The 1153433-nt window shown below is 41.2% G+C and overlaps 4 protein-coding genes across 20 annotated transcripts in view; 2 read left to right on the top strand and 2 right to left on the bottom strand.

Annotated features, from left to right (window-relative positions):
• The window catches only part of LOC126298566 (uncharacterized), a 246239-nt gene extending 244364 nt beyond the window's left edge, over nt 1–1875 (bottom strand). The window contains exon 1 of the mRNA XM_049989929.1: nt 1647–1875. The gene's annotated coding sequence lies outside the window, so the exon portion shown is untranslated. The remainder of the gene's footprint in view (nt 1–1646) is intronic.
• Nucleotides 1876–208726: 206851 nt separating this feature from the next.
• LOC126299340 (catenin delta-2) lies at nt 208727–677093 on the bottom strand. Of its 17 annotated transcripts, XM_049991175.1 has the most exons (22): nt 676990–677060; nt 488463–488521; nt 359866–359978; nt 332680–332783; nt 317867–317932; nt 311088–311129; nt 310828–310996; nt 310540–310729; nt 300920–301144; nt 291826–291951; nt 283353–283412; nt 282348–282554; nt 274582–274801; nt 274213–274366; nt 258648–258787; nt 253048–253286; nt 242375–242517; nt 242044–242296; nt 241823–241961; nt 238722–239067; nt 229332–229424; nt 208727–212222 (listed from the first exon to the last, which is right to left on the bottom strand). In XM_049991175.1, exons 4-22 carry the CDS (start codon nt 332724–332726, stop codon nt 212022–212024), a joined length of 3060 nt encoding a protein of 1019 aa, XP_049847132.1. In that variant the 5' UTR covers nt 332727–332783; nt 359866–359978; nt 488463–488521; nt 676990–677060; the 3' UTR covers nt 208727–212021. The 17 variants fall into 17 exon arrangements, with proteins under 17 accessions (XP_049847132.1, XP_049847135.1, XP_049847131.1 ...); XM_049991178.1 differs by lacking the exon at nt 317867–317932 and having other exon boundaries at nt 676990–677093; XM_049991174.1 differs by lacking the exons at nt 488463–488521; nt 676990–677060 and adding an exon at nt 376486–377080.
• LOC126298202 (piggyBac transposable element-derived protein 3-like) lies at nt 394575–395439 on the top strand. The gene is made up of 2 exons (XM_049989508.1): nt 394575–394669; nt 394767–395439. The coding sequence occupies exons 1-2, from the start codon at nt 394575–394577 to the stop codon at nt 395437–395439; spliced, it is 768 nt and encodes a 255-aa protein (XP_049845465.1).
• LOC126299343 (protein tyrosine phosphatase domain-containing protein 1-like) lies at nt 545162–1129551 on the top strand. Its single transcript, XM_049991191.1, has 13 exons — nt 545162–545237; nt 556109–556333; nt 756797–756877; nt 813941–814056; nt 853527–853649; nt 886910–887093; nt 977486–977597; nt 977870–978071; nt 987181–987300; nt 1007260–1007378; nt 1046185–1046460; nt 1047253–1047400; nt 1129190–1129551. The coding sequence occupies exons 2-13, from the start codon at nt 556110–556112 to the stop codon at nt 1129276–1129278; spliced, it is 1794 nt and encodes a 597-aa protein (XP_049847148.1). The 5' UTR covers nt 545162–545237; nt 556109; the 3' UTR covers nt 1129279–1129551.
• The last annotated feature ends 23882 nt before the right edge of the window (nt 1129552–1153433 follow it).

The raw sequence follows: 1153433 nt of genomic DNA, 5'->3' as shown, positions 1-1153433 counted from the left end.
CTGGGAAGGAAGTTAGACATCAGATCCATTGGAAGAATCTGAAGAAAATTTTATTTTCCCCCGCGAACGAGACAGCTTACAGAATCATGCAGGGAGCGATGTTTCTTAGCAGCGCCGATTAGCATACGGAGGCATGCATGCTTTCTTCCCTCACACTACTACCGAACTGATTAGCAAATGACAGTAGTACCTAATCACCCTTTGACACAAATCTTATGCGATTTGCTAAATCAACAGTGACTGACATGTAACCCCTGCTCCTAGACTAACACAGAATATCAAAATTCTTGCTAAACTGAACCGCCTAAGACTAGCGAAAAGCTTATGATCTTCCTTGTATCCTCCTCAGCCTAATGAATGGAAAACTTGCTGTATAATCCACCACAGAGACGAGAGAGTGATCCGCCAAATCATTTAACTTGCGTAATTAGGCCATCAATTCTCGAAAGCCAAGTTAGATTTATTGCGTGTCCTACGCCCAACAGAATTTTTTTCCACAGTCACGTTGATCTATTCGTCTCCTTTCAGCCCAAGCATCTTACGCATGAGAGCATGAATACTACGATAAGGTATTAGAAGTCAGTTACTTTCAAGCTCTGTAAATTACTCAGAGCAACTTGCTACGAAAAGCATATGAACCTTTGCTTTCCGGACACAGGCCGTACGTGACAAAACTCTAATGACACACACACACACACACACACACACACACACACACACACACACTGGTACGGCTTTAAATATTTCTCCAGTGTTCACATCCGAAATACAGCTATTTCTTTCTGCTCTCAGAGCAGAGAGCGGGGTCTGCGGAAAGCAACAGGTGAGCTCTTTACAGTGCCATCTCTCCAGTAAAACATTCTTTTAGACAAGTACAGGTTTACAATCCGCTCACAGAATTATAACATGCAATCACATATCAGTTTACAAAAACGGTATGAAGAATTTTCTGTTGCTAATTAGGATTACATAGATACAAAATCTGCTCATGTATTCCACAATTTAACACGACAGCTTTCATTAAAATAATCTGACATCGTCTACACAATAGGACGTGGGTCTGAAATTTATAATTTCGAAAAGAAAAAAAAGAAAACACGTGGAAAAAATGGCTATTTGGGTCCGTTGAGAAGTCCAAAATATTGCATGAACTTGTTGCATTAACAAAATATCGATTCGTTTAGTAAGAAGGCACCAATATTTATTATGGGATAACTGTCTAGCAAGTCGTCATCAGTATCCCATAAGTAATTGGTTCTGTCAAGCAAACTAGTTCGACTAATTTTTTAAAACTGTCTTAATAATTATCACATTTTAAAGAGAGGGCAATTTTATCCTCTTATCCTACACTCGCGCGTATAGTTCTTTATTTAAATGAAAAGAGCGCTTGACTACGCACTTAACATACTCCATTTACGCTTATCGGACAACATACAAGCGTACAGAGATTAAAGATTAATGCAGTTTGCTGCGTTACTGTCAGGGGCTCTAACAACAAAAAGAGAGCCCGGCAGTGATGACACACGCGCTTGGTCTATGAACTTTGGAATGCCGGCAGATGTTTGTGTGCCATGCAACGAAAAAGCGAGTAGTCTCGAGAGCGACACCAACAGCTGTGCAAGAGAATGTTTGCAGGCGACGCTCACCTGGTACGTCGGACGGATACATGGACGCTGAAGCAGCTGCTCGACACGAAATGTGGTACTCTGGAGCGAGGATACTACAAGGATGTTGCAAACACAGCGATGCAGGCGGCGGCCATCTTGGATCGCGTACAGCTGCGGTGGAGTCCAGCGGAATACTGTTAGCATGGCCGCGCTGGAGCGCTGGTGTTATGGGCCCGGACCCCCACCACCAGCCGCCTTTCCCAAGGCGACAATGCGGCGGCAGCGGCGGCGGCGCCCCAACAGTAGCGGGAGGTACGCACAGCTCATACGGAAACAATTTTTACTGCTTCACTCATGCTTTATTGAACTGCAAGTAGGTTTGAAAAAGAAAAATTTTGACAGTAGGCTGTCATCGTTAGATGCCTACGATACTTGCTGTTTTAAGCTACTTACAACCTCCGCAAACCATTTTACAATGCATTGTGGAGCTTCGTGCAGATAATATTAAGAGGGGCAAGGGTGCGCACTTAAGGTTTTATATTATTTTATATTATATATTATTTATTATATTTTATGTATTATTATAATATTATTTATTATATATTATTTATACAAAAATCACTCCGTCTACAGGCCACAAGTGGCCCATCGGGACCAGCCGACCGCCGTGTCATCCTCAGTTGAGGTCTGCACACCACTCTCCTGGTCGTTATGATGGTATTCTTGACCGAAGCCGCTACTATTCGGTCGAGTAGCTCCTCAATTGGCATCACGAGGCTGAATGCACCCCGAAAAATGGCAACAGCGCATGGCGGCCTGGATGGTCACCCATCCAAGTGCCGACCAAGCCCGACAGCGCTTAACCTCGGTGATCTCACGGGAATCGGTGTAGCCACTGCAGCAAAGCCGTTACCATATATTATTTATATATTATTTAATATTATAGGGTTTAATATTTTACTGAACGAGACTTCACGAATTACAATTATATTTTAACTGGAATTTTAACTGACTTTATTTAAACCATAATTCGCACTAAGTAAAAAATAATACAAATGTGGCGTATTACCCGACCTTAGGGTAAGAGCGCATTTCTAGTGGGGTAAATTTGCTCATTGTTGTTAAATGAGGAAACATATGTGCCATTCAGTTCTTCTGCTTTATTTCATTTATAGAGTACATAAAAATAATTTACCTTGTCTCTCAGCATATAGTTACTTTTGATACTTTTATTTAATGATCAATTCTGTGGCCTGTGAACAAAAATCTGCAAGAATTTTCCAGCCGGAGGAAAACCTGTTTAACAGAGATCACAAATGAAGTATCCAGAACCTTCACACCAAGAGATAGATTCATGCCACCACTCCTCGCACTTACGATATTGAATCCAGCCTTGTGTTGGTGGACAGCTTGGACAGTGAAAAGTTTGTGGATTTTCCTTCGACGTATTGAAGTTTTGCTTTTCTTTCTTTTTTTTTTTGCTTTACTTGAATCAAACAATTTCCTCTTTAGTTTCTTTATTTCTTGTTTTGTTGATTGGGATTCCTGTTGGTTCTCGATTGCGTCACAGATACTGTTTCTGACTTCTCCTCTTTCTTCTGTCTTTTTTAGTAATCTTTTCTTCTTGGCAAAGGAATTATTTCTTTTAAGGAACTGAAGTACTTCGTGCTGCTTGTGGTTCATTTATAGATGTCTGTGAACTTTGGCTCAGGAGAGATCCAGCTTCAACTGTGGATGCATCATTAGATTTATCACTTTGTTCTATAACGGCCGAAGGCAGGAAATCATCTTCGAGGAATATGTGACGATCTATTGGGTAAATGCCGCATATCTTGAACGCCTTTGTTGCCTTCGTCTTAGTGGCCGTCTTTTGACAAGAGTTTCCAAACAGTTCAGCAATAAATTCTTTCGCAAATACATATCCAGCGTGATTATTAAGCCACTGGTCGGATTCTTGTGAATAAAAGTCCATCAGCGGCTTGAATAAGCAGCGATCTAATGACTACAGCAGTTTGTGGTTGCTGTGTCGAGAAATGGTCTGTGAATTAAAGAACGAACTTGAGACACAAACGTGACGAGTGATTGTCCGGAATTGACAAGACTGGATTTTCTTGCTTCGGCTGTGTATGTTTCTCAAAATGTTGTAGCCAAGTCAAATACAGATCTCAGTTAATGTATCCTCCTTGCGGGTCCGGGGGTTAGAATAGGCCAGAGGTACCCCTGCCTGTCGTAAGAGGCGACTAAAAAGTGTCTCACACTTTTCGGCCCCATGAGTTCATGTCCCACTTTATGGTCCGACCTGCCACTTTCCAAACTCTACAGAAGTGCGGGCCATATGGGGAAGGACTACTTACGTGGTGCATGAGCTATCCATACTGCCTTTAGATTCAATCTCCTGAACCTCTTGTCATGGCTTTGCATATCCACCTGCAATTCAACTGTTTGGGCAAGGACACTTTCCGGGGTATGTCATCTTTTTCCGTAGCCTCCTGTCCTCTCACCCTCATGACAATATTGGACTTCTCTGCACCCAATAAACAGCACTTTAGCCAATCTGTGGTGGGGCCATCATATACCTATTTGGTGGTAGTCCCCTGACAACACAGGGATCGCACTGCTGTTGCCGGAGCTGTAAAATCCCCATGTATGCCAATGAGTAGATGCCCGTCTTCCTGGGCATCAGGACTCCCGGCAATGGCCATCATGCCAGTCAGCCTTTGCTGTGGCTGCGTGGCGCTCGTGAGGAGAGCCCCTAATTAGAGTGGGTGGCATTAGGGCAGATGACACGCAATGAATCGGACTAAGTCATGTCTTGCTGGTCACTGTACGGCGCCAGCAGTCTCTAAAAATGGCAAGATCGAGTACATTGCTAACAGATATGACCCTAAATCGTTTTACTCTCTCGCTACACCATGGGAGGAATGTAGGGCTACAGAAAGAAGAGAGCCATATTTGTCTCGGTATTTAGTCTGTAGCAGAATGGACGGGGACTCCTTTCTACCTACGAAGCCTCAATTTTTTGTTGAACATCTTGAGGAAAAGTTTGGGGAAGTGGCAGCGCTGTCCAAGATGAGAAGCGGTGCAGTCTTGATTCAGACAGCATCCCCAGCCCAATCCAGGGCATTACTCGTTTGTGACCGGCTGAGTGATATTCCTGTTACTGTCACTCCCCAATAAAAGTCTTAACATGGTCCAGGGGACTATTTTCCATGGTGACCTCGTCTTGCAGTCTGACGACGAGCTCCGCGTCAATCTAGAACGGCGGAGTGTTCATTTCATCCGGCGTGTTTACTGGGGACCCAAAGACAATAAGGTTGTTACTGGTGTCTTCATCTTGGCCTTTGAGGGTGATTCATTGCCTGAAAAGGTCAAGGTGGTAGTTTACCGCTGTGACGTTAAACCATACGTCCCTTCTCCCATGCGGTGCTTTAAGTGATAGAAATTCGGGCACATGTCTTCCCGCTGCATTTCCAGCGCCACATGTCGAGACTGCAGACGACCACAGCATCCAGATACTCCATGTGTGCCTCCTCCCACTTGTATCAACTGTAGAGAGCGCCCGCATCTCGTGGTCGTGCGGTAGCGTTCTCGCTTCCCACGCCCGGGTTCCCGGGTTCGATTCCCGGCGGGGTCAGGGATTTTCTCTGCCTCGTGATGGCTGGGTGTTGTGTGATGTCCTTAGGTTAGTTAGGTTTAAGTAGTTCTAAGTTCTAGGGGACTGATGACCATCGATGTTAAGTCCCATAGTGCTCAGAGCCATTTGAACCATTTTGTAGAGAGCAGCATTCACCCTGCTTGTCAGACTGCACAGTATCCAAAAGGAGCGGAAAATCATGCAGTACATGAGCCTGGAGCAGTTGACTTACCAAGAGGCTAAACGTAAATTTGATCGATTGCACCCCATTTGGTTGACGTCCACATATGCTGCAGCTCTATTACCATTGCCGTCACAAGTAACAGCCGTACCACACTCCATGCCACGAACGGTGTGATCTCTGGGCCTCCAGAACACATCCACCTCCTTGGTAGTAGGGGAAAATCTCCTTCCGTTACTCCCAAAGTACCTACTTCAGGACCAAGCGACTCTCCCCCCCCCCCCCCCCCCCCCCCCCCAATTGCAGGGGACATCGGTCCCCTCGCCCCAGCCAGAGAAGCAACAGCCTCCTCTGGCGCCTCTCGTGCTGAAGGGGTCCCTTGGGACCTTCTCTCCCAAGGACTTCACTTATGCCACAGCGGACACTTGCCAGTGGCTAAAGGAGCCAAAAGCTGCTGGACGAAGAGCTTCACGATCTTCCTCTGCGCCTGAAACTACTTTGGAGAAGTCCTCCCAGCAAGCCCCTGAAGAGAAGCGAGAGGGCAAGCAAACAAAGAAGTCTGCTAAGAAAAAGGACACTCCAGTGGCCCTAACACAACCCTACCAATTCTGCACCTGCGGATGAGGTGAAGATCTCATCGTCCCCTGAGGACCTGGAACTCACTGATGCCTCATCCACAATAGGAATGGATACAAATACTCAGTCGGTGGCAGCAGGTGACCCTGAGGCATAACCAGCCTCATTGCATGCTTCATGCCTTCCGATAACGTCATCATCCAGTAGAATTGCTGTGGTTTTTTCCACCACCTGGCTGAGCTATGGCAACTGTTAAGCTTTACACCTGCTTTCTGCATTGCTCTCCTGGCAATGCGGACACATGCCCTCTGCATCTATAGGGGATATTACAAGAACCGTAGCGACTATAAGAGAGTGTCGGAGTTTGTGTCTATGTCCTGAACTCAGTATGCAGGGAACCTGTGCCCCTTCAAGCGCCTCTTGAAGCGGTGGCTGTCGGGATAAGGACGATGCTGGAAATAACTGTCTGCAAAGTATATCTTCCTCCAGATAATGCAATACCCCTGAACGCATTGGCTGCACTGATTCATCAACTCCATAAACCTTTCCTACTTTTGGGAGATTTTAACGCCCATAACACCTTTTGGGGTGGCACTGTGCTTACTGGCCGATGTAGAGATGTCGAACTTTCCTGTCTCAACTCGACTTCTGCCTCTTAAATACTAGGGCCCCCACGCATTTCATTGTGGGTCATGGCACTTAGTCGGCCGTTGATTTATCTCTCTGCAGCCCAGGACTTCTCCTATCTGTCCACTGGAAAGCCCACGATGACTTGTGTGGTAGTGGCCACTTTCCCATCTTCCCGTCACTCTCCCAGCACCATTACCCCGGACGTCTACCAAGATGCGCTTTAAACAAGGCAGACTGGGAAACTTTCACTTATGCTGTTACTGTTGAATCTCTCCCACATGGTTCCATCGACGTGGTAGTTGAGCATGTCACTAGAACGATCGTTTCTGCGGCGGAAAACACGATCCCCTCTTCTTTAGGGTGCCCCGGTTAAAGTCTACCTTGGTGGGTCGCCGGAAATCGCGGAGGCCATTAAAGAGCGTCGGCGAGCTCTACAGCGACATAAGCGGCACCCTTCCTAAGAGCAACTAATAGCTTTTAAATGGCTCCGTGCCCACGTTCGCCAGCTTATAAAAAGACGGAAACAGGAGTGTTGGGAGAGGTACCTTTCGACCATTGGGTGCCATACGTCATCTTCCCAAGTCTGGTCGAAGATCAGACGTGTTTGTGGGTACCAGACCCCGACAGGTGTTCCTGGCATTAACATGAACGCGTGTTATCTACCGACGCAAACGCAATTACCGAGCACTTCGCTGAGCACTATGCTCGAGCCTCTGTGTTGGAGAATGATCCCCCAGTATTTTGCACCCTCAAACGGCGCATGGAAAGGAAAGCCCTCTTGTTCACTAAACGTCACAGTGAACCCTATAATGCTCCATTTACAGAGTGGAAGTTCCTCAGCGTGCTTGCACATTGCCCCGATGCAGCCCCTGGGCCAGATCGGATCCAAAATCAGATGATCAAACATCTCTCCTCCGAGTACAAGCGACATCTCCTCGTCATCTTAAACCGGATTTGGTACGATGACGTCTTTCCATCGCCATGGAGGGAGAGTACCATCATCCCAGTGCTCAAACCCGGTAAAAAGCCACTTGGTGTGTATAGCTATCGGCCCATCAGTCTCACCAACTTTCTTTGTAAGCTGTTAGAACTTATGGTAAGTTCGGCAGTTGTATTGGGTCCTGGAGTCACGTGGCCTGCTGGCTCCATGCCAGGGCGGTTTTCGTCAGGGTCGCTCTACCACTGATAATCTAGTTTCCCTCGAGTCTGCCATCCGAATAGCCTTTTTCAGACGTTAACACCTGGTTGCCGTCTTTTTTGATTTACGAAAAGCTTATGACACGACCTGCCGACATCACATCCTTGTCACATTATACACTCCTGGAAATGGAAAAAAGAACACATTGATACCGGTGTGTCAGACCCATCATACTTGCTCCGGACACTGCGAGAGGGCTATACAAGCAATGATCACACGCACGGCACAGTGGACACACCAGGAACCGCGGTGTTGGCCGTCGAATGGCGCTTGCTGCGCAGTATTTGTGCACCACCGCCGTCAGTGTCAGCCAGTTTGCCGTGGCATACGGAGCTCCATCGCAGTCTTTAACACTGGTAGCATGCCGCGACGTGATCGTCGAGGGGACACTGAATAGTGCACGGTACATCCAAACCGTCATCGAACCCATCGTTCTACCATTCCTAGACCGGCAAGGGAACTTGCTGTTCCAACAGGACAATGCACGTCCGCATGTATCCCGTGCCACCCAACGTGCTCTAGAAGGTATAAGTCAACTACCCTGGCCAGCAAGATCTCTGGATCTGTCCCCCATTGAGCATGTTTGGGACTGGATGAAGCGTCGTCTCACGCGGTCTGCACGTCCAGCACGAACGCTGGTCCAACTGAGGCGCCAGGTGGAAATGGCATGGCAAGCCGTTCCACAGGACTACATCCAGCACCTCTACGATCGTCTCCATGGGAGAATAGCAGCCTGCATTGCTGCGAAAGGTGGATATACACTGTACTAGTGCCGACATTGTGCATGCTCTGTTGCCTGTGTCTATGTGCCTGTGGTTCTGTCAGTGTGATCATGTGACGTATCTGACCCCAGGAATGTGTCAATAAAGTTTCTCCTTCCTGGGACAATGAATTCACGGTGTTCTTATTTCAATTTCCAGGAGTGTATAAGTGGGGTCTCCAGGGCTCACTCCTGATTTTTATTAAAAATTTCCTGTCTCTCCGTACTTTCCATGTCCAACTTGGTGCTTCCCATAGTCCCCCCCTCCCCCCCATGTCCAGAAGAATGGGGTCCCACAGGGCTCTGTATTGAGTGTATCTCTATTTTTAGTGGCCATTAACAGTCTAGCAGCACCTCACCTCTATATGCAGACGACTTCTGTATTTCATACTTCTCCTCTAGTACTGGTGTTGCTGAGCGGTGCCTACAGGGAGCCATCCACAAGGCGCAGTCATGGACTCTAGCCCATGGCTTCCAGTTTTCAGCCGCAAAGTCGTGTGTCATGCACTTCTGTCGGCGTCGTACCGTTCATCTAGAACCAGATCTTTACCCTAATGACGATCGACTCACTGTAGTGGGGACATATCTATTCTTAGGACTGGTTTTCTGCCCCCGATTGACGTGGCTTCCTCATCTTAGTCAGCTGAAGTGGATGTGCTGGCAGCACCTCAATGCCCGCCGAGTCTGCTGACCAGCGTCCTGATGGAGGCCAGAGTCCCACCATTGAAGGTTAGTCGGGCACAACTGCTCGCCAGTTACGTTGCACACATTCGTAGTTCTCCGAATAACCGTCTCCTTTTCCCATCCTCGGCGGTTCATCTCCAGCATCGGAGCCCTAGGTCAGGGCTTACGATTGCGGCTGGCGTCCAATCTGTTCTGTGTGAAGCGGAGTCCTTGCCTTTACCACCTATACTCTAAGTCCATTCATGTACAGCTCCATGGTGTACACCTAGGCCGAAGCTTTGCCTAGACCTTTCACATGGTCCTAAGGACTCAGTTAAACCCGCAGCTCTCCGCTGTCACTTCCCCTCGATTCTCGACATGTACCGGGACCATGGAGTGGTTTACACCGACGGCTCGATAGCTGATGGTCACGTTGGCTTCGCGTATGTTCATGGAGGACATATTGAACAGCACTCCTTGACAGATGGCTGCAGTGTTTTCACTGCAGAGCTGGTGGCCATTTCTCGTGCTCTTGAACGCAGCCGCTCATGCCGTGGCGACTCGTTTCTTCTCTGCACGGACTCCTTGAGCAGCCTACAAGCTATCAACCAGTGCTACCCCCGCCATCCTTTGGTAGTGACCACCCAGGAGTCCATCTATGTCCTGGAATGGTTCAGTTGTTCTGTGGTGTTTGTGTGGACCCCAGGCCTCGCCAGAATCTCACGAAATGAACTTTCTGACAGGCTGGCCAAACAGGCTACACGGAAACCGCTTCTGGAGATCGTCATCCCTGTAACTGACTTGCGATCATTATTATGCCGCAAGGTTTTTCAGCTTTGGAAGACGGAATGGCATAATCTCTGTGTGCACAACAAACTGCGTGCCATTAAAGAGACTACGAGTTTGTGGAAGACATCCATGCGGGCCTCTTGCATGAACTCTGTGGTTCTCTGCCGGCTCCACGTTGGCCATACGTGGCTAACACGTGGCTACCTCCACCGTCGCGAGGACCCACCTCGCTGTCACTTTGGCTCACATATGACTGTCGTCCACATCTTGCTGGACTGCGCACATTTAGCCGCTCTGCGGACTTTTAACCTTTCTAGCACCCTACCTTCGGTGTTGGGCGACAATGCTTCAACAGTAGATTTAGTTTTATGTTTTATTCTTGAGGTTTTTTTTTATCGAACTATCTAAGTGTAGGCATCTAGCATTCTCTCAGAGGCCGCCACCTTCCCTCCATTTCAACACTTTCTTTGCATTTGTTTGTCTTGGTAGTCGTCTTTTCCCTACATGTGTTCATCTCGCCTTGTCTTTTTGGGGTGGACATTTTAATGTGGTGCAGAGTGACTAGCTCATCCTCTTTTATTATTGTGATTAGCCAGTCCAGACCATCCGCTCTATGGTTTTAATACCCTCTTCTACTTTTCCTTGTGGTGTATGTTTTCCCCGTTTTTTGTTCATTCCATTCGTTTTGTTTTTAGTTGTGGTTCCCTATTTCTTTTCCCCCTTTTACTTTCTCAAACGTACTTTGGGCGTTTTTGTATCTTGAGTCTTGTTTGCTTCAGGAAAAAGGGACTGATAACCCTGTAGTTTGGTCCCTTTATACCCCAAACCAACCAACCAACCACTCAGTTGATGTACCTACATATACCTAACATATAATTAGCGACCCAGAAGGGGCACCATCCTTGAAACGCTTCTTCATCCTTTTCTAACGAAATATTATTCCTAGAGGGACTAACTCTACCCAGCTCCCATACAACACACAACCGTTATGGCGCGTTAATGTGGTGCTGGGGAGGGCACTGATGGCGGAGGGCATGGATCACATCTCAGTGGTGCCAGTTGGGTCTATCAGTAGATGGGGTTTCACTAGGCATGGCCTGCACCTCAATAGGTATGGGAAGGGGAGGCTGGCTAAGCTTATAGGTGGCAGTGTAGTGGGTGGTGGTGGTAGTGGTATCACTCATGGAAAAATTCCTATAGTAGTTGGTGTTAGAGCTGCACCTTTTTTAGACTGAATTCAGCTGACAGGTATACCTGCTTAAAGGAAGTGCCTCTAACTAAGGGCTCACCTCCAGAGGATGTAATGTTTCTAAGTAGAGAAGGAATTAGCATATTTCATCAAAATATAAGAGGTATTAGAGATAAAGTTAGTGAACTGCTATTAAATGCTAACTCTGAAATTATTGGTATATCCGAGCACCACTTAAATAATTTGATAATTCAGAGGCTTCCTTTACCAGGCTACAGATTAGCTGGCTGTTTCTCAAGGAGTTCCTTGCGGGGGGGGGGAGTGGCTCTGTACATAAAAAACAGTATTTCATTTGAGACCATAGACGTATCACGACACTGAACTGAACAGATATTTGAAAGTTGTGCAGCATTAGTTGAATTTTGTGAAACTAAACTTCTAATTGCTGTTGTTTATAAGTCCCCTAACTCCGACTTCAGAGCATTTTTGCTTAAGCTAGAGAGGGTTCTTGATTCACTTTGTAGGAAGTACCAGAAAGTAGTTCTATGTGGTGACTTCAATATTAATTTTGTACATGTTTGTGCAAGAAAAACGATGTTGGTAGATCTCCTAAATTCATATGATCTGATGCAAACTGTGTTTTTTTCAACTAGGGTGCAGGCGAACAGTAGCACAGTCATAGACAATATTTTTATTCATTCTTCATTACTAGACGGGCATTCTGTTAGTAAAAGGGTGAATGGCCTTTCAGACCATGATGCACAAATTTTAACACTAAAAGGTTTTTGTACTCTAACCAATGTCGTATTTAACTACAAACTACGCAGGAAAGTTAATCCAACAGCAATAGAGAGTTTTTCAAAACTTGTCAAGGAACAAGAGTGGCAAGAGGTTTATAGTGCCGATAATATAGATGATAAATACAATGCTTTCCATAACACATTTATCTTGCTCTTCGAGAGTTGCTTTCCATTAGAACATTCTAAACGGGATACTAGCAGTAATGGACAGCCCGGTTGGCTGACTAGTGGGATAAGGATATCATGTAGAACAAAGTGGAAATTATATCATAATGTTAGAAGTAGCCACAATCTAGCTACAGTAGCCCATTACAAACAGTACTGTAAGGTGCTTAAAATGTTATTACGAAAGCAAAAAGTATGTGGTATGCAAATAGAATAGCTAATTCACAGGATAAAATTGAAGCCATATGGTCAGTTGTTAAGGAAGTGTCTGGTCAGCAGCACAAGGTTGACGATATAAAGTCAGTTTGCAGTAATAATATTTCTGTTACTGATAAATGAGATATATGTACTGTATTTAATAAACATTTTCTGAGCATTGCTGGTGAATTAAATAAAAATTTAGTATCTACAGGAAATCATATAAATTTCTTAGCAAATGCCTTTCCGAGATTGACGTCTGAAATACTCCTCTGTGATACAGACAAGAGGGAGATTGAGACAATAATCAAATCACTGAAGACTAAGGACTCTCATGGTTATGATGGCGTGTCTAGTAGAATATTAAAGTACTGTGCTGCACATGTTAGACCTGTATTTAGCCATATTTGTAATTTTTCCTTTAGGAATGGTCAGTTTCCTGAGCGATTAAAGTACTCAGTAGTAAAGCCGCTTTATAAAAAGGAGAAAGGAATAATGTAGATAATTTTAGACCTATTTCTATGCCATCAGTGTTTGCAAAAGTTATCTAAAAGGCTGTGTATGTAAGATTAATTGATCATTTTATATCACACGATTTGCTATCAAATGTACAGTTTCGCTTTAGAAGTCGTTTGACAACTGAAAATGTTATATTCTCTTTTCTCTGTGAGGTATTGAATGGGCTAAACAAAAAGTTTCGAACGCTTTGCGTATTTTTTGATTTAACAAAGGCATTTGACTGTGTTGATCACACAATATTGCTCCAGAAGTTGTACCATTACGGAATAAGGGGAGTAGCTCACAATTGGTACACCTCTTACTTTAGCAACAGGCAGCAAAAGGTCATTATTCACAATGTTGATAACGGCTGTGATGTGGGATCTGAGTGGGGTACCGTCAAGTGGGGGGTGCCCCAGGGATCAGTGTTGGGGCCGCTCCTGTTCCTTATTTATATAAATGATATGCCCTCTAGTATTATGGGTAACTCTAAAATATTTCTGTTTGCTGATGACACTAGCTTGGTAGTAAAGGATGTTGTGTGCAACATTGACTCTGTTTCAAGTAGAGCAGTACATGACCTCAGTTCATGGCTTGTAGAAAATAAACTAACGTTAAGTCACAGTAAGACTCAATTTTTACAGTTCCTAACACACAATTCAACAAAACCTAACGTTTTAATCTCACAGAACGGGCATATAATTAGTGAAACTGAGCAGTTCAAATTCCTAGGTGTTCAGATAGATAGTAAGCTGTCGTGGGAAGCCCACGTTCAGGATCTTGTTCAAAGACTTAATACTGCCATTTTCACTATTCGATTACTTTTTATATTGTAAGTTCATGTACTGACACGTTCCATGACCTTGGAGATTTGCTGCTCAATTTGGTCCTACGGAACTTGACATTTAAATAAATAAATAAATCAACTGACCTGTTTCTCCAGATGCAATTTTGCGTATGTACTTCTTGCCACATGTTGCAATCACTTCCGGAATTTTGTTAGGAACAGTTGTAATCTCCGAGTTATCCGTGTCAAATACGCGAGGAGGTTCAAATTTATATCATTCCATTTGCGTCGAAAAATTATCAAAGATCATGCTCGTTTCCTGTTTGTTGAACGCCATCTCACGTCCGAGACTAGGATTCTGTATGATGCGAAGTCTAAGGTTTAGTCTCTGCATGAAATCATAAGTCCAGTCCTTTCCGGCCATTCTAATATTTTTGTCAAAATTTGTTTTTATGCTATTCCCCTCAGAGTAGTCATGAACTAATCTTCTGAAGTCTTTCAGTGTCATACATAATGTCTATCCAAAGATCTGCAATGTTCGGCGAATTCCAGTTCCTGCTCATTCTTAAAAGTTCTTCCGAACCTTCCCAGGTTGTTTACTCCAAAGCCATGAAAAAAGTAGGGGCAGGAGTATTAATTTTACCTTTACGTAGTCGATAGTCCCCTAAATAAAAATAAAAACAGTATAGATATAAAAGTACATTTGGAATGGCCTCGTACCTCTTTAAGGCAATTCCTGAGGGCAGCATAACCTATTCGAAGCCCCCTCGCTACTTGTAGTTCATATGTCCTATTTTCCAAGTCCTATTTTGCAGCTCCTAGCGTTTCTGGAGTGCGTGGCTTCCGTTTGATTTTCCTTTTGAAAACTCTAAATAGAAAAAAAATGAGTCTTTGAAGGCTACTATCGGTGCATACCTTCCACCTGTAACGTTCATAATCATATCAACGTTATAACGGGTGGGGTAAGAACGCACTGCGCAGTTTTACTCCACTTGTGACGAGTAAACTTGCCCCGTACTACGAGACTGCAGCTTTCGTCTGCACATGGACACTGCTTGATAGAAATGTCGGTGTGTTAATATGTCACAAGACTGAAAATACATCGCAGTACGCAATGGAATAAAATTAAAATTCGTAGCACATTATTGCCTGAGTTGTAGCTTATTTCCGCAACATAAAACGCAGCCGCTAACACGAGGACAGCCATCAAACTATAGCAACAAATGGTCAATCACAGAAGCTATTTCGTGTCCTGCAGAGTAGCCAACTGATGGCTTATGGAAACTGAGATATTAGCGTTGCGCATTCGTACCCGCCGCGCAGACTTACCCTACTCAAGTCTATTATCGATTATCTGTCGTGATCCATTTGTTTTGTAGGGAGACGGAAAAATACCTCTGTACGCCCACGTCTGTATCCTTTTTCTGTTGTCCTGCATTTTGGCCTTTCGTTTCACGATAGAGCCATCCATAATTCTCACATTTTAGTAATAATCAGTTTTGGATGTTATATACGTACTATGTACATACATTATCTACGTATCACATACATACATACATACATACATACAGACAGACAGGCACTAATAACAGTGCAACTGCAGTTACAAAGGAAAAAAGCAATTCATTTAGAAATTCAGAAATTTGTACTAAAAAACGCTTAATTTATGCACTACAATGTTTATGTTCATTTGCCCTTCTGTCGTTCAAGGTAGGTGGGGTCACCCATATAGGTGATACGTTTGTTTGTCTCCGTTGTGCTCCATTATGTTGTTGCTCTTTTTTCCCAATCTATTGGCTTTTGGTTTGTGTCCATGCATCCATTTCAGTAGTCGAAAGACGTTGCGAAAGTGGGTGTGAGGCGACTTTCATGTCAGTAGTGACGATACGAATGTAAGGACAACACAGCACTCAGTCCCTAAGCTGAAAAAATCTCCGATCCATTTTTTTTAACGAATACTGATTGTAATGATGTAACAGATTCCAAATCTTCCTTTTACTTTACAAAGTCAATTAAGACGTTTCTCATGTCTAGAGAACCAGTAAACATCTCTTCCACAAGTCTTTCATCATCTAGATGCAGACAACACACACCACAATCGATGTTCTCTCAACCAAATAAAGACAGGAAATGTGCAGAAGCTGTCAACCAGACATTTTAAATGGGAGGGAATAACTGTCCAATGCTAACGCTATCCATATTGAATCTTCTCAAGTTTCTATGGAGAACACACGGGATCACGAAGGCTGCTCTACACATACTGAGTATTAGTTCTGTATTCAGCCACCAGAGGGCGACACGGTTAGGTCGGCTGCATTCTTGTACTCCAGGCTGGCCAGTTCAAACGGCTCCTGCCATATGCCGAATGTCAATTGTTCCTGCTACGGGCGACAGCCGCTACGTGCTCCACGTAAGTTAAGCAGAATCATCCTATGAAACCAGCCACATTTTATCACTGTACTTACAATAAAATATTACGATTGCAGTCTCAATCCGAAGACATTCGACACTGAGTGAAGTACCGGAAATACCCCTCCTGATGGTTGTGGCTCTGAAAATATGAAAATCTGTATTATTTTTATGACTGGACATAATTTTCCTTATAAAAAAAATCTTTCATCCCCCTTACGGCTATTCTCTACTGACAACAAAATACTCCTTGCCTCCTTTTATATTGGCCGATCTGCCTATTGTGACATCTAGTGAACAATGCCGCTTTACATAGGAATGACTTGATACTTTTGATAGGGTAGAATTTAATTACCTTTATGTTAGTTTCCAGTTTTATGTGATTGGCCAGTAAGAACATGATGGACTGTATCATGATTACATTAATATACCATAATAATAAAACAGTATTATCGAAGGTGTAATGACATTAAAGGTATAACAACAGTGTTGATAGTAGTATCGTAAGGGCGAGGAAACGCCAAGTTACACCTTGGCTCCGATTCAACATTGCATTCTATGTACCCCTGTAGCTGTAATGATACGAATGTTAAAATGGTGTAGGAAGGCATCGAGTAGGATCATGACGATGAAGCACTGTGCTTTCAGTTCAGGACAGGTAAACTTTAAGACTTTAGAAACCCGAAAATTCTGTGGTTGTTGTCAACGTAATAGCTCTCTCAGGCTGCGACGAGGTCTTAAAAGGAAATATATCGTAAGCGTTGCACGACAGCTATAAAAGTACATCACTTAATCCTCAGAAAGATGAGGATAATTGCTTAGCTAAAACGAGATTACTCACTGTGTAAAAAACATTCAAATTCCAGACCACGTTAACTCAAATCGTTTGTCAAAGTCAGTCTCGACAGTAACATACTTGTGTGAGAAACAGTTGCAGTAATCAACACCACCTACTGAGGCAAAGCATATACTGTATCTTATTGACTTCCCTGTTGCAGTATTTTAGGGTCTGAAGATTAGTTTAAGACAGCGCTCCACGCTTTTCTATGATGTGCAAATAAATGTCTTCATGTCTGCCCAACCACTTCAACCTACATCCATTTATAGCTTCTTAATGTATTCAAATCTTGGTCTCCCTCTGTAGTTTTTACCTCATCCAGTTCTCCACATCGCTATATTAATATTATTTGATGCCGCAGGATGTGTCTTATCACCGTATCTCTAATTTTAGTCAAGTTGTGTCATAAAGCTCATTCCTGCCTGATTCGCTTCAGTACTTCTTAATTAGTTATCCAATCTACCCATCTAATATTCGGCGTCTTTCTGTATCAGTACAGATCAAAATAATCTATTCTCGTTCTGCCTGTGCTATTTACTAAACACATTTCACTTCCATACAGGGCGAACATGAAACAAACCGACAAACTGCAGGAACGGATTCCTGACTGGAAATGGAGAAAAAAAAAAGGGCCTGTGAACGTGTGTCCGGAAATGCATCGTTGCCACCGTAGATAGCGCTGACGAATGAGAGTTCCTCTGACGACGTGCCGTGTGTTCCTTGTGTGTAGCAGGCTGTGTGATTGACGCAGTGTACTGTAAGCAGCAGAATGATCTGGTATTAATGTCGAGAGCAAGCCGAGACGGTCTGTGTGATTGTGTGTGTGTGTATGGCGAAGCAGATGGAAGCTGGGAACACCACGACTATACCAAAACAAATACCCTCAGAGACACTAACGACACAACACAACAGTTCAAGCCTTTTTTTGGGCGTCTGTGTGATTATAGGTCCTTTGAGACAGACGACCGTGCAGAGAGGCAGCGGACTGTGTGTACACCAGATCTGGAGGACCGGGTTCTACAGGATATTGAGGCACAGCCTCGTACAAGCTCCAAGCAAGTGGGCTGGCAACATGCTGTGAGCCAAAGTATGATTATGTGTGTCCTGTATGGCAACCGCTACTACACTTATCACCTGAAACGAGTGCACGGATCATCAGCAGAGCATTTCCCTCTACGGGAAGGATTTTGTCCATGGTTTTAGCACCAGACCATCGCAGTTATAGGACTTCTGTCATCAGAGTGCGGCAGTACATGATGCTACGTGTATTGCATCCCACCGAGGCCACTTTAAAAAACTTCTGTGAAGTGGATGCGACGCTGTACTGTACTGTGTTCCGGGACGAGTTGTCGTTGCACGCCCATCGTCCATTTTCGGATACATGTTCATAGGACTTTTTTCCTCCACTTCCAGTCAGGAATCCATCCCTGCAGTTTGTCGGTTTTATTAATGTTCACCCTGTGTAAGGCTATATCAAAACAATAACTTTCAGAAAAGACTTCCTAAGACTTGGAAATATTTCTTCGTTTCGTGGTCGGAGAGAACGCAATTTCGCGCCATTCCTCATTGTTGCAAGCGGTCGGTATCCTGGCTACAAATTATTCGATGCATAGCACTACTGATGAACTAGGAAAAGGTTATTGGCGAACCTGGTTTTATTATCGGCACTGTTACAGTAACAAAAATGTCTTAATACTCGCAGGGTTCGGTTAAAATTGTCTTATTTCGACATCAGTGATAAATCCCCTGTAGAAGTTTAACTGCATCCTAAAAGATTCCGAGCCGCTCGGGATTAGCCTAGAGGTTTAGGGCGCTGCAGTCATGGACTGTGCGGCTGGTCCCGGCGGAGGTTCGAGTCCTCCCTCGGGCATGGGTGTGTGTGTTTGTCCTTAGGATAATTTAGGTTAAGTAGTGTGTAAGCTTAGGGACTGATGACCTTAGCAGTTAAGTCCCATAAGATTTCACACTAAAAGATTGCGATGTACGGCCACTGGACTGGAGAACGTACAACGTTAACAATAAATATAACGCTACCATCTGCTTCTCTGCATCTTCCGCAGAAATCTCCATAAAGGCAAAATCGGGGTAGCAGTTGAATGCACACATGAACATAAAAATAGATGAAGTTTCCAAGGAAACCAACACGGTGCACTAACGTTAATTAAACTTCGCCAAGCGCGCCTCTTTCCTGGAATACTATGTCCACGTTGGTAAAAGCTCAATGGTATAATACGAGGCCGCTGCCTTTCAATTACATGCTCACTCACTGAACCGCGACACGCGCCTATAAACACCGGAAAAAAATTGTTCAGAAATCCACGCTCGTAGAAGTGAAGCCACTTGAAAATTCTTAAAAGCTTTTCGTAGTGCACGAATAAGTTTCTCGACCACTATGAATTAGTCAAGTTCCGAATTCAGAACCCAATCACACTTTCAAAAAGCATTCCTACCCACGACTTGGACTTCTCCCCGATTCCTCGATTTCGTTAGCTCCAAGCCACCCCCGAATTTTTTTAAAAAATTGAGGCTTTTCAACCAGCCAGGCCCTCCATACAGAACGATTGGCTTTTTACTCGAATGCGTGAAATTTCATTGGTCATTCCATTCCCCCGGTACCAGCACTCCTTTGGAAAAAGTATACAGTACACAGTCTCCCTGAAAAGTATTGTGTCTTGCCAGAATTTCTCACTATATTTTGTTAATGATCTTGGAAGTCGGTGGGAAGTCAAGGGAAAGATCTCTAATCCCTAAACGTGCCTAGAAAGCTGCGATTTTGTCTGTATTTTGTATCTCCCGTACAACGCGCTTTGCGCAGATTAAAGAAACCCAACACATCAGCTTTGGGCCTAAAAGGGAGCACCTCTAACTGATGGGGTTCGGGTAACTCCGCTGGGCGCCAGTCCTCGCACCGCTAACAGCCAAGATCATGTTCCCAAGGCTAGTTAGTATCCGAGCGTGATTCGGATTTCCCGCCCGAGTATAGATAAGAGAGAACACGTCGGAGGCACTCGGGTCCAGACGACAGAAGCGGCTCGCGACGATTCCAACCTGTCTCTCATCAGTCACTCAAGTCTTAGTTACGTACCACTGAACAGCAAAGTTTAGACCTTGCGTGATTTACGTTTGCAATTGGGTGTTTCTCCCTACTAACATATACCTACAAGCGACAACGCCCCTGCATATCAGCAATATTAACTGTACACGCCAGATGTTATCACAGCCGACCAACAGGTAAATACAGGGAAGAACTAGCACAGTAACGCACAAACCGCCTACACCACCCTTCTACACTGTGCATCCAGTAAACGACACTAACCGCTGACGAACTCAACTGTTCCAGATACGCTGATGCTGACCGAGAAAACAACGCCGGCACCCAGCTGCAGCCGACGAATGACAACGCATCGCAACGTTAAAGGTGTCCGCCTGCATGTTACTCCACTACTAACTTACCTAACCCTTGCACGATCCGTTGCAGACAGCAAGCAATACGCTAGTGCTCTTACTACCCGACCAGATTATCGCAGAGGTTTTTTTTTCCACTTGTCTCTTGTCTTGGCACTTTTTCCAGCTTCTGTCCCTCAAACCGTTACACTTCGTACAATTTTCGACCCAATCTATCTCCAGATGAGCTCGTATTAATGGTTAAGCATAACAAGACGCACGGAAACATCACAGTACCCTCATCCTGCGAAGACCTCACTTAGTGAACACTAACCCCTATGCAGAGATGGCAATAGAACTTTCGTGTTGGCGATCATGCCGGTGTGGGCGTGGAGGGGCTCCACCTTATTGGAAACCTCGTGATCTCTCCTGTCATTCGCCTCCGGAACTGTCTGTTTCGTTTCGTCGATCTCTACGTTACCACCAGTACGAGTTACCAAAACTGTAGTTGTACTTAACAGAGAAGGATAGAAACGCGAGGCCGTCTACCAAGCAAGATTAAAGTCATAAATAAACAACAACCAAATACTTAAAATCCTTCCCACACTGAAATCAGACTGAGTAAATATTTTCTCCGAATCCTGACCCCTTTAGACCTAGAAATGATACATTAAAACTTAAAGTTATGTTCATTGGTGGCGTATCTATTTCAGAAATACTGTTCCTGCTGTTGTCGGTCTGTATTTTATATGCGCAGTAATTCTTCTGTCGTCAGTTATTTTGCTGGGTGTCCTGTAAACTGCACCCAGAAAAGGTCGAGGAAAGGTCCACTAACCCCACCGTCCCAACTCCACGACTTGCCTGGCAGGCAGAAGCGCCGAGGGCCCTCGCCGCTCTGCCCTTATGTGGTGCTCTGACGAAGAGGACAAGAAGTGTAAGGCCTAAATTTTTACAATCCGAATCGATTATAGTTTTTTTCTTTCCTGTCGCTCTCAATAATATTTTTTTTACTTACGAACAGATCATCAGAAAATACAGTGGAAAACTTAAACCCGAATTACAAAAACGGGTTTTGAAAATCGTATCTATTCTACTCGACAAAGCATACTGTAAAATAAAATATGACCTGTTATCGTGGATCAGCATACGGTACGTGTAATGTGCATGCTTTGTCATTCTAACGAAAAGGCTATTTTTCACGTATGCAAAGTTAACCAGAATTACACCGACAAAATTTCGCAGGTTGCCCTGTGATATTTTCCGACTATTTTGGTAGCCAGTGAATCGTTATAGAGTAATTACACTTCGCTACTTTTTTTACCCCTTGTACCGCTACTCAATTGAAAATATCTGCACAACAGTGACATTGTTGATGATATGGGCTGTTTGTCTTGTTTGGGGAGAAACTTACTCCATTCACTGACGGTACTTGCTATTGACAATAGTAAGGCCTACTTTACCCTTTGTTCCCAAGCTTGCATTCGATACTTCTCGGTTCAGTCTCGGGTTGGTTTTTCCAGCAGTGTTAGTAAGTTATCAGTGAATGTACAACGGTATGGACAGGTTTACTCATGAAGAATCTACACATACGAACCGCGTCTGTGGTTTCACTGAACACAATGGTAAAACGGCACCACGACGATATGCTCAGTTGTTCCCGCAGCGATGGCAGGCCCGTAACAGCAGTTTTGCATCTTTACATAGGCGCCCACGAATAACCTCATCTCATCGCGTTATTAGATTTTCGTGATTGCATATTACAGCCTTTTTCACTGTTGTGAAATCAGTTTCACAGAAACAAAGATAATTCTAGTAACAAAGCCTGTTATGTCATAGTTACACTGTTACTTCGTAACGCGCCACCGGAGACCACGCGTCTTTATACTAAAATACTCAGAAAATATCCCTGAGCAAACTCTGAAATTTTGTCGGTGGAGTTGTGATTTATCCTCTTTAGGTGACATCAGATGTGCACAACTTCTTCTCCCATTCCCACGCGCCTACGTCCTCTATTTGTGACGTAAAATGTGAAAACAATTTTCTCTATAAAAAAAGTCTGCATCTGCATCTGTACTATGCAAAATACTGTGAAGTGCATGGCTGAGGGTACTTCCCACTGTACCATTCTAACTGTTCCAGTCACATATGGTGCGGAAAAAGAATGATTGCTTAAATGGCTCAGTGGGAGATGTAATTAGTCTAAACTATCCTCGCTATCCCTAAGGGACCGATCCGTAGCAGGTTGTGGTATATTCGTAGTTTCATAATTTAAAGCTGGTTCTTGGCATTTACTAGACAGGCTTTCTCAGGATAGTTGGCCTCTATCTTTAAGCGTCTACCAGTTCAGTTTCATCAATGTCTCCGTCACAATCTCGCACTGCTATCTTTCTCTTTTCCGTTGAATATAAACTGTTAGTCCTATTTGGTACGGGTACCACACACTTGAGCAATATTCCAGGATGGGTAGCACGAGTACTTTCTATGCAGTCTCCTTCGTATACTGAATGCATTTCCTTAGTATCCTAAGAATGCGCCGAAGTGTTCCCTTGCACGGCCTTTTTGATTTCTCCATTTCGTATCCCGTCGAAGTTTTGCATCCAGGTATTCGTAGAAGTCGACCGATTTCAACTGTGCCGGCCGCTGTGGCCAAGCGTTTCTAGGTGCTTCAGTACGGAACCGCGCCGCTGCAATGGTCGCAGGTTCGAATCCTGCCTCGGGCATGGATGTGTGTAATGTCCTTAGGTTAGTTAGGTTTAAATAGTTCTAAGTCTAGGGGACTGATCTCCTCTGATGTTAAGTCCCATAGTGCTTAGAGTCATTTGAAGCATTTTTGATTTCAGTTGTGACTCGTTGATATTATAATCATAGGATACTACGTTATTTTCGTTTTATGAAGAACACCATTTTACATTTCCTAACATTTAAAGCACGTTTTTAGTCTTTTCGCCACTTTGAAATCTTATCAAGATCTAACCGAACATTTGTGCAGTTTCTTTCAGACGCTACCTCATTATACACTGAGGCGACAAAAGTCATGGTGTAGCGATATGTGCATATGCAGATGGCGGTAGTATCGCGTACACAAAGTATAAAAGTGCAGTGCATTGTCGGAGCTGTCGTTTGTACTCAGGTGATACATGTCAAAAGGTGTCCGACGTAATTACGTCTGCACGACTGGAATCGAAAGACTTTGAACGGGAAATTGTCGATGGAGCTATACGTATGGGACATTCCATTTCGGAAATCGTTAGGTAATTCAATATTCCGCGGCTACAGTGTCAAGAGTGTGCCGAGAATGCCAAACTGCAGGCATTACCTCTCACCAAGGGCAACGTAGTGGCCGACGGCCTTCACTTAACGACCGAGAGCAGCGGAGTTTGTGTAAAGTTGCCAGTGCCAATAAACAAGCACCACTGCGTGAAATAGCCCAGAAATCAATGTCGGCCATAAGACGAACGATCCGCTAGAACAGTGCTGCGAAATTTGGGGTTGATGGGCTATGGTAGCAGACGACCGACACGTGTCCTTCACTAACAGAACGACATCGCCTACAGCGCCTGTCCTGGGCTCGTGACCATACGGGTTGGACCCTAGACGACTGGAAGGCCTTGGTTTGGTCATATGGATCCCGATTTCAGCTGGTAAGAGCTGATGTTAGCGTTCGAGTGTGGCGCAGACCCCACGAAGACATGGACCAAGGTTTTCAACAAGACACTGTGCAAGCTGGAGGCGGTTCCTTGAGGGTATGGTCTGTGTTTACATGGAATGGACTGGGACCTCTGGTTCAACTGAATCGATCATTGACGGGCATTGTTTATGTTCGGCTACCTGGAGACCATTTGCAGCCCTTCATGTTCCCAAACAACGACGGAGTATTTATGGATGACAATGTGCCATGTTACCGAGCCACAGTTGTTCGCGATTGCTTTGAAGAACATTCTGGACAAGTGGAGCGAATGATTTGGCCACTCAGATCGCCCGACATGAATCCCATCGAACATTTCTGGAACATAATCGAAAGGTCAATTCGTGCACAAAATTCTGCACTGGCAAGACTTTCGCAGTTATGGACGGCAGCAGACACAGCATGGCTCAATATTTTTGCTGGGGACGTCCAACGTCTTGTTGAGTCCATGCTACGCCGAACTGTTGCACTACGCCAGGCAATAAGAGGTCTTACACGATACTAGTATGTATCCCATGACTTTCCTCACCTGATTCTAGATAACTACATCACCTGCGAAAAGTCTGGGCTTCCTAAAATATTGCCGTCCATGATGGCCGAGCGGTTCAGTCTGGAACCGCGCGACCGCTACGGTCGCAGGTTCAAATCCTGCCTCGGGCATTGGTGTATGTGATGTCCTTAGGTTAGTTAGATTTAAGTAGTTCTAAGTTCTAGGGGACTGATGACCTCAGAAGTTAAGTCCCATAGTGCTCAGAGCCTAAAATATTATCTACAAGGTCATTAATATACAACATTAACAACAGGGGCGCAACACTCTCCCTTGGGGCACACGTGAAGTTACTTCCACATCTGTTGTTGATTCTCCATCTGCGATAACCTGCTGCGTCCTCTCTATCAAGAAAGCATCAATCCAGCCACAATTTTCGTCTGATGCCCCATACGATCGCACTTTTGATAGTAAGCGTAGATGTGGTGCCGGCCGGAGTGGCCGAGCGGTTCTAGGCGCTACAGTCTGGAACAGCGCGACCGCTACGGTCGCAGGTTCGAATCCTGCCTTGGGCATGGATGTGTGTGATGTCCTTAGGTTAGTTAGGTTTAAGTAGTTCTAAGTTCTAGGGGACTGATGACCTCAGAAGTTAAGTCCCATAGTGCTCAGAGCCATTTGAAATTTATAGATGTGGTACGGAGTCAAACTCTTTTCGGATGTGGAGAAACACTGCGTCTACCTGACTGCCATGATTCACGACTTTCAGGAAGTCAGATGGAAAAACTGCTAGTTGGTTTCACACTGTCGATGTTTTCGGAATCCATGCTGTTTGTCATGGAGGAGATACCGCATCATGTTTGAGATCAGAATATGTTCTAAGATTCTACAACAAATGGATCTCAGGGATGTTGGACGTTAGTTTTATGCTTCACTTCTGATGCGGTTATTGTCTATGTGTGTGACCTGTGCTTTCTTCCAACCACTGAGCAGCGTTTTTTGTTCGACGAAACTATGATGGATTTTTGTTAAAAGGAGACTAATTCGGACTGAACTCTGCTGTAGAATCTGATAGGGATACCAGCGGGAGATGAAACTTTGTAATGGTGCGAGAATTACGTAGGAGAAATAGTCCTGGATAACTCTGCAGTTCATTGTCGTGATTACTAACTCGAAGATACGTAATCATTACAAAATTCTATACTACGGATGTCGCACTAAAAGAACAGAGTATTCATCACAACTTACTTAACATCATAACTTAAGTAACAAAAGAACGCCGGCCGAAGTTGCCATGCGGTTCTAGGCGCTGCAGTCAGGAACCGCGAGGCCGCTGCGGTCGCAGGTTCGAATCCTGCCTTGGGCATGGATGTGTGTGATGTCCTTAGGCTAGTTAGGTTTAACTAGTTCTAAGTTCTAGGGGACTAATGACCTCAGAAGTTGAGTCCCATAGTGCTCAGAGCCATTTGAACCATTTTTTGAACAAAAGAACAAAAATGTTTCTAGGTGACAAAGTACAACGATTTTTCATATTAGGACAGAGTACGCATGCTAATGTTATCGATGGCAGTACCACTAAAAGGGAATTACTAAATCCGGTTTTCCGAAATTCCTTCACCTAAGGACACGAATTAAGAGCCCAGGATTTGAACCAAGACCTGCTGTCAACATGAGTACCCGAGAAGTAGATATCCTGTGGCGAAGCAACTCAAATCACTTAATAAAGGAAAATCTTCCGGTCCAGATCCTAAACCACACAGGTTCCTTTCATAATATGCTGATGTAATAGCTCCGTATCTAACGATCGTCTACAACTGTTCGCTCAACGAAAGATCCGTACCGGTACCAAAAAACATTAAAGTGGCACAGGTTACACCAATGCTCAAGAAAGAAAATAGGAATAATCCACTGAATTACAGACCCATGCCACGGACTTCGATTTGCAGTAGGATTTTGGAACATAATTATACAATGTTCAAACATTATGAATTATCACCAAGGAAACGATCCATTGACACACACACACAGCAAGGGTTCGGTATAGTCGTTCTTGTAATATCTTTACTATCACTCAGTAGTGATTCTCCAGCAGAAGGAGGTTCATACTCATTGGTCTGAAGATGATGACAGTAGTGGTCGAAACCGGTTACCGTAATAAATAAATTGTGATCAAGACTGTTTTTGATAGTAAATATTTGTAACACATTGATCACTGTTCACTCCCATAATGTATTCAAAAGTAAGTTCTTGTGAAACCCAACTAGCTCTTCATTCTCATGAAGTAATGAATGCTATCGACAGGGGATCCCAAATTAATTTAATATTTCTAGATTTTCAGAAGACTTTTGATATTTTTCGTCACAAGGGATTTCTAATCGAATTGTGTGGCGACGGTGTATCGTCTCAGCTGTGCGAATGGATTCGTGATTTCCTGTCAGAAAGGTCAAATTTTGTACTAATTGACGAAGAGTCATCGAGCAAAATAGAAGTGATATGCCGCGCTCCCCCAGGAAGTGTTACAGGCACTCTGCTGTTCCTAATCCATATAAATGATTTCGGAGACAGTCTGAGCAGCCCTCTTAGGCTGTCTGCAATTGATACTATCATTTATCGTTTAGTAAAGTCATCAGAATATCAAAACCAATTGCGAGATGTTCTAGCGGAAATATCGATAACGTGCAAAAAGTGGTAACCGACTGTATATAATTAAAACTGTGAGGTCATCTACATGAGTACTAAAAGGGGTCACAATCATTAAAAGAAAGGCGTTCTTCGTTCATCAAGAAATTTTAATCTCCAGTTTTCTCCCCCTACTGCGAAAATGCTTCATTGAGAAATGATCATCTTAATAAAATGAGAGAAATCAGAGCTACCAGATAAGGAATGCAAGATAAGGAAGCAGTTCCTGGCATAATATTCATTTCAGAACTAGACTCTACAGCTCTAAGTATCCTAATATTTTGCTATGTGGTGACTTTAACATAGACTTTTTTAATTATTATTTGTACTCTGCAATACTGTTATGTAGCATTTCCAATAAGGTTTACATCCACACAGTACTGCAATACGCTAGTAAGAAGGAATACAAATTTCTTGCAAAAATAAAAAATTAAAATACAATTCCTTGTACACACTAGATCTTGGGACAATAACTTATTTCATGACTACTTCAAACCATATTAAACAAAAAGGTTATCTGTGAAGCCAAGAAGCTGCACAACATGCGGTTTATATTCTGCTTTAGGAATACATAAGAAGCCATGTGGGGAGTTACAACAACAAAACACGGTGTGCTGCTCGTCTATGATCTACCAATTTAAGATGTAAACAACACAAATTAAGAAATAACTTAAGCCTGGAGAAGGTACCACACAACTGTTGAAACGTGTCTTGTAATCGAAAAAGATCGTTTCTTTTCTTTCTTTTTTTTTTTTTTTTGAAAAGGAAGATTTTTAAAATTCTGTTAAAGCTGTCAATATATTCGGAACAAAATATTCTATTCAATACTGCTGACCAAATTTTTCTGCTTAGTCATCTTGAAGTGAACATTTACTTATATTCGTATGTGTACAGCATTAAGAGATCTTACATTACGCCGGCCCCGGTGGAAGAGAGGTTCTAAGCGCTTCAGTCTGGAACCGCGCGGCTGCTACTGTCGCAGGTTCGAATCCTGCCTCGGACATGGATGGGTGTGATGTCCTTAGGTTGGTTAGGTTTAAGTGGTTCTAAGTTCTAGGGGACTGATGACCTCGGATGTTAAGTCCCATAGTGCTCAGAGCCATTTGAACAATTTCTTACATTACGTCATAAAAAAGCAGATCAGAGGGTACTTCAAGGGCACGGGAATTTCATAAATCGTACTAAAATGAGTAATTCAGCTTAAGGTGCACCTTCCTATGAGCAGTGATGAAGTACTTGGCACTAAGCTTTCCAGTGTGGTTTTTGGATTGTCAATTTTCTTGGTGTATATCTTATGTTTGATTCTTCATTATGGCATAATGGCATACGTGCCAGAACACAAAAATGTGCATTTAAAATTGAGCGAACAGTTCAGACTGAGCGATAATGTGGAATGAAGCACTTCGTATCAAATAAGTTCACTGCCTGTGCGGAGAAGATTAATAAAAGCTAAATTTCTTTAGCGAACCGACAAAAATGACTTCAGCAAGAAGATTGATTCTTTATTGTTAATAGCATGGAAATAAAATCAGAAAACTGAAAATAAGAACGTATTCTAGTATTCCATGATTATGTCAATCTAGCTCCTGGGTAGCATCTGTATGCTTGCTGCTACTGCTCATACAGCCAGCAGCCACACTTCAAAGTACCCAGAAGAAGAAGACGGCGCTGCTGATACACGAGTTACGCTCTGCTCATGCACGTGAGCCCTCGGACAACAGCTCAAACGAACCTCAGGTAAAGTGGGTGCAAATCTCCCCCCCCCCCCCCCCCCCCGGAAATGCTCGAAAATCTTTTAACTCTTTTGAGAGTATATGCTTGGCTGCCTGGGGGCCCCAGTCTTTGCAATACTACTTCCCTTTCTGTGCTGCAAGACTATCCTTTTCTCCCTCTGCCTTTCCATTGGACGGTTTTCCTGGTGTAGAATCGCTTGGACGTGGTACATGATTTAGGGTCCTAGTTTCAATGTTCATTTCGAGCACTCTCTACATCTTTTCGTTGATGAATACATGGTCCCCATTGTTGGGTTTTACCTGTCATCACTTTTTCCAAATTCATCAGAAGTGCGGATCGTGCAGTTCTATCTTCGTCCCTTTCCACCTTAGCACCTTTCCTGTCGAATAAGGAACTACAGCCAAAAACCAACGTGATAGCCATCCCATTGTGAGGGGATTGTCAAACAGCTGCACAGCAGTAGGCCCCTGACCATGCAGAGATCGCACTGTTGGTGCCTGAGATGATACCTCCCCATGTATACCAAGGACTATATGCCTGTCATGACTGTCGTACAGCGACTCCGAGCAATGGATTACTGGTCAGTTAGCTGTTTCTGAGGTTGGGTGGCACTCATGGGGAGAGCTCCCATTCAGAGTGGGTGGCACCATGGAAGATGACTTGGATATAAAGCGGATGAAGCTCTATCCCACTGGTAGCCACTTGGCCCCAGCAATCTCTTCCAAAGGAAAGAACTTTTTCAGTGCGAAGAGAGATGACCCCAAAAACGTTTCCTTCCCAGGCAACGTCCTGGGAGGAACATCTGGTTACGCAACAAGCAGAGAATACTCCCCCCAATACCTGGTTTGTACAGGGACAGATGGGAATTTTTCTGGTCATAAAGCCTGTATTCTTTGTAGAGACTATAGAGGACAAGTTTGAGGAAGTTGCAACTGTCTCCAAAACGAAGAGTGGGTCAGTTTTGTTTAAAACAGCATCCCCTAGCCAGCTACTGGTGGTGCCTGCTTGTAACAAACTAGGTAACATTCTGGTGACTATCACTCCCCATAGCAGTCTAAACAGTGTTCAAGGCATCATTTTCGATTGTGACTCCTCTTGAAGTCTGTTCAAGGCATCATTTTCGATTGTGACTCCTCTTGAAATCTGATGATGAGCTATGTGCTAACCTGAAGCGATGAGGGTTGTACACTTTGTCTGTCGGGTTTACAGGGGGCCAAAGGACATTAGGGTTGGTACTGGGGCCTTCAACTTGGCCTTTGAGGGCCATTTGCTGTCTGAAAAGATCAAGGTGATGGTGTAATGATGTGACATGAAATTGTATATTCCCCAAACCAATGTGGAGCTTCAAACATACGAAATTCGGGCACATGTCTTCACATTTCGATGCCAGCCCTGTCTTTAGGGATTGTGGTCGACCATTACATGTAAAAGTTCCTTGTGCTTCTTGTCCACATCTGCAGCAGCAGTGCAGAGCACCATTCTCCCTGTTCACCAGACTGCACTGTCCACTGTCTTTCACAGAGAAAAGAAAACAAGAATATAAGATTCTGGACAGACTCAGATACCAAGAGGTGAAGAAAAAGTATGATCATCTACATCCTGCATGCATGACCAAGTTGTACACTGCAAATATCATGATGTCGCTCTCTCTGCCAAGAGTACTGTCCTCCACTACTCATTCTGCAGTAAGCCCTCAGGGCCACATGAGCATACCTGTCCCCTGATGGTTGTGGGCTGTCCTGCTGCTTCCTCTACTCTGGGGATAAAGGCTTCCCACCCACTGGGTATGTTGTTCCCCATCCCACAGATGGAGACACATCACCTTCAACTGGCTTCTCGCGCCAGGACTCTCCCCTCTGAGGTTTCTCCCCTCTGAGGTTTCTACTGGTCTGCAACCACATACCAGCAAGTGTTTGAAGGAGCCACACACTGCTGCTCATAGGGCTTCACAATCTTCTTCAGTTCCTGAAACTAATTCAGAGAAGCATACCCAGTCATCCAAACTCCTAAACAAAAGAAAGACCAAAAGAAGTCTTCCGACATGAAGGAAATTCTGGTGGCCCTTCACCACTGGATCACACATGTTCTGCTTCTGTGGCTGTGGCAGCGATCGTGGTGGCTCCTGAGGCTCCAGATCACACCACACTCAACATGTCTCAAAACCTATGTGTCATAATTCTGTACCCTCTCAAGTAGTGGCAGCAGGTGACCCTGGGACATAACCTGCCTCCTCGGTCCCTTCACACCCTCACAGTATACCGACAGTGCGATTCTCCAGTGGAATTGTAGTGGTTTTTTCCACTACCTGGAAGAGCTATGATTTATTTTAAGCTACTTCGCTGCTTTCTCCGTTGCCCTTCAGGAAACTTGATTTCCAGCAACAGAGACTCCTGTCCTTCATGGCTACCAGGGGTATTTTAAAACTTGTGCCAACTATGATAGGGAGTAAGGTGGAGTTTGCACATGTGTCTTGAACACTGTATACAGCAATCTTGTGCCTCTTGATACAGCTTTGGAGACTGTGGCTGTTCAGATCAGGGCATTTCAGGATTTTTTTAACTTCCTCATGATGGTGGATTACCTAAGAATGTATGGTCTGCATTGCCTTCTCAACTCTCCCCACCTATCCTACTCGTCTGTGACTTCAATGCCCATGACGGTTTGTGGAGTGGAAAAACGTTCGCTGGCAGTGGGAAAGACCTTGAAAACCTACTGGCAGATCTTTATTTCAGTCTCTCGAATACTGGTGCCTACACACACTTAAGTGTGACACATGAAACGCACTTGGGCATTGGTCTTTCTATCTGCAGCCCTGGTTTTCTCCCATTCATCCACTGGAGGGTTCACGATGACCTGTATGGTAGCGAAAACTTCGCAGACTTCCTGTCTCTTTCTCAGTGTCACTACTCTGGGCTCCCACCTAGATGGGTTCTCCACAACGTTGGATGTTTTCACTTACACTGTCGTTCTGAGCCCCCCACTAAATGCACTGATGAGGCTGTCCAGAATGCAACAGCAGCCATTCTGTCAACAGCCGACTTAGCGACGCCCTATTCTTTGGGATCCCCCATTGGAAGGTAGTGCTTTGGTGGGCCTCGGAAATCGCCGAGCCCATTAGAGATCGTTTGCTGGCTCTCTATAAGTGACATCCATCAGTTGAGTACCTTATTGCCTGTAACTGTTTCTGTGCCTGAGTCTACCACTCAATAAAACGATGGAGTAAGAATTCTGGGAATGGTACATTTCAACCACTGAACCATGTATGTGTCCTTCCCAGGTGTGGGTGGAGATCAGACGCCTCTATGCATACCAATCCTCTGCAGGTGTACTTGGTATTTCCTTGAATGCTGCTGTTTTCACTGACCCAGATGTTGTAGCCCAACATTTTGCTCTACATCTACATCTACATGACTACTGTGTAATTCACATTTAAATGCTTGACAGAGGGTTCATCGAACCACAATCATACTATCTCTCTACTATTCCACTCCCGAACAGCGAGCGGGAAAAACGAACACATAAACCTTTCTGTTCGAGCTCTGATTTCTCTTATTTTATTTTGATGATCATTCCTACCTATGTAGGTTGGGCTCAACAAAATATTTTTGCATTCGGAAGAGAAAGTTGGTGACTGAAATTTCGTAAAAAGATCTCGCCGCGACGAAAAACGTCTATGCTGTAATGACTTCCATCCCAACTCGTGTATCATATCTGCCACACTCTCTCCCCTATAACGTGATAATACAAAACGAGCTGCCCTTTTTTGCACCCTTTCGATGTCATCCGTCAATCCCACCTGGTAAGGATCCCACACAGCGCAGCAATATTCTAACAGAGGACGAACGAGTGTAGTGTAAGCTGTCTCTTTAGTGGACTTGTTGCATCTTCTAAGTGTCCTGCCAATGAAACGCAACCTTTGGCTCGCCTTCCCGACAATATTATCTATGTGGTCCTTCCAACTGAAGTTGTTCGTAATTTTAACACCCAGGTACTTAGTTGAATTGACAGCCTTGAGAATTGTACTATTTATCGAGTAATCGAATTCCAACGAATTTCTTTTGGAACTCATGTGGATCATCTCACACTTTTCGTTATTTAGCGTCAACTACCACCTGACACACCATACAGCAATCTTTTCTAAATCGCTTTGCAACTGATACTGGTCTTCGGATGACCTTACTAGACGGTAAATTACAGCATCATCTGCGAACAATCTAAGAGAACTGCTCGGATTGTCACCCAGGTCATTTATATAGATCAGGAACAGCAGAGGTCCCAGGACGCTTCCCTGGGGAACACCTGATATCACTTCAGTTTTACTCGATGATTTGCCGTCTATTACTACGAACTGCGACCTTCCTGACAGGAAATCACGAATCCAGTCGCACAACTGAGACGATACCCCATAGCTCCGCAGCTTGATTAGAAGTCGCTTGTGAGGAACGGTGTCAAAAGCTTTCCGGAAATCTAGAAATACGGAATCAACTTGAGATCCCCTGTCGATAGCGGCCATTACTTCGTGCGAATAAAGAGCTAGCTGCGTTGCACAAGAGCGATGTTTTCTGAAGCCATGCTGATTACGTGTCAATAGATCGTTCCCTTCGAGGTGATTCATAATGTTTGAATACAGTATATGCTCCAAAACCCTACTGCAAACCGACGTCAATGATATAGGTCTGTAGTTAAATGGATTACTCCTACTACCCTTCTTGAACACTGGTGCGACCTGCGCAATTTTCCAATCTGTAGGTACAGATCTATCGGTGAGCGAGCGGTTGTATATGAGTGCTAAGTAGGGAGATATAGTATCAGCGTAATCTGAAAGGAACCTAATCGGTATACAATCTGGACCTGAAGACTTGCCCGTATCAAGCGATTTGAGTTGCTTTGCAACCCCTAAGGTATCTACTTCTAAGAAACTCATGCTAGCAGATGTTCGTGTTTCAAATTCTGGAATATTCCATTCGTCTTCCCTGGTGAAGGAATTTCGGAAAACTGCGTTGAATAACTCCGCTTTAGCGGCACAGTCGTCGATAACAGTACCATCGGCACTGGGCAGCGAAGGTACTGACTGCGTCTTGCCGCTTGTGTACTTTACATACGACCAGAATTTCTTCGGATTTTCTACCAAATTTCGAGACAATGTTTCGTTGTGGAACCTATTAAAGGCATCTCGCATCGAAGTACGTGCCAAATTTCGCGCGTCTGTAAATTTTAGCCCATCTTCGGGATTTCGCGTTCTTCTGAACTTCGCATGCTTTTTCCGTTGCCTCTGCAACAGCGTTCGACCTTTTTTGTGTACCACGGGGGATCCGTTCCATCTCTTACCAATTTATGAGGTATGAATATCTCAATTGCTGTTGCTACTATATCTTTGAATTTGAGCCACATCTCGTCTACATTCGCATAGTCAGTTCGGAAGGAATGGAAATTGTCTTTTAGGAAGGCTTCTAGTGGCACTTTATCCGCTTTTTTAAATAAAATTATTTTGCGTTTGTTTCTGATGGATTTGGAAGAAATGATATTGAGCCTAGCTACAATGACCTTGTGATCACTAATCCCTGTATCAGTCCTGATGCTCTCTATCAGCTCTGGATTGTTTGTGGCTAAGAGGTCAAGTGTGTTTTCGCAACCATTTACAATTCGCGTGGGTTCGTGGACTAACTGCTCGAAATAATTTTCGGAGAATGCATTTAGGACAATCTCGGAAGACGTTTTCTGCCTACCACCGGTTTTGAACAAGTATTTTTGCCAACATACCAAGGGTAGGTTGAAGTCCCCACCAACTATAACCGTATGAGTGGGGTATTTATTTGTTACGAGACTCAAACTTTCTCTGAACTGTTCCGCAACTGTATCATCGGAGTGTGGGGGTCGGTAGAAGGAGCCAATTATTAACTTAATTCGGCTGTTAAGTATAACCTCCACCCATACCAATTCGCACGGAGTATCTACTTCGACTTCACTACAAGATAAACCACTACTGACAGACACAAACACTCCACCACCAATTCTGCCTAATCTATCTTTCCTGAACACCGTCTGAGACTTCGTAAAAATTTCTGCAGAACTTATTTCAGGCTTTAGCCAGCTTTCTGTACCTATAACGATATCAGCTTCTGTGCTTTCTATTAGCGCTTGAAGCTCAGGGACTTTTCCAGCGCAACTACAACAATTTACAACTATAATTCCGACTGTTCCTTGATCCAAGCACGTCCTGTAATTGCCAAGCACCCTTTGACATTGCAGCCCATCCCGCACTTTCCCGAGGCCTTCTAATCTAAAAAACCGCCCAGTCCACGCCACACAGCATCCGCTACCCGTGTAGCCGCCAGCTGAGTGTAGTGAACTCCTGACCTATTTAGCGGAACCCGAAACCCCACCACCCTATGGCGCAAGTCAAGGAATCTGCAGCCAATACGGTCGCAAAACCGTCTGAGCATCTGATTCAGACCCTCCACCCGGCTCTGCACCAAAGGTCCGCAGTCGGTTCTGTCAACGATGCTGCAGATGGTGAGCTCTGCCTTCATCTCGTAAGCAAGACGGGCAGCCTTCACCAAATCAGATAGCCGCTGGAATCCAGAGAGAATTTCCTCAGATCCAAAGCGACACACGTCATTAGTGCCGACAAGTGCCACCACCTGCAGTTGGTTGCACCCTGTGCTCTTCATGGCATCCGGAAGGACCCTTTCCACATCAGGAATGACTCCTCCCGGAATGCACACGGAGTGCACATTGGATTTCTTCCCCTCCTTAGCCGCCGTATCCCTAAGGGGCCCCATTACGCGGCTAACATTGGAGCTCCCAACTACCAGTAAGCCCACCCTCTGCGATTGCCCGGACCTTGAAGGCTGAGAATGATCCTCTGAAACAGGGCAGGCAGCTGCATCTGGCTCAGCCAGAGACAGTGCCTGAAACCGGTTTGTCAGATGCACCGGGGAGGCTTTCTGATCAGCCTCAGGGGACCCCTTTCGCTGCCTGCCACGCCTTGGAACGACCTCCCAATCAACCACAGGCGAGGGCTCAGCCCCACTGCGGGCAGCAACCGGGGCAACCACAGCGGCAGCCCGATCTGGGGACAGACGGGACGAGGTTGACATCCCCGTGATACCCAAGTCCGGCTCCCCACAGTGGTGCCCATTGGCAACAGCCTCAAGCTGCGCGACCGAAGGCAGCGCCGATTGCAGCAGTGAGCGAAGGGATGCCAAGTCAGCCCTCATCCGAACACAGCAATCGCAGTCCCTGTCCATTCTAATCGATGTTGAACAACAGTTACCGAAACACCAGTCCGTGCCTAGATAACGCAAGTGAAACACGCAAAGAATGTATTAACTAACCTGTACAAATGCCTAACGACTGCGCTACAATCTGCTGAATTTACGATTACAGTAACTAAAACTCGAAATTGAACCTCCTATACGAACCTCACACGCAATTTAAATAAGAATCTACGAAGTAAACACTAAAGCGCGATGCTACAACTGTCAAATACTATAATACGCCCGAAATATATGAATTAAACAATGCAAGTACCCAAAAACACGCAAAGAAATTAATTAAACTATCTAACAAGTAAGTAAGCTAGGGTTATACGACTTGCTGCTGCAGCTGCTTATCCAACGGCGGCAGGGAGCACAATGGCTGTGACCAACCGACACTCGCTGTTCAAAACAAAAACAGAAGACAGACGACTACGCGAATTTACACTATTCAGGTACTAAGGCACGATGCTACAACCCTCAAATACTATAATACGCCCGAAATATATGAATTAAACAATGCAAGTACCCAAAAACACGCAAAGAAATTAATTAAACTATCTAACAAACAAGTAAGCTAGGGTTATACGACTTGCTGCTGCAGCTGCTTATCCAACGGCGGCAGGGAGCACACTGACTGATCAACCGACACTGGCCGTTCACAACAAAAACAGAAGACAGACGACTACGCGAATTTACACTATTCAGGTACTAAGGCGCGATGCTACAACCCTCAAATACTATAATACGCCCGAAATATATGAATTAAACAATGCAAGTACCCAAAAACACGCAAAGAAATTAATTAAACTATCTAACAAACAAGTAAGCTAGGGTTATACGACTTGCTGCTGCAGCTGCTTATCCAACGGCGGCAGGGAGCACACTGCTACATTATGCTCTAGTCTCTGTGTCTGAGAACTATCAACCTGCCTTCCATGTCCTTAAACAGCAGATTGAGCGACTGCACTTATCTTTCTCTACACGCCACCTGGAGCCCTATAATGCTCCATTCAGAGAGTGGGAATTCTCAGTGCCCTAGCCCTTTGCCATGATACAGCCACAGGAACAGACCACATTCACAACGAAATGCTCAAACGCCTATCAGTGGATTGTCAGCATCATCTCCTTGCCATCTTCGACTGTGTCTGAGAGAGGGTGAGCAGCCACCTCAACGGTCGGAGAACAGCATTGTCCCAGTACTAAAGCAGGGTGAGTATCCCACAGAGATAGACAGCAATTGCCCTATCAGTCCCACCAATGTTCTCTGTTAGCTGCATGGACCCATGGTGATCAAGCAGCTGTGTTGGCTTCTTGAGTCTCATGGCTTTCTGGCTGCATCCCAGTGCGGTTTTCGCCAAGGCCGTTCCACTGCCGATAATTTGGTTTGCCTGGAGTCTGCCATCTGGACAACTTTTGACCAACATCAACACCTTGTTGCTGTCTTCTTCGACTTACAAAAGGCTTATGTCACCACATCCTCGCTACCTAACATGAGTGGGGTCTGTGGGACCCATTTCTGATTTTTGTTCAGGACTTCTCGTTACACGATACTTTCTGTGTTAGAGTTGGTGCCTCCCACAGTACCTCCCATATCCAAGAGAATGGGGTTCTTCAGAACTCTATTTTAAGTGTCCATCATTTTTAATGGCCATCAATGGTCTAGCAAAAAAATGGTTCAAATGGCTCTGAGCACTATGGGACTTAACATCTGAGGTCATCAGTCCCCTAGAACTTAGAACTACTTAAACCTAACTAACCTAAAGACGTCACACACATCCATGCCTGAGGCAGGATTCGAACCTGCAACCGTAGCAGTCACGCCGTTCCAGACTGAAGCGCCTAGAAGCGCTCGGCAACACCGGCTGGCAACGGTATAGCAGCAACTGTGAAGTCTTTAGTATCACCCTTCTTCTATGCTGATGATATTTGCTCTTACTATTACTCCTCTGGTTGCTGAACACTGACGGCAGGGCGCCATTGAAAAGCACAGTGATGCTTTCCGCTGCCAAGACTTGCTGTCATACTGTTCATCCACAACCAGGACTTTACCTCAACGATTAGTTACTCAATGTGGTGGAAACTTGACGGTTTTTGGGTTTGGCCGTTGATGCCTGGCTCACATAGCTTCCCCATCTTCGCCAACTTAAGCAGAGGTGCTGGCCTCAACTTACTACACTTCACTGCCTCAACAGTACTAGCTGGAGTGCAGATCACGCTACCATTCTGCAGCTTTATGAAGCTCTGATCCTGTCCTGTCTTGATTATGCGAGTCCAGCATGTGGTTCGGTATCACCCTCAGCATTACATTCACTGGACCAGATACATCACAGTGGGGTCTGACTTGCAACAATAGCCCGGTGAGCAGCCTACTCGCAGAGGCTGGGGTCCCTCCACTATGGATCAGGTGTCAACAACAGCTACTCAGCTATGCTACACATGTTCATAGCCCCCCCCCCCCCCAAGCCACCAAACTACCATGTCCTCTTCCCTAGTACAGAGGTCCACCTCCCACAACAGAGACCCAGAAGTGGGGTCACAACTGGAGTTCAACTACAGTGGCTCTCCTCTGAGCTCCAACTTCATCCACTGTTGCCTCTTGTTCAGGGAGCAGGGAGCAATTGTGTACATCTTCATGGCGTGTGACCTGACCTCATATCTGTCTAGATTTATCCTTTGGATCGAAAGATTCAATTGATCCCATGGTGTTTTGCCACCTGTTCCTGGCTGTTCTTTATGCATTTCCAGGTTCAGAAGTCATATGCACTGATGGTTCAACAGTCGATGAACAAACTGGTATTGCATACACACATGCAACATGCAGTGGACTACACTCCTTGCCGAATGGATGCAGTATCTACACTGTGGAATTAATGGCCACCAAACGAGCCCTTAGCAATGCTTGTTCTTGCATTGGCAAGATGCTTCTAATCTGCAGCGACTCCCCGAGCAGCCTTCGGGCTATTGGCTAGTGCTACCCTCGTCACTCATTGGTCCCCACCATCCAGGATCTTCTTTCTGACGTCCGTCAAACTGGACGGCCAGTCGTCTTTCTTTCGACCCCTGGACATGTTGGAAGCTCAGGGAATGAACATGCCGACCACTTGGCAAACTTTGCTACCAGGATGCCGATTTTGGATATGAGTGTCCCAGAACTGGACCTTTTGATGACTCTATGCTATCAGTTGTTGGATGTGTGAAAATAAGAATGCTTCACCCTGGACGCCCCAAACGAACTGAGGACAATAAAGCAGACCATGATCAAGTGGCAGTCTTCCCTTCATGTTTCTCTCAGGGAATCCACTGTCCTTTGTCAGCTATGCATTGGCCACACTTGGCTGTCCCACAGCCACATTCTCTGATGTGAGGACCTAACTTACTGCCGATGTGGTGCCTGTCTAATAGTGGACCACATCCTATTTGACTGCCCAAATTTGTTTGCTTTGTGGTGATATCTCAGACTTCTAGACACACTTCCTCTGGTGCTAGCGGGTGACGCCAAAGCTGTTACCTGGTTTTACATTTCACCTATGTAGGTGGTTTCTGCTCATCTCTGAGAAGGGGGCACTTTGGCGTCATTGACTGCCTGAGGGGTTGGAGGGGCACCCCTCACCTGCTTTCGCCAAGGGGTCCCATGGCGGCCCGTGCTCAGTGGTCTAGCCTGCCCCCAACCCTTCCCACCTTTTTAATGTTTTACCCTACCTAAACTTTTTTCATCACTTTTGTCTTGCTCGTTTCGTTGGGGTGACAGACGATGAGGTGGTACTGGTGGGATGCAGACGATGCGTCTCCCACTGCATACCGTGCTCCCAGGATCTCCTGTTACTTTGGTGGCAGAGCGGCTCGCCCACCTTACCCATTCTTACACCACTCCTACTTCTCCTTGATTTTGTCTCTGTCTTATTGTATCTTGCTTAGAAACGGGCTTCCCAGGATTTGCCTTTTGTATTCTTCCTCTGAGGGTTGTTCCTGATTCGATGAAGGGATTGATGACCTCGTAGTTTAGTTCCTCTAACTCCAACAACCAACCACTCAACCAACAATTTTGCTGCCATAATAGCAAAACCGGTCTATTACTTGTTGCTTTCCATTTTCTAATGTGGTTCCCTAACATCGCCTTACCTTATTAGACTACTGTGTATAACCATTATTATGCTTTTTCTTGTGTACCCATTATGATCTCTTTTTAAGTTATATCCATTCTATGTAATTAATTTTCCAGGTCATGTGTCGTCTCTGACAGAAGTACAATGTCAGAGACAAATCTTAAAGTTTTGTTTCTTCTTCCCTAGACTTTTCCAAATCTTTTCTCCATATCCTTTACTGCTTGCTTTATGTATAGATGGAATAAATTGGTGAATAGGCTACAATCTTCACTCCCATCTTTCTCAACTACTGTGCCCCTTTCGTGTTCTTCGACTCTCATATCTGCAGTCTGATTTCTGTACAAGCGACAGATAACCTTCCACTTCCTGTATTTCACCTCAGAGCTCCAAACAGTGTAATTCAGTCCAAATTATTTAATTTTCTAAACCTACAAATATTATTAATGTGGGTTTACCTTTTTTAAATCCATCTTGTAAAGTAAGTCGTATAGTCAGTATTGCTTAGAGTGATTCTGCCCGAACTGATCTTCCCCTAGGTCGGCTTCTACCAGTTACGCCAGTCTTCTGTAGATGATTAGTTTTAGCGTTTCACAACCATGACTTAGTAAACTGATAGTTTGGTAATAGTTACACCACCCATCACGTGCACGCTTTGCAACTGGGGTTATTACTTTCTTCTTAAAATCTACAGGTATTTCGCCTGTATTATATGCCTTGCATACCTGAAAGAACAGTTTTGTCATGTTTGGTTTCCACAAGGATCTAAAAAGTTCTGAGGTAGGGTTGTCTACTCAATGTGCCTTATTTAGACTTAGGTCTATTAAGTTCATCTCGCAATATCATATTAGCCATCTCATTTTCACCTACGTGCTCTCCCCTTTCCATAACTGTGTCTTTAAGTTTCTTTTCTTTATGTGGCACTTCTATACAGGCTGTTAGGGATGTAAGTGCAGATATTGTAGTCATTAGTACCTTAATATATACCCACTTCAGAGCGCTAGTTGTTTTTTCTTTGCATCTAACAGTCTTCCCACAAACACGTCACAATGTTTTCTGCACAGTCGTAACTACACCTTAAGTGGACTACAGCTGTCAGTATAGACTACCCGTTTTGCGTCCATCCGTTCACTCTTTAACACCTGACCTGCTTCCTAGGGGAAAACAAGTATTAATGGCTTGCTCTTGCCATATGTACTTGGAGGTAATAACCAACTTGGAGGTACTAACCAGATGAAGTAAATAATGACATAATGTTGTTCGGTACACTGTCCTCAGACACCAATAAAGATATTTGCATTTATACCGCTGACACCCTGTATATTCCTTTCGCCTCTTTGCCTTCCCTTCTATTAGGCTTGTTATCTAAGCTCTTGAGATTTATGAAACTGTCTCCCTTTTCTGCAAGTTTTTTTTTTTTTGTCATTCTTAGATAGCTCAGTAGGCAGAGCGCTCGCCCGCGAAAAGCAAAGATCCCAAAGACTTCTTATATTTCCATATTCAAAGCTTCTATCTACGCCATAGTAATACAAGCTTATACAACTTTAATTTTCACCTCCAGGCATACCTGACTTGCCACTGTGAACTGTCAGTGAATATCATTTTTAAGCCTTCTGTATTCCCTTTGTCTTACTTAATTCGTTGCATTTTTATATTTTCTCATCTCATCAGTTAAGTTTAATAGATCGTGTGCTACCCAATGAGTGGACTGAAATCCAGGAATTCATTGAATTATTGACACTAGTACGCGATTTTAGAATATTCATGTATCAAGATTAGGTGTGAGGATACTTCAAAAATTAAGTTACACGTTGCTACGGTAGGCTAAGTAACTTTTATTAAATCCTGCACTACACTCCAAACTGACACAACTAAGGTGACTGTATTATTCAACATTGTCACCAATTCTCTGTAAGCAACTGTCAGAACATTCTACCAATCATTCATTTTCTCGGCGATGGACATCCGCTCCTTTGTCACGGAACTATTCGATAACCGCTGCGTGAACGTCCTTATCTTTGGAAAATCTCTTTCCTCCAGTCGCTTTTACACCTCACCGAAAAGATGAGAACCGCATGATGCAAGATCTGGACTTCTAGGTACGTTTCCAGTTCCCGCGACATTTCAATTGCACACTGTGATGCAGCACAGCAGTACTGTATGTGCACGAAACCCGGAACATGTACATTTTTACTTTTTTCTGACGATTCACTATTCTTTCTGCGCAATGGTCTTAGCGTGGGACGACATATATAACTTACTTTCTGAAGAACGTACATAATACTTACTATAAAAGCGTTTTTTTTTTTATATACACCAGTTTTTAAATTTTTCAGCTAACCATCGGAGTCTAAAGTAGCGCGAAAACTAACAGTCTCTAAAATGGCAAGGAATTCTAAAATATTACGTGCTATGCTTAGCGCAGGATACATTGCAGTTACTTGCCCACTTGGATGGGCTTTCGTCCTTGCCTCCAGCGGAAAACACTGCGGCCAGGGAAGGCGCCCATTCGCTGACCATAAAAATGGAATATGAGCGTTTGGCGTCATTGGGCGGGAGGCCCCTTACGGGGCAGGTCCAGCCGCCTTGGTGCAGGTCTTATTACATTCGACGCCACATTGGGCGATCTGCGCGCTGGATGGGGATGAAATGATGATGAAGACAACACAACACCCAGTACCTGAGCGGGGAAAATCCCCGACCCAGCCGGGAATCGAACCCGGGCCCGTAGGACGGTAATCTGTCACGCTGACTACTTTTTTTTCTTCTTTTTCATTTTGCACTATATTGTTCATTGAATTTGTTCGGGGCGGATGTCCGAAGACACCCGTTTAGGTTCTTAGTTGATAAATTCACTCAGTTTTTGTTTTAATTACAGAGTGTAGCTAACCCTATGGCCTGCTGCCGACAGCAAATCCGACGAGGTTTGAGAGTTCTCAGGGAGGTCTGGCTGGAGTTGGAACACTTGTGGGAATTTCTGGCGAGAGACATTTCTGCAGAGCCTGGAGTTCTTGATGGGATAAACGGATTTTCACAGGTTGTCTGTTTGTGAGGTGGCGAAGCCAACGAACGTGAAAACAAGGAACCTGGTTGTGGTGACAGAGTGACCTGTAGCCTTAGCTCGAGGTTTAGTTTAGACTTGAATGTGACAGGTCGGCTGTGAGTTGGTGAAGCCATCGCACGTGGAAGCAAAAAATCAATCTGTAGTGTCATGGGATCCTCATAAATGTCAACACATTCCATCTCTGCAAAAGGGTCACTTTGCAGTACTGTCACAAATGCAAACGGGGTAACCACCCCTTACCTCTCACTAAAAATGGTAGTATTTCTCTCATTTACACATTCGTACAGCGATAATGGGCGGACTTGGGTACATAGTCGCAATACAAAGTGAAATTCTGATAATGGTGAAAGCACATTTCGACTTTACATCGTATAAATTTGTGTGAGGCTATTGCTATTATAGTTCTTAAATAAATTGAATTACACACTTAATTCTCCGATTTTTGAACGAATGCTTTTCAAATACCTATCTTCTCCGAAATGCAATTTCTTGGTTTTTACCAAAGAGATGTGCTGACGACTAATGCAATCAATTATTATTATTATTATTTTAAAACATTTTATACAATTTATTGTTGTTAATATTATTATTATCGTAAGCATCTGTGGCACATTAAAAGTGAGACTGACGGTAAGTAAAATTTCTCGGAAAGGTGGACGGAGAGATTGTAACAAACTGTGTCACCTTACCAGACCCTATTTTGGGCTGCAACGTCGCCGGATCCCTCCCCAATTGAGAATGTTTGGAGCATTATGGACAGGGTCCTCCAACCATCTCGGTATTTTGACGATCTAACGCGCCAGTTGGACAGAATCTGACGGTATGTTCCTTAGGTCGACAAGCAGTAACTCTGCCAATCAGTGCAAAGCCGAATAACTACTTACATAAAGGCCAGAGGTGGATCAACGCTTTATTGACTTGCTCAATTTGTGAAACGCTTTTTTTTGAGAAAATCGTCCAATTTTCCTGAAATTTTATAAGGTGTACAACTTTGCTTCCGCCATTTTCCCCAAACATTTGAGGCTTTAATGGAATAAATTGGCTACACATGTATCATTCAATGTATTTTCATTGCTAGCCACCACTTTCCCCCATATTTCGGGCAGTGTACGAATCCCGCGTCGAAAAAATTGTTCATCTTTTGAAGCGATCCACGAATCGATCCAATTTGTGACTTCGTCATGAGATCGGAAGTGTTGGTCAGCCAGGCCATGCGCCATTGATCTAAACGGGTGATAGTCAGAGGGAGCAATGTCTGGAGAATACAGCGGGTGGTGTAGGACTTCCAATTTAAAGGTTTCCGAGTACGTTTTGATCTCTTTTCGGAACGTGGGGTCGAGCGTTGTCGTGCTGCAAAATCACTTTATCGTGCCTCTCGCTGTATTGCGGCCGTTTGTCTATTAATACTCTGCTGCCACACATTTATTGCGTTCGATAACGAGCACCTGTGATTGTTACACTTGGTTTTAACACCTCATAGTACACGACGCCGAGCTGGTCCCACCAAATGCAGAGCATGATATTGGAGCCGTGAATATTTGGTTTGGCCGCCGACGCTGAAGCATGATTTTTTGCGTTTAGGGTTACCGTAATGAACCCATTTTTCGTCCCCGGTCACAATGCGATGCAGAAATCCCTTCCGTTTTTGCCTCTGAAGCAACTGTTCACAAACACACGAACGCCGTGCAACGTCTCTTGGTTTCAGCTCACACGGGGGACACGTTCCTTCTTTCTGAATCATGCCCATAGCCTTGAGACGTTTTGAAATAACTTGCTGTGTCACTCCCGCTAAAGGTGCCAATTCTTTTTGAGTTTGACGTGAGTCTTCACTCAGCAACGTCTCCAGTTCTGCATCTTCGAAAACATTCTCTCTTGCACCACTATGCCGGCCTACGACGTCAAAATCACCGTTCTTGAATCGTTGAAACCACTCACGACACGTTCTTTCACTAATAGCCTCCTTACCATACGTACTTGAGAGCATTCGATGAGACTCAACCGCTGTTTTCTTCATATTGAAACAAAACGGTAAAACCTCCAACAAATGACGAGAATTAGGCTCGTAAAGTGACATTTTCAATCAAGAACAACTTTTTGATGCAGACACAAATCGACTAATGTTTGAATGAGGTTATGTTGACCGAGGTCCAAGCTAACTGCCTGACGTCTGCGATCTGTTTCTTTCGACCGCTACTTACCGTTGTCGCCAGCTATCGGCAAACGGCGGAAGCAAAATTGTACACCTCGTAATCGTTTGTTTGTCTGTATTTGTATATCACATCTACCGATTTCCTCACCATTCGGATAATTCCTTCTTGCTGCGCCTTTCTTTCTTAGAGCTTAGTGTACCAAAACTAAAATGATCTGTTCGTGAATATTGTTCATGTCGATATGGGGGAAAAAGGCTGTAGCTTTTCGTTCCTGTTCGTTATTGCATGTTCTTGTACTGTAACTTCACGTATTCAAACGTGCAAACTATGTATACAATTCATTCTGCTACGATTTCAACAGAAGAATGTAGATGATACAAGTAATGAGAGAACATAAACGATTTACCAGATAGGTGGAACAGCACTCTCAATTTGTTCACTGACGCTGCAGTTATCCACAGAAAATGCAGATAACTTACATAGATGTTCGACTTAAGTACTGAATGCAGACCACTTTAAATGTGGCATAAGTACAGTATGTTCATAACAAAGAGAAACAGCCCGATAGTCTTCGATTACGATGTTAGTAGATTATCATATAGCTTAAATATCTACAGGAACACTATGAAACTATATGAAATTAAAAGAATGCATGAAATCGATAGCAGGTGTACTAATTTTACACATAACGAAGGTGACGTCATTGCGAAAGGTAATATATCTTAACCGTTCAGTACTTTGACCATTGATTGGTACGTGTATGCTACGTCTTTAGATATTTAATAGTTTTATACTTTCTCTCTTACAAGGTGGAATAAGACGAAAAAAGTTAGTAACTCTGGTTAAAATTACTGTCCGAAGTAGTAATTTAGTTGTTGGCTGTCTGCATTGATTGAACAACTAACGATAATACTTAATATGGCGCTCCGCTAAGTCAATGAATTTCTGGTTTGTGCACTATCACTCAAACATGAAACCAAATATTTTCCACATTAATGTAACTTGTTATTTTCAATCAATTGTAGTAAAATAACTTTGATTCGCATTGCGTTAATGGATCATCCGTCATTAAAAGCGCCAGTTAGGGGAGAGCCGGGCAAAGTGGCCAGGCTAATAAGGCATTCCTGTTTTTTAACCTGAGTAGCAATAGATGGAAATGCATGGAAGTCAGTGATTACAATCTCCAACTATTGAAGTATAATATAGAACAGTTTAATCTCCTTACGGTCAAATGAAGTACTTTAAAGAATTTAACTTCCACAAAGTTGCAAAGCGGCCACTTTGCCCGATATGAGCAGGCAAAGTGGCCACTTAGCTTGTTGTTGTTGTTGTTGTTGCGGTCTTCAGTCCTGAGACTGGTTTGATGCAGCTCTCCATGCTACTCTATCCTGTGCAACCTTCTTCATCTCCCAGTACCTACTGCAACCTACATCCTTCTGAATCTGCTTAGTGTATTCATCTCTTGGTCTCCCTCTACGATTTTTACCCTCCACGCTGCCCTCAAATACCAAATTGGTGATCCCTTGATGCCTCAGAACATGTCCTACCAACCGATCCCTTCTTCTGGTCAAGTTGTGCCACAAACATCTCATCTCCCCAATCCTATTCAATACTTCCTCATTAGTTATGTGATCTACCTTACTAATCTTCAGCATTCTTCTGTAGCACCACATTTCGAAAGCTTCTATTCTCTTCTTGTCCAAACTATTTATCGTCCATGTTTCACTTCCATACATGGCTACACTCCATACAAATACTTGCAGAAATGACTTCCTGATACTTAAATCTATACTCTATGTTAACAAATTTCTCTTCTTCAGAAACGCTTTCCTTGCCATTGCCAGTCTACATTTTATAACCTCTCTACTTCGACGGTCATCAGTTATTTTGCTCCCCAAATAGCAAAACTCCTTTACTACTTTAAGTGTCTCATTTCCTAATCTTATTCCCTCAGCATCACCCGACTTCATTCGGCTACATTCCATTATCCTCGTTTTGATTTTGTTGATGTTCATCTTATATCCTCCTTTCAAGACACTGCCCATTCCATTCAACTGCTCTTCCAAGTCCTTTGCTGTCTCTGACAGAATTACAATGTCATCGGCGAACCTCAAAGTTTTTATTTCTTCTCCGTGTATTTTAATACCTACTCCCAATTTTTCTTTTGTTTCCTTTACTGCTTGCTCAATATACAGATTGAATAACATCGGGGAGAGGCTACAACCCTGTCTTACTCCCTTCCCGACCACTGCTTCCCTTTCATGTCCCTCGACTCTTATAACTGCCATCTGGTTTCTGTACAATTGTAAATAGCCTTTCGCTCCCTGTATTTTCCCCTACCACCTTTAGAATTTGAAAGAGAGTATTCCAGTCAACATTGTCAAAAGCTTTCTCTAAGTCTACAAATGCTAGAAACGTAGGTTTGCCTTTCCTTAATCTTTCTTCTAAGATAAGTCATAAGGTCAGTATTGCCCCACGTGTTCCAACATTTCGACGGAATCCAAACTGATCCTCCCCGAGGTCCGCATCTACCAGTTTTTCCATTCGTCTGTAAAGAATTCGCATTAGTATTTTGCAGCTGTGACTTATTAAACTGATTGTTCGGTAATTTTCACATCTGTCAACACCTGCTTTCTTTGGGATTGGAATTATTATATTCTTCTAGAAATCTGAGGGTATTTCGCCTGTTTCAAACATCTTGCTCACCAGGTGGTAGAGTTTTGTCAGGGCTGGCTCTCCCAAGGCCGTCAGTAGTTCCAATGGAATGTTGTCTACTCCGGGGGCCTTGTTTCGACTCAGGTCTTTCAGTGCTCTGTCAAACTCTTCACGCAATATCATATCTCCCATTTCATCTTCATCTACATCTTCTTCCATTTCCATAATATTGTCCTCAAGTGCATCGCCCTTGTATAGACCCTCTATATACTCCTTCCACCTTTCTGCTTTCCCTTCTTTGCTTAGAACTGGGTTTCCATCTGAGCTCTTGATATTCATACAAGTGGTTCTCTTATCTCCAAAGGTCTCTTTAATTTTCCTGTAGGCAGTATCTACCTTACCCCTAGTGAGATAAGCCTCTACATCCTTACATTTGTCATCTAGCCATCCCTGCTTAGCCATTTTGCACTTCCTGTCAATCTCATTTTTGAGACGTTTGTATTCCTTTTTGCCTGCTTCATTTACTGCATTTTTATATTTTCTCCTTTCATCAATTAAATTCAATATTTCTTCTGTTTCCCAAGGATTTCTGCTAGCCCTCGTCTTTTTACCTACTTGATCCTCTGCTGCCTTCATTACTTCATCCCTCAAAGCTACCCATTCTTCTTCTACTGTATTTCTTTCCCCCATTCCTGTCAATTGTTCCCCCATGCTCTCCTTATAGCTAAAAAATTAGGGATAAATAATAGTATTAAAAATCAGTATGTTTTATTGTGAAACATGATTCGAATTATACTTTTCACAAAGAAATGTCAAATTGTGTACCTCAACTCCTGCACCGAGTTAGTGAACCCAGAGGGTGCACAGTCGGTATTTAATCCACTGCTCTTCTGGACTAGGATTTCAAAATTTTTCATTGCTCTACATGCACTCTGTGTCTTCATCGTTGTCGTTAAAAAGAGTTCTGGAGTTAGGTTTCCTGCTCTTCGCAGTTTCGTTTTTACTGCCTTTCTTCTCGTCGGCTGCTTTCCGTTTTTCCGTCTTTTTACTTTCTATTTCTTCAGTCTTTATTTGCCCTCCTAGGTCACTGTTATAAGAACTTCCTGTAAGTATTGCACGGAGTCCTTCTTTCGGCCGCTGCTTTCACGTTTTTCCCCTACAAAATGTGACCAAAAGCCACCGCAGAGTTTTCCACTTTGCACGCGTTGACGCCTTTACAAAAAAGACGCATACACTGTACTAACATCACCGAAATTTTATTAATTAAAGTAGGATTATGGAGTCAACATACGACACTTTAAATACAATTTCGCTAAAAAGGCACAAGTGACAGTCCCTCTCAGTAACAAACACACAAAGTGAACACTTATGTTACGTCAGTGCTACTAAAATCCATAAAAACTATAATAACTCTGAGGAGCGGGACAGCATACATGTTACGGTTAACAGCGTGACTAGGCCCTTCAGAGAGAACAAGTTGAGGAATTTCCCGCGTGATGCTGGCACCTCTTAGCTGCCGGGATTCCAATAGCCACTTTGCCTGCCTTGACCACTTTACCCGGCTCTGGCCCACTCTTTGGAAATAGCGAGTGTCCCAGAAGTCATTCTCTGATTACAAACATTCATAAGGCATAAAATATGACACACACACAAATAATTTTTATCGTGAATTGCATTTGTCATATTCAAGTTTTTGTATACCTACATACTTACTGTTACTTTGTTTGTTCAGGGCCCAATGGTGTAATAACAGTAGAAACGCACCCCATTTGGAGGCAGCGTGTACTCAAAATAGGAGAGCGCCCAACGTGTTCTCGTGCATCACGAGAGACAGTCACTAAAATCAGTCCAGAGAAAATTTCGGACGTGGTACCATAGAGAGCCACCAGATTTTAAAAGCATAAAGATGTGGTATGCGAAGTCTGAGTAAACAAGGAGAGTCTGTGATCTCCCTAGTACAGGCAGACATGAACCTAGAGTGCAGGCAATTCAGACGGCGACAGTTGCCTTCGTGAAGAACCCGAAGAAATCAGTTCGCAGAGCCTCACGTGAGTTGCAGATTCCGAAGACATCAGTGCACTGCATCCAACATAAACAACTTCTTTCCAGTGCGTACAAAGTCCCTATCGTGCAGTCCCTCCAGCCGACAGATTACAGTGCTCGTTATGACTTCGCTGTTGCCATGCTGGTTGAGACTGAGGAAGATGAAGACTATCTGAAACGTGTACTTTTCTCAGATGAGGCCACGTTTCATTTGAACAATGTCCTTGGACTGTTTTTGGTGACTGTGTCTGGTGATACCAGATGGCGCATTAGGCTTTCATCTGGTGTGAGTACGTGTTGTTTGCAAATGGCGTCTGATTCCGCTGTTGTCACATCACTGTGCCCTGTAACAAACAAAATAACAGAAAGTATTTATGTATACAAAAATTTGAATGTATCAAATATGTCAGATAAAAAGTATTAGTTTATGTGTCATATTTTATGCCATATGAATGTTTGTAATCAGGGAAAGACTTACGGGACACCTGATACATCTGTGTGGTATATTTCAAACCAAAGATATCGCTTCTTACTTTCCTCCCGCCTCTCATTTCAAATACTTCTTTAAATGTGAGTAATCAGTTGACTGAACCTCCACCAAGACGCAACTGAAAATAAATCTCCCCATATTTCAGGAATTATATACAGGGTGAAAATTAATGAACTGCTGGGACGGATTCTTGACTGGAAATGGAGGGAAAAAAGGTCTTATGAACATCTGTCTGGAAATGGACAATGTGCGTGCAACGACAACAAATCGGCCCGGGAGGCAGTACAGAGTTGCATGCATCCACGTCAGAACAGATGTTCAAAGTGGCCGCCATGGGATGCATTGTCATGCAGGATACACATAACCGCACTTTGACTTACATCGTGTTGCTGGACCACTTGCCTGGAGCTTGTACGAGGGTTCGTCTCAATATCCTGTAGGACCCGGTGCTCCATATCTGCTGTACGCACAGTCGGCCGCTTCCCTGCATGTTGGTCTGTCTGAAAGGATCAATGATCACACAAACGCCCAAAAAGGGCTTGAAATGTTGTGCGACGTGGTTGGTGTATGTGAGGGTAGTTGTTTTGATATAGCCATGCTGCCTCTCGACCGTTTCCGTCTGCTTGGACATACACAAGCACCATCTCGGCGTTCCCGACATGAATACCGGACCATTCTGCTGCTTACAGTACGCTTCGTCAACCACGCAGCCATCACACACAAGGAACGCACAGCGTCAGAGGAATTGTTATTCGTCAGCGCCATGTAGTTTGTCGGTTCCATTAATGTTCACCCTGTATAACTCAATGATTACTTTTTGTCTTCACACACACTTCAAATGGGTTAATCTGTACCACGAAATACAATCCAATGCCACGTATAAAAGACTTCAATTACGATGATGAATAATACATCTCCGCTTATTCCCGAGTGTCGTCATCAGATGTGGGTGGAGCCTCCTGGCGGGAGTAGTTGCTCTGGACGCAGCAGCAAATCGGCGTGCGCCTTATGCGAACTAATACTTCACCACATACTCTACATCAGAATCATCTGCCTGATTTTTCCACCTAATCGCTTGCATTCGTCTTCAGTCATCTATCGAAAGTTCCTTATCAGCAGTGATTGTTTGGCGTGCCCCTATAGATTATCCACATCCAAGTAAATGATGTAACACGAATAAAGGATGCTCCGAAACTGTCACCCATACGTGAGTTATTCGCCTTGGCGTGGCTATGGACACATTGGCAAAGTCCTCGACGGATTCACCGCCAAAGATAAGAGGAATGTCAGCATCGCTCAGTAACTCGATGCTGCACTTCGTTTTCTCGAGCATTGCATCCCAAGACAACCCAGGTGCCGTGTAGTAAAAAGCGAGGTCCAGAGAATACATGGTCCTACATAGACGCCGGAATTCCTCTCAAACGTCCACAAGCAATCGCACGTCAGTGTCCATGTAAGGCGTTGCGTACTCTCCTAAAGTAGAGATGTTGAATTCACACCAGACATGCACAGCATGCTCATACTCTGCATCCATTATGGCAGCGCCTCTAAGGTTACTACAGAATGTAGTTATGTCAGGTAGCCTGGTTTCGTTGAGTTTTGCCATACTATCCACATATTCCAATGCGAAAACCCCCTTTCTAGTCACAAGTTGAAAGTTTTTCTCATCAGGAAATGCAGCTTGAGTGATATGCATATCCTCCTGAGGTAGAGTTTCAACAAGTTTCTGGAGTTGTGCTTGCATATAATATAGCATCTCAAGGAAGCGAAGCGTAATTCTTGACGTCATTCGTTTGGAGAATGAAATGTATTTCGCGACGCTCTCAGGCAGGACACTCATGTGATTTTTCCCCCCACCCTAAATCAGCCAAGTGCTCAACAAGAACGTGAGTATAATACCCGCTTAAATTATGGAGGAGAAGGGGTAACTGCCTTGATAGCTGGTACTTCGAATTGCATTTATTGTGAGCTTCACCAGGGAAGTTCCCCGTAAGATGACAGTGGTCCCTATGAGGAGTTTCCTTGTCCAAGTCTAACGGCAACCCACGAATATGACAGTCATCCGCTTTATAGTACAAATCTTCATTCTCCATCGATCTGGTCATGATAAAATTGTCGCTGTAAAGCTTATCAACCTCCCATGAAAGTGCTTGAAGCTCAGTGAGCAGCCAAACCGCACGATTACCCCGACATAAAATTCATAGTGGTAAAGACTTGAATCATAGAACGATACAATATGGTGCATGCATGCATATGGTACATGTATTTCTGTAAAGGTAGTATGTGAGACTATAGGGTCACTTTCACAGTGGGTCACAGGAGCGAAGAGGCATTCAAAGTCGGCGTACACTACAAACGGGCATCGCTTATGGTTATGAAAATTTTCCCAACTTTGTGAATTTGTCTTCCTCAGTAGGTATAATAACACATACCGTGTCCTTGGAAGCGTAGTCTACTAGATGAACTGCTAATAACTTGTTTGAGATAAAATAATTCAGACACTTTATGCAAGTAATCTTTACATAATAATGGGTTGACAATTTGTGAGGAAAGGAGTAAGGACATTTGATCCAAACACAATGATAATTGCCGTTCTCCTTATTTTTCTCATCAGATAAGAGCAGGTTTACATGTATCTTATGTTCGCCGGCAAATTTTGAGAAATGGAGGTTCCGTCTGACTCGCTTTTCTTCTCCAGTCCTTAAACACTAACTGAAATTCGGATATTCTTTGGCTCAAATTTAGATATATCATGGTTCATGTCGGGGAACTCGATACCATCAAAGATGTAACATTCATGAATGTCAAGGTATCTACTGTACTGAGATGTACGCTGAGGATTTTTCTCGTAGTTTCTTTCTCAGTCCAGGATTGACCATGCAAAACAAGTCTGACCGGTTTTATTTTTGGCATTAATACATGCTTTCTTAACCGATATATCCTTACGGAATTCGATATAGCTGGACCCATTATTTACCATATTACAGACATGTGAACGGATGTCCGGGTGTAGTACTTGGCTGAGGGCTTTAGCTGACCCCTAACTTCCATCTCGGGAAACCAGGCCAGTATAGGTATCAAGGTGGATTCACAAACCCACTTGTTGATTGATGTGCTTCGCTTTATCACACCATTATTTCTGCAAAAGGTAATGAAGAATTGTCTCTTTAATAACGAGAGGCACCTTTGTGGGGGTGCTACATTTCGATATACGGCACTGCACCGTATTTAATGATGTGGTACAGCAGATCATTGACTACCTTCAGGAGCTCCGTTTCCTCGGCGGAAGGCAGGCTCTTAAAAACACAGCAGGGATATGGTACCCTCCTGTCGGATTCTTGATCCTTGTGACCGAGATTCGGTCCTCGAAGGCCTCTGCAATCACCGAGTATTCTAACTGTGGCACGGTGTCACTGACCTGATGCCCTTACTAAAAGTACAGGAGAGGGAACTGCCGCTAACCACAGCATTTTGCTATTACTAATACTATAACTAACTGGGGAGAAGAGGAGTTTGTGGCACAACTTGACTAGAAGAAGGGATCGGTTGGTAGGACGTGTTCTGAGGCATCAAGGGATCACCAATTTAGTACTGGAGGGCAGCGTGGAGGGTAAAAGTCGTAGAGGGAGACCAAGAAATGAATACACTAAGCAGATTCAGAAGGATGTAGGCTGCAGTAGGTACAGGGGAGATGAAGAAGCTTGCACATTATAGAATAGCATGGAGAGCTGCATCAAACCAGTCTCAGGACTGAAGACAACAACAACAACAATACTATAACTGCAGCTAGATGACGAAGCTGCTTGTGGTGATGTTTGGAGGGGTGTGTATCGTACCTTGCAAGATCGGCGAAAACGAGATGGTGGTGGAGGAGGAGTAGACACTGCAGTATCGGGCCAGTGCGAGCAGTCTTGTTGCTGCTGTGGCTGCGGCCCTGACCCTCCTGCCAGAGGGATGGTTGCCCATGGACGTCAGAGCAGAGCTGGTATGGGGGCGGGGCATGCCCCACTGGGCCGCCTTAGCCGATGCTGGTACCCACACCACAGCATACTGTATGGACGTTGGTGCTGTAGAGAAAGCATAACGAGCACAATTAAGCACAACGTTCCAGACATCGCCAGCTGCTACAGGGAAAGAAAGAATACTGGTTATTTGTAAGCAGAGTGTATATTTATTACCTGTTTTGGTCCGACTCCTTGGCATCTACCTCGGGTCATCCGGCCCGTGCTTGAAATGGGGAAGAGACGCCTGTTCAGCTCCTCTACATCACTGCAACACGAGGATCTAAAAGAAAACAAACCATATACACACGCAAAAAAAAGAGAAAAACTACAGGGAAGAAATATGCACTTACATGTGAACTGCGATGGCTCCCGCTTATCACAGACGCAAACCCATCCCTTTTCCCCTTCTTCTGTCACGATATGATCTACAAAAAGGAATATGTACCATCTTATGTATACAATGAAATTTTTAGAAAGAAATTACATCTACACAGTACTATGGAGATGAAAACTGGCTATATACTGAATTAATATGAAATTCTTAATGAAAAGAAAAGAAGTAACATTTATCGATTTTGTTCCGCGAAATCATTTACAACAAAATATTATACATAACTTGAAATTTATTAGATAGAAAGTACATATACATGACATATACTGAAACCATACGAAATTATTAGTGAAAAAACCCACATTTACAAATTTTGGTCTCTCGATATAATCTAGAACAACCTCAGACTCGTTGACTACGACATATTACATATATGATGAAATGTGTATATACTACTTGCGATGATATTGCTGCTGCTGCAGTTGCTGCCATTGCTCTTGCTGTTACTGCTGCTGTTGCACCTCAGCATTCGTTTCATCCACTGTTCGGTGGATATAAGCTGAAACAACAAGACGAGATGTATTTAATACGAAATTATTAGTGAAAAAGTAACATTTATCGATTTTTATCCTCGAAAGCTTCTAAAGCAGTACTACGAAGAAAAGAAAAAACGAACGACGAAATTGCTGCTGCTGCTGCTGTTGCCTCTCGGCCTATTCTATTATCTGCTGGATATATGCTGAAACAATAAGACACGTATTCAGTACGAAATTCTTAGTGCAAAAAAGTTACAGTTATCGATTTTGATCCCTCGAAATCTACAGACTCGCTGGTCACACCAGTACTACAGAGATGGAATATGCACTTACAATGCTTCCGATGCTGCTTCTACAGCTGCTGCCACTGCCTTTGCCTCTGCTGTTGCCGCCGCTGCTGCACCTCAGCATTCATTTCATACGCGATTTGGTGGATATGCACTGAAACAATACGAAGAAATGCATTTCATATCGCTACTGTAAAATTTTTAATGGAAGAAAACGTTGCAGTTACTGCTTTGAGTCTATACTTCCAGGTAATTCTCCATCCTGCTCTAACTGTCTCTACCATTTGCCGCCTCTGACACTAATGCTGCTGCTTGATGCCGCTGATCGTTACATGTTATATGAATCGAACTAACCTCACACAACGGTGGATGAAGACAGAATGAGGTTGGTAGTGGAGGGGATAGGCCTATTACATCTTCACTGATTCAGCGTCAGCCAATACGTATAAAGTATACTGGACCACATGCTCAGGATTAGCCAATAGGAATGCTGTACTCAGGTCTTGTCCGGGGATTGCGCGACATGGCGTGTCGCGAGAGGTGGCTGGGACTGAGGTGCTTGAAAGACGTCACGCTGCAGTGCTCGCTGAGAACGTCTCAACTGTACCAGTATCTTCTCTGTATGCAATATATTTAAATATGACTGTGTATGGTCATCATTATAGAAATCATGAAGTAAAGCAATTGGTCATTAAAAACAGCAGTAGCATCGTACTTGGCTACTGAACAGACATTATGATTTATTGTTATTGATCTGTTCAGCTATGTATACAATACAGTGCGTCTTAATTGATGGTCGTCTATCAATCTGGCATCGCGCGTTCGAGTCATGGTGCTAAAAGCAGTGTTCATACTTTGAAATAAGTCCATCCATTTTAAACACATCTGGTTGCAAATAGAACCTGTGAGATATGTCACACAGTAATCGTACAAGTTGTGTAGGGAACATTTAGTAATCTACAGCGTTCACGTGGCGACGACTCTTAATCATAAATTTTGACAACATAGCCCACGGAGAGCAGTGACCTGATTCTATATTTAAAAATGAACAGTCGATCGCAATAATATTTCTTTATTAACCCGTTTCGGCTTATCTACAAGCCATCTTCAGAATTTTTGGCCCTGCAAGGGTAGGAACATTAAAGTTACAAACTATACTATTACATATGGCCTTAAAATAGGATACAGAAAACTGTAGTAAAAATTACGGACAGTACTATTGTACACTACTGGAAATGGAAAAAAGAACACATTGACACCGGTGTGTCAGACACACCATACTTGCTCCGGACACTGCGAGAAGGCTGTACAAGCAATGATCACACGCACGGCACAGCGGACACACCAGGAACCGCGGTGTTGGCCGTCGAATGGCGCTAGCTGCGCAGCATTTGTGCACAGCCGCCGTCAGTGTCAGCCAGTTTGCCGTGGCATACGGAGCTCCATCGCAGTCTTTAACACTGGTAGCATGCCACGACAGCGTGGACGTGAACTGTATGTGCAGTTGACGGACTTTGAGCGAGGGCGTATAGTGGGCATGCGGGAGGCCGGGTGGACGTACCGCCGAATTGCTCAACACGTGGGGCGTGAGGTCTCCACAGTACATCGATGTTGTCGCCAGTGGTCGGCGGAAGGTGCACGTGCCCGTCGACCTGGGACCGGACCGCAGCGACGCACGGATGCACGCCAAGACCGTAGGATCCTATGCAGTGCCGTAGGGGACCGCACCGCCACTTCCCAGCAAATTAGGGACACTCTTGCTCCTGAGGTATCGGCGAGGACCATTCGCAACCGTCTCCATGAAGCTGGGCTACGGTCCCGCACACCGTAGGCCGTCTTCCGCTCACGCCCCAACATCGTGCAGCCCACCTCCAGTGGTGTCGCGAAGGCGTGAATGGAAGGACGAATGGAGACGTGTCGTCTTCAGCGATGAGAGTCGCTTCTGCCTTGGTGCCAATGATGGTCGTATGCGTGTTTGGCGCCGTGCAGGTGAGCGCCACAATCAGGACTGCATACGACCGAGGCACACATGGCCAACACCCGGCATCATGGTGTGGGGAGCGATCTCCTACACTGGCCGTACACCTCTGGTGATCGTCGAGGGTACACTGAATAGTGCACGGTACATCCAAACCGTCATCGAACCCATCGTTCTACCATTGCTAGACCGGCAAGGGAACTTGCTGTTCCAATAGGACAATGCACGTCCGCATGTATCCCGTGCTACCCAACGTGCTCTAGAAGGCGTAAGTCAACTACCCTGGCCAGCAAGATCTCCGTATCTGTCCCCCATTGAGCATGTTTGGGACTGGATGAAGCGTCGTCTCACGCGGTCTGCACGTCCAGCACGAACGCTGGTCCAACTGAGGCGCCAGGTGGAAATGGCATGGCAAGCCGTTCCACAGGACTACATCCAGCATCTCTACGATCGTCTCCATGGGAGAACAGCAGCCTGCATTGCTGCGAAAGGTGGATATACACTGTACTAGTGCCGACATTGTGCATGCTCTGTTGCCTGTGTCAATGTGCCTGTGGTTCTGTCAGTGTGATCATGTGATATATCTGAACCCAGGAATGTGTCAATAAAGTTTCCCCTTCCTGGGACAATGAATTCACGGTGTTCTTATTTCAATTTCCAGGAGTGTATGTAGCTTTTACCCCTATTACTGGTGCTGGCGACTTCTCGGATTTCTCGTGATACCACGATCGTACATTGACTGATGGCTGTGAAGCCACGGGTTAAGTAGTGTGCAATTCACGTGCTGACTATGACTTACGTCACCACCAGCCAATGGCAAACGCTTCACATGTGCTGTATGCAATTTGCACAGTAAGTTCACGTAGCCCACGTATGAGTACATAAGATGTTAAAAACATTATCAAGCATAAGGTGAGTAGTAATTGATGTTGAAATAAAATAAACAAACTTACAAAACCACAGAAGAAGTAGTGTAATCTATTGGTGTGATAGACAAACACATCGTTCTTACAATGTTTTGTTGATAAAACGAATAAACAAGAGAGTGGTAATTATATGCACATAGATATTACATAAATAGGCAATGAGAGGTAAAAGTATATTAAAGGATACAACGATTAAAATACATACACGCCGCGTGTATTTAATAGGCAGTGCCCTCTGGTAGGAATTTAAAACAGCGCCGTTGACTAGACGACGTGAAGGTTGAGATGTTCGCTATGATATCATAGAAGTGTGTATTGAAGAAGGGCGCCGTTGTCATGGTAACGTAACGGCCGACGTGGCAGTCGAGAAACCAAAGTACTCCTGGGGACGCCGACTATGATCAAGATATCGATTCAGGTCGATATCCTCAAAGACTTTTCTGCCGACGACTCATGAATAAACGCTGTTGAAAAGTTACTTAGTATTTTCCAGCGTCATTACTGAGGCATCAACCACGAGAGCAGCTGCTGTTGTCAAAGTGCTATAGTGACAGAGTGGCAGCTCTGCGTGGACGTTCCATGGCGTGGGCGTCTAACGTATATGGCATCATGTCGTTAGTAATATGATTATAAAAGGCTATACAGGTCTTAATAGCATTAGGATACATTAATGTTATTCTATTAATTTACAGGAATGCAAATACAAAACATTAAACAGATAGACACGTGACACTATAAAATGAATACTATGTAAAGTAAGAAGCTTGTTTATAACAAAGTGGCGTTGACATACATGTGAGACATGACTAAAAAGACATATAATGATTAATTTTCATAAAACCAAGGTGAGACGGGAGATATGGCATAAGTCGCAAATTAAAAGAGGGAAAGTAGCATCCTTGGGTTCAAATGATATTCCGAAAAAGTTCAAAATATGCTTTGTCCTGAAAATCTATGTGATCGTTAAGGAGAAGTGATGGATCATTTCTTTGGTGGGCAAAAATCTTACATTCTTTCAAGGTATCTAACAAAAAAAAAAAATGGCTCTGAGCACTATGGGACTTAACATCTGAGGTCATCAGTCCCCTAGACTTAGAACTACTTAAACCTACCTAACCTAAGGACATCACACACATCCATGCCCGAGCCAGGATTCGAACCTGCGACCGTAGCAGCAGCGTGGTTCCGGACTGAAGCGCCTAGAACCGCTCGGCTACAGCGAGGTATCTGACAGAAAGCCTTTTTGAACAGTATGTAGGATTTTCATGTCGTGTTCTATATCACATTATGAATGGTTAGTACTTCAGATGTTGTCCAAATGCAGATTTTCTGCCGGCTGTACCCTCCATATTCTGTTTGAAACCTGTTTGAAAACTCCTACCAGTCTGTTCAATATATATCTCATGGAAATCCTTGCATGTTAATAATATGCCCCAGATCTGGAGACACGATATTTTGAATTCCCGATAGTGTGTTTTAGTTTACCTGCAGGTACATTTGTTGTAGAGAACGCGTTATGTCAGTATTTTTAAATAACCTATTTATCCTATCAGACGCATTTCCCAAGTACACCATTTGCAAGAAATACTGTCTTGTAGGTGCTTGTGGTTGTTGCACAAATGTATCCTCTGGAAAAGAGTGTGAACCATTTTTGTGTCGTAACCATTAGCTGCTGCAATTTGTTTGAGAACAGAAAATTCTCTTTGTTTTTGATGTGGTGAGAGAGGTAGCTTATTCATTCTATTCAACATTGAACAAAAAAAAGTCCTTTTACGTTTGTTTGGACGACATGATTTAGCATATATAATGGCAACAGTCGTGGTAGGCTTTCTGTATATGGCAAAAGTATGTTGCCCTTCATTATTGGAAATTGTTAAATCCAGAAAATTAATGGTTTTTTGTTGTTCATGTTCAATAGTAAAACAGAAAGACTTTTTGTATCTTAAGATGTATAAATTACATCTCTCCTTAAGTAAATCTTTATCTCCCCTTGTGTTTATACTGTCCACACCTTAATAGAACAGAAAATACCGGGTGATCAAAAAGGCAGTATAAATTTGAAAAATCAATAAATCACGGAATAATGTAGATAGAGAGGTACAAATTGACACACATGCTTGGACTGACATGAGGTTTTATTAGAACCAAACAAATACAAAAGTTCAAACAACGTCCGACAGATGGTGCTTCATCTGATCAGAATAGCAATAATTAGCATAACAAAGTAAGACAAAGCAAAGATGATGTTCTTTACACGAAATGCTCAATATGCCCACCATCATTCCTCAACAATAGTTGTAGTCGAGGAATAATGTTGTGAACAGCACTGTAAAACATGTCCGGAGTTATGGCAAGGCATTGGCGTCGGATGTTGTCTTTCAGCATCCCTAGAGACGTCGATCGATCACGATACACTTGCGACTTCAGGCAACCCCAAAGCAAATAATCTCACGGACTGAGGTCTGGGGACCTGGGAGGCCAAGCATGAAGAAAGTGGCGGCTGAGCACACGATCATCACCAAACGACACGCGCAAGAGATCTTTCGCGTATGTAGCAATATGTTTTTTTTTTTTTTTTTTGTTCTAATAAAACCCCGTGTCACTCCAAGCATGTGTGTCAATTTTTACATTATTCCGTGGTTTATTAAGTTTTCAAATTTATACTGACTTTTTGATCACCCGGTAGATTACATTCGTAAATGCACTGATATTACTGATGAAAAGAAAATTAATGCTCTTATTAGTCAAAAGCTAGTTTCACCCATGAATCAGCTCAACAGCACCATAATTTTTTTCTACGGTGTATTAATTTAAGTAACATTCAATTCTCTACCTCTAAAATTTCCTTATTAACAAAGGTATGAGATATAATCTTCCCCCTGTATCAAGTGACACGAATGCTAGACGCAGTATTGCTGATATAAGAGTCGCGGCCAAAAGAGCTAAACATAGCAAACACGATACCTACAGGGTTTCTCTTAAAGCAAAGGAAATTTTAGGAATAAGAAAAAAATTGTAAATAATCAGGAGATAGTAATTGTTAAGGCATTCAGTGACAAGCTTCCTGTACATCAATCGATAATAACGAAAGCTGATAAAGGCAATACTCTCGTCGTAATCACTGAAGGTGGCTATATCTCGAAAGTCATAACATTTTTCCGAGAAAATGATATCAGTGAAGTAAATAAGGATTCACTTCCAAAATTCCAAGCAAAAATTGGGAAACTAATTGATGAAAATGAAAACATATTTTCGCCAAAAGAAAAGCAACAACTAAAAATAATGAATCCTCAGATGCCAAAACTTAGGGCCCAGATACAGCTTCATAAACAAGGTTGGCCCATTCGTCCAACAGTGAACAACATTGGTTATCGCTCATAAACTCTCAATAGAAAACTGAATGAAATTTTAAAAGAGTTCTATACTTTCGAACAGAATTTCTCCATTAAAAATCGTTAAGAACTGGCAACAAGTATATATTGTTCCAATCCCTCCAGATGCACGCTTTGCTTCGCTTGACATAAAAAATCTATATACTAATATTCCAGCGGTTGAGGGTGTGCGTTCCTGTTGTCATGTCCTAGTTCATGAACCATGGGCAACGTATGAGTGGTCAAGTAAGTGGTCCTGACAGTCGGGATACCAGTTACTTTGGAATAAGGTTGGGCATCTCGGACATATTCTGAGTCGTGGTCACCTTTGTGCTCAGACGGCAAAGACTACCAAATCCAACAGTTAGTCCCTCAACAGTTAGGGGTAAAACTCAATGGGACCCGGGGTAAGTAAGGCTAGCAACCTGCTTCCCTGGTACTTTAAATATGATGCTGGCAACAATCAGAGCAAAATGCCTCGGACCTTTGGAGGTGACGGAGTCTCACCTCTAATTGACAAACCAGGGACCCCTAAGATACGACTCGGCAAACGAATGGTAACGAGATGGGGAGCTATTAATATCAACGGGGCCTGCTCTGGGAAGAAGGTAGAGCTGGCAGAGGCTGCAAGTAAGATGGGGTTGGACGTTTTAGCTGTTAGTGACATTCGGGTAAGTGGTGAGAAAGAAGAGGAAGTGGGAGAATACAAGGTCTACCTGTCAGGAGTCAAAGCAAACCCAGCGCAGTTTCAATAAGGTATGTAATCGAACGACTGATGTGGATAGATTTGACAGTGTCTAGCAAGAAAATTAGTATTGTGTCAGTATATTCGCATTGTGAAGGGACAGATCTAGATAGGATAGATAGTTTTTATGACGCACTCAGTGATGTAGTTGTTAGAGTAAAGGACAAGGATAGTGTTCTGCTCGTGGGTGACTTTAATGCCAGGATTGGAAATTGAACAGTAGGGTATGAAAAGGTTATGGGTAAATTTGGAGAGGATATGGAGGCCAACAGGAACGGGAAGCAACTCTTGGATTTCTGTGCCAGTATGGGCTTAGTAATCACAAACTCGTTTTTTAAACATAAGAACATTCACCGGTATACTTGGGAAGGCAGGGGAACCAGATCTGTCATTGACTATATAATAACAGATCAGGAATTCAGGAAGGATGTAAGGGACACACGTGTATTCAGGGGATTCTTTGATCACACTGATCACTATTTAATCTGCAATGAAATTGGTATTGTGAGGCCGAGAGGTAGGAGGTCAGGTCCATATGTAGGAGGATAAGAATGGAGAAACTTCAGGATAAGGAAATCAGGCACAAGTACATAACAGTGATCTCAGAAAGGTACCAGTTAGTTGAATGTAGTCAATTACAGTCATTGGAAAAGCAATGGACAAGGTACAGGGACACAATACTAGAAGTGGCTAAAGAATGTCTTGGAATAGTGGCGTGTAACGGTAGGATGAAGCAAACAGCTTGGTGGAATGGCACAGTCAAGGCAGCCTGTAAAAGGAAAAAGAAGGCGTATCAAAAATGGCTACATACTAGAACTCAGGTAGACAGAGAAAGTTATGTTGAAGAAAGAAACAAAGCCAAGCAGATAATTGCAGCATCCAAGAAGAAATCTTGGGAAGACGTTGGAAACAGGTTGGAGACTTTGAGTCAAGCTGCTGGAAAACCATTCTGGAGTGTAATTAGCAGTCTTCGAAAGGGAGGTAAGAAGGAAATGACAAGTATTTTGGACATGTCAGGAAAACTGCTGGTGAATCCTGTTGGTGCCTTGGGCAGATGGGGGGAATATTTTGAAGAGTTGCTCAATGTAGGTGGAAATACGATCAGTAATGTTTCAGATTTCGATGTACAGTGGGATAGGAATGGTGATGGAAATAGGATCACATTTGAGGAAGTGGAGAAAATGGTCAATAGATTGCAGTGTAATAAAGCGGCTGGGGTGGATAAAATTAAGTCGGAACTCATCAAATACAGTGGTATGTCAGGTCTTAAATGGCTACACAGGATTATTGAAATGGCGTGAGAGTCGGGACAGGTTCCATCAGACTGGACAAAAGCAGTAATCACACCAATCTTTAAACATGGAAACAGAAAAGATTGTAACAACTACAGAGGTATCTCTTTAATCAACGTTGTGGGTAAAATCTTCTCAGGTATTGTTGAAAGGAAAGTGCGAGTATTAGTTGAGGACAAATTGGATGAAAATCAGTGTGGGTTTAGGCCTCTTAGAGGTTGTCAGGACCAGATCTTTAGCTTACGGCAAATAATGGAGAAGTGTTACGAGTGGAACAGGGAATTGTATCTATGCTTTATAGATCTAGAAAAGACATATGACCGGGTTCCTAGGAGGAAGTTATTGTCTGTTCTACGAGATTATGGAATAGGAGGCAAACCTTTGCAAGCAATTAAAGGTCTTTACATGGATAGTCAGGCAGCAGTTAGAGTTGACGGTAAATCGAGTTCATGGTTCAGAGTAGTTTCAGGGGTGAGACAAGGTTGCAACCTGTCTCCACTGTTGTTCATATTATTTGTGGATCATATGTTGAAAACAATAGACTGGCTGGGTGAGATTAAGATATGTGAACACAAAACAAGCAGTCTTGCATATGCAGATGACCTAGTTGTGATGGCAGATTCGATTGAAAGTCTGCAAAGTAATATTTCAGAGCTAGATCCGAAATGTAAGGACTATGGTATGAAGATTAGCATCTCCAAAACGAAAGTGATGTTAGTGGGAAAGAGATATGAGCGGATTGAGTGCCAAATAGGAGGAACAAAGTTAGAACAGATGGACGGTTTCAAGTACTTAGGATGCATATTCTCACAGGATGGCAACATAGTGAAAGAACTGGAAGCGACGTGTAGCAAAGCTAATGCAGTGAGTGCACAGCTACGATCTACTCTCTTCTGCAAGAAGAAGTCAGTACCAAGACTAAGTTATGTGTGCACCGTTCAATCTTTCGACCAACTTTGTTGTATGGGAGCGAAAGCTGGGTGGATTCAGGTTACCTTATCAGGTTGAGATTACGGATATGAAAGTAGCTAGGATGATTGCAGGTACTAGTAGATGGGAACAATGGCATTAGGGTGTCCGCAATGAGGAAATCAAAGTAAAGCTGGGAATGAACCCTATAGATGTAGCACTCAGGGCGAACAGGCTTAGATGGTGGGGTCATGCTACACGCATGGGAGAAATAAGGTTACCCAAGAGACTCATGGGTTCAGCAGTAGAGGGTAGGAGGAGTCGGGGTAGACCAAGGAGAAGGTACCTGGATTCGGTTAAGAATGATTTTTAAGTAATAGGCCTAACATCAAAAGAGACACCAATGTTAGCACTGAATAGGGGATCATGGAGGAATTTTATAAGGGGGGACTATGCTCCAGACTGAACGCTGAAAGGCATAATCAGTCTTAAATGATGATGATGATCATCATCATGATGATTAATATTCCAAAAGCTGAAACTATTAATATCACCAAAGAAAATGTTGTAAATCACAAGATGCTTAATCCTGATGAAATCTCTGAGATTATTGAGCTTCTGGAGGCACCCTTGGATTTTAATTACTTTTCTTTTCATAACTTAACATTTTTAGAAAAAGATGGCCTTGTGATGGAGAACTCCTTGGCTGGCACCATTGCCGATATCTTTGTCAATCACACTGAAATTTTACCTTTTAGAGACAAAATGTCCAGACACTCTGTGACCAAAATGGTACTGAAACAGAGGATGACAGACTAAAGGCCGAATTACTAAATGTCTTCTTCCAAAGCTGTTTCACAGAGGAAGACTGCACTGTGCTTCCTTCTCTAGATTGTTGCACAGTTGACAAAATGGTAGATATCGAAGTAGACGACAGAGGGATAGAGAAACAATTAAAATCGCTCAAAAGAGGAAAGGCCGCTGGTCCTGATGGGATACCAGTTCGATTTTACACAGAGTACGCGAAGGAACTTGCCCCCCTTCTTGCAGCGGTGTACCGTAGGTCTCTAGAAGAGCGAAGCGTTCCAAAGGATTGGAAAAGGGCACAGGTCATCCCCGTTCTCAAGAAGGGACGTCGAACAGATGTGCAGAACTATAGACCTATATCTCTAACGTCGATCAGTTGTAGAATTTTGGAACACGTATTATGTTCGAGTATAATGTCTTTTCTGGAGACTAGAAATCTACTCTGTAGGAATCAGCATGGGTTTCGAAAAAGACGATCGTGTGAAACCCAGCTCGCGCTATTCGTCCACGAGACTCAGAGGGCCTTAGACACGGGTTCACAGGTAGATGCCATGTTTCTTGACTTCCGCAAGGCGTTTGACACAGTTCCCCACAGTCGTTTAATGAACAAAGTAAGAGCATACGGACTATCAGATCAATTGTGTGATTGGATTGAGGAGTTCCTAGATAACAGAACGCAGCACGTCATTCTCAATGGAGAGAAGTCTTCCGAAGTAAGAGTGATTTCAGGTGTGCCGCAGGGGAGTGTCATAGGACCGTTGCTATTCACAATATACATAAATGACCTGGTGGATGACATCGGAAGTTCACTGAGGCTTTTTGCAGATGATGCTGTGGTGTATCGAGAGGTTGCAACAATGGAAAATTGTACTGAAATGCAGGAGGATCTGCAGCGAATTGACGCATGGTGCACGGAATGGCAATTGAATCTCAATGTAGCGAAGTGTAATGTGATGCGTATACATAGAAAGATAGGTCCCTTATCATTTAGCTACAAAATAGCAGGTCAGCAACTGGAAGCAGTTAATTCCATAAATTATATGGGAGTACGCATTAGGAGTGATTTAAAATGGAATGATCATATGAAGTTGATCGTCGGTAAAGCAGATGCCAGACTGAGATTCATTGGAAGAATCCTAAGGAAATGCAATCCGACAACAAAGGAAGTAGGTTACAGTACGCTTGTTCGCCCAATGCTTGAATACTGCTCAGCAGTGTGGGATCCGCACCAGGTAGGGTTGATAGAAGAGATAGAGAAGATCCAACGGAGAGCAGCGCGCTTCGTTACAGGATCATTTAGTAATTGCGAAAGCGTTACGGAGATGATAGATAAACTCCAGTGGAAGACTCTGCAGGAGAGACGCTCAGTAGCTCGGTACGGGCTTTTGTTAAAGTTTCGAGAACATACCTTCACCGAAGAGTCAAGCAGTATATTGCTCCCTCCTACGTATATCTCGCGAAGAGACCATGAGGATAAAATCAGAGAGATTAGAGCCCACACAGAAGCATACCGACAATCCTTCTTTCCACGTACAATACGAGACTGGAATAGAAGGGAGAACCGATAGAGGTACTCAGGGTACCCTCCGCCACACACCGTGAGGTGGCTTGCGGAGTACGGATGTAGATGTAGATGTAGATGTAGATCCACATATTTTTGAAATAGTCATCTATTATGAAACTTATGTGGATGATGCTATTCTTTTATATGAAGAACTTATGTTCTCACTGATACATTGAATAATATGCATCGAAGTCTTGTTTTTATGTGGACATTTGAGAAGATTCAATAGGGGAGTGTTTGCGCAGGACTATGATTTTCTCCCATACAAATTGACCGGTTGACTGCTGTATTGCCGTTCTACACATTTCCTGTCTTTATTTGGTTGAGAGAACATGGATTGTGCGTATGTTGTTTGCAACTAGGTAGTGAAAAACAGGTGGAAGATATGTTTGCTATTTCTCTAGACATGAAAAACATACATGCTTATAAGTATTAAATCCTTTGTTGATTTTCTAAAGTACAAGGATGATCTGGAATCTGTTATATTATTGACATAGATATTCGTTAAAAAATATGAGTTGAACTATCAGTTTCGTCTATTTTCGAGTTTTCACGCAGAGGTCTTCACAGATGAAATAAGTTTCTAGTCACTCAGTGGTTTGCAGCACGTCCCACATAACTACCTCGCTAAAGTTTCGGTTTCCTGAGATCTAATTTCCATTCTCTATCTTCAGAATTATACTGTGCAAGCGATGGGTAACATACTGCTGTGTGGTTGATAACGAGAACAACTGCGTAAATGGTACGATGTTTTGGCAAACGATGTGAAAATACATGAAATTTCGGAAACTTTCAAATTCTACTCGATGGTTTCAGAATAAAAGTATCATAAATAATTCTTGTTTTTGGTGTGTAAAATCAGATGTTGCAGCTGATATCGGTTTCTAGATCGGTAAATTAATTGGCAATTGAACATTTCTCATCGATAAAGCTCAGAAAGTAAATGTTCTTGTAATCCCACAGTCTGGAGATGATCGCAACTCATTGCAGAATCCCCAGTAGCGAGCAGTCTAGACCGGAAACTATCGTTATCGGACGCCCTTGTGCCGAGGGAAACAGCCCAGCCTTTGCACACCAGTTTCGAGAGTGGCTGCCGTCTGCAGAGGGCGCTCTGATCGCGCATCACGCTAGTGTATGCAGGGGCAGTTGCACGTGGCCATTGGCTGCAATGGATGACCGACCAATCTCGCAGGGGATATCTAGTGCTGCGACTATATACAGTGCATGTGCTTATGTTTTTTGGGATCTGTCAGTATAGGTATGAGTGTCTGGTGGTCGATAGCTATATGCAGGATTCAGAAGTGATGATTTTGTAGGATGTAGGTTACGAATTGTGTTTACTACAAAGATATGATGTGGTGGTACAATCGTTTGTGTTGATATAGCCTGGCTGGAGATGATTTCACGCTGAAAAATTCAAGCTCTCCTTGACAATAGCAGAGCAGTATAATTGAATAAGTGTCTTTGGCTATAGTTTCCGAATTTCATGATACGTCGACCACCTTTGAAGAGTTTAACTGTCAGTGCAATATGACTGATGTACGTTTTTCGATCTGTACAATATAGTTTGCTGCTGAAATTCTCGTAATTTGTTCCTCTGCAGAAGTTGACGGACAGTGCTCCATCACCAGCAGCAATTTGGTGGGTAAATTCAGTAAGAACCAATCAGAATGCTCCATTGACAGGAAGTTCCATGATGTGAGAGAGTCGCAGGACAGCCTTTGTGGGGGGATTAGGAGTCTTTACAGACTGGTCCAAACAGGACGGGGGCAGAGCAAGATATGTGCAAATAGTCCTGTGACGTCAGAGTCACGTGATACTTTCTTTGTTCCAGTGTTTAGAGACAAGTCAAGGCTAATCAGCCTCCTTTGGTTTGGATAATTGGGATGCTCTCCTCCACCCGCCACTGTGGCTTTAGAACATCTCCAGACCGGCATTTGTAGGACGTCGAAAATGCCACCCATTTTTCTCGTATATAGGGCAGTGCTTCGAAAACTAGGAGAATCTTTTAGCCATCAGTCTGGTGTGTGTCTGTGGTTTTTTTAATGTGTTGTGCGTTTCGAAATATGTCATGAACTTTTAGACATGTAATTGTTCTTATTTTTTGTCTGTGCTTAGACACCAGTGTGCTTCGAAAAGTGAGGAAAATAAAAATAAGTGCCTTAACATCCCTGACTCCAACAGCCAATAGAAACTAAGTCCAGTCAGCGTTTCCTTGTACGATCAGAATAAAAAGTACCGAAATTATTTCAATATTCCATACTGACTTGTTACCTACAAATTGTTTAAATAAACAGATTCCATACACTGCAATCGATTTCCTGAAAAATTCCTGAAGTAAAAAATAAACTATATTCCTCATACAGCACTGCAATTGATTTCCCATCAAATGGCCAATTGACCAGTCAACTGAGACTTTTTCTGCCAATTTCAGGTGGAGACTGGGAGGGGGAGGGCTGAGTCATTCCCCAGATGGGGAGAGGTTAATTAATTGATGAATTTAATTAATTAGTCAATCAAACTTAAAGAGCGAGAGAGGGCTATTCGAATAACTCACGCCTGGACGTGTTCTTGTGGGGTGTGGAGTTTCTCAGGACAGATTATTCCAAGGATGTCATAAATCTACCCCCATGGGATCGTAAACCACTTAGCAGAACAGTAGGAGGGAGAGGTGGTCATAAATAAATCAGCTGCCACAATTTAATTAATTTGCATATCAATTTGATATCAAAAGTGACCTTGTAGCCCTGTTATCCTACAAATTACAGTGTCTGTCATGAGCCATTTCTCAAACCCAACCTCAACGTATGTCCAGTTTAATATCTGTGATGTACACCTTTTTTCTTCCCTGAAGCCAGCTAGCTGTGACATAAGAAAAGATTCCTCTTTTGACATCAGCCTCTGAAAGAAGATCCTCTACAGGAATTTGAAGAGATGTCAGAGCGGGGAAACAGGCCTATAGCTTTTGGGCTCCGGGCGATCTTTGACTGGTTCAGGGATGGCAATGATTCTAGCCTTCCGCCAGGCTTTGGGGCTCTTGCAAGCATGGACACAGTATCTATGAATGAGTAAAGAGATAATCGGAAAATTAAATGGGAATTTTTGAAAGAAATTTGTTCTCGAGAGCTAAGAGAATCGTTAATTGAGAAAGACTGTGCAACATTTGTGTTGTCTCTATCGCATTTCAAATGTAGGGTCCATTAGAACTAAATAAGTGAGATATAGGGTGCGTACATGGCCATACAGACATTTTCCACTCACTCTATACTTGTGTAGAAGAGGGCAGGAGGTGGTTAACATTGGGCGTGGAAATTACACAAGGTACTTCAGAAATGAGAACAGAATGTTTGTGTGATTGTAGAATGAATATAGGCTGTTGCTTTCGAGTAGGCTACCGTAGGTACGCCGTCGAATAATTACAATGGTAGATGAACTTGCTAGCGATGATCCGTCTAGTCGCTAGATAACCGGTGATGCGGAATAGTACGTTTGGTGGTCTATTTTCGCTTCATTTCAGTGGTGCACATCCTATCGGAGAAAAGCTGTACTATTGCTGTTTAGCTCATGAGCCAAGCTTGAATCCTCTTCTTCATTTTTGTGTACCTGAGAGCAGCAGTAGTCTTCTGTTTTTATTCATGCGAACGTCAGTCTTAATCAAGTTTTGTACAGTGAAGGGTTTTTATGGGATGTAAGTTCCAGTGTAATAGGTAAGGTGATGCCTTATGTAAATGTTAAATGGTTATATGGTAATGAACGTGTAAACAAGACTGGTCACTACACTGTACGCTACTGTAACACAGACATGGAAAATTTCGTCTGGAAAGAACTTCCAGGCACGCATTTTATTGCTAGTGCTTCAGGTACAACGAATGGAGTACACCGTCCGTCCAAAATGTTGGACAATTATCTCTGGAAAAAATCATCACGAGTGACCAGGCTCGGTGTTATCAATACGAAACTACCACAAAACGAAAAACTTCAGAAATTCAGATGGAGGGTCAACGCTTTAACGGGATAACCAACATTCAAACATATCTGACGCTCAAGTTGAACAACAACCCTACGAAGGACTTATGTGACAGTTTGGCATGAACGTTCAAAATATTTAACTCAAGTCGGGGGAGACTATGTACAACATCTGAAGTATCAGAACTACCGCCTTAACTTCTCTCTCTCTCTCTCTCTCTCTCTCTCTCTCTCTCTCTCTCTCTCTGTGTGTCTCTCTCTCTATCTCTCTTTTTTTATATTAATCCAGTCGCAAAACTTTTTGAACTGTCAGAGAATGGCACCTGTACGAACAACGCTGCACAAACAGATGTATCCTAAACCAAAGTCATTTCCTGGTGTCGATCGCCTTTGCTTGAGAGGACTACATTTTAATCAGATTCCTATACTAATGGTCGACAACGGAGTGAACGAACATCTCGTTTAGGGAGACTAGTTCAAATGTTCGACAACAGAACTTCGCGCAACGGACACTAGATCGCGTACGTTCTTAAAGCTGCTTCCGTGGAGCTTGGAGAACTGTATATGGTGATAATCATGGTTCCTTCAAGTTGAGTAAGGTTCAGAAATATGGTCTAGATAATTTGTGTGGTTTCTGCAGCAAATAGTGTCAACACCTCAGATCTCACAAACTTTGTTCTGTGGACTGACAACGCGCAATTCATTTGAGAGAGAATTTTCCGTAATTGCTGCAAGTAAGTATGGACTCAGTAAAGTCCTCGAGCTATGGTTGGGTACAATTTTCACGCTTAGTCAGTATTTCTTCAAGGGTTTCTTATAAGTCTTTTTAAAAATGTCCCGCTTCAGACCTCAAGATGATTTGGATTTCAACACAATGGGACAGTTGCTCGTCTCAAACAGGAAGTGAAGAGTTCTTGAACACTATGTACCCTGGACGTTGGAATGGTCTCAATGGACCTATTCACTGGCCTTCAAGACTTAAAACCACTTGATTTTTATCACTGGGACACATGTAAGGAAACCATTAAGATTAAAGAAGAATCGTGTCTATAATTGCTGACACTCTCGGAGAAGAACAAAATCAGGCACGTGGAACATTTATCAACATTCACAGGACGATGGTTTGACTGCTTTAATTAGTAACAAGTCAGTGGCCCATACTTTGAGCATTTATTAAAAGATACACTATAACGGAATCAAAACTAGCAGTTCAAATAATTCATGAAAATAAAAGCACAGTTAATGTGGCCATATATGAAATGGTTTATAATCAACATTACGAGAACCGACTGCACTTCGGCGTCGCTCAACACCGTAACTGTGAGTTAAACACCCAGTTTTTCTTTACTTAAATGATAATTTAGTCCTAATATATCATCTACCCCAAATTCCGTACTTATTTCAAAAAAAATCTGTATCCATGTAGTTTTAGAATGAGGGTTTGGAATGCGGCTTGCTGCCGGAACGTACCATTACTTGATAGACGGAGGGACAAACAACAGAATACAAAAGATTGCAGAATTTTAGAGAATCCGTAGAAGAGGCGGGTGGCAGACGAGGAAGGTGAAAGTAGAAGTTGTATTCTCTCTCGAACTTCGATGACAGAGTGATCGCCGATAGTGAAGGTGAGTTGCGGAAATATGTACAAGTTTGACACATTCAAAAAACAGCTCACAATAATTATCAAAGGGGCAGACCCTACTGCCGTTTCTAATAGGTGCGACTGACGTATTTTCAACACTGAAATCGATGAATACACTGATTTATTCTCCACGGTCACAGTACAACAAGTGAAATAGTTCGTAACCTGTCCGTGCTGAGTCAGAGTCCATTAGATCCCAAAACTGAACAAGACATTTCAATCAGAATGTCAAAGAATATACTAGAGTCCTTCAACGTAGTAATCTGGTACGAATCTAAGTCCACAGGCAACTGTTGGTTCCCTCGACCGGTTCAGGCTATGTCAAAAACTGCTTTATGATACAAAGTGCTCTTGCATGGTTGTCGCTGGCTGCAATACAGTAAACGCTTAATTTCCGGTCTAAAAAGTAGTTTTAACACTTCGTGTTTTACCTTCAATCATCTTTCGTTGTTTTACGTCTGTTTCTTATGTATGGTTGTCACTACTTGTAGCAAATTTGGTAGAAGCTATTGCTCTCGCACGGCCGATACGGGCCCCTATATATTTTCACATAGCGAGGTGGCGCAGTGGTTAGCACACTGGACACGCATTCGGGAGGACGATGGTTCAAGCCCTTATCCGGCCATCCAGATTTAAGTTATCCGTGATTTCCCTAAATCGCTCCAGGTAAATTCCGGGATGGTTCCTTTGAAAGGGCACGGTCTATTTCCTACCCCATCCTCGACACAATCCGAGCTTGTGCTCCATCTCTAATAATCTCGATGTCGACAGAACGTTAAGCAGTAACCTTCCATCCTATGTAATTTCGAGGCGCCATAGTTGAGGGGACCACTTGACGTGATGCGAGCGCTTCTAGCCATGGAGGTATAATAAGGGGAGTTTTGATGATGGCACAAGCTTCAAGCCTACATCACCATGTTAGTTGCCGCAAACATTAGCATCAGGTGGAAGTGTTTCGAACAAAAAATCCGCCATTTATGGGTGTACTAATCATCCTGATTACAGTATAAAGTGTAAGGGTATCACATTTCGTGAAGCTATATTTTGCGTTATATACATGAATTTCGGTTGCTCTTTTTACTTTTACTATAGCGGTTTTATTTCCGACACTTGACTTCAGATTTCCTGTCAGTCCAACTCGGAAAGCTCTCTGCATAAACAATGTGAGAAGGACTACACGCAGCAAGATATGTTCTCAACATGTTCGAGAAGAAAACATAGACCGAACAACATTATCGTCAGTCCGTATTAAATAAAGTGCGCGCTTACCAAAACAGCCTTTTCATATCACATCCTTCTCTTCTTAGTTATTCAAAACGTTTAACACGAAGAAAGCTACATTAAAGGAGCGAAATGCCGCTATTACTGGATCAAATACGCATCTAAGAACAGAAAAACATCTGAAAATACCTTCCTGACGCTGTTTTATTCGCGGATGCACTATAACATTTTGTATTTAAAACAGCAGTTGTGTGCACACGACAGAAATTAAGAAGAAGAAGCATCTGTACACAATAGTCTGCTACTGTTTTGGGGGATGTAACATGGCGGCGCCAGCTTCGAAGCAACTTACAGTATAAGTATGTAGTGCCACCTCCCTCTATTATACGCATACACCCCTAGCGCGTGCAGTGGAGTATGACAGCTTTTATGCTATGCCGACACCAGTATCTGAGACGGAGACTAGGTTTGGATATAATAGTGACCTAACAGTAGCGGGGCTGTGAATCACCACATTAACCTACCCAAAACTGGAATCTTAAAAATTGCATGTTGTTGTATAATTAATACAGTATCCTGGCTCCTTTATCCACGTACATTCTAATGAGCAACCACCGACCAAGATACGAAGCAGCAGTAGTACAATCAGTTGCAACCGAGCTTCGTAGTATTAATACCATTTTTAAAGCTTGATACACGAGACAACAATGATTGGAAGGCCAACAGCAAGAATTGTGCCGATAACTATGGACTGACGACAAACGGAGAAGAAGGACGATAGCACTACATACGGTACGCAGTAGCAACGGACATAACGCCTACGAAAACGTAGCGGTCGTAGGCATCAGACGATGTCAGCATCAGCGATAGCAAATGCAGATAGTAGCTAGCGCTGGATACCCGACAGTAATAGCAAGTGCTGTTAATGTAAACTAGTACCACGGCACCATTGACTCCAACGACAGGAGCTACAGCGATAAAACGGAAGTGGCAGACCGATTTGCTACAAAAAAGTACAGGGGAGAGGGGGGGGGGGGGGGCAGGGAGGACGAGGAAGTGGGCAAAAATATGAAAACTTCAAGAAAGCAACACATTACCATGTTTAATATGGTGAAGGAAAACCGGTGAGATTCAAAACAACTTCCAGTCGTCTCAGAATGGATAAATGTATGGTTTTCCAGGCAATTGCATACCATTCTTCCTGTGAAATAGTGGCAAGTTCAGGTAAAGATGATGAAGGTGGAGAGCGTCACACACCCTTCTCTCAAAAGTAGACCACAAAGGCTCAATAATTTCCGGATCTGGTCGCTGTGGTGGCGAGGGCAGATGTGACAGTTCATTCTCGTGCCCACAAAACCATTCCTGGGCGATGCGAACTGTGTCGTCTTGGTACACAGTATCACCATTGGGGAACAAACATTGTACCACAGGACGGACCTGATCAGCCTAAATACACTCCTGGAAATGGAAAAAAGAACACGTTGACACCGGTGTGTCAGACCCACCATACTTGCTCTGGACACTGCGAGAGGGTTGTACAAGCAATGATCACACGCACGGCACAGCGGACACACCAGGAACCGCGGTGTTGGCCGTCGAATGGCGCTAGCTGCGCAGCATTTGTGCACCGCCGCCGTCAGTGTCAGCTAGTTTGCCGTGGCATACGGAGCTCCATCGCAGTCTTTAACACTGGTAGCATGCCGCGACAGCGTGGACGTGAACCGTATGTGCAGTTGACGGACTTTGAGCGAGGGCGTATAGTGGGCATGCGGGAGGCCGGGTGGACGTACCGCCGAATTGCTCAACACGTGGGGCGTGAGGTCTCCACAGTACATCGATGTTGTCGCCAGTGGTCGGCGGAAGGTGCACGTGCCCGTCGACCTGAGACCGGACCGCAGCGACGCACGGATGCACGCCAAGACCGTAGGATCCTACGCAGTGCCGTAGGGGACCGCACCGCCACTTCCCAGCAAATTATGGACACTGTTGATCCTGGGGTATCGGCGAGGACCATTCGCAACCGTCTCCATGAAGCTGGGCTACGGTCCCGCACACCGTTAGGCCGTCTTCCGCTCACGCCCCAACATCGTGCAGCCCGCCTCCTGTGGTGTCGCGACAGGCGTGAATGGAGGGACGAATGGAGACGTGTCGTCTTCAGCGATGAGAGTCGCTTCTGCCTTGGTGCCAATGAAGGTCGTATGCGTGTTTGGCGCCTTGCAGTGAGCGCCACAATCAGGACTGCATACGACCGAGGCACACAGGGCCAACACCCGGCATCATGGTGTGGGGAGCGATGTCCTACACTGGCCGTACACCTCTGGTGATCGTCGAGGGGACACTGAATAGTACACGGTACATCCAAACCGTCATCGAACCCATCGTTCTACCATTCCTAGACCGGCAAGGGAACTTGTTGTTCCAACAGGACAATGCACGTCCGCATGTATCCCGTGCCACCCAACGTGCTCTAGAAGGTGTAAGTCAACTACCCTGGCCAGCAAGATCTCCGTATCTGTCCCCCATTGAGCATGTTTGGGACTGGATGAAGCGTCGTCTCACGCGGTCTGCACGTCCAGCACGAACGCTGGTCCAACTGAGGCGCCAGGTGGAAATGGCATGGCAAGCCGTTCCACAGGACTACATCCAGCATCTCTACGATCGTCTCCATGGGAGAATAGCAGCCTGCATTGCTGCGAAAGGTGGATATACACTGTACTAGTGCCGACATTGTGCATGCTCTGTTGCCTGTGGCTATGTGCCTGTGGTTCTGTCAGTGTGATCATGTGATGTATCTGACCCCAGGAATGTGTCAATAAAGTTTCTCCTTCCTGGGACAATGAATTCACGGTGTTCTTATTTCAATTTCCAAGAGTGTAGTCACATCATCCTTGGCAGTAATGCAACGTTGCAGAGTGACCATGGGGCCCATGGAATGCCACGATATGGCTGCCCAAATCATCACCGAAACCCCGCCGTGTTTCACTCTTTGGACGTAAACTTGGCCAGGAGTTGGAAACAGTATTAAACAAGACTCATCGTGCCAAATTACTCTCTTCCATTGCTTTTATGGTCCGCCTGCTTAGCTGGGTGGTAACGTGCTCGCCTCCCATGCAAGCGGGCCCGGGTTCGATTTCCGGCTGGCTTGGAGATTTTCTCCGCTCGGGGACTGGGTTTTGTGTTGTGATCATGACCATTTCATCCTCATCACCGGCGCGCAAGTCGCCCAGTGTGGCGTCGACTGAAATAAGACTGGCACTCGGCAGCCGAACTTCTCCGGATGGGGCCTCCCGGCCAACGATGCCATACGCTCATTTCATTTACTGGTTTTATGGCTTCAGTACCACGTTTTCTTGTTATGGTCATCTGCATCACTAATGAGTGGTTTTCAAATTCCAGTTCGACCTTTAATTCCCAGCTTATGGAGCTCTCTTCGTGTTGTTTTGGTGCTGAGAGAGTTCGCAATTGTGACATTCAGTTCTGCAGTAACTTTTGCAGTTGTCGTCCTCTTACTTTTCCCCACAATGCTCTTCAATGACCGTCCGTCACCATCACTCACCACACACTTCCGACCGCGTTGTGATTTAGCGGACGATATTTTTTCGCTTTCGTTGTATACGGCATAAATCTTAGAAACGGTACCTCTTGAAGCACCAAAGACTGCAGCTACGTTCGCTACGGCAGCACCCAAGATACGAGCAGCAACAATTTGCCCACATAATGCACTAACAACTACACGGCTGGCACTTGCAACGTATTAAGGACATAGAACAGATTCCGTTAGTTGTCAGTAACAATACCTGCAAGTTTGGCTAGCATCTACATTTTTTTGTTTTTCGTTGTTTGTTTCAATTTATTGGCTTTCGGGGCATCCCTATTCAGCCATCTCTGTGGCAATGTCAGTTATGACGGGAATCGAACATGGACCCCTTCCCTTAGCAATCCGCAATCTGCCGCACTGACCGCACAGCTACCGAGGCGGACTGGCATCTTCATTTTATGCTCAAGCATGCGTTTTCGCGGTTTTTCCGTAGTTTTGTAAAGCTCCTGTAAGCTCTCCTCGCAGGTAAAAATTTTAATTATTAAATTACCCGAAAATTCCTTAATTTGGCATTTAAAGTCAGTTATTCATATACACTCTACTACCAAGAAAGCATTTATCTTTTGTATAGTAATCATCGTGATAAAGTCTTCCACTCGGAACTGATATGTGTGTGTGTGTGTGTGTGTGTGTGTGTGTGTGTGCGGCGCTATACTCTGTTTCTCCCTAGTTCAGAGAAGTGTTGAGTTTTGCTTTTTATTCCACCAAATACGATGTTTTTTTAAAAACAATGAACAGTGGCATAAAACGACGCATAATTTTCGACGTAACTAATACAAAACGAACTCAGTTCATATCTTACTCAGAAAGTTGTTTGTGGTATTAAATTTCATGGGCAGCTGAAATTAAAAGAAAGAAGTCATTTACATAACATGGTGTTTTACTATATGGCTCTACTACCCCAAAATACTTTCGTTCTGCGTAAGCTAAATGAATCTGTAAACGTGAACAGCTGTCTGATGATGAACCTATCGGTTGGAAACTGATAACGCCGTTTTTGTTTTTCACACGTAGCATTAACATTCGCTGGTTGCTGTTTTCATTTTTTGTCTTGGTTACACCATGTGAATTTTTGATAAAACGGCATAGAACATTAAGACGCTGTAAGTACCTACGTTGTACATTTAGAAGGCGCAGTTGCCTACAAAATGACGAAAAAGATAGAATAGTCGTGGCGAGTAATATATCAGAATGGGAAACAAAGTGTGTTACTAACTTTAACAAAAAATTGTCCGTATTACAAAGGATCAAGGGCGATAAATTGGGTGGTAGTACTACTAAAGTGAAAGTTTTTAGGGAAAGTGACGACGTGATTAGGACCGCAACAACTTCGAAGTCCTCTACCGATGGGAGTTTCCTTTGTATATGTAGATTCGACAAATTTGGAAATGCTGGCGAATTACACACAGTAGCCTTCATAAGGCAATTTGAATCGCTTCTCCTAGTGGATTAGGATAAACATCGAAATTGGATATGTGATAAACCATTTACATTTAGAGGACTTTTCATTTTCCTTGACCTTGGAAAGGTGTTCTATGCAGTCGACCTGTACCGAGTTCAGAAATGATATCCTCAAGCAACACTGGTCGAGTTTCACACAGACAATAACGGAAATAGTTTTTATTAGAGGGAGAAAATCGTACAAAAAGGTAAAATTATCTCAAAAAAGTTTTTTCAAAAATGCTTTCTGATGAACATGTATTTAATCAATACGTTCTAGTGGGAAACCCTATCTGTATGATTTCAAGTAAGTTGAGTCTATAAGTACAAGAGGAGCACGTGCGTGACTCTAAGAAGTACTACGTGGAGTAATAGCCTTCTTAGAACAGTCAGATGACCTAGGACTTACTACAAAGTTCTAATGCTATGCCCTTTGCGACACGAGCACACGCGCCAGTGCAGTCCCACAGTGAATTGATCGTAATGTTCTGTCTCGTCAGTGTAACAAAACTGATGTGCCAGAGCAAACGGCGCTTGGTGACATCAGATAGAAGCCGGCATGAGTCTTGTTTCTAGAAAAATAAAAGGGATCAGAACGGTCGGCCTGAAAACCGCAGAAAAACGTGTCTAAATAGACCGCACACAGTGAAACTACGCAAAATTCCAACTTAACCGAGAAAAAGTCTCATTTCAATAGCAATATCCGGGAGCAAAACGAACGATGGGAATGTCTTAGCCAGGTCATTAAGATTGCTGTCTGGAACGGCGGCGTGATAGTAGCAGACTAATTAACGAAGAGAAGCAGCCAGCAGTTTATCAGCACTGTATCCGATAATTGTTGTTCTCGCAAAAATTAAAATATGTTTATGTAGTTATTGTCAGACTTTGTGCAATTCTTAATTGTGCTCTTAGCCACATAGCCTTAAATTTCAGCATGTGTTGCCAGAAGTATACAATGTATTATTAATGCTATAACGTGTATCATTTATTCAATATCCTTGATCCTTCACATACCGGCAACCATTCTAGGTGAGTAGTTACCGAGTGACATCACAAGGCAACAGTAGCAGACTCAACGGCAACTGAGCTCCGCAGAAATATCACACAAACATTGTCCAAAGCGAACTAAAACGGAGTAATATAACAAACGTTGACTGCAGCCACATTCTAGAGATTTCCGTCGACGGAAATTGCGAAGTATGAGTCATAACATAAAATACAATGTAACTAAGATTTGCTGAAGCTGCAGAGCATGGTTTGAGTTAGTACTAATTGTCTGGCGTTCTTGTTTCTTCTTAATGGCGACAACCCCAAAAAATCTGTTTACTTGGGATACATTAAAGAGTAAACAGGTGGAGTACGCTAAAGCTATTACTGATTGCTATCTGCCTCCGCCTTACAGCTACTGAAGACTGTTGATTTCATGAGGCTCCGTTAAGTTCCTTTACGAATGGTTCAAATGGCTCTAAGCCCTATGGGACTTAACATTTGAGGTCATCAGTCTCCTAGAACTTAGAACTGCTTAATCCAAGCTAACCTAAGGACATCACATACATCCATGCCCGAGGCAGGATTCGAACCTGCGACCGTAGCGGTCGCGTAGTTCCAGACTGTAGCGCCTAGAACCGCTCGGCCACTCCGGCCGGCGCGAATTTGGTCGCCGAGACATCAACGTGAGTTCACTATAATTTATTTATTTATTGTTCCGTGGGACCACATTAAGGAGAAGTCTCCATAGTCATGGAATGAGTCAATACATGAAATCATAACACGATTGTAGAAGCAGATAAAATGAAATATAAGAAACATATTGTTGTAGATTGTAGAAACAGATAAAATGAAATATATGAAACATACCCAGGCGACAAGTCGTTAGTTTAAATAAAGAAAATCAAGAATGTAACACTGGAATTTGCTTAATTTCTTAGCGCTTCCAGGAGCTCCTCGACAGAATAGAATGAGTGTGTCATGTGGAAACTCTTCAGTTTAGACTTAAAAGTGTTTGGGCTATTGCTAAGCTTATTGAAAATGGATGCAGCAGAATACTGCACTCCTTTCTGCACACGAGTCAAGGAAGTGCATTCCACATGCATATTTGATTTCTGCCTAGTATTAACTGAGTGAAAGCTGCTAACTCTTGGGAATAAGCTAATATTGCTAACAACAAACGACATTAAAGAAAATATATACTGTGAGGGCAATGTCAAAATTCCCAGACTATTGAATAGGGGTCGACAAGAGGTTTTTGAACGTACACCACACATAGCTCGAACAGCCCGTTTCTGAGCAAAAAATACCCTTTTTGAATCAGAAGAATTACCCCAAAAAATAATACCATATGACATAAGCGTATGAAAATATGCGAAGTAGACTGCTTTTCGTGTTGAAATGTCACTTATTTCAGATACTGTTCTAATGATAAATAAAGCGGCATTTAGTTTCTGAACAAGATCCTGAACATGGGCTTTCCACAACAGCTTACTATCTATCCGAACGCCTAGGAACTTGAACTGTTCCGTCTCGCTTATAATATGCCCATTCTGTCTGATTAAAATATCAGTTCTTGTTGAATTGTGAGTTAGAAACTGTAAAAACTGAGTCTTACTGTGATTTAGCATCAAATTTTTTTCACAGGCCACGAACTTATTTCATGAACTACATTATTTGATACTGTTTCAATATTACACACAAGATCCTTCACCACCAAGCTGGTGTCATCAGCAAACAGAAATATTTTTGAATCACCTGTAATACTAGAAGGCATATCATGTATATAAATAAGAAACAGCAGTGACCCCAGGACCGACCCTTGGGGAACGCCCCATTTAACAGTGCCCCATTGGGTCTGAACATCACTACCACTCTCAATATTGTGGAGAATTACCTTCTGCTTTCTGTTCTTAAAGTAAGAGGCGAACCAATTGTAAGCTACTCCCCTTACTCCATAATGGTCAAACTTCTGCCGTAATATTTTGTGGTCAACACAGTCAAAAGCCATCGTTATATCGAAGAAAACACCAAACGTTCGCAACATTTTATTTAATCCGTCCAAAACCTCACAGAGAAAAGAGACTATAGCATTTTCAGTTGTTAAGCCATTTGTAAAACCAAACTGTACATTTGACAGCAAATTATGTGTACTTAAATGCTCCAGTAACCTTGTATATACAACCCTCTCGATAACTTTAGCAAACACCGATGGCATAGAAATAGGCCTATAATTGTCAACATTATCCCTGTCTCCCTTTATATAAAGTGGTTTCACTACCGAGTACTTTAATCGGTCAGGAAACCGACCACTCCTAAAGGAAAAGTTACAGATATGGCTAAGTACTGGGCTAACATACATGGAACAATACTTCAGTATTCTGCTAGATACCCCGTCATATCCATGAGAGTTCTTGGTCTTTAGTGATTTAATTATTAACTCAATCTCCGTCTTGTCAGTATCATGGAGGAGCATTTCAGGTAACAGTCTCGGAAAACTTTTTTCTACGAGCGCTATATTATTCCCTGTTGGGACTAGGTTTGTATTTAGTTCACCTGCTATATTCAGAAAGTGATTATTAAATACCGTACATATATGCGACTTATCAGTAACACGGACATTCCCACTACGCACTGATTCTATATCCTCGACCTGTCTCTGCAGACCATATGGTTTTAATTTTATCCTGAGACTTAGCTAGTCTATCTGCATACCACATACTTTTTGCCTTCCTTATAACTTTTCTAAGCACCTTACAATACTGTTTGTAATGGGCTAGTGCATTTAGATTGTGGCTGTTTCTAACGTTTTGATATAATTGCCACTTTGTTCTACAAAATATTCTTATCCCTTTAGTCAGCCACCCAGGCTGCCTGTTTGTGCTACTACCCTGCTTTGAACGTTCTAATGGAAAGCATTATATTTATCGTCTACTGTATCAGCACTATAAACATCTTGCCACTCTTGTTCCTTGATAAGGTTTACAAAAGTCTCTACAGCAACTGGATCAGCTTTCCTAAAAAGTTGGTAACTATATTTAACATGTGTTGCAGAACAAAAATCTTTTAGACTTAAAATTTGTGCATCATGATCTGAAAGGCCATTCACCTTTTTGCTAACAGAATGCTCTTCTAGTAACGAGGAATGAACAAAAATATTGTCTATGGTTGTTCTACTGTTCCTTTGCACTCTCGTTGGAAAGAATACGGTTTGCATAAGATTATATGAATTAAGGAGGTCTACCAGCATCCTTTTCCTTGCACAATCACATATACAATTAATACTGAAGTCACCACATATAACTAACTTTTTGTATTTCCTAAAAAGTGAACCAAGAACCTTCTCTAGCCTTAGCAAAAATGTTGTGAAATCGGAGTTTGGGGATCTATAAATAACAACAGTAAGAAGTTTAGCTCCACTAAATTTAACCACACCTGCAAAACATTCAAACACCTTTTCAGTGCAGTACTTTGAAACATCAACTGATTCAAACGGGATACCGTTGTTCACATACATGGCTACTCCCCCACACCGCAAAGAGCTCCTAGAAAAGCTGCCAGCCAACCTGTATCCTGGTAAAGGAAGCCTCTGAATTATTTCCTTATTTAAAAAGTGTTCAGACATACCAATAATTTCAGAGTCAACATCTATAAGCAGTTCACTAACCTTATCTCTAATACCTTGTATATGTTGATGAAATATACTAATTCCCTCATTAATCGGATACCTAAGCTTTGTCGAAAGTGGTTTCTTTGTTAGAAAGACTTCCCTTAAGCAGGAATGCCTATCAGCAGACTTCGATCTAAAAAAGGTACTGCTCTAACACCCACAACTACCGGAATTTTCCCATGAGTGATCCCACCACCCCCACCTATGCTGTCACCTATAAGCTTTGCCAACCTCCCCTTTCCATACCTGTTGAGGTGCAGGCCATGTCTAGTGAAACGCGTCCTGCTGATAGACTCCACCGACACCACTGAAATGTGACTCATGTCTTCCGTCATCAGCGCACCCCCAAGTCTCACGTTATTACGCCTGACGGCTGTATTAAGATGAGGCCGATCGTGACGCTGAAACAGTTCCACGAAATGCACATTCGTGTTGCCAGTCTGAGTGGCTATCTTTTCCAGGTCACCATCTATGTCATACTCCCCATCGATATCAATACTATTACCAGCCCCACCCACAATCACTACCTGATCCTCTTTAGTAAAATCCCTACATAACCCCCCTATGTTAACAGTCACCTGAGCCAATCCTGCATTAGGCTTCACAATGCTGGTGACCTGGTACTCACTCCCCAAAACGTCCTGCAACTGCTCGCCTACACCTCTACCATGAGAACTACCTAACAGCAGAACCTTCTTCTTTCTCTTAGACTTTGAAACTGTCCTAGCCACAGTAACTGCTGGGGTCTGCTGCATACTTCCTACATCTACAGCTATTAGAGATTCCTCTCCACTAGACTCTGACAGTTGGTCATATCTATTACAAACACCAATAGTAAAACTATCTGAAAATCTCCTAGCAGATCTCTTGCCAACAGCCAGCTCCCATTTCCCAACCCCCGTCTCCCTCCTCTTCCTGTGCGTTTTTCAACTGCACCTGAAGGGCACAGATCTTACGCTCCTGCTCCTCTATCAACTTACTCTTGCTACATAACCTACACTTCCAGGAGAGTATCTCACCAGAATGCCCACTGGCTTCCCCACTGCATTCCCCCCCCCCCCCCCCTCAGTGAAAATACTTCGAGAAAGTCTCACACCGCAATCCACTACTCACGAACCTACGGCAAAGCCCACACTTCTCACTCATGGTAAAATTTTACAGTTACTGAAACAAGAAAACAACTTTATCTAAGTACCGATACTACAATAAGAAGATGTTAAAAACTGACTACAATAATCACAAACTTGCTCTACGAGGGAAGTAACTACTATTATTGACAGTATTAATCAACAACAAATGAGAATATAACAAAATACTAACACAGAAAGAAAATCAAACGTCTAATGACACAGTAACGAAACTAAAAGCAGTTCGCAAAAATTTCTTCTGACGTTATTTCACCGGAAAACACCAATAACACCGGTTGAAGACTACTAAAGTTCCTAAATAAACTACTATACACAAACAATTAATTAGTACTTAGCTTTCGATGCGGCGCTACAGCTGCTCCTCAAACCACTGCAGCACGGTTCTGGCTCCGAGACACGGACAATTACACTGATGAACGATGACATCGCCGTCGGGAAAGACATCATGCATTAAGAGATGCAGATGGTTGGCAGCTGCCAGCGTGCCTTCGATTGCTACCACGGGCCCCATGCAGACGCAGAAGAATGTCTCCCATTGCATAATATTAGTCCCATCAGCCTGCGTCAGTGCCGCGCGGCAAGTTTCGAGCCGCCGTTCACCTCGATGACGACGTTTCTGGAGACGACCGTCATCCTAGTGTAGCAAAAATATGATTCACACGAAGAGCTGACACGTTTCCATTGATCTACTGTCTAATCCCGATGGTCCCGTGCCCACTGCAATCGTAATTGAATGTGTCGTTGGGTCAGCATGTTAAAACATAGGGTCTGTCTGCTGCAGAGCTCCAGGTTCAACAATGTGTGCTCCGAAACACTTGTGCGTGAACCAGCGTTGTGCTCCTTTGGGCAGAGATGGCACGGATCACCATCTATCCTACTTTAGAGAGTAGACAAGCCTCCGAAGCCACATTTTGTGAAGAGTCGTGGACGTCCTATCATTTAGCGCCAAGTGCTTGTTTCACTGGCCTGCTACCTCTTTCCGTAGATGCTCACAACAGTAGGACGTGAAAATTCAACCAGCCTTGCCGTTTTATAGATATTCGTTCGCAGACTCTGCTGAATAATAATCTACCCTTTGTAAAAGTAGCTTATCTCAATGGATTTTCCAGTTTGCAGCCCATATCTTCGCTATGGTGACCCCTGTCTTTGTGTGTTCCGCTTACATACTTTTGTTACTGCATCAGGCGGCACCCAATATCGAGGTGGGCAATGCTCATAATGTTTTGGCTGATCAGTGTATGCGATTCTCTCTCAACCAGTAGGGCTGTCAAGATATTCACACCTTCACTACCAAGATGATGTATTGACTTGTTTAAAATTCACTCGCATCTGTTCAAAATGGTTCAAACGGCACTACGGGACTTAACATCCGAGGTCATCAGTCCCCTAGAACTTAGAACTCCTTAAACCTTACTAACCTAAAGATATCACACACATCCATGCCCGAGGCAGGATTCGAACCTGCGACCGTAGCAGCACCGCGATTCCAGACTGAAGCGCCTAGAACCTTTCGGCCACAGAGACCGGCACTCGCATCTGTGATACCTGTGTCTCAGCAGTCTGTTGTTTGAGACAAGACAAACAACAAGCCAACACAAAAAATGGAGTTTATATAAGATCATATGCCGGGAGTGTCAATCTTAACATCTGAGGTCATCAGTCTCCTAGACTTAGAACTACTTAAACCTAACTAACCTAAGGACATCACACACATCCATGCCCGAGGCAGGATTCGAACCTGCGACCGTAGCAGTCACGCGGTTCCGGACTGAAGTGCCTAGAACCGCATGGCCACCGCGGCCGGCTAAAACTTTGAGCATTAATCAACGAGTAGATAAAATGTTCTATGCTGATGTTTACTTTAGTCCTAGATACGTTTAGCCACGTTTGTGTAATTGCTGACTTGTGTATTTCCATATGTAATTTGTCAAAGAAAATGTCATTGAAGTATTTTTACATTAAGAGAAGGATCGACGCATTAAGAATTTGAGATATTTATATTTCCCTTATCATCATGTTTATCTTCGCTTTATCCTCCCTGCAATCAGTAATGTAATTGAAAATGGACTCATAACCCGAAACCTAGGTTGTGCAGTAACCATAATAAAATTTGTGAAATAAGGCAAAAAACAGTGTTTGTTTAGTCATTTTACAATATTTCACCAAGAAACCACAGTTGAAGGTTGATTTCAGCACTGGTCGTGAGGCACGGTATTCGGTAGGCGCAAGATACGATTTACGTGTGGACAGTTCCAACTGTCGCCCGCTGGCTGGCGCCGAACGAAGCGTATCTCGTGTGGCCACGCTGGGCGGTTGCGTTCACACGGGGCGTCGCTACTTGGCAAACGACACCTGTTGAGCCACGATGCTGGTGGCGCCACACCGCACGCCTTGCTATGTCGCCCGCGTCCACACACGGCACGCCGCCTCAGCATTCTGTCGTACAGAACTACAGCTGTGTAAGTATAACGGATTGCCCTCAAGCACCCGGAGTGATGGAGGTTTCTCACCGCATGCGAAGCAGCATCATTTTTTCCAGCTCTGTGAGCTCGTGAGATTCATTACAGCTACGACTTCGGCACAAATTTGAAAGTAAAGTTTTTTATCTGTCTTGTTAACACATGCTGTGGGTTTTTGTGGCTTTCTATACTTTTCGTTATAGCTGTTTTTCTTTCATAGTTTGTCATCTGCAAGCATAGAGAACTTTATGTAGAAAGTTATTTACATTGAAAATTCACAACTGAGAATGTTAGACTGTTTTGGTTAACATTACTGTATTTTATTATGTGTGAAATATCGTGTGCTTGTGTGCGTGCGTTTGTGTCTCTGTATGTAATACGCGATAAGTTTCCACTTACTTGTTCAGGTTTCCTCACTATCTTCACTACTGAACTTCACTTTTAAACTTACACTGAGCCACTGCTTACAATCTAAGAAAACAAGATGGTGTACAGCTGAATCTTGTTTCCTTCTTAAGTTCCTTGAGGTCAGAGAACAGAGTTACGTTGCAGAGTGCTGTGTATTCGTTTATTATTTCTTGTACTTCAACTATATCTTCCTTTATTTGGTATTTTTCCCGAGTTATTAGTTTCTATGGCGGGATGTTGCTGCAACAACCACAAAATGTGTGTGAAATCTTATGGGACTTAACTGCTAAGGTCATCAGTCCCTAAGCTTACACACTACTTAACCTAAATTATCCTAAGGACAAACACACACACCCATGCCCGAGGGCGGACTCGAACCTCCGCCGGGACCAGCCGCACAGTCCATGACGAATGTTTAGTGTTGATGTCTGGTGGTATGTGGTCCACATCCACAAGGCGTTCTGAAAATTTGGAGTAGTGGCTGTTACTTTTTAATGCTCTTTTGTGGTCTGTGTAGCTGATACTGAAATTTCTGCTCGTTTGTCCAATGTTAACTGAATTACACTCTTGACATATCAGTTGATGAATGCCAGATGTGTTGTGTTTGTCTATATTGGTGTCCTTACTTTTCTCTGTATTGAGTTATGTTCTGTTCATTATTTTTAGCCCTTGTTTTATACGTTGACTTTCCTGTGCGCTGCTTTGTTTTTTGAGAGTGTACCTTTTGGTTCATGTTGTACGTTCTTTTCGTTGATGTGTGTGGTTGTGTTCTGTGTATTTCTGTACAGTGTATGCATTTGCCTGTTGGTGGTGATTGATTTGTTTTTGTGTGCAGAGTGTGCTCCTCATTTTTGTTTTAAATTTGATTCATTTTATCTATAATGTTTGTGTCATATCCATTCTCCATAGCTATTTGTCTGATTACCTATAGTAGTTGTTTTTTTTAGTTGCCTTCAATGAGTGGAGTTTCTACAGTTTGTCCAGGATGTATTGGAAACTGGCTTCTTTGTGTGTAACAGAATGATTTGAGTTTTTGTGTATGGCTGTGCTAGTGATGTTGAGTTTCCCGAATGAGGCAAATTGATTTTGGTCGTTGGATCTGTGTACTGTGAGCTCAAAGAAATTCTGCTTTTCGCCGTTTTTTATTTCTATGGTGAATTTTATTTTTGGATAGACTGTGTTTATGTCACTGTTGGATGCCTCTACATAGCGATACCAATATATTATCCTGCATCGTTAAGGTCTTACTATGGTTTCAAATATTTTGTCATTGTGATCCAGGAAGATGTTAGCTAAGCGTACAGAGGCTGATGACCGCATGGAAATCTGGGAAACTGGTTGTCAAACCTGCACTATCAACGTTTATAAGCTAAGAAAAAAGAAAAAGAAAGGCAAACAACTGAATATGTTCTGGGAAGAAGTTTTGAATCTTGTTTTGGTATTAGGTTTTGAGAGGTGTATCTGGCACTGACAGCCTGTGTGTGTGTGTGTGTGTGTGTGTGTGTGTGTGCGCGCGCGCGCGCGCGCTCAGTTATTAGTTTCTCTGGGAGGCTGTCGCTGCATTTGAGGATTTTTACGTCGGTGTTGATGTCTGTTCGTCTGTGGTCCATATCCGTAAGCTGTCACTTTTCGTGCCATTCTGTGTGCCTAATATTGAAATTTGTGGTAGCCTTTCCAAAATAAATTGATGCGCAGTCTTGAGATGTCAACCGACAAAGCTGTTGGTAAACCTGTATAGCTCAGAACGCAGAACGGCTGTCTGCGAAGGTCAAAGATTCCGGATTCAAGTCCATTCCGGTACACAGTATTAATCTTCTATAAAGTTTGTTTGCCAACTTCTCCGCATATTTTCGGAGAAAAAAGAGCCTCGGAAACGGCAAGCGATTACAGAAAATTACAAGCAGTATTTAAGACAGGACACTTTTCAGTTGCCTGCCCGTGTATGGGCTTTGCAGTTTGGCCGGTTGCAGAAAGTATTCCAGCCATGCATAGGGGCACATTCACAGCCTGACCATACTCGCTTCAACAATAAATCTGACAATGATCGTGGTTCCACATGTGGAATTGGCAAACACAGAAGCTGAAGAAGACAGGACAGAAAGAGAAATAAGTCTGCAAAGAAAAAATTACAGAAAGACTGATTTTTCCAAAGGTATGCAGAAAGAAAAGTCACTCTCCCTGCCCCCCTTCCCCCAAATTACACACTCATAATACCGTAGTCTGCAGACCTGTTTCCACAGTCATAGTAGTAAGGGAAATACTGATAATCGTGAATGCACATTTCAATTTTTTATCGAGTAAATTACAACGTTGTCATATTTGAGTTTGTTTCTGTTATAGTCCTTAAATAATTTGCAAAGCATACGTACTTCCTGAATTTTCTCACAAATGCTTTGCAAATGACGTATTTCTCTGAGGTGTACTTTCTTTTGTAAATTATTCGAAAACGACGTACAAAGGACTGTGATGTGTCATTGCTCACCCTACATACCACTACCCATTTTTGCTTCGACTGATTGAATACTGAATCAATTGTGGTTTTACGGTTTCATATTTCTCCTCGCTACCTGTCGTAACCAAAAATACATTGCAAAGTATCGACAAAAGTGATTGCCACCGTCTCTGTTCATTTTCTCTAACGTGAATTATTATAAATGAAATTTCTTACCTTTGTGAGCGTGTTAGACGTTCATTAATATACAGATGTCATGCGTGTATTCGTGTATGCTGAATGCAATTTCAAAACATCTGTAAAACAGTAACGTTACCTATAAATCTATGAGATTTTTGACGCGCAAAAGTAGTTTAGTTTTACACCTCCGCAAATAATCCTGCAAAGTGGTGAATGATCTTTTTTGGTATCTTGTATATCACGCTTCATGCAAGTAGTCCGTGAAAATGCCAGATTGAAGACCACACTTAGTGATAAATTGTATCAAAGTGCTATAAGGATGACGCTAACAACGCAGTAACCCATGGAGCTGACGGGGACAGGAGTACTGTGACGATCTGTTTACAGGGGACGTGCTCCAAATTTAGCATTCAGCCACGAAAGCCACCAAACGTAGAAAACAATAAAAAATGCTATAGTTAAATTCCAATTACAGTTGCGATAAGCTTAGACGAAAATAAGGCGTCAGTTAAAGTATGTAAGGCAGTCAAGGGAAGGCGAGACAGATGAAAAAAGTAAGTAAACTGTTCATTATTTGAAAATTACTCGCCATAACTGTTAATGTATTTACCCCATTGTGAGAAAAGACGGCCAATGCCTTCATGGACAAATGTTTGCGGTAGCCTACAGAGCCATGATTGTGTCCACACGCGGACCTCTTCGTCTGAAGCAGATAGACACAAATGTCTTTCTCTTGGGCCCCAAAAATATTCAAATTGCATGGGGAGAGATCGGGACTGTATGGAGGATAAGTACGGACTTCCCAGCGAAACTTCTGCAACGTAGTCGAAACAACCTTAGCGACACGTGAGCGAGAATTATCCCGCCACTGAATGAAGCTGTCCGCCAACCCTCTGCTCATTGACTTTATGGAACACGGCGCAACAATTAACGCACTGCAGTACATGGACAATTGGCAAAGAATGAAGCGCACCATCAAGTCCAAACGCCCAGGAATGTTGACGGATGGCATAATCTTGTTGCGATAATGCCCGTCCACATGTTGCCAAGGTTGTTTCGACTACTCCAGACACTCCGCTGGGAAGGCCTCACAGATCGTCTACACAGTTATGATCTCTCCCCATGTGATTTCCATATTTTTGGAGCCCTGAAGAAAGACATTCATGCCCGTTGATTTTCTTTCGACAAGGAAGTGCACGCGTGGGTACAATCACCGTTCCGTAGGCAATCGTAAACATTTTTCCATGAAGGCATTACCCATCTTGTCTTATAGAGGGATATATGTACTGGCAGTTACGGCGATTACTTTTGAAATAATAAAAAGTTACCTTTTTCCCATTTATATCGTTTTCATTTGACTGCCCCTTACATAATGAGGTGACAAAAAATATAGGATATTTTGCATGGCGTAGTGCAGCAACTCGACGTGGCATGCATTCAACAGGTCGTTGGAAGTCCCGTGCAGAAATACTGAGCAATGCTGCCTCTATAGCCATCCATAACTGCGAAGTATTGTCGATGCAGGAGGCTGTGCACGAACTGATGGTTCAAATGGCTCTAAGCACTCTGGGACTTAACGTCTGTCATCAGTCCCTAGAATTAGAACTACTTAAACCTAACTAACCTACGGACATCACACACGTCCATGCCCGAGGCAGGATTCAAACCTGCGACCGTAGCAGCAACGTGGTTCCGGAGTGAAGCGACTAGAACTGCTCGGTCACAGCGGCCGGCTAACATGGAGCCGAAATAAGCTCAGATCACATGAAAATAAGGTTACTAAAACGTTTTTCAATATAGCAGCGATTTGGCTTACTATATATGTAACTTTGGCAAACATTAACTTAGCTCATGTAACAGCCAACTTGTAGAACTAACGGTAAAAGGAAGAAGAAGAAGAAGAAGAAGAAGAAGAAGAAGAACTGTAGGCAATGTCTGTACCTGAACGCAAGCTACTTGCTTACCGAAATTTCACTTTTTATATGGTTAAGAACACGTCTTCGTAATGAAGAGCCCACTACAGCAGCCGGCGTGCACGGACTGACCTCTCGATTATGCCCATAAATATTCGATAGGATTCATGTCAGGCGATCTAGGTGGCCAATCCATTGGCTCGAATTGTCCAGAATGTTCTTCAAACCAGTCGCGAACAATTGTGGTCCGAACCATTTCCAGTCAATGATCGGTTCTGTTGATCAGAGGACACTGTCCATTCCATATAAACACAGCCCACATCATTATGGAGCTTCAGTCCGTGGTTTCGTGGAGTCTGCACCACACTCGAACCCTACCATCAGCTCTCACCAGCTGAAATCGGGTCTCATCCGACTAGGTCACGGTTTTCCAATCGTCTAGGGGCCCAGCGATATGGTCACGAACCTAGGAGAGCCGCTGCAGGCGATGTCGTGATGTTGGAAAGGTACTCTCGACTGTCGCCTGCCTGCAGTAGCCCGTTAATGCCATATTTCATCGCACAGTCCTAGCGGATATGTTATTGGTACGTCACACATTGCTTTCTGCCGTTATTTCACGCAGTGTTACTTGTCTGTCAGCAATGACAACTCTACACAAACGCCACTGCTCTAGGTCCTTAAGTGAAGGCCGTCGGCCACTACCTTGTATGTGGTGCGAGGTAATGCCTGAAATTTGGTATTCTCGGCACACCCTTGACACCGGGGATCTCGGAGTATTGAATTACCCAATGATTTCCAAAATGGAATGTCCCATGCGTCTAGTTCAAACTACCATTCCGCGTTCAAAATATGTTATTTCCCGTGATGCAACCATAATCAAATCGGAAAACTTTGCACGTGAATCACCTGAGTACAAACAACAGCTCCGCCAATGCACTGCCCTTTTATACCTTGTGTACCCGATATGACTGCCTTGTGTATATGTACATATCGCTATCCCATGACTTTGTCACCTCAGTGTATACGTGTATCCTGAAAATCGAAATTTTGTTACACACTGAAAACTGGTTTATAAATGCTAGTGCTTTCAATGCGGTGAAGATATAACATGTGGCTGAAAGTTTCCGAACACCCAGTGCCCACTGTTAAATGCCCCAAAGAAGCCAACCATCTAATTTAATTGTATACATGCGGGAGTACCCCAAGGAAGCATTCTAGGGCCCCTACTGTTTAACCTCTACATAAACGATCCCCCAACCACACACAACAGAACGATGGCAATCTACGCGGATGACACCGCCATCCTCGCAGAAGGTTGGAAACCATCAAACATTACGTCACGATTACAGACCGCATTCAGAGTGGCCGAGCCTTTGTTAGAGAAATGAGGTGTTAGAGTAAACGTCGACAAGTGCGATGCCGTTCTGTTTATTCGAAGACCGAAGAAACTGCGCAAACATCGAGACTGAAGACCAATAACACTACATGCACGCCCAATACGTTTCCTTGAGAAAGTCAAATACCTTGGTGTCTGACTGGACCGGATATTACTCAGAGGGGGGGGGGGGGGGGGGGGCACATACAACACATGACCAACAGAGCTAGCGCGAGGCTCAAACAGCCCTACCCTATGCTCAACAGGCTTAGTACACTGAACAGACGGGGGTCGAGGTCCATGTAAATGACACTTATTCGACTTCTGATGGCGTACGCAGCCCCTGTCTGGGGAAACGCTGTGCCCACACGCCTGCGCCGTCTGCAGGTCATACAAAACAAAGAACTCAAAATCATAAGAAATGCTCCACGATACACACGCATCGCGGATCTTCATCTGGAATACCGACTTGAGACATTCGCAGAACCCATTCATTCTGAATCTGGGGAACTACGACCACAACCATAGATGGAAACATAATAGACCAAAAAACATACTTGCAAGGACCTAACATCTATGGCCAAGTACATGCAAACACAACGGTACAGGTGAGCCCCTGTTTATCAGCCACCATTACTGGATACCCAGTTGGAATACACCTGACGAAAAACCGGCACCACGCAGGTAAGACATACCGTACACTACATGCAGACAAGCTATACCCCCAGCCCCCACACACACACACACAATGAGATGATCTATGGCCGATCTCTCACTAATATATAACGATCTTGACTGTTCCAGGAATGCAGCGGGTGCAGCAGACCGGGATGCATCGCCATCGCCTTCCACGGTAATGATGCATGATACCCACACTAACAAACCCAACCTTGCATGAACTATCGTAGCTAGTAAACCACTACTGCTCTTACTACTCATCACACTGTCGCGGAGGTTTTTTTCCCTCGGCATGAGCCTTGGCACTTTTTTCCCCTTTGCTCTTCAAATTGCTACCCTCATTCGCGTTTCGTCCACAATCTATCACCTGATGGACAGTGTTAATGCGTAATCTTACCCAAACGCACGGATAACATCACAGCCCAGCATCCTGTCATCCAATGACTAGACAACTAACATGTTGACGGAGGTGATAGTCGGCCGGGGTGACCGAGCGGTTCTAGGCGCTACACACTGGAACCACGCGACCGCTACGGTCGCAGGTTCGAACCCTGCCTCGGGCATGGATGTATGTGACGTCCTTACGTTAACTAGGTGTAAGTAGTTCTAAGTTCTACAGGACTGATGACCTCAGCAGTTAAGTCCCATAGTGCTCAGAGCCATTTGAACCATTTTGACGGAGGTGATAGTAGAACTTTTGCTTTGGTCACCACGTTGGTGTGGGCTTGGAGGAGCCCCATCTCTATTAAAAAAAAACTTAAAGTATTCTTTTTTTGTCGAGGTTACAACGTTCCATCTTTAGGTATAGCTTTTCATTAATTTATGAGAGAGTGAAGATGGAATTTATATTTATTGCTCAACAAGAACGACGAATAGCTATTGTGAAATTTTTATGTGATTTGTTCTGGAGCTTTAGGTCATCTCAGTAATTTCAGTGGGATTCATGTCGGGGCTTTCAATAGGCTTGTGGATAACAGCAGTGTAATATTCTTAAAAAGATCGAATTTCAAATTTGTCCCTAATTGTGGGAGGCATGCCGTTGTCTACGGAGTTTTCATAACTATATTAGTTCACTTTTTTTCGAGCCAAGTCGGGGAAACATTCCCAGATAATTACACTACGTTTGCCGAGTTCTAGTTCCACTGTCATTGCCTCGTACCTAAGTAAGTGTAATTTGTAAAGCGTCACCCTGTGCACACGCGCCAGTATTGGTGATCATGTGATAGGATCTACAGCCCAGTAAAACTTTCTTTCACTGCTCCACGGAACAATGAAGGCGTTATTTAAACCACCCTAAGCGACTACGCGCTATCGTTATTGTCTTTAAAAAAATCTCGGTCATGAGTACGTAGGAAGGAGCGATATAAGAGATGTGATTCTCGGTGGAGGAGCAGGGCTTGTTTGAGGAGGGTAGGGCTATGAGGCGTCATCAGCAGCTTCTGCGCACTAAAGCGATTAACACAACCGAACCTTACGATGTATCTCAACTGCAAACTCAAGTTTTCTCTGACTCTTAACAAGGGCCGGCCGCGGTGGTCTCGCGGTTCTAGGCGCGCAGTCCGGAACCGTGCGACTGCTACGGTCGCAGGTTCGAATCCTGCCTCGGGCATGGATGTGTGTGATGTCCTTAGGTTAGTTAGGTTTAAGTAGTTCTAAGTTCTAGGGGACTGATAACCACAGCAGTTGAGTCCCATAGTGCTCAGAGCCATTTGAACCATTTTCTTAACAAGGATGGCTATCCACTGGCTCGTACAGCACACTCTACAGTTCGGTGGACCATAACACAGACCTACGACAACTTTGTTTGAGTTGAGTGGATACCAGAAGTATCAAAAGCATAGATAACAGTGGACACGAGCCCATGTATATCCTGCCCAGTTTTTCTGAACTAAACCCCTAACATGTGGGATCCAATACCTAACCCTTTCAGGCGTCCTGTTCCGACGGAAGGCGCATCTGTGATGTTGACACTCTCAGAGCGCACTGCCCGTGATGTCCTACGGCCACATAGTGTATAAAAAGCCATAAACGATATTTATCAAAATAACTTGTGTTTCACATAACAGTTTCTTGTATAGTCAGGTAGACTCACAGGTCATTTCATTTCCCACTCAGGTGTTGGCTGTCGGCAGCCTACCAGCTCTGCCCAGCATACATGATTTATTCGAAAACTTCCATGATTATTTATAATAATAACAAAGGTTATAATAAGGCATTAATAATGTAAAATGCGTTAGCGTAGATTGCGATGCAGTTCGAAATGGGGTGGGGCTGCACAATGCTGATGAATGATTAACTGGTAATAGTAGATTGGATGATGGATAACTGCGTGCCGGCCGCTGTGACCGAGCGCTTCAGTGCGGAACCGCGCTGCTACTACGCTCGCAGGTTCGAATACTGCCTCGGCCATGGATGTGTGTGGTGTCCTTAGGTTAGTTAGGTTACAGTACTGGCCATTAAAATTTCTACACCACGAAGATGACGTGCTACAGACGCGAAATTTAACCGACAGACAGAAGATGCTGTGATATGCAAATGATTAGCTTTTCAGAGCATTCACACACGACTAGCGCCTGTGGCGACACCTACAACGTGCTGACACGAGGAAAGTCCCCAACCGATTTCCCGTACACAAACAGCAGTTGACCGGCGTTGCCTGGTGAAATGTTGTTGTGGTCCTCGTGTAACGAGGAGAAATGCGTACCTTCACGTTTCCGACTTATATAAAGGTCGCCTATCGCGATTGCGGTTTATCGTATCGCGACATTGCTGCTCGCGTTGGTCGAGATCCAATGACTGGCAGCAGAATATGGAATCGGTGGGTTCAGGAGGGTAAAACGGAACGCCGTGCTTGATCCCAACGGCCTCGTAGCACTAGCAGTCGAGATGACAGGCATCTTATCTGCATGGCTGTAACGGATCGTACAGCCACGTCTCGATCCCTGAGTCAACAGATGGGGACTTTTGCAAGACAAAAACCATCTGAACGAACAGTTCGACGACGTTTGCAGCAGCATGGACTATCAGCTCGGAGACCATGGCTGCGGTTACCCTTGACGCTGCGTCACAGACAGGAGCTCCTGTGATGGTGTACTCAACGACGAACCTGGGTGCACGAATGGCAAAACGTCATTTTTTTTCGGATGGGGCCAGGTTCTGTTTACAGCATCACGATGGTCGCAACCGTGTTTGGCGACATCGCAGTGAACGCACGTTGGAAGCGGGTATTCGTCATAGCCATACTGGCGTGTCACACGGCGTGATGGTATGGGATGCCATTGGTTACGCGTCTCGGTCACCTCTTGTTCGCATTGACGACACTTTGAACAGTGGACGTTACATTTCAGATGTGTAACGATCCGTGGCTCTACCCTTCATTCGATCCCTGCGAAGCCCTACATTTCAGCAGGATAATGCACGACCGCATGTTGCAGGTCCTGTACGGGCCTTTCTGGATACAGAAAATGTTCGACTGCTGCCCTGTCCAGCACATTCTCCAGATCTCTCACCAATTGAAAACGTCTGGTCAATGGTGGCCGAGCAACTGATTCATCACAATACGCCAGTCACTACTCTTGATGAACTGTGCTATCGTGTTGAAGCTGCATGGGCAGCTGTACCTGTACACGCCATCCAAGCTCTGTTTGACTCAATGCCCAGGCGTATCAAGGCCGTTATTAGTGCCAGAGGTGGTTGTTCTCGGTACTGATTTCTCAGGATCTATGCACCCAAATGTAATCACATGTCAGTTCTAGTATATTTGTCCAATAAATACACGTTTATCATCTGCGTTTCTTCTTGGTGAAGCAGTTTTAATGGCCAGTAGTGTAGTTCTAAGTCTAGGGGACTGATGACCTCAGACGTTAAGTCACATAGCGCTTATAGCCATTTGAATCATTTTTTGGCTGTCAGTAACTTGATAAAACCCTTTTGGGAGAATTTAGAGGTGTGTGTGTGGGAAACAGAGCCCTGATTTATCGAGGCAATAGCAAAGGGATAGAATCTGGGATTTGGCTATAGTTAGTTTCAGAGAAGACGTGGAGATGAAGAAGAAAGAGGGACATACGTGTTATTAAGGCGCGGCAGGGGGTCTGACTTAGTGCGGAGTGTTGAATCCTGCCTAGTCGTCAAATGTGGGGGGGTCTGGGAAACCTGCTTTCTCGGATCGCTAGACAACATAAAACAAATCGTACTAATGAGTTTTATTACGAAAAGGAAAAGTTACAATACTAACTTTCCATTAAGCAGGTGTTTCGCAAGCAAAGGGCGACAGACAAAATAAGAAATCTCTTCAGTATAACAATTCCAAGATTGAGCTACATAGAATGTACGAGGAAAGTAATGAGCTGCGAAACTTCTATTCAGGTAGCTGGTCTTGAAGCTTCTTGTAGAACTGGGCCGCTACCAGCCTGGAGCGGCGCTTATGTTCTCTTTGCATAGAGGTCGCTGCTGTCGTGTTGTCGTCTTGTAGAGGGGTCGGTCAGCGTGCAATTGGCTGACGTCTTCATCACAGCCCTCTCTGCTCTCTCGTTCCCGACTGGCATGCTGGCGCTTGACTTTACGCCGTAACACGCAACTTGGACATGAGAGTTTCCTGCTTAGTTTTGCGCGATATACACATTGTATGAATTTTAAAGGGGTGGAGTGACTGGAACACAACTGTAAATGATGCGTGGGACAGAAGGTAGGAGGAGGACATGAATTTCAAAAACTTGCACTTAGCGATAGAATTTGGGGGAAACAGAAATCCGAAAATAATTTATGAACCTAAGGAGATATCGGATAAATCTTTTAGTAGTTTTGATCAACTGTAGATTTTCGATTGGAAGTTAGTAAATTGGTACTCTGTCGTGGGACGAGCTTCGTTTAACAAGAGAAGGCAGAATGGAAATAGGTACAAGCTGGAATTGCCTCGGACACGTTTGGAAAAACACCACAAAGAGCAATAGAAATAAATGAGCACTGTCTATCAATCGCAGTTATAAATAAATCTATGGCCCGATTTCGCCGAAATGGCAAAAAGTATGATGATAAGGATTTGACTTGTCATCGATGACGAAGTCATTAGAGACGGAACACATATCCAGATTGGACAGGGAAGGGGTAGCAAATCGGCTACGTCGTTTTCAATGTAATCATCCAGACATTTGCTTTAATCGATTTTGGAAAAGTATCAGAAAACTAAAGTTTGATGGCTGGACAGGGATGTGAACAGCTGTCCTCCCGATTGCGAGTCCAGTGTGTTACTCACTGTGCCACCTCTCTCGGTCGAATACTCTCGGAGTGGGCATAAACCAATATACACACGCGCGCGCGAGTACACACACACACACACACACACACACACACACACACACACACACAAAGTAGCATGCCATTGAAGAGTTCAATGGAGCGAAACCAGGACCAGGTAGCCCTGCTGCCAGATTAGAGAGTGGAAAGCTGTTTCAACAGACTACTTTCATAGTTATCAAAGCCTTGAAAGAAGTTTCACTGAAAGACATGAGAATGTTAGCAGTCATATTTATTTCAAGCTTATTGGCTACCCTCATGCCTTCTTCCTCCGCAGACTATGGAAGAAATGCACAAATTTAACCCATCAGAACATCTCTGTGGTAGTGCTGTGATAGGGTGAAGATGCTGTGGATAAGAGGAAGGTTCCACACGTAGACCACTCGCTGGAGCAGGACACGGAGCTGTTATTGTCTGTCCCACTCATCGATTTGTGTGATGAGGATGTGCGGTCTGCTCCCAATGCCTTGACTGCTGCTGCTGGTGATCCTAAACAATAGCAAGATGCAAAACAGTACCGGTCACTGACATTTCACCCATCCCTGCAGAATACCCCTGTGCTAGTGCAGGGACAGATTGCAGATGCTATGGACTGGGGCTTGCATGTGAGGATACAAATTGAAAATGCATCAAAGGGTTGTCAAATTGACTATTTCTAAGTTCTACTGGGACGAAATAAGTCGTATAGAGCGCTACATCAATCAGAAGATGACCAGAGTATTATCCAACTCGTACCGCCCTCCACCTCCCCCCTCCCCCCCTCCCGACATTCGCCTTACTGGTTTGCTGGTGTGACACTATGTGTGAAATCGGGCGACAAGTCTGTTTATCTATGGCATGCCTCAGTTTTGAACTTATACGATGTGGATACTGCACCCGCCTTGCATTGGACAGACTGAGTCGTTGGCTGCCAAGCGTAGACTCCATATGCAGTGTTGTTGTAAACTTTGTGCATAGTGAACATGTTGATGATGTGGAGCAGTACCTTTGTTTGCATATGAACATAGAGCTGAAAGAGAAACAGGTTAAATGTTCATGTGGAAAACCAGAGTATTGTGAGGCCCTCATTAGTTTGAAGGACATATGCGCAGAATTTGTTGCATATAAAAAATCTTTATTTGGGAAATATCGTACAGGTGTGAAGAAGATAAGAGTCTGATGACTTTTTGAAATACTGCTTGCTGTATGATATTTCAATAAATGTATTTGTATGTAATCTCAAACAGTGTTTGTGTCTTGTTTCATTCCTCTCTCATTATAGTTAAAGTACTACGTTTATTAATATCATTAGATTCAAAGCTAAACCTACAGTCATGCAGCAGCAGACAATTGTCTCAAACACCTCCTCACCAGTCATTGTCAAAATGAATGATTTCTGTGGAGCCAATATAGGTCAGTTAGTTAAGTGGCGGAGCTATAGTGGCTACACATACTATTACCATCCTTACAAGTGTGTGTTTCTATATATGATCACTACTTGTCGGGCCGTCTTGTGTGGCCGTTCGGTTCTAGGCGCTTCAGTCTGGAACCGCGTGACCGCTACGGTCGCAGGTTCGAATCCTGCCTCGGGCATGGATGTGTGTGATGTCCTTAGATAAGTTAGGTTTAAGTAATTCTAAGCTCTAGGGGACTGATGACCACAGATGTTAAATCCTATAGTGCTCAGAGCCATTTGAACTACTTGTCGATATCTGACGAAGCCGGTATCATGGCAGAGTGGGTGAAACATCCTCGTCACAAGGACCTTGTTGTTGGTGACTGGTCCTGTGAAGATGCAAAAGAAGACCTGAAGAACAAGAAGAATGAAATACTGATAATATACGAGGAATTATTGTACCTCCATCCAATTCTGGCAAGACTAATGTTCTCTAAAACACGTAGATGGAGTTCGATTTGAACATATTTGTGTGTTTTCAAAAACGCTGTTTCAGCCCAAGTATCAGCTATTACCAGAGGTACTGCGCAGTGTAAAAGGCGTTACATAAACGACATTCAGCTGAAGCGGTGATATCCCCATTCCTGGAAAAGTAAAGCCAAACACTGTGTTCATATTTGAGGATGCTGCTGTGGAAAACCAAGACCAAATTCGAAAATATTTGTTTCGGTCGTATATGGGTGCTGATGTATTTTATGTAAGCCAAACAAATTCCAGAATCTGGAAACAGTTAGTCAGGGGAAATGCAAACTTCATTATAACCTTTAAACAAGACGATCTGAATTTAAAACACATTTGCCAAGCACATGTAGGAACTGACATGTCGTTCAATGATTTTGTAAAGATATACACCGATTGCTGGAATCATTCACAGCACGGGTTTCTCGTTAGTGATAAAACAAGAAAACTGAATGATGGTAGGTATATGCGAAACTTCCAAGAGTTTCTGTATATACAGCCTGGTAAGAGAGGTGAGTACATCAATATACGCTGTACAATGGACAAATTCGCGCGCATGTCTGGCTCTCAAGGTGAGAGAATCGGTGTACACAACAGAACATTTGCTTGTACATGGATGAGAAAATTCAGACTATCGTACGTAAAGTTCGAGGTATGCGCAGGGAGCTAGAGACGTATTACACGACTCTTCTAAGAATGATCCACGCATTAAATGAGTTAGTTCATGAAATCGGTAAGAAAATAACCGACATAACTGAAAAGGTTGAGGCTGTTGAGGGGAAAATAGATGTTGAGGCCCTTGTTATTGAGAACGGGGAGCAGGCACATATAAGAGGAAGAAGAGATGTACAGGGTGAGTCAGGAGGAAAGGTACATGCTTTGAGGGTCACGTGGTAGTATTAGTGACGCTGAACAAAAAATTTCGTATCGACGTATGCTCTATTCCGAATGTTTTCCGAGACTGAACAAATTTAATATCAATTTTGTTCGTTTTTCTTGAATAACTCGAAAACCGCAGCCTCCAGTGAAAACGTGTCGCAGTACAAAATTAAACTACATTAAATTTCATACAAAAAAGTTATATTAATTTTTTCTCTAGAACTAATGGTTTGTGCGAAGAGAGCGCGAGAATGTTGAAAACCACGCTCGACGAACATGCGCTGTAGCTCACGTAGTTTTTGTAGGCTAATTTGTGGTAGTTTCCCGGCTTGATAGGCCACAAGTGTTCCGTATCAAATTGTTCATCGCAACAGGCTACCTCAATATGCTACCTCAATTTGGCCTACAAAAAACTACGTTAAACTACAGCGCATGCGCGTCGAGCGTGTTTTTCAACATTCTCGCGCTCTCTTCGCACAAACCATTAATTCTAGAGAAAAAAAATGAATAGGACCTTTTTTGTAAGAAATTTAATGTAGTTTAATTTTGCATTGCGACACGTTTTCGCTGGAGGCTCCGATTTTCGAGTTATTCAAGAAAAACGAACAGACGAACAAAATTGATATGACATTTGTTCCATCTCGGAAATCATTCGGAATAAGACATACGTTCATATGAAGTTTTTTCTTCAGAATCACTAATACTATCACCTCTCAAAGCATGTAGATTTCCTCCTGACTCACCCTGCATAAAGCCGCATGCTGCGGAGAAATCTGACTAGTATACATCGAGATGTCAACGAAGCAGAAAGTCATTCAGGCGTGGAAAGCCGGTAGAGAGAAATTACGGTTGCTACGGTTAGGCCATATCCGGTTACTGAATCTCTCAGGCAGCTCTCAGCAAAAACAAAACCGCACGATATCGATCTTGTTGCCATTGACGATTTCATTATACGTCACGCCCCTGGCCATTAGAGCATTTGGCGTCAGCAGGGGAAGATCGTACATGCTAGGAACATACTCTGTAAATGTAACTAATGACACAATACAGCTTGTTGATAGGCAGTCTGTGAGAACACCTGCCTTAATGAATCTTATTTCCTTAAGACACACGAAAGAACCTATAAATTATTTGGTTAGTGATAGGGAAATGTACCGTGAAATACTGTATTTGACTGATATACATATGATCGCAAAAAGCCAGATCAAAAAGAAACATAAAATCATTATAAAACTAATATTTGATGGTGAAAACAACAGCAGCAGCAGCAGCAGCGATGATGGTTTTGTCATTGAGCATAAAGCAGTGAACAATCGAATCCCGCAGTATATATATTGTGACGACCCCAATGAGCTAATAGGTCGACTACGTTTGCTCATGGCATCAGTTGCTGCAAGTAATACAGCTCATTGGAATGAGGCTGTTTCAGTAATCTCTGAGTTTAGAGAGGGAGGTATCATCATATAATGTGGAGACAGCAGTTCGAGAAATGCACAAGCCAGCACGCCAGACATACCCTCGTAGGCATGCTATCACTAAAGGTTTGGATGGCTTATGGCGGGCTGATCTTGTAGATATGAGAGAATATTCACATGAGAATAATGGATTCAAATATATTTTAATGGTTATTGATACATAATCCAAATTTGCCTTGGCATTACATGTTAAAACAAAAACGGGTAAATGTGTTCGAGCTTTTGCTGTAGACAGGGACGAATCGATGCCCGGGCAACCTCCAAATCGACCACTGTGAAGAGTTTTACAATAGGTACACTCCTGGAAATTGAAATAAGAACACCGTGAATTCATTGTCCCAGGAAGGGGAAACTTTATTGACACATTCCTGGGGTCAGATACATCACATGATCACACTGATAGAACCACAGGCACATAGACACAGGCAACAGAGCATGCACAATGTCGGCACTAGTACAGTGTATATCCACCTTTCGCAGCAATGCAGGCTGCTATTCTCCCATGGAGACGATCGTAGAGATGCTGGATGTAGTCCTGTGGAACGGCTTGCCATGCCATTTCCACCTGGCGCCTCAGTTGGACCAGCGTTCGTGCTGGACGTGCAGACCGCGTGAGACGACGCTTCATCCAGTCCCACACATGCTCAATGGGGGACAGATCCGGAGATCTTGCTGGCCAGGGTAGTTGACTTACACCTTCTAGAGCACGTTGGGTGGCACGGGATACATGCGGACGTGCATTGTCCTGTTGGAACAGCAAGTTCCCTTGCCGGTCTAGGAATGGTAGAACGATGGGTTCGATGACGGTTTGGATGTACCGTGCACTATTCAGTGTCCCCTCGACGATCACCAGAGGTGTACGGCCAGTGTAGGAGATCGCTCCCCACACCATGATGCCGGGTGTTGGCCCTGTGTGCCTCGGTCGTATGCAGTCCTGATTGTGGCGCTCACCTGCACGGCGCCAAACACGCATACGACCATCATTGGCACCAAGGCAGAAGCGACTCTCATCGCTGAAGACGACACGTCTCCATTCGTCCCTCCATTCACGCCTGTCGCGACACCACTGGAGGCGGGCTGCACGATGTTGGGGCGTGAGCGGAAGACGACCTAACGGTGTGCGGGACCGTAGCCCAGCTTCATGGAGACGGTTGCGAATGGTCCTCGCCGATACCCCAGGAGCAACAGTGTCCCTAATTTGCTGGGAAGTGGCGGTGCGGTCCCCTACGGCACTGCGTAGGATCCTACGGTCTTGGCGCGCATCCGTGCTTCGCTGCGGTCCGGTCCCAGGTCGACGGGCACGCGCACCTTCCGCCGACCACTGGCGACAACATCGATGGCTGGAAAGCCCTGCTTCCGATCGCTGCTTCACTCTGTGGCAAGACGTAGCCGCTGACATGTGCAGCCACTTCGAGGGTCCTGGAACATTGTACCAGTTTTTGAATACCCTCCTCATAGAAGTCTGCCGCCTGACTTGTTAACCACTGCATCAGGTGTTTCTTCAAGTGCAGGAACAGATGGTAGTCACTGGGTGCAAGATCGGGGCTGTACGGAGGATGATCCAGAGTTTCCCATCGAAAAGATGTGATAAGAGCTTTGGTCTGATTCACCAGATGCGGATGGGCATTGTCTTGCTGCAAAACGATGCCCTTGCTCAACTTGTCACGTCTTTTGTTCTGAATTGAACGGCGCCGATTGTGCAATGTCTTACAGTAAGCTGCTGCATTGACTGTCTCATTACAATGCAGAAATTCGACAAGAAATACTTCTTTTCTGTCCCAAAAAACTATGCACATGATTTTCCGGGCAGAAATTGTTTGCTTAAACTTCACTTTTCTAGGTGAATCTGAATGCCGCTATTCCACGGACTGTTGCTTTGATTCTGATGTGACGTAGGACACCAATGTTTCATCGCCCGTAACAATCTGGCTTAAGAAATTATCACTAGACCACGGATTTTTAGGTCGTAAAAAAGTGTGTTTTAGGCAGCTAAAATATGCTCCTTCAGTAGTTCATTCAGGCTATATAAAACCTAAAGTAGGCTCTAATAAAAATGATGCAGTGAAAATAAAAATAAATTAAAATACACAGTGTTGACAGTATGAACATCTTATTAATGGCCGCCTGTTCTGAACAAGCGAATGGAATCGACCAGTGCTTCAGATGAAAACATCTCTCTACTGGCAAATTACTTTTCGACCCGGAAAATTCACGTATAATACCTTTCACGAAACAGAGTAGTTTGATACGAGTGCCTGTAGACAGCAGCGGGAAATTCGCGAAGGGCAGTAATTTAGCTATAGAGGGCGTCTACGATTAACATTGTGATTTTTTAATCCGTGCTCAGCTTAAGGCCTATGAACCGTTTCTTTGTGAAAATACACAGCTGGCCAGAATCCTACGAACGAAATATTTTCAAATATAACATTTAGTACTCCCGCGTTCGATTCTAATGTGTAACTCAGTTCTTTAACCGGTTCCCATTCGCTCACCGAAGTTAAGCACTGTCGCTCTCGGCGCGTACCTGGATGGATGACCATTCAACCGTGCCGAGTGCTGTTGGTGGTAAGGCAAGCAAAGGAACTGTAAACAGTCTCTAACGACCTTCGCCTTCGATGAGACGTAAAGCCCTAAGTTTACTTCCTTTTTCTAATCTTTGAAAACATAAGAACTCTATGTCAGATTAACGAAATTGGTACTTTTTATCATTTTGATGCCGAAATAGTCAAAATTAGGCGTCAACGTCGAAATACGCAATTTTATGTCCTATAGAACTAACGGTATTCAGTTTAGTTAGTCATGAAACGCATAAGTACCAACTTATATGAAAATTGGAGCTTAGGAAAAAAAAATAGGTTTTAACCTAACTATCCATGATCTATTTTTTACGTATGAATAATAAAACACCTATAAAGAGTATTTGGTATTAACAGGGATAGCGATATAAAAAAATAAAAAAAGACCGAAGTGTTAGGCAAATACGAAGCATGAGCGCATATCAACTAGCCACCTTGCTGCACGCTGGCCAGAAAATATTTTTTTCCATCTGGCGTATAGTGTGGAAAAACTTGGAATCACTGTCTTATATGATAAAAAAAGGGCAGTTTTAGGATATTAAAGCCGAAATAGGCAAAATAGGCACTAACGTCGAAATAGGTTTTTTTAGGTCCAATAGAATTAACGCTATTAAGTGTAAATAGTTATGAAACGCTTAAGTCCAAATTTTTATGCAAATAGGAACTCAGGAACAAAATAGGCTTTTACCTAAAATCCGCAGTCTAATTATCACCATCATTGTGGTACCGCTCAAGGGAAGTCAATGCACTGTCTAAACGTTTGGTTTTGTGCACATCCGTCAACATTTTTGGAACCCAACGTGCACACAATTTTCGGTAATTCAAGTGCTCGGTCACAATGCCATACAAAACACTACGATACTCCATATAACAACAAAGTCATCCCGCAAGGAGGAAATAGTAGCGCGCCTGTTTTCTCTCACCTTATTGTCCACTTCCTGCACCAAACTTTCATTAACGACCGAAGGACGCCCACTCAGTTGTTCATCATGCACATTTGTGCGGCCATCTTTAAATGCTCTCACCCACTTTCTTACCATTCCATCACTCACAACGTTTCCTCCGTAAACTGCACAGATCTCACGATGAATATCGATCGCTTTTAGGCCTTTAGCACTAAGAAATCATATAACAGCCCGTACTTCACAGTCGGCGGGACTCACGATTATCGGAGGCATCTTAAACACTCAGTACACAACGTAAACAAGGAAGAATCAGACTGTAATGGCGTCAGTGCGTAGACAGCAGATGTAGGTACCCAATGCGCATGCACAGAACGCCGACCGCAGCGCTGCGGCAGCGGTGTGGCAAAACGGTACTTACTTAAAAAAACACGCCTCATATTTTCAATTTGGAAACAGTATTCTCGCGCGATGTATTTTCGAGTGTATTTTCTATAATGTATTTCCTTTCCACGTGCCCCTGGAAAGACAGTGCAGTGTTTTGTATGCAAGTGTATATGAAACAACTGTTTAAAGCGACATTTGTAACTGTATTTAGGCGCTAAAAACTTTACCTAATTTGTTTATGCGCGCAAATATTCCAGAGCAGTTGAGGAAGACGGAAACGTTTCACAAGTATACCTCGATCTTCATTTAAAGTCCATGTTCAAGTGCAGTGGTGGTATTCCCTGGAACAAAACGTGTAATTACATTGCAAATCATTTAAATAGCCTTGCATCATCTGCAAAGCTCACTCTCTTTGTGACATCTTCAAGTTATGTATGTGACAGTATTCTGCACATTCTTAAACACCAGGCTTAATAACTCTTGAAGCAGTTTGTGTTCAACAACAAAGGGTATCCATGTGCCAGGGATGGGAAGGAGGAAGGCTGTGGGTATTTCCAACGCGACAGGAAGTACGTGGTGCACAGCTGCCCTGCAGTTCTGGGGCAGGGAGCACACGCACTGGAGTGGGTGAACGTCTTGCTTCCTGAGCTTCGGAAGACTGACTGGACTTTTATCGAATGATCTACAGTTATAGCTCATGCATTTATCAGCATGAACTGTGAAGTGTAACTTAGCCCCATCCTGCTGCAACTTCATTATTTGATGAAGCGTATTTGCTTTCTTGATACATTCACAAAATATCATTACTTCCCAGACATTGTGTAGGTGGCTACGGACACAGTGCTCAGCTGCATGATTATAGCTAATATACCCGTTAAACTTCTCCTTCTCCAGCACAGACATCTCATCCATTGAACACATATTACACGGTAAACAATTCGTCCATCTTCTTGGGAAGCTCAGTACAGACTGAGCGAATTTTCCCCGCCATTTTTTCCCGGACCGCCATCTTGGATTACGTCATAAGAAGAGGGGGGGGGAGCCAACACTGTCCTCTGATGGTGGTGTTGTGAACAAGGTCACTTGGACTCCGGATCTCAAAGTGAACACACTGGATGGAGCTACTGTCTGGGACAACTCAAATTGTTTAAATAAACAATGTACCGCAATGCACACAAAAGAAAGATTTATGAGTGTCCTATCCAGCTGTCCAGCACAGACTGAGTCCTTTAGCCACTGATTTCCTGATGGGGGAGGGGAGGGGAGGGGGAAATGGAGGGGAATGGGAGGGGAGGAGAAGAGGTGGAATTAGGTTGAACTTCCCACCATGATATTAGTGCAACATTACCACATATATGGCCACCTTCTTGGATCCGCCATCTTGAACAAATTTGGCAAAAATGCAGAGTGGGGTGACGCTGTCTTTATCCCACTACTTACATAATGGAATATTCGTTTCTCACATAACGACACCTTGGTCTGGGGAGAATCGTCTTCTCATTAAGATGCTTGTTAATGGAAAAAAATTGCCTCGTGAGACTATATGGTGTACTAAGACATGTATAGTACTGTCTGCAGTTATAAATGATGTCGGGCTGTGTGTTGACACACGATTCAGCTCTATTTCTATCCACACTATTCCATATACGCCAATCTCCATATCTCTCGTTGTTTCTCGCTCTTTTACTGTATACCAATATGACTGAAAGAAGGAGCGATTAAAACCCATGATTGTTAAGATGTTCTTACTTAATTTAATGCTCTTACTAGTCGGTTCTGGATTTCCTAAATTATGAGTCTCCCGTCAAGTAGTTGTTTCAATCTCGTGAACAGCTCGATATCGACTCCTAGGTGCGGCAACTCCTTCAGTTTCATAAATAATTCCAAGCGATGCCACCTTCAATCAGTCGATGACAATTACACTTTTCATTTAGGGCTACTGAAGCCTTCTGCTGTTGCATACCTAGGCGACAACATTGACGAGGATTGGTGCACTCCTGCAATTCTTATTCTGACGCAAGTCGACGAACAGCTCTCAGTTCTGATTATTAAGCTATCTTTGACCCTGAACAATAAGTCATCACTAACTTCGGCGAGCACGCAAAAATTCGTCAAAATTTATCGTTGACTGATACTTTGTTTCCTATCCAAGTGTCCCGACGTACAGTAATCTGCTGCAATGTTTACGCAGGGTAAACGAAAACAGTACAAGATTTACTGGGAGAAAAAAAGAATGGCGAAGTGCAAGCAGGACTCGCGCACTGAAGGTTCCGTATAAATTTAATTATGCATGTAGAAAGTTCATCCATCACCGGAATGCCTGTTACCGATATGACGAGAGGGAATTCCAATTCAAACTCTCTACAGTAGTTCCTGACACTACACCATCATCATCATCATCATCATCATCATCATTATTTAAGACTGATTATGCCTTTCAGCGTTCAGTCTGGAGCATAGCCCCCTTATAAAATTCCTCCATGATCCCCTATTCAGTGCTAACATTGGTGCCTCTACTGATGTTAAACCTATTACTTCAAAATCATTCTTAACCGAATCCAGGTACCTTCTCCTTGGTCTGCCCCGACTCCTCTTACCTTCTACTGCTGAACCCATGAGTCTCTTGGGTAACCTTTCTTCTCCCATGCGTGTGACATGACCCCACCATCTAAGCCTGTTCGCCCTGACTGCTACATCTATAGAGTTCATTCCCAGTTTTTCTTTGATTTCCTCATTGTGGACACCCCCTGCCATTGTTCCTATCTACTAGTACCTGCAATCATCCTAGCTACTTCCATATCCGTAACCTCAATCTTATTGATAAGGTAACCTGAATCTACCCAACTTTCGCTCCCATACAACAAAGTTGGTCGAAAGATTGCACGGTGCACAGATAACTTAGTCTTGGTACTGACTTCCTTCTTGAAGAAGAGAGTAGATCGTAGCTGAGCACTCACTGCATTAGCTTTGCTACACCTCGCTTCCAATTCTTTCACTATGTTGCCATCCTGTGAGGAAATGCATCCTAAGTACTTGAAACCGTCCACATGTTCTAACTTTGTTCCTCCTAGTTGGCACTCAATCCGTTTATATCTCTTTCCCACTTACATTACTTTCGTTTTGGAGATGCTAATCTTCATACCATAGTCCTTACATTTCGGATCTAGCTCTGAAATATTACTTTGCGAACTTTCAATCGAATCTGCCATCACAACTAAGTCATCTGCATATGCAAGACTGCTTATTTTGTGTTCACATATCTTAATCTCACCCAGCCAGTCTATTGTTTTCAACATATGATCCATAAATAATATGAACAACAGTGGAGACAGGTTGCAGCCTTGTCTTACCCCTGAAACTACTCTGAAACATGAACTCAATTTACCGTCAACTCTAACTGCTGCCTGACTATCCATGTAAAGACCTTTGATTGCTTGCAAAACTTTGCCTCCTATTCCATAATCTCGTAGAACAGACAATAACTTCCTCCTAGGAACCCGGTCATATGTCTTTTCTAGATCTATAAAGCATAGATACAATTCCCTGTTCCACTATAACACTTCTCCATTCTTTGCCGCAAGCTAAAGATCTGGTCCTGACAACCTCTAAGAGGCGTAAACCCACACTGATTTTCATCCAATTGGTCCTCAACTAATACTCGCACTTTCCTTTCAACAATACCTGAGAAGATTTTGCCCACAACGCTGATTAAAGAGATACCTCTGTAGTTGTTACAATCTTTCCTGTTTCCATGTTTAAAGATTGGTGTGATTACTGCTTTTGTCCAGTCTGATTGAACCTGTCCCGACTCCCAGGCCATTTCAATAATCCTGTGTAGCCATTTAAGACCCGACATTCCACTGTATTTGATGAGTTCCGACTTAATTTCATCCACCCCAGCTGCTTTATTGCGCTGCAATCTATTGACCGTTTTCTCCACTTCCTCAAATGTGATCCTATTTCCATCATCATTCCTATCCCATTCTACCTCGAAATCTGTAACATTACTGATCGTATTTGCACCTACATTGAGCAACTCTTCAAAATATTCCCTCCATCTGCCCAAGGCATCCACAGGATTCACCAGCAGTTTTCCTGACCTGTCCAAAGTACTTGACATTTCCTTCTTACCTCCCTTTCGAAGACTGCCAAGTACACTCCAGAATGGTTTTCCAGCAGCTTGGTCCATAGTCTCCAAACTGTTTCCAAAGTCTTCCCGAGATTTCTTCTTGGATGCTGCATTTATCTGTTTGGCTTTGTTTCTTTCCTCCACATAACACTACACCACATACAAAACAATAAAAACGATCACGCGACTTCAGTTTATATATAGAAGATATTTTTATTCACGTACTAAAACATGACCACAACTTACATTTAAGTTTTCATGCAGTAATGTTCTTCTGTTATGCTTTTGACGTACGATGAACACAATATAAGTACTGATGGCAAAAAATACTTTTATGCGATATAATTCGATTCAACAATTTGTGAATTTCTTCCTTTATTTGTACTGTGGAATCTAGCTTCTTGCCAAATTTCATGATTCTATGTCAGGAGGATATACCCCATAGCTTTTCATTAGAGAGTTTGAGAGTGTCAAAATATGTGACATAAAGGCCATACCTTTTGATTGCATTGACTTAGAAGCTTAAAGAACTTGATGGGCCTACCCGTGACGGAGAAAAAAGTGGTCTTAACAGACTGACAGGCAGGCAGACAAACAGACGGGTGGATTAAAAGATACAAAAGGAGTATTTTTCGTGTAATACAAGTATAACGTAAGTTTTCGGATTGTTTTTCCTTTCTTGTACCGTGAAACTTTGTTTCTTGCCAAATTTCATGATAATAGGCCAATGGGAAGCACCCTATTGCTTTTGATAAGTGTCTTTGCGAGTACCAACTACTGCGAAAGCAAAGAGAGCTTCACTGCAAATTTAAACGCAGCCAAAACCTCTCAGACAAACAGAAGCTAAACGATGTCAAAGTTAGCGTAAGGAGGGCTATACGTGAAGCGTTCAGTGAATTCGAAAGTAAAATTCTATGTACCGACTTGACAGAAAATCCTCGGAAGTTCTGGTCTTACGTTAAATCAGTAAGTGTATCGAAAGAGCATATCCAGACACTCTGGGATGATAATGGCATTGAAACAGAGGATGACACGCGTAAAGCTGAAATACTAAACACCTTTTTCCGAAGCTGTTTCACAGAGGAAGACCGTACTGCAGTTCCTTCTCTAAATCCTTACACGAACGAAAAAATGGCTGACATCGAAATAAGTGTCCAAGGAATAGAAAAGCAGCTGAAATCACTAAACAGAGGAAAGTCCACTGGATCTGACGGGATACCAATTCGATTCCACACAGAGTACGCGAAAGAACTTGCCCCCCTTCTAACAGCCATGTACCACAAGTCTCTAGCGGAAGGTTCCAAATGATTGGAAAAGAGCACAGGTAGTTCCAGTTTTCAAGAAGGGTCGTCGAGCAGATGCGCAAAACTATAGGCCTATATCTCTGACATCGATCTATTGTACAATTTTATAACATATTTTTTGCTCGCGTATCATGTCATTTCTGGAAACCCAGAATCTACTCTGTAGGAATCAACATGGATTCCGGAAACAGTGATCGTGTGGGACCCAACTCCCTTTGTTTGTATGAAGTGTAGCCGTGTATGAAAATGAAACATGGACGATATATAGTTTGGACAAGAAGAGAATATAAGCTTTCGAAATGTGGTGCTACAGAAGAATGCTGAAGATTAGATGGGTAGTTCACATAACTAATGAGGAAGTATTGAACAGGATTAGGGAGAAGAGAAGTTTGTGGCACAACTTGACCAGAAGAAGGGATCGGTTGGTAGGTAATGTTCTGAGGCATCAAGGGATCACCAATTTAGTATTGGAGGGCAGCGTGGAGGGTAAAAATCGTAGGGGGAGACCAAGAGATGACTACACTAAGCAGATTCAGAAGGATGTAGGTTGTAGTAGGTACTGTGAGATGAAGCAGCTTGCACAAGATAGAGTAGCATGGAGAGCTGCAGTTAGGTTTAATTGGTTCTAAGTTCTAGGGGACTGATGACCACAGATGTTAAGTCCCATAGTGCTCAGAGCCATTTTTTCATAAATGTTTCCCTTTATGGTCTATCTTAGGTCCGCCCTATTTAACACTGCTACGTCTCCTCGACCACCAACGGCTTCTACTGGATTTCCCTATGACGTAGGTTCTCGTCTGTCTCACTTTCACTCACACACTACAGCGCTTAGGCCTCCATAGACAATAGACGCCTGTGAATTTCCCCATCTCGTGGTGAATCTGCGCCCTTTGTGCCACTCGGTCCTGAACGACAGGGTTCGGTTCACAATTCCTGAAGGCTGATTCTTTCGGCCATATACTTAAATGAGACCGAAATGCTCGTTAAATCACACACCTCCACTTCATAACACATTGGCGTGCCCACAAATTCATAATAAAATAACATAAATATCCTAAGTGCCAGAACAGTAGTGTAATTATTTGTAATGGTGTTCATGCTGCATTCTTTAAATTTAAAGACACTTATATCTAACATAAATGATGAATTGCGGCATATTAACTAAATGCTACATAAATCTATACATTTATCACAATCGACTGTCTATTGAAATGGTGCAGAAATATCAGCGCCACTGCGCTCACTTTCACAGAACCTTTTTGTCGTAACGAAGTCTCCAGCCGCGCTCCACAGATTCGGAGCCGAGTGCCCCGCCGAAATTCTGTATGCCTCTGCATTCCATCGCCAACGTTTTTCGGAAACATATTTGTTGAAATTCTAATCGGATGTAGATCAGAGAAAACAAAAACTTTCCGAAACCACCCAGTATCTGTACTCTACGCTTCCGCAAGTGGAATCGATAGAAACAGATATAAAGTACACAGAAAACAATTGATTTACAGCGTTTGAAAGATGCTCGTAAATTCTTCAATGATTCTGACACGTTATTCACGTCCCAGTAGATACAAGCATCTCGTGACAGATTCCCAGTCGACTTCATCGGCAAATTAATATTTTCTTGTAATTTAAATAACTCCCTTGCACTCAAAACTAACAACAAATATGAACAAATCTGACCCCTCGTTTAATTCCGCGTAGTGGAGCTGCGTACACAAATCGATACTCCATATAACAATAAATTATTCCCCCAAAATATTCTCAGATAAGCAGATAAACAGACATTTGTCTTCCTAGGTAAGCATTATTAATTTTCATTTTCTAAATTTCTCCGACCTCCATGCACTTAAATTGGCGTGACCATATCTTATAATTTGGAAATTACAACAAACATAAAATCATCCAAAACTTAAGTCTAACACATACATACACATAAATAGATCCCTTATATAGCCCCAAAACCTATTATATGTAGCATTCAGGACGACGACGGTTCAATCCCGCGTCTGGCCATCCTGATTTAGGTTTTCCGTGATTTCCCTAAATCGCTCCAGGCAAATGCCGGGATGGTTCCTTTGAAAGGGCACGGCCAACTTCCTTCCTTCCCTAATCCGATGACCTCGCTGTTTGGTCTCTTCCCCCAAACAACCCCCCCCCCCCCCATTATATGCATACTGTGCACAGATTTTTGACTTTGTACCGTTCACCATATAATTGAGTTCTCCGACCTCCTCGCACCCAGATATGCGTCTAAACTATCTCTTTATAATTGCACAGACCTTGTGCCGAAAATATCCTTATGCGACGCGACAACAAACAACCTACAATAAATCCTGAAATAAAATGTTGCAAATTACCCCTCCAAATAATCTTATCATCTAAATACAGATACATTTATTTCTTAACCTACTTTCCCTTCTCAATGTACAATCTCAATTCTGTCACATTTATTAATCCTATAAGTTTTCCTGAAGCAAGGTATATGAGTCGGTAGGCATTAGGGTGCGGACATTCCGCCACTACAAATGGCCCATAATACAGCTCAAACTACTTTTTTATTTCTCCATCCACTTCGCTGGACTTTTCTTTCGTACGTACTAGGACTTTGTCTCCTATTTTGTATTTAATTGGTTTGTATCGCCCATCATGCCATTTCTTCCTTTCCGCTGCCAACTTCTCCATACGGGATTTTACGGCGTGCTCCATCTCAGTTGCCGACTCAGCCAGTCGCTGCGGGAACTCCGCAATTGCCGTTAATAGAAATTTCGGTTTGACTCTCGTCATCACCTCAAAGGGCGAATATCCAGTTGCGTTACTTTTCACGCTGTTTAGAACATCCTCAAATGAACGTACGTATTCCATCCACTTTGAGTGTCTATCACACGCGTAAGACCGAGACAGTCATCCAACTTCTCCCATTAACCGCTCGCAAAGGTTACTCGCCGGGTGGTATACGGACATTTTAATGTGTTTCATACCCTGGGCGTTCCAAAATTTGTTCCAAACGTTTGATGTAAACTGAGATCCGCTGGCAGATAACAGCCTTTCTGGTTTGATTACATTTTTAAAGAAATCCTTTTCGTACTTGGCTGACAGCGTCTTGCTGTTAGCTTTCCGTATCGGATAAAATTTAATAAATTTTGAAAAGAGGCGCACAGCATCAAATCTGTACTTCATACTGCCACGTCCTGTGGGCAGTGGGCCAAAATTGTCAACCGCCAGTAACTCTCCTACCTTGGACGGAATTATACTTTGCATTTCCCCTTGTTGGGCTGTATGGCCATATTTTATAGCTGACACCGATCACATGCAGGCGGCTGTGCGCGTACTTGTCTGGCGAGGTTATTTATGTGGATGTATTGCTCTATAAGTTCCGTGCCCTTCTGGGCCGCGTAATGATCGTTACTTACATGGAGGTAATCTATCAGCTGTTCCACATATTTGCTGGGAAGCACAGTCTCCAGTGATCCGTTTTCTCGTCTCTTCTGCGAAACAGCACACCATTGTGGATCTTGAAATAGCGGGGTATTTTTCGTAACCCTTGCTGCCAAAGTTGATTTTGATGTTCTTCAGTTCACGCTAATCATTTTGCGCTCTCCGCATATCCCTGCAGTCCGCACAATTTCCTCCCCCCCCCCCCCCCCCCCGATACTCTTTTCATGTACAGCAACTGAAATTCGTTCTTTGTCTCCTCCCTTTCACTGTCTCCCTCTCCTCGCCGGTCGGTGTGGACGAGCGGTTCTAGGCGCTTCAGTCTAGAACCGCGTGACCATGCCTCGGGCATGGATGTGTGTGATGTCCTTAGGTTAGTTAGGTTTAAGGAGTTCTAAGTCTAGGTGACTGATGACCTCAGATATTAAGTTCCATGGTGCTCAGAGCCATTTGAACCATTTTTGTCTTCTTCTCCAACGGGCAGCTGCGACTGAGCATCGGCAGTACAATTCTCGGTCCCTTTAATGTAGCGTATCTGGTAACCGAATTGCTGCAGGAACATCGTCCAGCGCATCAGACGGTCGTTTAGTATTCTACAGTATTGCAGAAAGCTAAGGGCCTTACGGTCGGATAGCACTGTTACCTCTCTACCTTCCAAATACATACGGAACTCTTTGAATCCATACACGACTGCAAGCAGCTCTTCTCTGATCTGCTGCATCCGCTTTCGTGTTTGTTGAGCATGCAGCTGGCGAAAGCCACACTACGATTTCGCAGCCTATCCCATAATCTGAACTGTCCGACAACAAAAAGAATGGAAGTGTCATGTCGGGATAACAGAGCGTACAGTTTATCCTTCATGTTCTGAAATTTCTTTTCTCATTCCTCGGTCCATCATCATGATGCTCTCTTCTTCAGAAACGCTTTCCTTGCCATCGCCACTCTACATTTCATATTCTCTCTACTTCGACCATCATTAGTTATTTTGCTGCTCAAATAGCAAAACTTATCTACTACTTTCAGTGTCTCATTTCCTAATCGAATTCCCTCAGTATCGGCGGATTTAATTAGACTAGATTTTGATGATGTTCATCTTATAGCCTCCTTTCAAGACACTGTCCATTCCGTTCAGCTGTTCTTCCAAGTCCTTTGCTGTCTCCGATAGAATTACAATGTCCTCGGCAAACCTCAAGGTTTTTATTTCTTCTCCCTGGATTTTAATTCCTACTCCAAATTTTTCTTTGGTTTCCTTTACTACATGTTCAATGTACAGATTGAATAACTCCGGGGATGGACTACAACCCTGTCTCTCTCCCTTCCCAACCATTGCTTCCCTTTCATGCCCCACGACTCTTATAACTGCCTGCTGGTTTCTGTACAAATTATAAATAGCCTTTCGCTCCCTGTATCTTACTCCTGCCACTTCCGGAATTTGAAAGAGATTATTCTAGTCAACATTGTCAAAAGCTTTCTCGAAGTCCACAAATGCTATAAATGTAGGTTTGCCTTTCCTTAACCTTGCTTCTTATATAAGTCGTAGGGTCAGTATTGCCTCGAGTGTCCCAATATTTCTACGGAATCCAAACTGATCTTCTCTGCGGCCGGCTTCTACGAGTTTTTCCATGCTTCTGTAAGGAATTCGTGTTAATGTTTTGCAGCTGTGGCTTATTAAACTGATAGTTCGGTAATTTTCACACGTGTCAGCGCCTGCTTTCTCAGGAGTAGGAATTATTACATTCTTCTTGAAGTCTGAGGTTATTTCGCCTGTCACATAACTCTTGTCCACCAGATGACAGAGTTTGATCATGGCTGGCTCTCCCAGGGCTATCAGTAGTTCTAAAGGAATGTCGTCTACTCCTGTGGCCTTGTTCCTACTTATGTAGGCCTTTCAGTCTTCTGTCAAACTCTTCACACAGTATCATATCTCCTACCTCTTCTTTATCCACGTTCTCTTCCATTTCCATAATATTGTCCTCAAATACATCGCCCTTGTATAGACCTTCTATATACTCCTTCCACCTTTAGGCTTTCCCTTCTTTGCTTAGGACTGGTTTATCATCTGAGCTCTTGATATTCATATATGTGGTTTTCTTTTCTCTAAAGGTCTCTTTAATTTTTTTGTAGGTGGCGTCTATCTTATTCCCAGTGAAATATGCTTCTACATCCTTACATTTGTTGGTTGGTTGGTTGGTTGGTTGGTTGGTTGGTTGGTTGGTCTGTGGGGGCTGAAGGGACTAGACTTTACATTTGTCCTGTAATCATTCCCGCTTAGCCGTTTTGCACTTCCTGGCGATCTCATTTTTGACACGTTTGTATTTCTTTTCGCCTGCTTCATTTACTGCAATTTTATATTTTCTCCTTTCATTAATTAAATTCAATATTTCTTGTGTTACCCAAGTATTTCTACTAGCCCTCGTCTTTTTACCTACTTGACACTCTGCTGCCTTCAATATTTCGTCTCTCAGAGCTACCCATTCTTCTTCCACTTAATTCCTTTGCGCTGCTGTTGTCAATTGTTCCCTGATGCTCCTTCTGAACATCTCTACAACCTCTAGTTCTTTCAATTTATCCAGGTTACATTCCCTTAAATTCCTAACTTGTTCCAGTTTCTCTGGTTTTAATCTACAATAAATTGTGGCCAGAGTCCACATCTGCCTCTGGAAATGTTTTACAATTTGAAACCTGGTTCCTAAATCTTTGTTTTACCATTGTATAATCAATCTGAAACCTTCCGAAGTCTCAAGGTCTCTTCCACGTATACAACCTTCTTTCACGATTCTTAAACCAAGTGCCAGCGATGCATAAGTTAGGCTCTGTGCAAAATTCTACCGGGTGGCTTCCTCTTTCATTCCTTATCCCCAATCCATATTCACCTACTACTTTTCCTTGTCTTCCTTTTCCACTATCGAATTCCAGTCCTCCATGACTATTAAATTTTCGACTCCCTTAACTATTTGAATAATTTCTTTTATCTCATCATATGTTTCTTCAATCTCTTCATCATCTACTGATCTACTTGACATATAAACTTGTTCCAGTCACCGGATGTAATTTTCCTCTTATGGGGTAAGCGGTCAACTAGTTGAGAGTAAAAATAATTGTACATATGACCTGACAGGTTTTCATTTGTGTTCGGTGTCTTGTTGAACCTGAATAGTTTGGAAATCACTTGGTGTGTCTTCGCAGAAGTACAACACAATACTGAGGCAGTATCTGTCCTTTGTGTTGGTGAAGAAGCGCACTGAAACAGAGTTTATCATTACGACATCGTTTTGATGTCGTCTGTCTCGGATACTGCATCACTAATAACTATCCATGCCTTTAACAACCATGTTGTATAACCAAGCTTCCTAACGTTCTACAAGAGATTTTTATGATGTGATTTTGGTCGTTGATGGCTTTGTGTGGAAACCTTCCTGTAATATTAAACATGGCCTTAATGAAAATTGTTATTGTTAGCAACCACGGTTCACGATGAAAAAAAATGGACTTTGGAAATTTTACTGCTATGTTATATTTAGTTCCCTGTGCTATTTCAGTAATAAGTGGATCACGTGTTGCTCGGCTCGTTTAGCAAGCGGACCCAAAACAAGTGCTCCCCTGTACCCTGATTAATCAGTTGCAAGCGAAGTCAGTCATGGCACACAAATATCTGAGAGTAAGGATGCACGTTGATATAACGTGGACTCTCACATAGGCTCAGTCGTAAGTAACACAAGTACTAGCTTTCTGTTCATCAGATGGATTCTGGATAATCAGTTTGTTTACCAGAGAGGTCACAAGTGGAATTCACTATATGATCTATTGCGTTCAGACACCCATTTACAGGATGGCCCACTTACACGTTTCAGCGCGAATATCTCTGGAACAACAATAGATATTGACAAACTACATTCACGGATATGGCAGGGTATCATAAAAGTAAATAATATGAGACATTCTAAAACGTAGGCAAATACTATTGTCAACACCAACTTATGTTGTTTTTTTAAAATAGACACCCTTATTATTTCTCACGCAATCACTAACATGAAAAATCACGAAAAGAATGCATTTGGTTGCATTGCAATACTTCGATTACATCTAGAGAAATTGCAAAGCGAAGTTGACGCTTGAAATAAACGAAACGACCCGCTGTGGTACCTCCCGAGATACATGTGTGAACCCCGCATTGTTCGTAATCGCGATGTGATTGGCGTGCTACAATGTAACAAACGCTGCTATTTCCACTGTTTTTAAGTGCCCACGAACAATACAGATGTCCAGTCACACACAATGAAAAATAAAAAAAAGGTTTAGTAGTTCGTGATTTATTGATATTTACTAAAGTACTATAATGGACATAACTGTAACGAACAATCGAATATTACCAGCCAGGGTAAATATAATTAATAGCTGACTAAGGATGCATCAGAGGGGTAAATGGTAGTTATATGTAGTTATGTGACTGGACACCTGTAATCCGTATTGTTGCCAGTTCATTTAACAGCAGTGTAAATAGCAATAAATACAGTGACTGTTGCATCGTAGTAAGTCAGTCACATCGTGATTACAAGAACCGTGAGGTTCACGCTTGCGTCTCAGGATGTGCAACAGCGGCGCGTTACGTTTATTTCAAGCGTCATGTACACTTTGCAATTTCTCTGGATGTAAATGACATATTGCGATGCAACCAACGCCATTATCTTTGTAATTTTTGATGTTATTGATTGCGTTTAGAAAATTACTGTGGTCAGAGCTGCCTGAGATGGCGGTCATTTGTGCGTAAGGTGTGCTTGCTTGTGTGAATGGATGTGTGTTTCTTTATCTTTTTCTGACGAAGGCTGGTGTCTTTTAATTGCACCTGTTTGCAGCTTAACGTTGTGGAACCTATTAAAGGCATCTCGCATTGAAGTCCGTGCCAAATTTCGAACGCCTGTAAATTTTAGCCAATCTTCGGGATTTCGTGTTCTTCTGAATTTCGCATGCTTTTTCCGTTGCCTCTGCAACAGCGTTCGGACCTGTTTTGTGTACCATGGGGGATCAGTTCCATCTCTTACCAATTTATGAGGTATGAAGCTCTCAATTGCTGTTGCTACTATATCTTCGAATTTGAGCCACATCTCGTCTACATTTGCATAGTCAGTTCGGAAGGAATGGAGACTCTCTTAGGAAGGCTTCTAGTGACACTTTATCCGCTTTTTTAAATAAAATTATTTTGCGTTTGTTTCTGGTGGATTTGGAAGAAACGGTATTGAGCCTAGCTACAACGACCTTGTGATCACTAAGCCCTGTATCAGTCATGATGCTCTCTATTAGCTCTGGATTGTTTGTGGCTAAGAGGTCAAGTGTGTTTTCGCAACCATTTACAATTCGCATGGGTTCGTGGACTAACTGCTCGAAATAATTTTCGGAGAAAGCATTTAGGACAATCTCGGAAGATGTTTTCTGCCTACCACCGGTTTTGAACAAGTATTTTTGCCAACATATCGAGGGAAGGTTGAAGTCCCCACCAACTATAACCGTATGAGTGGGGTATTTATTTGTTACGAGACTCAAATTTCCTCTGAACTGTTCAGCAACTATATCATCGAAGTTTGGGGGTCGGTAGAAGGAGCCAATTATCAACTTCGTTCGGCTGTTAAGTATAACCTCCACTCATACAAATTCGCACGGAGTATCTACTTCGACTTCACTACAAGATAAACCACTACTGACAGACACAAACACTCCACCACCCATTCTGCCTAATCTACCTTTCCTGAACGCCGTCTGAGACTTCGTAAAAATTTCTGCAGAACTTATTTCAGGCTTTAGCCAGCTTTCTGTACCTATAACGATATCAGCTTCTGTGCTTTCTATCACCGCTTGAAGTTCAGGGACTTTCCCAGCACAACTACAACAATTTACAACTACAATTCCGACTGTTTCTTGATCCAAGCACGTCCTGTATTTACCATGCACCCTTTGAGATTGCAGCCCACCCTGTACTTTCCCGAGGCCCTCTGACCTAAAAAACCGCCCAGTCCACGCCACACAGCCTCCGCTACCCGTGTAGCCGCCAGCTGAGTGTAGTGAACTCCTGACCTATTCAGCGGAACCCGAAACCCCACCACCCGATGGCGCAAGTCAAGGAATCTGCAGCCAACACGGTCGCAAAACCGTCTGAGCCTCTGATTCGGACCCTCCACCCGGCTCTGCACCAAAGCTCCGCAGTCGGTTCTGTCAACGATGCTGCAGATGGTGAGCTCTGCCTTTACCCGTAAGCAAGACCGGCAGACCGGCAGACCGGCAGCCTTCAGCAAATCAGATAGCCGTTGGAATCCAGAGAGAATTTCCTCAGATCCAAAGCGACACACGTCATTAGTGCCGACATGTGCCACCACATGCAGCTGGCTGCACCGTGTGCTCTTCATGGCATCCAGAAGGACCCTTTCCACATCAGGAATGACTCCACCCGGAATGCACACGGAGTGCACACTGGATTTCTTCCCCTCCTTATCCGTCATATCCCTAAGGGGCCCCATTACGCGCCTAACATTGGAGCTCCCAACTACCAGCGCTTCAGTCTGGAACCTCGCGACTGCTACGATCGCAGGTTCGAATCCTGCCTCGGGCATGGGTGTGTGTGATGTCCATAGGTTAGTTAGGTTTAAATAGTTCTAAGTTCTAGGGGACTGATGACCACAGATGTTAAGTCCCATAGTGCTCAGAGCCATTTGAACCATTTGCTGATGACCTCAATGGAAGTCCCATAGTGCTTAGAGCCATTTGAACCATTTTTTCAACCAACTTGGCGTGCCCTGGCCGTTGTCAGAAACACGCGGTTACAAAAATGGTTCAAATGGCTCTGAGCACTATGGGACTTAACTTCTGAGGTCATCAGTCCCCTAGAACTTAGAACTACTTAAACCTAACTAACCTACGGACATCACACACATCCATGCCCGAGGCAGGATTCGAAGCTGCGTCCGTAGCGGTCGCGCGGTTCTAAACTATAGCACCTAGAACCGCTCGGCCACCGCAGTCGGCCACGCGGTTACATTACAGTAAACAAGTACAGTGGTGACTGAGGAAAATGCACCGCACTGTAAATGATTTTAAGACACTTGTGCGAATGTTGTTAAGTGTTACAGCATTTCCACGTGAAATACCACGATAAAGGCTCTGAGCACTATGCGACTTAACTTCTGAGGTCATCAGTCCACGATAAAGCTCTCGTAGGTGCAATAACATAGTGGTTGCTAATACTGTCTAATACTGTCGTATACATTCTGTTTACAACTCCGCGTCTCGAAACTGTAAACAGAAACCACACCACAAACCGACATGCGGAGATCACGCAAAATCATGTCAGTAGCGGCTAGTAACGACCAAGTCGTAAAAATCTCGAAAACGCTTCGTTTGAGGAGCTATGTTTACTGAGTTTTTTTTTTTTTTTTTTTTTTTTTTTTTTTTTTTTTTTTTTTGCTACTAGTGTTCTTTCAACTGTGTGCTTTTACGCTATGAATTATGATACACACTGTATAACCAAACTAGTTGCAAATTACCGCTCGTGATTCAGCTCTCAGTGAAACTGAGAGAAGCGTAATACCGTATTTGCGAGACTATAAGCGGTAATTTTTCCCCAAAATTCGACAACGAAAAATTGAGAGACCCTAAAACCACCAGTTTATTTTCGCAGTTCTCCTTCTTTAATTTGAAATGTAGCAACAAATAGCTAATATTTGGAAATGAATCGTTGTATATAAGATAGATTTTCACTGTCTTCAGTTGTTAACATTTTATTACTCACTGCCGGCAGCGGTGGTCTCGCGGTTCTAGGCGCACAGTCCGGAACCGCGCGACTGCTACGGTCGCAGGTTCGAATCCTGCCTCGGGCATGGATGTGTGTGATGTCCTTAGGTTAGTTAGGTTTAAGTAGTTCTAAGTTCTAGGGGACTGATGACCACAGATGTTAAGTCACATAGTGCTCAGAGCCATTTATTACTCACTATTACAGTGTCCATAGTTACACTGGTTTAGATGCCAAGAAAGGCAGTGTTCTCCTCTAGATACAGAATAAAATTTAGTTTCCACCGATGAATAGTAACTACGAAAGAAAATTATCGACAAACTTCGGAATTCGATGCAGTTATGATGCAAAATTAAAACTCGCAGTTGTTCGTTATATGAAGAGTGTGTATAACAAAGAAAATTTCGAAAAGTATGGTTCAAGAAATGGTACGTGTCCAGTACTCTGGATGGTAACGATGCTTACGTGCTTTGGGAGGAGAGACGGAAATACCGACAGTGGTGAAACAAATACCGGTAATTATGTTAACAATGATATCGGCAAAGACTGTGAACACAGGTTTAGTAATTCTCTGTGATTTATGTACATTATAACGTAAGGGAATATAATGAACGCTGACAATTTTGTGAACAATTTTTGTACATGGGTAACTGACATACATTTTTATCTGCCGAGTTTCTCTCTTACTTTTGCAGCTCAAAAAACGAGGGTCTGGTTTATATTTGGATCAATACTTGGATTCTACAATAACAAGTACCCTCTAACGCGGACTTTCAATCTATAGATGTTCTGTCTCTCCACTTATCGGCCGGCCGCGGTGGTCTCGCGGTTCTAGGCGCGCAGTCCGGAACCGTGGGACTGCTACGGTCGCAGGTTCGAATCCTGCCTCGGGCATGGATGTGTGTGATGTCCTTAGGTTAGTTAGGTTTAAGTAGTTCTAAGTTCTAGGGGACTAATGACCACAGCAGTTGAGTCCCATAGTGCTCAGAGCCATTTCTCCACTTATCTAAGAACTAAACCCAGGTGTTTAGTTGATTAGTTCCGATAAGATAAGGCTATAACAACTTTAGAACATAGTTACTAGTATCTACCTGCACAAGAAATTCATCTAGAAATAACAGGAAGTCTAATCTCAATCTCTGCATACTTCCATTGGACACATTTTCAGCGGTCTTTGGAAAATCGGTAGGTGGAAGCGCTGGCGACCGCCAAATTTGTTTCTCGACGAGATGGATATCCCGTCTCCCTGGAATTATGGTCCGCGTTTTGCAGTCACGCTTCGGTGTCATCTGTTGGCTCGACGCCAGGCGTTTGAAGTGATGCCACTGGGGTCAACGTCAATTAAGCATCTAGGGACACAGAATGGGACACACACAATGAGTTTTAAGGGATTTCATAACCGTCTGAGCCTCCCGTAACTCTGGTAGAAAGTCGCTGGTTAGCAAAGGTTAACGTTACGTCATATGCCTCGAGGGCAGTCTTTCTCCGTGTACCGTATATTGTTGACGCATAATGCCAGAAGACTGTGCCTTCTCCGATATTTGTAGATTTTGTATAAACTTATTTCGCTAGCGGTCGTTTTATTTCTTTACCTGTAAGAAGAGAATTCTATTTAAGAATGAAAATCTCATTATTCGTTTTATTGCAGTGATGAAGATCCTAAAACTTGAGTAGTTATAGAGTTCAACACATTGACTGTAGTCTTCGCGCATCATTAGTCCAACACATTTATAAAGTCAATTTCGTATCTAAATTACCGTCGGTGGTTTAAACGCGAACGGTCTCCAACCACTCCCACTTCCAGGAATATGTCGTGTACGTATGCAGTTGTAAGTAATCTGTTGGGACGCCCATTAATTACGTGTGTTCAGAATGGGGGAGGGGAGGCGGAAAAATCTCACCAGATCTCATTTAAAGGAGGGGGGGGGGGCAATGATCATCTCACGTCAACTTTTTAATTCAGAGAATATATCATTATTGTAACGGACAGCATTTTGTTTTTTAAATTAATCCCAATCGTAGACTATAGTAAAGTGCCCATCAACTCTTGACGACTTCTCTGAACTGAACTGTATGCTCTACATGTGTGCATGCTCGAGATTTCCCGATTTCAAAAAAGTGCCGCACAAACGTCAGAATTCACACGGGGCTTCCCTCCCACCCTGGTCGAAATCATTGCGTTTCAGTCAGTAAGTCAGTTGCGATATTCAGTAACGCATACAAAGCCAATTTAATATGAATTTGCATCAAACATTTCCAACGTGTATGTTAAGCGGCATTCCAAGTTGAAAAACACGTGCGAGCAAGAAGCTGATCTTTTTGGAAGGAAGCTAAGCTGAAGTTCACCAACAAGCATTCTCTTAATGATCATATAAATCAAGAGATTGAAAATCTACGTAATCATAAGGTTTAAAGGAAGGTAAAACAAAGTTTTCTTTCATCTGTTAAGTAAGTAAAGGTTCAGTGGCATTTAATGTACATAATACATCAATAAAAGATCAGTTTTTAGATATACGTCAAACTGGTTCGTACTATTTTCGTGGAACATTTTTATCCGTGTATCTCTGTCTGTCCATCCGTTTGTCTGAATATTACTGAGGTCCGGCATTTTTGAAACAAAGTGGTTATAATGACATGTTAAAACACTATTTAATGCACTTTCTAAATAAAACATTTTTTATTAAAGCTTAAAACAAATTTTTAAAAATTTCAGTTTTATCAACTACGGGGTAAACCTCATTTGAGGGGGAGTGTGTGTCTAACTACGTATCACCATATGTCCCAGGGGAGGGGGGGGGGGGGCGGGGAGGGATCCAAACTTAAACAAAACACCTCACGGAATTAATGGACGTCCCATTTACTGACCGAGAAAGCTGCTTAACAAGTTCTGAAATTGAGGTTTCCTAAGGAAAACAGACAGACTTTCAAAATGGAGTAAAAAAAGGCTTAAATAAAATTATAAAAGTTTCATTCGGTCTCACAAGCTATTCAGACAACATTTCTAATGAAAATGATGCATTTTTCAAGCTTTTTGAAACTGATATGATAGGTATAATAGTATCCCGTGCTAACAAATATATTGGCTACCTTAGAACAAACTACAAAATATTGTGAAGTTATGGACAGATGTGAAATTACGGCACTATTCGGAGTAAGTATAAAGAAAGGTGAATATGTAAATATAAACGAACTTTGGAACTCAGATAGTACATGTGTGGATATTCCGAAGGCTACAGTGAGCTGTAAAAGATTTCTATTTGTAATGCTTTGTATAAATATAAATATTTAACTGATTCCTAAAGAAGTTATAATTTATCATAGAAGGTGGGCGCCTACTCATGCAATTAAAAAAAAAATGGCGCTCCTGATCGAAGGTTAAAAGGAAAGCATGATCCGTTTAGAATAGTTGCGCGTCTTTGAATTGCACTGTGCAAAGCTGTTTTTTATTTAGCTGGTTTGCTGGTGCGCTGTATTTTTATGTTCACCACTTTGAGCAGTACCTAATTTCCATTGCCACAGAAAAGCTACATAAATTTGTTAGGGATAGTTTAAAATTACACTCAGAACACAGCTAAATCACTCACACTCATGCATTGCATTTCAAAATTGATGTCAAGTCCAATTTAGATGAAGGTAAGTTTAAATTACATTTCTTGTCAAACAGTCTCATTCTTATAGAGCAGTGTTTACATTTGTGTGTGTATCTTTTAGTCTTGGGATTTCGGTTAGCGAGTTCGCATTTTTAAAACTACAGGGCATTTTCAGATAAACATATTTAGTTATTTAGTGTTTCAAAATTCGTTTTTTAATTTCCAGAAACACATGTATTCTGTTACTTTTGTGTGTTGAAACTGCAAGTCACGCACTGTGATGTCTCACATTGTACCACTGTTCATTGCATTGCACAATACATCATTTCACATTACAGTTTCTTCAGCGTACAGTTTTAGATTTTCTGATGACCTTGGTAAAGATTTATTCAAATACAGTTATACAATCTCAGCTAGCTTTTCCATAATTATACCACTTGTACTGTTCAGGACGACTACACAGACACATGAAGCTTAAGATACGAAACCAGTCCAGGTTTAGTCCACAATAAATAAACACTGTATACAGAAAAGCTATAGCCTTCCTAGTTACGTGTCCTGCACCCACTCTTCAAAGTCAGTGGTGTCTTCACATTGTACGAGATCGTTGGAACGCCCCGACAATAACTCTACACGTGTAGTCGGCGGACGTGTTGTCCTGGTCGCTTCCCCCTCACGCACCAAGGCCACCTGTAGAATCATCGCTGCTCATTTCGTTGCTTTGTGCATATGTATTATCCCTTGGGCATGGTCTTCGTAGTATTGGCTCCTCAGATCTTCTCTCAGGACGAGCCCATGTCGAGACACTGCTTGGCTTAATGCGTCTTGAATAATATGTTGATTACCATATTCCAACTCTTCACAATGCACTTAATTTGGTCGCCCATTGCGGGAGTTTTGCCTGATGCTGTGGCTACGCATAGGATGCACCTGCCTACTGCCACATTGCTGTGTCTGTACTTTCCCACTGCTTCCATCCCGTCTGCGCAGTCGTTCCACCTTTTCTAGTCTTCATGCGCCACTGTGGCTCCAAATATAGAATGCTCTATGCTGCCTCAATTTATTTTATCCTGTACTACCAATACTCGCACAAACCGTTCATAGTTCTGCAGTCTGGGTGGTAACTAATACCGCTCCAGAAATCTACCAGTAATTCTCTGGGGAAGCTCAGAGAGGTAATATTTGTGCAGGAATCTCTTACGAAACTCACTCCAAACATTACAGGCATTTGTTATGTCCTTAGCCCAGCGAACTGCGTTCTTTTTCAAATACCCTACTTCGAAAAGAAATTTGATCTTGTGTCAGCCAAGATAACGGCAACACGTCCATGAATTCCTGTATGAGTAACTTTGAATGTACACTACCTTGGGGATCGAAGAGATTTGCAACAACATATAAGGACCACTTCTACTGAGATAACGGGCGAATGCTGTCCACCAGTTTTTACAACTTTACAATCTTTTTGTCGGTCTTGGGCAATTTCTTATCAACAAGACTTTTATGCCCTTTTTGGGCCTTGTGAAGACTCGTGCCCTTCACACCCAGCATCCAGTGTGCGACTCGTTTCTGTTACATGACTGCTAAAATTAGCATGCTGATCGAGCACAATAGAATTGCTTACATGAGTTAATTCTCCGCCAGCTGCCTTCCTCATGTTCTGCGTGCTTCAATTCTAGGTTATGTGTAAAGCTGTGATATAGTCAAGTTCATTTGTTCCAGTCTTTTTGTGACTTGTAAATAAGACTCCTTCGCGTGTGTTTCACAGTTTTGGTTCATACCACTGATTTTATATTCTACCTTTGAAACAACAGTACTTAACTGCACATTAACATGTTCTTCCGATTGTACTTTATGCTGGCAAAACGGGTTTTCAATGTCTTTGCTTACTTTCGATATCAGTGTTAAGATTTTTCTTTTGACACATGGGTCTATACCTGTTTACTTTCAGTTTCTACTTTGAAATTTACGTTTTCAATCACTGTTCGTACACTGGAATATACCCAATCAATATTTGAACTGACTTTACTCATTTCTGACATTGCTATTTCGCAATTCACATTTGAGATTACTTGATGTCTCGATTAATGACAACAGTAAAACATTTTTCCATTAAGCTTGACATCTGGAGACACTGGCTCTTCTAATGAATCTGTCATTGTATGAGTAACGTCAGGAACAGTAGGTACTGAATCACTCAGATCGAGCACAATTGGTTCAACTTTTACTTCCTCAACTGACACAGTGCTAGGAGATAATACAACTGTTTGACCTCGATACTGCATCTGCATTGAGTACATACCAGGACTGAAAAATTTGAGTACTACTCAATTCCTGCTTCTTTCTATCCATACCTATAATTCTTTTGAATTCACCCTGTGAACTGGAATTTCCTGGGTTTGTGTCACTATCGGTCATTTTTTCTAAAGTGTTTAAAGCGTGCCTAATAGTTGGAAAATAATCTGAGATCTTAGGTTTTGACAACTGCTGCTCTGGACCACACGCTGCGCCATTCGCTGTCGTTGCGGTGGCGAGGGTATTGTCCCGCTGTGTGAAGCCCATCACCACCTGTCTCGTGCTGGCTACATCCGTACTTTCCTGCCGAAATATTTTAAGACCGAAAAGCTGATTTTATATCTGCTCGGGTAAAGTACTCGGGTCCATTTCCACTCCCCCATTTCTGTCATTAAAGAGGGACGTTCCAAAATTGGTCGTGTCGTAGCTTTCTAACTTCCCGCGCCCAGATTCCCGGGTTCGATTCCCGGCGGGGTCAGGGATTTTCTCTGCCTCGTGATGACTGGGTGTTGTGTGATGTCCTTAGGTTAGTTGGGTTTAAGTAGTTCTAAGTTCTAGGGGACTGATGACCACAGATGTTAAGTCCCATAGTGCTCAGAGCCATTTGAACCATTTGAACGTTCCAAAATTGCCGCCTGTGACTCCTCAGTGTTGTTACGTAAACCCAAAGCTACACTTGGAGAATTCACGTCAAACTTATTACTCTCTTACTCCTTTTACAGCAGTACTGCATACTGTTTCCCTGCAGCAAGCTGCACTAATTTGAAACATGGTTGACTTCCCCTTGGTTATGAATTTAATATGATTTGGAAGTTTGAAGCTAATTTGAATAAAACCTGCCATATGGAAATCGGAACATATAAATTATTCCATCGTTCTATATACATCTATTTACACTAGGAGAAAGAAACAGCCAAAAAATCACTTCTGTGGTGTAATACAAAATGACCTACCTGGCACGGTGAGCGGAGGAATAACAGGTGTGCGCAACTTAGTTACAACGCAGACCTACCGTCTGATGCTGCGTACTTGAATTCCAGCTATGCATACTCGACCTGTTAACTTACCTGCGCTTACCTGTGATGCTGTTGCTGTTACCTGATTGGACTTGCATGAATTCAGCAACAAGCTCTGGAAGGGGTTGGTACACAAACTAGTCTGGTAAAATCGAATATATTATCGAGGCCCTTTGTCCTCCATTTAAGTTGGTAAACATACGTTGCAACATTTATGCAGAGTTGACCGTAGTATTGCTGAGAATTCAGGCAGCTTCCACGACTACAACTAATTCTGACTGACAAGAAAACATTGCCACACGAAACGCTAGGATAGTTATGAATCTGCCGGAAATAAGTCATAGGATTTCTCTAAGACCGAAAATACGCTAGCCCCAAAGTCACGACCAGACGGCCATCAGCGACAGTGTATAGCAATGCTGAGTCAGTACACAAGTAAATAATTTATATCGATCAACTTGCCGACGGAAAGCATGGATTGTTACAAAAGAAATTATTTTTGAAAGCGGAACATTACGCGAAGTGACATCACCGCCCTGGACGCGCTGAATGCTACAGCCATGCAGCAGCGCTGCTCAGTCTCAGGTGGAGTTGGTCCAAATGGCTCTGAGCACTACGGGACTTAACATATGAGGTCATCAGTCCCCTAGAACTTAGAACTACTTAAACCTAACTAACCTTAAGACATCACACACATCCATGCAAAGGCAGGATTCGAACCTGTGACCGTAGCGATCGCGCGGTTCCAAACTGAAGCGCCTAGAACCGCTCGGTCACAACGGCCGGCGCAGCTGGAGTACTGGGTATTCTTCGTCTTTCACTGTCCCTGTTAATACGTATCAATAAAACTAATATCGCACTAGACGTATTCGGGACCGCTTTACCGAATGAGCACGTAATATTCCGATTTAAAAATAATTTTGTTTGTAACAGAAAACAAACTTACGCTTTCTGTCGACACTGGACGTCGCATGAAATACGTGTTTACGATGAGTACAACTACACAATGCGAAACGAAATTGTAATTATCTGCCGAAAAATAAGAAAAGGTAGCTGACGACTTTTAGGGAGGTCCATTCGGCATATAAAACAAGAATATATACCGCAAAAGATAGTTCAGAGTGGATTACAAATTCTAATGAACAGACTCACAACACATGGAGAAAGAATGAGATACGAAGCGTACCCCACCGACTGACAATCCTTGAAAAAGGACCTCAGTAACCGACTATCAAGTTATTACGAAGTCTGCCTAAAAACCTTCATACAGCATCATGAAACATATGTTCCAAATAAAAGAAAAGATTCTATGGTGGGAAACGAATTTAACAGTGTTAAAGAGTATCCATCAAATTAAGTCAATTACCCGTACATTTATTGTACACGTTGATAACCTCGCCGTTGAGATCCACAAGCACTAAGCATTTATTGTACACAGCGTAATCGCATAGGATGAAATAAAATTCAGTTCTTAATGTTACCGTAGTCGCAAATTCACTTTCCTATCTGTAAGTTTCGGCGAATGAAATCGGTATTCTTCAGGCATTTCTAGTAAAGGATACTCATCAAAAATATTTCGTCAAATGTAACCAGTACTGCTTTATTATACTACTGGTCATTAAAATTGCTACACCACGATTATGGCGTGCTACAAACTCGAAATTTCAGCGACAAGAAGAAGATGCTGTGATATGCAAATGATTAGCTTTTCAGAGCATTCACACAAGGTTGGCGTCGGTGGCGACACCTACAACGTGCTTACATGAGGAAAGTTTCCAACCGATTTCTCAGACACAAACAGCAGTTGACCGGCGTTGCCTGGTGAAACGTTGTTGTGATGCCTCGTGTATGGAGGAGAAATGTGTACCATCACTTTTCGGACTTTGATGAAGGTCGGATTGTAGCCTATCGCGATTGCGGTTTATCGTGTCGTGGCATTGCTGATCGCGTTGGTCGAGATCCAATGACTGTTAGCAGAATATGGAATCGGTGGGTTCAGGAGGGTAATACGGAACGCCGTGCTGGATCCCAACGACCTCATATCACTAGCAGTCGAGATGACAGGCATCTTGTCTGCATGGCTGTAACGGATCGTGCAGCCACGTCTCGATCCCTGAGTCAACAGATGGAGACGTTTGCAAGACAACAACCATCTGCACGAACAGTTCGACGGCGTTTTCAGCAACGTGGACTATCAGCTCGGAGACCATGGCTGCGGTTACGCTTGACGCTGCATCACAGACAGGAGCGCCTATGCCTATGATGGTGTACTGAACGACGAACCTGGGTGCACGAATGGCAAAACGTCATTTTTTCGAATGAATCCAGGTTCTGTTTACAGCATCATGATGGTCACATCCGTGTTTGACGACATCGCGATGAACGCACACTGGAAGCGTGTATTCGTCATCGCCATACTGGCGTATGAGCCGGCGTGATGGTATGGGGTGCCACTGGTTACACGTCTCGGTCACCTCTTGTTCGCATTGACGGCATTTTGAACAGTGGACGTTACATTTCAGATGTGTTACGTCCCGTGGCTCTACCCTTCATTCGATCCCTGTGAAACCCCACATTTCAGCAGGATAATGCACGACCGTATGTTGGTGGTCCTGTACGGGCCTTTCTGGATACAGAAAATGTTCGACTGCTGCCCTGGCCAGCACATTCTCCACATCTCTCACCAACTGAAAACGTCTGGTCAATAGTGGCCGAGCAACTGGTTCGCCACAATACGCCAGTCACTGCTCTTGATGAACTGTGGTATCGTGTTGAAGCTGCATGGGCAGCTGTACCTGTACATGCCATCCAAGCTCTGTTTGACTCAATGCCCAGGCGTATCAAGGCCGTTATTACGGCCAGAGGTGGTTGTTCTGGATACTGATTTCTCAGGCTATACATTGCGTGAAAACGTAATCACATGTCAGTTCTAGTGTAATATATTTGTCCAATGCATACCCGTTTATCATCTGCATTTCTTCTGGGTATAGCAATTTTAATGGCCAGTAGTGTAACTGAACTGGATACTTACAGTCGTGTTATGACAGTTAAAATCCAGCCGTATTTAACTTGCTACTACGAGGCAGAAATACAGAACTGATGTGAAAGAGTAAAAAAACAACTACACAATTAATTCGAACAACTGAAATACTGTACGAACAAAGGTCAACGATGTGACTATACACAATAATAATGGATAAGTAACAGTGCTTACAGCAATCTGCGTTGTCAAAAATTTGGAAATTTGTAGTAAGAACCTATGGGGCCAAACTGCTGAGGTCATCGGTCCCTCTGCTTACACACTAACTTACGCTAAGCACGAAACGCACACACACACACACACACACACACACACACACACACACACACACACATGCCCGAGGGAGGACTCGAACCTCCGACGGGGACCTGCATTGTCATTTGACACGTACAACAGTAAGTAAATAACGGTGGAAATCAATTACAAAATAAATATATAAAGTATATCAGCAAAGGTATTAATAGGGTATAGAAAAATTTCCGCTACCACTCATAATAAAAGATTATTTATTCGCCACACGACAGGTTTCGGGCTTGTGCCCATCCTCAGATGTTTATACATTCATGTACATGTTTATTTTCCTGATTATCACTGTATAAATACAAAGAAAATTGTTTGCTGGTGACTAAACAGATACAAGTGGAACAATTGTAAGTGGTAAGGCTGCATTTGTCGAAAATATATCTGTACTTACGTAAAGATGAAGCATCATTATTTACAGTGGAAATTTACACAAACCTGTTTAGTTGCTAGATTGGTAAAGCCATGCGACTTATTGTACAATCGATTGTGAAATAATTACGCACAGTATAACATAAACAGCAATTTTGATCATATAAACTGATGATGTGCGTATTGTGTACTGAATTGAGTCCTAGGAACGACGGAGAGGCTTCGTCCCACCGTAGCGCCCAGTGGTCCACCCACCCCACAGCCGCCCCACCCCGAACCTAGGGTTATTGTGCGGTTCGACCCCCAGTGGACCCCCCTCCCCCCTGCTCCCCCCGGGATCGTCTCAAACCAGGCGAGTGTAACCCCAAATGTTTGCGCGGTAGAGTAATTATGGTGTACACATACGTGTAGACAGTGTTTGCGCAGCAGTCGCCAACATAGTGTAACTGAGCCCGCATTCACCGACGCGGATGGAAAACCGCTTTAGAAACCATCCACAGGCTGGCTGGCACACCGGACCTCGTCGCTAATCGGCGGCGGATTCATCCCGGGGACCGGCACGCGTTCCCGACCGTCTCAGTTGTGCGACTGGATTCGTGATTTCCTGTCAGGAAGGTCGCAGTTCGTAGTAATAGACGGCAAATCATCGAGTAAAACTGAAGTGATATCAGGTGTTCCCCAGGGAAGCGTCCTGGGACCTCTACTGTTCCTGATCTATATAAATGACCTGGGTGACAATCTGAGCGGTTCCCTTAGGTTGTTCGTAGATGATGCTGTAATTTACCGTCTAGTAAGGTCATCCGAAGACCAGTATCAGTTGCAAAGCGATTTAGAAAAGATTGCTGTATGGTGTGTCAGGTGGCAGTTGACGCTAAATAACGAAAAGTGTGAGATGATCCACATGAGTTACAAAAGAAATCCGTTTGAATTCGATTACTCGATAAATAGTACAATTCTCAAGGCTGTCAATTCAACTAAGTACCTGGGTGTTAAAATTACGAACAACTTCAGTTGGAAGGACCACATAGATAATATTGTCGGGAAGGCGAGCCAAAGGTTGCGTTTCATTGGCAGGACACTTAGAAGATGCAACAAGTCCACTAAAGAGACAGCTTACACTACACTCGTTCGTCCTCTGTTAGACTATTGCTGCGCGGTGTGGGATCCTTGCCAGGTGGGATTGACGGAGGACATCGAAAGGGTGCAAAAAAGGGCAGCTCGTTTTGTATTATCGCGTTATAGGGGAGAGAGTATGGCAGATATGATACAGGAGTTGGTATGGAAGTCATTACAGCATAGACGTTTTTCGTCGCGGCGAGATCTTTTTACGAAATTTCAGTCACCAACTTTCTCTTCCGAATGTGAAAATATTTTGTTGAGCCCAACCTACATAGGTAGGAATGATCATCAAAATAAAATAAGAGAAATCAGAGCTCGAACAGAAAGGTTTAGGTGTTCGTTTTTCCCGCTCGCTGTTCGGGAGTGGAATAGTAGAGAGATAGTATGATTGTGGTTCGATGAACCCTCTGCCAAGCACTTAAATGTGAATTGCAGAGTAGTGATGTAGATGAAGCAGCGCGTTAGACCGCGCTGCTAGCCAGGTGGGCTAGAATTGATCTGGACTACAGAATAAAATTAATTACAACAAGATTATTCAAAAAGCAAGTCACTCGTGTCGTCTCGCGCTAAGACCAATGCCCAACGAGAGTGGCGCATTGTCAGAAGGGAGTTCATGTCTTTTTGCCTGCAGATACAGTTCTGGTGGGGTTCGGATACCAGGTACATCACAGAGTGGTAGTGAAATGGTACGAAATGTGGAAAGTGATTCCAAAGCTGAGATACGCCAGACAGTACGATTCTTGTGGGGAAAACGTCTAAATTGCATACAGATGTACCGTGAAATTTTGGTATTATAAGGACCAAATGGCGTGTCGCGTCCAGCCGTAATAAAAGAGCGCCAAAAAATTGATCGTGACTACACAGAGGTGGGTGTTGCTGCTTAGAAAGGAAAGTTCTCCACATCGACAATGTCCAGGCAATCGAGAAACTAATTCGTAGGTTTTCCGCAGATGAGGACGTTCATACATCAGTTCTCGAATGGTTCCGTGTCCAAGGATCGGATTTCTATGGACGAGGGATTGAAAAAAATGGTTGAACGTTCCGACCATTGTCTATATAGACTTTGTGACTGTTGAACAATAGTATCATGTATCTGTGTCACTTTGAAGTGTAGTCCAGCATTCAATGAAAGTTGCTTGCCCTCCTATAAGAATGTCTGACATACTTTCTGAAGGCCCTTCTTATGTACTTCTTCCCATGGCATTGGAAAGAGCCTTCGAAAAGTATTTCAGCAACATACCGCGTACAGAACTTGATCTACTGGTGACAAGATAACAGCCGTGCAAACCACTGACCCAGCGTGAGACGAAGTTCCACAAACGTCTGCCCTGCACGTAACACAGCTACGGTTTGTTTGCCCTTGAACCCCTTGGGTGTGTAGTCTGCTGTTGTAGCGATCAAAAACTTGCTCGTCGAAAAGTGGATACGATTTGCGTTTTTATAGAATGTCATCAAACTGTTAGAGTAGGGGTGGAATTGATTGCTAAAAGTTATCCTGATCGGGCAAAACCCTCATGATCTGTTTTTGCAAACATTATAAAAAATTCGAGAGTGGAAGCATGGAGAATAAAATGTGCCAACGAAAAATACTAGCAGCTGACGAATGCAACTAAACTTTTGGCAGTGGTAACCTACAATCCACATGTCCCTATGAGGCACCTTGACTGTGAGATTGGAATCAGCCAAAAAAGAGTCCTACGAATATTACATTCCAAAGAGTTTCATCCCTTCCACATTTCTTTCCAACAATAGATTTATGAAAATTACTTTCAAAATTGATTACAGTTGCCAGAATGGTGTCTACGAAAACTGCGAAGTAATGCGCCATTTCTATGTAAGATTTTGTTTATCGATGAGGCATAGTTTACAAACCGTGGGAAAATCCGTCTTAGCAATACCTACTACTAGTCAGTTGAAAATCCACGCTGCCTGGAGAAATTTATAAACAATGACATTGTTCTGCCAACGTGCGGTGCGGGCTTTTCAATATCCCCCTTTTATTGTTGGGACTCTAAATAGCCACAAGTATCAACAGTTCCTAGCACATATGCTGCCGCAGCTATTGACAGAAATCGATTGAACGTAAGGCAGTCCCTATGGTACCAATATGTCTTCCCACCCATTTCACACAGGCAATGGTCATTTAAAAAGTGTACGATCGGTCATTCGAAAAAACGCAAAATGACTTACTCGCTCACCAGACTTAACACGTCTAGGCTCTTATCTGAGTCGAAAGTCGAAAGAAGAGGCCTAAAAGGATTAACAGACGACACTCGATACGATAGAATCTGGTACAGTAAAGAGAACGTTTGTGGACCTCTTCTCCTGACGGTGGGACAGTGGTTTGCAGAGCTTATTCCTTCAAGTTTCACACGTTATGTCGGCGACGTTTCATCAAAAATTCTTTAAATGCCAGAGAAAAACATATACTGGAAAACTGAAAAAAGTGAAGCATCCAGAAGACATGATTGAATGTCAGTGTAACTGTATACGCCTACATACGATCGTCGGGAGTGTAAATGACTCGACTCATAATTTTCTGTTACAGGAAGAATGGCCTCCAGATTGTTTTAGGGTTCTCGGTGTTTGGTGTAGTTACCAGGCGTGGTACGGTATACAAGAGGTGTGAATCGTGTCGAATGTTGTGTGACCACTGTAAAGGACACAGAGATGTACTCGTGTCAGACAGTGTTGTCAGCACCTGAGAATTTGAAACGGGTCCGCTTGTAGGTATCCATTTGGCTGTCTTGTTGACTCGTGCAGTACCCACATTTGTGGGGCATTCTGGTGAGACAGTGGCCTGACGTGGAGGGCAGGCATACTCGCCATGAAGGTCCTGGTCGACAACGTCTGACCATCACAAGGGGGGATCGTCATTTTATGCACCAAGCACATTGTAATTCCTTCACACCTGCGCGTGCCATCCGAGAACAACTAATATACTCCTCGAAACATTATGTGTCATCTCGCAGCGTTGGTCGGAGGCTAGCACCATCCGGACTTTGGAATTACCGTTCCGTTCGTAGGCTGCCGTTAACACCACGACACAAATGGCTGCATTTGGGGTGGTGCCGTCAGGAAGCATGGAGAGCTGGTCAATAGTATCGCGTTGTACTCAGCAATGGATCGTGGTTCTGTACTACCCCGTATGACCACCACCAGCGATTGCACCGGCGACTTGGGGGCAGGTACCATACTTCAAAATGGCTCAAATGGCTCTGAGCACTATGCGACTTAACTGCTGAGGTCATCAGTCGCCTAGAACTTAGAACTAATTAAACCTAACTAACCTAAGGAAATCACACACATCCATGCCCGAGGCAGGATTCGAACCTGCGACCGTAGCGGTCGCTCGGTTCCAGACTGTAGCGCCTAGAACCTCACGGCCACTCCGGCCGGCAGGTACCATACTTCCAATGGTCTGGCGAGACAGTGGTTCGGCGAGACACAGCGGTGTTACTCCTGGTGTCACGGTGGTGGAAGCCATCGCTTGTGACTTCAGGTTACGGCTGGTAGTGCCTGAGGAAACTCTGATTGTGCAGCAGTAAGTCACTGACATCCTGTGTCTTCATGTGTTACCTCTCGTGTGACAGCACTGTGGTGTCAGTTTTCAGCAGGACAATGCGCGTCCGTATATGCACGTATCTCAGTGAATCGTGTGCGTGATGTTAAGGTATTCCCATACCCAGAACATACCGACCTCTGTCCCCGACAGTGTGCAGGACCAGATCGAACGTCGACTCTGTCCCAGTGCCACAATCCACGAAATCAAGTACCAGTAACGACGGTTGTGGGCCCGCTTGCCCACCGAATCAGTGTATGCATCCAAGTCAGAAGCGTATAACCTCATGCTCTAAGTGTGCTCAGGCTTCCAAGTTCTTTGTAATTTTGACTCGGTTTTGTAATCACAGAAGTATCAGCGCATATCTTCGCAACCCGTGAAGTTTGATTTCCTTTCCTCCTCCTCTTTTAGGTGCTTCATTTTTTTCAATCTGTAGATATGTTTCTATTAATAATACAAAGTCGGTATCATAATTCGGCAGCTATAAACGTTAAAAATTACTTGCGTACGTCAGAAAATTCGTCACATTGTGAGCCCATCTTAACGAAAACTGCAACTCTGTACGTTTCTCGTTCTGGATATATTTGGGATGATCTCTCTCACCGTACGTTGTTCATTCTAATTGTCGTCTTCACTGGTTTTAGTACTTCTGTTTGACGTTGCAACTAAACTATTAATGTAAATGTAAAAAAAGATAAATCAGCTATGCTACCACTGACGGCAGTTTCCTTTCGTGGATCAAATGGCTCTGAGCACTATGGGACTTAACATCTGAAGTCATCAGTCCCCTAGACTTAGAACTACTTAAACCTAACTAACCTAAGAACATCACACACATCCATGCCCAAGGCAGGATTCGAACCTGCGACCGTAGCAGTCGCGCGGCTCCGGACTGAAGCTCCTAGAATCGCTCGGCCACCGCTGCCGGCGAAATTTCGTGTACACATTTGTCATTGTAACAAATTTAAGTGATTAACATTGCAAGATCACAGGTTAATGTAATCGCGAGATGATCCATCGCAAATGTGAAATGCTAGTACATTAATAACCGGTGTAACCTCCAGAATGCTGCACGGATGTCAAGTTTGTAGGATGGAGTTCCATGCCCGTAGCACGTGGTCGGTCAATACAGGGCTGTTTATGGATGGCGCTGGAGTTGTCGTCCGATGATCCACATATGTTCGATTGGAGACGGATCTGGTGATTGGGCAGGCCAAGGCAACGTGTCGACACACTATCAAGTGTGTTGGGTTACAATAGCGGTATGTGAGCGAGCGTTATCGTTTTTGAAAACATTCCACCGATTGCTGTTTATGAATGACAGCTCAGCAGTTGGAACCCCGAGAATGCTCCTGCTATCGTATGAAATCGCACCCCAGACCATAACTCCAGGTGTAGGTCCGGTGTGCCTAGCACACCGATAGGTTTTGGTTGCAGGCTCTCAACTGTCCTCCTTCTAACCAACACACGACCATCACCAGCACCGAGGCAGAACCAGCTGTCATAAGAAAACACGGCAGACCTCCACCTACCCTCCAATGAACTCTTGCGTGACACCACTGAAGTGGCAAATGACGGTGGTTTGGGATCAGTGGAACGCACGCTACAGGTCGTCTGGCTCGGAGCTGTTCTTGAAGTAATCCTTGAAATAATAGATTTGTAACAGTTTGTTGTGTCACTGTGGTGCCAACTGTTGCTCAAATTGCTGCTGCAGATGCAGTACAATACGCCACAGTCATACGCCAAACTTCATTGTCTTTCCTCTCAGTACTGCCTTGTAGCTATCCGGACCCGGTCTCCTTGCAACTGTACATTCTCGAGACTACAACTGCCGGCAGTCATGTACAGTGGCTACATTCCTGCCAAGTCTTTCTGCAGTTTCGCAGAAGGAACCTCCAGCTTCTCGTAGCCCTATTACGCGACCTCGTTCAAACTCAGTGAGGTGTTGATAATGGCGTCTTTGTCACCTGACAGGCATTCTCTACTAACATCAGCTCACCACGTCCACTCTGAGTGGTATTGACCGCTCACGACCGTTACAGCGTGCAAATCTGATTTACATTCTGTTCCTAGTAATCCCTTAGGTGAATCTGACGCAGAATCAGCATTCAGAAGGTTCCAATGAGAATAGCTTGAGAATTCTTCATAGCACACCTAAGGGATTACGACTTAATACCCTTGAGTAGATGGCACTTTTTGCACATTTGTTGAAAGAACAGATTGATTTTGGGGAAAGATACTTCTTTGGACATTTTTACGATTTACTTTAATTTTACTTTTAATTTTTGTATATATTTTTAAATTTACTTTTCTTTTTAATTTCAATTATACCATTTAATTTAACATACTTTGCGTAATGCGGCCTCCTCTTTATATTTTGTAATAAAGAAATCAAGAGCTCCATTCATTATCACTTACCATTGAAATAAACAGTACTAGTGAAGAATATTACTGCTGTACGTATAATCGTACAGTAGTTATATCCACGGATGGCTACTTAAATTCTCCCTCTTTTTACCAAATATTTTAGGATTTTAGTAATTTTAATATAAGTACTATAAATACTACATCATTTGACAAACTGTTTTCTGTAACAGTCATTCATTCTTTTACTGATGTAACTAACGCATATTTCACATATATTAAATGTGCTTCCTTTATTTCGCGATTTTCTGTCGCCAGTAAACGTTGTGACGATTTTATATTTTTGGCGGACCTTACTTTCATGCTATCTCACACAGAATTTATTTATGAGGTCACTATACTACTATATTATAGGAAACGTTTCGTGTAATGCTAAATAGTACGAAGCAATTTGAAACTAGCACTGGTCAAAGCTCATATAACTAGGTTCTATGACAGTAGAGTATAGTCCCTGCGAGTGATAGCTTCAGTTGATTCCTCTGGCCACTGGAGGCCGAATTGTGGTAGTCAGTTTCTTCGCTACTATCGTCTGTCAAAGCTGTAACACGACGATTCCTCTGCCATGGTGTCTGTGGTCGGCCTCATTGGAGCGTAAATATACATACCGGCGAACCATTGCTTTGGTAGCCAATACAGGTATCTCTGCTACGACTGCTTCCAACAGGTTGATACAAATGCCCTAGAGAGTAGCCCACACACAAAAGTGATCAAATCATATCCATGATTGCGTTTCTTTATTTTAATTGATTATGATACGATTTGTTGTGAAACATTATGTATGTAATTTTTGTATATATTTTTAAATTTACTTTTCTTTTTAATTTCAATTATACCATTTAATTTAACATATTTTGCGTAATGAGTTCATGATTTATTGTCAATGATGTAATGGCTTATGCGATGAGCGGGGCTTACAGAATATATTAGGGGGTAATGCTGCCTTATTCAGCAGTTGATATCCATGTTCTTACGGATCTTGCCTGGTCTTCCGTCAACAGCCGCTATCATGGATATGATCTCTTATTTTGTTATTACTATTGCTTTTATTTTAGATGTCTTCAGCTATGTTACCATCTCTCTATATACGTAAAAATCCCTCTGAATATGAACTGCTATAGTCTTGCGGTGCTTACAAGCAGCAGAGGGGTTAAATTACCGACAGAAATCGGTTTCCAACTAAAATAAACATATATCTCTATGGTCTATTTCCCTAAATTTTAATGTTTAAAAAAGAAACAGCTAAATCACGCAGTATATGAGGGACAGACAGTGTTGCAGCCATTCGACGAAACATGCTTTAAATATTCAGAACTTTCCAAATGATACATCCTACGTAAGCGCTCTGACTGATTAGCATAAGGACAGTCGGAATATTCTGGAACTGAAGATACTGCGGGTATTTTTAAAAGCCCTACTCACTCAAATTTCCATCTTACCATAGTAACTAAAAATATATTTAACAAAAGCATATTCAAAACTGCAGGGAACTGTTTATGCCTTCTGTTGAAAATCATGGTTTTTATTAATACAATTACTTATCCTACTGACATTTCTTGGCGTTTACTTTGGCTTGCGGCAAACATCTGTAAGCCAAGAAAATATTTTTTTTGTCGTAGTATAATTTTTATCAGTGTAAACGCCCATGATTTATTCAGGTAATTTAACTTGTGGACATATCAAATAGTGTTCGGATGTGTATTCAAATGTCTCTTCATTTTTAGCGCTACAATAGAGATATGGTATTCGTTTTTGACACTTTCCGCCTAGATGAATGTTGAAAATCAGCTGTAAATCATATAGACTGGTTGGCCCATCGGTTTCGGGACGACATGGGATCGAACGTAGTCGACCCTCACCTTCCCAAATCAGCCGCTCAGCAAGCAGATACCCGCTGCTACACCAGTTAAGAGGATAAACGTAACTGGAAAGGGACATCAAGGTAAATGATGGTAAATTCTAATCCAGATATTTAAAAGTATTAAAAATATTTAGTTGCCAGAATCGATGCTAGACCTAGTTCGTTCATCCTAATGTTATTGTAAGGTGCCTCACATGCTTCTCGAGCAGTACGCATTCCACAAAGCATTGTAGGTGAAGCGTCAATATTTTTTATAAAACTTTTTCTCTCGAAATTGTTTCATAGAGCCCATATAATAATACAAGATTACCTAAGTCCTTCAGATATCCTAACCGTGTAGTGGAAATTGTTCCCTCTGACTATTGATATTTGCAGTCTGTGCTTATCATGACAACTAATTTATTGAGATTAAAGTTAAACTAGGGAATGGTAAATAGTCCTTCATGTCGTATCGAAACCTATTCTGATTTTTCTGTCTCTTATTGTTAACGTCAGATGAAATCTAAACAGTATACTTCAGCTACCAATACGCACCGGAAATTTCCTAAAATGAATCACAAGTGTTGTTTTTTTTGCTTCGCACACGTTATCTCAATTCTGCTGAAGTGTCACATGTGCATTAGTGCCAAGCGCGATTTGAGGTTACGACAAAGGATAGTTTCAAGTAAAGAAACCATGCAAAAACTTAAAAATTCCATTTCATATAGAATCTGGCACGTGTCCTGAGCTAATTTTTGGCATGTGGATGTTGTGTGATGTTAACTACCAGCAAACTAATAGTAAAATGCAAGCAGATTAAACCATGACAAGACGGACTATTCCCTTGTAAGCAGAATTAGAATTATAAGTTGCTTCGCTATATAATGACGCGGATACAGGTTTGCGATTTCTCGTTGCTGTCATAGAATCCCGTGTTACGTTCTTCACCAATCAGCTTTATGTCAGTAGTCGTGACTGAGTGACTGAGCGCTGGTCCAGTATGTTTCCTGCTAGCAGCGTATTCGCAGTATATCTTAAGAGCAAAAGAGGATTCAGGCAACGCTAGATGTCGCATGCGGCAGGCAAGGATTTTCAGACGGCTATATTGCCATCACTATGGGTCATCACAAATCGACGGTTGCCAGGTGAATTACACAAAAGAAAGACGATGATGACGTGGACAAACGGCCTCATTCTGGTGTTCGCCAAAAGACAGCAACAGCTCAGGATCGGCAGATATGCCGTTTAGTGGAAACCATCCATTCATCAACGCATGACAGTCAGCAAGTTTTGAGCATCATTGTTAACATAGGTTCGTCAGACATCTAAAGGAAGGTGGACTGAGAGCAAGAAACGCTGCTGTGAGAGGCATATTCTCTCTGTCCCACAGAGATGCCCGCCTCGATTTTGCTGCTGTAAATATCGACAGAACTCTGCAGTTTTGGAGGCGAGTGGCTTTTCACTGGCAGAAAAAGGTTTTTTATGGGATCTTCAGTTCATTGGCGAAAATATGCTAAGTATGAACCTAAATACACTAAAAAAAGAAAAAAAAAACGACGCACCACGAAGGAATTATCCGGATGGGACGGAAATGGGTAGATGCGCTGTACGTATACAGACAAACCAAACTATTACAATTTCTTAAAAAATTGGATGATTTATTCAAGAGAGAGAGAGAGAGAGAGAGAGAGAGAGAGAGAGAGAGAGAGAGAGAGAGAGAGAGAGAGAGAGCTTTACAAAATGAGCAAGTCAATAACGCGTTGGTCCATCTCCGTCCCTTATGTAAGCAGTTACTCAGCTTGGTATCAATCAGTGGAATTGTTGGATGTCCTCCTGAGGGACATCGGCCAAATTCTGTCCAATTGTCGCGTTAGTTCGTCAAAATTTCCAGCTATTGGAGGGCGTAATTCATAATGCTTCAAATGTTCTCAATTGGGGAGACATCCTGCAACCTTGCTGACCAAGAAAGGGGTTTGGCAAGCACGAAGACAAGCAGTAGAAGCTCTCGCCGTGTGTGGGCGGCCGTTTTCTTGCTGAAATGTAAGCCCACGACGGTTTGCCAAACGAGGTCATTAGTGGTGGAGCGCAAGCTCAGGTTAGGGAAAGACTGGGAAGGAAATCGGCCGTGCTCCTTCAAAGAGTCCATCCCGGCATATGCCTGAAGTGATTTTGGGATATCACGGAAAACCTGATTCCGGATGGTCGGACTCGGATTTGAACCGTTGTCCTCCCGAATGAGAGTCCGGCTCCCATGGCCCAGAGTAGACCCAAGTTAGCATTCGAGTGTGGATCTGCCGTGGATTGATTTTGGGATGTCGATCTACGTTGTGCCATGTCCGGAATAGAGTTTGAAGGTGGATCCTCCACGCGTAATATCTGAAGTGATGTTGGGATGCAGATCCACAGTATACCACAGTATAGGGTTTGAAGGTGGATCTGCCTTGCATTATATCCAGAGTGATGTTCAAAGGCGGATCCACGATACGTCACATTTGGGATACACTCGAAGGTGGACCAACCATGCGTTACGTTCGGAAACGTGTTCTATTTTCGAAGTTGGATCCACCAGCAGGAGAATTGGGTTATGGGAGCCATCCGTGACACAATCACAGACACATGCAACTGTAGAATATGTTTTTAGAAGTGACTGGTCGCATTTGAGTACAGTGGTATATTATGCCACCCTACCCAAAAAATAGTGCATTTGCGCTAGGTGTTGGCAACTGCACATTATTTACAGTCAATTTTAGAATATGGAACGAGAACTGAATGTCATGACCGCATGGGTAGAAGAGACATAAAATCGATAAAATTACGAGAAGTGACGGATAATACGTATAAATTGAGGGGAAATACGCCGAAATGTGGGGGAATTGAGGGAGTACCTGCATATCTTCTGCTTTCTGCAGAACAATTCTTGTACATGGGATCGAGTAAGTGACAACATGGGGAATGTGAGAAAACATTGACATGGAAGTACTGGGAACCAGGTAAACAGCCTTTTTTTTGTCGAGGCAACATTGTACTGTACATATTTTGAGGTACCAGTGATAAATGCGAGTTGACTGCTGCCTTTGATGCTTTCCTGGAAAAAAGAGAACCATCTGCCTCTAAACGTACTTGCATCTGTATTAAAGGATGACCAAGAGTGGGTGGGTGATCGGCTGAGATGGACTTGTAACGAGGCAGGATTTAATGGTAGACTGATGATACCTTCTAGAGAGAGAGATACATATATGTTGCTGCAGTCCATTTGACCATTTTTGACAGTTGTTCTGTCAGGATTCATCAGATTCGTGACATAACCTGTGGTCTGCTCGTATACAGTTGCCTGTCCTGTGTGTGACTTACAGCACTGTCTACTGGTGATCGTTAACAGCAAACCTCTCAGTCATCAGAGGACTTCTATCCCATGTGTGATGAAACGTGTCCATCCTGCTTCGACACATTCCTCTAGACGAAGAGAGACTTACGTGATGTACTTCACTCCCCCGCCCCAACTTGGGCATAAAATCGAGTCTTCAGTTTCATAACTTCGTTTCTTCTAAGTTATGTGTTTGTGAGGTACTGCAATCCCCGTGTATACATCTGCTTGACAGATGTCCTGTTTTCCGAGTTAGTGGTGGCATGACGTGTAATTTCACATGTCAAACACCCCCTGCTGTGCGTTTCTCTCTTTCTTTGTAAAAGGCATTATCCGTTACTAACGATCATTTTACAAAGGACTGATGCGAGCGTAGTAATGGCTGTTGTTGTGGTCTTCAGTCCTGAGACTGGTTTGATGCAGCTCTCCATGCTGCTCTATCCTGTGCAAGCTTCTTCATCTCCCAGTACCCACTGCAACCTACATCCTCTTGAATCTGCGTAGTGTAGTCATCTCTTGGTCTCCGTCTACGATTTTTACCCTCCACGCTGCCCTCAAATACTAAATTGGTGATCCCTTGATGCCTTAGAACATGTCCTACCAACCGACCCCTTCTTCTGGTCAAGTTGTGCCACAAACTTCTCTTCTCCCCAATCCTATTCAATACTTCCTCATTAGTTATGTGATCTACCCATCTAATCTTCAGCATTCTTCTGTAGCACCACATTTCGAAAGCTTCTATTCTCTTCTTGTCCAAACTATTTATCGTCCATGTTTCACTTCCATACATGGCTACTCTCCATACAAATACTTTCAGAAATGCCTTCCTGACACTTAAATCTATACTCGATGTTAACAAATTTCTCTTCTTCAGAAACGCTTTCCTTGCCATCGCCAGTCTATATTTTATATCCTCTCTACTTCGACCATCATCAGTTATTTTGCTCCCCAAATAGCAAAACTCCTTTACTACTTTAATTGTCTCATTTCCTAATCTAATTCCCTCAACATCACCCGACTTAATTCGACTACATTCCACTATCCTCGTTTTGCTTTTGTTGATGTTCATTTTATATCCTCCTTTCAAGACACTATCTATTCCGTTCAACTGCTCTTCCAAGTCCTTTGCTGTCTCTGACAGAATTACGATGTCATCGACGAACCTCAAAGTTTTTATTTCTTCTCCATGGATTTTAATACCTACTCCAAACTTTTCTTTTGTTTCTTTTACTGCTTGCTCAATATACAGATTGAATAACATCGGGGAGAGACTACAACCCTGTTTCACTCCCTTCCCAACCACTGCTTCCCTTTCATGCCCCTCGACTCTTATAACTGCCATCTGGTTTCTGTACAAATTGTAAATAGCCTTTCGCTCCCTGTATTTTACCCCTGCCACCTTCAGAATTTGAAGGAGAGTACTCCAGTCAACATTGTCAAAAGCTTTTTCTAAGTCTACAAATGCTAGAAACGTAGGTTTGCCTTTCCTTAATCTTTCTTCTAAGATAAGTCGTAAGGTCAGTATTGCCTCACGTGTTCCAACATTTCTACGGAAGCCAAACTGATCTTCCCCGAGGTCAGCTTCTACTAGTTTTTCCATTCGTCTGTAAAGAATTCGTGTTAGTATTTTGCAGCTGTGACTTATGAAACTGATAGTTCGGTAATTTTCACATCTGTCAACACCAGCTTTCTTTGGGATTGGAATTATTATATTCTTCTTGAAGTCTGAGGGTATTTCGCCTGTCTCATACATCTTGCTCACTAGATGGTAGAGTTTTGTTAGGCCTGGCTCTCCCAAGACTGTCATTAGTTCTTATGGGATGTTGTCTACTCCCGGGGCCTTGTTTTGACTTAGGTCTTTCAGTGCTCTGTCAAACTCTTCATGCAGTATCATATCTCCTATTTCATCTCCATCTACATTCTCTTCCATTTCTATAATTTAGTCCTCAAGAACATCGCCCTTGTATAGACCCTCTATATACTCCTTCCACCTTTCTGATTTCCCTTCTTTGCTTAGTACTGGGTTTCCACCTGAGCTCTTGATATTCATGCAAGTCGTTCTCTTATCTCCAAAGGTCTCTTTAATTTTCCTGTAGGCATTATCTATCTTACCCCTAGTGAGATAAGCCTCTACATCCTTACATTTGTCCTCTAGCCATCCCTGCTTAGCTATTTTGCACTTCCTGTTGATCTCATTTTTGAGACGTCTGTATTCCTTTTTGCCTGCTTCATTTACTGCATTTTTATATTTTCTCCTTTCATCAATTAAATTCAATATTTCTTCTGTTCCCCAAGGATTTCTACTAGCCCTCGTCTTTTTACCTACTTGATCCTCTGCTGCCTTCACTACTTCATCCCTCAAAGCTACCCATTCTTCTTCTACTGTATTTCTTTCCCCCATTCCAGTCAATTGCTCCCTTATGCTCTCCCTGAAACTCTGTACAACCTCCGGTTCTTTAAGTTTATCCATGTCCCATCTCCTTAAATTCCCACCTTTTTGCAGTTTCTTTAGTTTTAATCTACAGGTCATAACCAATAGATTGTGGTCAGAGTCCACATCTGCCCCTGGAAATGTCTTACAATTTAAAATCTGGTTCATAAATCTCTGTCTTACCATTATATAATCTATCTGAAACCTGTCAGTATCTCCAGGCTTCTTTCATGCATACAGCCTTCTTTTATTATTCTTGAATCAAGTGTTAGTTATGATTAAGTTGTGCTCTGTGCAAAATTCTACCAGGCGGCTTCCTCTTTCATTTTTTTGCCGCAGTCCATATTCACCTACTATGTTTTCTTCTCTCCCTTTTCCTACTACCGAATTCCAGTCACCCATGACTATTAAATTTTCGTCTCCCTTCACTATCTAAACAATTTCTTTGATTTGATCATACATTTCATCAATTACTTCATCATCTGCAGAGCTAGTTGGCATATAAACTTGTACTACTGTAGTAGGTGTGGGCTTCGTATCTATCTTGGCCACAATAATGCGTTCACTATGCTGTTTGTAGTAGCTTACCCGCATTCCTATTTTCCTATTCATTATTAAACCTACTCCTGCATTACCCCTATTTGATTTTGTGTTTATAATCCTGTAGTCACCTGACCAGAAGTCTTGTTCCTCCTGCCACCGAACTTCACTAATTCCCACTATATCTAACTTTAACCTAGCCATTTCCCTTTTTAAATTTTCTAACCTACCTGCCCGATTAAGGGATCTGTTATTCCACGCTCCGATCCGTAGAATGCCAGTTTTCCTTCTCCTGATAACGACATCCTCTTGAGTAGTCCCCGCCCGGAGATCCGAATGGGGGACTATTTTACCTCCGGAATATTTTACCCAAGAGGACGCTATCATCATTTAATCATACAGTAAAGCTGCATGCCCTCGGGAAAAATTACGGCCGTAGTTTCCCCTTGCTTTCAGCCGTTCGCAGTACCAGCACAGCAAGGCCGTTTTGGTTATTGTTACAAGGCCAGATCAGTCAATCATCCAGACTGTTGCCCCTGCAACTACTGAAAAGGCTGCTGCCCCTCTTCAGGAACCACACGTTTGTCTGGCCTCTCAACAGATACCCCTCCGTTGTGGTTGTACCTACGGTACGGCTATCTGTATCGCTGACGCACGCAAGCCTCCCCATCAACGGCAAGGTCTTTGGTTCATGGAGGGAGGAGTGCTATAATCATTAAAATACATCTCCACAGGATCCAACGCAGGTATGTGGTTGAATAGAAAGACTTGATTCCAAATCGCATACAGCACATCTACCAGAAAGTGTAACACTATCAGTGACTCTTGTGCGTACCTGTAGGAACAAGACCGCTTTTTATGCTGTGGAATGGTAACATTATACTTGTGATTGGGATTTTAATAGCGCTGTGCTTACGCGTAATGTATGTTGCCAGCGGTAGAATCCTTCTCTGGTCAGCTTCAAATATTAGTTCCCAATAGCGTGCCTTGAAGAGAACATCGTCTTACCTCCAGGGATTTGAACTACCCAGTGAGCGTAATCCGACTACTGAAAAAGAAAAATTGCTCATCATGTAAAGTGACTCTCGTGATCAGTTTAATTTATTAGCCTATCAGTTTGATATCACTGACATGCCGCCTGGTGGGTGGATGATGTGATGGCTAGGGTACCACGGATATGGTTCTTGACTTGGTGTTTTTTTGGTTGCAACGATATGTTAATGAAATCAGATATACACTCCTGGAAATGGAAAAAAGAACACATTGACACCGGTGTGTCAGACCCACCATACTTGCTCCGGACACTGCGAGAGGGCTGTACAAGCAATGATCACACGCACGGCACAGCGGACACACCAGGAACCGCGGTGTTGGCCGTCGAATGGCGCTAGCTGCGCAGCATTTGTGCACCGCCGCCGTCAGTGTCAGCCAGTTTGCCGTGGCATACGGAGCTCCATCGCAGTCTTTAACACTGGTAGCATGCCGCGACAGCGTGGACGTGAACCGTATGTGCAGTTGTCGGACTTTGAGCGAGGGCGTATAGTGGGCATGCGGGAGGCCGGGTGGACGTACCGCCGAATTGCTCAACACGTGGGGCGTGAGGTCTCCACAGTACAGCGACGCACGTATGCACGCCAAGGCCGTAGAATCCTACGCAGTGCCATAGGGGACCGCACCGCCACTGCCCAGCAAATTAGGAACACTGTTGCTCCTGGGGTATCGGCGAGGACCATTCGCAAGCGTCTCCATGAAGCTGGGCTACGGTCCCGCACACCGTTAGTCCGTCTTCCGCTCACGCCCCAACATCGTGCAGCCCGCCTCCAGTGGTGTCGCGACAGGCGTGAATGGAGGGACGAATGGAGATGTGTCGTCTTCAGCGATGAGAGTCGCTTCTGCCTTGGTGCCAATGATGGTCGTATGCGTGTTTGGCGCCTTGCAGGTGAGCGCCACAATCAGGACTGCATACGACCGAGGCACACAGGGCCAACACCCGGCATCATGGTGTGGGGAGCGATCTCCTACACTGGCCGTACACCTCTGGTGATCGTCTAGGGGACACTGAATAGTGCACGGTACATCCAAACCGTCATCGAACCCATCGTTCTACCATTCCTAGACCGGCAAGGGAAGTTGCTGTTCCAACAGGACAATGCACGTCCGCATGTATCCCGTGCCACCCAACGTGCTCTAGAAGGTGTAAGTCAACTACCCTGGCCAGCAAGATCTCCGGATCTGTCCCCCATTGAGCATGTTTGGGACTGGATGAAGCGTCGTCTCACGCGGTCTGCACGTCCAGCACGAACGCTGGTCCAACTGAGGCGCCAGGTGGAAATGGCATGGCAAGCCGTTCCACAGGACTACATCCAGCATCTCTACGATCGTCTCCATGGGAGAATAGCAGCCTGCATTGCTGCGAAAGGTGGGTATACACTGTACTAGTGCCGACATTGTGCATGCTCTGTTGCCTGTGTCTATGTGCCTGTGGTTCTGTCAGTGTGATCATGTGATGTATCTGACCCCAGGAATGAGTCAATAAAGTTTCCCCTTCCTGGGACAATGAATTCACGGTGTTCTTGTTTCAATTTCCAGGAGTGTATTACCGAATTTATAAAGTGATATATAGTATAAACTTTATATTTACTACTTCTATGTGCTGTTACCTTATGAGAGAATATGAAAGTGAGGAGGCATTCTGTACCATTTGTAGATCTTAACACTCCATCATGAGTCAAAAATGGATTTAATATTCTAGTCCTGTGATGCAGGACGTGGCAGATATGAAAAGATATTTTTCTACATGAGGATAGTAATACGCGCAGAAAGAGAGCGAATGAGGTACTGAAAGGTGCCGTCAGGGATGTGGATTCAAGACGACTCCAGTGCTGTGGCCAGGTGGGCTAGGTTTCTTGGCTGAGGATCCATGGCATGAACAGTGCGATCGAGGTGGTCCCACAGATTCTCGATTGGGTTTAAATCAGGGGAGTTTAGTGACAAGGGGAGTATATTAAACTCATCCTGGTGTTTCTAGAATGAAATTCTCACACTACAGCGGAGTGCGCGTTGATATGAAACTTCCTGGCAGATTAAAACTGTGTGCCGGACCGAGACTCGAACTCGGGACCTTTGGCACACAGTTTTAATCTGCCAGGAAGTTTCATATCAGCCCACACTCTGCTGTAGTGTGAGAATTTCAATCTAGAAACAACTCCTATGCTGTGGCTAAGCCATGTCTGTGCAATATCCTTTCTTCCAGGAGTGCTGGTTCTGCAAGGTTCGCAGGAGAGCTTCTGTGAAGTGTGGAAGGTAGGAGACGAGGTACTGGCGGAATTAAAGCTGTGAGGACGGGGCGTGAGTCGTGATTGGGTAGCTCAGTCAGTAGAGCACTTGCCCGCGAAAGGCAAAGGTCCCGAGTTCGAGTCTCGGTCCGGCACACAGTTTTAATCCGCCAGGAAGTTTCATCCTGGTGGTTTTCGAACCATGCACATATGCTGCAAGCTGTGTGACAGTGTTGTCCCAGTGGTAGATGTCATCGTGCTGAGGAAGCAACAGACTGCATGTAGGGGTGGACAGGGTCCCCAAGGATAGATGCATACTTGTGTTGATCCACTCTGCCTTCCAGAATGAGAAGACAACCAGCGAATGCCACGAAAACATTCCCCAGACGGTAAAGCTCCTTTTTCCAGCCTGGACCCGACGATCGTTATAGGACCGTACACGTCAACAGCCATCAGTCCAATGCAGCATAACACATGATTAATCTGCAAAAGCCACCTGGCACCACTCATTAGACGCCCAGGTGCGTTACTGCTGTGCAAATTTCAGCCTTCAACAGTAGTCATTATGATTGTGTGGACCATGCGCTTGCTGCCGGAGGCCCATACGCAGTGACGTTCGCTGAACGGTCGTTGAGAGAAACTGTTGGTAGCCCCTTGGTTCATATGGGCTATCAGCTGTTCAACAGTCGCACGTCTATTCGCCTGGCCGCGCGGGATTACCATGTAGTCTCAGGCAGCTTGCCACGGTTCGCGCGGCCTTTCAGGACAGCTAAACGATTGCAGTACCGGGCATTATTATGACTAGGAAATAATTTTCAGGGCTCCGGCTCAACATGCAAAAGCAGATTTCCAATCACAGATGTCCACAGGCCAGGTTAAAAATTTTGTTTCTCCTTCTGATGTATCTTTTGGGTAAGATGTAATCAGTCAAGACACTAGAAAACTTTCCACCAAATTAATTGCACTGATTGTGCCAAGGGTCCAGTATTATCTAAGATTAAATGATGTACATCTGCAAGTACATCTACATACAAGTACATACTCCGCAAACCAACGTACGGTGCGTGGAGAATCTTACCTTACAACTACTAGTCATAATATGGGTACATTCAATCACAGTGGTCTAAAGATAAAAAGTAGATTAATCAGAAGGAAGTTAAATCATACTGGCACATGAGATATGGTATCACTGTTTACAAAAGTGTCATTCTGGTACAGTCATAATAAGGGAAGACATTAGTGGTTGCTACTGAAGTGTTTAAACACAAAGTGGTTCAAACGCTACATCAATATCACTGGGGCATCGTCATACATACGAAACGCATTGATAGAGAGCAGTGCTACTGGAAGAATATACACAGAGGCATAGAAATAATGCTGGCTAAACATCAATTATACAAAAAATACCTTTCAGCTCCACCATGACAATATTTTACGTGGCCGCAGGCATCAGAACCATGGTCATATTTGCATGCCGAATTTGCTGGACCATTTTCAGGAAGCTACTGGCTCATCGTCATCGATGCATTTTCAAAACTTCCATATGGGATACAGATGTCATCGATTACTATTATGAAAACAAATAAAGTTTTGTTAAGAATTTTCTCCATTGAAGGATTGCCAAAATTAGTAGTTACGGATAACGGACTCAGTTTCCACCTCACGAGTTCAACCTTTTTTTGTGAAGGAAATGACATTTCACGCTTCAAAATCGTACCATTTCATCCTCAAGCCTACAGACTTGAAGAACGAATTATACAGATGCCAAAGCTCGCTCAGCAGTACTATAAGGATAATACTTTAATAATATTTGTTTTGCAGCACAGAGCCACTCCATATGACACAAAATCCCCAGCTGAAAAATTGCATGGGAGATCACACCATACTTTCATATCAATTTTAAAACCAGTCCTGCTTCCACAGACCAAACTACGACAACTGTTGGGATAAAGCTTTTTTAATGTAAATGGTCAGGTACTAATTACTATGTATAGAGGTGGAAAAAAAATCTTGAGTGCCAGACAAAGCAAACCAGCAGATCGACCATGTTATATATGGGGGAGAAACTTGTAATTACGTCACAACATGCCACAGAAAGCAACTGAGGCCACAATTCACTCACACACATACAAGCAGAACTCTTAGGCTGTGACCCTTTTTCAGGCTCACAAGACTTCCGGACAGACAGCCGACTTGCGGACATACCGACGCAGCCAGCCGTCGCTCCCGACTTCGCCTCCGACAGTGCAGGCCAGGTGCAGAATGCATGTATGTCTGAAGGACATTGCATTTTAATAAATGCAGTTACTGCATCAACATAGTCAGTGTCGCCATTAATGATATTATCACGCCTGGTGGGGCTAAAATGACGGTAAAAATAATGACAATGCTCTTCCTATGCTTAGATTCACGAATGTGCGGGCATTTGTATTGTGACGGCGTGACGTGTGGAGGTTTGTACCGGCAGTGCGGCGTGCTCGGATAGCCGAAGTGGTTAAGGTGATCGCTCATCACAAGCGGGAAATTCGGGTTCGAATCTCGGTCCGCCACAAATATTCATTTGACACAAGTAGCTAACGCTAATATGTACTCACAGTACATGAATCCATTTCATTTCCTGTACTATAAACTGTCTAACAGCAGTCAAGACTGAACTATTAGATTAGTCAGGCAGCACTGACATTAGAGTTCATATCTTTTACTATAGTGCCACATTTGTTCATCATCAAACTGAAAATGAGTATTAATCTTGTACATTATTTAATAAATGATTGTTATTTGTTAGTTATCAGATTACTAACGTTATCTGTGTTTAAGTTATGATAACCCTGTGACGAGGTTAGTTGAAAGCTTTTAAGCATGCCAGTTCAGCAGAGCAACTACTTTTTTGTGGTATGGGATTCATTTCCCGCCGCCTTTTATGTGGAACATCAAACTTGTTTACTGAACACTGCTTAAAAAAATTTGTATATTTTTTTCTGACTCATGAAGGTGCTCTTTTGTTCGTATTTCCCGAGTCCAAGTATGTTCTATTTTTAGCACTTTAGTTTGCTATTTAAATCTATTTGTTCCTGTCACCGCACATGATTGTCATTCACTGTGAATTTTTGTTTGTTTAATGGTTGAAGTCCAGAATTATGAATGCAGGAAAGTAAAATGGCATGCAACAATTGTTTGATGACAGTAGAAGAGCGGTTAGGAAGCATAGAAGCGGATTTTGACATGGGAACGTCCCGAAGCATGCGAGGAGGTAGCACAATAAACCGATTAGTATTGCATATAAATTGTTCCAAAAATGCTAAAATGAATCTGCCACTGTAGATTGTGTCTTGTCATGAAACAGCCCATCAGATTAAAGTTGTCGCGTGCTGGGGTTCAAATCCGGAACCTTGCCTTCCGTGGGCTATGCTTTTACTGACTGACTCACAACCTTCCATTCCTTTGTGATACCCTGTTCTCGAGGAATGCTAGTCCCTTTAGGCATGCAGGAGAACATCTGTAAGGTTTGAAATTTAGGTGAGAGGTAACGCCAGAAGCTGAGACGGTGAGCTATGACATGCTTGGATAACTCAGTCGAAAGACGAGGTTCCAGGATCGAGTCCGAATCTGGTCCACAGTTTCAATTACCAGGAGAGGTTCATTCCAGTTATGATTTGTACCAAGTGAAGGCCATGACTGCTCATAAGCTGTGATGATGTTAGATTCCAGCCTGTCAATTTGGACAATGACAGGAATGATTGTTTGAGAATGAGCCTGCAAGCCCGAAACTATCGCGCCCAATAAAAGATAAATAAATAAAAATAAAGTGTAGGGGTGGAATCTGTAATTCTTAGGCTATTGTGGCCATGCAAATTCTAACACAAAACAGTTTGCAACGTACATTTGCACAGAACACATTATTGTTCTCCCTCCGTCGGAGGTTCGAGTCTTCCCTCGGGCATGGGTGTGTCTGTTGTCCTTGGCGTAAGTTACACTACTGGTCATTAAAATTGCTACACCAGGAAGAAATGCCGATGATAAACGGGTATTCATTAGACAAATATATTATACTAGAACTGACATGTGATTACATTTTCACGCAATTTGGGTGCATAGATCCTGAGATATCAGTACCCAGAACAACCACCTCTGGCCGTAATAACGGCCTTGATACGCCTGGGCATTGAGTCAAACAGAGCTTGGATGGCGTGTACAGGTACAGCTGCCCATGTAGCTTCAACACGATACCACAGTTCATCAAGAGCAGTGACTGGCGTATTGTGACGAGCCAGTTGCTCGGCCATCATTGACCGGACGTTTTCAATTGCTGAGAGATCTGGAGAATGTGCTGGCCAGGGCAGCAGTTGAACATTTTCTGTATCCAGAAAGGCCCGTACAGGACCTACAACATGCGGTCGTACATTATCCTGCTGAAATGTAGGGTTTCGCAAGGATCGAATGAAGGGTTGAGCCATGGGTCGTAACGCATCTGAAATGTAACGTCCACTGTTCAAAGTGCCGTCAATGCGAACAAGAGGTGACCGAGACGTGTAACCAATGGCACCTCATACCATCACGCCGTGTGATACGCCAGTATGGCGATGATGAATACGGGCTTCCAATGTGCGTTCACTGCGATGTCGCCAAACACTGATGCGACCATCATGATGCTGTAAACAGATCCTGGATTCATCCGAAGAAATGACGTTTTGCCATAAGTGCACCCAGGTTCGTAATTGAGTACACCATGGCAGGCGCTCCTGTCTGTGATGCAGCGTCAAGGGTAACCGCAGCCATGGTCTTCGAGCTGATAGTTCATGCTGGTGCAAACGTCGTCGAACAGTTCGGGCAGATGGTTGTTGTCTTGCAAACGTCCCCATCTGTTGACTCAGGGATTGAGAAGTGGCTGCACGATCCGTTACAGCCATGCGGATAAGATGCCTGCCTTCTCGACTGCTAGTGATACGAGGCCGTTGGGATCCAGCCCGGCGTTCCGTATTACCCTCCTGAACTCACCGATTCCATATTCTGCTGTCAGTCATTGGATCTCGACCAACGCGAGCAGCAATGTCGTGATACGATAAACCGCAATCGCTACACGCTACAATCCGACCTTTATCAAAGTCGGAAACGTGATGGTACGCATTTCTCCTCCTTACACGAGACATCACAACAATGTTTCACCAGGCAACGCCGATCAACTGATGTTTGTGTATGAGAAATCGGTTGGAAACTTTCCTCATGTAAGCACGTTGTAGGTGTCGCCACCGTCGCCAACCTTGTGTGAATGCTCTTCATATCACAGCATCTTCTTCCTGTCGGTTAAATTTCGCGTCTGTAGCACGTCATCTTCGTGGCGTAGCAATTTTAATGGCCAGTAGTGTAGTTTAAGTTTGATTAAGGAGTGTGTAAGCCTAGCGACCGATGACTTCAGCAGTTTGGTCCCATAGGAACTTAACATCACCATTATTATACTGAAGGTGGGCAACAGTCTGGTTCTACGTAACATTCGCGTTATTTAACATTATTAATAATATATACACTGAGGTGAGAAAAATCATTGGATAGCGATATGCACATGTAGAGATGGCGGTAGTAACGCGTACTCAGGGTATAAAAGAGCAGTGCCTTGGCGGAGCTGTCATTCGTGCTCAGGTGATTCGCGTTAAAAGGTTTCCGACGTGATTATGGTCGCTCGACGGACATTAACAGGCTTTGAATGCGAAATAGTAGTTGGAGCTAGATGAAAGGGACGTTCCATTTCAGAAATCTTTAGGAAATTCGATGTTCCGATATCTACAGTCTCAAGAGTGTGCAGAGAATACCAAATTTCAGTCGTTACTTCCAACCACGGACAATGCTGTGGCCTACGGCCTTCACTTCACTGAGAGCAGTGGCGTTTGTGTAGAGTTGTCAGTGCTAACAGACAAGCAACTCAGCGTGAAATAACCGCAGAAATCAATGTGGGACGTACGACGAACGTGTCAGGATAGTGCGGCGAAATTTGACGTTAATGGACTACGGCAGCAGACGGCCGACGCAAGTGCCTTTGCTCACATTACGTCGTCTGCAGCCCCTCTCCAGGGCTCGTGGCCATGTCGGTTGGACCCTTGACTGGAGAACCGCGGCCTCGTCAGATGAGACCCGATTTCAGTTGGTAAGAGATGATGGTAGGGGTCGAGTGTGGCGCAGACCCCACGAAGCCAATCAACAAGGCAATGTGCAAGCTGGTGGTGGTTCCATAATGGCGCGGGCTATGTTTGTATGGAATGGACTGGGTCTTTTAGTCCAACGGAACTGATTAATGCCTGGAAAAGGTTATTTTCGGCTACTTAGAGACAATTTGCAGCCATACGTGGATTTCACGTTCGCAAAAGAAAACGATGGAATTTCTATGGATTACAATGTACAATGTCACTGGGCCACAATTGTCCGCGAGTCGTTTGAAGAACACCCTGGAGAGTGTGTGCCAATGATTTGGCCTCGGAGATCGCCCGACATGAATGACATGAAACATTTATGGGACACAATTTAAGAGATTAGTTCGTGCAGAAAATCCTGCATGTTGAACACTTTCGCAATTATGGACTTATGGACGGCTATAGAGGCAGCATGGCTCAATATTTCTACAGGGGACTTCCAACGACTTGTTGGTCCATACCACGTGAGATACGACACTACGTACGGCAAAAGGATGTCCGACAAGATGTTAGGAGGTATCTCATGACTTTTGTCACCTCAGTGAACATCAATTGGTTTTATATCCAGTCTCCCGTGGACCAATCTGGTATTGAAATTGAGGACACCAGGCATAAAGCCAAAATATTAAGTTTCTCATTTAATAATGTATTTACACACAAGGATAGTATCACACCAATGGTCGATGACTGAACACCTGCACAGATGACCGATATTGATATAAGCTCTTCACAGTACTGTACATTTAGTGAGTGTCTCTCAGGGAGTGAATAGCACTGAGTGACTTAAACAAGCGCTGGTCATACATGTTAAAACTAGGGGCAAACTAATGGATGCAAAAAATTACACTCTAATACCACTGACGTCCTTCTGCAAAATCCTACATCGTATCTTGAACTCAAACGTAACGTCATTCTTAAGGAATCAGAATGGGTTCAGGTTACAGCTTTTGTCAGAAATACAGTTTGTTTTCGTCACACACAACATCTTACAGATGTTAGATGCAGGTGAAAATGTAGATTCGATCTTCTTAGGTATTAGAAAGACATTGAACACTGTACGAAAATGTTGACTAATAACCAGAGTAAAATTGCACGAATTATATTCACAGATATGAGATTAGACCAATGACTTTTTGACTAGAGAACCCGCTAAATTACACTGGATAAAATGTTCAACAGAAATTGGAATTACATCCGGTATGGTCCGAGGAAGCGTAAAAAGGCCTACAGTGTTCTCAATATACACAAATGATTTGTCACAGAAGTTAGAGAAACCATCAGATTTATTGCTGACGATGCTGTTGTTTACATTAAAATATAGTCGCTGAATGAGCATAACCAATTACAGAAAATATGCACGAGATTTCCAGATGGTGTAATGAATGTCAGCTATTTTTAAATGAGGATGAATGCAGCAAGATAATGACTACAACAAAGAGAGAGGGCAACCATTAGTATCAGTTCACAATATCCAATGTGACATACATGTGGAATAATTAGTAGGGAAGCCAAATAGGAGACAAATTGTTGAAAGCGACCTGAAATAGTGCAGTACAGTCGGTGATCTGCATAGCTTTACTGTCTTCTCCATAGCAGAACATGGGAAGAGAATAAGTGATACCAACATATTTTCTACAGGTGTGAAGTCGAAAAACTACTTTAGCATTATCAGACTATTTTAGATAATGTGAGAGACTATACATCTGCTTATTAAATTCTCTGTTACATTTGTCTGTTGGTTTAATAAACTAACGAAATAACGATATTTAGTATGCATTGTACTAATAAATGAATAAAAATTAATGACACTTTATCATTATAGTAGTAGGGCAATGGCGGGGAAGGTGCACTTTTGATATCAAATCCATATCAAATTACTTACGCAAATTAATTAACTGATCAATTAATTATCCCACCCCCTCATGACATCATGCGTTTTCCCAGCCGGCAGATGGGTCCCTTCCCCCACCCCTCCCCCTCTCCACCACCCACATCACACCTCTGTAAATGGCAGGAATGGCAGGAAAGAGAAATTTGGTGAAAAGGTGAAATTTGGCGTGAAATTATAAAATGGCAGGAAATTCAAATTTATTGGCGGGAATATCCATTTTTGTGTGTTTACCTTAGGGTTTGGAGGCCAACTGACCTAGTTCACAACACCACCACCAGAGGGCTGTAGGCCCTCACTCATTCCCCACTTCCCATTCCTCATTCCTAACTACTCTCTCTCGACACCCTTCACCTCCCCATCTGTAAACTGTTGAGAAAAGGATTCAGTCTGTGCTGGGCTGCAGGATAGGCCAGACGTAAGCCTTTATTTTGTACACAATGAGGAATTTGTTATTTAAACAATTTGAGTTGGACAGAGGTACTTGCCATTGATCGATCTCTAGACAGTAGCTTTGTCCAGTTTCATCAATAACTGCAGGGTGTGAAGAGGGTATTTTCGCTATTAGTCTAACACTAGAGAGTTGCTCCAACCAGTCTTCCCTGTATGGGAAGAGCGGGTAATAAAGACAGGACAGCTATCACTGAACTACAGGGAAGTAGCCTACTTCCCATCTACAAGTTAATAGCGCCTGGGAGGAACATAAGGAAGGGTAATAATAATATTACAACAGTGACCCACTGCCCCACTGAGTCTGTAACACCCTGACCCTGTATACAGGACTCCTGCAGCAACACCGTTTGGGAATGAAACACACTTATACCTAGTTACGAATAGCAAGTCACATCCTGCTGAAAGAAACATGGGATATCTTTTTTTATGAATTATCTTACATGAACATAGTGTCTCAAGATGAAAAAGAAAATGACCAATCATCTCCATCGTAGTTGAGTGCCATCAAATGAGCGTGTGTGTTCCTGAAGAGGCAACCCGCCTGGGCAGCCATGCGCCACGATGGCCGTAATCTTCAACCTTCAACTTCTGATTGGCTGACATCCTTGTACTACTCTCGCCATCACAATGCCGCGCGACTTGGACTAACTGAAGATCTGCCCCTGACATAGACTGCCCAGTTTAAAAAATCTGAAACAAGGATGTTGTTTGTCAATAAACCCTGAATTTCTCACACGAAATGTAGATTCCTCTTTTTTTATACAAGCTTTTTTTGAAGATGGAAGAAATGATCATATGCACGTTTTCACATTGTTAAAGTATTGTTAATTCCTGTGAAAATCCTATACAACACTATGGCATCAGGTAGAAAAATATCATTTCTTATCAGCTTAATATATGCTACGACTTGCTTCACAGGACGAGAATATTAAACTCATTTTTGGCTCGTAACGGAGTGCTAAGAGCATACTCTACCTTTGTCACAAAACGCCTCCTCACTTTCGAATAATCTTAAAGTAAACAAGTACCTCATCACATATGAAGTTTCACAAAGGTAACAACAAAGAGACGTTGTAAATATCAGGTTTTATTACATTCACTTTGTAAATTCGGTAATATAGCTCATTTTATTACAATGGTCGTCTCTCTCGGTGTAGGTCGGAGACTGAATTTTCGTTAAAAGATCTCACTGCAACGAAAAAACACCTGATTAGCACTCGACCCTCTGTTTCATCCGCCCGACGACACAGCATTGATATCAAATTGATAGGCAAATTAATCAAATTAATTGAATTGATCATGAAAGTCCTTTGCATGATAAGTAATTTCTTCCTGCAGTCGAATTACACTCGCCAGGTAATCGTTACAGACGCTTTTGTGACATCTCTGGAGGCTTCCCACAGGTTAGGTAGTCATTTCCTCCAATATCAAAATGGATATTAACCATCGGCGCAGGCCGGGGTTGCCGAGCGGTTCTAGGCGCTACCGTCTGGAACTACGCGATCGTACGGTCGCAGGTTCGAATCCTGCCTCAGGCATAGATGTGTGTGATATCCTTAGGTTAGTTAGGTTTAAGTAGTTCTAAGTTCTAGGGGACTGATGACCTCAGAATTTAAGTCAAATAGTGCTCACAGCCATTTGAACCATTTAACCATCGGCAAATCATCATCTCTCACCCTAATTGCGTTCTCTCTCTCGGTTGCCTTGTCATGCAGGGGGAGTAAATCACTTAGAATTCTGGTATATCGCACTCGAACTAATCCTGCTGGGACCTGTTGGTCTGGGGGGGTGGTAGGATTTTTAATCTCTTGTACACCCCCGTGACATCTCCACCATTGAATTGCATATGAACAGCTGCCACCACCGCCACCAAATCACGAACCTCTACCCACGCATCAGGGCTGTACCGCTCCCAGCCGACAGTACACCATCTACCATCTCGGACAGCTGTTAATGATCCCAGAATCTCAAGAGTTGTCTTGTCCTTCACAGAATGTCGCTAGGATAAACACCAGGATGCTGAAGAATATGCTCCCCCTAGTCCTTCCTGCACACCTAAACGTTTTGAGATCTGTTTTCGAAATATCCCAGAAGAGCTGATGCAGTGAGCATTAACAAAATACCTATCGGCTGACTGCCACATCCCAAACGAGGATGAGGTTCCAACTTTAGCTTTCCCTCGGAATACAGCCTTACAGAAGCGTTCATATTGCCTCCCGTCAAAGTAATGGATGGATGCTTAGCGAAGTTAAATGGGAATCCCAGGAGGGAAGATGATGTTCATTTTGAGGAACGCTATTGAGAACTGAAATTTGAAGCTGACTGCAGAAGGATTCTACTGCTGCCAACAGACATTTCGCATAAGGACCATGGAGATACGAGAAATTAAATCTTATGGGGAGGCATGTAGGCAGTCGTTTTCCCCCGCTCTATTTGCGAGTGGTATAGAAAAAGGGAATGACTAGTATTGGTTACAGGGTATCCTCATCAAAGAAAAAGGGTCCTACTAGGCCCCTAGATGATAGCCACACCACGTATGAACCACTGGTAGATTGACCGTTTTATCCACATAAACGTGCGGATTTTCCGGTGCCCAGTACACACTGTTATACCGATTCAAGGTTCCATTAAGTTTAAATTGTGCCTGGTCACTCCACACTACCTTCGTCACAAATTGTTCGTCACCAGTTACCATTTGCTGATACCATTCGTAAAATCGCATTCGGCGATCAGGATAGTCATCATTAATCGCGTGCAGTAATCGTGGAACGTAAATTTTCCACATTGTAGCTTCCAGAAGTCTTCATACACTTGTACTGCTAACCCCCACTTCACGTGCACATTGTGTAGCAGACTTCTGTGGAGAGTTAACAAACGTTTCCAACATGAGAGCCAACGAAGCAGGACTTGTAGCCATATACCGTCTTCCTGATCTTCCTTCGTGAATATCACAAATCGCTCCATGCAATTCCAACCTGTCAATGCTGCGTTTAATTGTTAGGCAGATTGGCGGTTCTGTTTCAAACTCTTGCGTTCACTGACGTTGAACTTCAACGGCATTATCAAACTTCAAAAACCACTTCACAATACATTTTCGTTGCTCGAATGTCAAGCGTGCTCCAGCCATCTTGTTTTCTCAATACTGAGATGAAAGTACTAACATCTGTTGAGCCAAATATCATGCTACAACACATTCGTAACTCAAATAAAATGACAATATCGATAACTCGATCGAGTCTGACAGAGAGTGTATACATTTTTCTGGGGGACTCTGTATAAAAACTTTGCTTATTGTAGCCGGGTAGACAACTCAGTAAGATTTTACAGTGTCTGTGTCTTCCGAAATATCGGTAAACAAATACCATCTACATGTTGACATCGACCATATGTGGTGATCCCATTAGAAACACAGCTATTGGGCCACTGGAGCAGGTGAACAGTGATCTAAGTCGCTTCTACGGACCTGTGTAAAGTTTTGTCGCCTTTACTGTAGGAAGACTGTATCCCACTGATTGTCAATCACAAGGAAGGGGTTCTTGTGTTGTTGTTTCATAAGCACTTTGATATACTGTTTTTTTTTTTTTTTACTGTAACACAATGAAGTAGTCTACCACTACAGCTTTGTACACAGCCATACATTCTGTTTTTCTACCATGACTTCGGAACAGTGTCAAGTGGTAAACCGACATTAACACATTTCGGTCCATTGGCTTTCACAGAAAGCTGGACATCGCATGGTGTAAACTATGCTACTCCCAAAACACACAGCGTGGTTGAAATAAAAGACAGAGGCAGTGTTTCTTATTGACAAAAATGTGGAAGACATCATAACATATGGGAACTGGAAGAATCTGCGGCACTGTGGAGCGCTGTGTTCTGTTTCGAAGAGACCAAGAGCACATATTCCTCACATTGCAGTCATGTACGCAATCACTGTTTCAGCGCTGACCAACCCCAGAACGTGTTGCTCCCACCAAGACTCTCTCTAGCTCAAACAAGTGGTGTCAGTCACTCATTAAATGGTAATAAACAGCGTAACAGTGAACAGATGGGATGGAACAGACACTGTCAGTATGGGACAATGTACTGTAGTAAGCACCACAGTTCATAATACAATCCGTCTGAGATATTTTATGAGTTTGTAATTTCAGCACCAACCAATGACATGCCATCGTGCTGCCCAATGTCTGTATCATCGCTAAACCACCCCTCCACTACGTCGCGAATTCCATATACTAGATTGCCTTTGCAGATAGATGACTTTGCAGTAATTCCATCTTTATTAGTTCTGGAACATATACGCCAAAGTATACGAGACAACGTATATTTCTAGAACTTCTATCATAGTGTGAAACTTACGATTATGATTATCCATCTTTCCCTATGTGGGTGGGATTCAGAAGAGCCTCGCATTCATAGGATAAAGTTGGAGGTTGAAAGATCCTCCCACATTGTCTTTGAGTGAGCCTCTGGGCAACCCTGTCGCCAACTTAACTTGAAACGGACCAGGAGTAGGAGGGCACTACACCTGCTACATTCCACATCTCGTGAATGAACAGAGGGAGCTGAGTCGGTAACTGCTGTTCACCAAAGACTGTTGAGTACTAGTCTTTCTCTCGGCACCCATCCAAGAGCACATAATCTCTCCAAATGCATGCATGCCGAGGAGGTTAAGCATCCCTTATCGAGGTACTGTAGATATGAGAGTGTTGTGATATTACAGATGGCTAAAAAAGGTGTGATTTATGCACGGTGGAGCTACAGATAGGCAGAGTTTGAAGCTTTTTTAGTAAATCAACTGTGCTATCAATTCTGAAGTAGTATTCTGGTGCCTGGGGTCGATCAGTATCAAGAAAGTATTGCCAAGACAGAAATGACCGTAGGGTACACGGTTCTGCACTTAAGCACGCCATAATGTTAAAGCCATGTGCTTTCCGAAATATTGCTCATGCGGAGTGCAACAATGTTAATATTCCAATGTAAGGCATATACTTACAGCACATAACACACATTCTCTCTGCAAGGTTCTCATCGATAAACTATATGGTGACAGACTGTAAGGCGATAAAACAAATACCTTGCACATCAAAGAAAAAAAGATTCTTCGTATCACAAACACTACATAGGTTTCCAAAGATGTATTACGCTTGGTGTTTAAGAAACTCAAACCTGATTACGGTTCAGATATTATGATTTGATCACAACAGTCCTAGAAAATGATCATCGGCTGCTGAAAATGCATACGAAGGAACAGTAACATCTTACAAGGAAATAAACACCACGATCATTAGCCAGAGGAGAGTAACAGTCGTATTGCTGTTTACCATCGCCCATCATAGCTTTCCTCTTGTACACAGAAGTCATGGTCTGATGTTAGGTTCTATTTCTCATGTGTGGGATAATATGGCCGTATTGCCTGGACACCACATTTCCAGAACGCCTCCTCTTTCCACTATTAAGGTGTGTACATGTAGCAGCAGTCCACTCTCCTACAGAACACGAAATTTTATTGATTTTGGCCGGTGCTCATTTAATGGTATTTTTCTCTAATTTTTTTTTAATCTCAGTTTTCATAATTTTGTTAGGGTTTCGCAATTTTACATATCTCATCGTATTTCTCTCAATTTTGCGTATTTCACATCAATTTTCGTGATCATACCAGGTTTTCCTCGAATTCTACCGATTTATTTTTTTCGACAGTTTTCCGCATTCATATTGGCATAGTGCTGACATACCCGTGGGTTGCTTGATTTTCTACGAGAATATTTGTGTGTCTGATACACCAACCTACTAAAAAAACCGTAAGACTTCCCCTCTTCCTGATGAACGTCATTATGCATTTTGAGCAGGACAGTCATGAAAAGTATAGTAACAGTTGCTTCGTACGTGCATGAGACTCAACTAGTAATGCAGGTGATGAATACATTGGAGACTCGAAGTCTGGAAAACAATTTCGTGTACTGTGTCGACCCAGCAGAGAGCCTGTCTGCCCACTCACGTAGTGCTGCACTTCGTGGAGACTCAGAAGTCTGGAAACAATTTTACATGTTCATTTTACTTTCACTCCACTATATACGGATCACCAACAGGGACTTGACATTTGTACAAAATTGATTTCTGTTGCTGCTCAGATTTTTTGCCATAAGTGTATGCTCTTATTGCTTACCAGATGTGCTTCATTATTTCTATTTATACCTTCTAACTCTGATACATATTCACAGCCCTCTCAGGTCATCTACCAACTATAGCTTTTGGGTATGTATTGCCTCAGTAATAAGTTTTTCATTAGCTGTCAGTGTGTCGACTGCAGGTAGCATCTCGGGCCACAAGAGTTTCCCTTCTCTACCTACAGAGTTCGTCTCCCCAGCAGCACCATTTACAAACGAAGAGTTAACAAGTTAGTTATGCGTCCAAGCTGCAACCACCAACTGTGTGTGTCGCGGATGGCTCCTATAACCCAAAGTAGACCTGAGCAAGTGTTTGAGTGTTGATCTGTCATGCGTTATATCCGGAGCAATATTCAGAGGTAGGTCCACAGTATGCTATGCCCAGGATAGAGTTTGGAGATGGATCCACCTTTGGACATAAAACACGTCTCCGGACATAAGGAGAGTGGGGTATAAAACTTGCAGGGCGGATGTATGTCAGATGTTGGACATATATCTCCTACATTAGAGTATAAAGAGTGCTGTACTCAACATGACTAATATTTCAGAAACCACATGGCTTAAAATTATAGCGTGCTTAAGTGCAGAGCCTGTACCCTTAAAGTGCGTGTGTTTATGTTCTATGATAATTTCTCTTTCTCTCTTGCCAATACTTTCTTGGCTCTGAACCCATACACTAGAACAATACTTCTGAATCGATGGTGCAGTTGATTTATGTAAAATGCTTCAAACTACATTTGTCAGGAGGTCCATCATACATAAACCACACGTTTCTTCTTGACGATCTGTTATATCACCACAACACCCTCATATCTACAATACATCGATAAGGTGTGTTTAACCTCCTTGACATGCACACATCTGGTGAGATCTTGTACACTTGGATGAGTACCATGAGTAAGACTGGTGTGGAACAGTCTTCACTGAAGAGCATTTATAGACTCAGCTCAATCTGTTCCTTCACAAGACGTGGAATGCAGTGGCTATAGTACCCGTCTACTTCTGGTCAATCGCAGTGTTGCAGGGAGGGTTGATTGAAGACAATGTGTGGAGATCTTTCAATCTCTAACTTTCCTATGAATGGGAGACTACTCTGACTCCCATCCACATAGGGAAAGATGGCCAATCATAATCGTAAATTGACAGAAATATGTAGATAACCTAACTTCGATGAACCCTGTGCCAAGCACTTAAATGTGATTTGCAGAGTATCCATGTAGATGTAGATCAGAACAGTACGCTTGTGAATGGACATACTGCACAGTCATCTATCTACATTCACAGTCTGGTATATGGAACCCACAAAGTAGTGCAGGGGTCGTTTAGGAATGATACACAATTTGGAAGCATGCTGCCATGTCGTTGATTGGCGTTGGAACTACGTAAAGAATCGTAAAATTGCTACAATTAATCGCACCATCAACTGTAGTGCTTGTTGCAGTACATCGTCCCGTATCAACAGTGTCTTCTCCATCCCATCTGTTCACTAGTACGCTGTTGATTACCACAAAACGATTGACTTACTCCACTTGTTTGAGCTGGAGAGAGCTTTGGTGAGAGTAACACCTTCCGAAGATGGCCAGCACCGAAAAAGTGATTGCGTGCATGGCTGCAATATGAGGAACCCATGCTCTTGGTCTCTTCGAAACAGAACATTGAGACATCTGCTACTCTGTCGTTGTGGAAGATGAAATTAAGTGTAGAGGTCATCACCTATGTACAGCTGTTTGGAAACGCTCCACAATGCCGCAGAGTCTTCCAGTTTCCATATGTTATGAGGTCTTCCACATTTTTGTCAATAAGAAACACCACCTCTGTCTTTTATTTGAACCGTCTGTGTGTTGTGGGAGCAGCATAGCTTACACCATGCGATGTCCAGCTTTCTGTGAGAGCCAATGGACCGAAATGTGTTAATGTCGGTTTACCACTTGATACTGTCCCCGAAGTCATGGTAGAAAAACAGAATGTATGGCTGTGTACAAAGCTGTAGTGATTGACTACTTCATTGTGTTACATTAAAAAAACAATGCATCAAACTGCTTATGAAACAACAATACAACAACCATCTCCTTGTGCTTGACAATCAATGGGATACAGTCTTCCTACAGTAAAGGCGACAAAACTTTATACAGGTCCGCAGAAGCGACTTAGATCACTGTTCGCCTGCTCAAGTGGACCAATAGCTGTATTTTTAATGGGATCACCATATATGGTCGATGTCAACACGCAGAAAGTGTTTCTTTCCTGATATATCGGAAGTGAGAGACACAGTAAAATCTTATACAGTTATCTACCAGGTTACAGTAGCGAAGTTTTTATAGTTCATAGTTTTACTCCACTGAATGTTACAAAAATAATCAGGAGATAGAGAGAGAGAGAGACCATGCTGTCTAGAAGACTTGGATACCATTACACTGTCGTATTTCTAGCTTTATAATCAAAGGAGATGGTAAAGGAGAGTGTGAAATGACAGAGTGATATTTTATAGACCGCCATTCAATACTGATGAACTGTAGGTGTTATGTTTATGAATTTCTTTGTTCTGTCTGCATACACTCTGCATAGTTGTGAATTTCCTACTGCCCGTTAGTGTGATATGTTTCTCGAGTATGTTTCTCGTTGTGATAGCGCTCTGCATCTACATCTATATCTACATCCATACTCCGCAAGCCATCTGACGGAGTGTGTCAGCCTTCTAATTAACGGAACAGTGCTCTCAGAAACGTGATGGGATTTTGAGAGAATTAGCTGGGGTCTGTAACTTGGGTGGGGCGATATTACTTACTCTTCGAAATAAGGTGGATTCTAATGCTATATATCGAAACTGGAAGATCCATGAGAATAAGATGGGTAAGCAACACACTGACGGCTGGGGGAGTTGAGAGGAGCCGGCCGCGATGGCTGAGCTGTTCTAGGCACTCACTTCAGTCCGGAACCGTGCGACTGCTACGGTCGCAGGTTCGAATCCTGCCTCGGGCATGGATGTGTGTGATGTCCTTACGTTAGACAGTTCTAAGTTCTAGGGGACTGATGACCTCCGATGTTAAGTCCCATAGTGCTCAGAGCCATCTGCACTTTTTTTTTTTTTTTTTTTAGTTGAGAGGTGAGCTCTATAGCGTTTCTTCTAATTATTGTGGGCAGACATATTATAACCTATCACACACGTCTGACGAAGTGACTGCAATGAGAAACAACTGGCAGCACAAGTTCTCTCTCTTCTTTTCTCGAAAAATAAGAGACAGAATCGCTCCGTGAAGTTCATGTCCCTATAAATGGATGGACTGACATCTTAATATGTAAATTTTTACATTTATATCTATATGCTTACTTCACAAGCCATTGTATGGTGTGTGGCGGAGGATACCCTGTAACCAATACTAGTCATTCCCTTTCCAATTCCAACTGCAAATAGAGCGAGGGAAAAAACTGTCTATACAGCGTGTTACAGAAAGGTACGGCCAAACTTTCAGGAAACATTCCTCACACACAAAGAAAGAAAATATGTTATGTGGACATGTGTCTGGAAACTCTTACTTTCCATGTTAGAGCTCATTTTATTACTTCTCTTCAAATCACATTAATCATGGAATGGAAATACAGAAACAGAACATACCAGCGTGACTTCAAACACTTTCTTACAGGAAATGTTCAAAATGTCCTCCGTTAGCGAGGATACATGCATCCACCCTCCGTCGCATGGAATCCCTGATACGCTGATGCAGCCCTGGAGAATGGCGTATTGTATCACAGCCGTGCACAATACAAGCATGAAGAGTCTCTACATTTGGAACCGAGCTTTCAACTGCCCCCATAAATGAAAGTCAATAGGGTTGAGGTCAGGGGAGCGTGGAGGCCATGGAATTGGTCCACCTCTACCAATCCATCGGTCACCGAATCTGTTGTTGAGAAGTATACGAACACTTTGACTGAAATGTGCAGGAGCTCCATCTTGCATGAGCCTCATGTTGTGTCGTACTTGTAAAGGCACATGATCTAGCAGCACAGGTAGAGTATCCCGTATGAAATCATGGCGGTGAATCGAGGAAGTACAGTACATACTGACGAAACTAAAATGAGCACTAACATGGAAATTAAGCGTTTCCGGGCACATGTCCACATAACATCTTTTCTTTATTTGTGTGTGAGGAATGTTTCCTGGAAGTTTGGCCGTACCTTTTTGTAACACCCTGTATGCCTCCCTATGAGCTCTAATTTGTCGTATCTTATCTTCATAGTCCTTATGTAAAATGTACATTGGTGGCAGTAGAGTCATTCTGCAGTCAGCTTCTGGTTTTGGTTCTCAATGGCGTTCCTCAAAAAGAGCATCGTCTTCCCTCCTGGGATTTCCATTTGAGTTCTCAAAGCATATGCCCACTGATTTGATGGGAGCCAATGGCAATGCTTCTGTAGGGCTGTATTCCAAGGGGAACCTAGACTCATAAACGTTTGGGCTATGGCAGTTAGTAGACAGGTTTTTTGTTATTGCCCACTCGTCAGCCTTTCTGGTATAATCTGAAAACACATCTCAAAATGTTTCAGTTTTCAGGAAGGATGAGGAGAAGCATATTGTTCAACATCCTGGTATTTACCCTAGCGATATTTAATCGTGCAGTCCTTCTGAGAACGGTAGTACAACTTTTACAATTCTGGAATCATTAACAGATGTTCAGCATGGCGAGCGGTGTATTGTCAGTCGGGAGCAGTACAACCTTGATGCGTGGGTGGAGCTTTGTGACGGAGGCGTCACAGGGGTGGAGAAGAGAGTGAAACATCCTACTACCCCCGTAGATCGACAGGTCTCAGCAGGATTAGCTTGGAAGCAGTATACCAGAATTCTAAGTGACTTGCTTCCGTCAGCATGATAAGGCAACCAAGAGACAGAAAACTATTAGTGTTGTATGTCTTCAGCTGTTTGGTGACGGTTATCACCCATTTTGTATTGGAGGAAGTGACTACCTAGCCTGTGGGAAGTTTTCAGAGATGTCATGAAAGCATCTGTAAAGGCTACCTGGCAGGTGTAATTGGACTGCAGGAATGAATTACTTACCACGCAAAGAGACTGTCATTCACGTGCAAGGAAGTCAAGTTTGCACGTTCTGTCACGTGACTTGTATAAATTAACAAGCTGCAGGAGATCGGCACGAGTCTGGATTATACTATGCTTAATATTTTTATCTTTAAGCCTCGGAAAAATATCCGCTTTTCTGGTGTTTGTACTTGGTGCTTTCTCTGTAACAGTTGAATTATAACTGGCAATGACCGACTTCGAAGCAAGGTGTGACAAGAATTGTGAATCACCTCACGAAATTGACAGTGTTCACTTCCGAATGGGCGACAGGAAACCAACTTTTTCTACTGTTCCTACAACTCTCTTGCGGACGCCACATGGTTCTGGAGTCCGTTCTTGTGTTTTCAAATATCGACAGTAGGAGACCTGCTTTCAAATTCACGTTTGAAAAGTTATAAATGAGGTAAATAATCCCTGTCGCCACCTTGTGAAGCACTTCACATTTATTGCTGTCACCTAGCTTTCTTTTTAATCGCACTTAAGCATTAACAGGTACACATTCACGGCTATACTGCTGTAAGAATCCCGCGTCCGGCCATCCTGATTTCGGTTTTCCGTGATTTCCCTAAATCGCTCCAGGCAAATGCCGGGATGGTTCCTTTCAAAGGGCACGGCCGACTTCCTTCCCCATCCTTCCCTAATCCGATGACACCGATGACCACGCTGTCTGGTCTCCTTCCCCAAACCAACCAACCAATCAACTGCTGTAAGAAAGCAAAAGAAACAAAAAAACTGATAGCTGAATGAATAATTCGGTTGTCGCAAAGTACAGCAACAGTGCAACATGTAGGAGCGAGATTCTCGCTCTCTAGCTGTAACTCTCCGCTCGGCGCTCGGAAAGAGAATTAGTACACTACTGGCCATTAAAATTTTACACCACGACGGTGACGTGCTACAGACGCGAAATTTAACCGACAGGAAGAAGATGCTCTGATATGCAAATGATTAGCTTTTCAGAGCATTCACACAAGGTTGGCGCCGGTGACGACACCTACAACATGCTGACATGAGGAAAGTTTCCAACTGATTACTCATACACAAACAGCAGTTGACCGGCGTTGCCAGGTGTAACGATGTTGTGATGCCCCGTGTAAGGAGGAGAAATGCGTAACATGACGTTTTCGACTTTGATATAGATCGGATTGTAGCCTATCGCGATTGCGGTTTATCGTATCGCGACATTGCTGCTCGCGTTGGTTGAGATCCAATGACTGTTATCAGAATATGGAATCGTTTGGTTGAGGAGGCTAATACGGAACGCAACAGCATGGACTATCAGCTCGGAGACCATGACTGCGGTTACTCTTGACGCTGCATCACAAACAGGAGCGCCTGCGATGTGTGTACTCAACGATGAACCTGGGCGCAAAACGTCAGTTTTTCGGGTAAAAACACATTGGAAGCGTGTATTCGTCATCGCCATACTTGCGTATCACCCGGCGTGATGGTATGGGGTGCCATTGGTTACACGTCTCGGTCACCTCTTGTTCGCATTGACGACACTTTGAACAGTGGACGTTGCATTTCAGATGTGGTACGACCAGTGGGTCTACCCTTCATTCGATCCCTGCGAAACCCTACGTTTCAACAGGATAATGCACGACCACATGTTGCAGGTCCTGTACGGGCCTTTCTGGATACAGAAAACGTTCGGCTGCTGCTCTGGCCAGCACATTCTCCAGATCTCTCACCAACTGAAAACGTCTGGTCAGTGGTGGCTGAGCAACTGGCTCGTCACAATACGCGTCACTACTCTTGATGAACTGTGGTATCGTGTTGAAGCTGCATGGGCAGCTGTACCTGTACACGCCATCCAAGCTTTGTGTGACTCAGTGCCCAGGCGTATCAAGGCCGTTATTACGGCCAGAGGTGGTTGTTCTGGGTACTGATTTCTCAGGATCTATGCACCCAAATTGCGTGAAAATGTAATCACATGTCAGTTCTAGTATAATATATTTGTCCAATGAATACCCGTTTATCATCTGCATTTCTTCTTGGTGTAGCAATTCTATGGCCAGTAGTGTATTACTGGCTGACAGTGGGTAGTGGAGGGGGATGCGCAGAACTGCTGAAAATTGTGCCACCGTCTTACATGACGCGAATAATAGTATAGGCCAATGAGCTTTATTTCCATTTCAGTAACTATGAACTGGGTCGAAAGCGTAGTTACAAATAATATCTAGAGACAACGACCGGAATTCGAAAATCAAAAATAATGAACAGGGGAATTTATTTGCACGGATTTCCTCTTCAGTAGCTGTCGGACCTAATTTTTCCCCCATAAGCGAACTGCAACCTAAAAAAGTCACTCACCGGAAGCTATTCCCTTGTTAACATCCCCATACGATATTACTATAATGAATAGATTAAATTCATTTTAATATGATATAGGCTAAAACTTAGTAATTTCGTGAGGATTTATGTATTAAGTTAATTTAAAGTACATAAAAATATTTTGAAAGCCTGCTGAATTACATATGTAAGCTTGTCCTTAAATGCATGACTCAATATGCACAATGTTATGATTAGTTGATTCTACATTCTCCCCCTTATGATTTCATCAACTGAGAATTTTGTAGGTTATTTCGTGATACCCCTTGGTAAGTTCGTGACATTGCTTGGGTAATTTCGTGATAATGCATCAATTAAATAATGAAAGCATTGTATTTCTATAAAAGATTTTATTTTGAAATTTTAAGACATTGAGGCTTGCTTATGATAATAATGATAAAGTACTGACGATATAATGAGCAAAAACACTGAATTGAATTTACTGATGAAATGAAAGCCTCATTTTAGTCTCCATGGCCGGCCGTGGTGGCCGAGAGGTTCTTGGCCCTTCAGTTTGGAGCCTCGCGGCTGCTACGGTCGCAGGTTCAAATCCTGCCTCGGGCATGGATGTGTGTGATGCCCTTAGGTTAGTTAGGTTTAAGTAGTTCTAATTTCTAGGGGACTGATGGCTTCAGATCTTAAGTCCCATAGTGCTCAGAGCCATTTTAATTTAGTCTTCATCTGAAAGGTTTTGACACTCTCCTCTAAAGTATGTTGACACTTCGAATGGTACCACATTAAACAAAAACTACACTGAATCCATAGCGCCCCTGATTTTTTCCTCACGTCTTATAAATAACTGTGGCCACAGGATCCACATTTATTGTCATCCTTCGCCCTCTTATTTGTCACTCCAGAGATGCTGGGTGGTGGATTTAATGTATCTTCCTTTCGTGGCCTACCCATAAATCACTAAATTTCATTTAAATAAATAACCAACAACTCAAAGGAACAACTGTCAACTCTGTTAATGAAGCACGTGAGATAATATTTTAGAAAATTCGTAGGCCTACCTCTGGTTCTTTTGGGAGCTGCTTCTTGAATTGGAGTCAGACATTTTGCCTTTCTCCTCCGCTTGCAATTGTTCCCATCATCTGTTAAGACACGCAGAGCAAGAAGTTCATTCACCTCCGAATGACTTTCTTACTCATCTAATGCTGGTTCCATATTGTCTTCTGCAGGCTTGTCTGTCAGCTTTGATGTTGCTATTGCCCCATCAGTCACAGCGACAGGATTCAATGGATATATCCCGGTCTTCCTAAAAGCTGATATGATGGTCTCAGAACTGAAAGCACTGTAGGAAGCAGGTTTCAACAATTTGCGGAAATCAGATCTGTTGGGTCTGAGACCTGAATTCTTGTCCATGTAGCTATTTAAAGATTTTCCCCATGATCTTATAAGCTGCCTATATACCCCTAAATCCAATGGTTGCAGAATGTGAGTATTGTGAGAAGGAAATGTCAGAAGAAAGATGTCGTTGTTCTTAACCAGTTCAATGACCTCCTCTGAAATATGGGATCCATGGAAATCCATTACTAAAATTATAGGTCTTGCAGGAGGTATACATTATATGAAATGATTGAACCATTCCAGAAAAAGTTCTCCATTTATCCACCCTTTTGGTAATAGTTTCACAATGGTGCCAGGAATTACGTCTTTCAGAAGATCTTCTGACATCCGAACACCCTTAAATATCACCATAGGTGGTATCCAGTAACTACTAGCATTGACACAGGCAAGCAATGTGTGATTTTCCCCTCGATCAGCAAACGTTCTGCTATATACATACTTCTTGCCAATTGCTGTAACGATCTTGGATGCTTTTACCACATATGAGAGCCCTGTCTCATCACAATTCCATACTAAATCTGGACGATCTTGAACTCCTAAATCTGTGACTAATGCTTCAAATTTTTGATAAAAGTCAGTAATTATTGATCTATTTCCCATTGAAGACCTATAAGCAGCTATATTTTCAGGTACTCTTAAGATAAGCCCATAACGTGTTTTAAAATCTTTCTACCACTAGTCCCCTGCAGCTTGTTCTTCTTCATTGAAGGGATGTTTCCTCTCAGATGCTGTAGTTAGCTTATATGCCAGTTTTCGAATCTGAATTACAGTCAATCCGAATTGCATATTCTTTGTTCCATTTGTACAGGTAAAGCAAACGGTTTCCCTGATTTAGGTAGGCCTACACATTCACCTTCAGTCGTGCTAAGAAAGTCTTTCAGGATAGACCATGGCACTTCGCATTGCTTTGTAGTCTTGTAAATTTAGTAATTCTCCTCTTTTTACCAACCTTGCTGCTGTAATAATATTTTGGTTGGCATATTTGCGATATTTTGGAGGCATCTAAAATGTAGAAGAAAAAAAACTGGTTAAGTTCGTAATAGCTTGGTTAATTCGTGATATGTAAATTTAATATATTATCTTGTTTAAAATGAAGTGCTCTATCTATACCACGGACATGCTACTACAAATAATTAAATATCCGCTTTCAAATACGTTTATTAGCCAGTATTGGCGAAGACTCTCTAGGGTGGAGCAAGATGGCAGTTAAATGCTAATATTTTTACTAACGGAGGTAAGACTATTACATCTAAACCAACGAACGCAAAAACACAAACCATAATCAGAAAAAATTTTTATATCACGTAAACAACTGTGCAAAATCAAAAACTGTTACCTTGTTAATATGAGGAATAATCAGCACTATGGAAACACGTGGGATTCTGCAGCCCGAAAGCGAAAGACGACTACACCCAACGGAAGGAACAACTCACTGTGCTGCCAAGGACTGCTGGTAGCGCGGCGTTGCAGGTAGGGGACTATGCTGCTTACCTGTGGGTCAGCGACTGCACTTCTAGCGTGGTTGATAAATCCGTGAAGAGGAATTAACAAAGTATCACGAAATAAGCAATGCCACGAGCTTACCAAGGTTTATCCTACTTAAAGCAGTTCTCCTTATGAATACTTTCATTGACACCACCTCACATACATAACAACACAAATGGAAAGAAAATGTAAACATCTACAAAGAAATTTCATATAACATATCGTTTCACATCACAAAACCAAACCTTGTACGAAGATCTTTCACAATGACTGAAAAATAGGACTCAAAAGCCGTAAGGACAGTCAACCAGGTGAATAATTTCAGAGCAAAATCCATCCCACCATCTGATAACACGTGCAGCTGTAGTGAGAATGTGAAACAACGAACAAACAGTGCGAACAGTAGTCGTTCGAATCTGTTATTCTTAAACAAAACTGTCATTCATTCCAACAACAACAACAAAAATCTGAGGGGCGTAAATATTGTTACTTATAACAATGCTTCATCAATAAAAGCTAAAAGCGCCTGGTGATTGAACTGTTTTAATTTTCAGTCAGCTTGAGATAGGGAGGAACCAAAGTAGCATCCAGTGGTTACCCTTGGCGAACGTGGGACGAACTTTATATGCAGTACCTCACATTTGGCGCATTTTGTTCCAAGTTTATTTCCCGGTTGAAGAAGTCTAGTCTCTGAGTATAGAACTGCAGCATGTCTGCAGATTTATGCGCTTTTCATCGTCCTCCTTGTTATCGTTTGGCAAAAAGAAATTTCCATTGGTCTTTACGTGTCGACGACTTGCAGACTGATTTCTTATTTTTATCGTTACGTCAACATGTGATGTAATAGGGTGATGTGAGAGCGGAATCGAAAAGTATTTTATTTCGTGCTCTAGTGACATTTCCCAGCAGCCATGTTGTCATTTGGCAAGAAACGAAATACTAGCATCTATGGCTGGCATAATCAGTTAGTTGAAGTTCAACATCCAGATAGTATGAGATCACTGATATAAGGGGCGAGGAACAGGTGCTGAGCCGGCCGGTGTGGCCGAGTGGTTCCAGGCGCTTCAGTCTGGAACTGCGGGACCGCTACGGTCGCAGGTTCGAATCCTGCCTCGGGCATAGATGTGTGTGATGTCCTTAGGTTAGTTAGGTTTAAGTAGTTCTAAGTTCTAAGGGACTGATGACCTGAGATGTTAAGTCCCATTGTGCTCAAAGCCATTTGAACCATTTTTGAACAGGTGCTGTTCATGAACAGAGAATTCAGATATTAATTTATTTTACATCTAATATCAAATAGTAGAAATAATACATACCTTTGTCGCTGTAGTTGCAGCGTCAGTTGTCAACAGTACCTATGAATATTGAAACAAACAGATTCCGCAGATTTACAAATCAGTCGGCCTTCAATACAATAACTATTCAGTAGGTCACGAGCCCTGGCCATTATGTAAATGTTATTCAGCTGGAAAATAGACAAAATGGGATCAGTCTATGAATGTTCGTACTTAAGTACAGGCACCGCTGGAGCTCCGGTGAGGGGTTGCTTGCATCTCATCGGCAGCGGCGTTATCTTTCGTGGTAGCGCCATCGTGCCGCGGTGGCGGCTGTAGGAAACGCGACGATGTAACAGGCGGCGTGCGTAATTGAAAGTGCGGCTGATCGGATAGCGGCTGATACCGCAGTCTCTGTTCATCAGCCCTTGCGAACAAAGATGCGGAGTGTCACATAAATAGAGCAACACCAGAAGGACAAACAGACATGGAGATCGGAAACCATACTCTTCAAAACACCTTGGAATAATCTGAAAAGCCGGCCGGTGTGGCCATGCCGTTCTAGGCGTTTCAGTCTGGAACCGCGTGACCGCCACGGTCGCAGGTTCGAATCCTGTCTCGGGCATGGAGGTGTGTGGTGTCCTTAGGTTAGTTAGGTTTAAGTAGTTCTAAGTTCTAGGGGACTGATGACCACAGAAGTTAAGTCCCATAGTGCTCAGAGCCATTTGAACCATTTAATCTGAAAAAGTCAAATTCTTGTAAGTCAACTAATTCAGATGAAATGAGGTTGATGAAATAAAGTAAACATTTCGAGATGAAACCTACATCATTGCTACTGTAAGTAGTCCCGTTCTGAAATAGCCCTACACAGCTAACAAATGCCAAACACGTATCTTCGAAGATATCTTCAAGTCGTTTTAAATATTTCGGTAACTCGACGCCACAGTGAGGAGTGTCCGCCACCCAACACTATCGTCATACCAGTCCTGGTGCGATGCAACCACCATTGCATGGAAAAGCTGACCAATGACACAGTTTCAGGAATAGATTCAAAATAATAGAATAAAAAAGCTCACAAATCACAGGAAATGAGATGTCAGTCTCCAATATTTTTAGTCTTACTTTAACAAGCCTAACATCATCATACCAGTCCAAAGGGACACAATACGTGGTGATCAATTTCGATAATGTATTAGTTTCTCAAGGCGGAAAGTTGGGATCCATAGGGAATGGCCGAGATATATTTCTGGTGCAGAAATACTTCAAGAAATACGAGTTACATGCGCGAGCGTGGAGCTGCATCAGCACGGTCCAGTCCCATAAATGTGACCACTGCCTACATTCGTCGTCAGCATGCAATAACCATTCATAGATGGCAGGTAGCACCAGTCACCAGTAGCAGTGCAGGGTATATAAAGTACATTGGGGGGGGGGGGGGGGGATAAGGAAAAAGTTCAGTCATTGTCATAATGCAGAAATGTAGCAATTTACCTGACGTCCAAAAAGAGCATGATCATTGGGTTTCAGGCCAAGGGTGGAAGCATATCCGAAATGGCTAAGTTTGTAAACTATTTGCATGCCACCATTGTTAAAGTATACCATGCACGGCAAAATGGCGCTACCAAACCTGGCGCCGAGGCAGCTGTGGTACACCACGGTCGATAGAAGACAGGGGTGAACGATGACTGCAGATTTGTACTGGTGAATAGACGTACAATTGAGCAACTAGCCACCCAGTGAAAGTTGTTGCGTGTGAACCTCCGCAACAGGCACCTGGTTCACGCGTCCATACTGACTGTCGTTCATTGGCGACGAAGACTGGAATTTGCATGCCACCACCACAACTGAATGTCTATTGAATGGCGACAGGTGGCCTTTTCAGATAAGACTGGAATTTGCGTGCCACCACCACAACTGAATGTATATTGAATGGCGACAGGTGGCCTTTTCAGATAAGACAGCCATTGGCGTGTATGGCCCTGCTCAATCGTCGGCAAGGTCCAGGCCAAACAGTGAGTGTTATGGTCTGGACAATGTTTTCATGGTGTTCCCCGGATGGTTTCGTCATTCTGGGAGGTCAATGGATCAACAAAAGTGCGCATTTATCCTTTGGGACCATGTCCACCTCCACATACAGTTTGTTTTTCCTTCGGCCCAATGGCATCTGCCAGTAGGGAAATCTAACGTGTCACGCAACTCACAGAGTACAAGAGTGATTAGAAGAGCACCAGTCGAGAATCTCTGGGACCACCTCGATCGTGCTATGGATCCTTAGCCAAGAAACCTAGTGCAGCTGACCACGGCACTGGAGTCGTCATGGATCTATCTCCCTGTCGATACCTTCCAGATACTCATTGACACTCTTCCTGCACGTCACACAGCGGTCCGCGCTGCAGAGGTTGGTGATTCGGGCTTTTGAGAGGTGGTCACATTAATGAGACTGGACAGTGTATGTCTTACACCGGGAATCCGCCAGAGGTTGCTCGCTGACAGTTGAAATTTCGGTTGGTCAAAGAAGGGTGAACATGAAAAAAATAAAGGGACATCTATTTTGTCTTAGGTGCCAACTCAATTGCTACTTCATAAAATTTCGGGCGTGCAGCCGCATAAATTTCACTTCTTCTATGAGGTTCATTCAAATGAAACCTGGCCTGTGCCTCTGACTTTGCCTTACACGTAACGTGGCATCACGTAACTGCGGGTATGGTGGCGCCATCTATTGGTAGACAGACTAACACGTGCTCACTGTTTGATGTTGCAAAGCGCCAGGGTGGTTTCACGCCGAACATGCAGGCGAGTAAGCAGGAACAACGAGGAGTGATTCGGTTTTTGGCGGCGGAGGGACTTGGAGGCCGAGAAATGTGTCGATGGATGAAGGCTGTGTACGGTGAGTACAGTCTGAGTCGTTCAAGTTTTGTGGAATGGCGCAAACTATTCCTTGAGGGGCGTTAGTCACTGGAAGACGATGCTCGTCCTGGACTGACCCATTGTGTCGTCACACCGTAAATGATTGCAGAAGTGAATGCTTCAGTCTTGCACAATCGCAGAATCTCCATGGACGAGATCCATTCGTTACTGGGTATTAGCGAGGGCACCGCCCCCACCATAATGCATCAAACTTGAACTTTCGAAAAATCTGTGCACAGTCGATTCCCTGCCAACTAACCGCTCAACAGCGCAACACTCGAATGGCGCTGTCTTTGAGTCATCTGCAACGTTATAATGAGGAGGAATACGACTTTCTGTCGGTATTGTCACAGGTGATGAAACATGGTGTCACTATTTTGAACTGGAAAGGGGAAACATGCGACTTCACCATCTCCAAAGAAATCTAAGGGCGTACACACCATTTCTGGTAAGGTCATAGTCTCCTCCTTTTTTTACCACAAGGGCCCTCAGTTTGTCGAGTTCCTGGAACAGGGAACCACGAATCAATGCCCAGCGCTATCAAGCCATTTTACAGAAACTTAGACGAGCCAATGGCGTTACCCTCCTACATGGTAATGACCCCCACCCCCTCCACACACACACACACACACACATGGCCAATGCGGTGGAGACGACATTGCAGAAGTTTCGGTGGGAAACGCTGGAACATCCACCGTACAGTCCCGACCTTTCACTGTGTGACTTTCATGTATTTGGACCTCTAAAACATGCTATTCGAGGACATCGATTCGCAACGGACGAGGAAGTCTGTGACTGGGTCCAGGCCTGGATCCGACAGGAGCCTACTAGATTCTTCAACGATGGAATAGACCGGCCAGTGTCGCAATGGGATAAATATGCCAACAGTTTTGGCTACTATTCTTGAGTATGTATACCGTGTATAACTACATTTTTGAGTTAATAAAATGGTTACCGTTAATGTGCACTAGTGATCGGGTTTCATTTGAATGCTCCTTATAATATTTCGGCTATATACCGTCTAGCCATATTCAGAATGAGCCGGGGTTCAGTCACCTCGGCTCACGCTGAATATGGCTGGACGGTATACCGCCGAAATATGAGAATGGAATTTATGGCCGGCCGATGTGGCCGAACGGTTCTAGGCGGTTTAGTCTGGAACCGCGCGACCGCTACGGCCGCATGTTGGCATCCTGCCTCGGGCATGGATGTGTGTGATGTCCTTAGATAAGTTAGGTTTAAGTAGTTCTAAGTTATAGGGGACTGATGACCTCAGATGTTAAGTCCCATGGTGCTCAGAGCCATTTGAACCATTTTTTGAAATTTATGCGGCAGTACGCATGAAATTTTATGGAACAATCATTGCGGCGCGAAAATATGAAGATGCACAACTCAATAGTTTTTGAGAAAATGACAGTCAAAGTTTTGGTTCTACATCAGTTCGCGTGCATGGTGTTATACCAAACAAGTCGGTAGCGTAGTGACTAACAATACAGTCTCTGTGTTCAGCTCCAATTCTACTTTCTTCTTGTCGCGGAAGTATGTGACTTCAAAGAAATCAATATTTTTTTTGCTACATCAATAAATACAATGGAATCATTGCAGAAGACATAAGCACTTTAAATATTATTAAAATTAGAATTATTATCACAAATCTTATATAACCTTACGTAAATGACAGCAACTGAAAATAAAAACATGTAAATTCCAGTATTTCAGTTTTTGCTTCGATTTTTCCTTTTGTACTTCAAGATAGTCAGTATAGTCCCCAAGGTGATCATAAAAACGTGCAAAGCGTAAAAATTCGAAGCATCACCAGCAATCTGTGAATGAGCATATGCCACAGTCACGTTTTTAGTTTGAATATCGATATGAAAAGCAACCTCGTTAACGTTGCTAAATACATCGTGATCTGTCGTTAACTTCCCCCCAAACCAAGCAAATCACAGCATTTTGTCGAAAGCTGAAGCCTGTACTTGGGTATGGATCCAGGCGTGTATTTTGTTAATTGCATCGCTTCTACTTGTAATTTCCGTTTGCTGAGCGACGAGAATAGTGCATTTCTGCAATGGGCGAATGTAATTCTTCATCTGTCGGTAAAAGTATACTTCGTAGGACTGACAGAGTGGCAACCACGTAGGACGAATTTCTTTTAATGAACACGTCGATATTTCGATTTCATCAAAAACCAGGCCATTCTATAAGGACGAATAACTTTCCCCATCCCACGAGTCAGTGTTGTGCAGAATACGGCTCCATTTTTACGTAACGTCACAGTATTTTGTTCAAAACTGATGATAAATTTCTTGGTTTCAGTAAGCCCACAGCTATTTTAGTAACTTTTATCACCTCAAAACGATAACGTCCTCTGACTAGAGACGTGATACATTCTGTTCGATCCATGCTTATAAGGAATTGTTGTTGTGGTCTTCAGTCCTGAGACTGGTTTGATGCAGCTCTCCATGCTACTCTATCCTGTGCAAGCTTCTTCATCTCCCAGTACCTACTGCAGCCTACATCCTTCTGCATCTGCTTAGTGTATTCATCTCTTGGTCTCCCTCCACGCTGCCCTCCAGTACTAAATTGGTAACCCCTTGATGCCTCAGAACATGTCCTACCAACAGATCCCTTCTTCTAGTCAAGTTGTGCCACAAACTCCTCTTCTCCCCAATTCTATTCAATACGTCCTCATTAGCTATGTGATCTACCCATCTAATCTTCAGCATTCTTCTGTAGCACCACATTTCGAAAGCTTCTATTCTCTTCTTGTCTAAACTATTTATCGTCCACGTTTCACTTCCATACATGGCTACACTCCATACAAATACTTTCAGAAACGACTTCCTGACACTTAAATCAATACTCGATGTTAACAAATTTCTCTTCTTCAGAAACGTTTTTCCTTTCCATCCCAGTCTATATTTTATATCCTCTCTACTTCGACCATCATCAGTCATTTTGCTCCCCAAATAGCAAAACTCCTTTACTACGTTAAGTGTCTCATTTCCTAATCTAATTCCCTCAGCATCACCCGACTTAATACGACAACATTCCATTATCCTCGTTTTGCTTTTGTTGATGTTCATCTTATATCCTCCTTTCAAGACACTATCCATTCCGTTCAACTGCTCTTCCAAGTCCTTTGCTGTTTCTGACAGAATTACAATGTCATCGGCGAACCTCAAAGTTTTTACTTCTTCTCCATGGGTTTTAATACCTACTCCGAACTTTTCTTTTGTTTCCTTTACTGCTTGCTCAGTATACAGAATGAATAGCATCGGGGAGAGGCTACAACCCTGTCTCACTCCCTTCCCAACCGCTGCTTCCCTTTCAATCCCCTCGACTCTTATAACTGCCATCTGGTTATACCAAGGTTGAATTCAGGAACTATAGTTTTCTTTCGAGCAATTCATTAAAGGTGCGGTTGTCTTTGATGCTGGTGTATTTGGTGACATGACGATGCCGAATTCTGAATTTCCCACTGAAATAATAGTACCAGGTGTTTGAGGCTTTGAATTCAAAACTTTCCGACAGCAATGAGGCTGCTGCAACAATTGCACACACCGGAAATCTCATGTAGTAGTCACATCTCCATTGTTTCTGGCCTCTGTTAAACGATCGAACATCCACGAGTCGATCATTTTATATTTATCTCGCGTTGATCCTCTGCTTGTCACTTGGTCATCCATCATGATGTCTGTTTAGTACTTGTGAGCTTACGCATTTGTACACTGCCGAGTTAGGGTTAACACTTTCCACAAAACGATTACCAACAATTTTAATGTGTACGTAACAGCCACAAAACCTGGAAAGCTCACAAAAGATACCTATCATAACTTTCTGACAAAGTTTTGTGACCTTACGTAAAAATGAAGTCGTTTCTGTACAGTATTGATTCGTGGGGTGGGCAAAGCTATTCCTCCTTTATACGACAGCCTGGTTGTCAATGAATTCAGTATGTCGATGCATTCAATCATTAAAAGTATACTCTAAGGAAAAAAACGCATCGTCAATGAGTTATCTGAATGGAACAGAAATAAGTAGATCTGATGTACATGTACAAACAAATGATTAAAATTTCAGAAAAATTCGATGATTCGTTCAAGAAAACAAGCTTCAAACTTGGGCAAGTCAATAATGCATCAGTCCAGCTCTGGCCTTTATGCGAGCAGTAATTCAGCTTGGCATTGATTGACAGAGTTATTGGATGTCCTCCTGAGAGATATCATGCCAAATTCACACCAATTAGAGCGTTAGAATGTCAAAATCCCGACCTGGTTGGAGGCCTTGCCCATTGTACTCCAAAAGTTTTCAGTTGGGGAGGGATGCAGTGACCTCGCAGGCCAAAGTAGGATTTGGCAAGCATGGGGACAATCAGTATAAACTCTCGTTTTGTGTGGGCAGGCATTATCTTACTGAAATGTAAGCCCAGGATGGTTTACCATGAAGGGCAACAAAATGGGGCATAGAATATCATCAACGTATTGTCGTGCTGTAAAAGGGTGCTGAGGATGACAATCAAAGAAATGGCACCTAAGATCATCATTCCTAGCTGTCATGCAGTATGGCAGGTGACAATCAGGTTAGTATCCACTGCTGTCTGCAGTGTCACCAGACATGTATCCGCTGGTGATCAGGGCTCAATGCAAAGCGGGACTCATCACTGAAGACAGATCTACTCCAGTCACCGAGGTTTCAGGCTGAAGATGTGTTTGTAGATCCACTGGATAGTGATGGCATACCAACCTGATGGTCACCCATGATATGGCATGACAACCAGGAGTGATGGTCTGGAGAGCTATTTTTTTCATAACAGGATCCCTTTGGTTGTCACCTGCATTACCCTTATAGCACAGTAGTATGTTGTTGATATTCTATTCCACGTCTGGTTGCTCTTCGTGGCAAGTCATACTGCGACAACATTTCAGCAAGATAATGCCCATTCGCACACGATGAGAGTTTCTACTGCTTGTCTTTGTTCTTGTCAAATCCTACCTTGATGCTAACTCTGAAAAGTGTGACTCTGACATATGTGGCTTCAAACATTGCTAGTGGTGCTATGAGTTTTTAAGCTTTGTTTCTTGATATATATCATCTTGGGGAATGCATCAGTTTTCTTTAACTATCAAAGTAAAAATCAAAACAAAAATTGATATACTAGAATTTATACATTTTTCATTTTCAGTTACTGTTTATTACACAAGGTTATATGAGATTTGTGATAATCAAATCTTTTTATCAGTCATCTTCCACAAGTTCTACCCATATTGTACTGTGCAAACAATTATTTCTTGAGAATCTTAGTCAGCTCACTGTAGCTTGAATGACTTAGTTCCTGTAAGTTTCTGGTCATGGTGATAAATATGTACAAATTAGTATGACACCTATAGCAAAATTTTTCTCTGAAAATTTATTGGTTTTCTCATCACTACATGTATCAGCAAATTTCTGCAATCTATAATCAGCTTGTGTCAACAGCCTTGCTGCGGTGGTAACACTGGTTCCCATCAGATCATTGAAGTTAAGCACTGTCAGGCTGGGCAAGCACTTGAATGGGTCACCATCCAGTCTATTGAGCGCTGTTGGCAAGTGGGGTGAACTCAGCCCTTGTGAGGCAAACTGAGGAGCTACTTCATTGAGAAGTATCAGCTCCGATCTCGTAAACTGACATACAGCCAGGAGAGCATTGTGCTGTCCACATGCCCCTCCATCTCTGCATCCAGTGACACCTGTGGGTTGAGGATGACATGGCGGCCGGTCAGTACCATTGGGCCTTCATGGCCTGTTCGTGCGGAGTTGAGCTTAGTTTTATAATCAGCCTGTGACATACAGTAATGAACTATAAACAATGGTAAATTCCACAGTGAATCGTCACGGACAAGTTTGTATTGTTTTTCAAGGTAGGGCCATAACATTCATGTGGATAACAGTTGACTGTTATGAAGCTGAAGCCATTTACAAACATATGCTTCACATGCATTGCACATTCAAGAATTTATGGTGCTTAAAATATTCAGTGAGACATGTAACAATACCCTCTTCAGTCAAGTTCTCCTGGTATGGAAATGGACAAATAACCACCATGTATCAAATCAACAAGAATAATTCAACTAAAATGCAGAAAGAAATATCAACAGAAGCATCGCTGAAATTTCAAATGCTATAGGCTTTGTAGTTGAAATGGTTATGCATGGATTCAGAAACCTTCCATACATCAAGTTTTGACTTAAAACTAAAGTGCTGTACTTGGCTTTCTTCCCACATGTGTCTACACTTTCACCCCCTACTATGACTACATGTTTGCCATTCTGAAAATTGAAAGAATGCCTATTGCAAAATTCATTCCAATCAATCAGAGAATGTTTTAGCATAAATGAGTGTCCACATGAGTAGTTTTATTTTATAGCTGAAATGATCCATTATTGCAAACATATATATAAATTATTTTTGTCAAAAAATATATAATCTTGATTTTTAAGTACTGGTATTGTGATGTTAACAAAATGAATGTCTCATAGTGTGTGCACAAATCTTTATTCCGATGTCTTGTGTTATGTACTTTATTCATTTTCATTATTATAATGTAACATTAGATGATATGACTACTATAAAGAACTTGTCTGCAGCTCATGGTCTAGTGGCTAGCGTTGCTGCCTCTGGATCACGGGGTACCGTGTTTGATTCCTGACCAGGTTGAGGATTTTCTCTGCCCGGGACTGGGTGTTTGTGTTGTCGTCGTCATCATCATCATCATCATCATCATCATCATCATTTGTAGCAGAGGCTAGATTGGACTGTCTAAAGAATTGAGACTTTGCACAGGCGCTGATGACTGTGCTGTTGAGCGCCTCACAAACCAAACATCATCATCATCATCATCATCATCATCATCAAGAACTTACCACATTGTATCCTACTACATCCATTATTTTAAATTTTATAAGAAATTCATGATTGTAAATGTTGAAAAAACACTGACTCATTTCATATCCTGGCAACTCTAATGCTACTGGGATCAATGGACCTTGTAACAAAATAAAATAAGAAATAAATAACATTGAATTGTATGAACAATCTGTTTAACTGACTTTTGCATATATGTTCTAATTTATCAATAAGACAAGAATCTAATTGAGATGTGCACTTTTGTTTTATTTTCCATCCTAATCACCAAAATAATTAAATACATTTTACATACATCCTGCTCATGAGAAGGTTATTAGTCACCGAAACTAGTAATTGTAATTACTACTGCTTTCTCAAATGACCATGCCATCATTTGCACAAACAACAGATATGTAGATTGTAACAAGCTGTTTTATATCCTTTCTGAACAGTAAGTTGGAAACTTTCTTCCTGACGTACCCTTAAGACTTTCCTTAAAGGAGCTGCTGGCTGATGGTAATCTTGACTTGGTAAAGTAACTTACATGTTAGTTCTTCAAAAATAACTGTAGTAAAAAAAAATCATATTGGGATTACATTATACAATAAACTACCAAGTAATATGCAATGTATCATATATCTGTGATGTAAATAAGTTTGAGAGACAAACTAGAACATCTATGGTGTACTACTACTTCCACTGAATAAGTGAATATATGAATGACATATCCTGATACATATGAATGTTTTACTTCATAATCTATAAATTATAATTTGCAGGGTTAAACAAATACATTATAACTTTAAGTTTAGAGTACCTGATATCAAAAACCACACTGTAACATACACAATCTGATAAGCAGATAAATATATATTAAAAAAAAAAAACAGTCATTTCAGAAATCAAATCAGTGCATTAGTTCTGTCCAGACTTAGTTTGTCATTGGTTAGTGAATGGTGATGTTATTTGGAGTGGCAATATACCTAGTACAGAAAATGATGGAATGATAATATATTTTAAGAGTAAACACCTGAAGCCCCAACTTTGAAAAAGGTTTTTGCAGATGACCCTATTTTCGGTCTTTATGTTTTTGAACAGCACATGAACTAAGGTTATCCACTTGTTGCCAATATTACTTGTTGTGAAACTACTTGTACATTTCACATCATTATATACAATAGATTTCAACTAATTTGTTATGTAAAGTCTAAATAGTATTGTTGTCTGACAGATCCAGTTCAAATATTTCATGTTTTTTTAATGGAATTTATTCAGATAATCATTATATGTTCAACATATGAAACATAAAATATAGCAGAGACTGTTAACAGCACAATTGAAAAATAAATTATCAAAAAAATCCTGAGCTGAATTTCATATTGCACACATTCCAGGTGCTAATAAAGAACTGCTTAGCAGAATGAGAATGCATGGGATTTGACTGTAATCGTTCACATGTTCTTTGTCCTTAATGATGAGGCAATATGATGGTGCATCAAATGAAAACTGTAAATGTGGAACAAAAAAAGAAAAAAACAAATGGTGTAATTAGCCTGTAAGTTGGTAAGGGTGTTCTTACCAGGATGCCGCATGTTCATTACATAGCAGGGTTGTGCACACACAAATAATGGCACAGGTACAATCCAAAAATGACTACTCCAGTAGCAACTGGCACAAGAGGTAACACCATTCTGTTATTTGCTTTCTGCATAGTGAAGACTGGAAACCTACTGAGATTTATTGAAGAATGTATGTTTATCATAGTAGCAAGAATGCGAATGATGTCAGAAATTTGCAAATGATGCAGCATCTGTGCCTGGATCTAGGTTAGACATACCAAATTTCGCCTCCACAAAACAGTGCAACCATTGATGCAATCTTGATTCAGAACTTCCCAGTGGCACTAGATGATGATGCAGCAACAGTATATGGTTCTTTGTTCTTGCTCGTCGTACATGATGTGCTCCAATTTTACAAAGTGTCTGCAAGATGGGAGCCCCAGAAACTGACTCTTGAACTGTAACAGTAACATGGCAATAAGGGTGAATGACTTCTTTGTCACAATGAACTAGGTCATGCCTCCCTTGCAACAGCTGTAATTGAGAACTAATCCCAGTTGAATTCCTGTCAACAAGTAGGCTGTTACAACAGGGTTGTCTGCCACACACTGTACAGCAGCTTACACAATATATATGTATGTATAGAAAGATACGGTTATGTAGAACCAATACAACAGTTGTGACAATACAGAGCTTAAGTCTGAATGTCTTCAACTTTCATCATACTCAGCAGACATTTCTTCCTCAAATGACTTCCATGTGTTTGGACAACTCAGAGATGTATTGGGTGGCAAGATATTTCATTAAGATGAAGAGGCATGCTACACAGAGAAGAGGTGCAGAAGTGGTTGCACAGTGTTGCAAAGAAATTCTAGTATTTGTATGGTGACCTTGCAGTGAGTGTGGAGATCATTATTTCTAACATTTCGCCATATTTTTACAACAGTTAGTAAACTTACGACCAAAGGATGCTGCTGCAATGCTACTGTAGCTGAATAAATGTTACAATGAAAGAACCTTGAAAACTTGTCATAGAATCAGTAGCCACCAGCAAAAGTGGAGGGGCATCTCTAGGGCCTTAGCACTCCAGTTCGTTCTGCATGAACTTGTGGCTTGACAGTCCTACATGACAAGTAGCATATAATGCCTGCAAATAGCATCTGTATGCTGATAAAAAATTCTAACACAGTCAAGCTGGTCTGAACAGTATGTCTCAAACAGTAAAAGAGCAAATTTGTCCATTTCATATGCCTATTTGCTGAGGCACTTTAAGCATGTTCTATGCTTTGATTATGTTACTTTGAGAGCTTAGATGTGTGACATCTGAGTTTACTCCAAAAAATAGGCCCAATTCCCTAACAACATTTTAAAAATTAAGTATGGTGTTTCTTCATTTTAGTAGTGGTTAAGTCAAAACTCAATGTGAACTATTAAAATGAGTAAAAAGTGAATTTCATAAGAAACTTTAACAGTCATATATTAGATCTATTTCTCCTAGATGTAGATTGTCAGCTGCATCTGATGTATAACAGTAATAAGTTTACAGAAGTTAGTTAGTTCCATGTTCCATACATCATATTCATGATACGTGTAATGATGTGGAATGCATTACTTCAACAGGAGATTGTAGAGTGTAGAGGCAATTAGTGTGTGTCAACATTTTATTTAAGTGGACAGATTATCAGAATTGTATAGCTGAGATCACACTTCTTTCTGTGCCGGAGTTAGATACACTACAGGAAAAGCAGATCATTTTTTCTTTCTAATACCATATTGGTGAAAATCTCTATAATATATAATATGCAGAACATGTTAATTTAATAATTTCTGTGTCCCTAAAGCTGCCAATTATTCTTATGCCAAAAGGAGCTGAACATACACATTTTAGCAGGTTTGCTCTATGGTTTTTCCAATTCAAGTCTTCATCAATGTGCACACTAAACAATTTATAGCTTTCTTTTTGTGAAAACTTTATCCATAATAGGCGGGCTACTTCTGAAAGGACAAAACTGGATGAGATTTTTTGTGCACTAAAGTAGTTAAAAACTTTAACAAAAACATCATTTACTAATTTCTCTGTGAATGTTTCTTTGTTTAGCCTGACAATAATGATTGTATCATCTGCAAAAAGAACTAATTTTGCCTCCTGATTCAAATAAAATGATAGATCATTAACATAGAGAAAGAATATTACAAGGCTCATAATTGAGCTCTGCAAAAGGCACATTGCAGTTTCTCCTACTGAAGATAATATAGTGTCACTGCTTGTATTACTCAAACATCCTAGAGTATTAAATGGAAAAATCATCCACCAATAAAGAATATTTGTTGGGCTCCTTACTTTGGTATACTGTATGTGGCAACTGCAACTGAAGTGAACCTTGTACTCCAATGCGGAAGAGATTTCTTTTGGGAGGAAATAGCCCAGAAGTCAATCTCCAAGTCTACACTGGGACAAGTGTTAAGCAAGAAAGGATCACAACATGATACTTTTTTGTCTACAAAAGCCCTATACATGGAGTTGGCACAATAGAATGTATCTCTGGAGGTACTGAACAGATTTTCCAGATTAAATTATACACCAAGCAGATGTTGGTTGCGCAGTACTGCCACTGTATTGGCAGTATTAAATAAGGTCAAATCATCAATAGTAGAATGGTACTTTCTGAAGACACCATGAAAGCAAAGATCGATCACTGTTTCAACATTTTCTTCCACACAGCTTGTGATATGCTTGCTGGTTTATCCCAGCTACAGTATTTCTAATTTCAGGAGAAGGACCAACTTCGACCCATGAATCTGGATACAGCCATAAAGCCATACTTTATGCTAAGTTTACATAAAGATATCTTTCCCTCAAGAATTTGTTTGTCACTTGTTACAGTCAAGATTATTACAGGCTGGTTTTACGAGTAGAGCTCTTGCAAGAACGAAGTCCGTCTACCATATTGAAGTAGGATTGTTGCACACTTTGGTATTGTCATAAGTTAGTTTTACTGTGCACACTTTGGTATTGTCATAAGTTAGTTTTACTGTACCCCTCCTGACATACCTTCGGTAACATTAAAAAATAAGGTCATGGATTCAGTAGCAGGTTGTGGTATAAAAATGTTGGAACATAGTCTGTTCAAAGCCAACTGGTCTGGCTTGATGTATTCCATCATCTCACACAGCAGTTGTCAAAATTCATTTACCTTCCCTGTAATATGCTTCCTGTGGGTCATGGACACTGGAGAGCATCCATCAGCTCACTCAGGATAAGGTGCAGCCAGTATTGGCTACCCACCAGGTAGCCCTACTACATGGTTATGTTCTGCACATGCAGGTGAGACTCCAGGGCAGTATGCATGTGTACATAACAGCCCAACTGCCTTGACTACCCAGAGATCACCTGTTTGTCCACTAGCACACAATTCTGCCTACGCACTGCTGGCTGTCTGCAGATGGCACTCAGACTGGAAAAGCCTACTATAGCTGAGGAGTGATTAGTGGAGTGTTGGTTATCTTTCTGTAATTGCATTACCTCTTGCTGCAGTTAGTTACTCACCTCACTTTTATTCTCACAGTATGGAAAAAACCCAGGAATATGCTTAAAGTTTGATAGCAGTGCTCCGACTAATTGTGCAAATAAAATCTTGGTTTCACCATGGTAAAGATCATGAGTGGGCAACCAGCAGCCTGTGGGCAGGACCTGGCCCATGACTAGTTTCTACCTGGCCTGCAGGAGGAGTCTGTGAAAGAGAGCAAAGTGATACAGAATTTTGCACTTCAAGTTTATTATAAAATGTCATTAGGCACAGAACCAGTGTTCATGACACATAAATAAATGTCAACATCTGAAGATGGGGTCAACACAAAATGAATGTACTCTCAAAAATGACACATGGCATGGCATAATTTATTGGTGGGGTGTACTGGGAAGGTGGTGCTATTCATATCAGTGCATTACCCCATAAAAATTAATGTCATGGATGTTATAGCTTTGACTTCATGCACAATAGTTCTGTTGTCACATCACATGGTGAAGCGGGCTGCGAGCTAAAGTAAGTATTGTGAATCAGGCCCTCAGATCAGCAGATGTTGTCCATTCCTGGTATTGGTGGTCTTAATGGATAGATGAAAGACTTAAATGTAGCTGCTTCTGCAATTTAATGGGTTGTAGAGGTAACAAGATCCACCTCATGCTGGTCACTTTCTGGAAATTTGAATGCATCTAGTTGGCTTTATAGTGCCCAGTCATCTTTGCTAAGTAACCATTTGGATGTCTTCTTTCAACACTGCTTTGATTATTGGACTGGGAGTCTGCAGCCGTGACCTAGTGAACAGCTTCAGTGTGAATACAAAAGAAGATAAGAGGTAAATTGTAGAGAACAACCCAGTCACTGGGCTGAACTGTGCTCATTAAGCAAACACATATGCTCTGATACAACAAGACTCTCTCTGACTCAAATATAAGGCACGTATCAGAGAAACCCAACACACATTGAAGTATCCTACGGGGAGAAATGGGCGAGGGAGTTCAAGTGTGTGTCTTTGTCATGCCAGATACAATGAGCACACAATAATTCTACATGGTGCATAGATAGCAACATCTGCTTTGATTCAGCTCTTTTCTATCCCAAATAGCATAACTTTCTGAAGAATTAACATTAAGAAATCACCAACACATTGAGTCTCTCACTTGCTGCATCTGCACCACATTTTCTACTTGTTACAAGTCCTTTGCATTCCAGGATAGTGCGGGCAAATTTCTGAATTTGAAACATTGCACTGGAGTTGGGGTGTGATGTGACCTGAAGAGGGATGATTCCAGAATTATTATATTTCCATTCCAGTATAACAATATTGGCAAAAGATCTGTGGTTAACAGTTCACATACCAATCCTGATGTGTGGACTTAGGTACAACTGTTAAATTGAAGTGATGCTACAATGTTCACACTTTAAGATGCGTCAGTTACAATTATACAAGAACAATAATTGTTCAACAAAATTTGACCAGCACAGAGAGAATATACTTATAAAATTGTCATTGTTAATCAATCATTCCTGTGAATGAAAACACATCTCTGTCAAAGTACAGGTCATATATGAACTTACCAGACAAACAAATGCATAAAATATTTTACAACTAGGATGGAAAATCTTGAATATAAAAGTGGAATATAGAAAGAAAAACTATATACTAACTGCAAAAGTTAAACTTTTAATAAGCACAGCTCTAAAAGTGTTTTCTGCTCAAGAACAGAAAAAATAAAACTCTGAGGCAAAAAAACATTAAATGTATCAGATGACTAAATAACTGCTATTAGACACAGATACAATATTTTCTTGCTCTTCTGTCAACAGATTAGGAAAGGATTTGACTAATAAAGTACATAAAAGGTTTTTTCACCATACATTTGTGGCTTTAGATTCAAGAAGAGCAGGGCAAGAAACAATAATGACAAAAGCAGCCTATTTGATAGTGCATAGGTATGAGTGCGAAATCTGCTGTGGGGTAACATTCAGTAGTGTGTTACTCCACCCTGTGCATTGCAGAATGCTACTAAAGCCTGTCCCACTCTTTGACAGTGGCTCTCTCTAGGTCATCCACCGTATGAGGAGGATTCCTGCCATGATAAACTCCAAGTTTCAACCGATTCCAAGCATGTTCATCAGTTCATTACACTCCTTTTATTCCAGCCTCTTGAAGGAAGGTGTTCTCTAGGTAGGTGTGTACTCATGCACTATCATCATGAAAGAGGTACCCATTGCAGTAACATAGACTGAAGGACTGAATAATAGGTTGGTGGATCCTGTCTCAATAATGTATAACCCTTAAACCAATCTTGATACCGATGAGAGGATCTGACACCCACACATTACTGGCCCAAAACAAAACAGTCCCACCTCCCGCCGTATGTGTGGTACTCCATGTGCGAGATGTGTTCTATGACAATCATTGGGTGTCAGTCAAATCCTGAATGTTATGGCAGTGGGAAGAAAACAGACTCAGTTAATCCAGGTTCCGTTCAAAGTGTTCTCTTGCAAAGCTACTTTGTGCACCATTATGCTGGGCCATCTGCGCTGCTGTTTGTAATGGATGCCTACAGGCAAAACTAATCATGTGGAGATGGATGTGTGCTGTGTGGACTTGCACAACCCTCCCAGTTACCTCCTAAGAGACAGCATCAATTCTATTGCACTGTCCTTCAGGTACCTATGAGCTGTAATTTGTAGGTAGTGGTCATTTGCTAGAGTATGTTGCCTGTAGCTTATCATTATCATGCAGCTCTTCATGTTTTGTGCCTCACAATACTTGTTGAATGCTCTAATTATATGACTGTGGTGTATGCCAGTTTAAAAACAAACACACACGCACACACACAAAACTTAAAAGACAAAAGCGACTTTCGTGTGATGTGCAACTGGCAACTAACATAGCCTGATGAAACAGGGACAGTAAATAGAACGAACTGCTACAGTATAGTACAGAAGGTAACTGAAGAAACATGCAGTCAGATATGTAGAAATGATACTTTCGTTCAAAGACAATAATTACACTGAAGGCACAACGATTCATGATGCTCACCTGAAAATTACAAAGGGTGCGACACAATTCTTAATAGGGTGTGTGATTACCATGGATGGCAATCCAAGCTCTGCAATATGATCTCATGCTGGCCACAAGGATGGTAACAAGTTGTTGTCATTGGGCATTCCATTCCTCCCTCAGCACAGCTGACAACTGCTGTCTGGTAATCACTGCATATGGATGTGCTGGATTATGCGTCTCCAATGCATCCCACATGTGCTCAATGGGATTTAAGATGGGATGCAGGGGGAGGGAGGGGGGAGAAACAGGCAAGCCAGTCCAACTATCCTCTCGTTCCAAGAGATCCTCAACCTGTTTGATGCAGTAGCGCACTGTCAAGCATGAAAATTAAGTCTGAGATAAGTACATCCCAAAAAGACAAAGACAGGGAATGAGTAGTGTACCAATAAAACTGACCGGTGAGTGTACCATGTTAAATGATTTAGATGTCTCCACACCCATGCAACATTATACCTTCCCACATCATAACACCTGGACCACCAAAACAATCATGTTTGTCAATGCTCATATGGTGAGAACATGTAATGCACCCAGGAACATTGTCAAGTATGATCATTTCGGTGGTCCAGGTGTTATGGTGTGGTTAGGCTTAATACTGTATGGGTGTTCTGACCTACAAATCTTTGAACACGGGACACTAACCAGTCATTGTTATTGTGACACAGCATTTCTTCTCCATCTTTGTCATTTCAAGGGTGCATGTGGCAATGACTTAATTTTTATGGGTGACAATGCGCGACCATATCAAATGTTGCAGTGGACGAGCTCTTCTAATGAGAGGATATTTGGTGAATGGACTACCTTGCCTGTTTCCTGACTTCAGTCCCACTCATCACCCGTGGAATGTGTTGGGCAGGTAAACTGCAGCACACCCTCATGCACCAACAACTATCCAGCATTTGTCAGCCTCACTGGTAGAGGAATGGAACATCGTACGACAAGAGCTCCTTACCAACTTCATGACCAGCATAGCAAAATACTGCAGGGCATGTATTGCTATCCATGGTGATCACATACCCTATCAGGAACCATATCTTATAATTTTTAATGTCAAGAGAACAGTAAAGAATTGTAGTTACTTCAGTGTACACATTGTCTTTCAATAAAACCGACATTTCTGTTCGTCTCATTGCGTATTTTGTTCAGTTACATTCTGTATTATATTGCAGAAGTTCTTTATGCGCATGGTCCGAATTTCAACGAGTTTTATTACTTGGCAGTGACACATCATGCAAAACTTACTTTTGTCCTTAAGTTTTGCATATCAGTATACACTACTGGTCATTAAAATTGCTACAACAAGAAGAAATGCAGATGATAAACGGGTATTCATTGGACAAATATATTATACTAGAACTGACATGTGATTACGTTTTCACGCAATATAGGTGCATAGAGCCTGAGAAATCAGTACCCAAAACAACCACCTCTGGCCGTAATAACGGCCTTGGTACACCTGGGCATTAAGTCAAACACAGCTTGGATGGCGTGTACAGATACAGCTGCACATGCAGGTTCAACACGATACCAAAGTTCATCAAGAGTAGTGACTGGCGTATTGTGACGAGCCAGTTGCTCGGCCACCATTGACCAGACGTTTTCAGTTGGTGAGAGATCTGGGGAATGTGCTGGCCAGGGCAGCAGTCGAACATTTTCTGTATCCAGAAACGCGCATACAGGACCACCAACATACAGTCGTGCATTATCCTGTTGAAATGTGGGGTTTCACAGGGATCGAATGAAGGGTAGAGCCACGGGACGTAAGACATCTGAAATGTAGCGTCCACTGTTCAAAGTGCCGTCAACGCGAACAAGAGGTGACCGAGACGTGTAACCAATGGCACCCCATACCATCACGCCAGGTTATATGCCAGTATGGCGATGACGAATACACACTTCCATTGTGAGTTCACCGTGATGTCGCCAAACACTGATGTGAACATCATGATGCTGTAAGCAGAACCTGGATTCATCCGAAAAAAATGATGCTTTGCGATGCGTGCACCCAGGATCGTCGTTGAGTACACCATCGCAGGCGCTCCTGTTTGTGATGCAGCGTCAAGGGTAACCGCAGCCATGGTCTCTGAGCTGATAGTCCATGCTGCTGCAAACGTCTTACAAATGTCCCCATCTGTTGCCTCAGTGATTGAGACGTGGCTGCACGATCCGTTACAGCTATGCAGATAAGATGCCTGTCACAACTGCTAGTGATACGAAGCCATTGGGACCCAGCACGGTGTTTCGTATTAACTTCCTGAAACCACCGATTCCATATTCTGCTAACAGTCATTGGATCTCAACCAACGCGAGCAGCAATGTCGCGATATGATAAAACCGCAATCGCGATAGGCTACAATCCAACCTTTATCAAAGTCAGAAACGTGGTGGTACGCATTTCTTCTCCTTACAAGAGGCATCACAACAGCGTTTCACCAGGCAACACTGGTCAACTGCTGTTTGTGTATGAGAAACCAGTTGAAAACTTTCCTCATGTCAGCACGTAGTAGATGTCGCCACTGGCGCCAACCTTGTGTGAATGCTCTGAAAAGCTAATCATTTGCATATCACAGCATCTTCTTCCTGTCTGTTAAATTTCACGTCTGTGGCACATCATCTTCGTGGTGTAGCAATTTTAATGGCTAGTAGTTTACTATGGACACTACTTACAGATACAGGGCCTTAAATGTTATTTATGAGCTACATTATATTGCTGTCTTATTTATGACATAATCTTGCAACTGTCAGATTACTGATTTATTTTTATGTCTCAGTATATAAATGGATAAAGTGTTTTATGAGTGAGCTAAAAGGGGTGGCATGGGATGAGGCATATGTAGAAAGAGACCCTAAAGTCAAATTCGATTTATTTAGCAGCAATTTTCTGTCAGTATTTGAAAGCCACTTTCCTAAAAAAAAAACTGAAATTTACACTAAAAAAGAACAAGTAAGTCATAGTTAACTCTGGGAATTAAAATCTCATGAAAGGGGGAAAGGGAAATTTTTATAAACCCCAGGGTAAGTCAAGATCCAACATTACTTGTGTACAACAGAAAATACAATAATATTTTAAGGAAAATCATTAAAATGTCCAGAGGTATGCATGTCCTGACAGAAATAAATAATTCAGATAATAAGATTAAAACTATATGGGACATTTTCAAACAGGAGACAGGACAGCCAGTAAGTGTACAAGATTCTGTAACAATTAAAGTATATGACAATGTTGTGTCTGATTGTTCACAAATTTCAAGCACTTTTAACATTCACTTTCTAAACACAGCAGTAAACATAGGATTAAATGGTTCAGTTGAAGAAGTAAGAGAATATATAAAAAATGTCATTCCACACGACTCTGAAAAACTACAAGTACCACCAACATACTTCACTAAAATTAATACAACTATGAAAATTATGCAAAACAAAAGCTCTTGTGGGTTTAAAGGAATTTAAAACATAATTCTTAGAAGTTGTTCTAACTTAATAAGCAATGTCCTCAGTGACATATGCAATGTATCACTGGCACAGGGAACTTTTCCAGACAAGGTAATATATGCAATTATTAAGTCACTTCATAAGAAAGGTAAGATGGCAGACTTAAACAATTATCAGCCAATTTGCTTACTGATAGCTCTTTTTAGAATATTTGGTAAAGTAATGTACTCAAGAGTGGTCACATACTTAAGTGGAAACAATATACTTAGCATATCACAGTTTGGATTCACTCATCAAACAGCACAAGCCTCACATAATAATTATCACCAGTTTGTATTTTTTGTGACCTCTCCAAGGCCTTGTATTCTTGCTACTTTTGCTAACATTATTTCTTTAGTTTCATTCGTATAATTCACCTTAATCTTCTTTACGACTATTTCATCAACAATATTAGGACTCTAGCCATTACAGTCCAGCCAATGAAGTAGTAGTATGGTAGTACGTGAAAAAATCGTGTAGCCACAAATTTTTGCATGGAGTTAGGCAGGAGCATCATGAAGAAGATAGTAGAATTCCTGACCAGAGGGGTGTGCGCACTGGGGTGGGGTTGGGTTTAAAGATCACTTTCTAATGTCTTTCTCGAATGACTCAAAAAACACTGCTTCTTGCAAAAATAATTCCCATTACAAAATTTAACTACATTAAATTTCCTACAAAAAAAGGTTCTATAATTTTTTTTTCTGGGACTAATAGGTTCCGCATTGCACAGGATGGAAACATCACAGATTATTAAAAATATTATTCTAACAGTACAAGATTAATGTGTATCTTTAAATGAAGTGAGCTAAAAACAAATATTAAAAAGTTAAATTGTGTTGCAGGGATGTAACAGGGTGGAGGGGTGATGTGCAAAATAGAAATGTGAGGGAGGGTAGGTCGCTGGATAGTGTTCATGCAAACTGAAGGTCGTGCAGGTGATTCTCTACTCAATCTACTCCACCACACCGTAAGAAGCAACTACAGGGTGTTTCACAAAATTATATGAGCTCTCCACAGTGTGCCTTATGGATCAAAGGCAACACAGTGCACAGATGTGTCCGGGAGTGTCTGTTTTGTACAAAATACGTTATTGGTACACGGAATGCATATATGAGTTAATGACAATATCACTGTAGATAATGCATATGCATAGAATCCACGTAAATCTCCTCACACTGTTCTACACTGCTAGAGTGGAAATTGATTCTTAGTCATCATGAATGGCAGCTGTAGCCTTCATCCGGAAAGGCAATTCTCCCCCCCCCCCCCCCCCCCCCCCTCAATAAGTGGTGACCGCTTTTCCTTTTACAGACAAACGATACATCATCCCCTGAATTTCCTGTCCAGTTATTTTATGGGAGTAGACAAAACAACTTCATTGAGCACATGTTCATGTAGTGGAATTATTTTCAATTTATTTAGCACTCATTTGCCAGTGTTAAGTAAGCAGTTAGGTAAAGTAGCTCAACAGCTGGAACTCTCAACTGTCCACCAGAATGAAGAGACTTTTCCAAGTGTAATACGCTATCAATATTGAATCAACAATGCTGATTTCATTGTCTCGCCTGTCACTGTCTGGAACACTTTTCACAGAATGGGGGGTATCAAATGCATCCAAGCAAGCATCAGCTTTCCCAGAATCAGAAGGGTCCCTTAGGCTTAAACTGTCTCCCTCTGCAACAGAAGTACATCTAGGTGTTACAGAACTTAACATATTTCAACATAAGTCAAGCAAGGCATTAGAGCATATTACTGTTCGACACATGAACATGATCAGTCCCATTCCATGCAACATATTCACACCCATGTTGTAATATAAGAAGTGCCAGCATTTTCTGAGTGGAAAACTTTTATGCAGTCTACCAGTAAACACAACATAATTCATGGTGAGGGAAGTGCAGAAACTTCTTTGTCATTTGGTAATTCATCAGCACGGGACTACAACACAATTATGTGGCTTTACAATATGTTGTCAACGATATACAACAGCAAGGTGCCACATTTACCAATCCAATCCCTTTCTCACCACCACCACTACATAGGTTACTGACCATATCACACTTACAAATCAAATACATAGAAACATATTTTATGTATAAGATGCATATTTGACCATCAGCTGCTTTTATTTTAAACCCAAATATCGACTGGTTTCAGTCATGGACCATCTTCATGAATAAGGGTTAAAATGGTTTAAGCCACATTATATTTGTCATTACTTAAGTAATGTGTAGAGCATGCCATGAATATCAATATACAACACAAGAATTTTAGAAGCAAACATACTAAAACCACATGTACAAAGGGCTAGCTCCCACTTAATTAACTGAAAATAACTCCACTAAATCAACACAAGCCCCATGAAGTTATTTTGTCTGGTCACATAAGAGAACTGCACAGAAAATGCCAGGGAGGTATGTCTGTCTATAAACTGAAACATGAGCAGCACTCACGGTGGAGAAAGTTGCCTTTCCAGAAAAACATCACAACTGCTGTACAGCATGACTAAGAATCAGTTTTCCCTCTAAGAAGTGTATAACAGTGTGCACAGCTTTATGTAGATTCTGTCCACATGCATTACCTGAATTAATGATATTAGTAACTCATATCTGCGTTCCATGTAGCAATAAGGCACTTTATGCAAAACAAAACACTCCCTAGGTACATCTATGCACTGAGTCACCTGTGATTCATAAGGCGCACTGTGGAGGGCCCATAAAAAATTATGAAGCACCCTTGTTTCTTGTGACGTGGTGGAGTAGATAAAGTGGGGAATAATCTGCTTGATCTTCAGCTTGCTGCTCTATGAACAAGGGGAATGAGCGAACACAATCTGGTGACCTACCTCCCGCTGTGTTTCTACCCCACGCATCCACCCCTCCACCATGTTACTACCCCACAACACAATTTATCCCTTAATATGGCTCTGCTGCACTTAGAGGTGGTACAGACATTTAATCCTTGTTTTTAAACAAATTCACTTAAAGATAAACATTAATTTTATACTTTTAGAACAATATTTTTAATTATCTGAAATGCGGAAACTATTACTCCTAGAGAAAAAAAAATTAATAAGACCTTTTTTGTAAGAAATTTAACATAGTTTAATTTTGTACTGTGAAATATTTTTTCTAGAAGCAGAAGTTTTCCAGTTATTTGAGGAAAAACATAAAAAAGTTGCCTTTAAACCCAGGACACTCCCTCCTAGTATTGTGCAAAAAATTGCAACTATACACATTTTTTCTTCCTGTAATCGACTTTCTTTTTGGTCTTTGTTGACTGGACTATCACTGGCAGTTACAGTCTTAACTGTATCCAATTCTGTCTTCATATTTTCTTTAGAAAAGGGGACCCACGTTGTATAAATAATGCACAATGAATTTTTATAAGGTATGACTTCTACCAAAGATGATAAATTTTAATCACAGACAATATCTGACATAAAAGTAGAGCGATAATATGACAGTTGTGCAATTACATCATAAACGCAACAAAGCAAATTAATGTCATAGTTTAAAAACATTAGAGATGCATTACATTTAAGTAAAGAGTGCCCATATACTTATATATACACATATATCCAAATGGCTTGATGTATACAGGCACCACTTGAAAATGAGCCATGCTCTGAAATAATAGCAGAAAGTAAAAAAGAAATAACATAAAAAAAGAATAAACTGCGCTCCCGCAATTTTGCTAAACGTAAAGGTAACAAAGAGTTGTAACCAACAATCTTTCAGCTGCTATACACAATATACCACCTTGTATCTTCTGTGGCAGATAGCCAGAAATTTATGAAATTACATGACAGATAGCTGTAAAACATGAAGTATGCACAATGTAGATGGCCTCAACATATAGTTATGAACTTAAGAGCATCCTGAGCCCAGAAAGTGTAAAACTAACTGCGTACCATGGATAATATAAAAAAATGCAAAAATTCTGTTTATACATTATAGGCAATATTTCAAGCCATGCAGTAGTGGAAACCACACAGGTATGAAAGTTGCCATCCCAATATCCAAAACTAAGTGATGTAGTTAAAGCACAGGACTCATGTTTGAACAAACTATTACTCAAATACTTTTAGATTTCCAACCCTTCTATTTGAGCTTGTGCCTCACCTCTAATGATCTTGCTGATGACATTAAAACCTAGTAATCCTATCTTTAAAATCACAGAAAAAAATAAAAATGAAATTAACTGACAAAACTGATATGTGAAGGGCCAATGGATCACTCTGCAGAACAACATAGGAAACTCTACATTTTATGAATGATTCTGTTACAACAAAAACTCAAATAAATAGTGAAACAGATGAAATATCTAAAACATGGAGAGACTTGGCTTTTTCAGGGCCAGAAAAAGACTACATTTCTCCAACAGCAAGAATAGGGTGCCACACACATCTCCAAACCTCTCATACCGAATAACATGGAAATTGGCACAACCAGGCCAAAAACTACAATTGACAAGATCCCCAATGCCCCAAGTCAAGGGATGTGAACATTGGTCTACAACTGAGATATATCTACATAAATTAACAAACAGCAACAGAAGTGCATGCACTGCCAGAATATATAAAAAGACATATCTTCATGACTTTCAAAACAAGAAAACCACTTGACAGAACATACTAACAACTGATTTAGGTTGCCATTTAACAAAAACTATCTAGCCACCAAAAGTTTTTTTTTTTAAACAGGTAACAGCACAAATTATGCTCAGTAGAACAGACCATGTTTCCAAATGCAAAGGGTACAACAACTATCTCTGATTAACCTGTTGTACATGTCACAATGAGCACCAACATGTTTTCAAATGAGACATGGTAAACAACTGGGGGCACTGATTTTACTTATGCAATTGAAATTTAACTCACAAACACCAGTATTTCTGTTGAATTCAACACTGGAGAGAGAATAGTGTGTACATCACACTAACATGAGCAACTCCCAGTCACACATTTTCAATACAAACACTAGCTTGCACAAGAGGGAAATATCTATGTGGAGGGTGATAGCAGTTAACAAAAGTGTTACAGAACATAACACATTAATAATGCTGGACCAAGTTCTCGTTTTTCTACAAGAAACAAAGGCCAAATAAAGTTTCACAAACATTGCAAATTTTAGGCAACGGTATTATTTTGCATCATAAAAAAGGATACACTACTCAAATACAAATAACAACACTCCACTGCCTTTTGTGTTTCCATGAAAGTTTCAGCATTGTATAGGGTTTCTTAATTTCAACTACTACTTTACAATGAAATAAAAAATCAACACATCTCAAGATATGAGATAGGAATATAACATTCATAGCAGTACCTGATAAAGGGAAGAAGACAGTAATTTGAAGTATCATGCTTTAGATGGACTAAGAACCACAAACTGAGTGGTGTAACACTGAGCCCTTATAGTGAGGATGATAGAATTGTCATTTGTTGTGAGTACTGTATTGGATTAATATCATCACAGACACACCAGGATGGCATCGAAGAGCAAAATATATACAATTACCTGAATTTCAGTTAGGTTATACTAGGGCCTCCCAATGGTCTTGTCGCAGTGGTAACACCAGTTTCTGTCAGATCACCAAAGTTATCTGCTGTTGGGCTTGGCTAAAACTTGGATGGGTCACCATCTGGGCCTGCCGAGTGCTGCCAGCAAGCAGGGTGCACTCAGGGCTTGTGAAGAGCTACTTGATTGAGAAGTAGCTGCAACAGTCCTGAAAACTGACAATGGCCAGCAGAGTGGTGTGCTGACCGCATCCCCCTTTTGGTGCCTCCTCAATAGCTGAGGATGACACACCGGCCGTTGATACCATTGGGCCTTCAAGGCCAGTTTGGATAGTGTTTGTTTTGTTCTGAGGGCCTGGTGCCTGATGAATGATTCTTCCATAGTAACTACCCAAGGTCTTACTCATGAAACGTCACCTGCGTATTATTACTGGTGTTGATGGTAAGAAGGTGTACTTGCCTGTTGCATATTGATTGGACCACTATGTCAAATAAGCAGCCATACTTGGTCACAAGGGGACTACAGCACAAACTATGACCAATGTCACACCCAGTGTGACAGCTATGATTATCAATAAATTTGCTGGAAACTGAAAATAGTATACAGCCCACAATTGAACAATGCAATGACTGGAGTAATTCAAAGCATACTGGGCAGAAAGGTTTGTTTAGTGATGAGAGCAGATTCTGGTTTGGGATCAATAACCTTTTTTTCCGCTGGTGTGGCTTTTAACAGTATGGCAACACCCAGAAATGACTAAGGGCATCATGATGTGAAGAGGCAGAGACCACATTAAACTTTTTTTTCTGGGAGGGATATTAACCATTGCTGGATACACCCTATTCTGTTGCATTCCTACGACACAAAAATCACTTAACCACGTGCAACAAGAAGTTGAATAGTGTGGAACATTATCTCCCTAGGTGATGCTCCACACTAGTTATGACTACCTCTGCACAACTGCAGGACTGCATTCTAACTCAATGAAGCTGTACAAGATAGATGTTAAAATTGTTTAAGAGTATTTCCATGTATATGGAATTGGAACATGAGCCTGTATAACATGTGAATAAAATTTCAGTCACATGAAATTGTTTCTTCAAAGTGTTCATTTTAAATTTGTGTAATTTTCAACAGAAGGATCCAGTTTACATTGTAATCAGAAAATGTAATCGGTAATTACAAAATATTTTTACTTTTATTTACACTGTAAATTCTTTCTTCTAATCAAATATCACACTAGCAGAAAATGAATACACTGACAAAGTGACTGAAATTATAGTTACCTATTAGGCAGACTGAAACTGCAGAGTATAACACACAAACATGAACGGACTGTCTAATCACTAATTACCATTATAAACTGAAGGAGGGGGGAGGGGGGGAGAGAGGGGGGAGGGAGTGAGGGAGAGGGATAACAGGGAGGGAAGGGGGGATGACTGAAGGAGAATCAATGCTGTCTTCTGAGGAAACTTTAGTGCCTTTCTTTCCCTGACTCAAAGAATTTCCCTCGCCACATATACTAGACACTTTATAACTCAGAATCTATATGCTTTTCTTCTCCTGTTCCACAAGATATTTAAATGAATACTGACCACTGATCCATAAATGATACACAATCTCAAAATAGAAAGTAACTGGGTTAATTCAGCAACTCCCAAGATATTATTTTGTCTTTTCTCATATCATGAGTTTGTGTCAAGGTGCACTGATCTTCCTAAACAAAATTAACATTTTTAATTTATTACAAAATCGTATAATCCTTTTTTTTTTAAAGTTGAAGATATTTTACTAGTATTATCTGCCTTTCACAAACAAAACTGTATGAAGGTTTTAATAAAACAGAACATGAACAAGTTACTACAAATATATTTAGCATGTATAAAAAATACATTGGGCATTCAGCGCATGCTTCACTGAACTGAGGTGTAACAGCATGTTACAGTTACGAAGTGCATCGAGGTTATCTTCTGAAATGAGTACACAATCTTTTAAACCTTCTCTGAACCAGTCAATTTTTTTTAAAAAATAAATAAATAAATAAATAAACAAACAATTCAAAGTCTGACAGAAACTGTTTTACGTATAGTGCCATTGTAACTTTCATGTCGCAACATTTATATACTGAAGTCTGTAGTTTAAAAAGAAAAAGTTGTTGTGTATTCCTAGGTGGAAGTTCTTTACACTGTGCCTGACCATACTTTTAATTCTTACATGGTCCACACAATGCTTAGGGAATGAGGGTTTACAGAACTTTAAAGGGTATACATAGCAACAAGGGGTTCTGGATTCACCAGTTTTATCTCACTGTTACCTGATGCTGAAGGAAGGTTAATACAGAGGGATGAATGCCTACAGTTTCAGATTCAGTATACAGTTTTCTAGAGGAATCCTTATCAAAAGTTTAAACTTCTGTTTCAACTCAACAGTTGTCTGAACACACAAAGTGGATTAATCGACTTACTTGCTGTTCCTTGTGATAACTTATAATACAGACAGTCATTTTGCAAAAAAGTTAATATTTAATTGTGCCAATAAAATGCCATGTTGAATATACAAATGTGTATATAAAGTCCAGGAAAAATTAACCACCCAATGTCAAAAATCTACACACGTCTGATACAGTTAAATGAATAAAATGTGACGATACATGGCCATAGGAATCCTAAGTAAAGCTGTCTTCTAATTTATCTATGGATAACCGTATCAACTTTTCATAAAATTAAAAAGTTATCTTACATGAGTTAAAAAAGTTTTACATTCATACTTGGCACTAAAAGAATATAAAATTCTATTTAATGTATATTATTTCTATAGGTATACGATTTTATATAATAGCTGGAATGTTAGAATCTCATCTAATATATATATTTATTTGTATATATATATATATATATATATATATATATATATATATATATATATATATATATATATATATCACTCTAGGTTTATAATGGTATTTGTGGAAATATTCTGAAATCTGACAGGAGGTAAGTTTTGTAACTGTCCCGATTAAAAGTAGCAAGGCCAAAATGCTGTGAAAATTACTTACTGAAAACATGGTTTGAGCACTTCGAAGCTGCAAGAACTTTAACATTTTGTAATCTGGACAGATTTCGCCACAATAATAAAGTTTCTTTGTAACTCAACATCTGAAATCGAAATTTACTTCCTGATTTTGAGGCCTAAGAAGCAAAAGACACATATGGCTAGTTCACACAGAGGATCACCTCCCATCAGGGTCTCTCACACATTATGATATCAAATATAAGACACGTGATTATAATTGCTATATCTGCACAGTACTGTTTGAGTTATGTAGCAGGTGCACTCAGATGGACACACGCACGCACTCTCACCCACACCCATTGTCATGCACGCACACTGCCCCTCCCCACAGTGACACCCACACAAAATTATTGCAAGTGCTGATCTACTTAAACACTCATTACTCAGAGCCCCCCCCCCCCCCCTCTCTCTCTCTCTCTCTCTCTCTCTCTCTCTCTCTCTCTCTCTCTCTCTCTTTCGTGTGTGTGTGTGTGTGTGTGTGTGTGTGTGTGTGTGTCGCATGTACACAAATCTTTAATAAACACACAAATTCTTTTACCAATGTGTACATAATATGTGCCCGTATGCAAGCACATGCTTAGTTATTTTCTGTTGCAGCTTAACATTGGCACAGAAAACAAAAAGCATGTGAAATAAACGGAATGATACTTTATCAGTACTATTATAAATTTAATTTAAAAATAGATTAAAAATATAAATACTTGCTAACAAAGTTCAAATAAATAAGATTTTGTAACAATTATTTTTCTATAGATATCTGTGCTTGCCTATTATAAACTCCTTTATACCATTTCTCTGTTAAATTTATAACATAACATATTACTAAACATCTCTTAATATGTATTACATGTAGTATATCAGTCTGTTGTGTGCATAAATGAACATGTATACCTTTGAGTCTATCATATCTACACACATCCTTTACTACAAACAGCATTGGCTGAAAGCAGAATAATTCTGTGATTTACGGCAGTTGCACCTGGCTAATGACCGTATTAATTTTAAATTTGGAACAAAACCTGCAAGACTTGAAACTAAAGTCATATTACTGTGTAACACTATATTATTTAGGGGAACTTAATTCTGCATATATTTAGCTCTCATTGTCCATTCATGTACACAGTTAAACAAACCAAATTGCAAACTTAGAAAACATTACAGAATTGTGCTTAATCACTAAGTCAACATCTTGTCTTGACCTTTAGTACATGATGATCACTACTTGTTTTCATTTTCTACAAATAAACTCATTTTAATTTGCAACAACATGTCAACTTTTAGGCATTTTATAACACCTCATCTTACACTAAAAAGGAAACAACATTCACACATTTAATTCAGTTCTGTGTCATAGAAATGTAATCAAATTAAATTTAAACATAATAATGCAGAACAAAAGTTCACATAAAATTCCACATAAGTGAAATTCCAGCATTATGTAATTAAACAAATAAAACAGTAACAAACAAAACATACAAAATTTTCAACTGAACAGCATTTGTCAAACATTAACACTTAACTAGTGCACTGGAAACAGCACGTGACATACATCATGTAACTTTTCCACTGAGGGGGGGAGAGAAAAAAAAAAAAAAAAAAAGAGCAGCTAACTACTCAAAGAGTTATCCAGATGTTTTAAACACTCCCTGTAAACTTTTTAGCACAAGGTGGGACTTCTTTCAATCAACACGAACAATTATCCAAGTGGAATGCCTGTCAAAATTTGAATCTCTCTGTCCTCCAGTGTTCTTTGTTTTGAATAGATCAGGACCTGAGAACAATAGTCGAGCTGCAATATTCACACAGTAGACAAAAAATTGTCACACGTCTTATTCTCACAACAATTTTTTTCATTTTTTTTGGAGATTTGGAGTAATTTAAATATTACTGTTCACTATTGAGACAGTTATTTACACATATTTCAGCAATAGTGTGTGGATACACATCCACTTTCACATAATATATGTAGCTGTGATGACATATGCACACTACTGTACATACAAAAGGAGACCAGTGAGTGGTCACATGTACCATAAATCTAATGCACAACACCAATCAAAACACAACAACAACTTCACACCCATGAGTCACCACCAGTTGGATTCTCAGTATGGCTGTCCATAACAACACCTTTTCCAGGTTCTTCATATCCCCACATATCTCCAGGCCCAGGAGGACCATCATACTGTGGTTGTGAACCTCCAGATTCATACTGACGATTTTTCTTTTTCTCACGGTTGACTTGGGCATATAAGGGTTCACCTGGTTTGGCTAACTGCAAAAGAGAGAGAAGACATATGACTTATTTTTATACAAACAATAAACACACAGTGGTGATGAGAAAAGAAGGGAAGCAAAATTAGGATTTAACTGCCTGCCAGCAGTAAAGTCACTAATACCTAGATTATGCAAGGATGCAGAAGGGAACTGGTCACGTTCTTTACAAAGAAAGTATCGAGGCAGGGAAAAAACAAAACATGTGAAAACTTCTGAAGCAATGATCACAAAATGTGTTGAGGAAGATCGAAACATACTGCACATTACAATAACATGTAACACTGGTGCATGTAATACTGTAGCTTCTCAAGGCTTGTTGGATTCGTGTTAAGTGTCACTAAAGGGGTCTCTCTCTCTCTCTCTCTCTCTCTCTCTCTCTCTCTCTCTCTCTGCACCACAAGCTAAATCTAGATTTTTTTCCCTATAACCAAGAAGCCATGAAGACCTGAGCCACACAGTAAGTTTAAATACACATCATTATGGTTAATTATTATAATCTACCAAGACATTGGGAAATTCTTTAAGAAAAACCAATAACTAATTCATAGAAAATAACAACTTTAACAATAATAATAATAATAATAATAATAATAATAATAATAATAATAATAATGCAAAGATTTGAAATGGCTTAGGGGGAGGAGAAGGAACTGGGAAGGGGAATTTACTTCTGTCTTCAAGTACACAGGGTAATACGTAAGTACCTCTGGGGGTTTCACGAGATGACTGCACAAAAACTATAAAACATACAGAAAATACACACACATCAGTGGCGAGTGTCTCTCTCCAAGTTTTTAACTCACATTGCAGATGCTCACTATAGGCACCCTTTGAGAATGTGACAAAATGTCGTGTGTATGTGTGACAGAGAGTGCGCATACCGTAGCCTATCTACGAGTGTGACATATGGAACAAATGATTTGTCCACATGCTCCAAGATGCCTACCCTTAGTGGTGTGCTCTACAATTCCATAACAGTAGACATTAAGAAATGAAACTTAGAGATAATCCAAATTGTACCACATTTACTTGAAGTAACTCTTTCCTTACTTCTTCTATGACTTGTCAACCAGTATTTCAATATCTAGCAGCATAACTAAGTGATGACATCAGCTGTCTTAAAATATCAACTTTTCAAACTTATTTGAAAATATGACACAATAAAAGAAAATTAAAGGTTAGTTTGAATCCTGCAGTGCTTTATTTGGCCTGGTCCTATTGGAGGTAGCATGCTCTCATATTCCTCAAACTTCTGAAGTGACATATCCAGCCAGTTACAAGGGACAAATAGTTTAATGTGGATTCCATACTATGGTACAACTTACCATTTTTTCACATTAACAAATCCCCACCAGATGCGAAAGAAGCAGTAAGTGACAGACAAAAATATAACAATTGAACCCTAGACATTTGGACTTTTTATATCTGGTACTTAACCAGTGACATCAAAAAGCAGAGGTAAGCTGGCATATTCTCAAAGAATCACCACATTTTTAAACAACCAAGAAATACAACATGAATGTGTATTGGTCTTCAAATTTCAACTGTACATTTTTCATTGCTACAATATGTTCATAATATTTTCATAGATTTTACAAAAGCGTATGATTCAGTATTGCAATCAAAATTGTACAGAATTATTTTGGAACTTGGAATACCAAAGAAGTATGTTAAACTTATAGAAGCGAGTTTAAAAACACAAAAGGTAGAGTATGAGTGCGGAATTTGGAGTCAGAAGAATTTGTAATAAAGAATGGACTTAAGTAGGGGGATGCCCTGTCTCCGCTACTTTTTTACTTAGTCCTAGAATATATTGTACGAATGGCAGTAGATAATTCAAAGGGTGTGGAGTTAAATGGAAATATTGAGATATTAGGGTATACAGATGATCTAAACATCATTAGCGATAGGAAAGAATTTGTAACAGCAAACACGAATGCATTAATCAAGGCTAGTGAAAATGTAGGTCTAAGAATAAATGAAGACAAAACTAAATACTTGCTTACTACTAGAATGCCAACAGCAGAAGATCAGGAAATGTTAAGAGTTGGAGACATGCAGTTTGAAAAAGTGAACACATTTAAGTATCTAGGCATGGACATCACTTCGAGAAATGAGATTGAATCTGAACTGAAGAAGAGATTACAGGCGGGAAATGCGTGCTGCTTCTCACTGAATAGATTACTTTCATCACGGATATTGTCTAGGAATTTAAAGATTAGAATATACAAAACTATTATTCTACCAGTTATGCTGTATGGGTGTGAGACTTGGTCTCTCACCATGCAAAATGAAAAGCCATTTCGAGTATTGGAAAACAAAATTTTAAGGAAAATGTTCGGAGCAAAAAGGAATGACATTAGCGGAGGGTGGCAAAAACTGCAGAATGAAGAGGTTCAAGAACTCTTTTCAAGCCCTGACAAAATCAGTATTATTAAATCACGTAGGCTGCAATGGGCGGGTCACGTAGCTCGAATGGATGAGGGCAGGGCAGCGTGCAGAGTACAGGTAGGGCACCTAGAGGGAAAACGTCCTGTGGGGAGACCAAGGTGTAGATGGGAGGACAATGTGAAGGCTGATTTGAGGAGCCTAGGTATTGAAGGTAAACGGAAGGAAATAGCCCAAGACACTGACAGGTGACGAAAATACGTAGCTGGGGTAATGGACTCTCGAGTCCGGTATGACCAGTGAGTAAGAAAGTAAGTACAATATGTTCAGTATGTGTTTTCATATACAAGCAGTATGATATCATTAGAATTATCAAATAAGCTATACTTTCATCGATACTGAAACACTCTGAATCCTACACTGGACATAATAAAACAATGATTCCTGATTTATTTATGGTAATCTCAATTTACATCTCAAATGGTTTACTTACATTGTGTACTTTTGCTCATTAGTTATGCAGTATAGAACATTATTCTTACACAGCGCTACGCTTAGACATAAATTATTCTCTACACAAGAACATATACTGAGGATCGTGAAGGGGGGGGCACACATGTGCGCGCGCGCTCTCTGTGTACAAAACGGTATAAGTGAATACGTATACTAACGGAAATCTCAACATCTAATTATTTCCTTGAGAATTTTGCTAATAAAAAATGGTCATAATTAGAAATGATTGGCATCCATGAATACCAGGTATACACACGAACACCACTCATCTTCAGGAAGTAGCAAACAATAAAGCCAAAAAATATTCAACTACCACAACTTTGCATTAAACATGCAACAGCAGACAATGGAAAACAATCAGACTACCCAACTGAAATAACTGCAGACAGACAGTGATCAAGTAACTTCCACGTAAATCACACAATTTTTTCAGTAAATTAATTTCTTGCAAATTCAAGTAAGTTGTGAAATGTTCTCAAAAATGGAAGAATTTCACAAATACAGGATGGGACATACATAATGTGGAAAATGGCACAAAAATGAACTACAGTAACTGCTACTCACTGCCATTCTGTAATTTACTATGGAAAGGAAGAAGTTTAATACTCAAGTACTTTTACGTCCACTCCCTCTTCTTTTCTTTTTGTTAGTGTTTATTCCCTAACACAGGTTCTGTGGCAAATATTTTATTTATGTCCCTCCTGCCACCTCAGTAGTAAGTAATCTTACAGGGGCAAGTCAGTGTGCCACGTGAATGCACACTGTGTAAACTTTGTTCAGTGTGTGATTGTATTTTAACTAGCTGTGTATCATATTTTCTGAGATGGTAAGTGAAGAGCAGCCCAGCATTTGCCTAAACAAGTGTGCAAAAATGGCTGAAATCACACTCGAGCTTGTTGGTGCACCAGTCAAGGTCATTAACCTGCTGCACAGATTCAATCCAGATCCTGCCTCACAAACTATATGACAAGGTACCTGTACAACCACTTTTTTTTTTAAAAAAAAAAAAAAAAAAAAAAAACACCCTCCACATCAAGACCTGAAGATGATGCATTCTCGACTGGATACCGTGCCATGTGGTGTCATCCAGATGCGGTATGGAGCAGCATAGAGTCAGTACAGCACTCCCAGTCACTGTCGAATTTACAGACTTTGGAATAGTAGCTTCTCAATTGGCACCACGAGGCTGAGTGCACCCCATTCCAGTCCTCCCAGCAATAAAAAATCTCTGGCAGTACTGGAAATTGAACCCAGGTCCTTCGCATGACAGCCAGACAAGCTGACCATTTGGTCATGGGGAGGGGAGAACACACACACTTGTACATCCACTACAAGTGTCAAATGCATTAAAAATTAATACTCAATTTGTTTGATCACAATTCTGTAATCAGAAGTGTAGAAAGACTTTAACTACTGCAAAAGGTAATTAAAAATAGGAAGCAAATAAAGGTCCTCCTCTGTTAGCTTGGAATTAGAAGAAAATCCCTTCTGAGCAGACATGGTAATGTGTAGTCGTGTGTTAAAGGCCTATACTACATTACCACCTCTGTCCAAATGTGGGAAATATAGACAAAATAATTTGTGCCATGAAAAATATTGTTGAGTTTCAAACAAAAGATTCTGTATAAAACTAATAATGAGGAAATAAAGTAATGAGCATTCTGAATGTAAACAATAGTTTTGAATTGATACTAGACTATTACTGTCAATAGCAATGCATTTAAAATATACACATTTATTCTAGGCACAAGTGAAACTGGAATGCTGTTAACCTCCAATGGCAGCTTTATATCCATTTGATAGGTAAATACTTTGAAATGGAACAAAGTGACTATTTTGAAAATGGTGAAGGAGCCAGCTGTGGAATTTGTAAAAGAATCTGCATGACCCTCATTTGAGATTGTCATTGTGTCTACAAAAAACACTATCTAGAAGAGAATAATATGCGAGATAGAATGACAAGCACCAGTGTGGAATCCTAATTCACGCTGTATCTGACAATGATTTTTGTGTGTGGCAGAGTACCCTACGAGCATTTCAATTTATTAATTATTTAATCCAGGAACAGGGTGCCAATTATATTTTTGTTTGTAAAGAAGATAGGAATTTCTCATTGAGCTGGGAGCTCTAGAAATACAGAGTTTCTGGCAATACTATCAACAAATGGTGCCATTTGCTCCATTATTTCAACAGTTGTACTGGCAAGTGTTGGAGGTAGTTTGTTTTCAGAAACATGTGCACATCATTATGTGACTAAATGATTTGCATGTGATATGTAAAATACCAGCTACATTGATTACTAGTGCACGTACTTAAAAATAGGGAAGATATGAGTCACTGTGCATCTGCGCAATTTCTATGAAAATTTGATGACTGTAGAATTTCATGTCAGGGCCAATGTTTCTTTTTTTTCTTCTTCCTCCCAGTCACCTACACAGCGCGTCCAGTAAGTCTGTTTACTGTTTCCAAAATCTGTAAGAAAAGCAGCTACTGATTGATCATTAGATTTGTACTACAGATTCAATTGTTATTAAAAATTTTAATCACACTGCAATTTTATGTTTTATGAAATCTGTTGATGAATAAGTTGCTGTGAAATGAATGCGATACAAAATGGCTGCTCCTAAAGAAAACGCTCAGTGTCTATTATGGTCTACTGAAGCAAAATAGGACCTGCACACACTCAACAAAACTTCATAACTAAGTATAGAAGATATCCTCCATCATGTCCACCAATTCATGCATTGCAGAAAAAAATTATCAAGACAGGGATAGAGCCTGATAAAGGGAGGATTAGATGACCAAGAACACCAGACAAAAATGTAGATTGTGTAACATAAATCTTCAATACTTCTCACAAAGAGTCTACCCATGTCACTTCCTGACAGTTACAACTATTGCAATGTTAAGCTATTGGACTTAACAGTTCCCAAAGTCCTACATCAAAATTCACAATTTTACAATTACAAAATGGAATGTTTCAAATGGCTCTAAGCACTACGGGACTTTACATCTGAGGTCATCAGTCCTCTAGAACTTAGAACTACTTAAACCTAACTAACCTAAGGACATCACACATATCCATGCCCGAGGCAGGATTCAAACCTGTGACCGTAGCAGTTGCGCAGTTCCAGACTGGAGCGCCTAGAACCACTCAGCCACAGCGGCCGGAACATGGAATTGTTACAGACACTGGAACCAAATGATGTAACAGGATGAAGAGAGTTTACAGTTAACATGTTTCAGTTGTGAGACATTCTTTCATTCTTCAGAGAAAATGGACACACATAATGTGCAAATCTGGGAATCAGAAAACTCATGTGGCTAGGCAACTTAAGCGAGATAGTAAAAATATGAAAGAGTGGTGTGGGATAGTGTATAATTGCCTCAACCAGCACAAAAACTATACAACTTTCAACCAGTTATCATTTTCCTGCAAGATGGTGCAACGCCACACAGCGGACTGTATGTTCATGAGTTCCTAACATGAGACTTTACGGACTGGTGAATTGGCCATGTTATTCACCAACTATTCCTCCTCTCGATTTCTTTCTATGGGGATATGTTACCTTAACATAATATCATATACTGAACACAAATGAGATGCCACCAATTTCAAACCACAGATGAGCAAACATGGCAAGAAATCAATTAACATCATATGAGTTTTGTGCAACTAATGGTGCCCATTAAAGATGTATTAAGGGGGAAAAAAGCCTTTGCATATATTTTAATTTTCTGAGTAACACATTTTTCGATTGTGAAGGGATTTTAAGGACACCCCTTATGTAACTCATGGTGTATGTATGGAGCACATATGGATACAATTCATAAGCCTAGTTTGATATATCTTAGAATAGTATGTGCTGAAAAAGGTTCTGAGGGGTGAGAAAGACCTGTTGTGACTCAACAGCAGTGTCAGAAAGTTGCTATGAAAGCAAAGACAGCTTCATCATAAATTTAAGTAATGTCAAAGCCTAGTTGACAAACAAAAGCTGAATGAAGTAAAAATTAGCACAAGAGCAATTACCTTGAAAGAAAAATTTTGCCAACTGATCTGACTAAACCCCTAAGAAGTTTTGATCTTTCATAGAGCAAGTAATCAGATCAAAATCACCAAGTGACCACACTGGCACCAAAACAGAAGATAACTGAGACGAAGGCAAAATACTGTTTCACCATGGCAAAACGTTATTTTGGTAACCCTTCCAACCATCCCCCAAATGCCAAAATTGTAGATATTGACATAAGTGATCACAAAACAGAAAATCAACTAAAAGTGATCAATAGAGGAAAGGCATCTGGAGTGGATGAGATACCTGTGATATATTATGGTAATTATGCAAATGAGCTTTCTCCCCTTCTGCAGTAATTAATTGAAGGTCACCGGAGCAACAAAAGGTGCCTAGTGACTGGATAAAAAGCACAGGTCATTACGATTTTCAGTCTCTCTACCAAAATCAACATGGACTGAGCAAACACAAGATATTGAGAAACTCAGCTACCTCGGTTTGTCTGCGAGATCCATAGTGCCATAGGCAGTGATGCCCAGATTGATAATCCGTGTTCCTTTACCTCAGGAAGACATTTGAAACAGTTTCTTAATGTCAATGAGAGAATCACATTTGTGGCTGGATTCAGAACTTCCTTTCAAACAGAACTCAACATGTTGCTCTTAATGGAACAAATTCATCAGACGTAAAGGGGTATGATATTGCCATTACAGATTATAATATACACAAGTGATCCACTGGATAACATCTGAAGTTCCATGTCGTCGTTTGCAGACAACATTAGTAGTGACAAACTGCAGGAAGATCTGGAGAGGATCAATGATTGGTGCAGTGACTGATTGCTGACACTGAACGTAAATAAATGTTACATATTGCACATAAATAGATGGGTTAAGATGGCTCTGAGTACCATGGGACTTAAGATCTGAGGTCAACAGTCCCCTAGAACTTAGAACTACTGAAACCTAACTAGCCTAAGCACATCACACACATCCATGCCTGAGGCAGGATTCGAACCTGCAACCATAGCAGTTACGCGGTTCTGGACTGAAGCGCCTAGTACTGCTCAGCCACCGTGGCCAGCCATAAATAGATGAAAATACCCACCATTGTTAGATTACACGATTGGCAACAAGTCATTAGAAATAGTAACTATGTAAAATACACAGGACTAACCACCTGGAATGACCCAAAGTGGAATGATGAAAATATCATTGTAGGAAAAGCAGATGCTAGAATGAGATTTACTGGAAGAATCTTAAGGAAATGTAATTCATCCATGAAAGAAGTGACCCACAAAACATTTGACTAGTTCTTGAGTACTGTTCATTAGTTGGATTAGCGGAAAAGATAGTCAAAATCCTATGAAGAGTGATGTTTCTTCACAGGATTGTTTAGTCAGTGAAAGAGCATTACATAATTGTTTAGCAAACACAGATAGCACATGCTACAAGAAAGGCACCATGTATCACAGAGAGATTTACAATTGAAATTCTGAGTGGGGGGGGGGGGGGGGGGGGGGAGAGAGACTATTGAAATTCTGAGATTTTACTTTCCTAAAAGCATTGACTGACACACTAATTCTCCAACGTGTCATGAAATGACCCCAATGAGAAAATTAGAGAAATTACAATTATACAGAGGTTTACAGACAATCATTCTTTCCACTCACCATTTGTGAATGGAACAGGGAAGTGAAGAAAAGATAATGGTAACAGAAGCACCCGTCACCATGGAAGACGGCTTATGGAGTACAGATATAGATGCTGTGGTGTTGCGTTGTAGGTAGGTACATTAACAAGACAGAGAACTTGTTGGCATTCAGTCCTACAAGGCATGCAGAAGAACTTCAGTGAAGTTTGGGAAATAAAATACCAATACCAGCAGAATCAAAGCTGTATGGGTAGTAAAAGCATAGCCCATTAACTGCAAGGTTTAGTGTCTGAATCTTGGGCTTGCACGCAGTTTTAATATATCAGGAAATTCCAGATAATGATTTGCCCACTGAGACATATGAACATATATCAGAGGGATTTAAGAATATCATAGACAGTATTAACAAAGATGACTTGAAAATTATACGAAGCTGGCTATTTCTGAATGCGTCTTGTGTCAGTTATCACTTCATAAACTTTCCTATTAATTACATATTTGAAGCCTTTTCCTACTACTTTCTGTGTCTGATGAGGTTATATTATGGTTGCAACACAGAACTCACATCAATTTAAGATCCTGTACTTCTCCCATTTTGGTATTACATACCATTCCAGAGGAATGATTGTATTCCTACATATTCTTACTGACAAATGATACTTTCAAAGGAAACTATAAATTATCATAGAGGAGAACACAAATATTTTGCAGGTCTGTTATTTCATTTGCATGTGGCAAATCATGTCAAGGGACAATGCATGTCTTTAAGATGGGATGGCGATTGTTGTGAGAAGTACCACGTGGATGCAAATATAGAAGCTCCTAGAATTGATGGCCTAGTTTGGAGAAGAATGAAATCCTCAGTATATATATATATATATATATATATATATATATATATATATATATATATATATATATATATATATATATGACAATAGTTGTGATGTTTATTCAGACAATTGGCTACACTCCTATGTGAACAGTTGCTTCAGTCTGCTACGTATAAGTTTTGTGTTGGACATTATGATTTGACAGAAATTTGATGTTATCCAGTAGATGATGCATATGTTGTCTGAAATTTAAGGATTATATGTATGAAAGATGTTTTTATATTATTCAAGAGAAGTAGAGTAGCAGTCTTAAATTTCCTTACAGTGATAAGTATATAAGAAGGAGACAAAGTGTGTCATAGCTGCATATAAGGCAATAGATGAGTAACTAGAAGGTAAAGAAGAAAAATATTTAATCTACATTAATTACATCATGTGTCATGAGCAAGGAAAATAAGACACTACACCATTCAGTTTCTGATCAAAATCATTTTCAGAATAGGGCAGAACCTTTGTCACCAATTTTACTTTCAAACAGCTGATTATATTTCTTTTTTAACACATAGCATAATGAACAGACAAAACATTGTCACGAATTGATGAAAGATTTCAGCAGTACGACCATGTGTTTGAAGTTAAATATTCAGTTTTATACTAGTACAAGCGACGAAAGTTTCTGTTACATTGCACCACATAACCTGAAATCTATCATATGGCAGCTTAACTAGGCTGGTCCTACAGACATTGAAATATTCAACTGACAGTAATGAAAAGCTGTAACCAACAAACTTTTTGAGTAACAGGCAACTATGCCACATCAAGATAATTGCATAACTTCTTTAAAACTGCATATTCTTGGTAGATTTTGGTTATCTCTATTAATGACATGGTTTTAATTATTCAAACTTACTTTATTATAAGTAAACCACATTAATTTTTGACATCTATTCTGACTTTTATAATGAGATTATTGTGAAATATTTTGCCAGAAACATGTTTAATATGCTACAAGAACAGCTGCTGTTTTGGTCTACATTATTCATGGTCACAAAATGTATTGCCTTGTCTACCATTAACTCCATGTGTATTCACTATTTTAGTTGCCTGGAGTCAGAACTGAGTAGAAATTTCATAAGTTTTTTTTCTTATTTGTCTCTATGAAAGTGACAGGTCACAAATGCATCAAATAAATGAATGATCTGGACAATTATGTCTGGTGATGTGTGTCATAATATAAACCATATCACAAAATGCTTATGTGGTTTTCCCATAGTGCACATGCACCTTAATTTTTAAATTGTTATATTAACCATTCGTAGTTGTTTCAGTTGTCATTTTGCATTTTCACAAGTTGCAAGAAAAAGAGCTGTTACAATTATGGAAGCAAACAGCCTTTTCACATAGTTGATTACAGAAACTGTATACGTCAAACAAAATAATTTACAAAGATATGTAAGCATTGTGAAAAAAGCTGGGAAATTACAGCATTTGGTATACTTTATGTTATGTAAGGAATATAACCTCTTACATATTCTGCACAAGTTTGAAAGTTACCAAAAAATGTCAAGTCTGTAGCAACAAAGTTACATATTTATTCTACTCTTCTATCTGTATTTTTCTTATTTCAACAGACGCTTTGGCAAACTATATAAAATTATGGAACTAAACAGCTGAATGCTTAGATTGCCCCCCCCCCCCCCCCAAACATTACAAATACAGCAACTACTTTCCACTTCTGTAAAATAAAAAATTAACAGATGAAAAAGTATACAGATTAACTTCTTTTTGCCAAAATTATATGAATTACCATCAAGACAGCAGTGAGTTTAATACTTGAAGCATATCCATTATATTTCTGGACAAATTTAATGGGAATGACTACAGTAAGCTCTCCGACATATGCAATCAGATGAAAACTACATTAATCTGTTAATCTTTGTGATTGGTCAGTTAGGAAATAAGCCTGAACAAATAAGAACGGAATGGCATTCAACAAAGAACAAGCTGGTGCAACGATTTCTGTATCCCCCCCTCTCTCATATTAAAGATGGCTAGTGCTTGAGAAAATTCACAACTTTATTTCAAGACATGGGTCAACCAATGATATCTGAATCCTGTTTTACAACCCAGACCAGGCAAAAAGGTTCACACAGAAAACTTACATACAAAATTTCATTTTCATCTCCTTGAAATATAAAGTACACAGCAACACTGGATGAATACTATTCTATTTACATACCTATGAATCACTCATAGTTCAAACTCTTGATAGGCCAAGTCCCTAAGACATTGGAAAAGCAAAACACAAAGACTAGAGGTGGATTCTGGTACACATTTCCAGTCAAATCATTAAATATTATTAGCCATAACCACTAGCAGTGAGTAACGGCTTTAAGGTTGGTGATGGATTATGTCATTTTTCTGCAGGCAATATGTTGATGTCCCATTTTCTGGTACAATATACACTTATTTTACTTCCACTGCGCAGTATTTGTGCTGTAAGGCCTGCCTTGATTTCAACCTGACATGTTACTCATCTCTCTCTCTCTCTCTCTCTCTCTCTCTCTCTCTCTCTCACACACACACACACACACAGAAAATAAATAGAAACTTTAAAACATGTTTTGCATTTTACAAGGAATCATCATCACCAGTTTGATATCATATTTTAAAGAAGAAAAAATGTACTTTCAAGATATCAGCCCCAGCAACTGATTTCATGCAAAGTTTTTTGCCATAATTCTGATAGTACATAGTTATGACACTCTGAAAGTAGAGCTTTTAAACTTCTGTACGCACAATATGTGTGTCATTCACCCCACCCCACTGCAGCCGTCTAATGTCCTAGTGCCAAGTACTCTACAGTGGACTGAGTAAGAGGTTTGTGAAATACTGTTTTGACATTAGTAACATGCTTTTTCATTGTGCCAGTATGTGGTTTCTAACCTGTAGCTGGTGCTAGAGATCTCTCTCCTTTGAACATACTTATGTTGCATTTACAAATGCAGTGTAAAAGAACGAAATGAATGAGTGTGTCATTAAAGAAGTAGCTCAATGTTATTTCACTATTAATATCACTGTTGTGCATTATTTCCTTTGGATTTTAAAGCTGCAAATGTTAAAGCGAAGTTCATATGTACAAGTGCTATTACTCAACTCAGTTGGCATGATGAAATTGTACATTGAAGTAATTAACTTTATTTAATAGTAATTCTACAGTTGCTCAGGTTTACTCATTTTGCTTTTGAGGTGTGTATATATTGCTGTATTACATCAGTATGAGAATATTGTTAAATAATATTCAATATGTTCGTGAGGTTGACATTATGTACCACACTCACATCACTTACCTATTTTTCACGTAGAACAACATATGGCTTCTCTAACAATATTTTGTAATATGTTTAACAGATGTGGCCCCCTCCCCTTTATTCCCTCACCATCGAATTTTGCAAATAAGAGGGCTCTGGTTGTTATTCTGCTGTACAGTACTTCTTGCTCTGCCACTAGGCAGCTGCAGTGGCGGAGAGTGAGAGACAAGTAACCGGCACACATGAAGAGAAACTGTACATTTTAGAAGGTCATAACTGTGTACTATCAGAATTATGGCCCAAATTTTTACATGGGACCTATTTCTAGGGCTGGTATCTTGCAGGTGTTGTTATTTCGTCTTAAATTATTAGATCAAGATGGTGATGTTTCCTTGTTAGTTAAGGTGTATTCTCTGTAGCAGATGAGTAAATGCAACAAGCTGCAACATATGTGGACAATGAACAGCAAAAGTTACCACCTACGTTCCACAAAATATGGGGACTTAGCATCTCAGTTAAAAACTGAATTTTTATACTGCTTCTATTATGTAGGCCAATTAGGCACCTCTACAGACAGAAAACACCAAAAACAATTGAGTCAGTTGGTTGTATGAGCCCTTTGTCCTACAGAATCTGTGGTGGTCTATTCAAAGTTAAGAATATTTAAGTTATGTTTCACAACTTATTTCCATTTCTACATTAAGTGTGGTTTATCCTAAAGAGTCTTATAATCCTATGTGGGCACACACCTTGTTGTCATTTTCTTTTTCTTTCTTTCTTTCTTTCTTTGGCATTCGACTCGCTATCAGAAGAGTTCGTTTATAAGTATATTCATCTTAGGACAATGATATAACAACAAGATTGGAAAGAAAACTCAAATGGTTTGAATGAATAAATTGCATATTTGCAAACAAATAAAAGTACTTTTCTTTACTTTGATACATTCTATGCCATGCATACAACTAAGCAACATAACTTATCACTTGACATGCAAAGGAAACCAAAGATTACATTTCACTCTTTAGACATTAATAATTATCACAGAGAAAGGATATAAAATTATTAAGGAACACCATAGCAGTTTAAAAACACAATAAAAAATAACATGGTCACACTATTAACACATACATAAAATGATGTTAAATGAAAAGAGAAGACAAAAAGTATACTGCCAACACACAATTTTACACAAAGAAGCTAACAATCTTTATTAAACAAAAAAAAAGAACACAAATTCTACAACTTGGAAAGTGGAAAACACTCCATGTATTAAGAAATATAATTTCTACACTATTGTCATAAATCAATAACAGGAAGATATTAAATTATAGTATGGGTGAGTTATCAAGATATCTGCCTTTTGTTTTTATTATTGACAGAAACAAACATAGCAGCTATCGATTATACAATGTGCAGATTAAATAAATTACAGAAAAATTAAAAACAGTCTACTCTGACTACAAAATGCAGTAAAATATAGGATACAAGAAACAAAAATGAAACCAAAAGAAATTTCCTATGGAAGTACATAATATTTAATACATTTGGCAAAGACAGTTCACACATGACTGTGTTAAGACTGACTGAAGTTTGTACTAAGTACACTTTACAAATACTGCTCACACTGACAAATATTATCAATAATTAAATATGCCTAGGTTAGCACTAGACAGGTCATGCAATTAAGGGACATAATCCTACCATGAATGCAAAACGTCCAACTTAACTAAGTTATGGATACAATAAATTGTTTGCAGCAGTTCACAAAAACTATTTTTGGAATAAGTTACACATAAAAATTGTACAGTCGAGGACTCCATCCTTAATTTTCAGAAACAAAGATAATAACATAAGTGAGAGAATATAATTCTTTAATTGTTAGTAAAATGTATTTTAATAAATTGTAGCACAAACAATGTCCAAGCAATGAAATGCAAATTATAATTACACACTGGAAAAATTAACAAGTAAACTTCACAAAACTTGGCTGGCACCTTTGCAAGTTAACGTATCATAATTTCATGTCTGTTGACAGATATACATCTACTCCACACCTTGTCCTCATCTACCACCAACTACTCAAATTCCACCTTTCACAGATTCATGTTCTGCAGCGATTATTTAAAGTATACTGACATAGAATCAGCTACCAATCCTAAAAAGCACCACATAGTCCAAAAGCAACCCACATTTCTGCTCTAAATGAGCAAGAATTGTTGCATTAACTATGAGAATTATTGAGCAAAAAGACACTTTGGGCTTCCAATAGCCTGCAAGTCAATCCTCCTGGGTGGCACATGCAGGTTCAGTGGAAGTTACTACAGTTGATCTTGCTCAATTCCCCTTCCCTGTCTTTTTTATATAATTGTAGATTTTTCACTGTAAGAATAATGTGATGTCAAATTTTCTTGCAAATGAGGAAAGTTGTGTTCAGTTGTTTTAAGATAACTGAAATACAGCAATGTTAACATCATCATTTACAGATACAACATGCCTAGAGCAAATACGCTCCCTTTGCAAGAGGAACACAAGAAAAGAATTCATTTTGCATGACCTGCAAATGAATGTTATTGTAAAGAGTTTAGTCATAACCTAGAACTTATATAAAAGTGATTTTAAAATGGCAAAAATGAGTATTCACTAGATACCATAAAGACTTCACAACAGTGAATAAATTTGAGTAAAAGGTTCTGAAGAAATGCTTACAAGACATCACATGTACCAACTTTTGAAAAACAATGTTGTCACTGTGTATGATATTCAGTACAACCCTGAAACAAAATCTTAGTCGTAACAGTGGGAACATGACAACTCGTGAGCTCCAACAAGAATCTAATTTAATGCACCCACAAAAAGAAATCTTGGAACTTTGTTAAGAACAGAACTTAATTATGCTCTAACACTCAAAAAGGTGGGTGTACAGGACTGATAGGAAATTTCGTCTATCACCAAAATGGAACTTTGACACACTCATGTTGAACTTTTAACAAATTCTTGGTGTAAAAGGGTGCAAATACGTTCTGTTTAACTGACCTCTCTCTGATTAATATATAGTTGACTGACACCTGCCATGGAGGCAGTCTATAGAGTTTATATATATCTGAACACCTAAACAGACTATTACATAAGCTGAATGATTCTGAAAAGCAACTTGATGTCTGCTTAGATAAATAATTCTCATAAGGAAGCAGAAAATAATTCACGAAGCACATGAGAAGTTGTTTGTATCATACACAATATTTGGGTTATTGCCTGTAGCACAGTATTATATGCCTGTACACAATTGTAACACCACGGAGACTTTGTTATTACAGGTTAACTTACAATTAATAATGTAAAACCAGCACTGTGATATTAAAAATTTATTTTACAAAAATGTGATAAATAGTGACGAAAGTTACTTTCCAATGCTCACTCCAAAAGATATAATACTATCACTAGATAAATATTATAAATTACCAACATAGAAGATTTTGACCAACAGATATTTTGATATTACTTTTATTTTGATACAAAACATAACAGGATATATTCTACATAAAACTAAGGAGGGCAATATAAAACTAAGGAGGGCAATTTGCTTCTCTCTCAAATCAGCACTGGGGAACTGACTCAGCAGCTCTCAGAAAAAGCAACAGTGCAGACAACAAATAAGTCTACTTTCTTGCACCTAAAGCAATTAGCTATAAGAAGCACCACCACCTCCTTCCAACATACAGGAGAAATTGCCACGTTATGTTCACTGTTTGAGGACTTTCACATCAATGTAAGCTTGAAAATCCAATTACATTTGTCAGTTAGGAGTATATGAAAATTATTCCATGCACATGTGTGTTGAAGATGTAAAATACAAATATATAATTTTGTAGACATCATACTCAAAAACTGTATTTCATTTAATATTTCATTATTGTTCCCATTACACACACATAAATGCCTACATTGATAGACTCACAAATTCCTCTATGAAACAACAGCGACAAGTAGTACAGTAAGAGAAAACAACATCATAAAAAAATGGAATATGAAATAATGAGAGAGAACTGAAATTTGTATTAGTAGACACGCTTCCCTATTTTACGTGCGGTACAAGTCTACAAAAACGCTAAACAGCAACTGTATTAAACACTTAGGGCGTCACATGGTAATGTCATATTCAACATATACCACCCACCCCCCACCCCCGAACAAGCCGACTTCTTTAAACACAAAATAAAAGTTAAAATTAAAAAAGTATATATATAAGCAAAATAAATAATAAAAACAAAGTTATGTATTAAAAAGTTGTTTAAACATAATGTAAAAGGCACACATACACAATGGTATAGTGTGAAGTGAGGAAACAGTCTGAAATGAACTGAAAGTAAACAAAAGTAGTTCAGCGGGTAGAACTTACAGGAGCGGCAGGGTAAGGACGGACTCCTCCTGGGGGTGGGGCATGCGTCCCTCCTTCAGGGTATGACATATCTGCCATTGGAATCTCATCACCCTAAACATCAATACAATCAATTACTCATAGCGCAGGAAAATCTCAGAGTTCTAACCCGTCCTGCAACAGTTACACCCAGGATGATTAATGATGAGCAACTGACCATTTATGAGGCTTGATGGACTAAGAGGAATGAAAAAATTAGTGTTACGTGTCCTGCATCAGAATAGAAAAATGGTCAAGTTCTTATTCTTGCAATATAGATGTGCACAATGTAAATATACTTCATTAATCGGGTGAAATTTCTGAAAGCAGAGACCTAATGAAAATTCAAGGAAACATTTGAGAGATTTTTAAGTTTTAAAAAGAAACAAAAGCTACAAATATTTTAGCACTTTCCCTTGATTTGGAATGCTAATGTTAGCCAACTTTAATAAAATGGTTTGAACCTGTATCTGCATGTCATTTTTTTAATTATCTGACTACAGTACCCTACTGGAGATTCTTAAAATCAAATCTACAACACAAAGAGACTTATTTCTTAATACTGTGAGGTAAAAGAGATGAGAAGTTGCCACTGTGCACACTGGACACCTAAATCATTTATATAAAAAAATACATACATCAACAAAATGAAACAAGACTGTTCACATTACTAATGCACTATTTTCAATAATACACTAACGAGCAACTGTTTCTCGACCTTAAACTGTGAGAAGCCTCAACAAATTGAGCAGCTCAGTGGCAACAGACAAGCTGTACACTACAACTGTGCTCTTGCACTCCAATGGAAGACACAAATGGCAGAGGTCAGGTGGAGTTGCATGCAAAATAACATGCAAAAACGTTCCAAGTAATGGTAGGGAGCAAATGCAGATGTATGTGGACTCCATTAAATCTTTGTTTGAAGGTAACCTCCACTAGCACATATTTGATAAGTACACATATCTGAAAAGTCAGTCTCATTTCTTTTGCAACAGACCTTGCAAATGACAGCTTTCCAACAAAGTGTAAAACATAATTACTATGGGAAAGTGCTTGCCTTATGTTAATGAGGTTATATATTTTGATGAAACCTGTCACAGCATAAGCACACACTTCAAGGTTGAAAACCAACTGAAAGCTAAAATCCCATGATCAATAGTATTTTTTATTTTTTGTCATAATACATATCATGATGAGATCCCTAAAACTAAGAAGGTCAAAGATCTGATCTGCAAAAAATGCCGTGCATCACTTGATTTTGGAACAGTCACCACCTTCAGCAGTTTTAGATGCCAAAATTACCTAGACACTGATACAGATGGAGTAAAATTACTTATATTTGGACAGATGTAGAATTATTAAAACACATCAAAAAGGCCACATAAGATGTGAAAGTAAAATTTTGTAAACTTACAGCTCTATCAGAGTGATTACTGCATGCGGCAATATCAACAGCAGCAGACAAAACGTGAAGTGTAGAAATGAAACTTCTGAGCAGAATCAGGAGCTGCTTGTAATCACACAATGTTAGACACGAAAAAGTACAATAAATGCCACAAGCAGAAGATGGAGAACAGAACATCCTAATTTGCATGAATCTTTACAATGATGTGTAGAATATAGGAATACCTGAGAAGATTTGAGCAATAGTTTTTATTGACAGAATAGGTTTAAACTATATGCAAAAACAGCAGCAAGTAGCAGAAGGTAGTTTGAAGTGCAGAAGTCATTGCAATGTAGTTGGTGATTTGTTCTGAATAGATTTCTACAAGACATTAAAAGTGTTTTCTTCTGGGTGGCACCATAACTTCAATATATCTGATGAAAGACATCCTTCCACCTGTCTGTATTTTCACATTGTACTTTATTCAGCACTACTAATTTTTGGCGTGGCCCACTTTCAAGTGAATCTGTAATAGATGTGAATACACAATCCAATCAAAAAGTTCAGCGAGTGTTTTTATTCCTGGTATATAAGCGACATCAGAGCAGTAACCATGATGGCACAGTGAACTAACAAATGTAAATAACAGATGAGTATTCAGCCAATCAGACGAAAGTAGGCAGTGTGAATATTCAACATACAACCGTAGTGTGTAATCGTCATCATGTCATAAACTGCAATGAAGAAACATCTCTGAATCAACTGTCCAAGGGACTTTCCAGAACGTTTCAAAGAAGAGAAAAGCATGTGCAACATCTGTCTTACACAATTCGACTCCTGAATAAAAACAATGATTCGTGGATGACTTGATTGAAATTTAGAACATGGACAATTTTCTTCTTGAATCAATCATAACAGGTGACAAGAATTAGCATTATGAATATGAAACTACCACAAAATTACAAAGTGCATAAATTCACATGAACAATCAATGCTTTGATGATACAATCGACATTCAAGCCAATGTGAAGTGCACATTGAACTACACCTCTAAGGAATTTTCCAAATTTTTCACATGGCTGTATGAACATGCTATGTGTTATACTTAAGTGAGGTGAGACTGTAGAACACCTGAAGCATTAAAACCACTTTCTCCAATCCATCCTCAATCCTCCCAAAGTTCTACATGGTTAATTTTCAGTCCCCCCGTCCCTCTCTCTCTCTCTCTCTCTCTCTCTCTCTCTCTCTCTCTCTCTCTCTCTCACACACACACACACACACACACACACACACACAAAACCATTTACCTTATTACAATCTTTTCTCCACTGTTTTCCGCATCTATTTCCTAGCTTTTACAATACTTTCCTAACTTCCTCATTTTCTTTCATGTTACTGACAATTTTCTTCCTGCTATCTTCAGGATTATTGTATTTTTCCTTTTCTATACTTGTTTTTATATTGGACAATATATCCCACACCTTACATTACTACTTCTTTGCTATGTGCTGTGTTATTTGTTCAATGTTGTCTCTAATGTCACCTTCAAATAATATATATTTCTCACTATTCTTCTAATAATGTTGGACTCACTTGGGACCACAAACATCAATTGATTTTCCCTTCCCCAAAACTGTCTTTTTCAAAAGAAAGTATTTCATATTCCTGTTATAATCTCAATTTCTTATTATCTTTTAAACTGACTACCTTCAGAATATTATATCCAGGGACATAGGCAAATAAGTGCAGATAAAAGAAACAGGGAGAGAGAATAAAAGTAAATTTTAAAATAGGCTGAATGCTGGATACAATGGGCATTTATAGTACTACTGTCACTATAAATGTTGCTAAAACACAGAAACACCACCCACCGAGTATGAACGGCATTCATACAGTACAGTCATGCACATGTATACAATGTATTGTTTTTTGATATGTTCAACAAAACAAACTTCTGTTGAAAAACTATCAACTTTTTCCAACTACAAAATTTGACAAAGATCCGAAAGAAAGGTTGTTCCCTATTTATATAACAAGTCTACTAAAGCATAACATCCCATAGAACCATAGAAACAGGTTGGGAGGGGGGGGGGGGGGGGGGGGGAGGAGGACAGTACACGTACAATAAATTTCAAACAAGTGAACTTTGTTCATGTTTTGAAGCAAGTACCAAAAATGAGTGTGTGTGTTGCTGCAACCTGTTACTTGACTTTTTTATAAGCATTTTCCAACATCCAGCAAAGTACACGATGTTAATAACACTAAGTGGCCAGTGAGGTTCAAATTTTCCCTCATACTCCAAGCTGACTGCTAATAGTCTTCAGTTTTACAGACTGTTGCTTCAGCCCTTCATTGCTCGTCAGTTACACTCTGTCTTAAGATGCCCCAAGAACAAAAAATGGTAGTTTGTATGGGGATAGCACATTATGTTACAGTGTTAACAGATTGTTACATTAACTAGCTAACAAGTTTGTTTCCTTCTTTTTCTCTATGTTGGGCTTCTCACACGAACATTATTCCCTTTTGTTTGTCTTTATGAAACATGGAAGGGTACCCTGAATATCCTGAATGTTCTCAACATTTTTACTGTTGTATGTGCTTAGAAGACATTAGTATATTGAGGGAATCGACAAGATGAACTTCTCATCATGTCAATGTGTCATCTGCAACAGTGCCTCTTCGAAGATTGCAGTCACTGTCAAAAAAATATGAGCAATTTTGTTATAGATGTAAGGCATTAAGATACTGCGAGTAGTGAAGTGAGCCACTTTACACGAAAAGCTACTTAAAATGTGAAAATATTAGTACTGACAGAACTTTAGTGTCATTTAAGAATACAAGTGTCCTTTCTTTTAAGATCCTTAAGGTGAGACAGACATCTGTAGTTGTCATCAAATACTAGTTCTAAAACAACAAACTGTTGAAAATAGTTACTTCTCAGATTAATTTCACGTAGAAAAATTATTCTAACAACAGCAAAAACAGACATGTGATTTTCTCAGAGCAGAATTTTAAGTGCCAGTTAATTGCCCATTTTTGAATCCATGTAGACATTAACCTGTCGGTGTCAAACATGGTTTAGGAATAAAGTGAGTTAGAAAATTGATAAACTTTTCCAACAAACAATCAGTTTAGTCACTACTGGAACAACTGCCTCTAGGCAAGCTAAAATTCCATCTAAAAAGTTCTCTTCAGAAATGCTACTCTGCCAACTGGAGAGCATAATTATTATAAAATTTCAAAACTATAACTTGTTACTATGAAAGAATTATTTGCTTTGGTACTCAATACCTCATTTTCGATGGTAGGCATACCAAAAATTTTATGATTACATCATTAAAATTTACTGTGGTATGCAGTTTAGTACTGAATGCAGTGAATTTATTTTTTCTACGGACGAGGGAAAAGAGAAATTACGTATCAATAACCTGGTATAACCCATTTGGCCTAGAATGCGCTTAAACACTGTTGTACTGATTCAGAAATGTTTATAGACTGCTACGTAACACTAAAAATGAATTACACTTAAATCCACATATACATTTATCTTAATAGTGACTATATTAGCTAGGAATGGTGGATAATCATTCACTTCATCAGCTGATGACAATGCACAACCAATATTACACACAAATGATTAGCCATATCTCTACATCTACAAATATACCTCACAGGACACTGTAGTCATGCCAGAGGGTACTTTATTCCAATAATAATGAGTTGCTATCTTATTCCATGCATGTACTGCACACAGGAAGAATGACTTTATATACTCCTGCATATTCACAAATCTCTCTGTATCTTATTGTCATGGTCATTATGTGGCATATACAGTGGTGGCACTAGATTTGTTGCAGTCTTTCTCGAATACTGGTTATCCAACTTTATGGACAGGGTTTTGCTTGTAAGTTGCCATTTTTCTTCCAAAGGTTCCCATTAAATTTCCCAATCATCTATGTTACACCTCCACATTTCCTATACCAACCCATTACAATAGTAGCAGCCCATCCCTGAAATCATTCACTGTCTACTGTTCTGCAACCCTGACAAGAATGCCAATGATAGACCAGATCTCACACTAGTGACTTGCATATGATTTCTTTTAAATATGCACAGCAGTTGCCCAGAACTGCGATTGAGACACAATGATCTAAAAACTTGCTGACGTAGGAAGAACAACAATATGAGTATATAGGACATGGATACAACTTTTGGTCAAAAACCTAAAGGAACAAAAGCTAGGAGGCAACAACCACTACATAGATTGACCAACTACTCAACATCCCGACAGAATGCAATGTTACTGGGCATCAATACAATTAAAATCTCACTGAGAAGATAAGGTAGTTAAAAATCGGATTTGCAATGCTATCCATGGGTGTTAAAACTACTGTGAACAATAGCCAGTATGTGTAACAGAAAAACCAATGGGAAATTCTTTACATTTCTCTCTCACCACACTAAAATATAATGCGTCAAATGTAGACACATTACGCCAAAATGTCACATATGAAATAACTGTAATCACTGTGATATTCAGTTAACATTTTCTCAGATTTAAAATTTGTTCACTGTCACGGCAAAGTTTACAGGAGTATCTTCTAATTAATTAGCTGTTTTGGCATAGTAAAAAGGAAATACAACTGAAGCCTGTGTCCTACAGGTAACAGAAAGAAAATTTTTAATTTACAGTAATAATCCCAAATCTATGTGGTATACCAGAATAATGCTCCACACTGGCTGTTTGAAAGAAACAATTGTGACTGACAGTTTCAGCATTTATGCTATTTTCGAACACTTCGTGCTTGGTCTGTTATATGCACTCAAACTGGATTATGTGCGATGTTGTCATTATCTCTCTTCATAAGCAGAGTGGCATACTGCCTTCTACACAGATGATCTTGCACAAAATCAATAAAACATAATATAATTTTATGTCTTATCATTTGTGCCGTATCACATTCCACTTGTTATATGTTTTTGCTGTATGCCACTTTGCATAAGAGGAGAGTTAATGATGACATGCCACTTAATCTCATTTGAGTTTGATGCAAGATACATTTCAAAGCAGTGTAAACGCCGAAACTGACAGCCACAGTTAAGAGTAAACAATGTGTTTCAGAATAGCCAGTGCAGAATAACAACCATAAAGAAAAATTAAACAAGCTGAGGACCTGGCAGCAACAAAGTTGTATGAAGAACTTTGCTGTTTTGTAACAAACATAGGGACAGGTTATTTGAGAAACAAAATAGGTTTATATAATAAATGCACAGCTAGAGACCATTTCTGCGAATTGATAAAACTTCTCTATTATTCAGTCAGCACCTTTCACAAAGACCTCTCGGTGGCAGCACAAATTGAAGGGGCAACTACAAACCACAAATGGGGGCATTACGGCCTGTCCATTTTTCACTGGACATGCCATCACATACAGACAAAATTCAATGTAGAAAGTCAGAAAACCAATGTTGTACTTTACTAAAAAGAACTTTCAGCACTGGAGAATAATTAGAGAATTCTCCAACAATGTCATCCTCCAAATTAGATGTGTTCTCTGAGAACTGGCAACATGTAAAAAACACTATGCTACAAATAAAAATAGAGAATTAAACACCACCATTAGCATTCATTTTAAAATTATAATCTGCAAGGAAAGGGCTCTGAAAATGTGCTGATTAACCACAAAAATACTGTTATTTGATGTGCACTAATAATATATCTTAAGATTAAGTGACCTTCGACTTTTCAATAATTAGTACACATGCAGTGAATAAAGGTACATTTGTCTCATCGTCCAATGTACACCAATCAGTTACAGCAATATGACCCCCATAGTGGTGTGTTTGGACCAGCTTGTGTCATGTGGGAGGTACAAGGCACAGAACAAAACTCATGTAACAAGAGTTAGCAATACAAGACCATTTGGTTTATTTTGTGCAAAGTAACCGGACAGACAAAACACTGCTAAACATCCTGTTGATGGTGAGGTAATTTGTGATTAAGAACACAATTATTTCCATTATTTGACTTAACACAGTTTAAGGAACTCATAAAAAACCTATATCTGAATGGTCTGAAGGTGATTTGAAAGCCAATCTTCTCAAATGCTAATGCAGTGCCTAAACAATTAGAGTGCTTTGCATGATGAAAGAGAATCGTCGAAACTGTAGCCTTGTGTAAATCTGAAGGTTGTGATGACCTGTATATAGAAATGAGTACACAGAAAGAGCACAACCCACTTGAGGTTTACATGCTGCTGTTACTCATATTTATCAAACGTGGTGGAATGGTTGGTTGGTTGGTTTGGGGAAGGAGACCGCACAGCGAGGTCATCGGTCTCATCGGATTAGGGAAGGACGAGGAAGGAAGTCGGCAGTGCCCTTTGAAAGGAACCATTCCGGCATTTGCCTGGAGCGATTTAGGGAAATCACGGAAAACCTAAATCATGATGGCCGGCCGCAGGATTGAACCGTCGTCCTCCCGAATGCGAGTCCAGTGTTTAACCAGTGCTCCACCTTGCTCGGTGTGTGGTGGGATGACAAACTGTCAGTATACGCTGAAGCACTGGATGTTTACATCTGGCTAAACAATATGGATATCAGAGCCTTGTCCAATATGTAAAGTTGACTATGTGGCAGCCTGTCACCCAGCTGACAGTAAAGTACGACACTGCGGAAGGGAAACATATTTTGAAACGCATTATTAATCACCCAGTGATGTAATTAGAGCCAGAAGAGAATTTCTCAAAAGTGTTTCATTCTTGTCCAACAGTGTCAGTTATGATTGTAGCAGACATGGAAAGATTAGGGTTTGCTCATGGATCAACAGAAATGAGTTGCTTGTTAGATAAATCACACTATGTCATGATACGGCATCTTGTCGTACAACACCTATTCAACATATGCACCACTTGACAACAGAGGGGATCGTGAAAGTTGTAAACTGCATCAATATTAAGGCTCAACACTTGCAAACATACATGGTATTTTCATTCAGCACAATTGCCCATGTCACAGAAGGCCTGGAATCTAGTACACTGATTTCATGAGTTTCCTCATAAATGCTAGAGTATGTTCTGGCCCCCAAATTTAAGGATGTCAACCACATCAAATGTGAGTTGAGATGTCACTGAGCATTTGCTCACAGTCTATAAACCATTATACTGTAATACATAAGCATTGCCCACTCATGTTGCCTCTATTTATGATCACACACCATGGACTTTTACGATATATTCTGTGATAATTTATTGCTCATATGTGCCAAAGGTTGATCAACACACTTTTAGCTAGGTTGACATAACACACTGGATAATCAGTGGGCAGTGTCCTACTGTTCTACACCTATCATACGATTGTACCCCACTAAGTATCTACTTGAATTAAAATGTTGTCCCACTGAAAAGCAGTTCTTTGATAGAGGATGAGCAACATGTCTAGTCAAGTATATGGAATTTGACAAGCCTGAACAAAAATGTAACTACTGGACTTCATTTGACAGTCTAACTTAGGTTGAGTCACAAATTTTTGTTATGTCTCTTATACTTTTCATAGAAGACTAATTTGCAAATGCTCTCCGCTTATTAGTAACAGAACCTTACTCTTTGAGCATATAGTTGTTCAAATAATGAACCAAGAATATGAAGTACTGACAATACAACCGCATAAAAGAATTATAACAACATACACTGATATGAAAGTGTCATCGTAATAATGTAGTGCCCTGTGATGAACTGCAACCATCCACGGAGAAATTATGATATTATTGATCTACTGTTAAGGACTATAAGTATGACTAAATTACTTTTTTTTTTTTTAATGTCTTAGATACACGAAATATGTCTTAGCAGTAAGTGGTGTGTGTGTGTGTGTGTGTGTGTGTGTGTGTGTGTGTGTGTGTGTGTGTGTGTGTGTGTGTGTGAGAGAGAGAGAGAGAGAGAGAGAAGCACCTTTCTTTCTTTAAGCATGCAGTTAAGCTAGAAACACACCTGCTGGTACATGGGCGGGCCAGGACTGCGAGATGTACTGTTTACATTTGTTGGGCGCTGCATCGTCCTGTCTTCATATCGTGTTCCTCCCTGGCTAGCCATTGGTCGATTCAGTGTGCTGTTAGCATTATTTGGAGAATTAGGTCCAGCATTTCGAGCAGCTATTGTTTTGGTAACAAAATCCTGCTCTTTCCAACCATGTTTCTTGTAAACCTCTCTAAGTTCTTGATGTTGCCACATAGTGAAAAGAACTTGACCAGCAAACTTCAGGACCCTCGGCGTATACTTCTGACGTTGTCTTGTTATATTCATCAAGCGTTCCACACCGCCAGCTTCCAGCAATGACCTGTATAATCATACACCACACAATAAGCCTCATGAACGTAGCTTTAAAAGGATAAGAATGGATTCATCCTAACAGTTAACACAAAGGGTTTTTGGGAAACTGTAAATTAATTACACTAGAGCTAATGTGTAATCTGATGACATCAGTCCTTTTTGAAGTATTTTAGGTATTCCTTCAGCTCCCTATCAGTTTCCAAAATCTACTGGCATGAAATGAATTATGTTCTCACTGAAACTACACAATTATTTTTGTTGGTTTTGTCAGTCCAAAATTTGTTTCCTACCATGGGATCTTTTGGTATGTACCTACATGATAATTATGAAGATTAAGTCTTGACAGTGAATGGCATTAGGCAGTTTCCCTTGAAATTTTGAACAGAATTGCTTCCATTGGTTTAGCAATATGTCAGTAGGTACTGGCAAGCATAAGCAAAAGAATCACACTTGCATGTCTTTGAAGAACTTCTAACTACTGGCAGATAATTATACTCTACCACCTTGTCATAAAGAGGTTCTTTTCAGTTCTAATGCATTATTTGTCATAGGGTATTAGAGCATGGCTATTTTTTATGTTCAGTTGTGCTGCTACAATGTGACAAGTTCAATCAACTTTGTGACTGGTATCAAGCAGTATACTATAGATGTGCTCTTGCACAGCACTGAAAGACAAAAATGGGAGTAACTAATGTACAGAAAATGATACACGTATCTGTTCTGAGCAAGGTAAGGAACAATTGCAGGCATGGAGTTCAATAGGTACTTTTTTGAAGGTGACAACAGCTATCAAACAAATCTGACCAATATCCAAATTCGCAGTCACATTTCTTCTGTGGCAGACCCTACAGAAGGTATCTTTCAGTAGAGCTTAAGAAAACTAGTGTAGTAAACTACTCATACACTGGCAGTGAGTTGACAATTTTGATGAAAATTGCTACAGCATGAGTACGGACAGAAAATTTATGTGAAAAATTAGCAATTTTGAGTGAAATAATGCAAAATTGGTTATTTTTATGCAGTATAAAAAATTTGTAATTTTGCTGTATACAAACGTTAAAAATCTGAGGCCAGTAATTCACTTTTATTCATAACTGATAGTTATTAAACGTTAAATTTGCGTTTTAACTTCAAGTCTCCTCAAAGCCGAGGTCTGAGTATACTCTTAACCTGTCAGTTCATTTCCTGTGCAACGAACTTTGATATCATGACAAAAATAACACCAAAATTAGCAAATATAACATGGAATTTGTGAAAAAACATATAACATGGAATTTGTGAAGAAAACACAAACACCAAATCTGCCAAGAAAATCTAGAATTCGATTTAAAAATCAGCAAATTTTAAAACGTCATTGAATTTCACAAAAAACATTAAATTTGGCAAAAACAATAAAAATGAATTTGGTTAAAAAGCACTTAACACAGCAAAAATGAAACAAAATTTGGGAAAAACACTGAATTTAGCAAAAAATCCAAGACAAAATTGTGCAAAACATGAGATTGAATCTGGCAAGAAAAATAACACCAGATTTGGCAAAGAATAATTTGGAAAAAATAAGTTATAAAATAACATCAAGTTAGGAAAAAATAACACCAAATTTGGCAAAATATAACACTGAATTTGGCCATAAAATAAGAAGGCTTTTTCCCGTCCCTAAGTATAAGGACATTGTTTAATATCTAAAAACAGTCACATACCAAGACAAATAGTTCTATAGTAATGTGGGTAGCCTTACTTTTTTTCATTTTTGTGGAGGAAGTATTTGCAATTCTTATTACACCGACCCACAGCATTTATTCTGGCATATAAAAAGAAAATAATGGATTCACATTTCAACCCCAACAGCTGAGGACAAGATGTCATTAACTTTGGTTTAAAACTGATTATGAAGCACTACACAGACCATCTGAGAGTAAACTTTTGATCAAATATTAGCTGTTGGGCAATCTACTTCGTATGTATTGCAAAATCAGACAGTCACATGGATGATTTACTTCTACAGCTGATACACACTCATTGACCCAACAGTATCTTTCCCAGTCTACTGGCTATCATTTCTCAAAAGTGATTTCTCAACATGTATTACATCCAAAGTTATGGCAGCTGTTAGATGAACAATGCACACTGCCAAATTGTCCATTCATAGAAACTTAAGGATCAAACTATCCACGTGTCTTAATCTTTTCAAAATCACAGATGGATTAATGTTTCCAATATAAAAAGGGTTTTTGCCGTTTCAGAAATAAAAATGTGTCATCAGAAGGTAAAGAAATATGCAAATGCATAATCATCATCATCATCATCATCATGTTTCCCAAGTCATACGACATGATGTTTACATTACATCCTCTACATATTTCCTAATGGTGCTATTGTCCTTTAGTAAATAATGGTAAAAACAAATGCAAGCCTGCTGCAACTTTTCAGCATGTTGTGTGAACCAATGGATTCTGCTGAAACAGATTGAGCCCTTTTGTGTGTGTTGAGACACCCAAATTGATAGATCTTGATATAACAGATTTATATCTCCCACATCATGGGGGGGGGGGGGGGGGGGGGAACACATGATATTCAAAATTTAGAAACAACTGAACACTGAAATCTTGATATAACTATTGTTCAAAAAGAAAGGAAAAAGTATAAATATTATATATGGTAAATATTAATAGAGTATGTTATTCCTAGAGCAAACCTAGTTTGAACAACACTTATAAAAATCATATTTTAGGAACAATCACAGTATAGGCAAGCTCACAAACCTAGAGAATTCTGCATTCTTCTTTATTACTTCATTCAATGTTGCAAGTACAGCAGCAATGGTATCGTCTGATGTTCCCTGATCATGTTGTGGATTTCCGGACGGTAATTTCTGTACAAGATCTCGCATAGCATACTTCCCTGAAACAGATAAACATTAAAATTAAAAGCAAGTAGTTCTGTACAGAAACTTTTTAGACAATCCTGTGGCTCCTAATAATACCTATCAGTTCCTTGTTTCGCTGGTCAATTGCCAAATTTCTCAGAGCTGTTGCTACAGCACAGACAACCCGGTCAACTTCCATTCGCAGAAGCTCAACCAGAATTGGAAGACCCTTTTCTTTCCTCACTGCTGCTCTTATTTCAATACTTGGTTGCCAATAACACGCAGCAAGGTTTTGCAGTGCACCTGCAGCTGCCTCCAATGTTTCTGGATTCGAGCAGCTTTGCAAGAGAGAGAGGTAAGACTGAACAACCTAAGTAAAAGAAAATTATGATCAGGATCAAGAAACAACAACATAACAATGTAAAGAAGTACAAGTTTTCTTCCTTACTTCAGGCTGCCAGAGAAGTTCCATTCCTTTGACAGGTTCTAGTCGTTGATTTGTGCTTCGGCTGCTTGCAGCTGTTTCCTTCTGTTGAATGGGCTGTGCGTCTTTTTTCTTTTTGCTTGCACCAAAGCAGCCCAAATTGTCACCTATAAGAACAGGAAATAATGGACATGAGTTTCAAAACTACTGACAGCAATGAATCCAATTCTATTTGTGGCTACTACTAAAAATCATTACGGAAGCCCCATAGTTTCACTACAAAACTGACACCTACTTATCTGAAAAGTGTGTGTCCCCACAAAACACGATAAATGCATGTTACAGGCACTTTTTTTCACTAAGATTCACCTACATCATGCTTAAGCAAGTGTGGTTGTGGTAAATATGTGGCAAGCTACCAATAACCGAGATGTTTCCTTTGGGTCTGAAAGGAATGAAACTTTCATTTCTCTTTGCTAAAAACTGATGGCTATAATACTGTCAACAGGTAGAGTAATAGTTCTGATTGGGACGGATGAGGTGTGACATGTCATGTTGTGGCACGAGTTCACCACAGACAGCTCCGGAAAACTACATGCAAGTCAAATCAGAATACACATATCAGGATTTACGTCTATGCTTCTCTGACAGGAAATAGAGCACCAATTATTTGAAGATGAGAGATTATATTCTTTCAGAGGTAATATGGATACACTTTTAGCAAGTGACTATGTTGATTAGAAGATACAGACGTTTTCCTATTAGTTTAAAGTTTCACTACATTTCACCCCGATGTAATCAACTATTAACTTTTACTTCAAAAGAAATCTTGCAACAGGAAGAGAAAGTAATTTTTTAATGCACATCTAGAAGTGGTGCAATAAATTAATTTGAATCCTACCCTGTACTGTCCTTCCTTATGATCTACAATTACATAGAATATGCACCCTCCATCAACTTTCTTGAGTAGTCCTCTCAACTTAAAGAATTATCTCCAAGCTCACAAGGAATTGAAATGCATATGGACGGACACGGGCACGGACGTGCGCGCACGCTCTCTCTCTCTCTCTCTCTCTCTCTCTCTCTCTCTCACACACACACACACACACACACACACACACACACACACACACACACTGTATTCCATGGACCAATGAGCTACAGAACATTGAAAGGGTTAAAATACAAAAGCAAAATGAGGCACAGGGAACAACCGAATTAAATTTCACACATGCATTTATCTCTAATTACACAGCTGCAGTTACAAAAAAACAATAATTGTTCATGCAAAGATAGTTACTACTTCATATGGTAACCGAATGGCTCCAACTACACGCACACATACACGCAAGCCTAATCTGTACAAGACAATGTATTAACAGCACTTCACAAATAACAAGACAGAAGTTCATACTATAAAGTGATATAATGGAATAAAAAATTCAAATGACACAGCTCTGACAAAAAAGTAACAGCATTACACTTCTTGAAGCAAATGTCTGTAACTATGAACCTCACATATAGCACAATAACATACTGCATATTGCAATCATAAAGACAAAACTTCAGTTTCAATGAATCATTTCACTTATTAATTTTTTTCACCCTGCGCACTTTCAGAAAATCAAAGATTTGTACCTCAATTTTCAGAAGCCATTAATACCCACACACAAGATGTTGCAAAGCTGCACTGAAATATAAAGCAAACACTAAAAACCAATGAAAAGCACTAGCATGTGCAATTAACAATGTAATGTATTAAACAATAATGTATTTGATGCTACATGTATTCTAACATGTGAGGAAAAAAAAAACTTAGCGAAGTTCCTTGTGTTTCTGCATATCTTTGATCCATATTATGGAAGGAGAGGGAGGGAGAGATATATCACACCTGTTTGAGGGGTAAGGGGCGAGGGGTGAGGAGAGGAGAGATAACTGGGAGAGATGAACTTTCAGTAATGAAGCATTCTATTTAATTGCAAATGAGAACATTTGTTCATCAAATCGAACCCCACAAATCCAAATAAATTTCACAGATCTTATGGGAATATCAATGAAAGGTAATTCAACGCTGTAGAAAAAACACAGTTAATTATAAAGCTGCTAAAAGAAAATGTAAAATTACATGACAGTTTCAACAGCAGGCATGCACATCAGAACACCTATTATTGGTGTAAAATACCACACCCCTTATTATGCACATAAAAGAAAGTAACTTTTCCTTACATGCAGAAGACAAAAAATTGAAGCAAAGATATAAAAGAAGTAATTGCCAAACGAAAAGAGGAACCAGCCTGTGTAGGTGAATGTGTACACTCATAACCTCTCTCAGTGTGAGGAGGGGGGGAGGGCAGGAGAAGAGAGAGCGCCCACACACACACACACACACACACACACACACACACACACACACACACACAAAATGGTATTGAATACACCAAAATGTATTTCCTAAAGTGTACATAATTTTTCATTATCTATTACATTAGCAGAACCATGTCTTCATAGTCTTCGGGACCAACACTCATGATCCTAGGCATTATGTAACTTGACTATAAATTTGTGGAAATTGAGTTCAACAACCAACTTGTTTTTGAGCCCCTGTAACATTTTGATGTTTTACACTGCAAGAAAAAATGTAATTTTTTCAGCTTCTATCTGACATACAATAATAAATGAATACAGTCTCATTTAGACACACAGTGAATGAACATGGGTGTATGACAATATAAAATGTTTGTTTACATAAATTGCTCTTGCTAGAAAACTATTAAATAGGATGTCAAAGCCAATATCTTGCACTGCAGTCAGTTAAATATAGGTAGAATACTTTATGAACTAAGCAGATGCAACACACGACACTAAGATACATTTCTACATAATCATGTATGATTTATTAAGGAACACTAGTTACATATATTATCACAATAAATACTAAAAGAAATCACATTTACTGAAGTCAAAGAAGGAGAGAGAAAGAAGGAAGTGAGTGTTAAAATTTCTTAATTTCTACACAGTCCAGTAACATTAATGTGAGCACCTGTCAAAAGTCTCAAGAACCACCTATTGCAGCATGGATCACAGTGAGACATGCTGTAAGAGAGTCAATAAGGTTCTGGAAGGTAGCAACAGAGATGTGGAGATATGCAAACTCCAGTCACACTAGGTTTCTCAGTTGAGGATCCACGGAGCGAACAGCCTAATCAGGGTGGTCCCACAGATTCTCAACTGGGTCTAAATCTGGGGAGTCTGGCAGAAAGGGGAGTACATTAAACTCATTCTGGTGCTCTTCAATCCATGCATTTATACTGAGAGCAGTGTGACAAGTCACATTGCCCTGCTGGTAGATGCCATTATGCCGAAGAAAAAACCAGCTTCATATAGGGCTGGACATGGTCCCCAAGGATTGACACATACTTGTGTTGATCCACTATGCCTCCCAGAATGATCAGCTCACCCAGGGAATACCGTAAAAACATTCCCGAGACCGCAACGATACCTCCTCTAGCATGGACCCCTATGTTAATTGTTGCAGAGTGTTTGCCGTCTATCTGATGGAGCATAAAATGTGATTCATCTGATCGGGCCACCTATAACAACTCAGTGAATGTCCAGTTGTGATATTCCCATGTGAATTTCAGCCTTCATCATCGCTGACCAGCAGCCACCATGGATGCATGAACCAGATGCCTGCTGTGAAGACACATACACAGCAATGTTCACTGAATGGCCATTGAGGCGATACTGTTGATAAACCCTTGGTTCCTCTGGGTGGTCAGCTGCTCAACAGTGCACATCTATTCACCTGTAAATATCTATGCAGCCATTGTTCACCCTTGTCTTTTATGGCCTGTGGTGCACCACAGATCCACAGATGTCTTGGCACCACTTTTGGATAGCACCATTTTGCTATGTATGATATACTTTAACCACAGTGGCACATGAACAGTTTACAAACTTGACCATTTCAGAAATGCTTCCACCCTTGCTGCCAAAGCTCTTGATCATGTTGTTTTGACTGTCAGATAAATTGCTCCATTTTCACATTATGACAACAACAGCACTGTTTCCCGAAGCCCGAAACACGCTTTACATACCCTCTGCTGCTAGTGCTACCAACTGCCAACTGCATGATGACATTAAACATAGGCGGTAGTTACAGTAACGTGACTATACCATGTATAATGCAAAAGGGATAGCATTACTGCATTGTGTAGTGAGCTTTCAAAAAACTTGGGTGCAGAATCATTTTCCAGAGTCAAAGAAGGTGAAAATGTGGTTCTAACAGAACAATAAAGAATGTGTGAAAAGGTGAGAATCTCTGTGTCAGCAGGAAAGGTGATGACAACAGCCTTGTAAAACTTCAACTGTGTCTTGTTGGTCAGTTACCTACAATCACAGCACACACATCATTAAATCACTGTCCTACATATTTTTTCAGTTACACACACATTTCAGACATTACATTCGCTCTCCAATCTTTAGGAACCTGTCTATGTTGAGATAATGCTCACACATCTGTGTTACAGTGAACAGACCTCTCATTAGTTGAGTATCCCATGTTTGGCACCTCTACGGAGGTACTAGTTACACATTATTTAAGTTATACCTCAGAGTTCGAAGACAAGCACTTTTATGACTACAGTATATAAATAACATACAAAAAGAACACTCCCGTTTTCTGAGCAAAGTGAGTAGAAACTGGATGGAGAGTGGAGCTACATACAAATGTGAAAGAATTATTTACGTATGAAAAGATAATGCGAAGTTCAAAACTTTGCTGCACAACTTTTTAAGAAGTGCTAAGTCCTCAATTCTGTGAAATATTTGTCTTAACAAACTCCAAACTCCACTCATCAAAAACTCAACCAATTGTGCACAGCAGAAATATCACACACATGTGCCCAAATGACTGGGGTCTGTGGTTTTTTACTGCAGAAGAATAATACAGAGTAAGTCAAACAGAACTTCTCAACTTTGGAATGATATAGACATTTATTGAGATAACTTCAAGAATCAGTAGACACATCATTTTGTAGCAAACAACCTCAGGCATCACATAAAAGTGTCAAGTGTCATTTTGGTTTGATGTGACTACCATATGTAATATGGCAGACATCCCACTGGCAATTAATTTCTTCCCAAACTTGTACCTCGTGCAGCAGTAGTGTAGATTCAATTTTTGAGGTTGGCTAAATTGGTAGGTGAAGAACATACACATGGTCTTTAATTAAAGCCCAGAGAAAGAAATCCAGTGATGTCAAGTCTGGGGAGTGAGGTGGGCACACGTTTGGCCCTTTGCGGCCAATTCACTGACCTGGGAAGCGATTATCTAGGAAACCTTGAACTTCCGTGAGGAAATTAGGTGGTACACTGTCTTGCTGGTAGTAAACCAGACTATTTCAGTCATCTTCATTGATCTGTGGAATTAATAAGTTATCACACACATATCCAGGTACACAATACCAGTGACAGTTTTTTCCACGAGGAAGAAAGGGCCATATACTTTCAATTTCTTATGGGCACAAAACTCATTAACTTCGGGTCTGTCACAAATGTGTTCCAGGGTTGCGCATGGATTTTCACTGGCCTGTATTCTACAGTTGTGGGTGTTCACCAAGTCACTGGTGAAATTCTGACTCACTGCTGAAGATTATTGCATTAAGGAATGTTTCGTTGTGCTCTGCACCAGTGAAACCAGACGTTTTAAATGTGCACTGCGCTGGCACTCCTGGTGGCGGGAGGGAGTACAGGTGCACTTTGTGACTCAAACTTGAGGTTGCTTGCTATAAAATGACACATCTATCAATTCTGTAAGTTATTTCAATAAATTTCTAGATGATTCCACAGCTGTAAAGTCCTTTTTGACTCATATTGTACATACTGTTGTTCAAAGGCGTATAGAAATTACTTTACAAAAAACCCACTGAGATTGTACTGAAAAAGTAACAATTACTTGCAAAGTTTGGAAGTTTATGCAGTGTAAATCTGAGTGGTTATTCAAAGGGAAGTGAATTAGGAGGCAATAATAATTCTGAGTTTCTCCCTTATGCATTACAAGTTCTTTGAAATTCAAAAGCACTTATTAAACTGAAAATATAAACAATTTCAAAACAGGCCATTAGCTAAAAGAAAGTGGTATGTGGTTCCAGTTTTCTCTACATAACACACTTGTGAATTTAACTGTCAGCCTGTAAGTACACTGATCCAGCCTACAAGTGAACTGATCATAAACACACACGCACACACGCACGCACGCACACACACACACACACACACACACACACACACACACACACAAAGGGAAGTAGGAGATCAGCATAAAGAAGATAAAATGATGATATAGGCTTTTAAAATCTAACAAGACGTTATTGTCAGTGTAGCACACAAACCAGAACAAATGTTATCTGGCAAATTGATTGACCTGGATAATTTCACATAGTAAAGCTGACAAACACTGTAGCCCCATGAATGCAACATCAGTCAATAAAATGTAGTAACAGAGAGTGCATAAACACTATTGTAAATTATCAGTGCATTAATTTCTGTGGGAGAAGAGTACCTAATAATTCTGAGCTTTGAGGAAACAGGCTATTGAGCATGCGCACTGACAAAATTATTGTTAGCTGCACATGTAAGAGGTTTACAGAACTCAAAAGCAGTTTGTGTAATTATTACTTGTACAGTTGCTTACCTTGACAGAGGCTGTATGCTACAAAAAAAGTGGAATAAGAAAATATATAACTGACAGGAGAAGATAATGTAATAATTTGTTTTACAAATAATATGGGATAGTTATCTCTACAAGACAGAATTTTAAAGTTATATATAAAGAAGAAACCAAAAACCTCAACAACAATATATAAAAGGAAAAGACAGGTCAATTGAAATCCTATACCATAAATACACACAACATCTGCATTAAATGAAATTAACTATATACTGAAGCTACTCTGAATTGCTTTACTGCATGTGGTTTAGACAAATGTGAAAGTTCTAATGCATTCATAATCTCATGTACAACATGGAAATAATAGGAGGTTAATGTTATGGCAAATTTGTTACTCATGATTTATGTTATACCTCCTTTCACTACTCCAATTTATTATTGCTACCACACATACTTCTCGTTCATGTATCACATTAAAATATCAGTTAAAAGTAAATGCCACACCCTAAAATAAAATTTGAAGGCTTTTTATATACCACCAAAGATTAAACTAAAAATAAATTTTTCTCTCTATTTATCCACTTTCAGGCTTGAGTGTGAAATGTGAATGGCCCTATTCACAACAAAATCACCAGTATTAAGAAATGTACAGCCAGTCCTATACATTCTACGATTAACTGCATCTAATTCTGAATATACCTATGGAAAACCTATGTCTCCCTTTCATAACTAAATGGGAGAACAGTAAATTCACACACACTTAGTACGTACAATGTATTGTCTGCAAAAATGGAAACAGACCAAGTATTTTTATATGTAGATATGCTGAGCCATTAGATCACCTTAAAGCATGTGTGTTACAGGTGCAAAACAAAAGCCCACAAATAAAGTTAAAATAAATAAATAAAAAATAAAAATCTATTACCTTAAAAGATATGAATTCCACACACTAGCGACAAAAGTAAATGCTGCATCATGCAAAAACAGAATACTGCTTAATATTAAATAGGCCACTGAGAACTGAACTACAATGAGCAAATTTAATGTGCAATGGCATATTTTAAAACACATGTGCAATGACATGCTCTAAAACAACAATTTAAAAAAATCAAAGTTTGTCAACAACAGAAGTAATAAACAATGAACAAGCACAACATTCAAATCGACTACAGGATATGGGCAAAATATAAACTCTCTAGGTTTTGGTCTACATGCTATGTCAATGAAACACATGATACAGACAACTAACAAACTGTAAGGCCTGCATAACATCTCAAATCAGATAACATATGTACACCATATTCAACATAAAACATCCGTTCTAACATGACAACTGGTGTAATTTTACTGAAACTCATATAAAACTGCATAGTTCATAAAAATATATAATTAAGTAAGGGTCTGACATGTAACAGCTACAATGATTCATTACATTATTTCCACACATAGCAGGCTACTTCATACATCACTAAAATGATAGAGGTGCTGCAGCAAATGTCACAGCAACACATGACTGAGGAAAATTACAACTTCACCTCATCCTCACATATACCAACATTTCTGTGAAGCATTCTTGCAAAGATTCAAGAATAATTCCTTTTAGTGTCCTCAATTAAAGTTGTTGCAAGAGAGTGGAGATTTGAAGTTATGGGAAAGGCAGTTGATGCAGAACAGGAGATTGTTTCTGTCACTAAAATGAAGCTGCCCTCAACCCAAAGATTTGCTTGAACAACACAGAGATTTACTCAGCATGGTCCTACAAAGATGGTATGCTCTTGACCTCCCTCAATCTTTGCGTTAACCAGTAAGTTACAGGGGGACCTTCAATACAATATGGACTCCACACCATGGTGGTGCTAAATGGGTTTTTTTCACGATACAAATCACTTTCAGAAGTGAAAGAAGCAGTAAATGACAGAGAAATGTTCTAGGGTCACCTGAGGATCAAACCTCAAACCTTTGGATTTCTAGTTCGAAACTTATTCATACAACCACTGAGCCGCACACACTGCCATTACTGGACTCTAATCCCACTTCAAATTTAATGCAGAGTGCCAAAATCACTAAACCTTATCCTTCTTGAACTGATATTTATGGATCAGGAACCTTATCCTTCTTGAACTGATATTTATGGATCAGGAATGTTAACACTTAAGCTTCTATTGCCTGGCACTTAAGAAAACTGTAATTTTTCCATTCAACTGGTGCGTGATTAAACTCTAAATCTGTTTTGGGAAGAGTGGGGAATACATTTACCAGGAAGTATATTTTCTGTCACTTTGAAGAGTCTGACAGCTGGCAGAATAATGTAGCTAAAATTTTTATCTTGCTGAAAACAAGTTTTTTTGAACATATCCTGTGTTTGAACTCAATTTATACTATAGTTGACATAGATTTCTTATTTATTGCACTGTGTACTCTATCTTCTTTCCCAGTAATCTATCATTTTTATAACATCTAGATTGCAACAAAGACCCCAGCCTTGTTTAGCTAGTATTATGTAATCTCCATCATATTTCTTACGTATTTCTAAGTCAATGACATATACTTGCTGAACTCCCAGGTTCAGGCTATCAAGCCAGCTCTAACCCAAGGGGACTTGTCTGTGCTAAGGACAGAATTTCAAAAAAGGAAACTAGACAATCTGTATCACTTATTCTGAGAACAGTTTTGCTCTCCCTTCCAAACAACTTACACCAAAGTTCCTCCTAGTTTTTAAAAGTAATTTTTAAAAGTCTCTTTTGCACATGAAGAGCTTTTATAATGGTTTAATTCTCTTTACAAGAAATAGTTCATTTTCTATGGCTGATTCTCCTGTTCCCCCCTCCCACACCCTCTTCCTAAAATTCCGTATCGGTTTTATTTTACTGTCGAAGTACAACATATTTCAGGATTTCTTTTTTACAACTTTTCTTAATATGTTACAGTACTCATAATGTGAAACTACTTCCAAGTGCATTATTCATTCCGGTTATTTAGTAGATTTATCTTAACATTGCATTTGTTTTGAGTGTGGCAGGACAACTTCCCTTTTTTTAAAAAAAAAATAAAAAAAAAATATAGCATTTATTATTTGTGGACCCCAGGGAATTGTCATTTTAGAAAGGGCTTACTTAGGCAATAATTAAAAGGTCTCTCGGGAAGTTATGGAGTGAAGTGAAAGTAACTCATTATTTTACCTTCTGCTACTACACATATCAGTATATAGTTTCTACAAAAGTTGTTGCATTTATCCATAAAAACGGTGACTATTATTACAACTGTTCTTATTGACATTCCACTAGCAGTCAATAAATACTAATGTCATGTCAGATGTGAGGAGTGGGTATTTCAGGTATGTATTCAATGCTGTACAGTAAACAAATGTGACAAAAAGACCATAAATTGCAGGAGAAATAGTTATGAAGTACATTTGTATGAAATGATATGAAGATAATTCAGAGAAAAAGGCAAGATTTAATTTAATGCAAATCTCATTTCTCTGAGGCAAATTCTTATCACTCTGCATCCCCACTTATCATCAAATATACAATGAGGAAATTATCATCAATGTAACATGCTGTTGTGTCCTATGTGGCTCCATCAACAAACAACACACTCCAGTGCCAAAAGCTGGTTAGCTTACAATACCTGAATTTCCTGGTTATTATTACACTTCATAACTTGTTTTCTAGCAAAAGAGTTAATTATAAAAATGGGGGCTTACAAAGCTTACCTCTGACTTGCTCTATGAAATATTATACCTTTATATGATGTAATACCACACACAGAATTAAAATTTGAGAATACAAAAGCAGCACAGCAAATTATTAATCAAATTAAGAAGACTAGCTGGATGCCAATTGAGCTGACAAGGATACAACATAGCATATAGCAATTACACTCTGCAGAAATTACTGGCATCAACGTGCACGGTAACACCAATTCGCAGTAATCAGAATTCAACACACATTAAAAGACAAAGTTAAAATTTAAAACTTTTTTCCTTAGTTAGTGAAAGGAGAAAATACACCCAAGAGGACATTACCTTTCTGCTGTGCACCAACTCTGCTTTGCGTTGGAACAGGATGCTTATCATAATGAGGATCTTCCACTTCTTGGCATCTATAGGATAAGTTTCTCAACACACATACACAGTTTTCAACACTTTTGTTACCAATGTTTGATTTTTCAATCGCCGACCTCACAACATACAACAAGGAGTCAACTAAACCATCACATTCTCTCAGTTTTTTCCTCGCATACTCTCCTGCAGAACTAACATTCCTTTAAAAAGAGACAAAATAACATCCCATCAAAAATGTAAAGGAAACTTTTCAAATATTTACAGTTCAATTCATGAAAGATCTCTGATACATATGACTCATTATATTAGTAATTCTTTAGTTAGTAATAACCATGCTGTTTAGAGATGGTAGCCACCTATGATTATGGGTGATTTGCATTTGGAATTTTAAATTTACTTCCACCAATAAAAGAGCAGAAAAAGGCCACTACTACATGGGTTTCATCAGCAACATATAAAAATAATGTACAGTAGGTAGTCATAAAATTTTAATTAATCACCTTGAAAACATAACATTACAAAATTAATTTCTTTTCTCCTGTTTGCAGTACGTGACTGCAGTCCTGGAACACACAGCAAACCTCATACCACAACCCTGCTAGAGGGAGAGAGAGAGAGAGAGAGAGAGAGAGAGAGAGAGAGAGAGAGAGAGAGAAAAGGGCAAAACTTTTGGAAAAGTGGACTATTGCAGGATAGGTTGTTTCCTGCATTTGAAAGGGAGTTGGTGGTGCAACAAATGCACCATTATATGACACAATGATTAGGTGGTGCAAGCAGTGTGGTCAAACAATTCTGAATGATTAAGAACAAAGTGGCAGACTATCTCCATGTGAAGAACTTGTATTCGCGAGAGAAGTATAGGCTGTGTTGCTCGAAGACTGGCATATGCCCACAGAGGCAATAACGAAAATCAGTCATGATTCAGTTTTTAGCACCGTATATGACATTTAAAAAGCTCTCCAAACCGAGGCAGCAGCAGAAATGTTGCAGCTGTCAGGTCAATCCAGATAATATCTTTAACCACCTAATAGCCAAGGACGAGTGCTGTGTGTATTACTATGCTCCTGAGAGGAAAGGAGCAAAGTAAGTAATGCAAACATGTGGATTCACCACCATTGAAGCAGACGAAGATCCAACCACCATCAGTGTTTCTCTCTCCCTTCATCTGTCTTGGTGTAGAAATAACAGATTATGCTCATAAGGGGCAAACGACACAGGAGCATAGAAATAAAATCTGCTGAAGAGGTTATGGGCAGCCAGCAAAATGAAGCATCATGGAAAGCTGGTTACGAAGATGTTTTGTTCCACAACAATGTTCCTGCTCATTCTGCACAGGCCTCCATCATATATGCTGTTACTTTGGGCAATCAAAATTTGCCCCACCCACTGTACACCATCAGTCCAAAAAGTTTCAACACTGCATTAATTAAAAAAGAGAAAAATATTTATTATCACATCTTCTACTTAGTCTCCAACTGCTCAAGTAAAATTTACATATCATTCATGCGTCCATGCGAAACTGGCAGAAAAATCCTCCTCTGAGATGTAGTTTATCTCACACATGAAACTGGCTTGAATTTCAGTTGTTACCAAAGTGTTGGCCCTCCATGTAAATTTCTGCATGTTGTCATTTTGTGGTAGTTTCATAAAAATGCAGTAAATGAAGCAGGCAAAAGGAATACAAACATCTCAAAAATGAGATTGACAGGAAGTGCAAAATGGCTAAGCAGGGATGGCTAGAGGACAGATGTAAGGATGTGGAGGCGCATATCACTAGGGGTAAGATAGATACCGCCTACAGGAAAATTTAGACCTATGGAGAAAAGAGAACGACTTGCATGAATATCAAGAGCTCAGGTGGAAACCCAGTACTAAGCAAAGAAGGGAAATCAGAAAGGTGGAAGGAGTATATAGAGGGTCTATACAAGGGCGATGTTCTTGAGGACTAAATTATAGAAATGGAAGAGAATGTAGATGGAGATGAAATAGGAGATATGATACTGCATGAAGAGTTTGACAGAGCACTGAAAGACCTCAGTCGAAACAAGGCCCCGGGAGTAGACAACATCCCATAAGAACTAATGACAGCCTTGGGAGAGCCAGGCCTAACAAAACTCTACCATCTAGTGAGCAAGATGTATGAGACAGGTGAAATACCCTCAGACTTCAAGAAGAAAATAATAATTCCAATCCCAAAGAAAGCAGGTGTTGACAGATGTGAAAATTACCGAACTATCAGTTTAATAAGTCACGGCTGCTAAATACTAACACGAATTCTTTACAGACGAATGGAAAAACTGCTAGAAGCCGACCTTGGGGAAGACCAGTTTGGATTCCGTAGAAATGTTGGAACATGTGAGGCAATACTGACCTTACGACTTATCTTAGAAAATAGATTATGGAAAGGCAAACCTATGTTTCTAGCATTTGTAGACTTAGAGAAAGCTTTTGACAATGCTGACTGGAATGCTCTCTTTAAAATTCTGAAGGTGGCAGGGGTAAAATACAGGAGCGAAAGGATATTTACAATTTGTACAGAAACCAAATGGCAGTTATAAGAGTTGAGGGGCACAAAAAGGAAGCAGTGGTTGGAAAGGGAGTGAGACAGGGTTGTAGCCTATTCCCAATGTTATTCAATCTGTATATTAAGCAAGCAGTCAAGGAAATAAAAGAAAAATTCCGAGTAGGTATTAAAATCCACGGAGAAGATATAAAAACTTTTGAGGTTCGCCGATGACACTGTAATTCTGTCAGAGACAGCAAAGGACCTGGAAGAGCAGCTGAACGGAATGGACAGTGTCTTGAAAGGAGGATATAAGATGAACATCAACAAAAGCAAAACGAGGATAATGGAATGTAATCGAATTAAATCGGGCGATGCTGCCGGAATTAGATTAGGAACTGAGACACTTAAATTACTAAATGAATTTTGCTATTTGGGGAGAAAAATAACTGATGATGGTCGAAGTAGAGAGGATATAAAATGTAGACTGGCAAGGGAAGCGTTTCTGAGGAAGAGAAATTTGTTAACATCGAGTATAGATTTAAATGTCAGGAAGTCGTTTCTGAAAGTATTCGTATGGAGTGTAGTCATGTATGGAAGTGAAACATGGACGATAAATAGTTTGGACAAGAAGAAAATAGATGCTTTTGAAATGTGGTGCTACAGAAGAATGCTGAAGATTAGATGGGTAGATCACATAATTAATGAGGAGGTATTGAATAGAATTGGAGAGAAGAGAAATTTGTGGCACAACTTGACTACAAGAAGGGATTGGTTGGTAGGGCATATTCTGAGGCATCAAGGGATCACCAATATTGGAGGGCAGCAGGGAGGGTAAAAATCATAGAGGGAGACTAAGAGATGAATACACTAAACAGATTCAGTAAGATGTAGGTTGCAGTAGGTACTGGAAGATGAAGAAGCTTGCAACCACAAAGTTTTGTCATACATGACAATTTTTTTCCAGGAAAGAATTGTCATGTTTTGCATTTCAATCAAGTTGCAGCAGGCATCCACATGCCATTTTTGTTCACAAGTCAAGGTTTGTGGGACTGCGCACACACTTTTCTCTTCTTCAAAACGTTCTGGAGAATGTCTCAAACATTTGATTCTGAGACACTGTTCCACTGTGATGTGTAACACAACAATGTTGGCGTGCTATGTGCATGTCCACTATTTAACATTGCCTGCTAACAACTGACTGGTTGAATGCACATCTGTTGTTTACAATTGTCATTTCAAGCTGCCACCATAGTTACTGTGCTGATGCGGCTTATACACCACAAATAAAATAAGTTTTAGAACTTCTTAGATGCATGTTGTATTCTCCTGACGCAGTACCCACTGATTTCTTCCTCTTTCCTCAGATGAAAAACCACTCTGTGGTAGACATTCCCAGGGCGACGATGACACAATTATTAAGGTGTAACATTTCCTAAACACCCAAAAGGCAGAGTTCCTTACAACCCAGGTGCCCATCAAATCATCGATAATTGGGAAAAATGCATCACATGGAAGAGGGAACATGCAGAGAAGGCTTAACTCCATCACCAAGTTTCATGACAGTCTGATTTGTTTGAGATGATAATTAAAATTTTACAACTACCTATAGTACGAGGGTAATCCCAAAAGTAAGGTCTCCTATTTGTTTGTAAGTACATGGACCTGTTTATTTCTACAACGGTTTAAATCAGTTAACAGCTTGAACATTTAGCTATTTTTCGACATAACCACCATTTCTGTCCTTGCATTTTTGTAGACGCTGTGGCAGTTTTGGTGTGCCCGTGTCATATCAGCTCGCCTCCATGCTGTTCAGAAAGTTATGAACCTCTTCTTTCACCTCGTCGTCAGAGCTGAATCACTTTGTGGCCAAATGTTCTTTTAATTCAGGGAACAGGTGATACCCACTGGGTGAAAAGTCAGGACCATAGGGTGGGTGGGTGATCATGTTCCACTGAAACTGTTGTAGGAGAGCAACGGTTTACTGAGCGATGTGTGGGCAAGCGTTGTCATGGAGCATGTGAACGCCCTTGCTCAACATTCCTCTTCTCTGGTTCTGAACTGCCCGTTTGAGTTTTTTCATAGTCTCAGAGTACCTGTCAAGTGTTAACTGTGGTCCCAGTGGACATAAAGTCGACCAAAAATACACCTTTCCGATCCCAAAAAACGGTTGTGATGACTTTACTGGCAGACTGCGTTTGTTTGGATTTCCACAGCTTTGGGGAAGAAGGATGCCGTCATTGGCTTGATTGTTGCTTGGTCTCAGGTGTAAAGTGGTATGCCCAGGTTTCCTCACCTGTGACAATTGTGTCCAGAAAGTTGTCCTGTTTGGCTTTAAGGTGGTGAAGAAATGTGCGGGAAGCATCAGCTTGCTGCCGCATGTGATCCTCAATCAGCATTCGTGGCACCCATGTTGCACACTCCTTCTGGTAATTCAATGTTTCCATTAAAATTCTGTGAGCAGTGCTTCAGGAAACCTCAGCAACCAACATGCAGAGATCACCCAGGTTGATCCACCAATCTTCATGCATGCTTTGCTCAACCTTCAACACTGTCTCCTCAGAAATTGACAGTCTCCCGCCCCTTTGCTCGTCGTGAATTTCAGTCCGACCAGCTACAAACCCTCTACACCACTTACGAACATTTTTGACATCCACGCACGACTCACCATACACTTCCGTCAACTGGCGATGGATTTCAATCGGTGCATGCCCTTTCCATTCAAAAACCAAATAACTGCGCGCAATTTGCACTTGGCGGTAACATCCAACAGGAGCTCCATTCTCAACAGCTGCCAAGCCAAGACTGAGCACCTCAGCGCGGTGTACTCATGTTTACACACAGCGTGTGAAGAACTCTTCATAAAAGTGTGACCAACTGCCATAGAAGCAGAGTTCTGTACTTATAAAGACCTTACTTTTGGGATCACCCTTGTATTTGTGTCATATCAGACAGCACGTAACTGAGAAAAAGCAAAAGGCGTATGAATAAACCCTCACATTCAATTTGCTCAAATTTTTCATTAATTCTTTAACAAAATTGGAACTACAATCCTTACCGCAAAACTCCTGATGCATTCCTGAATATTGTTGACCAACATGTTTCACCAGATGATGTGGAATCCCAGCCAGAATGAGGGATAATAACATGGTTCACAATCACTGCAAGGCCATCATCTATTATTGATCTCTTTAGGTCCTGGAAGATAATAAATATTATACAGAACAGAGCAGAAGAATAAATGCAGATACATAAACATGCCATCCCCCCTTGCTCTCTCTCTCTCTCTCTCTCTCTCTCTCTCTCTCTCTCTCTCTCTCTCTCTCTCTCACACACACACACACACACACACACACACACAAAAACAACAACAACAACAACTTCTGTGTTACCATACTAAACTGCTTTACAATATTGTACATAATGACATTAGTAACTAAAATTATTTCCTTGTCTTACATCACAGTATTACTTGATGTCAATATCTCCTTCAGTTCTGGAAAGTTTACACTTGCTGCAGAACTGAGGTGATGCTAACTGACAGCTGCAGATTTTTCTGTTTTCATAATGAGGAAAATTTATAATAATGATTGGTTGAAGAAAGACAGGCCAGGAATTAATATATTAGGAGTTCTGCTCTTATGTGAAAATTAGAAAAATAACTACATAAGATGATAAAAAACACAGTTTGTTGATGACTTTGTCATGTTGTCAGTGATGAAATGGACAGTACAATTCTGCTGTCAGCTTTGAATGCTGGTTCTCTAAATTTTCCCTGTGGTGTTCCTCAAAAAGAATGTTGCCTTCCCTTCATGGATTCCCATTTGAGTTCCCGAAGCATCTCAAACATGCCTGCACGCTGAACCACCCTCCTGATAACAAATCTAGCAGCCCACCTCTGAACTGCTTCAACATCATCCTTTAATATGACCTGGTGCTAACACTTGAGCAATACTCGAGAATGGGTGGCACTAGTGTTCTACACCTGGTCGTCTTCACAGACGAACAACACATTCCTGAAGTTCTGCCTATACACCAAAGTTAATCATGTGTCTTCCCTACTACCGTCCTTAAATACTCGAGCTATTTCATATCACTTTGTAACATTAAACCCATGTATTTCATCAACATGACCATATCAAGTGGCACAATATTAATGCTCTATTCAAACATTATAGGACTTTTTCCCACTCATCTTCATTAAGCTACATTTTTCTACGTTTAAAAGTAGCTGCCATTCATCCCTCAAAATAAAAATTTTTCCAGCTCATCTCGTATCCTCCTACAGTCACTCAAGAATGACATCTTGCTGCATACCACACCATCATCAGCAAACAGCCACAGACTGCTGCTCACCCTGTCAGTTGGGTCATTTATGTATTTCGAGAATAATAACGGTCCAGTCACATTTCCATGTGACACTCCTGATGATAGCCTTGTCTCTTGCCACTGAGGACAGTGTATTGGGTTTTATTACTTAACAAGTCTTTGAGCCATTGACATATCTGGAAATCTATCCCGTATGCTCGTACCTTCGTTAACAGTCTGCCATGGGGAACCCTGTCAAACACTTTTTGGAGCTCTCATTTCAGAATCTAAGTGGAGAAATGGTGCTGTAGACACACAAAGTGGAAGAACACTACACTGCCATGATTGATACAATGTTGTGAGTTTTCACAGATATTTTCAACACCGGTGAATTTGACATCTTTTATAATTTACTTACTGCAAGAAACACTATGGAGATAAAAAAAATTAAGAAAGAATGATGTCTTGCAGAACATTACTTAATGGCTTAACTGAAAACTAAGTAGCACATATAGTCCAGAAGCTCACTTGTGATGGAAATATATTGGTATTCATGGCAATAAATAGCCCTAATCTCTTTAAGGTCCGCCTCCAGTAGCCGAGTGGTCAGCACAACAAAATGTCAATCCTAAGGGCCCGGGTTCGATTCCCGGCTGGGTTGGAGATTTTCTCCGCTTAGGGACTGGGTGTTGCGTTGTCCTAATCATCACCATTTCATCCCCATCGACGCGCAAGTCACTGGCGTGGCGTCAAATCGAAAGACTTGCACCAGACGAATGGTCTACCTGCTGGGAGGCCCTAGTCACACGACATTATCATTATCTCTTTAAGGATGCCCACATAGAAACTGGCATCACTGGTCACTAGGGAGATGTAGCAACAATGATTGCCAAGGTACAAAGAGGAGTAAAAAGACTTACAGGTTCAGCAGACCATATAAAGAGGCAGTAATGTGATAACTAAATAAGTTTTAGCTCTAGACACGTGCATACAGACTAACTGTGGCTGAAGTTGAAAGAATAATTCACCAGATACTGGATAAATATATGCTTAACAGAGCAGTCATGATGGGAGGGATGCTCCATGGTATACAGTCACTGTCAAGAAACTTATAAAGAAACAGAGATTACTGTGTAATACGTGTAAACAAAGCACAGGGTTAGAGATACTGAATGAAATGTGTTTGGCTAACAAGACAGCAGCAAGTGAAGCCTTCAGTGACTACCATAGTAGAATGTGATGGGAAGATCTTTCACAAAACATGAAGAAATTTTTGTCACAAGTAAAGGCTGTTAGTGGCAGCAAAGTTAGTGACCAAACAATCGTGGATGACACAGGAACTGAAATTGAGGATATCAGAGCTGAAGCAGAAATGATGAACTCAAGTTTTCAATGATGCAGAAGTACTGCCATGATTTAATTCTTACACCACTCAATAGATAAGTGAAATACTTGTTAGTGTTAGTGCTGTTGAGTGCTGAGTAACTGTTTAAGGAGATCAGACAGCTAAGGCAATCAGTCTCCTGTTCACCCACCAGGATAGAAGCAATGTACCCAATCCATATTCATACACAGTAAATTCTGTATGCAAGTGTGAGAAAGTGTTATAATTGTTTGCGTAGCATGTATTTGAGGCAGAACATGAGAACCAACCCGTATTCACCTGGTGGGATGTGGGAAACTGCCTAAACATTACACCCAGGCTGGGCAGCACACCAAACCCTCCTAGTTAATTTGCCAGGTGTGTTCAAACCTGGGGCTGGGATACGTACCTGTCCCAGATGCGGTCGTGTTAACATGCATGGATACCTGGATGGGTAGTGGTGTTGAGAAACAGCTGAAATCTCAAACTGAAAACAGCTCCAGCACCTAGCGGGATCTCTGTCAGATACTACAGCAAATTTGCAGCTGAATTCGCCCTTATTTCAACTGCAATATACCGTAAATAACTCAAACATAAAACTGTGCGCAGTGGTTGAAAGAAAGTGCAGATCAAAGCAATCTGCTACATCGTTAGCAGTAGTGATCCACAACATTATCATCCAAGTTCACTGTTGTCCATCAGTTGTAGAATATCTTATCATTTTATGAGCTCAAATAAAATAAGGTATCTCAAACATAGCAACCTCACCCAAACACTGACAGTATCAAACCAACAAATTTTTTTCTCACATGACATTCTGAAAGCCATGGGTTGAGGCAGTCATGTAGTCTTGGCCCCTGGGAAGTATTTGGCTCAGTACCACACCAATTTTACTAACAAAATTATTTTAATGTGATGTTAAAACACTTTGTTACTGGGCTGAGATTTCTTGGTAAGGAAGGTACCGTTTGTTATCTTAGATGGAGAGTCACTGATAGATTGTTTTTACCTAAGTAATTACTTATTCACATGATCTACGGTTGTTTCTAAGCAAGCAACAGCCTGGCCTGTTCTCACATCGTACAGCAACAGTTTTTTGGACCTACCCCTGTTACCTCAACAGTATGTCTATCCCTTTATACTATTTATAAGCATTATCCATGCCTCACCTCATCACCTCAGCCACTTCTTAGACAGATTGTATCATATAGTAACACCATTCCACACATCCCTACATCAGCACCCTTACAACTAGGATCTACTTATTGCTTACATATACATGCATGCTCTGCAAGCCACCATATGGTTGTATGGCGGAGAAAACCACATACGACTACCAGTCATCATCTTTCCTATCCCACCCTTGCAAATGGAGCAAGGGGAAAAATAACTGTCTATATGCTCCGGTATGAGACATAATTTCTCTGATCTTGTCTTCGCAGTCCTTATGCCAAATGTACATTGGAGGCAGTAAAATTGTTCTGAGGTCAGCTACGAATGTCCAGTCTTTAAATTTTCTTGATAATGTTTCATGAAAAGATCGGAATCTTCCCTCCACAGAGTCCCATTCAAGTCAACGCACCATCTCTGTAACATTTGAGTGTTGATAAAACCTAGTGATAACGAATCTAGGAGTATACTTCTGAACTGCTTTGATGTCTTCCTTTAATACAGTCCAGTGTGGAGCCCAAAACACTCAAGGAATTCTCAAGAATGTGTTGCACAAATTTTCTATATGTGGTCATCTTTGTAGATTAGCTACACTAAAACTCTCTCAATAAACCAAGCTAACCATTCATCTTCCCTATTACTACCTTAAATGCTCGTTCCTTTTCATGTCGCTTTGCGACGTTAAACCTGGATATTTAATTGACGTTACTGTGTCAAGCAGCAAACTACCAACACTGTGTTTGAACATTAGCAGATTTTTTTTCTACTCATCTGCATTAAACTAAATTTTTTGCCACTTATTGCAAGCTGCCATTCATCTCACCAAACAGAAACTCTGTCAAAGTCATCCTGTATCTTTCTACAATCACGACGACAGTACTAGCCCATATACCACAGCATAATCAACAAACAGGCACATACTACTGCTCACCCTGTTCATCAGATCATTTATGTACAATGAGAACAAAAGCAGTACTATAACACTTCCCTGGGGCACTTCCTAACGATACCCTTGTCTCCAATGTACTCTCACTGTTCACGTCAACATACTGGATTTTATTACTTATGATGTCTTCAAACCAGTCACATAGCTGGAAACCTATACTGTATGCTCAGACTTCCGTTAACAGTCTGAGTGGGGCACTGTGTCAAAAGCTTTCCAGAAATTTTGGAATACTGGATCTGCATGTTGCCCTCTATCCACAGTTCGCAAGGTATTGTGCGAAAAAATGGCAAGCTCAGTCTCACACAAGCAGTGTTTCTAAATCCATGTTGATTTGGAAGAGAAGCTTTTCTGCCTGAAGACAGTTTATTATATGTGAACTTAAAACTGTTCAAGAATTCTGCAGCACCCCAGCATTAAGGATATAGGTGTTACAGTGTAAAGTCAAGCACCGGCACAAGAGAGCAGAGAGGGCTGCGAAGATGACGTCAGCTAATTGCACACTGACTGACTCCTCTACAGGATGACAACATGATGGCAGAAGACATAAGTGCCGAGCCAACTGACTACGGCCTACTTCTAGAGCAACATCAAGATTAGGCACTTCAAGGCCAGCGACTTAGGAATTGTATACACTAAAGAGATTTCTTATTTTCATGTTGCCCTTTGCTTGCAACACTTCTGCGTTACTGTCAAAGTTAAACATTGTTATCAATTCATTTCGTAATAAAACTCTTCAATACTATTTGGTTGAATTGTTGTCCAGCGATCTGAGAACCAAGTTTCCTAGACATGCCAGCTTTGACAACTAGGCAGGGTTCAACATTGGCAACAAGTTATAAGAAGAACCCAGTGCCTGGCGGCCACGGATTTTCTTTTGTGTTTTTCTGGCACCTTGATTCTACATTGACTTTTCTTTGCAGGGGTGTTTTTACTTGCTTTAACAGTGTGTCTTACAGTGCTTTTGATAATCAGTGCTTTCAAGTGGGCATTTCGGAAATTTTCTTTGCTTTTGAACTTATTTTTATTGCTTGCCTTGTCTGTTTATTGCATTTGTCTTTTCCACTATGAGCAACCCACCCCCTGCTCAGGCACCTCAGCTGCAAGTGATAGATGCAACGCAGCTAACATGGATGTTTCAGTTTCAGACCCAACAAATAATCACAGTGCTAAACATGGTACAGCATCTCCTGGCGAATCAAACAAATACAGTGCAAAATACAACACCGGCTGAAGCTCTGAGTGCCATACCACCTTTTAACCAGTTTAGTGAAAAAGTGGCTGCAACAGTCTGAAGTTCATGTAATTGCTCACAATGTACCAGATAATGTGAAACTGCATTATTTATTGTCAACAGTAGGAAGTGCAGTGTTTCCCCTTATTCAGAAATTATTCCCTAGCTCTACTCCCAGGGAACTTTTCCATGACTAGGTTGCAGATTTGCAAACTAACTATTATGACCAACAAGTGAATGTGGTAGCAGAGGTACCAATTCTTTAATTGCAAGAAATGGTTAGAAAAATCTTATCGCGAGTGGGTAACAGATTTGCAGGATATGACCAGGAAATGCAAATTCAAATGTGCTTGTGGTGCTTTATACTTAGATGTGACGTTGGGTGATGTGATCGTGTACAATGTAACTGATGACAGACTTAAAGAACAGATTTTCCAACAGTCCAATCCATCATTTCAACATGTAGTGCAAATACTAGATCAGTTACACTGTCAGAAGCAGAGTTCATTTTGTTTGCAATAAATAGTATGTCGAGTGTAGTTCTAGAAAGATCTGCTAATGATATTTTCATGGATATTAATAAATGGTTTAAAGCCAACTCATTGACATTAAACTTTGAAAAGACTCACTACATGCAATTCAGAACTTGTAAAAGGTTTCCACCCAGCATATGCATAAAGTATGAAGAAGAGCAGATAGAAGAGGTTGACAGTCTTAAATTCCTGGGATTACAACTTGATAATAAATTCAGTTGGGAGGAGCACACCACAGAACTGCAGAAACGCCTTAACAAATCTGTATTTGCAATTCGGGTGTTAGCAGACAGTGGCGACATAAAAGTGAAAATGCTTGCATACTTTGCCTATTTTCATTCCATAATGTCATATGATATAATATTTTGGGGTAACTCTTCAAGTCAAACAAAAGTTTTCAGAGTCCAAAAGCGTGTAATACGTATTATTTGTGGAGTAAACTCACGGACGTCTTGTAGAAACCTGTTCAAAGAAATGGGTATACTAACTACTGGCTCTCAGTATATTTACTCCTTAATGAAATTTGTCCTAAATAATATATCTCTTTTTCCAACAAACAGTTCAGTTCATGCACACAATACCAGGAACAAAAATGGTCTGCACAAGGACTTAAAAGCACTTACTCTAGTTCAAAAAGGGGTCCACTACTCAGGAACACTCATCTTCAATAATTTGCCAGCAAACCTAAAAAATTTTGTTACAAATAACGATCAGTTTAAAAGGAGCCTGAAAGACTTACTAGTGGCCAACTCCTTCTACTCCATTGACGAATTTTTTAATAGAAACAAATGATGTGTTGTATATATTTATACTATTAGTATTGTTATTTCAGCTTTAAAAAGTGACATGTTCCACATCCACGAGGATCTCCTCAACACGGATCTATGGAACGAAAAACTAATCTAATCTCTAATCTAGTACGACTCAGGTGCTGTGTTGGCCAATACATTTGAGCAGCCACCAATTTGTCAGGTTGAGTCGTCTCTTGCTTGCGACCAGCCCATTAGGCAGCAACAGGATCTGCACGCCACGTCACGTAAACAGTTCTCCATGATGCAGCAACAGCTCTCTTAACATACGAACAGAATTAAGTTATGCCCTCGGTTCTATTCACAGCACCAACGCCAAGACTGCCCGTCCAGACAAGCACAGTGTTATGCTTGTGCCAAGAAAGGTCACATACAATCCATATCTTTGCAATGGAACAACCATAAGAATTCTGCCCACTCATAAAAATCTAGTCACAAGGCCCATGTCATAAATGCAGTGTAATTAACACCTGCTCCAGGCATTAGCAAAACTAGGAAGCAAACAGTTTCTCAAACTTTTCGTTAATTTGCATATTAGTGGAAAACGTGAAATTTTTATTGGACACGGGTGTCTGTGTTACACTGCGAGGTGGCGCAGTGGTTAGCACACTGGACTTGCATTCGGGAGGATGACGGTTCAATCCCGTCTCCAGCCATCCTGATTTAGGTTTTCCGTGATTTCCCTAAATCGTTTCTGGCAAATGCCAGGATGGTTCCTCTGAAAGGGCACGGCCGATTTCCTTCCCTAACCCGAGCTTGCGCTCCGTCTCTAATGACCTCGTTGTCGACGGGATGTTAAACACTAACCACCACCACCACCACCACTACACTGCTGAATCATAACACATATGAACTGTTAGGCTCCTCACAACTGTCTAAAACTAGCATGCACCTGACTGCTTATAATGGATAACACATTCCCGTTCTCAGAAAATGTACACTGTCAGCCATGTATTGCTCGCATACGCAATCTGTAACTTTCACTGTGTTACAATCACACAATTGTGAGAACACATTTGGCCTTGATTCGTTTGGCTTTAAAATGGTTCAAATGGCTCTGAACACTATGGGACTTAACATCTATGGTCATCAGTCCCCTAGAACTTAGAACTACTTAAACCTAACTAACCTAAGGACATCACACAACACCCAGCCATCACGAGGCAGAGAAAATCCCTGACCCCGCCGGGAATCGAACCCGGGCTTCGGAAGCGAGAACGCTACCGCACGACCACGAGATGCGGCCTTGGCTTTAAAATTCAGGACAATGTGTTGTCAGTGTCTGCATTCAATGCAAAAGACAGTGTAGCTAGCTTGCTGAAAGAATTCCTTGAACTCTTTTCTGAAGGTTTAGGCAAGGCTAATAATTTTGTTGCAGATATTGCTATGAAAGACAATGCTCAGCCGAAATTTTGCCAGGCCACAACAGTTCCCACTGAGTTACGGGACAAAGTGGCAGCTAAACTGAAAAAATTGGAAGATAGCGAAGCTATTACACCCATATAAGCTAGTCAGTGGTTTGGCTCCCCAAATAGTCAGGTCGCATTCGCCTGTGTGTTGACGAAGTCTACAGTCAACCCACAAACCGTGACTGATACTTATCCATTGCCACACCCTGAGGATCTCATGGTCAAATTAGGCACTGGTCACTACTTTTCAAAAACTGATTTGTGTGACGCATATCTTCAAATACCACTAGATGAAGAATCTCAAAACGTATGTGTTGTGAACACTCATTTGGACTTGTTTAAATATTTGCGTTTGCCTTTTGGAGTGCTTCCGCACCTGCCGTTTTCCAAAGGTATTTTGAACAGCTTACTGCACAAGTACTAAACTGTTCAAACTATTTTGACGATATTGTTGTAGCGGATTGCACACCTGAAGAACACAATGCAAAATTGCATGGTTTGTTTCATGTGTGATCTGGTGCAGGACTAAAGTGTAGACTGGACAAGTATGATTTTTTAACCCTGAGTTGCAGTATCTTGGCTATGTCATAAACACTCACAGTGTCCATCTGCTTCGGCCACAATCGTTAGCCATACATAATCTGCCAGTTCCTTGTAATGTCGCAGAATTGCAGTCAATCTTAGGGAAAATGAACTATTATATTTGATTCATACTGAATGCTGCACAAATCGCAGCTCCATTGCATCACTTGCGCCACATGAATGTCCAATTTGTTTGGACGGATGAGTGCCAAGACGCTTTTCACAAACTTATAGATGCATTTCTCAGTGATCAATGTTGGTTCATTTTTATCCTGAAAAACCAGTTGTGTTGCAAACTGACTCTTCCTCTTATGGAATCAGTGCAGTGCTTTTGCACATAATTGGTGACAAAGCCAGGCTTATTGCTTTTGCATCAAAAGTGTTGGCCAAAGCTCAGTGTAACTATCCACAAATAGAGAAAGAGGCACTGGCAATTGTGTATGGTGTCACCAAATTCCACCACTATTTGTATGGCAGAAAATTCTACTTAGTAATGGATCACAAGCCATTGCAGTCCTTGTTTCATCCGATGAAGCCGATTCCTGTACAAACTGCCAGAAAATTGCAATGATGAGCTTTGGCTGTTGTCTCAATATCAGTACGAGATTGTGTATCGTCCGACAGCTCAACATGGTAATGCGGATGCACTTTCGTATCTTTCGATTGGCCCTGATACAGACTTTGATGCTTCTGCTGCATCTTCTTGTCACATTGTCGCTCATCATTCTGTAGTACCCCAATACTTTGCATGTCAGAATAGACTCGCTGTACAGAAAGGTGGGATTCTTGTTCAAAATTACAGTGGACAGTCACATGTGTTGATTCCCAAAGCTTTGGAAAAAGAAGTGTTGCAGTTACTTCACCAAGGACACTGGGGGATTGTTCATATGAAACAGCACATCAACACTGTACTTGGCAGGTATGGACACCCAAATAGAACAGATGACATCACAGTGTCATGCATGTGTGGAAAATCACTCCACTCCACTACAAAAATTCTCTGCTTGGCATAAATTGCAATTAGCACTGCAGTGTGTGCACATAGACTTTGTGGGACATTTTTGGAACACTCGTTGGTTGATTGTGGTATACTCTTATAGAAAGTTTTCTTTTGCTGTGCCAATGAACTCGACAATGTCACGTAGCACAGTTCAGGTGTTGTCCTCTATATTTTGCCTCGAAGGCTTGCCTTAAGTCATAGTGTCAGGCAATGGCCCTGAGTTCACATCAAATGAATCTGAAACATCTGTGAATGCAATGGCATACAGCATCTAACTAGTGCACCATTACATCCACAGTCAAATGGCAAAGTGGAACGTTTTGTCAGAACTTTGAAGCAGCAGATGGCCAAACTTCACACACACACACACACATACACACACACACACACACACACACACACACACACACACACACACACACACACACACCAGGGGTCAAGCACTGCAACTGTTTTCGCCTCCTATCATCCACGTCCACGAGATGGACCATCGCCGGCGGAATTGCTTCACGGATGCCGCCATCTAACACTACCCCACCTGCTCCACCCTTCTCAGCACTTTTTTAAAAGGGTTTTTAGCAGAAGCAGATGGGGGGCATGAGGCGAGATCCTTTGTCGATTTGGCACATGCATGTATCTCACTTCAGGCCCAGATGGATTGCAGTGCCGACATCACAGTCAACTTTGCCACTGTCACGTGTATGAATATCCATCTGTATCTCTTCCCCCAGATTCACAGAGCCCTAGGACAGCATGGCCACAGCAGCCGCCAGAGGGTGTCATCACGACACCATGGAATGACCCCACCGAGTCGGAGCCTTTGCCGCCTCCACCTCCTCTTCTCATCCTACCGATGGAAGAGGACACTGCCCCCTCACAGGCCGCAGCAGCCGACGCCTTCTACGTCTTGCTATGAGCCTCAGGAGGTGGACATGCACCCTTCTGGTCATTTTCTGGGGGATGTTTGCATCGAGCGAAGGCCGGATGTCCCCTGCAGCCACAGCTTTCAGTCCCTCAGAGCATCCACACCCCTGCCTCCCCCGCTGTTGTCAATCTCCCTATGTGACAACGGTCTGTTGCTTTGGGGGGAGGAATGTTACGGTGTAAAGTCAAGTGCTGGCATGCCAGTTGGAAATGAGAGACAAGAGAAGGTTGTAAAGAAGACATCAGCCAATTGCACACTGACCAACCCCCCCCCCCCCCCCCAATACGACGACAATGCGATGGTAGCGGCCTTTATGCGAATAGGACATAAGCACTGCGCTGACTGGTCATGGCCCACTTCTGCAGCAGCATCAAGATTAGGCACTTCAGGACCAGTGACTTAGGAATTGTATACACTGAAGAGATTTCTTATTTGAATGTTGCCCTTTGCTGGCAACACTACTGCGTTATTGCACTTTTTTCCTGTCATTAGGGACTTTGTGCTGGGAAAGATATTCATGCTACATGAATGATATGTAAGGAGCCAATGCCATCCAGTACTACCTGTAAAACTGAACTGATATTTTGTCCGGACTTGTGACTTATTTGTTTCCAATGCCAAGTATATCCATTTCTATGTCCTCCATATGGGAGTGTTTGCAACAGTAAAATGATGGTATGTCCATATGATCCTCCTACATGAATGATTTTTTAAATGCAAAATTTAAAACTTGTTCATAGGCTTTGCTTCCTGAGCATTTTCAGAGTTTTGTTATTACATCATGGTGGGTCTTTTCCATCCCAAATCCACTTGTTTGGCACATACTTCTCCAGAGCACAATTTACAAACAGTTTAAACTTTGCTGATAATTCCTCTACATCCATCATATTAGAACTAAATGATGCCCATTCATTGTCTAAGTAGGGTGTTAACAACTGCATAACTGCTTTTTCCAGTGTAAACACTCCCCTGTGTTCTTGAGGGATTTACTGACCTTCATAAACATCATTGCTATGACGACACCATTATCACTGATCCCTGTCGCTATACTGACATTGTCAATAAGGTCAGGTCTTTATGTAGTTACAAAGTCTAAAATATTTCAACTGCATTTGTGTTTTCGAACTAGTTACTCAAGACAACTGGAGGACAAAGGTGTATACACCTATAAAAGCTGTGGCACCAGCCAAAAGCAGATTTAAAAAAATCACGATGATGATGATGATGATTATGTGGGAGACCATATGCTCAATAAGACAGGTCTGCCTGTCAAAACTGCGTTCACTCTCTCCTGGCCCCCCTCTCCCAGACAGACTCCTAACACCCCCCCCCCCCCCCCCCCCGGTCTCTCTCTCTCTCTCTCTCTCTCTCTCTCTCTCTCTCTCTCTCTCTCTCTCACACACACACACACACACACACACACACACACACACACACACACACACACAAATAAGTAAATTATATATACCTTGTAAATAGAGAAGGAAGTGAGATACTGCCTCCATTAAAGATGTGAAAATTTAATATTCCGATGTGTTTCAAAACCAATAAAACATTGCCTTGTACTTGTGAGTACAACAGCAATGCCTGGATGACATCAAATCTTCACATGATTTCTCTGAGGTTTATATGCTGAGATGGGTGCAGCAGAGAGGAAAGTAGTATTTATCATTGACTGGTGCTACGTACATTCCAAGAAAATATCATTTCTGATAAAAGTAAATAATGTTTTCATTTCTCCAAACAGCACGAGCCATCTAGAGGCATTGGATATTGACTTAATGCACTCTCTTAAAGCCAAATTTGGAATAACAATTGTGCAAAAGTCAATTTCATTTATAGAGAGGAAAAATGACAATGTTAAATTAAATGTAGATGGCACCTCTATAGACTGTGTAACAAATGCAAAATTTCTAGGAATGAATATTGACTCTCAGCTGAAGTGGTGCGAACACACAAAGGTACTTGCAAACAGAATGTCATCAGCATGTTATGCCCTTAGAATTCTATCATCTGTGTGTAACATGCAGTGTCTTTTAGTTACATATTATTCATATGTACACTCAATTCTTAGCTATGGCATTCTTTTTTGGGGAACAAATCCACAAAATATGAACACAATTTTCAAACTCCAGAAAAGAGCCATAAGAATAATAACCAGAAATAGTAGTCGAGCTCATTGTAAAGATCTGTTCAAAACACTGGGAATTTTAACTGCTCCATGTGAACACATTTACCAGTCAGTTGTACACATCAAAAGTAACATTGGCAATTACTGCACAAACAGCTCTGTCCATGACCATGCAACAAGAGATAGACTCAACTTACATTTACCAAGAAAAAATAAACATAAAACTCAAAACAGCATTTTCTACCAAGGAATAAAACTGTACAATAAATTACCAAAAGAGATTAAAGAAATTTCAAAAATACACTTATTTAAGAAGGCAGCTAAAAAGTACCTGTTATGCAATACATTTTATACATTGAAGGATTACTTAGATAAAGCAGAGTAGGGGTTTGATAAAAAAATGTTATACAAACAAATAATAATAATAATGATGATTATAAAACATCCAATATTCCACATAACACCTTCACTTTATTATTTTTCTTCTTTTTTCCTTTCTAGAGACACTCTCCCCTCAAGCTATGCATAGCACAATACTAACACCTCTTCCTCTTTCTGAGCTCAACATCTCACTTATTATGAAGGGATGCTGACTCAGTTTTTCAGGATAGCAAATGGGAACTTGCAGTACAGAAAATGGCCCAAGGATCACCTGTGTGTGTGTGTGTGTGTGTGTGTGTGTAGTGAGTGAAGTGTTATGAAACAATGTGTGTATAGTGTGTGCAGTGACTGATAGTGAAATATGAGTGAATAGTGTGGCATTACATTATTTAATGAGTTATTTGTAAATAAATTATTGTATACCAGGAGTAAAATCTAATGATTGTCTCTAACTAGAAGTCTGTAAATATATGTGTATACGAATTAGCTTATTGTAAATTGATCTAAGCTTGTAAATACTTTGACATGTCCTATATCCTTGTAAAAAGAGATCTACGGATGAATAAAACTACTACTACTACTACTACTACTACTAGGAAGTGATGAGACTCAACATATCTTTGTTGCTGTCTGGAATTGTATAACACAACACAACACACTGAGTTAAATTGTTTATTTGTGGTAAATTGTCCCGATGTCCCACCCAAGAGATACATCAAGTGCTTGTGAAGGACCACTGCAAGGTATGAGGAGGAGGTGGAGTTGGTGGCTTTGACAAATGATGATGATGATGGTGGTGGAGGAGGAGGTGGGGCTGTTGCAGCAAGTTTTGCAGTGGCTGTGCAGGGAATTGATATTGCCAGGAACTTCTTTTCCTCTTTCCATGCAGACAAATCAGTTCTAACTAACATCAACCAACTGGAGCAACAATTTCCATCACTACAATATGTTGGAAGGACAAAACAAAGAACTCTTCTCGAGTTAAAAAAAAAAAGTGTTCTGTTAAACCTGTGACGATATATACGTGTGTATTGCATTTAAATTGTACTTTTATCATTTGAACACATTTGAATTATGACTCTGGGTCACTTCTCTTGTGTTACAGAGCAAAATTCCCTATTAAGGAAAACCCATGTTCTAGAAAAAAAAAAAGGTTTGGGTCCCCAGAGATTCATTAAAAAAGGGTTTTACTGAACTAAGCACGTTCAATTGCATATAGGTTGCAATAGTTATGCAGAGATGGAGAGAGAGAGAGAGAGAGAGAGAGAGAGAGAGAGAGAGAGAGAGAGAGAGAGAGAGAGAGATATTCACAAAACCTAATCAGTGCATCCCAACCATCACAAAATTACTACTACACAGTTCCCTAAACAGGCAATAATTTTTCTTCCAGAAGAAAACATGGATTCACATGCAGTGAACGATCCTTTCTTAACTTTATTATCATCCATTTATTCATCCATTCATTCACTGTTGTTATCATATAAATCACAATGACCCATATCCCATTTAGCAGTCAAAAGAGCAGCATTAAATGAAAATTTAAAAGAAACCTCCACCCACCATTAAAAGTTCTAAAATACTAGACATATTGATTACTTGTATATTATGTGTATTAGTACTGTGATCACTTGGTAGTAAAGAAAGCAAAAAAGAAATGGGGAACGATGTATGGGACAAGTGGTGGTGGCGGCAGAGGGAGATGCACAGATTACCACTACTCAGGTATTTCTAACTCCACACTTTGTATTATAAAACATTGAAATTTATAAATGTTATGATTATGTTAGAAATATAAGTAAATGAACACCAGATTAAGAGAGTAAAATCAGTCTTACCTCGCATGAGGACAAATTCCACAGAACTCCAGTCACCAGTTCTTTTACTTCAGAATCTGATGACTTCTGTAACAAATTAATTAATGAAGGTATCCCTCCAGCATTTTTAATAGCTCTTTTGTTTTCATCATTCTGCCTTCCATATGAGAGATTCCTGGTCAAAAATATAGTTACACGTGTAAATTGTAAGACTACCATTAAACTGCTTATGCTTACTGATCAAGTATGAATGAAAAATATTGTCTAAAATGGCTGACACAATTTCTAAAATTATATATGTCCTTTTATGTGCACTTGCTTAAAAAAAACCACACAACATAAATACTGCAAAAGAAAGAAAGAAAATTTTCTCTGGTTGGGTATACTTACCGTAAGGCTCCGCATGCATTTCTGTACACATCTGGACTCTCATGTGAAAGCAGTGAAACTAAGGGTGGGATGCCACCTAATGATCTTGTCTTTTGCTTATTTGGGTCATCCATGTAGCATAAATGCTGAAGGTATGCAGCTGCATTAGCTTTTATTACATTATTTGGATTATTGAGGAATCCAATAACTTCAGTCAGATTAGGATCCCGCCATCGCATGCCTGAAACCAAAACAGTGCTATCACAAACACATGCACACACTGACAAAACAATGACAAGGTAGTGGACATCAAACTGTGAGCTGCCCTTCATTCTGAAGTAGTCATTCATGTAAAACTGAAGCAATGTTATTCTGAAACACTAAATTGTGACATTTTATTATTTAATGATGACAAAGAATAGTTATGGCAAATATGTAAGTAATACTACAGTTAAAGAATTACAAAATCAAACATACTCCTGGACATACTGAACTAATATCAGTCAGTCACACAGGAATAGGCAGTCTGCAGAGTTTTAGCACCTGTATGACAATTTTCACACTTCTTACAGGCAAGTACATATGACCACACTAATTGCTGAAATTATCACATACACTTCAATAAGTTTAAAGATATCCATTTATGAAAACTGGTCCATATGCACTATATTTCATTATTAAATAATGAAACACACCAGTCACTGAAGAACAAAAGTGCAACATACTACTTTTTTTTTTAATTAAGTTTCTATTGTATGATTACTGGCACTATAAGAAGCATGGTTGACAGAAAAACTTATTAACTTCAAAGAAAAGAATGACCTACTCTGAAACATGCAACATTTTTATAAAATAAATATCACAAAACTACGAAATTACGTATGTTAGACACAAACATTCACTAAGGATGGCAAAAATGTCACCTACTGGAGCTGTATGTTCCTTTAACTAGTAAAACATTAAGAAAGGTTAGAAGAAATGGGGACTTTTGAAAGGAAAAGTTACAACAGGCTTAGAATAGTGTAAGTCCAGACAAGGGGCAGTGATGTTGAAAGAAAAAAGTAAACCACAACAATTCAATATTTTCAATTAATTTGGTGTTTTAGGTGAAATTGCTTGGGATTCTGATTCCAAAAAAAGTAAACCACAAAAATTCAATATTTTCAATTAATTTGGCGTTTTAGGTGAAATTGCTTGGGATTCTGATTCCAAAATGTTTCCCTCTGTTTGGCTAACACTCAGCACAGACAAAAGAACACAACCTAACCCTGAAATGGGAAGTGGTTTACAACCATTCACACGATTTAAACAAAGTGGACAAGATAAGTAGTAGACACACAGCAGTAGCAGCAGCATCAGAAGCAGCTTGCCACTGCAAAATACAATGTTCTGCGGCATGCAAGGATATGGTACAACAGAGTAGTGATACTAGGTGCAGTTGGAAGGTATAAGAGGGGGGGGGGGAGAAGGGGGAGGGGGCAGGGAGCTGAAAGGAGAGAAGTAGAAAAGCCAGAGAGAGAGAGAGAGAGAGAGAGAGAGAGAGAGAGAGAGACTCGTGTGTGGTCAAGTGGAATAGAAGGCTGAGTAGTGCTAGAGTGGGAGCAGGAAAGGGGGACTAGCAATGTTTGAGGCCAGTGGGGTTATGAGAACATAGTATACACTACTGGCCATTAAAATTGCTACATCAAGAAGAAATGCAGATGATAAACAGATATTCATTGGACACATGTATTATACTAGGACTGACATGTAATTACATTTTCACACAATTTGGGTGCATAGATCCTGAGAAATCAGTACCCAGAACAACCACCTCTAACCGTAATAAGGGCCTTGATATGCCTGCGCATTGAGTCAGACGGAGCTTTGATGGCGTATACAGGTACAGCTGCCCATGCAGCTTCCACACGATAACACAGTTCATCAAGAGAAGTGACTGGTGTATTGTGAAGAGCCAGTTGCTCGGGCACCATTGATCAGACATTTTCAATTGGTGAGTGATCTGGAGAATGTGCTGACCAAGGCAGCAGTTGAACGTTTTCTGTATCCAGAAAGGCCTGTACAGGACATGCAACATGCGGTCGTGCATTATCCTGCTGAAATGTAGGGTTTCACAGGGATCGAATGAAGGATAGAGCCACGGGTTGTAACACATCTAAAATGTAACGTCCACTGTTCAAAGTGCCATCAATTAGAACAAGAGGTGACCGAGATGTAACCAATAGCACTCCATACCATCACACTGGGTGACACGCCGGTATGGTGATGACGAATACACGCTTCCAATGTGCGTTCACCACGATATCACCAAACATGGATGCAACCATCATGATGCTGTAAACAGAACCTAGATTCGTTCGAAAAAATGACGTTTTGCCATTCGTGGACCCACGTTCGTCGTTGAGTACACCATCGCAGGCGCTTCTGTCTGTGACGCAGCGTCAAGGGTAACCGCAGCCATGGTCTCTGAGCTGATAGTCGATGCTGCTGCAAACATCATCGAACTGTTCGTGCAGATGGTTGTTGTCTTGCAAATGTCCCCATCTGTTGACTCAGGGATCGAGACGTGGCTGCACGGTCCGTTACAACCATGCGGATAAGATGCCTGTCATCTTGACTGCTAGTGTTACGAGGCCGTTGGGATCCAGCACGGCATTCCGTATTACCCTCCTGAACCCACCAATTCCATATTTTGCTAACAGTCATTGGAACTCGACCAACACGAGCAGCAATGTTGCGATACGATAAACCGCAATCGCCATAGGCTACAATCTGACCTTTATCAAAGTCATAAATGTGATGGTACGCATATCTCCTCCTTACACGAGGCATCACAACAATGTTTCACCAGGCAATGCCGGTCAACTGCTGTTTGCGTATGAGAAATTGGTTGGAAACTTTCCTTATGTCAGCACGTTGTAGGTGTCGCCACCAGTGCCAACCTTGTGTGAATGCTCTGAAAAGCTAATCATTTGCATATCACAGCATCTTCTTCCTGTCGGTTAAATTTCACATCTGTAGTACGTCGTCTTCGTGGTGTAGCAACTTTAATGGCCAGTAGTGTATATTGCAGGGAGGGTTCCTCAAATCCTCAGGCCCATCCCAGAACATACCTACCCCCCGCCCCCCCCTCTCTCTCCCCCCCAATCTCTACCACTCCCTGCACTCCTACCTTCTACATGCTTCCTAAACCCATAACTTCAACCACCCATCACATGCCATTGTGGCCAGTTACTGTGCCCCCACTGAGAGGGGCTCTGCTCTCGTGGACCATCTATCAGAAGACACCAAACATTTCCTGCACTGACTTTCTGCAGTCCATGTCCCTTTACCACACAGCGCGCTACTCGTCACTATTGATTCCACCTGCCTCTACTTTAACATCCCTGATGCCCTTGGCCTTGGTGCTATTGTACACCGCCTTTCGTGATGCCCCATCTGATTCCCTACCTGCAAACTCCTTCCTTGTCACCATGCAAACTATATCCTAACCCACAATTACTTCACATTTCATCTCCTATTAACAAATCTGTGCCCCAGAATAGACACCTGCATGGCACCATCTTATGCCAACTTATTCGTGGGCCATCTGCAGGAATCCTTCCTTACCATCCAGAATCCCAAACCCCTCACCTGGCTCTGATTTAAAGATGATACCTTCATGACCTGGAACAAAGGTGAGGACACACTATCCACGTTCTTCCAGGACCTCAGCACCCTCTCCCCAATTTGCTTCACCTTGTCTTCTTCAACCCAACAAGGCACTTTTCTCGATACTGACCTCTACCTCCTCAAAGATGTCTACATCAGTATCTCTATCCATACCAACCCTACCAAGCAACAGCAATACCTCCTCTTTGACAGCTGCCACTCATTCCCTACCAAGAAGTCCTTTCCATACACCCTAGCCACCTGTGGCCAACACATCTGTAGTTACCAGGAGTCCTCCTCCAAATATAGCAAGGGTCTCACTGAGGCCTCCACAGACAAATTATCCTCCCAACCTTGTACAGAAATATATCTCCTGTGCCTTGTCTCTCCAGTCACCTAACACCTCCCACATTCGCACTGTCTAGTCACAAAGGACCACCCCCTTCATTACTCAGTGCTACCCAATATTGTAGCAACTAAATTACATTCTCTGCCAGGGTTTTGACTACCTCTTTTCGTGTCCTGAAATAGGAATATTCTGCCCTCTATCCTTCCCACCCCTCCCATAGTGGTACTCTGCGACCCTCCAAACCTATGCAATTTCTTTGTGCATCCCTATTCCATCCCTGCTTCCAACCCCTTGACTCATGGCTCATATCCCTGTAATGGACCTGGATGCAAGATCTGTCCCATACATTCTCCTCCCACCACCACCACCACCACCACCACCACCACCACCACCACCACCACCACCACCACCACCACCTACTCCAGTCTGAACACAAGCATCACCCATACCATCAAAGGCAGAACTACCTGTGAAAACAGTCAAGTGATCGACAAACTAAGCTGCAACCACGTGGGCATGACAACCAACATTCGGTCTGTCCACATGAATAGCCACCAACAGTGGTCAAGAGAGAGCTGGACCACCCAGCTGCTGAACATGCTGCCCAACACAACGTGCTTCACTTGAACGACTGCTTTACAGCCTGTGCCATCTGCATCCCTCCTACCAACAGCAGATTTTCTGAATTGTGCAGCTGGGAACTCTACCTGCAATATAGTCTACATTCCCATAACCCCCCTAGCCTTCAGTAGTCCCTGTCCTTCACCCACTTATCCCCTTCCCTTCTCCCACTTCAGCATTACACAGCCTTCTAGTCTACCAATGCACCCACTTCACCTGAACCCCCACCCCCTCCCTCTCTCTCTAACTCTTTTCTTTCAGCTCCTCTGCCCCTCCCCTTTAAACCTCATGACTGTCACTAACAGCCCTAACCTTTCCCCACAATGTCCCCTGCATGCTCCCACCAACAGCACGACACCCTCCCCCAACCCTACTCTGCTATGTCTACCCCTGATCACCCAACCATCCCCCTTACCACCACCACCCAGATTGCTTCTCCCATCAGGTGCAGTTGCTCGCAGCCCAGCCTCAGTGGCCAGAGAGAGAGAGAGAGAGAGAGAGAGAGAGAGAGAGAGAGAGAGAGAGAGAGAGAGAGAGAGAGAGAGAGGTCATGCGTGTGTGAATTGTGCTTCCATGAATATATATGTGTGTGTGTTTTCTATGTTAGAAGGGCTTTTGGCCAAAAGCTCACATGTGCAGAAGATCTAGTACCTTCCACCGTGGAAGTCCAACATGTGGCAGAACAAATGGACGTGGTCAGCCCATAGAGGGCTCTGCCTCCGCGGCGGCTATTCAATGCAGCGGCTCTCGCGCAGCGAGGGCGCCACGTGCAGACAGCGGCCAATAGCCACTCCCTCCTGTTTCGTATATAGGGACCCGCTCTGCCCGAGTCCAGCCAGTCTGGTACTCGCTCTGGATTTCGCTTCTATCTCGGCGGTATTGCGTTCTGGTCATTGCTCGTTGTTGACATTTGCCTGGCTCTGGTTCCAAGTGGATTTACGTTTGGTATTTGGTGTTGTGGTTTCCACAAGCCTCCGTTGTTTATCTCTTCCTTGTTGTGTCGCTCATAGTTGGTCATGGTCGGTTGTTGTCAGTTGTCGTTGGTCTGTCGTCCGACTCGTCCTGTGTTTACCTGGTGGTGCGTGCTCCACCGCCAGCGGCTTCCCTGCCTGGTGGCTCCAATCTGCAGCCCAAGGCGTTCCCGCTGTTGGTTGTGGTTACTACAGAAGTCTCTTTGTCGTACCTATCTGTGACTCTACATTTCTTCTATATGAAGAATAGCACTCTACCCTTTTTCATAATATTGTCATTATTCCATCTCTCATTTTACACTGCTTGTATTAACTAGTAAAATGTTACTATACAGTGTGTATGACATTACTGTGTTTTTGAATATGACAGGTATTACCTACATATGTTTTGTCAATATGTAACATGCAAAACTTTTGTAATTGTCACTTCTGTGCATAAGCTTGTGTTAAACACTGATGTGTCTGAAGTCATGGGATACATCCTAATGTCACCTCCTCAAAGATGGCCTCTTTTTGTATGGCATAGTGCAGCAGCTTGACATGGCACAGATTCAACGAGTCCCATGCATAAATACTGAGCCATGCTGCATCTACAGCCATCCATAATGGCAAAAGTGTTGCTGGTGTTGGGTTTTGTGCACAAACTGACCAAATGTTTGATAGGATTGACGTTCGGGAAGTCTGGGTGGCCAAATAATTCAGTTGATTTATCTCAAATGTTCTTCAAATCGAACGCGAACAGTTGTGGTCTGGTGACATGACATCACTGTTTGGAATATGAAGTTCATAAATGGCTGCAAATGGTCTACAAGTAGCTGAAAATAACCGTTTCCAGTCAATGATCAGTTCAGTTGGACCCAGTCCATTCCCTGTAAACACAGCCCACATCATTAAGAAGCCACTACCAACTTGCAAAGTGTCCTGTTGACAACTGTGTGTATGGCTTTGGGGGACCTGTACCACACTTTAATCCTACCATCAGCTCTTACCAACTGAAAACAGGACTCATCTGAGCAGGTCACGGTTTTCCAGTTGTCTAGGGTCCAACTGATATTGTCACAAGCCCAGGAGAGGTGCTGCAGACAATGTTGTGTTGTCAGCAAAGGCGTCAGTCATCTCCTGCCATAGCCCACTAATGCCAAATTTCACTGCACTATTCCAATGGATATGTTCGTCATATGCCCTATATTAATTTCTGTGGTTACTTCACACAGTGTTGCTTGTCTGTTAGCACTGACAACGTAACACAAACACTGCTGCTCTTGGTCATTAAGTGAAGGCCAACAGCCACGGCATTGTCTGTGGTGAGAGGTACTGCTCAAAATTTGGTATTCTTGGCATATTGTTGACACTGTGGATCTCGGAATGCTGAATTCCCTAACGATTGCTGAGACAGTATGTTTCATGCGCCCAACTATCATTCCACATTCAAAGTCTGTTAATTCCTGTTATGCGGTCATAATCCTACCGGAAACCTTTTCACATGAATCACCTGAGTAATAATGACTGCTCTGCCAACGCACTGCCCTTTTGTACATTGCGTACATGACACTACCACCATCTGTGTATGTGGATATCTCTAGTCTATGACTTGTCACCTCAGTGTATTGATGACAACACATCTGCATCCAATCTTGTGACTACACACTGAATTCATTTTATTAATTGATGTTAAGATGGCCAATTGCTCTGCTGAAACTAGTAATCACTGATTATTATAAAGGTTCTTATCTGTACTATTAATGTACTTTATATAAAAATCTTTAATATTTAACATTTCCACTTGGGTTTAAACTATTCTTTTTTAAATTTGTAAATGTTGTAAGAGCACAAGTTGATTAACACCAGTGTTGTAATTTTCTTGGACCTTAGCAACCATGCTCCATTACAGGTCTTTGACAAATGTTATTTCACTTACACACAGTATTTATATTCTTCAGCTTATACTGAAATTTGTAGACATCTTTGGCAGTTTAATTAGTCAGAACATTCCTCAGATTATTGTGGCTAAATTGTGAATGATTGTAAACAGATTTTGCATGAAGTATGAGATTGCATTACTTTTTGTAAAGGAACTGTGTCTGTTTCATGACAAGTTGTGGAAGAAGATGAGGGCTCTTGACTGATGTTTGATTACATACAATTTATAACCTATACTAAAGTCATAATATTATTAAATTCTATACTACAAATACCTCTCTGGTCATCATCAATTGAAGGTGAAGGGATTGCAGGATGCATTGACAAGTGTTTCCTCAATTCTTCTTCATCTTCAAAAATTGTTCTTGGAACAGCACCATTCTCTTCATACACTCTAGGGTCTGCACCATTAGTGCCATAAGCTGCTGGTACAGTGCCATATGGAGATGGTGGGTATCCATAAACCAGTTTTGGATCTTCTCCTATAACAAGAAAAGAGAGATTTGTCTTTCTTTGATTGTGACTGAAAATAACCATATACCGCATGCCATGATCCTCTGCTGTATCCCTTCCTGATACTCCCAAACTAGATTTTCATTCACATCTCATGAAATTCCATACACAAAACAAATTAGGTCTTATACAAATACAAGTAGTAGTTTAATTTGATCTGGCATTAATTTCTTAAATGTTTCTTTGTAGAATAAGATAAATTACAAATATGAATTATCGTAGCAAATTTTTTTGTTGTAAAAGGATGCTACAAATGTTTCACAATAAGCGGTCTGACAGTCACTAGCTCAGTACTTCAACAAAAGCAGTGATTAAGGTGTCATGCAAAACTGAATACCATTTGCTAAGGTTCAGCTTTTAACTGCAAAACATACACAGTAAATACATCTTTTAAATAAATGAATAAATTAAAAACAGTCATATGAATTGTTAAAAGAAACCAAATCTACCCTTTAATTTGTGCATTGACATTAATGTCTATGGTAATATACAAACATAAAATATGTAACTGTAATTAATCAGAACACTATATACATAACAATTAGTCAGGGGGAAAATGAACACTTCATATCTCACACCAATTAAAATTTTATGCACCTGCAAAAAAGTCTCCCTGTCATAAAAATGGATGGATAATAGGCAATTAACGATGATAGTGACTTCCACACAAAAAGGTTTCATAGCAATGGAATGACAATGTCCTACAGTGGCTATGTACAAATGGATGAAAACAGGAATGGGAAAAGGATTATGCAATATTCACTCACCATGTGTTAATTGTGATGGTTCACCTGATTCATCAATGTTCCAGGGATGAGAAATGTGATCTACCAAAATATCAAACACATTTAATTATCAGCCCACAGCAATAAACAACAATAAGAAAGTTCTAATTAATTATATATTCCAATTAGTTTTACTGCTATGCATACTGTATTTGTGGTAGGTGTTTTTATTTCTCTACAAACATTTGACTATTTCCACAGATTGTTAGATTTGTAAAGTCTTGAAGCTACAATATCTGATTTCCACATCAATCTTCTCAAGTCCTTTTTTTTCTTTTTTTTTTGTTCAATACAATTAGAGCTCAACTTTGCTAGACAGTATTGCATTACATGATGTATTCAGGGCAAAGATTAATACATTTGGAAAATTTAAAAGATTCAAAAAGTATGGTCTGATGAAAAGATAAAAGTCCTGATGTTTTATCATTTCAGTTGGTAATGAAAACAACTTTTATGAGTGCTGGCAAATAAATAGAGAATTATTTAATGATGTTCTGTTTCTCTATTTCAGTCTGTCAGTCACAATTATTTGGGCATGTCACAGACAGATCTCTACTATTTAAATTGTTAATTAACAACACTCAAATGCAGAGTAGAAGGTAAAGGTAACATAAAAAAAGCAGACAGAAAATTTCTCTCATGTTTTATAGAGGTTCCGTTGCTGCTTATAGTCAGTCGGTCTCTCTCTCTCTCTCTCTCTCTCTCTCTCTCTCTCTCTCTCTCTCTCTCCGTGTGTGTGTGTGTGTGTGTGTGTGTGTGTGTGTGTGTGTGTGTGCTGAATACAGAGACATGGAAAGTTAGAACTGGAGACTGCACTAAAGGCCAGATATTACATGAGAGGGAAGAGGGGTATTAAATGCCATACAAGATGACATTACTTGCTGGAGCTTGCTGGATAGTGTTCACACACACACACACACACACACACACACACACACACACACACACACACAGATATATATGCTAGCACACTCTTGAACAATACACTCAGTCTAACATTTGCAAATAGCTTGTATGCTGTCAGGTGCGTATAATTTTATTACCATCAAAAGAAGCCTATTAGCAGCAGTCACCAACATCTCCTAATTCGAATTTAAAATGATGAGAGATTTCATTGTTTAGTTCGACAAATCATTAAGGTCAGTAGATTAAATGAATCTCAAAATTTAGCTCTGGGATTACAGACCTACCACTGTTTTCATATGCTACAATGTGATTTCAAATGCAAACTACACTGTTGGTAGAAGGCTTTTTAAGGAAGACTATTTTCCACAAGGAGCACTGAACAGATATGGTCACTTGTTTACAGTCAATCATCCAACCAAATCACTACTACTGCAATTTGCATTATCACTCTTTGTACTTGGGCTGAAGACTTTAATTTCATCTATTAGTTTGGGTCCTGAAAATCAAACAAAATGTTGGTAACAGCCATGCAAAGCAAGATTAAGAAGAAACCTCAGCAACCAAGTTTGTCTTAAGGGATTGCTGCATATGGAATACTGGATTTCAGGGCAACGTATGACAGATGTTATCAAATTATGCAAATCAAGTCTCCATGTACTGAAAAGTAAATGTGATCTTACTTCATACTACTTATATACTGGATGTGATGTAGCAGTTTTATACTTTATCTATTATAATAGGTAGCATTCACACATATTAAGCATATTTCATACAATTTAGCGACATGTTTCAAGAGAGAATCTATCATTATTAGATTGTCAACATTGGGCACATATGCTTAAAACACTGAAAATATGTTATGAATGTTGACAACCTGATGATGTAAGCATTCTCACTTGAAAAGTGTTGTTGAATTGTGGGAAACATGATTAAGGTGGTCAAATGCTATGAATTATAATTGGGTACTTATTTCTGTTTGTGAGAAACAAATAACCAGTGTGAATCACATCAGCAAACACAACATGAATTCATATTAAAAACCTCAGAATTTTTCCTTATGTACTCAAATTTAGGTACAGGAAAGTACAGAGAAAGCCTAGACAAACAGAACATCCATACCTGACATTGTAAATGAAGAACTATCAATTTTGATATGACAACTTAATCCCACAAAATAAATTAGTTTGCAGGCATTAAAACCCATGAAAACCATAAACTGTTAGCATTAAGATGGTTTATTCTGTTCACAAAACCATCAGAAGCACTGGAGTGACACTAGGTGGCAGTCAAAGCTTCCCAACAGTTAGGTTTAATAAAAAAAAAATTACAAGACCTTGCTAATGAATTCATAATGAATCATGAAAGACTGTCCTTCTGTGCATCCTCAGGAAATAAACAATAATTTCTGCATAAAATAATGGCACGTGACAAAAATGACAATATATCGACTCTTACAACAGTTAAACATGCATAAACTGATCCTTCATCCACCTGTGAAACAAAACTCCTGACTTATGGAGTGGTTTTCCTGTATGCAAATATAGTCTCACACATCTTTCGTTTGTTGACTACCTTCTACAGTTATTTCTTGTAACAATAAGGTTTAAGAAAATTAACTTAAGTAACCCTCCTCTTTACTCACTTTGGGCAACATTTTTGTTACATGATGTCACCATGCTGCTCTGGTTCAACAAAGTGGTGCATATGGTGTTTGTCAAGAAAACACACAGGAGCCACTAGTGGGTGGTTTTCCCACAAAATCTTTATGAATAATAGAGTAGTATAGAAATCACCTTACGTCATTTGGATGAGTGTATTGAAAAGACAAACTACTGATACTAAACTAATGGAGCAATTACAAGTAATTCCTTTCTGCAAACTGAAAGAACTGTTAAAAAGAAAACGTTATTGCATTATGTGCCACAAGCACTGTAGCTAGAACTACTAAACACTGCTTGAGATAAAAAAGCAAAGCAATGGCAAAATTTTCTAAAGCTCTTCACACCTTCTTCTCTTCCCACATTAATTCCACTCCTAGGAATGTGAAAAATAATCAGAAAATGTAATTAATATAATTTGAGAAGTCTTGAATGGAATACAAATAATGGGACGAGTAAAGATAATCACTCATCAAATAGCTAGGGTGTTGACTGATTGATTAATTAATTGAGAGGGTATATGGGACCAAGCAGTCCTGCAAGTCAGTCACAGAAGAAAGAGGGTCCGTTAAAAGTGGATGGATCCAGTCAGGGGAGTCAAATTATAAAATAATGAAGTTAAAACACACACACAGTAAAAGGCATAGAAGGTGAGACCAAATCTAAAAACTGCAAAAAAGGGGCTGTCTTTCTAAGGGGGAGGGGGGTCCCTGACAGACAAGACATGCAGAGAGGTTCCAACCACAATCACCCTGCCCCTGCTGGATATAAAAGCCACTTTCACGGAGGAAACTAAGGACCAGTTCAACCAACAATGAATCATTTGCTAATATTAAAATTAAGGAATCAGGATGACTATACTTAGCACAAAGGGCAAAAAGAAGGGGACATTCCACAAATATGTGAGGTACCACCAGTCTGGCTCCACAACCACACTGAGTAGGTGGTTCGTTATGAAAGAGAAAACAATGGGTGAGCCTGGTATGGCCAATTCGTAGACAGCATAAAACAGTGGACTCACTCTGAGAGAAGTGGAAGAAAGAGTGCCAAACTGCAGTAGACTCCTTGATTGTGCAGAATTTATTACTATGAGCAGTGGCGCACCAGATGTCATTCCATTTTTGGGGAAAGAGAGATTGGACTTACCACAAATTTGCAACTGGGATCATGAAAGATAATGCTTCTCTAGCCAAACAGTCAGCCAGTTCATTCCCTGGATGCCCACATGACTTGGGACCCAGAGAAAGACAACTGAGCAGGCAGTACGGCCAAGGGCAGAGAGGAGGTCATGAATAGCAGAGACCTAATGGTGACGAGAGTAGCATTGGTCGATAGCCTACCAGCTGCTCATTGGGTTTGAGCAAATTAAAACACTTTGGTCTGAGGCCTGGGAAACAAACTGGAGGGCTATGTGAATGGCTAGAAACATTGCTGTGAACACAATACATGATCTCAGCAATAAATGGTGTTATAAGCCAGATGGGAAAATGAAAATGTATCCCATCTTATCAATTGTCTTAGAACCATTAGTGCAGAAGATAATGGCACCCTGGAACTCTGCAAGGATGGCATGTACAAGATGCTGTAAAACCGTAGGGGTGACAGAGATCTTAGGACCCTGGAACAGGTCTGCCCTAATCTGTGGTCTAGGCATCATGGGAGCAAATACACAGGGTTCTTTCCTGTAAGTGGAGATAGAGATCCCAACAAGAGTGAAGTAAGACGCATGCCAACCAGCTATCCCACCTGTGGGCAGGTGCCAAGAGGGAGACATCCCACGTTTGCAAAGGGGACAGGGTACACAGGATGGTCAGGGAATTGGCGAACAGCAATTGCGTAAAAAACCGAGAGTAGAGGGGGAATCCCCACTTCTGTGAGGAGACTGTCAACGGGATTAATGCAAAAGGCACTATCAGCTGGGTGCACCCCCACAATGGTGAACAGGTTCAAGTAGTTTCAAAGCAGAAGGAGCCGTTAAGCCATAAACGTGACTACCATAATCTAGTCTGGACAAGACCAGAGCATGGTAAAGGTGGAGAAGAGTGGTACAGTCTGCACCCCAAGATGTGTAGGCCAGGAGGCAGAGAGCATTAAGCTCGCGCATGCATGTAGTCTTTAGGTGGCGAATATGGGGCAGCCATGTCAGCTTTTTATCAAAAATAAGGCCAAAGAAATGGGACTATGCTATAACATCGAGGCGTTGGTCGCCTAAATAACTAGTGTGTTGAGTGCTCCAAAGACACTCAAAAAAGACTAAATTAGTTGCAAAGCTTTTGGATTATAGTTTTCCTCAGACTGAAGAATGTTGTCAGAAAGGTTAGTAACTATTTAAATCATGTTTACATGACTATCAACTGCTCAAAACACCAACTCTATTGTGAGAGGTTACCTTTTCTATCAATCACATTTTACTGTATGGATATTATGAGCACTTCCCCCTTTATTTTATTCTCTTAATTTTTTACTAAAAAATATTCTTTGTAAAGATAATACACAGAATTCAGTGCCAAACAAAACTAGTTTTTCCTTTAAGCAAGTTGGCCTTTCTTTTATTTACAAGGAAAATATTGTAACTAAATATATGTTTGGGAATATCTTTCTATCACCTGATGCACAGGCAGTTTGGAACAGCTGAGAATGAACAATCTACATATGAAGCTACTGGATGAAATCTCTGAGTTTATTATAGGAATGCCAGAAATTGAAGGACGTATTTCAAAACAATTATCCAGTCGCATCACGTAATGCCGTGACAGTTTAAAAACAGAGGGAGGAAAGTCCATAAAAAGTACAAAGAAAAACAAACATTTTAAGCAGTTATGCCTCCAAGAATAATGTGTGCATCAAAAATTTCACCATGCTATGTATTGTTCAGGCAAACGAGCAAATTGAGGGTAAGAAGAAAACTGCTCAGCCTGGCAATGAAAGATTTTTTTAAGGCAAAATGAACTTAATTTTTGACACAGTTATTCAGTCAATGTACTTCCTCCAGTGTATTTTCTGTGGGTAAATTATGTGCCTGAACTGCAATTCTGACAAAGGTCTGTGCAGTACCTATCTACAACTGCTCTCGTAAGTTCTTCCCTGTACCCAAAATGTTTGCAACCCACAAATTTCTTTGAATACAGGACTAGATGGAAGTCAAAGGGCATCAGATCTGGTGAATATCATGAATGTTCCAACAATTAATATTCCAAATCACTCATTTTCATTCTTTTACTGTGGAAAGTTTTTCTTCTACAAATCATGTTGTTTCTCATATACTTTTTGAATCTAGTTGGGCCACAAGAAGTGCACAGCATACGCTGGTTCTTGTTGTATTCTTTAGAGAGCACGAAAAAATGTTTTGCATTCTAGAAACCACTGACAAAAACTTTTACAGGAATATGAAACTAACTGCCTTTTCTGGTGCACAACCAGTGGCTTACACCCACTGTTTTGATTGGGTTTTTGTTTATTATGAAGTGGTTAATCCACATCTTGTTCAAAGTGACAAATCAATGAACCCAACTGATTGGATTGTTTTTAAAATTGTCAAAATACAGCTCAGAAAATTTGATTTTGGTCAGTGTACAACATAGAACCCATACTGCATAAAGCTTTTTCATAGATAATTCTTCATGAAAAATGTTCTTTACTCTCTTCCAGTATGCATATGCATCAGCTCTTTTTACACACACTTCTAATGTTTACTGTCAAATACAACAATCTGGCCTTTCTCGACTGCTTCATCTATGGTTGCTCTTTGGGATGTTCTTCAGCTGTATGTTTAAAAGACACGTGAACACCTTTCAGTTCAGTCAAACATTTCTTAGTTACTGAAAATGAGGAAGACTCCTTATCAATCATCAGCTTTAGACAATTTCCACTAGCAAAACTAAGATTTTAATGGCACCACAATATTTCAACTCTTTTCAAAATGTACCAATACACCAAAAAAACAAAATTTCATTAATGGTAATGCATGGTCTGCCTCAGACTTTACTGTGGTTTTTCATTTCTTGTATATTTTCAATGTTAAATCCACATATACATATGAAAAGAGCATGAGAAGGTTGGTTACATCAAAAATAGTTTATGACAATCTGAAACCACATATGCACAGAGTGTAGACATATGGAGTAAATAACCATCTCTGATGATTTTCACATTGAATCATACAACTGGTTGGTGTAATTTACAGAATATTTGTAGAAGAAGATAAGGACAATTCCAGTGACTGATCAGAAAATTGAAGCAGCATCCAGAGCCCTAAAATTTGTGTCTGTACAGCTGAGCTGTGCGAGGCAAATCGTGAAGACAACAAATGGTTCTGATGGTGAAAAAATTGAAGAAACAGAGATGGAGTCAACTTACAGGACATGGGGGAAAGAGTACCTTGTGTACTACTATCAACTCCCTTAACCCCTCCAATACTCCATCCACAAATGGTGTATGGAAAGATCTACTGTCCATAAACAACTGGAAAAGGTTTAATTTCTGTTATTTCACCAGCACAATCATTTCTAAAAATATATGTGGAATGAAGTAATACACTGTTTGACTCTTCTTGGGGCATTCATTCTTTTAACAAGTCTCCCTATGGTGTGAAATGTTCCTCTTTCAGTGTCTGACACTGGAGTACAACGAGTGTGTGTGATGTTTTCATTCTGAATAAAGGAACCTGTGATTAATATTTCAATCCTCCTTTGGACCTCCTCTATACCCTGTATGGATCCCATCTTGCATGGAGTACAAAATGGTGAGCAATACTCAAGAACAGATGGAAAAAGGGCTTTGTAATAAACCTCACTATAGATGAATTTATTTTTCCTTCAACTGAATGTTAGGCTAGCCATATCTCAGCCCACATCAGATTGTTCCAGATGCACCCCTAATTATTTTACAGTTTATATATACTCCTGGATATTTCACCACTGTGACTGTTTCCAATGACTTATCACCACTTCTGAAATTTAGAAAAAATAGGTCTTTTAGCCTTTTTATGTTAAATATGTTACATTTGTATTTTTGTGTTGAGGGTCAATGGCCAGTTCATATACTCAGTGCCAATTCTCTGCAGGTCATTCTGTATTTTGCTATATTTGTATGACCTTCCATCTAGCCTACATATGATAAAATTGCTGCAAATAGCCTCTTGCATCTCCCAAGACCACCCACAAAGTTATATAAGGGGTGTTCAAAAAGAAATGAGCCGGAGCCATAATTACAGAAACAGTACATGTATGTCAGAAGTACTGACCCTGGCTGTTGAGACACTTGTCCCACTGAGACACAAAGCGGTGAATGGCTGTCTCATAAGATTCCCGGGTGTGCAATGTTAACTAGTTCCGTATGCACAACTGGACGTTGTCATCCGAGGCGAATCGTTTGCCCCTCGGAGCCTTCCCTGTGAATAAATATCAATAATATTGCACAAGACTAATTTCGGACCTCTCTACCCAATGGACACATAAAATTCCATTTTAAAGCAGGGCATCATTCAGGCAGGCAGTGAAGGCAATGCAGGGTGTTTTCATGAGATCACATTCACCAATGTCTGTCTCTAGAGTACTAGAATATAGTGTCTCATTATGTGCATCTGTCTGCCTACAGCACACTCTCGGCGACCTACAATTTCAGCAAGACAATTCATCACTTAACTGCTTCCATATTTTGTTGAAGTTTTGTGAAATACACCACCAGTATAAAAGAATTTTGTGTAACCATTTTAGAAGTTTCATTATGCAAAGAACTTAAGATGTCAAGAAAAGTTGTGGAATGAATGACACCTTTTCCACTATCTACAAGACATTGATGTCTTCCACCCTCCTTCTTCCCGTCAAATGCAGTTTATCATTTTAAGATATAAAATGTGAGTTACATCCATGACATTAAAGAATGAAACATACCATATCTATCTACAGGTGCACCAGGCGAAGGCGTTATTCGGTAATGTTCCTGACGACCAGGCATTAATGCAGAGTCCAGTTCATCGTACCCCGCTTGGGAATAAGGAGCTCCTTTCCGCAAATAATCTGAAATTTGTAATGAAATATGTGGAAGTGTGAAAATTTTACAGACTTTAATAACTACTTATGTAAGTTAAAGGTACCTAAAAGACAAAGTGTCAATGCATATTGTATCAAATGATGTTCCAAGTGTGCCAGAAGAACTTCCATCACAAATAATTTGGTGTAATTTCAATATTTTTTTCCCTTCAGGGTGAAACTATTGCATTTTCAGTCAAAATCTTATTTTTTATAATGATACATTCAGTTCAGGTCTGATCAAATGCAGTCTCCATAAAGCTCTGAAGACTGACAGTTACAGTTTCAAGCTTAACAACAAAATTATGTTTTACACACTACAATGCATTCTTCAAAAAAAATTTTTTTTGCAGCACAAGAAGGTATATCTCCCACTGCTGATGATCTAGTACCATTCAGAGCTCTGTTGTAGAGCAGCAACAACTGTCACGATAATACATATTTTTTAATCTGGTCACTTGTTCATTAAAAAATTTCAAATAATGCAGGCAGAAAAGGATTTCCAAAATGAAACTACAATCATAAATAGGGAAAAACTTGCAAGTGCACACCAATGCCCAAGCCCAAGCCAACACATACTATGAAGGAGATCAGTAGTCTAGGAAACGAAAATTTTGACAGTTCAAGCACAAAAGTCCATATAAACAAATGATCTTTTCCAAACAGTTTTCAAACTAGAACATATTTCACGAACACCGGCTTTTTTCACAGGAATTTTTGAGTAACAAATGACAGGACACTGTTTCTTGCTTTTGCTCTGGGAAAGGTGTTATAAGAAGAACAGCTAGTGCCTTGTTGGTCACTCGGAACTTAAGGTGGTCCAGAACTGTAGAGATCATCCACACACTACTACAAGTATAAGGTAATATCTCATGCACACTTTCATTAATTGGTGAATTGGTTGGGGCCGAGGCCAATAGCACTATCTGGCCAAAATGAACTCAGAAGCCAAAACTGTTAAATTTTTGTTAACAATGTGATGACACACACACACACACACACACACACACACACACACACACACACACACACACACACACACCTCAGTATTTACCTTAAGTAATTTTGGGAAGACATAGAAAATCTACAGGTGGACGGCCAGATGGGAGTATGAACTCCATTCTTTCAGAATTCACACTGGACCTGAAGCACTGTGCCATGTTCGCTGGTGCTCTCTTACAGTAGCATAGAGATGCATTAAGGAATGCAGTGCAATAAACGAAGATATACTGAATCTGACAGTGACCGTTGGGAATACATATTGTGAATTGCTGCAAATTGTAAGCTGACAAATAGTAAACAACTGAAATATTCAAATAAACAATAAAATAAAACTATTTCATAACAATGCTAAACAATTATAGACATTTGTCTTGGACTTCCCAATGTAGAGCACATGTTCATAACAACATTATTGTTTCAAATAGCCATGTCTGTCACCTCCCAGAATACTGATCTTGGCTTCACACTGCCAGGTATGCTACATTTCATCCAGAGTTTCTGAAGAGCAACAGAACAGTGGCGTTTAAGTGGTGTATAGTTAATAATGAACAAATGAAGTGTTATAATAATACACAGGCACACTGATTGGTACTTGCATTTTTTTGTTTCCAAAACATTAACACAGGCACTAGTATTGCGACACCAGAAACAAAAACCTAATCAGACTGATGCCCTACATATGTTCTGAATTGAAGCACAAATGATGAAATCTACAGTGTACTTTATGACAACCTATACCAGTGTTATCCAAGAGAATTTCAGAATTCTGCCTCTTCCTTTTCTTTTTATAATTTTTTTACTAGTTCTGCATGGTCTAGAATCGCCCCCTGTTTCTTTCCACTGTCACTGGCATCACTACCAAATATACCACTTTCTTCTTTTCACATGACCATATTTACTAAATGAGTTGTTTCTGCATTCCATGAAAAAAATTAATAATCTCTGTCACTTCATAATTGATATTTTTCTACTGTGTCAATTAAGAAAAAGAATGCCTGTTCAAAAGTAATGCCTCCAAATTTTTAATGGGAAAATTATTCAAGCTTTTTACATAAAACAAACTTTATTAACATTCTATGTCTTTATTCTTCATGTCTTTGTATTTATTTCTCAACATAGTCATCCTGCTGACAAACATATTTCTTCCAACGAGAGAATAGTTTGTTGATGACGTCAGTGTAGAAGGTTTGAGTTTTTTGATGAAGCCACATCACCACCTTTGTGTGCACTGCTTCATCACTAACAATGGGAAGTCTTCAAAGGTGCTATTTCAGTTCTGGAAAATGACGAAAATCGGATAGGGCCAAGTCAGGACTGTATGAGCATGATCAATGACAGTGAACCCAAGGCATCAGATTGTCGCAGCACTCGTGTGTGGTCTGGCATTGCCGTAGTGAAAGAGAGGGTGCTTCATGTGTGGACAAACTCTTCAAATTTGAAACTCAATTACAACTGTTTCTCATGTGCCAACATTGTTATGTTACACATCGCCATGTTACCCACAACAATTTGGAAAAACAGAGGATTGCAAATTTGTACAAATGAAGAATTAAGATGCAGAATGTTAATAACATGCTTTATTTATAAGCTCTAAGAGTTTTCAAATAAAAAATTCAGAGGCATTACTTTTCAGCATACACTCTTATGTTAATACGGAGGCTCAGCATAGCATTATTAGTGCCATAAACAGTTTATATGAAAATTAAATGTAGGAAGATTATAGGTATTAGTCGATACAGGTTAATTCTGTAACGATTTTACACACATCTTCTTCTCTATCATATTTACTTTCTTCCCTACACAAAGGACAGGACCATCAACAAAATTAACTTATTGACTACACTTTATGGTTACTACAAAGTACTTTTAATTTTGTAAACATGTAAATAAAATAAGTTTTATTTGGCAATATAGACACATTTGATCATTTTTTTCTGTCTAATAGAAAATCGCCAGGTCACCATTCACCATAAATGAATAATATTTTTCCATTACAGACATTTTACATGTTTTATCAATATAAGCCTTTCCAGGTAGTTCTACAGAGTTCTGTTTAGCTAAACCTAGAATTAAATGTCACTGGGACTGGCACCAGTCAACCTATAGTCTGATTTAAAGTAGCTGTCACTCTATATTTAAGCTCCAAAGTTGCAATGTTGTTGCATTAAATACAGTCTACAGGCAGCTGCCACAGTGTATCACTCTCCACTGTGATAGAAAATCATTTTAAAGCCTCTATCTTTACCAAAAACCAAGTAAAAACATCTCAAATTCCGATATGATGTAGACCTCTTGGTGAGTCAAAAATCTGTACTTAATTTTAATTAGGGAAAGAGCTACATGAATTTTTTTGAAACAGATTAAATTTTCCCATTTGTAAACAGCTTCAAACTTCTCATGTCATATCTCAAAATCTAATGCTCTCACAGCCATACTTTTTCTTTGCTGATTACTAAAATATCTTGCTTGGATAAAAATCTTTTAAAATTTTCATATTGCACTGCGTTTCCTACATATCTGCTTTTGAAAGTGGCATTTTCATGCAATTGTGTCAGTATTTAGCTTGTAATAAGTATGAAGTTTAGTCTCTATACCCTATAAAAATGAAATAAAAATTCTGAAATTTACGTATAGTATCACTCTCAGTGTTATTTGTAAGCACGTCAATAATATTTTCTAAATTTTATTTAGGATTAGTGTTATGTTGGTGATTGAAACAGGAGAAATTTTCATGCCTGGAAAAGTTTCCTTCTTATCTCTGCATATCTTGGAAAATACTACACACATGAAATGACTTCTTGGTGTCTAAATAAGGAGATGAGGGGAGCTGGTTGCGGGTTGGGTTGGATTGTTTGGGGAAGGAGACCAAACAGCGAGGTCATCGGTCTCATCAGATTATGGAAGGAAGTCGGCTGTGTTCTTTCAAAGGAATCATCCTGGCATTTGCCTGGAACAATTTAGGGAATTCACGGAAAATCTAAATCAGGATGGCCGAAAGCAGGATTGAACCGTCATCCTTCCAAATGCGAGTCCAGTATGCTAGCCACTGCGCCACCTCGCTCGGTGGAGCTGGTTGAATAGTATTCCTTAGTTTCCCAGCAGGAAATAAAAATTCATCAAAATGAAGCCTCTCTCTCTCTCTCTCTCTCTCTCTCTCTCTCTCTCTCTCTCTCTCTCTCACACACACACACACACACACACACACACACACACACACACACACACACACACACACACAATTTAATGGAGATAAGACATTCATTAAAGTCCACTATATTCTACATACTAATCAGACAGTGGGAAGATGCCACTTCATTCAGAGTCATAGTCATAGTGGAGCTATCAGTGTCTCTGCTCAAAGTGACATATTATCAAGTCAAGGATGCATTGTTTAACAGACCTTCATTGTTCCATGCTTCCTGTATCACTCCTTTCACATGATCCACTACCTTCTGCCAGTTTTCTGGTGTCACTTTTTCAACAACCTTCTTCAAAAGCTGTTTCACTTCAGTCAAGAAAAGGTTTTTATTTTCTGCAGCAATTTGGTGTCTAACCTGAGCCCAAATCAGTTCTACTGCTTAGAAGTGGCAATGGTAGGGAGGCAAACTGAGCACTTTGTGTCCACATTTGTTTTGCTGTTTCATCCACAATGTAATCAGGGTTCTTCGACTTGTATTGCAACACAAGTTATAATAATTCTGCTGCTGTCAAGGTGCTGTCAAATCGTATCTTACGCTTCTCTAACCAGAAAATAATCTCTTTTTTTCCTTCGTTTGTGGATGCCTTGTCTTATAAAACCGAACGATATGGAGTGTTATCCATGACAATTATGGAGTTTTTCATTAAGTTTTGAAGCACAGTCTCTTCAAACCATTTTGTAAAAGTATTGTGGCTCTTCTCTTTGTGGTAGCCTGAGGTCTTGTTTGAAGTGAAGACCAGTAAAAAACCAGAAATGAAACCTTTTGAATTTTTGGCATGTGCTAAAATTATTCTTTTTACTCTGCCGATTGGAGCTACCATACTACTGCTGATGGTATTGTTTGTCCAGCTTTTTTTTTTTTTTTTTTTTTTTTTTTTTTTTTTTTTTTTTTTTTTTTTTTTTTTAAAAGTGGAGCCCTGCATTCACCCATGTTTCATCTAACCAAAAAATATCATCAATTTTGTCCATACTAATTCTCTATGAACGTGCCATCACCATGCTGCAATATCTTGGCATTCCACTGACAACTTGTGGCCAGAAATGGATTCACAGTGGAATCCTAACTTTTTTACTACTAGTTTACAAGTCTTATTTACTATCCTGAAATAGGTCCACTGCTACAAAGGTAGCACGTGGCTTTTTGGGTGTTGACTACTCCTTTCTCAAATATTATGCATATATCTGATGACAAATTGCACCTTTGAGAAAAGAGTTGAGATTCGTGACCCTATTTTCAAGGCGCCTCCAATTTTGATGACTAGCCTGAGCCTTCTTTTGTGAATTTCTCCTTGGAGCTTCTTATCACTGATCGTTTGCTGATTTGCAGAGCAGCTGCAGTTCACTCCACCACTTTATCCAAAGGAAAAAAAAAGAGGTCCTTGGCCTCTTCGTGAAACAGTGAAATGCGTGTGCTATCAAGGCATGTCTAAATGGTTACATGAAACAAAATCTGCAAAAAGAGATGAGAGTTGGGGCGAGACAACTCAAGGTTGTTGCACGTGATGTTGTGTCCATACACTAAGCTCTGTAAATACATCAGTTCTGTGCCAAAAATCAGACTGTCCTCCTGTAGCCTCCTTGCTCACCAGACCTGGTTCCTTGAGATTTCTTCTTATTTCCGAAATTAAAATCAGTGCCAAAATGATGCTGTTTTCAGAATACTGAAGACATAAAAGAAAATTCTCATTGACCTTAAAGGCCATCTCAAATGAAGGTATCCAGGGCTGCTTTGCGAAATGGAAACATCACTGGGAAAAAGTGTATGAATAGGGAGGGTAGTATTTTGAAGGGGAGAAAGACCAATAATCTGCACAATTAATAATGAAGTTTAAAAAATTAAGTTTGGTTATCTTCTGAACAGACCTCGTATTTATTGATCTTCTCTACGATAGTAAAATGAAAGTGGTTTCAAAAATAAGAAATGCAGCATCCATATGTTTTCATAAATTCATGAATTGCGGGATATAATATCATCCTTGATGGTGCCTATAACCTCCTGGGGGAGAATTCCTAGGTGGTGGATATGGATGCTAGGAGGGAAGTCAAGAATCTCCCATGCACAAACAATACAAACATAGAGATGATGAACATCTTCACTGTAGTGAAAGCAGCTCACCTAGTTGAAAGTGACTGCAAAATCTAAACCATGGTCCTCTGGATTAGGGGTTGTCATTCCATCGTATAAACCTTGGTAGTGGTAAACAAATGGCAAGGAAGCATGGGATTTACGCGACACTAAATATGGTGAATGTAGGGAAAATGTGTACAATTGTTAGCATAAAATGGCTACAGTTTTATACAAAGCTGGGAATGCATCTGACTGCTCAAGCAAATCAATATCCTTCGGAAGGACATTCACTGGGATTACACAGGCACCATGGAAATTGAGTACCTGACTATCCTTTACGCAAGCATTCATTCAGGTTTATGTGTGAGCAAGACTGTGATCACTAACATATCAACTGTTTATAGCTGTGATCCCTAGAATTTTGTTATTAATGACAGATACAAAAGAATGTATTGTGTATTGTCATGTGCCTATGGAAGAAACTCTTCCATTAGTTAAGGAAGAGTTCTGTCCAGAACTGGAACTGATAGTAGGTGCCATTCTGAATAACATCTGCAAACTCTACATTGGCAATATGAATACCAAGTCTGGAAGACCGCACTCAAGAGCTGAAAGAAACCATTGATGTGAGTGGAATAATGACCATGCCATCAGATTTATCAGCTTTGCAATCAAAAGAGATATTTAACGGCAGCGATAACTTCAAACATGAGAACATACACAAAGGGATAAAAGTTTCACTGGCTGGTATGACAGAATCAAACAACCGAGCAGCAATTGACACTGAAGCAAAGAACTGCTTTTAAATACAAAGAAAATTCACACAATTCATTCAAACAATGATACGAGACATCATCACTCAGCAAAATATGTTCTAGTTACAACACATTAACTGTGAAACTATATACACTCTGTCAGCTTTAATGTCCTTATAATCCTTGGCCATAATTCCACACTGGAAACTATAATATCAATAGGTCACCATGAAACTGTTGAAAAACATCACAGCAGAGCTATCTCCACATTTAATGGTAGGAGATAATCATTCCAACACACAAGCCCCTTTGGGTATCTCCCATACACTGGAAATAAAGGTGAAGAGTGACACATATTATTAATTTCTAACTACTGCCAGCTCATTATGGACAGTTCTGGTATAATTTGCACCATCCTTACATACACTTGGCAGTGACTAAGAGGTTTGGTAGTTGTCTTCTGAAAAGAAGTCCATTCTACACATCTCACATCCAACTGCGACTGAATTAACACGTCATTCGCTAGGGTTTTTTGTGCAATCCTCTTCAACATTCTGAGATTTTTTTGCATTTGTTTCTTGTTTATCATTGTGTTTGGTCATTGTAGACGTCACATGAGATCCATTCAAGTTCGTTTGTTGATCCTTCCACTCAGTTTTATTTAATTATTACAGAGGCCAACCGGCTCTCTGACCGAACACGCTGAGCTACCATGTCGGCAAACCTAAACTGCTGTGGACTGGTTTTTGCTCTCTATTAGTATGAAAGTGACCAGGTTTTGTCACAGATCTTCCATGCTGCACTGATACTGCACAGTAAATCTCAACATGTATAATGCACCAGTGTAATTTTAAACACTTTCTTTAACTGCACAATTTAAATTTGCCCTAGCTAAATGGAACAAGAGCCTTCCACACTGCTTCATGTGAGCCTGACCAAATGCACAAACGAATAAACAATTTCCGCTGCATAGCGGACCAGTACCTGTGTATGGGGTCGCTGACTGACGTCTGCTTACAGCATATTGAATCAATGTATATTATTACACTGCAGGAACCTAATATGCACAGTGTTTCTTTATTGAGACTACAACTTCATGAAACATCTAAACAGAATATTGCACCTTTGCCAGTACTACTTCAAATTAAAATATTTTCCAGTCAGGAATCCTTGATATACTCCGGATTCAGCTCCACCCTGTCTCTCATTGGCAACTGTTCATCAGTTACTTGTATTATATAAATGTGATGCCAGCAGAGTAACATCAAATTTATGTCCTCAAAATACACAAGGATCTCCAATGATTTGCTGATGCAAAGTGCTCCAGTATCAACACAGCTACTAATAGCAAGCGACTGCGGTGCCAAATCTGAAGTACTTATCAGGATGCAAAATCACAAGGACCATGTGCACTGCCCAAACAAAACTGGATGCAACATGTTCCAAATAGTGTAAGGCACCTCTGGAGGCAGGCGACCTGCCAGAGACTAGTACACATTACTTTTAGTAACTGATTGTTCTGGAAAATTGGAGTTCTCATTAATTAAGAAAAACTGTACATATTTGGTTACTGGCAACAGCAACCATAAAGTAAAGCACTCATTGTCTGTCATACTACACACTGATACTATTTATTATTTCAGATATATTAAGTACTAAATCCAGAGCCATTATATTGTCCAGGTGCTTCGGCACATCACAAAAAGAAGGACCCACAAGGACAACAGGCAACAGAAAATCTAAGGCAGAGGTTACATACATATAAGAAGGGGTGGTGGAAAGTGAAATTTGTGGTTTCATTTATAACAATGAACTTAACTTTAAAATTACAGATTTCACATTAAAACTTTTGTTTCAAAACTGAAAAATACATTCCTACACTATTCATTGCATGACTAAGGATGAAATTCTTAAAAACATATTACAAATTACCATGCTGAAGAGACTGCTGCAAAGGTGGCGATTCACTTCTTTCACTTGGACTGGGTGGTGTTGTTGGCCGTTCAACGTAACCTGGCTGTTCCACATAGTTGGAAGCATCACCATACGGTGCAAAGCCACCTGGATATGCTGGGTTTTGGTATGGGTATTCAGGCTGCGGAGGATACTGCTCATAATCCTGGTAACTCGGATGATAAGCATCTGGATACCTCCGTGCTGTGAAAAAAAAGGTTAGAACAAAAATGACTAAATTATATTACAATTGTTACATCATAAGAACTAAAAAATGTCTCCTCCTCCTCGTCGTCGTCGTCGTCATCATCATCATCTACATGGCACACTGAGTGGAAAGGAAGGAAGTGCAACAGAATGAAGAGTCCGCTAGACCATCAGTGAGGCAGGACCTTCCACTACTGCTGCTGCTGCTGCTGCAGACAAAGGCAAGTACCCCATTTATTTGCAAATTATATTTACAAGCTCCAAACAGGAGAAACTTATTTTCAGTTTCTGTGAGGATACTTGTTTAGCTTTTTTAATTTCTTGTGTGTTTGTGGGCTTACTAGGCACAGGTTAGCATTCTAATAACTATGTAGTGTACACTTTTGCCATCTTTGGTATGGATAGGGTTCGTGATTGCTGTGTTCAGATGCAAGCTGAGTTAATGACCCTTTGTGGACAGCTCCAGGCAGTGTTGGCTTTGCTCACAAAGCTTGAGGCTATTGCCAGCGGGCATCACTGTGGGGGGCTGGGTGCGAGGATCTGTGGGATGTACAGCATGTCCCAAATGTCCCTAATCGGTCCAGTAATTTGACCGCAATGGGTACTGCCCACACTGAAGTTGATCCCTCACTTGTGCTCGAGTGGGAGGTTGCTCCAAGGTGTGGTAGGCAGTGAAAGATTTTTGCAGGAGGCCAATCAAAGGGCCTTCCCCGGTCGTCTGACGAGCAGGTTTCGGGTGCTATCTGTGGCTGATGAAGTCCCTGAGCCAGATGCAGTCACTTGCCCAGTTCCAGAGGAAGTAATGCAGCCTGCAAGATCTGGGCATTCACAGAGGGTAGGATAACTGGTAGCTGGGAGCTCCAAATGTTAGACATGTAATGGAGACCATTAAGGGTATAGCTGCCATGGAGTAGAAGGAATCCAGTGGGCATGCTGTGTGGATACCGGGAGGAGTCATTCCAGATGTGGAAAGGCTGCTTCTGGATCCCATGAAGAACACAGGATGCAGTCAACTGCAGGTGGTGGCTCATCTCAGAACTAATTATGTGTGTTGCTTTGGATGGGAAGAGATTCTCTCTGGTTTCGTGCAGCTAGCTGAGATGGTAAAGACTGTTAGTCTTGCTCGAGATATGATGGCGTAGATCATCATCTGTAGCACTGTCGACAGAACAACATTTGTAGCCTCAATGACAGAACTGACTGTGGTCCTTTGGTACAGAGCCGAGTACAGGGTTCAAGCCAGAGGCTCATATGGTTCTGTGACAGTGTAGGATGCAGATTCCTCAACTTGCACCATAGGGTAGTGGGCCTCCAGGTTCTGCATAATAGGTTGGGTGCACACTACACAAAGGAATTGGCTCCAAGGGTAGCATGGGCTGTGTGGAGGGAGCAAGGTGATTTTTTAGGTTACAGGGTTTTGGGAAACTACAGAAAGGCTGTCAGTCTAAAAGGGGTGCAGGACAAACAAAGGAAGGTAGTCTTAGCAAAAATCAGTATTGCAGTTGCAAAGTGTCATAGCTGTGCTCGAAAACAACCAGAGCTTCAAGTGCTAACAGAAAGCACTGAAGCTCAAATCGCTATAGGTACAGAAAGCCGGTTCAAGCCAAAAATAAGTTCAGCTGTAATTTTCATGAAGGACCTGTGTTCATAAAGGACAGATTAAATACAGTTGGTGCTGGAGTGTTTACTGCTGTCAAAAGTAGTTATCTTGTTGTAAAACTGAAGTAGATAGTTCCTGTGAGTTAGTGTGGGTAGAGGTTATAGTTCACAACCAGAGTAAATTAATAATTAATTCCTTTTATCAACCTCTCCGCCCCCCCCCCCCCCAACTCAAATGACTTAATTGCTGAAGTGTTAAAGCAAAACATGAATCCCATTTTAAATGGGTACCACAATCATACAATTATATTTAGTGGTAACTTCAATCTACCCCCGATATGTCGGCAAAAATAGATGTTTAAAGCTGTTGATGGCCATAAAACATCATCCGAAACTGTTCTGAATGTGTTCTCAGAAAATTGTTTTGAACAGTTAATTCAGGAGTCCACTTGAAGTGTAAACGATTGTGAAAACATACTTGAACTGTTTGCAATAAATAATCCTGAGCAAATAGGGAGCATCATGACAGATATGGGGATTAGTGACCACAAGGTGCTTGTAGCAAGACTAAATACTGTAACATCAAAACCCATAAAAAATAAATGCAAAATACATCTATTTAAAAACAGCAGATAAAAAACTCACTTGACACCTTCCTAAGAGTCTCTCTCCACTCTTTGCAATCTGACATAGTAATTGTAGACCAGACATAGTTTAATTTCAAAGAAATAGTATTGATGGCAATTGAGAGATATAAACCAAATAAACTAATCAGAGATGGTACTAATCTCCCAAGTTACACAAAACATGGTCACAATGTTGTTGCAGAAGTAATGAAAAAAAGTATGCCAAATTTCAAAGAATGCAGAAATCCCAAGATTGGTACAGTTTTACAGAAGCTCAAAATTTAGGACGAACTTCAACGCGAGGTGCCTTTAACAGTTTCTACAATGAAACACTGTCACGAATCTGGCAAAATATCGAAAGATATTCTGGTTATATGAAAAGTACGCCAGCAAAAGACACAATCAATACCTTCACTCTCCAATAACAATGGTGACATTATGAATGGCAGTACCACTAAAGCAGAGTCATTAATACAGTTTTCCAAAATCCTTTCACCAAAGAAGATGAAGCAAATATTCTAGAATTTGAATCAAGAACAACTGCCAATATGAGAAACTTAGAAGTAGATATCCTTGGTGTAGTGAAGCAGCTTAAATAACTTAATGAAGGCAAGGCCTTTGGTCTAGATGTTCCAGTCACATTCCATATTTTTAGATTTCCAGAAAGCTTTTGACGCCATTCCTAACCAGCGATTTCTAATCAAATTGCGTGCCTATGGAGTATAGTCTCAGTTGTGGAACTGGATTCACAATTTCCTGTCAGAAAAGTCACAGTTAATAGTAATTGGCAGAAAGTCATAGAGTAAAACAGAGATAATATCTGGAGTTCCCCAAGTAATAAATGATTTAGGAGACAATCTGAAAAGCCCTCTATATTGTTTGCAGATAATACTGTCAATTGCTACTTTATAAACTCCATCAGAGGGTCAAAACAAATTGCAAAATGATGTAGACATGATCTATGTATGGTGCGAAGAATGGCAATTGACTCTAAATAGTGAAAAGTGTGAAGCGATCCACATAATTACAAAAAGGAATCCACTAAATTTCAGTCAGAGGATGAAAAACACAAATTTATGGCTGTAAATCCAACTAAATACTTAAATATTACAATTACCAATAGCTTAAATTGGAATAATCACAGAGATAACGTCGCGGGGAAAGCAAACCAAAGACTGCATATTATTGGCAAACACTTAGAAAATGCAACAGGTCTACCAAAGAGACTGTTTATACTACATTTGTCCGCCCTCTTCTGGAGTATTGTTTTGCAGTGTGGAATCAGCCTCAGACAGAATTGATGGAGGGCACAGAAAAAGTTTAAAGAAGGGCAGCTCATTTTGTATTATCGTTCAATAAGGGAGAGAGTGCAACAGGTGTGATATGCAAATTGGGGTGACAATCATTATAACAAAGATGTCTTTCATTGCGGCAGAATATTCTCAATGAATTTCAATCACCAACTTTCTCCTCAGAGTGTGAAAATACTTCATGATGACCCCTACATAGTAAGGAAACATCTTACAGAAAGATTTTAGTGTTCATTTTTCCTATGCACTGTTCGAGACTGGAGTGGTAGAGAAGTAGTTTGAAGGTGGTTTGATGAACCCTCTGCCAGAATTTAATTGTGAGCTGCAGAGTAATCATGTACATGAAGATGAAGGGACTATATGTAGCAGCACTGCTGTCATCTCAAGCACTTGGTCACATTATTGCATCCAACACTCAATAAAAAAGAGAGTGTTATATTCCAAATGCCATACTCATAAAATACATTGGCTGAGGCTGATGTAATTACAGAGATATTGATTCAACAGTACACTGTAACAGAACATAATATCATTGCATTTAAACCATCTAACAAAATTATGTCACATATGACAGTGATGCATTTAAATGAAATAATGATTTATATTTATGGAACGACTTTACTAGGAAATATACAACTGACTTTCCCAGCATCACAGACTGAAGTAATAGTGTCACTACATTGTGATCACAAATCACAGAAGCAACAATTATGTCCATGCTACTGTCTGTGGGGCAGCTTAAGCACAAGTTCACGATTTATAGGTTTGACTGTTGCAGAAAACATATATAACAGATGCCAAAACATACTAATGCTTATTCGGCGATGCGCCTCATAAACAAATACAATCTGAGAGAAACAGTATCATGTGTGCTCTAACACAGGCTTAGAGGCCTGTGTGATTTAACACACACACACACACACACACACACACACACACACACACACACACACACACACACACACACTTGCCTAAGTGAGCTGTCAAATACACCTTCAAATCGCACTAACAGCACAGGTTGCCGATTAAAGCTTAAAGCACTTTAAATGACAACACCATTTCTGGATTCCACATAATACAGCATCAACACTCGCTCTAAAAAGCAGCTATCCCCACAATATTAGTTAATGTGCATACAAGGGTGGCTTTTTATGTTTTTACAAACACAATGAAAGAAAATTTTTTTGTGGTACAAACCACTTTATTGTTACTCAAAGTCTTCACCTTTAAAATTTATGCACTTTAAGGATCTGAACAAATTCTAGTAAACAAATTTACCACTCTGATGTCTGTACCTTAAAAATATAGTTTTTAATGATTCTGCAGATTCTGATAAATGTCCATGCAGTTTTTGTTTTGATGTATGGGAAGAGAAATAAGATGTTGGGTGATGAATCAGTGAATGCAAGCAATGATACAGTCATTCTGTGTTTTTTCCCATCAAATAATCAACTGTTTGACATGGAGAGGAATTGTGTGAAATTTTCACTTGTTTCTCCCAATTTCATCAATCAATTGTGGCAAACAAAGTGTACACTATTCTGCATTAACTGTTCTTCAATCCTCTAAGGCAGCATCTCTAAAACTGTCCCACAGAATCCTGAGAAGCTGTGGATATCATACATTAAGGTTCAGAGACACTTACGTGAATTTTTTTTCATATTATTCGAGAAAGTGACTTAAATTTTTTATGTTATCATCTACCTCTCACTTCTAATTATGGATTTGAAGAGTCAGCACAAATGTGACGATGGCAGAGAGTAAGGCGGCACTTATTGGAGACCAGATGGCAACCTTGGATGGAAAAAATTCACAATGAGGGAAAGACTGCACAGGGCTCGACTGTAGTGGGCTGTGAAAAACGCAAGTGTCATCTACTCTCACAGCAGTCTCTATCACTTTATCGTCAATAATCAGAAAGGTGAACCATATTATGCTTTGTAACTTCAGTCTATATATTTGAAGAATAATATCTGCAGGTTTGTTTGTTACAGAAAAATACAGTTTACTTCTAACTTAATAAAATTTTGCACGCTTTACCAGAAGAAAAGAGGAGGAGGAGGAGGAGGAGGAGGAGGAGGAGGAGGAGGAGGAGGAGGAGAAGATGATGATGATGATGATGATGATGATGATGATCACTGTCTACGTAATACTTTGAACCCCCAGCCCCTCCCCTCCATCTTTCCACCTTTTTGCATTAATATTTTTTGAGGTTAATATTCTGCTGTTAATAATACTTTCAATGTAAGTAACCATTTAAACTTTATTCAGGCTAAAAATAGAAACTTATTTTTGGTCTTAAAACCATTTTTGGCATTTAGTTGCAGGATGGAAGGATGGAGACGTGGCTTTAAAAAACCAGTAACACATTCTACTATAGAACTTTACCCATCTGCTTCAGACTCAACAATCAGCTCTTTTCCTAAAGGCTATTATGGTAGTAATGAGAATGATTTCAATAAAATCATCTGAAAGAAGTAAGGTCAACTGATTTTTCTACAAGTATACCCAGAGCAGTTACTGAAAAACTTAGGAAGTATGATGAAAGTTACATATTTTTAGGATTAATTAAAAATAATGATAGTTCCAGAGGGAGCATTAAGCACCAGTTGACTTGAACGGGGGAAGGAATACAGTACAAGACGAATGGGTAACTTTAAGAGATGAAACAGCGAAGACAGCAGAGGATCAAATAGGTAAAAAGACAAGACCTAGCAAAAATGCTGGGATAACACAGGAGATATTTAATTTAACTGATGAAAGGTAAACATATAAAAATGCAGCAAATGAAGTGAGTGAAGGGGAATACAAATGCCTAAAAAATGAGACTGACAAGAAGTGCAAACTGGCTAAGCAGGGATGGCTAGAGGCCAAGTGTAAGGATTTAGAAGCACATTTCACAAAGGGGAAGATAGATACTGCCTACAGGAAAATTAAAGAAGCCTTTGGAGAAAAAAGAAGCAGCTGTATGAATAGTAAAAGCTCAGATGGAAAATCAGTCCTAAGCAAACAAGGGAAAGGTGGAAGGTGGAAAAAGTATACAGATGATTTATACTGGGGAGATAAATTTGAAGGCAATGTTAATAGAAATGGAAGAACACACAGACGAAGATGAGACAGGAGATGTGATACTGAGAGAACAATTTGACAGAGCACTGAAAGACCTAAGTGGAAACAAGCCCCAGGGGTAGACGGCATTCTGTCAGAACTACTGATAGCCTTGGGAGAGCCAGCCATGATAAAATTCTTCCATCTTAAGTGCAAGATGTATGAGACAGGTGAAATACTGTCAGACTTCAAGAAGACTGTGATAATTCCAATTCCAAAGAAAGCAGATGCCGGCAGGTGCAAATACTACCGAACTATCAGTTTAATAAATTATGGTTGCAAACCCAACATAAATTCTTTACTGAATGGTCAAAAATATATAGGATATAGAAAATAATCCACTTATGGATGCTGCGTTAAACACTCAATACTGAAACAAACCTGGGTTCCACAACAAAAGGGGACATTAAAAAGGGTTCTACTTATCAAAACGATTAAAAAACACTATTTTAAACCAATGACTGTGTGGTGTTTGGTATAACCAAAGTAACAAGCAACCATTTTCTCGGAAGTGGGTGACAAACGAACTGATTTTGTTGATTTTCGTTCATATCAGAACACCAAGATGACTAAATGCTGCTCAGTTTCCAGCTCATACAAATATATCCAAGTTTAATCTCCTGTTACAATGTTATACGCACATGGATTGTGTTTACATCATCAAATGTTTTAAACTTCAATCAAACTGTGTGGTATTCATTGGGGAGCAGATCCTTTTCACATCTAAGCATTCACACAAAACTGTATTGGTGTTTCTGATATGCTTAAGAAAGCCTGTATCTCATGGTACACCTGTGCCAATTCCCTTCAATCGTGTAGCACACAGCATCAATTTTATTTGCAACAATAACAGATTTCTGTCAACTTTCACGAAATTTACTGCTGAGTTGAAGGAAACATAATCGAGATGAAATTCTGCCTAGAAATTGTGAACAGTCTTTTCTGAAAGTAATTGGTTACTAAACGTTGAGTGAAGCAATTTGAAACACTTTTGTTGACTCAGGCCTTTATGAATGTGGTAAGAAAATTATCAAAAAAGTTCACATCAAACTTCTATTTTTTACGATGTTTCTTTTAACACTCATTGTAAACAAACTACTTATCCACATTCCGAACTTCCATTGTTTTAACAATAACAAATTTTAAAACAATTGTAATGTCACATCTCAATAGCATCATCTAATCCAGACCCGTTCAGGAGGCGGTTAAATGAGCACGAATTCTCACTCTCGCTCACTGCCTGGGTAGTGAGTGCTCGTGGTAAAATGTGACGATTGGTCGCCATTATGGAGAAGTGCAAACTGTGTTCTGTCTTCAGAGGAATGACCATGTGTTAAGCTCAATGCAGCCTTAAACTCATGCGTATATAATTAACAGTGCAGTGCTTAAAGTGGAGAGTAGCCCTTATTAAAACACATGATAAGCAGCATTATGACCAGTTCCAGAACTTCAAAGTGAAGGTCAGACACATCAAAATAAATTTACAACCAGTCAGTGCAGGATGCCAAACTATAGTTAGAACTTACAGACTTGCAGTGTGACAGGCAAAATGTGTGATAATTTTGCAATAAAATAAGGCTTGTAAGCTCACATAAACATTTCCCTCTATTATTTTGATGTTTGGACCTATATACTTGTGCAAGAACCTTTTGCCTTCAATGATGAAAAAATTTACCTACAGAAGCTCTTTCATATACTGTTCATATATGTTCAGTTTAGAAGTGCTGAAAAAGTGGTACCTGTACCATATTGGTGTTTTAGTGAAAAGTAAAGGAAGTACCATTCACTAATAGCCAGTGTTCTTATATTTAATGTGTAGATAAAATAATCATGAAATACAAGTTGATGTCACTTTAAACTTCACCCGAAAATGACTTTTATCATAAGGCCGCATCTGTTGTAAGAAATATCATATTTCGTACTTAGCTGTCCCATGTTCTTCACCTCATCAAGTAAAAGAAATTAAACTTTCATTTTACTGTCATTTCTCATCAGTTCAACAATTTTAGAACATAAATTTGCCATAAAAGGCATTAATTAGGCAGAAAGAAGTGATAAACAGTAGAACTAACTTTAGTGTCTGTTGAATAAATGGACTGACAACAATTTCTTTCTTTCTTTCTTTCTCTCTTTCATTTTTTAATATGTGGACTATTTTTTTTGTATCATTAGATACAGCAAACTGTTCTTTCTTCTTTATCTTATTGTTTTATTTTACATGAATGGTGACTCATCAAGGAAGTTGGTATTCTACAGTTGAGTCTCTTTTTCCATGTGTTTTGATGTTATATTCCATAAAAATGAGACTTAACCACATGTTTTATGGAATGTTCAAACTTCATTAGAGCACACTAGTGGTTTCTTCTTTAGTTCTGACTACATGAGAAAATAGCAAGAAAATACCACTGATTCGTATCAAAGCAGAATGGAAAAAAAAACCTCTGGAATATATTCCTCTCACTGAAATTCTGTTTCACAACTGTTACTGCAGTTCATTGGGGCTTGGAAAATATAAATGATTTTCTGCCATACATACAAATATTTTTATTACTGTTAATAACACACAATAAATCCATCACTTTTATGGTTCAGCTCCACTGTCAAAATGTTTCTTTAATGGTGTAATGTTGTCAATCACAAATGGCTAATTTCTAAAGAAATTAATGTTTACATACAAATAGATCACCTGCATTTTCATGCCTCTACTCACACACTCAAACATGTGAACTGCTTTCTGAACACTACTAACCTGGGTCCATGGGAGGATAGCCTTCCTGCCCTGTCAATAGCTCATAATTTGTGAAAGGAGGATAATTCGAAGGTGTAGCTGTAGGTGGTACAACTCCAGCTCCTGAATATGGAAGACCAACATAATCAACTTGCTGACCATCAGGTCCAACATGATGAACTTCTCTAACAACTTTCGTTAAAGTAGTAACCTGTAAAAGCATATTGTTATTGTTATTATTATTTTGGAGAGTTCAATAAAATTCACAGTGTATAATTTTGTGAACAATCATATCTACTAAAATCTAACCTGCTGTGTAGTTTGTTGCTTCTGAGTACGAGACACAAGAGTTGCTCCATCTCCACTCTGAACAGACAGGTGAGAAGAATTAGGTGAGTGATTATCCTGGTGGCCATTTGTTGGATGGTATGTCATATCAAGTGAATAAGAGTTTCCCTGATGTAATTCTGGTTGACCACTAAAAGTTTTAAACATAAAACAAATACATTTTCACAGAAACCAATTGTCTAAAAAACACCTAACTTCAGTTACAATCACAAGATACTCACGTATACTGTAGCATGTCTGGCGTTTTCTCCTGTAGAACTCTCCTGAAATGAAAATGGGAAGTATGAGAATTAAATTAGTTAAAACATGAATTTGTAACATAACAAATGCAAACACTGGGACACAAAAATGTTGCATTCATCTACTAAATAAATGACTGTGGTACGACCAATAAACATATTCAAAACATTAACCATTTGGAACTGGCGCTTACAATTACTTATTTACATAAATCTGGGGAGAAACAAAAAATGAAAAAGCAACCACAGAAAGGAAACAAAAAAGGGTAGTGCCAACAAATGTGTCGACAACTACTGAGTAACTCAGTTGGTAGAGCACTTTCCCACTAAAAGGGAAAGGTCTCACATTAAAGTTCTGGTCAAGTACACACTTTCAATCTATCTAGAAGTTTCAAATCAGCCCACATACTGCTGCAGAGTGAAACTTCATTTTGGAAACAAATCCATAGGTTGTGGCTTACCCAGTTCACTGCTACATCCTTTCTACCAGGAGTGTGTCTCGCAAGGCATGTAGGAGAAATTGCATGGTCTTTGGAACAAAGGAGAGAGATACTGGTGGTAGTGAAGGAGTGAGTGCAGGTCATGAGTCACGTGTGGATAAATTAAGTTGGTAGAGCACTTGTCCACAAAGGGCAAAGTCCCTAGGTTTGCGTCTCTGTCTAGCACAATGTTTCAATCTGCAAGGAAGTTTAAAAAAATTTACTATGTAACTTCATGTTTTGTGGCAATGATTAAAACTTTATTATTAGCCCTCATAAAGCTTATGACCCTCAGGACCATGCCTCAAATAGAAGAAGGAATTCTTGACTAAAGAGCAAAATATACAAACTTAAACAGAACTGTACCAACAGAAACAGTTAAGCAAGTCTGAAAAACACAAATTTTCAGTGTTTATTGGTACTGAGATAACAACATTTTAAAACAAATGTTTGCGTTGGTAGAATTAGAAGACCACTCATGAGATAACTATGAGGGAGAAGTGTGTAAGACAATGGGAGAAAATGTGGTATCACTTCCATTATGAATTCTGTTGCAGATTTTAAGGCTTTTGGGATAGAATTCCAACACTACTTCTATGGATTTTTTAAATTATGAGTGCTCCTGATGGAGATATCCTGAGAAAATGGTGTGTCAGTTTCCAGCTCTGTGCTACTGCACATCATGTGGAAAACAGGCACCTCAACCTTACAGCATATGGTAATTTGTGTAAGGAAACACAAATTAATTGTGCCACACTGAGAAAGTATGTTTCAGTTCTGGAGAGAATTACTGTACATGGCCAAAGTGATCCTGAGGTGTTTAACTATTACAGACAATTTAATCAAACTTCAATACTGCACATTTTTAAATGCAATTTAATTTTGCCCGCATTGTTATTGCATGTTTGGTACTTATGTTCTCATGTATGTGCATTCTTGCACCTTACTGCTAGTGTAACTAATTAGTTTCAGGTAAGAGGAAAGTTTAGAAAATTGGGTGAGCAGGGAGCAGTGAGGAGGGAGGGTGGGGATAACTAACATGTTAAGAGTACGTGCTTAATAGGCAGAAGAAATAACGGAAGTACAGAAGCAGTATCTTATTTATATGCTTATCAACTGCTGACGGTTGTTGTTTATTGTTGGGGTGTTCAGTCCAAAGACTGGTTTGATGTGGATTGCCACACTACTCTATCCTGTGCAAGCCTCTTCATCTTTGCATAGTGTGACTGATGACCTTGATGTCTAGTCCCCCGTCCAAAAAAAAATCATCCAACCTTTGCATAGTTACTGCATCCTACATAGGGTCTTCACAAAGTAAGTTACACATGTTGTCCCCCACTAAGATTGTCACACAATAAGAATGGGTCACTGTAATAAGAGCGTACACATTCCCGGTTTTCTGCAGAGACAGTTCTTGTTGCAATACAGGCAACAGGTGTATCACAGTGTGGAAGTGAAATCGCACACAAATGGAAACATAATCCGAAGTTGAAGTACAAAGGACAGTAAGATTTTGTAGGTGAAACATCTAACTTGCACAAATATTCAACATGAACTTCTGGTAATATATGAACCAAATGCAATGTTGTGCGCAGTCGTAGTGAAATAGTGGCAACAATTTGACAGAAGTTACATAGATGTGGATGATGCTGATTGGGAAGTGTAGATCTTGCACGATACGATTTCCATATTTTTGGTAAGCTGGAAGAAAATCTGGGAGGGGGGGGGGGGGAGTGGTTTTCAGACAAAGTGGACTTTCACACAGTGATTACTGAATGACTTTGTGACCATGGAGTGGATTTCTATTGTTGAGGAAATGAACAACTGGTAGAACGTTCTGACCATGGTTTACGGAGACTTGCTGAGTATGCTGAAAAATAGCATCATGTATCTGTGTCTTTTGAAGTGTAGTGCAGCATTCAATAAGTTACTTGACCTGCCATAATAATGTGTAAATTACTTTCTGAAGTCCCCCTGACCATATGTTTGACATAATTCCTTCCATTACCAAACAGACAATTCCTCCATGACTCAGGACATGTCCTATCAATCAATTCTCTTTTTAGTCCAATTAAGTTACAAATTTTTGTCCTGCCCCCTCCCACCCAAATTCAATTCAGTACTACCTCATTAGTTATTCAACCTACCCTTCTAATCTTCAGCATTCTTCTGCAGCACAACGTTTAAAAAATCTCTATTCTCTTCTTGTCTAAACCATTTACTGCCCTCATTTCACTTCTGTACAAGGCTACACTCCAGACAAAAGCCTCTAGAAAAAGACTCCCTAAAACTTAAATATACAATCACTACTAAGAAATTTCTCTTTCACATAAACACTTTTTTTGATATTGCCAGATGCAATTAATACTCCTCAATTTTAGCCATCATTACTTATTTTGCTGCCTAAGTAACAAAACTGCCTTATTTCCTTACGTAATTCCCCCAGCATAACCTGAGATAACGAGGCTATATAAGGAATGGTATGTATAAAAGGTAATTTGTTACTCACAGAAGGGTTTTTGGGCTCTTTCCCAACTTGTTTTACTTTTGTTTATAATCTATTTTCAAGACAGTATGCATTTTGCTCAAGTGCTCTTCCAAGTCCTTTGCCACCTATGACAGATTACACCACCACTGGCAAACCTCAAAGTTGTTATTTCTTTACCCCAAACATTGACTCCACTTCCAAATTTCTCTTTTGTTTTCCTTTACTGCTTGCTTATTATAGATTGAATAATATCGGGGATAGACTACAGCCTTGTCTTACTACCTTCTTAACTACTTTTCTCTTTCACATTCTTTGTCTCATAACTGGAGTTCGATTTCTGTAAAAGTTGTAGAAAACCTTCCATCTCAACACTTTCTCTCTGCTATCTTCAGAATTCAATGAGTGTATTCCAGTCAATGCCATCAAAAGCTTTTTCCAAATCTACAAATTCTATAAACGTAGGTGTAAGCATCTTCAATGTATCTTTTTAGATAAGCAGTAGTGTCAGTATTGACTCCTATATTCTTGTATTTCTCCAGAAACAAAACTGATCTTTTCTGACGTTAGGTTCTACCTGTCTTTCCATTCTTCTATAAATAATTTTATTTTGTACTTTACAGCTGTGATTGATTAGACTGATCACCTAAAACCACCTGCTTTCTTTGGAATTAGAATTATGACATTCTTCTCGAGGTCTGAGAGGATCATAGCAGCATGATGTTGAGCATAATAAGATTAGTTCACCAAAGTCCTAGAAGAGTGGCTGCAAATATGTACATGTTGCCATGTTCTGTGGTACTTTTACTGTGATAAGGAATGGACTATATAAAGGTCAACTGTCACTCACACGAGAGTTTTTGAGCACTTTCCCAACTTCCATTTATGTGAATGTCCAACACTGCAGTAGCATAAAAAGGCTTCTAAGGTCATCTACCTTCCCTTAAGTAAAGCTGTCTATAAACACTGCAGTGCTCTACTAAGCAAGGTCCTATTGGGTGTTGTATGCCCTTGCTTGCCTCCAGCCTTTTAAGCTGAGCCAACGTTCCAACTAGAGAGGGATCTACAGTTTAATGTGGACTCTGATCCATGTGCAACTCAGCATTTTCCATGGTAACAAATCATGGCCAAAGGTAGAATGAACAACAAGTGATGTACTGTGTTGCATTCATATTGCTTGATAGAAGGTTCTCATGGTGGCAGAACTCAAAGTATGTATTCCAGTATGTTAGGAGGAACTACTTGAATACAGTTGACAACTATAAAGCTCTTTTATTGAAAGAGGCTATTTAAATCTGTGAAAGTGATAACAACACTGACAGACAGCAAAAAAAGCACAGAATAAGCGAGATGTAGTTGCTGCCATTACAAATAACCCCTACAGATTAATATAAATGTATTAGATACTAACAATACACTGTGTTAATGAGGTCTCTACCAGAACAATACCAGTTTGCTAATGTGAGCTAGTGACCTATGAAGTTCACAGTCCTCTGGCAATGGCACCTAAATGTAAATAAATTTAGAACAACATTGCATCAAAAAGTTTTAAGATTTTACTATTGTTAAGATATCAAGCAACAGCAGCAAAATCTCTAATTATTCACTCTGTGTAGTAATGTCTAACAGTTCCATTTTATGTTACAGAAGACCTTTACAAACTGAGACATTAAGCTTTGTATATATGGACAATTTATTCATGATTGTCCAGTCTTCTGAAAATCTCAAATTTTAATGATAGATACGTATGTGAGATGATATGTGGTTTAGATGGTATCACATGCAGATGCTCTTTTAACACTGCTTATTTTGATTGTAATAGGTCTATAAAACTGGATACGAAGTAAATATGAAGGAATTAGTGGTAAAATATCAATTGAATTGTTAGGAAGAACAGATTAGGAAGAAACAATGCAGCAGTCCTAAGCTGATCAATATATTATGGATAGTGGGAAAGTAACTGCACAAAATTATGGATGTTTTAAACAAATTATGGAGAAGCTGAACCTCATTTTTAGATATGTCAATTTACAGACTTTACAGGGCCACAGCTCTATCTGTTTCAAGCCAGAAATAAACAAGCAAATATTTCTCTACTGTCCCCCTACTACCACAGACAATGAACACAATACACAGCTCTTATTATATAGTACCAAAACTTTTTACCTTCCTTTATACTACTCAACTGAAACATACAGCATAAATAAGTGAATCCATTCTATCATCATATTTTTCTTCAAAAATTTGTGAAACCACAGAATATTAACAACAATTGCCTTCTGCACTCAATAAATACTAAAGTTACACTGGTTATCATCACAAAGAAAACAATCATACCTAAAAATTTCATATTGTGGTTGTAGCTGAACATTCAACTCCGCCTTTATCAATAGGTCTTACAGGAATATGACACTTTCCTGATTATATTGCAAACTGACTGGTGCGTGCGTGCCCACACACCCACACACATATGCGCACACGCGCACAAGCACGCACGCACGCACGCACGCACATGCACACACACACGCACACGCACACACGATCTGCATTATGAAGTTACAGAAAAATTTGATTAGCTGACAAACACACTTTACCAAATATATACGGGCAGTTTATGCTGAATACTGTGCACTATTTTTTTCCAATATCTATTAATACACCACTGCATTTCTACAACAACGAACAGCTGAAAAGTAATGCAAATTTGAATATAAAATAACAAAAAATCTTACATAAACGAACATGCTGCCATATTTCAATTGAACATTATTTCGGTCATAGTACTGAGTCCAAATATTCTCATAGAAGCAATGAATTATAAATTAAAATCTAATGGTTTCATAGGCCCCATTAATGGTATACATGATTAAGATATCCAATTCTCCATTTGAAGCCTGTGGGTTCATCTGCATGAAGACTGTAAGATTACTCAGTAGTAAATCACAGCTATGTGGAGTAAATCACAGCTATGTGGAGGAGAAAGTTTCTGAACAATGAGATATAGTACCTTTAAAAATAAGAACATAAATATGAATTTACTGGGAAAAATTGAACACCTGTAAGACAAAAATATGACATGATTGATATTCAGTATTGGAATATAAAATGGATATCAAGTCACGTCTCTAAAGCAGATCAACCATGTAAATCACTTATTTTGCAGATCAGGAGTGTAGATAGAATACAGCAGTAAATTTAATCAGTGTTTCTTGAAATCTAAATCTGTTTTTATAACTTTAAATTTTTAGGACTGAAAGAACCAAAATCTAGCACAAAAGTACCAGGAAAGCTTCCCTAGACCTGCAGATCTACACATAATGTTGTGTGCAAAACAATTCTTTTTTTAAACACAGCAAAACACAAAACTGTAAAAGCAAGTAATTCCATAAAGAACAAAATATGTAAACAAAAAGTGTAGCATAGATTGAGAGTAAATTAGTCATACAAGCATAAGCATTATTAGACTCTTTACTCGCTCAAAAATTACCCCAACACTAAAGGCCACAACAATACATACTACAAAACAAACAATTACATGTCCCAAACAGGAAGATAGTACAAAGCACCTAAATTATAATTACTAGAGAACAAATATTCCAGTTGTTCATTTACCATTATCTGACATTCTTCAGCTGTTATCATCACCCACTTTCCAAAGTGCCACATAAGCAATACTGTTTGAAAAATTAAGGCAAAGATTTCTTCAAAATAGATAGCATGCAAAACTGCTGAAAACAAAACGCTGATTTCATGATACAACCAATGACATCTCAGTAACTATCATGCAATGCAAATACCTCTGGGTAATTTCCGTGTGAGTAATGCTGTGCTCTTGGCGCTGTTCTATCCGCCGATTCACCAGCCTGTGTAGCCAAATGCAAAGCAAGACCCATGAGATTTTGGGCTAGTAAAGCCATGCCTAAATAGTTACAGTTTAGTTTTAACAAAAAATCAACAATAGCAGTTAAACTGCTTCCCTACATGCAGACTGCTGATGCATCAAACTTCATGGTAATTTACAATCTTCGATAAAGTATTATAAGTGGAAAGAAAAACATTATACAACAATGCAAGCTTCCATTTATTATTTTCTACCTCATTCCACAACCCACTTTCTGCAGCAATAGACATACATCAATCTCCACCTTTCTTGAAACATTTAAAAATGTGGCTCAAGAAACCACAATACAATCAAAAGCTTACTCCGATACCACATTACACAAAAAAATTATTAGGGTCTCATAAACAGGAAAGTGCTGTCACACTAAGACGAATTTTGGAACCAAACTTTAAGTCAGGAAACAAATTTCAGTGACAGGGAATATTGTTACAATAGAAATATAATGCTATCAAGAAGCCTGTTTTACAATCAACTTCAACTTCAGACAGAAGATTTACTCCAGTAGTTGTAGTCATCATATGAAAATAGAACATCCTGAAGAAGGAAGAATAATGCTCATTAGTGTTACCTTTAGTTTGGAAATGAAATGTATTTAATATTAAGTAGCCATAAGATACCTCTGAACACAACAGACCCACATTTCTACTGTTTTTGGATGACAATGGGACTTTTGCAGTACAATTTTTGTTACCATCTGTTGTATGTAAGAAGATCGTAAACACGCAAAAAACAATGCAGTGACTGTACTGAGACAAGATATTTAATACTACACAATTACTAAAAGAAATAGTGGTGCTGTTCAAAGTAAAGATCTACAGCTACTGTTATAAAAAAAACTGCACCAGAAGAAGAACTGTGGGCTCACAAACCCATATTAGCAGATAAAATAGGCTCATAAAAATATGCAGGAAAACTGAAATACAATGAAGACCAAATTTATATACTCAAATTGAATCAAGTTATCCTCGCATAGAACGTAGGTCATATTGCATCACAATGTATACAATATTTATTTTCCTTTATCATTCTCTATGTAGATAGACAATGTTCAACCAGTAAATGATTTTAGTCTTCTTACTGAGTTTATATGAATGACACCTAAACGAGAAATGAAATTTTCCAAAATCTTTACACAAAACTTATATATATGATATTTGTGTGTATCAAAGAAAAACCAGCGAAATGTGAGCAGGACTTGTGCTCTGAGGATTCTGTACAAACTTAACTGTGTGTATAGACAGTTACTCTATAGGGTTTCCATGAGGGAATTTGCGATTATCATAGTATGTGGACATAAATAGCTGTATCTTAACTGCGCTAACTTGGGAGATTAAATTTTTTACACCACCAAGGAACTGTAGATATTAGTATTTGTAACTTTTAGCTTGATACCTCCACCCATTCCTGGGCAAAAGTGGCCTGAACAGACAGACAGACAGACAGACAGACAGACAGACAAAGTGACCTTACAAGAGCCCCATTTTACCTACTGAGGTACAGAACCCTAAAACAAAGTAAGATTACAGTGAAACAAAACCACAGTGAAATACAAACTGATGGGGATTATCCTTCCTACCATTTAATATCATAAAGGCCAATCACAAGAAAGCGTAAAATTCAAATATAGCCACAACAATTATAGCTTCTACATGTCATTTTATTTTATTTGCACAAAATGTGGTTTTGTCACATTACAATGGCTTAATGTAGAGTTGGTAGACTTCAGTTTCCTGGATAGTAAGTTTTGTTTTGTCATTGCCGTATAATTTAAGAGAAGCCCCATGTTTTTTACAGTAGTCATAAGAGTTTATAAAATGGGATACATCTAAAAATGACTGACAGATTGGAGCAGAACAGCTGAGACAAACACAAGAATTATGCCTCACCCAAGTATTAACAGCAAGAAACATTCTGCAGAAACAGATAATGACAAGGCTGGGAGTCCAGTGTCTTTCCTGACTCAGAGTAATAATAATGTCCTTTGAGGAGAAAAGGAACTAGAAGTCAAGAGAGAAAAAAATTACTATATTCAAGTAATTCTACAGGGGATAAATGACAATCACATGTATTAATCACAGCAATATAACATGCCTCTATGGCTCTTTATAAAATTTCACATCATCTAAGTTCCTATCACTGTTCAAAAGTTCTTGAAAGTTTTCCTTCCAGTGATCATTTATATAACAGCTCTCTCTCAAAAGCATGGTGCCATTCTTAGATCTTATGGGATTGAAACATTGAGTTGATGGGCCATATACTGTATTGGTAGCCCTGCAGTAGCAAAGCTCTCGGTTTCAGCCAGATGTTGCAATTTTGGGATATCCATGATTGATTCAGTAGTTCTTATATTCAAGCCTCACACAATGTCTTGGATGCACAAATAAGGTGATTCTGCCATTCAATACATGCTCTGCTCTTATTGTTCACGGGAACAAAAACGCTTTGGCCATTTAAAAAACAAATGAGGATGAGTTCTCTTGGTATTACCTATTAAATATTCAAAAGCTGAGAGAAACGCAGATTTTAAAGTTGACCAGTGCCCTTCAATGTTTCCCGGTTACTCATTAGGAATCTTTTTATTCAGGAGATAATGGAATTTTTCATTGACATCATCATCCTGGAGATGTTCAATGTATGCCTCATGCATTTTCCCTGCTTCCTTCACTGCCAGTGGATATGAAGTGTTACCATAGATTTTATCAATTGATGGTTTATTCAGGATTCCTGCAATTCCTAGAGCACCTATGATATGTACATCATGTTGATCTCGGCCACACATATTTACATAAACGATTGGGTGTCACTGTTTGGACTAACAATGTTGTTATGTGATTTTAATCTCATCCTTTTGCCGAGATAAGGTATTTGTGATAACTAGGTTCCACTCTAAGCATCTGGTAAATAAGGTCCCATGTCAATAGGACCTACTATCCCCAACAACATCATTATCAATCATGTCAGACCATAGTGTACTGTTCTAACTCAGGCAATGAGGTTTCTCATGAGAAAGTTTTTGGCTGATTCTGGTGTATCTGTTAGAAGCAGATGAACTTGGGAGGATACTTCTTTCTGTTCTTTACCACAATCAATGGTGAGCTTCTGTGGTGTGTAGAACTTGTGAAAACACTGATGCTGAAATTCAACATTGCCTCAGATGTACCACCATTGCAACCACCACCACTTCTGGTCTTCTACAGTATAGGGTTTCCGATAATTGTAACATCAGCACTAGGACTCAGCTGTAAGTGCAACTGTCTACTGCAATACTAAGTGTAACTTGGACCACGTACAAAAAGCAATGCTTCCTGTTCTGGCCCAGACGGGCCAATCGAGACCAACCAATTGCTATGTCATATCATTCTCTGTTAATGGTGTCATTTGGATGTGGTAAGAAGTGGCATGGGATCTGCACACTACTCTCCCAGCCATTGTCAGCTTTCTTGACAACGGAGCTGCTACTTCTCATTCAAGTTTAAGGGAGCAGTCAAATGAAAATGAGACATATGGAAAAAAGTAAGTAAGCTTTTTAGTGTTTCAAAAGCAACTGCTATAGCTCTTTGCACATTTCTCCCACTGTGAGACAACAAGGGCAATGTTTTCAGAAGGTACACCAGCAGCTATGAATGTCTTTCATAAGGGTTCCAAAAATATGGAAATTCCATGGTGAGAGATAAGGACGGTATGGAGGGTGTGCAAGAGCCATCCGGTGAACCTTCTTCAGTGTACTTGCAACAAGCACAAACCCATATGTTGCCACATTTGTTTCATGTACGCTGCAGATGTTTCTCTGGGAAGTCCTTACATATCCTTCACACAGTTCTGATCTCTCTCAAGGCGATTTCCATATTTTTAGAGCCCTAACGAAAGACATTTGTGACCATCAATTTGCCTCAGACGAAGAAGTGTAAGCCTGGGTACAATCATGGTACCAATGGCAAGTGCAAATGCAATTTTTTTTTCTACAAAGGTATTGTGCACCTTGTCTCACAATGGAAATAGTGCATTAACAGTTATGGTTATTAATTTTGAAGTAATAAACAGTTTACCTTATTCCCTTTGTCTCATTTTTATTTGAAGCCCCTTAAAGCTCCTCAATTGGCATCACGAGGCTGAGTGCACCCCTTTACAGTCCTCCCACCACAGAAAAATCCCAGGCAGTAACAGGAATCAAACCTGGGTCATCTGCATAGTAGTCAGCTATGTGGATCACTCAGCTACAGAGGTGGATGGGCCACACATAGGAGGCACGCAATTTCCTTGGAGAAATATCATAAGCACTATGAGAAAAATTATTTCAATAAAATGGCAAGACTGGGGTATCAACATCTGTGTCCTTGAAGCAATCAATGCTATTGGTAGTGAAGCAATTAAAATCAAACAACAGTTTTAGAGTAGTGTTCAAAAAGTCTTATATATTAAAAACTGTCAGAATACAGCATTTAATTGACAGGGATGGTGTGGACTTGTTTTTGAAGGTCCACGACAAAAAAAAAAAAAAAAAAAAAAAAAAAAAAAAAAAAAAAAAAAAAAAAAAAAAAAAAAAAAAAGATGTCTATTAGCAACAAGAAAAGAATGTGTGTGTGGCCACTCTAACAATCATTTGCAAATTGTTGTCGATGCTAACATCTGTCAACATTGTGGAAGGGTTTGCGGCACTGCAATAGGTCTATATTGCTACACAAACCCCACAACTAATGACCTACTGAGGTTCCATCGAAAACATAATACACATTAATGAGTGATAACCTAGAATGACTACTGACAATAGCAAAATAAACTGGATACTATCCAAATTTTATAAAGCTCAAACAGACAAGAACATCAAACTACCCTTAACTATTGTTGCTACATGCCACCTCATCACGCAGAACTTCCGAGATATTGCAATGAACATGGTGTAAGTGTCATAGATGGGAAGCTTGATGACTCAACACCAAAGTCCAGCCAGAAACTTCGTATTGGTAAATAAGACAATTTGTTGACAACACCGACAACAGTACTGCAGTAAGGAAAAATAATTTTGAAAACTATCTGAGATGTCACTGCATTCTGAAAATGATGTAAATAATAAGTGTTCCTCTACCACAATATCTAACAATTCTTTATAAGACAGACTACACCATAATATATTTCCATTATTCCATCAGGTCTTCAATCCTAAACAAATACTTGAAAATAATTGCGACTTAAGATGAAAAATAATAAGGGTTGATACAGAAATACACACTCGCCAAGCTCTGAGTGAATACATAGAAAGTTGACAGAAACATTTAAGACTACAAGAGAGTGAACAGGAGAAGAGGGGGGTATATAATATCACGAAAGAGAGGGAAGTCACTCGAACTCCAGGGTTAAAATGAAATGCCATCATTTCTTTTATATTTCTGTATTGTCAGACTTGGCAGTCTAGTGGTAAGGCACATGCCTGGAAACCTAAAGGTCGATGAAATCCTTGTCAGAAGGTGGAGAATTTCATTCTGCCTTTAACCCAGTCATCACCTCATAATGATGTGAAGATTATCTAAGAACAACACAGGGTTTGGCTTCCATGTTAAATTGCAGGCCCCCTTTCTCTGGTAGGATTATTGAGGTAGCCACATGGAATTACCTGGTATAATAATAATAATAATAATAATAATAATAATAATAATAATATTTATTATTATTATTATTATTATTATTATTTCAATGTTTACTCTCAGACTGCCACTACCACAGTTGCGAGTATCTAAGCTACTAGTGTGTGATATATATATATATATGAGACACATGGCAGCAAGTCTCTACGGAAAACAGAGTTTCATGCAGTGGTCATCTTTACTAATGTATTCACTGTTAGCTACTTACCTACATACCTCTTAACTATCACTGACACTTCCCCCCTTTCTCTCATTCTCATTTGCACCCAGTTAAGCTACTACATACCTCAATAACTGTCCTATACCTAACAATAACAATACCTTCTAACTCTGACATATACAAAAAAAAATGTAAAATTACAAGAAGGTCAAGTAAGTTCTGTGTCAACATACCATAATTCCTATTCTTCATTACATTTTCCAGGTGACTGGATACAAACATTTACATTTTTCCCAGTATTTTCAGAAAAAGAGAATCAAGTAAAGTAAAATAATGATGATTTTTGACCCTCAAAATGCACCTGAGAGCCTCTGGACTAGCAGGGTCTAATGTGATCACCTGTCAATACATCTCCCTAAAACATTAGCCAGAACATGCTGTTGTGACTTTACTGCATGTGCCAAATATAGTTTATCATCCACAGACTCCAAATCAAGTTCACATAAAAATTTCTTAATTGTATTTGCAGTCCTTCCATGGATACTTTCCCATTAACAAAAGCCGGAAGTAAACAAAACTTCATAATGATAGGAGAAGCCAAACATTAAGGTATCCCAAGTTCTCTTGTACAGCAAGAAAAATTTAAAGAAGAGGCATTTGAACCTGAAGAAAGTAAACCTTAAACATTTTCTAACCAGAGATATCTTTAGAAGAAACCAATCATTCTTAGATGTTCATGCAAAGGAAACAATTTGGGCTGATGCACCATATTATCTAAGTTTCTAAATTTCAAAATACAGGCAGCAGAACAAGAATGAACAGAATGTGTATTTTTTCCACCTAAATTTTTCCAATCACTGCTGTAATTTTTTTTTTTTTGCCATATTTGTGTATTTGAAAGTAACAGAATGTATGTAGCCACATAATTTTAAGAGCCACCACATTAGCAAACACTATACCACCACCTCAAAAGTGACCACTACAACTACTTGGGAAAGTAATTTTTGCCCAATGTTTTCCGATTAGCCAAGACCAAAAGCAAAGGGTAGCAGCATCAACCAGTAAAGCTCTCCCAGGTGCTGTAAAAAAGCAATGCTCAACACATTTGCCATTTTTTGTTTTCTCTTTCATTCGTTAGCTTACCTTTCCCCCATCACGTGGCCACAGGCTGCTTCAGTGTTACACTTTTCCTTCACGTACAGTAGTAATGGAAGCTTGCATTTTCAACCTGCAGAAATTCCATCGTGATAACAAAAACACTATAATACCAGAGAATGCCATTTTCATTAATGACACCTGAGTGACGTCTACAAGATCTGGGAATTTACTATTAGTTTCAGTTGTCTTATGGTATGCATTATGAGGGCTTTTTGTAAGACACATATGCCATACATCTACAAGTCCGATTCATTACATCAAAATATCAATATGTACGACATCAGACTATCACCACTTGTCAACTTGTTTTTTGAATTTTTCTGTGTTCTCAGCTCAACTATCATTATTTAAGATTTACTCTTAACAAAACCCAAAAATAAATAAATGAACTCAGTGATAAAATTTTCAAACTGCATTAGCAGAGTAATACAAAAGAAGCGACTCAAACGAAAACCATATACATGTAATAAAGAAGTAACATTGTAGTAAGTTGCTAAACATGTTTCAAGTAGTGCACTGTACGTTCACTAAGTAACTACATGGGGCAGATGGACAAGCACCAGCACAAAAAAAAAAAGGTTCAAATGGCTCTGAGCACTATGGGACTTAACATCTTAGGTCATCAGTCCCCCAGAACTTAGAACTACTTAAACCTAACTAACCTAAGGACATCGCACAACACCCAGCCATCACGAGGCAGAGAAAATCCCTGACCCCGCCGGACACCAGCACAGGAATAGTAATACAACGGGGAAAAGCACTCACTCTTTTTTTTCCTGAATAGTAAACAACTAATTTAAATTCATTACAGATAATGCACAGTAGGGTGCACCGTACTAATATACACAAGTGTGCGAAACTTAATGATGAAAGTAACTTTCACACAATATGTCACCCTCATACGGAGAGCACAGGGAACAAATAATACACCTAGGTACATTGTTGAATATGGTCGTTTTGGTGGTACAGGTTTTATGGTGAGGGAAGGCATAATGTTGCACGGAAATACTGGTCTCCACTTCTCAGAACTTAGTATACTAACCAGTCAATGTTATTCTGACACTGTATTGCTTCCCCATGTGTATCTTTTCAGGGCTGTATTCGGCCCAGATTTCATTTATATTGATTATAACACACAACACCATTGAACCGTCCAGATGGAGCAGCTCTTGGAATTAGAGGACATTTGGTGAATGGACTGGACTTCCCAATCCACAGATTTAAATCAAATCGAGTACATGCAGGATGCATTGGGAGACGTATGACACTATGTCCACATGCACCAACGACCATCCAGCAGCTGTCAACCACTTTGAATGAGGAATGGAATGTCCTACCAGTAAGAACTCTTTACCAACCTTATGGTGAGCATGGGAGCATGTTGCAGAGCATGCACTGCCACCTGTGGTCATCATACACTCTATTAAGAACCACATCCCACCATTTTTTAAGGTTTGCGGACACTTATAAATTGTGTAACTTCAATGTAATTATTGTCTTTGAATAAAATTGTCATTCCTATTTGTCTCATCACATTTTTTTCAGTTACCTTATGTACTATACTGTAACAGTTCTTTCTATGTATGGACCAAAGCTTCATCAAGCTAAGTTGCTTGGCAGTGACACATCATTTACTGCTGTCCTGAAGTTTTGCAAACCAGTGTTGTTCAAAGATCACAAATGGCAAAATCTGTAGCCAATGTCCCTCATAACGTCACGCAAATTTAATTGTGACTCGGGTAAATAATGCAGAAACTGAAGCCACTGTGATGGAACATATCACATGACAATGGAAGTCACTGCAGAAACTTCTTGTATCCACCTTATATTAGTGACTGAGTTATATTACTCACACATTATACTTCAAACACACTAAAATGTGTATGACGTGCATAAATTTCATAAAGAGCCTGCCTGCACGGTGATTTCCCAGGCAGTTTATCCCTGAATTGAAACAATGACCTGTTGATGCTTGTGAACAAAGTCTATGGTTTCCAGAATGAATTTTTCTATCTGCAGTGAAAAGTGCACTGATTTGAAACTGCTTAGCAGATTAAAACTGTATGGTGGTACAGGACTAACTCTGAACCTATGTACTTTGCAGGCATGTTCTTTACCCCTGGGTTATCCAGGGTACGTTGTTTCTTTACAATATCCTTTCTTCTAGGAGTGCTACTTCCACAAGGCAGGCAGGAAAACTTCTGTAAATTTTGGAAGGTAGGCGAGAGGCGCTAGAGGAAGTGAAATCATTAGAGAGTTCATTACCCGTGCATGGATATCCCCATGAGAGGCAAAGGTACTGGGTTAGAGTCCCAGAATGGTTGGTTAATTTGGGGAATGGGACCAAACAACCAGGTTATCAGTCCCATCGCATTAGTGAAGGATGGGGAAGGAAGTTGTCTGTGCCCTTTAAAAGAAAGCATCCCAGCATTTGCATGAAGCGATTTGGGGAAATCATGGAAAACCTACATCAGGATGGCTGGTCAGAGGTTTGAACCATTTTCCTCCCAAATGTGAGTCCAACATGCTAACCATTGCACCACCTCACTCAGTTCCCAGAATGGCACACAGTTAAAAATCTGCCAATAAGTTTCAACTTTTATGTGGTAACTTAATGTGGTGGTGATGACTTTTTTATATTAATTTTCACGCCAAACAAAACCCAGCTCCACTACCACCATTAAAAAAACAAAATAAATTATAAACACAGCCATCAGCAGTGAAGTTTTGGCATAATTTTAGAGGGCTGCAGAACATGAGGAACCACTATCACTAGTGCACTGGACAAAGATTTAAAACGAAAATTTTCATCCTGCAATCAAATTTATAGGGCACACATTTTTGTCAGCCAGTGTTATGACCAAACAGGGCCCCTGCAACAGCTGCAACACTCACAAACCCGAAGTTTGTACATAGCCTGTATCAATCATACTCACTAGTCATTTACTGAAATGACTTCCACATATTTGGGTGGAATATACTTTTTGTGGTGTACAAATGATTGTGCCAACAACTAAACAATTTTTTACATGAATTGTGGCACCTTTAAATCAGTGGCAAACTTTGCTTGACCAAGAGGGAGATTACATTACCTCGATAGGTGACATAGTTCTCAGCTGTATGTGCATAACAAACAATATTAATTTACTTTTACCTATTTCTGTCAGTGTTTTTTTTCTGTGACTGTATCACTTTAGTAAAATATAGAACCATCACCTTCTGTCACAATCATAATTTTATTTCAGTGCATTATGCAATTCGAGCATTGGGGCTCATCTTCAGGTGCTTTGACAGTTTACATCGATTATCTTTCAGATTTGGGTTAATTCTGGTACTGGCAAGATTACAATAGTATATTAATAGGCAGACACATTGTGATTATGTTTATAAAATGAAAACAAACTGAAAAATAATTGTTTCCAGTGGTGGATACATGGTTTTTGAAGCAAAGTTCGCGTACACAAGTTTATATACATACATACACTTTTCATTCTACAGCATATTTTGTAAACAGAAATCAAAACAAGACAAAGAATTTCAGATTTAAAGATGCTGCAGGTCTACAAATACACAAGTGGTGTTATTTCAAAGGACATATAAAGTAATTACATTATTAGTCATACAAGATATCATATCCAAAACAAATATTTATGTACATGTAAAACGTTGATTATGTTTTCAAATGGTTGCACTATTAACCAGTTTTTCATTAGGAAAAATGAACTTTTAAAATTACTGAAAAAACTGTGGCTGCTAAACACTGTTTGTTCACTCAACGCTTTGATAATATTTCCTGTAAATGTGAAAATTATGTTTTTGTTGTTCATTAACAATTGTGAGGTCTAAGAAATTTATGAAATGATTTGTTTGGTGTTCAGTTGTGAACTTTATTTTATTGTGGAGTGAAATGAATACTGTAACAAGCTCAAAGTTCATCTTTCGTGCCATCAGATAGGAGTAGGGTGTCATCCACATATCTTGTGTAATATAAAATTTTTCAAACAAGTTTATTTTTCCCTTCAAAAAATTTGTTTCCTAACAGGTAGGTGAATATGTCAGCCAGGAGCTTTACATATTGTTACTCATAGTTAAACCTTCTTTCTGTTGGTAGATTTTACCATTAAAAGAAAAGTAGTTATGGGATAGTACTAGTCCAATCAGATTGACCTCCTCTGAAATCTCTGGCAAGATTAGTTTTTTGTGTTTGACAAGGTTTTCTGTGAAATTTCAATTGTCTCTTTGACAGGCACATGTATGAATAAAATTAACAATGTCAGATGAGGCAAATTTAACTTCTCTGGGGATTTTTCACCTTTGATGAGTGTTGTCAACTCACGTGTATTTTTTGAGTATATGGTTCCAAGAGTGCAAAATTCCCTGAGGATATCGTTTAATAACTGGGAAAGTTTGTATGCTGGTGTGTTCTTGGAGTTCATAAATCATGGTAGAAACTTGATCAACTAGAATAATTAGAAATAATGTTACACAAAGTAAAATCTTAAGAAAACACGTTGAGTGAACAAACAGGGTTTAGCAGCTGCCAATTTTTCAGTAATTTTAAAAGTTTATTTTTCCTAATGAAAAAATTTAATAGTGCAATCATTTGAAAACATGATCCACATTTGACATGTTCATAAGTATTTGTTTTGGAAATGATATCCTGCATAACTGATGATTTTATATCTCCTTGAAATAATAATGTCTGTGTATCTGTAGAAATGCAGCATCTGTGACTTATTTTGACTTGTGTTTGCAAAATGAGCTGTAGAACAAAAAGTGTATATATTTATATAAACTGCACATCAGAAACCATGTATCCACCACTGGAAACAGTAAGCTACTTTTTGATTTGTATTAATTTTGTAAACTTGTATTCACAATGTGCTTGCTTTGTAATATACCACTGTAATCTTACCAGGACCATACTTAACCTAAATGTGGAAGCACAATCAATATAGACTGTCAAAGCACCTGAAGATGAGCCTCCAAAGTTCAAAATGCATTGTGCATGAATTAAAATCATTATAGTGACTGAAGGTGGTTGTCCTTATTTTTAACAATACAAATGGTTTTCATTTGATGCACCATTTAATTTCCAATCGTGTATCAAGTACACTCATAAAACTGGCTCATTTATTTCCAAGCATGTAGTAACTACACTCATAACACTGGCTCCCTTTGCACGCTTAAATTAACAATTTCATAATAAAACACTGTGTCACAGCTCCACATTGTGCAGAAAAGTACTAAAATTATATGACCCATGACTCAGGAACACTGAACATAAAAATTAAACAAACACGTCTTATGGTTCATCTCCAAACACAGTACCATAATAACAACAAACAATAATAATAACATATTTATAAATTTTCTGAGAAGCCTCAAATTTAAAATAATTTTACTCATGTCAGGAGCGAAAGACAGACCAGAGCATTACCTAATGCACAAGAGCAGCACAGGGATTTAAAATTTATGCAAAAAGTAACTCAAGATAGATACATCTAGTTATACATGACGATAGTATCTGTTCCCGAGAGAACAGTTACCATAGAGGACCATGCAGCTTTGCTAGAAATGAAATGATAATTAAATGGACACTATCTGCAAACAGGTGTTGATGTACTTCATTAGGGACATGTTGAAAATGTGTGCCCCGACCAGGACTCGAACCTGGGATCGCCTGCTTGCATGGCAGATGCTCTATCCATCGGAGCCACCGAGGGCACAGAGGATAGCGCGACTGCAGGGACTTATCCCTTGCACGCTTCCCGTGAGACCCACATTCCCAACATGTCCACACCACTACATTCGTAGTGCGCCTAAGAGATGTTTGCCCATCATACTCATTACTTGTGGCAGATTAATCTACCAAGTCCCGTACGAGTACATCTAGCATAGAAAATAAAATCAGAATGGCTGGATTTTGATTTAAGGCCTATGCCTCCCAAGTAAAATTACAGTGTTTTAATGCTGTGTTCTTAACTCTACAGCCAACCTGAGGGTTCCATTGCATGCACAGAATGGAAACAACAACTTGGCTTTACACCCAAAAGCACAAAATTTTGATTATGCTGAGAGATACAATGTCTTCATCACTACAAATTGGTTTAAAAGAGAATGGAAAGAAATGATGAAACTAGCTGAAACAACATTTACATCTCTGCCTCCAAAGGTTCTGGAAAAAATTATCTTGTTCAGAATAAAGAAGAGAAGTATTAACACAGTCGAAAAAAAGTGTCATCTCGTGCACCAAAATAGTTACAGAAATCTGAAGAAGCCATAATAGTAGAATTGGTCTTAGTAGAACATTTACTAGCCTAAGAAACTTTATCCAATAAAATTAATCTGAGGCTACTTATACTGACAATTTGGAGGGTGGGGGTTTCTAAAAGGCCATCTTTGAACAATGTTAATGGGCACCAGCAGCCATGGGTGACTTTGACTTTTATCTAGAGTAGAGAATAATGATTTGGTGGCAGAAAACACAAAGAAAGAAATTATGCCTGTGGCGCAGTTGTATTGAGCAATGGTGGCACAAGAAGTTAGGTAATAAGAATGAAGAACCAGTGTTCTGAATTCTAATGAAAGGGGGAAATATAATAATGAGCACCCTCGTTGCACTTTTGCAATCAGGCTGTAGCAAATTACACAGTACAATTTTACACATAGTAAACAATTACTTGCAAACTGGAGACACAGTGAGTGAAGGACAGGGGGAGGGGCGAGAAGGGTGGTGGAGTGAGGGGAGAGAAGAGTGGTGGGGAGAGAGGGAGGGGTGAGGGAGTCACGGATGGGGGAACGGGCGAGGGAGGCAGGAAAGGTGGGGAGGCAGGAAAGGTGGGAGGCAGGAAAGGGTGGGTGGGGGGGGCAGGAAAGGGTGGGTGGGTGGGGGGCAGGAAAGGGTGGGTGGGGGGGGGCAGGAAAGGGTGGGTGGGGGGGGGGGGCAGGAAAGGGTGGGTGGGGGGGGGCAGGAAAGGGTGGGTGGGGGGGGGGGGGCAGGAAAGGGTGGGTGGGGGGGGGCAGGAAAGGGTGGGTGGGGGCGCAGGAAAGGGTGGGTGGGGGCGCAGGAAAGGGTGGGTGGGGGCGCAGGAAAGGGTGGGTGGGGGCGCAGGAAAGGGTGGGTGGGGGCGCAGGAAAGGGTTGGTTTTGGGCGCAGGAAAGGGTTGGTTTTGGGCGCAGGAAAGGGTTGGTTTTGGGCGCAGGAAAGGGTTGGTTTTGGGCGCAGGAAAGGGTTGGTTTTGGGCGCAGGAAAGGGTTGGTTTTGGGCGCAGGAAAGGGTGGGGGGCAGGAAAGGGTGGGGGGGCAGGAAAGGGTGGGGAGGCAGGAAAGGGTGGGGAGGCAGGAAAGGGTGGGGAGGCAGGAAAGGGTGGGGAGGCAGGAAAGGGTGGGGAGGCAGGAAAGGGTGGGGAGGCAGGAAAGGGTGGGGAGGCAGGAAAGGGTGGGGAGGCAGGAAAGGGTGGGGAGGCAGGAAAGGGTGGGGAGGCAGGAAAGGGTGGGGAGGCAGGAAAGGGTGGGGAGGCAGGAAAGGGTGGGGAGGCAGGAAAGGGTGGGGAGGCAGGAAAGGGTGGGGAGGCAGGAAAGGGTGGGGAGGCAGGAAAGGGTGGGGAGGCAGGAAAGGGGGGAGGCAGGAAAGGGGGGAGGCAGGAAAGGGGGGAGGCAGGAAAGGGGGGAGGCAGGAAAGGGGGGAGGCATAGGAGGGAGAGGGAGGGGGAGAGCATATATAATCTGAGCAAAGAAGAGTATACTTACAAACAGGAGTCAATTAACTGATTACTGCTGGTCATGACGACCTTCATTTGCTACGTCCCACAAAAAGAAAAAAAAATCAGTTGGCCATTCAGGAGTCTTGTCAACTGCAATAAAATTACAGTTTGATTAGAAAATCCTGTTAGAAAATAGCTGTATTATGATTTTAAATATTTTATTTCTTACATTGTTTGCAACACAGAAAAAATTATATCAACTTTGTGGTCAATGACATCAATTTCACTGTTGAGTAAGGCACAGCACACATTGTAATTTATTAAAAAATGAGAACAGTTGACTTATCACTGTAAGAGCTTCACATTATTTTGTTAAATCAATGAAACAAATTAAACAGAACTGGAACACACATCAACATTGCCTAATTCATACACCCCCACCACTTCAATGTTTGCCCATTAAGGATGAGCTGTTCTGCTATAATACAAATAAAATAATTTTGCAAATGAAAGATTGTTGTGCATGGATCATCCATCTCCCATCTAAGTTTGGGTTCCATCTTCAATAGCCTTGTTGTCGATGTGACGTTAAAACTCACTCTTGCTTTCATCATTTCTCACTTTTCTAAGCCCTGGAGAGTGTTTGTGAATCTACCTATTTTACAAGCAAGTCTTATAGATGCATTCAGCCAAAACCAGTAAGCAGCCACAGGATAGCACCTTTTAGACTGATCAGTGTACAGTAACACACAACTGCCACACTTAAAATGTTTTTAAAATGTACATTTTTTTACATATTCTGAATTACAATTTCCTTCATAATCGAGTAGATTTAAAATGATCCTCAGACTCCTCAATATGGCCTTACACTTTGATAAGACTCTCCTCCTATTATCTACAAGCAGTTTGCCATTGCTGAACCATACACGGAGTATCCATATTCAAACTGAGATCAATGGAACGACCTGAAGATCTTAGACAGTTGTTTCGGCATGCTTCCAAAGACTACTGTTTAAGTCTCTCTACACTCTTTATAGTGTGTTTATATTTTTGAGGCCTATGTAATTTGGAAACTGTATGCACTGTAGTTGTGTGAGTTAATCATCAATGAGATAGAACACTTAAGCAGTTTGCACACATAAAAATATCTTGTATCCAAAACAAGCAGGTCTCTCTCTCTCTCTCTCTCTCTCTCTCTCTCTCTCTCTCTCTCTCTCTCTGTGTGTGTGTGTGTGTGTGTGTGTGTGTGTGTGTGTGTGTTCCTCCTATCTGACCCTCCAAATCTATGAGGAAGAGAGTAGTATGTCCACAAGCTAGAAACAGTTTCTTTCATATTTAAATTCTTCTATTCGCAGTACTGCACTTTCACCTCCTAAAAGTAAGTACTGGCCAGCTATTACATGTCTACGCAATTTTAGTTTTCCCTAGCGAATTTTCTTTTTGTCAGAGTTTGTATTTTCATTTTTAAGTTTATTCACAAGTTCATCAAATCATTCATGGAATATTTTATTCGGGATCACGATGTGACATTCAGAAACATATATGGTCATATTCACTACTGGAACTACTAGATTCAGTCTTCACCACACGCTATACTCACATATCTTCATATACTATAAAAAATATTATAATAAAGGAGAATTTACTACAACACCACACAAATATATTAATGATTTTTTAAAAAAATGTGTTACAAAGGAGGAATTTTTATGGCATTACATGTTCCATAATAATGATCTTTTCTACAACAAACTGTTAACTTCACAAAACAACACTGATATACAGCTTTGTGAGTATTAAATATGATTTAAGATAACAATAACATCAAAGCTGTAAACCATGGCCTCCACAAAACAGAGTATTTTTTTATATCCAAAGGACTTGGGTTGAACCAATGCGCAGGTATGGGAATAAAGGGTGAATTCTACCTCTGACACAGTTTCAGAAGAATATCTTCTGAAAATTGGATGTAAGGGACGCATGGTCTTCAGTAGCTTGTGACCTAGTAATAATGTAGTTATGATTTATTCAGTTTGTTACCCTAACTACCTTTGTTTCTGTGCAAATACTTTCACAACAATTAAAAAGCTTTTAATACAAACTGTTGTGCAATTATTTTCAGTTCAATACAGATACAACGATAAATGGGGGAGGGGAGTGGGAAGAAAATAAACAAAAATGCCATTACTCTGTAACAAGCCACTAGAGGCCATGGGAACATTATACCAAAATACTCTGAACAACCTCAGAAATTCTGTCGATGGAGTTCAGGATCACACTGTAGAAATCCTACCAGAAAGAGCCCCTTCTCTCTGAATATGTCTGGTACAAAACAAACTAATGTGAAATCCAGAAATTGCAGAATAAACAGAGCTACAATATAAAAGATGCACCTCCTTAGTACATTTCTGACATGTGGGTGTAGACTGGCTGGTTTGTTTGTTGCTGTTATTATTATTATTGGTAGATTTCCTGTTTAGTCTCCAGATAATGAAATGAAGTTGAGGGCAGCAAAGCAAAAGCAGAAATACTGAACTATGTTTTCAAATGTTCCTTTTCAAAGTTTGTTCCAGGTGTACTATTCCAGTTAAATTCTCACACTACTCCATAGATGAGTGATGTAGTAGTAGTAGTAGTAGTAGTAGTAGTAGTAGTAGTAGTAGGGGGTGGGGGTTTGGTTTTTGGTTTTGTTCTGCTTTAGGATGCAAAAAAACAACTGGGGTCATACGCGCCAAAATCAAAACTACAGGGAAAAAAAAAAAAAAAAAAAAAAAAAAAAAAAAAAAAAAAAAAAAAAAAAACCAACTATACGTCAGTCCCAATTGACATAATAGAAGACAGCTAAAACCAGGCACGTGGAAAAAGGGCTAAAAAAGGACACCATACAGAAACTGAGCTCCAAAACTAAAAATTAGATGGCTTTCATCATACTGCTTTGGTGGATAAAAAGTAAAAAACTGTCGACAGCCCACACATCATTTGCTAAAACAGCCGACTCCACCAAGAGTGAGCAAGTGACAGTTTTCCTGGCCCGCTGCACTAAGGGATTGGCAGTATACCGTGCACATAGACTTTGAAGTGCACTGAGTCTGAGCAGAGGACACAATTGAAAAGGCTATGTCACCAGATGTATTCCATGGCCTGATACAGGGCAAAGAGCTTGGCTGTAAATACTGAGCAGTGTGCCAGAAGTAGATACTGAAAGACACAGGTGCCAAGAAGGAGAAGGGGGGGGGGGGGGGGGATGGTGAGTGCGGTTTCTTTCATCCATGAATTACTCTTACAAGGATACTGCACATGTCATGGTATGAGACCTTAAGGAACACATATGCAGGCATTTACATACTTACACATCTGCTTCGGCAAAGTTGGAATAGACAGTCAGCTGTAGCTTTACAGTAGGAACTATTCTGGCATTTGCTTGAAGAAATTTTGGGAAACTATAGAAATCCTGAATCAGGATGGCCAGATGGAGCCTCCACCTTCCCGAATACAAAGCCAGCATGTTTAAAAAAGGTCAACCACATTCAGTTTATCGATAGTGTAGAATACTGTTTTATTTATACACTCTTGCAAAGAAGTTACTTCATAATATAGAAAACTAGTGTTATGTTGTTCATTAATTTATCTAAACGGATCACCATACACTCTACATACATGTTATTTTGTAATGTACCACTACATGCAATATCAGCTGATTACAGAATCATGAGGAAGATGTATGGTTTCCACTTTGTCTACTGCAGCTTCCCAGTTGCTTGTCTGAAAAACCACGTCCGCAACCCCTCTCCCACTCATGCCCCCCAACACTGAGCTCAGGAACAGGAAAAGATTTTAGTATATACACTGTAGAGCTTTCGTGTACTTTTAGTTTTTTCCCCCCAGGGAAAAAACCTGTGTATTAGTGAGAAAGTGTGCTGTGCAATGCCAGATGTTTTATTACTATTAACAACTTTTGTTACAGTTTTTACCAAACTCCCTACTTTGTGTTATCTAAAGTAATCCTCCACTGTAGATACGCTATTGTGCAAGAGGTACTTTTTAATTGCCTTTTAAATTAAGTTTCAGCAACCTCTTCAATCTGATTGGGATAGATAGTGTACAACTTTATTCCTTGAAAGAAAATACTGTTTTGTGTTTAATGTTCACTTTTCCTCAGAACATACAACTTCTGTCTAAATCTTGTTTCATAGTTGTGGACAGAGCTGTTTTTACTGTAATTATCAACATGATTTTTGATGAGCATACTCTATTTAGTATATATATTTTAGTGCCAGTGGCACTGAGGACAAACTATCCTAACACTGACTAATGCTCCAGGGCCCAATGGAATCCTTATTGCACTATACACAAAACTCACAATTGAGTTAACCCCTCTTTTAACCATAATATACCACAGACCCCTCAAATAAAAAAAAGTACACCCAGTGGTTGGAAGAAAGCATAGGTCACAACTATCTATAAGAAGAAAGGCAGAAATGATCAGGAAAACTACCATCCAACTTTACTGGCATTATCTGTTGTAAAATTTTTGAACTTATTCTGAGCTTAATGTAATGTTATATCATGAACAGAATGATCTCCATGCCAACCATCAAGGTTTCTGAAAACATTGGTCATACACAAAACAACTTGTGTTTTTCTAATATTATGTCCTGACAACCATGGTAACCGAGATACGACTGTTGTCCTTCAGGAAGGATTTCAGCAGAGGGGCTTAAAACTTCTTATATTATTAGTTTTTCTACTTTCCAACATACTAATATACACTTCATCCAACTGAGTCAGACCATAGTTTAAAACAACATTTAGCTTTCCTTTTTGAGTCAATATTATTGTGTGAGCATAAGAAAACTTTGTTTGGTGAAAATGGATTATCTGCCTGACCTTGTTGTTGATGGGTACATATAATTTCTGTATTAGAAGAATAACTATTTACATATTTTCACAGAATGTCCTATTAATATAATAAAGGATAATATGAGAACTTTCATGCCCGATGTAACCTCAGCAACTGTCTGTTTAAGCACATCCTTCAAGGAGGACATTAGCCCTTTGCATCCAAAATCAAATAAGTATTTTCTGCACTTTCTCTTCTGCTGTAACATAAGGACACACGTGTCTGTATTATATTTTAGCTACTAAAGCATACTATACTGCTATAAATTACTAAAATGTTTATAATATCCTACAAATTGTATTTATCATTATTCAGGGTGCATGGATTTTCATTGTGTGTTATATCAGAGCTGAGAATCCAAATTTATGTTACTGCCATTTCATAAATACCAAAATAAAAATCCTTTCTGCAAACATTTGCTTTATAAGCTATACTTCCTCAATTGGATTACTCGTATTTTGTAGAAAGAAGTAAATAACTGTGAAAAGTAATGCTGATATAAACAAAAATGTACACTTCCTGCACAGTTATCTGCAAAAAATGGGTGTCATTAGATGACCTTCTTGAAATGCCACAAAACTAATGATGGCATGGCTGAAAATGGTTTGGATGTTGCTTGATTACTATCTATCAATGCTACTGTGGTGTCACCGCCAGACACCACACTTGTTAGATGGTAGCCTTTAAATCAGCCGCAGTCCGGTAGTACACGTCTGACCCATGTGTCGCCACTAACAATGATTGCAGACCGAGCGCCGCCAAATGGCAGGTCTAGAGAGACTTTCTAGCACTCGCCCCAGTTGTACAGCCGACTTTGCTAGTGATGGTTCACTGACAAAATACGCTCTCATTTGCCGAGATGATAGTTAGCATAGCCTTCAGCTACGTTATTTGCTACGACCTAGCAAGGCACCATTATCAGTTATTATTGATATTGAATCATGTAATGTCCAGAGCGACGTTCACTATTAATGGATTAAAGTTAGGTATTCCACCAGCTACGTCCGTTGTTTCTAAATTCTAATTTCCTTGTCCTGTTCCAGACCTCACGCCAGCCTGCGTGCGCTAAATCGCGTGCCTTTCGACCTCCCCTAGTAATATGGTGTTGGCTCTCCTGGCAACCACAAAAGTTACAAATTATCTGACAGATGAATACTCTGGTAATGAGGAAGCTCCAATGTTCCAGCAAGTCAGTTGAAACCTCCAGCCACAATTTGCAATAAAGATCTCTCTAACAACATAAAATTTCCAAATCCATTACTTTTGACAAATTATGCAAGTAATGACAGTTGAAGTAGAGCTTTGCTTGCCTTTCACATCCGTTGCTACAGTATCCTTTGAAATACAAAGAAATTCTTCAGCACTAAAATGAAGAAAATTCACTAAACCATATCATAAGTATCACTATTTAAAACAGCCACTTCCAACTACAACTGCAGTCTTGCCACAAATGAGTGCTGTAAAACACTCACTGACGGTGCCATTAGAATATTTTGAACTATTTTTTGGCAGTGATGTTATAAGCATCACGCTGAAATACACAAATCAGTATGCTGCCAATAGGAAGATGCTTGGTGATTACTCTAAAGAGGAAAAGAAGTGTTTCCTAGCTATTTTGTTTCCCATCATCCAGTAATGTGACATTCATACCAGCAGAAAGGATAGATAGCAATTCAAAAACTTAGAATCATTTACCATTACAACAAGTTTATGGACAGAGCTGACCAAATTAGAGCATCTATCAGGATCAGAAATAGTACTTCCCCATTACTGCACATTTTGCCGATGCAGCCGAGCAAAACACATGGCAGCTCTACATAGAGGATGGTGCTAAACTGGACCACATGGCATTTTGTTGGAGAATCATCACTGCAATTCTGGAACGAAACTGCTATGTTTCTTTGCAAAGAGGAAGACGATCAAAAATTGATTCTAGATATAACAAGCAAGAGTATTATGTCACAGATTTGGCACTAGATCCTGTTTTGAGAAAGGAGAAACAACTTCTTCACTGTCATCAATGTCACAAAAAACAACAACACAGTGCATTAAATATAATGTACCACTTCATGTTTCTTGTTTCATACTATTCCTTACAAAATAATAAGACAGTATTGATTTGATGCTTAAAGAGAAACATTGTGTTAAGTGCATGTATATACAGATGAAGTCTTTTCAGAAAGCTGGTGTATTTTTCAAAAACCGTGCAAACAAAAAGTGTAAAACTGTTATGTGACATTTGTTATAATTAAATGATTAATTAATGTTATCATTAAAATGCAAACAAACAATAATTCAACCTTATTTTTGTTAAGGCAGTGAAGTAGACACAGTATTTCTCAATTTCCAGAAAGCATTTCATTCAGTATCACATTAATCCAATGAAAGTATGATAATATGGTGTATCAAATGAAATTTGTGAATGAAATGAAGATTTGTCCCTTAAGGAAGAGAACTGGGCCTTTGATGTTCATGTTATATGTTAATGACATATTAACATTAACTTCAGACATTTTTGCAGAAGATGCAGTTATCTATAGTGAAGCACTATCTGAAAAAAAAACTACACAAATATCTTGGCAGAATTTGATAAGATTCCAAAATGGTGCAAAATTTTGCAACTTGTGTCAAATGCTCATAAATATGAAACTGTGGACTCAAAAAATAGTAGTATCCATGTCTACATCAGAGAATTAAAGTAGGAATCAGTCAACTCATACAAGTACTATATGTAATAATTTATGGAGATATGAAATGGAATGATAATATGGGCTCAGTTGTTGGCTAGTTGATAAGAGGTTAAGGGACTAAAAAGCTGGGTCATAGGACCCTCAAAATGATGTCCACGAAGTACATGTTCTGATTATGAAAGTATGTAAGAGTGGCAAGACTGAGGCATTGAAGATAAAACTGATACCAGATCTTACACAGAATTTGTAGAGAAGTGTATGAATGAGGCCAGCACATATGCCAGAGCAGATGAGAGGTCTCCCAGGATTCAACCAATGGTAAGAAAAGCCCAACCCTGCGTCCAATACCTGCCAGAGCCCAGTGAAGAGCAAAGGCAACTAAAGAACAAAGAACGTCTTCATGTCGGTAGATTCAGAATAGTAAAAGTGAGAAGGTTGAAAATGTAATAGATCATCAATAATAAAAACAAGAGGAGAGAAACCGGTAATGCAACAGGTGGGCATTCCTGGGGCTCTGCATGTGCCAGAAGTCACCCCACCCACAGTCGGCTCACGCCTGCTCCAGTGTAGTCAAGGTGTTAAAATACACTCATTATTCATGAGATGCTGGGGAAGCAGAGTCTGTTGTACTCTCGGTTCAAAAGAGAATATGCAAGTGATAACAAGCAAAGGTTAGAAGAGATTCATGCATCTGTGAAAAGATCTACACGTGAAGCATACAACTACTACCACCATCACACCTTAGCAAAAGGTCTGGCAGTGAATCTGAGAAAATTCTGGTTCTACATAAAATTGCTAAGTGGGTCTAAGGCTTTTACCCAGTCACTTATTGACCAGTCTGGTGTGGCAGTTGAAGATACCAAAAGCAAAGCTGAAGTTTTAAATTTCACATTCAAGAAATTGTTCATGCAGGAGAATCATAAAAACATACCATTGAACTGACTCCCATTTGGACGACAGTAAAAAGCATCCCCAGTGTAGAGAAACAAAAGAAGGAGTTGAAAACAGATATGTAACCAGCTCTGGATGGAATCCCAATTAAGGTTTCCAAAGAATACTCGACTGCATTGGAACCTTACTTAGCTTGCATTTATCGTGAATCTCTCGGCCAGCACAGAGTCCCAAGTGACTGGGAAAAAGCACAGATGACTCCTGTGTATAAGAAGGGACAATTTTGGACCCATAAAATTACAGACAAAAATCCAGAATCCTTGAACATATTCTCAGTTCGAATATAATAAATTTTTTTGGGAGCAAGAAGGTTATCTCCATTAATCAGCGTGGTTTTAGAAAGCATCACTAATGTGAAACACAGCTTGCCCTTTTCTCACATGATATACTGCAAATTATGGATAAAGGGTAACAGGCTGATTCTACATTTCTAGACATGCTGAAAGCGTTTGACATGGTGCCCCATTGCAGCCTGTTAAACAAGGTACAAGCATGTGGAGCAGGTTCACAGATATGAGAGTGCCTCAAAAACTTATTATCTTATAAAACACATTATGTTGTTGTCAACAGCGAGTGTTCATCAGGGACAAGGGTGTCATCAGGAGTGCCACAGGGATGTGTGATAGAACTGCAGTTGTTCTCTATATATATAAATGATTTGGCAGACAGAGTGGGCAGCAATATGAGGCTGTTTGGTGATGTTGCTTTGGTGTACGATAAGATGTCAAAGTTGACTGACTGTAGGAGGATCAAGATGACTTAGAAAAAAATTTTAATTGGTGTGATGAATGGGCACCTACCTCTGTAGAAAAATGTAAGTTAATGTGGACGAATAGGGAAAATAAACCCATGATATTCTGATACCGCATTAGTAGTGTTCTGCTTGACACAGTCATATCATTCAAATATCTGAACATAACGTTCCAAAGTTAAATGAAATGGAATGAGCATGTGACAAATGTGTAAGTAAAGGCGAATGGTAGCCTTCAGATTATTGCAGGAATTCTAGGACAGTGTGGTTCATCTGTAAAGGAGACTGATACAGGACGGTAGTGCTACATATTCTTGAGTACTGCTTAAGTGGTTGGGATATGTACAGGTTGGATTAAAGGAAGACATCAAAGCAATTCAGAGACAGGTATGGAGATGATTTGGGAACCAAAATGTGAATCCTTGGAGGAAAAGTGATGTTCTTTTCAAGGAATAATATCGAGAAAATTTCGAGAACTGGCATTTGAAGCTGACTGCAGAACAATTCTATTGCCTCCAACATACACTGCACATAATGATCAATCACGAACATAAGATATGAGAAATCAGGGCTCACACAGAGGTATATACACAGTCATTTTTACCTTGTTCTGTTTGTGCATAGAACAGTAAAGGAAATGACTAGTAGTGGTATGGGGTACACACTGCCACACGCTGTAATGTGGACTGCAGAGTATCGATGTAGTTGTAGTTGTAGATGTAGAGTGCTATCTCTGAAATAGAAAACAGTGTGTGGCAGGAAAGGAGACAAACTGCATCTAAAAGCAATTAAAACAGAGTCAGAGGGTTGGGGACCCTCAGATGCAGCACACAGTGAGAGGCAACTCAATCCCTAGCTGCCTCCTGCCCTGATTGCTGCTTAAAACCTTATATCTGAAAATAAAAACTTTCACTGAGAAAATGGAGAACCAGTTCAACTGTCCATGAATATGCCAATATTTGAGGCAAGGAATTTGAAGGCCATGCTTTGCATGGACAGCCAGAAAAGAGGGGTGGTTCGTTACGTAAAATGCAATGAGTTAGTCTGGTATGAGCAATGCAGAGGTGATATAGGACTTGGATTCCTTCCAGGAGGAACAGAAGAAAGAGTAGTCTCTACGAAAGTGCGGAGTTTATTACAGGGGGCAGTAGCCAACCACATATCATTCCATCTCCAAGTGAGCAGAAGTCATATTTGCACCCACGTATCGTCAGCCAGTTCATTCCGTGGGATACCCACATGACTTGGGACCCAGACGAAGACATCTGAACGGTCAGTATGACTGAGTTCAGTGAGAAGGTAATGAACAGCAGAGACCACATAATGACAAGAGTAATAATGGTCAATGGCCCGAAGATGCTTATGAGTCACTACATATTAAATACAAACAAGGGAGGCCTGTTTAATAAAGTGGAGGGATCTTAATGGCTACCAGCCCTGCTGTAAAAACACTACACATTCCTGGCAATGAATAGTGTTCCAGATCAGCAGATTTTACAGCCATCAATATAAAAGACGGTAACAACCTGAAACGTCTGAAGAACTTAATGGGAACAGATGCTGAAAGTCGTGGGGGCTCACAAGGACCTTGAAATACCTCAGACCTAATCTGTGCCTTGGGCACCAATCAAGGGGGAGGGGGTGTGCGAGAAAACACTGGGAGAATATTCCAGGGAGGAAAGGTGGATATCCTGGCAGAGGGCTGTGAGGCACTTTCCAACTGGTAATCCTACTAGCGGGTGCATATCAGGAGGCTGAAAACCCTCAAATGCAAAAAGAAAGGGACACAATAGGTGATCAGGAAATTGTTGAAGGGTGATTACCAACAGACCAAGGGGGGCAGGGCTGGAACTGCTGGAACAGAACAGATCAGATTCTAGTTTTGAAAGGATACTATCTACAGGACTAGTCCGGAATGCGCCAATGGCCAGATGGACTCCATGACAACTGACTGGGTCTAACAATTACAAAGCCAAATGCGCCATCATACCATAAATCTGGCAACCATAATCCAGTCGGGATGAGACCAGGGCCCAGTAAATACAGAGAAGAGTAGCACGATCTGTACCCCAAGAGGTGTGGCCAAGAAAGCAGAGACAGTTAAGCTTCTCCAGGCAACTACATTTTGGTTTATGAATATGGAGCAGCCAAGTCAGATTTTTATCAAAACGAAGGCCCAAAATATGAGACTGCAACAAGTACCAAGTGCTTGGTAGTAAAGCAAGATTTCTGGGATGAGATGGACTGCAGTACGATAACAGAAAAGTATGACCCTCTTTTTTGTAGGAGATGTTTGGGAACCATGGGAAAGGGTCCACACAGAGGTTCATCAGATGGCACCCTGGAGCTGGCGTTCAACTGAGGCTGCAGAATGTGAGCTGTACTAAACATAAAAGTCTTCAACATACAGCAGCCTGACAAAGGCCACTAGCCCATGGAGAATGGTGAGGAAGAGTGACATTTAGTACATAGCCCTGTTGGGTGCCCTTCTCTTGCACCCATGGGTAGCTCAGTGAAATACCAACTCAAACCCAGAAAACTGACGGGATAACAACTGATGAATAAAAAATGGTAATGAACCTCAAAAGCCAGTCATAGAGGATAAGTAAAATGTGATGGTGCCACGCAGTATTCTATGCCTTACATAGGTTAAGAAAGACTGTAATGAGCTGTTGGAATTTCCAACAGGATGAGATGATCAGCTGTGGATTGCGCCTTGTGGAAACCATACTGATAGGAGGAAAAAAGGCGCCAAGACTCTATAACACACAATAATCTGCAGGCAACCATCCTTTTGAGTAGTTTGTAGGGCACGTTGGTTAGGGTGGGTGATCAGTTGGTAGCTTTCGAGAGCCATTGGTACTTTGCCTGGCTTAGGGATAGAGAGTATGATACTACTCATATATCACCACTGCGAAGGGAAGAAACCTCTGAGCCAAATACAGTTGAAGACCCTGACTAGATGTTATCTTTGGGTAACATTCAGCTGTTGGATCACTTGATTATGAATTTAATCAGGGCCTGGGACCATGTCTTGAGACAAAGCAAGAGCCTGGAGCAGTTCCCCACTCGGCTTTATGGCGGTGGGAGGGGAAGGGGGGGGGGGGGGGAGAGAACATAAGGCGACATCTTCAACTTGTTTCTACAGTAGAAAGGTAGCTGGATAAGAGAGACAAAACAGTTTTTGATTGCTGTCAGTCCACAGGACTACAGAGCTTTGCCCACACCTGGGATGAAGAGGCACATGTTCCCAGAGAGGAGACCCAGCATCCTAGAATTTCTCCTTACTGTGTTTACTCATATAGTGAGACCTAGCATCAAGTCACTTGAAAGTGTCGAGGTCGGTCTGTGAAGGTTGTCTTTCAAAACAGTGCAGGTCACTACAGTGATCCTGAACACTTACTGCAATGTTGTCCACAATGTACCTTGTCGGCAACGGATGAAGTTACAGGAAGGGGAAAGCATTTCTGGCTGTATGGGTGATCATATCAGAGACATGTGCCACAACCTTGTGGATGCAATATCACACAGAGAGGGTGAAGGTAACAACAGAAGCATACAGCTAACAGTTGGCTTTTTGAAGCACCCAGTGTGATAGTTGCTCCATGTGACAACAGCAAGGATGCGACAGGATCACCAGAAAGCGGTCACTGTTTCAAATGTTATCGTGTTATCACAAATGCAGGAAAAGACTGTTACATCGACAGCTGAAAATGGTCCACAGCCAGCACTGAAGTGGGTAGCAGTATTATATCTGAAGCGAGACAAAGCACAGTGAGTAAGAGGCTGGTCAAGCAGAAGGCCCCTACAAGACAAAGTAGTGCTCCCCCACAGGGGATGGTGCACACTGAAATTCCCAAGTAGGAGAGAAAGCGGGGCCAGGATGATGCAGTGGGGGGAGAGAGTCGCTAGAATAAGGTGGACAGTTCAAGGCAAGGAAGTGACCAGCTCAAAGATATCTAAATGTTGCAAATGGCGATCACTCAGCTTGTTTGCACTTGCACCACTATCGCTCTCAATGTGGCACAAAGGAGAATCCACTCACTGACCACATCTGTGTGAACTAATATACAGACCTCTCAAGATGCCATCTTGGAGATAGTATGGTTCTGACAGAATGCATGATAACCTCGAAGTGTTAGAGAATAGTCACTGATATTGTGTATTTCTTGTAGAGCAATGCAAATTGCAGAAGAGGAGGAACTAAGGTGCTGTAGTTTTGACAGGAGATGGTTCCACTGAATGATCATAATGCGCGTGTCCAGGTTAGGTATGAATGGGCCAAGAGTGGTCATGTACCAGGATCACTTCATGTCACCAAATGCTGTGGAATTAAAACAAAGAGCATTGGTTCAGAATCTCATGTGGCCTTCCCCTCAGACTTTGATCAGGATTCCTGTGAGGGCCTATCTGTGATGACTGTGGAGGCTGATGAAGAGCAGGCACCCCTTGGATGCCCAAGTTGCGGTTCCTTCAGCCACTGGCTGGCATCAGGCTGTGCATCTCTACAGACAAGGGTTCCAAGGGGGAGTCTTGTCACTGGTAGATGGAGGAGGAAGCTGCTCCTGCAGCCACGTGGCGGGACTGGTCCTCAAAGAAGGAGCTGCAAGAACCACAAGAGAGGAGGGCGGTGGGAGAACTGATTTTGCAAAACAGACGTAATGGACTTCTGCACAACTGGACATCATATCAATGGGGTGCAGGTGTTCATATTTTTTAAATGCCTCAGTATACGACTGGCTATCAACAGATTTACATTCATGAATTTTCTTTTCTTTCTTGAAGGCTAGGCAATCCAGTGAATGTGGAAAACAGTGTTCCATGCAACTGACACACAAAGGTGGTCATTCACAAGCACTACCATTGCAGAGTGATCATCCCAAATTAACAAATTTTCAGTCTGCTGTGCAGAGGGACGTAAGGTTTCACATCAGGTGTGTACACCAAGATTCACTTTTTCTGGGACAACATTCGCTTCAAAGGCTAAGATAAAGGCGCCTGTATCTATTCTATTATCTCCAAGACCTTTATGGAAACGTCAGACAAAATGTATGTCTCGGCATTCAAGATTAGCTCTTAACTCCTTGCCTGCCTGGAACATAAGGTTTCTGTGGATGGTTCCTTGGGCCACTCATAGTACTGTTGCTCCTAGACATCTGATTTGTCCCTCTTCCTACAGAGCAGTTAATGTAGGGAAAGCAGTAGGGCTGTAACTGTCTGCATTGAACTTTCGATTTCTACCTGAATAGAAAACTTAGTAAGAATGTTTATAGCTTTGATGTAATGTAATATGTTTCTCATGTGAAACATCTGCCCTGATGCCACCTACCGGATCAAGGCTCTCCCCAAAGGCATCACTCAGCTGCAGTGAAATCAGTCTGGCATGATAGTCGTTGCAGGGAGTCCTGATGCCCCAGGAGGATTGTGCGCAAATTATCTACAAGACTGCAGCAGGTGCTATGTAAGATGTTCTTTCCCAGTCAGTCCACACTACAGAAGAATTTGGAAAATAAAGGTCAAACCCAGGAGGGAAAAACAAATTACTTCAGTCATAAGGTGGAGGGAGGGAGGGAGGGGGACAGAGGGAGGGGGGGGGGAGGGAGGGGGAGGGAGGGAGGGAGGGAGGGAGGGAGGGAGGGAGGGAGGGAGGGAGGGAGGGAGGGAGAGGGAGAGAGAGAGAGAGAGAGAGAGAGAGAGAGAGAGAGAGAGAGAGCCATGTCAACATCAAAGGTTGCCACCATGAGAAAGAGAACAACAGAAGGAAGGAGATGAGAGACTGCATCACAGAAAAGGAGGTACATCCTTCAATAGCTTGGGGCCCCATGCTCGCCACACACATTCTCACGACAGAGTTGTGAGCCACTTGAGGTGACGGGCTCAGCTGTAGTTGAAGCAAGCAGCAATCTTCGGTCATTGGAAGGATACTGGGAAAATGCAATCAGCCTACAAACAGATTTGATGAAAATATTCCTGCAAACCACCCTGCAATATTGCTCAAGTGTGAGGACCTATATCAAATACACCCTACAGGTGACACTAAACGTATACGCAGAAGGGCAGCATGAAAGGTTACAGGTCTGTCCGACACATGGGAGGGCATCATGGAAACGCTGAAAAACCTTAAGTAGCAGCCTGTTGAAGACAAGTGCCAACTATTAAGTGAAAAATCTATAAATACACAACAGCCTCATACATATGACTCCTGTAGGGATCCAAAGATAAAATTATACTAAAGACAGTGTGCACAGAGGCATTTAAGCAGCCATAAGTTCCATATGTGAATGGAACAGGATAACCAATATGTGAATGGAACAGGATAACCAATGTGTTGTACAATGGAAAGTACTCCCTGGCATACACTTTCCAGCAGTTTGTAGAGTATGGCTGTATATTTAGAATGCCAAGATGAGATGTAGATAAATTGATAAGCCAAAACATTATGATCACCTGCTTAAAAGGTTTTTGTCACTCTTCGTAACTAAATACCGATTCTGCGTATCAGGTATCCGACGGTTTTTGTAGGTATGTGTCATTAGAAGTCTACACACAAGTCATGTAATTCGCATAAATAACACAGGCAAACATTTTTTTTTACTTTCATAGCTGATTTTTATAGATTTTTATGAGCAGAATCCAAATCTAGCCTTAGTTTTTTGTATCACCCATAGTTTTTGAGCAATATGCTTTTTATTATATAGTATAAAAATCCTATGCTATACAGTAAACAGGGAAATTAACGAAACGCTTTGTTACAACATAAGCGTGGTTTCTACTTACAGTAAGCTGCTTAAAACAATGATATGTGTTAATAGAGGTTTCACTTGTCAGCTGGAATTGGTTTGTATTTTCTCTATCTTTTTTTTTTTCTTTGAAGCTTCTTGTGTAGCTTTTTCTATAATGAGTCACTTGCTGAACTTCTCAATAAGTGACCAACAGCAGTTCCCCATCATGTTGGTGTTCCAGTGGCCTTGGTAGCATTTTTCCATCACTTTAATGTCCTGGTGAAAATGTTCTCCTTACTCCTCACTACCATCTCCCATATTGTCAGGGAAGTAATCAAGGCGACTGTTCACAAAGTGAATTTTCAGGCTCATTAACCATCCAAAAGTTTCAAATTTCTTTAGCATTGTGGCTATAATAGAAACATATACTGGGTGTTTTTCATGTCCTAAGAATTTTGTAATGACTTGCTTGAATGATACCCATGCTTCTTTCTCCTTTAAGGTCATTGTGGATTCAAAGTTAACATCAAAGATCAATTTTCTAATGTCAGGTCTGATAAAGACACCTTCTTTTAGTTTAGCTTCTGAAAGGTGGGGAAACTTTTAGCAGAGATACTTAAAACGTGGTCCATCTTTAGGCAAAGCCTTTACACACTGTTTCATTAGGTTCAACTTTATATGTAGAGGTGGTAGGAGTACATTTTTTGGATCTTCAAGGTTTTTGCATAGAAGGTTCTTCCCACCAGGTTTTAAGGACTCCATCACAGGCCAGTTCTTTCTGCACCAGTGAAGATCCCTAGTCTTACTGTCCCATTCACACAAGAAACATGGAAATTTGGTAAAGCCACCTTGCTGACCAAGGAGCATGCATGTTGCTTTTAGCTCACTACATATCATCCAACCATGAGCAGACTAGCCTATTTTATTTAGCACTATTTCCAGGACTAGTTTTGGATGAATCAATAAACAGCCTGCAGTCTTCCTTTTTGTATTCAATACCAAACACATTCATCAGACTGGGAATGTCTGAGCAGTGCTCTAAATCACCTTCTAGTTGAAAAAACTTGGAAAATTGCTGCTCTCTCTTTCTATACATGTGTATGCTGGTTCCAACTGCCAATAAGTTCTTTTCTTTTAATCTAGAGTCAAGCAATTCAGCTTTTTCTTTCATTAAGCCCAGATCCCTAACCAAATCATTAAGCTCGGCCTGAGTAAACAATTTGGGCTCTAAGACTATCTGTATTACCATGGAATTCATCATCATCTGGTTCATCTAAATCACATTGTACATTAGAAAATACTTCTGTTGGAATAGAATTTAAATCATCTGGTGGTTCAGGAACTGCCACATCTACACGATGTCCTACTGGTCGGATGGCAGACGGAAGGTTAGGGTAGCTTATTATCTTCTTGTTTTTCGAATTATGGCCCGTAATATCAACACTGCAAAAGTAGCAATCATCGGAATAATTTCTTAGCTCCCTCCATATCATGGAAACAGCAAATCTAAAGGATTTTTTTCTACTTTTTGGACCATTTTCTCAGATCATCAACACACAAATAACATACCTTATGCAGCGCCCAAGATTTATCTTGATCACCAAGTATGGATCCAAATCATAAACTTTTTCACAAAGTTTGTAATGTTTCTTTGGTATTTTTTAATCACAAATTCACCTCCAATATAACAAAAACTGTCAGCAGAGTTTTTACAACCACGATTAGACATTGTACTGGGCAAACGTACAGGACACAGGAAAGTGGGGTTAGGTTGACAGTAAACAAAACACCATCTGTTAACACAAAAATAGAATCGACCTTTTTTGCCAGCAAACCCCATATTCTGTGAAGAGTCAGGGATGGCCAATCACTTAGCGCCTCGTGGTAGTTCCACTGTCCTTCTACCTCTTTCTGTACATGCTCACGACAGTTGCACATAATAAGTTGACTGGCTTTACCATTTTCGAGATACTCGTTCACAGGCCCTGCATAATAATAATCTGCCGTTTGTCGAAGTTACTTAATTCAATGGATTTCCCCATTTGCAGCCCACATCTTTGTTAGGGTGATCTCCCACCCACATCTGCTCTGCTTACACACTTTTACTGCATCACATGCCCTTCATGCCAACATGCGGCATACAACGTCATGATGGGCAGTGGTCATAATGTTTTGTCTAACCAGTGTATCTCTGCAGCGATGTCCTACCAGGGCTTAATTACTCCACAGGATGGCACTAATTACTGTCATCATAGAGCACGAATAGCTTTAGAAACTCCGAAGACAGATTGTTTATTACTATGTCACCCACTACATTTTAAAATCAAAATTTCAGTAACAAAGCCCCAAAAAATGATTACAAATTTTAGTCACTTTTTTTTATTATGAATTTTGAGACTGAATAAATTTAAGAATATTTGAGTTTAACTTTTCACTCCCACCGAGGTAATTAACGCAGCAGTGTGTGGAGGAAAAAAATTTTGCATTAGCCAGCCAAAGGAGCCACTGCAGAGTTTGACAGCAGTGATTTAGGAAAACTACAGGAAACATAAAACAGGATGGCCATAACAAAACAGGATGGCCATACAGGGACTTGGATTCTCCTCTAATGCATGTGTGTCCCTCACTTGACTTCGTCAACCAACAAAGAAATACTGTTCTGACAGTTTTATACCATGTAGCCAAATATCATTAATTCTTCTGTTATGTAAACTGGAAACCTTCCAACCACTTTCAAGCTGATACAGAAATAAAAAGTCATGGATTTCTATTCACAAGTAGAGGCGCAATTCAAAGAGGACACAATGTCAAATTCTACTTGTGTCAGATGACATAGTTGACTCTGTTGCGCCATAGATACTGATAGCCTGGTGTGGCTTAGCAAGAAATACACTGAACATGAACCTGTGTGAGCACCGGGCTTAAACAGGCACAGTGGCACTCAGCAGAAGTTGCAATGTTTATGAGTCTGACTGATTACTGTTGAAGTTGATGGCAAGTGTTTTGAGTGTTAAGCAGCTATTACACAAGATCAAAATTTCAGAGAGATCCATCTTTGAAAACACAATGTCACTTTTGATCTTCTACTTATTCTCCATATGTATGTGACCATTGTGTTACATGTTTCACAAGCAATAACAATGCAGCTAAACAACAACTTCAATTTTCATTGCCTCACAATATGCTTGCAATATACACTACACTACCAAAAATACGCCCAAACAGCAAGTTTTCAACGCAAAACGAAAGTCACAAATTTGTTCTGGGGAAAAAGAAAAAAAAAATTACAATCTTCTTTCAGATCCCCATTCAAGATTTCTGAGCAGCTTCATTAAACTTTCATATAGGTTTTGACCTATTGCCAGGTTCATTCAGTAAGCAAGAAAGGATCATGGAGGTGATCAGTCAACTCCAGTGGCAGATTATGCAAAAGAGCCATTTTGCATCACAGTGTGGTTTACAGATCAAGTTACTGAGCCGACATTCCTTGAATAGTAAACCAATATAATACTGACTCCCACACGTCTTGCGAAAGACATGAAGATAAAATCAGAAAGATTCAAGTTCACATGGATGCTTACCAACAATTGTTCATCCTGTGAATCATTTGGAACTGGAACAGGAAAAGGGGGGGGGGGGGGGGGGGGAGAAACAGTGATATACAAATTACACTCTATCCAAACACCTTAAGGTGGCTTGCAGAATATGGATGCTGATGTAGATTACTATACTAGTGGTGTGCTTTGAATGTGTTCTTTGTCTACTGCCATGCCTACTTCTTATGGACTCCAAACACTAGAACAGTGCTCTAGAATCAGTTGCACTGTATTCTCATGACTTCCTTTACAGATACACTGCAGTCTCCCCACAACCCTTTCAACAAACGACAGTCTTCACTTCACTTTCCTTAGTACCGATTCACATATTTGTTCTATCTCATACATAAAATTTAAATGATACGACAGGCTCCAAATATTTATCAGTAATGTAACTGAAGACTAACAGATTACTTCTCTTTGGTATGTGCATTATGTTACTTTTGACCACATTCAAAGAGAGCTGTCATTTGATATATGTTGAAAGCATTGTCCAACTTGTTATGCAGTTCTGGTTGGCTGGTTGGTTGGTTGATTTGGGGAGGGGGCAAACAGTGAGGTCATCAGTCCCCTCGAATTAGGGAAAGATGGAGATCAACATTGCCCATGCCCTTTCAAAGGAACCATTCCAGCATTAGCCTGAAGCGATTTAAGGAAATCATGGAAAACCTAAAACAGGGTGGTCAGATGAGGGCTTGAACCGTTGTCCTTCCGAATGCGAGTCCAGTGTGATAACTGCACCACCTCGGCCGGTCTCTGCAGTTCTAGACTGCCATCCAGTGACATTAACCCTCAGTTGATAACATGTAAAAAAAGTTTACTAATGGTAGCATCTGCCTGGGAGACTAAGATTATCAAATTTTGCATTGTATACCCATCTTAGAGAAAAATCAGAAATAAATAACATTTTAAACGCATTATGAAATATTAATACCAATATTTTTTTGTATTTAAATCATAATTGGTGTTACAATACGCAAAAATTATATACCTTTTCTTCATGAAATAGTTTATAAACTTCATTATTATTTTGCAAAATTCAAAAAATTAAATATTAGTGTTTCCAATGTAACAGTTTGTAAAGGTGGCACATTTTTTCAGCTATACTATATATGGAAGTAAATAAAAAATTACAAACTTTCTGCACCTATTTTCATGGAGCACTGTAAGAAACTGGATTTATCACATTTCACGCACTTGTATGCCGCCATTCTGTTCAGTATTAACGGATGGTGATGACAGTTTTTTTCTCTTTCATAACTAGTCATTTCTTTCTCTTTCATAACTAGTCATTTCTCTCTCTTTTTTTTGGATTGCCACTTTGCTGCTCTTCACCCAAAATATTTGACATAGTTTTCTTAAGTCCATCCAGTAATTTTGGAATCTGCAGGCTTCTCTGTATACGTCTTCTGATTAAGCTCATTCCTATTCTTTTCATGAACTCAAATCTTGACATGTACCTTTATGTAACTACACAACATTGGCACTTCCACAGCTCACTGATATTAGTAAAATATTGCCAGCAGCCACTTCCTCATTTACCAGTTAGCTGAGTAGTTACTGAACTTCAAGTCTAAAGTGTCTACAACAGATTTCATGACATTATAGAAATTAATAATTTCTGGTTTGTTGCTTTTTTCCATCAGTATAAAAAAAGTGGTGCGTAGAAGAAAGCATTATAACTGCCTCAGATTTTTTTGGAACAAAAGACAATAGTGTAAGATCTAAAATATGATGAATGTGCATCTGTAAGACATTACCTTTATGCCATATTTCTTTGTGTGTGTGTGTGTGTGTGTGTGTGTGTGTGTGTAGTAAACCTCCTGCCACTTAAAAATAAAGATGTTGAAAATGTTCAACACAGCTGCTGCAGGATTCTCTCTTTCTTTGTTCATGAGTACATGAATCAGCAAATCTGAGAGCCACCAGCAAAACTTCACACCGTTTTAGAGAGATGGTTGCACAACAAATGAGATTTCGGTACAGTCATTTGCAAAAGGTGGTGCTAAGTTTTCACGCCCAGACTTTGAAAATGGAACTTAGAACCATCAAACCAATCAACACCTCAATTTCAGTTTTGTCTATCTTTATAACTGGGGGACAAAGGATTCTTTATAATTTATTCCGTATGATTTGCAGTTTTGAGTTGGTATGTGGTACAATCTCATCCAAAATCTCAGTGTTTAAAAATGAATACCATGTTTCTTCTGGGTCTGGATTGTTACCCTACTGATTGGGGGACCTAACCATGATGACAATCTAATTTGTATTATATTTCTGTGTGGTGTCTTAGTGCCACAAATGGGTGTTCTGGAACTCCAAGTGAAACAGTTGGTCTTGCCATGGTAAGCTATGTCAGTTTTGGTTTTGTTATTTCCCACAATTCTGAAAAGAGTTTATTCTCAGATGAGTTGAGAATGTCATTGACATGTATCTCAGAATCACTGTTGAGGTCTGAATCTGATAGGTGATCTTCAGCGATATAAGAATCATCTGAATGATAATCACCATCACTCTTCTCAAACTGCTCTAAATCCATCTGCACCTTTTTTCTTGCTTCCTTGTGACACATCAAACACCCCCCCCCCCCTCCCACTAGTAGCCATCTAGAAATAGAAATATATTTGGAAAGTAAAGAGTGTAACACAAAAAAGGACACTCTTAAAGTAACATCCGTCCATCAGATGGAAGAAAATTGTTAGCTTTACAGTAATATCTGCCTGTGAGATGATGTGGCTGACATATGTGCACAAGTAAAACAATACTATTGTGGAAATGAATCAATGTTGTCAGCGCAATAATAAGTTCAACTCACGACCGAAGCATAGTCGAAACATCATATCAAATTAACAATGCATGTGTGCCAACAAATAGTTGAGATATTTTATATCCATCCATGAAACGGATGTTACCAAGCAATAGCCCTATTAGCAAACAATCTGATAACAATGCTTATCCTATCTGCTGAACATTTTTCATCCAATTTAAGATATTGGGTTTTAATTGCCAAAAATTTTTCAAACCAATCTTTTGTGAAACTATTTGTTGCTTAGCAACAAATTCCTTGGAAAACATATGACTGAATATACCTGGTATTTTGTTTACAAGATATTGTTTATGAAGAGGTGAGCCTTGTTTTATATAACTGGTTTTACCTGAATTTATAATGACTGTTCAAAAGAATATCTTAGGGATATTATTGTGTGTGTCAGATTCTTCACCGTTTTTGTAAACAGAAGTGCATCTGCAATCTTTCCCACTCAAAGACGATTACTCACTTTGCATAAGGTCATCAATAAAAATGAGCAAAGAAAGAGGCTAAATCCATAGCATACTCAAACAAATATTAATACTGTCATGGACTAATAGTTATTTTTGTTTGAATAATTCCATTTTTGTCCTCCAGTCTTGGGAGTGGTAACTGCAACAGCACTTGTTTGGGAGTATGTGCACATGTAAAACAGCAACACAGTAATAGACTTCTCATGCTTAAATTACAAGTTCAATGTTTGCCTTTCTGCTGGTTACTTTTAGTGTCAACATCAGATTAATTCAGAAGAGACTGGATGGAAGGTTTGGTTTTTTTTAACAGACTTTACATGTGGCCAGATCGTCTTAGGGTTTTCTGAGTTTTATAAGGGATTTTATGGCAGAAATTTTGACAGTCCTCCTTATGGATGCATATGTTTGCACTGTAAGTTTCTGTACAACCTCTGTTTCTGCAAGAGTACAACAATGTTTTCACAATAAACAAAGGTGAAGTTTTGCCTTCTTCTTATTTTGTTGGTATAGTTATCTACAGTACAGTTTATCATATTTCTCAGCTTTAATCACAACTGTTATTGTTTGTTAGGCTTCAACTAAATTGTCTAAATCGCGGGTGAGCAACCAGCAGCCCATGCGCCAGATCTGTCCTGCAATTAGTTCTGGTCTGGCCCACAAAAGAAATTCCTGGGGGAGAGGGTAAGATGCTCATGTTGTATTTATTTAGTGCTACAGAAACAATAAATGCCCATGCAGTCAGTCATCACAAATAGTTTGGGACAAATATTTTAAAAATGCTTGCTAATAGTGTTTGTGGATATTAAAACACTAAATTTTAAATTTCAAACACTCAAATGAGCTAACTGTAGCCAAAAATCATGAAGTTACTCGCCATTGCATGTCAACTGGAACACTCTATCTCATTGCTGTATTTTGTTTTTCTATTCTTTCTTGATTTAACATTAAAACATAATTCTTGTCAGTTGCAGACATATTAGAAACTGTTGAAATTGAAGGTAATTTATAATGAATTAGCTGTAACCAGGTGCTTTTATAGGCGTTTATTTTTCCATGATGACATTCCAAGATGCTTGGCATCCCACCTTCAGATGTTTACATTTATTTACACTTTGTGAACATTATTTATTTACTAATGACACTGCAGAATTTTGTGGCTAAAGTTTTTAAGACAGCTATTGTACTCATAAAATGTCCTAAGTAAAGAAATGATCTTGGAAAGAATGAAAGAATCAGCTAAGCAGTTGCATAACACAGGTTTATTAGAACTCTTGACCAAGGTTTTGATAATTATAAAATTATCTTCATCAGAAGGAGATTCAAACACCTAGAAATTATACATTCAAAAGAAAATAATTTTATACTTATATCAACGGCTCTACTAAACCTGTGTTACGCAAATGGTTGGTTGATTCTTTTATCCTTTCTGAGACTACCACTCTACATTGCTGTTTACAGCCCTGTTCAAGAGTTTAAACAAATTGTGTTCATGATGTGTAAGTAAATGTAAATATCTGAAGATGGGGTTGAACATAAACAGAACACCGCCTGACAGAGAGCACCATGAGCTTATGAAAGTATATGAATCAGGCCCACGGGTCACTAAAGATAGCCTATGCCTGCTCTAAATTTTTCTTTTAAGTGGAATATTATTGACATTTTATCATCTGCACCACACAAAATCCTTGTTTCCTGGAGGGTTATTGCCTATGTGGCCTCTGATGCTATTACAGCACCATGATAGCTAATCCTTGCCACTTTGATAAACACTGAAAATCAAGTCCGTATGTAGCTAGAAGGTCTAAAACATTTCTCTTACCTGTGCACCATTGGAAAAGTTACTGGATGTAGCTATCTGATAAAGTGTTCAGCAACACTTCACAAGGAAACTTTTCCGTACTGTCACTAACTTACGAGTAATATTCCTAATAAATGTTGGGCAAATTAAAGTCATCCTCTAAAATGACCATGTGATCAAGGTATTTCTGTGCTATTGAGCTTAGGCAAACTTTGGATAACTATCACTACTGCATCTGAATCATGTCTTGTAGAAACATTTGATAATTAACTAGAGCCCATCTCCATAGATACTATGCAAGTCACCGTATGGTGCCTGGTGGAGGGTACCCTATACCATTCCTAGTCATTTCCTTTTCTGTTTCACTTGCAAATAGAGCAAGGGAAAAACGACTGTCTATATGCCTCTGAATGAGCCCTAATTTCTCATACTTTATCATCATAGTCCTTACGCGCAATGTATGTTGGCGGCATTAGACTCATATCGCAGTCAGCTTCAAATGCTCGTTCTTGAAATTTTCTCAATAGCATTTCGCAAAACGAACATCACCTTCCCAACAGAGACTCCCATTTGAATTCCCAAAGCATCTCCGTAACGCAGCCCGTCTCTGAACTGCTTAGATGCCTTCCTTCGATCCAACTTGGTACAAACACTGAAGCAGTACTTAAGAATAGGTTGCACCAGTGTTCCATATGTGGTCTCCTTTACTGGTGAATCACTCTCTCCTAAAATTCTTCCAATAATCCAAAGTCGACCATTCGCCTTCCCTACCACAGTTCTCACATGCTTGTTCCACCTCATATCGCTTTGCAATGTTATGCCCAGATATTTAAATGACATGACTGTGTCAAGCAGGACAATAGTAATACTGTGAACAGCACAGGTTTGTTCTTCCTACTCATCAGCATTAACTTACAGTTTCTACATTTAGAGCTAGTTGCCATTCAACACACCAATTAGAAATGTTGTCTAAGTCATCTCGTATCCGCCTACGGTCTCTTCATATTCAACACCTTACTGTACAACACAGTATCAGCAAACAACCACAGATTGCTGCTCACCCTGTCCGCCAAACCATTTATGTATATAGAGAACAACAGGCTCCCATCTAACTTTCCTGTGTCACTCCTGATGATATCCTTGTCTCCGATTCCTCTTGGCCATATTAGTTCACAATCTTACTCACTTGGGACATCACTCAGTTATAATAATAAAAGTTCCACTTCCTGGCAAGTCTAATGTATCTTAGAGACAAATCCCACATCTTGTTTAAATTTTGACTACTTTCTATTTTGTGTTTAAACCAGTTCTCAATTCATCTACATCTACATTTATACTCTGCAACCCACCCAACGGTGTGTGGCAGAGGGCACTTTACGTGCCACTGTCATTACCTCCCTTTCCTGTTCCAGTTGCGTATGGTTCGTGGGAAGAATGACTGACGGAAAGCCTCTGTTCGTGATTGAATCTCTCTAATTTTACATTCGTGATCTCCTCGGGAGGGGGAAGCAATATATTCGATACCTCATCCAGAAACACACCCTCTCAAAACCTGGACAGCAAGCTACACCACGATGCAGAGTGCCTCCCTTGCAGAGACTGCCACTTGAGTTTGCTAAACATATCCATAACGCTATCATGCTTACCAAATAACCCTGTGACGAAACGCGCCACTCTTCTTTGGATCTTCTCTGTCTCCTCTGTCAACCCGACCTGGTACGCATCCCACACTGATGAACAATACTAAAGCATAGGTCGAATGAGTGTTTTGTAAGCCACCTCCTTTGTTGATGGACTACATTACTAAGTGTTATGAGAGGATGACTGCTTTCACTGAGAGGGGCAACTTCTGAGACTTCCCCGCCCATGCATTGAGAGATGATGATGGTTTTTCATATACAGATTTCCAGGTTTTGTCTAACCTGCCACCCAAATTGACATTTCTGGTTTATAGTGTAAGCCTGAGCTTAACCAGGCTACTAGGCCAAACCTTTTGGTTCAGGTTAATAACTCAACAACCAAACTTGCCATATACCCAAGACAGTGTCTGGTTTAGACCATACATTCTGTTACACATCAGAAGACTACTACAGTGCTGCAAATAAACAGCTATGCTGAAACCCTCAACAACAATTATTTCCCATCCAATATGCTTTGTTTGTGGCAATGTAAATAACAATATTCAGTTGCCTGTGGTCCATGCTTTTCTAGTGCTCCTATGACGACTTGTTTTTCTTTTTGCAGTTGCTCACTTTGTTATCACACATTAGTAACTGACACATATTCACACTTGAGAACTGCAACACCTACATTCAAATGTTATATGAGCCTGTCCATTTATAAATTTAGGAAAGGTGGTCTCCACTTGAAATACCACACAATATTGCAAGTATTTGAAAAAATCATATACATGAGGCAATGAAACTGTAAGGACTTGTTATGGGTATATGACTTACAAATTAATGTAGAATGATGACAGGTCATAAGTTATCAAATTTAATTTTCATTCACGTATTTATGGTTGTCCTCTGAACATACTTACCGGTAACTGGTGCTACTCCAGAAATATTCTCCGCATACGTAAAATTACTGAAAGGTAACTTTCAATAAAGATTTTCAGGTGCCATATCTCTTTGAATGCTTTGGTTCTGCTTTCTGAAAGAAAAAAAAAATGAACACAAAAAGTCTGATTTAGAGCAAAGAAGAAGAAATCAACAAGAACCTGGAATGATAAAGAGTAACTATAGTCAAATTAAAGGATGAAATGTTAAAGACATAAACAGATGGCAGAGAATGCAGTACAACAATTATTTTTAATCTGAATCTGTTTTGGCCATGGTTCATCCAGGCACATGACATCAGATGTTTATCATATTCCTGAGCAATACAAGGACACAAAAATTGAGAGTACTGCGAAGTCACAAGTAGGTATAATGCTTTCATTGCATTTGACCAAACTGTAAACAAAATCGTAATTGTTGCAGTGACAACACATTGAAATAAAGCAAATTGTATCTTGTCAAATCAGAAAACCAAGACTACTGATTTCAATGGTTTTTATTTCCTTTCACATACAAATGCAGACACATAAACAGACACATTTCATTCTGAGCATCTGTTTGAGGTTGTGCAGAGAGGACAATGTCAAATAACTACAATAGACTCTGATTTAAGTTCTGTCCCTCCCATCTTTCTTCCTCTTCTTGAATCAGTCCACACAAGTACTAGACACACTGCTTCAGCAAAGTCACTGCTAATTCCTTCCCTCATCATTCCCCATTTAACCATAACATTAGGTTGGTGCATAAGCTCATAGCATTTTTCCATAAGCTTCACAAAAACAACAGATAAGCATAACAGACACTTCAGTCATCAATAATATATTCTCCTTCACTATTTACAACAGCCTGCAACATTGGGATAACTTTTTGATTCAGTGACTGTAGAAATGACCTGGTTTTGAGGCAAAGAACTCATCGAGCCATGTTCAGAGCAAATCTTCATCCACAAAAAAAATCCTTTAAATTTGTGTGTTAGAGAGAGGAAAAGTTGAAAACCTGAGGGTGGAAGATCAGGTGAATAAGATGGGTGCAGAATGACCTCCCAACCCAACTCCTGTATAGTATTTTTTGTCAGTCTAGCAGAATGCAGGCCAGTATCATCATGGAGTAGCATCACTCTGTGCAGTCTTCCTGGTGGCTGCTCTTGGACAGTGTCTGCAAGATGTCTCGGTTGTTGGCAGTAAACGTCAGCAGTGATGGTTACATCTCAGGGAAGCAATGCATAGTACAACACACCATCGTTGTTCCACCAGATGCTTAATATTATCTTTTGTGGATGCACACAGGTCTTTGTAGGGGGAGCTGCTGCTTTGTTTGGACTCAACCATTCCCCTCTTTTCCTTATGTTAGCACAAAGACACCATTTCTTGTCACCAGAACGGTTGGTGGTGTTCAAGAGCCAATTGACAACGAGCTACATATGGCCACCTGCTGATTTTTGTGATTTTGGCTTACAATTTCTCCACATGGCACTCCACTGTTTAGTGTTCACAGCTCCACACATTACCTCCAAATGATAAATTTGACAATATGTAAACTCAAACAGCAACAGTGAACTACAGATAAAAAATGGCAATTGATAAGCAACCCCGGCAGCAACTGAAATACCAATATGCAAATCAAAAACACCATCAACTTACACACCAACCTAATAAATAGTGGCAATCAATAGTGTAAACGGATCTGTGTTCTTTCACAAAGCTAGCACATCAAAATTGGTTGAATAATGTAAGCAAAATTGCAGCTTCTCTCACAATTATTTCCCTATGTACTGAGCATAATGCCCACTGACAATCAGTTTAAGAATGATAAGCATTGATAAAATACAATAAATCTTTCTTCATGTCAAATATGCTGAACTTTTAGTTGTGCTACTTTTAAAGTTGTCACTTACAGAAACTTTGTGTGGTAACTGGTTCAATCTACCAGTGTAATCATTAGCTGAAATCAATTCCCTGATGATTGTACTTCAAAATAGCAGCCACAGAAAAAAATGTGTGTGTGTGTGTCCAATTTCTCCAACTGCATGCAATGAGAAGTGCTCACCATGCATTGTCACCATACTTTTTTTTTAATCCACATCTCCTCCCTCTCACTCTTCACAGATCTCTCTACATATTCTGTTGCAACATTCAAGTTTTACATAATTTCTTCACAAATTAGTTTTTCTAAGACACTCCTGTCCATATTGTTTACAGCTACTCCAGCTACTCAACTCCCAATGTACTCATCTGGTGCCTTCTCAACACTTCTTACTTCTTGTTTCATAGTGTTTCCCTTCATCACTTGAACAGGAATATGGTTTCCAATGGAAAAAGCAGCAATACCTAATTTTGCAGATTTCTCGCAGATTAAAACTGTACGGCAGACCAAGACTGAAGCCTGGAACCTTTGCCTTTCACAAGCAAGTACTCCATCAAATGAGCTATGCTTGCACAACTCACAACCTGCCTTCACAACTTTACTTCAGCCAAAACCTAATCCTCTACCTTCTGTATACCCGGTGAGGCCAGCAGTCCTAGTAGAAAGGATACTGTGGAGACATGGCTTAGCCACAGACTGGGGGATTAGGTGTTGTAACTGTCAGATGGCTTGAAACTACAAACAGCAATACCTTTCACTAAAACACATATTTTGGTTTGGATGCAACTAACATTGGCAGTGGTTGTAAGGCCTTCATTAACTGTAAATAGTAATTTTGAAGCTTATGATTTCTATTGTACATATCTGAGTATTTTTTAAATTAAAAATTATTTTATGTTGTTTAAATCTACAAAAGTCATTACAATCAGTTAGGAATCCTTTGAACTATGTGGCTACTGTGAACAATACATGAAAAAATTCAACACTTTATTTATCAATGATAGAAGCAACTACAAAATGTATCTAACGACCTTTTTTTGATTCCTGTTTGATTATAAACCAGTCTTACTGCTATGAAATTATTCAGGAATTCTCTCTCACTTGCCAAAAATCTCACTTTGTGTGTCTCCTACTTTTAAGTTGCAGGACCAAACAGTAAAAAGTTTGAATTCTGAATTTACCTGATTTGTACTTCGATTTAATTTCCCTACTAAATACTTTATTGTGTTAGAAGCCAATTTTAAAGGTATACATTTTTAATTTTTTTGTTTTTGTATTGTAGCGCTAATTTTTATAAGTTATTCATGGGCAGACCATGGACATAAGGGTTCAGCTAGTGTACAAAACAAAATATTTTGGCTAGATTTGCAAACAAATTACTTTTTTTCCCCTACAGTCTTCTGAAGATTATGGTACAAGCATTTAACATTTGCTGGTGTTATTAAAAGCTGGCCTATTTTTTAATAAGTACAATTTTTTACTGGTACATAATATCAACTACAAATTTGTGGGAAGAAATGAAAAGGAAAGTGTGATGTGTGTATGGTGACAGTACTTCACCTAACTATCCGTTTTAGTGGAACACTGCCATTTTTTCTGCAAAATACCTCAAAGCCCAAGAAGCTAGTTATAAAATGAGTAAGTTTTGTTGGTGTATTCCTGTCTGCCTCAAAACTCTTCTACCTTTACACCAAACATTCCATTTTTTTCGCCTTACAATTTGAAACTACACATATTGCGTAAATAATGAATCAGAAAGAAAAGACTTTCCTTGTATGAAACAGAATTACAGACTCAATACTTTATGACTGGATTTCACAGAAACCTGGTGAAAACTACCACCCTTAATGAACAGTTGTACAAAATTTTACAAACCTACCATAAATTAATGTAAGTCTCTACACTAAGATACAATCTGCAGTAAAACACTGTAGGCCTATTATTTTAACAAATTACTTACAATAAATAGTCCTAATCAGCAAAGACTAGAAAAACAACTTGGGGGACTATTTCAACCTATGCTATTCCAGTGTAAAAAACAGCCACATTATAATATGATACTGTGTGAATCAATGTGTTTACGAAGTAACTAGATTCTACGGCACCTTTTAATAAATAAATAAATATATAAAAATTTCTTCCAAGCTTTCCACAAAACATAAACTCATATCTTACCTATCTAGTGCTTTCATGTCAAAAATAAAAAGGAAATTACTTTATTCTTCATATTTACATTCACTAATAACACACAGGTGTGAGAGTGGTGGTCTAGTAGTAGAATGCCAGACTTTGACTCTGGAAGATACCACATTCAGTCCCAGTATGAGTCAGAAATTTTCCTCATTCTAGTCCCTCCAGGATTGTCCCAGGTCTACTTCAGCCTACAATCAAACTGTGTACTCGAGCTGGGACTAGTCTTGAGGATAAAAGTGGTCGGGTTAATGGGCTTGTCACCTTCTCCCTCCTCGTGCTGTGGCGAACAAAAGGGTGCACTGTACTTTCTGCCAGGCCAAAAGCCAGCCCACGTTTTGTGTGCCTCTGACAGTATCTATTAATGAAACATACAATAATTTTTTTGGAAAATTTACTGTGACAACATTTTTAAAAGTAACTGTGTTATTAGAATTTTATCTGATGTTAGTTTTAGAACAATCTACAGACACCTCTGTGAAATTATTTTGTCAAAGTCTGAAGGTGCCACCCCTCCTAACCCCTTAACTTTTCGTTGTGGTGACTGACTGGTTGCAAATACAAAATAAAGAGTTTAGTTGTAACAAGTTGATCTGCAACTTAACTCAAAGTCTATGCTACTTTTATATTAGTTTCGTCCACAAGTTTGTAGCATTTTTGTTTTGCATGTTGGTCTTTCCATTTCTATGGGTTTGTATATCAATTGTCAGTTTTTATTTGCAGTTCATGGTCGCTATTTGAGTTCACATATTGTCAATTTTATCATCTGAGGATAATGTATGGAGCTATAGATGCTAGAATATGGAGCGCCAAGCAGATAAATCTGAACATTTCTGACATATTCTTCTGTTTGAGATGGATGGGGGGGGGGGGGGGGGGGGGGGAGGGAGGGTTGCAGCAGCAGAGGAAGCCAGAAACATTTGCGTCGTGTGGGGTTAATGCCATTGATAGGATGACATGAAAATAGTTTTGAGGAGAATCATTTTGACAGTAATGACTTTACACATTCAGGAAGACCTTTGAGGTTTGAAGATCATTTATACCCATTAATCCACAATTATCCATGTCAGTGTACTCAAGAACTCGCAAATTTGATGAACTGTGATCATTTCACCATTGTCTGACATTTGCTCGAATGAGGAATGTTCAAAAATCAAGTGTATTGATACTGCATGCTCCAAACCAAAATCACGAACATCAATGGGTGGACATATGTACACCTCTGCTTGCTCATCATCAATGAGCTCAAGACAACACCAACCATTTCTATCCTGTATCATTATTGGTGACAAGAAATGGTGTCTTTATGCTTGAGTCAGGAAAAGAAAGGAATGCTTTAGTTCAAACAAAGCAAAAATTCCCTTTACAAGGATCTGCATGCACCCACAAAAGATAACATTGTGCATGTGGTAATACAGCTACAGTGTGGTGTACTACGAATTGCTTCCCAGAGTTGTTCCCATCACTAATGACATTTATTATCAACAACTGAGACATCTTGCAGAAACAATCCAAAAACAATGACCAAGAGGACTGTATGAAGTGAGGCCACTCCACAATAATGCACGCCCGTGTTCTGCTAGGCAGACAAAAACACTATACACAAGCTAAGTTGGTCAGTCATTCTGCACCCATCTTATTCATCTGATCTTGCACCCTCATATTTTCATCTTTTCCACACACTATCGAACAACCTTTAAGGAACATCCTTTCCAGATGAAAATATGCTCCAATGCATTCTTTGCCTCAAAACCACACGATTTCTACAGATGTGGAATAAAAAGGTTCCCCAGCATTGACAGACTGTTGTTAACAGTGAAGGAGAATATATTATTGATGACTGAAGTACTTTTATGTGTATCTGTTGTGTTTATTGATCTTATGTAAAAAGGCTGCAAACTTATGCACCAACCAAATATTTAACTATCTTTTCATTATAATAATTTACAAACACTGTGTTACATTTAAAAGACCAATCTCCTGCAAGTTATTTTGTGTGTAATGTGTACATACATCATACATAAATTAATAAAATGCAAGAGGTTATCACATGTCAAAAACTTTTGAAACCCTTGTCACAATGCACTTATCCATTAATGTCTTTCATCAACGAAAAATTTATATTTTTCAAGAAATGATGCAATAAATGGTCATAATAATCATGCCAAAGCACCATCAACAAATCATACAAGACTGGAGTAGTACACATGTATCTCAAAAATGCACATGCATGTTAAATGTCTTGTTGTTGTGGTCTTCAGTCCTGAGATTGCTCTATCCTGTGCAAACTTCTTCATCTACCAGTACCTACTGCAACCTACATCCTTCTGAATCTGCTTAGTGTATTCATCTCTTGGTCTCCCTCTACGATTTTTACCCTCCACACTGCCATCCAATACTAAATTGGTGATCCCTTGATGCCTCAGAACATGTCCTACCAAACGATCCCTTCTTTTGGTCAAGTTGTGCCACAAACTTCTCTTCTCCCCAATCCTGTTCAATACTTCCTCATTAGTTATGTGATCTACCCATCTAATCTTCAGCATTCTTCTGTAGCACCACATTTCGAAAGCTTCTATTCTCTTCTTGTCCAAACTATTTATCGTCCATGTTTCACTCCCATACATGGCTACACTCCTTACAAATACTTTCAGAAATGCCTTCCTGACACTTAAATCTATACTCGATGTTAACAAATTTCTCTTCTTCAGAAACGCTTTCTTTGCCATTGCCAGTCTACATTTCATATCCTCTCTACTTCGACCATCATCAGTTATTTTTCTCCACAAATAGCAAAACTCCTTTACTGCTTTAAGTGTCTCATTTCCTAATCTAATTCCCTCAGCATCACGCGACTTAATTCGACTACATTCCATTACTCTCGTTTTGCTTTTGTTGATGTTCATCTTATATCTTCCTTTCAAGACAATGTCCATTGCGTTCTACTGCTCTTCCAAGTCCTTTGCTGTCTCTGACAGAATTACAATGTCCTCGGCGAACCTCAAAGATTTTATTTCTTCTCCATGGATTTTAATACCTTTTGTTTCCTTCACTGCTTGCTCAATATACAGATTGAATAACATCGGGGAGAGGCTACAACCCTGTCTCACTCCCTTCCCAACCACTGCTTCCCTTTCATGTCCCTCGACTCTTATAACTACCATCTGGTTTCCGTACAAACTGTAAATAGCCTTTCGCCCCCTGTATTTTACCCCTGCCACCTTTAGAATTTGAAGGAGAGTATTCCAGTCAACATTGTCAAAAGCTTTCTCTAAGTCTACAAATGCTAGAAACGTAGGTTTGTCCTTCCTTAATCTTTCTTCTAAGATAAGTCGTAAGGTCAGTATTGCCTCACGAGTTCCAACATTTCTACGGAGTCCAAACTGATCTTCCCCGAGGTCGGCTTCTACCAGTTTTTTCATTCGTCTGTAAAGAATTCGTGTTAGTATTTTGCAGCTGTGGCTTACTAAACTGATTGTTCGGTAATATTCACATCTGTCAACACCTGCTTGCTTTGGGATTGGGATTATTATATTCTTCTTGAAGTCTGAGGGTATTTCGCCTGTCTCGTGCATCTTGCTCACCAGATGGAAGAGTTTTGTCAGGACTGGCTCTCCCAAGGCCGTCAGTAGTTCTAATGGAATGTTGTCTACTCCGGGGGCCATATTTCGACTCAGGTCTTTCAGTGCTCTGTCAAACTTTTCACGCAGTATTGTATCTCCCATTTCATCTTCATCTACATCCTCTTCCATTTCCATAATGTTATCTTCAAGAACATTGCCCCTGTATAGACCCTCTATATACTCCTTCCACCTCTCTGCTTTCCCTTCTTTGGTTATAACTGGGTTTCCATCCGAGCTCTTGAAATTCATCCAAGTGGTTCTCTTTTCTCCAAAGGTCTCTCTAATTTTCCTGTAGGCACTATCTATCCTACCCCTAGTGAGATAAGCCTCTACGTCCTTACATTTGTCCTCTAGACATCCCTGCTTAGCCATTTTGCACTTCCTGTTGATCTCATTTCTGAGACGTTTGTATTCCATTTTACCTCCTTCAATGACTGCATTTTTATATTTTCTCCTTTCATGAATTAAATTCAATATTTTTTCTGTTACCCAAGGATGTCTACTAGCCCTCGTCTTTTTACCTACTTGATCTTCTGCTGCCTTCACTATTTCATCCCTCAGAGCTACCCATTCTTCTTCTACTGTATTTCTTTCCCCCATTCCTGTCAATTGTTCCCTTATGCTCTCCCTGAAACTCTGTACAACCACTGGTTCTTTCAGTTTATCCGGGTCCCATCTCCTTAAATTACCATCTTTTTGCAGTTTCTTCAGTTTTAATCTACAGGCCATAACCAATAGATTGTGGTCAGTGTCCACATCTGCCCCTGGAAATGTCTTACAATTTAAAACCTCGTTCCTAAATCTCTGTCTTACCATTATATAATCTCTCTGATACCTTTTAGTATCTCCAGGGTTCTTCCATGTATACTACCTTCTTTCCTGGTTCTTAAACCAAATGTTAGCTATGATTAAGTTGTGCTCTGTGCAAAATTCTGCCAGGTGGCTTCCTCTTTTATTTCTTAGCCCCAATCCATATTCACCTACTACGTTTCCTTCTCTCCCTTTTCCTACACTCGAATTCCAGTCTCCCTTCACTATCCGAATAATTTCTTTTATTTCATCATACATTTCTTCAATTACTTCATCATCTGCAGAGCTAGTTGGCATATAAACTTGTACTACTGTAGCAGGTGTGGGCTTCGTATCTATCTTGGCCACAATAATGCGTTCACTATGCTGTTTGTAGTAGCTTACCCGCATTCCTATTTTCGTATCGATTATTAAACTTACTCCTGCATTACCCCTATTTGATTTTGTGTTTATAACCCTGTAGTCACCTGACCAGAAGTCTTGTTCCTCCTGCCATCGAACTTCACTAATTCCCACTATATCTAACTTTAACCTAACCATTTCCATTTTTAAATTTTCTAACCTACCTGCCCGATTAAGGGATCTGACATTCCACGCTCCGATCCATAGAACGCCAGTTTTCTTTCTCCTGATAACGACATCCTCTTGAGTAGTCCCCGCCCAGAGATCTGAATGGGGGACTATTTTACCTCCGGAATATTTTACCCAAGAGGACGCCATCATCATTTAATCACACAGTAAAACTGCATGTCCTCGGGAAAAATTATGGCTGTAGTTTCCCCTTGCTTTCAGCCGTTCGCTAGTACCAACACAGCAAGGCTATTTTGGTTATTGTTACTAGGCCAGACCAGTCAATCATCCAGACTGTTGCCCTTGCAACTACTGAAAAGGCTGCTGCCCCTCTTCAGGAACCACACGTTTGTCTGGCCTCTCAACAGATACCCCTCCGTTGTGGTTGTACCTAAGGTACGGCTATCTGTATCGCTGAGGCACGCAAGCCTCCCCACCAACGGCAAGGTCCATGGTTCATGGGGGGGGGGGGGGGTTAAATGTCTTATGAGTAATATAGTGAAGTTTAAGGTTAAACTGTTGCATGACTCATTTGACTCTAGTGAAGAGTAACTTTAAACAGAATCCTCATTTGGGGATCAGAAATGTTTGGAAATAATTTTCAAAGCTTCTGTCACACCATGTGGTAACTACCTAAACAAATATATGTAACCATAAATTTGCAAGTGAAATTTTAACAACAGAGACAGCAGAAATTTTGCCTCGGCAGCAAAATATAGGAAAACGGTGAGAAAACTTGATTAAACAATATAATTGCAGTACAGCTGCAACACTGTGGAACGTGAAACCACACAGGAAATAGTTACCACAGAGAAAGAATATGTATGTATGAATGTAAGAAGTTGAAAACATAAAATGACAGAAACAGTGCTTCACTATTCATGGTATGGTACGGTATGATGCACTATTCTACTGAGTCGTCCTGATACATGTGAGCAGCAGCCCAAGTTAATCATGACATTAGAATAATGGAATACCGCTTTCACAAAGTTTCACATTGAATGGTAGAAAAAAAAAAATTCATCACAATGAATATTAAGGGCAACATTGTTTCTCAAGCAATCCTATAATGCAGATACTTATGAACATAGACAATATACAAGGTGTTCCACTTATCTTGACCACAGGAAATGACTTTTTATCCAATGCAAAATAAAAATATTACTAAGCAAATGAAGCAGAGGTAAAAACTTTAACAACCAATATCGCTAATTATAATGACTGGTTTCGACAAATCTAGTTGCCACCATTGGATCGGTAAGGTTGGTTGGTTGAGTGTTCCATTGATCAATCACATGGTACGGTAGCTGTTATGATGTGGAACGTGTCAAGTGCACAAGAAATGCACAGATGAAACAAATTTTTTTAATATACATAACAATACAGAGTTAAAGATTAATATTTAGATTATTTACCCCATTCCCTCAAATGCCACAAAATGCATATACTATATTTATAGATTTATTCATTCCTATTCAAGAATTCATCTATGGTATAGGAGTAGTCAAAGAGATACGATTTCAATTTATTTTTGAAGCTATTACTGCTATCTGTCAGACACGTTTTACCCCTTTCTGGCCAAAAATAGGTTGAGCAAAGGATAGTGGAAGTCTTTCTTTTTTCTGGTATTATAATCATGAATGTCACTGTTGTCTTTAGACTGGACCATGTTGTTGAGAAAATTTTTTATTAGTGAGTAGATGTTTTTGAGGCTGTTGTAAGAGTTCCCAATCTTTTAAAAACATGCCTACAGGATGTGTGACTATGAACCGCACACATTATTCTAACCACTTTCTTTTGAGCAGTGAATACTCTTTGTCTAAATGTTGAGTTACCCCAAAATATTAGTCCGTATGACATCAGAAAGTGAAAGTATGCAAAGTATGTTAGCTTATTAATTTCTATATCCTCAAAATTGCCAATTATTCTGATTGGAAAAGTTGCCGAACCTAGTCGCTTTAAGAGATCCAAAATATGAATTTTCTAATTAAGATTATCATCTATATGTACACCCAAACACTTGGTATGCTCTACCCTGTCTACTGACTTCTGTTGATATGTTATATTTATTGAAGGAACTGTACTTTTTGCAGCAGAAAATTGGATGTACTGTGTTTTTTCAAAGTTTAGAGCAAACCCATTAATGACTTTTCCAAAGAGCATATTTGTACCATTTTCAATTTGGCTTTCTTTTACAGGATTAATGATGATGATGCTTGTATCATCAGCAAACAGTGTCAGTTCAACTTCCTGTTTCAGACAGGAAGGGAGGTCATTCCCACATATCAGGAACAGAAGGGGACCCATGATTGAACCCTATGGAACACCTAATGTAATTTCACTCTAGTTATATGAAGTGGCAAAATTTATTTAAATCACTTGACCTATATAAGGAAAATTTTTGCTTACTGTTCTGTAGGTGTGGCTTAAACCACTCATATGCTATTCCATTTACACCATAGAATTGTAATTTCTGTAACATAATGTTACAGATCACAAATTACAAGCATAATCAGGTCTGATATATTTAGGTGGAGATCATACTTTCAAGAAATGGATGTATACAGCATAGTTTATGTATATGCAGATATCTCCACACAATATATTGTGTCAAGACACGACATTTCAGAAACACAAAGCAAGTAATACATCACCATGTCAGAAATAAAACAAGATTTGCATTAAACTTCATATGACATCATATGCAAATTGCACCAACTGCCCAAGGTCATAGTCACATAACAGACGAAAGCAGACAGAGAACAACAGGGCAAGGCAAAGATGTTACGAGCTACCGGCAGGTAGTACTGCTGGAGAAACACATTAGGTTACTCTGAGCTACCAGTAGCATGGCCAAGTCTTGCTCCTACTCCTCCCTCACCCTTCCTATTAGCTCATCCTGCCAGTGACAAAATCATTTTCCATTACCCACACCATTCAGATGAGAGCCAGCACCTACTGACCTCTACTTCCTCCACGCCCCATGATCTGTAAACTGCACTCAAAGTGACATGACCAAGCCATTTTCTTTTCCCCACTTCGTTCCTTGCCACGGCATAATTTGGAACCAACTTGTGCACACCCTAAGCGAACCCTGCTGTCTGTCACATTACCACTCGCACACCAGTCCACACTTCTACACAATATCTGGGGACAGCTGGCTTGGGCCTGTAGGCTGAATTTTCACCCACATTACTTAACACACCTTCCTGCAGGTCAATGCGAAATTTTGCAGGCAGCAAAGACGGGCATCTTTCATGTGGATTCTGTATTCTGAAACTGTGTGGTTGAAACTCTGATATTCTTACAGTGATTTTAAAATCAACAAAGCAGATTGATTGTTAAAAATACCCTTTAATTTATTGAGAGTGGAAGAGAAGCTGAAAATCAATCGGTCAGGTGCAAATCAACTATAAGTTTTCTTAATGTCTCAGTTTGATGGGAAGATGAACAAAACTTTCTGCAATACATGGTTCTGCAAAAAATCGGGGTTAACATTGAGTGAAGACAAACAAAACTTATTTTGCTCCAAATGTGTGTTATTTGGTGATGAAAAAATGTGGGCAACAGTCTACTGTAACCATCTAGATCATTTAAGAGACTGAATTACATTTAGAAATTGCTAGCAAATGCAAATTGTTTGACACCACTAATGTTGCTGCTGAGATTGATTTAGAATATAAAATGTCAATTAAAAACATAATTAGTTACAAAGAATATACACGTGTTAACCAGAATAATAGAGCGCTTAACATTTCGTGGACCTCATGAGTTTGCACTAAGGGGTCAGCTAACTGTTGCAATTTCTTAGACTTGTTAACTCTTCTATGAAATGACAGTAATCCAATTACCCTCCTCAATGCCACTACAAGAAGAATCAAATACCCTTGTAAACACAACATTTACCCTCCTCAATACCTCTACAAAAAACCGACCACTCAAACTTCCAAATGTATGTCACGCATTACACATAAGGAATTTTTAAACTATATTTATCAAGTTTACACTGAATAACTGATTGCACGCATTAAGGCTTCCACTTTTGTTTCTGTATAGGCAGATGAAACAACAGATATTACATGCATAAGTCATGTTTGTCATAATACCGTGGTAAATTAGCGGGAAGAAACCTGTTGAAAGATTCCTTTCCTTCACTATAAATAACAGAAATACAGGTTATATAACTACAATTCAGAACAAATTCATTATAAAGTTTACTGCCTTGTTATCTGAGCCCCACCAATGAAAATGAACACAAGTTGCTGCTAATAACCCACCTTATTATACCAGGCCCAATTCAGTTTGTAACTTGCGATTTATATGCTTCACAGCACTGATTGTGGCAACTTAGATTTGCCAAAACCGGACATCCCAAATAAAATTATAATTAGACAAGTTGGCCGTTGAAGCTTTTCTTCTACACCTGATATTACTCTAGACAGCCCTCAATATTTTAATGATATTAAGCATACATACGAAGCAAACAGCGTTGAGTTAAAAGAGGAATATAAGCCAACAGGATTACATTTTTTGTAACTTAGTTAATTATGAAAATATGATCATTAGTAGCACATCTTTTCTTTTAAAACAGCATCCTGTATTTTTTTTCATTCAGTAATCCATTTACCCTCCTCAATGACTACAAAAAGTATCAAATCTCCTTGTAAACAAACCATTCAATTTAATGAGCAACACAAATGAGCATTTTTATACCATTCTGTAATCCATTGTGGGTGCAAAAATGGGTGGAACATTTAAAAATGCTGAAACTGGTGATCACAGACAGTGGTACTGTGCAGTGCAGTGCCACCTGGTGAAATGGATTACACAGAAGCACAATATGTTTCTGCATGTTCTCTGGAGTGGTTGGAACATCCCAATAGATGATGTCTTTTATGCATCCGCAGCAGAAAAAGTCTAGAGGATTGAAGTCAGGAGACTGATCAGGCCTCCACAGCCAATCCACCTGGCTTGATGTCTTCAGGTCAGAACACTATGTGCACGCAAGGCATTATGCAGTGGACATCCATCATTTTCATACCACATAAGCATTTTGGCACTTAGCAGAATTTTATCCACAAGACGAGGATGAATTCATGGGAGAAGGTTGGAATATACCCTGCAATTTGGTTTACCACTGGTGAGATAATAGTCACTAATTGCAGTAAAAAACATCCTATACCAGGCACTAACTCTCCGTGGACACTGATGTTCAACCTGTGTAAGCCACTGGGGGCTTTTGCTAGACTAATAATACATGTCCTTTCTATTTACCTATTCTTTGTGTGGCAAAGAACATTCAACAAAGTTCTTGTTGGCAAATATTTGCTGCTGTGTCCACTGACTTGACTGTACACCATTCCCATGCTACTTTTGGTGAAAGTATGTACAATAAGGATAGAACTGGTGATGTGTTAGAATGTGACATAGACTTGGTTTAGGAATGCCAATCTCCTGTTTAACCTGTCATGCACTCTTGTATGGACTCATTGCAACTGAAGCAAGGTTAACAGCTACAGTGGCTTTGCCTGTGCGAGTTATACAATTATTGTGTTGCCCTGGGTTCAAATGTTCCATTTCCTAAACCATCACAAGACAAGTAAACACTTGTCAGGAAGGTGGGTTCTTGTCAGGAAGTTTCTCTGCCCGAATAGCATTATGCCTCTTCACAACAAAATAATAGTACTGATTATGCAGTTCTTAAATAAGTGATGTCTTCACTGTACACAACATACCATTTAAAAGTATCACAGTTGTGTACTACATGCAATCTTATTGTAAATAAGAAATCTTATTGTAAATAAGAAAACATTACAGTAATTACCGCTCTGGTCTTTGTATACGAGTAGCATTTCTACCATCTCATCTTGGTGTACATTGTGCACACACAAATCTTCAACAAGTGACAGTTGACTAAGTGACTGGACTGCATTTTATATGTATTAATATTTGTCAAATGGCAATTACAGCAAGTGAAGCGGTGTACCAGTACAGGAGAGTCAAAGTAAATTTTGTGATACTTTTTAATAATACGTTAATGTGAATGGCACACTGATATGTTTTCGAATACGTCTTGGGAAGAGGTAGTGGGTTACAGAATGAAAAATTTTTAAAAATGAAACATAATGCTGTTTGTACTTATATGTTTGTTACAAACATCATTGCAAGAAAGTCAATCATGTTGGTCGATGTCCTCCTGGTAGCTGAACATCATCTGCAGGATTTTTTTACATTTTTTAAATTTTGTTTCCATACAAAAAGTTATTGGGAATGGTTAAGATATATCAGACATCCTGTACATGTTGGGTACCTCGTGACACAAAGGTCTGTGCAGCAAACTATTTTTATTTTTATTTTGATTGAACAGTTATTGTCATTCACAACTATTTCTATTCATTTCCTTGTGAGTGGTTTGGAACAGTTGGAAGAACATAATTAAAAATGGAACCACAATAACACATGAGAATAGATTATTATTATTTTTTATTCTGGGATCATTACTTTTCAATCATTACGTGTGAAAAATACAGACTGCAGTTTTTTTAACTGTGCTGGGTAAATATTAGTTCCAAATGAAAATATTGTATTTCTTTTAGTTCAAGATTTATGCAGCAACAGCAGCCAGTCTTCTTTTGACATCAGCATTCAGTAGCCTGGGTTTGCTCCACATTACAAGTCTGACATTACCATAAGCATATCCACTCTTATTTTTATTAGAGGTGATATCGACCAATTAGGTCCACACAATAATCTATTTGTTACAATAATGCATTTCTGAATCTAGATTTTTGGCTTCCGAATGAGGAAACTAAAGTAAGCATACAAGTTCTAAAGACGTATTTCATACAAATAAGCTTTACTGGTTATGTTCTGTTGCCAAAGGACAGTAAAAATAATGTTCGTCAAACGTTGCTAACAACAAGAGTAACTAACGTGTACACATTTCTTGTTTTGTTTACAGTAGTGATTACACAGTAACAGAGATTCAGAAAAGAATTTTTACGAGACAGTCTGGAAAGACTTTTCAAATTCCAAACATGCAGTTCCTACAAAAATTCTCTGCACTGGAGAACTTGCACCAGTTATTTCGTTCACTCGAGAACTTCACTTACATTACGAAATCTACAGATTCCACATCATTAGTCGGTGTCCCCTTACATATACATTTACCAAAACAAATAATTAGGCCTATTGCACGTTTTACATAACATATAACAATACTTTACAACGTGCAGATACGACTTAATACTTCGATGTCTGTGGTGTAAAATGCATTCCACACAATAAATAACAATTTAATTACCAGTATACGAACCTCAATCAATTTAGAATGTTATTGTTTTTTGTTTTTTTTTCTTACCCCATTCCTAGCTCTTCTACACACAATTCCCGAAAACATAACCTCGTTATCAGGACATTTAAATTCATAAACAAACAAGAAAACACTCTTCGTTCCGTAGTGTAAAGCATATCCGAGGAGCAAAACATCACTTTTTCAACACTTAAATGACAACGGAAACGAACTGTCAAAATAATTAAGCTTACCATTTATCACGGTCATTCTTCTCCCAAATTCGAGCTCTTCATGTTAGCTTCATTACGTCACAGAAATTCACGAAATACACTTCTTCGAATAAAAACACAACAACATGGCATTTCTGTCATTAAATGCTACAAAAACAACAAATAACCTCACAATCATGAGCACAGTTACGAGATGCAATCTCACTGCACCTTCCCGTTGCGTGGTTTATTTATTTATAAGAGCTTCATTCGGTCGAGACTGTAGTCCCAGTATCCACAAATGAACGTCGCCATACATCAGAAAAATTAAGTCTTACTTTAACAATACTTCCACCAGAAAACCAGTAACCTTAAGTAGTAAAGAATATCCCCGCAATATCCATTACGTCAGCAGGCAGCTTCGCCCTTTCCTTCCCGTCCGTGCTACCACAGTATTGTAAAACACAGCAGGCGTAAAATCAAAGAGCAATGTTTGGTTTCTGTTATCGCGCAAGTTTTATGAGTCATAAAAATTTCCATAGTTTTTCTATGATGATTCCGCTGGAAGTGCTAGCTTTCTAAATCCGAATAATCGTTCCACACCCAATGTACAAACGATGATACACCTCTGCCTTGCAGAGAGTATCTTCCATTTGAAATACATGAGCAATTAGGTTACGTTTTTAAAAGTCCAAGGAAAATTACACTAATATGGAGTAGTTAAATGTATCCTGGTGGTCATAAGTAAATTCTAAATTAAACGGCAGAACTCAAAATAGCATGAAGATTATTTTAAATTTCGGTATTTGAACGCCAGGATTGGAATCCAAGACAAAGTTGCAATTATTGCAATCTTTAAACAGTAATATGTAGAGTCAATTATTTTCTTCCAGTACGACGGAAGATTATTTTCATATGATTATGTATTAAAGTGATGTATTGTAAAAACATGGCATTTTCTGTGATAAAGTCAAGCTCAAGTGAATTTTTGAGAACAGGTTACGCCGTGTACAACGTTCAGTAAAATCTAAGTTTGGTACCAATTGTAGCGAACGCAACGTTGTGAGATGTAATTTGATGGCATACTAATCATTTAATATAATGGACTAGTATACATGCAAAAGCACAGAATGAAACTGAGTTTCGTTCATTAATTTCCCATGATATCTAAAAGAACTTGGTTCCCAGTTCAGCAGAGAAGTATATGATGAACTTGGACTATAGAAAATAATGTTTGACATAATGACTCTTTGTTACATGAGCTAGAATTTAATGTATGTCGTTAACATCTCTTATTGCATCACATAAACAAATGCTAGTATCCACCGAACAAATACGGTCACGGGGTCACTGTAGAGAATAACTATTCACTGTAACAAAGTTTCTTTCCATTTTGTTGCGGCATATGTTAGTTTAGGATGGGATTGTCGGGTTCAGCGAATGCTGTCATGGCATATCTCACACCAATCATTAGAAATATCTTCAATACAGTAATATGAATATGCCCTTCTCTACATTACATCGGTAGAAGTAATGTTTACAGTAACATCTTTAAAACCAAGAAGTGTGCTTTAAGTTACATAGCACGTTAAGTAATTATATCTGTGTAACAACTCATTTATCACTGGAACATTTCCCGAATGGCTGAAATGTGCTGACATTAATCATGTTCTGAGAAAGGGTATAACGGAATACCGTTAAGTTTGCACCCAGTTTCATTTTTGGCAGCATTCTAAAAAATTTTGGAAAAGGTAATATACTTCTGAGTGCAGGTTTTCTCGGCGTACTCCAATTACAAAATATTTTCGGGTGATCAGCCGAGTGGTGGCGTCGCCACATCGTTTGAATGAGTTTCGTAACTATTATCTTCAGGCGAAGATGATGGGTACGAAACTCATTCAGACACTGCGACAAGGCGATGCCATCACTCGGCTGATAACCCGAGAAGATTGTATCAAGGTAATATACAACCATCTTACAGAAAATAACATATTGTCAGAGTCACAGTTCACATGTCTAAAGGGTTCTGATATTAAGAATGCTATTTATACAAAAAGCCAGAATGTGCTTAATTCATTAGACAGTAAACTACAGGCGACTGGTATATTCCATGAACTACCAGACTAATTTTAAATAAATTAGAACCTTACAGTGTACTAGGAAACGCTGCAGAATGGTTCAAATGCTAAATCTCTGACAGGCAACAAGGGTGTCTTATGGAAGGAGACATATATTACGTGAAGAGGCACAATCAGACTGGGAACTAATTACATGTGGTGTCCCATAAGGTTCCGTCTCAGGGCCTTATTTTTTCTTGTTTCTATGACTGACCTGCCATTTGAAACATCAGAGGCCAGGCTTGTTGTGGTAGCATGTGATACAAACACTGCAATAAATAAAAAAATCAACTATTTCTTGGAGAGGTCATTTAATAGAATTTGCATGGGCATTAATAAAATGTTTCTAGGCAATTCTTTGTCACCAAACTTTAAAAAAATACACTATATGCAGCTTAGAAGTTGTAAGAAGTTTCTTGCCAGTATATAGGTGAAATATGAGGCCAAACAGACAGAAGAAGTTGACAGTATTACAGTCTTTGGCTTTAAGCTCGATAATGAATTAAATTGGGAGGTGATCACTACAGAACTGCTGAAGCATCTAAAAAAATGTCTATTGCAGTGCAAATGATGTCAGACATAGGTGATATAAAAATAACAAAGATAGCATACTAGGTTTACTTCCATTCCATAATGTCATAAGGGATTATTGTTTGGGAAACTTGTCAAGCCGCATTAACGTTTATTGGGTCCAACAACGTGTAATAAGAATAATTTTTGTTGTGAACTAAAGGACATCTGGTAGAGGCCTGTTCAGAGAACTGAGTATACTAATTACTGCTGCCCAAACTGTTTTCTCATATTCCTTAATGAAATTCGTAGTTAAAATGGATATATCTTTCAAACCACCAGCTCAGTTCATGGAAGCAGTGCTGGGAATGAGTATATTCTTTCAAAGGATTTAAAATCACTTTCTTTGGTCCAGAAAGGTGTCCATTCTCCAGGAACACACATTTTCAATAACTTGCTAGCAGATATAAAAAGTTTAACTACAATTAGAGTTGATTTTAAACAAAACCTAAGGGATTTGTTGGTGGCCAACTTATTCTGCTCCACTGACAATTTCCTTAGTAGAAGCAAATGATATGATTACATTACTAATAATACAAAGTAACATTAGTATTACAGTCTGACATCTGTACAAATTTAGTGGAGTAATACAGAGATTGTAAATAAGTCTTGTAGAATACATTTTCTATTTGATTATGCATGGTTACAATAGTGTAAGAGTTATCATATACACCTCAGTGTATTGTACATTTATGTATTTTGTGACAAGTATGCTATTACTTTTTAAATGAAAATGTTCAGTACTTTATCAATCTTCAGCAACTGTAGTTGTATGTATTGAAATAATCAGCAACCAGTTGCACAAAGGAAATTTTATTTCCTTAACCAGTGTCAGGCATATACTGCCCTTCTTCAGAAGACTACACAGAAAAATATATCACAAAAAGTAGAAGGTAGATAAGAATTTAAAATTTTAGAATGAAAAGTTTAAAATTTTTTAAACTTTAATGTTTAAAAATCGTACATACTTATAACTACCACATTATTTCTGAATGTTAAAAATAAGATGCATGCAGCATATTGTGGTGGTCCTAAAATACAAAAACTGCATTTAATACAACAATGAAGCTATTAATTAAAAAGAGCTTGTAAAAGTTTAATTGTGGGCCAGAGTGCCTTTACAAAAATGGTTTAAGGAAGCCAGACAACAAGAACAGACATCATGATAGAACTGGAGCTAATCAGCTAATGAGAGGTTGTAAAGTTTTTTCACAAACTGTACCTGTGACACACACATATCACTTGTTGTTTTACTGTAATAAAATTGTGTAGCCACTTGCTTTCCTCTATAGTCACTTTCTGACACTTAATATTATCCAATTATCGAGAAATGTGTCTCCATTTACTGCAGTTACAGTTTCCAGTCCCATGATAAGCTTTGCACTTTGATTTTGGTGACAGGTTCCCTGATAGCAAGCTACTGCCCTTACTATGGCTATCTGGAGATTATTTTCCAAATTTCCCACCCATAGTGCCAGTTGCCATTTGTATTAACTTATTTTATTTGTCATTAGGTTTTTATTTTTCACTTATTATGATGCTTATGCACAATTACATTTTCGTTTATGCTTTGTAACAACTATAATTGTGTAATGTTTTGCTTCATTATTTTATTGCATTTTTACCCCCAGCCTGAGACCAATCTCAAGATATGCATGTCATTAGCTGATTAACTGCAGTTCTGGCATGGTGTTTGCACTTGCTGTTTTACTTCCTTATACTGTTTTTGTACAGGCACTACGAACTACATGTAAGCATTGCATTTATGGATTCATTATTGCATTATTTTAGGACCACAGCAATGCACTGCAAGTATCTTTTTTGACACTCGTAAATAATGCCATAGTTATAAATATGTTCCCTTTTTTATGCCTAAATTTTTAAAATTTTTAAACTTTTCAATCTGAAATTTTAATATTGCTATCTAAGTTTTACTTATTTGTGGTATACTTGTATGTACAGCCTTCTGAAGAAGTGTACTTGGTGACTGAAACCAGTGAAGGAAATAAAAATGCTTTTGTGGATCTAGTTACTGATTGTATTATTATGTTATTTCACATCCATGGGGACTATTTCACTTGGGGTCTCTGGAAAATAAACTAAAAAAGGACCACTGTAGACGAAATGGCAAAAAAATCGGACCGTTTGGCAATAGCAGCAGATAAATCGGACCAGGGCATGATATCAGAGAGAGGAAGAATGTAATTAATTCAGGAACTGCGAGATATCTGACGTTCAGTTTGTATTAACCTATACCCCATGTGTTAATGGTTGGTTGCAAGCCGGCTGGCAGACGATGTCCCAGATCGCTACGGCACAGATTATGGACCTGACTGAGTTTTCAGATCACAGTGGCAGTACCTGCATACCAATACATACGTGGCACAGAGGCTATAAAACTTTAAGCTTTTTTCTAAACTCGCTTATTTTTGTCTTTTGAAATTGTAAATTATAACTCTGAAAGTTTCTGAGTTAAGATTAAATCCACATAATTACTTTCCAGGAGCATGTGGTCTCATGTATTTAAGGGAAGTGCTACTATGTTTGTTTCTCATGGTATTATGGTTAAAAGTGTGTACTGGTGATCAGTAGGTGAAGAGTTCAAATCTTGGTTGATTTTTTGACGTTTTAATAAAAATCGATCTTACTAGAAACAAAAAATGGCGATAATCCTGACAATGTTGATCAAAATTAAGAAATCAAATGCGAGAGTAACGAAATAGCTGCCCTATTGTGTATCAGCGTCACTGTGATTCAAGTATTTTTCTTCACTTTGCTAAAGTTGTGAAAGATATGGCATCTTACGTCAGAGAAAATATCTAAACACAAAAGCAATTTATGGGAAGCTAGTCATAAAAGATAGAGCAGAACATGAAATTATTGGCAGTTTAGTGTAAGACATGTTATAAATTAGTATGCTTACACCTAATAATTATATTCCCTAAGTGTCTATAAGCAGTGATAACATTTCCTCTAGACATTAACGACAGAATACTTCGGCAGTAGAGGATGAGTAAGGATGTAATGTGCACTTGGGCACCTATTTACATCCATGAAAGGTATCTTTAATGAGCAGTATCAGGTTAGTAACACAATGTTAACAAAACACATACTTATCAGAAAATATTAACTGACTTATGAAAATAAATTAAACATACAATTCATAGCTTTACAGAGGCGTCTGACCAGAAGAAGGATGAAAACATGAAAACATATGATTCACTGTATTTTCGAGTCCCTGGTCGTCTTATGCAAAATGTTGCATCATATTGCACTATAAAATACCTACAAATCTCATCCATCACATGTGCCGATCTATTATTTCACTTTCCACTCCTATCAAAATGCACGTGTAAGTTCCAATGCAGCTTCACAAAGCATTCTATGCCAAAAAAAACCTCCAATTTCTTCATGGAGTTCATAATATTATTCAGGTTTTAATAATACACCATATATATCACAGAAGAATTCTTTGACACTGTGTATTGCCTGGATGTGCCTGCAGTTATTTACAAACAAATTAACAGCAGACTAACTGCGAATAAATGGAAAAACGAGAAGGGGAATATGAGGGAGAAGATGGTGATATGAGCTACGAACATGTGTTGAACCATCAAGGCAACAACAGCATGGGAAACAGAGCAGTGGATGAAGAGGAGTGTGGGCTTTGAACAATAGAAGAAACTAACTGCTAGTAGTAAAAACAACAAATAAACATAGACAAACAAAAGACTACACCAATGGATGTCATTTCTCATACCCAGGTTCAAATCAAACCACTGACCTCTAGTTAATACAATATGCTCATGGTGCTGATTGAGGATGGATGACTGTAAGTGAGGTACTGTCAAAGGGGTTTATGACTTATGTCAGATGTATCATATTGATCTGGTGTTGGTGGAACTCTCTTGTCATGCTCGTGATGTCGAAGGCATTTAAAGCAATTTTCTTTCATCACACCACCTGTCTTCCATTGTGAGACAAGCTGCAACTGCATGGGATTCAGAAAATCCCTGCAGTATGAAGATAAAGCGATTAGCTATTCACATGTGTCACATATCTCGCACATTTATGAGTGTTTGGTATCCTGTATCCACCCAACACTGATTAAGTGGCAGTAACACTTACTGTCAAAGCTATTCAAATTCACATCAAAGATGCCTATGGTTACTGAAGTTGCCTGAGTATTAGGAACTGTGGATTAACACTTACAGTGTTGGTCTTATACGTAGCTGCCATTACTGTGGACTGGCTAAAATATGCGGTTTCTTGGAAGTTATAAGTCGTGTGCACAAATATGTAGTTGAATATCAAAACTTTGTTTAGGGTTATTGAACTTTCTACTTTAAACATACAAATTTGGGTATTGCAGGTTTCAAATCTATATCCATAGATGAAATTTCAATTTAATAAAAATTATTGCAGAAAAAATGAAAAGGTGTTCTCATATTCAAATATATACCTTGGTAAGCAAACAAATGATCTTTCTTTTTAATTTTTTTACACATTGTTTAAATCTAAAAAAACAAGAACAAATTAAAATTTTGAGTTAATATTGGAGTACAGGGTGATTCAAATTAAACATGGAGAGATACATAGTCCATCATTACACTCACTGGAATCATATCCTGGGGCTGAATTCCTTATTTATCTACAGGGATGTCCCTTATAATGACAGAATCTCTGAAGGTAATAGGATATATATGTCATCTGAATTGTCGTGAAGTATTTCACAGTCATCAGCTGCAGACTCGTCACCGACTTCATAAATCATTGGCTCCTTCACTGATGATTTTGATCATAAAATCAACACACACCACACAAATAGAGATAACCTAAACGTCAGCTAACGCCTACAAGAGGAGACACTATAACAAAGGTTTCAAAAACGAATTTTTCCAGTGATACTGCTACTAACAGCTAGCAGAATCTATAAAGCCTTCATACATGACAGACGTTCGCAGGAGTCGTGTATTTACGTTCGACACTGCGTATGTAACTGGTGAGATGTAATATTATGTCCATAGAACATTACCATTTTCCGCAAGCGCTGTAACATTACATCAGCTGCACGCTAAGTCTTAAATATCATCTCATGTGATGGTTGGAATCTTAGAATCTCAAGTGATTACTCTTAAACTCGGGCTCTGGACCCAATGTGTATGTGGTATTCAGGATGAATCACCAAAGTTTGACATGAATCACATATATGCCAACTGTACCTCCCATTAACAGTACACGATTCTTTTTCTTTTTGTTTACAAATTTGGGGTTGGATATATACATGTTACAGTAGTTCATAGTCTGGAAACTAGCATTCAACAATTACATGAAACAGTTATTCATTGTGTTTCATTGTTATCATTGTTTCTCATAAAGTACACAAAAGACAACGCAAACACTGTAAGAAAATTACCATGCGTTGGACCAAATTGGAACTGAATACCTTTGACTTACAGCCTAAGTTCCAACTGCAACAGGTCAGTGAGACAGATTTTATGTGGAGTGCATCTGTATATGGAACTGAAACATGGATGATAAAGAGTGTAGGTAAAAACAGAATAACGGCTTTCGAAACGTGATGATACAGAAAAATGCTGAAGTTTAGATGGGCCTATCATGTAACTAATGAGGAAATATTAAACAGCACAGGGGAGACAAGAGATTTGTGGCGCAACTTGAACAAAAGAAGGGATTCGTTGATAGGACACCAATTTAGTATTTGAGGGAAGTATTGGGGGTAAAAATCGTAGAAGGAGACTATAAGATGAATACAGTAAGCAGATTCAAAAAGATGTAGATTACATTAGTTATTCAGAGATGAAGAGGCTTGCACAAGACAGAGATACATGGAGAGCTGCATCAAACCAATATTTGGACTGAAGTCCACAACAACATATGAGCTTTAAATAAAGTATCCTCATAAATTTTCAGACATTAAATAACAAAATAAATCTGGGATGTATTTTTTGTGACCTATATAAGGCAGTTGACTGTGTGAACTACAACGTCCTCCAAGATAAAACTGGACTCGCATTCGGGAGGACGGCGGTTCAATCCCTTGTCCGGCTATCCTGATTTAGGTTTTCCATGATTTCCCTAGATCACTTCAGGCAAATGCCAGGATGGTTCCTTTGAAAGGTCACGGCCGATTTCCTTTCCCATCCTTCCCTAATTTGAGCTTGTGCTCCATCTCTAATGACCTCGTTGTCGACGGGACGTTAAACACTAACTTCCTCCTCCTCCTCCTCCTCCTCTTCCAAGATAAATTATGATTTTGTGGACTTGATGGTTTAGCCAAGCCAAAGGTAAAGCCATACATAACCAAACAAATGCAGAAAAATGCACGTAGTAATTCAGTCAATGTAATCAGGGAAGATTCTTCTGATCAGAGAGAAATCACAAATGGAGTCCCCAAGGTTCAGTTTTAGGTCCACCATTGCTCCTCATATATGTAAATGAGCTTCCATCTAATATGCAACAGGCAGAATTAGTTCTTTTTACAGATGATGTTAATATTGTAGTCAATCCAAGCACACATACAGCAACAGAATACATGCTAAACAATGTTAGTAACAGTGTGCTTTACTGGTTTTCTGCGAATTGTATCACTCTCAATGTTTAAAAGACACAAAATATTCAGTTCTGCATATATAGAGGTACTACACCAATGATAACACATGGTGAGGAAATAATAAATAGGATGGAAACTTCAAAATTCTTTGGAGTCCATACTGATGAGAATTCAAACTGGAAAAAGTTCTTTACAGACTCTTAAAACAACTTAGTTCAGCCATACTTGCACTTAAGATCACTGCGAATCTTGCGGAGATAGAAATTAGTAAGCTGACAGATTTTGCATATTTGTATTCAATAATGTTGTATGGGATAATGTTCTGGGGTAAACCATCTTCAAGAAAGGAAGTCCTCATTGCTCAAAAACGTGCTACTAGAATAATATGTGGTGTTACATCCACGATCATGTTGTAGACATCCCTGTAAGAAATCAGGAACTCAGAATACTGCTTCAGAGTATGTTTATTCCCTCATGAAGTTCATTTAAAGTAAACCATTGCTGTTCAGAAGGAACAGTTATGTACATAATTATAACACCAGAAGAAAAAATGGCGTTCATTACTTCAAATGCACAAAAAGGGTGAACAATGCTGCAGCCAAACTTTTCGATCATTTGCCTAGTGATATAAAATGTCCATCAGTCACTAAAATAAAATTTGTAAGCAAACTGTAAAAGTTTCTCCTTGGCAAATTAATCTACTCCACCATAAGTATTTCTATTACAGTAATGTGTAAAAAGTGATGGGTAGGAATTACTAACTCACATTTGTGTACTTCAAACTAACAAAAAGAAACAAAAATTAATGACTGTTCAGTGTGTAGCCCTATTCACAAATTAATTTCTGATGTGAATGTAAAATAACTCATTCCACATCACCGCAATTTATCATGCAAATGATCCAGGGAGCATGAAACTAACTAACTAAATAACTACAGCATTTAGAAACTTCACAGTACACCTATCCATTGTTAGTTCAAATTGAAGCATGTCCCTTAAGATTTAGTTCATAAAGTTTATTCTGGAATACACAGAGACACACGGAGACGAACACAAACTCAAGACAAAATTTTTCATGTAATGGGCGGGATTTGAATCTACGGCCTTCAAAAAAGTCTCTTAGTGTTTTTGGCCTCACGGTCTCCTAAGGCTAGAGACGCATAGGCTTACAGACAGACTTAAAGCAGCAAGAAGTTTCAAATATGTATTCCTTCAGCCCATCGACACTGCCACACCTTTTGACGACGATAACTGTTTATTTCATCCCTAGGCATCATCATAAGAGCAGCAAGCAGAAATCACACCGTGGGGGCTTAGTTGCAGTGATTCACTGGAACTATTCAGTTGTCGCTCTGACTGAAGAATGCAAGCTTTCAGTTAGAGATGCTGGCAGCAGATACTGCCCAACACCTACTACTGAAAAAAGATGGGGGAAGAATTCTGTTCAAGGACATGGTAACAACAGATCAGGCAAAAGAAAAAAAAATCTAGCACACGACAGGAGAACACAGAGCTTGTGCATAAGTACCGAAGCTTTCCTTCCTAAGTGTGAAGCACTGTGGCGAGAGACTAGCTTCCCCCGTTCCAGTGACACAGTTTGCCATAGGATGAGAGAAGATGCACTCTACAGACGAAGATCCGCTGTGAAACAGGAACTTAGGGATGATAATGTGGTATACTGGCTGGCATTCTCCGAGTTCCATCAGAACGCAGCGTGGGGAAACGTAATTTTCTCTGATGAGAAGGTGTTTTCCACGAGCAACAATGGTCCAAGAGTGCTTCACAGACCACGAGAGACGAGATATCTTGGAGAGTACGTACGAAAGCAAGGAAAAGTTGGTGGCTATCGGTTTCCTGCTGGCGATGGATTTCTGCAAGAGGAATAGGAGTAGTTGGTTCAAATGGCTCTGAGCACTATGGGACTTAACATCTGAGGTCATCAGTCGCCTAGAACTTAGAACTACTTAAAACTAACTAACCTAAGGACATCACACACATCCATGCCCGAGGCAGGATTCGAACCTGCGACCGTATCAGTTGCGCTGTTCCTGACGGAAGCGCCTAGAACCGCTCGACCACCGCGGCTGGCATAGGAGTACTTCGTAGAATTGGGAGAACCCTTGATCATAGGTAACACACTAACCTAATGAGGAATGTGATGTTGCCTTGAGTGTGAATTTTTTACAGTGAACGAAAATTCGCTTTACAGAAGTATCATTCACCTCTGCATAAGTTGGCATTAGTTCAGCAGCAGCTATGCAATTTTCTCATCAGGGTCATGAACTGGCTGCCACACACTGCTGATATGAGTCCAATGGAGAACATGCGGGCTGAGGTACATAAAAACTTTCTAGTAGGTTCTCAGAGACCAGTGTGGCCTTAGCTCCCAGTTGGTGCACATCGACAGCGCAGAAAGATACGTATATAGCTTCTTTTCTGTTGTTTACTTCGTAGATTATTATTTAAATTGCGTGTGTCTTTCGTATAGGAGCTGTAATTTCGAGTTTTAGTTACTGTAATCGTAAATTCAGACAGATTGTAGCGCAGTCGTTAGGCATTTGTACAGACTTGTGTTTCAGTAACTGTTGTTCTACATCGATTAGAATGGACAGGGACTGTGATTGCTGTGTTCAGATGAGGGCTGAGTTGGCATCTCTTCGCTCACAGCTGCAGGCGGTGCTGACTTCGGTCGCGCAGCTTGAGGCTGTTGCCAATGGGCACCACCTGTGGGGAGCCAGACTTGGGTATCACGGGGATGTCAACCTTGTCCCGTCTGTCCCCAGATCGGTCTGCTGCTGTGGTTGCCCCGGTTGCTGCCCGCAGTGGGGCTGAGCCCTCGCCTGTGGTTGATTGGGAGGTCGTTCCAAGGCATGGCAGGCAGCGAAAGACGTTCCCGGAGGCTGATCAGAAAGCCTCCCCGGTGCAGGTTTCAGTACTGTCTCTGGCTGAGCCAGATGCAGCTGCCTGTCTATTTTAGAGGCTGATTCTCAGCCTTCAAGGTCTGGGCAATTGCAGAGGGTGGGCTTATTGGTAGTCGGGAGCTCCAATATTAGGCGCGTAATGGGGCGCGTAATGGGGCCCCGTAGGAATATGGCGGCTAAGGAGGAGGAGAAATCCAGTGTGCACTCCGTGTGCATTCCGGGTGGAGTCATTCCTGATGTGGAAAGGGTCCATCTGCATGCCATGAAGAGCAAAGGGTGCAGCCAACTGCAAGTGGTGGCACATGTTGGCACTAATGACGTGTGTCGCGTGGATCTGAGGAAATTCTCTCTGGATTCCAGCGGCTATCTGATTTGGTGAAGGCTGCCGGTCTTGCTTACGAGATGAAGGCATAGAATACCATCTGCAGCATCGCTGAAGAACCGACTGCGGACCTTTGGTGCAGAGCTGGGTGGAGGGTCTGAATCAGAGGCTGAGACGGTTTTGCGGCCGTGTTGGCTGCAATAAGTTAAGAAAAGCTTATTCATCAGAGGATTTTCGCTTCAATGAACAAAGCATCAGCCGGGTGTTTTGTAATCACTATGGGTAGAGGATTCTATTCGTTCTTGTGATTGCACTAGCCAACAGTGAAAATGTAACTGGGATGAAAGAGATATTTGTTAACTATACAGACCACACTGATAACGAAAACGACAAGAAAAACTCGAATTGTCTCAAGTTTTCGAGTTAAAAGCGGGGCATTTAATTATAATTACATTTTATTAGTAGTCATAGTCAGTCTCTTCCCATATAGCCCTAGAACAGAGTGATGAAGTTTCAGGCAACAATAGCTGTGTGAGTTTTGGCGCTATTTTTAGCACGGGCTCGTAGCAACAAGGGGAAAGGTAAGAGGAAGGGAAGATCGGAGTATGTTTCATTTAAGCGTAGTTTCAGTCTGTTGCAAACTGTATTCTGTTCGTGTGCTGGAAGAACGTGTTACTGAAATGTAGCAAGTGCGTGTGGTTATTGTAATTCCTGTGATTCAATACTTCTTGCAAATGCGTAAACAGTTTTGACATTTCTTGTTACATTTGTGGACAGGCTACATTGAAATCGTAAAGGAGACCAATAACACCATATATTAGGACTGTGCTTTGGCTGTGAACGCGGGGACCAGGACGAGCTGTGGGCTCCTCAAGTGTCTTGTGTATCTTGCCTCGTGTCTTCATTCGTGGCTGAATCGTAAAGGATTTTCATGGCCTTTGTATACCATAATCTGGCGAGAATCATCAAACCACGTGAATGATGGTTATTTTCATATGTCAACTTCATTAACACATGGTATTTCCAAGAAGAAAAAGTCCTCCTTGACGTATTCTAACATACCGTCAGCCATGCAACCAGTGCCCCACGGAGACTACCTGTTCCTATCCCATCTGATAGTGAAATTGACAACAGTGGTAGTGAGCCTAATGCTGCACCACCACCTTCAAAACCTAGTTCTTAGAAAGATCCAAAATAACACAGCGTGAACTTCATCACCCAGTGAGAGATCTAAAATTGCTGAAAGGTAACGTTGAACTGTTTGTGTCGACACTACAATAGTGGAATTGTCTTGATAAGACGGTAAATGTGACTGTGTTCCGTAACCACCATATGCTATTCCTCCCATTTTTCGAAAGTGAAAAAGACTTGGTATTTTGCAGTGATTTATAGGCATTAATGGCAGCTATAGGCATTGACTACAAACGTGATCAATGGAGATCTCTCATTGACTCCTCCAAAGCAGATTTCAAGTGTTTGCTACTGCATAATGGCAACATATTACCATCGATTCCGATTGGCTATGTTCCTTACATGAAAGAAGCATATGGTGGCATGAAACAATTGTTAGTGTGACTGAAATATGACAAGTTTAAATGGCAGATTTGCGGGGATCTGAAAGTGATAGGCATATTACTTGGACTACAACATGGCTGCGCCAAATTCTGTTGCTTCCTGTACCTCTTGGATAGCAATACCGAAGTACCCCGTTATAATATTAAAAAAAATTAAAAAAATTAAAAAAAGATGAACCAGAATCTCACAATGTTGTGCACAAAGCACTTGTGTAATCCAGGAGCATAATTCTCTCTGCTCTTCATATAAAATTGACCTTAATGAAAAACTTCGTTAAGGCCATGGATAAAACTAGGGAGGGATTTCTCTATTTGCGCGAGAAATTTTCCCATCTTAATGAGACGGAATTAAAAACGGGCATTTTCGTGACTCCCCAGATACGCACACTGTACAAAGATAAGCATTTCTACACCACCTTGAAAGGATATGAAGAGTTAGCTTGGGATGCCTTTGTTCAAGTGTCAATAAACTTTGCACAAAATAAGAGGGCAGAAAACTATAAGGATGTTATAGCAAATCTTCTGCATAGCTACAGTAGACTGGGTGCAACATGTTCTTAAAGTTACATTTCCTAGAATCCCACTTGGACTACTTTTATGCCAGTTACATAAATAAAGTAAAATTTTGTTAGCTAGTGTTATTATAGACTGGATGGTTGTTTTACTTTAGAATGACGTATTGAAGACTGTACTGTCAGAATATTGTGATCCTTTTCGCGTTTCCTGCTTTCATTTGTTTTCACATTTCAATCCCGCTATGTCGGTAATGTGTTGTTTATATGCACAGTTCGCGTGAATGACTTGAGGCTGTGCAGTGCGCTTGTAACTTACAGAATGATTCTTGTGCACGTTCGCATTTTCAGTTCAATGCTCTGTTGTTCTGTTCTCATTTGTGTTCCTCTGTTTTTGGGCTAGTGTCTATTACAGTGTTCTCAAGAAATTCAATTGTCTAGAATGATCAAATAATGGGTTAAGTATGTGTAGTGCATACACTACAAACACCATAGACATTCCAAAAAAAAAGTGAATCATGTCTGTCAAATGAGCTCAGATTGCAGTACACTTAAGAAAGTAAAACACTAATAATTGTGACAGTTACTGATCTATGATTTTCAGCTTACAGTCAGTGTATCTGAATATTGTTAGTATCTGTGCTGAAATAATAGCAGAAGCTAATGGCTTATACATTTGATATTTCGCCACTCGGTCGGATTGGCCGTGCATCTTTGAGACACGAGCTACATTTCTCACTCGCTTCCAGTCCCGCTCAGTGCAACCATTGGCCGTGTTCCTGAGGCTAGTACAAAGGGCAAGATGGCATGGTATGTTTGGAAGTTCTGTCATTGTCAAGTTACGTCCTGGAGTGGCATATACGGGTAATTATCCAGCTAAATTAGCTTCGTATCGTCTTTTATTTCCGTTAAATAATCTGAGTGACTTTCACACAGGCTGTGACATTAGGCTATCAGATTTGTGATTCTGTGTCCAGAGAAGTTGCTCCAAGTCGAAAATATCACTACTCTCATCTTTTACGTCGCTAATTATATATATTAGCCACCACTTTGACAATGGCGGAGCAGAAAAGACAGCAGTGGTCCGCTAGCTCAGTGGTAATGTAACCAGCGTCTGAGTGAAAAGTTCATTAGCGGTAGGTTCCAAGTTGGCTGGAGGAGTACTATAGTGTATCTCCGTTTTTTCCACTTCTTTCAACTGACAGACCGAAAATGGGCAAGGAAATCCCAAGAAAACATATGCATCTTATGACTTCTCACTACAGTGATTTAGTGGCTTTTGGACCTGTAGGTGAAAAAGATATGAAATTCCTGAATTACACACTTGTTAATACCAGCGTTTTTTTTACTTTCGCCAACAAAATTTAATTCTTTGTATACGTATAATTTGATTAAATAACAACTGGCGTGGAACAATTTGTTAAATAAGTAGACAATTTAATTTCGTCTGTAGCATACTGATAGCTCGTCATGGAAGTGATAAACAGTAGTCCCAGACAGTCATCCCACCTTGAATCCCAGCGTGTGGATGGAAGGTAAGTTATGTTCCTGGACGTAATCCATTGTTGTGTTATGTGAATATCGTTCCGTGTTTCAGATAAATCCTCTGATGCAGACATCCAACTAAAATACTTAACTCATATAGTGTTTGACATGTCCCAGACGAATCTAAAGGTCCTGGGAACATCAGCCTGTTTCCTCATACTGTTGCAAAATCAGCTCTTGCCTGACTGAAAAATTTTGGGCGCATAAATATAACATAAGGGAATCACATATATCGAGACTAGCAACCCCACAGTTGGAATCACCACGGAATTACTTGACAAAGTCATTAAGAGGTCGAAAAATGCCAAGGCAACTGTTTTAGATGATATGAGAGTGGAACAGATTAAAGATTTAGGCACCAAAGGAAGTCCATTGCGTCTGTTATTTTTTTCTGTGTTTATTTGTCCCTATGTCAGAACCAAACCATTGATAAGCAGCACAGACGTTTTATTACTTTTATGTTGGCGGTTGTGACGACAAACATCATCGCAGTCCTGGCGTGGTACTTTGTACAGTCACTGTACTAGACATTAAGTGAAAATTTTATCAGCAGACCTGAATAACTTCCAGGGCTTGTCTTGATCCATGAGTCGAGGGTAAAAATGTTACCACCTATGTACCACCGTCAGGTCTGTGGCAACCTGATTATATTACGTTAACTTCCGAATTCCCACCAGTGAACCGGAAATATACATTGTCACCAGTCTCCACTTAACTGTCTCCACTTAACACCCAACTGGAATATTACAATGTCATAAAAATCAGAGAAAAGAATAATTCACTAGACCAATGTTCAAAGCAAGAGAGATTCAACAGCCACAGGAAATGAACGCATCAGTTCTCACAGAAACAGCACAGTTCATTCTCCTTTTAAGAAATTTTTAAGTAATTTTCACGATGTGGTGCATTTGATTAACCCTTTCAGACCCTGTGGTTGTAATTGTGTACATTAATTTTCACGACTTCTTCACTGCAATAGAAATATTTTTCCTCAATTGGGAGCTGATGTACACATTTGTGAATGTTCATTCTTTTCACCGTGCACAAGTGCTGCCATCTGCCGGCCGGTGTGGAGGTGCGGTTCTGGGCGCTTAAGTCTGGAACCACGTGACCGCTACGGTCGCAGGTGCGAATCCTGCCTCGCACATGGATGTGTGTGATGTCCTTAGGTTAGTTAGGTTTAAGTAGTTCTATGTTCTAGGGGACTGATGACCACAGATGTTAAGTCCCATAGTGCTCAGAGCCATTTGAACCATTTTTTCTGCCATCTGCTGTGCAGCGCTATAAACACATCAACAGATTAATGTAACAGTGCAGAGCAGTTTGTGACCTTCAAAGTACCTGGTAGTCTTTGCTAAGCTATAACCTACAGTATTGTTGAGTACCAGTATTGTTGTTTTGCATGAACATTGTAGAATGTTTGATTTATTACAACAATCAATATTTCAAAATCATTTGTTTTAATCAACAAAAAGGAGCAATGTTTTACTGTGTGCACAACTGTAGCCATGAGGTCTCAAGAACAATGTTTTACATAACACTGAGTCTCTTGTGTTTCCTTCACATGAAGCACTTGTTGGAACAGTTTCTTTTTATCCTGACGATTGCATGAGTTTTGACTGGGATTTATTAAAAACATATGAAGTATGTGGTATTACTAGGTATTGTTATGAGCAACAATTAGGATAATAGACATAGCACTGAAGCTCCCGTTGATGACAATGTCGTTAGGTCTACTGTAAATTATTATTTTAGGGAAATACCACTACTGATATTATTATTTGTGAATATTTCAGTTCTGTTCATCATGTCGAAGAAACAGTATTTCAACATTGAGCGAGATGCAGATGCCATTTTAGAGATACTGCTGAATGGAGAGGTGTCAGATTTCGATTTATCATCAGATGAAGAATCAGTTCCTGAAGTAGAATCCTACTGTACTTCAAGAGAGAAGGAAACGAGAGTGGGGCTGACAAAATAAACAGGGGAGAAACCAATGAGTCAACTGCAAATAATGAATGCAGTGACAATGATAACAACAATAGTGATATTCAAGACAGTGATCCACTTACCAACAATGAGCTCAGTGATGTAAAATACTATTTATCAGAAAAAAAGGACATCAAGTGGCGTCATCGTCCTCTCTCTATACTGGATTCATATTACGAGTGGGAATAACGTGTTAAAGAACAGGAGATACTTTCTCCTTCAACTTATTTCATGATCTGTTCAGTAGTATGGCTGATATGACAAACCTATATGCCTTGCAGAGAGGAACAATTAGAAATTTCAAACAAATGACACCAGCGGAACTACAAATCTTGTTTGGGCTCCATATACTTATGAGAACTCTAACATTTCCTAGAGTCCGAATCTATTGGGACACAACATTGAAAATGCAGTTATTCTTGGACAGTATGCCCAGAAATAGATTCTTCCAACTCAGAACAAATTTACATCTTGTTGACAGCATGGCTATACCAGCAAACAATAAATACAAGTTCTATAAAGTTCGGCTTATATATACTGCCGTCTGTAACAGACATCTGAAGTTATCTGTGGAGGAAGAGCTCGCTGTTGATGAGACAATGATCCCACTCGCAAGGAAGCTGTCAGTAAAAAAGTATGTGAAGGGAAATCCTTCTCCGTGGGGTATCAAAATGTACATGTTATGTGGTAAGACTGGAGAAGCCTATGATTTTATCCTTTATCAGGGAACATCGACTGAATTTCAGATATATTTGTTGAAGGAATTTGGCCAAGATTCAACAGTAGTTTTACAATTAGCCCAGAGAATAAAAAACCAAATGGGGCACAATATATATTTTGACAATTTCTTTTTTTCATACAAGCTTTTCTAAGCGCTGAAAGAAGAAAAAAATTGTGCTGCTGGAACTGTCAGAGTTAATCGTTTTGCAAATCCTCCTCTAATACCAGATAAGGAGGCAATGAAAAAGGAAATAGGATTTTCAGAAGAAATTTGTAGCGCAGATGACATAACACTAGTAAAATGGATTGAGAACAAAACAGCTGTTCTAGGCTCTAATTTTATTGGAAAAGGAGAAATTGACGAAGTTGAACGCTGGGACAAAAAAGAAAGTAAATATGTTACTATCGGTCGACCAGAGATTGTAAAATGCTACTACCATGGCATGAGCGGAGTTGATCTTTTTGATCAATTGATGTCATACTACAGAAGTTTTATAAAGTCAAAGAAATGGACACTCAGAGCTATTTTCTGTGCTGTAGATTTTGCTGTGCAACAGAGCTGGCTCGAATACAGGAAAAATGCCAGTGCAATTGGTCTACCAACGAAGAAAATAATGGATCTCCTACACTTCTGTATGAAGCTCGCAGATGTTCTAGTATTAAGTGGAATGGATACCTCGAATTGAAAACGAAGCTGACCATCTGCCACACCTCCAGATACATCTGTTCAAAGACGACGAGGAGAAACTAGGCCTCCTGAAGAGGTTCAGTATGATGGAACAATACTTGCCTCTTCATGAAAGTGGTGCACTACCTACCAGGTGCAAATATTTCGGGATGCAAGGGACGTTCATGAATAAAATGTGAAAAATGTAGCGTACATCTTTGTCGGTCAAAGGAAACTGTTTCCGTTCATATCATGTCAATTAACACCACATAATGAACATAATTCCTGACTCATCTCATTTTTAATTAAAACTATGGCGTATTTTGCATGTATTTCGTGTGTAAATGATTTCAAATTTATGTGTAATGTTTAAATAAATTAGTTTTGTCTGCTATGATTTCAGTGTTGATTGAGACCCAGTGTACACAAATGTATACAATTTTTTTTTGAAAATGGTAACATATCTTTCTATAAATATTGCTTCTAAAATCATTAAAAAATCATCCAAGTCCATTACAGCATTTAAAAAAAAATTCCTTCCTCCAGAAAAAATTCGGGTCTGAAAGGGTTAACAACATAGCTTCTTCTACGTCTCCATTTTCCTCATCTCTACATCGTCCTACAAAACTGACCAGAGAGAGAGAAGAGAGAGAGAGAGAGAGAGAGAGAGAGAGAGAGAGAGAGGGGGGGGGATGGCGAGGGGGGGGGGGGGGAGCGTTGGATAGGGGAGAGAGTAGTAGTGCAAAGTAAGAGATTGGAAAGCAAGAAAAGTGGATCTTATAGGAAAATATGTCACAGTTCCTTTCATATTGGAGGAGTTAGAAAAGGGAAGAGGGGTAGCAGCCTTTTCAGTAGTAGCAGGGTCAACAGTGTGGGTGATTATCTGATCTGGCTTCGTAAAAAATGATCTTGGTACGCTGGTACTGCGAACAGCTGAAAGCAAGGGGAAACGAAAGCCTCAATTTTTACCAAGGGCCTGAGGCTCTGCTGTATGGTTAAATGATGACGCCATCCTCTTGGGCAAAATATTCCGGTGGTAAAATAGTCCCACATTCGTATCTCTGGGTGGGTCTACTCAAGAGGATGTCGTCATCAGGAGAAACAAGACTCGCATTCTATGTGTCAGATTTTGGAATGTTAGATCCCTTACTCGGGCATGTAGGTTAGAAAATTTAAAAAGGGAAATGGATAGGTGGATATAGTTGGAATTAGTGACGCTCGGTGGCAGGAGGAACAGGATTTCTGGTCAAGTGAATATGGGGTTACAAATACAAAACCAAGAAGGGGTAAAGAACAAGAAAATAGGAATGGAGGTTATGTACTATGAACACCATAGCGAACATTTTATCGTAGCCTAGATAGACACTAAGTGCACACCCACCACAGAGTAGTGTAACTTAATACGCCAACTAGCTCTGCAAATAATGAAGAGGTTGAAGAAATGTATAAGGAGACAAAAGAAATTATTCAGATAGTTAAGGGGTACGACAATTTAATTGTGATGGGGGATTGAAATTCTATGGCAGAAAAAGGAAGAGAAGGAAAAATAATTGGTGATATGGACTGGGGGAAAGGAATGAAAGAGGAAGCTGCCTAGTAGAATTTTGCTGAGAGCGTAATTTAATGGTCTCTAACATTTGAGTTAAGGTTTCATACGTGGAAGAGACATGGAAACAGCGGAAAATTTCAGATTGTTTATATAATGGTAAGATAAAATTTCGGAACCAGATTCTTAACTGTAAGTCATTTCCAGGGGCAGATGTGGACTCTGACCACAATTTATTGGTTATTAACTGTAGACTGAAACTGAAGAAATTAAAAAAGCTACGAAATTAAGGAAATGGGACTTGGATAAGTTGAAAGAATGAAATTATATAGATAGTTCCAGAGGGAGCATTAAATACCGATTGACTAGAACTGGGGAAAGGAATACAGGAGAAGACGAATAAGTCGCTTTGAGAAATGAAATAGTAAAGGCGCCAGAGGATCAAATAGGTAAAAAGACAAAGACTGGTAGAAATTCTTGGGTATCACGGGAGGTATTGAATTTAACTGATGGAAGGAGAAAATATAAAAATACATCTAATGAGGCTGGCAAAAGGTATTACAAACGTCTAAAAAATGCGACTGCCAGGCAGTGCAAATTGCTAAGCAGGGGATCACTATTGGACAACTGTAAGGATTTAAAAGCATTTTTCACCAGGGGGAAAGACAGATACCGCCTTCAGGAAAACTGAAGAGACCTTTGCCGTAAAGAGAAGCAGCTGTATATATATCAGGAGCACAGATGGGAAACGTGTACTAAGCAAAGAAAGGAAAACTGAAAGATGGAAATTAAGTATAGAGGGTCTATACGAAGGACATGCAGTTGAAGGCAGTATTATAGAAAGGTAAGAGGACGTAGATGAAGATGAGATGGGAGATATGATAGTGCGAGAAGAATTTTACAGAGACCTGATGGACCTATGTCGAAACAGGGCCCCTTGAGTAGATGAAATTCCGTCAGAACTACTTATAGCCTTGGGAGAGCCCATCATGACAAAACTATTCGATCTGGTATGCAAGATGTATGAGACAGGCGAAATACCCTCAGATTTCAAGAAGAATGTAATGCATCCAGTTACAAATAAAACAGGTGCTGACAGATGTGAATATTACCTAATTATCAGTTTAAGATGCCATGGTTGCAAAATACTGAAACAAATTCTCTACAGAAGAATAGAAAAACTGGTAGTAGACGACTCTGGGGTAGATCAGTTCAGATTCCGGGGAAGTGTAGGAACATGCGAGGCAATACTGACCATGAAACTTATCTTAGACGATAGATTAGGGAAAGGAAAACATACGTTTATAGCATTTGTAAACTTAGAGAAAGATTTTGACAATGTTGACTGCAATACTCTTTTGAGATTCTGAAGGTAGCAGGGATAAAATACAGGGATCGAAAGACTATTTATAACTTGCACAGAAACCAGACAGCAGGTCATGAGATGTTGGTTGGTTGTTTTGGGGAAGGGGGACCAGACAGCGAGGTCATCGGTCTCATCGGATTAGGGAAGGATGGGGAAGGAAGTCGGCCGTGCCCTTTGAAAGGAACCATCCCGGCATTTGCCTGGAGCGATTTAGGGAAATCACGGAAAACCTAAATCAGGATGGCCGGACGCGGGATTGAACCGTCGTCCTCCCGAATGCGAGTCCAGTGTCTAACCACTGCGCCACCTCGCTCGGTGGTCATGAGAGGGAGACAGGGGTCAAGGAAGGAGTGAGACAGGGTTGCAGCCTATCTCCGATATTATTCAGTCGGTACCTTGAGCAAGCAGAAAAAGGACACCAAAGAGAAATTTGGAGTAGGAATTAAAGTGCAGGGAGAAAAAAATAAAAAATCTGAGGTTCGTTGATGACATTAACAGTTGAACGGAATGGACAGTGTCTCCAAAGAGGACATAAGATAAACATCAACAAAATCAAAATAAGGACAATGGAATATAACCGAATTAAATAAGGTAATGTTGAGGCAATTAGAATAGGAAACGAGGCGCCTAAAATAGGAGATGACTTCTGATATTTGGGAAGCAAAATAGGTGTTGATGGCTGAGGTAGAGAGGATATAAAACGTAGACTTGCAATGGAAAGGTGAAGAAAAGAAATTTTTAACACCGAATGTAGACTTAAATGATAGTAGGTCTTTTTTGAAGGTATTTGCCTGGAATGTAACCATCTATGGGAGTTAAACATCGATGATAAATAGTTTGGACAAGAAGATAATAAAGACATTTGAAATGTGGTGCTATAGGAGAATGCAGAAGATTGGATGGGTAGATCGTGTAACTAATGAGGAGGTAAAGAACAGAACTGAGGAGGCAAGAAATTTTTGGCACAACTTGCCTAAAAGATAGTATACATTTTGAGACTTCAAGCAACCACTAACTTAGTATTGGAGAGACATGTGTGTATGTGGACAGCGTGGGGGTAAAAATCTTAGAGAGAGACCAAGGGATGAATACAGTAAGCAGATCCAGAAGGATGTATATTTCAGTAGTTCAGACACAACAAAAATAAATATTAGTAGAAATATTTTACAAAATCTTGGGAGGATGCAGGACATAGCAATAGAGGAGAAGAGAGAGATGAATGTGAAATAACAGAAAACAGTCTGAAAAAGTCCCTTTTAATTTATTACTTTTCATGTAAGGAAAACTTGTACTTTATTACCTCTGGTTCGAAATTTTTCCTTTGTCAATAGATTTTCCACTGGCTGTCATTGACATAAAAACTGAGGAAAAGTAAAAGTAAAGGAAATATATTGCTCTCCGTGCTCTCATATCTTGTCCAGAATCCCTCAATATTTTTAACTTTACTCATTCGTCTTGCCGTGGAATGTAGGAAGTGTCAGACGTATTTACCAGTAGAGGCAACTTTCTCCCAGAGTCAAGTATGCAGTCCTACAGGGCGAAGCATGTAGCCATTCGGTTTTGTAGCTAGTTATCTGACAGAGTTTGTGCAGCTCATATGTCCTCCGTTGGATTCACATCAGCAGCGCGTGGCAGCCAGTTCATTACGCTCATGAATAAATTGGATAGCTGCTGCTGAACTAGTGTGGACTTACGCGCAGGTGAATGATACTCCTGTAAAGTGAACTCTCCTTCACTGTATAACATTCGCACTCAAGGCAACATAACATTCTTCATTATGTGAGCGTATTGCCTGCTATCAAGAGTTCTCCCAGTTCTGTGTACTCCTGCCCCTCTCGCAGCAATCCATCCCCAGCAGGAAACCGATAGCCGCCCGCTTCTTCTTGCTGTCGCGCGTATTCTCCAAGATGTCTTTCTTTCGTGGTAGGTAAAGTTCTCTTGGACCATCGTTCCTCGAGAAAAACACCTTCTCATCAGAGAAAATTACATTTTCCCACGCTACGTTCTGATGGAGCTCCGAGAATGCCAGCCGGTATATGACATTATCATCAATATTTTCCCATTTCACAGCGGATCTTCGTACGTGGAGCCCATATTCCCTCATCATTCGGCAAAATGTGTCACTGGGACAGCGGAAGCTAGTCTCTCGCCACAACTGCTTCACATTTAGGAAGGAAAGCTGTCGACTCCTGCCGCACAGTCTTTGTGTTCTCTCGGGGTGTGCTCGGTTTATTCGTGTCTGAGCCAGGAACTCTGTTGTTACAGCTTATTTCAACATAATTCTTCTCATATCCATTTGCAGCGGTAGGTGGCCCGCAAAACGTCCTGCCAGTATCTCTAACTGAAAACTTGCCTTCTTCAGTCAGCGTGACAACTGGATTTTTCCAGTGAGTCATGGCACTGAGCGCCCACGATGTGATTTCTGCTTGCCTATGGATGAAGTTAACAGCTAATGCCATCAAAAAGTGTGGCAGTGGAGAAGGATTGAAGGAATTCGTATTCGAAACTTCTTGCCGCTTTAAGTCTGCCCATACCTATGTGGCTCCAGACTGTGAAGGCCATGTAGGCCAAGTCACTAAGACGCTTTGATGGAGATCGTGGATTCGAATCTCACCTGTGACGTGGACGATTTTGTCTTGAGTTTGTGCTCATCTCTGCCTGTTAGTTTGCGACAGTGAAAAAAAAATTAAACCCGTTTTTAAGAAACTTATTTGAATTTGAACAAATAACTGGTAGTTCTATTGTGAAGTAGATAAATAGTAGTAGTTAGCAGCTATAGCAGTCGTGTGTCAGGGCGGTTCTTGAAAAACACACATGTCTAAATAAAGAAAAAAAGTCAGTCTGTCTGGCCATCCTCCATCTACATCAACATGATTACTCTGCAATTCACATTTGAGTGCTTGGCAGAGGGTTCATCGAACCACAATCATACTATCTCTCTACCATTCCACTCCCGAACAGCGCGCGGGAAAAACGAACACCTAAACCTTTTTGTTCGAGCTCTGATTTCTCTTATTTTATTTTGATGATCATTCCTAGCTATATAGATTGGGCTCAACAAAATATTTTCGCATTCGGAAGAGAAAGTTGGTGACTGAAATTTCGTAAATAGGTCTCGCCGCGACGAAAAACGTCTTTGCTTTAATGACTTCCATCCCAACTCGCGTATCATATCTGCCACACTCTCTCCCCTATTACGTGATAATACAAAACGAGCTGCCCTTTTTTGCACCCTTTCGACGTCCTCCGTCAATCCAACCTGGTAAGGATCCCACACCGCGCAGCAATATTCTAACAGAGGACGAACGAGTGTAGTGTAGGCTGTCTCTTTAGTGGACTTGTTGCACCTTCTAAGTGTCCTGCCAATGAAACGCAACCTTTGGCTCGCCTTCCCCACAATATTATCTATGTGGTCTTTCCAACTGAAGTTATTCGTAATTTTTACACTCAGGAACTTAGTTGAATTGACAGCTTTGAGAATTGTACTATTTATCGAGTAATCGAATTCCAACGGATTTCTTTTGGAACTCATGTGAATCACCTCACACTTTCCGTTATTTAGCGTCAACTGCCACCTGCCACACCATACAGCAATCTTTTCTAAATCGCTTTGCAACTGATACTGGTCTTCGGATGACCTTACTAGACGGTAAATTACAGCATCATCTACGAACAACCTAAGGGAACTGCTCAGATTGTCACCCAGGTCATTTATATAGATCAGGAACAGCAGAGGTCCCAGGACGTTTCCCTGGGGAACACCTGATATCACTTCAGTTTTACTCGGTGATTTGCCGTCTATTGCTAAGAACTGCGACCTTCCTGACAGGAAATCACGAATCCAGTCGCACAACTGAGACGCTTCCCCATAGGCCCGCAGCTTCATTAGAAGTCGCTTGTGAGGAACGGTGTCGAAAGCTTTCCAGAAATCTAGAAATACTGAATCCAGCTGCAGATGGAACTAAGACTGTAAGACGAAGGTCGGCGGTTCGAATATGGAGCAAGGCACGCTACTTTTTGGTGTGCTGTAGCCATGCACGTACTCAGCCAGCGGCAACACAGACGGATTATCTAGGCAAGGACTTCGCAGGTGACAGCTGTACGGACAACAGACAAGGGATGGTAGCGCTCCGCCCGGCAACCAAACAAGAACCCAGGTGCCGCCAGAGGTCACTGGCTACACGGACCTTCTCTCACCATCGCGCCACTGACCGAAAGTAGTATCTGCAGGATCGTGGTGTCTTGGCAGTATTTAGGCCAGCACCCAGGCTACGCTGGACGAGTTCCCTCCGAGTGAGTTTCCTGGGCCAGGCTACGATTGCGACAGCGTTCCCACAATCAGGATCTCAACTCTGGAGTCACTGCTATTGGAACGACGACGTCCAAGTGGAACTTCGCGTCCAGGAGCTGCCTACATCGTTCGTGGCCTCTGCACTGAAGAGACGTAGCCTCCAGCGCCGTGACCGGTAATTGGACTGTGTAATATTTTTCTTCATTTTTCACCGGCAATACTTTATACTTCTAGACTTTGATTGTGGTAGGCTTCTGTGTACTTACTGAGTAATTACGATGACGAAAAAAACATATTGAATAGCTCTTTAGCATAACTGTTGAATTTCGAGAATATGAACTACTGTAAAATGTATATGTCCACCATCAAATTCGTAAACAGAAGAAAAAAGAATGATGTGTATTGGAAAATTCTACAGTAAACATATACATCGACGGACAAAAGTCGGATAGCGATTTGTACATATACAGATGGCGGTAGTATAGCGTACACAAGGTATAAAAGGGCTGTGGGTTTGCGGAGCTGTCATTTTTTCTTTGCTGATTCATGTGAAAACGTGTCCGACGTAATTATGGCCGCATTACGGAAGTTAACAGACTTTGAATACGGAATGGTGGTTGGAGCTAGACGGAAGACTGAACTGTAGTTCCTTCTCTAGATTGTCGCACAGATGACAGAATGGTAGATATTGAAATAGATGACAGAGGGGTAGAAAAATAATTAAAATAGCTCAAAAGAGGAAAGGTCACTGGACCTGATGGGATACCAGTTCGATTTTATACAGAGTACGCGAAGGAACTTGCCCCCCTTCTTGCAGCGGTGTACCGTAGGTCTCTAGAGGAGCGTAGCGTTCCAAAGGATTGGAAGAGGGCACAGGTCATCCACGTTTTCAAGAAGAGACGTCGAACAGATGTGCAGGATTATAGACCTATACCTCTAACGTCCGAGGCATTTTGCTCTGATTTTTAGTTTACGGCAAATAATGGAGAAGTGTTACGAGTGGACAGGGAACTGTATCTATGCTTTATAGATCTAGAAAAGGCATATGACCTGGTTCCTAGGAGGATGTTATTGTCTGTTCTACAAGATTATGGAATAGGAGGCAAACTTTTGCAAGCAATTAAAGGTCTTCACATGGATAGTCAGGCAGCAGTTAGAGTTGATGGTAAAGTGAGTTCATGGTTCAGAGTAGTTTCAGGGGTAAGACAAGGCTGCAACCTGTCTCCACTGTTGTTCATATCATTTATGGATCATATGTTGAAAACAATAGGCTGGCTGGGTGAGATTAAGATATGTGAACACAAAATAAGCAGTCTTGCATATGCGGATGACTTAGTTGTGATGGCAGATTCGATTGAAAGTTTGCAATGTAATATTTCAGAGCTAGATCAGAAATGTAAGGACTATGGTATGAAGATTAGCATATCCAAAACGAAAGTAATGTCAGTGGGAAAGAAATATAAACGGACTGAGTGCCAAATAGGAGGAACAAAGTTAGAACAGGTGGACAATTTCAAGTACTTAGGATGCATATTCTCACAGGATGGCAACATAGTGAAAGAACTGGAAGCGAGGTGTAGCAAAGCTAATGCAGTGAGTGCTCAGCTACGATCTACTCTCTTCTGCAAGAAGGAAGTCAGTACCAAGACTAAGTTATCTGTGCACCGTTCAATCTTTCGACCAACTTTGTTGTATGGCAGCGAAAGCTGGGTGGATTCAGGTTACCTTATCTACAAGGTTGAGGTTACGGATATGAAAGTAGCTAGGATGATTGCAGGTACTAGCAGATGGGAACAATGGCAGGAGGGGAATGAACTCTATAGATGTAGCAGTCAGGATGAACAGGCTTAGATGCTGGGGTCATGTTACACGCATGGGAGAAGCAAGGTTACCAAAGAGACTCATGGGTTCAGCAGTAGAGGGTAGGAGGAGTCGGGGCAGACCAAGGAGAAGGTACCTGGATTCGGTTAAGAATGATTTTGAAGTAATAGGTGTAACATCAGAAGAGGCACCAATGTTAGCACTGAATAGGGGATCATGGAGGAATTTTATAAGGCGGCTATGCTCCAGACTCAACGCTGAAAGGCATAATCAGTCTTAAATGATGATGATGATGATGATGACCTCTATCGTCGATCAGTTGTAGAATTTTGGAACACGTGTTATGTTCGAGTATAACGACTTTCCTGGAGACTAGAAATCTACCCTGTAGGAATCAGCTTGGGTTTCGAAAAAGACGATCGTGTGAAACCCAGCTCGAGATATTCGTCCAAGAGTCTCAGATGGCCATAGACACAGGTTCACAGGTAGATGCCGTGTTTCCTGACTTCCGCAAGGCGTTCGATATAGTTCCCCACAGTCGTTTAATGAACAAAGTAAGAGCATATGGACTATCAGACCAATTGTGTGATTGGACTGAAGAGTTCCTAGATAACAGAACGCAGCATGTCATTCTCAATGGAAAGAAGTCTTGCGAAGTAAGAGTGATTTCAGGAGTGTCGTAGGACCGTTGCTATTCACAATATATATAAATGACCTTGTGGATAACATCGGAAGTTCATTGAGGCTTTTTGCGGATGATGCTGTAGTATATCGAGAGGTTGTAACAATGGAAAATTGTACTGAAATGCACGAGGATCTGCAACGAATTGACGCATGGTGCAGGGAATGGCAATTGAATCTCAATGTAGACAAGTGTAACGTGCTGTGAATACATAGAAAGAAAGATCCTTTATCATTTAGCTACAATATAGCAGGTCAGCAACTGGGAGCAGTTAATTCCATAAATTATCTGGGGGTAGGCATTAGGAGTGATTTAAAATGGAGAGACCATATAAAATTAATCGTCGGTAAAGCTGATGCCAGACACAGATTCATTGCAAGAATCCTAAGGAAATGCAATCCGAAAACAAGGGAAGTAGGTTACAGTACACTTGTTCGCCCACTGCTTGAATACTGCTCACCGGTGTGGGATCCGTACCAGATAGGGTTGATAGAAGAGATAGAGAAGATACAACGGAGAGCAGCGCGCTTCGTTACAGGATCATTTAGTAATCGCGAAAGCGTTACGGAGATGATAGATAAACTCCAGTGGAAGACCCTGCAAGAGAGACGCTCAGTAGCTCGGTACGGGCTTTTGTTGAAGTTTCGAGAACATACCTTCACCGAGAAGTCAAGCAGCATATTGATCCCTCCTACATATATCTCGCGAAGAGGCCATGAGGATAAAATCAGAGAGATTAGAGCCCACACAGAGGCATACCGACAATCTTTCTGTCCACGAACAATATGAGACTGGAATAGAAGGGAGAACCGATATAGGTACTCAAGGTACTCTCCGCCACACACCGTCAGGTGGCTTGGGGCGTATGGATGTAGATAGGGCATTCCATTTCGGGAATTTTTAGGGAAAATATTCCGAGGCTCACAGTGTCAAGAGTGTGCCGAGAATACCAAATTTCAGCCATTGCCTCCCACCAAGGACAACGCAGTGGCCGACACCCTTCATTTAACAACTAAGAGCAGCGGCATATTGCCTCCCACCAAGGACAACACAGTGGTCGACAGCCTTCATTTAACGACCAAGAGCAACGACGTTTGTGCAGTCTTGTCAGTGCTGACATACAAGCAACACTGCGTCAGATAGCCGCAGAAATCAATGGGGGACGTTCGTGAAACGTATCCGTCAGGACAGTGCTGCAAAATTTTGAGTTAATCCAGTATGGCAATAGACGCCTGACCCAAGTGTCTTTGCTAGCAGCATTAACACTGCCTGCAGCATCTCTCCTGGACTCGCGACCATATCGGTTGGACCCTAGACAACTGTAAAACAGTGGCCTGGTCAGATGGACTCCGATTTCAGTTGGTTGAGCTGATGGTAGGGTTCTAGTGCGGCGCAGACCCCAGAAAGTTTTCAACAAGGCATTGGGCAAGCCGGTAATGGCTCCATAATGGTATTGGCTGTGTTTGCATGACATGGGCTGGGTCCTCTGGTGCAACTGAACCGATCATTGACTGGAAATGGTTATGTTCAGCGACTTGGAGACCATTTCCAACCATTCATAGTCCTTAAGTTCCAAGCAACGATGGAATTTTTATGAATGACAATACGCCATATCACTGGGCCACAATTGTCCGTGAGTGGTTTGAAGAATGTCCTGGACAGTTCGAACGAATGATTACCACATCCAGATCGCCCAACATGAATCTCATCGAACATTTATGGGACATAGTCAAGAAGTCGGGTCGTACGCAAAATCCTGCACTGGCAACTCTCTTGCAATTATGGTCGGCTGTAGAGGCAGCATGGCTTAATATTTCTGCATGGGACTTCCAACGACTTGATGGGTGCATGTCATGCTGAGCTGCTGCACTACGCCGGAAAAAAGGAGGTCTGACACGATTGTAGGAGGTATGCCATGACCTTCACGTCAGTGTGTGTAATGTCTGTCAGGTTGTTGCTTTATGCTGAGTACTACAGGGTGTTACAAAAAGGTACGGCCAAACTTTCAGGAAACATTCCTCACACACAAACAAACAAAGAAAAGATGTTATGTGGACATGTGTCCGGAAACGCTTAACTTCCATGTTAGAACTCATTTTAGTTTCGTCAGTATGTTCTTCCACCTACGCTCAATGGAGCAAGTTATCATACGGGATACTCTACCTGTGCTGCTAGAACATGTGCCTTTGAAAGTACGACACAACATGTGCTTCATGCACGATGGAGCTCCTGCACATTTCAGTCGAAGTGTTCGTACGCTTCTCAACAACAGATTCAGTGACCGATGGATGGGTAGAGGCGGGCCAATTCCATGGCCTCCACGCTCTCCTGACCTCAACCCTCTTGACTTTCATTTATGGGGCATTTGAACACTCTTGTCTACGCAACCCCGGTACCAAATGTAGAGACTCTTCGTGCTCGTATTGTGGACGGCTGTGATGCAATACGCCATTCTCTAGGGCTGCATCATTGCATCAGGGATTCCATGCGACGGAAAGTGGATGCTGGTACGTTCTGTTGCTGTGTGTTTCCATTCCATGATTAATGTGATTTGAAGAGAAGTAATAAAATGAGCTCTAACATGGAAAGTAAGCGTTTCCGGACAAATGTCCACATAACATATTTTCTTTCTGTGTGTGTGTGTGTGTGTGTGAGGAATGTTTCCTGAAACTTTGGCCGTACCTTTTTGTAACACCCTGTTTACACTTATTGGGTCCAGAGCTCAAGTCTTCTACGAGTAGGCCCTTTACATTTTGAGGTTCCAGCCATCACATGGAGTGATATTTAACCCGCAATTCTCAATACACAGGCAATTTCCATTTACATAGTCAACCTTGATGTGAATTTACATAACTTTGACAATAAATGTTACTGCTACTTAATCACTGTCATGTGGTTGCAGGATACTTAGAAACTCATAAATGCGACAGATATGTGACACGTGTCTATGGCAAGTCACTTGTTCCGCCTACTGCATGTATTTACTTAATCCCGAGCAGTTCCAGGTTGGCTCACATTGGAGGATAGGCCGTGAGGTGGTAGAAAATTGCTGTAGGCGCCTTCGACATCATCAGTATGACAGGAGAGATAAATCAAAATCAGATCTGTAGCTTAAGTCGGACGTAAGCCATAAATCCCTGTGACAACACCTCATTTACAATCATCTGTCCTCAATTAGCACCACGAGCATACTATACGGCATGTAACAGGTCAACAGTTCTAGTCGAAACCGTGGTATAAGTAATGACTTCCACTACTGTATTATTTTATCTATTTTTCGTTATTCGTTATGTTTATTAAGAGCAGTTAATGTTTCGCTATTGTTCAAACGCCTCTCCCGACTTTACCACTGCTGTATGTCCCATGCTATTGTTGCCATGACGGACCACACACACACACACACACACACACACACATATATATATATATATATATATATATATATATATATATATATATATATATATATGCGCAGGTTATCTCGCCGTATTCTTCCTCGTCTTCCCCTTCTCATTTTTTCTTTTAGGGGCAGTTAGTCTGTTTTTAGTTTGTATGTAACTACACTCCTCGAAATGGAAAAAAGAACACATTGACACCGGTGTGTCAGACCCACCATACTTGCTCTGGACACTGCGAGAGGGCTGTACAAGCAATGATCACACGCACGGCACAGCGGACACACCAGGAACCGCGGTGTTGGCCGTCGAATGGCGCTAGCTGCGCAGCATTTGTGCACCGCCGCCGTCAGTGTCAGCCAGTTTGCCGTGGCATACGGAGCTCCATCGCAGTCTTTAACACTGGTAGCATGCCGCGACAGCGTGGACGTGAACCGTATGTGCAGTTGACGAACTTTGAGCGAGGGCGTATAGTGGGCATGCGGGAGGCCGGGTGGACGTACCGCCGAATTGCTCAACACGTGGGGCGTGAGGTCTCCACAGTACATCGATGTTGTCGCCAGTGGTCGGCGGAAGGTGCACGTGCCCGTCGACCTGGGACCGGACCGCAGCGACGCACGGATGCACGCCAAGACCGTAGGATCCTACGCAGTGCCGTAGGTGACCGCACCGCCACTTCTCAGCAAATTAGGGACACTGTTGCTCCTGGGGTATCGGCGAGGACCATTCGCAACCGTCTCCATGAAGCTGGGCTACGGTCCCGCACACTGTTAGGCCGTCTTCCGCTCACGCCCCAACATCGAGCAGGCCGCCTCCAGTGGTGTCGCGACAGGCGTGAATGGAGGGACGAATGGAGACGTGTCGTCATCAGCGATGAGAGTCGCTTCTGCCTTGGTGCCAATGATGGTCGTATGCGTGTTTGGCGCCGTGCAGGTGAGCGCCACAATCAGGACTGCATGCGACTGAGGCACACAGGGCCAACACCCGGCATCATGGTGTGGGGAGCGACCTCCTACAGTGGCCGTACATCTCTGGTGATCGTCGAGGGGACACTGAATAGTGCACGGTACATCCAAACCGTCATCGAACCCATCGTTCTACCATTCCTAGACTGGCTAGGGAACTTGCTGTTCCAACAAGACAATGCACGTCCGCATGTATCCCGTGCCACCAAACGTGCTCTAGAAGGTGTAAGTCAACTACCCTGGCCAGCAAGATCTCCGGATCTGTCCTCCATTGAGCATGTTTGGGGCTGGATGAAGCGTCGTCTCACGCGGTCTGCACGCCCAGCACAAACACTAGTCCAACTGAGGCGCCAGGTGGAAATGGCATGGAGAGTCATTCCACAGGACTCATCCAGCATCTCTACGATCGTCTCCATGGGAGAATAGCAGCCTGCATTGCTGCGAAAGGTGGATATACACTGTACTAGTGCCGACATTGTGCATTCTCTGTTGCCTGTGTCTATGTACCTGTGGTTCTGTCAGTGTGATCATGTGATGTATCTGACCCCAGGAATGTGTCAATAAAGTTTCCCCTTCCTGTGACAATGAATTCACGGTGTTCTTATTTCAATTTCCAGGAGTGTAATTGCAGGTGCGTCCACAGAATATGCAGAGTTCGAGAATTCACGTGTAGGACATAAACCATCTATAACGAAAACGTGAATAATATTATACATCCCCATGAAGAAAACGGACTTTTTTTTATCATAGAATGGTTTGTGGAACTGATTTTCAGAGTGTCAACATTATACTGGATCCCACGCAAGCAGCTTAATAACGGGAATGGAAAGTGAAAAATAAAATCGGAACATGGGACAGATGAGATTTGTAGGTATATTTTAGTGCACTCTGATGCAACATTTCTCTTAAAGAAAAAAAACAGCGATAGGAAGATATAGTGAACCTCAAGTCTTACTGTTTTTATCCTTTTACCGTCGTGGCTGGTTTGTATTTAACGAACTACACCGAAATAGAAAGCCTGTTAACTGCACTAATCTGATTACTCGAGATGCAAATGTCTGAGTTCAAACACTTCCGTAAAGTTTTGAATTTCGGGCTTAATTTATTTCTGTAACTCAGTAAAGAGCTTCGTGTATTACAGTTATTTTCTGACAGGTAGATCAACCACCAACGTTATGTTACTAATCTGATAATACCGCCCATTCGTGAGCGCTTTAATGGCTATATGTGCTCGTTACATCCTTACTCGTTCGCTATAGGTCGAAGTATTCTGTCGTTAATGTATTGGGAATATGTTATTACTGCTTCTAAATTCATAGGTATACTAATTGCTACTTACGCTGAAATGATAATGGTTTCATGTTCTGTCCCATAAGAATAGTTTCCCATAAATTGCTTTTGTGGTTGGATATTTTCTCGGATGAAAGACAGTATCTTTCGCGACTTCAACTACACGTAGCCGACATGCAATAAGGCCAACTACTTCGTTACTCTCACCCTCGATTTCATAATTAGGGTAAACATTTTCCAAATTTTCGCCACCTTTTTCTTTCTAGTGAAATCGTTCGTTTAAATGACAAAAAAATTGAAGAATGTAGATTTGAACTCTACACCTTCCGATTACCACTCCTCACTTCCAACCATAACGTCACGCTAAACACACGTAATAGCACTCTCCTCGAAAACATGGGACAATACGCTCTTAGAAGGTAATTTTTTGGCTTTAATCTTCGTTCATAAACGCGTGAAGTTATGATTTCAAGTTTCAGAGACAAAGATAAGCGAGTTTAGGAGAAGAGCTTGCAGGTAAAATTGGTCTTTAATTCTTAGTTATCTGCCATTATTCAAGTCTGAATGGTGGATAGCGAGCCTTTGTAAGCGCTTTATTAAAAGTCTTGTAGCCTCTATGCTACATTTTGTTGGTATGCACTAGCTATCAGCGAGATTTGAACGCTTAGCACATGGTGCTTAGGTGAATAGATAGATAGATAGATAGATAGATAGATAGAGAGAGAGAGAGAGAGAGAGAGAGAGAGTGTTATCTCGCATTTCCTGAATCAACAACCTGCTTCCTCTGTCTGACGTCACGGCCTGTCCAGGTTTTTCTGCTCCCATTGTCAAATGGTCCGATTTTTATCCTGTTTTGTTTACAGTAGGATATTTTTTAGTTTAGTGTAAATTAGCATGTTTGAGTTTGTAAATATTTAACACGTGTTCTTATTTTTCTGCCATGTTCTAAATTCTGGATGATCTCATTATGGATCTATTGGACTTTAAAACAATCCCAGTGAGTTATGAGAAATAAATCAGAACTCTGTTTACTTCAAACGTGTAAAGAATAGAATAAATTCACTCTAGTCATAATGGGTTATTTCTGACCTTTTTTTACCAAAATACGTCATATGGTGGTAAAGATGAAGTATTTTATAATGTAAATGGATGAACCAGCCTACCTTTAAGGGATAACATTCCAGACCACAGTAACATGTGTACTTATCAGATGACTGGAAGAAATGAACTATAGCGTTATTCTGTTGTTTCAAAAGGTTTTGTACAGCATTTATAACAAAAATAAAAAGCTTTATTTTTGATGTAACTTCAACAGCTGAAGACATGGGCTATTTAAGGCAGTTTTGTTTGTTTTGGGATTACAGTCTCACTGAATCTTTTAAAAAAACATCATAGTCACGATCGACTGTATTAATTACTGCAATTTAAGCAGTTGCAGTTTCATCTTTTAAGTCTTTTCAGGTGGTTAAGCTGCAATCAGTTATAAAGACTAAAATTAGACATTCCATAGGGAAAAGTATACATGTTCCTCAGTAGTACAAAGAAGAAGGTTCAGACATTTGAACAAAAAGTAACTGAGCATTACCATATTTACTTTTGGTCTAGAATATTGTAAAAGAAGGATACTGGTATGCTTTGCACTCTACAATTTGCCAGAGATGCCAACTACATGTGAGTCAGCAACTGAATATCAATTTCCAGCTGGGATAACAAGTGTTGTAAGCAGCAGGCCAAGGAAGAAACATTTTATGCTGTGTTATGACAATGGATATTTGGAACATGATTTGACCCACAGTTGTCGTACTGAAATTTATTGCCAAGACTGTGTGGAAGGGGAAGTGTTAACTGGGCACTAAGACTATTTATTTATTAAAAATTTTGTGAACCCTTATTGTGATTAATCACAAGGATCTGGAAAAAGTCAGGTGTACAAGCATAGAGATATAATAAACATAAACATATGTACGAGGGCTGTTCAACAAAGAATGATCATAACTTTTTTATAACATTCTTTAAGTCATCTTCATAATTTTGATGGTCCTTCTCAAAATAGTCTCCCATGAATGTGATGCACTTGTCCCAGCGTTTCTGCCAGACTTCAAATACATGCTGGAAACCATTTTTGAGAGCTCCTTCAAAATCGCCCCCACAACCTTCACCACTGCTTCTGGTGGTTGACAATGCCTCCCACGAAGGTGTTTCTTCATGGTAGAGAATAGAAAGAAGTCACATGGGGCTAAATCCGGACTATAGAGAGGGTGAGGGATGCACTTCACGTTAATTTTGCATGCTATTCAGCAAGAACATTGGCAATATACGGCCGCGCATTATCGTTTTGCAGCATACAGCCTACTTCACGGAAATGTGGTCCTTTGCGCCGGATATCGACTTGCAATGTTTTCAGGACATCCTTGTAGTATTTTTCAGTTACTGATGTGTGTGCTGGTAGAACATGCTGATAAACCATTCCATGAATATCAAAGAATGAGGTGCCAAAACTTTCCCAGCATAAGCAACCACTTTTGCTTTTTTTGAGGGGTTGGTATGAAGGAGATTTCCACACTGAGCTTTGCTGTTTGTTCTCAGGATGAAAACGATGTAGCCAAGTTTCATCAGCAATGATTACATTTGAAATACATTCCGGATCTTCCTCTAACATCAACTTTAACTGCATGCAGACCTGCACGCGAATGTCCTTTTGTTCGGGAATCAACAGTCTTGGGACCCATCGCGCACAAACAAGTGTCATGTGTAACTTTTCTGTCACCAACGTGTGGGTGGCGCCCAATGAAATGTTCAGTATTTCAGAAAGTAGTCTTAAGGTAATTCCTCAATCCTCTCTCACAATGACAGCAGCAGTGTTGATGTTTTCTTCCGTAAGAGCAGTAACTGGAGCACCAGGTCCACCTTCCTTTGAAATTGATTGTCTCACCTCTTTAAACATTTTAAACCATCTTCGAGCTGTGCTGGAGGGAAGAACAGACTCTCCATAGGCCTCCTGTCACATTGTATAGGCCTCGGCTGAAGATTTGTTGAGACGAAAGCAGAATTTCAAAGCCGCAAAGCTCGCGAGTTACTTCCATTGCAGCGGTAGGCGATACTGAACATGTCTGAGCTTGCCTGCCTCTCACAGGTGGGAACCAGCATTCCCAACAATGCAATTACTACGTCGTGTTTGTTGCACATTACGCTAACAGAATATCATAAGACTAAATTTTAGCGCCAAATATTATGACCATAAAAATTATGATAATTCTTTATTGAACAGCCCTCGTACAATAACAAAAATTTAGCATTAAATACTGAGGAAGCTTAAAGATTACAAAAAAATTAATAACATATAGTTCAAGTAATTGACATAATCACTGAAAATGAATGAATGTACAGAAAAAATATTCATGCATTGTCTACCTTGAATAAGTGAGACAAATTACAACTAACACATTACAGATGGTAAATCTGAAAACATAAAATATAAATGAGAATACAAATTTGCAAATAGTATAACTGATTTATCTGTGGATACTCATCAAGAGAATTGGGCCGTTCCCTTAAAGTATTTTCTCAATTTAAATTTAAATGCAGGCAAGCCATTAATATGAACTTCGAAATTTGATCGAAATGGTACAATAAAGAACACATTTTCCTCCAAGATTTAAATATTTATAAGGTAATTATTATTGTTGAAATTACTTTAAATTTATAGTAGCTGTAACCACCAATCATAACCTACCATAATTCATCATTCTTGCGTTTTGCCTAACATAATTCTCGAAAAAAGACAACAAACCAAGATCCTTAACAGCTGACGCCTCAGACTGCAATGGGAATATGGTTAAAGTTAAAGGTGATCATGTTTCCTACATGGTACATTATCAGATAAGTTTTGTTTGTCTTAGATTACACACATCTCTTTACATTCACCGCAGTACCATATGAGATGAATTGCAAGTCTCATACTTTTCTATAGCTTGGTTGTCATCAAGAAATCTATTAGGAATCACAGATTTCCCATACAGCAATTCCTACAATTTTCTTTACAGTCAACTGTTAAACATATTGGATAATACAAAATGCTGATGAAGCATTAACAGCAAACTGATCATAATTTAAATTTTTCAGATGACATTCTTGATAAAACAAATGTCTAACTTAACACTTTAAGCTTAAGTGTACACAGAGTAGCAGTACAAGTTTAAGTCCTCCCTTCTGTTCTACTTGTGGATGGTATATGGATGAACACGTCTTTATACCCTCTTATAAGCGTGGATTTTTTAACTGTACTGTCATACATATTATGTGATGAGTATGTACAAGGAAGATATATATTTATAAACTCTATTTGGAACATAACCACTAAGAGGTTTAGAAGTAAGTCTTTACATGATAATATGATTTCTTTATTTGGTGCTGTTAATTATATGCACAAGGAAGGTTCTAACAACATAAGAGAACTCAGTTAATGGAAGACAATATTCCACAAACTTTTTTTCTAGATGAGAATTTTCTAAGTATAATTGGCTGTACATACACTCCTGGAAATTGAAATAAGAACACCGTGAATTCATTGTCCGAGGAAGGGGGAAACTTTATTGACACATTCCTGGGGTCAGATACATCACATGATCACACTGACAGAACCACAAGCACATAGACACAGGCAACAGAGCATGCACAATGTCGGCACTAGTACAGTGTATATCCACCTTTCGCAGTAATGCAGGCTGCTATTCTCCCATGGAGACGATCGTAGAGATGCTGGATGTAGTCCTGTGGAACGGCTTGCCATGCCATTTCCACCTGGCGCCTCAGTTGGACCAGCATTCGTGCTGGACGTGCAGACCGCGTGAGACGACGCTTCATCCAGTTCCAAACATGCTCAATGGGGGACAGATCCGGAGATCTTGCTGGCCAGGGTAGTTGACTTACACCTTCTAGAGCACGTTGGTTGGCACGGGATACATGCGGACGTGCATTGTCCTGTTGGAACAGCAAGTTCCCTTGCCGGTGTAGGAATGGTAGAACTATGGGTTCCATGACGGTTTGGATGTACTGTGCACTATTCAGTGTCCCCTCGACGATCACCAGAGGTGTACGGCCAGTGTAGGAGATCGCTCCCCACAGCATGATGCCGGGTGTTGGCCTTGTGTGCCTCGGTCGCATGCAGTCCTGATTGTGGCGCTCACGTGCACCTGCGCCAAACACGCATACGACCATCATTGGCATCCCTCCATTCACGCCTGTCGCGACACCACTGGAGGCGGGCTGCACGATGTTGGGGCGTGAGCGGAAGACGGCCTAATGGTGTGCGGGACCGTAGCCCAGCTTCATGGAGACGGTTGCGAATGGTCCTCGCCGATACCCCAGGAGCAACAGTGTCCCTAATTTGCTGGGAAGTGGCGGTGAGGTCCCCTACGGCACTGCGTAGGATCCTACGGTCTTGGCGTGCATCCGTGCGTCGCTGCGGTCCGGTCCCAGGTCGACGGGCACGTGCACCTTCCGCCGACCACTGGCGACAACATCGATGTACTGTGGAGACCTCACGCCCCACGTGTTGAGCAATTCGGCGGTACGTCCACCCGGCCTCCCGCATGCCCACTATACGCCCTCGCTCAAAGTTCGTCAAATGCACATACGGTTCACGTCCACGCTGTCGCGGCATGCTACCAGTGTTAAAGACTGCGATGGAGCTCCGTATGCCACGGCAAACTGGCTGACACTGACGGCGGCGGTGCACAAATGCTGCGCAGCTAGCGCCATTCGACGGCCAACACCGCGGTTCCTGGTGTGTCCGATGTGCCGTGCGTGTGATCATTGCTTGTACAGCCCTCTCGCAGTGTCCGGAGCAAGTATGGTGGGTCTGACACACCGGTGTCAATGTGTTCTTTTTCCATTTCCAGGAGTATATATTACACCCCACAATTTCCTGGTATAGATTTATGTGAATGCCTTAAAAATGGGGAATAAGTAAATGTGCACTTTTTATCTTAGAATACAAATAAATAACAGGACTTTTTCTTCACAAATTAAAGTAAACCATTTTTGTCTCTATCATCTAAGTAACAGAACCAAATTTTTATCTTTAAGACATTTCTACATTTGTATTTATGTTTCATTATTTGAGCTTTGTAGTACTAACCCAGCATATTTTTAAGCTAAGTATGTAGTTGATTTCCATTATTCATACACTAAGGAATACCTTTTAACTAATACAGTAAGAATGTGTTCTTTTTGTAAAAGTTTGATACATGAAGAATACGTTTAGTTTCCTATAGAACACCTGTATTTCGTTGATGTTGTTGTTGTCGTCTTCAGTGCTGAGACTGGTTTGATGCAGCTCTCCATGCTACTCTATCCTGTGCAAGCTTCTTCATCTCCCAGTACTTACTGCAACCTACATCCTTCTGAATCTGCTTAGTGTATTCATCTCTTGGTCTCCCTCTACGATTTTTACCCTCCACACTGCCCTCCAATACTAAATTGGTGATCCCTTGATGCCTCAGAACATGTCCTACCAAACGATCCCTTCTTCTGGTCAAGTTGTTCCACAAACTTCTCTTCTCCCCAATCCTGTTCAATACTTCCTCATTAGTTATGTGATCTACCCATCTAATCTTCAGCATTCTTCTGTAGCACCACATTTCGAAAGCTTCTATTCTGTTCTTGTCCAAGCTATTTATGGTCCATGTCTCACTTCCATACATGGCTACAATCCATACAAGTACTTTCAGAAACGACTTCCTGACACTTAAATCTATACTCGATATTAACAAATTTCTCTTCTTCAGAAACGTTTTCCTTGTCATTGCCAGTCTACATTTTATATCCTTTCTACTTCGACCATCAGCAGTTATTTTGCTCCCCAAATAGCAAAACTCCTTTACTACTTTTCCTATTCTAATTCCTTCAGCATCACCCGACTTAATTCGACTACATTCAGTTATCCGTATTTTGCTGTTGTTGATGTTCATCTTATATCTTCCTTTCAAGACAATGTCCATTCCGTTCAACTACTCTTCCAAGTCCTTTGCTGTCTCTGACAGAATTACAATGTCATCGGCGAACCTCAAAGATTTTATTTCTTCTCCATGGATTTTAATACCTACTCCGAATTTTTCTTTTGTTTCCTTTTCTGCTTGCTTAATATACAGATTGAATAACATCGGGGAGAGGCTACAACCGTGTCTCACTCCCTTCCCAACCACTGCTTCCTTTTCATGTCCCTCGACTCTTATAACTGCCATCTGGTTTCTGTACAAATTGTAAATAGCCTTTCGCTCCCTGTATTTTACCCCTGCCACCTTTAGAATTTGAAAGAGTATTCCAGTCAACATTGTCAAAAGCTTTCTCTAAGTCTATAAATGCTAGAAATGTAGGTTTGCCTTTCCTTAATCTGTTTTCTAAGATAACTCGTAGGGTCAGTATTGCCTCACGTGTTCCAACATTTCTGCGGAATCCAAACTGATTTTCGCCGAGGTCGGCTTCTACCAGTTTTTCCATTAGTCTGTAAAGAATTCGCGTTAGTATTTTGCAACTGTGGCTTATTAAACTGATAGTTCGGTAATTTTCACATCTGTCAACACCTGCTTTCTTTGGGATTGGAATAATTATATTCTTCTTGAAGGCTGAGGGTATTTCGCCTGTCTCATACATCTTGCTCACCGGATGGTAGAGTTTTGTCAGGACTGGCTCTCCCAAGGCCGTCAGTAGTTCCAATGGAATGTTGTCTGCTCCGGGGGCCTTGTTTCGACTCAGGTCTTTCAGTGCTCTGTCAGACTCTTCACGCAGTATCGTATCTCCCATTTCATCTTCATCTACATCCTCTTCCATTTCCATAATACTGTCCTCAAGTACATCGCCCTTGTGTAGCCCTCTATATACTCCTTCCACCTTTCTGCTTTCCCTTCTTTGCTTAGAACTGCGTTTCCATCTGAGCTCTTGATGTTCATACAAGTGGTTCTCTTATCTCCAAAGGTCTCTTTAATTTTCCTGTAGGCAGTATCTATCCTACCCCTAGTGAGATAAGCCTCTACATCCTTACATTTGTTATCTAGCCATCCCTGCTTAGCCATTTTGTACTTCCTGTCGATCTCATTTTTGAGCCGTTTGTATTCCTTTTTGTCTGCTTCATTTACTGCATATTTATATTTTTTCCTTTCATCAATTAAATTCAATATTTATTCTGTTTCCCAAGGATTTCTATCCCCCCCCCTCCCCCTCGTCTTTTTACCTACTATGTCCTCTGCTGCCTCCACTACTTCATCCCTCAGAGCTACCCAGTCTTCTTCTATTGTATTTATTTCCCCCATTCCTGTCAATTGTTCCCTCATGCTCTCCCTGAAACTCTGTACAACCACTGGTTCTTTCAGTTTATCCAGGTCCCACCTCCTTAAATTACCACCTTTTTGCAGTTTCTTCAGTTTTAATCTACAGGTCATAACCAATAGATTGTGGTCTGAGTCCACATCTGCCCCTGGAAATGTCTTACAATTTAAAACCTGGTTCCTAAATCTCTGTCTTACCATTATATAATCTATCTGATACCTTCTAGTATCTCCAGGATTCTTCCATGTATACAACCTTCTTTTATGATTCTTGAACCAAGTGTTAGCTGTGATTTAGTTATGCTCTGTGCAAAATTCTGCCAGACGGCTTCCTCTTTCATTTCTCTCCCCCAATCCATATACACCCACTATGTTTCCTTCTCTCTCTTTTCCTACTCTCCAACTCCAGTCACCCATGACTATTAAATTTTCGTCTCCCTTCACTATCTGAATAATTTCTTTTATTTCATCGTACATTTCTTCAATTTCTTCATCATCTGCAGAGCTAGTTGGCATATAAACTTGTACTACTGTAGTAGGCGTGCGCTTCGTGTCTATCTTCGCCACAATAATGCGTTCACTATGCTATTGTTAGTAGCTTACCCGCACTCCTCTTTTCTTATTCATTATTGAACCTACTGCTGCATTACCCTTATTTGATTTTGTATTTATAACCCTGTATTCACTTGACCAAAAATCTTGTTCCTCCTGCCATCGAACTTCACTAATTCCCACTATATCTAACTTTAACCTATCCATTTCCCTTTTTAAATTTTCTAACCTACCTGCCCGGTTAACGGATCTGACATTCCACGCTCCGATCCGTAGAACGCCAGTTTTCTTTCTCCTAATAACGACGTCCTCCTGAGTAGTCCCCGCCCGGAGATCCTAATGGGGGACTATTTTACCTCCGGAATATTTTACCCAAGAGGACGCCATCATCATTTAACCATACAGTAAAACTGCATGCCTCGGGAAAAATTACGGCTGTAGTTTCCCCTTGCTTTCCGCCGTACGCAGTACCAGCACAGCAAGGCCGTTTTGGCTAGTGTTGCAAGGCCAGATCAGTCAATCATCCAGATTGTTGCCCCTGCAACTACTGAAAAGGCTGCTGCCCCTCTTCAGGAACCACACGTTTGTCTGGCCTCTCAACAGATACCCCTCCGTTGTGGTTGCACCTACGGTACGGCCATCTGTATCGCTGAGGCACGCAAGCCTCCCCACCAACGGCAAGGTCCATGGTTCATGTGGGTAGGCTGTATTTCATAGGGTGTCCCATTTATCTTGCTCATCTGAAATAACTATTTTCTAATGATTTAAGTGAAAAGTAACTGGGTAGTTCTTTCTGACAATATACGTTTTATGTACCACCACAGATGTAGGAAGTGTGGGGTAGAGATTGATTTTTTGTGTGTGGAACCATGTACATCACTCACACTTTACAAGAGCTATTCAAAAATCTATCACAATGTACCATTTTATCCACAAAACTAGTAGCTATGGAAATCGTAAATAACACAAATTTTATAACTTAAATATCAATTCAGTGCAATTCATTAACTAAATCATTTAACCTCTTCAAGGCGCATTAGAGCATTTTACAAATTACCAATAAACATTGAATGCAACAATACTGCAATGTACAGTAATTGGATTTTGTTATTGTATTATTTATTATTGTACAATACCGTACTACAGTCCTTATGACAGTGCAGAAGTAACTTTTATTCTGATATTACCCCTACAATAAAAACAGAGCGTTTACATCACAGGCTCAAAATGGTGACATTGGCATTCATACAAAGGGTCACCGTTTGGGTGAAGGACGACCTGCATCGTGCTACTACTTCCTCTATGATGGCTGCACAAGAATCAATAATGCATTTCTGCATGCCGTCTGGCGTTGCTGGTACATTTTGGTAGACAGCCCGGTGTAAGGTCCGGAGATCGGGCAGGCCAACTAACTACCAATCCACCTACCAGGATTTTCGATCCAGAATTAGTCATGCTCGTAAGGCGTTACGTGCCGGGCATCCATCACGCTGATACCACATGATCATCATATGATTCAGAGGTACAGCGTCCAGGAGGAGAGAAAGATTATGTCTTAAAAATCGAGCATATTGTCTGCCATTTTGTTTGTCATATACGAAGAAAGGCCCGATAATCTTATCTCAAATAATTCCGCACCAAAGATTAACATTCAATGGACGTTGATGCTCTACCTGTCCGGAGCCATGGTGTATTGTTGATGGACAAATAGTGCTTGTTTCTCATACTGACTATGCTTTTGTTGGAGAATGACGCCTTTTCGGTAAAAAGAACATTTGGGAAAAAATAGGCTTAGTGAGAAATTGTTGCTGTGTCCACTGACGAAATTGAACGCTATTGTTGAAGTCATTTCCATGAAGTTCTTGGTGTAAATGAACACGGTAAGTGTGGAATTTACGATATCGCATAATGCGATGTGCACTTGTTTTCGAGATACCAACTTCTTGCTGAATTCGTCGTCTGCTGATTTGAGGATTCACGGTTACGGCAGCGAGCACAGAGACCTCAGCAGCTTCCTAGTTCGTGTTCTACGACGATTTCGACGTCTTACGTTTAAACTTCGCGTTTCACGTAGACTAGAACTCAGACGACCAAATATCCAGCGAGAAGGCGATGGCTTTAGAGGGAATCGTCTGCTGTACAGTAGGTGTCCCTGAACAGAATTTCGCTCGCTTACAGCAAACTACAGTACAGATACGTATAGTAGACCACAAGATAAACATAATAACCATTATGTCCTCTAACAGTACTTAACATAAAACCGCAAGTTACTAAATTAATTCCTGTCAACGTACTTTCTCCGTAGATCAAATGGTTCAAATGGCTCTAAGCACTATGGTACTTAACATCTGAGGTCATCAGTACCCTAGACTTAGAACTACCTAAACCTAACTAACATAAGGACATCACACACATCCATGCACGAGGCAGGATTCGAACCCGCTACCACTGCAACAGCGCGGTTCCGGACTGAAACGTCTCGGTAGATCAGCAGGATTTCTACCGTATGGCTATGTGTGTACATCATACACCTTCACACAACAAAAATGGTATTCACAACATGTACTATTCAGTTACTAAGTTATTCTTAATACACGAATACACAGATTGCAGTATACTTTACGCTAAAGCACCAAAAAACACCAACAAATGAGATGTGTGGTAAGGGGGGGGGGGGGGAGGGGAGGAGTACCTGTCTTTTCATGAGTCGGAAATCATAAACGAAGCTCACACCTCTACCACAGCACTACAATGAGTGCGTTGTGTGTACAATCAAGGCAGAAAACTACTTGGTTTCTTCACAACCTGTGTATTCTATTGTTTGACGTCTACGTTTTATTGAGAAAAAATGGTACAGTGTGATACGTTTTTGAATAGCTCTTTGAGGGGGTGAGTGTATTCTTTAATGAAACGTGCATGGTTCCATTTAAAAAATTTAACCTCTACCCCGTATCTTCTACATATTTGGGAATACATAAAACGTATATCCTCAGAAAGAACTACTACCCTAGGATGTTAAAAAAACACTGGTTGAAACAAATTTTCATTTAACGCATTAAAAAAAGTTATTTTGTGTGGGCAAGATAAATTGGACACCCTGTATATAGAGTAACAATCCTGAGAGACTCGAAGAGACCCGTGCAGAATGATTTATGGCAAAATGGCTACCTAGTGAAGTGCTTCCTGTCCACCCACTGCGAAAATTAATAATTTTGTGAGTAAAAAAGTGAACGTATGGAGCAAAGAATATCAAGAGTGAGCGCGTAAACGCCGACACTATTTCAATAGTTACAGAAATTACATCTTTTTCAGTCTTTCGCTGTAAAAACTGCAAATCAAATTTGCTAACGAAGTCATGGCGCCAGGTAAAAGTGTAGGAAATCTTAAAATCTGCTCAAAAAGTTATAAGAGGTATTGTATGTGCCGACTGCAATTACTGATACTACGACAAATGCGTCAAAATACTTTAACGGCAAAGACCATTGGGCATGCCACAATAAGTTGAACTCGCTACGGGATTCAAAGTAAACAGTATATTACAAACGCAGGAAGGCACAACTGCGTCTCCTAAACAAGAAATAGTAAACCCACGAACTTTGAACTCGTTGCCCGCGCTCCGAACTGAAATATCGGTAACAAAACGTGGTGCTCTCCAGTACAGCGCATTACGAGTAATAGTCACGCCATAAATTATGCTCAGAACCCAGTGTTGAACTCAAACGGTAATCTAGTTATGTCTAGCGTCACGTCTGATCTTAAGCTTGTACCTAAACAACCCGTATGAAAATAAGCTGCCACGTTACACAAAGCTAATGTGACAGCAGGCCAATATGAAACGGATACAAAAAGTGTTAAAAGACCCGAAACATCTTATAACCACTTGGTGCAGGATGCAATTAGGGACAACATACATTCCAACGATGTACAGCATATATCGCAAAAAATAATTCAAAGCGATCAAACCGCCTCACTGTGTATTAGCAATCCGCCATTGAGAGAAAGTGGACAAGTACCAGCTACTACGTTTGTGCAAAAGAAAAACGAAACGAGTAACAGACCGTCACCTAGGAAAAAAACCTTTGGAAACAAGTAATTTACTAATATTAGGCGACGGTCATGGAAGAAACTGTGCACAAATACTACAAGGCAAGCAAGGACCCTCATATCAGGTAGAAAGCATAGTAAAACCTGCTGTTCCTGTAAAGAAGCGGTAAATAATGCAAGAATCTTGACAAGAAGCTTCAGTGCACAGGATACTCTAAGTCTGATGGTAGGTTCTCATGACACAGACAAACCTCTTGAACTAACGGTGTAACAAGAGGTAGAGCCGCTGTAACCAGTACTCCCTCTGAAGTCACAAAATGAACATTATCCATTCTGTACCTAGGGGGTATGATGTATATTGTTTAAATAGAAAAATTAATAGTGCGAACCTGTATCGCATTCAGTCACTCGATGCTGCAAACCATGTGTACAAAAAAGAATTGCTGTGAACTTTGAAATAGAGAGAATAACCAGAAACCACATGACAACACAGGGGGTTCCACCTAAATAAACGTGGCAAGGTAATCAGTTGCAATAGATTGGACTTCCTGACAACTATAAGAGGCAACACGAAAGAGAAAGTCAGAAACCAAAAACAGCAACTTATAAGCAAATTTAGCATACCAGAATATAAAGAGGTCAGAGTGGTTATTCTGTGGAAGCAATGCTAGACAAATGGGTCAAAAAATCACAGAGACTCAATGGAAACCCTCTTACCCCCCTCCTCCCAGAAAAGCCAAGTATTCAACTGAAATGAAGCTCTCCCCGTCTAGTAATTTTAATGGTTTACTGCTCAAATTGGACTAATTTTAAGCAAAGGAGGCCAGTGGAAACGTAATGTCATATGACTTTATACTGACTTCATCACCCAAAGTGTAAACAGGGAGACATTGCTCAACATTTTAAAATCTTACAGCCTTCATGGCCTCGTAAATGGTTTCACTAGAATAACACCCACATCTAATACTGCCTTAGACAACATTCTTGCAAACGGAAATAAACTTATCCCAACACTGCAAGTATACAGTGCAGGATTCAGCGATCGCTAAACTGTCATACTAAATGTAGATGTAAAGAAATGCACCTCAAACCAAATCCTACCTCAAACTTTACACAGGTGTTACAATCTGTATAACTTAAACAAACTAAATGTCCTTCCAAGTAAAGAAAAATGAGCAGAGATGTACGGAGCTGATTATGTCAACGTAATATTTAACATGTTTCTTGACACAGTGATCCGCAATTTCGGAGAGCAATTTCCACAAAACTCAGTAAGGATAAATAATAATAAGGGAAACAGGAACAGGATTATAACAGCTATTGAAACCTCCTGCCAAAATAAGATAATTCTCTGTAAGTTATTAAACTACGTGATGATTCCTTCCAACTACTGAAATACTGTACAAGCTACAGATGTATTCTAAGAAGAATGATAAAGCAGGCACAATGAGAAATACATTGTCAAATCCAACAACAAAGTAAAAGGAATGCGGAACATTATAAAAGGGAAAGGAGATAAAGCAAATTTATACACACAAACAGAGAAACTGAACACAAAAATGAATTGATAACTTATCCTGAAGCTGTGGTGAACACATTCAATAAATTCTTTGCGAGTATAGCCGAAAAACTGATCAAAAATAACCCAAACAAAAAATATCAAACAGTAAACCGAAAAAATCGCAAATGTGCAGAGTCAATGCTCATTACTATAGTAGCTGTAGATGATGTAGAAAAAGTCCTCAGAGATTTAGAAGACTTCTTATTCAGCTGGCATTGACGGTATTCCAGCAACTGCCATGAAAAATATTATCGCTGAATCACTAACTTACCGCTGTTACCGTTCTTCCAGGCGGGCACTTCCCTAGAACCACTGAAACTATCTAAAGTAATTCCAGTTTTCAAAAAAGGTGATAATAATAAGAACAACTATAGGTCTAACACAATTTCATGCTATTTCTCTAAAGTATTTGAAAAAATTATGTACAAAAACTGATGGACTTCAAAATAAAAAAATTATGCTTAGTGAGTTTATCCGAAAGTGGGTAAGAAACAATAAATCTACAGAAATGACAATGTATGAGTGCATTAATACTAAACTAGATCTGTTAGCTACGAAAGAGCCCACTACAGGCATATCTGTAGATCTGTAATACGCTTTTGACAGTAGATCACAAACTATTGCTGGAATAAATTGAACAGTATGGTATCAGAGGAGTTGCAGATGAATAGATTGCATCGTTTCTAAGCAACTGCATACATAAAGTCAGCACGAAGTACACTAACAAACAACTCAGTCTAATAACCAAAATCCTATCTAGTGGTAAAATTGTTAAAAGTAGGTGCGTCACATGGCTCAGTATTGGGACCTCTACTATTCCTCCTGTATGTTAATGAGTTCAGCCTGAAAGTAGATGCACAAAAAACCATAATATTTGCATATAATGCAACTGCAGGCCTCATAGTGTAGAACACATGGGCATTTCAGCAAGTTGTGAACTTTGCTAGTAAACAACTTGGCAATTGGGCTACAATCAACAGATTAATAATCAACATTAAAAAGACAGTTTTCATGAACTTTCACACCACACAAAATGCAAAATCGTCTCCAGCACTTGTAATAGTGAGTAACAGAGCAATAGATACAAATGCTCTACTGAAATTCCTGAATCTGTCGGCACAAAATAACTTGAAACGGAATAAATATACTGAAAAGGTAAATGTCAGAATAGGAACTGGCTGCTACGCACCCAGTGAGCTCAAATCATCTGTCAGCCAGAAAGCAGTACTACAAATAACATACAGAGCCACCTAAAACAGCAACTGCTGTCACATCTTCGAATGAAGCAACTGTATTACGATTGAATTCACGATATCCAGTGATTTAAGCCGCTATACGATAAGTTTGTTTATTTGGATAAAAGTGTATGGGGCCTGAAGACGGCATAATGAAATGCCGGAAGTGGCTGCTTTCAGAATAAAATAAAATCATATCTTAAAGTATACAGCTGTTGGTGAATTTTATTGATGTTGACAAATGTGAGAATTATCGCACAATCGGCTTAACAGCTCATGCATCCAAGCTACTGACAAGAATAAGAAATTGAGGATGTGTTAGATGACGATCAGTTTGGCTTTAGGAAAGCACCAGAGAGGCAATTCTTACTTTGCAGTTGGTAATGGGAGCAAGACTAAAGAAAAATCAAGAGACCATAGGATTTGTCGACCTGGAAAAACTGTTCGCCAATGTAAAGTGGTGCAAGATGTTTGAAATTCTGAGAAAAATAGAAGTAAACTATAGGAAAAGGCGGGTAATATAGGAAAAGATGGGTTCAAGAGCCAAAAGAGAATAATAATAGTGGACAATGAAGAACGAAGTGCTCAGATTAAAAAGGGTGTATATATGGTACGACTCCAAATGAAAAGGCAGTTTGAAAGTGCCTACTGGTAGAGGTGGTTGTTTAATCATCGCCCACGCTGGTTCATTAACCACAGGCTTCATACCAGAGGCCAAATTTGTTTTCCTTGGTGGGAAAAGTTCTTGCCAATTCGACTACCGTTCAGAAATGAGTCGAGAGGTTTTTAAGAATTGGTTTATTCGACTGTTGACTGCCCTGGAAGAAGGCTCAATTATCGTGATGGATAACGCCAGCGCCGGTTGGTATGGCCGAGCGGTTCTAGGCACTACTGTCTGGAACGGCGCGACCGCTACGGTCGAAGGTTCGAATCCTGCCTCTGGCATGGATGTGTGTGATGTCCTTAGGTTAGTTAGGTATAAGTAGTTCTAAGTTCTAGGGGACTGATGACTCAGAAGTTAAGTCCCATAGTGCTCAAAGCCATTTGAACCATTTTTTTTTTTTTTTTGATAACGCCAGTTACCACTCCATTCAGATAGAAAATCTGCCACGTTCAAATTGGCGCAATGCAGATATTATGGAGTGGTTAAAGAGAAAGAATGTTTCATTTTCAGTTGATGAAACGAAGGCTAAATTCCTGTCCAAGGAAGAAATCGTAGGTGCCAAAAAGACTTACGAGCTAGATCAACTGGCAAATGAAATGGGACACCAAGTGATACGTCTACCACCGTATCACTGTCAGTATAATCCCACTGAATTGATATGGGCCCAAGCAAAGCGAGAAGTAGAGAAAATAAAACTACTTCCAAACTTGCTGATATCGAGAAGCTAACACGCGAAGCTTTTGGCAATGTTACTCAGCAAGACTGGGAGAGGTGCATAAGACATACAAAAGCATTGTAAGAAACTGATTTCTTGAACCACGGTTTAAGAGACACCATAGTCGAATCTGTGATGACACACCTGGCTGAAACAAGCGACAGTGAATCTGAAGACACGGAGCCAGAAGGTCCTTTAGTTTAGGTAAGTGCCCTCTATGTAAAAAGCTGACTTGATTTAAAAGTTTGTCTATTCATTTCAGTTATAGAGGACATACTGCGAATGATTTCCACTTACAGTAGACGTCTGATAAATTTATTACAAGTGGTGGAGATTAGTTTACTCGACAGTAACTGTCAATTAAAATAAGATTGTCAGTTCTGCATTAATTAACAACAGTTTTTCCTAAAGACCTGTATCGAATGTCTTTACATTCGGATATAATCTTACTGCATTCGGTTTACTTGTACATTCGAAATTTAACTCCTTTTTTTTAATAGAAGGATTTACTGGCTGCTTCGTTGTAAGGGCAATGCAGTTCATGAAATGACAAAACGTTGAGGTGCTTCTGTATCGACTGTATATACAAACACTGCAGCAACATCAGAACATTCCCAGTATCTATTATGATTATCTGAGAAGAGCATAAAAATCTGACATTTGATGACTTTTACAAAAAGCTAGAACGTAGAATATTATTGCTTTAGTGCGACAGAGGATAGTATCCGATGGCTGGAAAAATACAGGGTAATGTCCGCGATAAACCTGATTATTCTGGCCAGTCACTTCAATGCACTATCTTCTCCACCCACTTGATTTTTAATTCAGAAACTGCAATGATGGACGAAATTGCAACACAAGACACGGACATTGCAGTACTAAGAACGAGGTTTTTGTGTACCAAGCACGTATTGCGTGTTGAGAGTAATAGCCTTACAGCAAATTTACACTCCTGGAAATGGAAAAAAGAACACATTGACACCGGTGTGTCAGACCCACCATACTTGCTCCGGACACTGCGAGAGGGCTGTACAAGCAATGATCACACGCACGGCACAGCGGACACACCAGGAACCGCGGTGTTGGCCGTCGAATGGCGCTAGCTGCGCAGCATTTGTGCACCGCCGCCGTCAGTGTCAGCCAGTTTGCCGTGGCATACGGAGCTCCATCGCAGTCTTTAACACTGTTAGCATGCCGCGACAGCGTGGACGTGAACCGTATGTGCAGTTGACGAACTTTGAGCGAGGGCGTATAGTGGGCATGCGGGAGGCCGGGTGGACGTACCGCCGAATTGCTCAACACGTGGGGCGTGAGGTCTCCACAGTACATCGATGTTGTCGCCAGTGGTCGGCGGAAGGTGCACGTGCCCGTCGACCTGGGACTGGACCGCAGCGACGCACGGATGCACGTCAAGACCGTAGGATCCTACGCAGTGCCGTAGGGGACCGCACCGCCACTTCCCAGCAAATTAGGGACACTGTTGCTCCTGGGGTATCGGCGAGGACCATTCGCAACCGTCTCCATGAAGCTGGGCTGCGGTCCCGCACACCGTTAGGCCGTCTTCCGCTCACGCCCCAACATCGTGCAGCCCGCCTCCAGTGGTGTCGCGACAGGCGTGAATGGAGGGACGAATGGAGACGTGTCGTCTTCAGCGATGAGAGTCGCTTCTGCCTTGGTGCCAATGATGGTCGTATGCGTGTTGGGCGCCGTGCAGGTGAGCGCCACAATCAGGACTGCATACGACCGAGACACACAGGGCCAACACCCGGCATCATGCTGTGGGGAGCGATCTCCTACACTGGCCGTACATCTCTGGCGATCGTCGAGGGGACACTGAATAGTGCACGGTACATCCAAACCGTCATCGAACCCATCGTTCTACATTTCGTAGACCGGCAAGGGAACTTGCTGTTCCAACAGGACAATGCACGTCCGCATGTATCCAGCACGAACGCTGGTCCAACTGAGGCGCCAGGTGGAAATGGCATGGCAAGCCGTTCCACAGGACTACATCCAGCATCTCTACGATCGTCTCCATGGGAGAATAGCAGCCTGCATTGCTGCGAAAGGTGGATATACACTGTACTAGTGCCGACATTGTGCATGCTCTGTTGCCTGTGTCTATGTGCCTGTGGTTCTGTCAGTGTGATCATGTGATGTATCTGACCCCAGTAATGTGTCAATAAAGTTTCCCCTTCCTGGGACAATGAATTCACGGCGTTCTTATTTCAATTTCCAGGAGTGTAGATATAACTTGGGTTTCACAAAACCTTTTGAACAAATATTTAGTTTGACTTCAGTGAAAATAGTGGCTTCAAAATAGCTACAATTACTTTCGCGTAGCGTATATTGCCGTTTTGAACGATTTTTGCAATGACGAAGGATATGTATTAGGAGGCAATAAAATATTTTCGGGAAGCAGGGAATATTCTCGGTCATATTAAAGCGAGCCGTCCGAACAAAACACTTCGCGACAGCCTACAACTACTCGCGCGATGCTCGGCGGGGTGTATCGCGGAAGTAATTTGCCTCTGTACGTGATACGATACAATAATGATGTCTGAAATGTTACCAAAAATAATTTTTCTCAGTCCAACAGAACCAAAATTCATCAGCGACTACATTTTTCGCTACGCAGTTGACACAGTTTCGCACCTCTTTAATATTTTATTTCTTTGCTCAGCATATGGATATGTAAACTTTGAGAATGTTAATATTTATTATTTTTTTAATCCAATTACCTTAGTGATTCTGTTACTGCCACAGGGTGAAGTAAAAAAAATTATTTTCCTCCAAATTAACTTGTAACGCTAGTTTTCATTTTTTTCATAGCAGCTATTGAGAATTTTCTTTTGGAAAGTACTCCACCATATTCTACACTAAAAATAGAGTCCCCAATATTTTTTTTGAATTTTTACGAACATTTGAAATTATCACTATAAAAAAAACTGGCATGCTGTAACACGGCGCTACAATCTGGAACCGTGCGGCCGCTACGGTCGCAGGTTCAAATCCTGCCTCAGGCATGGATGTATGTGATGTTTTTAGGTTAGTTAGGTTTAAGTAGTTCTAAGTTCTAGGGGACTGATGACCTTAGAAGTTAAGTCCCATAGTGCTCAGAGCCATATTTTTGTAACACGGCGAGATGACCATGAAGCCCTATTTTTTGCGCCGGCCACTGCAGTATCAAACATAGGACTTAATTTTAGGAAGAAATTTCTGAGAATGTGTGTTTACTTGACATGTGGTGCAATAGAAGAATGTTGAAAATGTGGACGGATAAGGTAAGGGATGGGGAGGTTCTACGCAGAATCGGAGGTACCTATAAATTGTCATCCGAAGTTGTGCTAAACGCATTCTCTGAAAATTATTTCGAGCAGCTCGTTCATGAGCCCACGCGAATAGTAAAAGGTTGTGCAAACACACTTGACCTTTTAGCACCAAATAATCCTGAGCTAATAACGAGCATCAAAACGATTTACGTGAGTGAACAAAGGGCTGTCATAGCGAGACTGAATACTGTAACCCCCCAATCTTCCAAAAATAAAAGAAAAATACACCTATTCAAAAAGCAGATAAAAATTCACTTGATGCCTTCCTCAGAAACAATCTCCACTCCTTCCAAATTAACAATGAAAGTGTAGTCGAGATGTGGCTTGAATCCAAAGAAATAGTATCGACAGCAACTGAGAGGTTTATACCAAATAAATGAAGAACCGACGCAGTTGATAGAGGCCCAACTTAAACGAACGAAAAATCTTCAAGATTGGCGCTCTTTTACAGAAACTCAAAATTTAGCGCGGACTTCAATGCGAGATGCTTATAATAGTTTCCACAACGAAACTTTGTCTTCAAACCTGGAAGAAAATCCAAAGAGATTCTGGTCGTATGTGAAGTATGCTAGCGGTAAGACACAATCAGTGCCTTCTGTGAGCGACAGAATTGGAGATACTATCGAGGACAGTTCTGCCGAAGCACAGGTACTAAACACAGCCTTCCGAAATGCCTTCACAAAAGAAGACGAAGTAAATATTCCAGAATTCGAATCAGAAACAGCTGTCAACATGAGTAACGTAGAAGTACATATACTCGGAGTAGTGAATCAACTTAAATCACTTAATAAAACCAAGTTTTCTGGTCCAGACTGTACACCAATTAGGTTCCTTTCAGTGTATGCTGATGCCATAGCTCCATATTTAACAATCATATACAACCGTTCACTCGACGAAATATCCGTACCCAAAGACTGAAAATTTGCACAGGTCACACCAATATTCAAAAAAGGTAGGAGTAATCCACTAAATTTCAGGCCCATATCATTAACGTCGATATGCAGCAGGATTTTGGAACATATATTGTGTTCGAATATTGCGAATTACGTCGAAGAAAACGGTCTATTGACACACAGTTAACATGGATATAGAAAAGATAGTTCTTGTGGAACACAATTAGCTCTTTACTCGCATGAAGTGCTGAGTGCTACTGACAATGGATTTCAGATTGGGTCCGTATTTCTGGATTTCCGAGAGGCTTTTGAATGGTTCAAATGGCTCAGAGCACTATGGGACTTCCAACATCTGAGGTCATCAGTAGCCTAGAACTTAGAACTACTTAAACCTAACTAACCTAAGGACATTACACACATCCATGCCCGAGGCAGGATTCGAACCTGCTACCGTAGCGGTCACGCGGTTCCAGGCTGAAGCGCCTACAACCTCTCTGCCACACCGGCCGGCAGGAGGCTTTTGACACTGTACCTCACAAGCGTCTTGTAGTGAAATTGCGTGCTTAATGAATATCGTATCAGTTATGTGACTGGATTCGTGATTTTCTGTCAGACAGGTCACAGTTCGTAGTAACTGACGAAAAGTCATCGAGTAACACGGAAGCGATTTCTGGCGTTCCACAAGGTAGTGTTATAGGCTCTCTGCTGTTCCTTATCTATATAAACAATTTAGGAGCCAATCTGAACACCCGTCTTAGGTTGTTTGCAGATGATGCTGTCATTTATCGTCTAGTAAAGTCATCAGAAAATCAAAATAAATTGCAAAACGATTTAGAAAAGATATCTGTATGGCACGAAAATTGCCACTTGACCCTAAATAGGGAAAAATATGAGGACATCCATCTGAGTGTTAAAAAGAATCCGTTAAACTTCGATTACACGATAAATCAGTCACATCTAAAGGCCATAAATTCAAGTAAATACCTAGAATTACAATTACGAATAACTTAAATTGAAAGAACATACAGAAAATATTGTGGGGAAGCTTAACCAAAGACTTCGCCTTGTTGGCAGAACACTTAAAATATGTATCAGAGCTACTAACGGACTGTCTACACTACGATTTTCCGTTCTATTTTGGGGTATTACTGCGCGTTCTCAGATCCTTACCAAGTAGGATTAACGGAGTACGCAGAGAAAGTTCAAAAAAGAGCAGCACGTTTGGTATTATTGTGAAATAGCGAAGAGAGTGTCACTGACATCATACAGGATGTGGGGTGGACGTTATTAACACAAAGGCGGTTTTTGTACGGCGAAATCTTTTCATGAAATTTCAATCACTAACTTTCTCCCCCGAATGTGAGAATATTTTGTTGACGCCGACCGACACAGGGAGAAACGACCATCATAACAAAATAAGGGAAGTCAGAGCTCGCAGGTAAAGAGATGTTCGTTTTTTCAGCTCGCTGTTCGAGAGAGGAATTATAGAGGGCTATCGTGAAGGTGGTTCGATAAACCCTCTGCCAGGCACGTAAGTATGAACTACAATGTATCCATGTACAGGGTGACAATTATTGAGCCATATGAAAAAAACGTAATTTAGTTACAAATTGTGGCGTACACACACTTTATTCAACACGTAAACGTCAGTACAGATTTTCGGATTTAGGTTATGACATGTTCGATATGCCTGCCATCCTTTGGGTGATGTGACGCAGCCGAATAGCGAAATTCTGCATGATTCGCTGAAGTGTCGGAAAGTAGATGTTATCGATGACCTCCTGAATGGCTGTTTTCGGCTCAACAATGGTTTTGGGATTATTGTGTACACATTGTCTTTAATATAGCCTCACGAAAAGGCGCCGCATGTGTTCAGATCCGGAGAATACAGCGGCCAATCGAGGCCCATGCCAGTGTTCTCTGGGTACCCCAGAGCCAGAATGCGGTCCCCAAAGGGCTCCTCCAGGATATAAAACGATCTCTTGCTTCGATGGGGTCGAGCTTCGTCTTGCACGAACCACATCATGTCGAAATCAGGGTCACTTTGGATAATGGGGATAAAATAATCTTCCAAAACCTTCACGTACCGTTAGGTAGTCACCATGCCACCGAGGAATATCGCACCTATTATTCCGTGACTGGACATTGCACACCACACAATCACCCGTTGAGAATGAAGAGACTTCTCGATCGCGAAATGTGGATTCTCCGTCGCCAAATCCGCCAATTTTGCTTACTTACGAACCCGTCCTAATGAAAGTGCGCTTAGTCGCTAAAACAAACGATACAGCGCGTACTAATCCCCATCATGCGGCCAACCGTACAGTTTGAACGTCTGAACGGAAACCGTTCACAAATTATGATTATTTTATTTCATGTAGTTCAATAAGTGTTCTCCTGTAGATGTGGGTGTGGAGGTGAATGTAGAATGTGTGGGAACATTGATGAGGTGAAGGAACAGGATGATAGGAAATCTGTTATGACTTCAGGGAATGACTTCCATGGTAAGAGAGCGAGCTGTAGAGGGCAAAAAGTGAAGTGGAAGACCGAGATTGGAAGGCATCCAGCAAATAATTGATGATGTAGGTTGCAAGTGCTGCTCTCACATCAAGGGATTGGCACGGAGCCGGCCGGTGTGGCCGTGCTGTTCTAGGCGCTTCAGTCTGGAACCACGTGACCACTACGGTTGCAGGTTCGAATCCTGCCTCGGGAATGGATGTGTGTGATGTCAGTAGCTTAGTTAGGTTTAAGTAGATCTAAGTTCTAGGGGACTGATGACCACAGATGTTAAGTCCCATAGTGCTCAGAGCCATTTGAACCATTTGATTGGCACAGGAGAGGAATTCGTGGAGGGCCGCATCAAACCAGTCAGAAAACTGATGACTCGAAGAAAAGAGTCACGTTTCCTAGTCTAAACATACTTCCCCTTATGCTGGAGACATCCTGAAAGGCTATACACTGAGGTGACAAATCAAGGGATATCTCTTAATACCGTGTCGGACATCCTTTTGCGGGACCGATGGCATTTGCAGTCTGGTCCCTTCAACCCCCACAAACAAACCAACCAACCAACCATCCTTTTGCCCTATGTAGTGCAGCAACTCGACGTGACATGGACTCAGCAATTCGTTCAAAGTCCGCTGCATAAATATTGAGCCATGCTGCCTCTATGCCCATCATAATTGGGAAAGTTGCCGGTTGCAGGACGTTGTCCATTAACTGACTTCTCGATTATGTCCCATAAATGTTCGACGGGATTCATGTCGAGCGAATTGTCCACGGCATCGTGGGGTCTGCACCACACTGGAACGCTACCACGGTTTTCCAGTCTTCTAGGGTCCAACCGGTGTGCAAACCAGCCCAGAAGAGACGCTGCAGGTGATGTCGTGCACTCCCGTCAGTCGTCTGCTGCCATAGACTATTAACGTCAAATTTCGCCGCATTGTCGTGATGGATACGTTCGTTGTACGTCCCACATTGATTTCTGCGGTTATTTCACGCAGTGTTGCTTGTCTGTTAGTACTAATAAATCTACGGAAACGCCGCTCTCTCGGCCGGTAAGTGAACACTGTCTGCCACTGCATCGTGCCGACGTGTCTACTGCAGAACGTTGACGCTTTTTGTTTTGTTTAGCACGATGGCACACAACATTTGAACCGCTTACTGCGGAACGGCATCATGTGCACAAATCATACTTTTAGAAGCGACAGAAAATGGAATAAAACAAGTTTGATGCACTTTATATCCTGACGCTTATTTCCGGTTTCTTGATGTGGGTATACGTGCTTATTATATACATGTTGAAGTCAAGTGTGACGTAAAAAAAAGTATGGGGGAAGAAGGGAACTACTTTGTTGGTTTTTGACAAAAAATGGCTCTTAACTTCTAAGGTCATCAGTGCTCTAGAACTAGAACTACTGAAACCTAACTAACCTAAGGACATCACACACATCCATGCCCGAGGCAGGATTCGAACCTGCGACTGTAGCGGTCACGCGGCTCCAGACTATAGCGCCTAGAACCGATCGACCATTCCGGCCGGCGATTTTTGACATGTTCCCTTTTTGCAGTACACTGGATTTTCAAATAATTTTAAGCTTAAGGTACGTCTGTGTAAAAACAAAAGCCTTTTATTGTAACAAAGATTGTTTTTTGTGTATTTGAAAATAATTTCTTCGTTTTGAATGGTTTCATTACTCAGTTATCTTCATCTACATCACAAGATGTCGTCTTTGTCGGCCACGATGTGCCTGAATTACAAAATTGCAGATTTCTTGTTATCATCCACTTTGTTGTTATTTATAGGCAATACAAATATTAGGCTTTCTTTGTAGGGAGTTCCAAAGGTTCTGTAGGACATCTCAACCTAAAAGTGTCCATAGTAAAGCCAGCAATATTTTAAGTTGCACATAGCGATATGCGGATTTTCATTGAAATGATCATCTAGTGGTATTTTGAAATCTCGAGAAAGAAACCCTTTCATGTGTCTAGGAACGCCCTTATCGTATGAATTACCGCTCAGGCAGGTTCTTTTATGGAATGTAGGCCATCAGGAACAGTTAAAAGAATCCACCTTCATTTGAACAATGGAAAACTTGTTATGGTTTTTTGGGGAATGTTTTATGAGTTCAACAACATCATCCACAGTATAGCATCTGTCTTCTTCCTTCTTCAGCTTCCTGCTAAATCCGTATCATTCGGCATTAACGAGTGACCTATAATGGGAAAAATACGTAACTTGAATGCCATTGAATCTTTTGATCTCACACAGCGCCATCATCATCCCAACAAAGAGTATTGTTTTTGTTCTGGACCACATAATTGTCTCCTAACACGTGTAAAACTTTTTACGTCCTTGTCGATCTTATTTTAGATGTACCAGCTCAACACCGTACACACTTCATCTGAGTCCTTTCCCACCTCACCTTCGTGGTGGATGGGAATAACTACACATTTTATTCAGTAACTGTAACAGAACACAGTATACTGAGACCTTAACGTGCGACAAAAGACAACACAAACAGGTTGAGCACAAATCTGCAAAACAACAAAGCGTAGTTCGCAAATTGGGCACGAAGGTTCACCACCATGTCCCGGACTAGTTCCCTATCTGCAGTAAACGTAAAACTGATGTTGTCAGACATTGTTATCGTGCAAAAAGTTTTCCTTTTTGCGGTGAACGGCGCATCGATCCATCACAATCGTCGAAAGACCGAAATTTATAAACCTCGGAGTAGTTGTTTTTGTGCAGTAAGCGATTTATTTGTTCTTTCTATTCTGTTAAGCAGAAAAGCATTATCAGTCGTACATCTTTAATATCATACAACTTTAATAGTGTAAAAGTACTTTATATTATTTGTTAGAATAACAGCTTGATTCAGTAATTCGTACGTCCCACCACTGACATACTGAAACGCAGCTCAGCACATAAACAATAGAAATAAAGTAAACGGTATACATTTTAATGTTTCTTACAGACGACGACTATCATTCGTAGATTCAAGACACTTCTCTGTTAACAAGTGGGGAGTACAGCTAGGTGGTTCCGGTTTTGAGTAACCTTGCAGTCTTAATGAGGCACGGCGCCTGCTTCGTTTAGCCGGTTGGTGCATGCGGCGCTAGCCGGGCTTAAGAATGAAAAAGACCAGAACTGTGTGAGAGATCACCGGTGCTTCCCCTAAACTTGACACACTTGTCACAGAGCCTTGCCTGAATTTCGAGGTCAGCATCGACAGAGCGAACAAACCAAATTCCCTATTCTTGTTGCGTCACTGTTATTTCAGCAGACTGCTTGCCAGCAATTGGTCCTGATGTTTATTCTCGAGATCGATCTGCGTTCTTTACAACGGTACTGATACACGCGAACCACAACACGTATCTTATGCGTGTAACCATTCTCTTGCTTTGAGGGTTCTAACACAAGAAATGTACAAACGGCTTGATTTGTTAATCTGTAAAAATAATAATTACTACCGTATAAGACATTGTCAACGCGTATATGTCTAAAGTCGCTCTAATAATCTAACGAAATTGCTTGTACTGCTTAGTTAAATCATGTACACCTCTGCCGTTACTCAACAACCAAGGGACTTAATTACAATAACATTTACATCCTGAAATTATTTGTCTATTTACAAATTCATTAGCATTATAGGGTAACCCAAGTCTCTTCTCTTATTAAGCATTTCGTATATCAGAGGGTTTACATATTTTTGAAGCGTTTCAAGCGCAGTCTTTGAATAAATTTTTTAGACGTTTATTCCATCAAGAGTGTAAAATAGTTATTAAATTTCATTCAGACATGAATACGTAACGTATCTAACGTCACGCACGAAAAAGTTGTCTTTACCAAACACGAGTATTTTAAAAATCTCTAGACCGAAAATATTCAGTTTCCTATGTTCATCAAAATAGAGCTTACAGGAAGTGCAGATATTTAAGCGCGATGCACACGTTTTGGCGCTTCTTCCAAAGGCTAAAATTTCTAGTTTACAGTATGTTTGTACCGAAGCAGTGTAGCCTATTCTTCAATGTATCCATTCAAGTTATATAGGTGAAATACCTCTTCTGCGACTGTATTTAACCTATGTAGCTCGTATAACTGCGACTGCGGAAAAAGGCCCATAAACAAGGAAGACAATTGATGCATGTTTGTTCGCATTGGGATTCTCCTCCTTTCAAGATACTGGTCTACGTAAACATCTACATGACTACCCTGCAATTCACAGTTAAGTGCCTGACAGACTGTTCATCGAACGACCTTCAAGCTATTTTCCTACCGTTCCACTCCCGAACAGAGCGCGGGAGAAACGAACACCTAAATCATTCCCTGCGAGCTCTGAAATCGCTTATTTAATTACGACAATAATTTCTCACTATGTAGGTTGGCGCCAACAAAATACTTTCGCATCCAGGGGAGAAAGTTGGTGATTGAAATTTATTGAGAAGATCCTGCCACAACGAAAAACGCCTTTGTTTAATGATTGCCACATCAATCCGCCTATAATATCCCTGACACTCTCTCCCCTATTTCGCGATAATACAACACGATCTGCCCTTCTTTGAAATTTGTCGATGTCCGCCGCCAATCCTATTGCATCGCGTTCCCATACCGCGCACCTATACTCCATAACAAGACGGACAGGCGTAGTGTAGGCAGTCCTTTTCGTTTAACTCTTGCTTCTTCTACGTGTTGTGCCAATATATCTCAGTCTCTGGTTCGCTTTCCCAACAGCATTATGTATGTGATCGTTCCAATTTAAGTTATTCGTACTTTTAATCCCTAAGTAATTAGTTGAATTCACAGTCTTTTGATTTGTGTCAGTTATCGTGTAACCGAAATTTAGCGGGTTCGATTTGGCACTCATGGAGATCACTTGACACGTTACATTGTTTAGAGTCAATTACCACTTTTGTTTTGACCATCTGATGATTTTACAACACGGAAAATGACTGCATCATTTCCAAAAAAATTTAAGAGAGCTTCTCAGATTGTCTTTAAATCGACCGAGCGAGGTGGCAGAGTGGTTAGCACATTGGACTCGCTTTCGGGAGGACCATGTTTTAAATCCGCGTCCGATCATCCAGATTTAGGTTTTCTGTGATTTAAGGAAATCACTCCAGGCAAATACGGGGATGGTTCCTCAGAAACGGCACGACCGATTTCCTTCCCCCTTGTTCACAAAATCGGAGCTTGTGCTCCGTCTCTAACGGTTGTCTTAACCGCCTCAGCCATCCGGACATACTTTTCAGCTGGTCGAAATTCCCAATCGCCATAGCCCTATGCCTATGCGGCGTCCCTGTCCATCTACCTCTCGCTCGCAGAGCGACGAGTATTCCCGCGAGAGGAAGCGAAACATGGTGTGCATCCGCACTCAAGGTGTCATGTTGAGCTGTCAAACCGACAGAAGTATTACATATGCACAGTGTTTCAAAATTACACTGACGAACTTCGAGGGGCTGTAAAAGGTGTCTAGAAGTACAGAATGAGTATAGGAACCGATGTCCGGAAACGTCATCCAACGACGCTACAGAACGTCGAAGTTATAGGCTGCTTGTCTAATTTCGGGTAACCGAATATCTCCCTCGGTTGCTGCTGCACACTGTGGCTCGCTCATGCAACCAGTAGCGAAGGTCATTTTGATAGACCATTGTGAGTTTGGCGCCGTTGCTGGTAACGTTCCGTTCTCCACATATATTTTTGCGGTGTGATCAAGTAAACATTTTTTACAGAGTTCAGGTGGAAGTCCTTCCTCAAGGCAGGTAAGACGTACTTTTAAAATATTTCATATGAGAGAGTAGTTTGAAGAATGCTCTTTCTTATCTAATTGATAAGATGTGTAGCCCACAGTTCACTTAAGTGTTACATTATGCCTAAACAGAAGTAAGGGATGGCCCCTAGTAGTACATAGTAATGGTTTGCACAATTTTGGGTAGCCAAAATATGGCGTCGGTTTATACAAACAAATGTTTCGAATTTTATTCCACTTGCACCTTTCCAGTGTTTGAGAGAAAAACGTTGGGCCATTGATGGATTGTGTGTGCTGCAGAGCCGCAACAATGGAAGTGGCTGGAAATAGTTTAATAAAAAAAATAGGATCAATCCTGGCGATCCCTGGTTTCTTCATCTACGAATTTGCCTTCTCAGCAATCGGTAGCAAATGTGGGTAAGGCCTCAGAAGCCACAGCAGGGCCATTGTCGAAAGGAATTCATGGAATGCAGGAAACAATGTTTTCTACTTTTGAAAGTGGCCCACATTCTGTACTTCCACCATCAAACCCAACATGAAGAGTTGGTAAAGCAGTAGTGTCGATGTGCTCTCCTTTTAAAAAGGAGTCCCTGGCTAAAGGGAGAAAGAAAGCAAGTACCAAGACTACAGGGAAGACTCTACGTTCAACGAAAACTACAGCTTCATTTTATCCATCTGATAGACCTTCACCATCTGGGCTACCAAAACGAAGCTCTTCGTTAGAAAAAACCAGAGAGTCACGAAGTAACAGAATCATGGCGAGGAAGAGTCCGGTTCAAGTCTTAATGAGTCATGTTGACTCATCACCTCAATATGAAAAGGACGAGGAGTACAATTACTGCGACCAGTTGGATTAAGAGCATCGTTGGTGCTATGGGCTTCGTGCCGATGTCAACGATGATACTTGGAAATTTTGGAATATGACTTCTTTTTGTTATGGCTGAAAAGTCTGCAGAGTAACCGACAGTTATGCAGGACTCTTTACTTTTGAAACAAACATTAGGCGCGAATAAAGCCTATGTTACTAATTCATTAAACTTTAGTGTTTATTTATATTCCTTAATTAGGAAACCCGAAAACCCAAAATTAGGAACCATATTTTCCGTAGGTAAAAATGACACGTTTTAATTTTTCGTTCATATATTACAGAATGAGAAAATATTCGGAAGACTTTTTGCAAGGGTAGTATTTAACTATTCCCTAGTAATAGTATAGCACATATTCCACAATGTGCAGACTTCCAAATTACTGGTAATTTTAAATTTAAACACGGTACCCGATAGTAGGGCACTTTCACCTACGGGTTGATGCCGTGACGATGTTACAGACTTTAGTAGACATTTTTTTCTTGTTTCGGTCCATACTGCCGTATCTGAAAGTTGCCTACCATACAATCTTAGCAACAACCGTGCCGGTACATTTATTCCACTGTCAGAAGTATCTGAACGATTTTCGCTCATAACTTTCGACTCGTTCGGTTCCGCACCAGGGCCCCTTACCTCAAATTGATACATTTACCCTTCTTCATCATTCCTGAAAGTATTAACACCATCACGGAATCAACTTGTATGTATGTACACACACATATAAGCGCCTGCGCCTATAAGCGTCGTTGGATGACCGTTTTCAAACAGGGGTTCCTATCCTCATTTTGTTCCTCAAGACTCCTTCTGCATCCCCTCTAAGTTTGTTAGTGTAATTTTTGAAACATCATGTATATGTAAGATTTCTATAAGCTTGACAGCCGCACGTGAATCATTCAGTGTGGATGCTCACCATGTTCCGTTTCCTTTCGTAGGAATACAGGTCGCGCTGCGAGCGACAGGTACATGGATTGGGACGCCGCATTGGCGTATGGCTATGACGAGTTGTTAATTTGAGTCGGCTAGAGACCCTGTCCGGAAGGCCGAGGCGGTTAAGACAACCGTTCTAGAGAAGTGAGCCGGCCGAGGTGGCCGAGCGGTTCTAGGCGCTACAGTCTGGAACCGCGCGACCACTAGGGTTGCTCATGGATGTGTGTAATGTCCTTAGGTTAGTTAGGTTTAAGTAGTTCTAAGTTCTATGGGACTGATGCCCTCAGAAGTTATGTCCCATAGTGCTCAGAGCCATTTTCTAGAGAAGTGAAACATCCAGATTGGAGTCCTGGTTCATCACAAATTTTCAACTTGCTTCGTTGGTTAATTTCAATGCCTTGATCCGGCCGCCATCGGAAAAATTTCTTGGATAACGATATATTGGTCAAAAAATCGCTATCCTCGAGATAATTCACGATTTTCGAACACAGTATATGTTCCAAAATCGTACTACAAACCGACGTTAATGATATTGGTCTGTAATTCAGCGGATTTACTCCTGTTTCCTGTTTCTTTCGTCGAACGAGCGATTGTATATAATTGCTAAGTATGGAGCTATTGTATCAGCATACTCTGAAAGGAACCTAAATGATGTACTATTTGGACTAGAGGCCTAGCCTTTATTAAGTGACTTATTGATTCTACGACAGAGACAGACGAAATTCACTACAAAATTAAAGTTTCTCAGTGGACTCCGAGAAATGGGTTTCGCGTTTCCACAACATTTGAAGAGAACATCACCCAGTACATTCAGTAAGCACATGGAGTGAATCGATTACAATCTCTAAGATCTTAGATGAATATCTTCATGTCAGGAAGGTTTGCAGTGTGACTATCATCGTAACAGGAGCCTTAGCGTTTTTGACCAGAAATATGACAGATTTAATTCTGGCAGCATCTTGAGATGTTGCGCTAATTCCTATGGCTCGATTGAGAGTATTTTGACAACTTGTGATGGCATGTTAGGAATCAGCGGGAGATTTCATTACATTCTCATAAATTTCAGAATGAAAGTACTAAGCTCTCCGGAATTTTTTTTTTTTTTTGTGCCAGTTTGTTGTATGGAATCAGCGCAGTATGACGGGACGACGTGGAAACATGACAAAATGGGAGGACTGTGCTATCTTTGTAAGTAGGCTGTTTATGTTTTTATATTGCTAACGCCGCCGCCACGTAGCGCTCTGTATGAAAATCACTGGCTGTGCCGTGTGCAGTCTGTGTTTAGTTTGCATTGTTGTCTGCCATTGTAGTGTTGAGCACCGGCAGCTGGATGCTAACAGCGCGTAGCGTTGCGCAGTTGGAGGTGAGCCGCCAGCAGTGGTGGATGTGGGGAGAGAGATGGCGGAGTTTTGAAATTTGTAAGAATTGGTGTCATGAACTGATATATATATTATGACTATTAAGGTAAATACATTGTTTGTACTCTATTAAAATCTTTCATTCGCTAACTATGCCTATCAGTAGTTAGTGCCTTCAGTAGCTTGAATCTTTTATTTAGCTGGCAGTAGTGGTGCTCGCTGTATTGCAGTAGTTCGAGTAACGAAGATTTTTTGTGAGGTAAGTGATTTGTGAAAGGTATAGGTTAATGTTAGTCAGGGCCATTCTTTCGTAGGGATTTTTGGAAGTCAGATTGCGTTGCGCTAAAAATATTGTGAGTCAGTTTAAGCACAGTCGTGTACGTTTCATATATCGACCCTTAGCCAAGGATACCTCACTGGAATCTTCTGATTTTTTCTTGTAGTTTGTGTAATTAATGTAGATTTTGTTTATTGCTAGCGCGTAATTGTAGAGAGAATCTCCTTTGTAGTTGTAGTCTTTCATTGTTGTACAGTACAACAGTTGTAGCATGCATGTAGAGTTGCACCAAGTATTTCGCAGCTGCGCTTGCAAATTAACTAGCTATTATTTTTTATGTTAATGTATTCTCTTATTTTTGCTCTTCAAATTGTGTTTTTTTATGTGTTGTCGTGTGAAATATTGTGACAATAATGGCGTGTGAAAAACGTAATACTAGGCTCCAAAGTAAACTGAGAAATGACAGTGAAGACGAAAGCAGTGTGTTAGCGCCACCGAGTAATGAATTAACTAATGTTCAAAGTAGTAATTTGGTAATTGTACATAGGGAAATGGAGCGGGCTGCAAACAATGGTGTAGACAGTGAAATAAGTAGTGAACAGGGAACAATTATCGATCGATCAGTCGGCAACAGCTCGCCTCAGGATTCCGAAATGACAGGACACATTCTTGCAAATACTGTAGATTCAGGTTTTGCGTCCTCACCGCTTTCTCAAATAAGTCAAGACACATTTTCTGTTTTTCAAACTGCGAATATTGCCGGTTCTAATGCATTGCCGAATAGCACTAAGGAACATGTTTCAGATACCAGTGCATTGTTATTACAATTAATGCAACAAATGGGACAAAAGCTTCAAAAGTTAGACACAATGGAACAAAATCTTCAAAAGTTAGACACAATGGAACAAAATCAGAGACAAACACAGCAAAAGCTTAAAAAGTTAGACACAATGGAACAAAATCAGAGACAAACACAGCAAAAGTTAGACGCAATGGAGCAAAAGCTTCAAAAGTTAGACTCAGTGGAACATACGCTTGAACAAACACATGAAGATTTAACTACTGAATTACATTAAAATCGAATCGAAATGTCAAAAAGTCTGTAATGACGTAAAAACACAAATTTGTGAGCATTTCCAACCTATTTTTTCGCGGCATGAAAATGCATTACAGAATCACGAAGCAGCCATAAAAAACTGCAAACAATTGTTCATGAAAATCATGAGACATTGCAAGCTAAAATTGACTCAGTTGCATCTACCGATTCGGTTACGCAACTTGCAAAAACTCAAGAAAACTTAAAGGACACAGTAGATACTCTGATAATTGGTTCAGAAAGACACATGGAGGACATTAGTTCATTATCAGAGAAAGTAGTTGAACTTTCGGATCAGCTAAATAATTTATCTACGAAGGTAGATGATAATCTGAATGACACAAAACCGGTAGTCTTTAATGACACAGAAGAGTGCGAACAAATTAGGAAATTCAAACAAAGTCTGAATCAAATTAGTACGCAACACAAAAGAGAAATCCGGGAAGTACAAGATCAGCTGACACAGGTAATACAAGAATTACGTATTTCAGAGGACACTCGCACTCCAATACGGGAAGAGGGACATAAAAATACGGAACTGCCACAAAATAACAACACAGGGCACTTTGGAGATTATGAAAGAAATTGGCAAAGTACACCGAATTTTGAGATGGAACCGCCGAAACGACGTAACAATGACCGATATGCGACCCGCCGACACGATGATTTTGACTATAAGCTGTTCATTACTACACGTAAATTCAAAACATTTAAGAATTCTGGAAACAACATTCATCCACATGCGTGGCTCCATCAGTTCTCTCATTGTTTTCCTCCCAACTGGTCACTAGAGCACAGATTAGAATTTATGTGTGGCTACTTAGAGAATGAACCAGCTGTAAGAATGCGATCGGTCATTCACGATTGCCACAGTGAAGGAGAATTTTACCATGCCTTCCTCTCAGCATATTGGTCCCAAGCCACACAAGACAGAGTAAAACATGGCATCATGATGATGAAACATTTCGAACAATCTGAATTTTCCAGTCTTGTGAAATATTTTGAAGACATGTTGCACAAGAATCAGTACCTGTCAAACCCATACAGCCCGTCAGAACTCATCCGCATTTGCTTAATCAAATTGCCTGAACATTTACGGCATATTATTTTGGCAGGGTGTTGCAAAGACGACGTTGAAGCTTTTCAGGGACTCTTACAAGAATTAGAAATTGACACTGACAATCGCGGAACGCGAAAACAGGAACACAACAATTACAGGTCACATCCGTCACAATTCCGTGACGACAGAAACAATAACTGGACACGACAAGTCTATTCTTATAACGCAAATCGTGACCAAAACAGACACCACCCATATGACAACCACTGGCGGAGTAATAATAGTTACAGAGAAAGATCGCATTTCCGTAGTAATATATATCACAGACACAATCAGAGAAACAGACAATACGGGAACCAAAATAATTATTATCAAGGGAGACGGAATAACTTCAGACGCAACGGCCCAGCGCGCAGTTACGATTCAGGGAGAAATTCTCCACCACGTGACCGACAAGAAAGAAACTATGGAATCTACCGACATGACGACAGACGATATGATCGTAACGACAGACCTGAATTGCAGCAGAACTGGCGGGATTCAAACAGAGCAAGGCCCTCTCGGCAAGGTGAATTTGTAGAAGTTAGGTCTCCTAATCCCAGTAACGACGCGCGCCAACAAAGAGGTAACAGACAATGACTCGCACCGCAGGCAGCCACGTGCGCCGGCTAACATAAGACGCTAACCTTGAGAAAAATTTTAGCATTCCTTACCGACGTACACAACATGGTAATTGCTTTGAAGTTAAAACTCTGCGAACTAGAAAGGGTAAATGATGGCACCACATTTCACATGTAAAACCATTTATTGAAATATAATCTACTTTTTAACTTTGTCTTTGCCATAAAATTTTTCACTTCACGCTACTAGTACAATTTGTCAGACTTAGAATCTGTTAACATGCAACCATGTTTGAAGTTAAATATCCAGTCAAGAAGCAAGAGAACTTATTTCAACAGAAATTACGAATGCATTGTTATAGTGAACAGACGTCACAGTGTTATTGTGCATGTAAATTCTTGCTTGATAGTTGCACGATTACGTAACGACTATAAGGCTTACATACTTAGAACATATACTGGTACTGCTAATGAGATTTTAATGCAACATTTTGGTTTACTTGAAAATACATTCTGGATTTAAAGTACCTTCTGTGAGATACCAGATGACACAGTGGTTAGTTTATGTGACAGCTACACGATTTTATCACGACGCTACTAATGAGTGACAATTTACAATGTTGCTTTTGCAGTTTATCTGTTTTATATCTGCACAGTTTTTCTGAATTTTTCTGGAAAGTAAAACATGTTTTAGTAGTAACGTTTGTGGTATAGCTACAATGAGAAAGCCTTTTCTGTAGCACAACAATACGTACAGTATAGTACTTTCTTCATCACGGCAATAAGCGTAATAACTAAGATATTTATACGCAAAGCAATTCACTTCGTTTATTACGAGGTAAGTACATTGACTTCAGCAGAACTTTGCTTACAGAGGACGATAACTACGACAGTTCCACAGAATTATCTTACAGCAAAACGCACATTTAGCACTACAGGGCACGCATTTGAGTGATTAATTTGGTACTTCAACCATTTATTTATCAATATTGTTGAATTAAAAAGAAAGTTTTTTGTTATACATTTCATTCCATTGCTGTAATCTGCAATATCTGAGGATATAATTACACGCTTACTTTGTGTACCATGTGTTTGGCAAGCACAAGGAGCCCTAGCTAATATGGTATTTGTTTATACAACTTTACACATCGGTACCATATTTCTCTAACACATAATTACAAAGCTATCTGATCATTTAACTGAGAGACAAACATTTTTTTTATTACGTCAGTGACACATGTTTACGCAATCACACAGTTGGATAATTTCACACTTGTGAAATTCTATTTTGTCTGTACTTTGTGAAATGTTCATATTTTTTCGTAACCATTGATACTATGAGAGCTTTGAATGATGTATTTGGTATGGGATCATGATTTTTAAAGTACACTTTTGACATGAGCAGAGAATTTTTTTTAGGTTTTGAAATTATTGGAAGAAGCTACGACGATTTTGAGATTTGGCTGAGGTTTTATGATGTCATGATGACGATGTGTATTACGCTGTTGCGGTATGTTTATGATCAATAAGCTGATGGTATAAGAGTTATTTGATTATGCTACGTATCTGTTATGATGGAATATTGAAGAAGTGTCGACGAATAAGGTAAGAAATAATGAGTAGTGGTTAGGGACTCTGGTTTGTGAAAAAGGTTGTTGGAAACCAAGAATCGTACTTTAAGAGTTATGAAATGTATGTATATGCGTGAATGTATTACAATGCCGACGAAAATTTTTTGGACACTATTATTTTAAATGATTTTATTTCTACAGATTTGTAATGCAAATTCTTGACTTGTGAATTTTTTTATATGAGACTGCCACTGTAGCGGAAACTGGTGTCGTAAATATTTCGGTAAGAAAGTTAAGTGACCACCTGCACGTAATGCGTCGTGGGCGCCCAGCTGGGCGACAGCCACCAGAAAACAAGCCATTAGTGTGTGCCTTTCAGAGGCACAGGTAAAAAAAAAAGCCATTATCCTCGCTATTGACATTCCTTTGTAGAAAGCATCGCAAAAACGTCACGCTCATTACTTGGAAAGATACTTATTTACATCTGCACACCTGATAATTACGAGTGACTTTCTACGAGAGTTGAGAATTCTACTGACTTATGAAATGTCGCATGACTATTGAATGATATTTTTATGCTTTGTACATAGTTGCTTATTTCATTTGATATCTGTTTTCCAGCTGTGTTGCAGCATTGGTTTTATAAAATAAAATTAAATGCATTTGCTAATGTGAACACTTTCTGTCAACAGATCTGTTAAATAATTATTTTATGATCCACATTCTTCGAGAAAGGAGCTCTTGGAATGGAAAGAGCAATAAGAAGCGACTAATAACAGTAACTGTATATATAATTTTCTTTTCAAGTACTTGGTAATTTTTATGGTAGGATAACTTCGTGTGGTGCACCACTTTAATTGAATAGACATTAAGATGTGAATAGACATTGTCCTTATCTGCATTGTTGTCTTTAGTGTAACATTTTTTCTGATTGAGCTTTGTCATGTTTAGGTATAAGTTATACCATTTGCTGCGGCTGTTTGCCATTCATATGTCACTTTGTATTACTAGGTTAAGCCAATTTTATTACTGATTTATTTTTCTTGTTTGCTGCGCATTGCCTTATATTAGTTGTAATGTTGCTGCCTTTTTTTGCCAATTTCCATTTTTTTATCATTGCTGTTTGTGTTAATTGTTTTGTGCTGCTGCATTGCCTCGTCCCTTAGTTTAGTATCTGAGCTCAGTAGCTTTAAGTTAGCTTAAGAGGGGGTAGACTATATAAGAAACTAACTATGAGGAATTGGAAAAAAAGCATTGAGAAGCTATAAGGAAATGGTTTGGCCAAAAAAGTAGTGAACAGTGGAGAAAAACTATTTTTGAAAGAGGATGTGAGCATGACTTTTTGGAAATAATGAAGAATGAAGGGAGATCTCTGAGAAGTAAAGAAAGTTTTGTTTGCAAAATACTGCAGTAAAACAAACCCTGTCCTTTCTTTGTGTTATCCCACTATGTGTTTGTGTACCCTGGTGTATTTGTTTTCTTCCTGTCTCTGTGTACTGTTTCATAGAATTTTTTCTCTTATAATACAAAGCTACATTCACTATGATGAGGAATACTGTTATCCTAAAATATAATTTGCATTAATAACATGTTATTTACTTTGTAAAGATGTTTACACATTATTTATTCTGTTTTGTTCTAATGCTCATTCGTGAAGTTGATGTTTCGAAATTTATTTTGATTTTTTATGTATGTGCTCTTGTCATAATTCCTGTAACACTGATGTATATGTTATTTCGATTCTTTTGTAAAGCCTGTATTACTGCAAATTTTATCTGTACTATTATGTTCTTTAATGATATTTTTTGTACCTTTGTTATTGTATTCTTATGTTATAAAATTGTAATTGACACCAGTTCATCAAATTAAGTAACTTGTAAATTACATTTCACTGCACACGTTTCTGTTGGTCATAGTATATGGACAATATGTGAGAAGTAGGGACTGATAGTGTTTGCACGTGTGTTAATAATTCAGCAAGGGACTGGATAACAGTATTACTGGTTCTAAGGACATTTCAAACAAATTCTTTGTGATTGGACAAGTGGTGGTTTATGGACTTGTTATATTCTTCGCAAGACTCTTCGAGGGTGATTTTGCACCTGCACATTCGCAACAGATGGCTGCTGGCCATCTCTACAAGGACTACAGTGGGTCTACACCTTTGATGACCCACCAATACCATTATTTCTACAAGGACTGCAGTGGGTCTGCACCCCTGGTGGCCCACCAACAGTAATCTCTACCAGGACTACAGTGGGTCTGCTCTGTGATGACCTACCTACCGATAGTCTTCAACGTCGACTGACTCTGCTGTGGCCCATTACCTGTCTGCATGTCAAGAGTCAGCACTGTCTTTCGTTGGAAGGACAACACTACTTCTTCAAGACTGCTTAGAAATCCACTGCTTCCAAGTGCAATTTCTTTTATTGCTCAGACTTTGAAAAAAACACTGTAATTTTACTGTGATGAACGATCAGGACTGTCTTTATGGACTGTGAGAAAATTTTAGCTTTTGACCAATATTGTATGGATAAGTGTATGTATTTCATTTCTTTGTTATTGTAATTATGAAAAAATTTTTCAAATCTGTATTGGCCACTGTCCAAACCAACTTGTAAATTTTTTTGTGGGGAGCATGGGGGCTATGTAAGTAGGCTGTTTAGGATTTTTTATTGGTAACGCCGCCGCCACGTAGCGCTCTGTATGAAAATCACTGGCTGTGCCGTGTGCAGTCTGTGTTTAGTTTGCATTGTTGTCTGCCATTGTAGTGTTGAGTACCGGCAGCTGGATGCTAACAGCGCGTAGCGTTGCGCAGTTGGAGGTGAGCCGCCAGCAGTGGTGGATGTGGGGAGAGAGATGGCGGAGTTTTGAAATTGGTAAGAATTGGTGTCATGAACTGATATATATATTATGACTATTAAGGTAAATACATTGTTTGTACTCTATTAAAATCTTTCATTCGCTAACTATGCCTATCAGTAGTTAGTGCCTTCAGTAGTTTGAATCTTTTATTTAGCTGGCAGTAGTGGTGCTCGCTGTATTGCAGTAGTTTGAGTAACGAAGATTTTTTGTGAGGTAAGTGATTTGTGAAAGGTATAGGTTAATGTTAGTCAGGGCCATTCTTTCGTAGGGATTTTTGGAAGTCAGATTGCGTTGCGCTAAAAATATTGTGAGTCAGAAAAATTTATACAAGACTGTGCTTAAACTAAGGGGAAGTTTCATCTTGTTTGAATGTGTCAATGACCACACTGTGAATGAATTTATCCCGGTTTGCTGCTGTATCAGTGAGGGTGGACAGCACAACGCGTCTACAAGGGATGGTGTACCAACTTGCAAGCATGTAACACGTCGTAAGAATAGTGGTCGTATAAAGGTTCTGTGTCACTTCTTGTCAATGGCAGTAGGTTTCAGTAACTGCCGCTGTCAATGATTGTAGGCTTCCTTAGCCCGTGTCCGAGAGAACATGTCCGTGGACATTTAAAATCGGGTACTTCGCAAATGCCTATTGCTGAAAGCAACACATAAAGGTACAAGGCTTAAATGAGTCAATCACACATACTGCGCAGTAACTTCCAGCAGGCGTGTAGTGTTTATGAACGATACACGATTTAGTCTCTCTTGGAATTTTGCAAGGAGTCGAGGCCACCGAAGGATCAGCGATAAGTTTCGCGCCCAGTGTGCACGATCGTGTAATTCAGGCGGACGTTGTTCTCTGATGTTTTAGGCGTGTTTTTCGTATCACGACTTGGACCCAGACATTCAGGTTACAGCGAACTTGAACCAGGATGTTTATTCCAACGTTTCCGGTGGCTAAGTGTTACCCTCTCTTATTTAGCTTTATAACTGGTTTGCTATGGATATACCCCGTCTTCCAAGTTGACAACAAATGTGCTCACACAAGGCTTCACGCATACATTACTGGTTTGACGAAGACTCAGACATCATATCGAATCTGAATAGACAGCTAAATCACCCGATCTTAATTCCAGAGAACATGCCTGGTACTATTTGGAACAGCAGACGGAGTGATGCAGTAGTCGACATATATCCACTTCTTCCCCGAATATAGAGTCTCGACAATCACTGCCTAGTTAGTTAACTAAATACTTATAATAATTTTCCGTTCCAAGCATTAGTAAATTATCAAGAGAGATGAATGATCGTGAAATACAGAATGAAATTTTCATTCTGCAGGGGAGTGTGCGTTGATACGAAACTTCCTAGCAGATTAAAACTGGCAGATTAAAATTGTGTGCTGAACCGAGACACGAACTCGGGACCTTTGCCTTTCGCGCGGAAAGTACAACTGTGAGGATGGGCCGTGACTCGTGCCTGGGCAGCTCAGTCGACAGAGCTCTTGCCCTCGGAGGCAAAGGTCCAGAATTAGAGTCTCGATCGTGAAATACATGTAAAACTAACCGAATCTCTCCGATTCAGTGCCTTAAGCGTCCGCCTGCTTAGCTGGGTGGTAACGTGCTTGCCTCCCATGCACTGAGCTCGGGTTCGATTCGCTGCCGAGTTAGAGATTTTCTCCGTTCGTGGACTGGGTGTTGTGTTGTCATTATCATTTCATCCTCATCGGCCACAAGTCGCCCAATGGGACGCCGAATGAAATACGACGCGCACTTGGCGGTCGAACCCGAATGGGACATCCCGGCCACCAATGCCATACGGTCATTGCATTTCAGTGCCTTAAGCTACAACTTATTCATGAAGAAATACTTTCGAATGTGTGAATAACTGCAGTTTATTCCGCTGAAACCAAGAGAATGTAAACGACATATTTCAGCGTTTTGCGAATTATTGCACTTTACCCGACTTGCTATTACACGACTAATTTTGCAAGTGTAATTACCTTTGCTTCAAAAGTGAATGCGTTGAAGATTGTTGCTACTTGTAGCTCAGATGTAGCAAGACTCGTGGAATTAGTTTAATGTTTTTGACATTTCATTATCGCGTCTATGTGATTCCTCCTTCATCTTTAGTTTACTGGTATGTTGAATAAAGGAGGTATTGCATTCCATACAAGTTTACTACCTTCCACATTCACTGATATGACAAAGCGTAGCAAAGAAAACTTCACGTTGTTGAACAGGTATACGTGGTTCTCTAGAAGGTCAGATCTTCTGTTTACTACCCATTTTCTTCTTAAAAGAAAACGACATTATTCAGTAAATATCCGTAGTTTAAGAGAAAATTGTAAATAAGCTGTCCTGTAATGCAACATTTCGCACCCCCAAGATACTTAGGAAAGTAAAGAAAGACAAATTTGGTGCCTTTTTTAGTTATCATCGATTTTTATGCCACTACATAAGACCTCTATCGTAAAAAACGACGCTAGTTGCACTAATCCGTTATAGTGTTCAGAAGTGTAGCTTTCTGTACACTTTGAGCGCAACTGACTCAGTGTATAACAAAAATGAGCAGGAGTACCGTAACTGTATGTGGTGTTGTTGCTATTGTTGTTATCTCCTCTGAGCGCGCAGTCCGGAACCGTGCGACTGCTACGGTCGCAGGTTCGAATCCTGCCTCGGGCATGGATGTGTGTGATGTCCTTAGGTTAGTTAGGTTTAAGTAATTCTAAGTTCTAGGGGACTGATGACCACAGCAGTTGAGTCCCATAGTGCTCAGAGCCATTTGAATCATTTTGTTATCTCCATTCCGAATGGTTCAAATGGCTCAGAGCACTATGGGACTTAACATCTGAGGTCATCAGTAGCCTAGAACTTAGGACTACTTAAACCTAACTAACCTAAGGACATCACACACATCCATGCCCGAGGCAGGATTCGAAACTGCGACTGTAGCGGTCACGCGGTTCCAGACTGAAGCGCCTCGAACAGCACGGCCACACCGGCCGGCTCTCCAGTCCGAAGACTGGTTTAATGCAGGTACTCTATATTGTCCAAGTCTCATCTCCTAATAACTACTGCAATCTACATCCTTCTGAACCTGCTTACTGTATTCATCTCTTGGTCGGTCTCTCCGATTTTTATATTCCACACTTGTTTCAAATACCAAATTGGTGATCCCTTCATGACTAAGAGTATGTCCTATCAACCAATCCCTTCTTTTGATCAAGATGTGTCACGAATTCTTGTTTTCTCCAGTTTTCTTCAGTACCTCCTCGTTAGTTACGTGATCGACTGATCTAATTTCAGCATTCTTTTGTAGCATCACATTTCAAAATCTGCTTTTCTCTCCTTGTCTAAACTGTTTATCATTCATGCTTCATTTCCATGCGTGACTGGACTCCATACAAATAGTTTCAGAAAATACTTCCTAGCACTTAAATCTATATTAGATGTTAAAAAATGTCTTCTTCATGTCCACCCCCTTCGCTGACTGCTCACTGCGTCTGACTGCCATGCAGCGGCCCAGGTTCGATTCCAGGTCGAAGATTTTCTTCACTCAGGGACTGGATGTTGTGCTGTCATCATCGTTTCATCATGATCGACACGCAAGTCGCTCAATGTAGCGTCAACTGAAAAGGCTTGCAACTCGGTGGCCGAACTTCCCCAGGTGAGGACTTCTGGCCATCAATGGCAAACGATCATTTCACTTTCATTCTCTTCTTCAGAAACGCTTTTCTTACCATTGCCAGTCTACTTCGTCCATCATCAGTTATTCTGCTGCCCAAATAGCAAAACTTATCTACTACTTTAAGTGTTTGGTTTCCTAATCTAATTCCCCCAGCATCACCTGATTTAATTCAACTACATTACATTACCCTCATTTTGCTTTTGTTGATGTTCATTTTATGTCATCCTTCCAAGACACTGTCCATTCCATTCAATTGATCTCTCAAGGCCTTTGCTGTCTCTGACAGAAGTACAATGTTGTCGGCAAACCTCAAAGTTTTAATTTCATCTCGGTGGGCTTTAACTCATAATTGTAATTTTAATTAGTTTCCTTTATTGCTTGCTTATGTGCAGACTGAATAACATCGAGGATAGGCTACAGCTCTGTCTTACTCCCTTCTCAACCACTGCTTTCCTTCCATGCCCCTCGACTCATGTAACTGCTGTCTGGTTACTGTACAAGTTGTAAATAGCTTTTCGTTGGGTGTATTTTACCCCTACTACCTTCAGAGTTTCAAAGAAAGTACTCCAATCAACATTGTGAAAAACTTTCTCTAGATTTGCAAATGCTATAATCGCAGGTTTGCCTTTCCTAAACATATGTTCTAAGATAAGATGCAGGGCCAGTACTGCCTCGCATGTTCCTTCCTTACTCCGGAATCGAAACTGATCTTCCCGAGGTTGGCTTTACCAGTTTTCCCATTCTTCTGTGAAGAATTCGTGTTAGTGTTTCACAACTACGACTTGTTAAACTGATATTTCGATAATATTCGCACCTGCAAGCACGTGTTTTCTTTGGAATTTGAATTGTTATAATATTGTTGAAGTGTGAGGGTGTGCTAGACTGTGGCATTAGCTTTATGTCTTTTGCTGATGAATAATTTTTTTGTCCTTTGTGATTATGATGTGCAGTCAAGGACAGAAATTGCGAGACCTCTCGCTTTTCGTTATGTTGAACTGCAAAACTTCACCGTCTGTTTCACAACGTAATAGGCAGAGACACACAGTGATAGAAACATACAGCTTTGGAGGGGCTAACAACACAATAGAGCAGTTTGGTAGTCATTTTGTCAACAGAAGAAGTGAAATTAAAATTAGCTTTGTCAAATGAATTATATTCACCGACTAGTAGTGTACTGTATGGGTTTAAGTGTGACATACTGCGGCAGAGGAAACGACTATGCGAATGTCAGGAAGCAAAGCTGCCTCCTTCGCCAGGACGAGGGTTGAGAGTGGTGGTGGAGGTGGTGAAAAGCGGAGGGCTGCTGATAAGGCGTGCCTGATTAAAGTGGACTTTTATTCGCGTGAGAAACAGAAGTGTATTCGCCACTGGAGGAGAGGCCGTCGACCTGGGATGTAGTGAGTCGCAGAACTCAGCGAGCCGTGGCTGGTGTCGGCAGGACGGCCATTGCTGGCAAGACCGTGCACCGTTGCCGATATGTAACAGCTGCCTCCAGGGTGGTGGGCCACGGAATACAGAACAGGGAACGATGGTACTAAAACTGTATCTCACTGCATGGTCGACTTCGAAGGCGTCGACTGAAGCCTCCAGGAACCGTGACGGAGACCAGATCGCTCCCAGCCTGCGCTCGAACTGGCGTCCCATTAGAGAGGTGCCCGCCAACAGAAGATAGTCACCCATAGGGAGATTCGGCAGTGCTCAGGCCTCAAATCGTCTGCATTTGGTCTTTAGCGCAGGCAGCTGCCTACCCTACTGAACGAAGTCCTTGTTAGAAGACAGGATATTTCGTCTGGCTCTGCAGTCTCCATCTCTAAGTCAGCAGCTGATGGAGACAGCGGGAGTTGCCATGAGCCACAAACCTTGATACGTTCGTGTACGGAGAATTTCGGCGAGCATCTGGGAACAACTGAGTACATTTGAGAAATAGGGTCTGATTTGGGTGGGAGGGAGCGGCTATTTATGAAGCCCAGAATAAGGCATAGCGCAACAATACTATTTAACATAGCAGTCTATACTTTCATAACTCGCAATTGAATGTTTTGATTGTGTAGAGCAGTGGTTCCCAGCCTTTCAGAGACTGATAATTGTTATTTGGCTGAAGTCACATCATGGCAATTTTTTTTTAATGATGCTGCTGCCATTTGACTGCAATAATTTTTATTTTATTGTTATACGATCCATATTTCGGACTTAGGTTTTTGTACTTGAAAATGGCCTAAGTCCTAAATCTGAATCGTATAACAATGAAACAAAAGTTATTATAGTCAAATGGTGATAGCATCATTAAAAAAAAAACTTTGAGACTGTTACCCACACGTGAGCCACATATTGGCCGGTAACCCCTCCCCACTCGTGCCACCTTTATCAACATGAGCGCCAAGGAATTTTCTTTGAACACTTATTTTTGAAATGATGAAAGTTGAATGATTATTTAGCTTTTTAGGTATCTTACTAAACCCGAACTAATGAGTCAATAAATACTTATTTTTAACATCATTTTCTGATAGAATGATGAACCAATTCTCAGCGTATCTTGAGTGCTACTTACAACTCTTTCTCGGAAAAGAAAACTAGCTATCGACATCGAGGCTAGATCCTTGCTGCAAAACATGCTTCCTCTGGACTACTACCCTCCCTAGGGACACCTGCTTGACCAAGAACCTACACTCCCATTTAAAAGCAAACAAATTTAAATGTTCAGATGTGTGTGAATTCCTAAGGGACCAATCTGCCTAGATCATCGGTCCCTAGACTTACACACTACTTCAACTAACTTATGCTAAGAACAACACACACACACACACACACACACACACACACACACACACACACGCCCGAAGGAGGACTCGAACCTCCGGCGAGAGGGGCCGCGCAGTCCGTGACGTGACGCCTAAAACCGCGCGGCTGCTCCGCGCTGGCCAAACAAATTAAAATATGTACAGTACACCTACTGTTTGTACACTACTACTACTACTACTAATAATAATAATAATAATAAGACCTACATAAATATTGTAGCCATTACATAGTTATGTTGTATTGTGCTGTCAATTAGTTCGTTTGTTGCGAAGTAAATAACGAAGCAATTTAGGGTACGCAGAGGGACTACCTACAATTCTGAAAGGCCATTTCCATGAATTATTTACGCACGTGTAACGTATTTTTATCTGTTTTATTTTCACAGATGCGTCCTACAAAGTAGGTTCAAAAATGGTTCAAATGGCTCTGAGCACTATGCGACCTAACTTCTGAGGTCATCAGTCGCCTAGAACTTAGAACTAATTAAACCTAACTAACCTAAGGACATCACACACATCCATGCCCGAGGCAGGATTCGGAACTGCGACCGTAGCGGTCGCTTGGCTCCAGACTGTAGCCCCTAGAACCGCACGGCCACTCCGGCCGGCCTACAAAGTAGGCATCATGTGTGTAGTGGATGGACTATAGTAGGAAGATCATACATTCATTTCACAAGCTGTAACCTCCGTGATGTGGTATTACGTGTTAATGCTAATATTTTAAAAAAAATGTTATTACTGACGGCTTATGTAATCAGATTACTATATTAGTGATAACAGTAATCTTAAATATTTAGTCTCGTGATCAAAACACAGTTGAACACTTTTGTGTTTACTCCTTAGAACATTTCATTTTCCCGTCAGGGTTAATTACCCCCAATTAGGAACCATTGGCTTAGAAGCTTCGTCTCTACGAAACCAAGAGGAATTAAATTAGGAGTAAACTTCACCAAATGTGACACACTGAATAGAAACTTCACCCCACACTCTGCTTGGTTTACCGCAATGTTAGTTTGGTATATCTCTCTCATAAATATATTGCTGGTTGACAAGCCCATTCATCTCACGCCCATGTGAAGATTCTAAATAAAAACCTGTTTTTAAGTTTATAATGATTAAAAGTACAAGAAGAGTTATCTACTCATGTTTACTGTAAAACCACTGTTTGTACTAAAAAATAAAATAATAAAGCCAATTCCGTTGAACGAATGAGCTTTAAAGTTTACAGCACTCTTAAAATAAAAAAATTACAACTAATGAATTGGGGGGCGGCGCCAAATAATTTCTCCTGTTGTTACTTTATGGTGCTTGGATCGCGGGCGGCGGAACAAAATATTATTTGGAGCTACGCATTAGCTCCAACGCCTAATTACAGAAATGGTAACGAAACTTGTTGACCTATTCACCTGGTATTTCGGCCCTCCGCTTCCTGTGCTGTACCTTTGAAGCGCCAAGCTGTGCACTGCAAGAAAAAAGTTCGTCTGTGGAAACGTATTTTTCCTGCCGCTAGTTAACTGAGATGTGGAAACTTCGCAGAATATATCAACTCTGTGATCGTCGATTTACTTTCTAAGGTGGCTCACAATTATGCTGCTATATTCAACTGATATTTTCTTGACATTTAGATTAAATATTCTGAATTATTCTCATTTAAGATGTGAGTTTTACTTAGTAAATTTACTTATTTCACTCTAGGAAGGTTATTTCACGAAGGAACTATACTCTAATCTTTCACTTTGTGAATAATCTGGCTTTGCAATCGGTGGAGCAACTAAAGAAAAACGAATGCTGCACTTGTTTCATAGCTCACTGTTAACACGTTCGTGCATTGAAGTGTAGGCAGCATTAGCAGTCGGCTCTGATCTCGCTGGACGCAACAGTTTTACTTCTGTGATAGAGCTACAAGGAAACAGAACGAAAGTAAGTATAGAAAGCTTAAGAAAAGTTCTCCACCGTAAACTTATTCTCTATCTTTATTCCGTACCATGTACATCAAAAGCTGAAAACTAAAGAAATTGCAGAGTTGCTCACTTAATCCATGCATTTTTCTCCTCCTTCCAAGATTTTTTTGTGTAGACAATTTTATTGGTGGAAATGTGACAATTTATTAACCGAGCTGCGTTATGTATTTACTCCCATTGCCACATTTCCATACTTCCGTGGTAGATCTGTAGTGCTTTTTGTGTATGACACGGGACGGCAGTGGACACAAACCTTTAGAGATCAAAAGTGTGTAATATCGTATTAATTCGTGGTGGTGTGGGCACGCTCGTGTTAGGGATACTTTTATTAAAATATACTTTTAGTTTAAAATTAACGGAATGAATTGTAATTCGTTTGTGTTAGCACAGTGAATATTTTCTAGCACTTTTTGTTAGTTAAATGAATAAACACAAACATGAGAGAGAAGTTAACCATCATCAAGACATTCTCTATCATTATCTAACCCAGTCTGACAATGCTCAGATTTGTTCAATTCCATGTCTGTAGGAGCCATTAATTTATTTTTATTAAGTTAGCATAAACGCAACATTTCTCGTTATCAGCAGAGGTATTCTGTAGGTATGCTCGATGAGATAGCTGACGACGCTCAAGCAAAACTATACGTGGCCACCCGTTAAGTTTTGTTGCTTTTAATTAGCACGCAGTATTCCTATTCTCGGCTTTTTGTTCGGAAGTACTTTGATTAAAATCCTCGTCTGACCGTCCTAATTAAGGTTTTCGTGATTTCCCAAAATGGCCACACAAGAAGACCACAAGGTTAGCGGATTTTTGTAATTTTTTTTATATTTGTGGTATGTGATGTCCTGAACTCAAATATCACTCCACCCAAGCGATTCGACGCAACTCTTACAATTCTCGAGAAAATCGACTTAAGTTTTCCGAGCGTCTTTAATACCCTGCAGTAAGTTCCGTTTTTCGACGGAGGTAATGGTTTTGTGGTAGTAAACTGCCCTGCCATATTAGGGTTGGCGGGAGGGAGGGGGGGGGGGTCGGGTGGAGGAGGGCCTACTTTTTATTCCTGGTCCATAATCATTTTGTAAACATAGGCGCATTATCAACGAGTACTTATGTGAAGTGTAAAATGCATAAAGTCAAAAAGGTTCATTTATAATGCTTTTTTAAATTTACACAGTTTTTATTAAAATGGTATAAGAGAGGTTGGCAATTAAGGATTCACAATGAAGAGCCGAAGAAAGTGGTACACCTGCCTTATTAGGCAGGCAGGGCCTCGCGAGCACGCAGAAGTGCCGCAATACGACATGGCATGGACTCGATTAATGTTTGAAGTGGTGTTGGAGAGAACTGACACCATGAATCCTGGAGAGTTGTCCATAAATCCGTAAGAGTACGTCGGGGTGGAGATCTCTTCTGAACAGCACGTAGCAAGGCATCCCAGATATGCTCAATAATGTTTATGTCTAGGGAGTTTGGTGCCCATTGGAAGTGTTTAAACTCAGAAGAGTCTTCCTGGAGCCACTCCGTATCAATTCTATACGTGTGGGGTATCGCTTTGTCTTGCCGGAATTGCCCAAGTCCGTCGGAATGCACAATGGACATTGAACAGATGCAGGTGGTCAGACAGGATGCTTATGTACGTGACACCTGTCAGAATGGTATCTAGACGTATCAGGGGTCCCATATCACTCCAACTGAACACGCCCAACACAATTATAGAGCCTAAACCAGTTTGAACAGTCCTCTGCTGACATCAGGGTCCATGGATTCATGAGGTTGTCTCCATACCCGTACAAGTCCATCCCCTCGAATTTTTCGCACGCTGACACTTGTTGATGGCCCAGCATTGAAATCTGCAGCAATTTGCGGAAGGGTTCCACTTCTGTCACGCTGAATGATTCTCTTTAGTCATCGTTGGTCCCGTTCTTGCAGGATCTTATTCCTGCCGCAGCGATGTCGTAGATTTGATGTTTTACCGAATTCCTGATATTCACGGTACACTACTGAAATGGTCGTACGGAAAAATCCCCACTTCATCGCTACCTCGGAGATGCTGTGTGCCATCGCTCGTGTGTCGGATGCAACACCACGTTCAAACTCACTTAAATCTTGATAACCTGCCATTGTATCAGCAGTGACTGACCTAACAACTGCGCCAAACACTTGTCATATATGCGTTACCGACCGCAGCGCCGTATTCTGCCGGTTTACATCTCTCTGTACTTGAATACGCATGCCTATACCAGTTTCTTTCGCGCTTATGTGTATATTTGCATTGAAAACTGTATTCATTTGTGCGATATGTTATTTGAAATAAGAACACGTGCATTTTACACAAAAAAGACAGATGGGCGTTAATTAGAATATATTTAATCAATTTTATATGTGAATGATGTCGGTATTCGAACTAAAAAAAATAATAAAAAAAAACAACGAAAATATTATGACCGAAATGAGTCTCGAACCATAGATTCAGCTATTACCTATCACAAGAGCTACCGATATTTTCCCATCTTTATGTATTTTACGCGTTACGGAAGTGTTCGTAAAATGTACTCCTTTGCTTAAAAAAATGTTCGTTAGCCGGGAATCGAACGCTTGCGCACACATAGAAAATGGCCATTTTACCACCGAGCCACACTGCCTGTCGGGAAACTGACCCTACTTTAGGTTATTACAGATGCTGGGGAAACTACAGCGTGGTTTTTCTCTCGTTGGCTGAGTAACACAAACAACTGACAACTTCTTTTGTTTCCATCATATGCTACGGCAAGCTCTGACAACATTTCTGCACGAAACACTTAAGTTCCAATGGTTCAAATGGCTCTGAGCACTATGGGACTTAACATCTGAGGTCATCAGTCCCCTAGAACTTAGAACTACTTAAACCTAACTAACCTAAGGGCATCACACACACCCATGCCCGAGGCAGGATTCGAACCTGCGACCGTAGCAGTCGTGCGATACCGAACTGGAGCGCCTGGAACCGCTCGCCCACGGTGGCCGGCAAACACTTAAGTACGCCATTGGCCCTATTCTAGACTTTACCACAAATATATAAGTTCAATAATACTGAAGGGTCCTACACATTACAACGAAATTGATGACTCATTGTTGGTCTTATAGTGAAACCTTGAAGAACAGCTTTGTGGGTAGAAAAGAAACAGGTCCTAAGTCTAGATCAGGGCCAGTGATAGTCCCGGCGATGCTTATCTACTCTTCATAATTTGACAACGCGTCAGTTCGCCTAGCCAATGGCATGATTCTTTGACATAATCAATGAGAGACGAGAGAGGCAATGTATTTCTAGCACCGAAATTGAAACGTTTGTCTTGTTCCCGGTTTTTCGGTGTATTAATTTCAACAGACATATTTAGTGATTATGGCAGCGAGTACTATAAAGTGAACAGATGTAAGTGATTCAGTTCTGCACAGCGATGCCTTCCGTTGGTGCATGACTAATGGATTATTTGCAGAGACACGAAGATGTGTCAGCTGTGGTGGTGAAATGACAACGCAATCGATCTGCGCGGGCACACTGAGAAAGTGGATCAATATTTTAATTCATTATGGGAGAAGGTAGGTGGATAATTTTTTTTTTTTAATAATAGAGTCGCAAGTCCTATACAGGGTGTCCCACTCAAACCTCCCTGATTTCAAAGACTCAGGAGAGAAAAACCACAGTACATAGGACAGTGAAAAATGTACCACGTTGTAGAGTATCTCAAAGAATTTATATCCCCACGTCAGAAGTGCCATGTATCGTCGCCAGAGTGCAGCATGGTCGCAGGAAGCGAAAATGGCGACTCCACAGGAGCGCGCGCAAGCAGTAGTCTGGTTTGCAGAAACGAAAACGCCGATTAATGTGCAAAGAAATTATCGTCGTGTGTATGAATGTGATCCACCTGATGTGAAAACAATTAAGGAATGATATACGAAGTTGCCAGCAACAGGAAGTTTTCTGAAACATTCTGGCAGTGCACGTTACAGAGTTTCAAAAGAGACAGTGGAGGGCATCAGACAAATGTTTGTCAGAAGCTCACGTAAGTCAGTTCGTCAAACATCTAGGCAACTTGATGTACCTCGATCAACATTGCATCCTTCAGGTCACCAGCGTCTTCGTATGTGTACTTATAAAGTGTAAATTCTGCACCATCTGACGCCGAACGATAAACCACACTGACAACAATTTGCTGCGGATGTGCTGCAGTGTACTGATATGGATGCCAGTTTCCTGGAAAGATATTTATTCTCAGGTGAGGCAACCTTTCATCTATCAGGAAGGGTTAAGAGGCATAATGTTCGGATTTGGGGTTCTCAAAATTCGCACCTTGTCATTGAACATGTTCTTGATAGCCCTAAAATAAATATCCGGTATGGGCTAATTACCAACCGGATTATTGTATCGTTCTTCTTTGTGGAACAAACAGTGAATGGGTCATTGTGTCTGGACATGTCGGAGCAGTTTGTGGACCTTCAGGTACAAAACTTGCAACCCAACATCATTTTTCCAACAAGCTAGAGCTTCGCCGCATTGGTCAATGGCTGTTTGTATGTTCCTGGATAGGAAACTTACCAGTCGTTGGATGGGATGTGGAGGAACCATTGTCTGACCACCATGTTCACCCGACTTTACGCTGCTTGATTTCTTCATGTGGGGATTCGTGAAGACCGCGTGTATGCGACCAAAGTGGACGATATTCCTACGTTGCGACATTGTATCACTAGTGCGATTGCAACAATAACAGAGGAAATGTTACAAAGAACTGAGCAAGAAATTGAATGTAGACTTGATATTCTTAGTGCTACAAATGGTTCACATGTAGAGGTGTATTGGTGATGAATAAATAAATTCTTTGAGATGGTCTACAATGTGGTGCATTTTTCATTGTTGTATCTACCGTGGATTTTTGAAATCAGAGAGGTTTGAGTGGGACACCCTGTATATTAATAAACACTGATCAAGCTACCTTTTCCAGTGATTTAATTAAAAAAAATTGATCCACTCACCTTCCCTCATGATTTAATTAAAAAACATTGATCCACTTACTCAGTGTGCTCGCGCACATCGATTGTGTAACAACAAAGTGCAAAGAAATAATTCACTGCTTTTTATAATAACTTAGAGAAAGCTTTTGACAATGTTGACTGGAATACTATCTTTCAAATTCTGAAGGTGGCAAGGGTAAAATACAGGAAGCGAAAGGCTATTTACAATTTGTACAGAGACCAGATGGCAGTTATAAGAGTCGAGGGACATGAAAGGGAAGCAGTGGTTGGGAAGGGAGTGAGACAGGGTTGGAGTCTCTCCCTGATGTTACTCAATCTGTATATTGAGTAAGCAGTGAAGGAAACAAATGAAAAATTCGAAATAGGTATTAAAATCTGTTGGGAAGAAATAAAAACTTTGAGGTTCGCCAATGACACTGTAATTCTGTGAGAGACAGCAAAGGACTTGGAAGAGTAGTTGAACGGAATGGACAGTGTCTTGAAAGGAGGGTGTAAGATGAACATCAACAACAGCAAAACAAGGATAATTGAATGTAGCCGAATTAAGTCGGGTGATGCTGAAGGAATTAGAATAGGAAAAGTAGTAAAGGAGTTTTGCTATTTGGGGAGCAAAATAACTGATGATGGTTGAAGTAGAGAGGATATAAAATGTGGACTGGCAATGGCAAGGAAAGAGTTTCTGAAGAAGAGAAATTTGTTAACATGGAGTATAGATTTAAGTGCCAGGAAGTCATTTCTGAAAGTATTTGTATGGAGTGTAGCCATGTATGGAAGTGAAACATGGACGATAAATAGTTTGGACAAGAAGAGAATAGAAGCTTTCGAAATGTGGTGCTACAGAAGAATGCTGAAGCTTAGATGGGTAGATCACATAAGTAATGAGGAAGTATTGAATAGGACTGGGGAGAAGAGAAGTTTGTGGCACAACTTGACTAGAAGAAGGGATCGGTTGGTCGTACATGTGTTGAGGCACCAAGGGATCACCAATTTAGTATTGGGGGGGGGGCAGCATGGAGGGTAAAAACCGTAGAGGGAGACCAAGAGATGAATACACTAAGCAGATTCAGAAGGATGTAGGTTGCAGTAAGTACTGGGAGATGAAGAAGCTTGCACAGGATAGAGTAGCATGGAGAGCTGCATCAAACTGGGCTCAGGACTGACGACCACATCAACAACATATATTATATCATAGGTTGTGACGCTGCCCTTAGTTTGCAGATACTAGCACATTTTAAGTAGTTGAGCATCAAACAAGAAGCAGTTAAATTTATAATCCTCGTTTACAGCAATGTTTCACCCTTCCTTCCGAGTGTATTACTTCAAAACACGTCGTCTGTCTGCTGCTCTCTCGTTGGGCGAGTAATGCAAACAGCTGACACATCATCTTTTGTTCCCATTATACCTCACGGATAGTGTTACAACAGTCCTGCACGAAACACTTAAGTAGACTTTCACCCATATTTGTTTTTGTATCTAATGACAAAAAAAGTATGAAATGCACAGAAATGTGAGAAAAACGTGATAAGAGCAGGACACAAGCCACTGATGTTTGTTGGTCAGTGGTATAGCCGCTCGAGATTAGCCGAGCGGTCTCAGACGCTGCAGTCATGGACTGTGCGGCTGGTCCCGGCGGAGGTTCGAGTCCTCCCTCGGGCATTGGTGTGTGGGTTTGTGCTTAGGATAATTTTGGTTAAGTAGTGTGTAAGCTTAGGGACTGATGACCTTAGCAGTTAAGTCCCATAGGATTTTACACATATTTGAACATTTCAGTGGTATGACAGCTGTTCAGAATGAATATGTAAGTTTAGCATTTTAATGTCCCTGGTGCTCTGAGATTTAATTTCAGATTATTGAACATGTTTGTATTAAGCTGCAAATATACACTCCTGGAAATTGAAATAAGAACACCGTGAATTCATTGTCCCAGGAAGGGGAAACTTTATTGACACATTCCTGGGGTCAGATACATCACATGATCACACTGACAGAACCACAGGCACATAGACACAGGCAACAGAGCATGCACAATGTCGGCACTAGTACAGTGTATATCCACCTTTCGCAGCAATGCAGGCTGCTATTCTCCCATGGAGACGATCGTAGAGATGCTGGATGTAGTCCTGTGGAACGGCTTGCCATGCCATTTCCACCTGGCGCCTCAGTTGGACCAGCGTTCGTGCTGGACGTCCAGACCGCGTGAGACGACGCTTCATCCAGTCCCAAACATGCTCAATGGGGGACAGATCCGGAGATCTTGCTCGCCAGGGTAGTTGACTTACACCTTCTAGAGCACGTTGGGTTTCACGGGGTACATGCGGACGTGCATTGTCCTGTTGGAACAGCTAGTTCCCTTGCCGGTCTAGCAATGGTAGAACGATGGGTTCGATGACGGTTTGGATGTACCGTGCACTATTCAGTGTCCCCTCGACGATCACCAGAGGTGTACGGCCAGTGTAGGAGATCGCTCCCCACACCATGATGCCGGGTGTTGGCCCTGTGTGCCTCGGTCGTATGCAGTCCTGATTGTGGCGCTCACCTGCACGGCGCCCAACACGCATACGACCATCATTGGCACCAAGGCAGAAGCGACTCTCATCGCTGAAGACGACATGTCTCCATTCGTCCCTCCATTCACGCCTGTCGCGACACCACTGGAGGCGGGCTGCACGATGTTGGGGCGTGAGCGGAACACGGCCTAACGGTGTGCGGGACCGTAGCCCAGCTTCATGGAGACGGTTGCGAATGGTCCTCGCCGATACCCCAGGAGCAACAGTGTCCCTAATTTGCTGGGAAGTGGCGGTGCGGTCCCCTACGGCACTGTGTAGGATCCTACGGTCTTGGCGTGCATCCGTGCGTCGCTGCGGTCCGGTCCCAGGTCGACGGGCACGTGCACCTTCCGCCGACCACTGGCGACAACATCGATGTACTGTGGAGACCTCACGCCCCACGTGTTGAGCAATTCGGCGGTACGTCCACCCGGCCTCCCGCATGCCCACTATACGCCCTTGCTCAAAGTCTGTCAACTGCACATATGGTTCACGTCCACGCTGTCGCGGCATGCTACCAGTGTTAAAGACTGCGATGGAGCTCCGTATGCCACGGCAAACTGGCTGACACTGACGGCGGCGGTGCACAAATGCTGCGCAGCTAGCGCCATTCGACGGCCAACACCGCGGTTCCTGGTGAGTCCGCTGTGCCGTGCGTGTGATCATTGCTTGTACAGACCTCTCGCAGTGTCCGGAGCAAGTATGGTGGGTCTGACACACCGGTGTCAATGTGTTCTTTTTTCCATTTCCAGGAGTGTAATTGTTTTAATGTAATATTGATTTTGGATCAAATACTTGAAGCTACAAAGGTTCACAATCGATTGTCAACATTTGTAATTTTGGGTATTAATGTTTGAGAAGTATAAGCAAAAAGTCAAATTATAAATTATACACACATCAAAAAATGTTTTGCATCACCCCAGTTCCCAGAATTCCTGAAGACAGACGTTGACTGTGGATATTGTACCACAGACACAGTCCCTTTGACTGTCCAGAGATATCACTAAACTCACTCAAAGATGGAAACCACCATGCATGAGCAGCGCCTATTAGACGGAGAGTGTCTGACTGCCGATCAGTTCCAGTCATTCCACCAGGAAGGAGGTACACGGGTCGTGTTGTTTGTAGTTCAACTATGCCTAGACGGTCAATACCGCTGTTCGATCTGTGTGCATTGTTACTTGGTGCCAGTAAGGGCTCTCAACAAGGAAAGTATTCAGGCGTCTCGGCGCGAAACAAAGTGTTGTTTTTCGGATATGGAGGAGATACAGAGAGACAGGAACTGTCGATAACATGCCTCGCTTAGGCCGCCCAGTGGCTACTACTGCAGTGGATGACCACTACCTACGGATTATGTCTCGGAGGAACACTGACAGCAGCGCCACGATATTGAATAATGCTTTTCGTGCAGCCACAGGACGTCGTGTTACGACTCTAACTGTGCGCAATAGGCTGCATGATGCCGAAATTCATTCCCGACGTCCATGGCGAGGTCCATCTTTGCAACCACGACACCATGCAGCGCGTTAGAGATGGGCCCAACTACATGCCGAATGGACCGCTCAGGACTGGCATCACATTCTGTTCACGAATGAGTGTCGCATATGCTTTCAACCAGACAATCGTCAGAAGCAACCCTGTCAGGCTGAACGCCTTAGACACACCGTCTAGCTAGTGCAGCAAGGTGGAGGTTCATTGCTATTTAGGGGAGGAAATATGTGGGGCCGACGTACGCCGCTGGTGGTCATGGAGGGCGCCATAACGGCTGTACGATACGTGACTGACATCCTCCGACAGATAGTGCGACCATATCAGCAGCATATTGGCGAGGCATTCGTCTTCATGGACGACAATTCGCGCACACATCGTGCACATCTTAAGAATGGCTTCCTTCAGAATAACGATATCGCTCGACTAGAGTGGCCAGCGTGTTCTCCAGACATGAACCTTATTGAACATGTCTGGGATAGATTGAAAAGGGCTGTTTATGGACGACGTGGCCCACCAACCACCCTGAGTGATCTACGCCGAATCGCCGTTGAGAAGTGGGACAATCTGGACCAGCAGTGGCTTGATGAACTTGTGGATAATATGCCACGTCGAATACAGGCATGAATCACTGCAAGAGCACGTGCTACTGGGTATTAGAGGTAGCCAGTGTGTACAGCAATCTGGATCACCACCTCTGAAGGTCTCGCTGTATGGTGGTACAACATGCAATGTGTGGTTTTCATGAGCAATTTCTATTCCAATTTTCTGTACAGGTTTCGGAACTCTTGGAACAGGGGTGATGCAAAACGTTTTTGATGTGTGCAAATAAAACACAATAGCAAAAAATAAATATAAAGATAAATAAATTACAAACAAAAGGTTTTCCATTCTTATTTCAGAAATTACAGCGCTTGTTTCTCTTTTTTCCGGTTTCAACATTTTGTTGACAAGGAACCAGCAACTTCTTTAATATTTCACGAAGCGTTAATTAACAGATCTGTCAATAGTTGCGGTACGTACATTTGGCGACTACTTTCGTACCAACAGCGTCACTTTCAAGCCTAGGCTAAGGAGCCTGCACTAAAAGTGCCTGATCGTAATAATATACATCAAAATGGCAATATATCCTTTATAAAATGTTCACAGAATGATTGGCGCAGTCCACATGTATCCCTTACCAAGTGTATTGTATGCCCGCCCTAGACACGCTATTCGTAAAACTAATGACCACTACACCCTGCGGCTCAAAGGCTTATTTCTCTTTGGGTACAGTTGGAACAATAGTTTCGGCCCAGATCCACAACGCCTGGTAGGTTATCACGTTAATAATGTATTTATAGAGAATACTGAAATCAGTGACATTATAGCGTATTCTCCAGACATAGCTTGCATTTAAATTAATATTTTCATTACTACATCATCCGCAACGTTTCATCTAGTGGACACGACAGTTAGAATGTAACCTTCACTTTCCGTAAAAGCACCAGCGATCCGTCCCGCGAAATAGTTGCCTCCTGGAAGAGCCGGTGGACAGAAACTGCCTCGCGTCAGCCCGAATATTGCGGGGCTCTAGCGATTCGTAAGAGAGGGTGAAAGGCAATATCTTCTTGTTTGTTCACTCACCGAATAACAGCTGTTACTATCATTTCACCAAACGTGCCAATGCAGCACATACAGGATGACTGTAATTAAACTTTCGCTAGTTGAGAGGGAACCTGTAAAAACGCGTGATCGTAGAACAATGCAACATGTGGAAACTTTTTAAGTTCATGCAGAGGAGAAACATCGAATAAAGCACTGAAAGAAACACATTTTGATTTCCACATGAGAGGGTAACATTTGTTAATTGCAGACCTTATTCACGCTCGGTTTAACAAACGTTGCTCAATGTGAGAGACCATCTTCAACCACGCCTGGACTCGCGTGAGGGATGCCATTTTACAATTGCTGGCAGCACTTGCCGAGCGGTGGACCTTGGAATGTTCAGCTCTCGTGACAATTTGTGCATTGCTTCCAGATCGCACATTGCGCCCAGCATTCTTCGCCATGGCACAGTAACTTCCAAAGTTTGTGGTGCACTTGTTCGTAGGCCTCTCCCAGGAGCAATTCCGAAATCGCCAGTTAACTCGAACTTCCGAATTGTGTGCTTCAACCCTGGTGTGGAAAGAGGACCTCTCCGTATTGCTTTTGTAAGTAAGCTGTTTAGGTTTTTTTTTATTGGTAACGCCGCCGCCACGTAGCGCTCTGTATGAAAATCACTGGCTGTGCCGCGTGCAGTCTGTGGCTGGTTGGCATTGTTGTAATACTCGCCATTGTAGTGTTGGGCAGCGGCAGCTGGATGCTAACAGCGCGTAGCGTTGCGCAGTTGGAGGTGAGCCGCCAGCAGTGGTGGACGTCGGGAGAGAGATGGCGGAGTTTTGAAATTTGTAAGAATTGATGTCATGAACTGATATATATATATTATGATTATTAAGGTAAATACATTGTTTGTTCTCTATTAAAATCTTTCATTTGCTGACTCTGCTTACCAGTAGTTAATGCCTTCAGTAGTCTGAATCTTTTATTTAGCTGGCAGTAGTGGCGCTCGCTGTATTGCAGTAGCTTGAGTAACGAAGATTTTTGTGAGGTAAGTGATTTGTGAAACGTATAGGTTAATGTTAGTCAGGGCCATTCTTTCGTAGGGATTTTTGGAAGTCAAATTGCGTTGCGCCAAAAATATTGTGTTTCAGTTTAAGCACAATCTTGCACAATTTTTCTAAGGGGACGTTTCACTTTAAAGCGTCGACACTTGCGGAGAGCAACCGCACTACTGCTGTTGTTTCGATAAAACAACTTTACTAGTACTCCGCTCGCATGGTCCGGACGCATGTTGATTGTAAGTGTAATGCGCACTGATGCTTGATTCAACGGTGTGTCGCCGTACAAGTACTGGTGCACAAAGGTAAGTCATGAAACGAACACTACTAACAACTTGAATCTTGCAGCACAAAGTCAGAACATACTTTCTATAGGGCTCTACACAGGCACCAATCTTTCGAGCGACTAACAAATTGGACGTGTGTAGGCGTTTCGACCGAACGACCGGTCCTTGTCGGCAAGTCGGGCGGGTAGGACTACACGACAGCCGTTCTCCCGACCCCCCCCCCCCCCCCCCCCCAAGCCCCCACAGCACTTAAACAAATTGTGCAGTGTGTAGCGCTGTCGCTCCGACCGCCCAACAAAGGTTCGTATTTTGTCACTGTGCGCGGGATTCGATGCTGTTATACAGCGTGCGATGCGTACGAAACTTTGGCAGAGTTTCTGAAGAAATATGAAGACTGGAGATGTTTATGGGTCACGTCGAACGAGGAGTATAGCAACAGAGATGCAAGAAATGAAGCACTAGTTTAATTTCTTAACTAATTCATAATGGTTTACGTGGTACATAGCGTGAAAGATATACATTTTCCGTATTAAATTCCCTCATACTTCCGATTTCGGTTTTTACCTTTATTTTCCGATACTAATCGAAAATGAAATCTAAAAACCGAAATACAGACAGATTAGATCGCAGATCTAATTTCGGACATGTCACGGAAGTAAACCCGAAATATAGGCAGTCAATGGATGTTTATTCTTAAAATATACTTTCTTCTTTGTTATAAGTGTTAAATAAGACCAGTCTATGTCCAAGCCTTCTGCCATGAAGAGCAAACTGTGGGATTTACTTTATATTGGTTAAATGATTCATTTCCTATATCTGTTGTTTTTATTAGATGATGTGCGCCACCATCATTGTAGTCTTTCTTCTGCCCATTTGAAATGAGTTTCTTAAACTTACAGTGGTGTCTTATGCTGCATACATAGATAAGTCAATAAAGTTTATCTTCACTTAAAACTCCCGGGCTGATAGGCCGTGGTCGAAGTACAAAACTCTCTCCTGACGTTTCGTCTCCGACTGCGCAGTTCGCCGCTTTACCTCCGAGGATGTCTCCTGCAGTCGGAGACGAAACGTCAGGAGAGAGTTTTATACTTCGACCACGGCCTATCAGCCCGGAAGTTTTAAGTGAAGACAATACCTGCCGTGAAAGCTTACATTGTATGAATAAAGTTTATATTAACATATTTTGTTTCGTTTATTTTACCTTACCATGATGTGTTTTCTCAGGCAACTATAAATCATTTTGTAAGCTTCAAGATTTATTTAGGTAATAATTGTGGGGTTACAACATCACTGAATTTGAGATCTTCGCAGCTTACTCATAACTGTTATTGTTCCTTAAGAATGGTTTCATAATCTTTATCACCTCTGAAAGGCATGTTTCATCCATACTTAGACAATTACGAAAACCATCGGCTCCCATCTCGTTAAGTAACAGAATGTGAGCGAGTTTCTTTTTGTGCATTAGTCACTTCTTGCCCACAGCTTTCTCTTATCTTTTTTGGCCTTGTTACCTCTAAAACAGCCAAGATAAACCTAAAACAACATAAAATCAGAGAACTTGAAATAAAAAATCACAACAATAGGGCGTCGCTGTAGTCTCTCAGTTTAGTCGGTCGGGACGTGCGTAGACGCCACGAAATTGGTCAGTCCATTGGTAAAGTAGTGCGTATGTAGCGGCTTTGCAAAGTGGACACCAATACGGTAAATAGTTATTCGTCTACACTGACTCATGTAACGAAAGTTTGATTATAACAACCCTGTGTTAATTAATTGTTTTGGTACAAGTCGAATCAGGTATACAAAGGTCAGCAAGTGTCGCGATACTTCGAAAATCTGTGACCATGGATACGGAGCAGGGTTGGTGTTGCTGAATGGTTTTATGTGCCGGCCCATCGGACCGGACAGGCGAAAGCTGTCTCAGATAATACGTAGGTCATTTACTCCATTTAACCTAAGTGCGGATTTCAGGTGTGTCCTCATCCTCATTCAGACGAACTTTCGGCTGCTTAATGGCTTTAGTTTTAGTAAAATGCCTGACAGTCGGGAAAAATATCTGGATTTTAATACAACTACGAGACAACCTTTAGACACAACTTGGTTCGTACATAGACACAGAATCAAGCTAATACCGATAAATTAATTTGTATGTTGGATTTCGTCTCATGCTTTGTAAAGATATCTTTACTGGCAGTTTTCCCACAATGTCCGTCTCCTCTATCCAGTGTTACTAAGGTGACATAACGTTTATGGACTAGCTACTGTTGATAGTTTGCTTCCCGTTCATGGAATTCCATGTGATGAATGTACAGTTTCATTCTAATGTATCAGAAATGTCTGAATAATGTGCTAGAACACCAGTGTCTCAAGACTTACTGCTCTATCATTTACTGAAAAGAATGGGATATAGAAAAGAATGCATTAGTCACGAAGAGTTTAAAATGTTTCGAGAAAAATAAATGTGCTAAGCAGTTCGAAATTACATTAACGAGATGAGATGACTGTATTATTTCCTTTGCTGCACAAAAAAGGGTAATACGTTCCAGTTTTAAAAGAGTCTCAAAAGTGCGGTACCAGTTGCCTCATTCTACTTTCCTCAGCACCTTTAAAACTTTTAGCACGCAAACATATTCGGGCTTTTTGTGCTGAGACAGGAGACAGTGGGAAAGAGAAGTAATAAATACTGAATGATAGCAGCTAGCGGTTATGGTATAGAAAGAACGAAGGAGGCGAAGACAGTGTGCGAGAAAGAGAGGAACGAAGTGACAGTGGACCGTAGCTGACGGTGAGAGAACTCTGCTGTGAAGAGAGTGAAGGAGACAGTGACAGTGGGAGAGGAACAAAGAGAAGGATAAACTGGAAGTTGGTGCGAGCCAGTGATAATGAGAGACACAGTCTATTTCAATGCAAAGAGGAAGAGACAGATAGTGACAATCAGAAGACACGGCAGAAATGGGAATGAACGAATGAGACAGTACAAGCATGAGAGAATAAGAGGGAGATAGTAGGACAGAACAAAAAAGACTGTGGCTGTGAGACAGGAGGCAATGACAGAGACACAAAGAGATAATGACAATGAGCTGCACTGAATGAGTGACTGGGAATGGGCAATTGGGAGTGGATTGGTATGAGCGACTTAGAGCGATGTACTGGGGGTTGTGAGCGAGTTACAGTTAGGAGAGGTTGTGGGAGTGGGATGTGAGTTGCATATAAAAAAGAGCATGGATACGTTTACGTGCCAACACCTTTGAAAAACTTTTTAAAGTGCTGAGGAAGGTGAAATCAGACAGCTGGTACCTCACTATTCAGGCAGTCTCTTGAAACAGGAACATACAGGTATTTGTAGCCCGATAGGAGAATTTTTCCAGTTGAACAGTATATGTTTCAAAGTCTTACTGCGAATTGATGTCAGTGATATGGTCTATGGCACAGCGAATTAGTTCCATCTCTTGTGTATTGGCGTGACCAGTGCGATAAAGCTGACAAGTCCATTTTAGGTGGGATAACTCATTTCGTGACGGCCATGTGGCAGGGGCGGCTGTCACTGTACACTGATCGACAACGACGCTTTGTTGTCTGCCTGTATACCCGTTTACTCTCCGTGCCGCTCTTCCTGCACACCATAGATAATCGTTCACAAAGTGAGAGACTTCGCCAAATACCCTCTTTCACCAGCAATGAAGCTCATTTTTGGGGGTTCAGTCAGCAGGAACGGTACCCTTACAGAATCAATTTGTTGTCTGTCTGCCCGTCCTTCCGATTGTTGAAAACCCTTTTTCTCGTAACGGCTAAATGTACGAATTTGAAATTTATGTCACATACTAGGATCTACGATCCCTGACTGATGTAAAAAATTTAAGATTCTAAGTCAATGCATTCAAAGGATACGGTCATTTATGTCACATATTTTGAAACTCGCTACCCCATTCATTAGATACGATACTGGAATGCATGCATGTCCCAAGGAACATTGCATCGTACTTCTGAACTACACAGGCACCGCAGTACCGTATTTATCCACCGACACTGGAAGAGCGACTTTCGCCTAAAATGTCCTCCCTGTAGGGAAATACAGGGTGACTCACCTAAAACTTGGACCGATAATATCGCGGAAATGGAAAGTGCTATTGATGTGCAGTTTTCACAGAATGAATTCTTAGTCAGGGGTTCGTGTTGTTGGCCAATCGACAGATTGTAATAATACTTAGAAAATGTATTTTTATGTAAACGTACACTTTTTTAAATGGGACTATGCCTGCTGACATTAATATACGAAAAGTAGGGTAAATTAGAATGTCCGTGGAGTCTGTTGCAGGATTCTAGTGCATCTCGTTTACGATATATCATAATTTGAAAAGTTCACCAGTGGCTCTTGTTTGTGCTATTCAACCTACGTAGTTGCTAGGTACGATGTTGTTGCTCGCTTACAGTGCTCTTATGAGTTCCTTGAGTGCATTGCGACTTGTAGTCGGTTAGTGTGTGGCAGTCCAATCAGTAGGTCATGAGATTTACCGATATAGATGTCAACCATCTTGGCAATTATTCATCAACCTCTTCAGCCAGTTTCGTGACAGTTGTAGTGTAACACCTAGACAACGTAACAGAACGAAACAAGTGACAACAGGAGAGAGGGAAATTAATTATCTGCCTGCTGTCGCAGTTGATCCGCTCATTAGCTCCCGCGCAATTGCACGAAGTGGCATGAGCTAGGGCAGTGTCTTATGCATTCTTCATCGGCGTAGGTTCCATCTCAATCGCATCTCTTTCCATCAAGAGCTGCATGGAAACGATTGTGAGAATCGCGTTAATTTCTGTACATGGGCATTAAGAGAGAATGTTGCAGATGTATCATGTACCTTGTTTAGTGGTGAACCACATTTACCAATCATGACAGCTAACAGGCTCGTTTTCCATCCACGGAACACTGAACGCTTACAAGTATCGCAGTCTCCTACAGGCCATCTTCCACGGATGTTAGAATACGTTCCTCTTCAGGGTACCTGTGGTACCAACATGATGGCCGTCCAGCTCACAGCGCACGAAATGCTACAGCATATCTTCACGAATTGTTTCCACCGATTTGTCGCAGAGAACCTGTACCTCGGCCGGACCGTCCCCAGGCTTTGACACCTGCGGTTATTTTCCTGTGGGGAAAGCTGTAGGATACTGTCTGCAAGGACATGCCAACTACACCCGACCATGTGCAACGACGTATTACTGCAGCCTGCTCGGACATATCCACTGAAATGCTAGCACGTGTTCAGCAGTCGTTCCATACCAGACTGGAAGCGTATTGCCGCTGCTGGTGGTCATTTTGAACACAACCTGTGATTTTCAATTGTCTCGTTATTGGTAAGATTCCACATAAGTAGTGTACGCACTTGTGTTGTTCTTCAGTGTGTGTCACCACAGTTATTGTATAAGTGTCGTTGTGAGAACTCTTCAAAATACGATACCTCGTAAACGGCTCACACTAGGATCCTGCAACAAAACTCCACCGACATTCTAATTTAGCCTACTTTTAGTTTGTTAATGTCAACAGGCATTATTCCATTTAAAAAAATACGGTTTGTAAGTATTATTACACTCTGTTGACTGGCTAACAATACGAGCCCCCGACTACGAATCTATCGTGTGAAAACCTCACATCAATAGCACTTACTATTTCCGCAATATTTGCGGTGCAAGTTTTAGATGATTCACCCTGTATAAATAAGGGATGTATGAGTGGAGGGTGTAGACACCTGGTTGGAAACATGTGGAAGGTTTCTGCTGGCCGTGAAACGTGCTCAAATAACCTAATGGTGAGGCGACAGCTCGCGATAAGCGGGAAATTCGTATTCGAGTCCCGGTCCGACACATTTTCACTGTCGTCATTCCACTACACAGCTGATGATTTTCCATATTCACAACTGCGAAAACATTCATGTGGGTCATTAAAACCATTAGGGTACTTCTGGTTGACTTAGTATCATAAAATTTGGCAAGAAGCAAGGTTTCAAAGAACAAGTAAAGGAAAAAAATCAGAAAATAATTAATTTGTAATTTTATCATACGAAAGAAATAATTCTTTTGTCTTTTGTTAAAAAAAATGGCTCTGAGCACTATGGGACTTAACATCTGAGGTCATGAGTCCCCTAGAACTGAGTACTTAAACCTAACTAACCTAAGGACATCACACACATCCATGCCCGAGGCAGGATTCGAACCTGCGACCGTAGCAGTCTCGCGGTTCCGGACTGAAGTGCCTAGAACCGCACGGCCACCGCGGCCGGCTGTCATTTGTTGTCTGTCGACAAAATTGTAGTTAAAATATTGTAGAAATTCTTGGAACCCCGGTGCCTATATGTTGACAGTATCAATTTCGATAACAGGCAAACATCATTGCAATTCTCTATTCCCGAAATGAATGAACTGTCTATACACATAATTATGTTTGTAAGGAACCCTCAGAGCGCGTCGTCCTCACACCTGACCAATTTTTATTTGTTATCGACACAACTTGCGTTTATCATTCGTCACTTTCTGTCCTAAGTTCTTGCTGAAAATAAACGCCTCTAAGCAGCTAAGGCATCCAGCTCTATGCCAAGGCATAGAGCCAAGGGATGAGCATTTCAGCCATATCGTATATGCCACAAATAAGCGTCGATGACTATCATCAGATTTGCTTAATACACATATGCTTGCATTTGGAGGGCGTGCTGTACCTGACGATTCGTCAGTATTTAAAAATGGTCTTCGCTGGCCCGAGCTCTATGACGATGTTCGATAAATCACATTGTGTAGATTATGGGCATATGTTTGCCATAGAAATGAAGTTTGCTGTAATGGTCATTTGAATATGCATTTATGGGAAGAATATTTCCAACCCTCGATCTGAAATGCCCAGAGAGTATGGCCGGCATCGACGCTTTCGAGCTATTGAGTTTCCGACAGTTTTACAATTGGCTATGAAAGCAGGGAAAGTTCATCCCAGAATATTTAATTCATCATGTCTCAATATACTGTAACGAAGTCATAGCCGGCCGTGGTGGTCGAGCGGTTCTAGGCACTTCAGTCCGGAACCGCGCGACTGCTACGGTCGCAGGTTCGAATCCTGCCTCGGACATGGATGTGTGCGATGTCCTTAGGTTAGTTAGGTTTAAGTAGTTCTACGTTCTAGGGGAGTGATGACCTCATGTTAAGTTCCATAGTGCTCAGAGCCATTTGAACCATTTTTGAACAAAGTCAAATAATTATTTTTCTCAGGCAGCTTTTATTTGGAAAATAGTTGTTGTAATCAATAAAAATATGAATTTGCATCAATATTCTAGCAAACAGGCAGGTGATCTTACTTTGGGATCAGCGGGACACTGCTTTGGGAGACAACCCGGGAACAAATTTCTCACTTTCTTAAAGTGTAGCTTGGTATCACCTGCATGAACGCAATAATATCTTCTTTGTGATTCAGTCTTGGTGCTGTATTCTTCTCAGTGACGGAGGAACTCTCGGAAAGTTTTATATTTCACTTCGTTCGTACCAAATTCCTGTGAGACTTATTTTAAATTTCATTCTGTTCTTTGTATGAACAAAAATGACACTGTGTTCCCAGTGAACTTTAGTGCTGCTGCAATTCCAGTATCGCTTTTCTCTCATTACTTCTTTCTAGGAACAACTAAGTTTTCACAGCAAATATACTCAACAAATACCAAACAATTTCTGCAATAAGGTACTCACTTGATTAAAAAAAAAAAGCTCATTCTGGTCATAATATCACCAGAAACAAAACTGGTGCCTATCTTGACATCCAGAATATAGACAACTTTCTGTTCGATTGTACTTAAATGGTGATATTTGGAAGAAAGGAGACACTGTTCTCGCCAAGCAGTAATGGGTGAATTTAGAGGAGAGATATTCTAAGTAGATATGAAAAGAAATGTAGTACCTCTATGTTTTATCTCGTTTGTAGGCCATGAAAGCAAGATAAGATATATATTTTAGGGACCGTACAGAGGCACTTTTACATTATTTCTTCCTGGTATCTTACGAAAAAGAAATGCGACAGAGAGGGCTACTTCTGGTACGCATCGCGTTATATGCTTGCTTGAAGAGTGTCTTTGTAAATGTGTGTTAATGAAAAAGTTTTGAGGATTGATATAGGAAATAGACTGTATCTTAAAAAGCACAATGAATTTGGTATGCATATTTTGTAGATGTGACGATGTCATTCATGTTTGTGGTAATTTAAAAATTTAGTTTACGCAAGGCCCATGGTTTTCATTATCAAAAACTCCTAAAATAGGCAACTAAAAATTATCTTCTAGAGACTGACTGTCTTATTCAGTAAGTCAGATTTCGTATTTGGACTGCCACATACGACAATACGGTATTTTAGGAAAAACAAAGATGTTTGTCGTTTGATATTTCGTAATGTCAAGAACGAGGTCACTTTGCAGGAATGGGAAATGGAATGAGCTGTTGTCTTGGCATATACGTAGAGTGACTTGCAGAATATGGATGACCATCAGGACTAGAACAGAATACAAGTTTTTACCACTGGGCCACCTGCGTCGGTGCGAACTAATACGACGCGGCAACAGAAGCCAAAGCCATTTCAACATCTGCATAACATTATGCAAATCTGCCAGTTTAGCCAGATGTAGCGCATGAAAATGAGCGTGTGGTCAAAAGGTCAAATATATTCTGCAACGATAAGAAGGAACCGCGATATACCTCGTGCTGAGGACATGAATATTCTAACGTTGTTCCCTGATGTGAATTACAAGCAGTAACAGAATGCCATGAAGAGTTGCAAGTACCCCTGAAACCAGATGCACTGATTTATTCAACATGTGTTATGTACTCATCATGAAAATCAATCGATAAGGAACATCAAACAGCCGGCCAGAGTGCCCGAGCGGTTCTAGGCGCTTCAGTCAGGAACCGCGCGACCACTACGATCGCTAGATGTCGCGTTGTGCTGAAAATTATTTTGTGGCAGCATGTATTATTACTCCCGTATCTCCCCCTACAGCTCAAACACGCGAATACAGCAAAAGTGGATATATTCGGTTTTGTTCCAGCGCTCCTCAGATAATGAGGACTATTTTGTATCATACATTACACTGAAGAAACCAGATTACAGGAAAACAAAATTGGAGGCAATGCCATTGGTACATTTATGCGCACTACACTGCGTCACTTAGCTTAAAAAAAAAGACTCATGAATTGTTTACTTTCTAAAGACATAGATGACTGTACTAGGACCATCCGTTACAGACATCGACATAGATTCTCGTAGCATTTGTAAATTTCTCAATGTTAGCACGACCTCACCGTAAAGTAGTTCTAGCGATTGTCAGTATTTGATAAGCACCAGCTAATACCGTCATCTCCTGATAATGACGACGAAGGAATGCGTCGAAAGATCCAGTGCAGCAAGGAAATCAAGAGAATTTTAGTCAAATAAATTGCGGCAGAAGCTACCTTATCACAGTACGTGGTCCAGTCACAATGTGAACACTGCCTATGTTCTACATCAACGTGTAATAACCATTCACACACGGCAGGTGGCAACAGTAACGGCGGAGAGTACATAAGGCGTGTCGAAGGGGGAAGGGGGACGTGGAAAAATAGTGCAATCATTTATGTGAATGCGTTGCATCTGTTCCTTCAGAGGCGTGCGAAAGAACAGACAACACACATTCATAAAACTGATTAGTCTAGATAGGCTATGGAGAGGTGGCGCTAGATGGGAGTGTGGCCGGGCGTCAGGTGTGCCGAGATAGTTCGCGCAGTTGCGACCGTACTGAGCGCCCTGGCTGGTGCAGTGGTTAACGCAGCTGCCTAATAAAGAGGAAACCCCGGGTTCGAATTCCGGTCTGGTACACTTTTTCACTCGTTGCCGCTGATTCCTTGTGATGTTCCGATGTAGCTGACATCAGCAACACCTTACCTTCCCTTTCCTTTCTCCTCCTCCTCCCCCCCCCCTTCCACATTCAATGTACATATAGAGCAGTAATTGTCGTAATGCGGAACCAGCGATTTATCTGACATCTAAAAGGGTATGGTTATTGGCTTTCGGGCAAAGAGTGGAGGCAATTCCGAAATGGGTAAGTTGTAAACAACTCATGTGTCACCGTAGTTAAAAGTATACCGTGCATGGCAAAACGGCACTGTCCAAAACTGATTCCGAGGCGACTGCGGTGCACCACGGGCAAGGGTGAATAACGGCTACGGAGATGTGTATGGGCGAGTAGACATGCAACTGTCGAGCAACTAACCCCCCACATGAATCAACGGGCTACTGTGTCTCCTCCACGACCATTCAGCGAATGTTGCTGCGTATATGCATCTGAAGCTGGCGCCTGGTTTATGCACGCATAATGACTGCTGTTCGTCGGCGACGAAGACTGGAATTGGCACACCAATAACGCAGCTGAACGCCCACTGACTGGCGACAGGTGGCCTTTTCAGATGACTCGCGTTTCATGCTCCATATGGCAGAAAAGGTTGCACAGGTAATTCGGAACTGACAGTAAGGTCCGTAATTCTTGAAAATAGTCTTAAAAAGAATCTGTAGAGAGTACTGAGAGTAATGAGAAGCATGTGAATGAAACAGTTTCCAATTTTTAAAAAAATGAAGGCTAACATTACAACACCTCAGTGTCAGTTAAGCTGATACTGTTATCCTGCTGTGGCAAATTTTGATTAAAAAAAAAGGTTCAAATGGCTCCAAGCACTATGGGACTTAACATCCGAGGTCAACAGTCCCCAAGACTTAGAACCACTTAAACCTAACTAACCTAAGGACATGACATCACACACAGCCATGCCCGAGGCAGGATTCGAACCTGTGACCGTAACAGCAGTGCGGTTCCGGACTGAAGCGCCTAGAACCGCTCGGCCTCTGCGACCGGCTTTCGGTTTTCAAGAAATTTTTGAGAAGGTAGGCATTTCTGAAGATATGAAATAAAATTGTTTCACGTTTCAGTAACAGCTGCACACAAATAGCTCAAAAGACAGAATTTTCAGTGTAGGTGGGCGTGCATCCGTAGAGGAACGTGCCAATACTCGAAACACAAATTGGGAGTGACTGCGTGCGCTTCCCCATACTTACAATCCGACCTTTGTCATTCTTTTTTCCCGTCGTTAAATGCGAGGCATCCGTGTGGGCGCGACTTACCCCGGACCACCTGACATTTAGTTAAATATCACAGCGTAACCGGCTGTTTAACTCCAATCCCAATTAGAGTAATGTCATGTGTCAGCGAAACAGGTGACGTTATCCTTTTCGAAACTGATGGGACATTAATCGCGATAGGTGGAGAAGTAAAAGATATTAAGCAGGCCATGAAGAAAAATAACCGCAGCTGAGTGAACAGATGAGTATATGTGTGGGGTCCTGCCCACTCGTCTCGTATAGGGTGCCTAAGGAATGCTGCATTCTCGGAATTCTATACAATAGTTCAAGCAAAGTACGTTAATAGTGTTAAAACAAATAAGAAGACTGACAATACTTAACTTCGAATTTACAACGGTGTCGCAAGTGATGTGTGACATGTTAATAAGAAACGTTCTCCGCTATAGACAATGTCTATGTATCACACGTCACTGCTATCGTAGTGCTCTCCTAGTACTGTGATGGTCTGTGGTAACACTGTCCGCTCGAGGCTGGCAACAGCGGCGCTTCTATTCTCTTCGGCTAGGGGGCATCCCTGTCGTGGTGCGGTCCTTGTCAGCGGGGTATTGGCTGACATCGTCTCCCGCCTTCTTTGCTCTTGCGATCTTCTTCTTCGTGCCGGCGCTTGTCGATACGCCACAACAAAATGAGCCACAGCAAACTATTTATTCATGTATTTATTGCTGTACGTCTGACTCCTCCGTGTTGTGATTCTAAGGCAGGTCTTATACTCTATAGACCGGGTGATCAAGAAGTCAGCATAAATTTGAAAACTTAATAAACCACGGAATAATGTGGATAGAGAGGTAAAAATTGACACACATGTATGGAATGACATGGGGTTTTATTAGAACCACCCCATATTGCTAGACGCGTGAAAGATCTCTTGGGCGCGTCGTTTGGTGATGAACGTGTGTTCAGCCGCCACTTTCGCAATGCTTAGCCTCCCAGGTCCCCAGAGCTCAGCCCGTGCGATTATTGGCTTTGGGGTTACCTGAAGTCGCAAGTGTATCGTGATCGATCGACATCTCTAGGGGTGCTGAAAACAACATCCGACGCCAATGCCTCACCATAACTCCGGACATGTTTTACAGTGCTGTTCACAACATTATTCCTCGACTACAGCCATTGTTGAGGAATGATGGTGGACATATTGAGCATTTACTGTAAAGAACATCAGCTTTGCTTTGTCGTATTTTGTTATGCTAATTATTGCTATTTTGATCAGATGAAGCGCCATCTGTCGGAAATTTTTTGAACTTTTGAATTTTTTTTGGTTTTAGTAAAACCACATGTCATTCCAAGCATGTGTGTCAATTTGTACCTCTCTACCTACATTATTCCGTGATTGATTCAGTTTTCAAATTTATACTGAATTTTTGATCACCCGTTATTTCAGTTTGAAACTACATATGTAATATTAATGTCTACAACAAGTTCCACAGCTATATGAAGAGAAAAAATGTAGAAAAGAAAGAGAGCAAGAAGAGTAAAGGAAAAGTAAGAGAAATAAGAAAACACAAAACCACAACCACTTGACCCTACATCCTTAAACCGTTGCAACAGTGATCAGCAATCTTGGAATTGCTCAGGAGTACTGACTATACAATTATGCTAGGAGATTAAAGTCCGTCCCCGTATTAAACTACTCCCAAATGATATTGCGTGGCTAGGCGGCTCTCGGGCCTTAGAATTACTACTTAGGTTCCTATGAGTAACTTACTTTTTTATAGTTGTGTGCTCCAAATAAACACATTATTGGTACATGGTTAATGCCATTTAAAAATTCCTCTAAATGAACACATTACAGCATTCCTTGGTCTACTCATCATCATCCGATTCCGACTCATCATCGTAATCTCCTTTCGAGTTCAGGAAGCCCGAAGAGCTTTTCTCCTTATTGTTCCGTTGTTGAACTGATCCTCGAGGCTGTCCTGCTGCAGTAGTTGTTCTTGTGCGCACAAGCTCCAAACCTTGTTGCTCTTGACCTGTTGGGTTAACAGGTACATTAGACCATACTTCATCAGCATCCCTATGCTCCCTTCTGTAAAACTCGTACTACAATGCTCTTGGTATTCTACTGGCAGCAGATTTACGTAAGTTCCATCCTTAGATATTTCGACCTACCCTGTCCAAGTTCAGAACATCCACACCGTTTCCCCTTTCTGGTTGGTGTACACTACAAGGAAGTACTATAGCCGGCCGCGGTGGTCTAGCACTGCCGGCACGGTAGCTCAGCGTGTTGGGTCAGAGGGTTACGTGCCCTCTGTAATAAAAAAACTGAGTTAATCGATCAACAACGAACTTCAATGGATGTCTTACGACGTCCGCCCCGAGCAGATGCAACGAACAAAAGCGAACAAAATGAGATCCACGAAAAATTCAATCCCCGGCCGGCGCTGGAATTTTCAGACTTCCGAACACTAACCTCCACCTCTGCCCTGGCATGTGGCGCATGCCGGGCACCCCCGTGGGGTCCGTGCTTCGGATCCCACGTCGAGCTCACTCCCACACTACAAACTAAACCTGATTATGCTGCTGCAAACACTTATTTTTAAAATTTTTTGCCAGCACGGTAGCTCAGCATGCTCGGTCAGAGGGTTAGCTACCCTCTGTAATAAATAAACTGAGTGAACGGATCAACAAAGGACCTGAACCACGAACAGATTCGTCGACCAATATAGAGCAAAATGAGATTTAAAAAAATAATAAAAAAACTCCCTTGAACCCTTAAAAAAAAGCGGTTAAGGCGTTCAGTCCGGAACCGCGCGACTACTACGGTCGCAGGTTCGAATCCTGCCTCGGCATTGATGTGAGTGATGTCCTTAGGTTAGTTAGGTTTAAGTAGTTCCAAGTTCTAGGGGACTGATGACCACAGCAGTTAAGTCCCATAGTGCTCAGAGCCATTTGAACAATTTTTGAAGTGCTATATCATTTTCTTCAGGTGGGCATCACAGCGGTTCATTTGTTAAAGGACATTTTGAAGCTTTCCACCTCGGCTGTTTTTCGCAAGTATTCAATTTATTGACGGCCTTTCTCTGGGCTAAGAATATTCGTGGTGAACGCACGGAGTTTCCGCAGAATATGACACTGTCCGAGATAATAGTGTGAAAATAAACAAAGTAAAGGAGCCTACTTGTCTCAGTGGCAGAGACTATGTTTATCGTTATTATGATAGTGAAGACAGCAGCATTCGGTTAAGCACAGGATCTTGAACGTGATACTTCATCTACCTTCAGTCCTAAGAGCTTAAAAAGTTTGACTTCGCTGATTGTTTGATCACCTTGGGGCAACATAATATTGTTTTTACAAAAACTACACATCAGAAACTGCTTAAATTGCGTTTTATTGCAGTTGAGTGTTAATCTGCTCTGTTCTCTCAAAAGCCATGTGCTATTCGTCGACTGCCCTATTAGCTAATAGGGTCTTAGGACAGATGCACATCATTATATGTTGTAGAATTATGAAACACTTTTTATCCACATTTATTATGACGTTTCTACAGAACGAAAATCTTCTCTAAAAAAAACCATGGTTTCCGCAAACAGAGATCTTGCTAAACTCAACTCTCTCTATTCCCCGATGAGATTCATAGTGCTGTAGCTATGGGCGCTCAGGTTGAGGCCAAGTTCATCGACTTCAGGAAGGCATTTGACACTCTACCACATTGCCGCTTAGTGAGAAAAAAATATGAGCTTCCCGAGAATCGGGTCAGATTGGTGACTGCAATCATAATTTCTGTGCAGACAGAACTCATTACGTTGCTCTTGACGGAACAAAATCGACAGTAGTAAAGGTAATTTTGGGAGAACGCAAACGAAGTGTGTAGAGTCGTTGCGTTTTGGAATGTGGGCTACGTAAATGATCTAGTAGAATGCGTCAGAACCTCTTTAAGGCTTTTCGTAGACGATGCCGTTGTCTATAAGAAGGTAGCAATTCCAGACGACAGTAACGATCTGCAGAAGGGCTTACAGAAGATTGATGAGCGGTGCAGGGACTGTTACCCTGTAGGACCGATAGAAGAGGTAGAGATGATCCAATGAGGAGTGGCGTTTAATCGGCGCGAGAGCGTGACAAAGATGCTCAACAAACTCCAATGGCAGGTGCCACAAAAATGGCATTGTGCATCACAGGGAGGTTGACTGTCGAAATTTCGAGCGGGTATCTTTAGGGGAGAGTCGGACAAAGTATAACTTCTCCCTCACATGTATCGTGAAATGACCACAACGAGAAAATTGGAGAAATTATGTGTAATACAGAGGTTTAACGACAATCATTCTTCCCACGCGCCATTCGCGAACGGAACAGGAAAGGGGGGATCAGTTAGTGATAACAGAGGTAACCTCTGCCACACATCGTCAGGCGGTTTGCGGTGTACTGATCTAGATGCAGAGTAGATTATTTGTATTATACTACAGTAAAAAAAAAAGAATCAACATGATTGCTCGACATTTGAAATTCCTTTCCTCCGAATGAAGTTCCGTATAACAGTATAATAGCTGCAAGATGCATTAGAATTTCCTAGGAAAGAGTGAGTCAGGATGTGCTGTATCTTCTGCTTACTATACTTTATGAACGTTTCCCAAGTTCCATGAACAGCAGCATTCTTCTTATTCTTCCACCAAAAATGGTAACGGTAGAGGAATATTTCCTTGCGTAGTGCCTTCGAAATTACTGACGCCGTCATCGTTTGAACATTTTCAGACATTACATTGTTCCAAAGGCAGGTTACGTTGTTTTTCGTTGCAGTGCTGCGTCACTGAGTATCATGTTTGAAACCACTAAGAGAATCTGTTTCCCTACACTAACTACAGCACATTGACCAAAGCTAAGGTGTTTACGGAATGGTTTTTTCCGCGACTGGGGACCATTCTTTTTGAGAAAAAAATACCGATAATGATTCGTCAGATGTAGCCAGAGCATTTCGTTGCCTCTCTCTCAGCCTGTATCACAGTTTATGAGATTCTATAAAACTCACTGGCTCAGTGCTATACAAATGACAATTTTATACTAGGCGCGCAGTCCGGAACCGTGCGACTGCTACGGTCGCAGGTTCGAATCCTGCCACGGGCATGGATGTGTGTGATGTCCTTAGGTTAGTTAGGTTTAAGTGGTTCTAAGTTCTAGGGGACTGATGGCCACAGCAGTTGAGTCCCATAGTGCTCACAGCCATTTCAACCATTTTTTGACAATTTTATAAAGTTTCTGCTCTCCCTCTCCCCCCAATCCCCCCTCAACAAATTTCTGTGGATGCCCATGATGCTATTACTAACTAAACCCTTAAAATATTTTCTCAAATTGCTTTACAGAATATACGAAATGCAATGGTATAAATTACTTCCTAGACGTTGTCTGTGACAGGAAATGTGATCCTTACCTCAGTTGCCCTTATGTGTCCGACACTGGAAGGCAACAGCGAAGTCAAAAGGAAGCCCACTGTAAAAAGAAAATAAAGATAATGAAACCACCTAGAAGTCTGCAGCAGACTATAAAAAATTGGTGATAGTAACATATTTCATTACAGCTTTGCAGAAAAGCGTTAACTACTCACCGCACCAGGCATAAATAGCTGAAAGTAATCATTGCTGGCCGGCCGGGGTAGCCGAGAGGTTCTAGGCGCTACAGTCGCAGGTTCGAATCCTGCCTCGGGCATGGATGTGTGTGATGTCCTTAGGTTAGTTAGGTGTAAGTAGTTCTATGTTCTAGGGGACTGATGACCTCAGAAGTTACGTCCCGTAGTGCTCAGAGCCATTGGAACCATAATCACTGCTGTTCCAACACCTCTCTGCGGCACACATCTGTTCTCCCTATCATTAACCACCTTAGGGTAAAAACAGCAATATAAAGATTCCGATAATTTTATCGTAGGATGTTTCTAGGAACTCTGTCAAGAAAGACAATACTCTTCCCAAATTTTCCCCTTAAATCCAGCCAGAATTCAGCCTAACTTCTTCACTAGAGAGAAGGAAGAGGTGATTCCATTTTGCTTCCTTTTCAAAGTTATCCTGATGCTGTCTGGAGGACTTTTAAACCGCGGAATTATATTTTCAGACTGTGCTGACAAAAAAAAAATCAATTGTCCGCTTCAAAAATTGTTTAAATTGCTCTGAGCACTGTGGGACTTGACAGCTGTGGTTATCAGTCCCCTAGAACTACTTAAATCTAACTAACCTAAGGACATCGCACACATCCATGCCCGAGGCAGGATTCGAACCTGCGACCAAAGCAGTCGCGCGGTTCCGGACTGAAGCGCCTAGAACCGCTCGGCCACTTCAGCAACTACGTATTTTGCCAACAGAAACAGTTCATAAGATTTCCTGTTTTTTTGTGTTACAGCTAAGAAATTACCATAAATCAAGAACATTTTGTTTCTCGCCACCCATAGCATCGAATATCTCTTGTAAAATTAGAGCTTCTGAAAGTTTGCGGGACTATGATGAATGAGTAGGAATTTCGTACAAAAAGTGAGAAATACAAGAAAAGAAGATAGAAGGAATACTCTACGCCATAATAGGGAAGGATGTTCCACAACACGAAAAGTTACAGGAAGATGACGAGCGACAATACAGACCGTGATTAACACGATGGAACTTCAAATTTGCATCACAGACTTAGGAAGACAGGGGTGGAACCGAAAAATCAGGTGATATACCTTGTGAAGAAGCACGCATGTACAGCCTCCACTGAAATTTCCGCACTGTTCGCCGAGTATCACAACTCAGATACGTTGTCTATTACTGTTAGACAGATAGCCATAAGTTCTGCAGCTGAACAAGAGGCAGCGTGATAAATTACTTGCAATAGGCTTGGACGTTTGAAAGGAAATCAGTAACATCTTAAGGGTGCATCGCATGCGAAATTACGCAATAATACACACATAAGATAAAGTTTTGCATCACCCCCGTTCCCAGAACTCCTGAAGAGAGACGTTGACTGTGGATATTATATCACAGACACAGTCCCTTTGACTGTTCAGAGATGTCACTAAACCCGCCCAAAATGTAAACAACCATGCATGAGCAGCGCCTATTTAGATGGAGGGGATCAGCCGATCAGTTACAGTACTGATGAATAATTATTAGCTATTCATGGTAACGTGGATGGTTGCGTGGGAAAAGAGATTATGCAGGGATCAGGAATTTGCTGCAGGACTTGAGAAAGGTTTGTGAAGCGAATTGGATCCGTTTGCAACATGAGTTCAACGTGATGAAATCAGAGGTAATGGAGCTTGGATTTATGGAGGGAATAGGAAAATAAGAGGCTATACCTAGTAGTAAGGGTGTATTTCTGCGTGAACCAGGAAGCAGGCGTTAGTGAAAGTTAAATTGGAACAGGATATGAAGTGTGTGGAAGTGCAGAGGAGTAGGTATTTGTTGGTAGAGGCGCGACATCAGTCCTGCTACTCAAGTTTCCGAGTTGTATAGAATTTATGGATGTGTTCTGTAAATTTGAGTAGCAGTGCGCATGATAAATGGGCAGGTGTACAAGGAGAGGCAGATATAAAAGGAAAGGCAACGCTCATGGCACTATCGAACATGCCGGGACATCCAAGAAAATTTTAAAAGCGTAAGGAGATGTCGAATAAGAAATTTTTATATGTGAATAATGGGGGTTGACTTCATGCTGTTATTGGTTTTAACCTATTCTGAATTTTATGTTTTACTTCAAGTTGGGAAATAGAGTTTTCAAGCTAGTTTGCACTCGAATATTAAATCTAGGTATTTTAGTGTATAAGTAAGTAAAATGAGATGCATGTCTATCTGGAGAACGCATCGAACAATTCGGGACTTGTTACAATATTTTCATTATTACAGTTTGCACCAGATGATATAACTTTAAGTGTTCAGAACCCGGAAAGCCCGCATCTCGTGGTCGTGCGGTAGCGTTCTCGCTTCCCACGCCCGGGTTCCCGGATTCGATTCCCGGCGGGGTCAGGGATTTTCTCTGCCTCGTGATGGCTGGGTGTTGTGTGATGTCCTTAAGTTAGTTAGGTTTAAGTAGTTCTAAGTTTTAGGGAACTGATGACCTAATATATTAAGTCCCATAGTGCTCAGAGTCGTTTGAATCATTTTGAAACCGGAAAAAAAGAATGTTGATACAGTAACTATTGTATAGTTTCTTCATTTTACAAAATGGGCTTGTACAGTTGCATCAGCCCCATAGGAAGATCTCTTTAAGCAAAAGAAAGTCCGGTGGATGCGGATGAGGAAATCATATAGCTTGTGATGGACGAGACTGCTGCTAACGTTAGTACAAGTTTCAGCTACATTATGGAGGTAAGTGATAAGGATGAAGTTCTTAACAGAATGGTTGTATAAATGTAGGGGAGATGTCGTGAAGGAAGCCATTTTCCCGTATAAGCCGTGGAGTCGCACACACACAAAACAAGACTATTATTGTGGAGATACCGCGGAGTTAATCGGCTAGAACATAGCGTCGGGAATTAGAGGAGGAATAACGTTGCAGTGTAGGTGGAAGGCATGGGATTCCGTATTGTTTCGTTGAGGATAAACACGAGGAGCTCATTGAACAGTACAATATCGATTACAGTAGTTTATGTTCCTTTTGTAAAGGTTCAAGCTAACATCCTCGTTATTAAGCGACCCTCAAAGGACTGTAGCAGCATCATGCGAATTATTAGGGACTGAATATTAATGAACTTAAACAGCAAGCGAGTGTATCACACATAACATGAAAATCTCATGTCCTTCATAAACGGTTTATGATATCGGTACAAGTTTTTCGACAATGGTAGGACCCAAATAAGTGGTCCCGGATGGTTAATAATCTCTTTTTTAAATAGGCTGTGATACTGAACAGATGTGTGTTTCTTTAACGGAATGAAATACTTTTCCAACAGCATTCAATGGCCGTTGCAAGGAGGAGCATCGTGCTATAACTCTTGATAAAGTTAGCAGTGAAACATTTGTTAAAATTATTCGGGATATGTGCTAAATTTGTGGCAGAAATGTGTCAGAGTAGTACAGTTTTAGTGTATTAACCGATGTTTGGCCACCAATGGAGGTGAAACTGCGATGACCCAGCAGAGTTAGACTTCATGTTTAGCACATCGCAGCTACTTTAAATAACAATGATAATAACAAAATTTCTGAACTCATAACATGCTTTATATCACTGTATTTCTCTCCTGAAATACCAAATGAAATATTTACAGTGATCCACTAAAAACAGAAAACACAGTTATTTCAAAATATCGCTACCTAAAAAATATAAAGATAAAAAAGTACTCGCCGTCTTGTGCAATATGACGAGTAAAAAATCTATTTTCGACGCCTTGAACCATTTATGAAATATCTATGTTGATCGCGTTATGTAGTATATATATCGGAGGAAAAGGTCAGTGCGGAAATACGGCTACTTTGTAAAAATTTCAGCGTTGCTTGGCAAGAGCTGTTCTACACAAGCAAGCTGGCTGGAGCAACCGAGAGCCAGCACAGTGTTTATGGAGCGGGTGTAGAGCTGAGTGTGTGGACAGCGGGGAACGCCCTCTCCTCTGCACTCGAGGCCTCTTGTCGCGCGGCAACGGAGAACGTCAATATCAACAAACAGGCTGCCCGCTGCCCCGAGCCAGAGCTAAGAAATGAGGCGTGGCTCGAACTCACCACAGGTCTCTATCTAATCGCCCTACGAAAGGCGTTTATCCTGTCTGCTAGTAGGCACAGCGTCAAGCAGAAAGGCTGAAATACTAAACGCTGTCTTCCGAAATTGCTTCACATAAGAAGGTCGCATCGCTCCTGCTTTCGACTATCGCACAGATTCAAAACGACAGAGGTCTAAATAAGTGACAGCTGAACTGAAAATCAGCTCTAATCTCAGGGTAGAGGGAAGGTTACTGTACTGGACAGGGCGTCAGTTGGATTCCACGTCGAATATGTATAACTATCCCCCTTGTAGCTACAGTTTATCGTAGGTAGGAGGAGGAACGAAGGATACCACGTAAATGGAAAACAAAAATATTTTATGCTCGCTTATGATGACTTGTCTAGAGACTGAACAACTCCTCTGTAGGAAAACGTAAGGATGGGACATTAGATGGCTCTGAGCACTATGCGACTTAACTTCTGAGGTCATCAGTCGCCTAGAACTTAGAACTACTTAAACCTAACTAACCTAAGGACATCACACACATCCATGCCCGAGGCAGGATTGATGGGACATTAGAGTTTAATGTCACGTCGATGACGAGGACATTAAAGAAGGGCCACAAGCTCCTACTGGGGAAGGAAATCAGCTGTGTCCTTTTCAAGGGCACTATCCGAGCCTTTGCCTAAGTGACTGAGGGAAACCACAGAAGAACTAAGTCTGGATGATCGCAGAGGTATCGGAACCCCCCCCCCCCCCCCCGCTCCCCCCTCTCCCAAATGCTAGCGTTTTACAACTCAGCCACGTCTCGCGGTTACTCTGTGAGAACCATCATTCTTATAAACACAACTTGCTCTATTCGTTCATACGGTCCAAAGGCAATAGTTAGCTAATCTAAGGCCGATATCTTGTTTGTTGACGCCTGATGGAATTGTAGTCAGATTTTGCATTGAATACGCCGTGAAATCGGTTCTTTTCCCACTTCATATTTATCGAGAATCTCTTGTGACTGCCGGTCGGAGTGACCGTGCTGTTCTAGGCGCTACAGTCTGGAACCGAGCGACCGCTACGGTCACAGGTTCGAATCCTGCCTCGGGCATGGATGTGTGTGATGTCCTTAGGTTAGTTAGGTTTAATTAGTTCTAAGTTCTAGGCGACTGATGACCTCAGAAGTTAAGTCGCATAGTGCTCAGAGCCATTTGAACCATTTTCCCTTGTGACTGGAAAATAGTGCAGGCCACTCTTGTTTACTGAAGGGTAAGCCATCGGAAGCTCAGAATTACAGACCGTTATCGCTGTTGTCTGTCTGATGCAGAATCCTGGGGAATATTAAAAGCTCTGTTACAGTGACGGTCCTGAAAGGAACCAAGTTCCTCACAAAGCATCTGCACGGATTCAGGATAAAACCATCTGTGTGAATCACAGCATTCTTTATTCATACACAACATCTTGCTAACACTAGATGCAGGTGAATAGATACACTCTCCCTTACTAGATTTCCAGAAGGTGTTCCACATCGTTACCACCCATCGACTGCCAACCAAGAAACGATTACAAGGAGGATCTTCGCCAATATGTGATTTGCCGAGGAATATTAGACCAGTACAAGGCTTCACGAGCAGACCGTGGGCACAAGTCTGCGAACAGCAAGCACTCTACCTCCTCCATCGTCACATGGAAGAGGATGAAGATGTTTGTAAATAAGGAAATCGATTCTGAGCCAGATGCCTGGAGAAATGTAGAATGGCTTTATGTTGCCTGTCGCACTACATATAATCAAGCTGTAAATCAGCGCGAATTCGGTACTCGAAGACATTTATTTTCTCATACAACTACGCTAGGAATCTGGACCCCCCCTCCCCCTATATGACTGACTCTGCGTCTGTTGGAGGAGGAGGAGGAGATTAGTGTTTAACGTCCCGTCGACAACGAGGTCATTAGAGACGGAGCGCAAGCTCGGGTGAGGGCAGGATGGGGAAGGAAATCGGCCGTGCCCTTTTAAAGGAACCATCCCGGCATTTGCCTGAAGCGATTTAGGGAAATCACGGAAAACCTAAATCAGGATGGCCGGAGACGGGATTGAACCGTCATCCTCCCGAATGCGAGTCCAGTGTGCTAACCACTGCGCCACCTCGCTCGGTCTGCGCCTGTTGATTAGCTAATAAATTCTCCCCCTCCTCCTATATGACTGACTCTGCGCCTGTTGATTAGCTAATAAATTCCTTGACAAACATACATTTTTTACACTTTCTTTAACAGTGGTAAGAATTTCACATTCACCTATGTGCCCGTGATGTTTACACGTTCAAAGAGCGCTAGAGAATATGCAACAAAATATTCAGAAAGTGCTCAGAACGTCGTGTGTCATAACCTGTGTGGGACACATGATTGTGGTTCAAATGGCTCTGATCACTATGGGACTTAACGTCAGAGGTCATCAGTCCCCTAGAACTTAGAACTACTTAAACCTAACTAACCTAAGGACATCACACACATCCATGCCCGAGGCAGGATTCGAACCTGCGACCGTAGCAGTCGCGCGGTTCCGGACTGCGCGCCTAGAACCGCTAGACCACCGCGGCCGGCCTGTCTTATGACACACTAAACATTTTGGGAACCCATATTTTTGTGTAAACGACTAGATTCCTAGCACTGCAGATTGAAATATGAAAAAATTGCAGGTGTGGCACAGTGCTGCCTCGCTAGTGCTGCTATCAGGTGGCAACACTGTCAAAACTGATACTGTCCGACTTCATAGTTGGGGCGTCTCATGTGTTGTTGCGACCGTTTGATGGGCGCGCAACTGCTCTGCTCGCGAGCAAGAAGGGTGCTAACGCTCAAAATCAGCCAGTTGTTAAGACCTAGACTAATAGAAATAGTAGAACTGGACGCGGAGTATTCCACTGAAACGAAATTTCCGGATGTTCTCCAACGAAGCATAATGGGACAGAGTAACATTGCCTATGTACATAAACGATTTATGAGAAAAGATTAGCAACAGTAAAACGTTTTTAGCTCACAGTTCTGCTATGTAGATAGAAGTATTGCCTTGTATAATGGTCAGAAATTGTAGAAAGATTTTGACAAAATTGGCACACGGTGTAATGAATAGATCTCTCTTTAAATGTGGGTGAATGTAAGAAATGCCTGTAATAAAAAAAAAAAAAAAGAACTCGGTAGATTAGTGCTGACCATCTTTAGCATGTCAAGTGCTTTTCTTGTTCGTCGTTGCATTATTCCGATTCTATTCGAGGTCGGGATTGTTTTAGATGATGGCCTAATGCCATTCTTGACGCCACCACTCCCATTGATATACGCACACTGCCTGACAAAGAAAAGTGAGGTAGTTAAGTACCCTAAAGACGAGGAGAAAATGAAATAAAACTTCACGGATTGAGAGAGTCTGCTTGTAATTTTGCTCTGAGCACTATGGGACTTAACTTCTGAGGCCATCAGTCTCCTAGAACTTAGAACTACTTAAACCTAACTAACCTAAGGACATCACACATATCCATGCCCGAGGCAGGATTCGAACCTGCGACCGTAGCGGTCACGCGGTTCCAGACCGTAGCGCCTAGAACCGCTAGGCCACCCCGGCCGGCCATGTTATTTCAGTGATAGCTGATTCGAGTAAAATGTACAAAGAACTTGGCAGTATGAGATCATTCATCAGTATGACGTTCCATCCCCTCTGGCCTGGATGCACGCACTGATTCGGTTGGGTTCAAATGGTTCAAATGGCTCTGAGCACTATGGGATTCAACTGCTGTGGTCATTAGTCCCCTAGAACTTAGAACTACTTAAACCTAACTAGCCTAAGGCCGTCACACACATCAATGCCCGAGGCAGGATTCGAACCTGCGACCGTAGCAGTCGCACGGTTCCGGACTGCGCGCCTAGAACCGCGAGACCACCGCGGCCGGCGATTCGGTTGGGGAAAAAGTCGAAGTCTCTCCTGAGGCAAGCTGGTTCACAACTGTTGTAAGTGGTCCTCCATATCCTGGACAATGGTACTGAGACAGAGCTGACGCCTTCTTTGTTAGGAACAGATCTGAGGATATCACTGAACGGGATTACCAAAACATCGCGCAGACAGTCCATAGAGAAACGTGCAGTGTATGGGCGAGCATTGTCCACGATATTATCGCATCAGAGGTAATTCTTGAGAAAGCAGGATGTCCATGATGTACTTTTGTACCGTCAGAATTCCCTCAATCACTACCAGCCTTGGTCTGAATTCATAGCCCGATCGCTCTCCGCTCCATAACGCCAGGAACAACAACGTTGTGGTTCTCCAAAACACTGGAAGAATGGGACCTCTGCCCTGTTCCCTACCATACTTGCAGACGATGGACATCTGGGGTAGAGCAGAACCACAATTCATAGCTGAACGCAATGCGACGCTATTGGTCAGAAGTTCAGGCTTCGTGGTCGCGGCAATACTCCATAAGCGAACAGTTTTTGTTGTGACAGTAACGGTACCCTACGCATTAGACGAGACGACAACTCCGTAGTCCAGCTGGTCCAAGTCTCCGATCAATGATGCGGAATGACACAGATTGTTATAAAGAGTTCAATAATTGTACTCGGATGGCAGGAGCAGATTTGCAGGAGATGCGAGTGCTTGGTGTAGAATACAGCGATCCTCCCTTAGTGTAGTCAGATGTGGTCGACTGGAACCTTGACGATGAGTATGATTGCCCTCACGTTCCCATGCAGCCCAACATCAGGCTACTCTCGCATCCGAATGTCCTACAGATCTGGATCTTGCACGATTTGACAGCAGGCCAAATGGAGACCCACAAGCCGGCCGTGGTGGTCGAGCGGTTCTAGGCGCTTCAGTCCGGAACCGCGCGACTGTTACGGCCGCAGGTTCGAATCCTGCCTCGGGCATGGATGTGTGTGATGTTCTTAGGTTAGTTAGGTTTAAGTAGTTCTAAGTTCTAGGGGACTGATGACCTCATATGTTAAGTCCCATAGTGCTCAGAGCCATTTGAACCATTTCCGGAGACCCACAATGACGCCACCACTAAAATCCTGTAAGGTGCTGATAACGCTGTCTCATTCGAGTACGCGGCATCACCGTGTCCTTCACCGTGGTGACGCAACATCTCACTCAATTCATCCTACTTATATAGCCTAGCAGGCCTGTTAACAACACTAACTCGAACAATGCTAAACAAAAACAACAGTGAACACAAATAACACTAAACGTACACAACACTAAACACGAAAAACACCAAACAAGAAAAACACAAAACACGAAGAACACTAAACAAGAACAGCACTAACGCACTCTAGGAGCCATTCTACCTGTCACAGAGAATTGCAATTCAAAGCATTTACATACCCGCCAATGGTGTGTACGTGCAAGTAGTTACAGTGATATCTGATCATGTCTTCTGGGAGCTTCATTCTTTTTGTTATACAGTGTATTTAATGGTAATGCTAAAAAATTGTATAAAGTGGGACGATCACGTACATTCAGTATTAAAGAAGGAGAATGGAAGACCTGGATTTACTGGAAGCGTTTTGGGAAAATACAATGCATCTGTAAAGGAAATCGCATACGGGATCCTGCTGCCACCAATTTTAGAGTATTGTTCCAGTGTTCGGAGCCACTATCTAGGAGGCATGACAAAAGACATCGAACGAATTCAGAGAAGCTCTCCTAGAGCATATGAAAGTGTAACAGAAATGATCGGTGAACATGAATAGGAACCCTTGGTAGAAAGACGAAGTTTTTCTCACGAAACCCTGTTGGATAAATTTACATAAGTTTTTTTCAAAAAATGCTGTGCGATCATTATGCTGCCTCCATCATATATTTAGCATAGAGATCATGATAATAAGACAATAGAGATCAGGTTAGTCTAGTACAATATTCGTTTTACAGATAAGTATTAACAGGGACAGCATAACACGAAGAATAGTCTGTACTCCAGTAGCGCTGCTGCATACCGAGAGTAGTCAGTGCGGGCCAGGGCGGTGCTGTTGCTGCTGGAGTACGGTTTATTCTTCGTGTATTACCGTGCTTTCCAATACATATCGATAAAAGTAATACCAAATTAGGCTAATGTGGGGCCTCTCTATCGAATGGACACGCAATGTTCCGCTTTAAATATCATTTTGTCTGTAACGGGGAACAAACTGATGCTTTCCGTCGACACTGGGCGTCGCATGAAAGATAATGATGATCAGTATTTGTTTCGGTTTACTATAGACACACATTTAAAAATAAAATTGCAAATATATACCAAAACATAAGAGAAAACGCGCCTGACGACTCTTACGAGGCACGCGCGGTGCATGTAGATGTGGACATAGAATGTGTGAAGATATTTATGTAAGTTATAGGATCATACGTGTGAATGATGTGTGCAGTAAATGGCCTGTTTGTATTGACCACCATTGTTTCATCATTGATGCAGCGTTGACTCGTAGTTGCGAAGTGTTATAATAAATAAAATTGTATAAATAGTTCTGTTATATATTCTGAAGGTATAAGAAATCACGCCATAGTTGGGCCCTTGACCATGGTGGTTAATGTTTGAGTTATTAAAACGAGTCATACTAGCAGTGATAGTTATTTACGTTAAAAGTTGTGGCGCAATCCGGATATGGCTTCCAATGGCTCTGAGCACTGTGGGACTTAACTTCTGAGGTCATCAGTCCCCTAGAACTTAGAACTACTTAAACCCAACTAACCTAAGCACATCACACACATCCATGCCCGAGACAGGATTCGAATCTGTGACCGTTGCGGTCTAGCGGTTCCAGACTGTAGTGCCTAGAACCGCTCGGCCACCCCGGCCGGCAATCTGGATATGATGAATAACTTAGTTTCATTATGAAATTAACAATTAGCGATGCAGGATTTCTGAATCTGCCTCCAACTTCATCATTTTGAGTGTGCGGGTGATACTGTATTCGACATTTTCTGGAAAGGGAAGAGTATGTTACCCTCAATTGTGCAATACGTACGAAAATACCGTTATTCGAACTAACATTCGAGTTGAGAGAAGTTATAGTTTGTTTTCCAAAGACTCCAGCATCTGAAATTTCTAGTCTTGCTAGCACAGTTGTTCATTTCAGAGTAAAGTTTGGTAGCAAAAGTAATGGCTGTAAAAACTGCAAAGCCTACAAAGTATTACCAGTAACCAATTCAAACTGGAAATGTACCAGCAAGAAATATTTAAAATTGCAGATACATGGTCTACACGTCACCCCTGTGTGACGGCGAAGGTCAGTGCAAACCAGTCGATGAAACAGAAAAATGTCAACGACGCTGTTCCACTGCTCGTGATGCGCTGACAACCACATGGCCCGTATGACCGCGAAAGGCGTAGAGGTCTATCCACAGTGCTACATCGCTGTAGCAGAGCAACGATTGTGAACCGGTGTGCATCGAGAGATCGATGCCGTCTGTTGCACAGTGATTGTCCGCGCCGCGGCAGGCCTGCTATCGGTTCATGGTTGAGAAGGCATACACATATCGGACTGCGGTGGGCGGCGGCAGGTGAATGCGGTCACTGGTGTACTGTGTGTTAAAATGTACTGTTTTCTGACGAGCCTCGCTTCAACATGATCTGCAGTAAAGGTCGCATAAGTATTATACGCGAAAAATTGTGAGTGCAGTATGTCAGACTGTAATGTTCAGCAACATAGCGGACAAACTCAGAATCAGAGGTCATGCAGTGCTCTGCAAACCTAATCGTAACTTGACGTACCTAGTACGTGGATCATTTACAGTCACGTCTGTTATTTTAGTGCTGTAGCTTTTACGAATGCTAGTGCATATACGAGGGGCGTTCAATAAGTAATGCAACGCATTTTTTCTCGGCCAATTTCGGTTGAAAACATGCCCCTATAGTTTCATCAAGGTCCGATAGGTGGCGGAGCTATACGTGGCCTTCAAATGGCGTCTGAAACGGAGGTTCGTTCCAAGCAGAGAGCTGTCACTGAGCTTCCTTTGGCGGAAAACAGAGCATTGCAGATATTCGTAGGCGCTTGCAGAATGTCTGCAGAGGCCTGACAGTGAACAAAAAGCACGGTGAGTCGTTGGGTGAGACGTCTGTCATCATCGCAACAGGGTCGAGCAAACCTGCCCGATCTCCTGTGTGCCGATTGACTGCACACAGCTGTCATTCTTGCAACATTGGAACATACGGACATTCTCATTCGTGATGATCGACGGATCACAATCAAACAAGTCTGCGCATCAGGGAGGAGCTCACAAAACTTCATTGAATTGTTCTTCCTCATCCAGCGTACAGCACGGACCTCGCGCCTTCCGACTTCCATCTGTTTGGCGATATGAGAGATGCACTTCGCGAGAAGTAGCAGGTGGATGACGCGGAGGTTATTGGTACAGCAAGACGTTGGTTCCGTTGTCGACGAGTAAGGTGGTACCTTGCGGACATACACGCCCTCCCGGTAGGGTGGCGTAAGACCGTCGCATTGAAAGGAGCTTATGCTGAAAAATAGGGTCGTTAGCCAAAAGAGTGAGGAAAGTGTTCTAGAAGGTGGTACTGGTACTGGTACCAGCAGGTCAGGTGACAATCCAACGCTGATTTAAGTCGCTACAGAGCAGTGGTGTGTACGTGCCACTTGGTTGTATGAAATCAGCACAAACAATTGGGTCGACGTGGAGACGGGACATCACGGCAGATAGGAGCTGTCGTGTTTAGACCCATGATCACCAAATGAACGAAGTTGGTCGACTTATTGGTGTATTAACAAGGACAGTCAAACGTGTCTACAAGGGATTGTGTACCAATCGCAACACTGAAACTAGGCGTAACAACAGTGTTCGTAAAAAGATCTTAACCTACAGGGACCAGAGGCATGTACCACACTTTCTCAGTGACAATCAAGTTCAAACCGATATGAGTTGCTGTTGTCAATAATGGATGTCCAGATCAATCAGTTTTATTGGGATGGGAACGGCATGCATTGGCCAGCTGGAAACATATACCTCGCAAACGACCAAACAACACAGAAAGTGAGCGGTGGGTGAGTGGAGGCATATGTAGTGTGGTCCGACTAGTCGCAGTTTTGCCACTTTTGGAATGATGTAAGGCGTCGATTGCACCAACGACAGACTGAGGTGTACAACCAGCTGTGTGTGGGTTGGTTCAAATGGCTCTGAGCACTATGGGACTTAACACCTGAGGTCATCAGTCCCCTAGAACTTAGAACTAGATAAACCTAACTAACCTAAGGACATCACACACATCCATGCCCGAGGGAGGATTCGTACCTGCGACCGTAGCAGTTGCGCGGTTCCGGACTGAAGCGCCTAGAACCGCTCGGCCACCGCGGCCGTCAACTGTGTTTGGGAATTGTAGTTTAGACCGGAGATGTTTCTGTGATGTATTGCCATTGTCTTTCGTACCATAAGTTGGAATCACTCATTTGGTTAGTGCAAACACGAACCAGGATGTTTATTTGAACATTAACCAGTGGTCAAATGTTGTCCTTTCTTTTACATCTTCGTAATTCTTATACAGTGGACACTTCCGCCTTTCAGGTTGATAATAGCAGGTTTCATAGAGCAGCAGGCATACGTTTCTGGTTTCGATGAACAAAAAAAGGCTCTGAGCACTATGGGACGTAACATCTGAGGTCATCAGTCCTCTAGAACTTAGAACTACTTAAACTAACTAACCTAAGGACATCACACACATCCATGCCCGGGGCAGGATTCGAACCTGCGATCGTAGCGGTCGCGCGGTTCCAGACTGAAGCGCCTAGAACCGCTCGGCCACACCGGCAGGCTTCGACGAACACTCAGGCATCCTATCACACCTCAATGGATCGTTAAATCACGCGATCCTTATCCCACAAAAAATGTTTGGGACTATTTGGCACAGTGGGAGAGTTGTACAAATCTGTATCCCCGAAATCTGGAAGCTCTGCAGGATGTAAACATCCATGTATGGGCGTAGCTGCACAAACTCTCTTTGTCACCAAACTGAGACCATTATAAAGGCTAGAGGCGGTGTTAAACGGTATTAGCGTGATGTCGCCTGGGTGTGAGAAGATTTTTGTCCAGTGTGTTAATGTGGAAGATAATTTTCACTGGAATTAACGCAGGTTAGTACCCATAGGTTGCTTGGAATTCTAGTGGTGGAAGAAATTTTTGTCCAAAGTAGTTTGGCCAGCACGGGGAAGAGAGAGAGAGAGAGAGAGAGAGAGAGAGAGAGAGGCGTACGACACCTGATCACCAGTCTGTGTGCCGGTGACCTGAGTTATATTCGAAGTCTCTTACCAATTTTATTGTTCCACAGCCTTTCAAACTGGCATTTGTAACCTGCAACGAAAAGAGCAGAAAGCTGTCAGCGTATTTCTCGACCAGAAACTGAAAGGTGTTGAGCTGGCATGACGAAAGTCTCTGTCCTGGCACTGGGGCGAGTCTGATTGCAATATGTCTATCCCTGCTTCCGAGTCTGGGACATTGTTGACGCAGCCTAGTACTAGGGCCACATTGTCTCAGTGGTGACCGAAATTACACCACGTCCTATCCTAGCACTGCACCGCTTCCACGACCCACATGGTCAAAAATGGCTTTTGTGACAACAGGGCAGATCGAGCTCCATCTGCACAGTATCTGTCATCATCCACAGCCAGCTCTGAGAAGTACCTCAAACCAACCGTCGACCTGATGTGTGTCATTCTGCCCACCTACTACTAGGCGCTGTCTCCGCTAGCTGCGGGTCCATGGGCTGCACCTAGTCCTGATGCGCCTGGGAGCTGAAATGGCGCCTTAGAATTCAGGGCGCCTACTAGGGGATCCACGGTCCGCAGTCCGTGTTCAGTCACCACCTGTCCTGCTTGTAATCACTCAGCTACCGCAGGCTTGCGCCCACTGGCCACTGTTAGTGCATCCTACGTCGGGGTCCTCGGTTCACAGCCCCGGTCGAGTGCCTCCTGCACTGAGCCTACCACAGACTGTTATCTGATTGTGCATTTGCGCCAATTGGCGGGTCTGACATATTGCAGAGTTTGCTGGTGCGGTAAGCTTGTCGCCCATCAATCCTGACGTCGCTGTACGTGCACTTCGAGGAGCTTACATGGCTTCTCACCACGTAGTGCCTGTCCGGCCTGGAGACTGTGTGCATTGGCTGCCGCCCTCTGCCGCATGCTAAGAGAGCACCACCGTCGAGGACCAGAGCGCCCCGCTGTGCGCTGACCACATCAAGACAACGCCTTCGGCTTCTTTTTAAGTTCTGATCAATAAACCTGTTGCTTTTTCACGGCTTCTATGATTCCACGACTGCCGGCCACTCGATTCTACGTACCTGGTGCCCTTAAACCTATCCTGCATCGACTTCGCGACCTGGAACGAGGTCAATAAACGCTCGAGCCATCCTGATTCCTCTACAATTTGTTATAGAGTGACGGCATCTACCAATGTTGACAATTATCCGCCGATATTGCTGATAGCTACAAACGAATGGAAAAACTGGTAGAAGCCGACCTCGGCGTAGATCAGTTTGGATTCCGCAGAAATATTGGAACACGTGAGGCAATACTGACACTACGACTTATCTTAGAAGCTGATTAAGGAAAGGCAAACCTACGTTTCTAGCATTTGTAGACTTCGAGAAAGCTTTTGACAATGTTGTTTGGAATACTCTCTTTCAAATTCTGAAGGTGGCAGGGGTAAAATACAGGGAGCGAAGAGCTATTTACAATTTGTACAGAAACCAGATTGCAGTTATAAGTGTCGAGGGGTATGAAAGGGAAGCAGTGGTTGGGAAGGGACTGAGGCAGGTTTGTAGCCTCTCCCCAATGTTATTCAATTTGTATATTGAGCAAGCAGTGAAGGAAACAAATGAAAAATTCGGAGTAGCTATTAAAATCCATGGAGAAGAAATAAAAACTTTGAGGTTCGCCATTGACATTGTAATTCTGTCAGAGACAGCAAAGGACTTAGAAGAGCAGTTGGACGGAATGGATAGTGTCTTGAAAGGAGGATATAAGATGAACATCAACAAAAGCAAAACGAGGGTAATGAAATGTCGAATTAAGTCGGGTGATGCTGAGGGAATTAGATTAGGAAATGAGACACTTAAAGAAGCAAATGATTTTTGCTATTTGTGGAGAAAAATAACTGATGATGGTCGAAGTAGAGAGGATATAAAATGTAGACTGGCAATACTAAGGAAAGAGTTTCTGAAGAAGAGAACTTTGTTAACATCGAGTATAGATTTAAGTGTCAGGAATGAAAGTATTTGTATGGAGTGTAGCCATGTATGGAAGTGAAACATGGACGATAACTAGTTTGGACAAGAACAGAATAGAAGCTTTCGAAATGTGGTGCTACAGAAGAATGCTGAAGATTAGATGGGTAGATCACATAATTAATGAGGAGGTATTGAATAGAATTGGGGAGAAGAGGAGTTTGTGGCACAACTTGACTAGAAGAAGAGATCGCTTGGTAAGACATGTTCTGAGGCATCAAGGGATCACAAATTTAGCATTGGAGGGCAACGTGGAGGGTAAAAATCGTAGAGGGAGACAAAGAGATGAATATACCAAGCAGATTCAGAAGGATGTAGGTTGCAGTAAGTACTCAGAGATGAAGAAGCTTGCACAGGATAGAGTAGCATGGAGAGCTGCATCAAACCAGTCTCAGGACTGAAGACCACAACAACAACAACAACAACAACAACAACATTGCTGATAGTGATGTTAGTTTATGGGATAGGGGCATGCAGCTTCCTTGATTCTATTTGAGAGGAGTTGGCTATGTGCTGGCACTATGTTTCTTCACTTACTTTCTTTCTTGCGATTGTTATAATCAGCAGTAACACACAAACGCAATGTTACACTGCCCAAGCACTGTTAATGTTTGGATGAATGATTAAGCAAGTGGAAAGCTACACAACTCTCCAGCTATTCTGTTACAATCACAGAACCAGTATGATAACATGCATTGTTTTTCACTGGGAGACAAAATATGAAAAAGGAGAATATTGCGAAAGAAAATTTAGTGATTTCCTGAAGAACAAAACTGGCAGTCAGCTAAAATTATGTTGAAAGCACCTAAAACCGGCACTAATACCAACTGGCGTAACACGCCACAGGTTTTTAATCCGGTGATTAACCTGAGTTTGCAACTCTCTTTCAATTTTGAATAAATTTCAGAGAAATCATGGTAAACCTATAACACTATGGTTGAATTTGATTTTGAAACCGTACAGTAATGAAACAGAAATGAATGTTATATAACCACGAAATCTGGTCTGTGAGCTCGCGGAACGAATGATGAGTGGAACCGGTACAGGTACGAGACATGAACCATGTGTATGGATACTATGTGACAGGCTGAGATTATTTTCTTGTTTAAAGCAACAGTAATGAAAGCTCGTGAAGATGCCACCGGCAAGATTTGAAGAAAATTGCTGATATTACCAGTGATTTCTTGGAAGAGCACTTCTGTGTTCACACATCTTCCTCGATCTTAATGCATTTCAGACTACAAAAATTATGCATATCGTGGGAGCATTAGGTCGTATGATAATATTTCATCACGAACATAGGCCACATAAGAAACACTTACTGTTCGTAATGGTTTCTTAATACGGTCCTCTGTTGGTGGCAAGGATGGGAGTAGCTCCGCAACTCAAAGAAACCAAGGTAGATTAACGTCTTGTCGAAATTAGAAATGGAGCATTAACTTCGTGGGTTAAACATGAAGGACGAAGAAAGGAAATGTAAAGAACGAAGCAGGCAACATTTCTGTTGATTTTGAAAAACTACGGAATACACAAATTAGGATGGTCGCCTGGGATTTGTAGGTTACTCCTCTCGAATACCAGACAAGTATTTTAGGTACCGCACCATCTCGTGCGGTAACTCTAATCGAAAGAGAAAACACTTGAAACAATGTTTTCGGCTTTCCTGGACAGCGATAATCTCGACGTTGAGCGCCGATAAAATTAAAACACACAAAATACACAAACATACACACAGCTTTCCTTTCCTCAGAGCGCAGTGGTCGCCAGAACGAAAAGGTGGGGGGGATATGCAATCGGTGAAACAGCTGATGGCGTTCTTAAAAACAGCAGAAGCAATATAAAATTGTGCTGTCTCAGATTCATCGATATTTACTGCTGGTATTTGATTTGTTCACAGCGTAACAACATTGATAACTGGAATTACTTCGATGATTCATTTTGTGGCTCAAAGGTAACTGGTGTCGGAAAAAAATATATATCTCGTCACCAATTCCACCAATGAATCGACATATGTTTCGAAGTTGTCATCATAAGTATCTTTGTCGAATTCAGTTGCTTTTACGTAGCTCATAGCTTTGAACACTCAATTTTAGTACATCGGTTATTTTTGTGACACAAAAAAGTCAATGTAATTAGAATATATCAGTGGGTTTGTTTTCCGCCTCTTTAATCGAGGTGTGTCACGACAAACTCTTTCGAAAGGTACCATATAAGGAAATTTTCGAAACTTGGCTTTTGTGCAGAACTGTTACGCAACAAACTGCAGCCTTGTAAGGCTTCAGTACCTCGTACTACATTCCTCTGTTGATAACTTGTTTCAGGTGCATGTTCAGGATACAATTTACCTTTCTAATTGAAAAAGAAATGCAACAGTAAGCACTTGACACTTTGTCACTCTCCTGTTCTGCTTTAAGATCTTTCACTATGGCAACTAGGGGAAAATTTTTCTATTACCTCTACAAAATAGTAGTCGATTCCAACTACATCAACTTAATAAGACATAGAGTTTAAGACAAACTAGAGGAGAATCGCTTCTGGTGGAAAATGTACGAAAATCTCCATTTTTACCTTACATCCGGAAATGCATACTTTCCATGATGGCAACACTATTCTTCAATATAAAGTAAGTCCCATTTCTGACTGGATCTGAAGTGAACGCAGTGATGTGTATTTAAAAAATGATCAATTATTTATAACAGAAACAAGAAAATGGAAAAGGCTGGGTGTTCCAAGAGACCTACAGTATCGGTAGAATAAAGAGAGAGCTTCTTGCAAAAGGACCATTAGATGTAAAGTACTTTCTGGAAAAACAGTATTTTTCCATTATACACAACAATGTGTCCAGATAGCTCACTTGTTTATATCTGAAGTAAACAGTCAAATGCAATTTAGAGTCGGTAGTCAACACGTACACAGTGTTAGGATTTGACTCGACTTACAACTTCTTGGTAGAGGATATTGAGTTATAGTGTCTTCTCTTTAATTTTCAGTAATAGTGACTGCGTTCAATGGAACTGGGTATTATGTATGGTCTCTTAGGATAGGTCGTAATGTTGAGGATTATAATTCTACGATCTACGTGAGGTATCTCTCACGACTGCATGAAAAATATTACGTAAGATCCGTCTGCCGAGAGGGTCTGCGAAAAGGCTTCAGTTAAAGATGGAACCTGGTACTGGATTCATGAGTCAGCTTGAGAAATGCTTTTACGTTCTACTGGAAATAAGAGGTGGATCGAACAAGATAAGTTGCCTCCACAGTCAGACTCTTTGCTCGATATATCCAGCCATTTCAATGAAGGCCTGTAAACGGGAAAAGGCTCTCGCGTGTGCATAAAGAGATGCTCTTTTCTAATATGTGTGAGTTATTATGTCTCCAACAGTCAGAAGAGTTACACGGCCAGCCGAGAAGCCCACGTCACCTAAAGATACGTTCCTAAGTCATTCTGATATCGCATACATGCAAAAAAAATCAGAAAGTGGTTTACAGTGATGCATATGCAGTAAAATTCCTATTGCTGTGGGTCAAGGCGTGCCAAGTAATTTTTTGCGTTAGTGCAGTAGCTTGCAGTACCGCCTAAGTAATCGTCATTACAATTGCGTAACACGGCTTGTGGTCATATCAGACACTCAGAAGTGCTTCTCAACTATGTGGCGTGGTGTCAATGGGACTACTGAGTTGTTTCTGAAGGACATTTTGCCGCCGCACAAGAAAAGCTACCCGTAGCTCTGGAACACTATTTGGAGTTTTATATGTCGCTAAAACGTTTTCAAAGCTGATTCTAGACATGTTCAGGTACATGTAAGGATAGCGAACACTATAATAGGGCGTATAATTAATATCTCCGTCTTCTAGCAAGCAAAAAATATAATAGAGAGTACGATTAATGTCTTCGTCTTCTCGCAAGCAAAAAATCTGCAAACGTGGACTTTCATCTACAAAACAGAAAAAGATCGGCTGTGGCAGTTGTTTACGGTGGAACGAAGCATTGGAGGATTTGGCTCTTATAACAAATGAAATCAACGATAGGTCTTAGATGACTCGGCGTTTGCCCACAAATACTTACTTCTGGGTAAAGTACTGATCCACCATCAGCAGACTGAAATGTCTCACGTAAAAATCTAGGTCAGTCTCACGTTCCACGCTGTTTCCAAATGTAAATCATCTATATCAGGGTCGACAATAAATCGCGACTAGTCGGAGAACAAAGGCTGGCTTCATTTCGGGATATGCATAACGGCGTACAGAGTACTGTAGTGGAAGAAATATTTTGAAACATAATATTAAGACTTCTGACAAGTTATGTGAAGTTGTACAACAAATTTAGAATATAGTTTATTACCGGGTTCAAGTACTGATCCTTGAAAACTAGTTCAACAATTCGAGCCATACAGAGTAGAGCTTGGTTCTCATTAAGAAGAACCATGAACGTCATGATTATGTCTCATGGAATTCCCCATTATTTTAATACATCTTGCTACATTAATTCTTTGTTACACGCAGTATCCATGTTTGGCTATAAAGCGTTGCAGACAGAAGACTGAAACTGAAATCTATTAACAACTGCGTTTTAAATCAGAAACTTTCACAGAAATATTCTCAGAATAGAGAATAACGGAAGGAACGGGTCCAGTACTTTTAACCTCCCCGTTGGCTATGGGCTCCTATTACAGGAAAAGGCCTCCTAGTAGATACTGGACATCTTAACTAGCTGGAGACTGGTTTTTCATAGAAGAGATTGGCTGTTGTAGTTGTGGTCTTCAGGCAGAACTCTGGTTTGATGCAGCTCTCCATGCTAGCATACCCTGTGCAAACCTCATCTCTGCATAATTACCGCAGCCTACAGCCATTTGAATCTAATTACTGTGTTCAAGACTTTGTTTCCCGCTACAATTTTTACTCCCCAAACTTTATTCTGTTACCAAATCGTCAATTCCTTGATGCCTCAGGATGTCAACCAATCCCTTCTTTTAGTGAAGTTATACCTTAAATTATTTTCCTCAATTTGAATCATTACCTGCTCATTACTAACTCGATCTACCTATCTAAATCTTCAGCATTCATCTACAGTACCACATTTCGAAAGCTTCTATTCTCTTCTGCCTGGCCGGCCGGAGTGGGCTAGCGGTTCTAGGCGCTACAGTCTGGAACCGCGCGACCGCGACGGTCGCAGGTTCGAATCCTACCTCGGGCATGGATGTATGTGATGTATGTGATGTCCTTACGTTAGTTAGGTTTAAGTAGTTCTAAGTTCTAGGGGACTGATGACCTCAGAAGTTAAGTCCCATAGTGTTCAGAGCCATTTCTTCTGCCTGAACTGCTTATCGTCAACGTTTCGCTTCCACACAAAGTTACACTAGAGACAAATACCTTCAGAAATGTCTTCCTAGCACTTATACTGATATCAGATATCAACAAAATCACCTTCTTCAGAAATGATTTTCTTGCTATTGCCAGCCTGCATTTTTTCGTTGTTTTATATTTGTTGATGTTCATCTTGTAATTTATTTTCCCGACTCTATCCATTCAGTTCAACTGCTCTTCCGAAGCATTTGCTGACCCTGACAGAATTACAGTGTCATTGTCAAACTTCAAAATATTTACGTTTCTTTGAGTGGCCATCTTCCGCAGCAGCTGTTAACATCTGTTATTATAGGCTATCTGTCTTGAGCTGACTGCAATGTAATTGAAAAGAATTACACCTGACGCGTTTCTCTTTTATTTACAAAGCATCTTCTGTGGCATTCTGTAAATTGGATACGTACGTTTGTACATTTATTTTTTGTTCTTTTAGGTTAAAAACAGCGTTTTCTTTATGAAGTTAGTCTGTAAGCTACCTACGGTGTTTCATTTGTTTTCGTTCACATTGTGAGTGTAGCCAACGTATGAAACGATTGTCTGTGTGTGTGTGTGTGTGTGTGTGTGTGTGTGTATGTGTGTGTGGCTCAAATTGCTCTGAGCACTATGGGACTTAACATCTATGAACATCAGTCCCCTAGAACTTAGAAATACTTAAACCTAACTAACCTAAGGAAGGCACACAACACCCAGTCATCACGAGGCAGAGAAAATCCCTGACCCCGCCGGGAATCGAATCCGGGAACCCGGGCGCGGGAAGCGAGAACACTACCGCACGACCACGAGCTGCGGACTGTGTGTGTGTGTGTGTTTGTGTGTGTGTGTGTGTGTGTGTGAGTGAGAGAGAGAGAGAAAGAGAGAGAGAGAGTCAGTGAAATTGTCTTGTATGTAGACAGAGATGTGAGAGGGGTGGTGTTTTTTTTTAAGAGGTGGGGGGGGGGGGGGGGAAGAACGACAGGGATGTCCTGGACAGTGATTCTGAGATAGATCTGGGACAAAATGTTAGTGGTAAATGAAGCCTGTGGTTATATTTGTACTTTTAATATTATATTAAGTGGTCAATCAGTTTAAAGAGTGTGTGGTTTGCCAAGTTGATCTGACCATTTATGAGTTGTTTCTTTTCTGTTACGGTTTTTTGGATGTGGTAGTTTTCTTGTAAGATGAGGAGGTGGTTTTTGTTGTTGTTTATCCTTATGATCCCGTGTCTGTGTCTCTGGTTGTAATTTTATGTTGGTTTTGGTGTAAGTGTTCTGCAAAAGTTGAATGATTTGTCGTATACTTACATGCTCTTACATGTTCTTTGTATCTGGTGTCAAATGTCCTCTTGGTTTGACCTATGTGTCTTCCATCACATGTACTGCTTTTCATATGGTATATTCCTGATTTCTGATACGGATCGGTTTTTCCTATTGTTTTTGGACAGTATTTCTGAATTGAGTTGTTGATTTGGTGTGCTATTTTTATGCCTCGGTTTTTGAAAATATTGGATATTCTGTGTGTGTATTTGTGGTTGTATATCATTGTGTACCATCTTTTACTTTCTGTTTCTTTCACACTTTGTGTTGTTCCCATTCTTGTATTTTGTGTATTTCTTTTTGTATGATTTTGTCCTTCTGTTGGTGACAGTTGGGTGTTCGTTCTTTTCTGTTTCTTGATTTTATTGTTCAGCTTTGTTATTAAGTTGTCTTTGTACCCATTGTTTGTAGCTATTTGTATTACAGTATTCATTACTTTTTCTATAATTGTCTGTATCTAATGGTACTGTGTTTAGTCTGTGGAGCATGTATCTAAGTGCTGCCTGCTTTTGAGAATTGGGATGTTGTGATGTCTCATGTGTAATTGTGTCTGTTGTTGTCAGTTTTCGGTATATGGCAAATGTGTGTTGGTTGTTTTGAATGTTTATGGTGATGTCCAAGAAATTTAACTGTCTACTTTGCTCTTTCTTTATTGTAAAATGTGTCTTATCATGAACAGAATTTATGTCTGTGTGTAATTGGTCAAATTTTATTGTTTGGTTCGTCTATCAGGCACAAGATACCATCCATATATCTAATCCAGTATAGAATGTTGTACCTATTTGGCACTATTTTGTGAAATATAATCTGTTCTACATGGTTCATAAATATGTTTGCTATGGTACTGGACACTGGAAATCCCATTGGTAATCCTTCACTTTGTAAACAGAATTCATTACTGAGATGAAAATAATTCTCTTCTGTTATTAGCTCTAGAAGACTGACTGTTTCTTTGGTGTATTCATGTGTAAGTGTACTGTGTGTCTTATGATGTTGTTCTATAATGTTTATTGTTTCAGTTATTGGTATATTGGAATACATACTCTCTGCGTCAAATGATAGGAGGGTGGCTGTGTCTGGCACTTTTATGTCTTTTATGTACTGAATCAATTGTGTAGTGTTTCTTATAGTCCTGTCTTCCTGCAATTTGTGGTTTTCTAATAAGATTTTCAACATTATCTTGCAAGTGGGGAAGTGGAAGCATTTCTATAATTCACAATAGCTCTGACGGGGAGATATTTCTTGTGTAACTTTGGTTGGCATCAGAGGGAAGGTGCACTGGGATTTTTTTGTATCAGTATTCCTTTTTCATTGTTTTCTATTGTATGTTCAATGTCTTTTAGAGTGTTTCTCAGCTTCGATTGGAATCTGTTTGTTGGATCTGATTTTAATTTTATAATTTTATTTTTTGTTATGAACTCTTGTGTCTTGCTGATGTATTGCTCTTTATCCATGAGAACCACTGTGTTTCCTTTATCTGCCTTTGTGATGATGGTGTTGTGCTCCTGTAGTTTGTTTCTAAGTTTTGTCAGTGTTATAGAATCTGTATTGTTTCGGTTTCTTCTCTTTTCTTTCATCTGTGTTATTATGTTTTTGATTTCATTACTGACTAGCTCTCTCGTCAGACCAATGTTTACCTCACTTGTTTCATTTCTGTTTTCCTGTGTGAGAATGCTTTCTGGTTCAACTATAAGATTTTCTATGTATTTTTCGTCTATCTGTGTGCTGAAATTTTTCGAGTAGTTCTACTTCTTCTGTATGCAAAATAGTGTCAGTGCCGTTGACCAGTGTTGGATAGAACTGGTGTTTTTCGTTAGACTGTGTGTCATTTGTGGCTGTGTTGGATGTTTGTTTAGCTTTTAAATTTTCAATCTTTCTTTTGTGAGTTTTTTTTTCATTTTTTCTATCACTCCATATGTACGATTTTCAACCTTGCTTACAAGATGGGAGAAAACAGCTGTATTATTCAGAACACTCGTAAGATGTGCTTTATATAGTTCCCAATTTAGGGTTTTTTTGCATAAAGAGACTTGATTTCGTTGTTTAGACAAATTTTTTGAGCTATTTGTTTTGTTTTTAGTACACTGGCAGAACTGTTTTAACCTGTACATTAACTTATTTAGGTATAATATTACTTGATCTGCAAGTATTGTTAAACTTTACATGTTGGATAGTTTTATGCAGATTTAGATGTATCCTCCTAAACTTTATGTAGAGGTCCCTTGGAAATGCTTGACAAGGCATCCATAATACGTTTGTTTGTGTGGCATCTTCTGCAGCAGCTGTTAACATCTGTTATTATAGATTATCTGTCTTGAGCTGACTGCAATGTAATTAAAAAGAATTAAACCAGACGCGTTTCGCTCTTATTTACAAAGCATCTCCTGTGGCATTCTGTAAATTGGATACATACGTTTATACATTTTTTTAATTCTTTTAGGTTAAAAACAGCGTTTATAACCACAGGCTCCATTTACAACTACCATTTTCTCCCAGATCTATATCATAATCACTGTCGTTTTTCCTTCCCCCCTCCCCCATGGAACAAAAACCACCACCACCCCTCACACGTCTCTATCTACATACAAGACAATTTTACTAACTCTCTCTCTCTCTCTCTCTCTCTCTCTCACACACACACACACACACAAACACACACACACACACAAAATCGTTTCATAGGTTGGCAACACTCACAGTGTGAACGAAAACAAACGAATAGGCAGAGGCAGAAAACGCTGTTTTTAACCTAAAAGAATCAAAAAATAAACGTAAAAACGTATGTATCCAGTTTACAGAATGCCACAGAAGATGCTTTGTAAATAAAAGCGAAACGCGTCTGGTGTAATTCTTTTTAATTACATTGCAGTCAGCTCAAGACAGATAACATTTAATAACAGATTCAAAATTTGTATTTCTTCTCCATAAGCGTTAATTCCATTTTCAAATTTCGGCTTAGTCACCTCGACTGTCTGCTCGACATATCAGCTGAGTAATATCGGGGATAGATAGGCTGCAAACCTGTCCCACTCCCTTCTCAGCCATGCTTGCCCTTCATGTCCTTCGACTTTTATAACTGCTGTCTTGTTTCTGAACAAGTTGCAAATAACTTTTCGCTCCCCGTATCTTATCCCTGTTACCTTCAGAATTGTAAGAGTGTAGTGTAGTCTTCATTGTCAGGCTAGGTAATGGGTAATTAAAAATAATAATCTGTATTTGTTTCTTTGGTACGAAAAGTGTTTTGATTTTTAGTGTGACTCTCGACTTGCGTAGCTTGCATTGTTGTTATAATCGTTTTTCCTTCCCCCCTCCCCCCAGAAAAAAAAACAGGTCTCGCAGGTCAAAGTGAGGCTAACGACAACAATTAATAATATTTTACAAGGGCACACGTGCCTAGGACTGATCCGGACCCGCTGATGACATTTCCTCTTCTATGCGCCTCCGCGTAACAGAGGACAAGATCAGGGAATGTTCCCATGGAAAAGGAGTGAGGGCACATGCAGTGTCAGGAGTAGAGTAGAGGTCAATGTAAATGACTGGGGACGTCGCGGTTGTGTGTAAGCCTATGACTTATACATGTGTGGTCTTTTCTATCGGACATGTACGAAAGCGCAGAAACCTTATGCGATCGACCGGCTATACAGATACTTATTCAATGGTTTACAATGTCGTTAGCCGCAATTGGGCACTGAAATGAGTAAGTAGTACCAGGTGAATATTTGTGCCCGACCAGGACTCGAACCCGGCTCTCCTTCTTAGCGCAAGCGATTGCCTCAACCACCTCGGCCATCCAAGCACGCTTCCAGTCCAACCCAAAGCCCCAGCCTGTTACACGCTACTGACGTAGCAGCACCTGCTCATGAATCCCTTACTCATATACACTCCTGGAAATGGAAAAAAGAACACATTCACACCGGTGTGTCAGACCCACCATACTTGCTCCGGACACTGCGAGAGGGCTGTACAAGCAATGATCACAAGCACGGCACAGCGGACACTCCAGGAACCGCGGTGTTGGCCGTCGAATGGCGCTAACTGCGCAGCATTTGTGCACCGCCGCCGTCAGTGTCAGCCAGTTTGCCGTGGCATACGGAGCTCCATCGCAGTCTTTAACACTGGTAGCATGCCGCGACAGCGTGGACGTGAACCGTATGTGCAGTTGACGGACTTTGAGCGAGGGCGTATAGTGGGCATGCGGGAGGCCGGGTGGACGTACCGCCGAATTGCTCAACACGTGGGGCGTGAGGTCTCCACAGTACATCGATGTTGTCGCCAGTGGTCGGCGGAAGGTGCACGTGCCCGTCGACCTGGGACCGGACCGCAGCGACGCACGGATGCACGCCAAGACCGTAGGATCCTACGCAGTGCCGTAGGGGACCGCACCGCCACTTCCCAGCAAATTAGGAACACTGTTGCTCCTGGGGTATCGGCGAGGACCATTCGCAACCGTCTCCATGAAGCTGGGCTACCGTCCCGCACACCGTTAGGCCGTCTTCCGCTCACGCCCCAACATCGTGCAGCCCGCCTCCAGTGGTGTCGCGACAGGCGTGAATGGAGGGACGAATGGAGACGTGTCGTCTTCAGCGATGAGAGTCGCTTCTGCCTTGGTGTCAATGATGGTCGTATGCGTGTTTGGCGCCGTGCAGGTGAGCGCCAGAATCAGGACTGCATACGACCAAGGCACACAGGGCCAACACCCGGCATCATGGTGTGGGGAGCGATCTCCTACATTGGCCGTACACCTCTGGTGATCGTCGAGGGGACACTGAATAGTGCACGGTACATCCAAACCGTCATCGAACCCATCGTTCTACCATTCCTAGACCGACAAGGAAAGTTGCTGTTCCAACAGGACAATGCACGTCCGCATGTATCCCGTGCCACCCAACGTGCTCTAGAAGTTGTAAGTCAACTACCCTGGCCAGCAAGATCTCCGGATCTGTCCCCCATTGAGCATGTTTGGGACTGGATGAAGCGTCGTCTCACGCGGTCTGCAAGTCCAGCACGAACGCTGGTGCAACTGAGGCGCCAGGTGGAAATGGCATGGCAAGCTGTTCCACAGGACTACATCCAGCATCTCTACGATCGTCTCCATGGGAGAATAGCAGCCTGCATTGCTGCGAAAGGTGGATATACACTGTACTAGTGCCGACATTGTGCATGCTCTGTTGCCTGTGTCTATGTGCCTGTGGTTCTGTCAGTGTGATCATGTGATGTATCTGACCCCAGGAATGTGTCAATAAAGCTTTCCCTTCCTGAGACAATGAATTCACGGTGTTCTTATTTCAATTTCCAGGAGTGTATTTGTGAAGTTTTTTCTCTTGAATAAATCATCCAATGTTTCTGACATTATTGGAGCATTATAGGAAGGGCCTTCCAACCAGCTCGGGATTTTGACTGTCTAACGCCCCATTTGGACAGAATTTCGTACGATATCCTTCAGGAGGGCATCCACCGCTCTATCAATCAGTGCCAAGCCGAATGACTGGCTGTATAATAGACAGAGGTGGAACAATGCATTATTAATTTGCTCACTTTCTGAAGTTCCTTCTCTCGCATAAATTATCCAATGTTCATGACATTGTAATCATTTGTTTGTCTGTACATGTACATCATACCTACCGATTCCTGTCCTATTCGGATAATTCCTTCGCGATGTGTTTTTTTCTGTATTAGAGTGTATATACAGAGTGAAGAAAAAATACCGCACTTGGAGGCAGACATGCCGCTCCTCCCATCCATATTCAAAACAAAAGTTTATATAGAAAAATCATATCGGTTGCATTTTGTGAAAACAAATGTATGAAAACTAGGAGCTGGCAGCACCGCCATATCATGCAGCGCATCAGAATGTACAGAGAATATGTATCACCCCATAGTACCTTACCGACCGTTGTAGCTCACTGAACAGAGTGCGATGACCTCGAACCTATCTTCGCCATCGAGCTGTGGTTTGCAGCCTTGTGAGGTTCCTTTTTTTTATTTTTGAGACGTCCGTTACCTAGTTGTCGGCGTTTATAAGTGGGATATTGATTTTGTCACATGGCAACAACCTATCACATGACAGTGGGATCCTTTAAGGTGCATGCGGTCATGTGAAGTTCCCGATGAAGTACACAAACGATGAATACATCGACATGCTTTTGGTGCTGGGTGCATCCGATAACCAAACTGCTGTTGTTGCTGTTGCACGTGCGCATGATGCACGGTACCCTCAAAGGCGCTATGTCGATAAGAATGTTTTTCGTCGCCTGTAGCAACGCCTTCTGGAAACCAGTAATCTTCGTCCACAAGTAATGGACAGAGGTCGTCCATGGACTGGACGTACTCCAAACACAGAAGATGCGATTCTTGAAACCGTTTACCAATCACCTCGGTCAAGTACCCATGATATTGCAAGGCATTTCCAGATATCTCAAAGACTGGTTGTCGAAATGTTGCGCGATAAAGAACTGCATCCTTATCATTAAACGTTAACTCAACACCAGCATCCAGAACAGCGCATTCGACTAGCACAGTTTCGTGAATGGCTTTTGCAGCAAGTGGAAGATAACGAACGTTTCATAAATAATGTGATGTGGCCCGACGAATTTAGCTTCACTGGTGAACGTATTTGTACCTCAACAACAACCATTATTGGTCGGAACACAACCCACATGTCACCTGTGAATGCAGCTTTCTGACACGACTTGACACACACCTGTGGACTGTAATCGTGGGAGGAGTGCTTTTGGGCCCTTACCATTGCCGGACAAGTTGAATGCGCTCCTGCATCGTACATTTCTTTCCAATACATTGCCAAACGCATTAGGAAACGTTCCACTTGTTGTTCGGCGACAGCTACGGTTTCAGCATGATGGTGCACCACCACACTTTGGAATGAATGTGCGTAACTATTTGCATGAAGCGTTTCTAGGGAAATGGATTGGTCATGGAGGTCCAATGTTCTGGCACCCACCTTCCCCAGACCTTAACCCACTAGATTTTTATTTGTGAGGTCGCTTAAAAGAACAAGTTTATAGTACTCCACCCATGAATGTAAACGACCTAATAGTGGGCCTCTCCAGCAATGGCTGATGCACGTGTGATGCGTAGGGTCCAGCAAAGTATGATCCAGAGAGTGGCAAAGTGTTTCCAAATGCAAGGTGGTCGCTCTGACCATCTTCTCTAAAGTGATCATTGCTCTTACGTTAAGTACCAGCTCTATAGAGATAAGCGTGGATGTCAAACATACAGAATGGCAATATTGTGCGATCTTGTGTAACCTACCTATTGTGTTTTTTGTACTTCATCGAATACAGACGATGTTACTGTATCTACTATTATTTCCTATGCTTTATTTGTGTCTTGGACGAAACAAAGTGGTCTTTTACGTCTGTGAGTAGTTTATGTTATGAGTTAATGTTTAAGTAAACGTAATAGTAACAGAAAGAAATACAGATCGTACGCACTGTAGAAGTGTAAACTGGTTACAGTTAACTGAAAAAAAAAATGATTGGTGCAAACGCAACTCACACATTGTCGAGTCTGCATATCTGTTCGACATGGCATTGCCTCGTCTCACTGAGTTAATGGGACATCTCCAATTCAGGGCAGAGTTCATGCTACCTGTTCTTGGTCACGCTGCACGCAGTTACAGCGTTGTCAGAGCCTCGTTTTTTAAACGACATTTCTGTTAAACCAATTGGTGGGACGAGGTTCTGCTAGTTAGTCTGTTGTCTTGAATTGGGATGGGGAATCTCGTGCCAACCGCCAAGTGCAGCGTTTTTTCTTCATCCTGTATGTCAATACGGTGCGACGACGAAAGATCCATTCTTTCAGTGCAGTTGCACACCATGCTCGATCTCTTGTGGGAATCCGAAATAGTGAGTAAGGTGTATGTGGGTATGTGACGCTACGCTAGTAGTGTGTAACAGGATGGGGATTTGGATTGGCTGGGAATCGTGCTCGGATAGCCGAGGCGATTAAGGTAACTGCTCGAGTTAGGTCGGAGTCCGGGTTCGAGTACCGGTCTTGCACAAATTTTCACCTGTTACCATAGATTCAATACCCAAATGCGGGCAACTTCATTGAAAACCTTTGAATAAAGCGATGATTGATTATTTCAGCAAGCAGTGGTTAGATAACTGCAGCAAAGACAAAAATGACGATAATGATGATGATATATTGCGATAGGGGAGGAAAACCAAGTAAGGGCGATGGCAGGGAGGACGGTCCTGGCAATGGAACACCACGAGACGGAAGGCAGCGCAGATGAGACAGTACCGCCCCAGCTGACGCCGAAGAGACACAGGAGGCAAAAACAGGCCGTGACAATAACCATCACAGGATGATACTCCTAGCTATCATGGACGAAATGTGTATCAACGGCGAGAGATGAAACTTCATCTCGTCAATGAATAATAACGTGAAGAGTCGCTCTCGTTAGCTACTATATTAGTCAAAGAGGGGCTTACATTCTCGAATAATGTGTGTGAAGAGCAGGATTCGACATGCTGCAATAAAGCTTCATAATAAGAGGAAACAAACAAACGTCTTGAGTATGAGAGAAGAACACAGAACATACAACAATATACGTATAAGTTGGGTTGGGTTGTTTGGAGGAAGAGACCAAACAGCGAGGTCATCGGCCTCATCGGATTAGGGAAGGACGGAGAAGGAAGTCGGCCGTGCCCTTTCAAAGGAACCATCCCAGCATTTGCCTGGAGCGATTTAGGGAAATCACGGAAAACCTAAATCAGGATGGCCGGACGTGGGTTTGAACCGTCGTCCTCCCGAATGCGAGTCCAGTGTGCTAGGCCGGCCGCGGTGGTCTCGCGGTTCTAGGCGCGCAGTCCGGAACCGTGCGACTGCTACGGTCGCAGGTTCGAATCCTGCCTCGGGCATGGATGTGTGTGATGTCCTTAGGTTAGTTAGGTTTAACTAGTTCTAAGTTCTAGGGGACTAATGACCACAGCAGTTGAGTCCCATAGTGCTCAGAGCCATTTGAACCATTTGAACCAGTGTGCTAACCACTGCGCCACCTCTCTCGATAATATAAGAATGGGACAATATACGAGGGACATTTAACGAGTAATGCAACACACTTTTCTCTGGAAGTGGGTTGGTTTTATTCAGGATTTCTATATACCATATAATTTCCCTCTCATTGGCTACATAACCTTATTTTTCAACATAATCTCCGTTCAATGCGACGGCCTTACGTCACCTCACTGGGAGGGCCTGTCTGCCCGCAGGGTATCACTCTACTGGTCGATGAAGGAGACAACGTCTTGCTGCATCAATAACTTCCCATCACCCACGTACTGCTTCCTGTGAAGCGAATTCTTCACTGCACCAAAGAGATAGAAGTCGGAAGGTGCGAGATCCGGATGAGATGAGGAAGAACAGACCAGCGAAATTTTGTGAGCTCCTATTGAGGGCGCAGACTACTGCGCAGCTTTGCGTTGTCATGGAAAAGAAGACGTTCGTTTGCATTTCTGTGGCCGCGAACACGCTGAAGTCGTTTCTTCAATTTCCTGAGGGTAGCACAATACACTTCAGAGTTGATTGTTGCACCATGAGGAAGGGACATCTAACAGAATAATGTCTTCAGAGTCCCAGAAGACCTTCGCCATAACGTTACCGGCTGAGGGTGTGGCTTTGAACTTTTTCTTCGGACGAGTGGTGGTGTGGCGCTACTTTTTCGATTGGCGTTTTGTTTCTGTTCCGAGTGATAGCCTGGGAAGATGTACGGCAAGAAATGGTCACGATCAGCCTCGTAACGCGCAAACAGTTTCGCACAGATGGTCCTTCGTTGTTCTTTATGGTCTTCTGTTGGATAGCGACAATTCCAGCGGCCGCACACCCTTGAGTACTCCAATTGATGGACGAATGTGTCAGCAGTACCAACAGAGACATCTAATTGAGCAGCGAGGTGTTTGATTGTGATTCGTCGATGACCTCGAATGAAGGTGTCCGCACGTTCCAGCATTACAGGACTCACGAGTCACAGCTGTGTGCGGCAGGCCGGAATCTGGGAGATCGAACAGAGTTGCGCGACCTTGTTATGATGACAGACGCCTTGCCCAAAGAGTCTCCCTGCTTTTGTTCACTGCTCTCCGTAGACATTCTGCAAGCGCCTATGAGTATCTGCGATGCTCTGGTTTTCGGCCAAAAGAAACTCAAAGACAGCTCTCTGCTTGGAACGTATCTCCGTTACAGAAGTCATTTTGGAAGCTGCTATAGTGCCGGAGGCAAAGCCCTCGCCGCAGTGGATACACCACAGTTAAGCGCTGTCGGGCGTGGTCGGCACTTGGATGGGTGACCATCCAGACCGCCATGCGCTGTTGCCATTTTTCGGGGTGCACTCAGCCTCATGATGCCAATTGAGGAGCTACTCGACTGATTCGTAGCGACTTCGGTCAAGAATACCCTCATAACGACCGGGAGAACAGTGTGCTGACCCCACGCCCCTCCTATCCGCATCCTCCACTGAGGATGACACGGCGCGGCGGTCGGATGGTCCCGGTAGGCCACTCGTGGTCTGAAGACGGGGTGCTATAGTGCCGGAACCAGTCGGAACCTCATGAGACTATAAGGGCTGAAGCAGGAATATTACCACGCTCCATAGAAAACTCTGCATCTCTTCAACTGAAATTGGCCGAGAAAAAAATATGCTGCATTACTTATTCAACGTCCCTCGTAACACACGAGCGAACGAAAGTGCTTCTAGGCAAATTATGTTTGTGTTTGATCTTGTAATGTGTTTTTAACTACAATGAATCTTTCAAATCTCTACAGCTGAAAAGCAGTCATATTTTATTGATAACATCACCCCTTACACCTTGTCCCCGCTTCCCGCCCAATGAACAATGTCCTTTCAGGGCAATGAAATGGAAATAATGAGAAAAAGCTTGTATTACTCACATTTCCTATATTTTGCATTGTGTAGATGTTCCTCTTTCTCCTATTTCCTATTCGAAATGTGTCACGCCACAGGAACTAAATTTTATAGGTAACAAAGAAACTCATTATATCCCGGAGAGTTGGTGGTTATCTACTCAGTTTCAAAAGTGAATCCAATTAATGTATTGAATAAAAACTATGTACTTCATATTCCAGGAAAGTGGGGAGGGCGGGGTACCTGTGCGCACTTTCACTCTTGCTATCTTATTTCCTAGGGGTGAAAGGGATAAAAATGGTTCAAATGGGTCTGAGCACTATGGGACTTAACATCTATGGTCATCAGTCCCCTAGAACTTAGAGCTACTTAAACCTAACTAACCTAAGGACATCACACAACACCCAGCCATCACGAGGCAGAGAAAATCCCTGACCCCGCCGGGAATCGAACCCGGGAACGTGAAAGGGATACAACAGCTGTAGTGGAAGACGCTTTTCTGTCGAGAACACACGGAATTCAATTTAAAAGACCCCAATCTCGGCAGTTATGAGTTGATTCTATAATAGGCTTTACAGATTGGCAATAAAGATTTTAGTTTCAGTCGTTAACAGGAAAGCGTCTATTCTCAACAGAATCTGGCTTCTATACTGAAGAAGAGGTGCATCAGTCTTCCATATTGGTAAATGTAAACGTTGTGTGACTAGAGCCTCCCGTCGGGTAGACCATTCGCCGGGTGCAAGTCTTTCGATTTGACGCCACTTCGGCGACTTGTGTGTCTATGGGGATGAAATAATTCTGATTAAGACAACACAACACCCAGTCCCTGAGCGGAGAAAAATCTCCGTCCCAGCCGCGAATTGAACCTGGGGCCTTAGAATTTACATTCCGTCACCCTGGCCCCCTTTTTTTCTTTTTCTTTTTTTGTTCGCTACTGATCGCTGTGTTTGGTCGTTGCGGACGTCGCAAGACATCCTGTTCAAATTCGGTGGTTGATCCTTCCATTCAGTTTTTTTATTACAGAGGCCAACCGGCTCTCTGACCGAACACGCACAGCTACCGTGCCGGCATACAGTTACAGTAGTGTACAACGGTCAACGAGCACCTGTGCTGGAATTACAAAACGATGAAACGTCAAGCCCCTGCCTGTATTCACCTTATCGCAAAATTTCTCTTTAGTCAGCAGCCAGACACTGTGGGAACTAGTGAGTCGAAGCAACGGCGTCCCTGAAGGTATCTTCCCCTGCATGGGAAGAACCTGTGGGCTTACCGAGAGAATCCATTAGACCACAGCTTAATAGCCTGGAGACTGTTATACTTCCTATGTGAAAATGTATGATTAGTCCGTTTACCGTGCTGCTCTAGGTAAATAACGCTCTCGTTGCAAGCGTTATATCATTATTCTCTTGGCAAATACAGTATATAAAGTGAAGAATGTTTGCAAAATATTCATCCTATTTCACAAGACTATATCATCTGTATGAAGGAAGATAAAAACTTGGGGAGAACTTTAACTTACGCATCGAAACTAAAGATTTACCCTGGTGCCAGTTGCAAGTTGCCGGTTCATGTGATCGCTGGCAGGGGATTACCTGGCGCGTCTAGCGCGCTCTTGCAAAACCCAATGTGCGTCGAGTCGAGATAACATAGCAAAAAAAGACGTTTTGCCTTTTTCTGCAATTCAGTTACAACTGTGTGGCATAATTTTCATCGAGAGTACGGCACTGCACGTCCTACGGCTCAATGTATTCGCCGATGGCAGCAGCAGTTTCAGTACACATATTATGTATGTAAGGTAAAATCCACAGGTCACCCCCGTGTGCTCGTTCAAGACGTCGAACGCGTCCAACAGAGTTTTACACGTGGTCTATAGACTTCTACTAATGGTGCAAGTAGGGAGTTAGTATTTCTTATACGTGTGATGTATTTCGTGGCGACCATACAGGATTCAGTTGCTACAAGCAATGCGAAGGACCTAGGTTGCATTTGTGAACGTTCAAAGAAAAGTTTGATACTAAACACACCTTTATAAAGTATACAAACGCTCTATGAGCATACATGTAACAGTTATATCTGTGTAAAATCGGATGGTTATTTTGAAAATAAAACTTTGTAGTCTCGTGTGTAAGTTACGATTTACTCCAAGTTAATTCGTATGGAGGATGTAGTCTTGCGAAATCAGATTTTTTTTGTAACACCTTTTACTTTTTCGGGAAGTTTAGATGTCTGATTGACAAATAACCACTCTGTTGCTTCCTTGGCTTAAAGAAGGAGTACTGAAAATTAACTGTTTCAATTAGGCTGGAGAAAATATGTTATTAATCATATGCATTAGCGTTAACCGCACCTTTGAGTGTACAGCAGAATAATTTGTGGCCGCACGGGTAGCCGTGCCGTGTAGAGTGTTTTACCACGGTTCGCGCGACTACACCGTCGGAGGTTCGAGTCCTCCCTCGGGCATTGGTGTGTGTGTGTGTGTGTGTGTGTGTGTGTGTGTGTGTGTGTGTATGTGTGTGTGTGTGTGTTGTCCTTAGCCTAAGTTAGTTTAAGTTCGATTAAGTAGTGTGTAAGCCTAGGGATCGATGACCATAGCAGTTTGGTCCCACAGGAATTTACCACAAATTTCCAAAACTTTCCCAATAATTTGTAAAAGCAAAGGTCACAGCTTCGAGTCCGGGTCGAGCATACGGTGTTATTCTGCCAGGAAGCTTCAGATCAGAGCAAAATCCACTGTAGAGTGAAAACTCATTCTGGAGGACAGTACCCAACAGTACTCTTACATGAGTAAGAAGGATCCACAAAATTTCTGTTCGTCACACTCTGTTGAGCATTTTAGACTGTTTGAGAGAAGAACAACGTGGTGCTATAAAATTTTATTGTTAGTTCAGTTCGATGGCAGTGGCAGTAAAAGCATAAGATATTTCAGGCTCGAATCGCCCCAACATTTTTATTTGGGGCGCGTTTATTTCGAATCGACAGCTTCTCCGACACACAGAGAAAGAATCGACCGACTACGTCTCGTACGCCAAGGGAGACTGAGAATCGAAAACTCTGGGCGCTTTCTTGGAAGTTAAAAGAGGAAACAATCAAACTACGCAACTATGTTATACTACGAGAGGAAACATGAGTGAAAAAAAGTTTCATTCTAATCCTATGCAGCTGTTTGGAATGCGAGACGCTTTCCCATCCGCTGTATCGCTGGAAGATATACTTAGAGATATTTGACAGTATTCACAACGACGAGTGGTTCACAATGTAACAGAACGATACTGCAGATACCTTTCAGAACTATGAACAGTAACCTTGCTTTAGAGCTGTACCAGGGCAGAGTGCCACGGGGATGAACTGGCATTAATCGTTGTCGTATTGTTTTACAAGTCATACGTGATCGGAAACGATCTGTCTCGGCCAGTATATTCACCCAGAAAGGGCCCCACTGGAGTTGTGCGAAACAGGAGTATGCTTCAACAGCTTTATCAGACGCCACAAGCAGTCATCCTTACGATGTATCAGTCGCGCTGCAGCTGTGTGACTGCTGCTTTACGACGAACCTAATTTTACGTGTGCTGGGTATTCACTGCAGATAAATGTAGATATACCACCTCAAAGTGATTTAAATTGCGTCCTATTGTGAGAAATGTGTAGAGTAAATTTTGTTTCATTAACATCATAATTCGTACATGCCAAAGACGTCAGAAACAGTTGTAGGGCTTCATATAGTTGTAAAACTTCATATATGCCACAGTAATAGTAATGTTCATGATACGTAAAGTCAACCTGTAGATATTTCGTAAAATCGGAATGCCAACACGTTGCTATGGATATTCTGCACTGTAGAATTGAAAAAATTATCCATGAAAACCACAAGGCGATACAATTGTCCTTCCATGCTGCCAGCTGCTTGAAATCAAATTACAATAATTCAATTTATCCACAAAATTGTCTCCTAATTATCTCCTGGACTCAGAATTGCAGCTGACCTTAAAGTTGTTTCACCAAAAATACTGAGAAATGCGTTTTTCGATTGTTTTGAAACATAGAACAACATTGCTGGGCGTTAAACAACATGAGCAACGGAGGACCGAAAATTTTAATACACAGAATTTATTTTAGGGATTAGAAATACTTCAAATAAACAAAATTACCTCAGCGATATGGAAAAGCACAAGTGTCGTCATTACGTAACGTGATTAGCCTAGGCACTGGCTCGTTTTAGATGTGACCAAACTATTCCAATAAACCCTAATGTATTTTGATCTTAGATAAAATCAGTCAATGGAACAAAATCGTCTGTCAAAGTGCTCGTTAACCGCTAGGCACCTAAACGGAAGATGATAAAATGATTGCTGGAATACTACATTATGACTTCCGAAATCGTTTGGCCGAAGAAGAGCACGCAGTAAATGTCCTATGTCCGATCGTCACATGGAAGCGAAAGTGAAGAACAGATCCGATCTCTCGATAGAGGGAAGACAGTTAGAGAGCAGAATTCTACACTGATGATGATGATGAAGTCCCATACTCCTTGACAGATCGTAGGGGAACGATGCGGGAGACCCGCACCGCCGTACTAGGCAAGATCCTAGTGGAGGTGGTTTGCCATTGCCTTCCTCCGACCGCAATGGGGATGAATGATGATGATGAAGACGACACAACAACATCCGGTCATCTCGAGGCAGGTGAAAAATCCCTGGCCCCGTCGGAAATCGAACCCGGGACCCCCTGCTCGGGAAGCGAGAACGCTACCGCGAGACCACGATCGCGCAGGATAGTTCTACACTATAAGAAAAAATTATCCGAAAGGGACGGAAATCGGTAGATGTAATGTACGTATGCAAACAAACAAATGATGGAACGATTACAATGTCAGAAAAAATGGATGATTTATTGAGGAGAAAGAGCTTCACAAACTGAGCAAGTCAATAACGCGCTGATCCTCCTCTGGCCCTTATACAAACAGTTATTCAGCTTGAAATTAATTGATAAAGTTGTTGGACGTCCTCCTGAGGGTTATCGTGTCAAATTTTGTCCCATTGACGCGACAATATCCGGAGCTGGTTGGAGGACTCTACCCTCAATACTCCAAACGTACTCAATTGGGGAGACATCCGGGGACCATGCTGGCCAAGGTGGGGTTTGGTAAGCACGAAGACAAGCAGTAGAAACTCTCGCTGTGTGCGGGCATTATCTTGCTGAAATGTAAACTCAAGATGACTTGGTGTGAAGGGCAACAAAACGGCGCGTAGAGTAACGTCGACGTACCTCTGAGCTGTAAGGATAGCGCGGATGACAACCAAAGAGGTACGGTCATTGAAAGAAATGGCACCCTAGACCATCATTCCAGTTCGTCGGGCCGTATGTCGGGCGACAGTCAGGTTGGTATCCTACCGCTGTCTGGGGCGTCTCCAGACACGTCTTCGCGGGTCATCGGGACTCAACTCGAAGCAGAGTTCTTGTATGAAGACAGTGCTACTCCAGTCAATGAGGTGCCAGGCCGAAGAAGTGCATGCAGATGCCCCGGACAGCAGTGGAATCCCAACCTGACTGTCGCCCGTTTTGTTGTTCTCCATAGGAAGCCATCCTGGGCTTACATTTAAGACAATGCCCGCCCACATTAGCCGAGAGTTCCTACTACTTGCCTTCTTGGTTGCCAAGCGCTGCCTTGGCCAGAAATGTCGCCCGATCTCTTTCCATTTCAGAATGTCTGGAGCATTACAGGCGGGGCCTTCCAACCATCTCGCGATTATGACGCTCTGAAGCGCCAGTAGGGCGAGACTGGAATAGAAGGGAGAACCGATAGAGGTACTCAGGGTACCCTCCGCCACACACCGTCAGGTGGCTTGCGGAGTATGGATGTAGATGTAGATGTAGATGTAGATTTGGCATGATATCCATGAAGGACGTGCAACAACTCTGTCAATCATTGCCAAGCCGAGTAACAGCTTGCATAAGGGCCAGAAGAGAACGTTCGTGTTATTGATTTTCTCAGTTTCTGAAGCTCTCCATCTTGAACAGATCATCAAATATTTTTGAAACTGTACCCATTAGTTTGTCTGTTCATATACATGACATTTACGTATTTCCGTAGCAGTCGGATAATTCCTTCGTAGGCTGTCATATCTTTTTTGTCTTTGAATGTACACTCCTGGAAATTGAAATAAGAACACCGTGAATTCATTGTCCCAGGAAGGGGAAACTTTATTGACACATTCCTGGGGTCAGATACATCACATGATCACACTGACAGAACCACAGGCACATAGACACAGGCAACAGACCATGCAAAATGTCAGCGCTAGTACAGTGTATATCCACCTTTCGCAGCAATGCAGGCTGCTATTCTCCCATGAAGACGATCGTAGAGATGCTGAATGTAGTCCTGTGGAACGGCTTGCCATGCCATTTCCACCTAGCGCCTCAGTTGGACCAGCGTTCGTGCTGGACGTGCAGACCGCGTGAGACGATGCTTCATCCAGTCCCAAACATGCTCAATGGGGGACAGATCCGGAGATCTTGCTGGCCAGGGTAGTTGACTTACACCTTCTAGAGCACGTTGGGTGGCACGGGATACATGCGGACGTGCATTGTCCTGTTGGAACAGCAAGTTCCCTTGCCGGTCTAGGAATGGTACAACGATGGGTTCGATGACGGTTTGGATGTACCCTGCACTATTCAGTGTCCCCTCGACGATCACCAGAGGTGTACGGCCAGTGTAGGAGATCGCTCCCCACACCATGATGCCGGGTGTTGGCCCTGTGTGCCTCGGTCGTATGCAGCCCTGATTGTGGCGCTCACCTGCACGGCGCCAAACACGCATACGACCATCATTGGCACCAAGGCAGAAGCGACTCTCATCGCTGAAGACGACACGTCTCCATTCGTCCCTCCATTCACGCCTGTCGCGACACCACTGGAGGTGGGCTGCACGATGTTGGGGCGTGAGCGGAAGACGGCCTAACGGTGTGCAGGACCGTAGCCCAGCTTCATGGAGACGGTTGCGAATGGTCCACGCCGATACCCCAGGAGCAACAGTGTCCCTAATTTGCTGGGAAGTGGCGGTGCGGTCCCCTACGGCACTGCGTAGGATCCTACGGTCTTGGCGTGCATCCGTGCGTCGCTGCGGTCCGGTCCCAGGTCGACGGGCACGTGCACCTTCCGCCGACCACTGGCGACAACATCGATGTACTGTGGAGACCTCACGCCCCACGTGTTGAGCAATTCGGCGGTACGTCCACCCGGCCTCCCGCATGCCCACTATACGCCCTCGCTCAAAGTCCGTCAACTGCACATACGGTTCACGTCCACGCTGTCGCGGCATGCTACCAGTGTTAAAGACTGCGATGGAGCTCCGTATGCCACGGCAAACTGGCTGACACTGACGGCGGCGGTGCACAAATGCTGCGAAGCTAGCGCCATTCGACGGCCAACACCGCGGTTCCTGGTGTGTCCGCTGTGCCGTGCCTGTGATCGTTGCTTGTACAGCCCTCTCGCAGTGTCCGGAGCAAGTATGGTGGGTCTGACACACCGGTGTCAATGTGTTCTTTTTTCCATTTCTAGGAGTGTATATTCGGTATGCTTAGGAACTAGCCCTTAGTTGTGGGTTTAGCATTAGTTTTCCGTATGACGCTGTATCAACGGAGCGAGCGACGTAATTGGAAAAAGGCACAGGCAGGGTGTAACACAAAACTTTATCGAAACTGGAGAAAAGTTTCTTGTACAATTATAAAAGTACATTACTGGCCATTAAAATTGCTACACCACGAAGATGACGTGCTACAGACGCGAAGATGCTGTGATATGCAAATGATTAGCTTTTCAAAGCATTCACACAAGGTGCTGACATGAAGAAAGTTTACAACCGATTTCTCATACACAAACAGTAGTTGACCGGCGTTGCCTGGTGAAACGTTGTTGTGATGCCTCGTGTAAAGAGGAGAAATGCGTACCATCAAGTTTCCGACTTTGATAAAGGTTGGATTGTAGCCTATCGCGATTGCGGTTTATCGTATCGTGACAATGCTGCTCGCGTTGGTCGAGATCCAATGACTGTTAGCAGAATGTGGAATCGGTGGTTTCAGGAGGGTAATACGGAACGGCCTCGTATCACTAGCAGTCGAGGTGACAGGCATTTTATCTGCATGGCTGTAACGGATAGTGCAGCCACGTCTCGATCCCTGAGTCAACAGATGGGGACGTCTGCAAGACAACAACCATCTGCACGAACAGTTCGACGACGTTTGCAGCAGCATGGACTATCAGCTCGGAGACCATGGCTGCGGTTATCCTTGACCTGCATCACAGACAGGGGCGCCTGCCATGGTGTACTCAAATACGAACCTGGCTGCACGAATGGCAAAACGTCATTTTTTTCGGATGAATCCATGTTCTGTTTACAACATCATGATGGTCGCATCCTTGTTTGGCTACATCGCGGTGAACGGACATTGGAAGCGTGTATTCGTCATCGCCATACTGGCGTATCACCCGGCGTGATGGTATGGGGTGCCATTGCTTACACGTCTCGGTCACCTCTTGTTCGCATTGACGGCGCTTTGAACAGTGGACATTACATTTCAGACGTGTTACGGCCCGTGGCTCTACCCTTCATTTGATCCTTGCGAAACCCTACATTTCAGCAGGATAATGCATGACCGCAAGTTGCAGGTCCTGTACGGGCCTTTCTGGATACAGAAAATTTTCGACTGCTGACCTGGCTAGCACATTCTCCAGATCTCTCACCAATTGAAAACGTCTGGTCAATGGTGGCCGAGAAACTGGCTCGTCACAATACTCTTGATGAACTGTGGCATTGTGTAGAAGCTGCATGGGCAGCTGTACCTGTACACGCCATCCAAGTTCCGTTTGACTCAATGCCTAGGCGTATCAAGGCCGTTGTAGGGCCAGAGGTGGTTGTTCTGGGTACTGATTTATCAGGATCTATGTACGCAAATTGCGTGAAAATGTAACCACATGTCAGTTGTAGTATAATATAGTTGCCCAATGAATACCCGTTTATCATCTGCATTTCTTCTTGGTGTAGCAATTTTAATGGCCAGTAGTGTATATTGAGTCCACGTGTGATGACATTTCTGAAGCTCGAACAGCTGCTGTGTAAGAATCAACATGATTTCCGTCGTCACCGATTCTGTGAGCCCCAGTTTACTCTGTTCATTCATGAGATCCAGCAGGAAGAAGATAGCGGAGGTCTGATTAAAGTAATTTACTAGCCTTATGAGGCTTTTAGCATATGACGCAGTTATGTACGAAGATTTGACAAGCTTAGGAGGGTGTTATACAATGCAAAGATACTTGTAGATGAGCCGTGCCTGCTGCAAAAGGTTGCCAACTGACACTAGACATATATAAATGTTATGTTATGTAATGCTACTAAACAAACTAAATTATGCCATTTTTTGTGGCTACACGATCGGCTATCAAGCACTCGAATTAGTCACAACCTCCATGTATCTGGAAGCTCCTGTTCGAAGTGATTTAAAATGAGACGACCTGTTAAATGTAGGCGTGGGGACACCGCTTAACAACTCAACAGTACATTTATAGTGGTCACAAATGACTGAAAATACACTAAGTTAAATGAAGATGAATCAGACATATCATTATATATTAACACATAATACAAAATGATACAGTAATGATCGACGTATCAGCTTATGTAGCTAGGCGAAACACATCTGGGTAAACATATCTTCGTTACCAATTACATAATTCTTGCAGAAATGACGCTTATGTGCAAATTCAGTAAAAAACCGTGTAATGCAAAATATAAGATGATAGCAATGCGGTATGTACAGGCAAACCTTCCGACACGTCAAGCACGATATTTATAATAAATATTTTTATGGTTTTGTATATTAATTCCAGCTGATTAACATGACCACCATAAAAAAACCATAATTCAACGTGTTATAAAGCTGTGATAAAACTGACTGCAAAAGCGGAAAGAGCACCTAATTTAACATAAGTATAATATGCCGCTTTTATTATAAATTATGAATTTTGGGCACTAATAACTATTTAATGCAAGTGCGCAATCATAGTGATTAGCTCTCTGTTAATTGTGAGCGAACCATTCACCGTACAAATTTCTGCAACAGCTAATTTTAATCAAAGCGTACATATGCACACGATATTAGTGTTCTAACTATGAGCATATATAATTTGGAAAGTAGCTCGAGCCTAACGGCAGATCATTATGGGAAGTCCAGTACATAAGGCTGTCCAGAAGCTGTACTGGGACCACAAACGAGGCTGGACCTACATCGGTTTATGCGCGATTCAAGTTGAATGCAGCGTTTTACATGTACGTTCTCTCAGCATTTCTAATTTTTTAAAATTTGAGTTGTGGTTCGAAGTCTGACAATATTTCATTGGTTTTTAACATTTTTTTAACCTTTTTTCTCGAGTGTGATTACGAGAGCCGGCCAGTGTGGCCGAGCGGTTCTAGGCGCTTCAGTCTGGAACCGCACGACCGCTACGGTCGCAGGTTCGAATCCTGCCTCTGGCACGGATGTGAGTGATGTCCTTAGGTTAGTTAGGTTTAAGTAGTTCTAAGTTCTAGGGGACTGATGAACTCAGGTGTTAAGTCCCATAGTGCTCAGAGCCATTTGAACCATTTGAATTTGATTACGAGAACCTGTACTTCTTTTCGGTAGTGAATGCTCCTAAGACATTCAGGATTTTTCGAGAGTTAGCCACAATCGAGACTGAAATTTATTTGTTTCTTGATGAGTGTGCATACTAATTTTTTGTGGTTTAGACACACTTAGGACTTGAATTTTTTTGGTTGTTTAATGCACTTTGATTCACTCTCTGCTTCCTTACAAGCCATTACGCAGTATGGGAGTTCTCAAACCAGTTTAAGTTCTTTAACATTTACTTAACACACTGGGTGCTAGGCATTAATAATAGTCCCGAAGTAGCAACAGCCTAGTCTCACTTTATACACCACATCCATTTAGTACTTACTAGGTGCCGGACTTTAATAATAGTCCCGAAATTGTGACAGCTTAGTCTCACCTTATGCACTACGAACGTTTAGTACTTATGGACATTTTTCTATAAATAAAATTCAGTGGTACTGACACAAACAATTTGGCTCGGTACAATAATTTTCAGAAGTTTGTCTGTCACCAGCGTAACGTTACTTTTTCTTACATTGTGCCCTTTCAGACATTTAGACACGGCTTATATGCAACTTTGAATGACGCTAACGAATGCAGTCACCTTCCTAATAAATGAATAACCTGAAGTCTGACTGCGTTTAGAGTTAAATCTTTAACAGTAGATTAACTTTATTTATTTTAAATTTTCAATATTTTTCGACATAGCATTAGAGTATTACATTTCACTTTCTAGCCCACCTTACCTTAGCCAACAGAGCCTTCGTAAGAGTACGTAACGAATACATGCGATTTAGTGCTGAGTAGTGAATATTCCACGAGACTGGAAGTGCCGATTCAGTCCTCCATAAAAACACATCTTTACAAGCATTTCGCCTTCCCCACGCGGAATGAGGCGCCTCTTTTCGTATTCCGTCAGTTCGTCTCAACCCTGGCCGAGTCGGTAGCGACACGGATTACCAATTACGTATTACATTTCGTCATTCTTGATGCGTTTCTTTACTCCAGTGAATACGCTCTCATTATGCGCTTGCCTGATCACCAAACAGATGGCAAAATGTAAGTTAATGATTGCATTTTATAATAAAGAACTGTTCGAAACTTGAATCCCATTTTTTCTGCATCTTGTAAATAGCAACTGTGTTGACACAATAAAACAAATACATTCAACTGTTACTCTAATTCCTTAGTCATCTCTGACAAAATTATAATGTCATCGGTAAAGTTCAAAGATTTAATTTCTTCTGCTTAAATTTTAAATCCCTTTCTAGATTTCTCTTTTGTGTCCTTTACTGCTTACTCTGAGACGCCTTGTATGAATCTAATGGGTATAGGCGTTAGATTTATTGGCATGACTGATGTTTTTCCTCATTTGTGTCAATCTGCTAGCGGACCGTTGTTTCTGGAAAAAAGGCCACATAGTTTTAAACCAGCAGCAAGAGGACAATGAAGTACCCGTTTATCCACTGGATCAGTGATAGTACCAAACGTTAACGTATAAATAAATAATCATATGCAATAATTTGAAGGCAAGGCAAACAGTAATAAAACTTATTCTCATACTATAAAAATTAGCACACAATTTCCACTTGAAGAATTTTTCAGTAATTTAACTGTTTTTAAAACCTCATTTAAAATTGGACTGCCACATTGACAGTTTTTCTTGGCGGTATCATACACAGGTGTGAACGAACCTAATATCAGATAACCTCAAACCCATGTTTTTGTGGTCTTCCAGTCCCTTAATCGGGTACATAGCCTACATAATTGAAAAAGAGAAATAGAAAGGTTTAAATTAGATATAGTGGGAATTAGTGAAGTGCGGTGGCAGGAAGAACAGGACATCTGGACAGGGCTGTAAATACAAACTCAGGTTTGGGCCATGAAAAAGTAGGTCCAATAACGAATAAGAAAATAGTAACGCATGTAAGCTACTACGAACAGCGCAGTGAATCCATTATAGTAGCTAATATAGACACAAAGCTAATACAACTGTAGTGCAAGTGTATATAACTAATAGCTCCGCAGATGATGAAGAGATTGAATGAATGTATGATGAGATTCAAGAAATTATTCACATAGTTACAGGAGGTGAAAGTTAATTGTGATGGGAGACTGGTATTCAATAGTAGTAAAAGAATCAAAAAGAAAGGAACTGATGGAAAAGGAATGAAAGGGGAACGTGCCAGGTGAATTTTTCTACACAGCATAATTTAATCATTGCTAACACTTGATTTAAAAGTCATGAAAGAAAGTTATTCTTGTGGAAGAGATACAGAGACTCCGGAAATTTACAGATAGGTTGCATAATGATAAGGCAGATGCTTCGAAATCGAATTTTAAATGCAAAACATTTCCATAGGCAAATGTAGACTCTGATCCCAATTTATTGATTACGTGCTGCAGAAATTGCAGAGAGGTAGGAAATTAAGACCATGGGTAAATTAAAAGAACGATAAGTGGTTGAGAATTTCAGAAGGATAGGAAACGACTGACTGAAGCATGAGAACGGAATAAAATAGATGACGTATGGGTAGCTTTAAGAGACCAAATAGTGAAGACTGCAGACGATCAAACTGATAAAAGAGAAGGCCCAAGAAGACTCCTTTGATGACACACTGATTATCGTAACGGAAAAATATAAATATTCAGCAAATGAAACAGACAAAAGAGAATACGGAAGTCTAAAAATAAAGCTGACAGGAAGTGCAAAATGAGAAAGCAAGATTGGCTAGGGAGGAATGTGAAGCAGGAGAGGCATACATGCCTAAGGGTAAAATAGATGTCGCCTTTTGAAAAATTAAAGAGATCTTTTGAGAAAAGAGAAACACCTGTATGAATATTAGAATCTCAGATGAAAATTCAAATTGGTTCAAATGGCTCTGAGCACTATGGGACTCAACTTCTGAGGTCATCAGTCCCCTAGAACTTAGAACTACTTAAACCTAACTAACCTAAAGACATCACACACATCCATGCCCGAGGCAGCATTCGAACCTGCGACCGTAGCAGATCCGAGCTTGTACTCCGTTTCTAACGACATCTCTGCCGACGAGAGGTTAAACGCTATATTCCTTCCTTCTTCATAAATACATTCTAAGAAAAAAGGCCCACCACGAAGGAGTTATCCGAATGGGTTGGTTCAAATGGCTCTGAGCACTATGCAACTTAGCTTCTGAGGTCATCAGTCGCCTAGAACTTAGAACTAATTAAACTTAACTAACCTAAGGACATCACACACATCCATGCCCGAGACAGGATTCGAACCCGCGACTGTAGCGGTCGCTCGGCTCCAGACTGTAGCGCCTAGAACTGCACGGCCACTCTGGCCGGCTATCCGAATGGGAAGGAAATTAGTATATGAGATGTTCATGCACGGACAAGCAAATGATTACAATTTCAGAAAAATTGTATGATTTGTTCGAAAGAAACAGCTTCACAAATTCAGCAAGTCAGTGGCGGGTTGGTCCACATCTGGCCCTTATGGAAGCAGTTATTCGGCTTGGCATTGATTGAGAGAGTTGTTGGATGTCCTCTGGAGGGATATCGTGCTGAATTCTGTACAATTCGAGTTTTCCATTGCCAAAATCCCGTGCTGGTTGGAGGGTGCTGCCAATAATGATCCAGACGTTCTCAACTGGTGAGAGAACCGGCGACCTCGCTGGTCAAGGTAGCGTTTGTCAAGCACGGAGACAATTAGTAAAACTCTCGCCGAACGCGGACGAACATTATCTTGCCGAAACGTAAGTCCAGGATGGCTTCCCATGAAGGACAACAAAACGGACATAGAATATCGTCGACCTACCGCTTGTAAGGATGCCGCGGATGACAACCAAAGTAAAGTTTACTTACTTTTTCCATCTGTCACGTTTTCATTTGACTGCCCTTTATACTATGTCCTCCATACGGGAGTGTGTACGAAGGTTAGAAGACGGTATGTTTGCACGATCCTCGTGCGTGAATGATTTCTTAAACGAGAGATTTAAAACTTCGGCTTTTCTTTTGCTGTCGTCCATTGCTTCACTAGACCGGTCAGCGAGTAACTGAGGAGAAGCCTTCGACCCGTTGAGAAATTTTTAATTAGGACCAGAATTCTCTCTCGTTCTCGACAAAAACCTTTCCGATATATGAAGGCTGTAGTCTTGGATACTCCACTCATTGAGCTTTTTACAGACGCACGCTAACTTCACCTGTCGTCATTTGCGCTTTCCTTTTTGAATCGAGAGTGCAACAGTCTCTGCTTCCTTAGCAATTTCCGAATTTTGTTTTTAAGCCAGGGTGGGTTTTTTCCATCCTTAATCCACTTACTCAGCACGAACCTCTCTAGGATGCGATTTACAATTTGTTTAAACTTCGCCCATAATTTATCTACCTCCATTATACTGGAATTATGTGATGTCCATTCATTTTCTAAGAAAGATGCTAGCTCCTGTTCTTTTTAGCAGAGATACTGTCTGTAAGTAGGCTGTTTAGATTTTTATGTTGGTAACGTCACCTAGCGCTCTGTATGAAAGTCACTGACTATGCTGTGTGCAGTCTGTGGCTGGTTTGCGTAGTTTGAATATTTGCCATTGTAGTGTTGGTGTTGGGGAGTTTGCTGTTACCAGCGCGTAGCGTTGCGCAGATGGAGGTGAGCCGCCAGCAGTGGAGGATGTGGAGAGAGAGATGGCGGAGTTTTGAGAGCGGATGATATGGACGTGTGTCCATCAGAGACAGCCTGGAAATGGAAAAAAGAACACATTGACACCGGTGTGTCAGACCCACCATACTTGCTCCGGACACTGCGGGAGGGCTGTACAAGCAATGATCACACGCACGGCACAGCGGACACACCAGGAACCGCGGTGTTGGCCGTCGAATGGCGCTAGCTGCGCAGCATTTGTGCACCGCCGCCGTCAGTGTCAGCCAGTTTGCCGTGGCATACGGAGCTCCATCGCAGTCTTTAACACTGGTAGCATGCCGCGACAGCGTGGACGTGAAGCGTATGTGCAGTTGACGGACTTTGAGCGAGGGCGTATAGTGGGCATGCGGGAGGCCGGGTGGACGTACCGCCGAATTGCTCAACACGTGGGGCGTGAGGTCTCCACAGTACATCGATGTTGTCGCCAGTGGTCGGCGGAAGGTGCACGTGCCCGTCGACCTAGGACCGGACCGCAGCGACGCACGGATCCACGCCAAGACCGTAGGATCCTACGCAGTGCCGTAGGGGACCGCACCGCCACTTCCCAGCAAATTAGGGACACTGTTGCTCCTGGGGTATCGGCGAGGACCATTCGCAACCGTCTCCATGAAGCTGGGCTACGGTCCCGCACACCGTTAGGCCGTCTTCCGCTCACGCCCCAACATCGTGCAGCCCGCCTCCAGTGGTGTCGCGACAGGCGTGAATGGAGGGACGAATGGAGACGTGTCGTCTTCAGCGATGAGAGTCGCTTCTGCCTTGGTGCCAATGATGGTCGTATGCGTGTTTGGCGCCGTGCAGGTGAGCGCCACAATCAGGACTGCATACGACCGAGGCACACAGGGCCAACACCCGGCATTATGGTGTGGGGAGCGATCTCCTACACTGGCCGTACACCTCTGGTGATCGTCGAGGGGACACTGAATAGTGCAGGGTACATCCAAACCGTCATCGAACCCATCGTTCTACCATTCCTAGACCGGCATTCCTAGACCCCGTGCCACCCAACGTGCTCTAGAAGGTGTAAGTCAACTACCCTGGCCAGCAAGATCTCCGAATCTGTCCCCCATTGAGCATGTTTGGGACTGGATGAAGCGTCGTCTCACGCGGTCTGCACGTCCAGCCCGAAAGCTGGTCCAACTGAGGCGCCAGGTGGAAATGGCATGGCAAGCCGTTCCACGGGACTACATCCAGCATCTCTACGATCGTCTCCATGGGAGAATAGCAGCCTGCATTGCTGCGAAAGGTGGATATACACTGTACTAGTGCCGACATTGTGCATGCTCTGTTGCCTGTGTCTATGTGCCTGTGGTTCTGTCAGTGTGATCATGTGATGTATCTGACCCCAGGAATGTGTCAATAAAGTTTCCCCTTCCTGGGACAATGAATTCACGGTGTTCTTATTTCAATTTCCAGGAGCGTATATATATATATATACATTGTTTCTTATCTATATATATATATATACATTGTTTCTTATCTATCAAAATCTTTCATTTGCGAAGTATGCCTATCAGTAGTTAGTGCTTTCAGTAGTTAGAATCTTTTATTTAGCTGGCAGTACTGGCGCTCGCTGTATTGCAGTAGTTAGAGTTACGAAGATTTTTGTGAGGTAAGTGATTCATGAAATGTATAGGTTATAGTTAGTTAGGGCCATTCTTTTGTAGGGATTTTTGAAAGTGAGATTGCGTTGCGCTAAAAATATTGTGTGTCAGTTTAGTGTTGATCAGAATACGTAAAGATCGAAATGTCTGAGTACGTCCAGTTCTGCTCAGCTGTTTGAAAATCAAATAATGTAAGAGGTTTATCAGCAGAGTCATTCATAAATTTTTCTAAGGGGCGTTTCATATCCTAGCCTTCTTCATGGGTTTATTAACTTCAGTAACCAAACCGCTATGGCGACATCATGATCAGTAATCCCTGTCTCTGTACTGACATCGTCGATAAGCACGCGCTTGTTTGCAGCTAGAAGGTGTAGTGTACTTCCAGTCCCCCTCAGGAGCTGCGGGTTCAGCGCGGTAGATTGCTAACCGAACGGGCCCGGGTACGATTCCCGCCCAGAGGCTGAGTATTCTATTGTCCTCATCTTCATATCGTCGTAACTGATACGAAAGTCGCATGCATGGCGTCATATGACAACTCTAAGTTTGTGTAACTTCATACCAGGTTACAGCTTGACGCTAAAGAATATTCTGATTTCTCGAAGTGCACTGTCGTAACGTCTTTCCATTGTTGAGATGGCTATATTGCCTCCTAACGAAAGCCAATTAGTTATTATACAAATATGCAAAATATTTCCATTGTGTGTTGGCTGTCGAACCAGCTGCTCAAGGTATTCAGAAGTACTTCACTAGACTGCCTGTCGGTACCACCTGAAATGAATCTATAAACGTCTCAGTCCATGCTCTGTGGGTTAAATATGCCTTTAACTAATTCTGTATGATCTGGGAATTTCCTCGCTGCTGAGAGGAGACTTTCTTTGAATGGTTCTAAAACTGTCACTGCGGAATCGGACTGGCCGAATTAGTGGGATATAGATGCAGACTGGCAGTAGCTAGAAAAACATTTCTGGAAAAGAGGAACTTGTTAACATAGAATATAAATTATGAGGCTCAGGAAGTCTTTTCTTAGGATATTTTTCTTGAGTGTAGCCTTGTACGGTAGTGAAACGTAGACGATAAGCAGTTCAGACAAGAACAGAACACAAGATTTTGAAGTGTACTGTTGCATATGAAAGCTAAAGATTAGGTAGGCACATCGAATAACTAATGAGGACTTACTGAATCGCGTTGAAAAGAAAAAAAAAAATATTGCACAGCATAACTAAGACCGTGGCCTGAGTGGAGCGGGGCGGTCAGCGTTCGACGCTTTGTCCACTGTAGCGTGCAACACAAACCTATTTATATAGCAACGTATATGGTGTCTGTTCCTTGAGACATGTCCGAAAGGACAGACAGCATTTTGATCCAGCAGCCGCTATAAATTAAGACAAAAAGCAATTGCAGCCATTGGCTGCGAGTGAACATTGATTTAAATCAACGAGGAAAGATGAAAACTTGTGCTAGATCAGGATCCATAGCCGCGTCTTCTGTTAATTAGGCAGATGCTCTGACCACATCATAGCCTGGCTTCGGAATTCGACCCCTGCCCGCCTTACCTCCTCCAGCCTGCCGCGGCTCCGGCGCTCTGTGGAGTATCGACGCCGCATGACGCGAGTCCTAGAAGTGTTACTTTGTGTTGTGTATTCAACGAAAAAATGCTCAAAGCATGAAAAAAAATAAAAAAAATTGTTGGAATGCTCGCCTGCTAAGCGGACGGTCCGAATTCGATTTCCGGCCGATGCGTCTGTTTTTACTTTACTGTTCTGCTTCCGTATACAACAGGCAGAATAACTGTAATAGTAATTTTTGCCACCAAGCAAACAAAACTATTTTTTTAATTGCTCTTAGAATTACGTAGAGTTTACGAGTTTACGTTAGCTTTTCTCCGAAATGATTTCTTTTGGGAAAAGCAAAAGAGGAAAGAAAAGCCGGTAGAGCACTTGCCCAAAGAAAAGTGGTCGGATCATCTGCCTAGTAAGGAGGAGACCCGTGTTCGAATGCCGGTCCGGCACAAATTTTCAACTTTCCCGATAATAAATAAGTGCCCGTTCGCAGCCAATGTCTGTAATTCCTTTGCGGCTTTATTGCAAACCTACTTGACGATACGGAAGTGTCCTGGTGGCAAGCGTTTGGGGAGGCGCGTGCAGCTGGCAGCAACAGCGTTCTGCAGAGCGTGGAACGCAAACCAGTTAGTGTTTCTCGAGCGTGCAACGAGCGGCCACCCGTATATTATTGATAAAATCATCACAGCAATACAAGAAAGGCCAAAAATCTGGCAATCTAACCATTCTCAGTATAAAAATAGATCGATTGTAAGTGATGAGAGAGACGGCAGTGAAGCTTAATGCTGACAGTTAGTGAATATTTTTATTGTGTCATTCTGTTCTGACAAAAGTAATTCACAAATAAGTCTCGCACATTTCTTGTAGAGATGGGCAAACTCGTTCAAGTTCAAATTGGTTCAAATGGCTCTGAGCAGTATGGGACTCAACTTCTGAGGTCATCAGTCCCTTGAAATTAGAACTACTTAAGCCTAACTGACCTAAGGACATCACACACATCCATGCCCGAGGCAGGATTCGAACCTGCGACCGTAGCGGTCGCGCGTTTCCAGACTGTAGCGCCTAGAACCGCTCGGTCACCAATTCCGGCAAACTCGTTCATTCTTGGGAACTAGTTCACTGGTGATAGCTCTATTTTTGAACCGTTCATTTTTAATCGTTCACCGTTCATTGTGCTTGGTATATGGTTCTTATGAAAAATTGAAAATTAGTAGCAAAGGTGACTGAAGATGGAAGGCGCCAAGAGGGGGCACTTGCCTCCCCCCTGAAGTGCAGAGTTTCTATTCATAACAGAATTCTCACATACCTGTAATTTTCGTGATTTTGCAAAACATTTCGTTTAGCCAACTGCAGCGTTATGTGACCGATCGCAGTGAAATAATATAAGGTGGCGCACGAAAAACCGGGCCCGAGTACTGACTGCTCGCCAATTACGGAGGAGTCGTTGACCGCTAGGAGCAGAATAGACAAACATGTAATAATTAGGCAGTGAAGAAATAACAAATAAGCTAATGCAAACAAGTTTGAAACAACAGATGACGATTGGTAAGCGACAATGTGCAGTCTAGTACTCGGGGCCGATTTTTCGTGCGCCACCCTGTACCACTGAAATAATATTGTAGGAGTTATCATATTCTCTTTACAAAATGTGACAACATACACTCGATTACGAAGCACGGGCTTCATTCGGTTGTAAGTCGGTCTGCCTTCAATAATAATGGACATGTTCTTTTACCTTGGATCAAAGAAAGATGGAAAATGGCCATTCGTGTGTGCCGCGCCGACGTCCTTCGCATGTTGTAAGTAGGCTGTTTAGGTTTTTTTATATTGGTAACGCCACGTAGCGCTCTGTATGAAAATCACTGGCTGTGCTGTGTGCAGTCTGTGGCTGGTTGGCATTGTTGTAATACTCGCCATTGTAGCGTTGGGCAGATGGATGTGAACAGCGCGTAGGGTTGCGGCAGTTGAGGTGAGCCGCCAGCAGTGGTGGATGTGGGGAGAGAGATGGCGGAGTTTTGAAATTTGTAAGAATGGATCTCATGAACTGATATATATATATATATATATATATATATATTATGACTATTAAGGTAAATACATTGTTTGTTCTCTATTAAAATCTTTCATTCGCTAACTATGCCTATCTGTAGTTAGTGCCTTCCGTAGTTTGAATCTTTTATTTAGCTGGCAGTAGTGGCGCTCGCTGTATTGCAGTAGTTCGAATAACGAAGATTTTTGGTGAGGTAAGTGATTTGTGAAAGATATAGGTTAATGTTAGTCAGGGTCATTCTTTTGTAGGGAATTTTGAAAGTGAGATTGCGTTGCGCTAAAAATATTGTGTGTCAGTTTAAGCACAGTCATGTATAATTTTTCTAAGGGGACGTTTCAATGTGTAATAACAAAAAATCGTGCCTTTTTGCAAGTTTTTCTTCTGCTGTTTATCGAAATAGTGAAGTAAGCTGATACGCCGTTTTGTTACCTGAAAAGATATTTGTATTACATAATACTTAATTTTTATGTAATTTACGTAATTATAAAATACATTTTAATTACCGGTCGTGGACGCTGAATAGAATACGAAAAGAACCAGAAGATCAGAGTTAAAAAAAAGGTTTGAAACAGATGTAGAATGGACGTGCGAAACGAACAGCAACTCGATAATGAACTAACTATGAGCAGTCGGCAGTGGAACTGCGACGAGTGGCCACGCGGAGAAGGACGAGTCTGGCGGAACGGGACCGAGACCGAGACAGACGGGAACGGGACCGAGGCTGGAGCGAGACCGGCCGACGTGCCGTTCGGGAACGAGACCGACCGTTTCCCATTCCCGGGAACTATAAGTAGAGAGCCGCGACCGAATTGAACTATGAAAGACCGTTCCTTAGAACTCGTTGCTCACTCGTTCCGTTCATCTTGGTGAACCGTTCCTTAGCACCCGTTAGTACGCGAACGACCCATCTCTAATCTCTTGCCGCTAGTGATGTTTAATGCAATTGTATAAATTGTATAATGCTATTTTCGTTTAAAATATAATAAAAATGTATAATTCAGTTTTATCTACGTCAAGGTAACTAAAATTTTTTCTCTGTGGATACAGCTGAACGGAGATTGATGCAATGTATTCTCAAGAGTGCATCGATCTTTTTCAAAATGTAATCAAATGTAGAGAGAGACATTCTCTTGCATTCATGAATTTTACCAGAATCTCATCACAAACTTTCATACAATGTATTAAACTCTCCAAACAATTGTCTCTGTTTCACTAGAATACTTGGACCTTTCCTTGCACGAGTGCATGCAGCTGGCGTAGTTCCGTAGCTTAGGGCGAATAGTGCATGTTCCATACAAACTCCACAAAAGCGTTCACGGCAGTGTTATTATGAGCGTTGCGAGGAACTGATTTAAACAAAGCAGAATAAATGATTGTGACATTTGTGGCAGGGAAACGGTGCTCCCGTAGCTTGCGTTGAATGGCGGTAACTGGTGGCGTGCGTACACCGCAGGCCGACGGCCGCTCGCGCAGGCGCGTCGCCGTGGATCGGGGCCGGCAGTACCGGCTATTCCCCGTGCCGGCTAGTTGCCGTGCGGACTTCGCTGTCTCAACATGCGCCAACCCGTGAGTACCTCACTTGCCACATGACAGGTGAAACAGGATCCACGAGGCTCCTTAAGCTAGTGTGAAAAGCATCTGGACGTAGAGTATCCCAGGCAGTGAAATTACTTAGGTTTACGAAAAAGCTGCCGTAGTACTTATCACCTCCTCCACGGACATTTGTAATGACGACAGACCTCTTTTGTTCTCTTTTCTATTCCCTATTTCTTACTTTTTATTGTTATTAGTTTTTTCTGTAATATTAGCGGAGGGAAGTTTTAAGGAGTAGTTCTGGTAGCTAAATCAGTAATAATTCTTAGCTTATAGTCAGTTATTAGAAGGAACAGTGCAGGGGAACGCCAGAATGGTCGTCTGCCGCAAGGTAACGAAGTCACTACCATAAATCAGGTACTCTAAGAAAGAACAAATATGTGTTTTTTTTGTATATCTTGTTTCCAAACGTAATATTTAAAAAACGGTCCATATAGTTACCCAGGTGCTGGACCATCCATAAAGAAAAATAAATGTAAAAATATGATTAAGTACGCTCTGCTGTCGTCGCTACGCTTCACTTTGTCAGAGCCTTCATCGTCGAATGTTTTCATATTTGCAGTATACGCCGGTCCTTGTGGGAAATACTTCGATGGGAGCGCCTCTGATCAACATGACCCCAGTGAACACATAAGGGAAAAGGTAAGAACGCACACAAAAGCACCGTTTTAATACATGACACTCTAAATTTGCACAGTACGACGTTACTGCCACGTACCTGCACCAGAAACCTGTAACGAAGCCAGTCTGCTTGAACCCCATAAGCTCTTGACGACCTTAAGACCGTATGATCGAGTTACGATGCATGACGCATGAAAGATAGGTCTGAGGTATAACAGAAAGCTGACCTAAACAAGTAATAAATCACATGTGATACTTTCATTTGTGGTAAAATGCGTTGAAAATGAAGTACGCACTGGACGCTTCTTTAGTTCAATGACATTTAACCGGACCCGGTCGAATAGTAAGAAACCCTGCAAGCTGACTTGTCGAGCTGTTGATATCTGTTTTCATGCGCCAGGAGGTTTCAGTAGTAATAATGTGCCCACCTCGCTAGCCACGGGGCAACGTGGCTGACTGACAACTGAAGGGGCCCGGGTTCGATTCCTGGCAGGGTCAGAGATTGTCATCCTCGCGGAGTGGGTGTTGTGTTGTGTTCGTCATCAGCGAGACGCAAGTCGCCCAAATGGCGTCACGTAAAAAGTTTTGCAGCCGGCGGCGAGCCGCCATGAGACAGAGAGAGAGAGAGAGAAGTAATAATGTGGGTATCCACGATAGAGGATTAAAGACACAGAATCTGCGAAATGAAGGTTTTTGTACTAGTTGTCTGGAAGCTTCTAGTCATATTAATGGTATTTGTGGAATATACTGTAGGAATCTGGAAATTTGTGGTAAGGTCTTATGGGACCAAACTGCTGAGGTCATCGGTCCCTAAGCTTACGCAACACTTAACCTAATTTAAACTTACGCTAAGGACAACAAAAAAATGGTTCAAACGGCTCTGAGCACTATGGGACTTGACTTCTGAGGTCATCTGTCCCCTGGAACTACCTAAACCTAACGAAGCTAAGGACATCACACACATCCATGCCTGAGGCAGGATTCGAACCTGCAACCGTAGCGGTCGCGCGGTTCCAGACTGTAGCGCATAGAACAGCTCGGCTAAGGACAACACACACACCCATGCCCGAGTGAGAACTCGAACCCCTGAGGGGAGGGGGGGGGGGGGGTGCCACGCGGTCCGTGACAAGGCATCTCAGGCCGCGCGGCTACACTGTAGGTGATATATGTAACATTCGAGCCTGAAAGTTCTTACTGCGCTCAGACTACACAAGCTTCTTCCTACAACACAACACAATTATTTTGGAAAGAGTAGGCTTGAAACACGCGGTATAATGCTTGGAATGGGAAACTTGGTGTTGAAATTATTTCAGGCAGACGACGAGTGATGTACCAAATTTCTAGAGGGTTGTCCTATTGCTGTGCAATATTATAAAGTATTGTTCTCTAGACATTCTTGTCAATGGGGTGTTACGAAAACTAACCAAGACATAGCAGATGGTTCAAATGGCTCTGAGCACTACACGACTTAACTTTTGAGGTCATCAGTCGCCTAGAACTTAGAACTAATTAAACCTAACTAACCTAAGGACATCACATACATCCATGCCCGAGGCAGGATTCGAACCTGCGATCGGAGCGGTCGCTCGACTCCAGACTGTAGCGCCTAGAGCCGCACGGCCACTCAGGCCGGCAAGACATAGCACATTATATCTTTTATCATATACGAGGGCGTGCTGAATAGGAATGCATCCGAGTTTATGTGAAAACTCTTAAAAACTATTAAGTAAACAAACGTTATTAATATTGTAACTCTTCATCCTTCATGTCCACATATTTGCAACCCTCTGTCACTAGAGGGCTCAGAACCATAGCGTATAACATGGTGGCGTGGAATGTAACTACCCCAGGGATCAGTGTTGGGGCCGCTCCTATTCTTTATTTATATAAATGATATGCGCTTTAGTATTACAGGTAACTATAAAATATTTCTGTTTGCTGATGACACTAGCTTGGTAGTGAAGGATGTTGTGTGCAACATTGACTCGGTTTCAAATAGTGCAGTACATAACCTCAGTTCCTGGCTTGTTGAAAATAAACTAACGTTAAATCACAGTAAGACTCAGTTTTTACAGTTTCTAACACACAATTCAACAAAACATGACGTTTTAATTGCACAGAACGGACATACGATTAGTGAAACTGAACAGTTCAAATTTCTGGGTGTTCAGATAGATAGTAAGCTGTCGTGGAAAGCCCACGTTCAGGATCTTGTTCAAAGACTTAATACTGCCATTTTTACTATTCGAACAGTATCAAAAGTGAGTGATACTTCGAAACGAAAATTAGTCTACTGTGTTTATTTTCATTCGCTTACGTCGTATGGTATTATATTTTGGGGTAACTCTTCCCCGTCCACAGCTCGTTGTCGTGCGGTAACGTTCTCGTTTCCCGCGCCTGGGTTCCCGGGTTCGATTCCCGGCGAGGTCAGGGATTTTCTCTGCCTCGTGATGATTGGGTGTTGTGTGATGTCCTTAGGTTAGTTAGGTTTAAGTAGTTCTAAATTCTAGGGGACTGATGACCACAGCAGTTGAGTCCCATAGTGCTCAGAGCCATTTGAACCATTTTTGACTGACTTTCGTAAACAGATGAACCGTGGGTGAGGCAAGGGGGGGAGGGGGGTTAAAATATCCTATATCACAATGAAACACGCATATTTTGTTGCACAGTTTGTTCGCTCTCAAACAAAAATCTATTGAAAATTACAACTGGGATTAGCGATACATAAATAGGAACTCTTTAAAGGGCGTCGCACGTAGTTATCTGCACAAATTTAATCACGTTCCTTTTTAGGCTGGTTTTATTAGTCACAATAGAACAATACGGGAAGGAAGGGGAGGAGCAGTGTTAAGAATCTTTATCTACAACGAGGTAAGCTTTGGTTGTACTGACTAACTTACGTTTTTCCTTTTTCTAACAATGTTGAGAACCAAACATTCAGTTTAGTGATGCAATAAGCCTCCTTTTTTTGCAAGCAGATAATTGTTTTATTCCAAGTTCTCTGTTCAAAACAATTATTTATGGCAAACTGCCCCTGTGTGTTCTACGTGGAATGTTGTTGGGTCACCAGTGACAACAACCAATAAGTATTACTACGAACAGAAGGAAAAAATCTCTGCCAGTGGTATAAAACCTTAACTGTGCAGCTAAATCGTAACTGGAGCATTGTTAAAGAATTTTGGCCCCAGGAGTACCCGTCAATCGGCGCTAACGTCCACTACCGAACGAATGAAGTTAGTGGAATATCTCACAAAGAACCCTTGACTGGAAATTCGCAGGCCAATGATATTTATGGCATTTAACGCCCCACTTATTGTCTACCATGCAACCACAATATTGGCTGCTAATTACAGCATAGGCCTAGTTGATCTGCTTAGGAGACGAGTAACACACAACAGTGCTACACTTCTAGTGGGTTTGATACAAAGGAGAGAAATGGCAATGATACACAGAGCAAACATTGCATTAAATTTACAGTAACAATTGCCGAAATTGACATTTCGTCAGAAAGGAATCCAAGGAATTTCGCGAAGTGAGAAAGACGTGACACATGTAATATCAGCGTTTCTGCAACATGAGCCAGTTGAATGGGTGATAAACGCTCGACTGCGCGGACAATGTACATGATGACTACAATGATGACGATACGTGCTTAACCAGTGGAAGTGATTTTGAAACATGGGTCGAGCCAAGTGGTTCATCAGCCTTGTTGGACACGGAGCTACAAATCCCATCTCCAGCGAAAGGTAGTAAAGGGCAATCGTTGTCCAAGAAGCGGGTCCTAAACACAATTACATACACGGAAGATCATTCGCAGCATAGTATGAAAACAATTATGTAGAGATTTTGATATGTCCGCTTAAGGGAGGACAAGGTGTACTTGTTACAAAAACTGGTGTTTGTGTGTTTTAATGTAGCTCGATACAATTTAAAGGATGTGCGTAATAGTCACCTATTACGTCATGCACATCAAATTGGGGCAACATCAATTACAGTGATTTTAAGGGAAGCAGTGGGTGATTGCCTAACTTGAAACAGTGCTACAGAATTGAAAGGCACAAGACAACGAAGTTTAAAACAAAGCACTAACTTGACAACGCACAGCAAAATGCGGAATCGGCCCGAAAATGTGTAGACGAGAGAAACAAACTTATCCCTTCGTTCATTAAGGGATTTGTTTTCAACTCAGGATTGGAAGAGTAAATGCATACGAAAGCAACCCTGGAGATTAGAGATGCCAAGAGAGTTGTATAAAGATCAACTAACGTCAATGCCTTAACACGTTCGTATACAATTACGCCGACTGTTCATCTGGATGGTAAAATGGTTGGAAAGTTATTTATTGTGTTGCGAGAAGTTAGAGGTGCTCCGCTCCCTACGATCCTTTCTCGTGCGCTTAATCTTGCAAGGGAGTGGGGAATATTTACGTCACAACAAGCAAGAGTGGAAAAATTAGCGTAAGAAAACTACAGATCTGGTATGAGCCCTGCTTTTGTCCAATAGCTGGTCAAAATAACTTGCTTTTGAATGATTTCTGGTCTGCGTGTAAAAATCATACTCCTTTAGAGCAAAGTATCCCTCCTGAAAAGTGTGTGCATTGCAGTTCATACCATCTGGAACCTCTGGACAGATTCAGCTTTGGATTTTTTTTGCGTGCCTATAAAACACCATCTGCAGCTACGCCTTAAAGGATAGCCAGTTTCACGATAAGCTTCACGCCAGACTATTTCGCATTCGCTTTTATGCCATCGTATTCCATCAGTTACCATTACCTCGTTACACCAATATGGTTCTATATGTATTATTTAAGAGTGAATACCTAGCTTTACGTCTGGCACAGTTTTTAACTCCCAAGGGGTTCGTCTTCGATCTTGATGGTGCGAAACTTAGTGATTACTGTGGCGCTCCATTTTTCGTTCGGTTTCATGGTGCAAGTTAATGGTTTGTTTTGAACATTTCTTCAAGGTCGACGATGTCCATTTTGTGAAGTGTAAACATGCATCCCATAGATGGTTGATCTCTGCACTTCCTGGACACTCATTTTCTGTCGCCCTCTTGATGCACATGATGGGTCATTAGCGGCTAATATTTTTTCTGACGTAATTGTTAACACAACACTTTCAAATGAGCCTTACTAAAGATTGAACTTGCGACCTCGCACTCAAGGGGTTCCTTGTCAGCAACGTTATTTACCGCAATCTGTGAAAGGGCGGACGATTTGCAGGATATAAGTTGGTAGATTACAGCGAGTGGCATCAAGTGCCATTAGTACCCCAAAGTAAAAGGAAAAGTAAGGAAGAATAGGATTTACGTTCCTGTTGACGGTGAGGTCCGTCTCGGAGCACAATGTAGAACTAGTGAACGGTGGGGAAATAATCGACTGTGTTATTTTTTAGATTCACCAACACGACAAGGAAGTGATTTTAGGAAAACACGGCAAACCTAAATCTGAATGACTGGACGGGTATCTGACTTCGTTCTTCCGAGTGCAAGTCCAGCGTCTTCATCACCGCGCCACCTCGTTCGATTTGTTCCAGAATGAATGTTTAGACGTGTTGACTTGCTTAGTAGAAAGAAAAGCATTGGAGTGAAATCAGGGCAAGGTCGTCCACGACCAACTCCGGCCGGAGACGATCGTTACCTCTTCCTTACAGTCACTCAGCGCAGATTGAAGACTGCAACCCAATAGGAAACGTCCTAGTATCATAATGGCTGACAGATGGTATTGAAGGCAATCAGACCTACGGAATTCCGTGTCATTCATAATGTTTCTTTGGCTGTTCGACGATATCAAGATATGCTATCACATCTCCTTTTTCTGCCAATACCAACACAATTAACAATTTTTTCTTAATATGAATGACAAAATTCGCCAATAAAGGTTAATTAGTAGAGCAATTCTACAACCTAAGTGTTGCATTCGAAGTCATGACCAGAGTTTTTCCCCAATTTTAATCTTATTAAGGACACCCAGGATACAATTGGAATACGTAGTGCTGATTGGTAAGTTTCATTACTTTTTTAGATTTCTTCAAGTGGGAAACTGTGCTGGCTGTTGGGGACGGCGTTCCTCCGTATCAAGGGCTTGTAGTTTCATTTTTTTGTTTGCTTTTGCTCTGTTTCACTGATACACATATGCTGCTTACATGCCTGGACCACATATAGGCAAGACTAACGGAGATGTTTATCGATACACTGCAGGAAGCTATAATGTCTAGCAAAAATAAATGAGAATTTTAGAAAAAACGAATTTTTGTCAATGGAGTGAGTGACTGATTCTCATGTAAAATTTGTTTGTTTGTTTATAGATGCAATCACATTCTTATGACACAGTCATAACCAGTTTCGGCCGTACAATGGCCATCTTCAGATTCTATAACAATACAAAACAAAATTTATATTAAAACCTGAAAATAAGTGCAAAATTTAACCAGGATTATTAGTAATCTAACGGAATTTATGCGAAATACATATAGTCCATACCTAAAGGCGGCATACACTGAACACAGGTTCATGCGTTGTCATTCTACATTGCGTCATTTTATCCGAACATTGCGGGAAAATATCGTTTGAAGAAAGATTAAACAATGAATTGTAAGATGTTTAATTTGCTGCATTATGTAGCTCTTTTAACAATTTAATTTTGATTTAGGATGGTAAATGATTTAAATTGGGCTCAATCTAAAAATATAATATATCAATATAAACTATAGAAATGAAATATTAAGTACAGTGTTCAACAAGTTCAATCAAAACTTAATAAATTCGCTGCTTTCGTGAACATTCGTGTAAGGCGGAGAAATGCGTACCACCACGTTTCTGACTTTGATAAAGGTCGGATTGTAGTCTATCGCGATTGCGGTTTATCGTATCGCGACATTGCTGCTCGCGTTGGTCAAGATTCAATGACTGTTAGCAGAATATGGAATCGGTGAGTTCAGGAGGGTAATACGGAACGCCGCACTGGATCCCAACGTCCTCGTATCATTAGTAGTCGAGATGACAGCCATCTTATCCGCATGGCTGTAACGGATCGTGCAGCCAAGTCTCGATACCTGCGTCAACAGATGGGGACGTTTGCAAGACAACAACCATCTGCACGAACAGTTCGACGACGTTTGCAGCAGCATGGACTATCAGCTCGGAGACCATGGCTGCGGTTACCCTTGACATTGCATCACAGACAGGAGCACCTGCGATGGTGTACTCAACGACGAACCTGGGTGCACGAATGGCAAAACGTCATTTGCTTTTCGGGTGAATCCAGGTTCTGGTTACAGCATCATGATGGTCACATCCGTGTTTGGCGACATCGCGGTGAACGCACATTGGAAGCGTGTATTCGTCATCGCCATACTGGCGTATCACCCTGCGTGATGGTATGAGGTGCCATTGGTTACACGTCTCGGTCACCTCTTGTTCGCATTGACGGCAGTTTGAACAGTGGACGTTACATTTCAGATGTGTTACGACCCGTGGCTCTACCTTTCATTCGATCCCTGCGAAACCCTACATTTCAGCAGGTTAATGCACGACCGCATGTTGTAGGTCCTGTACGATCCTTTCTGGATACAGAAAATGTTCGCCTGCTGCCCTGGCCAGCACATTCTCCAGATCTCTCACCAACTGAAAACGTTTGGTCAGTGGTGGCCGAGCAACTGGCTCGTCATAATACGCCAACCACTACTCTTTATGAACTGTGGTATCGTGTTGAAGCTGCATAGGCACCCCTACCTGTACACGCCATCCAAGCTCTGTTTGACTCAATGCCCAGGCGTATCAAGACCATTATTAGGGCCAGAGGTGGTTGTTTTGGGTACTGATTTCTCAAGATCTATGCACCCAAACTGCGTGAAAATGTAATCACATGTCAGTTCTAGTGTAATATATTTGTCCAATGAATACCCGTTTATCATCTGCATTTCTTCTTGGTGTAGCAATTTTAATGGCCAGCAGTGTAGCTTTTCCGAAATCCCATAATTGTCTCCCATTGCGACGCAAAATTTTGTAATTTGGTTCTTATGTGCCTACAATCTTCCTATGTAATGGTACAAAGGTGTGGCACCGTGAGACGTCAACCGAGGGTTCGGCGACGCCTCAAACAGCAAGGTATCGACACATACGAAACATACGCCCCAGCTCAGAAGTTCATGTGAGGTGTCGAAAGATGTTGCCTGCCTTCAGGCACTAGAGCAGCTGCGAGACACAACCCAGTTCAATGGGTGTCCAAGTTTAACAGGTATTATTTAATGCGCTCAACAAAGCTGTGTGGATGTCACTGACGGTGTTGCCGAAATGGCGGTCTTAGAGGGACCCTTTCCTGTTTTATTCACGCACTTGTCAATGTTGCTGGGGGGGGGGGGGGGGGCTTATGGGCGCTCAACATCGAGGTCATCAGCGCGTCAATGTTGCACCCCTTCATTACCACACCACAAGAGGGCACGAAGCAATGTTGCACCCCTCCATTGCCACACCACAAGAAGGCACGAAGCAGGAGGGCTGAACAAGCATTTGCTGCTTCGGATCATGTTCAAATTTCGTCGAATGGTTTTGGACGGTCTCAGGTGGTTCCACTCTGTATTCCAGAGCGGAACCTGCGGTCACGCTACACTGACGTCGCAGGGCGCAACGATTTTGCACAATTACAGAATAAGGCTGTAGTTACCTTTGAGCCAACTTTCAAACTTACGCTTCGGAATGGGAGACAATTACGGGATTTCGAATAAAGATACTTTTATTGCGCCATATTACCCCGGCGTTCACTAGTTGACCAAATACGTCGAAGAAGTACACAGCAGATGCAATCTATAATACTCTTATCTTTGGATGTAAAAACATTTGAAAGTTATTCCTATTACACATGTATTCAGTAATAAATATGCAGTTGGTCTTATCTCTTAAAATTCAAAATAGAAAAATTATAACAAACGTTGACAAATTACCCATCATTTCAGCACACGAACTCAGCGGTGATTGATGGCTTTTTCATCCTGTCGAATGAATTGTGCCACCAACTACTAGAGTTCTGCATTCTTTAGGAGACTAAGAACGAAAATCTCTTCTACAAAAGTCAACATGGATTCCGCAAACAGAGATATTGCGAAACTCAGCTGTTCCTCCATGAGATCCACAGCGCTGTAGATATCGGCGTTCAGATTGATTCTGCGTTCGTCGACTTCAGCAAGGCAGTTGAAACGGTACCGCACTGCCGTTGGGTGGAAAAAAATAGGAGGTTACCGACTGAATACAAGACTTAATTGCGGGCCGCTGTGGGCCGAGCGGTTCTAGGCGCTTCAGTCTGGGACCGTGCTGCTGCTACGGTCGCAGATTCGAATCCTACCTCGGGCATCGATGTGTGTGATGTCCTTAGGTTAGTTAGGTTTAAGTAGTTCTAAGTCTAGGGGACTGATGACCTCAGACGTTAAGTCCCACAGTGCTTAGAGCCATTTGAACCAAGACTTAGTTGCAGATAGAAACCAACACGTCGCTCATAACGCAACAAAATCAACAGATGTAAGATAGTTTCGGGGGTACCTTTAGGAGGTGTAATGGGACCATTACTGTTTACAGTGTATATAAATGTCCTACTAGAATGCGTAGGAAGCTCTATAAGGCTGTTCGCAGATGATCTGGTCGTCCATAAGAAAGTAGCAATGCTAGATGACAATAACGATCGACACGAGGACAAACAGGGGCTTGATGATGGTGCAAGATATGGCAGTTGGCCCTGGACGTATATATAAGTAAAATATTGCGCATACATAGGAAAAGAAATCCACTCTTATACAACTACAGTACGGAAGCCAAATTTCTGGAAATAATAAATGACAGTAAAATATCAAGGAGTATCTACCCGGAGCGACGTTAAGCAGAATGACCACGCAAAACAAATAGTAACAAAATCAGATGTGGAACGGATTCACGGGAAGAATCTGAAGGGAATGTAATTCATACACTAAATAAATGGCTTAGAAGGCCCTTGTTCGACCGATTCTGGAGCATTGTTCATTAATCTGGGACCCTTACTAGGTAGAACTGATAGTAGAGGTAGAGAAGATCCAACGAAGAGCGGAGCGTTTCGTCACGGGATCGTTTAGTCAGCGCGACAGCGTTACAGAGATGCTCAACAAACTCCAGTGGCCGGCCGGTGTGCCCGAGCGGTTGTAGGCGCTTTAGTCTGGAACCGCGCGACCGCTACGGTCGCAGGTTCGAATCCTGCCTCGGGCGTGGATGTGTGTGATGTCCCTAGGTTAGTTAGGTTTAAGTAGTTCTAAGTTCTAGGGGACTGATGACCTCAGATGTTAAGTCCCATAGTGCTCAGAGCCATTTGAGCCAAAGTCCAGTGGCAGAGGCCACAAGAGCGGCGCTGTAGATCATTTTACAATTTCGAGGGAGTATTTTTTGGGTAGACTCTGACACCGTGTTACTTCCTCCCACATACGTCTCGTGAGATCACCACAACGAGATAATTAGAGAAATTAGAGCTAATATAAAGGCTTACCGACAATCGTTACTCATACACGCCATTAGCAAATGTAACAGGGAAGGAGGGGTGGGTCAGGTAGTGGTATCAAAAGTACACTCCGCTGTACACAGGTACGTGGCTTGCGGAGTTTGGTGTAGGTAAAGATGTTACTGGTTAAGAGAATTCAAGACACAGATGTGCACATATTCCCGGCCACGTCACCATTCCTCATTCTTCCCCCTTCCCCCCCTCCCCCCTCCCGCCCCCCGTACTTAAATTTCGCCCTATTTCTTTAATCTTTATCGGTATAGAAGATACAGTCTTATTAAATCGGATGACCCATTTTAAAACAGTGAGTATGCGTCTCGCCCTGTTGGTGTATGTGTGACTGCCAGTGAGGTGACAGGCTGTGCGCTGCTGCCGGCAGGATGGCAGAGCGCAAGGAGGCGCGGGGCCTGCGGCGGCAGCGGCGGCAGAGCGACGCGAGCGAGGCGCCGGCCGCCAACTACACGCGCCTCTCAGAGGGCCTGCGCCGCGTCACGCCCACCGCCATCCAGTGCTCCGTCTTCTGCGGCGGCCGGCACTGCAAGTACGAGAACCCCAACTCGCTCAACGCGCTCCACATGGCCGTCGATGGGCTCTACTCTCACTGGTAAGTGATGCCTGCGAAGCTCTGCTAACGTGTTCCCAGCAATCGGAAATCTCCTACTAACTCCTTCCCCCCCTACGTTACGAACGGGACTTGGGCTACAATTACTTGTGGGCTGGCTCCTTTCTAACCTCCTCAGAACTGAGACGGAGTAGAAGCCAGTTAGTGGATCGGAGACGATTGTTGTTATGAGAGGCGATTAAGTAGTTTCCGTGTGAGGATGTTCTATAGGATTCTGGTCGGGACTCTGTGCAGGCCGGTCCATTACAGGGATGTTATTGTCGTGTAACCACTCCGCCACAGGCCATGCATTATGAACAGTTGCTCGATCGTGTTGAAAGATGCAATCGCCAGCCCCTAATTGATCTTCAACAGTGGGAAGCAAGAAGGTGCTTAAAACGTCAATGTAGGCCTGTGCTGTGATAGTGTCATGAAAAACAAGGGGTGCAAGCCCCCTCCATAAAAAACATGAGCACACCATAACACACCTGTTGGCACTACACACGCTGGCAGATGACGTTCACCTGGCATTCGCCGTACCCACATACTGCCATCGGACTGCCACATTGTGTACCGTGATTCGTCATTCCACACAACGTTTTTCCACTGTTAAACCGTCCAATGTTTACGCTCCTTACACCAAGCGGGACGTCGTTTGAATTTATCAGCGTGATGTGTGGCTTATCAGCAGCCGCTCGACAATGAAATCCAAGTTTTCTCACCTCCCGCCTAACTGTCATAGTACATGTAGTGGATTCTGATGCAGTTTGGTTGGGGGGGTTGGGTTGTCTGGGGGAAGAGACCAAACAGCGAGGTCATCGGTTTCATCGGATTAGGGAAGGAATGGGAAGGAAGTCGGCCGAGCCCTTTCAAAGGAACCATCCCGGCATTTGCCTGGAGCGATTTAGGGAAATCACGGAAAACCTAAATCAGGATGGCCGGACGCGAGATTGAAACGTCGTCCTCCCGAATGCGAGTCCAGTGTGCAGTTTGGAATTCCTGTGTGATGGTGTGGATAGATGTCTGCCTATTACTCATTACGACCCTCTTCAACTGTCGGCGGTCTCTGTCCGTCAACAGACGTCGTCGGCCTGTACGCTTTTGTGCTGCACGTGTCCCTTCACGTTTCCACTTCATTATCACATCAGACACAGTGGACCTACGGGTGTTTAGGAGTGTGGAAATAACGAGTACAGACGTATGACGCAAGTGACACCCAATCACCTGACCACGTTGGAAGTCCGTGATTTCAGCAGAGCGCCTCATTCTGCTCTTTCACGACCAATGACTGCTGAAGTATTGAGTGCATGGCAGTAGGTGGTAGCTCAATGCACCTGATATGAAAAACATATGTTTTTGGGGATGTCCAGTTACTTTTGATCACATAGTGTATCTTGGTCTAAAAATTCAGTGTAAATCATGACCAATCCTCACCTGTACTTTTTACAGTAGGGGTGCTTTGCTAACAGTCATCCAAAGATCGGAGAGGGAAATTATGTGGATTACGTGGCTGTCGCCTGTCTGGATACCGTTCCTGATACAGAGGTAGTGTGGGTTGCATAAAACGAATCGGCAGGGGCAGCTGAATCCCTTGTATAAGCAACGACACGTAGGCAAGTGATTAGCGTGGGATTCGTGTCTTTCCGACGTGCGTGCGCTAAATGTGGAAACGTGAATTATGGCAACGTTATTCCCAAATGCGTCCAAATGGAACCGACGTACTGTTATTCTTTTCTTGGGCCTCGAAGGACAAACACCGGTAGACGTCCACTGGAGAATGAAGAATATGTATGGGGCAGTATGTCTGTCGAAAATCATCGTTGTGGAATGGTGCACCAATTTCTATACTGGTCGCAGTTCGGCACAGCACGCCGGTCGACCTGGGAGGCCAGCCTCATCCATCACGGGCAACAAGCACACTCAAGCATCCGCCATATAGAACTGATATCTCCCCATGTGATTATCGTGCCTTCGGTTTCTTAAAAAAGGGCATTGATAGCGCTCTTCGGCGTACCTCGTTCAAGAGACAGTTGGATTATAGCAAACTGTTCCGATTACTGTAATAATATAGATTCCCATAGACCAGGGAAAAGTACTGGTCCATGATTCGTTCTGCTTACTTGTAAAGAGTACATATGTAGGGACTTGAGAAAGAGAATTACACCTGTGAACCCACACGAAAATCATTCCTCAATAATTGCGGTGTTTTGTCAGAAAGAAGTACGTATTCTGGGTTTCCTAACGACACAGTTCCGTCTCGTATAGACTATTTTATGCCTTCAGAAATTAATTTGTTGAACGTTGTCATAATCTGCTTAACGGTTCAATGAAACCTTTGACGAGTACCAAAGAGTAGTATTTTTTACTTTGTATTTTCTTAAACTATACCTCATCATATCATTTGTTTTTAAGACAAATTTTTTTCATGCGTCTCTAAAGCTACTTCCCTGTAATACAGTCTGTAAGTGTTTGTAGATCTAAATCCATGCATGGAAAAACCGGATAGAATTTCCCTCTGTACCTCTGGTGCGTATCACACTGCGTACGAGAAAACCTTCCAAAGCAGACCTATTTATTTTGCTCCTTAGAAAAGTTTTCCACTGCGCTCACTTTATCTGTCCGTCGTCTGAAACGACACATCCGACGCTTCGACCAAGCCACGGAAATTACTGCGACCCCGTGACACACAGCTGCAGAGCAGGAATTTGAGGCGCCATACTGTGAGCCCAGAGAGCGGAACGCCTGTGAATAGTGGTGGACGTGTTCGTGGTATTGCGCCAGTGCTTGACGCACTCAAAGCTGCGAGTTGGGAGTGCTGCGCGTTTTTTGCCATCTAGTCGGTCGTCAGATGTGCCTCATGCTACGCAGCTATACTCATTAAGTTCTTAATAAAATACTTAAGCAATGAATTCACTTACGATGAGATGTTGAAAAAAATGAAACAAGCGAAACAAATGGGAATAGTATGGTACAATACAATAGGTAAACCACTCCCTTCACTTTTATTACACACGATGCATTTAAGGCTGAGGCATTTCCTGGTTCTTAAGCGTATTTAACTTTCTTCACAGAAGGATTAATTTCAGTAACAGATTTAATTATGTATAAACTGCAACATTTACATGAGTGTGTCAAGCAAGGAGCTACTATTGCTGTATCCGAACAGTGCGGGTTTGTTTTCACTCATCCACTTTAACTTACATTTTTCTACATTTAGAGCTAACTGCCATTAACCACACCAACTAGAAATTTTGTCTAAGTCATCTTGTATCCTCCTGATGTCACTCAACTTGGACACCTTACCGTACACCAAAGCATCATCAGTAAACAACCGTCGGTTATCATTTTTGCGGTAGTAACAATGACACATCAGAACTGCGCACATAACTTGGTATACTCCTACAGTCACTCAACTTCGGCAGCTTACTGTATGCGGTAGCATCATCAGCAGACAACCGTGGGTTAGTATCCACAGGTTGCTGTAATGTCAGTGACACATCACAGTTGCGTCCGTAACTTTATACCTTTGTTGCTTTCAACTCATTATTTTGAATTTTTTAACCTCCAGATAATTTCAGACGAAAAGAGATGCCCTTTTCTGAAATCATTCCAAAATAAGTTCGAGGATATAGTATGTTCCAGTTACAGTTTTGAAGGTGCACTGCTTCATCAAGAATTTTGCCACGACGAAATCTCGACCAAATTGCAATATAGAATCTATCGAATCAAGTAGTAGTGCAGAAATCTGTTTTAATATCAATGCACTTAGACACAGATGCAGATTTTTATAAAGTATTTTGTCTACTCGCATTAGGAAAATCTCGATACGCTCTGCTATAGTCGAGACGCGCGTGGACTGTCGCGCTACACAAGTTCATCATGTAAGAACGATCTGTGTCCCATGTCACACACGGATGCACTCCTAGTGCTTTGATGGCCCTTCCAGATTTGTCTGTTACACATTAATATGTTCTGTTGACGCCAGTTTCTAACCTACGTTAAGTCCAAAGCACACTACCTGACAAAAAGAATGAGAAGTGCCCAGAAGAAGAGGAAGTGAAATGAGACTTCAAGGGTTGAGAGGGTATGTGATGTTATTTCAGTGATTACAAAATCGAGTCAAATTTACAAAGAACTTCGCATTATGAGCCCAATAACTGTTGTAACTGGTTCTTGATAGCCTTGATGCTGGCTCTGAGACGGAGTTGACGTCCGGGATGGAATCGCACATCCTCTACCAGGAACAGATCTAGAGATCTTGTTTGTGACGCTGGCCGCGCTGGTCTAGCGGTTCAGGCGCTCAGTCCGGAACCGCGCGACTGCTACGGTCGCAGGTTCGAATCCTGCCTCTGGCATGGATGTGTGTGATGTCCTTAGGTTAGTTAGGTTTAAGTAATTCTAAGTTCTAGGGGACTGATGACCACAGCTGTTAAGTCCCATAGTGCTCAGAGACTTTTTTGTTTTTGTTTTTTTGTTTGTGACGGGAGCACTTCAACATGCCACAGACAGTTGATAGAGACATGTGCTGTATGGACGAGAATTGTCCTGTTGAAAAATTACGCCACGATACTGTCGCATGAGAGGTGGCACATGATGAAGCACTGTATGTGACGTACCATTGCGCCGTCAGAGTGCTCCCAATCACTGCCAGCCGTGACTCTGAAATCCCAAAAATGGCTCTGAACACTATGGGACTTAACAGCTGTGGTCATCAGTCCCCTAGAACTTAGAACTACTTAAACCTAACTAACCTAAGGACATCACACACATCCATGACCGAGGCAGGATTCGAACCTGCGACCGCTACAGTCGCACGGTTCCGGACTGCACGCCTAGAACCGCGAGACCACCGCGGCCGGCCGGAAATCACACACGATGGCTCAATACACCATGACGTGCCTCTCCAAAGCACTGGAGAATGGGGTCACTCCGTAGGTCGCTGCCATACTTGTCGACGAGGGTCATCTTGGGTTGTGCAGAATCGCAAATCATCGCTGAACGCAATGGGACGCCATTCGTCAGCAGTCTGTGCTTCCTGGTGACGGCATCATTAAAAAGGCAGTCATGTTTGAGTTGTGGTGTTAACAGCCGCCTATGCAATTTCCTAGTCCGGGTGCTGCTAGTCTCCTGCCAAGTGTGTGAGATGACACAGAATGCTGCATTGAGTCCATAACACGTTCCCGGACGGCAGGCATTAATGTAAAAGGGGTTATGACGTGTTTGGTGCACAATACGGCGATACTGCCTTGCGGTGGTCACACGTTGTGGACCGTAACTCTGACGACGAGTATGTCTGCTAAACACACATGCAGTCCAACATCAGGCTAATGTCACACCAGAATGCCCCACAAATCTAGCTAGTGCACGATTCGTTCAGTCGGCCAAATGGAGACCCATATTGAGTCCCATTTCTACTTCTTTTGGGTGCAGATAACAATGTCACACAGCCCTGGTAACAACATTAAACACAAACTACACTAATGAACACTGGTGTCCTTTGTATCTGTCACAGAGAACTGAAACTCTAATCGTTTACAAACCTATCGGTGATGTGTGTGTGTGTGTATACAAACCTACGACGACATCCGGCCACGTCTTCTGAGTGCTTAATTTTTTCTTCTTTTTTTTTTTTTCAAGCGATGGATGTGTTTTAGTTTTCTAACCATAAGCATATCCCTAACCTTGCTGTTCCGTAGGAGTCTATGGGGACAATATGTAGATACTTTTGTTTGGAACATGATAATTATAATTTTTTGTGGTCTACTTTGTGCGCAGTTTTTCCACGGCCTGGTCTAATAGCATGAATCATCTACGAATTGGAGAACGTAACAACTGTCGGACATTATTCCACATATGTCGCTTGTGTACCTGTTTACCATTAAAGACGAAAAGCCAGCTGTAACAGCCCTCGCACTTATGGCTTTCATGTCACTCTTAATCATAAATGTACGTCGGGCACCAAGATTTTTAGACTGCACGCGAATCGCTCGGGAAGTCGCTGTATAATTAATTTACGCAGTAACATGGGTATAGAAACAGGGTGACAATTATTGAACTATAGGAAATAGAATCGTCATAATTTCTGAAGGGTTTGCGTTAGGACGTTCAAACTGCATTCTTGGCAGCGGGGCATGATGACAATGAGTATGCGCATGCATTGTTTGGTTTGGCGACGAAGCTCACTTTCATTTGGATGCATTCGTCAACAAGCAAAACTGGCGCGTTTGGGGGGCTGATAATCCGCATTTCGCGATCGCGAAGTCTCTTCACCCTCAACGGCTGACTGCGTGATGTGAAATGCCCAGTCACGGAATAATCGGCGCGATATTCCTGTATGGCACGGTGACTACCGAACGGTACGTGAAAGTTTTGGAAGATGATTTTATCCCCATTATCCAAAGTGACCCTGATTCGACAAGATGTGTTTCATGCAAGACGGAGCTCTACCCCTTAGAAGCAGGAGAGTGTTTCATGTCCTGGAGGAGCACTTTGGGGACGGCATTCTGGCTCTGGGGTACCCAGAGAACACTGGCATGGGCCTCGATTGGCGGCCATATTCTCCAGATATGAGCACATGCGACTCTTTTACGTGGAGCTGTATTAAAGACAAGGTGTACAGCAAGAACCCCAAGACCATTGCTGAGCTGAAAAAAAGCCATTCTGCGGTCATAGACAGCATCTATGTTTCGACACTTCAGCGGGTCATGCAGAATTTCGCTATTCGTCCGCGCGACGCAGGCATATAGAACATGTCAAAGCCTAAATCCGAATATCTACATGCTGAATAAAGTCTGTGCACGCCGTAGTTTGTAATTAATTTACGTTTTTTCATGCAGTTAAATAATTATCATACTGTGCTCAGTCATAGGCATCAACGTAAACAGCGTTTACGTATATTCCTGCGAAAACCTTGGTTGATATAGGTTGTCAGTACAACTAAGATATCGCCTGCGTCCATACTCTGAAAGAATCCGTACTAGTTCCTCGGAAGGCAGTGTTCGATTCCAATCCAGCAGTCTAATCTTTTTTCTTCCTATTCTGTCAAGTATTTCGTGAGGCAGGAGAGCAGAATTTATGACTCCAATAGATAATTTGGTTTTTATGCTCACTAATAGGCAGTAACCTGACTGTCACTAACAGCAAGATGTTTATCGTCTGACTCCATATTTTAAGTATGGTGCACAGTCTTTGTCTTCCTGTTTCCGGTAGGTGCCATATCAATCGGTAATGCATCTTGTCTAGGTCAAGATCTGTTTCTCCTTCAAGCAGTGTCTTGCTCCGTCTCTGACGTAATCAGGGGATGCAACAGATTTGATAGATTTACCATGTTATCGCCATGGGTGTTACGTACCTCTGGGTCTACCGCTCTTCGAGCCTGTTCGTTTAATAACACCTCCAATACTCCTTTGCTTAACAATTCTGCTTCCTGTCCCTTTCTTCATATTTATTTAATAACGAGCCGAAATCCTCCTCGGTATTTTTTTTGGTTACTTTTGAATAGTCGTTCGAATTCTGCTATGAGGAATTTAAGGTGCTGGTAATTTTCCCCTTGTAACGTCTGCTCTGTAGCGCCTTAGGACTCCATTTCAATATGTATTCACTTTCCGACATCCAGCCACGCGCAGAGTGTTCTTCTTCGTGTCCTTGTTGCTGCAACAATCTCAGCAGCGATTCCTATGGCTTGAAGAGATTGTGATTGTCTCATTCTGTGTCACCGATTTTGCCTTACAACAATATATTTTGGTCTACGAATCTAGTGTAAGCTTCGTATTGTGTCTTCCTGGTATATTAACGACATCTGAGATGGATACTTGTTATGGTGGATACTGTAGTCTATAGAGTGCTGAAAACTGTTGACAGGTAAGACTCTAGGGTAACGTGTACTAGTTCTCAAGTGACCTTTAAGGTGAACCGTTACCATTATTTTTATTACGTTTACTGGGGAATGCAATTGATGGGATCGACCAATTGGCGTCATTCAAACGAACAAGGTGTACCTCGTCCATTGTTCCCAAACGTTTTTCACCCCATCCGGTGGGCTGCGATGAGCTCTGGATCTCATAATGGGAACTGCAATCACGCATTCGTACTCGTCGGGTTACACACACATAAAAAAACGTTTTGCATCACTCCGGTTCCGGAACCTGTACAGAAAATTGGAAGAGAGATCAATATAAACATCATTTCCGCCCTTTTTACTGCTCATGAAAACCACACATTGCACGTGGTACCACCATACAGCGAGACCTTCAGAGTTGGAGGACCAGGTTGCTGTACACACCAGTACCTCTAATACCCAGTAGTACGTCCTCTTGCATTGATGCATCCCTGTATGCGTCGTGGCATTCTATCCACAAGTTCATCAAGGCAGTTGGTTCACATTGTCCCACTCCTCAACGGCGATTCGGCGTAGATCCCTCAGAGTGGTTGGTGGGTCACGTCGTCCATAAACAAACCTTTTCAATCTATCTTAGGCATGTTCGATAGGGTTCATATCTGGAGAACATGCTGGCGCCTCTAGTCGAGAGATATCATTATCCTGAAGGAAGACATTCACAAGATGTGAATGATGGGAGTGCGAATTGTCGTCCATGAAGACGAATGCCTCGCCAATATGCTGCCGATATGGTTACTCTATGGATCGTAGGATGGCATTCACGTATCGTACAGCCGTTAACTCGCCTACCATGACCACCAGCGGCGTACGTCCGTCCCACATAATGCCACCCCAAAACTTCAGGGAACCACCACATTCCTGCACTCGCTGGACAGTGTCTAAGGCGTTCAGCCTGACCGGGTTGCCTTCATACACGTCTACGACGATTGTCTGGTAGAAGGCAGATGCGACACTCATCGGTGAAGAGAACGTGATGTCAATTCTGAGCGGTCCATGTGGCATGTTGTTGGGCCCATCTGTACCGCGCTGCTTGGTGTCGTGGATCCAAAGATGGACCTCGTCATGGACATCAGGAGTGAAGTTGCGCATCATGCAGCCTATTGCGCACAGTTTGAGTCGTAACAAGACGTCCTGTGGCTGCACGTAAAGTAGTATTCAACATGGTGGCGTTGCTGTCAGTGTTCCTCCGAGCCATAATCCGTAGGTAGCGGTCATCCACTGTAGCAGTAGCTCTTGGGCTGCCTGAGCTAAGCATGTCATCGGCAGTTCCTCTCTCTCTTTGTCTCCTCAATGTGCGAACAACATCGCTTTGGTTCACTCCGAGATGCCTGGACACTTCCCTTGTTGAGAGACCTTCCTGGCGCAATGTAACAATGCGGACGCGAACAAACCGCTGTATTGACCGTCTAGGCATGGTTGAATTAGAGACAACACTAGTTGTGTACCTCCTTCCTCGTAGAATGACTGGAACTGATCGGTTGTCGGACCCCCTCCGTATAATAGGCGCTGCTCATTCGTGGTTGTTTACATCTTTGGGAGGGTATAGTGACATCTCTGAATAGTCAAAGGGACTGTCAACGTCTATCTTCAGGAGTTCTGGGAACCGGGGTGATGCAAAACTGTTTTTGATGTGTGTATTTTGTACACTTTCCTCCAGTAACTGGATGTTAAGAAAGAAGGACGAGTTGTATTTAAAGTTCTCTGATCAATGAGATCATTAGTCGCAGCACAAGTTCCGACTGGGAAAAATGGTAGGACAGGGGTTCGGCTGTTCCCTCTCCAAAGAAACATTTTCGGATTTATTTTAACGATTTAGGGAAAATCTAAATCTGAATGGCCCTATAGAAATTTCAGTCTCGATTCTCCTGAATGAGAATCCAGTTTCTTAACCACTGCGTCACCTCATTCGGTGGAATGTTAATGGCTCTTTGGCTGGCAACAATAGCAAAGCATTAGATCTTCCAAGTCGTGCAACAAATGCTTCAAGACATCTTGGTGTGTCGATTATGGCTACCTGACTAAACAGAATGTCATTGCGAATGAGTAATGCCGTTTCGCTAAATCTCACTTCTCTCTACGCTCTAGAATATTCGTAGTTCCAGAAATTAGTCGCTACGCTGTGACATGTTTCTGTTATCCCACATCCGGATGTGTCTTCAGCTTTAAGTGTTGCTAGAAGGTGTGTTCTATTACAAGGGGTGATCAAAAATTTTCGGTTTGAGGGCGTTGCTGCAGAGTATATGCAACGTATGGCAACTGCGATGCTGGTATATAATCACTGACATTTAGGCAAGGCATTAGTGTGACATCCGTATCTTCCCGATGTGTCTGCAGTAAATACGGAAACGTGATCTATGGGGACGTTATTACCAAATGTCCAAACAGTATCAACATGCTATTATTGCTTTTTTGGCTGCCGAAGGACAAACACATTGCGTGGTTCGCCATATTTGGCTATAGAAGGGTTAGTGGAGAATGCTGTCTCCCTTAAACCTGTAGTGTCATTTAGACATCGAAGCACCATCGCATATGCATTGATGTTCATGTTTTATGCAGGGGGAAACCGAACTCCACAGACAAAATTTCGGAAGTTGTCAGGAATAATTTCTGTGTAAGGGTCCTGTGGTCGCCGGTGGGTCAATGCAGGATAATAATTTAATTGATTTATTCGGTTTGTTGTCTCAGTTACTTTTGTTTCTGTGATATTACCTTCACAACAGAGAAAAAGACTACAGAATGTAATTCCCAAATACGGAAGGATACGCTTTCACGTAGGTGCCTATTTACAGATGTAAATATACAATGATGTGATTTCCGTCCCTATGACAATAGCTGAGTCGTTTTGCCGCTCTTCAATCGCATTGTGTCTCTGAATTCCTAAGGGACCAAACTGCTGAGGTCATCGGTCCCTAGACGCACACACTACTTAAGCTGACTTATGCTAAGAGCAACACACACATCCATGCCCGAGAGAGGACTCGAACCTCCGGTCCATTGCATAATGTGAACCCATACTCGATGTACATATTGGTCAAGTCTTCGTGTGTAAACCTACCTGTAACGCTGTGTATCCCTGTCAAAGCACAACTAATACTGCTGGAAAAATCAAATCCGCGACAGACCCGAGCATTACTGAATGAAATCTCGATGGCGAAGAGTAAAACGGGCATGACTGTCGTGAACTGCACATGCCGCTGAGTTCATGGAACAAGTTTGTTTCCGAACACGACACACAGTGCACATCGTCGACATCTGCACAGTTGAGCAGATTTTTTCAGTGTAGTGTAGGTAGAAAGATAACTTCTGGTATGATGGCAATCAGAAATTAAATTGCTTTGTAATGAGACACCTTATCCCAATGGTCCCTTATACTAAAATCTCAGAAAAAGTCCCTGAACAACGTCCTGAATTTTGTCGGAGATCGGATTCACCCAGCATGTATGTATGTCTTCCGTCCAGTTTTAATATGCGTGATAAGTTCACATTTTTGTTTGTTTGGGCTCACTGCTGCTGGGCAGTAACTGTACTGACATTCGACGTGGTCTTACCACAAAGCCGGGGCTAAAAAAAATGGTTCCAATGGCTCTGAGCACTATGGGATTCAACTTCTGAGGTCATTAGTGCCCTAGAACTTAGAACTACTTAAACCTAACTAACCTAAGGACATCACACACATCCATGCCCGAGGCAGGATTCGAACCTGCGACCGTAGCAGTCGCGCGGTTCCGGACTGAGCGCCTAGAACCGCTAGACCACCGCAAGTCGGGGCTACTTGTAAGTGCTTGACTCATGGGAGTCTGTCTCGGAAGTCGTGCAGAGACTGGGCTTTCCACGTGCCACCATCTCGAGGTGTACCGGACAAATCGCCACCACCAGACTCAAATGCCTTGAACAACAACGTGTTGAGGACTGTGGCCACCGTCGACAGGGGAAAATCACTTGCCAATACAATGCTGGTCAATAAAAGCACATAGAAGCCACACTATCCCGAACCACCACCGTACTATGGCGATACAGACCCACCAAACTCGGTTCATAATCAAGAAAGCTGCTGTTGAGCTGTATGGGAAAGGTCACGTACAGTGCTGAGTACACGTTGCTACGCACCGATGGCAGAGCACAAATAGTCGAAAATCATTCATCCAGCTTTCTAACAGGGCACCGTTAAGGAAGATAGTGGGGGTATTCTGCTTAGGGGATGTTTAAAAGGGATAAAGTTGAGCCTTGATAAGTCTGCCAACAGCTCTCACTGGCCTATCATGTGTTCCGTTTATTCACTTATACATCCCGTAGATGATGCACCACCTCATCGCTTTCGAGTTACGTAGCAATTATTTGAAGAACACTCCGTGGCCATGAGCTTGCGTGTAGGGACGCTCGCTATATCTCCCTCAATTGGGCGCGTGTGTTACCTCAACTACAGAGAAGTACACAGCCTCAGAGAGAGCTTTGACCAGTCCTCACGACTGCTGGGTGTTGTTTTGAGCATTCGTGGATGAGCAGTCGCTAATGCTTTCAGCGTCTCGTAGATTCCAAGCCAATAACATGTCAGATGAGCAAGAAAAAGCAAGCTTCGTCCCTTTCCTTCTTATAAAAATTGTGATTTTTTATGTTCTAAATTATTTTTGTTATGATTTTTAAGAGCTAAATTAACTGAAAGATTTTCAAAACGTAGTGGATTACTTGTCATATTTTTGTTCGTCACTTTAGAAGTACTTGCTGAACGACGGTAAATTATAACTATCTATTCCTTAGTTTTGATATCTGCTCAGGGTATCATTTTGTTTGACCCTGTAGTTGATTTATGATGTGAACTATAAGTAACTGGGCATTGTTGCTAAGCTTATTATGGTCTATGTTTTGGCAGTCATTTGGGTCTCATGGATGGAATCCTACTGAAGTATGACAAACATCTTTCATTATTCGCTTTACTGTTTTTAAAGACAGTTCAGTACCCAGCAAGAAATAACATTTTGTGTACATCCTACGAAGGTTGTAAAATATTTATCATTTAGTGTTTTAGAAGGTACTAAAATGTATAAATTCACAAGAAGGCCTACTCCATACGTGTCTTGTCATCTATCACCGCAATGGTTACTGCGCGGGACTCTTATTATCGAGAACAGCAATCCAGTACCATCCCGCCACATGGCTTCAAGTTTTCCATGGTTCTCCTAAGTCTGTCGAGGCGAATGCTGGGACAGTTTCTCAAACAAGGCCCTGGCCAGTTTCGTGCCCTTCTTTATAATACGGAGCTCTTGCTCTTTCTTATTACTTCAGTATTGACGGAACGTTCAATTCTTCCCTCCTAAATTCCTCATTTCTTCCTTCTTTTCTGCCTATCCTTTAGTAGATAATACTCACAGCCAAAAGGGTTAGTTTGGTAGAAACATGTGAAGCAAGCAGGCAACCATGCTATGGAGACGCAATCGGCTTTCTAAAGCAAACTGAGCGAGTTTGAAAGGGGTCAAATTGTGGTGTTCCGAATAGTGGGACGGTCCTTTTTGGAGAATTACTAGACAAGCATCAACCATACAACGACCCTGGTATCGGTAGTCACGTGGACATTCTCACACCTGTAGATCAGGTTCTGGACGTCCACGCACCACAGACGCTCGCTAAGACCGTCGTATTGTAAGGGCAGCAGTGGCAGATCGTACAGCTACCACAGCACGGACAAAAGGGCTTGTGAACCCAGACGTGTCAACAAGAACTGTTGCGAACTGGTTATTAGCAGGGCAACTATGGACACGCCCACTTCTACCCCATCTTCCACTCACGCGACAGCATCGACGTGCATGGCTCGTCTGTTGCCGTCAGAGGCTCACTTGGAAGATGGAATGACGCGCCGTGGTCTTCAGCAAGTGATGGTCGTTTGCTCGTATGATGTCGACCTGGTGAGCGCTGTCTCGTAGAGTGCATTCGTGGAAGAGGCCTTATGGTCTGGCGTGCGACAAGCTATAACTCTCGTTCACCTTTGGTTTTTCTGGACGGGACGCCAACCAGAGGATGGTATGTGCAGAATGTTGTTAGACCCGTTCTTTTTCTGTTCTTGCGACAGGAAAGTGATGTGTTGTTTCAACAGGATGATGTTCTCCCACACACTGCCCGTAAAGACAAAGTGCTCTGCAAGACGTGCAGCAACCTCCTGGCCAGCACGAACTCTGGAATTGTCTCCAATTGAGCACATGTGAGATATGATGGGACGATAAATGACTTGTGCAACTACTCAACCAACAACTCTTACAGAACTACGTGAACAGGTCGAGCAGTCATGGAAGAACGTATCCTAGGGCAGTAGTCACCATATATACAATCGACTGGATGCAAGAGTCAGCGTCTGCATTGCCGCCTGTGTAGACTATACCACATACTAAGATGGGTGTTTCGGCATGGGTCGATACATGGAACCTCAGAACCTCTTGTGTTCTTTATCTGTAAACGTAATCGTTTCATGTACTTCACACGCACTGTTGGAACAACCAACCTTGAGAGAATTGAAAACCTCTAAAGGAGTATTGTGTGCCTTGAACTGAGGACCTAGAAACGACGGAGAGGCTTCGTCCCGCTGTAGCCTTCAGTGGTTCACAACCCCACAGCAGGCCACAGCAGTCTACCCACCCCATCGCCGCCCCACACCGAACCTAGGGTTTTTGTGCGGTTCGCCCCCAGTGGAGACCCCTCCGTCCCGGGAACGTCTCATAGCAGACGAGTGTACCCCAAATGTTTGCGTAGTAGAGTAATTATGGTGTACGCCGTACGTGGAGACAATGTTTGGGCAGCAATCGCCGACATAGTGTAACTGAGGCAGAATAGGGTAACCAGCTCGCATTCGCCGAGGCAGATGGAAAACCGCCTTTTTTTTTTTTTTAAAAAAAAAAAAACCATCCACAGGCTGGCCGGCACACCAGACCTCGACACTAATCCGCCAGGCGGATTCGTGCCGGGGACTGGCACACCTTCCCGCTCGGGAAGCAGCGCATTAGACCGCGCGTTCCAAGATGCATATACTGAAAGGCAAGGGCACAGTGACACAGATCTGTGCCATATATCGTTTCAGTTTACTGGAGACAGCTACCGACTGTGCAACAATAAGAATATTTTCTTTATTTTTCAAAATTTCTTATAACTTTTCTCAGGATATAAATTTAAAAGAAACTGCGTTGATGGGTATATGTGTAGCGTGTGGGCTGCTGGGACCATTTTCAATCCAACGGTCGCTTAGCTTTACAAAATGTACTGTGGAAGTAGCTAAATGTGTAAATCTCACTGTGAAGGCGCCAAATAATAGATCCTATGTAACAGAGGATAGCCTACCATCTTATAAAATGTGTTAAAATAGATAGCGTCCCGTATAGGCAATAAATTCAGTGAATTTAGAGAACCTCTGGACATCATCTCGGTACGAGTTTTACTTTGCGGAAACATTGTAAATTGGAATTAGCACAAGATGCTAAACAAATGAGCTCAGGTGCTTCGAAGTGCATGTCCACACTAAAGACGTCAATGAAGATAGGAAGGTAGGTATATTAGAGTTAAATGCCCTGTAGACATCGAGGTGACAACGAACATAGCCCTAGCTGTGATGAAGGACGATGCCCAACACGGGGTCGGTCATGATGTACTGAAGGAACCTTCCCAAACTCATGTAAAGGGATTTAAAGAAACCAGGGCACCCAACGTCCATGTCTCCTAACGAGGACTTGCAGCTTGCACCTCCAAAATATAACAACGCCTTAACGACTGTACCATCTCGCTTGGTTATCCATCTATCTTTCTTGACCTTTTACTTGCCATACACATAGCCAAAGAGATTATTACAGTATACATAATCACACGCTGAAGAGAAGCGCAAAACTATGTCAGAGAATGTTCCATTCTGGGTGTGAAGTAATAGTCATGTTCGATAGCAGCACAGTATAACAGAGTCTCAGCTGCGACACTGAATTTTGTGTGCACAGGGGCAGCCAGCAGAAGATTGGCGAGTCTCTGTCAGATAAACAGACACTGTCTGAGGAATAAACGACTAGTTGGTCGTTTGCTGTCGGTGGTCCGGTATCTGATTTAGTCGATTTCGCTGAAGATAATGTTACCTGTTGATTTACCAGGAGAACACGGTTAGTGCCATAACCCGATTTCCCAGCAACTTAGCTAAATGGAAGAGGAATCAAAATAAGCTAACACTCGTCTCGGCTTATCCGTAGATACCCAACTGTTTCCGAGAAAAGGACGATCAAAGATTTTGATATGATTTACATGCCTTTTAGCGCGATGTTGTCTCAGGTGAAATTGTGGCGCAGTTGACTAACGTCGCGATTTCTCACTACTGCGCCCCGTGTTCGAAACTCGATTATTGTTTTTATTTTTTTATTTACCGACCCACGTCGAGGTGGGAGATACAAGCGCGTTATAATAAGTGTAAAACTGCAACTGATTTCACTATGTGATATATGTTTGTTTGTTTGATGTTTCCAAGGTTTACGACCTTTTTAAATTCTCATATTCTTATGTTTCATTCCTGTATCAGTTCTTATATTAATCCTTATAATTTATTCTTATGTTTATTCTTCAGAAATATTTGGTGCATTCCCTTGGATCATACCAACCGTAGAAACATTCGAAACAAGGAAATTCCAAACACAACGAGCATCGCGTGCAGACAGATTTGCCACAGTGACATTTATTCCGATGAATCTCACTCGAGATAGAAAGGGTGTTAACATTGCTGAATATTTCACTCGTTGGCAATAATGTCGGGCAAACCACGCATAACGGATGACTTTACCAAAAACTGGTACCTGCCGTTGCTCATGGATCAAGATACACTACAGAAATTTCACCAATGAAATGAAATGATCGTGAGGCACTGTTGGACAGGAGGCCCCGTTCGGGGGAATTCGGCAGCAGGGTTACACGTCTTATTTCAGGTGTCACCACAATGGGTGACTTGCGTGTCGGTGATGATGAAAGGATGATGACAACACAACACCCAGTCCGTTGGCACTTGCCTTTCCGTAAGTAAACACCATGTCGGCAAACACTCGATTCGAAAACGGAACCATTGTGTACAACGCTGTATCACATCCACTACAAGATGAATCAGGAAGAGAAGTGACAAAGCTTACCAATTACCATGGCAGGAGAGGGCACTAGGCCATGACGAATGACGATGATATTTGGTTTGCGGGGCGCTCAACTGCGCGGTTATCAGCGCCCGTACAAATTCCCAATCTTTACACAGTTCAGACTCGTCACTTTCACGAATGATGATAAAATGATGCGGACAACACAAACGCCCAGTCCCCGAGCGGAGAAAAATGACGTTTGAGGAACAGTGGTGGTGGTGGTTAGTGTTTAACGTCCCGTCGACAACGAGGTCATTAGAGACGGAGCGCAAGCTCGGGGTAGGGAAGGATTGGGAAGGAAATCGGCCGTGCCCTTTCAAGGGAACCATCCCGGCATTTGCCTGAAACGATTTAGGGAAATCACGGAAAACCTAAATCAGGATGGCCGGAGACGGGATTGAACCGTCGTCCTCCCGAATGCGAGTCCAGTGTGCTAACCACTGCGCCACCTCGCTCGGTGAGGAACAGTATCACCCTCTAGGAGGAACCCATTCATACTGTAATTGTGGCTGCACGGTACAGCGTGTGTTGGATCACAGTCTCTGGAACAAACTCTGATTGAATAAATTGTCTCTAGCATGTATTTCCGGACATAAGGTAATTAGACCTTTCTGTTCCGCATCCCCTCATTGATCTATGTACACGGCGGAAAAAATTATCCTGTATACACAATGATTCCGTCATGATATTACAGACTTTCAGGTATGATGGGGAAGTATAAATGTATCAATTTGAGGTAAGGGACAACGGTCCGGAAACGAACGAGTCGCAAGTTATACTCGCAAATTGTTCTGGTACCTCTGACGGTGGAATACTCATACATGTACAGGTATAGCTGTTCCTAAGAATGTACGAGTACGGTAGGTAACTTTCATAGGTGTTGAATGGACCAAAACAAGAAAAAAGTGTGTAGTAAATATGGGCTGTAAAACCCATACCTGAGGAGCTACGAGCACTTGTTCATCTTCGATACTGTGAAATACATCTCCTATATTGAACGAGTACTCATAGCTCTTAACGTATGCATTTAGAACGCATGTTTACAAGATATTTTTTTCTTGTTTTGGTCCGTACTACCACCTCTGAAAGTTGTCTACCCTGAAATCTTAGTAACAACAGTACCAGAACACCACGGTCAGAGGTATCAAAACGATTTTCACTTAAAACTTTCGAGTCATTTGTTTCCGGACCAGGGATCCTTACCTCATAATTCTTCAGGAGCCCTGAAAACTTTTATCATCATCACCGACCTTCGTTTTCTCAGAAACGGTCGAGTATCTACGGATAAGCCGAGACATGTGTTCCCTTATTTTGACTCTTCTTCCACTGAGCAAAATTTTTAGGAAATCGAGTTATGGCACTTGCCGTGTTCTCCTCATTACTAGCGGAATTTGCGCCACCGCTTGAAGTGATCGAGTTTCCCCAGTTCCGAACGGTTGTCCACCCACATGTACCATTACAACACCAGACCTGATGTGCGTTCACAAATCAGTACAGAAATCAATATCGAGATCAGGTAGATCGTAAACTCGAATGATCACAGCAAAGACGAGTGCTCGCAAATAACTGTTTTAATTTATCTTTTGCTACTTTTTACCAATATAAATTACCATTAAAGATCCTTGGACGACTATCATGGTCCAAAAAGATACCACAAAATGAGAATCATACAGCAAAAAGTTGAGACACAAAGTAAATTCCACAGAGGCAGCTCGCTGATGTCTGTTGCTACGAAGGCTTTACGTCTTTATCCTTGTATTTCTGTGAAAAGCCTACGACCACCACTATTCCGTTAGGTAATTTACCGACAGATGTCGCTAGTTCCAAGTCTAATATTAGGCATATCAACCTCGAAAATGTCGTGCCGTTTGCTAACAGTTCATTCCGACACTAATAAGGCGGTATCTCAAATTGATCGGAAATCTGCAGCTCTAAATCACTGTGTTTATCTTTTTGATTAGTTTCAAACTATGTAATTGTCTGTTTCTATGTATATTCTGTTGTCTGATGGGGCGATCCATCAAAGCAGTTTCACTAAGTTCCCTCACATCACGCGAACCTTATATTTTGAACGGAGTGTTTTCTAGATCTTCTCTTTCAGCGCTTGCGCCGAGTCAAGCTGTCGATGGAATGGTGTTTTTGCGTGCATTTCCGCTGTATTCGGAGAATACGATAGACTGACGAGCAAGTTCTAGTTCGCCGTCGATACAAGAGCGTCCGCCCTCTGTGGCCGTGACAAGAAGTCACTGTCGAACAGCCACGCAGGAGCCTGCGGTTAGCTGACCCACAATACTATACTAGTCTCCTACAGAGTGCTTTAATCTGTGTACTGAAAAAAATGTATTTTTTCTCCTGTCGGAACGTCTGTTAATTCCCTCAAGATGTTTAATCAGTATTATCATAACGCAAATGGGTTCTCTGCAACGATCTCTTTTTAACATAGCAGCTCCAGACTGGGTATTTCTGGTGAGTGGAGAAATAGTTATCTTAACAATGTCACAATGTATACATTTCTACAGCATTGTACAAACGAGATGATGTACCCTTGGAAATGGGCCTGCTTGACGGAGCTACCTTGCCATTTCCTGAAGCCAATCACGGATACCACAGCAAAGGTAAATCAAGAAGACTGGACGGAGATTCAAATGTCGCTACACCGGTATGCGTGTTAGGGGTCTAAACCACTTCGGCATCTCGCTCGGTAAAGGAAATGGAGTAGAATGAGGCAGAATGGCTGCAGGAAGGACGGAAGATTAGAGTTTAACGTCCCGTCGATATCGAGGTCGTTAGACGCGGAGCACAAGCTCAGATTGTTTCAAGGATGAGGAAGGAGATCGGCTGTGCCCTTTCAGAGGAAACATGCCGGTATTTGCCTCAACGATTTATGAAGTCGCAGAAAACCTAAATCTGGATAGTCTGACGCGGATCGACCGTCACCCTCCCGAATGTGACTCCACTGTGCTAACAACTGCGCCATCTCGTTCGGTAGGATGAAAGACAAATAGCCGTTGATGAGCGTTACCTTGCCTTGATGAACTACATTTCTGGAAACTTTATTTCAAAAGTATTTCTTCTTCCACTTCTTAAGAATTTCGACGCAGTGTTTTTCATAATACACGCTCTGTTCTTAATCTAATTTATAGGAATATTTCCAAACAGAAAATAAGGATTAGGATATTGTTGATCGGTCACCGACACTTACGGGACGTACAAATCTGCTACACTTCCATAGTGGGTAGGAATCTCCAACACGTAAATAGCTAGAGACTTCAAAAGCTAAACACTACGCCTTAAATCTAACAGAAAATGTTAGGAAACCAATTACTTAACACTTAGTTTCATCGACATCAAAATCTTATTATATCTTTTCATATCCAAGATCTCCTGAAAATTAAAATTGTTGAGTTATTTCATTTGTGACTAATCCTGGCATTATATTACAAATACATTTTCCCGCAGAGGGGCTCATCATGCTCATTATTTCCTGCACGTCGCTGACACTCCACTTGATACGTCATATCGTGCACCACATCATTCTGATAGCAAAAGAGACCAGACTGATACTGTTCTATTGTACGAGTACATCTCAAATATCAGAAGTTCGTATTAGCTTAAATGTGAATCTCTTTCATAAGGAAGTACTAGTACAGCATTTACGAATACACTGCCATCGTTTCCAAAGCTTACCCACAGCTCCAGCCTTCTCGATTTAGAAATTTCGCGTAGGACCTGGCTCAACAAGTCTCTTCAGAAAAAAGTCATAATGAAGTGGATGCAGAGTTGTCTTAAGACTCATCTACAGCTACATCATACCCCGCAAGCCACCTAATGGTGTGTGACGGAGGCTGCTTTTTGTACCACTAACTGAGCCCTCCAACCTTGCTCCACTCGCGAGTAGCGCGCGGCAAGAACGATTGTCAGTAAACCTCTGTATTGGCTCTATTTTCTCAAATTTTCTCCTCGTAATCATTACCCGTGACGTATGCGGGGGGAAGTAATATGTTGTCCGACTCTTCCCGGAAAGAGCTCTCTCGAAATTTCAATAGCAAGTCTCTCAGTTAGACTCACTGAGCAACTCTCCGTCGTGCTCCACGTATTGTACTCCTTGAGAGTACCACAAGGGGAAGGCCTCAGACACGGCCAATTGATTCGGCTCATATTTGGCAGGTCGCTTGTGCCCAGGCTAAAATGAAAGCCTCTAAGATATTCTGGCTCAACCCCTCCTCGCGGTTTTTGAGAAAAATGGTTCAAATGGCTCTGAGCACTATGGGACTTAACATCTATGGTCATCAGTCCCCTAGCACTTAGAACTACTTAAAGCTAACTAACCTAAGGACATCACACAACACCCAGTCATCACGAGGCAGAGAATATCCCTGACCCCGCTGGGAATCGAACCCGGGAACACGGGCGCGGGAAGCGAGAACGCTACCGCATGGCCGCGAGCTGCGGACCTTTTGAGAAAAATACCCCAGAAGTTCATGATGCTCAATCAACTCAGAATTGACCTGATCGATAGATATTTGAAAACAGCATTTTTCATCAAGTTATATGGGGTCCACAAAATCATATTTTCCTAGAAATCGAGGAAAGGATTTCTCTGATTGCCCCTTAAGTATTCATAAGAAGTGCTGTTCAACGAAAGCTCCGCTGGTGTAGCGACTAAGGCATCTCGAACGGAAGCAGAGAACCTTTGTTCGAGTCCCAGTTGCATTCTACAGGTTTTCCCTTTTTACTTTTGTAAATTGTTCGACGTAGAACGTTTAATATGACAAGTAAATGAATCGGGAATACTAACAAGGTAGGTAAATAAATTTCTCAAACGACTTGGATAAGTAAAGAATTAAAAATTTAACCCTAGTTGATTTATAATGTCTCTTTCACTCACTGTTTACATTTCCTCAATTTACTTCGAACAACTAGATGGACGGTACTCGTCATATAATCATTTGGAGAAAAGTCATCTTGGTTTAAAGTATTTGTTTTTGAGGAAATAATTTTATGCATATCACGCACATCATAAAACTGTCTGAAAAATCGGCGCTCAAAGTTGATAATAATTTATGCTGTGAATCGTTATTGCTTCCTCACGTTTGTGCAATTCTCGCTGGCTTTCCAGAAGCAGACTGTAATTTTGAAGCCGCAAAATAAAATTCTTGATTTGGCAATAAAAAAACTTCACATGGCTGGCACAATGGTGTGTAGTTTGGCGGTATTACTTCTAGCGTACAAGTCGGTTTACTCGCTAAATCTATAAACGTGCTTCATACATGATGGTGTTAGTTTGTCCACCCCAGGAACTCAGTATCACCAAAACGTATCAGCGGCGTATGGTTTTAAAATGTTCTCAAGATATGTTTTGTATACTGAATTCTTCTATTTCCCTGATTTGGAGCAAGTGACGCAAACATTTTTTAACGAGTCGGTTAAACGATTGACCTCTTCTACACCCCGAGAGCCAAATTAGTCATTAGCTTTTATAAGCACTGAAAAACTTCAGTAACAATTTGCCAGGCGCTGTGATGGAATATTGCGCTGTGTACGAATGTATTATATATTGGTTAGTACTCAACCAACTGCGACAAGAGTTAGTTCTTCTCCCTTATACGATAACGTGCGTCTAATGCTCGTCTTGGCACCGATCTCACTCGGAACTGTTTTCATACAACGACGCTTAAAATTTTGTTCCTTTACTTCTTACTTCCAAGTCGTTTGAGAAATTTATTTGCCTAGTTTCTTATTATTCCTTAATCCTCGTATGACTACTGGTTTGGATGAGGAAAAAAATACAAATTTAGAAAAATAAACAGTGTTTCCCAGCCTGATGTCTTGGTCACTACGCCAGCGGCGATTTCTATAAGAGTGTATATGTAGATGAGTGCATAAGTGGCAGTCAAAAAGGTTTCGTTCCTCGATTTCTAGAAAAAATATGCGTTTACAGACCCAAAGATGTTGACGAAAAACCTTCAGTTTTCAGTCTATCGATTTCGTCAATTCTTAGCAGAGAGCGCTTCATTGAATTTGAGAGGTAGTTCTCTTTCTCTCAAACAAGGCCGGCCGAAGGGGCCGTGCGGTTCTAGGCGCTGCAGTCTGGAACCGCGAGACCGCTACCGTCGCAGGTTCGAATCCTGCCTCGGGCATGGATGTGTGTGATGTTCTTAGGTTAGTTAGGTTTAACTAGTTCTAAGTTCTAGGGGACTGATGACCTCAGAAGTTGAGTCTCATAGTGCTCAGAGCCATTTGAACCATTTTTTTTCTCAAATAAATGCAGGTGGGGAGGGGTGTGTTGAGCCACAATATCTTTGTCTTTCATTTAAGGTTGTAAACAAGCGGCTTGCCAAATATGCCACATCGGTTGGCTGTACCTGAGATCTTCCCCTAGTAGGTACTGTGCCGCAGAACGTTAACTGAATCAAATTTCAAATTAGTATCCAACTGCCTTGCTTAATTTTCGGAAATAAATTGCCCTATTCCGATGAGTTCACAAACGATGACACATTATACCTTTAAATGGAGGAAATAGTCATTTATGTGATAACATCCACGACACTGGTACCATTACTTCAGCTGCCTTTTCACATGTTCTTATTCTTCAACAGAGCACATACTTTTTTTTACTGAAGGTCACAGATCGCTCTTACCTAGTGGTGTTAGTGTCTCGTTAGCATAGGTTTATCTGCCTGAGTCCCTTATCCACATTTAGGTTTTCGATGGTCTCCCTAAATTGCTTAAAATAAATGTCCTCCGTAACGAAAGAAATATCCGACGTTTAGCTGAGTGCGGCATTGAGCGAACGCAATGGCGACAAATGAGAAATTTTGAGTCGAAAACGAATTTCCATCTTTCCGCGAGCGGTCGTGTTAACTGCGTCGGTTAACCGAGCACGTCCCTCGTCCGGTCCAAATTTCCATATGTGGCACATTATGGAGAAGCGCCCCTTATCTATTAACCCACTTGCTCGCAGCCTAACTGTATTCCTACAAGTGTTCGGATTCTGCTGTGCATCCACACTGAAACACGCTGTCTGGCATAGGCCTATAGGAATGTCTGGATGAACAGACACCATTTCTATATAAATGAACTCATCGTCGAACGGATGTTAAACCCTAAGTCTTCCTTCTCCTTTTTTATAGCCGAGTTCTTCTCGTACCCTTTCATAGTGCGACCTTGTGCTATCTTTAATGGCCTAATGGCCTCATAGATGAAGAAATGTTAAAACCTTATCTTCCTTCCTTTCTTTCTTTTGTTCCTTCTTATGAAGTTGTGGTTCTTCATAATTAGAATTGTTAAACTACCGTAGGCTATCACAAGTAAGTGGAGACCGCGGTAGTTTTCCAAGTAGCTTTGGTCGGCTAAAATCATAGCTGTGTTACCTGCACGTTAGGTGTTTTGCGTACCTATCGGGCGTTACCTCATTCCGATCGTTTATTGGCATATGCGGTCAGTGTCTTAGTAGATTCCCGTAGAAAGTGGGAGCGGTGAACCCTCTAGAAACTGAGTGAGAATATATACAGGGCCGCATAACCTACGGAACATTTTTGTTCCGCATAGTTATCCCCCTATATGTTACTTAAGAATAAATTATATTTATAGCGCCGGCCGCGGTGGTCTCGCGGTTCTAGGCGCTCAGTCCGGAGCCTCGCGAGTGCTACGGTCGCAGGTTCGAATCCTGTCTCGGGCATGGATGTGTGTGATGTCCTTAGGTTAGTTAGGTTTAAGTAGTTCTAAGTTCTAGGGGACTGATGACCACAGATGTTAAGTCCCATAGTGCTCAGAGCCATTTGAACCATTTGAGCCATATTTATAGCATAATTGAAATTGTCAATCTTTAATTCAAAAATTATTGTAAATTTGTCGATTTGTATCGTTATGTTGTAGCAAAAATAAAAAAAAGCGCCAGGATACTCAATTTCCTCAAGGAAAACGTAAAGTAAAAAATATCGCAAAAAATTGTACCAAACATCGCTTCAGTACTTTGTCGAGCTTATATAAAATATGTTTGTCATTAATAAACAACTATCGCACTTTTCAATAATAACAAGAAACTCTTGCTTTTGACCATGATGAAGAACGTTCCGTTCAGTACAAAACGATAACAATAATTATAAAGATTTTTTATGTTTCTCCATGTAAACTCTACCTACATAAAAAGCAATTGCTTTGGTTACACAAGAGAGCAGAAGTTACTCGATTAACTAATTTTTATTACTTATAAAATGCAATTTACATTTTATAAGGATATAAAATACACAATGGACTAACACTGAATGATGTTCGGTTCTAATTATGTTAAAATCACACAGACAAAAAAAAAAAAAAAAAAAAAAAAACAAATAGCAGTCGTCGGTCCTCAGCTTCTCTCACACACATTCATTTATGTTTCTTTCCCTACCAAAGCTATCTACACTATCGGTATTCCTACGTTTTACCACGTCGTTAATGTACTGAACCAAAATTCTCCGAACTGTGGTTTTGGTAGAGCGCCGCTCTGTCATAGCCCTTTCCTCTTCTCAGAAGTACGTAACGTCAGAGCTCTAACATGATAAGCTGCAGGTACGAGCTATAGATCGTATGCCTAACAAAGATTTATCATTTGTAAAATGGAACTTTAATATTATAACTCTAAAACCAATAACGTCAATAACGTGAAAACATAAGAATTTATTAATTATCCTGTTGTTCACTTAATGTTGACGCTGTGTTAATGAGCAGCAAAAATATTAAGGATATATCTCTTAAAATTATGCTATAGCTGTTGAATAGGGGGATGACGGAGTGTCGCCGTTTGTTACGCGTTGGCGGCTGTCATTTCTAGATGTTCTAGATGACTGTCGGCGTCCGAGACAAATTGTCGCTTCGCACGCAGCCGTGTGTCACTGCGTTGCAGGATGCCGTACCGCCACAAGTCGATACCGCACCACGGAAAAAAAAGGTAAAAGAAAGCGTTCTCGGCGGCGGATTGCTTTTTTAATGGTAGATATTTGTCGACAGTGAATTCATTGGAGCTAAATTTCAACATGGACGTATAGAAGAATGGGCAACTGCCTTATTGCACGGGCCACGTAGTCAGTTACCCAGATGGATTCACAGAAACAATAGACGATGTAAATTATGGTGACCGTGCCAATTTTGAACCAGATTCCTTCAAACGTCCCGAATTATCGCTGGGTATACCGTACAGTACGTAGCACTAAGTACTCGAGTTCAGTATTTCTTGACTTTTACATTATCTCTCCGTTCACTATCGCTTCGATGCTTGCTACAGTAACACATACATGAATCAGGACTGTTTCAGATGCAGAACGCAGCGCCTTATCTCCAGATATGACTACCAAGTAAGGCGGTGCACTGTTTAAGATATAGAATTCGCATTCGAGGGCACAGTTAGCCAAACCTCCGTCCAGTCAAGCAGATGTGGGGACGATATTGCGGTGCCTGTGTCGTTCAGAATTACGATGCAAAGTACACCCACGAGTGTCCGAAGGAACTTCGCATCCTCGTCTGAACAAGACAGTCAGTATAATATCGTATTTATCCGCTGAAACCGGGCACTTGACTTTCAATTAAAATGTCTGCCCTGTACGGGAATATACCGAACGGACGTGCGAGTGCCGTGAGTCGTGTTCAGATAGCCTAAAGATAAGGCTACCGCTCGTGTAAGCAGAAAATCCCGGTCTGGTACAAATTTTCATTGATGCCATGCCATTCCATTATACAGCTTGGGTTGTCCATATTCGCAAATGAGAATACATTTCATGCAAGCAGATTTAGGTTTTCCGTGCGATCCTAGATCGCTTATGCCACATGTCGGGATGGTTACTTCGGAATGGACATGGCTGATTTTTTCCCCTTCATTTCCCAGTAAAAACCCGTACTCTGTCTCTAAATACCCCGTCGTCGACACTAATCCACAATAAATTCGCAATTCTTCAGTTACGCCAATATATTAATTACTTGACAGTGCTAGCTCAAATACGAGAACTTTCGCAAACGACGCAGATATACACTCCTGGAAATGGAAAAAAGAACACATTGACACCGGTGTGTCAGACCCACCATACTTGCTCCGGACACTGCGAGAGGGCTGTACAAGCAATGATCACACGCATGGCACACCGGACACACCAGGAACCGCGGTGTTGGCCGTCGAATGGCGCTAGCTGCACAGCATTTGTGCACCGCCGCCGTCAGTGTCAGCCAGTTTGCCGTGGCATACGGAGCTCCATCGCAGTCTTTAACACTGGTAGCATGCCGCGACAGCGTGGACGTGAACCGTATGTGCAGTTGACGGACTTTGAGCGAGGGCGTATAGTGGGCATGCGGGAGGCCGGGTGGACGTACCGCCGAATTGCTCAACACGTGGGGCGTGAGGTCTCCACAGTACATCGATGTTGTCGCCAGTGGTCGACGGAAGGTGCACGTGCCCGTCGACCTGGGACCGGACCGCAGCGACGCACGGATGCACGCCAAGACCGTAGGATCCTACGCAGTGCCGTAGGCGACCGCACCGCCACTTCCCAGCAAATTAGGGACACTGTTGCTCCTGGGGTATCGGCGAGGACCATTCGCAACCGTCTCCATGAAGCTGGGCTACGGTCCCGCACACCGTTAGGCCGTCTTCCGCTCACGCCCCAACATCGTGCAGCCCGCCTCCAGTGGTGTCGCGACAGGCGTGAATGGAGGGACGAATGGAGACGTGTCGTCTTCAGCGGTGAGAGTCGCTTCTGCCTTGGTGCCAATGATGGTCGTATGCGTGTTTGGCGCCGTGCAGGTGAACGCCACAATCAGGACTGCATACGACCGAGGCACACAGGGCCAACACCCGGCATCATGGTGTGGGGAGCGATCTCCTACACTGGCCGTACACCTCTGGTGATCGTCGAGGGGACACTGAATAGTGCACGGTACATCCAAACCGTCATCGAACCCACCGTTCTACCATTCCTAGACCGGCAAGGGAACTTGCTGTTCCAACAGGACAATGCACGTCCGCATGTACCCCGTGCCACCCAACGTGCTCTAGAAGGTGTAAGTCAACTACCATGGCCAGCAAGATCTCCGGATCTGTCCCCCATTGAGCATGTTTGGGACTGGATGAAGCGTCGTTTCACGCGGTCTGCACGTCCAGCACGAACGCTGGTCCAACTGAGGCGCCAGGTGGAAATGGCATGGCAAGCCGTTCCACAGGACTACATCCAGCATCTCTACGATCGTCTCCATGGGAGAATAGCAGCCTGCATTGCAGCGAAAGGTGGATATACACTGTACTAGTGCCGACATTGTGCATGCTCTGTTGCCTGTGTCTATGTGCCTGTGGTTCTGTCAGTGTGATCATGTGATGTATCTGACCCCAGGAATGTGTCAATAAAGTTTCCCCTTCCTGGGACAATGAATTCACGGTGTTCTTATTTCAATTTCCAGGAGTGTAGAATGTGTAAAGGAATAATGTTTCAAAAATTTGGGACGTGGTACAGGCTGAAATTTTGAACTTTTTGATATAAGGAACCGACAGCCTGGAATGTAAAATAAAGTTTCTACGGCAGTGTGCACTGTCTACGTATTCCCTAGGCTAAATAAAACACTTGAATACCGTAGTTAGGAAAACGTTTATTGCCGCTAGAGTACAGTCAAATCCTGTAAACAAAATCTGTGGCTTCACTACTGTATAGTAAATGTTCAGTGTGACGACCATCAGCTTGGTTACATAACGTGCAACGAGAAACCATATTTTGTCTGATTCTCGCACTCCGCTCTGACGGTATCAAAAGCTGTTAAAATGAGCTCAGTGATCTCAGTCACTGTTCCTACTGACGCTGAGTACACAAAGAGCTTTACATAATACCAGAGGTAAAATTCAAGAGGGATGAGGTCAAGGGAGAGCACAGGCCAAGGGGCTGAGCATCGTCTTCCAATTACACTCTGTCTGAAGTTGTCTGTGAGATATGCTCTGGCCTGATGATCAAAGTGCGCTGGAGCACCGTCGTTCTGAAGTTACAAAGTAGTGCGCAATTTCAAGATAACTTCTTCCAGAAGCTCAGCTAGGAATTGTCCAAAAAATTCAAACACCATGCACTATTCAGACTACCTGGTAAGCTAAATTTCTGTTCGTGTACATCCACAAATGTCATGAACATTCTTCATAAATGAAACTTCCACTACAGTTGTGCAAAAGTTTCATTACTGAAGTCTTACACAACACGGTTTCAGGGTTTCAGCCCCATCTTCAGGTGCAGCTGTAAATTAAAAATGAAAATGTATGTCTGAACAGCAAGACCCATGAAAATGCTACCAGTAGTACAAAAACAAATAACGTTAAAAAATACATAAACAACATACCTAAAATCGGTACAAAGTGTGCAAGTCCAAGTCAAGGTAAAAGACTGCACATCTGCCGTACATATCTCATCAGAGGGAGTATGGAAAAGTGACCACGCTAAAACCACCTTTCAAATGTGCGTGACATAAGTCAACTATATGTTGAAACGGCCGGTGAGGGCCTAGAGTCTAAATAAACCCAAACAGAGCCCGGTTAGAGACTGTACGAAAGGGCAAGAGCTACAAGTAAAGTTATAACTAAGCCCTAAATAGCTACACTTGCGGCCAACTGATGCCATGTTTGCTCAGCGTTATCATACGGATACTTCAATAGTGTTTTCGTTTCTACAGTTATGTAAATTTTCATGTTGCCTGTCAATGTTAGCGCTGGGAAAACTTGGCGTTGGTTGGCGTTCCGTCAGTGTAGCTATTTCTTATTCAGTTTCAGCCTTACTTGGTACCTCCTGTCCTTTCGCGTAGTCTCTAATCCAGCATGTTTCGGTTTATTTAGACTCTAGGCCCTCGCCGGTGCTTGCAACGTACGGTTGGCTCACGTCATGCACAATGAAAGGTGGTTTTAGCGTGGTCACTTTTCCATACTCCCTCTGGTGATCTATTTGTAACTAATATTGCTGTGAATGGTCAGGTAATATTATCAACCGTAGGGGTAATATGATGTATTGGTCTCACTGGGCCAAATATAACGTCAAAAGATATTACTTAAGTTACGTTGAATATTTTGATTGTTGTTGGCAAGTGGGACTACTAAATGTAACGTTGAAGACGATAAACTATCAGCAATTATTATTACTTTGAGTATTATTGTACAAGATATTTTTAACAGTCTCTAGCGTTGTGAGAGCAATGCTGTGAGGAATAACGCTTCTTTTAATTCATCGCACAACCTTTTAACTTGGACATGTACACACTACACTGATTTTAGGTATGATAATTGTTTATATATTTTTGACGTTATTTGCTTTTGTACTATTGGTGACTTTTTCGATGGGTCTTGCTGCTGAAACATACGGTTTCATTTTTAATTTACGGTTGCACCTGAAGATGGGACTGCGATCCCGATACCACTTTGTTTAAGATTCAGTAATAAAAATTTTGTACAACGTTAGCGGAAGTATCAATTATGAATGATCTGGTAAGATGTAAGATGTGTGTTTATGGTTCAAGAAGATTATCTCCATGAATTCCAGCCGAAATGTTCACTAAGGATCTCACCTAGCAACTTCTCGTACAGGCAGTGCATGGATTTATAAGAGCCCAGTGGTGGGTGTAAAAACTTCCGTATTATCGGCTTTGGGTTCCTTATATCAAAACATTTAAAATTTCATCCTCTACACTCTCCCAGTTTTTTTAAAATGTCATTATGTTACACTCTGTATAAACATAGTGTTATCCACTAAAAACTGTAACGATTTTCAGATCCATCACAAAGATACTTTATGTCATACGGGTAGAAATATTGGCACTATCTTTTAATTTACAGAAATATAAAGTTGTACGATATACAAAACTAAAATTTAGTGAATTTTGGCTGAATGTTTAATGAGCCACGACTGTAACTAGTCACGTCAAACGAACATTTGAGAAGAACAGTGTGCGCATATGTTAAATGGAAACGCCATAAAGGTTCAGCTGCAGATAAAAATACAACAGCAGAACTAGATTCATTGCAAGGATATTGCGAAACAGCAGTTCATCTACGAAAGAGGCAGGTTATATACGAGTGTAGGGTACCAGAGAATAGACGGGCAGTACAGAATACCGTAAATTCTCATCCATCGAATCATGGGCCAGAGTAGGAGGTGCATGACCTACTTCAAAATGTTTCTCTGATGTTCTGTAGCGAGTCTAGTCCGCCTCCAGACATCATGTAAGTTATGGTACAGAAAAGTTTTTTCATAGCTTCACAAAATTTTTGCAGGTAAGTTTTAAACAATATCCGGTAGCTGTTGAAAACTTACACAAATGATTTAAACTATGCAATCTATAAAGTAAAACAGTAGTAGATCGTTATGTATGGATTGATTTTTGGCTATAAATATAGTCGGTTCTGATGTTAGCTGTGAAGTCCAAGGTGGCGTGTCGGGCAAAGTGTTATGCTTCGTATTCCATAAAACTCACCTTTACTGTGCAGATGCTGAGAATGATTAGGTTTGCCACTTATACAAACAAATGAATGGAAAACGTATCACCTCTGCACCTAAGCAAATAATTGTTTCAGAACTTTGTTTTAAATTCAGTAAATTTAACATATTTGTTATCGAATAAATTTCTTTCGTTACTGATAAGTAATTCTTCCAAGATTTGAAATCATGAGCAATATCAGAACTGTCTTTTGTTTACATAAAATGTTTTTCCCAGATTTACGCGATTATTTGCATTTTTACAAACATGTTCCATATTTTCCGACTATTCCATGTTAACCTCGAAGTACAGTTTTTTAAAACTTTCTTGGGTGGTAATTCTTTTTTTAAAATTTTACTTACGCAAATACAAATGGTTATTGCTAAATAGTTGAAGTTTATGATAAGTCTGTTTGAGAGCGAAGAATGAGTTCAGTTTGGAGGCCCAGCTACAAAAGTAGATGGTATTACTTAATGCTTGAACTTCATCTAAATTACGTGAGGTTACTTTTAACGGCGAGAAAGTGTGTAAGACGTGGAACAAAATCTGCTTTGGTAGACACTTAGAAAAAAGGAATATATATTGCGGAAAGGTACGGATCAAATTTCAGACTGGAATTTTCGAACATTCTCAGGTCCCTGTATACTGCAGCAGTAGATCGTAACGTAAACGATTCGCACTATGTTAAGCAATCCTCCCGTCCTCCGTCCGACTATTCAAATGAAAAAAAAAAAAAACGTAATACAATATAAATTTGCTTCTTCAAACAGTTTATAGTTGTTTCCAGAGTACATGTGTAACTAACACTTACAGTGAATGGTTAGGTAATGCTATCAGCCGTAGGGATACAATGATGTATTGGTCTCACTGGATCAAACACAAAACCAAACAAAAACATTACCTTAGGTATGTTAAATAATTTGACTGTTATCGGCAACTGGGACTACCAACTGTAGCGTTGAAGACTATAAATTGTCAGCAGTTATTATTACCTTTAATGAAATGAAATGATCGTATGGAATTGATGGGTGGGAGTCCCCACCTGACAATCATCGGCTGCCGAGTTGCAAGTCTTTCCAACTGACGCCACATTGGGCGACTTGAACGTCGATGACGATGAAATGTTGATGAGGACAACACAACACCCAGTCTCCCAGTCTCCCAGCGGAGGAAACTTCCGACTCGGCCGGGAATCGAACCCGGGCCCGCTACATGGCATTACCTTTAGTATCATTGTATAATATATTTGTAACAGACTGTAACGATGTGAGAGCAATGCTGCGAGTCCGCTCTTATTTGTTCCCCTACAAAAATAATATTTCTTGCTATTCCCGCCCCTCCCCCTCTCCTTCCCTCACCCAGGGGGCTCAAACTCTCGTGTGAGTTACCTGCGCAGCGAGCATGGGGCACCAAACTACTACAGTACTTCTACCTTTACAGCGCTGCAAAGTTTCTCTCTGACTACATCTTTTCTCAGACAGAGTTTCTAGAACGGTCAGCCTAGATTGCTCATAAGATATCGACTATGGCTTTCTCCATTTTGTTTCATTATTTTACACCACCTCTTTCGGATAACTTTTGTTCGGTCCTTACATCTGCCTTTGATCTCCACTTTTTATTTTTTTCAGAAGTGAAGGTCGTGAGGAGAACGTCACCCAGTATTCAACACGGTAGCCAGTCCACGTGCGGGGTCATCAGGTACTTGCAGGGTTATAGCCCCTGGCTACTATCCCTTCCGTCAAATGCTGTCGAATAGGTGCCGCCCCCCCCCCCCCCCCTTCCCGTTTGGGTGCACCAGGACTCAGGCCAATGGCCATCAAGCCGGATTCCTAGGGCTGTGGCTGCATGGCGACCATTGGGAGAGCCCTCGTTCGAAAAACGGCGGCATCATGGGGGAGTCTGGTACAGTGAAAAGACCCGAACTGCTAGTCGGTGGCCGTCAGTCTTCTGCAGTCTCTTCAGACAGACTGGATTTCTCCAGTGCAGATCGTTAGACCCTTCCTTGGCCACGCCATGGGAGGAAAGAAAAACCCAGCGACTTGAAGGAACTTAGTACCCTCCGTTCCTGGTTTGCACTCTGACAGATGGAGGGTCCTTTATCGCTGCTAACCTAACGTGGTTGTGAAAAATATGAAAACATATCTGCAGAAATCCCTTCTCTAAGTAGATTATGAACTGATTCCATTTTAATTAAAACAGCGAGTCCTACCTATTCTCAGACGTTGCGATCTTGTAAAGAACTTAGTGACGTACCAGTTACCGTAACATCTCACACCCTTCACAGCATGTTTTCTCAGAATACGACCAATCATGTTGGAAATGTACCTGCGTAAGGCAGAAATTACGTAGACTTACAGCTTAATTTCTGCTTGGAATCTTGCTCTCTCCCTTTCAAATACGAAAGATACCGAGTTAATGCTACTTGCTCACCTGTTGGTAACTGATATTCACTATCCAATATCTATAACTTTTTATGTTGATTACCTTCGGTTGTGAGGTGGCGCTATTTGTTTTCCGTGTGTGTACTAATTGTTTACTGTGTGTGTGTGTGTGTGTGTTTTGTCTTTCAGTAGATGCTGTATTATGGTTGTTGGTCGGCGTAGCGCCGCCTACTGAGTGTTTAAATCACGTGGCACAGCGCTCTCCCGTAGTATTTATACCTTAAAAATGATGGTTGTGCACCTGCCGAAACGTTGTTCGTTGTCGAAGACGTCACCTTCTGCATTCCCGTAACTTGATTGACAATTTTACACTCTGTGTAACACTCAAGTTTCACATTACTATTATATAATGACGGAAGAAATCGCAACAACAAAAAATAATTAATCTAGAGTAATGAAATTTCGAGAATACGTTTGTCTAGGTGACATATTGAAGTGATTAACATTTCAAGATCGCAGGTTAATGAAAGCGCGAGGTAAACCATTGAAAATGTGTAACCGCCAGAATGTAGAATGCAAGCATGCAAATGTGCATGCATTGTGTCGTACAGGTGCCGGCTGTCATTTTGTGGGATGCAGTTCCATGCCTGTGGCACGTGGCTGGCAACACAGGGACGGTTAATGGTGTTTGTGAATGACAGCACAAGTCGAATCACCAGACTGACATAGAAATTTGCAGTGAGGGTGTATAAGATAACAGCGAGAGCGCCCCTGCTGTCATACGAAATCCAAGTCCATAACTCCAGGTGTAGATACAGAGCGCCTATCACGCAGACAGGTGGGTTTCAGGTCTTCAACTGGCCTCCTTCTAACCAACACACCCATCACTGGCACGCAGCAGTACCAGGTTTCATCAAAAAACACAACAGACCTCCACCCTACACTCCAGGAGCTCTCGATTGACACAACTAAAGTCGCTAATGGCTGTCGTTCGGCGTTAGTGGAATGCACGCTACAGGGCGTCTAGCTCGGATCTGTCCTTGAGGTAACCGATCTGTAACAGTTCGTTGTGTTACTGCGGTGTTAAAAGGTGCTCAAATTGCTGCTGCAGATGCAGTACCCTGCGCCAGAGCCATATGCAGAGCACGATGGTTTTCTCTGTCGGCAGTTCCACGTAGCCGTCCGGAGTCCGGTCTTTTTGCAACTGTGCATTCTCGGGACCACCGCTGCCAGCAATCATGTACAGTGGCTACATTCCTGCCAAATCTTTCTGCAGTATCACAGAAGGAGCATCCAGCTGCTCGTAGCCCTATTACACGACCTCGTTCAAAGTCAGTGAGACACTGATGATACCTTAAAGGCTTTCTTGATTAATATCAACTCACCACGTCCAATCTCAACGGTAGGTAACAGCGTTTATTTAAAGCAAACCTGATTTGCATACTCATAGTGGCACTAGTAGCTCTACTCCTATGTAACTGGTGCTGTATTTGAATAGACATAATCTTTCAGATGTAGAAACACACCTACCAACTCTCGTTTATGTCACACAGCTACTTCCTGCTGTTGCGATTTTTTCCGTCTGTGTAGTTTCTTTGATCAAAGAAAGAAGACTGAAGTGGTATGGACACGTAAAGCGTCGAGAAGGCCAGATCATCAGGCAGGTAGTGGAGGAAGATATTAGAGGCAAAAGACTACGGGGAAGACCACGACTCCGATGGACTGATCAGGTCATAGAGGATACGAGTACGCTGGGGCTGCCTAAAGAAGAATACGTACATGGACCGAGGACGCTGGAAGAGTCTGACTGGTGAGGCCAAAGACCGACTGCGGTTTGTGTGGCCAACGCAGTAGTACTAGTAGTGGTGTAGTTTCTGTAAATATCTGCATCAATCAAATTGTTCACATATACAGCTCTGAGATAAGGTTGTAGCGAACCAGTTTATTTTATGTCGGGTAGTAAACTTACTACATCACGTGGCAGAGAGTGTTTCCTCGACTGTGCTGATACTAGTCTCGCAACATTACTCATTTCGCATTTCAGCGCTCAAAAAAAATCATTATATCAGTTTATTTTTCAATTTGAGTATTATACACCAATCAAAGGTAAACATGCACTACCTTATGCAAATAAATATATTCACTCTATGTATTTTAAAAAATACCCATGTCGTATTAGATGGTGATATCTATGTAACATCAATATCACAAATATTCAGTCACGGAGAATAAACTCGAGTAACGATTCGTTTTAATAGATTAAATGCAATTCGGGGAATACTGACAGTTAAAAGCCTTATGCATAGTAAGGAGTAGTTTGGAGTTTGACAATATAGTCTACTAGGTGTATATGAAACCTTGGCGGATCGGTGCTGGCCCATGTTTCTACATATTACTGCCGGATTCTGAAATGTTTCTCCTCCTAGAAAACTTCGACTTTCATTACGTCTATGAAAAACACAGAAATAAGGAAGAAATGTTGGGAATTAACTCCACGTGGACGACAGGGCCACTACAAGCGGAGTGTGAAAGGAAATAGGCACTTTTATAGAGAACTATTTAGGCACTCGCTTGAAGTGATTTTTAGAAGTTGTGGGAAATCATTGCGGCTGCACGGTGATTTCAATTGAGATCCGCGCCTCCCGATGCGATTGCATTGTTTCGACTGGCATGCTACCTCTATCCGTGAAAGCTATTAAATGAGTTAAACATGTGGTACGCACAGAAATTAATTCATAGCGCAGCCAGTCCGACGCATTCCTTGCTCACTTATCGCTATAGTCCGCAGCTCGTGGTCGTGCGGTAGCGTTCTCGCTTCCCGCACCCGGGTCCGATTCCCGACGGGGTTAGGGATTTTCTGTGCCTCGTGATGATTGGGCGTTGTGTGATATCCTTAGGTTAGTTAGGTTGAAGTACTTCTAAGTTCTAGGGGACTGATGACCATAACTGATAAGTTCCATAGTGCTCAGAGTAATTTGAACCAACTTATCGCTATGTAGTAAGTATTTGAACATAATTCTCGTTTTTTTAATTCATATAGTGTGCGCTTTACATAACAGATCTGCCCCACGATGCTCTCACTGGATCAATCTAAGCGAACAATAAAGTTCGTGTACTGTCATGACCGAATTTCAGAAAAACTCGCAGTTACATTCATCTCAGATTTGTCTTGGGGGTTTCAAATGCTCTCTTGTTAACTCAGCACTGAAACGCAAACTAGGGGAAAATACTCCACAAGATAAAACTAAACATGCGAGATAACATGTGTTCTACAATGAAGTAATTACTGCGGGAACCTTTCAAAATGAGCTTTGAGGCACCATCGGATTTTGATGTGCGTCAACACTTTAACTGTAATTCTCTCTCTCTCTCTCTCTCTCTCTCTCTCTCTCTTTCTGTCTTTCTTTCTATCTCTCTCTCTCTTTTTTCATTTTTACTGCCTTCCTACGTCTACCCCCACCCTTTCACCGAATTTTCAGCTGTTAACTTAGCCCAGAAATTATCCCACTTTACTCGACAATAAATTTCGTGCAATGTTTTTTAAGTCCCCGCACGCTGACTAAAAATATAGTTATTTTCTAAGCTGGTCGTATATCGTTCTCGTTAAAGAAAGGTGGTGGTGGTGGTGGAGGAGGAGGAGGAGGAGGAGGAGATATGACGGAGTCTTGCATACACATGAACTTACCTTCCTTGCATGCCTTTCCATGTTGAGGCCGTGATGCATGGAGATCGTCAGATTAAGCTTATTAAGGTGAGGTAGTCATAGCAACGAATAAACAAAGACAGTCGCGGCAGGGAGCGAGTCCAAGTTTCGCGTGAGGCGAGGTACTTGGCTGCTGGCGTAGCGGGGTACGAGAAACGGCCGAATGAGCACACCGCGCCACTGCCAGGCCATACCAATTACACCTACGCCCTGCCGCTACCGCCCTCCTCGTGACCGAATTACGTACAATACTTAGACGGAAACATCGAAAAAGATAGTTTTAAAATGGCATTTGTCACCAGAACATAAAATATTGTACAAGAATGTTCTGAGATAATGCTGTTGCAACGGAACAAAATAGTATCGCGGTATGTAGACTTACTAGTGCAGTTACAAGGGGGTGGGGGAGGGGCAAGGGATCCTTAGCCTACTAATGGACACCTGACAGTAATACGCCGTGGATATAGGGAAGCGCGGAAGTGAAGTTATTGAAGAGATTTTTTTACAAATCTTCATCAGATAAAAACGAACAATATTTGTGGAAAATTAATACCACCATCTCAGTTGCGAAACCGCTGCTGAACTGATTGGCACTGTAAGAAGTGCTACGCAAAGCTGATAAGTAAAATTATGTTTCAAACCCAGTCTCCTCGTTCGAAGAATCTTGTTTCATAAAAGATAAAATTGAGGACAGAATATTATTTTTACGGGCAATGCACTTTTCTTTTATTGGCAAGTTTTATTGGTACGATAATTTAACGTCTTCTCTGCTGTATACATTTCATTGTTTCCAGGTATATGACAACAGATTCAGCGGGAATAAAAAGAATTCGACTGAACGCCAGTCATCGCATTTAATAAAAATTAGCTCTCGAAACGGGTTTGGGACTACAAAAACTTAGCCACAAAAGAACTGGGTTTGTGAGTAACGGATAAATGATGAAGTTGTCTTATTATGATATAATGGTATCACATAGCATCTCACATGCATACTTCAATGTTCCATTGCATACGTCTATAGTGGTCATAAAAATGCTTCCTCCGTCAGTATACGAAACGGTAATTGCTTTTCAGTCATAGAGATAATGTGCCACAGTCGGCCGCACTCATCAAAATAATTCGGTTGTTGTTGTTGTTGTAGTTGTAGTGGTAGTGGTCTGAAGTCCGAAGACTGGTTTGATGCTCTCCATGCTACTCTATTTTGTGCAAGCCTCCTCATCTCCGAATACCTTTATTAACCTACATCTTTCGAATCTGCTTACTGTATTCATCTCTTGGTCTCCCTCTACGATTTTTACCACCCATACCGCCCTCCAGTATTAAATTTGCGGTTCCTTGATGTCTCAGACTGAGTCCTGTCAACCGGTTCCTTCTTTTGGTCAAGTTGTTCCACAAATTCCTTATCTCCTCAATTTTTCTTCAACACCTCCTCATTGGTTACGTGATCGACCGAGATAATCTTCAGCATTCTTCTGCAATACCACATTTCGAAACCTTCTGTTCTCTTTTTCTCTAAAGTGTTTATCGTCCATGTTTCACTTCCATTCATGGCTACACTCCAGACAAATACCTTCAGAAAAGATTTGCTAGCACTTAAATCTATATTCGATGTTAATAAGTGTCTCTGCTTCAGAAACGCTTTTCTTGTCATTGCCATGCTACATTTTATATCCTTTATACTTCGGCCAGCTTCAGTTGATTTGCTGCCCAAATAACAAAACTCATTTGCTACTTTAAATGTCTCGTTTCCTAATCTAATTCCCTTAGCATCATCTGGTATAATTCAACTACATACCATTATCCTTGTTTTGCTTTTCTTGATGTTCATCCTATATCCTCTTTTCAACACAATGTACATTCCGTCCAACCGCTATTCCAAGTCCTTTGCTGTCTCTAACAGAATTACAATGTCATCGGCAAATCTCGGAGTTTTTATTTCTTCTCCCTGAAGTTTAATTCCTACTCCAAATTTTTCTTTGGTGTCCTTTACTGCTTGTTCAATATACATATTGAATAACATCGAGGATAAGCCACAACGCTGTTCCACTCCCGTCTCAACCACTGCTTCCCTTTCATACCATTCGACTCTTATACACACACCAAAAAGGTTTTGCATCACCCCGGTTCCCAGAACTCCTGAAGATAGACGGTGAGTGTGGATATTGTATCACAGACACAGTCCCTTTGACTGTTTAGAGATGTCACTAAACTCTCCCAAAGACGTAAACAATCATGCATGAGCAGCTCCTATTAAACGGAGTGGATTCGACAGCCGATCAGTTCCAGTCTTTTCACCAGGAAGGAGCTACACGGCTAGCGTTGTCTGTAGTGCAACTATGCGTAGACGGTTAATACAGCAGTTCGACAGCGTCCGCATTGTTACTTTGTGCCAGGAAGGGCTCTCAAGAAGGGAAGTGTCCAGGCGTCTCGGAGTGAACCAAAGCGATGTTGTTCGGACATGGAGGAGATACAGGGAGACAGGAACTGTCGATGACATGCCTCTCTCACTCCGCCCAAGGGCTAATACTGCAGTGGATGACCGCTACCTACGGATTATGGCTCGGAGGAACCCTGACAGCAACGCCACCATGTTGAATAATGCTTTTCGTGCAGCCACATGACATCGTTTTATGACTCAAACTGTGCAAAATAGGCTGCATGTGCGCAACTTCATTCCCGACGTCCATGGCGAGGTCCATCTTTGCAACCACGACACCATGCAGCGCGGTACAGATGGACTCAACAACATGCCGAATGGACCGCTCAGGATTGGCATCACGTTCTCTTCACCGATGAGTGACGCATATTACTTCAACCAGACAATCGTCGGAGACGTGTTTGGAAGCAAACCGGTCAGGCTGAACGCCTTAGACACACTGTCCTGTGAGTGCAGCAAGGTGGAGGTTCCCTGCTGTTTTAGGGTGACAATATGTGGGGCTGACGTACGCCGCTGGTGGTCATGGGAGGCGCCGTAACAGCTGTACGATACGTGAATACCATCCTCCGATCGATGGTGTAACCATAGTCGAAGTGTTTGGCGTTTCAGAAAGCACCGTATCGAACTTTTATGCCGCATACAGCGAAAGCAGAAAAACTTCATCCGTTAAGTCACAACGCGCACAAAATTGTATGAGTAGTGAAAAATTAGATGATTAGGCCTCTACTTACGTCATTGAAAGTAGAGTGCACTGCAAAAGAGGTCACTGTTGACTGTTCATTCTACCAAGCCATATGGTGATAAATAAATTATATTACAAAATAACTTAAGATTTCAATTTCTCCGTAGGACTATGAAGAAATTTACCAAAAGAACGGATCGAAATGTCCGCTATTAGCTTCAAAGAAGCAGCAGAGAGATGTGTCGTGTAATCACTCTGCGGCCATCTTCATTTAGTATGACATTTGTTTCCTTAATTTATTCCACAGATATGTTCCTGAAATCTCGTCTGTTTTTAATAAACGTTCGAAAAGTAAGGAGTCCCTTTCTGCTTAGGAGTGAAATATTAACAAACAAAAAGCATCTTGCACAGCAACAGCGTCTGCATTTTGACTTGTGGAGACTGACCATTCACCTCATAAACCTGCCATTCCATCTTCTACTAACAACAGAGTATTTAAAAAATAATAGTTTCGACCGACTTAAAAAATCAGAAATACGAGAATAGCATACAAATTATTTACCTTCCGTTACTATAGGAGAAACTTCTACAGTAATATTGGCAATGAGCGGGATGCATCTATGATTACAGTTTTCAAAGAAAATTATCATAGATGTGTTGAACATTCGTCAGTGGGGAATATAACAATTCAGTTGACTTAGGATTCAAAAAGTCACACTTCAGAAACTAGGTTTGAGTATGGTTCAAGCTTGAAGCGTCGCTTGTGTGACTTAGAAACTAAATTATATTACACGAACGTTTAATTACAAAATTAGTCCGTAAAATAGAACTACGTCTGCTTAACAGTGTTTAGAACAGGAATTGTCCGTCTCCAGTCTTATTTGTTTAAGTATTTTACCTGGAAAATTATGTTTCTATCTCTCTCTCTCTCTCTCTCTCTCTCTCTCTCTCTCTCTCTCTCTCTCTCTCTCTCTCTCTCTGTGTGTGTAGCATCTAAGCTTGCTCACTTAAAATTTTTCTTTACAGTTAATACTCAGTTGTTCTTGTAAAATGAGATATAATAATAATAATGATTTCAGAAATTAGGATAATTATTGAAATGTCATTTCCCTTAACACTGTGAGCAAGTGTTGCTCTTTCTTCGATATCTTCAGGATGAGTATGCTTTAAACATGACATCAGCCGTGTTGAAAGGGGTGCACTAATACTGCTTGTTATCATAATGTAACGTTACTGTCAAATAGGAGTAAAGATATGGAGACCGAAAGGTGTCGGAGTATTTCCAAAAGAATAAAATGTGCAGAAAAAGTTATTTGGACAGAAGAAGATTGGAAAATAGAGATGAATGAAAAAAAGTGTGATGACAAAAGCTGGGAATATTTTGACAGTTGAGACACACATACCGGTTCGCAGTTGTACTGGAGGATGACAGCTGGAAGTTATCGGGAAAGATATGACCCCAATAATATCTTTAGTCAGCTCTTTCATGCAATGCGGTTTTGGATCAAGCTCAGATTACTGTATACTTCGTTTCTCAGACATCTGAGCAACATGAAGTATGCGATGGAGAACATTAGTAATGATAGGTGCAACTAAAACGCTAAACATGAAATATCCTATATTGCAGTTATGGAATTATGACCATGATTTCCGTAAACCGCTTAAGGCAAATGTCGGGATGGTTCATTTGTACGGGCACAATCGATTTCCTTCCACATCCTCCTCTAAACGGAGTTTGAGTTTCGTCTTAATGACCTCGTTGTCGATGTGACGTTAAATACTAACCTTACTTACTTTCGAATTATGGTAGGTGTTGATGTGTAAGGAAATTTATTGTGGAGTTCAGTTCCCAAGGAACCTGCGAAGACCACAGGGAGAGTGAAGATCGTGTCGCTTATACTATGACATCCGCCCTGACTGCGAACAAGAAGGACTAACATGGTGAACAACCGAGTGTTAGGCCCATACCTTGTGCAATCAATCGTGTTTGATCGAGTCGTCAGGAGTTTTCACTGTTTGAGCCATGCTGATCTACTTCCCAGTAGGAGGGATTCATCGCGACAAATGATTTGATTACTTCGTTTTATATTAGGTGCAACTTATTCAAAATTTCGAATGTCATGTCCTGTGTGCATGAACAGTCTATTCTGTTCCGTTTGTGCCCTCGTCCAAGTTTATGCCTTGACGTTTTACTACTTTTTAGTAGAGTAATTATCAATGAGTATGGAAGTAACTATTTCAATAAAATGTTAATTGATCAGCTTTCGTTGCGATTTAAAGATCACCTGCGACTTCCTAGTGTTCAGTTTGAGGCCTCGATTAGTTACCGCTCTAGATACGGAAAAAACATCTGCATCTATACCTTCCACGCAGAAGCGGTGTTCTTGAGACTGGATCTTGGATATAGCTGTATGTTGCCTGCATGTATAAAACAGATACGTGAATTTATCGGAGATAGGATACTATTTCGCGCATGTAGAAAAGCAGTGGGCCAACAGGAGAACTCCTGAAAACACATTTTTCCATAAGACTTTTCTGATCCACAAACGACTTGTAGATATCTGTTTCCCACGTAGAACGAGTTTACTATACTGTTTGCAAAGTTCCACTACATTTTCAAAAGTAAAATATCTAAATCAGGAGCATCAAATGCCTCGCTGTAATTAAGCAGTGGTAACATGGTCGTTTCTAGCCTTAGCTGAGATCATCTATTACTTTAATACAGTTTTTGTGCTGTGGTGGTCTTCATAATCTTCTCATGAAATCTGCTTCTCCATCGAAAAATATGAATAAATCTTCAGGCGTCTCTAAAGAGCCGGTTTATTTCTGTTTATTTCTGTTTATCTAAGCAGTTATTATATTTTTTATCCTCAATACTTCAGTTCGTGGTAGTCAGCATGCAACACAAGTAACTCACAGATAGAACTGAAAGAGCTGTTTAACCCAGGGGTTGGTCTGAAGAGCACAGTTCCTCACCGATCATGGTCCCACTGTCTTCCTCCACTTTACGAACACGTTCAACCAGTCAGTGATTGCGAAACTACAGTTTAACATGAAATACTAAGATGACGAAACTTGCTATCCTTCACACACAGTCGCCGGCCGCTGCGGTCGAGCGGTTCTAGGCGCTTCAGTCCGTAACTGCGCTGCTGCTACGGTCGCAGGTTCGAATCCTGCCTCGGGCATGGATGTGTGTGATGTCCTTAGGTTACTTAGGTTTAAGTAGTTCTAAGTCTAGGGGACTGATAACCTCAGATGTTAAGTCTCATAGTGCTCAGCGCCATTTGACCCACTTTGTCACACACAGTAAAGAATTTCCAAGATAAAAGACTGTGGCAGAAAATTTCCTACAATAACTGCAGGTCGAATACCAAACATTTAGAGTTTTAGCGCAACATATACTTACGAGACCACACAGCAGCTATTCTGGGTTCAACGTATTAGCTGTTAAAGTAAAACGTGACCTTGTATTTGCCGCTTAGAAAAATGAGGCCAACTCGCGCGATGACATTCACAATAATGCCACAGTAGTGTTTCGAGAGACAGTAAATGTGGTCCCCATTATAAAACGGCACCATAGCGTTCGTGTTTAATAGGTTCTGGCGAAGATCAGCCAGCACTGCAGAGCGGCCTGTTTGCAGAAAAGACACGCAGCTCTCCGTGGTGAGTAATACGCTTGCACATATTTCCGTGATGAGTCTACCAGCTGGCTGACAGCAGCCGTCACGCGTCTCCTTCAGTACGCGTCCTGTATACGATCACCAACATTTGTTCCAAGGCAGTGTAGCCAATGTATCCACTGGCAAGTGATACGTTTGCTGTATAGCGTCTACATGTTATGTAAACTTAAAGCCAAACTGCAATCACATACCCCTTAATGTCCAGTCCAGAGACTCTCCTGCACCGGCAGATCTCTTCAAGAATGAAGTTTTCACTCTGCAGCGGAGTATGAGCTGATATGAAACTTCCTGGCAGATTAAAACTGTGTGCCCGACCGAGACTCGAACTCGGGACCTTTGCCTTTCGCGGGCAAGTGCTCTACCATCTGAGCTACCGAAGCACGACTCATGCCCGGTACTCACAGCTTTACTTCTGCCAGTATCTCGTCTCCTGCCTTCCAAACTTTACAGACGCTCTCCTGCGAAAGGCAAAGGTCCCAAGTTCGAGTCTCGGTCGGGCACACAGTTTTAATCTGCCAGGAAGTTTCAGATCCCTTCAAGCTTACACCGTATTCTCCAAACCCTCTCACAAAGAAACTTCAACTGAGTCTCTCTGCCATTACATAAAATATATTATGAATTTTCAACAACCGTTCGAAATACAGCGGACATTTCCTTTTCCTACCCACAAGACGACGCGAGGAACTTTGTACTCTCATACATATTCCTAGACGAAAGGAACGAGTAGAGAACAATGAAACACACAAATAATACTAATAAAAATAAATCTGGATACCAACTGTTTCCCCTATGTGACTAAATTTGGCTTCTTTATTGGTCGTGTGTACCTCCGTTTGCTGCAATACAAGCTAATCGACTATGTAAATGTGGTTCCTTACGATGAAAGGATGCGTATGTCATACATATATCATGGTGACCACTTTCATTTGGCTGTTTGGGAATACGTAACACGAATCTCCGACAAGTGTACAGATCATGGCTAACCAATACTATGACCTCCTAGGTCCTTTGAAATGAATCTGTTGTTTGTTCTTTTTGTGTCGATATTTAAAAATTGTAATGTATTACAGTCCCATAGACAGCGTCAACGAACTCTGGGCACGCATTGTGGATGGTTGTCAGTGCGTCTGGAACACGTCTGTAATTTTTTAACGCAAACCAGCATCGATGAGGAGACGTGCTGAAGCCTGCCTTCACATGAACGATGACATATGGACGACTTGTTGTAATGCGTTTGTTCTTAAGTGCATACCTGCAGTTTGTGTCGTCGGGGACTGTGTCATACTGTGTTCACGCGCCCAGTGTTAAAATATTGTATCTGGGAAACCATTGGTTTCTGGACTTATGTTTATTAGGATTATTTGCTTGTTTCAATGCCCTCTGCTCTCTCCTTTCGGTTGAACCTATAATAATCAAATATCACGTATTTATCCCTATCAGTCATCCACTTCACTAATGACACTGCACAAGATGCTCCACATTACTTACCTTCGCCCTCTTCTTCAAAGATCTGCGTTCCCATAAATTCAACAAATCAGCATCTTGATCCTTAACTTGAATGACGAAAAAGTGTCACATAGTAATACTGTCTTATAAAGTGACCAGATGATAAAAACAAACTGCAAAACGATTTAGTCAAGATATCTGTAAGGTGCGGAAAGTGGCAACTGACTCGAAATGACAAAGAATGTGAAGTCATACACATGTGTATTAAAAGGAATCTGCTAACTTCCGGTTACAGGATAAAACACACAAATCTAAAGGCTGTAAACTCAACTAAACACTTGTGGATTACAGTTACGAATAACTTAAAGGTGGAACGACGACACAGATAATAAAGCAAACCAAATACCGACTTATTGGCAGAACAGAAAATCAATAGGTCTACTAAAGAGACTGCTTACACTATGCTTGTACGGCCTCCTTTGGAGTACTATTGTGTGGTGTGGGATCCGCGTGAGATAGGATTGACGGAGGACATCGAAAAAATTTAAAGAAAAGAACTTCGTTTTGTAATATCGCTATATAGGGAAAAGTGTGCCGCGGATATGATACACGAATTGGGGTGGCAATCATAAAAGTAAAGACGATTTCGTTGCTGCAGAACCTTCTCACGAAATTTCAGTCTCCAACTTTGTGTGTGATGTCCTTAGGTTAGTTAGGTTGAAGTAGTTTAAAGTTCTAGGGGATTGATGATCTCAGAAGTTTTAAGTCCCATAGTGCTCAGAGCCATTTGAACCATTTTTGAACCAACTTTGTCCTCAGAGCACGAAAATATTTTTTTGGCGCATACCTATGTAGGGAGTAATTATCATCATCATAAACAAGAGAGAGCAGAGCTCGGAGGGAAAGATTTAAGCAATCGTTTTTCCCGCTCGCTGTTCGAGAGGGGAACTGTAGAGAAATGGCTTGAAGGTGGTTCGATGGCACTTAAATATGAATTACAGAGTAATCACGTAGATGAGGATGTAAAACTTCAAACAAATCATCTCATTTAACATCCAAATCATAAACGCGCGTTATAAGAAGAAGAAAATGAAGATTTCGACACAAAACAATCTGATTCGCAAACTGGAGAAGTTCAAATGGAGCTCACATGTTGCAACAATTCGTGCATCAAGACATCACTGTTTTTTTACTGTTTTGTACAGGTCATTGTATACCAAAGGGATAGATGCCGAGCTCAGTGAAGTACCTAGGCTGATTACGGGTTACCTCAAGTCTGTTCCAACAGATAAACTTTATTACCTGTATGTAATGGCAATACTCTCTGTACGCAACAGAAGTGGGTGCTGATAAGGAGACGCTTGAAGTGGAGCAGCCGGCCGCTGTGACCAAGCGTTTCTAGGCTCTTCAGCCCGGAACCGCGCTGCTGCTACGGTCGCAGGTTCGAATCCTGCCTCGGGCATAGACGTGTGTGATGTCCTTAGGTTAGTTAGGTTCAAGTAGTTCTAAGTCTAGGGGCTGATAACCTCAGATATTAAGTCCCATAGTGCTTAGAGCCATTTGAAGTGGAGCAGAACACCGCCTATCCGTCGCATAATTATACGCTTCTTCCGTAACGGCTGAGGTCCAGGAAGAGCTTCCTATGATCGCCTAAGAAGCTGGCCGTGCCTTAGTGAATACCTCCACAGATTCATTACAGCAATCGAGCAATTACCCATAGACATAGTGAAAGCCGGTTGCTGCGTATGTCGCTAAACGGACTATGATCTGCAGTGGTAAGATCCACGGACAATATGACACGTACTGCGAAAGCGGGCAAAAGTACGAGAGGCGTTCAGTAAGTAGTGGAACACATTATTTCTCTCGGCCAATTTGTTATGGGACATCGTGGAATATTCCCGCGTTAGCCCCTATAGTTTCATAAAGTTCCGATAGATGGCGGCGCTATCGTGGGCTTCAAAGTGGCGTCTGTAACGGAGGCACGCTCCCAGCTGGGAGCCGTCCTTGAGTTTTGGTAGAAAACCAGAGCATCACAGATATTCATAGGCGCCCACAGAATGTCCACGGAGATCTAGCACTGAACAGAAAGAAGTACGGCGAGTAGCTGGGTGGGGCGTCTGTCCTCGTCGCAACAAGGTCGGCAAATCTGTCCGATCTCCTACGTGCCGAACGACCGCACACAGCAGTGACTCCTGCAACGTTAGAGCGTGCGAACACTCATTCGAGGTGATCGACGGATCAAAAAGACCTCGCTGCTCATCCAGACATCTCTGCTGCAAGCGCTGAGTCACTTGTTCACCAGTTGGGGTACCGGAAGATGTGTGCACTCTGGGTGCCTCGCCGCCTTACAGAAGACCATAAAGAGGAAAAAAGGTTCGTCTACTTGGCCCAATGAAGTACGTACTCCGCGCGAAGCAGTACGTGGATGATTGGGAGGTTACTGAAGCAGCAAGATGTTGGCTCCGACGTCGACCACTAGAGTGATACCATACAGGCCCTTCCAGTAAGATGGCGTAAGGCCGTCCCATTGAAAGGAGGTTGTGTTGAAACACAGGGTTTTGTAGCCAAAAGAGTCGGGAATAATACGGTATGTTGGAATCATGAATAAAAACACCCTGCTTTCAGAGAAAATTTATTGCATTACTTAATGAACGTCCCTCTCAAACCACAAGTCACACGCTTCAGTGACTTCTGCGCCCAACATCCTCCGCAGAGAATGATATACGAGGACGTGCTGAAAACTAATGCCGCCGATTATTTCGTTCTTTTCTCAATATCGGTTGAGGTATTACATGTCATATAAAGGTTGAGTCACTAACTATTGGCCTAGAACTTACAACTGATTAAACCTAACTAACTTAAGTACATCACACACATCCATGCCCAAGGTTGGATTCGAACCTGCGACCGTAGCGGTCGCTTGGTTCCACACTGTAGTGCCTAGAACCGCACGGCCACTCCGGCCGGCAGTTTGTAGGACAAATGTTGCATGGGACAACGGGGGCCACAATATGACCTAGGATTTTTGTTGCTAGATGGCGTCGTTTCAGAGATGTGAAAGTCAATCTTTTTTTTTTTTTTTTAATGGGATGCTATAGTTTGGTACTTGCGTTCTGACAGCGGCTAACAGGACGAATAAAATGATGTGTAACAGGTCAACGAAGGTCAAAAATGTGGCATGAACGTCCATTTACAGAAGGTGTTCGAAGTGATGACCATTGGTATCAATGTAGTACTGCAATCTCCTTATCATGGATTGAATGGAATTCCTTATCACTTCGGCACTTATCGAAGCACATGCTCTGACAATTCTCTCTCGTATCCCGTGCAAATATTAAACATTCTCCGAATACGGCATATCAGGAACCGTATGACTAGTATCATCGAATCAAGCGAATGTGAATGATGTATTCCTTCGAAGAATAAGTCGATATGCTTCTCATTTACGGAGAATGCCAACGAAATTCAGTGAGAGCTAGAGACTTAAACACTGAATAATATCCTCATCGTACTCACCCTACACGTCGTACAATTAAATATGTGTATGATAAATTCAGAACAACTGGATATTTAACGCATTGGAAACATATCCGGCAAAGGAAAGTTAGTAAAGAAGAAACGGAAATTGGTACACTTGCCTTTGTGGTTTGAGATCCTTGGGTTATTTCGTGTCAAATCGCAATAGAATCTGGCATTCGCCCTAGTAGTGTTGTTCGTGTTCTGCATCGTCATAAATATCATCCTTACCATACCAGTCTCCACCAACAATTAACTGGTACGGATTATACGCGTCGCACTGAATTCTGCCAATGGGCCCAACTTCAGATTCAGAGTAATGGCACATATTAATTTATTTTATTTACTGACGAGGCTACATTCACGAACCATGGAAATGTTAATTTGCATAACATTCATTATTGGGCAACTTGAAAATCCATATTTGCTGCGGCGAGTTACACACCAAAAACCGTGGTCGGTGAATATATGGTGTGGGATTCTGGAGGACAGAATTATAGGCCCCTATTTCATCGAAGGAAATCTTAATAGCAGGAAGTGCACCACATCCCTGCAGGAACCATTAGGTCTGTTATTGGAAGAAATACCTTTAGGAACAAGGAACAAAGTGGTATCAACACGATGGGTGTCCGGCACATTTTTCGCTGATGGCTAGAAATGAGTTGCAGAGAAAATTCCCAAATCGTTGGATTGGACGCGGAGATGTGGCGTACCCGGCTCGTTCGCCAGACTTGACGCCTCTGGATTTCTTCTTATGATGATTCGTAAAAGACATTGTTTATAAAGACGTTCCAAGTGCACATGAAGATATGCGAGACAGAGTTGTCAGATAATGTGCTTCGATCAGAGCCGATGTGATAAGGAGTACCACTGAATCCATAATAAGAGAATTGCTGCATTGCATTGATACCAGTGATCATGACTTCGAACACCTTCTGTAAATGGACGTTCTTGCCACCTTTGTGACCTTCGTTGACCTTCTAAGACCTTAGTGTCACACATCATTGTATTCGTTTCGATAGCAGCTATCAGAAAAAAGGACCAAACTATAGCAGCCCATTAAAAAAGAAAAAAAGTTGGCTTTCATATCTCTGAAACGAAGCCACCTAGCAGCAAAAAACCTACGTCATATTATAGCCCCCGTTGTCCCATGCAACTTTTGTCCCAGCTCCTATCATACTTTCGGGGTTATTCTTGGAGGCAACAGTTATTGACTCACTCTGTATATTACTCGGTTGACTTTCCCCTTCACTGAGGCAAGTTGCAATCTTCAACCGCTAGAGGGCTCCGAACTGTAACACATAACATGGTGCTGTCTAACGTAACTATGTGGGTGAGTGAGAAACAGCGTGCTGTAGTAGAGAGAAGAATAAAGATGTAGAATGTTAATAAAGTTTGTTTTACTTAAACAGTTTTAAGAGTTTTCACATAAAAAATTTCAGGGGCATTACTTTTCAGTACGCCCATGTAATTCTTGCTACCACGAATGCCTTGCACGCTGCGAATTTCTGGACACATATTACATGAAGGTACAAGTTCACCACATGTGTTATACATTCCAAGTCTAAGTTACCTACTTCTTGATTTGGTTGTCAGTCTCTATTTGTGTGCTTCGGACTCGATAATAAATGAATAAATAAACCCACAATCACAATTTTTTTCAACAGGAATCATTTTGGTTACGCCCACCATAACTGCGTAAGTGATCAGTACGAAAAATACCAGTACCAACCGACCAGTGAAACCTCTCAAGAAAGTAGATACATGAACCATCGGTATGACAGTTGTAAATTGTCGTATCTGTGTTGGGAAAGTACCAGAGCCCCAAGCGTTAATAGAAAGCACTGATGCTCAAATAGTTATAGGCACTGAAAGCTGTCAAAAGCCGAATATATGCTCAGCCAAAATTTTTGCGAAGAACCTAACGGTGTTCCAAAAGGATAGGCAAAACACAGTTGACGGTGGCGTGTTTGTTGCTTTAAGACGTAGTTTATCTTCTCGCGAAGTTGAAGTAGATAGTCCCTGTGAGTTAATATGAGCAGAGGTCCTTGTTGGAAACAGGAGTAAAATAATAATTGTATCCTGTTACCGACCTCCCAATTCAGATGATACGATTGCTGAAAGGTTCAAAGAAATCTTGAGTTTGATTTCAGGCATGTACCCGACTCATACGATTACAGTTGGTGGTGATTTTAATTTACCCCCTATATGTTGCCGAAAATACGTGTTTAATTCCGGAAGTACGCGTAAAATATCATACGAAATTGTGCTAAACACATTCTCTGAAAATTATTTCGAGCAGTTAGTTCTTGAGCCCGCGCGAACAGAAAACGGTTGTGAAAACACATCTGACCTCTTAGCAACAAAAATTTCCTGAGTTACTAACGAGCATCAAAACAGATACAGGGATTAGTGAACACAGGGTTGTCGTAGCGAGACTGAAATATTGTAACCCCCAAATCCTCCAAAAATATAAGAAAAATATTCCTATTCAAACAAGCAGATAAAAATTCACTTGACTCCTTCCTGAGAGACAATCTCCACTCCTTCCAAATTAACAATATAAGTGCAGACCAGATGTGGCTTGAATTCAAAGAAACGGTATCTGCGTTTGACACAGTCCCCCACAGTCGTTTAATGAACAAAGTAAGAGCATACGGACTATCAGATCAATTGTGTGATTGGATTGAGGAGTTCCTAGATAACAGACGCAACATGTCATTCTCAATAGAGAGAAGTCTTCCGAAGTAAGAGTGATTTCAGGTGTGTCGCAGGGGAGTGTCATAGGACCGTTGCTATTCACAATATACATAAATGACCTGGTGGATGACATCGGAAGTTCACTGAGGCTTTTTGCAGATGATGCTGTGCTGTATCGAGAGGTTGCAACAATGGAAAATTGTACTGAAATGCAGGAGGATCTGCAGCGAATTGACGCATGGTGCACGGAATGGCAATTGAATCTCAATGTACACAAGTGTAATGTGATGCGAATACATAGAAAGATAGGTCCCTTATCATTTAGCTACAAACTAGCAGGTCAGCAACTGGAAGCAGTTAATTCCATAAATTATCTGGGAGTACGCATTAGGAGTGATTTAAAATGGAATGATCATATAAAGTTGATCGTCGGTAAAGCAGATGCCAGACTGAGATTCATTGGAAGAATCCTAAGGAAATGCAATCCGACAACAAAGGAAGTAGGTGACAGTACGCTTGTTCGCCCACTGCTTGAATACTGCTCAGCAGTGTGGGATCCGCACCAGATAGGGTTGATAGAAGAGATAGAGAAGATCCAACGGAGAGCAGCGCGCTTCGTTACAGGATGATTTAGTAATCGCGAAAGGGTTACGGAGATGATAGATAAACTCCAGTGGAAGACTCTGCAGGAGAGACGCTCAGTAGCTCGGTACGGGCTTTTGTTAAAGTTCCGAGAACATACCTTCACCGAAGAGTCAAGCAGTATATTGCTCCCTCCTACGTATATCTCGCTAAGAGATCATGAGGATAAAATCAGAGAGATTAGAGCCCACACAGAAGCATACCGACAATCCTTCTTTCCACGTTCAATACGAGACTGGAATAGAAGGGAGAACCGATAGAGGTACTCAGAGTACCCTCCGCCACACACCGTCAGGTGGCTTGCGGAGTGTGGATGTAGATGTAGATGTAGATGCAGTAGTTGAGATATTTATACCGAATAAATTAACGAACGCCGGCATGGGTCGCCGAGCGGTTCTAGGCGCTACAGTCTGGAGCCGCGCGACCGCTACGGTCGCAGGTTCGAATCCTGCCTCGGGCATGGATGTGTGTGATGTCCTTAGGTTAGTTAGGTTTAAGTAGTTCTAAGTTGTAGGGGACTGATGACCTCAGAAGTTAAGTCCCACAGTGCTCAGAGCCATTTCTGAAATTAACGAACGACGGTGCTGATACGCCTTGGAACACAAAACGGGTCAGAACACTGTTGCAGAAACAACGGAACAAACATGCCAAATGTAAACAAACGCAAAATCCACAAGATGGGCGATCTTGTACAGAAACTCGAAAATTGGTGTAGACTACAGTGCGAGATGCTTGTAATAGTTGCCACAACGAAACTTTGTCTCGACACCTGGCAGAAAATACGAAGAGATTCTGGTCGTATGTGAAGTATGCTAGCGGCAGGACACAATCACTGCCTTCTCTGCGCGATAGCGATGGAGATACTATCGAAGTCAGTGCTGTCAAAGCAGAGTGACTAAACACAGCCTTCCGAAATGCTTTCGCAAAAGAAGACGAAGAAAATATTTCAGAATTTGAATGAAGAACAGCTGCCAACATGAGTAACGTAGAAGTAAATATCCTCGGAATAGCGAAGCAACTTAAATCACTTAATAGAAACAAGTCTTGTAGTCCAGACTGAATACCAGTTATGTTCCTTTCATTGTATGCTGATGCAATAGCTTCTACTTAACAACCGTATACAACAGTTCGCTCGACGAAAGATACATACCCAAAGACTGGAAATTGCGCAGGTCACACCAATATTCAAGAAAAGTTGTAGAGGTCATCCACTAAATTACAGGCCCATATCATTAACGTCGCTATGAAGCAGGATTTTGGAACACACAGTCAACATGGATTTAGAAGACATGGATCTTGTGAAACTAGCTCTTTACCCACATGAAGTGTTGAGTGCTATCGACAGATTGAATCCGTACTCCTGAATTTCCCGACGCTTTTTACACTGTACCACACAAGTGGCTTGTAGTGAAATTGCGTGCTTATGGAATATCGTCTCAGTTATGTGACTGGATTCGTGATTTCCTGTGAGAGAGTGACTGACGGAATGCCATCGAGTAAAACAAAAGTGATTTCTGGCGTTCCCCAAGGTATTGTTATAGGCCCTTTGCTGTTCCTTATCTATATAGACGATTTGGGAGACAATCTGAGCAGCCGTATTAGGTTGTTTGCAGAGGACGCTGTCGTTTATCGACTAATAAAGTCATCAGAAGATCAAAACAAATTTCAAAACGATTTGGAAAATATATCTCTAGGATGCAAAAATTGGCAATTGACCATAAATAATGAAGAGCGTGACGTCATCCACATGAGTGCTAAAAGGAATCCGTTAAACTTCGGTTACATGTTAAATCAGTCAAACCTAAATGCTGTAAATTCAACTAAATACCTAGAAATTACAATTGCCAACAACATAAATTGGAAGCAACACATAAATAATGTTGTGGGGAAGGCTAACCAAAGTCTGCGCTTTATTGGCAGGATACTTAGATCTACCAAGGAGACTGCCTACACTACGCTTGTCCGTCCTCTTTTAGAATGCTGCTGCCCGGTGTGGGATTCTTACCAGGTAGGATTGACGGAGTACATCGAAAAAGTTCAAAGAAGGGCAGCAAGTTTTGTATTACCGCGAAATAGGGGAGAGAGGGTCACTGAAATGATACAGGGTTTGGGATGGACATCATTAAAACAAAGGCGTTTTTCGTTGCGGCGGAATCTTCTCACGAAATTCCAATCACCAACTTTCTCCACCGAATGCGAAAATATTTCCTTGACACCGACCTAGATAGGGAGAAACGATCAACATGATAAAATAAGGGAAATCAGAGCTCGTGGGGAAAGATATAGGTGTTCGTTCTTTCCACGCGCTATACGAGATTGGAATAATAGAGGATTGTGAAAGTGGTTCGATGAACCATTTTCCGGGCACTTAAATGTGATTTGCAGAGTCTCCATGTAGATGTAGAAAAACACACGAGCTAGTAACAACAATAAGCTTTAAGCAAACTAAAACAAAAAACAAAGACGCCCGAACAGGCCTTGAAGCCCAAAGGAACCGATCGGCCGCCGTGTCATCCTCAGATTAAGGAGTAGCCAGAGATGGATACGGAGGGGCATGTGATCAGCAGAACGCTCTCCCAGGTGTTGTCAGTTTTCGTAACCGGTGCCGCTTTCCCCCAAAAAGCAGCTCCTCAATTGGCCTCACAAGGACTGAGTGCACCCCGATCGCCAACAGCACTTGGCAGGCCCCGATGGTGACCCTTCTAAGTGCTAGCCAAGCCTGACCACTAAACTTCGTGAAACGTATTGGTCTAAAATGGATATAGATCGTTTCAGTTGTAGATAATGAGGAATCAATAAAACGTAGTGAACTAAACGGGCATATAAGGACAAGACAGGCCAATAATACACGTAAGAGAACACACAAATGGTATGCAAATATTTCTCATCTGCTGTAGGTACGCCATAAGGAGCTTCCAACAATGACATCCTGAAAGTCACGGAAGAAGGCAATCACGTAGATACAGTACGTCTTGACTTGCGAAAAGCATTCGTCTCACTCCCCACACAAATGCTTATTAACGGAAGTATGGTCATATGGTTTCTCAAACGAAATTTGTTGCCAGATTTTTGATTTCTTGGTAGGGAGGACGCCGCATGCTATCGTGGATGGAAGTAAGTTGGGACCATTGCCGCGCTTGTTATACAGAACGGTCAGAAACAGTCTGAAAAGCTTATAATGGAATTGCAGGGCCGGTTTTGCTGAGAAATAATTGTTAAGAAAAAAATTCGATAAGTTACCCCATATCCGAATTAATTAGCATTGAATTTAGACAGTCAGGCGTCGTCGGACGTCTATTTGTTTGGTTTCCTAAAATCGACCAAGAGATCGATACAAAAATTCGACATTTGACGGTAGTAAGGATGTAACCCGAGCCGAAGACTGAACAGTCTCGTGCGTTTTCATCTACGGTATGAGAACAACTGACACTAATTGGATCTACCTGGCAGCTTGAATTTACGCGCACAGAGGTCTGGTTGCTAGTTTCAATGATAATAAAGTCGGAAACGACGAAATATATCCAATTTCTTTTTTAATAATTATTTCACAGCACAATCTACCCTGCAACGCCCTGACAGGCTTTTCGGACTGTTTCTGGCCATTCTGTACACTAATGAGGTGCGAGACAATATTAGTACTTACCTAAAACTGTTTGCAGATGATGAGTTTATCTATGATGAAGTACTGTCTGAAAAAAGCTGCACTGACACCAGTCATCTCTTCATAATAATTTAAAGCGGTGCAAGGATTGGCATCCAACTTTAAGTTTCACGAAACGAAATTAGTATCCAATGCCTACAATATCAAAAAGTCACAGCAGGAATTACTGAACTTACACGAACACCTGCGTGTATCAGTTTGTGGAAATATGAAAGAAAATGATCACATAGGCTCATAGGTAGATAATGCAGGTTCACCTCGTTGTTGCAAACAGACGTTACACTGCGACACAAACACAAATTTGAATACAGCGAACAAACACGTCAATGACCGGGCGGACAGTTCATAATTTTGTGAAAAAAATATGGTGCACGAGGGAGATTTGATCACGGCTCTCCCCCTTCGCAGGCCAACACCGTGACAATATAAATACGACGGCGTGATTCTTGCAAATCGCTCAGTGTTGTACATTTTGAGCTTGAACCGTTTAGTGTTTCGATTTCGCTACCTTTTTTACAGTTCAGTACACATTCTTCCTTGTTTAATGCTTGATTTGCGTTCAGTTTTTGACGGGTATCCACTTTGCCATCGTATTACTAATTCTGAAGAGTGTGTGATGGGTGTTTTCTTGGTGAGCAGTATAGGTACATATGTAAATCCACTACACGACAGAAACAAGGATAAAGAAACGGTAGAACGAAATCTTTTATGGTATGGAAACGGATGGGAAAGGTGAAGACACATACCAAATGAAACAGGCAGTGTCATATGGGGACTGTTAAACTCCCCTACGCTTTATGAGGTAGCCTCTAAGTACAGAGCAAAGCCTCGAGTTTAGCCTTCCGTCGATGTCGGTCTCATTAGAGACGGCGGAGAAATTTCAGCGAAAGGGGAGGGCATTAGCTGAGGCCAATTCAGAGGAACAACCCCGTCACTAGCCGGCGTGATTCAGTGCAAACACTTAAATCCTAAATGTGGATCGCTCATCTTTAGTCCAGAGTCTTAAACAATCTTCGGTTCGAAGTTCAACTCTGTAGGAAGGGGTCTTATTAGTAGAACAAATGTCGACAAAGTCAATCCATTCAAAAGAAGTTCCTTAAGTCGATAACAACCATAGTTAAGCACCTAGAATCTGTTTCCTAAGACAAATTATACATAGCTTACCAGCTATCAGTGTGCAAAACAGAAAACCACAACATCGTCACATACAATATTCGGAGTGTTGATGTAGTCCAACGTAAACTGTGGCATAAACAAAAAGTACGAAGAAACATTTTAAAATCGGAGTTAGATTAAAATATCTTGGCGAATGTGTAATGATGAGAGTTGAAAGATCTACCACAATACTGACACAAAACTTCAAATAATAACATTTGATTCAGAATTCCACACAATAGCAGAAGAATGAATGTCCCAGATATGAGAGAATTAAAATTTCATGAGGCTTTTCATAATCGTTCTCTCAAGGGCGTAGTTAAACAAGGTGATATGGGAACGAAACACAGTCCTAAATATGACAATGAGGCAGATGATCCATAATTCCAAAAAATAAAAATATGCTCGAAGGTATTAAAGAAGGAAAAAAAATTCTAAATGATTTTTTCACGTTACGCTTTGCTAGCGTATATTGAGCGACCACTTTTAGCCCGCTCAACCATTAAAGACTAATACATAAAAGACCCTGTCCATATCACCGTGAAGGAACACCATTTGATACTGCGGTGAGGACAGTTATTTCCGGACGAAAACGCCTCAGTTATGGGCTGGCCTACTCAGAATCTCGGTTTACATGGAGTATTTATGTGGGTTATTTCTCCACAGACCGCAAAGGCTCACATCAATACTGACACCGAACGAGATAGCGAATTGGTTGACAGGGTACTTATATTTGGAGGTAAGCGGACGTCAAAATTTCGATCAGCCTTTCTGATCTAGAGTTTCTCTAGTTTCCGTAAATCACTTCAGGCGAATTATAGAATGGTCCTTTAAAGAGCCTAGGCCACTTCCCTTCTCTATGTCTTTTCAAATGAGCTCGACGGGACGCTGAACTATAATCTTCCTTTCTGGAGATGACAGCTACGGCAAGTTGAAAACGAGAGGCAGTGAGACATATATACGTGTACGTATGATAAACCTCTTGCCTCAAAACCATTTCTCTCCTTCATACCTCCTCTGTGTTAGCACAGATGACGTGCCACTGATCTCATTTGTACTAAGACTGCAGTACTCGCGAGGTGCCCATTTGCTTCCACTGCCCAAAGTGGAATGCATGAGTTCCAACAAAAGTTCACCAACCTGCAGTATTCCACAGTTGTTGTTCCCCGCGCAGAAAACAGCACGGAGGTCGTGAATCCGTAATCTTGAGGCTGTTAGGAGCTCTTAGCGAGGAACTTATTTTAGAAGTAATTCAATTTCGAATCAGTTTACGGGTTGCCACTCGCTTTTTATTACCAGAACACGAGAAACTGCACAATTAATTACCACTTTAGAGTCACAAATGTTTTCTATTTCTCAACAAATGAATGAACTGCTTATTTCCGTAATTAGTATCACACAGTTTTCAACGATATGTCCAAATAACCCTACATTGCTAATAAAGACTTAACTAACACTAACCGCGGCAGACAACATGTCTGACCTCCGACATTGCCAAACCAGCTCTATTCACAAACTAGTCATTGCAAATTAAGTCTTAACTGACACCGCAGCGGACAACATGTCCGTCCTCCGAGACAGCCAAAGTAGCTCTGATTTTACAACCGAACCACTTCGTCCGCCATCCAAGTTAGGCTCGATCCGATGATCACCGAAGTGCTTCTTCGTCTGCCTTTTCGTTTTGCAGTTGTCCGTTATTCTGCTGGTTATTAATACTTGTGAAATAATGGAATGATTACACGCTATTTAGAGATGATTTAAATATGAAATGCAAGTAAATACGCTGTTTAGTTTGTGTAATAATAATAATAGAAGATCGTCCTTTCGGCGCGCAATTTCCGAATGCAACAGCCAATCGCGGAGAAGGACCACAATTTAGGCGGCCTTTCTCGCAATACCCGTATCGTACAAACCATCTGTCATCGGTACCTCACACCACATTACATAATCTTGCCACAGCTGCTTTCTCAGCTGCTCTAAAAAGAGCTTCTTGTAACCGAAAATGATGTCTGCAAAGCCAGAAATACATATTACGCTGCCTCAGCCACAGTTCTTGTTGCACTGGCTAGGGTACTGTGCCGTGCCGTTGGATAAGCGCGATTCGTGTCGAGGTCGCCGACAGTAGCACACGTACCGTACGAACATCGGAATTGCTCGGTTAGGTCCCGGAAGGGCAGCCGGGCTTGAGCTGGCGCGATGCAATCGCCGTGGCGTGCGGTGCCAGGCGGCGCGCCTTGTTTTATTGGCGGCTCGGCGCGCACGCCACACGCCACGCTCCTAATGGCGCCGCGTCGACACGGCCACGCCTCCTCACCATTACACTACCTCTACCATCCTGGAACAGTTCAGCGGGACGAGACGGACAGTCCTGCATTTCAGTGTCAATTCGAACCTCATGGGATCAATATCAAGCTACATAGCTACATGGCGGGCGTTCAGTAAGCAATGCAGTATTTTTTTTATCTCGGTCAATTTCGGTTGAAACACTGCAGAATGTTTTGAGACACATCCTTGAATATTTCCGCTTCAGCTCCTATAGTTCCTCGAGGTTACCTTAGGTGGTGGCGCAATGCGTAGCCTTCAAAATGACGTCGGTAACGAATGTGGGCTCCTAGCAGAGGAATACCAGAACATCACAGATATTTATAGGTGCTTGCAGAACGTCTAGGAGACTTGGCAGAGAACAAAGTAAGGTGAGTCGTTAGGCGAGGCGTCTGTCATCGTCGCAACAAGGTTGTGCAAACCAGTCCGATCTCCTGCGTGCCGGCCGTAGCTGTCACCCCTGGAACGTGCGGACACTCTCATTCGAGGTGATTGAAGGATCACAACCAAACACGTCGTCGCTCAGCTTCTCCTTTTCCATGAGGACGCAAGATCTCACAGAAGTCTGCACACCCAATAGGAGCTCAAAAAACCTCATTGCACTGTTCTTTCTCACACATGGCTCAGATCTCTCACCTTCCGAGTTGCATGTGTCTGACCCAATGCAGGATGTAACCCATGGGAAGCAGACGGAGATGATGCAGCAAGACGTTGGCTTCGACGTCGACCAGTCAAGTGGTACTATGCGAGCATACAGGATCTCCCAGTAACGTCGCGTAAGGCCGTCGCATTGAACAAGATTATATTGAAAAATAAGGATCTGTAGTCAAAAGAGTGGAGAATAATATAGTGTACTGCAATCCTGAATAAAGCCAACATGCTTTCAGGAAAAAAGTTTGTTACGGTACTTACTGAACGATCCTCGTACATCTACGTGTACGGCCTGACAGAGAGAAAGTAAAGCAACCGGGGGGGGGGGGGGGGGATGTAGGAGGGGGAAACTAAATGAAACTTCACGGTTTGAGAGGGTATGTTATGTTATATATCAATGATTATAAAATCGAATCAAATTTAGAAAGAACATGACAGTATGAGCACACCCATCACTATGACGTTGCAACTCTTTCGGCCTTGATGCATGCACTAATTCTGTTGTATCCTCTCCGGTAGCAGGGTGGCACACAACTGTTGTAAATCGTCCTGGATATCCTTCATAATGGCACTGGAAAGAAAAAAATGGCTCTGCGCACTATGGGACTTAACTTCTGAGGTCATCAGTTCCCTAGAACGTAGAACTACTTAAATCTAACTAACCTAAGGACATCACACACATCCATGCCCGAGACAGCACTGGAACCCGCGACCGTAGCAGTCGCGCGGTTCCAGACTGTAGCGCCTAGAACCGTTCGGCCACCCCGGCCGGCTACACTGGGATGAGTTGACGTTTAAGATGGTATTACACATCTTCTACTGGGGATTGATATGGGGGTATTGCTGGACACGGAAATACCTCAACATCATACAGACAGTTCATAGAGACATGTACCATTGGTGGACGAGCATTGCCCTATTGAAAAATGGCACCACGATACAGTCATACAATAGGTAACACACTATTACGTGGTATGTCCGTGATATGTACGTCGTATATACATGTGTGGTGTATGTTCTGCCGAACATGTCCGACAACTGCCCTAATCAATGTTTTCTATGCATCCTGCAATGCGTTCACATAAAATGTGCACGATCTTCACAGTCTCGCGCTTACTGCGTGCAAATTACACTGAAGCGCCAGAGAAACTGGTATAGGGATGCATATTCAAATACAGAAATATGTAAGCAGGCAGAATACGGCGCTGGGGTCGGCAACGCCTATATAACAAGTGTCTGGCGCAGTTGTTACATCGGTTACTGCTGCTACAATAGCAGGTTATCAAAACTTAAGTGAGTTTGAACGTTGTGTATTAGTCGATGCACGAGCGATGGGACACAGCGTCTCCGAGGTAGCGGTAAAGTGGGGGATTTTCCCGTACGACCATATCACGAGTATACCGTGAATATCAGGAATCCGGTAAAATATGAAATCTTCGATATCGCTGCAGCCGGTAAAAGATCCTGCAAGAACGTGACCAACGATGGCTGAAGAGAACCGTTCAACATGACAGAAGTGCAACCCTTCCTCAAATTGCTGCGGGTTTCAATGCTGAACCATCAGCGAGTGTGAGCGTGCGAACCATTCAACGAAACATAATCGACATGGGCTTTCGGAGCCGAAGGCCCACACGTATACCCCTGATGACGGCACGACACAAAGCTTTACGCCTCGCCTGGGCCCGCCAGCACCGACATTGGACTGTTGATGACTAGAAACATGTTGCCTGGTCGGATAAGTCTCGTTTCAAATTGTATCGAGCGGATGGACATGTACTGATATGGAGACAACTTCATGAATCTATGGACTCTGGATGTCAACAGGGGACTGTTCAAGCTGGTGGAAGTTTTGTAATGGTGTGGGGCTTGTGCAGTTGTAGTGATATGGGACCCCTGATACATCTAGACACGACTCTGACAGGTGAAACGTACGTAAGCATCCTGTCTGATCACCGGCTGCATCCATTCATGTCCATTGTGCATTCAGACTGACTTGCGCAATTCCAGCAGGACAATGCGACACCTCACACGTCCAGAATTTCTACAGAGTGGTACCACACTTCCGCTGGCCACCAAACTCTCCAGACATGAACATTATTGAGCATATCTGGGATGTCTTGCAAAGTGCTGTTCAGAAGAGATCTCCACCCCCTTGTACTTTTACGAATGTATGGACAGCTATGCAGGATTCATGGTGTCAGTTCCCTCCAGCAACACTTCAGACATTAGTCGAGTCCATACCATGTCCTGTTGCGGCACTTCTGCGTGCTTGCGAGCGTCCTACACGATATTAGGTAGATGTAACAGTTTCTTTAGCTACCCTTTGGCTCAGTGTATTATTCCTACAGAAAAAAATGAATATGACCGTTTCGCAGGAAATTTAATTTAGTTTAATTTTTTACGAGTATTCTTTTTCGCTGTGGGCCTTAGTTTTCGAATTATTCAAGAAAAACGTGCAAAAGTGACCTTCGAAGGCGTTTTTCTTGAATAACTCGAAAACCGCAGCCCCCAGAAAAAACGTATCCCAGTACAAAATTTAATTAAACTAAATTTACTGCAAAGAGGTCCTGTTCATTTTTGTCTGTAGGACTATCAGTCTGCACGTAGTTAGAGAGAGAATATGAAAATCTCGCAATTTTTGAAGGCGTTGCAGGTTGCAGAAAACCTATAGGTAGGGGTAGTTGAATCACTTTTTATATAGTAATGTCTGTAAGCATAGGCGCCTCACTATAGTTTCAGTGTGGATGCACGCTGCGTCCAAACTCTTTCAAATTCAGCCAAAAGGTGTGAGCAAGGGGTTAATCGGCAGTCGACATTACTAACGTGTGACAGTTTGAGAATTTGGGTTGAACGGGAAGCTTGTCACGATAGCCGAGGGAGTTAAGGCGACTGCTCACATTAGCGCCAAATCTGGGTTCAAGCCCTGGTCCGACAGTAATTTTCACTTGTCACCATTGAATTTATTTCAGTGCCCAATTTTGATCGACGTCTTCGTTTCTCTTAAAAAAAAACCTTGAAAACTTTTCGATTAAGTCCCCCATCTAAATGGGTTGTATTTCACCAATTGTCTATATTAACAAGAAATACATTGTCGTTTCAGCACGTTACACGTTAGAATTTACTGTACACTCATGCCTATTAGTGATTTTTTACTGATAGTACTAATAGTAAGTTGTGAATTTATCAAACACTCCCGGATCATCTTATAAATTTTGACAAATCTGTACAATCTGCTAATTCATCACTTCATTCGTATCAACGGGAGTGCAGTACACCTAAGTTTTGAGATGATCCTAAACACAAGAATCCAAAGGATTGAAGTCAAGCGACCTTGGAGGCCGAAGTACAGGCCCTGCTCGTCCTGTCAACTCGGATCATACTGGCGAAGTAGATGTCAATATCAGAATGCAGCATCGAAATGTGACGATGCACCGTCAAGTATCCTGAGGATATGTAGTCCACCCACAAAAGAGGCAGCTTACAAAACCCTCTTTCGGCCAATAATTGATTACTGCTCGTTAGTATTGGATCCGTACCAGGTAGGACTGACAGAGGAAATAGAGAAGATCTAAAGAAGAGCAGCGCGTTTCGTTACAGACTCATTTAGTAAGCGCAGGACGTTTCGTTACAGACTCATTTAGTAAGCGTAGGACTGACAGAGGAAATAGAGAAGATCTAAAGAAGAGCAGCGCGTTTCGTTACAGACTCATTTAGTAAGCGCAAGAGCGTCTATGAGGTGCTCAGCCAACTCTAGTGGCAGTCGCTGCAAGAGACGGTGTGGTTTACTATTAAACTTCTGATAGTGTAAGTTTCTAGAAGAGTCAATCAGCATATCTCGCGAAAAGCCCATGAAGGTAATATTAGAGAGATTCGAGATCACACGTAGGCTTACTAACTAGCGTTCTTTTCTCTAACTATTCACTACTGGAACAGAACAGGGTGAAAATGACTATAGTATACAAAGTGCCCTCCTCCGCACACTTTAATATAGATTGCGGAATACAGATGTGGATGTACCACATCCAGAAACTATGGACCTAGGTGAAATCTGAGCCCAATTAATCAAAAAGTTTATGTTTCAAATACTGTCACATTAACTAGGACAATATTTCGTATCGTAGTCAGTGACCCCTCGTACCCACACAGTAGCAATTTTCTCGCAAACTGCTGGTTTGCGGGTTCATGTATATTGGGAAGTTTTCCCTTCTATTACCTTGTACTTTCACTCTTGTCAGTTTTCACCATTAATCAGGGTACACCCTGTATACTCCTCGGCGCTGCACAGCACATGACAGGAGGTACTTAGTACAACTGTCCTGTTTTCGTATAGAGCGAGGGAAAGATAATTACCTGGCTCTGTACGTGCTGTAATCTCTTATCTTACTATTTACAAACAGCTTCTAACAGTTTTCGTTTATGTGTTTTATTGCTATATCTGTCTAACGTTATTATGTGCGTGGTCAGGAAATGCGGCACACAATAAACGCAACTAGTTAAAAGGTAAAGTAAAATGGTAATCGAGTAAATTGAACAAGAGACAGTGACATGGTCAAGCAACATGATTCTTACTGTTGCTCATCTTGCCCCAGCGACCTACCGCATCGTTTATTATAGTGGCAAATTCTCTCAGTTACTGAATATTCATGAAGCAGATGTCACTGTCCCGCCACCGCAAGCTGGCAAACTGGCTGCGTGTGTCAAACTGCCACTTAACACCCACGCCACTCCAAAGCTGACACTAAATCTGTCTCGAGTTCACCGACATCCGTTACACTTAACAGCAACTGCAGACACTTTATTGCTGTTTAACCTTAGAATCAAAGTGTGCTTTGTGGCAGTGGGTCTCGGAATGATGGTCTTGTTATTTTATTAATCAATATAGTTTAGAAATTATTATTCGTAGAATTTCCTTTTTACCGTGATTTTCCCAGTTTTAACACAGGGCCTTGGTAGCTATGTCTACAAGAAAAGTATATTTACAGATCTGTCACTTAAAATACGCTTTCTTGCTATGTCCTCCAGTCACATCAATCCAGAAACAAACTTACCTATGGTTAATATGGTTAATACTCTTAGAGCAGAAAACATCAAACTCACCAAAGTGAAAAATATTCCGTAACCAGTAGAGCAACGAATAAAAACTAGTAACCATTAGACGGCATATTTCTTGCTGAATGTGAAACGAACATAGTGTTATGTGCCATTTTTTCCCCCTCTTCCTTTATACTGTCAGCTGTAGTGGGTTTATTCGAAGAAACAGCCGGCCGCGGTTGTCTCGCGGTTAAGACGCTCAGTCCGGAACAGCGTTACTGCTACGGTCGCAGGTTCGAATCCAGCCTCGGGCATGGATGTGTGTGATGTCCTTAGGTTAGTTAGGTTTAAGTAGTTCTAAGTTCTAGGGGACTGATGACCACAGATGTTAAGTCCCATAGTGCTCCGAGCCATTTGAACCATTTTATTCGAAGAAACAATTATTAAAATGTGATACGTGTATGACACAGGATTGTATATGGTCTATGATGTATTAACTGTCTGCATTGACACTGAAAAAAATAGTAAGCTAGTGCCATAAATATCGCTCTCTACGTAGCGAAATTTTATTTCGTCGGTACCTTACATTATTACTGCTGTTATCGAAAACTGGTCATAACCAAAAAAACCTACGATGTAGCGCTATCCGTCAACCGGTCGGGCCTAACAACTATAGGGGACCTCACTGCCTCCAAATTCTGACTGAAGTCTCTGTGACAGTCGGAGATGCAAAAGTACCTACCCAACAGAGAAAGTATTTACTACACTCATCACAGGCCTGTTTATATCCAGTTGCAGCAATAATGAATGCTAATCGAAAGTAAGCAATCGACAAGTTTCTATACTAGTGAGGAAGGTACACAATGTCTTCTTATTCTGAAAATCGTAGATGGAGAACGACTGTGTAGCTATTCAGTCTTGAAAAGTGTTATATATCAGGTTTCCGCTTCGTCTTCTCTACAGGTGGCAGGAGTGTTAGGTCCTAAACATCCCAAACATTCTACGTAGCATACAAATACGGTAACCACATTGGCAGCCAGTTCTGAATACCTTCAACTGTGAGAAATTTATCCACTACAGAAGCTCGGTACAGAAGGTCACTGTCATACATGATAAGTATGGACCAACTGCATCCCACCAAGGTCGCATGCAAGATCGTACCTTATCTCTGTACCTCTGGGCGGCAACAGTATTCCAACAACGAGTTTGAAGCTCCATGAGTTCACCCATCATGCCGTGTCCTACACCAGGACACCACTACAAAGAAACTGGTTGCCTTCCAGCATGTACCTGTGGCAGATTCCCTCCCAGACAAATGTGCGATGAAAATCGCTCTACAAACTGATGCGGAATTCATCTGTGAATTGCATCTTAGAGCACTGCAGGCGTGTGGCTAGCCTTCACTCGACTGCAATGCGCAAGAGCAAGGACGAATGAACTTTGCATAGCTTGGCAGGAGTTGCCTAAGATGACTGATAGTGCCGTGTGCTCGGCATTTATCGCCAGGTGGATTTTATAAAGCTGTGACCGCTTGCGCATAGGTTCGAAAGTCGCAGAGTGGACGGACGCGATGCGACGCACTTCCTTTTCTTACCAGCACACCTCTTAGTGCGTTGTGACGTGAACATAAACCATGTTTCCGTCGCCGCGTGGTAGGCCACGCGATTGTTAAGGCATACTAGGGGAGAATTCTGCTTTATGAAGGCGGGAGAGTGAACGGTCAGCCGAATGTAGCCGAACTGCTTGAAAACCGAGCGGTGGGAACTGCAGCCGCTCATGCGGCTCCCTCACACAAATGGTGTGCCCTATAGCACATCCATACATTCATTTACCGTTCTGTGTCGATGTTCTTTATTCCACAGTAAAAATGTCTTTCACTTCACTGCCGTATAATTAGAGTTGCGCTCTGTCAAAAGTACGGTTCGGCATATAAATCACGTAGTAAATATTAAGATTAGCAGGGGACTGATGACCACAGCAGTTGAGTCCCATAGTCCTCAGAGCCACTTGAACCATTAAGATTAGCGATAGAACTGGAAGGGATAAAAATAAATGAATGTTTGTCAGAAAGTGGGAGCGGAGGACTTCTCTTTGTTTTATGTTTGTTTCTTTGTTTTGCACATAATTAGAACCGCACGTAGTGCAGTGTTAGTCCTTTGTGTACTTTGCATCCTTACAAAATATAAACTGCATTTTATAAGTAATAAAAATTAGTTAATCGCGCAACTTCTGAGCTTTTATGTAACCAAAGCAATTAATTTTGCGCCGGCCGCGGTGGTCTCGCGGTTCTAGGCGCGCAGTCCGGAACCGTGTGACTGCTACGGTCGCAGGTTCGAATCCTGCCTCGGGCATGGATGTGTGTGATGTCCTTAGGTTAGTTAGGTTTAAGTAGTTCTAAGTTCTAGGGGACTAATGACCACAGCAGTTGAGTCCCATAGTGCTCAGAGCCATTTTTGAATTAATTTTGATGCAAGTACAGTTTACATGCAGAAACATAAAAAATCTATATAATTACTGTTGTTATTTTGTACTCAATAGAACATTCTTCATTATAATCAAAGGCAAGAGTTTCCTGTTGATGCTGATAAGTGCGAAAGTTGTTTATAAATAACAGACATGTTTTACATAAGCTCGACAAAGTTATGAAGTGATTTTGCTATGTTCTTGTTTCGCGTTTTTTTTTTTAAATTTTACCTGCCTTTGAGGAAATTGTGTTTTGTAGTGCTATGTGATAAATAAGTGTATTTTTCTTAGTTTTTACTGCAAAATCCCTTTCTTTGCCGTTACAAATCAACTATTTTCGAATAAAACTTAAATTAAACATCGAAAATTTCACTTTTGCTACAAACACTGTTTGTTTTTAAGTAACATACAGGATGATAACTCTGTAGAACAAAAATGTTCTGTAAGTTATGCTGCCCTTTATGCGCGTATATCCTCACTCAGTTTCTAGGCGGATCACCGCTATCGGTTTCTAGAAGATTACAGTAAGGTACTGATCACATGCGCAAACAAAGGTATACAAATGAGGTCACGCCTGTTATATACGCAACACACCTAATACACGGTACAGGTAACGTGGTTACGATCTTAGCAGACCAAGGCAACTACCGTCACCTACGCATACTTACGATACTCTACGGTAGCCTACGGTGCTTCAACAACTCAATGTATAATGGATACAAACTGCTATATTCCTGCCACACCAAGGAAACCGTCTGTTCCACAGACAACTGTATTGCACATATCATTGTAATATACTGTGTAATTAAGGCATGACTTTGCTCCTGCTGTAGTGTGTCTAGTTTCCTCTCTGAACTCGGGTGCGAGATCAAGATGGACGTATCAGTGCTGACCAGCCAAATTTGTCTTCTTCGCGTACGCGCCACGAGCGGTGTAGTCTTCGCGACAGTTGTCAAGACCCTCTGCCGACGGAAGCTAGGAGGAACGAGTGCCCGCTTTTCTCGTCCAGTTTTGTTGATGTTTCCGAAGCTTTCCGGCCACCAGCGTTATTTTCGCACACAGCTACTCTCGGTTTGCTATTGTGGATTTATTTTACGCTGACGACGACTCTCAGCATTCACGTTTTGGATTACTCTCGGTTTTTCTTTTCAGAATGGTGTACTGTTGTCACCGGCGACCACAAGATCATTACAGCCACTCGCCGTTTCTGAGAAACTGACTCGACGCACTCCCACACCTGGTTAATGCGTTACTGAATAACGGTTGAACACACTGTGGCGCATTCTACACTGCTTGTACACTGAGGTGACAAAAGTCGTGGGATAAGCGATATGCACATATACAGATGTATAAAAGGGCAGAAGATTGGCGGAGCAGTAATTTGTACTCAGGTGATTCATGTGAACACTTTTCCGACGTGATTATGGCCTCACGACGGGAATTAACAGACTTTGAATGCGGAATGGAAGTTGGAGCTAGACACATAGGACATTTCATTTCGGAAAGTGTTAGGAAATTCAAAATTCCGAGATCCACCGTGTGAAGAGGGTGTCGAGAATACCAAATTTCAGGCATTATCTCTCACAACGGACAACGCAGTGGCTGACGGCATTCAGTTAACTGCCGAGAGCAGCGGCGTTTGCATAGAGTTGTCAGCATTAACAGACAAGCAATAAGGTGAAGTAACTGCGGAAATCGATGTGAGGCCTTTCCGTTAGGACAGTGCGGTGGAATTTGGCGTTAATTGGGTATGGCAGTAACAGCTCGACATTACCTGCTGCGCCTCTCTGGGCTCGTGACCGTATCGGCTAGACCCTAGATGACTGGAAAACAGTGGACTAGTCAGGTGAGTACCGATTTCGGTTGGTAAGAGCTGATGGTAGGGTTCGAGTGTGGCGCAGACCCCACGAAGCAATATACCCAACTTGTCAACAAGGCACTGTGCAAGCTGGTGGTGCCTCCAGTATGCTGTAGGCTGTGTTTACAAGACTGGGTCTTCTTGTCCAACTGAACCAATCATTGACTGAAACTTGTAGTGTTCGGCTACTTGGAGACCATTTGCAACCATTCATGGAATTCATATTCCGAAACCAGACCACACTTTTTCACGACTGGTTTGAAGAACATTCTGGACAATACGAGTGAATGATTTGGCCGCCCACATCACCCGATATGAGTCCCATCGAACATTTATGAGACAATCGAGAGGTCAGTTCGAGCAAAAAATCCTGCATCGCAGTTATGGGGTGCTGTAGATGCAGCTCAGTATTTCTACAGTGGACTTCCAACGATTCGTTGAGTCCATGCCACGTTGAGTTGCTGCACTACGCCGAGAAAACCGAGTTCCGACACGGTGTCAGGAGGTACCAAGGACTTTCGCCACCTCAGTGTACTGCAACTTGTGTTTGATCTTCTTCAAGGCATCTATGCATCATTTATGTGGCATTAAGTGATGGATTTAACGAACAAATTGTAGTCCATCAAAGGGCAAACAACAAACACTGCTTGTCTAATGTGCTGTTTTTATATCAAATTCGAAGCAAGTTTTACAACCAGTAAAATTCTGATTTGTGGAGGGAGGAAGAGGAGGGTTTGAGAAGGAGATATTGATTGCCATTTTCAGTTATTGCTAAATCCTTCTCTTTCTATTTTCTTCTTTTCCTCGATTGCTCTACTGGACACTAGTATAACTATAAGTCAAAGCAAGAAAACGCTAAGAAATTTTTGCATGATTTTCAAATTTTTTAAGAAAAACTGAAAAGCTTGACCACAGACTGCAGGCCACTATTAATTAGCTTGACGAATGAGAGAAAGACTAAGGCAAGTGGCAAATTTTGTAAATGCCGTAGTATTAACTGATGCTGTTGATGTGATTAACTGAAAAGTGGCGGTTAGCCCCCATTTTCGAGTTGATATGTTGACACAGTATTACAATGAGCTAAAGAAACATTCAATAAAAAGAAAGATAACAGATAAATGAAAATGAAAAATGGAAGGTGCGCTAGAAACTACAATAATGTTGCATGTTTGACTGGGTGGGACTACGCTATAGAAAGAATTAAAAATTTCTTCCCAACAATCTCGGTATCAACTCGACGTTCAAAGAACAGTTTACAAGAGGAGTGAGAATTTTCTTCTCGTGGTTGAAAATGAGGAGAACTCCCCAGTCAAGCTATGGGGAAGCGATGAATATTACGGATTAACGTCCCATCGACGGCGGATTCATTAGAGACTGAGCCCAAGTTCAGGACGGACAAGGATGATGAAGGAAATCGGCTAAGTTCATTTCAAACATACTGTCCCAGCACTCACCTCAACCGGTTTTCGAAACGACGAAATATTTAGTTTTGGATGGTAGGTGGACTGGGACTGAAGCCACAGCCCTTTCGAACGTCAGTCTAGTGTCTTCAACCACTTCGCTCACGGGCTTATTGACAAAGCTAAATCCTACACCAGGGAGTCTCTCATCCTTACATCGAAACATGACCGTGAGTTTCAACTGCGAGATCGTTGCATGTAGAGAAAAGGTATATTGTGCAGAAAGTATACTTCATGAAGATTTTTAAGGCTTTTACATTTGTTAATTCGTTGTTGTTGTTGCCTTCAGTCCGAAGACTGGTTGGATGCCTCTGCTCATGCTATTCTACACTGTGCAAGCCTCGTCGTCTCCATATAACTATTGCAACTCACGCCCTTTAGAATCTGCTTTCTGTATTCATTTCTTGGTCTCCCTCTACGAGTTTTACCCGCCAAACTTCCCTTCAGTGCTAAACTGGTGATTCTTTGATACCTCTTATCCTGTCAGTCAAACCTTACTTCTAGTCAAGTTGTGCCACAAATCCTTTTCTCCCCAGTTCTCTTCACTACTACCTCGTCAGTTACATTATCTACACATATAATCGACAGCAGTCTTCTGTAACACCAAATTTCAAAATCTTCGATTATCTTTTGTCTAAACTATTTATTGTTCAGGTTCACTACCATTTATGCCTACACTCCTTACATATAGTTTCAAAAGACACTTTCTAACACTTAAATCTATATTCGATGTTAACAAATTCCTCTGCTTCAGATACGCTTTCCTTGCTACATTTTACATCCTCTTTACTTCGGCCATCGTCAGTTATTTTACTGCCCAAACAGTAAAACCCATCTACTACTTTAAGTGTGTCGTTTCCTATTCTAATTCCCTCAACATCACATGGTTCAGTTCGACTAAATTCCATTAGCCTTGCATTGCTTTTGTCGATGTTTATCTTATTCATCTGGAAACACTGTTCCAAGACCTTTGCTCTCTGTGACAGAATTAGAATGTCATCGGCAAACCTAATAGTTTTTTCCTTCTCCCTGAACTTTAATTCGTACTTCAATTTTTTTTCCTTTTATTGCATGTAAATTGTTTGTTCAATGCACAGGTTTAAAAACATCGGGAATAGGCTAGAATAATATTCGTACCAGCGTTAATACTCATCAGAATAGTAGTTATGTTGCTAGTCTCTGTAGGCAGAGAAGAATGTCCTGTTCCTCAGGTAGGTAGCTGTAAATGCAGCTGCCTGAACGAGAATATTCTTATGAATGGTATGGTTTGGAGGGCTTTATCTGAAAATTCACCATGCAGTTGTGACAGGTGGATCGCTTCCCTAAATGTGTAAAAGAAGGCTTATTGGTGGACGTTGCATCGGGTTGTAATGCCACAGAGTAATGTTCGGACTCAAGGAAACTATGCCCCTAAGACAAGGGCTCTGCTGGGGTAGCATGCCATAGAGCGCCGTTTGCCGGACCTCGTGGCAGACTGCGGCAGTCTCCGAGTAATGGTTGCTTTGCGTGTCTACTGATGCCGCTTAATCGAATGCACATGCTGCTGCTGATTAAATTGATCCCCGCAGCTGCAGAGTCTCGCAGATTCATTAAAGTTGCGCGAAGCGATGACAGGGAGATGTACAGGTACCCACCGACATAAACGAGTTATTTTTTGACTACAGTTTGAAATATTATGTCGAGTTCCACAATTTCATTAAAGGATTGAGGCCCTCTCGGTTTTTCAGCTACAGCGAATTTGTTCCTCTCAATATTCTCTCGCTCTCTCTCACACTCACGTCAGTAACCAAGGGTTTTGTGTGCTCGATTTTTTTCCATAACCAGTTTTATTTATCTGTTTCTTTATTATCTGCCTTAATTCACTTTTATCTTGCCACTTTAAGCGAAATAAACGTAAGAACACTCTATGTAGTGATCTCATACTTAAAGAAAAAAACTTTGGTAATGGTAACTGTGTGACTAAGGAAACGAGGCATGCCATTGCTCATTACATATGCCTCCTAAATTGAGTCTGTTGAAGAAACAAGTTTGTATATCGTGTGAGAATAATTGTATCGAGCTGAAGTAAACAGTATACATAGACCAGTCATTCGCACATAATGTGATAAATCACTGTCACGACAGCGATCACAATTAGCAACTAAACGGTAAAAATAAAAAATGTAATCTTTTTATTCATTCGCTAGGGGCTAAAATTCGCGTCTGAGCATCACTATTTAGCTATGTCTTGATTCTCCGAAATCACTTACAGAAAATGATGCCAGGAAGATTCCTTTGAAAATTTAGTTGCCCACTACCTTCTCCAGCCTTGCCCAATCCTAGCACGTACACCATCTGTAACGATTACGTCGTCGACGAGACTTTAACTCCTAACTTATGTTCCTTTCTCTCCCATTTAAAGACTTCTCTAACTAAGCATCAATTGTGGATGACGAACTGCAACCTTTATTTAAAAAATGGTTTAAATGGCTCTAAGCACTATAAGACTTAACATATGAGGTCATCAGTCCCCTAGATTTACAACTACTTAAACATAACTGACCTAAGGACATCACACACATCTATGCCCAAGGCAGGATTCGAACCTGTGACCGTAGCAGCAGTGCAGTTCCGGACTGAAGCGCCTAGAACCGCTCGGCAACAGCGGACGGCTGCAACCTTTATTTAAACTGGCCGTTTATATAGTCGCAACTGGTTACATATTATACCTTCAGATTTCGATACATTATACGTACATAGCTACTCAGATTCGAGGTAAATTTACTCATCAATTTAAGTATCAAACCGCAACAACGACTCTCTGAAAGCAATTACAAATATCACCTTTTATGTATATAATTTTTAGACCAAAGTAACAGTACGGAATAAAACTTAGTTGCACATGTCGAATTACACAGTAAGAATGGCTATACCAATTAATACAGATAACCCTGTGTACAACCACCTGTTCATGTAAACCTTCATTGCACAAATTAATTATGATAGCTTGACCGAAATCAGCGTATACTTATCTAACAAGAGAAAAGACCTCTTATGCACATAAGGGAATCCAGTGTTAGTAGTATACCAAAATCATAATATTTGTGGGTGGGAGAAAACGGAAAAAACTTTTGTTTATGAGGGTAACTTGAAATGACATTGTGAAGGAAACATGCACATAAATATTCATATGAAATATCTGTGAGTACCGTGAAGCCAAAGGTTAGCTTACGTGTTGCATAACAGTATAAGGATAGAAGTAAAACTATCTTTACCACACCCTAAAAATACTTAATCGGTGAAAATTATGTGAGGCATAATGTTCAGTTTGTCTCGTAAGGAACTCTACACCTCGAGGGCTGGTCTCACTAATTAGGCGACTATGTTTATGATTTTAAACCTTACTGTGTTTTGTCTATTTCTGTATTTCATAATTATTTCAGGGAGACCTGTTGTTACAGCTGGAGATATCTACCAAATCGATTTTCATGGGCTTTGTAAATCTGGTGTCATAAAAAGCAGTGGATGGAACATTTTCCCAGTGTGGATTCAAACCTTTCTCTCCTAGTGGATTATTCGATGTACTGAATAATTAAAACGCCTTAAATCTTTCCAGTGGACAGCAAACCGAATCCTGACCCATTCGTTTGACGGCCAGAGTTCTTGCGATTGAGTCATCCGGAGTACGCCTTGTCGACTGAGTCATACTAGACCTGCCTCTTTTTGTTGAGCCATCGGTGCTCGCCTTACAGACTGACTCAGCCTACAAACGTAGGAAAGCGGTAGTGGGAAGTTGAAACCTTGAGGAATGCCCAGAGAGCACAGCCGGTAGCGCGCTGTCAGAAAGAGTCAGGACAGCGTCCCGATGCATCAAATAGTTGTAGCATGGTATAGGTGTGCATAACTTCCATATTACTGTATAACAGGAGATCGGAGTTCCGCGGTTGTGTGCCTACTGGGTTGTACATACTTTTGATGATCGGAACAGCCACCTTTTACATTGCGTATTAATTAGTCGATGTAAGCCAGACCTTATTCGCAATGACTCTGGCACACTGAGAACGGACTATAAATCGTGAACTCTTGTGAACAGCCGGCCGGTGTGGCCGAGCGGTTCTAGGCGCTACAATCTGGAACCGCGCGAGCGCTACGGTCACAGGTTCGAATGCTGCCTCGGGCATGGATGTGTGTGATGTCCTTAGGTTAGTTAGGTTTAAGTAGTTCTATGTTCTACGGGACTGATGACCTTAGAAGTTAAGTCCCATAGTGCTCAGAGCCATTTTTTTCTTGTGAACAAATAATACAAACTGTAATATTTATGTTCCCAACAATTTTGTTTCTCTCCCCATTCTTAACTTTCCATCTCATAGGTACATGTACAAGGTGGTCAGAAACAGTCTGGAAGCCTTGTAAGAGTGGTGCAAGGTAGGTTCTGCTGATAAAGAATTAATAGAAGAATTAGATCCTTTGCGGCGTTTCTGATTTAACTAGCAATGGAGTTAACCAATCAGGCCGTTGCGCGCGTAAATTACAGTGCCCCGTTAGAAACAATTAATGTCAGTTGTTCTCATAGGGTAGATGATAGCGCACGAAACTGCTAAGCCTGTGGCTCGGGTTCGATCCTAATTACCGTCCCCTGTCTAATTTTTATGTTGCTGTCTCGTTCGGTCTTAGGAAAGCGTAGGTAGAACACGTTTTGTGACAATGTCACTGGCGGGTCGCTTGAACAGGCGCGCGCAGCGCCCTGATTAGCTAATTTCAATGATAACTAGCTCTAAACGGCGTAACGTAGAGAATTTGTTTCATAACAATTATTTCTGAGCACAACCTACTCTGCAACACCCTTACAAGCTTTTCAGACTGTTTCTGAACACGCCGTATGTCATGCCGTTGATTATACACTGTCCGGTCATGTTACTGCGACCACCCGCCAAAAGCCTGAATAACCACAGCGAGACTTACAGGAAGAGAGTTAGTGAGGTTCTCGAAGGTTGTGACAGGGATGTGGAGCAATACCGACTCCAGTCCCATGGCCAGCTGCGCTATGTTTCTCAGCTCAGTAACCATGGTGAGAATAGCCTGGTCGAGGTGGTCCCATAGATTCTCGATTGGGTTTAAATCCGGAGAGATTAGTGTCTCGGGCTGTATGGCTAACTTATCCTGCTGCTCTCCAAACCACACACGTACACTGCGAGCTGTGTGACACGTTTCATTCTCCAGCTGAGAGATGCCATCGTGCCGAGGAGAAAAACTACAGATGGGGACAGACATGGTCCCCAGGGATAAATGCATACTTGTCTCGATCCATTGTACCTGCCTGAATGACGAGATCATTCAGTGAATGCCACGAAAATATTCCCCAGATAACAAAGCTCTCAACTCCGACTTGGACCCTTTCGACGATTGTTGCAGCGTATTTGCTTTCAGAGGTTTCACGCCGTACACGCCAACACATCTGTCCGATGGAGTATAAAACTTTGTTCCTGTGAAAAGCTAACTGTCGCCATTCAGTGGATGTCCAGATGCGGTACTGGCATGCAAATTCCAGCCTTCGTCGCTGATGAACAACAGTCAGCATGGTTGCATGAACAAGCCGACTGCTGTGGAGGTCCAAACGTGGCAACGGTCGTTGAGGATACGCTGTTTGGCATTTCGGAAATGCTTCCATCCTTGGCCCGAAAACCAATGATCGTGCCGTTTTGGATGTCAGATAAATCGCTCCATTCCTGCATTACAACAATTACTGTACTGTTTTCCGCGTTTCCACGACACGCTTTACAAATAATTGTATCCTCCACTGCTGGTGCTGTCACCTGGCGACTTGGAGTGGATATTGCACGTTGACGTCGAGCATGGTCGATGGTCACATAAATCTGACTGAACCATGCATAATGGGCATCCTGTTCATGCTACAGTTGTCAAAACGATTTGTTTATAATATCTTAACAGAGTGTCCACAGAGAATGTCCGTAACGGAGAACTGGACAGCCATTCATAGGATCAATTGTCTGTATGAAGTTCAGGTATAACGTGGAGCGTGGTAGCTTAATAACTGGAAAAACTTCGCTGATAATGTGCAATTGAAATATAAATAAATAAGAAGAAAAGCCGGCCGGAGTGGTCGAGCGGTTCAAGGCGCTACAGTCTGGAACCGCGGGACCGCTACAGTCGCAGGTTCGAATCCTGCCTCGGGCATGGATGTATGTGATGTTCTTAGGTTAGTTAGGTCTAAGTAGTTCTATGTTCTAGGGGACTGATGACCACAGCAGTTAAGTCCCATAGTGCTCAGAGCCATTTGAGCCATTTTTTTAAAGATGAAAACCTTTGTTTCTAAGCTACAACAATTTTCGTTAGACAGAATTTGTGAATTAGTTTAACAAAAAGTGTAAGTATCGTATTCCAGAATCTGTTTGGACGAATAACAATGTATAAAATCGAAAAATACGGGCCGAATATCATTTAAATATGCCGTTTTACTGTTTGAGACACATACTAGAAAAAATTGCATGTGACGAACGTGGAAACCCATGCGATATCCGTAGACTTAAAGGAAAGCACATGTTGTTGAGCTAAGGATAATGTTAGGGAAGTAACAAACAAAACAAGCAGGCAGACATAGAACTGGAGCTTGAGGCCAGGGTAACAAGCTTCAGAGGGCGATAAATTAAAAAAATGGTTCAAATGTCTCTGAGCACTATGGGACTTAACTTCTCAGATCATCAGTCCCTTAGAACTTAGAACTACTTAAACCTAACTAATCTAAGGACATCACACACATCCATGCCCGAGACAGGATTCGAACCTGCGACCGTAGCGGTCGCGCGGTTGCAGACTGTAGCGCCTAGAACCGTTCGACCACTCCGGCCGGCTGATAAATTTACTATCAAAATTAAACAAGGATGCAGAGAACCTAAAAGCGAGAAAATAAAGTAGATTCTGGTTTGTTTTGCTGCATCTCACTGTTTAGTGACGCAGCACGAAGGTTGTCACTGTGAATCGGTTGTAAGTCGCTGTCTCTGGGAGGTGTCATCTTGAGGTGTCATTTCACAGCATCATTGATCTAATTGATTCTATGTTGCTGTGCTCACTAGTAAGTACGGTGCTCATCTTTTTCTCTGGTACGGATCGACAAAACCACTAACTCATAAATTTTCAACAACGTCAGCAATCTTTATGTACTCCATTCATTTAAATATTCCACCTCCTTTGACTTTTGTTTCAGTGTGAGGCACAGAAAGTGACTGACTACTGTTTACTTCTGTAAATAATCGATTAGAACCTAAGAAAATAAGGGATACTACAAAAAACATCAAAATTTGATTCGATTTTGCTAATAAAATAAAAAAGCCATATAATCGTCAAGTTCGAAATTGGCAGTTGTTTACAAGTTTGACGATTCCAGTAACGAGATGGCATTGTTTACATTTTATATTATTGAAAACACAAGACTAATAACTCAAACAGCAAAACAGACACAGTATTTTATGTATTCAACTGTTTTGACATAATTATTAGTCTCTAGGCTATGGATTTTCGATAGTGATGCACATTTGGAGCCAACGGCGTGGAGGCGAGCGACGAGCAGTTACTAAACCTCGTGTGGTAACCACACCTGAAGATGGCTGCCATCTTACCCACATCGCTGCAACCGACTGTACAGTTTTATAGACAGTGTTGTTTCCACGCTGGAAAACTGCAACAGAAAACTATAAGATCGGGTGATTTAGCGGGCCAATCGACTTTCAAAAGCGTGCCTGAGTGTTCATCAAACCTATAAAATATGCTTGCAGGCGTGTGGACGCAGCTGTTTGTCATACTGGTGGACGGGAGTGCCCCCAGCGCACTCATCAAGGAGATGTTGAAGAAAGGGCAGCACATGATCAGCGAGGATGCTGAAATAGATATCACCATTCACGTTCACAGTGTCCTGAATGAGTGGGTCAAAGTCATGGTACGAAAGCCACCAGCAAACCATCACAGGATCATACCCGGCCTGAACTAAGGCTTCTACACAGAGGTTTAAAAGCCTCATTGGGCTTTCGGTGCACTCGACGCCTCGCATCACTTATAAAGAGGGGACATCACGATTCGCTGGACCACACTAGTCCCCTCTAGTCTTCTAATGTACAGTTTTTGTGTTGTTTGGTCCGTTGGAGACGTATAGCTTCATGTTCCGCCGTGCGCAATGACATTTCACGAGGTACCCGACTTCAAATATCCTTTGCACCCTTTTCCCCTCGTAATTTTCACCCGCAAATTGTTTGAGGTGTACCTGTGTTCGATGTCAGCAACAGTTCCTATTGTGTTTGAAACAGAAGATATCATTAACAAGGCGTGACACTAGTCTCTTTCCCCTGTCAGTTACGAACTTTTGACGTCCTCTGTTCTTACAGTTTGTTATATGGTTGTGAGTGGTACAAAATTACTTATGGACACGTGGGACAGCTCGCGTTCGTACACCAACATAACGAGCAACTTCATTCACAATGTAGTCATGGGTATGTCCACCACGACAGCTTTTTCTTAGAACCATTCTGTCACGACTCCACGTCGACCTATCTGCCTGCACTCATTCAGTACAGGCAAGCGGAACATATACAATTGCACACCACTTCACCGCCATTATTTACGTTATCGGTGGAGTGTCACATGACTGTCGTGCACCTTTTACACAGCATCTTTTACCAGCAGTCGTTTTCGGTGTCGTAATTTTCTCAAACGTTAGTACAATTTATTTTTAGGAGGTTGTGCCCCACAGCTGTTTTATACTAAAAAAAATCGTATTACTGCCTCGAGCTGCTGGTAAAATACTTTATTGGCACAGCCAGTTTCAGCCGTTTGACCATCATCAGATTTATAAAAGTATTTACATCATCATGTTAGGCCAAATATAAAATCGTTATCATGAGATGATAAAACGATGAATTATACATTGTTATCATATCGGAATTTATATTACGATATCATAACAGTGTATAATTCATTGTTTTATCACCTGAAGATACACTATGTGTTCAAACGTATCCGGACACATGGCTGAAAATGACTTACAAGCTCTTGGCGCCCTCCATCGATCATACTGGACTTCAATATGGTGTTGGCTCATCCTTAGCCATGATGACAGCTTCCGCTCTCGCAGGCATACGTTGAATCAGGAGCTGGAATGTTTCTTGGGGAATTTCAGCCCATTTTTCACGGAGTATTGCACTGAGCAGAATTATCGATGTCGGTCGATAAGGCCTGGCACGATATCGGCGTTCCAAAACATCCCAAAGGTGTTCTATAGGATTCAGGTCAGGACTCTATGCAGCAGGGATGTTATTGTCGTGTGACCACTTGCCACAGGCCGTGCATTATGAACAGGTGCTCGATCATGTTGAAAGATGCTATCGCCATCCCCGAATTGCTCTTCAACAGTGGAAAGCAAGAAGGTGCTTAAAATCTCAGTGTAGGACTGTGCTGTGATAGTGCCACGCAAAACAACAAGGGGTGCAAGCCCCCTCCATGAAAAACACTATCACACCATAACACCAACACCTCTGAATTTTACTGTAGGTACTACACACGTTGGCAGATGACGTTCACCGGGCATTCGCCATACCCACACCCTGCCATCGGATCGCCACATTGTGTACCGTGATTCGTTACTCCACACAACGTTTTTCCACTGTTCAATCGTCCAATGTTTATGCTTCTTACATTAAGCGAGGCGTCGTTTGTCACTTACCGGCGTGATGTGTTGCTTGTGAGCAGGCGTTCGACCATGAAACCCAAGTTTTCGCACCTCCCGCCTAAGTGTCATAGTTCAAATGGTGCAAATGGCTCTGAGCACTATGGGACTCAACTGCTGTGGTTATCAGTCCCCTAGAACTTAGAACTACTTAAACCTAACTAACCTAAGGACATCACACACATCCATGCCCGAGGCAGGATTCGAACCTGCGACCGTAGCAGTCACACGGTTCCGGAATGCGCGCCTAGAACCGCGAGTAAGTGTCATAGTACTCGCAGTGAATTCTGATGCAGTTTGGAATTCCTGTGGGATGATCTGGATAGATGTCTGCCTACTACACATTACTACCCTCTTCGACTGTCGGCGGTCTCTGTCAGTCAACAGACGAAGTCGGCTTGTAGGCCTACGCTTTTGTGCTGTACGTGTCCCTTCACGTTTCCACTTCACTGTCACATCGGAAACATTGGACCTAGGGATGTTTAGGAGTGTGGAAATCTCGAGTATAGATGTATGACAGAAGTGACACCCAACCACCTGATCACTTTCGAAGTCCGTGAGTTCCGCGGAGCGCCCCATTCTACTCTCTCACAATGTCTAATGACTACTGAGGTCGCTGATGTTGAGTACCAGGCAGTAGGTGGCAGCAAAATGCACCTAATATGAAAAACGTATGTTTTTGGGGGTGCCCGGATACTCTTGATCACACAGTGCCACTATTTATGTTCCTCCTAAAATGACGCTGTTAGTACTTTATGAACCTGATGATAGTCAGACGACTGAAACTGGTTTTATAATTAAAGTATTTTACCAGCAGCTCAAGGCAGTAACACGACATTTTTCAAAAGTTAGTACAATTGTTGATGGTGTTGTTCTGTATGTTTCTGAAATATTAATAGTTAACGGAAACAAGAGATCGAAGTTAAGGTTACAAATGGCTGCAATAACAAGAAGCTCCAGAGATATGACACACTGCCAGTTATAAAGAAAAGAGTGAAGGTGTCCCAAGGTACGATAGATCAGCCAGGAAAACGTTGTGATGGTACTCAACCGTAGAATAATATGATTTGAAAGTGAGTATTAGAAATATCTGACTGAAACACAGTTAGTCGGGGGAAAGAGAAACCAGGGACGGCACCGATGCAAGTTGTAGGAAGGAAGGAAAGTAAGAACAGCAGAGGTCTCACTGGTAATTACGTCAGAACCAGAGTCTTCTCCGAAGATGGATGCATCAGGCGGCATGCGTTGTGAACAAAAAAGTAATGTTAATTACGAGATTTAAACTGTACGATATGAGTATCCATAAGAATATGCAATAAATTTCAAACGCTTCTCATATTAACCATATGCATATGTTAAATAAAATATTAGATGAATGTCGCTTCTCTTTTAGAGCCAAAGTAGAATATTCAGATGGGTTTCAGAAATTTTTACTCAAAGAAAATGATATTCATTTCTGTTTTTCAGAAGCCATGGTGTCTGTTAGTTCCACGAAAATTCTACATTTTGTTGTTAGCGACCCATCAGCGGCCAAAACGTTATCTACGTGAAGCACATTTTGGCAGGAGACCAAGAGTATCACGGTAAATGGACATTTATGAATATCGATATTTATGGAGGCCTAATAACAGAATAAAATCAAAATAAGTCTTTCAACTTCATTGCACAAGGCGCAAAGAAATTTTTCACATTTAAATTGTGCCTTTAAGACTGATCCACTGCGACTTACCACCCGTCTACGTAAGCAGTCGTTTCTACAATGCTTTTTTTTATGATACGGGCTTCCCGTCTATGTCATATTTTCTAGCATCAAGGAAAGTTGGTCCGACACTGAGGTTCATGCACTTTTGTTCATAGTCCGGCATGTGTGTGTGCGTGTGCGTTGACATGCGGGCGGGAGTATACGCAAATGCATTGGCTGTTGTGGTATTTGTACGCGTATTTTTTCCTATTCTTCAAGTGCAATCAAAATAAAGAAATTGCGCGTGGAAATTTCAGCTGTGCTGTTGATATGTGCGGTTATCTGAATGCTGTCAGAGAGCATAGGTCATGCTGATCTGAAAACTTACTTGTGCAGACATCTCATCAGTTATTTTCGTAAATCTCTTCGGGGGATGTTGAGATCGTTCCTTACATAAGACCGTAGCTATTTCTTTTCTGGCATTACCCAACTGAGCTGGCATGTCGTCTCTGATGACTTTACTATCGATGTGAAACTCTAAACTTCCTTATCGCTGCATATACAACATATCATATGCAAAATAAAACGAACCAACGATTAAAACTTTAAGAAATAAACTCCAAAAATCATGCGACTGTAGTCAAAGCATATATATTAAATTTACATTTCTAGGTTTATGTTTCAAACTTTTACAGTAACGAAAAGCAAACAAAACAAGGTACATAAAAATTCTTTATATTGTGAATCATAGCTGCAATGATTTCTTTAAAGTTGTGAATATAAAATGACTCACTGCACTATTGAAATCGTACAAATAGGTGGTGCAAATTTTCGCGTCAGTAACGGTAACTTCTTGCGTTTTGTGGGACAAGAAGCTGAGTAGCGCCGTGGTGTAGTGGTTATGATACTAAGCTATTACATGGAGAGCCCTGAGTTCAAAATTCACCTGGACTGTATTATTTCAATTTCTATAGTCGGTTCTACTACATTCTAGAAGTATCCACAACTAGCAAGAATCATTGTACTAGAATGTTCTGTAACTGTATATATACTGTATGTGTTGTGGCTGGTGGCAGATCTCTCCGCGCTCTTGTATGCGCAAGTGCTGAATAAACCGTCGTTAAGTGAAGTTAGTGTTCGTCATTCATGTAATTACACCTCCTTCTACGTGACATTATTCTGGTAGAGACGCTGGGTATTGGAACTTGTGATAGCGCACATTATCGACTACACAGTGGCTCACGACAGAGCCGCCGTCTACGTGCCGAGAAACCCGAGTTCGAGCCATATTCATCTGATCGTAATCTACCGGAGACAGAAGAAGAGGAGGACGTTACGATGACAGCAACTGTGTGCCACCACATGAGACATCCTTCCGGGTTCTCTGGTGACGATGGCCAAGATCCAAACAAGCTGAAGGTATTTGGGCGTATAGCCAAATTTAACAAATGGGATTATACCGTGTGTTTGGCTAACGTATTTTTCTACTTGGAGGGCACTGCCAAGCATTGGTATGAGAGCAACGAGGAGACGTTCACAAGCTGAGAAGTATTCCGGCCGGAACTGCGCAAGTATTTCGGCGACACACAACGGCAGAAGTGCAAGGCTGAAGATAAATTAAAGTGCAGGGTACAGCGTCCAGGAGAAACTACAGCATCCTACATTCAAGACGTCTTGGAGCTGTGTAAAATAGTGGATCCTCGAATGAAGGAGGAAGATGAGGTTGCACATCTCATGAAGGGTGTTGCTGAGGACATGTATCAAGCCCTACTCCTGAAGGAGGTTTCGACAGCAAACGACTTCATAAAATGGTGCCAGTATATCGAGACAGTGTATCAAAAAAGAATTACACTCAAGAAGTTTGAACGGCTTCCAAACGTCGTATAGATGTCTGTGATGGAGGAAGAAACTGATTTCACAAGTGTTCTTCGTCAGATAGTAAGACAGGAAGTTTAGAAGGCACTTGGATTGCACGGCGAGCAAAAAACCTAGGCTCTTCAGGAGGTCATAAAGGAAGAAGTGGAACAGACATTGAACCTAATCTCTCGTCCTTCATTTCTCTTTAAAACGGAGAAGAGGTCGAGACCCAGGCGGGGTTATGTTCCGACAATGCCGCATGAGGAACCTGTCTGGGCACCAAGGAAGACTGACGTCTGGAGGACCCTGGGTAACCAACCAGTATGTTACCACTGTGGACGACCGGGACATGTGGTGCGCTATTGTCGAGAAAGGCGGCGGATTTTTGATGACGCCCGCGCCAGAAGACAGCAGACCGATCTTAGCCGACGCCAACTCCGGGACGACGAAGATAACAAGAAGCTGTGGGTGCAGGACGACGTAGGTCACCATCGTCGTAAGCTAGCCGCTGGAGAGCAAGCTCACCAACACGCCGATCAAGGTCTCCATCGCCAGCTTATTGAAAATGGATGCAGCAGTATACTCCACATCTTTTTGCACAAGAATTAAGGGAGTCCGCTCCAAATGCAGGTTTGATTTCTGCCGAATATTAACCGAGTGAAAGCTGCTTATTCTTGGGAATAAACTAATATTGGTAACAAGAAACGACAATATGGAATATACATATTGAGAAGCCAATGTCAAAATACCCAGAATCGAGAACAGAGGTCGACAAGAGGTTCGTGAACTCACACTGCTTATAGCGCGAACCGCCCGTTTCTGAGCCAAAAATATCTTCTTAGAATGGGAAGAGTTGCCCCAAAATATAATACCATACGACATAAGCGAATAAAAATAAGCAAAGTGAACTAATTGTCTAGTCGGACGATCACACACTTCTGATACCGTTCGAATAGTAAAAATGGCAGCATTACGTCTTTGAACAAGATCCTGAACGTGGGCTTTCCACGACAGCTTACTATCTATCTGAACACCTAGAAATTTGAACTGTTCAGTTTCACTAATCATATGCCCGTTCTGTGAAATTAAAACGTCAGGTTTTGTTGAATTGTGGGTTAGAAACTGTAAAAACTGAGTCTTACTGTGATTTAGCGTTAGTTTATTTTCTATAAGCCATGAACTGAGTTGATGTATCCACTTCTTGAAACCGAGCCAATGTTGCACACAACATCCTTCACTAGCAAGTTAGTGCCATCAGCAAACAAAAATATTTTAGAGGGCATATTATTTATATAAATAAGACACAGGAGTGGCCCCAACACTGATCCCAGTGAAATCCCCTCCATCACCCCCACTTGACAGTACCCCACTCAGACCCCACATGACAAACGTTACTGGCGGGAGTAAAGCCGTGAGGACGGAGCGTGAGTCGTGCTCGGGTAGTTCCGTTGGTAGAGCACTTGCCCGCGAAAGGCAAAGGTCCCGAGTTCGAGTCTCGGTCCTGCACACAGTTTTAATCTGCCAGGAAGTTTCATATAGGCGCACACTCTGCTGCAGATTGAAAATCTCATTCTGGAATATTTTGTGATAAACACAGTCAGACGCCTTAGTTACATCAAAAAATATGCCAAACGTTCGAAACCTTTTGTTTAGCCCATCAAGTATCTCACAGAGAAAAGAGAATATAGCATTTTCAGTTGTTAAGCGACTTCTAAAGCCGAACTGTTCATTTGATAGCAAATCGTGTGATATAAAATGATCAGTTATTCTTATATACACAGCCTTTTCAATAACTTTTGCAAACACTGATGGCATAGAAATAGGTCTAAAATTATCTGCATTATTCATTTCTCCCTTTTTATAAAGCGGCTTTACTACTGAGTACTTAAATCGCTCAGGAAACTGACCATTCCTAAAGAAAAAATTACAAATATGGCTAAATTCAGGGCTAACATGTGCAGCACAGTAAGTGTGCTGGATGAAGTCTCGTTTAAGAAAGGATTCGGTGAATTGTGGATAGTCAACTGTCGCCGAGAACCGCAGATCCTTCCAAGACGCATATGCGTAGCAAACGCTGAGCCGTTAATTGAAGAACAACCTAGCGTCATAGGACCCTCCCGTGCCGAGTCAGTGGGCGAAATTAGCGCTACCACTACGAGACAAGATCTTCTAGCTCGACTATAACCAGATCACACTGAGGAATAACAGAAGAAGCTACTTGCCATTCTTCAAGAGTTCTCTGAATGCTTCAATCCACAGGTGAAGAGCAAATTAGACAAATCGACGGCGAAGCACTGGATTAGCACTGGAGACCATCAACCAATAAGCCAGAGAGCATACCGTGTGTCAGCAACGGAACGCCGAATAATTAGCGACGAGGTTGAGAAAATGATGAATAATGACATCATTCAACCCTCGCAGAGACCATGGTCCTCGTCAGGAAGAAGGATGGCAGTTGGCGCTTTTGTGTTGATTACAGGAAGCTTAATAAGATAACTAAAAAGGACGTTTACCCCCTTCCACGAATTGACGATGCACTAGATTGTCTGAAGGGGGCTAAGTTTGTATCAACCATGGACATGTACTCGGGATACTGGCAAATCGAAGTAGATGAGGTTGGTCGTGAGAAGACTGCGTTCATCACCCCTGAGGGCCTGTATGAGTTTAAGGTAATGCCGTTTGGTTTGTGTAGTGCACCACCAACTTTCGAACGGATGATGGATAATCTTATACGTCACCTCAAGTGGACGATGTGTCTTTGTTATTTAGATGACATTATAGTGTTCCCCGAGACATCTAATGAACATATAAAAAGACTGGGGGCCGTTCTTAAGTATCTCTAACAAGGCAGACTGACCCTTAATCCAAGAAAGTGTCTCTTTGGAGACAAAGAAATCAAAATACTTGGGCACCTTGTGTCAAACGAAGGTGTGCGGCCAGACCCAGAAAAGGTGAGATCTATAATGGAATTTCCTAGTCTTAAAAGTATTTGAGATGTGAGAAGCTTCCTCGGATTATGTTCTTATTACCGTCTTTTTATCAAAGACTTTTGTATCAAAGCCAGGCCACTCCATGAGTTGTTAAAAGCTGATGCTAAATTTATCTGGGGTGGTGCTCAACAAGATTCTTTCGATGTGACGCGAAAAGCTCTGGCGACCGACCCTGAACTTGCTCTGTGAGAACACCTACAGAACTACACACAGATGCCAGTGGGTATGGGATCAGTGCTGTTGTGGTGCAAATTTCGGATGGAAAAGAGAAGGCTATAGCCTATGCTTCTAGGACATTTACAAAAGCCGAGAGAAATTACGCAACTACAGAAAGAGAATGTCTTGCTCTGATCTGGGCCATTCACTTTGTTGGCTGACGACTCGCCAGGTGGGCACTACGTCTCCAAGAATATGACATCACCATGTGTACAAAAGTGGAAGAAAATACCAAGATGCCAACTGTCTTTCAAGAAACCCTGTGCAAGACCATTAAGACTTTGATGAAAATAGTGGCTGTCTCGCTGCACGTCAGAATCTCTCTGCTGAGCAGAAGAAGGTCGCCAAGATATCTCAAATTATGCTTCCCTTAAATCGGTCAGAGGATGTGAAATGAAAATTCAAGGTAGTCAATGGATTACTTTGCAAGAAAAACTTTGATCCGTTTGGAAAGAGGTGACTACCAGTGATTCCTAAACACATGCGCTTAGATGTTCTACAGAAATTCCATGACACACCTGAGACCGGTCATTTAGGATTTATTAAGACCTACGATAGAATCCGCAAAAGATTTTTCTGGCCAGGTTTATTTAGGAGTGTCTGCCACTATCTGTCGCACTGTCTAGTGTACCAAAGGAGAAAGGCAGTTCCTCAGAAACCACCTGTCCGACTCATACCAATTCCACCAGCCGTAACGCCTTTCCAGAGTGTTGGGATTGACCTCCTCCGACGATTTCCAACGTCTGATATTGACAATAGATGGATTATTCTTTGCACTGATTATCTGATACGCGCCGGCCGGTGTGGCCGTGCGGTTCTAGGCGCTTCAGTCTGGAACCGCTACGGTTGCAGGTTCGAATCCTGCCTCGGGCATGGCTGTGTGTGATGTCCTTAGGTTAGCTGGGTTTAATTAATTCTACGTTCTAGGCGACTGATGACGTCAGAAGTTAAGTCGCATAGCGATCAGAGCCATTTGAACCATTTTTTTTATCTGATACGCTGTGCCATTACAAAAGTCGTGTAAACAGCCGAGGTAGCCATCCGAGGTAGCCAAATTCATCGCGGAAGACATTGTATTAAAACACGGTGCCCCAAGGTCGTTAATTATGGATCGAGAGAAAGTTTTTCAATCGAATCTTGTGACAGAGATACACCGTCGGTGCAACATTATTCATCACATGACGACTACCTACCATCCGCAAACTAACGGGTCTATCGAACGCCTTAGTAAGACCTTGGCCGCCATGCTATCAATGTTCGTCAATGTTGAGCAGAGCAACTGGGATGAGGTGCTACGTTTCGTGGAGTTTGCCTACAACACCGTCAAACAAGACTCCATAGGATTTACGCCCTTTTTCCTAGTGCGACTACGACGATGGACACTGTGTTTCCGTTACATTCTGATGACGTGGACGACGACTACATCGGCCAGGTGTTAACCAGAGCTGAGGAAGCCCGGCAGTTAGCTCGACTCTGCACCCTGCAGGCTCAAGAAAACGTTCGCCGAAGGTATGACGCGAGCCACCGCGTTGTTGTCTACCAGCCTGATGACCTCGTCTGGATCTTCACTCCTGTTCGAAAGGTTGGTCTCTCTGAGAAGCTCTTCAGGCGCTATTTTGTACCTTATAAGGTTGTAAGACAATTGTCTGATGTTACCTATGAAGTTGAAGATTTCGACCCCGACGCAAGACGACGAAAGATCAGAGATACAGTCCATGTCCTTTGAATGAAGCCCTACAAGGAATCTGCCACCCAGGGTAAATTCTAAGCTCCAGCGACAGGCAACAAGCGGGAAGGTGACGAAGAGCGTAGCGGTAAAGGAAGTTCTAAGATCACTGGCAGGGCGAGCATCAGTCATCGGGAGTCGGAGTATGCAGGACCGATGACTCGTTCCCGAACTAGGACGACGTAGCACCGAAATTCTGTTCTCTTAAGCAGGGAGCAATGTGGCAGAAGCAGCTGAGTAGCACGGTGGTGTAGTGGTTATGATACTAAACTGTTGCATGCAGCGTAGAGAGTTCAAAACCCACCTGGACTCTACAATTTTAATTTCTATATTCGGTTAGAGTACTTTCTAGAAGTGTCCACAAGTGGCACGAATCATTGTATTGGTATGTTCTGTAGCTGTATGTATACTGTATGTCTTCTGGCCGGAGGCAGTTCGATCCGCGCTCTTCTATGTGCAAGTGCTGAATAAACCTTCGTTAAGTGAAGTTAGTGTTCGTCATTCATCTAACTACACCTTCTTCTATGTGTTCAATGCCCCAGCAAAGTAAATTACACGGAGACATAGCAGGTGCCTATTAGGGTAAAAATGACAAAACATATCACTCAAAATTGAGAGTGGGTGAGAATTGTTAAACCACGCATCTAATTGAGGTCTGGAGTTTTCCACGCCATCTGTCTGAGGCCACAATATCGGAGTGAATTTGAAAACGGTGGGTAATGCAGCAGTTTCGCATATAGTAACGACCATCAATAGGGAATGCAATTTTTCTTTTGTGTGTGAGGTATCTGCAGGGCTAAATGGCAAGTTGAAGACAGTAAGTATTGTAATTCGATGTAGTGAAAACATCTGATTTTGTGAAGCACATTATCTGTACTTACCGAGTATTTGTTGAATTAAGGGAAGCGCGTATCGGTCGTTGTTTTCCAATCTAGCAAAGAGAGTGGCAGATTCTTGTATTTGCCAGTAACATGACACTAAAGTCAGTTGATTTAAAAAATTCTGTTAGCAGATGACATACGTGTTACTGTGAAATAACATCAGTCTATTGTTTATAGAAAGAGATTGCCGAAACTGCCAAAAAATAAACGACATACAATCTTCCAAAAAGATAAGCTCTTGTAAAGGAGGTATTTTATCTCCAAAAGGTGAACTGATAATCAGAGAAGGGGATCGTTTTAAATTATTAGGACTGAGAATGGATAAAAGGTTTTGGAAGTTTCACATCCAGGAACTAGTCCAGAAACTGAGTTTTGCTACAAGAATAATCTTCACGGTTACTGACAACGAAATAAGAAAACTTGTTTACTTTGTTTACTTGCATTCTCGTGTTTCCTAAGCATATTTTCAGGCAACTCTTTGATTACAGCAAGGATATTCTTAGCCATGAAAAGTGCAATCAGAACGACTTAGGGTGTTAGTTGGTGAACTTCGTATTAATCGTTGTGCCAGCCTCTCGGAATTTTTATCTCATTCACTTGAGAGAAAAACTCCCTCGCTGGCTAGTAATTAATAAAATGGAATTCGTCAAACACAACTGCAGCATTCACCTGGTGAATATATGGTTGACAAACTATTTGCACTCGAATAACACTTCTTTATCCGTTATACAGCAATATGAGACAATTTTTCAGATCCATTATCAATAGGCTGCCAGTAACCTTTCGTTAGATTTTCCCCTGCTCATTTTCAGTATCTAATGACACGTTCCAGACTTGAGTAACTTTGGCTACGATAGTCTCTTGGAACGTGAGAAAATAAAGTACGAACGCATGTACAATCTCGGATGTCGTATCTGCAAAGCTCTAACTTGAATCAAAGTGAGAGAGAGTTTTGTAAACGCTAAACCGAACGTGACCATCAAAATCTCATTAATAACCACAGTATAGTAACATTACATGCAAAGGTCACCCAGTCACTAACATAAACAATGAATTTAAGATAATCCACTGATCATGAAATGGACTGCTACGAAAATTTCAAATTTACGTTAAAATCTCAGTATCCACCTGTGAAGTGCAAGAAGTTTCGCAAATTTCACTTCGATTTAAAATTTGTTCTAGTTGATCCAAAACATTTTTCAATAATGAATGTGTAAGAATATTGTCATTCTTAGTAAATATATGATGACACCAAAATAATCTTTGTGCTTGCTCCATGCCCACCATGGCAAACATCGGTAACAGACGTTTTGTTGGCACAAGCAACAATAACATTACGTTTTATATAAATGTTTACCATAGTAAAAAATTTATTAACTCTCTGATTTAGAATCCGGAGAATTTTGGCAATTTATTTGGTGTATAAAACGTGACTTAAGTAGAAAGAAGATTGTATCTAGGAACACACCATGTTTTTTGGTCGGCACTTCAGTCTAGTGACTGATTTTACAGATACATGTAGGAATGCGCACTAGAGACCTCCATAAACAGTTTCACTATTTTCTACACTATTTGTTGTTGTTAGACATGAGGTTGCGTTTTGCACTGTTTTTGTACATATTTCGCGTTCTGTATATTTAAGTTCAAAAATGGCTGTGAGCACTATGGGACTTAACATCTGAGGTCATCAGTCCCCTAGAACTTAGAACTATTTAAACCTAACTAACCTAAGAACATCGCAAACATCCATGCCCAAGGCAGGATTCGAACCTGCGACAGTGGCGGTCGCGCCGCAGTACCAGACTGAAGCGCCTAGAACCGCTCGGCCACATCGGCCGGCTCATATTTGGAAAAAACTTTAAATTTTGTAATTTCATAAAAATACTACAGCACATAAAAAGGGAATACCATCGTTTAAAAATGGAATAAGAAAATATATTAAACCTATATTACAGGGCTGACAAGAGGTAAAAGTCTGAAAAGTACCAAGGTACAAAACTCTTTCCGACCATATTTTAGCATTAATCACAAATATTTTCACAGATCTAGCTGTCTTCCATTGGTAACATGAAGAATAATTAAGCACGTGTGCGATAGTTCGCATGTTGTGAAGGAAAACTCAGTCAGAGTTTGCAGAAGAAAGATTTTTTTTTGTCTCGTTAAGAAGATTACTTGGTGTATGGCTGCCGATCAACATATTTGTGCCGCGTCTGAGTGTCCTTGTGTGCAACTTGAGTTGCCTACCACAGCCCAGACAGTGCACCGTTTTCTCCGTAATTAGAAGGCTTAAATCATGCCGTCACTTACTCAAGTGCTTTTAAGTGGGCCCAGCGAAGACACTGCCCCGACTGTTGACTTGGAGAACTTCCCGTCACCGCATATTTAGGTTCTCTTTAGCAGGCTAACGTTAAAACTACACTTGTCGAGTACAATGGAGTCTTCGCATGACAGACAGAGGAAACACGAAACACTTTTTTTGTCAGAAGACCTATATACAATTAGGGACGTGACAATGAGATACATATTCGTTTAGGTATGTTTTTCTCTACCCGTTAACACACAAGAAAATTATATGAATTTTTTTCCCTGTTTTATAGTCCATTAGGTATCCAAGAGGTAAACCTTCAACGTGGGTTCAACAGCCTGATGTTAGCCGCCATATGTACTCAAATTTCATAGAAGCCTAATGAAAGTGAGTGTTTGCAGTGGTGCGCGCTTTGCTACGCAGTACTTAATGAATGTACTTTTAATATCAAAATCACGTCTCTGTCTTGTCTGCACCGAAAGGATTCTGCAGTTCCTAGGCGCTACAGTCTGGAACTGCGTGCCCGCTACGGTCGCAGGTTCGAATCCTGCCTCGGGCATGGATGTGTGTGATGTCCTTAGGTTAGTTAGGTTTAAGTAGTTCTAAGTTCTAGGGGACTGATGACCTTAGAAGTTAAGTCCCATAGTGCTCAGAGCCATCTGAACCATTTTTCTACTGTTCCTTTTGTAAGTAGGCTGTTTAGGTTTTTATGTTGGTAACGCCACGTAGCGCTCTGTATGAAAATCACTGACTGTGCTGTGTGCAGTCTGTGGCTGATTTGCATCGTTGGAACATTGTTATTGTAGTGTTGGGCAGTTAGGTGTGAACAGCGCGTAGTGCTGCGCAGTTGGAGGTGAGCCGCCAGCAGTGGTGGATGTGGGGAAAGAGATGTCAGAGTTTTGAGAGCGGATGATCTGGATGTGTGTGCATCAGAGCCAGTAAATTTGTAAGATTGGATGTCATGAACTGATATGCATATTATGCCTTTTGAACACTATTAAGGTAAATACATTATTTGTTCTCTATCAAAATCTTTCATTTGCTAAGTATGCCTATCAGTAGTTAGTGCCTTCAGTAGTGAGAATCTTTTATTTAGCTGGCAGTATTGGCACTTGCTGTATTGCAGTAGTTCGAGTAACGAAGATTATTGTGAGGTAAGTGATTCATGAAATGTATAGGTTATTGTTAGTTAGGGCCATTCTTTGGTAGGGATTTTTGAAAGTGAGATTGCGTTGCGCTAAAAATATTGTGTGTCAGTTTAGTGTTGATCATAATAAGTAAAGAGACTAACGTCTGAGTACGTTCAGTATTGCTCAGCTGTTCGAAAAACAAATGACGTAAGGGGTTTATCACCACAATAATTCATTAATTTTTCAAAGGGGACATTTCATACTTTTAAAGAAATTTCGCAATCGTATAAATGTGTTGCATGTAAGTAGATGAATCCTCAGCTTGTAAAAAGCAGCTCATATGAGATTCTTAAATAACGGCAGCGCGTATGGCGCTTACAGTTCCGTTTTGGACTGAACGTTTTTTGTGCTTGTACTGAGTTGCCCAAAAAATTTATCAAATATGTGTACCATCCGAGAGAGCTTTCCAGTTCCAACCAGTTCGCACAATCTGATATTCTCTGCTTTTCTAACAGTGCCACCGCCATGGGAGAGCCGATGTCAATGTGGACTGAATTTTGTGTAAGAAACTGGGTACATGGTGTTTTATTGTAACTGAGATCCACACTATGAGCAACGAAGATCACTTTCGCTCTTTCCATAAAATGATTTACTATATTATTCATGACGTGAATCTGGATCAGTTAAGGTTGTATTATTTGCAAAGAAAACAGCCTTGCCATTACTTTTGCGTTCCGAAGCATTTCATTCATATATGTCAAGAAAAGAAATGGTCGTAATATGGTACCCGGAGGAAAAACTCACGTTATAATATCGAAATATGACCAGAGCTCGTTCTTTATTGTTTGAAACGTAATGCCACCATCTGTGTCTTACTGCTTAATGAGACTGAAATTATCTGAATGCCGTACTCCTGATTTCATGAAGCTCTCTCTCTTTTTTTTTTGTTAGTTGGAACTAGACGCATGTGACACTCCATTTCGGAAATCGTTAGAGAGTTCAATATTCCGAGATCCACAGTGTCAAGAGTGTGCTGAGAATACCAAATTTTAGGCAATGCCTCATACCCCGGACAACGCAGTGGCCGACGATCTTCACTTATCTGCCGAGGGCAGCGGCTATTGTGCGGAGTTGTCGGTGCTAACAGACAAGCAACACATTATCAAATGGACGCAGAAATCAATGTGGGACGTATGACAACTGTATCAGTTTGAAGCGAAATGTGGCGTTAATGGGCTATGGCAGCAGACGACCGACGCGCGTGCCTATGCTAACAGCGCGACATCGCCTGCAGAGCCTCTCCTGGGCTCCTGACCTTACCGTTGGACCCTAGACGACCGGAAAACAGTGGCCAGGTCAGATGAAACCCGATTTCTGTTGGTGAGAGCTGATGGTAGGGTTCGAGTGTGGCGCAGACCCCACGAAGCTACTGATCCAAGTTGTCAACAAGGCATTGTGTAAGCTGGTGGCGGCTCTATGATAGTGTGAGCCGTGTTTATATGAAATGGACTGGGTACTCTTGTCCAACTGAACCTATCACTGGCTAGAAATGCTTATGTTCGGCTACTTGGAGACCATATGCAGTCACCCAAGGACTCCATGTACCCAAACATGGAATTTTTATGGGTGACAGTGCGCCATGGCACGCGCAAAATCGTCCACTGCCAACACTTACGCAGTTATGAACGGCTATATATGCAGCATGGATCAACATTTTTGCAGAGGACTTCCCACGACTTGTGGAGTCCATGCCACGTCGAGTTGCTGCAGTACGACGACAAAATGAGGTCCGACACGATATTAAAATACACTACTGGCCATTGAAATTGCTCCACCAGGAAGAAATGCAGATGATAAACCGGTATTCATTGGACGAATATATTATACTGGAACTGACATGTGATTACATTTTCACGCAGTTTGGGTGCATAGATCGTGAGAAATCAGTACCCAGAACAACCACCTCTGGTCGTAATAACGGCCTTGATACGCCTAGGCATTGAGTCAAACACAGCTTGGATGGCGTGTACAGGTACAGCTGCGCATGCAGCTTCAACACGATACCACAGTTCATCAAGAGTAGTGACTGGCGTATTGTGACGAGTCAGTTGCTCGGCCACCATTGACCGGATGTTTTCAATTGGTGAGAGATCTGGAGAATGTGCTGGCCAGGGCAGCAGTCGAATATTTTCTGTATCCAGAAAGGCCCATACAGGACCTGCAACATGCGGTCGTGCATTATTCTGCTGAAATGTAGGGTTTCGCAGGGTTCGAACGAAGGGTAGAACCACGGGTCGTAACACATCTGAAATGTAACATCCACTGTTCAAAGTGCCGTCAATGCGAACAAGAGGTGACAGAGACGTGTAATCAATGGAACCCCATACCATCACGCCGGGTGATAGTATGGCGATGACGAATATACGCTTCCAATGTGCGTTCACCGCGATGTCGCCAAACACGGATGCAACCATCATGATGCTGTAACCAGAACCTGGATTCATCCGAAAAAAATGACGTTTTGCCATTCGTGCACCCAGGTTCGTCGTTGAGCACACCATCGTAGGCGCTACTGTCTGTGATGCAGCGTCAAGGGTAACCGCAGCCATGGTCTCCGAGCTGATAGTCCATGCTGCTGCAAACGTCGTCGAACTGTTCGTGCAGATGGTTGTTGTCTTGCAAACGTCCCCATCTGTTGACTCAGGGATCGAGACGTGGCTGCACGATCCGTTACAGCCATGCCGATAGGATGCCTGTCATCTCGACTGCAAGTGATACGAGGCCGTTGGGATCCAACACGGCGTTCCGTATTACCCTCCTGAAGCCACCTATTCCATATTCTGCTAACAGTCATTGGACCTCAGCCACGCGAGCAGCAATGTCGCGATACTATAAACAGAAATCGCGATAGGCTTCAATCCGACCTTTATCGAAGTCGGAAACGTTATGGTACGCATTTCCCCTCCTTACACAAGGCATCACAAGAACGTTTCACCAGGCAACGCCGGTCAACTGCTGTTTGTGTATGAGAAATCGGTTGGAAACTTTCCTCATGTCAGCACGTTGTAGGTGTCGCCACCGGCGCCAACTTTGTGTGAATGCTCTCAAAAGCTAATCATTTGCATATCACAGCATCTTCTTCCTGTAGGTTTGTAAGTTAAATTTCGCGTCTGTAGCACGTCATCTTCGTGGTGTAGCAATTTTAATGGCCAGTAGTGTATATCCAGCTACTCTTGTCATTTCAGTGTATACTTCGCTTATCGCATCACTTGTCCGCCACGCCACCAGGTGAGCAGTGATTGCCTGTTCAGTATATGATCAACCAGCAGCAAAAGGTCAGTGCTCACAGAACTTCAGAGATGAAGTGTTGTAAGCATCTGGTCACGTTCAAACTCAGATCTTGCGTTTTGCCCACATCGTGAGCGACCGTCTCCTACATAACTGCTGCTAGCGTCATCGAAATAACTGCCAACTGGGATACGATACCATTCCATTCTCACGTGTGATAGGACTTTCGTAATTCAGATGACCATCGGAGGATTTAAATTTCATTTGTTACAGTAATCACTTGAATTCAGACTGGTCATCATGGTATACTTATACTGTATGGCTTTTCGTATCCTATTGGCAGCTACCAACACGTTATACAATCCTTTTTTTTTTTTTTTTTTTTTTTTTTTTTTTTTTTTTTTTTTTTGCAAGGATCGAAGGAGAACTTCTGTGAAGCCTGGAAGTTAGGAGACAAGATACTGGCGGAGGTAAGGCTGTGAGGACCGGTTCTGAGTCGTGCTTGGGTAGCTCAGATGGCAGAGCACTTGCACACGAAAGGCGAAGGTCCAGGTTTCGAGTCTCGGTGCGGCATACAGTTTTGATCTGCCAGGAAGTTTCAACACATTTATTATTTGTTTCCTTGTCACTAAGGTGTGTAGTCGAGAACTTCACTTAGAATGCTAACTGAACATATTTGTAAGTCTACCTGAAGAGGATCACATGGCTTATATATATATAGTTCTCTGGAGGAGTGGGGGGTGAGAACTTAGCGAGACATATTCCTCAAAGCTTTTTTTGGCCAGCTCCCACAGAGAAAACCTGAACTATCTGAGATCAAGGCATAAGAGATTTATGTCGTTCGAAAAACTATACAGATATTCACCTTGAACTCTAATAAAGTCACCGTACCATGTGCAAAGCACTGTCCCTCACACGTAAGTGTAGTGTTTCACTATGGCACTGTGTTACACAGTCTTTTTATTAACGAATGTCATTGATAAGTGCGGTCTGTGGTAATGTAGTGTTTCAGATGCTGGATTCGTTTTTCGAAGGAGAAGAATACGAATCTGTGTGTGGCAATCCTGATCCATTTTTCATTGTTTCCTAATATCGCTATAGGCAAGTGCAACGATAGTTTCTTAATTAATCCATGGACAACTCATTCCCCAGTTGAAGTAAAGATTTGTCTTTAATCTTCCTTCCTTTCCTTAACAGTCCCGGATTTAATACTCGCATATGTACCCTGTATCGGTTAAAAGAAGCTCCATAACTAGCTTTTTATTTTCGAATATTACTAGTGTACTGTAAATGGTTTGACATTCTGATTCTCTCTCTCTCTCTCTCTCTCTCTCTCCTCCTCCTCCTCCTCCTCCTCCTCCTCCTCTTCCTCCCTCCCTTCCTCGTCTCTCTCTCTCTCTCTCTCTCTCTCTCTCTCTCTCTCTCTCTCTCTCTCTCTCTGTGTGTGTGTGTGTGTGTGTGTGTGTGTGTGTGTGTGTGTGTCGGGGTGGAGGGGGGGTGGAGTGGGTCGAGGGGTGACGTGACGAACGGGGCTTCTTACGCATATATCGCCTCTCACAACTTATATGCGATACTCTTCTTCTTTTACCTTTATCCCTCACCTACACGGGGTCAGCATGGTTATTATCTGATTTGCGCCAAGATACCTTTTCTGTCGCCATCATCTTACATGACAATGAATTTTAAATTGCGTCCGTCGCTATGCTTAACATTCAACGAGTGTGCACTGTGGAAATTCTAAAGGGCTATTTCAAACTGCTTATTTGTCTTCTGTTATTAATTGTAATGAAACAGAGGTGCAAAATTAGTATTAAGTTGTGACTGCTTATGTGTTTGTGGGTTACGTACCACACATCTGTTATGAGTTAAAATGAGTTCTCAGAATTAAATTTCAACAAAAGAGGAATTCTGTTACTGTTTTATATCGAGTATTTTTCTGCCACTCATGTACGTATTTCACTTATTTTGTCATTGATGCATTTTATGCTAAGTGTCCTAAAAAACCAAACATCTAAGTGTTTGGTGTATAATACCATGCACATGACATTATAAAACTTAAAACACTAATTATATTATAATAATCAACGATTAAAAAAGATATAGTCACGAACACTTCTGTCCTGAACTTCCTCAAAGCTGATAAACTAAAATGTGTGATATGATATGACTGGATAAAATATTTTTACATCTCCTATAATTAAAAAAGTGGTGACATCCTTTGAATCCCTCCGCCACACACCGTCAGGTGGCTTGCGGAGTACGGATGTAGATGTAGAATCGACTGTACATGTAGCTCCTTGAAGTATTGGTATATTCCTCAAAGCTTTTTTTGGCCAGCTCCCACAGAGAAGACCAGAACTATCTGAGATCAAGGCATAAATGTCGCTTGGGCACTCTGAAGCTCTCCTATATCAAGGAACATTGATGTGAACTGTGTTAACAGTGATGAGGTGGAAACTGGGCGACTCAAATTTAAATGCTGAAGCATCATACCTAAGTACAGAAAAAAGGAATGAATGTCAGAGTTTGTGTTCAGTCTATAACAAGGTCAGTTGTCTAAGGACAGGGCAGGAAGGCGCCCCGGACCTTACTGAAGGGACTATGCGGAGAACGGCATAAGTTATATAGCGAAACCGTAAATCACGACTGCAGGATGGTTATTTAAGCCAAATTCGTCCCACACCAGACTTCTAAGTGTAAACCACTAGTCATCTCAGTTGCTCCTCATAACAACTAAGCACACTGGCTTCGAGTTCGTGCTCTAGTTGTGTAATATCAAATGAAAAGAAAATTAATAAGAAGTGATCGAATGATGTGTTTTTTTCCGGATCGACTTAGCAGTGACTAGGAGAATTCAGTCTGAAATGTCAGAAAAACATATAATGATGTGACGGGTGCGGGCCAGAAAAACTTAGGAATAATGAAAGAATGTGTTGATAAAAGAAATGTGTGATACAAGAGCACAATGCATATATCACTGTTTGCGTGGATTACATGTACAAGTCTTCATTAGATGATTAGTAAATGGTAATACAACTTCCAAGTTGGCCTATTACTGCATCGTAGCACGTCAGTTTTGTGTGTAGTATTAATGAAAACCAACACAGTTGTATTGATCCACATTTATTGCGTCTCTACCGATTTCTGTTGGTAGAACGTCGTCACATTGCCGAATTGTGCCAATATCATGATTTAAGAAGTGTGGTTGCCCTATATAAAGTTAAAGGTAAAGTTCTGGAAATGACCATCACATATTAAACATTCTGCCGACTGCCTGGCAGAAGCACGGCGAGTATCAAGTGCATGCGACACGGCATGCTGTGAATGCCAATATCGAGGTTCTCATTAATCATTAACATCAATATCAGTCAGCTGTTGGAACTCAAAATGGCAGCGGCGCGGAGTGACCGCGCGGTTTGAGGCGCCACGTCACGGATTGCGCAGCCCCTTTTATCGGAGGTTCAAGTCCTCCCTCGGGCATGGGTGTTTGTATTGTTCTTAGCATAAGTTAATTTAAGTAGTGTGTCAGTCTAGGGACCGATGACCGCAGCAGTTTGGTCCCTTAGGAATTCACACACATTTGAACATTTTTTCTCAAAATGATACAGGTTATTTCATGATACATATGTATTAGTGTATTACATCTGATTTGACTCCGAAAGAAAGTTCGAAAAAAAAAAGAACCTTTGGTAGAGAGACAAAGTAATGTTAATATTACTTAGTACCGTAAACGATAAGACGTGGAGGGCATCTTTCTCAACTGTCAGAGGACGCGGCCGGATACCTTAGTGTGATGCGTTCATAAACAGCGCAGCGTCACACATCAAACACGCTTATCACCGGAAGAGACATATTTATTTAAAGTGACCAAACAGTTCTTTCTTCGGTAGATTGTAAAACGGTGAAATTCCGCTAACGTGGGGCAGCGATAGTGCATGTTGTTCATGTTCGTCGTTTCCAATATCGGTATCGGCATTTAGCTGGACCCGCGGAGAGGTTGGAAATTTGGAGAAAGATCTAAATAAGCCTTCTATTTTGTTCACGATAGTTTAGGTACTGAAAAACACTTATTTTATTTATATACTTCAAATAATCAATATTTTTAATATTCCTGAAATTATCAGCCTACAGTCGTATCTTTCGTTTCTTTTTATTTTCAAAACTGTTCTATTCTTGATTTGTATGTAAATCGCTTTTTCTTATTTATAAGTGTATGCTGTCATTCTTCTTATCATTGTTTAAATTTGAGAACACGTATTCGTCACATGGAAGACCAGCAACCAAGCGTTTCTTGCACTTACACTGGATTCGTACCTGGTGGAGGGCTCGACATAATTCGCACCTATGCTTTACGACATTTTCAATGGTCAGCACTCTGGAGAGGCCAAGTTCGATTTGTGCTACTGCCAAGGATTTTCCTTTCGTGGTTGGGTTCGGACAGAGAGGTCTCAAGCTGGTAGGGATAACTGAGGAAAATATATCGGTTCCCGTTTCGATTAATTGGTAAGTAACTAAGGCTTACATAGTTCTTAATATTACAAAATAAATATTAAGGGTGTCATTTATTGAAAGGATATTATTCACATACGTTGTTGCAATATCGTCTGAGGTGTAACATCAAAGCTGTTACATTTTTAAGAGCACAATGTGAATAGCAATTATTTTTTAAACAACCAGCAGAAGATTTAGATACTTGTATATGTTTATGACATAATTTTCTGGGTTTCTATAATGATAAATTTGATCTGTTTGTCACATCTTGTGATTTGGAATTATTTGCAGGAAAGCGAACACATATCCCACAGTAATCTTCCTCCAAAGTGGTCAATATTATTGTTCGTGTGTGCTGTAGCATACTTCATTGGTTTACCGAGAGAGGTGGCGCAATGGTTGGCACACTGGACTCACATTCGGAAAGACGACGGTTCAAACCCACGTCCGGCCTTCCTGATTTAGATTTTCAGTGATTTCCCTAAATCGCTTCAGGCAAATGCCTGGATGGTTCCTTTGAAAGGGCACGGCGCGTTTCATTCCCCATCCTTCCCTAGCCGAGCTTATGCTCTGTCTCTAATGAAGTCGTTGTCGACGGGATGTTGAACACTAATCTCCCCTCGTCCTCCTCCTATTATATTGTTTTATATTCATTACTGAGATGGGAGCTGCAGTCGATAGTTTGTAGGTTGTATTAGCTACAATATAGATGGCTAAAACATAAAATTATTATGGAAGAAACAAAATCGAAATGCTACCTCCCAGCTTCGCAACCTATACCTCTCATATTACACAAAAAACTAGTAGTATGCCATGTTCTATACGAGCCCTGTATATATAAAGCTTTTATGTGACCAGTTAATGGATTTATGCAGGAGTATCATTACAATGAAATACGAGCAGCATATTGACGGAAATCTAATAATTATGAGAAAGTGATCCACGTCATCAGTCCAAATGACAGTGTTATGATACGGTCTTTGCACAAGATGTCACTGACTGTGTTTGTGATTTTAAACAACTACTTTCGCATTTATGAACAGATAAGGACGAAAAATTTCGTTGGTATTGAGGCAAACGTTACATGTGATAGTTCATATGTATGAGGTGTAAGAGATGATATTTTGGGATTAAATGGGATAGTACTACACAGTTTTCCATCTCGAATAAGGTCAATGCTGAAGGAAGTTGAGCTAACCTTTTCTCTTCCACGTTATACATTTTTTTTAATTTTTAAAATGTATAGTCGTACTAATAGCCGATGGCCACGTAAGAACAACACAGCAGACCTATATCAAACTTGTTTTCAGATGTCTGCTGAAGTTAACGAGCTCAGTTGCCGTGTGGATTAATACTGCCATGTCCGTTATTCCTTTGACAACATGATTTCCTAAAGTACTAAAAACTGACCCGCCTTCGCAGCTGATGTCGCTGAAGGACGCTAGTTTTATAGCGCTCAACTCAGAGATAGTCGAGTCGAATCCTCTTGGTGGGGGAAATTCACATCTCGGCAAACAACGGAGGAGAGGACTGGCGTAAATTTTCTTGTCGCCTGACCTATCATCAATTTTCTGTGTTAAATTCCGGTCACCTCAGTGTTATCTTTTGGAATGAGGGCATGTGACTGCTTTTGACGCTCCGCGCATAGTATGAGAACTTCAGTTTTGTGAATCCCTTGGTTCAACTCGAGAAGAGTAGGGTATCCGCCAGCAAGAAGTTTCAGCCTCTTACTTTTCTTTATGCCCTTCTGGTCCTTAAGAATAAAATTGTATCACTTCACTAGAAAAGCACTCATCAGAGTCAGCCACGCGATGCAGATACGCATGATAGAGCAGACGAAGGAAAAGGCAAGCCATTTCTACTGGCACCTTTACGAGGATTATATCTCATGATTCCTGCATTGTACTCAACACTCATTTCCTGAGTATGGAGCTGAATGCGATTCATAGCTTACCACTGGCTGAGGGAGTAAGTGCGGTGTGTGCTGCCCTTCAGCTACATAGGGACTGCAAGCGAGCGAGGTGGTGCACTAATTAAGGCACTGAACGTTCATTTCCGAGGTGGTTCCATCCAAAAGAACGCGGCCGAATTCTTCCCCATCCTCGCCTGTTCTGACCGAGTGTTACGTCGCTAATAACATCGTCGTCGACGGGACATTGAACCCTAATCCTCCTTCATATTTAGTAACTGAGATAAAAGGTATGCCCGTAAAAAATATCGATCAGAAAACTAAAGTTTCATAACTGCATCGAGATGTATACGAAAATTAAGTGTTTCGAAATTAACGGACAACGCAACATAACAATAACAATGTTATTCGGTGAGAAAGATAGATATCGGGAGCATTCTCGACTGGAGCGGTCTTCCAGACGTTCACGACGCCCTGAAGATTCCTTGATTCAGTTTCTGTTCTATGTGAGCCGTTTCACTGCATGACGCAAACATATAAATACAGAGACTCGCGTGCACACACACACACACACACACACACACACACACACACACACACACACACACAACCTAGATGCGTTACCTACTAATTAGCTATATAGTTTCTATAGTAGTTGATCGACTCACTTGAAGCTACAATATGTGTTCGAATTGTACCAGTAATTAAATTATATTCACGGAACTGAAAACTGTACAGATAATATCCAAAGGAAATATGTGGTCAGCGTACACAGCAGTCGGTGGAAGAGAGCCTGCAGAGGTATTCGGATTCTCTGTAACTTCGATAAAGATTATCTCAAATTTCTGGAATGCAGTTAACAAGTTATCGGATGTAAGAGAAGCGAAACAGTTTCTACCACTCCCTTAACGACGAGCAGAAAATTCGAAGAAGACAGTGACGGATGAGGCCCGGTTGCTTCAGCCTGTTGGGGAATAAGTTACTCACGGGACGAAGTATTTTATCTTCTTATGATAAGGGAGCTCCGCCAGCACGTGTGTAGAGCTCTGTAATGGAGACAACAGATCAACCTAACAGGATCCAGCTTAGGGCACTTAAATAAGCGGAGAATAAGAACCAAGACATGTGCTATGCGACGAGTCGAATTAGGGAGCTGAAGCGGCATATTTTGAAATGAAAATTAATGATTGAGTAGAATACTGCAGTTTGTTTTCATGTTGGATTAGTGGTGCCAGGAAGCTCAGTGCTATCTGAAGTTATCTTTCGTTAGTTTATAGCGGACCCACCAGTATATCTGAATACTGATGTAACAACAAAGGCGATGCATCGACCCCATATTACAAATATGATATGGTTACGCATTAATATTTCCTTTAAATCCTTCAGTGACGAATCACCCGACAGCTGTGTAAATTGTATTTCGCATCTTATTTAATATCTGTTTAGTTAAAACTATCGTTATTAGTCTTATACTGTCTGTCATTCATAAATTTGCAAAGGAATAGAGGTAGTTGTCAGTTATTTTCTTTGCAATTACCCGAATTTACAGTTGGACGGCCATGTATGAAGAGTGAGTTTTCACCAATTTCGTTTTGAGTATGGCGAACAAACAGAATTAAACAAACAACGATATCGACGTAAATCAGACAAACATGTGAATTAATATAGAGCTTTTCTATGGCACAGTCTGAGTCCGTAATTAACATAGATCAATTTATTTTTCTTTCTATAACGTACAGGTTCAAATGGCTTTGAGCACTATGGGACTTAACATCTGAGGTTATCACTCCCCTAGACCTTAGAACTACTTAAACTTAATTAACCTAAGGACATCACACACATCCATGCCCGAAGCAGGATTCGAACCTGTGACTGTAGCGGTCGCGCGGTTCCAGACTGAAGCGCCTAGTACCGCTCGGCCACACTGTCCGGCGAAAGAAACAGATTTTAATTTCCACGTGAGAGAGTAAAATTTGTTAACTGGGTACCATGTTTATGTTTCAGGTCACAAAAATTGATCAATGTGACGACCAGATGCACTCACGACAACCTGGATTTGCAAAGAGCTACCATCTCACAATTGTTCGCAGCATTTTTCATACAGTAGGCCATGGAATGTTCAGCAGTCGTGAGATATTTCTTGTACAGCTTGAAGATCACACATTGCGTTCACCATTCTCAGCTATGACAACAGTAACTTCTTCACAATTCGTGGCGCAATTTGCAGTCTGCTTCTCCCCGGAGGAATTCCCAAATCGCAACTTAATTCAAACTTCCGAAACTTCTTCAACCATGGCGCGGAAAGACAACCTCTCCGTGTTCTTTTAATACGACGATACTAGCGAATAGCAGAGCACTACTGTTGTTCTTTTGATGAAACAGCTTTACGAGTAAAGCCGTACTCACCTTGTCCAGATCTTTGTTGACTGTCTGCAGCTATAAGGCACACTGGTGCTTGAGCGTCCACCTCACACGGCCGTACCTATACCGACGCCTAATGGCAAGAAATGGCACTAATACTACTAACAACACAAATCCTGCAGCGCGCAAACCGAATATCATTGCCGTATAGTTTGGTACCCATAAGTTAAATAGTTTTCCATCTACAATGGCTGAAGTAGCGAAAGTTTAATTATAATCCCCCTTTGTACCTTCCTCAAAATTGCTACATTTATTTTAGAATGTATGTCCTGAAAGTCGCTGAAGCTGTTATAATTAGTCTATTCCACTGACAGTAAAATAGTGAGAAGAATTTATTGTTACATACCCTCGTATACGCCATAATTAATGGTTCAAATGGCTCTAAGTACTATGGGACTTACAATCTGAGGTCATCAGTCCCCTAGACTTCGAACTACTTAAACCTAACTAACCTAAGGACATCACACATATCCATGCCCGAGGCAGGATTCGAACCTGCGACCGTAGCAGCAGCGCGGTTCCGGACTAAAGCGCCTAGAACCGCTCGGCCAAAGCACCATAATTAATCTTACCTTTTTAATCGATATGTAAGCATTAAGTAGGGAGCTACATCAGAAACCTAGAGTTTTATCTGCTTTTATAGCTTCTCGTGGTAGATAGACACCTTGCTATCGCGTCTGCCACAGCAAATTGTTCAACATTAAATTCTTTATTACTGTGGAACACAAAACCTACATAGCTACTGCGGAAAATCACCGCTGCAAAGAATATGTGAATTATTGTTGTAACATTTTCACGGGAGTTGGATGAAGCTAGTAGGTGTCCCACTGTACTTCACTTTAGACGTGTAGTAACCTACACTGCCGGAAAAATATCCGACACCCTCAACGATGTATTCAATGGCACCAGGGTATAATATGCACATACTGAGGGGTAACAATCATGGTGGTCCGTTTGTCGCGGTCACTGGCGATCAGATGGCTCTCAGGTGGACCTGTCTGTGTGCCACCTGTTTTGACTCTGCAGATAGTAATATTGGTAAGTTTAGAGGTGAACAGTGTTTCCAACATTCATTCTGCGGTACAACCATGCCATACCGAGAAGTACGTATTATTGTGGAACAATTTTAGCCATTTGAACCGGATCACATTGTGGGCCTGCAGGAGACTGGATGGACGTATCGACGGATAGCTGCAAATTGTGTCGGTTGTGTGTCGCTGCTTTCACCAGTGGTCTGCGGAACATTCCCACGCCCGTACACCAGACTCGGTAGGTGTGCACAGACATCGCATGTGAAGATCAACGCAATGTGCGAGCAACGCTGGGCGGCCGAACGTCGTTAAGGGAAGAAATACGGATGAACCGGGCATGGATGTATGTGATGTCATTAGGTTAGTTAGGTTTAAGTAGTTCTAAGTTCTAGGGGACTGATGACCTCTGAAGTTAAGTCCCATAGTGCTCAGAGCCATTTTTTTCAACGGATGCACGTTGCACCTGCTGTGTCACCGACGACACTGGGAACTGTTTACTTGCATCAGAGCTAAGTTCACGTGTGCCTATAACCAGGCTAACACTGACACCACGATCCTACCAAGCGCGGTTGCTTTGGAGTTGTGAAATAGTCGACCGGAGAGCGGAATGGCGCTCTGTTGTCTTCAGTGATGAGAGTAGGTTTTGTGTGTATGTGAGTTATGGACATAAATGTGTACGGCGTAAACCTGACGAGTGGCCTATTCTGGAGTGCATGCGCCCATGACCCACATGTCCCATTCCAGGCTTCATGGTGTGTGGGGGCCGTCACTTACAACTCTCGGTCATATTTAGTGTTTCAGAAGGGTAAGGTTGTCAGTGCCCACTTCATTGCACAGGTTGTTATCCTCGCGCTATTGCCATGTCTTCGACAGGAAGATGACGTGGTTTCTCAGCAGGGCAATGCACGTCCACACACTGCTGTTGTAACGCAACGTGACCTTCGTGGTGTGCAACTACAACCCTGGCCAGTAAGATCATTAGATCTCTCGCCAGTCGAACACGTTTGGCACATGGTGAAGCGGGAACTAATTCGTCCACCAGAGCCTGCAAGAACCACAGCCGAATTGCAAATTACGATGTAAATTATTGGGGCATTCTATTGCAGGGTGCCACATGGCAGCTTTATGATATTTTGTGTGCGAGAATACACTCCGGAATTTTTACTGTGGCGTGTTTCATTTGGTCTGAATTAGTTACCATATACTTCCACCTGTCATCTAATTTGTCAATAAACTGACTTTGTGCTTGAGGATCTTGCATTTTTTTCCGGCAGTGCATATTAATCCTCAGATGTAGACATCCCGCTTTTAAGATAAACGTTCGAAATTTCTTTCTTCATTCCTTCTATTGCCGAACAGTGGAGTATTTAACATAGACTGATACTTGTTTTAAAATGTGGTTTTTCAGATTCTTATACAATTGATCGAAGATTCGGAAGTCTTGAGAAACTGTGACTAGTTTCCCTGAATATATACACGAGAATTTCCTTGGTCGTTTTGAGTAAGAAGCCATCTGCCACTACTTTGTCTGATATTTATACTTTCACCGCTGGAAACATTGGCCGGGAAGCACACAACAGAACCGTTTTACAGGACGCGAGCTTTTGAGCTCACAGAGGCTGCTATCTGCATCGTTCTCCCCAAAAAACTGGGACGGAGCTGGGTGCTTCAGTTACGTGCTGTGCATTTCACGGCACCATGAGAAGCGCCTGCGACAATTAAAGGTGCGCCTTCCTGGGAACCGGGTTCCTATGTAACAGCTGCCGCCTCGCAGCTTGCTTTCCCCGACTTCCGTACAATTTTGGTGTCACACTTAACTGTGCTAACTTGATGTACCCATCACAGAAACGCAGATGAAAATTCACTTGTGACACGGATAAATACTGAAATCTGAACTTTAAAAACGCAGGTGTTTTTTGCAGTTGGTAAAATCTCTTTAGTCCTCGTTAGGCCGCGTCATGTTCCTCTTCAAAGTTCTTCACTGGTCGACGTCTCGATCCCTCTACTGGTATAATCTTCAAAATTTCACTGGTGTCCGCCGGCCGGTGTGACCGAGCGGTTCTAGGCACTTCAGTCTGGAAACGCGTGACCGCTACGGTCGCAGGTTCGAATCCTGCCGCGGGCATGGATGTGTGTGATGTCCTTAGATTAGTTAGGTTTAAGTAGTTCTAAGTTCTAGGGGATTGATGACCTTAGATGTTAAGTCCCACAGTGCTCAGAGCCATTTGAACCATTTGATTTTTTCTGGTGTCCCTAGAATGTATAACACCGTCGAAAGGCAATTTTTTTCTTTATTATTATTTCAGTTCCCCACGAGTTGACAGCGGAAAAAATCGCTCTTCAGCCGAAGTTACTTAACAATAGAAAAGATGGTTGAAAATACCTAAAAACAGATGGTAATAAATGAATTTTGCAAAAGCATATTTAAGATTTTTACATAAAAATAGATGTTAATAAATGATTTAAAAAAACACCGTGGTGGACAATGCTGATTATTTTTTAAAATATTAATCATGATTTTATATTACAGTGCAAATGTAGTCACTGATGATGAATGATGCTATTGTGTAGGGTGATGCTGGTGAGGCATGAAAACAATCATGGTTATAAGGGAAGTGAAACGGTGAGTATCAGTATGGAGCCCTGTAAAAGTGCAAGCAGGTATTAAAAATCAGCTCAGTGGAGAAAGAGGGACGGAGAAAAATGTAGGGATTGTGTGAGGTAGAACGTTGTGACTATAACTGGAAATAGGGTTTTTATCTCGGGCCATATTCCATCGTTGGGGAACGGTAGTTGCTTTAAATTCCGGCGGGAGAGGATGGATAAGGCATGAAGGTTAGCCGAAGGTGGAATATGGATGTGGGGTGCAGCAGGATACGTCGATTGGTGATTAATGGGTGGGACATCGGGTGCCGTGATTGTGTTTTGCTATGAATGTATTGGATTCGAAGGTCCTCTGTGGAGAGGAGAAGATGTGGGAAGTGGACCACTTGGTATAGGACGGGTTGGTGAGGGTAGGCGCGTGCGGAAGGTGAGACGGAGTGAATGTCTATCCAGAATTTCAAGGGACTTGTAGAATTTAGGGGAGATGGAGATACATTCATCGTTAGCGTAGGTGAGGATGGGACGGATTAAGGGTTTGTAGTGAGGATGACGGTAGAAAATGTAGAGCACAGTTTCGTTTTAGTAGTTTTAATCGGTTTCGGGCTTTGTGTTGGATTGTAAGGAGGTGTGCATTCCATGTTAGTTTTCTGTCGAACACTAGTCATAAATGCTTTTCTTTGTTAGTCAGTTGGTTGTAGATGGAGCGATGGAAACGCCGAGTGGTGAAACCAAATGTGATGGCCCCGGTTTTCCTGCGGTTTTACTTGAAGTTCCCACGTTTTACTCAAATCGACCAGGATATTCAGCTGGCTTTGTATCGAAAGACAGTGTCGCGTTCACTTATTAAAGGCTATTTTCCCTTGCTTCTGTGGAGAAGTGGACTTTGTGGCTAAAATCTTCTGTGTGTTATTGGTGGATCGTCGTCATGCGGTAACTACTGAAACCGCGGGAATATAGTATTTTATAAGTGGAAGTGATATTCTCTTTCGACAGCTGTCAGTCATCAAGGAACACAAGTGGAGTCCTGAAGAAAATCCCAGCAGAGTGACCGTAACGAAGAGCAGTAAAGAATTCTGAAGAATGAAACGTGGCCTAACGGCTCAGAAGAATTTATTACGAATGAAAAGGGCCATGAAAGCCTCCTGACATATACTTTTTGTTGCGTTTCTCTTATTTTTGCGCAATGTGGCTATGCGTCTTTGCATACCAAATATTTAACATATTTCACTTGTTTTTTTAGTTTCATCCTATAAACAGAACAATTACTGTTTTGGCTTCAGGCATTTCACAGTTCCAAAATCTTTGTTGCATTAAAAATGGCAAAGATTGGGGGAAACATGGGTCGTCCTCTTAACCAGCATTCGTTTCAGATGGTTGAGATAACTGTAAACATAAGCATGGTCGCACCTAAAAACTGTTTTCGACTTCTCCGAAATACAGACAAGTTTTTCGGGCACTATGTCACCTCCTTCTGTCGGTCGCAGTTTTACTAGGCCGTAAGTGAATAGTGGTTTACAGAGCCTACATATATTTCTCAAAATTTCAAACTTTACTCTTAAGTAACTACAAAGATAAATTCCATATACACTGATTTCAAATCTGCTTGTCAAAATTGTGAGAGTAACCTACTCCGGATTAATACGCCAGTCTCAAATCAATGTACAGCCATCCTGATTTCAGTTTTTCCTAAATCGCTCTAAGCAGATGGTAGGTCTGTTCCTTCAAACCGGCCATGCGCGATTCAGCGGCCATCAGCTTGTGTTCTTGACCGTGAGCAACAACTACCAAGCAGATATTCTGTATGTTGTTTCCAACGATAGCGGGTGAGTATTCCAATTGCTATTGGCCTTATTGCTGATAGGACATTGAACGCAAATCTTCCTACCTGGCGTTTATCTCGTTTCTTCACGGGGGCGGGATGTTAATTATTGGATCTGGAAATGTTAGTGGTAGAGGACGGTGGAGTTCCCTGCCTGTTTTTATTTTTTGGTCGTAAATATTGTTCTCAATCCTCTTTTTGAATAATGAAAATAGATATGTGCAGCCACCTGTTTAACCAAGGTAAAAGTAAAGCCTAATTTTCAGTGTACGCCAGTATAACTCACTGCGTCTCCAGCTATGAACAGGACTATGCGACTTACGCACTTGTTCAGTCCGTTAACATACGTCGAGGAAGTTGCAACCTTATATCGTGCACTCATTGTCATATAATGGCAAAAATTACTGTGACTATAGTAAGTTGCTTCACCGAAGAGTCAAGCAGTATATTGCTCCCTCCTACGTATACCTCGCGAAGAGACCATGAGGACAAAATCAGAGATATTAGAGCCCACACAGAAGCATACCGACAATCCTTCTTTCCACGTACAATACGAGACTGGAATAGAAGGGAGAACCGATAGAGGTACTCAGGGTACCCTCCGCCACACACCGTCAGGTGGCTTGCGGAGTATGGATGTAGATGTAGATGTAGAAACAATATACTGAACATCTGCCTCGTAGTTGTTACCCACGGTGAAGAACACAAGCTGATGGCCGCTGCCTACAAATTGTGGCTCGCACGTACACCGGAAGAGTGCGCCATAACTGTGCGCTGCCTTTTTAGAGGCTCATCTACATTTTGTGTCCAATCAGGAAAGACACAATCTATCCCCGCCATCACTTTATCCTCTGTGTGTCCATTTCGTGCAGCAGAACAAACCCCCAGTACCGTGGTGTGCGAAGAAAGTGGTTAAGGAAGCGTCTGGAATGAAATCTGGATGAGTCGAGTTGGGTGCTTGTTACCGACTACTGTAGAATTTGTATGACACCTTGGAACTAGGTGCATCATGACAAGAACCCTCCTCACACATTGTATTGTCTCAGAAGGGCTGCCGTCGAAGAATGGAACCGGAGTGAGCAGCAGCGTCTCGATGCCCCCAACCATGTTACATCTACGTACATACTCTGCAAGGCACCGCACGGTGCATGGCGGCGTGTACCAGCTACTACTAGTAGCCATTTTCTTTCCTGTTCCACTTGCAAATGGAGCGCGGGAAAAATGACTATCTATAATCCTCCACACGAGCCCTAATTTCTATCTTATCTTCCTAGTTTTTATGTGAAACCTGCGTTGGCGGCAGTAGATCGACCTGCAGTCAGTCTTACTTGCCCGTTCCCTAAATTTCCGCAATAGCGCCTCACGAAAAAAGCGTCACCTTTCCTCCAGGGATCCCCATTTGAGTTCACGAAGCTTTTCCGTAATACTTTCGTGTTGATCGAAACTACCTGTGACAAATCTAGCAGCACATCTCTGAATTGCTTCGATGTCTTCCTTTAATGCGACCTGGTGGGGAACCCAAACACTCGAGCAGTACCCAAGAATGGGTGTCACTGGCGTTCTGTACGCCGTCTCCTTCATTAATGAGCTACGGTTTCTCAAAATTCTGTCAATAAAACGAAATCGAGTTTTCGTCCACCCGATTATCAACGTGATGCGCTCGTTCCATTTCATATCGCTTTGCAACGTTACGCCTAGATATTCAATCGATTTGACTGTATGAAGCAGCACACCAATACTGCTGTAATTGAACGTTACAGGATTGTTTTTCGTACTCGTCCGCGTTAACTTACATTTATCTACATTTAGAACAAGCTGCATCCTTCACACCAACTAGAAGTTCTGTGTAAGTCGTCTTGTGTCTCCCTATAGTCAGTCAAGGACGACACCTTCCGTACATCGCAGTGTCATAAGCAAGCAGCCGTAAATTAGTGTTCACCGTGTCCGTCAGATCATTTATGTATATAGAGTATACGAAAGGTCCTATCGCACTTCCCTGAGGCACTCCTGACGAATCCCTTGTATCTGTTGATGATGTTTGGTTTGTGGGACGCTCAACTGCGCGGTCATTAGCGCCCGTAAAAAAACCCGATTTTTACACAGTCCATTTTTTTTGCACAGTCCAATCTAGCCACTGCCACGTATGATGTTGTTGTTGTTGTTGATGATGATGATGATGATGATGATGAAATGATGAGAACAACACAAACACGCAGTCCCCGGGCAGAGAAAACCTTGTATCTGATGAACACTCGCCGTAGAGAACAATGCACTGGGTTCTATTGCTTAAAAAGTCTTCGAGCCACAGGCATATATGGGAATCTAATCCGTTTGCTCGGACCTTCGCCAACAGTCTGCAGTGTGGCACCGTGTGAAGCGCTTTCTGGAAATCTAGGAATATGAAATCTTCCCGTTTTCCTCCATCCATGGTTTTTAGGTCGTCATGTGAGAAAGGGGCAAGCTGAGTTTCGAACGAGCGGTGCTTTCTAAATCCATGCTGACTTGAGGAAAGGAGTTTTTCTCTCACAAGGAAATTTTCTATGTTCGAACACAGAATGTGTTGAAGAATGCACGCGATGCAGCAACATAGCACTTAACGTTATCCAATAGCAAATTTTTATTACAAACTTGAGTAAAGTGTACAGACTGGTATTATTGAGTTTACTGTTTTGTTTTTATCTCACAGTGGAGTTATATTTTTCGTTTCATAATGCTTATTACTCCATTCTCTTAACTGTAAACGCGCACACACGCACTTTACAATAAGTGTTATAAAATCTTATTGGAAGATTTATTGTGCCGGTATCAATGGCTCCTAATATACTCACATAAAGACTTTTTTCCAACTGTGCTTCAGCCCCGTTAGAAATAACAGCGACGAAACTATCTTTGCTGTCTTTTTTCAGCTGTAATTAAAAGTATTCTCAATGCGGTATGATATCTTACATCAAGAAATACAGGCGTGTAAACATTCCGAACTAACGACTTCAGCTCAAGCAAAGTCCCTCACGTTTTTAATACAATAGTGTTTCAGTAGCATGTGTCTGATCTGTTGCAGTAATCAGTGTTCTGTAATATTTACTTTAGCTTGCAAGAGTATCAGAAATTAGCATGTGCCTTCAGTGTGACTAGTCACAGTGAACATCGCGTGATGAATGAGCAGATTCTCCATTCAGCCAAAGGGAATTAAATGATGGAAACAAGAAACATATTCTTCGACCTGTTACTCTTTTTAATGCTTGCTTTTGGCTTTGTAACTTCGCACTCTTCTGTTTGACGATAGCGTATTCATCAGTAGGTGTCGATTTTTACACATGTAAATATCCCCCATATGTCTCCCACATTATTAAGTGGGCAACTCCATGGTATAGTTAAAGTAGATGTCATGCAATGTTTCAAGGTAAAGCTGTTAATTTTCAAATGCTCATTACTTTTCTTTTCGTGAGTAATTTTTTGAGGGACTGTGACTTCGAACGATTGCATCATGTTGATAGACTACTTATCTTTATCAGATACATTAACGAGGTTACTCAGCTAGTATGTCTGAACGTAGTTTCGTCTATATAATACTGCGACTTAGTTGAAAAATAATTATTTTCGAAGATCTGATGACCCAAATGTGATTAAATGATTCAACAGAAAATAATATTGTGCATCTAAAACGGAGAAAATACAGAAAGTTCGCTGTTGTATTTGTTTATCAATATTTTAGTAGATAAGCTGCACAGTTCAAATGTTGTCATATTACCATGAAACATTTATTGTGGAAACAATCGGAAATTATATGGTTGACGTATTCTGTTATGGAGGTTTCATATCTGAACATGACCAAATCACTGAGTTTCATGTTTTCAGATACAGTTGCCTCCAATTACATTTTTTTATAAATTTTCGTCACAAATTAAAAGAAGAAAAAGGCATTCTGCGTCAATGTTCTCCTGGAGTATTGTGGACTTTTTTCAGTAAATGTAAGTGGAGCTAATTGTATAATATTTGGATTGAGCCCTCTGGCGTTTCACCTTGTTTGATTGCGACAGTAAGCAATGCTGCTTCATAAACTGTTCTCCGTAGTTTCCAATTTGCTTAATAACAATATTTTATTGACAATACTTCATTAAATCAATAAGGACAGTCACTTGTGTCTTAGTAGAAGAATAATGTGCCATCACATTGTCATTGACTTAGACTTAGGCCTCAGCAATAGATTTTCAAGTTATATTTTGCACTATTTCGTACCAGTTACTTTCGAAATACTTTCCGTACCAATATAATTGAAGGTCACAAGGGAGAACAACTGATGATTACACCTACTGTGCAAAAACGATACTAGTTTTAGTGGCTGTTTGATGGATAATTAAGAATCAAACTGCTGATATAATTTGTTCTGCAAACTACTCTGCGAAATTGCATGTTCATTGAGATCTGTGTAGTGAAATCAGAGACTTGTTTCCAACACCTATCTCAAGATAAAACAACGGTACACGGTTGCCACACTAACGAGGAACAGAAACGACGTGTGAGAGTACCCCTAATTTCTCCGAGTCATTAGCTTTAATTTAATTGGCATGAAAATTTGCTCTTTGATGAGCGCCGTGATATGAAATTCACAGAGGTGTAAGTAAAGCAGGGCTTCGCAACCTGTTGACCCATCCGGATTCCCCACCCCTTTTCAGTGGTGCGAATCAAAAAGTCACGAATAAAGTTCCGAGTTCCGTGAGTCACGTTCATTTATTTTGGATGGAAAGTATATCCTGAGTAAGTTATCCATATCTGTGAAACTTTTACTCCGAGGACAACGTATACTTTGCATGTTACAAACCGTTTTCTAAACCGCCTGAAGCTCAATCTGCATCGTCCCTACGAATTTTGCAGCTCTTTCCAACAATTTTTTTTGTAGGTAACACATAGCGTTCGAACTGTCATGTGCAGTAGCATAAAATTAGCATCACTTACTATCTAATAGCCAAAAGATATGGAAAATGTTTTGTGTTTTATCATATTGTTCTTCTCCTCGACTAGCAAACCTGTCTCGGATGTGTCGTAATGCACCTTAATTCGCTCTTCACGATTAAGACTGTTGGCTGAGCTTATATAGTTCAAGATTTAGATTACAAGTTATGTAAGTGGTTGAATGGATCAAATAAACAGTCCTGTATCGAGGGAGATACCACAGTGATAACGTTCTGAACTAATATTTGGTGGGATAGACGATCAAATCAGCACCTACGTATAACCTTCCCGTCATTTCTCTGAATTAGTTGAGATGAATGTCGGGATGGTTACTTAAGAAAGACCACTGCCAATTCCTTCCTCTGTCATTGTCTCGACGAGGAAATGTTCTTCCTGATAACAGCGACGACTTCTCGACTTTCCTGTAAGCTTTCCTTCTAAGTTTCACAACTATTTGGGTAACGCAAATGTTGGCCTGTCCCTTGATTTCTGTTCCTGAGGTTATGTATAGCAAACTGTGGTGTAGAGAGTTGCAGTAAAAAGTGCGGTTTGGTCTCAGTTACGTAGACAGCGACAAACTAGAGGGGGATGTAGCTGTCGGGAATATTATACATAAATTTAGAAATAAATGCGCTGTAAAATCATTTTGTGGTCTGCAATACACAAAAAATTCAATGTTAAATTTCATGTGATGAAGTGCAATGCTAACACACGTTTTGTTGATTAATATCTCAGCTATTAGTTACAATTTTCTTTCGTGTAGCACACGGGTAACACACGCAAATAATGTAATGAGCTAGGTGTCAATTTGTGTAACCAGAAAGGGACCGGACTAGGGTTCGACGTCTGAGCCAAGTGAACAGTTTTCACACCAGTAAATAAACTGCTACTTGCTTTGTGTAGAATTAAATAGAGCAAGTTATTTATTTCATGTTAAAATGACCTGTTCGTATAGCGTATCGTGCAGTGCACTAACTTGCGAGACCTAAAGGTAAGTCACACCCAGATTGCATCCGCACTGTGGGTTAGCCACCGTGGGCTCGTACACGGGCCAGACTGATTATGACACTTAGGCGGTTTCCCATGTCCGTTTAGGACAATGCTAGGCTGGTACCCAAATTCATCTCCAAACTGTTGAAATAGAATAACATACAGAACGTAGCTTACATGTTTCACAGACTGGTGGCTCATAAAACTTCCCTTCCTTAGGTTACCTTGATGACTGTTTCGTCAAGAGGTGTATCCGACCGAAAAATAAAATTTGCCAAAGTCGGAAAAAGTGGATACTGTACTAGACATGACAAACGCGAGGAAAAAGAAGAGATTCTGTTATAATGTCTTTGTCTAGACTAGGAACCTAATTTGCTTAACTCAAGTTGCTAATACAGCCTCTTGAAAGTATCATGTCGATAAAAGGACTTGGAGCGTGCTGGCTTTTTACGTCACGCACAGGTTCGAGTGTCATCTAATTAAGTCAGTGATAATTTGCTTTACCAGAAACATACTTTTATTTTCCATTTCTCGTGATCTGTGAACATGGCATAACTGGTAAATAAACAGTTCTCAATATAATTGCAACCAGGGTGCAAAAACATTTCGTGGTAGTGCAAAAGTTCAGAAGTATTGTCTCTCAAATTACACAGTCGTGTTTATAATGAGAGTAACCAATGTGTTTGGGTGACTGGCGTCACTCTCTCTTTGTTCATTGACATAACTAACATACAAATGGGCTGGAGGAGTAGAACATCTATTTCTTTTATAACGATTTTACTTAGAAAAAATTTCCTCGCAGCGAAGCTTTCATGTGTCACTGGTGAAGGCTGTATGAGTTATTGAAACATTCTGGGAAACAGCGCTGCGTAATCACGCAGGTAAATTCCGACGATGTTCTTTGTAAACTGACACCATATCAATCGTCTCATGCTTTTGAATGAAGGAAGATGATGGTTTGATGTACCAACAACGACGAGGTTATTTGATACGCAGTACAAGCCCTGTTTCCTTTCCAAACGCATCATCACAGCATTTGCCTTAAGCGAGAAACTTTAATCTGGAGGGCCTGGTGTGACTCTAAACTGCCACCCTCTAGAATACATCACTTATGACTTCTGGTTAAAACAACAATGAAATAGAAAGATTAGAAACACATGTCTTATGTACAATTATACCTGAAATGGCTGGACCTGAAACTGAATATGTTAGCTTTATTTGAAAAGAAAACGAAATTAATGTACTTATGAAGGTGTTCGCCGAGGCTCCTGAGAAAGAAACCTTGTCATCAGTATAAGTTTCCTCTGTATTAACACTCTGATCCACGACAGGTTACGAAATGTTTTACTCACGTTAACAGAGTTAATGGTGAAGAATTTCCGAATTTATTTGTAATTAATTCTCACTGAATATTGTATGCTCACAATGTAACGTTTATTCTTTGTAATATAAATGCTTGTAATGTTACCTTTATTCTTTGTAAAATTATGCACAGTCAAATCAAAGCAATGTATATATTGTAATACATGAAATTCTTTGGCACTGTTTTACACCAAAATATAATTGCCTGCTCTGTCACACATTATTGCAACTGTAAAATTGATACAAAAGTGCAGTGCGCCATGCGATGTTAATATAATACTGCCATATTATTCATTTTATCTCACCTCTATGTTGTTGCTTGTATACAGCACAGTATTTACATAATACCATGTAAGTAGCACTCACACAAACTGGTTACTACATCTGTCAGCTTCATCTGTAATATTATATACTCATAGTGTAAGGTTAATCTTTCTGTTTTAATTGTTCATGATGTGTCTTTTATTCTGTATAACCATTCATACTGTGAAATCAAAGTAATCTGTATATTGTAACATCTCTGACAGAGAACGTCTCTGGCACTGTTGTATATGTGAAACCGCAATCTTTGTGTCAACTTCACAAGTGGCATATACTTTCCGGTGTGTGTGTGTGTGTGTGTGTGTGTGTGTGTGTGTGTGTGTGGTGCTTTGCACAATATGGTGATAGACAAATCATATTTAAAAAATACAATCCTCCAACTTCACGACAAAATTTCGCCGAATTTTCGATGTAAGTACTATAGCCACTTAAACTCACATATTTGTTTACATCGTTTGGGCGTTAGTTATGGTCACATAGGGCCCTCCTAACATTGTTTTCTACCGTAGGGCACCAACACAACGAGAATATTTCGCTACAGTGGGAGAGCAAAAATCGAAAACTGACGATTATTTAAAGTGCATCATGTGAATCTTGTGAACAGCCGTCTGATGATGAACTTGTCAGTTCGAAACCAGTTACGGCGCTATTTGCTCAACTAAATAGCATTATTAATAGTGGCTGGTTGCTGTCTTCTTCTTTGTCAGAATCAACCTACATTAATTGTACACAGCCACGGTCTCCCCATGTCAGTTTTAGACAAAATAGCACTTACCAACATTTTCTGTTCAGGAGAGAATAAAGCCCCTTTCTACAGGAAAAACAAAAATAAGAGATTTCCTCGCTTCCATTAAAGACGCATAGACCAACTTCACGCTACAGGGGTAAACAAACTTAGCTGCGATTTTGAACAGGTCTGTATTGGTGAGACGGAACACCTTATCAGTACACATATTGCGGAACACGATCGATACACACGGGTCGGTCATCATACTAAATCGGCGGGGGCAGAACATGCAGACAAACATGATGGGACCATACAGTTTAAACAAGCCCACGTTTACGCTGGGCAGCAACTCACCGCTAAGCGAGAAATCGGAGAGGGTGTCTAGATACCAAAGATGTTGCCCAACATGGACCACGAGGAGGGTTATAGACTCTCGCCGTCTCGGTTGTCAGCTCCTGCAGGCTGGCAGGCCACGTGCCATCGGAGCTGCCCCACCATCGACGTAAAGGCAACAATGCAAGCAACCGGAGGTTCTGTCAGACCTCAGGAGTCACTAGCCACTACATAAGCACCACTACGTCACCACGGCAGTTACTACCTGATTCGAGCCAACAACCAGTCAAATTTCCCAGCAGTAGCATCAGATATCCCTGCCTCTTGAACCTGTCATCCGATAAAAAAGTGTAGTTTGCCAAAACGCCCAGCAATTTTAAAATAATACAAAACAGCAACAACACACCGCAGTAGTCACCCTGATGAAGACTGTCAGCAATAGTAGCCGAAACATTGGCAATTTTGTTACATACGACGCAACCACACACCCAGAAGGATTTGAAAGAAAAAAAAAAACTCAACTAACGGATCATGACGTTTAATAGTAAATACTGAATAGGAAGCTGAAGTCTTTGAAAGTGCGCTGTTGGAAATATACACAAGGGACCTAGCAACGACGAAGAGACAATTAGTGGACGAGCGCTGCCTTACCGGGAGCCGGAGCGTGTGCGTCAGCTGTAGTGACAGCGATGAACGCTGGCGGGAGACTGAGCGGCCCGCCGGAAGGAAGGCGCGTCTGGTGTGTGGCGGCTGGCGGGGCCGCAGCAGGGGCGCACACACCTCGCCCTCTTATCTCCCGGTGACGGAATGACGCGCTCCAGAATGCTCTAGCCGCTCACGTTCAGTTCTTCTCGCTCAGTGCGAAGGACTTAACGCCTCGTCCACGTGTAAATGTCTGGAGACTGATCACTATCCCAGTGTACCAGGGTATAAGATGATATCTGGAGTGAATTTGTCAAAAGAACCGCCATGATATTTAAGTGAAACGGTTTAACGAAATTGCTCAAGAATGATGATCGTGACAGCAGGACACAATTTTTCTTTTGAACCGTTGGACTACGAGTCCTTTGCGTTAACAATTGCGTCACCTCGCTCGTTGTATCTATTACATTCTCTCCTTAATCCAATGTCTATCTCTAAGCTGCCTTCTATTTTTCTCTAGCTGCGCGGGGTAGCCGCTCGATCTTGGGCGTCTTGTCACGGTTCGCGCGGCTCCCCCCGTCGGAGGTTCGAGTCCTCCCTCGGGCATGGGTGTGTGTGTTGTCCTTTTCGTAAGTTAGTATAAGTTAGATTAAGTAGTGTGTAAGCGTAGGGACCGATGAGCTCAGCAGTTTGGTCCCATAGGAACTTACCACAAATTTCCAAAAAAATTTTCTCTACCTAAAAACCAATTATTGTAATTGCCTATTTCTTAATTCATGCATATTTTTGTCAATCAGTGTACAAACGCTGCACATAATTTGGGATGGGAATAACCTCTTGGTAGCGTTAATTCTCAATGTCAAGCGCAGCGGATGAAAGAACACGACTGGCAGTAGTAAATCAGGTAAAAGAATGAGGCAAAGAAGCCAGTGCTTAGCTCTGACGATATAGTATGCAAACGAGAACTCGACGAAGTGTATTGGTTCTAAACTGCTGTTTGTAACTTATCTATGCAGCATCTTCTTATTTTCAGCCTCATGTACGAGCTTCTCGCATATCCTGACCATCTCAAATAACTTTTTGCCAGAAAAAATTAGGAAAAATGTATTAGGCTATGGTGATGAGCTGGGGTACACTAACGTCACGTTTCTCGAAACTTTATTCACTACGAAGATGTGAGCAGTAATACGTCTTTTTTAAAATAGCACCTGATATTTTTACTCTGAAATTCACTTCCTGTCCTCAAGACCTGTTCAAAACGTATCACAGTGTACCACTCACGTGAACTTGACATTATTAAAACCATGACACAAAACTATGATTCTCCTGTACGAGCATTCAGTGAAGATACCCGGGGTACGTTACCTCGTCCACTCGTTGGAGTTGACAGTAAATAAATGAAAACATAAGTAAAATGCGCACTTAGATCCAGTCAGCCGTCTTCGGTTGAAGAACTGTTCAAAAAGTGGCTCTGAGCACTATGGGACTTAACTTCTGAGGTCATCAGTCCCGTAGAACTTATAACTACTTAAACCGAACTAACCTAAGAACATCACACACATCCATGCCCGAGGCAGGATTCCAACCTGCGACCGTAGCTGTCTTGCGGTTCCAACGTGTAGAGCCTAGAAACCGCTCGGCCACCCCGGCCGGTGAAGAACTGTGCGAGAAAAATTTACACTATTGAAGATAAGGTAGAAATTGTTCTCATATGCGAAGTATCTAAGTTACCAGAACAGTAATTATAATAATGTTTCCTCAGTAACAGTACGGTTACACGTGGTGCAGTGCTGACTACCTGGGAACGATATTTTGTGCTTTTGCGCAGATGAGTAGCATTTATACCTTACCTTCTCTTCGTTGGCGTACGTAGCAATCACACAAATCTACAACCGAAGACGTTTGACTGAATGTCTGTATGCATTTTTCTTGTGTTTCCATTTGTTTATTGTCAGTTCCAGGAAGCTGACAAGTTATGTTACCCCGGTCATTTTGACTGCGTGCGCAAGGCACGACTACAAGACATGTAAACAGGAAGACGTAACTCTCAACTCTTTTCGAGAAAATCGAGTTTGAAAATTTTAAGCGTGCTTATATACTTTGTAGGTCGATAGTATTCAGGGAATCCGCATCCGCGTATGTAAACGCTTAGTTTCATAAGCAGAAGGACTGTGGATCGAATTTCACAGAAAATTACTACCAATGGTCTCCCTTTGCTTGCAAGAGACAACTTGCTCGTTTGGACCTAGGGTGAAAAAATTAATTGATGAGAACGCACGAAAATACAGAAATGTTACGGTAATATTCGGAAAACTCACACTAGCATTGTACAAGAATTTTCTGCCTGGCATCTTTAAGGCATACGTGAGAGAAGAACAGTTTCTTTTGCTCCTCGATTCACGGGGAGGGCAAACGAACCAGGGTTTGTATGACTAAACCTTTCAATATGGTGAGGGTCTGACAACGTGCAGCCTTGAAGAAATTCCTCCAAAATGTACTGCCCTGGTCCAGCCTTGCGACGTTTAATTTTATAGACACGTGAAGGATCTTCTAAAATGACTGCAAAATACAGATATAGTTTCTAGAGATGATTGCATAAAAATTCAGTCAATCTTACATCATCAGTTGTCTGCACGAATATTCGTTGATAAGCTTTGATACGCCTGGTACGCTATGAATTTGAGTGTTGATGAAGAGCCGTTTATGAACGTAAACCATGTTTGTTTTACAATAGACGTATCGAAAAATCTCACAAAATCTCGGCACCGAATTCATTACAAGCGCCGTACGTCGCATTAATTATTTTCCATGTTTCTACAATAGGTATCATCCTGATCCAAAGGTTGCACCGTATACTTGCAACAGATGTGGATGAAACAAATAAATAAAAATGACTATACTGATTTGAGTGAAAGTTTTAGTTTTTATTTCCAATTTCCTTACGAAAATGTTTTCTTCTTTTTTCAAGGTAACGATTATGAAACTAACAAATGAATTATTAAATGCTGAAAACTTGTTCAGTGATACAAAATCAGTTGTGAGAATTACGCGGGAACGAAATAAAAGGTACCAGCAGCGAGATTCAATCCAGAGTCGTCGGACTTACGGAGCTAAACGTTTTCTCTCTCAGCTACGGACTTCTTCAACATTGGCGACAGTACAAAATTTTCAAACTTGGTTTTTTCGAAAACGTTTGAAAGTTGCGTCTTTCTGTGGACGTATGTTGAAGTTCTAGTCGTGCCCTACACAACCTGCCAGTAAGAATCAAATCGGTGAGGGGAAGTTCGCACGGTTCCCTCGCGAGTACTAGTACAAGAAAGTCGAAACAAGGTTTGTATTACGTTTTTACTAAAGTCGTGTTTATGCGAGTGGTACACTGTGATACGTTTTTGAACAGGTTTTGTGGAGAGGAAGTGGACTGCCGAATAAAAAACATAGGGTGGTATGTAAAAACTTAAAAAAAGAGGCATACTTCTTTCCATATCTTGATAATAAACGAGGTTCCAAGAAAGGCAATAATAGTGGTTAATGTCGCCCCAGCAGCTAAACATTGTTTGCGTGATACATTTTTTATTCTGCTTTTGAACAAAAAGTTACACGAAGTTGCCAATATAAATGGGACATTGTACTGTAGTATCAAACGACACACCAACATTCCAGAAACCAAAGTGTTTGCAACCCTGTAATGCTGCTCATTGCTAAGTACATGTGTAGACCTATCAAAATTGACCTTTGGTTTCTAGATTCTATATCAGAATTAAAATCTCAGGTATTTTTCCGATATACTCACCACACATTGGATTTACGTATTGCATCTAGGATTGGGTATCACTAGGAGAATCACACAGTAAACGCACGTTTAATGGCCACATGCATGTCTGAGGCGAGATTTGAAACCGTGATCTACGCATTCTCAGGCCTAAAAAGTGAAGCACCTAGAAGGGGAGGAAGAAACATCGGACCACTGTCATATCCGAATGCACCACAAATATGGCTATTGCACGATTCGACCAGTCTGGGTAAATGGAGACCCACAATGAGGCCCCTTTCAAACGGACAAGTGATGATAACGCTTTCTCAGACGAGTGCGCGGCATCTCCGCATCCTTCAAAATGATCACTCAACTTCTGATGCTGTTCACGCCAATCATACGCCAATTATACGTAAATACCCTACCAAGCCTGGAAACAACACTAAACACGAACAACACTAATGCACTGTGATGGTTGTTGTACCCTGTCAGAGGGAATTGCAATTCTAATCATTTACACACCCGCCAATGGTGTGTAGGAGTACGAATATATACTGACATCAGAGCATGTCTTCTGTGTGCCTCATTTCTTTTGTCAGGAAGTGTAAATACTCGCAGATACGGTTCTTCCCAGTTCCTTCCTTTTGAGGCAGGTAGAGAGCTGGGTATCGCTCTCTTCTGGCCCAGAAACCCAATTGGTAGAATTCTATAACTATTCGTTTCAGATTTGAGTTCCAGTAGATTGAAACGGTCCCTTCCTCCATCTGATTGGCGCATACTTACTTAAAAGCACATTTTGTGCACGCTACATATGTCATCAACACATACACAATGTGATCAAAAGTATCCGGATATCCACAAAAACATACGTTTTCCATATTAGATGCATTGTGGTGCCACCTGCTGCCAGGCACTCCATATCAGGGACCTCAGTAGTCATTAGACATACGTGAGACAGACTTCGAACGTGGTTAAATGATTGGTTGTCACTTGTGTCATACGTCTGTACTTGAGATTTTCACACTCCTAAACATCCCTAAGTCCATTGTTTCCAAAGTGATAGTGATGTGGAAAGGCGAAGGGATACGTGCAGCAAAAAAGCGTACAGGCGTACCTCGTCTGTTGACTGGTAGAGATCGCCAACAGTTGAAGAGGGTTGTACTGTGTAATAGGCAGACATCTATCCAAACTATCACACAGAAATTCCAAACTGCATCAGAATCCACAGCAAGTACTATGACAGTCAGGGGGGAGGTGAAAAAACTTGGATTTCAAAAAGGTTCAAATGTGTGTGAAATCTAATGGGACTTAACTGCTAAGCTTACACACTACTTACCCTTGATTGTCCTAAGGAACAAAAACACACACCCATGCCCGAGGGAGGACTCAAACCTCCCCCGGGACCAGCTGCACAGTCCATGACTACAGCGCTTCAGACCGCTCTGCTAATCCCGCGCGGCACCTGGATTTCATGGTCGAGCGGCTGCTCATAAGCCACACGTCACACTGGTAAATGCCAAACGACGCCTCGCTTGCTACAAGGGTGGTAAACATTGGACGATTGACATTGGAAAAACGTTGTGTGGAGTGATTAATCACGGTACACAATGTGGCGATCCGATGGTAGGGTGTGGGTATGGCGAATGGCCAGTAAACGTCATGTGCCAATGTGTGTAGTGTCAATAGTAAAATTCAGAGGCGGCGGTGTTATGGTGTGGGCGTGCTTTTCATGGAGGGGACTTGCACCCCTTCTTGTTTTGCGTGGCACTGTCACAGCACAGGCCTACATTGATGTTTTAAGCGCCTTCTTGCTTCCCACTGTCGTAGAGCAATTCGGGGATGGCGATTGCATCTTTCAACACGATCGAGCACCTGCACATAATGCACGGCCTGTGGTGGAGTGGTTACGCGACAATAATATCGCTGTAATGGACTGGCCTGCACAGAGTCCTGAACTAAACCCTATAGAACACCTGTGGGATGTTTTGGAACGCCGACTTCGTGCCAGGTCTCATCGACCGACATCGATACTTCTCCTCAGTGCAGCGCTCTGTGAAGGATGGACTGCCCAACAAACCTTCCAGTATCTGACTGAACGTATGCCTGAGAGAGTGGAACCTGTCATCAAGGCTAAGGGTGGGCCAACGCCATATTGAATTCTAGCATTACCGATGGAGGGCGCCACGAACTTGTAAGTCATTTTTAGCCAGACGTCCGTATACTTTTGATCATATAGTGTACGTAATACATGTCAGCAGTAAGTGTAAGTGTCTCGATTTCAGTATTAAATAATATTTAACTTAGCTTTTTCTGAAAGTTGTAGCCCGTTTCTCTTTGTCCTAGGGTTTATATGAAATCCACAGGTTTTTTTTTTATAAAGCATGAAATAATATAAATTGTTGTTTCAGAATGTGAACAGTTTATTCCGTTTCAGTCAAGTCAAACATACGACACACAATTCCGCCATCTTGCCTGTGTCTTTTTTCGCATATGCCTAACATCATCTTTACAGAGACTCTACTACTTTGAATTGTCCAGCGGATGAAAAATGACAGACTTACACGCCAAATTCTGTACAGCGAAGTGAGCACAGGTAAAAGACCACAAGGTACCCCTCTCAAACGTTATAAGGATCAATACAAGAAAAATCTGAAAAATGTGAATATCGATCCGAGTAACTGGTCCACAGTAGCAGAAGATCGAAGTTGCTGGCACTCATTTACCTCAAATGCTCTTCAAAACTTTGAGCTGGAATGTCGAACAATGGAGAATGACAAACGCCGGAGACGTAAACTCCTCCAGGCTCAGCCACGTCCTCCACCTTCCATCAGCTGTAATGTCTGTGGCCGCCTGTTCCACGCTAGGATTGGATTACTAAGCCATCAACGACACTTCCACGCCTGAACCGTGACAAAGGAAATCTCAGGAGAGAAATGAAAACTCGGATACGAATATCAGCCGACGACGACGACGACTACTTTGAAAAATGCGCATCACACAATGAGCATACATCAGCTGTGACACTGTCTGCACAATGCTGAACTGAATCCAGCAAGTCTCTCGCGAACTGTTCGTACTGCTATTTATGAACTCTTCAGAGGTTCTAGTACAAGTTAACATTCTGGAGTCGTCATATTATTAAAACTGTCATCCCGCTCTTTGCCTGTGATATTCCATTTTAAATCAAATACATTGTTGTCGGTTGATATAGCTGTAAGTATTTATTTAATTCATGAAATTTATGTAGGTTGTAAAAATGACATTCAAACCACATCGTTCTTTTGATTTACTATTCTTGTTCACATTTTGCGTAACAGAATATTGCATGATTTTCTTTCTATTTTTCGTGTTTTTATGAATAAACAACACAAAGTGAATAATGAATCCTTGCTGGGATTGTTGCAGAAAAGAAATGGATATTTTGTGAGTAACAGCATATTTCTACTTACTTCTGTTCTCGAATTTACACAAAGTACATGTTTTGAGGCGCGTGTGAATGTCATTAACGAAATAATTAATCATTTAATTAGTGTGAATATCATTTTGAATTATTTTAAGACTCGTTCCGTGCTTCTGTTGAACAGTGCTAAATATTACAAAACATTCATAAACATACCTAGTAACTGTTTATGGTCAGATATTCTTTATGAAATTAGATTTTAGATTGAGTATCTTAGTTTGAAGTAGATTATTCCCTTCGAATTGCCCTGTTAAAAGATCCAGATTCAAAGTCCTTAGCGCCTTTATGTTGTCGTTTCCAACGACAATAAGTCTCTGGTGAAGACCTTTACAACCAAAAGTCAATTACAAGCACAAAAAAATGCCTTAGATTTTGAACTGTCTGTGCTGTCGTTCTCAAATACAAATTCGTCTAGTAAGGACCGGAGGCAGAAATAATTGAAACCTAGCTATCTTGCCGTTTCCTGTGATGTACCGTGGTATTTTCCCATGCAGCTCGTATAATTGAACAATGACCTGCCCCTGAACGCTTGTGATCAGCTTAGCACATAATCTAAGCCGACCCGTAAGTCAACAGAGGAGGACATGGCACAGAAAATTAGAAAACTCGTTAAAATTGTAACCCCGATTTCAAGTTACTTGAACTAACGACCGTTTAGTTATCATTTCTTTTTCCATAGCGAACACTGGTACTCGTACCATCTTGAGCAACATACAAGGATAAAATTTAACTGAGATGATCTTTCATGTCAAGACATTTCCTTTTTTGATGACTCAGTCTGTCATATGATATTTATAGCTTCCTAAACACGCTCGTTTCATAACTGACACAAAATTAAGCTTTCTTTTCACACTCATTGCTGCAGTGTGAGAAGCGAACATTTATTTATACTGGAGAGAAATGGTGAAACCTTCTTCAGCAGTGGCAGCAGTAGCATTTCAGTGCCCGACCCAGTCCTATGAGCTTGGGAACACATTGTCGGACAACTGGTCGATTTTTAAGTGCTAAACGTGCTAAATTTCTCATTTCAGAGTAATCAGACGGTAAATTATATAAAAGTTATTTCGTGTAGTCTGATTCCTTCTGGCTAAATGTAATGTCCTAAAAAAGCACGAGTTAACATGCGTGCACGTCTATTGATATTGGCCGTTCACAGGCTAAGTAGTATGCGGTATAGGGTTGTGACCTTATACTTCCACCATTTAGTCCTTCCTACGACCTATGAGACATCGACACCACTATTCACATATACAAAGTTATGCAGCACCATCTGCTACACAGAATGACCTTTCTTATCTCTGTGGACAAGTGGATTCAAATTAGATGTATCCGCTTCAGTCCCAGACTTGACATTACCTTAAATCACAATGTTATCCGCTGACACACGCTAATGAGATGCAGCACACCTAGTGCACACCTTATATTGACTTGTAAAATAAGCGTGCTGGTGTAGCTGCAGAGACGTTGCTAGGCGCCGAGTTTTTGGTCATTGATATGCACTTGTATTTTAGAGTCCATTTGTGTCCATTCAAAGAGTATTTCTGGCTTCTCGATCTTGAGATTTTAGATAGGTGGCAACTGATGTAAACTATTGCAGTTGACTGACCTGTTTCTGTTTATTCTGAAGCAAATATCATAATAGTTCCACAAATAATAAACACGAAAATTGCTATGATGAAATACTGAACGCCTTGCAAAGCAGCGAGAGCGTAGGCAGTTCTGGAATGAACCCCGTCATACGTCAGTTCTACCCTCAGAAGATATGCCGTGTCTGTTTGGCTTTTGCAGATATTACCTAATGTGTGTTGTGCTAGATCCCAATCGATACGAGAGAGGTCAGTTAAGTCACAGGAAAGGTGCTTAGGAACGTTGAACATGACACAGAAGGAAAATATAAAAACTGAGATCATCGTGAAATATGACACAGAAAATTCTTTGTGACTTTTGGACTTTCTTGTTACCTGCTTGCAACAATATTATTAAGTGCTGTTATTCAGTATCCTCAAACTCAAATACAGACACATATTTTGGATGTTCGACAGAGGTGTACATAACGATATGAATCATAATAGCTTATTTTTTCTCAATAAGTCTGCATTTAAATGTTTGTTGTTTGAGTATTTACAAATATCGTACTATGAAAGGCTATGTACTATTGGGGTGATCGACAGTAATAATAAAACACGAAGCCTTCCGTATTTTTACGCTTCCAATATTCATTTGACTACGAGACCCATCATAAATCCCTCATCGACAGAGCCAATCATGTTATTAGCCCAACAACGATCTTATAAAATTGCCACTATTAACTAAGAGTTATCGTAAGCCTTCCTCGTTCGTGGTATATTAAATAGGCTACAAGAACGTAAGTCACAGTCCGGCATTTCACTGGCAGTTAACAAGAAAGAAGTAGTATGATGGGAATGGAGTTGAGGTAGCAAATCATGGAGCACTGTCAATAATAGGATGTTAATATGATCAGCTGAGACACTCAACGCAGGGTTTCCAATAACAGGTTGGCCAAGGGCAAGGCAGACGCCGAATGAAATGTATATGCGATACTGCTAACTTCCTACTGTTAGACACGTAAACATTGGTCGGACGAAGGAAGAAGGAAGACTATGTTTAAGGTCAAGTAGACATCGAGATCATTAGAGACGGAGCACAAACTCGGATTGTGCCTAGGATGAGGAAGGAAATCGGTTGCGCCCTTTGAAAGGAACCAACGCGACATTTGTCTGGAGTAATTTAGGGAAATCACGGAAAACCTAAATCTGGATGGCAGGACGCGAATTTGAACCGTCGTCCTCCCGAGTGTGAGTCCACTGGTAGGAGGATGTATGCTCCGTTTCATACCATTCTATGTATCTTATTGCTACTCTTCTACAACGAATTATTGACACTGCTGTAGACACATAAGGTAATTAATTGCATACTATGGTACAAACACTATTCGTTACAAGGAAGTGTTCGGAATTAATAAATCTCAAACTTCTGGCTCTAAGCTGAAGCGTCGTTTGAGAAACATATGTATCATCCGTCTTGAACATTATGAATCATCAGTGACAACATCTACATCACGAAATTTTGTGTATATTACCTCCCACATTATCACCGTCACGCGTAAGTACAGCTACGTGAAAAAATACCACAAAACTTTTCTGACGGCAGTTCACGATTATGTACGATTCCTTTACAAAGTGTGTGTGTGCGATCCACTAAACTTGGGGCAACGTCATTCTGACCGTGGTTGTTCTTATGTATCCATTTGTTTTATGGTAGAGCAATAGAGTACAGAAATTGCTAATGAACAAATGCTATGTTAGCTGCACTGAATCGTATCAGTGGGATAGCGACAGTGAATTTATAAAATATTTTAACGCTCTAGAACAACGCTTTTCAAACATGTTGGCTCCACGGGTCTCTTAACCGAACAGAAACGGCCACTGCTCATAACGTACATGACATCCGACTCTAAGTGTGGGGTAAATAAACTGTCGGAAAATAAATGAATTAGAGTAGTTATTTCTTTATTAACTGTTGACATAACACATTTTAATAAGCTTGTAATGTTATTACATCTTATTCTTGCTACGAAATCAGTGTGAAGGACGAGCTTGCTTCTTCATTATCGGTTCCTCATATCTCGGCACAACATTGGAAACTGTAACTCGTATCTCTTTCTCCGCATCCATTCGCGATTTGTACTTCATGTTGATGGCAGCCAGTACTCAGAAACCTGACTTATATAAGGGGGATGTTGGTAAAGGCATCAAAGCTCGTAAAGCCTTGTTACCCACTTACGGAAAGTCCTGTTTCACCAAGCTCCAAAGGTTATGCAGTGATGAGGAAATGAAATTTAATTCCAGTGTTGAGCCTGAAGAAATATATCAGTTAAATTCAAAGGATCTTTTATCCAGTTGTGTTGATGAACTTCTCTTGGAAAAATACTTCAGAAAGTAATCGCTGAGTCCATGTAAATGATCCACAAACAGAGACTTCAATTCTTTACGTAACTGAAAACCATTGCCTTCTAAAACCGCTGGAGGAGCTGTTTACTCTTCCTTAACAGTAGTTTCTTTCTGAAAGCTGAAACTTTGACTGACAGTTGTTTCATGTTCCTTTCATTACCTTGAAAGGATACACTCAATGAACTGAGTTTTCAAAGATATCACAAAGAAACGCCAGTTCCGAGACACTGTTTACAAAATTCTCGGAACTGAAATGTTTCCCTCGAACAGTTTAAGAGTAAATTTCATTCCTAAATTCATACACCCTTTTCAACAAAATCCAACATGTAAGCCAGCGAGAGCTGCTGTAATAAATTAGGGGAAACATCTCGACTTACGTGGTCAACTTTTAATAAACTTTACCATTCCGATCACTGATTGAAGAACCTCATTAAGGACGGAGCTCATGATTTTTGATGCCAGTACTTCTCGTGAATAGAACCGTGAGTCTAAATGCCATGCAAAGCCTCTTTAATCATAGCATGCAGTCCGGTGAAACGGCCAACCATACTACGAACTATAGCTGTACACATACCTACACAATTTTCCCAATGCTGTTTTCTTCTATAAAAGAGTGTAGTATTTCAAAGACGTCTGTTGCTTTGTTCCAATAATTGTTTTTTTTCCAGAAGAGAAAACCGTGAAATAGACTGTCTTGTGCAAACCGAAATTAAAAAATGAAGTGTACATCATTGTGGTTGTCTGTAGCTTCATCCAATTGAATAGCGAACTCATCATTGGCTTTGAGTTTTTCAACTAACCGATCATTAGTGTTGTTAGGCGTGTCCATTATTCACGACTAATAGTGGTCTCTGAAAAGGCACACTGGCCACTAGCTTACCAACAGATTCACCAATTGTTTTATAGATACCATATCCAGAGCAACAGCTAGCATAAAGTATTCCGCTTTGGTGCGTGGTTTCTTGCTCTTTGCTATATGGTGCGCAACTTTGGAAGATGAAAGAAGAGTCTTCGTTGGAATCGCACTGTTTAGTTAAATTTTTTTGTTCTGTCATTTCCTTTAACTTGTGTGAAAAGTATTCCCATGTTTTTTTTTGCCAAACTACCGTGTACCGTGACCTGACTCCAAATGTCGTTTCATTTTATTAGAAAGCATGCTTTCAGTAACTATGGCTTTGAAACAAATGTCACACTGTTGTCGTGAATCATTTTCAACAGTAGTATATCTAAAACCGAAATTCACGTAACTGTCACCATGCATCTTCGTCTATTCCTGTCTCTAGACTCTTTGACACGTTTGAAATATCACATTTTGTACTCATATTAAAAAAAATCCGTCCATGCTGGCAGAAAAACAGAAATTACTGAAGACAAACAAGAATTAAAAACAATCTGCACTCGACAAAACTAACCTTCAAACGGATTATTGATACTACTACTACTACTACTACTACTACTACTATTATTATTATTATTATTATTATCCTTTTCTTAGACGTTATTTCTGGTTAAAATAGGAAAGTGACGCGGACTTTGATCAAGCGTGACTCCCTTTTAACTGTACGGTATATGTTACATTGCATTTAGGACTTTCGGGTAATTGAACATGTATCAATAATTACAGATTTCTGTAGTTGTATATATAAGTTTGGATGTAGCTGTATTGCGTTGATGTACTGGTGGATATTGCGTGGTATGACTCCTGTAGTTGAAAATATAATTGGTATAATTATCCTAATGCCACATGTCCTTGACTTCCTCAGCCAGTTGGATGTATTTTTCAATTTTTTTCACCTGTTTTCTTCTGTATATTTGCTGTATTGGGTATGGATATTTCGATTAGTTGTGTTAATTTCTTCTTTTTATTGGTGAGTATGATGTCAGGTTTGTTATGTGGTGTTGTTTTATCTTTTATAATGGTTCTGTTCCAGTATAATTTGTATTCATCATTCTCCAGTACATTTTGTGGTGCATACTTGTATGTGGGAACGTGTTGTTTTATTAGTTTATGTTGTATGGCAAGTTGTTGATGTATTATTTTTGCTACATTGTCATGTTTTCTGGGGTATTCTGTATTTGCTAGTATTGTACATCCGCTTGTGATGTGATCTACTGTTTCTATTTGTTGTTTGCAAAGTCTGCATTTACCTGTTGTGGTATTGGGATCTTTAATAATATGCTTGCTGTAATATCTGGTGTTTGTTGTTTGATCCTGTATTGCAATCATGAATCCTTTCGTCTCACTGTGTATATTGCCTTTTCTTAGCCAAGTGTTGGATGCGTCTTGATCGATGTGTGGCTGTGTTAGATGATACGAGTGCTTGCCATGTAGTGTTTTCTTTTTTCAATTTACTTTCTTCGTATCTGTTGTTGTTATGTGATCTGAAGGGTTGTAGGAGTGGTTATGAAATTGCAGTGGCGTAGCAGATGTATTTATATGAGTGATTGCTTTGTGTATTCTGTTAGTTTCTGCTCGTTCTAGAAAGAATTTTCTTAAATTGTCTACCTGTCCATAGTGTAGGTTTTTTTATGTAGATAAATCTCCTTCCTCCTTCCTTTCTGCTTAATGTGAATCTTTCTGTTGCTGAGTGTATGTGATGTATTCTATATTTGTGGCATTGTGATCGTGTAAGTGTATTGAGTGCTTCTAGGTCTGTGTTACTCCATTTCAATACGCCAAATGAGCAGGTCAATATTGGTATAGCATAAGTATTTATAGCTTTTGTCTTGTTGCCGGCCGCGGTGGTCTCGCGGTTCTAGGCGCGCAGTCCGGAACCGTGCGACTGCTACGGTCGCAGGTTCGAATCCTGCTTCGGGCATGGATGTGTGTGATGTCCTTAGGTTAGTTAGGTTTAAGTAGTTCTATGCTCTAGGGGACTAATGACCACAGCAGTTGAGTCCCATAGTGCTCAGAGACATTTTTTTGTGTTGTTTCTTGCTATCAATTCTGTTTTCAGTATTTTTGTTAGTCTTTGTCTATATTTTTCTTTTAGATCTTCTTTAATATTTTTATTATCTATTTCTATTTTTTGTCTGTATCCTAGATATTTATAGGCATCTGTTTGTTCCATCGCTTCTATACAGTCGCTGTGGTTATCCAATATGTAATCTTCTTGTTTAGTGTGTTTTCCCTTGACTACGCTCTTTTTCTTACATTTGTCTATTCCAAAAGCCATTTTTATATCATTGCTAAATACTTCTATTACCTTTAGTAATTGGTTGAGTTGTTGATTTGTTGCTGCCAGTAGTTTTAGATAATCCATGTGTAGCAAATGTGTGATTTTGTGTGGGTATGTTCCAGTAATATTATATCCATAATTTGTATTATTTAGCATGTTGGATAGTGGGTTCAGAGCAAGGCAGAACCAGAAAGGACTTAATGAGTCTCCTTGGTATATTCCACGCTTAATCTGTATTGGCTGTGATGTGATATTATTTGAATTTGTTTGGATATTAAGTGTGGTTTTCCAATTTTTCATTACTATGTTCAGGAACTGTATTAATTTAGGATCTACTTTGTATATTTCCAATATCTGTAGTAACCATGAGTGGGGTACACTATCAAAAGCTTTTTGGTAATCAATGTATGCGTAGTGTAGCGACCTTTGTTTAGTTTTAGCTTGATATGTCACCTTTGCATCTATTATCAGTTGCTCTTTACATCCTCGTGCTCCTTTGCAACAGCCTTTTTGTTCTTCATTTATAATTTTGTTCTGTGTTGTATGTGTCATTCATTTCTGTGTAATGACTGAAGTTAATATTTTGTATATTGTTGGTAGGCATGTTATGGGGCGATATTTTGCTGGGTTTGCTGTGTCTGCTTGATCTTTAGGTTTCAGATAAGTTATTCCTTGTGTAAGTGTATCAGGGACTGTGTATAGGTCTGCAATGTAATTGTTAAATAATTTAGTAAGATGCGAATGTGTTGAGGTGAACTTCTTTAGCTAGAAATTTGCTATTTTATCATTTACAGGGGCTTTCCAATTGTGTGTAGAATTAATTGCTTTGGTGACTTCATGTTGCAAAATTGTCATTGCAGGCATTTGTGGTATCATCTTGTATGTGTCTGTTTCTGCTTGTATCCACCATGAATGTCTGTTATGTTGTATCGGGTTTGACCATATGTTGCTCCAGAAGTGTTCCATATCTGTTATGTTTGGTAGATTGTCTATTTTAATGTGTGTGTTTTCTATTGTCTGGTAAAATTTCTTTTGGTTTGTGTTGAATGTTTGGTTTTGTTTCCTTCTATTTTCACTTTTTTATCTTCTAAGTCGTTTGGCCAATGCTTGTAATTTCTGCTTATTATTATTATTATTATTATTATTATTATATTATCTGAACCACGTGTTGTTTCTGGCTGTTCTTCATATCTTTGAGAGGTGAAGGTTAGGTGAAAACGAAGACTGAAAAATACTTGGTCAAACCGAGATTCGTTCACACGACCTCTCGGTTTCCAGGCAGACTCTTCACCACTTTACCACCAGGCCCGACGGACTGCTCTGAGTACAAATAAATGAATCACATAGTACGATTTTACTGCCATTTACTACGCTGGCATAACAACAACATATACTTGTCGGCCCTCTAGATATCAGTACTAGCACATACGTTGTTCCATTACTCAGAAAGCATACAAACCAAATTATTATTTTTATGGAACCACTGCGACGCCCATACTGTAATGCCATGAGGACCCTGGGAGCCGCTTGCACAGTTCGAAAACCCCAGCTGTAGAACTATATTTAAAAAAAGTTCAAATCTGTGTGAAATCTTATGGATAACCTGCTAAGGTTATCAGTCCCTAAGCTTACACACTACGTAACCTAAATTATCCTAAGGACAAACACACACACACCCATGCCCGAGGGAGGACTCGAACCTCCGCTGGGACCAGCCGTACAGTCCATGACTGCAGTGCCTTTCTCTCTCTCTCTCTCTCTCTTTTTGCATTTTGTTCGTTGTGTTTGGTCGTTGCGGACGTCATATGACGTCCGTTCAAGTTCGTTATTAATCCTTTCACTCCCGCGTGGCAGGACTACATCCACGAGCCAAACTGTACACACACACACACACACACACACACACACACACACACACACACACACACACACATTATAACGGACAAAATTCCTATAGAATCTTATTTTCTCGTAATTGAAATATCGAGAAAGGTTTTCACTGCGCCCGGCAGCGATCCACGAGCTAAACTGTACACACATACACACGAGCTCGCGAGCGCTCGCATGCGTGCGCGCACTATAACAGATAAAAATCCTTTAAAATCTTATTTCCTTCTAATTGAGACATCGAGAAAGATTTTCCATTACGTCCGGCACCGGTGCTAGCACCCACAGCAGCAGCAGGCTTGACTATACAAAGGGCAGTGAGTCACGTATCCCTGCTCGTTTCGTTTGTTTACAGTAGTTGGTTGCTCTCTCAGACGGCCTGAGCTGGTGGCCTACCGACGAGGCGCCTAATTGGAAGACAGGAAGTCCGGCGCCCAGTTGCTGGGCAGCGTGGTACTTTAAAAGTTTTCTGTAAACTTCCGGTAGGTTTATCTTTTTGCTTGTGAAGCACACAAAAAACGAAAGTCCTTGCGCCGCGATTGGCAGGGGTAGTAGCGTTAATGGACGCCATTACAAATCACTTCCGCTGGGAGGGGAAAAGTAAAAATTACGCGCTGATAAACATTAAAATTGCAGCACCATGAAGATGGCATGCAACAAATGACGAATTGGCATGAAGTGCGCTATGTGCTTGAATATGCGAATGATTAGAATTTCGAAGCAAGTGCACAAAATACCTAGGAGCTATGCCTTCTCCATTCTACATGTAAGGAAAGATTACGCAAAGGGATTCTCATTCAGAAATTGCATTTGAATGTTGGTATCGAAACACGTAGAATGTCTCGAAATAAACTTTACTGAGGTAGTGAGCGCTACCCGTATTTTCTGTTTGCTTTTGGGATTGGTTCCAGAGCAGTGTCTACATTCATCCACAAATAATAACACGATCAATAGTGTAACTTACTTGTGCCACTGTAGTCAGCCAACTTCGTTACTCCAGCTACAGAAAGATTTAGGAATTTTTAGTTCGTCTGTTAACTCTACATAAAGGCAAAGTTATTTAATTTCAAATTACGATTACTGAAAAAATCAGACTGTAGAAAGTAGTATAATCAGCTACTTACTAGATATATTATATATTCTCGAAATTTGAATCATCACTTCGTAACAAAGAATGATGCTTTTTTCCCATTTGAGGAGTTTGAGCATCCCTGGAGCATCCTCGTGTTGATTGAAAGAATCGCTTACCACTAGAATTTTTCCAGTGAGTCAAAGTGTATCTTCCGTATAACTCTGTCGAATTAGTGACCCGCGTTTGAATAACCTGAGTGGTTCAAGTTCTATGCGCTTGGTGCAACGTACTCACTACGGATACATCGAAGCTTTTCGTGTAATTACGTCGATTGACTTGCGTCGTTTCGAAGCATCTCCTAGTGCTATGAGGACGGTCATAAACATTGCTGCATTATGTGATTGTCACTAGCTCATCGAACGTCCGTGAAGATAAATAATGTTGAGTATGCAAATGTTATATCTTCATCTAGAATGATTTACTGAGTTGGTAAGTTATAAAGACAACTCGTACACGTAGAAACGGCAATCTAAATAGGTGTCACGTACGGGAAATTATAGGGCACAGAATCCCTATGAGGTTTGTTACCTGCGTCTGTCTGCATCACCACAGCAAAGAGACACAGCACAGTCTTTTTCAATTATAGTTTTTGAGATTCGTGTAAATTTCCTCAGAGGACAAAGAAGGTCGCTGTATTAAAATACGAAAATCCTTTCAGAACTACACAGACATTAATAATCTAATAACAATAAACGTCAGACTTCTTCACTGAACTCTTCTGACTATAAACAGGTCTATAACCTCCAGTAGGTCGTTAGATAACTACGTTCAACATTTAAAGTTACATGCTGTAATTAATCGTTGTAATATCTCTATTATTACTTGCTGAAGACTGTGTGCGTCAGGTCTAGGTAATCGCTGTAATCTCCCATTTCTGGACAGTTGTCAGAAAATCTACATCATACGGGAGTGACACATGCTTAGGTTAAAGTAAAACAGGAGAACTGTTGTGAAATTCAACAATATGATGAGCTAAACCTTCGAGACATCTGTTTTAAGTATATTTCCGGAGTCAACTTAGTTTAGGAAGCAAATGTTTGTGTTCGGCCAACCAAAAATGTCGCCTTCTTAATGGAGAATCTTGCCATCCACCAGAATGTAAAGTTGCATGACAGCAACAGGCGAATGAACGTCGTGATGTCACTTCCCAGCATAAGCGGGAAAGAAACAACTTGAATATCAAAGAGTTTTACTAAGTAGTTTCCATTTCGTCTGTGCGAGATATTCTTGAAAGCAACGAATTTAAAGCGAAACCAAGCCTCACTTTCGTTGTTATTTTAATCTAGTTACACCTGTCTAAAGGCTTGTCTCCTAGTAATCTGCAATGTCTCACTTGTAAGATAAATCTTTTGTTTGTTTCTTTCCTCCATTGACACAGAACATAAACCGTCTTTTAGCGTGAAATTTAAAAGAATAATAATAACGCAGGCCAAAGAAGAATTAAGTTTTGGTCACTTTTTGTTAGGTAAGAGCTTAATCTCACTGCTTTTTCCGCCCTCAATCTGTATCTGACCTCATTTTATTTTTCTATCACGTACAGTTTTGCTGAGGCAGAAGCATGAAAACACATCTTTATTGCATAGGAATTGTGTCTATTGACTTATACCTTTTTTTCCTTCTCCTTAAAACATCTAATTTACGTTTTTCTCGGATGAACTACCCACTGTGTGTTTCGGTGAAATGGCCAATAAAAGTCTCCCATCATACACAGTCTGTCCAAAAACTTCCGAGACTAGTTTTATTCTCGCCGTATAAGCTCCCTCTGCGCAGTAACTATGGATGCAGCTTGAACTAACAACTGTAACAACAGATGTGCATTCGACCAGTCAGTTGTGAGCAGGCAGTGTCAAATAGTGAATGTGCCGCCATAATGTGTCAACACTGTTGTACAACAAATCACAATAAAGCGACATCTCGAAATTCAGTGTTCAAAACAATCTCCTAAATGTTTCGAAGAAGAAAAAAGTGTGTGAAAAGTTTATCCTGCACACCTTGACTCCCGAACAAAAACATCGGGAAAAATCATAACAGTTGACGAGACTGAGTGATATCAATACCCTTCTACCACAAAATGACAAAGTGCAGAACTAGTCCCTGATGGTTCACCAAGAGCATAGAAGTTGCAAATTTAACGCGCGAGATACACAATATCTTAAAGAAGGACTTTTATGACAGTTTCTCATGGTTGTATGAACGTCCTGTGCGTTGGGGATGAGAGGGAGGAGACCATGTAGAACACCTAAAGCACTGATAATGCCAGCTTAACTTTTCTATATTTTTTATTAATAGAGTCTAGACGAGTTTTGCACTTTCGGACTATTTTTACTCCAGTGGTACTTATATCGGTTTTTCATTACTTTGACTCCTCCATAAAAACGCTCCACTTTTTCCATACCTGATGTCATCCAAATGTTCAGGGATATATTCAAGGTGGTTCTTGAAAGTGCAGCTCTTGTGCCTTATGAAACAGGCTAACGTGTTGAAATCTTGTAGCATGTTCTCTATTACGGAAATATAATGTGGATCCTGTTTGTTGCGTAAGAATTTAGTAACAAAGTCCCTGAGTAATACCCAAACCGCGTTCTCACTCACAGTAATTTTTGAATCAAAAATTGGAACACCATTTTTCGAACGTAGAGTCACCAAACACGCTTCCATTTAGAATCAATCTTAAAATGTGCTGCAGAGTGTGTGCTTCTCTTACCTTCCTGACAGATTAAAAATATGTACCGAATCTGAAGTCTAAACCGGAACCTTGCTATTCACGGCCAATACTCTTACCAACTGAACTATCAACACACATTCCACGGCAGAGTGAAAGTCTCTCCACAACAAGGTTTCTTCAAGTAGTGCTAATTCAGCAGTGTATGCAGGGGCTCTGTGAAATGTGGGAAATAGGAGAGAGGTGCTGACTGAACTAAAGTTATGAGAACGAATCGTGCCTGGATTATCAGTCGATGACTGCATTCCTCACGAATTGCAAGGTTCCAGATTCGCGTCCCAGTGCGGCAAACATTTTCAGTCTGCCGGAAACCTAACTGAACATGCTTATGCTGTGGTTAGCACAGTGAACTCACATTCTGGAGGACGACTGGTCGGATCCCCTTTCGGTCATCTCGATTTATATTTTCCGTGCTTTCCCTAAATCGCTTAAGGCAAATGGCAGGATGGTTCCTTCGAAAGGACAATGCCAATTTTCTTCCCCATCCAATCGTAATCCGAGCTTCTGCTCCGTCTCTGATGACCTCATTATCGACGGGTGTTAAATCTTTTTTTTTTTAGCAATAATTTCCACCTCTTCTTACAATACCGTTTCTGATAGACGAGGAAATTTTTTCAGAGATATTCGAAACATTTTCCATCACTGGGTAGCGCTTTCACAAACTGTTTCGTCAGGCACAACTTAATATCTAGAGGAGGTATAGTATTTTTTTCGCGGAAATTGAAATTTCAGCGGATTTGAAAGGTACGTCTTTAAAATATGTACATACGATAACAGTGCTGCGCTTAGTTGAACTATAATGGTATATGAAATACATATCATTAAAATTTAAAAAGAAGCAGTTTTTTAAAATATTTATTGTTAACTGAAACAAAAAAAATTATTCAGGTAGTGAAGGGAGATGAAAATTTAATAGTCATGGGTGACTGGAATTCGATAGTAGGAAAAGGGAGAGAAGGAAACATGGTGGGTGAATATGGATTGGGGGGGGGGGGGGAGAAATGAAAGAGGAAGCCGTCTGGTAGAATTTTGCACAGAGCATAACTTAATCATAGCTAACACTTGGTTCAAGAATCATAAAAGAAGGCTGTATACATGGAAGAATCCTGGAGATATTAGAAGGTATCAGATAGATTGTATAATGGTAAGACAGAGATTTAGGAACCAGGTTTTAAATTGTAAGACATTTCCAGGGGCAGATGTGGACTCTGACCAAAATCTATTGGTTATAAACTGTAGATTAAAACTGAAGAAACTACAAAAATGTGGGAATTTAAGGAGATGGGACCTGGATAAACTGACTAAACCAGAGGTTTTACAGAGTTTCAGGGAGAGCATAAGGGAACAATTGACAGGAATGGGGGAAAGAAATACAGTAGAAGAAGAATGGGTAGCTCTGAGGAATGAAGTAGTGAAGGCAGCAGAGGATCAAGTAGGTAAAAAGACGAGGGATAGTAGAACTCCTTGGGTAACAGAAGAAATATTGAATTTAATTCATGAAAGGAGAAAATATAAAAACGCAGTAAATGAAGCAGGCAAAAAGGAATACAAACGTCTCAAAAATGAGATCGACAGGAAGTGCAAAATGGCTAAGCAGGGATGGCTAGAGGACAAATGTAAAGATGTAGAGGCTTATCTCACTGGGGGTAAGATAGACACTGCCTACAGGAAAATTAAAGAGACCTTTGGAGAAAAGAGAGCAACTTGTATGAATATCAAAAGCTCAGATGGAACCCCAGTTCTAAGCAAAGAAGGGAAAGCAGAAAGGTGGAAGGAGTATATGCAGGGCCTATACAAGGGCGATGTACTTGAGGACAATATTATAGAAATGGAAGAGGAGGTAGATGAAGATGAAATGGGAGATACGATACTGCGTGAAGAGTTTGACAGAGCACTGAAAGACCGGAGTCGAAACAAGGCCCCGGGAGTAGACAACATTCCATTGGAACTACTGACGGCCTTGGGAGAGCTAGTCCTGACAAAACTCTACCATCTGGTGAGCAAGATGTATGAGACAGGCGAAATTCCCCCAGACTTCAAGAAGAGTATAATAATTCCAACCTCAAAGAAAGCAGGTGTTAGATGTGAAAATTACCGAACTATCAGTTTAATAAGTCACAGCTGCAAACTCCTAACGCGAATTCTTTACCTCGGCGAAGATCAGTTTGGATTCTGCAGAAATGTTGGAACACGTGAGGCAATACTGACCCTACGACTTATCTTAGAAGCTCGATTAAGGAAAAGTAAAACCTACAATTCTAGCATTTGTAGACTTAGAAAAAGCTTTTGACAATGTTGACTGGAATACTCTCTTTCAAATTCTAAAGGTGGCAGGGGTAAAATACAGGGAGCGAAAGACTATATACAAGTTCTACAGAAAGCAGATGGCAGCTATAAGAGTCGAGGGGCATGAAAGGGAAGCAGCGGTTGGGAAAGGAGTGAGACAGGGTTGTAGCCTGTCCCCGATGTTATTCAATCTGTATATTGAACAAGCAGTAAAGGAAACAAAAGAAAAATTCGGAGTAGGTATTAAAATTCATGGAGAAGAAATAAAAACTTTGAGGTTCGCTGATGACAATGTAATTCTGTCGGAGATAGCAAAGGACTTGGAAGAGCAGTTGAATGGAATGGACAGTGTCTTCAAAGGAGGGTATAAGATAAACATCAACAAAATCAAAACGAGGATAATGGAATGTAGTCGAATTAAGTCGGGTGATGCTGAGGGAATTAGATTAGGAAATGAGACACTTGAAGTAGTAAAGGAGTTTTGCTACTTGGGGAGCAAAGTAACTGATGATGGTCGAAGTAGACAGGATATAAAATGTAGATTGGCAATGGCAAGAAAAGCGTTTCTGAAGAAGAAAAAATTGTTAACGAGTATAGATTTAAGTGTCAGGAAGTCGTTTCTGAAAGTATTTGTATGGAGTGTAGCCATGTATGGAAGTGAAACATGGACGATAAATAGTTTGGACAAGAAGAGAATAGAAGCTTTCGAAATGTGGTGTTACAGAAAAATGCTGAAGATTAGATGGGTAGATAACATAACTAATGAGGAGGTATTGAATAGAATTGGGGAAAGAGGAGTTTGTGGCACAACTTGGCAACAAGAAGAGACCGGTTGGTAGGACATGTTCTGAGGCATCAAGGGATCACAAATTTAGCATTGGAGGGCAGCGTGCAGGTTAAAAATCGTAGAGAGAGACCAAGAGATGAATACACTAAACAGATTCAGAAGGATGTAGGTTGCAGTAAGTACTGGGAGATGAAGAACCTTGCACAGGATAGAGTAGCATGTAGAGCTGCGTCAAACCAGTCTCAGGACTGAAGACAACAACAACAAAAACAAAAGTTGTATGATACGGCATTTTTGTTATCGTATTCGGATTTAGAGCGCTAAAAACAACAATAATAAGCGAGTTTTATTACTAAAGTGTCTTCATCATTTTCTTGCTTAATTGGTAGACAACTAAAGAAGCATCTATAGATCTATGTAGGGGCTGAGTGAAATTTCGCGATGAGAGTCCTCCACTGCGCTAAATTCAGCAGGGTGTGTGATCGACCTGCTTTTAGTGTCCGTTCGGGCCCATTGCTGAGGTAATCACCCGCGTAGACACTTCGCGCTGGATGTCTAGCTCGCTGTACTAGACTAATGAACAAGTGATCTAGTGATAACCTCTAGCTATCTAGGTACTTTATCAGATTTGGTAAGTTTATTGGCCAGAGTGAATCTGAGGTTTCGTCGCTTACTAACTCGTTCCTTCATCCACGGGCCTGCCCATCAGTCCATTATCCAGGGTGATCCTCACTCTGTTCCTCAGCAATGGACCCGAACGGACACGAAAATCAAGACGATCACACGCCCTGCTGAAGTTAGCGCAGTGGAGGACTCTCATCTCGACATTTCACTCAGCCCCTTCATAGATCTATAGATGCTGTTTACACAGCCACTTTGAAAATCAACGCACATTCACTGGAATTTGCAGGTTTAAAAGGCCTTTCAACAGACTACACACAATTTTTCCATTGTCCTGTTACGCACTGGTTTGGCTATATGTAACACGCCAGGCAGAAACCTGAATTATCGGATGCGTTGTGTGGTTTATGACGAGCTGTATGTAGCAAAATATCATAATACTATGAACAGGTCACAATATAATTCTATGTACGTGGAGGTCGAGGGCGGATAATTGTTGGTTTCTTAGTCCAGCACTGTTAAACGCTGAACGGTTTCCAGAAGTTAGTATGTGAAGTTGACGTAACTGCTTTCTGAATGTTGATACCCTTTCTGCTTATTGGGAAAAAAATAACGCTGTTAGTGTTAAGTCGATTGGCATCACTGACGCTGTTTCAATAGCGTTATGGAATGCGGTAGCTTCAGAATATTCATCGTCCTTTGAGATCAAAAGAAAGCCTTATTTCTTACTACTGCATTGTCCTGACGCATTGGGCACACTGTGAGTTTCAAATTACTTATTATATCACTAAATGTTGAACACTTATCTCATATACTTTTTATCATAATAGCATAAGTGCCTGTATCTCTGTCATCCGACAGTGAGATCGATACTATACGATGTGTGCTATCGACCTCTATGGCGCCCGTTAAGAGACGACAGCGGGCCGTCAAAGGACCTAGCTGGTGACGTCGAACGAGAATTAAAACCCGGTCGCCGGGATAGAGCAAGATACTTTGAATCATAGTATGCTAAAATATCTACCCCGCTTACACCGATCTGGCTGTACATTGGATGTCAACTTGACTACGTTTTGGGTTGCTGTTCTGTGAGTTATTGATTGATTTGCTGGACCATGGACTATCTAAATTATTCTCTTGGTGTGTAGTGTAATTTATGATGACCCAGCGCGGACTGGAATTGTAAACGGGATTTCAAATTAAACACCTTTCAGCTGTCTAGCTTCCAAATTTATTTTATTTGGCTACCAGTTTCGGCGATTTACTACGCCATCTTCAGGCCCTATGTACAGACAACATTGGTACCATTATGAAATAGATAACCAAAAGAGGGAGCTTGGTGCAAGTCTTATATACAGTGGTAATATGTAATAACATAAAAATACCAACGAGTACAGGAAGTTACATTAAGTTACAGATAAATTAAGGAATAAAATAAGAGAACAGTTGCACAACATATTAACTTAAACTAATCAACAGAGTATATACGTCATATAATGGTTAAAAAGGAACTTACTAAACGGAAGTAAATATTTGATGTTATGCCTAATGCAATACTCGTGAAACAACTGGAGTAAAGTAATATAGTCATATACTGACGGATGCAGACTGAATATGAAACATTTGATTACGTGCTGTCATGTACTATTAAAACATCTACCACTTACTGGCGGTCAACCCCATAAATATCTGCATCATCATGTTCCATGTACTACTAATAACTAACAAAAGGAGGAAATAAAAATACAGTGCAATTTATGGATCACAAATTCATAAGATGCAACTTATTTAGTAAAACATTTCTAGTGAATCAAACTATGAATCTGATGTAACATACCGCAACGGATTCCCACTAAGCAGTAAGTATGGAAATATACGGAAAAGAGAAAACCAAAGTTATCACGAAAGTGATAAGTCTGCGGTAAGCAGGCGTGTGGTTAGGTGATATACTAAACCATAAGCTGTGGAATAAGCCTAAAAGAAAAGTACTGCGATGCATGTGCAGTATATTACATCCTGCCCTTCGTGGCACAAAGTAACAATGCGGACGCGATCGAACCGCGGTATTGACCGTCTAGGCATGGCTGAACTACAGACAACACGAGCCGTGTACCTCCTTCCTAGTGGGATGACTAGAAGTGATTGGCCGTCGGACCCCCTCCGTCTAATAGGCGCTGCCCATGCATGGTTGTTTACATCTTTGGGCGGGTTTAGTGACATCTATGAACAGTCAAAGGGAGTGTGTCTGTGATACAATATCCACAGTCAACGTGTATCTTCAGGAGTTCTGGGAACTGGGGTGGTGCAAAACTTTTTTTGATGTGTGCATATGCTCCAGAAAACTTAACAGTTTTTAGAAAACATTGGTGTGTGGTATGTCAAAGCCATCTTCAAATGTTATGTTAAAAGCGTGTGCGCAATATTTTATGTTTTTCATTGTCGCGAGAATAAATGTGTTTTGGTATTGTTTTTTTACACTTTATCCATTACATCCATCCTGATTAAATCATTCTAAAACTAAGAACTTAACTCTGGAAATCCGAGGTTCATATGAGAACATGGATCCATTTAGGTTCATGGGGCACACATTTCCCACTCCACCGATTTTCAAAACCTGTTAGCTAAAATTTTTTTGGTAGTGAAAATGTATTATTTATCACGAAGGAAGACAAGTTTCTAGCATTTATTTTTCAAATATATGTAAATAAATTTTAACCATGAGAAGATTAACGCTCAGATGCACGGAGTGTGGTACTTCGCTCATAAGTGTGATTTTTCAGAAGTGTAAAGTTCACTTGCTCCAGATTACTACTCCATGAATGATAGCGCTTTTCCACAACTAACATTTCTAGTGGTTGAGTTTCTTTCAGGTGAAACAATCCATCCCATGGAGGTAACTGGATCTGAATTTTACAGATCATGCTGGGCAGCGATGATGAGACAAACCGCAGGTCATCAGCTGCCACGAAAGACTTATCCAGCTCTTTGCCAGAAATAGGTTCGACAACCAATAAAATTATTGAGGTACCCCATAGAGGGGATGCCACGTCAGTTGCAATCATGGGTGGTTGTAATTATAATCACATCCTCTCTTAACTGGTTTGCTACTGTAGAGGAAATTTTTCTATTTTAGTGTCTTATTTAAAAGATATATTTTCAGCTTCGAGACTTCTCTAGTTACATATGTTGGGGACTGTCATGCGCTAAATTTATTGTCATTACACGTGCGTAATGTTTTGGAAATAGCTTTCCCATAGGTAGCCTAAATACCTTCAGATGTATTCCAGGAAGTTTCTTTAAATAGGGGAGGACCAATTCATTTCCTTTCCGTGTCTAATTCTGCCAGTGCTACGTTTCTAATGACCTCGAGGTTGACATGTCTTGGAACTCTAACGATTTTCTCTTCCTACGTTCGTTTAATGTGACGTGTTTTAACACGGTATTAAGGAGCGCCAACTATGTCTGTGAACAGTCTCTAGGAAGACCAAAGACATAGGAGCAAAGAAATTCGTTCCACTCACTGAGACATATCTATACGCTCGATGTACATGGTTTTCAGAGAATAACGCTTTTCATAATGGTAAAGGGCAATTAATTTTGCGGTGTGAGTGAGGTAACGATATTAAACTTGACTAGACTGTCGCATAACCTACTAGTAAATCTGAACTGAAAAAGGACGCATATGAAAATTATTGAACGTTATTACTTCATAAATAATTCAGCTTCACTTTTTCCTTTGCACAATAGCGTAGGAATAGGAAGTCGGAACCAAATTTTAAAGACACCATAGAAATAGAAAGTTTTGGCGAAGTCTCTAAAACACGTCACTGTTCAACAAGAAAATTGTATGTATAGTAAAAACTGTCTTTATGGTTTAATTCAGAGGTCAATCATCTTTCAGTTGTCCATCTTATCATGTTTCCCATCTCGATGATTCGCTAGAAGTGACTTCGTCGTCAGGGTACTCTGCTGCTGTCAGTAGTACATGTGGTGAGATGTTTCGTAGGATGACCAACATGGTTTGTCTCGTACCTAAGCAAATACTTTTCATTGGATGCTGAGATTACACTGGTGTGCAAAACTTAAGGACGCAAGTAGCTTTCGCATGATGTGTCACTGCTACGTAGCATAGCTAGATGAAACTTAGACCATACATAAAAGAACTGCTGCGGTATAATACAGTAGGTAACTGAAAGAAAGACGCAATGAGACGAATAGAAATGACACTTTTATTCTAAGACATTAATTACACTGAAGCCACAGCTATTGATGATGGACCCCTGGACATTACAAACGGTGGGACATGGTTCTTAACGTGGTGTGTGATCACAATGGACAGCAACGCATGTCTGCAATGTCTTCCCACACTGGTCACAAAATTAGCAGGGACTTTTTGTGGTAGGAAGTTATATTCCTCCACCAGCGCGGTTCACACCTGCTGAATGGTCGTAAGCGCATCTTAACGTGCTGCTGTATGCCTCCGAAACGCATATACACTTGCTCGATGGGATTTACGTCTTGGGAAGAGCTAGTCCACCAGCACAGTTCGATGCGGTCTCTCATTGTCATCCATAAATATGAAGTCAGGGCCGCATGCACCCTGAAAAGAGGCACATGGGGAAAGAGTATTGTGTCATAGTTACTTTGACTGGAGAGTATACCGTGTTCAAAGATTTGGAGGACAGTGCGGTATATCGTTATGCCTCCTCACACCATAACACTGGGACCACCAAAATAATCATGTTCGAGAATGTTCCTGGGTGCACTTCGTGTTCCAACCTCTCGCCATATAAGGGCACATAATTGCCGGACATGATCGTTTTAGTGGTCCTGGTGTTATGGTGTGCGGAATCATAATGTTAAATGGGCGTACTGACGTCGAAATCTTTGAAAGCAGGGCACTCAGCGGTCAGCGTTATTGACACTATAGCCTTTCGCCACAGGCGTCGTTCAGAGCTACCATCTGCCCTGACTTACTTGATGACAATGAGTGACCGCATTGATCTATGCAGGTGGTGGAGCAGGATATTCGGCGTATGGGCTCTCCTGCTGGTATCACCGACTTAAATTCCATCGAGCAAATGTGGAATGTGTAGGGGAGATATACACCAACGACCACCCATGAGTTGTCAAACGCGCAACGAGCAAGGGAGCACGTTGCAGAAAATGCGTTTCTGTTCGTGGTGGTCACACACCCTAACAGGGACCATGTGCTGCTGTTTGTAATGTCCAGACGATCATCATAAATCGCGTTGACTTCGCTGTAATTAATGACTTTGAATAAAGTTGTCATTTCTGTTAATATCGTTGAGTATTTCTTTCAGCGACCTTCTGCGCTATACTGTAGACGTTCTTCGTATGAACGATTCAAGTTTCATAGAGCTATGCTGAAACTTCCTGGCAGATTAAAACTGTGTGCCGGACCGAGATTCGAACTCGGGACCTTTGCCTTTCGCAGGCAAGCGCTCTACCAACTGAGATACCCAGGCACGACTCATGCCCCGTCCTCGCAGCTTCAATTTTGCCAGTACCTCGTCTCCTACCTTCCAAACTTTACAGAAACTCTCCTGCGAACCAGGAGCTATGTTACTTGACAGTGACACATCATACGGAAGCTACTTTCGTCCATAAGTTTTGTACTCCAGTTTGCTTACGAAATCACAACGATTTATAGTAATCACATATTTTAGTTTTATGAGAATTCCAAGATATCGGGACACAAACTATTTCTTAACATACACCAACTAAACTATTTTTCCATCCACGTAGCGCACGTTTAACAACTAAATATATTATTGCAAATGTCTCCTTTTTTATACGTCGAGCAGGGCTGTGCAATTGTTAACATGGCTTTCGTGTATTCACTTATCTCTTGGCGCCGATATCTGCATCGACAACTGAGAAAATCAACTTTATTGTAGTTGTTGAGCAAATAAATCTACACATTCACTTCTGCGTGAATGCTATATATGAAAATACAGCATGGTAGCCCTAAGACCAGTTTACCATTACTGCGACTTAGGTTTTCTGATCATGTACTACAGTTATTTATGTGTATGATCGTGTATCTTCCATAACCAAGATTTTGCTGCTCATTTTATCAATAGCATCCGATAAAAATACTTTGAATTACATGGTATTTTCAGAATTCTAAATCAAATTATTTTATTATTTTCAAGACATCAGAGCAAATACACCACATTTACTATTGTGTTTGGGGTGGGTAGCTTAATTTTCAAACTTCATGAATTAACGCAACTTACATTTAACCTTTTTCATTTTCACTGTCCATGGAACGTTCACTTAATACCTGGAACTTAGTTTAAAGCCAATTTCTCTTAAAATGGTCCGCTTAGGTTTCCGTGTGTCTGTTACCAATTCTGTACTGTGCGCCAAACAGCCTGCATGACGCCACCGGTGGAAATATATTTACAGGAATGTCGGCGTACTGCTGCCTACCTTATTCGGACTGAGGTATAAAGTCAAATGGGACCTCGGCCCTACCAGCCGCCCAGAGGAAAATTCTGTCAGTGGCCTCTGGCGCTGCCGGGATAACCTTTATAACCTTTTTAGCAGCTCTCATTTATTTACCATACAATATTATTTTCACGAGAAAACATAGCATTCAGCTCTGAAAAATTTAAGACCCATCGCTTTTGGTTTTCCATGCTGATTACCAATGCTAATGCTGAAAAGTAATGCCGCAACATATTCAGATATTCAAAAGTTTAATGAAAAGTCTAGGAAATTTCCACTTGTGAGAGTATCTTCTAATTTCGTCTATGTGCAAGTTCTGGGAAACAATCAATTACAAGTTTCTTTTACTATCTTACCACTTCCGCACAGGTTCAGCTTTGTTTTGTAATACTATTTTTTTGAAAATCAAACGTCTGCCACAAGAATGAACGCGGACAAAACTGGTGCTTTAAGGAATTTTCACTACTCAGTATGTTTTCATCCGCAGAAAAATATGAATGATGCAAAAAGAATAACAGGCACACTCTGAAGCAAAGAAAAGAATAGCTCATAATTAAATGCGTACTGGTTTTTAGAAAGTTCGTAAGAAAGAACACATTACCAGTAACTTAGAAAAACGTAAAAGAACTTGTACGAAAGTTCAGTCATTTCTACGTTTGTCTCCTGTGATTGAGATATATATTAAAGGATGCGTTTATTTGCTGTTTTGTACCATACTTCTACTACTCAAAGTCCGACTACTTAGCTGAGTTCAAAAATGGCTCTGAGCACTATGGGACTTAACTGCTTAGGTCATCAGTCCCCTAGAACTTAGAACTACTTCAACCTAACTAACCTAAGGACATCACACACATCCATGCCCGAGGCAGGATTCGAACCTGCGACCGTAGCGGTCGCGCGGTTCCAGTCTGTAGCGCCTAGAACCGCTCGGCCACAGCGGCTGGCCTCTTAGCTGAGTGGTCAGCGAGTCTGACTGCCATGCAGCGAGCTATTCGAGTTAAAGAATGTCTATGGTTTGTTCTTTCTTTCCGTTTTTCTTTTAAATTCCATCATCTGGATTGTTAATGTAATGTAACATAAAGTAAATAACGTGGAACTTCATTTTTCACCTCCTGGGGACCGTGAAAAATTGTTAGATGGTAAAAGCTTTTCAGATTGTGGAGATCATACTAGTGGAAACAACATCATGTAGAACTACTTGCGTAATTTAGTATTCTGACGATATAAAATTCAGAGGGCTTATTTATAGGTCAAACTGTAATGTCTTGAGACAAATGACCCAAATAATTTTCCCATTTCATATTTTCATTTTAATAGCAGAGTCATGGTTCTCGAATAACAATCATGAGGCAAAACTAAGGCTACGCTTATGAACTGGTCAATAGTCCTTCCATAACGCTCGAAACAAAGGATAGAAACACCCGTCCAATCTTCTTAAAACTGTTCGCAGACGTATTCCATGTGAGTGGATTTGTGACCATTGATAATTAACAGGTTTACAAGAGCTACAGCCTAAGAAAATGTCTGTTGGTGGAGGTTTGAAACGTCAGCCTTCGATGGCACAGTTACTTTTCAGCAGCAATTTCTCATGTTAATGTGCGTTATGAAGTTTTCAACTTTTCTCCAATTTCTATAATATCTCCAATATTTCAGTTAATGTCTTCTATGACTCAGTATTTATTAACTTATTGTACGAATTCCATCTTTGTGTCTACGTATTCTACACTGCGCAACAGAATTAAGGGATTACTTCTTCGAACCCCCCTAATTGTCTCCCATTGCGACGCATAAGTTTGAAATTTGGCTCAAAGGTGACTACAAACTTTCTCTGTAATGGTGCAAGAGCGTGGCGCCCTGCGACGCCAACCTCGGGCTGCGTGACGCTTCAAACAGCAAAGAGTTGACACTTGCGAAAAAATTACCGCAGCTCAGGGGTTCTTGTAAGCTGTAAGGTGGGTTTCTGCTGTCACATTGGCACCAAATTTCGCTACAATTCAGTCCGACGCCACCATGGACGTGTCATAAGATGAGGAGATGAGAAGGTCGTCACAGCCCCTCTCACCTACATTTCACCCCTTCTTTTGACTTCTCGGTGATGGAGGTCAGAATCGCGACACCTAGCGTTAAAATCACCTGCTTTTCTTATGGGTGGCAGAGGAAAACATTTAAGACAATGCTGCTAAGAATCGAGATGAAGAGGCTCTGGGAGTGGCATAAAGGACGACAATGAAACCACCGCTTTCCTCGGGGCGTTGATACCCATACTTTCCGCGTTCGAAAACGATAGCATTGCGATGAACAACTGGAAGAAGTTCTTGACAACCTTTTACACTGCTGACAGCCTTCAGGAAGATGGCAGCAGGATACTGTGGATCTGAATCCCCCCAGACCGTGATCGCACCCCTTTGGAGTGCAGCGCGACCGCTGTATTTGCTCTCATGTACAGATTGTAACCACCAGGGACCATTCTAAGTTATTCGACGAAATTTGAACGAGATCCGAAGCGTGAAAGGGTACTTACACTTTTTCAACCCTCTTGTTGCGTGATACATGGGAGCGCAAGATTAACATCGCTTGACACAGGAAATATGGTCTTTCTCAATATTAAATGTTTTACCGCGCAGGTGGGCCTTCAGACGACCAAAGAGGTAAAAATCAGACGGAGCCAAGTCCGAACTGTAGGGATTACGAGGAACAATTTTCCAACCCATTTTCCAGATTCTCGTGCGTCATAACGGCTGTATGGGGTTTGGCATTGTCATGGTGTAGTCTGACGAGCTGACCCTGAAGCTGTGGTCTGTGAGTCTTCATGGCACGTCGCCGTTTGTCCAGTGACAACGCTAACGGTGCCGGTTAATTGTGGAGCCAGGTCCCATAAAGTCAATGAAAATGACACCACACTGATCCCAGAATAAGGAGGCCATTTCGTTTCGGCCGGCTGTTCGTGAAAGTCTTGGTTTCCTCTTCCGAGGGGAACCCGGCTGACGCCACTCCATGGATTGGGTTTTGCTCTCAGGTTCCTGTGTAATGACGCCATCAAAACACTGCTTCAGTAAAGGTCTTCACGAGACCCTCGCACACATTCTTCCACATCGTTTTCATTTCTCTTGTCAGTAATCTAGGCACCCAAAGTGCACAGATTTTTCTGTACCGTAGTGACGGTACCAGTCATACCACACTACTCAATGACAAACGAGTCATTTCAGCAACCTGTTGTGTCATCATACATCTGTTATTTTGGATGATTTGATCAATGGTCTTCTTATTCACATCACTCACTGCCGTCGATGGCCTACCGCTTCGTAGATTGTCCAGTAGAGAGAAATAACCTTCTATAAACCTCTGCAACCACCGCTGGATACTGCTGCGGTCCACTGCGTCCTCCCCATAAACAGGGAGCAACTTCCTGTGGATCGACGTGGCAGAGTCATCGCTGATCTTGAAGAGGAACTCCATCACGGACAGTTGTCGCAAGCTGGCATCTACTTCACGCTCCATTATGGCTCACCTGTAAATAAAAGAAAATACTTTTATATACCAACTTATAGGTAAATGTTCCAAGTATCTTCACAAGAAATTTCATTATCCTCCGGCAAAAGTAAAAAAAAAAAAAATAGAGACGACTGTGCAAAACTTTCTGAACGCCCTTTGTATAATTGCTATTACTGCGTTTAGAAAGCTTATCTGAACAAATACAAGCAAACGAGTTAGTGACACCAAAATGTTAACCCGATTATATGCTGTATTATCTACGAAGCCTGTCTTATTTATTCCAGTGATACTGTGCAATGAGAGTATTGCGTATTGTTTGACATCTACCACAAAACAACCAGATTATCTTACGAGTCGCTACGCTGGAGTGATGTGTCTTCATAAAGTTGCTAGTGGGTGACACTTTGAATCTGTTGCCTCTACGATACACCCCCCCCCCATGAACCATGGACCTTGCCGTTGGTGGGGAGGCTTGCGCGCCTCAACGATACACGATACAGATAGCCGTACCGTAGGTGCAACCACAACGGAGGGGTATCTGTTGAGAGGCCAGACAAACGTGTGGTTCCTGAAGAGGGGCAGCAGCCTTTTCAGTAGTTGCAGGGGCAACAATCTGGATGATTGACTGATCTGGCCTTGTAATACTAACCAAAACGGCTGTGCTGGTACTGCGAACGGCTGAAAGGAAGGGGAAACTACAGCCGTAATTTTTCCCGAGGGCATGCAGCTTTACTGTATGGTTAAATGATGATGGCGTCCTCTTGGGTAAAATATTCCGTAGGCAAAATAGTCCCCCATTCGGATCTCCGGGCGGGGACTACTCAAAAGTACGTCGTTATCAGGAGAAAGAAAACTGGCGTTCTACGGATCGGAGCGTGGAATGTCAGATCCCTTAATCGGGCAGGTAGGTTAGAAAATTTACAAAGGGAAATGGATAGGTTAAAGTTAGATATAGTGGGAATTAGTGAAATTCGGTGGCAGGAGGAACAAGATTTTTGGTCAGGTGAATACAGGGTTACAAATACAAAATCAAATAGGGCTAATGCTGGAGTAGGTTTAATAATGAATAAGAAAATAGGAGTACTGGTAAGCTACTACAAACAGCATAGTGAACACGTTATTGTGGCCAAGATAGACACGAAGCACACTCCTACTACAGTAGTACAAGTTTATATGCCAACTAGCTCTGCAGATGACGAAGAAATTAAAGAAATGTATGATGAGATAAAAGAAATTATTCAGGTAGTGAAGACTTGGTTCAAGAATCATAAAAGAAGGTTGTATACATGGAAGGATCCTGGAGATACTAAAAGGTATCAGATAGATTATATAATGGTAAGACAGAGATTTAGGAACCAGGTTTTAAATTGTAAGACATTTCCAGGGGCAAATGTGGACTCTGACCACAATCTGTTGGTTATGAACTGTAGATTAAAACTGAAGAAACTGCAAAAAGGTGAGAATTTACGAAAATGGGACCTGGATAAACTGACTAAACCAGAGGTTGCATAGAGCTTCAGGGAGACCATCAGAGAACAATTAACAGCAATGGAAGAAAGAAATACAGTAGAAGAAGAATGGGTAGCTGTGAGGAATGAAGTAGTGAAGGCAGCAGAGGATCAAGTAGATAAAAAGACGAGGGATAGTAGAAATCCTTGGGTAACAGAAAAAATATTGAATTTACTGTATGTAATTCATGAAAGTAGAAAATATAAAAATGCAGTAAATGAAGGAGGTAAAAGGGAATACAAACGTCTCAGAAATGAGATCGACAGGAAGTGCAAAATGGCTAAGCAGGGATGGCTAGAGGACAAATGTAAGGATGTAGAGGCTTATCTCACTAGGGGTAAGATAGACACTGCCTACAGGAAAATTAGAGAGACCTTTCGAGAAAAGGGAGCCATTTGTATGAATATCAAAAGCTCAGATGGAACCCCAGTTCTAAGCAAAGAAGGGAAAGCAGAAAGGTGGAAGGAGTATATACGGGGCCCATACAAGGGCGATGTACTTGAGGACAATATTATGGAAATGGAAGAGGAGGTAGATGAAGATGAAATGGGAGATACGATACTACGTGAAGAGTTTGACAGAGCACTGAAAGACCTGAGTCGAAACAAGGCCCCGGGAGTAGACAACATTCCATTAGAACTATTGACGGCCTTTGAGAGCCAGTCCTGACAAAACTCTACCATCTGGTGAGCAAGATGTATGAGACAGGCAAAATACCGTCTGACTTCAAGAAGAATATAATAATTCCAATCCCAAAGAAAGCAGGTGTTGACAGATGTGAAAATTACCGAACTATCAGTTTAATAAGTCACAGCTGCAAACTCCTAACGCGAATTCTTTACAGACGAATGGAAAAACTTGTTGAAGCCGACTTCGGGGAAGATCAGTTTGGATTCCGTAGAAATGTTGGAACACGTGAGGCAATACTGACCCTACGACTTATCTTAGAAGCTCGATTAAGGAATGGCAAACCTACATTTCTAGCATTTGTAGACTTAGAGAAAGCTTTTGACAATGTTGACTGGAATACTCTCTTTCAAATTAAAGGTGGCAGGGGTAAAATACAGGGAGCGAAGAACTATTTACAATTAGTACAGAAACCAGATTGCAGTTATAAGAGTCGAGGGGCATGAAAGGGAAGCAGTGGTTGGGAAGGGAGTGAGGCAGGGTTGTAGCCTGTCCCCGATGTTATTCAATCTGTATATTGAGCAAGCAGTAAAGGAAACAAAAGAAAAATTCGGAGTAGGTATTAAAATCCATGGAGAAGAAATAAAAACTTTGAGGTTCTCCAATGACATTGTAATTCTGTCAGAGATAGCAAAGGGCTTAGAAGAGCAGTTGGACGGAATGGATAGTGTCTTTAAAGGAGGATATAAGATGAACATCAACAAAATCAAAACGAGGGTAATGAAATGTAGTCGAATTAAGTCGGGTGATGCTGAGGGAATTAGATTACAAAATGAGACACTTAAAGAAGCAAAGGAGTTTTGCTATTGGGGGAGAAAAATAACTGATGATCGTCGAAGTAGAGAGGATATAAAATGTAGACTGGCAATACTAAGGAAAGAGTTTCTGAAGAAGAGAAATTTGTTAACATCGAGTACAGATTTAAGTGTCAGGAATGAAAGTATTTGTATGGAGTGTAGCCATGTATGGAAATGAAACATGGACAATAACTAGTTTGGACAAGAACAGAGTAGAAGCTTTCGAAATGTGGTGCTACAGAAGAATGTTGAAGATTAGGTGGGTAGATCACATAACTAATGAGGAGGTATTGAATAGGATTGGGGAGGAGAGAAGTTCGCGGCACAACTTGACTACAAGAAAGGATCGGTTGTAAGGACATGTTCTGAGGCATCAAGGGATCACAAATTTAGCATGGAGGGCAACATGGAGGGTAAAAATCGTAGAGGGAGACCAAGAGATGGATACACTAAGCAGATTGAGAAGGATATAGGCTGCAGTAGGTACCGGGAGATGAAGGAGCTTGCACAGGATAGAGTAGCATGGAGAGCTGCATCAAACCAGTCTCAGGACAGAAGACCACAACAACAACTACGATACACAACGCTGATGGAGCTCGTAAGGGGACATGCTCGTGAAAATGACCAAAAATTTGAAAAAAATATTCTTCGTCTATAGAAAAGAGCTAATTTAAAAAATGTATAGTTTATGGACATTATCATTTTTCGTTCGTTGTAAAATTGAGGTTGAACGTAATGTTGTACAGGGCCCACGCCTATCTGTCAGTTTGAAGTGCGTCAGAATATGTGAGGCATAATTTTGTTCTTCCGTTTCTTCCATCGTTAGTTACAGGTCGTTAACACAGGTGTATTTTAGAAAGCACTGACTCCCCGAATCAAAGTACAGGCATGTCTAGAAGGCTATGGTTCGAATGTAAACAAAGATATGAGAATATATGATTTTGGGATTTCATATGCCTGTGGTTTTGTTGTTATCGTGTGTTGTTCTATTTCTGTGTGTGTGTTTCCTGTGCTACAAATGCCGATAGTAAAGAAATTTAGCCCCAAACGAAAGTTTCGCGGCAACCAGTTCCAAACACAGCCTAATACTACACATCAGTTGCTACAAAAGCTGATACCAAGGAGTCAAGGATAAAGAAAAGAATGAATGAGAAAGAGTATGGAGGATAAGGAAACAGGTGGACAACTGGAGTATGCATCTGGAATGTTCTAAACGAGTATATTGGTAAGTTAATAAATCAGTAAATTTTCTTTTGCGGAAACTTGAATTTTCATCATTCAGGTACACTTTTCTCCAAAGTAACTGAAGTTAAATTCACAAAAATTGGTACAGATATTTAGAATGACCTCCTGTACCTCTCTTGCCTACTATTTCCTGAAAAATTTATAATATGATGATGATGTCAATGATATTTGAGCTACATTTTTAAATATTATTGTTGTAGTAAAATAAATTACCTTTCTTTTTCACAGATCGGCACCAGGGAAGGAAATTTGAGGCATAAAATACTTATATGAATGTTGTCTGTACCCTGACTCTTTTTCTAAGCTGTGCAGTCAGTGGTTCCAAAGAAGATGGTACTACAGTGAAATAGTGTTCCGTTTTTTATATTATTATAAATATTGTTGTCAGTACCAAAGTATAATAAATACCTCGATAGTTTCTTGGGAAATGCTTTGACTAGTGACCCTAATTGTGTGTAAGAATTTTGAGCTATCTCTTATTTATAGATCAGTTGCACTACGAGGGTGAAGATAATGTTAAAAATGCAGCCCGTTCAGGGGCATGTCCCTTTAAGTAGAGTCATCTGTGCAGTCTGTCTATAGACTGAGATGATGCTGTGCTGATGAAGGTGGAAGCGTTCAGCGGTGGTTCACTTTTACTACATACAATGAAAAAGTCTGTTGTAGGATGTCTGCAAGGAGTCTTCTGGGTAACTATGCTCGTAGGAAGGCAGTTGGTTCGCCTGATCCAGGCTGAAAGTTACCAACATGATGAGTGTGATGGGAATAATGTAAGATGTAATTTCACGACTGAATTAAGCAACTGTTTCCCGAGGAACACAGGTGTGATTCCATCGAGTAGGATGCGGAAAATATACAGCAGAAAATATTGGTCCAGTATCGAGTCCATCTGACCTTTTCTAGGTTTCCCATGGACACTGTAAACGTTTTCAGATGATGATATATATGGTTCTTTCAAAAAATGGCCGACTTCCTCCCCAATCTTTCTCCTACTGTGCTGGCGATTCGTCTCTTACGACATCAACTTCGACAGGACATTTCTTTAATCACTTCCATTACCCAAGTGGGAGAAGGAAACAATGCTTCTTGTCTCTGCAACTGCTTCATGAACCAAGTTTGGCCGAGAACCATCTCAACGCGACTACTGCACGATCCAATCACACTGATGCGACCAGCATTTATATTAGAGCGATTTATCTGACGCCCAAAAGGGCATGATAATTGGCTATCGAGCGAGGGGTGGAAGCGTTTGCAAAACAGTTAAGTTTGTAAACTGTTTGTGTGCCGCTGTATTTAAAGTATATCGTGCATGCCAAAATGGTACAATTCAAAACTGACACCGAGGCAAGTGCAGTGCACCATGGGCCATAGATGACAGGGGTGAACGACGGCTGCGGAGATGTCTACAAGCGGATAGATGTGCAACTATTGAGAAACTGACCACCCAGACGAACCAATAGGCTACCAACAGTTTTCTCGTTCAACGACCGTTCAGCGAGCGGTGATGTGTATGGGCCTCCGCAGCAGGTGTTTGGTTCATGCACCCATGCTGACTGTTGTTCATCGCCGACGAAGGCTGGAATTTGCACGCCAATACCGCAGCTGGAGATCCACTGAGTGGAGAGCGGTTGCCTTTTCAGATAAATCCCATTTTATGCTCCATCGGACAGATGGCAGTTGGCGTGTACGGCGGGAATTGTCTGAAAGCAAACATCCTGCAACAATCATCGGAAGAGTCAATATCAGAGGAGGGAGCGTTATGGCCTGCGGAATGTTTTCGTTGCATTCCGTGGGTGATCTCGTCATTCAGGAAGGCACAGTGGATTAGCACAAGTATGCATCTATCCTTGAGGATGATGTCCATCGCTACCTGCGGTTTGTTTTTCCTCGGCACGGTGGCATCAACCTGACCATCAAACTCCCCGTTTTTAATGCCAATCGAGAATCTGTTGTACGACCTCAATGGTACCGTTCGTGCCATGGGTTCTCAACCAAGAAACCTAGCAAGCTGGTCACGGGACTGGAGTCGGCATGTTTCCACGTCCCTGTCCGTACCTTCCAAAGCCTCAATGGACTCTCTTCCTGAACGTCTCTCTGCAAAATGGGGTTATTCAAACTTTTGACAGGCGGTCTCATTCATATGATTGGACAGTGTATTTAGGAACGTATACTCGGAGGGGGTCATCTTCCTGTTACTCCCTTTCACCTCCGTGCCAGATCGCAGTTTGTGAGCCGAACATCGTAACTGGGTCGCTGAGAGGGGTACAGGATAATATTCTCAGATGAATTCTTGCGTAGTACACCGAGTAACTCTAGGCAGGGGGACACGATGATATTCACGGCTTAATTTATGTTCAGTATGTCGAGCGTTCCCGAAAGCAAGTCTTTGTGAAAAAGCAAGAATTATATCAGCATTCTGAAAGCAAACTAGAATATGATAATTTCTGAGGGTGTAAAAGAAAGTTGGATTACGACTTAACTATCGGCGTGAAGTTATAGTCTGAGTGGCTATCAAGAAAAGAGCACCAACGCAAATGTTTACAGCGAAATATTGGTGCATATGTTTAACTTTACCGTGTTGTAGTGAGTCCTTTCCTTTATTTTCCATAGAAGATAATGTCAGTCCCCTCAGAAGCGTCTGTGCTGACGCAGCACACTGAGGATATTGCATGGATGGAATTATTTGCAATGGTCTGCATAATAGCAGAATGTATCCTATAAATCATGTGCAGAGGCTCTCAGGAGACGTATAAAGCAGAGAATGCCACGCCTGTAAATAACTTTGGAGGCAACTGGGACAGCGCAGGCCTACCTACTGACCGTGTGAACAGACTGTTTTTGAGTGTTCAAATGGCTCTGAGCACTATGGGGCTTAACATCTGAGGTCATCAGTCCCCTATAACTTAGAACTACCTAAACCTAACTAACCTAAGGACATCACACACATCCATGCCCGAGGCAGGATTAGAACCTGCGACCGTAGCGGTCGCGCGGATACAGTCTGAAGCGCGTTCGGCCACTCCGGCCTGCTTTTGAGTGTCCCAAGCAGGGTCCATTCTTGATCTGCTGTTCCCTTAGGTGCGATATTTATTGTCCTTTCGACATATGTGGGATGGTTACAATTCCTGTCGTCGCAATACATTACTCCGTGTGTAGATTTTTTTTTGTTTCTACGTCCTTCTATGACGAGAAATTCACTCGGTATCGTTTAAATAATTAAGTAGATGTACTTATGATTTTTGATGTTTCACTATAAATGTTAGCAAAAACTACAACATAGTCTCCTACTGTTCCTCAACAATTTCCAGACAACGTAGGTCCAGTGACGGTGCGATCCTACGTTGCAGCTCGTGGGGTTCTTCCGATGGGAAGAGGGAAACTTGCACAATTACACACAAATTTCGAAGCAACATTGATACCTCGACATGACAACAACGCTAGTCCCATGTAACACATAATAATGTGCTCCCGTTGTTCCAAGGGCACTGAGCTTATAATCCCGCTGCATAGTACGAACATTAATCGGTTCATCTGTCTTACCTCATATTTACGCAAATACTTTCTTTCTCTGAATGCAACAAAAATGTCAGTGGAGCTGAGTAGGATAGCGAGTGAAGTACTTGACATGAAATGCGTATGCTACTGAATCTTTGGGACTCGCAAAAAATCGTATGATTGTACATTATTCTGCATTACGTTAAAATCTTCATGAAGTCATTGCCAAACAGCAATGAGGCGTTTATTAGAAGCAGAGGTGACGTTGCAGCTTGTTAAGTGTTACCGGGATGGACTAGTATTTTACCGAACAGCTGGCTGCATCATTATTTCGGAACTCTTCGCTATGAGTTTACTGTATGAAATGAGTCTTCCTGACGGTGCATGCTATGTTGTTGTTGAAAGAAACATCCCTCAGTCATCTGAAGTAATTCGGAATGTCATGGAAAACTTAAATCAGGACGTCCAGACAAAATCTTGAGCTCCGCCGTAGCTGACGGGTACAGAGTCTGAGATAGTTGACTGGCAGCCCGCTTGACGTCACCAAACCTGTGTCGCACCAAGACCTAATCCCGTAGGATTCAATTCCTTCAGTAAAGGTATAATGGCCATATCAGGACCGTCGGTTACGTTTACCCTTCATTTGAAGTATTTCCTAGATCTGTATGTATTCATATCAGACAGATCCAACAGGGAGTGATTCGTATAGGCAAATGTATTGCGCAAGTTACCAAGTGGCAGCTTCGCATATCCTACAGTCTGAAAAAAGCTGAAAATGCGGAGTCTGTTAAAATGAGATGAGCATTTTTTGAGGACTTCTGTGAAAAAGACCTTATATTGTGTTCTGTAGAAACGTCTAAATTGTGTATAGAGAAGCCTTAAAGTAACCATCTGATTTAATATTTCAAATTTTCGTTCAAGGATATCGTTTTCTTCGAAAATGTATGTGTGATGACTTTGAAAGTTCTTAACGAAATGGCGTAAATCGCAGGGAAATGTTTTCACAGTTACTGAAAATGACAAATACATTAGCTTTTCTTAGACATGTACGTGTGGTAAAAATATGAAGGAAATGAGTTGAAAATCATATCACATTTTGGGAAAAATTTTCACAAATAATTATTCTAAGATAAGGAACAACAATTTTGTAAACAATAGTAGAAGGAGATAACTTACGTTTTTAAGTAAATGCAAATTTATATGTGGTGATGTGTCTTCTTTTCTATTTTTCTCTCCTGAACGCTTATTTCTCAGTGCAGCGTGATATAATAGTTGTGTTTTAGATGTTAGCTCAAACTCCAAGAATGCAAATTTTATAGTAGTTAGAAAATTTTTAAAAAAATTTAGAAATCGTCCAAAAGCTTAGCTGTGTTTAAGGCAATATGGCTGAAGAGTGTCCGTAATTTCTCTAGTCCCTCTATTAGTTTCCTCACAGCCATGATGTAATCTACATTGTCTGCAAAATGCATACCTTTTGCTCCAAAATTTCGTTCTTGAAATCGCACTGCTGGCACAGTCGCGTCTATGCATAACACACAGGCTTGATGAAGTCCAGTTTAGCAGTCGGCTACAATCAGTCTCAGGCTTCAGGCCGCCTATTACCTAGGGCTCGGTTGCTGCCCTCCTTAACACAGTTCCATCCTTCTGACTGGCGATACAGCGGTTAAGAAACAGGACTGGTAATTTAGAGACGCAGAGTAAAAAAACTCTTCCGTCGATCTTAGTTTTTCATTGTTTTATCGAATAGTTTAAGGCGAACATCGGGATGGTCCCTCCTAAAAGAGTAAAGCTGATTCCTTTACCCATCCTAGCCCAGTCAGAGCAAGTACTCCCTTACTTAGTGACGTCTACGTTCACGGAACGCTGATCTCTATCCTTCCAATAAGACGCGAGTTTCTTAACTACTACGCCTACTGGCAGTCTGCACGGACTGCGACAATGTGTTATATAGCAACGGTGTAGGCGGTTGCCGCGGAAGCCGGTGAGTGACAGGAGGCGTGGCTAATGGGCAGCGGTTTTCTCTCAACACATCGACCGCAAAACATCGATTCGCGGGTGCACCTGCTGCTTCCGTGCGCCTTGGCGGCTTCCTCTGACGCCATATTTTTGATTATTCTCAACAGCCTGCTAACATTAAAGACTGACTGAAATAACTAGTACGTGCCGCATTTCTTCTCGAACAACTTTACGTCAGATTTGCATGGTTTGACACACTATGTAGCACCTTTCGGATATCCCTGTAACAAGTATGTGCGTCGTCAGTCTCTTGCTTTTGTGAACGTAGGTGCTTCATATACAAGATTAACGTAACGTTGCATGACAGTATTTATGCACAGGCCACAGTGAGCATGATGGTTGTGTGGAAACCTGTTTTACCACGTCGATGAGGTCATTAGAGATGGCGCACAAGATGTAACTGGATTCAGACAGTGGACGAAACAGCCCATGACCTTCTCCACAGGAAAGAAATTATAGTTTTTAAGGTCCCCTCGACCTCTGGGTCACTGGAGACGGAGAATTATCTGGCACTAGAGAAGGGTTATACTGCAAATCGACCTCTGCCGTTTCGAAGAAATCATTCCGGCGTTCGCCTCAAGTGGTTTATGTTTAACGGCGGAAAACTTGAATCTATATGGATGGGTAGGAAAATGAAATCCGTCTCCTCCGCCGCGAGAGGTAGCCACGCGGTCTGAGGCGCTTTGTTACGCTCCGTGCCGCTCTCGCCGTCGGAGGTTCGAGTCCTGTGTGTTGTTGTGTGTGTGTTCTCCATACCATAAGTTAGTTTAAGCTAGATTAAGTAGTGTGTAGGCTTAGTGAAAGATGACCTCGGCAGTTTGGTCCCATAAGACCTTATCACAATTTTTTTTCCGTCTCCTCCAGAACACAGGTTTGGTATTTAGCACCGGGGGTCGTAATCTGTGCGTAAAACCTCGAAAATACTTTCATGCAGTCGTTAGTCAATAGTTGTGTATTCTTCTTTTTAGAAAGCAGAGGCTGTGCTGCCTCAAGTTTCAGTGTGCTAGTACTTGTTTTGTAATTCACTAAATACTACGGAGGACATCACATATGTCATTGGAATAGCACTCCTGATATAAAATTGTAGCGGGAATGGATTTTCTACAGTTTAGGGGATTTTTCTGGAGTTACTTTCCTTTTTTTTACAGTAGCATCAGTTTTCGGGTACATACCACGATGCTCTTGACAATACTTGTCAATATTGGCTGTCGCGTAGAGAGCAGAAAACTGTCGCTTTGTCTGACATACACTAGTCCCAGTTGACAGCTGCTGTTATCTCCCATTTTTTTGAACGCAGCAACACACCTACTCATGAAAGCCCTGCGCGTATATCTTCATACTTCATGCTCCATGTTGTCAGTGTTTAGTTGTCCACGTATTTTCATCCCCGGCCGAAAACACACACACACACACACACACACACACACACACACACCGAGAGAGAGAGAATGTTTATGCTCCCTACAGCGTTCCATCAGATCCTATGTGAAGAATTATCATTGAGTGTGACAGAATCTTTACTGTATTAGATATTTGTAAATGATATAATAGTTGAAATTAGAAGTTCTCTGGGACTTATTGCGGGCGATGGTGTATGGACAGTGATTTTGTATCCCTGTAAAATATTTGCTGAATACAGAAAGACGTATAGGTAATCGTTGTTTTCAAGCTAATAATTTACTGTAACCACTCACAAATTATTTCTAGAATTAAATTTTCATTCTGCAGCGCAGTGTGCTATGAAACTTCCTTTCAGATTAAAACTCTATGCTTGGATAGCTCAGTCTATAGAACACTTGCCCACAAAAGACAAAGATCCCGAGTTCGGTCCAACACAGAGTTTTAATTTGACAGAAAGTATGATATGAGAGCACACTCAGTTGCAGAGTGATCATTTCATTCTGGAAACATCCCCCAGGCTGTGGCCAAGTCTTGTCTCCGCAGCATCTTTTCTTCCAGGAGTGCTACTCTCGCAAGTTTCGCAAGAGAGCTTCTATGAAATTTGGAAGGCGAGAAGGAGGTACTCGCGGGAGTAAAAGAGTGAGGAGCGGTCGTGCGTCGTGATTGGGTAGCTCAGTCAGTAGAGCACTTGCCGACGAAAGGCAAACATTCCGAGTTCGAGTCTCTGTTCGGCACAGAATTTTAAGCTGTCAGGAAGTGTCACAAATTATTTCTATTTCCACTACGCCTGTCAGAGGTTTAAAACTCCATCATCAAGTGCATATATGTAAATTAATAAGATGTGTGTGTGTGTGTGTGTGTGTGTGTGTGTGTGTGTGTGTTGTGGATACGAGTTTTGTAGCTCTGTTTTCAGCGGTTACAGGGTCATTCACACATTCCGTTTACTTCGCATACGTCACATATACGTACTTTGTGTACAATGAACTGAACAAAGTAAAATATTGTAGATTACCTGGCTGAAGAAGTTTAAAGTATCCCGGCCATATGAAAGAAATGATGTGTTTAGCATTCAGTGAAACGGTTCTACAGTCAAAAATTGCTATATAGTCATAGTAGGGTTTTCCAGCGATCTTGCAAATTTTATTTTATTATAATTCCATTCACAAACCAAGAGCGTTTATCAATCAAGTTACTAATTTCAGTCAATGATTATCATCTTCAGGTCTGAATAGTTGCAGTGTACTAAATATAACGTTTCGTTATTGTATAGATGGTACAGTGATAACGATTAAGCACACAAGCTTCGTCACATAGTGACAAAATCTGAGCCCCGTAAGCACCGCCACGACATAAATCTTGACACTTTGAGAAAACAAGTTATACTCTAACTTGATTTCTCGATGTTTCAACACGTATGACGCAGCGGTGCTTATGATATTCTAATTTTTCTAACTTCGTGACGAAGCTCATGTGGTTAACCATTGTGACTGTGCCATCTACGATGGCGTGCTGAAAAGTAATATCTCAGAATGTTTTATGTAAAAACTTAAAGATTTTTGAATGAAACAAACGTTATTAACCTTCTACATCTTAATGTTTCAGTCTACATATTTATTTCTCAACATAATCACCCTGTCGACGAACGTATTTCTCCCAAAGGGAGACCAGTTTTCAGATACCATCAACGTAGAATGTTCCAGTTTTATGACGAAGCCACAACTTTTCCGTTGTTTGCACCGCATTAGTATCAAAGTGAAGTACTCGAAAGTGTTCTTTAACTTTTGGAGACACGTGAAAATCGGATGAGGGCAATTCTGGACTGTATGGAGGTCGGGTGGGCACCTGGCGGCCCTCGGACCGAATACGACCAGCTATTGTTTTCAATCCGGACCATGCAAGAAATTCGTGAGCGAGGCGTCCGGGACACATTTTCCGATACTGCATTTCCGCTGACGCTCGGCTCGCCTCGGGTTTTCAGCTCATGACGCAGACCTTTGAAAGTTTTTCCTACTATGCGCATGCGCAATAAAGAGAAACACATTTCCATTCTGAGAACGGAGTTATGACCTATGTGGTCATGTGTGTGTAGACATTACCTTGAAGGGGTGTGGGGAGAAGTATTTTGGCCTATGCATCAGTGCTTACTGCTTACTGGCTACGTCTGTACTACACACTGATAGATTGCAAATGTTGTTAGGCTACAATGGCACGAAAATTACCGGCGAGTCGCGAAAAGTACCGATTGAACAGCGGCATCAGGGCCATAACTTGGTGACCTCAGTTCACGCCGAAAGTTCTGTGCTAGTTGTTTGTTAATTTCGAGCAAGTGCTCCGCGCGTCTTTACGGACTTTATTTGCAAGAAAGTCTGGTGTTAAGAGCAGAAAAATAGAAGCTGAATATCATCAGTTCCAGGAGAAATGGACGGAGGATTATTTCTTTACTACGTACAAATATGAAAAAATAAGTTTATGGAGACCAACAGTTGTTTACCGAATTCGTATAATGGCTGATGACATTAAAAACAGTTATAGTGATCGTGCTGCCACATTTGAAGAATCTGTGATCGTTTTGGAGCAGTAATGATCTTATTAAATATAATTTCTCTCAGTCGCTCTTCTTGTATGGTGTTTAGCAGATAAAAATGCCCTTAACACTATATGCTATTATGACATCATATAAGTAGCTCTAGATACACTCAATTGCCACTCAGCCTCGTGATGCCAATTGTGAGACTGTCTCAGTGACAAGACGCGGCTCCAAGGTCCGGAAAGCCCACATCGGCCAGAGAGCGGTTTGCTGACCACATTCCCCACCATAACATTTGTCGCTACAGAGACACCGACAGTTTCTCTTAACTGAAGTCTTTGAAGTCTGACAGCATTTCAGATCAAAAGATTACGACAAACCTTACAGATGCAGGGAGCACATTCAAACGTTACATTCACATTACAATGTGAAAACAAACAAACAAACAAAAAAATAGTTCAAATGGCTCTGAGTACTATGGGACTTAACTGCTGAGGTCATCAGTCCCCTAGAACTTAGAACTACTTAAACCTAACTAACCTAAGGACATCACACACATCCATGTCCGAGGCAGAATCCGAACCTGCCCCGTAGCGGTCGTGCGGTTCCAGACTGTAGCGCCTAGAACCGCTCGGCCACTCCGGCCGGCGTGAAAACAAAAGACAGAGTAGTTGTGCTGTAGGTAACTGAGGACACACGTTTCGGAAGTATGGTGTTTTTGCCACGATGTTCATATTATTTTGTGAAACACTGCGCACTGTAGGCTACAAAATCTGCAACGTCATAATGAAATCATAGAAACGAAAGAAAGTTATTTAAAAATGTCATACAAGGTTCCAAATAAAACCATAACACGCACAGACCAGTAAGACGACACTTCATCTTTAAAATCAGAATCTGCCGAAGCCGCCATATGTTCTTACATACAAGGTGATTCAGCTGCCCCTAACTATGGGTTTTATACAACCCGCAATCCCCTCTAATTCACGCATGAGATTTTCATATTCTCTCGCTCGCTAACTGCAAACTATTAGTTCCACAGGAAAAAAAAATGAACATGACCTTTCCGTAGGAAATCTAATGCAGCTAAATTTTGTATTGGGATACATTTTCACCATAATTTTCGAAATATTTAAATAAAACCTACAAAAATGACCTTCAGAAGCGTTTTTCTCGATTTACGGGAAAACCGTGGCCTCCAGCGAAAACATATCCCGCTACAAAATTTAACTGCATTAAATTTCCTCAAAAAGGTCCTGTTCATTTTTTCTGTAAGACTAATAGTTTGCCTGTAGCGAGCGAAAGAATATGAAAATCTTTCACGTCGTTTTTGAGGGTACTGAGTGTTGCGTAAAACGCATAGATAGGTACAACTAAATCACCCTGTATAGTGGTATGGAATCAAGGACGATTAAAATTTAAACTTGTTTACTGACATTGGTTTATCATACATCAAATTCACTTCTCTTTACTGTTAGACGAACTTCTCGATAATCAAAGAGATTGCAAACTTTTTCAGTTGGGTTTTTTACAAGATGAGTAGGCACCCATGGAAATATTCAATATACTTCGAGACATGCAGCTGAAGATTGGTTTGTTGGAACACAATTCCAAAACTGTGTTGAAATTATGATACAAATTTTGGCTGATAACCATTAATAGTGTAGCGGTCGTTCTTGAATGTCACCGTAATTCGGAAACGCTGTGTTAGCACAAATCACACATTTGCACCTCAAATCACCACGCTAGGTGTCTTTTGGATATGATATTAAATAATGCCTTCTGGAAGATGGTAGTTACTTCTTCAGAGTCTCCCACGTATTGTCATATATATAGTTCAGACTAAATCAAGACCCGTAGGAAAAAAGAATTTTGTCACTCGGTACGCCACTATTGCCGTTTATGAGGCGTCTGAACCCCGAGACGTCCTTATTAGTTGCCAAAGGTACACCATGCAAAGGAAACCGTTCAGATCGTCAACAGATTATCAAACACTTGCTAGCGGCAGAGGCAGTCACGCACACCTGTAGCGTTGTTCCATTGTTGGTATTAAGCTGACTCGAAATTTAGGGTCCATAATAATCATGCGGATGCAGTATGCTTACGGCACAGTTCGTAGTCCACTGCGAAGTTTGAGGTCCATCACATTCTATTTGCTACACATCTTTAGCAGTTTCACGATACTACGAAAACACAATCACGCAGGCCGAATGCTCGTTTGCGTTCGAACACCATAATTGATGGTATAGCCTGCTTCACGGAGATGAAGCGAAGTGATCTTTCGTGAAACGTTTAACGCAAACTAAATTAACTCAAACGCCCGCTTGCAGTGATTTGTACTCATATATCCGCTCATGAGCAACTGAGTTACTGATAGCAGCTATTTTGGAGAGAGGTCGCCTTCCCGCGTGATAGTTCGGCCTTCAGCGCGACTCGGACGCCGTCAGACTTTCTACAGGCCATCATCGTGACAGACAAGCATACGGTGGACAAGAGATGCAGTATCAGCACATTTGATTTGGGGCATATCGTGAGTTCCCCATATAAGTAAAATTCCAACACCGAAGTTGTGCAGGTAATGGCCTTCTCACGTGCTACTGTGTCAAACTAGTATCGTCCATATCTCAGTTCGGTGAAAACTACGCCATCAGATTCAACTACAATGGGCATCAAAGCGTTCCTGACGGGGGTCGTCGTCGATTGTTGCAGATTGTAACACCGGATAGACGGGCTACAGTCTAATAAATCAGGTGCCTATTCAATAAAAAATAACAACTACCAGCAAGCAGTCATACAATCTAGAACCAACTTCCCGGTATGGAATAGACCTACAGAAGGTAAGCCGCACACAATTACCCCTGTTCATTGCACTTCATAGGGCGTAGAAATTAGCATGTGCGCAGAAACTGGGCTCTGGATGCTTGGAAAATTATCACTTCAACTGAAAAGTAACGGCACATTTTGCTACATGTCTTTGGAGGGGTGGCAGTAAGTTGTAAAGCCGCTTATGGTGAGGCATCCCGTTTATCTACAGGGCGGAGCTGAGGCACGTGACGGTGGTATTCAGTGTGAGGGATGTTTACATGGAATTGAACAGGACGCTTGTTCCTTTTGCCACCGACGTTTACTTTTTGTGAGTATCTTGTAGGTTTAATTTCATCTACGTATTTCCTGCGTAATGTACGAGTAATTTTGTCAGAGAGCGTCTTATTGTTATACTCTACATGCATTTCGCATAATGGTCACCGCAGTAGAATTAAACGTTTTTAGTAACATGCGGAAGCGTAAAGTTAATCGTTCTTTCACACACAGCGTCAATAATAAATGGAACGGAAAAGAAGACGACTGCCACTGTGGCATCACGCACTTATTGTAGCAGGACACTACATACGAAAGTTTGTATAATATTATTTTAAATGTACCTCCAAATCAATAGGAACTAATAATACATTTGTGTGTATGGAGAAATGAACTGTGGAAGAAACGTTGTTTATTTGCTGATAAAACATTTCAGAACTAAATGATTAAAGCTTGACCTTTATGTAAGCCATAATTATTTATTTACATTTGACCTATACATGCTTAAGGACTTTCTGTGCTCTCTTGGTCGTTTTTTTCAATGTGGGTCCAGTTAGGCGCAAATATAGTTTTGCAACTTGAAAACGATGTTTCTCTTTCCTTGCAAGAACGTTAGCCAAAGGATAATTGATTGTAAAGTAATTAATGCTTCATTTTAAAGCATTTAGTTGTATATTATTGTAAAAAATTATGTTCTTTTTGAGAAAGATTTTTGGATATTGGAATTAATGTCTCTTGGAGACCCGTTAATGTTGATATATTGAACGATGGTGACACTTTTCTATTTAGGAGTCTTCATCTATGCCTCTTCTTAGTTACACAACTCCTTCCGATTGAGAAAGCCATTTCCGAGAGTGTCCACAGATTAAGGTGCCACAGATATCAAAATGACAGCCACCACACATGAAGAGCTACGTTCTCATGGTTTACAATACTCGAAAATGAGTTTCTGAGCCGAAAATATTTGTCTAAGTACAATGTAAGAGCCCAAATGGAAAAATGTCACCTTCATTCAGCAAATTTATAGCTGTAATGCCCACAATGAAGAAAATTCTTGTGAGAGTTTTTGGAATTTCAGGTAAAATGCGCAGAGATGCCCCAGAATTACTTCTGCTTTGTTCGAGATTTTGTCCTTCCGGATGATGAAGTCCGCAGGATGTTCTTCGAAGCAGAGCGTGTAGCAGCCCTTTCCCGTTACAAATGCTGAGGATTATAACTCAACAGAGCAGGACCTTTCGCTTATCTGTTAACCGGTAATCGGCGAGCATTCCATTCCAAACAGAAGTGCGAGAATCTCTGTATGTCATTTGAGTCGGCAAGAGCTGGCGGAAGCGCGCTGCATTGATTTCAAGCACGGCGGGCGCTGATTACTATGTGCTTATCGGGCAGCAGAGCTGGGGGTTGTGCAGCAAACAAAGCACGCGAACTAAGCTACGCTCAGCCACAGAAACAGCCTGCTCTCACCTCGTCTCTCTCTCTCTCACGCCTAGCGTTCATTCCGTCCTACGAGGTCCAGTGTTTTAATGATCTAGCAAATTTATTTTATTTTTTGACTTTGTGGCCGGATGCCTTTCATGTCGCCACTGTTGTTATTTAACCTAAGGGTGGGAAGTCGTGTGCGCAATTTCTCTGTAAATCCTGAAAAACTTTGTTCTGAGTGTTATCGAATTTTTAACTATAACGAACTTTTTGAGGTGGAGACTGGAAACCAGCCCAGCATCTAGCTCACTCCACGTTAATCCATCCCTCACCTTATCATTAATTATCAGTTACCTGCAAAAACGAGAGAAGCTTTGGAAAAATGTTTAAGTAACGACCAGTTGTCAGCAACGTGTTTTACCCACATGGCCATAAGTGGCCTGCGTGTCCCAGAATTACTCTGGGAAAATACTGAAATGTGTCTGACATTTTCTTCCGAAATTTGTGTCATGTTCTTCACTCTACACCTTTAAAGCTACCTCTACCAATCCCTTTTCTTATGAGTTTTCTCTTAATTTGTTGGTGCTGTAACCGGCTTCGGACAACAGAAACTCTTTCAAATGTTTCAGTGTCTATTAATTCTAGTATTCAATACTCATAGCTTGTGGTACTAGGTGGCGAAGAAAAGTAGTCCCTAAAGTTCGCTTTAAAACATGAGAATATAAACGCCACAAACACACTACTGCAATTGTACTACGACTGATAGGGGTTGTGGTTTTCACATGCTCAATTTTGGAATTCATAGAAAATGCACTGCGGTAAGCTACTACAGCACAGCCGTTCAGTACACTGACAAATTAATAATGTATCAGTTACTACAAGTTATGCTTTATGTCAAAGCGTTTACAATACAGAATGAGTCAGGATGAAAGGTACGTGCTTTGAGGGGTGACAGTGTTGGTGATTCTGTACAAAAAAAAACTTGATATGGACATATGACCTATTCCAAATGGTTTCAGCGTCTTTCAGTAGTGGCCAACAGCAGACGGCTGAAGACGACGTGCCTAACACATTAATATGAGGCGTAAATTATATCTGTGCTTGCAGATGGAGAGGAACTTAAATTTTTAAAAAATACACTCTAAGACATAAAAGAGAAAAAGACGACACACCACGAAATAATTATCCGAATGGGACGGAAATCGGTGGATGTGATGTACATGTGCAGTCAAACAAATGATTAAAATTTCGGAAAAATTGAACAATTTATTCAGGAGGAATAGCTTCATGAATTGAGTAAGTCGATAACGCGGTAGTCCACCTCTGCCCCTTCAATGCCAGTTTTGTACGCTTTTCTTGAATAACTCGAAAACCGCAGCCACTAGCGAAATCGTGTCGTAGTAAAACATTAAACTAAATTAAATTTCCTACAAAATAGTCGTATTAATTTTTCTCTCTAGGGCTAATAGTTCACGCGAGGAGAGAGAGAGAATATTGAAAACCTCGCGCGACTCGCATGCACTGTAGCTTAGATAGTTTTTGTAGGCCAATTAGAAGTAGTTTTCCGACTTGACAGGCAACAAACAACCTGTTCGAGACTGTTGGTTTCTAATTCCTCCACATTACTATGGTACGCTGTAAACAATGCCAATGTACCGAATAATTAAGAAAATAAATAACAATATACATTAAACGCGTTCTATCTCGGAAACCATTCGGAATAGAGCACATAATCATATAAACTTTTTTGTTCACAATCACCAATGCTATCGTCCCTCAAAATACATGTACCTTCCCTAATGAATCACCCGGTATAACGTTCTCCATCGTTGCAAATAACGATTGCGTCATGCATTAAGTTACCCAGCGTGACTGGTATGTGGTATGTTTTTCGGTGTCCAGTCTATCTGACGACTCGATTCTTCTCGTTGGAGTTTCGTAGCAGGGGCAACTACCTCAGTCGTCGAAATATTACGTAGAACGATGCAATCGTCAATAAAATATTAGAACACGAATATTGCTGCAGCAAGTTACATCAATTTTTGATGGACGGAATCTGGTAACAGCAGCAACAAAGTGAATGTTAACCACTTAAAAACAGCTACTGTTTTCTGTTAACACGTGAGTTATAGCTCCATAGGGTATCTTAGATTTATTCACATTCATTGCAAATGGAACACTTTGTCCCTTATTCCAATGAAGTATTCTGCAGCCACGTGTAAAGTTAGGAACAAGTTATCCTTAATTTATCTTATGGATGAGATGCTATCAGGTGTCATCGGAAATTTCACATTTTAAGAAAATTATTAAATGTAAATCGTATGTGCGCGTTTGTACCGCTCTCCGGTGTCGAGCCGAGTGGACTCATGAACGAAATAAGATATTTCGACAGCGTACATAGCAGTCATTTTTAGGTGATATCTGGAGGTATTAGGTAGCACCCGAAGCTGACGGCGAGGTTTACTGTCGTGTTTCGATGACGACTGCATCCATCTCTACAACAGTGAGCAATACAAAAAGTTGATTCGTCGGAAAAATATGAATCATCGTCTTGGTTAGTGCAGAGGAGATGACAAGTGACTTGGTGAAACGCAGTGTTAAAATTGGTGAGATAGCAACGCATACAATGTCGTTCCATTTGAAATGTATCGCTTACGTACATCACTCTTTCTGGGGAAGAATTGGTTGGATACAGTGTTAAAATTTGCCCACTTAATTAGTTCTGGAAGACATGCATTTCTAGGGTGCTCAACGACAGACGGCTGGAGACATCGTGTGTAACACATAAATATTAGACGCCAATTATATCTGTGCATTCAGATAGATTCAAATGGTTCAGATGGCTCTAAGCATTATGGGACTTAACATCTGAGGTCATCAGTCCCCTAGACTTAGAACTACTTAAGCCTAACTAACCTAAGGACATCACACACATCCATGTCCGAGGCAGGATTCGAACCTGCGACCGTAGCAGCTGCGTGGTTCCGGACTGAAGCGCCTAGAACCGCTCGGCCACAACGACCGGTATTCAGATAGAGCGGAACTTACTTTTTTTAAATATATCGGAGAAAACTCAAACACCACTGCTGATGATGTAAATTTCTATGACGGTAATCATCAGAATCATCATGTTATTCAATTTCTAGATCAATCAACATCATCATCATCATCTGGTGTGCGGCATTTGCATATTCCTTCGTGCTACTGGCTTATACTGTTCTTCAGCAGAACTTCTAAAATTCTGTTATTGTCCATTTGTTCAATATGATTTTCCGTTTTAATTTATAGTACTATACTTTATAATGTATATAAAAATGTCAAGTTCCTTCTATACACCTATACTTCGGTTCTTGTCCAGGAATGTACAGCTTGAAAGATCTCAAAAACCTCATTTTAGCACCTTCTAGTCACCTCTTGTCTGATTTGTTCGTTCACTAGATCTCGCTGCCGCTGGTTAACACGGGATCTGTCATCATGTTATGACTTTATTTTTATTGATTTCTGGTTTTCCCTCCTTATTTCCCTGTCCATTGTATCACACTTTCTTTGAAGTTTGCTTATTTTATTGTCCATTATTTAGGACCACTTTATGTGTGAGATGTCGTTTCCTGAGTTGATTTTCGCTACTGATGGCTTCTATATAAAATCTTTGACATGTTTTCCAGTGCAGTTGCTGCTTATTAGAGGTCATCTTTTGAATAATTAAACAACCTGGTAATCTGAAAATTAAAAGAGTATATAAAATCGCATTATCTCCTTAAAAACTAGTTGACACACTGTTTCGTTACGCCCATGTGAAGATGTCTGTGTACATACTAAGTACGTCCATTTTGTGCTTTGTGCTAGTTTATCCAGTCTCAACTTTTACTGGCGTATTCATATTGTTGTTGTTGTTGTTGTTGTTGTTGTTGTTGTCTTGAGTCCAAAGGCAGGTTTGATGCAAATCTTCAGTCGCTAGACCATCCTAGAAAACCTCTTCATCTCTGAATGATTATTGCAACCAACATACAATTAAACTTGCTTACTGCATTCGAACCTTGGTCTCCCTCTAAATTTTTACCCCCTCCCCCACCCAATCCTGAAACACTTCATTCCATTACACAATTAATGATTCATTGATGCTTTAGGATGTGTGCTATCAACCGATCCCTTCTTCAATGAAATTCTGCCATAATTTTTTTTGTTCCTCAGCTCGACTCAGTATCTACTCATCGGTAACTCGATCTACCAAACGAACCTTCAACATCATTCTGTAGCTCCACATTTCATAAGCTTCTATTTCCTTCTTGTCTGAACTGCTTGTCATCCTCGTTTCAGTTCCATGCAAGACTAAATTTCAGAAAAAACTTCAGGGAAGTATTCCTAACATTTATTATAACAAATCTCTCTTTTGAGAAACGCTTTCCTTGGTATTGCCACTCTTCATTTTACATCCTCTCTACTTCGTCCATCATTACTTATTTTGTTGCCCAAACAGCTAAATCCGTCTACTGCTTTTAGTGTCCATTTGCTAATCCAAATCCTTCAGGAATGGCTTTATTTGATTCGACTGCATTCCATTACCCTTGTTTACTTTTGTTTATGTTTATCTACTAACCTCTTTACAAGGTGCAATCAATTCCGTTCAGCTGCCTCTTCATGTATTTTTCCATCTCTGACAGAAACACAGCGTCATCGTATCTGATCAAAGTATCCGTTTCTCTTTGGATTCCTTCACATCTTGCTCAATGTATAGATTGAATAACACCCTGGCGGAGAGTTCATCGAACAGCCTTTAAGCAAGTTCTCTACCTTTTCACTCTCGAAAAGTGCACGTGAAAAACGAACACTTATGTCTTTCTGTGTGAGCTCTGATTTTTCTTATATTATTACGAATGTAATTTCTGCATATATAGGCGGGCATGACAAAATATGTACGTTTTCCGTGGCGAAATTTCGTGAAAAGATCTCTCCACAATGAAAAACGCCTTTATTTTATGATTGCACCTAAACTGGAGAAGCATATCCGTGACACTCTTTTCCCTAGTTCGCGATGATATGAAATGGGCCACCTTTCTTTGAACTTTTTCGATGGCATCCGTCAATCCTACCTGGTAAGGGTCCAATACTACATAATAACACGCCAGAGGAAGGTAGGTAAGCGTAGTGCAACCAGTTTCTCTGGTGGATATAACATCGGTGAAACGCTACACGTAATAATACGCCAGAGGAAGGTAGGTAAGCGTAGAGCAACCAGTTTCTCTGGTGGATATAACCTCGGTGAAACGCTACACCTTGTCTCACTCCCTACTCAATTACTCATACCCTTTCATGTCCTTCGATTCTTATGACTGCAATCTAGATCTAGTATAAGTTGTGAATAAACTTTCTCTCCTGTGTGATCCGAAGTATCTGGACACCCCAAAAACATACGTTTCTCATATTAGATGCATTTTCCTGCCACCTACTGCCAGGTACTCTATATCAGCGACCGCAGTAGTCAAAAGGCATCGAGAGGAGCAGAATGGGACGCTCTGCGGAACTCGCGGACTTTGGACGTGGTCAGGTGATAGGATGTCGCTTGTGTCATACGTATGTACGCGAGATTTCCACACTCCTAAACATCCCTAGGTCCACTGTTTCCGGTGTTATAGTGAAGTGGAAACATGAAGGCACACGTACAGCACAAAAGCCTACAGGCCGACCACGTCTTTTGGCTCACAGAGACCGCCGACAGTTGAAGAGAGGGTCGTAACGTGTAATAGGCTGACATCTATCCAGACCATCACACAGGAATTCCAAACTGCACCAGGATCCACTGCAAGCACTATGACTGCTAGGTGGGAGGTGAGAAAACTTAGATATCATGGTCGAGCGGCTGCTCATCAGCCACAAATCACGCCGGAAATGCCAAACGACGCCCCGCTTGGTGTAAGGAGCGTAAACATTGGACGGTTGAACAGTGGGAAAACGTTGTGTGGAGTAACGAATCACGGTACACAATGTGACGAACCGATGCCAGGGTGTGGGTATGACGAATGCCCGGTGAACGTCATCTGCCAGCGAGTGTAATGCCCATAGTAAAATTCGGAGGCGGTGGTTTTATGGTGTGGTCGGCTTTTTCATGGAGGGGGCCTTGCGACCCTTGTTGTTTTGCGTGGCACTATCGCAGCTCAGGCCTAGATTGATGTTAGCACCTCCTTGCTTCCCACTGCTGAAGAGCAATTCGGGGATTGTGATTGCATCTTTCAACACGATCGAGCACCTGTTCATAATTCACGGCCTGTGGCGGAGTGGTTACACGACAATAACATCCCTGTAATGGACAGGCCTGCATAGAGTGCTGACCTGAATCCTAAAGAACGCCTTTGGACTGTTTTGGAACGTCGACTTCGTGCCAGGTCTCACCGACCGACATCAATACCTCTCCTCAGTGCAGCACTCCGTGAAGAATGGGCTGCCTATTCACCAAGAAATCTTCCAGCACCTTATTGAACCTATGCCTGCGAGAGTGGAAGCTGTCATAAAGGCTAAGGGTGGGCCAACACCGTACTGAATTCTAGCATTACCGATGGAGAGCGCCACGAACTTTTATGTAATTTTCAGCCAGGTGTCGGGATACTTTTGATCACATAGTGTATGTGTACCTTCAGAATTTCAAAAAATGCTTTCCAGTCAACAATGTCTAAAGCTTCCTCTATATCGACAAATGCTGTAAACGTAATTTTACATTTCTGTAACTATTTTTGTAACATAACTCTTCGAAGCAGAACCGCCTCGTGTGTCCCTACGTGATTCCTGAATACGTACTGGTCTTCCCTGAGGTTGGCTTGTACCAATTTTTCCATTCACCTATAAATCACTCGTCTCACATCTTGTACACTAGGTGAAATGGTTTTGTCATGGATGGTTCTCCCAACGGTCTCAGTAATTCTGAAGGAATGCCGTCTATTCCAGGGACCCTGTTTCGACATAGATCTCTCGGTGCTCTGTCAAATGTTCAAATGTGTGTGAATTCTATGGGACAAAACTGCCGCCGGCAGCTGTGACCGAGCGGTTCTACGCGCTTCAGTCCGGAACCGAACTGCTGCTCCGGTCGCAGGTTCGAATCCTGCCTCGGGCATAGATGTGTGTGATGTCCTTAGGTTAGTTAGGTTTAAGTAGTTCTAAGTCTAGGGGACTGATGACCTCAAATGTTAGGTCCCATTGAGCTTAGATCCATTTGAATCAAACTGCCAAGACCATCGGTCCCAAGACTTACACATTACGTAAACTAACTTATGCTACGAACAACACACACACCCATGCCCGAGAGAGGACTCTAACCTCCGGCGGGAGCGGCCGCGCAATAAGTGACATGGCGCTTCTAACCGCGCGGCGGTGCTCTGTCAAATTAATCTCGCAGTATCATATACATTTACTTCCTCGTCTTTGTCTATAACATTACCTTGAAGTTCATTTCCCTTGTGTAGCCCTTCTATATGCTGGTCAGCCAGAACATTATGACTACCGACCTACTATCAATACAAACTCGCCCATGCGATAGCAGCTGCAGCTGGCGAGGAAGGACTGCTAATCAGACACACGCACGGTGGATATACACTGAAGAGCCAAATAACTTGGTGCGCCTGCCTAAAATCATGTAGTGACCCAGTGAGCACGCAGAAGTGCCGCAACACGACGTGGCATGTACGCGATTACTGTCTGATGTACTGATCGAGGGAAATGACACCATGAATCCTGCAGGGCTGTTCATAAATCCGTAAGAATACGAGGGTGTAGAGATCTCTTCTGAACAACACGTTGCAAGGCATCCTAGATATGCTCAATAATGTTCATGTCTGGGAGGTTCGGTGGCCAGTGGAAGTGTTTGAACTCAGAAGAGTGTTCCTAGAGTCACCCTGTGGCAATTCTGGACGTGTGGGGTGTCGCATTGTCCTGCTGGAATTGTCCAAGTCCGTCGGAATGAACAATGGACGTGAGTGGATGCAGGTGATCAGACAGGATGCTTACGTACGCGTCAGAGTCGTATCCAGACGTATCAGGAGTCCCATATCACTCCAACTGCACACACCGCACACCATTACAGAGCCTCCACCAGCTTAAACTCTCCCCCGCTGACATGCAGGGTCCATGAATTCATGAGGTTGTCTCCATACCCGTACACGTCCATTCGCTCGAGACAATTTGAAACCAGACTCATCCGACCAGGCAACATGTTTCCAGTCAGCAACAGTCCAATGTCGGTGTTGACGGGCGCAGGTGAGGCATAAAACTTCGTGTAGTGCAGTCATCAAGGTTACACGAGTGGGCTTTCGGCTCCGAAATCCCGTATCGATGATGTTTCGTTGAATGGTTCGCACGCTGACACCTGTTGGTGGCTCAACACTGTAATCTGCAGCAATCTGCGGAAGGGTTGCGCTTCTGTCTCGTCGAACGGTTCTCTGCAGTCGTCGTTGGTCCTGTTCTTGCAGGATCTTTTTCGACCGTAGCGATTTCGAAGATTAGATGTTTTACCTAACTCCTGATATTCACGGTAGCCACGTGAAATGGTCGTATTGGAAAAACACCATTTCATCGCTACCTCGGAAATGCTGTGTCCCATCGCTCATGCGCCGACTATAACACCACATACAAACTCACTTAAATCCTGATAACCTGCCATTGTAGCAGCAGTAACCGATCTAACAACTGCGCCAGACAGTTGTAGGCTTATATAGGCGTTGCCGCCCGCATTGCCGTATTCTACCTTTTACATATCTCTGTATTTGATTACGCATGTCTATACCAGTTTCTTTGGCGCTTCCGTGTAGTATCAGTGAGCATGCTGTCCGTATATGGAATGGGAAAGTCGCACGATCTATCTGAGTTTGACCGAGAACAGATTGTGATGGTCCGGAGGCTCGGCATTAGCATTCTGGAAACTACACAACTTGCCGGATGTACGAGGAGTGCTCTGGTGTGTGTGTCTTCAACACGTGGCGAAAGTGAGTTGAAATCACGTCCAGACGTCGTGCGGTTGGGCGGCCACCCCTCATTACAGATGTCGGATGTCGTAGGGTGAGATGACTGGTAAAACGGGACAGACGGCGATTTGTGGAAGTACTAACATCAGACTTTAATGCTGGGAAGAGTACAAGTGCGTCTGAACACACTGTGCACCGAGCACTCCTAACGATGGGCCTCCGCAACCGAAGACCCATGCATGAGCCACTGTTAACACCACGACATAGGCAACTGCGGCTGAAATGGGCACATCACCATCGGCAATGGCCGTTGGCACAGTGTCAGAGCATTGCATGGTCTGATGAATTCCGATATCGTCTTCATCATGCCTATGGTAGGGCGCGAATCCGTTATCTTCCAGGGGAACAGCTCCTTGACACCTGTGCTGCGGGACGGAGACAAGCAGGCGGCGACTCCATTACGCTCTGGGGAACATTCACGTCGGCATCCATGAGTTAAGTGGAGCTCGTGGAAGGCGGCATGACGGCCAAGGAGTATCGTACATTGGTTACAGATAACGACACCCTTTCATGGCGCTCATGTTTCCCTTCGGCAGTGTCATTTTCCAACAAGGCAGTGCGCCATATCGCAAGGCCAGGAGTGTGATTCGAGGAACGCAGTGGCGAGTTCATTTGATGTGCTAGCCCCTAACTTACCAGACCTGAACCCGAAGGAACACGTCTGGGACGTATTAAATGTGGCGTCAGAGGTCATCGCCCCCTCCCCGGAATGAGGTGACTTGTATGTGTTTTAATCTGCAGTTAATAATCTATGTATTGTGGTGGCAGAGTACATCTGGCTCAGGAAATGTTTTCCAGCTTAAAATCTGGTTCCGAAATCTCTGTCTTACTGTTGTTTTATCAATCTGAAGTCTTCCAGTGACCCAAATGTCTACCGTGTACACAACATCCTTTCGTCATTCTCAAAGCAAGAGCCAGGTACGATAAAATTATGATGTGCGTAGAACTCTATTAGACAGTTTCTTCTATCATTAGTTTCCCCCAAGCTGTGTTCACCTACCTGAAGTAAACTGAAAAAGATAAATGACAATTGAGGATGCCTTAAGTTGGCCGCCAAAGCTGTAGTAATCACAATTTTTTGAGAAATGACAAATAGATGACACCAAAAATGTATGTAATTACGAACTGATACATGAAATGGCCCTACACAAGTCTTCGAAAAAATGTTGTACATTAAGAAACTGATATACAAATCAGGTCCCGACGAAAACAAATTGATTCAAAGATGAAAACGCGGAGACATTTACCTTTGTTATTATTTGGTTAGTGAGTAAGTTCGTAGTGTTTTTCCATAAGTTTAATAAACACGCCAGATAAACATAACAGTTACTTCAGTCATCAATAATATCTTCTCTTTAACCATTTACAACAGTCTGCCAGAGCTTGGGCACCTTTTCGATTTTGTAACTGTAGAAATCACGTGGTTTTTAGACGAAGAACTCGTCGAGCCATGTTCGGATAGCATTTACATCCGGAAAGGGAGTTCCTTGACGATTGTTCGATAGAGATAGGAAAAGGTAAAAATCTGAGGGTGCAAGATCAAGTGAATAAGGTGGATGAGGAATGAATTCAAACCTCAACTCCTGTAGAATGTTTTTGCCATTTTAGCGGAATGCGGTCGGGCGTCGTCGTGGAGTAGCGTCTCTTCACGTAGTCTTCCTGATCGTTGTTCTTGAATTGCGTTTGCAAGAGGTCTCAATTGTTGACAATAAATGTCAGCAGTGATGGTTACATATCGGGGAAGCAATTCTTAGTATACAACATTGTTGCTGTTCCGACAGATGCATAATATTAACTTTTGTGGATGCGCGGAGGTATTTGTATGGAGAGTTGCTGCTTTGTTTGGGGATCAGCCATTCATTTCTTTGGCCCGCATCTCGTGGTCGTGCGGTAGCGTTCTGGCTTCCCACGCCCGGGTTCCCGGGTTCGGTTCCTGGCGGGGTCAGGGATTTTCTCTGCCTCGTGATGGCTGGGTGTTGTATGATGTCCTTAGGTTAATTAGGTTTAAGTAGTTCTAGGGGACTGATGACCATAGATGTTAAGTCCTATAGTGCTCAGAGCCATTTGAACCATTCCTTTCTTTTCCTTCTGTTAGCATAAAGACACCACTTCTCATGAACATTAATGATACAGGGTAGGAGATCGGTGTTGTTCACGAGCCAGTTGATGACGAGCAAGCAAAGATGCACACATGCCAGCCGTTGATTTTTTTGATTTTGGCTTAGAGCATGCGGTACCCATACACCCGATTTCTGAACCTTCCCCTGTGCACGCAAGTGTCACACGGTGGTGGAATGATCACAGTTCATCACATTTGCCAGTTCTCGAGTACGCTGGCATGGAACATTGTGGATTAATGCGTTTAAACATTCTTCATCAAACCCCGAATACCTTTCTGAACGTGGAGAGTCACTGATGTCAAAACGATCCTCCTTAAAACGAGAAAACCATTTTATTCCGTGCTCTGTTCATTGACATTATCCTCATACACAGCGCAAATGTTTCTGGCTGCGACCGATGCTGTCACCCTCTACTGAACTCAGTCAGAAAAATATTTCGGAAATGATCCCAATTTTTCCATTCAGCACTCCATTTTCTAGCGTCCACAGCTCCACTCACTATCTCAGAATGACAATATGCATAACTGCTACGACCTTACGCACCAGCTTTACATATCAGCAATACAAATATAAATCTCAAGGCCGATTTGACCGGGTGTGGACACGACTAAGCAACTGAGCAAATAGTGGGGCGGGGGGGGGGGGGCAATTATTATCTCACCACTCAATGGAATCATTTTTGCGTGAAGCCATCCATATACGACAGATGTGAGGTTGAGGTGACACATAGAGCAGCCATTGCTTGTGTGGAGCAGGCTGACACCCACGAAGTTTCATCTTCCCTGTTCGTGGCTTTAAGAAGAGAACCTGACTTCTCTTAACTCATTCTGCGCCGGCTGACTTGCTGTCTCACGTGCTTCGTGGCCAATGCAGTGTTTCTGTGCTAGCACCTTCGGTGACTGTTGTATGCGGTGATTATCATGCAGAGGCGATGTTGATATTTGGAAGCTGAAGTCAGGCAGAGAAGTGCTGGTGGATGCTTAAAAATTCGAGAATTGCACCGCAACGGAAGGAAGCCATTTAACATTAAGCGGAATATCAACATGTCACAAAGTGACATAGATTTCAGAATGAATGCAGGGATCTGATTCAGAGTCATAAGAGTGAGTCAACAATGTATTGCTAAGTCTCCAGAACGCAAACTCATTATCTCCTCCTTTCCCATCCTTTGCTCTCTGCATTCTCAATTGGTTGATTGACTGCTCACTGACTGATCTCATTGCTCACTCTTTGATGATCGACCGTCGGATTTCTCCATCTGACTGACTGTTGACTGTCTCCTGCCAATTTACTGTCTCATCACCACCCCCTCCATGATTAGCTGAGCATTGCGATCTTTTTTTCTTTTTACTTGTCTCCCTCACTTTCTCCGGGGATCTAAATTTTCCATTCTATCGTCTTTGTCATTGGTGGGCTCAATCTGCATTCCCACCGGATGAAAGATCGATGTTGTTTAGCCATGCCTCCCAGTCTTCAAAGGTGAAAATGTTTTGTCATACTACAACTGCATGTAAACCTGGAACTCCCACTTCGTTCTCAGGTGTTCCATGCTGATTCAAGTATTTTTCTGTATTTCTGAGTTTTCAAGAAAGCAACCACCCAACAACAAACCTGCTTTTTTGTAAAAGGAATGTCTGTTCTTTGCACGAGTTCCCCAGGTGTTCATGACTCGTTAGGGTTCTTCTTCTTCCTGTCAGACTTTAAACAGTGGATACATGAAATGTATTCGCAGTTGCGAATACGAACAACTGTCAGCTATGTAAGGGAACGACGACAGCAAAAATCTGTGGCCGACCGGGGCTCGAATCCGATTTCTTGCTTGACGCGAAGGTTCGCCTTATCCAATTTGGCTATCTGTGCACGGCTCACGACCAGACTCACACTTCCATAGACCTTCGTTCCTGCATCACAGCCTGTAGTCGTACATAGGTTATGTAATTACAGGGGAGGCATTTTAATTAAAAGTCGCTGCCTGGTATCGACGGATAAATACGATATTGCTGTGCCTGTGTTGCTAAGAATAACTATGCAATGCATGCCTGCATGCGATAAATGCGTGTCCGAAGGACAAAGCATGTGGTTGTATTATTTCACCTTGATATTTAAATTTTGTAGCCTTTTTTATTCTAATCAGGTTCTATGTATTTCAGTGTCTCCTTCGCATCTGTCATCCACTCTGTTTTTTCAAAAAATAACAGCAGTCCTGCTTCTGGAGCAATCTTTTGTAGGAGATTTATCTGCATTGTCGCATCTTCTGTAGCTTCAGCTAAGATGACAAGATCGTCTGTAGAAGCCAAACAATCAGTACTTAGATTATCACCTTTTCTCTGAACTATGGTTTTTAAAATCTCCTCTTCTGTTCTCTGCCTCCATTCCCTGGCTACCTTCCCTACTACACAACTGAACAGCGTTGGGGACAAGCTATCTCTTTGTCTTACACCAGTTTTGATCTCAAAAACCTTGGAGGTTTCAACTGAAAATTTAATTTTGCGTTTTTTATATGTTAGTTTGTCTTTTATGACTGCCTCTGATTTGTTGCCAGCTCCAACCTCTTTTAAGCTGTTGAATAATGTTTCTCTGTCCATAGAATCATACGCTTTTTTGAAGCCTACAAATGTTACATAAATGGTTTTGGTTCCCATTCTCCTATACCTGATTATAAGTTTCAGATTCAAAATTTGCTCCTTACAGGATCGTCCTTTTCTAGGCCCTTCTTGATACTCTAGCAATTGCTGACGCATTTGGTTTTTCAACCTGTTTTTTAACATTGTTGAAAGATGTGTGTGAGTTACGGGAAGAAGCGACATTCCTCTATAGTTGTTCCGCTCAGTTTTCTCTGATTTTTTGTGGGTTGGGCGAATAACTGCTGTTTTCCAATCTTCTGGTATAGCTTCTACTTCCTAGACCTCTTCGAGGACTCCATATAGCCTCTTGACCATTCCATTACCTGCAATTTTCCACATTTTTGCAGTTACAGAATCTTCTCCGGAAACCTTATCATTCTTAAAATCTTTAATGATATTTCGGATTTCATCCATGTTGGGGAGTTCTGAGTTTATGTAAATGCATCCTGGATTTTATTCTCGAAGTTTTGCTCATAGTTCCTCACAATGTAACAACTTCCTTAAATAGCTTCCTAATGTTTCAGTTTACTTGATTGTTTAGCGCTAATTTTACGTCTTCATTTCTGAATCATATGTAAGGTGCTTGGTAAGTTTTGAGTCGTTGTTTCGAAATTTTGTAGAACTTCTCCATTATTGATAGCTAGTTCTTTCAAATTTCCTTTACGTTGCTCTTGTCGTTTTTTATGTTTGACTTCTTTCATGAGAAATGGTGTCTTTATGCTAACATAAGGAAAAGAAAGGAATGTTGCGCAAAACTGATAAAACCTTTAGTTCTTTTGGTGCAGTACCATTTCTGCCAGGTCTGTTCTTTAAGCAATAAACCTTCTTCGCGCTGGCCATTCCAGCATCCGTATTTTTGTTTCTTTGAGTCGTGCTGTTTCAAAGACTGTTTTGACTAATTTTGTTTTAATCTCCTCCCAGTATTCTGAGTCCTTATTTAGCCGTTCCTCAAATTCTTTTTTCTTCACTTTCAGAGTTTCACTATCAATTTTATGAATTTTTTGCCCCTCTCTTGGAATCCTTGCTCGCGGAATAAATTTCATTTTTATTGCCAATAGGCAATATATATTTGCACCCTTTCTAACTTTTATGCTCATGATTTGTTTTTGTTAAAGGATATAGCATCGTACCCTCCGCCACGCACCTTACGATGCTTGCGGAATATCTATATAGATGTAGATGTAGATACAACCAAGTGGCCCATCTGAAATTGTCATAAGTTTGTACGGGTATTAGATGATTCCAAGTTTTCTGATTCCTCAGCAGTTTCTTAAAATTTGTTGACAATTTAGGGTCGAAATATCTGCGTAGTTTTATTATTATTTCCTATTTTCATTTTTTCTTTTGTATCCTGGATACTCTCGAACAGTTTTTCAGAACTTTCTGTCGTTTCTAATATGCGCATTGAAGTTCTCTAATAAAATTTAAGCATTATTCAATGGAATCGTTGACAGTGCACGTTCTAGTGATTCCCAGAAACTTTCGACATTCTCTGCGTTCCTTTAATTGTCCTCGTTTATTGGAGCATGGCTGTTTATTAGGGTGTGAGACTTACTTTCATATCGCAGAGTAAGAATTGAGAGCCTTTCACTTGGAGAAGAAAAATCTATGACCGAACTTACACTACTAGTCATTAAAAATGCTACACCAACAAGAAATGCACATGATAAACGGGTATTCATTGGACAAATATATTATACTAGAACTGACATGTGATTACATTTTCACGCAATTTGGGTGCATAGATCCTGAGAGATCAGTACCCAGAACAACCACCTCTGGCCGTAATAACGGCCTTGATACGCCTGGGCATTGAGTCAAACAGAGCTTGAATGGCGTGTACAGGTACAGCTGCCCATGCAGCTTCAACACGATACCATAGTTCATCAAGAGTAGTGACTAGCGTATTGTGATGAGCCAGTTGCTCGGCCACCATTGACCAAACGTTTTCAATTGGTGAGAAATCTGGAGAATGTGCTGGCCAGGGCAGCAGTCGAACATTTTTTGTATCCAGAAAGGCCCGTATAGGACCTGCAACATGCGGTCGTTCATTATCCTGCTGAAATGTAGGGTTTCGCAGGGATCGAATGAAGAGTAGAGCCACGGGTCGTAACACATCTGAAATGTAACGTCCACTGTTCAAAGTGCCGTCAATGTGATCAAGAGGTGACCGACACGTGTAACCAACGGCACCCCATACCATCACGCCGGGTGATACGCCAGTATGGCAATGACGTATAAGCGCTTCCAATGTGCGTTCACCGCGATGTCGCCAAACACGGATGCGACCATCATGATGCTGTCAACAGAACGTGGATTCATCCGAGAAAATGACGTTTTGCCATTCGTGCACCCAGGTTTGTCGTTGAGTACACCTTCGCAGGCGCTCCTGTCTGTGATGCACCATCAAGGGTAACCGCAGCCATGGTCTCCGAGCTGATAGTCCATCCTGCTGCAAACGTCGTCGAACTGTTCGCGCAGATGGTTGTTGTCTTGCAAACGTCCCCATCTGTTGACTCAGAGATCGAGACGTGGCAGCACGATCCGTTACAGCCATGCGGGTAAGATGCCTGTCATCTCGACTGCTAGTGATACGAGGCCGTTGGGATCCAGCACGGCGTTCCGTATCACCCTCCTGAACCCACCGATTCCATATTCTGCTAACAGTCATTGGATCTCGACCAACGCGAGCAGCAATGTCGCAATACGATAAACCGCAATCGCGATAGGCTACAATCCGACGTTTATCAAAGTCGGAAACGTGATAATAGGTATTTCTCCTCCTTACATGAGGCATCACAACAACGTTTCACCAGGCAACGCCGGTCAGCTACGGCTTGCGTATGAGAGTCGGTTGGTAACTTCCCTCATGTCAGCACGCTGTAGGTGTCACCACGGGCGCCAACCTTGTGTGAATCCTCTGAAAAGCTAATCATTCGCATATCACAGCATTTTCTTCCTGTCGGTTAAATTTCTCGTCTGTAGCACGTCATCTTCGTGGTGTATCAATTTTAATGGCCAGTAGTGTACTATTGTTCTGTGTTTCATGAATCCTGTTCCTAGATGTGGTATGCCTTTTCCCATTGGATTTAAACTCTTCTTTTCTTGCATCCCTCCGATTCTACAATGTTTTCTTCAGCTTATGTAGTTTCTTGTCACTCTATTTGCGTATATTATGTATTCCGGCCGAATGACATGGCGCAGTGATAAGATACTAGACGCATTTTCAGGAAGATGCTGGTTTGAATCCCCGTCCAGGCATCCAAATGTAGGTCATCTATCATATTTCTAAACCATTTAAGGCGAGTACCGAGGTGGTTCCTTCAAAAGAACACCACTGATTACCTTTCCCGAGCTTGTATTCAGTCTCTAATACCCTCGTCGTCGACGCGAGATTAAACGCTAATGTTCCTCCATTTTTTATGCAGAGATCAGTACATATATTCCATGGTAGTTTTGGCATCTGTGCCTATGTTTTTCTTTTTAATGTGGGACGTATTAAATCCTTTATCTTTTCCCCTGGTGCTCTAAATTCATTCGGTACGTCAACAGTCTATATTTAGCATCCAGCGATGTATACATAATTAATTCAGTGTTTTTTCCATGTTCCCTAGGAGCTTTTCTATTTTTAGCTGCTCTGAGCGATTTTTCAAATTCTTCTTATAGTATATATTACAGACATTGTGATCAGCGGCCGATCTACAGATTGTAATACTTAAAATAAAAACATCAGAGCCAAGATCGCATTTAAATGGTTATTTTGAGTTGATGACCATTTCAGCAGAATTTGGCTGTCATCTTCGCATCTGCAGTAAGATATAAAACGCTTTGAATTTGTAAACACAGTTTTATACCATAGTAACGAAATTTAAATTTTCAGCATTGTCAAAATATAAGACATAATTTTGAAAAAGATGAGGTATATTACCTATATGTAAAATACTTTAATTATTTATCTCATTACAACTGCCATAGAAAAAATGTTTACAAATGCGGTGGGTGTCAATGTCTAATCGCAGATCCTAAGATAACAGCAAAGTACTATTTAAACAGGTCATCAGTTCAAATAAATATTTAAATGCAATCTTCGGTCTTAAGTATTTCTTCGAATATTACAATCTTCGTATGTTGTTGGATCCATAGATATTTCGTCATCAATGTGTGGGTCAGTTCATATTTCACCATGATTTGCTCACAGTTCTTTAAAATATTTTAACAATGTTTCCTGTTTTATTATACTGACTAAGGAATGATCATTTTCTGTGTGCTTCAGAACCTTTGTATCTTATATGCTGTTGTGTGTGCGCCATGTATATAATGTTCAATGTTCAGTATCTGTTCCACGATTCAGTGTCTATATCTCCTTATTTATAGAATTGGTATGCGGTAGGTACTAGCTTCTTCCGGAGTCTCTTCTCAACAGCTACAGTTGATGGAAAGCCTTTGCACTGGAGAATTGTGTTGTTACAGTGTAAATATGGAACCCTGCGCAGACGGTCGGTCAATGCGATTTAAGCAACGTGCAGTCGTTGAATTCTTGACAGCAGAAGGTGTCACCCCAATGGAGATTAATCAAATAATGAAAGCAATTTATGGTGATTGTGTTGATGTGAGTACTATGCGTCGTTGGGCGAGTATGTTTAAAGATGTTGAGGTGGGAACATCTGACATGCTTGATAAGCAAAGAGTTGGACGTCCTGTGACAGCAACTACCCAGTTTCACAAGCAAAATGTTGACAGATTGATTCAGGACGATCGTCGTATCACTCAGAGAAACTACAAGCAGAGTCTGCAAAATCTAAAAAGGGAAATGTTTTCCTGCAGCATTAAAATGCCAAACCACACACTTTACGTGCCACCACAGTAGAACTTCAGAGACAGAAGCCCACCACCGTACGGCATCCGTCATACAGTCCAGATTTAGCACCATCTGACTTCCATCTGTTACCCATGATGAAAGACGATTTGCGCGGCCATCATTATGCTTCTGATGAGGACGTGGAGAGAACTGTGACACTGGGGTTGCGGAAACAGAATGTCGACTTCTTCCGTGACGGATTCAGAAAACTTGTTCATCGTTGGCAGAAACGTATCCAACGGGATGGTGACTATCTAGAAAAGTGAATACTGATAATTACAGATCACATTCTAAGGGTTATTTCTGCCTTTGATTAATTAAAATATTCCCATTCAAACCCAGTTAACGAAGGCGGAGGCATTACTTTTCATTCAACACTCGTGCTCCATACTTAACAATCATATACAACTGTTCGCTCGACGAAAGATCCGTACCCAAAGACTGGAAAGTTGCATAGGTCACAGAAATATTCAAGAAAGGTAGTAGGAATAATTCACTAAATTACAGGCCCATATCATTAACGTCAATATGCAGCAGAATTTTGGAACATACAGTATATTGTATACGAATATTATGTATTACCTCGAAGAGAACGGTCTATTGACACACAGTCAACACGGATTTAGAAAACATCGTTCTCGTGAAACACAACTAGCTCTTTACTCACACGAAGTGTTGAGTGATATTGAAAAGGGATGTCAAATTGATTCTGTATTTCTAGATTTCCAGAAAGCTTTTGACACTGTACCACACAAGTGGCCTGTAGCGAAATTGTGTGCATATGGAATATCGTCTCAGTTATGTGACTGAACTCTTGATTTCCCGTCAGAGAGGTCACTGGCCCTAAACAATGAAAAGTGTGAGGACATCCACATTTACTGCTAAAAGGAATCCGTTAAACTTCGATTACACAGCAAATCAGTCAAATCTAAAGGCCGCAAATTTAACTAAATACCAAGGAATTACGATTACCGACAACTTAAATTAGAAGGAACACATAGAAGAATGCTAACCAAGGACTGTGTTTTATTGGCAGGACACCTAGAAAATGTGACAGGTCTACTAAAGAGACTGCCTACACTACGCTTGTCCGGTTTTTTTTTTTTTTTAGATTATTGCTGCGCGGTGTGGGACCCTTACCAGATAGGACTGACAGAGTACATCGAGAAAGTCCAAAGAAGGGCAGCACATTTCGTATTATCGCGAAATAGTGGAGAGAGTGTCACTGAAATGATACAGGATTTGGGGTGGACATCATTGAAACAAAGGCGTTTTTCGGTGCGGCGGAATCTTCTCACGAAATTTCGATTACCAATTATCTCCTCCGAATGCGAAAATATTTCGTTGACGCCGACCTACATCGGGGGAAACGGTCATCATAATAAAACAAGGGAAATTAGAGGTCACACGGGAACATATAGGTGTTCGTTCTTCTGAGCGCTGTACGATATTGGAATAACAGAGACTTATTGTGAAGGTGGTTCGATGAACACTCTGCCAGGCACTTAAATGTGATTTGCAGAGCATCCATGTCGATGTAGATTCCAGAATATAGCTTTCGCTAGTTTTCACTCATTTAGGGTGGTGACATTAATTAAATGCTCTCCATTTACATTTAAAACATTCACTCTAGGGTTTCCCAAAATTTTGGCTGTTTTTTGTTTTTCTACTCTTGTACTGAAATATCAGTTTCCGATGTAAAAATGTAGTTGAGGAGTACGGGCTGTTAGCCAGACAAATATCCCCATTCAGAACTGTTGATTTCGTTTGGTCTTCTTTAGTTTTGTTGTTTTTCCCATTGATCTTATCATGACAATACGTTATGATGTGGAAAGTGTGATGAGTTACGAAAGCAGTATATCCAGTCACAAAGACAGTGTATCGGATACACCTTTCAAGAGCATCGCTGACAATACGATCGCCATTTTTTACCTTCTCTAAGCTGATTTATTGTATGAACAGAATTCCAGGTTTAGCATTACAAGATAATGCATACACACACACTATTTAACGTAAGATATCCAGTTTAAAATAACTTACGGATTAAACGAAGTTGTTGCAGGCATATTATTATTTTAATTTATTTTTAAGTTATTTTCATTGTCCGTTATAGCTTTCAGCATTGGGTAAGTGTTAAAGGAAAGATTGCTGACTGAGAGACCTCGAGGTGTAGTTCAGGAGCATAATTGCAAAGATTTTCTTTTTTCGCGCACAATCGCCTCTTCTCAATTTGAAGTGTGAGTGTTGGGTCATAAGTTTGTCCGTCCAGGGTTGATGACTATGATTAACATGTTTACAGTTTGGTGTCGTGTTTGCGTTGTTCATCATGAGAGAAGGCGAGCCTGAAACCTAGTGTAGGTACATTTATTCTCTTATGATGGCTGCTGTTTATAATCAATCGTAGCTGCAAAGCAACAGTACTTATTACAGATACCTTCCTAGAAAGCAAATATGACGCGCTATATCCACACACACAGAATTAACATACTGCAGGAAGAATCAAAGTATGTACCCATAATAATTTTTGTCCAGATAAATGTCTAGAGATATTTCTTTTTGAGACATGGTAATGCTGATGGATAGAGTACTTTTTTCAAGTCTGACATTCATGTGAGGTATTATTAGTTTTAAATTATGATTGGTTTTTAACAGAAAATTTTATAAATGAAACGTATGCCTGACGTCATTATGTCCAGTTGTTTATAAAGCTCCTTACAAGACGTTCGAGACTGAACACAGAGTAACATCCTTAAATTCTTGATTAATGCTTATCCAAGAAACAGATGTAATATCAATAGAAATATATTTCTTAGCACTTTGTTTACTGAGCTGGACACCTGACGCTGCGATGGTCACTCCTTGGAACATAATCATGGCCTGTGTGCCATTTTCTCCTAGGCATCATTCAGAGTTCTCAACAGAACGAACATTTTATAGAACAACTTCAAGTCATCCTCCATCGCGCTAAACACAGAGACAAAATTCTCAGTCAGAGTACAGAGTTTAGCAATTCTAAATCGGCTTCATCAGCAGCAGCCGATAACCAACTGTGTAAACACAGCATCGATGGAAGCGCTTCGAAGGCAGACTACAATAAATGGGTTAGACTCTTTGCAAAAATACTCCCATTGTTGACTGATTTCAGCAACGTTGTGTCTTGGGTCGTGCCGTAAATCTACTCTAGGTTCCTGCACAGTTAAGCGTAATTTTTATCGTCCTGATACCGTCGTGAATAGTAGTTTTATCGGACAGTGCCTTTATCATTCAGGACCGGTATCCAAGTACCAAGTATAAATCAAAGAAGTCGCTCAATAAATATGTACTGGGTACAGGCTCATGTGTGTGTTTCTACCGACAGGAGAATTGTCTTTCTCCGCTAGCTTAGAGTATTAGACAAATCTTCCTACTATAGTATGAATTTTGGTTTGTCAACAGTTCTTCACTATATGTACACAGGGAAGGAAGAAACTAAGCATTTCTCTCTCTCTCTCTCTCTCTCTCTCTCTCTCTCTCTCTCTCTCTCTGTGTGTGTGTGTGTGTGTGTGAGAGAGAGAGAGAGAGAGAGAGAGAGAGAGAGAGAGAGAGAGAGAGAGAATGAGAGTGTGACACATACAGGATTTATATTCCCAGTCCACCTCCCCATATAAACTGAGCGCTAAGTTCACAGGCACTGCTTTTTAATTACATTTTATGCTGGCAATGTACCTTGCTAGGGATGGCCAGCAATTTTTGAAAAGAAAACCCGTAGCTTTAATTACTCCAGCATCACAGCCGCGGAGTGTGGCGCTACTCGGCGTGTCCCATTAAGGAACTGGGTCAGCCTGTACTTCCACCAGCACCCTAGTCCGCTCTCCCTGCAACATGCTGTCAAAATAACGCAGAATACTACAGCGAGGAAAGATTAATGTGGCAGCGTCAGAACATATTCAGTTACAAATGATGTGTGTGGCAGAACGAATAGCTAATGCAGCGCGAGAAGGAAGTCGACATTCACTATGACAGATACCTACCGTTATATTTTGTCCCTTCATTTTTTATGATTACAAATTACTTTCGCCTTGCGCTTCAGTGGCGTCTGTCAGGCTCCATAAACTCGCGTAAAGTTGTTGCCTTGTAAAGCGGAGACGTTTCTGACACGGGCGTGGATTTCGAATATGCTATTACAGAGTTTATCCTATGCACCCTGCCTGACAAAAACTATCCGGACCCCCTATGTAGCGCAGAATTGGCCACTAGAAGCCATAAGAGGCGGACTCGCAGTATAAAAGAAGGCGGAGAGTATCCACCAGGGACTCCTTGTCACTACCGAATTGCACCGCTGAGAGTAAGTAGGCGAAGGTACTGGAACACACACACACACACACACCCACACACACACACACACAAAGTGCAGAAAATTAACACACACACACACACAATCTGCAGAAAATTTAACAGTAATATTGCAGTGAATGAATGATTTTTTTGGCTATATCTACAAGAGAGCTTGCACTACGTGCAGTAGGAGATTGCTTAAGTCTTGTATTTCACATGTTCTGCTACTGAATAGAAAACGTGATCTAGTAGGAATAAGTTTAGGCTTATTTAAAAAGTAATAATGATGAAATAATTTGAAATAATTGTATCTTTCGTGCAAGACTGCTGTAAATATGTATCACACCACGTGTAATGGAAGTTCCAGAAATCCTTACTCTCCGGGCCTGGATCTGTCCTTTTTGCCTTGTGTCATTTTTCTGGCTGTTGAAGTTATTATTTATATATTCTACAGACAGAACAACATGGCTAGCGTATGAGTCATGGACTATGTGGCTGGTCCTGGCGGAGGTTCGAGTCCTCCCTCGGGCATGGGTGTGTGTGTTTGTCCTTAGGATACTTTAGATTAAGTAGTGTGTAGGCTTAGAGACTGATGACCTTAGCAGTTAAGTCCCAAAGGATTACACACACAGTTGAACAGATAGCGTATGGCCAAGGGAGGAAATGTGCGTTTTGGCAGGGGTAACATTACAATTTTGTGCGAGTTATTTTCGTAAACACAGCGTGTAATTTGCGATCCAGATACAGCCGAAAACTGCCGCTAGAAAGCGCTCCGATCGCAAATCACAGGATGACGAACATGTTCCGTGTGATGCTCCTGCTCGTTACTAAGGTCGGTATGTCACTATCAAATTACTTTGTCAAAGTTGGTATGTCAAATATTTATGTCAAAGAAATTTGATGATGTAATTGGGAACTTTGTCAAATGTCGCCTGTCGTTAAATAAATATGACCAAATCTAGGGCATCGCCGTAGATTTGATCATAAAAGTCTTTTGTGCTGTAAACTAGAGTAGCTCCCTCCTGTGTCAAGAGATCCCAGTGTCACAGTTTGTCTATCTTCTGCACGTAAAGCATTTCTCAAAAGAGTATTCTCTTTTGTAATATGAGAAGCCACTTTACTGAGCAAATACTGAAATACACTCTCACCCATTCGAAAGTAACTTGCGTCCTCCATTAGCAGCTCCCGTAACACATTTTGCTGAATGCTTTTACTATCTCGACGTAATACCTATGGCTTCATCCAAGTATGTTTCCTTTTTTTCCGCCACTGTTCTTCCAAATACACACACAGTGCAATTGTGGTACTAGCAACTGCAGTGCATTATAGGTTGTTGTCCGCCACCTTAAAATTTGATGAAAAATTTAGCGCGACGTCAAATATCTTTGTCAAACAAATTTGATGAATATTTGATCATATCTTTGATCAAATCTTCGTCAAAGAAATATGTTAGTGTAATACCGGCCTAAGCGTGCAGCAACCACGATATAAATCACGTCTGATGTACCTCACTATGAGAAACACATCCCGTGTGAGGGTAGCTTTAAAGTGAACTCATATGAATAATATGACAAACGATCGAAAAGAACACTGTGTAAGAAACATAAATAGATCTGATTGAGGTGTTGACGTGGTGAGGGAATAAGTCATGAACAGCAAATTTGACAGGAGAAGCGAAAAACAGGTTTGACACTACAAAATACTTAGTTGTGTACAGAAATTGGTTACAGAAACTCCAAATTAACTTAGCAAACACCTTCACAACAAGCTGTCATGTTTATGACAGAAATAAGAAGTACAATATTATGGTGTACAAAGACTGCGGTGAAATGCATGATATTTGATGTCCATGTAGCCCAGCAACGCCAGGTCTTTCTTTTTTAGCATTACTAATGATGGGCCTTCGTCGAACTGGTCGTAGAGAACGAACTGCAGAGATGTTATTAACAGATTTATCCTTTTCCAAAATGTTCTGCACCCTCCACGGTTCCATTTCATTGAATGAATCTTTATTTCTATTATGGGCTGGTTATCCCTTACAGTTCTAATACGAGAAGCAGAACTGATCTTCACTGGTGCTGTATGCAATACTGTATAGCATACCGAGGCGAAATCATAGAAATCTTTCTCCATCATCTTTGCAACATTGAATAGTTGTACATTTTTTCCTTCTGTAATCGTATCACCTATTTCGTCAGTAGTATCTGCTTGTGGAACCTTTCTCTTCTCTATTACACCGAAATCTCGCTCACAAAGCATGTACGAATGCCCCGACACTAGAAACTTCAAACTAATATTATCAACCACACCGTTTACCACTGCGTAGATTAAATCCTTTAGAATCATCCGATATTCATTTTGGCCACCCCAGCTGTCACAACACACAGTCAGAGTCAGAATCAGTCACAGATATTTTGTCTTCTGCTCAAGGCAGGATCGTTTTTATTACCGCTACCTTCTTTGTTTTATCTGCAACGTTCTGATTAAACGAAAAAAAATTATATTCGATTATATAATTTTGGTTCCAAAACTCTGAACGCAGCTTCCATACGTGTTACTCTTCAAGACTATGGCAGTTGTATTTGCATTTACAAGTAGCCTGCACAAAGTTAGTATGCAAATCGGTTAGGTCATAATAAAACACAAAACTAGGTGTTACCACGCACTGTGTGCACGTAAATTTCATTGCAAACGGAAAATATGAGTTACCAGTTTGCAAGGAACATGTTTCCTTGTAACATTACTACCGAATCAATAACACAGTAATGAACAACTTGTCACAGAGTAAACGCCAACAACTCGGTGGCTTGTTGACTTACTCCAATATCCATCCCAGCTCATGTGATGTTACTTCAACTGCCAACTTACGTCGATTGTAAGAACGCATCCGCTCACTACTTTGAGATTGTGCTACTTCTATGCCACTGTCGACATGTTTTAACTACCTTTTCCATAATAAATATGAAAAATTATTTGTTTTGAGTTACGATCTTTCCCATGTCAATGCCTCAATTAATATGAAATACATATTGGTCATGGACAAGTTATTCACGCCGTCCATCGATCGCGCACGACGTTTGAAGTCACAGGACACGTGCGAAACGTATGCGATAGTAAGGAATTGGAGACACGACGTGTCACTACCGAATTGGTCCACTGAGAATAAGCAGTCGGAGGAACTGGAAAACTACCGAATCGGCACAAATTACATATGGGGAAGCAGATATACGAATAACGAAATGTTTCCGTCATTCGAAGACCGCTGAGGGTAACGAATTGAAGGAATGGCACGAACTTCGTGCTGAGAGGAAAAAACATGCGAGTAATGAAACGTTTCAGGAAGTAACGGAACGGCAATTAGAGTCTCGTGACATGGTCGTTACTCAGTAACGAATACAGACAATATCTAATAGCTCTCGTGTTCGTTTCCAGTGGAGCACATACATTCCGTAACATGGCTGCGTACTCCAGTACTCACTTTTACCCTAATACATAGCGTCCTAACAGTTAAGCAGGAAAAAAGACCGAGTTTTACATCTTGTTTAACGCATATTGGCGTCTATTTTATACGTACAGTAACCCCACAAGATCAACGCTGCTTTAATCGTAGATTGTTCATAAATGCTGATGCTGACATAACTTGGCACATACTATTCAATGCACCGAAATAGAGCGTCGCATGAGGAGAAAGTGCTTATAAATACACAGTTTTTTTTACAAAACTATTGGACGGGCCAGATGGACAATGCTTGTATTTTTTATTTATTTATTTATTGTTCTGTGGGACCAAATTAAGGAGAAGTCTCCAAGGTTATGGATCGAGTCAATACATGAAATTATAACACGATATTAGAAACAGATAAAATGAAATATCAAAAAATATATTCAGGTGACAAGTCGTAAGTTTAAATAAGGAAAATCAGCAATGTAACACTGGAATTTGCTTAAGTTTTTAGCTCTTCCAGGAGCTCGTCGACAGAGTAGAAGGAGTGAGCCATGAGGAAACTCTTCAGTTTAGTTTTAAAAGAGTTTGAGCTAATGCTAAGATTTTTGAGTTCTTGTGGTAGCTTATTGAAAATGGATGCAGTAGAATACTGCACTCCTTTCTGCACAAGAGTCAAGGAAGTGCATTCCACATGCAGATTGGATTGCTGCCTAGTAAGCTACAATCTCTTGGGAATAGGCTAATATTGCTAACAACAAACGACATTAAAGAAAATACATACTGTGAGGGCAATGTCAGAGTTCCCAGACTGTTGAATAGGGGTCGACAAGAGGTTTTCGAACTTACACCACATATAGCTCGAACAGCGCGTTTCTGAGCCAAAAATACCCTTTTTGAATCAAAAGAATGACCCCAAAAAATGATACCATATGACATAAGCGTATGAAAATATGCGAAGTAGACTACTTTTCGTGTTGAAGTGTCACTTATTTCTGATACTGTTCTAATGGTAAATAAAGCAGCATTTAGTTTCTGAACAAGATCCTGGACATGGGCTTTGCAACTGTTCATGTTCTTTTACAGCGTTGTAAATCATTCAGTGAGATGTTTAGACACACTGTGGTCACCGAGTGCGAACCAGTGCGTACACAGCTAACAAGCAAAAACTGTTCTACTAGTACATTACATTACAAACAGTGACACAAGATTCTGATATCGTTTATTTCCGTTTCTGGACTACGAATCGTTTCTTACGTATTGATTCACTTACACAGGGATCAGTGATAGGCTTCGTGAGTGAAATGTTTGCGATTGCTTGAATAAATGAACTAGTCGTTGGATGAGCAGATCACGCAAGCGTACCATCATCGCCCCATCACGCCACGGCACCCCATGAATAGAGAAGGTGCCCTGTATGGACCTCTCAGCACATGCCCAACAGAATAGCTGAGAAGCGTTGCGCAACTGCTGGCCCTGGCCCTGGTCACTTACATCGTTGATTTTGTCTGCAGGATGACGGACGACATTCTGGCTTGTGCTCGTCCCAGCACGTACCTCATCACGCAGAAGAACCTCATACAACAGTTTCAGAGGTATGTGCATGATATAATCAAATTCACTCTAAATTTAAAGAATTTTAATATTAATATCTATCAATTGAATTTATATCTTATTTTATTAGTTATTGCTGAAATGAAAGCACAGCTTCATCTTCTGGACTCGAGCTGACTACTGAAGGATCTTCATTGCGATGTCTACCTGGCAGAAAAGCATATCTGTGAATTACTCTGCTTTCTTGAATATGATACCGAAATGAATTTTTTGATGTTGAAAAATTCACAAAAATTCGAGCTCATGAGGAGCTTACCGACAGTCGTTCTTCCTACTGATCACTTGTGCTGGAACAGGGAGGGGTGAGTGGGAGGGAGGTGTGGGTGGGGGAATGATGGTGGTGTCAGAAGTTAACTCCACCACACACTGAGAAGTGTCCTGCAAAATATACAGGGTAGGATGATTTTACTGAATGTGGACGAACTGCAGGAAAAGATCCTTGACAGGGTAAGGGCATGTGGCCGGCTATGCATTCCAAGGTAGGTATGTACACCCGCAAGAAGTTGGAGATAAAAGATCTTTGACAGTGTTGGTTTCAGTTATTAAATTACTGTGGGTAGAGGTTATACTCAACAGCCGTACCAAAATAATAATTGGCTCCTTCTACCGACCCCCCAACTCATATGATATAATAGCTGAACGGTTCAAATAAAACTTGAATGTCATTACAAATAAGTACCCCACTCATACAGTTATAATTGGTGGAGACTTCAATCTACCCTCAATTTGTTGGCGAAAATACATGTTCAAAGCCGGTGGAAGACAGAAAACATCTTCCGAAATTGTACTAAATGCTTTCTCTGAGAATTACTTTGAACAATTAGTTCACGAGCCCACACGAATTGTAAATGGTTGGGAAACACACTTCAACTCTTAGCCACAAATAATCCTAATCTAATTGAGAGCTTCATGACGGACACAGGGATTAGTGAACACAAGGTCATTGTAGTGAGGCTCAAAACCATATCAACTAAAACCACTAGAAATAAACGCAAAATATATCTATTTAAAACAGCAGATAAAAATTCGCTTGATGCCTTCCTAAGAGAGAGTCTCCATTCCTTCCAAGCTAATTATGTAAGTGTAGATCAGATATGGCTCAAATTCAAAGATACAGTATCAACAGCAATAGATAGATTCACACCGCATAAGTTAATAAGAGACGGGACTGATCCACTATGGTACACAAATTCAGAAGAACGCAAAATCCCCAAGACTGGATAAGTTTCACGGAAGCTTGAAATTTAGCGCGGACGTCAATGCCAGATGCTTTTAATAGTTTCTACAATGAAACATTGTCTCAAAATGTAACAGAAAACCCAAAGAGATTCTGATCCTATGTAAAGTACACCAGTGGCAGAAAAACGGTCAATACCGTCACTGCGCGATAGCGATGGAAATGTTATCGATGATGGTGTCACTAAAGCGGAGTTACTAAATGCAGTTTTCAATGATTCCTTCACGAAAGAAGACGAAGTAAATATTCCAGAATTCGAAACCAGAACAGCTGTTACCAAATGTGTGTGAAATCTTATGAGACTTAACTGCTAAGGTCATCAGTCCCTAAACTTACACACTACTTAACCTAAATCATCCTAAGGACAAATACACACACCCACGCCCGAGGGAGGATTCGAACCTCCGCCGGGATCAGCCGCACAGCAGAACAGCTGTTACCATGAGTGACATAAAAGTAAATATCTTATGTGTTACGAAACAACTCAAATCACTTAAGAAAGGCAAGTCTTCCGGTCCAGATGGTATACCAATCAGTTTCCTTTCAGAGTATGCAGACACAATAGCGCCTTTCTTAGCAATCATATAAAACCGCTCACTTGACGGACGAAAGGTCTGTTTCTGGAAAGTAGCACAGGTCACACCAGTATTCAAGAAAGGAAATAGGAGTAACCCATTGAATTACAGACCCATATTACTGACCTCAATTTGCAGTAGGATTTTGGAGCATATACTGTACTTGAACATTATGAATCACCTTGAAGAAAATGACTTATTGATGCATAACAAACACGGATTCAGAAAATATCGTTCTTGTGCAACACAGCTATCTCTTTATTCCCATGAAGTAATGAGTGCTGTCGACAAGGGATCTCAGATCGATTCCATATTCCTAGATTTCCAGAAGGCTTTTGATACCGTTCCTCACAAACGACTATTAATCAAATTGCGTGCATATGAAGTATCGTCTCAGTTGTGTAACTGGATTCGTGATTTCCTCTACGAGAGGTCACAGTTCGTAATTATAGACGGTAAATCATGGAGTAGAACAGAAGTGATATCTGGTGTTCCGCAAGGTAGTGTCACAGGCCCTCTGATGATCCTAATTTACATAAGTGATCTAGGTGATAATCTGAGCAGCCCCCTTAGATTGTTTGCAGATGACGCTTCAATTTACCATCTAGTGAAATCATCAGACGATCAATTCCAATTATAAAACGATCTAGTGAGAATTTCTGTATGGTGCGAAAAGTGGCAATTGGCACTAAACAAAGAAAAGTGAGAGGTCATCCACATAGGTACTAAAAGAAATCCGATAAATTTGGGTATACGATAAATCGCACAAATCTAAGAGCTGTCTGTTCGAATAAATATCTAGGAATTACAATTACGAGCAACTTAAACTGGAAAGACGACACAGATAATATTGTGGGGAAGGCGAAACAAAGACTGCTCTTTGTTGGCAGAACACTTAGAAGATGCGACAAACCCACTAAAGAGACAGCCTACGTTACAATTGTCCGTCCTCTGCCGGAATACCGCTGCACGGTATGGGATCCTTACCAGGTAGGATAGACGGAGGACATCGAAAAAGTGCAAAGAAGGGCAGCTCGTTTCGTGTTATCGCGCAGTGGGAGTGAGATTGTCACTGCTATATTACACAAGTTGGGGTGGCAGTCACTGAAACAAAGGCGGTGTTCTTTGCGGCGAGATCTATTTACTAAATTTCAATCACCAACTTTCTGTCCGAATGCGAAAATATTTTGTTGGCACACATCTACGTAGCGAGAAATGAACATCGTAATAAAATAAGAGAAATCAGAACTCGAACGGAAAGATTTAGGTGCTCCTTTTATCTACACGCCATTCGAGAGTGGAATGGTAGAGAAGTAGTATGAAAATGGTACGGTGAACCCTCTGCCAGGCACTTAAGTGTGAATTGCAGAGTGACCATGTAGATTAAGATGTACATGTAGACATGAGAACATACTAGGCAAATGGGAATGTTCTGGCTGTACTCAAAAGGGCAGTGAACTGGAGCACAATCATATAGTAGCCATATCAATTATCGTACCATCAAAGGTACGTCTTCCAGCAGGAGAGTTAAGGTGAGCCGCAGCAAGTGCGGATATGCATTGCCTGTGAGGCGTTGCGGAAAGATGACTCGCCCCACGAGGCGGCCGCCAATAATCGTCGCCCACAAATTGAGGCTGAACTGGTGCTGATGATGCTCTACCAGGATTCTGCTAGCCCACAAGTGTGTGTTGTGAAAGCTGGCGATCCCACCCCACGGAAATGTGACGTCGTCTGCGAATAGAATTGATGACAGAAATCCCAGTAATGTGGTGGCCTGTGCGACGAACCAGCCACAGAACCGTCATCGCTGAGGGAACCCTCGAGTTAAAAGTGCCTGCACTCGTTGAAGTGATACTGGTAGTGACAGTGGTCCTGGATAATGTTCCAGATGGTCATTTGGCTTACCCCATGCTAATGGGACACCTACCTGGTGCTGATACCAGGGCCACTGTCAAACATCTTTCAAGTGGTCATACCTCCCTTGAAATACATTTACTGCCCTGTGACCTCTTTTGCTCCATATTCTCTCAGGAACTGTTTCCTGCAGTTTTTCCCATTTACCTGAATTAGCTTGTAGATGTCGATGTAAATTACAAACATGTGTATCGTGACGTTTACCTACTGAGGTACTGTTTTGCAGCAGCTTTTTGTGTATCCACTGTTCCAATTTTAGTTGACGTTTGTCAACGGTTAAGAGATAGCCATGAAGCTTATCCCTGTCATTGGATAATGGTCCCGTTGAACAAAGACGATTCATCGCATGTCCCATAGCTGTTTTGACATATGAAAGTTTGGATGGCTGCTCATGCAGCAGTTCTCTGATAGTTCTCGTATCTCTTTGGACGTAACCTGTGTGGCTCTTGCAGATACTTCCCATACACGAAACATTTCTCTTCTAATCCTCTGTTCAGAGTACTTAAAACAGTACCCGAAAAATTTTTGTTGGATTTTATGTTCAGTACTTTGTTCTAACCTTATTGTAAGTTGTTTTTTCAGCACACTGTATATACGGTGAAACAGAGATTTATCCTACGGTCCTCGTGTGTGCTAGTCCAGTGTTTTAATCACCACACTTTTTTTCTTGAAGTATTGTATTTTCTGGTTCTGCTCCACAACAATGAAACAAGGAATCCAGCAGCTTCGTAAGACAGGGTGGACGGCAAATTGTGGCTGCTTCATGACCGATGCAGCAGGCAGGCGCTTTTCGCCTAAGACTTGTTTTATTATCAAACTACTTATGTAGAGTCTTTTGCCCATTTGCAGCTAACCTACTTCAATTGAGTGTCAGTCAACATGCAAAATAAGGTTCCAGCACCCTTATTCCTTCGTCATTTTTATAGCTACAGAGGTTATAATCATAGTCTCATAGTAGATTACACATTATTCACTACTCGACGTTGTTCATTCTGATTATGAGCTGATTTATCTTGTCTCAGATTGGGCATATATACATCTGATTTCAGGAGGGATTTTAAATGTTTTACGAACTATGATACGGATAAATTTGAATTAAATGGTCGTGTAAATACGTGTCCAATTTTAGTGGGTTTTAGGGCGAGTAGAAATCTTGAAGCAGAGACTTTGCGGGTTCTCTGACAATATAGGATGTGACTTCCTACATTGGCATCAGACTGAACACTGCTTGGCCCCTCTAAACGAGCCAGGGCTATGTTAAACCAGAGGCACCTACTAAGATAGCTAACTGTGTGAAGTTTACGCAAGCGTTCTTTTCAGCGACTGTTCATCCATTCAGTATAAACGTTGCTGCAGAAGGCATGAAACACTCATATCAGATCCCAAAAGAAACCTGGCTTGTGTGGAGGCAAGGCCGAAGGCTTCCCAGACCAACGCCAATGGTAACCGAAGAGCTCCAGTTTCGGAACGACAATCAGGAACTTAAATCCTAGAGGACCAACCACTTTTTACGAAGAAAACAAAGGATGGACGTAAATACGCGAGGATCGTATGGTCTTCCGGTAACACTCATGACAAGGAGAGTGGGAGGGTGTATTTGGTGTGAAAAGCCAAGGAGTTGGGACAGTCCAGCAAAAATGGGTGACTGTGAGGAGGGTACTGCAACTAAAAAGGGAGGGTGGCTCATTACAGAGTAAAAAACAATGGGTTAGCATCATATGACCAATGCAAAGACGGCAGAGGATGACAGAATGCCGCCAGGAGAGGCGGAACGAAGAATGGCACTTGGCGGGAGTTCCCTTATTGCACGAAGTTTATTAGACAGAGGGGTGGCACCCGAAGGGTCGGCCTATGACTTAGCGAAAACGAATTTGATGTGAAGCTGCAAATCTGCCCCCAGGAAGGTTATGGAGGGTGGAGGGGTAGGTAGCTACCATCCCAGTCAGACAATGGGAAAGCTCATTACCCGGGACACCCACAAGTCTGGCAACCCAAAGGAAATCAACCAAACAAGCAGCATGTTCAAGATCAGTGAGAAGGTCGTGGATGTAAAGACCAGAGGGAGGCAGGAAGAAACTCAGGCGACAGCCTGAGCGCCATTCGTAAGGCCCAACATAATAAAACTAGGGGGAGGGAGGATTGTTCAATAAAGTAAAGTACTCGGTAAATGTTCTGGATGTGACATGTGGCAGGAAAGAGATGGTGTTCTGTATCAACGTGTAATGTGAAAGCATATCCCACATGATTGGCAGATTTAGAGCCATTGATTGAAAAAACAAGAGCACCCCAAAACTCCTGTAAATTCTTGCAGAACAAACAATGGGGCATCATCGGAGCGATCGAGGCTTCCAGATGCCGGGAGGGATCCATCTGAATCCAGGAAAGAAGAAGTAACTAAGGAGGGGGATGTTGTCTGGGAGAGACAAGAAGGAATATGGAAATAATGGCAAAGAGAGACTAGCTGGAGCCCAACTGGTAAACCTACTCAATGGCAGACAGTGGATGGGCAACATGCTGGAGCTGCTAAAAGAATAGAATAGGAAGGTTTAGCAGGGAAAGAGCAGACAACAATGGGCAGTGGTGTAGGAAACGAAGAACTGGGACTGCTGAAACGAAATGGGGAGGGGGGGGGGGGGAGGATCCCAGTGTCAGTCAGGAGATTGTCAAACAGGGATCGTGTGAAAGGCACCAGTGGCCAAATGCATACCACGATGATGGACTGTATCCAAGAGGAACAGCATCGGATGGTCAGCTGAGCCATGAACTTGACAACCATAGTCTAGATGGTACGGAACTAAAGCCTCATAAAGGCAGAGAGGAGTTTAATGATCTGAGCCGCAAAAGGTGTGAGCAAGAAACCAAAGGACATTGAATTTACAGACACAGCCAGTCTCCAGGAGGTTTATATGGAGCAATGAAGTAGGCAACTTGTTTTCAAACAGCAGAACCAAGCTCTGGATCGGGATGGACTGTATTACAAAGACAAAAATGCACAACACGCGTTTCAAAGGGAGAAAATTAAAAATCGTGTGAGACAGTCTACGTGGAAGTGTGCCAGATAGTACCCTTAAGCTATCATTCTGCAGAGGCCACCTAATTGGAACCATCCCATGTACAGAATTCGTTCGGAGGCCATGGGTCTATTAATAATGATGACGAAAAGAAAGACATCTAATATGGAAACCTATAGAACGCCATTCTCCTAGGTCTGCAGAGTGCTAAGAACTGTATTAACTCGAAACGAAAGGTGGAACAGGAACTGACGTATCAAAATCGGTAAGGGGGTCTCAAAGACTCCACTCATGGAATGTCAGTAAGATGTGATGGATCCAAGTCATGTCGTAGGCCTTTCGAAGATTGAGGAAAATTGTGACAAGATGGCAGTGCTGAGAAAAGGCCTGCAATTCTGCATTTTACAGCTGAAGCATATGATCGATTGGAGACCATCCACCCTCAAAAACCACACTGTTAAGGAGACAAAAAGTCCCAAGATTGGAGTACCAGACAGAGCTGATTAGCCAGAATCGATTCAAATAACTTCTAGGGTATGTTGGTCAGACTGATCGGCTACTAACTATCGAGGGACGACGCGTATTTGCTGGGCTTAAGGACAGGAACCACGATATTGTCTCTCTGCTGAAAGAGGAAAACAGCTTGGAGGAGATGTTGTAGTTGTGGATGACTGAGATGCTGAAGCAGTCGGTTATGGATGGCATTGGGGCCATGGTCTGAATCATGGCAAGAGGAGAGGGCCAGAAGAAGTTCCTAGTCAGTAAAAGGTTCGTTGTAGGATTCCACCTGACAAGGGGTAAAACATAAGTGGGAAGATTAAGCACACTGTTTCTCGAGGAGGAAGGTGCCCAGAAAGGAGGTTGACGCTGATGCTGTCACAAAATGGATTGCAAGGTGCTAAGTGAGAACCGATGGATCCATACAAAGGTAACCTGGGAGGACAAGGCCCAGGATGGAAGATGGCCTTAGGCAACCTTGTAGGGTGCAGAGTGTAGCCCACATCTGTGACGAGGGGACAGAAAAACCTAGGGAGGAGACAAAGCAATCCCAACACACCTGCTTGCTCTGTTTGAATTGGTAATGGGCTTTGTTGCGGTGGTGTTGCGTAGCTCGATTGCGATCACGGATGGCGATGGGAATAGATGTGCTCCACCATGGGACTGGCTGGCGACGAAAAGGACCTGTTGATTGGGGGATGGCAATGCTGTCAACGCGAATAATAGTATCAGACAAGTCATGGACCAGTTCATCTATACAACCTGATAACGGGGATAAACACTACCTTGGAGGTATACAGAGGCCAATAGGCGCAATGAAAAGCCCAATAGGGTAACTTGGCCATTGGGAGGTAAGTAGGCAATGGAAGAATCAATGGGAAGTGGTAACTATCGCAGAGGTCATCATGTGGCGATAAGTGTAACGAAGTGAGAAGAGGAGGGGAAATGAGCAAAAGATCAGTGGCAGAGGAAGTACCATAAGAGGCACTAAAATTAGTAGGGGAACCATAATTAAGAAGGCATAGTTCATGGTCCGCAAGAAACTGGTCTATGAGGAGCCTGTGACTACACGAAAAGGTACTGCCCCACAAGGAGTGACGGGCATTAAAATCCCCAAGGAGGAGGAAGGTAGGGGGAACTGCTGAAGGAGGGTAGTTGGGACAGCAGGAATAGGTAGTCTGACAGAAGGTAGATAGAGATTGCAACTCGTCACCACTGAGGTCAAGTGGATCCAGATGGCAACTGCTTCTGATGTAATAAAAAGGCAGATCCATGTACTAACAGTGTCCTACAGACCAATGTGCAAACGTCGCCAAAAGACCTCAAAGGGCTGACCCAGTTCTAACAGAAAGCATGGAACCCACAAAGGGTTGGTGAGCGAGCATTAGTAAAATAAGAGTCATGTAGAATGACGCAAGCTGCAGAGTAGAAGGAAATAAGGGACTGCAACTGCAGAAGATGACAGTAGTATATGTTACAATTCCATTGAATAAGCACGGAATGGGGATGTAAATGGGATGTGAATGGACCAAACCCTGTAATGGCGCCAGGTCACCATCCATCATCAAAAAGTACCAGGTGACATCCATAAGCAAGAGGTCAGACTTAGGTTCTGAAGTGGAGTCAGCACCTCTGGGGGCGCTGGAGGTGACCTGTCCCAAGAGTTATGTTTCTTCCTTTTCTCTTAAAAGGTCGAGGAGGTCAGGGCAGAAAGAGATAGCAGGCTTCAGCAAAATTTGGAACTGAGAGAGACTGGGAGACCTTGGGACCCACAGTCGAAGTGTAGTAACAGTCCTCTTGTCTGGGAGGCGCCAGGGGGAGGGGTCAAGGAGGGCTCCCAACCACTGGTAGATGCCGAAGAAGCGGGGCGTGGGAACCGCAGGATGGCAGAGGAGGGGGGGGGGGGGGGGGTGGAACTGTTATGGATAAGGAGGAGGGGGAGAACATAATGCAAGAAAAATTAGATGTCAAGGTGGGGTTTTCGGAGGCTTGTGAGTTCCGTAAGATACATGGAGATCTGTGGCATCTCTGCTGGAAGAGCGCAATGCTAGTGCACACACAAGTGTTTCAGAGCACACCGTTCATCGTACATTGTTGAATATGGAGCTCTGTAGCAGACTACCACTACGTGTTCACACGTTGACTCAGCGACATCGCCAGTGGGCACGAGACCACGGGGATTCGACAGTAGATCAATGGAAACGTGTCGGCTCCTCGGGTGAATTACATTTTTGCTACACTATATCGATGGTCGTTTCCACAAACGCCGTCATCGAGGTGAACGGCGGCTCGAAAACGAGCAGCGCGCCACGGATGCAGGCTGGTGGGAGCAGTATTATGCTATGTGAGACATTCTCCTGCGCTTGCGTGTGGACCTGTGGTAGTAATCAAAGACACGCTGATAGGTGTGAACCGTCTGCATCCCTTAATACTTCACATCTTCCCTTACGGCGATATCATCTTTCAGCAGTACGATTGTTCAAGTCACGGAGTCATAACAGTGCTACGGAAGTCTGAGGAGCAATATAGTGAACTCACGTTGGTGTCTCGGTGACCAAATTCGCCTGATGTAAATGCTATTGAACTCACTTGGATCTCTAACGGGCGTCATCACCTGTACACAAATAAGTGGCCCGTTATTTACGCGAATTACATGAGCTGGGCATAGACATCTAATGCCACATACCTCCACAAACCTACCAACAAACTGTTGGATCCCTGATGCACAAAAGCAGTGATGTATTTCGTTCCAAACACTGACAAACAAGCCGTTAAGCAGGTGGCCATAATGTTCTGGTTAATTGTACAATTGTGTTTGGTCAGTTTTTACGTCTACTGATGTTATGTAGTAGTAGAAGGATAAGTTTTGTCTACTGGGAACCATAATTAGGCTCAACGCAGACAGCCGTTCGTTCTGTACTTTCCGTAACCTCATTAAGTACTGTTCAGGTGACAAAATTAAATGCTGCTGTGTTCTGACATATCGCATCCAGCGCAATCATCAATATAACATAGGAACCAGCTTAATTTTTCAAGGAACTCCTCGACAGAGTAGAATGAGTGACCGATGAGGAAACTCTTCAGTTTCGATTTGTAAGTGCGTGGATCACTGCTAAAATTTTTGAATTATTGCAGCAGCTTATTAAAAATGGGTGCAGCAGTATGCAGCACATCTGTCTGCACAAGAGTCAAGGAAGTGCAGTTCAGATGCAGATTGGATTTCTGCCTAGTATTAACTGAGTGGAAGCTGCTAATTCTTGGAAATAAGCTGATACTGTTAACAAGGGAACAACAGAAAAGAATATATAAATTGAGAGGCTAATGTCAGAATACCCACACTAGTGAACAGGGGTCGACAAGTGATTCGAGAACTTACACCGCTTATTGCCCGAAATGCCTGTTTCTGAGCCAAAAATATGCTTTGAGAATGGGAAGAGTGACCTCAAAATATAATACCATATGACTTAAGCGAATGAAAATAAGCAAAGTAGACTACTTATCGTGTCGAACTATCACTTACTTCAGATTCCGTTCGAATAGTAAAAATGGCAGCATTAAGTTTTTGAACAAGATCCTGAACGTGGGCTTTCCACGACAGTTTATTATCTATCTGAGTCCCTAGAAATCTGAACTTCATTTTCACTGATAATGTGCCCATTCTGTGAAATTAAAACATCAGGTTTTGTTGAATTGTTTCTTTACAGGAAATGCTCAATATTTCCACCATCATTCCTCAACAATAGCTGTAGTCGAGGAATAATGTTGTGAACAGTACTGTAAAGCAAGTCCGGAGTTATGGTGACGCATTGGCGTCGGATGTTGTCTTTCAGCATCCCTGGAGATGTCGGTCGATCACGATACACTTGCGACTTCAGGTAACCCGAAAGCCAATAATCACACGCACTGAGGTCTGGGGACCTGGGAGGCCAAGCATGACGAAAGTGGCGCTGAGCGTACGATCATCACCAAACGACGCATGCAAGAGATCTTGGGTTGGGTTGTTTGGGGGGAGGAGACCAGGCAGCGAGGTCATCGGTCTCATAGGATTAGGGAAGGATGTCAGCCGTGCCCTTTCAAAGGAACCATCTTGGCATTTGCCTGGAGCGATTTAGGGAAATCACGGAGAACCTAAATCAGGATGGCCGGACGCGGGATTGAACCATCGTCCTCTCGAATGCGAGTCCAGTGTGCTAACCACTGCGCCACCTCGCTCGGTCGCAAGAGATCTTTCAAGAGTCTAGCAATATGTGGTGGAGCGCCATCTTGCATAAACATCGTACGTCCCAGCAGGTGTTTATTAGCCAGGCTGGGGACGATGCGATTCTGTAACATATCGGCGTACCTCTCACCCGTCACGGTAGCAGTTACAAAACCAGAATCACGCATTTTCTCGAAGGAAAAAGGCCCGATAACGGTAGATGTGGTAAATCCAACCCATACCGCGACTTTCTCGTCGTGCAATGGAGTTTCCGCGACAGTTCAAGGATTTTCGGTAGCCCAAATTCTGCAGTTGTGTGCGTTGACAGACCCTCAGAGCGTGAAATGAGCTTCGTCGGTCCACAACACGTTACTCAACCAATCGTCATCTTCTGCCATCTTTTGAAACGCCCACACCGCAAATGCCCTCCGCTTCACTAAATCGCCAGGTAACAGTTCATGATGCCGATGGATTTTGTACGGATAGCATTGGAGGGTACACCTCAGTGCCAACCAAACCGTAGTGTATGGGATGCCGGTGCGATGTGTGACTGCACGAGCGCTGACTTCCCCGTGCATAGATGAACCCGCTACAGTCTCCTCATCTTCCTGAACTGTCTCAGCAGCATTACGTCTTGTGCTCGGTCGGTCACCACGGGGTCTATCGTCTAAACAACTCGTGGCTTCCGACTTCGAAATCATTCTCGCCACAGCTGCATTTGTCAACGGACCTTTAACCGTTCGAATCCCCTTCCTATGGCGATAGGATCATTCGTTGAACTAGCACATTCCCCATTCGATAATACAGCTTCACTAAGAGTGCCTTTCCAGGTAACGTCAACATGCTGCGACTGCTGGCGCATCTGATCCTCTCTCTCATTACAGTTCCTTTTATACACGATTGTCATGCGCAGTCACTGACATTTTGCTGTCCAGCTCCATCTGTCGGACATTTTTTAACCTTTTTTTCGGTTTTAATAAAACCCCAAGTCATCCCAAGCATGTGTGTCAATTTTTACCTCTCTATCTACATTATTCCGTGGTTTATTAAGTTTTCAAATTTATACTAACTTTTTGATCACCTAGTGTATAAGGAACGGGAGTGGTCCCAGCACTGATCCCTGGGGCAACCCCCATTTGCCTGTGCCCCACTCAGACCCCATATCAGAAGCTTTCTCAACACTGTGAATAAAGACTTTTTGATGTCTGTTGTTAAAGTAAGAGGTGAGCCAATTGTGAGCTACTCCCCGTATTCCATAATGGTCCAACTTCTGAAGCAATATTTTGTGATCAACACAGTTAAACGCCTTAGTTAAATCAGAGAAATGCCTATCGTTCAAAACCTTTTGTTTAGTCTATCCAGTACCTCACAGAGAAAAGAGAATACAGCATTTTCAGTTGTTCTTCAAACCAATCGCGAACAATGCTGATCCAGTGACATGACATAATTGTTTGGGAATCTGATGTCCATGACTGGCTGCAAATGGTTTCCAAGTAACCGAACACAACCATTTCCAGTCAATGACAGATTCAGTTGGACCAGAGGGCCCAGTACATTCCATGTCCACACCATTATGGAGCCACCAAGAGCTTGTTCAGTGCCTAGTAGACAACTTGGGCCCATGGCTTCGTGAGGTCTGCGCACATTCGATCCCTACCAAGTGAAATTGGGACTATTCTGAACAGGCCATGGTGTTACAGTCGTTAAGGGGCCAACCGATATGGTCAAGAGCTCAGGAGAGATGCTGGAGCCGATGTCGTGCTCTTAGCAAAGGCATCTTGTTGGTAGTATGTTGCCATGGCTCATTAATGCCAAGTTTCACCGCATTGTCCTAACGGAGCCGAGCGGTCAAAGGCGTTACAGTCGTGTACTGTGCGGCTGGTCCCGGCGGAGGTTCGAGTCCTCCCTCGGGCATGGGTGTGTGCGTTTGTCCTTAGGATAATTTAGGTTAAGTAGTGTGTAAGCTTAGGGACTGATGACCTTAGCAGTTAAGCCCCTTAAGATTTCACGCACATTTGAACTTTTTTTTGTCCTAACGGACTCGCTTATCGTACTTCTCACATTGGTTTCTACCGTTATTTCACGCAGTGTTGCTTGTCTGCGTATTACTGACAACTCTACAAAATCACCGCTGCTCTCAGCCGTTAAGTGACGGCCATCGGCCACTGCGTCATCCGTGGTGAGAGGTATGCCTGACATTTGGTATTCTCGGCACACTCTTGACACTGTGGCTCTCGGAATATTGAATGCCCTAATTATTTCCGAAATAGAATGTCCCATGCGTCTAGCTCCAACTACTATTCTGCGTTCAAAGTCTTTCAGTTCCCGTCGTGCGGCTATAATCACGTCGGAAACCTTTTTAATATGAATCACCTGTCTACAAATGGCAGATCCACCAATGCATTGCCCTTTTATACCTTGTGTACGTGATACTACAGCCATCTGTATATGTGCATATCGCTATCCCATGAGTTCGTCATCTAACTGTAGATAACACCTGAACAAAATCTTAAGCTTAAGAACTTGCAGCATGATCCAGATGAAAAACAGGTCCACAACTTGTCTTATAATCGACATAAATGGGCGTAGCTCCGTCGTAAGTTCCACTGAGAAGTACTTTTTTTTAGTTCTTGATGGTGACTAGGTATCCGAAACTAGTCACGATCAAGAAATAAAAAAAGATTCTTCTCAATGCGACTTATGACGAAGCTCCACCCATTTATTCCAAAACACGAAATGTTAATTATTGCCTTCGAAAGGTCTTTCAGGAAGGACATTCAAGAAAGGTTGCCATAACTGAATTGCCCTATAGTCACATATATGAGTGAGATAGTAATTAAGAGTTAGTAGTGTTGGAGAACAGTTGAAATCATTAACACGCAAGGCGCCTGTGCCCGATGGAGCCCCTGTCAATTTCCATACAGAATTTGCAAGTCAATTAGCTCCATGCTTGAGAATAATTTACCGCAGACCTCTTCAACGGAGACACCGTTGCCATCGATTAGAGACCATTGCAGCTCTCAATCAGCTACAAAAAAGGCCAGCAGAACGACAGTCATTTATCATTCACGTCTCTTTGTAGCAGAATTAGAGAGCTCAAATTTAATGACCTACCTGGAAATAATTGTCGTTCTCCAAGCAAACCGGCATAGACTCAGAAAAAACGATGGTGAAAATTTAAATTTGCGCTCTTGACAAGACTCGGTGTTTATAGATCGCAGTAAAACCTTTGTTCAGTACCACATTGACACCTGGAAATGGAAGTGAAATCCCTTGCATCTTGACAGAGCGTGGGAGAACGATGCTGTAGACCCGCACCGCCGAACTACGCAAGGTCCTAATGGACCTTCCTCCGACCGTAAAGAGGATGAATGATGATGATGAAGACGACACAACAACAGCCACTCATCTCGGCGTAGGTGAAAATCCCTGGTCCCGCTGGGAATCGAATCCGGGCCCCCCGTGTTCGGGAAGCGAGAACGCTACCGCGAGACCACGAGCAGCGGAAAACATTGACATTCACCAAGGAAAATATTTTCGTATGTACCTGAACTGAAAAGTCCTTCACACTCAAAACTCAGCGTATTGTCCTAGATTGATAGTCATCAACAGTCATAGAACTGATACCTAAAGTACCCCAAGGAAGTCTAATAGATCAATAATTATTCATTCCATACGTTAGGAGGGATTGATCGGACAGTATTGGTTGAAATCTCAGGTCTTTCGGAGATGCTACTATTTATGAGGAAATTTTCTCGGCTCGCACCTCGTGGTCGCGCGGTAGCGTTCTCACTTCCTTGCCCGGGGTCCCGGGTTCGATTCCCGACGGGGTCAGGGATTTTCTCTGCCCTGCGATGGCTGGGTGTTGTGTGTTGTCCTTAGGTTAGTTAGGTTTAAGTAGTTCTAAGTTCTAGGGGACTGATGACCATAGATGTTAAGTCCCATAGCGCTCAGAGTCATTTGAACCATTTTTTGAAATTTTATCGGATAAATATTTCAGTAACACGCTGTTAGATGAAATTCTGTTTGACGAAGCTACACTTTAACAAGGAATGGCTAAAAGCTCTATATATAGAAATGTTAACTTGTGCATTTCATCGAACTTAAACAACTTAGTAACTTTTGATTGTAATATTAACAGTTCATCACGGAAGACATTCAAGTCATACAAACACCTGAGGTAACAACACCTGGCGATAGGATGTGGTACGATAACATAGGCCCACTTGTAGATAAGGTAGTCGTCATTCTTCGCTTTATTGAGAGGGCACCGGGAAACATGGGGTTGCCTTCGCAAGGCATTGTTTATTCAACTTTATGTTGATAATTTTCAGGTAATGTCCGTCTACGTCATATTACATGCGACTGAGGAAAACAGACAACAAAAGTTAAATATGTTACTTACACAACATTTGCACGTCCCATCAAGTGTGAATGGTCACATGATTGTCTGAGTGACAGGAGAGTGTTACATTAATAAAAAAAATTCTTAACAGTCAAGTAAGGCAGTTTAAATAGCGACAAAAACTTGTTTTTAAAAAAGATTCCCAAAACCGGCTTTCAGGACAAACTTCTGATCTCCTTCTGCTCCTCTACGTTTTGAACTTGTAGAGAAAGTGATGGCTAAATAGAACTAACAACGGATCACATAGAAGTGTACAAACTACTATTCCCGAATTCTGTCCGTGAATGGGAGGGGGAGAAACCGTATGATGTAGAGTAGAAGGTACTCTCTGCTATGTGATCGCAAAGTGTAGATGTAGATGTAGTTGTAGGTATGCAAAAAAAGCCATAAATCTGCAAGACCATACTTTGAACTTCTTGAAACAATTTATTAGCGGAAAAACTCTCTTATAATTAACAAAGTTGAAATTAAAAGAAAACACCAATAACTTTGATATATGCCGCTTGTGATATACCTCACGTAAGAACTGCTTGAATGGTTATCGGACGTGGCGTCAGATGATGTGGAAATTGGAGATGACGACCAAAAGCCTCGCAATATGATGCAGTTTCTATGATACCATCGGACACTACATTTTCCATCCCTCTTTGCTGCATATTGTGTAGCTCATTTAAGGTTTTCTGAAGTTGTAAATTATTCAAATCCCTAATTCTTCTTTTGTGTTTACTTTTTTTCTGTAGCTTTTATTAGTTATATATCTACCCTTAGTGTTCGATTGACACTGGACGTCACGGAGTAGAAAGGAATTCGAAACATTCCAAAATGGTTTTCAAGGGGAGGCATTCGTACAGACTGTCAACACAAAGGAACTAAACAGGGCAGAACGGTGGGCCAACGTAAAAGAAGTTGGAAAGACAGTTTTAATGTTGGCGTTGTTGGGTGAGAAACTGGCGTCGTTTGATATTCTCGATACTCTTGGCCATGTTATAGAAGTGGATTTTGTGGGCTTGTGTCTTTTCAATCTCTATATTATTGTGTGCTTTGTTTTCTTGACACTCTGGACAGGTTCAATGAAGACTTCAAATTTTTCAATGACGACATACCTCAAGTGAAATATGATTCGCGTTTTGCAACATCCGGATAAAGAAAATGCCTACGTCGTGAATGCATATGAACATAATTTGACGAGATAGTTTTTATAAGAAAACTTCTTTTAATTGCTAAAACCTCAAATCTATTGAAGAGAAAAGTACTTCGAAACAAATCATAAAGCAATGGATAAGGTAAAAAGCTCTATGTATAGTCTTCTGAGTACTGTTCCACTTCTGGTCAGGTGAGTACAGGGTTAAAAATACAAAACTGAGTAGAAGAAATGTAGGAGCAGGCCTAATAATGAATAAGAAAATAGGAATGAGGGTAAGCCACGACAAACAGCATTCTGAACGCTTTATGAGAGCCAACATAGACATGAAGCCAACACCTACCATAGTAGTACAATTTTATAAGCCATCTAGGTCCACAGGTGATGAAGAGATTGAAGAAATTTACGATAAGATAAAAGAAACTATTCAGATAGTTAAGGGAGATGAAAATTTAATTGTGATAGCAGGAAAAGAAAGAGTAGGTGAATATGGAATGGGGGAAAGGAATGGAAGATTAAGCCATCTAGTAGAATTATGTGCGGAGCATAATTTAATTATAGTTAATACTTTGATTAACAATCATAAAAGAAGGTCATATACATGAAAGAGACCGGAGACGTCAGAAGGTTTCTGATTGATTACATAATGGTCAGGCACAGATTTCGGAAACGGGTTTTAAGTTTTAAGACATTTCCAAGGGCTGATGTGAACTCTGACCTCAATTTATTGGTTAACTGTAGATGAAAACTGTTATTGCAAAAATGTAGGAAATTAAGAAGGTAGAACTGGGAAAGAACCAGAAAAAATTGAGAGCTTCAGAGGGATCATTAGGCAATGATTGATTTAAAAAGGGGAAAGGAATGCAGCAGAAGAGTAGGTAGCTTTGAGATATCAAAAGGTTAAGCCAGCAGAGGATCAAATAGTAAAAATCAAGGTGTAGTAGAAATCTTTGGATATCACAGGAGATACTGAATTTAATTGATGCAAGGAGAAAAATAAAAATACAGCAAATAAAGTAGGTGAAAGGGAATACTAACGAGTAATGAATGGGACTGATAGGTAGTGCAAAATGACTAAGCAGGAATAGCTAGGGAATACATTTAAGAATATGGACCATATATAACTAGGGGAAAGCTACAGCCTATAGGAAAATTAAAGACGCCTTTGGACAAAAGAGAAGCAGCTGCATGAATATCAAGAAGTCAGATGGATAACCAGCACCAAGCAAAGAAGAGGTTGTACATAGGAAAAAAATTGAAGGCAACATTATAGAATGACAAGATGACGTAAATTAAGATACTGTGGGAGATGTGATAAGCCTACTGTGAGAAGAATTTGTCTAAGCACTGAAAGACGTAGGTCATAACAAGGCCTCAGGAATAGACGAGATTCCTGCAGAACTACTAATATCAGCAGGTTATCAGTGAGATTTCTGGGAGTGAAAACTAATTTACCTCAAGAACACTGATGAGAACGTCTGGTGCGAGGTTACATACTTGTGCTATATATATTCAATATACCAGCCACTCCCCTCCCCCTAGGACATCACCGGAAATTGATCAGGGTCCTCTACACCCCTCCCCTCCCCTCCTCTTCACCACTCACCCATCCCCTATCCCCAAGGACCAATACGTTTCAAGAACCCCCTCCGCATCATCTTTGGTACCCTTTAGCAGGTGGGTTCATTCTAAAGTTGTGTGCCATAGGGAAAGGATCAGGGTGTGGCTGGTTGTTAATGAAAAATGAGTGTCGTTGTAATTACGTTAAGACTAATCACGGAAGGGCTCGGGTGTTAGGCACCCGTTAATAAAAAATAAAATTTAATATTACGTGATTTTAGTCGTTTGAAGCCCCACCAGAGACCACACCCAGGCAGATACGTAAGTACTTTTGTACATTTCCGTATTATTTACAATTTTCTGTACTATTCCACATTTCTAACAATTTTTCGCAATTTTCCATATTGTTCCATAAATTCCACAGATTTACGTATTTTTTCACATTTTTAAAACTTTTCCTATTTTGCACAATTTTACTATTTTATCCAAGTATGTGAGCTTCGCCCATCTGCCCTGAAAGTAATGTCAACGTCGCAACCGAGCGAGGTGGCGCAGTGGATAGCACACTGGACTCGCATTCGGGAGGACGACGATTCAATCCCGACTCCGGCCATCCTGATTTAGGTTTTCCGTGATTTCCCTAAATCCTTTCAGGCAAATGCCGGGATGGTTCCTTTGATAGGGCACGGCCGATTTCCTTCCCCGTCCTTCCCTAACCTGAGCTTGCGCTCCGTCTCTAATGACTTCGTTGTCGACGGGACGTTAAACACTAATCTCCTCCTCCTCAACGTCGCATCACCCCACAATGCGTCACGTCACGTCACGACAATCACATAACATCCATGTCATGAAGCTCTCAGCTAACCACAGTGCAGCAGTATGTGCCCAAAAGGATCCGAATTATGTGTCACTGCTAAGCTACGACTACGTTACTAGTATGCATGTAACATCACAGTCTAAATTATTTATCCTTGCTAAGCCACAACTACATTACTAGTGTCTGTCTGTGTGTGTGTGTGTGCGTGTGTGCGTGTGAGGTCATAGTGTATGCGTTAGAAACAGACACGTTCGCTTGTTGCTAGAAACAGTAACATCACGACATGTTCTGGAAAAATAACGACGTTCTATTAAATTCCATAAGCACTAAAGCTTTACCGGTTTCCAACCAAAGGTTCTGAATACGGTGTGACTGGTAAACCGATGCTTTACCGCCACTATATTACTAGATTGTGTGGTGTCATAGATATGCGTTAAAATGAGTGTATTGTTGGAAATAATGACGTCATGGTGAATTTATGACATCATAGAAATATTCTGAGATTTACCTATTTCCAAACAAAGCTAAGCTATAAGTAAATAAGAATCAGCACAGTGCTACAAAGTACGCATATAGAGAGCTCAAAAGTACTTCCAACCACCCCCTGAGAAAAGTTAAGTTGCCTGTGCAGTAGAGCACACTTCGAACACCGATGCTTGGAGAATGGTGGTGAATACACTGCTCAAACCTAGCAATGGCCTGGATGCTGTCGCAAATGACATTGCTCCCATATCAAGCATTCAGCGAGGGGACTCCAGTCCGCGGTAATAACGGGAAACAGGTCCCAACACGTCGGTGGAAATACGAGGGCTGCATTGCTCTCTGGACCAATCAGAATCATAATCCCCAAGCATTCTTCTTTTCAAACTATCACTTATGTGTGGGTGGCGTCGGTGTGAGTCAGAGAGAGTTCCAGGGTAGAATAAAAATCCATATAACCTACCACAACACGATATAAACTATTGCATTATTATTAGTGAGTGTAACATTGCTAGAAGGCACATAAATAATTACGAAGAGAAACTCCGAGTAGAAGCGCTACCAGTCCTTCCTTGTCATACTGGAGTTTCCTTCAGACGTAGGAAGAAGTGGCGAAATGCAACGAAACTGCTATATTCTATCCTATATGTGATCCATACTGGGTACATCGGGAAAAAATTTAGCCAGAAATGCAATCTAGCAAGCATCCTGATAGTGGGCGAGATCTGCCAGTGCTCGGAGGCAGAAAAAAAATCATGTAACACCAAATCAGTTCTTGAAATATTAGTGTGTGATGTCACTATAAGACTCGTAAATATGTACTGAAACAATCCGAAGTATATATACACGTCCCTGCCACCTAAATAGGACTGAGCAATGGCCACAGTGCATCAAAGTAAACTAGTTCTCACAGAGGTCGCGACACCTCTGTCACTTTACGATAAAATCCGGCCGTAGAGAGCTGCAGAGTTCACGTGCCGTCTGTCGACAACTCGAGACGATTAACAATTTCGTCAGCTGTCACTCAACAACATTCCAAAGACATGTGCCTAAGAAAATATGGAGCCGCACTATCATGTACTAGGAGACTGGCTGCGCACATCTCTACACAAGCTACAGCCGGCGCAACAGCCGACCCAAGGGGCAGTGAACGAGAGACATCCTCATGTCTGCACAACACTACACCAGCCGGCCGCCTCCAACTCCACTACTGCCCACCTCTGCACCCAATGCAGCCTTCGAAATCTTGACATCGGCACCCGTTGGCCGGCAGTTGTGGCCGATCGGCTCTAGGCGCTTCAGTCCAGAACCGCGCGACTGCTACGGCCGCAGGTTCGAATCCTGCCTCGGGCATGGTTGTGTGTGATGTCCTTAGGTTTGTTAGGTTTAAGCAGTTCTAAGTTCTAGGGGACTGATGACCTCTGATGTAAAGTCCCACAGTGCTCAGAGCCTTTTGAGCCATTTGGCACCCGTCGCTTCCAGCGCTGCGAGCCTCCATCCAGCCCGGCCAATACTGGCCAGGACCGTCCAACACCTCTGCGACAGCGTTCCTTGCGTAAATTAAACGTGTGGCCCCAATAAAGAGCCGTCATGAATCCTGCGTACGGACTCTGGTCGACAGTAACCGCTGGAAAATCTCCCACACGAAGAATCGCAGATCTATGTATCGCTATAGATAACGGTCATGAAATTCCTTTCTCCATGTCACCGCCCGCGTATTTTCGATCACAAGTTCTAGAAGAGAGAGGCCTCTCAGTGACCAGTAAACGAAGCAGGAGCCGAGGAGTGCCCAGGCGATGGTGCTTGATAAGACAACCAGGGTGTCACCTGTCGAAGACATATGGCAGCCAGTGGACACGCACTCGGAACGCGGGTACCCGTCAAACATTTCAAAATTTTTGTTTGTTATTGTACATCTCACTAAATACCACGAATAGTTCCAGTAATGCTAACGATAGCTGAGCTATGCTGTACTGTGAGCGTTCATTAAGTCGACTGTAGTACAAAAGACAGCGTTCTGAGTCAATAACGATGACAAATATTTAGTAAATGGTATCATATTGACAACCTTACCATTCTGATGGGATCGTTAAATATGTGTTTTGTTTACGTATACAGCGGTACACAAGGATCAGGATCACTATATCGCAAGACGCGTCCACACGTTGATTCCTATAATTTTTTATCCAGTCCTGTTGCCTACAAAGAAAAAATACCGGAAATAAAATAATAAAAAGTTATGGTCACTCCGTACCGTTAGGAGGGTTGCTGGCGGCACTTTGTTGCTACAAATTTTTACTGGTAAATTCGATCAACTTGCGACTGTTATGCGAACTCTTATTGTACGATGTTCTTTTCACGAACAAAAATATAGAATATCATTCCTTACCAACGTACATTTCGCGTAAAACAAGTTAGGACTTTCACGGTCATGTAGACAACCGTTCTCTTCGCCAGCTTTATTTTAAGAGTGGCTCAAAGTATTTTGTGGTGGTTTGCGGAGGCTGTATGAGCTCTAAATCTTCAGGGAGAGACCTCATGATCACGCGACCAAACTATAAGCACACATCGATCTAGAGTTCAGACAATCATTAAATAATACGAGAATTAGCGAGTGTCTGCCTGTTTCACGGATCATTCTGGACATATAAAAGAATAAAACCTCGACTGGCAGTAAAATTGGCTACTATGGAAGAGCTAAAACGTAGTTCTTACGAAAATCGTCTGAGTAATTTCTAGAGAATAGAAATTTTTATCCTGGTAAGTGTCTCAAGCTTTTGAGCAAAGCCTGTATTTTTTACATAACACACCACGAAAATCATAAAAGTGTTATGCATATGATAAATAACTGTAGATTCTATGGGAAATCACATATGTTTGTTTAAAATACTATACTGACATTAGTGCAGCATGGTAGAACCGTAACACATTATCACATATACAGCAATCTGTTGCAGTCTTAGAGTATGAGGTTAGTAATACCTCTGGGAAAGTAATTTTTCTGCCAGCCGTAGTTACGTATGCATTAGAATAAAACATTTTTCTCAGTATTGGTTCTATAGGAAGTAGCCTACTCCAGTTATGTTGCTGACGAACTGATTACATGAATCGTGATTCATCCAGCAGAGTAATATTGGATTCCACCAGTAGATATTCTGTCAGTATCTCTGGTTGTGTAATCGATTTCCACGTTGAAATTGTGGATGTCTTTCGTTCCCACCCCCATGGGGTAGCTGCTGCGGTGACTGTAACGGTCGCGTCGGCTATACGTCGTGCAAAGAATTGCGCGGCCCATTTCCCTGTACTTAATTTTTCGATTGCGCATTCTTCTACGCACACATCTTTGGAATGTTGCTGAGTGAGAATCGACGAAACTGTTGTTCATCTTGGCTTATCGACAGCTTGGCTTATCGACAGCTCTCTATAGCCGTATTTTATCGTATAGCGGCAGAGTTGTTGTGATCTCTGTGAGTCGATGATCTGGTAAGTAGAAATAGTTTATTTTGCTGCTCTGTGACCATTGCTTATTCCCACATGGGAGGCGGATATTTGTATATATACTACGGACTATTTCCGTACATGTTTATCAGTCTAATAGTGATGTCACTGACGGCACTGTCGGATCACGCCCGCCTCAGTATGCTTGCGTGCTTGTAGCTATCGCTAAATTTTACCTAATATGCTCAATATGGTACACATGTATGGCACAATATAAATCTTTCGTCACATTGCACCACTCCTACCCACGTTTGAAGCAAATTTCAGCCTAACCTTACCAATGTGATAGACAATGAAGAATTGGTAGCCCTCCTACTCCGATTTTTTCCGTAGTTATTTACGTGTCTTCTAACAAAGTCACACTCACAAATAATAATGCACTTTTTTGTATCGTGTTGTGGGTGGCTACATGCCTTTTTATTCTGCCTTGGAGCTTTGGGTGACAGACTCACACTGCCCATGCCTAAGTGCTACGAACAGCGTCTTGTTATTGAATTATTGTGTGCAGAAAAAGCAGCCGTGGTGATCATCCATGTGTGTGCAGTGTATGGCGATGCTGCAGTTGATAGGAGTACAGCTGGAAGATGGGTAAAGAAAGGTACATCCTCAGGAAATGAGAAACAGAGCTCCATGATCAGCCACGGTCGGGACGTCCTGTCACAGCCACTGCTCCAGACATGCTGAATCGTACGGATGCCATTATTCGTGCCGACCGGCGCATCACAATTCGACAATTTGCTCTAGAGCCTAATCTACGGGAAACACACTTTGAAGATGACGAGAGTGTCAGTCATGCTGTGAAAACATGACTACACCTACAGTACAAGAGCTTTTATGGGCAGGGAATACATGCTCTTCCACAACGTTGGCGTACGGCCTTAGAACGTGATGGAGACTATGTAGAAAAATAGGGCATAGACAAGACATGTGTTGATGTATATTGTCACTAAACTGACTCTTAACAATAAATATGTACTGAGAAAAAAATATGTGGGGCATTACTTGTTGAACGACCCTCTTAAACTAGGAAACGAGACATGTAAAATTGTAGATAAGTTTTGCTTTTCGGGTAGCAAAGCCAATGATAATGGCAGAAATAGAGAGGACATGAAATGTAGACTGGCAATGAGAAGAAAGGCGTTTCTGAGGAAGAGAAATTTGTTAACATCGATTATAGACTTAAGTGCTAGGAATTCCTTTCTGAATGTAGCCTTACATATAAGTGAAACGTGGACGATAAACTGATCAGACAAGAAAAGAATAGAAACTTTTGTAATGTGGTGCTACAGATCTATGCTTTAGATTAGATGGGTAGCTCATGAAACCAAAGCGGAGGTACTGAGTATAACTGGGGAGGTAAGAAATTTACGACATAACTTGAGCCGGTTAATTGGACGCATTCTGAGACATCAAGCGATCACCAGATTAGTACTGGAAAATATATATATATATATATATATATATATATATATATATATGTGTGTGTGTGTGTGTGTGTGTGTGTGTGTGTGTGTGTGTGGAGGGGGGGGGGGGGGGGAACGGGCAAAAATTGGAGTTGGGGACCAACAGATGAATACAGTAAGCAGGTTCGAAAAGATGTAGGTTGCAGTAGTTATTCGTAGATGAAGAGGCTTGCACAGGATAGATTATAATGAAGGCTTGATCAAACTAGTCTTCAGACTGAAGAAAACATCAACATATTGTTCGATGTGTATGTATGTACGCTGAAGCGCCAAAGAAACTGGTATAGGCATGCGTATTCAAATACAGAGATATGTAAACAGGCAGAATACGGCGTTGCGAACGGCAACGCCTATAGAAGACAAGTGTCTGGCGCAGTTATTAGATCGGTTACTGCTGCTACAACGACAGGTTATCAAGATTTAAGTGAGTTTGAACGTGGTCTTATAGTCGGGCCACGAGCGATGGGACACAGCACCTCTGAGGTAGCGATGAAATGGTGGTATTCCCGTATTGCCGTGAATGGCAGTTATAAGAGTCGAGGGGCATGAAAGGGAAGCAGTGGTTGCGAAGGGAGTAAGACGAGGCTGTAGCCTATCCCCGATGTTATTCAATCTACACTCCTGGAAACTGAAATAAGAACACCGTGAATTCATTGTCCCAGGAAGGGAAAACTTTATTGACACATTCCTGGGGTAAGATACATCACATGATCACACTGACAGAACCACAGGCACATAGACACAGGCAACAGAGCATGCACAATGTCGGCACTAGTACAGTGTATATCCACCTTTCGCAGCAATGCAGGCTGCTATTCTCCCATGGAGACAATCGTAGAGATGCTGGATGTAGTCCTGTGGAACGGCTTGCCATGCCATTTCCACCTGGCGCCTCAGTTGGACCAGCGTTCGTGCTGGACGTGCAGACCGCGTGAGACGACGCTTCATCCAGTCCCAAACATGCTCAATGGGGGACAGATCCGGAGATCTTGCTGGCCAGGGTAGTTGACTTACACCTTCTAGAGCAAGTTGGGTGGCACGGGATACATGCGGACGTGCATTGTCCTGTTGGAACAGCAAGTTCCCTTACCGGTCTAGGAATGGTAGAACGATGGGTTCGATGACGGTTTGGATATACCGTGCACTATTCAGTGTCCCCTCGACGATCACCAGAGGTGTAGGGCCAGTGTAGGAGATCGCTCCCCACACCATGATGCCGGGTGTTGGCCCTGTGTGCCTCGGTCGTATGCAGTCCTGATTGTGGCGCTCACCTGCACGGCGCCAAACACACATACGACCATCATTGGCACCAAGGCAGAAGCGACTCTCATCGCTGAAGACGACACGTCTCCATTCGTCCCTCCATTCACGCCTGTCGCGACACCACTGGAGGCGGGCTGCACGATGTTGGGGCGTGAACGGAAGACGTCCTAACGGTGGGCGGGACCGTAGCCCAGCTTCATGGAGACGGTTGCGAATGGTCCTCGCCGATACCCCAGGAGCAACAGTGTCCCTAATTTGCTGGGAAGTGGTGGTGCGGTCCCCTACGGCACTGCGTAGGATCCTACGGTCTTGGCGTGCATCCGTGCGTCGCTGCAGTCCGGTCCCAGGTCGACGGGTACGTGCACCTTCCGCCGACCACTGGCGACAACATCGATGTACTGTGGAGACCTCACGCCCCACGTGTGAGCAATTCGGCGGTACGTCCACCCGGCCTCCCGCATGCCCACTATACGCCCTCGCTCAAAGTCCGTCAACTGCACATACGGTTCACGTCCACGCTGTCGCGGCGTGCTACCAGTGTTAAAGACTGCGATGGAGCTCCGTATGCCACGGCAAACTGGCTGACAATGACGGCAGCGATGCACAAATGCTGCGCAGCTAGCGCCATTCGACGGCCAACACCGCGGTTCCTGGTGTGTCCGCTGTGCCGTGCGTGTGATCATTGCTTGTGCAGCCGTCTCGCAGTGTCCGGAGCAAGTATGGTGGGTCTGACACACCGGTGTCAATGTGTTCTTTTTTCCATTTCTAGGAGTGTATATATTGAGCAAGTAGTAAATAAAAGAAAAGTAAAATTTCGAGTAGGAATTAAAATCCATGGAGACAAAAACTTTGAGGTTTGCGGATAACATTGTAATTCTGACAGAGACAGCAAAGAACCTGGAAGAACAGCTGAACGGAATGGACAGTGTCTTGAAAGGAGGATATGGGATTAACATCAACAAAAGAAAAACGAAGATAATGGAATGTAGTCGAATTAAATCAGGTGATGCTGAGGGAATTAGATTAGGAAATAAGACACTTCAAGTAGTAGCTGAGTTTTGCTGTTTGGGGAGCAAAATAACTGATGGTGGTTGAACTAGAGAGGATATAAAATGTAGACTGGCAATGGCATGGAAATCGTTTCTGCAGAAGAAAAGTTTGTTAACATCGAGTATAGATTTAAATGTTGGAAAGTTTTTTCTGAAAGTATTTGTATAGAATGCAGCCATGTATCGATATGAAACATGGGCGATAAATAGTTTAGACAAGAAGGGAATAGAAGCTTTCGAAATGTGATGCTACAGAAGAATGCTGAAGATTAGATGGGTAGATCACGGAACTAATGAGAGGTACTGAAGAGAATTGGGGAGAGGAGGAATTTGTGGCACAACTTGACTAGTAGAAAGGTTGGGTTGGTAGGACATGTTTAGAGGCGTCAAGTGATTGGAGGGCAGCGTGGAGGGTAAAAATCGTGGAGGGAGACCAAGAGATGAATACACTACGCAGATTCGGAAGGATGTAGGTTGCAGTAGGTACTGGGAGGTGAAGAAGCTTGCACAGGATAGAGTAGCATGGAGAGCTGCATGAAACCAGTCTCAGGACTGAAGACAACAACAACTGTGAATATCAGGTACCCGGTAAAACATTAAATTTCCGACATCGCTGTGGCCGGAAAAGATCCTGCAATAACGAGACCAACGACGACTGATGAGAAATGTTCAACGTGACAGAAATGCCACCCTTCCGCAAACTGCAAAGTTTGGAAGGTATGAGACGGATACTGGCAGAAGTAAAGCTGTGAGTACCGGGCGTGAGTCGTGCTTCGGTATCTCAGATGGTAGAACACTTGCCCGCGAAAGGCAAAGGTCCCGAGTTCGAGTCTCGGTCGGGCACACAGTTTTAATCTGCCAGGAAGTTTCATCATCGATATGGGTTTTCGGAGCCGAGGGCCCAGTCCAGTACCCTTGATGACTGCACGATACAATGTTTTACGCCTCGCCTGGGCCCGTCAACACCGACAGTGGGCCGTTGATGACTGGAAACTTGTTGTCTGGTCGGACGAGATTCGTTTCAAATTGTTTCGAGCCGTTGGGCGTGTACGGGTATGAAGACAACCTCACGAATCCATCAAACCTGCATGTCAACAGGGGACTGTTCAAGCAGGTGGAGGCTCCGTAATGGTGTGGGGCGTGTGCAGTTGGAGTGATATGGGACCCCTGATACGTCTAGATACGACTCTGACTGGAGACACGTACGTAAGCATCCAGTCTGATCACCTGCATCTTTTCATGTCCACTGTGCATTCCGACGGACTTGGGAAATTCCAGCAGGACAATCAGTCACCCCACACATCTAGAATTGCTACAGAGTGGCTCCAGGCTCTCCGTTCTGAGTTTAAACACTTTCGCTGGCCACCAAACTCTCCAGCCATGAACATTATTGAGCATATCTGTGTATTTGGGATGCCTTGCAACGTGCTTTTCAGAAGAACTCTCCACCCCCTCGTACTAATACGGATTTACGGACACTCTTGCAGTATTTATTATGTCATTTCCGCCCACCACTACTTGAGACGTTAGTCGAGTCCATGTCACTTCGTGTTGCGGCACTTCTGCGTGCTCGCAGGGACCCTAAGCAGTTGTACCAGTTTCTTTGGCTCTTCATTTATACACAGTATTTATCGAGAAAATAAATTTCGGTGTTTTGAAATGTTTTGGTGACACTTTTCCTAGTCTTCCATTACTCATCTGTGTGTAATATTCCCCAAACAGTCTTTGTCTATAACTTTGTTTTGGCCATTAATCAATCATCACTGCTACTTTCTTACTTCTGATAATATTTTCGTTTTTTTATTCGTAAAATAGGTGTTACTTCATTGCATAATTTTCACTGTTTGGTAAATCTGCTTGGTAGTGACGTTACGTTCCGTTCCATTTACGTCCAGAGTGAATCTGCCTTAATTGATTAAGTTACGACGAATTTCATAGTCAGTCAGTTTGACCACTGCGGCCGATTTATCGTTTACGTAATGTTAGATTTAAAAGATACGTTACCTGGCAGGTAACATGTACAAGAGCTCAGTTTCATGTCACAAGGAACCTCTCCGAACAGCAGTTACAGCCCAATTTTACAGGTCTTCAGATGTGAATAATGTAAAAGCATTCAATAAAACAGCAGAGCTAATTAAGCGATTGTCGATCACATCGCACCGTAACATATTACTTCCACGCACATACATTTTGCCTTATAAGCACTGCGAGAAAACCAGAGAAATTAAAACTCGTATTTAGATTTCCCGGAACCATTCTTCCCACGCTCCATTCGTGAATGGAACAGGAAACAAACACCGTAAGGTGGCTTGTGGAGTACAAATGTACCTTCTTTTTCCTGACCTTATCCCGTATTTTCAGGAGACAGGTTTATTATTCTGGCTTCGACAGTGTTAGTGGTAGAGGGTTGGCATATACTCTATGCTTTTTTCCTGTCGACACCACTTCGCCCCCCTCCCCTGCCCTCGGGGACGGAATTTTGTACTCCATAGTATTACGCACGTCAAAAAGTGGGAACGTTTTCTAAATGCTTGCGAATCGTGTAACTGGGCGCGACGTGGTCCCTCGTCGTTAATCCGACGAGCGCATTCCATCCGGGCCGACGTGCATCCCCGAATTCCGGAAGCGGCGTGCTAACACATGAGGCTATTCGGGTCCATCATTGTGGAGAACAGGTGTGTATTTAGCGAAAAATGATGTTAAAATTGGGTCTCCATAATAGTATGTGAATTTTCATCGTACACCCTATGTGAATTACAAGAGATGGAGACGCCACATTCGAAATTCGTTCACTCAGTGAAGCCTATGATAGGAAGTAACTGATAATTACCAGCTGTAAGCGACAGAATTCCAGTAATCGACTTAATGAGTTAGTTGAACTAGCCCGCTCTCTCCAAGCGCTTATCCTGTCATACGGGTTCTACTGTTTCCTTGATTTGGAAAATTTCTTTTTAGTTTAACTCTCTGGCCACATGTCCTTCCTGATGCCATATACTTTGTATGTCAGTGGTGTGCCCAATCTGTCTGCGAATCATATAAATTTTTTCTGCACACTGCATTATTTTTAACTGTTTTTCTAGCCTATTTTCTGAGGTAGAGCTTGGGAAACAACCCAGTATTTGTCGTAACGAGCGTGTGAAACAGCCTAAAAGGCACCCTCAGGCTGGACATTTCACCGCACCAACAGTCGGTAACCCGCCTCGTGGCTATGGTTCAGTTCTGGATCACCTCCCTACCTCGCAAACTAGCTTGCTGGGCGTAAAGCTACGAGAGGCAGGTTGAAGGTGTTACACCAGCCACAATTTTGTTTGTGTGAAAAAAATATTCGTTGATATTCCTTGTGTGCTTAACTCGTATGACTACGTTCCAGCGACTCAACAAGGGCTTCTGTTTCATCCGTATTTTACTCAACTACACGTTCAAAAGAAACGTGAGCCCTGGGTATTGCACAAGTTTCACAAAATGTTTTGAAAATATAAGTAAATACTCTTGCACCTAGTACTTAGCGACCAAGAAATTGTCTGTAGTATTCTTCATAAGTAGCTAAAGCTTTTAATTTACAAAAGATGCAAGCAAATGTGATGTCAGAATATTTATCTTATGTAAAGTCGTGCAGTAGTGTTTTAAATTTTTCTATTATGATACTGAGATTGAGCTTCTAGCCTCGTTTGATTGAGGCGTAAAAATTCCAAGTCCTTATCATCTCTTTCAGACTTCTGAATGGGAACCGGAACAGTATGCCTAAGCTTCCAGCAGTTGTATCCTCACACTAATTCAAAATCTGACATGTTTATTTGATCTTTATAACTCAGAATTTCCCGTGATATGATCTTGTGATGTACTTTCCGTTCGTCCTTTTAAGCCCCCTACACACGACATTCTCAGTAATTCAAAAAGTGGTGCGTCACAGGGTACGACGGCATCGTTTTGAAGAGGTGCGTATGAGACAGGCGCTAGACAAAGCGTAGCAGATCCGCTTCAGAGAGGCAGGATGACGTGTGCTCTGAATCACGCGTTGATGTAATTAGACTCAAGTGCAGCACGAGCGTCGTCACGTACGATTCCGTAGTCCACACCACTTGCTACGACTATTGTGTGCAACTGTGATGAAACGTCACCCAGTAGCGCTTTGCTCTGACCTTCGGCACCCCATCGAAACTCTGATGTTTTCGAGTCTCTAATATAGTCAATGAAAGCAGACGTTAGACGGCCAGTTTTACGACTGGTGTGCGGAATAGCACAGCTCAGCACTATAGGATTGTAGCTTGAAATGGCGATAGACGCACCGAATATTTTCGGACTTAATTTCCGACGAGGGGTACCCAGAAAGAGAACTCCTATTTAATCTAAGAAAAAAAGTAACAAAACTCACACAGATAGCATTTATCACAATATTTATTGTGTACGTAAGTAAAAAAGCTTCGCTACTTTTCTACGTAAGGCAATCGCCTCCGTTGCTCGGACACCTATAGTAGAGTGGGACCTATTTCAGGACACCTACTGAGGAGAAAGCTATCGCTTGTGTTGATCATCAGATGTGGAAGTTTCCTTATCCTATTGTAATATCCATCCTGTAACGAATGGTATCAATAACAGAAGGTGGTGAAAAACGTTGTAAGCGAAAGAAAGTATGCAGCAAAGTTCAGGAGATAACTTCTAGCCACGATGTAGTTTTTGTAGTGCTACAAATGCGCATTCGATGAGTGTGCTTCGATATGTAATATCGATCTGCTAAAGTAATCCTTGCAGCATAACATAATACACACATGCGTCCTTACCCGTCACGAGACCCCGTCAACAAGGTGTTCCATATCAGAAGCACATTCTTCGCCTTCGTCATCTTTGACTGTGGCGAGTGCATCATTTCCATGAACTGGGGTTGTATTTTCAAAGATTTTTACCACATCTAGTGTATTCTTTTTCTGTATGTATCGAAGATATTCATTTATATACACACTATCTGATGAGAAGTATCCTGACACTTTTTTTATTTATTTATTTATTTAATTTTTCGTTGTCACTCTTCTCACTGGTTTGATGCGACCCGTCACGAATTCCTCTCCTACACCTACCTCTTTACCCTCTGAAGTTCCCTATAGCTCCATGGAGGTTATTCCCAGATCTCTTAACACGTGTCCTATCGTCCTGTCCCTTCTGCTCGGTGTTTTCCATGTGTTCCTTTCTTCACTGATTCTGACTTTATCAGTCGACCTAGTTTTCAACTTTTTCCCATAGCACCACATCTCAAACGCTTCAGTTCTCTTTTGTACCGTTTCCCCCACTGTCCACGATTCACTACCATACCCCAGACGTACATTCTCAGAAATATTACTCTGAAATTAAGACCTATGTTTGATACCGTTAGGCAGTCCAAGGCGCTGCAGTAATGGACTGTGTGGCTGATCCCGGCGGAGGTTCGAGTCCTCCCTCGGGCATGGGTGTGTGTGTTTGTCGTTAGGATAATTTAGGTCAAGTAGTTCAAAATGGCTCTGAGCACTATGGGACTTAACTGCTGAGGTCATTAGTTCCCTAGAACTTAGAACTACTTAAACTTAACCAACCTAAGGACACCACACACATCCATGCCCGAGGCTGGATTTGAACCTGCGACCGTAGCGGTCTCGCGGTTTCAGACTATAGCGCCTAGAACCGCGCGACCACACCGGCCAGCTAGGTTAAATAGTGGGTAAGCTTAGGGACTGATGACCTTAGCAGTTAAGTCCCGTAAGATTTCACACACATTTGAACTTTTTTTTTATACCGTTAGACTTGTCTTGGACAGGAGTGCCCTCTTTGCCTGTGGTAGTGTGCTTTTTTATGTCTGCTTTGCTTCGTCTGTTATGCTTTATCTTGCTTCCAAGTTAGCAGAATCCCTCAACTTCGTTTACTTCGCTATCAGTAATGTTGATATTCCTGCCACTTCTCGTTGCTTTTGTCTTTTTACGGTTTACTGTGAACCCGTATCCTGCACTCATTTGACTGTTCATTTCATTCAGCAGGTCCCGTAATTCTTCTTCACATTCCCTGAGCATAGCAGTGTCATCAGCGAATCTTATCATTGATATCCTTTCATAATGAATTTTAGTCCCACTCCTCAACGTTATTATTATTTCTATCGCCGCTTCTGCGATACGTATGCAGTGTGTCCTAGTTTCGTTAGGACTGCTCGTGTGAATTGCCAAACTGCAATGCCATATATTGGCGAGTTGGGGCATTATGATCCTCGATGTTTCAAGAACAGACGTGCTAGCTTCACTGTAGCAGGCTTCTTGATGGCAAATGTAACAGTACGTGTCCGACACCTGTCGGAAAACGGCGGTGGAGCAGTGAGGCAACATCACGTTCTTTGAGTCTTCCATAGTTTGTGGCCGGAACTGATAGAATTCGACCCGAATAACAAGAGTAATGTTTCTGGCCGCTCCTCCAGGAAAATGAATCAGCCCACAAAGTGAAGATTGTCTGGTACTTTCTGGCTAGCAAATAGTTCAGTCCTGGATCACCTGCTGCGCCTACCGGATTTCGCACCGGCCGACTTCTGGTCATTCCCTGAATTGAAGTTGGGAATATAGGACATAATTACAACGCAATTGAGGACATCCAAGGAAACTGTATTGCAGTACTAAATACAGTTCGCAAAAATGACTATAGTGTGTTTTAAAACACTTTTGGAACAATTTTAGCTGTGTATTGATTCAGGGGGAGACTATTTTGAATAAATAGAGTGATTTTGTGAATATAATCCATTATTTATTTTTCATAGCCACAATCCTAATGGAACTGAGACATACTGTGTAGACTGAACAGCAGGAGCGAAAGACTGCATCCCAGTCATATACCCTTCTTAATCCGGGGACTTCATTCTTGGTCTACCAGTCCTATTGTTCCATATTGGCTCTCGTACATGTTGCACATTACCCGTCATTCCGATCCGCGCGGTCTAAGGCATCCTGTCGCCGTTCGCCCGGCTCCCCCCGTCGGAGATTCAAGTCCTCCCTCGAGAGAGAGAGTGTGTGTGTGTGTGTATGTGTTGTCCTTAGTTTAAGTTAGATTAAGTAGTGTGTAAGCTTAGGGACCGATGACCTCAGCAGTTTGGTCCCATAAGATCTTACCACAAATTTCCAAATTTTCCGGTCTTTCCCTATAGCTTACCACTATTTCTCTCAGAATTTCGAACACCTATTAATGGAAATTAGTATTGGGTGCATCCACCTTTCAGCTTTATGTTGACTTGGACTCAGCTGGTCTTAAGAACTGAAGCCAGAGAAGATAGTCATGTTGAACGCTGAGGTCTGGAGTGAATTCCGCCTTCTAAATCATCTCAGAAGTGTTCCAGTGGGTTCATAGCAGGACACTGAGCAGGTCATTCCCTTTCAAAAATGTTATTGCCCATAAACTTCTGCCTCATAGATGGTGCTTTATGACACGGTGCATTGTCATGCTGATATAGACAATAATAGTTTCCTATCTGTTATTCTACTGCACACAGTACAGGATGCTGTGAAATGTGTTCAGATCCTTCCGCATTCTGCGTGTTCTTAAGCGCAGTAACGGGACTACACCCTAACCACGAAAAACACCCCCAAACGTAACAACACTTCCTCTGTACTTCACTACTGGCACTACATATGTTACGTTCTCCATGCATTCACCCAACCCAAAACCTTCCAACGGATTGCCACTAGTTATAGTGTGATTCAGCACTCCAAATCACTCGCTTCCAGTCATCAACTGTCCATTGGCGTCGCTCTTTACTCCACTTCAAGCGTCGCTTAGCATTGAGTATAGAAATGTGCTTATGTGCAGCTGATCTACCATTATACTCCATTCCTTTTAATCCCCTACACACAGTAATTGCGCTAGCTGGACTGCTGATAGCACTTTGGAACGCACGAGATATCTCATCCGCTGATTTCGTGCAATTTTACACGAGCAATCTCAGCAAAGCTCGTCGCCCCTGTCCGTTAGTACCTGGGGTATGCCTGGTCTTGGTTTATCCGTGGTTGTTCATTTATGTTTCCACTTGACAGTCACATCACCATCAGCCTGCTTGGGCAGCTTTATAAGGGTTGAAATGTCCCTGATGGATCTGACATCTAGTGACTAGTCTAACTTCCAAGTCACTGAACTATCCTGGTCAACCCATTCCTCTGTTACTACGTCTCTACAGACAACACAGTACCTCCACCTCCTCTGAGACTGGTGGGCTTACCTCAAGTGACAGGTAGAGGACAATTCCGCATAACATAGGGGTGTGTAATCTACCCCTCGTTTCAACTTGCGGCTATTATCCAGAATAAGCAAAGACTTTGATGAAAAATTAGAGAGGAGTGAAGATTACAATAAACTTTCTAGTTTACTTACCTTGTCATGTTGAGCTGGCTCCAATTCTTCTTGTCTAGAGGTCTGATTCTTGAAACTGAAAACATCGCATTGTAGGTTTTCACGGTTGAATTGAAATAAATAAATTTGAAGATTGTTGTTGTCGAATTTTTGTTTTTACGTAAATATATTTTGTCACATATTAGTATATCACAGGCTGGCCGAAGTGGCCGAGCGGTTCTAGGCGCTGCAGTCTGGAACCGCGCGACCACTACGGTCGCAGGTTCGAATCCTGCCTCGGGCATGGATGTGTGTGATGTCCTTAGGTTAGTTAGGTTTAAGTAGTTCTAAGTTCTAGGGGACTGATGACCTAAGATGTTAAGTCCCATAGTGCTCAGAGCCATTTGAACCATTTAGTATATCATAGAGTCTTTTGATTTTTCATGTTGACAAATTATATTTTTCGCACAAAAATACAAAAGTACGTCAGATCACATCAGAGGCATGCTTACCACTCCCACACTCTGCGGAAATAATCATATTCCAAAGGGTTTAAAGTTTTTCTTAACAAATGAATTTCTACTAGTTTCTGTTACATTATTACTTGCAATTATTATTTCATAAATGAATCCAGACACAAACACAGTACCCAGTACAGTAATGCATAATTAATAATACAAATTTTAAGTGTGCCAATAATTCGTAATTTCGAATGTTTCTCAAATAATAATTTTAACTGTACTTTTAGAACTAATACTTCTCGATTATAACATGGATACAAATACATTTTATAAAGTAATTCATTTTATGAATTTTAGCTTGACATATAACATACTGTCTATAAATATATATGAAAGTTTTCAGAAAACCACCTGAGATAATATCGACCTGTCCAAAATTCGAGTCGGCCGGAGTAGCCAAGCGGTTCTAGGCGCTACAGTCCGGAACCGCGCGACCGCTACAGTCGCAGGTTCGAATCCTGCCTTGGGCATGGATGTGTGTGATGTCCTTAGGTTAGTAGGTATAAGTAGTTCTAAGTTCTAGGGGACTGATGACCTCAGCAGTTGAGTCCCATAGTGCTCACAGCCATTTGAACCATTTGAACCAAAATTCGAAAAATAATACTGGTATCGACAAACACTGTCGAGGAAGAGTAATGCTATAGGAGGATGTCCCGTTGCACGTGTCTGGATACTTTTGATCAGGCAGCGTACATCTGTACTGCACAAACCACCGTAAGGTATGTGACCTAAAGTATACGATTTATCAGAACCATTCCCCCTTCTTATCCCATTCGCAGATGTCGAGCAGGGTGCGAATCCTGTCCTTACCACTATGTAAACTCCAGCATATCTCCCATTTTTATCCTGTCGTGGTTATTGTACCATATACAAGGTGAGGTGCCTATCTATTTCCCGTTAATAACTTTTGACCCATCAAACACATTTGCAGTCAGATTTCACCGAGATGAACAGTAACCAGGGGCTCAGGAAGCAACCAGCAACGCAGTCGAACAACTTCATTAATAACCGAGATGAAGGCGCCAACTATCTATTTTTTGTTTAATTTAACTATTCGATTTTTACTGCCAGAGTAGCAGATCTCAATCAGACAAATTCAGTGATATAGCTCTTTTGTAGATCTAACAAGAAATGACGTAGTAAAAATACAATGAATACAGGGACTTCTGTGCCGTTACGGTCATCAAATGGCCCGTCACCCGGAAGTTTATTCAACTCTCGAAGAAATTCGTCACCAAGACACCAGGTACGTGATGTTTACGCTACTTTCTGCGGAGAAGTGTATCACGCAGATACGAGGTCTGTTGTGTGTTGCCGCCCGAAAGAATTAGACTATAAGTGCTGCAGCAGCTATATCAAGTTCGTTACAAGGAATGCTGCAATTCCTTTACAATGCTGCAGTGTTACAGCCTCCTGTATTTCATGAACAAACAAAGCAAGCAGTGGCAGCCAGTGTGGTCAATTTATCATTCAGATGCTACGGAAAAGTTGTCCATTCCCCAAAACACACGCTAAAAATGCAGCATAACGGCGTCATCGAAATAGGTCTATAAATCTGCGCATCTACCTTGCAACTCTCCTTAAAGAATGGAATAACCTGCGATTGGTTTTCAGTTGGTTAGACGCTCCGTTGTTCTATCGACTTAAAGTGTTGCTAGAAGTAGGGTTCATTATTCATGGTATTCACTAGAGAATGTAATGGGTAGATCATCTGTCCAGTGGTCTTTACCCCTACAATTTTCAGTTTTTTTAAAAATCATTTGCACTCTGATTGATCATGTTCAACGAGCTCACTTTCTTATAGACCAAGTTGATGATAACATTGCAATGCTGGATGCTTATTTAATGGTTTTAGCGTCCATTTGTACTTCAGTTAGTAACACTGATTCACTCAGAGCCTTGTTTCCATGTGTGTCGTGCCAAAGACTGCTGTGCGTTGTTGATCATGCCACATCCCAAAGAAAGCTTAACGTCTGTTAAGGCCAGTCTGTGCGGTACGATTTGTCTGGGCAACTGTTGGCGCACATCACTTCTGTGCTGACCAGTTGCTGCGTGTAGACCACAAATCGCTACAGATTTGTATGAAAGTGTGGTGTAAAGTTCAGAAAGTTGCCGGTAGAAATTAGAAATCATCCGCTATTAAAAAAGTAAGAGATACATTATCTTATTAACAACTCCTATTCTCAACTATAATACACTCCTGGAAATTGAAATAAGAACACCGTGAATTCATTGTCCCAGGATGGGGAAACTTTATTGACACATTCCTGGGGTCAGATACATCACATGATCACACTGACAGAACCACAGGCACATAGACACAGGCAACAGAGCATGCACAATGTCGGCACTAGTACAGTGTATGTCCACCTTTCGCAGCAATGCAGGCTGCTATTCTCCCATGGAGACGATCGTAGAGATGCTGGATGTAGTCCTGTGGAACGGCTTGCCATGCCATTTCCACCTGGCGCCTCAGTTGGACCAGCGTTCGTGCTGGACGTGCAGACCGCGTGAGACGACGCTTCATCCAGTCCCAAACATGCTCAATGGGGGACACATCCGGAGATCTTGCTGGCCAGGGTAGTTGACTTACACCTTCTAGAGCACGTTGGGTGGCACGGGATACATGCGAACGTGCATTGTCCTGTTGGAACAGCAAGTTCCCTTGCCGATCTAGGAATGGTAGATCGATGGGTTCGATGACGGTTTGGATGTACCGTGCACTATTCAGTGTCCCTTCGACGATCACCAGAGGTGTACGGCCAGTGTAGGAGATCGCTCCCCACACCATGATGCCGGGTGTTGGCCCTGTGTGCCTCACTCGTATGCAGTCCTGATTGTGGCGCTCACCTGCACGGCGCCAAACACGCATACGACCATCATTGGCACCAAGGCAGAAGCGACTCTCATCGCTGAAGACGACACGTCTCCATTCGTCTCTCCATTCAAGCCTGTCGCGACACCACTGGAGGCGGGCTGCACGATGTTGGGGCGTGAGAGGAAGACGGCCTAACGGTGTGCGGGACCGTAGCCCTGCTTCACGGAGACGGTTGCGAATGGTCCTCGCCGATACCCCAGGAGCAACAGTGTCCCTAATTTGCTGGGAAGTGGCTGTGCGGTCCCCTACGGCACTGTGTAGGATCCTACGGTCTTGGCGTGCATCCGTGCGTCGCTGCGGTCCGGTCCGAGGTCGACGGGCACGTGCACCTTCCGCCGACCACTGGCGACAACATCGATGTACTGTGGAGACCTCATGCCCCACGTGTTGAGCAATTCGGCGGTACGTCCACCCGGCCTCCCGGATGCCCACTATATGCCCTCGCTCATAGTCCGTCAACTGCACATACGGTGCACGTCCACGCTGTCGCGGCATGCTACCTTTGTTAAAGACTGCGATGGAGCTCCGTATGCCACGGCAAACTGGCTGACACTGACGGCGGCGGTGCATAAATGCTGCGCAGCTAGCGCCATTCGACGGCCAACACCGCGGTTCCTGGTGTGTCCGCTGTGCCGTGCGTGTGATCATTGCTTGTACAGCCCTCTCGCAGTGTCCGGAGCAAGTATGGTGGGTCTGACACACCGGTGTCAATGTGTTCTTTTTTCCATTTCCAGGAGTGTATTTGGACCCAAGTATGTAAATTCCGTTTATAACCAATATTTATACTACAGCATACGGGCTTTTAAATTTTGCAATCATACATACAGCTGAGCTCAGGAATCAGTAATGTTACATTAATGCTTAGGATGAAGTAGATTTGAAAAATGTAACCTGAGTAGCTTAAGAGAAAGAGCAGTAAGTTTGATTTTAGTTTAAGTAATATAGCAGTAATTCCCACAAATAACAGATTAGATTCCCACAAATAACAGATTAGCCGTAGTCTTAATTGGTTATTATTAACTTCACAGAAATAAGCAGCAGTAGCTTCTTCCTCTTGTTAATGCACAATTTGACTTTTTCCCTATCTCTCAAAGCTTCTAGTCCGCAGCTCGTGGTCTCACGGTCGCGTTCTCGCTTCCCAAGCACGAGGTCCTGAGTTCGATTCCCGGCGGGTCAGGGATTTTCACCTGCCTCGAGATGACTGGGTGTTTGTATTGTCCTCCTAATTTCATCATCATTCATAAAAGTATCAAGGTTAGACTGAGAAAAGGTTGGGAATTTGTATGGGCGCTGATAACCGCGCAGTTGAGCGCTGCTACAATCGCAGGTTCGAATCCTGCCTCGGGCATGGATGTGTGTGATGTCCTTAGGTTAGTTAGGTTTAAGTAGTTCTAAGTCTAGGGGCCTGATGACCTCAGATGTCAAGTCCCATAGTGCTTAGAGCCATTTGAACCAACATCCATACGAATCTGCTTACTGTAGTCAAACCTTGGTTCCCATCTACAGCTTTTAATCTCCACACTTCCTTCCATTACCAAATTGACGATTACTTAATGCTTCAGTATGTATCGTATCATCTTCTTACAGGCCACATATCTTTTGGATATACATTGTGTGTCTTTAAAGCTGTCGTTTTCATTGCCTTCTGCATCCTCATGCCGTTCATCACTATTGACTCCTCCCCCATTTAGGGGCAGTTTCCCACCCAGAGGGCAAGAGGTTACTCTGGCAGAACGAGGGTGACTCCTTATACGGTAAGTTTCTGGCTGCCTTTGCTCATGATTTTTATTCAGAATTTGAACAGTGGCTAGGTTCGTATCAGTACAAAGGACATTTTGATTACTAGTCAAAGACGGCACCCCTACACCACGGGGACTTTATTGAACCTGTCAGAGGACTGGTCACGATGACTAAAAAAAGTGATTATTTCATTTAGTCAATTTTAGATTCTCCCTATTTTGATTCAGTGCTTCCTCATTAGTTAGTCTATCTAGCCTTTTAATCTTCAGCATTCGTCCCTAGCCTCACAGTTCAAAGGCTTATATTCTCTTAATGACTAAACTACTTATGCACCATGATTCACTTCTTTACAAGTCTACATTCCAGACAAATACCTTCAGAAAAGATTTCCTAAAATTTATGTTCGGTGTAAAAGAAATTTATCTTCTTCAAAAACATTTGGTATTACCAGTTTGAATTTTGTACCTTCTCTACTCCATTTATTGTCAGTTACTTTTATGCCTAGATAGTTTCATTTCCTACTGCGGGATACGTCTTCAGAGGTAAAGCGGCGAATTATAACTAGAAACCGAGGGAGCGCCGAATATATGGACAGTGTAGAGGGCACCGCAGTCAATCACATGACGTAGGCTACGAGATTATCTCTGGTAATGCCAACATTCTTGATTGACAGTAATCGATCGTCGTTCTTAGGATGCAACGTTGACATCGAAATTTTATCTAATGTAACACCTTCCTTTTAATTATCACAGTATTTATAAATCTCAATAGTCAAGCGTATGATAATGTTTTTTTTTCGATTGACGCTCTTCTCACTGAATATTGTTTCATAACCACACTCTGTATGAAGAAAAGAGGGAAAGTCGCCTGAGATACACGAATAAATCTGCCGTAGCGGAACATGTTTACTGAGAGGATGATCGAGAAATAAAATTCACTGAGACGAACGTCATAACGCAAACGTCGCATTATCATGCGCGCATGTATAGAAAGGCTATTAAGATTTGTACACACCGTAATAATTTTAACAGAAAAGAGGAAGGTGTTAAATAAAATAAAATTTTGATCCTAACGTTGCATGCTAAGAACGACGATCGATTACTTTCAATCGAGAATATTGACATTACCAGATACAATCTCGTAGCCGACGTCATGCGATGGAGAGTGGTGCCCTCTACACTGTCCATATACTCGGCGCTCCCTCGATTTGTAGTTGCAGTTCACCACTTTACCTCTGAAGTTGTCGCCAGCAGTCGGAGATAAAACGTTAGGAGAAAGCTCTATACAGCGGCCACGGCCTATTAGCCGGGAAGTTTCAACTGAAGTCAGTACTAGCCATAAAAGCCTACATTGTATGATGCGAGTTTCTTTATTTCTTTTCTATGAACTATATTCCCCTTCCCAACTTCCTCTTTGTTGTAATTTTCTGCTTGCTCTGTGTATTCCAGTTACATTCTGAGTCGTACAGTCAGTATCCCCTTGCCTGTTCCTACATTTCCTGGGAATCCCTGACCTCGGCTTCTACCATTTATTCCACTCTTCTGTAAATACGCTGCCTGACAGAAAGCGAAGTGTCCAGAAGAAGAGGAGGAAACCAAACGAATCTTCACGGGTTGAGAGGGTGTGCGATGTAATTTCAGTGCTTGCGAAATCGAGCCAGGTTTACAAAGAACTTCGAGGTATAAGCCCACTTTGCATCCCCTCCCTACCCGCCCCCGACTTGCCATGACTTGATGGAGGCACAGATTCTGTTGGGAAGAGTGTCATACAGTCACTGTACCCTCTCCTGAGGCAAGATGCCCCACAACTGTCAGAACTGTTCTTTGATATTCCGGATACTGGCACTGGGTGGAGATGACGTCCGAGCTGGTACCACACTTGTTTTAGCATGAACAGACCTGAGGATGTTGCTGGCAACAGGAGTACATTAACATCGAGCATATAGATAATAGGGGCACTTGTCATGTGTGGACTAGCGGTGTCCTTTTGTCCGACACAAATTTTTACTGTCGTCATTCCATCGCACACTTGATGGATGTCCATATTCGCAACTGCGAATACGTTAATATTATGATTATTTATTAAGCTCAATTTTTTATTACAATTACGTTCAGTATTTGTTCCATAAATTCCAGTAAAAGCAGAAGGAAAAAATGTTTTAGTTCTGGACAGGTATATTGTCCATAGTGGCGGGCATACTGCCCACTGATTAGCACACTGGACTCGCATTCGGGAGGACGACGGTTCAATCCCGTCTCCGGCCATCCTGATTTAGGTTTTCCGTGATTTCCCTGAATCTTTTCAGGCAAAAGCCGGGATGGTTCCTTTGAAAGGGCACGGCTAATTTCCTTCCCAATCCTTCCCTAACCCGAGCTTGCGCTCCGTCTCTAATGACCTCGTTGTCGAAGGGACGTTAAACACTAACCACCACCACCACCATCCTGCCCACTGTCTTGCCATTGTGCTCGCCTAGACGCCATTCCACAAAAGTAGTTGTTAGTTAACGATGCCCACCAATAAAGCGTTCGTCGACATGGGAATTTTTCGGTAAGCAACTACTTCTTCTATACAGTTGTATTAGAAGTACCTAGCTTGTTGTATAAATTTGCAATAATTACATGAAGTGAGAATAATCAAAACGATACGATACTTGAATGCGAGGCAACGTGATGCTCTGGCTCCTTCAAATGACTATTTCGTGACGGGGGGTTTCGAGTGACGCTTTTATGCGGTTGCCGTACGATTGCAACTCTGTACGGATTCGCAAATTGAATCGCCCGTTATGCCCACTCTAGTCATCACGTCCGCCTTTTCCACTATGAAGTGCCACCTGTTCAGATTCCCAACTGAACTTAGGTCTTCTGTGGTAATTTACGCATATTGGTCCGTAAATACACTCCTGGAAATGGAAAAAAGAACACATTGACACCGGTGTGTCAGACCCACCATACATGGTCCGGACACTGCGAGAGGGCTGTACAAGCAATGATCACACCCACGGCACAGCGGACACACCAGGAACCGCGGTGTTGGCCGTCGAATGGCGCTAGCTGCGCAGCATTTGTGCACCGCCGCCGTCAGTGTCAGCCAGTTTGCCGTGGCATACGGAGCTCCATCGCAGTCTTTAACACTGGTAGCATGCCGCGACAGCGTGGACGTGAACCGTATGTGCAGTTGACGGACTTTGAGCGAGGGCGTATAGTGGGCATGCGGGAGGCCGGGTGGACGTACCGCCGAATTGCACAACACGTGGGGCGTGTGGTCTCTACAGTACATCGATGTTGTCGCCAGTGGTCGGCGGAAGGTGCACGTGCCCGTAGACCTGGGACCGGACCGCAGCGACGCACGGATGCACGCCAAGACAGTAGGATCCTACGCAGTGCCGTAGGGGACCGCACCGCCACTTCCCAGCAAATTAGGGACACTGTTGCTCCTGGGGTATCGGCGAGGACCATTCGCAACTGTCTCCATGAAGCTGGGCTACGGTCCCGCACACCGTTAGGCTGTCTTCCGCTCACGCCTCAACATCGTGCAGCCCGCCTCCAGTGGTGTCGCGACAGGCGTGAATGGAGGGACGAATGGAGACGTGTCGTCTTCAGCGATGAGAGTCGCTTCTGCCTTGGTGCCAATGATGGTCGTATGCGTGTTTGGCGCCGTGCAGGTGAGCGCCACAATCAGGACTGCATACGACCGAGGCACACAGGGCCAACACCCGGCATCATGGTGTGGGGAGCGATCTCCTACACTGGCCGTACACCTCTGGTGATCGTCGAAGGGACACTGAATAGTGCACGGTACATCCAAACCGTCATCGAAGCCATCGTTCTACCATTCCTAGACCGGCAAGGGAACTTGCTGTTCCAACAGGACAATGCACGTCCGCATGTATCCCGTGCCACCCAACGTGCTCTAGAAGGTGTAAGTCAACTACCCTGGCCAGCAAGATCTTAGGATCTGTCCCCCCATTGAGCATGTTTGGGACTGGATGAAGCGTCGTCTCACGCGGTCTGCACGTCCAGCACGAACGCTGGTCCAACTGAGGCGCCAGGTGGAAATGGCATGGCAAGCCGTTCCACAGGACTACATCCAGCTTCTCTATGATCGTCTCCATGGGAGAATAGCAGCCTGCATTGCTGCGAAGGGTGGATATACACTGTACTAGTGCCGACATTGTGCATGCTCTGTTGCCTGTGTCTATGTGCCTGTGGTTCTGTCAGTGTGATCATGTGATGTATCTGACCCCAGGAATCTGTCAATAAAGTTTCCCCTTCCTGGGACAATGAATTCACGGTGTTCTTATTTCAATTTCCAGGAGTGTAGTTCTGTATCTTTTTTTTTACACCAGTTACGAGGCGACCACCACAAGGACGGCTACGGAGTAGAGGTTGAGATAATGTTGATGCTGAAGGAACTCTATCTTTGCTATAACAATAGCCGGGACAAGGACAACGGAATTCATAAACAAGCAGTGAGCAAACGAGCTATGCAGGCGCCAACAGCAGCTGTAATGTCTGCTGCGACGTGTGTGGTCACGAATTTTCCGACGCTGCTGTAAGACGCTGCAGTAAGATAACAAATCCGATGAGCTTGAAGTAGAACATGATGTGGAAACAACAGTACAGAACAGTACACAAGAAATTTCTTTGTTAGTTGCAAAAGAACATAATACACTTACAACACAAGAGAAATCCAGTAGCTGCAGAAGAAAATCTTATTTAAGAGTAAAGTGAAGCTCTCTTTAATCTACTCTTGAAGGTTAGTATTGGGTCGTATCAGTCCTATTAAAGATCCATAAAGAGATCTTAGAACTTACTAGCAACAGGGATTTTACAAGTTCTTCTTGAGGCAAAACACTTAATTTGCATTATATGAACTATTTTCAGCGATACTTCGTCTTCATTATTGGAATTTATGTCTCGGAAGTAGACGAAACACAAAAACATACACCGGATGCTCTCCAAAGCGTCGTCAACTGCATTGTCTGTGATGTTTCGGCAGATCTTTGCCATTTCGTTTTTGCAATATGTAGCTATACTCAGCCCAAACGGATACACTCATCACTTTTTTTTAATGCAACGCTCAGTGCCCATTCCAAACAGAATCTCTTTTCACAGCGGGATTTTACGTCCCCATTCAGTAGACTGGTCCCAGGTTGGTCTAGTGTGATATTCGTTTTATCGATAAATATTAACAGGAACAATAAAACACGAAGAATAACCAGTACTCGACCATCGACAGGGCCGCCCTGACCCACACTGCCTGCTACTGACATGCAACAGCGTTACTCTCTCGGTGCTGGAGTACTGGTTATTCTTTGTGTTTCACCATACCTGTCAATACATATTGCTAAAACGAATATTGCACTAGACTAATGGGGAACCGCTCTATTGAATGGGATCGTAAACTCCCGCTTTAAAAATTATTTTGTTTGTAACAGAAAACAAACCGACGCTTTCCGTCGACAACGGGCATCGCATGAAAGACGTGATGAGCAGTAATTGTTTGTGCTGACTCCAGCTACACATTGAAAAAACAAAATTTGAAGTATCTGTAGAAATGAAAAAGGAAAAGGCACTTGACGACTCTAAAGCGAGAGACCCTATATAGTGCATTAAATTAATTTTTATTTTCTTTGTTACTAACTGCATCCTTAAGTGTTTTAATGGCAGTGGCGTCGCTAGGTAGTTTGATTCCCAGTGTGGAGGTCGGGTTTGTCACATTATTCCCCCCACCCCTCCACATATCCGCCCGCCGTCCCCACGCGACACAAAGCATAAAATAGTTCTTTGGGGGAAACAACAAAGTGTAATGTTAATTGTTTTGTAAATCGTTTTTATGATTCGAAACAAACAATGATAAAGCATTTTTATGAATAATATAGTATAATTGATTATTAATGAAATAGTATTAGTAAGCTGTCAACGGCTTTGCCGCAGTGGTAACACCGGTTCCCGTCAGATCACCGAAGTTGGATGGGTGACCATCTGGTCTGCCGAGCGCTGTTGGCAGGCAGGGTGCACTCAGCCCTTGTGAGGCAAACTGAGGAGTTACCTGATTAAGAAGCAGCGGTTCGCTCTCATAAACTGACTTACGACCAGGAGAGTGGTGTGCTGACCACATGCCCCTTCATATCTGCATCCAGTAACGCATGTGGGCTGAGGATTACACGGCGGCCGGTCGGTAACATTGTGCCTTCATGGCCTGTTCGGGAGGAGTTTAGTTTTTTTTAGTGTTAGTAAGCTACAAAAACTCTTTTTAGCGGTAGGTGACTGTAACATGTAGCATAGAATCTCTTCCTTCGAACTTTTTCTGATGAAAATTTTGAAATTGTGTCATCAACACGGTATCATTAGCTACACTATTTTCGAAACACAAAATTACCAAACTACTGAGTCGTGCCTAACTCATAGTGGATCTAAAATTATTCTTTATTTGTTTGTGTTTTGACAAACTGCTTTCACACAACGCTACCGAAAAATACAAAGTTAAGGAAAATCTTACTGCGAAAATGAGGTTTGGAACATATTTGGAGAATTCATATCCATGCACAAACTGTGAAAATCTTAAAGATACCCAACCAAGAGACACTTCTTTTAGAACTTTGGCAGCTTCCAGAACTCTTCTTATGCGTGTGAGAATACAATCTTCAGAAATATCATCTTAATTGCCAACCAAACATTTTACAATCGTGGGAAGTTCCATTCCTGAGGCTTTCATCAGATTTCTGAGCTCTAAAAGAGGAGAACGACCTGATATAAAATATGTGATCAAAAGTATCCGGAATTCCCAGAAACATACGTTTTTCATACTACGTGCATTGTGCTGCCACCTACAGCCAGGTACTTCATATCAGTGACCTCAGTTGTCATTAGACATCGTGAGAGAGCAGAATGGGGCGCTCCGCGGAACTCACCGACCTCGAACGTGGTCAGGTGATTCGGTGTCACTTGTTTCATACGTCTGTACGCGAGATTTCCACACTCCTTGACATCCCTAGGTCCACTGTTTCCGATGTGATAGTGAATTGAGAACGGGAAGTTACACGCGCAGCACAAAAGCGCACAGGCTCGTCTGTTGACTGACAGAGACCGTCGACAGTTGAAGAGAGTCTTAATGTGTAATACCCAATAGGCAGACATCTATCCAGACCATCACACAGGAATTCGAAACTGCATCAGTATCCACTGCTGGAACTATGACAGTCAGACAGGAGGTGAGAAAACTTAGATTTAATGGTCCATAGGCTGCTCATAAGCCACACATCACGCCAGTAAATCCCAAACGACGCCTCGTTTGGTGTAAGGAGCGTAAACATTGGGCGATTGAACAGTGGATAAATATTGCGTCTAGTGACGCATCACAGTACACAATGTGGCAATCCGATGGCAGGGTGTGGGTAAGGCGAATGTCCGGTGAACGTCATTTGCCTGCGTGTGCAGTACCAACAGTAAAATTCGGAGGCGGTGGTGTTATGGTGTGGTCGTCTTTTCCATTGAGGGGGCTTGCACGCCTTGTTGTTTTGCGTGGCACTATCAGAGCACAACAGCACAGGCCAACAGTGATATTTTAAGTACCTTCTTGCTTCCCACTGTTGAAGAGAAATTCGGGGATGGTGACTGCATCTTTCAACACGATCGAGCACCTGTTCATAATGCCTGTGGTAGAGTGCTTACACGACAATAAGATTCCTGTAATGGACTGGTGTGTACAGAGTCCTGACCTGAGTCCCATATCTCGCGGTTCTAGGCGCGCAGTCCGGAACCGTGCGACTGCTATAATCGCAGGTTCGAATCCTGCCTGGGGCATGGATGTGTGTGATGTCCTTAGGTTAGTTAGGTTTAAGTAGTTCTAAGTTCTAGGGGACTAATGACCACAGCAGTTGAGTCCCATAGTGCACAGAGCCATTTGAACCATTTTTTTCTGAGTCCTATAGAACACCTTTGGGGTGTTTTGGAACGCCGACTTCGTGCCAAGCCTCACCGACCGACATCGATACCTCTCTTCCGTGAAGAATGGGCTACCATTCCCAAAGAAACCTTCCAGCACCTGACTGAACGTATGCCTAGCGAGAGTGAAATCTGTCATCAAGACTAAGGGTGGGCCAACATCATATTGAATTCCAGCATTACCGATGGAGGGCACCACGAACTTGTAAGCCATTTTCAACCAGGTGCCCGGATACTTTTCATCGCATAGTGTACATCCCATGAGTTTGCAACGCGCCTCGATTTCTTGCAGAGACCTGTGCATGAACTGTAGTACTGACTTTCTTACTTCCTAGTGCGAAGTCAGCATATCAGTTGCAGCCTTCTCTCTAGGCATCATTTTCTTCTTCCTGATAGTTATACTTTTGCTATAAGAATGCATGTCTAGTCAGATGCGTTCCTCGCAAAGTAAAGTGCTTCTTGAACGAGATAATTTCCCTTCTCTTTCAAAAAGAACTTTAGACTTATCTTGGTAATACACATTCCGAAGGCAACTCCAATAATATGTAAATACTTTTGGGCATGGCTGACTTCTTCTAGGACAGCACTTCGTAAAAGCAAAAAAGAGAAATCACGCAATGCAGGCTACAGTGTTCAAGGAGCTCCGCTGGTTTCTATGGTTTCAGAACAATCTGACAGTTCCTTAGTGGCATCGACAATCTTTTTCAAACACTGAAATACAATTTTAAAGGCTTCGTAGTGAGCACCTCATTCTGTTTCTGAATGTCTCTTAACTGTAACTCCATCACCTTTCAGAAAAATCGTCCCTCTATGGGCATAAGCTGAGCCAAACACGTACAAACCTTCGAAGGCACCAAAAAAGTCAGACACGGGACTGATGCAAAAGTATACAATCCGCACAGATTGAGAGAGGTTCACAAATTCTTTTTTGAACTGCTGAGTGCAATCCAGCTAATTTAGAAGCACTATCTTGTCCGTGTCCTCAGCAAATTTTTACATGCCGACTATCGTGTTCACTAACCTGTAAGTTATCTTCCGCTATGTTAATGCCTTTCTTCCCAGTTTGGTGCAGATAACCTAGAAATGATCCCTTAACTCTAGTTGTATGTTCTGCATGTGAACGTAATGAATGATTTCACTGATCTGATCTGTACATAAGATATAGAAAGTTTCGGATTAGGCAAAAGGAAATTCTTGCAAGTTACTTTTATCCGACGCAAGTAAGTGTCCATTTACATTACATAATTAAAAAATGTAAAACTATTCAGCAAAGGGCACTGCGTCCATAAACGTCCTATTGCACTTAAATGATATAATAAACATATACGACAGACTGGAGTACGTGGTCTTGAAGGAATTCATAATTTAATATACAGAGTGGTTATAACCAAACGTCAGCAACTTGAGCAAGTGTAGACGGAACACGATTTACCGTGTTGGCACCCAAATTTATAAGAAAGAGGTTCAGACTGTGCGCTGCAGGATTTGCGTTATTTGCAGTGTTAGTATCAAGACTTGCTGTTATGCGCCGGTATTGGTACTGCGACTTAGGCTTGAAACACCAGCATCAGCGTGCATGAAAGTTGCAAACAATCCACATGGGTCTGCACAACGTGAACGGGGCCTTACGTATCGAAACAACATCAATAGCGTTGCTGCTCTTCACGCGTATCGATGCATTAACATCGATGCGACACTCCACACGTCCAGAATTTGCTACAGAGTGAATCTAGGAACACTCTTCCGAGTTTAAGCACTTCCGCTGGCTGCCAAATTCCCCAGACCTGAACATTATTGAGTATATCTTTGATGTCTTGCAAGTGTTGTTCAGAAGAGATCTCCACCTCCTCGTACTCTTACGGATTTGTGGACATCCCTGCTGGAGTCATGGTGTCAATTCCTTCCAGCGCTACTTCAGACGTTATTCGAGTACATGCGGAGTCATGTTGCATCACTTCTGCGTGCTCGTGGGAGCCCTACATGATATTAGGCAGGAGTACCAGTTTCTTTGTATCTTCAGTGTATAATGGTAAGTCAGAGATTTCGGGACCAGATTTTAAGTTGTAAGACATTTTCACGGAGATATATGGACTGTAACCACAATTTATTAATTATAAAGTGCAGATTGAAACTGAAGAAATTGCAAAACGGTAGGAAATGATAGGGTGGAAACAGTATAAGTTTAAAGTACGAGAGGGTGTTTAGAGGTTCTGAGGGAGCATTTGCCAGTGGTTGCCCAGTACCGGGTAGAGAAACACAAAATGAGACGAATGGGTAGCTTTAAGAGATGAAATACTGAAGGCAGCAGAGAATCAAATGAATAAAACGACAAGGCCTAGTAGAAATTCTTGGATATCGCTGGAGAAGAGATTGGCGATATGATACTGCGAGAAGAATTTGACAGAGGACCAGAAGACCTAAGTTGAAACAATGCCCCAGGAGTACACGATATTCCGTCAGAACTACTGATAGCCTTGAGACATAGCCATATCAAAACTCCTCCATTTGGTGTGCAAGATGTATGAGAAAGGCGAAATACCCTCAGACTTCAAGAAGAATGTAGTAATTCCAATCCCAAGGAAAGCAGTTGCTGACAGAGGTGATAATTATCGAACTGTCAGTCTAATAAGTCGTGGTTGCAGAATACTAACACGAATTATTTACAGAATAATGGAAAAATTGGTAGAATCCGACCTTGGCGAAGATCAGTTTGGATTCTGAAGAAATGTAGAAACACTTGAGGCAATTCTGACCATACGACTTATTTTGGAAGATATGTTAGGGAGAAGCAGCCTTACGTTTAGACCATTTGTAGGCTTAGAGAAAGCTTTTGACAATGTTGACTGGAATACTGTGTGAAATTCTGAAGGTAGCATGGGTAAAATATACAGAGTGAAGGGCTATTTGCAACTTGTAGAGAAACTAGACGGCAGTTATGTGTCGAGTGGCACGAAAGGGAAGGAGCGGCTGAGTAGGGAATAAGACAATGTTGTAGCCTATTGCCAATGTTATTCAATCTGTACACTGAGCAAGCAGTAAAGTTCACCAATGAAAAATTTGGAGTAGGAATTGAAGTTCAGGGAGAAGAAATAAAAGCTTCGAGGTTTTCCGATGACATTGTAATTCTATCTGAGACAGCAAAGGATTTGGAAGAGCATAGTGGATAGTATCTTGAAAGGAGGATATAAGATGAACATTAAAAAAAGCAAAACAAGGATAATGGAATGTAGTCAAATTAAATTAAATGACGAGACACTTTAAGTAGTAGATGAGTCTTGCTATTTGGCTAGTAAAATAACTGATGATGGTCGAACATATAAAATGACATATAAAATGTAGACTGGCAATGGCAAGGAAAGCGTTTCTGAAGAAGATAAATTTGTTAACATAGACTATAGACTCCATTGCTAGGAAGTCTTTTCTGAAGGTATTTATGTGGAGTGCAGCCATGTATGGGAGTAAAACATGGACGATAAACAGTTTAGACAAGAAGAGAATAGAAGCTTTTGAAATGTGGTGCTACAGAAGAATACTGAAGGCTAGATGGGTAGATCATGTAATTAATGAGGAGATACTGAATAGAATTGGGGACAGAAGAAATTTGTTTCACAGTTTGACTAAAAGAAGAAATCGGTTGATAGAACACGTTCTGAGATATAAAGGGATCACCAGTTCAGTATTGGAGGGAAGAGTGGTGGGCAAAATTCGTAGAGGGAGACCAAGAGATGAATACAGTAGGAAGGCTCAGAAGGATGTAGGCTGTAGTAATTATTCGGAGAGGAAGTAGCTTGTACAGATTAGAGTAGTATGGAGAGCTGTATCAAACTAGTCTTCAGACTGAAGACCACAACAACAACATGTCACTAAACGGTTACACGATCTATTTTATAATGCAGCGTTCCAACTGAAATATGAGCACCTTCCGTAACAAACAGTGACTGTAACGGTATATTTGCTTGTAAACCAAAGCAAAAAATATGGTACGAAATATGTCTTGATTATTCTGGTAGTTGCTTTGCATCTTCATTTTTCCGCAAAAAAGGATGCGCTATTAGAAAATTACAGGGATATTCTTTTGGGTGTTACTACCTGTATTAACAAGGTTAAAATAACCTTCCATTTTCTGCTTGTCACCATTCTTCTTCACTTTATCTAATGTGACTATAAAGACCTCCGACGTAGATGACCGAGTGGATGGTTACTTTACTTCCTCCTTTTAAAGCATACATCGAAAACGCTGTGAGAGAGTGATTTGCGTATTTATAACACTATGAAATATTCACTTACCCTGGCTCAATAATCTCGGGAGGTATTCGTGATAATATTTCTCTGAAAGTATGCCACATCTTGACCTGCACACGAAGCCATTTTTCTACCCACGCATAGGTTACTCTGGGTAATAACTCGAAAACTAATATGTTGTAAAAGAATAATTCCTCAATTTTACCTTAGCCTATCTGCAACAAATAGGTGCTGTCTAAATATTTGCTCTCGACTACGTTCTAAACTGCAACTGAACGTCATCTGAGGAAAGGATATGTGGATTAAGCATTCGTAAGTTATAGAAAATACAATATATTTTGAGAAGATGCCCATATAAGGCATCAGTGATAGTAAAATGTCGGGCACTTCATTGTACGGAACTGCAGTATAATTAACTGGTCCATTACCACGCTGACTACCAGATATAGCCCGCATCTCGTGGTCGTGCGGTTGCGTTCTCGCTTCCCACGCCCGGGTTCCCGGGTTCGGGATTGTCTCTGCCTCGTGATGGCTGGGTGTTGTGTAATGTCCTTAGGTTAGTTAGGTTTAAGTAGTTCTAAGTTCTAGGGGACTGATGACCTAAGATGTTAAGTCCCATAGTACTCAGAGCCATTTTACCAAATATTGTTGTTGTTGTGGTCTTCAGCCCTGAGACTGGTTTGATGCAGCTCTCCATGCTACTCTATCCTGTTCAAGCTTATTCATCTCCCAGTACCTACTGCAATCTACATCCTTCTGAATCTGCTTAGTGTAGTCATCTCTTGATCTCCCTCTACGATTTTTACCCTCCACGCTGCCCTCCAATACTAAATTGGTGATTCCTTGATGCCTCAAAACATGTCCTACCAACCGATCCCTTCTTCTGGTCAAGTAGTGCCACAAACTTCTCTTCTGTCCAATCCTATTCAATACTTCCTCATTAGTTATGTGATCTACCCATCCAATCTTCAACATTCTTCTGTAGCACCACATTTCGAAAGCTTCTATTCTCTTCTTGTCTAAACTATTTATCGTCCATGACTCACTTCCATACACGACTACACTCCATACAAATACTTTCAGAAATGACTTCTTGACACTTAAATCTATACTCAATGTTAACAAATTTCTCTTCTTCAGAAACGCTTTCCTTGCCATTGCCAGTCTACATTTTATATCCTCTCTACTTCGACCATCATCAGTTATTTTGCTCCCCAAATAGCAAAACTCCTTTAATACTTTAAGTGTCTCATTTCCTAAACTAATTCTCTCAGTATCACCCGACTAAATTCGACTACATTCCATTATCCTCGTTTTGCTTTTGTTGATGTTCATCTTATATCCTCTTTTCAAGACACTGTCCATTCCGTTCAACTGCTCTTCCAAGTCCTTTGCTGTCTCTGACAGAATTACGATGTCATCGGCGAACCTCAAAGTTTTTATTTCTTCTCCATGGATTTTAATACCTACTCCGAATTTTTCTTTTGTTTCCTTCACTGCTTGCTCAATATACAGATTGAATAACATCGGGGAGAGACTACAACCCTGCCTCACTCCCTTCCCAACCACTGCCACCCGTTCATGTCCCTCGACTCTAATAACTGCCATCTGGTTTCTGTACAAATTGTAAATAGCCTTTCGCTCCCTGTATTTTACCCCTGCCACCTTCAGAATTGGAAAGAGAGTATTCCAGTCAACATTGTCAAAAGCTTTCTCTAAGTCTACAAAAGCTAGAAACGTAGGTTTGCCCTTCCTTAATCTAGCTTCTAAGATAAGTCGTAGGGTTAGTATTGCCTCACGTGTTCCAACATTTCTACGGAATACAAAGTGATCTTCTCCGAGGTCGGCTTCTACTAGTTTTTCCATTCGTCTGTAAAGAATTCGCGCTAGTATTTTGGAGTTGTGACTTATTAAACTGATAGTTCGGTAATTTTCACATCTGTCAACACCTGCTTTCTTTGGGATTGGAATTATTATCTTCTTCTTCTAGTCTGAGGGTATTTCGCCTGTCTCATAAATCTTGCTCACCAGATGGTAGGGTTTTGTCGGGACTGGCTCTCCCAAGGCCGTCAGTAGTTCCAATGGAATGTTGTCTGCTCCGGTGGCCTTGTTTCGACTCAGGTCTTTCAGTGCTCTGTCAAACTCTTCACGCAGTATTATATCTCCCATTTCATCTTCATCTACATCCTCTTCCATTTCGATAATATTGTCCTTAAGTACATCGCCCTTGTATAGACCCTCTATATACTCCTTCCACCTTTCAGCTTTCCCTTCTTTGCTTAGAACTGGGTTTCCATCTGAGCTCTTGATGTTCATACAAGTGGTTCTCTTATCTCCAAAGGTCTCTTAATTTTCCTGTAGGCAGTATCTATCTTACCCCTAATGAGATAAGCCTCTACATCCTTACATTTGTCCTCCAGCCATTCCTGCTTAGCCATTTTGCACTTCCTGTCGATCTCATTTTTGAGACATCTGTATTCCTTTTTACCTGCTTCATTTACTGCATTTTTATATTTTCTCCTTTCATCAATTAAATTCCATATTTCTTCTGTTACCCAAGGATTTCTACTAGCCCTCGTCTTTTTACCTACTTGATCCTCTGCTGCCTTCATTACTTCATCCCTCAAAGCTACCCATTCTTCTTCTACTGTATTTCTTTCCCCCATCCTTGTCAATTGCTCCCTTATGCTCTCCCTGAAACTCTGTACAACCTCTGGTTCTTTTACTTTATCCAGGTCCCATCTCATTAAATTCCCACCTTTTTGCAGTTTCTTCAGTTTTAATCTACAGGTCATAACCAATAGATTTTGGTCAGAGTCCACATCTGCCCCTGGAAATGTCCTAATTCTCTGTCTTACCATTATATAATCTATCTGAAACCTGTCTGTATCTCCAGGCTTCTTCCATGTATACAGCCTTCTTTTATGATTCTCGAACCAAGTGTTAGCTATGATTACCAGATATAGCGCTCACCATATTCTCACTTGGCGCACTTCTACTCTCCATAGTTGTCATAAGTAAGTTTACTTAAATTCACAGTTGCATGAATTTCCACCAGCATATTAATGTTGCTTCGCATGCAGTTTTGTTAGTAATAAATTTGGTTCGTATAGGAACTGTTGCAGTAATACGTAAACATCTTAATAAGTGGTACGCTTATAAAATACGAATACCGGTCTATGCACATGATTTTGCTGTAGGTTTTGATGTGCTTCGTAAATCAATCAGAATTTTGAATAAATAAAAAGCCAAATTATTTTGGGTATTACCTTCCGAGACAAATTAAATCAGAAACGAGAATGCGATTAAAGATGATGTTTCTTTTTGACATGTTGTCTAGGATTCGTTTAACCATTTGCTAATTTGGACCAAAACTTTATTTACTGAAGTAATTCCGATTGTTTCCCGTGAAGTATATTTAGTAGGCTCTGTCCTAATAGAAAGTAAGATTGGTTCCTTTGTTGCAGAGAGTACAGAAACGTGGACATTCTAATAGATCCTAAAAATATAAAATTATAATTTTTATATATATTTCAGCACTAAAATAATTTAATTGCTTTGTTCACTGTCTTACAGCATATTTTTTCCACGACGCAGCACATTTGATCCATACATTTTATTACTGAAATTTTTAATGACCGATATTACGGACTTCTATGTACCTTTTATTGAATGGTATGTCATGTCTATAGCTACATCTGTACTCCGCAAGCCATCGTACAAGGTGTGGCGAAGGGTATACATTCTTTCAGCATTATTGACTCCTATTCTCTTCGCACATGGTTTAGGAAGGAGAACGACTGTCGGATTCCTCTTCATAGACCTTAATATCTCTACTGTTAGCGTCATGCCCATTACACTAGATGTATTCGGGAGGCCGTAGTGTGTTTCTTCACTTGTCTTTCATTTTACAGTTGGGAAATTTTAAAAATAAGCCTCTCAGTGATGTATATAAATTTTTACTGTATTATCAAGAAAATTCAGTATTTTAGTTATTAAAGATGTGTATTTTTAAATTATTTTGTTTAAAGAGAAATAAAAATTGTGATAGACATCGACTTTAAAAAGCTGCAAATGCTTGCCAAATCAAGTATCGCAAATATGAATGGAACTGCTGAACGGCTTTACTTCTAACGTTTAGTAGCTTCTGAAAGCAATTAATCTCGATAGGAACCTTAGTGTTATTAGCGCACATGAAGAGGGAGCACTTCGCTTTTTAGCAACGTATAGTGAAAGGCTGTATAAATTCGTGAACACGCCATTAACCTTCCTTTTTGGTATATCCACAGCCTGGGCATCAAGTCGATCATTAACCTGCAGCAGCCGGGAGAGCATGCCAGCTGCGGCCCGCCGCTGGAGGACTCCGGCTTCACGTACCAGCCCACTGCCTTCATGGAGAGCAACAGTAAGTTCACATACATGCCTCACTGTCTTCAGCTCATTGCCAGTGATATTCCATAAGTGACAAAAAAGTGTCATTTCCCTTTCATTCGTATGAAGATTACTGTTTCACGTCCCATCGACGGCTATGTCATCAGGGCCGGACTGCGAACTCCGGTTAGGGAAGAATAAGCAAGGGAAACGGCCATCTACTATTGAAAGGAACCTTCTCGCCCTATGTCTGAAGCGATTTAGGGAAACCAAAATCTAGATGGCCGGACGGGGATTTGAACCATCGTCCTCCCGAATACGAGTCCAGTGTTTTCCCACTGCGCCCCTTTCATTCGGGTTTTCTTCCGTGGCGCGTTATTTTTTAGTTTATATCTTTGTAGTTTGGTCCCTTCGCAGTGCTTTTACTCCTAGACCGTTCCTCTCATAAACGCTTTGTTTCATTCTATATCATATAAGTCACAGTGTAGTAATTCGAGTTAATTACATTATCCTAATTTTCAATGGAAAACAACATTCTGATTTCTTACAATCCTATCGAGCAAACTGCTTCAGAATTGTGTGTATCATCGTTTCTAGAATAAAATTTACTTTCCTTGTTCACAGCTTGTCAACTTGTTATTTCCCCTTTACCCACAATAGGTAGCGTCTCTTCCGTTGAGAACGTTTCCTTTGTCTCTCTCTGTCTCTCTCTCTCTCTCTCTCTCTCTCTCTCTCTCTCTCTCTCTCTCTCTCTCGCGCGCGCGCGATCAATCTTATAAAGAGGAAAACAAATGCTTTATCCAGAAATTCTAGCTTGCCCACAGTTACTGAGCACAATAGAGGGTGAATCACCTAAAAGTTGCGCCGCAAATATAGCGGAAACTGAAAGTGATATTGATGTGCAGTTTTCAGAGAGTGGATTGATAGTCAGGTGCTTGTATTGTTAGCCAAACAGTTAATTCTAATAATACTTAGAAAGTGTACTTTTTGTGCAAACATACACGTTTTAAGTGGAACAATGCCTTTTGACATTAGCAAAATAAAAATAGAGTAAATTAGAATGTCAGTGGTGTTTGTTGCAGGATTCTAGTGAGAGTCGTTTACGAGATATATTTTGAAAACTTCCCACACCGACAGTTGTACAATACCTGTGGTAGCACAGCCTAAAGAACAACGCAAGACCATACGCTGGTTATATGGACTCTGGTCATTACAGGTTGTATTCAAAATTACCACTGGTAGCTGCAATACACACTTTCAGTCTGGTATGTAACGACTGCTGCACGCGTACTAGCATTTCAGCGGAAATGTCCTACCAGGTTGCAGTAATATGTCGTTACGTATCATCGGGTGTAGTTGGCATGTCTTTTAGGCTTTTGATACCGTTCCTCACAAGTGACTATTAATCAAATTGCGTGCATATGGGATTCGTGATTTTGTCTCAGAGCAGTCACATTTCGTAGTGATAGGCGGTAAATCATCGAGTCGAACAGAAGTGATATCTGGCGTTCCACAAGGTAGTGTCATAGGCCCTCTGCTGTTCCTAATTTACATAAATGGTCTAGATGATAATTTCAGCAGCCCTCTTGGATTGTTTGTAGATGACGCTGTAATTTACCGTCTAGTAAAATCATCAGACAATCAATTCAAATTACAAAATGATCTAGAGAGAATTTCTGTATGGTGTGAAAAGTAGCAATTGGCACTAAACAAAGAAAAGTGCGAGGTCATCCACATGGGTACTAAAAGAAATCCGATAAATTTTGGGTATTCAATACATCGCACAAATCTAAGGGCTGTCAATTCGACTAAATACCTAGGAATTACTATTACGAGCAACTTAAATTGGAATGACCACGTAGATAATATTTTGAGGAAGGCGAAACAAAGACTGCAGTTTCTTGGCAGAACACTTAGAAGATGCGACAAACCCACTAAAGAGACAGCCTACATTACACTTGTCCGTCATCTGCTGGAATACTGCTGGGCAGTGTGGGATCCTTGCCACGTAGGATTGACGGAGGACCTCGAAAAAGTGCAAAGAAGGGCAGCTCGTTTCGTGTTATCTAGCAGTAGGGGTGAGTGTGTCACTGATATGATACGCGAGTTAGGGTGGGAGTAACTGAAACAAAGGCGGTTTTCTTTGCGGCGAGATCAATTTACGAAATTTCAGTCACCAACTTTCTCTTCCGAATGCAAAAATATTTTTTGACACCCCCCTACATAGGGAGAAATGATCATCATAATAAAATAAGAGGAATCAGAGCACGAACGGAAAGATTTAGGTGTTCCTTTTTCCCACTTGCCATTCGAGAGTCGAATGGTAAAGAAGTAGTATGAAAATGGTTCGATGAACCCTCTACCAGGCACTTAAGTGTGAATTGCGGAGTAACCATGTAGATGTAGACACCGTATGTCAGCTTTGTCCACAGAAAAAAAAAACTACAAGACTCAAACCCAGGGTACACACCGAACAAGGTACAGGTCCTCTGCGTCCAATCCAACGATTTGGAAACAATTCGTGAAGGGCAGCCATCATGTTGGTACCATACGTTCCTCCTAGTATGCAGAGGAACGTCTAACATCCGTGGAAGATGGTCTGTTAGGAGGCTGCGATACTTGTGTGTATTCAGTGTTCCATAGATGAAAAACCGGCCTATGAGCTGATGGTTTACTATCCCGCACCACATGTTTACACTGCATGGGCGCTGACGTTCCACGTGAGGAAGCTAGTGGGGATTGTCAACAAACCAATAAGGTATGTTTCGGCGGTTTACCTGACCATGATTGGTAAATGTGGCTTTATCACTAAACAAGAAACATGATACATATGGATTATCCTGCGGGTCGCGGTGGCCGTGCGGTTCTGGCGCTGCAGTCTGGAACCGCGGGGTTGCTACGGTCGCTGGTTCGAATCCTGCCTCGGGCATGGGTGTGTGTGATGTCCTTAGGTTAGTTAGGTTTAAGTAGTTCTAAGTTCTAGGGGACTTATGACCTAAGATGTTGAGTCCCATAGTGCTCAGAGCCATTTGAACCATTTTTTTGGATTATCCTGTCTTAAAGAAGTACAGGAGTTAAAACGGGTCTCATAATCATTTCCATGCAGCTCTTGGTGGTGAGAGATATGATAGGGATGGAACATATGTCGATGGAGAATGCAGAGGACACTTGCCTGACTCAAGCCACTTCCTCGTGTGATTACGCGAGAGTTAGCGTCCGGATCAACTCCAGCAACAGTAAGAACATTAATTTTTCCCTCTTCTGTCGTCACTTATTCCTTTCTGTTACGTTATCTAGGTGTTACGCTAACACTTCTACGTAACTTGTTCAAGGGGTTGACGTCTGCTGGGATATTTGCCGCATACACCATACAGGGACGAACTGCATTCATCCTACACAGTCCATGCAACATGAAAGCGTCGGCTTTTCCTGGATTGGTAAATCCAATCGCCTACTCACGACCTACTGCTTGAACTGCCACGCACTGGCTAGCAAGTCGCAGTGCACTCAGGGAACAGGCAAAACACACTGTAAACAAACATAAAAACGTCGTACCTAGCAACTAAGGTTGAATGGCACAAACAAGTGTTGGTGTGGAAACTTTGTATGGTACGATGTATCGCAAACGACTCGCACTAGAATCCTACAACAAACACCATTGACATTCTAGTTTACGCTACATTTAGTTTGTTAATGTCAATAGGTATTGTTCTATTTAAAGAAGTGTATTTTTGCACAAAATGTACATTTTGTAAGTATTACTAAGATCTGTTTATTGGCTAGCAGTACGAGCTCCTGACTACCAATCCGTTCTATGAAAACCGCACATCAATAGCAATTTCCATTTCAGCAATATTAGCTGTGCAAGTTTTAGGTGATTAACCCTGTATATGGAACAGCGACATACACACACGAGGGTTGGAACTTTAATAGTGGCAACTATTTATTTAAATCTCGCACAAAATAGATACGTGTTTCGAAGTTTTACTGACGTTCAAAGTAGTCACAAGCATTGTGTAGAACGCGTTGCCAGCGATGTGGAAGTCTTAGGATACTCTTAGCAGTGCTTTGTGTTGTCAGTTCGAGCGGCGTGGTCTATTGCCCGACGAATTTGTAGCAGTTCTAAAGTGAATGCCGTGAAGTGTTTCCTTCAGTTTAGAAAAAAAAAATGGTTCAAATGGCTCTGAGCACTATGGGACTCAACTGCTGCGGTCATCAGTCCCCTAGAACTTAGAACTACTTAAACCTAATTAACCTAAGGACATCACACACATCCATGCCCGAGGCAGGATGCGAACCTGCGACCGTAGCAGTCGCACGGTTCCGGACTGCGCGCCTAGAACCGCGAGACCACCGTGGCCGGCTCAGTTTAGAAATCGAGTTGAACTCACGAGGTCTTAAGTAAGGGGAGTTCAGTAGGTGATGACACTTCCTGCAGGACCTGACCACCATTTTGCAGGACAATTCTCAAGCACGTACAGTGCAAGCTGTTTGTGATTTGTTTGACTGATGCGGCTGCTAATTGCTATACCACCTACTGCACTCCCCTGACTTAAGCGTTCGTGAGTTCACAACTCGATTTCTAAACTGAAGGAAACACTTCACGGCATTCGCTTCAGAACTGCTACAAATTCGTTGGGCAATAGACCGCGTCGCTCGAACTGTCAACACAACTGGCACCGCTAAGAGTAGCCTACGACTTCCACATCGCTGGCAACGGGTTATACACAATGCTGGTTACTACTTTGAAGATTAGTAAAAATTTCAAACAAGTATCTATTTTGTAAGAGCTGTAAATAAATAGTTGCCACTATTAAAGTTCCAACCCTCGTTTAAAGATGGCGGTAAAGTCGCGTACACAATGTATAAAAGGGCAGTGCATTGGCGGAGCTGACATTTGTACTCATTTTTTTCATGTGAAAAGCTTTTCGGCGTGATTATGGCCGCACGATGGGAATTTGTAGACTTTGAACGCGGAATGGTAGTTGGAGCGAGATGCATGGGAATTTCTATTTCGAAAATCGTTAGGGAAGTCAATACTCCAAGATCCACAGTGTCAAGAGGATGCCGAGACTATCAAATTTCAGGCATTACCTCTCACCAGGAATGGCTCAGTGGCCGACGGCTATCACTTACCGACCGAGAGCAGCGGCTTTTGTGTAGAGTTGTCACTGCTAACAGACAAGCAACATTGCGTGAAATAACCGCAGAAATCAACGTAGAACATACGACAAACTTATCCGTTAGGACAGTGCGGCGAAATTTGGCCTTAGTGGGCTATGGCAGCAGACGACCGACGCGAGTGCCATTGCTAACTACACGACATTGCATGCAGCGCTTCTCCTGGGCTCTTGACCATATCCGTTGGACCGTAGACGACTGGAAAACCGTGGCCTGTTCAGAAGAGTCCCGATTTCAGTTGGTGAGAGCTGATGGTAGGGTTCTAGAGTGCTGCAGACCACCCGAAGCCATGGACCCAAGTTTTCAATAAGGCAGTGTGCAAGCTGGTGGTGGCCCCATGACGGTTTTGGCTGTGTTTACGTGGTCCTCTGGTCCAACTGAATCGATAATTCACTGGAAATGATTATGTTAGACTACTTGGAGAACATTTGCAGCCATTCATGGACTTCTTGTTCCCAAACGACGATGATTGTTTTTAGATGACAACGTGCCATGTCAGAACATTGTGGACATTTCGGGCGAATGGTTTGGCCACCCAGATCGCCGATCGTGAATCCCCTTCGAACATTTATGGGACATAATCGAGAGGTCAGTTCCTGCACAAAATCCTGCACCGGCAACGCTTTGGTAAGTATGGACGGTTTAGAGGCAACATAGCTTAATATTTCTGCTTGGGCTTTCAGCGGATTGTTGAGTCCATGCCATATCTGTTTGCTGCATTACGTTGGGCAAAGTGACAAAGGACAGTATGCTGAACAACATTCCCTCAGTACTTTAACCTCATTTGCAGACTAATAATTATGTCTATTACGAGTAGTACGTTTTTATGCTGATTAGTAACTCCAAGTGCATGTGGCAAGAGCAAGCCATTGATGCTTATTTTCCCCTGGACGACAGGTCAGGGGTTGAAGTGTGGACGCAGGGACGCAAAATGGTTATTCTATACTGACAGGCGTAATCCACTTAGTGGTGCAATTACGACCATGCAGAAAACATCAAATAGTAAATGATGTGACAGATTTGCGGAAAGACTGTCAGATGCAGAGAAAAAACAACCAACACATTGATGTGGGTGTATATTGGGGTAACAGTGATAACAATATCTGAACTCATACCCTTAACTCACCGTATGAATAAAAGGTATCTCTCTTAAGAGTCACCAGTCTCATTTCCTCTGGTGTTTCGGCAGACATTTGCAATTTCGTTTTTGCAACATGTAGCTGTAATCAGCCCAAAACAAATACTGCACATCACGGTTTTCATGCGACGCCCAGCATCGATGACAAGCGTCGGTCTGTATCGAATTACAAGCAAAATCGTTTTTAAAGAGAAATTTTACGTGCCCATTCGACTGAGCGGTTCCAAGTTAATGTAGTGCGATATTCTTTTCTCTATGTGCATTAACAGGGACAGTAAAACGCAAAGAAGAACAAGTACTCCAGTAACGTCAGCACTGCCCTGGCCCACACTGTCTGCTACCGCCATGCAGAAGTGCTGCTCAGTAGCTGCTGCAGTACTGACTGTTCTTCGTGTTTTATTTTTCCTGTTACTACATATCGATAAAACAAATAACGCACTATACCACTCGATAAAACGAGCATGTACACTTCCCATTTAAAAATAATTTTCTTTGTAATGGGGAACAAACAGTCTCTTTCCATCAACGCTGGGCGTCGCATGAAAAACATGATGAGCAGTGTTTGTTTGAGCTAAGTCCAGCTGCACACGGCGAAAACTAAATTGAAAATATCTTCCGAAACACCAGAAAAAGTGCACTTGCCGACCCATAGGAGAGGCACTCAGTATTTACAAATAAACCGTATGAAACGTGCTACATGCTTGGATATGCAATTGATTAACATTTCATTGCAGCTGCAAATGTAGGTAGGAATAACGCCATCTGCTTTCTGTTTGTAAGGAAGTGTTATACAGCGGGTTTGTCATTCAGAATTCGCATTCGAATGTTGGCTGTTTGTGAGAAATTCGTGTCATACCTCGTTTAAGAATGAGAAAGTGTATCAGCACGTATCATAATTCGGCAGCTGCGGGATCGTGGCCTGTCGAGATTATTGTTCCACGATGTTCCTCTCCACATTGGTCGGAATCACACGTCGTCATGCGCAGTTATTCATTCAGCAGGCCCATAATCGATGCCATGCGAAAACTCAATACTTCACGCTTCTTTCTCCGAGAAGACAGACGTTATTCGTTCGACCGTGCAGGGTCTTACAGCTGCGTCACGTTCCTTGTGTCGGAAAGGGGCTTGTCTGCAGCAAGAAAAGTATCAGCACGGACAGTACAATGACCTCTGGAGCATCAAGCGCTGTCAGTATTGCGGCAGTTCTTGCCGTTTCACTCAACGCTGCAACAGAAAAATGAGCTGACAGTGAAGCATCTAACGACGAGATTGGGCATAGCACTGCCACCAAGTGACCTTTTCAGACGTGTGGGGGTACGGAATACAACATCGCGATGGGCGTATCCGTGTGTAAAGGTTCCAAGGAGAATGAACATTTCCAGATTGCATTCGTGACTCATAATGCGGACCCGGCACCTGTCGGTTTCTATAGGGTGCCATTAGTCATACAAGATCACCTCTGGTTCACATATCAGGTAATTTGGACACCAGGCGTTACATTTCTGACGTGTTAAGGTGGATGCTGTACGTGATCCTCGATGTCTCCATAACCTCATCTTTCCATAAAACAACAACAACACAAGACTGCATCTTGGTCATGAGTTAGCAAGAGACTTGCATGACACCATTCGCCAGCTACTACGACTGATAATTTGTGACAAAGAGTCGAACCAGCACGGAATGACATACCAGTATCTGTCATCCAAGTTCAGGTCAACTCGATGCCCAGCCGGGCTAGATTCATTGTCGCTGCGTTAAGTGGCAGCAGTCTGTATAAGTTGATTCAGCTGCCCCTATCTATGGGTTTTATGCAACTCGCAATGCCTTCAAAAGCCACATGCGAGATTTTCATATTCTCTCTCTCACTGCGTGCAAACTATTAGTCCTACCGAAAAAATGCACAGAACACGTTTTTACGAAACGTAATGTAGTTATATCTTTGTTCTGGGATACATTTTCTCTGTAGGCCACTATTTTCTAATTATTCAAGAAAAGTGTGTTTGACGGTCATTTTTGTAAGTTTTTCTTGAATAATTCGAAAACTATGACCTCTAGGAAACACACATCACAGTACAAGTTATAACTACAATATATTTCCTACAAAAAAGTAGGACTTAGAGTTTTTTTGCAGGACTAATAGTTTGGCCGTAGCGAGCGAGAGAATATGAAAATCTGGCATGTGGTAATTGAAGGTGTTGCGGGTTGCATAAAACCCATATGTAGGGGCAGCTCAATCATCCTGTATACCAAATTTCGCACTGTGTATATCCTCAAATCACCCACAAATTTACTCATGTATTATTCCTACTATACTGAATATGCAATATAGCAAAATTTCGTTGTTTGAGACTCTATCGGGCGTTGCAGCCATATATAGTGTTCTGAAAGTGAAAAAACTCACTAAATGCTGTGATTGTTGTCTGACAAATGCTGTCAGACTTCCACTGATTGGCAAAACGCGATGCCTGACAATGGCAACGTGTTATAGGAACTTGAACCTGTCCATACAGGATAGTGATATTAACAGGAGAAGACTTTTAACCGTTCTCTTTGTTTTTACGTTAACTTTTGTTCAGTTAGAGTCCCATGTGATAAAGACATTATTACAATAACCATTTTCCTCGGCTTGCTTGAACTGTTGAATAAATTTTCATCTTTCTTAACTTCGATGAAAGACATCCTTCAATATTAACATCAACCTGTTTGTAAATAACAAATCTACTCATGTCGCTGATAACTACTATTGACTACATTACTGTCAAGAGTGACACAGACCTACAAGGACGTTATTTTTAACCTTTTTCAATGCCACAATACAACATCAAATCTTATGTTTAAAAATGACAAATAAGAGTTACTGCTGAAAGCGAACATGATGTTATTTATCAAACATCTTTCTTTGGCTGTTGCTCTGGATTTCCATGTTTAGTTCTTAAATGAAACGTTTCTAGGACTGGCCGAAGTGGCCGAGCGGTTCTAGACGCTACAGTCTGGAACTGTGCGACCGCTACGGTCGCAGGTTCGAATCCTGCCTCGGGCATGGATGTGTGTGATGTCCTTAGGTTTAATTAGTTCTGAGTTCTAGGGAACTGATGACCTCAGCAGTTAAGTCCCCAGAGCCATTTGATTTGACGTTTCTAGGTCAATGATTCACGCCTTGCTCTATCACACTTTTCATTTGCATCTCAATGACACAATCTCCAATACATTTCACATAATTCACTAAGTTATGAACTTCTGATATTGCACAATATTAAATAATGTGTTATTTCTGTATTGGTTCAAAATCAAAATAATATTCTGTACCGCTATGTTTTAAATAGAAGTTCAATTTAGTTTATTTCAGGCAGTGTCGTGAATTTATTACAGTTGCCCTTATCAAAATAAGTCAAACAACACGTTTCCAAAAATAGTTTTAAAATTAATTTTAATGTTGGGAAGATGTCCGAAACTTCACATGTTAGCCTTCACGTGTTTGGTAGTTACTCGAATAGAATTTTTTCTCTAAGATTCCGCAGGGCATCGACATATTAAATGATAATGCAGAGAAATGTATACCACGGGGACTTAAGATATTAGACATTCTCGGAGTAATAATTTGCTAAACAGGAACGTAGCTATTGCATGTAGGAATTTAAAAGTTTTTGCATGCATATCACGTAAAGTTTCGTCATGAGTGCCCAGATATAGAGCGACGTTTGTCCCATACTGCACTAGATGAATTCCATTCACGAAATACCAGCGGTATATGAGGGTTATAACGCACGCGATCTGCCAATATCAATGTGCTGGGCTACAGCGTGTCCCTGAAATATTTTGCAGTGCCTTCTGCACTGATCAGCCAGAGCATTATGACCACCGACCTACTATCGATATAAACCCGTCCAGGCGATAGCAGCGTCACCTGGCGAGGAATGACTGATAGTCAGACACACGGAAGGTCGTATAGTATCAATGAGCGTACTGTACGTGCGTAGAATGGGGAAGGCGCGTCGTTTATCTGAGTTTGACCGTGGGCAAATTGTGATGGTTCGTGGGCTCGGCCCGAGCATTTCGGAAACTGCATGACTTGTCGGGTGTTCGAGGAGTGGTGTGGTTACTGTCTGCAACACGCGGCGAAACCAAGCTGAAACCACATACAGACGTCGTGGGAATGGGCGATCATCACTCATTACAGTCGTCGGACGTCGTAGGCTGGGAAGATTGGCAAAAGAGAACAGGCTGCGAGCTGTGGCGGAACTAACATTAGATTTTAATTCTGGACGGAGTAGATGTATATCTGAACTACTGTGCGCCGAACAATGGAGGTCTGCAACCGAAACCCATTCATATGCCAACGTGAACACCACGAATCGGCAACTACGACTAAAATGGACACGTGACCATCGGCACTGGACGTTGACGCAGTGGCAGAGCGTTTCATGGTGTAATGAATCCTGATACCGTCATCATGCCGATGAGAGGATGCGAATGCGTCGTCTTCCAGGGAATAGTTCCTTGACACCTGTACCGTGAGACAGAGACAAGCTGGTGGCGACTCCATTATGCTCTGGGGAACAATCACGTGGGCATCCATGGGTCCAGTGGAACTCGTGGAAGTCACTATGTCGACCAACGAGTGTCGTACACTGGTTGTAGACCACTTAACCCCTTCATGACGATCAAGTTTCTCAACGGCAGTGACATTTTTCAGCAAGGTAATGCGCCATGTTACAAGATCAGGAGTGCGATGGAGTGGCTCGAGGAACAGAGCGACGAGTTCCAATTGATATTCTGCCCCCCCCCCCCCCCCAATTCGCCAAATCTGAACCCGATCGAACACAAGGATGTGATAGAATGTGGCGTCATAGCTCTTCATCCACCTCCCCGGAATGTATGGGAATTAGGTGACTCGTGTGTGCAGATGTGGTGCCAGCTCCGTCCAGCGACCTACCAAGGCCTCAATGGTTCCATACCACGAAGCGTCGCCGCTGTTATCTCTGCCAAATGTGGACACACGGGCTGTTAGGTGCGCACCTTATCAGTGTAGACATGATCGTTGGGCTTCGTGTACTGTGAGCGCTTTACGTATAATAGAATCAGACTTGAGACCTGCAAAAGGCCCTTAGATTGGTCATGAAATGCAGGTAATATTATATTATTTATCACGGGGTCTGTCCAAGAAAGCCATGTGAAATCCTTGTATCTTAAAGCCCGATTTAGTGAGTACGGTAATTGGGTGTTTTCAAGTGGAGGCAAATCACAGTTAGATCACAACCTCAGCTGGCGTATCTGTGGAGCAAAACCAGCTTGCGAAGTAGTCACAGAATAGAATTGTTTCACAGAACCCAGGTTCTGTTTGCGAAGAGGGCTAAGCTATCCTATGGCTTCCTTTAATTGAAAAACTTGAAAAACCTGTAGGAAACCATCCGTGAATTGTATTTTGCAGTCGTCTCATATCTGCCAAGATGGCTGACGTCGTTGATTTGTCATGACCTGGTGGCATTTGATCCAGAGGCAGCCACTTCGAAGACCTTGGTGGAAACCGTTATCACCCCCCTAGACATGCTGGAAAAACGTTGTTGTGAAGTAAGACATGTGTGTATGCCACAAGTCACTGTCTTAATTTTGCCAGTTGATTTTGTAAGATCGAGGATGACGAATGCGGATACAAAAACCCTTCTGATGAATGTTAGGAGATGAAATTTACTAATGCCATTAATAGTATCCACAGTACACACTGGTTAAGTTCACACACGGGTTCAAAACATTGTGTAATTTTTGATAGTATTTAATGGGTTAATTGGTGCATTAAAATACTTCTTGGCGAATTTCCCGGTATGGAGCCAGCCGAATGACGATGTCTCTGGTGAGAAACATTCCATAAGAATTCTTGGAGTCTGAAATGGAACAAACAAAATTTTATTGGAGACATAGACCTTGCAGATAAATGATCGAAGAACCATGCGAACGGTGATATATTGATGAAATTTTAATCGAGCTGCTACAGCGTGGTTTTTCAGACCATAGTACGACGGAAGACTCTCATAAATTTCTTTTAAACTCACGAAGGTATATAGAAGAAGATATGAAAATATAAACAGCACAATAGAGTTCCAGACACGATGCAGCATTTGGGGCCCAAAGGCGCAACCATTCGAAAATTTTCACATCGCTATGGAGATAAATAAGCAAAGATTGGATAAAAGCTGAAACCTGTTGGTTGCTGTAAGTAGTCCTAAATGTAACATATTTAACTCTTGTAATATACAGTACTTCTTGTGGCTGGCTTTCTCGTCGTTAATTCGTTCCTGGAGGTAGTGCTACTTGAGGTCTCAGTGGATGAATTAGTGGCATTGCCTAGAGACAGCAATTTCCCATATTGTTCAATGAGATATAACATTACCGGCTCACTGTAGGGCCACAATAAAAAGTTGCTCTTCTAGTCATATTTTATCGGTCACTTTATTCGTTATCTGTAGAATAACAATCCTGAAATTTCCAGCTTCTTATGATCTGATATTTCCACGCTTCTTTTTAATTCCTTGACTGTTCTTGATGCCAGTAAAGTGTGTTTGATGAAGTTTGCCTACCATTTCCCTCTGCATTACCTATTGTCGCAAAAAAAATGCCTCCATACCAGCCTAATATCCCTGACAGTCATTTACAGCACGAGCCTTTCCACAAGTTAGTATCGTCAGCTGCAAAAACCCCACAAAATCCTAGTTTTCATCAAACCAAACAAATCATCTAGTCATATTTCTACCTGCCGCCAAATTATCCTCACTTTGTTGTTCAGCAAGGTCTTTGAATCCATCATCTTCCAAAGCACCGATAAACACCTGAATCATCACCTAACATCTTCCTGGTAACCAGTATGGCATCCATCCCAACTTCTTCTTTGATGGCCCACTCCAAAACCTCACCCATGTCCTATCCAACTTAATAACAGAGAGTCCGCCGTTCTTGTCTCCATCGATATCATAAAAGCCTACGACCCTTCGCACATTCCGATTTTTCCAAACTCCGTACCTACGTACTTACAAATAATTATGTCAACCGTATTGCAGCCTTCTTATCCAGTTGACTATCATTTGCCACCATCCTCATCAACAACTTCCGTATCTTCCACCCTACTGCAGATGGGCCCCAAGGTTCTGACGTCTGTGTACTTCTATGCATTATTTACACTGTCGATATGTCTAAGCCACCTCCTACTGTTCACCTTCACCAGTACGATGATAACACTGCTTTCCTCACCCTGTACCATACCCTGTAGAAATTCCCAAAGCACCACAAACTCCATTCCTACCAATTCACTTCCTGGTGCACACAGTGGCTCCTCAGTTCAGTTGCGTTTATCCATTTATCCTTCTTCGATTATCATCTTCTTGTGACGTCAGTGAGGGGGAGGGGGAGCAGAGACATCAACGGATGGCCCATTTACCGCTGAGATTCTCCCACTGTACTTCGAAATGAGCTCCTTGTGTATAGCCTCCCTGAAGATTTGTACGCGACCAACACCTAGTCAATAATTATAATACAACAATCTGAAACTTCTGACACCTCCGTGACTTTTACATAACTAATAAGACTATTATCTTCAGTTACCTAACGCATTAAAATACTTCAGAATAACCATCGAAAAGTAACTAGCTTGAATCCGCAACTAATAACCGTCCAGCAGAGAGCCCACAGAAGACAAACTACTAACCAGTTGAGCATGGAGACTGAATCTCTCCACTATTCTCCATGCCTGGGAAACCTTGATCCAACCGACCGTATCCCACTCCAATGACGCTTGGATGTCGACTACACCAACATGCTGTTAGTGTCTCTAAATACTTGGAAATCATATTTTAACATACTGTACTCTGCATCTTTTTAACTTACCCCACCTGATTCCTTCACCATCTCACCATTTTCCCATCCTTCTTCACTCACACTGAACACCTCTGCATATTACAGACTATTGCAAACTCGACTACAACGACAAAATTATTGCCCCTCTAATTTCCAATTCCGAACTTCTAGCGCGCTTATATCGACCTACCACACCTGACCCATAGAAAAAAACTATTTCACGCCGTCTCCCAACGAAACATCAACCAATTCCCTCCCCCAGACAAGGAAATGTGCCCAATATTTATCCATTTTATAAGATCTAACTCCTTCCCTCCCTGTCTTTCGACATACTAGCGTTCCCTTGCCCATACCTTGCCTTTATTCTCCACTCTTTTTCTCTTCATACTCATTCCTACCCACCTCTCCATTCCCCTACCCCAGTTGATCCACATACCAAGATCCTACTGAGCCTTCAATCTTCCTTCTCCTCACTCTGTCCATTTCCAGTTCAGGTCCTTCATCTTTAGTAGGAGAGTGTTGTACCCAGAGGATAGTGTACCTACTCGTAGGAACACAAAATGTTTTTTTTTTTGTTTCAGCTGATTTTAGAATAACATAAAGGAATGCACGGTAGAGACTGTCATTACAAGTTTCCGCCTGTCATTTTCTAAATTTTTGTTGTTATTAGACGTAAGGCTATGTTTTGCATTTGTAATTATTTCGCATTCTGCACATTCACTTCCTGTATGACATACAGTGGTTGGACAAAAAAATTGAAACGTAACACGAGAAATGCATGTTTGAACGTACACGCAACGCGCTAGCCAAGCCTGCAGGTTGCGCGTTTGTATTTGACCACGATCGACACCTGTACAATGTCCTCAATATGTTGCAAGTGTCAGTCGTGGTCAGAACAGCTGCAAAAGTCACTGCAGAATTGAACTATCAGCATCAAAATAACACGAAGGGTGCTCCATAAGCAGATAATTGTAGGGTGAGCTGGAATTCACGGAACACTAATCAGTGATGCAGATGTCTGTAACAGGAAAATGCGGTGCCGAAGCGGTAAAACCTAGACAATGGAGCAATGAAAGAATATCATTTGGTCTGATGTGTCTTGTTTCACACGGTTTCCAACTTCTGCACGAGTTTATGTCGCAAGAATGAAACATGGCGGAGGTTCGGTGATGATTTGAGCAGCTATATCGTGGTATTCTTTGGGCCCCATGGTTACTCTGGAATGTTGAATTACTGCCAAGTATTATGTGACTATTTTGGCCGATCAGATGCATCATGCAGGTACAGAATTTTGTGCTGAATAAAATACTGTGTATTGTGTTCTTACAACTATTTTTATAACATGTGAATACTCAAGCCATACTTCGTCGGTCGTGGTCCACATTGTACCCTCAGACAGACGCTCTTTTACCATAGAAACTGTGATACCTGCAAATTGAAATGAGTTCCTTTAATGTCTAAACAATTTTACCTGTCTTTAGAATAAAAATTTACGTAAGTTTCCAATAGCCTCCATTTTAATACGTATTCAACTTGTAACTACTTGTTGATAATACTTCTCCTTAATCGATTCAGATACTGATTATTGGCGTGTAGTAGAGTAATAATGTAACAGGGATCTATTAAATACACTATTAACAAAATTTTCCCAATTGTACCGCTTTTAAATTTCAGTCAAATATTAATTCTTCCTAGGTATAGGACCATGTTGTACCTTGGAATATGTTTTCACATTTGGAGAAATCTTAATTGAATGACTGATTGGAAAAAAGGAAGAAAGTCCAATCATCTCTGTTTAGAGAAAAGCCTTGTTAACACTTACAATATTGTTCCTACAGTTTTGTGATCCATTACAAACTTGTAGAACTATGTTATCGGTACACAGTGCTGAGTCGTTTCAGCGCTTTCGATAAATTTTTTTAAAGCTTTCCTCTTTGTAAGTTGGTGGACATTCGTCCCTTTTCCGGTAAATGATCCTCTCGTGGGGAGTTAGCAAAGAATGTCACAATAATATAGGTTTACACAGCAATTTATTTTTTGAAACATTGATATTTATTTAGTAAAACATCTTAAGAACAACAGTGTACTGTGATACAATATAAAAATTTTAGTTAACAATATTCTTTAACACTTTTTAATCTTCTTCATCAGACTGTACTATGATGTCTTTTTGCAAGTCCTAATCTTCTCCATCAGACTGGAAATCATTATTTCCTGTCAGCCCTTGAAGAATTTTGTTATAAAGCTCTTGATACTCTAATTGAATTTTATTAAGATATTGCAGCCTCTTCGTATTTATAGGAATCTTATTGCTGTATGCCATAGTTCTGGGATAATCACGTATTTGTTTTCCTTTAAAAAGCCTGTATGCATTGCGAAGCAGTCCATCTATCCATTTTGAACAGTCGACATACCCTGGATTCTGATGCTTATAGGTCAAATTCCGAAATTTTGCGAGCGAAAATCTTTCCTTTGCTTGACAATTTATGGCAGATGAATATTTTTAAAAGTGGTGTAGCCACCATTTCTTAAAGTCAATAATATATTTATGTTCAATCATCTTGACTTGAAACGACATCAATGTTTCCTTGAATTAACTATCATTTCAACGTACTGTTTGACAAAGTAGATTCTACCTTGCTGTTGTATAACTCTCTTCATTACGGCAAAATCCCTACCACATGGGCGGAAGGAATGACCTCGAACAGGAAAATAATGCTGAATTATTTGAAATTTCCGTGTCATTGCGAGATACATCTGGTACCGTACAACAGTGTTGTTTTTATTTTGCCCGCCACAAGAGTCACTGACCACATGTAGTTCTTTCACTGAACCAGGTAGTCCACTTTTGTAGTCAATGAGAAATGTGCACACTTCTTTGGGACCTCGATTGGCTTGTCCTTCGTAGTAACAGAAAAACTGTGCTGTATTGTCTTTCAGGCAACGGATTCCAAATACAAAAAGCCAGTTTCCGTAAGTAGAACATTTCCTATACAGGAAGACAAGGAAGGGGAACATTTTGCATATCATCAAACACCAGGCCGACTACATCATTCCTTTCAGTGCACACTTTTATCACCTCTTGTTTTCTTCAAAATTTTTTTTTAAATTAAACTTACATCCTTGTCGCTTGTGAACCATCAATTCGGCGACAGCCACTCGTTTTGCAACTTCACTCAGGAACGGAGATTTAATTTTGGCTAGAAGCTCCCCACAGGCAGAACATATATCTACTTGTGGGCGACCGAATCTATAATGAAAATTTTCATTGAAGTATTTGAGATAATATTCATACTTCACTCTCAATTCTGGGTTTTTGTCATAAAACAAGTCGTGCGTCTTTTTCACATTTAAGTTGGAATCCAAATCTGCAATACTTTCGCCACTGTAGTGTCACTGGTGGGTTGGGAAAGATCGACTATGAGCATCAGTCTTAGCAATGACATCAGATCCAACTGTATTTCCTCTGTTCCTATGCTTTCCTCTACAGTCATCTGGATAACAACATTATGACTCACAGCATGCAAACCGCAAGATGCTTTGCGACATACCTGTATCCTTTCTGTCTGTTTCGTAGCAAAGAATCTGTATTCTTCATAAATGTCGGATTTTCTTTTCTGCTCCTTCTCCTTTGTACAATTGAATGTTCTATCAGTCCCATTAAATACAGATCTTTCTCCTTCCTAGTTTTTACCATCGTACAATCTCCTAATTGTTTCCATTTGATCCTCATCTTTGAAATATTTAAAACACATTTTGGAACAACTGCAATAAAACAGAATGTAGCAGCAAGATACAATATACTTGACTTAAATATTTAGCAGTAAAACGAAGACAAATATCACATGAAAACATTTATATAAAACTTACTTGTATGGTGGACCAGACCGTTTTGTAGGCACAACTAATCCTTTAGAGGTTATGTATTCCTGTCTTAGTGATCTAGCTCTCTTGCGTCTTTCTTTGACATACTCATCTACATTTCTTACACCCTTTCTTCTCCTGTGCACTTTTTCAGTTTCAGAGTCACTTTCACTCATTATGCTACGAGTGTACGAACAGCAACTTACGTAAACACACAGACAATAATGTGGGACAGTAAAACTGAAACAATGTGTTTAAATGCCACATAGTGTAACATTCTTTGCCTGACATCTGGTGATGCTGCTTACACTAGTGAGTGGAAAACAAAAGAATGTCCGGACATTCTTCTCTATTCCACTAATTACAGACTTTAAGAGGCTGTACTTTCCGCATTATTACTGGTTTCTTCTTCCCGTTTCAGTCATCGATGAATGGACAACTCCAAAATTAAATATATATCTCAGCTTATTTTGGAAAAAAATGGTCTTCATTCCTTTTTCCAATCAGTGATTCAATTTTTCGAAGTAATTTCTGTAATTTCAAAAAAATCTGGCAGCACATAAGAAGCGAATGCCATCATTTAAAAACAGAATAAGAAAATATATTAAAATCCTATTACAGAGCTGGCTATAGGTGAAACTCTGAAAAGTGCACCAAGCTAGATCACTCTCCCCTACATGAATAGTGCTCCACTTCAAAATCCTTCCGCCCGCCGCGGTGGTGTTGCGGTTCTAGGCGCTCAGTCCGGAACCGCGGGACTGCTACGGTCGCAGGTTCGAATGCTGCCTCGGGCATGGATATGTGTGATGTCCTTAGGTTAGTTAGGTTTAAGTAGTTCTAAGTTCTAGGGGACTGATGACCACAGATGTTAACTCCCATAGTGCTCAGAGCCAGCCATCAATATCCTTCCGCTTTTTGCGTATTTTTTATTTAAAAACAAAAAATTCCGAAGTTTTAGTTTTAATACCGTCAATAAAAGGCATATTTTTCATCTCTGGAAACACGTGTTAATTTTTCGCCTTCTTAATTATTTCCTATCGATGTATCTACTTTAGAAATGGTGGGCTGAAGAGTGAAATGGTTCTAACGCTCACAGTCTATCCCCCGCTTATTTGAAGTGAGGGGAATGAAGTAACAATTAAAAGAAACTCCAGCCTATTTCTGATGTCCGCCTTGCTTCACGAGTTTGCCCCCAGCCGTGCCATAGAACATCCTACAAACACACAAAACACTAATTTTTATAGTATTACTTTGTAGGTAGGAGAAATCTTTTACTTTTTGTACAGGATTTTCCCCAATTTTTGCGTTTTGCAAAACGAGATTTTCCCTCTACTACTGTTCATCACTATCGTCTTAGATTTGTTTAGCCGTAGCCCAAATTCTGTGATTGGTAGATTACCCATTCTGCGTAAAGGTTCTCAGAGGTATTCACTACTTGGAGCCAGAGTGGCTGTGGCTTCTGCGAGTTTTAGCATTTATATCTATTTCTACTGCACATTTTTCATGTTCTTCACTTTTTCTATCACTCTTCCCATAGATTCTCTGGACCTTCTGCTTCAGTAACAGTTGTTGTACATATAGTAAATCATTTGCATGTCTATATTTTATTACCACTTGTCTCATAATTTCTAACCTCTTATTCCATCTTATCACAAAATGACATTTACTGTTTCTTCGTGTCTGATTCGAAGTAAATCTTCTTTTTATTTTTGTGGTTCTTGAAATGGTGTTAGTTGTAACCAAGTTAAACCTATCGCAGACCTCTCGGTGCCTTTCTCTGTTTACTATTGCATTTCTGTCGTGCAAGGCCGACAGACATACATCTGTCATTGCATATTTTATCAGTTCCTCTATTTTTTCGTGCTGTATACCACTCAGACGATGATCTGATTGGCCTTCAGTAGTAGAATAAAGGCAACAACTGACTGCCAATTAGAAATGATATTCTGTTATATTGTTAATGGGCTACTAGTTAACAGGCCCCTTGAAAATTTATACTACATCAATGTTACGCACCGCAGCTCAGCCACTGACAAAACTTGTATCACCAAGGGAACGGGGACGTGTTGGAGCTAATCTGTGATATCTATAACCTCTCCCGCAATCTCGTACAGTTTTTTGTATTACCATGACTACTTTGAACCTTCAGTCAGAATGAACGATCACAGGTATTTACACCAACCCCCCTCCCCAATACCATGTCGCTAAGCATGCTGTGGAGTATAAAAATATTCACCCACAACTCATTTCAGTAGGGGAACCTCGCTCCATAAAAAACTTCTGTAGAACTGTGAACTCTATCTGCCTTCCAACATGTCACGCACTAGTTTCTTTCGTATTTTTAAATCTATTTTCCGGTATATCTTTACTCTCTTTCCGTCTCTATTTAAATGTTGTGTTCCTTGTATACCTATTCTGTTTCTACACTGCACAACACTGTTGGATGAGCACTTTTCGAAACCCAGTAATGGTCTCCCACTGCAACGCAGAAGTTTGAAACCTGGCTCAAATGTGCCAAATCTTACACTGTAACGGCGCGAAAACGTGGTGTCCTCAGACGTCATCCACGGACTCGGTGACGCTTCAAACAGCACATGAGAAAAACAGGCCAGACCTCAGACATTAATGAGACATTTAAGATGGGCGAATGATGTCACAATGGCCTCAAATTTCGCCAGTGCCACTGTAGACGTGTCACGAGATGGGAAGGGCGTCACAGCCCTTCTTACGTACATTTCATCCCTTGTTTCGATGCCTCTGCGATGGAGGTCAGAATAGCGAAGCCCAGAATTGAAATCACTAGGTTTTTATATGGGCGGCCGAGGAAATCATTACAGACACACCGCCGCTCAGTCCCGACAGTAAAAGGCCTCAGGGAGTGGCATGAAGGATGTCAATGCAACCACCCTGTCCCTTGAGGCGCTGATTTTCATACATTCCGCTATCGAAAACGGCAACGCTCATGCGTCTACTATAACTCCACGTTCAAACTCTCTTAAATCTCGATAACCTTCCATTGTAGCAGCAGTGACCGATATAACAACTTCGCCAGACTTGTCTTATATAGGCGTCGCCGTCCGCAGCGCCGTATTCTTCCTGTTTACATATCTCTGTATTTGAATACGCATGCCTGTAGCAGTTTCTTTGGTACTTCATTGCATTACGTGGTCTAAAAGAAATCTATATTTTTGTTGCTACACTGTACCAAACTATGGAGAGGGACTGTTGTTCGGATCCATTAATCAAGCGGTCACCGACAATTTTCCCTTACTGGAAGTCTGTAAAGTTCGACGTGACGGTACATCGACGCAACACCACTAAGATGGCAGACATACCAGTAGCTCAGAATGCTACAAGAGATGCTATAGTTCTAGGGATATACTGTATTATATATGGCATCAGACTGGTGATGAAACAAGGTATTCGGATTATTTTTTTCAATCCAAGTATAAAATTTTCGATGTGATTCTATTATCATATATCTACCCCACTTCCACGGCCAGAATGGGAGCCCAAAATATAAAAGGGGGTCCATTCCTGCTGCTTGTGCAGTGGTCGTGTCTTGTGTGCTCACAGTGGCCATCTTGAGTATCTCATAGTCTGGACAGTCAAATATCCATATTCTAATTCGGTTAGAATTTTGTGCAGTCTGATGAAAAGTAAATCCGAGAACCGTCGTGGTCACGCATAGGGAAGGAATTGGCCGATCCCTTGTTTAAGAAACTACGGCGTCATTCACCTGACATAATTTAGGAAAACAGCGTAAAAAATGAATCAGGATAACCACAAAGTGCTGTGAATTCCGATCATTTGTACCTTTTGAATAGGGAACAAGCACGTTAGCCACTGCGATGCCTCTTTCAGTATGTGTATGAGGCTGCCTCTGCTTTGCGCTGAGTGATGTCAGGAATTCATTTGTAGAAGAAAGAATGGTAAGAATATGAAGTTTCATCCACATCTAATGTGTTGTGTCAGAAATATCGTGAACAGTGTCAGTGTACAGTACACTGTATCATGTAATGTTTTGAAGTGCTGTTGCATTTCTTGTAATGGTACAATTTCACCGAGACTTAATCGAAAAGTTTACAGTTCAAATACATTTGTAACAAATAGGATATTATTTGTTTCTGTAGTCAGTGGTGGTCACAACCTTACTTTCCCAACCATCTCTCGTATGAGAACCTATGATTACTGAAACTCTTTTCCTTCCACTATTCTTCACTTTCACCTCTGTCAGTTATCGCTACTAGTTATGACACACCTTATATAAGTAAATATGTAGAGCCTGTAGTGGTAGTTCCTATCAGTGCATTTCTACAACTGTATTCCAACAGGTCAGTGTGGATAAATTTGAAATAAAAACTCGAGATATCTTCTTAGCGCGATATATTTTGGTGTTTCTCTAGCCTCGTCGCTCATTCACCTGATAATGTAGCCCACGAAAGTGTCTAAGGTTTTGTCAATTGTAGACTCATTCGTGACTCCCGTCCAGAAGCCACTGCAGCTGGACTTTGGACCCAGATAGGTGTAATTTTAAATAGCTTTTCACACGATCATTTCACAGCATCTTTGATTAGCTACCTCGTGTATAAAGCAACTGCACGAAACACTAAAACTGTGAAATTAACCAGATTTCTGTGGACTGCACTAACAGTTTCTCTTTGCATCACTGTACGTTAAATACGGCCCTGATTTCAACCTTTTCTGATGGTTTTCTTCCTGACATTGCATAGTTCACAGACAGTTCCATATAATATCTTGAGACTTGATAGTTACGAGCCTCATACCAATGCACGACTCTCAGTGCTCGTACCGGATGTTCTATGATTAGACTCACGAGAGCAAAATAAAGCAGCTGCAAGGTGCAACTTCTACGACCAAAGTAATTAAAAGTACGCTAGTCTTCGCACAAGACTCTGACGTCCAGGTAGTTTATCAGGCTGGGAAGTAGGGTAAGGCGTGCATTAATTTCAAGCTAAGTTAGGTGGCCCTTGCTAGTAACATTCCTTTCTGGGAAGGGTTAAGTTTCACAAGGACACCTCCTTTAAAAACTGGCTTAATGCGATGTCAGGGATCATTCAGCAAACACTACACTTCTATACAGGCAGACAAATGCAGATTTAGAGTTTTGAGGACACATACAGGTACAATTGTGAGGGGAAAAAGTGCGTGACGACGCATCTCTACTGCTCTCGTACACTGAATACTGCAGTAAAAAAAATTTTAAAAAGTCATTGAAGTCTACACCTAACCGGGGCGTCAGCTCACATCGACAGCCAGTGAGGCAGCTCTTTCTAAAACCTGGACGTAATGGGAAAATAGATATAAACTCCTACAAAAGTGTTCTTTTTAGATTTTTGGGGTCGTTGATCAAGAATCCTATGTCTGAGTTACAAAACTCAGAATGACGGATCTAACTTGGCGGATCAATGAATCAAAGATATAAATTTAGTGGTTTCGAGAAAAACTTTGGTTATAAAGTATTTTGAGGTCCCTGATAACGAATTAGAAGTCTAAATTGGCGTGTTGAACTATTTTACCAATATTTTACATTCTTGAATCGACAAAGTAGTCCCAGTCGCCACTTACGACGTGGGTTTATCTTCTTCAATTGTCATTTTCTGGAATCTCCAGTGAAATGGACCCGAAGATGCCAAAGCCGGTGGAGTATGTCACGCTTCGTTTTCTCAAGGGAATAATTGCGCGTAAAATTTACGCGGTAACGCCGGATATCATTCCGAGCTTCCTGTGCGTCTTCAGACAGCCGACCATTCGGCAACGGAGAAACGTCGATTACGGCATGTCAGTGCATCAAAACTATTTTGATTGATGTCGGCATTGGACATTATTGCATAATAATGTGAATTATTTCACAATAATTATATACCGTATGGCACTGCCTCACGGTAGACAAATGACCGTCCACTAAAAACGCGCATATATGGGCACGCAAATTCATTTGAACTCGTTAGGTATATTATTAAGGTAGTAGAAGAGCCATTTACAAAACAGGAGCCACGCAGTGGAAATTTAGTAGCCAACGATTTTGAATAACATCGATAGCAGTTTAGTTTTAAGTCGATATTTACACTATTTGATCAAAAGTATTCGGACACCTGGCTGAAAATAAAGTTCGCGGCGCCCTTCATCGGTAATGCTCGAATTCAGTATGGTGTTGGCCCACCCTTAGCCTTGATGACAACTTCCATGCAGGGATACGTTCCATCAGGGGCTGGAAGGTTTCTTGGGGAATGGCAGACCATTCTTCACGGAGTGCTGCACTGAGGACAGGTATCGATGTCGGTAGGTGAGGCCTGGCACGAAGTCGACGTTCCAAAACACCCCAAAGGTGTTCTGTAGGATTCAGGTCAAGATTCTGTGCAAGCCAGCCCATTACACGGATGTTATTATCGTGTAACTACTCCACCACAGGCCGTGCACTATGAACAGGTGCTCGACCGTGTTGAAATATGCAGTCGCCATCCCCGAATTGCTCTTCAATAGTAGGAAACAAGTAAGTGCTTAAAACATTAGAAGAGGCCTGTGCTGTGATAGTGCCACACAAACAACAAGCGGTGCAAGCCCCCTTCACGAAAAACACGACCACACCATAACACCACTGCCTCCGAGTTTTACTACTGGTACTACACACGTTGGCAGATGATGTTCACCGGGCATTCGCCATACCCACTCCCTGCCATCACATCGCCACATTGTGTACCGTCATTCGTCACTCCATACGTCGTTTTTGCGCTGTTCAATCGTCCAATGCTTACGCTCCTTACACCAAGCGAAGCGTCGTTTGGCATTTACCGGCGTGATGTGTGGCTTATGAGTAGCCTCTCGACGCTGAAATCCAAGTTTTCTCGCCTCCCGCCTAACTGTCATAGTACTTGCAGTAGATCCTGATGCAGTTTGAAATTCCTGTGTGGTGGTCTGGACAGATGTCTGCCTATTACACATTACGACTCTCTTCAACTGCCGGTGGTCTCTGTCAGTCAGCAGACGAGGTCGGCCTCTAGGCTTTTGTGCTGTACGTGTCCCTTCACATTTCCACTTCACTATCACATCGGAAACAGTGGACCTATTTATGTTTAGGAGTGTGGAAATCTCGCGTACAGACATATGAGACAAGTGACACCCAATCACCTGACCACGTTCGAAGTCGATGAGTTCCGCGGAGCCCCCCATTCTGCTTTGACTACTGAGGTCACTGATATGGAGTACCTGGCAGTAGCCGGCAGCACAGTACACCTAATATGAAAAACGTATGATTTGGGGGGGGGGGGGGTGCAGATACTTTTGATCACATAGTGTATAAACATACATTCTGGAGTGCTACCCAAATTATTTTGTCTCGACAATTGGGCGGGATCGCTGTCATTTGTCGAACAGGCGATACAAAGAATATCTGAAAAATGTGTCGTTGTCCGGTACGCTGTTTACCGGCCACTGTCACGGCATGTATCATATCAATTTGTGACTGGAATGCCACCCCAGCATAGGACAAGTATGCACCAGTGCTAACTTCACAGAGTTTGTGGAAGTAAAGTCGAAACGCGCACTGTCTTCTGTTTCTTTTCTGTCCAGGTTTGTGGTCTAGTGGTTCAGGCGCTCAGACCTGTCGAATCCTGCCTAGGGCATGGATGTGTGTTATGTCCTTAGGTTAGTTAGGATTAAGTAGTTCTAAGTTCTAGGGGACTAATGACCACAGATGTTAAGTCCCATAGTGCTCAGAGCCATTTGAACCATTTTTTTCTGTCCAGGTTTTGAAACGAGTTGACCCACCGTGCGACACACCAATTAGGACTAGGTTTTAAGGTTCATGTGATGATGGCAGAAGCCGAAACGAGGTTGTGTAATAAAGACATGTTTTATGCGTGTCAGATATGACTCATAAATCATGTATTGGAATGCGTATTTGTCTGTGTGTATTGCCCTCTGTAGTCGTGGCGTCTTTTAAATACACCTACTAACTGTTTTACTTCACAAGTTCCCAGACTATCGACTTTCAATGTATTCAGCAGATGGCTTTTCTTAATTATTCCAGGCCTTATCTCTACTTTACGTAGATTTCTGCTCTCTGTTGACACCGAAGGCTAGTAACACCACTGATTTCTGCAGTGGAGGGTTGATTACCTCCTGAAGTTTGTTGGAATATACACTCCTGGAAATTGAAATAAGAACACCGTGAATTCATTGTCCCAGGAAGGGGAAACTTTATTGACACATTCCTGGGGTCAGATACATCACATGATCACACTGACAGAACCACAGGCACATAGACACAGGCAACAGAGCATGCACAATGTCGGCACTAGTACAGTGTATATCCACCTTTCGCAGCAATGCAGGTTGCTATTCTCCCATGGAGACGATCGTAAAGATGCTGGATGTAGTCCTGTGGAACGGCTTGCCATGCCATTTCCACCTGGCGCCTCAGTTGGACCAGCGTTCGTGCTGGACGTGCAGACCGCGTGAGACGACGCTTCATCCAGTCCCAAACATGCTCAATGGGGGACAGATCCTAAGATCTTGCTGGCCAGGGTAGTTGACTTACACCTTCTAGAGCACGTTGGGTGGCACGGGATACATGCGGACGTGCATTGTCCTGTTGGAACAGCAAGTTCCCTTGCCGGTCTACGAATGGTAGAACGATGGGTTCGATGACGGTTTGGATGTACCGTGCACTATTCAGTGACCCCTCGACGATCACCAGAGGTGTACGGCCAGTGTAGGAGATCGCTCCCCACACCATGATGCCGGGTGTTGGCCCTGTGTGCCTCGGTCGTATGCAGTCCTGATTGTGGCGCTCACCTGCACGGCGCCAAACACGCATACGACCATCATTGGCACCAAGGCAGAAGCGACTCTCTTCGCTGAAGACGACACGTCTCCATTCGTCCCTCCATTCACGCCTGTCGCGACACCACTGGAGGTGGGCTGCACGATGTTGGGGCGTGAGCGGAAGACGGCCTAACGGTGTGCGGGACCGTAGCCCAGCTTCATGGAGACGGTTGCGAATGGTCCTCGCCGATACCCCAGGAGCAACAGTGTCCCTAATTTGCTGGGAAGTGGCGGTGCGGTCCCCTACGGCACTGCGTGGGATCCTACGGTCTTGGCGTGCATCCGTGCGTCGCTGCGGTCCGGTCCCAGGTCGACGGGCACGTGCACCTTCCGCCGACCACTGGCGACAACATCGCTGTACTGTGGAGACCTCACGCCCCACGTGTTGAGCAATTCGGCGGTACGTCCACCCGGCCTCCCGCATGCCCACTATACGCCCTCGCTCAAAGTCCGTCAACTGCACATACGGTTCACGTCCACGCTGTCGCGGCATGCTACCAGTGTTAAAGACTGCGATGGAGCTCCGTATGCCACGGCAAACTGGCTGACACTGACGGCGGCGGTGCACAAATGCTGCGCAACTAGCGCCATTCGACGGCCAACACCGCGGTTCCTGGTGTGTCCGCTGTGCCGTGCGTGTGATCATTGCTTGTACAGCCCTCTCGCAGTGTCCGGAGCAAGTATGGTGGGTCTGACACTCCGATGTCAATGTGTTCTTTTTTCCATTTCCAGGAGTGTGTTTATCACTATGAATTTTGGTTGAAGTTGTTTGCGAAAAAGCTCCTGTATGAGATGCTGTACCGAATCTCCAGGTGGATGTTCACTGGCCGGTTAGTGATAACAGACACCATTAGTTGCCGATATATTCACTTTCCAGAGCTTTGCATTAAAGTCTATTCTGTACTTGTCCTCCACCTGTGACCTTAGGAAGAGGTTCATACAGGTTATAACTTTTCGGGAGAGATTTTTAGTTCATAATCAGCAGTGTCATTAGTTCTTATGTTTTATGGAGGGGTTTTATTGTATCTGGCGTTCCCCGACTAGACTATAGTGGTTCATTTTTGGTAAAATTCTGGAAGTCGAAATTATTTTAATTCTGAAAGACAAAAACAATACACAGTTGAGGCCAATATATAACGAATTAGAATACGCATGGCCGTCAATTCTATCACTAATTTCATTAACTAGATCCCTAGTTCTTAAAAAAAACTGAATATACGACAAACAGACAAATTTGAAAAAGAAAGGCGTCTTTCTCTAGAGCATAATCTTGAAAACTCGTTAATAGGATGAATGCAAGAAATCAACTCTTAGATAGAATATGTAGAGTTTAAAGGCTGTCTGCATGATTAATGAATAAATTAGGGGGGATCGGAAGCCTATACTGATTTCAGTGGAGAAGACTGATACGTTATTGACTGAAATCTTATCGTCGCTGCATAGGTACTAAAACTGGATGCGATGCTGCTACTGTTTATTGTATTTTTAACAGAGGTTAAGAAATTTCTAATCTAATAGTACTATTTTCACTACTTTTGTCGACTCTTACAAACACTTCAAGCCACTTGTGGTGCACGTTCACATTACTACCACTGGGAGGCGGACCCCTACTGTGAGACACCACAGCGTTCTACCTACTTTAAAGAAAATAAAAACACTCGTCTTCACTAACAACGCTGTAACAACTTACCTACCAAACTAGCATTTTTCAATACTTAACGCAATTAAAATTTTAATCTAATTTTTCGAGTATTAGCTCCTTCCAACAGAGCATCTATGGGCTGTTAATAATGACTAGTCAGTGGAAACCGATTTAGCTATTAAAGAATCTAAGTCAGCATTTGACTGAAATATTTTACATAAAGAACATAGGGTGTCTTTCAAAAGACAACATAATACAGTAAGCAAATCAGCAATAAAGGTACATTTACGGCCCATAAAATGGTTGTCATACCATTCCTTATTTAGCGTTGTAGTAATTGTGCATGTTTAGACGACATGCACACCAATCTGGAACCACCCACCCGGTATATCGCGCTTTCGTCAGCCTACCTTTAAGATACGTGGCCGAGCGGTTCTGGGCGTTTCAGTTCGGAACCACGCGACTGCTACAGTCGCAGGTTCGAATCCTGCCTCGGGCATGGATGTGTGTGATGTCCTTGGGTTGGTTAGGTTTAAGTAGTTCTAAGTCCTAGGGGACAGATGACCTCAGATGTCAAGTCCCATAGTGCTCAGAGCCATTTTAAGATACACTATATCATGCTGTAAAAAGTCCGACTACATGTGAGCCCGTTATTGGAAGTTTTTCTCGTATTTCGATCGTTATGCATTACGACATTCAAACTTATGGGACGGCGTGACTGTGGGAAGCATAGCATCCTCGACCTGTTCCTTCTTCATTGCTACTATTTCTGTACGTCAGAAACGTTGCAGTGTAAAACATCTGAAAGAAGACTCATTCGGCGCTTAAATACAAGACTTATGGAGGCGAATGACAAGTATACGACGAGATTTTCATGTAATTAGACCCCCCAACATAAGTGATCCTCCGAGCGAGGCTGTGTGCGATGGGACAAACGGTGGCTTTTGCAGATAATAAATTCTACTCCAATCGCTTCATTGGCCAAAGAATTTTTTATATGTATTATGGAACATTTGACTTGGATGCGTAATTTTTTATTTCATTCGTCCAACTGACCTTTTCACCCTTAAACTGAAATGAAAGCATATTCTATTTTGCAGTGTGTGTGTTTTACAGTGTACTATGTCATGTCCTTCAGACACTGCAACGATCTACAGCTGTATGAAATGGAAGAAATGCAGTCACAGTTGCGAATATGATTAGACTTCAGCTGCTCAGTTTATTGGATTACCCACTTTACGAGAGAGGTCGCCTTAATTACTTCGACTATTCGAGCAATTCTGTAGGACCGGCCCAAAGCTCCGTATGTCACTCCGTTTCACGAATAAAGTGCACCTGAGATCTACACGTATTCGCAACTACGAATACATTTTTTCTGTTTCATGGAGCTGCAGACCGTAGCAGTGTCTGTTCCTTCAGACATGCATGTATGCGTCACAAAACACAGACACTGCAATTAATACTACATGCCTAGACAAGTCGCGGCAATAATAAATAAATCTCCCCTGTGCGGCAATCACAGAAACAGTGCGACCGCTGGACGCGAACATACGGTGACATATGGGGGTTTGGGTCGGCCTGGGAGGCGTGCTCAGATAGCCGAAGTTCAGCCGGCACAGTAACTCGACCTGTTCCTCAGCAGCCTGTCTGCTCTCTGTAAACAAAATAACGAACAAAATGAAGAAAAAAAAGTTGATAAGGCGGCCGCTTGCGTAAAGTAGGAAATAAGGGTTCGAGTCTTGGTCCGGCACAAACTTGCATTTGTCACCAATAAACTGTGCAGCTGAAGTCTGAACGTATTCAGAATTACGAATACACTTCTTCTATACGCATATTCGGACCTAAACCAGCAACATGTAGCGGTAGTGGGCATGATTTGAAAGGGCGGTCGACCAACTGAGTTGAGTTTCGAATAACAAATTTAGTACATTTATTAAACTACAACTTAGAAAAAAAATGCATAACAAGTAACTTTATATCGCTCCATAAAATATCACAACAGAACTTTCCCCTGACTTGTATAGAAAAATGACTCCTCTTAAGAACGTAAGGGGATTGACAACCTGCCTACACACCATGCTAACCAAAGCATTTTTTAGAGAAAAAGAAAATAACAGTTTAATCGTGATAAAACTAAAATTTATATAACTTCACGATTTTAAAAAACAAACATTTAAAAAATTCCCTTTTATAATCAGATTGATTGATTCCGAGTATAGATCCTGAACAATGTTACTCAAAACTTGCCTGCTATGACAGCCATATGGATGCATGTGGACTAGTAAACAAGCACCCACCAGCATTTACACTGAAGACCAAAGAAACTAGTACACCTGCCTAATATCATGTAAGGCCCCCGCGAGCACGAAGAAGTGCCGCAACACGCCGTGGCATGGACTCGGCTCATGTCTTAACTAGTGTTGGAGATAACTGAAACCATAAATCCTGCAGGGCTATCCATAAATCAGTAAGAGTACGACGGGGTGGAGATCTATTCTGAACAACAGTTGCAAGGCATCCAAGATATGCAATTTTGTCGTATGATGACATGATGGAGACCGTGGCTGTTGTTTGAAGACAATTGTTGATGGTGTTAGAACAGCAACCAGCCACAAATTTATTTTCACTTCCTTTATTCAAAGCGTACCGTTGCCGGGTTCGAATCGTTGTGATTCATTCTCAGACGGTTTGCACGCTTTCTTTATGACATGTGGCGTGTTTTTTACAGATTAATTGTCCTACAATATAAATAATACATAATTATAAACACGCCACACACACATGGTTGCGTTACAGATTTTCGTTGCATGTGACTTACGTGAAACGTCGCTTTGGAGTGTTTGTTTTCATAACATTCGTCCAACAGATGTGAATACATTCCCACTGCATTCTTATTGTTGCACATGTAGATTGCTATCACAGAACACTTTATATTTGAAATTGTGAAGATTTCTACCACGCACCACATGTTTTGGTACATACAAAAAGCTTACAAACATATGAGTATCAAAGGTGCTATGATATATCCTAACATTTGACGATGATGTCCTATGTTCGGAAAGGATCATATATTCATTTACGCAACTGTAATGCCTTTTACACTAGTACAGAGACATTGAATTTTTGAGTTGATATTGTTATATTAAGTATAAAGTTTTACTGTATAGGTAAAATAGCATATTATTTAATTACATTTAGCATCATGGGAATTATAGTAACATATAAATTTGCTACTTGATCTGCCGATAGGTGCACTAATATTATTTGCTTTGGAGGTTGGGAAATAATTTTTGGAAATTTTTCAGGAAAGGGGTGTTAGCTAACTCTGTTTGTTCATTAAGGATATAGTCTGGGGCGCTGTTTTTGTGTGTGTGTATTTCTATTTCTTCTACAATATTAATAGTGACTCCTTTTCCTGCTAGATGTAACATTTTTAAGTTGTCCTCAATGTTTCACACTGAATGGTTTTCTTCAGCAATGTGGGCTGCAAATGCTGATTTGTTCAAGTCACCAAGTCTTAAAGCATTAATATGTTCGTTTATTTTAATTTCAAAACTTCTGTCTGTATGTCCAGTGTAGAATTTTGGACATGTATCGCATTTGAGTTTTTATATTCCTGATTTGCGGTAGGGACTCTTGGAGGTATTTACATCATGGATTACTTTTTGTTGTAATTTATTATTTGAGGAAAATCTGATTGTAATATTTTTCTTTTTAAATAAGTTTCAAGCCAAATCAGTGTGCCACAGAAGCCAAACCTAAATATGCTACTCTCCCAAACATAGGCCCACTTTCATACCAAATAGCAAACTTATTTAAAAAGAAAAATATGGCAATCAGCTTTTCCACAGATAACAAATTACACCAAAAAGTAACCCATGATGTAAATACCTCCAAGAGTCCCTACCGTAAATCAGGAATATACAAACTCAAATGCGATACATGCCCAAAATTCTATGTTGGACAGACAGGCAGAAGTTTTGAAATTAGATACGAAGAACATATTGGTGTTTTAAGACTTGATAACTTGAACAAATCAGCGTTTGCAGCCCATATTGCTGAAGAAAACCATTCAGTGGGAAACATTGAGGACAGCTTAAAAATTTTACATCTAGCAGAAAAAGGAGTCACTATTAATATATTAGAAGAAATAGAAATACACACACACACACACACACACACACACACACAGACACACACACACACACACACAGCACCCCAGACTATATTATTAATAAACAAACAGAGTTAGCTAACACCCCTTCCCTGAAAAATTTCCAAAAATTATTTTCCAACCTCCAAAGCAAATAACATTAGTACACCTATCTGCAGATCAAGTAGCAAATTTACAAATTTATATGTTACTATAATTCTCATGATGCTAAATGTAATTAAATAATATACTATTTTAGCTATACAGTACTATATATATATATATATATATATATATATATATATATATATATATATGTGTGTGTGTGTGTGTGTGTGTGTGTGTGTGTGTGTGTGTGTGTGGTGCATGATTATTCTGATAACATTAAGTGCCAAGTGTATTAGTGATTATATATATACTCCCAGGAAGGGGAAACTTTATTGACACATTCCTGGGGTCAGATACATCACATGATCACACTGACAGAACCACAGGCACATAGACACAGGCAACAGAGCATGCACAATGTCGGCACTAGTACAGTGTGGGGATATTTGTATATCCAACTTTCGCAGCAATGCAGGCTGCTATTCTCCCATGGAGATGATCGTAGAGATGCTGGATGTAGTCCTGTGGAACGGCTTGCCATGCCATTTCCACCTGGCGCCTCAGTTGGACCAGCGTTCGTGCTGGACGTGCAGACCGCGTGAGACGACGCTTCATCCAGTCCCAAACATGCTCAATGGGGGACAGATCCTAAGATCTTGCTGGCCAGGGTAGTTGACTTACACCTTCTAGAGCACGTTGGGTGGCACGGGATACATGCGGACGTGCATTGTCCTGTTGGAACAGCAAGTTCCCTTGCCGGTCTACGAATGGTAGAACGATGGGTTCGATGACGGTTTAGATGTACCGTGCAGTATTCAGTGTCCCCTCGACGATCACCAGAGGTGTACGGCCAGTGTAGGAGATCGCTCCCCACACCACGATACCGGGTGTTGGCCCTTTGTGCCTCGGTCGTATGCAGTCCTGATTGTGGCCCTCACCTGCACGGCGCCAAACACGCATACGACCATCATTGGCACCAAGGCAGAAGCGACTCTCATCGCTGAGGACGACACGTCTCCATTCATCCCTCCATTCACGCCTGTCGCGACACCACTGGAGGTGGGCTGCACGATGTTGGGGCGTGAGTGGAAGACAGCCTAACGGTGTGCGGGGCCGTAGCCCAGCTTCATGGAGACGGTTGCGAATGGTCCTCGCCGATACCCCAGGAGCAACAGTGTCCCTAATTTGTTGGGAAGTGGCGGTGCGGTCCCCAACGGCACTGCGTAGGATCCTACGGTCTTGGCATGCATCCGTGCGTCGCTGCGGTCCGTCCCAGGTCGACGGGCACGTGCACCTTCCGCCGACCACTGGCGACAACATCGATGTACTGTGGAGACCTCACGCCCCACGTGTTGAGCAATTCGGCGGTACGTCCACCCGGCCTCCTGTATGCCCACTATACGCCCTCGCTCAAAGTCCGTCAACTGCACATACGGTTCACGTCCACGCTGTCGCGGCATGCTACCAGTGTTAAAGACTGCGATGGAGCTCCGTATGCCACGGCAAACTGGCTGACACTGACGGCGGCGGTGCACAAATGCTACGCAGCTAGCGCCATTCGACGGCCAACACCGCGGTTCCTGGTGTGTCCGCTGTGCCGTGCGTGTGATCATTGCTTGTACAGCCCTCTCGCAGTGTCCGGAGCAAGTATGGTGGGTCTGACACACCGGTGTCAATGTGTTCTTTTTCCCATTTCCAGGAGTATATATATTAAGAAACTTTATACATAATTTAACAATATCAACTCAAAAATTCAATGTCTCTGTACTAGTGTAAAAGGCATTGCAGTTGCGTAAATGAATATATGATCCCTTCCAAACATAGGACATCATCGTCAAATGTTACGATATATCATAGCATCTTTGATACTCATATGTTTGTAAGCTCTTTGTATGTATCAAAACATGTGGTGCGTGATTATTCTGATAACATGAAGTGCCAAGTGTATTAGTGATAATTATATGTGAACAGCAGTAACTTTACACCAAAATTACGCCGCATTCTGGACATTGCTCAAGGGTATGTTATCTCTGGAGTTATGTCGTGCAGTTGTTGAATACGCGACGTAGCGACGCCTTGACGACGAAATAATAATTAACAACTTAATATCCTCGCAAATTTCATAATGTGGCCTCGGCTTGGGTGATGGAACGATCATTCAAGAAGCTATTTGCTAACGTTTTAATAACCATTCTCAAACCGGGCATAAGAACTATAGTCAGCAAGTTTGCGTAAACTGAAAGGTCTGTCGCGAACACGCAAGGTACTTTTGGTTATTTCAGGTGAATGAAGGCATCGCATTATCGAGTGGTGCAGTCGCTACATTTATAATTGAAGAAGATCGACAGATAACGAACACAATTGCTTTCATTGCAAGCAAGGGCGGCGCACGCATTCCGGAGTGCAGCTCAATCGAAACAGTGATATCATCTTCGAAATACAGTATCTGAAAATAACCAAACCACGCGAGGAGTTTGCTTTTTTCTAATAGTTACAGCTTGGTGTTGTCGTGATCGACGGACGCCGTTCCACGTCATCTCGACTGGGACACCCATTACCATCGAATCGAGAGAGAACAGCACCACAGAAGTTTGGCAGCCATCGGAAGTGTTTAAACTCAGAAGAGTGTTCCTGGAGTCAGCCTGTAGCAGTTCTGGACGTGTGGGGTGTCGCATTGTCCTGCTGGAATTGCCCATGTCTGTCGGAATGCACAACGCACATGAATGGATGCATGTTGTCAGACAGGATGCTTACGTACGTGTCACCTGTCACAGTGGTATCGAGACGTATCAAGGGTCTCATATCATTCAAGTTCCACACGCCCCACACCATTACAGAGCCTCCACCAGCTTGAACAGTCCCCTGCTGACAAGCAGGGTCCATGGATTCATGAGGTTGTTTGCATACCCGTACATGTCCATTGGCTCGATACAATTTGAAACGAGACTCGTCAGACCAGGCAATAAGTTTCTAGTCATCAACAGTCCAATGTCGGTTCCGAAAGCCCATATCGATGGTGTTTCGTTGAATGGTTCGCAAGCTGACACTTGTTGATGGTCCAGCACTGAACTCTGCAGCAATTTGCGGAAGGGTTGCACTTCTGTCACGTTGAACGATTCTCTTCAGACGTCGTCGGTTCCGTTCTTTCAGGGTGTTTTTCCGGACGCATCGAAGTCAGAGATTTTATGTTTTACCGGATTCCTGATATTCACGGTACACCCGTGAAATGGCCGTACGAGAAAATCCTCACTTCATCGCTACCTCGTAAATGCTGTGTCCCATAGCTCGTGCGCCGACTATTACCGCACATTCAAGCTCACTTAAATCTTGATAGCCTGCCGTTATAGCAGCAGTAACCGATCTAACAACTGCGCCAGACATTTGTCGCCCTGTACAGGTGTTAACGGCCGCTGCGCCGTATTCTGCCTGTTTACATACCTCTGTATTTGTAAAGAGAGATATGTGGCTGTACCAGTTTCTTTGGCGCTTCAGTGTATAATGTACATCACTATTGACCACTAAAATGTTTACCAAAAATAGCTCAGTAGTAGCCTCTAGACACAATAACATGTTATAACATGTGCTGGATCAGTTTTAAATAATAACTGATTCTGAAATGTTGCTCTGTCGAACCGTGACTCTGATTGCAGCAGCAGCGCATCAGAGTAGCATACTGCGAGTTGACACATCTTCTCATAAGAAGCGACGTATTTAAAAATTTCGTCAGTGCTCTTTAGATTCAACTCCTTTATTTCATGTGTGTTTGTGTACTTATCAGGCACAGCTCCGCGCTTTATTAACTGCGTAGCGCATAGAGTCACTGCTTGCATCGCGCCAGGCATTTGTTTTGTGCTTCAGGAGCCAGTAGTTAGAAACCGCAGCCGAGAGGTAGCTTCCGTACCAGCACCATCGCATCAGAGTACTATTCAAAAAATGTTCAAATGTGTGTGAAATCTTATGGGACTTAACTGCTAAGGTCATCAGTCGCTAAGCTTACACACTACTTAACCCAAATTATCCTAAGGACAAACACACACACCCATGCCCAAGGGAGGTCTCGAACCTCCGCCGGGACCAGCCGCACAGTCCATGACTGCAGCGCCTGAGACCGCTCTGCTAATCCCGCGCGGCCAGAGTACTGTGATACAGCTTCTCATAAGAAGCGACATATTTTAAATATCGTCCGTGCTATTATGAATTACCGCGAAGAAAACGATTTATTGACACAGCCAACACGTATTCAGAAAAAAAATCGTTCTTGTGAAACACAACCAGCCCTTTATTCTCACGAAGTAATGAGTGCTATCGACAGAAGATTCCAAATTTTTCGATTTCCAGAAGGAGTTTGACACCGTTCCTTACAGGCGACTTCTAATCAAATAGTGTGCCTATGGTGTATCGTCTCAGTTGTGTGCCTAGGTTCGTGATTTCCTGTCTGAATGGTCGCAGTTTGGAATAACTGAGCCCGCCAGTGTAGCCGAGCGGTTCTAGGCGCTTCAGCCTGGAACCGCGCGACCGCTACGGTCGCACGTTCGAAACCTGCCTCGGGCATTGATGTGCGTGATGTCCTTGAGTCAGTTAGGTTTGAGTAGTTCTAAGTTCTAGGGGACTGATGACCTGAGATGTTAAGTCCCATAGCGCTCAGAGCCATTTGAACCATTTTTGTAATAACTGACTGAAAGTAATCGAGTAAAACAGAAGTAATATATGACGTTCCCAAAGAAAATGTTATAGGCCCTCTGCTGATCCTGAACTACATAAACGATTTAGGAGACTATCTGAGCAGTCCTCTTAGATTGTTTGCAGAAGATGCTGTAATTTACCGTCTTGCAATGTCATCAGGTGATCAAAACGAATTGCAAAATGATTCAGACAAGATATCTGTATGGCGCATAAAGTGGTAATTGACTCTAAATGATGAAAATTGTGAAGATGTCCGCAAGAATACTAAAAGGAATCCCAAAAATTTTGGTTACACAATAAATCACACAACTAAATACTTAGATATTAGGATTACGAATAACTCAAAGTGAAATAGTCACATAGATAATGTTGTGGAGAAAGCAAACCAACGACTGCGATTTATTGGCAGAACACTTAGAAAATGTAACAGGTGTCCTAAAGACACAGCACACTACGCTTGTCGGCCCTCTTCTGGAGTATTGCTGTGCGCTGTGGGATCTGCATCAGATAAAACTGAAGGAGAACATCGAAAAACTTCAAAGCTAGGCATCTAGTTTCGCATTATCTCAAAATAGGAAAGAGTGTGCCACGGATATGTTATACGAACTGGGGTGGTAGTCGCTGAAACAAAGGTGATTTTCGCTGCGGCAGGACATTCTCATGAAATTTCGATCACCAACTTTCTCCTCAAAATGTGAAAATATTTTGTTGGTGCCCACCTACTTAGGGATCATCCTGATAAAATAAGAGAAGTCAGAGCTCGCACGCAGAGATTTGAGTTTTCATTTTCGCCGTGTAGTGATCGAGAGTGGAAAGGTAGAGAAGTAGCTTGAAGGTGGTTCGATGAACCATCTGCCAGGCACTCATTTGTGAACTGCAGAGTAATTATGTAGATGTAGCTGTAGAAATTACACCCATTAACATGCAAGACAAACTGTGGGATGGACCCTGCCCAGTACATCAAAAAACAAGTTACACCAGTTTACATGGAACCAAACCGATACATCACTGCGCCTAAGATAGGGCAAAATTAGCAACACCTCAGCTTTCAGCACGACAAGACACGGGCTCCCTCAACTGCTGACGGCATTTGCCGCTCCCAGTTCGCTGTCATCAACCCTCTGTCCAACTCAGCCTCAACAGCGAATTCCCGTCCACTGCCCGGTGCCGCGAGATGCCACCGTTTCCGCTAGAGGGAGCAAAGACCGTAACTGCCAAGTGACTCAATGACCCAGAGTGGTGCTAACCTTCGCCAAATAAAATCGTGCCATCCTTAGCACAAACATAATTACGAGGGCATGCTAAAAATTAACTCCTCCGAAATGTGAAAACGCTTACAGCTTTTTAAATAAAACAAACATTATTAACATTCTACATCTCCATTCTTAATGTCTACATATTTTCAGCTTTCTGCCGCTAGAGGGCTCCGGATTGTAGTGTGTAACATAGCGGTATGTAACGTAACGATGTCGGTGCATGAGATACGGCGTGCGCTGTAATCGAGTTCCGATATCGATGAGTTCGTCCACACATTGAACATCCTCTCCTTCAGCGTGACAATGCAAGATCACACACGAGTGCTGCGACATCTGCAACAAACCGACACCTTGGGTTTCCTGTTATCGATCATCCTTCATACAGTCCCGATTTGGCTCTATCCGATTTTCATGTTTCCAAAATTTACAGAACACTTTCGAGGACTTCACTTTGGTAGTAATGAAACGACGCAAAAGAGGCGAGACAGTGGCTCCGTCAACTGGCCCCTCGTTGGGACAAATATGTTCGTCACCAGAGTGACTATATTGATAAATAAATACGTATACATGAATAATAACGATGTAGTATGTTAATAATGTTTCTTTAAGAGTTTTCAAATAAAAAATTCGACAGCATTACTTTTCTTCACGCCCTCATATTTGACAGCAATCTAATCACATATGTCTTGAGTTTTGGAGATTTAGCATGTATGAGCAGTATAAGTTGTCATTCAACACGAAGAGTTGCGCTGCGTAAATAATTGAGTTCGATTTGTTGCTTATTTTGCAGTTTACTTCTACAACTTCGCGTGGCGAGACTATGGTGAAGCGACAACCACTCACCTGTTGGACATGGTCAAAGTCATGGCCTTCGCCTTAGAAGAGGGCAAGGTAGCCATTCATTGTCATGCTGGTAAGCAAGAGCAGCTGATATTTCTTAGTGCCTGTTATAGAATAGACGAACTGAATGTCGGACTGATATGACTTCCCTGCTTCGTAAGGCATCCCCATATTGCAATTTTCTAAAATAAAGACATGGTTGGGGACCGTGGCACTGATATGAAATAAACTGTTGATGGTTTTTGTTTGTTTTGTTTTATTTCAGGGCGCAAAACAGCGAGGGTTATATGCGCCCACTGTTGATAGTATACAGCAACCAGCCACAAAATAAAGCAGCCTAAAAACCAATTTGTGACTGGTTGCTGTACACCCTCAACAGTTTATGCCCATATTACTTAAAGTGTAAGACTGATAACAGTTCGTGGCCTGCCTATGTGCTGTGCAGTTGTATTCAGTGAGTTAAAGTTTATATAGCAGTTTGCACTTTTGTTACTTTGATTGTTAATGTTGCGTTCAGCGCCGTCTGAGAGACAACAGAACTTGTTTTTGTTCTTTTTAGTGTATCGTAGCTTTAGTAATGTAGAGTTTCGCCGCCTGTAGAGCCACAATCGAGAAGGTTGAACGTTTAGACAGCCAGTTTGTACTCTTAGTTCGTTCTCTCCCTGTGTGCTGTGCAGTTGCGTTCAGTAAGTCAGAGCAGCTTGAGCTTTCCACCTCAGAAGCACCACAGTCGGGTAATTTTCTCTTTTGCAAAGGTCTGTTTGTATTTTCCCCTTACTTCTCACAGAGTTGTTTGTCTTTTTGAGATTCTATTGAGTTCTTTTACAAGGTACGGTGTGGTAGGGACTGTACTTCTTGTGAGCAGACAGAAGAACTGGCTGCTGTTCGTAAACAGCTGAAAGCTGCGTTGGCCACGGTCGACAGGCTTCTGGCTGCTGGTCAAAGCTGTGGCGCCATCAGGGTGCAAGTAACTTGCAACAACGTTGGTGCCGTTGGAATAATCTGGTGACCTGGTTGTCGCTTCGTTTTCTGATATACGTTAGCTGACCAGTTCATCTTCACTCGAGAATTAGTGGAGGACATTGGGGGGTTCGCACGTCATTGCGTGGAAGGCGGAAGGGGAAATCGGCCATTCAGCTGGTTACTTAAACCTTAGCAATAGATATGAAGTGGTACCTAATGCTGATAACATTTCTGAGCCAGCAAGGGGTGCTTTTCCTGTTGGGCCGGCGGCCGATTTTGCCGCCCCGTCCGGACAAGTCCAGAGGACTGGTATGCTAGTCATTGCCGAGCGAGGTGCACGCTGGACTCGCATTCGGGAGGACGACGGTTCAGTCCCGCGTCCGGCCATCATGATTTAGGTTTTCCGTGATTTCCCTAAATCGCTCCAGGCAAATGCTGGGATGGTTCCTTTGAAAGGGCACGGCCGACTTCCTTCCCTGTCCTTCCCTAATCCGATGAGACCGATGACCTCGCTGTCTGGACTCCTCCCCCAAAACAACCCAACCCAACCGTAGTCATTGGGACCTCCAACGTTAGGAAGGTAATGGACCCCTAAGGGAAGTAGCATGTAGGCGCGAAAGAATGCCAATGTGCACTCAGTGTGTTTGCCGAGGGTCTCGTCCGTGACGTGTAGGAGGGTCTGTGGGCTGTTGTCGAGCGCACTGGGTGCAAACGACAGCAAATAATGGCACATGTTGCCGCGAATGACGCTTGCCGCATGGGTTCTGAGGCCATCCTCGGTTCCTGCCGGCAGATAACTGATTTGGTGAAGGCAACTAGCATCTTACGCGTTGTGTAGGCTGTACTGACTGTTTTTAGCATCGTACCCACGATGGCATTTGACACCGTTCCGCACTGTCGTTTAATGAACAAAATAGAGCTTACGTAATTTCGGGCCAGACTTGCGATGGGATTGAAGACTTCCTCACAAATAGTACTCTACATGTCTCTCTTAATGGAACAAAATCGACGGATCTAAAGGTAATTTCCGGAGTACCCCAAGGAAGTGTGACAGGACCGTTACTGTTCTCAATGTATACAAGTGACCTAGTAATAAGTGTCGGAAGCTCCTTGAGATTGTTCGCAGATGATGGAGTTGTCTAGAACAAAGTAACATGGCCAAAAGACGCTATCGATTTGCAGAATGACCTGCAGAGGATTGATGACTGGTGCAGGCTCTGGCAGTTGACCCTGAAAGTAAATAAATTAAATATATTATGCATGCAATGGAAAACAAAACCACCGCTATAACTGCACTATTGATAAAAAATTGCTGGAAACATCCTCTACCGTCAAATATGTGTGAGTAATCATCCAGAGCGACCTTAAGTGGAACGGCCACATAAAACAAATAGAAGGGAAAGCAGATGTCAGACTGAGATCCATAGAAAGAATCTTAAGCAAATGCAATTGATCCGCGAAGGGAGTAGTTTACAAGGAATTCGTTTGAACGAGTCTTGAAAACTGTTCATCACTATAGGATCCCTGCCAAATAGGACTGATAGAACAGACAGAGAAGAGCCAATGCCTAGCGATGCGTTTCGTTACGGGATCGTTTAGTCGCTTATTTATTTATTTTATTTATCGTATGACAATACAGACACATAACAAAGAAACAGACAAATCACTAATATAACAAACGTTAATTATTGCAAAACAAACATTGCTAATATAGTAAAGTTTAAGGATTACGAACAAACATCAAGTCTATTAATATAATCTATCAACTCTGGAGATGCGAGCAGGAAGTCGTCGGGGCTCCCATTATAGGCCCTTCTGGAACACTCTTCAACAATGTGGCTGATGGTCTGATTTTCTCCTCAGTGACACTGAGGGGATGGTGTTTTACCCCATTTATACAGGGAGTAAACACATCTGCCATGACGAGTTCGAATCCTATTTAGAGTGGACCACGTTTTGCGGGGTAGGTCAAAACCAGGTGGCTTTTGTGTGATGCAAGGCATGTTATGATTTTGCCATGCGCTCCATTTTTCAGACCATGCGTTTGTGATACTGAAACCTTCTTGTACACAGGTCCGCACTATTCTTGTTGGCGGGTTCCTAGATCGAAGCCTATTAGGTTTTGCAGCCTCAGTGTCTTGGTGGATTGTCAGGCTTCGATTTACTATGATGTTTTTGTATTAACGTACAAAGGCGTCAGTACGTCGCAGGTGTTGCGGCGGGATGTGGCTTAATATTGGGAGCCATTGCGTTGGAGTGGGTTTAATTACTCCAGAAATCATCCTTAGAGTGTTATGCAACTGGACATCCACCTTTTTTACATGTGGTCTCTTTACCCAAATCGGAGCACAGTATTCGGCAGCCGAGAATACAGTTGCTAAAGCAGAGGTGCGGAGAGTGGAGCCCGTTGCTCCCCAGGTAGTACCACAGAGCTTTTGAATAATGTTGTTTCTTGTCTTTAGTTTTTCGGCAGTCTTTGTTAGGTGCTCTTTAAAAGATAGTGTTCTGTCCAGCGTCATGCCAAAGTTCTTCGGAGTTTTAATGTGCCCGAGAATGGTGTTTTGAAATCGAATGTTGAGAGCGAGAGTGTTACGGAGATGCTCAACAAAATCCAGTGGCAGACGCTACAAGAGGTTTACTGCTGAAATTTCGAGAGAGGACTTTCCCGGAAGAGTCGTACAACGTGTTACTCCCTCCCATATACATCTCGCCAAAAGACCACGAAAAGAAAATTCCAGAAATTAGTGCTAATACAAAGGCTTACCGACAATAATTCTTCCCACGCGCCAATCGCGAGTGGAACAGGGAAGGGGGGATCACTTAGTGGTACCAAACGTACCCTCCGCCATACTCCTGTAGGTGGTTTGCGAAATATCATGCAGATGTAGATTTAAGTAACGTGTTCCAAATTGATGGAAAGCGAAAAAAAATTGTGACATGTGATTTCTTTCTTGACTGCGTCCAAAGTTTCCATATGCATTAAAAATCAGTTTTCAACACTTATTTATAATTAATTCTTCAAGAAACATAAAATCGAATGGAAAAATACGGCAGAGATTACATCTTTTTTTTCAGACAATAGTAAGATGCTCGAAAGTATACTTGCTTAAACACTGAACCACATTTGCTACACGTAACCATTTAAAGCACACGAGGCCAAAAATTAATTACTTAGAGCAGACATCACGCTAACACCGTCCCTATTCTTGATAATGGCCTTAGCTCGGCGAAGAACGGAGTCTGCAAGTTTCTTTGGGCATGTCATATCCAGCTGGTGATTACATCCTGTATAGCTGCCGAATTGCGGGGATGTTGATTGCTACGTTCCAGCTCCTGTTCCAAATAGTCCGAGACGTTGGCTGTGGGATTAAGATTGTGTGATTTAGCGTTTCAGTCGATGTGCGACAGCATGCATGAATCTTCGTCAAACCAGGTACTTATGTATGCAACGCTGTGGGGACTGTTGTTGTCATCTTGGATGTTGAGAGAATGAGCAGCGTACTCATTTTAAAGAAGTAGAAGAACGGGCAATACATGGTCACTGACAATGTTGTTATAAACGTCCTGGTTCATGTTCACGGTATTTTGAGTGAGTAGGCCCAAGTCGTAGTATGAAAAACACCCGCAAAGCCTCACAGAACCACCTTCAGCCTGAAGTTCCCCTTCCACACATTGCAGGTTAAACGCTCAATTGAGACGACGAGGCAAAATCGGTTCCTGTTGATGCCGCATTTCACCCGAAGCTTTTGGAAGGGAAGTTCAAATGGTTCAAATGGCTTTGAGCACTATGGGACTTAACATCTATGGTCATCAGTCCCCTAGAACTTAGAACTACTTAAACCTAACTAACCTAAGGACAACACACAACACCCACGAGCTGCGGACGGAAGGGAAGTCACGTAGCGTGAGTCTTTCACAAACCACTACAAAACACAATCACATACTATGAGATCAGGAGAGCTTACACGTCAATGGTGCAGTGCACCACTCACACTGTAAGGAGATGTAGTGCCGTACGCTCGACGAAAATCATTCCGCGTAATTGTAATGAGTTGCACCTGTTGAAACGGAGAAAGCCAAACGTATTTTGTTTCTGTGTTATCGCCCTCTCGCCTCGGTACCGCGCGTGGTGGCGCAGTGGTTAGCACACTGGACTCGCATTTGGGAGGACGATTGTTCAATCCCGCGTCCGGTCATGCTGATTTAGGTTTTCCGTGATTTCCCTAAATCGCTCCAGGCAAATGTCAGGATGGCTCCTTTGAAAGGGCACGGCAGACTTCCATTCCTAATCGGATGAGGCAGATGATCTCGCTGTTTGGTCTCTTCCCCCAAAAAACCCAACCTCCAACCCTCTCGCCTCGGCGCACATTACCTGTTGGACGGGCGCGTTAGTTACACCATGGAGTCCCTTCCAGCAACCACATAAACCAGCAGATCATAACTAGCGCCAAGGTAAAATTTAATTTCGCTGCATAAGGTAAAATTAACCCCAAGTTCTTATCTTAATTTGTGTAGGAGATGCAGTTTTGCGTAAAAAGTTGAACCTCTTTGAAACACCTTACACTGTTCAGCCAGAACATTATAACCACCTGTCTGATAGCCGATGTGTCCACCTTTGGTACGGATAACAGCGCCGTCTTGAGTGACCAAGCGGTTCTAGGCGCTACAGTCTGGAACTGCGCTACCGATACGGTCGCAGGTTCGAATCCTGCCTCGGGCATGGATGTGTGTGATGTCCTTAGGTTATTTAGATTTAAGTAGCTCTAAGTTCTAGGGGACTGATGACCTCAGAAGTTAAGTCCCATAATGCGCAGAGCCATTTGAACCATTTGATAACAGCGGCGACGCGCCGTGGCATGGAAGCAATGAGGCCTCGGTAGGTCGCAGCAAGGAGTTGGCATCACATCTGCACACACAAACCGCCTAATTCCCGTAAATTCTGGGGAGGCTGGTGATGACCCCTGGCGCCACATTCAGTCACATGCCAGATGTGTTTGATCCTGCTGGGGGGCCAACACATCAACTGGAACTCGCCACTGTGTTCATCGACCAAACCATCACACTCCTGGCCTTTTGACATGGCACATTATTTTGTTGAAAAATGCCACTGCCGTTGGGAAAGGTGATCGTCATGAAGGGGTTACGTGGTCTGCAGTCAGTTTACGATACTCCTTGATAGTCATGGTGCCTTGCACGACCTCCATTGGAATGTGAATGTTCCTCAGAGCAAAACTGGGTCCCCACCATCTTTTCGCCGCACCACAGTACAGGTGTCAAGGAGCTGATCCCCTGAAAGACGACGGATTCACACAACCTCATCAGCATGATGAAGAAGGTATTGAGATTCATCAGACCATGTAACTCTCTTCCACTGCGGCAACGTCAAATGCCGATAGTCACACTCCCACTTCAGTCGTAGTTGCCGATGTCGTGGTGTTAATATTGGCACATGTATGAGTCGTTGGCTGCTGACGCCCGTCGTTAGGCGTGTTCGGTGCAGTTGTACTCTGCCCAGCATTAAAGTCTGATGTTAGTTCCGCCTCAGTTCGTCCCATGTCCTGTTTTACCAGCCTGCCTGGCCTACGGCGCCTATACGTGGTTCCACCCTGGTTTCGCCACGTGTTGAAGACACTCACCACAGCTCTCCTCGAACACATTCCGAAATGCTCGTGCCGAGCTCCTGGCCTTCACGATTTGCCCTCGGTCAAACTCAGATAAATCGTGCGCCTTCCCTTCTCTGCACTCGGACAGCACGCTCACTGACACTACATGCACCGTGCGTGTGTCTGACTAGCAGTCATTGCTTGCCAGGTGACGCTGCTACCGCCTGGACGGGCTTATATCGATAGTAGGACGATGGTCATAATTTTCTGGCTGATTTGTGTATATTCAGTGTACTTGCTCTTACATTCTGCAGTGGGTTTTAATAAGGTTGAATGTGTCGGTATAGGGGAGCATAAATAGTCATACAGTGACAGTAGTGTGATAAGAGACTTTAAAACTTTCCATGCATCGTGGAGGATGAATATCAGTTTTTAGTGAGTGATGGCTGTGGAAGCTACTGTCAATTAGTGTGCGTTTGGCGCCGCCATCGTTCGCATTGGGGCTGTTGAAAGGACACCTAAGCCACAGCCCGATGCGGCATGGTCACGAGAGCTATCGCTGCTCTCACCCTACGAACCTCGATGTGACGTTCGAGCTCCGCACGCAAGTGTTTGGAAATGTGCGAAGAGGCTACGAACTTTTGAGACTGTAATGGCTTGGCTGGCATACGTCATTAGAAAGGCGTGCCGAATAGTAATTCTTCATGATTTTTGTTCTGTTCTCAAAATCGGTTGAGGTGTTATATGTCACGCATTCGGTCGGCATTCCCGCTTCGGTGACGCTAGTCGCAACCCGCTGCCGTTAGGGGACTTCGAACTGTAGCATGTAACGTGGTGGTGTGTAACGTAACTATGTAAGTGCGTGAGAAACAGAATGCTGTAATTGAGATTCGAATTTGAAAGGTTAGTCCTCACATGGATCACCATTTCCTTCAGCATGGCAATGACAGAATACTCATTAGCACTGCGACATCTGCAGCAATCCGATGCCTTGGGTTCACTGTCATCGATTGTCCTCAATACAGTTCCGATTTGGCCCCATCCGATTTTGATCTGTTACCAGAACTCAAAGAACGCCTTTGGGATCATCACTTTGGCAGTAATAAAGTGGCGCAAGCAGAGGTGAGGATGCGGCTCTGTCAACAATATCAAACGTTGCCTCTGTGCACTATGGGACTTAACATCTATGGTCATCAGTCCCCTAGAACTTAGAACTACTTAAACCTAACTAACCTAAGGACATCACACAACACCCAGCCATCACGAGGCAGAGAAAATCCCTGACCCCGCCGGGAATCGAACCCGGGAACCCGGGCGTGGGAAACGAGAACGCTACCGCACGACCAAAATCAAACGTTCTGCAGTGACAGTATCAGTATACTGGTTTCTCCTTGATAGAGATGTGTTTGTCGCCAGGATGACTATGTTGACAATGGTTGAAATGGCTCTAAGCATTATGCGACTTAACATCTGAGGTCATCAGTCCCCTAGACTAAGAACTACTTAAAGCTAACTAATCTATGGACATCACACACATCCATGCCCGAGGCAGGATTCGAACCTGCGACCGTAGCAGCAGCGCGGCTCCAGACTGAAGCGCCTAGAACCGCTCGACCACAGCGGTCGTATGTTAACAATCATATACCAAGACATGAAGAATAAAGATGTAGAATATTAATGAAGTTTATCTTATTTAAAAAGAACGTTAAGAGTTTTCAAATAAAAAATTCGGAGAAAGTAATTTTCAGCACGCCCTCCAGCTTTTTTGTAACCAGAGGCGGTTCTCCCTGTGGTGCAACTTACACTTGAAAGATTCGTGCTCGAGAATACTTTTCAGCTTTAAATATTTCAAATTAAAGCTCCCACATTCACCTACATGTGCAGCAGATAATTATTATTAGTTTATAATTATTATTAGTTTATATGCACACTGGACAAAGTATTAGTCTCCCCCAGGAGACAGCTGGCTATTACGTTGTAACACTGTCTCTAGCCTGATAAACGCCTCAATTCGACAAAGAAGAGAGTCTACAAATTTCACCAGGTATGCTTTATCCAGCTCAAACCAATAATTGATGATTACCTAGAGTGATGTGCCAAATTTTTGTGATGTTCATTTTAGCATTTCACCCACTCTTACAAATGGTCTGTAACAGCGTATACTGCATGGTAGCAGCGGGCGAGTGATTCTTTGCTGGTTGTCGGCGATGAAATGGGTGAAGAAGACAGCCAGTCAGTTAATGGAACACTTTATTGATGAACATTAACAGATGTGGTTCAGCACATCCGAACAGGCAGAGGGCAGATGACGGGAGGTGATTGTCGGACCCCGGCACACCAGCACGGGCTTGCCGACGCAGGCACTTCCCGTGGATGGTAGCAGCGGCCTGGCTACCACAGCATGTTGGCAGGTGGAGGCTGATGGCTGTGGGGTAGCGAAGCGACGTGCCTGTGCCTCAGATGGACACTCAGGCAGCGTTCGTCGGTCCGCGGACCGGCGGCGACGACCGACACAGCTTGCGCGTCATTGGATGGCCCAGCTGTGACGACTTGCTGACGGTCTCGTCTTATTGGTTTAAGTTCCTTTTCCATGCGCCGACAGTTGTGTCCTGGTGTGGCGTAATCAGTTGGTCCGTCGATCATGCGGAGGGAGTTTGCGTGGCGTCTCTCATGCAGAAGCACTGGCTACACAAGCTGTGTTTGTTGACACTACTGAGTTGGCAGGGCATTGACCAGTAACTGTGGCCTAGTTTCAGTTGCTGTGCTGCAGTTCTGGCTGTTAGTGTTACAGCCATTACATGTCCGAGATACTGTCTGTAGTATTATCATCGGGTGATTTATTGGATAAGTTGAGGTATGGTAGGACGCCTGAGTGACATCAAAGTAGGAATGTATGCATGCAACCCTGTGAACTTGACTGTTGGCATCGTAGAAGATGGAAGTGTACAGCACAGTCATCATGAAGATTTAGAAGCAAATCTAAGACTTGTTAACCAAGACTGTTTCAACAGATATTCTGGTTTATGCTCATGGGAAACTGAATGAATGGGTGCAAGTGATAGTTCGAAACACGCCCGCAAATCATCACAGAACCGTCTATGGCCTGAACTATACCCACTTCACACTGCCGATTTTATAACTCACTTGACTGTTGGTACACGTGAAGCCTTGTGTGATTTACAAATAGATAAAATAGCGACTTGCTGGACCACATTATAGGCGTACAGTCAGCTACTCTCCAGTCTCTGTTTATTTTTGGTCCATTGAAGACGTGTACCGTTACGTGCAAATGTGAACTGTGTCCTTTTGTGAGGTACCGAGTATTTAATGCATACAGTTACATTGCAAGTGTTTGCTCAGAAGCTAGTTGAGATGGTCCAGGACTCACTGACATCAGCAATCCTTGTCATGTTTGATACAGATCGTCAGTGACAAAGAGTGACATTCGTCTTCTATCCTTGTCAGTAAGAACCTTTTTACAACCATCGTTGTCATGGTGTGTGGCACACATTTCCTTGTAAATGTGTTGGACCGTCTGCGTTATTCCACCAAAAAACGAGTAAATTCATTCACAGTACCGCCAGGGGCATGCCCAAACGCAATAGTTTCTTCCTGCCATTCTGTCACGTTTCCACATTGACGTATCTTACTGTGTTGACTTCAAATAACGGCCTGATGCATACACCATTCCACTGATATCACTTATGTTAGTGGTGCAGCGTCACATTACACACCATCTATAGACTTCTTAATAAAAATCCCGCTTTGTCATCTTTCCTTATATACAACATGTGGATGGCGTTACTCCTACTTTGTTTGTGCTGTTGTACTGACACGCTAATCATTTGGATATCAAACCATGTATTATACTTCATGCCAGTTTAACGTTTGTTGCCTGCCGCCTTCATGGTATAGCAGTTTAGAAGATTAGATACACTTCACTTCGCAGCTAAAACGTCAGCCAAACCACTTTTATTATGTTACAGGAGGCTGTAATGGTACTTGAATTACGTAACCGTTACGGCACCTCACCTGAACCTCTCGATACCAGCAGTATTCTACTGTGTTTCTGTAAAGTAGTTGACATATTTCTGAGACAACATTCAGATTTTATTTCATTAATGTAGAGGTACTTTGATACATCGATATGTTTATATAGCAATGATACACTCCTGGAAATGGAAAAAAGAACACATTGACACCGGTGTGTCAGACCCACCATACTTGCTCCGGACACTGCGAGAGGGCTGTACAAGCAATGAGCACACGCACGGCACAGCGGACACACCAGGAACCGCGGTGTTGGCCGTCGAATGGCGCTAGCTGCGCAGCATTTGTGCACCGACGCCGTCAGTGTCAGCCAGTTTGCCGTGGCATACGGAGCTCCATCGCAGTCTTTAACACTGGTAGCATGCCGCGACAGCGTGGACGTGAACCGTATGTGCAGCTGACGGACTTTGAGCGAGGGCGTATAGTGGGCATGGGGGAGGCCGGGTGGACGTACCGCCGAATTGCTCAACACGTGGGGCGTGAGGTCTCCACAGTACATCGATGTTGTCGCCAGTGGTCGGCGGAAGGTGCACGTGCCCTTCGACCTGGGACCGGACCGCAGCGACGCACGGATGCACGCCAAGACCATAGGATCCTACGCAGTGCCGTAGGGGACCGCACCGCCACTTCCCAGCAAATTAGGGACACTGTTGCTCCTGGGGTATCGGCGAGGACCATTCGCAACCGTCTCCATGAGGCTGGGCTACGGTCCCGCACACCGTTAGGCCGTCTTCCGCTCACGCCCCAACATCGTGCAGCCCGCCTCCAGGATGAGCAGCAGCAATGCTTCCCCTCTTGAAGGTGGAAGACGGACAGCATCCAGGTCGCACAGGTCAAGCCTTCAGCAGACCTGCAGGGTGATGCCAGCCTCTGCCTCAGAAGTTGGCAGTGCAGCTGGCTGCAGCAGCGTCCTTCCAGCCAGATTCATGGTTCTGTAGACGGTCTAAGACAGCTAGGTGTACTGAGGGTCCACTTCCAAAGCCTCTCCTCTCACTGTGTAGTTGCATCTGCCTCATGGACTGAGTCTTCGCAGAGGGTAGGCGGCAATCAGACTCAGTAACCTGACATTTGTTAAGAAGGGTGGGTTATTTATGCTGGCGTTTCCCGTGCGCTTTGCAGCAGTGGGGAGGCTATGACATCATGTGTCCTGGTTTTCCATCGCTGTCAGCTCTTCTAGTTTCAGACTTTAGCAGCTCCACTTTTCATAGGCCTTTTTCTGATGCTTCGGCGCTGGAATACATATTGTGTTGAATCTAGCCTTCTTTACGACACTCTTCTTTGTCACTAGTGTGACATTATCTCTCGGCTTCCATGACGTCATTACGCTTTGCTTGCAGACGTAGGCGCTTGTTTGTTCTCCTATGCTGCAATAACTTTCTTGTGGCGACTGACACAGGTGGTTTGGCTTCCAGGAGCTGCCAAGGTAGAAATTGGATGAATTTTTAGTGTCGGCCAGGGACAATATCCTGGAGCGTATCAATGTGCTGCTCTTGCGGACGATCACAGGACTTAAGTTGCATCAACGTGTTGCCCTCGGCTTCACCTCTTGTTGAATCCTCCTCATCTTGCATTCCCCTTTACGGTGCGACATATGCCTACCTTGATCCAAACACGGGACTTTATGTGTTTAGACTTTTTTATCACGAAAGGTACAAAAAAACTCTGTACGTTACTTGCACTGAAGGTTACTCCCACAAAACGTCTCTCTCATTCGATTCCACAACGACTAAGCACCGATAGATTACCTGGAGAACGTAAAGATTACGTTCAGAGTGTCTTCGAATTACTGAAGCCTCTTACGACTCAGAGTGATGCTTGGGGTCCACCCCAAGATGCGACTGAATACATGGCGGATGCTGTGAGTAGGAGGACAGTGGGCGTTCTTGTCCAAATTGCTGACATCACTGTCACCATTCCTGGAGTTCTAACATCTTCACATCCAGACAATTGCACCATTTCCATGACATCAATATGTCACTGTCCTGTGAAGGCCACCCGATGCCACATGCCACAAATCACCCACACTCCTCCCACCCTTGCACCCCACACTCTCTGCCCCCTGTGCTCCCCCCCCCTCCCCCTCCACGCTCTTGTACCCCTGAGTACTCTAATTAATACCCATGACATGCCATTTAAACAATTAACCACAACTGTCATACTTAATATAAACAATTTGCTGCCGCTGCCACCACCAATCTTGGGTCTCATGTATTGTAGAGAAGTTTTGAGATGGTGAAGCCTTCAATTGTGGCATCACGAGAATAACTTGTGCACATTTTACTCACAAGTTTGACGGCTAAGTATAAGAATAACTGGCTACATTACCAGGAGCTTCATTGTAAATTATTGTAACTAATATGTGTGATATTCGAGAATGCCTACCACAAACCGCAAAAGCTATATATGATCACCCATTAATATGCGCTTTAATCACATAACAAATGTAATGACTGTCGCTGTGCTAGCACAGTGCATATAGCCATCCAAGATGCTCTACAGAAACAGCCATAAATATATTTTACATATTGTCAATAGATATATGGTATTCATTAGTGCTTACAGACTAGTACAGCACCTCACACACATCGCAAACATCACACATAAATGTTACAATACACAGAAAATGCAGGATTCCCCCTTCTCCCCTACTGTGAGCAGTGGCGTTACCTTGTTGAGTTGACATAATGATCCCCTTGGCCAATCGATACTGGGCCAAGGGCACCAATGGTGTGCAAGCTCGACCCCTCCCCCCCACCCTTCGATTAATTTTAATTTTTATAGTTCAATTGCAAGATGGCTGTCATTTGATATCTGCACTTTGTAGCGAGATAACCTGTATGAAATGCCTGCATCGAGCAGGTGGGCAGAATGATATGATGGCTATCAATAAGTATTTTCTCCATCCATGTATAGCTGTCTGCCGCTCATGGTCTCGTGGTTGTGTTCTCGCTTACCAACCATGGGGTGCCAGGTTTGATTCCCGATGGGGTCAGGGAATTTCGCCTGCCTCAAGATGACTGGGTGTTGTTGTGTCGTCTTCATCATCATCCATCCTCATTATGGTCAGAGGAAGGCAACGGCAAACCACCTCCATTAGAACCTTGCCTATTATGGCACTGCAGGTCTCCTATATCGATCCCCTATGCTCTGTCAAGAAGCATGGGACTTCATTTCCATTTTCCATATATAATTATTGTTATTATATATGTGTGTTTTGTTATACTTAAGTTTTATTAATGTTACAGAATACGATCCAATGCTGGATGAGGACTATCAGGTGTTCTGCAGTGTGCTACTGGCTGAACCACCACAGCAACAGCAACAGTCACTAGAGATATCTTCCCAAACTATCAGATCTGTCGTCATTCGACCATGTTGCAAAATAGGTGTGGCCATAATTTGAGTCTCACCTAAGCGCTAGCAGAATACTGCTATTTGCCAATGTGTACAATTTGACTGCAAGTCAATCTAAACATGTGAATGTATGCTCATCACCCTACTTTGATGTTGTAATTTAAACAGAGTACGTTCAATGTCTTCGTACAAGGCTGCGGTATGTGTGGTACAATTGGGACTATCTGTGTAGTATGATAGAGTTCATAGAGAGAAAGTTAACTGAAAATAACCAGTCATATGCTCAAATTAACATCAGTAAGCAGCAGGGTGAGACTCCAATTGTCGAGCCTGCCGCGGTGGCCGTGCGGTTCTAGGCGCTCCAGTCCGGAGCCGCGCTGCTGCTACGGTCGCAGGTTCGAATCCTGCCTCGGGCATGGGTGTGTGTGATGTCCTTAGGTTAGTTAGGTTTAAGTAGTTCTAAGTTCTAGGGCACTAATGACCACAGCAATTGAGTCCCATAGTGCTCAGAGCCATTTCAATTGTCGATATGTGTGGAGAGCCAGTGCTTGAGTTAAAATCTGAGGGCGCAATCATACACACACATCAAAAATAGTTTTGCTTCACCCATGTTCTCAGAACTCCTGAAGATAGACGTTGACTGTGGATACTGTATCACAGAGACAGTCCATTTGACTATTCAGGGATGTCACTAAACCACCCAAAGATGTAAACAACCATGCATGAGCAGCGCCTATTAAACGGAGGAGCTCCGACAGCCAATCAGTTCCAGTCATTCGACCAGGAAGGAGGTACACAGCTAGTGTTGTCTGAAGTTCAACCATACCTAGATGGTAAATACTACGGTTCGATCGCATCCGCATTGTTACTTTGTGCCAGGAAGGGCTCTCAACAAGGGAAGTATCTAGGCACCTCGGAGTGAACCAAATCGACGTTGTTCAGACATGGAGGAGATACAGAGAGACAGGAACTGTTGATGACATGCCTCGCTCAGGCCGCCCAAGGGCTACTACTGCAGTGGATGACCGCTACGTACCGATTATGGCTCGGAGGAACCCTGACAGCAACACCACCATGTTGAATGATGCTTTTCGTGCAGCCATAGGACGCTGTGTTATGACTCAAACTGTGCGCAATAGGCTGCATGATATGCAACTTCACCCTTGATGTCCATGGCGAGGTCCATCTTTGCAACCACGACACGATGCACTACGCTACAGATGGGCCCAACAACATGCCACATGGATCTCTGAGGACTGGCATCACGCTCGCTTCACCAATGAGTGTCGCATATGCCTTCAATCAGACAATCGTCGGAGACGTGTTTGGACTCAACCCGGTCAGGCTGAACGCCTTAGACACATTGTCCAGCGAGTGCAGCAAGGTGAAGGTTCCCTTCAGTTTTGGGATGACATTATGTGAGGCCGACATACTTCGTTGGTGGTCATGGAAGGCACCGTAATGGCTATGCAATACGTGAATGCCATTCTCCGACCGGAAGTGCAACCATATCGGCAGCATATTGGCGAGGCATTCGTCTTCATGGATGACAATTCGCTCCCCCATCGTGCGCATCTTGTGAATGACTTCCTTCAAGATAACGACATCGCTCGACTAGAGTGGCCAGCATGTTCACCAGACATGAACCCTATCGAACATGCCTGGGATAGATTGAATAGGGCTGCTTATGGACGACGTGACTCACCAACCACTCTGAGACATCTACGCAGTATCGCCGTTGAGCAGTGGGACAATCTGGACCAACAGTGCCTTGATGAACTTGTGGATAGTCTGCCTCAACGAATGCATCAATGCAAGAGGACGTGCTAGTGGGTATTAGAGGTACCCGTGTGTACAGCAATCTGGACTATCAGCTCTTAAGGTCTCGCTGTGTGGTGGTACAACATGCAATGTGTGGTTTTCATGAGCAATAGCAAGGGCGGAAATGATGCTTATGTTGATCTCTATTCCTGTTTTCTGTACAGTTTCCAGAACTATCAGAACCAAGCTGATGCAAAACTTTTTTTGATGTGTGTGAGTTAAACATTCCATTATGGTGAATTTTAACAACTTGTGCAATGCTTAAGCCATTGTGACAGACAGACTGAGCCACTAGTGTCCTTATATTCTTAACAACTGAAATCTGGACTCATCTACCAGGCCACTGTTTTTCAGTCTACTAGGGTCCAACCGGAATGGTCACGAGCTCAGGAGAGGTGGTGCAGACGATGTTGTGCTGGTAAAAAAAGGCACTCATGTCGGTCAGCTGTAGCCATTGCACATTAACGCCACTTTTCGCCGCAATTTTCTAGTGGATACTTTCGATTTATGTCCCACATTGATTTTTGTGGTTATTTTACACAGGGGTGCTAATCTGTTAGCGCCAACAACAATGTACAAAAATTGTTGCTCTCAGTCATTAAGAGAAAGCCATCAGACCGTATGTTGTCTGAGCTGATACGTAATGCCTGAAACATTGTATCCTTTGCACACTCTTGAAACAGTGGATTGCGGAATATTGAATTCCCTAATGGTTTCCGAAATGGTATGTTCCATGCGCCTAGCTCCAACTACCATTCCACATTCTTAGTCTGTTAATTTGCATCATGTGGCCATAATCACATTGGAAACCTTTTCACACTCATCACCTGAGTACAAATGACAACTCTGTCAATTCACTGTCCTTTTATACCTTGTGTACACAATACTACCGCCATAGGTATATGAGCATATCGCTACTCCGTGACTTGTTTCACCTCAGAGTAGATAACAATTATTTGGACAATATTGAAAAAAAATGAATAATTGTGTGTGACACTGTATGTATAAGATGTTCAACAAAAAATTTAATTACTCTTATTTCTTTATACACTACCCTATAAGCTATAAATTTCATAGTGAAAAAAGGATTAGAGGCTTTTACGTATAATAACATCGATATATAATAATTAGCTCACAGTTTATCATTAACAAAACATTTTTCAAAGTTATTTACAATGAAAATATTTGTTGGAAACAAAAGATTGCTTATATATGCAGCGATGTAATTTATCAAGTGGGAAATACTGTATGTGATTGCAGTAATCGAAAATAGTCTTCATCACCTATGTAGGTAATAAATGCATACAAACCGAGTTTTTTGTATATAGAAGGCAATTATTTGAGACAAAAATATTACAGGACAGAATGTATGTAGATTTATGCCAGTGTATATACACTGAAGCGCCAAAGAAACTGGTATAGGCATACGTATTCCAATACGGAGATATGTAAGCAGACAGAATATGGCGCTGCAGTTGGGAACGGGTATATAAGACAACAAGTGTCTGGCGCAGTTGTTAGGTCGGTTACTGCTGCTACAGTGACCGGTTATCAGGATTTAAGTGAGTTCTAATGTGGTATTATAGTTAGTGCACAAGTGATGGGGCATAGCATCTATGAGGCAGCGATGAAGTGAGAATTTTCCCGCACGACCATTTCATGAGTGTACCATGAATATCAGGAATCCGGTAACACATCAGATCCCTGACATCGCTGTGGCAAGAATAAGATGCTTCAAGAATGGGACCAACGATGACTGAAGAGAATCGTTCAACATGAAAGAAGTGCAGACTTTCCGCAAATTGCTGCAGATTACAGTGTTGGCCCATTAACAAGTGTCAGTGTGCGAACCATTCAACGAAACATCATCGATATGGGCTTTTGGAGCTAGAGGCCTACTCGTGTACCCTTGATGAGTGCACGACACAAAGCTTTATGCCTCATCTGCATCACTCAACAACTACATTGGACTGTTGATGACTAGAACATGCTACCTGGTCACCGAGTTTTGTTTCAAATTGTATCATGCAGATGGATGTGTATGGATATGGAGACAACCTCATGAATCCATGGACCCTCCATGTCAGCAGGGGACTGGTCAAGCTGGTGGAGGCTCTATAATGGTGTGGGACATGTGCAATTGGAGTGACATGGGACCCCTGACGCAAAGCTTTATGCCTCATCTGCATCACTCAACAACTACATTGGACTGTCGATGACTAGAACATGCTACCTGGTCACAGAGTCTTGTTTCAAATTTACTCTGACAGGTGACACGTACGTAAGCATCCTGTCTGATAACCTGCACCCATTCATGTCCATTGTGCATTCTAATGGACTTGGGCAATTCCAGCAGCACAATGTGGCACCCCATACATCCAGAATTGCTTCAGAATGAGTCCAGGAACTCTCTTCTGAGTTTAAACACATCTGCTGGCGACCAAACGTCCCAGACATGAACATTATTGAGCATATCTGGGATGCCTTGCAACGTTCTGTTCAGAAGACATATCCACCTCCTCGTACTCTTACGGATTTATGGACAGCCCTGCAGGTTTCATGGTGTCAGTTCCCTCCAGAACTACTTCAGACATTAATCCACCTCCTCGTACTCTTACGTATTTACGGACAGCCCTGCAGGTTTCATGGTGACAGTTCCCTCCAGAACTACTTCAGACAATAATCGAGTCCATACCACGGCGTTTTGCGTCATTTCTGCGTACTCGCGGGGGCCCTACACGATATTAGGCAGGTGTACCCGTTTCTTTGGCTTTTCAGTGTAAATAAATAATATTATTTCCTACAAAACTGTTCTTTCTGCAGCACTTTGTAGTTCAAGATGTTGATTCGAGACGTTATAATCCAAGATGGTTGACTTGGGGATGCCAGTGGTGGAGGAAAGAATGCCACTGGTTTCATAAGCCAATAGGGAGTAAGAGGTATTTACTCGACTGCAGTTCCTTTTGGTCTGCTCCCACACAGAATTTAGATGTACCGCCTTTTCCAGCTATAGCTCAGAGGCACTGTGTCACTATAAATCATGTTAGTGTTGAGCTGCATTTATACCTGTGCAACATTCTAAGCACACTAGCCGCATGTGTCTGTTATACAAAGAGACCAGGTGGCAGATGCACTCAAGAAATCTCACGCATGCCCTTGAATTGTCCACACAGGCCACCGTGTGCAGGTGCAGTCTACTCATTACAGACGGGGAGTCATGTGCCTCTACTTGTGCGTGGGCAAGCACAGCCTCACAGCAACTAGTCACAAAGTGCATAGGTGTAAATGCACATTTAGTCTGAGCATCAATAGCAGCAGCATCAGTGTTAATCTGAAAGTTGATGGCAACTGATTAGTAATCTGTTGAACATCTGACTGAAGGTAAGGACGAAAACAAAACTTCTAATTCTTAGGAAGAGAGGTTTGTGTAGTGTGAGAGTGCTCGCCGCAACGTTTTTCTCTTATTTACAGAAAAATGTTTTATTGCCAAGGAGTATGCTGGCAATGCATGTATCGATTTCAGGTGCATCTGTAAATCGTATAAAAGTCAGGAGTAGAGCCTGTTGTGGCCCACTGTATGACTGTTAAGGATTCTGCACTACAGGTCATTGATTTGTTGCAAAGGAACTTGCTTTTCGGTTGTTGAATGATGCCTGAAGTAGCATGATTTCGTTCTGCAATTGACAATGCTCTTCTATGAACTGGATGTAAGGTCTGCAAACGTATTAACAAAGAGTCATCGCCAGCATAATATGGACTTAGCTGGTGTGCCATTGGAGATGGCACTGAAAGATATATCCTCAGTTATTTCAGCCAAATCAAGTGTCTTCGTAAAGGGCGTGGAGAAAGGGAAGTGGGTGAAGGACTTGTTGAAATGTGAAATTGTTGGAATGGTGGTGGTGTGATCATTGCTCATGAGATCTCTCATATGATGGAATATAAGCAAAGAAATTTAATTTTTTATGTTGAAATACGTCTGAGTGAATTAAACCTTGTTGCCAAACAATGAAATGCTATGATTTTTTGTGAAAATTACAACTGTAATGTATGTCACAGACTTCATGCAGAACTCCAGAAAATAATGATATCCCGTATGCGTACTCATTATATCTACTGAGTCGCATCCCCTGCGGCAAAGCGATAACGGTTAAGGTCATTGGCTGCACAGCACGTTGCCATTGATTACGTAAATACCATGTTTACATAGAGAGGAAACCTGGAGAAGGAAAGTGTGAGGGCAGGGCTAGAAATGAAAACTCTACTTTGACAGACCAATATGTAGTAACTGCCTTGCAGCATGACTGAAACTGTGAATACTCATCACTGTAAGTGTTATGTACATTGAATTCTATACTGTGTGATTTATGTGTGTGTTTTGCATTTAATAACTGATAAGAATTCGATGTCTACATAAAATAACGAATGGTAGGTACTGTCTCCAAGGCATTGGCGTGGTTACCATGTGTCCCAGCCGAGCAGAGGGATTAGAGTTGTAACATCATTAATGTAGCAGAAAAGTGGAGCTGTAGCCTCCCTATTGACTCAAGTGCTTCATGCCTGGATCATGACATGGATCAACAACAAGCTACCACCCCTGAATTCCATTCCACCAAGTCCTATACTGCTGACTTAGTGCCAAACCAGTTCAGTCTGTGAATAATTCATCATAAAGTTTATGTGGGTCTTGAATTGGATAGTTGTATTTATAGTACTTTAAACCAAAAAATGAACATCTGCTCACCTGTTTACTTCACAAAAGTAACATATAGCAGTGGTGCTGTAAATTCCACTTGCTAACATGAAACAAAAACAAAAGAGAAAAAATGTGTGGCACTGCCTTTAAATATCAGAGTGTCTCTAACCATAGGTTACCACACAGAAACATACACACTCGCTCACGGCACCTTATAGCCTCAACATCCAAAAAAGGCATGCACCCATGTGGAACAGTGTGAATAGGGAGAAAGTCACATCATTTGGGAGCTCATCCTCTAGCACCATAATATTTTGTAGTTTCAGCACTGTACCTCTGACTGCTACTGCCATTAATGTTATGTGGCTGGAATCTATCATCACCTCCACTACTGGTTTCAGAGTAAGATGTGTATTATCTCAAAATCTTAGTATATAATAGCACGTTGAAACAAAATGTGTGGTTATAGAGGCATCGCAAACTGCACTTGCTAAAATGGGAGTAGAAGAGGTTATGAAGATGAATAACGAACAAGTGCATTTTCCAAATGAGGGCTGTACTGCAGTTCACATATTAAATGATTAGGACTTTTCTGTATACAGAGTGGTTTGGATAGGTGCTTGGGACCATATTTCAAGGGGCAGATGTCAATTCCAGGAAAACATAGAAGAATTATCTAAAGTTTTAACAATTTTAATCAGCACTGCAGGCATAGTATATGGTGAAACGATGCACTTAACTTGAAAAATAGCCGCTGGCTACTGGTTTTGGTTTAGAAAAATGAGTGTGCAACTAGTCTATGATTAAAATGTTTGTAAGTGCGTAAATGAAAATGTGTATGGTGCACTGCACATCATGTGTACGTTATTTGATAGTGATAACTTATCATGTATAACATAATAATTTGAAAACGTAAGTGAATGCAGCTGTATTCGACTATAGTACCAATACATCTTACTTCTGTTGCTATATTTCTAAAAATTGTAACGGAGCTATTTAAGGCAATTATGTAATAAATAATTATTTCTTAACAAAGAGGCATACAATTTCCTACTCCTGAGAATATTTGCTAGACTTACTGCATTAATGCCTTAATGAACATTATTTATTCAAGATTCTAATGCATGGGTGCATTAGGAAGCGGAATACATGTTGTGAAATAGATGTGATCTGGGCGAAAAATTAAAATGGAAGAGAAATGATTTACTAATAAATATTTATTTCACATTTCTTGTTATGGTACAGAATCATTTACAATTTATATAACATGAATGTCATTAAAAATTCCTTTTTTACTGAGGTTATCGAAAATATATTTTAAAATGTCATTGATAACAATGTTTTTTGCATACTTATGTGGATAGATGCAAATGATGTCCACCATTGAGACGTACATCATTTACTGTCTTATATAATGTAAATTTCGTTAAAAAATCCATTTTTAGCCGAACGCATGGAATATATAACTACAGCGTTGATGGTCTGCCAGTATCAATTAGTTACCCTGACAGACGATGCAGTGGCATGTACCATTCCTCATCTGTGGTTGATGAAATATTGCTTTGCTGCCCAATGAATGGTTCAGTATCTTTGTTGCCCCTTTCGTGTAGACTTCGCTCCCCAAACATAATATCCCAATTATGTTTCGTAGTTCCATGGGTGGGACATACGCTATTCACCATTCATAGAATCAGGATATATCCACTAATATCTCTACAGTACATGTCATATAATGAAAACACGGTCTCAAATTTGAATGATCATTTTGTCTTTTCTTTCTTAATGTCTAATGACAGCCTGTGTTTCACACCCTAATTAGGAGCCCTTTCCATCTAAGAGGTCATTTTCTAAGAATTTGGTACCGAATCTCTTTAACTTTTTTTGCTTGTTATTGGGGTTCTAATATTAGTACCACAGTCGTCAATCGCAGCCAATTTACATATTATCTGCTACTATCCCATACCACGCCCTTTTGTTTTGACAACATAAAACATGGCGGATTGTTGTGCAATTTTCTCCACTATCGTCCCAATGTTGTGTCCCTATGGTATTCTATATATTTGGTCCAGACATAACTTCCATGATGTCAAACTATATTTTTTAGTCCGAACTTTGTCTGTTTTCACCTTTGTGGGGGAACAGTACTTAACTGAATCCGATGTGCTGAATGGGTTATACGGTGCACAACGTGTTCTTTATTGAGGTTGAAGGGAGTCTATTAACTATTGTGTAACTACATTTGTTCGTCTTATTGCTTGAAAATCATGTGTCCACGCTGAAGGATGAACTGTCATTATCCACTGATTGCTGAAGAAAACGTTGTTGAATACTAGTAACTTAAACGTCGTCATCGAACGTTCTTCGGCGGCCCTGCACCAGGCAAGACGCGCGAGTTTTTGTGATCTGATAAAGATAAGCCACTTCGAGTCAAATAACAGTTAGCTGAATACATACTACTCAGTAAATGCGTTTATTAGTGTGTTTTTTAAGCAGACTATTAAATATCTCACTTTTCTTTGCCTAATATTCCATGAAAAACTAGGAGATCGTACCGTCGCGTTGTTGTCGTATTTTTGTTTACGTTTTGACGTTGTAAACCTAGATACTCTTGTTTAATTGTTCTTACCTCTTTCCATCAATTTAAGGACAGCGTATCTCTTCATTATTTAGCTCACAATTCCACAAAGTAGCGTTAATTTAAGTTGTTGATTCTGATTGGCAGTCGTAGTTTACACACAGTTGTGTACAGGCCGAATTTTTGTAAATGTGTTTTCTTGTTTATCGGTAAATAAACAACTCACTCTTATTGAGGTATTATATTTGTCATGAGCGAAAAGTATCTGACTGCTATATAATTCTCATGTCTGGGCTCTGATTTGAGCTGTAGTTTTTCCCTTGTGCATGATTGTAGTGGCGAGGGAAATGGGAAACGAGGCTGTACAGTGATTGTGCAGGATATGGGGCAGAGGTAGGAAGATAGAGGAACAGGATTGGAAAAGTGCTGTCCTTCAGGCTCAATTAGACAAGGCTAGGAAAGATTTTCATAGGTTAAGAAGGGAGAAGGGTAAGAGAGGTGGGAAGTGGCAACAGGTAACGGGAGGACCAGGCTTAAATCTTCATCTTACAGCTTTATGGTGAATGTTAAAAATAAGTTTGAACTGTTGCTTCAGTTAGAAATTCATGAACCTCAAGCAGCTGCAGGTGTAGACAAGTTACGACAAACTTTCAGCACAACTCTCTTTAAGACTGTTGCTGTTCTGTAGCAGGTGACAGTGTATTTAGGATCACTTTTCAGACTTCACCAAGGAAGACACCGTACTTATACAACGAAGCGGCAAAGAAACTGGTATAGGCATGCATATTCAAATACAGAGATACTCTATGTGATCCAACGTATCTGGACACCCCCAAAAACATACGTTTTTCGTATAAAGTGCAATGCGCTGCCACCTACCGCCAGGTACTCCATATCAGCGAACTCAATAGTCATTAGACATCGTGAGAGAGCAGAATGGGGAGCTCCGCGCTCCTAAACATCTCTATAGGTCCACTGTTTCCGCTTTGACCGTGAAGGGGAAACGTGAAGGGACACTTAGAGCAGAAAAGCGTACAGGCCGACCTCGTCTGTTGACTGACACAGACCGCCGACAGTTGAAGAGGGCTGTAATGTGTAATAGGCAGACATCTATCCAGACCATCACACAGGAATTCCAAACGGCAACAGGATCGACTGCAAGTACTATGACAGTTAGGCGGAAGGTGAGGAAACTCGGATTTCATGGTCGAGCGGCTGCTCATAAGTCAAACATCACATCAGTCATTGCCAAACGACGCCTCTCTTGGAGTATGGAGCGTAAGCATTGGACGATTGAACAGCGGAAAAACGATATGTGGAGTGACGAATCACGGTACACAATGTGGCGATCCGATGGCAGGGTGTTGGTATGGCGGATGCCTGGTGAACGTCATTTGCCAGCGTGTATAGTACCAACAGTAAAATTCGGGGGCGATGGTGTTATGATGTGGTCGTATTTTTCGTTGTTTTGCATGGCACTATCACAGCACAGGCCTACATTGATAATTTAAGCGCCTTCTTGCTTCCCACTGTTGAAGAGCAATTCGGTGATGGCGATTGCATCTTTCAATACGATCGAGCACCTGTCCATAATACACGGCCTGTGGCGGAGTGGTTACACGACAATAACATCCATGTAATGGACTGGCCTGCACAAAGTCTTGACCTGACTCCTACAGAACACCTTTGGGATGTTTTGGAACGCCGACTTCGTGCCAGCACCGACCGACCTCGACACCTGTCCTCTGTGCAGCACTCCGTGAAGAGTGGGCTGCAATTCCCCAAGAAACTTTCCAGCACCTGATTGAACGTGTGCCTACGAGAATGGAAGCTGTCATCAAAGCTAAGGGTGGGCTAACACCATACAGAATTCCAGCATTATCGATGGAGGGAGCCACGAACTCTTAGGTTTTTTCAGCTAGGTGTCCGGATACTTTTTATGACATAGTGTATGTAATCAGGCAGAATACGACGCTGCGGTTGGCAACGCCTGTATAAGACAACAAATGTCTGACGCAGTTGTTAAATCGGTTACTGATGCTACAACGGCAGGCTATCAAGATTTAAGTGAGTTTGAACGTGGTGTTATAGTTGGCACATGAGCGATGGGACACCATCTCCGAGGTTGCGCTGAAGCGGGAATTTACCCGTACGACCATTTCACGAGTATACCGTGAATATTAGGAATCCGTTAAAACGTCAAATCTCCGACATTGCTGCGGCTGGAAAAAGATACTGCAACAACGGGACCAACGACGACTGAAGAGAAGCGTTCAACGTGACTGAAGTGCAACCCTTCGGCAAATTGCTACACAATTCAATGCTGGGCCATCAAAAGTGTCAACGTGCGAACCATTCAACGAAACATCATCGATATGGGATTTCGGAGTCGAAAGTCCACTCGTGTAGTCTTTATGGCTGCAGTTGGAGCTATGGCTATGGAGACAACCTCATGAACCTATGGACCCTGCTTGTCAGCAGGGGACTGTTCAAGCTGGTGGAGGCTCTACAATGATGTGGAGCGTGTGCAGTTGGAGTGATATGGGACCCCTGACTAGACACGACTCTGACAGGCGACACGCACGTAAGCATACTGTCTGATCACCTGCATTCATTCCTGTCCATTGTTTTGGAGCTGGGAAATTCCAACAGGACAATGCGACACCACACACGTCCAGAAATGATACAGAGTGGCTCCAGGAAAACTCTTTTGAGTTTAAACACTTCTGCTAGCCATCAAACTCCCCAGACATGAACATTATTGAACATATCTGGGGTGCATTGTTACGTGCTATTCAGAAGAGATCTCCACCCCTCGTGCTCTTCCGGATTTATGGACAGCCCTGCAGGATTCATGGTGTCAATTCCCTCCAGCAGAACTTTATACTTTAGTCAAGTCCATGCAATGTCGTGTTGCAGCATTTCTGTATGCTCGCGGGGGCCCTACATGATATTAGTTTATTTGGCTCTTCAGTTCAGCTGGTGGGCTATGTAATAGTATTGATAGAGGTGGTGGGCACAGTATACACCGTGACCTGAAAAAGACTGCATCAGTATCGAGACACCAATATGTTGCGTTTGTATGTGCTCTGAGACAACACGACTGACCTCATCTGAGCCCTTAAGTCACGAGACTTGATTTGCGAGTTGGAGCGGCTGCTTATGTGGGTCACATGCTCTCATATTGGCGTGGTTCCTGTTGATTCTCTTAGTAGATGGAGTTACGCTAGGTATGGCTTTCACCTCAACAGGTAAGAGAAGTGTAGACTGACTGGGCTAATAGTAGAAAATTTAATGATGAATGATAAAATGCCAATGGTTACAGGCTTCAGAACAGCCCCTCTGTTAGGTTATGGACAACAGAAACAAACCAAGTCTTATGAGAGGTTAGGACTGAAGCATACCGTCAGTTTGTGAAAGAGACAAAATTACATAATTCTGGCGTTTTACACCAGCACAAGCAGCTGTTGGCTAAAAATTCTTAACAAACAGCAAAATTTTATTTCCACTCAGTTTTAAACCGTGAAACACCAGCTATCTTTATTACATCAAAATATTCGAGGACTAAGAAGTAAAATTAATGAGCTATTTATCTGCATCGATGAATTAGACAGCAAACCCAGTTGACATAATCTGCCTCTCTGAACGTCATGTGACTAGTGGTGTGTCGTATTTATTTTTTATATACTTAACATCTGAAAAATTTTCCCATAAACATGTGTTGATCCAAAGGTGATTAAAAATTGAATGGCCAGGTCAGTTACTGTAGGAAAGTCTTCTTTTGGCACCAACTTCTAGAAATCTAGAGATTCTTCTTGAGAAGTTTGTAACTTTGAAAATATGTTTTCTGCAAAATGTTTGTAGTTCAGAATTTTTCAGCAGTTTAGAGAGTTCCAAGAGAATATTGGCAGCATAACTGATTTTTCAATTACACAAATTGTAAAAGGGTGGACGAAAATATGTAATTTTCTTTTATACTTTCGAAGGTCTGAAATCTGCTCTCAAACGACTGTAATATCCATCTAATTCTAGATTCGTTACAATTGATAGTGGCGATATTCATCTCTCCTTTCAAATTTTTGAGTGTGGGAAAGAGGTCAATATTTTCGTTGGCCAAATTCATTAAAATCGGATTTAATTTAGCTTTCAGTTTCTTTATTAATGTAAACATAGTCGGAAGTGAGAAATCTTTGCCTTGTAGCTTTAGGCGTAAAACATTGAGATAATTAATGATGTCAACAGGATTTTTTTTCTTCAGAAAATCAGTTTCCAAATGTAACGACCTTTCTTCCTCTAAAAATTCCAACACCTACTCTCTCAAGTTGAAGAAATGTTTCAACAGGTTATCACTTGAGAGACATTTACAGCGCAGTGCAGTTGGAACTCTTTATATTCGCTGATATATCCTTCAAATAAAATCCTGAATTGACATATGTGAAGAGATTTTGCACTAAATGGTTCAAATGGCTCTCAGCACTATGGGACTTAACATCTATGGTCATCAGTCCCCTAGAACTTAGAATTACTTAAACCTAACTAACCTAAGGACATCACACACATCCATGCCCGAGGCAGGATTCGAACCTGTGACCGTAGCAGTCGCGCGGTTCCGGACTGAGCGCCTTAACCGGCTTTTGCACTCACGTAGTTTACATATAGAGTTCTACCGGATTCACAATAACACCCACCTTCAAGTCCTTTGCACACAATGCTTCCTGGTGGATGATGGAACGATACGAAAATATTTTTCGATGTAAGTAATTTTCTAACGAAGCTACACAACCATTGTTTATCCCGATCACTGCGGGTGCACCATCAGTACAAAGAGATTTCATTTTGTCCCATGATAAAGCCTTTATTTCCAGCGTGTTCTTTAATTTTCGTTAAAGTTTTTTTCCATGGCTTGTAATTTCTAGCTGACATAATTCTAGTAACTCTTGACATATGCGGCGCGGTTTAAAGCGCCTTGTCACGGTCCGTGATGCTTCCCCCGTCGGAGGTTCGAGTCCTCCCTCGGGCATGAGTGTGTGTGTTGTCCTTAGCTTAAGTTAGTTTATGTTACATTAAGTGGTGTGTAGGCTTAGGGACCGATTACCTCAGCAGTTTGGTCCCACAAGACCTTACCGGAAATTTCCAAATTTCTGGACATACACTCTACTGTTCATCAATCCAACGAACAAAAATAGCCAACTGAGATCTACTCGTTAAATCACAAATTTCGTCTACGGCCAACGAAAAGTATTGGCACTTTGTTACTATCGGATCTGGCCGCTGATATCAACTGACGTCTCGTCCACCCGTCTCATAACGGTGTTTCGTGAAAGATTATCGGCTTTATGTTCGACGTTTTGGCCATTACAATTTCGTGCAGACCCTTTTTCACAGTTTCTGTATTAAAAAGAGGCTTCTCTTTTTTCGTTAAAACCAAAGAAATCTCTTAAGACGTAGATTCGAGCTCGTTGTACCTTTTAACGAGAATATTATGTTGGTGGAATAGTTCCCGTTTCATTATCTTTAAAAAATCCTCTCTGATGGCACTACCAACAGGATCCCCTTTATCAGAGTTATTAGATTTTCCTTATAATGCCTTTCTAAATTATATTATATTACTGTAGGAAAACAAAGTAAACATATGGGCTACTGCGCCTTGCTTTCTGTAAAACAATAGTTATTTTCCCATTCAACATGAAAATGACGGTAGGATTCTGTCGATTTCGACGGGCTTGGTTTGCTCTGTGCCATACTACAACAAACAGCACTTTTTACTTTACTTCATGAATACCTCATGTAAAAACTAGTAATCGAGTTTATCGTGGGGAAATCTTAAATTAGATTACAATGGATTACATCCGTTTAAGTGCTAAAGTAAGCACTCCCTGTTGTTTTAGCCGGCCGCGGTGGTCTAGCGGTTCTAGGCGCTTAGTCCGGAACCGCGCGACTGCTACGGTCGCAGGTTCGAATCCTGCCTCGGGCATGGATGTGTGTGATGTCCTTAAGTTAGTTAGGTTTAAGTAGTTCTAAGTTCTATGGGACTGATGACCACAGATGTTAAGTCCCATAGTGCTCAGAGCCATTTGAACCATTTTTGAACCCTGTTGTTTTTAACAAAAGCTGACCAAGTATGTCCAATGAAGCGCAGTCTTTAAAATCACAGTTGAAATACCTTCAGGTACATACTTTTAAGGAATATAATTGAAAACTGCAACTGTAGATAAATACGCGGGTGAACTGGCGCCAAACGATTCGCGAAACATAAAGGGAATACGACCTTCTGAGTGGGACAGCCAATGGCGTGACCGCTCCCAACGTGCATTAGTTGTTATTTTCGCTGCGCGCGACACTTTTTGAACTTGGTGGGAATTTTGAAACTTGCTCACGTGGGCCGTTCACAGGTCACGGGCAGCCTTGCGTTAAGTGTTACAGGATATATGTTAGCATCTCATTTTTGTTGAGCAGAAATGGAGAAAGAAGGAGTTGTCATAATCATTAGGAATGGTCATCAATTTAAGAGCACACACACTCATAAATTTTGCCTAGAGCAGCATATGGAAGCATGTGTGGCAGACGTAGAATGTCGTAATGAATTCTGCATAGTAGTACATAGTAGTAAGTGTATACCGAGCATGTGCAGATAACTTTAATCTCTGCATAAACAACCTTAAAGCTCTACTGGCTATTTAACAATAAAAAAACAACGAAATAGTGGTTGCTGGCGATTTAAAATAGGTCTTCTTTAATACTCTCCCGGTAATAATTTATTAGTGTTTGTAACACCATCACTTAACTTAATTGCTAACGTAAACTTCCCAGCTATCGTAGCTATTTGCTCACAAATAGCCTTTGATTATAGGAAGGTCCAATGAACAAAATTATATTACAAAAGCAATAGTCAATGTCCTCGCAGACAGTGACATGCAGTCCGTTTTGTTAAATATTAATAATGTACAGGCTACAAAATCTGTGAAATCTGAATTAAAGATGGAATAAAATTTTTATGGGCATTAGTAAATAGTTCCTAGCCAATTCTCTGTCACTAAACTTTAAAACAGCATGCTACATGCCGTTCAGAATTTGTAAGAGGTTTCCCACCAAACTGCTTAAAATATGATGACAAACAGATAGAAGAAGTGGACAGTGTTAAATCCTTGGGATTACAGCTTGACAATAAATTCATCTGGGAGGAGCTCACCACAGAAATGCTGCAGCATCTAAAGAAATCTATTTGTCGTGCGAATGTTGTCAGTCATATAAGATATAAAAATGAAGAGTCTGGCATACTGTACTTACTTACTTTCATTTCATACTGTCGTATGCGAAATTTTTTTGGGGTAACTCATCAAAGCAAGCTGAAGTTTCCCCAGGACCAAAAACGTCTAATGAAAGTTAATTATTGTGTGAACTGAAGAACATCCTGCAGACGTTCGTTTAGGGAATGAGTGATATTAATTACTGCTTCCCAATATATTTATTCCTTAATGAAATTTCTCATTAAAAATATATCTCTTTTCATACTAACAGTACAGGTCATGGAACCAGTACTAGAAATAAGAATAATCTACACAAAGATTTCAAGTCACCTACTTTGGCCCAAAAAGGTCTCCATTATTCAGGACCACAGTTTTTCAATCACTTGCCACCAGACACAAAAAGTCTAACTGCCAAAAGAGTTTAGTTTAAAAGGAGCCCTAAGGATTTAGCGGTGGCCCCTTCCTTCTACTCCAGTGATGAATTTCCTAGTATAATCCAGTGACGTGTAATATCAAATAATGAAAGTATGAGTAAACTATAACTTCTGGACAAATTCAATGCAGTAATGCGATTATTGTAAATAAGCATTGTGAACTGATTATTCAATTTAGACTTTATTCCCTTTTAAATGAAAATATGTTGAAATTTTTTTTGTGACATTTCACATCCATGACGATTATATCGCTTGGGGCCTGTGGAAGGTATATTAGCATAGTTGTTTTTCATTGTAAATATTTATTGTGTATGCTTCTTTACCTGAAATTTTTATCCTGGAGGATCTCCTCACTGTGGATCAAGCGGAACGTAAAGTACATCTAATCTAACGGAAGCTATTTAAAATGACTGAGCGATTTTTATATATTACTAAGACTTGTATCTCATTTGTGTACTACTGTTGCACTCATTTCATTCTCCGATGCTAAAATTGCGAATATAGACACTTCCTGATAAACGGGGCAAAGCACTCCAAGGACACGGTTGGATGCCAATGAAACGTCATACACATGTACACCAACGGCCGATAAGTAAAAGATTAGGGTTGCAGTTCTTTGTGACAGAACATGCAAAACAGAGCATTGGTGTTTTTCATGTTTAGTGTTGTTACCAGGCCTCCTGGAGTACCTTCGGGCCACGAACAGCGTGAGATGCTGAGTGAAGGAAAAACCTGAAATGTTGAGGGAAGTTTAGGGCACAGAGATGCCACATAATCGTATGAGACAGCGTTATCAACACCTGACAGAGTTTCAAAAGGCCCTCATTGTAGGTCTTCATTTGGCCGCATGGTCAAATCATTGAGTATTCAGATGTTTAGAGCATTCGGATGTGTCAGTGGCCTGATGTTGGATTACATGGGATTGTGAGGGCAGATATAGTCGTCGTCAAAGCTCCGTCGACCACATCTGCCCATCACAACTGTGCACCAAGCACATTGTAATCCCTTTACATAAGAGTGTAGCGGAGGCTAAACCAGTTGGTTTTTTATCCAGCCTTTCGGTTGGAGTCTTAGTATAATTATTTATGATTGTGAGCTCGCTTCTGTGACTGTGCCTCCTATATATATATGCCGTATCCTGGTCATATCGATATATCGATATCCTCTCCTGGCGGTAAGTCAAACAACTCTGCGTCTTCATCGTTGACAGACGAGGATACAATATTTTATAAGTCTTATTCTTGTCGAGTTATTCTGCTTAGTACGCGCTAACTAGGTACGTGCTGAATAGGATAATAATGAATGAGAAGAGATCTCACGATGTGAGTACAATGCGATAAAATTACTAAGAACTGAGAGAAATTGGCAGGTTCAAAGAAAACAGCAATTTTTGTGATGAGCAAAATATTACCTAAACTAATGTAATGTTAATGGCAGATATGAGAGTGAATTTTTAAAATTTGGACCATAAATTCCAAACCATTTTTTACTATGCAAATTCAGATAATAGGTAAGCATCATCTAGTCATTCTCTTACTGAAGATATAAATGCTGAAGCAAGAAGTGCAAGATTGAAGACAGAGATAGACTTCCGTATTTTCCACAATTATTTCAGGAGGATCTGATATCGAACAACAGTTCCTCCTTCCGATTGTTGCACAGAAGGAAAAACCTGAAATGTTGAGGGAAGTATTGGCAGAGTCTAAAAGCAACTGAGCACTTCTGATAAATGTAATGTCACTGGAGTGTATGATACTCCTGTGCTATTCTATGTCTACAGCGCTACAGATATACCCCTCCCCGCCCACCTATCTAGCAATAGTGAACAATGGAGAATTTTATCCTGCATGCAGACATTCTTAGTAATTCCAGTTCAGTAGAAGAATCACAGAATTGATGTGCAGTGCTACAGGCCTATACTGTTACCCCAATATCTATTGTTTTTGTGCAATGGGTTTCCTTCAGTCCTAAGAAAACATCACTGGGAGTAAGCATGTATTAAAGGTACAGCAATCGATTAAGACAGCTGGCTCCCTCAATACAGTTTCTCATTGCCGCCCAGGCAACAAGACACGCTCTTACTAAGCTCATGACCAAATATACAACTCACTTTCGACTCGAAAGACTTGCACCAGTCGAAGGACTACCCGACGGGAGGCCCCATCCACACGGCATTTCCATTTCACCAAACTCACTTCATGATTTTGTATCAGAAACGATTCACTATGACACTCACAGTAACAAAGATCTTCTGAATGTAGAGACTGATAGTTATGATTGATAGATTCTGTAAAACTGTGGAAAAATTATATAGGGAATATACTATGTTATACGGAATATACTATGTTATAATGAACGAGACAGAATCAATGTATATAAGATAATTAATGAAATTATATGAAAAATAATGGCTGACACATTGGAGTGGTTGCAGATATCCGTAAGTCTGCGTCTCCTGAAGACAGCTTCGCAGACACATATTTCGCCACTGTAGTTGCCTTTGAAATTCAGTTCTGTGGTTGCATTCGATAATACTTTGAACTTCAATACCTTGAATCCCGTATAAAATATGCGTGTCTGTTTTGTGTTTCAGGGCTCGGAAGGACGGGCGTTCTGATAGCTTGTTACCTGGTGTTCAGCCTGAGAGTCCGAGCCAACGACGCAATCAGATATGTCAGGCTGAAGAGGCCCAATTCCGTCCAGACGAGTGGCCAGATCACATGTGTTCAGGAGTTCGAACAGTTTGTCTTCCCTCATAGTACAGTATTCTGTAATAAGTAAGACATAAGCTACACTTCCTACATGTCACTCTTTCAACTTGTCTTTGTAATCTCTATGCATGTTTCAAAATGATAGGCATTCTTACAATATGTATCTCTAGCATGCTGGGTTTGGAATGGATCCGCAACTTTTTTATGATTACATATAACATTTATGAAAAGCGCCTTAGGTAGCGCAGGAAGAACATTTATTTATTGATTACTGGTTTCGTACTGCTTGTGCATTATCAAATCAGGGATAAAATACAGGAGATGTCACTGTTTACAGCAATAAGGTTTACAAAACTGCATTACAGTAGCAACTTAGGCTAATACTGTTCGAAAACAGATGACATACCATAATGAAAGTATTGCGTTGCACCAGTCATACAACTGGAAAATTGGCCTTAAAAGCAATAAGGCTACAGGGGCTCGACAAAAATATGGAAATACGAGAGAAATGTATGCTAGCCAAGACGGCAGGTTACGCTGTTGCATTTGACTACGAACGTCACTTAAGTAATGCCCTCAATACGTTGCAAAAGTGTCAATCGTGGTCAGAACAGCGTTCTGTTTAGTTATGAGTGCGTTATGAGTATATCGGAGCTAAGTGAAGTCGAACATTTTTTGTGCTTGTATGGTGGGTGCTTCCGTAGCTAAGGTGGCCGAAGTGTTTCGCGTTTCGAGAGGCACGATATCGAAGATTTATACAGGGAAAGCGGAAAACATCATCCTCTAAGTTACAACGTGAACGGAAGTGTGTGTTGACTGAATGTATCAGAAAGCCGCTGGACAGAGTTGTTACAAAAAATAGGAGTACGACGGCTGCAAACGACGCTGCTGAACTGCATGTCTCACTTGCGAACCCTGTCAACACGAAAACAACGAGGGGAGCTGCGTAAACAGGGAATTGCAGAGCGAGTTGGAATTTCAACACAGCTGTGGATGTCTTGGAAATATTCCCTCACTCTATCAGATTCATTGACAACTTCATTAAATCGATACCATTTGTGCGGGACAGCTTTCCCTTGCTTCTTATTGATGGATCATAGGTTTGGCATATTTGGTGGGATTCGATCCCGCAACCCTACTGGATTTTATTTTCCCTTTCCTCCTATCCGTGGATACTGGCACAGTTAGGTTATTTGGTAGGAAGTCCGTTGCGTTGGAGATGACTGAAAATTTCAAAATCTCAGCTCTGTTGTATACTATGTCCTTAAACAAGCTGCGGAGGTGTTAGACTGGTGTGTGTGCTTGCAATACCATTATCAAAAACAATTAATTGATCAGTAGGGAATTTGATGTTACGATCGAGTTTTTAAAGCACTATCTAATCCCTAAGTCTGTTCTCTCAGCTACACCAGGACGGAGAATGTGGGAGGAGAAGGAGGAAGGGTATGCTGTATGATAGAATAGAGACAACAACAACAAGACAGAGTCTATTGCGATGTATAAAGTAGCATTAAATGCGACATATTTAAACCACGATCCAATCTGTAGCAGTTGTTGTTGTCATGCTTAGATGTCAGAGATCACTATCAGTCGGGAATTTGACTTCGCAACTGGGTTTTAAAAGTACTTCGATTTCCGACATTGGTTCTCTCCAGTACATTTTGAAGGAAGAAGAGCCTAGTGCATGATACGATAGAGACAAAAGCAAATACTACTGCAAGACAGAGTCCACTGTGATGTATTGAGAAGCTCTAAACACGACACACTTAAACTACAATCCAGTCCACAGTAGTAGTTGTCATGGCTAGATGTCAGAGATCGCTATCAGTCGGGAATTTGACTTCGCAACTGGGTTTTAAAAGTACTTTAGATTTCCTACATTGGTTCTCTCCAGTACATTTTGAAGGAAGAAGAGCCTAGTGCATGATAGGATAGAGACAAAAGCAAATACTACTGCAAGACAGAGTCCACTGTGATGTATTGAGAAGCTCTAAACACGACACACTTAAACCACAATCCAGTCCACAGTAGTAGTTGTCATGGCTAGATGTCAGAGATCGCTATCAGTCGGGAATTTGACTTCGCAACTGGGTTTTAAAAGTACTTTAGATTTCCTACATTGGTTCTCTCCAGTACATTTAGAAGGAAGAAGAGCCTAGTGCATGATAGGATAGAGACAAAAGAAAATATCACTGCAAGACAGAATCCACTGTGATATATTGAGAAGCTCTAAACACGACACACTTAAACCACAATCCAGTCCACAGTAGTAGTTGTCATGGCTAGATGTCAGAGATCGCTATCAGTCGGGAAGTTGACTTCGCAACTGGGTTTTAAAAGTACTTTAGATTTCCTACATTGTTTCTCTCCAGTACATTTTGAAGGAAGAAGAGCCTAGTGCATGATAGGATAGAGACAAAAGAAAATATCACTGCAAGACAGAATCCACTGTGATATATTGAGAAGCTCTAAACACGACACACTTAAACCACAATCCAGTCCACAGTAGTAGTTGTCATGGCTAGATGTCAGAGATCGCTATCAGTCGGGAAGTTGACTTCGCAACTGGGTTTTAAAAATACTTTACATTTCCTACATTGGTTCTCTCCAGTACATTTTGAAGGAAGAAGAGCCTAGTGCATGATAGGATAGAGACAAAAGAGAATATCACTGCCAGACAGAATCCACTGTGATATATTGAGAAGCTCTAAACAAGACACACTTAAACCACAATCCAGTCCACAGTAGTAGTTGTCATGGCTAGATGTCAGAGATCGCTATCAGTCGGGAATTTGACTTCGCAACTGGGTTTTAAAAGTACTTTAGATTTCCTACATTGGTTCTCTCCAGTACATTTTGAAGGAAGAAGAGCCTAGTGCATGATAGGATAGAGACAAAAGCAAATACTACTGCAAGACAGAGTCCACTGTGATGTATTGAGAAGCTCTAAACACGACACACTTAAACCACAATCCAGTCCACAGTAGTAGTTGTCATGGCTAGATGTCAGAGATCGCTATCAGTCGGGAATTTGACTTCGCAACTGGGTTTTAAAAGTACTTTAGATTTCCTACATTGGTTCTCTCCAGTACATTTAGAAGGAAGAAGAGCCTAGTGCATGATAGGATAGAGACAAAAGAAAATATCACTGCAAGACAGAATCCACTGTGATATATTGAGAAGCTCTAAACACGACACACTTAAACCACAATCCAGTCCACAGTAGTAGTTGTCATGGCTAGATGTCAGAGATCGCTATCAGTCGGGAAGTTGACTTCGCAACTGGGTTTTAAAAGTACTTTAGATTTCCTACATTGTTTCTCTCCAGTACATTTTGAAGGAAGAAGAGCCTAGTGCATGATAGGATAGAGACAAAAGAAAATATCACTGCAAGACAGAATCCACTGTGATATATTGAGAAGCTCTAAACACGACACACTTAAACCACAATCCAGTCCACAGTAGTAGTTGTCATGGCTAGATGTCAGAGATCGCTATCAGTCGGGAAGTTGACTTCGCAACTGGGTTTTAAAAATACTTTACATTTCCTACATTGGTTCTCTCCAGTACATTTTGAAGGAAGAAGAGCCTAGTGCATGATAGGATAGAGACAAAAGAGAATATCACTGCCAGACAGAATCCACTGTGATATATTGAGAAGCTCTAAACAAGACACACTTAAACCACAATCCAGTCCACAGTAGTAGTTGTCATGGCTAGATGTCAGAGATCGCTATCAGTCGGGAAGTTGACTTCGCAACTGGGTTTTAAAAATACTTTACATTTCCTACATTGGTTCTCTCCAGTACATTTTGAAGGAAGAAGAGCCTAGTGCATGATAGGATAGAGACAAAAGAGAATATCACTGCCAGACAGAATCCACTGTGATATATTGAGAAGCTCTAAACACGACACACTTAAACCACAATCCAGTCCACAGTAGTAGTTGTCATGGCTAGATGTCAGAGATCGCTATCAGTCGGGAATTTGACTTCGCAACTGGGTTTTAAAAGTACTTTAGATTTCCTACATTGGTTCTCTCCAGTACATTTTGAAGGAAGAAGGGCCTAGTGCATGATAGGATAGAGACAAAAGAAAATATCACTGCAAGACAGAATCCACTGTGATATATTGAGAAGCTCTAAACAAGACACACTTAAACCACAATCCAGTCCACAGTAGTAGTTGTCATGGCTAGATGTCAGAGATCGCTATCAGTCGGGAATTTGACTTCGCAACTGGGTTTTAAAAGTACTTTAGATTTCCTACATTGGTTCTCTCCAGTACATTTTGAAGGAAGAAGAGCCTAGTGCATGATAGGATAGAGACAAAAGCAAATACTACTGCAAGACAGAGTCCACTGTGATGTATTGAGAAGCTCTAAACACGACACACTTAAACCACAATCCAGTCCACAGTAGTAGTTGTCATGGCTAGATGTCAGAGATCGCTATCAGTCGGGAATTTGACTTCGCAACTGGGTTTTAAAAGTACTTTAGATTTCCTACATTGGTTCTCTCCAGTACATTTTGAAGGAAGAAGAGCCTAGTGCATGATAGGATAGAGACAAAAGCAAATACTACTGCAAGACAGAGTCCACTGTGATGTATTGAGAAGCTCTAAACACGACACACTTAAACCACAATCCAGTCCACAGTAGTAGTTGTCATGGCTAGATGTCAGAGATCGCTATCAGTCGGGAAGTTGACTTCGCAACTGGGTTTTAAAAATACTTTACATTTCCTACATTGGTTCTCTCCAGTACATTTTGAAGGAAGAAGAGCCTAGTGCATGATAGGATAGAGACAAAAGAGAATATCACTGCCAGACAGAATCCACTGTGATATATTGAGAAGCTCTAAACACGACACACTTAAACCACAATCCAGTCCACAGTAGTAGTTGTCATGGCTAGATGTCAGAGATCGCTATCAGTCGGGAATTTGACTTCGCAACTGGGTTTTAAAAGTACTTTAGATTTCCTACATTGGTTCTCTCCAGTACATTTTGAAGGAAGAAGGGCCTAGTGCATGATAGGATAGAGACAAAAGAAAATATCACTGCAAGACAGAATCCACTGTGATATATTGAGAAGCTCTAAACAAGACACACTTAAACCACAATCCAGTCCACAGTAGTAGTTGTCATGGCTAGATGTCAGAGATCGCTATCAGTCGGGAATTTGACTTCGCAACTGGGTTTTAAAAGTACTTTAGATTTCCTACATTGGTTCTCTCCAGTACATTTTGAAGGAAGAAGAGCCTAGTGCATGATAGGATAGAGACAAAAGCAAATACTACTGCAAGACAGAGTCCACTGTGATGTATTGAGAAGCTCTAAACACGACACACTTAAACCACAATCCAGTCCACAGTAGTAGTTGTCATGGCTAGATGTCAGAGATCGCTATCAGTCGGGAATTTGACTTCGCAACTGGGTTTTAAAAGTACTTTAGATTTCCTACATTGGTTCTCTCCAGTACATTTTGAAGGAAGAAGAGCCTAGTGCATGATAGGATAGAGACAAAAGCAAATACTACTGCAAGACAGAGTCCACTGTGATGTATTGAGAAGCTCTAAACACGACACACTTAAACCACAATCCAGTCCACAGTAGTAGTTGTCATGGCTAGATGTCAGAGATCGCTATCAGTCGGGAATTTGAGTTCGCAACTGGGTTTTAAAAGTACTTTAGATCTCCTACATTGGTTCTCTCCAGTACATTTTGAAGGAAGAAGAGCCTAGTGCATGATAGGATAGAGACAAAAGAAAATATCACTGCAAGACAGAATCTACTGTGATATATTGAGAAGCTCTAAACACGACACACTTAAACCACAATCCAGTCCACAGTAGTAGTTGTCATGGCTAGATGTCAGAGATCGCTATCAGTCGGGAATTTGACTTCGCAACTGGGTTTTAAAAGTACTTTAGATTTCCTACATTGGTTCTCTCCAGTACATTTTGAAGGAAGAAGAGCCTAGTGCATGATAGGATAGAGACAAAAGCAAATACTACTGCAAGACAGAGTCCACTGTGATGTATTGAGAAGCTCTAAACACGACACACTTAAACCACAATCCAGTCCACAGTAGTAGTTGTCATGGCTAGATGTCAGAGATCGCTATCAGTCGGGAATTTGACTTCGCAACTGGGTTTTAAAAGTACTTTAGATTTCCTACATTGGTTCTCTCCAGTACATTTTGAAGGAAGAAGAGCCTAGTGCATGATAGGATAGAGACAAAAGCAAATACTACTGCAAGACAGAGTCCACTGTGATGTATTGAGAAGCTCTAAACACGACACACTTAAACCACAATCCAGTCCACAGTAGTAGTTGTCATGGCTAGATGTCAGAGATCGCTATCAGTCGGGAATTTGACTTCGCAACTGGGTTTTAAAAGTACTTTAGATTTCCTACATTGGTTCTCTCCAGTACATTTTGAAGGAAGAAGAGCCTAGTGCATGATAGGATAGAGACAAAAGCAAATACTACTGCAAGACAGAGTCCACTGTGATGTATTGAGAAGCTCTAAACACGACACACTTAAACCACAATCCAGTCCACAGTAGTAGTTGTCATGGCTAGATGTCAGAGATCGCTATCAGTCGGGAATTTGAGTTCGCAACTGGGTTTTAAAAGTACTTTAGATCTCCTACATTGGTTCTCTCCAGTACATTTTGAAGGAAGAAGAGCCTAGTGCATGATAGGATAGAGACAAAAGAAAATATCACTGCAAGACAGAATCTACTGTGATATATTGAGAAGCTCTAAACACGACACACTTAAACCACAATCCAGTCCACAGTAGTAGTTGTCATGGCTAGATGTCAGAGATCGCTATCAGTCGGGAAGTTGACTTCGCAACTGGGTTTTAAAAGTACTTTAGATTTCCTACATTGGTTCTCTCCAGTACATTTTGAAGGAAGAAGAGCCTAGTGCATGATAGGATAGAGACAAAAGAAAATATCACTGCAAGACAGAATCCACTGTGATATATTGAGAAGCTCTAAACACGACACACTTAAACCACAATCCAGTCCACAGTAGTAGTTGTCATGGCTAGATGTCAGAGATCGCTATCAGTCGGGAAGTTGACTTCGCAACTGGGTTTTAAAAGTACTTTAGATTTCCTACATTGGTTCTCTCCAGTACATTTTGAAGGAAGAAGAGCCTAGTGCATGATAGGATAGAGACAAAAGAAAATATCACTGCAAGACAGAATCCACTGTGATATATTGAGAAGCTCTAAACACGACATACTTAAACCACAATCCAGTCCACAGTAGTAGTTGTCATGGCTAGATGTCAGAGATCGCTATCAGTCGGGAATTTGACTTCGCAACTGGGTTTTAAAAGTACTTTAGATTTCCTACATTGGTTCTCTCCAGTACATTTTGAAGGAAAAAGAGCCTAGTGCATGATAGGATAGAGACGAAAGAGAATATCACTGCCAGACAGAATCCACTGTGATATATTGAGAAGCTCTAAACACGACACACTTAAACCACAATCCAGTCCACAGTAGTAGTTGTCATGGCTAGATGTCAGAGATCGCTATCAGTCGGGAATTTGACTTCGCAACTGGGTTTTAAAAGTACTTTAGATTTCCTACATTGGTTCTCTCCAGTACATTTTGAAGGAAGAAGAGCCTAGTGCATGATAGGATAGAGACAAAAGAAAATATCACTGCAAGACAGAATCCACTGTGATATATTGAGAAGCTCTAAACACGACACACTTAAACCACAATCCAGTCCACAGTAGTAGTTGTCATGGCTAGATGTCAGAGATCGCTATCAGTCGGGAATTTGACTTCGCAACTGGGTTTTAAAAGTACTTTAGATTTCCTACATTGGTTCTCTCCAGTACATTTTGAAGGAAGAAGAGCCTAGTGCATGATAGGATAGAGACAAAAGGAAATACTACTGCAAGACAGAGTCCACTGTGATGTATTGAGAAGCTCTAAACACGACACACTTAAACCACAATCCAGTCCACAGTAGTAGTTGTCATGGCTAGATGTCAGAGATCGCTATCAGTCGGGAAGTTGACTTCGCAACTGGGTTTTAAAAGTACTTTAGATTTCCTACATTGGTTCTCTCCAGTACATTTTGAAGGAAGAAGAGCCTAGTGCATGATAGGATAGAGACAAAAGAAAATATCACTGCAAGACAGAATCCACTGTGATATATTGAGAAGCTCTAAACACGACATACTTAAACCACAATCCAGTCCACAGTAGTAGTTGTCATGGCTAGATGTCAGAGATCGCTATCAGTCGGGAATTTGACTTCGCAACTGGGTTTTAAAAGTACTTTAGATTTCCTACATTGGTTCTCTCCAGTACATTTTGAAGGAAAAAGAGCCTAGTGCATGATAGGATAGAGACGAAAGAGAATATCACTGCCAGACAGAATCCACTGTGATATATTGAGAAGCTCTAAACACGACACACTTAAACCACAATCCAGTCCACAGTAGTAGTTGTCATGGCTAGATGTCAGAGATCGCTATCAGTCGGGAATTTGACTTCGCAACTGGGTTTTAAAAGTACTTTAGATTTCCTACATTGGTTCTCTCCAGTACATTTTGAAGGAAGAAGAGCCTAGTGCATGATAGGATAGAGACAAAAGGAAATACTACTGCAAGACAGAGTCCACTGTGATATATTGAGAAGCTCTAAACACGACACACTTAAACCACAATCCAGTCCACAGTAGTAGTTGTCATGGCTAGATGTCAGAGATCGCTATCAGTCGGGAAGTTGACTTCGCAACTGGGTTTTAAAAGTACTTTAGATTTCCTACATTGGTTCTCTCCAGTACATTTTGAAGGAAGAAGAGCCTAGTGCATGATAGGATAGAGACAAAAGAAAATATCACTGCAAGACAGAATCCACTGTGATATATTGAGAAGCTCTAAACACGACATACTTAAACCACAATCCAGTCCACAGTAGTAGTTGTCATGGCTAGATGTCAGAGATCGCTATCAGTCGGGAATTTGACTTCGCAACTGGGTTTTAAAAGTACTTTAGATTTCCTACATTGGTTCTCTCCAGTACATTTTGAAGGAAAAAGAGCCTAGTGCATGATAGGATAGAGACGAAAGAGAATATCACTGCCAGACAGAATCCACTGTGATATATTGAGAAGCTCTAAACACGACACACTTAAACCACAATCCAGTCCACAGTAGTAGTTGTCATGGCTAGATGTCAGAGATCGCTATCAGTCGGGAAGTTGACTTCGCAACTGGGTTTTAAAAGTACTTTAGATTTCCTACATTGGTTCTCTCCAGTACATTTTGAAGGAAGAAGAGCCTAGTGCATGATAGGATAGAGACAAAAGAAAATATCACTGCAAGACAGAATCCACTGTGATATATTGAGAAGCTCTAAACACGACATACTTAAACCACAATCTAGTCCACAGTAGTAGTTGTCATGGCTAGATGTCAGAGATCGCTATCAGTCGGGAATTTGACTTCGCAACTGGGTTTTAAAAGTACTTTAGATTTCCTACATTGGTTCTCTCCAGTACATTTTGAAGGAAGAAGAGCCTAGAGCATGATAGGATAGAGACAAAAGAGAATATCACTGCCAGACAGAATCCACTGTGATATATTGAGAAGCTCTAAACACGACACACTTAAACCACAATCCAGTCCACAGTAGTAGTTGTCATGGCTAGATGTCAGAGATCGCTATCAGTCGGGAATTTGACTTCGCAACTGGGTTTTAAAAGTACTTTAGATTTCCTACATTGGTTCTCTCCAGTACATTTTGAAGGAAGAAGAGCCTAGTGCATGATAGGATAGAGACAAAAGAAAATATCACTGCAAGACAGAATCCACTGTGATATATTGAGAAGCTCTAAACACGACACACTTAAACCACAATCCAGTCCACAGTAGTAGTTGTCATGGCTAGATGTCAGAGATCGCTATCAGTCGGGAAGTTGACTTCGCAACTGGGTTTTAAAAATACTTTACATTTCCTACATTGGTTCTCTCCAGTACATTTTGAAGGAAGAAGAGCCTAGTGCATGATAGGATAGAGACAAAAGAAAATATCACTGCAAGACAGAATCCACTGTGATATATTGAGAAGCTCTAAACACGACACACTTAAACCACAATCCAGTCCACAGTAGTAGTTGTCATGGCTAGATGTCAGAGATCGCTATCAGTCGGGAAGTTGACTTCGCAACTGGGTTTTAAAAATACTTTACATTTCCTACATTGGTTCTCTCCAGTACATTTTGAAGGAAGAAGAGCCTAGTGCATGATAGGATAGAGACAAAAGAAAATATCACTGCAAGACAGAGTCCACTGTGATATATTGAGAAGCTCTAAACACGACACACTTAAACCACAATCCAGTCCACAGTAGTAGTTGTCATGGCTAGATGTCAGAGATCGCTATCAGTCGGGAAGTTGACTTCGCAACTGGGTTTTAAAAATACTTTACATTTCCTACATTGGTTCTCTCCAGTACATTTTGAAGGAAGAAGAGCCTAGTGCATGATAGGATAGAGACAAAAGCAAATACTACTGCAAGACAGAGTCCACTGTGATGTATTGAGAAGCTCTAAACACGACACACTTAAACCACAATCCAGTCCACAGTAGTAGTTGTCATGGCTAGATGTCAGAGATCGCTATCAGTCGGGAATTTGACTTCGCAACTGGGTTTTAAAAGTACTTTAGATTTCCTACATTGGTTCTCTCCAGTACATTTTGAAGGAAGAAGAGCCTAGTGCATGATAGGATAGAGACAAAAGAAAATATCACTGCAAGACAGAATCCACTGTGATATATTGAGAAGCTCTAAACACGACACACTTAAACCACAATCCAGTCCACAGTAGTAGTTGTCATGGCTAGATGTCAGAGATCGCTATCAGTCGGGAAGTTGACTTCGCAACTGGGTTTTAAAAATACTTTACATTTCCTACATTGGTTCTCTCCAGTACATTTTGAAGGAAGAAGAGCCTAGTGCATGATAGGATAGAGACAAAAGCAAATACTACTGCAAGACAGAGTCCACTGTGATGTATTGAGAAGCTCTAAACACGACACACTTAAACCACAATCCAGTCCACAGTAGTAGTTGTCATGGCTAGATGTCAGAGATCGCTATCAGTCGGGAATTTGACTTCGCAACTGGGTTTTAAAAGTACTTTAGATTTCCTACATTGGTTCTCTCCAGTACATTTTGAAGGAAGAAGAGCCTAGTGCATGATAGGATAGAGACAAAAGAAAATATCACTGCAAGACAGAATCCACTGTGATATATTGAGAAGCTCTAAACACGACACACTTAAACCACAATCCAGTCCACAGTAGTAGTTGTCATGGCTAGATGTCAGAGATCGCTATCAGTCGGGAATTTGACTTCGCAACTGGGTTTTAAAAGTACTTTAGATTTCCTACATTGGTTCTCTCCAGTACATTTTGAAGGAAGAAGAGCCTAGTGCATGATAGGATAGAGACAAAAGCAAATACTACTGCAAGACAGAGTCCACTGTGATGTATTGAGAAGCTCTAAACACGACACACTTAAACCACAATCCAGTCCACAGTAGTAGTTGTCATGGCTAGATGTCAGAGATCGCTATCAGTCGGGAATTTGACTTCGCAACTGGGTTTTAAAAGTACTTTAGATTTCCTACATTGGTTCTCTCCAGTACATTTTGAAGGAAGAAGAGCCTAGTGCATGATAGGATAGAGACAAAAGCAAATACTACTGCAAGACAGAGTCCACTGTGATGTATTGAGAAGCTCTAAACACGACACACTTAAACCACAATCCAGTCCACAGTAGTAGTTGTCATGGCTAGATGTCAGAGATCGCTATCAGTCGGGAATTTGACTTCGCAACTGGGTTTTAAAAGTACTTTAGATTTCCTACATTGGTTCTCTCCAGTACATTTTGAAGGAAGAAGAGCCTAGTGCATGATAGGATGGAGACAAAAGCAAATACTACTGCAAGACAGAGTCCACTGTGATGTATTGAGAAGCTCTAAACACGACACACTTAAACCACAATCCAGTCCACAGTAGTAGTTGTCATGGCTAGATGTCAGAGATCGCTATCAGTCGGGAATTTGACTTCGCAACTGGGTTTTAAAAGTACTTTAGATTTCCTACATTGGTTCTCTCCAGTACATTTTGAAGGAAGAAGAGCCTAGTGCATGATAGGATGGAGACAAAAGCAAATACTACTGCAAGACAGAGTCCACTGTGATGTATTGAGAAGCTCTAAACACGACACACTTAAACCACAATCCAGTCCACAGTAGTAGTTGTCATGGCTAGATGTCAGAGATCGCTATCAGTCGGGAATTTGACTTCGCAACTGGGTTTTAAAAGTACTTTAGATTTCCTACATTGGTTCTCTCCAGTACATTTTGAAGGAAGAAGAGCCTAGTGCATGATAGCATAGAGACAAAAGAAAATATCACTGCAAGACAGAATCCACTGTGATATATTGAGAAGCTCTAAACAAGACACACTTAAACCACAATCCAGTCCACAGTAGTAGTTGTCATGGCTAGATGTCAGAGATCGCTATCAGTCGGGAATTTGACTTCGCAACTGGGTTTTAAAAGTACTTTAGATTTCCTACATTGGTTCTCTCCAGTACATTTTGAAGGAAGAAGAGCCTAGTGCATGATAGGATAGAGACAAAAGCAAATACTACTGCAAGACAGAGTCCACTGTGATGTATTGAGAAGCTCTAAACACGACACACTTAAACCACAATCCAGTCCACAGTAGTAGTTGTCATGGCTAGATGTCAGAGATCGCTATCAGTCGGGAATTTGACTTCGCAACTGGGTTTTAAAAGTACTTTAGATTTCCTACATTGGTTCTCTCCAGTACATTTTGAAGGAAGAAGAGCCTAGTGCATGATAGGATAGAGACAAAAGAAAATATCACTGCAAGACAGAATCCACTGTGATATATTGAGAAGCTCTAAACAAGACACACTTAAACCACAATCCAGTCCACAGTAGTAGTTGTCATGGCTAGATGTCAGAGATCGCTATCAGTCGGGAATTTGACTTCGCAACTGGGTTTTAAAAATACTTTACATTTCCTACATTGGTTCTCTCCAGTACATTTTGAAGGAAGAAGAGCCTAGTGCATGATAGGATAGAGACAAAAGAAAATATCACTGCAAGACAGAATCCACTGTGATATATTGAGAAGCTCTAAACACGACACACTTAAACCACAATCCAGTCCACAGTAGTAGTTGTCATGGCTAGATGTCAGAGATCGCTGTCAGTCGGGAATTTGACTTCGCAACTGGGTTTTAAAAGTACTTTAGATTTCCTACATTGGTTCTCTCCAGTACATTTTGAAGGAAGAAGAGCCTAGTGCATGATAGGATAGAGACAAAAGAAAATATCACTGCAAGACAGAATCCACTGTGATATATTGAGAAGCTCTAAACAAGACACACTTAAACCACAATCCAGTCCACAGTAGTAGTTGTCATGGCTAGATGTCAGAGATCGCTATCAGTCGGGAATTTGACTTCGCAACTGGGTTTTAAAAGTACTTTAGATTTCCTACATTGGTTCTCTCCAGTACATTTTGAAGGAAGAAGAGCCTAGTGCATGATAGGATAGAGACAAAAGCAAATACTACTGCAAGACAGAGTCCACTGTGATGTATTGAGAAGCTCTAAACACGACACACTTAAACCACAATCCAGTCCACAGTAGTAGTTGTCATGGCTAGATGTCAGAGATCGCTATCAGTCGGGAATTTGACTTCGCAACTGGGTTTTAAAAGTACTTTAGATTTCCTACATTGGTTCTCTCCAGTACATTTTGAAGGAAGAAGAGCCTAGTGCATGATAGGATAGAGACAAAAGCAAATACTACTGCAAGACAGAGTCCACTGTGATGTATTGAGAAGCTCTAAACACGACACACTTAAACCACAATCCAGTCCACAGTAGTAGTTGTCATGGCTAGATGTCAGAGATCGCTATCAGTCGGGAATTTGACTTCGCAACTGGGTTTTAAAAGTACTTTAGATTTCCTACATTGGTTCTCTCCAGTACATTTTGAAGGAAGAAGAGCCTAGTGCATGATAGGATAGAGACAAAAGCAAATACTACTACAAGACAGAGTCCACTGTGATGTATTGAGAAGCTCTAAACACGACACACTTAAACCACAATCCAGTCCACAGTAGTAGTTGTCATGGCTAGATGTCAGAGATCCCTATCAGTCGGGAATTTGACTTCGCAACTGGGTTTTAAAAGTACTTTAGATTTCCTACATTGGTTCTCTCCAGTACATTTTGAAGGAAGAAGTGCCTAGTGCATGATAGGATAGAGACAAAAGCAAATACTACTGCAAGACAGAGTCCACTGTGATGTATTGAGAAGCAATAAACACGACACACTTAAACCACAATCCAGTCCACAGTAGTAGTTGTCATGGCTAGATGTCAGAGATCGCTATCAGTCGGGAATTTGACTTCGCAACTGGGTTTTAAAAGTACTTTAGATTTCCTACATTGGTTCTCTCCAGTACAGTTTGAAGGAAGAAGAGCCTAGTGCATGATAGGATAGAGACAAAAGAAAATATCACTGCAAGACAGAATCCACTGTGATATATTGAGAAGCTCTAAACACGACACACTTAAACCACAATCCAGTCCACAGTAGTAGTTGTCATGGCTAGATGTCAGAGATCGCTATCAGTCGGGAATTTGACTTCGCAACTGGGTTTTAAAAGTACTTTAGATTTCCTACATTGGTTCTCTCCAGTACATTTTGAAGGAAGAAGAGCCTAGTGCATGATAGGATAGAGACAAAAGCAAATACTACTGCAAGACAGAGTCCACTGTGATGTATTGAGAAGCTCTAAACACGACACACTTAAACCACAATCCAATCCACAGTAGTAGTTGTCATGGCTAGATGTCAGAGATCGCTATCAGTCGGGAAGTTGACTTCGCAACTGGGTTTTAAAAGTACTTTAGATTTCCTACATTGGTTCTCTCCAGTACATTTTGAAGGAAGAAGAGCCTAGTGCATGATAGGATAGAGACAAAAGCAAATACTACTGCAAGACAGAGTCCACTGTGATGTATTGAGAAGCTCTAAACACGACACACTTAAACCACAATCCAGTCCACAGTAGTAGTTGTCATGGCTAGATGTCAGAGATCGCTATCAGTCGGGAATTTGACTTCGCAACTGGGTTTTAAAAGTACTTTAGATTTCCTACATTGGTTCTCTCCAGTACATTTTGAAGGAAGAAGAGCCCAGTGCATGATAGGATAGAGACAAAAGAAAATATCACTGCAAGACAGAATCCACTGTGATATATTGAGAAGCTCTAAACAAGACACACTTAAACCACAATCCAGTCCACAGTAGTAGTTGTCATGGCTAGATGTCAGAGATCGCTATCAGTCGGGAATTTGACTTCGCAACTGGGTTTTAAAAGTACTTTAGATTTCCTACATTGGTTCTCTCCAGTACATTTTGAAGGAAGAAGAGCCTAGTGCATGATAGGATAGAGACAAAAGCAAATACTACTGCAAGACAGAGTCCACTGTGATGTATTGAGAAGCTCTAAACACGACACACTTAAACCACAATCCAGTCCACAGTAGTAGTTGTCATGGCTAGATGTCAGAGATCGCTATCAGTCGGGAATTTGACTTCGCAACTGGGTTTTAAAAGTACTTTAGATTTCCTACATTGGTTCTCTCCAGTACATTTTGAAGGATGAAGAGCCTAGTGCATGATAGGATAGAGACAAAAGAAAATATCACTGCAAGACAGAATCCACTGTGATATATTGAGAATCTCTAAACAAGACACACTTAAACCGCAATCCAGTCCACAGTAGTAGTTGTCATGGCTAGATGTCAGAGATCGCTATCAGTCGGGAATTTGACTTCGCAACTGGGTTTTAAAAGTACTTTAGATTTCCTACATTGGTTCTCTCCAGTACATTTTGAAGGAAGAAGAGCCTAGTGCATGATAGGATAGAGACAAAAGAAAATATCACTGCAAGACAGAATCCACTGTGATATATTGAGAAGCTCTAAACACGACACACTTAAACCACAATCCAGTCCACAGTAGTAGTTGTCATGGCTAGATGTCAGAGATCGCTATCAGTCGGGAAGTTGACTTCGCAACTGGGTTTTAAAAATACTTTACATTTCCTACATTGGTTCTCTCCAGTACATTTTGAAGGAAGAAGAGCCTAGTGCATGATAGGATAGAGACAAAAGCAAATACTACTGCAAGACAGAGTCCACTGTGATGTATTGAGAAGCTCTAAACACGACACACTTAAACCACAATCCAGTCCACAGTAGTAGTTGTCATGGCTAGATGTCAGAGATCGCTATCAGTCGGGAATTTGACTTCGCAACTGGGTTTTAAAAGTACTTTAGATTTCCTACATTGGTTCTCTCCAGTACATTTTGAAGGAAGAAGAGCCTAGTGCATGATAGGATAGAGACAAAAGAAAATATCACTGCAAGACAGAATCCACTGTGATATATTGAGAAGCTCTAAACACGACACACTTAAACCACAATCCAGTCCACAGTAGTAGTTGTCATGGCTAGATGTCAGAGATCGCTATCAGTCGGGAATTTGACTTCGCAACTGGGTTTTAAAAGTACTTTAGATTTCCTACATTGGTTCTCTCCAGTACATTTTGAAGGAAGAAGAGCCTAGTGCATGATAGGATAGAGACAAAAGCAAATACTACTGCAAGACAGAGTCCACTGTGATGTATTGAGAAGCTCTAAACACGACACACTTAAACCACAATCCAGTCCACAGTAGTAGTTGTCATGGCTAGATGTCAGAGATCGCTATCAGTCGGGAATTTGACTTCGCAACTGGGTTTTAAAAGTACTTTAGATTTCCTACATTGGTTCTCTCCAGTACATTTTGAAGGAAGAAGAGCCTAGTGCATGATAGGATAGAGACAAAAGCAAATACTACTGCAAGACAGAGTCCACTGTGATGTATTGAGAAGCTCTAAACACGACACACTTAAACCACAATCCAGTCCACAGTAGTAGTTGTCATGGCTAGATGTCAGAGATCGCTATCAGTCGGGAATTTGACTTCGCAACTGGGTTTTAAAAGTACTTTAGATTTCCTACATTGGTTCTCTCCAGTACATTTTGAAGGAAGAAGAGCCTAGTGCATGATAGGATGGAGACAAAAGCAAATACTACTGCAAGACAGAGTCCACTGTGATGTATTGAGAAGCTCTAAACACGACACACTTAAACCACAATCCAGTCCACAGTAGTAGTTGTCATGGCTAGATGTCAGAGATCGCTATCAGTCGGGAATTTGACTTCGCAACTGGGTTTTAAAAGTACTTTAGATTTCCTACATTGGTTCTCTCCAGTACATTTTGAAGGAAGAAGAGCCTAGTGCATGATAGGATGGAGACAAAAGCAAATACTACTGCAAGACAGAGTCCACTGTGATGTATTGAGAAGCTCTAAACACGACACACTTAAACCACAATCCAGTCCACAGTAGTAGTTGTCATGGCTAGATGTCAGAGATCGCTATCAGTCGGGAATTTGACTTCGCAACTGGGTTTTAAAAGTACTTTAGATTTCCTACATTGGTTCTCTCCAGTACATTTTGAAGGAAGAAGAGCCTAGTGCATGATAGCATAGAGACAAAAGAAAATATCACTGCAAGACAGAATCCACTGTGATATATTGAGAAGCTCTAAACAAGACACACTTAAACCACAATCCAGTCCACAGTAGTAGTTGTCATGGCTAGATGTCAGAGATCGCTATCAGTCGGGAATTTGACTTCGCAACTGGGTTTTAAAAGTACTTTAGATTTCCTACATTGGTTCTCTCCAGTACATTTTGAAGGAAGAAGAGCCTAGTGCATGATAGGATAGAGACAAAAGCAAATACTACTGCAAGACAGAGTCCACTGTGATGTATTGAGAAGCTCTAAACACGACACACTTAAACCACAATCCAGTCCACAGTAGTAGTTGTCATGGCTAGATGTCAGAGATCGCTATCAGTCGGGAATTTGACTTCGCAACTGGGTTTTAAAAGTACTTTAGATTTCCTACATTGGTTCTCTCCAGTACATTTTGAAGGAAGAAGAGCCTAGTGCATGATAGGATAGAGACAAAAGAAAATATCACTGCAAGACAGAATCCACTGTGATATATTGAGAAGCTCTAAACAAGACACACTTAAACCACAATCCAGTCCACAGTAGTAGTTGTCATGGCTAGATGTCAGAGATCGCTATCAGTCGGGAATTTGACTTCGCAACTGGGTTTTAAAAATACTTTACATTTCCTACATTGGTTCTCTCCAGTACATTTTGAAGGAAGAAGAGCCTAGTGCATGATAGGATAGAGACAAAAGAAAATATCACTGCAAGACAGAATCCACTGTGATATATTGAGAAGCTCTAAACACGACACACTTAAACCACAATCCAGTCCACAGTAGTAGTTGTCATGGCTAGATGTCAGAGATCGCTGTCAGTCGGGAATTTGACTTCGCAACTGGGTTTTAAAAGTACTTTAGATTTCCTACATTGGTTCTCTCCAGTACATTTTGAAGGAAGAAGAGCCTAGTGCATGATAGGATAGAGACAAAAGAAAATATCACTGCAAGACAGAATCCACTGTGATATATTGAGAAGCTCTAAACAAGACACACTTAAACCACAATCCAGTCCACAGTAGTAGTTGTCATGGCTAGATGTCAGAGATCGCTATCAGTCGGGAATTTGACTTCGCAACTGGGTTTTAAAAGTACTTTAGATTTCCTACATTGGTTCTCTCCAGTACATTTTGAAGGAAGAAGAGCCTAGTGCATGATAGGATAGAGACAAAAGCAAATACTACTGCAAGACAGAGTCCACTGTGATGTATTGAGAAGCTCTAAACACGACACACTTAAACCACAATCCAGTCCACAGTAGTAGTTGTCATGGCTAGATGTCAGAGATCGCTATCAGTCGGGAATTTGACTTCGCAACTGGGTTTTAAAAGTACTTTAGATTTCCTACATTGGTTCTCTCCAGTACATTTTGAAGGAAGAAGAGCCTAGTGCATGATAGGATAGAGACAAAAGCAAATACTACTGCAAGACAGAGTCCACTGTGATGTATTGAGAAGCTCTAAACACGACACACTTAAACCACAATCCAGTCCACAGTAGTAGTTGTCATGGCTAGATGTCAGAGATCGCTATCAGTCGGGAATTTGACTTCGCAACTGGGTTTTAAAAGTACTTTAGATTTCCTACATTGGTTCTCTCCAGTACATTTTGAAGGAAGAAGAGCCTAGTGCATGATAGGATAGAGACAAAAGCAAATACTACTACAAGACAGAGTCCACTGTGATGTATTGAGAAGCTCTAAACACGACACACTTAAACCACAATCCAGTCCACAGTAGTAGTTGTCATGGCTAGATGTCAGAGATCCCTATCAGTCGGGAATTTGACTTCGCAACTGGGTTTTAAAAGTACTTTAGATTTCCTACATTGGTTCTCTCCAGTACATTTTGAAGGAAGAAGTGCCTAGTGCATGATAGGATAGAGACAAAAGCAAATACTACTGCAAGACAGAGTCCACTGTGATGTATTGAGAAGCAATAAACACGACACACTTAAACCACAATCCAGTCCACAGTAGTAGTTGTCATGGCTAGATGTCAGAGATCGCTATCAGTCGGGAATTTGACTTCGCAACTGGGTTTTAAAAGTACTTTAGATTTCCTACATTGGTTCTCTCCAGTACAGTTTGAAGGAAGAAGAGCCTAGTGCATGATAGGATAGAGACAAAAGAAAATATCACTGCAAGACAGAATCCACTGTGATATATTGAGAAGCTCTAAACACGACACACTTAAACCACAATCCAGTCCACAGTAGTAGTTGTCATGGCTAGATGTCAGAGATCGCTATCAGTCGGGAATTTGACTTCGCAACTGGGTTTTAAAAGTACTTTAGATTTCCTACATTGGTTCTCTCCAGTACATTTTGAAGGAAGAAGAGCCTAGTGCATGATAGGATAGAGACAAAAGCAAATACTACTGCAAGACAGAGTCCACTGTGATGTATTGAGAAGCTCTAAACACGACACACTTAAACCACAATCCAATCCACAGTAGTAGTTGTCATGGCTAGATGTCAGAGATCGCTATCAGTCGGGAAGTTGACTTCGCAACTGGGTTTTAAAAGTACTTTAGATTTCCTACATTGGTTCTCTCCAGTACATTTTGAAGGAAGAAGAGCCTAGTGCATGATAGGATAGAGACAAAAGCAAATACTACTGCAAGACAGAGTCCACTGTGATGTATTGAGAAGCTCTAAACACGACACACTTAAACCACAATCCAGTCCACAGTAGTAGTTGTCATGGCTAGATGTCAGAGATCGCTATCAGTCGGGAATTTGACTTCGCAACTGGGTTTTAAAAGTACTTTAGATTTCCTACATTGGTTCTCTCCAGTACATTTTGAAGGAAGAAGAGCCCAGTGCATGATAGGATAGAGACAAAAGAAAATATCACTGCAAGACAGAATCCACTGTGATATATTGAGAAGCTCTAAACAAGACACACTTAAACCACAATCCAGTCCACAGTAGTAGTTGTCATGGCTAGATGTCAGAGATCGCTATCAGTCGGGAATTTGACTTCGCAACTGGGTTTTAAAAGTACTTTAGATTTCCTACATTGGTTCTCTCCAGTACATTTTGAAGGAAGAAGAGCCTAGTGCATGATAGGATAGAGACAAAAGCAAATACTACTGCAAGACAGAGTCCACTGTGATGTATTGAGAAGCTCTAAACACGACACACTTAAACCACAATCCAGTCCACAGTAGTAGTTGTCATGGCTAGATGTCAGAGATCGCTATCAGTCGGGAATTTGACTTCGCAACTGGGTTTTAAAAGTACTTTAGATTTCCTACATTGGTTCTCTCCAGTACATTTTGAAGGATGAAGAGCCTAGTGCATGATAGGATAGAGACAAAAGAAAATATCACTGCAAGACAGAATCCACTGTGATATATTGAGAATCTCTAAACAAGACACACTTAAACCGCAATCCAGTCCACAGTAGTAGTTGTCATGGCTAGATGTCAGAGATCGCTATCAGTCGGGAATTTGACTTCGCAACTGGGTTTTAAAAGTACTTTAGATTTCCTACATTGGTTCTCTCCAGTACATTTTGAAGGAAGAAGAGCCTAGTGCATGATAGGATAGAGACAAAAGAAAATATCACTGCAAGACAGAATCCACTGTGATATATTGAGAAGCTCTAAACACGACACACTTAAACCACAATCCAGTCCACAGTAGTAGTTGTCATGGCTAGATGTCAGAGATCGCTATCAGTCGGGAATTTGACTTCGCAACTGGGTTTTAAAAGTACTTTAGATTTCCTACATTGGTTCTCTCCAGTACATTTTGAAGGAAGAAGAGCCTAGTGCATGATAGCATAGAGACAAAAGAAAATATCACTGCAAGACAGAATCCACTGTGATATATTGAGAAGCTCTAAACACGACACACTTAAACCACAATCCAGTCCACAGTAGTAGTTGTCATGGCTAGATGTCAGAGATCGCTATCAGTCGGGAAGTTGACTTCGCAACTGGGTTTTAAAAGTACTTTACATTTCCTACATTGGTTCTCTCCAGTACAGTTTGAAGGAAGAAGAGCCTAGTGCATGATAGGATAGAGACAAAAGAAAATATCACTGCAAGACAGAATCCACTGTGATATATTGAGAAGCTCTAAACACGACATACTTAAACCACAATCCAGTCCACAGTAGTAGTTGTCATGGCTAGATGTCAGAGATCGCTATCAGTCGGGAATTTGACTTCGCAACTGGGTTTTAAAAGTACTTTAGATTTCCTACATTGGTTCTCTCCAGTACATTTTGAAGGAAGAAGAGCCTAGTGCATGATAGGATAGAGGCAAAAGAAAATATCACTGCAAGACAGAATCCACTGTGATATATTGAGAAGCTCTAAACACGACACACTTAAACCACAATCCAGTCCACAGTAGTAGTTGTCATGGCTAGATGTCAGAGATCGCTATCAGTCGGGAATTTGAGTTCGCAACTGGGTTTTAAAAATACTTTACATTTCCTACATTGGTTCTCTCCAGTACATTTTGAAGGAAGAAGAGCCTAGTGCATGATAGGATAGAGACAAAAGAGAATATCACTGCCAGACAGAATCCACTGTGATATATTGAGAAGCTCTAAACACGACACACTTAAACCACAATCCAGTCCACAGTAGTAGTTGTCATGGCTAGATGTCAGAGATCGCTATCAGTCGGGAATTTGACTTCGCAACTGGGTTTTAAAAGTACTTTAGATTTCCTACATTGGTTCTCTCCAGTACAGTTTGAAGGAAGAAGAGCCTAGTGCATGATAGGATAGAGACAAAAGAAAATATCACTGCAAGACAGAATCCACTGTGATATATTGAGAAGCTCTAAACACGACACACTTAAACCACAATCCAGTCCACAGTAGTAGTTGTCATGGCTAGATGTCAGAGATCGCTATCAGTCGGGAATTTGACTTCGCAACTGGGTTTTAAAAGTACTTTAGATTTCCTACATTGGTTCTCTCCAGTACATTTTGAAGGAAGAAGAGCCTAGTGCATGATAGGATAGAGACAAAAGCAAATACTACTGCAAGACAGAGTCCACTGTGATGTATTGAGAAGCTCTAAACACGACACACTTAAACCACAATCCAACCCACAGTAGTAGTTGTCATGGCTAGATGTCAGAGATCGCTATCAGTCGGGAAGTTGACTTCGCAACTGGGTTTTAAAAGTACTTTAGATTTCCTACATTGGTTCTCTCCAGTACATTTTGAAGGAAGAAGAGCCTAGTGCATGATAGGATAGAGACAAAAGAAAATATCACTGCAAGACAGAATCCACTGTGATATATTGAGAAGCTCTAAACAAGACACACTTAAACCACAATCCAGTCCACAGTAGTAGTTGTCATGGCTAGATGTCAGAGATCGCTATCAGTCGGGAATTTGACTTCGCAACTGGGTTTTAAAAGTACTTTAGATTTCCTACATTGGTTCTCTCCAGTACATTTTGAAGGAAGAAGAGCCTAGTGCATGATAGGATAGAGGCAAAAGCAAATACTACTGCAAGACAGAGTCCACTGTGATATATTGAGAAGCTCTAAACACGACACACTTAAACCACAATCCAGTCCACAGTAGTAGTTGTCATGGCTAGATGTCAGAGATCGCTATCAGTCGGGAATTTGAGTTCGCAACTGGGTTTTAAAAATACTTTACATTTCCTACATTGGTTCTCTCCAGTACATTTTGAAGGAAGAAGAGCCTAGTGCATGATAGGATAGAGACAAAAGCAAATACTACTGCAAGACAGAGTCCACTGTGATGTATTGAGAAGCTCTAAACACGACACACTTAAACCACAATCCAGTCCACAGTAGTAGTTGTCATGGCTAGATGTCAGAGATCGCTATCAGTCGGGAATTTGACTTCGCAACTGGGTTTTAAAAGTACTTTAGATTTCCTACATTGGTTCTCTCCAGTACATTTTGAAGGAAGAAGAGCCTAGTGCATGATAGGATGGAGACAAAAGCAAATACTACTGCAAGACAGAGTCCACTGTGATGTATTGAGAAGCTCTAAACACGACACACTTAAACCACAATCCAGTCCACAGTAGTAGTTGTCATGGCTAGATGTCAGAGATCGCTATCAGTCGGGAATTTGACTTCGCAACTGGGTTTTAAAAGTACTTTAGATTTCCTACATTGGTTCTCTCCAGTACATTTTGAAGGAAGAAGAGCCTAGTGCATGATAGGATGGAGACAAAAGCAAATACTACTGCAAGACAGAGTCCACTGTGATGTATTGGGAAGCTCTAAACACGACACACTTAAACCACAATCCAGTCCACAGTAGTAGTTGTCATGGCTAGATGTCAGAGATCGCTATCAGTCGGGAATTTGACTTCGCAACTGGGTTTTAAAAGTACTTTAGATTTCCTACATTGGTTCTCTCCAGTACATTTTGAAGGAAGAAGAGCCTAGTGCATGATAGGATAGAGACAAAAGAAAATATCACTGCAAGACAGAATCCACTGTGATATATTGAGAAGCTCTAAACACGACACACTTAAACCACAATCCAGTCCACAGTAGTAGTTGTCATGGCTAGATGTCAGAGATCGCTATCAGTCGGGAAGTTGACTTCGCAACTGGGTTTTAAAAATACTTTACATTTCCTACATTGGTTCTCTCCAGTACATTTTGAAGGAAGAAGAGCCTAGTGCATGATAGGATAGAGACAAAAGCAAATACTACTGCAAGACAGAGTCCACTGTGATGTATTGAGAAGCTCTAAACACGACACACTTAAACCACAATCCAGTCCACAGTAGTAGTTGTCATGGCTAGATGTCAGAGATCGCTATCAGTCGGGAAGTTGACTTCGCAACTGGGTTTTAAAAATACTTTACATTTCCTACATTGGTTCTCTCCAGTACATTTTGAAGGAAGAAGAGCCTAGTGCATGATAGGATGGAGACAAAAGCAAATACTACTGCAAGACAGAGTCCACTGTTATGTATTGAGAAGCTCTAAACACGACACACTTAAACCACAATCCAGTCCACAGTAGTAGTTGTCATGGCTAGATGTCAGAGATCGCTATCAGTCGGGAATTTGACTTCGCAACTGGGTTTTAAAAGTACTTTAGATTTCCTACATTGGTTCTCTCCAGTACATTTTGAAGGAAGAAGAGCCTAGTGCATGATAGGATAGAGACAAAAGCAAATACTACTGCAAGACAGAGTCCACTGTGATGTATTGAGAAGCTCTAAACACGACACACTTAAACCACAATCCAGTCCACAGTAGTAGTTGTCATGGCTAGATGTCAGAGATCGCTATCAGTCGGGAATTTGACTTCGCAACTGGGTTTTAAAAGTACTTTAGATTTCCTACATTGGTTCTCTCCAGTACATTTTGAAGGAAGAAGAGCCTAGTGCATGATAGGATAGAGACAAAAGCAAATACTACTGCAAGACAGAGTCCACTGTGATGTATTGAGAAGCTCTAAACACGACACACTTAAACCACAATCCAGTCCACAGTAGTAGTTGTCATGGCTAGATGTCAGAGATCGCTATCAGTCGGGAATTTGACTTCGCAACTGGGTTTTAAAAGTACTTTAGATTTCCTACATTGGTTCTCTCCAGTACATTTTGAAGGAAGAAGAGCCTAGTGCATGATAGGATAGAGACAAAAGCAAATACTACTGCAAGACAGAGTCCACTGTGATGTATTGAGAAGCTCTAAACACGACACACTTAAACCACAATCCAGTCCACAGTAGTAGTTGTCATGGCTAGATGTCAGAGATCGCTATCAGTCGGGAAGTTGACTTCGCAACTGGGTTTTAAAAGTACTTTAGATTTCCTACATTGGTTCTCTCCAGTACATTTTGAAGGAAGAAGAGCCTAGTGCATGATAGGATGGAGACAAAAGCAAATACTACTGCAAGACAGAGTCCACTGTGATGTATTGAGAAGCTCTAAACACGACACACTTAAACCACAATCCAGTCCACAGTAGTAGTTGTCATGGCTAGATGTCAGAGATCGCTATCAGTCGGGAATTTGACTTCGCAACTGGGTTTTAAAAGTACTTTAGATTTCCTACATTGGTTCTCTCCAGTACATTTTGAAGGAAGAAGAGCCTAGTGCATGATAGGATGGAGACAAAAGCAAATACTACTGCAAGACAGAGTCCACTGTGATGTATTGAGAAGCTCTAAACACGACACACTTAAACCACAATCCAGTCCACAGTAGTAGTTGTCATGGCTAGATGTCAGAGATCGCTATCAGTCGGGAATTTGACTTCGCAACTGGGTTTTAAAAGTACTTTAGATTTCCTACATTGGTTCTCTCCAGTACATTTTGAAGGAAGAAGAGCCTAGTGCATGATAGCATAGAGACAAAAGAAAATATCACTGCAAGACAGAATCCACTGTGATATATTGAGAAGCTCTAAACAAGACACACTTAAACCACAATCCAGTCCACAGTAGTAGTTGTCATGGCTAGATGTCAGAGATCGCTATCAGTCGGGAATTTGACTTCGCAACTGGGTTTTAAAAGTACTTTAGATTTCCTACATTGGTTCTCTCCAGTACATTTTGAAGGAAGAAGAGCCTAGTGCATGATAGGATAGAGACAAAAGCAAATACTACTGCAAGACAGAGTCCACTGTGATGTATTGAGAAGCTCTAAACACGACACACTTAAACCACAATCCAGTCCACAGTAGTAGTTGTCATGGCTAGATGTCAGAGATCGCTATCAGTCGGGAATTTGACTTCGCAACTGGGTTTTAAAAGTACTTTAGATTTCCTACATTGGTTCTCTCCAGTACATTTTGAAGGAAGAAGAGCCTAGTGCATGATAGGATAGAGACAAAAGAAAATATCACTGCAAGACAGAATCCACTGTGATATATTGAGAAGCTCTAAACAAGACACACTTAAACCACAATCCAGTCCACAGTAGTAGTTGTCATGGCTAGATGTCAGAGATCGCTATCAGTCGGGAATTTGACTTCGCAACTGGGTTTTAAAAATACTTTACATTTCCTACATTGGTTCTCTCCAGTACATTTTGAAGGAAGAAGAGCCTAGTGCATGATAGGATAGAGACAAAAGAAAATATCACTGCAAGACAGAATCCACTGTGATATATTGAGAAGCTCTAAACACGACACACTTAAACCACAATCCAGTCCACAGTAGTAGTTGTCATGGCTAGATGTCAGAGATCGCTGTCAGTCGGGAATTTGACTTCGCAACTGGGTTTTAAAAGTACTTTAGATTTCCTACATTGGTTCTCTCCAGTACATTTTGAAGGAAGAAGAGCCTAGTGCATGATAGGATAGAGACAAAAGAAAATATCACTGCAAGACAGAATCCACTGTGATATATTGAGAAGCTCTAAACAAGACACACTTAAACCACAATCCAGTCCACAGTAGTAGTTGTCATGGCTAGATGTCAGAGATCGCTATCAGTCGGGAATTTGACTTCGCAACTGGGTTTTAAAAGTACTTTAGATTTCCTACATTGGTTCTCTCCAGTACATTTTGAAGGAAGAAGAGCCTAGTGCATGATAGGATAGAGACAAAAGCAAATACTACTGCAAGACAGAGTCCACTGTGATGTATTGAGAAGCTCTAAACACGACACACTTAAACCACAATCCAGTCCACAGTAGTAGTTGTCATGGCTAGATGTCAGAGATCGCTATCAGTCGGGAATTTGACTTCGCAACTGGGTTTTAAAAGTACTTTAGATTTCCTACATTGGTTCTCTCCAGTACATTTTGAAGGAAGAAGAGCCTAGTGCATGATAGGATAGAGACAAAAGCAAATACTACTGCAAGACAGAGTCCACTGTGATGTATTGAGAAGCTCTAAACACGACACACTTAAACCACAATCCAGTCCACAGTAGTAGTTGTCATGGCTAGATGTCAGAGATCGCTATCAGTCGGGAATTTGACTTCGCAACTGGGTTTTAAAAGTACTTTAGATTTCCTACATTGGTTCTCTCCAGTACATTTTGAAGGAAGAAGAGCCTAGTGCATGATAGGATAGAGACAAAAGCAAATACTACTACAAGACAGAGTCCACTGTGATGTATTGAGAAGCTCTAAACACGACACACTTAAACCACAATCCAGTCCACAGTAGTAGTTGTCATGGCTAGATGTCAGAGATCCCTATCAGTCGGGAATTTGACTTCGCAACTGGGTTTTAAAAGTACTTTAGATTTCCTACATTGGTTCTCTCCAGTACATTTTGAAGGAAGAAGTGCCTAGTGCATGATAGGATAGAGACAAAAGCAAATACTACTGCAAGACAGAGTCCACTGTGATGTATTGAGAAGCAATAAACACGACACACTTAAACCACAATCCAGTCCACAGTAGTAGTTGTCATGGCTAGATGTCAGAGATCGCTATCAGTCGGGAATTTGACTTCGCAACTGGGTTTTAAAAGTACTTTAGATTTCCTACATTGGTTCTCTCCAGTACAGTTTGAAGGAAGAAGAGCCTAGTGCATGATAGGATAGAGACAAAAGAAAATATCACTGCAAGACAGAATCCACTGTGATATATTGAGAAGCTCTAAACACGACACACTTAAACCACAATCCAGTCCACAGTAGTAGTTGTCATGGCTAGATGTCAGAGATCGCTATCAGTCGGGAATTTGACTTCGCAACTGGGTTTTAAAAGTACTTTAGATTTCCTACATTGGTTCTCTCCAGTACATTTTGAAGGAAGAAGAGCCTAGTGCATGATAGGATAGAGACAAAAGCAAATACTACTGCAAGACAGAGTCCACTGTGATGTATTGAGAAGCTCTAAACACGACACACTTAAACCACAATCCAATCCACAGTAGTAGTTGTCATGGCTAGATGTCAGAGATCGCTATCAGTCGGGAAGTTGACTTCGCAACTGGGTTTTAAAAGTACTTTAGATTTCCTACATTGGTTCTCTCCAGTACATTTTGAAGGAAGAAGAGCCTAGTGCATGATAGGATAGAGACAAAAGCAAATACTACTGCAAGACAGAGTCCACTGTGATGTATTGAGAAGCTCTAAACACGACACACTTAAACCACAATCCAGTCCACAGTAGTAGTTGTCATGGCTAGATGTCAGAGATCGCTATCAGTCGGGAATTTGACTTCGCAACTGGGTTTTAAAAGTACTTTAGATTTCCTACATTGGTTCTCTCCAGTACATTTTGAAGGAAGAAGAGCCCAGTGCATGATAGGATAGAGACAAAAGAAAATATCACTGCAAGACAGAATCCACTGTGATATATTGAGAAGCTCTAAACAAGACACACTTAAACCACAATCCAGTCCACAGTAGTAGTTGTCATGGCTAGATGTCAGAGATCGCTATCAGTCGGGAATTTGACTTCGCAACTGGGTTTTAAAAGTACTTTAGATTTCCTACATTGGTTCTCTCCAGTACATTTTGAAGGAAGAAGAGCCTAGTGCATGATAGGATAGAGACAAAAGCAAATACTACTGCAAGACAGAGTCCACTGTGATGTATTGAGAAGCTCTAAACACGACACACTTAAACCACAATCCAGTCCACAGTAGTAGTTGTCATGGCTAGATGTCAGAGATCGCTATCAGTCGGGAATTTGACTTCGCAACTGGGTTTTAAAAGTACTTTAGATTTCCTACATTGGTTCTCTCCAGTACATTTTGAAGGATGAAGAGCCTAGTGCATGATAGGATAGAGACAAAAGAAAATATCACTGCAAGACAGAATCCACTGTGATATATTGAGAATCTCTAAACAAGACACACTTAAACCGCAATCCAGTCCACAGTAGTAGTTGTCATGGCTAGATGTCAGAGATCGCTATCAGTCGGGAATTTGACTTCGCAACTGGGTTTTAAAAGTACTTTAGATTTCCTACATTGGTTCTCTCCAGTACATTTTGAAGGAAGAAGAGCCTAGTGCATGATAGGATAGAGACAAAAGAAAATATCACTGCAAGACAGAATCCACTGTGATATATTGAGAAGCTCTAAACACGACACACTTAAACCACAATCCAGTCCACAGTAGTAGTTGTCATGGCTAGATGTCAGAGATCGCTATCAGTCGGGAATTTGACTTCGCAACTGGGTTTTAAAAGTACTTTAGATTTCCTACATTGGTTCTCTCCAGTACATTTTGAAGGAAGAAGAGCCTAGTGCATGATAGCATAGAGACAAAAGAAAATATCACTGCAAGACAGAATCCACTGTGATATATTGAGAAGCTCTAAACACGACACACTTAAACCACAATCCAGTCCACAGTAGTAGTTGTCATGGCTAGATGTCAGAGATCGCTATCAGTCGGGAAGTTGACTTCGCAACTGGGTTTTAAAAGTACTTTACATTTCCTACATTGGTTCTCTCCAGTACAGTTTGAAGGAAGAAGAGCCTAGTGCATGATAGGATAGAGACAAAAGAAAATATCACTGCAAGACAGAATCCACTGTGATATATTGAGAAGCTCTAAACACGACATACTTAAACCACAATCCAGTCCACAGTAGTAGTTGTCATGGCTAGATGTCAGAGATCGCTATCAGTCGGGAATTTGACTTCGCAACTGGGTTTTAAAAGTACTTTAGATTTCCTACATTGGTTCTCTCCAGTACATTTTGAAGGAAGAAGAGCCTAGTGCATGATAGGATAGAGGCAAAAGAAAATATCACTGCAAGACAGAATCCACTGTGATATATTGAGAAGCTCTAAACACGACACACTTAAACCACAATCCAGTCCACAGTAGTAGTTGTCATGGCTAGATGTCAGAGATCGCTATCAGTCGGGAATTTGAGTTCGCAACTGGGTTTTAAAAATACTTTACATTTCCTACATTGGTTCTCTCCAGTACATTTTGAAGGAAGAAGAGCCTAGTGCATGATAGGATAGAGACAAAAGAGAATATCACTGCCAGACAGAATCCACTGTGATATATTGAGAAGCTCTAAACACGACACACTTAAACCACAATCCAGTCCACAGTAGTAGTTGTCATGGCTAGATGTCAGAGATCGCTATCAGTCGGGAATTTGACTTCGCAACTGGGTTTTAAAAGTACTTTAGATTTCCTACATTGGTTCTCTCCAGTACAGTTTGAAGGAAGAAGAGCCTAGTGCATGATAGGATAGAGACAAAAGAAAATATCACTGCAAGACAGAATCCACTGTGATATATTGAGAAGCTCTAAACACGACACACTTAAACCACAATCCAGTCCACAGTAGTAGTTGTCATGGCTAGATGTCAGAGATCGCTATCAGTCGGGAATTTGACTTCGCAACTGGGTTTTAAAAGTACTTTAGATTTCCTACATTGGTTCTCTCCAGTACATTTTGAAGGAAGAAGAGCCTAGTGCATGATAGGATAGAGACAAAAGCAAATACTACTGCAAGACAGAGTCCACTGTGATGTATTGAGAAGCTCTAAACACGACACACTTAAACCACAATCCAACCCACAGTAGTAGTTGTCATGGCTAGATGTCAGAGATCGCTATCAGTCTGGAAGTTGACTTCGCAACTGGGTTTTAAAAGTACTTTAGATTTCCTACATTGGTTCTCTCCAGTACATTTTGAAGGAAGAAGAGCCTAGTGCATGATAGGATAGAGACAAAAGAAAATATCACTGCAAGACAGAATCCACTGTGATATATTGAGAAGCTCTAAACAAGACACACTTAAACCACAATCCAGTCCACAGTAGTAGTTGTCATGGCTAGATGTCAGAGATCGCTATCAGTCGGGAATTTGACTTCGCAACTGGGTTTTAAAAGTACTTTAGATTTCCTACATTGGTTCTCTCCAGTACATTTTGAAGGAAGAAGAGCCTAGTGCATGATAGGATAGAGGCAAAAGAAAATATCACTGCAAGACAGAATCCACTGTGATATATTGAGAAGCTCTAAACACGACACACTTAAACCACAATCCAGTCCACAGTAGTAGTTGTCATGGCTAGATGTCAGAGATCGCTATCAGTCGGGAATTTGAGTTCGCAACTGGGTTTTAAAAATACTTTACATTTCCTACATTGGTTCTCTCCAGTACATTTTGAAGGAAGAAGAGCCTAGTGCATGATAGGATAGAGACAAAAGAGAATATCACTGCCAGACAGAATCCACTGTGATATATTGAGAAGCTCTAAACACGACACACTTAAACCACAATCCAGTCCACAGTAGTAGTTGTCATGGCTAGATGTCAGAGATCGCTATCAGTCGGGAATTTGACTTCGCAACTGGGTTTTAAAAGTACTTTAGATTTCCTACATTGGTTCTCTCCAGTACAGTTTGAAGGAAGAAGAGCCTAGTGCATGATAGGATAGAGACAAAAGAAAATATCACTGCAAGACAGAATCCACTGTGATATATTGAGAAGCTCTAAACACGACACACTTAAACCACAATCCAGTCCACAGTAGTAGTTGTCATGGCTAGATGTCAGAGATCGCTATCAGTCGGGAATTTGACTTCGCAACTGGGTTTTAAAAGTACTTTAGATTTCCTACATTGGTTCTCTCCAGTACATTTTGAAGGAAGAAGAGCCTAGTGCATGATAGGATAGAGACAAAAGCAAATACTACTGCAAGACAGAGTCCACTGTGATGTATTGAGAAGCTCTAAACACGACACACTTAAACCACAATCCAACCCACAGTAGTAGTTGTCATGGCTAGATGTCAGAGATCGCTATCAGTCTGGAAGTTGACTTCGCAACTGGGTTTTAAAAGTACTTTAGATTTCCTACATTGGTTCTCTCCAGTACATTTTGAAGGAAGAAGAGCCTAGTGCATGATAGGATAGAGACAAAAGAAAATATCACTGCAAGACAGAATCCACTGTGATATATTGAGAAGCTCTAAACAAGACACACTTAAACCACAATCCAGTCCACAGTAGTAGTTGTCATGGCTAGATGTCAGAGATCGCTATCAGTCGGGAATTTGACTTCGCAACTGGGTTTTAAAAGTACTTTAGATTTCCTACATTGGTTCTCTCCAGTACATTTTGAAGGAAGAAGAGCCTAGTGCATGATAGGATAGAGGCAAAAGAAAATATCACTGCAAGACAGAATCCACTGTGATATATTGAGAAGCTCTAAACACGACACACTTAAACCACAATCCAGTCCACAGTAGTAGTTGTCATGGCTAGATGTCAGAGATCGCTATCAGTCGGGAATTTGACTTCGCAACTGGGTTTTAAAAGTACTTTAGATTTCCTACATTGGTTCTCTCCAGTACAGTTTGAAGGAAGAAGAGCCTAGTGCATGATAGGATAGAGACAAAAGAAAATATCACTGCAAGACAGAATCCACTGTGATATATTGAGAAGCTCTAAACACGACACACTTAAACCACAATCCAGTCCACAGTAGTAGTTGTCATGGCTAGATGTCAGAGATCGCTATCAGTCGGGAATTTGACTTCGCAACTGGGTTTTAAAAGTACTTTAGATTTCCTACATTGGTTCTCTCCAGTACATTTTGAAGGAAGAAGAGCCTAGTGCATGATAGGATAGAGACAAAAGCAAATACTACTGCAAGACAGAGTCCACTGTGATGTATTGAGAAGCTCTAAACACGACACACTTAAACCACAATCCAGTCCACAGTAGTAGTTGTCATGGCTAGATGTCAGAGATCGCTATCAGTCGGGAATTTGACTTCGCAACTGGGTTTTAAAAGTACTTTAGATTTCCTACATTGGTTCTCTCCAGTACATTTTGAAGGATGAAGAGCCTAGTGCATGATAGGATAGAGACAAAAGAAAATATCACTGCAAGACAGAATCCACTGTGATATATTGAGAATCTCTAAACAAGACACACTTAAACCGCAATCCAGTCCACAGTAGTAGTTGTCATGGCTAGATGTCAGAGATCGCTATCAGTCGGGAATTTGACTTCGCAACTGGGTTTTAAAAGTACTTTAGATTTCCTACATTGGTTCTCTCCAGTACATTTTGAAGGAAGAAGAGCCTAGTGCATGATAGGATAGAGACAAAAGAAAATATCACTGCAAGACAGAATCCACTGTGATATATTGAGAAGCTCTAAACACGACACACTTAAACCACAATCCAGTCCACAGTAGTAGTTGTCATGGCTAGATGTCAGAGATCGCTATCAGTCGGGAATTTGACTTCGCAACTGGGTTTTAAAAGTACTTTAGATTTCCTACATTGGTTCTCTCCAGTACATTTTGAAGGAAGAAGAGCCTAGTGCATGATAGCATAGAGACAAAAGAAAATATCACTGCAAGACAGAATCCACTGTGATATATTGAGAAGCTCTAAACACGACACACTTAAACCACAATCCAGTCCACAGTAGTAGTTGTCATGGCTAGATGTCAGAGATCGCTATCAGTCGGGAATTTGACTTCGCAACTGGGTTTTAAAAGTACTTTAGATTTCCTACATTGGTTCTCTCCAGTACATTTTGAAGGAAGAAGAGCCTAGTGCATGATAGGATAGAGACAAAAGAAAATATCACTGCAAGACAGAATCCACTGTGATATATTGAGAAGCTCTAAACACGACACACTTAAACCACAATCCAGTCCACAGTAGTAGTTGTCATGGCTAGATGTCAGAGATCGCTATCAGTCGGGAAGTTGACTTCGCAACTGGGTTTTAAAAGTACTTTACATTTCCTACATTGGTTCTCTCCAGTACAGTTTGAAGGAAGAAGAGCCTAGTGCATGATAGGATAGAGACAAAAGAAAATATCACTGCAAGACAGAATCCACTGTGATATATTGAGAAGCTCTAAACACGACATACTTAAACCACAATCCAGTCCACAGTAGTAGTTGTCATGGCTAGATGTCAGAGATCGCTATCAGTCGGGAATTTGACTTCGCAACTGGGTTTTAAAAGTACTTTAGATTTCCTACATTGGTTCTCTCCAGTACATTTTGAAGGAAGAAGAGCCTAGTGCATGATAGGATAGAGGCAAAAGAAAATATCACTGCAAGACAGAATCCACTGTGATATATTGAGAAGCTCTAAACACGACACACTTAAACCACAATCCAGTCCACAGTAGTAGTTGTCATGGCTAGATGTCAGAGATCGCTATCAGTCGGGAATTTGAGTTCGCAACTGGGTTTTAAAAATACTTTACATTTCCTACATTGGTTCTCTCCAGTACATTTTGAAGGAAGAAGAGCCTAGTGCATGATAGGATAGAGACAAAAGAGAATATCACTGCCAGACAGAATCCACTGTGATATATTGAGAAGCTCTAAACACGACACACTTAAACCACAATCCAGTCCACAGTAGTAGTTGTCATGGCTAGATGTCAGAGATCGCTATCAGTCGGGAATTTGACTTCGCAACTGGGTTTTAAAAGTACTTTAGATTTCCTACATTGGTTCTCTCCAGTACAGTTTGAAGGAAGAAGAGCCTAGTGCATGATAGGATAGAGACAAAAGAAAATATCACTGCAAGACAGAATCCACTGTGATATATTGAGAAGCTCTAAACACGACACACTTAAACCACAATCCAACCCACAGTAGTAGTTGTCATGGCTAGATGTCAGAGATCGCTATCAGTCGGGAAGTTGACTTCGCAACTGGGTTTTAAAAGTACTTTAGATTTCCTACATTGGTTCTCTCCAGTACATTTTGAAGGAAGAAGAGCCTAGTGCATGATAGGATAGAGACAAAAGAAAATATCACTGCAAGACAGAATCCACTGTGATATATTGAGAAGCTCTAAACAAGACACACTTAAACCACAATCCAGTCCACAGTAGTAGTTGTCATGGCTAGATGTCAGAGATCGCTATCAGTCGGGAATTTGACTTCGCAACTGGGTTTTAAAAGTACTTTAGATTTCCTACATTGGTTCTCTCCAGTACATTTTGAAGGAAGAAGAGCCTAGTGCATGATAGGATAGAGGCAAAAGAAAATATCACTGCAAGACAGAATCCACTGTGATATATTGAGAAGCTCTAAACACGACACACTTAAACCACAATCCAGTCCACAGTAGTAGTTGTCATGGCTAGATGTCAGAGATCGCTATCAGTCGGGAATTTGAGTTCGCAACTGGGTTTTAAAAATACTTTACATTTCCTACATTGGTTCTCTCCAGTACATTTTGAAGGAAGAAGAGCCTAGTGCATGATAGGATAGAGACAAAAGAGAATATCACTGCCAGACAGAATCCACTGTGATATATTGAGAAGCTCTAAACACGACACACTTAAACCACAATCCAGTCCACAGTAGTAGTTGTCATGGCTAGATGTCAGAGATCGCTATCAGTCGGGAATTTGACTTCGCAACTGGGTTTTAAAAGTACTTTAGATTTCCTACATTGGTTCTCTCCAGTACAGTTTGAAGGAAGAAGAGCCTAGTGCATGATAGGATAGAGACAAAAGAAAATATCACTGCAAGACAGAATCCACTGTGATATATTGAGAATCTCTAAACAAGACACACTTAAACCGCAATCCAGTCCACAGTAGTAGTTGTCATGGCTAGATGTCAGAGATCGCTATCAGTCGGGAATTTGACTTCGCAACTGGGTTTTAAAAGTACTTTAGATTTCCTACATTGGTTCTCTCCAGTACATTTTGAAGGAAGAAGAGCCTAGTGCATGATAGGATAGAGACAAAAGAAAATATCACTGCAAGACAGAATCCACTGTGATATATTGAGAAGCTCTAAACACGACACACTTAAACCACAATCCAGTCCACAGTAGTAGTTGTCATGGCTAGATGTCAGAGATCGCTATCAGTCGGGAATTTGACTTCGCAACTGGGTTTTAAAAGTACTTTAGATTTCCTACATTGGTTCTCTCCAGTACAGTTTGAAGGAAGAAGAGCCTAGTGCATGATAGGATAGAGACAAAAGAAAATATCACTGCAAGACAGAATCCACTGTGATATATTGAGAAGCTCTAAACACGACACACTTAAACCACAATCCAGTCCACAGTAGTAGTTGTCATGGCTAGATGTCAGAGATCGCTATCAGTCGGGAATTTGAGTTCGCAACTGGGTTTTAAAAATACTTTACATTTCCTACATTGGTTCTCTCCAGTACATTTTGAAGGAAGAAGAGCCTAGTGCATGATAGGATAGAGACAAAAGAGAATATCACTGCCAGACAGAATCCACTGTGATATATTGAGAAGCTCTAAACACGACACACTTAAACCACAATCCAGTCCACAGTAGTAGTTGTCATGGCTAGATGTCAGAGATCGCTATCAGTCGGGAATTTGACTTCGCAACTGGGTTTTAAAAGTTCTTTAGATTTCCTACATTGGTTCTCTCCAGTACAGTTTGAAGGAAGAAGAGCCTAGTGCATGATAGGATAGAGACAAAAGAAAATATCACTGCAAGACAGAATCCACTGTGATATATTGAGAATCTCTAAACAAGACACACTTAAACCGCAATCCAGTCCACAGTAGTTGTTGTCATGGCTAGATGTCAGAGATCGCTATCAGTCGGGAATTTGACTTCGCAACTGGGTTTTAAAAGTACTTTAGATTTCCTACATTGGTTCTCTCCAGTACATTTTGAAGGAAGAAGAGCCTAGTGCATGATAGGATAGAGACAAAAGAAAATATCACTGCAAGACAGAATCCACTGTGATATATTGAGAAGCTCTAAACACGACACACTTAAACCACAATCCAGTCCACAGTAGTAGTTGTCATGGCTAGATGTCAGAGATCGCTATCAGTCGGGAATTTGAGTTCGCAACTGGGTTTTAAAAATACTTTACATTTCCTACATTGGTTCTCTCCAGTACATTTTGAAGGAAGAAGACCCTAGTGCATGATAGGATAGAGACAAAAGAGAATATCACTGCCAGACAGAATCCACTGTGATATATTGAGAAGCTCTAAACACGACACACTTAAACCACAATCCAGTCCACAGTAGTAGTTGTCATGGCTAGATGTCAGAGATCGCTATCAGTCGGGAATTTGACTTCGCAACTGGGTTTTAAAAGTACTTTAGATTTCCTACATTGGTTCTCTCCAGTACATTTTGAAGGAAGAAGAGCCTAGTGCATGATAGGATAGAGACAAAAGAAAATATCACTGCAAGACAGAATCCACTGTGATATATTGAGAAGCTCTAAACACGACACACTTAAACCACAATCCAGTCCACAGTAGTAGTTGTCATGGCTAGATGTCAGAGATCGCTATCAGTCGGGAATTTGAGTTCGCAACTGGGTTTTAAAAATACTTTACATTTCCTACATTGGTTCTCTCCAGTACATTTTGAAGGAAGAAGACCCTAGTGCATGATAGGATAGAGACAAAAGAGAATATCACTGCCAGACAGAATCCACTGTGATATATTGAGAAGCTCTAAACACGACACACTTAAACCACAATCCAGTCCACAGTAGTAGTTGTCATGGCTAGATGTCAGAGATCGCTATCAGTCGGGAATTTGACTTCGCAACTGGGTTTTAAAAGTACTTTAGATTTCCTACATTGGTTCTCTCCAGTACAGTTTGAAGGAAGAAGAGCCTAGTGCATGATAGGATAGAGACAAAAGAAAATATCACTGCAAGACAGAATCCACTGTGATATATTGAGAATCTCTAAACAAGACACACTTAAACCGCAATCCAGTCCACAGTAGTAGTTGTCATGGCTAGATGTCAGAGATCGCTATCAGTCGGGAATTTGACTTCGCAACTGGGTTTTAAAAGTACTTTAGATTTCCTACATTGGTTCTCTCCAGTACATTTTGAAGGAAGAAGAGCCTAGTGCATGATAGGATAGAGACAAAAGAAAATATCACTGCAAGACAGAATCCACTGTGATATATTGAGAAGCTCTAAACACGACACACTTAAACCACAATCCAGTCCACAGTAGTAGTTGTCATGGCTAGATGTCAGAGATCGCTATCAGTCGGGAATTTGACTTCGCAACTGGGTTTTAAAAGTACTTTAGATTTCCTACATTGGTTCTCTCCAGTACAGTTTGAAGGAAGAAGAGCCTAGTGCATGATAGGATAGAGACAAAAGAAAATATCACTGCAAGACAGAATCCACTGTGATATATTGAGAATCTCTAAACAAGACACACTTAAACCGCAATCCAGTCCACAGTAGTAGTTGTCATGGCTAGATGTCAGAGATCGCTATCAGTCGGGAATTTGACTTCGCAACTGGGTTTTAAAAGTACTTTAGATTTCCTACATTGGTTCTCTCCAGTACATTTTGAAGGAAGAAGAGCCTAGTGCATGATAGGATAGAGACAAAAGAAAATATCACTGCAAGACAGAATCCACTGTGATATATTGAGAAGCTCTAAACACGACACACTTAAACCACAATCCAGTCCACAGTAGTAGTTGTCATGGCTAGATGTCAGAGATCGCTATCAGTCGGGAATTTGACTTCACAACTGGGTTTTAAAAGTACTTTAGATTTCCTACATTGGTTCTCTCCAGTACATTTTGAAGGAAGAAGAGCCTAGTGCATGATAGCATAGAGACAAAAGAAAATATCACTGCAAGACAGAATCCACTGTGATATATTGAGAAGCTCTAAACACGACACACTTAAACCACAATCCAGTCCACAGTAGTAGTTGTCATGGCTAGATGTCAGAGATCGCTATCAGTCGGGAAGTTGACTTCGCAACTGGGTTTTAAAAGTACTTTAGATTTCCTACATTGGTTCTCTCCAGTACAGTTTGAAGGAAGAAGAGCCTAGTGCATGATAGGATAGAGACAAAAGAAAATATCACTGCAAGACAGAATCCACTGTGATATATTGAGAAGCTCTAAACACGACATACTTAAACCACAATCCAGTCCACAGTAGTAGTTGTCATGGCTAGATGTCAGAGATCGCTATCAGTCGGGAATTTGACTTCGCAACTGGGTTTTAAAAGTACTTTAGATTTCCTACATTGGTTCTCTCCAGTACATTTTGAAGGAAGAAGAGCCTAGTGCATGATAGGATAGAGGCAAAAGAAAATATCACTGCAAGACAGAATCCACTGTGATATATTGAGAAGCTCTAAACACGACACACTTAAACCACAATCCAGTCCACAGTAGTAGTTGTCATGGCTAGATGTCAGAGATCGCTATCAGTCGGGAATTTGAGTTCGCAACTGGGTTTTAAAAATACTTTACATTTCCTACATTGGTTCTCTCCAGTACATTTTGAAGGAAGAAGAGCCTAGTGCATGATAGGATAGAGACAAAAGAGAATATCACTGCCAGACAGAATCCACTGTGATATATTGAGAAGCTCTAAACACGACACACTTAAACCACAATCCAGTCCACAGTAGTAGTTGTCATGGCTAGATGTCAGAGATCGCTATCAGTCGGGAATTTGACTTCGCAACTGGGTTTTAAAAGTACTTTAGATTTCCTACATTGGTTCTCTCCAGTACAGTTTGAAGGAAGAAGAGCCTAGTGCATGATAGGATAGAGACAAAAGAAAATATCACTGCAAGACAGAATCCACTGTGATATATTGAGAATCTCTAAACAAGACACACTTAAACCGCAATCCAGTCCACAGTAGTAGTTGTCATGGCTAGATGTCAGAGATCGCTATCAGTCGGGAATTTGACTTCGCAACTGGGTTTTAAAAGTACTTTAGATTTCCTACATTGGTTCTCTCCAGTACATTTTGAAGGAAGAAGAGCCTAGTGCATGATAGGATAGAGACAAAAGAAAATATCACTGCAAGACAGAATCCACTGTGATATATTGAGAAGCTCTAAACACGACACACTTAAACCACAATCCAGTCCACAGTAGTAGTTGTCATGGCTAGATGTCAGAGATCGCTATCAGTCGGGAATTTGACTTCGCAACTGGGTTTTAAAAGTACTTTAGATTTCCTACATTGGTTCTCTCCAGTACAGTTTGAAGGAAGAAGAGCCTAGTGCATGATAGGATAGAGACAAAAGAAAATATCACTGCAAGACAGAATCCACTGTGATATATTGAGAATCTCTAAACAAGACACACTTAAACCGCAATCCAGTCCACAGTAGTAGTTGTCATGGCTAGATGTCAGAGATCGCTATCAGTCGGGAATTTGACTTCGCAACTGGGTTTTAAAAGTACTTTAGATTTCCTACATTGGTTCTCTCCAGTACATTTTGAAGGAAGAAGAGCCTAGTGCATGATAGGATAGAGACAAAAGAAAATATCACTGCAAGACAGAATCCACTGTGATATATTGAGAAGCTCTAAACACGACACACTTAAACCACAATCCAGTCCACAGTAGTAGTTGTCATGGCTAGATGTCAGAGATCGCTATCAGTCGGGAATTTGACTTCACAACTGGGTTTTAAAAGTACTTTAGATTTCCTACATTGGTTCTCTCCAGTACATTTTGAAGGAAGAAGAGCCTAGTGCATGATAGCATAGAGACAAAAGAAAATATCACTGCAAGACAGAATCCACTGTGATATATTGAGAAGCTCTAAACACGACACACTTAAACCACAATCCAGTCCACAGTAGTAGTTGTCATGGCTAGATGTCAGAGATCGCTATCAGTCGGGAAGTTGACTTCGCAACTGGGTTTTAAAAGTACTTTAGATTTCCTACATTGGTTCTCTCCAGTACAGTTTGAAGGAAGAAGAGCCTAGTGCATGATAGGATAGAGACAAAAGAAAATATCACTGCAAGACAGAATCCACTGTGATATATTGAGAAGCTCTAAACACGACATACTTAAACCACAATCCAGTCCACAGTAGTAGTTGTCATGGCTAGATGTCAGAGATCGCTATCAGTCGGGAATTTGACTTCGCAACTGGGTTTTAAAAGTACTTTAGATTTCCTACATTGGTTCTCTCCAGTACATTTTGAAGGAAGAAGAGCCTAGTGCATGATAGGATAGAGGCAAAAGAAAATATCACTGCAAGACAGAATCCACTGTGATATATTGAGAAGCTCTAAACACGACACACTTAAACCACAATCCAGTCCACAGTAGTAGTTGTCATGGCTAGATGTCAGAGATCGCTATCAGTCGGGAATTTGAGTTCGCAACTGGGTTTTAAAAATACTTTACATTTCCTACATTGGTTCTCTCCAGTACATTTTGAAGGAAGAAGAGCCTAGTGCATGATAGGATAGAGACAAAAGAGAATATCACTGCCAGACAGAATCCACTGTGATATATTGAGAAGCTCTAAACACGACACACTTAAACCACAATCCAGTCCACAGTAGTAGTTGTCATGGCTAGATGTCAGAGATCGCTATCAGTCGGGAATTTGACTTCGCAACTGGGTTTTAAAAGTACTTTAGATTTCCTACATTGGTTCTCTCCAGTACATTTTGAAGGAAGAAGAGCCTAGTGCATGATAGGATAGAGACAAAAGAAAATATCACTGCAAGACAGAATCCACTGTGATATATTGAGAAGCTCTAAACACGACACACTTAAACCACAATCCAGTCCACAGTAGTAGTTGTCATGGCTAGATGTCAGAGATCGCTATCAGTCGGGAATTTGACTTCGCAACTGGGTTTTAAAAGTACTTTAGATTTCCTACATTGGTTCTCTCCAGTACATTTTGAAGGAAGAAGAGCCTAGTGCATGATAGCATAGAGACAAAAGAAAATATCACTGCAAGACAGAATCCACTGTGATATATTGAGAAGCTCTAAACACGACACACTTAAACCACAATCCAGTCCACAGTAGTAGTTGTCATGGCTAGATGTCAGAGATCGCTATCAGTCGGGAAGTTGACTTCGCAACTGGGTTTTAAAAGTACTTTAGATTTCCTACATTGGTTCTCTCCAGTACATTTTGAAGGAAGAAGAGCCTAGTGCATGATACGATAGAGACAAAAGAAAATATCACTGCAAGACAGAATCCACTGTGATATATTGAGAAGCTCTAAACACGACACACTTAAACCACAATCCAGTCCACAGTAGTAGTTGTCATGGCTAGATGTCAGAGATCGCTATCAGTCGGGAATTTGACTTCGCAACTGGGTTTTAAAAATACTTTACATTTCCTACATTGGTTCTCTCCAGTACATTTTGAAGGAAGAAGAGCCTAGTGCATGATAGGATAGAGGCAAAAGAAAATATCACTGCAAGACAGAATCCACTGTGATATATTGAGAGGCTCTAAACACGACACACTTAAACCACAATCCAGTCCACAGTAGTAGTTGTCATGGCTACATGTCAGAGATCGCTATCAGTCGGGAATTTGAGTTCGCAACTGGGTTTTAAAAATACTTTACATTTCCTACATTGGTTCTCTCCAGTACATTTTGAAGGAAGAAGAGCCTAGTGCATGATAGGATAGAGACAAAAGAGAATATCACTGCCAGACAGAATCCACTGTGATATATTGAGAAGCTCTAAACACGACACACTTAAACCACAATCCAGTCCACAGTAGTAGTTGTCATGGCTAGATGTCAGAGATCGCTATCAGTCGGGAATTTGACTTCGCAACTGGGTTTTAAAAGTACTTTAGATTTCCTACATTGGTTCTCTCCAGTACATTTTGAAGGAAGAAGAGCCTAGTGCATGATAGAATAGAGACAAAAGAAAATATCACTGCAAGACAGAATCCACTGTGATATATTGAGAAGCTCTAAACACGACACACTTAAACCACAATCCAGTCCACAGTAGTAGTTGTCATGGCTAGATGTCAGAGATCGCTATCAGTCGGGAAGTTGACTTCGCAACTGGGTTTTAAAAATACTTTACATTTCCTACATTGGTTCTCTCCAGTACATTTTGAAGGAAGAAGAGCCTAGTGCATGATAGGATAGAGACAAAAGAGAATATCACTGCCAGACAGAATCCACTGTGATATATTGAGAAGCTCTAAACACGACACACTTAAACCACAATCAAGTCCACAGTAGTAGTTGTCATGGCTAGATGTCAGAGATCGCTATCAGTCGGGAATTTGACTTCGCAACTGGGTTTTAAAAGTACTTTAGATTTCCTACATTGGTTCTCTCCAGTACATTTTGAAGGAAGAAGAGCCTAGTGCATGATAGGATAGAGACAAAAGAAAATATCACTGCAAGACAGAATCCACTGTGATATATTGAGAAGCTCTAAACACGACACACTTAAACCACAATCCAGTCCACAGTAGTAGTTGTCATGGCTAGATGTCAGAGATCGCTATCAGTCGGGAAGTTGACTTCGCAACTGGGTTTTAAAAATACTTTACATTTCCTACATTGGTTCTCTCCAGTACATTTTGAAGGAAGAAGAGCCTAGTGCATGATAGGATAGAGACAAAAGAGAATATCACTGCCAGACAGAATCCACTGTGATATATTGAGAAGCTCTAAACACGACACACTTAAACCACAATCCAGTCCACAGTAGTAGTTGTCATGGCTAGATGTCAGAGATCGCTATCAGTCATGAAGTTGACTTCGCAACTGGGTTTTAAAAGTACTTTAGATTTCCTACATTGGTTCTCTCCAGTACATTTTGAAGGAAGAAGAGCCTAGTGCATGATAGCATAGAGACAAAAGAAAATATCACTGCAAGACAGAATCCACTGTGATATATTGAGAAGCTCTAAACACGACACACTTAAACCACAATCCAGTCCACAGTAGTAGTTGTCATGGCTAGATGTCAGAGATCGCTATCAGTCGGGAAGCTGACTTCGCAACTGGGTTTTAAAAGTACTTTAGATTTCCTACATTGGTTCTTTTCAGTACATTTTGAAGGAAGAAGAGCCTAGTGCATGATAGGATAGAGACAAAAGAAAATATCACTGCAAGACAGAATCCACTGTGATATATTGAGAAGCTCTAAACACGACACACTTAAACCACAATCCAGTCCACAGTAGTAGTTGTCATGGCTAGATGTCAGAGATCGCTATCAGTCGGGAATTTGACTTCGCAACTGGGTTTTAAAAGTACTTTAGATTTCCTACATTGGTTCTCTCCAGTACATTTTGAAGGAAGAAGAGCCTAGTGCATGATAGAATAGAGACAAAAGAAAATATCACTGCCAGACAGAATCCACTGTGATATATTGAGAAGCTCTAAACACGACACACTTAAACCACAATCCAGTCCACAGTAGTAGTTGTCATGGCTAGATGTCAGAGATCGCTATCAGTCGGGAATTTGACTTCGCAACTGGGTTTTAAAAGTACTTTAGATTTCCTACATTGGTTCTCTCCAGTACATTTTGAAGGAAGAAGAGCCTAGTGCATGATAGAATAGAGACAAAAGAAAATATCACTGCAAGACAGAATCCACTGTGATATATTGAGAAGCTCTAAACACGACACACTTAAACCACAATCCAGTCCACAGTAGTAGTTGTCATGGCTAGATGTCAGAGATCGCTATCAGTCGGGAAGCTGACTTCGCAACTGGGTTTTAAAAGTACTTTAGATTTCCTACATTGGTTCTTTTCAGTACATTTTGAAGGAAGAAGAGCCTAGTGCATGATAGGATAGAGACAAAAGAAAATATCACTGCAAGACAGAATCCACTGTGATATATTGAGAAGCTCTAAACACGACACACTTAAACCACAATCCAGTCCACAGTAGTAGTTGTCATGGCTAGATGTCAGAGATCGCTATCAGTCGGGAATTTGACTTCGCAACTGGGTTTTAAAAGTACTTTAGATTTCCTACATTGGTTCTCTCCAGTACATTTTGAAGGAAGAAGAGCCTAGTGCATGATAGCATAGAGACAAAAGAAAATATCACTGCAAGACAGAATCCACTGTGATATATTGAGAAGCTCTAAACACGACACACTTAAACCACAATCCAGTCCACAGTAGTAGTTGTCATGGCTAGATGTCAGAGATCGCTATCATTCGGGAAGTTGACTTCGCAACTGGGTTTTAAAAGTACTTTAGATTTCCTACATTGGTTCTCTCCAGTACATTTTGAAGGAAGAAGAGCCTAGTGCATGATAGCATAGAGACAAAAGAAAATATCACTGCAAGACAGAATCCACTGTGATATATTGAGAAGCTCTAAACACGACACACTTAAACCACAATCCAGTCCACAGTAGTAGTTGTCATGGCTAGATGTCAGAGATCGCTATCAGTCGGGAAGTTGACTTCGCAACTGGGTTTTAAAAGTACTTTAGATTTCCTACATTGGTTCTCTCCAGTACATTTTGAAGGAAGAAGAACCTAGTGCATGATAGGATAGAGGCAAAAGAAAATATCACTGCCAGACAGAATCCACTGTGATATATTGAGAAGCTCTAAACACGACACACTTAAACCACAATCCAGTCCACAGTAGTAGTTGTCATGGCTAGATGTCAGAGATCGCTATCAGTCGGGAATTTGAGTTCGCAACTGGGTTTTAAAAATACTTTACATTTCCTACATTGGTTCTCTCCAGTACATTTTGAAGGAAGAAGAGCCTAGTGCATGATAGGATAGAGACAAAAGAGAATATCACTGCCAGACAGAATCCACTGTGATATCTTGAGAAGCTCTAAACACGACACACTTAAACCACAATCCAGTCCACAGTAGTAGTTGTCATGGCTAGATGTCAGAGATCGCTATCAGTCGGGAATTTGACTTCGCAACTGGGTTTTAAAAGTACTTTAGATTTCCTACATTGGTTCTCTCCAGTACATTTTGAAGGAAGAAGAGCCTAGTGCATGATAGGATAGAGACAAAAGAAAATATCACTGCAAGACAGAATCCACTGTGATATATTGAGAAGCTCTAAACACGACACACTTAAACCACAATCCAGTCCACAGTAGTAGTTGTCATGGCTAGATGTCAGAGATCGCTATCAGTCGGGAAGTTGACTTCGCAACTGGGTTTTAAAAATACTTTACATTTCCTACATTGGTTCTCTCCAGTACATTTTGAAGGAAGAAGAGCCTAGTGCATGATAGGATAGAGACAAAAGAGAATATCACTGCCAGACAGAATCCACTGTGATATATTGAGAAGCTCTAAACACGACACACTTAAACCACAATCCAGTCCACAGTAGTAGTTGTCATGGCTAGATGTCAGAGATCGCTATCAGTCGGGAAGTTGACTTCGCAACTGGGTTTTAAAAATACTTTACATTTCCTACATTGGTTCTCTCCAGTACATTTTGAAGGAAGAAGAGCCTAGTGCATGATAGCATAGAGACAAAAGAAAATATCACTGCAAGACAGAATCCACTGTGATATATTGAGAAGCTCTAAACACGACACACTTAAACCACAATCCAGTCCACAGTAGTAGTTGTCATGGCTAGATGTCAGAGATCGCTATCAGTCGGGAATTTGAGTTCGCAACTGGGTTTTAAAAATACTTTACATTTCCTACAGTGGTTCTCTCCAGTACATTTTGAAGGAAGAAGAGCCTAGTGCATGATAGGATAGAGACAAAAGAGAATATCACTGCCAGACAGAATCCACTGTGATATATTGAGAAGCTCTAAACACGACACACTTAAACCACAATCCAGTCCACAGTAGTAGTTGTCATGGCTAGATGTCAGAGATCGCTATCAGTCGGGAATTTGAGTTCGCAACTGGGTTTTAAAAATACTTTACATTTCCTACATTGGTTCTCTCCAGTACATTTTGAAGGAAGAAGAGCCTAGTGCATGATAGGATAGAGACAAAAGAGAATATCACTGCCAGACAGAACCCACTGTGATATATTGAGAAGCTCTAAACACGACACACTTAAACCACAATCCAGTCCACAGTAGTAGTTGTCATGGCTAGATGTCAGAGATCGCTATCAGTCGGGAAGCTGACTTCGCAACTGGGTTTTAAAAGTACTTTAGATTTCCTACATTGGTTCTTTTCAGTACATTTTGAAGGAAGAAGAGCCTAGTGCATGATAGGATAGAGACAAAAGAAAATATCACTGCAAGACAGAATCCACTGTGATATATTGAGAAGCTCTAAACACGACACACTTAAACCACAATCCAGTCCACAGTAGTAGTTGTCATGGCTAGATGTCAGAGATCGCTATCAGTCGGGAATTTGACTTCGCAACTGGGTTTTAAAAGTACTTTAGATTTCCTACATTGGTTCTCTCCAGTACATTTTGAAGGAAGAAGAGCCTAGTGCATGATAGCATAGAGACAAAAGAAAATATCACTGCAAGACAGAATCCACTGTGATATATTGAGAAGCTCTAAACACGACACACTTAAACCACAATCCAGTCCACAGTAGTAGTTGTCATGGCTAGATGTCAGAGATCGCTATCAGTCGGGAAGTTGACTTCGCAACTGGGTTTTAAAAGTACTTTAGATTTCCTACATTGGTTCTCTCCAGTACATTTTGAAGGAAGAAGAGCCTAGTGCATGATAGCATAGAGACAAAAGAAAATATCACTGCAAGACAGAATCCACTGTGATATATTGAGAAGCTCTAAACACGACACACTTAAACCACAATCCAGTCCACAGTAGTAGTTGTCATGGCTAGATGTCAGAGATCGCTATCAGTCGGGAAGTTGACTTCGCAACTGGGGTTTAAAAGTACTTTAGATTTCCTACATTGGTTCTCTCCAGTACATTTTGAAGGAAGAAGAGCCTAGTGCATGATAGGATAGAGGCAAAAGAAAATATCACTGCCAGACAGAATCCACTGTGATATATTGAGAAGCTCTAAACACGACACACTTAAACCACAATCCAGTCCACAGTAGTAGTTGTCATGGCTAGATGTCAGAGATCGCTATCAGTCGGGAATTTGAGTTCGCAACTGGGTTTTAAAAGTACTTTAGATTTCCTACATTGGTTCTCTCCAGTACATTTTGAAGGAAGAAGAGCCTAGTGCATGATAGGATAGAGACAAAAGAAAATATCACTGCAAGACAGAATCCACTGTGATATATTGAGAGGCTCTAAACACGACACACTTAAACCACAATCCAGTCCACAGTAGTAGTTGTCATGGCTAGATGTCAGAGATCGCTATCAGTCGGGAATTTGAGTTCGCAACTGGGTTTTAAAAATACTTTACATTTCCTACATTGGTTCTCTCCAGTACATTTTGAAGGAAGAAGAGCCTAGTGCATGATAGGATAGAGACAAAAGAGAATATCACTGCCAGACAGAATCCACTGTGATATATTGAGAAGCTCTAAACACGACACACTTAAACCACAATCCAGTCCACAGTAGTAGTTGTCATGGCTAGATGTCAGAGATCGCTATCAGTCGGGAATTTGACTTCGCAACTGGGTTTTAAAAGTACTTTAGATTTCCTACATTGGTTCTCTCCAGTACATTTTGAAGGAAGAAGAGCCTAGTGCATGATAGAATAGAGACAAAAGAAAATATCACTGCAAGACAGAATCCACTGTGATATATTGAGAAGCTCTAAACACGACACACTTAAACCACAATCCAGTCCACAGTAGTAGTTGTCATGGCTAGATGTCAGAGATCGCTATCAGTCGGGAAGTTGACTTCGCAACTGGGTTTTAAAAATACTTTACATTTCCTACATTGGTTCTCTCCAGTACATTTTGAAGGAAGAAGAGCCTAGTGCATGATAGGATAGAGACAAAAGAGAATATCACTGCCAGACAGAATCCACTGTGATATATTGAGAAGCTCTAAACACGACACACTTAAACCACAATCAAGTCCACAGTAGTAGTTGTCATGGCTAGATGTCAGAGATCGCTATCAGTCGGGAATTTGACTTCGCAACTGGGTTTTAAAAGTACTTTAGATTTCCTACATTGGTTCTCTCCAGTACATTTTGAAGGAAGAAGAGCCTAGTGCATGATAGGATAGAGACAAAAGAAAATATCACTGCAAGACAGAATCCACTGTGATATATTGAGAAGCTCTAAACACGACACACTTAAACCACAATCCAGTCCACAGTAGTAGTTGTCATGGCTAGATGTCAGAGATCGCTATCAGTCGGGAAGTTGACTTCGCAACTGGGTTTTAAAAATACTTTACATTTCCTACATTGGTTCTCTCCAGTACATTTTGAAGGAAGAAGAGCCTAGTGCATGATAGGATAGAGACAAAAGAGAATATCACTGCCAGACAGAATCCACTGTGATATATTGAGAAGCTCTAAACACGACACACTTAAACCACAATCCAGTCCACAGTAGTAGTTGTCATGGCTAGATGTCAGAGATCGCTATCAGTCATGAAGTTGACTTCGCAACTGGGTTTTAAAAGTACTTTAGATTTCCTACATTGGTTCTCTCCAGTACATTTTGAAGGAAGAAGAGCCTAGTGCATGATAGCATAGAGACAAAAGAAAATATCACTGCAAGACAGAATCCACTGTGATATATTGAGAAGCTCTAAACACGACACACTTAAACCACAATCCAGTCCACAGTAGTAGTTGTCATGGCTAGATGTCAGAGATCGCTATCAGTCGGGAAGCTGACTTCGCAACTGGGTTTTAAAAGTACTTTAGATTTCCTACATTGGTTCTTTTCAGTACATTTTGAAGGAAGAAGAGCCTAGTGCATGATAGGATAGAGACAAAAGAAAATATCACTGCAAGACAGAATCCACTGTGATATATTGAGAAGCTCTAAACACGACACACTTAAACCACAATCCAGTCCACAGTAGTAGTTGTCATGGCTAGATGTCAGAGATCGCTATCAGTCGGGAATTTGACTTCGCAACTCGGTTTTAAAAGTACTTTAGATTTCCTACATTGGTTCTCTCCAGTACATTTTGAAGGAAGAAGAGCCTAGTGCATGATAGAATAGAGACAAAAGAAAATATCACTGCCAGACAGAATCCACTGTGATATATTGAGAAGCTCTAAACACGACACACTTAAACCACAATCCAGTCCACAGTAGTAGTTGTCATGGCTAGATGTCAGAGATCGCTATCAGTCGGGAAGCTGACTTCGCAACTGGGTTTTAAAAGTACTTTAGATTTCCTACATTGGTTCTTTTCAGTACATTTTGAAGGAAGAAGAGCCTAGTGCATGATAGGATAGAGACAAAAGAAAATATCACTGCAAGACAGAATCCACTGTGATATATTGAGAAGCTCTAAACACGACACACTTAAACCACAATCCAGTCCACAGTAGTAGTTGTCATGGCTAGATGTCAGAGATCGCTATCAGTCGGGAATTTGACTTCGCAACTGGGTTTTAAAAGTACTTTAGATTTCCTACATTGGTTCTCTCCAGTACATTTTGAAGGAAGAAGAGCCTAGTGCATGATAGCATAGAGACAAAAGAAAATATCACTGCAAGACAGAATCCACTGTGATATATTGAGAAGCTCTAAACACGACACACTTAAACCACAATCCAGTCCACAGTAGTAGTTGTCATGGCTAGATGTCAGAGATCGCTATCATTCGGGAAGTTGACTTCGCAACTGGGTTTTAAAAGTACTTTAGATTTCCTACATTGGTTCTCTCCAGTACATTTTGAAGGAAGAAGAGCCTAGTGCATGATAGCATAGAGACAAAAGAAAATATCACTGCAAGACAGAATCCACTGTGATATATTGAGAAGCTCTAAACACGACACACTTAAACCACAATCCAGTCCACAGTAGTAGTTGTCATGGCTAGATGTCAGAGATCGCTATCAGTCGGGAAGTTGACTTCGCAACTGGGTTTTAAAAGTACTTTAGATTTCCTACATTGGTTCTCTCCAGTACATTTTGAAGGAAGAAGAACCTAGTGCATGATAGGATAGAGGCAAAAGAAAATATCACTGCCAGACAGAATCCACTGTGATATATTGAGAAGCTCTAAACACGACACACTTAAACCACAATCCAGTCCACAGTAGTAGTTGTCATGGCTAGATGTCAGAGATCGCTATCAGTCGGGAATTTGAGTTCGCAACTGGGTTTTAAAAATACTTTACATTTCCTACATTGGTTCTCTCCAGTACATTTTGAAGGAAGAAGAGCCTAGTGCATGATAGGATAGAGACAAAAGAGAATATCACTGCCAGACAGAATCCACTGTGATATCTTGAGAAGCTCTAAACACGACACACTTAAACCACAATCCAGTCCACAGTAGTAGTTGTCATGGCTAGATGTCAGAGATCGCTATCAGTCGGGAATTTGACTTCGCAACTGGGTTTTAAAAGTACTTTAGATTTCCTACATTGGTTCTCTCCAGTACATTTTGAAGGAAGAAGAGCCTAGTGCATGATAGGATAGAGACAAAAGAAAATATCACTGCAAGACAGAATCCACTGTGATATATTGAGAAGCTCTAAACACGACACACTTAAACCACAATCCAGTCCACAGTAGTAGTTGTCATGGCTAGATGTCAGAGATCGCTATCAGTCGGGAAGTTGACTTCGCAACTGGGTTTTAAAAATACTTTACATTTCCTACATTGGTTCTCTCCAGTACATTTTGAAGGAAGAAGAGCCTAGTGCATGATAGGATAGAGACAAAAGAGAATATCACTGCCAGACAGAATCCACTGTGATATATTGAGAAGCTCTAAACACGACACACTTAAACCACAATCCAGTCCACAGTAGTAGTTGTCATGGCTAGATGTCAGAGATCGCTATCAGTCATGAAGTTGACTTCGCAACTGGGTTTTAAAAGTACTTTAGATTTCCTACATTGGTTCTCTCCAGTACATTTTGAAGGAAGAAGAGCCTAGTGCATGATAGCATAGAGACAAAAGAAAATATCACTGCAAGACAGAATCCACTGTGATATATTGAGAAGCTCTAAACACGACACACTTAAACCACAATCCAGTCCACAGTAGTAGTTGTCATGGCTAGATGTCAGAGATCGCTATCAGTCGGGAAGTTGACTTCGCAACTGGGTTTTAAAAATACTTTACATTTCCTACATTGGTTCTCTCCAGTACATTTTGAAGGAAGAAGAGCCTAGTGCATGATAGGATAGAGACAAAAGAGAATATCACTGCCAGACAGAATCCACTGTGATATATTGAGAAGCTCTAAACACGACACACTTAAACCACAATCCAGTTCACAGTAGTAGTTGTCATGGCTAGATGTCAGAGATCGCTATCAGTCGGGAATTTGACTTCGCAACTGGATTTTAAAAGTACTTTAGATTTCCTACATTGGTTCTCTCCTGTACATTTTGAAGGAAGAAGAGCCTAGTGCATGATAGGATAGAGACAAAAGAGAATATCACTGCCAGACACAATCCACTGTGATATATTGAGAAGCTCTAAACACGACACACTTAAACCACAATCCAGTCCACAGTAGTAGTTGTCATGGCTAGATGTCAGAGATCGCTATCAGTCGGGAATTTGAGTTCGCAACTGGGTTTTAAAAATACTTTACATTTCCTACAGTGGTTCTCTCCAGTACATTTTGAAGGAAGAAGAGCCTAGTGCATGATAGGATAGAGACAAAAGAGAATATCACTGCCAGACAGAATCCACTGTGATATATTGAGAAGCTCTAAACACGACACACTTAAACCACAATCCAGTCCACAGTAGTAGTTGTCATGGCTAGATGTCAGAGATCGCTATCAGTCGGGAAGCTGACTTCGCAACTGGGTTTTAAAAGTACTTTAGATTTCCTACATTGGTTCTTTTCAGTACATTTTGAAGGAAGAAGAGCCTAGTGCATGATAGGATAGAGACAAAAGAAAATATCACTGCAAGACAGAATCCACTGTGATATATTGAGAAGCTCTAAACACGACACACTTAAACCACAATCCAGTCCACAGTAGTAGTTGTCATGGCTAGATGTCAGAGATCGCTATCAGTCGGGAATTTGACTTCGCAACTGGGTTTTAAAAGTACTTTAGATTTCCTACATTGGTTCTCTCCAGTACATTTTGAAGGAAGAAGAGCCTAGTGCATGATAGCATAGAGACAAAAGAAAATATCACTGCAAGACAGAATCCACTGTGATATATTGAGAAGCTCTAAACACGACACACTTAAACCACAATCCAGTCCACAGTAGTAGTTGTCATGGCTAGATGTCAGAGATCGCTATCAGTCGGGAAGTTGACTTCGCAACTGGGTTTTAAAAGTACTTTAGATTTCCTACATTGGTTCTCTCCAGTACATTTTGAAGGAAGAAGAGCCTAGTGCATGATAGCATAGAGACAAAAGAAAATATCACTGCAAGACAGAATCCACTGTGATATATTGAGAAGCTCTAAACACGACACACTTAAACCACAATCCAGTCCACAGTAGTAGTTGTCATGGCTAGATGTCAGAGATCGCTATCAGTCGGGAAGTTGACTTCGCAACTGGGGTTTAAAAGTACTTTAGATTTCCTACATTGGTTCTCTCCAGTACATTTTGAAGGAAGAAGAGCCTAGTGCATGATAGGATAGAGGCAAAAGAAAATATCACTGCCAGACAGAATCCACTGTGATATATTGAGAAGCTCTAAACACGACACACTTAAACCACAATCCAGTCCACAGTAGTAGTTGTCATGGCTAGATGTCAGAGATCGCTATCAGTCGGGAATTTGAGTTCGCAACTGGGTTTTAAAAATACTTTACATTTCCTACATTGGTTCTCTCCAGTACATTTTGAAGGAAGAAGAGCCTAGTGCATGATAGGATAGAGACAAAAGAGAATATCACTGCCAGACAGAATCCACTGTGATATATTGAGAAGCTCTAAACACGACACACTTAAACCACAATCCAGTCCACAGTAGTAGTTGTCATGGCTAGATGTCAGAGATCGCTATCAGTCGGGAAGTTGACTTCGCAACTGGGTTTTAAAAATACTTTACATTTCCTACATTGGTTCTCTCCAGTACATTTTGAAGGAAGAAGAGCCTAGTGCATGATAGGATAGAGACAAAAGAGAATATCACTGCCAGACAGAATCCACTGTGATATATTGAGAAGCTCTAAACACGACACACTTAAACCACAATCCAGTCCACAGTAGTAGTTGTCATGGCTAGATGTCAGAGATCGCTATCAGTCATGAAGTTGACTTCGCAACTGGGTTTTAAAAGTACTTTAGATTTCCTACATTGGTTCTCTCCAGTACATTTTGAAGGAAGAAGAGCCTAGTGCATGATAGCATAGAGACAAAAGAAAATATCACTGCAAGACAGAATCCACTGTGATATATTGAGAAGCTCTAAACACGACACACTTAAACCACAATCCAGTCCACAGTAGTAGTTGTCATGGCTAGATGTCAGAGATCGCTATCAGTCGGGAAGTTGACTTCGCAACTGGGTTTTAAAAATACTTTACATTTCCTACATTGGTTCTCTCCAGTACATTTTGAAGGAAGAAGAGCCTAGTGCATGATAGGATAGAGACAAAAGAGAATATCACTGCCAGACAGAATCCACTGTGATATATTGAGAAGCTCTAAACACGACACACTTAAACCACAATCCAGTCCACAGTAGTAGTTGTCATGGCTAGATGTCAGAGATCGCTATCAGTCATGAAGTTGACTTCGCAACTGGGTTTTAAAAGTACTTTAGATTTCCTACATTGGTTCTCTCCAGTACATTTTGAAGGAAGAAGAGCCTAGTGCATGATAGCATAGAGACAAAAGAAAATATCACTGCAAGACAGAATCCACTGTGATATATTGAGAAGCTCTAAACACGACACACTTAAACCACAATCCAGTCCACAGTAGTAGTTGTCATGGCTAGATGTCAGAGATCGCTATCAGTCGGGAAGTTGACTTCGCAACTGGGTTTTAAAAGTACTTTAGATTTCCTACATTGGTTCTCTCCAGTACATTTTGAAGGAAGAAGAGCCTAGTGCATGATAGCATAGAGACAAAAGAAAATATCACTGCAAGACAGAATCCACTGTGATATATTGAGAAGCTCTAAACACGACACACTTAAACCACAATCCAGTCCACAGTAGTAGTTGTCATGGCTAGATGTCAGAGATCGCTATCAGTCGGGAAGTTGACTTCGCAACTGGGGTTTAAAAGTACTTTAGATTTCCTACATTGGTTCTCTCCAGTACATTTTGAAGGAAGAAGAGCCTAGTGCATGATAGGATAGAGGCAAAAGAAAATATCACTGCCAGACAGAATCCACTGTGATATATTGAGAAGCTCTAAACACGACACACTTAAACCACAATCCAGTCCACAGTAGTAGTTGTCATGGCTAGATGTCAGAGATCGCTATCAGTCGGGAATTTGAGTTCGCAACTGGGTTTTAAAAATACTTTACATTTCCTACATTGGTTCTCTCCAGTACATTTTGAAGGAAGAAGAGCCTAGTGCATGATAGGATAGAGACAAAAGAGAATATCACTGCCAGACAGAATCCACTGTGATATATTGAGAAGCTCTAAACACGACACACTTAAACCACAATCCAGTCCACAGTAGTAGTTGTCATGGCTAGATGTCAGAGATCGCTATCAGGCCGGAAGTTGACTTCGCAACTGGGTTTTAAAAGTACTTTAGATTTCCTACATTGGTTCTCTCCAGTACATTTTGAAGGAAGAAGAGCCTAGTGCATGATAGGATAGAGACAAAAGAAAATATCACTGCAAGACAGAATCCACTGTGATATATTGAGAAGCTCTAAACACGACACACTTAAACCACAATCCAGTCCACAGTAGTAGTTGTCATGGCTAGATGTCAGAGATCGCTATCAGTCGGGAATTTGACTTCGCAACTGGGTTTTAAAAGTACTTTAGATTTCCTACATTGGTTCTCTCCAGTACATTTTGAAGGAAGAAGAGCCTAGTGCATGATAGCATAGAGACAAAAGAAAATATCACTGCAAGACAGAATCCACTGTGATATATTGAGAAGCTCTAAACACGACACACTTAAACCACAATCCAGTCCACAGTAGTAGTTGTCATGGCTAGATGTCAGAGATCGCTATCAGTCGGGAAGTTGACTTCGCAACTGGGTTTTAAAAATACTTTACATTTCCTACATTGGTTCTCTCCAGTACATTTTGAAGGAAGAAGAGCCTAGTGCATGATAGGATAGAGACAAAAGAGAATATCACTGCCAGACAGAATCCACTGTGATATATTGAGAAGCTCTAAACACGACACACTTAAACCACAATCCAGTCCACAGTAGTAGTTGTCATGGCTAGATGTCAGAGATCGCTATCAGGCCGGAAGTTGACTTCGCAACTGGGTTTTAAAAGTACTTTAGATTTCCTACATTGGTTCTCTCCAGTACATTTTGAAGGAAGAAGAGCCTAGTGCATGATAGGATAGAGACAAAAGAAAATATCACTGCAAGACAGAATCCACTGTGATATATTGAGAAGCTCTAAACACGACACACTTAAACCACAATCCAGTCCACAGTAGTAGTTGTCATGGCTAGATGTCAGAGATCGCTATCAGTCGGGAATTTGACTTCGCAACTGGGTTTTAAAAGTACTTTAGATTTCCTACATTGGTTCTCTCCAGTACATTTTGAAGGAAGAAGAGCCTAGTGCATGATAGCATAGAGACAAAAGAAAATATCACTGCAAGACAGAATCCACTGTGATATATTGAGAAGCTCTAAACACGACACACTTAAACCACAATCCAGTCCACAGTAGTAGTTGTCATGGCTAGATGTCAGAGATCGCTATCAGTCGGGAAGTTGACTTCGCAACTGGGTTTTAAAAATACTTTACATTTCCTACATTGGTTCTCTCCAGTACATTTTGAAGGAAGAAGAGCCTAGTGCATGATAGGATAGAGACAAAAGAGAATATCACTGCCAGACAGAATCCACTGTGATATATTGAGAAGCTCTAAACACGACACACTTAAACCACAATCCAGTCCACAGTAGTAGTTGTCATGGCTAGATGTCAGAGATCGCTATCAGTCATGAAGTTGACTTCGCAACTGGGTTTTAAAAGTACTTTAGATTTCCTACATTGGTTCTCTCCAGTACATTTTGAAGGAAGAAGAGCCTAGTGCATGATAGCATAGAGACAAAAGAAAATATCACTGCAAGACAGAATCCACTGTGATATATTGAGAAGCTCTAAACACGACACACTTAAACCACAATCCAGTCCACAGTAGTAGTTGTCATGGCTAGATGTCAGAGATCGCTATCAGTCGGGAAGTTGACTTCGCAACTGGGTTTTAAAAATACTTTACATTTCCTACATTGGTTCTCTCCAGTACATTTTGAAGGAAGAAGAGCCTAGTGCATGATAGGATAGAGACAAAAGAGAATATCACTGCCAGACACAATCCACTGTGATATATTGAGAAGCTCTAAACACGACACACTTAAACCACAATCCAGTCCACAGTAGTAGTTGTCATGGCTAGATGTCAGAGATCGCTATCAGTCGGGAATTTGAGTTCGCAACTGGGTTTTAAAAATACTTTACATTTCCTACAGTGGTTCTCTCCAGTACATTTTGAAGGAAGAAGAGCCTAGTGCATGATAGGATAGAGACAAAAGAGAATATCACTGCCAGACAGAATCCACTGTGATATATTGAGAAGCTCTAAACACGACACACTTAAACCACAATCCAGTCCACAGTAGTAGTTGTCATGGCTAGATGTCAGAGATCGCTATCAGTCGGGAATTTGAGTTCGCAACTGGGTTTTAAAAATACTTTACATTTCCTACATTGGTTCTCTCCAGTACATTTTGAAGGAAGAAGAGCCTAGTGCATGATAGGATAGAGACAAAAGAGAATATCACTGCCAGACAGAACCCACTGTGATATATTGAGAAGCTCTAAACACGACACACTTAAACCACAATCCTGTCCACAGTAGTAGTTGTCATGGCTAGATGTCAGAGATCGCTATCAGTCGGGAAGCTGACTTCGCAACTGGGTTTTAAAAGTACTTTAGATTTCCTACATTGGTTCTTTTCAGTACATTTTGAAGGAAGAAGAGCCTAGTGCATGATAGGATAGAGACAAAAGAAAATATCACTGCAAGACAGAATCCACTGTGATATATTGAGAAGCTCTAAACACGACACACTTAAACCACAATCCAGTCCACAGTAGTAGTTGTCATGGCTAGATGTCAGAGATCGCTATCAGTCGGGAAGTTGACTTCGCAACTGGGTTTTAAAAGTACTTTAGATTTCCTACATTGGTTCTCTCCAGTACATTTTGAAGGAAGAAGAGCCTAGTGCATGATAGCATAGAGACAAAAGAAAATATCACTGCAAGACAGAATCCACTGTGATATATTGAGAAGCTCTAAACACGACACACTTAAACCACAATCCAGTCCACAGTAGTAGTTGTCATGGCTAGATGTCAGAGATCGCTATCAGTCGGGAAGTTGACTTCGCAACTGGGGTTTAAAAGTACTTTAGATTTCCTACATTGGTTCTCTCCAGTACATTTTGAAGGAAGAAGAGCCTAGTGCATGATAGGATAGAGGCAAAAGAAAATATCACTGCCAGACAGAATCCACTGTGATATATTGAGAAGCTCTAAACACGACACACTTAAACCACAATCCAGTCCACAGTAGTAGTTGTCATGGCTAGATGTCAGAGATCGCTATCAGTCGGGAATTTGAGTTCGCAACTGGGTTTTAAAAATACTTTACATTTCCTACATTGGTTCTCTCCAGTACATTTTGAAGGAAGAAGAGCCTAGTGCATGATAGGATAGAGACAAAAGAGAATATCACTGCCAGACAGAATCCACTGTGATATATTGAGAAGCTCTAAACACGACACACTTAAACCACAATCCAGTCCACAGTAGTAGTTGTCATGGCTAGATGTCAGAGATCGCTATCAGGCCGGAAGTTGACTTCGCAACTGGGTTTTAAAAGTACTTTAGATTTCCTACATTGGTTCTCTCCAGTACATTTTGAAGGAAGAAGAGCCTAGTGCATGATAGGATAGAGACAAAAGAAAATATCACTGCAAGACAGAATCCACTGTGATATATTGAGAAGCTCTAAACACGACACACTTAAACCACAATCCAGTCCACAGTAGTAGTTGTCATGGCTAGATGTCAGAGATCGCTATCAGTCGGGAATTTGACTTCGCAACTGGGTTTTAAAAGTACTTTAGATTTCCTACATTGGTTCTCTCCAGTACATTTTGAAGGAAGAAGAGCCTAGTGCATGATAGCATAGAGACAAAAGAAAATATCACTGCAAGACAGAATCCACTGTGATATATTGAGAAGCTCTAAACACGACACACTTAAACCACAAAACAGTCCACAGTAGTAGTTGTCATGGCTAGATGTCAGAGATCGCTATCAGTCGGGAAGTTGACTTCGCAACTGGGTTTTAAAAGTACTTTAGATTTCCTACATTGGTTCTCTCCAGTACATTTTGAAGGAAGAAGAGCCTAGTGCATGATAGGATAGAGACAAAAGAAAATATCACTGCAAGACAGAATCCACTGTGATATATTGAGAAGCTCTAAACACGACACACTTAAACCACAATCCAGTCCACAGTAGTAGTTGTCATGGCTAGATGTCAGAGATCGCTATCAGTCGGGAAGTTGACTTCGCAACTGGGTTTTAAAAATACTTTACATTTCCTACATTGGTTCTCTCCAGTACATTTTGAAGGAAGAAGAGCCTAGTGCATGATAGGATAGAGACAAAAGAGAATATCACTGCCAGACAGAATCCACTGTGATATATTGAGAAGCTCTAAACACGACACACTTAAACCACAATCCAGTCCACAGTAGTAGTTGTCATGGCTAGATGTCAGAGATCGCTATCAGTCGGGAATTTGAGTTCGCAACTGGGTTTTAAAAATACTTTACATTTCCTACAGTGGTTCTCTCCAGTACATTTTGAAGGAAGAAGAGCCTAGTGCATGATAGGATAGAGACAAAAGAGAATATCACTGCCAGACAGAATCCACTGTGATATATTGAGAAGCTCTAAACACGACACACTTAAACCACAATCCAGTCCACAGTAGTAGTTGTCATGGCTAGATGTCAGAGATCGCTATCAGTCGGGAATTTGAGTTCGCAACTGGGTTTTAAAAATACTTTACATTTCCTACATTGGTTCTCTCCAGTACATTTTGAAGGAAGAAGAGCCTAGTGCATGATAGGATAGAGACAAAAGAGAATATCACTGCCAGACAGAACCCACTGTGATATATTGAGAAGCTCTAAACACGACACACTTAAACCACAATCCAGTCCACAGTAGTAGTTGTCATGGCTAGATGTCAGAGATCGCTATCAGTCGGGAAGTTGACTTCGCAACTGGGTTTCAAAAGTACTTTAGATTTCCTACATTGGTTCTTTTCAGTACATTTTGAAGGAAGAAGAGCCTATTGCATGATAGGATAGAGACAAAAGAAAATATCACTGCAAGACAGAATCCACTGTGATATATTGAGAAGCTCTAAACACGACACACTTAAACCACAATCCAGTCCACAGTAGTAGTTGTCATGGCTAGATGTCAGAGATCGCTATCAGTCGGGAATTTGATTTCGCAACTGGGTTTTAAAAATACTTTACATTTCCTACATTGGTTCTCTCCAGTACATTTTGAAGGAAGAAGAGCCTAGTGCATGATAGCATAGAGACAAAAGAAAATATCACTGCAAGACAGAATCCACTGTGATATATTGAGAAGCTCTAAACACGACACACTTAAACCACAATCCAGTCCACAGTAGTAGTTGTCATGGCTAGATGTCAGAGATCGCTATCAGTCGGGAAGTTGACTTCGCAACTGGGTTTTAAAAGTACTTTAGATTTCCTACATTGGTTCTCTCCAGTACATTTTGAAGGAAGAAGAGCCTAGTGCATGATAGGATAGAGGCAAAAGAAAATATCACTGCCAGACAGAATCCACTGTGATATATTGAGAAGCTCTAAACACGACACACTTAAACCACAATCCAGTCCACAGTAGTAGTTGTCATGGCTAGATGTCAGAGATTGCTATCAGTCGGGAATTTGACTTCGCAACTGGGTTTTGAAAGTACTTTAGATTTCCTACATTGGTTCTCTCCAGTACATTTTGAAGGAAGAAGAGCCTAGTGCATGATAGGATAGAGACAAAAGAAAATATCACTGCAAGACAGAATCCACTGTGATATATTGAGAAGCTCTAAACACGACACACTTAAACCACAATCCAGTCCACAGTAGTAGTTGTCATGGCTAGATGTCAGAGATCGCTATCAGTCGGGAATTTGATTTCGCAACTGGGTTTTAAAAATACTTTACATTTCCTACATTGGTTCTCTCCAGTACATTTTGAAGGAAGAAGAGCCTAGTGCATGATAGGATAGAGGCAAAAGAAAATATCACTGCAAGACAGAATCCACTGTGATATATTGAGAAGCTCTAAACACGATACACTTAAACCACAATCCAGTCCACAGTAGTAGTTGTCATGGCTACATGTCAGAGATCGCTATCAGTCGGGAATTTGAGTTCGCAACTGGGTTTTAAAAATACTTTACATTTCCTACATTGGTTCTCTCCAGTACATTTTGAAGGAAGAAGAGCCTAGTGCATGATAGGATAGAGACAAAAGAGAATATCACTGCCAGACAGAATCCACTGTGATATATTGAGAAGCTCTAAACACGACACACTTAAACCACAATCCAGTCCACAGTAGTAGTTGTCATGGCTAGATGTCAGAGATCGCTATCAGTCGGGAATTTGACTTCGCAACTGGGTTTTAAAAGTACTTTAGATTTCCTACATTGGTTCTCTCCAGTACATTTTGAAGGAAGAAGAGCCTAGTGCATGATAGGATAGAGACAAAAGAAAATATCACTGCAAGACAGAATCCACTGTGATATATTGAGAAGCTCTAAACACGACACACTTAAACCACAATCCAGTCCACAGTAGTAGTTGTCATGGCTAGATGTCAGAGATCGCTATCAGTCGGGAAGTTGACTTCGCAACTGGGTTTTAAAAATACTTTACATTTCCTACATTGGTTCTCTCCAGTACATTTTGAAGGAAGAAGAGCCTAGTGCATGATAGGATAGAGACAAAAGAGAATATCACTGCCAGACAGAACCCACTGTGATATATTGAGAAGCTCTAAACACGACACACTTAAACCACAATCCAGTCCACAGTAGTAGTTGTCATGGCTAGATGTCAGAGATCGCTATCAGTCGGGAATTTGACTTCGCAACTGGGTTTTAAAAGTACTTTACATTTCCTACATTGGTTCTCTCCAGTACATTTTGAAGGAAGAAGAGCCTAGTGCATGATAGGATAGAGACAAAAGAGAATATCACTGCCAGACAGAATCCACTGTGATATATTGAGAAGCTCTAAACACGACACACTTAAACCACAATCCAGTCCACAGTAGTAGTTGTCATGGCTAGATGTCAGAGATCGCTATCAGTCGGGAATTTGACTTCGCAACTGGGTTTTAAAAGTACTTTAGATTTCCTACATTGGTTCTCTCCAGTACATTTTGAAGGAAGAAGAGCCTAGTGCATGATAGGATAGAGACAAAAGAAAATATCACTGCAAGACAGAATCCACTGTGATATATTGAGAAGCTCTAAACACGACACACTTAAACCACAATCCAGTCCACAGTAGTAGTTGTCATGGCTAGATGTCAGAGATCGCTATCAGTCGGGAAGTTGACTTCGCAACTGGGTGTTAAAAATACTTTACATTTCCTACATTGGTTCTCTCCAGTACATTTTGAAGGAAGAAGAGCCTAGTGCATGATAGGATAGAGACAAAAGAGAATATCACTGCCAGACAGAACCCACTGTGATATATTGAGAAGCTCTAAACACGACACACTTAAACCACAATCCAGTCCACAGTAGTAGTTGTCATGGCTAGATGTCAGAGATCGCTATCAGTCGGGAATTTGACTTCGCAACTGGGTTTTAAAAATACTTTAGATTTCCTACATTGGTTCTCTCCAGTACATTTTGAAGGAAGAAGGGCCTAGTGCATGATAGGATAGAGACAAAAGAAAATATCACTGCAAGACAGAATCCACTGTGATATATTGAGAAGCTCTAAACACGACACACTTAAACCACAATCCAGTCCACAGTAGTAGTTGTCATGGCTAGATGTCAGAGATCGCTATCAGTCGGGAATTTGACTTCGCAACTGGGTTTTAAAAATACTTTAGATTTCCTACATTGGTTCTCTCCAGTACATTTTGAAGGAAGAAGGGCCTAGTGCATGATAGGATAGAGACAAAAGAAAATATCACTGCAAGACAGAATCCACTGTGATATATTGAGAAGCTCTAAACACGACACACTTAAACCACAATCCAGTCCACAGTAGTAGTTGTCATGGCTAGATGTCAGAGATCGCTATCAGTCGGGAATTTGACTTCGCAACTGGGTTTTAAAAGTACTTTAGATTTCCTACATTGGTTCTCTCCAGTACATTTTGAAGGAAGAAGAGCCTAGTGCATGATAGGATAGAGACAAAAGAAAATATCACTGCAAGACAGAATCCACTGTGATATATTGAGAAGCTCTAAACACGACACACTTAAACCACAATCCAGTCCACAGTAGTAGTTGTCATGGCTAGATGTCAGAGATCGCTATCAGTCGGGAAGTTGACTTCGCAACTGGGTTTTAAAAATACTTTACATTTCCTACATTGGTTCTCTCCAGTACATTTTGAAGGAAGAAGAGCCTAGTGCATGATAGGATAGAGACAAAAGAGAATATCACTGCCAGACAGAACCCACTGTGATATATTGAGAAGCTCTAAACACGACACACTTAAACCACAATCCAGTCCACAGTAGTAGTTGTCATGGCTAGATGTCAGAGATCGCTATCAGTCGGGAATTTGACTTCGCAACTGGGTTTTAAAAATACTTTAGATTTCCTACATTGGTTCTCTCCAGTACATTTTGAAGGAAGAAGGGCCTAGTGCATGATAGGATAGAGACAAAAGAAAATATCACTGCAAGACAGAATCCACTGTGATATATTGAGAAGCTCTAAACACGACACACTTAAACCACAATCCAGTCCACAGTAGTAGTTGTCATGGCTAGATGTCAGAGATCGCTATCAGTCGGGAAGTTGACTTCGCAACTGGGTTTTAAAAGTACTTTAGATTTCCTACATTGGTTCTCTCCAGTACATTTTGAAGGAAGAAGAGCCTAGTGCATGATAGCATAGAGACAAAAGAAAATATCACTGCAAGACAGAATCCACTGTGATATATTGAGAAGCTCTAAACACGACACACTTAAACCACAATCCAGTCCACAGTAGTAGTTGTCATGGCTAGATGTCAGAGATCGCTATCAGTCGGGAAGTTGACTTCGCAACTGGGTTTTAAAAATACTTTACATGTCCTACATTGGTTCTCTCCAGTACATTTTGAAGGAAGAAGAGCCTAGTGCATGATAGGATAGAGACAAAAGAGAATATCACTGCCAGACAGAATCCACTGTGATATATTGAGAAGCTCTAAACACGACACACTTAAACCACAATCCAGTCCACAGTAGTAGTTGTCATGGCTAGATGTCAGAGATCGCTATCAGTCCGGAAGTTGACTTCGCAACTGGGTTTTAAAAGTACTTTAGATTTCCTACATTGGTTCTCTCCAGTACATTTTGAAGGAAGAAGAGCCTAGTGCATGATAGCATAGAGACAAAAGAAAATATCACTGCAAGACAGAATCCACTGTGATATATTGAGAAGCTCTAAACACGACACACTTAAACCACAATCCAGTCCACAGTAGTAGTTGTCATGGCTAGATGTCAGAGATCGCTATCAGTCGGGAATTTGACTTCGCAACTGGGTTTTAAAAATACTTTACATTTCCTACATTGGTTCTCTCCAGTACATTTTGAAGGAAGAAGAGCCTAGTGCATGATAGGATAGAGGCAAAAGAAAATATCACTGCAAGACAGAATCCACTGTGATATATTGAGAAGCTCTAAACACGACACACTTAAACCACAATCCAGTCCACAGTAGTAGTTGTCATGGCTAGATGTCAGAGATCGCTACCAGTCGGGAATTTGAGTTCGCAACTGGGTTTTAAAAATACTTTACATTTCCTACATTGGTTCTCTCCAGTACATTTTGAAGGAAGAAGAGCCTAGTGCATGATAGGATAGAGACAAAAGAGAATATCACTGCCAGACAGAATCCACTGTGATATATTGAGAAGCTCTAAACACGACACACTTAAACCACAATCCAGTCCACAGTAGTAGTTGTCATGGCTAGATGTCAGAGATCGCTATCAGTCGGGAATTTGACTTCGCAACTGGGTTTTAAAAGTACTTTAGATTTCCTACATTGGTTCTCTCCAGTACATTTTGAAGGAAGAAGAGCCTAGTGCATGATAGGATAGAGACAAAAGAAAATATCACTGCAAGACAGAATCCACTGTGATATATTGAGAAGCTCTAAACACGACACACTTAAACCACAATCCAGTCCACAGTAGTAGTTGTCATGGCTAGATGTCAGAGATCGCTATCAGTCGGGAATTTGACTTCGCAACTGGGTTTTAAAAATACTTTAGATTTCCTACATTGGTTCTCTCCAGTACATTTTGAAGGAAGAAGGGCCTAGTGCATGATAGGATAGAGACAAAAGAAAATATCACTGCAAGACAGAATCCACTGTGATATATTGAGAAGCTCTAAACACGACACACTTAAACCACAATCCAGTCCACAGTAGTAGTTGTCATGGCTAGATGTCAGAGATCGCTATCAGTCGGGAAGTTGACTTCGCAACTGGGTTTTAAAAATACTTTACATGTCCTACATTGGTTCTCTCCAGTACATTTTGAAGGAAGAAGAGCCTAGTGCATGATAGGATAGAGACAAAAGAGAATATCACTGCCAGACAGAATCCACTGTGATATATTGAGAAGCTCTAAACACGACACACTTAAACCACAATCCAGTCCACAGTAGTAGTTGTCATGGCTAGATGTCAGAGATCGCTATCAGTCGGGAATTTGACTTCGCAACTGGGTTTTAAAAATACTTTAGATTTCCTACATTGGTTCTCTCCAGTACATTTTGAAGGAAGAAGGGCCTAGTGCATGATAGGATAGAGACAAAAGAAAATATCACTGCAAGACAGAATCCACTGTGATATATTGAGAAGCTCTAAACACGACACACTTAAACCACAATCCAGTCCACAGTAGTAGTTGTCATGGCTAGATGTCAGAGATCGCTATCAGTCGGGAAGTTGACTTCGCAACTGGGTTTTAAAAATACTTTACATGTCCTACATTGGTTCTCTCCAGTACATTTTGAAGGAAGAAGAGCCTAGTGCATGATAGGATAGAGACAAAAGAGAATATCACTGCCAGACAGAATCCACTGTGATATATTGAGAAGCTCTAAACACGACACACTTAAACCACAATCCAGTCCACAGTAGTAGTTGTCATGGCTAGATGTCAGAGATCGCTATCAGTCCGGAAGTTGACTTCGCAACTGGGTTTTAAAAGTACTTTAGATTTCCTACATTGGTTCTCTCCAGTACATTTTGAAGGAAGAAGAGCCTAGTGCATGATAGCATAGAGACAAAAGAAAATATCACTGCAAGACAGAATCCACTGTGATATATTGAGAAGCTCTAAACACGACACACTTAAACCACAATCCAGTCCACAGTAGTAGTTGTCATGGCTAGATGTCAGAGATCGCTATCAGTCGGGAAGTTGACTTCGCAACTGGGTTTTAAAAATACTTTACATTTCCTACATTGGTTCTCTCCAGTACATTTTGAAGGAAGAAGAGCCTAGTGCATGATAGCATAGAGACAAAAGAAAATATCACTGCAAGACAGAATCCACTGTGATATATTGAGAAGCTCTAAACACGACACACTTAAACCACAATCCAGTTCACAGTAGTAGTTGTCATGGCTAGATGTCAGAGATCGCTATCAGTCGGGAAGTTGACTTCGCAACTGGGTTTTAAAAGTACTTTAGATTTCCTACATTGGTTCTCTCCAGTACATTTTGAAGGAAGAAGAGCCTAGTGCATGATAGGATAGAGACAAAAGAAAATATCACTGCAAGACAGAACCCACTGTGATATATTGAGAAGCTCTAAACACGACACACTTAAACCACAATCCAGTCCACAGTAGTAGTTGTCATGGCTAGATGTCAGAGATTGCTATCAGTCGGGAATTTGACTTCGCAACTGGGTTTTAAAAGTACTTTAGATTTCCTACATTGGTTCTCTCCAGTACATTTTGAAGGAAGAAGAGCCTAGTGCATGATAGGATAGAGACAAAAGAGAATATCACTGCCAGACAGAATCCACTGTGATATCTTGAGAAGCTCTAAACACGACACACTTAAACCACAATCCAGTTCACAGTAGTAGTTGTCATGGCTAGATGTCAGAGATCGCTATCAGTCGGGAATTTGACTTCGCAACTGGGTTTTAAAAGTACTTTAGATTTCCTACATTGGTTCTCTCCAGTACATTTTGAAGGAAGAAGAGCCTAGTGCATGATAGGATAGAGACAAAAGAAAATATCACTGCAAGACAGAATCCACTGTGATATATTGAGAAGCTCTAAACACGACACACTTAAACCACAATCCAGTCCACAGTAGTAGTTGTCATGGCTAGATGTCAGAGATTGCTATCAGTCGGGAATTTGACTTCGCAACTGGGTTTTAAAAGTACTTTAGATTTTCTACATTGGTTCTCTCCAGTACATTTTGAAGGAAGAGGAGCCTAGTGCATGATAGGATAGAGACAAAAGAGAATATCACTGCCAGACAGAATCCACTGTGATATATTGAGAAGCTCTAAACACGACACACTTAAACCACAATCCAGTCCACAGTAGTAGTTGTCATGGCTAGATGTCAGAGATCGCTATCAGTCGGGAATTTGACTTCGCAACTGGGTTTTAAAAGTACTTTAGATTTCCTACATTGGTTCTCTCCAGTACATTTTGAAGGAAGAAGAGCCTAGTGCATGATAGGATAGAGACAAAAGAGAATATCACTGCCAGACAGAATCCACTGTGATATATTGAGAAGCTCTAAACACGACACACTTAAACCACAATCCAGTCCACAGTAGTAGTTGTCATGGCTAGATGTCAGAGATCGCTATCAGTCGGGAAGTTGACTTCGCAACTGGGTTTTAAAAATACTTTACATTTCCTACATTGGTTCTCTCCAGTACATTTTGAAGGAAGAAGAGCCTAGTGCATGATAGGATAGAGACAAAAGAGAATATCACTGCCAGACAGAACCCACTGTGATATATTGAGAAGCTCTAAACACGACACACTTAAACCACAATCCAGTCCACAGTAGTAGTTGTCATGGCTAGATGTCAGAGATCGCTATCAGTCGGGAATTTGAGTTCGCAACTGGGTTTTAAAAATACTTTAGATTTCCTACATTGGTTCTCTCCAGTACATTTTGAAGGAAGAAGAGCCTAGTGCATGATAGGATAGAGACAAAAGAGAATATCACTGCCAGACAGAATCCACTGTGATATATTGAGAAGCTCTAAACACGACACACTTAAACCACAATCCAGTCCACAGTAGTAGTTGTCATGGCTAGATGTCAGAGATCGCTATCAGTCGGGAATTTGAGTTCGCAACTGGGTTTTAAAAATACTTTACATTTCTTCATTGGTTCTCTCCAGTACATTTTGAAGGAAGAAGAGCCTAGTGCATGATAGGATAGAGACAAAAGAGAATATCACTGCCAGACAGAATCCACTGTGATATATTGAGAAGCTCTAAACACGACACACTTAAACCACAATCCAGTCCACAGTAGTAGTTGTCATGGCTAGATGTCAGAGATCGCTATCAGTCGGGAATTTGACTTCGCAACTGGGTTTTAAAAATACTTTACATTTCCTACATTGGTTCTCTCCAGTACATTTTGAAGGAAGAAGAGCCTAGTGCATGATAGGATAGAGACAAAAGAGAATATCACTGCCAGACAGAATCCACTGTGATATATTGAGAAGCTCTAAACACGACACACTTAAACCACAATCCAGTCCACAGTAGTAGTTGTCATGGCTAGATGTCAGAGATCGCTATCAGTCGGGAATTTGACTTCGCAACTGGGTTTTAAAAATACTTTACATTTCCTACATTGGTTCTCTCCAGTACATTTTGAAAGAAGAAGAGCCTAGTGCATGATAGGATAGAGACAAAAGAGAATATCACTGCCAGACAGAACCCACTGTGATATATTGAGAAGCTCTAAACACGACACACTTAAACCACAATCCAGTCCATTGTAGTAGTTGTCATGGCTAGATGTCAGAGATCGCTATCAGTCGGGAAGTTGACTTCGCAACTGGGTTTTAAAAGTACTTTAGATTTCCTACATTGGTTCTCTCCAGTACATTTTGAAGGAAGAAGAGCCTAGTGCATGATAGGATAGAGACAAAAGAAAATATCACTGCAAGACAGAATCCACTGTGATATATTGAGAAGCTCTAAACACGACACACTTAAACCACAATCCAGTCCACAGTAGTAGTTGTCATGGCTAGATGTCAGAGATCGCTATCAGTCGGGAATTTGACTTCGCAACTGGGTTTTAAAAGTACTTTAGATTTCCTACATTGGTTCTCTCCAGTACATTTTGAAGGAAGAAGAGCCTAGTGCATGATAGCATAGGGACAAAAGAAAATATCACTGCAAGACAGAATCCACTGTGATATATTGAGAAGCTCTAAACAAGACACACTTAAACCACAATCCAGTCCACAGTAGTAGTTGTCATGGCTAGATGTCAGAGATCGCTATCAGTCGGGAATTTGAGTTCGCAACTGGGTTTTAAAAGTACTTTAGATTTCCTACATTGGTTCTCTCCAGTACATTTTGAAGGAAGAAGAGCCTAGTGCATGATAGCATAGGGACAAAAGAAAATATCACTGCAAGACAGAATCCACTGTGATATATTGAGAAGCTCTAAACACGACACACTTAAACCACAATCCAGTCCACAGTAGTAGTTGTCATGGCTAGATGTCAGAGATCGCTATCAGTCGGGAATTTGACTTCGCAACTGGGTTTTAAAAGTACTTTAGATTTCCTACATTGGTTCTCTCCAGTACATTTTGAAGGAAGAAGAGCCTAGTGCATGATAGCATAGGGACAAAAGAAAATATCACTGCAAGACAGAATCCACTGTGATATATTGAGAAGCTCTAAACACGACACACTTAAACCACAATCCAGTCCACAGTAGTAGTTGTCATGGCTAGATGTCAGAGATTGCTATCAGTCGGGAATTTGACTTCGCAACTGGGTTTTGAAAGTACTTTAGATTTCCTACATTGGTTCTCTCCAGTACATTTTGAAGGAAGAAGAGCCTAGTGCATGATAGGATAGAGACAAAAGAAAATATCACTGCAAGACAGAATCCACTGTGATATATTGAGAAGCTCTAAACACGACACACTTAAACCACAATCCAGTCCACAGTAGTAGTTGTCATGGCTAGATGTCAGAGATCGCTATCAGTCGGGAATTTGAGTTCGCAACTGGGTTTTAAAAATACTTTACATTTCTTCATTGGTTCTCTCCAGTACATTTTGAAGGAAGAAGAGCCTAGTGCATGATAGGATAGAGACAAAAGAGAATATCACTGCCAGACAGAATCCACTGTGATATATTGAGAAGCTCTAAACACGACACACTTAAACCACAATCCAGTCCACAGTAGTAGTTGTCATGGCTAGATGTCAGAGATCGCTATCAGTCGGGAATTTGAGTTCGCAACTGGGTTTTAAAAATACTTTACATTTCTTCATTGGTTCTCTCCAGTACATTTTGAAGGAAGAAGAGCCTAGTGCATGATAGGATAGAGACAAAAGAGAATATCACTGCCAGACAGAATCCACTGTGATATATTGAGAAGCTCTAAACACGACACACTTAAACCACAATCCAGTCCACAGTAGTAGTTGTCATGGCTAGATGTCAGAGATCGCTATCAGTCGGGAATTTGACTTCGCAACTGGGTTTTAAAAATACTTTACATTTCCTACATTGGTTCTCTCCAGTACATTTTGAAAGAAGAAGAGCCTAGTGCATGATAGGATAGAGACAAAAGAGAATATCACTGCCAGACAGAACCCACTGTGATATATTGAGAAGCTCTAAACACGACACACTTAAACCACAATCCAGTCCATTGTAGTAGTTGTCATGGCTAGATGTCAGAGATCGCTATCAGTCGGGAAGTTGACTTCGCAACTGGGTTTTAAAAGTACTTTAGATTTCCTACATTGGTTCTCTCCAGTACATTTTGAAGGAAGAAGAGCCTAGTGCATGATAGGATAGAGACAAAAGAAAATATCACTGCAAGACAGAATCCACTGTGATATATTGAGAAGCTCTAAACACGACACACTTAAACCACAATCCAGTCCACAGTAGTAGTTGTCATGGCTAGATGTCAGAGATCGCTATCAGTCGGGAATTTGACTTCGCAACTGGGTTTTAAAAGTACTTTAGATTTCCTACATTGGTTCTCTCCAGTACATTTTGAAGGAAGAAGAGCCTAGTGCATGATAGCATAGGGACAAAAGAAAATATCACTGCAAGACAGAATCCACTGTGATATATTGAGAAGCTCTAAACAAGACACACTTAAACCACAATCCAGTCCACAGTAGTAGTTGTCATGGCTAGATGTCAGAGATCGCTATCAGTCGGGAATTTGAGTTCGCAACTGGGTTTTAAAAGTACTTTAGATTTCCTACATTGGTTCTCTCCAGTACATTTTGAAGGAAGAAGAGCCTAGTGCATGATAGCATAGGGACAAAAGAAAATATCACTGCAAGACAGAATCCACTGTGATATATTGAGAAGCTCTAAACACGACACACTTAAACCACAATCCAGTCCACAGTAGTAGTTGTCATGGCTAGATGTCAGAGATCGCTATCAGTCGGGAATTTGACTTCGCAACTGGGTTTTAAAAGTACTTTAGATTTCCTACATTGGTTCTCTCCAGTACATTTTGAAGGAAGTAGAGCCTAGTGCATGATAGGATAGAGACAAAAGAGAATATCACTGCCAGACAGAATCCACTGTGATATATTGCGAAGCTCTAAACACGACACACTTAAACCACAATCCAGTTCACAGTAGTAGTTGTCATGGCTAGATGTCAGAGATCGCTATCAGTCGGGAATTTGAGTTCGCAACTGGGTTTTAAAAATACTTTACATTTCCTACATTGGTTCTCTCCAGTACATTTTGAAGGAAGTAGAGCCTAGTGCATGATAGGATAGAGACAAAAGAGAATATCACTGCCAGACAGAATCCACTGTGATATATTGCGAAGCTCTAAACACGACACACTTAAACCACAATCCAGTTCACAGTAGTAGTTGTCATGGCTAGATGTCAGAGATCGCTATCAGTCGGGAAGTTGACTTCGCAACTGGTTTTTAAAAGTACTTTAGATTTCCTACATTGGTTCTCTCCAGTACATTTTGAAGGAAGAAGAGCCTAGTGCATGATAGGATAGAGACAAAAGAAAATATCACTGCAAGACAGAATCCACTGTGATATATTGCGAAGCTCTAAACACGACACACTTAAACCACAATCCAGTTCACAGTAGTAGTTGTCATGGCTAGATGTCAGAGATCGCTATCAGTCGGGAAGTTGACTTCGCAACTGGGTTTTAAAAATACTTTACATTTCCTACATTGGTTCTCTCCAGTACATTTTGAAGGAAGAAGAGCCTAGTGCATGATAGGATAGAGACAAAAGAGAATATCACTGCCAGACAGAATCCACTGTGATATATTGAGAAGCTCTAAACACGACACACTTAAACCACAATCCAGTTCACAGTAGTAGTTGTCATGGCTAGATGTCAGAGATCGCTATCAGTCGAGAATTTGAGTTCGCAACTGGGTTTTAAAAATACTTTACATTTCCTACATTGGTTCTCTCCAGTACATTTTGAAGGAAGTAGAGCCTAGTGCATGATAGGATAGAGACAAAAGAGAATATCACTGCCAGACAGAATCCACTGTGATATATTGCGAAGCTCTAAACACGACACACTTAAACCACAATCCAGTTCACAGTAGTAGTTGTCATGGCTAGATGTCAGAGATCGCTATCAGTCGGGAAGTTGACTTCGCAACTGGTTTTTAAAAGTACTTTAGATTTCCTACATTGGTTCTCTCCAGTACATTTTGAAGGAAGAAGAGCCTAGTGCATGATAGGATAGAGACAAAAGAAAATATCACTGCAAGACAGAATCCACTGTGATATATTGCGAAGCTCTAAACACGACACACTTAAACCACAATCCAGTTCACAGTAGTAGTTGTCATGGCTAGATGTCAGAGATCGCTATCAGTCGGGAAGTTGACTTCGCAACTGGGTTTTAAAAATACTTTACATTTCCTACATTGGTTCTCTCCAGTACATTTTGAAGGAAGAAGAGCCTAGTGCATGATAGGATAGAGACAAAAGAGAATATCACTGCCAGACAGAATCCACTGTGATATATTGAGAAGCTCTAAACACGACACACTTAAACCACAATCCAGTTCACAGTAGTAGTTGTCATGGCTAGATGTCAGAGATCGCTATCAGTCGAGAATTTGAGTTCGCAACTGGGTTTTAAAAATACTTTACATTTCCTACATTGGTTCTCTCCAGTACATTTTGAAGGAAGTAGAGCCTAGTGCATGATAGGATAGAGACAAAAGAGAATATCACTGCCAGACAGAATCCACTGTGATATATTGCGAAGCTCTAAACACGACACACTTAAACCACAATCCAGTTCACAGTAGTAGTTGTCATGGCTAGATGTCAGAGATCGCTATCAGTCGGGAAGTTGACTTCGCAACTGGTTTTTAAAAGTACTTTAGATTTCCTACATTGGTTCTCTCCAGTACATTTTGAAGGAAGAAGAGCCTAGTGCATGATAGGATAGAGACAAAAGAAAATATCACTGCAAGACAGAATCCACTGTGATATATTGAGAAGCTCTAAACACGACACACTTAAACCACAATCCAGTCCACAGTAGTAGTTGTCATGGCTAGATGTCAGAGATTGCTATCAGTCGGGAATTTGACTTCGCAACTGGGTTTTAAAAGTACTTTAGATTTCCTACATTGGTTCTCTCCAGTACATTTTGAAGGAAGAAGAGCCTAGTGCATGATAGGATAGAGACAAAAGAAAATATCACTGCAAGACAGAATCCACTGTGATATATTGAGAAGCTCTAAACACGACACACTTAAACCACAATCCAGTCCACAGTAGTAGTTGTCATGGCTAGATGTCAGAGATCGCTATCAGTCGAGAATTTGAGTTCGCAACTGGGTTTTAAAAATACTTTACATTTCCTACATTGGTTCTCTCCAGTACATTTTGAAGGAAGTAGAGCCTAGTGCATGATAGGATAGAGACAAAAGAGAATATCACTGCCAGACAGAATCCACTGTGATATATTGCGAAGCTCTAAACACGACACACTTAAACCACAATCCAGTTCACAGTAGTAGTTGTCATGGCTAGATGTCAGAGATCGCTATCAGTCGGGAAGTTGACTTCGCAACTGGTTTTTAAAAGTACTTTAGATTTCCTACATTGGTTCTCTCCAGTACATTTTGAAGGAAGAAGAGCCTAGTGCATGATAGGATAGAGACAAAAGAAAATATCACTGCAAGACAGAATCCACTGTGATATATTGAGAAGCTCTAAACACGACACACTTAAACCACAATCCAGTCCACAGTAGTAGTTGTCATGGCTAGATGTCAGAGATTGCTATCAGTCGGGAATTTGACTTCGCAACTGGGTTTTAAAAGTACTTTAGATTTCCTACATTGGTTCTCTCCAGTACATTTTGAAGGAAGAAGAGCCTAGTGCATGATAGGATAGAGACAAAAGAGAATATCACTGCAAGACAGAATCCACTGTGATATATTGAGAAGCTCTAAACACGACACACTTAAACCACAATCCAGTCCACAGTAGTAGTTGTCATGGCTAGATGTCAGAGATCGCTATCAGTCGAGAATTTGAGTTCGCAACTGGGTTTTAAAAATACTTTACATTTCCTACATTGGTTCTCTCCAGTACATTTTGAAGGAAGAAGAGCCTAGTGCATGATAGGATAGAGACAAAAGAGAATATCACTGCCAGACAGAACCCACTGTGATATATTGAGAAGCTCTAAACACGACACACTTAAACCACAATCCAGTTCACAGTAGTAGTTGTCATGGCTAGATGTCAGATATTGCTATCAGTCGGGAAGTTGACTTCGCAACTGGTTTTTAAAAGTACTTTAGATTTCCTACATTGGTTCTCTCCAGTACATTTTGAAGGAAGAAGAGCCTAGTGCATGATAGGATAGAGACAAAAGAAAATATCACTGCAAGACAGAATCCACTGTGATATATTGAGAAGCTCTAAACACGACACACTTAAACCACAATCCAGTCCACAGTAGTAGTTGTCATGGCTAGATGTCAGAGATCGCTATCAGTCGGGAAGCTGACTTCGCAACTGGGTTTTAAAAATACTTTACATTTCCTACATTGGTTCTCTCCAGTACATTTTGAAGGAAGAAGAGCCTAGTGCATGATAGGATAGAGACAAAAGAGAATATCACTGCAAGACAGAATCCACTGTGATATATTGAGAAGCTCTAAACACGACACACTTAAACCACAATCCAGTCCACAGTAGTAGTTGTCATGGCTAGATGTCAGAGATCGCTATCAGTCGGGAAGCTGACTTCGCAACTGGGTTTTAAAAGTACTTTAGATTTCCTACATTGGTTCTCTCCAGTACATTTTGAAGGAAGAAGAGCTTAGTGCATGATAGGATAGAGACAAAAGAAAATATCACTGCAAGACAGAATCCACTGTGATATATTGAGAAGCTCTAAACACGACACACTTAAACCACAATCCAGTCCACAGTAGTAGTTGTCATGGCTAGATGTCATAGATCGCTATCAGTCGGGAATTTGACTTCGCAACTGGGTTTTAAAAGTACTTTAGATTTCCTACATTGGTTCTCTCCAGTACATTTTGAAGGAAGAAGAGCCTAGTGCATGATAGGATAGAGACAAAAGAAAATATTACTGCAAGACAGAATCCACTGTGATATATTGAGAAGCTCTAAACACGACACACTTAAACCACAATCCAGTCCACAGTAGTAGTTGTCATGGCTAGATGTCATAGATCGCTATCAGTCGGGAATTTGACTTCGCAACTGGGTTTTAAAAGTACTTTAGATTTCCTACATTGGTTCTCTCCAGTACATTTTGAAGGAAGAAGAGCCTAGTGCATGATAGGATAGAGACAAAAGAAAATATCACTGCAAGACAGAATCCACTGTGATATATTGAGAAGCTCTAAACACGACACACTTAAACCACAATCCAGTCCACAGTAGTAGTTGTCACGGCTAGATGTCAGAGTCCTGTTCACTGATGTCCCGATGTCCACACACAATGTACCTACCCCTTGTGCACCGCCAACACGAACACTCAGAGGGTGCAGAAAACTGTCAGGGTCATGTCTGCCAGAGTACGCCACCCCAGCCATCGAGGGCATCCGGAAATGATTGGAGTGGTAGGAATTAGATTGTTACCAATATGTCTAGTGGCAACACTTGGCAGTGATCGACACTGTATCGCTCAATTCTCCTTGGAGAATACATACAACACATATGACCTCAGAGACAGCCCTACACATGCTTAGTTCGCTATGCAGCTATCCAGAGGGTATCACCGCCAGGCTAGGTCCTTTGCTGTTCCTAATCTATTTAACGATTTGGGAGACAATCTGAGCAGCTATCTTGAGTTGATTGCAGATGGCGCTGTCGTTTATCAACTAATAAAGCCATCAGAAGATCAAAACAAGTTGCAAATGGTTTAGAAAAGACATCTGTACTCTGCGAAAATTGACAATTGACCCTAAATAACGAAAAGTGTGAGATCATCCATATGAGTGCTAAAAGGAATCCCTTAAACTTCGGTTACACGATAAACCAGTCAAATCTGAAGGCCGTAATTCAACTAAATATCTAGGAATTACAATTACGAACAACTTAAATTGGAAGGAACACTTAGAAAATGTTGTGGGGAAGGCTAAGCAAAGACTGCATTTTATTAGCAGGACACTTAGAAAGTGTAACAGATGTATTAGGGAGACTGCCTACACTATGCTTGACCGTCCTCTTTTAGAATAGTACTGTGCGGTGTGGGATCCTTACCAGATGGGATTGACGGAGTTCATCGAAAAAATTCAAATAAGGGCAGCACGTTTCGTATTATCATGAAATAGGACAGAGAGTGTCACTGAAATGATACACGATTTGGGGTGGCTATTATTAAAACAAAGGCGTTTTCGTTGTGGCGGAATCTTCTCACGAAATTCCAATCATCAACTTTCTCCTCCAAATGCGAAAATATTTTGTTGATACCGACATACATAGGGAGAAACGACCACCACGATAAAATAAGGGAAATCAGAGCTCGTACGGGAAGATGTGCCAGTAGGTGTTCCTTCTTTCCACGCGCTATACGAGATCGGAATAATAGAGAATTGTGAAGGTGGTTAGATGAACTCCTTGCCAGCCACTTAAATGTGATTTGCAAAGTATCCATGTAGATGTAGCTGTAGACATACATCTCACTCTCACCGGCCAATTTCGAGAAATTGAGGGGGACGACGTCAGTATGCTTGTCCTGCTCATCTGACTTCCTTTTTTTCTGCAGGTCATAAACATGAAACAATATTCCGGTATTCTGAGCCTCAAATTTAGGTATGTCCTGGATCTTGACGGAGAACTCGATACCATCGAAGTTATAACAGCCACGAATACTATCACCTAAATGGTATGTAGTGGGACGCTCAGGATGATCTCTGTAATTGTAATTTCTCTCGAAAGCCAGGACTGACTATGCAAAACAAGCGTGGTCCTTTCTGTTTTCTACATTAATGCATGCCTGCTTATTACTTATGACCTTAGGGAGCTTGATACATCCAGAACCTCTATTTACTGGATCATAGATAAGTGTATAGATGTCCAGGTGTGGTATTTGGCTGAGTGCTTTAGTTGACTTTCTCACTTCCATCTCGGAAAGCGACTTAGGGTGGATTTACGGGACCACTCGGCTGTTGACGTGCTCCGTATTGTTACACCATTTTCCCCTCAAAGATTATGAACACTTCAGTGCCAAACCAGCTTTGGTGGGATGCGATAATTAGACGCAGAGGACCGCGCTGCATTTAATCTGGGATACCGCAGATCTTTGACTACCTTGAGAAGCTCTGTTTCCACGACAAAAAGGCACACCCTTAGAAAACCCACACGGTTGCGGTACCCTCCTACCAAAATCTCGATCTTCGTGGTTGAAATGGTTCAAATGGCTCTGAGCACTATGGGACTTAACATCTGAGGTCATCAGTCCCCTAGAACCTAGAACTACTTAAACCCAACTAACCTAAGGACATCACACACATCCATGCCCGAGGCAGGATTCGAACCTGCGACCATAGCGGTTGCGCGGTTCCAGACTGTAGTGCCTAGAACATCTCGGCCACACAGGCCGGTTCGATCTTCGTGAACGAGATTCGCTCCTCAAATACGTGTGCAATCACCAAGTATTCTAACCGCAGTATGGTGTCACTGACCCGATGTCCTTCACTAAAAGGATGGGAGAGACAACTGCCGCTAGCCAGAGGATCGTCTATTTTGCTAATACGAATTTTACTTTAGGGTGATGTCCATCCTGTCGATGATGGGGTCGGAGAGGTGCTGACTGGTACCCGCCGTAACAAAGTACCATTCTCGGGCGACGATTCTGACGAGGATGAGAAAGAGGATGAGGTGGCGCTACCGGGTCAGACCAGTGGGAGCAACCTGGCTGTGGCAATGGGTCCCGATGCTGTTGCTGCTTCAGGCCTGACCCGGTAACCTGAGGGGTGGTAGCTCGTTGCTCGTTCCACGGACGCCAGGGCAGTGGTGGTGGGTCAGCGGCGGCTTCCCGCGGGGCGTTTAGCGGCGCACTTATAGGCGATTCGTGCCTTACCGGACACCGCTTTGGCGAGGGAGAAGGTTGAGCCACCACAGGTCTGCACGCCACGCTGTGCTGCGGCTGCGGAGAGGCGTCCGCTGCAGAAGAAATAAAAGCAAAATTGAAGTGCAACGTTTACTGTATGGAAAGAAAGAATATCCATGATTACAAGCGGAGTGAGTAATTACGTTTCCCGCTCTAGGTCCACGGTGTGGGCAGCTCATCAACGTTGTCTGGTATTTCTACCACCTCTTCAGAGAAGTCATCCTCCTCCTCTAAAAGGGCCAGGTCACGCTGCCTATGTACCTCTTCGTCTAGGGCCATTTCCCTGACCCAATCAGGTATTTCATTCCCGTCAGAATCGATATGCTGGTGATCCGTCTCACCTACAACAACAGTAAGTCATAAATAGAAAACTACGTACTTGTTAGAGAAAAAAATGCATACTACTAAATCCTTCTGGATTTCCAGCATGTGAGCTATATATGACAAGAACAAGAAATAAGCCATCGATACAGAAAAAAATCAAATGACGCTACTAACACAAAAAATATATACTCACGTGGCAGTCCTAGGCGCTGGCTTTCCACACGAGAAGTTTTCTGCAGCCCAGCCTCTTCCTCCTCTGCCTCTCGTCTACTCTCACAATCCAGGGTAAAGACCTGTAGATGCGATGTAAAACAAGGAAAAGAAACTGAATTACCGACGAGAACTTTTTAACACACTAAATCTTTTTTCCCGATTTGAACACCGTAACCATATGCAGGATGTCCCATGCATCTTTAGCACCCTAAATAACTGTTTGTCCAGATTCAAATTACAAAATGTTTCAAGCAAATGTTATTTAGCCGTCAGGGGGACATCAATTAGCATGATTGCCTTCGTTGTAGCTTTGTTTTTTTAAATAGCACTCTGTATTTTTTATTCGGTAATTCATTTCCTCTCCTAAAGACCTATTCAAAAACGTATGTCAGTGTACCATTCACTGAAACACAACGTTATATATTACATAACAAAACACTGGCTTTGAACCCGTGGTCACAAACTCGTCCACTTGCTGGAGTTGTCAGAAAACAAATGAAAACCAAGTAAACACATAACACAAAACTGACTTTGACTTTCATGTGTCATGCCCAGGAGTAGAACATTCAAAGGTGCCCAGAGTGGTGAGCCTGGCCACCGTTACACTGGTGCACTCGTTGAATGAAAGAATTATTTACTGCTTCCAGTGTTGCCTGCTGAAGAGAATTACAAGCAAGCACGATACGTTCCTGCATGTCCTTTGGAGTTGTTGGAATATCGCGATAGACAGCATCTCTAATGTATCCCCACAGAAAAAGTTCCAGAGGATTTAAATCAGGATACTTAGCAGGCCAAGTAACTATTCCTCCAGCCGGCCGCGGTGGTCTCGCGGTTCTAGGCGCGCCGTCCGGAACCGCGCGACTGCTACGGTCGCAGGTTCGAATCCTGCCTCGGGCATGGATGTGTGTGATGTCCTTAGGTTAGTTAGGTTTAAATAGTTCTAAGTTCTATGGGACTTATGACCACAGCAGTTGAGTCCCATAGTGCTCAGAGCCATTTGAACCATTTGAACTATTCCTCCTCGACCAATCCATCTGGCAGGATACCTTCGGTTCAGAACACGACGTGCACGCAAGGCATTATGTGCTGGACATCAATCGTGTTGATACCATATAAGCATTCAGGTTCTTAACGGCTCTTCATCCAGAAGAGGAGGAAGAATTCGTCTGAGGAAGTTGGAATACGCTGTGCCGTTTAGACTACCGTTGCTTAAATAAGGGCCAATGATTTACCAAGCATCCCACACCAGACGTTAATTCTCCATTGACGCTGATGTTACACCTGTCTAAGCCATCGTGGGTTGTCACTGGACCAATAATGCATGTTCCTTTTATTAACCTGTCCTTTGTTTGAGAAAGAACATTCATCCGTAAATAGAACATTGGAGAAGAAGTTCGAGTAGGCGAAGATTTACTCCTGTACCCACTGACAGAACTGTACATGATTCTCGAAATCATTCCCATGCAATTCTTGATGTAGGTGTACATGGTAAGGATGGAACCGGTGAAGTGTAAGAATACGATGTACACGGGTTTTAGCAATGTCAATCTCGTGTTCAAGCTGTCGTGTGCTCACATGTAGATTCACAGCAATCGAGAACAATAACTTCGGCAGCTTCGCCTTTGCGAGTGCTACGGCTACTGCGTTATCGTGGGTTGAAACTTCCCGTTTTCTGAAGCGTCGCAACAATACGAGAAAACATCCGTCTGGAAGGTGGGTTCTTGTCAAGATATCGCTCTCTGTACAGTTCCGCTACCTGCGTAGCATTTCGCCTACCTTCAACAACAACAACAATAAAAGAAACGTTATGTCGATGCAGTTTGTAGGAAGGACAGCCTTTACTGTCTGCCTACTCTACACAACAGTATTTAAAAGCACTAAACTAATGTACTAAATGTACCCTTACGTAAGGAAGACAGTATTGCAATTACTGTTCTGCTTACTTCATTCTCCATAGATGAATAGCATTTCTGCCTTCTCCTCGTTGGTGAACATTCTACTCACACAACTCTTTAACTGACAATGGTTAACGGAATGACGGGTGTGCATTTTACTTATGTTTACATTTGACCTCCGTCAACGTCAGCACCTGGTTGTGTTCCATTACCCCGAGTACTTGCACTAAGCGCTGGGATCGTCAACGTCAATGTTGTTATGAAATTAATAACAAAAAAAATTCAAATGGCCCTGAGCACTAACGGACTTTACATCTGAGGTCATAAGTCCCCTGGACTTAGAACTACTTGAACGTATATAACCTAAGGACAGCACACACATCCGTTCCGGAGGCAGGATTCGAACCTGCAACTGTAGCAGCAGCGCGGTTCCGGACTGAAGCGCATAGAACCGCTCGGCCACAACGGCCAGCAATTAATAACATTGTGTTTCAGTAAATGGTTCACTGAGACACATTTTTGAATAGAGCTTTAGGAGTGGAAATGAATTACCGAATAAAAAAAAAACAGGGTGCCATTCAAGAAAGTCATACCGCTGTTCATACCTTAGTAAAAAGCAAAGCTACAACGAAGGCAATCATGCTGATTGATGTCCTCCTGACAGATAAAGAACATTTTTTTGAAAATTTTTGTAATTTGCATCTGGACAAACAGTTATTTAGGGTGGTCAAGATAAATGGGACTCCCTGTATATAAATTTTTCACTTACATTATAGTCCATATTCTCCATCGTCTTCTTCAGCGCTTGCTACTGCTGCAGACTCTGGTGGTGGTGCTGCTGCTGCGCCTCATGATTGTTTGATGAGAGACAGAAAGACATACTCAGACACACAACTATACAGACGAACTCAGTATAGCCAAATGAGACTGGGACTGGAGGGAGTGGAGGGTTTATATGGACTCGCCGATTTGGCAGGAACCAGCCAGGAAGAGCGGTTGATGGGGTGTCCTGAACAGTGTTTTCAGTAGCCAATACGAGTGTGGCATTCTATCCCACCTGCAGATGAATGCTGCTCTGAGCTCGCAGGTCAAGTTGGTGCTGGTCTGGGCGGCTACAGTTTTCGCATGCTAGTGGATGCAGCCCGAAAAAACCTTACTTCCGGTCTGCATTTCACTCTATGGTGAGCCGCGGCCGCTGCAGACGAGCCGCCACTTTGATAGTCTCCCAGTTACGGCCGTGCTTCATGTAGCAAGCTACAATGATAGTGTATTTAACAACATTTTGTTTTTGTTTTTGCGTGATGCAGGATCGTCTTCAGAGTTTCGAAGCAGTTATTTGCGCTCATTTATTTTAACGATGTGTGTTTTCGAGTGTATTTTGGCGTAGTGTATTTGCTTTACACATGCACCTGGGAAGACAGTGCAGTGTTCTGTGTGCGAGTTTATTTAAAACAAATTGCTTAAAGCAACATCTGCAAATGTACCTAGGCGTTAAACACTTTACCTAATTCGTTTATGCATGCAAATATTGTGCAGTAGCAGAGGAAAACATCAGAGGTTTCACAAGTGTGCCGCGATCTTTCTTTTAGAGTATGTGTTCAAGTGTGGCGGTAAGCATCGCAAAACTGAAACAAACTACGGTGCAGCAATCTTTTTGAATTTTCATTTAGAGACATATTCAGTTGGATTTAGTAACTCCTGAAGCAGCTCACGCTCAAGGACTAGAGTATTTCCCATAGCATCGCGCGAAATGTCTGAGGAGTGGTTTCACATGTGCTCGCAATCTTTTTAGAGTCCGTGTTCAAGTGTGGCGGTGGTGGTATTCCTCGGAATAAAACGTGTAATTGTTTAAATATACTCGCATCATGTGCAAGGCTCTCTCTCTCTCTCTCTCTCTCTCTCTCTCTCTCTCTCTTTGTGAAGTGGTACATTTAGTTCCTGGACATCTTCAAGTAATATATGTGATAATATTCTGCAACACCAAATATAATAACTCCTGAAGCAACAAAGAGTATCCGTGCACTGGGGATGGGAAGGTGGAAGGCCACGGGGATTTCAAACGTGACAGGAAATGCTTAACGCGTGGCCGTGTGGCTACCGCATGGCCGTTCTGTAAGCTAGTGCAGAGACTCTTGGGGCAGGGAGACTGATGCATTGCTTCTCTTCCAGCAGGACGCGAAGACTCTGGGTTGAACGACTTACCTCTTGTGCTTTCAGCGACTGACTGGGCTGTAAGCGAATTATCTACAGTTACAGAACACGCATTTATCAGTATGAGTTGCGAAGCGTAACTTAGCCCTTATTAATCACTTCATGAAGCGTATTCATCTTTACCAAATATCATTGTTAGGGACACAGTCCTCAGATGCATGATTACAGCTAATATACTCCTCTTTCTTCAGCACAGACATCTCGTCCATAGAACACAGTAAACAATTTCATCCGTCCAGCAGCTAGATGCAGACTGATTCCTTTTCCTGCCATTTTTTCCCCAGGCCAAGATGGCTTGGATTATTCACATGAGGGGTGAGTGGAAGGGTCGACAGCGCCCTCTCGTGGTGGTGTTATGAACTACGTCAGTTGGACTCCAGACATCAGGGTGAATACACTAGATGGACAATTCAAATTGTTTAAATAAACAATGCTTACTTATGTTCATCCTATTCAGCAGCCCAGTACAGACAAACTCCTTTTTCCATCCAATTTCCAGATGTGAGATGGGAAGGAGGGGAGCAATGCATGCAAAATAAAGACTTATGTCCGCCCTCCTCCTACTCATTCTTCATCCTAGTGTAGCTCAGAGAACCAACATAGGTGTTATATAGCGGCAGCAAATTCCCGACTGCTCAATTTATTGTTTCTGATAGTGGTATTGCGAGCACACACACTAGTCTAAATCTTCTGAAGATTGTTTAAGGACGTACCATGCAACTGAGCTGGAATTTGAAATTTTCGGCTACGCCTAACCTAATGAATTTCCTGCCAAATGGCCTAACTGTGCCTGTATCCACTGTTAGGAGACAAGGGGGAAATTGCCAGTAGGGTTTGGAAACTCGGTTACTGCAGGATAGAATCCCACCAAGTATTCAAATTGTTCAAATGGCTCTAAGCACTATGGGACTTAACATCTGAGGTCATCAGTCCCCTAGATTCAGAACTACTTAAACCTAACTAATCTAAGGACATCACACACATCCGTGCCTGAGGCAGGATTCGAAACTACGACCGTAGCAGCAGCGCGGTTCTGGACTGAAGCGCCTAGAACCGCTCGGCCACAGCTGCCAGCTAACAATAGGTTTATCCCTGAACTGTGCTTGCCCCTGATCTGTGTGTCCCACACTAACAAATTGTCCTTGCACTGCTGTTACCCTGCTACTCCCACTGTTTTTATTTTCTCCCATATTAACCACTGGAGCCTGTTAATGTGCAGTTTATAGATTAGACACCTAGTACGCTTCCAGTGCCTTCTGAAGCAGTTTCTTGTTGCAATAAGGCCCAGGACTTCCTGGGGCAATGCCATCGAGTGTTTTTGAGATGTTGTATGTTAAATGGCGTCAGACATTGCGCCTTGACGGCAATACTGAGAACTTCCACCGTCTCACCAATTTGTTGTGTGTTGTTAATTTCATGAGTGTCTGTAATACGACTATCAAGCATTTCCTTGAACAGAGTCCAATTCATACGGTTTTAGTTCAGTATCCTTTGTGGTTCCATGTCCTGCAGTGTTTCTTCTGTGTGATCTATTACAAGAATTTGGTCTGAGTCCAGATCATTTTCAACCTTAAGGTTGAGTGTGGGTGTGATGCGCTTGATGAGGACTATGTGTAACACGTCTTCCCTGAGTAGGGCCTATGCAGGCACGTACGTGGGGACATCCAGCCCTAGTACTGCCAACAGTGGAACATGGTGTGGTTCGGTGACGATCTGGGCAGCCAGATCGTTGTGTTCCATGGACGCCATGGTTACTCTACAAGGTAGAATTACTTCCAAGAAACGTGAGCATTTTGGTTGATCAAGTCTATCCAATGGCACAATAATTTTCCTCAATGGTGATGTCGCGTTCCAAGATAACTGGTCACCTGTTCACACAGATCTCATCGTTTAGGACTGATTTTGTGAACATGATGATTTATCGCATCTCCTATGCCCACCACAGTCACGACATTTCAGTGTTAGTGAGCATTTGTGGTGTTCTTTGGAGAGATGGCAGCTTGTCTGTTATACACTTTCATCGTCGCATTTGAACATGCCACTGTTTTGCAGGCAGATTCCCTTAAAAAGCAAACATGACTTGTATTTATTTATTCATTCCTAGACGACTGGAAGCTGTTTTGAATGCCAACAGTTTTCCTACAACGCATTAGGGATGATAATATGTTGTGTTTTTGGTGTTTCCATATTTTTGTCCAGCCCCTGTATGTCTGGTATCATGTATAGCTGAATAGTTTTCAAATATTGTGTATGATGTGAAAGTAGAAATCGCATGCTGTTTAAAATGCCTGATGTGCCAACAAATTCAGGTGCTACGCTTTGACGCTACTCACACAAATTTAATGGCTGAACGTGCGACGTAGAGAAAGGTATTGCATTGCCAGTTAAGTTGCCACAGATGGCAATTACCAGAGACGTATAAATTCAAGTTGGCATAGCAGTGAGGTAACCGCGCGGGATTAGCCGAGCGGTCGGAGGCGCTGCAGTCATGGTCTGTGCGGCTGGCACCGGTGGAGGTTCGAGTCCTCCCTCGGGCATGAGCATGTGTGTTTGTCCTTAGGATAATTTAGGTTAAGTAGTGTGTAAGCTTAGGGACTGATGACCTTAGCAGTTAAGTCCCATAAGATTTCAGACACATTTGAACATTTGAGCAGTGCGATAGCAAATTATTGTGTTAATATGATTCGCCAAGAAGGTCAGGTGGTGATGCAGCTGAGTATCCAAGGTGATCACTCTGTGTGCTCCTGCACGTCCTCATAAATATAAACGTAGTATTAAATTTAATTTATATATTCTTCTATAGTCCATATGTTTGTTGTCCCTCAACAACATCATAACAATTGGGACACTTTGTCATTGTTTTATAAGGAATGGGCGGAGAGATCGACTGTGCTCTCGGTAAAGGTATAATTCCTGAGTTCGTATGTAGTAATTCTGAAAATTCAATGAAAAGCTACTGCGTGCAAGGATACGAATAGCTAGGTATGAATGGGATAACTCACTTGGTGGGTCGTATAGCACTAATATCGTCATTGTTGCACTGGCAGCCCAGGACAGATCCTTATGGAAACAGTTTTGTCGTCTTGCAGCTAATCACTACCCTTTTACGCGTCCACTGACTGGTTGTAGCTGTAATGGCATGAAGTCTTCTAGATTAAAATAAAAATATAAGCTTAAAAATGTTCTCTACAATTTAACCGTTCTAAACTTACAACTAAATTAGAATGCAGCCAAATCATACCAACTGGAAGCATCTGACGTCTGTACCGTAGCTTATAGAATGTGAGAACTTTGTATGTGATGATAATCCAGCCACTGACATACACTGAAGTGACAAAAGTCCTGGTATACCTCCTATTATCGTGTAGGACCTCCTTTTGCCTGGCGTAATGTAGCAACACGGCGTGACATAGACTCAATGGGCCGCTGAAAGTCACCTGCAGAAATATTAATTCGTTCTGCCTCTATAGTCATCCATATTGCGAAAGTGTTGCCGGTGCAGGATGTTGTGCACGAACTGACCTCTAGATTACGTCCCCTGACTGTTCGATGGGATGCATGCCGGATGATCCGGGTGGCCAAATCATTCACTCGAATTGTCGAGAATGTTCTTCAAACCGGTCGTAAACAGTTCTGACCTACTGACATGGCATCGTTATCATCACCTCTTACCAGCTGAAGTCGAGAGTCACCTGACCAGACCACGGTTTCCAGTCGTCTAGCGTCCAACTGATATGGCCACGAGCGCAGGAGAAGCGTTGCAGTCGATTTCGAGCCATTAGCAAAGATATTCGCGTCGGCCGTCTGCTGTCATAACTCATTAACACCAAATTTCGGAGCTCTTTCCCAACGGCTACGTTCATCGTACGCCCCACATTGATTTCTGCTGTTAAATCACGCAATACAGCTTTTCTGTTAGCACCGACAAATCTTCGTAAACGCCGCTGCTCTCGGTCGTTAAGTGAAGGCCGTCGGTCACAATGCTCTCCTTGGTGAAGGTAATGCCTTAAATTTGATATTCTCGGCACTCTCTTGAGACTGTGGCTCTCGGAATATTGAATTCCCCATTTTCTAAATGTAATATCCCATGCATATAGTTCCAATTAGCATTCAACGTTCAAAGTCTGTTAATTCCCGTATTTCGGCCATTTAATCAGGTCGGAAACCTCTCCACATGAATCACCTGAGTACAAATTACAGCTTCGACAATGCACTGCCCTTTTACACCTTGTGCACGCGACACTACCGTCATGTGTATATGTACATATTGCTATCCAATGACTTTTGTCACCTAAGTGTAAGGATGGAACTGTTTTTGCGACTGGCCAATTCTTTAATGATGTAGAAGTTCTGCCTAACACTATTCAAAACTTAACGGACGAGGCGCAATGGCAACACACTAAATTCTCTTCGTGAAGCGCGACAGTTCAGGTCTGCGTCTGGTCATCCAGATTTAGATTTCACACGGTTTCCCAAAATTACATACGACTAATGCCAGATGGTTACTTCAGAGAGCACACGGACGATTTCTTTCCCCATCCTTCCCAAATAAGAGCATGTATTCCGTCTTCAGTCACCTTGTCGTCGGCGGGATGTTAGGTCTTAATCTTACTCCCTTCTTTTACTTTCAAGAATAAATGCACGTTGCCCTACTCAGGTTTCAAAGAAATTTACACGAATCACTAATAAATTAAGGAAAGTCACAACAATCGCAACAATCCAGGGTGACAGAAATCAATGGACACAGCAGGGTTGTACAACTCTTAACACCGGCAAACCAGCGGCACAAGAATCGGATACATCATCTGTATGTAGCAGGCCAGCGTATCTGTCAGAAGATGACGGCGAATTGTCCTTGGAGAGTGAGAGTAGTCAGTCGCGATCGTCCCATTGCTCGAATGGCACAGATAAACTGTCTGATCAAAAGTATCCGGACACATATCAGAAGACATTATGACGGCCTGAAGTCTGCTGGGGACACTTTCAATGAGGTGTCTGAATGTCAGTGGCGATATGGAAGTCCATTTTTCCTCAAGAGCAGAAATCGGAGGAGATATTCATGTTGAACACCGCGATCAGGAGTGAAGTCACCTTCTGACTCATCCGAAAGGTGTTCCATTTTGTTCAGACCGTATTATGTGCAGATCAGTCCATGTCAGGACTGTTATTTTCCACAAACCATTGCCTCGCAGATGTTGCTTTATGACGGAGTACATTCTCATGCCGATGAAATGATTGTCTCTTCACTGTTCCTCTATTGTATTTATGCTCTAGGCGTCGGGGGCCCGTCGCCCTTTGGCTACATCACAACAGTGCAGTGCTATCGCCGTTTGCGTGGGTGGTCAGTCCCTTCGGAGAAAACTCGGTATTCATAACCGCCACTGGCCTTGGGCTGAGGGAGTTCACTGAACTCAGCACGCAACCGCTTTCTTCCCTGAGCGTTGCTAATCTTGTCAAAGATGCACGCCGCCCTTTGCCGCAGTGAATGCGAAGGCGGGCGGCTGCTGACCAGCGCGTGGGCGTCCGCCGTTTACCCTCCGGCACGCGCTTCCAGCCCCTCGCCTCGCTCAGTTAGGGCAAGAGATTGAAAATTTGCCAACCCCATATATTCACTCCCCGCTAACTGCAAGAAGAATCAATTCAACGCGCGTTTTGGAATTAAAGAAAGTTAAAGGAAATCCTCCGCTATCATCACGCACTCTCGCCGATAATATCGCTCTTTTCATATACATCGGAATTTATCACTCAATTAGACCTATTGTTTCGTGGAACTAAATGCGCTAAGTGAGAAAGAATGAAACACGAGGCTGGCTACAGCCTGACTTCTTTCGGTACGGTATTGAAGAAATCTTCGTTACTTGGATTCATCGCATATATAAATCAGATACCTTTCCACCCTCCAGTTTCATTTAATTCTGTGATTATCTTTTTTTTATATATACTTTTCTGGTGGGTCAGTGTTGCCAAAAATTCCAGTACTGATAATCATAAATTTCGTTGGGAAAAAGACATCTCGCAACAAATCGAAAAATTGTAACGAAGTTTTTAAAAACTGCTTTCATTTCAGGGATCTGCTCAAAGATGGAAAATGCCACGATTTTAATCTCAAACAGTATCTAGCTCGCCAAAATATCCTGCTACACGGGTATGAAGCGAGGATGTTTCGCCATTTGCCGAAAGTAAGTTAAATTATTATCATAGCAAACATGATCACATTATGCTAGTTAATTCGTATATTCTGAATGTCACAGCTCCTGAACAAACTTTTAGCATTAACGAGTTGTGCGAACGAATATTGACTAAAATAATCGAGACACGTTCTGAAACATTCCTTGAAGTACGAAAATTCGTATTGATTCTATCTGATCAATATGAAGAAAATCTGTGCATGGAAGGTAGCTGTATTTCAGAGAAATGATGCAGTGACTGTCATGGAGGTTACATTTTGCAGATTGTGTTCGTGATATGTGAGCGCCTGCTACAGTTGTGCAGCTGCCAAAATTATTTCACAAAATCTTCCACCCAAGACGAGAGCAAAGTTCCTCTCACAAAGACATTTTTTGTATCTAGGATTAATTCAGAAAGCAGACTGAGTTTCAAGAAATCAAAATCATCATCAACTGAGGGCGAAGATTCGTCGTCAGCAAGTATGAGTAAGTACAACTGATAAAACTAGAAGAGCTCACTGTATAGTTTGTTCCTATAACCTATGTTAAAGATTTATCTTGCACTTTTGTTTAGTAATAGGGAAAACACCATATCCTTTCTCTCGACCAGTGACTGGAATTGTGATTGTTGCTTTGGTTTGTACCATGGTCACGAAAGTGTAGTGCTTTAACCACCTTCCAGCGTAATAATACAACATGCTTGTATATGTCCGTTTCCTACGATACCATAATGTAATACGGAAGGATGGACAATAGAGAAACATTGGATGGACGCCAGACCACGGTTATGAGGAGCAATGTGTAGGAGAGAGTTAAAGGGAAGAGGGGGCCTTGGTGTGGGGAAGGGTAAGGAGTGTTCTAGATCTGGTAGGAAGGGTAAATGTTAGAGCAGCTTGCGTTATCTGGGAGAGGGAGACTGTCGAATTGTATGGGGAGAGGATACTGAGATCGTATAGGTTAACCGGCTGCAGTGACCGAGCGGTTCTCGGCGCTTCAGTCCAGAACCGCACTGCTGTTACGGTCGCAGGTTCGAATCCTGCCTCGTGCATGGATGTGTGTGATGTCCTTTGGTTAGCTAGGTTTAAGTAGTTCTAAGTCTAAGGGACTGATGACCACAGATGTTAAGTCCCATAGTGCTTAGAGCCCTTTGAACCATTTTCGTGTAGACTAAAGGGAACAGCGGGACCTGGTGTGGGAAAGGGTAGGGAGTGTTCTAGATCTGGTAGGAAGGGTAGATGTCAGAGCAGTTAGCGCTATCTAGGAGCGGGAAAACGTCGAAATTGTATGGGGAGAGGATACCGAGTACGTGTAGGCGTATGGTTGATAAGATGTATTGGTATATGTATCGCGGCATACCGGGATTGGTTGGTAGAGGGAAAGGAATGGGATTTTCGAGAATGCTGTTGTTTGTAGATGTCTCCACCCCTGTTAGGGAAATTCAGTTTTCCTTTTATTGTTTCCTTGGTGAAGGGGCCTTTCTCTCCCTGTCTTGTTTACTTGACTTCATGCGGTGTGCCGGTTCTTCTTGTGTACTGGCGAATCATGTTAGATTGGCTGTTAGCAGTAGATATGTTCAGTCTGCGAATGGACACCTTTCTCTGGCTTGAATGTTTCCTGCAAAGCCTGGTCAGGCTGTAGCCGCGTCCACGTGAGCAAGCCCTCAGACAAGCACCCGAAAAGTATCCTGTGTTAAATAAAGCTTGTAATTTCATAATTTTTTCCCGTTTCTGAGACTCTTCACTTAAATGCTACTTTATTCACCGAATGTCAGCTGACAAATTTGGACCCACGGCTGGTAGAGTGATGCAGTCCCCACGCTGAGCCAGTGAGTAGTTTTAGTGAATTTCGGGTTTTCTCCTGAGATTTGTCAGTTGAATTATTTGAATCCCCACTTAACTGTTACGCTTCACCGTTCGTCAGATGCCCTGAAAGTTTCTATTCTCTCAAGGCGCAATAAAACTGCCACAGAGTAACCTATATTTCTTCTATGTACCTGGAAAAACCATTTCCTCGATTCTATTAAAAGTTCATTCAGTCTGAATGTCCAGTTGAATCTCACGTGTAACGTTCACCTTGTTACTCTAGTCTGCACTGATACCACTGCTGGAACATCCCATGTTTGGCAGAATTCATACACGGTAAGGCGTACATAGCAAATTTCAATCTTTTGGTAGTCCATTTCACATTTCGATGAAGACAAATTGCTAAATAGTGAGTGATTGTCTGAACTGTTAAACCAAACTTTTGAAAGAGCCCACTGTTCGAAAAAATCTTGTAATACACTGAAGCGCCAAAGAAACTTGTATTGGCACGCGTATTCAAATACAGAGATATGTAAACAGGTAGAATACGGCGTGGGTCCATTGATAGTGACTGGGCCAAATATCTCACGAAATAAGCGTCAAACGAAAAAACTACAAAGTACGAAATTTGTCTAGCTTGAAGAGGGAAACCAGAAGGCGCTATGGTTGGCCCGCTAGATGGCGCTGCCATAGGTCAAAAGGATATCAACTGTGTATTTTAAATAGGAACCCCCATTTTTTTAAACATATTCGTGTAATACGTAAAGAAATATGATTGTTTTAGATGAACCACTTTTTTCGCTTTGTGGTAGATGGCGCTGTAATAGTCACAAACATATAAGTACGTGGTATCACGTAACATTCCGCCAGTGCGAACGGTATTTGCTTCGTGATACATTACCCGTGTTAAAATGGACCGTTTACCAATTGTGGAAAAGGTCGATATCGTGTTGATGTATGGCTATTGTGATCAAATGTATGCTGCTCGGTATCCTGGACGACATCATCCAAGTGTCCGGACCGTTCGCCGGATAGATACGCTATTTAAGGAAACAGGAAGTGTTCAGCAACTGTGAAACGTCAACTACGACTTGCAACAAATGATGATGCCCAAGCAGGTGTTTTAGCTGCTGTCGCGGCTAATCCGCACATCAGTAGCAGACAAATTGCGCGAGAATCGGGAACCTCACAAACGTCGGTGTTGATAATGTTACATCAACATCGATTGCACCCATACCACATTTCTATGCACCAGGAATTGCATGGCGACGACTTTGAACGTCGTGTACAGTTCTGCCACTGGGCACAAGAGAAATTACGGGACGATGAGAGATTTTTTGCACGCGTTCTATTTAGCGACGAAGCGTCGTTCACCAACAGCGGTAACGTAAACCGGCATAATATGCACTATTGGGCAACGGAAAATCCACTATGGCTGCGACAAGTGGAACATCAGCGACCTTGGCGGGTTAATGTATGGTGCGGCATTATGGAAGGAAGGATAATTGGCCCCATTTTATCGGTGGCAATCTAAATAGTGCAATATATGCTGATTTCCTACGTAATGTCCTACCGATGTTACTACAAGATGTTTCAGTGCATGACGGAATGGCGATGTACACTACTGGCCATTAAAATTGCTACACCACGAAGATGACGTGCTACAGACGCGAAATGTTACCGACAGGAAGAAGATGCTGTGCTATGCAAATGATTAGCTTTTCAGAGCATTCACCCAAGGTTGGCGCCGGTGGCGACACTTACAACGTGCTGACATGAGGAAAGTTCCCAACCGATTTCTCATACACAAACAATGACTGCTAGCAGAATATGGAGTCGGTGGGTTCAGGAGGGTAATATGGAACGCCGTGCTGGATCCCAACGGTCTCGTATCACTAGCAGTCGAGATGACAGGCATCTTATCCGCAAGGCTGTAACGGATCGTGCAGCCACGTCTAGATCCCTGAGTCAACAGATGGGGACTCTTGCAAGCAAAAAAACCATCAGCATGAACAGTTCTACCACGTTTGCAGCAGTATGGACTATCAGCTCGGAGACCATGGCTGCGGTTACCCTTGACGCTGCATCACAGACAGGAGCACCTGCGATGGTGTACTCAACGACGAACCTGGGTGCACGAATGGCAAAACGTCATTTTTTCGGATGAATACAGGTTTTGTTTACAGCATCATGATGGTCGCATCCGTGTTTGGCAACATCGCGGTGAATGCACATTGGAAGCGTGTATTCGTCATCGCCATACTGGCGTATCACCCAGCGTGATGGTATGGGATGCCACTGGTTACACGTCTCGGTCACCTCTTGTTCGCAGTGACGGCACTTTGAACAGTGGACGTTACATTTCAGATGTGTTACGACCTGTGGCTCTACCCTTCATTCGATCCCTGCGAAACCCTAAATTTTAGCAGGCTAATGCACGACCGCATCTTGCAGGTCCTGTACGGGCCTTTCTGGATACAGAAAATGTTCGACTGCTGCCCTGGCAAGCACATTCTCCAGATCTCTCACCAAATGAAAACGTCTGGTCACTGGTGGCTAAGTAACTGGCTGGTCACAATACGCCAGTCACTACTCTTGATGAACTGTGGTATCGTGTTGAAGCTGCATGGGCAGCTGTACCTGTACACGCCATCCAAGCTGTGTTTGACTCAATGCCTAGGCGTATCAAGGCCGTTATTACGACCAGAGGTGGTTGTTCTGGGTACTGATTTCTCAGGATCTATGCACCCAAATTGCGTAAAAATATAACCACATGTCAGTTCTAGTATAATATATCTGTTCATCTGCATTTCTTCTTGGTGTAGCAATTTTAATGGCCAGTAGTGCACTTCCAACATGATGGATGTGCGGCACATACCTCGCGTTGCGGTTGAAGCAGTATTGAATAGCATATTTCATGACAGGTGGATTGACCATGGCCTGCACGTTCACCGGATCTGACGTCCCCGGATTTCTTTCTGTGGGGACAGTTGAAGGATATTTGCTATTCTGATCCCCCGACAATGACTGACAACACGTGTCAGTGCATTGTCCATGCATGTGCGAACATTAGGGAAGGCGAACTATTCGCTGTTGAGAGGAATGTCGTTACACGTATTGCCACATGCATTGACGTTGACTGACATCATGTCCGCAGCTCGTGGTCGTGCGGTGGCGTTCTCGCTTCCCACGCCCGGGTTCGATTCCCAGTGGGGTCAGGGATTTTCTCTGCCTCGTGATGACTGGGTGTTGTGTGATGTCCTTAGGTTAGTTAGGTTTAAATAGTTCTAAGTCCTAGGGGACTGATGACCATAGAAGTTAAGTCCCATAGTGCTCAGAGCCATTTTTAACAGACATCATTTTGAGCATTTATTGCATTAATGTGGTATTTACAGGTAATCACGCTGTAACAGCAAGCGTTCTCAGAAATGATAAGTTCACAAAGGTATCATATTGGAACAACCGAAATAGAATGTTCAAATGTACCTACGTTCTGTATTTTAATTTAAAAAACCTACCTGTTACAAACTGTTCGTCTAAAATTGTGAGCCATATGTTTGTGGCTATTACAGCGCCATCTATCACAAAGCGAAAAAGTGGTCCAACTAAAACATTCATATTTCTTTACGTACTACATGAATATGAAATAAAAATGGGGGTTCCTATTTAAAAAACGCAGTTGATATCCGTTTGACCTATGGCAGCGCCATCTAGTGGGCCAACTATAGCGTCATCTGGTTTCCCCCTTCAAGCTAGACAAGTTTCGTTCTTTGTAGTTTTTTCGTTTGACGCTTATATCGTGAGATATGTTGCTTGGTCACGATCAATGGACCACCCTGTATAAGACAAGTGTCTGGTGCAATTGTTAGTTCGTTTACTGCCTCTACAGTGAAAGTTATCAAGATTTAAGTGAGTCAGAACGTGGTGTTATAGTCGGTTCAGGAACCCTGGGGCACGGGATCTCTGAGGTAGCGATGAAGTGGGGATTTTCCTGCACGATCATTTCACGAGTGTACCATGAATATCAGGAATCTGGCAAAACACAAATCTACGACATCGCTGCGGCCAGAAAAAGATCCTGCAAGAATGGGTACAACAACCACTGAAGAAAATTAGTAAAGGTGACAAGTGCAATCCTTCCGCATATTGCTGCAGATTTCATTGCTGAGCCATCAACAAGTGTCAGTGTGCGAACCATTCAACGAAACATCATCGATATGGGCTTTCGGAGCCGAAGGTCCACTTGTGTACCCTTGATGACTGCACTACACAAAGCTTTATGCCTCGCCTTGGCCCGTCAACACCGACATTGGACTGTTAATGACAGGCAACATGTTGCCTGATCGGACGAGTCTCATTTCAAATTGTATCGAGCGGATAGACGTGTATGGCTATAGACACAACCTCATGAATCAATGGACCTGCATGTCAGCTGGTCACGATCAATGGACCACCCTGTATAAGACAAGTGTCTGGTGCAATTGTTAGTTCGTTTACTGCCTCTACAGTGAAAGTTATCAAGATTTAAGTGAGTCAGAACGTGGTGTTATAGTCGGTTCAGGAACGCTGGGGCACGCCATCTCTGAGGTAGCGATGAAGTGGGGATTTTCCTGCACGATCATTTCACGAGTGTACCATGAATATCAGGAATCTGGCAAAACACAAATCTACGACATCGCTGCGGCCAGAAAAAGATCCTGCAAGAATGGGTACAACAACCACTGAAGAAAATTAGTAAAGGTGACAAGTGCAATCCTTCCGCATATTGCTGCAGATTTCAATGCTGAGCCATCAACAAGTGTCAGTGTGCGAACCATTCAACGAAACATCATCGATATGGGCTTTCGGAGCTGAAGGTCCACTTGTGTACCCTTGATGACTGCACTACACAAAGCCTTATGCCTCGCCTTGGCCCGTCAACACCGACATTGGACTGTTAATGACAGGCAACATGTTGCCTGATCGGACGAGTCTCATTTCAAATTGTATCGAGCGGATAGACGTGTATGGCTATAGACACAACCTCATGAATCAATGGACCTGCATGTCAGCTGGGGACTGTTCAAGCTAGTGGGGGGGTCTGCAATGATGTTGGGCATATGCAGTATCACCATACATACAAACATATTAAAGACCACCTTTCTGCAATTCCACTTCCTCCACCACACTGAAATGTTCCTGCTACCTTCGGAAGCATTCCAGTTACTATTGATGTGATGAGAGAGTTCTTCAATGTTAAAGATTACATCGAATATTAATGTCTGCACTTACAGAATTAGGCTCGTATTTCTTTGTCTCCTCCACCATCAGGCAAACACGCAGAAAAACTAAAAGACTTGTATTTATAGAGTCAGTTTTCAGTTGCTGCATGTGTTGCTGGTAAAAGCAATACTTAACCTAAATTCCTTGGGATGTAGTTTGCTCCGCTATGACAGAGAATCCTAGGTCTTACTGCAGCTGATCTTCTTATATGTGTATGTCACAATAATAATCTGCAGAATATTTCTTTGACTCATCATCATTTATTTGTTCACGAAAAATACAAAACATTTCCACTGCCAAATTGTCCCATCACCATAACCCACCTGCACTCAACTGTCGTTAAAACTTGCCTCCCAAAAACCCATCTCCTCCAAAGAACAAACAATTGACAAACATTATCATCTTTGGAAGTGGAAAATTAATGAATTAACAATTAAAAATAATATCAGTAATTATGTCACACCAGAAAATACGTAATTAAGATCTGCACATAATAATGGTTCAAATGGCTCTGAGCACTGTGGGACTTAACATCTATGGTCATCAGTCCCCTAGAACTTAGAACTACTTAAACCTAACTAACCTAAGGACATCACACAACACCCAGCCATCACGAGGCAGAGAAAATCCCTGACCCCGCCGGGAATCGAACCCAGGTACCCGGGCGTGGGAAGTCTGCACATAATATTAAAAGTTATTTGCATAAAACTGAAAGTAGTCACTAAGATCTGCACACATAATTGAAAGGATAGGGATGGGAAAGTGGTTCCATTTCAGTGGACAGGTGGCACAGAGGGTTTTGCCGATTTGGAGTGACAACAGAATATAGTATAAGTAATAAGTTCCTAATGCACTGTATAGCTTAAGTGTTTGCTAAGACGAGAAAAAGCTATTTTGTACTGCCTTCAGCAAAGAAGTTCTATTGAATGTAAATAGTTTCATTGGTTCTACTGTGTGATGTATGTTGAATCATGAACATTGCTGTAATGTAAATGCTACTTCTTTGTTGAAATGGATGTAACTCCTTAGCTTTATTTTCAAGAAAGCACCATACATTGTGGTCACAGTACAGAATACTAACTGTTGTGTTCATACAGAGTGTACAGCTTGAGTCGCAGTACTGTCTCAATGCTGCAGCCCTGCAGCAATTGTGAACCTGAGTATGTCCTCATTTTAATGCCATTAACATCAGCTTCAGTTGTCCAGAAATAAAAAAAAATCCTTATATTTCAATGGACATCTGGCTACCATCACAGGCATTTTGAGTAGCAAATACAATGTTCTCAAAGGACTTCCACTTCAATGAGGTTAGTTCTGCAATTATGACTACAAACCTCTCACACACTGCTGCTATGGTGGCTACCATCTCACGGCCTGCATTGTGAATGGCAACTCTGATGGTTTCATTTGTCATTTTCTGCAAAAAGCAATCAACATATTCAGGTCAATCTAGACAGCAACTGCTCCACCAGGAAGTTGTAGACCACAAACTAATTCCCAACATTCAGGCAATTCCAGGTACCATCCACACATGGTGTGAAATGTTAAGCCTTTTTTGAAGCATTACAATTACCACAGCTTCCTTGGATTTCACATTTGCCTCACATGTTGCCTTTTAAACATCTCTGGAATATTTTTCGTAGATAATTTGTTTGTGATGATTTCAGTAACCACTGTTTGTGTTTGGTGGTTTACTGTACAAATTAAGATGCCTGAGGAACTTATGATGGTTCACTTAGATTTCATGTTATGACATTTAGAGGTGTGATTACAACATGTGGGGTCTTCACACCATACTACATTCTCAAAATCAGCATATGACTAAGTGACTACAAAATGCAGCATCATACATTTTTGATTTAATAACTTGTTTACATTGGTAACCAGAATTAGTACAAAGAAGACTGATGGTTGGTGTTATTGTAATGGAAACTGTGAGTCCGCATAACTGCCACTGAGTTTCATAAATATTGTGTCCATATGACTGACATCAGTGAGAAAATCAATAAGACTTGAATTAAAAATATCAAAGATCCAGCTGCATGTTGCAAATAATATTTTGTACCATTAGATGCCTCTAAAGAGATGTGATATCTGAAGCACTATTTAATTCATTTCTCTCCACCATTGTTGGCTGTGTCTAGTAGATGCAATGAAACAGCGACAGTGAACAATATGTGATTTAGCATTTACTGTCTCTTGAATTGCTGTGCATTTTTAGAAAGTTCTGTCTTTATGGAGTTTAAACAGAACAGTCATTTTATCAGTTTTGTATGAATAGACCTAATGAGTAGCTTATTAACCTATGAACACATGTTACTACTACACATAACATTAAATTTATGAGTTTAGAATTTAATTTCTTAAGATAAACTTTATTTTTGGGTTATTATTTTTACTTTGTTCACAAGAAAGAATAAATAAGCAATATTCTAATGTGATAGAAATGTTTAAAGTTAATAACTTACACAGATGAGCATTGGTTGTTCCTTGCTGTTTTTGTTGTTCTAAAAATCAGATATTGGTTATAGTTCACTCATCAGCGTCTACAAGAAGTTTGTGTATGGAAATGGATGGGAATCATAGTTCTGAAGGTGAAACATCACAACATGTTTCAATTGATATATCACCTAGTTCTTCAAGACGCACTGGTAAGTTGTACATTTATTTCCAAAATAGGTTTGAAGGTGATGAATGCATATTATGTTACAAATTACTGAAAGCAGTGTCCACATTATCATTCAAACAGCTGCTACTATTATTGGTGACTCATGCAAAATTTTACCAGTATGCTACAACATGACAAAAATAAACAGATTATGTTTCACTGTGTCATTATGATAGGTGCGACTTAATAATATTGGTGTGATATTAGTTTTACCTAATGAAGATTGAGTATGCTTTTGTATATGTTTATGATTTCTGCTAAAGTCTTTTAATTAATGCATTAATATCTCCTAGATTTTCCACTCCACCTGTACCCGACACATCAGTGTTCCTGAATAACGAATATGGAAGAAAAAGTACATGAGAACATCACACCTGCAGATCCAAATCTTTTCATACACCTTCATACAAGAGTTCCACATATATTTGCTTTTTTTACCACCACCTATAGGCTTCTGATTTAGAATGGTAGTAATCATAACAAAACTGAATATATTAATTTTACTAATATAAATCGAACTCTTAAAATCTACTCAAATTTTGTAGTTAATAGTTAACATTACAACTAATATATAGTTAAAAAAAGAAAAAAAAGATGGTAGCTGTGACAACTTAACCCAAGCTGATGAACTGCCAGTCACCACACTTGACCACTGTTCCATGGTTCTGATAAATCAAGTATAGCTCAAAAATCTCTCCTACTCTACTCATTAATCTCTAAAGAGCATTTTACCTTTTCCTAAAGCCTATTCGAGTGAAATATTGTAGGTACATGAAATGGGAACCTACCTGCTTCTACTCACATAGTTTGAGCCAAATCGGTGTGCCCTGTCCCATGCCCTCCCCTTGCTGGATTTGAATTCAGAGTAGTTCTACCTAACTCTTTAACTCTCCCTTTATCCTCCAAAGATCTACTGCAAAAGATCATCTACAGAATTTCCCGTATTGCTTGCACAGTACTTTACATGCGCTTTCAAAGAAAAATACAGAGCTGGTGCTGTCAGGGATGACAAACACATAAGAGCATGCTCACTATGTTCATGAAGAGGCAAAGTTAGTTCTCTTTGCTGATGATACAAGTATAGTAATCACACCTGACAAACAAGAATTAACTGATGAAATTGTCAATACTGTCTTTCAGAAAATTACTAAGTGGTTCCTTGTAAACGGACTCTCACTGAATTTTGATAAGACACAGTACATACAGTTCCGTACAGTGAATGGTATGACACCATTAATAAATATAGACCTTAATGAGAAGCATATAGCTAAGGTAGAATATTCCAAATTTTTAGGTGTGCCCTTTGATGAGAGATTAAATTGGAAGAAACATATTGATGATCTGCTGAAACGTTTGAGTTCAGCTACTTATGCAATAAGGGTCATTGAATATTTTGGTGATAAACATCTTAGTAAATTAGCTTACTATGCCTATTTTCACTCATTGCTTTCATATGGCATCATATTTTGGGGTAATTTATCACTGAGGAATAAAGTATTTATTGCACAAAAACGTGTAATCAGAATAATAGCTGGAGTCCACCCAAGATCATCAGCAGACATTTATTTAAGGATCTAGGGATATTCACAGTAGCTTCTCAGTATATATACTCTCTTATGAAATTTGTTATTAACAACCAAACAAATTGAAAAGTAATAGCAGTGTGCATAACTACTATACTAGGAGAAAGGATGATCTTCACTATTCAAGATTAAATCTAACTTTGGCACAGAAAGGGGTGAATTATACTGCCACTAAAGTCTTTGGTCACTTACCAAATAGTATCAAAGTCCTGACAGATAACCAACAAGTATTTAAGAAGAAATTAAAGGAATTTCTGAATGGCAACTCCTTCTACTCCATAGAGGAATTTTTAGATATAAATTAACCAAAAAAAAAAAAAAAACACACAAACAAAAAAGATTATAAAAAAGTAAAAAATGAAAAAATAAAATAACACAAAAATAAAAATGTTGTTATATTAACTTAAGTATGTTGTTAAATTAACTTAATTATGTCATGTATTGGAAAATTTGACTCGTTCCACATCATTACGAAATATCGTATTCATGATCCATGGAACTAGTATTAATCTAATCTAATCTAATCTATGCCCCTCCTCTAAGTTGATCACAGTATGACTGACATCATTTCAGCACTCATAATTGGTTTCTATTTATCACAGGTATAATGCTAAAAATCATTTTTCAATCCATTTTGTTTGCATACTAGCAAACATTCAAAGAGAAATGGCATAATTTTAATGTGATTTCCAGCTCAAATGGGCATAATTTTAGTGTGACGTTTACAGTGTGCTGTAGTGAATCTGCACATGGCCACTGTCCACCATTTGCTAAAATAACATTCAGTGCCAGTTAATAAAATATTTAATAATGACATAATCTTTAAAGAAATCTGAACTGCTTGATTACACTTAAATATAAAAAAAATGATGGTTTCCAAAAATGTGAACTTGTATGTTATTTTACTGAATATTTTGGACAAAATTGTTTAAATTGTTTATAGAGGCTATACAAATTTCAAGTCCTACAGAGGAATAGTGCTACCAGTGCTAACAGAGGAGATGCAAGACATGAAATGTAAAGTCCTGCATGACACTGGATGGATGTTGACAATGACAATTCAGTGAAACTATGGTTGATGCCAATGCAAACTTCCTATCAAAAAAACATAAGGGTTCACGGACTGGGATCTCTCTTCTCTACACTCCCCCAAGGTAGGGTCATGCAGACGGTCCTGTTTCACACATTTCAGTGTGCCATGGAACTATATGAAGTATGATTTTCATCTTCTGGTGTCTCCTTGCCTTTTATGGAGTAAATAATATTAACAATTGTCCCCTGTACAGTGCTTCATGGGGATGAGGTTGAATGTTATAACTTCTTCTTCAGTGGAGTGGGGACATCACACCAGCATGCCTTTGCTCAGTGTTCACATTAATTTACTGTAATGGAAACTAGCCACTTAGTGTTTATGGGAGACCTGATACAACTGTATTCCTGGGCATCTTGACATAAAAAACAGGGGCTCCTCATTAAGGAGGCAGTTGCTTTCAGCAATGTGAGCCCAGCATTCAGGTCATGTAGATCCAGGGATGCAAATGTATTGTGTGTGACCAACAACAAGGGCATTTGCATTTTTGCTGTTTGTGTATCTGTGTCAACTTGCACTTTTGGTTTCACCTCCAGATTTCTCTGAAGTTGACAATGATGACACTTACCACAAGCCATGAAAAAGTATTTCTTATACAAATTCTTGCTTTATTCTTAAGCAACTAAAAGCAAGCAATCTGATAAGCAATTGAAGGAAAGGAAGCCTCTGCACTTCAGTTCTTTCAGTGCTTGGAATATCTGTTTTGTGACACATGACTGTAAATACATCAGAAATTCATGTTCAGGTAATAAAATAAATTACATTTTCTCAATAATAGAAACATAAGGCACCAAAGGCATCACCATTAGTGAACTTTTTGTGAATTGCTATATAAAAGCTCTTCCCCGAGAATTTGAAGTCAGCAAAATCTGTCACTGACAGGGTCACCTAACACAGCAAATAATATGTGATAAGATATGGCTGAGTTTTTAGCAAGCTAGAATTGCTACAGTAAGTGAACAAGCATAGTGCAATGTATTTCTCATTGGTTTAATGCTGGAACACAATATGTGAGTGACCATACAATTCAGAATCATTCCCTCACTGCCATATAGAGAAGCCATATTTCCATACAAATGCATAAACCGTGAGTTTGTGAAACTCTGAGATACTGGACTAAAAAGTGGAAGTAGATGTTGGTGCAAATTGACAACATTGTAACAGGATGCAGGAAACAAAATGAGGTGATAGATACCTTTCACAATCATAGTCACAGTTCTAGCCTCTAAGTGTATCCTTGTATGGGTCATATTTACATGAATATCTAGAAAAGTTAGATCTCTCTGGTACATATGTCATTGACCCTTGGTACCAAACAATTCAGGGACCTACTGGTAGGTCCAGATCAAGTTGTTTGGCAGTTACTTAATACATATAGAAGATGTGAATGGAAAATTTTCTGATGGGAGCTAAGAAACAATGAAAACAGAAGGTGTAATCAAAATAACTTTATTCACTTTCAAAGAAATTATACAGTTATATCACTTATATTTGGATTCCCATTCAAGTGAAATACAGACAATGCATTGCATGTATGATGACTGACTACCCTATTCAACACTAAACAGGTAACACCAGGTCTAATCTCCTCTGTTGATTGTTTGTATAATAAATAAGTCTCAATCACAGGTGTCATTAAGATCGCCAGTAGTTTAATTAAATCCATGTTATCTCCTGCTTGTCGGTTTTTGCAGCACTCAATTTTTGCACCACAAGTCAGTAGTATGTATTCCACTTAAGGAAATTAGTTTTAAAGTTGATGATAATACTGTCTCTATTATTCTTCATTTCCATTTTCATGTTTCATTTCATTTCCTCGAATATCAGTGTAAAGGATATCTGTAGGTTTTGTGTCAGCATCTAGTACAATTTTTTTAGTATCATCTGTCATTATGGTTGTTGACAGCTGACCTAAAAATGTCATATCTTCAATAGATTTCTTTCAATCACAAAAGCAGCCCGCCAGAGTGGCCGTGCTGTACTAGGCGCTACAGTCTGCAACCGAGTGACCGCTATGGTCGATGGTTCGAATCCTGCCTCGGGCATGGATGTGTGTGATGTCCTTAGGTGAGTTAGATTTAATTAGTTCTAAGTTCTAAGCAACTGATGACCTTAGCAGTTAAGTTGCATAGTGCTCAGAGCCATTTGAACCATTTTTTCACAAAAAGCACCTGAACCATTTACAGACACATTTTCTGCACATAGCTGTTGTTCCATGCATTTCCACCAACATTACTTGTGTAGCAGTCCTACTTTCTCAGCAGTTTATAATAAAACTTGACTTTCATTGGTTTCTCTATTTCATTATGACATAATTCTTCACATTCACTTTTTTCAACTGGCAAAAGCTTATTGTGTTGGATCTAATGTGGTATTTCTAAACATGTGTGTCCATATGCATTCATCACCAACACCCATTTCCATTGCCTGACCAATGATGGAATGTCAGTTTCATAACTATCCACAGGCAAAGAGGCCGTTTGGTATCTGTGCAAGGTGGAAATGTTACAGGTGGTGAAATTAAGCTCCAAGTCCAGTTTCCCTCTGGCTGCTACAGAGACCTACATTCATTTCTGAACTGAAGGGGTGCAGGAACAATTGTATATCGTCTTACAAAACAAGTGAAACACACAGAAGACATGGTTGGGTGTCATTGTAACTTGATATATGTACACCAATGGTGGGTATGTTAATGACTAGAGTTACAACTCTCAGTAAAAGTAGAATGGCAACAAGAATGCATTAGCATTTGGTGTTGTTACCAGAACTGGTAGGGTATATGAGGGCTGTGAACAGTGTCAGATGTTGAGTGAACATTGTGAAGGACATGAAGATGTCACATACTTGTGTGAGACAGCGTTATCAACACCTGATAGAGTTTGAAAGTGACCTAATTGTGGGTCTCCATTTGGCTGGGAAATCGAAGCATGCAGTATCCAGTTTTCTGGGACATTTGGATGTGACAGTAGCCCAATGTTGGACTACATGTGACCATGAGGGCACGCATACTCATCATCAATGATCCGCACAATGGAGTATCACCCTATTGCACACCAAGCACATCATAACCCCTTCCCATCTGCACCTCCTGTCTGACAACAAGTAATGGACTCCCTGCAATATTCTATATAATCCTCCACTGTTGGTCAGAGATAACCAGCATCCAGACTAGAAAATTACCATCCCATGCATAATCTTCCATTAACACCACAACACAAATTACTGTGTTTTGATTGGTGCCATAACCAAGCAGCATGGACTCCTGATGGATGGTGTCACATTTTGTTCAGCAATGAATCATGATACTGCACTATCCTAGATAACTATCATCAGCAAATATAGTGTTGACCTGGGGAAGGTCCCATTTGTCCAGTGTTTTGGAGAGACACAGTGGAGTTACTCCTGGCAGCCTGTGTGGGGTGCAGTTGAGTATGACTTCAGATCATGGCTGGAAGTCAATGAGGGAACACTGATGGCACACCAGTACATCACGGCCATCCTGCATCATCACGTGTTTCATCTATTGCAACAGTATCATGGTTCCATTTTTCAACAAGAAAATACTCATCCATGCATGACAGTGCTTCTTTGAATTGTGCATATGATGCTGAAGTACTCCCATGATCAGCAACATCCCCAGATCTGCCTCCAATAGAACAAGTGTGGAACCAAGTTGGATGCCAACTCTGTCCCAGTGCCAGTATTCAGGGTATCAAGGACCAGTTACAACAATTGTGATCCATCCTGCTCCAGGAGAAGAGACAATGGCTTTATGATCTCCTTCCCAACCAGATCAGTGCATGCATCCAGGCCATACTGATAAGTGGGTTCATACTGCCAAGTTATTTTTAAATTTGACTCAGTTTTGTAATCACTGAAATAATATCACACACATTATCAGCCCTTAAAGTTTCATTTCATTTCCTCTTCCTCTTCTACGTGCTTCAGTTTTTTTAGGCAATGTATTTTTAAAACTAAGTTCTTTGAGATTTTATATCAGAATCTCATTTTCATTATTGTTTAGACTTATGGATCTAAGTGGAGGAGGTTATCAACTGTTTTGCTGTGTTCCTCAAATACCAAATATGTCCTCAAGATAGCAGTTTTACATTTAATATGTAGAATTGTTTGTTGTCTTGATGGCACTGGAGCAGATCAGGTGAAATTGTAGCAAGAAATTCCTCATCTGCTCTGATTCCTAAAGTGCACTTCTGGCTAATGGTCAGATTTACCCAGCAGACAGGATGGTGGAAGATGTATAAAATACCCTTTGTTTCTTGCATAATCAGGAGAAAAAACTAACTTTCTGCTGAAGCTTGTGACACATAGGAATCTGGGGAAATTGACTTCCTGCTCCCTGTTCAGTCCTCCTGGGGCAGTCATGTCATGTGTGCCCTGAAAGACCAATGTTTTGGTGGGATGCTCAGTGTCTGGGAATAAATTTTGGTCAGTGAAACCTTCAGCGCAGCTGTGGCTTACCTTTTTCAAACAAGAATAAGTGAATGAACTGACCCTTACAAAGCTCTAGGTGGGACATAGCCCTTTAACACATGACCTTCCCTTATGGTGGGAGGACCCTCCAGTGTGACAAAGATATGGGACACAGGTACTGATACAGCATATTTGAATTGGGTGTGTTTCATATGATGACTTAAGGGCAGACCTGCATCTCCCACATGACCCACCCTCCATTTTAAATGACAGTGAGATGAGTGTTGTTCATGTTTTAGGGTTTTGTGTGTTGTCAGAGCTCCTTGCCAAAATACTGGGTGTGAGATTTTAGTGTATTACTTAGTGGCTTGATCACCCATCATTTATAAATAACCACTCAGCCACAGTAACCTGGCATCTCTACTGGTATTTTATAATTGATTTTATCTACAGAAAGTTGGCTGTGTTTTATCTGCATTTTATGGATGGTCTTTTATGACTTTCCCAATAACAGCCTTGAATTTTAAATTCTTCTTTGTTGATGCTGTTTAGCTTTAGAATTTATTATAGATGTTAACCAACCTTGTCTCTATTTATTTCATACATGAGCACTCAAACATTGCTATCTACATGTGAGTCTACTTGCCAAACTTTTTAAATGGACTTTGTACTTTGAAATATGCTCACTATTTTTATATACTTGAATTTAGCATATTTCATGACAGTACTCACTTTTCCATGGATGTTTATAAGATAATATTTGACTTTATGGGTTGACTTCAGTTGTCTAGTGGAAGTATGATTCCATAATGCTGTTTCATCGGCTGCATAAATGTCCTGGTTCAATGCATTTGCCTCATTTTTGTGCTTCAAATACCATTTTTCTGAATGTGCTTCCTTCTTGATGTTTATATAAAAAAGTAGTAGAATAACTCATTTTTGCTGGTCACTTGCAAATTATTATTACAGGGACCTGTACATTGTTCCACCGTCACACACCGAGTGTTCACTGCCGACTGACTACGGTCAAAGACGACTCCAGCACCAAAGACATTTCACACAACACACAAGCTTCCACTTGTAACCAGTCTCTTTGATATTATTCGTCACATCTAGTAATATTAATCAATGTGCTGTCACTCTTGAACATAAAAGGAAATTAGCATAAAATAAGGCAAATTACAATTCACAAAAAATATTTTGACAAAAATATAAGAAAACATTTACAACCTCCCTCATTAGATTTGGTATTGACAAATCCGGTAGAAAATAACACATCTCCCAGATCCATTACAACTTCCAGAAACACAATGCAGTCTGGGCACACGAAACATCAGGGACTTTGATCAGAAGACACCCTCCTTTTGTGTCTTGGACTCTTCCTAATTTGTTTTTGTGTGTATTCTTCCCCTGCAAGCTTGACCATTTTGCACAGTAATTCTGTGTGTGTGTTTGTGTGTTTTGTTCTTGTGCCTGTCTGCCGGCGTTTTCCCACTTGGTAAGTCTTGGAATCTTTGTTTTTAATATATTTTTCCCATGTGGAAGTTTCTTTCTATTATATATATATATATATATATATATATATATATATATATATATATATATATATATATATATATATATATATATATATATATTGATGAAGGGTCCATGTGCCTGATATGTCCCAGCCACCTTAGATGAGTGCATGAATAATAGTTGTGCTAGTGAATTATAAGACTTTGGTGTCAGGTACTCTACCTCTCACAGAGATCTGAAGATTGTTCCAGAGAAAGCAGACATGAAAGCTGTTCATTTGAGGTTCATGCTTAGCAAGAGTTGTGTGTATTTGACAGCTGTAGAGAAGTTTGGTGATAACAAGAGCATTGTATACTACTAATTTATTTTTTATTGTGAGTAGTCCATTGTCCCATACCTTTTTTTTTAATCTAGCCATGGGAGATGATGCTTTTGCTACTCTGTTAGTAATCTCAGTGTCCATGGACAAGTTGCTACATATTGTAGATGCCAAGTAGATAAAGTCATCAACTACCTGGAGAGAGCTTCTGTCAGTGCTGATGGATGGGAGGCAGATGGTGCCTTGTGCCATGATCTTATTCTTTTGGATGCTTTTGGTAAGACCAGATTTTTCACATCCATGTGGTAAGTTGTTAATCAGATACTGCAGCTCATCTTCTATGTTTGGTACCAGAGCTGTATCTTCTGCATATAACTACTCAGTTTGCTCCAGGAGAAGATACAGTGGCTGTATTTACTTTGGTCTTGGTCTTGAGGTGAGTGTAGTTACCAGGTAATACACAAAACTGATCCAATTAAAACAACCTCTGAACAATAATGGAAATAAGCCTGTTGTGACTTTACATGTAACACGACAAAATTATCATACAGAAGGTGCAACATTAGTGATACACAGAACAATTGATGTGAGCAGTACAAACTAAAAGAACATGGTGAGAGTGAGTCAGCATTGCACCACGCATATACATATGCGAGTCACCGGTAGATGGTGCAGTGTAGACCGAGCCGTGTGCACACTTCAACAAGGCAGCCTTTAGAGGCTGGCCTGTGCTGATGCTGTTGGCAGTTGATTTAAGTACACACACAAGATGACACTAAACTCAGCACCCTCTCACTCACATGCACTACAGCACACCTCTCCCTTGTGTGAAGAAGGCACCCAGGAAATGGAAGAGACACAAGTAGCCCAATGAGAGACACAGTCATCAGATCCAGAGTGGCAGCAGCCAGTGCCAATGGAAGGGGCAGGACTATGTGCAAAGCAGGCACTGGAGTGTGAGGCTGAGACATGTGAAGGCACAGGCATGCCAAAGGGCAGTGGGCCATGTGGTGCCAATGACAGCAGCATGGAGGAGGATGCAACTGCCATATATAAACTGCCATCAGCAGGCAGGTCCCAGTGCAGAGGAGAGAGGGCTTGACCCATTGGTGATGATGTCTGAGGCGCTGATGGTGAGGGGGCCAGTGAAGGAGGCTGACTGGAACAGAAGGCTGCGGCAATGAACCTGAGGCCAGAGACAGGCCAGTGCCCAGTGCCAGGCAGTCAATGGAACAGGGGTGCCTACACAGCAGGCGACAACAGACTCGAGGTGGAGGGTGGTGGGGCAGACTGTGGTGATGGGGTCATATCCACAAACCAGTAGACTCCAGCAGCAAGCAGGGGTACAACTGATCAAAGTGGCTCACCACCAACCTATTGGCCATATGGACATCATGAGGATGGTATCCCTGGCAGTGAAGAACAGTGGCTGATATCCAATTGGGTCATCAACCAAACCCTCGTGCCCACATCGGCAATCCCAACATGAAATGGCTGGACAAACTTGACCACAGCAGGTGTGGCACAGGCCACAGAAGGTAGAGGAGTGTGTGGGCTGCTAGTGATGAAACACGTCAGCTTGGCTCTGGTCACCTGTATCCATGAGGCGATAGGTGCTTAGAAAGTGGAGAAGGGCATCATCCTGCAAAAAATCCACAACAAACTTTTTCATATTGGACTTGAATGTATGTATTAGTTGTTCCTCCTTTCCATTTGACTAAGGGCGGAATGGCAAAGCCATAATGTGAGGAATGTCATGATGGAAACAAAGCAATTGAAAGGTGTGAGAAACTAACTGGGGCTCATTATCAAAAACTGAAGTACAAGACAATAAAAAACACCCACAAAAGTGTAATGAACTGTGCTGTCAGTCAATGTCAACACCCATCAAAGAATGTAAGGAGACCAAGAAAATGTATGCACAACCAATAGGAATTCAGGAAGGGACTTACAAAATCTACATGAGTGCATTCCCATGGCTGGTGTGGAGTAGGCCACCCAAGGAGGTGCCTGTTGTCAGGCACACTGCTCACAAGCTGTGATAAAATGACAGTTTCATCACCAATCCCTGGCCAAAAAATCATGTCTTGTAGCTAAAAGTTTGGTGTGTGGAGCTCCCTAATGGCCCTGGTGGAGAAGGCTTAGAACCTCACTCTGTAATGCGGCAACAATGACTACTCTGGGAGAGAGGTCTTCCACGGACAATAGCAAAACACTGTCAGAAACAAAGAGGTGATATCATAAGGAAAAAGTGTTGCACTAGGGGTCCAAAGCCCAACCTGGTGGTTTATCTGGCCAGTCCTGTTGAACAAACCAAACCATGTGGTGTAAAATTGGGTAAGTGGCAATGGCAGCTGTGCAAGTTCATAACTGGGAAACTCTAGATCCTAGCATGCAATTAAATATCAAGATGGAAGCAAAGCAATTCCTCATGATCAACATCAGGGTCAGGACACACAGGAATGCAGGACAAGGCATCTGCATTGACATGTTTATATAAAGGTAAAAAATGGATTTCATAGTTCAGGAAGACAAGAACATTGCCCAGTGTTGTAGCAGAGTGGTGCGTTGTCAGGCAAGGAAGTGCCAGGGTTAAACAAGGAAACCAAGGGTTTATGTTCAGTAATAAAGTGAAACTTAGAGCCATGCAAAAAAGTATGAAATTTCAAAAGAGCATAGGCTATGGCAAGAGCCTCTTTTACCACCTGAGAGTAATGCTGTTGGGCCAGAGTGAGAGATTTAGAGACAAAACCAACAAGTGGTTCAGAGCCATGCTCATATCAGTGCTCTAGGACGTCACCGAGGCTGTACTGTGAGGTGTCAGTCGTCAAAAATAAGTGCTGGCCCGGGGAGAACTAAACAAGATGCTGAGAGTAGTTTGGATTTCAACATTTAAAAAACAAATTTGCAATCCAGGCTCCAGCCAAAAAGGTACAGTCTTGTGTATCAAGGCATGCAATGGGTGGGCCAATGTGGTCATCCCTGGCTGGAATTAATGGTAGTAGCTTATCTTCCCCAGGAAGGCCTGAAGCTCCTTCATAGACGAGGGGCAAGGCATAGACATAGCGGTGGAGATGTGGTCTGGCAGAGGTCAAACCCCATCTCGCATGATCTAGAACCCCAAATAAACAATACAAGGTTGAAAGAACTGAGATTTTGCTAGGTTACACCATAAGCCTGCAGATTGTAACACAGAAAACAAAGTGCACACATTTTTCGAGTGATCGACTGTGGGGGAGCCCATGACAATATCATTCAGTAACTAATGCAGCCAGAGACAGGCACAGTCAATTGCTCTAAAAATCGTTGGAAAGTAGCAGGGGAAGATACAAATATTGTCAGAGACCAAAAGGATTATTCAAAACCATAACTTGCCACAACTCTTCATGTGCAGGAACCTACAAATACGCTTCAGGTTAATCAATTTAAAAAAATACATGCCACCCAATATTTGTGGCAACAGTTCCTCCTGGCATGAGAGAGGATATGTATCCTTGATCAACTGTGCATTGACAGTAGTACTGAAGTTTCCCCAACAGCTTCCAGACTACAACTAGCAGAGACAACCATTCAATACCCATAACAGGTTGCACCACCCCTACAGATTGAAGTCTGTCCAATTCTGTTTTCACCTGATCTTTCAGGGCGACAGGAATAGGACATTCATGGCAAAAACAAGGCTGAGCCATGGATTACACAGAAATATGAGGAGAAAAATTTGTAGCGCCCCCATAACTTCCAAAAATAAGTCTGAAAACTCCTCAGACAATGTTTCCAATTGAGAATATGGTATCTGGTCAGACATAAGGTGAACTGCATCAATGATAGAAAATCCAAATGCCTGAAATGTGTCTATGCCAAAAAGTTCTCAACACCAGCATCAGCAGCCACAAAAGACATAATGGAAAGAGCCACTGACTTGTAAGAGGCAGATGCCATAAATTGTCCCAACAACATGATGTTCTGTTTGTTATAAATATCAGCTGACTCTTGTAATGGCACTGAGCCAAAGCTCACATAGGTTTGAGAATTCAATAATGTCACTGCAGCACCTGTGTTGAACTGTAACTGGAACACTTGGTGAAAACATTTAATTCAATAAACAGCCTGGGAGAAGTCACAAGCACTGGAGTCACACAGTTTACGTTTATGCCAATATTATGAGCAACCTTTGGCAAACAATACATGGAGGCTATGTGGCCTTTCTTCTGGTAAGAATTACAAGTAGCCTGGTACTTAGGGCATGCTGTATATTCATGCTGGAGAAAACAGAAAGGACAAGACGGAAACAGAAAATGCTGACGCTGGTACTGTGGCAGTCGCGGTTGTGTTGTCTGGCCTTGGTCTGCTTGGCGCTGCGCCTTCATGTTCACTGTCCCTATTTTAAACACTATTAACTCACCAACATATGGTATTGCTAAGCATTTATCACAGATGCTAAAATCCTTGGTGGGTTACGGTCCACACCATGTTAAAAAGTAGGCTGAGTTTGTGAAAGTACTACAGGGAATGCGGCTGGAAAATGAAGACCTGCTAGTCAACTACGATGTGACATCCTTATTCACATGAGTACCAGTAGAAGACTCCCTGGCTTTACTCAAAGAACACTTTGAGGAGGATATCATCAAGCTCTTTCGCCATGTTCTAACCACCACCTATTTCAAGTGTGGTGGGAAGTTCTACAAACAGATAGATGGTGTAGCTATGGGCTCCCCCCTAGCACCAGGCATAGCCGACCTATACATGGAGCACTCCGAAAAGCTAGCACTGGACACTGCTAAACACAAGCCAAAAACCTTCTACAGGTACGATGATGATACCTTTGTAATTTGGCCACATGGCAGGGACAAATATCAACACCTTAACAGCATACATGGAAATATCAAATTTACCATGGAGATAGAAGATAGCAGAAGCTTACCCTTTCTGGATATCCTGATCACAAGAAACATGGACGGCATGCTGGGACATGCAATGTATAGAAAGAAAACACACACAGACCTCTATCTTAACGCCAATAGCTGCCACCACCCTGCGCAATGCAATGCTGTACTCAACACCTTAGTGCGCAGGGCCAGGTCCATCTGCGATAAGGAAATTTTGCCGGGAGAACTGCAACACCTAAAGAACACCTTCAAGAAAAATGTATACAGTGAGACACAAATAAAGAGAGCTCTGAAGACTGACCACAAGAAGAGAGAAGAGACACCAGATGAAGACAAAGCAATGGGCTGTGCGTTCTTGCCATACGCGGGCCCTCTAACGTCCAAGACCACGAGAATTCTCAAGAAACATAAAGTGAAGACCGTTTTCCACACAGCAGGAAAAATCAAAGACCTTCTTGGTTCAACCAAAGATCCACTTGGACTGATGGCACCAGGTGTGTACATGATCAGATGTGAATGTGGGATGCAATATATAGGACAGTGCCACAGTGAACACATTAGACATGTACGCTTGGGTCAGACCAACAAATCTGTTGTGGCAGGACTTATTATTGATGAGAAGCACACCTTCAGTTTCAAGGACACAAAGAAAATATGCAGTACAAATGGATTTTGGGACTCAGTAATCAAAGAGTTCATAGAAATACGGTTACACAACAACCCAATCAACCGCGACAGTGGCTACCATCTCAGCACAGCCTGGGAGCCTGCAATCAGGAAAATCAGAGAAGAATGTTCCGTTCCACCAAGGGCCGCAGACGGAGCTGACAGAGACGGACGCTGGGACTCGAATCCCGTGCACGCCTCCCCCCCACCACTGGCCAATCCAGGTGCACTGGGCGATTCCGCGGACACCTGATTGGCCAGCTGCGGGATGCGGAGAGCGGTCCAGTGGAAATATAAGCCCGCGACCGATGATATCCCAACACTTCGCCTAAAGATGATGGAGACGTATTCTATCGAAACATTGCTAAGAGACGATGCCACTCAGCTGATAACCCGTGAAGACTTCATTTATTCTCTATCATATTTTCAATGCTTCCCTTCAGAAAGGTGTTGTTCCCAGTAGACTTAAGAATGCCATTGTGAAGCCCCTGTACAAAAAGGGCAATAAAACTGAATTAACTATCAACCTATATCTTTGCTAAGAGCTTTCTCTAAAATTCTAGAAAAACTAATACATGTAAGAATTACTGATCATCTAATGAAGAATGGAGCTCTCAGCAAGAGCCAATTTGGCTTTCAAAAGGGCCGTTCAACAGAAGATGCAACCTATGCACTTGCAAATTAAATCCTAGAAACCCTTAATGAGAAAATTCAAACACTTGGTGTCTTCTGTGATTTGTCTGGAGCATTTGACTGTGTTGATCACCAGATTCTCTTGGAAAAAGCAAAATTAGTAGGAATAAATGGTGTTGCAGGCAATTGGCTACAGCCGTATCTCCAAGACAGAAAACAAAAATTTGTCTTGAATAGCTCAGGTGGAGTATGTGATGCTTCCTCACATTCTGAATGGAGTTCCATTACATGTGGAGTGCCACAGAGCTCATTTCTTGGGCCACTATTATTGCTGATTTTTATAAATGATCTACCATCATGTACAAGCCTGCTGCGTAAATTTACATTATTTTCCTATGATGCCACAATTTTCATGAGCAGTATAACAGATAGTAATCTTGAGGAAGTCATTAATCACGTACTCTCAGATGTGGTTAATTAGTTCAAGGTGAATGGTCTCTCATTAAATTCCAAAAAGACCAGCTTTATTCAGTTCCGTACAAAAACAGAAAAAGAGAGAGAGATAAGTGTGACATGTGGTAATCAGCCATTAGAAAGAATGGAAACAAAAAAATTCTTGGAGAGCACATTGACAAGAAAATGAAATGCTCTTTGCATATTATAGATCTCTGTAACAGGATTAGCTCTGCTACATATGCTTTATGGGTTGTCACTTCATGTGTTGAACCTAACACTGTAAAAGTGGCATACTATGGCTATTTTCATGCTATCATTGAATATGGCATTATTTTTTGGGGCAACGAGTCAGTAACAAGGAAAGTGTTCATTGCTCAGAAGTGAGCTTTAACAGTTATATGTGGATTGCGCCCAAGAGACTCATGTAGAAATAGCTTTTGAAAACTTAAAATATACACAAGTACATGCCAATAAATTTTGTCTCTCACATGTTTTGTCTGTAAAAATATAGAGGTATTTCATCCAAACAGTAATTACCATGAGCATAACACACAGAGGAAGAATGACATACACAGCTAACATAGAAATTTGAGCTTGCCACAAAATATTTCTGCTAGAAAAATCTTTTTACAGTCTAGATGAATTTTTAAGTAAATAAATTGTAAAATTTTAATAATGCCACTAAGAATGTTATTTAACTTGAGCTCTGTATCTGTTTGTGCTTGGTATCTGTTTTCTTCATGGTGGTTTAATGATTCTAAGAAAATATGAATAGTCTTTTTTCTGTATTCTTGCTCAGATTGTCATATTGTATTTGTAAAAACTTACTCATTCCATGTCCTTGTGAACCCAACACAGCTGGAAATAAAACCATCAAATCAACATCTGGGCTGTTTATTGATCATCGGCTTATCATTACACCTATGTAGACCTTACATTTAGAAAATCCATGACTTAAGTTGTGCCGATAATACATCACTTCAGCAACATCTATACAATTATGGGTGCACTAAATAAACTTCTGTCACTATTCTACAAGAAAGGTCATTGAATGGTATATTCACTTTACTAAACTACAAATCTTTACTTAGTTGATTGTCTTGTAGGTGGTCTCATTGTCTTCTTCTTGCTATGTTCCTGATTGTACAAAGAAAGTAAACTGTTTCCATGATTGTGAATGTTTACTGAGCCACTATGACATGAGATAAAATGTTTCCAGTTTTAATTTTTTGTATTTTAAATTTTTCAAATATCTGCATTCATTTGCTAAACTTCTCACCAAGTCCCAACAAGAAGAAGGATGAAGATAACATTGAAGGCAAAGAGGTTTAAATTATTTACACCCTTGTCAAAGACATTGTTTCATATTTAGCAAAACAGTTAAAATAAGTTTACAGAGTTTTCAAGTTAAAATATCAAAATTATCCTAATAATTAAAAATATAAATGGTTATGCATGAATTAATGACTTTTAGTTGACATAGTTTTATAAAAACGTTTCTACTTAGAAGTGAAATTATTGATAACTTTTGGGATTGAAGGATTCAAAACATGTATCAGGCTTCATTACATCACTCACTCCACAACTGTGTAGTAAAAGTCTTATGTTTCCTGAAGTTCACAATGTTACATTTCACTAGATTAAGAGCCACCTACCAGTATTTGCACCTGGTAAGAATTTGGTGAAGATCTGGTTGGATATTTCCACAATTTTTGTCAAATAACATTTCTTCGTTGATAATTACATCTGTGCAAAGTCTAATATTTTAACAGATTCTCTCCCCTAAATCATTAAGGTATAACATGGACAGTAATTATAATGGGACATACTAGATAGTATTTCTGTGTCTGAATGACTTATCTAACACAGCATCCTCTGTTCTCAGAAAGAAATTTCATTGTGCATCAGATTATATACTGATTTGAAATGCCCTGGCTTATTAAAATTGTCTACAAGTCTGGGTCTTGAAACTGAAACCTTGGCTTTTTGCAGTCAAATGCTATACCAACTGAATTATCCAGGCACCATTCACAATCCATTCTCACAGCTTTACTTCGATCAGTATCTCTCTCATACCTTCTAGACTTCACAGAAGTGTTCCTACTTATCTTGCACAACCTAGCATGAAGTTCACAATAAACTTGAAAACCAGTTTCCTCTTTCACAGTCATAGTGGTGTCATGAATTAAATTGTTCTAGAAAATTCAGGAACATGGGAACCACTTTGTTACCTCTAATAATCCCAACAACTTTAGAGATTATCATGTCTGAAGTGTCCAAGTTGTATAATCCTGCTGCATTGTGTGGAGAAAGTGGTTTTGTCTTAGATAGGTCATTGTATTTTAACTCAGAATGAGCTCTCTCTGGAGTGCTGCAGATTACATGGATTGACATAGAAATATATTTATTTATTTGCTTATTTAGACTGACCAGATTAGGGCCTTAAGGGCCTCTTTTACATTTGACGAGGAACAACACATACAGATATATTTACAAAACATTCATGAAAATGATAACAATCTTAGAGATGAAAATATGCTAATAATAGTAATAATAATAATACTAATACTAATACTAATAATAATAATAATAATAATAATAATAATAATAATAGTTCACATTAATTAAAGTAAAGATAAATAGCAATAATAACAGTAGTAATAAAACAAAGTGTATTAAAAATAATATAGACTAGTTTAGAACAACTTAAATCATGTTTAGTACTGTCTAGTACCATGTATGAGTTCTAAATCCTTTTTGTAGGTATACCAGGTGATCAAAAAGTCAGTATAAATTGGAAAACTTAATAAACCGTGAAATAATGTAGACAGAGAGGTAAAAAGTGACACACATGCTTGGAATGACATGGGGTTTTATTAGAACCACCCTATATTGCTAGATGCATGAAGGATCTCTTGCACACATCATTTGGTGATGGTAGTGTGCTCAGCCACCACTTTCGTCATGCTTGATCTCCCAGGTCCCCAGACCTCATTCCGTGTGATTATTGGCTTTGTGGTTACCTGAAATTGCAAGTGTATCACGATCAACCGACATCTCCAGGGATGCTGAAAGACAACATCCAATGCCAATGCCTCACCATAACTCCGGACATGCTTTACAGTGCTGTTCACAACTTTATTCCTTGACTACAGCTATTGTTGAGGAATGATGGTGGACATATTGAGCATTTCCTGTAAAGAACATCATCTTTGCTTTGTCTTACTAATGCTTTGTCTTACAATGCTAATTATTGCTATTCTGATCAGATGAAGCGCCATCTGTCAGACATTTTTTGAACATTAGTATTTTTTGGGTTCTAATAAAACCCCATGTCATTCCAAGCATGTGTGTCAATTTGTACCTCTCTATCTGCATTATTCTGTGATTTATTCAGTTTTCAAATTTATACTGACTTTTTGATCACCCGGTGTGTGGCCTGTGCTCTCTTCCAATTGCTGAGACCATTTGTCTACTCAAAATTTACTTACTAAATTATTGTTAAGAATGGAAATAACTCACTTGCAAATTATATTTGCTGTGTAACAAATATGCTGTTGACATAAGATATCATGCTGATGTTTGCAATTAACACATGCTTTTTGGCTCTGTTAGTTGTGATATCCATGCCACTCATCTTTATAATTGTCAACAAGTGAAAGTTTAGACCTTCCTTGATTTTCCTCTGTTTAAAGAAAATTTTCAAATGAATTTTGACAGAGTTATAAGAACAATTTTTGTGTAAACTCTACAACCCTCACAATAAAACGTATGTTATTTTTCACTTTTGTAACTAATTGTAAATAATTCACTCATATGATAAAATCTGGCACTATTACTTCTGTGTCATCAACAATTTCATCAATTTATTTACCTTTATTGGATGCAAATACATCTTAATTGCTCATCTTTTCATACCAGTGTACATGCTAAGTGATGTCTTTGTACTCATTGCTTACAATTCCCAGTATGTGCTATTGCATACTTTTTTTCATTTTCGCCACACAATGGTGGATGTCAAATTGAATAGATTGTCTTTATCATTTTTCAGACACTTACATTATTATTTCTTGCTGCTAGTTAATACTATTTTATGGTAGTGAAGAAGAAATTAGCGCTGCACTAAAGCAAATCATTATACATTTATCTTTGTCACAGTAAAGTATTCAGTTTTTATGTAGTTTTTACACTAAGACTCAATATTCAGGCACTGAATTTTTACATTTTTTATGTGATATTACTGCTCTGTTTGCTCACTGACCATAAGTACTCTTTATGCAATCAGTGGGTAATGTAAAATATTGTTTATTTATATCATAAAATCAGTACAGAAGGACATAATAACTTATTTTATTTTCAGAAGTAGATGAAAGTTATCTGATGTCTGCTCTAAATGAAGAAGTCATTGGGCAGATTGCTGATGGGGATATGTCTTTAGATGACTCAGCACAAACCAATGAGTTTAGCAAAACAGAAAAGGTAAAATTACAATATCTGTCAAAAAGTTGTGCAAAAATGGCACACTTTCAATCCATATCTTCAAAAATATTGTTGTTTAGTCAGACTTAACTATAGTCTAATACAAGTTGACTCCCCAATAGTATTTTTGATTGATAATAAACATAAATTGATGATGAAATGTGAAATTCATAACACTACAAATAAATCCAGTTTCCATAAATGCTTTGCATCTCTGTCTAAGGTTCATAATGAAGTTTATATATTCTGTTGCTAATGTCTATAACAGATTGCCAGAAATCAATCAGAAAATTATAAATCCCCAAACATTCCAAACCATAGTAACGGAGAACCACATTAACTACTCCTATCATTCATCAGAATATTTAAACTCAAGAATGTAAATTCCTGTTAGCTGTTCTGTTTATATCAAACATGGTTCAATTTATCCTATCTGACAGTTTCTCTGAAATCAGCAAAGTAACATAAATGCTTACTATCAAATAATATATAAAAAAGCCCTTTGGTGTAACAAGAAGAGCAAGCTTTCATCAGTTTAGTTGCTTTGCTTCTGATATGCACACATATAATGTAATCTAGAAGTAATTCCCATAATTATCAAAAGTAGATTAGTGATTATTATAACTGGCTGTTGGTATACATTGCAGAAAAAGTCTACCGTGACTTCTTTTACCTGTTAATGTGTAATTTGATTATACCACATCCCTGAAGTCTCTCCTTCTTAATGGGATATGCAGAAACATGATGTATGATTGAAAACTAAGTAATTAGCACAACACACAGTGCATGTACTGCACACACTACTCCCATGCTCATTTGCTTGACATCAAGACTAGAACAATAATTCTGCTTTTCAGTTATACCCTTTGTGACTCAGTGTAGTGAATACCTCATAACTTGTATTTTTAAGCCGAGTGCAACGCTTATCGGTGTCACCTTTAATAGCTGAGAGGGCAGCAGGGCTGACTGCCATGATGCCAACTGAGGAGCTTCTCGAATGAGAAGTACCAGCTCCAAGGTCTGGAAAGTTGACAGTAGCTGGGAGAGCCATTTGCTCCATACCACACCTGCATTATGCCATATGGCAGAGTATTACATGGTCCCTGGTCAGCATCGTGTGATCCTCTGGGCTTAAGGCTGAGTGACCTTAACTTTTTGCAGGGTTAAGCAATGTCACCTGTAATTTTGACACTCTGCAAGAAGTTCTTGGTACCAGGAACAGTTTGAACTGTAACCTTAACTACACTGTTGAGTGTGACACCAGGAGAGAAGGAAATGAAGTCCCAGATCATGGGTCTAAATGAGTGCAGCACTGAACAACATTCTGCCCTTTAGAAACACATAAGGCAATAGTTCTAACAACATACAAGCCACAACAGGAAATATGTTAAACATCATGAGACAGTTAGAGATAATGTTAATTAAAATTAATTAAAATAACTGAAAACTCATTGCATGTCATGATTTGAAAATTAATTTCATCTTAGATCATACTGACTGTGAACATTTAGAGTTACTGTTGTTTAATTTTGGTTCATTCCCCCAAAGTAACACTCCTAAGAAGAATAGAAAGCAACAATGCAAAAGAGATTGATAACTTATTTTAAAATCTAATTTTTAAGTGGATGTTAGTCATATAATAAATGATGTATTTGACCTGGCAGAAAAATATCGGAAGTAAGCCACCCCATCTATATGTTTAACCAGGAAGGGAAAAGCAAAATTCACATAAGTGTAATGCTGACTCAGTTACATTAGCCAGACAAAATCTGTAGGATGACCAGTGGAAAGCTTACCAAGCAACCACTGTAGATGAGAAATTTAATTACTTCAATAAAGTATTACTGCAACACAATGAATTCGTTTTCCTTTACACCAGGTGAGGTCCAGTACATAGAAAGTGGAAAGAAAGGTTGGCTGACACCTCAGATCAGAGTTTCTTGTGTCAGAAACAGAAAGCTTTGTTTAATGCAGATTGCAGCTTCTAATCAAGACAAGTTGCACTACAAGAAATATTGAGAATCCTTCACTGAGCCATGAAAAGAGGCTAAAACTCAAATTCAAAATTCCAAAGATATAAAGGTAAATGAGGCATTATTATGCATGGAACAAATAAATTAAGTAAGGGAAATTATATTGAGCATCCTGATAACAGCTGTAGTGAGACAGCATAGCTCAAAAACATACATACACACAGAATATATAAATATGTTTTATGAGACTAGGATGGGTGGTTGGCCTTGGTCTTGATGAAGAAACCATTTGGCATTTGTCTGAAATGGAGTAGGAAAACCACAGAAAACCTAAATCAGGATGGCAGGATGGTGCAAATCTATCCACTCATTCATGAGGTAAGTGTGTTAAACAACACCACTGCCTCACTCACCTGGTCCTCATTGTACAATGGTCTTTAATGTAAATATAGTTTAAATCTTCATCACTGCACACATCAAGGACACCACTGGTGACTCCGAAACCATGAACATGCTGCTGTGCCCTTACTCTCACTCCAGTCCATTCAGGAAATTGACTGCAGGCATGTGAACTTGTCTTCATTTCCTCCTCTTTGTCTAACTGAAAATTCTGTCTGAAATTCAATGTGTCATCTTTGCTGTGAATAGCAATCTATCCCTTCCATATGTTGTAGTTATCCCTTATCATTACTACACTCTGCACTGAGTCCTCTAAGTAATCTTTCATTGTGTAGTATACATCATTTATAAAGAATGTTTTAACTGCCTTCATAAGCAGATGTATGTCAGTAATGTTTTCCATCTCCTTGAGCAATTTATTACACAGTTTTATCCCAAAAAATTTGTTTAGAATCTTTGTTTGTTTTTCCTTGATAACTGCAAGCCCAAACTGGATTTTGTTTGTTGATTATGTATCTACATTTTAGTGAAATATTTAGTAATGTTTTCTCTGATATGCACAGCACATCACTTGGTGCATCAAGGATACCCAGTTTTTTAAACAGTTCTTTACAGAGAGCTCAACAAGTATTTCTAGCTATTACTCTGGTGGCCATTATCTGCAGTTTAAAAATTTTATCCACAGTTTGTGCCTTTGATCTCCAGAAAAGAAGAATTGAGCATATGTAGGAATAATGTATCACCAAAAGTCATTAGCTGTCATAAACTGATGCCAGTGATTCAAGAGCCAAACATGTTGCTTTTTTATCATCTCTCTGTGTTTGTTCTGTGTTAATTGACAATCAGTATTCACCTCTTAAGACTTTGTGTTTTTTACACAATCTATAAATTTATCATCTATATTTAGTGCAATAGAATTGTTTCCCTGCTTTATACTGAAGTGCATACTGTTTGTTTTCTTTATTTTCAATGTCAATTTTTTACATACTGCCAAATCATAAATGTTCTTGAGGGTTTCACTTGGTGTCTCTAATAGGAAATCTAGTGTTTTATCAGTGACTATAATGTTGCTGTTGTCAACAAATAGAACTTTTTCTCTGTGTCTTATACTGTCTGGAAAATCTTTGATATGTGATTATAATTAAAGCTCCAGTTTCAAAACACTGTAAAAAAAGAACTATCGCTGAGAACGATGCCAAATCTGAACTGAATATTATAAAAAAAGGGGGGAACATCAGGAAACAAAAAAAAAATTAACAAAAATTTTACCACTAAATGGCAATGTAAGCAGGTGCATATGCTAAATAAAATATGGGGGTACATAGCTGTTCTTCAGTTTGCAGCTGAGATGCTCAGCATGATTGTCTCAATGCAGAATTACACACTGATGGTAAAGCTCTTTTACAAGGACATTGACTGTGCACCAGTTGCTCTGCAGATGTTCTGGACACTCAGTGATATGAAAAACGGCTTTGTTTTGATGTCTGCCAATGGTCTGGTGAAAATGTTTACAAAATTTGAAAAGACAGATTCCTCTGAAGTGCAGTGTGGCAGATGGAGGAAAATAATTGGTCTGATGTTGGTAGAAGCTGTGGCCAAAGCACTGCAGGAGAGGTAGAATGTTCAGGCAGTACATGAGGAGTTGCTCAAACATTGGACATGCCTGTGAGCATGGTGCATGAAGTTCTATGAAACATTCCTGCATTGCTATCCACACAGAATTACCCATGTTCAGGAGTTGCTTCATGCTAACCTGTCAGTAAGATAAATGTGTCCTCTAGAATTTATTTCTCATGTGTAAGTGAACAATGAATGGCCATGGAACATTCTGTGGTCCAACAAAGCTCATTTCCATCTCCAATAACATGTCAGTACACAGAACTGTGGAACTTGGACAACTGAAAATCCACTGACATATCAATTGGTACCACTTCATTCTGCAAAGTTAACTGAGGGATGTGGATTGGTGGCATCATTTGTCATAGGGCCATTTTGCCCCAAAGAGATAGCTTATAGTTCCTGTCACTTCTACTGTCAATGATAAATGCTATGGGAGTCTTTTGATCACCAACATCATTTTAACCCTTCGACAATAGCATAATCAGTGAAGCAGGTGCTGCAGGGACATTTTGGGAATGCTAGAATTACCAGCCATCATTGCTGCACAGCCTGGCCATTCAGATCACCTGATCTTAATCATATGAAGATGGTATCTGTTCTTTCGAACATGTTCGAAAGAACAGATACCATCTTCATATGATTAAGGCTAACTGGCCATTGACCTTCTTCTTCTGTGCAGATGCACACGTATTGCCTGAACTCTTACGGGACTCGGTAAGATTGTCTGAGTGTAATGGGCAAGACCATTATGAATGTAGTGTGTGGACATGAAGTTGGAAATGTGGGTCTTGCGGGGAGCATGCAAGGGGTAAGTTCCTGCAGTTGCACTATCCTCTGTGCCCTCGGTGGCTCAGATGGATAGAGAGTCTGCCATGTAAGCAGGAGAGTCCGGGTCGGGGCACACATTTTCAGCTATCCCCATAGATTTATATCCAAGCCTGTTGGCAATGTAGGGTCTTGATTTAATTATCATTTCATTCTAGAGTGCTGCATGGTCACTGATGGTATCTGTTCTTTTGGACATGTCCGAAAGAACAGATACCATCTTTATATGGTTAAGGCTAACTGGCTATTCACCTTCTTCTTCTGTGCAGTTGCACACGTATTGCCCAAATTCTTATGGGACTCAGTAAGATTGTCTCCCACAAGTAATAAGTTTAATGGGCAGGGGCACTACAAATGTAGTGTGTGGACATTAAGTTGGGAATGTGAGTCTTACAGGGAGCATGCAAGGGGTAAGTCCCTACAGTCGCATTATCCTCTGTGTCCTCGGTGGCTCAGATGGATAGAGCATCTGCCATGTAAGCAAGAGATCCTGGGTTTGAGTTCCAGCCAGAGCACACATTTTCAACTGTCCCCGTTGATGTATATCAATGCCTGTCGGCAGTGTAGAGTCTTGATTTAATTATTATATTATCTTAATCTGTGTGACTTCTGCCTGTGGTGTTATCTGAAAGATGCTGTATTTAGTGCTCCAATTATAAACATATCTATACTGAAGGCACAGATAGTACAACACATTCTGAACTTCAGACCTGTGACACTCAAGTCCATAGTGGAACATGCTGTTTCTCGATTTCAACTTGTGTCAGAACACAGTGGACAGCATATTAAACATGTCTTGCACCAGTCTCATGACAATTAAAAAACATTTTCATTATTGCTTTTTATACAGTTTATGGCCTCAGGGAAATTGAAGACTAATTTTATTGTTGCTCTTTATGCAGTTTTTGGCCTAAGGACAATTAAAAACTGATTTTTACCATCCAGTGTGGTACAACCTGGCCACGGTGGGTTATATTACGTAACTAACAATGCAACAACCATTGAATGACATTTTTAGCTTCCTTATCTTCTAAGTTTTCTGAACATCTCAAAAATCTGGGACTACTACAGAATGTTTCACAAGAATTATAATCCCAGCTATTAAAACTAGGGCATGTTTCTAAGTATATTGCACTGCTTCATGATTTAATACTTTTCAAGTACTTCTTGAAAAACTGAGTCATGATAATTCATAATCAGTTTCTGACAGATCTAAATTTGAATAGTTGCTAAAATGTCCCACAAAGTGGTTTCTTATAATGAAATTAGTTGTGCTTTATGAGATCCTAGAAGTTCTGCAAGCGTTATCATCCTTTATGCAAAAATGAAATTCATCAGCACTTACAGCAAAAAAAGGAATTGTCATAGCTATAAAAACTATCAAAATACTGAAATCAAATGACTCACGGTTGATTGGAATGATGTACAACAGTTGGACAAAAATGCACATTCAAGGGAGTCATAAATAAAGATCCATTTCATGATGAACATAACAGATTTCAAACATTTCAGAAGAAGGTTTTTCAGTGTCTGGTAGACAATATTAAAAACCACTTTGAAGACATGAATTTATTTTTGGATATAGCAGTATTTAATTCAGACACATGACCTTCTAATGAATATGAATGTGTTGTTTTTTGTTGATATGTCAATCCCTCATTCATATAAGAAGATGGATTTTAAAATAAGTGAAAGTGGGTGTGCATCACTAGATGAAGATTTGCAAATGTACAAAGAAAATCCTCAACACATTTCCACTTCTGTGAAACAATTTGTGAAAGCAGTTGAAATTATACCTTTATCTATGGCTGAATGTGAATGCAGATTTAATGCCATGGATCCAACACTTACTGGTCACACAAATCATTTACAAATTCGAACACTTTCAAATCTATTTTTTATTTGAATAAATTGATCTCCACTGCACTGCTTCAACCCAGGAAATTTTGCAGCAAGATGGTCAAGTCCCAGCCACATACACATTAGGATGAATGGCTGAAAGCAAGGGGGATCTACAGTCATAATTCTTCCCAAGGGCATACAGCTCTACTCTTATGTTTAAATGATGATGCAAACCTCCTGGGTAAAATATTCTGGAGGTAAAATAGTCCACCATTTGGATCTCTGGGTGGGGACTACTCAAGAGGACATTGTTATCAGGAGACACAAAACCAGCATTCTACACACAGGAATGAGGAATATCAGATCTGTTAAATGGGCAGGTACATTAGAAAATTTAAAAAAGGACATGGGGAAGGTTGAAGTTAGATATAATGGGAATTAGTGAAGTTCAGTGGCAGGAGGAACAGGACTTTTAATCAGGTGAATACAGGGTTAAAAATACAAAATCAAATAGGGGTAATTTCAGGAGTTGATTTAATAATGAATAAAAAAATATCAATGTGGATAATTTACTACAGGGTGACAATTATTGAACGATATGAAAAAAAACATAAATTAGTTTCAAACTAGGGCATGCACATCACTACAGATATTCAGATTTAGGTTTGACATGTTCAGTATGCCTGCCATCATTGGAAATGATGTGGCGCAGATGAATTGCGAAAGTCTGCATGACCCGTTGAAGTGTCAGAACATCAATGCTGTCGATGACCTCCTGAATGGCTGTTTTCAGTTCAGCAATGGGTTTGGGGTTATTGCTGTACACCTTGTCTTTAATATAGCCCCCCAAAATGGAGTTGTATGTGTTCAAATCTGGAGAATATGGCGGCCAATCAAGGCCCATGTCAGTGGCCTCTGGATACCCCAGAGCCAGAATCCAGTGCTCCTGCAGGACATCAAACACTGTCCTGTTTTGATGGCGTCAACCTCCATCTTGCATGCACCCTGTAAACATCAGGGTCACTTTGTATAATGGGGATAAAATCATCTTTCAAAACCTTCATGTACCATTTGGTAGTCACAGCGCTGTCAAAGAATATTGCACACATTGTTCCATGACTGGACACCACACAAAATTTTTGGTACCAGTCCGCAAGCAATCTTCAACAAATTCTTGAGTGACTTCTCCACAGTGCCTCTCCACACTGAACAAGTAACCTGCTGAGGGTGAAGAGACTTCTCAGTCATGAAATACATATTCTCAGTCCCCCAAATGTGCCAGTTTTGCTTATTGATGAACCCATCCAAATGAAGTGGGACTTCATCACTAAAGCAAACCATAAATGCACACACTAATTCCCATCATGACCCATAGCCAATGTTGCAGTTTGAATGTCCTAATGCAAACCATTCAGAAGCTATGATTTTATATAGTTTTATAATTGTCACATTGTATGAACAGCATGTGAACGCATTATTTTAGCCATGATAGACACAAAGCCCATACCCACCACAGTAGTACAATGCCAACTAGCTCCGTAGATGGGAGAGAGACTAAAGAAATGTATGATGAGATAAAAGAAATTATTCAGATAGTTAAGGGAGATGAAAATTTAATAGTCATAGGGGACTGGAATTATATAGCAGGAAAACCAAGAGAAGGGAGAGTAATAGGTGAATATGGATTGGGGAAAGAAATGAAATAGGAAGCCCAGTGGTAAAATTCTGCACAGAGCATAATTTAATCATAGCTAACACTTGGTTTAAGAATGATGAAAGAAGGTTGTATATGTAGAAGATTCCTGGAGACACCAGAACGTTCCAGAGCGATTATTTAATGGTAAGACAGGAATTTTGGAAGCAGGTTTTAAATTGTAAGACATCTCCAGGGGCAGATGTGGTCTCTGACCACAATTTATTGGTTATGAACTGAAGACCAAAACTGAAGAAGCTGCAAAGAAGCAAGAATTTAAGGACATGGTATCTGGATAAACTGAAAGAACCAGATGCTGTAGAGAGTTTCAGAAGGAGCATTAGGAAACAATCAACAATAACAGGGGAAAGGAATACAGTAGAAGAAGAATGTGTAGCTTTGAAGGATGAAATAGTGAAGGCAGCAGAGGACCAAATAGGTAAAAAGATGAGGGCAAATAGAAATCCTTTGGCAACAGAAGTAATACTGAATGTAACTGGTGAGAGGACAAAACATAAAAATACAGTTAATGAAGTAGGTAAAAGGGATTTCAAACATTTAAAAAATGAGATCAACAGGAAGTGCAAAGTAGCTAAGCAGGAATGACTAGAGGACAAATGTAAGGATGTAGAAGCATGAATGATTTTATTTGCAGCAAGCAGTACCCCTGGTATATTTTTTATACATGGTGCGTCAGAAATAACTTATGAATTTTAAATGTAAATAAAAGAACAATCAAGAATGACATTCACAAATATAATGCACATTTTGAAAGAGTAGTGTTCAGCACTTATGTCTCATACATTGCAGTGTCACTGCTGTACATGAGCAGGAAGGAGGCCTTGTTAACTCTGTATAACCTCATCATGACTTTCAGTTTCTTGTATGGTATGAAGTGGAGAACATCTAGGTTTCATGACTGAGACTTACTTCAAAAATGCCAACTCTGTTACTACAACACATTATTTGTTTCATAGTTACTTTAGGCTAGATCAATATATAAAAGTTACAAACAGGAAAACCATTCTGTTGTATATTGGTAACTTGCTAAGAATGAGTTTGAAGGTTAAAAAAAATCCACCTCATAGGCCTCACGAAGTATAAACAACAGAGAAATCTGTGCAAATAAACATGCCTTTACAGAATCTCATCAGCATTCAGCCCATAGGCTTGCAATTGCTGTGGAACTCTCTGGCCACTTTGTAAGGAGAATTTTACACAAAGACTTGATGTTCCATCAATACAAAATGGTGAATGTGCAAGAAGTCAGTGAATGTGATTGGACTAATGGCAGAATGTGTTGTGAGGCCACTATCTGTCATCAAGCTACTGGGTAGTGATGAAGCAGACAGTGATGTGCCAGGCTATGTCAATAAACAAAATTTTTGGTACCAGTCCGCAAGCAATCTTCAACAAATTCTTGAGTGACTTCTCCACAGTGCCTCTCCACACTGAACAAGTAACTGTTTGGTGTACTGTCACTGGTTTCTGATTGTTGGTATGTATCTTTTGAAATAGAGACCACTGCTGTGACAGTGTTACCTGATAATTGTGTACAGCTTTTATCCAACTTCCTGCAGTTGAACCTCAGTGATGTAGGGAATCCTGCTGTGTGGTTCCAACAACATGATGCCACTGCACACTCAGAACAGAGCACAAGCAGGCCTCCTCAGAGAAATGTTTAGGGCATTTGATCTCCTTACAGGGGAGCAAGAGGGGGAGAGGGTTCCATGGCCAGCTTGTTCACCTAATCTCACCCCTTGTGCTTTCTTTCTCTGTAAATGCCTCAAGGTGCACATCTTCTGTCTTAAGCCACAAATACTACATAACCTAAAAGCTGCCATCTGTCACAAAACTGAAGCAGTACAAAAATACATGACCAGGAGGGCCATGCAGAACTTCAGGGACCAATTTGAAATGTGTATAGAAAACAGTCATCATTGGGATGATATCATTTCCAAAATCTAGTGTGTATGTGTATCTGACGTAAATGACAAACACTACGCTTCCACATTGATCATTAAATTTGTGAATGTCATCTTGCATTGTTGTGTCATCCACATTTAAAATTCAGGAGTTATTTCTTCCATGGGCACACCTGCGATAATAATCTAGGAACTACAGATTGCTGTAGTGCTTTTGTAAATGAGAAATGTAATGTGCCTGTGGGAACTTTCTAATACCTACAATTATCCTTCTATTTTCTTAGCTGCTACTGTAGAAGTGGCTATTTTTGGAAACCCTTCCCCAAAGTTAATTTAAACAATGTGCAGAATTTAGAGAACTTAAGATTTCCATTGTTTTCTATACACACTTCATCCCTGGTTTAGTTTGCCAATGCTGTAGAAAAAGTACATATTTAATGTTCTGAGAAAATCCTTTTGCCGGCCTTCAGTTTTCCATATTTTACTAAGCCTGTCTTTAACTTTATTATATGACAGTAATAGTCAGTCAGGATCTTTTATAAATACTTTACAATTTTCCTCATAAATTTCTATAAGTTTCTATAAGTACATGTCTAAGACCGATGCTGAAATTTTTGATACCCTAGTAGCAGTTGTTACCATTTGTGCAACTCCAAAAGTACTCAAAATGTTTAGGAAATTATCACTAATTTCACCCTCAACACCTGAGTTAGCATTCAAGTCTCCAAATATTATTAGTATGTCAGTTTTGGGGGCTGAAACTCGTTACAAGACTTAAGTGAATATGTTAAAGAAAGTGTCCACGTTACCAGAGGTGAGCTGTAGCCTGTATGCACAAAATGATTAACTTCTCACAGCTGTCTAGCTTTGTTAGTTGAATCACCACCAATTGTTGCTGATTTGGCAGTGTACCTCTTGAGACACCACTGCAACCAGTCAATCAGTCATAATGTATTTTCTGAAAGACTGAAGTATATGTTAGTAACAGTAATTAATAAGCGTGGTTAGAAGTAGCAAGAGTGCAATTAAATCTTTTTATTGGCATAAAAATGATGTAAATTTATCTATTTCTCAGCTGATTTTTGGCCACCCCATAAACGTATGATGTAGTCTGTCCAACTTATGACAAGAGGATACGAGCAAATGATAAAACACTATGCCTAGGCAGAACAAATATGTTCACCCTACATTTTTTTGGTCATGATCCAGGTAATGATGTATGACTGTAAGCGGAAACAATAAAAACTTGTATTAAAACACCAGTTCTTACTTGGAGCAATGCAATACACAGTGATCAAAATCTTAATATTCCATAAGCTGATGAATAAAAATTAGTGAAAGTTCATAAAATGTTTGCTCTCCCTAAAACACTAACATTCATAACTGTCCAAAATATGTTAGTGCTTCTACACAGTTTTATAGATTGGAACAACATATATCAAATCTTCTAAGTGCCACATACAAAAACATTATCCCTGGCTTGATTTAAATGTAACAAATTCAAAGTCCAGCACATTCATGAATGGTTAACTTTATCAGCATAGAAAGAGATTTTCACTCTGCAGCGGAGTGTGCACTGATATGAAACTTCCTGGCAGATTAAAACTGTGGAACGAGACTCGAACTTGGGACCTTTGCCTTTCGTGGGCAAGTGCTCTACCAACTGAGCTACCCAAGCATGACTCATGCCCCATCCTCACAGCTTTACTTCCGCCCGTACCTCATCTCCTACCTTCCAAACTTTACAGAAGCTCTCCTGCGAACCTTGCAGAACTAGCACTCCTGAAAGAAAGGATATTGCGGAGACTTGGCTTAGCCACAGCATGGGGGATGTTTCCAGAATGAGGTAGGAGACATGGTACTCGAAGAAATAAAGCTGTGAGGATAGGGCATGAGTCGTGCTTGGGTAGCTCAGTTGGTAGAGCACTTGCCCGTGAAACAACTCCAAAAAATTAAAACTGTCTTAAAGGAGCAGATGTATATTTTTTTAATGGGTGCACTAGGGATGAAGCTCAATGTGTGAATTTCATAGGCTTTCAGTGTCACACCAGCACAGAGATAAGTTAAGCATAAAGCTCAGTTTGATTGAATTTTCTCATCCTGAGAAATCAAAATGAGTGATTTGTTTCATTTGGCAAAAACTCTCTAAAGCCAAGATGACATAAAGATTTTCCTTATTTTCAAGCGATTGGTTTTGACAAACTTTGCTGTCATCTTCATATCTTCAAAAATTTTTTGTTCTAAATTTTTTTCATTTTGAGCTGGACCTCATGCCAAGTTGCCTTGTAGATAAAATGCAACACATTTTGGAAATGATCGAAGCAGAAGAAATGAATTAAAGTTTGTGCTGTGGCCAGGACTTGACCCTGGGTCTTCTTACTTGCTTCCACCCCTCCTCCTCCTCCCCCCCCCCCCCCAATGTTGTTCATTGCATTTGTTCAGTGTGCATGTCACAGGACACCCATTCATGTTCAGTGTTGAGCCCTTGACTCAGTTTTTTATTACAGAGGGCAGCTAACCCTCTGACCGAACTCACTGAGCTACCGTGCAGGCATTGTAGCACAATGGTCAACATTGCTGCACGAACTTCACAAGTTGAGTGCCCCCCCCCCCCCCCCCCCTAACACAAAGTTCAATTCATACCCTCTGCTTATTTTCCATTACATTGTCACTACTGCCAGAGCTCTCCAACATTGGAATAGCACTCCAGTGTTGGATGTAATGGGAAAGTCCTGTACCACAGGAGATCTTATAGATCTTGTAATTAAATGTTTCCCTGAGACATTTAAGTTTCTTCATTATCTACGATAATGCTTCAATCATTATTGTAGATAATGACCAATGCTTTGATCATTATTGCAGATAATGATGTGACTTAAATGTCTCAGGGAAACATTTAATTACAAGGTCTATAAGATGTCCTATGGTACAGGACTTTATCATTACATCCAAAGCTGGGGTGCTATTCCAATGTTGGAGAGTGTAGTGACAATGTAAGAGAAAATAAGCAGAGGATATGAATTGAAGTTTGTGTTGGTTAGGGCACTCAACTTGGGTAGTTGGTGCAACAATGTTGAGAATTGTACTTCGGTGGTGTAATGGCTACCGTTTCTGCCTAGCAAGCAAGAACACCCAGGCTTGAGTCCCAGCCACAGCACAAATTTTAAGTCATTTCCCTCTGCTTCATTATCGTAGATAATGAAGTGACTTAAATGTCTCAGGGAAACATTTAATTACAAGATTATACTATAGAAAGGTTTGTCATAAATAAAACATTGCCTTGCGCACATGCCCATGTCCGTATATGTATCTCTCAACAGATGATTGTTACATCATAAAAAAAGTACACAATAAAATGCAAAGTAGCACATCTGTTTATGTCAGCTGGACATGTCCTAATCATTTAAGATCTACTTTAAACAGTGTTGTACCTCATATGCCATCTAAGGTAGATCTTTAATGTTAGAACATGTCCAGCTAATGTAAACAGACGTGCTACTTTGCATTTTATAGAGTATTGTGTTTTTGGATGATGTAACAATCATCTGTCAAACACTACATATATGGACATGGCCATGTGCACAAGTGTTTTTTGGTTTTAAATGCTTTATTTATGAGAAACCTTTATGTAATGTTCTGCATTTTATCTTCATGACAACCTGATGTGAGAATCAGCTCAAAATGAAAACAGTTTATAACAAAAAAATTTGAAGACTTAAAGATGACAGCAAAGTCTGTCGAAACCCGTTATTTGTAAATAAAGAAAAGTTTTATGTGATTTGGCTTTAGAAAGCTTTTACCAACTTTTCATTAGTAAACCTATCCATGCAGCTGTGTATAACTGTTAATCCACAACTAACTCTTCCACAGAAACAAACTCAAGACAGAACCAAGTAGAACTAAATGCAAGCTTGAAGGCAAAGAGTAAAATAGATACCCATGTATAATAGATAGCCACATAAAACAGATACACATGGAACCACACAGCAGGATTCCTTACATCACTGAAGTTCAACTGCAGGAAGTTGGATAAAAGCTGTACACAATTATCAGGTAACACTGTCACAGCAGTGGTCTCTATTTCAAAAGATATGTACCAACAATTAGAAACCAGTGACAGTACACCAAACAGTTACTTGTTCAGTGTGGAGAGGCACTGTGGAGAAGTCACTCAAGAATTTGTGATTTCTTTCTCTGTAAATGCCTCAAGGTGCACATCTTCTGTCTTAAGCCACAAATACTACATAACTTAAAAGCTGCCATCTGTCACAAAACTGAAGCAGTACAAAAATACACAATGAGTGAATGGAAACAAGACCCACAACACCTATCACCAAAATTTGCACTGTTACGTAATATTTTCAGTGAATGCAGATATAAAGTGAACTTAGGCAAGAATTTTAAAAAAATCAGTAACTTTGTAATGAGTCACTAGAGAGTGTGGGTCCCTTGTACCAAAGTACTCAGAAGATATACTGAGCAAATTCTGAAAATTTTTCAGTGGAGTTCTGTTTCATTCTGTACATATAGTGGAAGCAGACCTCATACATAACAATTGCACAGACCCTACAACGGTCCAGCGTTAGCATAATGAAATGTTAAACCACTCCTTGAGACCCCATTTGGGCATCTAGAACTCCATGAATCACTTGCTTTCTCCTCAGTGCAAAGCTTTCTGAGAAAATTTTACTTTTATTACTTCTATGAGATCTTTCACAACTTTATACACCCAATGTTAGCAGTATGAATGACCCCAAGTTGGGCACTTCCTCATCATTTAAACCAACTTACACAATCTCATTACTAATTTCCCCCGTGACTTTATTTCATACTATAGTGATATGATCCAAAAACAATTATGAATGTATAACTCAAAAACTACTACTCTGACCACAACATGGCACTAACTATGTGAATGTAATGTATAACTATAAATTTGGTGTTCAAAGCTTTAATCTAAAGCCAATCTCAATTTCAATGAAACACCAATAAAATATTAAAAACTTGCAAAATATTGGTCACAGGAGCATTAAACTATGGATCCTGTGCTATTTAGACATTCTGAACACAAATCCATAATCAAAATAATACTTAATAATAGAACAGAATTTCAACAGTAAAATATTTTTAACAGTAGGGTCATGAGTAATGGCTTACTGCTTGGCTGCAGCAGCCCAACGGGGCTTACTAATGGCCAAGTAGACGTGTTAATCACTGACTCACTTCCCTTTTTCATATGTTCTCAGTAGTTTTTGTGAAGGCTGTGTAAAACAGAATAGTAAGCCATGAAAAGCATCAGTAAGGTAAGGACAAGGGGAATAAAAGTCTCATTAGATGTACTTGTCATAATGCATCAAAATATGCAGTCCATAAAAAACAAACTTTAAACTTGCAGGTAGCCAGAGAAAACATTTGCCCAGAATTAAGACTTATTGCTCTATGTATGATGCATCATTGGCTCAGAGATAATGAAATTAAGTGTGTAAATCTAGATGTAGAAACTATAAATTAATATAATTTTGACAGAACACAAGTTCAAAAACATTTGAGATTTTGCAGTAATCAGGACATGGAAGTGTGTGCTTGTGAGTTAGTACAGAAAAATGGTTCACTTATAATGGTAACTGTATATAGAACCACATTGGGAAATATTGAATTGTTTATGAGGAATTTGGATTCCGTACTATGCTATCTGTCAAACAGCAGCAATCAGGAGCTTCAACGTAGATTTTCTAAAGCATTCTAAGAGAAAAAGCGATCTGAAAACCTTGTTTGGATCCTACAATTTGATATCAGTAGTTAACTTACCAACACGGGTGGATAAAGACAATAGGACCCTACTTGATAGTGTTTTCTTTGGTGAAACTCAGAGCAAGAAAATAACTGTTTACCTAGTGACAAGTGCTCCCTCTGATTATGGTGCACAGTTAATTAGGATAAATGAAATAGTGTCTTACAGGGCAGGTATTCCTCAGTGGAAATCAGTTAGACTAATTAATGACTCCAAGGCAAATGTGTTTAACAGATGAGATGACCTGGGACAAAATTTGTAATTAACCAAATACTAAAATAAGATTTAATCTATTCCATGATAAATTCATATCATTTTTTGAAAATAATTTTCCACATAAGCTAATAAAAATGGCATTAAATAGCCATGTAAAAAACCATGGATCACCAGAGGGATTAAAGTATCTTTTGGAAGGGAAAAGGAAATGTATATGTTGACAAGAACATGTAGAGATACTGCAGTAGTCACATACTACCAAAACTACTCACAGTTACTAAGGAAAGTTATTAAAAAATCAAGGGACATGCACATAATGTCAGGAATTAGTAATTCTGAGAACAGACTTAAGGCTATATGGAACATAGTGAGATGAGAGACAGAACAATCAGTCACAGAATAGGAAAACATCACTATTGATATCAAGGGCTACAAATAAAGAGTCACAGGTAGCAAATACATTTATAATCATTTCTTTAATACAGTAGAAAGTATAGGGAAAAAACAGTTCAAGAGAAAAATCACAGCAGTATATTGAAAATGGAACTCTCATAAATTTCAGTCATAGATGTATCACCATCTTCTCCATCTGAAATTAAGAAAAATATATATTCTCTCAAAAATAAAATCTCATCTGGATTTGATGGTGTTACCAAAAGAGTACACCTATATCTACATACATACTCTGCAAGTCACAGTACAGTGCGCAGTATGGGGTACCCTGTACGACTATTTCCTTTCCTACTGAACTCACAAGTAGAGAGAAGGAGAAACCACCATCTATATTCATCCACATAAGTGCTAATCTCTCTAATCTTATCTTTATAGTCCTTACACAAAATATAAATTGGTGGTAGTAGAATAATTCTGCAGTCAGCCTCAAATGCTGGTTCTCTAAATTTTTTCATTAGTGACCCTCAAAAAGAATGTTGCCTTCTCTCACTGTTTGTATTTCAGGAGAGTTGTCTACTGAGAATGCTATCTATGTGTTCATTCACAAAGTACTAAAGATTTATTTCCATTTCCTGTATTATCTGGATGTATAATGCATCACTTAATCAAGGCATTTTTTCACATGGACTGAAATACACCATTGATAAAACATTTGACATGACTTTTGTACAGGAATATTTGCATTTCAGAAAGCTAGTCATTTTGACTCCATTTATGTAGAGTTTAATTAAAAGTACATAGTCATATATTTTATAAAATAAAAGTAACTGAATGAAACAAATAATTCCATGAATAAACATTTTGTGGACAACTTTGTAATACACAGAGATCATTTATCTTAATGTACATATTGAAATACATATCTTTGGTGCAACTTTGTATTTGAACTTGTGATAGTAACAGATTGATATAGTTGTAGGTCAGCTAGTTATCTGTCATACATGAAGCCATTTATCTATTGTTCAAGAAGTCTGCCATATTTAACTCAGGCTGTTCATATTGTAATAGTTAAAAGTTTTTGAGAATGAAGATTATTTTTTGTGACTATTCTGTCTTCAAAGAAATGATTGATTTTACAAGCATCTGAGTGGGAGTCAATACAATAAATTGCCAAGATGAAAAATGTGTTCCAGTCATAATTAATTGAAAAACTCAAGCTATCATGTCAGAAAGTATGGATTCATCATCCTCATCCACACACTATATAAATATTAACTTTTTATAAAAGTGCCACTCAGTGGACAATTTTTATGCTGGAATATGTGATGATTCACTAAAATTCCCTGCTATAAATTTCATCAATTGTTGTCAGTAACACCACTGTGTAAGGTAATTATATCGAGCAACTCTTCAGGTCTGTGCCTATATCTGGCGGGCTAGAGGCTGTAGGAGAGGGGAGGAGATATAAAATTGGCACCCAACAGAAGGCAATCTGTCATCAAGAACATCTGGAGATAACAAGAAGTTGGCTTGCCAAAATATCACACCTTCTGGATAATGACACCTAACCGAAAACCCAACAAATATTCATCACATACATTAGATTTATACCTTGAAAGAAATTACATCATAAATTGTAGACAGTTTGGCTTCCATCAGCTGTATGTAAATGTGTAAATATAATCACAGTGGGATTAGATCATGGCCAAAATCCTCTTGGTAGATTCTGTGACTTATCTAAAGCTTCTGACCTAGTTGAATGTGATGTTTTAATAAGGAAACTTGATCACTATGGGATCAGATGATCAACTCCTAGTGTCATTAAATCATGCCTGTGCAACAAAACCAAGCAATAGAAATACAATCCAAACAAAAGAAATATTTACCAGAATTTCAACAAATAAATAACAATGAACCACAGGGTAGCATATAAGGATCTCTGTTGTTCCTGATATATGTAAATGCTTTACCTCTAAACACAGGAAATGAAATGATTCTATTTGCAGATGATACCACTAGCATAACCATTGCCACAAATTTGCAGGATACCATGATAAAAAGGAAAAATTCTCATTGGCTGGAAATAAATAGGCAAGTTCTCAATAATGGGAAAACTAATTAAATATGGTTCAAGAATGATATCTGAAGAAACATAGATAAATTCTTGCCATCACAGGCACTTGAGATAAATGTAGTTTAAAACATAAAATTTTTAGAGCTCACTGCAGATAGCTGTTCACTGTGGAAAGACCGCTTTGCTACTGTAGCTAGCAAATTAAATTCTGCCAAATTTGTTCTACAAAAGGTCAAATTATGAGTAGCAGTTGATGTTATGCAAATCATGTAGTTCTCATGTTTTAACACTGTAATGATCTGCAGAATAGAAATACAGGGTTAGCCAAGTGATGCAATTAAAGCATTTAGACTGCAAAAAGTAACAATGAGAATAATTATTAATGCAAGAAGAACAGACAGCTGTAAGATGCTACTTAAAAACCATAAAGTTCTAAATTTCTACAGTATACTACTGTTTGCACAGGAACATAAAAAGAAGTTGAATAAGAATTAAGATGTACACAGCCATACTGTCCGAAACTATATGAAGTTATGTGTTCCTCAACATAACACAGCTAAACTTGAATGATGCACTGTTTTTATGGCAATAAAACTGTGCAACTGTTTACTGCTCCATATTTCAAATATCAGCTTAAAAGTGAAATTTAAACAAACAAGAAAAATATTCTTTGTAGAAAGTTCTTTTTATACATGCAAATGCAAAAAATTGGAAATAGATGCAGGGTCTAATAGAATTAAAATGTGTATAGGCAGAGCAGCTGTAAATTCAAGATATGTACTTATGTACTGAGTAATAGAAACGAAATTTGTATAGGTAGATTGTCCATTAGATACAAAATGTGGAATTATGTATAGTGTTATTGTATAAAATGATGTGCCTATGATTATTAAATAGGTTATGTGATTATTATTTTGTAAAACTGTCAATGTAAATATGTAGTGGAATGTCATTCTTATATGTACAACCAAAGCAGCTAAATGAAATACATAAATAAACTTTTTTGAGAATAATCTTTTAACAGTTACACAGTTTGGCTTGTGTAAAGGATTCTCTATTGAGAAAGCAATATATGATCTCACAAACACAGTTCTCATATATATAAACAAGAAACTATCCAGTTGGTGTTCCCTATGATCTTGCCAAGGCTTTCAGTTGTGTATATCATCAAATTCTACTAGGGAGATTAAGGAAGAGTGGTTCAAAGGCAATCCCCTTCCATTGATGAAGTCATATTTTAATTATGGGAAACATAGGTTCACATTAACAAATGGTAAAACAGAAATAAGATGAAATTCATACTTGGAAAACAATAAATACAGTATGAGATTTCCACTCTGTAGTGGAGTGTGTGATGATATGAAACTTCCTGGCAGATTAAAACTGTGTGCCGGACTGAGACTCGAACTTCCGACCTTTACCTTTCACGGGCAAGTGCTCTACCAACTAAGCTACCCAAGCATGACTCACACCCCAGCCTCACAGCTTCACTTCTGCCAGTACCTCATGTCCTACCTTCCAAACTTTGCAGAATATCTCCTGCGAAACTTGCAGAAATAGCACACATGAAAGAAAGGAAATTGCAGAGACATGGCTTAGCCACAGCCTGGAGTGCTAGTTCTGCAAGTTTCACAGGAGAGCTTCTGTAAAGTTTGGAAGGTAGGAGACGAGGTACTGGCAGAAGTGAAGCTGTGAGAACGGGGCATGAGTCTTGCTTGGGTTGCTCATTTGGTAGAGCACTTGCCCATGAAAGGCAAAGCTTGCGAGTTCAAGTCTCAGTCCGGCACACAGTTTTAATCTGCGAGGAAGTTTCATTAAATTACAGTGTTTTACAAGACTTAGCAATTAGCATGTTCCTCTTCTTAACCTTCATACATGATTCATGTGGAAGATTCTAAGAATATTCCATGTCTGTGATGCTTGAAGATGATTCAGGTATATTGATAAAAGGCCCAAACAGGTCCATTCCAAACACAACTGTGAGAATAATGAAACAGGTTTATAACTTTTTCACAGCCAAGAACTTAACCTTTAATCTTACAAATACTCATATTAAACAACTCAAAAAATAAATAAATAAATAAATAAATAAAGCTGTCTTAAAGGAGCAGATGTAAATTTTTTTAATGGGTGCACTAGGGATGAAGCTCCATGTGTGAATTTTATAGGCTTCCAGTGTCACACCAGCACAGAGATAAGTTAAGCATAAAGCTCAGTTCTGTCTACTTTGCACATGGAAATCTCACATGCTGCATTGACATGCAAATGGTATTGCTAGTACTTTGCATAAATTCACTCAATAATATTCTGTGATATTGTCACATTGTAACAACAATCAAGTCCAAGTCCACAAGCAGGGTTGTCAATGAAATACAACACTTAGCACTAAAAGCACATTTATTATGGACACCAACATAGGGACAGAACATAGCTGACTCCTGGATGGAGAGTGCTGCTATTTCTACAAACACTGATTATTCCAGTATATGTAAACATTATAAACATCCAAATTTTCAAGAAACTTCTACAAGTGATAAATAAAAATATTTGCTGGAAATCAGATTTGAACCTACATCATTATTGTTACACATTCTGCCATAATGGTATAGCTCAACATATCACATCTGGACCTCAAAACATTTAATGATGTTAATCTATTAATTTTGTCAAACTAGCAACCTGCAGCATGCTAACCAGTGGTGCTAATTACTACCCACCATTCCATGTAGAACAGCTCACACCACTGCAACCTCTCCTAGAGAAACAGTGACCCATTGTTTTTCAACTTCTCGTTGGAGTGGACTACAGCATTCTAGTTCTAGATGTTGTCAGTGATTGTTATGGTAGCATTGGAGGATCCTCATGTGTGGGCCATGTTGTCACATCCCCTTCTCTATGATCAGCAATGAAGATAGCCTCTCTCACTGAAGCTTCATCAACATTGAGTGGGCTGTCAGTTTCCTCGAACATGAAGCCCTCAGCATTTGTCTGCACATCAGGATTGTGGTAAGGTTTTATACAGAAGATACAGATGATGTCTGTGAGCTTTTTTGTCTCCTTGAGGATGGATAATTATTCTGGACTTTGTACATGACATCTGACAAGTATGAAAAATGCAGTATTGCCCAGTGTAGCATTTTAATAACTTATCTGATAGTTCCACTTTCTGCATAGGCATAAATATCCTGTTCCTGTTGGGTGACCAGGGACTGTATGCAAGCATACTCCTTAGTCCCTGGAAATGAGATGTTTCATGTAGTCATCCTGATTACAGTCCACTTGAAATGAACAGTGTATACATTGTTATGTTTGGTCACAGTGCCATGGAGCCAAAAGAAAAGTGTGAGGCCTCTATTGTCTTGCTTGACTGTGTTACATGTTAATGTCATGACTAGCAGTATAGTATCCAAGTATCTCTGTTCGACATCAACATATATTGAGAGCATATCTGTCAATCTCTTGTTAAAACACTCTATGGGGCCATTCATCTGTGATATTAACCTCAACTGGAAAACTTTTCTACAATTAGAAACCCTCACATGGGGTGTTCCATGCTTCAAAATTACATCTTCTGTGAGAGACCTTGCAATTTTTGGAGCTTTGTCAGTTCGCCTAACTTTGGTGACAGTGTAGCAGGTGAGGTAGTAGTCATAGCAAATGATTATCCATTGATTCTCATTTGCTGACTTCAGGAACCTCTCCAAGAGGTAAATTCCAATCCAGTGAAATGAAATGTCATGTGGTTAGGGCCTCCCATTGGGTAGATCATTTGCCTGGTGCAAACCTTTTGAATGACAATGCTGAAGGCAAAATTGCTATTAGATGCTAAGAGATAACTGCAGCACGCACTTATGTTGCTGGTATTCCTTACAATGGCTTATGTAATGTCTAATGGATTGATAGGGAACTGGCCAGTGATACCTGTGTTTGATTCTGTCCAGAATCTTCGTGAATCCCATGTGGCATGATATTAGAGTGTTATGGAAATACTTCAGGATCTCTGGTGGTAGGTGATCTGGGATGTTGAACAACCATGTTCACCCTACTGGATCATAGATGCTCTCATAAAATGTCCATCATTCATATGTAGTTCTGTCTTGACATTCTCATTACACAGTGCTAGGAATATAGAAGATGTTAGTGCCTCCTTAAGAACAAGGAAAGATCTATCTTGCACATTGTTCCAGGAAAATCTGATGTCTCCTTGCAGTAGTATTACTGTATGCTAATAATAGTGATACAGTGTAATTATGTGATGTAAAAATGTCAAGTTCACCATTTTGGCAACATCATTTTTGATGAGTAAATAAAAATTATCCAAAATTATCTTTACTACTGTTTTTAATTAATTACATGTCATTCTCATCATATGGGCAACAGTAATTTTTATGAATAAATAAAAATCATCCAATATTACCTTTATTACAGTTGTTACTTCATTAAACCAAAACTCCTAGTTCTTGCCTATAAAACATAAAAAATACTTTATATTTAAACAGTCTGTGTTTTCAGTCTTGAGCCTATTTACCAGTGAAAGAACCTTTAGCACACATTATATTGTGTAGCTAGGCAATGTAATTTCAGTGTAATTCAATTGATATCCAGTTAAGTAAGCCCCATATAATCCAAACTGTTTTGCGTTAAATTTTTTTTGTGTGTCTTCTTTTTTAAGAAATACATTACCTGTTGTTCCTTGAAGAGCAACAATAAATATGAGAGATAGTTTACAGTGGCTGCAGAGTTTTGCCTGCCACATTGCCATCTTTATTTATTGAAGGACTCCTTTACAGTTTTGTCAAGATAGGTATTCTTTCACATAAGCATCTTCTTGGTATGGTAAATGTTCATCTGCCTGAGAAGACTTCCAAAAAAGTTTGCACTAATACTTTTTTTGATAATAAATATAGGCTGAAGGAATGAATTAAAATTTTTATCAAAGCTGAGATGTGAACCTGGGCCTCCTGCTCATTTGGCAAATTCACTAACTATTGCACCACCCTGGCAATGTGGATAACACAGCTCCACGGATTACACTATTACATCTTCATTCCTAATACAAACTCCAGTTCACACATTAGCTCATCCTGATGTTTGCCTTGTCAACTTGTGTCAGTATTTGGAATATAAATCTCTATATTACTGTCCCTCCATATACCAAAGTTTGATCTGAAGATTTGTTTCAAGTAGTTCAACAGTTTGTGCATGCATCTTTAAAAAATGTTCATTTTTCCAGTTTATTGAACCGTATTTAGTGATGAATTCAGTAACCACAGCTGAAATCTATATTTTGAACTCATCATAATAATGTGAAATAAAACTATAAATTCTAATACTTAGTGACTTAATACTTTAACATATCAGTACAATGTATATCTGAAAAGTTTGGTAAATGAACCATTATCTAATAAACAGCAACATATGTAAAAGAAAATGCATGCATGCATGCATGCATGTGGAGGGTTGTCACAATGTGCCTTGTTATATCAAACACATTAAACTGAAGCATATTTTGTGCTGTGTCAAGCTGAACAAAATTAAAATGAATACTACCCAGATGAGTTTTCACTTTGCAGCAGGGTGTGTGCCGATATGAAACTTTCTGGCAGGTTAAAACTGTGCAGCAAACTGGGACTTTTCAGAACCCACAAAAGGTAAAGGTTCTAGATTCAGATCCCAGCCTGGCACACTATTTTAATCTTCCAAGAAGTTTGAGAATAAATACTTGCATTAAAATGCAATGGAGAGCCACACATATACACAAAGTTTTGATTCAGATTGCAAGAAATGGTGACGGACACACATAAGATTTTGCAGTAAGTGTATAAATTAGATTTTGTAACTGGAATATGCATTTACAATTGATACACATATTTCCTAGAGGGAAGAAAATTGTTGATGTACTGCCACATTATAGATGACTGTCAAGAAACATATGGACAGATCACACTGAACACGTGAAAGAGAGTAGCAAAAATCAGCAACTATCTTTCAGACTGACACTGAGGAAAAAGTGCAGAGCAAAGAGAGTGTTAATTACATTATGACATTTTCACCTGTTCCCCAGAGTGTTAGCAATGTACAGCCATTAACTTTGAGCATGGCTCACTAACATCAGTAGATGGTAACCACACACCATCAGTGTTTAGCCCAACAACATAACAAAGTTAATACCACAGCTTTATATTAGCAGTGAAACATTAGCAAATAATTTAAGTCCAAGGTTAGATCTGTTGGTCAAAATCCAAAAGGATAATAACATTGCTCCATTGACTTTAAGTTTTATATAAATCTCTTTTGATTACCCAGCAGCATGCACTAAATCACAAAGTACAAGTCCTGGTACATAGAAATAACATTCACCACATACACACTGCCCTTAGCATTACTGGCTTAAATACCTTACCAACACTGCAAATGCAAGACAAGAGGGAAAAGACCATAATCTCTGACCCAGACTCTTATTTAAAGGTTTGGCCACATGATCACTCCTCAAATCAGTGCAGATGCTTTCATCCTGACCACCATTTGTAATTTTCATAACAGTTTTATACAATGACTTATGATAAAACATATAAAGATCTTTCAGTCATTTTCCAGTCTCCAAACAAACTCATTTGTATATTATTTTAATAATTTTAAACAAATTTCAAACACATAAGTCACCACATTTTGCACTCTATTCAAAATACTAACTTGACCTACTTTATAAATCACAACTACAATTCAATACATGTTGAAAGTTATTGGAATATTAAGGAAGGAAATTCATGCTGATATTATTATTTTTGTCATTGTGGAGTAGTTCATAGTTGAGGCACTATTTACGTAAATAAATTAAATTGTTTGTAACATTTTTATAGCTGTTTACTTAGAAAAAATTATCTATTCATTATATTACAGGAATTATCTTCTTTCATATGGTGTGTCATGAGTGTGACTTCTGTGATGGATTCAGTTGTTACAATGTACTACAAACACTAATGGTAATAATGTCAATAACTTTTTAACTATTAAGGCTTAAGACAGAGATTTATGTTCAGTGAACTTGTCCCACTGCTGCGGTGCCAAAACTGTCATTGGTTTTTCTCTACCATGCTTGTAACAAGTTTTAATGTATTTTCATTAAAATCATATTAGTGATGACATTTCAAGACATATTAGCTCATCTGATGACCACATCACGAGAACTCACCCCTCTTCCTGCAAGGAAAAACCCCAATGGCTGCTGGGCCTTGTGGATTGCTAGGCACCATTACCTCCAATCAGCTCACCTGCTACTGCTGTCTGACAGCTGGCCACTGCAACAAACATTCAACCTGGCACACAGTGAACTTGTCAGATTCAGCCCATCCTGTAACAGTCAAACCAGGTGCTTGTAATGTCACATACCCTAACTTCATACATCACTTACCTGCTGAGTGTTATAAGAAGTATCACCATGCCTCACCATTCACATATTGCCAAGTAATACCAATTTTTGCCAGTATTTAACTATGCCAAAAGTCATTTAATAATTTTGTGAGCAATGAATCAATAAGCATGAGCATTATCTCTGGCACATCTATACACATATTAAATTAAACATAATGCATCTTTATTTCAACATGCTGTCAATAATATGTAATAAAGTCTTTGGATGGGCTAGCAACCAAAATGGTTTTACGTGGAATAAATGCACATGTTAGGCTTTATATGTACAGCACTCAAGATTAAAACATGTTATCAGTTTCACTTTTTTACACATACACACACAAACAGTGGTTCCTGTACTTGCATCAGGTTGGTGCAACTGGATTCTTGTGTCCAAGGCAGTCTTTGTGCAATTGTACCCCTTTCATGTTCATCAGTATACATCCAGCTGTGCTCTGCCACCCATTGCCAGCTGAGCCATATACTATCAAAACATTCAAATAAAAGTCCCAATGAGTGACTGTTCAATATTTTTTACCCATGACTCCCTAGTGATCAGGCTATAGAAATCCTTCCCTGGTTCACTATGTATCCACTGTGTTTCTATCTGAAGTGATACTTATCAAGGCAACAATAGAAATGCTTAAATATGTATTAATACAGCTGGATAATCCCATATATTAACTGATGATGAACAAATCATTTTAAAGTTTGAGAAAATTAGTTTCTATCCCACAAGTTGCCCATGATACAAATTGACAAAATTTACAGTTAATTCTGGTTTTCACATTTGTGAAAATATCCAATGAACTAGATTAACCTAATCCCAAATCCATTGATCACTATTATTCTATATCTGAACAGGACATTTACTTACTGACACAAGAGAAAACAATCAAATAACATACTATAGACCCCATTACTCACCTCACCCCACCACAATGGACTTAACCCACATGAATTATTTCCCATGCCACAGTTGCTTTGTATAACATTTTTGTACATAAGTGAATCCCTCATAACTCTCCCTTTGGCTCAGATAATAATATCACTATACAGGGTGATTTTTTTCACCATGTACAAACCCTAGGGATTGACTGATGAGAGGACATCGAACAAAAAAGGTCTAATCAACTAGTGTCCAGAAAGGCATGGTTTACATGTTAGAGACCATGTATTCAAGCATACTTTTTTTTACAGAGACTGTGGTTTAATGTCATCTGAGTGTATGTTGAAAATGGTTTCCACGTACCTCTACGCATGCATATACATGTCGTAACATGTTCTGTCCCACACATTCACATCAGCCAAACTGCATTTGAACAGTGTCAAGACAGCATGAATAAGCTGCTCCAGTGTCTCCACATCTGGAATGGGCTTTGATACACGGTACTTTTGGGATGACCCCATAACCAATAATTTCACTGGTTGAGATCCTGGACTCCCTCATCTGGTCCATCAACCAGGAAAGACATGGCAGAGTTGCATCCACTCATTGATGGTGAAGTAGGCTGGAGAACGATCATGTAGCAGCCACATAACCCTTCGAATCATCAATGGCACATCTTCCAGCAGGGGAGGCAAAATAACCACAAGAAATGCCAATAGTTCTGGCCTGTTAGTGACACGGAAGGAAGACTGGTCCCAAAATATGGTCACCAGTTATCCTGGCCCACACATTCTGGTGGCACCAGTGCTGATGATTCACTGTCACCATACCATCGGGATTCTGCATACTATGTCACAGACAATTGTTATGAAGGTTGAAGATACCACTTGCCATAAAGGAGGCCCCATCTGTGAATAGGATGGATGACACAAATCCTGGAACTGTGGTTGCCTCGTGAAGAAACCAGTGACAAAATGGCTCCTAATGTGGAAAGTCTCTTGCTAGTAAGCCCTGCACATGCTGTAAGTGTTAAGCGTAGTAACAATTGTCATGGACAATGTTCCACATAGTCATCTGGCTTACCCTATACTGGTGGGCCAACTGCCTGGTACTCACACGGTGGTTGCCTTCCACAGTGTTAATCACCTTTTTCTCCAAGTTTGATGTCCAAACATTTCAGGCACATCCTTGATGATTTCCTGCTTCCTGTAATGACCCTGTCTCAGACAAACGGTGAAACACTGTTGCAAACATTGAATGCTATGGTTGTTGGAATGCATATGGTGGGGATAGGTTTCCTGATCCAACCTTGCTGCCCACCACCCATTGACATTTGCCTTTCTGTAAGTAAACGCCATGTCGGCCAGCTCTCAATTCCAATACAGAACCATTGTGTACAATGCTGTATCACATCCACTACAAGATGAATCAGCAAGAGAAGTGAGTCAGACTCAACATTACCAATTACTATGACAGGAGAGAGCTCTAAGGCATGATGTATGAGGAACAGTACCATCCTCTAGGAGGAAACCATGCACACTGTAACTGTCTCTGCATGGTACAGCGCATATTAGGCCACAGTCTCTGTAACAAAGTATGACTGAATAAATGGTCTCTAGCATGGAAAAACATGCACTCCTGGTAATAAGTTCATTAGAACTTTTTTGGTCTGTATCCTTTCATTGATCAACCCTGAGAGATTATACACTGTGGAAAAAATCACCTTGTATATACTTAAATTTCCCTATATGTCCACACATATACCAAAAACAAATAACTTAAAATGCCTATGCATGTCTTCTCACAAACAGTAAAATTCCTATACTATTCATTTAAATGGAACTTCTGCCATCAATTCCACCAGTATCATTTGTGGAAATCATGTTACACAAAATTCACACATCACATAAAGTTTTGCATTGCCCCGGTTCCCAGAACTCCTGAAGATAGATGTTGACTGTGAATATTGTATCACAGACACAATCCCTTTGACTATTCAGAGATGTCACTAAACCACCCACAGATGTAAACAGCCATGCATGAGCAGCACCTATTAGATGGAGGGAGCCTGACAGCTGATTAGTTCCTGTTGTTCCACCAGGAAGTAGGTACACGGCTCGTGTTGTCTGTAGTTCAACCATGCCTAGAATACTGCATTTTGAGCATGTCTGCATTGTTACTTTGTGCCAAGAAGGGCTCTCTACATCTACATCTACATCCATACTCCGCAAGCCACCTGACGGTGTGTGGTGGAGGATACCCTGAGGGAAGTGTCCAGGCATCTCAGAGTGAACCAAGGCAATGTTGTTCAGACATGGAGGAAATACAGAGAGACAGAAACTGTCAATTGCACACCTCGCTCAGGCTGCTGAAGGGCTACTACTGCCGTGGATGACCACTACCTACAGATTATGGCTTGGAGGAACTCTGACAGCAATGCCGCCATGTTGAATAATGCTTTTTGGTTGGCCACAGGATGCCGTGTTATGCTCAAACTGTGTGTAATAGGCTGCATGATGCACAACTTCACTCCCGACATCCATGGCAACCACAACGCCATGCAGCGCTGTGCAGATGAGCCCAACAACATGTGGACCTCACAGTATTGGCATCACATTATTTTCACCAATGAGTGTCGCATATGCCTTCAACTAGACAATCGTCAGAGACATGTTTGGAGGCAACCCGCTCAGGTTGAATGCCTTAGACACACTGTGCAGTGAGTGCAGCAGTGTGGAGGTTCCCTGCTGTTTTGATGTGGCATTATGTGGGGCTGACATATGCCGCTGATGGACATGGAAGGTGTCGTAATGACTGTACAATATGTGAATACCATCCTTTGACAGATAGTGCAACTATATCGACAGCATATTGGTGAGGCATTTGTCTTCATGAAGTACAGTTTGTGCCCACATTGTGCACGTCTTGTGAATGGCTTCCTTCAGCATAACAACATCACTTGTCTATAGTGGCCAGCATGTTCTCCAGACATGAACCCTATTGAATATTCCTGGGATGGATTGAAAAGGGCTGTTTATGGACAACGTGACCCGCCAACAACTTTGACGGATCTATGCTGAATTGCCGTTGAGGAGTAGGCCAATCTGGATGAACAGTGCCTTGATGAACTTGTGGGTAGTATGCCATGATGAATACAGCCATGCATCAATGCAAGAGGACATGCTACTGGGTATTAAATGTACTGGTGTGTACAGCAATCTGGATCACCACCTCTAGAGGTCTTGCTGTATGGTGGTACAACATGCAATGTGTGGTTTTCATGAGCAATAAAAGGGGTGGAAGTGATGTTTATGTTGATCTCTATTCCAATTTTTTGTACAGGTTTCGGAACTCTCAGAACCGAGGTTATGCAAACCTTTATATATATATATATATACTCCTGGAAATTGAAATAAGAACACCGTGAATTCATTGTCCCAGGAAGGGGAAACTTTATTGACACATTCCTGGGGTCAGATACATCACATGGTCACACTGACAGAACCACAGGCACATAGACACAGGCAACAGAGCATGCACAATGTCGGCACTAGTACAGTGTATATCCACCTTTCGCAGCAATGCAGGCTGCTATTCTCCCATGGAGATGATCGTAGAGATGCTGGATGTAGCCCTGTGGAATGGCTTGCCATGCCATTTCCACCTGGCGCCTCAGTTGGACCAGCGTTCGTGCTGGACGTGCAGACCGCGTGAGACGACGCTTCATCCAGTCCCAAACATGCTCAATGGAGGACAGATCCGGAGATCTTGCTGGCCAGGGTAGTTGACTTACACCTTCTAGAGCACGTTGGGTGGCACGGGATACATGCGGACGTGCATTGTCCTGTTGGAACAGCAAGTTTCCTTGCCGGTCTAGGAATGGTAGAACGATGGGTTCGATGACGGTTTGGATGTACCGTGCACTATTCAGTGTCCCCTCGACGATCACCAGAGGTGTACGGCCAGTGTAGGAGATCGCTCCCCACACCATGATGCCGGGTGTTGGCCCTGTGTACCTCGGTCGTATGTAGTCCTGATTGTGGCGCTCACCTGCACGGCGCCAAACACGCATACGACCATCATTGGCACCAAGGCAGAAGCGACCCTCATCCCTGAAGACGACACGTCTCCATTCGTCCCTCCATTCACGCCTGTTGCGACACCATTGGAGGCGGGCTGCACGATGTTGGGGCGTGAGCGGAAGACGGCCTAACGGTGTGCGGGACCGTAGCCCAGCTTCATGGAGATGGTTGCGAATGGTCCTCGCCGATACCCCAGGAGCAACAGTGTCCCTAATTTGCTGGGAAGTGGCGGTGCGGTCCCCTCCGGCACTGCGTAGGATCCTACGGTCTTGGCGTGCATCCGTGCGTTGCTGCGGTCCGGTCCCAGGTCGACGGGCACGTGCACCTTCCACCGACCACTGGCGACAACATCGATGTACTGTGGAGACCTCACGCCCCACGTGTTGAGCAATTCGGTGGTACGTCCACCCGGTCTCCCGCATGCCCACTATACGCCCTCGCTCAAAGTCCGTCAACTGCACATACGGTTCACGTCCACGCTGTCGCGGCATGCTACCAGTGTTAAAGACTGCGATGGAGCTCCGTATGCCACGGCAAACTGGCTGACACTGACTGCGGTGGCGGTGCACAAATGCTGCGCAGCTAGCGCCATTCGACGGCCAACACCGCGGTTCCTGGTGTGTCCGCTGTGCCGTGCGTGTGATCATTGCTTGTACAGCCCTCTCGCAGTGTCTGGAGCAAGTATGGTGGGTCTGACACACCGGTGTCAATGTGTTTTTTTTCCATTTCCAGGAGTGTATATATATCTTAAAAACAAAGACTCCAAGACTTACCAAGCGAGAAAGCGCCGGTAGATAGGCACAATGCAAAAAAACAAAAAAACAAAAAAAAAAAAAAAAAAAAAAAAAAAAAAAAAAAAAAAACAAACAAACAAACACACACACAGAATTTGAGCTTTCGCAACCGGCGGCTGCTTCGTCAGGAAAGAGGGATCCTTTCATGTTTCCTTTTCCTCTTTCCTTTTCCTTCCCTCTTTCCTCTTTCCTGACAAAGCAGCCGCCGGTTGCGAAAGCTCAAATTCTGTGTGTGTGTTTTTTTTTTTGTTTTTTTTTTTTGCATTGTGCCTATCTACCAGCGCTTTCCCGCTTGGTAAGTCTTGGAATCTTTGTTTTTAAGATATTTTTCCCATGTGAAAGTTTCTTTCTATTTTTTGTATATATATATATATATATATATGTGTGTGTGTGTGTGTGTGTGTGTGTGTGTGTGTCAGAAACACTTAACAATGAGAATCCCCCAAATTACTTGTAACAATATAACATGTTAATAAATATATACTTTATATACACTTGAGCACATTGTATTCACTTTTTTCATTTTGCAATATTCCTGTTCAGCTCAGTTATATTTCACAGACCCAAAGGTTTCTTTGATGTTGGATACACTAGTCTGTAGGCATTGGTATGTGGGCGCTTTGTTATTTCAAATGACCCATGATATAATTTAAATAAATATTTGGTTTCCCCACCCATTTCACTGGATTTTTGTTTAGTTCTGCCTAAGACTGTGTCTCCCCATTTAAATTTAAGTGTCCAAAATTTTCCATCATGTTTCTTCTTTCTTTAAGAACCCTTATTTAGCAAATCTTGGTTAACTAATACCTCCCTCTCTTGTCTCGTTAAAAGGTTAGCTGAAGGAAATTCAACATTCTCTGCTGCCAGATTATCATTTCACATGGAGAAGAATCAATGACACTACTTTTACATGTCTTTATAAGATCTACAAATACAGTCACATGCAACACTCAAGTAGTGTGTTTTATGCTGCAGGAGGTCCTCTACAATGTACCCCATTCATGCATGTATCTCTTATCAGGATTGCTTGCTGGGTAGTAAACTGATACCCTTATCTGTCTAATGCCTGTCCTTTCTACAAATTTGACCCACACTCTGGAAGTAAATTGTGCTTCATTGTCTGATAGGATCTCTTCAGGCAATTTTACATTTATTATGAAGTCCTCTCTAGTTTATCAACTACACTCTGACTTGTAGCTCTTTTTAGTGGGTATATTTAGAGAATACATCTACCGCTACTAATATATATTGCAGTCAACCATACCCTGCTGGCAGAGGTCCAAAAAATTGATACCTAGTAAATTGCCTGCCCTATTGGGGATGATGTTCTGCATTTCTCCCGGCATAGCTACTGTGCTAAATGTCACCCTTTAACATCCATAACCAGTAGCCAGCTATTTCCTTACTCTTCTAGCCATGTTATTGAAGATGACATATTCCCAAATTGTGTATTTTCAACTTCTCGTGGCATAATGAATAATCCATTAAATTTTGGGCATGCAGCCACGCAAATAAAATTTCTTCCACTGATATTTCGTCCGCGTATCATCCAGCCATCCTCAGAGTGAGTCACAAGACTGATGACAAGATGCCAAGTGCGGCCTTATATGCTCCACCATGGCAGTACTGTGCATGCGGGTCACATATGCTGGTTGGCGGCAGAGACATATGCTTACACATGCGCCACCTGTGGCAAAGGCGTACAGACATTCAATTTGCGTATCGATGTTTGATCGGCAGCGGTGACACGATGATGACTTCTCTGTGGTTTAATTACTCCAAGAGCCAGATTTCATTCTTCGTCCAAATAAAAACCATTATCTCTATTTATTAAATTGTTAGCTAATCTAATTTCTATAGCTTCCTTGAATACAGATTCCCAAAAAGAAGAGGTGGATGTTAAAATCTTCACATCACTGTAATTCATGGCATGACCTGTATCAATACGATGTTCAGCCTAAGCTAACTAGTCTGGCTGTAATAAGTGTGTGTATCTTCGATGCTCCACACACGTCTCATGAACGGTGCGTGTTGTTTGACCTATGTATGACTGCTCACAATTTCCCAAAGGAATCTGATACACACCTGCTTTATCATCCTTCACAGAGCTGAGTAAAGCTGCAATCTTCGTGGGGGACCGGAAGATCACCTTAACACAGTGTTTCTCAAGAATACGGCCTATCTTCATAGAAAGAGCACCCATACGGCAAACTCGCACTAAATCTGAAACAATTACTATCTTCTTCCCCATCACATACCTGCTTTTTAGGTTTTGCATCGAATGCTCTACAAATTTGTTGTGGAGAATATCCATTCGATTTAAAAATGTTCTTGAGGTATGTGAGCTCATCTTGCAAATTTTCTTTATTGGATATACAGTGCGCCCGATACACTAAGGTCTTAAGGACACCTATGATCTGTGAAGGGTGATGGCAGCTACTGGCATGAAGATATAGATTTGTGTGCATTGATTTCCGATATACAGCATGTCCTAATGTGACATCACTTTTACAGCGAATGACAACATCCAAAACAGGGAGGCAGCCATCTTTTTCTATTTCCATAGTAAATTTAATGCTAGCATGGATGGAATTCAAATGCTCAAGAAATCAATGTAATTCATCCATACCATGGGACCATACCACGAATGTGCCGTCACGTACCTCCAGAAGACCGTAGGTTTAAAACTTTTTGAGTCCAGCGCCTTGTCCTCAAAGTCTTCCATGAATAAATTAGCTACCAGAGGGGAGATGGGGCTTCCCATGGCAACACCATCAATTTGCTCATAAAATTCACCATTAAACTGAAAATAAGATGATAGAAGCACATGTTCAAATAAGGCCGTAATGTTCTTATCAAAATGATCTTCCGGTCCCCCATGAAGATTGCAGCTTTACTCGGCTCTGTGAAGGACAATTTACAACTTCATAAAGCGGATGTGTATCAGATTCCTTGCAGAAATTGTGAGCAGTCATACATAGGTCAAACAACATGCACCATTCATGAAAGGTGTGTGGAGCATTGAAGATACACACACTTATTACAGCCAGACAAGTTAGCTGTGGCTGAACATTGTATTGATACAGGTCATTCCATGAATTACAGTGATGTGAAGATTTTAGCATGCACCTCTTCTTTTTGGGAATCTGTATTCTAGGAAGCTATAGAAATTAGATTAGCTAACAATTTAATAAATAGAGATAATGGTTTTAATTTGGACAAAGCATGAAATCCGGCTCTTGGATTAATTAAACTGCAGCGAAGTCGTCATCGTGTCACCACTGCTGATCAAACATCGATAAGCAAATCGAGTGTCTGTACGCCTTTCCCATAGGTGGTGCATGTGTAAGCGTATGTCTCTGCCGCCAACCAGCATCTGTGACCCGCATGCGCAGTACCGTCGTGGTGGCGCATATAAGGCCGCGCTTGGCATCTTGTCGTCAGTGTTGTGACTCACTCTGAGGATGGCCGGATGATACGCAGCTGAAACATCAACAGAAGAAATTTTATTTGCATGGCTGCATGCCTGTAATTTAATGGATTATATTCTCAAATTATTTTGAAACACTTCTGTGCTCCTTAGTGCCCATGGCTGTGATGAATGTAATTAAGTAATATTTCTACCTGTTCATCTGGGAAACATAGCTGCCATCCTTGCCTGTCTAAACATTCTCACTTATTGTTTAATGCCGGCCGCAGTGGTCTCGTGGTTCTAGGCGCACAGTCCGGAGCCGAGTGACCTCTACGGTCACAGGTTCGAATCCTGCCTCAGGCATGGATGTGTGTGATGTCCTTAGGTTAGTTAGGTTTAAGTAGTTCTAAGTTCTAGGGGACTGATGACCACAGATGTTAAGTCCCATAGTGCTCAGAGCCATTTATTGTTTAATTTTTTCTATCCTTTACACCCAAAATTAACTTTAATGAATTTCAATGTTGGATCCCTCTTTTGGAGCCTATGCATATCTTTGCATATTGCTTTCATCTCCTTCTCTTTCTCTACACCTTTTATATATATTATCCAATGAAATGTGTGGCTAGGCCCTCCCGTCAGGTAGAATGGTACCTTTTCAGTTGACACCAGTTCGGTGATTTGTGTGGCAATGGGAGTGAGATAATGATGAAGCCAAACACTCAGTCCCTGAGTGGTGAAAATCTCCAGACCAGCTGGGAATCGAACCTGGGCCCCTTTAGCATGGCATTGTGTTGCACTGACCACTCAGCTATCGAGGCAGACTATACATTACCCTATTGTTAAATGTTTGTGAAAGTTCATTCATGTCTTCTGGGTGGTACAATTACTTTGTTCAGTCTCTTCACATGTAACACAGTCCTCACAGAACCATCTATCTTTTTGACTACAACAATTAGGTTTCTATACTCACTCAAGCCCAATTCAACAACCTTCCAATCTAGCATTTTATTTCTTTTGGCCCTTACTGCTTGCTTCTCTGTCACAAAAATGGTGAAATGCTTAAGCCTAACTATTTCATCAGAAATTACCTTTAAATGATCTTTAAAATCAACTACAAATGCAGCCACTGACTGTACTTAACTTGCATTTCCCCACCGATGTACGCAGCCTCTGCTGCTGTGTGTTTCATTTGATGCTAGCGCAATATCACCTGCAATGTGGACTGTCATTTGCCTTGTGTGACACAGTGTGAAGCTGCCACCTCTGCTGCTTGCAGCCAATGTGATGTTGACCACATGTGTCACCACGTGAAGATGCTGCCACTGCAGCGTGGCTCCTATGCAATGCCTCCCACATGTGTCGCTGTGTAGACAATGCCTCTGCTGCCCGGTGACTTTACCCAAGTGGACTGTGATACCAGTAATGTACCATGTCACAGTTGTCTGCCACTGCTGTTACTAACATGTGCTGTTATGCTTATCATCTGCACTAAGTGTGGTATTCCTGCTGCTACTTTTACTACTACCTCACTAAACAGTAACTCATGAGACCCCATGCTAACTGCTCACTATTACAGCTTGTGTACTGGGAGAACCAGTCTAGAATATCAATAGAATGAAAATGCATTCCAATCCAGGATGATCCAATCCAATTATGATGCTTTTATCCATTCCCCAGGTTGTGGGCAATGTATAGCCATTAACTTTGAGTGTGACTTACCAACAGTAATGGGAGTGGTCATACAGTGTCGCTCTTTGGCTCAAAAACATAATAATTTTAATACCAAAGCCTTATGTTGGCAATGAGACATGAGTGAATAATTTAATAAAAGATGTACTGAGGCTGGATCTGTTGGTCAAAATCCCAAAGAATAATAAAACTGCTTGAAACAGATTGATATTAAGTTTTATATAAACCCCTTTTAATTATTTTTTAGAGAAGCACAAAGCATGCAAATGGTGACCATGAACAAATAACTCACTGAATAATTGAACAGCGTCTATCACCAGTGCAAATTTTGGCATTGCTTTGTGGAGATGTAGCATTATATCCAGCAGCATTTGCTAAATCACAATATACAAGTCCCGGTCCACAAAAATAATATTCACCTCATACACATTGCCCATAGAATTATCAGCTCCAGACTAAATATCTCACCAATGTATTTTCATTAAAATCATACTAGTGATGACATTACAAGACATATTAAGCTTTCCCATGACTACATCACCAGAACACAGCAGCTGCTTGTAATGTCACATCATCATTCACAAAACATGTGAGGAAATGTAAGATCTGTTCCTGATTTGCACTGCAAGTTACACTGAAACTTGTGACAAGATCTATCTTTTCTGCAAACTATCGGCACAAGGATAGGAAAAAATATGAAAGTTAAATGTCCTGTTAATGCTAAGATCATAATAAATGATTCATCACTGTAAATGAGATGTAATGTTGCCAGTTTAATATTTAATAGGGAAGGCAGCTGCCATGGTGACAGTGCCTAACTGTCTGCATCATTTTTTAACTGCAACAAAAGATGCGTGTCAAGATTACTGTGAAAGTCATTAACAATATTTTTTTATACACTGATAAACCAATACAGTTTGACTACTGCCCATTGTAAGGTTGAATGAAATCTGACTGCACAGTAAGCATGTGATCTGGTAAAGGAACTATTTAAGCAGAACAGAAATGAAAAGTGAGTCATTAACACTATTCAGGCTACAGTTGTTGAAATCCACTGACATAAGTGACTTTGAAAAAGGACAGTTGGGAACAAGCATCTCAGAAATGGTGAAGCTGGTCACTGTTCCCATAATACTATCATGATCATCCATGGAAAATGATTCCGCATTGGTGAAACTGTGAGTAAGTGACAAGTTGTTGGATGTCCATCCCATTATTGCAAACCACGTGCATTTCTTAATACTTGATGTCCTCCCTGATGATGGTGGTATCTCTGGCAGCATAACTACCTAAGTCAAAATCACAGAATCTACTGAGGTTTCTAGAAGTATGATAGTGAAGTGATATTGATGTCTTAGTTCTGCCTGATATTAGCCCTTTGGAATGCATCTGGGATGCTGCTGGGCATTAGCTCCATCCCACAAACCACCAGTCCATAATTTCCTGGAATTGAGTGATCTGTTCTTAGTCATCTGGTGCCACATACCTCCAGAAACCCACCAAGGACTTATCAAATCTTTGTCATCTGGAATTACTGCTGTATTTCATTCCAAAGGTTGACCACTATACTATTAAGCAGGTAATCACACTGGTTTTTTTTCTCCAGTATAAGTTCTGTTTTCTTTTTTTCATGTTACCATTCAATGAATTTTTGAGATACACCATTTCTAAGTACTTGCAGTATTTGTATGATGAATCATACATTAAACACTTCCTACATTTCTAAAAGCAAATAAGATTCGTAGGTAATGTTTGACTTACTGTATCATTTTGTTACAGAATTACTGCACAGATGATATTATACAAGCTTTGCTGGCTGACCATCAGATGTTGGATGAAGTTGTCAAGAAATCTATCTACCAATTAAGAATAGAACTGAACTACAAGTGTTCAGTTTGGACCAGTCTAAGATTAGAGAAAAATATTTATGTATTAACTGGACTGCTTTATGATTGGCTGGAGCTGCTGAAAACCCCTGCTTTGAACTGTGATAGCTTAAGCTACATAGTTATCTTTGGAAACAACCCAGAAAAGTGTCTAAAAAAATTAGATAAGGTACATATTCTGTATTATAGCCAATATTTCACATGCTCACACACATGCATTATTTGGTGGATCTCAACATAAAGGAAAACATCCACAGTGTGAAACAATTGAAATATTAGTACAATAAAGCATGTGTCATAAACTACATCTAGTATGATAAATAAGTTCACTGCTGACATTAAAATAAATGGGAGTTCTGCACACATGTCAGATAAGGAGCTTGATTTTTCCTGTTTTGCTTAAATTAAACATACTCTATGTATTCACAAGAAGACCATCATTTGGAAGCAGGAGGTTTAGTAACTTAATTAAATGCATTGTTCATCTACCATTTACATAGATCTGTGTACAGAATAAATATGCAAATATTTGTATATTTATTAAAACAAAGAAATGAAAATACCTTCCTTTGTTTTAGTGTGTGTGTGTGTGTGTGTGTCTAGTGAAATGACATATTTTACCAAAAACACTGCAGCATACAGTCCTAATTAAAATGCAGAAACCAACAACACATTCAAATGATTTTCATTTAGAATAACTAACAACATATGCTCTGGATCTTCCATTAATTATCTTAAGCTTCTATTCTTAGTGAGAATTCATTCTTCATTTCACTATGAAAATATGTGTTAATCAATGATTTTTTGCTAAAGTAAATTTTTTGTACCAGGGCAATTCTCTACATTAGTTATGGTAGGGTAACATCTACTTCATTCTCAACTAGATAATTCTGTATCTCCTGGAAAATTGGATAATGTTTGAAGTTTTATATGTGTGAATATTCATTTTTTTTCCTTGAAGGCTGTGCAGTATTTATTGGAATACTTGCTAAGGTTTATCCGGAGATTACAGCCCATAACTAAGACCTCAGAACAGGATTTAATCAAGAGATTTATGTCCTCACTGACTCAACAAAGCATAGAAATCTGTGGCGTTCTGCAACCTACAGGTATGTAAGTTCATGGTCCTAACTGAAAAGCTTATCTAGCTCATTTTTATAATAAACTGATGTTAGTGTGACTATTGACATTGCATCTTTATGATTAAAATTGAGGGACATGTTTTTCTTGTGGATGAAGTGGAATGGCAAGAGGTAGAAAATAGTTTGAAACATAATATTAGTATTCAAAAAGGAGAGGCGATGGAGTATGACATCTAACTTGTTTTCAGTAGCTACACTTTTGCCCACCAAGAAGCATTAAATTCATTAACAAAATCTCTTTACTGATGAAATCTCTAATGTATCAATACCCACCTCCTCATCTCATTCTCCAATAGAAAAGTTTTTATTTCTTTGTTTGTTTCAATGCTGGCTTTTACAGTCACAAATATATTCAAAAGCACAAACACTATCCCGTACTAAAATTGGGAGTACAGGTCATGCTGCCCCAGAGCAAATCATATCATAAGGGGTCTAGTACTGGCATTAATTGTATGTAATGTTTCTTATTTTACCAGTGATTTGAAGGATTTACAGATTTTTAGTGTGCTATGGCACATCTAAAACACATGTACATAATTTGAATCTTACCATCACAGACAGGAAAAAGGAACCTGATACCAGAATTCAGTCTAGAGTGGAACAATGGCAATATTTAACAACCCATTACAATTACTGTTGTAATGCCTTGATTGTCCAGTGACATAGACAGTATGCAACTGTATTACTTCATTTCAGCTTTAAAGAATGTAGTATTAAGAGAGTTGACCTCATTGCTACTTTTAAGTGTATTTGTCCCTGAAAACCATTATGTGAGATTCCTTGATCAGTAAGGCTCAATACAAGTGTAAATGTTAATGAATATCAGCAATCTCCAAGGAAGTGAATGTATAAACACTCATTTTCTGAGACTTCTTCATAAGCAACTAGAATTATATTTTGAAGGCAATCCTGGAATTCTGACATGATGGTAGAACTGTTTTCTCACATTGCCGATCTTTCTCTGTAATCATTAACAATGTTGTTCAACTCAGAAAAATACAGAGGTCATCTAGAAGAGCAATCTCACCTTCATGTGAAAATTGCCTTCATAATGTCACTGACAAGGATATTGGATACAGGTTTACCTTAAATGGGTCATTCTCTTGTGATAGTCTTTCTATGATTTCTGGCCAAAAAATAATCTCAGCTCTTGTGGAAAATAATTGCATGCTGGCATAATGACAGAAATCATTACATTCATTACATGTTATATAGCACAGATATGTGAGGAGGTATCATACTGTATATAATAAATTCTTCATACAAAGGAATGTGTGTCTCGTGTCAAGAATGTTAACCTTCACAGAGCTAATCTTCAAACTCTATAAATGCATTTATTTACACAGAGTATGCACAGATAGCAGAGTTGTATTTATTTTGCTGAAAAGATTCTGTTTGTTACTCAACTCATTTACAACAATGACAGGGCCAATGACAGAAAATATTACATATTGTACGTTTCCAAAAAATAATTAGAAAATCTCTTTTGTATTGATCAGTTTATGTTAGTGACTTCATCTAGAGCTGTGATTTTGATCAACTTTGCAGCTGCATATATGGTATTCAAACAGAGTACAACAGACATTTAGCCATTCAGGAATAAACTTTTGAAAATAATTTCAAATAAGGAAAAAATTATCAGTTATGTAACTACAAGAGGACATTTAAAAGGAATTACAGCTTGTATCCTCACTGTAATGGGGTATTTTAGAGGAAAGGAGTTTGATTGCAGTTTAATACCCAATTAATGACAAAGAACACCAGCTTGGAATGTACAAAGATGGTGTAGGAAACTGGATATTATCTTTTCATATGAACCACACTTACTGCAGCCATACAACAAGATTGGTTCAGAGCAGCAGAACTACAGAGAGAAAGCTACCAGGATGAGTGGCAACTGCTAGAAAAATATTTGCTATGTGATTTAGGGATGAATTTGCAACCCAAGTAAAAGGTAACACAGAAGGATAGCAAAATAAAAATATTACTAATTGAGTATATACAGTTTAGTAGCAGCATATATGATTAAATTTGTACATGATCTTAGGGTATACAAGGCGTGAAATTTGGTACACAGAACTGTCACCTCTGGTAGCAATAACAACTCTAATTTGAGTGGGCATTCAGTCCAGCTGAGATTGGGTAACATATGTGGGTGCATTATTCCTTACTGCTTCAACTCTGCACCAGAGTGCAGCAGTCATAGTGGCTGGTAAATTGTATTGTGCCATTCTCTTTGCAAACCATTTTCAGTGAGTGTGAGGTCTTGAGAATATGTTGAAGTGGCCAACAGTTCAACACCATCCATATTGAGGTAGGTCAGTACAGAATTGGAAACATGCATTATTTTGTTATCTCATTAAAAGTTAATGTCATGGATATTTCAAAGATAGGGCACAGCCAGTGACCTTAACACCTCACAAATAAAATGTCTGCTGTGCTGTGGTGTCCATCATGTGTCAAATCTTGTTGTTGGATAAACTGTAAGTACACCTCTCTCTCCTGTACTACATATATGGAAGATGCAACAATGGCCACTGTACTGACAGTCCAAGGTGATCCATATATAGTTGCACTGTCTGCATGGATACATATCTTACCACAAACCAGCCCATTTCCAGATTCTAGGCACTTGATGTGACTCTATGATCTTGCATGGCCAAGTGAACAAATGTCTGCTCACTCTGGTGCTAGTCACATGGTGGTATTGACATCCTGAATGGAACTGAGTAAGACCTTCCTGAATCCATCAATTCTATGTTTCCATGATAATCATGAGATGCTGATTAAAGTGAAAAGCACTGTTGTGGGGCCACAAACCAGAGTCTCAATAGGCCATGATCCTACTGCTGTCAAATTCTGACACATCCTGGTACATTTTTCCTTCTTACACAAGGCATAACATTAGCTTCCCACAAACCACCAACATTCAGATGTGATTTCTGAATAATAAACCTGCCTCATAATCATTTCTTATATACAGTATACAGATGGTGCTACTCCTGCCTACTATGTGCAGTTGCACTGAAATGTCAATAATTTCCATTCCCAAGCATGTTGTACAGTTCATTCCAATTTGACATTTGTTAATGGTGTTCTGACTTTAATGGCCAGAAGTGTATTTGTAAGCAAAGTTGAGAATTCAGTATCTAAGTGTGTGGCATAAAAAGGAACCACATTGTTTACAGGTATCTCAACATATTTATTGATGGATTAATATATGAACACCACACTGAGTGTGGGAGCACCAACACAGTCGTCTCATTATGCCCAGTATATCTCACGTCCTACCTGATACACTTATTTTGCACACTCCACGTGAGAGTGTCAAAAAATCTTGTACTCAGAGATGAGTAGCATTTCTGAAATCTTGCCCCAGTCAATACTACCATTGTAGGATGATAAATTCCTCCTCTTTTTAATCAACACATATGAATAACAGAGACATGGCAATGCCAAGATTACTGGGATGAGGTGGCTGGTACTGAAACACTGTCCTACAAAAATCTAGTGGCATTCTAATATCAGGAATGACAGGCTGTGAAGTGGGTGTAGGTGGTTGATCTACTGAATGGAAGTTGTTTGGAGATGGATAACCTTTTGTGCCCCATCAGCACACATCTCCTCTGTATAGGTCCTAAAAAACTGCTGCAGCTGATGGTGTAAAATTAAGTTGTGGTGCCACTTTGGTGTGCTGTCCCTATTCTCCTGACATCACCTACCGGCTGCCTGTGATGGACTGGTTAATGGACAAGGACTTTTATGCCTTGTATAATTGCTGATGTGACCACATCACCACATCTTAGGTGCAAATCAACAAATAACTAGAACTCAGATGAACTCACAATAATACCCATGTAGATCAGATCTTCTATTTAAATACTATTCTTTAAGGACATACATCTTTCATTATCAAAGAGTAGATGCATGGAAGATTTGGAAGTAGAATGTTGAGATATGTTCATGGGAAAAATTTGTGACATTGTGAAACTAACGAAGACTCCACACATCAATGTTCTAACAACATGATAATCTCTGTTGTCATTTTCCTCTTTCATATACTTTTCTAATGGTAGTATGTAACAGTAAACCTTTTCTGATGTACATCAGCATTTAATTACTCACTTCAAGTTATATCATTAGCTACACTTTGGTATTAGAGGTTAAATGTCAATGTTCACAAGAGCTGTGAACTGAAGTCAGAGATAACACTCTCACGAAGAATTAGAACAATGCATGACAAAATATCACTCTGATATTAATTATTACTATTATTATTATTAGTAGTAGTAGTATTATTATTGTTTATTCAGAAGAGATTTTGATGTATTAGAGTTGGTACATGTTGTATCTTTACACATAGGCATTGTCAGGTCTTATTCACTAAAGTTGAGAGTACATTAAATTTTGCATATATAGTTACAAATTAATATATAGTTACAGATTAATACTATTATACAGATTAATAATCACACATGTTAAAATCACACAGATTTATAATCATGTTAGTCTATCGTAATAGTTTATAATCATATATTCATTCACTCATAACTTTGCTTTGATCAAAAAATTCCTAAATTGAATAAAATGGATTTTCTGTCAGTATTTGTCTAATACAGTTATTAAATACCTCTATGTTTTCTATTTGCATAATGACATTTGAAGACAGTTATAGAGGGACATTCCAACGTATGTAAACCCCTTTCTCATGTTGGCTGGTTCAATGCTGTATTGCCTTTAGTTTCCAGCGATTCCTGGTTTGATATAGGTGTACCTGTTCATTTGTTTCATAGAGATTACTGTGTTTTTTTATGTGAGTGTTAGAATTCTGTAGATGTAGACATTTACTGCTGCTAGGTTGTTCAATTCCTTGAATTTCAACCTACGAGTGGTACGCCTCTTTTTCCTTGTCATTATGAAGATGGCTTTTTTCTGTATAATAAGGATCTTATTCATATTTAGTGCTCTCCCCCAAAGTTCAATCCTGTAGGACATAGTTTAATAAAGTTGTGCATAGTAATATTTTATCAGGGTTTCCATGTTGACAATTTCACTTAACTTCCTGATATTGATGTGCTCTGATAATATCAATTTGTCATCTATGCAGAGAGCCAGAAATTTTGCACATTTCACTTGCTCAAGTCAATTCTAGCAAATTTTGTTTGGTCTTACTATTTTTAAAATAGATAAAAATGCTTTGTATCTGAGTACAATTTATTTCCTTTTTCATCTGATATTTCCACTTTCTGATGCCTGTTTGTCACATAAGACCTAAACAAAAGAAGCGCAGTACCTCTGATCCCATATAATTCTAATTTCTGCAGAAGTAATTCATGATTTACTAGACCAAATGCTTTAGATAGGTCACAAAGTATCCCTATTGTAACTTCCTGGCAGATTAAAACTGTGTGCCTGACCAAGACTCGAACTCAGGACCTTTGCCTTTCACGGCAAGTGCTCTACCATCTGAGCTACCAAAGCATGACTCACACCCGGTACTCACAGCTTTACTTCTGCCAGTATCTCGTCTCCTAGCTTCCAAACTTTACTGAAGCTCTCCTGCGAGTTCGAGTCTCGGTCGGGCACACAGTTTTAATCTGTCAGGAAGTTTCATATCAGCGCACACTCCACTGCAGAGTAAAAATCTCATTTTGGAAACATCCCCCAGGCTGTGGCTAAGCCATGTCTCTGCAGTATCCTTTCTTTCAGCAGTGGTTCTCCATGGTTAGCAGGAGAGCTTCTGTAAAGTTTGGAAGGTATGAGACGGGATACTGGCAGAAGGAAAGCTGTGAGTACCGGGCGTGAGTCATGCTTCGGTAGCTCAGATGGTAGAGCACTTGCCCATGAAAGGCAAAGGTCCCAAGTTCAAGTCTCGGTCGGGCACACAGTTTTAATCTGCCAGGAAGTTTCGTATCAGCACACGCTCCTGTGCAGAGTGAAAATCTCATTCTGGAAACATCCTCCAGGCTGTGGCTGAGCCATGTCTCTGCAGTATCCTTTCTTTCAGGAGTGGTTCTGCATGGTTCGCAGGACAGCTTCTGTAAAGTTTGGAAGGTATGAGACGAGTTACTGGCAGAAGTAAAGCTGTGAGTACCGGGCGTGAGTCGTACTTCGGTAGCTCAGAATGTAGAGCACTTGGCCGCGAAAGGCAAAGGCCCATAGTTCGAGTCTCGGTTGGGCACACAGTTTTAATCTGCCAGGAAGTTTCATATCAGCGCCCACTCCGCTGTAGAGAGAAAATCTCATTCTGGATCCCTATTGTAGTTTCTTCCTTGTCAAAAGCTTCGAGCACATAGTCAGTGGGATCTTTTGCAGCAGTTGTGGTGAACTTATTTTCCTGGTAACCATCGTGACTTCTGGATAATATTACGTGTGTTGTGAAAAACCTCATCAACCTGTTTTACAGAATATGTGCAAAGATTTTTGTTATTAGATTAGATGAATTATTGTTGTGAAATTATTGTTGTAAAATACTCACAGGTCTCTAATTTTCTGGTTCTCTTGCATCATCCTTTTTGAATACAGGTATTAACCTTGCAATTTGTAGGCTTTCTGGAAACACCGCATCTGCCATTGACTCATTAAATACTTTGCACAGTGGCTTAGCTATAAAGACAGAAGACAGTTTCACCAAGATTGTTTGATGTCCCATAAACATCTTGTGTCTTAGTGTTTTTCAGGTTGTTTTAATTACTTGCTTTAATTACTTCTCTTTCACTAGTAGGAAACAAATAAATTGAATTACTTAATGGTTGCTTCATCAGCTTTAACCCACTTAAAGCATTAGTTGCTGAGATTGTGATATTGTCCATCATATATGGCAGATGTCTATAAAGTAATTATTGAAGACATTTGCTATTGATTCAGGGCTTTTTAGTAAGGTGTTATTCAATCTAATTTCTTTGGGACAATCCTTTTTATTCCTTTTATGACCTTTTTCTTCATTTAAGTTTTGCCATGCTGTCCTTGCCTTGTTTTTGGAAAGGCTGGTAACCTTCTCAATAGCCTTTTCTCTGCAATTTTATGACTTTGTGATATATTTTCTTATACCTGGTATAACACATCTTGATATTTAAGCATTGTGTTCTGCACTTAACTAATCTATGCAGCTCTTTGAACCTCATAAGACACCTGAAATTATATGACAGTAACGGCTCTTTTACAAGCTTAATCTATGTTAATATGTCCATTTAGCTCACTTTGGCTAGTCACATGCCTTGAATTTGCAACTTTCAGAACATAGTTTGTTCATTTCAATTTAACTACCAAATCACTATTGAGGCTCAGTAAACGGGCACTAACAGTTCATATACCTCCATCAAAGGTCAGTATGTGCCTGGGATGCCTTGCCAAACTCAATTGTGGACCATGAAACAAATATAAAACAAACAGTTATAATACACCAATTAATATAAAATCTATAATACAAAATTATAACACATATTGCAACTCACTTAGTGTCATGCAGTGGCACCAATCAGTGTTTGCCACCATGCCCACCACTAGCTGAATTACTCCAACCTTAAACTGAATAACAATTAATAGTTTTCATTGGATTCTCAAGCATCTGGTTCCATTTTATGAATTGATTTGTCTACATTGGTTATGTCATCTTATGTGTTACATCCATTTACATCAATCTATCTTTAACCTTTTACTCTGACCAACCAATGTTCACTTATCTCCATATGGCTACCATTTCATCATTATAAGTTACAGTTCTCTATTAAGCACTAACATGAACAGTATGTTTTCATAATTGGCTAATTACAATGTCCTCTCTTAAATTATCTGATCTTGTTCATTGTATTTTACTAGGATGTACTAACTGTTGCTATCTCATTATCATGAAGACAGATTATAACTGTGAGTTGTATTAGCACTTTTCTCATATTACTTCTTCTACAGTACATCTACATCTAGGTTCACAATTTTCTCTTCATTCTTGATTAAATAACTGCATCTAAGATGTTGTTCATAAATGTACAAAAATTTCTGAATTTTAGCGACATTCACTTAAACTATCTGCCTTATTAGCAGCTATGTGTTACATAATTGAAGTACATTCATATTTCCCTCCAGCCAAAGATCATTTTATATTTCTATTGTAGTATTTGGCGAAATAGTTGATATGTCATTTTATCCTTCACATTACCATCTTCCATGCTATTTTTGGACACATAGAGTAATAATTTTAACTTACAAGGTGTTACAAAAGTGTAGTCAAGCCTTTGTTTGTTTTAGAGGAGTAAAACGTAACTTTAACTTTTCTTATAAACAAATATTTCTTTGTTTCTTACATTTGATGAGCATTGTGTGCTATCAATTGTGTAGGCATAATCTCTCTCAAGCTGAACTATAGTTTCCCACTGAAAGATATTGTAGTCACCTCATCTATCTTGTCCTGAGAGGACATGAAAGATAACACTCCTCCCAACTTGTCTTACCACAAATTACTGTTCCTTTATCTTTTCATCGTACCACTAGTAGAGCTCTAATTTTAGATCCAATTGTAAGCATCTTCATGAATAGATGCATGGGAACTTTCTCCAACAGACACTAACACCTCTAAGCGAGCACAAAGGCCCACTGACAACAACAAATATGGGCACATGCCAGTCAGGGTTTATTTACCATACAGACCTCAATATTTAGTACCTAAACTCGGAGATTACCGGTACTACTTGGGTAGGTCAGCAATGCTGCTGCCCATGGGCTACTAGGATACTCTTGCGTCACTTCCTTGTACCACTTAATTTGATAGATACTTATTTATGAACTACTTCACCTAAGAGTGCTACTAATTTAAGATTATTGATTTATATCCCTTCCTCCCTATTATCATGAATGCTTCCACATCACTGTTATTATAGCTGTACTTCTGCTCGCAATCTTACTTATGACTTCCTGTCTCTCTTTAGATTTTTACTTGATTGTATACTTATTATATAATGGCTAGTTTAGCATATTTTATGTGACATAATCTATTACAACTCTATTTTATGCCGTTTCCTCATTATTTATGTCTAACATCAACTGAGTTTAACTTTCGGGTTTTACTAGGTTATCACAGTGCTACATAGTACTAGTGGTATTTCCAGGCAATTAGTTTAGCTTAGGTATGTCTTTAAGGTCAACACTCCTTATTGTTCCTCATGATACTTACGTATCTGCAATAAATTATACAAAACTTTAATTATACCACTCCTTGGGTCTGTTAGTGCTACCACTTTGGGATGGGATACTTTTAATACCTCTCAGGGTGATTTAGGGACAAGGTCGGACCATTGTATATGTTACTCAGCACAATATATCCTACAAAGCTGTCCCAGCATTTGCATAATACATTTTGTGGGGTTACTTTGCAGGTAACACTTTGAAATCATTATGTGTCTGATACTGTATTTTTCCAACAATTCCTTAAAGTCATTCCAAAACGTTGGCTTCCATTATCAGACAAAATCCATTTGGGAGCTCCTACATTTACTAAGTAATTTTTTCCTAGACACCATACCATGCTTTTGGCAGAAGCCACTTTTAATGGATAAAACCACATGTATTTTGACCAACATTCACTCATGACAAATAGTACAACATATTGTAACCTTATTGGCCACTCAGTTTCCTTCTCTTGGTTGTAGCTTGGACATAACCTAATAATCTTCTGTACTCATATTCTTCCAGTAAAATACTTAATCTTCCTACAATTTAGATGCTAGTGAAATTATTTACTGAATACACCCCTACTTCAGTTACAGAGACTTGTATAAAGCAATTTCAAAGTCATCTTTTGTTGTTATTCTTCTGACCAATACTTATCCTTAAACTGTCAGCAGAAATATTCTCAACTAGAAAACTCTTATGCATGTGAAAAAAAAAAATCATTCTGAGGCTTTCTTTTCTAAATGCTCTGCTTTGAGCCTAATTCTCCTCCTATAGTCCCATGAGGTTGATGATGTGCTCTCAAATGCCCTCAGAAAAATAATGGCATGTACATTGCCCTCAAGCTTAAAATTTGGGAATCAAGCTGATAGATGTCCTCCACTTTCCATGTGGAACTCTTCTTATCAATCTATGGTCAGTGTAACAGATGACCATTCTGCATTAATCATACTATTGTTACATTCTATTCTCTTTCTCCCATTCCTGTCATTCTTTCCAACCCATGTGCCTTATCAGTTAGCTGTAAGCTAGGGCATGGTGAAGGTTCTCCATCATATAAAGGTGAGGCAACCTGGCCGTCATATTTGCTACAACTCCTCTAATCTCAAATTACATCCCTCTTGGCTTTGTCAGCTAGTTTCAGTGTAAATCTTTCTCCCATACCTGAAGTGGTAGAATACTGTGAGTCTTCACTAACTTTATTTTGTTGTAACTCCTCTGATCTAATTCCACCTCCTTCCTCTTCAAAGCTTGGCGTTTCCCATGTTTTTTATCAGTTTCCTTTCTCAAATTTGAAAAGTTTGCTTCTTGTTTCTTCTGAAGGTCTAACACCATCTTTTTAACTGATTCAACCAATACATTTTGATCTAATTCTAATGTCCTTCTGGATTTCTTTACTTTTACTGTCTAGATCCATGAATAATGTAACCCTTAAATTAAATACTTCCTTGGTCAATTTCTGAATTTCCTGATGTAACTGGTCCTGTTCAGCCCAAGATTCACAAGTGGGACCTTCGAGTTTTTTGTCACTGTCAGATATTTGACCCTTTACCTACTGCCTTAAGTCCTGCTTCTTATTTTTAATTTTAGTTACATCTTGCCGTAACAGTAGATTATTCTTTTTAAGTTCTCTATTATCATTCCTCAATTCTCAGCTCGTTTTGTCCAGTTTTTCCTTTAAATCATAATGTATGGAAAGTTCAGTTTGGGAATTATGAATTATTTAGGGATAAAGGAGACAACTCTCTGAAATGCAGAAGTGCTTATCATTGATAGACACATAAATAAAAAGTACAGAGCTTTGCTAGCTTTCAGGATGAACTTTCTTTTTCATTCTTGTAGGAAAAACATGCACAGAAACATACACACACTCACTCATATGCACATGCCTGTCTCCCTGCTTTTTACTCAGTTGACTGCCACCTGTTTTCCAGCCCACAGTGAGTACTAGGATGAGGTGGGAGTGCGGGATTCTTGCAAAAAATAATGTCGACAACCCAGCGGCACAACATGCAGCAGAGGACAGCATACGAGATTTCAATGGCTGCTTCACAACCCGTGCCATCTGAATCCTCCCCACCATCATCAGCTTTTCTGAGCCGTGCAGATGGAAGTTATCCTCCCATGAGCGACTAGATATTTCCCCCAAACTCTTTCCCTGTCTCCTGCCACTCTCCATCCCTCACCCCATCCCACTATGCACCCCCATATCCACCCAGTACACTTGCCATGGGCCAGGAAAGAGCTGGCAGTCAACTGGATGCAATGTAAGGATCAGGCATGGGCATGTGAGTAAGTGTGTGTGTTTGTGTGCATGTTTTTCTTACAAGCTAGAAAAAGGAAGTTCATTCGAAAAGTTAGCAAAGCTCTGCTCCTTTTGTTTGTGTATCCATCAACAATGCAGTGCTTTTGCCTTTCAGTGAGTCATGTCCTTCATTCCTAAATAACTTGAGTTCCTTTATATCTTTTAACATTTGGAGCATTTCATCCTCCATGTTTAATTGACGGAGTAAAATCCTATATTATGACAAGAAACTTCTTACTGCACACACCTTACAACATTTCTCCAAAATAACTCACAGTTAAACACCCTATTCATTCAATCACCACACATAAACACTCAAGGTAGTTGCCATTATGAAAATGACTCACTATTAACAAACTTATTGTCTCACTGCTGTAGACAGGAACCATTGTGATACACACACTGATTGTGGCTGCACTTAGTCAACTGCACAGGTAGCACCAACTCATACCTTGCTCTCATCTTATGACAGTGTGATGACCTCACGTGGATCTCAGTCAAATGCACTACTGGATGCTCACTGTCCACATGTGGATACTGGAAACGCAGTTGCAGCTGCTGCCAGTCTGCACCTGTACAAAACTTCATGTGTATTGATGTGAGAGTCTTCTTGACAACCACTGAAATCTTCTGTTCTCAGTCTTTAAATGTTGACTTAAGAATCATCTATTCTAAATCTTCCCAGTTGTTTCCTCTGCAGTCCTAATACCGAGATTGACACAATGCACTGCCCTCTTCTCCTGACTTCAACGACAGGCTGCCTGCAATGAATTTATTAATGGATAAGGACTTTTACATCTCATACAGTTGCTGGTGTGATCATGTGTTACCATGTCACAGGTACAAATCGTATTTCAAATCACTTTAGAAATAACACCACTGGTCAGAATGATGTCAAATTGCAACCAAATATTATCAGAGAAGGGGGGGGGGGGGGGGGGGGGAATGTATGGCAGAAGAAAAAAAAATAGTTACAAAATGTAGCAATAGCTGGGTGCTTTAAGCATCATAATTTAATAGTGGTTGACTATAAATGACAAATGAATCATACAACAATGGCTAAGGTACGTTTGATGTTAAACAAACTGCACTACTTGATGTGTACGGGTGTACAGGTGTGAAACAGTTAGCTACATAAGCCCATCCATCAAGACAAGGTCATATTGCATCAGATGGGAAAAATCAGTTTCTGGTTGATTTATGTGGGGATTTTCCATTGCCCATATTTGACAATTCTGTATATTGACACATTTTGTGAAATTGAAGTGGGCTTTGTCTGTCCACAAAGTCCTCCATGGCCAATCATTGTCCACTTCCATGCAAGCAAGAAATTCTAAAGCAAAAGCCCTCTTGGTGGCAGATCAACAGGAAGCAACTTGTGCACATGGGTAATTTTGAATGGACAGCTCAGAAGGATGTCTCAGAGGATTTTACACACCGTGCTCATGGGTATGTCCAGTGTTCGGGGAATTCTCCATGCACTACATGTTTGCACACCACCACTCTTCTCCTCCTGCATTGCTGTGGCCACTGTTTCCACTAACATTGAATCAATTCATTTCCTCCCTCTACCAGGTAGCACACCAAAAGAACCCTCTTTTTGAATTTCCGAATCATTTTCTCCAGATCCATGGCAGTCATTGGACCAATGCTTCTTTTTTTCAAACCATTCAGTGTCCAGAACTTCTGCAGAGCAACATGTGGACAGTCATCAGTCTTGTAATACAGCTTTACAAGCAGAGCATGATCCTGCATTGATACTGTGATGGTGAACGTCAAAGACATGAAAGGAGGAAAAGCCATGTAGCCAGAGTGTTTATAACAACTTCAATGGGTCTTGCGCATGACAGGTGTTTTCATTTACATATTCTGACACATACTGTGCCACCTACTGATCAATTTTCACACTATTTTTTTTCTTGTGCCATATGGTTTCCATCTTCTCTGATAATATACTGTTGCAATTTGATGTCATTGTGACCAATGGTGTTATTTCTACAGTGTTTTGAAAGTTTAACACTAATTATAATCACCCTGTATAACCAAGACCCTGGTAAACTTGCAATAATATTCATATAAGTCAGATCAGTATGATTCTTTAATAACGGACCCTGTATGCTGTCAAGAAGTAAATGCATGGATACTTTGGATGTGGAATATTGACTCACATTCATGGGAAAAATTGTAATATTGTCAAATGAACAAAGACTTCTTACACCAATGTTCAAATAAAACAAGTATCTCTGGCACCGTCCTCTTTCATAGACTTTTTTAATGAAAATATTTAATGATAAGCCTTTCTTAAGTATGTAAGTGTTTGGATAACTCACTTCAAGTGATATCATTAGTTACACTTCATTACTAGTGTTTAAATGTCATTGTTCATGTCAGCTGTGAATTTCAGTCAGAGATACCACTACCAAAAGCTGAAACAAAGTGTGACAAAATATTACTCCAATATTCATTACAATTGGCTTGTAAGACACAAGTAAATATATAACAGTCACAGTTGGATTGTATAACTTCTATAACAAGCCTAATTGATGTTAATATGTCTATTTAGCTTATGTGGCCTAGTCACATGCACTGAATTTGCAGCTCTCATAATATAGTATGTTGGTTTCCATTTAACTATAAAATCACTGTTGATACTTTTTAAACGAGCACTAAAAGTTCATATATCTTCATCAAGGTTCACTATGTGAATGAATATTTAAGTGGAAAGCAATCATTCAGCATCTACACAATATTATCTGTCAGTAATACTGTTACAGTTCTGATCCTGTACAATGCAGAGTGTGGTGTCACCGCTAGACACCACACTTGCTAGGTGGTAGCTTTTAAATTGGCTGCGGTCCGTTAGTATACGTCGGACCCGCGTGTCGCCACTATCAGTGATTGCAGACCGAGTGCCAACACACAGCAGGTCTAGAGAGACTTCCGAGCACTCGCCCCAGTTGTACAGTCGACTTTGGTAGCGATGGTTCACTGCCTACTTACGTTCTCATTTGCCGAGAAGATACTGTCCGAATTTTATCGCTTACAGAATCAGCAGACGCAGGCCTTACTGGATGCCCTTCGACAGCTCGACCAGGGTCAACGTGTGATGCAAAACGATGCGGCAGCAGTCGCTTCATCACTAACGCACCCACAACACGCTGTTGCACCAACTATTCGACCTTTTGATGCTGCACTGGAAAGCTGGCGTACAAACGTACCATGTGAAAGTCAAATTATTTCCCCGACGCGACGTAGCAACTCTATCCTACGAAAAATTTTGTCTGCATTAGATGCATATTTCAAAGAATCAGTCAATGTAGTTGCGAAAATGTATCCCTTTTTTCGTACAAAATGTACGGCAGGTCGGACTAATCGGGAGTGTGTTGCAACCTTGCAAGGCCTTACTAGGGATTGTGCTTTTGAGTGTCAATGTGGACTCCCTTATTCAGATACTATGGTACGTGATGCAATTGCACAGAACGTTTCTGATGTTCGTATAAGGGAATAGATTTTGAAACTAGTAAATCCCTCCCTTCAACAAGTGATGGACATATTGGATCGGCAGGACACACTTGACTTTGCTCAGGAATCATTTGAAACTTCGCCAGCAGTGTGTCAGGATAACCGGCCTGCCGTCAAGTCGCAAGTGATTATGTACCAGTGTCAGTTCACGTTGCACGAGACAGTCGCTCTTGTCGTCAGCAGGACAATAAACTTTTTGTAGACTTGGACATTAACGGCAAAGTGATACCATCCCAGCTCGATACCGGAGCTGTAGTTTCACTGATCAATCAAGACACTTACAAACTGCTGGGCACATCTCCGTTGCGTGCCGCAAATGTTAGGTTAACTAGCTATTCAGGTCAAGAGATCCCTGTGTTAGGACAGTGCAGCCTTCTTGCAACATACAAAGGACAAACAAAACTTGTGTCATTTTACGTCCTTCGTTCTTCTTCTGCAGTGAACTTGTTTGGTTTCGATTTATTTCAGTTGTTTAACTTGTTTATAGTAAATCAGGTCCTATCATTGCACCAGACGGTGCCTTCAGACAGTGTTTCTCGTCTATGTGAAGAATTTGCAGACATTTTTGCACCGGGCCTCGGTTGCGCTAAGAACTATAAAGCACATTTGAAACTGAAAGTAAACGCGCAACCGAAATTTTTCAGAGCGCACAATGTTCCCCACGCATTGCGTGATGAGGTCGCAAAAACATTACACGATTTGGAATCACAAGGCGTAATTGAACGTGTGCAGGCTTCTCTCTGGGCATCACCCTTAGTACTTTTGCCAAAACCTTCCGGAAAATTGAGACTTTGTGTGGACTTCAAGGCAACAGTGAATCCACAACTAGTGATTGTAACTTTTCCTTTACCCCGCCCGGAAGATCTTTTTGACAAACTGTGCCCGGGTAAATATTTTTCGAAGTTGGACCTCGCAGATGCGTACTTGCAAATACCGGTGAACAAACAATCCCAGCGCGTTTTAGTGGTTAAGACGCATCTTGGGTTGTATTAATTCAAACGACTACCATTCGGGTGTGCCTCCGCACCTGCATTGTTTCAGTAAAATCTACAAACTGTTTGTGCGTCGGTCCCTACTGCAGCAAATTATCTGGACGATATTGTGATCTCCGGAAAGACGGAAGAAGAACATTTGGCCAATCTCAGAACATTATTTGAGATCTTGCGACAAAATGGTCTTCGCTTGCGGAAAGACAAATGTGTGTTTTTTGCTCGTGATTTGCCCTACCTGGGACATGTACTCAATGTCCAAGGCATACATCCCAGTTCCACTCACCTTCGTGCCATACAAGACTTGCCTTCGCCGCAGAATTTGAAGCAGCTACAGAGTGTGCTGGGAAAAATAAATTATTACCACCGCTATGTGCCGCATGGCTCTTCCATTTCAGCTCCGCTTCATCGCTTACGCTGTAAGGGTGTTCCGTTCGTCTGGACGACGGAATGCGGCCGCGCCTTTCGCCGGTTGAAATCGGCGTTGCTTTCCAATACTTGCCTCACGCCATTCGATCCCCAGAAGCCCCTCTTGTTGATGGTGGATGCATCGGATTTCGGGATCGGTGCTGTGCTTGCGCACAAAGATGGATCGCACGATCCAAATTGCTCTCGTCTGCTCAAAGAAATTATTCACAAATCGAGAAAGAAGCATTGGCTCTCGTATTTGGTGTTACAAAGTTTCATGATTTCTTGTATGGTCGTCACTTTACCATAATCACAGACCACAAACCTTTGACATCGCCTTTTCGTCCGACCAAGCCTGTACCTCCACGTACAGCGCAGAAATTCATTCGCTGGTCTATTTTCCTCTCGCAGTACCGCTACGATATCTTGTATCGGTCCACTGCTAAGCATGGTAACGCCGATGCGTTGTCCCGCTTGCCTGTTGCTGAGGATAGGGCATTCGATTCCTCCAAACTTGCTTGCATGTTCATTGATGCGTAAACCGATGGCATGGTCGAATCGTTTCCGATTGATTTTCACCGTGTAGCTACAGCCACAGCTGCCGACCCTGTCTTTGCTCCCATTCTGCGTTTTGTTCCTACGCAATGGCCCTTGTAAAAGTCGCGGATCGGGGACCCGTTGGTTCGCCGATCTTTTGCTCACAAGGAGACTTTTTGTACGACGTGGTGTTTTGCTGTTGCGTTCTGATAATGATCAGTCCAGGGTCGTGGTACCACGTTCGTTATAGTCTTCTATCTTACACCTTCTCCACCAAGGACATTGGGGTATAGTGAGAACGAAACAACTTGCTCGTCAGCAGTGTACTTGGTTCGGAATCGATGCCGCGATTACGAATATGTGCTCTTCTTGCATGGTGTGTGCCGAACAACAATCAGCACCACCGCCGAAATTCTTTGCATGGCCAAAAGCCACTTCCCCTTGGCAACGATCCCCATTGATTTTGTTGGTCCATTCTGGAATGCTCGATGGTTGGTTGTGGTAGATTCATTCAGTAATTTTCCTTTTGTTGTCCGGATGTCTTCCACGACGCCATCTGTCACCATCCAAGCGTTATCTGCTATCTTTTCCATTGAAGGTCTTCCACAGACTATTGTTTCCGACAATGGCCCACAGTTCATGTCCGCAGAATTTCAGTCATTCTGCAAGGCCAATGGTATTCAACATCTGACGTCCGCGCCGTTTTCGCCACAGTCAAACGGTGCAGCTGAACGATTGGTCATGACTTTCAAGTCACAGATGTTGATGTTGAAAGAGTCGCATTCTCGGGAGGACGCGTTATTGCTCTTTTTGTCCTCGTATCGCTCTCAGCCCCGAAATGGTTGCTCGCCGGCTGAGTTGCTCCACGGCCGTCATCATCGCACCTTGATGTCTTTGCTACATCCGCCTCATCAGGTTCCTGTGCAGTGGCAGACACCTGCTTTTGCTCCAGGCGACGTTGTCTACTACCGCCACTATCGAGGTTCACGGCGTTGGCTCGAAGGGCGCATTCTTCGCTGCCTCGACAGCACTATGTATCTGGTTTTGGGGGCCTCTGGTGAGGTGCGCCGCCATCTCAACCAGCTGCGCCCTGTCGTCGCGCGGGATCTGCCGATCGTCGTCTGCTTTCAGCGACGGTGCCGTCCGGTCAGCGCCCTGGGGACCCATCTACTGGCTCGCCTCAGCCCCAGGTGTTCCCGACGCTGCCTTCCATTTTGCCCTATGGCGACGCGCCGCCGCCACCGCCGCCGCCGCCTCTTCTCCCGCCGGAGACGCCGCAGTGGACGCGTCACTGCAACCGCCGGGCGCCTCCCTGGGTCACGTGCCGCCGATCGCTTCCCTTGACCAGTTGTCCTCCGACACGGAACTCTTGCACGCTCTGGACCATATGTCGTCTTCGCCCATCGGGTGCCCCGGCCCGATGGAGGTCGACACTTCGGCCCCTCCCTACCTCTCTGCGGGCGCATACACCGCATGTTGGCGTGCACCCTGGAGCAGGTTTTCAGGCGTTTCCTAGCTCCCTGTGGTCCCAATGGCAGGGTGTGGGTGGCACAGCCTCGCATGTTGTTAGGCTCCCTACTTCGTCGCATGCGTCAACATGGGGTCCTCCACACGGCGTGCGGAAACCTTATGCCACAACCGTACGCCTATTTGCTGGGGAGGAATGTGGTGTCACCACCAGACACCACACTTGCTATGTGGTAGCCTTTAAATCGGCTGCAGTCCGTTAGTATACGTCGGACCCGCGTGTCGCCACTATTAGTGATTGCAGACCGAGCGCCGCCACACAGCAGGTCTAGAGAGACTCCCGAGCACTCGCCCCAGTTGTACAGCCGACTTTGCTAGCTATGGTTCACTACCTACTTACGTTCTCATTTGCCGAGACGATAGTTAGCATAACCTTCAGCTAAGTTATTTGCTACAACCTAGCAAGGCGCCATTATCAGTTATTCTTGATATTGAATCATGTAAGTCAAGAGCGACGTTCACCATTAATGTATTAAAGTTAAGTATTCCACCAGCTACGTCCATTGTTTCTAAATTCTAATTTCCTTGTCCTGTTCCAGACCTCACGCCAGCCTGCATGAGCTAAATCGCGTGCCTTTCGGCCTCCTCTAGTAACACGGTGTTGGCTCTCCTGCCAACCACAAAACAGAGAACATTTACTGTCATTGAAACTTTAGTTTAAATATCCATTTTCTTCCTCTGAACTATAAGAATCTCCATTTATAGTTGCTTGCCTAATCTTTCTTCAGCTCCAAAGTATCAAATTTAAAAGTTGCCAAATTAAGTAATTTTCACAACTGAGATATCTTAGTATATCTTCTGAGAACTTATTATGTATAATCAGTCATCAACATATACATACCTGGTAGAACACAACTTTTAATGTTCACAGTCAGGCATCAAATTCCTTAGCGAGCGAGACTTTTTAATAAATAAAATTCAGTATCGACAATGTCTTCCAGATCATCTGCCACCCACTAACCGCCAACTGGACTTCAACAACACTCAGTACACCTGCTACTGTGTCATTAGAACAGCAATGGAACACCTTGCCAAACTTAATTGTGGATCATGAAACAAATATAAAACAAACATTTTAATGCACAAATTAATATAAAATCTATAATACAAAGTTATACTCATATTGTTATTCATCTGGCGTCACACAGCAGAACCAGTCAGTGTCTGCCATCATCATCATAAACACTACAATGGTCAGGGCAGAGCTGAGGGCAGGGCCAGGCGGAGATGTCCAGTGCCAACTGGTGAGACTGTGGCTGTCACTGCCATAACTGTCCTGATATTTGTTGTGACTGAAGCTGATTTGCGTGCTGAATCATCTGCAACATTAAAAATGTGGACCTCCTTGTAGCTGGTGACAATTCATTGTGTTGAACACTGGTTCCAGCCATAGGCATGCTCCCACACTTGGGAGCCTGTGTGATAGTAGGGTTGTGTGTCTGAGCTCCTGGCACATCATGTTGGATGCAGTAGTTCAAACAACATTCAGAGTCTGTGCTCATGCAAGATTTTCACTAAGTTGTCCATTAACGTGGTTGAATCAGTGTATGGTGAGGAAGGTGGTCAGTTCTTCTCTATGGAAAACATTCACATTATTGGTTTTTGCATTGTGTTTCGTATGTCCTGACTCTGCTTCACCTCAGAATTTGATGCTAGGCAGAAGGGGTCTCTGTTCTGTTTTACTGACAGAAGAACCTTAATGTAGATGTAGATTTTTACAGCCATGATGAATGTGCTGGCATGAATGCTCATGAAAATGTTAAAGTATATCATTGCAGAGATTTACTGTCAGTTTTTGGGCTTGCATTGTTGATCCCTCTTTGTCAGAGTCTTACATTCATCCACTGAGACTCAACAGATGAAGTTACAGTACTTTCTTAGACAATACTTTACCCAATATACCAGAAGATGTGCCATTATCAGTGTGATGAAACATGTATTTCATATACAATGAAGTAAATCCTCCATTAAATATTAATGCTTATTAGCTTCAAATAACAGGTTCCATGACTTATGGATATGAAGATATGGACTGATTTGCTGGCCACCACATTCTCCAGACTTAAGTGCACTGGATTTTTATTTGTAGGAGAATTTGAAACCTCTTTTGTGCGGTGTCTCAGTACAAGATGAAGAGAGTCTTCATGTCTGTATAGTGGAAGGCTGCAAAACAATGCACATTGGTCCAGGGACACTTCAGAAACCTAACACATCACTGTTACAGAGAGTATTTAATGTTCATGTGGTATGCTGGTACATTCTCTTTATGTATGTTTTCCATGATTAATGTTCTACAAAGAGTTGTAGAAAATGAGTTCTGTAGTGGAAATGAAGAGTCTCTGACAGCATATTCATTCATCATATTTTCTTCTGTGTGAGGAATGTGTCCTGAATGTTTGACCATAGGTTTTTGTTCTGCCATGTATAAAGAAAATTAGAGCTCAGTCCCCTAAATAGCCACACAAGTACTTTAGCACTAGTTGTAACTGGTCATTAGTATACTTAATAGAGGTTAAAAAGAGACTACTAAGAACTAGCTGGTGAGTCCTTAATTAAATATTTGTGAAACTTAACAGAACCAACCAGGATAGACCCCACTGTCCAGACCAGATGTTCATGCTGTGTAGCTACCAGTGCCTGGAAGATAACAATATAAATGTATTGTTTTCTGAGGTACATAAGTAGGTCAGTTACTCACCAACCTACACTGTAAACACCATGGTCAATAAAAGTGTGCTAATCTCTCAACCAAATGTATTATTATGACACATAAAAACTGTTAATTCAGTAATGATATTAACTAGACCCATGAGGACACCACTTCCATGAGTTGATCCCTGCTTCTGAAAGTCTGGTATAGACCAAGACCACAGTGAGCATAAATTTACCAAGCTTTAACACTACCCATATGCTTTGCCCAGCTATTTGAAGGCTGTGTAACATTAATGGGTATTGTATTGTATTGCAGTTTGGTCCCCAGTGAAACCCCCCCACCCCCCTCCTCATACCAGATGAGTGTAACCCCAAATGTTTTGCATGGTAGAGTAATTATGGTGTACGTGTAAGTGGAGACAGTGTTTGCACAGCAGTCGCCAACATAGTGTAACTGAGGTGGAATAAGGGGGACCAGCCCGCATTCACCAAGGCAGATGGAAAACCACCTTAAAAACTTGCCACAGGTTGGCCAGCACACTAGATCTTGACAAAAATCTGCTGGACAGATTTGTGGTGGAGACAGCCATGCCTTCCCGCTTGCAAAGCAGCATGTTAGGCAACAACATGGCTAGCTGGATGAGCAACATTAATGGGTAGTAAGATGTCATCTTTCTTGATAGAATGCAGGCTTTCAATGTCAGCAACATTAATGGGTAGTAAGATGTCATCTTTCTTGATAGAATGCAGGCTTTCAATGTCAATATTTGTGTTATTGCTGATACTTGTTTTATGGGTCTTAAGCCATAGTCAAAAGCATAATAATGTGCCTAATGTTTTGTATTCCAATGCTGGGGACATCATCAGAGGCTTCAATGAAAGCAGTTACAGTCACAGACAAGCACAATAATCTGAAATTCTTATAAACAATAACAGGAGTTACAGCCTCAAACATGATCAGTACATCAAACTGTATATAAACAGTTCAGTTAGTTTGAGGATTTTACACAGAGAATTATGCCTTGGACCATGACTCAGTGCCCAAAAACAAAATATCAGCAACAGCATAATCATTCTCCTTCTGTTGAGGAACAGATAGGTGCCTGGAACAGTTTTAAAGAACCAAGACAATACTCTCAATGTTAAATTTCAGACATTTCACACTCAGTTTTACAAGATGCATTCATGATGACCAGATGGTTGCTATCAAAATCCATCATGTGTGATTTTCGGTTTCCCAGCATAGGAAAATCCTGAATAGTTCTTGGATATTGTGCTAGATAGTGTCATGTAAAAGGTGCGATATTTCAAAAAGTGAACTTATTGCTGTCTTCAGATGTTCCTGATGACTGGGTGATACCTGCTGAGCATCACTTTCATATCCTCTTCCCCTACCTCCCACAACCACCACCACCACCACCACCACCACCACCATCATTTGTATGGAACATGACCATGTCCAGTACAAATTATTACAGCAACTGCCAGATACAATAGACTTTAAAACTGAAAAAGCGAAGACGACAGCCTGCTGAAGATGAAGATAAAGTGGTTGTGATGGTGATTATTCCATACATCAGGAACACATCTGCAAAATTTGGAAAAACACTCCAGAAACACACTGTATAGCATCTGTTCCACCCACCAGCCAAGATAAAAACCTTATCAGGATCAGCCAAGGATGACCTAGCACTTCAGAAACTGTGAGTCTACTGCATCCCTTGCCACTGTGGGAAAATTTGTGTAGGCCAAGTTACATGGACAGTGCAGGAGTGATGCAGTGAACATAAATGCCAGACAACCATGAAGTCCACTGTGGCAGAGCACTGCATCTCCCAAGAACATGCCATGAATTATGACGACACCAAGTTGTTGCAACAATTGAATATCTTGTGGGATTGTATTTTCAAAAAATCTGTAGACTGCATGAGAGATTAATAAATGATGCCAGTTTTCAAGTAAATAAGGCCTAGGACCTAGCCCTGAGCATGAGGAAAACACACTGGCAGTCTGTGTGGAGGTCCCATCCAGTCACAACAACTGAAGAGTACTAGAAGCATTGTCACCATGCCAGCAGAGATTCTTGACTGGCACTGGCCATGGTGCTACTGAAGGCTTTGATTGATTCCCGACACTGTGTTTCTCCCACGCTGCACCAGGTCCATGTCTGGAGGCACTGGTTGGTCACAGCAGGAGGAGAGGGGAGACTATATAAAGGTGGCCCACAGCAGATATCACACCATTGTCAGAAATGCCTGAAGATGTCAAGAAGGTGGCTTACTGGAATATCATGCTTTGGAGACAATACCATCTGGCTGAATACCTGAGAACTATTCAAAACCCATCAGTTTTACAAAATGAGATCAGGAATATATATAGACTCACAGAATCTAACCATTTACATAATTGTCAGTATTAACATCTGTTGCTTAACCATAAAACTGTAACTAGACAGTGCATTGACTTAAGGAACATCTCTTAATGAATTTTCAGTGTCAGTGACTTTAACAGTAGATCAACAGACACTCACTTTTACTGACTGAGCTTGACTGTAGCTTTCTGCAGACTGACTGCAGAACTGCCTTCAGTGCTTTTTTACAGGCCAACATAGGACAATTTTCTTTCTTTAAAAAAAAAAAAAAAAAAAAAAAAAAAAGTTCTGAAATAAAGAGCACTTACATATTTATTCAATAATAACATAAAAGATAGGAAAAGTAGACAATAAATATACAACATTGGTAATCATATTATTTTGGCTAACTATTGGCTGTGTAGTCTTCAAAAGGCAGTAATGTTAGATTCTGTTTCCAGGAGTGGTCTTTTAGGAATACATTTTCCTCCTGTATCTTCCCAGAAAACCCACCAAAATGAAATGATAATTAAATCAATACCCTATGCTGCCGACAGGAGTTGATATACAACAGGGACAGTTGAAAATGTGTGCCCCAGCTGGAACTTGAACCCAGGATCTCCTGCTTACATATCAGACGCTCTATCCATCTGAGCCACTGAGGCCACAGAGGATAGTGCGACTGCAGGGACTTATCCCTTGCATGCTCCCCATTCCCAACTTGATGTCCACAAACAACATTTGTAGTGCCTCTGCCCATTACACTTATTACTTGCAGCAGACAATTGTACCAAGTCCCGTAAGAGTTCAGGCAATACATGTGCATCTGCACAGAAGAAGAACATCAGTGCCTGGATAGCCTTAAGTATATGAAGATGATATCTGTTCTTTCAGACAAGTCTGAACAAACAGATACTATCTTCATATAGTTAAGGCCCACCAAGAATATTCTATAAACTAAAATTTTCTATTCAAAATATTTTATTAAGCACTATGTTTTCCAATAAAGTATACAGTTTTGGGTACAGAACCCTTAGGGCTACAATGGCTATATTGAATTTCTTTAATGGTTTACATTCTAACAGTTTTTATTTCCTATGACCAGCAATGTTTTATATACACAAAATTTCAAAAGATTAAATATTTTTCACATGGCTGATAAATTAAGCATCTCAATCTAAAAACAAACGCTTAATAGCAGGTAAATTTTTTAAGTGTGCGCGCTGTTCCCAAATCTTAGCTCTCAATGCAACAGACTGATAAAAGGGGATCTAAATTCAAAAGCATTGCAAAATCTAAAGAATGATTTTTGGGTGGGATGCTTTGGATATGACATCAAAAATAATGGAGGTTATTAAAATATTTTGGGAGAAACAACCTGTTCTTTCTTATCACATTCTTTTAGAAGAAAAAAAATAGAAAATGGTCTTAGAAACAAGCAAATGGAACTAAAGATGCAATTGGTTATTGACTATATTTTACCAAATAATAAATAAATTTTATAGGATGTACCCATGTTTGAACTGCAAGTGACCATAGACTTATAAGATACAGATTAAAAATAGATACAACACAAGAAATAAGCAGGCTTATCAGAAAGAAATTTAATCTGATGTACCCCATTATTCTTAAATTACAAAAAGAAAGAAAATAAGACAAACAGACAGATCCAGTGGCCTCTATTGCATTTGTATTTGTAGTATAACAACAATGAACAGAATATATTACATTGTCAAAAAATTTATTTATAATCAAGTTTAATCTTTAAGTCACTTGACAAGGATTTTCATGCTTTAACTTTTTTCAATTTTCTCATTCCATTGTATGATATCTCAATATTTGGTAACTTTTCAGTTTTGTTATTATAATTCATAATTTCTTTACTTTACAAAAAAAAAAAAAAAATAGATTTACGTTGATTACACAAGAATGCAGAATTTATTCCTTGATATCAGTAGAATAAATATTCTCAAACATTTTTGTTTGGGTACTGAAAGATTCAGTTTGTTTCATGTTTTGGAGACTTCATTATCTCCCACCCTCATCCACCTTACCCTCTCCTAGATGTTCATGTATAAATATATGAACGAAATCCTACAGTTATCCAGAGGTAATTACTAACACAGAAATAAGATGTTTAAATATGCTACTAGACAGATGAAAAGAAATACTAAAAATTGTAATGTTCATGACATTTCTTCTCTTTTCTTTCTTCTTTCTTAATTATTTGTGATGTAGGTCCACTTCAGGAGTAACTTTTTTAGTTACCTACAACAATTATTGTCCAGTATTAATGTTGAGACTGGATGTCATATTACATAAGTAAACATGTATAAACCTAATATATTTTTTATCCTAGAATGGATGAGACTTTTTTATGTATCCATAGAATTTGTTATTAGTACAAAACAGAAAAACCATTCATACGAGTACAGTTCAGTGAGCATAACGTAATTATCTTTCATATACTACAAGACTTACTACAAAAGTTCCTGCAAAGCTGTTTTCTTTTTGGAAGATATTTTCCTAAACATCTCAAATTCTTACTGCTTTACAACTTTATTGTGAGCACTGTTCTTCACTTTATGACACACTGTGACCCTGTCTGTGACTAAGTCACAGAGAAAGGCAACCCACAATTAGTTATCACATGCAGTGAATCTTCAAATAAATTTTTATGGTGTTTCACCAGTATCTTAGTATATTCTTACAATTTATTTATAAAAAATCTCATTATAAGCCATGCATAAACAACTGCAGTTACTCTCATATATTGAAAGTCAGATTTTAAACACAAACATTGTGTACCATAGTTATTGCAAATTAATTATGACATTGGAAGCTTCATACTTTATTTTTCATTTCCTATAAACCTAAACAGCCTCTTCTCTTCTCAATACAGCATATCACCCACAAAACACTAAACCACAATAAAATGCTAATCCTCCTCTAGATTGCGCAATGAACAACATAATGTCATACCTAGTGTCATTTGTTCCAACAAATTATCCAATTGTCATGTAGCTTGGCATTTTTACTGTTTTTTCTTCATGCATAATCAAATACAGCTCAAAGTAAAAAGAAATTCTCCCCTATATAAATAATTTTGTGTTTACAGCTTTGCAACTTGACCTGGTTTCATAAATCTACTGCCTGACAAAAATGGCAAGCAACCTAGAAGAAGAGGAGGAAATTAAATGAAACTTCATGGACTGAGATGGGGTGTGCTGTTAATTCAGTGATTACAAAATCTATTCAACTTAACAAAGAATTTGGCAGTATGAGCCCACTCGTTAGTGTGATGTTGCATCTCCTCTGTCTTAGATACACACTCCGATTCAACTAGGAAGGGTGTCATAAGGCCACTTTATCCTCACCTGAAGTGAGTTGGCCAAAAACTGTTGTAACTATGATATATGATGTTGCAGTGCATGCATGCATGTCTGAAGGAACTTCCATTGTAATGCAGAATAATGCAGGCACTACAATAACGTGTTTATCTGCTAACACTGGGCAATTGACTTTCAAGTAAAATGTCTTCATTGTATGTCTTCATTGTATGAGTCATGCTTGGATAGCCAAATGGTAGGGCGCCCACTTCTACATCTACATCTACATCTGCATCCATACTCCTCAAACCACCTGACGGTGTGTGGCGGAGGGTACCCTGAGTACCTCTATTGGTTCTCCCTTCTATCCCAGTCTTGTATTGTTCGTGGAAAGAAGGATTGTCAGTATGCCTCTGTGTGGGCTCTAATCTCTCTGATTTTATCCTCATGGTCTCTTCGCGAAATATATGTAGGAGGGAGCAATGTACTGCTTGACACTTCAGTTAAGGTATGTCCTCAAAACTTTAACAAAAGCCCATACCGAGCTACTGAGCGTCTCTCCTGTAGAGTCTTCCACTGGAGTTTATGTATCATCTCCGTAACACTTTCGTGATTACTAAATGATCCTGTAACGAAGCGCGCTGCTCTCCATTGGATCTTCTCTATCTCTTCTATCAAGCCTACCTGGTATGGATCCCACACTGCTGAGCAGTATTCAAGCAGTGGGCGAACAAGTGTACCGTAACCTACTTCCTTTGTTTTCGGATTGCATTTTCTTAGGATTCTTCCAATGAATCTCAGTCTGGCATCTGCTTTACCGACAATCAACTTTATATGATCATTCCATTTTAAATCACTCCTAATGCATACTCCCAGATAATTTATGGAATTAACTGCTTCCAGTTGCTGACCTGCTATTTTGTAGCTAAATGATAAGGGATCTATCTTTCTATGTATTCGCAGCACATTACACTTGTCTACATTGAGATTCAATTGCCATTCCCTGCACCATGTGTCAATTAGCTGCAGATCCTCCTGCATTTCAGTACAATTTTTCATTGTTGCAACCTCTCGATACACCACAGCATCATCTGCAAAAAGCCTCAGTGAACTTCCGATGTCATCCACAAGGTCATTTATGTATATTGTGAATAGCAACGGTCCTACGACACTGCCCTGCGGCACACCTAAAATCACTCTTACTTTGGAAGACTTCTCTCTGTTTAGAATGACATGCTGCATTCTGTTATCTAGGAACTCCTCAATCCAATCACACAATTGGTCTGATAGTCCATATGCTCTTACTTTGTTCATTAAACGACTGTGGGGAACTGAATCGAACGCCTTGCAGAAGTCAAGAAACATGGCATCTACCTGGGAACCCATGTCTATGGCCCTCTGAGACTCGTGGACGAATAGCGTGAGCTGGGTTTCACATGACTGTCTTTTTCGAAACCCATGCTGATTGCTACAGAGTAGATTTCTAGTCTCCAGAAAAGTCATTATACTCGAACATAATATGTGTTCCAAAATTCTACAACTGATCGACATTAGAGATATCCCTTCTTGAAAATTTGGATGACCTGTGGTCTTTTCCAATCCTTTGGAATGCTACGCTGTTCTAGAGACCTACTGTACACCACTGCAAGAAAGGGGGCAAGTTTCTTTGCGTACTCTGTGTAAAATTGAACTGGTACCCCATCAGGTCCAGCGGCCTTTCCTCTTTTGAGCGATTTTAATTGTTTCTCTATCCCTCTGTCGTCTATTTCGATATCTACCATTTTGTCATCTGTGTGACAATCTAGAGAAGGAACTACAGTGCAGTCTTCCTCTGTGAAACAACTTCGGAAAATGACATTTAGTATTTCAGCCTTTAGTCTGTCATCCTCTGTTTCATTACCATTTTGGTCACAGAGTGTCTGGACATTTTGTTTTGATCCACCTACCGGTTTGACATAAGACCAAAATTCCTTAGGATTTTCTGCCAGGTCAATACATAGAACTTTACTTTTGAATCCATTGAAAGCCTCTCACATAGCCCTCCTCATACTACATTTTGCTTCGCTTAATTTTTGTTTGTCTGCAAGGCTTTGGCTATGTTTATGTTTGCTGTGAAGTTCCCTTTGCTTGCGCAGCAGTTTTCTAACTTGGTTGTTGTACCACGGTGGCTCTTTTCCATCTCTTACGATCTTGCTTGGCACATACTCATCTAACGCATAATGTACGATGGTTTTGAACTTTGTCCACTGATCCTTAACACTATCTGTACTTGAGACAAAACTTTTGTGTTGAGCCATCAGGTACTCTGAAATCAGCTTTTTATCACTTTTGCTAAACAGAAAAATCTTCCTACCCTTTTTAATAGTTGTATTTACGGCTGAAATCATCGATGCCGTAACTGCTTTATGATCGCTGATTCCCTGTTCTGCGTTAACTATTTCAAATAGTTCGGGTCTGTTTGTCGCCAGAAGGTCTAATATGTAGTTTTCAGATAAAGCACTTTAAAAAATTTCAGTGGATTCTTTGTCCCTGCCACTCATTATGAACGTTTGAGTCTCCCAGTCTGTATCCGGCAAATTAAAACAACAGGAATGCCTTTTAAGGTCACAAATCCCATAATGGAAGTGACTATGTGATATGGGGCATTGTCATGATGTAGAATCCACTTGTCTGCAATGTCCAGTCTCACTTAATTCACCCTTTCCCTGGTCCTTTAATGACTTTTTTGTAAAATATGTGGTTGACAGTTTGTCCTGAAGGAACAAATTCTTTATGCACGATACCCCTACGCCAAAAAAAAGAAAAAAAAACAAAACAAATCAGCATAAGTTTTGTGTGCATTTCCAACTTCTCATGGCATAATGAATAGTCCATTAAATTTTGGGCATCAGCAGCACAAATAAAATTTTATTGGCATGGCTGCATGCCCAAAATGTAATGAACTATCATTGGTTTTGTCATTGATTTGCTCATTTGAACTTTTTTCAGTTGAGGAGATGTCTCAGTGTGCCACTCCTTGCTCTTCCACTTTGTCCCACAATTGTACTCAAAGATCCTAGATTCATCTCCTGTCGTCACATGACTGAACCATTCATGGTCATTGACAGTTCTCTCAAGAAGATTAACACGCACATTTCTTTGATTGTCTTTCTGCTCAGTTGTGAGTTTTTTCAATATCATTTCAGCACAAACCTTTCGCATGTGAAAAACTTTGATCAAAATTTGATCCACGGTGAAAGTTTTTAAGTTTACAGGTCACTCATCATCCTTGTTGTTAAAAGTTGGTCAGATCTTACAAGACCCGTCATGAATTTGATGTTTTCATTGGTTTTTGAACTTTAAGGTTTCCCTGAGTGAGGTTCATCATAAGCCATGTTCTTGGCCTTCCAAAAACGATTTATGCAAGTAAAAAATTGTGCTTTTGATAAGATACGTTCCCTATAGACTTGTTTCAACTGTTCAGAGGTCACACTCACAGTTTTCTCAAGTTTAACACAAAATTTGATGGCATAACATTGCTCTAACTTCTGTTATTCCATTTAAGTAACACACAACAAAAACACAACGTCACTGATGGCACTCTCAAAAATCATGTGAAACTTGCAGTGAACATCTGGAAGAGATGAACACTCCAGTTTACCCAAGTATATCAACACAGTTTTGCCAGATTGATTGCAGTCTTGTCAGTCTCATTACTTTTCTCACAGTTGTATACTCTGTGTGGTTGATCATTGTCCTATTGAAAAATGGCACCATGGTACTTTCACCTAAGAGGTAATACATGAGATTAGAGGATGTCTGTGATGCACCATTGTCATCCAACACTACAAACCCTGACCTGAAGTCACAATCAATGGCTCCCCACACCACATCACCAGGCATAACACCAATGTGCCATGCCAAAACATAGGAAGAATGGGACCTCTCCCCATGTTGCCACCACACACACCTACAATAATCATCCAGGATCATGCAGAACTATGATTCATTGCTGAACTTAGTGCAACACAATCCATCAACAGTCTATGCTTCCCAGTCATGGCACCATTCCAAATGAAGCAGACTGAGTTGTGGTGTTAATGGCAGTCTATGCGTGGGAAGGTAATCTTCTAGTCTGTCTGCTGCTAGTCTGAAGCTAATGATGCTTGATGTCACAGGATGTTGCAGGCAATCTCTATAAATCTTCCTTACTTTGTGAAAACATATAACATGGTGTCGGAAGGTTCCTTACTTTATTGAACTAAGTAACACATGAGCTACGGACACATAAAGGATAGGTCTGCATCTAGCTGGAGTAACGCAAACAGCTTCAGGTTCAAAAATGTAAATCACTCTCTCACCTAAGATATGAGTGCACTAGCTGGGCATGGTGCAGTAGAAATGACCATGTCAGAGAAAACGTTGTCTCATCCCAGTGTTCACCGCACAGTATCCCCACTTCCTATATCTGCACTTAGAAATCTGAGGTGAAATTTATAATGTGCACAGGAGCATGCCATGACAACACAATATCATCAATAATTGTCCCCCATGCATGAAAATGGTATGGCACAGTCATCTTGCATCATCACAAAAGCAACAGCGTCAGGTGTGTGTCAACACGTGACCAATTCCTCATGGTGCAGACATGGAATTGCAACCAAAGTGGATGCATAAGGGATGGACAAAGACTGGTGAAACTCAGTCAACAGGTGCCTCAGTAGGGGCAGATATTGTTCCACATCAGCAGTCAGCAACCATAGTGGTGAAGTGTCCTGTTGCAGAGCAAGATTGACAGCCATGAATCAAAGTACTGCATGAAGGGTGAAACTCACTGCCTTAGCATATGGCCATAGTGATCTGTGAGCATACAAAACAGCTAAGATAGCTTTGCAGTGAAAGGCCACCACAAGTTTATAATTTGTTCTGAAATGACAAGCATAAATGTGGTGGGGTTACAATAAGCTTGAAGAACAATATGAAAGTCTTCCCTTGGGGTAGTCAGACATGGTTGACCAGAAACTCAAGAACAAGCACACCCACCCTCAGGTTCCAATATAGTCCAGCATCAGTCCACTGTCACATCCGAAATTCCCACAAATCTGTATGTTGTATGAATTGACAAGGTGACCAAACAAAGACCAACAATCAAGCCCCTTGCAAACTCCATCATTTGCAGATAACTCTGTCTTACATGAAGTACAGGGTGTATAATGAAGGAGTTCCTGAATTCAAAATCAAATATCTCAAAAACTAAGATTGATAGATGAGTAGAATAAATAGTATGTTTATTGTGAAAATTGTAAGAATTTAATACAGAAGTTATACAGAAATTCCGAAATAGCTAGAAAAGCTGCTAATGGATGGTGCTGTAATCACAATACATAGTACCAATAAATAATGCACAACAGGTAAGCATTATCAGTTTCACTGCTGAAATGAAAGAAAGTTAGTATATCAAAGGAAGAGGTTCAAAACATGTATTCCATTGAACAACATGTTTTTCTGGTACTGGTATATCACAGGTTAGAACACAGTCCTAATGCAACAATGCATAGTTTTAAAACACAATTTAAACACAATTCAAACAGCACCCAATGCAAAAACCATTTGCAAGCTTTCCATCAAATTCCAACAGACAGACAGCATGGCTGATAATCTAGTGTGGGAAGGTGGCCCTAGGCAAACTCTAATTACTCCTGAAAACATGACCACAGTTTCTCTAATTATTCAGCAAAATGCAAGCAAATCCATTCAAATAATTGCAACAGAGACAAGTTTGAAGTGTTTCAGCATGCACTGAGACAGAGCCTAAACATGTTTCCATCCAAAACCCAAAGCCACCATGCTATTTAAGAGTATTAATTAACAAATATGTAATAAATGTTCCACATGGCTCAACACCCTGGTGCAAGTCTGTCAGTTGGATAGGATTTTGGTGACTTGTGCAGCCCTAACCTACCCCTGCACTGTAATCCTATTAGTGAAGGGGGACTTACAGGTAAATATGGAATCCAGATTACATGTCATTCCTGTCAAGTCTAAATTACTTTAGCTGGTTATGAAATACAGACACCAACAACATAATTTCATTACATATTCTTCTGTTAATCATTATTAATCTACTGTCCCATATACTTACTATAATTAATAAGTTATCAGTTTCAAAAATACATATCAATATGATAACAAAACCAACAGATATACATTTGCTGAATTATTTTTAGCTTGCCAATGACCATATGTTTTATTAATAACACACACACTATGCTAAATTATAAACACTTCTCTGAAAATACATGCCAGATGAAACAGTGAATACAGCTTAGTAGATTTTGTGATTTTCTATCCGTAAGCCTAATAATATCATCACTTCCTCCACAATATTGTCATATTACTCATAATAACTCATAATCCTCCTCAGTACAACATCATAATCATCATCATCATCATCCTCATCATCATAAACCATGAAAGTACATCTATGGGTTTTCTGATTGACAGTTCAAGTTTCCACTGTTGGTTGGCATTGGTGTACCAAAAAAATCCAAGAATGTACCGGCAGCAAATTAAAAAAATGCAAGATGGTGATAGTGGGAAATTTAAAAATGCTGGATGTTGGTGGCAGCAAATTGAATAATGTAAGCTGGTGCTGGCAGCAAATTTCAAATTGCAAGACAGTAGTGCTGGTAAATCAAAAATCCAGAATGGTCATAGTGGGAAATTTTAAGAATGCAAGATGGCAGTAGCAGAAAATTAAAAAAAAATATTACAAGATCACAGAAGTACTCTATTTGTTCTGTGAAACCTCTCCTGTGCCCACCGCTATTCCTCCCATCCCCCTTCCCCTCTTTTCACACTTGAGCCAATCACACTGCAGTATGTTAGTGGTCATTAAAATGTAACAGCCAATCACAGTGTAGCCCCAAATGGCCAACTCATCTGTGCTCAAAAGTATCCAAAACTCTGAACATTTTACATCATTTCCAAAATTATTTATCAAAAAATTATGTAAATGGTGTAATTTTTAATGTTTCAATATCTAACATACCTCATTTAAAAAATCCAATATTTAGGCCTACACTTGATGTAGGGCACAATTGACATTCAAGAGAAATATTTCCACATCTTAATTATTATGTAATTCTTGACAAGTGTTACTATGGCATCTCCATGTCTATGATACGTAATGGGTGTTGGCATTTGAGTGTGGTTCACAGAATGAACTGTCATCACATGATGTTTTTACATGTTTTTCATTTACTTTTTCGCATTCGGGAGGACGACGGTTCAATCCCGCGTCCGGCCATCCTGATTTAGGTTTTCCATGATTTCCCTAAATAGTTTCAGGCAAATGCCGGAATGGTTCCTCTGAAAGGGCACAGCCAACTTCCTTCCCCATCCTTCCTTAATCCGATGAGACCGATGATCACGCTGCCTGGTCTCCTCCCCCAAACCAATCAACCAACCATTTACTTTTGAGCTTAGCAATCACCAGTTTACTGGGGAAGAAGATAATATATTATGTTATTCACAATATAAGTATAATCAGTGATATTAACAGACTAATATTGCTTTTTATTTGAATATGAACTAGATCTACTTTAGGTTATTTTCAAAAACAACTTTTGAGGAAGATTGCAATATTTACTGTTAACATTACTTATTTCAATCAGTCTACAGAAGATTTACTAAAGCCTGGTTCCTCAGAGACACTCACAACAGACATAGAACTAAACATCTTCCATTTTATCAGTCCAAACATTCCATTACACTTACATAACAAAGCTATGAAAAAGTGCATTACAATAGATATGACAATACACTTCATAATTTTCTTTTTAATGTTAACACTTTCTCCAAAGAAAAATATAAAAGTGAACACTGAATTTCACATGGTTTTAAGCTTCTGCAAACCAATTATTTCACACAACATATTTAGTCAGACTCTTTCCAATGACTAAGTTAGTAGGTCAGATAACTTGTTAGCCCAATCAGTGTGTTCTAATCCAAGGCCCCCATTCAAGAATCTGTCCTGATGGACTTCTATGTGCTTTGATTGTCAATAATACTTTGGATTTTTATACAACTTCACTGTTCTTGCCTTGTTAACATAGCGTGTATGAGGTGTCACTTCTTTGGAAGTGCCAATTAGACCAGACATCAATCTTTTCAACCAGACCATCTCCCTTGATCCTTCATTTACTGATATTATTTCTGGAATGAGATTTTCACTCTGCAGCGGAGTGTGCGCTGATATGAAACTTCCTGGCAGATTAAAACTGTGTGCCCGACCGAGACTCGAACTCTGGACCTTTGCCTTTCGCGGGCAAGTGCTCTACCAACTGAGCTACTGAAGCACAACTCACGCCCAGTACTCACAGCTTTACTTCTGCCAGTACCTCGTCTCTCCTACCTTCCAAACTTTACAGAAGCTCTCCTGCGAACCATGCAGAACTAGCACTCCTGAAAGAAAGGATATTGCGGAGACATGGCTTAGCCACAGCCTGGGGGATGTTTCCAGAATGACATTTTCACTCTGCAGCGGAGTGTGCACTGATATGAAACTTCCTGGCAGATTAAAACTGTGTGCCCGACCGAGACTCGAACTCAGGACCTTTGCCTTTCGCGGGCAAGTGCTCTACCAACTGAGCTACCGAAGCACGACTCATGCCTGGTACTCACAGCTTTACTTCTGCCAGAGACGAGGTACTGGCAGAAGTAAAGCTGTGAGTACCGGGCGTGAGTCGTGCTTCGGTAGCTCAGTTGGTAGAGCACTTGCCCACGAAAGGCAAAGGTCCCGAGTTCGAGTCTCGGTCGGGCACACAGTTTTAATCTGCCAGGAAGTTTGATATTATTTCTGCTTCCATAGTGAATATTGCTACTGTCTTTTATAATTCACAGGTATATGATACAGCCCTATGCCTGAAAATTGTGATGGCATTTGTTGTTGAACATCTAATGTCCTTGTCATCAGCATAATCAATGTCACTGTCTACCTTTGAACCTTATTTGTTCTTGTAGATTATTCCATAATCCATTGTATTCTTCAACTATCAAAAAATTCATTTCACTCTATTCCAGACATGAACTGTAGGATCCTCCATCACTATAACTACCCTGTTGACTGTGAAAGCAATGTCTGAATGTGAGACTGTAGTCAAATACATCAGACAACCCACCACCTTCTGATAAGAAACTATGGATGTGATCTTCTCTTTGTCAAACTTTGCACTCAACTGGAGTAGAAACTCCACTAGGCTCAGCCATTCTTAATATTTCCAGAATTTCCTTTGTGTAGTCCTCTTGTTTCACCGTTATAGGCCTGTCCTCATTTTGCTGTATCTTAATACGCAAAAACATGTTGAGAGACCCTCTGGTTGTGTGAAACCCCAACTTCAACATTTTCATGAACTATACAACATCTGCTCTGTTGCTGGCCATAACTAAACCATCATGCACTTAGACTGTGCCATACAAACAAGCCTTGTTGCTCTAATGGAAAAAGATCACAGACCAGCATCACTGTTTCTGAATTCAGCTTTCATAATGTAATCCATGAAATGTTTGTTCCAACAATGTTTGTTCATGTTTGTGACCGTACATATTTTTATTCAGTAACTATATAGGTCCAGTATCATCTTTAAAACCTTCAGGTTGCTCCATGTATACAAACTGGTCAAGAAGCTTCATGTTCTCTTGCAGCCACTGAAAACAGGATTTGTATAGTATCATGATAACCAGCAGGGCTGAATGTTTCTTCATAATTAGTTCCCTTTTGGTCACAAGTCCACCCTTGAAGTGAACATTTCCATTTTCTGCGTTTGTGTGTGTGTGTGTGTGTGTGTGTGTGTGTGTGTGTGTGTGTGTGTAAGATCCATCAATTCTGCAAAATCTGTGCACCACTTGGATGGTCAACTGATATCCAAGTATTGTTCTCTTTTGTGGACTTCAATTTTTCCAGCCACTAATTTTCATTGCTTGACTGCAAAGATTCAATATATGACCTTGTATTCTTGTCTGTGATGATAGGAATTCCAGCCATGTACACATAATTTCCAGTGGTCATCCATTGTGACTTCTCCATTTCTCACTTAATACTTGGCTTTCGCTAGAACTTACATAATATTCAATGTTTCTTTTCTGTAACTTAGACCTTCCCTTCTCATGTCATGGCTGACATTTTCTGATTCCTTTTCTTCATAAGAATTCAGATTAGGTGGACTTTGTTGAACAGTTTCATCAAATGCAATTTCAAATTCAGTAACATTGGTGCACAGACTGCATGGAACTTCAGCTTCGAATTTTACATCTTGACAGCAGAACCTTCCTCTGAGATGGAGTCCAGACCTTAAAGCTATCTTTGTCATTTATATAACCAACCAGATGCCCACACATAGCCTTGCTGTCAAACTTTGAGCAAAAATTCTTGTTTACACACACATAACATTCTGTTCCAAAGAGTCTCAGATGTGTGCTGTCCATACCACAGTTACTGAGGAGGCTTGTTTTCAACAGAGCACTTCTTGGTGCAGTTCAAAAGATATGTAGCACTACTGTATGCTTCTACCTAAGTCATTTTGGCAGTTAATTAGGGTCCACATAGAACACACAAACACCAAAACAGTGCAGTTATCTCTTTCTGCAACACATATGTGCTATGATGTGTAGGTTTGAATAATGTAAGACTCTATGCCTCTGTCTGCCTGCAATTCCAAGACTTCTTGTTACAACACTTTTCCCTCATCACACCTGACCATTCTGGCATTATGTCTTAGCTTCCTTGAAGAACAGTTCCAGAATGCTGCTGACTTCCGTTGTCTGTGTCAAAAAGAATATTTTAAGAAACTTGCTAAAATCATCTGTAAAACTTATGAGGTTGCAAGCTTGTCTGAGAGACCTCATAGACATAGGTGCATCTACATTATTATGAATTTATTCACCAGTAATCATTGGTCACTTCATTTGATTCCTGAATAGCAATCAATACATTTTTCTCAGTGCACATTGATCACAGAATTCTTCTTTGCACATGTCCATGTCATTGTTCATGTGCCTCAAGAAGGTTTCATGTGTTGTTTGTGTTGATGATAAAATCTCTCATGATGAATGTGTGGCACATCCAACAATATCACCAAATTCAATTGAACCGGTTGTGCTGGTTTAAAGATGTTTATCTCAATAAGGTAGAGACATTACTAGTTATCATCATTTCCCCAGTCACTTTTAGTTCTATTTTGAAACTTTTGTTTTCATCTCTCCTATAAAACCCTTGTCATGGAGGTGCATTTATGGAGACCAAGTCAGCACTTGCTTCAAGAACATTTAGCACATCTTTCAGGTCAGCATTTTTTCTGTCATAATTAAACTGCATTTGATTTTTCAAAGTTCCCTGCCCATGATCCAACATGCTTACACCTCTTTCCCCAACTGAAATCTTTTCAGGAACAGTGAATTTTTTATATCATACAAAATATTACTTATTTGCAGTGATCTGATTTGTGGAACCACTGTTGCAGTACCAACTGCATTGGATGCTCTGCTGCCAATGGCCTACGTGCTCACATTCCTGAAAAGGAAATGTTCTTTTTGCATGTTCAGTATTCTTCTTCAATTTTCAATACTGTCACGCTTATTTAATTGAATTTTCTTGATAGGACCACTGTATGCATCAAACACAGCCAATTCACCAATATTCTGATCATGCAATTCAGTCAACTGAAGTATTCAATTCAAAGGTCCATACTTTGATTTTTCAGTGTAATCATGTCCTGCAGTTCTCTAAAAATTGCTATATTCTTTGTCTAGCATGGATAAAATTTGACCATAGTAAATTCTTTCAGATAAAACATTTTCCATAGTGATTCTGTAATGCATTGTTCAAATCCATGAAAAGCTTCAGCAGCTTTGTGATGTGAATACTAATGTCCATTTTTTGTTACATTGAGTACAAAACATTGCTTCAGTTGACATGTTTAGTGATTGCATACTGCTATGCTACTTGCCTCAGATATCACTTGTGTGGGTCGCATGTCAACATGGGCATGACAATGGATTTTACTTGTGCACTTGCTAATAACCTTGCTACTTCTGCATCATCTTTCAACCACTGCTGATTTACTGCCTTTTTTCCATGGTCACATCTGCTAACAATTCAGGACATATATACCTAACGTAAATGATACCTTCAAGTGCATATGCCCACAACAACATTGTCACATGCCACTTTCATTTTGCCCAGTCTTCAGCTGTTTTAAGTTTGTCAACTTACACTTTGAAGTCACCAAGACTGGTTGTTACTTTTGTTGAATACAAAAATGATGGGCAGATTAACATTATGTATTCATGAGCAAAAATGGATAATTGGCAACTGTTCCTGTGTGACATGGGTCCATAACCTATTAAGAATGCTTACTTCAACAAGTAGAGCAGAGAAGGTGTACTGTGGAGGTGTGAGTTCTTTGAAAATTGGAAACGAAATGACAGACTGGTTCCAGCAAACAAGTGGTGTAAAACAGGTCAGTGCATTGTCACCTCTCCTCTTCATTGTGGTTTTGGATGAGATAATGACTTAGGTGGCAGAAAAAATTGGAGAAGAAAAGATCAAAGCAATGGTGTTTTTCGAATGAATCAATGATCTGTGGAAACAGGGAGGAGGAGGCTCAGGAAAAGCTGGATGCTTGTGGAGAAACTGTGAGACAGTATGGAATGAAATTTAATGAAAACAAATGTGAGATCCTGGTTACAACTAGAAAGACAGGTAGATCAACTAATGGAATAAGGATAGGAGGTGGTCAGGTGAATAAGGTGGATAGTATCAAGTACTTGGGAGGTGTGATAGAGAAAAATCGCAGAAATGAGAAAAAGATCAGTGAACATGGCAGACAAAGAGAAGCATTCCTGCAGTGTGTTATGAGTCTGGTTTGGAACAAAGATGCCCCATAAAAAGGAAAAAGAAATAACATATAGTAGTCACTACATCCCAATCGACCTATACTTCTGAAACATGGGTAATGAAGAAAAGAGGTGTAAACAGGTTACAGGTGTGTGAAATGAAGTTCCTCAGAAATAGGATAGGAGTAACAGGGAGAAATAGGATGAGGAATTAAAGAGAAAGGTAAATAGTGAAAGAGGAACCCTTGCAGAGCAGGACAAACATCAACGCTAAGATGATAGGGGCACTTACAGAGAATGGAAAGCAAGAGGATTCCCAAGAAGATACATGAAATGAAAATGCAAAGGAAACAACAAAGAGTTAGACAAGGGATAGATGGTCAAAAGGGGTGGGGGATTGTGTTGAAAAAAGAGGCAAGGACTGGACCAAAATGAACACAGAAAGAGGATGGCAAAACAGAATTAGATGGCAAGGCTTATGTTCTGAACAGACCCAGTCTGGGCCTGGAATCAGTTCAAGATGATGTTAATGATGATGATCTCAAACAGTCTACAATAGATTTACTAAAACATTGTTTCTAACAGATACACTCTTAACAAACATAGAGCCAAACACCTTTTGTTGTACCAGTTTAAAGATTCCATTGCACTTGCATAACAAAGATACCACATGAAAAGTCACATTACACAGATCTGACAATAAACTCCAATTTTTTTCTTTGACTTCATTACATACAATATGTATACCTTCTAAATCAAATACAATTATTTATCAGAACAATTTTACCTCTCGCCCCCCCCCCCCCCCTCCCCTCCACACACACATACACAATGTGCACAGGCACCGATGTAGGCACACAAGCTGCTTATGTGAAATGCAAGTATAATTTGGGATCTCCCGTTGTGAACAAAAATTGAAACTTTATACCCAAATAAAATTGTATTATTTCTTAAAATTTGTAAGATTTTGAGCACAAATCATATGTGGCACTGCTTTTGTTTTATAAAAAAAATACATTGGCTTGCATTTGGAAGTACAGATAAAATTAGTAGATTAAGTGGTTAAATGGCACTTGTTGACAACCTAAATTCATTCGGTTTGTGGGCAAAATGGACAACCAAATTAAAGACTCCCACATCTGAATTATTTGTATTACTTATTGAAATACACTACCGAAATAAATTGTAGGTTAGTAGACTGCACCCACATTCAAGAAAAATTCATCTCTAAAATTAATATAAAAGTCAGCAAAACAGTATGTAACCCCATGACAGGTTATTAACTTCATTTTGCAGTTCAATATGTTGCCATCTAGGCAGTAGGTTAAGGTTCTGTGATGAGCACTTGCCAGATGACTCACATATAGCAAAGTCAGACCACATTCAGAGTAAAGACACTTCAACTGCCAAAATTTTACCATTAAATTGTCAAAGTATTCATAAAAACGTTCCCGAATGTACTGTTCTCCAGGAAACATCTTGCGCTCAAATTTTTCTCAGGACTGAGAGCAGGCGCAAACCTGAAGTAGGAATCTCTTAAATATTTAGTGATTCATGGAGCGTATATTGAGAAGACAGATTAGTTGCCACAGGAGGGAATGTGTTCATTGCAGTTGACAAATATATTGTCTCTACTGAAGTCGAATTTTAGTGTGACCCTGAAGCTGTCCAATTACATTTTCGTCAACTACAACTTATCTCTGTTGCTGAAGAGATACAACCTAGTAGTCAAGCAATAACTTTTCATTTACTAAAGCCCAAACACCAATCAACTGAAAAACATAAGTCAATACAAATAATACTTATAAAAATCAAAGAGTAAAGCAGATTGTCCATGCACTCATCACCACAGAATAGTGCTGCATTTCATTGTGCATTCACAGATGTTCTTCTGGCAACACCCACGCAAACCCCCCACCCCCACAGTAGAGTGGAGCTCCAGGAATGTAGGGGTAGCCATATTTCACCCGACATCCAGCTCTTTTGTGTTCTGAGGCACTGCTTGAACTTCTTCAGCCTCCAGTGCTGGCAGTGACAGTTCTACTTCCTCTTGTGGCCCCGAGACAGTGTCATCTGTGTCCAGTAGTATTGAAGGTGACACGTCATGTTCAGCGTGTACATCCTCTTCGGTCAGTAACATTTGTGCAGGTTTGACGCATTCCAATGATACCATTTGGCTCTTCCCATTTTGATCTATATGCATGGTATGTTCATCCCAGGAGAGAACTCTGAAGTGTCTAGAATATGGGGGCTACAGCGGTGACTTGGCAGTGTCTGTCTGTGACATCACACATTTACATGATCATAGATCTTGTGCACGAACGTAGTTACCGCCCCATGTCTCGAGACAGCAGATGGGCGAAGTATGGCCATATGCTCATTCACCATTTGCAGTACATAAGGCAGTTCACTCTGTTATGCCCCAGTTTGATTGGTGCAGAATTCTGTGGGCAGTCTGGTTTACCATAAACCAATTCTGCAGTCGATGCTCCTAAATCTGCTTTTAATGCTGTACAAAGGCCCAACAAAACCAATGGGCTTTCAATGTTTTGTGCCAGAGTTCCACTATTACATTACTTGTTGGGTGGTAAGCCATGGTACGATGACTGTGGAAACCACAGAGGTTGACCAATTCCAAAAACAGCATCAATTTGAATTGACACCCCTGGTCTGTGGTGACATGTAAAGGGCAGCCAAAATGAGCGATCCATGATGAAAGAAATACCCGTGCAACTGCTCCTGAAGAAATGTCTGATAATGGAACTGCCTCCACTCATCTGGTGAAGCGGTCCACTGCAGGGAGGAGGTAACGGTATCCTTCCAATGGCAGTAGAGGTCCCACGATGTCCAGGTGCACATGTGTGAAGTGTTGCATTGTAAGTGGAAGTTTTCTACTGCTTTGTGTATGTGTCATCCAACCTTGGGCCTCTGACAATCTAAATACGTTTTTGCCCAAATACTGCAGTCCTTCTTTATGTTTGACCACTCAAATCTGTCTGTCATGAGTTTAATGCTGATGTTTATTCCCAGATGAGCCAGCCCATGCATGCTGTCAAATAATTACCACCGCAATTTCTTAGGTACAAAAGGTCTCAGTTTCCCCTGTGATACATTGCACCAAACTCACAAACTTCCACTAGCAGGTTGTATTTGCTGCAGACAAAACCTAGATGTACTGCCACAATGGAATTTGGTGAGTTGTTGGTCTGCCTCTTGTGCAGCAGCTAGCTGCATGTAGTCAGTAGCCTGAGAGATTGATTCCAACTGAGCCAGGAAATCCGCCATGATGTTCTCAGCTCCTTTTATATGCTGCAGATCTGTTGTGAAATGGGCAATAAATTCAAGTTGTCTAAATTGTTGTGGTGAGCAGCCATCCTTGTTCCTACTGAAGCTGAAAGTAATTGGCTTATGGTCTGTGACAACTATGAATGGCCTGGCTTCCACTTGTGGCTGGAAATATCTGACAGCTTCATAAATTGCCAGCGGTTCCCTATCGTAAGTGCTCCATTTCACTTGTGACGATGTAAGCTTACAGGAGAAGAAGCCGGGGGGCTGCCAATGGCCTTCGACTTGCTAGTGTAGAGCTGTGCCAATGGCTTGCTGGCTAGCATCCATAACGATTGTCAGTTGCACCTGAGGAACTGGGTGTGACAACGTGATTTCTTGACGTAGACAGGCCTTGGTCTTATCGAATGCCATCAACATTTCTGGTGTCCACTGCAGAGGTCGTTTGCAAACTGCATCCTTGCTGGCTAGTGCTGACATCAAAGATGCCTGGATGACTGCCACAATTGGCAGATGTTGTCTATAGAAATGAATTGCTCCAAGGAACTGGCGTAGTTGATGATAATCAATGGGGCAGCCATTTCTTCGATAATGGCAAGTGTATCTTGCAGTGGGCTGATGCCGGCTGTTGTCACTGAGGATCCAAAGAATGGCACCTGATGTCACCAAAGTAAACACTTTGATTCATTGAATGAAATGCCATATGCATCAGTGCATTAGTAAAGAGTCATTAGATGCAGTTCGTGCAATTTCTCGGGTGCTGAAAAGACTAGGATATCACCGAGGTATGTGAAGCTGTACGGTAAACCTCTTAGTACTTCGTCAACAAACCATTGCCAAGTTTGTGCCGCATTTTTCAAACCAAGCAGCAAATGGAGGGATTTGAATAAGCCAAATGGTGTCATAACAGCCATATTCGGTATATCAGCAGACGCTACCAGTATCTGATGATATGCTTTCTGCCAATCAGTGACACTAGAAATGGTTGCGCCAGCCAGTGCGTGCATAAAATCCTTAATATGTGGAATCAGATAGCAAATGGGAATAGTACTGGTATTGAGTGCTTGGTAGTCTCCACATGGTTTTCATGTCCCAGCTTTCTCCTTCACTAGATGAAGTGGTGATGACCACAGGCTCTCAGATCTCTGGACGACTCCCGAGTGCAGGAGTTCTTCGAATCCTGCCTTCAGTGCAGCGAGATGATCAGGAGCTAACTGGCATGGGCACTGTGACACTGGTTGACTGATGTGATGGACCGTGTTATGCTTAACTGTCTGCGCACACAGCACAGATTCACATTTTGCTATGTGTGACGTCACTTTCTGTCTGTCATCTAATATAGGCAGAGAACCTCATCCTAGAGCACCTCTAATGCTCTGTTTATCCTGGTGAATGCTTGACGAGCTAACATCTACTTCGACTGTGTAATGAAAGAAGAAATCCACAACCAGTATTGCATCAGACACATTGGCAATCACAAAAGTCCATGGTGAACTATCTTGGAAACCAAGGTCTACATCTATCTGGCATTTTCTATAAGTCATTACTGAAGCCTGATTTGCTGCTGTTAGCTTTGATTAAGATGAAGGATGCTTCACATCACAGCTTCTAACAGGCAATGCACTGATGTCCGAGCCTGAGATGATTAGATAAGTGCAGCTGGATTTAGCGTCTGTGACAAAAAGTCGGTAGGACAGCAAAGGTTTAAAAAAAAAAAAAAAAAAAAAAAATAATAATAATAATAATAATAATAATAATAATAATTACTCACTGGAACAGAAAAGGAAATGATTAGTAGTGGAAAAGGGTACTCTGTGCCATGCACCATACTGTGGCTTGCAGAGTATGTGTAAGAAGGCTGGCATCATCAGGATGGCCAGCTGTGATAGGGCTGGTGATGACACGGCAGACGACAATGCTGATGTCGCCATTGGCAGAGTTGTTGACAATAGGAGGGCTGGCTGGGACAAACCTTATGATGACTAGACTCATGAGAGGACTAGCATTGTCTTCAACAGGGTGTGCGATGACAGGAGGACCGGTACCAATCTTTGCTGCGAGAGTTGATGCTTGAAGGCGACACTTGCAGAGGTTGGACTGGGAAGAGAGGGACTTTCACAGTAGAACTCTGTGAACAAGAAACTGAGTGTCACATGGCACAACAACATTGAAAACAAACAGTCTGAAGCTGGACCAGCTTGCTACATACAAATTCGTGGATGCACAATCTGGACACTTCGTGATAATGCTCACTCAAACACTATGCTAAAAACAGTCTATCATTAAGTACAAAATCAGGAGACACTTGGCGTGATTGAAAACAACAATAATTACAAAAACGCTCATCAAACCATTCCACCAGTAAGTCATAGTCTATGTCTTGTGGATGAGAGACTTGGAAAAATTGACAACACAAACGAAAGAGTTCTGCACCCGAGCTCACAATAAAGTGGGCAGTATGCTGCGCACCTTGTATGCCACAAATTCAATCCACAACTGTTGATGGTATGTGACCCAGTCCTCTTTCTAGCCATTAAATACACAAAAAGTCAGCGCTAATGCGATAAGAGCTTGCTGAGACATGGCTTTGGCAGACATAACCTGAGTGAGCTGAACAATGCCTTGCAGCATTTTTGGAATTTGGTGCTACTGTGACTAAAACAACTTGAGTCAAGGGCAGCTCTACCGATAGGGCAAACATGATAATTAAGAATGACACTCTCACTGTATGTAAAAATACATTGCCAGTGTTGAAACATAAAATGTCACAGAAGGATGAAAAAGTCATTATATACCAGTAACCATTACAACAGTACAGATCTACAGCATCAAGTGGGAGAATTACTTTTGGAACAACACATTAATAGACCACTGGAATTATATGAAAACAGAGCTACCAGGAATTTGCGTCTGGAATCTGCAACAACTAAAACTTAGACATTTTGTGCAAAAGCAACTGCAAGAAAACACCTACATTTCATTTTATTCTCACTTAAGGGTCCGTTAATTGATATTCCAACACCTAACTTGCCTGTTCATTTTGTAAACTTGCCCATAATAGAGGCCAGACTTCAGTAGGCAGGTCAGTGAAATAAGAATATGCAAAGAGAATACAACACTGGCTTTGCATTTACTTTTTGTTGGTGAGTTCACTTTTATCACACAAGGCACCTAAACAACTTGTATATTTTAAGATTCTTTCATTTGTATTCAAGGCTAAAGCTGCTGACTCTAACTTGGATCTAAAATACTATAAATACTGAGATTGTAATAAGATAAAATCTTTGCTATGCAAGCTATCATTAAATGAAATGCTTTAAACTGCTTTGTGGCTTCTGCTGTGGAAAACGACATGAAATATTTTGTAATATTTGAAATTGCTGAGTAATGGTGGCTGATAGTTGCACACCAGGGAAGTTCTGTTTCTTGGCAGTGCGGCCATTATAAATTTCTAGAAATTGTTTAAATGTTCAAAATACACGGTTTTTGTAGCTGAATATTGAGGTTTTAATGCCTTATAATATTAAACTTACAGTTATAAATGATATGTCAGATGAAAGAGCAACTCAAACAGTTGTGTTTGGCACCAGTGTGCACACATAGCATGCAGAGTTTCCACTCCAATCCACTAGACAGTGGCGGTAGCAAAGATGGCGACTAGTGAACAGAAAGCGTTTTGTGTTTTGCAGTTTGCGAAGACCAAATCTGTAGTTACTGTGCAATGTGCATTCCAGCTGGAGTTCGATTGTGATCCTCCAAGTGATAATATCATTCATAGATGGTATAATCAATTTGAAGATACCAGCTGCCTTTGTAAAGGGAAGAGCAACAGCATGACCAAGAGTTAGTGAAGAGACTGTTGAGCAAGTGAGAGAGTCATTCACTCGTAGCCCAAAGAAATCAGTCCGGAAGGCTACTCGTGAATTACAAGTTCCCATGTCAACTGTTTGGAAAGTTTTAAGAAAACATCCTTACCATTTACAGTTATTACAGGCTCTAAAGCCGGTAGACCATGGATTATGTGCCAACTTCACAAACAAAACGTGGTTTCATGACGATGTAGATTTTCTGGATCATGTTGTCTTCAGTGATGAATTGGCCTTTCACTTTAGTGGACATTTTAACACTCACAATGTGCGCATCTGGGGCTCAGAAAATCGTCACGAGGTAGTAGAAATGCAATGAGATTCCCCTAAAGTGTCGTATCCCAGTGGAAAGTCTATGGGCCTTTGATTTTGGTGAACCTACCATAACTGGCACTTCTTACCTTGATACACTAGAGCAGTGGCTCTTCCCTCTTCCCACAGTTGGAAGAAGATGAGCCAGAGAACTTCATTTTCCAGCAAGATGGTGCGCCACCTCACTGGCATATCGAAGTACGCGACTGGTTGAACTTCACTGTACCCAAGTGCTGGATAGACTTGATGCGTGCCATGTGACAAATGGTGCTCACATTAAACATTTATAAGTTTCTTGGTAAAACTGTTTGAGTTGCTCTTTCATTTGACATTTCATTTATAACTGTAAGTTTAATATAATAAATATTATAAAGCATTAAAACCACCATATTCATTTATAAACACCTTGTATTGACATGAGGGATCGTAAGGTTACTTTCAATAATAACAAGGCTAACATGTCATACATGTATTAACAATTACAACATACACACGTCCTCACCGTAAATGACTCTTTCTCCGAGAATAGCAGAAACAAAAATATTACAGACAAGACAAGATATTTTTCCTTACAATTGCAGTTGACAGGGATGGTAGCTATATTGTTCAGACTGTGTCCCTGATTAAAAGCAATTACTATACACTTACGACATTGTAGTAATAATTTACAAAAATCACACAGTATTTCATGTCCAAATTTGGAGATGTTATACCTACAAAAAATCTGCGCAACCAATTTGACACACAGATGCTGCTGGAGGATTTTCAGTGTTCGACTATCGTAACTGAATACAGACAAATTTGGAGATGTTATACTCACAAAAAAATCTAGGCAACAAATTTGACACACAGATATTGCAAAAGGATTTGCAGTGTGTGACTATCATAACTGAATACAGATTGTGACAACACGATAAGCATAAATACACTGTCACATCAAAACAAAGTAACGCACAAGGTGAAAATTCAGTTATTTGAAAACTGTTTCAACAAGTATTAAAAAAAAAAAAAACAGAATGCTGTTCCAGCAAACAAACTAATATGGAGCAAGAAACATGAAAACACAAATGAAGAACAGCTTTATTATCATTGTTATTTATGACAGCCAAGGGGAGAGAGGACAACTTCAAACTGCACTTTAATACTTGTGAGACACAGGCTCATCACCATTGATCAATCCTACTTCTTGGTGATACATGCCATAGTAAATGATGATTTCCAGGTTGAAGGAAAGAACATTTTGAAACTTCCTGGCAGATTAAAACTGTGTGCCGGACCAAGACTTGAACTCGGGACCTTTGTCTTTCGTGGGCAAGTGCTCTATTAGTTCTACAAGGTTCGCATGAAAGCTTCTGTAAAGTTTGGAAGGTAGGAGATGAGGTACTGGCAGAAGTAAAGCTGTGAGGACGGGGTGTGAATCGTGCTTGGGTAGCTTAGTTGATAGAGCAAAGGTCCAGAGTTCGAGTCTCGGTCCGGCAAACAGTTTTAATCTGCCAGGAAGTTTCATATCAGCGCACACTCTGCTGCAGAGTGAAAAGCTCTTTCTGAAAGAACATTTTGTTTGTGGTACATGTTCACAAATAAGTTTGTTCCAATAGCAACTGAAGTAGGGGAAAGAGGCCCAAAATGACTTAGTAGGGCAAAACGACATAGTGGCATTTATTTTTAAATTGGCAGCTGACATGATCATAAACTTTGGTTTCTTTATAGCTTGTGGTGGCTACACTTTGACCACAAGCCATTAATCTTTGCCTGCTCCCATTTGGTGACGTGAAACATGGGAAGTCATTTTTTAGACTAATATTTCTGTTAACACACTTTCAAATTTGTGCTGTGTTGATTATTTGTGCAGAAAATCTACTATCAGGACATCTTATAAAGGTAAGTCTTTATATCTTTGGCAGTATTTTGATGGGGTGTTTGTTAATTTTCGAGGTTATGACGAAAGATTACACTTGTGTTTAAAAGGGCAAAATGACATAGTCCTGTGTCATTTTTCCCTGCTCAATTACCTGAAATGCAGTGTGCCTGTTTATAAAAAGTCTATTAGAAATTAAACCAATAAATGCCAACAATAAAATACTATTTTTTGTAGCTTTCTGAAACATTTTATGCAGACAAAAGTGAATAAATATAAACGGACTTCAAACAGATTGTCATGGAATGAAAGTGACATGAAATCTGCCATTGCTGCAATCAGGAACGCTAACATGGGATGGCTTAAAACTCCTTTAGTGTACAATGTACCTCGGGCTATGCTAAGATGACACTGTTCTGGAAAAAACAAGATAGCTAAAGACAGCAAGAACAGACTTGGTCTATTTCGTACTGTATTTGATCATAAGATTGAAAAAATGGCTAATTCAACATATTTTAGACCTAGAATCGCAACTTTTTGGGTTAACCTGTAGTGATATTTGACACCTAGCATATGAACTGTCTCAGAGAATGGGCATGGGTTCTCCTTTTAATACTGACAGTCAAATGGCAGGCAAGAGGTAAGCCAGAACAAACCTCTGCAGCATGTGCAAAGGCTTTAATTAGCCACAAGTCTTACAATTTTTCTCTCTGCTTGAAACAGTAGTCAAGTACGATACCATAATATTGTGCCAACACGAATTTGTAATACGGCCAAATCAGCACTCACAACAATTCAGAAATTTTGCCGGGGCTTCAGCCCATGGACTTGACATTCTTTGGACCACTTGACACATATTGTAACCAGGAAGTGAGGAAGTGGCTGAAGAAAAACCCAGGAAGAGTAGTTCTGCTTTACCAAATTGTCAAGCTTTTCAAGGAAGCCTATTTACTAGCAGCAACTACAAAAAATGCAATAGCTGGTTTCCAAGTTTCTGAAATATTTCCGTTTATCCCAGATGTATTTACAGAGCATTTGTATGCACCCAGCAGATCAGCCACTTCCTATAACAGATCAATCCATCTTAAAACTCACGGCATCAATGAGTCAGTCACAGAGACAATACTCCAGGAGATTTCTCCAACTCCATCTAGTTATGGTATGCCTAAGAAATGCAGAGCTGGTGAAGGCTGCCAGGAGCTCACAGCAACACCAAATCTGCAAGTTCTGAAGGAAAAGGATCTTGAGAAAAGGGAAAAGGAGCTGAGAAAATCAAACTGGGCTACTGTCAAGTGACATTTGGCCATGGTTTCCCTACCAGAGGAAGAAAGAGCAGATATAAACGTCAGTACTGATGAAGAAGAGCAGCTTGTATTTACTGTTGTGTTTCCTACAGCCAATCAAAAGAAAGGAAAGTGTGGCTGAAGTGTGTGAGCTGCTCAAAATAGAGCCATGCTGATTGTGCTGGACTTTTCCAGGTGTACAAAAAAGTTTGTGTGTGATTTGTGCCAATAATATATTTTTTCCTAACGAATTGAACTGAAAATATCATCCATTAGTTGAATAATGTTCAAATTTTAAATGTGATTTGTAAACTTCTAGGTTCCTGGAAATAATTTGCAATACATTTTGGCATATTTTACTAATGGACATTTTTAATTTGGTAGCATTACATTTCTAGGACTTAATTAAACTATCATATATGTGTATGCTATAATTTATGCTTATGCTAGCAATTTATTAGTAAAAGTAAAGGAATTATCCTGCTAAGAGAAAAGGTGTGTCATTTTTCCCCACCTGGTAGCCCAAAACAACACAAAGACAACATTTTTGAAATTGTTAGTTCATAGCAAAACTTATTATTTTATACTGAATTCTTTAGGCATATGCTACTGTAGAAATCCGAGTGAACTTTAAAATTGCATTTTTATAATTTTAATTGGCAAAAATTAGCTGTGAAAGACAATTAACATTTTGTATGGCATTTTGGGCCACATTCCCCTATCATTCATGATCACTTGAGAATAATAGAAACAAATTTCATTGGTGTGCTACCAATTCAGAGGAAAGCCTCATCCTGAGTGGCTAGTAGAGCACCATCCATGGGAGCCATGCCATATGGAGAAACGTGGAGCAATACGGATATGGTGCAGTTCGATAGTGGAGTATCTTGGCAGGCTATGATTGATGACCTGTAGCCATCTCCTTGCCTGGAAGTGTGTGAGTGTCCAACTTGTCTGCTGGAGGCTAAGCTGTGTGTATGTCTGTGACCATGTTACATGTGGATGATATACATTTCCCTGATAGTAAGACCACTGGTTTCCTGGTGCTTATGCTGCTCGGAAGCTTAGGTAACTCACAGTTACCTAAGAACATCAGTTTCTATCTAATAACTGTCTTACTGTTGACCAAGCTATCCTATACAAAGTTACTGTTGTATTTTTAACATTACATTATCCAGATCATGATAAGTACATACATCACTCACTTTTTCAGAGCAGCATCTGCACTATGTGACATTACTTTGCAAAAAAAAAAAAAAATTCCATTTTTTTCCATTAACAGTCAAATACCTCAAATAAAAGTAGGTCAATCCTCAGGATCTGTTGCATATGACATTCTTCCTTAAAAGAACTGCTATTTCCTATGTAATGGTTAATAATATTTCTATCCTTCCAAAAGAATGATAGTTAATTACTGACTTCATTAATAAACCATGACTGTAGAGAAAGGAAGCTGATTTCTTAAACTTCACGTTAGATAAAAATTTTCCAAACACACTACAGTATAAGAATTGCTTAGATGTCATTCAAACCAACAGCAAAATTCAGTACCCCTCCTGGTGAGGACTGTAACAAACAGTGGATCACCAGACTGTTTTCAGTCAGTATTGTGTCTATAACATGTGATGCCCATGTGGTATTAGTAAATAGTCTCTAGAGGAGAGACACCTGCAGGCAACGAGTAGGCAGACCCGAAGGATGAAGACTTAATACTGGCTGCATAAATAGTCAGCCTGCAGCCAATATAAAACATCTACTACCTCAAATGCTTGGTGACAGTGTATATGCAATAACCTGACAGTGGGTTTCAGCTAATATGTCTCAAATAGCATTCTAACACCAGAAACTAATCATGTATGTACCATAATGTGACAGTTGGTGTCAGATAATGTATACAAGCTGACAGTGTATGTGCTGTAATATGGCCGCAAGTTCCAAATAGTCCAAGTAGTTCTGATACTGACAGCATGTAAGGGGTGGTGTCAATAGGTGGGGTGGGGTGGGGTGGGGGGGCTTGGCTATGGGGGCTATACATCCCCTCCCCCCCAATGGAGTATCATATTACACTGGATAAAATGACTTAAGAAATCAGCTAATATATTACTCCAACAGATTTGATCTTTTTTTTATAATTATGTAGCAATATAGGTTGCAATGTATTTCACACACATTTTAACAAAAGAGTAAGTGCGGCAAATAGCTTACTACTTAAACCAATAAATATCATTTAACTTAAAATGGGTGTTGTATTATTTATTAATGCACATTTTTTAATCTGAACTCCAAAACAGTTACCAAAAACTACTTTAAGCAATGCCAGATTTTATCAATTTGTCGGTGGAGGGCTCCAACTCTCTCTCTTTGTTAAGCGATATTCCATTCACCCAAATCACTTCCCCCCCACCCCATTAGCCCTACCCTTGACAACTTATAGATTCACCCCTGCAGCATGTATATGAACTGAGTTAGAGCGACTGGATCTTAAATATTTTTCTATCATCATTGTGTATGTGCAGTGATTGTAAGCTACTGGAGGTGTTAGTTAGGTCCTAAAATGGTAACAAGTTGCCATGAAACTATAACCAGTTGCTCTGAAACTGTAAAAAATTACCTTTTAACTGTAACAGCTTGCTCCAAAATTGTAAAATGTTGCTCCAAAACTGTAACAATTTGCCCTGGAACAGTAATGAGTAGCCCTGAAACTATAACAAGCTGCCTAATTTTAAAGAAAAACTATAACATGCTTGCCCCCTATCTCCATGGTGAGGCAATGTTTCATGGGTGATAACATTTCTGAAATGAACTGACCTTCCCAGAGCCCCTATCTGAACCCAATGGGACACCTTTGGTACGAGTCAGAATTTGACTTTGCTCTGGACCGCAGCACGCAGAATCAGTACCTCCTTTGGTTTCACCTGTTGAAGAACAACACACCGCCTTTCCTTCACCAGACATATCATTGAAAGCCTCCCTAGCAGAGCTCAAGTGTCATAAAAATGATGGTTGGCCACATCCCACGTTGTTTAACAATGTTGCAATTGTGCTGTGACATGGAGTACATTTTGCTATAGCCTTGGTATAACATGGCAACAGGAGTGACATATGGGGCAAGGCTTATTTGTAACTGGATATGAAATTATAATGAATGGGCAGTTTGCTTCATTTTGTTGGGATTCTTTTATGGAATAACAATCTGATTTTTCTTCTGAAGGCAATATAGGAAATTACAAAAAGAAAAACAAGGGCACAACACCAAGAGAAATATATAGTGAAGTAACAGAAGAAGTAATAGCTGATTCTTTACTAAGGAAGGCCTGTAATAAGTGTTGAATATGACTCTACAGCTATTTGTCAAAAAATGAAAACTGATTCTGCTGGTTATAATACTTACAGTAACTTATAATTCTGAAGTTTAATTAGCTAAGAAAATATGGTTTTATGCAAAGTGATTGAGTGAACATTATAACATGAATTAATTTACATATTTATTACTATCATCCACTACAAGCACAGTGAAACAATATGTAAAAGAATATTAAATACAATATTCATATAGTCTCTTACTGTCACTTAATGGAGATTCTATATTATTCTCAATTTCAGACCCTAATCCAGATGTGCCTAATGTTGGATGCAAAATATCTCACCAGATTTTGTCAGAGTAGAAAATCCATAAGTAGACAAACCAGGACAAAGACATTAAATACAAACAAAACGATATATCATGAAAGCAAAAGTTGGAGATATTGGATGATGAGGAGGAGGAGGAGGAGGAAGAAGAAGAGAAGAAGCAGAAGAAGAAGAAGATGATGATGATGATGAGGAGGAGGAGGAGTAAAAGGAGGAGAAGGATGATGATGATTATGATGAGGAAGAAAATGATGATTATGATGAGGAAGATGACATTTGATATTAAACCACTCCAACAAATCACCAGCACATTTCAACTTTGTCCACTGAAATAACCTGAAAGAACAGGTAGAGCAATTTGTTTTCTTGGTAGCTTTGAAAGCAGTAGGTACTAAATCACATAATAATGAAAAATTATCTATTGAAGAGGAACTTTGAAAAGCATCAACTATTACTTGAAGTTTACAATGGCTGTGGAAAATAAAATGAAAGATGCAGGTGCAAAATGAGAAGTTGCATATGTGAATGTTCATTCAGTTGAAAGATAATGACAAATGTTTGGGTGGCTTTGAAAATGGATAGTTGAAATCATAGAAACCCTCATCTCTTATCTCCATGAAGGTGTGTGTATTATTACTGTTCAGTATGTTATTTCATCAAAGTGTCATGTAGCCACTACTGTGTGATAACATACGTTAACATGGGACAACTTGTTACAGTTTTACTATAAAATGAGGCAGCTTGCTATAGTTTTGCTATAACATGAAGGGTAACTTTTGTTTTGCTGTAACATGGAACAACTTATATAGTTGTGGAGCAAATTATTACAGTTTTGGGGCAATATTTTTATGTTTTTAGGGCAACACATTGCATTTGTGGAGCTAGTTGTTACAGTTTCAGTACAACTTGTCACAGTTGCCAGGCAACTTGTTACAGTTCCAGAACGACTTCTTCCAGTATCTGGACATGTCTGACACTGTGCTTACTAACACCCCCACCAGTTGACATCCACTGTTCATGTACAGTGTTAGTTTGTGGTGATGGAATACTATTTAAGGTCCAGTAGCTGATGCTCACTACTCATAACTTCTTGGAACTATTTGAGCTAACTGTCATTTTCTGGCATATACACAGTCAGCTTCTGATGTCAGAATAATGTCACATAGAGGAGGATGTTAGTAGATGAATTATGAACACTAACTTCATTTAATGAAGGTTTATTCAGCATACAAGAGTGCGGAGCAAACTGCCTCCAGCCAAAACATGTACGGTATATATACAGCTACAGAATGTTCCAGTACAATGATTCTTGCCATTTGTGGATACTTCTAGAATGTACTCAAAGCAAATATAGAAATTAAGATGTTTCAGTTCAGGTGAGTTTCGAACTCATGACCCTCCATGCAACAATCCAGTATCATAACCACTATACTACAGCGACTGCACTACTCAGCTACTTCTGCAACAATACTATTTATGATCCAGTGTATGACACCCACTGACAGTTTGTAGCATATACACTGTCACCATTTGGTCAAGGTAATGGTACTCATCATGATCAGGGTAATGGCAGTCGTGATGTCAACTAACCCTCATTAACCCCCTAATAGCATCCATTAAGTGTTCAGAGTAATAGTAATCACCATCTACTGCTGAGTAGTCTATTTAATCAAAGTGTCATGTAATTTCCACTGTTTGGCAATGTAATTTAGCTTTATCAGTGGCAGAGGTTAAACATTTTGTACTGAAAGATGAAATTATTTCCCTAGCAAGGAATCATTATAATGTTAGGTTGACTTTGATGTATTAGAAATGAGATTTTGATGAATTTAGATGTGGGAATAAGGTTGTTTACTTTGGTTATCTTTATCAACAAGAGCGCTTTAAGATGTATGTTAGATCAGTAGAAGTGCCCATGTGTTTTTTTTTTTTTTTTTTTTAAGTTTTAAAACCAATTTGTAAGTATTTTGAGAAATTTAGTGCTTGGTAAAAAGTCCAAACTAATCATTACTACTGCCCAATAATTTATTTCTGTGGGGCTAATAAAGGATCTGTGTGTATTTTATTATGTAATACACACAATTTAGGTGTGAAAATATTTGATTTGAAGGTCCACTGTGCTTGCAAAGTCTGGTAGTACAACAATCAAACTTTGCTCAACAACAAGTGATGATTCATCTATTGATTTTCTCAGTAGTGCCAATATCCAAGCCAGCAAGCCATTATTTTTTTATGACAGTAGTGGCATATGAGTTTTGTGCTTAAAATCTTACTTATTTTGAGAAATGATATAATTTTACTTTGGTACAAACTTTGAATTTTCAAACACAATCAGAGCTCTGTAATTATACTTTTGTGTGTCTTTGTTTTGCTGAAATATTTTAAATGTGGAAAAATTACAAGTATGTTATGTTGTCCATGTAGCTTGAGTATGAACATATCATTTACATGAAAAAAAGCCCGAGGGCTTGTAAATTGATGACTCTAGTGCTACTTCTTCATACACCTTCAGAAACATATTGGCCATCACCGGGGATACTGGGCAGCCCATCACTACTATGTCTGTTTGTCCATAGTAACTTCTATTTCTCCATTTCTAGATGTGATCATCAATTGAAGACCAGATTGCACACTAGGCCACACCTTGCATACACACTTTTTTAGCTAAACATTTTGGAATGTGGATACTTTTGACCGTAGCCAAGATGGCTGCTCTGGGGCAGTCACTTTCTAATGGCTGCTAAAATACTGTGCTGTGATTGGCTGGGGAGAGAAAGGGAGAGGGAGACAGGGAGTGGTGAGAGGAGGGGTGGGGAGAGGAAGGGGAGTTGGCCATAAAGCACTACTGATGTAATTCCAACATCTTGAATTATTTCTTTTTTTTTTAATTTCCATCCACTACCATCTTGCATTTTTCAATTTGGTGTCATTACCCTCCTGTATTTTTCAACTTCCCACCAGTGCCATTTTCCTCTTCTGAATGAGCCACCAGTCATCTCAGATTATTTGGTGACACCAGCGCCAACTAATAGTGGAAACATGAGCTGTGATTCAGAATGCCTGTAGAAATACTTATATGAAAAAGCCTTACATTTTGAGACAAAACACATTACTCTATTATAATCATCACTACTTAAACTCACAGTTACCTAAGAACATCAGTTTCTATCTAATAATTGTCTTACTCTTGACTAAGCTGTCCTATACAAAGTTACTGTTCTATTTTTAACATTACATTATCCAGATCATGACAAGAACATACATCACTCACTTTTCAGAACAGCATCTGCACTATGTGGCATTACTTTGCAAAAAACCTTTTCCATTTTTTCATTAACGGTCAAATACTTCAAAGTGAAAGTAGGACAATCCTCAGAATCTGTTGCATATGACATTCTTCCTTAAAAGAACTGCTATTTCCTATGTAATGGTTAATAATATTTCTATCCTTCCAAAAGAATGATAGTTAATTACTGACTTCATAACTAAACCATGACTGTAGAGAAAGGAAGCTGATTTCCTAAACTTCACATTAGATAAAAATTTTCCAAACACACTACAGTATAAGAATTGTTTATATGTCATTCAAACCAACAGCAAAATTCACTATTGAGCCAACAAAACATAACCACAATGCAAATAATTTGTCATGTGATGTACATACATAATCACTATGCAAACATAATATGTTGTTTTAGTTTCAGAATATATAGAAAAATTTCAGTACATAAGCACAAATGTGATCAGACTTTTCAACACATGTAAGGCTACAGATGATCAAAATTCCATATCATTAACACTACTACTTAACAGAGAGAGAATAGAGACCAAGAAACAATAGATCAATAAAAAGTAACAAAATGAATGCAGCATAGAGGATGAAAAGTGAAACAGGGCCACATGTCTCAGAGACCTGTGTTGCCAAGCAAGTATAGGATGATTTTAAAATCACTTTACAATTTCACTTACATACAAAATTTTGTTGAGATGACTTCGACATGTGGTTATGGTACCATCCAATAGCAAAGTACTTCAAGTTTCATTCACTTGTTATTATACTACCAAGTTCAGCCACTATGAATGACAGAAATTTGAAAATCGTGTGGTTAAAGTACCATCCTGTAGAAAATGTTTCATTCACTAATTGTTTTAGCACCAAATTCTGCTGTTAGAAACAATAGAAAGTAAAAAAATCAAAATACGAGGGTAGGAACTTTGATAGTGGCAACTATTTACTTACAGCTCATACAAAATAGACACGTGTATCAAAGTTTTAATGACCTTCAAAGTAGTCACCAGCATTGTGTATAACCTATTGCGAGCAATGTGGAAATTGTAGGATACCCTTAACAGTGCCATATATGTTGACAGCTCAAGCAGTGTGGTCTATTGCCCAACAAATTTTTAGAAGTTCTGAAGCAAATGCTGTGAAGTGTTTCCTTCAGTTTAGAAATCGAGTTGAACACACGAGGGCTTAAGTCAGGGGTAGAAATAATTCAAAAGCCAACATTACTTAAGTACTGTTTACTGGATAACCAGTTTCAACACACTAAAGGTGCCATCATTGGATCTGTGAAGATATAACATGACAGGTTTGAGGGAGAGCTGACATGAGTTACACTATATGAATTACTATTATTACAGTACCACATACCTGAATGTAAATTAACATTTATAAACCATTTGGATATCATGATACATGATGCCGACCAGCTGATATAAAATCATTGTTACAAAAAATAAAAAAACAACTGCTCTCATGGTCATTCTTTTCCATAAGATATGTAAAACCGAAGTCACAAGATAAAACTATTTGGTACATGACCACTGCTCAACTAACAACAGTGGGCATGACACTGCCATATTCCATGCAGGTTTACCTGCTGCAATTTTAGTGGTTTGTAACTGGCCACTAGATAGTGCTGGCCAAGCAGTGGACACACATTCCCACAGTATAACCACTCATTACTACTACAATACAACTTTACTATTATTGCTAATCAAATACCCATGCAAAACAACACTTTTGCATACACTTACTGTACATACTATATGTGCTATACATACTATAAAGTATGTCAATTACAGAGCAAAAACATCTGAAGCAAAGACATTATCCATTTTGGTGTCATACAAAACTATATATTATAATTTATCCTTATTCATATATGGAAGTCAGGAATTTACACATTGTAAGCTGTTCCTAACATGACTTAGATACAATGTGATGAGAGATTAAAACCTATATGCTGGGCTTTACCTGTCTGGGCACTATGGTCTTAGGTATTGTAAGTGATAAAAATGTGCTAATGTGCTACAAAAGGCTCTCACCATATATACACTCATTACGAATGTAGTGCAGACCTACTATGAAAACCTGTGTACGTACATGAAATTAAGGAAGACCACGTCAGAAACAAACCAAGGGGACATGGGAACAGGGGGGAAAAACAGACAGAATATAGGTTTTAATCAATCGTCACATTGTATCTAAGTTGTGTTATGAACAGCTTACTGTGTGTAAATTCCTGACTTCCATATATGAATAAGGGTAAATTATAATATGTAGTTTTCTATGGCACTAATATGGATAATGCCTTTGCTTCAGATGTTTTTACTCTGTACTTGATGTACATTATAGTATGTATAGTTTGTAAGCATGCATAGCATGTATAATATGTACAGAAATTGTATGCAAAAGTGTTTTTTTTGCATGGGTATTTGATTAGCAATAATAGTAAAGTTGTATTGTAGTAGTAATGAGTGGTTATACTGTGGGAATGTGTGTCCACTGCTTGGCCAGCACTATCTAGTGGCCAGTTACAAACCACTAAAATTGCAGCAGGTAAACCTGCATGGAATACGGCAGTGTCATGCCCACTGTTGTTAGTCGAGCAGTGGTCATGTACCAAATAGTTTTATCTTGTGACTTCGGTTTTACATATCTTATGGAAAAGAATGACCATGAGAGCAGTTGTTTTTTTTATTTTTTGTGACAATGATTTTATATCAGCTGGTCTGCATCATGTATCATGATATCCAAATGGTTTATAAATGTTAATTTACATTCAGGTACATGGTACTGTAATAATAGTAATTCATATAGTGTAACTCATGTAAGCTCTCCCTCAAGCCTGTCATGTTATATCTTCACAGATCCAAAGATGACACCTTTAGTGTGTTGAAAGTGGTTATCCAGTAAACAGTATTTAAGAGATCTTGGCTTTTAAATTATTTCTACAACAGATTGATCACCCCACTATGCACTATGTGCTCACTGCAAAATTAAGTCAGGGGAGTGCAGTAGGTGGTATAGCACTTAGCAGCCCCATTAGTCAAACATATCAGTAACAGCTTGCACTGTACGTGTTTGGGCATTGTGCTGCAAAATGATGGTCAGGTCCTGCAGAAAGTGTCATCACTTCTGTTTCTAAGCTGGCCATTGTTTGTTTTCCAAAAATGAACAGCATAGAGACAGAAGTGATGACACTTGCTGCAGAATCTAACCATCATTTTGCAGGATAACGCTCAAGCATGTACAGTGCAAGCTGTTACTGATTTGTTTGACAGATGGGGTTTTTAAGTGATATACCACCTACTGTCCTTTTTTTGGAGGGGGGACAGGGGGGGGGGGGGGGGAATTACACACTTACTATATCCAAAAATTCATGTAATGAGTAGAAGGAGTTGCCATTAAGAAATTCTTTTAATTTCCTTTTAAATGCTATATGGCTATCGGTCAGACTTTTGATGCTATTAGGTAACTGACCAAAGACTTTAGTGGACGCATAATTTACCCCCTTCTGAGACAAAATTAGATTTAACCTTGAGTAGTGAAGATCATCCTCTCTCCTAGTGTTGTAGACATGTACACTGCTATTACTTTTGGATTCGTTCAGATTGTTAATAACAAATTTCATAAGTGAATATACATATATATTGTGAGGCTACAGTGAATATCTCTAGCTCTTTAAATAAGTGTCTGCAGGATGATCTTGGATGAGCTCCAGCAGTTATTCTGATTACACACTTTTGTGCAATGAACACACTTTTACTCAATGATGAGTTACCCCAGAAAATGATGCCATACGAAAGCAGAGAATGAAAATAGGTGTGGTAAGCTAATTTACTGAGATGTATAGCACCAAAATTATCAATTACCCTAATAGCATAAGTAGCTGAACTCAAACGTTTCAGCAGATCTTCAGTGTGTTTTTTCCAGTTCCACCCCTCATCAATGCATACACCTAGAAATTTTGAATATTCTACCTTAGCTACCGATTTCTGATTGAAGTCTATATTTATTAATGGTGTCATTCCATTTACTATGTGGAACTGTATATGCTGTGTTTTGTCAAAGTTTAATGAGAGTCCATTTGCAGAGAACCACTTAATGATTTTCTGAAAAACATCGTTTACAATTTCACCAGTCATTAATATATATTAAGAACAGCAGAGGACCCAAGACTGAACCTTGCAGCACCCCATTCTTGATTGTTCCCCAGTTTGACAAATCACCAGTTTTTTGCATATTATGTGAACTGCTTATTTCAACTTTCTGCATTCCTCCAGTTAGGTATGATTTAAACCATTTGAGTGCTGTACCATTCATACCACAGTACTTGAGCTTATCTACAAGTATTCCATGATTCACATAGTCAAAAGCCTTTGAGAGATCACAAAAAATCCCAACAGGTGACTTCTGGTTACTCAGAGCATTTAATATTTCATTAGTGAAAGTATATATAGCGTTTTCCATTGAAAAACCTTTCTGGAAACCAAACTGACATTTTGTTAAAACTTTATTTTTACAAAGGTGTGAAGTTGCTCTACAATACATTACTTTTTCAAGAATTTTGGATAAGGCAGTCAGAAGAGAGATTGGGCAGTATTTGTTGACATGAGACGTATCCCCTTTTTTATGCAGTGGTATAACAATCACATACTTCAGCCTATCTGGGAAAATACCCTGCTTCAGAGAGCTATTACATATATGTCTAAGAATCCCACTTATCTCTTGGGAACAAGCTTTTATTATCCTGCTGGAAATGTCATCAATTCCATGTGAGCTTTTATTCTTCAGAGAGTTTACTAACTTCCTAATTTCAGAAGGAGAGGTGGGTGGAATTTCAATTGTATCAAATGGTGTCGGTAAGGCCTCTTCCATTAACTGCCTTGCTTCTTCTAATGACCATTTAGAGCCTATTTTCTCTACAACATTTAAAAAATGATTATTCAAAATGTTTTCAACTTCCGGCTTGTTGTTTGTCAAGTTTCCATTCGCTTTGATGGTAATGCCGTCATCCTGTACTCTTGGTTGCCCTGTCTCCCTTGTAATAATATTCCAAATTGTTTTGATTTTGTTATCAGAGGTATTAATCTCAGACATGATGCACATGCTTCTGGACTTTTTAATAACCTTTCTTAAGGTAGCACAATGGTTTTTATAGTATTTGGCGGTTCCTGCATCATTGCTCTTTCTTGTTGTTAGATACAGTTCCCTTTTGTGGTTACAAGATAGTTTTATTCCTTTAGTAAGCCAAGGTTTTTTGCAAGGTTTCTTATAATTAGATTTAACTACTTTCTTGGGGAAACAGTTTTCAAATTCTCTTACAAGTGTATCATGAAATAAGTTATATTTTAAATTAGCATTGGGTTCCTTGTACACCTTATCCCAGTCTAACTGCTGAAGATCTTCTCTGAAATTTCTAATTGTTGAGTCATTAATTGAACGCACAACTTTGGAGGGTAGTTTTGAATTACTGAATGGAGCTATGTCATATACTGTAAGTAGCTGAGCACCATAATCAGAAAGACCATTCTCAACAGGACAAGAATTTGTGTTTTTAAACTTATCTTGGTCTATAAAAGTGTTATCTATCAATGTGCTGCTGTCCTTTACTACCTGAGATGAAAAATTAATGACAGATATCAAATTGAAAGAACCGAGCAAGACTTTCAGGTCATTCTTCCTATTAAACTCTTTCAGTGAATCAACACTGAAGTCCCCACAAATAATAATTTGTTTTCCACTATCTGACAGATAGCACAACAAGGTATCCAAGTTTTCCAGGAATAAATGAAATTTTCCTGAAGGGGGCCTATATACTGTCACAATTATAAAAGAGCCCTCCTTCAGTTTAAGTTGGCAGGCACATGCTTCTATATGTTGTTCTAGATAAAACTTTTTGTGTCTAATCTTTTTACACATTGATAACTTTTAACATATATGGCATCTCCTCCTCTCACCTCATTTACTCTACTCATATGTGCAGCTAGTTTATTAAATAAATTGTTGCCCCTATTAAAGTTCCAACTCTTGTAGTAGACTTCACAGGAGCTGAACTTGCTCACTGGATGTTTTTGATCAAAGGAACAAAATGGACAACAAGGATTCAATGTAAGTTTCATACTGAGTACCATACGGCACCTCTTAGAAGGCCTACAGTTCACTTCTGGCATCATAATTTCCTTCAGACTTATTGTAGCATTCATCATAAGAAATATCCAGATCACCAACAAGTTTCGGAGACTGTCATCTTGTGAGTGAGAGGCAATTTTGTTCGCAGTCCCAGGAAATCAACACACCATGTTTTGCAAGAGGTTGGAGTTCCTCAATCAACTATCTGAGGACTCTTACACCAAAAAAAAAAAAAAAAAAAAAAAAAAAAAAAAGCATCTGGAGCCATACAGACTGACATTGTTATTGGTGGAGCAACATCTCACTACCTCATGAGAATTTGATATAATCTCAATAATGGCATTAGAGGTAACTAGATTTGTTCAGGGGACAAATTGCATGGCCATCCCATTCTCCAGAATTTACTCCCTTGATTTTGTTTTCTTTGGCATTTCTTTAAAGACCAGGTGTATGTTCCACAATTACCAGTGGATCTTTAAGAGCTAAGAGGTAAAATTATTTCCACAGCTGTGGAAGTGACTCCAGATATGCCAAACAGAGTATGGCAAGAAACTGAATTCAGATGGAACATTTGCTGTATGACCAGTGGCACTCACATTCCCCCAAAGTGAAACTTAAAGTGGAAGCTGAAGTGAAATCAAATGAATTGGATGAAACTTGCAGTATTTTGCTACAATATTACATGTCTATTACATGAATAAGGCTTCTCCATAAAATTCTGTATGTCAGTAAGGCTTCAAAGTCCTTTTACAACCACCCTCTATATGTCCCCCTGAGGATCTGACAAGATAATCGATAATTTGTAGTAGATGATACATCAGTTGACAACTTGTCCACAACATTTTATATAGCTCACGCCAAATTTTTTAACCATAGCTTTTAAAGCATTAAGACAAACTAAGAAACCATCTAGGCATTTAAGTAAACATCAGCATTCTGTAGTGGAAATTGGGGTGTAAGTAGACTGTCAACCAAAATATGTACTCATGATCATAAATGAAACAAACTTTATAACTGCTATTCAGTTTCACTGGCAAAATTAAACTACATTATAAACTAACCACACTAAAAACTTTAATTACATCCCAGTCAGTAACACATTTGAAAAAAATCTCTGAATAACTAAATTTAAGCCCGCATCATGGTCGTGCGGTGGCGTTCTCGCTTCACACGCCCTGGTTCCCGGGTTCGATTCCCAGCGGGATCAGGGATTTTCTCTGCCTCGTGATGGCTGGATGTTGTGTGATGTCCTTAGGTTAGTTAGGTTTAAGTAGTTCTAAGTTCTAGGGGACTGATGACCATCGATGTTAAGTCCCATAGTGCTCAGAACCATTTTTTTTTAAACTAAATATACATGACACACAAACAATCTAAACTTAATACTGTCTAGTAAAACATGGAGAAACATATCTGCACATTTAATCCTAATGTACAAGAGAAAATTAACAATATCAGTATAAAATAATGTTTGACAGGTTAGCAGAGTAGTTGAAGAGCAGATGAAGTACATAAAATGAAAATGAAAAAAGTGTACTATATTGCTGAGAGACCAGTGCTCACTAAGCACATAATTCACATATGAGGGTGGTTTGAAAAGTTCTCGGAACCACCATGAAGGGTCAGCGCTAGCGCAAAAAGTTGTTAATGTGATATTCACTGGACTGTTGCCTGTAAACATGTGCCACATCAGTACTCTTGGGAGGCAGCTGTGGCAGCGATGTGGCTCTGTTGTTGTACCCACATAGTTATTTTCAAAGATGGAAAAAATCGAGATTTGAGCAGTTATTAAGTACTTCATAAACAAAGGTATGAAAGCAAAGGACATCATGCTGATTTCCAGAATACACTGAGGGACTGTGCTCCTTGATATTCAACTGTCACCAAGTGGACAAATGACTTTAAATTTGGTTGGGACAGCTTGGACGATGATCTCCACAGTTGTTGGCCGAGATGTGTCAGTAATCCAGAAATCATTGCAAAAGTGCACAAAATGGTCATGAAGGATCACCAATTGAAAGTGCATGATATTGCTCACGCTTCTGAAAGGGTATATCACATTTTAACTAAAGAATTAGAAATGAAAAATTATCTGCAAGATGTGTGCTGTGACTCTTGATGCTGGATCAAAAACATGTGTGCCATTGCCATGGCAAAATCTCATGAACTAAGGTATGAATTGTTGCCACACCCACCTTATTCATCTGATAGCTCTCCATCAGACTTCCATCTCTTTCCAAAGCTGAAAATTTTTCTAGGTGTGTGAAGATTCACTTCAAATGAAGAACTGATAGCCAGAGTTGACAAGTATTTTGCAGTTCTGAAGGAAACTCATTTTTGAGATGGGATCAAGGCACTGGAACATTGTTGGACCAAGTGCATTAATCTACATGGAAACTACATTGAAAAATTTAAAAAAATCAGTGATGTAAGTACTTTTCTTCTATTCCGTCTGAGAACTTTTCAAATCACCCTCATAGAATATAATCCCCCTAGATAACTCAAATACTGTGATATACTCAAGACATCATTTTTCTGCACAATCTGGCTGCACTTCTCACCTGCATCTGTTAGCAAATTTATGTTTTCAGAGAACAGTGTTGAAAGTCTTTGAATAACATAAAACTGATATTGAAAGACTTTTCCTTTTTTCTATACAAGAGGACAGCTCTGATGGCTCACTGCAGGTCAGGAGTCTCTGCTGAGGAAGTATGTGGTGCAGCTGAAGAAGGACCATTAATGGTTACAATGATTTCTTTATTGAGGTTTGTTTGGAATAATTGGCATGTCTTGCTCAGTGCAGCAGCATCTGGCTGCTAACTGTGCAACTCATGAGCTGCAGTCACTACTGCATTGCTGTGCTCATGGTGACAGTGTGGTCATCGGCTGTCATTGCCTGGATGTCAAATACTTCAGGGGTCAGAGCATAGTGGTCTTCTGTTAGTACCCAGCCAAGGGCAGATACAGTTAGATCTGCCATCATAGTCTCAGAATGGCAGCCAAGTGTGGGGCTGCCCCTGGCACCCAGATGCTTAGGCAGCTTGTCACAGTGTGTGTCCTGGCTGGGGCAGAATTATCTCCATCATCAAGGTAGTGCAGAGTAGCACAAGCTCAATGTCACATTACTGCCCAGTTGTTTGATGATGATGATTTTGTATGATCACATTTAAATGCTGCTTCTCCATGCTGGTGCCATGGCAACTTTGGCATTAGTGGATCACATGGAATGCTCTTGACTGGGATAAAGTTTCAGTCATTGTAATTGGGCTGCAATATCTCCCTGAAGGATTGCATGCCATTGGCACATGTAGTCTGTCAACAGAGAGATAGTTTTAAAGTTACTGATAGGCCCTACTTTGGAATGGCGTGACTCCACCTTGCTGCTGGAATGCAAATCTCATTTATAACTTTAGCACCTTACATTTCCACCCTTCCACAAACAATATTTCACCTTCAAATTTTGCTGGAACATACACACTGGTTTATTCAGAATTATTTACTTGTCATATTTCCACCTCCTTTCATGACATCACTTTGTCCTTTGCACTATTAACATTTTCTCTCAACCACTGAGCCCATTTAATCTCATTTGCACATGTTTTACACTTTTTACTTCAAGTCACTTTTAGTTCTGTTAGGAGCTTCATCATTTCACCTCATGGGAGGGTAATGGGGATCAGGAATGCATTCTAACCTGCTTAATTCTTGCATACGGAATTTGTGTCACCCACATTTGCATATTACTTACATGACATTCCTCTAACAGATTGAGTAGGAGTCTCAAGTGCAACATTAAATCATACCTTTCGTGTATATGAACAATATGACATGCTATCTGAGGTTCACATAAATAAAGTAGGCACCCCTTGACCTGTACATTTCTCTTTTCATTAATCTACCTGTATTCTATCCCTTTACATTAGTGCTATGACCTAGCAAATAGTGAAAAAGTATCTGCAAGTTCATGCTAATAGCTGACAGTTTATCATTATCGACTAACAAGGAGAATAAATATACTGTGGGCTACATTCTACCATAACCTAGGCTGATCAGAACTCACCTATGCAAACAGAATGCTTAGTGATACTGGCCTGTGTCGATCATGTGGTTTGTGCACCACCCTTTTGCTCCATATTCTTGCTGTTGTTGTCATGGTCTTCATGCTACTCTGTTCTGTGTGAGCCTCTTCAACTACTGCAACCTACGTCTTTCTGAACATGCTTGCTGTATTCATCCCATGTCTTTCCTGTATGATTTTTACCCACCACACTTCCCTCCAATACTAAATTGGTGATTCCTTGATGTCTCACAATGCATCCTATCAACTGATCCTGTCTTTTGGTCAAGTTAAGCCACAAATTTCTTGTCTACCCAGTTTTGTTCAGTACTTCCTCATTAGTTACATGATTGACACACCTAATCTCCAGCATTCTTCTACAGCACAACATTTCAAAAGCTTATTTTCTCTTCTTTTCTAAACTGTTTCACTTCCATACATGGTTATACTCCATGCAAATAGTTTCAAAAAGGACTTCCTGACACTTGAATCTATACTTGATGTTAACAAATTTCTCTTTTTCAGAAATGATTTTTTTGCCACAGTCAATCTACATTTTATATCTTCTCTACTTCAGCCATCATCAGTTATTTTTCTGCCCAAATGTCAAAACACATTTACTACTTTAAGTGTCTTGTTTCCTAATATGATTCCCTTGGCGTCATCTGATTTAATTCAACTACGTTCCATTACCCTTGTTTTGCTTTTGTTGATTATTCACCTTGCATCCTCCTTTCAAGAGACTGTCCACTCCATCCAGTTGCTCTTCCAAGTCTTTGCTGTCTCTGACTGAATCACAGTGTCATCAGCAAACCTCAAAGTTTTTATTTCTTCTCCCTGAACTTTAATTCCTATTCCAATTTTTTCTTTGGCTTCTTTTACTGCTTGTGCAATTTACATATTGAATGAGATGCAGACAAGCTACGACACTGTCTCACTCCCTTCTCAACCACTGCTTCCCTTTTGTGCCCTTTGACTCTTATAACTGCTATCTGGTTTTGTACAAGTCATGTATAGCCTTTCACTCCCCATGCTTTACCCCTGTTGCCTTCAGAATATCAAAGAGATTATTCCAGACAACATTGCCAAAAGTTTGCTCTAATATTACAAATGCTATAAATGTAGGATTGCCTTTCCTCAAACCATTTTCTAAGATAAGTATTGCCTTGCATGTTCCTACATTTCACTGGAATCCAAACTGTTCTTCCCTGAGGTCATCTTCTACCAGTTTTTCCATTCTTCTGTAAAGAAATCGTGTTAGTATTTTGCCTCACTAAACTGTTAGTTCAGCAATTTTCACAACTGTGACCAACTGCTTTCTTTGGAATTGGAATTACTTCATTCCTCTTGAAGTGTGACTGTATTTTGCCTGTCTCGAACATCTTGCACAGCAGATGGAAAAATTTCAGTAGTTGTGATGAAATGTTATCTAACCCCGCGTCCTTGTTTCAACTTACATCTTTCAGAGTTTTGTCAAATTCTTCTCACAGTATCATATCTCCCATCTCATACTCATCTACATCCACTTCCCTTTCTATAATATTGCTTTCAAGTTCATCTCCCTTGTATTGACACAATATATACCCCTTCCACTCCTCAGCTTTGGCTTCTTTGCTTAGGACTGGTTTACCATCTGAGCTCTTAATATTCGTACAGCTGCTCCTCTTTTCCCCAAAACCTGCTATTATTTTTTAATAGGTGATATCTATCTTTCCCCTGGTGAAATATGCTTCTAAATCCTTATATTTCTACTTTACCCATTCCTACTTATCAATTTTGTATTTCCTGTCATTCTCGTTTTTTAAACATTTGTATTTCTTTTCACCTGCTTCATTTGCTGCATTTCTAAATTTCCCCTTTCATCAATTAATTTCTGTATCTCTAATATTATCCAAGGATTTCCACTAGGCCTTGTCTTTTTACCTATTTGATCCTCTGCTGCATTCACTGTTCCACCTCTTAAAGCCAGCCATTCATATTCTGCTGTATACCTTTCCCTGTTCTAGTTGATTGTTGCCTAATGTTCTCTCTAAAACTCTCAACAAACTCTGGTTCTTTCAAGTTATCCAGGGCTCATCTCCTTCATTTCCTACCGTTTTCCAATTTCTTCAGTTTTAATCTCCAGTTTATAAGTGCCTATCTTGGTTATGATAATGCTTTCACAGTTCATGCTCTTCATAGCACCTTACCTGCATTCCTATTTTCTTATTCATTATGAAACATACTCCTATTTTCTTATTCATTATTAAACATACTCCTGCATTACCGCTATTTGACCTTGTATTTATAACCATGTATTCGCCTTATGAGAAGTCCTGTTTCTCTTGCCCCCAAACTTCACTAATTCCCATTGCATCACACTTCAACTTATCCATTTCCCTTTTTAAATTTTCTAATCTACCTACCTGGTTAATGGATCTAACATTCCATGCTCTGACTGTAGAATGATAGTCTTGTTTTCCGTGATGAGACATCTTCCTCAGTAGTCCCCACCTGGGGATCTGAATGGAGGATTATTTTACCTCTGGAATATTCTATCCAATAGGATGCCATCATCATTTAACCATACAGTAGAGCTGCATGTCCTTGGCAAAAATTAAGGCTGTAGTTTCCCCTTGCTTTCAGCCATTTTGAGTACAAACACAACAACGCTGTTTTGGTTGACATTACAAGTCAATCGTCCTGACTGTTGGCTCTGCAACTATTGGAAAGGCTGCTGTGTCTCTTCAAGACCCACAAATTTGTGTGGCCTCTCAACAACAGGTACTCCTTCATTGTGGCTGTACCTATTGTAAAGCTGTCTGTATCACTAAGGCATGCAAGCCACCCTACTGATTGCAGTGGTTCATGTGCGGGGGAAGGGTAGGGGGAGGGGTTGGGCCATATTCTTATACTTTAGAATCTGGAATTTTTTAGCCCTGTATTGATTTCTGAATTAATTCCTCTTGCTCTAAAAATATCCAGTAGCCTTGCTTCAAAAACTCTCTGATACTACTGCCATTGTCCCAGCTGCAGGTTCCATACCAGCCCAACCTGTGCTGTACAATAGTCCTATAATTCTCTCAACTACAAGCACTATAAAAAAACCGTCTGTGATGTAAAATAACCATGTGACTTCTCAGCTACAGGCCTTCACCAGCCCCATATATGCTGCTAATTTTTTTTTTTTGCCCCCCCCCCCCCCCCCATATCTCTTCCAACATCTGACGGATTTTCCCACTATGTCACTTCTTTCACTTGGTTGGCTGCTGCTGCTGGAACTGCTGTTATCATGAACATTGGTTCTCAAGAGATCTGGAGTGGTTTAACTGACGACATCATGGTCAATGACACATCTCATATCCATGTGATGTAGCAGGGCTTTGGCTGTTTTGAGACAATGCCAGATGATGTGAAGACAATAAAACCAACCAAATGATACTGTTGTGACTCTTAATTCTAGTTATAATCCAGGAAGTGACAATTTCTTCATTCCCCCTTACCTGCCATAACTCTGCCTGTAATTGAGCTACTTGATTTATTAACCACTGAACAGCATCTTGAGCTGAAACTTTCACCTCCATATTGCCTTCTTATTACCAACCCAACTATCAGTATTCCCAAAAAGTGAAAGGAATAGGAAATGATAGGGAAAAAACCATACATGCTCAAACAGAAGTTAAAATTCAGAACATACTCATATTGTTGTGTAGGACGTCCCTGCTCCAGAAGAATCTTGGTTCTGGCTGTCTGTCTTAGTCTTTATCTTCATCCTCAGTAGTTGTTCTGACATCAGTTATAACAGGACAGTTTTGATTGCTTAGTGTGAACTAGGATTCTCTGCTGAAGAAGTATAATGTGCAGCTGAAGAAAGACCAGTGATGGTTATAATAACTTCTTTATTGGGGCTTATTTACAGTCACTAGTGTATGTCCCAGTGAATATGCCACAGTTTCCCCATTGCTGTGGCCTCTAGCTGCTAACTGCACACCTCTGCTGCTGCAGTCATTGCTGCATTGTCATGCTCACTGTGACAGTGTGGCCATCAGTTGTTGCTGTGAAGATGTCATGATGCATCTCGCTTCAGGGTTTGGAGCATAGTGGTCTTCTGTTGGCACCCTAGTGAGGGCAGAGATATCTGGATCCTCTCATCATACTCTCAGGATGATGACCAAGTGTGGGGCTGTCCCTAGCACCCAGATGCTTAGATGACGAGCAGCAGTTCATGTTCCAGTTAAGGCAGAAGCATCTGCATCATTGGTATGGTGCACAGTAGCACAGGCTTGACATGACATTACTACCCAGCTGTTTGACGATGATGATGAGTTGGTTCACACACACTTAAATACTGCTTCTCACTTCTCCATGCTGATATCAAGGTAACATTTGGCCATTTGAATCTTTTAGCTGGGGCTGATGATCCAGTTATTGTAATTGGGCTGCAATAGTTCCATGCATGCTTGCTCAGTGTTGGTATATGTAATTTGTCAACACCGAAGTGGTTGTGAAGCCACAGATGAAGCAGTCCACTTACCAACACTTGACTTTGGCGTAACCTGATTCCACCTTGGCACTGCACTACTAGTTCTAAGTCTTCTTTATGACTGCACCCTTTAACATATAGTGCATAGCTAAACTATACTCTATAAACTTGTCTTTAAATTTGACAATAAGCAAAGTGTTTCTGCTAATTTTTACAAATATTTTATCAAAATATTCATGTTCATTACTATACAAGTTTGAGACACATAGCTTTTTTTTTTACAATTTATAGTCAGGTCTATTGGATTTATGTCTTCTCCATTAACAAATCTCTTAATATGAAATAGAACAGAATAGAAGTTTATTGTCTTGTAACATACAATTTCAAGCCATTGACTTAATGTGGAGGAAACTCATCAAAACACAAAAACTGGTTTACAGTTTTGCTTATGATATTGGTGATATAATATATGGTGCTGAATAATTAATTAATTAAGCAATTAATAATTTTTCTTCAAAAGTAGCAAACTTTTAAAAATTAACAGTCCTAAGCACTTGCTCTCTCCTGCTCAAATTTTTAGGTTGTCATTTATGGATTCTTCCACTGAAAAGTAACATTTTTGCACTAGTTTGTCACATTAAGGTTTTTTTCAGTGTTTCTAAATTTATGCTGAGCAGTTCTCATCCTTTCACTTTTTTATAAATTTTCATACCAATGTAATGTGGAGTTTGAGCATAAAGTTTTAAACAGTGGGTGGGGAGCATAAAATTATTTTGATTTCTGTTCTTGTAAACATGTTGAAAATGATTTACTACAAATAAATTAGGGTTACTGTGTACAAAGATAATCAACTCATATATGTATAGTGAGCAAACACTTAATATACTAAGATTTTTTAGGAGTGGGCAACATGATTTTCTTCGCCCTACATTGTGCATACTTCTAATGATGTTTTTCTGAAGTTTTAGCATTCGACACATATGGATTCAGTAACCGCAAAATACAGTTCCATACATTATTACTCATTCAAAGTAGCTGTGGTATATTACTTTTCTTATGCTGATACTGGTAGTATTGGGAAGGAGTGTATAGTGTGTCAATACAAGGGAGATGAACTTGAAAGCAATATTATAGAAAGGGAAGTGGACGTAGATGAATATAAGATGGGAGATATGATACTGTGAGAGGAATTTGACAAAACTCTGAAAGATGTTAAGTTGAAACAAGGACCTGGGGTTAGATAGCATTTCATCACAATTACTGAAATTTTTCCACCTTGAGCATATTCACTTAATCATTTGCAAGATATATATGTATATATATGTGATCCTCGTGATAGATTTTAATCTAGTTGTATTCCTAGAATATTCACAAAGCTGTTCAGAAATTTGAGCTGGATTTACAATTGTTTTATCCTCTATCTTGATTTCAGAAATATCATGGCCTCTAGCAGTGGCACCTGTTTCAGCTTTGATCACTGACCATAATGCCTTATGTAGCAAATCTTTTTCTTGCACTGGAGATTTTTATTCATTCAGTAATCCACTTTACTTTATTTCCTACTTTTTATATGTACAATAAGGGAAAAGTTTCATTAAGTAGCAAAATTTTCAGAGCATGACGTACTATAATATGTAGCCCACTCCATCTTATTTAATCTATGATGGAATAAGTTCATATTTTCTTTGCTGAACTTTAATTTGCTTTAGGTTTTTTTTTGGAGCAAGGTTCTCTTGCTTTCAGTAACTCCATAAACAGAGCATAATAATCAGAAAGTCCTACATCTAAACAAACTTATTTGCCTCATTATCACTACAATTGGTTAAAATGTTATTTATGCGTGCTGCAGACATTTTGTTTACTTCAGTAATATCAGTGAAATTTGCACTGAAACCTGATATTTGAATCGTATCAATGAATTTTGTTGAGTTTTTGGCTTCGCTGGCTAGATCTATGTTGAAATCAGCAGCTATTATGACTCTTTCATTAGTTACTTTTTAAAAAATTTTCAATAGACTCTGGAATTTCGATGCATATGGTTTGATTTACCCCAATACACAAATACAAATGTTTTATTCTACTGTTGAGCATATTTACATGCAATTAGTGTCATAAGTGTTAAAACAATAATAATAATAATAACAATAATACAAACTTGGACAAATTTCATTAACTACAATATAATAATCCAAGATGGGCACAACACATATTTATGCAATTCAGCACCTATATTAAAATACATCTTCTTTGTTGCAGTTTTACACTGTCTTGCTACCTTTTTTTAAAGATAGAACATTATTTTAATTCATTTTCAGATACTTTTTGGTGTGATAAGATCAGTAGCTTTTTGCTACATCTTTTATGTTATTATCAAACATGTAATTACTATGAATTTGAACATTTTGTAAAAACTTTTTTGTATAAGTCTTTATATAGGACAGTGGACCATGCCTTAGTCAGTTGCTATTAAGGATTGCTTATGTAATGTTCTAACAGTCATTGCCATGACAGCCACATGTGGTCATAACACGAAATAGTGCAGGAATAATTATTATGAATTGCTACTCATATAATTTAAATTAGAGCCAGAGAAGTCTTTTTAAGGTGCTAAATTTAACAAGCATTGATAACTGTAAGCTGTTTGTCATTAATTTCTGAAGATAAATGCTCAGTGCACCTTAAACAACTATACTGTCACATTGGTCATTTAATATTATTCCAAGCACTATTCTTGCATCATACTATGTGAGGTACATTAATGTTAGCAGTCGTATAATAATATTATATGAATGCATGGTGTGTGTTCTTTTGGACATGGAATCTGCAGCTGTGGAGGGGGGTGGGGCAGGGGGGAAGAAAAGGGAAGGGAGGGGGGGGGGGGGGGGGAAGAAAAGGGAAGGGATTACTGATGTCAGCTGCATCAGGACATTGTGTGAAATCAGCAGTGATCAGTGAAAATGTGTATCCAACCTCGATTCAAACCCAAGATCTCCTGCTTACTAGACAGGGGCGTTAACCACTGTGCCATCCGGGACACAGTGTTATTGGAACTGCACAGACTATCTCACCACACTTCATGGCCAACCCACACTCCCACTGAACAACATCTATCTGCAGTTCTTGTCCATGTCCTCCCTGCATGGTACTCTGAGATTACTGCAGGAGGACATATCCAAAAGAACACACACATGCATTCATATAATTGATTGCCTCAGATGGGCAATTGGTCCACCTTCTTCACTGCAGCTGCACAAGTGCACCTGACTTCTAGTGGGAATCTCAGAGTAGTGAGCACACAGGAAATGGACAAGGACTGCAGATAGGTGGTAGTTGGTGGGAGTGTTGGTCAGCCATGAGGCATGCTGAGATAGTCTGCACAGTTGTGATAACACTGCCTCTTGGATGACACAGTGTTTAATGCACCTGCCTAGTAATCAGGAGATCCTGGGTTATAATTCTGGTCCAGTACACATTTTTTCTAGTCACTGTCCACATATTGTCCTGATGCAGCTGGCATAAATAATCCCTTCCCTTTCCTTTCATTTCCTTTCTCCACGCCCCCCCCCCCCCCCCCCTCCTCCACAACATCAATATACATATAATGTCTCACAGTTGTGGATTCCGCATGGTGTCTGTTCTTTCAGAAATGTCCAAAAGAATAGACACCACACATTCATATAATTGATTTGCCTAGATGGGCAATGGATCCACCTCCTTCAATGTGGACGCACAAGTATGTCCTACCTGATGGAATCTGAGAGTGGTGAGCATGGAGGAAATGGACAGGAACTGTAGATAGGTGGTGCCTGGTGGGATTGCAGGTTGGCTGTGAGGCATCTGAGATAGTCAGTGCAGTTGCGATAACACTGTGTCCCAGATGGCACAGTAGTTAATGCACCTATCTAGTAAGCAGGAGTTGCTGTGCTCAAACGTCAGTCTGGCACACATTTTAACTTGTTGCTGCTGATTCCCTATAATGTCCTGATGCTGATGCAACTGATGTCAGTAATCTCTTCTCATTCCTTTCCTTTCTCCCCCCCCCCCCCTCCACCTTCAATTTACATATAATCATATAATCTTTGGATAAGGTGAGAACCTAGGGCACAGAACTATCATCTTGTAAGAGTGTGTGTCTCTACTATTCTATGAACATCAAAGGAATACATTGAAAGATGTTGTGGATGAATATAGCACTCTTCAGTGCTCCTTCAACAAGCCATTGAAAGTAACACAGTTTCATACCATCATTCCTCCTTCCCTCCACCCCATCCCCCAGTTATGTTCTTAGCTGATCATTGGAGATGGACCACATAATTATGAGGTACAAGAAAAGACTTCACAATTTAGTTTCCCATAAATGATACTGTCTTAGCTGACATTCTGTATATAAAATTGTTCATGATTTATCATGCAGTCTTCATGTGATCAGCAGTGGCTAGTCGCCTTGTGCAGTCATCCAGACATGAGTCCTAATACCACTTCAGTCCAGGACAACACCAAGAACCATCAATATGTTCCTAAGACAACCATCACTGATAAACATCTAATACCTAATGTGCAATGAGAAGCATCCGGCCTCCCATAGGTCCACAATGTTTCATTATAAATCTATTAATTCCGCAAATAGGACATACAAGGTGAAGAAAAATTTGAACTATTGGACTTCGTTGTGCAATTCCTCACATACTAGCAGTACAAAAATGTCTCTCACAAAATTTTGTCCTCCACATATTTCGGGCAGTAAATGGACATCAAAGATTGACAATCTGGTAACACTGTAATCACATGTACAGTCACTTAACTCTGTCAGCATATAGTACTAGTGCTGTGCAGTTGATGCAGTGGATAACCTTTTGGGTTGGCATATAGGATGTCGAGGATTCAATTCTAGGTTGAGGTTTATTTGTTTTTATTTGTTAAATGTAGTCTGTGTGGTATGGTATCTGGTGTCTTAATCATCATACAGTGAGTACAGTGAGTCTTCTACAAAACATCTGAAGTAAGGTACTATGAACACAGAAATGGAAGTACAATCATTTTCACTGGTCAGCTTGTAAAAACAAGCCTTTTGCATGTCATATATGCGAATTGTTTCACACCATTGCATCTACTATATTCTGAACTGGTTTTGTGTGTACCCTCCCATAATGATCCCATCAGTTAATCCCAGCTATTATTATATCCACGTTCAAGTCCATTACATTTTGTTACTGCCTTACATCATCAGTAGGGCTAGCAACATGCTTTGCAAATAATTTCAATGGGACAATTGAGGGAGGGAGCACAGAAAACAGATTTGGTGTCTAGTAGATGTTGTGGCATGAAACAATTCACGTCCACAATATGCAAACAGCTTCTTTAAAAGCTGACCAATGAAACAATGGTACATCCATTTCTTTTTTCATAGTATGTAACTGCAAATGTCACTGTAATCACTGTATGATGATACTGTACCATGCAGACTACATTTAGCTAATAAAAGCAAATATGCCCCCACCCAGAATCAAACCCTCGACCTTCTGCATGGAAACCCAAAACGCTATCCACTGCATTAACCGCACAGCACTGAGCTGTGTGCTGAAAGAGATATATATGATATGATTATATATGATTACAGTGTTGCCATTCTGCCAATTATTAACATCCATTTACTGCCAGAAATACATGCAGTACGCAATTTTGAGAGGCATTTTTGTATTGCTAGTATGTGAGAGATCGCACAGTGAAGTCTGAGTGCATGAAATTTTTCTTCTCCATGTATATCAAAGCTGGTCTAACATGTCTATACTGTGTACTAATCCATGCTCAAAGCAGCAGACTATATTATTAGTAAGCAAAATAGAGTTGCTGTGTACACTTTTTTTCTCAGATTTGGTTCTCATTCAATTTGCAGCAAAGCACTTTGAATTAGTGCCTTTAACATTGTCTGTGTCCCACAAAAGTACAATGTTTCCACCATAGATCCTTTTAGGAGGTCGTTTTTCATTTTCCACTACTGTAATATTTGGGGCCAATAAATTTTCTTTCTTTGTTAGCTGCATATGATGAGCATACTTGCACAAAAAGATAATTACTTTCAAAAGTAAAAAAAATAAAAAAATAAAAATGCATTTCTATTTATATCATGCACTGTGAGAAGGTATTGTTCTGCACTATTATTATTTAGAGTAACAGGCATTGCCAAACCTGGTGCTCCCCTTATTTAATTAGTAACTAGTTGTGAAAACTTAGTTAAGACTGTAACATGCTGTGTGCTGATAGGTGGAGCAAATGACATATTCAAAAATGAAAGCCAACTAATAACAGAGGTACTTCAAACAACTCTAAAAAAAACTGTCAGATCTAAATTTAAAGGTTCTCATTGTAAGTGTGCCACACAGACATGATCTAATCAATGAATCATGTGTAAACAAAGAAATAAAGTCAACAAATTATAAATTTAGGAAGATCTGCTGTGCTTTTAAGTGTACAACTTTTGTGGATGCAAACAGCTCAGTGAGAAATCATTTCACGAGGCACAGACAGCAGAGGAACTATTATCGAAAAAAGATGATGGGTGAAAAGATACTAGAAGAAATAAGCCGTATATCAATGGAAAAGTTCCCTAAAATCCCTCTCCAAATGAGGGCAGAAGCAGAAGAAATCAAAACCTTAACAAGAGCAACATTTGCTGAAGCACTAAAAACATCATGTGCTATAGTGAATATTAAAATGTCATCAGCTGCCACAGCTAGTATAAACAATTAATCAGCATGATCCACTTCAAGTAGGAAAAGCAACAGAAACAAGAAGCCTTTGGTACAACAGGATTTTTGGTATCCAGCTATAAAGAAAACTCCAAGTTAACAGTGTTAAATGAAAGGAGAAATACCATTGGTGCACACTCCCCTGTTCTAAAGATTATGACTCTAAGAACAAATATTGTGAACTTGAAATAGTGGTAAGTAACACCCAACCTGATGTCTTGTGTGTTACTGAACACTGGGATAAGGACCATGAAATTAGTAGTATTCATATTAATCCATTTAAACTGGCAAATCATTATAGTAGGAAAATTGCAAAAGGTGGTGAAGTTGGTATTTACCTTAGAAAAGAGTTAGAATTTAAAAAGAGATGTGAAGCAGAGAACTTAAGTATTGAAAAGTTTTTTGAATCAGGTGCTGTCCAGCTACATGGCCTGATGAAAAAAGTCATAGTCAGAAAGTGTATAGGTCACCATGTGGAAACATAGAAGTCTTTTATGATAAATTAGCATTGTTGCTAAATACTTTTTACAAAAAAGAAACTGTGATTATTCTTTGTGATGAATTCAATATTAATGTTCTAGTTGAAAGTCAATAAAAAAGGCAATTTTTGGACATATTAAAGAGTTTCAACATGTCACTACACATAAACAATTCAGCTAGAATAACAAACACCTCCAATAGCCTCATAGATAACATTTTCCCAAATATGCCAACAACTGATATAGAGGTAACAAACATAGATTTACGATTGTCTGACAACAATGCTCTCACCATTGAAATCCCTTTAAGGTCAACGGAAGATAAAGGCGTAAATAATATTTACAAAAGAAACATCTCTGTGGACAGCTGTCATCAGTTCATAAGTATCTTAGAAAATGAAAATTGGTTAGATGTTATGAAACAAACAAGTACAAATGAGGCATGTAGTGTATTTGCATCGATTTATGTGATGAACTTTGAGATGTGTTTTCCAAAGAAACTGACCAGAACCAAGTCTACTGGACACATAAAATCAAGTTCTTGGATGACACTTGGCATTAAGAAATCATGTGAAAACATGAAAAAACTGAATTCAGAGTTGAGGGAGTGTGCAGATGCAAATTTTATAGGATATGTAAAAAGGTATAAGAAAATATACCACAGAGTAATTGCATATGCAGAATCACTAAGTAATGATATGGAAATAAAACAGTCCAGAAATAAAACTAAAATAGCATGGGAAATTGTGAGAAGACAAGGAAATTATTCTAAAAGATGAGGAGAATAAAATGGTAGATAAATATGCCATCTCTAATTATACAAATAATTACTGTTTAAATGTACCCCAGACATTAAGCAGGAACTTTGGGGAGCAGATTAAGATGGAAGCACCCAAGGCAGCCAGCAGTATGATGGCAGTTCCAACAAATGAAAAGAAAGTTTTAAAAGTGATTAAAGTCTCAAGTCCAAGATATCAGCTGGAGTAAATGAGGTGCAAATAATACTAGTAAAGAAAACAGTTAAACAAATAGCTAAACCATTGGTGCACATAGCAAACTTGTCAATGACTGAGGGTGTGTTTCCACAGAAACTGAAAATTTCTAAAGTCACCCTGTTGAAAAAGGGTGATAAGCTTAAAATAGAAAACTACAGACCGGTCTCACTTCTCCCAACTTTATCTAAGATTTTAGAGCAACTAATGAAATATCGAGTCACACATTATCTTAATATCCACACTCTGATAAACAGTAATCAGCATGGATTTCAAGCTGGGCGAAGTACCTGGGTATGCACATTAATGAGAAGATAAGCTGGAAGGACCATGTGGTGAGCTTAGCACTAAAACTAAATTTTAGCATTTTTGTACTCAGAATAATTTCAGGAGTTTGTAGTAATGACTGTACCAGATTAGTATATTTTGGCTATTTTCGGTCCATTGCATCATATGGGATAGTATTCTGGGGAAAAACAAATTGTTGTCTAAATGAGTTTTTCAACTTACAAAAATGCATTATTCGGATAATGACCCAGAGTCCACCTCAAACACATTTAAAGCACTGACAATTTTAACAATTCCATCATTATACATTCTGAAATGTCTGTTGGTGATCAAAAGAAATCAGGACAAAATGAAAACCAATACAGACTATCATAATTATGATACACGGCAATGTAAAGATCTCCACATACAAGCTGTAACAAGGACCTGAAGTATGAAACATGTATGTAATCAGGGCATCAAACTTTTTAATACACTAACAAAACATATGAAAGAGCTGCAAAATGAGGATAGATTTAAAACTGTTATAAAGAATCACATGCTTCACTAATGTTATTAAGTGTAAGTGAATTTTTATGCTCAACTGTATTGGAATATAAAGAACCACATGCTTGACAAATGTTGTTACAGCATAAGTGAATATCTCTGCACAACTGTATAAGAATATATGTTCAAGCTAATGTGACAAATGAAATTACATCAGTGAAGATGTCTGTCAAGCACATAAGAAATTATGTTATAAAAACACTTATTAGTTGTATATTGTATTAAACATAAGATAGATTCATATGAATTCATCACAGATAAAAATTTTGTAAAGATATTATATAGTTGTTTAAATGTATCCTGACAAATACCGTATCACAAATGTGATCATTGGGATGATAATAAATAATTAAATAAATTATGATTGTCATCAAAATAATTATTTCTATATTTAATTGGCATATTCTTGTATTTCTATTTCAGTATTTCACTGGCAGATTTTTATTTTTATTTTTTATTTTTACTGTCATTTCATTTCTATATCAGTTCTCTCATTTGGTCTCATAATTTAACATTGCTCACATTCATATTGTGTCCCTGATTGTATGTGCACTCTGCCTAACCAATTAACACTCACATTGTCTGAACACCAAACCTTTTCATTGGTCCTTTTTTTAGCATCTCCAATTCATCAGGAGTTTTTCTCTTCATTTGTGCTTGATAATCATTTTATACCCTCTTTTCCTCTATTACTGTCTGCATTTAAGTAGCAAAGAGCAGAACATTTCTCAAATAAGCATTTAGATCATAGTTTTAATACCAATAAGTATATCTGGTTTGTGCTTGACTTCTTACCCCTGTGGCTTAAAAATAACTTATTTTATTTATTGTCATTGTGAAGATGAAGATGATGATAAAATCTTACATCTTTATGTTGCAGGTAAAGGATTTAACAGACTTCGTACTGGAACGCGTAAGGTGCTCTTTGAGTTTATGATTAATTTTATGAACCTAATAAGTGATACATGATAGATATCGAATTATATTAATGAACTGGGAAAAAAACATTCTTAAGACAGTTTTTATGTCAAAATTAAACTTTATTCATTTAGTATTTTTGAAATGTAACTATCACATTCTATCTGCAGGGTCATTTGTACAAATGAAAAACAAGTTAATGTATTTTTAATAATGAATTTAATATATTTCTATAAATGGAGCAATTCTTGACTGATGTGCTTATTGGAGCATTACATGACCAAATATAATCAATAAATATTTGTACAATAATGATTTTTATTCAACTATTCTGTTCATTTTTTTACCTTTACCCTCAGTTTCTATAAAAATTATGTATTCCACATTTACACTATTATCATAAAGAAATCTACATGCACTCATTACCATCAGGTAATTCCCATTTTAAATCATTTTCTCCACTATTCATATGTTCACTTTTGTGAAAAAACGAAGATCCTTTAGGATCTCAGCTGCAAAATGTACTATTATTTATAGTGCAGCTGTGCTCTTCAAGTAGAGAGGTGAGAGGAAGTTTTGGCAGGTAAGTATATGGGTTTAAGGGCAAGGAAGAGTAGTCTGTTCTCAATGGTGTTGCAGAAGGAGATGGTAGGGTAGACTGTGAGTGGCATAAGATAACAACAGAAAGGTTATCAGTCCTTCATTAAACAAGTACATATGGTAAATTGATCAGATAATGATCCATAGTAACTTATTATACATAACATACATGTGTATACAGTTCAAAATTATCTATAGTGCCTTGGGTATATCTGACAAACAGGAATCAAGGGGTAACCATAATATCTAATACCATAAATTATGGGACTGATGAGCTCAGATGTTAAGTCCCATAGTGCTCAGAGACAAAAATTATGTCCCTCCGTGGGATACAATTTCACAATGAGTTCCTCAAGACTCAATCTGAGGACCAATCTTGTTTCTCTTTTACATAAGTGATTCACCTCTCAATATGAGTGCCTGACCAGTCATGTTTGCCAATGATACTTCAGTACATACTGAAAAAGAAAATACGAGTGAAATTCCAAGTGTTGTAATAACAGACTAAGCAGCCTAGATACAGGGTTTCAACTAAATGGTCTGAAGTTTAATGCTTCAAAGATCCTGTTTACTCAGTTTTAAATTAAACAATCAAAAATCAGTGATATCTGTATCATACATAAAAATAAAGTTATAGAAGAATCTCAGTCCATCAAATTCATGGGATTAAACTTGGAAAAAAATCGAACCTGGCAAGAACATATAGATTATTTAGCTACTAAATTAAACAGCCTAGCTTCTGCAATAGACATGCTATTTGGTGTAACAGACATAAACAGCAGTAGGGTGGTGTAGCACAGTTTTCTTGAATTCATAATTAGATATGGTTTAATTTAGGGGGGGGGGGGGATTTTTCAAGTCACACATCTCGAATCCTACTGCTTCAGAAAAGAAATGTTAGAGAAATGTGTGCTACCTCTGCAAGAACATTCTGTTTCCCACTTTTCAGGAACCTAAAAATATTACCTTTCTCAGCACTGCACATATTTGAGATAATCATCATTGCACACACTAATTCTAAGGTAATGGAAGAAAACCATTTCAAACATATGTACAACACTAGACACAAAAAAATTTCATGCTTCCAACACAACACCTAAGACTCTACCAACAGACACCCTAGTATATGGTAATGAAGGTCTACAATAAACTAAAGGGTAGAGATATACTGAGCATTGAGATAGGTTCATTGAAATGAAAATTATATTCAGTTCAATTCAGTCTCTTTATTCATTCATCAACAATATAATTGCATGGATGTAGTCAATTACAATATAGTTTCTTGTATTTAATTTGTTTCTAAAACTTGGATAATAAATGCAAATATTTTATATCAGTGTATATAAATAATATTACTTTTCCTTCTTCAGATATCCTTCATTGTTATAAAAACTGTTTAAGATCTACCTTGAATTTATGAAATTCTTTAATTTTCTTTATTGTAGCAGGCAATGCAATAAAAGCATTTTGGGCTGGTAGTTTACACTTTTTTGGTACAGTGCTCCTTTTTGGGTTTTTCTGTGAAAATCATCTCAGTTCCTTGTTTCACAGTTATGAACTTGGTTATTTAATGTTGAAGATTCCTGTTGAGTTTTCAAAAATCAGACACATTCATAGATGTATAAGCTAGGAAGACTCATTATTTCAAATTCTTTAAATATTTCCATGCCTGACACTCTACATGGAACCCCTTTCATTATTCTAATAGCCCTTTTTTGAAGTTTGAAAGCTTGTTTGCCATACTTGTATTTCCCCAGATCACACCATATCTAAGTGCACCTGGAGGTGCAGTGACAGCTGGAAGCATACCTGCATCAGTGGCTGGTGTGGGTCCAGGCTTTGCTGGAGGGCATTCCTGTATGGTAGCTTTACAAGTATCATCCATCAACAAGTCATCTTACACTGAATCAAAGAAATGACCAGATGCTGGAGTGGATAAGATGTAAGCAGGCTTCACTCGTTCAATCAAGACTTTAGTCAACTTGCTGTTGTACTTGATGTTGACTGTTTTTTGCTGCAGGTGATCACACAGTGCAGCCCTAAGTAGGGAAGCTAAAGTAGTGGTTCTACCACATTGGTGCACAACATTACATATGTACAGCGCTGCAGATCAGCATGTGCAAATACTTTGCAGGTGCCATGCTATCTGAGTGTGCACAGTCGGAGACCAGCCATATGCGTGCGCAGACAATCTGCCAATAGCGGGGTCAAGGCATCATGTTGCAGTGGTACGTTGCAGTGGTACATACTCCATGAAATCTCCATGAATGGCGAGCTGTTGTCAGTAGCTGAGATTGTCAGGTGAAACACCAATTTCTTCATTCAGTGGTACTTGCAAGCCAAGGGGTACCAGCAGGAGTGCTTCCATCCATGTGGTACCACAGCAGAGAACAGCTTTCAGCATCATATGGAACAACTGTACCATGCCCTTAGACGTCAGGTGGTAGGTAGTTGTTCTATGCAACTGCACAGCACACAGTCAAATTGGTATCCTTGGTCTCTTGTGATGCAACTGAGACATCCAAAACGCGTCATCCAGGGGTCAATAAGGGTTGTGATGATGGTCTTGGTAGTGATGTCCATTACGGACATTGCTTTCAGCCAACAAGTGAAATGGTTCACTGTCAGTATCAGGAATCACTTGCTGCTGGACAGAGAAAGCAGACCCTCAAAGTCCACATGGACACGTGCCAAGTGGCATGTCATGTCAGGAAAGGCACAAATATGTACATGATGGTGCCTCTCTACTTTGGCACATTGGCATGTGGTACAGGTGCATGCCCATTGATGGCAGTCTTTGTGTAGTCCTGGCCACACAAAATGCACAGTGATGAGTAACACAGTAGATTCACACTGGGATATGATGGTCTGTGGATAAAGTCAAAAGCACTGCATCAGAATTTCTCTGTGATAATTCGCCTGTAGACACATCACAGCATATCTTATGGGTGGAGCTGGGAATAGACACTAGTTCAAGACGTAGGGTGGTGGAGGCATCATGGTGGAGGTTGTTCAGTTGATTGTCATTCCTGTCCTCAAACTTCTCAGTACATGAGACAATGGCACAAACATGGGACAAGCAGTCAGTGATGATATTGTCTATCTAGGAAATATGGTGGATGTCCATGGAAAACAGTGACATGGACTCCAGCTGCCAGGATTGATGCAGCAAACATTTTGTGGTGTTGACCCAAAATGTGTGAGCGATGTGCATGTGGTCGGTGTAAATAATCAAGGAACAGGCTTCTACTGACAGGCAGAAGTATTTTACTGCCTCCACACCACAAGCACTCCAAGTGTGTTGTGATATCAATAGCTTCCATGAGAAGAAGCTGAGTGGCTGCCAGCTGCTGCCAACGTGCTGCTGAAGCACTGTGCCTATTGCTGTCTGGCTAGTGTCAACAACCACATCAGTTCAGTGTCATACACTGGGTACATGAGCAGCATCGATTCTGTGAGGTTTCATTTAGTTTTGGCGCAGCTATTTTCAGTTGCATCCATTCAGTGCATTGGAGTCTTTCACTTCATGGTTAGGCCACATAAAGCTACTGTCAGCAGCTCCTGCACAGCAGTAGCGATAGGGAGATGGGGCTGACAAAAAAGTTCAGCATGCCATAGTAGCGTCTTCACTCTTTATGTGTCTCATGGTGTGGAATGTTTAAGATTGTCTGTGTCTTGTCTTTTAGGAGTGTGGACCCACTCATTGTGATTAAGTATCCAAGAAACTATTTTCGTGGCACTGAATGTGCACTTGAGGGAGTTAATAATGATGCTGGTCTCACTCAAATGCTGAAAGATGGTTGCTAGGTGGTGATAGTGGAACTTGAATACTTTGAGAAGACCAAAATGTTGTCAACATACGAGAAACAACACAATAAACCTTGCAAGTTGCCATCCACAAAACGTTGTCATGTCTACACAGAATTCCAAAGGCCGGATGTAATGTAACATGCTGTCAAAGAGCTCAAATTGTGTGATGATAGCCGTTTTTTGAATGTCTTCTGCCCCCACTGGAATTTGAGTGAATGCCTTCAGAAATCGATTTTACTGAAAATTTCTGAGCGTGCAAAGGCATGACTAAAATCTTGAAGGTGTGGTATCAGTCTAGCACCGACTGTGAATTCAAGGCATGATAGTCTCCACATGGGCACCACAAATTGTATTTTTTGGAGAATAAGTGCAAGGCAAAGGACCATAAGCTGCTTGATGGTTGAATGATGCCTTGTTGCAGCATGGCCTCAAACCCAGCCTTCACTGCGGTGAGCCTGCTGGACATGAGTTGACGTGGATGGCACAAAGTGGGAGGACTGGGTGTAGTTATAATGAGGTAGGCTATTGAATGTTTCACTTCCCTGGGAACATCAGGCATGCGAATGAACTCCAGAAATTTTTTGAGGATGTCTGCATATGGTCTGGGACATTATCTGCTTTTACACTGAAAAGAGCAACCTGCTGCCGCTGTCTCACTATCTTCAAACTTGTGGTTGTGCCTTTCAGCTGGGAATATGTGATATTGGCAAGCAGCTTCTAGTGTCTAAGAAAATCTAAACCCAGAATTGGTTCATTGACATCAGCTGCAGTGAAGGTTCACGTGACTGTGCAGTTTAATCTGAAATCCCAGTTTTGTTAGTGTGTGATGTACATTTTTACTGTTGAATTATTCACAGCCATGAAAGATAGATTCTCAGTGGACCTTTGGCCACTAAGCACAGCTCAGAGAAATACTGACAGGTCAGTACAGTACCCATGTCTATAAGGTATCTGACACTGCCAGCCCATTCTGGCATGAACAGACACTGCAGCTAGGTGCGGCTAAGCCCAGTTGCAGCTGGCACTTGGGTGTGAGCAGGATGGCTAGCACCTTGTTGTTCTCAAGTGGGTGCGGTACCAACAGAAGCCAGTTGGCAACTGATCTGCCTTCTGTGGTCTACTGCTAAACTGGCTTATGGTGCATTGATGGCGATACAAGCTGGATTGTTGGAATTTAGATTGGCTGCCACCACAGTGCCTGCTATGCTCTGTCCACAAGTGTGGGAACAGATCAACAACAGTGAGCTGAGAACTGCCACCTGTGTGGCCTAGTTCTGAACTAGCTGGTGCAGGTCAATGTCTGATGCAGTGGGTGTGGGAGGTGTGTGCGCCTGCAGAGGTGGAGGAACAGCGTCATAGGCTGCTGCAACTGTGTTGCAGGGTGTCGTTATGAGTGCATTGTGCACCTGATCAACCAAGTCAGCAATGGTGTACAGCCGTATGTTGATCTGAATGGCTATGACTGTCTGCACCTGTGCAAGAAGGCTTCCCACCCAAATACCATACAGCAGCAAGTTCAGGATCATGTCACACTGTGCTAGGCTCTGCAGATGGTACAGAAACTGAGATGGTTCCTGTCACCACACTGCTGGTGGCACAGCAACTGATGCACCCGTTACTCTTGTGATACAAAGTACAAAGGATCAACTCCTCCTTTAACTGTTTATATAAAGATTGCATCAGTGGGGTGGTAATTATGTCCTGAACTTTGGGAGCATAGTTATGGTCAAGCTGGCTCAATATGTGTCCAGATTTGGCAAGGTTGCATGTTATGTTGTTATTCAGAAAGATGGCCTCCAGTTGGATGATCCCCATGAGTGGTTCATTGGACCAAAAGGGGGCAGCTCAACCATCACCCACCCAGCACTTGTTAGTATTCCAGCAACAGTAGGAGGTGTTGGTATGGCAGGGCTACACATGCTGAAATTTTCATAAGCTGTCTCTGGGCTTGTAGAGTCCATGCATGCAGGGTGTACCTGTAGTTCACTCTCAAGCTTCTGGTTGACTGCTAGCAGATCTTCTATAGTCTTTTGCAGTTCCTCTAAAGTCACCATCTTGGCTTGGAGTCAAGTTCTCAGACAAGCAAATGCAGACAATAAAAGTAATTCGACACATAATACACACACACAAAAATATTAATAATAAACTTTTAAAGTACAAATATTTTTCTTACATGACTCATGGCAAGCACAGAATTGTCTGTTTGCTAACAAAGTATGGTTTGCATATGATGTCATTGTCACTCCACTCACAGTTCTGTGTTACACATGTGCCAATGAGAGTTTTTCACCATGTGTTTAGCCTATGGATCACATTGGAACCGTCAGTGAAGCGGGTGCATGCAGGATCGCCACTTACTAGTTAGTGATGCAGTGGACCAGTTTTATTGCTGCACCCATGCACTGTGCTCAGGGTATAGGGCGTGGTGGCAGTAATTGACAGGAAACATGTTCACACAATGGTAGATTTATTACGATAAATTAACAATATTTTCTAATAACAAAAGGCTGTGTTCTCATAATCGCGTAGTCACAGTATAGACCTTTGATGAATAGATGGGCTCAAATACTGTTCCCAAAGAGTGTAAACTCTTCAATGATTGATCATGTGGTCTGATCAGGTAAATCTTCAAATGTCAGTGGAGAATTGTGTATGGAATGCTGAAATTTCTGGCAGCTTGCCTGATGCTGATCTGTCCTTTAACAGTAACAATGATGGACATGTGAGTGGACAAAACCGATAACCATCTACCGACCCACGGGGCACCATGTACTTCACAGCTGTGATGCAATGAGATGGACAAGTGGACTGTGCTGTCTAAATAATTCCACACATGTTGTGGGAAGTTGGCATTAAGCTCAACCCAGATGACCAATGCCAAGCAGAACAATACACCTGGAGACACATCTACATTGGTCAGTTGCTCAACTTGCACTGCTCTGTGCTTTGTCTTGTGCATTTCACCACTGTGAAAATTTTACCTAATTGTAAATGTGCAGGCATGCTGCTAGCTTGAGCTGTCTGTAACTATGGCTTGGGCATTTCTTGGTGCAGCTGTCACACTTTATATTTTGCCTACTATTCTTCTTGCAGGTAACAAGAATTCACTCCCATGAATAAGCGCTAGAAAAGCCATATTCTTATAAAATTTTACTCTCATTTCTTGTCTGGTCTTATTTTTCAATGCATTATGAATAGAACCACACATATTTCCAAATTTAGTCAATTTTACATTTATATTTTTATTACTTTCCAAGCCAATCTGACACTCCAAAGCTATGAAGAATGAAACTTATTCTAAAATCACATTATCCAAAATGATTTTGTATTGGACAGAATCTTTGACCCAGAAAGCCATCATTTTCATCTTGGAAATCTCAACATTTTAAAGTTTACAAAGGTTATTTAGGTGGTTCAGTGCACGTTGTAAGCCATCTTCTTTTTCTGACAATATCAAGACATCATCTCACAAAGTAAAATACTTAACAAAGTGTCTTTTGATAATTTAATACTGTTTTGTACATGTTACTTCCAATTTAGAGTAATTTCAGTATTCTGAATATTAAAAAGAGTGTGCGATATTGTGCACCTTTAGCATATTCCTGTATTTATTAAAATTTCTTGTGCTCTTGTGTCATCTACATCTACATGATTACTGTGCAATTCATATTTAAGTGCTTGGCAGGGGGTTCATTGAACCACAATCATACTATCTCTCTACCATTCCACTCCCGAACAGCGCACGGGAAAAACGAACACCTAAACCTTTCTGTTCGAGTTCTGATTTCTCTTATTTTATTTTGATGATCATTTCTACCTATGTAGGTTGGGCTCAACAAAATATTTTTGCATTCGGAAGAGAAAGTTAGTGACTGAAATTTCGTAAATAGATCTCGCCACGATGAAAAACGTCTTTGCTTTAATGACTTCCATCCCAATTCACGTATCATATCTGCCACACTCTCTCCCCTATTACATGGTAATACAAAACGGGCTGCCCTTTTTTGCACCCTTTCAATGTCCTCCGTCAATCCCACCTGGTAAGGATCCCACACCGTGCAGCAATATTCTAACAGAGGACGAACGAGTGTAGTGTAAGCTGTCTCTTTAGTAGACTTGTTGCATCTTCTAAGTGTCCTGCCAATGAAACCCAACCTTTGGCTTGCCTTCCCCACAATATTATCTATGTGGTCTTTCAAACTGAAGTTGTTCATAATTTTAACACCCAGGTCCTTAGTTGAATTGACAGCCTTGAGAATTGTACTATTTATCGAGTAATCGAATTCCAATGGATATCTTTTGGGACTTATGTGGATCACCTCACACTTTTCGTTATTTAGCGTCAACTGCCACCTGGCACACCATACAGCAATCTTTTCTAAATTGCTTTGGAACTGATACTGGTCTTCACATGACCTTACTAGACTGTAAATTGCAGCATCATCTGCAAACAACCTAAGAGAACTGTTCAGATTGTCACCCAGGTCATTTATATACACTCCTGGAAATTGAAATAAGAACACCGTGAATTCATTGTCCCAGGAAGGGGAAACTTTATTGACACATTCCTAGGGTCAGGTACATCACATGATCACACTGACAGAACCACATGCACATAGACACAGGCAACAGAGCATGCACAATGTTGGCACTAGTACAGTGTATATCCACCTTTCGCAGCAATGCAGGCTGCTATTCTCCCATGGAGACGATCGTAGAGATGCTGGATGTAGTCCTGTGGAACGGCTTGCCATGCCATTTCCACCTGGCGCCTCAGTTGGACCAGCGTTCATGCTGGATGTGCAGACCGCGTGAGACGACGCTTCATCCAGCCCCAAACATGCTCAATGGGGAACAGATCCGGAGATCTTGCTGGCCAGGGTATTTGACTTACACCTTCTAGAGCACGTTGGGTCTCACAGGATACATGCGGACGTGCATTGTCCTGTTGAAACAGCAAGTTCCCTTGCCGGTCTAGGAATGGTAGAACGATGGGTTCAATGACAGTTTGCACTGACGTGCTATTCAGTGTCCCCTCGACGATCACCAGAGGTGTACAGCCAGTGTAGGAGATCGCTCCCCACACCATGATGCAAGGTGTTGGCCCTGTGTGCCTCGGTCGTATGCAGTCCTGATTGTGGCACTCACCTACACGGCGCCAAACACGCATACAACCATCATTGGCACCAAGGCAGAAGCGACTCTCATCGCTGAAGACGACACGTCTCCATTTGTCCCTCCATTCACGCCTGTCGCGACACCACTGGAGGCGGGCTGCACGATGTTGGGGCGTGAGCGGAAGACGGCCTAACGGTGTGCGGGACCGTAGCCCAGCTTCATGGAGACGGTTGCGAATGGTCCTCGCCGGTACCCCAGGAAGCAACAGTGTCCCTAATTTGCTGGGAAGTGGTGGTGCGGTCCCCTACGGCACTGCGTAGGATCCTACGGTCTTGGCGTGCATCCGTGCGTCGCTGTGGTCTGGTCCCAGGTCGACGGGCACGTGCACCTTCCGCCGACCACTGGTGACAACATCGATGTACTGTGGAGACCTCACGCCCCACGTGTTGAGCAATTCGGCGGTACGTCTACCCGGCCTCCCGCATGTCCATTGTACGCCCTCGCTCAAAGTCCGTCAACTGCACATACGGTTCACGTCCACGCTGTCGCGGCATGCTACCAGTGTTAAAGACTGCGATGGAGCTCCGTATGCCACGGCAAACTGGCTGACACTGACGGCGGCGGTGCACAAATGCTGCGCAGCTAGCGCCATTCGACGGCCAACACCACGGTTCCTGGTGTGTCCACTGTGCCGTGCGTGTGATCATTGCTTGTACAGCCCTCTCGCAGTGTCCGGAGCAAGTATGGTGGTTCTGACACACCGGTGTCAATGTGTTCTTGTTTCCATTTCCAGGAGTGTAGATCAGGAACAGCTGAGGTCCCAGGACGCTTCCCTGGGGAACACTTGATATCACTTCAGCTTTACTCCATGATTTGCCGTCTATTACTACTAACTGCGACCTTCCTGACAGGAAATCACGAATCCAGTCGCACAACTGAGATGATACCCCATAGTCCCGCAGCTCGATTAGAAGTCACTTGTGAGGAATGGTGTCAAAAGCTTTCTGGAAATCTAAAAATACAGAAACAATTTGAGATCCCCTGTCAATAGTGGCCATTACTTCGTGTGAATAAAGAGCTAGCTGCATTGCACAAGAATGATGTTTTTTGAAACCATGCTGATTATGTATCAATAGATCATTCCTTTGAGGTGATTCATAATGTTTGAATACAGTATATGCTCCAAAACCCTACTGCAAACCGACCTCAATGATATAGGTCTGTAGTTCAATGGATTACTCCTACTACTCTTCTTAAACACTGGTGCGACCTGCACAATTTTCCAATCTGTAGGTACAGATCTATCGGTGAGCGAGCGATTGTATATGATTGCTAAGTAAGGAACTATTGTATCAGCGTAATCTGAAAGGAACCTAATCGGTATACAATCTGGACCTGAAGACTTGCCCATATCAAGAGATTTGAGTTGCTTCGCAACCCCTAAGGTATCTACTTCTAAGAAACTCATGCTAGCAGCTGTTCGAGTTTCAAATTCTGGAATATTCCATTTGTCTTCCCTGGTGAAAGAATTTCGGAAAACTGCATTCAATAACTCCACTTTAGCGGCACAGTCGTCGGTAACAGTACCATTGGCACTGCACAGCAAAGGTATTGACTGTGTCATGCCACTTGTGTACTTTACATACAACCAGAATTTCTTTGGATTTCCTACCAAATTTTGAGACAGTGTTTCGTTGTGGAACCTATTAAAGGCATCTCACATTGAAGTCCGTGCCAAATTTTTGTGCATCTGTAAATTTTAGCCAATCTTTGGGATTACGCGTTTTTCTGAACTTCGCATGCTTTTTCCGTTGCCTCTGCTACAGCGTTCAGACCTGTTTTGTGTACCATGGGGGATCAGTTCCATCTCTTACCAATTCATGAGGTGTGAATCTTTCAATTGCTGTTGCTACTATATCTTTGAATTTGAGCCACATCTCGTCTACATTTGCATAGTCAGTTTGGAATGGAAGGAGATAGTCTCTTAGGAAGGCTTCTAGGGACACTTTACCCGCTTTTTTAAATAAAATTATTTTGCGTTTGTTTCTGGTGGAGTTGGAAGAAATGGTATTGAGCCTAGCTTCAACGACCTTGTGATCACTAATCCCTGTATCAGTCATGATGCTCTCTATTAGCTCTGGATTGTTTGTGGCTAAGAGGTCAAGTGAGTTTTCGCAACCATTTACAATTCGCATGGGTTCGTGGACTAACTGCTCGAAATAATTTTCAGAGAAAGCATTCAGGACAATCTCAGAAGATGTTTTCTGCTTACCACCGGTTTTGAACAAATATTTTTGCCAACATATCGAGGGAAGGTTGAAGTCCCCACCAACTATAACTGTATGAGTGGGGTATTTATTTGTTACGAGACTCAAATTTTCTCTGAGCTGTTCAGCAACTATATCATCAGAGTCTGGGGGTCAGTAGAAGGAGCCAATTATTAACTTAGTTCGGCTGTTAAGTATAACCTTCACCCATACCAATTCACACGGAGCATCAACTTTGACTTCACTACAAGATAAACCACTACTGACAGACACAAACACTCCACCACCAATTCTGCCTAATCTTTCCTGAACACTGTCTGAGACTTTGAAAAAATTTCTGCAAAACTTATTTCAGGCTTTAGCCAGCTTTCTGTACCTATAACGATATCAGCTTCTGTGCTTTCTATAAGCGCTTGAAGCTCAGGAACTTTCCCAGAACAACTACAGCAATTTACAACTACAATTCTGACTGTTCCTTGATCCAAGCACGTCCTGTATTTGCCATGCACCCTTTGAGATTGCAGCCCACCCCGTACTTTCCTGAGGCCTTCTAACCTAAAAAAACTGTCCAGTCCACGCCACACAGGCTCTGCTACACGTGTAGCCACCAGCTGAGTGTAGTGAAATCCTGACCTATTCAGCGGAACCCGAAACTCCACCACCCTAGGGCGCAAGTTAAGGAATATGCAGCCAATACAGTCGCAAAACAATCTGAGCCTTTGATTCAGACCCTCCACTCGGCTCTGCACCAAAGGTCTGCAGTCAGTTCTGTCAACGATGCTGCAGATGGTGAGCTCTGCCTTCATCTTGTAAGCAAGTTCAGCAGCCTTCACCAAATCAGATAGCTGCTGGAATCCAGAGAGAATTTCCTCAGATCCAAAGTGACACACATCATTAGTGCCGACATGTGCCACCACCTGCAGCTGCTGCACCCTGTGCTCTTCATGGCATCCGGAATGACCCTTTCCACATCAGGAATGACTCCAACCAGAATGTACACGGAGTGCACACTGGATTTCTTCCCATCATTAGCCGCCATATCCCTAAGGGGCCCCATTACACGCCTAACATCGGAGCTCCCAACTACCAATAAGCCCACCCTCTGCAACTGCCCGGACCTTTAAGGCTGAGAATCATCCTCTGAAACAGGGCAGGTGGCTGCATCTGGCTCAGCCAGAGACAGTACCTGAAACCTGTTTGTCAGATGCACCGGGGAGACTTTCTGATCAGCCTCTGGGGACGTCTTTCGCTGCCTACCATGCCTTGGAGTGACTTCCCAATAAACCACAGGCGAGGGCTCAGCCCCACTGCGGGCAGCAGCTGGGCAACCACAGTGGCAGACCGATCTGGGGACAGACGGGACGAGGTTGACATCCCCGTGATACCCAAGTGCGGCTCCCCACAGTGGTGCCCATTGGCAACAGCCTCAAGCTGCACCACCGAAGTCAGCGCCGCCTGCTGCTGTGAGCAAAGGGATGCCAACTCAGCCCTCATCCGAACACAGCAATCACAGTCCCTGTCCATTCTAATCGTTGTTGAACAACAGTTACTGAAACATCAGTCTGTGCCTAGATAACGCAAGGGAAACATGCAAAGAATGTATGAACTAACCTGTACAAATGGTTAATGACTGTGCTACAATCTGCCTGAATTTATGATTACAGTAACTAAAACTCGAAATTACACCTCCTATACAAAACTCACATGCAACTTAAGTAAGAATCTATGAAGTAAACACAGAAAAGAAGCTATATATGTATCTTTCTGCGCTGTCAATGTGCACCAACTGTAGGTGTAGAAGAATGTCTATCAACTGAAATGGAAATAGTCGAGAGATAGAACACAGTCTTCCAAGTTTGGTGTATTCACAGTCCACTGCCTCCCTGTACATTCATCTGTTTGAAAGGACCCATGATCACACAAATACCCAAAAAGGGCTTGAAATGTTGTGTAATTCAGTTTTTGTCTGTGAGGGGCCTTCTTTTGGTATAGCCATGCTGCCTCTTGACCTTTTCCACCTGCTTGGCTGTACACTAACACCATCTCAATTTGTTCCTGATGTGAATGCCAGACCATTCCGCTGTTTACAGTATGCTGCACCAATCACACAGCCTGCAACACACATGAAAATTGTCACAGGAACTGTCATTTATCAGTGCTGTGTACCTTGGGAATTATGCATTTCTGGACACATGTTCTTAGGACCTTTTTTCCTCCATATCCGGTCAGGAATCTGTCTCTCTACATCTACATCCATACTCCGCAAACCACCTGACGGTGTGTGGCGGAGGGTACCCTGAGCACCTCTATCGGTTCTCCCTTCTATTCCAGTCTCGTATTGTTCGTGGAAAGAAGGATTGTCGGTATGCCTCTGTGTGGCTCTAATCTCTCTGATTTTATCCTCATGGTCTCTTCGCAAGATATACGTAGGAGGGCGCAATATACTGCTTGACTCTGCAGTGAAAGTATGTTCTCGAAACTTCAACAAAAACCTGTACCGAGCTACTGAGCGTCTCTCCTGCAGAGTCTTCCACTGGAGTTTATGTATCATCTCCGTAACACTTTCGTGATTACTAAATGATCCTGCAATGAAGCATGCTGCTCTCCGTTGGATCTTCTTTATCCCTTCTATCAACCCTATCTGGTACGGATCCCACACTACTGAGCAGTATTCAAGCAGTGGGCGAACAAGCGTACTGTAACCTACTTCCTTTGTTTTCAGATTGCATTTCCTTAGGATTCTTCCAATGAATCTCAGTCTGGCATCTGCTTTACTGATGATCAACTTTATATGATCATTCCATTTTAAATCACTCCTAATGTGTACTCCCAGATAATTTATGGAATTAACTGCTTCCAGTTGCTCACCTGCTATTTTGTAGCTAAATGATAAGGGATCTATCTTTCCATGTATTCGCAGCACATTACACTTGTCTACATTGAGATTCAATTGCCATTCCCTGCACCATGCATCAATTCGCTGCAGATCCTCCTGCATTTCAGTACAATTTTCCATTGTTACAACCTCTCGATACACCACAGCATCATCTGCAAAAAGCCTCAGTGAACTTCCAATGTCATCCACCAGGTCATTTATGTATATTGTGAATAGAAACGGTCCTATGACACTCTCCTGTGACACACCTGAAATCACTCTTACTTCGGAAGACTTCTCTCCATTGAGAATTACATGCTGCGTTCTGTTATCTAGGAACTCCTCAATCCAATCACACAGTTTGTTGGTTTTATTCATGTTCACCCTGTAAACTAAGTTGAGAAGACTTATGCTTCTATAAGTTTTGAAATCTTTCTGGTTGCCATTCGTGAACAGAGGTATTACTCCTGTGGTTTTCAGTGATCGAGATATTTTCCTTTTCTGCCAGCACTGGTTGAGTATATCTAACAACCTCCTTTGTAGCATCATGCCTCCATATTTCAATATCTGCATTTATTTTATTCATTCTTGTTGTTTTTCTGTTTTTAACATTTTTAGGGATTTCTGAAGCTCTTCCATCATAGTTGTGTCAACTTCTTCAAGTTCACCATTTTCTTCTTCTGACTGATCTTGTTCTTACTGTTGGCACCATAGGTCTTTTTAACACTGCACACATTGATCCTTATCTATCAAATCTGTTCTCACCTTGTCCTTCACACTCTTGATCATGTGTCTTAACATTTAATAGGAAAAATTCTGTCTTCCATGAATATCATTCTCAATTTGGTTCACAAAAATGTCCCAAGCTGCTTGTTGTTCATTGTGTAGTTCCTTTTTTCTCTATGTTTTTCCTGGCTATATTCTAAGGTTTGTTGTAAACGTTGTACATAAAAAATATATATTTTTTTCACCTCCTTCAGTTTCCTTGTTTCTTATACTCAGAAGTCTCCAGATTTTTATTTTCTTCTTTTTCCCAGAGGCTTCTGTTGCTGGTTTTTCTATACAGCAGAGAACATTCTGGAACTCCATCTCCAGATCATTTTCAGAAGGTGTCTCTAATAGATATTACTTAAGTCATTTTTCATAGAGCTACTTCAAGCTTTCATCTTGCAAAAAGTACATTTTGTACACTTCATCTGGTTGAGGGTGTTGATGAGGTTTCCTTTTCTTCCACTTTTTCCCTAGGTCATATTTTGCTATAAGTATATAATAGTCTGAGCGAATACTGCATCCTCTGAAGACCTGTAAATCTTTTAAAGAAGATGTCTGTGGTTTTTAGAGGGTTTATGGGAACAAATTGTTTGAGTTCATTACCATTACTGTTGCAATGATGCTCTCTAAGCAATCCTCATACTTGCACTGCCTGTGCAAGCATTACAATCTCAACATATTATGAAGTGGTCTTTTATTAGTTTTATCAATCTGCCACAGCAATTGCTCATAAAGTTTTTGGTTTCTTCTCTTTTCCTCCTCTTTGGGAGCACATATGCTTATTATACTTAGGTAGCCTCTACTTATCCTTAATTTCACAGATATAAGCCTCTTGTTAATGAAGTTGTAATTGCCAATTCTAGATTTACAGCTTTTGTGAATAAATGTAGTGATCCCAGCTTTTATTCATACACCCACTATAAATCATTATGTACTCATTGAAACCTTTTGGACCTTCCCATTTATGATGTCACTAACTATGAAACATACATACATAGTGCTGTCAGTGAGGCCTCATTTGAAGCACTCACAATAGGGCTGCCTCAAGCAGGTATCATGAGCTAAAGACTGGCAATCTCTTGTCATTTATAAAGACGTCAGATTGTTTATGCAGCTGTCAAGTTTGTATGACCTTTCTAACAGATATGGACCCTCTTTGGATATTCTGTGGAGCGCTGTTCTATGATCAGTTTAATTTCTCTTAATGGTGCTGATACAGCTCATACATTTCACTACATATTTGTTCCTGTATACTGGATTCCAGTTCTGCTGTAGTGTGAGGCACTCATCACATGTCAGTAACATATTGTGTTCTTCATTACTAGGTCACAAACCATAATAATGAGGCTTTACACATTAAATCAGAATACATTACATTATGCATTAAAAGATCTGTGTATGAAACCTGACTGTTTGCAAATAAGGACAGATTTGCAGTTTAGTCTTTTAGTGGTGTAACCCAAATAGGAAAGAGTGTTTATGACTCTTCTTGCTTTGATGAAATTTTAGCCTTGATGGAATGTTGTGAAACAAGGGTTTAACATCCTGTTGACAATAGAGACAGAGCACAAGCTTTGGTTGTTTTTAAGTGCAAGGAAGGAAATCGGCCATGCCCTTTCAAAGGAACCATTGTGGCATCTGCCTGGAGCAATTTAGGGAAATCATAGTGCTAATCACTGTACCATGTCACTTGCAATGCCATGTATCTTAATTTGGAAATGGTAGTTCAGAAACTCACACTTTTGCTCCAGAGACAAAGTCCAGGATATACAAGAGTAGTTAGTTTACATAACAGATGAAAATCTCAGCATTTGTTCAAAAAGTTATAAGACTTTCTGAATTTGTGGGTCACTTACACTGAATGATTTGGAGTGCTGCCAAAGATCACCAGTAAATGAGTATTCAGTCTCAACAAGTAACATGAGTCCTGGGGGTTAGGACATGCAATAGTGGTTGGGGAGATATGGGTATGATATATCTGCTGGATCAGAAGCTTGTTTAGTAGTTTCTTTTGTTGTAGCTGTTGTCGTTTCTGCTGCTACTGCTGCTGTGGAAGCACCATTCATCACTGATGATGTTCCTGTCATTGTGGAAGATACTTCTTATGGAAATGTGCATCATGTTGTTCTTAGTGCTTCATCTTTTGTTACCCTAGTTTTGGAATTTTCTTTTCCAATCTTCCATCTTGCAGTATTCTGATCTACACTATTTTTGTTTGTTCCTCATTATCAGTTTTATATCCGCTGGAGCAGATATTTAGTGAAGTACAAGAATGCAGTTCTGTTGCACTGTGAGGCTGCTATTGCAGTTAGTAAGTGCTAGTACTGAACAAAGTTAAGCAAAAGTACTGTGGTCTATGTAAGCCAGAGAACATCCAGTAACACCTACAGTTCCAGCACAAGCACAACCACATAAAGTCCAAAGAATTATAAATATATGGATGGCATGAATGGAATATTGCAATTAGAATGAAAAAGCTTATGTGTAATAAAAACAGTAAAAGATGATTCCTGCTCAATGGATTTCTAAATAAAAGACGTCTTGTGATGCTGTGGCTAGTGTTGTGAAGTGGATGATCTTGCAAAGTCTTGTTTGTTGGCAACAGATATTATTGTACTTGATGCTCAGTTTCTTGCATATGTCATAAGAATGGGAGGGGAAGAAGGGGGAGGAACTACAAAATGTGTTTGGAGGGTGGATATGGATCTCCAGCATTGGAAAGTGTGTAAGTATGAAGTGGGAGTTCAGATAGAGAGGAGTAAGGGTTGGTCTATGGTAACTTTGGAGAGGAGGTGGGACATGGGGAGAGGGTTACTGGAGCCTTATGCAAAGTGTTATATAAAGATGAGGCAGTAGTGAATAGTCGCTAACCAAACTGCAATTATGGAATCATATCCCATTGTGCCTTACAAGCAAAGTATGTGTAACAACTTTAGGATCAGGAATGCTGCTACAACAGTGATGTGTACATGTAATTTGTCCTCCTATCTATGTAATTATGTAGTTCTCAATTCATCTGAGCAATCAATCATTCATGATATGAAACACAGTCATAGTTCAGTCACTCAAAATGATTCAGAAATTTTACTTGTTAGAATGAAATCAGGCGATGATTCTTATTCTCTGGAGGCTTGTGCTTTGTGGCAGTCTGCTAATCTGTACAAATAAAATGCCTCATAATTTTGGGAGTGTTGTTTAATCAGTTGGGAAACCTCATATCAAGCGGATATTTGGCTTTGATGAAGTTTAACCTTTTGAAGAAGTAATGGAGCTCTTCGATTATTAAATGCAGGTTCATATCCAGTCTTTCGGAAGTTCCCTTCTGATTAACAACTGTATATATATTGATGAATATCATTAATTCTCAAATGTCAAATGCACACCTTTTGTATGAAGGAGCAATATATATGTATATTTCCCTTTTAACCGTACAATTTCGTCTCAGTTATCTTTTGTCATAAATCTCAATATTCAGATTACAATTCTTCAAACCAAGCTCAGGCTAATCGGCATGAAGACAATCCTGGAAGCTCTTTTTTTTTCCCCCTAACAAGCACCAGAGAGAGTACTACAAAGAATAATTATGCGCTCATGGCATAGCTATTGTGTGAAACTACTTTGCGCATGGATTCTGCGAGTATGAAGACAGAAAATTAGTAAACGTCATTCAAGGGTAGAATTGTATCAGAATGATTCATCGAATATAAAGAGATATTACATACAGATAGCTGATCATACACAGCAATGAGTGGATACTTGACTCTACACGTTCACCACAATATGAGGTGATCACCCTTTTGTCCACATGCTGGTAACAGTTAGTTCAGTGTGGCACTAAACACAACATGTAGTTTCAAATCCTATACATTGAGGACAATTTTAAGAACAGCCCCTTCCTTGAGAAGGTTTTACAGCCCAGTGTACTGCTCTTGCCTCACACAGTTCAACATGCCACACTTCATGTGAAGAGAATTGCAAAAGTCTTCAGCAAAGGACAATTGGTACCACTGCTTTCCTGTCAAGCAAATTTGTCTGGCATGTCATGTACTGAATGGTTATGATTGGTTGTCAAGTTGTTCATTACTGTTCTCGAATAACTACTGTAGTACTTGTGAACTTTTGTATAACTGCATGGAGGTAAATTTGAAAGGAGCTTATTGTAACATACCTCTTTCAATAACATTTGTACAACAACTCATCCATTACACAGATGTTCGTGATGATGAAATTGAAAAGATGTACATGCAGTATTAAACTACTAAAAATATGCTAAGCTTATTCTCTTGATATTAATGTCATTGTCTCTTTCAGGGATGTGACAATGACCAGAGATCTTGCTTCTATGAAGAAATTGCACTAATTCCATCACTGCAAGGTTAAATGTTTCACTAACTACAAAAAAAAAACAGTTTCTTCACTTAACCTTCTATATCCTTAATAACTCAGATGACTAGTTACAATAATAATGTAACTTTCACATTAATATTAAATTATCTGCTCACATGAAATACAAAGTTCTGAGTGTTTATTACATCTGTACTAAACTGCCTACCCTGCCACACTCTCTTTCTCAACTGCTCTTCCTGCCATGTGTCAACATGAAGGACAGAGATAATGTAAATGGAGTTGAAAGATCTTAATTACTTACACATATATTGACAAGTAAATATTACAAGTTTTGTGTAAAAATTTATCCAAATACTTTCTTAAAATTGGCATATTTTTATTTTCATCTTAATTTAAATACACTAATGTTATATTTTGATTCATTAAAGTGGTTGTTCACAAGCTATAAATATATATATTTTTTACAAAGTTTCTATTTTATTTGCACTTGAAGTGATCGATACCTACTGGTATTGGAGGTTTCATATTGTGTACTAGGCTTGATTACATGATAATACCCAGTCCCTCTCCTTTCTGTACCACAAGATTAAAAAGCCCTGACTGCTGCCCATGGGGGCTTTGAACCATAGTGAATCCTTTAAATCAGACAATGTGTATAGTTATATAAGTAGAAGAATAACATGTACTTGATATGTTGTGTACAGATTTTTAGTTACAATTTTGTTCTTGTTACTGACATTTTTATAAATGTCATTTATACTACATTACTGCAGAAGTAACAACACAAAATTTTTGTGTTGGTCTGATGCTGTATTTATATTTGGAATTCAACTGCTGACAGTGACCAACAGTAAGAAAGTTGATTTTCCATTACAGAGAAGTCAATCACTATTGCTTTAAATTGTTCTGTTGCAATAAGCCAATTTTACACTGGGAATTTGTATGACTTTTTTTATATTTTCAAACTATAAGCACAGTTTCATTGAATATATAGACAGTTAAACCAAACGCTATTAGATTACAGTATCAATGAAGAACAAACTGAAGGTATACCAGCTTCTAAAGAAAAATTAAGTTACAAAAATATTTTTAGTATCAAACATTAAATCTAAGATAAACACATAGACTAGAAAGCACAACTGATGGAATTACTGGGCTTTATGGAAGAAGGAAGCAGGATTATGATTTAACATGCCAACAACAACTAGGTCATCAGAGCTGGGAAGAAATCAAGCATATCTTTTTTAATGGGACATGTTTGTCACAAACAGTTTAGAGGAACCACAGGAAATCTTAATTTTGGTAGCCAATGGAGGTTTGAAATGCCATCCTCCAGAATTCTGTGTCTAACGCTTTCCCACTCTACCAACTTACTCAGAAGGGGACTATGTCTACTCATCATCAAATTTACAGACGTGAAAATGGCAGAAGTGAGAGCTCCAGATGGTCAAGCATTCAGAAAAAAATAGCACTTCTAGTGAGCCTTGGATGAGCTATGAGTCATTTATGTTACTATAGTTTCTAGGTAATGATTAACACAACAGAAAAAGACAGAACTGTAATCAGAGGGATATATCATTGAATCCTTATGCAGAAACTTTTTTCTTTTTTGATTTTTGATTTTTATTTAAACTGAAATAATGCTCAGTACTTTGTAGTTACTACTATTTTTATAAAAGGCATGGAAATAAAAGGAAAAGCAAAATTTTGGATTGAAAACAAATTTCCAGGAAGGAATTGTAAGGCATACATGAGCACTTTTTATGTAAAATCAGATACTTTTTTATTTTTCAGTTGATGATTTACACATGTTGAGATGATATAAAACCAGGGGAAGCAGTAATTTTCTTGGGATCTTGTACACATTATAAAAGTCACATTTAAAGTGTTTATAGGAAGAAAATTTGATTAATGTTCATAACAGGTTCTCCCTCAGCACACAGTTTTGGCAGCAAATGATGTGTAACACATGATTTCACCCAGTATTGGTGAGGATAGCTGGTGACATACAATGGAATGTATGCAGTAGTCATGGATGTGATTTCTTTTACTCTCCCAGTGATATATCAGTAGTTTTGAAGCTTTTTATTCAAATTCTTTACCAGACCAAAAAATAGACATTACTGAGTTGCACTACTTACAGTGTAAGTAATGTAAAAGTTGCAAATAAAAGAAAAAGAAAAAATGTTTTCACATAGGGATTAAAACACACAACCTTCAGATTCCTGTTCTGTAGCCTTTCTGCTATGTTAAATGCTGCATGTAATCTACACTAACATAAATGGGCCATGCCTCACCTGATCCATTCCCAAAATGTTATTTTTTCTAAATGCTCCCACTTCTCTCACTTTCACTTCCGGCCAAGCCCTACATATACCAGGGTGGTTTGAAAAGTTCTCACAATTACCATTAGATGTCAGTGCTAACGCAACAAGTTGTTCACGTGATGTTCATAGCACTGTTGCCTGTAAACATGCACCACGTCAGTGCTCCTGGAAGACAACTGTGGTGGTGATGTGGCTCTATTGTTATTCCCTTGTAGTGATTTGTGAAGATGGAAAAAAATTAAGATTCAAGCAGTGATTAAGTATTTCATAAAGAAAGGTATAAAGCAAAGAGCATTCGTGCTGATTTCCAGAACGCACTGGGGGACTCTGCTCCTTCATATTCAACTGTTGCCAAGTGGATAAATGAATTTAAATTTGGTCAGGAGAGCTTAGAAGATGATCCACACAGTGGTCAGCCAAGATGTGTCACTACTCCAGAAATCATTGCAAAAGTGCACAAAATGGTCATGGAGGATCATCAATTGAAAGTGTGTGAAATTGCTCACACTTTCCAGATGTCATCTAAAAGGGTATATCACATTTTAACTGCAGAATTAGAAATGAAAATATTATCTGCAATGGGAGATGCTACTCTTGACACTGGATCAAAAATGCATGTGCCATTGATATGGCAAAACTGAATGAACCAAGGTATGATTTGTTGCCACACCTGCCTTATTCACCTGATCACCTGATATGGCTCTGTCAGACTTCCATCTCTTCCAAAAACTAAAAATATTTTTTGGTGGATGAAGGTTCACTTCAGATAAAGAATTGATAGTCAGAGTTGACAACTATTTTGCAGGCCTAGATGAAACTCATTTTCAAGATGGGATCAAGGCACTAGAACATCATTCGACCAAGTGCATTAATCTACAGGGAGACTACATTGAAAAATTAAAAAAAGTTTCAGTGATCTAGGTGCTTTTTCCCTATTCCATTCTGAGAGCTTTTCAAACCACCCTTGTACCATAAATTTGGACAAAATAAGTGATGACAAATAGGTGTGATTCCCTTGTCAGTTTCAACACCATAATAGTCTACTGAATGCAGTTGCTATATAAAGAAGCAACAAATTTGCAAAGATTAAAGCTCATCTGTATTGAATGAAAGTCTGATCAGTGTAATGTAAGCTATCAAATGATTTCAGAGAAATGAAGCAATTTTATTGGTGTCATGAATATGTACATTATTATAACTCATCTTTAGATCCATACTATGAGAATAAGACAATAGGAGAAATGTTGCTACACAATGCAGTACAGGGGCTCTAACCCAATCTTCTGCAGTAGGATAAAACCAATGTTTAAAATTGTTCAGCAAATCTCAATGGTAAACATTTGCGTGGTAAGCATAGATAATTCTTAACACCTTGAGAATATTCAAAAGAAAGGTGATTTATCAAAGTGTGGCACAATAACTCACAAACTCACAAAGCATGTAACATTTTTAAAACATTTCTTTGTCTCTTATTTGTGATTTTGATTTTCTTGATGTTTTTCAAAGATGACTCCTTTTTTTTAAGAGGAGAAATCCAGGTTTGTAGATTATGTTATTCATAAAATTATCACATGATGTCACACAAAATGTTGCATTTCAGAAGTTTTCTATAAACAAGTCTGTCTTAATACACAGTGGCAATCAACCTCATCTTGCTGTCAGCAAGAACTACTTAAAACATCCCAAAAGGCACAGAGATCAGCAATATATATTGTGGTTCAAAGATGTAGTTTAACACTGTGTGGTTACTATCGACCGCACAAACAGGAACTCTGAGTTTTGACTTGCAGACTCTTAGCTCTCTGTTCTTTACCAACTTCATACTGTGCAGATTTTCTCATGTTTTTAATTGTGTACTATTGCAGATAGTGAATAAATTGTTCTATGACATATCTCATGTTGGTGATTTCTATCCCTTCATCATACAACAAAGGGATGGAAATTACCACACAGCCAAACACAAATTTGTGTATAATTAATACTTCTGGTAACTGACATTATAATTTTTTAAATCATCATAAAACTGTACAAATAATAATAATACTGTAATCATTACTAATGTTTTTCAAAATTATAAAAAATATTAAACAT

This window comes from Schistocerca gregaria, chromosome X, assembly GCF_023897955.1.
Source record: "Schistocerca gregaria isolate iqSchGreg1 chromosome X, iqSchGreg1.2, whole genome shotgun sequence".
Taxonomy (NCBI): Eukaryota; Metazoa; Arthropoda; class Insecta; order Orthoptera; family Acrididae; genus Schistocerca; species Schistocerca gregaria.
This window is presented reverse-complemented; position numbering and strand designations above follow the sequence as displayed.

What these genes read in the sequence shown, in the direction of transcription:
- LOC126299340 (XM_049991175.1), bottom strand. Translation starts at nt 332,726, where the DNA reads ATGAAGGTCGTCATGACCAGCAGTAATCAGTTAATTGACTCCTGTTT. An exon ending in CAGTTAATTGACTCCTGTTT is followed by an intron (nt 317,933 to 332,679) that starts GTAAGTATACTC and finishes TTGGCTACACAG; the next exon opens with GCTGGTGAATCGGCGGATAG. An exon ending in AATGCATCAGGAGTTTTGCG is followed by an intron (nt 253,287 to 258,647) that starts GTAAGGATTGTA and finishes CTCTTTTTAAAG; the next exon opens with GAATGTTAGTTCTGCAGGAG.
- LOC126299343 (XM_049991191.1), top strand. Translation starts at nt 556,110, where the DNA reads ATGGCAGAGCGCAAGGAGGCGCGGGGCCTGCGGCGGCAGCGGCGGCAG. An exon ending in TGTTTCGCCATTTGCCGAAA is followed by an intron (nt 977,598 to 977,869) that starts GTAAGTTAAATT and finishes TACATTTTGCAG; the next exon opens with ATTGTGTTCGTGATATGTGA. An exon ending in TGGCGTTCTGCAACCTACAG is followed by an intron (nt 1,047,401 to 1,129,189) that starts GTATGTAAGTTC and finishes TTTATGTTGCAG; the next exon opens with GTAAAGGATTTAACAGACTT.
- LOC126298202 (XM_049989508.1), top strand. Translation starts at nt 394,575, where the DNA reads ATGAGTCAACTGCAAATAATGAATGCAGTGACAATGATAACAACAATA. An exon ending in CCAACAATGAGCTCAGTGAT is followed by an intron (nt 394,670 to 394,766) that starts GTAAAATACTAT and finishes AACGTGTTAAAG; the next exon opens with AACAGGAGATACTTTCTCCT.